At 43.7% G+C, this 1,153,433-nt stretch overlaps 2 protein-coding genes and 1 long non-coding RNA gene across 26 annotated transcripts; 1 reads left to right on the forward strand and 2 right to left on the reverse strand.

The window, feature by feature from the left end:
• Window positions 1-10,746: 10,746 nt before the first annotated feature.
• Window positions 10,747-964,225, forward strand: RALGPS1 (Ral GEF with PH domain and SH3 binding motif 1). Of its 22 annotated transcripts, none has more exons than XM_069747990.1 (23): window positions 10,747-10,912; window positions 151,226-151,360; window positions 187,083-187,152; window positions 222,282-222,408; window positions 245,867-245,974; window positions 247,420-247,470; window positions 315,325-315,408; window positions 330,181-330,270; window positions 338,671-338,763; window positions 390,917-391,043; window positions 642,336-642,473; window positions 647,574-647,667; window positions 714,848-714,915; window positions 834,344-834,470; window positions 835,702-835,853; window positions 849,996-850,047; window positions 852,274-852,354; window positions 872,828-872,884; window positions 883,160-883,265; window positions 912,830-912,922; window positions 915,657-915,762; window positions 918,816-918,928; window positions 963,263-963,436. In XM_069747990.1, the coding sequence occupies exons 4-23, from the start codon at window positions 222,352-222,354 to the stop codon at window positions 963,290-963,292; spliced, it is 1,827 nt and encodes a 608-aa protein (XP_069604091.1). In that variant the 5' UTR covers window positions 10,747-10,912; window positions 151,226-151,360; window positions 187,083-187,152; window positions 222,282-222,351; the 3' UTR covers window positions 963,293-963,436. The 22 variants fall into 22 exon arrangements, with proteins under 22 accessions (XP_069604091.1, XP_069604108.1, XP_069604092.1 ...); XM_069747988.1 differs by having other exon boundaries at window positions 10,784-10,912; window positions 187,083-187,170; window positions 963,263-964,225; XM_069747995.1 differs by having other exon boundaries at window positions 10,784-10,912; window positions 187,083-187,170; window positions 918,816-918,907.
• On the reverse strand, window positions 173,785-184,818 carry LOC138667279 (uncharacterized). Its single transcript, XR_011318686.1, has 2 exons — window positions 184,634-184,818; window positions 173,785-175,086 (listed from the first exon to the last, which is right to left on the reverse strand). It is a non-coding gene; the product is annotated as an uncharacterized lncRNA (long non-coding RNA).
• Window positions 411,034-447,918, reverse strand: ANGPTL2 (angiopoietin like 2). Of its 3 annotated transcripts, none has more exons than XM_069747985.1 (5): window positions 447,382-447,918; window positions 434,825-435,688; window positions 414,262-414,455; window positions 412,523-412,793; window positions 411,034-412,229 (listed from the first exon to the last, which is right to left on the reverse strand). In XM_069747985.1, the coding sequence occupies exons 2-5, from the start codon at window positions 435,627-435,629 to the stop codon at window positions 412,030-412,032; spliced, it is 1,470 nt and encodes a 489-aa protein (XP_069604086.1). In that variant the 5' UTR covers window positions 435,630-435,688; window positions 447,382-447,918; the 3' UTR covers window positions 411,034-412,029. The 3 variants fall into 3 exon arrangements, with proteins under 3 accessions (XP_069604086.1, XP_069604087.1, XP_069604088.1); XM_069747986.1 differs by having other exon boundaries at window positions 447,368-447,867; XM_069747987.1 differs by lacking the exon at window positions 447,382-447,918 and adding an exon at window positions 442,210-442,341.
• Window positions 964,226-1,153,433: the final 189,208 nt, after the last annotated feature.

Raw genomic sequence — 1,153,433 nt, forward strand, 5'->3', positions numbered from 1 at the left:
TACGGACCACTATTTTCGGGACTTTTCAGCGTATTACGGCCGTAATATACGGACCGTATTGTTTTAAGCTGTGTGTGACGCCGGCCTAAAGCTGGCAGCTAAGGGTTCCAGCCTGCAGCTGTCATCTTTGCCTGGCTGGTTAGCATTTAAGTATTTATATCACCGGCTAATGAATACTCCCATCAGCTGCCACCTGCTCTTGCTGTTAAAAGTTGAATACAACTCTCAACATTGTCCTTTGCTCACGTTGATCGCTGCACAATCAGGGGACAATGATGTGAGCGGTCTAAAGCACTCAGGGATCAATGCGAACAGTACTACTGATTCACACTGATGACACACGGATGTGGTCTATGTGTCATCCGTGTGCAAGTGTGTGGGACGTTTTGCAGCCCGTACTGATGGTAAAAAAAGGACAAGTCAGCATGTTTTGCCCACAGACACATGGTCCATGGAAACAAACTACGTGTGTAAGTGTCCCCAGCACGTGTGAAACCGGTCACCACATGTACTGGAAACACTGACGTGTGAAAGAGCCCTAAGAGAAATATAAAAAATTTATAATTTCACATCACAACCTACACATATGGGGACATCAAGGCTTCTCATATAGATCAGTGATTGTTCCTTGGTCACCCCTGAGAGTCTTTTGCTCTGTGCCTCTGACTAAACTGGTTCTGGAACATTTTACAGCTTGTTTAGTTCATATTATAGTACGTTTATTATTGTATTGAGTTTCATTAAAGGTTTATTCTCAAAATAACAAGTTATCCCCAATCCTTAGGACAGGAGGTAACGTTCTGATAGGTGGAAGTCCGACCACTGAGACCTCCAATAAACCCAAGACTGGAGCTCTACAGCGCTGTCTAGAGAGGAGCGAAGGTGTGCATGCTTCATCTCTGCTACATTTACTATTTATGAGACTGCCGCAAACAGACGAGCGATACACCCTGCTTCCTCCAGCCCAGCAATAGGGAATGAATGGATCAGAGGCAGAGCATAGGCACCTATGTTGCATTCAGGATGAGGCTATGCTATTTCTTGAGTGTCCAGATCCCCAATCTCTGCATCATTAGGATTCCTAGCAGTCGGCAAGTTATCCTCTAGTCCTGTGTTCCCCAACTCCAGTCCTCAAGAGCCACCAACAGGTCATGTTTTCAGGATTTCCTTAGTATTTCACAGGTGATGGAATTATTGCCTGTGAAGGTGATGCAATTATCACCTGGGCAATACTAAGGAAATCTTGAAAACATGACCTGTTGGTGGCTTGTTATGATGAGGTATTTCAGTACCACAATGGACATAGAAGTCAGAGCACATACAGTGATCTGACAATAACCCAAAAACATAGAACGAGCTCTGAGACGTGGGAACTCTGCTGACCGCAATCCTTAATCCTCTCCAACCACACTAGAGGCAGCCGTGGATTGCGCCTAACGCTCCCTATGCAACTCGGCACAGCCTGAGAAACTAGCTAGCCTGAAGATAGAAAATAAGCCTACCTTGCCTCAGAGAAATACCCCAAAGGAAAAGGCAGCCCCCACATATAATGACTGTGAGTAAAGATGAAAAGACAAACGTAGAGATGAAATAGATATAGCAAAGTGAGGCCCGACTTACTAAACAGAGCGAGGATAGGAAAGGTAACTTTGCGGTCAACACAAAACCCTACAAACAACCACGCAAAGGGGGCAAAAAGACCCTCCGTACCGAACTAACGGCACGGAGGTACACCCTCTGCGTCCCAGAGCTTCCAGCAAGCAAGAAAAAACAAATAGACAAGCTGGACAGAAAAAAACAGCAAACAAAATAGCAAAGCGGAACTTAGCTATGCAGAGCAGCAGGCCACAGGAACGATCCAGGAGGAAACAGGTCCAATACTAGAACATTGACTGGAGGCCAGGATCAAAGCACTAGGTGGAGTTAAATAGAGCAGCACCTAACGACTTCACCACATCACCTGAGGAAGGAAACTCAGAAGCCGCAGTACCACTCTCCTCCACCAACGGAAGCTCACAGAGAGAATCAGCCGAAGTACCACTTGTGACCACAGGAGGGAGCTCTGCCACAGAATTCACAACAGTGGCTCTTGTGGACTGGAGTTGGGGAACACTGCTCTAGTCTATCCTATGGATAGGGAATAAACCTTTAGGCCAGTCTCACACGTCCAGATAATTCCGGTACCGGAAAAATCGGTACTGGAATTATCCGTGTCCGTGTGTCCATGCGTTTATGTGGCACATCAGTGTGGCACACGTGCGGCACACGTGTGCCGCCCTTGTGCCAACTGGGTACCACACGGAGCATGCAGGAGACAGCACTAGAGATAAGCGCTGTACCCTGCATCTGGTGCTGAAGCCGCCATTCATATCTTCTCTCCAGCAGCGTTTGCTGGAGAGAAGATATGAAAAATCCTTTTTTTGTTGTTTTTTTTCGTGTTTAAAATAAAGATCCCTGTCCCCACCCCCTGTGCGCCCGCCCGCTCGCTGTTAATAAAATACTCACCCGGCTCCCTCACAGCGTCCTGTCCTCGCCGCACCTTCTCCTGTATGAGCGGTCACGTGAGGCCTCCCATTACAGTCAAGAATATGCGGCTCCACCCCTATGGGTGAGTATTTTATTAACAGCGGGCGGGCGCACAGGGGGTGGGGACAGGGATCTTTATTTTAAACACGAAAAAAAACAACAACAGAAAAAGGATTTTTCATATCTTCTATCCAGCAAACGCTGCTGGAGAGAAGATATGAATGGTGGCTTCAGCACCACGTGGGGGGGACAGCGCTTACTGTAGCGCTGTCAACTGCACGGCACACAGACCGCACTTGGACAGCGTCCGTGTGCGGTACGTGTTTTACACGGACCCATTGACTTTAATGGGTCCGTGTAATCCGTGCGCTCCCACGAACACTGACATGTCTCCGTGTTTTGCACACGGACACACGGTACATGAAAACACGCTGACATGTGCAGAGACACATTGATTTCAATGTGTCTACGTGAGTCAGTGTCTCCAGTACGTGAGGAACCTGTCACCTCACGTACCGGAGCCACTGACGTGTGAAACCGGCCTCAAAGGGATTGTCAGATGAAAACAAATTCAGATAGGTGATAATTTACTGATCATATGGCTCCTACAGCAGGGACCCACGCCCATCACCAGAACACCTGTTACTTTTAGGGTATGTTCACACGTTGTGGATTTCCTGCGGATCCGCAGCATTTTTTACCATGCAGAAACGCTGCAGATCCACAAGTGATTTACAGTACAATGTAAATCAATGAGAAAAAAAACCGCTGTGCTAATGGTGCGGAAAATTCTGTGTGGAAACGCTGCAGTAGCATGTCACTTTTTTTTTTTGTGGATCTGTAGCGTTTTTGTACCCATTACATTACATAGAAATCCGCAGGGGTAAAAAAAGCAAGAAATCCGCGTAAGGCCTGTTTCACACGTCAGTGTCTCCGCTACGTGAGGTGACAGTTTCCTCACGTACCGGAGACACTGACACACGTAGACACTTAAAAATCAATGCATCTGTGCAGATGTCATTGATTTTTTGCGGACCGTGTCTCCGTGTGCCAAACACGGAGACATGTCAGTGTTCGTGGGAGCGCACGTATTACACGGACCCATTAAAGTCAATGGGTCCGTGTAAAACACATACCGCACATGGACGTTGTCCGTGTGCAGTCCGTGTGCCGTGCAGGAGACAGCGCTACATTAAGCGCTGTCCCCCCCACTGGTGCTGAAACCGCGATTCATATCTTCCCTGCAGCAGCGTTTACTGCAGAGAAGATATGAATAATAGTGTTTAAAATAAAGATCTATGTGCCCAACCTGTGCGCCTCCCCGCTGTTCTGAAAATACTCACCCAGCTCCCTCGTTGGCTGTCGCTGCTTCCTGTTCTGTCCGCATCTTCTCCTGTATGTGGTCACGTGGGGCCGCTCATTTACAGTAATGAATATGCGGCTCCACTTCCCATAGGGGTGGAGCCGAAGATTCATGACTGTAATCGGCGGCCCCACGTGACCGCATACATGAGAAGATGCGGCCAGAACAGGAAGCAGCGACAGCCAACGAGGGAGGATGGGAGGGCGGGGGGCACATAGATCTTTATTTTAAACACTATTTTATTCATATCTTCTCTGCAGCAAACGCTGCTGCAGTGAAGATATGAATCGCGGCTTCAGCACCAGATGCTGGTACATGTGGTACCCAGCACGGTGCGTGTGGTACCCAGTGGGCACACGGGCGGCACACGTGTGCCGCACGTGTGCCACACTGATGTGCCACAGAAACGTAGGGGCACACGGACACGGATAATTCCGGTACCGATTTTTTCCGGTACTGGAATTATCTGGACGTGTGAAACCGGCCTAAAATCCACAGCAAATCCGCATAAAAAGCGCAACAAATCCGCACCTGTGTTTTCTGTCAAGAGATGCAGAAGCCTCACAAAAAAATCCTGAGGCTAATCCGCAACGTGGGCACATAGCCTTATCTCTGTTGCAAATTAGATTTGTAAGTGCCCACCACTACTCTATTCATTCTCTATGTGGCTGCTGGAAAAAGAAGAGCACAGCACTCTGCAGCCGCATAGAAAGCGGCAGTCTAAGGCCGGCGTCACTCTCGGCGTAAGACAATACGGTCCGTAATTTACAGCCGTAATACGCTGAAAAGTTCCCAAAATAGTGGTCCGTATCTCCTCCGTAGGCAGGGTGTGTCAGCGTATTTTGCGCATGGCATCCTCCGTATGTAATCCGTATGGCATCCGTACTGCGACATACGGATATACAAGGGATCCATGTGCTCAAAAAATAATAAAAACATATATACTGTCTATATATATATATATATATATATATATATATACATACATGTCAGTAGATACATATATGTATATATATTAATATTTCATCCAGCGCGAGATAGCTTAAAAGCCGGTAATTCAATTGCCGGCTTTTGCTATCTCCTTCAAAAACCCGACATGATATGAGACATGGTTTACATACAGTAAACCATGTCATATCCCCCTTTTTTTTGCATATTCCACACTACTGTTAGTAGTGTGTATGTGCAAAATTTGGGGGGCAATAACCGTGGACCCTCTCCAGGCTATTAATATCTGCCCTCAGTCACTGGCTTTACTACTCTGGCGGAGAAAATTGCGTGGGAGCCCACGCCAATTTTTTCCGCCATTTAACCCTTTAATTTAATAGCTAGAACGGCCAAATTTTGCATATACACACTACTAACATTAGTAGTGTGGAATATGCAAAAAAAGAGGGGGATATGACATGGTTTACTGTATGTAAACCATGTCTCAAATCATGTCGGGTTTAGGAAGGAGATAGCCAAAGCCGGCAATTGAATTACCGGCTTTTAAGCTATATAGCGCTGGATGAAATATTAATATATATACATATATGTGTCTCAATGACATATATATATATATATACAGTATATATATATACCTATTCTATGTGTACACATTTATTCCACCTATTCTATTGTAAGCTGTCAGTGTGATTTTACTGTACACCGCACTGAATTGCCGGCTTTTCTCGCTAACACCGCTGCGTATTTCTCACAAGTCACACTGCTGGTCCGTGTGTAGTCCGTATTTTTCGGGCCCCCATAGACTTGCATTGGCGATTTTTTTGCGCAATACGGTGACAAACGCAGCATGCTGCGATTTTCTACGGCCGTAGAAAGCCGTATAATACTGATCAGTAAAATATGGCAGATAGGAGCTGGGGCATAGAGAATAATTGGGCCATGTGTAATGCGTGTTTTACGGACGTATTTAATGCGCTCATACGTCCGTAAAACTCGCTAGTGTGACGCCGGCCTAAGGCCGGGGTCACACTTGTGAGTGCAATGTGAGAAACTCGCGCATTAATATCCGGCTGCCGGCACTCGGGACCGGAATGTGCGGCAGCATGTATTTCTATGCAGCTGAACGCTCTGGTCCCGAGTGAAGGCAGCAGCACCGGGTATTGATGCTAGAGACTCGCAAGTGTGACTCCAGCCTAACATGCACGCTTCCACTCCATTCTGCCAATTGGTGCAGGACCCAGGAGTCAGACGGCCACCAATCAATAAGTTATTACTAGGGATGAGCGAATAGCTTTGGATAACTCCTTATCCGAATAGCTATAGCGCTTGCCGAATAGCTGCATGGGAACCCGGATACCTGGAGCGCTCCCGATAATCAGCTGTTCAGTGCCGCAGCTGCATCTGTCGCGGCTGTTTCACTGTTATAACACATGCATGAAGAACCCAACAAACAGGCTCTCCATGCATGTGCTGTGACTGTCACACATGCAGCTGCGGACCCGAACAGCTGATTATCGGGAGCGCTCCAGGTATCCGGGTTCCTGATGCAGCTATTCGGTAAGCGCAATAACTGTTCGGATAAGGAGTTATCTGAAGCTATTAGCTCATCCCTAGTTATTACCTATTACCTCTCCTGTGGATGGTTGCACTTGTTTTTATTGCACTATTTCTTTAAGGTGACTTTTCATAAACAACCTTTTTCATCTATCCACAGGATGAATGATACATACAGGGATTCCCATCAATCAAAAGAAAACCTCCTATGTGAAAGAGTAGTATGTGTAGATAGCTGTTGCTCCATTCACTTCTATGGGTCAGTGGGAGGGGTAACGAGCATGTGTGACACTGACTGCACGCATAGATGATTAATAAAACAGGGGTTGCACTATGCTCCATCTGCACATGGGACGAGTAATAATCATATTACACTGGCTCTAAGCCTCAATCCATTTTCTCTCACAAGCGTCATGTCATTCACATCTCAGGAATGGGGACCAAGTACCGCCACAACACATATAGGGGATTAATTGCTAGCACTGTGTACAGGTGTGGAAATGACAATCTTCATGCTTTACTGCCTTGCAGGCCCGCTGGATCAGCGCCAGTCCCTGTGTCAGCAGTTCCTGCCTGCACTTATAACATTGAGGCGCATTAGTGGATGTAACTGCTGATTGTATGAACATGAGATTTGTTTAACCCCTTCATGACAGGAGCAGTACATGTACTGCTCATATCGTGTCTCCCCCTTTGATGTGGGCTCCGGCGGTGAGCCCACATCAAAGTCGCGACATGTCAGCTGTTTTGTACAGCTGACATGTGCGCGCAATAGCGGCGGGTGAAATCGCTATTCACCCGCCGCTATTAACCTGTTAAATGCCGCTGTCAAACACAGACAGCGGCATTTAACTACCGCATCCGGCCGGGCGGCCGGATATGACGTCATCGCCGACCCCCGTCACATGATCGGGGGTCGGCGATGCATCAGGATGGTAATCATAGAGGTCCTTGAGACCTCTATGGTTACTGATGCCGGCCTGCTGTGAGCACCCCCCTGTGGTCGGCGCTCACAGCACACCTGCATTTCTGCTACATAGCAGCGATCTGATGATCGCTGCTGTTTAGCAGAGGCGATCAGGCTATGCCAGCTTCTAGCCTCCCATGGAGGCTATTGAAGCATGGCACAAGTAAAAAAAAAATGTTTTTAAAAATATGAAAAAAATATAAAAAATATAAAAGTTTAAATCACCCCCCTTTCGCCCCATCCTAAATAAAACAATTAAAAAAAAAAAACCTACACGTATTTGGTATCGCCATGTTCAGAATTGCCCGATCTATTAATTAAAAAAAAGCATTAACCTGATCGCTAAACGGCGTAGCGAGAAAAAAATCCGAAACGCCAGAATTACGTTTTTTGGTCGCCGCGACATTGCATTAAAATGCAATAACGGGCGAGCAAAAGAACGTATCTGCGCAAAAATGGTATAATTAAAAACATCAGCTCGGCACGCAAAAAATAAGCCCTCACCCGACCCCAGATCACGAAAAATGGAGACGCTACGGGTATCGGAAAATGGCACTTTTTTTTTTTTTTTTTTTTTTTTTTAGCAAAGTTTGGAATTTTTTTTCACCACTTAGATAAAAAATAACCTAGTCATGTTAGGTGTCTATGAACTCGTAATGACCTAGATAATCATAATGGCAGGTTAGTTTTAGCATTTAGTGAACCTAGCAAAAAAGCCAAACAAAAAACAAGTGTGGGATTGCACTTTTTTTGCAATTTCACCGCACTTGGAATTTTTTTCCCGTTTTCTAGTAAAAGACATGGTAAAACCAATGGTGTCTTTCAAAAGTACAACTTGTCCCGCAAAAATAAGCCCTCACATGACCATATTGACGGAAAAATAAAAAAGTTATGGCTCAGGGAAGGAGGGGAGCGAAAAACGAAAACGCAAAAATGAAAAAGGGCCGCGACTTGAAAAGTCTTGTAGGAATGTAAACTCTTAAGCCTCGTGCAGACACCCCTTTTTAATGTATGTGATCTTTCAGTATTTTTCACAAACAGAACACATTCCCATTATTATTATTATAGTCTATCGGTTTGTTCACAAGTGTGTGTTTTTTTGTGAACGTGTGTCTGAAAAAAATATCCTATAGCCATGGCTGTATTTCCTGTGAGCCTTGGATCCAAATCATCCAAGTGTAGGGTTCCATGAGAAGTGACAGACAATGCACAGATACAGTCCTGGTGCTGTAATGGTTAGGACAAGCTTTCCATTTTATGGTTTGTTGTGTCGACGGAGCTGTGTAAGGGCATTTTTTTGTTGTGGGCTGTAGATGTTATAAATGGTATAGTCTCTAACTGGGTCGCTGTGACCAGTGGGGTACCGCAGGGGTCGGTATTGGGACCTGTTCTCTTCAACATATTCATTAATGATCTGGTAGAAGGTTTACACAGTAAAATATCGATATTTGCAGATGATACAAAACTATGTAAAGCAGTTAATACAAGAGAAGATAGTATTCTGCTACAGATGGATCTGGATAGGTTGGAATCTTGGGCTGAAAGGTGGCAGATGATGTTTAACAATGATAAATGTAAGGTTATACACAAGGGAAGAAGGAATCAATATCACCATTACACACTGAATGGGAAACCACTGGGTAAATCTGACAGGGAGAAGGACTTGGGGATCCTAGTTAATGATAAACTTACCTGGAGCAGCCAGTGCCAGGCAGCAGCTGCCAAGGCAAACAGGATCATGGGGTGCATTAAAAGAGGTCTGGATACACATGATGAGAGCATTATACTGCCTCTGTACAAATCTCTAGTTAGACCACACATGGAGTACTGTGTCCAGTTTTGGGCACCGGTGCACAGGAAGGATATAATGGAACTAGAGAGAGTACAAAGGAGGGCAACAAAATTAATAAAGGGGATGGGAGAACTACAATACCTAGATAGATTAGCGAAATTAGGATTATTTAGTCTAGAAAAAAGATGACTGAGGGGCGATCTAATAACCATGTATAAGTATATAAGGGGACAATACAAATATCTCGCTGAGGATTTGTTTATACCAAGGAAGGTGACGGGCACAAGGGGGCATTCTTTGCGTCTGGAGGAGAAAAGGCTTTTCCACCAACATAGAAGAGGATTCTTTACTGTGAGAATCTGGAATTGCTTGCCTGAGGAGGTGGTGATGGCGAACTCAGTCGAGGGGTTCAAGAGAGGCCTGGATGTCTTCCTGGAGCAGAACAATATTGTATCATACAATTATTAGGTTCTGTAGAAGGACATAAATCTGGGGATTTATTATGATGGAATATAGGCTGAACTGGATGGACAAATGTCTTTTTTCGGCCTTACTAACTATGTTACTATGTTACTATGTTATATTGGTATTTTTGGGAACTTAAAAGGGTTATTCCCCCCCCCCCCCCAAATCAAGAAGTTGTCCCCTATATGTAGGATAGGGGATACATTGCTGATCGCTGAGACCCCCAATAATCCAGAGAAAAATGCTCTGCATGGTCCGGAGGGGCCCATGCTCAGCCTCATTCATTGCCTATGGGACAGTGCTCTGTAGTCTTCCTTCTCCATCAGTGCTATAGACAATCAATGGGTAGTGCTTGAGTGTGCTTAGTTGCAGTCCATTCAGGACAGTTCACTGGATCGCAGGGGGTCCCGGCAGTCAGACCCACAGCAATCAGCAAATTATCCCCTAATAGATTGATTTTGGGGGAATAAAGTGGCTCAGTGGTTAGCATTGCTGCTCTGCAGTGCTGGGGTCCTGGGTTCACATCCCACCAAAAGACATCTGCAGAGAGTTTGCATTTTCTCCCCGTTTTTGCGTGCCCCAATGGGAACAGTGATGATAATGTCTGTAAAGTGTTGTGGAATTAATGGCGCGATATTGGTAAAATAAAAAATCCCTGTAACGGGGCCGTCCACTACACTGATATTGACGGGCTGTCCTTAGTAATCAATATCAGGTATCATATATCATCCAGCAGGTGATATCATGAATTTGTAATTAGAAAGAAGAAAAAAACCTGAGCAATGTTCACTCTGAGATTATTTTAGAGAAATAATACAAAAATTAAAACTAATTAAAAAAAAAAACAGCAACAAAAAATCATTTTTTTTGTAAGGCTGGAAATGTCCAGTCAATGAGGGGTTAATATAAGAGGAGAGGCTGAAACTCAGAACCTCCCACTGGGGGAGATATGACTACCCCACTCTTTATGCAGAAGAAACCTCACTGCAGACTAAAAAAAATAATAATAATAAATCCCCATCATCCTCATCATCATCATCATCCTCAGCCTCCTCTAGAGAGGAGAGCACCTGCGCACTGCTCCAGACGCGGTATCTGCATACTCCCGCCTCTCTCCCGCTCTGATTGGACGTTCGTTGGTTGCGCTCTCTGAGCGCGGCTGCTGATTGGTTGCCTTGTCCGCCGCTCATCGCTGCACCTGACGCTTCCTGAAGTCTGGCTCAATGTGTCGGAACTGCCATGTTCCTGGTGGAGAAATAAATGTCGAAAGAGGCGGAGAGGCCGGAGCCGCTGACAGGTGAGTGCGCGGTCATGTGTGGCGTGTGTGTGAGGGGAACACATAGATGTCTCCTCACATATACCTCATGTCATGCAGGCAGCCTTTATGTGGCGCCCGCCTGCTGTAATTACCTCAGAAATCAGCTATACAGCCCTCTCCTCATATACACGTCGTGCCTGTATACGTGTCTGATCGTTTATGTCGGTTTTCTGCCTGAAGCCCCCAACATCTACCTCAGAAAATACATGTCTGCCCCATTTATAATGCATTCACACACGTCCATATCATTGTTCTCACTGAATCCCCCGACATTTACCTCAGAAATTATGTACACCCCCAATTATCATATATAGACATTGTTATATTATTTTTCTCACTGATCCCCCCCCAAAAAAAAACCTTTACCTCAGAAATTATATGTACACCCTCAATTATGATATATATAGACACAGCTCTATCATTTTCTCCCTGAACCTCCCAAACATTTACCTCAGAAATGATAAATTTAGCCCCCCGTCCCCTGTTTATGATGTATATCCAGATGTTTGACGACTTTTATTTTTATAACTGAGCCCCACAATATCTATTCCCGTGTCCCCACAATATCTATTCCTGTACCCCACACTTTTGTTAATCCCTTGTTTATTTTATTTTTTTTACCAGATTCAATAATGTTTACCTCGTAAATTATATGTATAACCCCAATTTTAATATATGGGCATATTGGTATAATTTTTCTCACTGCACCTCCCCAACATTTACCTCAGAAATGATGAATATCAATCCCTGCGCTCTCATTTATGTGTGTATACAATGATGTCTATATCTATTTCAGCACCTCTGAGTTAATAAAAACAACGATCTGTATTACTCATCCATATTAGAGCCATGTTTTTATATCAGAGTGTGAATGAGATGACTAAGCGGGGTAAATATGGAAGATATAGGAAGCGACTAAGGCTACGTTCACACTAGCGTTATGCTAGTTTGCGTCGGGTTTGCATCGGGCGACGCAGCGGCGACGCATACGTCATGCGCCCCTATATTTAACATGGGGGACGCATGCGTTTTTGTTTGTTGCGTTGTGCGACGCATGCGTCTTTTTTGCTGCAAGCGATGGACCAAGAAAACGTAACAAGTTGCATTTTTCTTGCGTCCAAATTTCGGCAAAAAACGACGCATGCGTCGCAAAACGCAGCGTTTTTGCGTGCGTTTTGGTGCGTTTTTGCGTGCGTTGTGCGTTGCGTCGCCGACGCAGCGGCGCACAACGCTAATGTGAACGTAGCCTAACAGGGGTAAATGGATAAGGCTATGTGCACACGTTGCAGATTATTTGCGGTTTTCTAGCGTTTTTGCGCTATAAAAACGCTATAAAACCGCAAATAATCTGCATACATTAAGCATCCTATCATTTTTAATGAAATCCGCAATTTCTGTGCACATGATGTGCGTTTTTCCGCATGAAAAACGCGTTGCGGAAAAATAATGAACCTGCTCATTAACCCCTCTGTGACCTTAGACGTACTATCCCGTCGAGGTGCCCTGGGCTTATCTGACCCTGGACGGGATAGTACGTCATAGCCGATCGGCCGCGCTCACGGGGGGAGCGCGGCCGATCGCGGCCGGGTGTCAGCTGCTTATCATCGGGTGTCAGCTTTCTTCATCTAAATAAAAAAAAAAAAAACCAATAAAAGTACACATATTTAGTATCGCCGCGTCCGTAACGACCCGACCTATAAAACTGTCCCACTAGTTAACCCCTTCAGTAAACACCGTAAGAAAAAAAAAAAAAAAAAACGAGGCAAAAAACAACGCTTTATTATCATACCGCCGAACAAAAAGTGGAATAACACGCGATCAAAAGGACAGATATAAATAACCATGGTACCGCTGAAAGCGTCATATTGTCCCGCAAAAAAAGAGCCGCCATACAGCATCATCAGCAAAAAAATAAAAAAGTTATAGTCCTGAGAATAAAGCGATGCAAAAATAATTATTTTTTCTGTAAAATAGTTTTTATCGTATAAAAGCGCCAAACCATAAAAAAATGATATAAATGAGGTGTCGCTGTAATTGTACTGACCCGAAGAATAAAACTGATTTATCAATTTTACCAAACGCGGAACGGTATAAACGCCTCCCCCAATAGAAATTCATGAATAGCTGGCTTTTGGTCATTCTTCCTCACAAAAATCGGAATAAAAAGCGATCAAAAAATGTCACGTGCCCAAAAATGTTTTCAATAAAAACGTCAACTCGTCCCGCAAAAAACAAGACCTCACATGACTCTGTGGACCAAAATATGGAAAAATTATAGCTCTCAAAATGTGGTATTGCAAAAAATATTTTTTGCAATAAAAAGGGTCTTTCAGTGTGTGACGGCTGCCAATCATAAAAATCCGCTAAAAAACTCGCTATAAAAGTAAATCAAACCCCCCTTCATCACCCCCGTAGTTAGGGAAAAATAAAAAAAAATGTATTTATTTCCATTTTCCCATTAGGGCTAGGGTTAGGGCTAGGGCTAGGGTTAGGGCTAGGGTTAGGGTTAGGGCTAGGGTTAGGGCTAGGGTTAGGGCTAGGGTTAGGGCTAGGGTTAGGGTTGGGGCTACAGTTAGGGTTGGGGCTAAAGTTAGGGTTAGGGTTTAGATTACATTTACAGTTGAGAATAGGGTTGGGATTAGGGTTAGGGGTGTGTCAGGGTTAGAGGTGTGGTTAGGTTTACCGTTGGAATTAGGGTTAGGGGTGTGTTTAGATTAGGGTTTCAGTTATAATTGGGGGGTTTCCACTGTTTCGGCACATCAGGGGCTCTCCAAACACGACATGGCGTCCGATCTCAATTCCAGCCAATTCTGCGTTGAAAAAGTAAAACAGTGCTCCTTCCCTTCCGAGCTCTCCTGTGTGCCCAAACAGGGGTTTACCCCAACATATGGGGTATCAGCGTACTCAGGACAAATTGGACAACAACTTTTGTGGACCAATTTCTCCTGTTACCCTTGGGAAAATACAAAACTGGGGGCTAAAAAATAATTTTTGTGGGAAAACAAAAAGATTTTTTATTTTCACGGCTCTGCGTTATAAACTGTAGTGAAACACTTGGGGGTTCAAAGTTCTCACAACACATCTAGATAAGTTCATTGAGGGGTCTAGTTTCCAATATGGGGTCACTTGTGGGGGGTTTCTACTGTTTAGGTACATTAGGGGCTCTGCAAACGCAATGTGACGCCTGCAGACCAATCCATCTAAGTCTGCATTCCAAATGATGCTCCTTCCCTTCCGAGCCCTCCCATGCGCCCAAACGGTGGTTCCCCCCCACATATCGGGTATCAGCGTACTCAGGACAAATTGGACAACAACATTTAGGGTCCAATTTCTCCTGCTAACCTTGGAAAAATACAAAACTGGGGGCTAAAATATAATTTTTGTGGAAAAAAAAATATTTTTTATTTGCATGGCTCTGCGTTATAAACTGTAGTGAAATACTTGGGGGTTCAAAGCTCTCACAACACATCAAGATGAGTTCCTTAGGGGGTCTACTTTCCAATATGGGGTCACTTGTGGGGGGTTTCTACTGTTTAGGTACATTAGGGCTCTGCAAACGCAATGTGACGCCTGCAGACCATTCCATCTAAGTCTGCATTCCAAATGGCGCTCCTTCCCTTCCGAGCCCTCCCATGCGCCCAAACGGTGGTTCCCCCCCACATATGGGGTATCAGCGTACTCAGGACAAATTGGACAACAACTTTTGGGGTCCAATTTCTCCTGTTACCCTAGGGAAAATACAAAACTGGGGGCTAAAAAATAATTTTTGTGGGAAAAAAATTTTGTTTTATTTTTATGGCTCTGCATTATAAACTTCTGTGAAGCCCTTGGTGGGTCAAAGTGCTCACCACACATCCAGATAAGTTCCTTAGGGGGTCTACTTTCCAAAATGGTGTCACTTGTGGGGGGTTTCAATGTTTAGGCACATCAGTGGCTCTCCAAACGCAACATGGCGTCCCATCTCAATTCCTGTCAATTTTGCATTGAAAAGTCAAACGGCGCTCCTTCCCTTCCGAGCTCTCCCATGCGCCCAAACAGTGGTTTACTGCCACATATGGGGTATCAGCGTACTCAGGACAAATTGGACAACAACTTTTGAGGTCCAATTTCTTCTCTTACCCTTGAAAAAATAAAAAATTGGGGGCAAAAATATAATTTTTGTGAAAAAATATGATTTTTTATTTTTACGGTTCTGCATTATAAACTTCTGTGAAGCACTTGGTGGGTCAAAGTGCTCACCACACCTCTAGATAAGTTCCTTAGGGGGTCTACTTTCCAAAATGGTGTCACTTGTGGGGGGTTTCAATGTTTAGGCACATCAGTGGCTCTCCAAACGCAACATGGCGTCCCATCTCAATTCCTGTCAATTTTGCATTGAAAAGTCAAATAGCGCTCCTTCCCTTCCGAGCTCTCCCATGCGCCCAAACAGTGGTTTACTGCCACATATGGGGTATCAGCGTACTCAGGACAAATTGGACAACAACTTTTTGGGTCCAATTTCTCCTGTTACCCTTGGTAAAATAAAACAAATTGGAGCAAGTAAATTTTTTGTGTAAAAAAGTTAAATGTTCATTTTTATTTAAACATTCCAAAAATTCTTATTAAACACCTGAAGGGTTAATAAACTTCTTGAATGTGGTTTTGAGCACCTTGAGGGGTGCAGTTTTTAGAATGGTGTCACACTTGGGCATTTTCTATCATATAGACCCCTCAAAATGACTTCAAATGAGACGTGGTCCCTAAAAAAAAATGGTGTTGTAAAAATGAGAAATTGCTGGTCAACTTTTAACCCTTATAACTCCCTAACAAAAAAAAAAATTGGTTCCAAAATTATGCTGATGTAAAGGAGACATGTGGGAAATGTTACTTATTAAGTATTTTGTGTGACATATCTCTGTGATTTAATTGCATAAAAATTCAAAGTTTGAAAATTGCGAAATTTTCAATATTTTCGCCAAATTTCCGTTTTTTTCACAAATAAACGCAGGTACTATCAAAGAAATTTTACCACTATCATGAAGTACAATATGTCACGAGAAAACAATGTCAGAATCACCAGGATCCGTTGAAGCGTTTCGGAGTTATAACCTCATAAAGGGACAGTGGTCAGAATTGTAAAAATTGGCCTGGTCATTGACGTGCAAACCACCCTTGGGGGTAAAGGGGTTAATTTTGCGTTTTTTTCACGGTTTTCCCACTGTCTAATGCATTGGGAAATGTCCGGAAAAAAAGCATTAAAACCGCGTCAAAACCGCGCAAAAAACGCATGCGGATTTCAGGCGGAAATCTGCCAGAAATGTCCGGATTTTCACAGGAATTTTCTGCATGAATTCCTGAACGTGTGCACGTAGCCTAAAAGTGGAAGATATAGGAGGTAACCAGGTGTGGTAATTGGATAAAAAGGAAGCCTTAAAGAGGTGATCAGAGGGGTAAAAGATACAAAGGGAAGGTATAGGAAGTGACTAAAGAGTGTAAATATGGAATATAGTGGAGGTGACTAAACGGGTAAATATATAAAAATGTAAGATTTTTTTTTTTTTTAACCTCTGCTTGGTCACCTCCTTTCCTTCCCCACTTTCTTTGTGTGGACACTTAATGAACTCCAGAGATTTTTTTTTTTTTTAAACTGGCACCACTACAGTGACCTTCTAGGATGGAATCGTGAGCATATGGCATCAGATGCGATGACACTCGGCCCCAGCTCTGCTCCGATCGTCATGCCACTGTGATCCAATCCTCTCGCATGAGAGAATTTCTCCATCTCCTTCACGGCCTGACTCGCCATATATCGGACTGCACTGGGATGACATCAGAGTGCAGTCTTATGTTTCACTCGCACCCATTGACTTGTATGGGTGCAGGTGAGCAGAGAGATGCTACCAATCGTAGCATGCTGGCATTGTTCTCTCATGCTGAATTGGCATGAGAAAATTAATCACAGATATGATCTGCCCCATAGAGTAAGGCTATATTCACACTTTGCGGATTTTGCTGCGGATCCGCAGCGGATTTGACCGCTGCGGATCCGCAGCAGTTTCCCATGAGTTTACATTACAATGTAAACCTATGGGAAACAAAAAACGCTGTGCACATGCTGCAGAAAAATCCGCGCGGAAACGCTGCGGATTACATTCCGCAGCATGTCACTTCTTTTCTGCGGATTTTCACCTGCTCCAATAGAAAACTGCAGATGAAAATCCGCAGAAGAAAACGCAGTAAAAATCGCGATAAATCCGCAGTAAAAACCGCGACGGGTTTTCACTGCGGATTTTGGAATTCTGCTGTGGAAAAATCCGCAGTGGAATCTGCAAAGTGTGAACATAGCCTAAGGGTATGTTCACACGTTCCTGATTTCCATCCTTTTTTTTTCAGGACTGTTTTTTAAAAAACCGCAGCTCTTGGCAGAAAACGCAGGTCCTTTTTTTGGTCCTTTTTTTTGTCCTTTTTTGATGCGTTTTTTGATCCTTTTTTTGATCCTTTTTTTATGCAGTTTTCTATGCAGAGTCTGTGTGTTTTCTAGGAAGTTTTTTAGGGTTAAAATGCCTGAAAATACCCTAACCCTACCCCTAACCCTACCCCTAACCCTACCCCTAACCCTACCCCTACCCCTAACCCTACCCCTAACCCTACCCCTAACCCTACCCCTAACCCTACCCCTAACCCTAACCCTACCCCTAACCCTAAACCTATTCTAACCTTAGTGAAAAAAAAAAAAAAATTCTTAATTTTTTTATTGTCCCTACCTATGGGGGTGACAAAGGGTGGGGGGTGTCATTTACTATTTTTTTTTATTTTGATCACTGAGATAGGTTATATCTCAGTGATCAAAATGCACTTTGGAACGAATCTGCCGGCCGGCAGATTCGGCGGGCGCACTGCGCATGCGCCCGCCATTTTGCAAGATGGCGGCGCCCAGGGAGAAGACGGCCGGACGGACACCGGGACGCCGGGTAAGTATAAGGGGGGGAGATTAGGGCACGGGGGGGGGCATCGGAGCACGGGGGGGCAGCCACACTCCGCCCACGCACTTCCGCCCGCTTCCCCGCACTTCCTGCTGCAGCGGTTCTGCACCACAAACCGCAGTAAAACCCGCAGATATTTTTTTCATCTGCGGGTTTTACTGCGGGTTTGACCTCACAATGGAGGTCAATGGGTGCAGAACCGCTGCGGCTCCGAAAAAAGAAGTGACATGGTACTTCTTTTTTCCCGCAGCTATTCAGCGCGGCTTTTTTTTTTATTTTCCGCATTGTGGGCACAGCAGTTCCTGTTTTCCATAGGGTACAATGTAATGTACCCTGCATGGAAAACAGCTGCGGACCCGCAGCGGGAAAATCGCGGCAATTCCGCATGAAAAAAAGGATCGTGTGAACATGGCCTAACACTGTACCGAGTGCCATACGATGTTTAGTGGCATAGCACTCGGCCATGTTATATGGTAGTGTGACTCTGGCCTAAATTGTGTGTGTGTATGTATATATATATATATATATATATATATATATATATATATATATATATGTATATATATATATATGTATATATATATATATATATATATATATATATATAAATTTTTTTTTTCAAAAGTCCTGCAAAGGCGTGAAAAAAACTATATGTTTCATACTTCTGCATCTCTACAGTGAAACTGGTGGAACATATGTTTTTGTAATCCCTCATTGTATGCCATACTCATTTTTGAATGTCCCAAGTGTATAAATTGTTATGGTATGCACATTTTTTATTTTTTTTACAGCATAACCATACCTACACCAGTACAGTGTGTAGAATGGTGAACAGGTTTCTAAGTTCATTAACTTCCAATGCAAGTTCACACAGACTTAAATTTTACTTTTTAAGATTTATTATTTTTTATTTAATTCAGAGTGTTGAGCAGAAGGCAGTATTTTCTTATTAAAGGGAACCTGTCTACCCCAAAATTGATGGTGAGGTAAGCTCACCGTCATCAGGGGCTTATCTATAGCATTCTGTAATGCTGTAGATAAGTCGCCGATGTTACCTGAAAGAGGAGAAAAAGACGTTAGATTATACTCACCCAGGGGCGGTCCCGCTGCGGTCCGCTCTGGCGCCTCCCATCTTTATTCCATGACGTACTCTTCTGGTCTTCACTCTGCGGCTCCGGCGCAGGCGTACTTTGTCTGCCCTGTTGAGTGCAGAGCAAGGTACTGCAGAGCGCAGGTGCCGGAAAGGTCAGAGAGGCCCAGCCCCTGCGCACTGCAGTACCTTGCTCTGCACTCAACAGGGCAGACAAAGTACGCCTGCGCCAGAGCCGCAGCGTGAAGACCAGAAGAGGACGTCATGGAATGAAGATAGGAGGCGCCGGAGCGGACCTGAGACACCCATTTGACCAGACCGCAGCGGGATTGGCCCTGGGTGAGTACAATATAACCTCTTTTTCTCTTTCAGGTTACATTGGGGGCTTATCTACAGCATTACAGAATGCTGTAGATAAGCCCCTGATGACGGTGAGCTTACCTCACCATCGATTTTGGGGGTGACAGGTTCCCTTTAAGGATGTCTATGTATTTTTTTGCATTAACTATACCCTCCACAATATGAAGTCTCCCAACACCATTGGCTGCCATAGAGCCCCAGACCATTACTTTCATCGGATGTTTCACAGAGAAGCTCAAACACTCTGGCTTGTACTCTTCATGTGGGAACCTTCTCACATAAGACTTGCCATCATTTCCTAAAATGCAAAAAGTGCTTTCATCACTAAATAGCACTTTTTCCCACTCCTCCTTCCTCCATTTTAAATATTTCAATGCCCACAGTTTTTGCCTTTGTCTTTGTATGGCTGTCATCAATGGCTTCTTTCGGGCCTTGCACCCTCTCAATCCTGCTTCCAAACATCTCTTCCTAACAGTTGATGTTGCTACCTCAATATTGCACTTTTCTTGCCATTCTCACAGAAGCTGAGGAGAGGTGAGCTTTCGATTGGCAAGGGATGTTCTTATCAGTACTCTATCCTCCCTTTTAGTTGACTTTCTGGGCCGACTAGATCTGGGCCTGTCCTGGGTAATTCCAAGCTGCTGTTTCTGCAAAATTCTTATGACTGTACTCTGATTACAGCTGACCTTCCTTGCGATCTGGGGACCAGTATAAACCTCTTCATGTTGCACCACAACTCGCACACGGTCCTCCGCTGACAAAAATCTGAAGGCTCCCACCATAAAACTCTACAGTATGATTCACTAGATAGACCAACAGATAAAGCAAACAAACCAAGCAGCAGATGTGATGTAATGCAATGTGATTGGCTGCCATATCCAGGTTATGATTGGTCACAAGAACCTCATCTGTGATTGGCTAATTTTTGATCTGGAGCTATACAATATTTAGTTCTGCTTTCAATTCCTATATTGTTGCAATAATTTCAGGCAAAACTGCTTCAAAAGCTAAAAATATTACAGGAAGAGAATGCAAAATTGTATTCTGAACAAAACCATATATAATATGTCATAATAGCATCGAAGATATTCGACAGAAAACGCTTAAAACTTGAAAAATCAATCAATTTATCCTATGCAGGACTTTTGAACACCACTGTGTGTGTGTGTGTGTGTATATATGTATATACACACTAGATTGTGGCCCGATTGTAATGCATCGGGTATTCTAGAATATGCATGTCCACGCAGCCATGTAGTATGTTGCCCAGCGACGTAGTATATTGCCCAGCGACGTAGTATACAGCACAGAGCCACGTAGTATATTGCCTAGCCACGTATGTCACCGGTTAAAAAATAAACATACTCACCTTCTGATCCGAGGGCCCCTTGTAGTTCTGTCGCCCGTGCGAGGTACAGGCGGCAGCTTCCGGTCCCAGCCTGCTCGCACAGGCGCGCAGGGCCTATGATGACGTCGCGGTCACATGACCGTGACATCACGGCAGGTCCTTCTGCCAGACTATCTGTGCTAACGGAACGTGGCGGTTGTATCGCGAGGAGCGGGAAAGGCGGCGTAGGTGAGTATATAATTGTTTTTTATTTTTTTATTATTTTTAACATTAGATGTTTTTACTATTGGCGCTGCATAGGCCGCGTCAATAGTAAAAAACTTGGTCACACAGGGTTAATAGCAGCGGTAACAGAGTGCGTTACCCGCGGCATAACGCGGTCCGTTACCGCGGGCATTAACCCTGTGTGAGCGGTGACCGGAGGGGAGTATGCGGGCGCCGAGCAGTCAGTGCGGGGAGTAAGGAGCGGCCATTTTCTTCCGGACTGTGCGCGTCGCGGATTGGTCGCGGCAGCCATGACTGGCAGCTGCCGAGACCAATCAGCGAACGAATAACCGTGACAGAAAGACAGACAGACAGACGGAAGTGACCCTTAGACAATTATAAATAAATATATTTTACTATGTTTGCCCGTTTGCAAACGTAGCAAAAACGCAACATGTGAACATAGCCTTAGGCCTCATTCAGACGCTGATTTTTTTTTTTTAGGTATGTCTTCTAGCTGTGTTTCAGATAGAACATGCACTCATTATAGTCTAGGGCTTTCACACATCCATATCTTTTTTGCAGACCGTGTGCCCACAATATTAACAAAAATATAAATAAATAGCAGAGTCACAGGCCTTTAAAACAGGACCAAACTCTCCCATCTAAATCAGTGGGTCAGTGAATGTCATCCGTGTCTTCGGAGTGCTGTTTTTGTTGTTGTTGTTCATTTAATAGATAGGGAAAGCTTACATTTATTTTTTAATACTTTTTTTATTTTATTATTGAAGCCGCAGATGGTAAAAATGTACACATGGGCCAAGCACAAATGTAAATCTGATGCATCAGATTGTTTGTGAAAAAATGGACTGCTGAATGAGGCGATACACGTGTGCTATACATTTGGACACTCCTATGTATTATGTTTTGTTAATGTGTACCCCATGATTGCTCTCTCCTTCTTCCCTGTGTTGGCTTCTATGATTGGTGCATGCTCCTATATGCATATTCAGCACATCTGCTGCCTTGTCCTCCATGCGGGCCTGTGACGTCTCTGCAGTCCCCTTACTATGGAACATGGCTACCATGTGTCTGGTGCTCTCCCTGATACCTTCTTGTTTCCTATACTTAACATGTCCCTGCTCTTCTTCCTGTGCTTCTCCATCTCCTCTTATACATCATCATAATCCCTCTGTTCTCTATCTGCTTACTGTATATATGTGTTCTGAGAAAATCCCACCAGACCCTCCCTCCCCTGTGTACTGCTCTACGGATACATGTGCTATAGTCCCCTCCTACATTGCCCTACATTCACAGAGCATCCCCATAATCCCTCTTTATATGTGGCATGTTACAGACCTACCATTATATTAATTGGTCACCTATATCTTCCCCATTTCTTGTATGTATACAGAGACCTCCCCAAAACATTATATATCTGTGTATATCAGGGGTGCAGCTTGTCTGATCTCTGATGTAAATCTTTATAATTGTCCCCCAACTCTTGTGCCATTTATGGTATTATTACTGTGATTCTAGGGCTCAATCATTGTTTATTACTGATCAGTCTTTATTTTTTGTTTAAACATTGCAACTCGTGTAACAACCTTTTAGGCCATGTTCACACAATGCGTTTTTTACTGCGGAACCGCCGCGATTTTGCCGCTGCGGGTCCGCAGCTGTTTTCCATGCAGAGTACAGTACAATGTACCCTATGGAAAACAGGAACCGCTGTGCCCACATTGCGGAAATGCACTAAAAAAGCCGCGCTGAATAGCTGCGGTAAAAAAGAAAAACCATGTCACATCTTTGTGCGGAACTGCAGCGGTTCTGCACCCATTAACCTCCATTGTGAGGGTCAAACCCGCAGTAAAACCCGCAGACGAAAAAAATATCTGCGGGTTTTCTGCGGTTTGTGGTGCAGAACCGCTGCAGCAGGAAGTGCGTGGGCGGAGTGTGGCTGTCCCCCCGTGCCCCAATCCCACCCCCCCATGCTCTGATGCCACCCCCCCGTGCTCCGACGCCCCCCCCCCCCCCGTGCCCTCATCTCCCCCCCTTATACTTACCGGGCCTCCCGGTGTCCGTCCGTCTTCTCCCTGGGCGCCGGCCGGCAGATTCGTTCCAGGCACATTTTGATCACTGTGATAACCTCACAGTGGTAAAAATAAAAAAAAAGGTAAATGACCCCCCCTTTATCACCCCCATAGGTAGTAACAATAATAAAATAAAGAATTCCCCCCCCCCCACTACAGTTAGAACTAGGGTTAGGGGTAGGGGTAGGGTTAGGGTATTTTCAGCAATTAAAAAAACTTCAGAGAAAACACACAGACTCTGCAGAGAAAACTGCATAAAAAAACGCACTAAAAACAGCATCAAAAAACGCACCAAAAAACGCACCTGCATTTTCTGCCAAGAGCTGCGGTTTTTTGTGCAGAAAAAACAGCAGGGAAATCGGGAACGTGTGAACATGGCCTTACATGGTTTTATTTACATTTCTTTTTTTATGTGCATTTTTATTGACTTGTTTTTTGTCAGTATGCCACATGTTTTAATGCATGTGTTTTGGTACCGTTTTTAGCCTAGTTGATCGCTTATTTTTCAGGACTGTACCATTTGATTAGTTCACACGTGCAGATTAGTCCCATATTTTTGTCATCCACATAAAAAACAGCAAAAATAAGTTGATAGCAAAGGGAACAAGTCATGAAATAAAGAGTAAAAAATAGCCAATCTGTATTAGAGCTTGTTTATACTGAACTTTTTTTTTTTTTTTTTTACAAGAGCAGCAAAAATATAAAATGTCATTCACGTGCTATGTTTTTGCCCTACGGTGCATAAAAAAAAAAAAAAACAGCATGACAATTTCTGCAACGATTTTACTAAGTAGAAAAAAAAACAAAACCTCAAAAACACGCACCAAATATGCACATTTTACTGAAGGATCACCGCTTTGGTTTTGTAACGAATTCTATTTTCCTACAGAAAAAAAACAGCAAAATTGTTTCTTGTTAACAGTACCCTAAGGCCCCTTTCACACATCAGTTTTTTGCCATCAGTTGCAATCCGTCGAATTTTGAAAAAAAATGGATCTGGCGACTAATGCCGTTGGATCCATTTTTTCTCATAGACTTATATTAACGACGGGTGGCCTCACGTTTCATCTGTCATTTGCCGAATCCGTAGAAAATTATTTGTTCGGCGGCCGGAGACAACGGACAAAGTAATGTTTTTTTATGTACGTCAAAAAAACGGACAGTGATGGATCTGTCGCCGTCCATCGTTTGCTAGAATGGAAGCCTATGGCGCCTGATCTGTCAAATGACGGAATCCGGCGACTGATTCTGTTTTTTATTAACTGAGCATGCTCCGATCCAATTAGCCAGATTCGCTAGTGGGATCCGTAAAAAAAAAATTGATCCGTCGCATCAGTTTTTCACAATCTGCGATGGATCTGTCGAGCCAACGGATTGTGACTGACGGCAAAAAACTGATGTGTGAAACTGGCCTAACACATCAAGTGTGAAATAGCCTTAAAGGGACACTGTCACCTGGATTTGGAGGGAACAATCTTCAGCCATGGAGGCGGGGGTTTTGGGTTTTTGATTCACCCTTTCCTTACCCGCTGGCTGCATGCTGGCTGCAATATTGGATTGAAGTTCATTCTCTGTCCTCCATAGTACACGCCTGCGCAAGGCAAAATTGCCTTGTGCAGGCATGTACTATGGAATACAGAGAATGAACTTCAATCCAATATTGCAGCCAGCATGCAGCCAGCGGGTAAGGAAAGGGTGAATCAAAAACCCAAAAACCCCGCCTCCATGGCTGAAGATTGTTCCCTCCAAATCCAGGTGACAGTATCCCTTTAAAGAGTTGTCAGCCTCTTCATTGTTTTTCTGGATGGCTAGTACTTGCCTTCTCTGTACTTCTTGTAGCGGCAGTGCAATGTATTGCAGAATTGTCCAATATCTTGCAATTAAAGTTGAGCATATATAACACCAAGAAAAAATAAAGCTAGAATAAAATACAAAGAATGCCTTATTTCAATTATAAAAACATATTTAGATAATAAGCCAGTAAGCACCGCAAGCAAACAACAAGAGGTGGGACACCTGGACTGAGCAAAAATACAAAGTGTATATATATAACCCAACACAGTAACAAAAAGGATATTGATAATAGACACTCTATATAATAGTATAAGGGTATGCGCACACGTTGCGGATTCTCTGCGGATCCGCAGCGTTTTTTGCAGTGAAGAAACACTGCAGATCCGCAATTGATTTACAGTGCAATGTAAATCAATGAGAAAAAAAAATGCTGTACAGACTTTGCGGAAAATCTGCTGTGGAAATGCTGCGGTTTAAAAGAAGTAGCATGTCACTTCTTTTTTTGTGAATTTGCAGCGTTTTTGTACCCATTCCATTATAGAAAACCGCAGGGGTAAAAAACGCAGCAAATCCACAAGAAAACCGCAGCAAAAACGTACAAAAAACGCTGCTGAACCGCACAAAAAACGCGACAAATCTGCAAGTGCGTTTTCTGCCAGGAGAGGCAGAATCCGCACCAGAAAATCCTAAGCCTAATCCGCAACGTGGATATAAATTGGACAAAGGTTGTCCTAGAAGTATGTATAACAAAGATACTATATATCATAACACCCCAAATGTCCAAGACAGTAATTGGCAAAACCCCATGCTTGAGTCATATACAGTTGTGGCCAAAAGTATTGACACCCCTGCAATTCTGTCGGATAATACTCAGTTTCTTCCTGAAAATGATTGCAATCACAAATTCTTTATTATCTTCATTTAATTTGTCTTAAATGAAAAAAACACAAAAGAGAATGAAGCAAAAAGCAAAACATTGATCATTTCACACAAAACTCCAAAAATAGGCCAGACAAAAGTATTGGCACCCTCAGCCTAATACTTGGTTGCACAACCTTTAGCCAAAATAACTGCGACCAACCGCTTCCGGTAACCATCAATGAGTTTCTTACAATGCTCTGCTGGAATTTTAGGCCGGCGTCACACTCGGCGTAAGACAATACGGTCCGTATTTTACGGCCGTAATACGCTGAAAAGTTCCCAAAATAGTGGTCCGTATCTCCTCCGTAGGCAGGGTGTGTCAGCGTATTTTGCGCATGGCATCCTCCGTATGTAATCCGTATGGCATCCGTACTGCGAGATTTTCTCGCAGGCTTGCAAAACCGACATACGGATATACAAGGGATCCATGCGCTCAAAAAATAATAAAAACATATATATATATATATATATATATATATATATATATATATATATATATAATATGTATGTGAGACACATATATGTATATATATTTATATTTCATACAGCGCTAGATAGCTTAAAAGCCGGTAATTCAATTGCTGGCTTTTGCTATCTCCTTCCTAAACCCGACATGATATGAGACATGGTTTACATACAGTAAACCATGTCATATCCCCCTTTTTTTTTTTGCATATTCCACACTAATATATATATATATATATAATCTAGCGCTGGATGAAATATTAATATATATATACATATGTGTCTCACTAACATATATCTATATATCTATTCTATGTGTACACATTTATTCCACCTATTCTATTGTAAGCTGTCAGTGTGATTTTACTGTACACCGCACTGAATTGCCGGCTTTTCTCACTAACACCGCTGCGTATTTCTCGCAAGTCACACTGCTGGTCCGTGTGTAATCCGTATTTTTCGGGCCCCCATAGACTTGCATTGGCGATTTATTTTTGCGCAATACGGTGACAAACGCAGCATGCTGCGATTTTCTACGGCTGTAGAAAGCCGTATAATACAGATCAGTAAAATACAGCAGATAGGAGCTGGGGCATAGAGAATAATTGGGCCGTGTGTAATGCGTGTTTTACGGACGTATTTAATGCGCTAATACGTCCGTAAAACTCGCTAGTGTGACGCCGGCCTTAGACCATTCTTCTTTGGCAAACTGCTCCAGGTCCCTGATATTTGAAGGGTGCCTTCTCCAAACTGCCATTTTTAGATCTCTCCACAGGTGTTCTATGGGATTCAGGTCTGGACTAATTGCTGGCCACCTTAGAAGTCTCCAGTGCTTTCTCTCAAACCATTTTCTAGTGCTTTTTGAAGTGTATCAAAATACAGGTCTCCATCTGTGAGGTAGGACATTGGAGTTCATTTATGATACGACAAGAGCCTTTTTGTAGCGCGGCATCTGTATTTCGATATACTGATTTAGTTCCTGTTCGGCAGGGGTTTGCATACAGTCTGCCTAGGTGCTTGCAGCTTCTTTTTTGGGGGGTGTTCAGCCTAGCGCCAGTGTATTTGTTTTACTTCTTGATTTTTGAAGTGTGTTTTCGGTCATTGTCCTGCTGTAAGACCCATGACCTCTGAGGGAGACCCAGCTTTCTCACACTGGGCCCTACATTATGCTGCAAAATTTGTTGGTAGTCTTCAGACTTCATAATGCCATGCACACGGTCAAGCAGTCCAGAGGCAGCAAAGCAACCCCAAAACATCAGGGAACCTCCGCCATGTTTGACTGTAGGGACCGTGTTCTTTTCTTTGAATGCCTCTTTTTTTCTCCTGTAAACTCTATGTTGATGCCTTTGCCCAAAAAGTTCTACTTTTGTCTCATCTGACCAGAGAACATTCTTCCAAAACGTTTTAGTTTTTTTCAGGTAAGTTTTGGCAAACTCCAGCCTGGCTTTTTTATGTCCCGGGGTAAGAAATGGGGTCTTCCTGGGTCTCCTACCATACAGTCCCTTTTCATTCAGACACCGACGGATAGTACGGGTTGACACTGTTGTACCCTTGGACTGCAGGGCAGCTTGAACTTGTTTGGATGTTAGTCGAGGTTCTTTATCCAACATCCGCACAATCTTGCGTTGAAATCTCTTGTCAATTTTCCTTTTCCATCCACATCTAGGGAGGTTAGCCACAGTGCCATGGGCTTTAAACTTTTTGATGACACTGCGCACGGTAGACACAGGAACATTCAGGTCTTTGGAGATGGACTTGTAGCCTTGAGATTGCTCATGCTTCCTCACAATTTGGTTTCTCAAGTCCTCAGACAGTTCTTTGGTCTTCTTTCTTTTCTCCATGCTCAATGTGGTACACACAAGGACACAGGACAGAGGTTGAGTCAACTTTAATCCATGTCAACTGTCTGCAAGTGTGATTTAGTTATGGCCAACACCTGTTAGGTGCCACAGGTAAGTTACAGGTGCTGTTAATTACACAAATTAGAGAAGCATCACATGATTTTTTCGAACAGTGCCAATACTTTTGTCCACCCCCTTTTTTATGTTTGGTGTAGAATTATATCCAATTTGGCATTAGGACAATTCTTTGTGTTTTTTCATTCAAGACAAATTAAATAAAGATAATAATAACAAAGAATTTGTGTTTTCAATCATTTTCAGGAAGAAACTGAGTATTATCTGACAGAATTGCAGGTGTGTCAATACTTTTGGCCACAACTGTATCTTACCTAAAATGGCGATAACAGTCCAGGCACCCACCACACCCGACGCATGTTTTGCATTGAAAACCTCAACCTCATAAAAGCGCACAAAAAATGCACATTTTACTGAAGGATTGACCCTGTGGTTTTGTAACGATTGTTGCTATTTTCCTACAGAAAAAAACTGCAAAAGTATTGCTTGTGAACATATCCTAACACATGAAGTGTGAAGTAGCCTTAAAGGGTTGTCAGACTCTTCATTGTTTTCCCGGCTGGCTAGTACTTGCCTTCTCTGTACTTCTTGTAGTGGCAGTGCAATGAATTGCAGACTTGTCCAATATCTTGCAGTTAGAGTTGAGCAAAAAGATTTACAGGACCTAGTCCAGCAGTCCAGTATTTACAAAGGAAAATCCCATGGCAGACAAAATGACTAGGGATAAAAATTCCCAATTAAATGTCACCTGCTTAACCCAGCAGGAAGTACGGCGGCATCTAAAAATCACTAAAATTGACAAATCTCCGGGCCCGGATGGGATACACCCCCGAGTACTGCAGGAATTAAGTACAGTCATTGATAGACCATTATTTTTAATCTTTAAAGACTCCATAATAACAGGGTCTGTACCACAGGACTGGCGTATAGCAAATGTGGTGCCAATATTCAAAAAGGGGACAAAAACTGAACTCGGTAACTATAGGCCAGTAAGCTTAACCTCTACTGTAGGTAAAATCCTGGAGGGCATTCTAAGGGATGCTATACTGGAGTATCTGAAGAGGAATAACCTCACGACCCAGTATCAGCACGGGTTTACTAGGGACAGTTCATGTCAGGCTAATTTGATCAGCTTCTATGAAGAGGTAAGTTCCGGACTGGACCAAGGGAACCCAGTGGATGTAGTGTATATGGACTTTTCAAAAGCTTTTGATACGGTGCCACACAAAAGGTTGATACATAAAATGAGAATAATGGGGATAGGGGAAAATATGTGTAAGTGGGTTGAGAGCTGGCTCAGGGATAGGAAACAAAGGGTGGTTATTAATGGAGCACACTCGGACTGGGTCGCGGTCAGCAGTGGGGTACCACAGGGGTCAGTATTGGGCCCTCTTCTTTTTAACATATTTATTAATGACCTTGTAGGGGGCATTCAGAGTAGAATTTCAATATTTGCAGCTGACACTAAACTCTGCAGGGTAATCAATACAGGGGAGGACAATTTTATATTACAGGATGATTTATGTAAACTAGAAGCTTGGGCTGTTAAATGGCAAAAGAGCTTTAATGGGGATAAATGTAAGGTCATGCACTTGGGTAGAAGTAATAAGATGTATAATTATGTGCTTAAGGCCGGGGTCACACTAGCGTATTGCATCCGATGCGAGAGCATCGGATGCAATATGCTAATGACACTCGGCTCCTGCTCGCAGCAGAGCAGGAGCCGAGTGTCATGCGTCTGTGCTCCGATTCTCTCGCACAGGGAGGATCGGAGCACAGCTGCGGAGGAGGCGGAGAAATGAATTTCTCCATCTCCTCCATTGCTGGGGTCCGCTTATAGCGCACATCACTCACTCGGATGATATCCGAGTGGTGTGCGCTGTCTCACTTGCACCCATAGGCTTATATGGGTGCGAGTGAGCCGAGAGTTTTCCTCGGTCCGAGACAATCGCAGCATGCCGCAATTGTCTCGGACTGAGGAAAACGGCCGACAAAAAGTCGGCTGGTGGGAGCGGCCCCATATGGTAACATTGGTCCGAGTGCAATGCGATTTTTTTTTTTTATCGCATTGCACTCGGCCGTATTACGGTCTAGTGTGACCCCGGCCTTATTCTAAAACTCTGGGCAAAACCGTCAATGAAAAAGACCTGGGTGTATGGGTGGATGACAAACTCCTATTCAGTGGCCAGTGTCAGGCAGCTGCTACAAAGGCAAATAAAATAATGGGATGCATTAAAAGAGGCATAGATGCACATGAGGAGAACATAATTTTACCTCTATACAAGTCACTTGTTCGACCACACTTAGAATTCTGTGCACAGTTCTGGTCTCCGGTGTATAAGAAAGATATAGCTGTATTTGAGCGGGTGCAGAGAAGAGCGACCAAGGTTATTAGAGGACTGGGGGGTCTGCAATACCAAGATAGGTTATTACACTTGGGGCTATTTAGTTTGGAAAAACGAAGACTAAGGGGTGATCTTATTTTAATGTATAAATATTTGAGGGGACAGTACAAAGACCTTTCTGATGATCTTTTTAATCATAGACCTGAAACAGGGACAAGGGGGCATCCTCTACGTTTGGAGGAAAAAAGGTTTAAGCATAATAACAGACGCGGATTCTTTACTGTAAGAGCAGTGAGACTATGGAACTCTCTGCCGTATGATGTTGTAATGAGTGATTCATTACTTAAATTTAAGAGGGGACTGGATACCTTTCTGGAAAAGTATAATGTTACAGGGTATATACACTAGATTCCTTGATAGGGCGTTGATCCAGGGAACTAGTCTGATTGCCGTATGTGGAGTCGGGAAGGAATTTTTTCCCCAATGTGGAGCTTACTCTTTGCCACGTTGGTTTTTTTTTTGCCTTGCTCTGGATCAACATGTTAGGGCATGTTAGGTTAGGCTATGGGTTGAACTAGATGGACTTAGTCTTCCTTCAACCTTAATAACTATGTAGCCAAGTCAGTAGTCCATGGCCTCCTATGAACCTCCTCCTACCTGCTGAAATCTCTGACATCCCTTTCGATTAGTAGGCGACGTCATGTGTATGTGATGGCACAATAATGATGTCACGCCAGATTTACTATCAGAAGAGTTGACGACAGTTAGGATTAGGTCTGAAAGGCTCTGGTTTGGCAACCATGGACTACAGACATGGCTTGTGAACTAGGTCCTGTTATCTTTGTCCAACTTTTCTTGCAACACCCAATAAAAAATATGAAGCAGCTTCAAGTCTATGTAAATACCGAAAAATATTTAGAATTGAGAGTCCTCAGTGGTTGATACCTTTTAATGGCTAACTGAAAAAGTTAGTAACAAATTGCAAGCTTTCGAGACTACTCAGGTCTCTTCACCAGGCAGAGACTAATACGAAATCTGAAGAATCACATATTTATGCACAACACAGCACAAATGTTGTTGTGCATAGATATGTGATTCTTCAGATTTCGTATTAGTCTATGCCTGATGAAGAGACCTGAGTAGTCTCGAAAGCTTGCTATTTGTTACCACCTTTTTCAGTTAGCCATTAAAAGGTATCAACTACTGAGAACTCTCAATTCTAAATATTATTCTATCTACTGGCTAACACAGTACGAAGATATATAGCTTTCCTGTAAATATTGAAGAAGTTTCAGAGCTCACTCAAGTGCTTTGGCCCTTTCAAACAAACAACTGATTTGTGGAGTTGCGGTTATTAATTTAGCCCGTTAGTTTCCAGGCCAAATTTTCAAATCTGACATGTCACTTTGTGGCAATAACTCTGGAGTCTTTCATCATATCCCAGTGATTTGAGATTGTTTTTCATGGCACATTATATTTTATGATAATGGTAAATTTCGATCGATAAGTTTTGCATTTATTCATAAAAATATAAATTTGACATTTCTAAAAATTTACAATTTTCAAGCTTTGAATGATGATTATCCCTTAAGGCTAAGTGCACACGTTGCAGAATTGCCGCGAAAATTTCCGTGGCAATTCCGCAACTCCTGCCGCAGGTATATCGCATGCGGAATTGGCATGCGTTTTTTTCGCTAAAACTAGCGTTTTGCAAGCGTTTTTAGCTTGCAGAATGCTTGCGTTTTCCAAGAGATCTGTAGCATCGCTAGGAAAACTGATTGACAGGTTGGTCACACTTGTCAAACATAGTGTAAGTGTGATCAACTTTTCCTCTTGACGCTGCCTATGCAGCATCAATAGTAAAAAGATAGAACGTTAAAAATAATAATAATAATAAAAAAAAATCATGATATTCTCACCTTCCGGCGTCCTCGGCAGTCTTCCCGCTCCTCGCAATGCTCCGTTCCCAATAATGCATTGCAGCAATGACCTCAGATGACGTACGGTCTCGTGAGACCGCTACATCATCACAGGTCATTTTCGCAATGCATTATTGGGAATGGAGCATCGCGAGGAGCGGGAAGACTGCTGGAGATGCCGGAAGGTGAGAATATCATGATTTTTTAAATTCTTCTTTTTTTTTTTAATAATTATATGGTTCCCAAGGGCCACCCTGGGTACCAACCGCACATGATCCGCTTATTTCTCGCATGGTGGGCATAGCCACATGCGGAAAGTAAGCGGATCCATGCATTCCTATGTGTGCGGAATCCCCGTGATTCGGCACAAGGAATGAACATGCTGCGTTTTTTCCAGAATGTGATTCCGTCACGGAAAAAAAATGCAACATGTGCACAAAAATTGCGGATTGCATTCTAATATAATAGGATGCTTAATGTATGCGTTTTTTTCACATTTTATTGCGTTTTTATAGGGAAAAACTGAGAAAAATCCTGAATGTGTGCACACAGCCTTAATACGAAGAGTCATACCACACAAAATAGTTTAAATGACATTTCTCTCATGTCTGTCTTACATCAGCACCATCTGTATAATGTTCTATTATTTCGTTAGGATGCTAGAAGCTTTAAAATTGTAGCACTATTTTTCTTCATTTTTTTTCAAGGAAATGTACAAAACGTATTTTTTTAGGGTCCTGTTCAGTTTTGAAGTGACTTCGGGGACTTAAATATTGGAAAGCCCCCCAAAATGATGTCATTTTAAATACAGCACCTACCAACATATTCAAAACTGCTGTCAGGTAGTTAATTAACCCTGAAGGTGCTTTTTTTCCTCCGAATTAATGCAAAGTGGCATGACAGGAAAGAAAAATCTTATTTTTGCTATATGTTGCTAATTTCTGAACAGGTCAATATAGCTGGCAGACTCTAACGCCGTTATTTAGTCATGAATTGCCATGACAACCAACAGGACCGCACAGGCATGATCTCAGGGCGCCGATGTGGTGAAGAGGGAGCACCCATGCTCTGTTAACCATCTAGATTCCATAGTCACTATTGATAGCATCCTCCAAGGGGTTAAAAGTCCATGTTCAGTGCCACCTCCCATTGTGACTGATGCAGCAGGGTGTCAGAATAGTGTACTGCTGACAGCTGCTGCATATTGACCATTGGGGGAATGCTATTCACTTATTTCTCAGATTAGTTTTAAGTCCTATTGGTGGTCACTAAGGGGTTAAAAGGATGTGTAATCCCTTTAAGGGTAGAGCGGTCATTGTAGCCTGGGTCCATCTGCAATGTTTTCTTGCTTTTAAAAGTAGACCTTATGCAACCCAATTTGGCCAGAACAGGTGTGGTTTGGCTGTATCATGATATTGTTTGGTGCTTTTCGGGGATGGGTCTTTACTGTAATTACTACTTTCGTTTGGTTGATCATCTTGCTTTTTATGTTATGATATAAACATTGATGACTTATGATGATACTTTCATTTCCAGTCTGACATTGGGACTAGGAGAGCTAATGTCAGTTTAAAATACCGTATATACTAGAGTATAAGCTGACCCCCCCCTAATTTTGCCTCAAAAACTGGGAAAACATAATGACTCGAGTATAAGCCTAGGGTGGAAAATGCAGCAGCTACCGGTAAATTTCATAAATAAAAATAGGTACCAATAAAAGTAAAATTAATTGAGATATCCGTAGGTTAAGTGTTTTTGAATATCCATATTGAATCAGGAGCCCCATATAATGCGCCATACAGTTCATGATGGGCCCCATAAGATGCTCCATAATAAAATATTCCCCATATAATGCTGCACAAAGGTTAATAATGGCCCCATAAGACGCTGTTGCTGCGATTAAAAGAAAAAATGACATACTCGCCTCCCGTCACTCAGGCCCCCTGCACTTGCAATACTCACCGGTCCTTGTTCTGGTGCCGCTGTCTTCCGCATCCTCTGCACTGACACTCAGGCAGAGGGCGCAGACTAACCAAGTCATCGCACCTTCTGACCTGAGTGTCGCTGCAGAGGACGCGGAAGACAGCGGCGCCCGGGACGAGGAAAGGTGAATATCGTGCAGTGCTCCCCCTCCCCATTATACTCACCTGCTCCTGGCGTGGTCCCTGCATCCCCGGTCTCCAGGCGTTGACAGCTTCTTCCAGCGTTGAGCGGTCACCGTTACCGCTCATTACAGTAATGAATATGCGGCTCCACCCCTATGGGAGTGAAGTCGGGTCCATATTCATTACTGTAATGAGCGGTACCATGTGACCGCTCAGTGCTGGAAGAAGCTGTCAGAGACCAGAGATGCAGGGACCTCGCCAGGAGCAGGTGAGTATGTCTCAGCCGCCACTCCCCCTCCCCTGCCGACCCCCCTGGGACAATGTCTCGAGTATAAGCCGAGAGGGGCACTTTCAGCCTAAAAAAATGGGCTGAAAATCTCGGCTTATACCAGAGTATATACGTTAACTAAAATTGGCCATTCTCTTTTATAGTTGCATATATATAGGGGGAATCTGTATCAAAGCTGTAGGTAGGGCCCTCCCCTACAGGTACAGATTTTTAGCCATATAGTAGTGTATGTATTGTAGGAGAAGATAGATTATTTCTAGTGCCCTCATATTTTTGTATGTGTATGGGCTGCCCCCTTTTTCTTCCATAGTTACTGGCAGAAAAAGAATGTTGCTGCAAATGAAACCACAGAAACAGGAAGAGAGATTTGACCAGCTTGAACTGTTGTAACTAGTGATGAGCGAATATACTCGTTACTCGAGATTTCCCGAGCACGATTGGGTGACCTCCGAGTATTTTTTTAGTGCTCGGAAATTTAGTTTTCATCGCCGCAGCTGAATGATTTACATCTGTTAGCCAGCATAAGTACATGTGGGGGTTGCCTGGTTACTAGGGAGTCCCCACATGTAATCAAGCTGGCTAACAGATTTAAATCATTCAGCTTAGGTGATGAAAACTAAATCTCCGAGCACTAAAAAATACTCGGAGGACTCCTGAGCGTGCTCGGGAAATCTCGAGCAACGAGTAGATTTACTCATCACTAGTTGTAACCTTCCCCAAGATTACCACAACAATCACAGGAGTCCCCTCTATAATATCCAGCGACCCTCTTGTGGTTAGGCAATATAATGACTCTAGTCTAGAGTTTCTGTTGGGTGAAAGTAATAGTGAAAGTGGTTGTGAAAGATCTCTTGAGTGCACATAAATTACTATTTCAAAGGTCAAGCCAAGATAAAATAAGGGTTTGTGTAGACTGCACCGAACAGCTGATTATTGGAATTTCTCCAGGTATCCTGGTTCCCGCGGCTGCTATTTGGGAGGCACTATAGCTATTCGGATAAGCACCTATCTGAAGCTATTCGCTCATCCCTAGTGGTATAAATTTAAGAAGATTTCGGATTTTATATCTCTGACAAAGATTGAATCATAACACTGTACAAAAGATCCCTTTGTAAATAGAAAAACTGTGTATTGCACAGTATAAGTTTTTTTTTTTTCCTTGTTCTTTTTTTGTTTTTTAATGGCTCCTCTGTTTCCGCCGGAATGAAGTATATGCTGGCAACTTTACCTTACATATACTCCAAACGTAGGGCTGTAATGCAATGGACACAGAACTTGTCAGGTGTTCTCATGAAGTACTTGCTGAACGATAGCTGCGTCATTACACAGATGTATGGAGTCCATAATACAGTAAATTGTTTGATGCAATAATACTCTAAATGAATACAGTCAGTTATAAAACCTTTTTGCAGATTAATAAGTCACACTTGTGTTTTATCGATCAGTTCTCACAGGAGATAATACATTTTGTGGGTTGATTTTGTCAATCCCAGAAGATTGTGAACAAAACATAGGTGATGTGTACATAACTACATAATTTAGTAACTGGAAGCTGGAGTGACCCCCAAATTACTGATGGACACACTTTATAACAAGTCGGATAAGTGAGAGGTTCGTCAGCTGCAAGGCTACACACCTCTTCCGAAAAAAGCAGCGTTGATGCCAGCCATAGTTGGAATTGGAACCAATAAGTGGTTTTCTAGACTTTACCACTGATGACCTTTCCTTGATTGATCACTGTAGCCCTATCTATGTATTGTGATTCAAGCGATTGCTCCTTATTAACCCCTTCCCGACCTTTGACGCCACGTAGGCGTCATGAAAGTCGGTGCCAATCCGACCCATGACGCCTATGTGGCATCATGGAAAGATCGCGTCCCTGCAGATTGGGTGAAAGGGTTAACTCCCATTTCACTCGATCTGCAGGGACAGGGGGAGTGGTAGTTTAGCCCAGGGGGGGTGGCTTCACCCCCCCGTGGCTACGATCGCTCTGATTGGCTGTTGAAAGTGAAACTGCCAATCAGAGCGATTTATAATATTTCACCTATTAAAACTGATGAAATATTACAATCCAGCCATGGCCGATGCTGCAATATTATCGGCCATGGCTGGAAACACTAATGTGCCCCCACCCCACCGATCGCCCCCCCAAGCCACCGATCTCTCCGGTACACTGCTCCGGCTCCCCTCCGTCCTGTGCTCCGCTCCCCCCGTGCTCTGATCCAACCCCCCTGCACTCCGATCCACCCCCCGTGCTCCGTTCCACCCCCCCGTGCTCCGTTCCACCCCCCGCGCTCCGATCCCACCCCATGCTCCGAACCCCCCCTGTGCTCCCCCCCACCCCATCATACTTACCGATCCTGCCGGGGTCCGTCCGTCTGTCTTCTCCCTGGGGGCCGCCATCTTCCAAAATGGCGGGAGCATGCGCAGTGCGCCCGCCGAATCTGCCGCCCGGCAGATTCGTTCCAAAGTGCATTTTGATCACTGAGATATAATCTATCACAGTGATCAAAATAAAAAAAATAATAAATGACCCCCCCCCCCCCCCTTTGTCACCCCCATAGGTAGGGACAATAAAAAAATAAAGAATTTTTTTTTTCCCACTAAGGTTAGAATAGGGTTAGGGTTAGGGTTAGGGTTAGGGCAAGGGTTACGGTTAGGGTTTCGGTATGTGCACACGTATTCTGTTCCTCTGCAGATTTTTCCGCTGCGGATTTGATAAATCCGCAGTGCTAAACTGCTGCGGATTTATGGCGGATTTACCGCGGTTTTTCTGCACATTTCATTGCGGTTTTACAACTGCGATTTTCTATTGGAGCAGTTGTAAAACCGCTGCGGAATCCGCAGAAACAAGTGACATGCTGCAGAAAGTAAACTGCTGCGTTTCCGTGCAGTTTTTCTGCAGCATGTGTACAGCGATTTTTGTTTCCCATAGGTTTACATTGAACTGTAAACTCATGGGAAACTGCTGCGGATCCGCAGCATTTTCCGCAGTGTGTGCACATACCTTTAGAATTAGGCTATGTGCACACGGTGCGGATTTGGCTGCGGATCCGCAGCAGTGTTCCATCAGGTTTACAGTACCATGTAAACCTACGGAAAACTAAATCCGCTGTGCCCATGGTGCGGAAAATACCGCGCGGAAACGCTGCGTTGTATTTTCCGCAGCATGTCAATTCTTTGTGCGGATTCCGCAGCGTTTTACACCTGTTCCTCAATACAGTGGGGCAAAAAAGTATTTAGTCAGTCAGCAATAGTGCAAGTTCCACCACTTAAAAAGATGAGAGGCGTCTGTAATTTACATCATAGGTAGACCTCAACTATGGGAGACAAACTGAGAAAAAAAAATCCAGAAAATCACATTGTCTGTTTTTTTAACATTTTATTTGCATATTATGGTGGAAAATAAGTATTTGGTCAGAAACAAAATTTCATCTCAATACTTTGTAATATATCCTTTGTTGGCAATGACAGAGGTCAAACGTTTTCTGTAAGTCTTCACAAGGTTGCCACACACTGTTGTTGGTATGTTGGCCCATTCCTCCATGCAGATCTCCTCTAGAGCAGTGATGTTTTTGGCTTTTCGCTTGGCAACACGGACTTTCAACTCCCTCCAAAGGTTTTCTATAGGGTTGAGATCTGGAGACTGGCTAGGCCACTCCAGGACCTTGAAATGCTTCTTACGAAGCCACTCCTTCGTTGCCCTGGCGGTGTGCTTTGGATCATTGACATGTTGAAAGACCCAGCCACGTTTCATCTTCAATGCCCTTGCTGATGGAAGGAGGTTTGCACTCAAAATCTCACGATACATGGCCCAATTCATTCTTTCATGTACCCGGATCAGTCGTCCTGGCCCCTTTGCAGAGAAACAGCCCCAAAGCATGATGTTTCCACCACCATGCTTTACAGTAGGTATGGTGTTTGATGGATGCAACTCAGTATACTTTTTCCTCCAAACACGACAAGTTGTGTTTCTACCAAACAGTTCCAGTTTGGTTTCATCAGACCATAGGACATTCTCCCAAAACTCCTCTGGATCATCCAAATGCTCTCTAGCAAACTTCAGACGGGCCCGGACATGTACTGGCTTAAGCAGTGGGACACGTCTGGCACTGCAGGATCTGAGTCCATGGTGGCGTAGTGTGTTACATATGGTAGGCCTTGTTACATTGGTCCCAGCTTTCTGCAGTTCATTCTCTAGGTCCCCCCGCGTGGTTCTGGGATTTTTGCTCACCGTTCTTGTGATCATTCTGACCCCACGGGGTGGGATTTTGCGTGGAGCCCCAGATCGAGGGAGATTATCAGTGGTCTTGTATGTCTTCCATTTTCTAATTATTGCTCCCACTGTTGATTTCTTCACTCCAAGCTGGTTGGCTATTGCAGATTCAGTCTTCCCAGCCTGGTGCAGGGCTACAATTTTGTTTCTGGTGTCCTTTGACCGCTCTTTGGTCTTCACCATAGTGGAGTTTGGAGTCAGACTGTTTGAGGGTGTGCACAGGTGTCTTTTTATACTGATAACAAGTTTAAACAGGTGCCATTACTACAGGTAATGAGTGGAGGAAAGAGGAGACTCTTAAAGAAAAAGTTACAGGTCTGTGAGAGCCAGAAATCTTGATTGTTTGTTTCTGACCAAATACTTATTTTCCACCATAATATGCAAAAAAAATGATAAAAAAACAGACAATGTGATTTTCTGGATTTTTTTTTCTCAGTTTGTCTCCCATAGTTGAGGTCTACCTATGATGTAAATTACAGACGCCTCTCATCTTTTTAAGTGGTGGAACTTGCACTATTGCTGACTGACTAAATACTTTTTTGCCCCACTGTAGGAATCCACAGGTGAAATCCGCACAAAAAACGCTGGAAATCCGCGGTAAATCCGCAGGTAAAACGCAGTGCCTTTCACCCGCGGATTTTTCAAAAATGATGCTGAAAAATCTCACACGAATCCGCAACGTGGGCACATAGCCTTAGGGTTGGAATTAGGGTTGTGATTAGGGTTATGGCTACAGTTGGGATTAGGGTTAGGGGTGTGTTGGGGTTAGGGTTGTGATAAGGGTTATGGCTACAGTTGGGATTAGGGTTAGGGGTGTGTTGGGGTTAGTGTTGGAGGTAGAATTGAGGGGTTTCCACTGTTTAGGCACATCAGGGGTCTCCAAACGCAACATGGCGCCACCATTGATTCCAGCCAATCTTGTATTCAAAAAGTCAAATGGTGCTCCCTCACTTCCGAGCCCCGACGTGCGCCCAAACAGTGGTTTACCCCCACATATGGGGTATCAGCGTACTCAGGACAAACTGCGCAACAATTACTGGGGTCCAATTTCTCCTGTTACCCTTGTGAAAATAAAAAAATGCTTGCTAAAACATCATTTTTGAGGAAAGAAAAAGGTTTTTTTTATTTTCACGGCTCTGCGTTGTAAACGTCTGTGAAGCACTTGGGGGTTCAAAGTGCTCACCACATATCTAGATAAGTTCCTTGGGGGGTCTAGTTTCCAAAATGGGGTCACTTGTGGGGGGTTTCTACTGTTTAGGCACACCAGGGGCTCTGCAAACGCAACGTGACGCCCGCAGACCATTCCATCAAAGTCTGCATTTCAAAAGTCACTACTTCCCTTCTGAGCCCCGACGTGTGCCCAAACAGTGGTTTACCCCCACACATGGGGTATCAGCGTACTCAGGAGAAACTGGACAACAACTTTTGGGGTCCAATTTCTCCTGTAACCCTTGGGAAAATAAAAAATTCTGGGCTAAATATTTATTTTTGCGGAAAGAAAACGTATTTATTATTTTCACGGCTCTGCATTATAAACTTCTGTGAAGCACTTGGGGGTTCAAAGTCCTCACCACACATCTAGATTAGTTCCTTTGGGGGTCTAGTTTCCAAAATGGAGTCATTTGTGGGGGATCTCCAATGTTTATGCACACAGGGGCTCTCCAAACGTGACATGGTGTCCGCTAATGATTGGAGCTAATTTTCCATTTAAAAAGCCAAATGGCTTGCCTTCCCTTCCGAGCCCTGCCGTGCACCCAAACAGTGGTTTACCCCCACATATGGGGTATCAGCGTACTCAGGACAAACTGGACAACAATATTTGGGGTCCAATTTCTCCTATTACCCTTGGCAAAATAGGAAATTCCAGGCTAAAAAATCATTTTTGAGGAAAGAAATTTTTTTTATTTTCATGGCTCTGCGTTATAAATTCTGTGAAGCACCTGGGGGTTTAAAGTGCTCAATATGCATCTAGATAAGTTCCTTGGGAGGTCTAGTTTCCAAAATGGGGTCACTTGTGGGGGAGCTCCAATGTTTAGGCACACAGGGTCTCTCCAAACGTGACATGGTGTCCGCTAACGATGGAGATAATTTTTCATTCAAAAAGTCAAATGGCGCTCCTTCCCTTCCGAGCCTTACCATGTGCCCAAACAGTGGTTTACCCCCACATGTGAGGTATCGGTGTACTCAGGAGAAATTGCCCAACAAATTTTAGGATCCATTTTATCCTGTTGCCCATGTGAAAATGAAAAAATTGAGGCTAAAAGATTTTGTTTGTGAAAAAAAGTCCTTTTTCATTTTTACGGATCAATTTGTGAAGCACCTGGGGGTTCAAAGTGCTCACTATGCATCTAGATAAGTTCCTTGGGGCGTCTAGTTTCCAAAATGGGGTCACTTGTGGGGGAGCTCCAATTATTAGGCACACGGGGGCTCTCCAAACGTGACATGGTGTGGGCTAAAGAGTGGAGCCAATTTTTCATTCAAAAAGTCAAATGGCGCTCCTTCCCTTCCAAGCCCTGCCGTGCGCCCAAACAGTGGTTTACCCCCCACATATGAGGTATCAGCGTACTCAGGACAAATTGGACAACAACTTTCGTGGTTCAGTTTCTCCTTTTACCATTGGGAAAATAAAAAAATTGTTGTTAAAAGATAATTTTTGTGACTAAAAAGTTAAATGTTCATTTTTTCCTTCCATGTTGCTTCTGCTGCTGTGAAGCACCTGAAGGGTTAATAAACTTCTTGAATGTGGTTTTGTGCACCTTGAGGGGTGCAGTTTTTAGAATGGTGTCACTTTTGGGTATTTTCAGCCATATAGACCCCACAAACTGACTTCAAATGTGAGGTGGTCCCTAAAAAAAATGGTTTTGTAAAGTTCGTTGTAAAAATGAGAAATCGCTGGTAAAATTTTAACCCTTATAACTTCCTAGCAAAAAAAAATTTTGTTTCCAAAATTGTGCTGATGTAAAGTACACATGTGGGAAATGTTATTTATTAACCCCTTCCCGACCTTTGACGCCACGTAGGCGTCATGAAAGTCGGTGCCAATCCGACCCATGACGCCTATGTGGCGTCATGGAAAGATCGCGTCCCTGCAGGCCGGGTGAAAGGGTTAACTCCCATTTCACCCGATCTGCAGGGACAGGGGGAGTGGTAGTTTAGCCCAGGGGGGGTGGCTTCACCCCCTCGTGGCTACGATCGCTCTGATTGGCTGTTGAAAGTGAAACTGCCAATCAGAGCGATTTGTAATATTTCACCTATTATAACGGGTGAAATATTACAATCCAGCCATGGCCGATGTTGCAATATCATCGGCCATGGCTGGAAATACTAATGTGTCCCCACCCCACCGATCGCCCCCCCAGCCCCCCGATCTATCCGGTACACTGCTCCGGCTCCCCTCTGTCCTGTGCTCCGCTCCCCCCCGTGCTCTTGTCCGCTCCCCCCGTGCTTCAATCACCCCCTCTGCACTCCGATCCACCCCCCTCCGTGCTCCGTTCCACCCCCCGTACTCCGTTCCACCCGCCCGTGCTCCGTTCTACCCCCCCGTGCTCTGTTCTACCCCCCGTGCTCCGTTCCACCCCTCCCGCGCTCCGATTCACCCCCCCATGCTCCGATCCCCCCCCCCGTGCTTCCCCCCCACCCTATCATACTTACCGATCCTGCCGGTGTCCGTCCGTCTTCTCCCCGGGCGCCGCCATGTTCCAAAATGGCGGGCGCATGCGCAGTGCGCCCGCCGAATCTGCCGGCTGGCAGATTCGTTCCAAAGTGCATTTTGATCACTGAGATAGATTATATCTCAGTGATCAAAATAAAAAAAATAATAAATGACCCCCCCCCTTTGTCACCCCCATAGGTAGGGACAATAAAAAAAATAAAGAATTTTTTTTTTCCACTAATGTTAGAATAGGGGTAGGGGTAGGGTTAGGGTTAGGGCTAGGGGTAGGGGTAGGGCTAGGGGTAGGGTTAGGGTTAGGGTTTCGGTATGTGCACACGTATTCTGGTCCTCCGCGGATTTTTCCGCTGCGGATTTGATAAATCCGCAGTGCTAAACCGCTGTGGATGTATGGCGGATTTACCGCGTTTTTTCTGCGCATTTCACTGCGGTTTTACAACTGCGATTTTCTATTTGAGCAGTTGTAAAACCGCTGCGGAATCCGCAGAAACAAGTGACATGCTGCGGAATGTAAACCGCTGCGTTTCCGTGCAGTTTTTCCGCAGCGTGTGTACAGCGATTTTTGTTTCCCATAGGTTTACATTGAACTGTAAACTCATGGGAAACTGCTGCGAATCCGCAGCGTTTTCTGCAGCGTGTGCACATACCTTTAGAATTAGGCCATGTGCACACGGTGCGGATTTGGCTGCGGATCCGCAGTGGATTGGCCGCTGCGGATTCAAAGCAGTGTTCCATCAGGTGTACAGTACCATGTAAACATATGGAAACCAAATCCGCTGTGCCCATGGTGCGGAAAATACCGCGCGGAAACGCTGCGTTGTATTTTCTGCAGCATGTCAATTCTTTGTGCGGATTCCGCAGCGTTTTACACCTGTTCCTCAATAGGGATCCGCAGGTGAAATCCGCACAAAAAACACTGGAAATCCGCGGAAAAAACGCAGTGCCTTTTACCCGCGGATTTTTCAAAAATGATGCTGAAAAATCTCACACGAATCCGCAACGTGGGCACATAACCTTAGGGTTAGGGTTGGAATTAGGGTTGTGGTTAGGGGTGTGTTGTGGTTAGGGTTGTGATTAGGGTTATGGCTACAGTTGGGATTAGGGTTAGGGGTGTGTTGGGTTAGTGTTGGAGGTAGAATTGAGGGGTTACCACTGTTAGGCACATCAGGGGTCTCCAAACACAACATGGCGCCACCATTGATTCCAGCCAATCTCGTATTCAAAAAGTCAAATGGTGCTCCCTCAATTCCGAGCCCTGACGTGTGCCCAAACAGTGGTTTACCCCCACATATGGGGTACCAGCATACTCAGGATAAACTGAGCAACAATTACTGGGGTCCAATTTCTCCTGTTACCCTTGTGAAAATAAAAAATGTTTGCTAAAACATCATTTTTGAGGAAAGAAAAATGATTTATTATTTTCACGGCTCTACGTTGTAAACGTCTGTGAAGCACTTGGGGGTTCAAAGTGCTCACCACATATCTAGATAAGTTCCTTGGGGGGTCTAGTTTCTAAAATGGGGTCACTTTTGGGGGGTTTCTACTGTTTAGGCACACCAGGAGCTCTGCAAACGCAACGTGACGCCCGCAGACCATTCCATCAAAGTCTGCATTTCCAAAATCACTACTTCCCTTCTGAGCCCCGACGTGTGCCCAAACAGTGGTTTACCCCCACACATGGGGTATCAGCGTACTCAGGAGAAACTGAACAACAACTTTTGGGGTCCAATTTCTCCTGTAACCCTTGGGAAAATAAAAAATTCTGGGCTAAATAATTATTTTTGAGGAAAGAAAACGTATTTATTATTTTCACGGCTCTGCATTATAAACTTCTGTGAAGCACTTGGGGGTTCAAAGTGCTCACCACACATCTAGATTAGTTCCTTTCGGGGTCTAGTTTCCAAAATGGAGTCACTTGTGGGGGTTTTCTACTGTTTAGCCACATCAGGGGCTCTGCAAACGCAACGTGACGCCCGCAGAGCATTCCATCAAAGTCTGCATTTCAAAACGTCACTACTTCAATTCCGAGCCCCGGCATGTGCCCAAACAGTAGTTTACCCCCACATATGGGGTATCACCGTACTCAGGAGAAACTGGACAACAAATATTGGGGTCAAATTTATCCTGTTACCCTTGGGAAAATTTAAAAATTCTGGGCTAAATAATTATTTGTGAGGAAAGAAAACGTATTTATTATTTTCACGGCTCTGCATTATAAACTTCTGTGAAGCACTTGGGGGTTCAAAGTGCTCACCACACATCTAGATAAGTTCCTTTCGGGGTCTAGTTTCCAAAATGGGGTCACTTGTGGGGGGTTTCTACTGTTAAGCCACATCAGGGGCTCTGCAAACGCAACGTGACGCCCACAGAGCATTCCATCAAAGTCTGCATTTCAAAACGTCACTACTTCACTTCCGAGCCCCGGCATGTGCCCAAACAGTGGTTTACCCCCACATATGGGGTATCAGCGTACTCAGGAGAAATTGGACAACAACTTTTGGGGTCAAATTTCTCCTGATACCCTTGGGAAAATAAAAAATTGCAGGCTAAAAGATCATTTTTGAGAAAATAATTTTTTTTTTTTTTTTTTCATGGCTCTGCGTTATAAACTTCTGTGAAGCACTTGGGGGTTCAAAGTCCTCACCACACATCTAGATTAGTTCCTTAGGTGGACTAGTTTCCAAAATGGGGTCATTTCTGGGGGATCTCCAATGTTTAGGCACACAGGGGCTCTCCAAACGTGACATGGTGTCCGCTAATGATTGGAGCTAATTTTCCATTTAAAAAGCCAAATGGCGTGCCTTCCCTTCCGAGCCCTGCCGTGCGCCCAAACAGTGGTTTACCCCACATATGGGGTATCAGCGTACTCAGGACAAACTGGACAACAACATTTGTGGTCCAATTTCTCCTATTACCCTTGGCAAAATAGGAAATTCCAGGCTAAAAAATCATTTTTGAGGAAAGAAAAATTATTTTTTATGGCTCTGCGTTATAAACTTCTGTGAAGCACCTGGGGGTTTAAAGTGCTCAATATGCACCTAGATAAGTTCCTTGGGGGGTCTAGTTTCCAAAATGGGGTCACTTGTGGGGGAGCTCCAATGTTTAGGCACACAGGGGCTCTCCAAACGCGACATGGTGTCTGCTAACAATTGGAGCTAATTTTCCATTCAAAAAGTCAAATGGCGCGCCTTCCCTTCCGAGCCCTGCCGAGTGCCCAAACAGTGGTTTACCCCCACATATGAGGTATCGGCGTACTCGGGAGAAATTGCCCAACAAATTTTATGATCCATTTTATCCTATTGCCCATGTGATAATGAAAAAATTGAGGCGAAAAGAATTTTTTTGTGAAAAAAAAGTACTTTTTCATTTTTACAGATCAATTTGTGAAGCACCTGAGGGTTTAAAGTGCTCACTAGGCATCTAAATAAGTTCCTTGGGGGGTCTAGTTTCCAAAATGGGGTCACTTGTGGGGGAGCGCCAATGTTTAGGCACACAGGAGCTTTCCAAACGCGACATGGTGTCCGCTAACGATGGAGATAATTTTTCATTCAAAAAGTCAAATGGCGCTCCTTCCCTTCCGAGCCTTACCATGTGCCCAAACAGTGGTTTACCCCCACATATGAGGTATCAGTGTACTCAGGAGAAATTGCCCAACAAATTTTAGGATCCATTTTATCCTGTTGCCCATGTGAAAATGAAAAAATTGAGGCTAAAATAATTTTTTTGTGAAAAAAAAGTACTTTTTCATTTTTACGGATCAATTTGTGAAGCACCTGAGGGTTTAACCCTGCTGTTCTGTTCGGTCTGGGGAGACCTATTTTGAACTTTGGTATTTTTTGGGGTGTTCAAGATGCGGTTCTGAAACTTGTGGTTGATTGACTTAAATGAGGATGGGTCGGTCGGCCACGGGTTTCAGAGCCGCATCTTGAATATTTTAAAGAATATTGAAGTTCAAAGTCGGTCATTTTTGACCAACAGAACAGCAGGGTTAAAGTGCTCACTATGCATCTAGATAAGTTCCCTGGGGCGTCTAGTTTCCAAAATGGGGTCACTTGTGGGGGAGCTCCAATTTTTAGGCACACGGGGGCTCTCCAAACGTGACATGGTGTCCGCTAAAGAGTGGAGCCAATTTTTGATTCAAAAAGTCAAATGGCGCTCCTTCCCTTCCAAGCCCTGCCGTGCGCCCAAACAGTGGTTTACCCCCACATATGAGGTATCAGCGTACTCAGGACAAATTGGACAACAACTTACGTGGTTCAGTTTCTCCTTTTACCATTGGGAAAATAAAAAAATTGTTGCTAAAAGATAATTTTTGTGACTAAAAAGTTAAATGTTCATTTTTTCCTTCCATGTTGCTTCTGCTGCTGTGAAGCACCTGAAGGGTTAATAAACTTCTGGAATGTGGTTTTGAGTACCTTGAGAGGTGCAGTTTTTAGAATGGTGTCACTTTTGGGTATTTTCAGCCATATACACCCCTCAAACTGACTTCAAATGTGAGGTGGTCCCTAAAAAAATGGTTTTGTAAATTTCGTTGTAAAAATGAGAAATCGCTGGTCAAATTTTAACCCTTATAACTTCCTAGCAAAAAAAAATTTTGTTTCCAAAACTGCGCTGATGTAAAGTAAACATGTGGGAAATGTTATTTATTAACTATTTTGTGTCACATAACTCTCTGGTTTAACAGAATAAAAATTCAAAATGTGAAAATTGCGAAATTTTCAAAATTTTCGCCAAATTTCCGTTTTTATCACAAATAAACGCATAATTTATTGACCTAAATTTTCCACTAACATGAAGCCCAATATGTCACGAAAAAACATTCTCAGAACCGCTAGGATCCGTTGAAGCGTTCCTGAGTTATTACCTCATAAAGGGACACTGGTCAGAATTGCAAAAAACGGCAAGGTCTTTAACCCCTTTACCCCCAAGGGTGGTTTGCACGTTAATGACCGGGCCAATTTTTACAATTCTGACCACTGTCCCTTTGTGAGGTTATAACTTTGTGAGGTTATAACTCTGGAACGCATTGTTTTCTCGTGACATATTGTACTTCATGACAATGGTAAAATTTCTTTGATATTACCTTCGTTTATTTGTGAAAAAAACGGAAATATGGCGAAAATTTTGAAAATTTCGCAATTTTCCAACTTTGAATTTTTATGCAATTAAATCACAGAGATATGTCACACAAAATACTTAATTTTTATTATTATTATTATACATTTTTATAGCGCCATTTATTCCATGGCGCTTTACATGTGAATACGGGGCAAATATAGACAAATACATTAAACATGAGCAGATAACAAGGCACACGAGTACATAAGGAGGGAGGACCCTGCCCGCGAGGGCTCACAGTCTGCAGGGGGTGGGTGAGGATACACTAGGAGAGGGAAGAGCTGGCTGTGCGGCTTAATAAGTAACATTTCCCACATGTCTACTTTACATCAGCACAATTTTGGAACCAAAATTTTTTTTTGTTAGGGAGTTATAAGGGTTAAAAGTTGACCAGCAATTTCTCATTTCTACAACACCATTTTATTTTAGGGACCACATCTCATTTGAAGTCATTTTGAGGGGTCTATATGATAGAAAATACCCAAGTGTGACACCATTCTAAAAACTACACCCCTCAAGGTGCTCAAAACCATATTCAAGAAGTTTATTAACCCTTCTGGTGCTTCACAGGAATTTTTTGAATGTTTAAATAAAAATGAACATTTAACTTTTTTTCACAAATAATTTAATTCAGCTCCAATTTTTTTAATTTTACCAAGGGTAACAGGAGAAAATAGACCCCAAACATTGTTGTACAATTTGTCCTGAGCACGACAATACCCCACATGTGGGGGTAAACCACTGTTTGGGCACATGGCAGAGCTCGGAAGCGAAGGAGCGCCATTTGACTTTTCAATGCAAACTTGACTGGAATTGAGATGGGACGCCATGTTTCGTTTGGAGAGCCCCTGATGTGCCTAAACATTGAAACCCCCCACAAGTGACACCATTTTGGAAAGTAGACCCCTTAAGGAACTTATCTAGATGTGTGGTGAGCACTTTGACCCACCAAGTGCTTCACAGAAGTTTATAATGTAGAACCGTAAAAATAAAACAAAAATTTTTTCCCACAAAAATTATTTTTTTAGCCCCCAGTTTTGTATTTTCCCAAGGGTAACAGGAGAAAGTGGACCCCAAAATTTGTTGCCCAATTTGTCCTGAGTGCGATGATACCCCATATGTGGGGGGGAACCACTGTTTGGGCGCATGGGAGGGCTCGGAAGGGAAGGAGCTCCATTTGGAATGCAGGCTTAGATGGAATGGTCTGCAGGTGTCACATTGCATTTGCAGAGCCCCTAATGTACCGAAACAGTAGAAACCCCCCACAAGTGACACCATTTTGGAAACTAGACCCCCTAAGGATCTCATCTAGATGTGTTGTGAGAGCTTTGAACCCCCAAGTGTTTCACTACAGTTTGTAACGCAGAGCCGTGAAAATTGAAAAAAAAAATCTTTCACCCCCAAAATTATTTTTTAGCCCCCAGTTTTGTATTTTCCCGAGGGTAAGAGGAGAAATTTGACCCCAAAAGTTGTTGTCCAATTTGTCCTGAGTACGCTGATACCCCATATGTTGGGGGGAACCACCGTTTGGGCGCATGGGAGGGCTCGGAAGGGAAGGAGTGCCATTTGGAATGCAGACTTAGATGGAATGGTCTGCAGGCGTCACATTGCGTTTGCAGAACCCCTAATGTACCTAAACAGTAGAAATCCCCCACAAGTGACCCCATATTGGAAACTAGACCCCCATGGAACTTATCTAGATGTGTTGTGAGAACTTTGAACCCCCAAGTGTTTCACTACAGTTTATAACGCAGAGCCGTGAAAATAAAAAATCTTTTTTTTTCCCACAAAAATTATATTTTAGCCCCCAGTTTTGTATTTTCCCAAGGGTAACAGGAGAAATTGGACCCCAAAAGTTGTTGTCCTATTTGTCCTGAGTACGCTGATACCCCATATGTTGGGGTAAACCCCTGTTTGGGCACACGGGAGAGCTCGGAAGGGAAGGAGCACTGTTTTACTTTTTCAACGCAGAATTGGCTGGAATTGAGATCGGACGCCATGTCGCGTTTGGAGAGCCCCTGATGTGCCTAAACAGTGGAAACCCCACAATTATAACTGAAACCCTAATCCAAACACACCCCTAACCCTAATCCCAACAGTAACCCTAACCACACCTCTAACCCTGACACACACCTAACCCTAATCCCAACCCTATTCCCAACTGTAAATGTAATCTAAACCCTAACCCTAACTTTAGCCCCAACCCTAACTGTAGCCTTAACCCTAGCCCCAACCCTAACTTTAGCCCCAACCCAAACTGTAGCCCTAACCCTAGCCCTAACCCTAGCCCTAACCCTAGCCCTAACCCTAGCCCTAACCCTAGCCCTAGCCCAAACCCTAACCCTAGCCTTAACCATAGCCCTAGCCCTAACCCTAATGGAAAAATGGATATAAATATATTTTTTTTATTTTTCCCTAACTAAGGGGGTGATGAAGGGGGGTTTGATTTACTTTTATAGCGGGTTTTTTAGCGGATTTTCATGATTGACAGCCGTCACACACTGAAAGACGCTTTTTATTGCAAAAAATATTTTTTGCGTTACCACATTTTGAGAGCTATAATTTTTCCATATTTTGGTTCACAGAGTCATGTGAGGTCTTGTTTTTTGCGGGACGAGTTGATGTTTTTATTGGTAACATTTTCGGGCACGTTACATTTTTTGATCGCTTTTTATTCCGATTTTTGCGAGGCAGAATGACCAAAAACCAGCTATTCATGAATTTCTTTTGGGGGAGGCGTTTATACCGTTCCGCGTTTGGTCAAATTGATAAAGCAGTTTTATTCTTCGGGTCAGTACGATTACAGCGACACCTCATTTATATCATTTTTTTATGTTTTGGCGCTTTTATATGATAAAAACTATTTTATAGAAAAAATAATTATTTTTGCATCGCTTTATTCTCAGGACTATAACAAGATGACGCTTTCAGCGGTATCATGGTTATTTATATCTGTCTTTTTGATCGCGTGTTATTCCACTTTTTGTTCGGCGGTATGATAATAAAGCATTTTTTGCCTCGTTTTTTTTTTTTTTTCTTACGGTGTTTACTGAAGGGGTTAACTAGTGGGCCAGTTTTATAGGTCGGGTCGTTACGGACGCGGCGATTCTAAATATGTGTACTTTTATTGTTTTTTTTTTATTTAGATAAAGAAATGTATTTAGGGGAATAATATTTTTTTTTTTTCATTATTTAGGAATATTTTTTTTTATTTTTTTTTTTACACATTTTGAATTTTTTTTTTAAACTTTTTTACATTGTCCCAGGGGGGGACATCACAGATCAGTGATCTGACAGTGTGCACAGCACTCTGTCAGATCACTGATCTGACATGCAGCGCTACAGCCTTCACAGTGCCTGCTCTAAGCAGGCTCTGTGAAGCCACCTCCCACCCTGCAGGACCCGGATCCGCGGCCATCTTGGATCCGGGGCTGGAGGAAGCAGGGAGGGAGGTGAGACCCTCGCAGCAACGCGATCACATCGCGTTGCTGCGGGGGGCTCAGGGAAGCCCGCAGGGAGCCCCCTCCCTGCGGGAAGCTTCCCTATACTGCCGGCACATCGCGAACATCTTTGATCGCAGTGTCCCAGGGGTTAATGTGCTGGGGGCGGTCCATGACCGCACCTGGCACATAGTGCCGGATGTCAGCTGCGATAAACAGCTGACACCCGGCAGCGATCGGCGGCGCTCCCCCCGTGAGCGCCGCCGATCGCGCTGGACGTACTATCCCGTCCGTGGTCATGGGGGCCCACCCCACCTCGACGGGATAGTACGTCCCATGTCAGAAAGGGGTTAAGGTCAAAATAGGCTGGGTCATGAACGGGTTAAGACATACAGTGACATGTAAAAGTTTGGGCACCCCTGGTCAAAATGACTGTTATTGTGAGCAGTTAAGCAAGTTGAAGATGAAATCTCTAAAAGGCCTGAAGTTAAAGATGGCACACTCCTTTTTATTTTAGGCAAAAATATATATATTTTTTTCATCTTTTACATTTAAAAAATTACAAAAATGAAAATGGGACGATGCGAAAGGTTGGGTACCCTTGAAGATGTTTGTGCTCAGATAACCTTTGACCAAGGTTTTAGACCTTAATTAGCCTGTAAGGGTTATGGCTTGTTCACTATCATTGTTAGGAAAGGCCAGGTGATGCAAATTTCCCAGCTTTATCAAAACCCAGCTGCCTCTAACCTGGTGCCAAAAAACAGCAGCCATGGGTTCTTGTAAGCAGCTGTCTAGCACTCTGAAAATGGTGTTGGCACAGAAAGGAGGAGAAAGTTATAAGAAGATATCAAAGCGTTTTCAAGTTGTCCTTTCCTCACAATGTAATTAAGAAATGGCAGTTAACAGGAACAGTGGAGGACAAGCTATGGTCTGGAAGACCAAGCAAAATTTCACTGAGAGCTGCTCGAAGATTGCTTGATAGGTAAATCGGAACCCCCCGCTTGACTGCAAAAGACCTTCAGAAAGAGTTAGCAGAATCTGGAGTGATGGTAGATTGTTATGCTGTTCAGAGACATCTGCACAAATATGGTCTTCGTGGAAGAGTCAAAGAAAACCTCTTCTGTGTCCTCACCATAAAATTCAGTGTCAGAAGTATGCAAAACAGCTTCTAAACAAGCGTGATGCATTTTGGAAATAAGTCCTGTGGACTGGTGAGGTTAAACTAGAACTCTGACCACAGTGATCAAAGGTATGTGTGGAGAAAAAAAGACCATCTGTAAAAAAGCTGAATTTGAAAAGAGGATGGCTTTTACAAATGGATAATTATCCTAAACACAAGCTGAAGTTTTTCAGCAGCCCTTAAAGTCGTTTTATAAGCAAATTATGGATATTAAAACTGAACATTTATTATTTAATTAAAAACTGTACAAAAAGAGAAAATCAAACCAAGAGAGACAACAGAAATTAGCCTGCCTATCAGTACAGGCTTATGATATACCGTATATACTCATAGTAACATAGTAACATAGTAACATAGTTAGTAAGGCCGAAAAAAGACATTTGTCCATCCAGTTCAGCCTATATTCCATTATAATAAATACTCAGATCTACGTCCTTCTACAGAACCTAATAATTGTATGATACAATATTGTTCTGCTCCAGGAAGACATCCAGGCCTCTCTTGAACCCCTCGACTGAGTTCGCCATCACCACCTCCTCAGGCAAGCAATTCCAGATTCTCACTGCCCTAACAGTAAAGAATCCTCTTCTATGTTGGTGGAAAAACCTTCTCTCCTCCAGACGCAAAGAATGCCCCCTTGTGCCCGTCACCTTCCTTGGTATAAACAGATCCTCAGCGAGATATTTGTATTGTCCCCTTATATACTTATACATGGTTATTAGATCGCCCCTCAGTCGTCTTTTTTCTAGACTAAATAATCCTAATTTCGCTAATCTATCTGGGTATTGTAGTTCTCCCATCCCCTTTATTAATTTTGTTGCCCTCCTTTGTACTCTCTCTAGTTCCATTATATCCTTCCTGAGCACCGGTGCCCAAAACTGGACACAGTACTCCATGTGCGGTCTAACTAGGGATTTGTACAGAGGCAGTATAATGCTCTCATCATGTGTATCCAGACCTCTTTTAATGCACCCCATGATCCTGTTTGCCTTGGCAGCTGCTGCCTGGCACTGGCTGCTCCAGGTAAGTTTATCATTAACTAGGATCCCCAAGTCCTTCTCCCTGTCAGATTTACCCAGTGGTTTCCCGTTCAGTGTGTAATGGTGATATTGATTCCCTCTTCCCATGTGTATAACCTTACATTTATCATTGTTAAACCTCATCTGCCACCTTTCAGCCCAAGTTTCCAACTTATCCAGATCCATCTGTAGCAGAATACTATCTTCTCTTGTATTAACTGCTTTACATAGTTTTGTATCATCTGCAAATATCGATATTTTACTGTGTAAACCTTCTACCAGATCATTAATGAATATGTTGAAGAGAACAGGTCCCAATACTGACCCCTGCGGTACCCCACTGGTCACAGCGACCCAGTTAGAGACTATACCATTTATAACCACCCTCTGCTTTCTATCACTAAGCCAGTTACTAACCCATTTACACACATTTTCCCCCAGACCAAGCATTCTCATTTTGTGTACCAACCTCTTGTGCGGCACGGTATCAAACGCTTTGGAAAAATCGAGATATACCACGTCCAATGACTCACCGTGGTCCAGCCTATAGCTTACCTCTTCATAAAAACTGATTAGATTGGTTTGACAGGAGCGATTTCTCATAAACCCATGCTGATATGGAGTTAAACAGTTATTCTCATTGAGATAATCCAGAATAACATCCCTCAGAAACCCTTCAAATATTTTACCAACAATAGAGGTTAGACTTACTGGCCTATAATTTCCAGGTTCACTTTTAGAGCCCTTTTTGAATATTGGCACCACATTTGCTATGCGCCAGTCCTGCGGAACAGACCCTGTCGCTATAGAGTCCCTAAAAATAAGAAATAATGGTTTATCTATTACATTACTTAGTTCTCTTAGTACTCGTGGGTGTATGCCATCCGGACCCGGAGATTTATCTATTTTAATCTTATTTAGCCGGTTTCGCACCTCTTCTTGGGTTAGATTGGTGACCCTTAATATAGGGTTTTCATTGTTTCTTGGGATTTCACCTAGCATTTCATTTTCCACCGTGAATACCGTGGAGAAGAAGGTGTTTAATATGTTAGCTTTTTCCTCGTCATCTACAACCATTCTTTCCTCACTATTTTTTAAGGGGCCTACATTTTCAGTTTTTATTCTTTTACTATTGATATAGTTGAAGAACAGTTTGGGATTAGTTTTACTCTCCTTAGCAATGTGCTTCTCTGTTTCCTTTTTGGCAGCTTTAATTAGTTTTTTAGATAAAGTATTTTTCTCCCTATAGTTTTTTAGAGCTTCAATGGTGCCATCCTGCTTTAGTAGTGCAAATGCTTTCTTTTTACTGTTAATTGCCTGTCTTACTTCTTTGTTTAGCCACATTGGGTTTTTCCTATTTCTAGTCCTTTTATTCCCACAAGGTATAAACCGCTTACACTGCCTATTTAGGATGTTCTTAAACATTTCCCATTTATTATCTGTATTCTCATTTCTGAGGATATTGTCCCAGTCTACCAGATTAAGGGCATCTCTAAGCTGTTCAAACTTTGCCTTCCTAAAGTTCAATGTTTTTGTGACTCCCTGACAAGTCCCCCTAGTGAAAGACAGGTGAAACTGCACAATATTGTGGTCGCTATTTCCTAAATGCCCAACCACCTGCAGATTTGTTATTCTGTCAGGTCTATTAGATAGTATTAGGTCTAAAAGTGCTGCTCCTCTGGTTGGATTCTGCACCAATTGTGAAAGATAATTTTTCTTGGTTATTAGCAGAAACCTGTTGCCTTTATGGGTTTCACAGGTTTCTGTTTCCCAGTTAATATCCGGGTAGTTAAAGTCCCCCATAACCAGGACCTCATTATGGGTTGCAGCTTCATCTATCTGCTTTAGAAGTAGACTTTCCATGGTTTCTGTTATATTTGGGGGTTTGTAACAGACCCCAATGAGAATTTTGTTACCATTTTTCCCTCCATGAATTTCAACCCATATGGACTCGACATCCTCATTCCCTTCGCTAATATCCTCCCTTAAAGTGGACTTTAGACAAGACTTTACATAGAGACAAACCCCTCCTCCTCTCCGATTTTTACGATCCTTTCTAAACAGACTGTAACCCTGTAAGTTAACTGCCCAGTCATAGCTTTCATCTAACCATGTCTCGGTTATTCCCACTATGTCAAAGTTACCTGTAGATATTTCTGCTTCTAGTTCTTCCATCTTGTTTGTCAGGCTTCTGGCGTTTGCGAGCATGCAGTTCAGAGGATTTTGTTTTGTTCCAATCTCCTCACTGTGGATTGTTTTAGAAATGTTCTTACCTCCCTTCTGAGTATGTTTTCCTGGGTCGTCTTTGTTCGAGTCTAATGTTTTTCTTCCCGTCCCCTCTTCTTCTAGTTTAACGCCCTCCTGATGAGTGTAGCGAGTCTTCTGGCGAATGTGTGTTTCCCAGGTTTGTTGAGGTGTAGTCCGTCTCTGGCGAGGAGTCCATCGTACAAGTAATTCACACCGTGGTCCAGGAATCCGAATCCTTGTTGTCTGCACCATCGTCTTAGCCAGTTGTTTGCATCAAGGATCCTGTTCCATCTCCTGGTGCCATGCCCGTCTACTGGAAGGATAGAAGAAAAAACTACCTGTGCATCCAGTTCCTTTACTTTCTTCCCCAACTCTTCAAAGTCCTTGCAGATTGTCGGTAGGTCCTTCCTTGCTGTGTCATTGGTGCCAACATGTATCAGAAGAAATGGGTGGACGTCCTTGGAGCTGAAGAGCTTTGGTATCCTATCGGTCACATCCTTGATCATCGCACCTGGAAGGCAGCATACTTCTCTTGCAGTTATGTCCGGTCTGCAGATGGCTGCTTCTGTGCCTCTCAGTAGTGAGTCTCCCACCACCACCACTCTTCGTTGCTTCTTGGCTGTACTTTTTGCTGTCACTTGTTGCTGTGTGCCCTTTTCTTTTTTGCTTGCTGGTATTGCTTCATTCTTGGGTGTGCCATCTTCATCCTCTACAAAGATTTGATATCGGTTCTTCAGTTGTGTGGTTGGTGATTTCTCCATGGTCTTCTTGCTTCTTTTGGTCACATGCTTCCACTCATCTGCTTTTGGAGGTTCTCTGACACTTTTTGCACCTTCTGTGACCAGTAGAGATGCTTCTGTTCTGTCTAGAAAGTCTTCATTCTCTTTGATGAGTTTCAAAGTTGCTATTCTTTCTTCCAGACCCCGCACCTTTTCTTCTAAAAGGGCCACTAGTCTACACTTCTGACAGGTGAAATTGGATTCTTCTTCTGGTCGATCTGTGAACATGTAGCACATGCTGCAGCTCACCATGTAGGTTGTCACATCTGCCATGTTGCTCTTAGATCCTGCTGACTTGCTGTGTGTTTTCCTTCTTGTGTAATCTACTCAGCCAAGCTCTCTTGCAATAATGTCCTACAGGAAAAAATTCTTTGGTTTCAAAACTCGAATACTCGAATACTCAAAACTCAAATACTCGAGTATAAGCCGAGATTTTCAGCCCAAAATTTTGGGCTGAAAGTGCCCCTCTCGGCTTATACTCGAGTCACGGTGGGCGGCAGGGTCGGCGGGTGAGAGGGTGCTGAGGCATACTCACCTAGTCCTGGCGATCCTGGCGCTCCCCCTGCCCGTCACATGGTCTTCGGTGCTGCAGTTCTTCTCCTCTTCAGGCGGTCACATGGGTCCGCTCATTAGAGAAATGAATACGCGGCTCCACCTCCCATAGGGGTGGAGCTGCATATTCATTTCTCTAATCAGCGGTGCCGGTGACCGCTGATAGAGGAAGAGGCTGCGGCACCGAAGACCGTGTGACAGGCAGAGGGAGCGGGACGCCGGGAGCAGCTAAGTATGTCATATTCACCTGTCCGCGTTCCACACGCCGGGCGCCGCTCTGTCTTCCGGGCGCCGCTCCATCTTCCCGGCGTCTCTCTGTTCTGACTGTGCAGGTCAGAGGGCGCGATGACGCATATAGTGTGCGCGGCGCCCTCTGCCTGATCAATCAGTGCAGAGAGACACCGGGACCGGACGCTGGGAGCTACAAGCAAGAGAGGTGAGTATGGCGTTTTTTTTTTTTTTATTGCAGCAGAGCTTTCTATGGCACAGCTATGGGGCAATACTGAACGGTGCAGAGCACTATATGGCAGCTATGGGGCAATACTGAACGGCGCAGAGCACTATATGGCAGCTATGGGGCAATACTGAACGGCGCAGAGCACTATATGGCAGCTATGGGGCAATACTGAACGGCGCAGAGCACTATATGGCAGCTATGGGGCAATACTGAACGGCGCAGAGCACTATATGGCAGCTATGGGGCAATACTGAATGGCGCAGAGCACTATATGGCACAGCTGTGGGGCAATACTGAACGGTGCAGAGCACTATATGGCACATCTATGGGGCAATAATGAACGGTGCAGAGCACTATATGGCACAGCTTTATATGGCACATCTATGGGGCAATAATGAACGGTGCAGAGCACTATATGGCACAGCTTTATATGGCACATCTATGGGGCAATAATGAACGGTGCAGAGCACTATATGGCACAGCTTTATATGGCACATCTATGGGGCAATAATGAACGGTGCAGAGCACTATATGGCACAGCTTTATATGGAGCATCTTATGGGGCAATAATGAACGGTATGGAGCATCTATTTTTATTTTTGAAATTCACCGGTAGCTGCTGCATTTCCTACCCTAGGCTTATACTCGAGTCAATAAGTTTTCCCAGTTTTTTTGTGGCAAAATTAGGGGGGTCGGCTTATACTCGGGTCGGCTTATACTCGAGTATATACGGTAAATGTTTTTTGTAATCAAAAGTGTGCCCTTTGGATTAGAGTAGACCTAATCCTACTAGCATCTAATAGCATCTAGCATCTAATAGTGTTAGGCTGGGGATATTAGAATCATTACTATCATGTACAAACCAATAACCCAGAAAAAAAGGAGTATATTAGAGTGGTCTCACCCAGAAGCAGACAAACGGAGAATTCAGAGGACATTTGATACTTGTCATTACTAGTTATGAGCGAGTATACTCATTACTCGAGATTTCCCGAGCATGCTCGGGTGATCTCCGAGTATTTGAATGTGCTCGGAGATTTAGTTTCTGTCGCCATAGCTGCATGATTTGCGGCTGCTAGACAGCCTGAATACATATGGTGATTTCCTAACAAGCAGGCAATCTCCACATGTACTTGGGCTGGCTAGCAGCCGCAAATCATGCAGCTATGGCGACAGAAACTAAATCTCTGAGCACATTCAAATACTCGGAGATCACCCGAGCATGCGCGGGAAATCATAAGTAACGAGTATACTCACTCATCACTAGTCATTACACCATCATAAAGGGATGTGAGTCAATCGCTAACTGCAGATACATCCCACAATAGATTAGGTTTGTGATGTCATCAACAGATAACCACCACCCGACGCGTTTCATCCCTCTTGGAACTTACCAGGTAAGGTAGCCAACATGGAAGGCTCAGCCGCATCTGACAGCAAACAATTCCTTCATTGACCAGAAGGCTTTGTTTGCGGTTTAATATGGCTGAACCATCCACGCTAGCTACCTTAGGGTATGTGCACACGATGCAGATTTAGTGCAGAACTGCAGCAGATTTTTCTGCAGCAGAAACGCTGCAGAACTGCACTGTGATTTACAGTACAATGTAAATCAATGTGAAAAAAAAAAAGCTGTGCACACGGTGCAGAAAAATATGTGCAGAAAAATCTGCGCAGAAACGCTGAAGATTTCAAAGAAGTGCATGTCACTTCTTTTGTGCAGTTCTGCAGCGTTTCTGCACCCCTCCATTATAGAAATCCATTGGTAAAATCTGCACAAAACGCATAAAAAAACGCACAAAAACCGCATAAAAAACGCACCTGCGGATTCTGCCAGGAGATGCAGATTTTATGCAGAAAATTCTGCACCAAATCTGCATCGTGTGCACACAGCCTTATTCCCTGATGAGTCCCAAAAGGTATAAAACGTGTCAGACGGTGGTTATCTGTAGACGACATCCAAAGCCTAATCCATTGTGGGATGTACCTGCAGTGAACAATTGACTCACTTCCCTTTATGATGGTGTAAGGACGAGTTTCAGATGACCTCTAAATTCTACGTTGCCTGCTTCTGGGTGAGACCATTTAATATACGGTACTCCCTTTTTTCTGGGTTATTGCCTTGTATATCATATTATTGGTTTTAATATCCCCAGTTTAACCCCTTTACCCCCAAGGGTGGTTTGCACGTTATGGACTGGGCCAATTTTTACAATTCTGACCACTGTCCCTTTATGAGGTTATAACTCTGGAACGCTTCAACGGATCCCGGTGATTCTGACATTGTTTTCTCGTGACATATTGTACTTCATGATAGTGGTAAAATTTCTTTGATATTACCTGCGTTTATTTGTGGAAAAAAAGGAAATTTGGCGAAAATTTTGAAAATTTCGCAATTTTCCAACTTTGAATTTTTATGCAATTAAATCACAGAGATATGTCACACAAAATACTTATTGAGTAACATTTCTCACATATCTACTTTACATCAGCACAATTTTGGAACCAAAATTTTTTTTTGTTAGGGAGTTATAAGGGTTAAAAGTTGACCAGCAACTTCTCATTTTAACAACACCATTTTATTTTAGGGACCACATCTCATTTGAAGTCATTTTGAGGGGTCTATATGATAGAAAATACCCAAGTGTGACACCATTCTAAAAACTACACCCCTCAAGGTTCTCAAAACCACATTCAAGAAGTTGATTAACCCTTCAGGTGCTTCACAGGAATTTTTTGAATGTTTAAATAAAAATTAACATTTAACTTTTTTTCACAAAAAATTTACTTCAGCTCCAATTTGTTTTATTTTACCAAGGGTTACAGGAGAAAATGGACCCCAAACGTTGTTGTACAATTTGTCCTGAGTACGCTGATACCCCATATGTGGGGGTTAACCACAGTTTGGGCGCATGGCAGAGCTCGGAAGCGAAGGAGCGCCATTTGACTTTGAATTGAGATGGAATTGAGATGGGACGCCATGTTGCGTTTGGAGAGCCACTGATGTGCCTAAACATTGAAACCCCCCACAAGTGACACCATTTTGAAAAGTAGACCCCCCAAGGAACTTATCTAGATGTGTTGTGAGAACTTTGAGCCCCCAAGTATTTCACTACAGTTTATAACGCAGAGCCGTGAAAAAAAAAATAAAAATTTTCCCTCAAAATTATTTTTTAGCCCCCAGTTTTGTATTTTCTCGAGGGTAAAAGGAGAAATTGGACCCCAAAAGTTGTTGTCCAATTTGTCCTGAGTGCGTTGATACCCCATATGTGTGTGTGGGGGGGGGGGACCAGTGTTTGGGCGCATGGGAGGGCTCGGAAGGGAAGGAGCGCCATTTGGAATGCAGACTTAGATGGAATGGTCTGCAGGCGTCACATTGCGTTTGCAGAGCCCCTAATATACCTAAACAGTAGAAACCCCCCACAAGTGACCCTATATTGGAAACTAGACCCCCCAAGGAACTTATCTAGATGTGTTGTGAGAACTTTGAGCCCCCAAGTGTTTCACTACAGTTTATAACGCAGAGCCGTGAAAATAAAAAAACTTTTTTTTCCCACAAAAATTATTTTTTAGCCCCCAGTTTTGTATTTTCCCAAGGGTAACAGGAGAAATTGGACCCCAAAAGTTGTTGTCCAATTTGTCCTGAGTACGCTGATACCCCATATGTTGGGGTAAACTCCTGTTTGGGCACACGGGAGAGCTCGGAAGGGAAGGAGCACTGTTTTACTTTTTCAATGCCGAATTGGATGGAATTGAGATCGGTCGCCATGTCGCGTTTGGAGAGCTCTGATGTGTCTAAACAGTGGAAACCCCCCAATTATAACTGAAACCCTAATCCAAACACACCCCTAACCCTAATCCCAACGGTAACCCTAACCACACCTCTAACCCAGACACACCCTTAATCCTAATCCCAACCGCAAATGTAATCCAAACCCTAACCCTAACTTTAGCCCCAACCCTAACTGTAGCCTTAACCCTAACCCTAGCCCCAACCCTAGCCCTAACCCTAGCCCTAACCCTAGTCCCAACCCTAGCCCTGACCCTAGCCCTGACCCTAGCCGTAACCCTAGCCCTAGCCCTAATGGGAAAATGGAAATAAATACATTTTTTTAATTTTTTAATTTTTCCCTAACTAAGGGGGTGATGAAGGGGGGTTTGATTTACTTTTATAGCGGGTTTTTTAGCGGATTTTTATGATTGGCAGCTGTCACACACTGAAAGACGCTTTTTATTGCAAAAAATATTTTTTGCGTTACCACATTTTGAGAGCTATAATTTTTCCATATTTGAGTCCACAGAGTCATGTGAGGTCTTGTTTTTTGCGGGACGAGTTGACGTTTTTATTGGTAACATTTTCAGGCACGTGACATTTTTTGATCGCTTTTTATTCCGATTTTTGTGAGGCAGAATGACCAAAAACCAGCTATTCATGAATTTCTTTTGGGGGAGGCGTTTATACCGTTCCGCGTTTGGTAAAATTGATGAAGCAGTTTTATTCTTCGGGTCAGTACGATTACAGCGACACCTCATTTATATCATTTTTTTATGTTTTGGCGCTTTTATACGATAAAAACTATTTTATAGAAAAAATAATTATTTTTGCATCGCTTTGTTCTGAGGACTATAACTTTTTTAATTTTTTGCTGATGTTGCTGTATGGCGGCTCGTTTTTTGCGGGACAAGATGACGCTTTCAGCGGTACCATGGTTATTTATATCCGTCTTTTTGATCGCGTGTTATTCCACTTTTTGTTCGGCGGTACGATAATAAAGCGTTGTTTTTTGCCTCGTTTTTTTTTTTTTTTTTTCTTACGGTGTTTACTGAAGGGGTTAACTAGTGGGACAGCTTTATAGGTCGGGTTGTTACGGACGCAACGATACTAAATATGTTTACTTTTATTGTTTTTTATTTTTTTATTTAGATAAATGGATTTATGGGAATAATATATATTTTTTTCCATTATTTAGGTTTTCTATTCATACATAAGTAAGGTTTGTCTTGATGTATTGGACGGGGCAAGATGAAAGGTTACAGTGATTTTTAGATGAAGATGGTGAATGCGATGCATTCATTTTTTTTTTTTCTTAAATACTTTTATTTTGTTTTACTGGAACATAAAATTACATCACATATTTTTGCACACATCATTTTTCTAAGGGTGGATTTAGGTGAAAATTCTGTTCCCAAATATAAATAAAATCTACTTCTTATGTATGAGAATAGGTTTTCTGTCACCCTTTTCACATGCATTTGTATTTTTATTCACTTTTTTTATGTGACCATGAAAAATAATCAGCCACGGAGTTTGGTAACTTGCTTAACCCCTTCATGACCCAGCCTATTTTGACCTTAAAGGGAAGGTGCCATCAAAAAAAATTTTTTTTCAGAAATTGTAAAAATGTAAAGAATTAATGATTACATTTTCTTAAAAAATATTATCATTTGTTTATAATTTAGTAAAATATGAAAAATAATTTGAAAAGTTTTGGAATTTCCACTTTTCAACACTAGGGGGAGCAGCTGCTGAAATTTCAGAAAAACCTAGTGTAGAAATAGCTCACATTACAGCACTGCAGTAATTATGGGCGGAGTCTGCTGACCTGTGTGATGTCTCCTCTCCTCCCCTTCTGGGTGTTTGCTAAGGGATTTAGAGAGGATGATATTCAGGAACCCAGTGAGCAGCCATTTTGTTGGTGACTGCAGAGTATGGTCAGTATTTTACATCAGTATTTGTAGCCAAAACCAGGAGTGGAACAATTAGAGGAAAAGTATAATAGAAACATTGTCACCACTTCTGCATTTATCACCCACTCCTGGTTTTGGCTACAAATACTGAGGTAAAATACTGACCAAATACTGATAGTGGACGGCAGCCTTAGGCTACTTTCACACTAGCGTTGTTGGCTGTACGTTGCAATGCGTCATTCAGGAGAAAAAACGCATCCTGCAAAGTTGTCTGCAGGATGCGTTTTTTTCCCCATAGACTAACATTACCGACGCATTGCGACGTATTGCCACACGTCACAACTGTCGTGCGACGGTTGCGTCATGTTTTGGTGGACCGCCGCCACAAAAAAAGTTACATGTAACGTTTGTGCGTCGAGTCCACCATTTTCGACCGCGTATGCACGGCCGAAACTCCGCCCTCTCATGCCCAGACCTAACAATGGGGCAGCGGAAGCGTCGTAAGACTGCTTCTGCTGCCCACATCGGACATTTCTTTCACAGCATACGTCGGTATGACGCACTGCGAAAGGCTCGTACCGACGCTAGTGTGAAAGCAGCCTTATACTGACAAGTAGACAGTCACCGAGGATGGCAGGCAGCAAGGATTCTGGGAGATATGTGGTGGAGGGAGCAGGGTGACAGCAGCACAGAGTATTTCAGGAGAGCAGTGTGCTGGTCTATGGGGGCCCCCTGTTTGGTGCGCGGAGCAGCCAGGGATTGTGCATAGAGCGCTATCTTTTATACACATGGATGGACCGTCTGCTTGTTTGCTCCACAGAAATCCAGGAAACATTTCTGCGGATTGATGGCCTGGTCTGATCCAGACTTTGCATGCAGACCCCATTCCCCTCCTCAGATCCTGTATTCCCCATCCTGTCATGGCGATGTGTGAAAGCGAGGTGACAGGCGCAGTCTGGGGTGACGCTGGGAAGGAAATGTAGCCATATAGTAACAATAAAAATGAGACCCCTCTCTTCAGCTGCCTCACCAGCCTTCCCCTGACTACACCTAACTGGAGGTCATGCTGCCCCCTCTATTACCCCAGACCCGCGTGCAGGTGCTCAGCCAGAACCACCATAGAATGGGTCCGCTTTCTGAAGATAATACTGCCATAGTGTTCTCACATAATACCGCCATATAGATCACACACAATACTATCAAATAGATCACACAATACTGTCATACAGTTCTCACATAATACCACCATATAGATCACACATAATACCGCCAGTGTTCTCACATACCGCCATATAGATCACACATAATACCGCCAGTGTTCTCACATACCGCCATATAGATCACACATAATACCGCCAGTGTTCTCACATACCACCATATAGATCACACATAATACTGCCAGTGTTCTCACATACCACCATATAGATCACACATAATACTGCCATAGTGTTCTCACATAATACCGCCATATAGATCACACATAATGCTGCCAGTGTTCTCACATAATACCGCCATATAGATCACACACAATACCACCATATAATTCTCACAATACTGATCAAGCATAATACCACCATACAGATCACATAATACCGTCATATAGATCTCACATTATGCCATAATACAGCATGACGCTCGCAGCTCCTGTTATCGTACACATTGAGTTGCGTGTGCAATGGGGAAAGATATGCAGGGGGGAGAGGAGTGCATAGAAGTGGATTAGATACACGGTTCACCAGACAGTATCACACAGGAGAGGATTAGATACACGGCTCAGCAGTCAGTATTTCACAGGATTAGGCTATGTGCAAACGTCAGGATTTTTTCCTGACATAATCCTGAGAATTCTGCCAGAAATCCGCGTGCTTTTTTTGCGCAGATTTCTTGCGGAATTTGCACGTTTTTTGCGCGGATTTTTTGCGTTTTTTTTGCTTTTTTTTTATTTTCCAGAATGTCCTTTTTGATAGGAAATCCGCAAAAAGTTAGAGCATGTCCGGATTTTTTGCGGTATGCGTTTTTTTTGCGGAAAAAAACGCTAACATCTGCACAAAAAATGCGGAATGCATTCTAAATGATAGGATGCATAATGTTAGCGTTTTTTTAGTGGATTTATAGCGTTTTTATGGCGAAATTCCGCAAAAAAAAAAAACGCTAAAAATCCGGACGTGTGCACATAGCCTTAGATACACAGGTCAGCACAGGATAGGATTAGATACACGGCTCAGCAGACAGTATCACACAGGAGAGGATTAGATACATGGCTCACCAGACAGTATCACACTGGAGAGGATTAGATACACGGCTCAGCAGTCAGTATTCCACAGGAGAGGATTAGATACACGGCTCACCAGACAGTATCACACAGGAGAGGATTAGATACATGGCTCACCAGACAGTATCACACTGGAGAGGATTAGATACACGGCTCAGCAGTCAGTATTCCACAGGAGAGGATTAGATACACGGCTCACCAGACAGTATCACACTGGAGAGGATTAGATACACGGCTCAGCAGTCAGTATTCCACAGGAGGATTAGATACACGGCTCAGCACAGGATAGGATTAGATACACGGCTCAGCAGACAGTATTACACAGGAGAGGATTAGATACACGGCTCAGCAGACAGTATCACACAGGAGGATTAGATACACAGATCAGCACAGGATAGGATTAGATACATGGCTCACCAGACAGTATCACACAGGAGAGGATTAGTGTTGTGAATTCTGTGGCTGAGTTCACTTCTGTGGTCACAAGTGGTATTGCAGTCTCTGGGCTTCCTCCCTCAGGTGTTTTGGTGAGCTCGTTGGCTGCCTTGCTATTTAGCTCCACCTGAGTCTGTCTTCCTTGCTCCTTGTCAATGTTCCAGTGTTGGATCTGAGCTACTGCATCTTTCCTTGGGCCTGCTGCTCTGCTAGATAAGTGCTTCTAGTTTGTTTTCTGTTTTTTTCTGTCCAGCTTGCTATTGTCTTTTGCTGGAAGCTCTGAGAAGCAGAGGGGTGCACCGCCGTGCTGTTAGTTCGGCACGGTGGGTCTTTTTGCCCCTTTGCGTGGTTTTCGTTTTAGGGTTTTTTGTAGACTGCATAGTTCTCTTTGCTATCCTCGCTCTGTCTAGAATATCGGGCCTCACTTTGCTGAATCTATTTCATTCCTACGTTTGTCTTTTCATCTTGCTAACAGTCATTATATGTGGGGGGCTGCCTATTCCTTTGGGGTATTTCTCTGAGGTAAGTCAGGCTTGTATTTCTATCTTCAGGCTAGTCAGCTCCTCAGGCAGTGCCGAGTTGCATAGGTAGTTGTTAGGCGCAATCCACTGCTGCTTATAGTTGTGTGAGGATAGATCAGGTACTGCAGTCTACAGAGATTCCACGTCTCAGAGCTCGTCCTATTGTTTTTGGTTATTGCCAGATCTCTGTATGTGCGCTGATTACTGCACGCTGTGTTGCCTGATTGCCAGCCATAACAGTACAAGGAGCCCCACCAATGATTCCCAATAGAGGGAAAAAAGAAATCCTGACATCATTTTTTTTTCTTAGCTCTGTCTTCAGTCTTTTTTTTCCCCTAGACATTAGAGTGCTTCAGGACACAGACTGTGGACATGGATATTCAGGCTCTGTGCTCCTCAATGGATAATCTCGTTGTGAATGTACAAAAGATTCAAGATACTATTGATCAGAAATCGATGCTAGAACCAAGAATTCCGATTCCTGATTTGTTTTTTGGTGACAGAACTAAGTTCCTGAGCTTCAGAAATAATTGTAAGCTATTTTTGGCCTTGAAACCTCATTCTTCTGGTAATCCTATTCAACAGGTTTTGATTATTATTTCTTTTTTGCGCGGCGACCCACAGGACTGGGCGTTTTCTCTTGCACCAGGAGATTCTGCATTGAGTAATGTTGATGCATTTTTCCTGGCGCTCGGATTGCTTTACGATGAGCCTAATTCAGTGGATCAGGCTGAGAAAAATCTGCTGGCTTTATGCCAGGGTCAGGATGATGTAGAAGTATATTGTCAGAAATTTAGGAAATGGTCAGTACTCACTCTGTGGAATGAATCTGCACTAGCGGCTTTGTTCAGAAAGGGTCTCTCTGAAGCTCTTAAGGATGTAATGGTGGGATTTCCTATGCCTGCTGGTTTGAATGAGTCTATGTCCTTGGCCATTCAGATCGGTCGTCGCTTGCGCGAGCGTAAATCTGTGCACCATCTGGCGGTACTGCCTGAGAGTAAACCTGAGCCTATGCAGTGCGACAGGACTATGACTAAAGTAGAACGGCAAGAACACAGACGTCTGAACAGACTGTGTTTCTATTGTGGTGATTCTACTCATGCTATTTCTAATTGTCCTAAACGCACTAGGCGGTTCGATAGCTCTGCCGTTATTGGTACTGTACAGTCCAAATTCCTTTTGTCCATTACCTTAATGTGCTCTTTGTCATCGTATTCTGTCATGGCGTTTGTGGATTCAGGCGCTGCCCTGAATCTGATGGATTTGGATTATGCTAAACGTTGTGGATTTTTCTTGGAGCCTTTGCGGTGTCCTATTCCGTTGAGAGGAATTGATGCTACACCTTTGGCCAAGAATAAGCCTCAGTACTGGGCCCAGCTGACCATGTGCATGGCTCCTGCACATCAGGAAGTTATTCGCTTTCTGGTACTGCATAATTTGCATGATGTGGTCGTGTTGGGGTTGCCATGGCTACAAACCCATAATCCAGTATTGGATTGGAACTCTATGTCGGTGACCAGCTGGGGTTGTCAGGGAGTACATGGTGATGTTCCATTTTTGTCTATTTCGTCATCCATTCCTTCTGACATCCCAGAGTTCTTGTCGGACTTTCAGGATGTATTTGAAGAGTCCAAGTCTGATGCCCTACCTCCGCATAGGAATTGTGATTGTGCTATCGATTTGATTCCTGGTAGTAAATTCCCTAAGGGTCGTTTATTTAATTTGTCCGTACCTGAACACACCGCTATGCGCAGTTATGTGAAGGAGTCCCTGGAGAAGGGACATATTCGCCCATCGTCGTCACCATTGGGAGCAGGGTTCTTTTTTGTAGCCAAGAAGGATGGTTCGCTAAGACCGTGTATTGATTACCGCCTTCTTAATAAGATCACTGTTAAGTTTCAGTATCCCTTGCCATTGATTTCTGACTTGTTTGCTCGGATTAAAGGGGCTAGTTGGTTTACTAAGATTGATCTTCGTGGTGCGTATAATCTGGTGAGAATCAGGCAGGGAGATGAATGGAAAACGGCATTTAATACGCCCGAGGGTCATTTTGAGTATCTGGTGATGCCGTTCGGACTTGCCAATGCTCCATCTGTTTTTCAGTCTTTTATGCATGACATTTTCCGTGAGTATCTGGATAAATTCTTGATTGTTTACTTGGATGACATTTTGATCTTCTCAGATGATTGGGAGTCTCATGTGAAGCAAGTCAGAATGGTTTTCCAGGTACTGCGTGCTAATTCCTTGTTCGTGAAGGGATCAAAGTGTCTCTTCGGTGTGCAGAAAGTTTCATTTTTGGGGTTCATCTTTTCCCCTTCTACTATCGAGATGGATCCGGTTAAGGTTCAGGCCATCCAGGATTGGACTCAGCCGACATCTCTAAAAAGTCTGCAGAAATTCCTGGGCTTTGCTAATTTTTATCGTCGCTTCATCTGTAATTTTTCTAGCATTGCCAGACCATTGACCGATTTGACCAAGAAGGGTGCTGATTTGGTTAATTGGTCTTCTGCTGCCGTGGAAGCTTTTCAGGAGTTGAAGCGTCGTTTTTGCTGTGCCCCTGTGTTGTGTCAACCTGATGTTTCTCTTCCGTTCCAGGTCGAGGTTGATGCTTCTGAGATTGGTGCAGGGGCGGTTTTGTCACAGAGAGGTTCTGGTTGCTCAGTGTTCAAACCATGTGCTTTCTTTTCCAGGAAATTTTCTGCTGCTGAGCGTAATTATGATGTGGGCAACCGAGAGTTGCTGGCCATGAAGTGGGCATTCGAGGAGTGGCGTCATTGGCTTGAGGGTGCTAAGCATCGCGTGGTGGTATTGACTGATCATAAGAACTTGACTTATCTCGAGTCTGCCAAGCGCTTGAATCCTAGACAGGCCCGTTGGTCGTTATTTTTTGCTCGTTTTGATTTTGTGATTTCATACCTTCCGGGCTCTAAAAATGTGAAGGCGGATGCTCTGTCTAGGAGTTTTGTGCCCGACTCTCCGGGGTTATCTGAGCCGGCGAGTATCCTCAAGGAAGGAGTCATTGTGTCTGCCACCTCCCCTGATTTGCGGAGAGTGTTGCAGAAATTTCAGGCTAATAAACCTGATCGTTGTCCGGCCGAGAAACTGTTCGTCCCTGATAGGTGGACTAGTAAAGTTATCTCTGAACTTCATTGTTCGGTGCTGGCCGGTCATCCAGGAATCTTTGGTACCAGGGAGTTGGTTGCTAGATCCTTCTGGTGGCCATCTCTGTCACGGGATGTGCGTGCTTTTGTGCAGTCCTGTGGAATTTGTGCTAGGGCTAAGCCCTGCTGTTCACGTGCCAGTGGGTTGCTTTTGCCCTTGCCGGTCACGAAGAGGCCTTGGACACATATTTCGATGGATTTCATTTCTGACCTTCCCGTTTCTCAAAAAATGTCGGTCATTTGGGTGGTCTGTGATCGCTTTTCTAAAATGGTCCATCTGGTGCCCTTGGTTAAATTGCCTTCCTCCTCTGATTTGGTGCCTTTGTTCTTCCAGCATGTGGTTCGTTTACATGGCATTCCTGAGAATATTGTTTCTGACAGAGGTTCCCAGTTTGTCTCGAGGTTCTGGCGAGCCTTTTGTGGTAGGATGGGCATTGACCTATCTTTCTCCTCGGCCTTCCATCCTCAGACTAATGGCCAGACCGAACGAACCAATCAGACCTTGGAAACATATCTGAGATGTTTTGTTTCCGCTGACCAGGATGATTGGGTGTCATTTTTGCCGTTGGCTGAGTTCGCCCTTAATAATCGGGCCAGCTCGGCTACCTTGGTCTCTCCATTTTTCTGCAATTCTGGGTTCCATCCTCGTTTCTCTTCAGGACAGGTTGAGTCTTCGGACTGTCCTGGTGTGGATTCTGTGGTGGACAGGTTGCAGCAGATCTGGACTCAGGTAGTGGACAATTTGACCTTGTCCCAGGAGAAGGCTCAGCTTTTCGCTAATCGCAGACGCCGTGTGGGACCCCGACTTCGTGTTGGGGATTTGGTTTGGTTATCTTCTCGTCATATTCCTATGAAGGTTTCCTCTCCTAAATTTAAACCTTGTTTTATTGGTCCGTATAGGATTTCTGAGATTCTCAATCCGGTGTCTTTTCGTCTGACCCTCCCAGACTCCTTTTCCATACATAATGTATTCCATAGGTCGTTGTTGAGGAGATACGTGGCACCTATGGTTCCATCTGTGGCGCCTCCTGCCCCTGTTTTGGTGGAGGGGGAATTGGAGTATATTGTGGAGAAGATTTTGGATTCTCGTGTCTCTAGACGGAAACTCCAGTATCTGGTCAAATGGAAGGGTTATGCTCAGGAAGATAATTCCTGGGTTTTTGCCTCTGATGTCCATGCCCCAGATCTTGTTCGTGCCTTTCATGTGGCTCATCCTGGTCGGCCTGGGGGTTCTGGTGAGGGTTCGGTGACCCCTCCTCAAGGGGGGGGTACTGTTGTGAATTCTGTGGCTGAGTTCACTTCTGTGGTCACAAGTGGTATTGCAGTCTCTGGGCTTCCTCCCTCAGGTGTTTTGGTGAGCTCGTTGGCTGCCTTGCTATTTAGCTCCACCTGAGTCTGTCTTCCTTGCTCCTTGTCAATGTTCCAGTGTTGGATCTGAGCTACTGCATCTTTCCTTGGGCCTGCTGCTCTGCTAGATAAGTGCTTCTAGTTTGTTTTCTGTTTTTTTCTGTCCAGCTTGCTATTGTCTTTTGCTGGAAGCTCTGAGAAGCAGAGGGGTGCACCGCCGTGCTGTTAGTTCGGCACGGTGGGTCTTTTTGCCCCTTTGCGTGGTTTTCGTTTTAGGGTTTTTTGTAGACTGCATAGTTCTCTTTGCTATCCTCGCTCTGTCTAGAATATCGGGCCTCACTTTGCTGAATCTATTTCATTCCTACGTTTGTCTTTTCATCTTGCTAACAGTCATTATATGTGGGGGGCTGCCTATTCCTTTGGGGTATTTCTCTGAGGTAAGTCAGGCTTGTATTTCTATCTTCAGGCTAGTCAGCTCCTCAGGCAGTGCCGAGTTGCATAGGTAGTTGTTAGGCGCAATCCACTGCTGCTTATAGTTGTGTGAGGATAGATCAGGTACTGCAGTCTACAGAGATTCCACGTCTCAGAGCTCGTCCTATTGTTTTTGGTTATTGCCAGATCTCTGTATGTGCGCTGATTACTGCACGCTGTGTTGCCTGATTGCCAGCCATAACAGATTAGATACACGGTTCACCAGATAGTATCACACAGGAGAGGATTAGATACACGGCTCAGCAGACACTATCACACAGGAGAGGATTAGATACACGGCTCAGCACACAGTATAGGATTAGATACACAGCTCAGCAGACCGTATCACACAGGAGAGGATTAGATACACGGCTCAGCAGTCAGTATTCCACAGGAGGATTAGATACACAGGTCAGCACAGGATAGGATTAGATACACGGCTCAGCAGACAGTATTACACAGGAGAGGATTAGATACACGGCTCAGCAGACAGTATCACACAGGAGAGGATTAGATACACAGGTCAGCACAGGATAGGATTAGATACATGGCTCACCAGACAGTATCACACAGGAGAGGATTAGATACACGGCTCAGCAGTCAGTATTCCACAGGAGGATTAGATACACAGGTCAGCACAGGATAGGATTAGATACACGGCTCAGCAGACAGTATTACACAGGAGAGGATTAGATACACGGCTCAACAGTCAGTATTCCACAGGATTAGATACACAGGTCAGCACAGGATAGGATTAGATACACGGTTCACCAGACAGTATCACACAGGAGAGGATTAGATACACGGTTCACCAGATAGTATCACACAGGAGAGGATTAGATACACGGCTCAGCAGACACTATCACACAGGAGAGGATTAGATACACGGCTCATCAGACAGTATAGGATTAGATACACGGCTCAGCAGACAGTATCACACAGGAGAGGATTAGATACACGGCTCAGCAGACAGTATAGGATTAGATACACGGCTCAGCAGACAGTATCACACAGGAGAGGATTAGATACACGGCTCAGCAGACAGTATCACACAGGAGAGGATTAGATACATGGCTCAGCACACAGTATTACACAGGAGAGGATTAGATACACGGCTCAGCAGACAGTATCACACAAGAGAGGATTAGATACACGGCTCAGCACACAGTATAGGATTAGATACACGGCTCAGCAGTCACTATCACACAGGAGAGGATTAGATACACGGCTCAGCAGACAGTATCACACAGGAGAGGATTAGATACACAGGTCAGCACAGGAGAGGATTAGATACTTGGCTCAGCACAGTATAGTGATAGATGCAGGGTCTGATGTCCTGTGAGGAGCTGCAGTGAGAGGTCCGAGCAGCACAGAGATTCTCCCCCATCCCCCTCTGTTACCTCTCTGCAGCTCCTGATAAGAGGACATCAGACCACAGCACTTCACCCTCTCTAGCGATTCTAGAGATTACAGGCAGCAGAGGACAGGGAATGGCCGCTGAGTGTGAGGGGAGACAGATGTAGCTGCTCCTCCAACAGCACGGCTCTACAGTGGAGCTCACAGGTACACTCCACCGTAGGCTAAAGCAAGATGGCGCCGATCTCCTGCCTCTGCTGTGATGTGGAGACAGCCCAGGGGGCGTGGCCACATCAGAGCAGAGAGAAGCTTACAATGCATTACTAGCTATGGGGTCGGACGCCGACTACTGATCTCTATGCCCAGGGCAGCCGTATGTGAAGACTGTAAGTGTCGTGCAGCTACACTTACAGTCCTGCAAATGAAAATGGCGGCGCCCAGTGGCAGAAAAAAAAATGAATAAAAAAAAAAAACAATAAATACTATGCACTTGAAAATAACTTATGAAAATAAGGAATTAAAGAGGTTTTTTTTTTTTTTTTACAATATTAAAACGCGGCACCTTCCCTTTAAAGACCTGGCCGTTTTTTGCAATTCTGACCAGTGTCCCTTTATGAGGTAATAACTCAGGAACGCTTCAACGGATCCTAGCGGTTCTGAGATTGTTTTTTCGTGACATATTGGGCTTCATGTTAGTGGTAAATTTAGGTCAATAAATTCTGCGTTTATTTGTGATAAAAACGGAAATTTGGCGAAAATTTTTAAAATTTCACAATTTTTACATTTTGAATTTTTATTCTGTTAAACCAGAGAGTTATGTGACACAAAATAGTTAATAAATAAATAAATACCATCAAACCCCAGGTTTATTTTCACCAAGAGTCAGAACTTGGGGAATGCAATTGCCCCTTCTATACCCATTTATAACCATGAAGTAGGTCCCTCCTCTGTGCTAGGGAAGAAGAAATCTGGTTTTACTCCATGTTTTAATTGTAAAGTGTGCAGATCACTTAAAATGACAAAACAAAGTACCATTTCAAATGGAAAAGTAGAATTTAAAATTCGTGATTCTATCACCTGCACTAATACGGGGGTCATTTATTCCCTGAAATGTCCCTGCGGGAAACTATATGTGGGGCGGACTAAACGCCCCCTTAATGTAAGAGTGAACGAACACTTGAGGAATATTAAAAAGAAATTCTGTAGACATCCACTTTCCAAGCACTTTGCTGATCACCATGAAGGACGGGTGAAAGATATTATAATTACTGGCCTAGAAATTATACCTCCAGACTGGCGCAAAGGTGACTATATTAACAAAATGTCCAGGGCTGAAAGCAGATGGATTTTTAATTTAGATACGTTGAGACCGACGGGTTTAAATAGTGAGGTTGAACTGTTTGCATTCACATAATGAAGTCAATCTACTTTAGAGTACATACAGAAAGTCTATATAAGGAAGCTTACTATGGCGCGGTGGACCATCCCTGACGAAGAAGACCGAGATCTTCGAAACGCGTTGGATTTGGTTCACACAGCGCTCCGTACCTAGGACGGTCACGTGACCATCTATGTCACGCAAGGTCCTGTTTTGGCGTCTGCAGCGCCACAGGTTCCAAGCGTGCACCGGCTTCATCTGTGCACCACCAGGAAGGACGCGAGAAGAAAAGAGGGGTGTGAGTCACCGGCCGGGACCACACTCCTGAATAATCATTACCACTACTATTCTTTCTATTCATATTTCCTCCCGGACTACCGCTGGGACCATACCGCTACCGTGGAAACGAACCTCATCATATGAAAAGGTATCGTATAGTGCTCTCGTACATTGAGTTAGATCAGGACTCTTCGTTTTCTTATAGCTATTTATTAAAGGTGGCAGAGTAGCTGCCGATTCTTTGGAGTATATCTAAGTGAAAGTGGAGATCTTTTGCATAGCGCAAAACGAACTGAAAGGTTTTTATATATATATTTTATTGCGGACAACATTGGTGGTTGTTGTCCTGTTTCAGCAGCAGCAATAAGATCTCCAACACTGCCTGGTTCGCGCCAACCATACTATATACTTTAACATTTCCCACGTCTACTTTACATCAGCACAATTTTGGAAACAAAATTTTTTTTTTGCTAGGAAGTTATAAGGGTTAAAATTTGACCAGCGATTTCTCATTTTTACAACGAAATTTACAAAACCATTTTTTTTAGGGACCACCTCACATTTGAAGTCAGTTTGAGGGGTCTATATGGCTGAAAATACCCAAAAGTGACACCATTCTAAAAACTGCACCCCTCAAGGTGCACAAAACCACATTCAAGAAGTTTATTAACCCTTCAGGTGCTTCACAGCAGCAGAAGCAACATGGAAGGAAAAAATGAACATTTAACTTTTTAGTCACAAAAATTATCTTTTAGCAACAATTTTTTTATTTTCCCAATGGTAAAAGGAGAAAATGAACCATGAAAGTTGTTGTCCAATTTGTCCTGAGTACGCTGATACCTCATATGTGGGGGTAAACCACTGTTTGGGCGCACGGCAGGGCTTGGAAGGGAAGGAGCGCCATTTGACTTTTTGAATGAAAAATTGGCTGCACTCTTTAGCGGACACCATGTCGTGTTTGGAGAGCCCCCGTATGCCTAAAAATTTGAGCTCCCCCACAAGTGACCCCATTTTGGAAACTAGATGCCCAAAGGAACTTATCTAGATGCATAGTGAGCACTTTAAACCCTCAGGTGCTTCACAAATTGATCCGTAAAAATGAAAAAGTACTTTTTTTCACAAAAAAAATCTTTTAGCCTCAATTTTTTCATTTTCACATGGGCGACAGGATAAAATGGATCCTAAAATTTGTTGGCCAATTTCTCCTGAGTACACCGATACCTCATATGTGGGGGTAAACCACTGTTTGGGCACATGGTAAGGTTCGGAAGGGAAGGAGCGCCATTTGACTTTTTGAATGAAAAATTATCTCCATCGTTAGTGGTCACCATGTCACGTTTGGAGAGCCCCTGTGTGCCTAAACATTGGAGCTCCCCCACAAGTGACCCCATTTTGGAAACTGGACCCCCCAAGGAACTTAACTAGATGCCTAGTGAGCACTTTAAACCCCCAGGTGCTTCACAGAAGTTTATAACGCAGAGCCATGAAAATAAAAAATAATTTTTCTTTCCTCAAAAATGATTTTTTTAGCCTGGAATTTCCTATTTTGCCAAGGGTAATAGGAGAAATTGGACGCCAAATGTTGTTGTCCAGTTTGTCCGGAGTACGCTGATACCCCATATGTGGGGGTAAACCACTGTTTTGGTGCACGGCAGGGCTCGGAAGGGAAGGCACGCCATTTGGCTTTTTAAATGGAAAATTAGCTCCAATCATTAGCGAACACCATGTCGCGTTTGGAGAGCCCCTGTGTGCCTAAACATTGCAGATCCCCCACAAATGACCCCATTTTGGAAACTAGACCCCCAAAGGAACTAATCTAGATGTGTGGTGAGCACTTTGAACCCTCAAGTGCTTCACAGAAGTTTATAACGTAGAACCATGAAAATAAAAATAAAAATTTCTTTTCTCAAAAATGATTTTTTAGCCCGCAATTTTTTATTTTCCCAAGGGTAACAGGAGAAATTTGACCCCAATAGTTGTTGTCCAGTTTCTTCTGAGTACGCTGATACCCCATATGTGGGGGCAAACCACTGTTTGGGCACATGCCGGGGCTCGGAAGTGAAGTAGTGACGTTTTGAAATGCAGACTTTGATGGAATGCTCTGTGGGCGTCACGTTGCGTTTGCAGAGACCCTGATGTGGCTAAACAGTAGAAACCCCCCACAAGTGACCCCATTTTAGAAACTAGACCCCGAAAGGAACTTATCTAGATATGTGGTGAGCACTTTGAACCCCCAAGTGCTTCACAGACGTTTACAACGCAGAGCCGTGAAAATAAAAAATCATTTTTCTTTCCTCAAAATTGATGTTTTAGCAAGCAATTTTTTATTTTCACAAGGGTAACAGGAGAAATTGGACCCCAATAATTGTTGCGCAGTTTATCCTGATTATGCTGGTACCCCATATGTGGGGGTAAACCACTGTTTGGGCACACGTCGGGGCTCGGAAGTGAGGGAGCACCATTTGACTTTTTGAATACAAGATTGGCTGGAATCAATGGTGGCGCCATGTTGCGTTTGGAGACCCCTGATGTGGCTAAACAGTGGAAACCCCTCAATTCTACCTCCAACACTAACCCCAACACACCCCTAACCTTAATCCCAACTGTAGCCATAGCCCTAATCACAACCCTAACCACAACCCTAATTCCAACCCTAACCCTAAGGCTATGTGCCCACGTTGCGGATTCGTGTGAGATTTTTCCGCACCATTTTTGAAAAATCCGTGGGTAAAAGGCACAGCGTTTTACCTGTGGATTTGCCGCGGATTTCCAGTGTTTTTTGTGCGGATTTCACCTGTGGATTCCTATTGAGGAACAGGTGTAAAACGCTGCGGAATCCGCACAAAGAATTGACATGCTGCAGAAAATACAACACGGCGTTTCCGCGCGGTATTTTCCGCACCATGGGCACAGCGAATTTGGTTTTCCATAGGTTTACTTGGTACTGTAAACCTGATGGAACTCTGCTGCGAATCCGCAGCGGCCAATCCGCTGCGGATCCGCAGCCAAATCCGCACCGTGTGCACATAGCCTAATTCTAAAGGTATGTGCACACACTGCGGAAAATGCTGCGGTTTACAGTTCAATGTAAACCTATGGGAAACAAAAATCGCTGTTTACATGCTGCAGAAAAACTGCACGGAAACACAGGGGTTTACATTCCGCAGCATGTCACTTCTTTCTGCGGATTCCGCAACGGTTTTACAACTGCTCCAATAGTAAACCGCAGTTGTAAAACCGCAGTGAAATGCGCAGAAAAACCGCAGTAAATCCGCAGCGGTTTAGCACTGCGGATTTATGAAATCCGCTGCGGAAAAATCCGCAGAGGACCAGAATACATGTGCACATACCGAAACCCTAGCCCTAACCCTAGCCCTAACCCTAACCCTAATCCCAACCTTAGTGGAAGAAAAAAAAAATTTCTTTATTTTATTATTGTCCCTACCTATGGGGGTGACAAAGGGTGGGGGGGGGGGGGTCATTTAGTATTTTTTTTTATTTTGATCACTGTGAGGTTTTATCACAGTGATCGAAATGTACTTGAAACGAATCTGCTGGCCGGCAGATTCGGCGGGCGCACTGCGCATGCGCCCGCCATTTTGGAAGATGGCGGCGCCCAGGAAAGAAGACGGACGGATCACCGGAGGCTCGGTAAGTATGATGGGGTGGATCGGAGCATGGGGGGTGGATCGGAGTGCGGGGGGGGGGGTTTGGTGGATCGGAGTGCGGGGGGGTGGATCGGACTGCAGGGGGGTGGGATTGGAGCACGGGGGTGGATCGGACTGCAGGGGGGTGGGATTGGAGCACGGGGGGAGCGGACAGGAGGACGGGGGAGCGGAGCACAGGACGGAGGGGAGCGGACCACAGATCGGAGGGCTGGGGGGTGATCGGTGGGTTGGGGGCACATAAGTGTTTCCAGCCATGGCCGAAGCCACCCCCCCTGGGCTAAAGTACAACTCCTCCTGTCCCTGCAGGCCAGGTGAAATTACAGTTAACCCTTTCACCCGGCCTGCAGGAGCCCAATCCGGCCATGACGCATATGCTGCGTCACAGGTCGGAATGGCACAGGTTTTCATGACGCATACGGTGCGTCAAAGGTCGGGAAGGGGTTAATGTGGGTGCTACATGGAGATACGTTGACTGAGAATGTTGCTGATTCTAGCGTGGATGTGACAGACATCTGTCTCAGCTAGGGATTTGAAAATACATGTCACATTTTGTAAATGCAATAAGTCGAGGTGCAGTAGATAATTTGCGCAGCTAATTTTGCCACAAATCTAGAAAGAACCTGTGACCATTATCGAGTGATATGCATACTCTGCCATGGATTGGCTGAAGATTTCACACTAGTTTGCAAACAACGAAATCTACTATACGTGGATGTTGGTGAATACTAACAATGTCATGGCCGTACAGTGGTGTATTTGTGTTTTTTGTATATACAGTTTGTTTGGCTTCCTCAGAATCCTTTCAAGAAACTTTTTTTTTTTCCTTTCTCGTCATGTCAAGAATGCGCCGCTTCCACTTAGAAAAGAAAAATGTTTTTTTCCTGATTGTCACGATTTTGACATTAATTAAAACGTTTGTGTGAAGGAGGTTTGTTTTGTCACTTCTCATGGAATAATTGAATTACCGTACCTTTTAAGCTAAAAGGATCATTTCAAGGAGTTTTAGAAAATTCCAAGGTCACTTGTCCTGTTGGGAGTGATGATCCTCTCAATATGATAAGTTTATTAAGATTCTGGGATAGTTGTCCAGTGACTACTGAGGTAGTATGATTTATCCGATAATTGCCTCTTGATTAAATTAGATCTAATAAAATGGTAATTTAAACACGTAAAATAATTTCTCTCATTGCTTTAGCTCAGTGATGGCACTAATTTTGAACCTTAGATTTATCATTTGAGGGTGGACTTTAGTAGTAATTAGGCCGTTTTCACATCATGTTATTTGAACTCCATAAAGAGGTTGTCCACTGCCTTCTTTAACTAAATGTTAAGCCCTGATTAAAATAATAAAGCCTATACTCGCCTCCCGTGCTGGCATTGTTCTCGCGGTGTTGGCACTCTTATCTCCCCGGGGCTGTCATGCGATGTTGTGACACGTGATTTTGGCGCCCAATCAGCGCTGGTGCCACTGTCTCTTCTGCAGCTCATCCCAGATTTCTCTTACCCCATGACGGCACTAACGAGAGAGGGATCCGCCCTCAGGGACAGGAAACCCACAGGTTAGTGACCGGGCCAAATTTTAGAAATCTGACCAGTGTCGCTTTATGTGGTAATAACTCTGGAATTCTTCAACAAATCTCAGTGATTTTGAGATGTTTTTTTTTTTTTTTGCGTGGCACATTATAATTTTTGATAATGGTAAATTTAGATAAAAGTTTTGTGTTTATTTAACCCCTTCACGACCTTGCCCTTTTCCGTTTGTGTTCTCGTTTTTCGCTCCCCTCCTTCCCAGAGCCATAACTTTTTTTATTTTTCCGTCAATATGGCCATGTGAGGGCTTGTTTTTTGCGGGACAAGTTGCACTTTTCAACGACATCATTGATTTTAGCATGTTTTGTACTACAAAACGGGAAAAAAATTCCAAGTGCGGTGAAATTGCAAAAAAAGTGCAATCCAACTCTTGTTTTTTGTTTGGCTTTTTTCTTAGGTACACTAAATGCTAAAATTGACCAGCCATTGTGATTCTCCAGGTCATTACGAGTTCATAGGCACAAAACATGCCTAATTTACATTCTAAGTGGTAAAAAAAAGCCAAACTTTTCTAAAAAAAAATAAAATAAAAAATTGCGCAAATTTCCGTTACCCGTAGCATCTCCATTTTTCGTGATCTGGGGTCAGGGGAAGGCTTATTTTTTGCATGCCGAGCTGGCATTTTTAATGATACCATTTTGGTGCAGATACGTTCTTTTGATCGCCCGTTATTACATTTTAATGCAATGTCACGGCAACCAAAAAAACGTAATTCTGGCGTTTCAATTTTTTTTTCTCGCTACGTTGTTTAGCGATCAGGTTAATCCTTTTTTTTTGATCGGGCGATTCTGAACTTGGCAATACCAAATATGTGTAGGTTTGATATTTTTTTTTATTTTATTTTGAATGGGGCGAAAGGGGGGTGATTTAAACTTTTATTTTTTCATATTTTTTAAAACATTTTTTTTTTACTTTTGCCATACTTCAATAGCCTCCATGGGAGGCTAGATGCTGGCACCTCTCGATCGGCTCAGCTACATAGCAGCGATCATCAGATCGCTGCTATGTAGCTGAATTGCAGGCTTGCTATGAGCGCTGACCACAGGGTGGCGCTCACAGCAGGCCGGCATCAGTAACCATAGAGGTCTCAAGGACCTCTATGATTACCATCCTGATGCATCACCGACCCCCGATCATGTGACGGGGGTCGGCGATGCGATCCTTTCCGTCCGTGCGGCCAGAAGTTCCAGTTAAATGCCGCTGTCAGCGTTTGACAGCGGCAAATAACTGTTTAATAGCGGCGGTTGAATCGCGATTTCGCCCGCCGCTATTGTGGGCACATGTCAGCTGTTCAAAAGAGCTGACATGTCCCGGCTTTGAGATGGGCTCAGCGCCGCAGCTCACATCAAAGCAGGGGACCCGACCTCCGCAGTAAGGCTACTTTCACACTAGCGTTTTCTGCAATCCGTCTCAATGCGTCGTTTTGCAGAAAAAAAAGCATCCTGCAAAAGTGCTTGCAGGATGCGTTTTTTCCCCATAGACTTGCATTGACGACGCATTTGCGACGGATTGCCACACGTCGCATCCGTCGAGCGACGGATGCGTCGTGCTTTGGCGGACCGTCTGGAGCAAAAAACGCTACATGTAACGTTTTTTGCTCCCGACGGACCACTTTTTCCGACCGCGCATGCGCGGCCGGAACTCTGCCCCCACCTCCCCGCACCTTACAATGGGGCAGCGAATGCGCCGGAGAAATGCATCCACTGCCTCCATTGTGCAATGCGCTAAACGCTAGCGTTGGAATCTCTCGCTAGTGTGAAAGAAGCCTAATAGTACGGCGGAGGTCGGGAAGGGGTTAAAAATATATAAAAAAAAAATGAAAAAAATGTCAAATTTTCAAACTTTGAATGATTATCCCTTTAACCCCTTTACCCCCAAGGGTGGTTTGCACGTTAATGACCGGGCCAATTTTTACAATTCTGACCACTGTCCCTTTATGAGGTTATAACTCTGGAACGCTTCAATGGATCCTGGTGATTCTGACATTGTTTTCTCGTGACATATTGTACTTCATGACAATGGTAAAAATTATTTGATAGTACCTGCGTTTATGTGTGAAAAAAACGGAAATTTGGCGAAAATTATGAAAATTTCGCAATTTTCCAACTTTGAATTTTTATGAAATTAAATCACAGAGATATGTCACACAAAATACTTAATAAGTAACATTTCCCACATGTCTACTTTACATCAGCACAATTTTGGAACCAAAATTTTTTTTGTTAGGGAGTTATAAGGGTTAAAAGTTGACCAGCAATTTCTCATTTCTACAACACCATTTTATTTTAGGGACCACATCTCATTTGAAGTCATTTTGAGGGGTCTATATGATAGAAAATACCCAAGTGTGACACCATTCTAAAAACTACACCCCTCAAGGTGCTCAAAACCATATTCAAGAAGTTTATTAACCCTTCTGGTGCTTCACAGGAATTTTTTGAATGTTTAAATAAAAATGAACATTTAACTTTTTTTCACAAAAAATTTAATTCAGCTCCAATTTGTTTTATTTTACCAAGGGTAACAGGAGAAAATGGACCCCAAACATTGTTGTACAATTTGTCCTGAGTATGCCAATACCCCACATGTGGGGGTAAACCACTGTTTGGGCGCATGGCAGAGCTCGGAAGCGAAGGAGTGCCATTTGACTTTTCAATGCAAAATTGACTGGAATTGAGATGGGACGCCATGTTTCGTTTGGAGAGCCCCTGATGTGGCTAAACATTGAAACCCCCCACAAGTGACACCATTTTGGAAAGTAGACCCCCTAAGGAACTTATCTAGAGGTGTGGTGAGCACTTTGACCCAACAAGTGCTTCACAGAAGTTTATAATGTAGAACCGTAAAAATAAAAAATCATATTTTTTCACAAAAATTATCTTTTCGCCCCCAATTTTTTATTTTCCCAAGGGTAAGAGAAGAAATTGGACCCCAAAAGTTGTTGTACAATTTGTCCTGAGTACGCTGATAGCCCATATGTGGGGGTAAACCACTGTTTGGGCGGATGGGAGAGCTCGGAAGGGAAGGAGCGCCGTTTGACTTTTCAATGCAAAATTGACAGGAATTGAGATGGGACGTCATGTTGCGTTTGAAGAGCCACTGATGTGCCTAAACATTGAAACCCCCCACAAGTGACACCATTTTGGAAAGTAGACCCCCTAAGGAACTTATCTAGAGGTGTGGTGAGCACTTTGACCCACCAAGTGCTTCACAGAAGTTTATAATGCAGAGCCGTAAAAATAAAACAAAATTTTTTTCCCACAAAAATTATTTTTTTAGCCCCCAGTTTTGTATTTTCCTGAGGGTAACAGGAGAAATTGGACCCCAAAATTTGTTGCCCAATTTGTCCTGAGTGCGATGATACACCATATGTGGGGGGAACCACTGTTTGGGCACATGGGAGGGCTCAGAAGGGAAGGAGTGCCATTTGAATGCAGACTTAGATGGAATGGTCTGCAGGTGTCACATTGCGTTTGCAGAGCCCCTAATGTACCTAAACAGTAGAAACCTCCCACAAGTGACACCATTTTGGAAACTTGACCCCCTAAGGAACTCATCTAGATGTGTTGTGATAGCTTTGAACCCCCAAGTGTTTCACTACAGTTTGTAACGCAGAGCCGTGAAAATTAAAAAAAAAAATCTTTCCCCCCAAAATTATTTTTTAGCCCCCAGTTTTGTATTTTCCCGAGGGTAAGAGGAGAAATTCGACCCCAAAAGTTGTTGTCCAATTTGTCCTGAGTATGCTGATACCCCGTATGTTGGGGGAAACCAACGTTTGAGCGCATGGCAGAGCTCGGAAGGGAAGGAGCGCCATTTGGAATGCAGACTTAGATGGAATGGTCTGCAGACGTCACATTGCGTTTGCAGAACCCCTAATGTACCTAAACAGTAGAAACCCCCCACAAGTGACCCCATATTGGAAACTAGACCCCCCAGGGAACTAATCTAGATGTGTTGTGAGAACTTTGAACCCCCAAGTGTTTCACTACAGTTGATAACGCAGAGCCGTGAAAATAAAAAATCTTTTTTTTTCCCACAAAAAATATGTTTTAGCCCCGAGTTTTGTATTTTCCCAAGGGTAGCAGGAGAAATTGGACCCCAAAAGTTGTTGTCCTATTTGTCCTGAGTACGCTGATACCCCATATGTTGGGGTAAACCCCTGTTTGGGCACACGGGAGAGCTCGGAAGGGAAGAAGCACTGTTTTACTTTTTCAACGCAGAATTGGCTGGAATTGAGATCGGACGCCATGTCGCGTTTGGAGAGCCCCTGATGTGCCTAAACAGTGGAAACCCCCCAATTATAACTGAAACCCTAATCCAAACACATCCCTAACCCTAATCCCAACAGTAACCCTAACCACACCTCTAACCCTGACACACCCCTAACCCTAATCCCAACCCTATTCCCAACCTTAAATGTAATCTAAACCCTAACTGTAACTTTAGCCCCAACCCAAACTGTAGCCCTAGCCCTAACCCTAGCCCTAACCCTAATCCTAACCCTAGCCCTAACCCTAGCCCTAGCCCTAACCCTAGCCCTAACCCTAGCCCTAACCCTAGCCCTAACCCTAGCCCTAACCCTAGCCCTAACTCTAACCCTAGCCCTAATGGGAAAATGGAAATAAATACATTTTTTTAATTTTTCCCTAACTAAGGGGGTGATGAAGGGGGGTTTGATTTACTTTTATAGCGGGTTTTTTAGCGGATTTTTATGATTGGCAGCCGTCACACACTGAAAGACGCTTTTTATTGCAAAAAATATTTTTTGCGTTACCAGATTTTGAGAGCTATAATTTTTCTATATTTTGGTCCACAGAGTCATGTGAGGTCTTGTTTTTTGCGGGACGAGTTGACGTTTTTATTGGTAACATTTTCGGGCACGTGACATTTTTTGATCGCTTTTTATTCTGATTTTTGTGAGGCAGAATGACCAAAAACCAGCTATTCATGAATTTCTTTTGGGGGAGGCGTTTATACCGTTCCGCGTTTGGTAAAATTGATGAAGCAGTTTTATTCTTCGGGTCAGTACGATTACAGCGATACCTCATTTATATCATTTTTTTATGTTTTGGCGCTTTTATACGATAAAAACTATTTTATAGAAAAAATAATTATTTTTGCATCGCTTTATTCTCAGGACTATAACTTTTTTATTTTTTTGCTGATGATGCTGTATGGCGGCTCGTTTTTTGCGGGACAAGATGACATTTTCAGCGCTACCATGGTTAGTTATATCTGTCTTTTTGATCGCGTGTTATTCCACTTTTTGTTCGGCGGTATGATAATAAAGCGTTGTTTTTTGCCTCGTTTTTTTTTTTTTCTTACGGTGTTTACTGAAGGGGTTAACTAGTGGGCCAGTTTTATAGGTCGGGCCGTTACGGACGCGGCGATACTAAATATGTGTACTTTTATTGTTTTTTTTTTTTTATTTAGATAAAGAAATGTATTTATGGGAATAATATTTTTATTTTTTTTTTGATTATTTTGGAATATTTTTTTTTATTTTTTTTTTGCACATTTGAAATTTTTTTTTTTTTACTTTTTTACTTTGTCCCGGGGGGGACATCACAGATCAGTGATCTGACAGTTTGCACAGCACTCTGTCAGATCACTGATCTGACATGCAGCGCTGCAGCCTTCACAGTGCCTGCTCTGAGCAGACTCTGTGAAGCCACCTCCCTCCCTGCAGGACCCGGATCTGCGGCCATCTTGGATCCGGGGCTGGAGGGAGCAGGGAGGGAGGTGAGACCCTCGCAGCAACGCGATCACATCGCGTTGCTGCGGGGGGCTCAGGGAAGCCCGCAGGGAGCCCCCTCCCTGCGCGGTGCTTCCCTGTACCGCCGGCACATCGCGATCATCTTTGATCGCGGTGTGCCGGGGGTTAATGTGCCGGGGGCGGTCCGTGACCGCTCCTGGCACATAGTGCCGGATGTCAGCTGCGATAAACAGCTGACACCCGGCCGCGATCGGCGGCGCTCCCCCCGTGAGCGCTGCCGATCGCATATGACGTACTATTGCGTCCTTGGGAAGTAAAGCCCACCCCACATGGACACAATAGTACGTCTAATGGCAGAAAGGGGTTAAAGGGACACTGTCACCTGAATTTGGAGGGAACAATCTTCAGCCATGGAGGCGGGGTTTTTGGGGTTTTTGATTCACCCTTTCCTTACCCGCTGGCTGCATGCTGGCTGCAATATTGGATTGAAGTTCATTCTCTGTCCTCCGTAGTACACGCCTGCACAAGGTAATCTTGCCTTGCGCAGGCGTGTACTATGAAGGACAGAGAATGAACTTCAATCCAATATTGCAGCCAGCATGCAGCCAGCGGGTAAGGAAAGGGTGAATCAAGAACCTAAAAACCCCGCCTCCATGGCTGAAGATTGTTCCCTCCAAATTCAGGTGACAGTGTCCCTTTAATCCAGATAGTCATACCACAGAAAACTATTAATAAATCACATTTCCCTCAGGTCTGCTTTATATCAGCACCATTTGTAAAATGCTATTTTGTTTGCATTTTAGGAGGTTTAAAAAATGTAGCGGTAATTTCTCATTTTTTTTTTAAGGAAATGTACAAAATGTATTTTTTTTTAAGGAATTTATCCAGGTTTGAAGTGTCTTTTGAGGTTCTATATATTGGAAAAACGCCAAAAGTAATACAATTTTAAAAACGGGACCCCTCAACATATTGAAAACTGCTGTCAGGTAGTTTGTTAAAGGCCCCTTCACATTAAGCGACGCTGCAGCGATACCGACAACGATCCGGATCGCTGCAGCGTCGCTGTTTGGTCGCTGGAGAGCTGTCACACAGACCGCTCTCCAGCGACCAACGATGCCGGTAACCAGGGTAAACATCGGGTAACTAAGCGCAGGGCCGCGCTTAGTAACCCGATGTTTACCCTGGTTACCATGCTAAAAGTAAAAAAAAACAAACACTAGATACTTACCTACCGCTGTCTGTCCTCCAGCGCTGCGCTCTGCTTCTCTGCACTCCTCCTGTACTGTCTGTGAGCCGGAAAGCAGAGCGGTGACGTCACCGCTCTGCTTTCCGGCTCACAGCCAGTACAGGAGGAGAGCAGAGCGCAGCGCTGGAGGACAGACAGCGGTAGGTAAGTATCTAGTGTTTGTTTTTTTTTTACTTTTAGCATGGTAACCAGGGTAAACATCGGGTTACTAAGCGCGGCCCTGCGCTTAGCTACCCAATGTTTACCCTGGTTACCAGTGAAGACATCGCTGGATCGGTGTCACACACGCCGATCCAGCGATGTCAGCAGGAGTCCAGCGACGAAATAAAGTTCTGGACTTTATTCAGCGACCAACGATCTCCCAGCAGGGGCCTGATCGTTGGTCGCTGTCACACATAACGATTTCATTAACGATATCGTTGCTACGTCACAAATAGCAACGATATCGTTAACAATATCGTTATGTGTGAAGGTACCTTAAGCCTTCAGGTGATTTTCAGGAATTGATGAAATGTGGCATGACCGAAATGAAAGTATATAGAACAGCCGGCAGACCCTAAGGCAGCAATTTGGCTGTGAATTGCCATGGTAAACATCAGGATCACACAGTCATGATTTCTGGGTGTTGATGGTGTTAAATAAGAAGCCCCCACAGTTATTCAAATGATGTAGTCTCTTTTGACAGCAGCATCTAAGGGATAAAACAGATATGGTTGGTGCCAACACTGATTATGGCTAATGCAGCAAGTTGTCAGCTATAGTGGACACCGGATAGCTGCTCGATTGTTACCTGTATGAGGATGCAATTCTCATATCTCAGGTCTGTAAAAAGACGTGTTGACTGTCATTAAGGGGTTAATGTATAAAAAAAAGTAAAGTAGACTACTCTTTATGTAGTGACATTCGGTAATATAAATATACCTATTATTAACCCCTTCCCGACCTATGACGCCACGTTGGCGTCATGAAAGTCGGTGCCAATCCGACCCATGACGCCTATGTGGCGTCATGGAAAGATCGCGTCCCTGCAGATCGGGTGAAAGGGTTAACTCCCATTTCACCCGATCTGCAGGGACAGGGGGAGTGGTAGTTTAGCCCAGGGGGGGTGGCTTCACCCCCCCGTGGCTACGATCGCTCTGATTGGCAGTTTCACTTTCAACAGCCAATCAGAGCGATTTGTAATATTTCACCTATTATAACTGGTGAAATATTACAATCCAGCCATGGCCGATGCTGCAATATCATCGGCCATGGCTGGAAACACTAATGTGCCCCCACCCCACCGATCGCCCCCCCAGCCCTCCGATCTGTCCGGTACACTGCTTCGGCTCCCCTCCGTCCTGTGCTCCGCTCCCCCCGTGCTCCAATCACCCCCCTGCACTCCGATCCACCCCCCCGTGCTCCGTTCCACACCCCCCCCATGCTCCGTTCCACCCCCCCGTGCTCCGTTCCACCCCTCACGCGCTCCGATCCCCCCCCCCATGCTCTGATCCCCCCCACCCCATCATACTTACCGATCCTGCCGGGGTCCGTCCGTCTTCTCCCTGGGCGCCGCCATCTTCCAAAATGGTCGGCGCATGCGCAATGCGCCCGCCGAATCGGCCGGCAGATTCGTTCCGAAGTGCATTTTGATCACTGAGATAGATTACATCTCAGTGATCAAAATAAAAAAAATAATTAATGACCCCCCCCCCTCCCCCCCTTTGTCACCCCCATAGGTAGGGACAATAAAAAAATAAAGAATTTTTTTTTTTCCAATCAGGTTTACAGTACCATGTAAACCTATGGAAAACCAAATCCGCTGTGCCCATGGTGCGGAAAATACAGCGCGGAAACGCTGCGTTGTATTTTCCGCAGCATGTCAATTCTTTGTGCGGATTCCGCAGCGTTTTACACCTGTTCCTCAATAGGAATCCGCAGGAGAAATCCGCACAAAAAACACTGGAAATCCGCGGAAAATCCGCAGGTAAAACGCAGTGCCTTTTACCCGCGGATTTTTCAAAAATGATGCTGAAAAATCTCACACGAATCCGCAACACGGGCACATAGCCTTAGGGTAAAGGTACCGTCACACTTAGCGACGCTGCAGCGATACCGACAACGATCCGGATCGCTGCAGCGTCGCTGGAGAGCTGTCACACAGACAGCTCTCCAGCGACCAACGATGCCGGTAACCAGGGTAAACATCGGGTAACTAAGCGCAGGGCCGCGCTTAGTAACCCGATGTTTACCCTGGTTACCATCCTAAAAGTAAAAAAAAACAAACACTACATACTTACCTACAGCCGTCTGTCCTACAGCCGTCTGTCCTCCAGCGCTGTGCTCTGCACTCCTCCTGTACTGGCTGTGAGCACAGCGGCCGGAAAGCAGTGCGGTGACGTCACCGCTCTGCTTTCCGGCTGACCGACGCTCACAGCCAGAGCAGGAGGAGTGCAGAGCACAGCGCCGGGGACAGACAGCGGTAGGTAAGTATGTACTGTTTTTTTTTTTTTACTTTTAGGATGGTAACCAGGGTAAACATCGGGTTACTAAGCGCGGCCCTGCGCTTAGTTACCCGATGTTTACCCTGGTTACCAGCGAAGACATCGCTGAATCGGTGTCACACACGCCGATTCAGCGATGTCTGCGGGGAGTCCAGCGACCAAATAAAGTTCTGGACTTTCTTCCCCGACCAGCGACAGCACAGCAGGAGCCTGATCGCTGCTGCCTGTCACACTGGACGATATTGCTAGCGAGGACGCTGCAACGTCACGGATCGCTAGCGATATCGTCTAGTGTGACGGTACCTTTAGGGTTGGAATTAGGGTTGTGGTTAGGGTTGTGATTAGGGTTATGGCTACAGTTGGGATTAGGGTTAGGGGTGTGTTGGGGTTAGTGTTGGAGGTAGAATTGAGGGGTTTCCACTGTTTAGGCACATCAGGGGTCTCCAAACGCAACATGGCGCCACCATTGATTCCAGCCAATCTCGTATTCAAAAAGTCAAATGGTGCTCCCTCAATTCCGAGCCCCGACGTGTGCCCAAACAGTGGTTTGCCCCCACATATGGGGTACCAGCATACTCAGGATAAACTGCGCAACAATTACTGGGGTCCAATTTCTCCTGTTACCCTTGTGAAAATAAAAAAATGCTTACTAAAACATCATTTTTGAGGAAAGAAAAATGATTTTTTATTTTCACGGCTCTGCGTTGTAAACGTCTGTGAAGCACTTGGGGGTTCAAAGTGCTCACCTCACATCTAGATAAGTTCCTTTCGGGGTCTAGTTTCCAAAATGTGGTCACTTGTGGGGGTTTTCTACTGTTTAGCCACATCAGGGGCTCTGCAAACGCAACGTGACGCCCGCAGAGCATTCCATCAAAGTCTGCATTTCAAAACGTCACTACTTCAATTCCGAGCCCCGGCATGTGCCTAAACAGCAGTTGGACACATATGGGGTATCACCGTACTCAGGAGAAACTGGACAACAACTTTTGGGGTCACATTTCTCCTGTTACCCTTGGGAAAATAAAAAATTGCAGGCTAAAAGATCATTTTTGAGAAAATAATTTTTTTTTTTTATTTTCATGGCTCTGCGTTATAAACTTCTGTGAAGCACTTGGGGGTTCAATGTCCTCACCACACGTCTAGATTAGTTCCTTTGGGGGTATAGTTTCCAAAATGGGGTCATTTCTGGGGGATCTCCAATGTTTAGGCACACGGGGGCTCTCCAAACGTGACATGGTGTCCGCTAAAAAGTCAAATGGCGCTCCTTCCCTTCCAAGCCCTGCCGTGCGCCCAAACAGTGGTTTACCCCCACATATGAGGTATCAGCGTACTCAGGACAAATTGGTCAACAACTTTCGTGGTTCAGTTTCTCCTTTTACCATTGGGAAAATAAAAAAATTGTTGCTAAAATATCATTTTTGTGACTAAAAAGTTAAATGTTCATTTTTTCCTTCCATGTTGCTTCTGCTGCTGTGAAGCACCTGAAGGGTTAATAAACTTCTTGAATGTGGTTTTGTGCACCTTGAGGGGTGCAGTTTTTAGAATGGTGTCACTTTTGGGTATTTTCAGCCATATAGACCCTTTAAAACTGACTTCAAATGTGAGGTGGTCCCTAAAAAAAAAAATGGTTTTGTAAATTTCGTTGTAAAAATGAGAAATCGCTGGTCAAATTTTAACCCTTATAACTTCCTAGCAAAAAAAAATTGTTTCCAAAATTGTGCTGATGTAAAGTATACCTGTGGGAAATGTTATTTATTAACTATTTTGTGTCACATAACTCTCTGGTTTAACAGAATAAAAATTCAAAATGTGAAAATTGCGAAATTTTCAAAATTTTCGCCAAATTTCCGTTTTTATCACAAATAAACGCAGAATTTATTGACCTAAATTTACCACTAACATGAAGCCCAATATGTCACGAAAAAACAGTCTCAGGACCACTAGGATCCGTTGAAGCGTTCCTGAGTTATTACCTCATAAAGGGACACTGGTCAGAATTGCAAAAAACGGCCAGGTCATTAAGGTCAAAATAGGCTGGGTCATGAATGGGTTAATTATTGATTGTAGAGGTCATGTATTCTTGTACATAGGTTTATGTCCAAACAATGCATAAGGGGAATATTGTCAGGAAATGCTTCTGATGCAAATTGCAATCTGAGCAAAGTTTTAAAGGGAACCTGTGAACTTATTTATGCAGCCAGACCCACAGACAGTATGGATCAGTCACTGGCTGTGTTAATTCAGCTAATGTATGTTTTACTCAGAAACATTGCTGTGTTTCAGAAAAAAACGTACTTTGAAATGCGGGCTTGGAACTGTGTGTCCTGACAACTTCTCCCCTCCTTTGACTGACAAATCTCTTCCTATGTATACACATTTACTCATGGGCTTCTCCCTGTCATTTTAGGGGAGTCAGTTAGGAAGACGCGGTGGAGGCAGACATTGCATTGGTCATCCAAGACACATAGTCCCTTGTCGGATTTTCATCGTATGTTTTCTTAATTGCCGCAACATTTCAGAATAAATAATACACAGCTACAATAATGCAGACAGACTCTAATTCATGTTAGATGTGGTTTGGGTAGCATGAATCTAATGACAGGTTTCTTTAACCCCTTAGTGACCGAGCCAAATTTTTTAAATCTGACCAGTGTCACTTTATGTGGTAATAACTTTGCAACGCTTCAACAAATCCCAGTGATTTTGAGATTGTTTTTTCGTGACACATTATACTTTATGATAATGGTAAATTTGTTCAACATTTTTTGTTTTTATTTATAAAAAATATAAAAAATTTGAGAAAAATGTTAAAAAATTAGCAATTTTCTAAATTTGAATGATTATCCCTTTAATCCAGATAGTCATACAACAGCAAACCATTAATAAATAACATTTCCCACATGTCTGCTGTACATCAGCACCATTTGTAAAATGTTATTTTATTTTGTTAGCATTTTAGGAGGTTTAAAAATGTAGCAGCAATTTTTCATTTTTTCAAAGAAATTTACAAAATTTATTTTTGTAGGGACTTATCCATGTTTTAAGTGACTTTAGGGGTCCCATATATTGGGAAACCCACAAACGTGATACCATTTTAAAAACAGCACCCCTAAACATATTGAAAACTGCTGTCAGGTAGTTTATTAACCCTTCAGGTGCTTTACAGGAATTAATGCAAAGTGGTATGACAGAAATGAAAATGTGTATTTTTACCACCTAAATGTTGCTAACGTCTAAACAGATTACAACAGCCGTCAGACTCTAAGGCCGCTATTTGGTCATGAATTGCCATGGCAAACATCAGGACAACAAAATCATGATCTGAGGGCACCAATTGTGACAAAGAAGAAGCCCCCACACTCTGTTAACCATTTATAATGATGTAGTCACTATTGACAGCAGCATCTAAGGGATTAAACAGATTTAGATGGTGCAAATACTGATCGTGGCTGGTACAGCAAGTTGTCAACTATAGTGTACAACCAACAGATGCTGGATTGTCATCTGTATGGGGAAGCTATTCTCTTATATCTCAGGTCAGTTAAAAGACGTATTGGTGGTCATTAAGGGGTTAAAGATGCTTTTAAGTTTTATGTAACTAAAGCTTGAAGGGCTTGTCTCATAAAGAATATTGGGTACCTATTCACAGGATAGATGATACATTTATGATGTCAGGCTTGCAAAGACCCCAATCACTCCCAAATTTGGTGGCCAAGGTCCTCTATATGAATGCAGCGGTTGTGAGCATGTGCGACCAGCACTTCTGTAGAGAGTGAATGGAGCAGTGATCGTAAATGTTTACTTCAGCTTTATTCGCACAGACTTGTCACACCAAATTTCCCATGCGTGAACGGTATTATTTAAGGGCCCAATTGTGATTTGTTGCTGTGTTTTACAAAGACGGTCTTTGATAACAAATTTGTCCTCATTAAGGACTTTAGTTCATGACCACTAGAGACATGAGACCCTCAGAACCACGATTATAGCTCTTAAAGGAGGCACAGGGTGACCTCCAGTTTGTTATATTGTCCTTTTGCCTGAGAACATTTTTTTTTGGCTGAGTTTTTGGAATCTAAACCTCATCTGAGTGTTGAAAGGAACAAAGAATGAGGCATTGACCAGTGTCAGGGAAAGCTTTGTTACCTGTCCTTCAAGCATAATATTTTACTTTCTGCTGAAGAGAACTTTACTGATTTGAAGCTACCACAAACCACACACTTCAGATGCGTTTCTTAGACTGACAAAGAGCTGCTTTCTTAGAAGATTACTGGAAGGATTACTGGGGAGCAGGTATGCCGAAGAAAGTATGTACAGGTGGGCAGTGTGGTGTAAAGCCAAACACTGCTTACTTTCTGCTGAAATGTATGTTTACATGAGCTTGTCTAGTCTTATCGGTAGCATGGCACAACAAGTAATAATAATATCAAATGTCAGCTTTGATCAATCCTAGGGACGGTAAACATTCTGTGGGGCTTGTACAATGTGAAACCATTACACTTACCTATGTACATGGAAAAAGGGGAATTCCGAAGCTTGGGTTTTAGGAATTGTTATGGTGGCACATGGAAACAATAGCAAGATTACAGATTATTTCAGCTGATAAAAAGTGTCATGGTGGCTCAGTGGTTTGCATTATTCCCTTATTGCACAAGAGCCCTTGATACAAATCTGATTAAGGGCAAAATCTGTTTGCATGCTTTTTCTGCATAGTTTTAATCCAGATACTCTGGTTTCTTCACCCTCCAAAAAACAACTGTCCATCGTGTTTCTAATAGGAAAATAAGTTATCACCCACAAATATTGTGCAAACAGCCTAATATATATGCCTGTGGCCAGTTTTGGCCTTGTGGTCCATACATGGACTGTATAATATGTTCGCATGAATGTAGCCTAACATAAATCACACTAGATGGTGGCCTGATTCTAACGCATCGGGTATTCTAGAATATGTATGTATGTATATAGCAACCACATAGTATATAACACAGGCCACGTAGTATATAGGAGCCATGTAGTATATAGCAGACAAATACTACGTGGCCTGTGCTATATACTATGTGGCTGCTATATACATACATACATGCATGCATGCAGTGGCCGCGTAGTATATAACACAGGCGGGGGGACCTGGGTGAGTGGCTGACATACGCAGTGCGCATGCCCAGGAATCCCAGCCCCGCAATGTGCATAATGCATAACACAGTGTGGGGCAGGGATTCCCAAGGTGGGTGGCTGCACTGCCCGCACAGGCGCAGTCTGCAAGCCTGGCTCGGACGTCAGACGGCCAGAGCTTACTGCGCCTGCACAACACAGTAGTACATAGCGGAGGCGAAAACAGCACGGAGGGGGCGGCGCCGAAAGCCCCTGAAGATTTGAGTGACGGCTCAAGTAGCGGTTCAAGCTGGGGAGTGAGGACCTGCCTCCCTGGATAAAGACAGGTATTTTGGATAAGTTTCAAAACGCTTTATTTTGGGAATACATGAACCAAAAGCTAAAAGAGCCACCTTGTTAGAATGCAGCATTACTGCTGCACAAGGTGGCTCTTTTAGTTTATAACGGCTGGAGAGGGGTGACAGTGGCCCTTTAACTCCAATAAACTTGTATAAGGGTATGTGCCGAGCAACCAGAACTGGCAGTGATATGGACACAGCGCATGTTCGGTGCGTCCAAAACACTGCCTTCTCTTGAACGCGGGTGAATCCGCACGTGTTTCCTGAACTGTGCGTATTCACCGCATCCAATAGATTGTGTGGGTGAAATTTCTCTTGTAGAAACTCGCGTCTCCGCAAGAGAAATTCACTGTCTCCGCGGATATCTTTGGACACGTAGTGGGCATGGGAATCCTGTTAATCCCATCCACTATGCTGTAACAGCTGGACCATGCGGGTTGGACGCTGCACAAGTATGCAGCGTCCATCTCACAGCGTTTACTGATCGTTGTGTGCACATACTCCAGAGGCTCAGCGTACACACTGTACGAATAGTGATAAATGGACATCAAAATTCCTTTTACTATGCGTTCAGGTAATAAGCAGAATACATCGTAAACTCAACAGGATTTTCTGACTGTTTTCTTTATTATAGGCTATATGTGTTCATCTTCACACTTCATTTGTGTATTAGCTGCATAATCTCACCAGTAATTCGAAATCAGAATAGACAACTACAGCAATAATGAAATATCAGAAATTACCGGTATTTCCTAAGCCATATATTTTATTACATTACATACAGCCTAAGGGTCAAGCAAGGTTGTCATGTATGTGAAATTCTAAATTGTATTTTTATTTAAAAAAAAAACAACAAAAAACAGACAAGCAAATGTATTTGATGTGCCAAAAGTTCATTGCAAACTTGGCATTGGATTCTCCCTCTCTATGGATGGCAAATCGACTCTGGAATTTGCAGACTGAGTCACTCCTCTATATTGCAATTTGGTATGGACATTGAGCTGATGTGTGAGGCCTTGGTTGTTTTGTGGAAGGCTGCCCAGGTGTCCAAAGTCTGCAGATCACACCCAACTTTAATAGTCTGTGGGGATAGTCTCTTATTGATTCCTGAAATTTAAAGTCTATGGATTTTTAGTCTAGAAATTAAATGACATTTATTTTTTTAAAACGTACCTGTCATTTCAGGTTATTTTTCACAATAAGCTGTTATGTTTTTAGACGAAGAGTACTGTAACTATATTTCTTGCCCTTATATTACATTTAGCCCAGTTTTTCCCTCTATAAACTCTTATCTCAAATTTTCAGTTGTCTCTAAACTGGTTGATGGAAACTAACTTATGATGTATTTCATACACCGCACACACAGACATGAGGGATTCCTACTCTCCTTCCTCTGTGTAGCATATGTTCATAAGCAGTAGTAGCAGAATGGAGGACATTATACAGCAGTACTGACCAGTGTAGCTGTGAATCCAGCTCTGATGCAAAGGTAAACATTTTACTAGAAAACCGCAGCATCTGTCTATATCTCCCGCTTTCTGTTTTCTCTATTTGCATCTCTTCTAGTTACTTTAATAGGCAGCTTTTAATCTGGCAGCTGTGAGCTGGCTGCCAGTTCATCTTGTCTTGGATTTTAGCAGTTTTTCAGAGTGAATGAAGAATTCAGGAATAAGTTGCATAAGTAGCGAAAGAAGCTCTCTGATAAGATATATTGCAAAGATTCTTGTATTCGCTTTTATTGTTGGATTATACAAAGTTTGCTGAATCGACATCGGCAATTTTAAAGAAATATGGAGTTGTACTGACTAAAATCGGTCACATTGTTAGAATTATAATGTGTGCTTTAACTCTGTATGTCTCTACTAATGCAGTGTACATTCAACCTTCCCTCTTCATGTGCAGTAAGTATATTTCAAATATTGGTTACTTCTTCCGTACACCCGCTGCTCCTTTGTCATGCTAGCCGTGTCCTGTGGTCCGCATGTGATTTCTGTCAATGACAATCAGTGGCTGCATCACTCAGTTGCTGACTACTGCAGCAAAGAAGACTAATGGGGAACTTGACCAACAGGACAGAGAAATGGCAGGAGACCAGGAGTGTATAATTTTTTTTTTTTTTTTTACTACACCAGGTTTTTTAGGATCAGTTGGAGTCCCTAAGGTCAGACCCCTCGCATTATTAGGTGATAGCTTAATTGTCAAATACTAAGATGGGAATACAGCTTTAAAGCAGCTGTGGAATTTGTTGGCGCGTTATAATCAAGCAAAATAAATAAGGGTAAGGGCATGGAGACACAACTTTGACAATGGGAGCCGGAGTGCGTCTGAAACGTCTTGCAGTAGCAACATGTCTGTTATTATCTAATGCATCTTCCCCAGGATTTCTTCATGGAATATGTAGTTCTGTTTTTTGTTTTTGTTTCAATAAAGCTGTGTGCACACGTAGCAGATTTTTCGCGTTTTTTCGCTATAAAAACGCGAAAAAAATGCATACATTATGCATCCCATCATTTAAAATGCATTCCGCAATTTTTGTGCACATGATGCATTTTTTTCCACGAAAAAAATGCGTTGTGGTAAAAAACGCAGCACGTTCATTAATTTTGCGGATTTTTTGCGGATTTCCCACTATATTATTGCATTGGGAACCTCCGGAAAAATCCGCACCAAAAACGCAGTAAAAAACTCGCAAAAAAACGCATGCGGATTTCTTGAAGAAAATGTCCAGTTTTGTTCAGGAACTTTCTGCAAGAAATCTTGAACGTGTGCACATAGCCTAAGGCTGTGTTCACACATTGCGTTTTTTTCGCGGTTTTTTCACGGTTTTTCCCGATAAAAACGCTATAAAACCGCATACAATAAGCATCCCATCATTTAGAATGAATTCCGGATGTTTTGTGCACATGATGCGTTTTTTTCCGCAAAAAAAACGCATACCGCACAAAATCCGGACATGCTCTATCTTTTTGCGGTTTTTTTGCGGATTTCCCACTCCAAAATGCATTGGGAAGTGTCCGGAAAAAAACGCGGCAAAAACACAGCAAAATCGCATCAAAATCGCGGCAAAAACGCATGCGGTTTTCTTGCGGATTTCATGCAGAAAATTCCTGAGAATTCCGGACATTTTCTGCATGAAATCCGCAAGAAAACCGAATTCCTGAACGTGTGCACATAGCCTAAAGGTTCATTATTTTAACTGGAACCTAACTATCTAGAAAATGACCTATAGTAAAAGAATGCAGTATAACTGAACCTAGCAAAGCGCATAATCTGAATCTGCATTCCTTTCCCCACAAGCCGATACCATGTAGAACATCTAGAACTGCGTTATTGAGTTATAAAGCATAGCTACCAGAAACTGAATATTGTAGCCGTATTTGGTCTTCCTGCACAGATAAAATCCAGCAGAATCCAGTGGCGCCGCCGTCCTATTTAGAGCTTTGGGCGGAAAGTTATGGGCATCCACGGTTCTGGCTGGAAAACCATGCTCTTAGATATGGGAGGAGAGAGAGGCTGCACAGCCCAGTGGGTTGGCACAGCATGCGGGAGGGAGCTGCCTAGGGGATAATGGACTGAGCTTTTTTACTGGCAGGAGACACGTTAGCTCAGGGGTGTCAAACTGCATTCCTCGAGGGCTGCAAACAGGTCATGTTTTCAGGATTTCCTTGCATTTCACAGGTGATAATTTAATCACCTGCGGAGAATGATTCCAGCACCTTGTGCAATGCTAAGGAAATCCTGAAAACATGACCTGTTTGCAGCCCTCGAGGAATGCAGTTTGACACCCCTGCGTTAGCTGACGTGGCCAAAGAATTACGTAACAAAGATTTGGACCTGTGATTCATCAGCGCCTCCCTGTGGTCACATGCTACATAACACAGTAATTGCAATCTATCTGTATCCTTGTACTACCCTCCTTACTTTATACTTTGTAAGGCTGCGGTAGCAAACGTACTCAGTGAAGAGGCAGTGACCCACAAAGTTCAAACATAAATGTCTCTCTAATGCTTTATTTTCACACAGAAAAAGTTCCAAGCGTATACAGTGCCTTGCGAAAGTATTCGGCTCACTGGAACTTTTCAACCTTTTCCCACATATCATGCTTTAAACATAAAGATACCAAATGTAAAGTTTTGGTGAAGAATCAACAACAAGTGGAACACAATTGTGAAGTTTAACAAAATTTTTATTTTTATCTTTGTGGAAATTCAAAAACTGAAAAGTGGGCTGTGCAATATTATTCGTCCCCTTTACTTTCAGTGCAGCAAACTCACTCCAGAAGTTCATTGTGGATCTCTGAATGATCCTTTGTTGTCCTAAATGCCTAATGATGATAAATATAATCCACCTGTGTGTAATCAAGTCTCCGTATACATGCACCTGCTCTGTGATAGTCTCAGGGTTCTGTCTGAAGCACAGGGAGCATCATGAAGACCAAGGAACACAATAGGCAGGTCCGTGATACTGTTGTGGAGATGTTTAAAGCCGGATTTGGATACAAAATGATTTCCAAAACTTTAAACATCCCAAGCAGCACTGTGCAAGCGATCATATTGAAATAGAAGGAGCATACCACTGCAAATCTACCAAGACCCAGCCATCCCTCTAAACTTTCATCTCCAACAAGGATAAAACTTGCAGCGAAGAGGCCCATGATCACTCTGGATAAACTGCAGAGATCTACAGCTGAGGTGGAACAGTCTCCATAGGACAGCAATCAGTACACTGCACAAATCTGGCCTTTATGGAAGAGTGGCAAGAAGAAAGCCATTTCTCAAAGACATCCAGAAAAAGTGTCGTTTAAAGTTTGCAACAAGCCACCTGGGAGACACAGCAAACATGTGGAAGAAGGTGCTCTGGTTAGATGAAACCAAAATCAAACATGTGGAAGAAGGTGCTCTGGTCAGATGAAACCAAAATCGAGCTTTTTGGCAACAATGCCAAACGATATGTTTGGCGTAAAGGCAACAATGCTCATCACCCAGAACACACCATCCCCAGTGTCAAACATGGTGGTGGCAGCATCATGGTTTGGGCCTGCTTTTCTTCAGCAGGGACACGGAAGATGGTTAAAATTAATGGGAAGATGAATGGAGCCAAATATAGGACTATTCTTAAAAAAAACCTGTTTGAGTCAAAGTCCAGACCTCAATCCAATTGAGAATCTGTGGAAACAGCTGAAAACTGCTGTTCACAAATGATCTCCATCAGCCTCACTGAGCTTGAGCTGTTTGCCAAGGAAGAATGGGCAAGAATTTCAGTCTCTCGATGTACAAAACTGATAGACATACCCCAAGCGACTTGCAGCTGTAATCGCAGCAAAAGGTGGCGCAACAAAGTATTAAGTTAAAGGGACCGAATAATATTGCATGCCCCACTTCTCAGTTTTTGAATTTCAACAAAAATTTAAATTAACCAATAAATTTTGTTCAACTTCACAATTGTGTTCCAATTGTTGTTGATTCTTCACCAAAAATGTACATTTCGTATCTTTGTTTGAAGCATGATATGTGGGAAAAGGTTGAAAAGTTCCAGGGAGCTGAATACTTTCGCAAGGCACTGTAATTACAGTGAATAATATCAGTGTTCAGTTCACACCCGTTCATAGCACTTCATAGTATTATTATTATTATTATTATTATTTATTGTTATAGCGCCATTCCATGGCGCTTTACATGTAAGGAGGGGTATACATAATAAAAACAAGTACAATAATCTTAAACAATACAAGTCATAACTGGTACATGAGGAGAGAGGACCCTGCCCGCGAAGGCTCACAATCTACAATGGATGGGTGAAAATACAGTAGGCGAGAGTAGAGCTGGTCATGCAGCGGTTTGGTCAATTGGTGTTTACTGCAGGTTGTAGGCTTGTCGGAAGAGGTGGGTCTTCAGGCTCTTTTTGAAGGTTTCGATAGTAGGTGAGAGTCTGATATGTTGTGGTAGAGAGTTCCAGAGTAGCGGTGAGGCGTGAGAGAAATCTTGTATGCGATTGTGGGAAGAGGAGATAAGAGGGGAATAGAGAAGGAGATCTTGTGAGGATCGGAGGTTGCGTGCAGGAAAGTACCGGGAGACGAGGTCACAGATGTATGGAGGAGACAGGTTATGGATGGCTTTGTATGTCATGGTTAGGGTTTTGTACTGGAGTCTCTGGGCAATGGGAAGCCAGTGAAGGGATTAACAGAGGGGAAAAGCTGGGGAATAGCGGGGGGACAGGTGGATTAGTTGGGCAGCAATGTTTAGAATAGATTGGAGGGGTGCCAGAGTGTTAGAGGGGAGGCCACAGAGCAGGAGGTTGCAGTAGTCAAGGCGAGAGATGATGAGGGCATGGAGTAGGGTTTTTGCAGATTCTTGGTTGCGGAATGAACGGATTCATGAAATATTTTTGAGTTGAAGTCGGCAGGAAGTGGAAAGGGCTTGGATATGTGGTTTGAAGTAGAGATCAGCGTCAAGGATTACCCCGAGGCAGCGAGCTTGTGGGACTCGGGAGAGTGGGCAGCCATTTACTGTAATGAATAGGTTTGTTGGGGGGGTCACGTGAGATGGGGAAAGATGATGAATTCTGTTTTGTCCATGTTAAGCTTTAGAAATGTAGTGGAGAAGAAGGATGAAATAGCAGACAGACATTGAGGGATTCTGGTTAGTAGGGAGGTGATATCTGGTCCAGAGATGTAGATCTGTGTGTCATCAGCATAGAGATGATACTGAAAGCCATGAGATTCTATGAGCTGTCCCAGGCCAAAGGTGTAAATGGAGAAGAGCAGGGGTCCTACGACTGAACCTTGTGGGACTCCGACAGATAGAGGGCGAGGTGAGGAGGTGGTGTGTGAGTGGGAGATGCTGAATGTCCGGTCTGTTAGGTATGATGAGATCCAGGATAGGGCCAAGTCTGTGATGCCAAGGGATGAGAGGGTCTGTAATAATAGGGAATGGTCCACTGTGTCAAAGGCAGAGGACAGGTCCAGGAGGAGGAGGACAGAGTAGTGTCGCTTGCTCTTGGCAGTTAGGAGGTCATTGGTGACCTTTGTAAGGTCAGTTTCAGTGGAGTGGTGTGACCGGAAGCCAGATTGTAAGCGGTCAAAGAGGGAGCAAAAAGAGAGATGGGAGGTGTCATGATCCCAATGGCAGGGGATTACAAAAGGACAAGCACAAAAAACAAAACAAGCTCTAGGGTGATGGAAACTGAGCTGACCGCGATCCTGAACCTAAACACACAACTAGCTGTAGCCGGGGAACGTGCCTACGATGATCCTAGACGTCTCGCTCCAGCCGAAGGACTAACTTCCCCTATTAGAAGAAACACAGACCTCTCTTGCCTCCAGAGAACACCCCACAGAAGTAGCAGCCCCCCACATGTAATGACGGTGAAATGAGAGGAAAGCACATACGTAGTTATGAAAACAGATTCAGCAAAATGAGGCCCGCTAAAGCTAGATAGCAGAGGATACAAAAGTGAACTGCGCGGTCAGCGAAAAACCCTACAAAAAACCATCCTGAAATTGCTTGAACTCATGTGCCAACTCATGGAACATGAGGAGTAATATCAGCCCACTAGAGCAACAAGCAAAAAGGAATCACATATCTGCAAGCTGGACTAAGACAAAAATTAAGCAAAACGTGGAACAGGAAAATCAAAAACGTAGCTTGTCCTGAAGATTACAGAAGCGGGAAGCAGAGGTAAATAGACACACTGATTACATTGATAGCCGGCGAGGAAATGACAAGAAAGCCAGGTTAAATAGGAAACTCCCATATCCTGATAGAACAGGTGGACACCAGAGACCGCAGAAAACACAAGTCACCCAGTACCATCTGTAACCACCAGAGAGAGCCCAAAAACAGAATCCACAACGGTACCCCCCCCTTGAGGAGGGGTCACCGAACCCTCACGAGAACCACCAGGGCGACCAGGATGAGCCCTATGAAATGCACGGACCAAATCAGCAGCATGAACATCAGAGGCAACCACCCAAGAATTATCCTCCTGACCATAACCCTTCCACTTGACCAAATATTGGATTTTCCGTCTGGAAACACGAGAATCCAAGATCTTCTCCACAACATACTCCAATTCTCCCTCCACCAGCACCGGAGCAGGCGGTTCAAGCGAAGGAACAACAGGTACCTCATACTTCCGCAACAACGACCGATGGAACACATTATGAATAGCAAACGATCCCGGGAGATCCAAACGAAACGACACAGGGTTAAGAATTTCCAAGATCCTATAGGGACCGATGGACCGAGGCTTGAACTTAGGAGAAGAGACCTTCATAGGAACAAAACGAGAAGACAACCACACCAAGTCCCCAACAAGAAGTCGAGGACCCACGCGGCGACGGCGATTAGCAAACTGCTGAGCCCTCTCCTGGGACAACTTCAAATTGTCCACCACATGACTCCAAATCTGATGCAACCTATCCACCACCATGTCCACTCCAGGACAATCAGAAGGCTCCACCTGACCAGAGGAAAAACGAGGATGAAACCCCGAATTACAAAAGAAAGGAGAAACCAAGGTAGCAGAACTAGCCCGATTATTAAGGGCAAATTCGGCAAGCGGCAAAAAGGTAACCCAGTCATCTTGATCAGCAGAAACAAAACACCTTAAATAAGTTTCCAAGGTCTGATTAGTTCGTTCCGTCTGGCCATTCGTCTGAGGATGGAATGCAGACGAAAAGGACAAATCAATGCCCATCTTAGCACAGAACGTCCGCCAAAATCTAGACACAAACTGGAATCCCCTGTCAGAAACGATGTTCTCCGGAATCCCATGCAAACGAACCACATTCTGAAAAAACAGAGGGACCAACTCAGAGGAGGAAGGTAACTTAGGCAAGGGGACCAGATGAACCATCTTAGAAAAGCGGTCACACACAACCCAGATGACGGACATTTTTTGAGAGACAGGGAGATCCGAAATAAAGTCCATGGAAATGTGCGTCCAAGGCCTCTTCGGGATAGGCAAAGGTGACAACAATCCACTGGCGCGAGAACAGCAAGGCTAAGCCCGAGCGCAAACTTCACAAGACTGCACAAAAGAACGCACATCCCTCGACAAGGAAGGCCACCAAAAAGACCTGGCCACCAAGTCTCTAGTACCAAATATTTCAGGATGACCTGCCAATGCAGAAGAATGGACCTCGGAGATGACTCTACTGGTCCAATTATCCGGAACAAACAGTCTTTCAGGCGGACAACGATCAGGTTTATCCGCCTGAAACTCCTGCAAAGCACGTCGCAAGTCTGGGGAGACAGCCGACAAAATCACCCCATCCCTAAGGATACCAGTGGGCTCAGAATTTCCAGGGGAGTCAGGCACAAAACTCCTAGAAAGAGCATCCGCCTTCACATTCTTTGAACCTGGCAGGTATGAAACCACAAAATCGAAACGGGAGAAAAACAGTGACCAACGAGCCTGTCTAGGATTCAGACGCCTGGCAGACTCAAGGTAAATCAGATTTTTGTGATCAGTCAAGACCACCACACGATGTCTAGCACCCTCAAGCCAATGACGCCACTCCTCAAATGCCCACTTCATGGCCAAAAGCTCCCGATTACCAACATCATAATTCCGCTCAGTGGGCGAAAACTTTCTAGAAAAGAACGCACATGGCTTCATCACTGAGCAATCGGAGCTTCTCTGCGACAAAACCGACCCCGCTCCAATCTCGGAAGCATCAACCTCAACCTGAAAAGGAAGCGAAACATCTGGCTGACGCAACACAGGAGCAGAAGAAAACCGGCGCTTAAGTTCATGAAAGGCCTCCACAGACGCAGGAGACCAATCAGCAACATCAGCACCCTTCTTAGTCAAATCCGTCAAAGGCTTAACAACACTAGAAAAATTAGTTATGAAACGACGATAAAAATTAGCAAAGCCCAAGAACTTTTGTAGACTCTTAAGAGATGTAGGCTGCGTCCAGTCACAAATAGCCTGAACCTTGACGGGATCCATCTCAATAGTAGAAGGGGAAAAAATATACCCCAAAAATGAAATCTTATGGACTCCAAAGAGACACTTTGAACCTTTTACAAACAAAGAATTGGCCCGCAGGACCTGAAACACCTTCCTGACCTGCTGAACATGGGACTCCCAGTCATCCGAAAAAACCAAAACATCATCCAAATACACAATCATAAATTTATCCAGATATTCACGGAAAATATCGTGCATAAAGGACTGGAAGACAGAAGGAGCATTAGAAAGTCCAAAAGGCATCACCAAATACTCAAAATGGCCCTCAGGCGTATTAAATGCGGTTTTCCACTCATCACCCTGCTTTATCCGCACAAGATTATACGCACCCCGAAGATCAATCTTAGTGAACCATTTAGCCCCCTTAATGCGAGCGAACAAATCAGTCAACAATGGCAAAGGATACTGATATTTGACTGTAATCTTATTCAAAAGACGGTAATCTATACAAGGCCTCAAGGAACCATCTTTTTTGGCCACGAAAAACAAACCTGCTCCCAAAGGGGACGAAGATGGACGGATATGTCCCTTTTCCAAGGACTCCTTAACATAATCCTGCATAGCAGTATGCTCTGGCACTGACAGATTGAACAAACGTCCTTTAGGAAATTTACTGCCAGGAATCAAATCTATAGCACAATCGCAATCCCTGTGAGGAGGAAGCGAATTGAGCTTAGGCTCCTCAAAAACATCCCGATAATCAGACAAAAATACAGGAACCTCAGAAGGAGTAGATGAAGCGATAGAAATCGGAGGTGCATCATCATGAACCCCCTGACATCCCCAGCTTAACACAGACATCGTTTTCCAGTCCAAGACTGGGTTATGAGTTTGTAACCATGGCAGACCAAGCACTAAGACATCATGTAAATTATACAGTACCAGGAAGCGAATCACCTCCTGATGAACGGGAGTCATACGCATGGTCACTTGTGTCCAGTACTGAGGTTTGTTCATAGCCAAAGGTGTAGAGTCAATTCCTTTCAAAGGAATAGGGACTTCCAGAGGCTCCAGACTAAACCCACAGCGGTTGGCAAATGACCAATCCATAAGACTCAGGGCAGCGCCTGAATCCACATAGGCATCGACGGAAATGGCTGATAATGAACAAATCAGAGTCACAGACAGAATGAACTTAGACTGTAAAGTACTAATGGCAACAGACTTATCAACCTTTTTTGTGCGTTTAGAGCATGCTGATATAACATGAGCTGAATCACCACAATAAAAACACAACCCATTTTTCCGCCTATAGTTTTGCCGTTCACTTCTGGACTGAATTCTATCACATTGCATTGTCTCAGGTGCCTGTTCAGAAGACACCGCCAAATGGTGCACAGGTTTGCGCTCACGTAAACGCCGATCAATCTGAATAGCCATAGTCATAGACTCATTCAGACCTGTAGGCGCAGGGAACCCCACCATAACATCTTTAATGGCCTCAGAAAGGCCATCTCTGAATCTTGCAGCCAGGGCGCACTCATTCCACTGAGTAAGCACCGACCATTTCCGAAATTTCTGACAATATATTTCTGCTTCATCTTGCCCCTGAGAGAGAGCCAATAAAGCTTTTTCAGCCTGAATCTCTAGGTTTGGTTCCTCATAGAGCAAACCCAATGCCAGAAAAAACGCATCCACATTGAGCAACGCAGGATCCCCTGGTGCCAATGCAAATGCCCAATTCTGAGGGTCACCCCGCAGGAAAGATATAACAATTTTGACTTGCTGAGCAGGGTCTCCAGAGGAGCGAGATTTCAAAGAAAGAAACAACTTGCAATTGTTCCTAAAATTTTGAAAACTAGATCTATCTCCAGAAAAAAACTCTGGGATAGGAATTCTAGGTTCAGACACAGGAGCATGTACAACAAAATCTTGTATATTTTGAACCTTAGCAGCAAGATTATTCAGGCTGGAAGCCAAACTCTGGACGTCCATGATAAACAGCTAAGGTCAGAGCCATTTCCTCCTACTTCAGCCAATACGATACCACTTTTTGGCCGGCTATACTGTCATGATCCCAATGGCAGGGGATCACAAAAGGACAAGCACAAAAAACAAAACAAGCTCTAGGGTGATGGAAACTGAGCTGACCGCGATCCTGAACCTAAACACACAACTAGCTGTAGCCGGGGAACGTGCCTACGATGATCCTAGACGTCTCGCTCCAGCCGAAGGACTAACTTCCCCTATTAGAAGAAACACAGACCTCTCTTGCCTCCAGAGAACACCCCACAGAAGTAGCAGCCCCCCACATGTAATGACGGTGAAATGAGAGGAAAGCACATACGTAGTTATGAAAACAGATTCAGCAAAATGAGGCCCGCTAAAGCTAGATAGCAGAGGATACAAAAGTGAACTGCGCGATCAGCGAAAAACCCTACAAAAAACCATCCTGAAATTACTTGAACTCATGTGCCAACTCATGGAACATGAGGAGTAATATCAGCCCACTAGAGCAACAAGCAAAAAGGAATCACATATCTGCAAGCTGGACTAAGACAAAAATTAAGCAAAACGTGGAACAGGAAAATCAAAAACTTAGCTTGTCCTGAAGATTACAGAAGCGGGAAGCAGAGGTAAATAGACACACTGATTACATTGATAGCCGGCGAGGAAATGACAAGAAAGCCAGGTTAAATAGGAAACTCCCATATCCTGATAGAACAGGTGGACACCAGAGACCGCAGAAAACACAAGTCACCCAGTACCATCTGTAACCACCAGAGGGAGCCCAAAAACAGAATCCACAACAGGGAGGACAGTTCAAGGTAGACGTGTTGTTCCAGTAGCTTGGAGGCATAGGGGAGAAGTGATATAGGGCGATAGCTAGATACAGAGGATGGGTCAAGAGAGGGCTTTTTGAGGATAGGTGTGATGGAGGCATGTTTAAAGCTTGAGAGGAAAGCACCAGTTGTTAGTGATAGGTTAAAGAGATGGGTTAGGGTTGGGATGAAGACTGTGGTGAGGTTTGGGATGAAGTGGGATGGGATAGGGTCAAGTGCACAGGTGGTGAGATGTGATCTTCAGAGTAGAGTGGAGAGTCGATCTTCTGTAATGGTGGAGAAGTTAGTTTTGGAGGTGGAGGGCTGGGAAGTCGGGAGGAAGGGCTCTGGGGGTTGTTGACCAAAACTGTCTCTGATGTTATCAATCTTCTGCTTGAAAAATGAGGCAAAGTTTTCAGCTGAGATGAGTGGGGAGGGAGGAGGTGCTGTGGGACGGAGAGAATTGAAGGTGTTGAATAACTGTTTAGGGTTGTGAGACAGGGAGGATATGAGAGATGAGAAGTAGGTTTGTTTAGCTGTGGCGAGTGTGGTCTTGAAAGTATTGAGGGACTGTTTGAATGTGATGAAGTGCTCGTTGGAGTGGGATCTTTTCCATCTGCGCTCAGCAGCCCTGGAAGCTCGCCTCCGTTCTTTGGTCAGGCTGGTGTGCCAGGGCTGTCTGTTGATTTTGCGAGCTTTGGTATGTGTAAGTGGGGCAGCAGATTCCAAAGCTGCAGCTATTGTGGTGTGGCAGCGTCATCCGCATTATGTAAGGAACTTATATCTGTGAGAGGGAGGAGGGATTCAGAGAATGAGTGTAGGTCAAGGTGTTTAAGATTTCTGCGAGGGTGTGAAAGTTTGTGGGGTGGGGATTGTAGACATGGAGTGGAGAAGGAAGAGAATGTGAGAAGGTTGTGGTCAGAGAGAGGAAGAGGTGAGTTAGAGAGGTTAGATAGGGAGCAGAGGCGGGTGAAGATGAGGTCCAGTGTGTGGCCATCTTTGTGGGTGGCTGTAGAAGACCATTGAGTGAGGCCGAAGGAGGAAGTGAGATAGAAGTTTAGTGGCAGCTGAGAGGGAAGTGTCAATAGGGATGTTGAAGTCGCCCATGATGATAGTAGGGATGTCCGCGGAAAGGAAATGAAGTAGCCAGGTGGTGAAGTGGCTATTTAACAATTGTAATCACAGCTATACCTGCGACTGTAACGCCCCCTCATGGTCTCACTACACCTCTGTGCGCATCCTGCTGAGAAAAAACGGCGCCCCCTAGCTGTCACAGGGGTTACTGCCTCACAACTTGTATATTGTTCTTGTATATGTATATATGTGTATGTATGTGTGTATGTATGTATGTATATAAATATATATATATATAATATACAGTACAGACCAAAAGTTTGGACACACCTTCTCATTTAAATATTTTCCTGTATTTTAATGACTATGAAAATTGTACATTCACACTGAAGTCATCAAGACTATGAATTAACACATATGGGATTATACACTTAAGTCACCAGGAATGGTCTTCCAACAATCTTGAAGGACTTCTGCACAACACAACTGATGGTCCCAACCCCATTTATAAGGCAAGAAATGCCACTTATTAAACATGACAGGGCACACCTGTGAAGTGAAAACCATTCCCGGTGACTACCTCTTGAAGCTCATCAAGAGAATGCCAAGAGTGTGCAAAGCAGTCATCAAAGCAAAAGGTGGCTACTTTGAAGAACCTAGAATATAAGACATATTTTCAGTTGTTTCACTCCTTTTTGTTAAGCATATAATTCCACATGTGTTAATTCATAGTTTTGATGCTTTCAGTGTGAATTTTCAATTTTCATAGTCATGAAAATACAGAAAAATCTTTAAATGAGAAGGTGCGTCCAAACTTTTTGTCTGTACTGTGTGTGTGTGTGTGTGTGTGTGTGTGTATATATATATATATATATATATATATATATATATATATATATATATATCTGTCCTCCAATTGCCCCGTGGAAGCGCTAGTAGGCACGAAACTGCAGTCGCCAAGCTTCCCGTCCTCACTTCCCTGGCCAACATGCTATAAACAAAGAGCGGTATTTCTACAAAAGGATTTATGACACTATGTTTTCCTGGACTAGCACCCGGGGTCATAAGGCTAAGGCCTCTTTCCAACTTCCGTTTTTTTTTTACAATCGGTCACAATCCGTCAAAATGTTAAAAAGACGGATCCTGTGCAGATTGTCTAAAACGGATGCACTGGGTCATTTTTTTTTTATGGATCCGTCGAGCCTATGTGCACACGTTGTGTATGCGTCTTCGCTGCATTTTTCCGCTGCGAAAACGCATACATAACCAAATCCGTGTTAATAATATTAAAAAAATTAAAAAATTGTGATATTCTTACCTTCCGGCATCCCCCGCAGCCTTCCCTATGTTCACGATGCTCCCAGCAGCTCCCGTTCCCAGTGATGCCTTGCGTGACCACTACGTCATCACAGGTGATTGTCTCGCATGGCATCACTGGGAATGGGAGCTGTTCCGCCACACGGACAGCAATTTTACAACGGATCCAGCGCACGACGGGTGAAACGGAAGGCCATCCGTCACAGTCCGTCGCTAATACAAGTCTATGAGAAAAAAAAACGATCCAGCAGAAACATTTGCTGGATCCGTTTTTTCGCAAAACGATGAATTGTGATGGAAATAAAAAGACGGAAGTGTGAAAGAGGCCTAAGCCTGAAGTATGGTATGACATTGACAGCACAGGAATCAGCAGCACTGGCGGTGCCGTCCGTCTTTTTTCCTTACAGCTCAATGGATATATATATAATACATCTACTATATAATTGTCTAAGGGTCACTTCCATCTCTCTGTCTGTCTGTCCCTCTGTCACGGGTATTCATTGGTCGCGGCCTCTGTCTGTCATGGAAATCCAAGTCGCTGATTGGTTGCGGCAAAATAGCTGCGACCAATCAGCGACGGCCACAGTCCGGCGGCAACATGGCCGCTCCTTCTTTTCCGCAGTCAGTGCCCGCTCCGTACTCCCCTCCAGTAAGCGCTCGCACAGGGTTAATGGCAGCGTTAACCGACCGCGCTATCCCGCGGTGTAAAGCACTCGGTTAACGCTGCTATTAACCCTGTGTGACCAACGTTTTACTATTGATGCTGCCTATGCGGCATCAATAGTAAAAAGATCTAATGTTAAAAATAATAAAAAATAAAAAATCGTTATATTCTCACCGTCCGTCGGCCCCTCGGATCCACAACAGGCCTTTCTCGCTCGCGACCCTTCGGTAACCGATCCATGCTGCGATCTCGCGAGATGATGACGTAGTGGTCTCGCGAGACCGCAATGCACCCTTGAGACCGGAGCGCGACAAGCGTCGGGAACCGCTTCGCTTGGATCCGGGGGCTCCGGAAGGTGAGTATATAACTATTTTTTAATTTAATTCTTTATTTTAACAGGGATATGATGCCCACATTGCTTTATACTACGTGGGCTGGGCAATATACTACATGGGCTGTGCAATATACTACGTGACTGGGCAATATACAACGTGGCTGGGCAATATACTACGTGGCTGGACAATATAATAATAATAATTTTTATATAGCGCCAACATATTCCGCAGCGCTTTACAAATTATAGAGGGGACTTGTACAAACAGTAGACATTACAGCATAACAGAAATCACAGTTCAAAATAGATACCAAGAGGAGTGAGGGCCCTGCTCGCAAGCTTAGAAACTATGAGGAAAAGGGGAGACACGAGAGGTGGATGGTAACAATTGCTTTAGTTAGTCGGACCAGCCATAGTGTAAGGCTCAGGTGTTCATGTAAAGCTGCATGAACCAGTTAACTGCCTAAGTATGTAGCAGTACAGACACAGAGGGCTAATAACTGCATAAAGTGTATGAGAACATGATGCGAGGAACCTGATTATGTTTTTTTTTAATTGGCCACACAAGGATAGTTAGGTTAATGCGTTGATGTGGTAGGCCAATCTGAACAAATGAGTTTTTAGGACACGCTTAAAACTGTGGGGATTGGGGATTAATCGTATTAACCTAGGTAGTGCATTCCAAAGAATCGGCGCAGCACGTGTAAAGTCTTGGAGACGGGAATGGGAGGTTCTGATTATTGAGGATGCTAACCTGAGGTCCTTAGCGGAGCAGAGGGCACGGGTAGGGTGGTAGACTGAGACCAGAGAGGAGATGTAGGGTGGTGCTGAGCCATGGAGTGCTTTGTGGATGAGGGTAATAGTTTTGTACTGGATTCTTGAGTGGATGGGTAACCAGTGTAATGACTGGCACAAGGTAGAGGCATCGGTGTAACGGTTGGTGAGGAATATGATCCTGGCTGCAGCATTCAATATACTACGTGACTGGACAATATACTAAGTAACTGGGCAATATACTAGGTGGCTGGGCAATATACTAGGTGGCTGGGCAATATACTAGGTGGCTGGGCAATATACTAGATGGCTGGGCAATATACTACGTGGCTGGGCAATATACTACGTGGCTGGGCAATATACTACGTGGCTGGGCAGTATACTACGTGGCTGGACAATATATTACGTGGCTGAGCAAAATACTATGTGGCTGGGCAATATACTACGTGGCTGGGCAATATACTACGTGGCTGGGCAATATACTACGTGGCTGGGCAATACACTACGTGGCTGGGCAATATACTACGTGGCTGGGCATTATAGTACGTGGACATGCATATTCTAGAATTCCCGATGCGTTAGAATCGGGCCACCATCTAGTGTGTGTGTGTGTATATATATATATATATATATATATATATATATATATATATATATATATATATATATATATATATACTGTGTATGTATATATATATATATATATATATATATACACACACTGTGTATATATATATACTATATAATTGTCTAAGGGTCACTTGCGTCTGTCTGTCTGTCTTTCTGTCATGGATATTCATTGGTCGCGGCCTCTGTCTGTCATGGAAATCCAATTTGCTGATTGGTCGTGGCAAAACGCCCACGACCATTGCCACGACCAATCAGCGACTGGCGCAGTCCGGCGGCAACATGGCCGCTCCTTCCTCCCCGTAGTCAGTGCTCGCTCCATACTCCCCTCCAGTCAGCGCTCACACAGGGTTAATGGCAGCGCTAATGGACCGCGTTATTCCGCGGTGTAACGCACTCCATTAACGCTGCTATTAACCCTGTGTAACCAACTTTTTTACTATTGATGCTGCCTATGCAGCATCAATAGTAAAAAGATCTAATGTTAATAATAATAAAAAAAAAAAAACATCATATACTCACTTTCCGGCGCCTTTCCCGCTCCTCACGACGCTCCGGTGACCGGTCCATGCATTGCGATCTCACGAGATGATGAAAAAGGCTCAGTGTGAGCCGAAACGTCGCACAGAGATGTGGGCTGAATAAATTTCACTTTTTTCACCCTGAAAAGGATTTGGAGTGCTGCCTTCCTTTGCTTTTTCCGTATATGTTTTGGGTGGAGGAGTGGACCACTCTACCCAGGAGGCCAGGCACCCACCGGTGAGCATTGTGCTGTTTCAATTTTACTATATATATATATATATATATATATATATATATATATATATATATATATATATATATATATATATATATATATATATATATATATAATATAACGCTGGGAGCGTCACTCTGTCCGAAGCCTTTATAGACTGCGCAAGCGCCGGCGCAGTCAGGCCCCCACAGAGTGACGCTCCCAGGAGATCGCGGTATGCGTAAACACTGAACGCACACCGCGATCTCCACCGGAGAGTCAGGGACGCGCCAGGAGGGTAAGTATATTCACCTGTACCCCCATTCCATCGCTGCGTGTGGCTCCGTCTCCCGGGTCCTCTGCTGTGACGTTCACAGTTCAGAGGGCGCGATGACGCGCTTAATGCGCGCCGGCGCCGCCCTCTGACTGAACAGTCACAGCCAGAGGAGCCGGAAGATGGCGGCGCGCAGCGCTGGAACGGGACAGACAGGTGAGTATAGCAAGTGCTGGGGGCCTGAGCTAGCTAGCTAGCTGACTCCGGCACCTGACCCCCACAGCGCCCCGGTGTCCCCGCCTGCTCAGGCCCCCAGCGACGATAGGTGAGTATGGTATTTTTTTTTATTTTTATATATGGCAGCAGCATACGGGGCATATATAATGTATATAATGGAGCATCTTATGGGGGGCATATAATACAATGGTGGCGCAGAATGGGAGCAGCACATGACAGAACGGGCGCAGGATGGCTGCAGCACATGACAGAACGGGGGCGCAGGATGGCTGCAGCACATGACAGAACGGGCGCAGGATGGCAGCAGCACATGACAGAACGGGCGCAGGATGGCAGCAGCACATGACAGAACGGGCGCAGGATGGCAGCAGCACATGACAGAACGGGCGCAGGATGGTAGCAGCACATGACAGAACGGGCGCAGGATGGCAGCAGCACATGACAGAACGGGCGCAGGATGGCTGCAGCACATGACAGAACGGGGGCGCAGGATGGCTGCAGCACATGACAGAACGGGCGCAGGATGGCAGCAGCACATGACAGAACGGGCGCAGGATGGCAGCAGCACATGACAGAACGGGCGCAGGATGGTAGCAGCACATGACAGAACGGGCGCAGGATGGTAGCAGCACATGACAGAACGGGCGCAGGATGGCAGCAGCACATGACAGAACGGGCGCAGGATGGCAGCAGCACATGACAGAATGGGGGCGCAGGATGGCAGCAGCACATGACAGAACGGGCGCAGGATGGTAGCAGCACATGACAGAACGGGCGCAGGATGGTAGCAGCACATGACAGAACGGGCGCAGGATGGCAGCAGCACATGACAACGGGCGCAGGATGGCAGCAGCACATGACAGAAGTGGGGCGCAGGATGGCAGCAGCACATGACAGAACGGGCGCAGAATGGGAGCAGCACATGACAGAACAGTGGCGCAGGATGGGAGCAGCACATGACAATACAGGGGCGCAGGATGGGAGCAGCACACGAAAGAACGGGGGCACAGGATGGGAGCAGCACATGACAGAACGGGCGCACGATGGCAGCAGCACATGACAGAACGGGGGCGCAGGATGGGAGCAGCACATGACAGAACGGGGGCGCAGGATGGCAGCAGCACATGACAGAACGGGCGCAGGATGGGAGCAGCACATGACAGAACGGGGGCACAGGATGGGAGCAGCACATGACAGGATGGGAGCAGCAAATGACAGAATGGAGGCGCAGGATGGGTGCAGCACATGTCACAATGGGGGCGCAGGATGGGAGCAGCACATGTCAAAATGGGGGCGCAGGATGGGAGCAGCACATGTCACAATGGGGGCGCAGGATGGTAGCAGCACATGACAGAATGGGGGCGCAGGATGGGTGCAACACATGACAGAATGGGGGTGCAAGATGGGTGCAACACATGGCAGGATGGGGGCACAGGATGGGTGCAGCACATGACAGGATGGGGACGCAGGATGGAGCAGCACATGTCAGAATGGGGGTGCAGGATGGGAGCAGCACATGTCAGAATGGGGACGCAGGATGGAACAGCTCATGACAGGATGGGGACGCAGGATGGAGCAGCACATACCAGGATGGAGACCATATACCAATATAGCTGCTAGCCACCCGGGCGTAGAACGGGTTCAATAGCTAGTATATATATAATATATATATACACCTATATCTTTCTAATGCACCATTCGGCAATTAAATTCGAATTTAATCTTTCGGCTTTTACACTTGGAATACTCTACATACTGTATATACTGTACATACTGTATAATGAAAATAAATGGGAAGGCTAAAAAAGACGCCTGGACATCTTTTTGAACATTTTGTAAGTGCTTAAAAAGCAAAACCCTCGCAATGTAAAGGCGCCCAATAAACTCTGGAAACCGTTAACCAAATATGCCAGAGGAAAACATTTTTTTTGACTGCTGGAAAAAGACAGTGTGCGCATACGCTAGGACACAGTTGGACGCTTACACGGAACATATGTGGTTTAGACCTTTTTTTCTGCTATTTTCTCTGTTTGCTGCCATAAAGTCCCCATTCTGTCAATCATTAATGTTGGACACATGAAGCTGGTAATTCTGAAATGTCATCATGGATTAAGCCAGTTAGGAAAGAATATTTCTACAGACAAAAGTTAAATCTAGGCCTATGTAAGTATAAGGCTATGTGCACACGTAGAATGGACCACTGCGGATTTTTCCGCAGCAGATTTGATAAATCCGCAGTGGAAAACCGCTGCGGTTTTTACTGCGGATTTATTGCGGATTCTACTGCGGATTCCGCTGCGGTTTTCCATCTGCAGTTTTCTATTGGAGCAAATGAAAAACTGCTGCGCATTCCACACAAAGAATTGACATGCTGCGGAAAATAATCCGTGCGTTTCCGCGTGGCTTTTTCCGCAGCATGGGCACCGCGTTTTTGGTTTCCCATAGGTTTACATTGTACTATAAACTCATGGGAAACTGCTGCTAGCCTAAGGGTATGTGCATACGTTGTGGATTCTCTGCGGATCCGCAGTGTTTTTTGAGGTGCAGAAACGCTGCAGATCCGCAATTGATTTACAGTGCAATGTAAATCAATGAGAAAAAAAAATGCTGTGCTAATGGTGCGGAAAATCAGCTGCAGATTAAAAGAAGTAGCATGTCACTTCTTTTTTGTGAATCTGCAGCGTTTTTGTACCCATTCCATTATAGAAAACCGCAGGGGTAAAAACCGCAGCAAATCCGCAAGAAAACCGCAGTGAAAACGCACAAAAAACACTGCGGAACCGCAGGTGCGTTTTCTGCCAGGAGAGGCAGAATCCGCACCAGAAAATCCTAAGCCTAATCCGCAACGTGTCCACATAGCCTAAGTCAGGGGGTGGAAAGCTGTTTTTTATGTGCTGAAATTGGTAGTTTTCTTATTGCAGGGTATTGGATTGTTTGGTGTGTATAATGAGTTAGATTGCAGATTTTATCATAAATTAGATACAGGTTCTGCAGCTTTGAGCATTATGTAGGAGGCAAATGCTGACACATCACTGCGTTGACACAAAAGGAGGTATTTGGATGAGGACAAATCCTAAGTGATGCTTGTTAGAAGTCAGTGTAAATCATTTTTTACTTTTTAGCAACACGCACATGGCAGAGCCTGGGTGACTGTTCATGTGTCCCTAGTAACTTTACCACTTACTGGTGCTACCTTACAGCACTGTATTGAAAGCTATATGCAAATAAAATCATTGCTTGCTTGCTGAGGAGAATACCCCATAATATATGGAGGAGAATACCCCTGTAAAATTGAATCTGGGTATGGAAGAGAAACCACCATTATATGTGGCTTCAGGGTATGACAATAGGTATGATCAGGTACAATTGACTTAGAGGAGGGTGGGTACTCAAGTATTGTTTGCATAAAATACATATCTAATAGCATGTGGTAGCATTTTTTTGGCTTCAGGTATTAGCAGCCAATTAAACCCCAAGGAAACATTCTTTTTTCACATAAAGCCACACTGTAAGTTGCATTCCAGCAAGCCATTACTTAAGCAAGTTGACAAGAGGGAGTATCGTCACAACGCTGGGTTTCATTATAGCAGCTGAAGTATCAGGTTAGTCTCTCCGCCTTTTAATGAGAGCGCATAAATCAAAACGTTCCAGATTCATAAGGAGCTAAATATTTCTATTGCATTTTGCAAGCAGAGAAACAGCTATTGAGTGGTGTCTTTGATTATGAGCTGAATCTGGGCAGCTGTTTAACAGAAATGTCTGCCTGTCTGCTATTGTGCATCAATAATTCACCACCCAGAAGAACAAGTAGTCCCTCAGGTCTATTCTTACTGCGAGACAATCGCAGCTAGTCAGAGGCACTGTGCCTATTTTGGATTGAGTTCATTTTTAGTGAACCTATCCTGCCCACAGAAAGCTGAGGCAGCCATCTTTGTATTACAATACAAATAGGGATTTTGCAATAGATTATTATTATTATGCATTTTTTAGAGAGAAAAATATTACATACCCAGTGAGAGATGGGTGACCCCCCACCACATACAAGGGTTATCCAGTTATAGGAGGGTCTCGCCCCTTTTCCACCATGATGCACGAGTAATGCAGTAAGGGAAGCAAGACAACCGCCACACACACGGGGAGGTCACCAAGAGGGAATATATATATATATATATATATATATATATATATATATATATATATATATATATATATATATATATATATATATATATATTATGTGTTGGCAATCTCAGAAGGCTCCTTGCAATAGTAGATAAAAAAGGGGGAAATAGCACAGCAGACTTAACGCCATTTGGGCAATAAACATCACTTTTTTTTCTGGAAGTCTGCTGTGCTGTTTCCCCCTTGTTTTCTAAACACACACACACACACACACACACACACACACACACACACACACACACACACTATACCATACATGTCCTGTATTTTTCTTGCAAAGTGAGAGCAACACTTTGAACTTTACATTTCAATTTTTGCAACTAAAGTAGTCTTTTGTTGCAAAGATATTGTGCACAGATTCTTTTAGGGGGTAATGTTAATGGTGTCATGGAGGCACAAGGAGAATTTGACTAATTTGTATGCAGTCAATTAAATCTGGCTTAATTGTACATACAGAATATATTGATAATCTAGCTGAGGCCGGTTTCACACGTCAGCGGCTCCGGTACGTGAGGTGACAGTTTCCTCACGTACCGGAGACACTGACTCACGTAGATACATTGAAATCAATGTGTCTCTGCACGTGTCAGCGTGTTTTCATGGACCGTGTGTCCGTGTGCAAAACACGGAGACATGTCGGTGTTCGTGGGAGCGCACGTATTACACGGACCCATTAAAGTCAATGGGTCCGTGTAAAACATTCAGTTAGCGCTGTCCCCCCCACGTGGTGCTGAAGCCGCCATTCATATCTTCTCTGCAGCAGCGTTTGCTGGAAAGAAGATATGAAAAATCCTTTTTTTTTTTTTTATTTGTGTTTAAAATAAAGATCCACATCCCATAGGGGTGGAGCCGCATATTCATCACTGTAATGGGCGGCCCCACGTGACCGCTCATACTGGAGAAGGTGCGACCAGGAGAGGACGCTGCGAGGGAGCTGGGTGAGTATTTCATTAACAGCGTGGGGGCGCACAGGGGGTTGGAGGAGGTAGGGACAGGGATCTTTATTTTAAACACGAAAAAAAAAAAAAAGGATTTTTCATATCTTCTTTCCAGCAAACGCTGCTGGACAGAAGATATGAATGGCGGCTTCAGCACCAGATGCAGGGGACAGCGCTTATCTCTAGCGCTGTCTCCTGCACGCTCCGTGTGGTACCCAGTCGGTACACGGGCGGCACACGTGTGCCACACTGATGTGCCACATAAATGCACCGACACACGGACACGGATAATTCCGGTACCGGAATTATCTGGACGTGTGAGACTGGCCTGAAGGATAGGTCATTGATAGCAGATTGTTGGGTCCGTCTCCTCCACCTGGTCAGGTGTTACAAGCTGCGCAGCTTCACTCACTTTTTAGCAGCTGCATAATACTGGAGAACTTCTATTCAGAGGACTAAAGCTCTGTACCATGTGTTTTCCTCCTTCTGCTCAAGTTGTTGGTAGCTGATCTGTGGGGTTGTCGGGTGTCGGACCCTACCAATAGTATGGATGCGTCATTAATATAATAGTTACAACATGGAAACATGGTATCAAGTTCTGTCATTTTGCTGTCATTTCATTTTTGTCTTCAGTGGAATAGAAAAAAAATCAATTTGAAATGTGAAATAGGAATCTTAATTGCATTGCTGCTTATTCTTAGGTTGTGTCTGCTAGGAATGAGTCTATGTACAGTGGGACACTATCTCAGGCACGTAAAATCATAACGAGAAAAGCTCTTAATTACACAGCGGAAATCCCTTTTGCTTCACTTGGCAGGAACCTGGATGATTCCTAGAAAAGCTATTTTTTATTTAAGGGAAACTTTTGGTTTATTTACAACAGAGTAATTACTTTTTGCCACTGGTAGGATTAAAAGCAAAGCCATTGCTATAATAATAATAATCATCTTTATATAGCGCCAACATATTCCGCAGCGCTTTACAGTTTAAGGCTGCCGTCACACTAGCAGTATTTGGTCAGTATTTTACATCAGTATTTGTATGACAAAACCAGGAGTGGAACAATCAGAGGAAAAGTATAATAGAAACATATGCACAACTTCTGTATTTATCACCCACTCCTGGTTTTGGCTTACAAATACTGATGTAAAATACTGACCAAATACTGCTAGTGTGACGGCAGCCTAACAGTTTCATCTTTTGCTATCTTTTGGAAGAAAGTTTAACCATTGTATTATATCCAGCATCTCCATAGCTTATGCACAATCCTTTTACTGAAAAGTGTTGCAGCAACTCAGACTGATTTTGGTAGAGCATGAGGCTGGTTTTACACTTGCTGTGTTTTTTCGGCCCGTTTTTTTTGCATTTCTATGGGGCCGTAAAAACTGGCCGCAAGAATTCATAGGAACGCCGTTCTTCACAAGAGTTTTGCGTCCCGTTTTTGCTGCAGACCGGGAAAATTATGGCGATACGGCCCGCAAAAACGGGCCTCTAAAATCACGGTAAGGGCTCATACCCATATGCCAGAAAAAAACGGTCCGTAATCTGCACTGAACAAACGGACGAGTGCTATGCGAGAGTCATGCGAGTATGCAATTTTCTCACATAGCATCCATATGACATCTGTATGACATGGGTATGCAATGCTTTTTTTTTTTTTCTCTGCAACTATTTTTCTACAATCATTTACAGGACCATTTACAGTGTTCTATGCCACAGAATGGCAAGGATCTGTAAAACGGATGGCATATGGATGGTCCGTATGCTGTGCAATTTTTTCTCGCACCCATTGACTTGCATTGGCGAGTCTCGTCCGAGATACGCAGCAAATCACAGCATGCTGCGATTTTTTTTTTTCTCAGTCAGATTTCAGCTGAGAAAAAAATTGCAGATGAGATGTAACCCATTGAATAACATTGGTCAGAGTGCAATCCGATTTTTTTATCGGATGGCACTCGTCTGTTTTTCTCGCAAATGGGTATGAGCCCTTAGTGTAAAAGGAGCCTTATACTTGTGATTTTTTTTTGCTCCCATATTAGGGAAGCAAACCTCTGGACCTCAATGAGCGGTTAACCTCTTAATGGCTGAGCCAATTTTGACCTTAATGAACAAACCAAATTTTACAATTCTATCATCTATAAGGTTAAAACTCTGGAACGCTTCAATGGATCCCACTGATTCTGAGATGGTTTTTTGTGATATATTAGTAACATAGTAACATAGTAACATAGTTAGTAAGGCCGAAAAAAGACATTTGTCCATCCAGTTCAGCCTATATTCCATCATAATAAATCCCCAGATCTACGTCCTTCTACAGAACCTAATAATTGTATGATACAATATTGTTCTGCTCCAGGAAGACATCCAGGCCTCTCTTGAACCCCTCGACTGAGTTCGCCATCACCACCTCCTCAGGCATATTGTACTTCATGATAGTGGTAAATTTCTTCGATATGACTTGCGTTTATTTGTGAAAAAACGGACATTTGGCAAAAATTTAGAATATTTTGCCATTTTCTGATTTGTACTTCTTATGCCCTTAAATCTGAGAGAGATGTTACACAAAGTAGTTCATAAATAACATTTCCCAAATGACTACTTTACATCAGCACAATTTTTAAAACATAATTTATTTTTGTTAGGAAGTTATACGGGTTAAAAGTTGACCAGCGATATTTAATTTTTCCAACAAAATTTGCAAAACCATTTTTTTTTTAGGGACCACATCACATTTGAAGTGACTTTGAGGGGACCCTGTGACAAAGTACCCAAAAGTGACATAATTCTAAAATCTGCACCCCTCAAGATGCTCAACACTACATTCAAGAAGTTTATTAACTCTCAAGTGCTTCACAGCAACTGTAGCTATGTGGAAGGAAAAAAATGAACATTTAATTTTTTTTTTAACGATAAATTTACTTTAGAACCAACCTTTCTTATTTTCACAAGGGTAACGAGAAAATGGACCCCAAAATTTGTTGTGCAATTTCCACTTAATACGGCGATATAGTATATGTCTGGTCACATGGCAGGGCTCGGAAGGGGAGGAGTGCCATTTGACTTTTTGAATGTAAACTTTGCTGGAATAATTAGCGAGCACCATGTTGTGTTTGGAGAGCCCCCCACAATTGACCCCATTTTGAACCCCCCCTCTCGAGGATTTTATCCATGTGTATAGTGATCATTTTCAACCCATAGGTACGATATTGAATATGTCGTCATTAGTGTTCAGCGCAAGTGCTCGCTACTCCGGTTTGCATCATGTGTAATATGCACTAAACATTGCGGGTGCTCGCGTGACATGCTCAAGTCCGTGCCCCGCATGTTTCACGGCTTTTAGACAAAAAAATATACAGGGATCCGTGATACTCTGTGCATACCCGAGCACCCGATGAAAACTCAAGTAGCCAGCACTTACACTCAACACTAGCCTTCATATGGTTTTTTTTTTTAACTCCTTTGAGACCTTACCTGTTTTAACCTTTCTGACCAGGCCAATTTTTATAATTCTGACCACTGTCAGTTTATGAGGTCATAACTCTGGAACGCTTCAACGGATCCTGGTGATTCTGAGACTGTTTTGTTGTGACATATTGTACTTTATGGTAGCGTTAAAATTTCTTCAATATGACTTGCATTTATTTGTGAAAAAAAAAACAGAAATTTGGTAAAAACTTCGAAAATTTTGCATTTTTTTTAAAAATTTTTATGCCCTTAAATCAGAGAATTATGTCGCACAAAATAATTAATAAATAACATACATTTCCCACATGTCGTCTTTACATCAGCAGAATTTTGGAAACATAGTTTTTTTATTAGGAAATTATAAGGGTTAAAAGTTAATCAGCGATTTCTCATTTTTACAACAAACTTTGCAAAGCCATTTTTTTTTTTTGGAACCACATCCCGCTTGAAGTGACTTTCAGGGGCCTATATGACAGAAAATACCCAAAACGTACACCATTCTAAAAACTGCACCCCTCAATGTACTCAAAAACTCATTCAAGAAATTTATTAACCCTTCAGGTGCTTCACAGGAATTTTTGGAATGTGGAAGGAAAAAATAAACATTTACTTTTCTTTCACAAAAATTTTCCTTTAGACCTATATATATACCGTATATACTCGAATATAAGCTGACCTGAGTATAAGCCGACCCCCCTAATTTTGCCACAAAAAACTGGGAAAACTTAATGACTCGAGTATAAGCCTAGGGTGGAAAATGCAGCAGCTACCGGTAAATTTCAAAAGTAAAAATAGATACCAATAAAAGTAAAATTAATTGAGACATCAGTAGTTTAAATGTTTTTGAATATCCATATTGAATCAGGAGCCCCATATAATGCTCCATAAAGTTTGATGGGCCCCATTAGATGCTCCATATTAAAATATGCACCATGTAATGCTGCATAAAGGGTAATAAGGGCCTCATAAGATGCTCCATAGAGATATTTGCCCTATATAGTGCTGCACAAGTGTTATGGCCCCTGTTGTGAATTCTGCTTTTGGGCTCCCTCCGGTGTTTGTAGGTGGTAATGCAGTTGTCTCTGGGCTGCAGTCCTGGACAGGTGTATCTGCTGATTGCAGTTCTGACTGGGGTATTTAGGCTTGCAGGACTCATTAGTCCTTGCCAGATTGTCAATGTTTCTTGGGAAGTGTTGGATCTATGTCTGGCTTCTCCTGCTTAGCTGCCAATTCAGCAAAGATAAGTGTCTGTTTCTTTTTCTATGGCACACAAGCTGTGTGCTTGTTTTTTGATTGTATTTCTGCTCTGAGATTAGTAGTCTCTGGAGTTGCAGATATACGTTCCACGTCTTTAGTTAGATGGAGGAATTTTTTGTATAATCTGCTGTGGATATTTTTGGAAGGGTTTTAATACTGACCGCACAGAACTCTGTCCTAGACTTTCCTATTTTAGCTAGAGTGGCCTCTTGTGCTAAATCCTCCTAACGACTTCACCACATCACCTCAGGAAGGAAACTCAGAAGCCGCAGTACCAGCACTCAGGGTCAGGGAGTCACCAGTTTCGTAGTAGGAAACACTGCATCTAGGGCACCGGCGGCAACAATACCGTCTCCAACCGTCTCTCAGTCTGCCATGTCCACCGGCACCCCCGCTAGTTCCACGATTGTTGTGAATTCTGTGGCAGAGCTCCCTCCTGTGGTCACAAGTGGTACTTCGGCTGATTCTCTCTGTGAGCTTCCGTTGGTGGAGGAGAGTTTTCTGACTGTGTGTGTCTTTCCTCTCCTACTCACAGCCAATATTTGTGGGGGGCTGCCTATCCTTTGGGGTTCTGCTCTGAGGCAAGGTAGTATTCCTATTTCCATCTTTAGGGGTATTTAGTCCTCCGGCTGTGACGAGGTGTCTAGGGCTTGTTAGGTACACCCCACGGCTACTTCTAGTTGCGGTGTTAAGATCAGGATTTGCGGTCAGTATAGTTACCACCTACTCCAGTGAAAGTTTTCATGCTGCTCCAAGGTCACCGGATCATAACAGGCCCCGTACAGTCACTTGCCCCATATAGTGCTGCACAAGTGTTATGGCCCCATACAGATGTTCCGCACATCTACTTGCCCCATATAATGCTGCACAAGTGTTATGGCCCCATTATACTGCTCCGTACAGCCACTTGCCCCTTATAATGCTGCACAAGTATGGCCCCATAAGATGCTCTGCACAGCTACTTGCCCCATATAATGCTGCACAAGTATGGCCCCATAAGATGCTCTGCACAGCCACTTGCCCCATATAATGCTGCACAAGTATGGCCCCATAAGATGCTCTGTACAGCCACTTGCCCCATATAGTGCTGCACAAGTATGGCCCCATAAGATGCTCTGCACAGCTACTTGCCCCATTATAGTGCTGCACAAGTGTTATGGCCCCATAAGATGCTCTGCACAGTCACTTGCCCCATATGCTGTGGCTGCCATGAAAAAAAATCACATACTCACCTCTCTTCGCTCAGGACCCCGGCACTGTCACCTGCTCCTCGTGCGGCTCCGTCTTCGGCACTGACGCTCTAACTACGTCACCACGCCCTCTCACCTGAGCGTCACTGCTGAAGACAGAGCGACACCCGGACCGAGGAGCAGGTGACTATCGCGCAGCACAGCGCAGCGCTCCCCCTCCACGTATACTTACCTGGTCCTGGCGCTGCGTCCCTGCTTCTTCCCCGGCGCCACATCTTCTTCCTGTATTGAGCGGGCAGCGTCACCGCTCATATACAGTAATGAATATGCGGCTCCACCTCTATGGGGGGTGGAGCCGCATATTAATTACTGTATATGAGCGGTGCCATGTGACCGCTCAATACAGGAAGAAGATGCAGCGCTGGAAGAAGCAGGGACTGCAGGGACCGCGCCCCCGCTCCCCCTCCCGTGCCGACCCCCGGGTATGACTCGAGTATAAGCCGAGAAATGGGCTGAAAATCTCGGCTTATACTCGAGTATATACGGTATATATATTTTTTTACTTTCGCAAGGGTAACGGGATAAGATTGACCATACAATTTGTTGTGCAATTTCTCCAGAGTATGCGATACCCGATATGTGGGGGAAATGCAATGTTACGGCACACGGCAGGGCTCGGAAGGGTAGGAGCGCCATTTGATTTGTTGAATGTAAAATTTGCTGGAATAATTAGTGGAGACCATGTCGCGTTTGAAGAGACCCTGATGTGCCTAAACAGTGGAAACCCCCCACAAGTGACACCATTTTGGAAACTAGACCTCTTTGGGAACTTATCTAGATGTGAATTGAGCACCTTCAACCCCCAGGTACTTCACAGGAGTTTATAACGTTAAGCCGTGAAGATAGAAAAAAATCTAATTTTTTCCCACAAAAATCTTTTTTAGCTACAAATTTTGTCTTTTCACAAGGGCTTAAGGAGAAAATGTTTGTTGTGGTTGAAAATACTTTTGAGGCACATTACAAAGCTCAGAAAGGATACGCCATATTGCAGTGCTTTTTGCTGCACTTGTTTGAGGGTGCCATGTTACATTGACAGAGACCAGAACAGTAGAACCCCCCCATAAGTGACCCCATTTTAGCAATTAAACCTCTCACTTAATTCATCTAGGGGTGCACTGATTATATTGACACCATAGGTGTGTCACAAACTTTTATACCATTGGGCAATGAAGAAAAAATAGTTAACATTTTTACCACCATGATTGTGTGTTAGCCCCAAGTTTTACATTTTCACTCTGGGAAATGGGTTAAAATTACACCAGAATTTGTCCCACAATTTCTGCTGAATGTAGAAATACCCCATATGTACAGTACAGTACTGCTTAGCCATATGGAAAGACTCGGGAGGGACGGAGCACTATTTGCCTCCTGGAACGCAGGTGTTCCCAGAATAATGTATGGATTCCATATACAGAGCCCCTAAGTGCTAGAAAAGCAGTAACCTCCGCCCCCTCAAATGACCCCATTTTGGAAATTACAACCCTTTGGGAATTTATCTACAGATGTAGTGATGATTTTTACTCCATGGGTGTTTTCCAGAAACAAGCAGCAGTGCATGTTGCTTAGTGAAAATTGCAAACTGCCGCTGTAGTGACCAGTGCATTATGCCCAGCCCGTGCTTCTGGAGACATGCATCTGTAAATTAGGCAAGCGCTCATCCCTACAGAAATGCCAAACATGTGGGCGCTAAATGTTGTTTAGGGACACTTGGGCTCAGAATGGAGGGGGGCATTTGGATTTGGGAGTGGAGAATTTGCTGAATTTCTCTTGGTGAGTGAGGAGCCATTTCGCTTTTCCAGAACCTTTGTTCTACCCGTAACGTGGAAGCCCCCTAGATTTCCGTTAACAAATGACAGATCTGAGTGGAGACGTTCTTTTTTTTTTTTTTTTGTAGATTAAGTGGAAGATTTTATTTGGAACATTTTACATCACGTTTGGGATCACATTTATCTGATGCTCTACGTTGAGCACTTACTTTGTGATTTCCATCTAAATCTGTGAGTGACGTGATTCAGATGAAATCCCTGATGGATCCATTCACTATAGTGAGGTAGCAGAGATACTCTGGACTCCCTCTGACCTCCATTTCCTTTTTTTCAGAAGTGCACAAAACTGTGGCCGACGGCACTTTTATGCAATCCTAAAAAGATGGACACCTCCGGATCACAGGTCCTGTGGTGCCCACAGTGATTCCATCTACCTCATTATAGGGAATTTTCCACCGGGGATTCTGTGTGAATCACGTATTTCAGAGATTTACAAGGAAACCCCAGTGTAGGCACTCAGCGCAGAGCGCAGGATAAATGCGCCGAGCCTTACTGCGATCTTTGGGAGGCAGAATGAAAAAATCAACAGCATGTGAAGAATTGGTTTTATTTATTTTTTTACGCTGTACCTCGTGCAGTATAAGTGATTAGGTGACTTTATTCTTGGTGTCGGTGCGATTGCAGCAATACCAGATTTATATCGAGTTTTTATTTTGGGCTACTGTCACACACTAAAAGACGCTTTTTATTGCGAAAAATTGTTTTGCATCACCATATTTTAAAAGCTATAATTTTTTCATATTTCGGCAAACAGAGTCATGTGAGGGCTTGTTTTTTGTAAGACGAGCTGACTTTTTTTTGGTACCATTTTCTTATCATGATTAACCCCTTTCTGACCTCGGACGGGATAGTACGTCCGAGGTCAGATCCCCTGCTTTGATGCAGGGCTCCGCAGTGAGCCTGCATCAAAGCCGGGACATGTCAGCTGTTTTGAACAGCTGACATGTGCCCGTAATAGGCGCGGGCAGAATCGCGATCTGCCCGCACCTATTAACTAGTTAAATGCCGCTGTCAAACGCAGACAGCGACATTTAACTACCGCTTCCGGCCGGGCGGCTGGAAATGACGTCATTGACGACCTCCGTCACATGATCGGGGGTCGGCGATGCGTCAGGATGGTAACCATAGAGGTCCTAGAGACCTCTATGGTTACTGATCACCGGTGGCTGTGAGCGCCACCCTGTGGTCGGCGCTCACAGCACACCTCCATTTCTGCTACATAGCAGCGATCAGCAGATCGCTGCTATGTAGCAGAGGCGATCGAGTTGTGCCTGCTTCTAGCCTCCCATGAAGGCTATTGAAGCATGGCAAAAGTAAAAAAAAAAAAAAAGTTAAAAAAAATGTGAAAAAAAAAATAAAAATATATAAAAGTTTAAATCCCCCCCCCTTTCGCCCCAATCAAAATAAATCAATAAAACAAAATCAAATCTACACATATTTGGTATTGCCGCGCTCAGAATCGCCCTATCTATCAATTAAAAAAAAAAGCATTAACCTGATCGCTAAACGGCGTAGCTAGAAAAAAATTTGAAACGCCAGAATTACGTTTTTTACGTCGCCGCGACATTGCATTAAAATGCAATAACGGGCGATCAAAAGAACATATCTGCACCAAAATGCTATCATTAAAAACGTCATCTCGGCACGCAAAAAATAAGCCCTCAACCGACCCCAGATCACGAAAAATGGAGACGCTACGAGTATCGGAAAATGGCGCAATTTTTTTTTTTTTTTTTTTTTTTTTTAGCAAAGTTTGGAATTTTTTTTCACCACTTAGATAAAAAATAACCTAGTCAAGTTAGGTGTCTATGAACTCGTACTGACCTGGAGAATCATAATGGCAAGTCAGTTTTAGCATTTAGTGAACCTAGCAAAAAAGCCAAGCATAAAACAAGTGTGGGATTGCACTTTTTTTGCAATTTCACCGCACTTGGAATTTTTTTCCCGTTTTCTAGTACACGACATGCTAAAACCAATGATGTCGTTCAAAAGTACAACTCGTCCCGCAAAAAATAAGCCCTCACATGGCCAAATTGATGGAAAAATAAAAAAGTTATGCCTCTGGGAAGGAGGGGAGTGAAAAACGAACACGGAAAAACGAAAAATCCCAAGGTCATGAAGGGGTTAAGGATGCTTGGTCACCAGAAATGCATTGATTTAGTATTTTATTCACTGTCTACGCTGATGTTTTATTCTCTATTTGAGAATATTTTCTAGTGAATAAAGAAAAGGTTTTTTTCACTACCTCTTTGAGCTGGATTCTCCATTTCTTCTGATTACTACATGCCCTGACACAGCGGTCCCATGCTCAGAGTTCCTCAGGATGTCGACTATGGTGAGCTGGACTTTGTTCTATACCATTTTTGGGCACGTGACATGACATTTTTTGATCGCTTTCTATTCCGACTTTCCACATGTGGTAAAATTGGGAGGACAGCTTTTTTCTTTGGGTCAGTATGATTACAGCGATACCTCATATCATTTTTTTTATGTTTTGGCGCTTTTACACAATAAAAACTATTTTATAGAATAAATAATTACTTTGCATTGTTTTATTATGAGAGCTATAACTTTTTATTTTTCTGCTGATGGAGTTGTATGGCGGCTTGTTTAGCGGGACAAGATGATGTTTTCAGCAGTACCATTTTTATTTACGTTCTTTTTTATCGCGTTTTATTGCACTTTTTGTTCACCTGTTTGATGGTACAGCATTGTTTTTTGCCTTTTTATTTTTACGGTGTTCACTGAAGGGGTTAACTAGTGGGACAGTTTTATATAGCTCTTGGCGATACCAAATATGTTTTTATTCTTTTTTTTATTTACATAAATAGATTTATTTGTAAAATATTTATTTTATTTTTTTTTTCTTTATTTGGGGATTTTAAAAAAATAGATATTTTTACACATTATAATTTTTTTTAAATTTTAGTACATTGTCACAGTATGGGACATCACTATATAATGTTAGATCGCTGATCTGACACTTAGCGCTGCTGAGGCAGGAAAGGAGGCTTCTCAGGTCCTGCTCTCAGCTGACAAGCCACCTCTCTGCAGGATCCGGAAGGACCCCGCGGCCATCTTGGTGCCTGGGGTCTCCATGGAGACCATCAGAATAACGCGATTGCATCGTGTCATTCTGATGGAAGCGTGCAGGGACGGGGCTCTATGCCGCTGTCACTACGGACAGTGGCATTAGAGGGGCCATATGCCCACGATTGTGCTAACTAGCTAGTTGGAGTACACTACAGCCTTATTCCCGATTGCTGTTTTAAAACGGCGATGAGGGAATAAGTACCCTTAGCGGCTGCCATTTTAATGTGTATTGGTGATCGTTAAGGGATTAAGATCTATGGGCCGGACAAAGATCTTTGAGATCCCTGAGCTGAGTTAAAAATCTGCTTTCAAATGTTATTATGAAAGGGGTTGTTAAAAGTGTGAGACATGTAGATCAGGAGAGGAGTCAGTACATGTCTCACACTGGGAATATCCTCTTTCATTTAAAATAAGCTCTGGAGGCAGATTGTCATATAGATCTAAGTCCGTGATAAAGATCTATACTTAACAGCTTATTTACATATTAAGAAAAATTTTGATTTCTCTGGAATATGATATTGGATCACAGATATCAAGATATTATTTTATTCGCCTTTCTATTAAGTACTTGACCATATAGACGGCTTAGTAAGGTTGATCCTTTTAAGGTTTGTTACATGGTAGCATCTGTTGTTCACTTTCCTCATTTAAAACAGAAGCATTATACTTCAATGAAAGACCCACTTAGAAATATCATCATGTTATGTTTTTGCACATATATGCATAGACGCCTTAGATGTTAACAAACAGTGCTACCTGTATTGCGTATTACAACCAGGTATATATTATATTTTTTGTATATTGTTTGTGGCTTTGTGCTGTAAGAAGCCAGACCCTTTGCATTTGGCTTTCTAGAAATGTTATGCTATTTAACAAAAAGTGAATATTGGATTTAGCCAGACTGCCAAGAAACCAGCTTTCAATTCAACAGGATATCTAAATTCTTCCAGCTGGCTTCCTGACATCAAGGACATCACAGCTCTGATTTATACACTGCTGATCCAGAGCGTGAAGGGTAAACACTGAAGTCACAGCAGAGCTTGTGACAATACAATGTTTGTGTAGACATAATAAGCCGCTGCCTCACTGGCCTTCTTTACTGAACAACCTGGAAATGGTGGTGACATTAACCAAAAAATATACATATATCTGTTGTTACCAGTTTTTCTCATGTTCTTACAGATCTTATTCAGCCACTTCTATGTATCTGGGACTTTTAAATACCTAACAGCTCCCACAGGGATTTGGTATCCAGATTTCCTAGACAACCAAACCCATCTACCCTGTTTCCCCAAAAATAAGACACCGTCTTATATTAATTTTTGCTCCGAAAGTTGCACCATGTCTTATTTTCGGAAGGGGGGGATGGGGGTGGGAATTGACAATTTTTTTTTGAACAAAATTAACAGTTATTAACATACCAGCGTATGCTGAAAAGCAGTCATCACAAAACAGTAGAATCAAATAAAACTGTGAATCGTATCCAGAATTTCTTGTTACTACCTATAATTACGATATTTCCAAGTACAACATGTAAAACAACGAACAGTGGTTCATTTACTGATCTCAATATTTAACACAAAACAAGATTTATTCAATGACAACCATGTCATCATCTTCTGGAATATCATCATAACAATCCAAACTCTGAAGTTCCTGTGGAATTTCTTGTGACTCCATTTCTTTCAGAATCATTGGCCCATATCTCTCATGTCTAGCAATAGCACTGTCCTTAAATGAGCCCTGGGCCAATCACAGCCCAGGAACAATCAGAGGCTATGGATGACTTCAGCTGGCACATGTTTCCTGCGCTGTGATTGGTGCAGGGCTCATGGGCAGAGATCGGAACACAGCTCCGAGGCTGTGATTAACTCCTGCGAGCAGCGTGGCTGCAGTGGCGGGCACCGGACAGCAGGAGCGAGACACAACTACATGCCCCATGCGCAGAACAAGGTATGCCTTATTTTCGGGGGGTGCCTTATATTAGCAGGCACAGTGCTCCCCCTAGCATGCCTTATTTTCGGGGGGCACCCTATTTTCGAAGAAACAGCGTAGTAATGCAAAATTACTCAACACTTCTTATATTGCTAGTTTACTTTTAGGGCATATTCACAGATTTGTTGCAGAAATGTCATTACATTTATGCTTATGCTTTTGCAACCAGAAGAGGTTTTTTTTTGTTGCATACATTTCAGTTGCATGTAAGTATACCTCTGGGTTTTAAAGGGAACCTGTCACCCCCAAAGTCGAAGATGACCTAAGCCCACCAGCATCAGGGGCTTATCTACAGCATTCTGTAATGCTGTAGATAAGCCCCTGATGTATCCTGAAAGATGAGAAAAAGAGGTTAGATTATACTCACCCAGGGGCGGTCCCGGTACGATGGGCGTTGCGGTCCGGGGCCTCCTATCTTCATAGGAAGACGTCCTCTTCTTGTATTCACGCTGCAGCTCCGGCGCAGGCGTACTGATTTGCCCTGTTGAGGGAAGAGCAAAGTACTGCAGTGCGCAGGCGCTGGGCCTCTCTGGCCTTTCCAGGGGCCTGCGCACTGCAGTACTTTGCTCTGCCCTCAACAGGGCAGACAAAGTACGCCTGCGCCGGAGCCGCAGCGTGAAGACAAGAAGAGGACATCATCCTATTAAGATAGGAGGCCCCGGACCGTTGACACCCATCGGACCCGAAACGCAGCGGGACCGCCCCTGGGTGAGTATAATCTAACCTCTTTTCTCATCTTTCAGGATACATCGGGGGCTTATCTACAGCATTACAGAATGCTGTAGATAAGCCCCTGATGCTGATGGGCTTGGCTCATCTTCAATTTTGGGGGTGACAGGTTCCCTTTAAAGGGGATGTCCAGTTTAGGAAATATTGAGTCAGTAACTTGTTCTCTCTTTAGGATACATATCTTTTTATCACAGTGGAGAGAAGCTACAAAGAGCATCACCCACTGAATAACAATTGTGTAATTCTTAATTTGCCCCATTGTGGCTTTGTAAGGAAATTGAAAATTTGCTGCCACAATTTACCACCGATTTAAAGATAATTGGTGGGAGTCACAGGAGGGTGACACATTGGGATCGGCTTATCAAGTGACACTTCTACCAAGTGGTGATTTTCCATAGTAGAAATCCCTTAGGGTGACATACCATGGAGGAGCTGTATTCGGGGGCCATAGATGCACTTACCGTAATTAGTGTTACCAAAAAATTACCAAACATTTGACTCCTCATTAGACTAATTTGTTTTAAACTGCAGCGTTCAGTATATTTCTGTATATCTTTTATTTTACACCGGACAGTGATTTTCTTTTTCCTCTAGTGCCACTTGGCATTATTTTAAGCTTAGCCTTACACTTACCACCTGAACTTCAAAGTGATAAAGTGACTTCTTCTCTGGACTGGGAACTTTATCCCCTATATTATATACTGCTGAAATAACCAGTAAGCTAAATCGGATCTTGTGTCTTTTGGATAGAGTGACGAGAGCTGGAGACCGTCTGGCTTGTGTTAGTCAGTGACCGCTGCTGGTTGCCAAGGAGCCATAAATAAGATTCTGTACTCTGTATTCCTCCAGCCAAAGTGTAACCGCACTTTAAAGGGACATTGACCCTAACAGTAATCTTTATTGCTTGAGCAGTTGGTTGCTCTATTACTCTCTGCTATCATCCATTTCATGTTGGAGAGGGGCTGAATGTAGTGGAACTTAGTGACAAAAGTTCAGACAGATCTTTCTGTCTAAACGTTTATATCAGGTCTCATAACTACACTGATAACATTTTCTCTTTAAAAGGGGTTATCCTATTTCAGAAAACTCTTCTGCATATGCACAATTCTTTGTGACAAAAAAAGAGACAAACTTTGCGTTTTATATTTACACTCACTTGGTCCAGCTCAGTGTCTCCGCTGCTCTCCCTATCTCCGTTGTTTGGCTGCAGCGGTGATGTTGGCATCGGTCTATGTCGTCTGCACAGCTCTGTGATTGTCTGCAGAAATGTTGACATGACATCACCGCTGCAGCTAAATAAGAGACTGGTACAGCAACAGAGACACTGTGCTGGTCTCTGGGAGGGTAAGTAAAGCACAGTTTTATGTTTTGTTTTTTTACAATGAAGTGTGCATTTAGAGAAATGTTTTAAAGGACTACAGACAGAAATGTGTGCCTACCTAAGTCCAAAAGCATTTTGAAACTTGGTTCTTTGCTTTTTTTGTTTCTCCCATTTCTATCATTATTTTTGCTTTTTTTTAATGTACTTTTCCAAGAGCTTTGCTTTCTGTCACAAATGTGTTGACAGTCACAGTCTGATTGAGGGCTATGACCAATCGCCTTCTTCATTGCTCAGGATATAAGGCGACTGTCAGTATGTAGGAGAATATGCTAAAGAGGTACTGTATTATAAAAGGGTTGTTCAAAGGCCCTTTGGCCATGTTTCTACTTGCGGAAGTGCTGATTTATTTTCTTCAGCTGTTTGCCCAAAATACACTATCAGTCTGCATGATCGTAGTATTTTTGCACTGCGGCACTGTTCTCTGCTGTCCCTGCCAATTCCAGTGGCCGTGCACATGCTCGACCATTAGTTCATTTAGTTCTGCGCATTGCAGTTGTACATGTACAAATAATATTGTGATCCCCATTCTAGCCGTCGCTGATGCGCTCTCCTTTTGGACGTTCATTACCTGTCCTTTTAGATAGTTTTCAGGCATTTATGACCCGTGCACATGACACTTAAAAGCCCATTATGCTTAGAACCCCCACAAAAAGTGCCTTAGTGAGGACTTGGCAATTTAGTGAATTTTGCTAATGATTTATTGGTCCTAATTAGAACTTACTTAGACTTCATTTTTCTTACTGTATCACTTAAAGATAAAAAACAGTTGCCAAATGCATCCAACAGAAATAATGGCTGTTCGATCAGAAATGGATAAACGCTGTGTAGGGAAACTGTTCACCAGACCATTTAAAAATATATGTTAAAACCAGGTAATCTGCTTACCTGAGTGAATTGTGTAGGAACAACTCCTGTGAAAGCGCTATAATGGTAGCTGCTACCCCGTGGCTGGGGGATGAACTTCAGCAGAATGATTGAAGGAAAAGACAGTTAAGGTTTGAGCTGCACTAATCGAAATGATGATCAGTTGTTTTTTACCCTTGAGAAAGACACCAGTCCAAAATGGAGACACGTGGAATAAAAACCTGCAACGTTAATCACAGCGATACAAGATTATTGGAAATATCACCAATTGCTTTCTGTGACTGGTTTACCTAGTAACACCTTTTAGACTTATGTCTACTGCCACTTAAAATTTTTTACTTTTTCATAAAGTTTTCCTTTTGGTGTAAAAAATCAGCTCAGTAGAAAAATGAAGGATAGAATTTCATATCATTTAGGTAATGCGTGTCTTCCAACGATCTGCACCTTTATGCAGATGGTGGGCTGATTGCCCAAGCTGTATGACTTGCATAACAAATGCAGAATCCGTGATGCGTCCCTCAACCCAACGCACATTTTGCAAGCACTTCAGGGGGCGTCTGAAGATGTGTGGATGAAAAGCGCGTCAGGGTTAAGGGACGCGGCATGGATCCTGCGTTTGTTATGTAAGTCATACAGCTAGGGCAATCTGCCCACATGTGATTAAGCCTGATACAGATTCTCAATAGTCTTCTAGTTTGATGCTGCACTAGGGCACATATAGTCTGCAATTATTCCTATCTCCTGGTCCTACTATGACATTGATCAATTTAGGAGGGATCTGTGTATTTACTATGAATTTTGAATCATGATATAGCCCTTAGGTCACATACTTTTTGATAACGATCCAATCCATATGTAATTCTATGAGAATATTGATTGCTTATATTATATGAAATGAACTCCCACTATACGCACAGGCACTTTTTTTTAAATACAGTGGGGCAAAAAAGTATTTAGTCAGTCAGCAATAGTGCAAGTTCCACCACTTAAAAAGATGAGAGGCGTCTGTAATTTACATCATAGGTAGACCTCAACTATGGGAGACAAACTGAGAGAAAAAAATCCAGAAAATCACATTGTCTGTTTTTTTAACATTTTGTTTGCATATTATGGTGGAAAATAAGTATTTGGTCAGAAACAAACAATCAAGATTTCTGGCTCTCACAGACCTGTAACTTCTTCTTTAAGAGTCTCCTCTTTCCTCCACTCATTACCTGTAGTAATGGCACCTGTTTAAACTTGTTAAAAGTATAAAAAGACACCTGTGCACACCCTCAAACAGTCTGACTCCAAACTCCACTATGGTGAAGACCAAAGAGCTGTCAAAGGACACCAGAAACAAAATTGTAGCCCTGCACCAGGCTGGGAAGACTGAATCTGCAATAGCCAACCAGCTTGGAGTGAAGAAATCAACAGTGGGAGCAATAATTAGAAAATGGAAGACATACAAGACCACTGATAATCTCCCTCGATCTGGGGCTCCACGCAAAATCCCACCCCGTGGGGTCAGAATGATCACAAGAACGGTGAGCAAAAATCCCAGAACCACGCGGGGGGACCTAGTGAATGAACTGCAGAGAGCTGGGACCAATGTAACAAGGCCTACCATAAGTAACACACTACGCCACCATGGACTCAGATCCTGCAGTGCCAGACGTGTCCCACTGCTTAAGCCAGTACATGTCCGGGCCCGTCTGAAGTTTGCTAGAGAGCATTTGGATGATCCAGAGGAGTTTTGGGAGAATGTCCTATGGTCTGATGAAACCAAACTGGAACTGTTTGGTAGAAACACAACTTGTCGTGTTTGGAGGAAAAAGAATACTGAGTTGCATCCATCAAACACCATACCTACTGTAAAGCATGGTGGTGGAAACATCATGCTTTGAGGCTGTTTCTCTGCAAAGGGGCCAGGACGACTGATCCGGGTACATGAAAGAATGAATGGGGCCATGTATCGTGAGATTTTGAGTGCAAACCTCCTTCCATCAGCAAGGGCATTGAAGATGAAACGTGGCTGGGTCTTTCAACATGACAATGATCCAAAGCACACCGCCAGGGCAACGAAGGAGTGGCTTCGTACGAAGCATTTCAAGGTCCTGGAGTGGCCTAGCCAGTCTCCAGATCTCAACCCTATAGAAAACCTTTGGAGGGAGTTGAAAGTCCGTGTTGCCAAGCGAAAAGCCAAAAACATCACTGCTCTAGAGGAGATCTGCATGGAGGAATGGGCCAACATACCAACAACAGTGTGTGGCAACCTTGTGAAGACTTACAGAAAACGTTTGACCTCTGTCATTGCCAACAAAGGATATATTACAAAGTATTGAGATGAAATTTTGTTTCTGACCAAATACTTATTTTCCACCATAATATGCAAATAAAATGTTAAAAAAACAGACAATGTGATTTTCTGGATTTTTTTTTCTCAGTTTGTCTCCCATAGTTGAGATCTACCTATGATGTAAATTACAGACGCCTCTCATCTTTTTAAGTGGTGGAACTTGCACTATTGCTGACTGACTAAATACTTTTTTGCCCCACTGTAATTCTCATGGATTAATTATTATTTTTCTTTGGTCTAGTTATTGGGGCTATTTATTCTGTAATATCAGTGCAATCCTTACTGTGCATGTTCAGCACTTTATTTTTCCATAATTATTTTTGAGATATGTTGTAACATGTTTGAGTCCCTATCCACATGCGTCCCTCACATTAGAGGCATAGGTTTTAATTGTGTATTTTTTGTGATAATTGATTTTCAATAAAGATTGTATTTCATTATCTTCTATATATGGTCATTGTGTTTTTTTCTGGGCACTCTGTGTCTCCTCATGTAAAGGGATATAGTGACTCAGACTGATTTATTAAATCTATTTAAAAACTTGTGTCTCACCAGTCCCATCCATGCTCCAAGTTATGTCATGTAAGCTACAGGACTTTATTTTTTTTTACTTTATACCACAGTTTTGTTTAGTTTTGCTTTTTTCCAAAATTTGTTCATTGCTGATCTATAATTTATAGCGCTGTACGAAGCGCCTGATTTGTGTTTGCAGTCTCTGTCCTCTCCTCGAGCTATGCAGAGAGAGCCAGTGAAAGACTACGAGAATCGCTGCATCCTAGAAATATATTGTTACCGTTTCCTTGACAACTGGGAATCCGTTCACGGCTAAGATGAAAGCATGTGGGAGTATTTGGAAAAACTTCCATCTTTGCTGTCGAGAATAGAATTTACATCACAATGGGAGGCACATTTATGGCTTTTTTTTTTTTTGGGGGGGGGTGAGGGAGATAAACAACATTTATTTATTTGTAATTGGAACATCAAGTTGAAGAAATGAAAAAGACATCAGTTAGAAAAAGAGGATCCTCTCTAAAGCTGATGGAGAGTTTACAATATAGATTTGAAAATAGCCAGCAATACAGAATGAAATGGAGTACTAGGCCCACAAATGCTTAAAAAGGTATACATTTAATTAAATACCGTATATACTCGAGTATAAGCTGAGATTTTCATCCCATTTTTTGGGCTGAAAGTCCCCCTCTCGGCTTATACGCGTGTCATACCCAGGGGTCGGCAGGGGAGGGGGAGCGGGGGCTGTCTAATAACTCACCTGCTCTTGGTGCGGTCCCTGCAGGTTCTTGGCTCCTCGGCACCCCAGCTTCTTCCTGTACTGAGTGGTCACATGGTACCGCTCATTACAGTAATGAATATGCGGCTCCACCTCCCATAGGGGTGGAGCCGCATATTCATTACTGTAATGAGCGGTACGGGTGACCGCTCAATACAGGAAGAAGCTGCAGCGCCAGGGAAGCAGGTACTTGCAGGGACCGCGGCGGGAGCAGATGAATATAACGGGGAGGGGAGCGCTGCACGATAGTCACCTGCTCCTCGTTTCGGGCGCCGCTCCGTCTTCAGTGTCTTTTGCAGTGACGCTCAGGTTAGAGGGCGCGGTGACATGGTTAGTGCGTGCCCTCTGCCTGAACGTTAGTGCAGAAGACACTGAAGATGGAGCTGTGCCGGAACGAGGAAAGGTGAATATTGAAAGTGCCTGAGTGACGGAGAGGTGAGTATGTGATTTTTTTTTTTTATCACAGCAAATAAAGCAAGTGTCTGTATGGAGCATCTTATGGGGCCATAACGTTTGTGCAGCACTATATGGGGCAAGTGTCTGTATGGAACATCTTATGGGGCCATAACATTTGTGCAGCACTATATGGGGCAAGTGTCTATATGGGGCCATAATCAACGTTTGTGCAGCACTACACTGTGTTCCAAATTATTATGCAAATTGGATTTAAGTGTCATAAAGATTTAATTGTTTTGGTTTTCAAATAAACTCATGGATGGTATTGTGTCTCAGGGCTCAATGGATCACTGAAATCAATCTTATGTAGAAAAGCCGCGGAGACACCATCACGTGTTTCTCAACACAAGCAATAAATAGCCCGGTCTTTCACCGGGAAGGAACAACTACGGGAAGGGCAGCATCCAAAAAGGAAAACCACCTATGCCAAAACATGGTATCCATCCACAGACAGCTGTTTCGGGGTATTTGCCCCTCATCAGTGTGGAGTAGGAAACTCGCTATTATTTATTGCTTGCGTTGAGAAACACGTGATGGTGTCTCCGCAGCTTTTCTACATGCATTTGCATATTTCTCATAAGGGATGTGGGCAGTGTTCTGGATCACTGCTTTAAGAAACACGTGATGGTGTCTCCGCGGTGTTGGATGTTTTGATCTCCCCGAGGTAATTCATCCTTATGTTGAAATCAATCTTAAACACATGTGATAATTAGTTTTCCAGGTGATTGTCATTAAAGAAAAACTACTTAAATTATGTCCCACATTATTAAGCAGGCTGCAAGTTTCTTGCAATATGGGAAATAAAAAGGATCTCTGCTGCTGAAAAGCGTTAAATAGTGCAATGCCTTGGACAAGGTATGAAAACATTAGATATTTCACGAAAACTTAAGAGTGACCATCATGCTGTGAAGAGATTTGTGACTGAAACAGAGCACAGACAGAGTTCATGCAGATAAAGGCATAATGAGGAAGGTTTCTGCCAGACAAATTCATTAGATTAAGAGAGCAGCTGCTAAAATACCATTACAAAGCAGCAAACAGTTATTTGAAGCTGCTGGTGCCTCTGGAGTCCATCGAACCTCAAAGTGTAGGATCCTTCAAAGGCTTGCTGTGGTGCATATAAAAAATGAAAAAACTCCGGCACACTATAAAGTCCGAATGAGATTATGATTTATTTTCCAGCAATTTTCAGCAATGCACGATATAACATAGGATTTCCAAAAAAGAAGGCGTTCTGTACACTTAGTATGGACATACACAATTTCTTTCTCAACGTTTCGGCTTAGAAAGCCTTTCTCAAGAGATTAAATGTCCTTTTGCGGGTACAGGGAACCGGGCAAGGAAACCCACTTAATATGGAGTCACAGAAGAGCATCGCATAAAGTGCGGAGGGCCAGGGAGCTGTGACCGCCGTCCAGGAAGCGTGTGTGACTTTATAGTGTGCTGGAGTTTTTTCCTTTTTTCATTTTTTCATTTTTTATATATATAAGTTTTCTCCTGAGCACCTCATTTACCGTGCTGTGGTGCATAAACCTACTATTAGGCCACCCCTAAACAGTGTTCACAAGCAGAAACAGTTGCAGTGGGCCCAGACATACGTGAAGACTAGTCTTCAAACAGTCTTGTTTACTGATGAGTGTCGAGCAACCCTAGATGGTCCAGATGGATGGAGTAGTGGATCGTTGGTGGATGGCCACCATGTTCCAACAAGGCTGCGACATCAGCAAGGAGGTGGAGGGGTCATGTTTTGGGCCGGAATCATGGGGAAACAGCTGGTAGGGCCCTTTAAGGTTCCTGAAGATGTGAAAATGATCTCTGCAAAGTATATAGAGTTTCTGACTGACAACTTTCTTCCATGGCATAAAAAGCAGAAACGTGCCGTCAGGAGCAAAATCATCTTCATGCACGACAATGCACCATCTCATGCTGCAAAGAATACCTCTGAGTCATTGGCTGCTATGGGCATAAAAGGAGATAAACTCATGGTGTGGCTACCATCTTCCCCTGACCTCAACCCTATAGAGAACCTTCAAGTATCATCAAGCAAAAGTTCTATGAGGGTGGGAGGCAGTTCACATCAAAACAGCAGCTCTGGGTGGCTATTCTGACTCCAGGGAAAGAAATACAAGCAGAAACTCTCCAAAAACTCACAAGTTCAATGGATGCAAGAATTATGCAGGCGATATCAAAGAAGGGTTTCTATGTTAACATGTGACTTGGCCTGTAAGAATGTTTTGGAGATAAATAGCTTTTTTGTTCGGTGAATGTGACCTCCTAATGTTGCAAATTCCACAAATGAGCATTTTGAGTTCTTTAAAACATATAAAATGTTTAAAAATTCTACTGTGCCTAATAATTTGGAACAGTGCATTTTGAGTTTTTATTTATTTAGGAGATTATACTGTAATCATTGGGGGTTTCTTCAATAAAATTTGATGTATACTCTAACTAACGGATGATGACTTTTATTAGACTGTCATTTGCACCGACCATTTAGGAAAATCCGAGAAAAATATCATTTGCATAATAATTTGGAACATGGTGTATATGGAGCAAGTGTCTGTATGGAGCCATAATCAACATTTGTGCAGCATTGTATGGGGCAAGTGTCTGTATGGAGCATCTTATGGGGCCATAACGTTTGTGCAGCACTATATGGGGCAAATATCTTCATGGAGCATCTTATGGGGCCATAATCAAGGTTTGTGCAGCACTATATGGGGCAAATATCTTTATGGATCATCCTTTGGGGCCATTATTAACCTAAGTGCATTATTATATGGGGCATATTTTAATATGGAGCATCTTATAGGGCCATCATGAACTGTATGGAGCATTATATGGGTCTCCTGATTCAATATGGATACTCAAAAACACTTAACCTACTGATGTCTCAATTAATTTTACTTTTATTGGTATCTGTTTTTACTTTTGACATTTACCGGTAGCTGCTGCATTTCCCACCCTAGGCTTATACTCGAGTCATTAAGTTTTCCCAGTTTTTTGTGGCAAAATTAGGGGGTCGGCTTATACTCGGTTCGGCTTATACTCGAGTATATACGGTACACAATAAATACATAGACATTTTATCAAAAAGTCGACATAATGTACAAGAATAAGTCTGAGAGACAGAAGCAAGAAAGGATCAGGTAGGTCATGGCTACTGTGTCCTCGCTAAAATGGGCAAGGACATAATATAAAGTGTTAGTGCCTAAAGATCCAACATGGGAGTAAAGGGGATTGACATGAATGTGTAAAACAACTCATCATGTTAATCCATGTATAAACCATACCTCCAAGTACTATCCCCTCTCCCATAAGTGCTTACCCATGCTACTGTTCAGGCAGGAACACACGCCACTCCGCCACTGACGCGCGTTTCACGTGAGCTTTATCAAGGTTATTTGAAAATAATAGTAAAAAAAACAAACAAAAAATTCTTACTGTCTTGCTTTGGTACAGAATGTAGCATGTTTGCTGTGCACCCGAGGGGAAGTGCCCCTCATGCCGCTTGTACGTCAGGAAACACAGCTCTGAGCACTCATTGCTTATGCAAGGCTCCTAACAGTAGCACAGCAGGCAGCAAGAAGTCGCCAAGAAGGCAGGATTGTACTTCAGCTTCCTCCTGAAAAACAAATCCAGTACTTGACTCATCTACGCTCTTGCTGTTTTTCTTACAACATAGCTTGTTACAAATAATCACCTCTGTCTGTAAGTAAATAGGAGCACTCTTGTTTCGAGGGTTCTCATGATTTCCACTATAATATCTAGTATAAACTATGCTTAAAATTGGCTCCATAGGGGTGGAGCCGCATATTCATTTCTGTAATGGGCGACCCCACGTGACCGCATACAGGAGAAGCTGCGGCCAGGACAGGACACTGCGAGGGAGCCGGGTGAGTATTTTAATAACAGCGGGCGGGCGCACAAGGGGTGGGAGGGGGGTGGGGACAGGGATCTTTATTTTAAACACGAGAAACAAAAACAAAAAAAAGAGTTTTCATATCTTCTCTACAGCAAACGCTGCTGCAGAGAAGATATGAATCGCGGCTTCAGCACCATGTGGGGGGGACAGCACTTACACGGACCCATTGACTTTAATGGGTCCGTGTAATCCGTACGCTCCCATGAACACTGACATGTCTCCGTGTTTTGCACACGGACACACGGTCCGTGAAAACACGCTGACATGTGCAGAGACACATTGATTTCAATGTGTCTACGTGAGTCAGTGTCTCCGGTACGTGAGGAAACTGTCACCTCACGGACTGGAGCCACTGACGTGTGAAACCGGCCTTACTGTGAGCGATACTCCCCCAATAGAAAAATCTAAAACATGCACGCCCACTTAGGAAGCAGGGTGAAACACACATTAGTCCTCCTGGACATGCACATGGTGAGCTTAATCCCTTTACTTTTGTTGCACAGAGTATGTGTTTGTGGGATTTACCCTATGTGACCTGAAGCTACTTATGTTTTGTATAAATATACCCCTGGGACATATGATCTTCTGACGATCTTACTGTTGGAATTTAAAGGCACGGTACGCAATTTAGAACCACTATGGACATTAATATTTGTGAATACTTAAGTGGCTATTCATAATATACTACCCTATTTGTCTATGTTGATAATGACATTATAGCTATACCTTGTCCCCCTGCATATAAATAATCATCTGGTATTACTTGATATACAGCATATTATGATTTGTCTGTCAATAATGGTATTATTGCTCCATAGTTATACTTTGTCCCCCCACATAAATATAGAAAAAATGGTCTAGCAAATTTACGTTATTTTTTAAATAAAAAACAATTCTTCACCATACCCAACACTTGAGATATTATGTATGGTTTTTGAGGTACTTTAAGAGATATATTGTACATATCTTGCAAATGTTTGATTCATAGTTGCCTCACCAGGGCATGTCCCTGAGGATTTGTTTTTTTCATAAATTATTGTATACATGTATTTTTTTATTTAGAAGATTAACCCCTTTCTGACATCGGACGTACTATCCCGTCCATGTGGGGTGGGCCCCTATGACCATGGACGGGATAGTACGTCCAGCGTGATCGGCGGTGCTCACGGGGGGAGCGCCGCCGATCGCGGCCGGGTGTCAGCTGCCTATCGCAGCTGACATCCGGCACTATGTGCCAGGAGCGGTCACGGACCGCCCCCGGCACATTAACCCCCGGCACACCGCGATCAAAGATGATCGCGATGTGCCGGCGGTACAGGGAAGCTTCCCGCAGGGAGGGGGCTCCCTGCGGGCTTCCCTGAGCCCCCCGCAGCAACGCGATGTGATCGCGTTGCTGCGAGGGTCTCACCTCCCTCCCTGCTCCCTCCAGCCCCGGATCCAAGATGGCCGCGGATCCGGGTCCTGCAGGGAGGGAGGTGGCTTCACAGAGCCTGCTCAGAGCAGGCACTGTGAAGGCTGCAGCGCTGCATGTCAGATCAGTGATCTGACAGAGTGCTGTGCAAACTGTCAGATCACTGATCTGTGATGTCCCCCCCTGGGACAAAGTAAAAAAGTCAAAAAAAAAAATTTCAAATGTGTAAAAAAAAATAAAAAAAAATATTCCAAAATAATGAAAAAAAAAAAATATATTATTCCCATAAATACATTTCTTTATCTAAATAAAAAAAACAAAACAATAAAAGTACACATATTTAGTATCGCCGCGTCCGTAACGTCCCGACCTATAAAACTGGCCCACTAGTTAACCCCTTCAGTAAACACCGTAAGAAAAAAAAAAAAAAGAGGCAAAAAACAACGCTTTATTATCATACCGCCGAACAAAAAGTGGAATAACACGCGATCAAAAGGACAGATATAAATAACCATGGTACCGCTGAAAGCGTCATCTTGTCCCGCAAAAAACGAGCCGCCATACAGCATCATCAGCAAAAAAAAAAAAAGTTATAGTCCTGAGAATAAAGCGATGCCAAAATAATTATTTTTTCTATAAAATAGTTTTTATCGTATAAAAGCGCCAAAACATAAAAAAATGATATAAATGAGGTGTCGCTGTAATCGTACTGACCCGAAGAATAAAACTGCTTTATCAATTTTACCAAACGCGGAACGGTATAAACGCCTCCCCCAAAAGAAATTCATGAATAGCTGGTTTTTGGTCATTCTGCCTCACAAAAATCGGAATAAAAAGCGATCAAAAAATGTCACGTGCCCGAAAATGTTACCAATAAAAACGTCAACTCGTCCCGCAAACAACAAGACCTCACATGACTCTGTGGACCAAAATATAGAAAAATTATAGCTCTCAAAATGTGGTAACGCAAAAAATATTTTTTGCAATAAAAAGCGTCTTTCAGTGTGTGACGGCTGCCAATCATAAAAATCCGCTAAAAAACCCGCTATAAAAGTAAATCAAACCCCCCTTCATCACCCCCTTAGTTAGGCAAAAATTAAAAAAATGTATTTATTTCCATTTTCCCATTAGGGCTAGGGTTAGAGTTAGGGTTAGGGCTAGGGTTAGGGCTAGGGTTAGGGCTAGGGTTAGGGCTAGGGTTAGGGTTAGGGCTAGTGCTTGGGTTAGGGCTAGGGTTAGGGTTAGGGCTAGGGTTAGGGCTAGGGTTAGGGCTAGGGTTAGGGCTAGGGTTAGGGCTAGGGTTAGGATTAGGGTTAGGGCTAGGGCTACAGTTTGGGTTGGGGCTAAAGTTACAGTTAGGGTTTAGATTACATTTACGGTTGGGAATAGGGTTGGGATTAGGGTTAGGGGTGTGTCAGGGTTAGAGGTGTGGTTAGGGTTACTGTTGGGATTAGGGTTAGGGATGTGTTTGGATTAGGGTATCAGTTATAATTGGGGGGTTTCCACTGTATAGGCACATCAGGGGCTCTCCAAACGCGACATGGCGTCCAATCTCAATTCCAGCCAATTCTGCGTTGAAAAAGTAAAACAGTGCTTCTTCCCTTCCGAGCTCTCCCGTGTGCCCAAACAGGGGTTTACCCCAACATATGGGGTATCAGCGTACTCAGGACAAATAGGACAACAACTTTTGGGGTCCAATTTCTCCTGTTACCCTTGGGAAAATACAAAACTCGGGGCTAAAACATATTTTTTGTGGGAAAAAATTTTTTTTTTTATTTTCACGGCTCTGCGTTATAATCTGTAGTGAAGCACTTGGAGGTTCAAAGTTCTCACAACACATCTAGATTATTTCCCTGGGGGGTCTAGTTTCCAATATGGGGTCACTTGTGGGGGGTTTCTACTGTTTAGGTACATTAGGGGTTCTGCAAATGCAATGTGACGTCTGCAGACCATTCCATCTAAGTCTGCATTCCAAATGGCGCTCCTTCCCTTCCGAGCTCTGCCATGCGCTCAAACGGTGGTTTCCCCCAACATACGGGGTATCAGCGTACTCAGGACAAATTGGACAACAACTTTTGGGGTTGAATTTCTCCTGTTACCCTCGGGAAAATACAAAACTGGGGGCTAAAAATAATTTTTGTGGGAAAAAATTTTTGTTTTATTTTTACGGCTCTCCATTATAAACTTCTGTGAAGCCCTTGGTGGGTCAAAGCGCTCAGCACACATATAGATAAGTTCCTAAGGGGGTCTACTTTCCAAAATGGTGTCACTTGTGGGGGGGTTTATACTGTTTAGGTACATTGAGGGCTCTGCAAACGCAATGTGACACCTGCAGACCATTCCATCTAAGTCTGCATTCAAATGTCACTCCTTCCCTTCTGAGCCCTCCCATGTGCCCAAACAGTGGTTCCCCCCACATATGGTGTATCATCGCACTCAGGACAAATTGGGCAACAAATTTTGGGGTCCAATTTCTCCTGTTACCCTCAGGAAAATACAAAACTGGGGGCTAAAAAAATAATTTTTGTGGGAAAAAAATTTTGTTTTATTTTTACGGCTCTGCATTATAAACTTCTGTGAAGCACTTGGTGGGTCAAAGTGCTCACCACACCTCTAGATAAGTTCCTTAGGGGGTCTACTTTCCAAAATGGTGTCATTTGTGGGGGGTTTCAATGTTTAGGCACATCAGTGGCTCTTCAAACGCAACATGGCGTCCCATCTCAATTCCTGTCAATTTTGCTTTGAAAAGTCAAACGGCGCTCCTTCCCTTCCGAGCTCTCCCATCCGCCCAAACAGTGGTTTACCCCTACATATGGGGTATCAGCGTACTCAGGACAAATTGTACAACAACTTTTGGGGTCCAATTTCTTCTCTTACCCTTGGGAAAATAAAAAATTGGGGGCAAAAAGATAATTTTTGTGAAAAAATATGATTTTTTATTTTTACGGTTCTACATTATAAACTTCTGTGAAGCACTTGGTGGGTCAAAGTGCTCACCACACCTCTAGATAAGTTCCTTAGGGGGTCTACTTTCCAAAATGGTGTCACTTGTGGGGGGTTTCAATGTTTAGGCACATCAGTGGCTCTTCAAACGCAACATGACGTCCCATCTCAATTCCTGTTAATTTTGCATTGAAAAGTCAAACGGCGCTCCTTCCCTTCCGAGCTCTCCCATCCGCCCAAACAGTGGTTTACCCCCACATATTGGCTATCAGCGTACTCAGGACAAATTGTACAACAACTTTTGGGGTCCAATTTCTTCTCTTACCCTTGGGAAAATAAAAAATTGGGGGCGAAAAGATAATTTTTGTGAAAAAATATGATTTTTTATTTTTACGGTTCTACATTATAAACTTCTGTGAAGCCCTTGGTGGGTCAAAGTGCTCACCACACCTCTAGATAAGTTCCTTAGGGGGTCTACTTTCCAAAATGGTGTCACTTGTGGGGGGTTTCAATGTTTAGCCACATCAGGGGCTCTCCAAACGAAACATGGCGTCCCATCTCAATTCCAGTCAATTTTGCATTGAAAAGTCAAATGGGACTCCTTCGCTTCCGAGCTCTGCCATGCGCCCAAACATTGGTTTACCCCCACATGTGGGGTATTGGCATACTCAGGACAAATTGTAAAACAATGTTTGGGGTCCATTTTCTCCTGTTACCCTTGGTAAAATAAAACAAATTGGAGCTGAATTAAATTTTTTGTGAAAAAAAGTTAAATGTTCATTTTTATTTAAACATTCAAAAAATTCCTGTGAAGCACCAGAAGGGTTAATAAACTTCTTGAATATGGTTTTGAGCACCTTGAGGGGTGTAGTTTTTAGAATGGTGTCACACTTGGGTATTTTCTATCATATAGACCCCTCAAAATGACTTCAAATGAGATGTGGTCCCTAAAATAAAATGGTGTTGTAGAAATGAGAAATTGCTGGTCAACTTTTAACCCTTATAACTCCCTAACAAAAAAAAATTTTGGTTTCAAAATTGTGCTGATGTAAAGTAGACATGTGGGAAATGTTACTTATTAAGTATTTTGTGTGACATATCTCTGTGATTTAATTGCATAAAAATTCAAAGTTGGAAAATTGCGAAATTTTCATAATTTTCGCCAAATTTCCGTTTTTTTCACAAATAAACGCAGGTACTATCAAAGAATTTTTACCATTGTCATGAAGTACAATATGTCACAAGAAAACAATGTCAGAATCACCAGGATCCATTGAAGCGTTCCAGAGTTATAACCTCATAAAGGGACAGTGGTCAGAATTGTAAAAATTGGCCCGGTCATTAATGTGCAAACCACCCTTGGGGGTAAAGGGGTTAATAAAATAGATTTTATCAAAAAAGTGGCATAGTATTTGTACCAATTGTCCCCCCGCTTTGACCTTTCCCGGAGAGTTGGAGATGTTGTCAATACACTATTTGGTAGAATGAATGTTGTCATTCAAAAGTACAACTCGTCCTGCAAAAAAACAAGCCCTCATACTGCTATATTGACCAGAAAATAAAAAAGTTATGGCTCTTGGCAGAAAGAAAGGAAAAAAACGAAAATCACTGAAGGGGTTAAGCAGGGTTTTCTGCCAGAGATGTTCATGCTACTCAGAAATTTCTGTGACAATGGCTGCATTTGTCAAAGTATTATTTATACTAATTGTCTGATTATAATTGGAAAACTAGGCTGGAAATCTTCACATTTGTCTGCACAGGTGTTTTTATGCGTTGGTTCATGAGGTCTTTTTGATGGCTTTTTGCACACTTACCTTTTAGGTTGAACAGAGAGTGCTTGACTATAATGCTGTTTTGTTAAACTGAGGCCTTGGTCACTGTGCTACATTTCAGATCACACTTGATCAATTCTGATGGCAGCTTATTGTTTATGATCAGTATTTCATTCATGTGGCTTCTGTCACCAGTTTTGTCTTTGATCAGTTCCTTTATTAGAAATTCAGTTCCTGAATGGTTTCTCTCACATGAGCTATTCACTTGCTCCTTTTTGGTCCGCTCTGAAATATCAGAGGATGTCTGTATTCTGCTGTGAAACTGCATTTTTAGTTTGCACACCGTTATTCCAGTCTCAGAATGTCCCTGTATCACTTTTCAAGTTAATATTTTACTGGGAATCAGTTTATTGATCTTGCTGCAGAGATTATTGCAATGAACCGAGATGCAAGAAATGTAACTCCCCTGGTTGTTGTTTTTTAGGGGGTGTTCTTAAGTTTAAAAGTCATTACCTACCATCATCTACTGGATAAAAACTTTCCAATCACTGGGTGTCTGACTGCCACAGCCCTCGCCCAGGGTTGGACACAGATAGGAAAGTGCCCCTGTGAAAGAATGTTATATGAGCCCTTTGGAATCCAGTAACTCATCTTCACATTTTGTGTGTCTGTTACAGAAGCTATTTGCAGCTTTGAAGGTGGTATTGGCCCTCTGATCTCTTGGGCCTGTCTGTGGCTGGACATGTTGCACCAATGGTATTTCAGCCCCTGCACTTGCCAATTCGGAGAACCATGCCCAGGTGAATGGAGCAGAGGTCGCTCATGCTCCTCCATTCATTTGAACAAGAGTGCCAAAGATCAGCCGTGGGCTGAAATCTCAGGCGCTTCCATTAAGAATGAATGCAGCAGTAGTGCTCATGACCGACCTCCGCACCGTTCCATTCTGTTGGACTCCAGCGATTGGATAGTTATCTCTTCTCCCACGGGTAGGGATAACTTTTAAACTTGAGAACACCAATTTAATGAGCTTTGGATAATGGTCTATTCATGTTATGCAATCAGATCACGTTTTTGCCACATTTTGCAAAACCTTGGAAACGCCGAGTGGATTCCTTTTCCAAGCGGATAAATACTTAGGCCCCAGATTCATCATTGCCGTTTTCAAGAGTACGGTAATTTGCTTCTTTTTTAGTGGCTTTAGTATGTGCATCTTATTCTCTGTTATGTTTTATGCCATTTTTCAAGTTGTATTTCTTTTATCCTTTTTATTTTTCCTTAACAGCTTTGTTTATCCAAATGTTTCAAACTCATGAAAGACAACTTTTACCAAATGTCAAATTTCAGTCCAGTTAGTCATTGCCTGAAATAAGATTTTTGGATGAGTTCTCCATTTTGCTATTTTTTAAAGGATTTGCGACTTTTGGTTCTGAAAAGTCGCAAAACTGGTTAAAAACAAAAATAAACAGCATTTTGATGCAAAAAGTCAGCGAATACCACAAGGCAAAAAAAAGAAAAGGGACACTGAGTGTTTTGATTTTACTGCAGAAACTGAGCTGAAACTCTCCAAATCCTCCTCAGAAACTCAAAACTCCCCAAAAACTTGTAGGTTCTGTTTAATCGCTATGTGCACATGGAGGCTTTTTGCTGATTGTTTGGAGCACAAATTTCAAGTTTTCGAGAACTTTTGGGGTATGTGCAGACGATCAATGGACGCCGTTTACTTGTGCAGCATCCAAACCGCATCGGACAGATGTTACAGCATAGGGGATGGGATTTCAAGAAATCCCATGCCCGCTATGCTTCCAGAGACTCCCGCTGCTTACCCGCTGAGATGAACATGCGGAGCATCTTTCCAGACTGCAGCATGGCAATTTCTCTTGTGGAGATGCTCGTCTCCACAACAGAAATATCACTTATAGAATTTATTGAACGCTGTGAATCCACATGGATCAGTGAACACATGCGGATTCACCTGCGTTCAATAGACGGCAGTGCTTTGAACGCAGCAAACTTGCGTCCAAAGTGCTGCCAGTTCTGGATCGTTTGCACATATCCTTGAGATTTTGGAGAGTTTCTGCAGTTTCTGCTGCAAAAGCTCTAAGAGAAACTCAGTGTGCACATAGCCAGTTTTTGCTTAATAAACGCTGCAAAAGTCTTTGTGCACATACCCTAAGTGTCACTTGCATTTTGTGTTTGATGTAAGTTGAGCTAAAGTGGGATCATTATCCATCTTCTGCAGCCAGGTTACATACAGTGGCATGTAAAAGTTCGGGCATCCCTGGTCAAAATTACTGTTATTGTGAAAAGTTAAGCAAGTTGAAGATGAAATGATCTCTAAAAGGCCTAAAGTTAAAGATGAAACATTTTCTTTGCATTTTAGACAATTTTTTTGTGTATTTTCATCTCTTACATTTTAAAATTACAAAAAAGAAAATAGGCCTATGCAAAAGTTTGGGCACCCTGCATGGTTAGTACATACTAGCATCCCTTGTATTACAACTTGTAAACCCTTTTTTGTAGCCAGACAAGAGTCTTTCAGTTCTTGTTTGAGTAATTTTCATTTACTCTCCCTTGGAAAATTCTTCCAGTCCTGTGAGATTAGTGGGTCGTCTTGCATGTACTACTCTCTTGAGGTCTGGCCACAGATTTTCAATGGCCAGATCAGGGATTGTGAGGGCCATCAGCTTGTGGCTTTTGTAGTAGTCTATTGTGGATTTTAATGTGTGCTTAGGATCATTTTAGAAGCCATCTTCTATTCAACTTCAGCTTTTTTTATTTTTTTTATTTTACAGATGGTGTTATGTTTGCTTCAAGAATTTGTTGAAAACTAATTGAATCCATACTTCCCCCTACCTGTGAAAATTTGTCTTGTGCCATTGGCTGCAACACAACTCCAAAGCATCATTGATCCAGCCCCATGCTTAATGGTTAGTGAGATATTCTTTTTCTGAAATTCTGTGCCTTTTTTTCTCCACACATACCTTTGATCATTGTGGCCAAAGAGTTCTCTTTTATCCCCATCAGTTCGCAGGACTTGTTTCTAAAATGCATCAGGCTTGTTTATACGTTCTTTTGTGTACTTCTTACACTGAATTTTATGATTTGGAGTCTTGTGTCCATTATGGTGGAGTCGGAATAAAATGGACCGACTCCAACTCCTAAAATATATAATAAATTGTGTTCAGTATTTCAGTGCAGGATGTTCTGTAAATGTTTTCATAACAATTTGGGAAAGTTATAAAATGTCCTATAAATGTCTGTTCTATTCCTGATCTAAGGATCTAGGCTTTTTGTTGAGATTAATCTGTGCTGCACTTTATGTACATGCTCAGTAGTGAGGCAGTGCTCTGGAGTCGGAGTCACGGACTTGGAGTTAGAAGTCAGAGAAATTTAGGGGTCAGTGGTTTGGCTTACCAATTCCACATCCCTGGTGAGGAAGCTGGATAGGTTTTTCTTCTGATGACTCTGCCATGAAGGCCATGTTTGTGCAGGTGCCTCTGAGCAGTAGAATGTACCACAACGCCAGAGACTGGTAAATCTTTCTGAAGGTCTTTTGCAGTCGAGTGGGGGTTTTGATTTGCCTCTAGCAATCTTACGAGCTGCTATCACTGAAATTATGCTTGGTCTTCCAGACCTTATCTTGATCTCCACTGTGTTTTTTTTTTAAACTGCCATTTCTTAATTACATTCCAAACTGAGGAATGTAGCTTTTAACCACTTTCTGCCATTGGACGTACTATCCCGTCCATGTGACCTGGGACTTAATTCACATAGACGTGATAGTACGTCATAGGCGATCCGCCACGCTCACGAGGGGAGCGCAGCCGATCGTCGCCGGGTGTCAGCTGATTATCACAGCTGACATCAAGCACTAAGTGCCAGGAGCGGTCACGGACCGCTCCCGGCACATTAACCCCCAGAACACTGCAGCGCAGCGTTCTGGTGGCATAGGGAAGCATCGCGGATTCCCTGAGACCCTCAGAACAACGTGAGGGTCTCTTCCTGTCTCCTTTTTGCAGGCCCCTGGATCCAAAATGGCCACCGGGTCCTGCAGGGAGGCGGCTGAGAGCAGGTGATCTGACACTATATAGTGATGTCCCACCCTGGGACAATGTTTAACAAAAAAAAAAAAAATTTTGTAAAAATATTTTTTTTTAAAATTCCTAAATAAAGAAAAAAAAAATATATATTTTTCCCCCAAAATAAATTTCTTTATGTAAATAAAAAAACAATAAAAGTACACATATTTAGTATCGCCGCGTCCGAAACAACCCGACCTATAATACTGTCCCACTGTTAACCCCTTCAGTGAACACCGTAAAAAAATAAAAAGTGAGGCAAAAAGCAATACTTTATCATCATACCGCCGAACAAAAAGTGGAATAACATGCGATCAAAAAGACGGATATAAATTAAACATGGTACCGCTGAAAACATAATCTTGTCTCACAAAAAAACAAGCCGCCATACAGTGTTATCAGCAAAAAATAAAAAGTTATAGCCCTCAGAATAAAGCGTTGCAAAAATAATTACCGTATATACTCGAGTATAAGCCGAGATTTTCAGCCCAAATTTTTGGGCTGAAAGTGCCCCTCTCGGCTTATACTCGAGTCACGGTCGGCGGTGGGGTCGGCGGGGGAGAGGGCGCTGAGGCATACTTACCTAGTCCCGGCGCTCCTGGCACCCCCCCTGCCGTCCCACGGTCTTCGGGTGCCGCAGTTCTTCCCCTGTTCAGGGGTCACGTGGGACCGCTCATTAGAGAAATGAATATGGACTCCACTCCCATAGGGGTGGATCCGCATATTCATTTCTCTAATGAGCAGTAACGGTGACTGCTGACAGAGGAAGAAGCTGCGGCACCCGAAGACCAGCTGTCCGGGAGAAGAAGCGGGACGCCGGGAGCAGGTAAGTATCGCATATTCAATATGAAACAAGCCAAGATAGAGACTGTGCGGCACCAGGTAAGTAAATCTTCACAGGCAATTCAGCAAGCTGAGGCATACAGACTTTTAACACTTAGCCAGATGAAAGCATTCAGGGGTGGTGCACACCAAACAGTGGATCAGAGACTTCACTTGCAGTAATATATGTAAAAAGCAATGCGGCACTCACCCCAACGATGCTGTTTCAGAAAAAAACTTTATTCGCTGAAATCAGCGCTCAGGTACACATGGAGAGGCGGCAGGGAATGAACATGAGAGGGTGCAGGGAAACAGGTGAGGTCACCTGTCCCCGTTCCACACGCCGGGCGCCGGTCCATCTTCCCGACGTCTCTCCGCTCTGACTGTGCAGGTCAGAGGGCGCGATGACGCATATAGTGTGCGCGCCGCCCTCTGCCTGAACAGTCAGTGCAGAGAGACGCCGGGACTGGACGCTGAGGAGCTGCAAGCAAGAAAGGTGAGTGTGTGTTTTTTTTTTTTTTATTGCAGCAGCCGCAGCATTATACCGGTAGCACCGCTTTCTATGGCACATCTATGGGGCAATAATGAACGGTGCAGAGCACTATATGGCACAGTTTTATATGGCACAGCTTTCTATGGGGCAATAATGAACGGTGCAGAGCACTATATGGCACAGTTTTATATGGCACAGCTTTCTATGGGGCAATAATGAACGTGCAGAGCACTATATGGCACAGCTTTATATGGCACAGCTTTCTATGGGGCAATAATGAACGGTGCAGAGCACTATATGGCACAGCTTTATATGGCACAGCTTTCTATGGGGCAATAATGAACCGTGCAGAGCACTATATGGCACAGCTTTCTATGGGGCAATAATGAACGGTGCAGAGCACTGTATGGCACAGCTTTCTATTGCACATCTATGGGGCAATAATGAACGGTGCAGAGCACTATATGGCACAGTTTTATATGGCACAGCTTTCTATGGGGCAATAATGAACGGTGCAGAGCACTATATGGCAGAGCTTTCTATGGCACATCTATGGGACCATAATGAACGGTGCAGAGCACTATATGGCAGAGCTTTCTATGGCACATCTATGGGAACAATATGGAGCATTATACTAATACTAATACTGACCTACAAAGCCATCCACAACCTGTCTCCTCCATATATCTCTGAACTCCCGATATCTTCCCTCACGTGCTCTCCGGTCCTCCCAAGACCTCCTTCTCTCCTCCACACTTATTCGCTCCTCATCCAATCGCCTCCAAGACTTCTCCCGAATATCCCCCATCCTCTGGAACTCTCTGCCCCAACACGTCCGACTATCAACCACAGTCGGATCCTTCAGACGGAACCTGGAAACTCATCTCTTCAGGAAAGCCTACAGCCTGCACTGACACCGCTGCTGCCTCATCACTATCGAAGCTACCACCTCACCAACACCGGAGCTCCTGCAACCCTCAACCTACTGTCTCCTTCCCCATAATCCTGTAGAATGTAAGCCCGCAAGGGCAGGGTCCTCGCCCCTCTGTATCAGTCCGTCATTGTTAGTTTGTTTACTGTATGTGATATCTGTAACTTGTATGTAACCCCTTCTCATGTGCAGCACCATGGAATCAATGGTGCTATATAAATAAATAAATAAATAATAATAATAATAATATATGTGGCACAGCTTTATATGGAGCATCTATGGGGCAATAATGAACAATATGGAGCATTATATGTTGCACAGCTTTATACAGAACATCTATGGGGCAATAATGAACGGTATGCAGCATTATATGTGGCACAGCTTTATATGGAGCATCTTATGGGGCAATAATGAACGGTATCGAGCATCTATTTTTATTTTTGAAATTCACCGGTAGCTGCTGCATTTCCTACCCTAGGCTTATACTCGAGTCAGTAAGTTTTCCCAGTTTTTTTGTGGCAAAATTAGGGGGGTCAGCTTATACTCGGGTCAGCTTATACTCAAGTATATACGGTATTTTTTTTTATATAATATAGTTTTTATTGTTTAAAAGTGCCAAAACATAAAAAAAGATATAAATGAGGTATCGCTGTAATCGTACTGACCCGAAGAATAAAACTACTTTATCAATTTTACAACACGTGGAACGGTATAAAGGCCCCCCAAAAATTCATGAATTGCTGGTTTTTGTTCATTCTGCCTCCCAAAAATCGTAATAAAAAGTGATCAAAAAATGTCATGTGCCCGAAAATGGTACCAATAAAAACGTCAACTCGTCCCGCAAAAAAAGCAAGACCTCACATGACTCTGTGGAACGAAATATGGAAAAATTATAGCTCTCAAAATGTGATGCAAAACTATTTTTTGCAATAGAGAGTCTTTTAGTGTGTGACAGCAGCCAATCAGAAAGTCCGCTATAAATAGTAAATCAAACCCCCCTTCATCACCCCCTTAGTTAGGGAAAAATAATAAAATACAGAAATATATTTATTTCTATTTTCCCATTAGGGTTAGAGCTAAAGTTAGGGATGGGGCTAAAGTTAGTGTTAAGGTTGGGGCTAAGCTTAGGTTTAGGTTTGGGGCTAAATTTAGGGTTAGGGGTTTTATTACATTTACGGTTGAGATTAGGGTTAGGGGTGTGTTAGGGTTAGGAGTGTGGTTAGGGTTATGGTTGGGATTAGGGTTAGGGGTGTGTTGGAGTTAGGGGTTGGTTAGGGTTGGGATTAGGGTTAGGGGTGTGTTCGGGTCAGGGTTGGAGTTAGAGTTGGGGGGTTTCCACTGTTCAGGCACATCAGGGGCTCTGCAAAATGTGACATGGTGTCCGGTCTCAATTCCAGCCAATTCTGCGTTGAAAAAGTGGAACAGTTCTCCTTCCCTTCCGAACTCTCCCGTGCGCCCAAACAGAGGTTTTCCCCCACATATGGGATATCAGCGTACTCAGGACAAGTTGGACAACATCTTTTGGGGTGCAATTTCTCCTGTTACTTTTGAGGAAATGCAAAACTGGGGGCTAAAATATAATTTTTGTGGAAAAAAATGATTTTTTATTTTCTTGGCTCTGCGTTTCAAACTGTAGTGAAACACTTGTGGGTTAAAAGTTCTCACAACACATCTAGATAAGTTCCTTGGGGGGTCTAGTTTCCAATATGGGGTCACTTCTGGGGGGCTTCTACTGTTTTGGTACATCAGGGGCTCTGCAAACGCAATGTGACGCCCGCAGACCATTACATCTAAGTCTGCATTCCAAACGGCACTCCTTCCCTTCCAAGCTCTGCCATGCTTCCAAACATTGGTTTACCCCCACATATGGAGTATTGGCATACTCAGGACAAATTGCACAACAACTTTTGGTGCCCAATTTCTTCTGTTACCCTTTGGAAAATAAAAAATTGGGGGCAAAAAGAATATTTTTGTGAAAAAATATGATTTTTTATTTAAACTTCTGTGAATTGCTTGGGGGTTCAGTGCTCACCACACATCTAGATAAGTTCTTTAGGGAGTCTACTTTCCAAAATGTTGTCACTTGTGGGGGGTTTCAATGTCCGATCTCAATTCCTGTCAATTTTGCATTGAAAAGTCAAACGGCGCTCCTTCCCTTCCGAGCTCTGCCATGCGCCCAAACAGTGGTTTATCCCCACATATGGGGTATCAGCGTACTCAGGACAAATTGCACAACAACTTTTGGGGACCAATTTCTTCTTTTACCCTTGGAAAAATAAAAAATTGGGGGCAAAAAGATAAATTATGTGAAAAAATATGATTTTATATTTCTTCGGCTCTACATTATAAACTTCTGTGAAGCCTTTGGTTGGGTCAAAGTGCTCACCACACATCTAGATAAGTTCCTTTGGGGGTCTAATTTCCTAAATGGTGTTACTTGTGGGGGTGTCCACTGTTTAGGCACATTAGGGGCTCTCCAAACGCGACATGGCGTCCTATCTCAATTTCAGCCAATTTTGCATTGGAAAGTCAAACGGCGCTCCTTCCCTTCCGAGCTCTGCCATGCGCCCAAACAGTGGTTTCCCCCCCACATAGGGGGTGTCTACATACTCAGAACAAATTGTACAACAACTTTTGGGGTCCAGTTTCTCCTGTTACCCTTGGTAAAATAAAACAAATTGGAGCTGAAGTAAATTTTTTGTGAAAAAAAGTTAAATGTTCATTCTTTTTCTTTAACCATTCCAAAAATTCCTGTGAAACACCTGAAGGGTTAATAAACTTCTTGAATGTGGTTTTGAGCACCTTGAGGGGTGCAGTTCTTAGAATGGTGTCACACTTGGGTATTTTCTATCATATAGACCCCTCAAAGTGACTTCAAATGTGATGTGGTCCCTAAAAAAAATGGTGTTGTAAAAATGAGAAATTGTTGGTCAACTTTTAACCCTTATAACTCCCTAACAAAAAAAATGTTGGATCCAAAATTGTGCTGATGTAAAGTAGACATGTGGGAAATGTTACTTATTAAGTATTTTGTGTGACACATCTCATCTCTGTGATGTAAGGGCATGAAAATTCAAAGTTGAAAAATTGTGAAATTTTCAAAATTTTCGCCAAATTTCCATTTGGTCAGAATTGTAAAAATTGGCCCGGTCATTAACATGCAAACCACCCTTGGGGGTTAAGGGGTTAATGCTTTGCTATCTTTTTGTAACCTTCTCCTGCTTTGTGACCCTCCACTATTTTCATTTTCAGAGCGCTAGGCAGCTGCTTAGACGAACCCATGGCTTCTGTTTTTGACGCAAGGTTAGAGGACGATGTTTTTTTTTAAAGCTGTCAAATTTTCATCACCTGACCTTTCCTAATGATGATAGTGGACAAGCCATAACCCTAACAGCCAATTAAGGTCTGAAACCTTGGTCAAAGTCATCTGAGCGCACAAATCTCCCAAGAGTGCCCAAACTTTTTAATTGGCCAATTTTATTTTTAGTAACTTACCAATACGAGTTACAGCCATCACCCTTCAGAGCATTCTTTAATGCTGTAGATAAGCCCCCGATCCGACCTGCAAGAGAAGAAATATAACTTTTATTATATTTACCTGGGGGCGGTCCAGTCCGATGTGTGTCGCAGGTCCTGGTCCGGCACCTCCCATCTTCTTGCGATGCCGCCCTCCTTGCGTCACATGCTCCCTGGCATTGTGCTCCCGCACAGGTGTACTTATCTGCCCTGTTGAGGGCAGAGCAAATTTCTGCAGTGCACACGCCTCTCTGACCTTTCCCGATGCCTGCGCACTTCAGTACTTTGCTCTGCCTTCAACAGGGCAGATAAATAACGCCTGCGCAGGAGCGCGATGTCGGGGAGCCAGTTTGTATGACGCGCGGATGCGTCATCCACATGAACCAAACAGGAGAGCGGCAACGCAAAAAGATGGGAGGTTCCCGACTAGGACCTGCGACACCCGTCTGACTGGACCGCCCTGCAGGTAAGTATAATAAGTTATTTTTCTTCTCTTGCAGGTCGGTTCGGGGCTTATCTGCATCATTATAGAATATAATCCTCACCCATCCCTTGTAGATTGTGAGCCCTCGCGGGCAGGGTCCTCTCTCCTCCTGTACCAGTTGTGACTTGTATTGTTCAAGATTATTGTACTTGTTTTATTATGTATAACCCTCCTCACATGTAAAGCGCCATGGAATAAATGGAGCTATAATAATAACTAATAATAATAATAATAATAATATTGTAGATAAGCCCTGGAAGGTGATGGCCGTAACTCGTATCGGCCAAACCTGGTGACAGGCTCCCTTTAAAATGTAAAAGATGAAAAAATATATATGTTGCTTAAAATACAAAGGAAATGTCATCTTTAACTTTAGATTTTATAGAGATCATTTCATCTTCAACTTGCGTAACTGTTCACAATAACAGTAATTTTGTCCAAAGGTGCCCACATTTTTACATGGCACTGTATATCTAGATGTACAGTTAGGTCCATATATATTTGGACAGAGACAACATTTTTCTAATTTTGGTTATAGACATTACCACAATGAATTTTAAACAAAACAATTCCAATGCAGTTGAAGTTCAGACTTTCAGCTTTCATTTGAGGGTATCCACATTAAAATTGGCTGACGGGTGTAGGAGTTTCAGCTCCTTAACATGTGTCACCCTGTTTTTAAAAGGACCAAAAGTAATTGGACAGATTCAATAATTTTTAAATAAAATGTTCATTTTTAGTACTTGGTTGAAAACCCTTTGTTGGCAATGAGTGCCTGAAGTCTTGAACTCATGGACATCACCAGACGCTGTGTTTCCTCCTTTTTGATGATCTGCCAGGCCTTCACTGCAGTGGTTTTCAGTTGCTGTTTGTTTGTGGGCCTTTCTGTCTGAAGTTTAGTCTTTAACAAGTGAAATGCTGCTCAATTGGGTTGAGATCAGGTGACTGACTTGGCCATTCAAGAATATTCCACTTCTTTACTTTAATAAACTCCTGGGTTGCTTTGGCTTTATGTTTTGGGTCATTGTCCATCTGTAGTATGAAACGACGACCAATCAGTTTGGCTGCATTTGGCTGGATCTGAGCACACGGTATGGCTCTGAATACCTCAGAATTCATTTGGCTGCTTCTGTCCTGTGTCACATCATCAAAAAACACTAGTGACCCAGTGCCACTGGCAGCCATGCATGCCCAAGCCATCACACTGCCTCCGCCGTGTTTTATAGATGATGTGGTATGCTTTGGATCATGAGCTGTATCACGCCTTCGCCATACTGTTCTCTTTCCATCATTCTGGTAGAGGTTGATCTTGGCTTCATCTGTCCAAAGAATGTCCTTCCAGAACTGTTCTGGCTTTTTTAGATGCTTTTTAGCAAAGTCCAGTCTAGCGTTTTTATTCTTGATGCTTTAGAGTGGCTTGCACCGTGCAGTGAACCCTCTGTATTTACTTTCATACAGTCTTCTCTTTATGGTAGATTTGGATATTGATACGACTACCTCCTGGAGAGTGTTGTTCACTTGGTTGGCTGTTGTGAAGGGGTTTCTCTTCACCATGGAGATTATTCTGTGATCATCCACCCCTGTTGTCTTCCGTGGGCACCCAGGTCCTTTTGCATTGATGAGTTCACCAGTGCTTTCTTTCTTTCTCAGGATGTACCAAACTGTTGATTTTGCCACTCCTAATATTGTGGCAATTTCTCGGTAGGGTTTTTTCTGTTTTCGCAGCGTAAGGATGGCTTGTTTCACCTGCATGGAGAGCTTCTTTGACCGCATGTTTACTTCACAGCAAAACGTTCCAAATGCAAGAACCACACCTCAAATCAACTCCAGGCCTTTTATCTGCTTAATTGAGAATGACATAGCAAAGGGATTGCCCACACATGTCCATTAAATAGCCTTGGAGTCAATTGTCCAATTACTTTTGGTCCCTTTAAAAACAGGGTGGCACATGTTAAGGAGCTGAAATTCCTAAACCCTTCATCCAATTTTAATGTGGATACTCTCAAATGAAAGCTGAAAGTCTGAACTTCAACTGCATCTGAATTGCTTTGTTTAAAATTCATTGTGGTAATGTCTATAACCAAAATTAGAAAAATGTTCTCTCTGTCCAAATATATATGGACCTAACTGTACATGCTCCTATTGTGCAGATCTAAGGCTCCAGGATTGTCCAAATATACAGAACTTTTGTTACTACTACTGCTAGGCTTTATACAATTTGTGTCAATGTTATCGCAAAGTTCATTATAAATATTTATTTTTCTTCCCATAGATGGTCTTGTTGCTGTCTGTGCTGTAACACCAGAAAATTGCTTTACATGGCAACTGGTAGACTCATGTTAGATTTCAAAATAAAACATTATCTCCTATCCATAGCTTGCTACTTCTTGGGGGTCTGACCACTGGGACCCTTAGTGTTTTCAAGAACAGGGCTGGATCATTCCATGTCAAGTGATTCAAATCGGAATATTGTTTTTTACCTGAAATCTTAGGATATTTATTTTCTTTGGTGTTTTTGAAGTGCTACTTTAGGGAACTAAAAATTATAAGTGTTTCATTTATATCCTCATTAGTTCATTTTTTATAGAATTCTAAAGTCTAGAAAACCTGAATTGTGTATCATATCTCTGCTAGAATTAAGTTAAAGAGATGAGGGAGGCACAACTTTGTTCATAATTGTACCGGCTTTAATTTGATATGTCACAAGTATATGCTTATTGATATTTTGGTCTTGAGGAGTCAAATTCTAAATTTTGATATGTGATTTCGGGAAATCTATATTATAAATTAAAAAAAAAATACATGTGTTACTTGTGCTCTTGGTTACATTTGTTCTGGGATTCAAGTTTGAATCTGCATTAGATCATATATCAAAGCGTGATATTCTAAATGCAGTCTCATCATAATCAAATGTTTAATGCTAAATTAAAAGAAACAATATTTTTCACACCTTTTTAAATTACAAGTAACATTTTTTTTTTAATTATTATGTCACTAGACATCCTTTTTACAAGTTTTTTTAATTTTTTTAAATAGTACAGTAGTTAAAGGGAACTTGTCAGCAGGATTGTGCACAGTAACCTAGACACATTTTCAGGTCGGCGCCGTTATACTGTTTAAAATGTTACCTTGGTTGATGAAATCCGTCTTGTGGTTGTTTTTTAATCTTTATTTGTCTTTATGTGTTGCTCTGATTAGCTATTCATAATGCAGGCTGCATTATGCAAAAAACGCTTCTGGAGTCATTTGCCAGCCGTGGCACCTGCGCTGCAGCATAATCGCATGTTTAGTGTCCAGTTAATAAGTGTTCTTGATGTTATTCAGCAAAATCAGTTTGAAAATGGTGCCTGTTGCGCCTGTGCAGTAGCAACTATCGTGTGTATAGAGATCCGATAGCTACTATTGGGTAGGCGGGGCCATCTTGCTGGAGAAGAAAATCTCCGAGAGCTGCTTCTGCGCAGGCACGAGTGGCACCATCTTGGAGAAGGAATTTCTTTTTCTTCTCCAGCAAAATGGCGCCGCCTGCCCAATAGTAGTTATCGGATCTCTATACACACCGATAGTTGCTACTAAGCAGGTGACATTTTCAAATTACATTTTTTTTACTTACACTTGCTCAATAACATCAAGAATACTTAGTAACTGGACACTAAACATGCGATTATGCTGCAGCGCAGGTGCTACGGCTGGCATCTGCCTCCAGAAGCGTTTCTTTTTTTTTTCTTCAGTATGCACTGGTATTCATTATGCAAACGAGGGGCAGGTTACTGGGGGATCAGTGACCAATTATCATAATCAGCACTACATAAAGACCTTCCCCCTCCAGGCCCACCCCACAGCACGGGCATATCATTAACACAAAACTGATAATAAAAAACAACCACAAGACGGATTTAATCAACCAAAGTATCATTTTAATCAGTATAACGGTGCTGACCTGACACTGTGTGTACGTTCCTGTGCACAATCCTGCTGACAAGTTCTCTTTAAATCATCATGCTATAAAATAAAATATGAACTTAAATAACAGTAAGGCTATGTGCACACTTTGCAGATTTCTTGCAGAACTGCGTTTTTTTTCACGCACCTTGACGGGATAGTACGTCTAATGGCAGAAAGGGGTTAATTACATATGCACAAGGTGTAGATGCAAACACAGCAGCAAGGAAAAAAAAATACATATCAATAAATATAAAATAAATAATTTCTTAAGTTCATGCCCATCAGATATCTCGTGCCCAGCTTTAGAATCCAGAATGCCTCCCTTGAAGTCAATAATTTCTTTTTGTTTCCACTCCGAATAGGATTAAAAATCTTTTCAAATGCATAAAGAGCAAAATGTGTGACGTCTCCTTGGTGAATATTCACAAAAGTGTTTTGCGGCACCGGAGTAAGCCACATTTTTGTTTTGAATATTGGCCAAATGTTCAGCTATGCGTTTCTTAATCTTTCGTGTAGTGCAACCAATATATTGCATTTTGCACGACAAACAGATGCAGTGAAACAATCCCCTTTTAATATCATCCTTGTGATGTTAGTGGTCCATGTGTATGTCAGTAGTACAAGATATACCATAAGCTTTTACTAGGGCAGAGGCAGGTGTGAACATGGAACATACGTCAGTGTTGTATAAGCAGATGCAATACATAGGTTTCGATCTTGTGTACAGGTGAGATTTTCCTCAGGAGGTTATCGTTCTGTCATTGTATCGCTGTGTGGTATGTGAAGAATGGGACTCGTCCAGCAAGTTATACAAAAATATCCACAGTTTGCAGGGCACTGTCGGGTACAAGTTTACATTATGTGTATTTGTGTCATTGCACGTGAGTTATCATGTCATTAGTGCATCCTTACTGACAGACTCTGCTTTTGCACAGAGGCCCTGTTAGGTCTCCGTAAATCTCCAAGTTCTACAAAACTGGTATATAGCACTTATTACCGTCTGTTTACCTTTCGTCTTTATACAGAGACAGAGACGAATTCTTTCAGTAAGAAATAGCTAACCTTGATGCTTTACTGTCTCTTTCCACTGGATCCATCATAAATATATTGTATACACAAAAATAATCCCTTCCAAATCTTCATTGACATCTTGTGGACTTTGCAAACCAGCTTTCACCTTTCTTCTAAACAGTGACTAATTGGCCTAATAACTCATAGTCAAAACCTCGTCTTCTAATTACCTGCTCTGTTTCATGAGTCAATGATGCTTAGCACACCCAGCGCGGTATAAATATAGATGGATGATAATAAACATGTTGGCACCCGACTCATTGAAATTCTGGTGACCCGGCGCTGACGGGGGGGGGGGGATCATCCACAATAAACAGATTGATTTGATTTAGTGGAACCTCAGATCTACAGCTTGTGAGTGGCCAGATTATATGTTAGATTTAATGGATAATTCCTTCCATCCAAAATCAAATATATAATGACTAGATGGTGGCCCGATTCTAACGCATCGGGTATTCTAGAATATGTATTTATGTATGTATATAGGAGCCACATAGTATATAGCACAGGCCACATAGTATATAGGAGCCATGTAGTATATAGCAGACAAATACTACGTGGCCTGTGCTATATACTATGTGGCTGCTATATACATACATATTGTAGAATACCCGATGCGTTAATACAGGCCACGCAATATATAGCAGTGGCCACGCACTATATAACACAGCCACGTACTATATAACACAGCCCACGCAGTATATAGCAGCCACGCAGTATATAACACAGGCGACGTAGTATATAACACAGGCCACGTAGTATATAGCACTGGCCACGTAATATATAGCACAGCCCACGCAGTATATAGCAGCCACGTAGTATATAACACTGCCCACGCAGTATATAGCAGCCACGTAGTATATAACAGTTGCCACGTAGTATATAGCACGCAGTATAGAACATAGCCCACGTAGTATATAGCACAGCCACGTAGTATATAACACTGCCCACGTAGTATATAACACAGGCCACATAGTATATAGCATGCGGTATATAACACAGAGCCCACGTAGTACACAGGAGTGTGGGCACCATATCCCTGTAAAAAAAAATAAAAATAAAATTAAAAATAGTTATATACTCACCCCTGGGATCCAGCGTAGCTCCGGCGATACACGTACAGCTGCCGCCATCTTCCGTTCACAGGATGCATTGCGAAATTACCCAGATGACTTAGCGGTCTCGCGAGACCGCTAAGTCTTCTAGGTAATTTTGCAATACATTGCTGGGAATGGAAGATGGCGGCAGGCGCGTGCTGCTCGGCGGACTACGGAGGGTGAGCATAGCAGGTTTTTTGTTTTTTTATTATTTTTAACATTACATTTTTTTTTTACTATTGATGCCGCATAGGCAGCATCAATAGTAAAAATATGGGGACACACAGGGTTAATAGCAGCGGTTACAGAGTGCGTTACCCGCGGCATAATGCGGTCCGTTACCGCCGGCATTAACCCTGTGTGAGCGATGACCGGAAGGGAGTATGCGGGCGCCGGGCACTGACTGCGGGGAGTAAGGAGCGGCCATTTTCTTCCGGACTGTGCCCGTCGCTGATTGGTCGTGGCTGTTTTGCCGCGACCAATCAGCGGCTTGGGTTTCCATGACAGACAGAGGCCGCGACCAATGAATATCCGTGACAGACAGACAGAAAGACAGACGGAAGTGACCCTTAGACAATTATATAGTAGATGGACACACAATATACAGTGAGCTCATTGCTTTCTCTATCTTGGTTTACTCATCAGATTTTCAGCAATATTGGAGAACGAAAAACACAACATCTAATAACGATGTAGAAAATAAGTTCATGACTCTGTCTTGTTTTTGCAAATATCGCAGCATAGGACTAAATAATAATAGGACCAAATAATCTCCCATGGTGTTTTCTACCAACAATTGTGATCAGTCATAGGAATCCATGTAATCAATAATACCAAGCCTGTACTTTGTTTTATTTTGCTATTGATGCATCGTTACAATAATCAGCTATCAAGTAGCTCAATAGAGTATCCAAAGTACCCGGGTATCACATATATGTACTATATTTGAGCTGTACACAGACATAGTATGGCGCCCATAGAATCATATCGGGTCATGATATACCTCCGTACGCCTCCAATGTTCTTCTTTAGGAACCCATTAGAACAAAAACTTGTATTCCTTTGCATGGCATATTATGGAGGTGTCTGTCTAAGTCCTCGTTGACACGTCCATTTTTATTGTACCTGTACAATCTATATTTTTTTTTTTAGTTTAGCTAATACCATGTGGAAACATTATAGTTTTTGGGTCATTTCATATGTTTGTTTGGTTTTTTGCTATTGGCCACATGAAAAAAGACAGATACCATATATCCTACAATTTGCAAACTAAATTCATAGATCCGCAAAGAATATGGTGAGCATAGAGATATCATCAGTGTTCCAAGAAAAAAATCACTTATGTACAAATAAAGTGAGCATACCTTCGCAATAAGTTGTAAACTTAAGACAATCACGGCACTACAGGTTTTTCTTACAATCGCTGTTCATTTACGTAGTTAGTCATAGTAAAGTGCGTTTGTTTCAGCAGAACAAGCTGTTCTTTATATGCATGGAAAAAGGTGGTGTGTTTTTCTGAAATGTCACACTTTTTAAGGATGTAATTATATGAATTAAAAGCCATTCTGCTCCAAGATGCTCCTATTAGGCCTCTTTCACATATGTGTTCTATCCTTGATTGTCGCTGATAAAATATATGCCATACTCTTTAAAGTCTATGGTGCTATTCACATGTCTGTGTTTTTTACAGACCGTGTGTCCGCAAATAAATCACAGAGACATATCTGTTTTAATAGGAGTTATGGATCCAAATTACACATTCACGGTAACATTCGGTAACATTTTGGCACAAACTGTTGCGTACGGCTGGGCAGCACCTCTGTCTGCCACACATGTCATGCATTCAAAGATGTTTTTATGCTGCTGCTACATCGCGAATTAATGCAGATGAACCGTGACAAGCAAGTCGCCAAAATTCAGAACTGATTGGATTTTCTAGGTCTTGCTATTCGCAATTTCCTTCGGGTCAAAATGGCATGCTATACACCTGCATTGTGTTGCGATGTAGCAACAGCACATAGTCAACTTTGGCCGTGCAACCTGTGTCGCTCCCAAAGTCGCGGGTACCCCCAGCCAAATAGTTTATGGATTAAACAGGACATGTTTCAAACCATTAGAGAATTACAGATATTAAACATACTGTTACTGAAAATGCAGCAGGAGCTCAAAACGTCTATTAGTTAATACTTCCCCATAGTTTTACATGTGCTATCAACCATGATGACACCCAGTATGACCCTGATTTTTCACCTTTGGTGGTGGTCATCTGCACACGGATTTTACAGCCCCCCCTCTTAGGCTACGTTCACATTTGCGTTGTGCGATGTTGCGTCGGCGACGCAACGCACAACGCAAACAAAAACGCACGCTAAAACGCATAGTTTTGCGACGCATGCGTCCTTTTTTGCCGAATTTTGGACAAAAAAAAATTCATCTTGCTGCGTCCTCTGCGCCCTAACGCTTGCGGCAAAAAAAATGCATGCATCGCAAAAAGCATGCAAACGCATGTCCATGCGCCTCCATGTTAAATATAGGGGCGCATGGCGCATGCGTCGCCGCGGTTGCGCCCGACGCAGCTTGGCAGAACGCAAATGTGAACGTAGCCTTATCTAGTTAAATGCTGACACCTGGGAGAGCACAGCTGCTGTCCACCCACCACTTCAGAAATCTGGATTAAAAATGAGGATTATCTCCTTTATTCGGCCTAGACGGTGATAATCTGTTGGCTGCATGATCTCGACTCCAGTGAGCCTTGCATGTTCAGTGGAGTTTAGTTATGTTCACATTAATCCTAGCTGAGACAATCATTAGAGATTACCACAGCCATTGTCACGACTCTCACGGGTAAAAAAATTATTTTATCCAGTGTTCAACAACCAGAGGCAATACCAGAATTTCCTTACTGGGTTTATAGCATTCCCATATACACATTGCAGTGCATTCTGCTGCAGTTTTAATGTTTAGCAGGTTATTGCAGTGCAAACATGCAAGGTTTTGGATTTTCTGGTAGCAGGTGGTCAATACAAGCAAGCTACATTTTCTTGCAGATGCATTCATTTGTCAATCCAGCTATTCTAAGAGGATCATTATGGTCTATTGACTTACATTTACATTGTGCTGCCAAATTTGCATCAATCCATAGCAACCGGTAAGACACTTGTGTTAGCTGTGAAAATGAATTTAGGCTGGTAATGGCTCATTGCTGATTTTGCTGATTGTTTGCTATCTTTATTCATGACTTTTACTTAGTTTCTAAAGCTGATTTAAAAAAATTAGTAATGTTTGATAACATAATCTTCTTAAAGGGAATGTCCGTCTAAACCACAGTGATATATGGGTGTACTCTGCATAATTTGGTGGTGTCAGAACTAAAAAGCAAACCCTGGAAATGCTCTTTTCATAGTTTTAAAATCCTAAAACCATATTGTGTTATTATGTAAGCTGCCACATTAAAGGTAACCTGTCATGTCTTTTTTTTGTGTTTTAAACTTCTTCCAGTGTGTGGTTAGAGATGCAATGTGCATCACTAAACATTGTTTTCTCAAAGATAAGCTTCCAGTATATATTTGTAAAAACACTTTATATCATTAGTATATTGCATTACATACCTTTTTGTTTGTCGTAGGGGTGGCACTTTTTACCTCTTCAGTCAGTCAGTCGTTGTCCTGTTCAAAATTATTCATGCCCACCGCACTGTGAGTGATTGCTGTGACTAGCCTGATGTCATGGCAATGGGCTCAGAAATCCCGCGCTTGCGATCTGAATCTGGGTGTACGTCTCTAGCTTCTTTTCACATGTGCACATGCTCTGTGGCAGCAAGTGGGAAGACAGTGGCTCGCATAGCGTGCGCGTTCACAAATTATCATGTGGCTACTGACTCACAGAGATTTGAGAGCATGCGCCCATGTGAAAAAAATCTGTGGACGTACTCCCAGATTCAGTGCGCATGCACAGGTAGCTGATGGGCAGATTTCAGAGTCTACGGCTGGCCAGTCAAGCCATTGATTGGCAATCAATCACTGTGCAGTGGGCGTGAATAATTTTGAACAGGATCTTGACTGACTGTGACTTAAGCAGTAAAAAGTGCCACCCCTGTGAATGAAACAAAAGCTGTATAGTACACTCTACTAATGAGTGCTGCTCACTAAATTAAAATGTTATATATTATATTAGAATATTATCAAACGTTCATTTAAGTTCTTCAAAAAAGTGAAACTCATATATTATATAGTCATTACAGAGTGAGCTATTTCACATGTTTATTTTTGTTAATGTTGATGACTATGGCTTACAGCCAATGAAAACCCAAAAGTCATTATCTCAGTAAATTAGAATAATTAACAAAAAGCACCTGCTAAGGCTTCCTAAGGGCTGCTTCTCACTTGCAAGAAATACGTGAGAGTCTCGCATGTTAAAAACAAGCTCTGGCGCCGGCACTCCGGAGCGGAGTGTGCGGCTGCATAGCAATACATGGAGCCGCACGCTCCTCTCTGGAGCACCGGCGGAAGAGTTTGGTTTTAACATGCGAGACTCGCATGTATTTCTCGCAAGTGAGAAGGAGCCCTTAGTGTTTAAAAAGGTCCCTTAGTCTGTTTCAGTAGACTCCACAATCATGGGGAAGACTGCTGACTTGACAGATGTCCAGAAAGCAGTCATTGGCACACTCCATAAGGGAGGGTAAGCCACAAAGGTTCATTGCTAAAGAAGCTGGTTGTCCATAGAGTGCTGTATCCAAGCATATTTATAGAAAGTTGAGTGGAAGGAAAAAGTCTGGTGGAAAAAAGAGCACAAGCAACCGGAATAACCACAGACTTTAAAGGATTGTTAAGAAAAGGCCATTCAAAAATGTGGCTGAGATTCACAAGGAGTGGACTGCTGCTAGAATCATTGATTCAAGAGCCACCACACACAGCCGTATCCAGGACATGGGCTACAAGTGTCACATTCCTTGTGTCAAGCCACTCATGACCAATAGACAACGCCAGTAGCGTCTTACCTGGGCCAAGGAGAAAAAGAACTGGACTTTCGTCAGTGGTCCAAGGTGTTTTCAGATGGAAGTAAATTTTGCATTTCAGTTGGAAATCAAGGTCCCAGAGTCTGGAGGAAGAGTGGAGAGGCCACAATCCAAGCTGCCTGAGGTCTAGTGTGAAGTTTCCACAATCTGATGGTTTGGGGAACCATGTCATCTGCTGGTGTAGGTCTACTGTGCTTTACCAAGACCAAAGTCAGCGCAGCCATCTGTCAGGAAATTTTAGAGCACTTCATGCTTGCCTTTGCCGACAAGCTTTTTGGAGATGGAAATTTAATTCTCCAGCAGGACTTGGCACCTGTCCACACTGCCAAAAGTACAAATACCTGGTTTAAAAACAACAGTATCAATGTGCTTGATTGGCCAGCAAACTCGCCTGACCTTAACCCCATAGAGAATCTATGGGGTTTTGTCAAGAGGAAGATGAGACACCAGGCCCCACAATGCAGACGAGCTGAAGACTGCTATCAAAGCAACCTAGGCTTCCATATCACCTCAGCAGTGCCACAGGCTGATCGCCTCCATGCCACGCCCCACTGATGTAGTAATTGATGCAAAAGGAGCCCCAACCAAGTATTGAGTGCATTTACTGAACATACATTTCAGTAGGCCAACATTTCGGATTTTAAAATCATTTTTCAAGCTGGTGTTATAAAGTATTCTAATTTACTGAGATAATGACTTTTGGGCTTTCATTGGCTGTAAGTCATAATCCTCAACATTAACAGAAATAAAGACTTGAAGTAGATCACTCTGTTTGTAATGACTCTATATAATATATGAGTTTCACTTATTGCCATGATGGCCCAATGTCATCATGACGACATCCGGGTCACCAGACCTAGAAAACTGTTAATAAAACTATGAAAACTATTATTATTAAAATCCACAGACACTGGTGAAAGGAAATAAAATATGCAAAACCATAACCCACATGCATGCTGTGCAAAAGGGAGCGCGTAAACCTGAACATCTAGTCCCTTGCCCCTATACGATATATCAAAATAGAGGAATATTAATGTATAAGAAAATAGGCAAGAATACACATACGAAGAATAATAATAATAATAAAAAAAATATTCTACGGCTAGGTCATAAATGGTCGAGACCACCATGATCCCTCATCAAAATTCATCCTCCCTAAAACATGTATGCAGGAGTATAATCACATGGATTGTTCTGCCAATCCATGCGACGCCTTCGATCTCCTGCAAAAAAATAAATAAAATAAACCTACACAAATACTCCCTGGTCCGATGTAGTCCATTTAATAAAGAGAGTCCCATGACGATCTCCCCTATAGAGCTGTCACATCAGGATATGTGACTGCTCTAAAGGGCCTCCAGTGACACAATGACAGGAGACAATGGCTCCTGCAGTGTTATCACTTGGGGTTCAATGAGTTAATTGCTCTCAATTTACGGCACTGCGGCATGAGAATTTTCCCATGCAGCGGTGCCGCAAGTGACAGTATGAACTCTGTTGAACTCATGGCGGCGGAGGGATACAGCGCAGAGAATTATCTCCTGTCATTGTATCACTGGAGCCCTTGGAGAGCAGTCACGTCTGCCGATGTGACAGCTCTCCACGGGAGATAGTCATGGGACACTAGTTATTAAATGGATTACATCGGACTATGGAGTATACTGTTAGTTTATTTATTTATTTTTTTACAGGAGATCGAGGGAGTCCGGGATTAGCTGTATGGTGGGTATGTTGTATGTACTGTATGTGTATACCGTATGTGTGTACGTGTTTTGTTTTGTTTTTTTTACACAGTAGCCAAATGATTAGACTACTGCTGTCCCATCATCGGCTAACTGTCACTGTAGCAGGCATAGCCAGATGGGACTAGTAGTCCCATCGGACGATGCCTGCCTACACACACACAGCCTCACAGACCCCCCGCAGACACACACAGATATACACAAACACCCGCACACAGACACGCCCATCTTCTCCGCACACACAGTCTCTGCCCACAGACAGTCTCCGCCCACACACTCTTCCTCCCTATCTGCAGCGTTTCTCGCCCCCAACTCCGCAGCAAAACCGCAGATCTTTTTAAATCTGCGGTTTTGCTTCGGATTTGACTGAATCCGTGGAAGTCAATGGGTGCAGAAACGCTGCAGATCTGCAAAAAGAATTGACATGCTGCGGAAAATAAAACTTCAAATCCACGCTTTTGTTTCCGCAGCATGTGCACACCAATTCTAGATTTCCCATTGACTAACATTGCTTGTGCACTGCACTGCACTGGATTTGATCCAATTCCGTGAGTCCAAAAACGCTGTGGAAACGCATCAAAATCAGCAACGTGTGCACGTAGCCTTATTACATAAATGTATTGTGGACCTGACCTCATATACATTCGTCATAATGAGGGCTGAAATCCTGGTGACATCGTCTTAGGGGAAGGTTCGCAGATGGTCTTTCCTCAGCTCCTGGATCTAATTTCTTTGGATGTTCCGGTATCTATTCTAAGATGAGCACAGAGCTGCTTTATGTTATGACTAGTTTATATATTAACATTCAAGCCAATATAAAAGGGCCGGCCCTGCAATGTGCTGCATCTTCAAAGTGGTGATTCCTCGTAAATGCATTTACAGGATTACAGTAGTTTTAAGCTTTAGACAATAAAAACAAATCTTAATTTATTTTATTATATTAACTTCTTTCGGTGGTGGCTGGCTATCTGTATAATACTGGGAATAATCAGTTATCCTGTAGTAATATTGGATATTGTCACCAGATATAGTTCCTTTCTAACTGCTTTCATAGTTTGTAAATCTGTACCATATGGAGGAATATTGAAAGACTGTGAATCCAAAGTGAGAATCAACCCCTTACCAACATTGCATTTCTAAATTCGAGATGATTGATGGGTAAGATAGCAGAGGATTTGGTACATGATGACATCGGTCCAAAATTTAATGCCCTTTAGTTCCGAAATCCATATCACAGGTCCTTGTAGAGGACCTCTCACTAAAAGAAGTTTAAAAATTCACTTGAGAGTTTCGGTGAAAACCTTTATGTGGAAATGAGGTTCTCTGGGCACCTAGGCAGGGCCACGAAGTTGGGAGCACCTGTCTCTTGACAGATTTCCTGCATAGCTTCGCCCCACAGCATTAGTTGACAACCAGTGAAGCTGTAAAAGGAATGAATGAAGGAAGGAAGTTTGTGCCAGACACCTGAATATGTTGCATCATTAAGGGTTTGTGCAAACAATCAGTAAACGCTGCTAGTTGGACGTTGTGTACTTGTGCAGCGTCCAACTCGCAGTGTCCAGATGGTACAGCATAGTAGATGAAATTTCAAGAAATCCCATATCCACTATGCATCCAGAGATGCCCACAGTACACCCACGGAAGCGGAAATGTGGCATGTCTCCAGACCGCAGCATGTCAATTTCTCTTGTGATGACCCTTAGGGTATGTGCAGACAATCCAGAACTGGCAGCGCATGTGTCCAAAGTGCTGCCGTCTATTGAAGACGGATGAATCCGAATTTGTTAATTGAACCGTGCAGATTCACCGTGTCCAATACATTGTATGGGTAAAATTTCTCTTGGGGAGACTTGCTGCTGTCTGGAAAGAAGCGCTTCATGTCAATGTCCACGGGCGCCGCTGGATGCATAGTGGACATGGGATTTCTTAAAATCCCATCTCCTATGCGGTAACATCTGGACACTGCACAACCCACAGCGTTTACTGATCGTGTGCACATACCCTAATAGGCTTGAGTGCGCCCCAGTACTATAAAAATAGTTTGATGTGTATTCACACGACTAATTTGTTACAAACATATCTGCAATTGTTCCATTTATCTACCTGGAGAAGGAAGATGGACCTTTTTCGCCGCTGACCATTCATAAGAGGATTCTGCAATATGAGAAACTGTATACAGTATTTTACTTAGTCTGTGTTCAATAAAGCGAAGTGACATTTTGGATGCTCTAATACCAGTTCCAATGAAATTCACTGGGATTAGCGGTTGCTGTCTTACAAAACACAACTATAAACCTCAGAAAGTGTTGTCTCCTTTTACAGTCCTTCCAAAGTGAATGCATTGGCACTAAATGCACAGTTTATTACACATGTGGTATACAAAATCCTGCCTGTGGAGCTCACTCCCTGTTGTTGCATTGAGTTCGTCTGAATAAGGCTCACAGGAAACCATACACAGTGTTATTTGGATGATCGGATTTTCAGTCCCCTAAATTATCCATCATGTGTGAATTCACCCTTCGGCTCTGATAGTCCGAGGACACAAAGCACAAAAACATATCAGCCATGAATCCACCTGCTTCAGAGATGAGAAGGAAGAAGCTTCTAACCAATTACAGGAAAGTTGCTATTCATATGTTGTGGAGAAGACATATGATGTACCTGAAGGGTTACTTTTTGATAGCAATTGGCAATTGTAGAATTCTTTGATTGAGGGTACGATGCATTCATTGGACAGCTATGGCTGTTGAACATGTTGCGCTTGGAGGTCTAGTTCATTTGCAAGCTGTTCAATCCTCTGAAATCCTTTGGTCACATTGTCTATTTCCACTTCCATAGATATCACCGCAGACTTATTTGTGGGGACCCCATCTGCCTTTATGACCACCGTGTAGATGTCCCTTAGCTGGAAAGTCTCCTGTGTGACATTGTGTACAGTGGTATATTTTTGAATCCCAGCTTCTTGCAAAAAGTTGCCTATCTTTGCATTGTCCGACTCAACATGGATTTGTAAGATTCGGGACAGGTATGCAATTATTTCTTCTTCTTGTACAAGTTCATAGCAGGTCATTACATTTCTCGATGTTTCAAGGTCTGTATTTCTAGTCAGATCAGAATCTGGTTTTGTTTTAGAGTTTGGGCAAATTTCTGTCTTGGGGTCATCAGAGATGACTTGTTTTGTCCTGATGGTCGTCTTGTCAGGACTGGGGATTTCAAGCATTGTGGCATTCACCTTGTCAGTAATCAGTTGCCATGCTTTCCCTGTTTTGCTGAGCCAAGACTCATTGACCGCAAGATCATATAGTTCTGTGTCATAATACTCCACTTCTTCCAGCACTTTTCCTGTGCGGATCGCGCCCATCTCTGTTATCTTCTCTTCAGTCGTGTCCTTCGCCCAGTATGTCTGCAGGATCTTTACCTTGTGAATGTTGGACTCTTTCTGACTCTTTGACATGATTTTTCCTGTAAGATCAGATTGAAAGATTGAGTGAAATGACCTGAGTTTAACATCCCGTTTACCAAATAGCATTTAACAACTATTCACGTTCTTCCAGTTTTGACTATTGTATTTCAATGATCATACAAACCAAATTTTATACAGCATGTTTGCTAGTGAGGGTATATTTTGCAAGATGTCTGAAAGTGTGTTGGATAGTGAACAACCATATGTCACCTGTAAACTAATGTTAACCACCTGATTTTTAACTGGATATCACTAGATGGAATACCATAGCCTACTAGTTTATTGCTTCCATTTTTTCACTGCTGGGACATTGACTAATCTCCAGAAATAGGGCTCTAATGACCTAAATTGCAAATCATGGCTAGTGGAAGAGGAAAAGAATCAGTGCTCGATCCTGCTGGTTAATTCAAAGTTTATGCAGCGAAAAAGCAGAGACTTTGAATGGAGCAGCAGGGCACACGCATCAATGGTTACTCACTCACTCCAGTCCCACAAACTCGCTGCCTCTGGGTAATCCGTGACTCTGATCTCTCAATCAAAACACCTTCCAAGCCCTTTGCACTTCCTACATACTCAAACTCAAAAATAATTACCGGATCCACACATTCCTTAACGAGAACCTGCCAGCAGGATTTTGCTAAGTAAAGTACAGGCATTGTCAGGTTGGCAGTGTTCAACTGATTAAAATTATACCTGGCTGAAGAAATCCATCTTGTGGTTCTTGTATAATCAGTGTTAGAAGTTTTCAGTTAATGACATTATCGTGCTTAGGGGTGAGACTGTAGGCAGAGTCTTATCTTCCTACTCTTAAGCCAGAGAAACCAGTGGCAGACCTACCCACATGCTTGCACCGTAGTTGCAGACAGTCTTGGTTCTCATGCCTCGACTACTGCAAGCCTCCTGCTTTGTGGTCTCCCCTCTAATACTCTCGCACCCCTCCAATCTATCCTAATCTCCACCTGTCCCTCCCCCCCCGCTACCCCGCTATTCCCAGTGTTATTTGGTCTGTGAATCCCTTCACCTGCTCCTCATTGCCCAGGGACTCCAGTTTAAAACCCTAACCATGACATGCAAAGCCATCTACAACCTGTGTCCTCCATACATCTGTGACCTCTTCTCCCGGTACTTACAGTGGGCACGGAAAGTATTCAGACCCCTTTAAATTTTTCTTTCTTTGCTTCATTGCAGCCATTTGGTAAATTCAAAAAAGTTAATTTTTTCTCATTAATGTACCCTTTGCACCCCATCTTGACTGAAAAAAACAGAAATGTAGTAATTTTTGCAAATTTATTAAAAATGAAAAAAACTGAAATATCACATGGTCATAAGTATTCAGACCCTTTGCTCAGTATTGAGCAGAAGCACCTTTTGAGCTAGTACAGCCATGAGTCTTATTGGGAATGATGCAACAAGTTTTTCACACCTGGATTTGGGGATCCTCTGCCATTCTTCCTTGCAGATCCTCTCCAGTTCCGTCAGGTTGGATGGTGAACGTTGGTGGACAGCCATTTTCAGGTCTCTCCAGAGATGCTCAATTGCAATTAGGTCAGGGCTCTGGCTGGGCCAGTCAGGAATGGTCACAGAGTTGATGGGAAGCCACTCCTTTGTTGTTTTAGCTGGATGCTTAGGGTCATTGTCTTGTTGGAAGGTGAACCTTCGGCCAAGTCTGAGGTCCAGATCACTCTGGAAGAGGTTTTTATCCAGGATATCTCTGTACTTGGCCACATTCATGTTTTCTTCAATGACAACCAGTCGTCCTGTCCCTGCAGCTGAAAAACACCCCCATAGCATGATGCTGCCACCACCATGTTTCACTGTTGGGATTGCATTGGGCTGGTGATGAGCAGTGCCAGGTTTTCTCCACACATACCACTTAGGCCATGTTCACACGTTCCTGATTTCCCTGCTGTTTTTTCTGCACTAAAAACCGCAGCTCTTGGCAGAAAATGCAGGTGCGTTTTTTGGTGCGTTTTTGGTGCGTTTTTTGATGCGTTTTTTTATGCAGTTTTCTCTGCAGAGTCTGTGTGTTTTCTAGGAAGTTTTTTTAGGGTTAAAATGGCTGAAAATACCCTAACCCTACCCCTAACCCTACCATTAACCCTACCCCTAACCCTACCCCTAACCCTACCCCTAACCCTAACCCTAGTTCTAACTGTAGTGGGGAAAAAAAAAAAAAATCTTTATTTTATTATTGTTACTACCTATGGGGGTGATAAAGGGGGGGGGTCATTTACCTTTTTTTTTATTTTGATCACTGTGAGGTTATCACAGTGACCAAAATGTGCCTGGAACGAATCTGCCGGCCGGCAGATTCGGCGGGCGCACTGCGCATGCGCCCGCCATTTTGGAAGATGGCAGCGCCCAGGGAGAAGACGGCCGGACGGACACCGGGAGGCCCGGTAAGTATAAGGGGGGGAGATGAGGGCACAGTGGGGGGAGGGGCGTCGGAGCACGGGGGGTGGCATCGGAGCATGGGGGGTGGGATTGGGGCACGGGGGGGCAGCCACACTCCGCCCACGCACTTCCTGCTGCAGCGGTTCTGCACCACAAACCGCAGAAAACCCGCAGATATTTTTTTCGTCTGCGGGTTTTACTGCGGGTTTGACCTCACAATGGAGGTCTATGGGTGCAGAACCGCTCCAGTTCCGCACAAAGAAGTGACATGGTACTTCTTTTTTACCGCAGCTATTCAGCGCGGCTTTTTTAGTGCATTTCCGCAATGTGGGCACAGCGGTTCCTGTTTTCCATAGGGTACATTGTACTGTACCCTGCATGGAAAACAGCTGCGGACCCGCCGCGGCAAAATCGCGGCGGTTCCGCAGTTAAAAACGCATAGTGTGAACATGGCCTTAGAATTATCACCAAAAAGGTCTATCTTTGTCTCATCAGACCAGAGAATCTTATTTCTCAGTCTGGGAGTCCTTCATGTGTTTTTTTTTTTTAGCAAACTCTATGCTGGCTTTCATATCTCTTGCACTGAGGAGAGATTTCTGTCGGGCCACTCTGCCATAAAGGCCCGACTGGTAGAGGGCTGCAGTGATAGGTGACTTTGTGGAACTTTCTCCCATCTCTCTACTGCATCTCTGTAGCTCAGCCACCGTGATCTTGGGGTTCTTTACCTCTCTCACCAAGGCTCTTCTTCCACAATGAAAACACAAAAAAGCACAGTAAAACCAAAAATGCTCTGTTGTGTAAAAAAAAAAAAATCACAGTGAACAGCAAGTGCTAGTAAAAAGTTTCCCACAATGGCCTTGCTACAATTCTGTCTCTGAGCTCCTTGGCCAGTTCCTTTGACCTTATGATTCTCATTTGGTCTGACATGCTCTGTGAGCTGTGAGGTCTTATATAGACAGGTGTGCGCCTTTACAAATCAAGTCCTATCAGTTTAACCCCTTCATGACCGGGGGATTTTTCGTTTTTCCGTGTTCGTTTTTCGCTCCCCTCCTTCCCAGAGCCATAACTTTTTTATTTTTCCGTCAATTTGGCCATGTGAGGGCTTATTTTTTGCGGGACGAGTTGTACTTTTGAACGACATCATTGGTTTTAGCATGTCGTGTACTAGAAAACGGGAAAAAAATTCCAAGTGCGGTGAAATTGCAAAAAAAGTGCAATCCCACATTGGTTTTTTGTTTGGCTTTTTTGCTAGGTTCACTAAATGCTAAAAATGACCTGCCATTATGATTCTCCAGGTCAGTACGAGTTCATAGACACCAAACATGACTAGGTTATTTTTTATCTAAGTGGTGAAAAAAAATTCCAAACTTTGCTAAAAAAAAAAAAAAAAAAATTGCGCCATTTTCCGATACTCGTAGCGTCTCCATTTTTCGTGATCTGGGGTCGGTTGAGGGCTTATTTTTTGCGTGCCGAGATGACGTTTTTAATGATAGCATTTCGGTGCAGATACGTTCTTTTGATCGCCCGTTATTGCATTTTAATGCAATGTCGCGGCGACCAAAAAAACGTAATTCTGGCGTTTCGAGTTTTTTTCCCGCTACGCTGTTTAGCGATCAGGTTAATACTTTTTTTTATTTGATAGATCGGGCAATTCTGAGCGCGGCGATACCAAATATGCGTAGATTTGATATTTTTTTTATTGATTTATTTTGATTGGGGCGAAAGGGGGGTGATTTAAACTTTTATGTTTTTTTTATTTTTTTCACATTTTTTTAAACTTTTTTTTTTTAACTTTTGCCATGCTTCAATAGCCTCAAGTTAATTCTCTGTCTTCCGTAGTACATGCCTGCACAAGGCAATATTGCCTTGCGCAGGCGTGTACTATGGAGGACACAGAATGAACTTCAATCCAATATTGCAGCCAGCATGCAGCCAGCGGGTAAGGAAAGGGTGAATCAAAAACCCCAAAACCCCGCCTCCATGGCTGAAGATTGTTCCCTCCAAATTCAGGTGACAGTGTCCCTTTAATTAAACACAGCTGGCCTCCAATGAAGGAGTAGAACCATCTCAAGGAGGATCACAAGGAAATGGACAGCACGTGACTAAAAATATGAGTGTCTTGAGTGTCTGAGCTTTTTGCAACACTCACAAGAAGACTCATGGCTGTACTAGCTCAAAAGGGTGCTTCTACTCAATACAGAGCAAAGGGTATGAATACTTATGACTAGTGTTGAGCATTCCGATACCGCAAGTATCGGGTATCGGCCGATACTTGCGGTATCGGAATTCCGATACCGAGATCCGATATTTTTGTGATATCGGGTATCGGTATCGGAAGTGTAAAATAAAGAATTAAAATAAAAAATATTGTTATATTCACCTCTCCGGCGGCCCCTGGACATCAGCGGGAGGATCCGGCGTCCGGCACGGCTTCTTTCTTCAAAATGCGCGCCTTCAGGACCTGTGGAATGACGTCCCGGCTTCTGATTGGTCGCGTGCCGCCCATGTGACCGCCACGCGACCAATCAGAAGCCGCGACGTCATTCCTCAGCTAAAGTCCTAGAATGAGCGCCTTCTAGGACCTGAGGAATGACGTCGCGGCTTCTGATTGGTCGCGTGGCGGTCACATGGGCGGCACGCGACCAATCAGAAGCCGGGACGTCATTCCACAGGTCCTGAAGGCGCGCATTTTGAAGAAAGAAGCCGTGCCGGACGCCGGATCCTCCCGCTGATGTCCAGGGGCCGCCGGAGAGGTGAATATAACAATATTTTTTATTTTAATTCTTTATTTTACACTTTAATATGGATCCCAGGGCCTGAAGGAGAGTTTCCTCTCCTTCAGACCCTGGGATCCATGAGGATACATTCCGATACTTGATGTCCCATTGACTTGTATTGGTATCGGATATCGGTATCGGCGATATCCGATATTTTTCGGGTATCGGCCGATACTATCCGATACCGATACTTTCAAGTATCGGACGGTATCGCTCAACACTACTTATGACCATGTGATATTTCAGCTTTTATTTTTTAAGTTTGCAAAAATTTCTGCATTTCTGTTTTTTTTCTGTCAAGATGGGGTGCAGAGTGTACATTAATGTGGTAAACATGACCTTTTTTGAATTTACCAAATGGCTACAATGAAACAAAGAGTGAAAAATGTGAAGGGCTTTGAATACTTTCCATACCCACTGTACTCTTCTTCCCACAATCGCATACAAGATTTCTCTCATGCACCCACCCTACTTTGGAACTTTCTACCCCAACTTATGTTGGAAACCTTCAAATAAGACCTAAACATCCACCTATTCCGACAATCCTACAACTTGCAGTAACGATCGTTCCACCAAACCGCTGCACGACCAGCTCTGCCCTCACCTACTGTGAGCCCACGAGTGCAGGGTCCTCCCTCTTCCTGTAACAGTCGGTGACTCATTTTGTTCAAGATTATTGTACCTGTTTTTTATTATGTATACCCCATTTCACATGTTAAGTGCCGTGGAGTAAATGGCGCTATAATAACTCCACTCCATTCAAGCCTCTCCCATCCACGGTTTTACAGCTTAGGTGACTACTCCCAGCAGCCCTATCCCCTGTAAATTAACATTTGTCCTCATTTCCAGGTGATCACTGCATCATAATAAAATGCCTCTTCAAACCTTGCATAATGAAAGTCTGCAACTAGTTTTCAGCATATTTTCTGCTTCAGATAATAGTTTGCTTCCTTTGTATCAAGTCTTTTAACAGTTTGGACTCCAGGAGGATTCATTTTACCAGTATTAATGCAATGTGGCAAGCGATCAGGGCAGGAGAGAAATTTCTACAGATGTGTTTAGCTTGCAGAGTGTTGCCTATTCTGGATACAATTACAGCAAACCATCAACTTTGAGAAGTATTAGGTTAAGCCTGTTTCACTTGTGTGACATTCAAGCTGTGTTCACACGTTCCGGTTTTTTCGCGGTTTTTTCGCGGTTTTTCCCTATAAAAACGCTATAAAACCGCAAAAAAACCGCATACAAGAAGCATCCCATCATTTAGAATGAATTCCGCATGTTTTGTGCACATGATGCGTTTTTTTCCGCATAAAAAGCGCATCAGGCACAAAATCCGGACATGCTCATTCTTTTTGCGGTTTTTATGCGGATTTCCCACTACAAAATGCATTGGGAAGTGTCCGGAAAAAAACGCGTCAAAAACGCGGCAAAACCGCGGCAAAAAACGCATGCGGATTTCTTCCGGATTTCATGCAGAAAATGTCCGGTTTTTCACAGGAATTTTCTGCATGAATTCCTGAACGTGTGCACTTAGCCTCAGGGTCTGAGTGTGGACCACAGTGCCTGGACCCTCTGTGGGTCTCCTCACCCAAACTCTACAGCTTCTTATATGTCTGTGAGGCTATTGGGTTCAGGTTAGGAGACCTGTGACTGATCATGACATTGCAGACCTTACTCGGACCGTGAATGTTGGACGAGGGAAACTGGCCTTAGAAGATTAGGGCAGGATTTTAGCCTCTGGATGTAAGCCAGAAATGTTCCCATTCACTGACCGCGAGCAGAAATCTTACAAATGATTATGTAATATGTTGCATCTATACCGCAGAGCTGATTTTTAATTGAAATCTAATCTTTCTTCAAGTATGTTTCTTGTTAAATATGAATATATTTCAATAAAAATGTACAAATATAAATAAGTGTTGAATTTTAAGTATATAAGGAAATAGCAAGCTTTTCATTATACTTTGATTGCTATTTAAATATATGTTATAAATCCTACAAAGCTTTTAGACATTTTTGTCATGCTCCTACTTTGCATGATATTTGTCCTGTTTCCAGGAAGGTAAATATTCACCTTCATAATCTCTTTTATTAGACAGGATATTACTGTATACTGTAGTGGAAAATGTGTTGTTGTGCCTTTACAGTTTTCATTTAACTACATAGACCTTCTTACTGACTACTACATCGTGAAACATTTTTAAAACTGGTACTTTGCAAAGTGTGCAATAAAATATCTAATCGTCTTTTTTCTTTATCGGTCTAGGTAGTTGTTTAGAAACATAGTGGAGACATTCTCAATGGCATGACCACTTTTAATATACGGTACATACTATGGTATATTTAGCAGTGTGCTGTTTGCCAGGCGAGGCTTGTGCGTCTTATTATCGGTATAGATGACAATGTTTTCATCGTCTCAGATTCCCAAATATTCACAATGAATCTTGACTGTGTAAGACTGTGCAGTCGTTTATTTGTTACATAGGAGTGCCCTCTGGTGTTCACACAAGGTTTTGGCTCATGGACAACGTAAATGAATATGCTGTACTATTATGGCCTGTATATATACATTGTGTCTTCTTCAAGGAGGAATATTGCGATTTATTTCTCCTTGTACTCCATGTAATGTGGTTGAATGGCAATCGTAGGTTGTATAAGTTAAGCCCCATTCACACATCAGATATTCTCATACGTGTGCTATCCCTTTATTTTCATGGATGGAGCACAGAGCCTTTTCACATGCCTGATTTTTGCAGACTATGCAGAGAGCAAAAAGAAAAAACTGAAATGTCCAATTTTGATCCAGTTTGCAGATCATACTCAATATCCACTACAATACATGTGATCAGTGTCGGACTGGGTTGCCAAGGGCCCACCAGTAACACTGACTTGGGGGGGCCCATTTTTCACCTCATACAATTATTACACTTCCCTCGTTCACAAATTTACCTGTATCTCTATATAGTAATAAACTGGGTAGTTTGGTTAATGAATGATAAAATGCTGCTTTTTTTCTGTACAGAGTGAATCAAATGAATTATGCCAAGCACTGCCCATACAGTGGGGTTGGGGGCCCAGATCTTAACAAGGGCCCACCGGGGGATTCCCCTGTTACCCTATTGGCCAGTCCGAGCCTGCATGTGATTATATTTTTGTGCACCCCATCCTCCTATATCGTTGGTGGGGGAAGGGGAGTTGACAAGAAATAGCAGTATGTTCTTTTGCAGACTTTCAGTGCGCAGTGCAAAGATGAAATCTGCAACTCGGTCAATATTACTAGTTAGTTTCACCCTTCATTTGTGGCTGTTTCTGGGAGCATATGATCAACAGGAATGTGCCCAATAGTGACCACTTTCTGCATGTTCATACTGACCAGATGGAAGCCGAGACAAATCACTTTTGGTCTCTGTCGTTTGAATGAGCCTGTGACAATGTCGTCATGGTATTAATCGAGAAAAGCTCACGACATGTACTGTAGACTAAGTGCACAGACGCAGTGTGCATTAGGCCAGTTGGTTTCAGATTTGCAGTGAAATTGGTGATGGAAAAGATCTGCAACGTGTGGACTCAGTAAGTGTACTTTCACATTAGCGGTTTTTTTAATCCGTCACAATGCGTCGTTTTGCAGAAAAAACGCATCCTGCAAAAGTGCTTGCAGGATGCGTTTTTTCCCCATAGACTTCTATTGACGACGCATTTGAGACGGATTGCCACACTTCGCATCCGTCTTGCGACGGATGCGTCGTGCTTTGGCGGACCGTCGGGAGCAAAAAACGATACATGTAACGGTTTTTTCTCCTGACGGAACGCTTTTTCCGACCGCGCATGCGCGGCCGGAACTCCGCCCCTACCTCCCCACACCTTACAATGGGGCAGCGGATGCGCCGGTAAAATGCATCCGCTGCACCCATTGTGCAATGCAGCAAACGCTAGCGTCGGAATCTCTCCCCGACGCATTGCGACGGGGAGATTCCTACGCTAGTGTGAAAGAAGCCTAACAAATTGTCTTGCTTTTATTATTTTATTAGATATTTTACCATCATATATATTTTGTAATATGTTGGTGGTGCTAATGCTGGCATTGAGTTAATATATTCCTATTTCTATCTCTTCCACTCATTATAATTGATATAGCATAAATGAGAAACCCTTTTAGGAAACCAAAGGGAAGGAAAAAGTAACTTTTACTACTTTCACCTGCCATCGACATCCCATGTTGTGGGAGTGAATGAGTTATTTGAATTCCTCTGCATTACGGACTTTATTAGATAAAACATTTTGTTCTCTTGCTTTACACTTCTCATACACTATGTAAATATTCGGCTGACGTTTTGTCATAACGTTAGATAATCTGGAGGGCAGATCTTATTCTTACCTGTCTCCTCTTCTAGTCCACGATATTAATGCATACGCTTCCTGGTACGGATTCACATGTCTTTGCCGCAGTCCGCGTTCTCAAAATAAAAAAACATAGTAGTTTACATACAGATTTCAAATTATGATTTTCTGCATCCTACAGACGGAGCGGACAGGTCGACGTTGTAGTGCAGTTTGCTTAGTAACCTCAGGCAGTTGAGAGTTTGTTGACAGTCCTGGGTTGGCATGGAGTTCTCTAATACTTCCTGATCGTTGAGTTACGCTTGTTAGGAAGCTGCTTACAAAAAGTAAAAAAAAAAAACTCCCAGCCCCTCAGTTATCTTGGTCAAAATGTGTGCCTATTCCTATAATTATATAGTAATTATACCGTAATTGAATATAATAAAATCAGAACAGCTCATGGCCTTCAGCAACTAATATGCAGCTGTTGAACTACAAAGACCCCCATATACATTAAATTGCTGTCAGCCAAACTATTCTCTTCAGGTTTTGAAAAAAGGTCTGATGTAAAAAATAAAATTGCATGTCACTTTGAAGCCGCTCCTGATGGAATCTTCTCCAATGTAGTCAAATCAAAAGACTACAAAAATATTTCTGGAAATGTATTTTTCCAAAACACTTAAAAATATGTTTCAGAAAACAGAAAATTCCTCAAATAGGAATGTTTCCTGAAGCTGTTTCCACTAGAAAACTTGTTATATTTGACTGCCTCAACAATCTCCATGTGCACATAGCCTTATCCCCAAATCATAGTGTTGCAGTGTTTTTAGTAAAGTATACATGGCTATAATAATGCAGCCTCAGCTCGGATTCATGCTGCACAAATCTGCTGTCGGGTTCACTTCAAAGTCTATAAGGACAAAGTCACTTGCGATCAAAAGATTCAGCAGTTTTGGATTCTTCACGGTGTTCGTGCTTTATCATGGATCCTCCTCACATTCACTCCTATAGAAGTGAATGACATGTACTCAAAGAGCTTAGCACAGCCCTAATCCCAGACTCTGCAAATAGATCATATAGACATATGGTGTTGTCATTTCCTTTTTAAGCTGGCCATTTTTTGCATACTAATTATGCATGATATACGGTATGCTGTAATAAATCCCTTCATAGCCAGCGCTCATTACAACACCTTGCAATGTATCAGACCATAGGCTATATAAATAGCACTTATCGATCCCCTGATCTCACCTGAAGTGACTTGGACGTGTCAGTAATCTGTTTAATTATGGGGAGATTAATTTGTCTTGGTTGCTATGCAATTTATTTTGCAACAGTTCCCTGAGTCTCAAAACCAACAAGAGCATTCATTGATCAGGTATTGATGACCCTGATGCAAACAAGCAATAAAACTCGGATCAGCAGAGCGTAAAAACAGGCGTCTGGCACTCTCCTGGTGTTATCGGGTTACTTTCCATTTTAAATTACAAAATCTGCTTGTTTATTTTCTCTGGCAGCATTATAATATTTTATAACAAAATACTTAAAAAGGTTTTCCTCTTTGGACAGTGCTTTTTTGTTGGGGTAAGGCCAGGCTGATCGAATGTGACAGCAGATCAGCTTTTTACCGTTAAACCGCATAGCCAGTTGTAACGGCCATGTTGCTTTTCCAGGTAAGACTTGGTTCACACATGTGTTTGGAGTTCAATTATAGGAACAGAGAAAGGAACTCCTCCTATGACAGATGAAAACAACATCGGACAGGCCCCATTCCCTATAATCAGGTCTGTTTAAGTGGGAGAAATACTGCAGTATTTGATGCAACTTGCAATAGATCCTCCAATACAAGTGTACTCCTACAAAAATCATGCTCCCATTTATCAAAGAATTGAAAAACGACAACAGCTGGATGCCTGCACAGTTTTATCCTCCTTTGTGACTTGAGGCGTGTCATCTTGGTCTTACCTTGAGAAGACTCCCTTAATGGTATGTGCACATGTTTAGGAATTGGCAGCGCTTTGGACTCTGCACATGTCCGCTGTGTCCAAAGCGCTGCTGGCTATTGAACGCAGGTGATTCCTCATATGTTCACTGAACCGTGCAGATTCACTGCGTCCAATACGTTGCACGGGGGAAATTTTATTTTGCGGAGACTCATGTCTCCGCAAGGTAAATTGACATGCTGCGCTCTAGAAAGACGCACCGCATGTCCGTCTCTGCTGGTGAGCTGGGGGTATCTCTGGACACATAGTGGACATGGGATTTCTTGAAATCCCATCCACTATACTGTAACCTCTGGACGCTGTGGGTTGGAAACTGCGCAAGTACGCAGCGTCCAACTCGCAACGTTTACTTATTGTGTGCACATACCCTAATATTACTTTATCACAAATTTCCTGCTGCTGAGACCCCTAGCAATCTGTTATCTGAAGGAGCACCAGTCCCCAATGTCTTAACTTTGCTGGAAGACTGAGATAGATAATGAACCATTGTATTGTGTCTTACAGACGTCGTCCAATAGATTTTCACAGCGGAGCGTAATGTCCTGTGGTTTCTGAAGCAAGTTTGGAATTAAATGTAAGGACAGCAGTATGGGTAAGAACAGATCATTCTCACCAGCGACATACATAATGAGCTTGCTGTACTCTATTCACTACTTGAAATCCTACAAAAAAAATGTACAAAAGAACCACATCTAGCAAAACCATAGAAAGTTTATTAACCCCTTAACGACTGCCAATATGCCTTTTAACGGCGGCAGATAAGGGTACTTAAACCACAGCGTCGCTTTTTAATGGCGCTGAGGAATATGGGTTTAGCGTCCCCCAGAGTCAGAATTTCTCTGGGGCCTCAGCTATCGAGGGTAGCTGAGACCCTAGAGAACATGATTCGGGTCGGTTACCGACCCTGGTGTTTCAATCGCCGTTATTAACGGTATAACAGCGACCGGAAAAAAAAGTCTTCCATATCATTTCTCTCTCTGATGTGATCTCTGATCAAAATTTGAAAAAAAAATAGTAAATCAAACTCCCCTTTATCACCTCCTTAGGTAGATAAAAATAATAGAATGAAAAATAAAAAGTATTTATTTCCATTTTTCCATTAGGGTTTAAGTTGGGCTAAAGTTAGGGTTAGGGTTGTGGTTATGGTTGGGATTATGGTTAGGGTTGGATTAGGGTAAGGGGTGTGTTGGGGATAGGTTTGTGGTTAGGGTTATGGTTAGGGGTGTGTTGGGGTTAGAGTTGTGGTTGGGGTTATAGGTGTGTTGGAGTTAGAGTTGGGGGTTTCCACTGTTTAGGTACTTCAGGGGGTCTCCAAACGCGACATGGCGCCATCATTGAATCCAGCCAATTTTGTATTCAAAAAGTCAAACTGTGCTTCCTCCCTTCCGAGACCTGCCATGCACCTTAACAATGGCTTTTCCCCACATATGGGGTATCAGCGAACTCAGGAGAAATTGCACAACATATTTTGTGGTCCATTTTCTCCTAATACCCTTGTGAAAGTAAAATAAATTGGTTCCAAATAAATTTTTTTATGAAAAAAGTAAAATGTTAATTTTTTCCTTCCACATTGCTTTAGTTCTTATGAAGCACCTGAAGGGTTAATAAACTTCTTGAATGTGATTTTTCGCACCTTGAGGGGTACAGTTTTTAGAATGGTGTCACTTTTTGGTATTTTCTGTTATATTGACCCCCAAAAGTCACTTCAAATGTGAGGTGGTCCCTAAAAAATGGTTAATTGTAAATTTAATTTAAAATGAGAAATTGCTGTTCAACTTTTAACCCTTATAACTTAACAAAAAAAAGTATTGTTTCCAAAATTGTACTGATGTAAAGTAGATATGTGGGAAATATTATTTATTAAGTACTAGATGGTAGCCCAATTCTAACGCATCGGGTATTCTAGAATATGTATGTAGTTTATTTCTGAAGATTTTAGAATACATCGAATACTCCAATCAGCCTACCCCTGCTGCTGCTAATAACAGTTATAATTAAATAAATGAAAAAAATGGCGTGGGTTCCCCTGTATTTTCTATAACCAGCCAGGCAAAACTCACAGCTGGGGGCTGCAACCCTCAGCTGCCAGCTTTTGCAAGGTTGGTTATCAAGAATAAAGGGGTCTACACAGATTTTTTTTTTTAATTATTGAAATAATTTAAAAAATGGTATGTGGTCCCCCCATGTTTGACAACCAGCCTTGTTAAAGTTCACAGCTGGGGGCTGGTATTCTCAGGCTGGTAAGGGGCCATGGATATTGCCCTCCCCCAGCCTAAAAATAGCAGCTGCCCAGAAAAGGCACATCTATTAGATGCACCAATTCTGGTGCTTTTCCCAGCTCTTCCCACTTTCCCTGTAGCGGTATCAAGTGGTGTTCATATTTGTGGGGTTGATGTCACCTTTGTATTGTCAGGTGACATCAGGGCCACGGCTTAGTAATGGAAAAGCGTCTATAAGACACCGATCCTTTACTAATTCTATAGTTACATGGTGAATAAAGACACAGCCAGAATAAAGTCTTTTAATAGAAATAAAACAAAGCACAGTTTTACTTTATTTAAAAATAAACACTGTTATACTCACCGAACGCTTATTCCACCGAACCATCGTTATCCTGTAATAAAACAAAAATTAAAAAGCAACAATATACCATACCTCTCGGTCGTTCTGTCCCGCGCCGTAATCCATGTGTGGGGATAATTAATTTTCAGCCTGTACAGTGCCAAGATGCGACCGTCCAGGCTGAGAACCACTGGTGAATGAGCTGCAGGGAACGCAGGACAGGGGATGACGTCATAGAGGTTACTTTCGGTCACTGAGGCTCCGTTCCCAACCTGAACTGCGGGTTCTTCGGTGAGATTCCCACTAGCACCGTGAGCTCTCATGGTGCTAGCGGGGATCTCATTGCAGCTCAGCCCGGATAGGAACGGAGCCTCGGTGACTGAAAGTAACGTCTACGAACTCACCCCTGGTCAGTGATGATGTGTTCCCTGCAGCTCATTCACCAGTTGTTGTCAGCCTGGATGGTTGATTCTTGGCACCGTCCAGGTTGAAAACTAATTATGTTGCGACTTTGGGCACTTACTAGTTCCCTAGAATTAGGGGCTCCCTGGTCTATCCCTATCACCCGGATTACTCCTGAAGATGGAGACGTCGGGTTCTCCTGCTTTGCTACGATCCTATATCTACCTTGTTCTGTCCCTTCCTCCACCCAGGGTAGTGGGAAGATCAAGTGTATAGGAACACACTAACCAGACAAACAAGGGAATACGGACAGGGATAAAGGAAAATACTAACTATACAAAATACACTCACCAAGCAGAGTGGGACACGTGGGAGTTAAAGGAAGGAGAAACCAAAGGAGAGGATGAGAATGTGCACACAGACAAAACTTCAAGCAACAATCTCCAAATACCATCTCCAACCACAAACAACACCTCCAACTCTAGATCCAGACAGTAAGAACTAGCATTGACAATCCCTAAATGCCAGAGGTGAGCATATATAGCAGAGGGGAGTGGCCAACACTGAACAGCTGAAACAAAGCGGGTAGGAAAACTACGATGGTGAAGTATTTCTAACCATTGCAGGATTGTGTGAAACCAGACACCACGGTCTCGTGGCTCCTCTCTGTCACAGATATCCCTGTGACAATAACTATTCACCCCTTTAAAGTCAAATACTTTGCTGCTGTAATTGCCGCAAAAGAAGGCTCTACCGATAGCTTTAAATAAGTCTATATGAGTTTTCCACATCTTGCCACCAGGAGTTTTGCCCATTCCTCAAGGCAAAACTAATCCAGCTATTTTGAGTTCCTCTTAAAGTCTAACTACAGATTCTCAATTGAATTAAGGTCTGGGTGTTGACTAGGCCACTCAACAACATTTACATGTTTTCCCTTAAGCAGTATGCTTTGGGTCATTGTTTTGGGCTTTGACTAGGCTATTCCAAAGCATTTATACATTTCCACTTAAACCACTCGAGTGTTGGTTTAGCAATTTGCTTTGGGTTATTTTATTATTGGAATGTGAACCTCCCTCCCAGTCTCAAATCACTGACTAAAACAGGTTTTTCTCAAGAATATCCATGTATTTTGTAACATCCATCTTCTTCTAGACTCTGACCATTTTACCTGTCCCTGCTGCTGAAAAACATCTCCACATCATGATACTGCTACCATTATGTTTCACCCAGGGGATGGTGTTCTTGGAGTGATGAGCTGTGCTGGTTTGGTGTCAGACATAGCGTTTACCTTGGTAGCCAAAAAGTTCAATTTTGGTCTCCTCTGACTACAGTACCTTCTTCCATACAGTTGGGGAGTCTCCCACATGTCTTTTAGCAAACTCAAAACGAGCCGTAAACTTTTTATGTGTAAATGCTTTTTTCTGCCCACTCTCCATAAAGGCCACATCTTTGGAGTGTATGGCTTTTTGTGGTCGTATGGACAGATACTCCAGCCTCTGCTTGGGACCTCTGCAACTCCTTCAGGGCTTTAGGAGTACCTTTTGGTCTTTGTGCTGCCTCTCTGATTAATACCCTCCTTGCCTGGGCTGAGAATTTTGGTGGGCGGCCTTCTGCTTGATAGATAAGCTATACAATCCATAGAGGTGGCCTTTATGGAAGAGAGGGCAGAGAAATGCCTTCTTTTACAAACAAATATTTTAAGGCTAGTTTTGAGTTTGTCAAGAGATATGTGGGAGACTCCCCAAATCTATGACTGAAAGTGCTGTGGTCAAATAAGACCAAAATTTTACTTTTTTGGTCACCAAGGTAAACGCTATGTCTAGCTCCAAACCAACACATGGTGGCAGCCTGGACTGTGCAGTTGGTAAGTCAGTTTCCCTGACTCCGACTCCAAAGCACTGGCTCACTACTGAGCATGTACATAAAGTGCAGCACAGATTCATCTCAAATAATAGCCTAGATCCTTAGATCAGGAATAGAACAAGATCAAGATCTTGCTGACAGTCAGCGCATGCGTCGCCCCCGGCGGTGGCCATATTCCCAGAGTCCAGCACACGTGAACCCTGGAAGTGCCGGGGCTCTGGCCTGTCGCAAAATGTCGGCAGAGCCGGACACCCACGCAGTACCACTGGGCAACGGCCAGCAACCGCCGGGCACCCGTAGACACCCGGCAGCAACACAAGAACCCCACAGCAGCACAAAAGCACAGCAGCAGCGCACCACACATCGGAGCCCCCTCTCATCCCTGCCTGCAGCCTGGAGCATCACCCCACTCCTGCCTCCTCCAGCAGCGACCATGGGACCCCGCTTCACTGCAGCCACCACCCCCTGGTAAGCAATAAGATGCAAGGATTATAAGAAGCACCATCAATTTATTAAAAGATATATTTTTTTTCTCCTCACAATTTGGGTTCATCTTATAATTCGAAAAATACAGTAAATGTTTTGGAGTGACCTAGTCAAAGCCCAAAGCTTATTCCAATTCATCTGTGGTCAGACTTGAAGATTGCTATTCATTAGAGGAAACCATCTAACTTGAAGGAACTGAAGCAGTTTTGCCTTTAGGAAAGGGCAAACATCACAGTGGCGAGATGTGGAAAGCTCATAGAGACTTATCCAAAGTTACTTATATCTCTTAGTGCCACAAGAAAAGTGAATAGTTATGTACACTGAAGTTTACAGTTATTTTGTCCTGTTTGCTTTGCAATAAAAAGAAAAACAAACGTTCACAAGCATGTTCTTTACATGAACTGATGCAAACCCTCAAAAAAAACCCCAGTGAAATTACAGGTTGGGAGGTAACAAAACGTAAAAAATGCCAAGGTGGTCATCCACCTTGGCATTTTTTACTTTCGCAAGCCACTATAGCAGGGACATATTTCTAAGATTATCTCAGCACAGGAACATTTTCTTTTTAACACATTCAAATGGGGAACTTTGTTTTATTCCAAGATCTATTAATTAAAATGTATTTTGTTTATGAGAGAACCACATTAACCCCTTCCCGACCTTTGACACACCGTATGCGTAATGAAAACCTGTGCCAATCCGACCTGTGACGCAGCATATGCGTCATGGTCGGATTGCGCTCCTGCAGGCCGGGTGAAAGGGTTAACTGTAATTTCACCCGGCCTGCAGGGACAGGGGGAGTTGTACTTTAGCCTGGGGGGGAGGGGGGGCTTCGCCCCCGTGGCTACGATCGCTCTGATTGGCTGTTGAAAGTGACGTTTCACTTTCAGTCAGAGCGATAGTAATATTTCACCAATGAAAATTGGTGAAATATTACAATCCAGCTATGGCCGATGCTGCAATAGCATCAGCCATGGCTGGAGATCGCGATCTGCCCCCCCCCCCCCCAACGCCACCGATCTCCTCCCCTCCGTTACTCCGTCCTGTCATCTAGTGTCCCCCGCTCCCCTCCGTCCTCCTGTCCGCTCCCCACCCCCGCTGTCCGATCACCCCCCCCCATACTTACTGACCTGTGTCCCTCCCGGTGTCTGTCCGTGTGTTCGATGGGCGCCGCCATCTTCCAAAATGGCGGGCGCATGCGCAGTGCGCCCACCGAATCAGCCGGTGATAGGTTCTATCACAGCGATCAAAATAAAAAAAAATAATAAATAAACCCCCCCTTTATCACCTCAGTAGATAGGGACAATAATAAAATAAGGAAATTTTTTTTTATTTGCCTGATTAGGGTTAGGGTTAGAATTGGTTCACACTCCGTCTAAGCAGTCCGTTAGACAGACTACGTTACACCGCGGCATAAACGCGGTGTAACGTAGTCCGTTACGGCGGCCATTGACAGCAATGTCGGACACATCACTAGCGCACCGCACATTCAGCGTCTCCCACTCCCACACTACCTCCTCATCCCATCCTCTCTCTGTTGGAGTCCCCCCATTGCTCTGTCCTAGGACCCCTACTCTTCTCAATCTATACACTTGTCCTGGGACAACTTGCAAAGTCCCATGGATTTCAGTACCAACTTTATGCTGATGACACTCAGATCTACTGCTCTGGCCCAGACATCACCTCTCTGCTGTCCAGAATCACAGAGTGTCTATCGGCCATATCCTCCTTCTCCTATCGCTTCCTCAAACTCAATGTGGAGAAATCTGAACTCATCATCTTTCCTCCATCTCATAGATCTTCTTTCCTGACCTATCTACCGCAATTAACGACATCATGCTTTCCCCCATACCTGAAGTCCGCTGCCTCGGAGTAACCCTTGACTCTGCCCTGTCCTTCAAACCGCCCATCCAAGCACTTTCCACCTCCTGTCACCTTAAGCTCAAAAATATCTCCAGAATCCGTCCTTTCCTCAATCATCAATAGAGTGAAATGCTTGTGCATGCTCTCATCATCCCCCGCCTTGACTACTGCAACATCCTTTTCTGTGGCCTTCCTGCTAACAGCCTTGCACCTCTTCAGTCAGTTCATCCTTAACTCTGCTGCCCGACTAATTCATCTCTCTCCTCGCTACTTCTCCACTTCCTCCCTCTGCAAATCTCTTCACTGGCTCCCATTTCCTCAGTGTATCCAGTTCAAATTACTAACACTGACCTACAAAGCCATCCATAACCTGTCTCCTCCATATATCTCTGAACTAATCTCCCGATATCTTCCCTCACGTGATCTCCGGTCCTCCCAAGACCTCCTTCTCTTAACCGCCTCCAAGACTTCTTCCAAATATCCCCCCTTCCTCTGCCTCCTCACCACTACCAGAGCTCCTGCAACCATCAACCTCTTGTCTCCTTCCCCACCATCCTGCAGAATGTAAAACCGCAAGGGCAGGGTCCTCGACCCTCTGTATCAGTCTGTCATTGTGTCATTGTTTGTTTGCTTACTGTAAGTGATATCTGTAATCTGTATGTAACCCCGTCTCATGCACAGCACCATGGAATCAGTGGTGTTATATAAATAACTAGCTATTGAACCCGTTCTACGCCCGGGTGGCAAGCATTTATATTGGTATATGGTCTCCATCCTGGTATGTGCTGCTCCATCCTGCGCCCCCATCCTGTCATGTGCTGCTCCATCCTGCGCCCCCATCCTGTCATGTGCTGCTCCCATCCTGCGCCCCCGTTCTGTCATGTGCTGCTCCCATCCTGCGCCTCCATTCTGTCATTTGCTGCTCCCATCCTGTCATTTGCTGCTCCCATCCTGCGCCCGTTCTGTCATTTGCTGCTCCCATCCTGCGTCCCCGTTCTGTCATGTGCTGCTGCCATCCTGCGCCCGTTCTGTCATGTGCTGCTGCCATCCTGCGCCCGTTCTGTCATGTGCTGCTGCCATCCTGCGCCCGTTCTGTCATGTGCTGCTGCCATCCTGCCCCCGTTCTGTCATGTGCTGCTGCCATCCTGCGCCCGTTCTGTCATGTGCTGCTGCCATCCTGCGCCCGTTCTGTCATGTGCTGCTCCCATCCTGCGCCCGTTCTGTCATGTGCTGCTGCCATCCTGCGCCCGTTCTGTCATGTGCTGCTGCCATCCTGCGCCCGTTCTGTCATGTGCTGCTGCCATCCTTCGCCCGTTCTGTCATGTGCTGCTGCCATCCTTCGCCCGTTCTGTCATGTGCTGCTGCCATCCTGCGCCCGTTCTGTCATGTGCTGCGGCCATCCTGCGCCCGTTCTGTCATGTGCTGCTGCCATCCTGCGCCCGTTCTGTCATGTGTTGCGGCCATCCTGCGCCCGTTCTGTCATGTGCTGCTGCCATCCTGCGCCCGTTCTGTCATGTGCTGCGGCCATCCTGCGCCCGTTCTGACATGTGCTGCTGCCATCCTGCGCCCGTTCTGTCATGTGCTGCTGCCATCCTGCGCCCGTTCTGTCATGTGCTGCTGCCATCTTGCGCCCGTTCTGTCATGTGCTGCTGCCATCCTGCGCCTGTTCTGTCATTTGCTGCTGCCATCCTGCGCCCGTTCTGTCATGTGCTGCTGCCATCCTGCGCCCGTTCTGTCATGTGCTGCTGCCATCCTGCGCCCGTTCTGTCATGTGCTGCTGCCATCCTGCGCCCGTTCTGTCATGTGCTGCTGCCATCCTGCGCCCGTTCTGTCATGTGCTGCTGCCATCCTGCGCCCGTTCTGTCATGTGCTGCTGCCATCCTGCGCCCGTTCTGTCATGTGCTGCTGCCATCCTGCGCCCGTTCTGTCATGTGCTGCTGCCATCCTGCGCCCGTTCTGTCATGTGCTGCAGCCATCCTGCGCCCGTTCTGTCATGTGCTGCTGCCATCCTGCGCCCGTTCTGTCATGTGCTGCTGCCATCCTGCGCCCGTTCTGTCATGTGCTGCTGCCATCCTGCGCCCGTTCTGTCATGTGCTGCTGCCATCCTGCGCCCGTTCTGTCATGTGCTGCGGCCATCCTGCGCCCGTTCTGTCATGTGCTGCTGCCATCCTGCGGCACCATTGTATTATATGCCCCCCGCTCCAGTGTGTATGCCCCCGAATGCTGCTGCCATATAAAAAAAAAAAAATACCATACTCACCTATCGTCCGGCTCCACTGCAGGTATGTCTTCAAGAAAATGGCGCCGGGAAGCGGGGACTGCGCAGGCGCCGATTCCGGCAGCAGGAATCGGCGCCTGCGCAGTCCGCGCTTTCCGGCGCCATTTTCTTGAAGACACACCTGCAGTGGAGCCGGAGTGTGTCTTCAAGAAAATGGCGCCGGAAAGCGCGGACTGCGCAGGCGCCGATTCCGGCAGCAGGAATCGGCGCCTGCGCAGTCCGCGCCCTCCGGAGCCGGGAGCAGAGGAGCCGGGAGACGGAGCCGCAAGCAGCGCTGGAACCGGGAAAGGTGAGTATACTTACCCTCCCTCCTGGCGGTCCCTGACTCTCCGGTGGAGATCGCGGTATGCGTTCAGTGCTTACGCATACCGCGATCTCCCGGGAGCGTCGCTCTGTGAGGCCCAGACTGCGCCGGCGCTTGCGCAGTCTATAGAGGCTTCGGACAGAGTGACGCTCCCAGCGTTATATTATAGATAATAATAATTGGAGATTTGATGGAAAATTGACTTTGTATCAGTCTTCATTATTTTTCTCTTTTCAGTCAATTTACTATTAAAAAACAAACAATAAAATATTCAGAAAATGAAGAGGCAGATGTGAGTTTGTATAATTTAATGTTGGATTGTAATCCTGGGGGCTTTCTACCGTTATGAGTAAAAGATGTACCATATATAATTGTACAACCTCTAGTCTTAGTGTATTGATTTTGTTTTTTTTTTGTTTTTTTTATTTGGATGAGCCACATTTTGTAAAGGAATTTTTTTTTTGTATCTCTTTTTAAGTAGACGTTCCGTTCATGATCACTAGATGGCACATTTGTTAAAGCTAAATTTGTTGTTTAGGTCCTCCTGTCCATCACTTGTTGTATACTATCATTTTGTGAGACCCTCTGAACAGGTTTACGCATTTCATTTGCAATTTTCTTTTGGATTGTTGAGAGCAAAGGTTAGTATCAATTTGTAAAATGATATACCTGCTCCAAATTGCTGATGATTAATGTTGGCAGTGTTTCAATTGGCCTACCTCTTGTGCTTTCCTCCCTTTATATTGTAGACATAAAATGTTTTTGTTGCTATTTTATTTTTGTTATCGACATTAGATAGAAAAATCTAATTTAGTTTTTACATTTGGGGCACTTATGAGACAATATCGATATGTGACTACACTACAATGTTCATCTATCCACTTAAAGGGAATCTGTCACTTCACCACATTTTAACTGTCTCATCTATTAATATGGGTATACAGGTTATAGATTGCTGAAAGTCATACATGTATGTCTCATTTTAGATGCCTTGTTGTTGAGAAATTTGCTTTTATCCGATTATGTAAATGAGTTGTTCCAGGCTATGGGGAGGATGCTGCTCAGAAGATAATACTGCCTCCGTATTTCAGTATCCTATGTGTCACCGTGTCACCTCCTACAGCGTTACTCTGTCCTTGTCACGTCGGGTGCTCGTCCAGAAGTCTCGCACCTGCACATTCTATCTCCCACCATTCTTCTTCAGTATTCTGCCCTCTTATGGGCATAGGCGTCATATTGCGAGTCACTGGTACTTCCGCTGCCAGTGTTCTCCAGCATGCAGAAACCTTGCACTATACGAGTGCCAGTTACTCGCTGGCACCTGCACTGTTGAAACATGAAGCCTGTGCCCATAAGGGTATGTTTCCACGGTCAGTAAACACTGCGGAATGGATGCTGTGTACCACCGCAGCGTCTAATCTGCAGCTGCCAGAATTTACAGCATAGCGAAGGGGATTTTATGAAATCCCATCTCCACTATGTGTTCAGAGGCGCAGGTGGCAGACCTGCGTATACGCACATGTGGCGCGTCTTTATAGACCACAGCATGTCCTTTTATCTTGCGGAGACGGTATGATAAATTCAAGATATGCTGATTCTTGATTCCCTACTCTTCTCCATTGTTCCTCATCGTTATTTAAGGGTAATTTTTTACTGAAGCTGATTACGTGTTTTCCCACTCGTCATGATCTTGACACCAGGCGATCATATTGAGTCGTCCATGTAGAAACGTGGATTGGAACGTTGTGTTTTGTGGAGCACAGGGCTGGAATGTTTTTGTGTCCCGTGTGGCAATTATTATCATCTGTTTGGAAGAACTGAGTAATGAGTTGCACAAGATTGTTTGCTTGAGTTTTGTTTTGATACAAGACAGACACCTTGGCGCACTGACCCCCATGTAATCACGGTGTGGATAGATGACAAGATGATTCATTGTTTGACTCTATCCCCCTCCCTCACACTGTGTTTTTTTAAATTATCTCTTATTTGCATGCAGGCGAATTTTTGTATTTGAATGTTGTACTAGTTTCCATTATGTCATCCAAATTTTTATGCTGTAGGTCAGTTGTGTTGCATTGTAAGGGTACGTGCCTACGTTCAGGATTTACGGCAGTTTTGATGCTGCGTATTTATGCAGCATAAAAACAGCACCAGCCAGATGTAACCACATAGTGGATGGGATTTCGAGAAATCCAATGTCTATTGTGCGTCTGTGCACCTGCGTATTAACCCTGGAAACAGACAAGTGGCGCGTCTTTCAGATCTGCAAGATGGTAATTTCTCTTGCAGAGACGCTAGTCTTCGCAATAGTAATTTCCACAATAGAATGTATTGGATGCGGTAAATTCACATGGTTCAGTGAACACATGCGGATTAACCTGCGTTCAATAGAACGCAGTGATAATGCGCTGCATCCAAAACTGTTATGAAAGGTAATTCAGTACCACAATGGACATAGAGGTCAGCGCACATACAGTGACCTGGCAATAACCCAAAAAACAAGAACGAGCTCTGAGACGTGGGAACTCTGTTGACCGCAATCCCTAATCCTCTCCAACCACACTAAAGGCAGCCGTGGATTGCGCCTAACGCTCCCTATGCAACTCGGCACGGCCTGAGAAACTAGCTAGCCTGAAGATAGAAAATAAGCCTACCTTGCCTCAGAGAAATATCCCCAAAGGAAAAGGCAGCCCCCACATATAATGACTGTGAGTTAAGATGAAAAGACAAACGTAGAGATGAAATAGATTTAGCAAAGCGAGGCCCAACTTTCTGAACAGAGCGAGGATAGGAAAGGTAACTATGCGGTCAACACAAAACCCTACAAAAACCACGCAAAGGGGGCAAAAAGACCCTCCGTACCGAACTAACGGCACGGAGGTACACCCTCTGCGTCCCAGAGCTTCCAGCAAGCAGGAAAAAACAAATAGACAAGCTGGACAGAAAAAAACAGCAAACAAATAACTTGGCTATGCAGAGCAGCAGGCCACAGGAACGATCCAGGAGGAGACAGGTCCAATACTAGAACATTGACTGGAGGCCAGGATCAAAGCACTAGGTGGAGTTAAATAGAGCAGCACCTAACGACTTCACCATACCACCTGAGGAAGGAAACTCAGAAGCCGCAGTACCACTTTCCTCCACCAACGGAAGCTCACAGAGAGAATCAGCCGAAGTACCACTTGTGACCACAAGAGGGAGCTCTGCCACAGAATTCACAACAGTACCCCCCCTTGAGGAGGGGTCACCGAACCCTCACCAGAGCTCCCAGGACGACCAGGATGAGCCATATGAAAGGCACGAACAAGATCGGGAGCATGGACATCAGAGGCAAAGACCCAGGAATTATCTTCCTGAACATAACCCTTCCACTTAACCAGATACTGGAGTTTCCGTCTAGAAACACGAGAATCCAAAATCTTCTCCACAATATACTCCAACTCCCCCTCCACCAAAACCGGGGCAGGAGGATCAACAGATGGAACCACGGGTGCCACGTATCTCCGCAACAATGACCTATGGAATACGTTATGTATGGAAAAAGAATCTGGAAGGGTCAGACGAAAAGACACAGGATTAAGAACCTCAGAAATCCTATACGGACCAATAAAACGAGGTTTAAACTTAGGAGAGGAAACCTTCATAGGAATATGACGAGAAGATAACCAAACCAAGTCCCCAACCCGAAGTCGGGGACCCACACAGCGTCTGCGATTAGCGAAACGTTGAGCCTTCTCCTGGGACAAGGTCAAATTGTCCACTACATGAGTCCAAATCTGCTGCAACCTGTCCACCACAGTATCCACACCAGGACAGTCCGAAGACTCAACCTGCCCTGAAGAGAAACGAGGATGGAACCCAGAGTTGCAGAAAAACGGTGAAACCAAGGTAGCCGAGCTGGCCCGTTTATTAAGGGCGAACTCAGCCAAAGGTAAAAAGGACACCCAGTCATCCTGATCAGCAGAAACAAAGCATCTCAGATATGTTTCCAAGGTCTGATTGGTTCGTTCGGTCTGGCCATTAGTCTGAGGATGGAAAGCCAAGGAAAAAGACAAGTCAATGCCCATCCTACCACAAAAGGCTCGCCAAAACCTCGAAACAAACTGGGAACCTCTGTCAGAAACGATATTCTCTGGAATGCCATGTAAACGAACCACATGCTGGAAAAACAATGGCACCAAATCAGAGGAGGAAGGCAATTTAGACAAGGGTACCAAATGGACCATCTTAGAGAAGCGATCACAGACCACCCAAATGACTGACATCTTTTGAGAGACGGGAAGATCTGAAATAAAATCCATAGAGATATGTGTCCAAGGTCTCTTCGGGACCGGCAAGGGCAAAAGCAACCCACTGGCACGAGAACAGCAGGGCTTAGCCCGAGCACAAATCCCACAGGACTGCACAAAAGTACGCACATCCCGCGACAGAGATGGCCACCAAAAGGATCTAGCCACTAACTCTCTGGTACCAAAGATTCCAGGATGACCAGCCAACACCGAACAATAAACCTCAGAGATAACTTTATTCGTCCACCTATCAGGGACAAACAGTTTCTCCGCTGGGCAACGATCAGGTTTATCAGCCTGAAATTTTTGCAGCACCCGCCGCAAATCAGGGTAGATGGCAGACACAATTACTCCCTCTTTGAGGATACCCGCCGGCTCAGATACACCCGGAGAGTCGGGCACAAAACTCCTAGACAGAGCATCCGCCTTCACATTTTTTGAGCCCGGAAGATATGAAATCACAAAGTCAAAACGGGCAAAAAACAACGACCAACGAGCCTGTCTAGGATTCAACCGCTTGGCGGACTCGAGATAAGTCAAGTTGTTATGATCAGTCAAGACCACCACGCGATGCTTAGCTCCTTCAAGCCAATGACGCCACTCCTCGAATGCCCACTTCATGGCCAGCAACTCTCGGTTGCCCACATCATAATTTCGCTCAGCAGGCGAAAATTTCCTGGAAAAAAAGGCGCATGGTTTCATCACCGAGCAATCAGAGCTTCTCTGCGACAAAACAGCCCCTGCTCCAATCTCAGAAGCATCAACCTCGACCTGGAACGGAAGCGAAACATCTGGTTGACACAACACAGGGGCAGAAGAAAAACGACGCTTCAACTCTTGAAAAGCTTCCACAGCAGCAGAAGACCAATTGACCACATCAGCACCTTTCTTGGTCAAATCGGTCAATGGTTTAGCAATTCTAGAAAAATTGCAGATGAAGCGACGATAAAAATTAGCAAAGCCCAGGAACTTTTGCAGACTTTTCAGAGATATCGGCTGAGTCCAATTATGGATGGCTTGGACCTTAACAGGGTCCATCTCAATAGTAGAAGGGGAAAAGATGAACCCCAAAAATGAAACCTTCTGGACACCAAAGAGACACTTTGATCCCTTCACAAACAAAGAATTAGCACGCAGGACCTGAAACACCGTTCTGACCTGCTTCACATGAGACTCCCAATCATCCGAGAAGATCAAAATGTCATCTAAGTACACAATCAGGAATTTATCCAGGTACTCTCGGAAGATGTCATGCATAAAGGACTGAAACACTGATGGAGCATTGGCAAGTCCGAATGGCATTACTAGATACTCAAAATGGCCCTCGGGCATATTAAATGCAGTTTTCCACTCATCGCCTCGCTTAATACGCACAAGATTATACGCACCACGAAGATCTATCTTGGTGAACCAACTAGCCCCCTTAATGCGAGCAAACAAATCAGATAATAATGGCAAAGGGTACTGAAATTTAACCGTGATCTTATTTAGAAGGCGGTAATCTATACAAGGTCTCAGTGAACCATCCTTCTTGGCTACAAAAAAGAACCCTGCTCCTAATGGCGACGATGACGGGCGAATATGCCCCTTCTCCAAAGACTCCTTCACATAACTCCGCATAGCGGCGTGCTCAGGCACAGATAAATTAAACAGTCGACCTTTTGGGAATTTACTACCAGGAATCAAATCGATAGCACAATCACAATCCCTGTGCGGAGGTAGGGTATCGGACTTGGGCTCATCAAATAAATCCCGGTAATCAGACAAGAACTCAGGAACCTCAGAAGGGGTGGATGACGAAATAGTCAGAAATGGGACATCACCATGTACCCCCTGACAACCCCAGCTGGACACAGACATGGATTTCCAATCTAATACTGGATTATGGACTTGTAGCCATGGCAACCCCAACACGACCACATCATGCAGATTATGCAACACCAGAAAGCGAATAACCTCCTGATGTGCAGGAACCATGCACATGGTCAGCTGGGTCCAGTACTGAGGCTTATTCTTGGCCAAAGGCGTAGCATCAATTCCTCTCAATGGAATAGGACACTGCAAGGGCTCCAAGAAAAACCCACAACGCCTAGCATACTCCAAGTCCATCAAATTCAGAGCAGCGCCTGAGTCCACAAATGCCATGACAGAATACGACGACAAAGAGCAGATCAAGGTAATGGACAGAAGAAATTTTGACTGAACCGTACCAATGGTGGCAGACCTAGCGAACCGCTTAGTGCGCTTAGGACAATCAGAGATAGCATGAGTGGAATCACCACAGTAGAAACACAGCCCATTCAGACGTCTGTGTTCTTGCCGTTCAACTCTGGTCAAAGTCCTATCGCACTACATAGGCTCAGGTTTAAGCTCAGGTAATACCGCCAAATGGTGCACAGATTTACGCTCGCGCAAGCGTCGACCGATCTGAATGGCCAAAGACATAGACTCATTCAGACCAGCAGGCATAGGAAATCCCACCATGACATCCTTAAGGGCTTCAGAGAGACCTCTTCTGAAAATAGCCGCGAGCGCACCTTCATTCCACTGAGTGAGTACAGACCACTTTCTAAATTTCTGACAATATACCTCTATCTCATCCTGACCCTGACACAGAGCCAGCAAATTCTTCTCTGCCTGATCTACTGAATTAGGCTCATCGTACAGCAATCCGAGCGCCAGGAAAAACGCATCAATATTACTTAATGCAGAATCCCCTGGCGCAAGGGAAAATGCCCAGTCCTGAGGATCGCCACGCAAAAAAGAAATAACAATTCTCACTTGTTGAACTGGATCACCAGAAGAGCGAGGTTTCAAGGCCAGAAACAGTTTGCAATTGTTTTTGAAATTCACAAACTTGGCTCTATCACCATAAAACAAATCAGGAATAGGAATTCTTGGTTCTAACATAGGCTTCTGAACCACCAAATCTTGAATCTTTTGTACATTTATAACGAGATTGTCCAATGAAGAGCACAGACCCTGAATATCCATGTCCACACCTGTGTCCTGAACTACCCAAATGTCTAGGGAAAAAAAAGGCAAAACACAGTGCAAAGAAAAAAAAATGGTCTCAGAACTTCTTTTTTCCCTCTATTGAGAATCATTAGTACTTTTGGCCTCCAGTACTGTTATGAAAGGTAATTCAGTACCACAATGGACATAGAGGTCAGCGCACATACAGTGACCTGGCAATAACCCAAAAAACAAGAACGAGCTCTGAGACGTGGGAACTCTGTTGACCGCAATCCCTAATCCTCTCCAACCACACTAAAGGCAGCCTTGGATTGCGCCTAACGCTCCCTATGCAACTCGGCACGGCCTGAGAAACTAGCTAGCCTGAAGATAGAAAATAAGCCTACCTTGCCTCAGAGAAATATCCCCAAAGGAAAAGGCTGCCCCCACATATAATGACTGTGAGTTAAGATGAAAAGACAAACGTAGAGATGAAATAGATTTAGCAAAGTGAGGCCCAACTTTCTGAACAGAGCGAGGATAGGAAAGGTAACTATGCGGTCAACACAAAACCCTACAAAAACCACGCAAAGGGGGCAAAAAGACCCTCCGTACCGAACTAACGGCACGGAGGTACACCCTCTGCGTCCCAGAGCTTCCAGCAAGCAGGAAAAAACAAATAGACAAGCTGGACAGAAAAAAACAGCAAACAAATAGCAAAGAATAACTTAGCTATGCAGAGCAGCAGGCCACAGGAACGATCCAGGAGGAGACAGGTCCAATACTAGAACATTGACTGGAGGCCAGGATCAAAGCACTAGGTGGAGTTAAATAGAGCAGCACCTAACGACTTCACCATATCACCTGAGGAAGGAAACTCAGAAGCCGCAGTACCACTTTCCTCCACCAACGGAAGCTCACAGAGAGAATCAGCCGAAGTACCACTTGTGACCACAAGAGGGAGCTCTGCCACAGAATTCACAACACAAAACGCTGCTATTTCTGGATTGTGAGCACATAGCCTTATAGTAGCTACTGGGCATTACAGAGAATATAGCCATTTGATATTGTGGCAAGTCTAGCAGATACACAAATATATAAGGGTTAAGTCCGCCTTTTGCCATCATTTTACAGTGTATCTAATATATGTATATACAATATAGAGAGAGAGAGTTGCAGTGACCCCTGTTACAGGTAGGCGGCGCTGCATGGTCTTCCCAGGATACGCATGGAGGCATATTGAGGCCATTGGAATGCATGGCAGTCATAGGCATAACTGCGGTGATGAGACAAAGTCCAACATTATTGTGAATGGCCGGTATGTGTGTCGCAGATAAAGATACTCTGCGCTGTAAGCCTGAAGTTAGGTTGTTCTGAGACCTGTAGTTCCACAAGTAATTGTGTTGTTTTAGAGCAGGGGTCCCCAACTCCAGTCCTCAAGGCCCACCAACATGTCATGTTTTCAGGATTTCCTTAGTCTTGCCCAGGTAATAATTGCATCACCTGTGCAATGCAAAGGAAATCCTGAAAACATGACCTGTTGGTGGGCCTTGAGGACTGGAGTTGGGGACCTCTGTTTTAGAGGAAGGCTGGCAGGGACAGTTTGAGAGCTGGGTGGGTCGAACTAGCCACACACACACACCACCCATCTATGGGAGTGGCTACAGCTTGATAATGTGACCAGGGTGTGGGTCACATGGTTCCTGTGTATGGACCTGAATGCTTCTTGGCTGGAAGGTCCTATGAGAGGAAAGGCCTGGGTGTTGGGAGGTCCAGAGTGGGGACCGGATCCCTGAAGAGCTCCTGGTGAGGCCGTGATCCTGAGTATTGGGAGGTCCAGAGTGTGGACCGGATCCCTGAAGAGCATCTGGTGAGGCCGTGATCCTGAGTGTTGGGAGGTCCAGAGTGTGGACCGGATCCCTGAAGAGCACCTGGTGAGGCCTTGATCCTGAGTGGCCTCTGTTGGGAGGTCCTGTGTGTGGACCTGATCCCTGAAGAGCACGAGGTGAGGCCATGGATCTGCACAGCTACTATGTGGGGAAAGTTACTGTCCTTCGGCGGGTGTGGAACCAGCTGGTGTATGTCTGTCAGGCAAGTTGGTGATCCCCGTTAGGCAGCTTATCCAGTGGATATAATGAACTGTTCTGCGTGTGGTCTCCTGCGGAAACTGGGCAGAGAAGTCTGGCGTGTTAAAGCCGAGTACTAAGAAGCATTATGAACTCTGCAGTCACCCATGGTAACTGGACGGACTGAGGTCCAGCATGTTTAGTGTCTGCAACTTAATGTGATGTCCTGATACAGTTTGTAATGGATCGTTCGTGATATGGTTTATGATTCTTTAATAAACAGCATAGACTGTTTTGTGTTAAAAAGTATTCCTGTGTACCTTGAATCCCGTTGCTAATCGAGTATTCCCCTACCCGTTAGTGAGCGTTATCTTATATATATATGCAGTAGATAGATAGAGATATATATATATATATATATATATATATATATATATATATATATATATACACATATATATATATATACATCTATATATATATATATATATATATATATATATATATATATATACACACATACATACACACACAGAGTATATACACATATTGTGAGGGGTTGACTCACTAAATTGCTTCCCAAGGTAGACACAAGAACGTTTCTTCTAGTAAATCACCTGCTGGTTTATTATGGACAGCATAAACCACAGCAAGGCTCAGCAAAATAAATAGAGCCTTTCTGGCATAACGGTAAAACTAAAAGATAACATATGACAAAGTCCACTTGTCTGAGTGATTCGCCTGCTCAGAACACCAGGTGTATTTAACTCCCCCTGGAGCCTCCATTTGGAGTCTTACTCTCTCCAAACCACAGCACAGCCACTGTCTCTCAAGTCAAGCTATTTAACCCCTTAAGCCACTTTGTAGGTTAACCCCTTCCCGACCTTTGACGCCACGTAGGCGTCATGAAAGTCGGTGCCATTCCGACCCATGACGCCTATGCGGCGTCATGGAAAGATCGCGTCCCTGCAGATCGGGTGAAAGGGTTAACTCCCATTTCACCCGATCTGCAGGGACAGGGGGAGTGGTAGTTTAGCCCAGGGGGGGTGGCTTCACCCCCTCGTGGCTACGATCGCTCTGATTGGCTGTTGAAAGTGAAACTGCCAATCAGAGCGATTTGTAATATTTCACCCATTATAACGGGTGAAATATTACAATCCAGCCATGGCCGATGCTGAAATATCATCGGCCATGGCTGGAAATACTAGTGTGCCCCCACCCCACCCCTCCGATCGCCCCCCCACCCCCCCGATCTGGCCGGTACACTGCTCCGGCTCCCCTCCGTCCAGTGCTCCGCTCCCCCCCGTGCTCGTGTCCGCTCCCCCCGTGCTCCAATCACCCCCCCGTGCTCCAATCACCCCCCTGCACTCCGATCCACCCCCCCGTGCTCCGTTCAACCCCCCCGTGCTCTGTTCCAGCCCCCCCGTGCTCCGTTCCACGCCCCCCCGCGCTCCGTTCCACCCCTCCCGCGCTCCGATTCCCCCCCCCGTGCTCCGATCCCCCCCCCCCCGTGGTCCCCCCCCACCCTATCATACTTACCGATCCAGCCGTGGTCCCGTCCGTCTTCTCTCGGGCGCCGCCATCTTCCAAAATGGCGGGCGCATGCGCAGTGCGCCCGCCGAATCTGCCGGCCGGCAGATTCGTTCCAAAGTGCATTTTGATCACTGAGATATAATCTATCTCAGTGATCAAAATAAAAAAAATAATAAATGACCCCCCCCCCCCCTTTGTCACCCCCATAGGGACAATAAAAAAATAAAGAATTTTTTTTTTTTTCCACTAATGTTAGAATAGGGTTAGGGTTAGGGTTAGGGGTAGGGTTAGGGTTAAGGTTAGGGCTAGGGGTAGGGTTAGGGGTAGGGTTAGGGTTAGGGCTAGGGTTAGGGTTAGGAATGTGCACACGTATTCTGGTCCTCTGCGGATTTTTCCGCTGTGGATTTGATAAATCCGCAGTGCTAAACCGCTGCGGATTTATGGCGGATTTACCGCGTTTTTTTCTGCGCATTTCACTGCGGTTTTACAATTGCGATTTTCTATTGGAGCAGTTGTAAAACCGCTGCGGAATCCGCACAAAGAAGTGACATGCTGCGGAATGTAAACCGCTGCGTTTCCGTGCAGTTTTTCCGCAGCATGTGTGCAGCGATTTTTGTTTCCCGTAGGTTTACATTGAACTGTACACTCATGGGAAACTGCTGCGGATCCGCAGCGTGTGCACATACCTTTAGAATTAGGCTATGTGCACATGGTGCGGATTTGGCTGAGGATTCGTAGCAGTTTTCCATCACGTTTACAGTACCATGTAAACATATGAAAAACCAAATCCGCTGTGCCCATGGTGCGGAAAATACCGCGCGGGAATGCTGCGTTGTATTTTCCGCAGCATGTCAATTCTTTGTGCGGATTCCGCAGCGTTTTACACCTGTTCCTCAATAGGAATCCGCAGGTGAAATCCGCACAAAAAACACTGGAAATCCGCGGAAAATCCGCAGGTAAAACACAGTGCCTTTTACCCGCAGATTTTTCAAAAATGGTGCGGAAATATCTCACACGAATCCGCAACGTGGGCACATAGCCTTAGGGTTAGGGTTGGAATTAGGGTTGTGGTTAGGGTTAGGGGTGTGTTGGGGTTAGTGTTGTGGTTAGGGGTGTGTTGGGGTTAGGGTTGTGATTAGGATTATGGCTACAGTTGGGATTAGGGTTAGGGGTGTGTTGGGGTTAGTGTTGGAGTTAGAATTGAGGGGTTACCACTGTTTAGGCACATCAGGGGTCTCCAAACGCAACATGGCGCCACCATTGATTCCAGCCAATCTCGTATTCAAAAAGTCAAATGGTGCTCCCTCACTTCCGAGCCCCGACGTGTGCCCAAACAGTGGTTTACCCCCACATATGGGGTACCAGCATACTCAGGACAAACTGCGCAACAATTACTGGGGTCCAATTTCTCCTGTTACCCTTGTGAATCTAAAAAAATGCTTGCTAAAACATAATTTTTGAGGAAAGAAAAATGATTTTTTATTTTCACGGCTCTGCGTTGTAAACGTCTGTGAAGCACTTGGGGGTTCAAAGTGCTCACCACATATCTAGATAAGTTCCTTGGGGGGTCTAGTTTCTAAAATGGGGTCACTTGTGGGGGGTCTCTACTGTTTAGGCACACCAGGGGCTCTGCAAACGCAACGTGACACCCGCAGACCATTCCATCAAAGTCTGCATTTCAAAAGTCACTACTTCCCTTCTGAGCCCCGACGTGTGCCCAAACAGTGGTTTACCCCCACATATGGGGTATCAGCGTACTCAGGAGAAACTGGACAACAACTTTTGGGGTCCAATTTCTCCTGTAACCCTTGGGAAAATAAAAAATTCTGGGCTAAATAATTATTTTTGAGGAAAGAAAACGTATTTATTATTTTCACGGCTCTGCATTATAAACTTCTATGAAGCACTTGGGGGTTCAAAGTGCTCACCACACATCTAGATAAGTTCCTTTCAGGGTCTAGTTTCCAAAATGGGGTCACTTGTGGGGGGTTTCTACTGTTTAGGCACATCAGGGGCTCTGCAAACGCAACCTGACGCCCGCAGAGCATTCCATCAAAGTCTGCATTTCAAAACGTCACTACTTCAATTCCAAGCCCCGGCATGTGCCCAAACAGTAGTTTACCCCCACATATGGGGTATCACCGTACTCAGGAGAAACTGGACAACAACTTTTGGGGTCAAATTTCTCCTGTTACCCTTGGGAAAATTAAAAAATTCTGGGCTAAATAATTATTTTTGAGGAAAGAAAACGTATTTATTATTTTCACGGCTCTGCATTATAAACTTCTATGAAGCACTTGGGGGTTCAAAGTGCTCACCACACATCTAGATAAGTTCCTTTGGGGGTCTAGTTTCCAAAATGGGGTCACTTGTGGGGGGTTTCTACTGTTAAGCCACATCAGGGGCTCTGCAAACGCAACGTGACGCCCACAGAGCATTCCATCAAAGTCTGCATTTCAAAACGTCACTACTTCACTTCCGAGCCCCGGCATGTGCCCAAACAGTGATTTACCCCCACATATGGGGTATCAGCGTACTCAGGAGAAACTGGACAACAACTTTTGGGGTCAAATTTCTCCTGTTACCCTTGGGAAAATAAAAAATTGCAGGCTAAAAGATCATTTTTGAGAAAATAATTTTTTTTTTTTATTTTCATGGCTCTGCGTTATAAACTTCTGTGAAGCACTTGGGGGTTCAAAGTCCTCACCACACATCTAGATTAGTTCCTTTGGGGGTCTAGTTTCCAAAATGGTGTCATTTCTGGGGGATCTCCAATGTTTAAGCACACAGGGGCTCTCCAAACGTGACATGGTGTCCGCTAATGATTGGAGCTAATTTTCCATTTAAAAAGCCAAATGGCGTGCCATCCCTTCCGAGCCCTGCCGTGCGCCCAAACAGTGGTTTACCCCCACATATGGGGTATCAGCGTACTCAGGACAAACTGGACAACAATATTTGGGGTCCAATTTCTCCCATTATCCTTGGCAAAATAGGAAATTCCAGGCTAAAAAATCATTTTTGAGGAAAGAAAAATTATTTTTTATTTTCATGGCTCTGCGTTATAAACTTCTGTGAAGCACCTGGGGGTTTAAAGTGCTCAATATGCATCTAGATAAGTTCCTTGGGGGGTCTAGTTTCCAAAATGGGGTCACTTGTGGGGGAGCTCCAATGTTTAGGCACACAGGGGGCTCTCCAAACGCGACATGGTGTCCGCTAACAATTGGAGCTAATTTTCCATTCAAAAAGTCAAATGGCGCGCCTTCCCTTCCAAGCCCTGCCGTGTGCCCAAACAGTGGTTTACCCCCACATATGAGGTATCGGCGTACTCGGGAGAAATTGCCCAACAAATTTTATGATCCATTTTATCCTACTGCCCATGTGAAAATGAAAAAATTGAGGCGAAAATAATTTTTTTGTGAAAAAAAAGTACTTTTTCATTTTTACAGATCAATTTGTGAAGCACCTGAGGGTTTAAAGTGCTCACTAGGCATCTAAATAAGTTCCTTGGGGGGTCTAGTTTCCAAAATGGGGTCACTTGTGGGGGAGCGCCAATGTTTAGGCACACAGGAGCTATCCAAACGCGACATGGTGTCCGCTAACGATGGAAATAATTTTTCATTCAAAAAGTCAAATGGCGCTCCTTCCCTTCCGAGCCTTACCATGTGCCCAAACAGTGGTTTACCCCCACATGTGAGGTATTGGTGTACTCAGGAGAAATTGCCCAACACATTTTAGGATCCATTTTATCCTGTTGCCCATGTGAAAATGAAAAAATTGAGGCTAAAAGAATTTTTTTGTGAAAAAAAAGTACTTTTTCATTTTTACGGATCAATTTGTGAAGCACCTGGGGGTTCAAAGTGCTCACTATGCATCTAGATAAGTTCCTTGGGGCGTCTAGTTTCCAAAATGGGGTCACTTGTGGGGGAGCTCCAATTTTTAGGCACACGGGGGCTCTCCAAACGTGACATGGTGTCCGCTAAAGAGTGGAGCCAATTTTTGATTCAAAAAGTCAAATGGCGCTCCTTCCCTTCCAAGCCCTGCCGTGCGCCAAAACAGTGGTTTACCCCCACATATGAGGTATCAGAGTACTCAGGACAAATTGGACAACAACTTTCGTGGTTCAGTTTCTCCTTTTACCATTGGGAAAATAAAAAAATTGTTGCTAAAAGATAATTTTTGTGACTAAAAAGTTAAATGTTCATTTTTTCCTTCCATGTTGCTTCTGCTGCTGTGAAGCACCTGAAGGGTTAATAAACTTCTTGAATGTGGTTTTGAGTACCTTGAGGGGTGCAGTTTTTAGAATGGTGTCACTTTTGGGTATTTTCAGCCATATAGACCCCTCAAACTGACTTCAAATGTGAGGTGGTCCCTAAAAAAAATGGTTTTGTAAATTTCGTTGTAAAAATGACAAATCGCTGGTCAAATTTTAACCCTTATAACTTCCTAACAAAAAAAAATTTTGTTTCCAAAATTGTGCTGATGTAAAGTAAACATGTGGGAAATGTTATTTATTAACTATTTTGTGTCACATATCTCTCTGGTTTAACAGAATAAAAATTCAAAATGTGAAAATTGCGAAATTTTCAAAATTTTCGCCAAATTTCCGTGTTTATCACAAATAAATGCAGAATTTATTGACCTAAATTTACCACTAACATGAAGCCCAATATGTCACGAAAAAACAATCTCAGAACCGCTAGGATCCGTTGAAGCGTTCCTGAGTTATTACCTCATAAAGGGACACTGGTCAGAATTGCAAAAAACGGCAAGGTCTTTAAGGTCAAAATAGGCTGGGTCTTGAAGGGGTTAAAGGGAACCTGTCACCCCGTTTTTTCAATATGAGCTAAAAATAGCGTTCAATAGGGCCTGAGCTGTGCTTTACAATAGTGCCTTTATTATCCTCTGATTCCCTACCTTTGCTGCCAAAATACCTTAGTAAACTCGCCGTTTTTGGCTGCCAATCACCCCAGTCCGGTCCGATGGGCGTGGGCTAATCTCCGATTCTCCACACCTCCGGCTTTTCACTAAGAAACTTCTTCCCGGCGTTGGCGATGTATTTCACGCCTGCGCATAAGTGTCATCTCGCACCTGCGCATTATGCTTTGCCCACCTGTGGGCATAGCATACAGCACATCATTGTGCATGCGCGGGTTTTCACTAACCTGTGTGCCCCGGAAAAGTTTACCAGCGTCCAGGACAACACAATTTGCATATCCAGACTTCCGGAGCACAGAGGTTACATTGAAAACCCGCGCATGTGCAATGATGTATTGTATACTTTGCCAACAGTTGGGCAATACATACTGCGCATGTGCTAGAGCCTAATGCACTGCGTAAGAGACAGCGATTTGGCAACGCCCATCGGACCGGGGTGATTGACAGCCGAAAACGGCGACTTTACTAAGGTATTTTGGCAGCAAACGTGGCGTATCAGTGGATAATAAAGGCACTATTGTAAAGCACAGCTCAGGCCCTATTGAATGCTATTTTAAGCTCAGGTTCCCTTTACTTACCAGCCCTTAATTTTGAAATCTGACCACTGTTACTTTATGTGGTTAAAACTGTGGAATGCTTCAACGGATCCCACTTATTCTGAGATTGTTTTTGTGACAGATTGTACTCTATGATAGTGGTAAAATTTCTTCAATATTTCTTGATGTACAATAACAAATTGTATTGTGGTACCGTGTTAGCCAGAAAAATCGATGTGAATATTTTTCTGCCCAATGATGACAGAAATATTCTAGGAGTGATACCTTTATTGGCTAACCAGAAAATAATAAGATAATAATAATAATGCATATTATTTTCTAGGTAGCCAATAAAGGTATCACTCCTAGAATACTTCTGTCATCATTGGGCGGAAAAATATTCACATTCAAAATTTCTTGTGTGGTGTTCGTGAAAAAAATGTGAATTTGCAAAAAATCATGAAAATTTCACAATTTTCAAACTATATCAGCACAATTTTTGAAACATAATTTTGGCCAGCGATTTCCCATTTTTCTAACAAAACCATTTTTTTTTTTTTTTAGAGACCACCTCATTTGAAGTGACTTTGGGGGCCTATATGGCAGAAAATACCCAAAAGTGACACCATTCTAAAAACTGCACCCCTCAAGGTGCTCAAAACCACATTCAATCAGTTTATTAACCCTTCAGGTGCTTCACAAGAATTGAAGCAATGTGGAGGGAAAAACATTTTTCCAAAGTTTTACTTCGGACATAATTTTTTCTATTTTCTCAGGAGTATCAGGAGAAAATGAACCACAATATTTGTTATGCAATTTCTCCTGAGTACACCGATAACCCATGTGTGGAGTAAGACCACTCTTTAGGCGCACGACAGGGCTCGGAAGGGAAGGAGCACAATTTGAGGTTTTGAATGTAAAATTGGCTGGAATTGAGAGCGGATGCCATGTTGCGTTTTCAGAGCCCCTGATGTGCTTAAACAGTTTAATCCCCCCACAAGTGACCCCATTTTGGAAATGACACCTCAAGGGACTTATCTAGAATTTTATTCCATTGGGCAGTGAAGAATAAGTAATTCCATTGTTACCACAAAAATGTTGTTTTAGCCCCAGATTTAACATTTTCACATAAGACGTGGGTAAAATTGGCAGTAGAATTTGTCCCACAATTGCTGCTGAATATAAAAATATCCCATATGTGGCTGTACAGTACTGCTTAGCCATACGGAGAGTCTCGGTAGGTATGGAGCGCTATTTGCCTCCTGGAGCGCAGATTTTCCTAGAATAGTAGAGCTGAGCTGCTGCACTGATCAGGCAGGGCGTGCTGATATTTCGCATCTTCTGCGTGATCATGATTGACTGACCGGTCACAGCGATCTGGGTGCGGGGACCGATAGCATGGGTCCCTGCACCTCTTCCCGTGCCTCTCAACTGTTACAGACCGCTGTCGGCACTGAACTGTCCACGCAGTGATAGTTTAAATAAATGACAGACACAGTCCGTCCTGGTGAGGGAACTGACACCCGGCCACGACGGACTGTATCCATCATTGGATGTTACGGGGTTATGCCAGACCATGTGATGATCACATGTAAGTACACATGCCGATGTTGGCGCTGCAGGTGGAGATAAAGTGGACACCTTCCCACCCACTCTATAGGTGTCCACCTAAAACCATCCCATGTCTGCAACTTTAATTTAACCCTCACAACACATAGTATGCTGAAGGAAAACATCCTGGTTTCACATCTCTGACACCATTATTGACACATATCTCCCCTCATACTTGTGCAATCTAGAATTACAGCTCATAGCAAAGATCACTGCTTCTTTTTTAGTTCAGGTTTTTATTGGAAACGTTAATAGTCCAGTCAAAATACGGTTTGACCCGGAACAAATTCCAAGAAAGCGTTTTATGATTTTTTTTTTATTACTATTATATGTGGGGAGCAACATATTAAAAGTTTTCCAAAAATTGATCACCACAAAGGTCCTAACTATGACGTCATAAGACGATGACAGCCATCGCACTAAAAATAACAAATATTTCCCTATTTCAAAGCTGTAGCTTTAGGTTACAGAAGAGTTTGCATTTTGTATACTATGTTTTCATATAACAATTTTTTTTTTTAACTTAAATAACACTTTATTGAATTCAAAAGAAATCTCAAACCGTTACAAATAATAATTCAAATAAAAGTACAGTGCCTACAAGTAGTATTCAACCCCCTGCAGATTTAGCAGGTTTAATAAGATGCAAATAAGTTAGAGCCTTCAAACTTCAAACAAGAGCAGGATTTATTAACAGAAGCATAAATCTTACAAACCAAAAAGTTTTGTTGCTCAGTTAAATTTTTATAAATTTTAAACATAAAAGTGTGGGTCAATTATTATTCAACCCCTAGGTTTAATATTTTGTGGAATAACCTTTGTTTGCAATTACAGCTAATAATCGTCTTTTATAAGACCTGATCAGGCCGGCACAGGTCTCTGGAGTTATCTTGGCCCACTCCTCCATGCAGATCTTCTCCAAGTTATCTAGGTTCTTTGGGTGTCTCACGTGGACTTTAATCTTGAGCTCCTTCCACAAGTTTTCAATTGGGTTAAGGTCAGGAGACTGACTAGGCCACTGGAACACCTTGATTTTTTGCCTCTTGAACCAGGCCTTGGTTTTCTTGGCTGTGTGCTTTGGGTCGTTGTCTTGTTGGAAGATGAAATGACGACCCATCTTAAGATCCTTGATGGAGGAGCGGAGGTTCTTGGCCAAAATCTCCAGGTAGGCCGTGCTATCCATCTTCCCATGGATGCGGACCAGATGGCCAGGCCCCTTGGCTGACAAACAGCCCCACAGCATGATGCTGCCACCACCATGCTTGACTGTAGGGATGGTATTCTTGGGGTCGTATGCAGTGCCATCCAGTCTCCAAACGTCACGTGTGTGGTTGGCACCAAAGATCTCGATCTTGGTCTCATCAGACCAGAGAACCTTGAACCAGTCAGTCTGAGTCCTCCAAGTGATCATGAGCAAACTGTAGATGAGCCTTGACATGACGCTTTGAAAGTAAAGGTACCTTACGGGCTCGTCTGGAACGGAGACCATTGCGGTGGAGTACGTTACTTATGGTATTGACTGAAACCAATGTCCCCACTGCCATGAGATCTTCCCGGAGCTCCTTCCTTGTTGTCCTTGGGTTAGCCTTGACTCTTCGGACAAGCCTGGCCTCGGCACGGGAGGAAACTTTCAAAGGCTGTCCAGGCCGTGGAAGGCTAACAGTAGTTTCATAAGCCTTCCACTTCCGGATGATGCTCCCAACAGTGGGGACAGGTAGGCCCAACTCCTTGGAAAGGGTTTTGCACCCCTTGCCAGCCTTGTGACCCTCCACGATCTTGTCTCTGATGGCCTTGGAATGCTCCTTTGTCTTTCCCATGTTGACCATGTATGAGTGCTGTTCACAAGTTTGGGGAGGGTCTTAAATAGTCAGAAAAGGCTGGAAAAAGAGATATTTAATCCAAACATGTGAAGCTCATTGTTCTTTGTGCCTAAACTACTTCTTAATACTTTAGGGGAACCAAACAGAATTCTGGTGGGTTGAGGGGTTGAATAATAAATGACCCTCTGAAAAGACTTTTCACAATTTAAAAAAAAAATAAACAAAGAAATAACATTCTTTTTTGCTGCAGTGCATTTCACACTTCCAGGCTGATCTACAGTCCAAATGTCACAATGCCAAGTTAATTCCAAATGTGTAAACCTGCTAAATCTGCAGGGGGTTGAATACTACTTGTAAGCACTATATATTTGCTCAGGCACGTAATCCAGTGACAAGGTATGTGCCTTATATATAACAGCTCAGATTCCTGTCCATAGTCGCTTTCATATAACAATTTTGATACAAAGTTTTATACTAACTACATGGACAAGCGAGGTCCTGACGTCATCAATGACGTCATGACATATATGTACATTTCTAGAAATTATAGAATTAATACACAGTGCATTTTAAGACCTACTTCATCACTGAATAAGCGTGTCAGGTCAATAGTCACTATTTTCATCATCAGACACTGCTTCCTCACTCATATTGTCACAATGCACTTCTTGACATGGTCCGCATACCCGTGAACAGGTAAGTCCGTGTCTTTTGCAAGTGCACCGAAGTGTACTACAACCACGAGAACAATTGCAGTGAATTATTTTCAGAACGGTTTCTGGCGTGGGTGAAGTATCCATCATCACTGGAACTAGACTGTTCTGCAATTCCCATCCCCATTCAGTAGTGTCCATGGCCTCACTATTGTCCATCCAAAGCATCACTTGGAGGTAACTTCGAAGGGCATGATACGTCGTTGCAGAGGATGTCGATGGCAGTCGTTCAGGTGTAACAAAGATTTTGGCCGAACCAACTTTTTTTCAGAGAGTAGAATACCTCATTGCAGACAGATTGTCTCCAGGTTTGCCCCCGAACAATGCCACCATCGCTTTACACCCAGTGTCTGCAATCTCAGCTCTGTTTTTGTTAGGTGTGGAAAAGATTTTAGCACAGCTATTTAAGACCGAGTCTCCCTTCAAAACCTTGTGTAGACTTAGTTTTTTTCCGATTCCAAAAACCGCGGAAGTGGTATCGCAACCCGTGAATGCATGAAAGAACAGAAGACTGCTGCAGACATGGTTTCCCAGGAACTTCTTCATAACCTTAATGTCGTATACTGTTGCAGGACTCCCTTTATCCGAGTAGAAATAAAGCTTGTTGCCATCGCTGGTTGACTCGTGATGAAGTAACAACACCAAAAGATCTGTATCTTCGCCAATGAGACTAGTACTTTTGTTGGATGACATTGACGCTGCTGCCTTAACAATCTCCACATCTGCCTCCACCTCTGATTGTATTACGTGGCAACCTCTGTCATTCATGCGCTGTGAAACGAGATTGATAAGAGACTGTTTGTTCTCCACATTCGAAAGGAAGTCCTCCTTTTTCCCGACAAATTTCGTTCCTTCAGCAATGTTCACTTTGTTACTTGTTCGTTTTTTTGCGCCATTGCTGATTGGTAATGTTTTTAGTGTTTGGTCCTCCAATGTAACTATCAAATACTATTGTAGCCTTACCATAGTGCTTTAGTGGGAAAGATGCATAGTCTTCAGTGATTGAACAATATGTCTTTCCTTCTGACCACTTCTGTCGATCGAGAAGAGAACCTCCGTCAAGAACATAATGTTCCACACTTCTGGTACATCCTTGAGTACTGCGTCATCTGAACTCTGTTCTTTTATAGCAGCCATCAGTTGTGCTTTGTTTGGTTTGCGTAAGAGATGTTTTGCCTGAGAGATGGTATATATGGTGAAAGTTCATAGGCCATCACCTCATCAAGGGAAAGATCAGCAGTTTGAGACACCACCAGAAACCTTTGGAACAAAAGAGCGGGGTCTATTGTTTTGTCCTTAGCAACGTCAATAGCCTCACTGGATGCCAGAGTCTTAGCTTTCATTGACCGCTTGTACTTAATTGAAAACAGTGATTGACCCTCCATTGTTGCCACTATTTCTCTGCCAATGGTGAACAGGTTATGGACATTCACATCCTTATTTGCATTGACACCGGTGATAATGTTGCGAAGAGACACTTCATCAGAGAAAGGTGAAAAGGTCTTGAGTTTATCTGCAATTTTCTCCAGGTCTTCACGATCTCTTATCGTCCTTGACGTTCTTGCCTCCTTGTGTTTTTCACTGGTGACAAAGCTCTGGCGAGTGAAACCCTGCATTGCATCACTGTAGGAAGAGGACACTGGCACAGACAGAGTCTACAAGGCCCTCTGATGTTCGGGCATTCCACTTCCTCTGGTGAGCCCTCCTGCAGTTTTTAGGGAGCGCATCAGAGCTTGCTTGATGACTAGGTCGCAACCTAGGCCTGCCCAGTACTGATCAGTCCGCCTTACAACATGCAAGCCATTCATAAATCTATGAAAGACTGATGGCATATCATCTTCCAGAGTGGTCATAGACTGGAGGTAACGGTAGGCAGCCTTCACATAGTTCCCATGCCCAGCAGCTGCAAGAATGGGCAAACATTTGGCTACATCATGAAGGTGCATCAGCCAGGATCCTGTACGATCGGCATCGATAAGCTCCCTTGCAATTCCAACCATCTGTTGGTGATTCAGCCATAGTTTACTGGTGCGAGAGTGAGCGGATAATCCATTTCTTTTGTTGGACAAGAGGTGGACAATTTCACTAAGGCAGGTAGATGTGATAACCAAATTCAAGTCACTCTCCCCTGTCAGTGTCCGAGCATACAACTGCTCAAGTTCTTGCAAAATGTCTGCAAAACCGGGATGGTCGCAAAGTACTTTGTCTGCAACTTGCTGAGTAAGACACAGATCAAGGAGGAGATGGCCACGAACTGCATGCTGAACTGCCTTTTCAGTCATGATGTGTTGCACAACATTGTCACCATAAATTGTTCCCAAGATCTCTTTGATTCCACTCCCATCCATCAACGTTCCTATTGCACCCATAAGACTCATCAATGTGTGGAAGCTCCCGAGCATCAGGACAACATCTCGAACCGGGATGTCTTCAGGCGCCTCGTGTTTGATTTCTGAAGCTTTCCAGTAGAGTGGCTGATCGAATGTAACAACTGCAGCGGATCGGTGTTTATCAGCAAGGTTGCACAGATGCTGAAGAGTAGAGAAGATGCATGACTTTTCTCCGGAATACATGTCAATGATGGGCAGGAAGATTACCGAAGACGACCCCTGATGATCACAGTCTTTATGTAGCATGTGCATCATTCCATTCCAGCTCGGTGCAGGCTGTTTGAAGCGTAAAGACATCTCCCACAATACATCAACACGATGGTCAATGGCGTCGAGAAATGGCAAGGGCTTGAATTTTATGTTTCGGCAAGTGTGTTTTGCGAAACGGTATTCCCTTACATCAACTCTGCTTTGTTCAACTATCTCCAAGTCTGCAGTCTTCCGTCTGAGAACAGTGCGACTGACCTTCCTTCCTGGAGTCACAGTAGCTACCATCCCCATGCCGTGGAAAGTCCCCTTCCAATCTAACGTGATGATAATTATGATCGACGTTGTCCGCAGCGAACAGCAGTGCCGTATCCAGTTTATGGTACCACCAAGTACATCCTGGCCAACAGAAGCCGCAGCGTTTTCCTCGAATCGCTGAACTTCCGAATATGATGAGCAATATCCCATGGCTGAGAGACTGTCTACAAGAAATCGAGACCTGAAATGATGATGGAGCTGAACTGCTAACCCAAGCTGCAATGGAGCTACTACAGCCCTGGGACGTACAGCCTGAACAACTAATTGTCCAATGCTTTTGACCTTCCTGTGAATGTCCTTTCCAATGAAGAGGGTTTCAAGCAAGCAAAGCAAACTCAGGGGGAGATAATCTAAAGCAGACTGACATTCAGACGAAGAAGTCTTCGGATATTCATTGTTTGAAGATGGGTTCTTAGACTTGATATCGCTCTTGATTAGTTTGGCCGCAGTCTCTATGATTGCTCTTTTCTGGGCTTCTTCATTCGTTTCCTGACTACGGAAATGGTCCCTCAGGATTATTCTGGTCTTTTCATGGAACATTACAATGTTAGGCAACCCTTCACACTCTGCTATGAATAGCGAATCGCCATACCTCTCCTCCAGCCTATACCTCAGCCATTTATTACTATAGGCAGCACTGTCTCCTTCTACAAGATACTCCGTCATTTTCTTTGCAAGATCTGTGACAGTCAGTTGCTCTTCATCGTTGTCCTCGAGAAATGCACACATTCTCAAGAATGCTTGCTCTTGGTCCATGTTCATCGGCTTCCCTACCTTCCGCGGTTTCTTTGTAGTAGATCCACCACCATGACGCATAGGAATTCCGTAATTTGTCCGAAAGTTAATGTCACATGAACGATGATACAGACGGTCTGCAGCATGTAAGTCCTTCCCAAAGTATGCGATTCTCCCTTTAATGGTGATTGCAAACAGCGTAATGACGACTGGGCAATATGACATGATGGACCTTACAAATCCATCCGTTTTAACAAAGCTACGGTCATCGAAATCACTACTAGATCTTGTCTTCACCACTTCATGTCCACAGAACAAACATTGCGTCTTGCTATCCTAGGATCCAGTAGACACCCGTGTACCTCTCTTGGCAGGTGAACGATGAATGGAAGTAGCTTTCTTATGCAAGTCTATTTGCTTCTTGTTTATGTAGTTCATACGATATCTCTTGTGCACCACTGCTCCAGCAGCTGCCACAGTGCTAACGCCCCTCTCAATACTGGCTTTACTGATCCCTTCAGCTCCTTTCGCACCAATCACCACTCTTTCTCCGTCATCTTCTACTTCATGGCTGCATAAGGGGCAAATTTCTTGACTTTCCATCATTCTCAGCTCTGTAAAGAAGATAAATAAATCGTTAAATAATAAATATAATAGTAGTAATTGTAAAAGAAATATTATAGACACTGAAAGGCGAGTCATATTTAACATTTTACAGCTTTGGCGGCCATATTTTTTGACGTCACATTTGGACCCTTTGTGGTAACCCTATCTTGGTAAACTTTTAGTATGTTTTTCCCTACATTTAATACTACCAAAAAAAACAATAAAACGCTTTCTTGGAATTTGTTCAGGGTAAAGTGTTTTTTTCTCTCGTATTTTGACTGGACTATAAGAAGCTTGTGTGATGCTCGGGACAGTAAACATTTCCTACATCATATACCGTAAATCTTTTTAAACAGCAAGTAGTACTATTGGGAGATTTTAACTCGGAAGCAGCACAATTTTGAATTCAGCTCTGGACTATTTTACAGGCTATAACTCGGGATTAGTACTAGACTTATAATGCTTTATTTATGCTGTTGATTTGGACACTTTTTGGCAAGTCTGTTTTACTTAAATGCATGTATTTCTGGCTTAAAATAATTTTTGTAATTTGATTATAAGTTTTGCATCCTTTGCCCTTTATTAGCTCATTGTTGCTCTGCCTCTTGCTGGCTGCAAACTGAGTTAACTGAAAACCTGTCAATGAGCTCCTTCTGATGAGGGAATTTATAACTCTTATCTTTATCTGAGCTCCTCAACTCCTTTCAGGAGTACTGAAGAACAGAGAAAAGAGTAATAAACTCTCTTGTCAAAACAAGCTCACTGATGTTTTTTCAGTGAACTCATTCTGCAGCAAGCAATAGACAGTGCAACAACCCCCCAAATTGCAGTTCTATTGGATGCATATTGGTTCTGCTAGGAAACTGCTGCTTAGAAGTCATCTGTACTTTTGAAAACTTTTTAATTATTTATTTAAAGCAGATAAAATAAAAGATCACATTTTTAAACAGTCTTGGTTAATAAAAAAAACATTCTCTGGTAGATAAACTCTCCCATAGAGGATACAGGTGCACTCCGCCGAGTATTCCTGTGTATGGCGGAATCGAGGGAGAGAGCTATCTAATATGTATAGGGGTCCTTTACAGATTGATGTCCATATGGGAGGGAAAATCATTGGCCAGGGCCTTCAGTTGTGGGTCTAAATTCAGAGCTGGCGTACAGGAGAGTTATCGATTTGTCATAGAGACCAGAGTTTTCATTTACTAATGATTTGTATTTTTTTTCTGTGCAGGTCAGCCCGGATTCTCACAGTCCATCAACAGCTGAGGCTGAGCTGATCTCCCAGCGCCTCGTAGGGGAGTATGTATAAGAGAAATGGCCTTATGGCCAGTGTGACAGTCACCTCCCCAACTCCTGAGGTACGGGCTCATATTTATCTAGACATGTTGTTTCTCCACGTGAAAACATTCATACAAGCTTGCTTTGGCATTTGAATGAGCAAAATACTGCCAGCCAAAGCCCAAAACTAAAATGATTTATGAGCTGTATTTATGTTTTTAAGTGCCGTGGGTAGTATTACTTTATTATTAATGTGCTATATTTATGACTGTTTACACACATCTCATTTAAGCATTTATTTCCCATGAAACATGGAATATTTTCCCTGGTCACCTCTCAATGTTTCACAGCTTTTTGTTATTAAGGGAAATATAAAGTCAGTGGTCGATCTCACTTACTCCATCCAATATTCTTTTACATGTGCTAGTAACATGCTTTTTTTTTTCTCATGATGTCTAAACTGGTTTATCTAATTACTTCTTGATGTTGAAAAAGCATTTGGAGGTTTTAGAACTACAATTCATTTCAGTGTAGACTGGCCATGCATTTGGCAGTCGCCTCCTCTGAAAGGATACTTAACCCCTTCATGACCATAAGTATTTTCTTTTTTTTTTTTTTTTTCCGGTCACTATGGCCATGTGAAAGCTTGTTTTTTACGGGATGAGTTGTACTTTTGAACAACACCATTGGTTTTAACATATCGTGTACTGGAAAATTGGAAAAAAATTCCAAGAGCGGTGAAATTGCAAAAAAAGTGCAGTCCAACAGTTGTTTTTTGTTTTGTTTTTTTTTTTTTTTTACTATGTTCACTAAATGCTAAAACTGACCTGCCGTTATGATTTTCCAGGTCATTACAAGTTCACAGATACCAAAGATGTCTAGGTTCTTTTTTTATCTATATGGTGAAAAAAAATCTAAATTTTGTAAAAAAATAAATAAAAATTTTGCGCCTTTTTCCGATACTTGTAGCGTCTCCAATTTTCGTGATCTCTGGTTGGGTGAGGGCTTATTTTTTGCGCGCCGACGTTTTTAATTATACCATTTTGGTGCAGACACAATCTTTTGTTTGCCCATTATTGCATTTTAATGCAATGTCGCGGTGACAAAAAACCCCCTATTTCTAGCATTTTGACTTTTTTTCTCACTACGCAGTTTAGCGATCAAGTTAATCCTTTTTTTTATTGATAGATCAGGCGATTCTCAACGCGGCGATACCAAGCTTGTATGTTTTGTTTTTATTTTTTTGTATAGTTTTATGTTGAATGGGGCAAAAGGGTGTGATTTAAACTTTATTTTTTGATATATCTTTAAAAACATTTTTTTTTTTTGGCATGCTTCAATATTCTCCAAGGGAGACTAAACTAGAAGCTGCCAAAACCCGATCGGCTTTGCTACATACAGGCGACAATCAGATCACCTGTATGTAGTAGAATTACTCACTTGCTATGTGCGCCGACCACCCGGCTGTTCTCATCGCAATCCGGCAGTGACAACCATAGAGGAACACCTGACGGGGGGGTCACCGATGGGCTGATTTCCGGATGTCGGTAAGGGTTTAAGCTTATAAATAATTATAAGTTGTAGTTCCTGTATAGAACTGTTCATTCTTGGGGGTATAAGTTGTGAGACCTCCACCAATCACTCAAAACCAAGGGGTAGAAGTAATAAGTATAGTCGTGGCTAAAAGTTTTGAGATTGACACAAATTTGTGTTTTCTCTGTTTACTCCGTCATAGATGTTAGATCTTTTAATCGAGTGTTCTTATGGTTACTGAAGTACAATTAAAAGCGTTTCATAAGTTTTTACATTTTTATTAAAAAAATATTTAGAATTGAGAGTCCTCAGTGGTTGATACCTTTTAAGGGCTAACTGAAAAGATGGTAACAAATTGCAAGCTTTCGGGACTACACAGGTTTCTTCATCAGGCAAAGACTAAAAGAAATTCTGAAGAATCACATATTTATGCACAACATAGCACAGAAAAAAAAACAACATGGATAAGACAGGTGACATGAAGCAGAATTACCATGAGTGATAAACAGTTATGTCCATAAATATTGGACCATTTCTTAGATAAGGAATGTTTTATTGTCCTCTGGTCTGGTCCTAATTATTTGTACTAAATGTCCAACTGGGTTCTGTATGTGGGGGAGACAGGGCAAAAGCTTAGAACAAGAATGAATTCTCACCTCCACACAATAAGAGAAAAAAGAATGGATCATAGCATTATGGACATGAAATTACTTGTGTTAAAAGGTAGCTTCAAATCTAAGAGAGAAGAGTATGAGAATATAAACTGATGACGACCTTTGACATTCTTAGTGCAGGAATGAATGTGTCGCATGGATTTATGTCTTTTTACATCAACTAAGGAACTTGCCCCTCAGACTATGAGGGGTCATCACAACAGAACCAGACCCCAATCAGAGGACAATAAAACATTCCTTATCTAAGAACTGGTCCAATATTTATGGACATAACTGTTTATCACTCATGGTAATTCTGCTTCATGTCACCTGTCTTATCCATGTTGTTGTTTTTTTTTCTGTGCTATGTTGTGCATAAATATGTGATTCTACAGAATTTCTTTTAGTCTTTGCCTGATGAAGAGACCTGTGTAGTCTCGAAAGCTTGCAATTTGTTACCATCTTTTCAGTTAGCCTTAAAAAGTATCAACCACTGAGGACTCTCAATTCTAAATATTTTTCTATCTACTGGCTAACACGGTACCAAGATATGTATCTTTCCTACCTTTTTATTTACAAATATATGAAGTTTATGCAAAGACTCAATATCCAGACTTCTGCTCTTTGGCCTGGCAGGTGGATATGAGCTTCTGGGCCAAATCCTGACAATGACCGCCTATTCTTACCTTATTGATGCTTGGCGTTTATCACAATTTCTGTGATTTTGTTTGTCCTCTCCCTTTTTTGAGTATTGACAACAAGGGACTTTCCTGGCCATAGACCCAACAATTCAGTGTATTGTTCACTGAGACACTTGGCGATCACTTTGATTTTATGACATGGTAGAAAAAGCATTGGTCATTACCAAATTGCTCCTAGATATATGAGAGAAGTTGCTCTTGGAGGATGTTTAGATCCCATTCTTTATTCATGGCAGTCCTCCTAGGCAAAATTGTGATTGACACCCTGCATGGATGAGAAGCAAACCCACACATGATAGGTCTCAGGATACTTTACTGTTTTCATGATACAGGACCTAGCACTTACCTTTTCATCTTTAAGCGATCATTCTTACAGATGCCCTAAACAGTCTGAAGGGGGCTTCATCAGAAAATATAACTTTACCCCAGACCTCTGCTGTCCAATCCCTTTTCTTCCCTTAATTTTGTCTCATGAAATTCCATTCAGACTGTTTGAGACATCTGGAAGAATACTCCAATGATGAAAAGTTTATGCTGCTATAAGTTGTGTGCCATGCCAACAGTACAGCATCCGCAGACCAGAGTCTTTGCATAAACAACTGATTCAACGATCTAGAAACAATGAAGCAGCAAACATTGTGAAACTACAAATTTTTGTGAGTCTCAAAAACGTTTTGCCACGACTGTACATGCAGAGCAGTGTATGGGCCCATAGACGTTTTATTGTACTCCACTCTTAGCGCTTCTGCCTCTTCTTTTAAAGAGCTTGGAATGGGCCCTCAGGTGATAGGGCTCAGGTGCAACTGTATATCTTCACCCCACAGCTAAGCCGTTTGATCAGACATCTCCCAGGCATATGTTGACTACATTTGGCAATTTTGTCTTTTGCTTTTGTACCATGGCAAGTAAAGGGGGTATCTGCTGCATGCCTCTCTAATCAGTCTAATCAGAGGGTTAGCAAAGATTTAAAGGGAACCTGTCACCCCCAAAATTGAAGATGAGCTAAGCCCACCCGCATCAGGGGCTTATCTACAGCATTCTGTAATGCTGTAGATAAGCCCCCGATGTATCCTGAAAGATGAGAAAAAGAGGTTAGATTATACTCACCCATGGGCGGTCCCGCTGCGGTGGGCATCGCGGTCCGGTCTGGGGCCTCCCATCTTCTTACGATGATGTCCTCTTCTGGTCTTCACGCTGCGGCTCCGGCGCAGGCGTACTTAATGTGCCCTGTTGAGTGCAGAGCAAAGTACTGCAGTGCTCAGGGGCTGGGCCTCTCTGACCTTTCCCGGGGCCTGTGCACTACAGTACTTTGCTCTGCACTCAACAGGGCACATTAAGTACGCCTGCGCCGGAGACGCAGCGTGAAGACAAGAAGAGGGCGTCATCGTAAGAAGATGGGAAGCCCCGGACCAGACCGCGATGTCCACTGCAGCCGGACCACCCCTGGATGAGTATAATATAATCTCTTTTTCTCATCTTTCAGGATACATCGGGGGCTTATCTGCAGCATTACAGAATGCTGTAGATAAACCCCTGATGCTGGTGGGCTTAGCTCATTTTCGATTTTGGGGGTGACAGGTTCCCTTTAATTTAGCATTTCTATATTATTCTTCAGTATAGTCAACAGTATTTTTTTGTACCCAGACCAAATCATTTTGGTTAAAGTGACCTTCTACTGTAAAAAAAAAAAAAAAAAAAATGCCAGCTAACAGGAAAAACATTTTCATTAACGAAAACTTAAAAAGTTAGTAGAAATCCCAGGGGGGCTCAATGCAAAGCATTTACTCACTGCACTGCCAGACTTGCCCAATAAATAGTGTGTTGACCTCACCATTTTTTAATCTACTGACAACCTTTTATAATAATCGGTATATTAGATGCATCTGTATTACTGGTGTACTAAAGAGTGAATGCTGAAAAATAGCAATGAAGAGACTAATTATGTGACCAGGAGCAGTAGTTGCCCCTGATATTTTTGGCAATACCAGAACTGATGAGCTAGACCTCAGGAATGGCCTTTTCTCCTTTGTATGAGGTAATCTTTCTATAATGAAACTGGGCAGTCTTAATGTCAATGCAAACTGTCTCTGCACAATTTGACAAGTCCCAGAGAGGCCGTGGTGTTTATTAACCCCTTAGTGACGGAGCCAAATTTTTTAAATCTGACCAGTGTCACTTTGGGGTAATAACTCTGGGGCGCTTCAACAAATCCCAGTGATTTTGAGATTGGTTTTTCGGGACACATTATACTTTATGACAATGGTAAATTTAGGTCAATATGTTTTGTGTTTATTTATAAAAAATATCAAAAATTTCAGAGAAATGTAAAAAAATTAGCAATTTTCAAAGTTTGAATGATTATCTCTTTAAAGGGAACCTGTCACCCCGTTTATTCAGTAGGAGATAAAAATACCGTTAAATAGGGCCTGAGCTGTGCTTTACAATAGGGTATTTTTTTGTCCCCTGATTCCCTACCTATGCTGCCGAAATACCTTACAAAAGTGTCCTTTTTTGCCTGTCAATCAGGCTGGTCAGGTCAGATGGACGTGGTCACAGCGCTGTTTTTCCCCCACATCTTGCTTAAGTTCCCGTTGGTGGCGTAGTGCTTCTTGCATGCGCAAGTGCCGAATGCACTGCGCAGCTGTCGAAAAAGAGCGCGCTCGCCGCTATTCAGCGGTTTCTCGGTGGGCGTGGCCATCTTCCTGAGGCCGCGCGTGCGCAGATGGAGTCTCCTGCTTCCCGGGGCTTCAGGAAAATGGCCGCGGGATGCCGCGCGTGCGCAGATGGACATCGCGGCGGCCATTTTCCTGAAGCCGAGATTCGAACTCGGCTTCAGTAATCTGTGCCACGCGAGTCATACAAATTCACAATGCTTGACATGTCTGGAAACACATAATTTCTCACATTTGATTCAAACATCATCTGAAAACTCAAGAATGAGAAGGAAATTTGTTTCTCGGATAAATTGTTTTAGGAGAGAACGCCTTTAAGTTTTTAAGTTAATTTTGCATTTTTTTTTCCAATTTTCAATTCTGTGCAAGTAGTTTTGGGAAAAAACTGAGTAGAACACTGGTTTTTACTCTCATAATAATAATAATAATTAATAATATATGCCACATCCGTAGGATATTGATTACATATTTAGTTATATCCTATCGTTATTAGTCATGCCATGTTGGGTGCTAATTGCTGTTAGATTTGAAAGGTGTCATGTTGAAACCTTTCAAATGCTGCTGTCACGCTATATAGCAAAGTGTAAAAAAAACAGCAAAAACATTTGTTATTGCTGCCCACACTATTAAAATATCTAAATATTTGTCCCATATGGTAAATGCTGAAGGGAAAAAGAAATCGAGATGACAAAATCTCTGTACTTTGGTCATGCCCCATCACCCAAAAAAATATCGGAAATAGAAATCAGTAGGTCATATGGACCTCAAAATGGTGATACTAAAAACTAGAGCCAAAAAAACAAGCCCTGATACAACTCTGTTAACCGAAAATAAAACGTTACGGCTCTCAGAATTTGGCAAACAAAGTGCAGTTTTTAAAAGTTTATCTTTAGATAGTAAGGGAAAAAAAGCAAAAAATATATCGCCATATCTGTACTGACTCATTGAAAAAGTTACTAGTTAATTTTTAGTGTAAACTGAACATCGTAAAATCAACCCCCTCCAAAATAAACAATGGCGGAACTGTTGGTTTGTTTTTTTCAATTCCACCCTATTTGGATTTTTTCTATCAGTTTTCAGTAAATTATATGGTGTGAGGCAGTGACCCCTGTTACAGCTAGGGGGCACTGTTTGTGCTCTCCAGAATGCACACGGAGGCGTAGTGAGGCCATGAGGGCATATTGTTGTCACAGGTGTAGCTATGATTAGAATGGTGAAGCAGTGACTGATTAACAGCCCTGTAGTATAGCGGGAGGTGTGTCAGTGTTGGTCTGGGAAGTGGATAGATCAGTTGTCTGCAGAGCACTCCCTGTGTCAGGCAACACAGGGGCAAGAGGAACAAAAGAAACAGGAACCAAAGAGACTGACACCCTGTGTCTCGGGCAGTCTTTTGTTTACCTGGCTGCGGTCCGGAGGATACGGCGTGCTGTGCACTTTGTGAGTAAAGAGACTTGGTCCTGGTGTGCGGTCGCCCAGGGAAACTGGACAAAGGAAAGCCTGTTTAGGGACTGGAAGCTAAAGCCGTGTATTATGTATTCTAATGGACTGTGTGAAGTAACAAATTAAAGGAACGTTTTGTTTTGAGCTTGCTTGGGTCACTGCCATTTCACTGCGTACGGTGCTACCGCTACATTACAATGGTAAAGTGAATGGTATCATTCAGAACCACAACTTGTCACATTTTTTATTATTCTGATCCTTTACTGCTTCATACATCTTAGGGAATGTTCACATGTTGCCTTTTTGGCCGCAAAAAAAGTAGCATTTTACTATCAAGTGAATTAGATTTCTGAAATGTCATGCACATATAGCTTATTTTTCCTTGCAGATTTGCATTGGTTTTAATTCAACAGCCAGGTCAATTCTTTCAGGGATTTTGCAGCATTTTCACCGGTTCTCATAAATGGGAGAAAATGCAGACCAAAAGGGGGCAAAAATGCGCATTTTTATGCAGCTTTTTTCCTGACAGAATTATTTGTTTTGGAATAGAATTCGTTTTGGTATTTTTCCTCTTTGATGTTAAACTATTGTAATATCTCTCATAGCTGTTGCTGGCTTTTCATAATTTTGATGCACTTTTTTCACTGTTCTTATTGATGTGGTTGGAAACGTACAAAGTTCTTTAGCTGGAAACTTCTGATAATTTTGACATCGTAATGAGGGATTTTGCATGAAGGTTACAGCTCTGAGCCAAAGTTTGTGGGCAGGTCAGGAGAGCCGGCAAAATGATCATTTTTCTATGGATTCTCTATTTGCTACCTCCTTGTCTTTGGCAAGACGAAAGCAACAAAACCAAAAACTGATGAATATTAAAGACTTGAGCATTGAAAAGGGTCTACGAGTCAAGCCAAAGACAACAACCCAGGTCTTCAATTATTACCAAAAGCCATTTATCACAGCTAGTTCCAAGGCTTGTAGGAGCAGAGGTCTTTTATTTACGGGTAAGTAAAATCGATTGATGTCTGCTGGAAGAAATACATTTTTTAACCCCTTCATGACCTTGGGATTTTTCGTTTTTCCGTGTTCGTTTTTCACTCCCCTCCTTCCCAGAGCCATAACTTTTTTATTTTTCCGTCAATTTGGCCATGTGAGGGCTTATTTTTTGCGGGACGAGTTGTACTTTTGAACGACATCATTGGTTTTAGCATGTCGTGTACTAGAAAACGGGAAAAAAATTCCAAATGCGGTGAAATTGCAAAAAAAGTGCAATCCCACACTTGTTTTTTGTTTGGCTTTTTTGCTAGGTTCACTAAATGCTAAAACTGACCTGCCATCATGATTCTCCAGGCCAGTACGAGTTCATAGACACCTAACATGACTAGGTTATTTTTTATCTAAGTGGTGAAAAAAAATTCCAAACTATGCTAAAAAAAAAAAAAAAAAAAAAAAAAATTGCGCCATTTTCTGATACTCGTAGCGTCTCCATTTTTTGTGATCTGGGGTCGGTTGAGGGCTTATTTTTTGCGTGCCGAGCTGGCGTTTTTAATGATAGCATTTTGGTGCAGATACGTTCTTTTGATCGCCCATTATTGCATTTTAATGCAATGTCGCGGCGACCTAAAAAACGTAATTCTGGCGTTTCGATCAGGTTAATGCTTTTTTTTAATTGATCGGGCGATTCTGAGCGCGGCGATACCAAATATGTGTAGATTTGATTTTTTTTTAATTGATTTATTTTGATTGGGGCGAAAGGGGGGTGATTTAAACTTTTATATTTTTTTTATTTTTTTCACATTTTTTTTTAACTTTTTTTTTTTTTTTACTTTTGCCATGCTTCAATAGCCTCCATAGGAGGCTAGAAGCAGGCACAACTCGATTGCCTCTGCTACATAGCAGCGATCTGCTGATCGCTGCTATGTAGCAGAAATGGAGGTGTGCTGTGAGCGCCGACCACAGGGTGGCGCTCACAGCCACCGGTGATCAGTAACCATAGAGGTCTCTAGGACCTCTATGGTTACCATCCTGACACATAGTCGACCCCCGATCATGTGACGGGGGTCGGCGATGACGTCATTTCCGTCCGCCCGTCCGGAAGCGGTAGTTAAATGCCGCTGTCTGCGTTTGACAGCGGCATTTAACTAGTTAATAGGTGCGGGCAGATCGCGATTCTGCCCGCGCCTATTACGGGCACATGTCAGCTGTTCAAAACAGCTGACATGTCCCGGCTTTGATGCGGGCTCACCGCGGAGCCCTGCATCAAAGCAGGGGATCTGACCTCGGACGTACTATCCCGTCCGAGGTCAGATAAAGGTTAAGTTAACCAAAGGCTTGATGGGTGGAAATATTATTTTAGAGCGTTGGTAAATCCCTCAAACTTTCACAAATATCTACTATACAGAAGGAGAAACTCCTGATATTATGAAATCATTAAAACTCAACAACTGAGCCTGCACAACACCCGACAGATGGCGTAAGCCCACACAATACCCGGCAGATGCCGTAGTTGTTATACAGTAAGAAGAGGAACTGGAGTAGCTCCTATCGCTGTTGTTTAACCACATAAAGGGAATCTGTCACCCCATTTTAGGCCTATAAGGTAATGCCACCGCCATCAGGGGCTTATCTACAGCATTCTATAATGCTGTAGATAGACCCCCGATGTAACCTGAAAGATAAGAAAAACAAGTTAGATTCTCATCCACGGGCGGTCCCGGTCCGGTCTGATGGGCTTCGCGGTCCGGGTCCCCCCATCTTCATACGATGACGTCCTCTTCTTTGTTTTCTGTCGCGGCTCATGCACAGGCATATTTTATCTGCCCTGTTGAGGGCAGAGCAAAGTACTGCAGTGCGCAGGTGCCTGGAAAGGTCAGAGAGGCCCGGCACCTGCGCACTGCAGTACTTTGCTCTGCCTTCAACAGGGCAGATAAAATACGCCTGCGTAGGAGCCGCAACAAGAAACAAAGAAGAGGACGTCATCGTATGAAGATGGGAGGCGCCGGACCGGACTGAATCAGGACCGCCCCTGGCTGCATATAATCTAACTTGTTTTTCTTATCTTTCAGGTTACATCGTGGGCTTATCTACAGCAATGGAGTGACAGATTCCCTTTAAATGTAAATCTTTGATAACGACATTTAAATGGTCTGATTGCTAGTGTGCTCAGGGAACTCTGGGTGCCAATGGGTTATGATGGCAGCCAGGGTACCTACTGAGGGCCCGTCTTTGTCATCTTTTCCTCCTATGAGGTTCAGCCTATGAACATAATTTTTGCTATATATTGAAATACCTCAGTATAAAGAGCAAACAAGCTCTAAACCACTGGAATATTTTTAAAAAACACCCAGAGCTAAAACATCTTTGTTGAGTAAAGCAGACTTTGACCAGTTTATCGTTATGCCTGAGAATAGCCCCAATTTCTCAACTGTGTCCATTATAATTGGACGGGAAATATTAGAGTTATCACAGAATAATAACAGGTCATCACAAGTAACGCAATCCTTTCCTCCTTATTTACATATTTAAACCCCCACTATCTCTGGGTGCAGTCTAATAATACAGGTTAATGGCTCTATTGCAAGAGCGAAGAGCATTGGTGACAAAGTGCAGCCCTGCCTGGTACTCCTATATAACTCAGGAAGATCAGATATAGCCCGATTGGCCCTTACTCTAGCCATTGGGGCATTTTACAATAACATCCACTGAAGGGGCCAAGGATCCAGTCCAAATATGCATTAAGCCAAGAATCAAAGTTCTTTCAAACTTCTTCTGACAGAAAACTCCCAAATCTAAATCTCTTCCAGCACATAGTTCTTGCTGAGTCTGACGCTCATGAGTTTCCATCCATGTAAGGGCATCCTTGGGAGATTGAAAAAATGTAGTAGTGCCCAGAGCCACCACTCTTAATTTAGCAGGAAAAACAATGGAATACAGGTCCTTCTCAAAAAATTAGCATATAGTGTTAAATTTCATTATTTACCATAATGTAATGATTACAATTAAACTTTCATATATTATAGATTCATTATCCACCAACTGAAATTTGTCACGTCTTTTATTGTTTTAATACTGATGATTTTGGCATACAACTCCTGATAACCCAAAAAACCTGTCTCAATAAATTAGCATATCAAGAAAAGGTTCTCTAAACGACCTATTACCCTAATCTTCTGAATCAACTAATTAACTCTAAACACATGCAAGATACCTGAGGCTTTTATAAACTCCCTGCCTGGTTCATTACTCAAAACCCCCATCATGGGTAAGACTAGCGACCTGACAGATGTCAAGAAGGCCATCATTGACACCCTCAAGCAAGAGGGTAAGACCCAGAAAGAAATTTCTCAACAAATAGGCTGTTCCCAGAGTGCTGTATCAAGGCACCTCAATGGTAAGTCTGTTGGAAGGAAACAATGTGGCAGAAAACGCTGTACAATGAGAAGAGGAGACCGGACCCTGAGGAAGATTGTGGAGAAGGACCGATTCCAGACCTTGGGGAACCTGAGGAAGCAGTGGACTGAGTCTGGTGTGGAAACATCCAGAGCCACCGTGCACAGGCGTGTGCAGGAAATGGGCTACAGGTGCCGAAATGGGCTACAGAGAAGCAGCACTGGACTGTTGCTAAGTGGTCCCAAGTACTTTTTTCTGATGAAAGCAAACTTTGCATGTCATTCGGAAATCAAGGTGCCAGAGTCTGGAGGAAGACTGGGGAGAAGGAAATGCCAAAATGCCTGAAGTCCAGTGTCAAGTACCCACAGTCAGTGATGGTGTGGGGTGCCATGTCAGCTGCTGGTGTTGGTCCACTGTGTTTCATCAAGGGCAGGGTCAATGCAGCTAGCTATCAGGAGATTTTGGAGCACTTCATGCTTCCATCGGCTGAAATGCTTTATGGAGATGAAGATTTCATTTCTCAGCACGACCTGGCACCTGCTCACAGTGCCAAAACCACTGGTAAATGGTTTACTGACCATGGTATTACTGTGCTCAATTGGCCTGCCAACTCTCCTGACCTGAACCCCATAGAGAATCTGTGGGATATTGTGAAGAGAAAGTTGAGAGACGCAAGACCCAACACTCTGGATGAGCTTAAGGCCGCTATTGAAGCATCCTGGGCCTCCATAACATCTCAGCAGTGTCACAGGCTGATTGCCTCCATGCCACGCCGCATTGAAGCAGTCATTTCTGCCAAAGGATTCCCGACCAAGTATTGAGTGCATAACTGAACATTATTATTTGATGGTTTTTTTGTTTGTTATTAAAAAACACTTTTATTTGATTGGATGGGTGAAATATGCTAATTTATTGAGACAGGTTTTTTGGGTTATCAGGAGTTGTATGCCAAAATCATCAGTATTAAAAGAATAAAAGACCTGACAAATTTCAGTTGGTGGATAATGAATCTATAATATATGAAAGTTTAATTGTAATCATTGCATTATGGTAAATAATGAAATTTAACACTATATGCTAATTTTTTGAGAAGGACCTGTATTGTAATCCCAGCACTCTGTGACATTGGTGAATCATGGACCCACTATGCCAGGGTCTTGGCCAAGTGGCCACCTGCTTTCCACCCTGAAGGTGGAGTTGGGCTTGAGCTGCAAGTAGCCACCGGGTACCACTGTAGGGCATTCCACAATATGGCAGCAGCTGACCCAAATGTCAGGATAGCTGACACTGATTCTTGAGTCATGGCACCAAAGGTCCTGCAATGCCTGCACATGATGAAAAAGACATAGCAAATCAGAAAAACTACTTATTTCTAATTGGAGGTATTTGCTAATATTATTACACCTACTACATACATATTGGGATAGGATCTTGGAATGGGAATAAACCTTTAATGCTTCCCAGCTATTGGCTGGGGGCATTTCCAGGAATGTGTGCTGCACCTTTAAGAAGTGGGGAGCACATGCCCTCTGAGCGCTGCTGGGAGACCTGCACAGGCCCTGGGAGCTGGAACCTGCGACAGGAAAATAGACTACACCAAGCGGCGGTGATTATGTCGACGTTCCTGCCGGGAGGAAGGGGAGGGACCATGCAGGGACACTGGCGCCGGTGTTGCACTCTCTTAATGTCTATGAACATAGTTGTTTTGCGCTGGACATTCACCAAGAAATCTGGAAAAAAGACACTTTTTTCCCCCTTCAAGTCTAATGTCTTGCTTCTCCCTTTATTTCCTTAGTATAATGTCTTGGTCCTTATAATGGAGGATTTTTACACCTGAAGGTGGTTTGCACGTTAATGACCAGGCCAATTTTTACAATTCTTCTGGAACGCTTCAACGGATCTCGGTGATTCTGAGATTGTTTGTTCGTCACATAATGTACTTCATGATAGTGGTAAAACAATTTTGATATGACTTGCATTTATTTGTGAAAAAATGAAAATTTGGTGAAAATTTCACAATTTTCCAACTTTGAATTGTCATGTCCTTAAATCACAAAGATATGTCACACAAAATACTTAATAAGTAACATTTCCCACATGTCTACTTTACATCAGCACAATTTTGGAACCAACATTTTTTTTCAAGGGTAACAGGAAAAAATGGATCCCAAAATTTGTTGTGCAATTTCTCCTGAGCATGCAAATTCTCAATATGAGGAAGAAAACTACTGTTTGGGCGCACAGCAGTGCTCGGAAAGAAACAAGCACTATTTGACTTTTTGAAAGTAAAATTTCCTGGAATAATTAGCGGACGTGCTTAAACAGTGGAAACCCTCCACAAGTGACGCCATTTTGGAAACTAGACCCCTCAATGAATGTATATAGATGCATGGTGAGCACCTTGAACCCCCAGATGCTTCAGAGAAGCTTAACGTTGAGCCGTGAACATAATAAAATCACATTGTCCTCAAACAAATGTTAATTTAGCCCCAAATTTAGCATTTTTATATGAGTAACAGGAGAAATTGCACCAAACAATTTGTTGTGCAATTTTTCCTGAGTATGCCGATACCCCATATGAGGGGGCATACTCCTTTTAAGGCACAGTGCAAAGCTCAGAAGGGAAGAGGCACCATATTGGAACTTAGGTTTTGCTGGAATGGTTTGAGGGTGCCATGTCATATTGGCAGAGACCCTGAGGTGCCAGAACAACAGAAACCCCCTATATGTGAACTCATGTTACAAAGTACACTCCCTAGTGAGTTCATCTAGGGGTGCAGTGATCATATTGACACCACATCTGCTTCAAAAAATTTTATACCACTGAGCGTTGAAGAAAGAATAAATTACTTTTTTACCACTAAAATGTTGTTTTAGCCCCAAGTTTGTAATTTTTCTAAGGGCTAATCTTGATTTTTTTTTTTTTTTTTACAACAATGTGAGGTCCATTTCTTCCTGAGTGTGCCAATACCCTACATGTAATCAGGAAATATTTTTCAGGCACAGTGCAAAGCACAGAAGGCAAGGAGCGCCAGATTTTACTGTTATGGTTTGCTGGTGCCATGACCCACTGGGAAAGCCAATGAGTTGCAAGAACAGCAGAACCCGCTTATGTCACCCCATTTTACAAATTACACCTCTCAATTAATTCATCTAGGGATGCAGTGATCATATTGACTTCACGGGTATGTCACAGAATTTTATACCATTGGGGTAGTAAAGAAAAAATAACTACATTTTTAGCAACAAAATTTAGTTTTAGCCCCAGATTTTACATTTTCACACAAGAAGTGGGTAAAAATGATGCCAAAATTTGGCCCACAATTTCTACTGACTGTGGCAATACCCCATATGTGACTGTACAGTACTACTTAGCCATACGGAGAGACTCCGGAGGAACGGAGTGCTATTTGCCTCCTGGATTGCAGACTTTGCCAGAACAGTTTGCAAACTCCGTATACAGAGCCCCTAATTGCTAGAAGAGCAGAATCCCCCCTTCCTCAAGTGACCCCATTTTGTAAATTATACCCCTTGGGGAATTTATCTATAGGTGTAATGTCGATTTTTTTACTTCATGGGTATTTATTTTCCAGAAACAAGCAGCAATGAATGTTGCCGAGTGTAAATTGCAAACTCCCGTTGTAGTGACGAGTACTCTGTAGTAACCAGTACATTATAGTCACCAGTGCCTTATGCCCAGCCCATGCTTCTGGAGACATGCACCCATAAGTTAGGCGAGCTCTCAGCGCTTCAGAAATGCAGCAAATGGACGCAATATTTGGTTTAGGTGCACTGTGGGGCTCATAAGGGAGGGGGCATTTGGATTTGAGAGCAGAGAATTTTATGAATTTCTTTTTTACTGAGCCTTCATGCATCCAGTAATGTGGAAACCCCCTATATTTACATTAACAGATGACAGAACTGAGTGAGGGCTTGCTTATTTTTGTGAATTGAGTTTAAGCTTTTATTGGGAACATTTTACATAACGTTAGGAATTACAGTTATCCGGCGCTCTACGCTGACCACTTATTTTGGGGGTTTCCATCTAAATCTCTAAGTGATGTGATTCAAGTGAAACCCCCGAGGGATCCATTCACTATAATGAGGCAGCAGAGTAACTCTGGACTCCAGCTGGCCTCTGTTCAACGATGTCCTTCTTTTCAGAAGTGCAAGAAACTGTGGCAGACGGCACTTTTATGTGCCAGATCACAAGTCCTATGGCATCCACAGTGCGTCCATCTGCCACATTATAGGGAATCTTCCACCAGAGGTTCTTACTGCGATCTTTGGGAGGCAGAATGAAAAAAATCAACAGCAGGTGAAGAATTGGTTATATTTATTTTTTACGCCGTTCCTCGTGCGGTATAAGTGCTTAGGCGAATTTATTCTTTGATTCAGTGCGATTACAGCAGTACCAGATATACATCAGGTTTTTATGTTTGGCTGCTGTCACAAACTAAGACGTTTTTTATTGCAAAAAATCGTTTTTGCATCACCACCTTTTGAGAGCTATAATTTTTCCATATTTTGGCCCACAGTCATGTGAGAGCTCGTTTTTTGCGGGATAAGTTGCCGTTTTAATTGGTACCATTTTCGGGCACATGACATTTGATCGCCAGCAAAAACTTTGAGAGAGGAATTTTATTTTCTCCTTCGCCTGTCAAAGGGATGGTGATTGGAGGGCTTCCTGCACCATCCACAGCAGCTAACCTGTAGCTGGGAAGCCGGGCCCTGTGATCTCCGGTGGTTTCTCAGCAACTTCGCCGGTAAGTGGGGGGCCTGAGTTTCTATCGGCAGGAGGGCTCCTGTAGCGTGCACCATCCCCAAGGCGATTTCAGTGTACTCTGGCTGGTGCCTACAAATTTGGGCCCCAGCTTCGGCCTCGTCTAGGCCGCAACCCGGTAGTTCCGCCTACTTTGCGCCGCCCACGCTCTTGGCTCCTCTGGCTCATCGCGAGCTCGCCTCCTAGATTCCCGGCAGCCATTTTTATCTCCCTGGCGCTTCATCACACTTGCAGCTTCCACTGCACAGATTGGGTCGCATCTTAGACTGGCTGCTCCCGGCGGTTTGAAGCCTCGGGCTTGCAGTCTCTTCATCTGTTCAGAGGAGTGCAGCGCCGGGAGGACCAACAGGGTCACAGGACATGGGTAAGAGCTGTGATACCCAGAACCAGGGACATATTGGCTCGTCTCTGCAGTGTTCACCGGGGTTCCTCAGCCTTCCTTCCCTATTGGGGCATATCAGCAGTAGCAGGGACATGCTAGATCTCCCTGCTCTGCCGCCCGGACGCTGTGGGCCCCCTGAGCAGGTGGGGGGGCAGTGCCTGTCATCGCAGGGTCAGCTGTAGTTGCATCTATACGATGCAGATGACCGCATTGATGAGGGAAGGAGCGCTGCACTCCTTCTCCCATCATCCCCCTGTCAGCATCTGATGTCACCAACACCGACACTGACAGGGGGCGCGATGACTTCACTACCCGGCGCTCGCAGTCCGGAGGTGAGCGGAAGCATCTCAGGAACCAGGAAGAAGAGAGGTGAGTATTTATTTATTGTTTTTCTTTATGGGGGCTGCCTTATATTACAGGGTCTGCCTGTGTAGGGGGGGGGGTGCTGCCTTTTACTACAGAGTCGAGTCTGCCTGTTGGGGGTGCTGCCTTATACTACAGAGTGTGCCTGTGGGGGGTGCTGCCTTATACTACAAGGTCTGCCTGTGGGCGGGGTGCTGCCTTATACTACAGGGGCTGCCTGTGTGTTGGGATGCTGCCTTATATTACAGGGTCTGCCTGTGGAGGGTGCTGCCTTATATTACAGGGTCTGCCTGTGGGGGGTGCTGCCTTATACTACTGTCTGCCTGTGGGGGCGGGGTGCTACCTTATACTACAGTCTGTCTGTGGGGGTTGCTGCCTTATACTTCAGTGACTGCCTGTGAGGGGGTGCTGCCTTACAAATTGGATGAGGGTGCAGGATGGGGGCGCAAGATGGTAGCAGCACATGACAAGATTAGGGCGCAGGAAGCAGCACATACCAGGATGGAAACCATATACCAATATAAATGTTTGCCACCCGGGCGTAGAACGGGTTCAATAGCTAGCATATATATATTGGAAAATAATCTACTATATAATTGTCTAAGGATCACTTCCGTCTTTCTGTCTGTCACGGATAGTCATTGGTCGCGGCCTCTGTCTGTCATGGAATTCAAGTCACTGATTGGTCTCGCCAGCTGCCTGTCATGGCTGCCGCGACCAATCAGCGACGGCCACAGTCCGATTAGTCCCTCCCTACTCCCCTGCAGTCGGCGCCCGCTCCATACTCCCCGCAGTCACCGCTCACAGGGTTAATGCCAGTGGTAACGGACCGCGTTATGCCGCGGGTAACTCACTCCGTTACCGCCGCTTTTAACCCTGTGTGACCAAGTTTTTACTATTGATGCTGCCTATGCAGCATCAATAGTAAAAAGATCTAATGTTAAAAATAATTTAAAAAATTAAAAATCATTATATACTCACCTTTCGCGACGCTCCAGTGACCGCTCCATGCAAGCGGCAGGTTCCAGTGGCAAGGATGGTATGGGAGAAGGACCTGCCATGATGTCACGTTCATGTGACCGCGACGTCATCACAGGCCCTGCGCGCCAACGACCTGCCATGACATCACGGTCATGTGACCGCGATGTCATCACAGGTCCTGCACGCCTGCGCGAGAAGGACCTGCCATGACGTCACGGTCATGTGTAGCTGGGCTTTATACTACGTGACTGGCCAATATACTACGTGGTTGGCCAATATACTACGTGACTGGGCAATATACTACGTCGCTGGGCAAAATACGTGACTGGGCAATATACTACGTGACTGGGCAATATACTACGTGGCTGGGCAATATACTGTGTGGCTGGGCAATATACTGTGTGGCTGGGCAATATACTGTGTGGCTGGGCAATATACTACGTGACTGGGCAATATACTACGTGGCTGGGCAATATACTACGTGACTGGGCAATATACTACGTGGCTGGGCAATATACTACGTGCCTGAGCAATATACTACGTGCCTGGGCAATATACTACGTGACTGAGCAATATACTACGTGGCTGGGCAATATACTACGTGCCTGAGCAATATACTACGTGGCAGGGCAATATACTACGTGCCTGAGCAATATACTACGTGGCTGGGCAATATACTACGTGGCTGGGCAATATACTACGTGGCTGGGCAATATACTACGTGGCTGGGCAATATACTACGTGGCTGGGCAATATACTACGTGGCTGGGCAATATACTACGTGGTTGGGTAATATACTACGTGGCTGGGCAATATACTACGTGACTGGGCAATATACTACGTGGCTGGGCAATATACTACGTGCCTGGGCAATATACTACGTGCCTGGGCAATATACTACGTGCCTGGGCAATATACTACGTGCCTGGGCAATATACTACGTGCCTGGGCAATATACTACGTGACTGGGCAATATACTACGTGACTGGGCAATATACTACGTGACTGGGCAATATACTACGTGGCTGGGCAATATACTACGTGGCTGGGCAATATAGTACGTGGCTGGGCAATATACTACGTTGCTGGGCAATATACTACGTGGCTGGGCAATATACTACGTCGCTGGGCAATATACTACGTGACTGGGCAATATACTACGTGACTGGGCAATATACTACGTGGTTGGGCAATATACTACGTGGCTGGGCAATATACTACGTGGCTGGGCAATATACTACGTGGCTGGGCAATATACTACGTGGCTGGGCAATATACTACGTGTCTGGGCAATATACTACGTGACTGGGCAATATACTACGTTGCTGGGCAATATACTACGTTGCTGGGCAATATACTACGTGGCTGGGCAATATACTACGTGTCTGGGCAATATACTACGTGTCTGGGCAATATACTACGTGACTGGGCAATATACTACGTGGCTGGGCAATATACTGTGTGGCTGGGCAATATACTGTGTGGCTGGGCAATATACTGTGTGGCTGGGCAATATACTGTGTGGCTGGGCAATATACTACGTGGCTGGGCAATATACTACGTGCCTGGGCAATATACTACGTGCCTGGGCAATATACTACGTGCCTGGGCAATATACTGCGTGACTGGGCAATATACTGCGTGACTGGGCAATATACTACGTGGCTGGGCAATATACTACGTGGGCTGTGCAATATACTACATGGACATGCATATTCTAGAATACCCGATGCGTTAGAATTGGGCCACCATCTAGTTTAATATAAATGTTTGAAAACTCTCTCTGTATGTGTGTGTGTGTGTGTGTGTGTGTGTGTATATATATATATATATATATACATATATATATATATATATATATATATATATATATATATATATATATATATATATATATATATATATATATATATATATATATATATATACTAGATGGTGGCCTGATTCTAACGCATCGGGTATTCTAGGATATGCATGTCCACGTAGTATCTTGCCCAGCGATGTAGTATATTGCCCAGCCACGTAGTATATTGCCCAGCCACGTATTGCCCAGCCACATAGTATATAGCACAGCCCACGTAGTACGGTATATTGCCCAGCCACATAGTATATAGCAGAGCCACATATTATATTGCCCAGTCACGTAGTATATTGGCCAGCACAGAGCCACGTAGTATAGAGACTTAAAAAAATATATAAAGATATACTCCCCTATAGCCCGTTGAAGTCCTGCTATACTTACCATCCGCCGCCTTTCCCGCTCCTCGCCACGATCCCGGGACCGCTCCATTGCAAGCGGCAGCTTTCGGTGCCAGGGCTGGTGTGAGCAGGACCTATGATGACATTGCGGTCACATGGCCGTGACTTCACGGCAGGTCCTTGTCGCACACCAGCCCTGGGATGGGACCTCACCGGAAGCTGACGCTTGCAATGGAGCGGTCCCGGGAGCGTGGCGAGGAGAGAGAAAAGCGGCGGAGGGGGAGTATAGCAGGTTTTTTTTTTTTTAAATTATTTTGAACATGACATATTTTTACTATTGATGCTGCATAGGCAGCATCAATAGTAAATAGTTGGGGACAAACAGGGTTAATAGCAGCGGTAACGAAGTGCGTTACACTGCGGGCCGTTACCGCTGCCAATTAACCCTGTGTGAGTGGAGGGGATTATGGAGTGGGCGGCGGGCAGTGAGTGCAGGGGAGTAGGGGAGGGACTAATCGGACTGTGGCCGTCGCTGATTGGTCGCGGCAGCCATGACAGGCAGCTGCCGAGACCAATCAGCGAACGAATAACCGACAGAAGGACAGACAGACGGAAGTACCCCTTAGACAATTATGTATATAGATATATAAAAAGAAGTTTGATTCACTCTGTTTTTACAGTTTAAGGGTATGTGCACACGATGCAGATTTAGTGCAGAACTGCAGCAGATTTTTCTGCAGCAGAAACGCTGCAGAACTGCACTGTGATTTACAGTACAATGTAAATCAATGTGAAAAAAAAAGCTGTGCACATGGTGCAGAAAAATCTGCGCAGAAACGCTGCAGATTTCAAAGAAGTGCATGTCACTTCTTTTGTGCAGTTCTGCAGCGTTTCTGCACCCCTCCATTATAGAAATCCATTGGTAAAATCTGCACAAAAAACGCATAAAAAAACGCACAAAAAACGCATAAAAAACGCACCTGCGGATTCTGCCAGGAGATGCAGATTTAGTGCAGATTTTATGCAGAAAATTCTGCACCAAATCTGCATCGTGTGCACACAGCCTAAAACTAAAGAAGAAAAAAAGAATCTGTACAAGTCTGGCTTATCAAAATATACAATTATTCAACCCTTATGGACTTGAAATTGTAAAAATAAAATGGAAGTTCCAGAACTAACATTTTTTGGTCATCACAACTCCCTAAAAAATAGGAAAAAGGGCTTCAAAATATTGTAGCTACCCCAAAGAGGTATAAGTAAAAGCTTCAGCTCACCACGCCATGTAACAATCAGCGATACCCAGGATGCCAGACCTGTGCCATCGAGGACTGGAATGGATGTTGGATAAGCGGAGCTTGAATTGGATTTTTCATCTCTAAATTTTATGATAAAAACTTAGGTGCTGATTTCTGTTAGGTATAATCCGTTACACAATTTTATGACTTGCTTGCAATTTCGGTATCATTATGTCACATTGCTTAAGAAACATAATATTGGATTTAAAACCTGAAATCAATTTGGAACGTTACTTGAAAATGTCTTAAGAATCCCCCCTCCCCCACCTCATCTTGGTCATAAAACTTTCTTGACTCTGAATATGCCTCTCTCTCAATACCGAGCAAAGAGTCTAAAAGATGAATGTGCTTATTGACACACATAAAGTTGTGTAAATCTGTTCTGTATAATTTACCGCTAGTCACAAGCCAGGCCCATTTACAATGCATTACTTTATTGGCTTGTCACCTGAGAGAACCTATGATGCAAGGTTACGGATCTATATATGCTTTTCAATCATCTCTCCCTGGTACATATCATTTGGGTAATTTCTTCAAATTGTATGTTTAATCACCCTTCTGTCTCTGGGTGTCAGTGTACAGAGCCTTCTTTTTTCAGGGCAGTCTGTCTACAAATTAATGTTGCATAACTGTGAAAAGGTTTTGATTTACATTCCTGGCCACAGCCAACCTTACAAGATTTTCACTTTGTTGACAGCGGTGGGATTTACCAAGTGTCCTAATGTAAATTCCAGTAAATTTGATGGTTTAAGATGTAGATGTTCCCAGTCAAAAAAAACTTTTGGGAAAACTTATTTATAAAGAAAGAAATATGGCACTGAGTCAGATGTGATTCTGGGTTGAGTAAGACATCTAATCCACCTCCTTTTACAGCAATATCCCATCTGTTTTGTGCAAGAGCCCCTAAACCCACTGACCTCATTAATAATCCCGCAAATAATTTTAGCTATTTATATATTGGTAATATTCTTTTCATAGATTAATCAATGTCCGGGAAAGCTGAGAGACCACATCCATAGCCGATATTTAAGCTTCAGAGTTGCCATCCAGCTTTGCAAAATCCTTGAATGGTGCTTGCTCATAATTAGGGCTAAAAACCCCACAGACATAGACTGACGTTGGCCGAAGCAATCTATACTGGCAAAAACATCGTTCGTCGCACCATGTGTATGCATGCTTTTACTATAATAAAACTGCAAATGATGTATTAGACTGGTGGATTGGACACCCTTGGCCTCTTTCTATGTAAGCAACTATAAACGCCTATAGCTTCTGCCATGGAATCTGCTATTTGTTACATTAATTATATGGTTTTGTAGAAATCCTGATGGTCTTTAAAGTTTTCTCAGAAAGACTGAACTTTAACCAGAAGTCCTTCCAACTGTAGATAATGAGAAAATAATGTGACAATTTAACAAATGAAATAAAGTATGGAAGAACATATAATTGTGGTTGTGCAATGTGGAAAAAATAGGTACATTTACTAAGCAAAGAGAATGTCTGAAATGCAATGTATTAACCCCTTAAGGCTATGTGCACACATTTGAGTTTTTGCTGCTTTTTTCCCCCCGCAGGAAAAACCTGCTCTCTTGACAGTAAGGAAGCTGCTTACACAAAGCAGGTTTTGATGTGTTTTTGCTGCGTTGTATTGCTGTTTTTGTTGCCTCTTGTGTATGTTGATAAAGTTTAGTGGCCCCAAAAAAGCATGGTTTTGCACAAAAAATGCAGCAGAAACTGATACCTGCGTTATTTGCTGTGTTTTTACTGCTTTTTTGCACTTACCCATTGTTTCCTATGGGTGATAAAATGCTGCAAATATACTGAAAAAACACAGAAAGAAGTGACATGCTGTAGTCTGCAAAACCGCAGCAATTTTCGAAATCAGTCAGAGAAATAAACCAATGTGTGTGCATGAGTTTTCTGAAATCTCATAGACTTTGCTGGTGCTGTGAAACGCAGCTTAAAATTTGCATTAAAAGAAAGTAGCACAAAAAGCCGCAAAGACGCAATGTGTGAACATCGCTATGAAACTATGAGTACCTACAGGAACTTTAACATTTCTGTTTAAAGGGAAGCAATTGATTTGCAGTATAATGATGACTTCTGTTTTATTCTTAGCCTATTTTACTATGTAACTTTTTTTTTCATAGGGGAGTAGCAGCTCGGACTCATTGGATGGACATAGTTCCGACTACGCCAACAAGAGCTATGATGCTGTGGTGTTCGATGTATTGAAAGTGACTCCTGAGGAGTTTGCAGTATGTATTGGATTATTTCTTTCCAGTCTAGGTTATGTTATATATTAATTAATTACTTAATTAATTGATTGAGCATATACCATGTAGTGTGCTTTCTGGGTTACTAGTAGGGGGTCCTTCATTGGGGATCTTCATCAATTAACTATAGCAAAGAGTGGCTTTAGCAAGCATCTTTATCTTTGGGTCAGGCATGTCCATGTATTGTTTGGACTTTTCATTTATTTCAGTAGGTGTCTTGCTATACTTCTATTTTTGTATTGTGATGCTGCAGGCAAGTCGAGCACTTGTTGCCAATATATATTACTGGGGTGCTTCCAGCACATATATATATATATATATATATATATATATATATATATATATATATATATATATATATATATATATATATATATATATATATATATATATATATATACATATACATTTTATTTTTAATACAGTGTTCATTTTGCACAGTTAAAGTGGCATTCTAATCTTACAAACCACTGGCTTATCACTTGCAAATGCTGTCACTTTGTGATCGATTGCCCCAGAAGATGTGGAGCTCCAGGATTAGTGTAGTGCGGCAGTGATGCTCCTTCCCACTCAGGTGTGCGGAACACTGCAGTGCCGAGCTGCATTTCCCTGCACAGCATCCTGTTTGTAATTTTCATGGTTGATCTTGGGAAATAGAGCTATATGGACAGACTGTGTTTCCTTAGAAGGATTTTTCAGAATTAGAAAAAGATGGCTGCTTTCTCCCCCCAAAAAAATCATGACCCCTGTCTACAGGTCGTGTGTAGTATCCCAGCTCTACACTATTCACTTTAAGTGGGCTGAATTTCAAAACCAGACACAATGTGTAGACTGGTGTGGCCCTGTTTTTGTAAGAAAGCAGCCATGTTTTTCTAATTCTGGACAACCCCTTTACCTTGTGCTCTCAGACAGCTGCCTCTAAGGCCTCTTTCACACTTCCGTTTTTTGCAGTCCGTCACAATCCGTCATTTTGGGCAAAAGACGGATCCTGCAAATGTGCTCGCAGGATGCGTTTTTTGCCCATAAACTTGTATTAGCGACTGATTGCCACATGTTGCGTCCGTCGTACGACGGATCCGTCGTGTTTTGGTGGACCGTTGTCACAAAAAAAGGTCATTGTAACTTTTTTTGTACGTCGCGTCCGCCATTTTCGACCACGCATGCGCGGCCGAAACTCTGCCCCCTCATCCCCGGACTTCAGAATGGGCAGCGGATGCGTTGAAAAACTGCATCCGCTGCCCATGTTGTGCAAAACTTTCACAAGAGGCCTAAAGAAACGTTAATTCGTAGGCTGAGCCACATATCTGTTTTATAATCTTAAAAGAACAACAATTAACCCCAATAGGTTATTTCTTGTAATAAAGTTTAGCCATTGTCTATCATTATTGCTTTCCTGTTAGTCACTTGCCTTCTTTGTTTTAATCTAGAGCCAGATCACCTTGATGGATGCTCCAGTATTCAAAGCAATCCTGCCAGAGGTAAGCCCCGCTCTCTAGTGTCTGGCACTGGGATTAGATGATATCATTATTAAGTGTAAAATTAACATATTTTTAGCATGAAGTCCTGGAGAGAATACAAAGCACACAAGGAAGATGCAGCAATGCTGTGTGGAAGAGTAACCCATGCTATAAGTAAAATACTGCAGAACTGCTGGTATTATTCCATCTAAACCAGCAGCACACAGTAGATCAGAGTCAGCCAAACCCAACCACTTTAGTCAGATGGGTAAACGGTCTAATGTGTATGAGGTTGACAGATGTGATTTTTCAGTATTTGTATCCAGAATTATGTAACCATTGTGTCCCAACCATTTTAAAGATAAATGACCTCTTTGAGCTTGTGCTATATATTAGTAGTGCAACCTAGTTTCTTGTATAGTCCACAAGGACTGTTCTTCAAGACTCTGGCATTATAGTGACCCTGATATGCCACTTGGGCAGTCTTGGCTGAAGACACAAGTGTTAGGTCTATATTTGCTGTATGTTCTCACACAGCACTTTTCTTGTAGCTTTAAAGATACTCGTTTATGTCAGTGAGAAATAAGATGAAGTAAAAAAGCTGAGACAATTGACATGCTACTATTTTTTTAACTACACAATGCAGATCAAAAAACGCCAAAAAAATGCAGTGTGTGACTGAGATATTAGGAATCTAAAGTGCTGCGTTTTTTTCCGTGCGCACCCCAACTTACCGTACATGCAAAAAAAAAGACGGAAAAAAACAGAGGAAAATATTCCAGCATCTGTGTTTCACTACATGGACTGTAAAGATGTATAAAGTGATGTTACCCTGAGGTGCATAAAGAAAAAGAAGGGCCCCCGTGACTAAACTGTGCCAAACTATCTTATGTCATGGAGGGACCAGCGCATTACATGACGGACAGCAGGGTATCGGTTTCCTTGATTTTTATTAAACATGGAACTTTAGAGCTAGGAGTAAACCCACCATTAAATCTGCTACATTTACGGTTAAATTGACTGGAACAAAAACTGCTCTGATTAAAACCGCATTAAACATTAAGTGAAATTGAAGACTATGGATTAGTGGACACATATTTTTTTTCCTCTTTTTTTTTTTAATCGAGAATAGGAAAGATCCATGTGAGTTTATCTTTTTAAAAAAAAATGATTCCCTTACACTAAATTGTAATGTGCATTGCAGAGTTGATTAAAGTATACGTAGAGGTTTGTGGCACTGGTCCATAGATTTCGCTGAGTGCCGTGTGGTGATGAAAAAAAGATCAGATAAATAAGTTGTCGTATATGGGATTAATCTTTTGGTGTTAATAAATTGGAATTGTTAACATTTAATATTTATTATAATGCATGTTCGGTGTATTTTTCTCTCCAGCAAGGATCATATTGTTGTCTCAGTAAGTCAGCGTACCTATCATGATGTACAGTGGCTACTTTGGATTGTGGTCTATAGCCCATTGAGTTCATCATATTTTTGTTTGCTCATTTTTTTGTTAGTGATTAATTCAAGACCTGTTCACACCACATTTTACTAGATACGGTTGTATAGAAAATGCTCAAAAACTGATCTTGAACTTACCCAACAGATGCTCTGACAGCAGCTCTTTAACTCTTTAAATGCTGCTGTCAATCTCTGATATCAACATTTAAGTCACGCACGGTCCTGCCTGTGCGCCTGTTGAGACGCCATCACTCACTCCCCACGACATGATTAGGGGCCTCTAACAGGTTGCCATGGCAGACCGGGGTCCCATGTGGCTCCATGTTTGTGTTCCTGAGGACCTAAAAAAAAAACCATCAAAATTAGAATCACCCCTTTCTATCTTTTAACGATAAAAAAGAAAAAAAAAACATATTTTGTATGGCTGTATTTGCAGAAATCTGTTATGTCAAGATATAAAATCATTTATCTGATACAGTAAACACTGTAAAGGAAAAAAAAAAAAAGCGGAATAAAACACTGGAATTGTAGGCAACTCGCCTCACAAAAAATGCAGTAAAAGCTCACAAAAAAAATGTCATGTGTAGCAATAAAAAGGACAGCTTGCCCTATACAACACAAGCTCTCACAAAGGTCAATTGTCATAAAAATAAAAGACCATTTTTTTTTAAATGTAATTTGTTTTAATTTAAACTTATTTTTTTCACCACTTAAATAAAAAAAAAAAATAGTTTATAGAAATTTAGCATCACTATAATTATACTGACCTAGAGATCATTTTTACTGCACAATAATTGCCAGATAAACAAAACCGAAAAAACAATTGCAGGTTTTTCACCATTTCTTCACAGTTGGATTTTTTCCCCATTTTTCAGTACATTAAATGGTAAAGTGAAGTCTGATCTTCAAAACTAAAGGTACCTTCACACTGAGCAACTTTCCAACGAGAATGACAGCGATCCGTGACGTTGCAGCATCCTGGATAGCGATCTCATTGTGTTTGACACGCAGCAGCGATCAGGATCCTGCTGTGACATCGCTGGTCGTAGCCGGAACTTTATTTGGTTGTCAGGTCGGCGTGATTCGTCATGTTTGACAGCAAAAGCAATGATGCCTGCAATGGTTTTCTGTGGAGCGAACAACCAGCGAGAACGATAAGTACGTCACTGGATCGCTCCTGCATCCTTCAGCTGTTGCCGTGTTTGACGTCTCCTAGCGACCTAAACAGCGACGCTGCAGCGATCGGCTCGTTGTCTATATCGCTGCAGCGTCGCTTAATGTGACGGTACCTTAACAGTTGTCCCGCAAAAGCCAAGCCATTGTATGGTTGATATTGATGGAAAATTAAAAATGGCTCCTGCAAGAAGTGGAGAAAGTAATAACAGAAGTGCAAAAAATGAAAATTGACTGCAGATTGAAGAGGTTACAGGCATCTTTTGCCAAAAAAGCTAGTAGTAATAGTAATGTTACTAGTCCGAGCTCCCACTACTTTAGCCCACAGCTGTGGTCCCTGCCAAGTTTGGAAGTGAAAATGTTGTACTTATACAGTAAGCTGACTCTACACCTAATCTGTGGCATGGTGCCTTTATGGAAGGGGTAGGACCGCATAGACCTGCTGAGACATATCCCTTTAAATCAGGATGTTTATCCAGTTGCCATTTACCTCTATTTTACGAAAACTAAGGTCTGTCCGGATCCTATTGTGCAAGAGGTAAAAAAAGGAATTTCTGCTATATAGATGCCGATCTTCCTCTACTCGTATGACACTGTTATGCCACACAAGCCCTGCAGTAAATCAGCGGCCGCTATTGGACTCCTACACTCTTGTTTTCTCTTGGACAAATGTTGGTCAGCCACTGATAGGCTGCTAGTCTCACATGGCATAACAATGCCTTGTAAACTCCCCGATATCGCTGCCAGCTGTCTCTGTGGGAGGTGAGTTTCTGTTACCGTATTTTTATTTTACATATGCGACTGCTTAATTTAAAAAGGTGTTGTCCGGATAGTACATCACCCTTTGAAAGGGAATCTGCCATTTGATTTATGTATCCCGAATTACAGTCGGCATGAATCAGCCTGCCTCACAATTGCAGCTAAGTATATTTTTCCATAAACCGGTCTGGCATTTGAAGATCCTGGTGCCGCTTCAAGTGGTTGACTGACCTGTCAATCACTTGGAGCAGTGGGGGGGTGGGGGGGTGGGGGGGAATCATTGAACTAGTCTTGTTTTTGGCTATGGTCTCCAATCTGCTCTTTAGAATACGTCCCTGGCTACAATTGTATGATATTGGCATGAATCGAGTGACAGATGCCCTTTAATATCTTGATAAAAGAAAGAAGTTCTTCTATTTACTGCTGAAATATTTTCTCTATTCCTGGCCTGTAAAAATGCATTTAATGTAGGTCTGTGAATTATGAATGATGCATTGTTGGGAAGAATTGAAACCAAGTCCTGTGTGATTATAAATTGTTCCTAATTTAATTTAAAGATATTTTTTAGGAGAAACTACATAAATTCCTAATGTAAGAGACAGATATTCTTGGAAACCATTGACGTCTTCGTAATCGTAATATGTGGTATAAGATACTAGTGCTGGCACACACTGGGTGTTTGATCAGTGGTATTTCAAGGCTGTGAGCGGTCAGGAAAAGGGGTAGAAGGAAATCAAGCAGACTGAGCAAAGATTTGGATATTGGCTAACACTGGCCTATGGCTGCCCCAAAATAGTGATGAATATAACAAGTCAGTAATTTTACCTTCAGACCTTTTAACCCTGTCCAGGCTCCCTGCTCCAGGATGATTGTTTGCAGCTCTACACAATCCTGTTACTGATTGAAAACAATTCCACATGAGCACACACAGCTGTTATCACCTCCGTCACCATGGTTCTCCATTAGCTCTTGCCTTGTGGTGTATGTCATTATTACAATACAGGGAAATGTGACATGTAATGAGCGCTGACATGCGGTCATACGTTTTTGGACTGGAAAAGTTTTCTTTCGTCAAAAAGAATGTCAGAAGTTAAGAAGTGCGGGTAAAGGTCTGCTCACGACTAATGAAATCCATAAGAAAACAGAAAAGTAATGTCAACTAAGGAATGTTGAAACTTTTGGAAAGCTAAAGGAAGGGTGCAAACATTAAAAAAGTACATGCCTGGATATTTCTCCAAATTTTTCAGTACAGGCTCGTTAACCTCTCCCTTGTTTGATTGCATATTGTTTGTGGTAAATAAAGTCTTTACATTGGGAAACAAATGGGACAAGTACCTATAATGCAGGGGTACATATTCATTCCATAAACCGTGGTTTGCCTACATTAAACTTCTATTTCCCTTCTACATCTGTCTACCAAAAAATAAGAGTTAATGTTTCGACGCATTGGGTAGATACTCATTGGAAATTGCAACAACCATTTCCTCCATCCAAAAAGTGTTCACATTGAGGTTGTCAGTTCCCTACTATGTTGTGAGGGGAAATGTATTTTTATTAGACTTATGAAAAGAAAGGTTAGCATCGTGTTTTATTCTATTCTTTCGCTGATAAAGCTCTTGAAGTATGTACTAAGCTTTTTCATAGGGCTCCATTATTTCATCTTGGTGAGCAGAATTGAGCAATCCTGTGAATCTATTCCTACCTGCTAACATCTCTGTCACCTTTTCTGAATAGTAGGCCTAGCCTAAAGGTACCGTCACACTCAGCAACTTTGCAACGAGAACGACAACAATCTGTGACGTTGCAGCGTCCTGGATAGCGATCTCGTTGTGTTTGACACGCAGCAGCGATCTGGATCCCGCTGTTATATCGCTGGTCGGAGCTAAAAGTCCGGAACTTTATTTGGTCGCTAGATCGGCGTGTATCGTCATGTTTGACATCAAACGCAACGACGCCAGCAACGTTTTTATATGGAGCGAGAACGATAAGTGAGTCGCCGTTACGTCACTGGATCACTCCTGCATCGTTCTGGAGTTGCTGTGTTTGACGTCTCTACAGCGACCTAAACAGCGACGCTCCAGCGATCTAGTTTAGGTCGGATCGTTGTCTAGATCGCTGCAGCGTCGCTGAGTGTGATGGTACCTTTATTGTTGCAGCGCATGATGTCGCAGTGGCCTAGTAATCAGGAGACACTCTGGTCTGGCAGCCATGGACTACTGATGTGGTGCCTGGACCATGGTACTGCAAATCTTTATGCTCAACTCTACTGTCCAGTAAACCACAAATCAGAAAGGTATGGAATAGTATAGAAGACTACACTACATAGGATTTCCAGTAAAATGCAGTATGTTTTATTATTATTATTTTTTTTAATTGTTTGAGCCTATGGGTGGCACATGCCACTGCATGATATCCATCATGGCCCTCTATTTATCATATTTGACAGGAGTTTTTTTTGCCATATACTACTTCAAACAGGCATCAAAAAAGTGATGGGTGTACTTCGCCCTATACACTGAGCACAGATCCTCATCTCGGTTTTGTGAATTTCTAGATGCACCATATGCTTGTGCCAGTGGAGTATTGCCAATGGCTCCAAACTTTAGGCCACTATTGGGTCCCCGGGAGTCTGGGGGACCCGGAGCCAGCGCTGGTACCAGGCCCCCTCCACCCGGCATTGCCCTTTTCAACTGTATCGGCATCCAGGATACTGATACAGTTGAAAGTAATGTTGGAAGAGGGGTCACCCGCTGTCTCCTCCATCATTCTCCCTTTGCGCCTGCGCTCTGATGTCTCAGCACAGCGGGTGCGATGATGTCAGTACTTTATGCCCTCTATCCCGAGCAGTGACAAGCTTGAGAACGCTCTCTGCCGAGACTGGAGTAGCGGGGGAGTGAGGAGAGGTGAGTATTTGAGTTTTTTCTTTTTTTGTTTAATTATTGAGAACATTTTAGGGCCATTATACTGATGGCAGTGCTATGGGGGTACATTATACTATATGGAAGACAATGTGGAGTCCATTATACTGTATGGAAGACTATGTGGGCCCCATTATACTGTATAAAAGACAATGTTGGGCCAATTATAACGTATGAAAGGCAATGTAGGGCCCATTATACTGTATGGAGGGTTATGTGGGGCTTATACTGTACTAGATGTTGCATCGGGAAGGTGGCGCCACCCCGATGGGGGCAGGCTTTGCAGCACTGAGAATCTCTCGTCCATGTGCCCGCTTTCTGCATTATATGCCCGCTTTCTGCATCATGATCCCGCTTCCTGCATTATTTCCCCGCTTCCTGCATTATTTTTGCCTTCTGCCTTTGTGCATAGAGGGGCCTGCAGCACACCGCACAGCAGATGAGACCCCCTGCATCAGGTGGTCAGCAGTGCCCGGCGCCCTGTCCACCGCCCCGACCGCCAGGCTGCCCGGGCTCCACAGTTGGCACGTTACCTGATGCCCAGCAGCATCGCACAGAGGGGCCTACAGCACACCACACAGCAGTTGAGACCCCCTGCAGCAGGTGGTCGGCAGTGCCTGGCGCCCCGTTCACCGCCCCGACCAGGCTGCCCGGGCTCCACAGTTGGCGCGTTACCTGATGCCCAGCAGTGTCCTCTTTCTTCCTCCTTTCTTCCGGTGCCATATTGGAATACCCATCACTTGGGTATTCCAATATGGTGGTCAGCGTACTTCCGATGCGGCGTGGTGGATTGTGGGATTCGAGGACGTCCAGTCGGAAGTGGATGACAGACAATTCAAGGTAATTATATAAATAGATGGTCGGCTATTTAAGGCCCATTATATTGTGTAAAAGGCAATGTTGGGCTCATTATGCTGTATGGATGATTATATGGGGCTCATTATACTGTATGGAAGGCAATGTGGGGCCTATTATATTATATTGTATAAAGACCTACTCGGGGCCTATTATATGAAGGCTGTGGGGGCCATTATATGAAGATAATCAGTGCCATTATACTATATGGAAGGCAATGTGGGGCCTATTATACTGAATTGAGGACTGTGTGGGCCCATTATACCATTGGAAGGCTATGTGGGGGCCATTAAACTATATAGAGAACTATGTATTTTAAGTAAAATGTGGAGCACATTGTACTGTTAGCAGGGCTATTTGGGGGCCATTACACTGAATGCAAGCAATTATTCAGTGTGTGTGGGGACCATTATGCTGTGTGGAGAGCTTTGTAGGGGCTATTTTTCGGTTTGGAGTGCTAATTGGGGCCATTATACACTGTGGAGGATTGTGTTGGGGCCATTATACTGTTTGGAGGCCTAGTGGAGGCCATTATATAGTGTGGAGGGTTGTGTTTCGGCCATCTTACTGTGTAGAGTGATGTGGGGGCCATTATACTGTATGGAGGGCTGTGTGAGGGTTTATACTTTGTTTCTGGGGGACACTTTTCTTGGCAGCATAGTTTATGGGTGCAGTGAAAGGGAAATCTAGAAGCTTCAATAGGAAGAAAATTGCTTTGTTAGGGCTGCAAAGTTGTGAGATATGTTATTTTGTGACCCTGCCGAATATACCTATATACAAGTTCTCACTAAATTAGAATATCATCAAAAAGTTAATTTATTTCATGTCTTCAATAAAAATGTGAAACTAATATATTATATAGTCATTACAAACAGAGTAATCTTTTTCGGTTGTTTAATTTTGTTAACGTTGGCTTACAGCCAATGAAAACCCAAAAGTCATTATCTCAGTAAAAACGAATACTTTATAACACCAGCATGAAAAAATGATTTTAAACCCAAAATGTTGGCCTACTGAAATGTATGTTCATGAAATGCACTCAATACTTGGTCGTGGCTCCTTTTGCTTCAGTTACTGCATCGGTTCTGCATGACATGGAGGCGATCAGCCTGTTGCTCTGCGAAGGTGTTACGGAAGCCCGGGTTGCTTTGATAGCTGCCTTCAGCTAGTCTGCATTGTTGGGTCTGGTGTCTCTCATCTTCCTCTTGACAATACCCCATAGATTCTCTATTGCTTTATGGACAGAGAGTTTGCTGGCCAATCAAGCACAGTGATACTGTTGTTTGTAAACCAGGTATTAGTACTTTTGGCAGTGTGAACAGGTGCCAAGTCCTGCTGGAGAATTGAATCTCCGTCTCGAAAAAGCTTGTCGGCAGAGGGAAGCATAAAGTGCTCTAAAATTTCTTGGTAGACGGCTGCGCTGACTTTGATCTTGATAAAACACAGTGGACCTACACCAGCAGATAACATGGCTCCCCAAATCATCACTGATTTTGGTAACTTCACACTAGACCTCAAGAAGCTTGGATTGTGGTCTCTCCACTCTTCCTCCAGACTCTCCTTGATTTCCAAATGAAATGCAAAATTTACTTTTCATCTGAAAAACACCTTGGACCACTGAGCAACAGCCAAGTTCTTCTTCTCCTTGACCCAGGTAAGACACTTCTGGCGTTGTCTATTGGTCATGAGTGGCTTGACACTAGGAATGTGACACTTGTAGCCCATGTCCTGTGTGTGGTGGCTCTTGAATCAATGACTCCAGCAGCAGTCCACTCCTTGTGAATCTTGCCCAAATTTTTGAATGGCCTTTTCATAACAATCCTTTCAAAGCTGTGGTTATCCTGGTTGCTTGTGCGCCTTTTTCTACCACACTTCTTCCTTCCACTCAATTTTCCATTAATATGCTTGGATACAGCACTCTGTGACCAGCCAGCTTCTTTAGCAATGACCTTTTGTGGCTTACCCTCCTTGTAGAGTGTGTCAATGACTGCCATCTGGACATCTGTCAAGTCAGCAGTCTTCCCCATGATTGTGGAGCCTACTGAAACAGACTAAGGGACCTTTTTAAACACTTAAGGTAACCTTCACACTGAACAGCTTAACAACGATATCGCTAGCGATCCGTGACGTTGCAGCATCCTGGATAGCGATATCGTTGTGTTTGACACGCAGCAGCGATCTGGATCCTGCTGTGACATCGTTGGCCGGAGCAGAAAGGCCAGAACTTTATTTCGTCGCTGGATCTCCCGCAGACATCGCTGAATCAGCGTATGTGATGCCGATTCAGCGATGTCTTCACTGGTAACCAGGGTAAGCATCGGGTTACAAAGCGCAGGGCCGCGCTTAGTAACCCGATGTTTACCCTGGTTACCAGTGTAAATGTAAAAAAAAACAAACACTACATACTTACATTCCGGTGTCTGTCACCCGGCGTTCGGCTTCCCTGCGTTCTGCTTCCCTGCACTGACTGAGCGCCGGCTGGACGTAAAGCACAGTGCTCTGCTTTACGGCTGGCGCTTACACAGTGCAGGGAAGCAGAACGCAGGGAAGCAGAACGCCGGGGGACAGACACCGGAATGTAAGTATGTAGTGTTTTTTTTTTTTTTACATTTACACTGGTAACCAGGGTAAACATCGGGTTACTAAGCGCAGCCCTGCGCTTAGTAACCCGATGTTTACCCTGGTTACCCGGGGACTTCGGCATCGCTGGTCGCTGGAGAGCTGTCTGTGTGACAGCTCTCCAGCGACCACACAGCGACGCTGCAGCGATCGGCATCGCTGTCTAGATCGCTGCAGCGTCGCTAAATGTGACGAGACCTTTAGGAAGCCTTTGCAGTCTGCTTTTGTTAATTATTCTAATTTACTGAGATAATGACTTTTGGGTTTTCATTCACTGTAAGCCATAATCATCAACATTAACAGAAATAAACACATTAAATATATCACTGTTTGTAATTGACATCAGTAGGTTAAGCCCGCCCTCTTCATGACATCACACAGGTCCTTACGCCTCAGCATCCAGCACAGCCTGTCAAGTATGCGGTGATCTTGTCTCCTCTGGCCCCCTACTGCTGCCCCCTCCTCCACCAGACTCACAGATCTCCCCAGCTGCTGCATGTGTGTCTCTGCTTAAGTGAAGGACTATTCAATGGCTGCTCCCCACTCACTGCTCAGCTGACAGGTGGGCGGGGAAGCGGCTAATGAATATTCACTGCACTTTAATCATTGGGATCACATGGTTTCCCCAGCACTGGCTGCAGTGGGAACATTTTTCTGCCTCCTGTGAGTGGGATCACAGTGGATCCCACTGGCTGCTGCCACCCCCTCCCCACATGTTACATCCGGACCAGAAGACGCACCCACACTTTCCTTCCAAATTTTGAGGGAAAAAAGTGCGTCTTATGGTCCAAAAAATACGGCATGTACTGATGACTTCTCAAGAGAGAGAAAGAAATCCAGCTTCACAAACAAGCAGTCTTCTTTATTGAAAAGTATACATCAAATGACAAAGATTAAAATATAATGCTGATAACATGGTTATAAAATCTACGCTTTTCAAGTGTTCATGGCATCCTTAGTCATGACCATTACTAGAAATGATGTGAGCACATGAAACTTGTAGATATTATAGCCATGTTATCAGCGTGAAATTTTAATCTTTGTCATCCGATGTATACTTGCCTATCAATAAAGAAGACTGCACATTTGTGAACCTGGATTTCTCTCTTGTTTTGGCTTCATCGCATCTTGACAGAGACGCTGTCTGTGTTCCGGACTGCAGTGGAACTATGTGAGGGAGAGCTGGATCCTTTTTCTACTCCTAACTTATCATTAGGATCAGTCATCAATGTTGAGTAAGTGGGGGTCACTCCCACCCATCAGCTGTTTGATGTTCATACACTAAAATATATGGGAACTGAGCTGATCTACCCAAGAACCAGCTCCACATGCAGAGCTGTGTTACAAACAGATGATTTGTTTGGGTGCAAGTTGTCTGACCCCATTGACTTAATATTGATGACCTTTCCCATCAGTATCTTAGTCAAGGGCAATCCCCTTAAGGCCTATTTTAAAAGCCCTATTATCTCAGTAGTAGGCACTGAAAACTAGAATGATTTCGTGTGCTAGTTCAGTATGTTGGAGCTACCCCTAATTTTGAGGCCTCAAATTTACCCACAATTTTAACTTTAATGTTTATTCAAATTACTGCCCAATATATACACATGGGATTTTCCAATTGTAGCTTTGCTTACTGACCGACCTCCCATAATGGTTTTCCTGGTAACTATTGGAAATTCTTGTAGTGTATATGATAGACTAGGATTTACAAGTCTCTTCGGGTGGATTGCTGCTTCTCACTGTTCGCAGAAGTGATAGTAGGAGGAATATACACATGGTCATATATTTCGCTCACTTAATAAATGTGTATTATTAAACCCATTGTATTTTACCTAAGACTGTAACAATTACTTGTAGACAAACCGCACAGGAATTTGCCCAGCAAAGGATTTGTAGGTATATGAGAGAAATCTTCTCTTGACAGGTTTATGAGAAGCACTTTATTAAAGCTCGTAACCAAATGGTTTTAATAAAAAATTGCTGAAGCGTATGTTAGTTCTTGTATAAAATGAAGTCTCGCTTCCCTTCTGCAGTGGGCACAAAGGTGATCTTAAAAGTAGGGCAAGGTTAACGGCAGAAAAACACCTTGTATGGCAGCGCAAAGGTTCTCATAGTAAGCAGAAAAGCTAACATGTACAAAGTGTCTATGTATACAAAGGTCTGTGATGTGTGCTCGATGAAGAAAATCATTACATTGGGGCATTTCATATTTTAGTGGCAAATTATTACTATCGTAGTGAGCCTTTTTTTTTTAATCCACTATACTTTTTTTAGTGATCTGCGTTGAAGATTATATATTTAATAAAAAGTCTCTGATTATGCCTTAATTATGATAAAAAGATTAAAAAGGTATTTAGAAAAGATTTGACAGAAGTGGGGTAGTATATTAATAATATAGTATAATATTAGTGACTGCTTAAATACTTTGGAGGAAGTGGTATGAGTTCCTGTCCCCCAATATAAAATGTTTTTTTTCTAAGAGATCAAACGTGCCAGTCTTGATGACTGTAGAAAAAGAGCAAATTTAGGGCACGGCTGTGGAGTCAGTGTCCATTTTTGGTTGAGCCGGTAAGAAATCAACCGACTGCTAATATCTGCTATATAATTGTCTAAGGGTCACTTCCGTCTGTCCTTCTGTCTGTCTGTCACGGATATTCATTGGTCGCGGCCTGTGTCTGTCATGGAAATCCAAGTCGCTGATTGGTCGCGGCAAAACAGCCACGACCAATCAGGGACGGACACAGTCCGGAAGAAAATGGTCACTCCTTACTCCCCGCAGTCAGTGCCTGGCGCCCGCATACTCCCCTCCAGTCACCGCTCACACAGGGTTCATGCCGGCGGTAACGGACCGCGTTATGCTGCGGGTAACGCGCTCCGTAACCGCTGCTATTAACCCTGTGCGTCCCCATCTTTTTACTATTGATGCTGCCTATGCGGCATCAATAGTAAAAAAATGTAATGTTAAAAATAATAAAAAACAAAAAACCTGCTATTCTCACCCTCCGTAGTCCGCCGAGCCGCGCGCGCCTGTCGCCATTTTCCGTTCCCGGCGATGCATTGCGAAATTACCCAGAAGACTTAGCGGTCTCGCGAGACCGCTAAGTCATCTGGGTAATTTCGCAATGCATCCTGTGAACGGAAGATGGCGGCAGCTGTGCGCGTATCGCCGGAGCTTCGCTGGATCCCAGTGGTGAGTATATAACTATTTTTTATTTTAATTTTTTTTAACAGGGATATGGTGCCCACACTGCTGTATACTACGTGGGCTGTGTTAGATACCGCGTGGCTGCTATATACTACATAGGCAGTGTTTTATACTATGTGGGCAGTGTTATATACTACGTGGGCAGTGTTTTATACTACGTGGCTGTGCTATATACTACGTGGGCAGTGTTATATACTACGTGGCTGTGCTATATACTACGTGGGCAGTGTTTTATACTTCGTGACTGTGCAATATACTACGTGGGCAGTGTTCTATACTGCGTGCTATATACTACGTGGCCACTGCTATATACTACATGGGCAGTGTTATATACTACGTGGCTGCTATATACTGCGTGGGCAGTGTTATATACTACGTGACTGCTATATACTGCGTGGGCTGTGCTATATATTACATGGACAGTGTTATATACTGCATGGCCTGTGTTATATACTACGTCGCCTGTGTTATATACTGCGTGGCTGCTATATACTGCGTGGGCTGTGTTCTATAGTACGTGGCTGTGTTATATACTGTGTGGCCACTGTTATATATTGCGTGGCCTGCATTAACGCATCGGGTATTCTACAATATGTATGTATATAGCAGCCACATAGTATATAGCACAGGCCACGTAGTATTTGTCTGCTATATACTACATGGCTCCTATATACTACGTGGCCTGTGCTATATACTATGTGGCTGCTATATACATACATAAATACATATTCTAGAATACCCGATGTGTTAGAATCGGGCCACCATCTAGTATAGAATAAATTGGGTTCAGTGCAGAATGTGCTGTATATTTTTTCATAAGGATTTGGGAAAGTTATGAAATGTCCTATAAATGTCTGTTCTAGTCCTGATCTAAGCATCTGGGCGTTTAGTTGAGATGAAACTGTGCTGACCTTTATGTGCACGCTCAGTAGTGAGGCAGTACTGTGGAGTCAGAAGTTGGGGAAATTGAGGAATCAGAGTTGAGAGTTTGGCTTACTGACTCCACAGCCCTGATTTAGGGCTGCACCTCACCTCATAAATTGCTATCTATGTTAGCAGTTGCAAGTATGCTAAAAAGAGGATGATCCCAGTCTTCAATAATGTCCAAAGGTGAAATAAGCGACAAAAGCATCCACGGTAGCAAAGTCTATTTTTCTTTATTAATACATCACATAATACAGGGAGACAGCAATGTTTCAACTTTACAAAATGGATAATAAGGCTTGATAAAAGCGATCTGTTTTTATAAGGTTGAAACGTTGCTGTCTCTCTGTATTATGTGATGAATTAATAAATAAGTAGTTTTTGCTACCATGGATGTTGTTGCCGCTCTATTCCCCTTTAGGCCACTTTCACATGTTCAGTATTTACATCAGTATTTGTAAGCCAAAACCAGGAGTGGGTGATAAATGCAGAAGTGGTGACGTGTTTCTATGATACTTTTCCTCTGATTGTTTTTGCTCCTGGTTTTGGCATACTAATGCTGATGTAAAATACTGATCAAATACTGAACATGTAAACGTGGCCATAGTCTTGAGAAGTGTAACAGAGAAGCTATATGCAAATCAGGCTGAAAGTGCACTGGGGGATACGCCTCCAGTGCACCAACAGATTGATCTGCATATGATTTCTACACTTGATTTCTCATGACCAGAACATTGGATTATTACAAAAACAAGGTGTAATTTTTATTGGGGGGGGGGGGAGGGACAGGCGCTTAAATAGGAATACCACTATTTCCATGAGTGCAGGTTTTTAACCCCTCTGTGACCTTGGACGAGGTGCCCTGGGCCTATCTGACCCTTGACGGGATAGTACGTCCTGCCCTTTAATGCGATACCGCGACTTAAGTCGCGGTGATCGCATTAAAATTCCGACGCCATCTCACCTGGGGGGAGATGGCCTCGGCATCCAGGGCATTGTCGCCGCCCACCCACCCTCTCGATCGCTGTGATTGGCTGTTCAATTCTGAACAGCCAATCACAGCCATTCTCATTGTTTCAGCCAATCGGAGCGGCTGAAACAATGAGGTGACAGGCTAGGATCGAGTACCGATGTACTCGATCCTAGGTCCGGTGCCTGGCAACGCCAGGCACCGGCAAGAACACCCCGGATTGGCGCGATCGCCGATCGCATCGATCGCGCCAATCGCAGGGCACCGCGCGGTATTACCGCGCTGTGCCCTGCCGGAACCTGCGTGGATCGGTGCTCTAATAGCACCGATCCTAGGATAGGACACAGTGCAGGCCCAGCAGGGCCTGCAGGAGCCGATTGGCGCGATCGATGTCATCGTCGATCGCGCCAATCACAGGGCGCAGCGGCGATCACGCTGTGACCGCTCTGTGCCCTGCAGGTGACCTGGCTGTGACCTGCCTAGGATGGCGCGAACAGATCCGATCCTAGGCAGGTCACAGCCAGGTCACCAGGAAAGCTCTGATTGGTGGGATCGATGTTATGGTCGATCCCACCAATGACAGGTCACAGCAGCAGCATGACCGCTCTGTGACCTGTCTGTGTCACCTGCCTGACCTGTGTATGACCGCTCTGCAGGGTCCTCATTCTAGCTGAGGATTCCTACAGAGCGGTCATACTGCTGGATCTCCCTGCTGGATTTTGTGCCTGGATCTCCCTGCCGTGCTGGGTATTGTGGTGCCACAGCAGCCTGTAGCACCACAATCCCTGCTAAAGAAAGAAGACAGCTAAACGTAAGTTTTATCCCTGATCCCTGCCCAATCCCCGTTCCTCCACCCCAATCCCCGTTCATCCACCCCAATCCCCGTTCATCCACCCCAATCCCCGTTCATCCACCCCAATCCCCCCTTCCCCCTCTTTTTACCCCCTCCACCCCCATTTGTGCCGCCTCCGTGCGCACATTTAGTAGCCGCCGAGCGTTGATTGGTGACGCAGTTCACCGATCAACGCTCGCGCTCGCTTTTTTTCCCTCGCCCCCGTTGCGCCAACTCCGTACACACATTCCGCAGCCGCCAAAGTTTGATAAGTGACGCAGTTCACTTATCAGAGTTTGTGCCTGCCGTTTTCCTTTTTTTTTTCACCCCCCTTTTGCGCCACCTGACTACAACCGTACGTTTTGATCACTGATCCCTGCCCAATCCCCACTTCCACCCCCATCTCCCTTCCCCCTCTTTTTACCCCCCTTTGCACCTCCTTCCGTGCGCCCATTTAACAGCCGCCGAACGTTGATTGGTGACGTAGTTCACCGATCAACGCTCGCGCTCGCTTTTTTTCCCTCACCCCCGTTGCGCCAACTCCGTACACACATTCCGCAGCCGCCAAAGTTTGATAAGTGACGCAGTTCACTTATCAGAGTTTGTGCCTGCCGTTTTCCTTTTTTTTTTTTCACCCCCCTTTTGCGCCACCTGACTACAACCGTACGTTTTGATCACTGATCCCTGCCCAATCCCCGTTCATCCACCCCAATCCCCGTTCATCCACCCCAATCCCCGTTCATCCACCCCAATCCCCGTTCATCCACCCCAATCCCCCCTTCCCCCTCTTTTTACCCCCTCCACCCCCATTTGTGCCGCCTCCGTGCGCACATTTAGTAGCCGCCGAGCGTTGATTGGTGACGCAGTTCACCGATCAACGCTCGCGCTCGCTTTTTTTCCCTCGCCCCCGTTGCGCCAACTCCGTACACACATTCCGCAGCCGCCAAAGTTTGATAAGTGACGCAGTTCACTTATCAGAGTTTGTGCCTGCCGTTTTCCTTTTTTTTTTTTTCACCCCCCTTTTGCGCCACCTGACTACAACCGTACGTTTTGATCACTGATCCCTGCCCAATCCCCACTTCCACCCCCATCTCCCTTCCCCCTCTTTTTACCCCCCTTTGCACCTCCTTCCGTGCGCCCATTTAACAGCCGCCGAACGTTGATTGGTGACGCAGTTCACCGATCAACGCTCGCGCTCGCTTTTTTTCCCTCACCCCCGTTGCGCCAACTCCGTACACACATTCCGCAGCCGCCAAAGTTTGATAAGTGACGCAGTTCACTTATCAGAGTTTGTGCCTGCCGTTTTCCTTTTTTTTTTTTTCACCCCCCTTTTGCGCCACCTGACTACAACCGTACGTTTTGATCACTGATCCCTGCCCAATCCCCACTTCCACCCCCATCTCCCTTCCCCCTCTTTTTACCCCCCTTTGCACCTCCTTCCGTGCGCCCATTTAACAGCCGCCGAGCGTTGATTGGTGACGCAGTTCACCGATCAACTCTCGCGCTCGCTTTTTTCCCTTCAGCCTTTTTGCGCAACCTCCGTACACACATCCCGCAGCCGCCAAACTTTGATAAGTGACGCAGTTCTCTTATCAGAGTTTGTGCCTGCCTTTTTTTTTTTTTTTTACAGGTTTTTCTTCTCCTTTTAGCATTTTCTTTTCAGATAAGTTTGCACAAATCACTATCCCCCCACACATACACATACAGTTATCAATAAAGTGCACCCAATCACCATATTCACACAAAAATGTCCCGCTCGTCCCGTTCGTCCCAACAGCGCTATTCATTGGAGGAGGCATATGCTTTCCTTGCCTCCGACACTGATAGTGAGGGAGAGGATCCCACTTTTCTTCACTTTTCTGATTCTTCATCCTCTTCCTCCTCCTCCTCCTCTTCCTCCTCGGGTCCTGCGGAACCACCACGCAGACGCCCCGGGACAGAAGATGAGGCAGCCCCCACCACTCCTGAACCAGCGCTCCCCACTGCGGAACCCACATGGAACTCGCCCCCCGAAAATTACGAGCCACTGATTCCTGATTTTGTGGCAGAATCAGGAATCAAGTTTGACACCACGGGCCTCACAGAAACAGACTTTTTCAAAGTCTTTTTCTCTGAGGATTTTATTAACCTCATGGTGGAGCAAACTAATTTGTATGCTCGTCAATTTTTGGAGCAAAACCCCGGTACATCATTTTCCAACTGGTCTCCTGTAGACGCAGTTGAAATGATGCAGTTTTGGGGCCTGGTCCTCCACATGGGGATCGTGAAGAAGCCAGAAATGCGGCAATATTGGAGTGTAGATGTTTTATATAACACTCCAGTATTCCGAATGGCCATGGTTCGGAGACGTTTTGAGGCCATCCATAAATTCCTGCATTATTCCGATAATGCACAGTGTCCCGCACGAGATGACCCCAACTTTGACCGTCTGTTCAAAGTTCGGCCGGTCATCGAACACTTCAACAAAAAGTTTTCTGAAGTGTACGTGCCCAAAAGGGACATCTGCGTGGATGAGTCCTTGGTCCATTTTAAGGGGCGGCTCGGATTCCGTCAATACCTGCCCAACAAAAGGGCCAGGTACGGAATCAAACTCTACAAGCTGTGTGAGAGTGCCTCAGGGTACATCCACAGGTTTAGAGTGTATGAAGGGAAGGACAGCAGGATTGAACCCCCTGAGTGTCCTCCTGTCCTGGGAGTGAGTGGGAAGATCGTGTGGGATTTGGTGCACCCACTGCTGGATAAAGGTTATCACCTCTATACTGATAACTTTTATACCAGCATCCCACTCTACAAATCCCTCTCTGCGCGAGGTACCGCAGCCTGCGGTACTGTGCGCAAAAATCAGAGAGGCCTCCCAAAGACGCTACTTCGGCAGATGCTCAGAAAAGGTGAGAGCAAGGCCCAATGTAGCGACCACCTGCTGGTGGTCAAGTACAAGGACAAGAGGGATGTCCTTCTCTTGACCACCATACATGGTGATGGCAGAGCCCTCAGCACTGTACGGGGTACCTCTACACAGGTCTGCAAACCGGACTGTGTACTGGGCTACAACAAAAGCATGGGGGCGTTGATCTCTCTGATCAACTCCTCCAACCATACAGTGCTTTGAGAAAGGCCAAGGTGTGGTACAAAAAGTTGGCCGTCCACATCGTACAAATGGCAATGCTCAACGCTTTCCTGCTGTTACGATGTGCACGCCACACCGATACGTCGTACCTTCAGTTCCAGGAGGTAGTGGTTAAGGCCCTGATATTTGGTACTCCGGAAGGAGAGGGCCCCAGTACTTCCGGAACTGAAGGTGCTCGTATCGTACCAGGCCAGCATTTTCCGGGGGTGGTCCCGCCAACCGGCAGAAAAGGTAAGCCGCAAAAAAGGTGCCGAGTGTGTTACAAAAGGGGAATACGCAAGGACACCATTTATCAATGCGACACCTGCCCCGAAAAACCTGGCCTGTGTATGAAGGATTGCTTCAGATTGTACCACACCTCCATGCACTACTAATTTACTTTACAAGAAAGCGTACATTAGTTCCAAAAAGGGGGCACATCTAGATAAGTTCCTTGGGGGGGTCTAGGTTCCAAAATGATGTCACTTGTGGTTTTTTTTTACTGTTTAGGCACATCAGGGGCTCTGCAAACGGAACATGACGACCGCAGACAATTTCTGCATTCCAAAACGTCACAACTTCCCTTTCGAGCCCCAACGTGTGCCTAAACAGTTTTTTCCCACATATGGCGTACCAGCGTAATCAGGACAATTTGGACAACAACTTTTGATGTCCAATTTCTCCTGTTACCTTTGGGAAAATTAAAAATTGGGGACTAAAATATCATTTTTGTGGGAAAAAATAGGATTTTTTATTTTCACACCTGGGCATTATAAACTTTAGTGAAGCACGTGGGGGTTCAAAATTCTCACCACACAACTAGATAAGTTCCTTAGGGGGTACAGTTTCCAAAATGGGGTCACTTGTGGGGGGTTTCTACTGTTTAGTCACATCAGGGGCTCTGCAAATGGAACATGATGCCAGCAGAACATTCCATCAAAGTCTGCATTCCAAAACGTCACTACTTCCCTTTCGAGCCCCAACGTGTGCCCAAACAGTAGTTCCTCCCCACATATGGGGTATCAGCGTACTCAGGACAAATTGGACAACAACTTTTGGGGTCCAATTTCTCCTGGTACCCTTGTGAAAATTAAAAATTGGGGACTAAAATATCATTTTTGTAGGAAAAAATAGGATTTTTTATTTTCACGCCTGGGCATTATATACTTTAGTGAAGCAGGTGGGGGTTCAAAATTCTCACCACACAACTAGATAAGTTCCTTAGAGGGTCTAGTTTCCAAAATGGGGTCACTTGTGGGGGGTTTCCACTGTTTAGGCACATCATGGGCTCTCCAAACGCGACATGGCGTCCGATCTCAATTCCAGCCAAAGTTAGCTTGAAAAAGTCAAACGGCGCTCCTTTCCTTCTGAGCCCTGCCATGCGCCCAAACAGTGGTTCCCCCCAAATATGGGGTATCAGCGTACTCAGGACAAATTGGACAACAACTTTTGGGGTCCAATTTCTCCTTTTACCCTTGAGAAAATAAAAAATTGGGGACTAAACGATCATGTTTGTGGAAAAAAATAGGAATTTTTTTTTTCACGCCCGGGCGTTATAAACTTTCGTGAAGCACTTGGGGGATAAAAGTGCTCATGACACATCTAGATAAGTTCCTTAGGGGGTCTAGTTTCCAAAATGGGGTCACTTGTGGGGGGTTTCCCCTGTTTAGGCACATCAGGGGGTCGCCAAACGCGACATGGCGTCCGATCTCAATTCCAGCCAAAGTTAGCTTGAAAAAGTCAAACGGCGCTCCTTTCCTTCTGAGCCCTGCCATGCGCACAAACAGTGGTCCCCCCCCACATATGGGGTATCAGCGTACTCAGGACAAATTGGACAACAACTTTTGGGGTCCAATTTCTCCTTTTACCCTTGAGAAAATAAAAAATTGGGGACTAAACGATCATGTTTGTGGAAAAAATAGGAATTTTTTTTTTCACGCCCGGGCGTTATAAACTTTCGTGAAGCACTTGGGGGATAAAAGTGCTCATGACACATCTAGATAAGTTCCTTAGGGGGTCTAGTTTCCAAAATAGGGTCACTTGTGGGGGGTTTCCACTGTTTAGGCACATCAGGGGGTCGCCAAACGCGACATGGCGTCCGATCTCAATTCCAGCCAAATTTAGCTTGAAAAAGTCAAACGGCGCTCCTTTCCTTCTGAGCCCTGCCATGCGCCCAAAAAGTGGTTCCCCCTCACATGTGGGGTATCAGCGTACTCAGGATAAATTGGACAACAACTTTTGAGGTCCATTTTCTCTTTTTACCCTTGGGAAATTAAAAAGATTATTGCTGAAAGATCATTTTTGTGACTAAAAAGTAAAATGTTAATTTTTTCCTTCCATGTTGCTTCTGTTGCTGTGAATCACCTGAAGGGTTAATAAACTTCTTGAATGTGGTTTTGAGCACCTTGAGGGGTGCAGTTTTTAGAATGGTGTCGCTTTTGGGTATTTTCTGCCATATAGACCCTTCAAAATGACTTCAAATGTGAGGTGGTCCCTAAAAAAAATTGTTTTGTAAATTTGGTTGTAAAAATGAGAAATTGCTGGTCAAATTTTAACCCTTATAACTTCCTTGAAAAAAAAAAGTTTGTTTCAAAAATTGTGCTGATGTAAAGTAGACATGTGGGAAATGTTATTTATTAACTATATTGTGTCACATAACTCTCTGGTTTAACAGAATAAAAATTCAAAGTTGGAAAATTGTGAAATTTTCAAAATTTTCGCCAAATTTCCGTTTTTTTCACAAATAAACGCAAGTTATATCGAAGAAATTTTAGCACTATCATGAAGTACAATATGTTACAAGAAAACAATCTCAGAATCGCTAAGATCCGTTGAAGCGTTTCGGAGTTATAACCTCATAAAGGGACAGTGGTCAGAATTGTAAAAATTGGCCTGGTCATTAACGTGCAAACCACCCTTGGGGGTAAAGGGGTTAATACCCTTATCAAAACCTAAAATGTACTTCACATTTGCTACTTTTTTAGACAACTCTAAGAAAAGATTTCCAAAAATGTATACTTCATGGGGAATACTGGTATTTCCTAACACAAACATGCCAGGAAAGGTCCTCTCTAAACACAGCTTTATGACATTTTGACTCCTTCCTCTTTCTTTTCGGTTTTCATTTAATGTCCCTTTCCCTAATTACCCCTCTTTGGAGAAAATATTGTAACAGTAATTTTGCTAGGTTTCCAAAATAAGCAACGTGTATCGTCTATCATTGGTTACAAATTTGTAATCTGCTCTCTGCCAGGACACAAATCCAACATCCGTCAATCCAGAAAGTCGTAGAAGTAGTAAATCTTCTTGGGTTACGTACAAAAGTCCTGTTCCTTATGACTTTTGCTTTATTACAGAGGAAAGCCAGAAAAGCTGGCAGATTAAATAATTTTTGTGTTTTGGAAGGCGTTGAAGGAATAAATATTTCCATGCTCCCCGAACCCCTCCCCCGTCAAGTTTAAGTTCAAACAGTAATGTGTGATGTAATTATCTTTACTTTCTGAACTTTGAAGAGACAGAAACCAGTCTTCCTTACTAGAAAGTTGTACATTTGTAGTAACCAAAAAAGGCATAAAAACTAAAACTCCAAAGCCTTTATAAAGTCTTCAGTTGGTTGCAACATCTCAGTAGGAAACACAGCTCTGGAGGACAAACTGCTGCAATAGCAAACTATAGACTGTGCAGATTGAAAACAGGGACATTGATGAGGTCACCTAAGCTCTCATATACATAAATGACCAGTTTATAAACAGCTGTGTGACAGGGTCAGTGGTGCCGTACGTGAGGGGAGATATGTCTCGCAAAGTTGCTTTCCTGCTTTATATGAAACCATAAGTGTTTTCTCCAGCATGATATGGGCTGAGAGCAATCCAGTCACTATATGGGCCTGGCTTTTATGATGGTTAGGTCAGAGATGGGCGGGACGCCTACCCACCATACCTCCAACTCCAGGGTGTGGCTGGAGGGAGTTAAATGTCCATCTATTTTTTTTTTTCTGTGTGTGTGTGTGTGTGTGTGTGTGTGTGTGTGTGTGTGTGTGTAGGAAAGGAAGCTTCCATACTGAAGCTCCTGATAGACTTGCCATATTTGGTTTCCCAGAAGTGCTGGGCAGGACTTTGTATGAACTGTTTATCGTATTTTTTGGATTATAAGATGCACAACCCCCCCAAAAAAAAAATTGGGGGGGGAAATGGGCGTGTGTCTTATAATGCGGACAGGGTCGCTGCTGGAGGAGGAAAGAGAGGAGCGTTGCTGCAGGCTGGGATGAGGGGATGTTCCGATGTGCGGCGCACCACTGGGGGTGTCGCTGGTGCTGCGCGGGTGTCTCTGGTGCTGCGCTGGTGTCTCCAGTGCTGCGGGGGCTCTGCCAACATTTTGTGAAAGACCAGAGCCCCTGCAGTTCCATGGTTTCCTATCCGGTGGACTCTGGGGAAAATGGCTGCCGGGGGCGGCGTGTGCGCAGATGGAGAACTCAGCAGATGAGATTTCAGCGCCGAGATCTCATCTCCTGACATCTTGGTGCCGAGATCTCCAACTGTGCATGCGCCGCCCCAGGCATCCATTTTCCCAGAGTCCACTGCATAGCAAACCAAGGACCTGCGGGGGGCTCTGGCCTCTTACAAAATGTCAGCAGAGCCCGCGCAGCACCAGACACCTGCAGTGGCGCGCCGCACTTCGGAACATGCCCTCATCCCAGCCTGCAGCAACGCTCTACTCTTTCCTCCTCCATCAGCGACCCTGGGACCCCTCTTCACTGCAACCACCACCCTCGGTAAGCAATAAGATGCATGGATTATAAAATGCACCACCATTTTATTTAAAAAAAAATTTCTTATTTTTCTCCTCAAAATTTGGGGTGCGATTTATTATCCGGTGTGTCTTATAATCCGCAAAATATGATACTTTCTTTTGAGCCAGAAAGGCTATTGTTCTGTTACTAGTTTGGGTTTTTGGTTTATAATGCAATAAACCACTGTGGCAGATCTGCTCATTTGGCTGCACACGGAGGTGGACACGTGTAAGCTGTGGCTTTAAGGGCTTCCTTTGGTTTATTGTAGGCAGCATAAACCAAGGTATAGTACAGAAAATGACACCTTTTGGTTAAAACATTTAAAGAAAACAAAATGGTGGCAGAACAAACACAGTCCTTCTTTTAATGGGGTTCCTCCCGCTCCCAGCTGGCAAAACACACATTGTTCACCTTCACAGTCCATGTACCACTTTCCTGGAGTGCTCCTTATCCAGGCCCACACTGAACACTCAAAGCTCTGTCAGTCAGCCATTTAAAGGGAATCTGTCACCCCAAAAATAGTATATGAGCTAAGGCCACCGGCATCAGGACCCTCTCCCACCCGCTCTATGGAGGCCCACTGAAACCAGCCGAAAACACAACTCTCATTTCATCTTCTCAACACTTAGTGTCCAGGAGGAAACTTCTCTGGTTTTACATCACTGACGCCATCATGCGCAGTGACACTTATCTCCCCTCTATCACTTCACCAGTGACTCTGTCACACCACCTAGAGACTTTAACCAAACGTGTTCCTGTGTCTACCTCGAGGAGCAGCTAAGTGAGCCGACCTTCCACAAGTGATGTGTCAGATGTGGGCAACCTTCCAAGAACACGGGTAGCAGTGGTGCATAAACCATATGTTCTGGATGAAGGCGGCTACAAGGATGGAAAACGGTCGGACAAAATGGAGGAACTACTCAAGCACTTGATCCTGAGCCAACGGCAGCAGCTCTGGGTACAGCAGGTGACTAATAAACTCCTAATACAACAGATTCAACAACAACAAATGCAGATGGAACTCCTCGTGGGAGATGTCCGCAGCAGAGAAACCGCCCCTCCCCCACATCAACGTGATGACTCATGCAACCGTAAAGCGTTAAGGCGAGCCATGCAAGAAATGACCCCAAGTGATGATGTGGAGGCATTTTTGACTGTGTTCGAGCGGGTGGTGGGTTGTGAGAAGCTACCAACAGAGCAGTGGGCAGAGGTGCTGGCACCCTATTTGACTGGTGATCCCCAGAGGGTCTGTTATGATTTGACATTACAGGATGCTCAGGAATATGCTAAGTTGAAAATGGAGATATTGGTACGCTCAGGGGTCACTATGTCTGTCAGAGCCCAAAGGGTTCATCACTGGGTGATAAACCTCCTATCTCACAAATGTTTGACTTACTGCATTTGGTCCAGAAATAGTTGCAGCTGGAGTTCTCCACTCCAGACCCGATGGTAGAGCGGGTGGTCATGGACAGGTTTATTCACTTCTTCCCCAGGCCGGTGTAGACATGGGTTGCCTAGGGAGACCCCCGGAATGGGGATGACCTGGTGAGCCTCGTCAAAAGGTACCAGGTGGTCGAGAGGTCCCTAAGGAAGCCGGGTGGTGGTACATCTCTTTACTGTGGGACCAAGTGGGAGCCCGAGTCACAAAATATGGTTAACAGTGCCACCACTGGGGGGAGGTTCCAAGGAGCTCCTGAGGGGTTACCAAAGGCTGCTGGTGAAGACCTGATCTGCTGGCGGTGTCACTGTACTGGACACATAGCAGCCCGTTGTCCTGTCTTCCGAGCAGATGGATTGTAGCCTAGGCAGGCGCTGCTTTATATTATGCCACAAAAATGGATAGAGAGAACCACTCCAAAAAAGAGCACACCGCTATATAATTATATATAAAGAGGCAAAACTTTTATTGATACAAAAAATATAAAAACACTTAAAAAATACATGTATACAACAACATCCCCAGTGCTACTGCCAAAATACAAAAGGTCATGATATATATAGTAAATATACAAAGATAATATGCATATTCATAATGAAAAAAACGACCTAGAATATAGAAAATACCATAAGCACACACCCCGGAAGGGTATAGAACCGATGGGCAGTAACCACCGATAGAACCAACCATAAAGCAACACTCCCTAAGGCATATATACCAGAAATACCTGTATGCAGAGGCAAGATTACACTGTCAGTGGTCACAAGACAGCAGCATAGAGGACAGCAAAGAAAGGTAAGTATTGCACCAGAGGCCACAAGGCACAAGAAACAGGGAGTCCTGGATGAAAAACTGCCAAAATCCACTACGGGAGCCTCGAATAAGTAAGAATCAGCGGAACCCACATATAACGCAGCTGAAATAGAGGTGCTGCAGCCGGGGAAGGTAACGTCAGGCAGAGAGCAGCGTGGGGAGGAGCCCAACGCGTGTCACCGTTGCAAGGACGGCTTCATCAGGGGAAGATCGTATTATGCCTACCCAACCTGCAGTGTGGACTATCAGCCCGGAGATTGGCTGAAGTCATGTCCCATGACCATAAACGGAGTACTGGTGTCAGGAGTCTTGGACTCTGGGAGTTTGGTGACCCTGATAAGGGCCATGTTTCCCCACCAATTGATCCCAGGGAAACATGTGGACGTCTGCATTACCCCCGGCGATGCCAAAGACTACCTTATTGCCAGAGTGTTAATTAAAACGAGCCGTGGTACGGAGTTTTCTGAGGTCGGGGTTGTCAGACTTGCTACACCCCTTATAATCGAGCGAGACTTCAGCCTTTTCTGGGACTTGTGCTGAAACTCAGGGGTGCCCAGTGACTCGGGCAGGAGGCAGCGCAACCCTGATGAATCCCAGTCGGAGGTGGAGGAGTTCCCTTTGTTTGTTTGTCCTAGCTGGTGATGAGGACGAAATGGTGACCAGCAATGCCGAGGTTCCTGAGCTTGGGATTTCTGGAGAGAAAATTTTGGGACTGCTCAAATGTGGGATCTTACCCCAAAAGGGGCCTTTAAAAATGTGTCTGTTATTGATGGGATTGCTCAAGAGCCTGGGATGACACCAGGTACCCACACTTTGCAGTCAATAGCTAATTGTTGTATCGAGTGAATACACTGAGGGGAGGTGAAATAGTGGAGCAGCTGTTGGTTCCAGGGCCATACTGATGCAGGGTTCTAGACAAGGCCCATTCACATGTTTTGGGGGGACATCTGGAGGTAGTGAAAACGCAGGAAAGAATATTGCAGAGGTTCTGTTGGCCGGGATGTTATCAGGAGATCTTGAATTATTGTAGGTCCTGCTCCACCTGCCAGATAACCGCTCCCTCTTCTCACTTCCGAAGTCCTCTAGTCCCTTTACCAGTAATAGAGATCCCGTTCGAGCAAATTGCTATGGACCTAGTAGGTCCTTTGGTTAAGTCTGCACGAGTGCACCAATATATTCTAGTGGTCGTGGACTCAACCCGGTACCCTGAGGCAATACCCCTAAGGAACTCTTCAGCTAAGAGTATCGCCCGGGAACTTGTCCATATTTTTGCTAGGACTGGCCTGCCGAAGGAGATTTTGATAGACCAGGGAACCCCCTTCATGAGCAAGGTAATGAAAGAACTGTGTAGGGGCCACCAAATTGCCCTTCTGCGAACCTTGGTGTACCATCCACAGACCAACATCCTAGTAGAAAGCTTCAATAAAACTTTGAAAGCCATGCTCAGAAAGGTCATTGAGAAGGACGGTTGAGACTGGGACTACCTGCTTCCGTTTCTGCTCTTCTCCATCAGGGAAGTTCACTAGGCCTCTGCTGGCTTCTCGCCGTTCGAGCTCCTGTATGTCCAATATTCGCCAGGGGTCCTGGACATCGCCAAGGATACATGGAAAGCCGAGGTCATGCCACACTGGAGCATCACAGAGCATGTCGCCCAGCTGCAGGAGAGAATGGTGAAAGTGATGCCTATTGTGAAGGAGCATCTTCTCCAGTTACATGAGGCACACGCAAGGATGTATAACAAATCAGCAAGTCTGAGGCAGTTCCAGCCTAGGAAACATGTGCTAGTGCTTATCCCCATGGTGGAGAGCAAGTTCTTAGCCAAGTGGCAAGGCCCATAGGAGGTGGTGGAAAAACTGTGCAAAGTAAATTACAAGGTACACCAGCCAGGTCGAAGGAAGCCGCACGAAGTTCATCTGGTGGGACAGAGAATCTCTGGACACCCTTTGCCTGGGAGCAGTCCCAAAGTCATAGTGGACGATGTTACCGAGACTCTGATGCCTGCCCAAAGGCAACAGTGTTGGGAGCTGTTGCACTGGAATCGTGATCTGTTCTCATAGTTGCCAAGACATATGCAGGTGGTGGAGTATGACGTGTTGACAGAACCGCATGTTAGGGTGAACATCAAGCCCTATAGAATTCCAGAGGCACTTAGAGAGGTGATATCAAATGATGTGAAGAGGATGCTAGACGTCAGGGTGATAGGAGTCGAAAAGTGGATGGTCGAGTCCCATCGTCCTCGTGCCAAAGCCCGACGGTGAGTGGCGGTTTTGTAATGACTACCGCAGGCTGAATGAAGTCTCAAGTTTTGTTGCTTACCCGATGCCTCGTGGGGACGAATTCATTGAGAGACCTGGACCTGCGAGTTTCATTACAACCCTCGACCTGACATTGTTTTTAGCCTTGAATGGGCTAGTCATCTGCCAAAGGTACAGTTGGTTCTGGATGCTTTAAAAAAATGTGTGGTTCACCTTAAATCCGAAAGTGTGCCATAGGGAAGAGGCCAAGTACCTAGGCTATGTTGTCGGAAGTAGCAAAATTAAACCGCAAATTGATAAGATCGAGGCGACTCAGAAGTGGCCGCAACCGCTTCCCAAGAAGCAAGTGAGGGCATTTCTTGGAATTGTGGGCTATTACCAGCAGTTCATCATAAGTTTTGCTATAATTGCCGCACTATTGACGGATCTTCTTTAAAGGTACCAAGTCAACCATAGTTAAATAAGTTGCTGACACAGAGATGGCGTTCCAGGAGCTGAAACAGGCTCTGTGTAAACATCCAGTTCTGGTCGCATCAGACTTCAGCAAGGAGTTCATGGTCCAGACAGATGCCTCAGAAGTCTGTTTGGGAGCCATGTTGTCTCAAAAAATAATTGGGGAAGAGCATCCCATCCTGTATCTGGGCCAGAAGCTCTCGTCATGCGAGAAAAATTGTAGAGAAAGAGTGTCTAGCCATAAAATGGGCCGTGGATACATTGCAGAATTATCTACTAGGCCAGAAGTTCAAACTCGTGTCCGATCATGCCCCTCTGAGATGGTTAAGGGAGAAAAAGGGTAAGAATGCCCGGATAACTAGAAGGCTCTTAGGCCTCCAGGATTTCAGGTTCCATGTAGAACATAGGCCCGAGAAGGTACACGGGAACACACATGTCCTCTCCCTAATTCCCTGTTTGGTGTCCGAAGGTGCCAAAGCCCCTGGCTTCTGGCAGAGGGGGAATATGTCACCAGGTCAATGGTACTGCACATGAGGGGAGATGTGTTTCGCAAAGGTTGCTTTCCTGCATAATGTGAAAGCAATAAGTGTTTTCTTCAGCATGATATGTGCTGAGAGCAATCAAGTCACTATATGGGCCTGGCTTTCATGGTGGGTAGGTCTGAGATGGGCGAGACGCCTACCCACCATATCTCTACCTCCAGGGTGTGGCTGGAGGGAGTTAAATGTCCAGGTAGTTTTTTTTTTCTCTCTGTATCTGGGGAGGAAAGGAATCCTCCATACTGAATCTCCTGAGCGAGCTGCCATATGTGGTTTTTCAGAAGTACTGGGCAGGACTTTGTATGAACTGTTTACTTTCTTTTGTGCCAGAAAGGCTGTTTTTCTGTTACCAGTTTCGGTTTTTGGTTTATGATGACGCAATAAACCACCCAGAGACTTTAACCAGACTTGGTCCTGTGTCTACCATGAGGAGCAGCTAAGTGAGCCGACCTTCCATAGGCTGGTTAATAATAATATAATAATAATCTTTATTTTTATATAGCGCTAACATATTCCGCAGCGCTTTACAGGTTGCACACATCATCATCATCGCTGTCCCCAATGGGGCTCACAATCTAAATTCCCTATAAGTATGTCTTTGAAATGTGGGAGGAAACCGGAGTACCCGGAGGAAACCCACGCAAACACTGAGAGAACATACAAACTCTTTGCAGATGTTGTCCTGAGTGGGATTAGAACCCAGGACTCCAGCGCTGCAAGGCTGCAGTGCTAACCACTGCGCCACCGTGCTGCCCTGGTTACATACTCCTCTTGTACAGCGATCTGTTTAAATTTGATCAGATGGACTTTATGTATTTTATGACTGTCCGCATGTGCATCGGTAAAAAAAAAAAAATGAGACGACAGAGAGCAGGCTTAAACCAAAACCTGTTTAGAGGGCAAAGAAAAAAGGTCTCGAAATGGAAAAATGCAGAAATTTGACTTAATTTTACTATGTAAAGTCTGAGACTATTAGTTTTAATTGAATTATCCATTATTTGCTTGAAAGTCTTTGAAGGAACATGGATACATGTTGAAAAAATGCCTTTTGTGGTTTAGTACATAAACACTTTGTTGAGCGGGCACCATCCAAATATAAATGCAAAAAGGGGATCACCATATGCATACCAAACAACAATGGCAATAAGCAAGAACAAGTGTATGCAGAAAGATAGGGATCACCACAAAGTTTTTAAGAATAACACAAATCTTTATTACGAAAACAACATGCACAGAAACATTTAAAAACATCTAAAAACATACAGCAGAGTACTGGGTCCACCAAAATAACGGGAGAATACCCACAACAATAGGCATCCCACACAGCTAGTATCAATTCTATCACCAATAGACATAAACAACCACTGATCATAATAGCCTACATACTATATAGGTGCGCTTTCAGCAAGTAACTGCTCCACAACATCGGGCAGACAGGTTGGTGCAGATGAGCCACCAGTAACTGTGGACGCACACATATACGGATGCAAGTAGAGGTATGTGAAAATCAATAACCATGAAACTGGTAATACCCAGTCCACCCCGCACCTCAGTCCTAAAGTAAATCTTACCCAACCTGGCGCATACACCTATAAAAAGAATCCTAGACTGGCAGGCACATCAGATCAGTGAGGCTGTGTGGGTGCAAAGACCCACGCGTATCGACGCTCACGGCGTCTTTCTCAAGGTCGATATGATGCTAATGATGTTGTCCTCTGATATTTATAATTATCAGTAATCACAAGAAACACCTACCCGGTGTGTAAGGGCATGGCGGCGCCGGTAATCCTGCTCGGCGTGGAGGTATGTTCACTGCGCAGGTGCAGGAAAATATCCCATGGAGCTGTTCGCGGTAATCTGCGCAAGCGCAGATACGCCCAAACAGTGCGTTCAGTATCCATGGGAACCGCCAACGCAAACAGCGTAAACATCGCTCGTGGACATGAGCACAGTGCCTCCCAAGAGCGCAAGAGTCTGGTAGTGTCAGTGTAGCACCCAGACATAGGGATAGTTTGACTATGCAGACATAGGCGGTTTTGTCCATAACCTCCATTGCGGCGGTCACACAAGCGCCCAAACCGGAAGCCTGTTACCCCAGTCCCGGGGTATGTTGAAACTCCTCCCCACAGGTGTAGGCTGTGACCCTGGAGAATTCCAGCTGTCACACCCATAAACCACAAGGGCGATACAATGCAGCACAACACAAACATAAGTCTAACACACAGCCCTGGCCAGGGTGCACGCTCACATACCAACTCAATCGCTCAACTATAATATACTTGTTGTCACGAGGTCTCTAATGCAACTGCTCCAACCCACCATTAAGTGGGCAGGGAGCAATGGCACCAGAGTCCCCACAAAGTGTACTCTCGCGTTATCATCGTGGTACTTGAAGAGAGGAAATGTCCCACAAAGCGAGAAAGAGTAGGGAGGGTGGAGTTTGAGGGGGGGGGGTTCGGACACATGGACAAGGGCCGAATTAAATACCCATAGATGCCTTGGAGAGGGACAGAGGGAAGCCCACCCATCCGACACCAAGGTTTAAGATGTTCAAATAACAAAAAGCACTAATGTGAGCTTTCATTAAGCACAGCTAAAAGGACAATGGGTACTAAATGGATTGGCAGGCAACAGAGAAACTAATACACCTGTATGGACTCCACACTTGGAAATGTCTCTTAAATCAGACGATTACGGTCCTTCATCCAACCATGGTCCTTCTTCGCCCAAAAGAATTCTTCTCCGAGTATCGAAACAGGGCTATAGATCCATACTGTCGATAGTCACCAAACCCCCTGCATCACCTAGGATATAAACCAAGGATCAATAACAGAAATGAAATGAAGCCCACAGACCACCCGCACCACCAGATCAAAGTGCACGGGAAACCCCAAAGCGGTCATAGAGCACAAAACTAAGCCTTTTTGTAGAAACCCGTGTACAATAACTCCTCATTTAGTCCGCCCGGTGCCAAGCTCTTAAGTTCAAAAATAAGTCGAGACTCCTTTCTCAGTAGCTCATCCGTCAATCCACCACCCCTAATACTAGAGGTCACCCCATCCAGGCCCATAACACGAAGGGTCCTATGGCTGCCATTATGGAATTCCAAGAAATGGTTTGCCACCGAGGTAATCTGCTTCCCTTTCTCCCTATCAACTCTGGCCATGGTGATGTTCGAAATATGCTGTTGCACCCTGCGGCGCAACTCCTGGGTGGTCTGGCCAACATAGATTTTTTTGGCACCCGCAAATCAGGGCATACACCAGATTCCTCGTACGGCAATTGAAGTAAGATTTTGATTTAACCCGGAAGGGCAGAGACGGGATGCAAGTACCCACATCAGCCAACATGAGTGGACAAATGGAGCAGCTACCACAAGGGTAGGACCCAATAATGGTCCTACCTGCACATGTTCTAGTCGTCGGTCGCTTGTAGTGGCTCCTAGTCAGGCAGTCCTTCAAGTTGGACGCTCTCCTTGCCACCATCCTTGGTCTACTCGGGATAATTGTCTTCAATCTCGTATCGCTGAGTAAAATCCCCCAATTTGACTCCATTATATGGTAAACATCTTTCCATTGATTATTGAACCTCGTGATTAAACTAAGTTGGTTCTTGTTGTTCCTCTGTTTTGTCATGAGGGCCTCCTCCCTTGATTTTTGCCGAGAAAACTCGAATGCTCTCGAGACAACCCTCCTTGGGTACCCCCGTTCCTGGAAACGTTTTGTAAGCATTTTTGATTCCTCCTGGAAACTTGACATGGTGCTACAGTTCCTCCTGACACGAAGGAACTGTCCCTTTGGGATACTATTGCGTAGATGGTTTGGATGGAAACTGAAGTAGTGCAAAATGTTGTTCGTGGCAGTTTTCTTACGGAAGAGGGTTGTAGTAATCCGACGATTCTCAATCATAATCCTCAAATCCAGAAACTCCACCATGCTATCGGAATGGCACGCCGTCAAGTGGATACCTCATTGATTGGTGTTTAGCTCCATAATGAAGTCTTCAAGGGTTTCCACATTGCCTGTCCACAAGATAACAACGTCATCAATAAAGCGGTACCATTTTAAGACGTGCTCCCGGTAGTTCCGATTCTTATACACCTGGGTCTCCTCCCACCACCCCATAAAGAGGTTTGCGTACGGGGGCGCACACCTCGCCCCCATAGCTGTACCGGACACCTGCTTGTAGTAGACCCTATCAAAAACAAAATAGTTTTTCTCCAAAATGATTCTGAGGAGGTCTAGTACAAACGAGTCGTGGCCCCTATTGCCCGTTGTAAACTTGTCCAAAAAATACCCCACGGCTGCAATACCTAGGTCATGGCTGATGTTAGTGTATAGCGCCTCCACGTCAAGTGTAGCCAGGATGGTATCCTCAGGTAAAAACAGGGGGTCCAACTGCTGGATGAGGAATGAAGAATCTCGTATATAGGAGTCCAATTTGAGCACAATCGGCTGCAGGAAGAAATCCAAATAAATGCATGACTTTTCATAAAGCCCCCCAATCCCCGAGACGATGGGTCTGCCCGGTGGCTCCGACAAAGATTTATGCACTTTTGGTAACATATAGAACGTCGGAACCACCGGGTGTCTCACCGTTAAAAAATCCAGTTCTTTTTTACTGATAATGCCCTGATCATGAGCACACCTTAAAAGTCCATCCAGACTCGATTTGAATATTGGGGTTGGGTCCGAGGGTAGGGCAACATAATGCTGCGGATTATCTAGTTGTCTTCTTGCCTCCCTGCAATACATCTCCTTAGGCCACAGCACTATGTTGCCCCCCTTATCCGCCTCTTTGATCTCAAAGGCCTCATTGGATCTCAGTCCCCTTAGTGCTCGTTTTTCCAAATCTGATAGATTGTTGTGGCCCAGTCTGTCTAGCCTCATATCCTGGATGTCTCTACTGACTTTTTCAAAGAAAATTTGAATAGCGGGAAAGAGGGCAAAAGATGGAGTCGCTTGCGAAGGCAGCCTTCCATCAAACTTCCGCCTACCTTGGTAGTTTTCGCTTTCGTCCAGCAGATCCGTTAGGTCCCGTAATAGCTGTCGGTCCATGTCCGTTAGGTCATCCATCGCTGCAGGGTTCTGATATAGCATCTTAAAGGTAAGTTGTCTGCAGAACAAATAGAAATCCTTAGTTAACTCGAATTTATCTAACGTGCTCATAGGGGAGAAAGACAAACCCCTAGACAAGAGTTTCTTCTCAGCAGTGGTTAGGTTGTATGAGGATAAATTTATGATGTTCAACTCACCCATATCAGCCTCTGGTACGATGTTACCCTCTACCGCTTGCGGTTGTTGAAGCGAGTGACCCTCTTGAAGCTCGGTGACCAATCTCTGTTCCTGCCATTCCGCTTTTTCCGTCTTACGATGTTTCCTTCTCCCGCGTCTGTGCCGCTTTCGCGGTCGCTGGTGTCGGTAGATAAAAAATCACTCGAGACTAATTCCTGTGTTCCACTGCCAGCATTTATATCCTGAACCAGTCGTCTCCTACTGGTCATTCTTTTATTCCCCTGGTGCGACCATCTGAAGGCCCTACCTTCCGCATAGTCAGTTCTATCCCTATGGAACTTATCTTTTTTGCCCCTGATTACTTCCTTCTCAAATTTCTCAATGATCACCTTGAGGTTCTCCTTGAAGGGGATAACTTTTTCCTTCTTATCAAAACCCTCCAACTTCCCCTCTTTATTCCTAATCTCCTCCTTCAGTTTGGCCAACAACTGATAGTCATGTGCAATAAGTAGATCAATAAGGATATATGAGCAACCATGTAAACCTTTTTCCCAGGTATCTTTAAAATCAGCATCCACTTCCCAAGCAGGGAAGATCTGTACCCTAAGACCTCTGGGTGTGATGTTCTGCTTTTTATAACTCTCCAACGTCTTAACATTCCACCATGTTTTGGTTAAGTTCTTATGTAGATGTGTAATTTCCGATGTTAAACTCTCAAACCCCTCATCCCTTACTGCGCCTGCCTCAGCACCCAAAGCTACCTGACCAAAGATATCCACCTCCTGATTACGCCAAGCCGCCTCCCTGGCGCTCCAATCCATAACTTGAAACAAATAGAATATTTATAAATAGTGTATATAATATATATCACTTTTGTGGTTTAGTATTTCCATTTTGTTACAAATGAGCATTCTTAAATGTCATGAGGTCAGCGCAAATCTGGGAATCTTAACTTGTTGCTAGAGATGCTTATTGTAGCAGAGCTGAATCACTTCTCTTAGGTCCTGCATTGTGTATGTGCCATGAAGAGATTGAATGTGGACCCATGATACTATTGGGTTTTCAGTAAAGTGAACAACTCGGTTCTACTACTTCAGTACATTTTTCTTAAATGGGATGATGTCACCACGTTTTGTGGGCAGCACAAATGCATCATCCTATTACTATGCCAACTTACATCTGAGGCTACAAAGCGTCTAATGAGAAGTCATTAGCTAATAATTTAGTGTGGTATTGTGCAGCTTTGTGTGTGTTACTGGCTTGTTGATTTAGGGTATGAGCACACGTCAGGATTTCTTGCAGAAATTTTCCTGACAAAAAATGGACATTTCTGCCAGAAATCCGCATGCGTTTTTGACTCATTTTTTGTGCGTTTTTTCCCAAATGCATAGAATAGCGGGAAAAACACAGAAAATCCGCAAAATTCTTGAACATGCTGCTTTTTTTTTTTACCGCGATGCGTTTTTTTCGTGGGAAAAAAATGCATCATGTGCACAAAACATGCAGAATGCATTCTAAATGAAAGGATGCATAATGTATGCGTTTTTAATGAGTTTTTAGAGCGTTTTTACTGCAAAAAAAGCGGAAAAAAAAAGCGAAGAAACCTGAACGTGTGCACATAGCCTTAGGGTCCTATTGAAGTGAACAATACTAGAATAATGTTTACACAGTCTGTGTAATCAAGACCCAAAGACACCTCTCTTAATAGAAATGGGAACCATAAAGGAGAAATCCAGTCTAAAGGAATTTATAGCCTGTTGTAAGATGCACAATATGGAGAGAAGTACTGGATCTCTGCCTTAATCATTGAATTTCGGCTTTTCCTTCAATCCTATTGTCTACCATGTATAACATCCGCCCTCCCCCACCCCGGAGTATACCATCCATCCCCATAGCCCCCCACCACCCAACCCGCTATGCTGTCTGCCTTTACTAACGGGACAGAATGGGTCGTGGAAAAGAGCTCACTGATACCAGTGCATTCCTGCATTAGGAGTCACCAGTGTAACAAGTTTGTTCATGACTAGAGATGAGCTAATTTGTTGGGCTGTCCATGCATGTGTCGCGACTGTCACACAGCCGCGACACATGCAGCTGCGGAGCCGAACAGCTGATCAGCCGCAGCGATCCAGGTATCTGGGTTCCCTCTGCAGCTTATTCGGTAAGCGCTATAGCTTGCTTGCTGAATAAGCAGGAACCTGATCAAATTTGCTCATCTCTATTCATGATGTCTCTTCCCTCCAGAATCTTCCTCCATCAACTGTGTGTGATATTATTGAGAAGTGGAAGGAACCACAGCAACTCGGCCACGAAGTGGAGACCCCTATAATGTTAGAGCGGGGTCAGCAAAAGTCACCAACACTCTGCTGACTCCATATCTGCAGAGTACAGACCTCCTCTGGAATTAACATCAGCACAAACACTGCGGCAGGTGTATTTAAAATATGTCCTGATACATAAAACCATTCAATTCAGTTAGATTTCTCATGACTGTGTAAGACAGAAACTTAACTCAGTGGCTCTAATTCATCAAAGCTTTTATGGCAGAAAACATTTTTGAGCAATGCTTAGTTGAACAAAAGTTTTGCGCCGTTTAGCATTTTTACACCAGTTTGAAGCGTCTCCATTATAATTAGTAGAGTTAGAAACCAGGGCTGTGGAGTTGGATTCTGTATAAAATGGACCAACTCAGACTCCTAAAATACAGTGTGTCCGTAAAGTCACTTTTAACCAGTCACTGGAAAGCAACAAAAAAAACTATATAAATGTAAAATCTGCTCCAAATAAAATGAAAACTCTCCCAGTTTCATACCTATTCAGTGCAGTTCGGTGTGGGTTCCATTTGTTGCCCTACACACATCCAAATGATAGTGAAGTTCTTGCCATACACGGGTAAGGACGTCTGGTGTAACAGAGTGAATAACATCTGTGATTCTCTGTTTTAAGTGATTAATATCGTTGATACGTTCAATGTACACATGTTGCGTCACATAACCCCAAAAGTAGAAGTCTAAGGGTGTCAGGTCCGGGGATCGTGGTGGCCATGGCTTGACAGAACCCCTGCCTATCCACCGCCAGGGCAATGTTCTATCCAGCATCTTACGAACAATGGTGGCGTAGTGTGGAGGAGTGCCGTCCTGTTGAAAGATGACACCTTCTGGAAATAGTGGCACTGCATACAATTCCAACATGTCGGGGGGCGTGGTTTGCACGGGAGCAGAAGCAGACCTACTTTACAGGAGCTCCTGTAATTTCCCAGATCCAAGCTACTAAAAAGCTACAAAAAGTGGATTATTTGGGTCCTAAAGCTCTATCAACATGCCTGGAACTGACTCCAAGAAGAATGGACCCAGTCCTGTGAAGAGAAAACCTTCTCCAGGACAGAAACATAGCCGTGGCTCTGGAGGAGTGCTGTCCCTGCATGGAGGAAAGCATGGAGGATCTGCACAGCTGAAGCCGACACCCTGTCAGACCCCAGCTAAACCAAGGACTCCTGGAGTAAAGCTGATCTCCGGGGTGCAGACCAGCAAGAAAGCTCCCCTTCCAGCGGTGCTGTCACTGGTGAGTGGCAGCAGAAAGAAGCAGGGAGCTGTGGTGGAACTGGGCGCCGGGATGAAGCAAGCAGCAGCTGAGAACAAAGAGATGACTCATCCTTTACAGGCGCCCGGCAAGCTGCAGCTGCCCAGCCAAGCACGGAGGAGCAGCCTAAACCACAGGGCACAGGAGTTTGTGCCGAAGACACTGACAGCTGCCGGGACCCGGAGTGAGACTGCGACTCTGACTGCTGAACAGGGGTCACAGAAAGGAATGCCGCTCTATGCAGAGAAAGCGGTAACGGGATCGCCCCAGGGGAGTTTCACACTGGAATTACAAGAGGGAGCGCTGCTGCATATGGAAAGGAGCGACAGGTTGCTGAACCAAGGGAACCTGGATAAAGAAGATTGCGCTACTACTACAGGAGTGGATTATAAAACACACGGACTTGAGAATGGAGAGGATCAAGGGACTTCTGTGTGGGTAAGCAATGTGCTGCACTACCCCATTTTAAATGAACAGTCATCTCCTTACAATAGCACTGCAGGGGGCTTAGCTGGGTTTACCAGCATTAAGGGGAAACATGACACTACTGAAGTACAATTACAGCACAGCCCTACTGTTGTAAGCCCCCCCTACCATAACATCTTAGAGCTGCAGAGAGAGAATCCCAATGAAACACCACTAGGGGAAATATCTAGGAGTCAAAAAATTATAATGGATGATCTTGGGTTTAATTCTGAGTTTTATGAGTCCCTAATTACTTACTTTAATAGAAACGGAGCTACAGGAAGAAAGCAGGAGGGGGAAGGGGAAGAAGTAGAAGATGTAATGACTAATATATCTAACAGCTGTAATGGATCCTTAGAGGGATCAGAGCGTTCAATATCAAACGAGTCATCTGTGAATAGTGAAGGCTTTAATTTCTCTGACTATGAAACGGATAATTATTCCGAATATTCTACATCAAGTGAGGCTCCCTGTGAGTCATCTAAATTGCCTAAAAAGCGCAGCTTTAAAAACTCTTCCCCTGCTTTATTAACATTGGAAGGGATCCCAGCATCTGATGACTATCCAACTGAGGGGTTTATGGTGTATCTCCTAAAATCATTTTTGACCACTATGAATATTTGTGGTAAAGATGTCATCCCTGATCCTAAACAATCATTTAATTCAAAGGCTTCCCAAGCTTTTATAAAAAAGCTTTTCCAAGAGATAATAAAATCTGTAAACTCTGTCACTGAGTCAATCCCCCCTAGCATAGCTACTGGAACTTCAATTGCTCAAGAATCATTTGCATATAAAAACAAACTTGAAAAAAACGAACAAAACTTATCTCAAGCAACCCCTAAGGGTACCGTCACACTATACGATTTACCTACGATCACGACCAGCGATATGACCTGGCCGTGATCGTAGGTAAATCGTAGTGTGGTCGCTGGTTACCAGCGTAAAAAAAAAAAAAACAGCACATACTTACATTCTGGTGTCCGTCAGGTCCCTTGCCGTCTGCTTCCCGCACTCACTGACTGCCGGCCGTAAAGTGAAAGTGAAAGCACGTCACCGCTGTGCTCTGCTTTCACTTTACGGCCGGCAGTCACTGAGTGCGGGAAGCAGATGGCAAGGGACCTGACGGACACCAGAATGTAAGTATGTGCTGTTTGTTTTTTTTTAGTTTTACGCTTGTAACCAGGGTAAACATCGGGTTACTAAGCGCGGTCCTGCGCTTAGTAACCCGATGTTTACCCTGGTTACAAGCGAACGCATCGCTAGATCGCATCGCTAGATCGGTGTCACACACACCGATCTAGCGATGCCAGCGGGAGATCCAGCTACAAAAGAAAGTTCTAAACGATCTGCTACGACGTACGATTCTCAGCAGGATCCCTGATCGCTGCTGCGTGTCAGACACAGCGATATCATAACGATATCGCTGGAACGTCACGAATCGTACCGTCGTAGCGATCGAAATGGCAGTGTGTGACAGTACCCTAAGCCTTCAGAATTATTGGAGGTGATTCAGAAAAAAATGGATCTTCTAAAAGCCAATTTAAATAACTTTGAGGATTTTAGAAGGAAGAATAACGTTAAGATCAGGGGTATACCAGATTCAATTCAGGCTTCCCAGTTGGAGAGTTATGTATCATCAATGATCTCTAACTTATTTCCTAACTCTACCGAAGGCCCTCTGATAGAAAAGGTTGTCAGAATACGCAGACCACCCACGCTTCCCAGGGATTTATCATGTGACGTCATTGTTACTTTTTACCCAAATTGGGTCAGGAACGCGCTCTTAGGTATCTCAAAAAATCCGAGATTTCTCTCTTCCCCTTACAAGCAACTAGTTTTTTATAAGGATTTGTCTAAAGTCACTCTCCAAAACAGGAGAGTTTTTTCGCATACCACAAGAGAACTACTGCGTGCAGGCCTCTCTTACTCCTGGACAAGATCATCAACCCTCCGGGTGAGACTTCCGTCAGGTTTATTTCATGTTGCCTCTCCGGACGAGGGTATTGAATTTTTAAAACGCATTGGAATCAACTCCTCTGAAGCCATATCCAGTTCCCTACCAACAACTTGAAGGGTAACTGTTCTGGTTGAACAATCTACAAAGATCTGTTATTTGACTAGCTGTAACAACTTAATTCCACTTTAAAAGTTTTTATTTTTTATTTTTTTCGTTACTTGTTTCTTGGATCAAAACCGAACTTTCCTCCACTAGGTCTTAGGGGTGCCATGTGCACTCTGGGACTTGGGCAGGCATTATATCACACATTATGCGACCTTTAATCTACTTTTATCTCACAGGCTATAAAAAACGTGTATACTAATATTACTGAGCATCATATAATATTGACTTTTCAACGACGTTATCTGATATTCCACTTATTGTGTTTATAAGTAGGCATCATATTCACACAGTATATCTCTATACTTAGGCTACTTTGAATCCGACATGTATATTGTTGTTTTCTTTTTTAGGACCAGCTATTAAGCAACATTTTTCTTTACTGTAAATGCTTATTATTATTCTACTTCATCGCACAGGCTACTTTAATTCTGACTTGTATACTTTTGTCTATTCTCTTGGGCCTAGTTATTAAGCAACATTTTTCTTTACTGCTAATGCTTATTTTTACTATACTGCATCGCAAGACTAATTTATTTTCGTCCCTTTGTTAGTGACATATATATGTAGTATATTTAAGCTACCATTTTATGGTCTGTTTTCTAATGCCTGATATTTCATTCCCCATTTCACTTGGGGATTCCTTTCCTTTTCCCTACCCTATGTTTATGTTTATTTCCTTCCCCTTTATCTCATTTCTACCTGTTTAAAATTGAAAATACCAATAAAAACGTTTGAAAACAATTCCAACATGTCAAGATACGTGTTTGCTGTCACAGACAGCTCTGCGAAAAAAAAATGAGCCTATCGCCTTATCATGCATCAGACCACACCACACGTTCACTTTAGGTGGTACGTTCATACTCCACATAGGCTTGGGGATGTTCAGAATCCCACATTCGGACGTTATGGCGATGAACATGTTCACAGATATGGAAGGTCGCCTCATCGCTAAACACAAGCTTCTACAAAAATCTTGCAACATTGTCAATCTCATGAAGCATATCTGTAGTAAACGCACGTCGTTTGGGTCTATCCGCCAGTTTGGCAACATGCAACAGCCGCAATTTGTACCCCGTAAAACAGACTTTTTTTAACACCTTATGAACTGTAGTCTTGGGTTCAGTGCAGGATGTGCTGTAAATGTTTTCATAAGAATTTGGGAAAGTTATAAAATGTCCTATAAAAATCTGTTCTGTTCTGATCGAAGGATCTCTGCTTTTAGTTGAGATGAATCTGTGCTGCACTTTATGTACATGCCCACTAGTGAGGCAGTGCTGTGCAGTTGGAGTCGGAAGTCAGGGAAATTGAGGAGTTGGACTCAGTGGTTTTCCTTCCCAACTTCACAGCCTTACTGGCTATAGGCCGCATGTCAAATTCCGCAGAAGTGCCATCTTTTCTTATGGGGTGCACACCAATAAGGAGATGTGCCAAATTCATTAAGTGGTGTGCACATCTTACAAAATGCCAGTCTTAGTGAAACAGCGTCAATGTGGCTAGATATTGGTGTAATATACCGATACAAAGGGAGACTTAAAAAACCACGATAATAAGAAAAATGTAGTTTTTATGGCTACGTGTCAGGACAGGGGTAGCCTATGCTGGGGAGATGTTTATCCAGCTCCATAATCTCCTTTCATCTGCTTGCAATTTTGATGAGCTATTTTCACAGAAATCCTAGAAGGTGAGTAATAGTACGAGTAGTTGTCTTCTTCCAAAAGAAGCTGTGTCAAAACCTTCATGGTGTGCTGACCAGCTGTGCAAGAACCGATATGGCAATTAATACGTTGTACATTCACAAGGTATCTTATCAGATTGACCTTTCATAACATGCTGGGGCCTGAGACCAGTCCTCGAAGGTTGGTCATAGGCCAGAGCTGGGAAGACTCACTATGTTATAAGTCAATTCGATTTCTTTTTGCCTGAAAGCAATAAGGGAGAAGACATTTGATTGGTCTAAAAATATCTGCTTTTTGCAGCTGTAATGTTTCCTTTCAGAATCTCCATTGGCGTCTCTTGTGATATTGGAAGGTGCTCCTGCTTAAAACTGAGTTTGAAGGTACAGTTAAGTCTATATATATTTGGACAGAGACAATATTTTTCTAATTTTGGTTATAGACATTACCACAATGAATTTTAAACAAAACAATTCAGATGCAGTTGAAGTTCAGACTTTCAGCCTTAATTTGAGGGTATCCACATTAAAATTGGATGAAGGGTTTAGGAGTTTCAGCTCCTTAACATGTGCCACTCTGTTTTTAAAGGGACCAAAAGTAATTGGGCAATTCACTGCAAAGATATTTCATAGACAGGTGTGGACAATCCCTTCGTTATGCCATTCTCAATTAAGCAGATAAAAGGCCTGGAGTTGATTTGAGGTGTGGTGCTTGCATTTGGAAGGTTTTGCTGTGAAGTAAACATGCGGTCAAAGGAGCTCTCCATGCAGGTGAAACAAGCCATCCTTAAGCTGCGAAAACAGAAAAAACCCATCCGAGAAATTGCTACAATATTAGGAGTGGCAAAATCTACAGTTTGGTACATCCTGAGAAAGAAAGAAAGCACTGGTGAACTCATCAATGCAAAAAGCCCTGGGCGCCGACGGAAGACAACAGTGGTGCATGATTGCAGAATAATCTCCATGGTGAATTGAAACCCCTTCACAACAGCCAGCCAAGAGAACAACACTCTCCAGGTGGTAGGTGTATCAATATCCAAATCTACCATAAAGAGAAGACTGCATGAAAGTAAATACAGAGGGTTCACTCCATGGTGTAAGACACTCATAAGCATCAAGAATAAAAAGGCTAAACTCGACTTTGCTAAAAAAATATCTAAAAAAGCCAGCACAGTTCTGGAAGGACATTCTTTGGACAGATGAAACTAAGATCAACCTCTACCAGAATGATGGAAAGAGAAAAGTATGGCGAAGGCATGGTACAGCTCATGATCCAAAGCATACCATATCATCTGTAAAACACGGCAGAGGCAGTGTGATGGCTTGGGCATGCATGGCTGCCAGTGGCACTGGGTCACTAGTGTTTATCGATGATGTGATACAGGAGTGAAGCAACCGAATTAATTCTGAGGTATTCAGAGACATACTGTGTGCTCAGATCCAGCCAAATGCAGCCAAACTGATTGGTCGTCGTTTCATACTACAGATGGGCAATGACTAGTGTTGAGCGATACCTTCCGATATTTGAAAGTATCGGTATCGGATTGTATCGGCCGATATCCGAAAAATATCGGATATCGCCGATACCCGATACCAATACAAGTCAATGGGACACAAATATCGGAAGGTATCCTGGAATGGTTCCATGGGTCTGAAGGAGAGGAAACTCTCCTTCAGGCCCTGGGATCCATATTCATGTAAAAAATAAAGAATAAAAATAAAAAATATGGGTATACTCACCCCTTTGACGGACCCTGGACCATAGCGGTGTAACTGGCAGCCTCCGTTCCTAAGAATGAGCGGGTGAAGGACCTTCGATGATGTCGCGGCTTGTGATTGGTCGCGTGACTGCTCACACGACCAATCACAAGCCGCGACGTCATCGCAGGTCCTTCACCTGCTCATTCTTAGGAACGGGGGCTGCCGTTACACCGCTAAGGTCCAGGGTCCACCGGAGGGGTGAGTATACCCATATTTTTTATTTTTATTCTTTATTTTACACATGAATATTCATCCCGATTCCCGATATCGCAAAAATATCGGAACTCGGGATCGGAATTCCGATACCGCAAATATCGGCCGATACTCGATACTTGCGGTATCGGAATGCTCAACACTAGCAATGACCCAAAACATAAAGCCAAAGCAATCCAGGAGTTTATTAAAGCAAAGAAGTGGAATATTTTTGAATGGCCAATTCAGTCACCTGATGTCAACCCAATTGAGCATGCATTTCGCTTGTTAAAGACTAAACTTCAGACAGAAAGGCCCACAAACAAACAGCAACTGAAAACCACCGCAGTGAAGCCCTGGCAGAGCATCAAAAAGGAGGAAACACAGCGTCTGGTGATGTCCTTGAGTTCAAGACTTCAGGCAGTCATTGCCAACAAAGGGTTTTCAACCAAGTAGTAGAAATTAACATTTTATTTAAAATTATTTAATCTGTCCAATTACTTTTGGTCCCTTTTAAAAACAGGGTGGCACAGGTTAAGGAGCTGAAACTCCTAAACCCTTCATCCAATTTTAATGTGGATACCCTCAAATGAAAGCTGAAAGTCTGAACTTCAACTGCATCTGAATTGTTTTGTTTAAAATTCATTGTGGTAATGTCTATAACCAAAATTAGAAAAATATTGTCTCTGTCCAAATATATATGGACTTAACTGTATGAATTTTGCTCATGTAGTCAGTGACAAACGCTTTAAAGCTGTTAAGGCTTTCAATAATATAGCCTGACCCCAGGCGATAAAATAAAAAAAATAAATAAAGGAAATAGATTTTCTTAAAAAAATCCTTTGTATATATAAGACCTTGAATCTCTGAATCGTCTCTTCTTCAGTTTTCGAGTTATATTAGTTTGAGTGATAACCAGTTTATATATCATCGGGGTCTTAACTAGTGTTGAGCATTCCGATACCGCAAGTATCGGGTATCGGCCGATATTTGCGGTATCGGAATTCCGATCCCGAGTTCCGATATTTTTGCGATATCGGGAATCGGGATGAACATTCATGTGTAAAATAAAGAATAAAGATAAAAAATATGGGTATACTCACCCCTCCGGCGGACCCTGGACCTTAGCGGTGTAACCGGCAGCCCCCGTTCCTAAGAATGAGCGGATGAAGGACCTGCGATGACGTCGCGGCTTGTGATTGGTCGCTTGAGCGGTCACTTGAGCGGTCACGCGACCAATCACAAGCCGCGACGTCATCGAAGGTCCTTCACCCGCTCATTCTTAGGAACGGAGGCTGCTGGTTACACCGCTAAGGTCCAGGGTCCGTTGGAGGGGTGAGTATACCCATATTTTTTATTTTTATTCTTTATTTTTTACATGAATATGGATCCCAGGGCCTGAAGGAGAGTTTCCTCTCCTTCAGACCCTGGGAACCATTCCAGGATACCTTCCGATATTTGTGTCCCATTGACTTTTATTGGTATCGGGTATCGGCGATATCCGATATTTTTCGGATATCGGCCGATACAATCCGATACCGATACTTTCAAATATCGGAAGGTATCGCTCAACACTAGTGTTAACTCTTGAGTTTGCAGAGGTTTGTCACACCCCAGCACTGAAGGTGGAAGCAGAAGATGCTAGTAGTCGGACCCCCTCTAATTATTTGTTAATGGATTATCCCAAGCATAGACCATTAATATAGAGTTCCTCTTGCATTACCACATTGGGTGCTGCAGATTACTAGCCGCTAGTCCAAAGAGGTAACATAAAGGGATCATTCTTCTCTCATCTGCTATTAGAGGGCTATCAAGTGGCTGCTATACACACAGTCATTGGATTTTGCATTTTTCACATTAGATTGTCAGATGACTTTACACTTGCGCTTTTTTTAAGCCAACAGATGCCTGCAGTAAGTCTTCGCATTCTTTACGTGTAGTTTAACCTGGCATGTCACTCTCCACAAGGAGATCAAATCAGATCTCCTACTTTGCACTGACTAGGTGCAATACCCTGAAACACCGCAAATTGAGATTCTGATTAGGTTTTTATCCTAAATCATATTGCAAAGCTTGTTAAAGGGTTGATATTGACTTGTAGGATTGCTACTTCCAATAGGTGGCACTAGAGTTCAAGTCCTCTTCCTCGTTGAAGTGACAATTTGCATACTTAGGTGTAGGTTATAAGCCTTCAAGTACTGCAGACAATGTGAGAGCTTCAGGCGTTGGTAATAAGATACCATTTGGAAGAAGAGTGTAATGTGTTTTTGGGGTTTATAACTGTGCGTTAACCCAAATAACAGGATGTTAACCTGTTGCTTTAGAAAATACAGAAACTTATGCACATCCTTAATCTAGCTTTATACGCGACGTCCTTAAATGCCCCTTCCTCCAGTTTTATGTTTTCTCCTGAATATATATTCGATCTCCAAAACCACATGGGATCCAATTTCAAGCTGACAGGTTACTTCGATAATGTTCCCTGGCCGAAGCAGTCCTGTAATTCCCGTCTTTCCTGTGTGCCTCAACCACTTAAACAATGGAAAAGTCATAAAGTTTTGTTGCCAGTTCCAAGGTATTTTCAGAGAGAATGGAAATTGCATTTCCTTTGGTGCTCAATTTATTTAATAATTGAAAATATAAACTCTCAAAAGAAAAAGTGAAGATGGACATTATATCCGATAACCTCAAATTAATGTTTATTTTTTTTGCTGATTTTTTTTGTTTTTGTTGGTTTTACTATCTTGTCTGACTTTCCTCCTTTTTCGCTTTTATTATTCAATATTTGTTTTTGTTTTTTTGGGTGCGGTTGGGATTCAACACAGGCTTATTTCGAATGGAAACCAATTTTGAAAGGGACTCTGATCACATGATATTTGATTGAGGAGGTAAGAGTGGCTGGGACCCTAGGAGGTAGCGACTATGTTATTTTAGAATTTTGGATAACTAGAAGAGGAAGACCTGTGAAGACTCAGACTTCCAGGTTAGATTTCAGAAAGGCAGATTTTAAAGGACTCAGAAAGCTAGTCGGAACAATCCAACAGCTGGATATCCTTAAGGACAAAAATGTCCAGGAAGGATGGGAAGTTTTGAAAAATGAAATTCTCAAAGCACAATAGTTAACAATTCCGAAAAGATGGAAGAATAGGAAGCATTTAAGGAAACCAGGATGGCTGAACACAGAACTTGAACACATGCTAAAAAGGATTAAAAAAATGTTTATCAAATGGAAAGAGGGAGGCATATCTAAAAATGATTATAATGGAGTCCGCAGAACCTGCAAAGCACGAATCAGATTAGCTAAATCTGACATTGAATTAAGGCTTATGCCAAAAGCCATAAAAAAGGATTTGGGGATATGTCAAAAGTAAAAGAAAAGTCAAAGATGCTATAGGATTTTTACAGGATGAAATGGTAAGAAAGGATGTTGAGAAGGCCGAACTTTTAAATTCCTGTTTTGCATCTGTTTTCTCTCAGAAAATGTAACTGATCTTCATTGTCCTGTTAAAGGAATAGAAGAATCCAGGCTATCTATAAACAGAAAGATAGTGAGGGAACACTTAGCTAACATTAATGAATTCAAGTCTCCATGTCCAGATTGTAATGCAACTGTGGAGCAGTTGCGCTCAGCCACCACCAGGGGATCATGTTACGGGAAAAAGCGTTGAACTTACTGTGTAGCATTCCGGTGCAGAAATGCAGGCCGCCACCAGGAGGCAGCAGAGCAGTCAGACAGGCCGAAGTCCGCAACAAACAGAAAGCTGAAGTACCAAAAGTCACAGCAAAGCATGAGGTCAGAGACTATCCAAAAGTCAGAGGCAGACGGGAGCATGGTATCCAAAAACGGGAGACGGAAAGAGGAGTCAATGTACAAGCCAGAGGATCAAAAGCCAGTTGGAGAACGCAGTACCAGAGACAGAAAAATAGGAGGCGGAGTTCAGAGTTCAAGCCGAGTCATACACTGTTGGGAAATCACCAAACGTACACTGAGTCAGGGATAGGGAACAGGTCAGATACAAACAGAGGAAGTCAGAGGCAGAAGGATCACTAGGGTATTCGGATCAGCTGCTCAAGCCTGGAAGGATGAACTATCACTGACAAAGGCTACTTAAAATAGCACCAATAAATAACCACCCAAGAACCAAAGAGAGGCAGGAAAAGTTAACCCCTCCATGACCAGGCTGGGGAAAGAGAAGCAAGAAGCAAACCCCGACCTGGATCGTGACACAGATGAATTACACTCCAGAGTACTGAAGGAGATAGCAGAAGAAATTTTTGACCCATTCTCCATAATCGTTTAAAATTCTTGGAGAACAGGAGGAGTCCCAGAAGAGTGGAGAAGAGCAAATGTTGTTCTTATCTTCAAAAAGGGAAAGAAAGTGGACCCAGGGAACAATAGGCCGGTGAGTCTGACTTCTATACAGGAAAGATCTTTGAACAAATTATTAAACAACATGTATGTAAGTTTCTGGATAAGATTGAAGTGATTAACAGGAGTCAGCATGGGTTTGTAACTAATAAGTCATGTCAGACTAACTTAATTTTCTTCTATGGCAGAATCACTGGATCAGGGAAATGCTGTAGATATAGTATATCTTGACTTCAGCAAAGTATTTGACAAAGTATCTCGCATCATCCTTACTGAAAAAATGACTAAATATGGAATGGACAAGGCAACTGTTAGGGTATGTGTCCACAGGCCGGATTAGCTGCGGATTGAACGCTGCGTACATCCGCAGCATTCAATCCGCAGTGGCCAGATGTTACAGCATAGTGGAGGGAACTTTATGAAATCCCATCTTTACTATGCATGCGAACTTGCATCCGGTGGCCCTGCGTTTACGGACATGCGGCATGTCTTTTTAGAACACAGTCCTATGCATAGGGTGCGGCGATTCCGGATGTGTTCAGTGAACACATCCGGAATCACCGTGCGTACAAAAGGTGGTGGCGCTTTGGGCGGAGTGAGTTTTCCGCTCCGTCCAAAGCGCCGATAATTCGGCCCGTGGACACGCACCGTTAAGTGGATTCATAACTGGCTTAGTAATCGGAACCAAAAAGTGGTTGTAAATGGAAGAATGTCTCAAGTTTGGTTCCACAGGGATTTATCCTGGGCCCTGTATTGTTCAACATCTTTATCAATGATTTAGATGAAGGAATTGAGGGTAAACTGATTAAATTTGCTGATGACACAAAGCTAGGAGGGATAGCTAATTCTAGAGAAGAGAGAGAGAGAAGATTCAAAAAGATATAAATAAACTGGAGCAGTGGACAGCAACTAACAGAATGGTTTTTAACAGGGAAAAATGCAAAGTACTACATCTGGGCAATAAAAATGAAAAAAGCATATACAGAATGGGAGGAATAGTGCTAAGCAACAGCACATGTAAAAAAGGGTATACTAATAGATCACATACTGAACATGAGTCAACAGTGTGATGTAGCAGCAAAAAAAGGCAAATGCAGTTATGTGATATATTAACAGAAGCATACAGACTAGATCACGTGAAGTCATTATTGCCCTCTACTCCTCTTTGGTCAGACCTCATCTGGAATACCGTGTCCAGTTTTGGGCACCACATTTAAAAAAAAGACATCAACAAACTGGAGCAAGTTCAGAGAAGAGCGACCAGAATGGTGACCGGTCTGCAAAGCATGGCCTATGAGGAACGGTTACAGGATTTGGGAATGTTTAGCTTGCAAAAAAAGAAGACTGAGACTTAGTAGCTGTCTACAAATATCTCAAGGGCTGTCACATTGCAGAAGGATCATCTTTATTCTCATTTGCACAAGGAAAGACTAGACGCAATGTGATGAAATGAATGGGAGGAGACACAGATTAGATATTAGAAAAAACTTTTTGACAGTAAAGGCCCCGTCACACATAGCGACGCTGCAGCGATACCGACAACGATCCGGATCGCTGCAGCGTCGCTGGAGAGCTGTCACACAGACAGCTCTCCAGCGACCAACGATCCCGAGGTCCCCGGTAACCAGGGTAAACATCGGGTAACTAAGCGCAGGGCCGCGCTTAGTAACCCGATGTTTACCCTGGTTACCATCGTTAAAGTAAAAAAAAACAAACGCTACATACTTACCTATCGCTGTCTGTCCTCGGCGCTCTGCTTCTCTGGTCTGGCTGTGAGCACAGCGGCCGGAAAGCAGAGCGGTGACGTCACCGCTCTGCTTTCCGGCTGACCGGCGCTCACAGCCAGACCAGAGAAGCAGAGCGCCGAGGACAGACAGCGATAGGTAAGTATGTAGCGTTTGTTTTTTTACTTTTAGGATGGTAACCAGGGTAAACATCGGGTTACTAAGCGCGGCCCTGCGCTTAGTTACCCGATGTTTACCCTGGTTACCAGCGAAGACATCGCTGAATCGGCGTCACACACACCGATTCAGCGATGTCAGCGGGACCTCAACGATCAAAAAATGGCCCAGGCCATTCCGACACGACCAGCGATCTCACAGCAGGGGCCTGATCGCTGGTACGTGTCACACATAGCGAGATCGCTACTGAGATCGCTGTTGCGTCACAAAACTTGTGACTCAGCAGCGATCTCGCTATGTGTGACGGGGCCTTTAAGGTACCGTCACATTTAGCGACGCTGCAGCGATCTAGACAACGATGCCGATCGCTGCAGCGTCGCTGTGTGGTCGCTGGAGAGCTGTCACACAGACAGCTCTCCAGCGACCAACTATGCGAAGTCCCCGGGTAACCAGGGTAAACATCGGGTTACTAAGCGCCGGGGGACAGACACCGGAATGTAAGTATGTAGTGTTTGGTTTTTTTTTACATTTACACTGGTAACCAGGGTAAACATCGGGTTACTAAGCGCGGCCCTGCGCTTAGTAACCCAATGTTTACCCTGGTTACCAGTGAAGACATCGCTGAATCGGCGTCACACACGCCGATTCAGCGATGTCTGCGGGAGATCCAGCGACGAAATAAAGTTCTGGACTTTCTGCTCCGACCAACGATGTCACAGCAGGATCCAGATCGCTGCTGCGTGTCAAACACAACGATATCGCTAGCCAGGACGCTGCAACGTCACGGATCGCTAGCGATATCGTTGTTAAGTTGGCCAGTGTGAAGGTACCTTTAGGGTGATCACTGAGTGGAACAGGCTGCCACGAGAGGTGGTGAGTTCTCTTTCAATGAAAGTCTTAAAACATGCTGGACAGACACCTGTCTGGGATGATTTGGTGAATCCTGCTTTGAGCAGGGGTTTGGACCAGATGACTCAGGAGGTCCCTTCCACCTCTACCATTCTATAATATTAATGATTAATCCTTCGGTCGTGAAGCCCTGCATGCATCACCTCCAAAGTTCAGCTGTTATTAGTGATGAACGAATGTGCTCTGATAAGGTATGTATCCAAACATGGTCTGTGTTAACCTAGTGTCTTTCGGTGTGTTCGAAAAAATACGTTCATGTCCCCGCAGCTGCATATGTCACTTGGCTATTCGACAGCCGCAACTCCTGCAAGGATTACCTGTTTGTTAGACAGCCACACGACATGCAGGGATTGCCTAACAGCTGTGAGACATGCAGGCATCGGGACTTGAACATATTCCAGCACGCAGAAGTAATTCGATTAGCACCTGAGCATGCTTATATAACACCTTATCGGCGCACGTTCGCTCATCACTAGTTATTAACTTTGGTAGATAAGATTTAAGGGAATAGTAGGTGATCTGCAAAAGTGTAGCTTTTTCTGTCTCCTAGTGTTTACATCCAGCTACTGCCAAACCAATAACAGCTGATTGGTAGGGGTGTCTGGTGTCTTTCCCTCACCAATCTGGTACTAATTAAATATCCTGAGGATATATAAATTTATAATTTTTAGTGGTGCAGGTTTTCATATTGGTAATGTTGCATGATAGTTCATTGCAAAACTTATTAGCACCTGACTACATACGTTTTAAAGGAACACTCCCATGCAAAACTCCGATAGAGTATGGGGCATGACACAGCGGTTTGGGGTCATTCCCATATGGCATGCACTAGGTATGTCGAAAGTATATGTGTTAACTCGACTTTAGCTCTAATTAACAAATTTAAGGGTATATGTTGTGGATTGCAACAGCAGCAGTTGTGAAGAGAGATCCATAGAAATTGATATTTCCGCATCCACTGAAATAGTAAGATAAAAAACAACTTTTAATGAATTATGATGAAAATAATGCACATGATGAAAAATGGTCCCGTGGTCTTATGCCGTACTGGCTCTTTGCTTCTTCCGTGTACCACATTTCAGATTACTCAATGGACTGGATTCTTTGTATTCACTTCAAATTTGTAATGGTGAGCTGTTTTCTCCATTTTTCTTTTTTCATGTAGCCGCAATTGTGGATAAGTCTTTATTATGCGGAGGATTAAATCCTAATGGAAATAGAAAGGCAGAGTGGCTATTATATTTGCAGTATATCCATTTATAACATATAGGAGAACAATTGTAAATGTTAATATTAAATTTTTTCGAATACTGTTGTGGGCAAATCTAAAATATTTGCAATAAAGGAGTAAAAAGACATTTTTCTTGTCCAAAATTTTATGAAGAGTGTGGTAGACTGTATTTTTTTTTCTTTAGTGAGAATTTTTAACATTCTTTGCTGAATTAATATTAACAATGTGCAGGTTGTTTGGACAGTTTCTTGGTCCGTTTTTATTAAATGGTTGTGTTTTTACTCTAAAGCTGTCTCGCCTAAATTCACACTCGCGGTAACACAACTGATGTGGGTGGACAGGAGGGAAAATAATCATGTTATAGACAGTTATTCCTAACAGCTATTCTGCTCATCTGTATGTAGTGTACTGTACTTTCTTTATGTACATTAGAATTCATTTATATATTTTAGTTACTTTTTCTCAAGGTCAGTTCTAAGACCGTAAGACACTCTGATGTCTTAATGAACTGACACAGCTGTTCTGCAGAGCTCTAATAGAAGTCTATGGGTCCAACGTTTTATTTACAGAAGTTAAATTTATGAAAGTGTTTTGACTTTGTCCTTTTCCCGCTAGATTTGCCATTTTTCTAAGCAGTGAGCCAGGCTAAGTAGAACAGTGGTGCCCATGACCCGAAGCATTTGCTATAGCAGAAATGTGTGCAAGGTGATAACTGGCTTAAATTTCGAATTGAGATGTACAGGCTGTCCAAGATCTATGTATATAATTGTCTAAGGGTCACTTCCGTCTGTCTGTCCTTCTGTCACGGTTATTCGTTCGCTGATTGGTCTTGGCACATGGCTGCCGTGACAATCAGCGACGGGCACAGTCCGATTAGTCCCTCCCCTACTCCCCTGCACTCACTGCCCGGCGCCCGCTCTGTAATCCCCTCCACTCACCGCTCACACAGAGTTAATGGCAGCGGTAACGGCCCGCGGTGTAACGCGCTCCGTTACCGCTGCTATTAACCCTGTGTGTCCCCAAATATTTACTATTGATGCTGCCTATGCAGCATCAATAGTAAAAATAGGTCATGTTAAAAATAATTAAAAAAAACAAAAAACCTGCTATACTCACCCTCCGCCGCCTTTGCCGCTCCTCGCCACGCTCCCAGGGCTGGTGTGCGACAAGGACCTGCTGTGACGTCACGATCATGTGACCACGACGTCATCATAGGTCCTGCTCACACCAGCCCTGGGACCACCGGAAGCTGCTGCTTGCAATGGAGCGTTCCCGGGAGCGTGGCGAGGAGCGGGAAAGGCGGCGGATGGTAAGTATAGCAAGACTTCCAACGGGCCTTCGGAAGGTGAGTATATGTTTATTTTTTTTAAGTCTCTATACTACGTGGCTCTGTGCTGGGCAATATACTACGTGACTGGGCAATATACTACGTGACTGGGCAATATACTACGTGGCTGGGCAATATACTACGTGGACATGCATATTCTAGAATACCCGATGCGTTAGAATCGGACCACCATCTAGTCTACTATATAATTGTCTAAGGGTCACTTCCATCTTTCTGTCTGCCTGTCTGTCACGGATATTCATTGGTCGCAGCCTCTGTCTGTCATGGAAATCCAAGTCGCTGAATGGTCGTGGCAAAACGCCCACGACCATTGCCACGACCAATCAGCGACAGGCACAGTGAGCCGGCAAAATGGCCGCTCCTTCCTCCCCTCAGTCAGTGCCCGCTCCATACTCCCCTCCAGTCAGCCCTCACATAGGGTTAATGGCAGCGTTAATGAACCGCGGTTCAACACACTCCATTAACGCAGCTATTTACCGTGTGTGACTAACTTTTTACTATTGATGCTGCCTATGCAGCATCATTAGTAAAAAGATCTAATGTTACAAATAATAATAATAATAATAAAAAAACCGTTATTCTCACCCTCCGACGTCGCGCCCTGTCCTTGGCAGTGCAAGTGGCAGGTTCCGGTGGCAAGGATGCCATGCGAGAAGGACCTGCCATGACGTCATGGTCATGTGACCGCAATGTCATCACAGGCCCTACGCTCATACCAACCCTGGGACCGGAAGCTACCACGTGCACCGCACACAGGCACCAGGACTGCAAGAGGCCTTTGGAAGGTGAGTATATGTTTATTTTTTATTTTAAGTCTTTTTTAACCTGTTACTTACGTGGCTAGGCAATATACTATGTGGCTGGGCAATATACTACGTGACTGGCCAATATACTACGTGACTGGGCACTATACTACGTGACTGTGCTGTATACTACGTGGCTCTGTGCTGTATACTACGTCGCTGTGCAATATACTACGTGACTGGGCAATATACTACGTGACTGGGCAATATACCTCTGTGGCTGGGCAATATACTATGTGGCTGGGCAATATACTACGTCACTGGGCAATATACTACGTCACTGGGCAATATACTACGTAGCTGGGCAATATACTACGTGACTGGGCACTATACTACGTCGCTGTGCAATATACTACGTGGCTGGGCAATATACTACGTGACTGGGCAATATACTACGTGACTGGGCAATATACCTCTGTGGCTGGGCAATATACTATGTGGCTGGGCAATATACTACGTCACTGGGCAATATACTACGTCACTGTACAATATACTACGTAGCTGGGCAATATAGTACGTGACTGGGCAATATACTACGTGGTTGGGCAATATACTACATGGCTGGGCAATATACTACGTGGGCTGTGCAATATACTACGTGGACATGCATATTCTAGAATGCCCGATGCGTTAGAATCGGGCCACCATCTAGTGTATCATATTCATTAAAAGCCAAACCAGATCTCTGCTTTGCACTGACGAGGGGCAGTACCCCGAAACACAGTATCTGCAAATTGAGATTCTGGTTTGGCTATTATCCTAAGTCATGTGACAAGGCTCGTTAAAGGGTCAACATTGACTTGTAGGATTGCTCCTTTCCAATAGGTGGCACTGGAGTTCTATCTCTCTTTCTCTCTGAAGAGACAATTTGCATAATTAATACATTTGGCACATTTTTAATCCTCTGTTCCCGGATCACGTAACTTCAGTCTGCAAGGTTTGTTCTCAAGATTAATTTTCAGAAGCACATTGCTCACCTGCCTCTTGGCTTCCTGGTTGCTGGGGAAGCATTGTTCTCATGTAACTTGACAGTTTGGACCAACAGCATGGTTGAGCCGCTGCCCTGATGTTAGCAGAAACCAGTTTTATTTCTGCAGCATGAGAGGAGCCTCTGCATTTGTATGGACCTAATTTTTGTAAAGCTTGACGGGAGATGAATGTGTGCTAGCACGAACTGTAAAAAAAAGAAAGTGGGCCCATAGAAAAGCAGAAAGAAAGTGGCAGAGCTGAAAACCCTGCCAACAGTCTAGCCCCAATGCACGAAAAGGATAACGTGAATTAAACAAGAATTTCTCCCCTGCAGGGATCTATTAAAACAGTATATTAGCGCCATTATGGCCATACCTTTATTTCTCTGTCGCCCATGACGGCACCACGGAGAGGGGATCCGCCCACCAAGGACAGGAAACCTACAGATAAAAAGGCGGTACCACTCTCCCGCATCAGTTGGTTTCCTGTCCTTGATGGGAGACCTACGGACTTACCAAGATCGACATGGGATTCCGGGGCCAGCCAGTCTGACTCAGGCAGCTGCGGTCCCTCTGCCTCGGCTGGGGTGGCTACCCGAAGCACCACCGCTGGGGGCTAGTGGGCCTCTAGGGTGTGCGGGGGAGGTGACAAGGGGTTCGCGGTCACCTCCCCAGGTAAGATGCAGCAGCGGCAACATCCAGGGGGGTCCCTCCGTGGTTGCGGGAGGAGCGGCGTGGCCCTCCCAAGAAATGCGTCAGTCTGCACACTGCACCACCACCCGGCGTGCAGAGCCGCGCGTTAGGGTGCTGCATAGGACCGGGAGTCCCGGTGAGCAGCGCCATATCTGCATTCCCGGGCGCCATCTTGGAAGTACGGCGCATGCCCGGGTCTTGCTGGTCTCGCAATGCTGCGGGATGCTTCTGCGCAGGCTCCGGCGGTTGGCAGTCGCGCGGGTGCCGAAGTTCGAGCATCTGCGCAGGCGCCGCCGAGGAGCTCGTCTGCGCAGGGGCCGGCGTACGGCGCTCCTCGCCGTCGCTAGGAAGCTACTGCGCAGGCGTCAGTTCAAAAAAGGCGTCGGGAAATCCTTTAAATGGGAGTGGTTACAAACTCTCAGTGGCTCTGCAGTATTATCGCAGCAGGAGCCTCAGGCCACAGCACTGGACTCCGCAGCGCCAGCGCAGTGCGCATTATCAGGGCAGCAAACGACCGCAGACCAGCCGCAGTATGAGCGACCCGGCATCACCCTTGCCAGAATCACCACCACCTATAGCATCGCCGCAGCAGCAGCAGCAAAAACGGCGACAACAGAAAGGATACCAGGACATCACCGGTAGAGAACGCCAAAGGTCCCAACACAGTAAGGAGTCCAGTACGGCGTCGGGGAAAAAGCCAGAAGCAGAGAATTCCCAACCGGTATTTATGGGTCCTTGAGGTGGTAAGTGATCTTCGTGAAAGTCAGACACAGTAAGATTATTATTTGTCTCTTCTAGGGGAGGAAAAGCTTAGGTAAAACTAAGCATAAAATCTGTGCCATTTGTAGAGAAGATCTTCCACCTGCCTGGGAGAAGAGACTATGTAATACTTGCATACAGCAGACAGTATCTGAAAGTCTTCCCGGGTTTGCAGCTGATCTAAAAAACTTGATTAAGGAGCAAGTGGAAGACACCTTTAGATCCCTAAAAAGTGGGAAAAAATGGAGAAAGACCAGACACAGGTCCCCGTCTCCGGCATCAAAAACTGACAGTGATAGCGCGAGTTCAGTATCCTCTAACTCCTCCTCCTCATCTTCATCATCCTCTTCTTCCTCGGGGGGGGGGGGGGCACAACTGTTTCCTCTTAGAAGACACTGATGGCCTCATAAAAGCTGTGAGAAGTACTATTGGGCTGGTAGACTCCCACCCCAATTAATCGGTGCAGGACATCATGTTTGGGGGTCTAGAATAAAAAAAGAGAAGGGCTTTTCCACTTAATGACGCGATAGCGGCTCTAATTAAAATAGAATTTAAAAAAACCCATGAAAAAGACTCTTTTAACTCCAAAAAGAAAATACCCCTTCGAGGATGAGTCCTGCTCCTTTTGGGAGAAAGCCCCCAAGTTAGATGTAGCGATAGCTAAGGCTTCAAAGAAATTCGCCCTCCCTTTTGAAGATATGGGGGTCCTAAAGGACCCTATGGACAAGAAGGCGGACGCCTTCCTCAAAGGCTCCTGGGAAGCAGCGGGAGGAGGTCTAAAACCGGCAGTGGCAGCCGCGTGTACATCCCGCTCCCTAATGATTTGGTTGAATCAACTAGAGGGTCAATTAAAAGGGAAATCTTCCCGGGACTCAATACTGAACACCTTACCAGTAATGAGGGGGGCAGCGGCTTTTCTGGCTGATGCTTCGGCTGACTCCATCAGATTAGCCGCTAGATCAGCAGTGTTCGCTAATGCGGCCAGGCACGCCCTCTGGCTTAAAAACTGGCCAGGCGACTTGCAAACAAAAACAAAATTGTGTACCATCCCCTGCGAAGGAGAATTTTTGTTCGGTTCTACCTTAGACGACATCCTGGAAAAAGCAGGGGACATCAAAAAGTCCTTTCCCTCTCTGGGTCTCCCCTCTTATCGGAAGCCCTTTCGGAACAAGAGGTTTTTCCGTAAGAACCCGGGGAGAGGCCAGGGGAAATGGGGAGATAAGAGAAACAAAAATAAGGGATTCATCTTCAACAAAAACCCCAACGATAACAAAAAATCTTCGCAATGAAGGTTCGCCCCTGGTGGGGGGATACTGTCTCTCTTTCTCCCGGCCTGGGAAAGGATTACCTCCAGTCAATGGATATTGAACATAATAGAATCAGGACTGAGGCTAACATTCAAAAGATACCCTTGTCCCTCTTTTACGATGACATCTACAAGGTCTTCAGCAGAAGAACAATTGGCACTAGAAAACGAAGTCATCGGGTTAGTAGAGAAGAGAGTACTCCTGGAGGTTCCCCCACAAGAAAGAGGGCAGGGGTACTATTCCCCTCTGTTCCTGAGGAAAAAACTAGACGGTTCCTTCAGGACCATCAATAAACCTGAAAAACCTAAACGATTACCTAGAGGTTCAAGCATTCAAGATGGAAACAATAAAGTCATCTATCAAAATGCTGTTTCCTCAATGCTTCATGGTGGTCCTAGACCTGAAGGACGCGTATTATCACGTTCCAATACACAAGGATCACCAGAGATTCCTCAGGATGGCTGTTCACATCAGGGGAGTTTTAAGTCACTTCCAGTTCTCAGCTCTACCATTTGGTCTAGCCATAGCCCCGAGAGTTTTCACAAAACTGATTGCGGAGGTAATGGCTCACCTCAGGGAAGAAAACACCCTGATTGTACCATATCTGGACGACTTTTTGGTGATAGGCTCCTCCCCGCAACATTGCGAGAATCAGCTGGCAATAGTAATACATTCCTTAAAGGAGTTGGGTTGGCTAATAAACCTAAAAAAATCCAGGCTAGTGCCTTCTCAGGTCAGGAGTACCTAGATCTCACCCTAGACTGCATAAAAATGGAATGTCGGCTCCCGAGGGACAAAATACAAAAACTAAAAAGTCTAGTATCGAGAATTCAATCTCTCCCCTCCATTACTCTCTGCCAAGCCATGTCCCTCTTAGGCTCCATGACTTCATGTATCCCCGCAGTCCAGTGGGCCCAGCTACATTCAAGAGATCTCCAATGGCAGATTTTGTCAGAGCAGATCCATCTAGGGGGGCATTTAGACGGGCGGTTAACACTATCTCCTCGCACCAATCACTCTCTAATATGGTGGACATCGCGGGAAAATCTTTCCCAGGGAGTTCCATGGGTAATCCAAATCTCAAAGGTCCTGACTACGGACGCAAGTCCCACAGGGTGGGGAGCCCATCTGGGCGATCTAGTAGCCCAGGGTACTTGGTCTCCAACGCTAGCACACAAATCTTCCAATATGAAGGAACTTCTTGCGGTCAAGTTTGCCCTTCAGGAGTTCTTGGGGGTCCTTCACTCTCACCATGTAAGGGTGATGTCGGACAACCGGTTGGTGGTATCATACCTAAATCACCAAGGGGGTACTCGTTCAAAAAACCTAATGGAAGTGACAAAGTCAATCCTACAAATAGCCGAGAGCAACCTTCTATCCCTGTCAAGTCTGCACATAAAGGGAGTAGACAATTACAAAGCAGACTTCCTCAGTCGTTCCAGGTTTATAAGAGCAGCGGGGAGATCAAGACCTCTTCCAGTAAAAGTTGTTCCCCAATGAGATTTAAACTTGGTCCTTAAAGCCCTGTCTAAACCTCCCTTTGAACCATTACACGAAACTTCAATAAAAAACCTGTCTCTCAAAACCGCCTTGTTGGTCGCCCTTCTGCCCGTAGGGTTAGTGACATGCAGGCTCTCTCGGCTAACCCCCCTTATACACAGTTCTTAGAGGATAGGGTCATTTTAAAGATAGACCCAGCATATCTCCCGAAAGTGGCTTCCAAGTTTCACAGATCTCAAGAGATATCACTCCCCTCCTTCTGTCCCAACCCTAAAAATAAGGAGGAACAAATATTACATACACTAGATGTCAGACGATGCCTCTTACAATACTTAGAAGTCACTAGGGAGAGTAGGGAGGATCCCTCTCTGTTTGTGTGTTCCCAGTGTCCCCGGAAGGGGAAAAAAGCATCCAAGGCCACTATGGCAAGATGGATTACGGACGCTATCAGCCTGTCATACTCTGCAAGTGGGATATCCGTTCCAGGGGAGGTCAATGCTCACTCGACAAGGGCAGTGGCAACTTCTTGGGCGGAGAAGGCTGGAGCTTCTATTGACCAGATATGTAGAGCTGCTACCTGGTCCTCACCATCCACATTCTATAGGCACTATAGATTGGACCTAATCTCTTCAGACCTTACCTTCGGTAAAAGGGTTCTGGAAGCGGTGGTCCCTCCCTGAATGTACTGTCTATGCAAATCTCTTCGTGGTGCCGTCATGGGCGACAGAGAAAAATATAGTTCTTACCGATAACGGTATTTCTCTGAGCCCATGACGGCACCCGTACATTCCCTCCCTTCACTTGTGGGTGCACACATCAACATAGTGCCATAATCTATTCATAGTATTTTTTTTAAGTCACGCGGTATCTTGTTTATGCTAAATAGTTAAAACTAACAAATGTTTTTAGTAGTCTCCCATCGTTCTCTATGTAAAACAACTGATGCGGGAGAGTGGTACCGCCTTTTTATCTGTAGGTTTCCTGTCCTTGGTGGGCGGATCCCCTCTCCGTGGTGCCGTCATGGGCTCAGAGAAATACCGTTATCGGTAAGTACTATATTTTTTAACATGCTAAGTCGGGATGACAGGTTCCCTTTCAATAAATGTGTTGCTCGATATTTGACTAGGCAGATATAAAAGATCCTTTATACTCATGGTATCAGCGTTGTTGGTACTTCCAATATACTGCCAGGTCCTAGTGGATGCTTTCATTATATACAAAGAATGAAGTAAAGTAAAAGTGATTTATATCTTTCTTTTTTTTTTTAATAGGTCTTGGCAGGTAATTGCTAATAAACTATTGATGAGCTCACAGCTTCATGTCAGTGAAAAGATCTGAATGTGTTCCCTTCTAGGACTGCAGTGTTTCCCAGTATATAATTTCCAGACAGAAAGATCAATAAAGAGTTTGTCAAACAATCTTTACATTTTCTTTAACGTTTCTTAGCTAAAGTATGAGGAATCCCTTTTGCCGTTTACTTAGGAGGCCCTTCAATAATGGAAATTCCAATGTGGGTTTCTTTTTTTTTCTAAGAAAAAGGGAATTCATTGCTACACTTTGCTCTTGTCGTTAACAGCATTCAAAAGTAAACCCAGTGTTATTGGTCGCTGACTAAACATAACACAATTATGTTGAATACGTACTGAATGTCACGGTTCACACCGTGCTGCCAGCAATATGTCACAGATCACACCGTGCTGCCAACAATATGTCAAGGATCCCAACAATAGGTCAGGGATCCCAGGGAGGATGCCTTTATCGTCCCCACTACTCACCCCAATTTGTCACGAACCGGGGTGGTTTGGTTGCCCCTGGTTCCTTCTGAAGGGGATTTATCTATATCCCACTTCCCAGTTCCGGTTTGGAACTTGCTGCTCTCTGGCACCCTCTTACCCTCTGGTCAAATTAGGTACTGCAGTTAGGGTAATTAGTCGCCAGAAAGGCTGCCTGCTATGGACTGGCTATTGGGCACGCTGCAGTGAGGGCAATATAACTACTCCCACACAGGCAGGAACAATAATTATCAACGCCGCTGTCGCTGCAAAGATTCCCAATCGCACAGAACAAATTATGCTACCACCAGCTCTGATTCCACAAGGGTTAACGGGTCCGGAGCCAACCCAAATCAGTAGCGTAATTCACTTCAGAGGAATCGACAGTTCCTTTTATAGAGCTTGAAGAGACAAGCTAGTAAATTATATATTTTACTCCATAAAAAGGTAGGCAGTGTTTACAAGGTATACAAAGATATTATGAAGAAGACAAAATCATGTGTACATTACAGATTACAAACAAAATAGGACTAACATTGAAAAGAGAACACTTACAGGTCGTTATGTCATGTTATCATCCTGGCTGCCCTGTGGCTTAGGAGGATAGATACATCCATATGCATAGCACCCCTCTGTATCAGCAGCAGGACCCCAGACACAAGACGCTGCTGGAATCCTGTCTGACTAATGTATCGCACAGCCCAAAGCCCAGGCACTCCCACTGTGGTGACATCACTTAGAAGCAGAAACCTCCTCTTTACTTATAGCTTTGGTCACTATTTTTATGCATAACTCGCTGTGTGATCATCGCATAAGTAAGACATGATGCTTTTGATGTTCCTCACATCAGGGGCGTTCTTTTAAGTGTAAATATGGAGCAATTACCTGAATCGCTTACTGAGAAATCCGCACTTTGCACTCATTGCGTTTAGCTACTCGCGCTTTCATGGGGGGATAGGTCTACCGATGGACATCCGGAATATATAATTCTAATCTTTCTAGCCCAAATCGGTGTTGCTATATATAAGTTTAATTGGAAAAAGAAGCTCAGGGCTTTCACACCAGTTCCAACAAGTACTAGATGGGAGGAGGGATGAATTGTTTTCACAGTCTAGTATTTGCGGGGTAAAACCATAAAACTTCAGTGATTCTAGTGGGGATTTTTGAGTTACACACATACAAGCAAGCACAGAGAGAAGAGGGGGGGTCGGAATGGCTCACAGAGTGTGTCTCTTTGCCATGTACCTTCTAGAACTAATCTCACATTATGACATTATTACATTATTGTGACACTGAACCAGTAGTCTTGTTACCTTTGTAAGTGCTAATCTCGTCCCTTTTATCAGAATAATCAGAAAGTAACCTATAAAAATAAAGAGTAAGCTGGAATTTTTGTTTATAATGAATATGTAAAAATAAATATCTAAACTTACTACATTTTCCAGAGGCAGAAAAGCCCAAAGAAATGTAAAAGAAAGATAAAATTTTAAATGAGTAAATTATAAAAAATGAATAAAATTAATGTATGTGTATGTACCTATATACAGTGGTATGAAAAAGTGTTTGCCCCCTTCCTGATTTCATATTCGTTGGCATGTTTGGCACACTATGTCATCTTTAAATGTTTCAGTTCACCAAACCAATGTAAATATTAGACACGTTTTTAAAAGAAGATCTTTATTATTAAGGGGAATAGAAATCCAAGCCTACAGGGCCCTGTGTGAGAGTGATTGCCTTCCCCTTCCTTACAATATAAACTAACTGTGGTTTATCACATCTTTGAGAATCGGAGTTCAAATTCCCTAGCCACACCCAGGCCTGATTACTGCCACACCTGTTTTCAATCAAATAATCACTTAAATAGGCCCTGCCTGACAAAGTGAAGTAGACCAAAAGATTCACAAAAGCTGGACACCATTCCGTAATCCAAAGAAGTTCTGGAACAATTGAGAAACCAAGTAATTGAGATCTATCAGTCTGGAAAAGGTTATAAAGCCATTTCCAAAGGTTTGAAACTCCAGCGAAGCACAGTGAGAACGATTATCCACAATTGGCAAAAAAATGGAACAGTGGTGAATCTTCCCAGTAGTGGCTGGCTGACCAAAATTACCCCAAGAGCGCAGCGATGACTCCTCCAATAGTTCACAAAACACCCCACAACAGCATCCAAAGAACTGCACACCTCACTTGCTTCAGTTAAGGTCAGTGTTCATGACTCCATCATACGAAAGAGACTGGGCAAAAATGACTTTCATGGCAAAGTTTCAAGACGAAAACCACAGCTGAGCATTAAGAACATAAAGGTGCTTCTCAGTTTTGCCAGAAAACATCTTGATGATCCCCAAGACTTTTGGGAGAATACTGTGTGGACTGAGGAGACAAAACTTGAACTTTTTGGATGATGTATGTTCCATTACATCTGGAGTAAGAAGTAACACAGCATTTCAGAAAATAAATATCATACCAACAGTAAAATATGGTGTTGGTATTGTGGTGGTCTGGGGCTGTTTTTCTGCTTCAGGACCTGAAAGACTTGCTGTGGTAAATGGAGCCATGAATTCTGCTGTCTAACAAAAAATCCTGAAGGAGAATGTCCAGCAATCTGTTCATGACCTCAAACTGAAGTGCAGTTGGATTATGCCTCAGGACAATGATACACACACCAGCAAAACCACTTCTGAATTGCTTAAGAAAAATACAATTAAGACTTTGGAGTAGTCTAGACAAAGTCCTAAAGGAGAATGTCCAGCAATCTGTTCATGACCTCAAACTGAAGTGCAGTTGGGTTATGCCTCAGGACAATGATACACACACCAGCAAAACCACCTCTGAATTGCTTAAGAAAAATACAATTAAGACTTTGGAGTAGTCTAGAGACAAAGTCTAGACAAAGTCCTGACCTTAATCCAATTGAGATGCTGTGGAATGAAATTAAAAAGTCTGTTCATGATCGCAAACCCTCCAATGTGGCTGAACGACAACAATTCTGTAAAGATGAGTGGCCCAAATTCCTCCATAGCATTGTAAGGTTCAATCACTTTTTCATGCAGGGCTCTGTGGGCTAGGATTTATATATATATATATATATATATATATATATATATATATATATATATATATATATATATATATATATAGAAAACAGAGAATACAGAACAAAAATATATAAAAGTATAAAAAAAAAGGAAAAAATAAAATGGGGAACAAAATCTCGACAGTGGTCATTATACACTCTGTCAAGATTCTCTTCAATTGCCAGAACAGGCGGGCAAGAATCTAGTTGGCCAATCGGAAACTGCCTGGATTTCAAAGCAACTTTCTACTGTCCTAAGACTTCGTAGTTGTACATAGATCGAATACTTGCAAACAACTTCTTAATCCATCTATAAACATTTTAGGTTTCCATATACAACTATTATGAACACTCAAAAAATAACAAAATGAAAACAAAGTTGAATGAAGTAAGTATACCAGGCAACAGGGCCGGACTGGGACTAAAATTCAGCCCTGGCATTTGAAGTTACACAGGCCCACTTGTCACATAGTGACTGTATAATATCTTTGTACACTTGTAGGCAGGACCGGTTTTAGGCAAAGTGGGGCCCTAGCCAAAGTTTAAAATGGGGCCCAAAATGCTAACATATTGCACATCACACAAAAGCATTTCGGTTGTACTTACAAGCGCGGAGTTCAGGCCGCTAAATGAGTTTGATCGACAATACTGAAGTTGTTCAACGCTTGTTTCCCGGCCTCTTTCCACCAGCTGAGGAATAATGATTGGACAGAACTGTCACTAATAGATCACTAACAGATCACCATAAAGTATCATGTTATCAGCAGCACATCTACAGTTTACACCGATGAAGTGCTGCTGAGAACAATGATTTTTGTTCCAGCAAAAACAATCTGAATATGCAGCATTTTACTTGTTTAGTAAAATACACCCCATAGCCCTCCATATATTAAAATACACTGCTCAGTCCTCCATATAGCATAATACACTCCTCATAGTGCCCCATATAGTATAATGCACCGCCATAGTCATCCATGTAGTACAATTCACTTCCCACAGTATAATGCACCCCATAGTTCTTCATATAGTATAACATATTCCCCATAGTCCTTGATAAAGTATAATGCATCCCACATATAGTATAATGCAGCCACCACCCTACAGAATATAATGCCACCCCAGAGTATGATGCAGCCACCCCATAGAATATAATGCAGCCCCCCTCATAGTTTAATGCAGCCCCCTCATAGAGTATGATGCAATCACCCCTCAAAGAATATAAATATAATACAGCCCCCCCATAGAATATAATGTAGCCTTAAATAGAATAGAATACAGCCCACCTCCCCACAGAATATAATGCAGCCCCATCAGAGTATGATGCAATCATCCCTCATAAAATCTAATACAGCCCCCATAGAATATAATACAGCTCACCTCCCCATAATATATAATGTGGCCCCCCATATAATATATTGTAGCCCCCCATAGTATATAACACAGCTTCCCCCATAGAATATAATATTCCCCCCATAGTATATAACACAGCCTCCCCCCATAGAATATAATATACCCCATAGTATATAACACGGCCTCCCCATAGAATATAATATACCCCTCATAGTGTATATAGCAAAGCCGCATAGTTTATAGCACAACCCGCATAGCAGATCACACAGCCCGCGTAGTAGTATACAGCACAGCCCACGTAGTAGTATACAGCACAGCACACACAGTACTATACAGCACAGCCCACGTAGCAGTATACAGCACAGCCCACGTCAGCAGACGCTCTCTCCTCCATCATTGCATTCAACTGTACCGGCGTGGTATAGTTGAATGCGGCGGCGCTGGTGGGGGCGGGTGGTGAGTCGGCGTGCAGCGGCCCACTACTGGCACCGGCCCTTCTGGCATCTGCCAGAAGTGCCCGATGGCCAGTCCGGCCCTGCCAGGGAACATTTCTCAGAGCTGTCTAACTCTTGGGCTATGTGCACACGTTGCGGATTTGTCTGGGGATTTTTCCACTCAGAATCAGTATCTCTTGGCAGAAAACGCAGGCCAAAATGGTTGCTGATTTAATGTGGAATTGATGCGGATTTCTTACGGATTACTTACAGATTTGTTTCGGATTGTCTTGCGTTTTTTGATGTGCGGATTTGCCATACTTGGTGTATAGTAATGGGTGCAGAAACACTGCATTTCCGCACAAAGAATTTTTACAAAAATGGACAGTGAGGAACTATGCTGATAAATGAAGAAAAAACAGCTATACTTGGCCTGGGAATTTGCTCTTTCACAGTGGCAGAGCTGAAGCAAAGTATCCACTGGACTGGAAGAAATTACATCCAGACCACCAGTCTCCAGACATTGCAGCCAATCAGTAGTCACGTAACTGGCAGTCATAACTCCTCACTTGGCAGATACCACTGGAGTGAGGAGCGGATTTGTAGGCTGGATATCACTGTATGTTTTTTTTTTTTTAAAAAAAAACAACGAACCTCTTTAAGACTTTTCAAAATAAGTTTGTAATGCAATGGAATACACTTGAAATGCACTTGATATCTGGTATGGTTATATAGACTAAGTTTAATGGTATAAAAGATGGCAAAAAAAGTGCACAAAGGAACTAGGAGGCTAACACAGATGCAATATCAAAAATCCATATGCTGCATATATTGCAATGTATAGGATCTAGAGATTTCTTTTGGGACACTGCTTTAAAAAGTAAAAATATACACCACCAGATATAGCAGCTGATAGCCAGGACACCTGTCACACGTTTTGAAACCAATTGCATTGTCAGGATCTCACTATTTATACTGAAACAAAAAAAAGCCTACCATAGTAAATGATCTCTGTATAAATAATGCTGGGTGTAGTGTAACACACTTACTGATACATTTTCCATGACACCATGAATGAATATGATTTGTAATATTTTTATTATTGACTCTCAATGTTGTGTTATTAAATGACTTATTTGTAATTTTATTTTGTTGGTAACATGTCTGCAAATGGGGTATAGTCAGGAGTCTGTCATCTTTCACATCAAGAAGAAGCTTGGGAACTGCGAGGGTGAAATTTAGTTGTTTTTTGTTTTTTTTTGTAATTTCTTTTTTTATTCCTGTAAATCTAAAGTTCAATGGCCAAACATATTTTTTGTTTTTCAGGAGCTGGCCAGCTGCGGCTGGAACAGGAAGGAAAAACACAGTTTAGCGCCAAATGTTGTCGCCTTTACAAGACGCTTTAACCAGGTACAGAATGGGGGACATTGGAAGATTAACAATTGTTGTAATGATTGGCACCAAATTACTCGACGTTACATCCCAGTCCCAGCGACCACCCAATTTATTTCACCAGTACAGCAATACAATTGTATGAAGGACAATTCCAAAGGTGACACTGTAATCTACCCATGTGAGTCTCGTTAATGAAAGAAGAATCACGTTACGGGCCAAACACTTATATTAGGATGTATTCGGTTTGGGGGGGAGCTCAACATTAAAGGGGTTGTCCCAGGAGCAAAGTAATCTATAATCAATAGATTTTGGAATAACAATAGAAGACACAAATGGCTGTGTTAAAAAAAAAAAAAAAAAAAAGAAAGCAAATCCCTGTGCTGAGAATCTTATAAATGTGCTGTGGTATATCTCGATTTTTCCAAAGCGTTTGATACAGTGCCACACGAGGTTGGTACACAAAATGTGAATGCTTGGTCTGGGGGAAAATGTGTGTAAATGGGTTAGTTACTGGCTTAGTGATAGAAAGCAGAGGGTGGTTATAAGTGGTATATTCTCTAACTGGGTCGCTGTGACCAGTGGGGTGTCCCACAGGGGTCGGTATTGGGACCTGTTCTCTTCAACATATTCATTAATGATCTGGTAGAAGGTTTACACAGTAAAATATCGATATTTGCAGATGATACAAAACTATGTAAAGCAGTTAATACAAGAGAAGATAGTATTCTGCTACAGATGGATCTGGATAAGTTGGAAACTTGGGCTGAAAGGTGGCAGATGAGGTTTAACAATGATAAATGTAAGGTTATACACATGGGAAGAAGGAATCAATATTACCATTACACACTGAACGGGAATCCACTGGGTAAATCTGACAGGGAGAAGGACTTGGGGATCCTAGTTAATGATAAAGTCAAGCAAATAAGGCAGCACACTGCAGCGCTAGAACATACAAACTTGAAAAACGAAATTTGAACTGCATTACTGCAATAGAAATATGAAAAATGAGAGCTTTTAGCGCATAAAAATGGCCAATTTTATGTTTTCCTGGTAGCCCCGTTACGGCATCTCTCTTATACCAGGTCCTAAACTTGCCTTACCTCGCTGAGAATAAACGTCTCCATCTGAATGGGTACATGTGAAAACCTCTTACTAGACTAAAATTCTCTCTCTGTGGAGGGGTATTGGACCTGCTGTAATTAAAACACCTGAAGCTAGGAGGCGGAGTGCACGATCAGAAGGCTAAAGAATACATTTCAAAAACCTGACCGGCACATCCAAACATAGACTCAGTGTGAACAGGTGCTGAACCTAGAGTCGCCAACTCGTACATAGTCAAGCAAATAAGGCAGCACACTGCAGCGCTAGAACATACAAACTTGAAAAACGAAATTTGAACTGCATTACTGCACTAGAAATATGAAAAATTAGAGCTTTTAGCTGTAACGGGGAGATGCCGTAACGGGGCTACCAGGTACACATAAAATTGGCCATTTTTATGCGCTAAAAGCTCTCATTTTTCATATTTCTAGTGCAGTAATGCAGTTCAAATTTCGTTTTTCAAGTTTGTATGTTCTAGCGCTGCAGTGTGCTGCCTTATTTGCTTGACTATATACGAGTTGGCGACTCTAGGTTCAGCACCTGTTCACACTGAGTCTATGTTTGGATGTGCCGTCAGGTTTTTGAAACCTAGTTAATGATAAACTTACCTGGAGCAGCCAGTGCCAGGCAGCAGCTGCCAAGGCAAACAGGATCATGGGGTGCATTAAAAGAGGTCTGGATACACATGATGAGAGCGTTATACTGCCTCTGTACAAATCCCTAGTTAGACCGCACATGGAGTACTGTGTCCAGTTTTGGGCACCGGTGCTCAGGAAGGATATAATGAAACTAGAGAGAGTACAAAGGAGGGCAACAAAATTAATAAAGGGGATGGGAGAACTACAATACCCAGATAGATTAGCGAAATTAGGATTATTTAGTCTAGAAAAAAGACGACTGAGGGGCGATCTAATAACCATGTATAAGTATATAAGGGGACAATACAAATATCTCGCTGAGGATCTGTTTATACCAAGGAAGGTGACGGGCACAAGGGGGCATTCTTTGCGTCTGGAGGAGAGAAGGTTTTTCCACCAACATAGAAGAGGATTCTTTACTGTTAGGGCAGTGAGAATCTGGAATTGCTTGCCTGAGGAGGTGGTGATGGCGAACTCAGTCGAGGGGTTCAAGAGAGGCCTGGATGTCTTCCTGGAGCAGAACAATATTGTATCATACAATTATTAGGTTCTGTGGAAGGACGTAGATCTGGGGATTTATTATGATGGAATATAGGCTGAACTGGATGGACAAATGTCTTTTTTTGGCCTTACTATGTTACTATGTTACTGTGTAATGGCTGTGTCTGACCGTGCAGGAACATGGTCTGAACATACCATATCTCCTGGTTAGGAGTGGAAGTAAAATAGAGTACGCAGACAGGACAGCACAGGATGACAGCTGTTGGTTTCTAGAAGGGAAAGCATGTAAACCTTGTTTTACCTCACAGAAAGAATCAGCTGTGATCCCGTGCTGTCCTGTCTGTATACTCCCTTTTGCTTCCACCCTTAACCAGGAGCTGTGGAATGATCATACCATGTTCCTGACCAAACAGACACAGTCATTACACAGTGCACAGCAGGGGCACATTTATAAGATTATATCAGCACAAGAACTATTTTTTAACACATTAGATTGTGAAACTTATTTTTATTCTAATATCTATTAATTAAAATGTTTACTGATTTCCTGGGACTACCCCTTTAAGCCTTAAACAGGATATCCAAGTTGGAAAAAAAGTTTTAATATGTTTAACGTGAAACTTACCTAATATGTGTCAAATAAGGAAAGCTATCTAGATGTCAGTATCTGCTCCAGTCTGGCATCCTGACATCTCCACTCCAGGTTTTTCAACACAGGAAAAAGATCCTCCCCCTCCTTATGTCAGTCATTTGTGTGAAGGGGCTTAGCTGTCTAACTACTTTTAATACCTAAGCCAACCCCCTTCTCTATTTATGCAGCACACATGTTGAAGAATGGGGATGGTTTATCTATTGGAAAAAGAGTTAGGTCAGCCTCTTTCATGCATCTCACAGACATACAGAGCGGATGTGACAGAACAGTAGAGGTCCCAAACCCAAAATAAGGGTGTGCCCAAGTCTTTGTTCTTGGCTGTTCTTCATTTCAGTGAATGAACGATAGAGAAAGCAGAGTAAGTGGCCTAAAAAGGTTTTTCACACACTTAAAAGTTATCCTCTATACTTGGGATAGAGAATAAATTACTGATCTCTGGGAGGTCTGACCTATGAAATGCCCAGTAAGGTCTAGCTATGGGGCCAGCTATTTGCAGCAGTCCCATAGACAAATGAATGGATATGTGCATGCTCAACCGTCAATCCATTCGACAAGGCACGGCAGAGCCCTGTTCTCAGGATCACTGGGGGCTCAACCTGTCAGACCCCCCAGTGATCAGTATTTATCTCCTATAATTTTTGATTGTGGGAAAACCTTCTTTAACCCCTTAGTGACAGAGCCAATTTGGTACTTAATGACCAAGCCAATTTTTGCAATTCTGACCACTGTCACTTTGAGGTCATAACTCTGGAACGCTTTAACGGATCCCGCTGATTCTGAGATTGTTTTTTCGTGACATATTGTACTTCATGTTAGTGGCAACATTTCTTCGATATTACTTGCGATTATTTATGAAAAAAACGGAAATATGGCGAAAATTTAGCAATTTTCAAAATTTGAATTTTTATTTCCTTACATCAAAGAGATATGTCACACAAAATGGTCAATAAATAACATTTCCCATATGTCTACTTTACATCAGCACAATTTTGGAAAAATTTTTTTTTTTTATTAGGGAGTTATAAGGGTTAAAATTTGACCAGCAATTTTTTATTTTTACAGCAAAATTTACAAAACCATTTTTTTTAGGGACCACCTCACATTTGAAGTCAGTTTGAGGGGTCTATGTGGCAGAAAATGCCCAAAATTGACACCATTCTAAAACTGCACCCCTCAAGGTGCGCAAAACCACGATCAAGAAGTTTATTAACCTTTCAGTTGCTGCACAGGAACTGAAGCAATGTGGAAGGAAAAAATGAACATTTTACTTTTTTTCACAAACATTTTACTTCAGAACCAATTTTTTTTATTTTCACAAGTGTAAAAAAAGAAAATGAACCACATAATTTGTTGTGCAATTTGTCCGGAGAATGCCGATACCCCATATGTGGGGAAGGACCACTGTTTGGGTTCACAGTAGAGCTCAGAAGGGAAGGAGCGCCATTTGGCTTTTTCAACATAGAATTCCCTGGAATTGAGATCGGACACCATGTCACGTTTGGAGAGCCGCTGATGTGCCTAAACAGTGGAAACCCCCCACAAGTGACACCATTTTGGAAACTAGACCCCCTAAGGAACTTATCTAGGTGTGTGGTCAACACTTTGAACCCCCAAGTGCTTCACACAAGTTTATAACATAGAGCCGAAAAAATTAAAAATCATTTTTTTTTCACAAAAATGATCTTTTCACCCCCAATTTTTTATTTTCCTAAGGGTAGCAAGAGAAATTGGTTCCCAAAAGTTGTTGTGCAATTTGTCCTGAGTATGTCGATACCCCGTATGTGGGGGTAAACCTCTGTTTGGGCGCACTGCGGAGCTTGGAAGGGAAGGAGCGCCGTTTGACTTTTTAATCTCTTAATTGTGAGAGCGGACGCCATTTTGGGTTTGTAGATGTGCCTAACAGCAGAAACCCCCCACAAGTGACCCCGTTTTGGAAACTACACCCCTCAAAGATTTTAATCAGGGGTATATTGAGCAATTTGAACCCACATGTATGACACAGAGTTTGATAACATTAGGTCGTCATATTGAAAAAATTCATTTTTTTCCACGAGAATCTTGTTTTAGACCTGAATGTCTCACTTATTCAGAAATAACATCAAAAAGTGGACCCCACAATTCGTTACCCACTTTATTATGAGCGCAGCGATATCCCATATGTAGTCAAAAAGTTCTGTTTGGACAAATTGCAGGGCATGGACAGAAAGGGGCACAATGTGACAAATTTGGCTTTATTTGAAATTGAAGATCCAGGACCCATTCAAAGCTTCTAGAGACATTGAGCAAAAAAGAAAATCCTTCCAGGAATTATTACTCACAGAGGGAGGCATGCTCCTAAAACACAATGGCTGACTATAAAATTGGTCTTGCTAACAAAACAGTTGTCCCGCATTTGCGTATATTGTAGCAGGAAGAATAAACTGTACTGGAATGAAGGGCAAAATGTGTAGGAAAATGCAGCCAACTATGTGGCAAAGCGGAGTTTGTTCCAAAGATGAAAGAACACCATCAGGGCTAGAATGGCAGACACTTTTAGAGACTGGTCGTACAACGTCCTTTTAGCTCCATCAATCCCTATATGAGAGACGAATGTGCCAATAGACGTGGTACACCATAGCAAGCTCCCACCCGCCAAGGTCAGAACCGCTATATGCACAAAACAACCAGTTCTCTATAGAAAGAATTGTCTGGTACCAGAGGTTCAGTAAGAACCATAAAGTAAAGCCCATAGTGTATAAGTACGGAACTTCCTAATTTTTTTAGAAATCCTACAATAAAATGATCATGCCCGTATCATCAACATAAATATAAGTAATATAAATGGAAGCCAAAGTTTTGTGTAGCAAGACAGTCATAAAACAGTCAAAGTTAGATAAATGGTCAAAAATGTTTGTGAGTAATCAAGTCCTAGAATTCATTTTCAGACGATCTCACTTTTCAAGATAATTTCTGGGGTCCGCATTCTAACGCTTATTGACATAGGTACGTGGACGAGAATTTGTTGGAATAATAGTTTGGTATGGGATTGATCGAGTCGTAGAATTTTCAGATGACCTGACTTTGCAAGAACATTTGTGGGGTCCACACTCTAGAGCGTACAGACGTGGGTACGTGGACGAGAATTTGTTGGAATAGTAGTTTGATATGGGATTGATCGAGTCGTAGAATTTTCAGATGACCTGACTTTGCAAGAACATTTGTGGGGTCCACACTCTAAAGCGTACAGACGTGGGTACGTGGATGAGAATTTGTTGGGATAGTAGTTTGGTATGGGATTGATCAAGTTCTGGAATTAATTGTGAAATGGGGTAAAATGGGATCTACTAATTAAAATATTGTTTATCAATTGTTCCAAATTGTACTACTGGGGCCACTAAGCAGAAAATAAAAATTATTGAAAAAAAACAAACTAATAATTGTAGGTGGTGTGGTAGGTCTCAAAACAGGGGGAGATACAAAGGCCTGGTTGGGATGGGCATGTGGGGCAATAGAATCGGGAATCACTCCGTCTGCCATGCTTTCTGCAAACTCGGCACCTTTTTTGAGGATACCTTTGGGTGGGAGTGACAGGGACAGGGTGAGGAAAATGGCGTTCTGAATGTCTCTGGGAATCCTCAGTCGAAGGCTTCCCCTGGTGCCATGGACTCAAATATGAGGCTCTCTACTACTTTTTCCTGAAAGTGCAGGAACGTAAGTGGTCCTTGAGATTTTTTATATAGCACAAAACTGTTATATGTGGCAGTTTGAATTAGATAGATTCCCACCTTTTTATACCACGCCCTGGTCTTCCTCTTGACCAGGTATGGTTGCAGAACCTGGTCTGACAGGTCTACGCCACCCATATGTCTGTTATAGTCTGTGACGCAGACAGGTTTTTCTTTGTCACTGGTGGCACCCCTCTCTCTGACCGTCACAGTGGTGTCCGTATGCAGTGTGGAAAGCATGTAGACGTCCTTCCTGTCTTTCCACTTCACTGCAAGAAGTTGGTCGCTTGCAAGTGAGAATGACGCCCCCTCTCCAAACGTCTGGACACCAACTGTGACGGAAACTCCACTCTGTTTTTCCTCACTGTCCCACCAGCCCCTGTATTTGCAGCATGGAGGGATTTGTATAGGGGGATGCTCGTGTAATAGTTGTCGGTATACACGTGGTACCCTTGATTGAGAAAGGGCGTCATTAGCTCCCAGACAATTTTGCCTGGGATACCAATTGTTTGGGGGCAGTTTGCGGGGTTTATTTGGCGGTCCCTACCTTCATAAATTTAAGAAGGTCGACTTGTACCCTGATGAGCTCTTGCAAGCTTTATATAATTTTACGCCGTATTTGGCTCTCTTGGAGGGAATAAATTGGCGGAATAACAGACGGCCCTTGTAGCTCATCAAGGACTCGTCGACTGCCACATTTTGCTCTGGGGTATAGGAATTTAGAAAGGAAGTTTTTAGGAGGGAAATTAGGGGTCTTAATTTATTTAGCCGATCGTAGTTGGGGTCAGTTCTTGGGAGAGCTTGGGAATTGTCACTGAAGTGGAGGAATCTCATCAGGGCTTCGTAACGGGCTCGGGACATGATGGCTGCAAATACAGGGGTGCAGTGGACAGCTTTTGTTGCCCAGTAAGAGCGGAGAGTGGTTTTTTTTTACTATACCCATATTCAGGGTGAGGCCTAAGAATTTTTTTATTTCGGGGACATTTGTGGGGATCCAGGAACGGGAATGAAAGGCAGTGGGTTTTTGGGAAATATATTGCCGGGCATATAGGTTTGTTTGGTGGACGATTAATTGCAGGACTTCGGGGCTAATGAAAATTTCAAAAAAATCAATGGGGGTAAAATTGGCGACATCTACTTTTATTCCAGGGACTGCAGAAAAAGGGGGAATTTGAGGGGAAAATGAGGTGTCATTATACCACAGCAGTGGGGGGACTGCGGTACTTGGTCCTGCCTCTGAAGCTTCAGCAGTGACGACCGACTCCGCTACCACCGGGCTGGGGTATCCCGTGGAGGAAGAGTCGTCATCACTGTCTGAAAGCTGCTCAACTTCAGGGGCAGAATCTGTTTCGCTGCCGGAGCAAAGCAGGCTGTAAGCTTGCTCCGCGCTGAAAGTTCTGCGGGCCATTTTATCTAATTCCTCCCCTAACCCTAACCCTAAAAAAAAAATTTTTTTAAATTATAATTTTTTTTATTTTTTTTATAATCCTCTGCTGATGATGCAGGGATTACGGAGAACGGGGGTGGGTAAAATTGGATGCTGGCGGATATAAATAAAGTGTTTTTTTGTAACTGACAGGGCAGCACTTGAACTGTAGTCTCTGTCTCTTCTCTCCTAGAACAACTACAAGGAGAGAAGAGAGAGGTACAGCCCAAGTGCTGCCATATTTATTAAATATTAGGGGTTTTGATCACTGTAATTGGACATATTACAGTAATCAAAACCCAGCAACCAATGAGAAAATTCTCATAGGTTGCTGGGTCTCTGCTGGCAGATCATGGCAGGCACACTAATTAATTAACGGCGCTGTGGTTTAAGTACCCTTAGCGGCCGCCGTTAAAAGGCGTATCGGCGGTCGCTAAGGGGTTAAAGGGGTTGTCCACCCCTTTGAAACTTCGGCAAGCGCTAAAGTTTGCCAAATTCTAGTGGTGTGTAATGTGCACACTGTTTAGAATCCGGCTCTGCTTACTGTTTCCATCGATTGTCATGTGACCCCTAAGTATGCGATTAACGTACTTGTGGTATTGTGCCGAATAGAGTTTCAGCCGCGTATCTTTAGAAAGTTAATATTGCTGTTCAGGGCTGAGACTCTACTCCGCACATGACCGCAATTGTGCAAATAAAACATGTGTAGTCACATGATGATAAGTGGTGTTGAATCCTAGTGGTGCGCGCATTGCTGTTAGGATTTGGCAAGCTACAGTTCTTATTGTAGATTTCACCGGGGGTGGACAACCCCTTTAAATAATAGTTTGTAGCAAGACTTGGGTCCTCCAAACCCTTAGGCCGGCGTCACACACAGCGTAAAACAATACGGTCCGTATATTACGGCCGTAATACGCTGAAAAGTCCCGAAAAAAGTGGTCCGTAGCTCCTCCGTAGGCAGGGTGTGTCAGCGTTTTTTGCGCATGGCATCCTCCGTATGTAATCCGTATGGCATCCGTACTGCGTGGTTTTCTCGCAGGCTAGCAAAATCAACATACCGCTATAGAAGTGATCCATGTGTCCCAAAAAGAAAAGAAAATATATATATACTGTCTCTCTATATATATATATATATATATATATATATATATATATATATGTCAGTAGACACATATATTAGAGAGAAAAGCCGGTAATTCAGTGCGGTGTACAGTAAAATCACACTGACAGCTTACAGTAGAATAGGTAGAATAAATGTGTACACATAGAATAGGTATATATATATATATATGTCAGTGAGACACATATATGTATATATATTAATATTTATTCCAGCGCTATACAGCTTGAAAGCCGGTAATTCAATTACCGGCTTTTTCTTTCTCCTTCCTAAAACCCGACATGATTTGAGACATGGTTTACATACAGTAAACCATGTCTTCTCTCCATTTTTTTTGCAGATTCCACACTACTAATGTCAGTAGTGTGTATCTGCAAAATTTGGCCGTTCTAGCTCTTAAAATAAAGGGTTAAATGGCGGAAAAAATTGGCGTGGGCTCCCGCCCTCTGCTGGCTGTTCATAGATCGTGGGAAATTACCTAGCTTTCCCACGATCTATGAACAGCCAGCAGAGGGCGCCTCACCGCAAATGAAGCTAAATATAGATCATTGATCTATTTTTAGCCTCATTCCCTGGGGTTTTGCAGCGAGGAGCAGCCTGCATTAGCACAGCTCCTTGCTGCAAAATGTTTTAACCCCTTCAGAAGGATTTACATCGTTGGACGTTACAGATCTGCGGAGGGTAAGTATATTGTTGGTTTATTATGTTTTTTTACTCACAGAACGAGGGTCTTCAGTGACTGGATTGGGCGTTGAATAAAATACTGCAACAACCATTGTTTTTATTTCATTAAAATAATTTTAAATAATGTGTTTGTGTTTTATTTAACCCTTCACTACAATTGGATTAATAATGGATAGGTGTCATAATTGACGCCTCTCCATTATTAATTTGGCTTAATGTCACCTTACAATAGCAAGGTGGCATTAACCCTTCATTACCCCATATCCCACCGCTACACGGGAATGGGAAGAGAGTGGCCAAGTGCCAGAATAGGCGCATCTTCCAGATATGCCTTTTCTGGGGTGGCTGGGGGCAGATATTTTTAGCCAGGGGGGGGGGCCAATAACCATGGACCCTCTCCAGGCTATTAATATCTGCCCTCAGTCACTGGCTTTACTACTCTGGCGGAGAAAATTGCGCGGGAGCCCACGCCAATTTTTTCCGCCATTTAACCCTTTATTTTAAGAGCTAGAACGGCCAAATTTTGCAGATACACACTACTGACATTAGTAGTGTGGAATCTGCAAAAAAAATGGAGAGAAGACATGGTTTACTGTATGTAAACCATGTCTCAAATCATGTCGGGTTTTAGGAAGGAGAAAGAAAAAGCCGGTAATTGAATTACCGGCTTTCAAGCTGTATAGCGCTGGAATAAATATTAATATATATACATATATGTGTCTCACTGACATATATATATACCTATTCTATGTGTACACATTTATTCTACCTATTCTACTGTAAGCTGTCAGTGTGATTTTACTGTACACCGAACTGAATTACCGGCTTTTCTCTCTAACAGCGCTGCGTATTTCTCGCAAGTCACACTGCTTGTCCGTGTGTGATCCGTATTTTTCACGCTTCCATAGACTTTCATTGGCGTATTTCTTGCGCAGTACGGTGACAAACGCAGCATGCTGCGATTTTGTACGGCCGTAGAAAGCCGTATAATACTGATCAGTAAAATACGGCAAATAGGAGCAGGGGCATAGAGAATAATTGTGCCGTATTTTTTGCGAGTTTTACGGACGTAGATTCTGCGCTCTTACGTCCGTAAAACTCGCATGTGTGACGGCGGCCTTAGTGGTAAGAACAGTTTTCATTGTGTACACCATCCTATGTGTTATGTCTAGCGCTGACAGCGGGTCATCGGACACCTACAATGTACAAAGTGCAGGCCTTTCCTTACTATAGAGACCATTTTGGTTGCTATGTGATATGACTAAATACAGAAGTAACTTACACATTTTCCATTTTAAGTATGGAAGCAGGAATGCACTTTTCACTTTACATTACTGGAAGGTTGTGCTAGGAATATGTCGCACATCTTAAATGGAGATCTGTTTATCATCTATAAATTCATCCCCACTTCATGCTTTATGGAAATTCCATTACCAAAAATGATATGTCTGCAAATTCTTTAATCGCTCTTCACATGGCATCAGGTCATTTATTTCCATAATAGCTGTGGATGTTATGTTGGGCAGTAGCTACAAGATGCCTCAAACCTTTTTAATACTACATTATATTCTTATAGACTCGATGACTTGAATTACTGGAGGTTGCCAGCTATTTTCCTACAGTCACGTTGTTTCGACTTCATAAGTGTGAAAAGATTCTTAGAATTTTCTGATATTTAGACTTGATAATTGTTTTCTACTCTTTGCGAAGTAATAAACAGCATTTCTACCTTCAGATGGTTGTTGCATCTCGACATCCCCTTACCTTATGTCTCGAGAGGGCTTCCCATTCTGAGCACCATAAGCCTGAATGGTGAGCTACTAAGGCCTTTTATCCACTTATCAGGTCAGCCTACGGTTCTTCCCTCCAGCGTGGTACATAAACACCAGAGGGAAACTGACCTCATAGTTTTTTTTAGGATTATTTGCAATCATCCAGCACCTCTGTGGCACCAAATTGGTGTTACGGTAGTTCCGAATCGGAAAATGAAACGTGCAGCGTTTTCTGAGCCGGACAAAGAATATAACTTTTTCATGAGTTGTGTCCAGCTTTGGCATAAACCAACCAACCAGACACAACTGATGAATCGAAACCCAGCCTAACAGAGCATCTGTGTACTACATGGATGACTATTCATTTGAATGCTGGCATGAAATGCCAACTATTTGGCAACATCCTTTCAACCTTTTGATGAAGCAACCCCTTTACATTTAGACCATCAGTAGTGAAGGCCAAAAAGGAGTGTTCTATGGGAATAGTCTCTTTTTTCCCCTCATGGTAATAAGCTTTGTACTCTAGGATTTCAGTCTCCAAAAACCACTGACTACACATGTTTGCATCAGTAACTTTTACTATCCCTAATTATCTGCTGATGAAAATTAAACAATATTTACCATACCTTTTTTTTAATTTCCTGAATTCATAGTTGCAAATGCGGAGTCCAATTAAGAAATCCGGCAGTGGGATGAATGGATTAACTTAATTAGGTCACTTTCACATGGATATAATCTCTCTCTCTTGCTGCTGTTTTCACCAAATTGAAAAAGCTTCTTGGAAGCATCATACATCCCCCACCCTTTTCATTTTTTTATCTAGTCATGTAAAAAAAGCTACAGGACACTCTTGGGGTTCTTTTTTTATTTTATTTTACGGTATAAATGTTTGGTTTAGGGCCTTGCTGAGCTTTTGAGATAGTAAAGTTGTCTCAGCACCAAGGGTGTGGTAGGCGGTAAAATTTAATTTCTATAAGGGCTGCTTGTTTCCAGCCAATGTGGCTACAACTACAGGTTTTCAAAGCCCTGCCATCTTTCTCTGAAAGCACAAAAAATATTGGATTAACATATCAGATTTTTTGGATGCAAAAAAAATGCCCAGTTTTCATTATGTGCTGAATCAGATTTTCATCCGCATTTGGTCCATATTTACCATTCTCGAGTAGTGGTTTCCCATGCTTCTCTCATTACTTACTCAGTGAACAAATTATATATTCTATGGGCCTAGATAGCGATAATTTTTTTCCCAGATCAATGGTCCATATAAAAAAAACAAGAAATAAAAAGAACAAATGGAGATAACTTTGATCTGATTAGCGGACCAAAGTACAAAAAACAAGAGAGCACTCAAGTGCAACTCGATTGGCATTGGATTACAGTAGGCCATGTCTCTTTTTTTTTTCTTTTTACTATGTGGACTCTGATATGTGGGGCTTTAGATGCCCATCTAGTTGTATACTCAACATGTTTCCTCACTATAGATGTAAAACCTGGCAATGATGGTACTACAGGAGGTGTAGAGGTGTAAGTGAAGCAACTATAGCCCAACAGGATGATAGTAATGATGAACAGCTCTCAGTCTTGAGAAGTAGAACTAACCAGTGTATGGCTACCTGGAAATTGGCAGCAAGCTGCTTTTGCTGGGTTGTTTTATTACTATTTGGTTTGATGGATCCCAATGAAGAGACCTGTGTAGTCTCGAAAGCTTGCAATTTGTTACCATCTTTTCAGTTAGCCATTAAAAGGTATCAACCACTGAGGAATCTCAATTCTCAATATTTTTCTATACTGGTGGCTAAAATTCATCTTGCAAATGGGTTTTAATTCAGTGAACATTCAACTTTGATGTGGTCTGTGGTTCTAAATCAGCCAAGAGTAACTCTGTAAAAGATGGATAAGTGTTACACAATCCTAATCAGAGCAGCATAGCGAGCTTACTGACGGATTCTCAGGTAACTCATTCAGCAGCCAGCAATAGACAGTGTGACACAGAGGCTGTAGAAGGCATTGCAGTATCTTTAATGAGATCCAATGACAGAAGCAAAGAGCCCCAATTACCTGCATTAAAGAAAAAAAACACCCAGAGGTGGATAATTAGGCAACAAAAACATGGAAGCCATTATCAATCATGTTGACTGAAAATCCTCAACAGCTATCTAAAGTGTATGGGCACTTTTAGGCTATGTTTACATCAGCATGGCTGTGAACAGTATCTAAAGTCCATCACCTTAGGATAGCCTGCTTGTTGATGATTTCCAGGTTGCTACTTTTTGTTAGCTGCACAATAAAAACAAAACTGTAAAATGTGAAGGTAATAAAGATGAATAAGATTAGTTGCCTCTGTGGTTGTTGCACATCCGCACCTCCACAGAACATGCTGGGAGTTGTAGTAGACAGCCGTGAAATATGATTTTACAAATGAATTTAATATTCTTCACTGGAACAAAAATCAAACATTATTTATTTTATGACATGTAAATCCTGAAAGTTAGATTTTGGAAAGCAGCCGCCCACACAAAACAAAGGTCAGCGGCCGATCATTGTTATACAATATAGGAGAGACCCAAAGCAGGCCTCCCCGGCCACAGAATAATTGACATAGGCGGCAGAGACTGTACACGTTAATCCGTGGTTGGCTGCTTATCATGTCTTACCTCATTTCTACATAGCCTGGAAGAAATGAAGTCTCACTATTAATGAGAAACGACATCTGCTTTATGTACAGTGGACAGGGGCTGGAAAAAAAACAAGATGAAATGCTAATAAATTTTATAATGTTTTGAAATAAATTTGTTTTCATTATTTTTCTTCATTTCTTTGTATTGTCTCTGTCAGCAATTACTTAGGGTAAACTTACACATTGGTTCAAGTGCAGATTTATGGAAAACAAAACAGGACTGCCATTTTTCAGATTTTTTTTGTTAAGGGGTTGTTCAATAAAGAGCATTTTAAGGATGGTAAATGTTTGATCTCTGGGAATCTGGCAGTGAAAACTAATGCCATGTGAATGCAGCAGTACTGAGCAGGTGCAACTAAAGCAGAGGTGGTCTCACATTGTCACTACCACTTCATTCACACAGGGGAATGTGGGACACTATTGTGACCGGACCAACTGACCCCCCAACAGCAAGTATAGCATAGGATTCACATGTTCTGCTTTGCCCCAATTTTTTTCTTGTGTCATTTCAGGTCAGCTTCTGGGTTGTCCGAGAAATCCTAACAACACAGACTCTAAAAATTAGAGCTGAAATACTGAGCCATTTTATCAAGATAGCCAAGGTAAGGGTTTATATGGTATCCTATGTTTTTATTTGCTTTTCTCACCACATGTTGACCACTTTCGGAGTGCTATTGGCAGCTGTATTGGTCATCACCCAGGTTTCGTGTAATCACATATGACTAAGCAAAGAAGACGATTTGGTGAACTGAGGAGAGACTCAAAAAATCATCAGGCTTCAGTGAGTTAATAAACAAAGGCCTTACATTAGGTTAATTTGTTCTGCATTATGGCTCATACGCTGCAGACACAACATCTGCATTTTGGTATTTCGTTTTATTGGAATTCTTCAAGGTAGTTTCCATTAATCCACTATGGAAACATGTCATATGAAAATGTATGTATAAGTCAAGTAAAACGTAAGCACATGTTATTAGATATGTACGATGCCATCAATCTGAATACAATGATAGGGGAACTCATAATTCATGTACAAGACATTTGCTTTAATGCCACACCTGATGGTCGGGATTTCCCAATCAAGTTCATGACCCGTTTTAATAACAACCGATGCAGTTGACTTTTAAAGTCTAAAAACAAGGAAAGAAAATGTTTCCAGAAGAAATTGTATATGAAAACATTGAATAGTAAAATATTACAGTCATTTCCTAGTCCCTTTTCAATCTTTCCTTCTTACCAATGTGACAATTGACAGGCGTCTGTCTATGGCCGGGGTACCTGATTTAGGAAGCCACCCAAACCATTAGCACAGTCCTTGCTTGAATATTTCATTATGCAATTATTAACGGGGGTAGACCATCATTTTAAGAAAGTACCTTCGTCAAGAAATGTTGTAAAATAATACAAATTGGATTGCTTTCTTTTAAAAGTGCATTTAAAAGAGCAGAGATTGCAGGCCGCCCCCTCATTTTCTTAAGAACCCAGATTCGGTAAACATCTATCATTAATTGCACAAATGTGAGCTATAAACCGCCCAAGACCCCGTGTAAACAGCCGGCGCTGTATTCCAGCCTTAGATTGGCCACATGATTAATTGCAAATCAAAGCTTATTACAGAATTTATGCTTATCGGTAGCAGTTTCACAAGTCCACCGATACGAATATAAACAGAGAAGCTGCAAAAAGTAAATTGTTCTGACAGCGACTTATTTGTTTCTATAAATCACCGGTTTAATGGCTATTCAGTCTTGCTTCGATATACTGACACATACATGTTAATCTTCTTTCCATTTTAAGATATTTTTTTCCCCTAAAGAAGGCCTTTTTTATGTATGGAAACTAGCGAGAGCAAAGAAGTGTTCATTTTTGGCTACCAACAGGATCTCTGTGTTTTCTAACCTTCCCATTAAAGGGGTTGTCTCACCATCATACAGTAAATGTGTAAAGTCGTGAAGTGCTTGTATAAACAAGTGGAGGGATTTTTTATTTTATGGCTTACTGATTGATGCCTAGGTTACTGGCCACTAGTGATGAGCGAGTGTACTCATTCCTCGGGTTTTCCTGAGCACGCTCGGGTGGTCTCCGAGTATTTGTTAGTGTTCGGAGATTTAGTTTTCATCACTGCAGCTGAATGATTTACAGCTACTACCCAGCCTGAGTACATGTGGGGGTTGCCTGGTTGCTAGGGAATCCCCACATGTAATCAAGCTGTCTAGTAGCCGCAAATCATACTGCTGAGGCGATGAAAACTTAATCTCCGAACACTAACAAATACTTGGAGACCACCTGAGCAACGAGTACACACGCTCATCACTGTCTATCAGCGGTGGCCAGTCCCCTAAGCCAGGGGTCCCCAACTCCAGTCCTCAAGGCCCACCAACAGGTCATGTTTTCAGGATTTCCTTTGCATTGCACAGGTGATGCAATTATTACCTGGGCAAGACTAAGGAAATCCTGAAAACATGACATGTTGGTGGGCCTTGAGGACTGGAGTTGGGGACCCCTGCCCTAGGCAATCTCTTTTCTGTTCGTGCTCTAGACCAGCTGATATAACTAGATCTAGCCAGTCTCTGTGCTCCTCTGATGCTGAAGAGGAAATCTGCTTCTGCCCATTGCATCATAAACTGCACAGTTTAGGCAAGCTATGCAACCATGCCCTCAAACTGAGCTGTCAATCTTCAGGAGCACCCCTATCCTCCGCAGGCTCGGAGACAGAGGAGCTCTGTGCACCTGAACAGTAAGCTGATAAAACCCCTATAATGCTAGGGAGAATCTCATGGGCCTTTATTCAGACCTGTGTATTGTTAGAGACTACAAGTAAATCATTCAGTCATACCCCCAATATGTTCCCTGCTTTATGCTCGCATATATGTGATAGGTTAGCAAGAAGCAAAGGACAGATAGAAGGTAGTATAACCATGGTCTTCATTGAGCTGTATACACAAATCAGTGGGATATTAATGCTAATCTTAAAGTTGTTTTTTTTGTGTGTGTTTTTTTAAATGCATTGAACATTATAAAATATCTGTGCAAAGTTGGGCAGGCCCTTTAAGTGTTAAAGGGACTCTGTCACCTGAATTTGGCGGGACTGGTTTTGGGTCATATGGGCGGAGTTTTCAGGTGTTTGATTCACCCTTTCCTTACCCGCTGGCTGCATGCTGGCTGCAATACTGGATTGAAGTTCATTCTCTGTCCTCCATAGTACACGCCTGCGCAAAGCAATCTTGCCTTGTGCAGTCGTGTACTATGGAGGACAGAGAATGAACTTCAATCCAATATTGCAGCCTGCATGCAGCCAGCAGGTAAGGAAAGGGTGAATCAAACACCTGAAAACTCCGCCCATATGACCCAAAACCAGTCCCGCCAAATTCAGGTGACAGGTTCCCTTTAAAGGGGTATTTCAAAATTCAAAAATGACAATATTTGGCTTAAAGTCCTCAACTAATCCTGAGAAAGAAGAGGCCACAACCATAGTTTGATTAGGGCTTTGCTAAAGAGGATACAGCCGGGACCAGCTGCTTCGAAAGCATCACCAAACCAGGGATTCAAGCTTCAGGAGGCTAATTTGCATATTCCAGGTGCCTTCTGGGAGAAGCGAAGTCTCCCTAAGCTAGAAGATCGTTGGGTACAGCCGGGACCAGCTGCTTCGAAAGCATCACCAAACCAGGGATTCAAGCTTCAGGAGGCTAATTTGCATATTCCAGGTGCCTTCTGGGAGAAGCGAAGTCTCCCTAAGCTAGAAGATCGTTGGGTACAGCCGGGACCAGCTGCTTCGAAAGCATCACCAAACCAGGGATTCAAGCTTCAGGAGGCTAATTTGCATATTCCAGGTGCCTTCTGGGAGAAGCGAAGTCTCCCTAAGCTAGAAGATCGTTGGGTACAGCCGGGACCAGCTGCTTCGAAAGCATCACCAAACCAGGGATTCAAGCTTCAGGAGGCTAATTTGCATATTCCAGGTGCCTTCTGGGAGAAGCGAAGTCTCCCTAAGCTAGAAGATCGTTGGGTACAGCCGGGACCAGCTGCTTCGAAAGCATCACCAAACCAGGGATTCAATCTTCAGGAGGCTAATTTGCATATTCCAGGTGCCTTCTGGGAGAAGCGAAGTCTCCCTAAGCTAGAAGATCGTTGGGTACAGCCGGGACCAGCTGCTTCGAAAGCATCACCAAACCAGGGATTCAAGCTTCAGGAGGCTAATTTGCATATTCCAGGTGCCTTCTGGGAGAAGCGAAGTCTCCCTAAGCTAGAAGATCGTTGGGTACAGCCGGGACCAGCTGCTTCGAAAGCATCACCAAACCAGGGATTCAAGCTTCAGGAGGCTAATTTGCATATTCCAGGTGCCTTCTGGGAGAAGCGAAGTCTCCCTAAGCTAGAAGATCGTTGGGTACAGCCGGGACCAGCTGCTTCGAAAGCATCACCAAACCAGGGATTCAAGCTTCAGGAGGCTAATTTGCATATTCCAGGTGCCTTCTGGGAGAAGCGAAGTCTCCCTAAGCTAGAAGATCGTTGGGTACAGCCGGGACCAGCTGCTTCGAAAGCATCACCGAATTTTTGCCTGTAGGACATTATTGCAAGAGAGCTTGGCTGAGTAGATTACACAAGAAGGAAAACACACAGCAAGTCAGCAGGATCTAGGAGCAACATGGCAGATGTGACAACCTACATGGTGAGCTGCAGCATGTGCTACATGTTCACAGATCGACCAGAAGAAGAATCCAATTTCACCTGTCAGAAGTGTAGACTAGTGGCCCTTTTAGAAGAAAAGGTGCGGGGTCTGGAAGAAAGAATAGCAACTTTGAAACTCATCAAAGAGAATGAAGACTTTCTAGACAGAACAGAAGCATCTCTACTGGTCACAGAAGGTGCAAAAAGTGTCAGAGAACCTCCAAAAGCAGATGAGTGGAAGCATGTGACCAAAAGAAGCAAGAAGACCATGGAGAAATCACCAACCACACAACTGAAGAACCGATATCAAATCTTTGTAGAGGATGAAGATGGCACACCTAAGAATGAAGCAATACCAGCAAGCAAAAAAGAAAAGGGCACACAGCAACAAGTGACAGCAAAAAGTACAGCCAAGAAGCAACGAAGAGTGGTGGTGGTGGGAGACTCACTACTGAGAGGCACCGAAGCAGCCATCTGCAGACCGGACATAACTGCAAGAGAAGTATGCTGCCTTCCAGGTGCGATGATCAAGGATGTGACCGATAGGATACCAAAGCTCTTCAGCTCCAAGGACGTCCACCCATTTCTTCTGATACATGTTGGCACCAATGACACGGCAAGGAAGGACCTACCGACAATCTGCAAGGACTTTGAAGAGTTGAGGAAGAAAGTAAAGGAACTGGATGCACAGGTAGTTTTTTCTTCTATCCTTCCAGTAGACGGGCATGGCACAAGGAGATGGAACAGGATCCTTGATGCAAACAACTGGCTAAGACGATGGTGCAGACAACAAGGATTTGGATTCCTGGACCACGGTGTGAATTACTGGTATGATGGACTCCTCGCCAGAGACGGACTACACCTCAACAAACCTGGGAAACACACATTCGCCAGAAGACTCGCTACACTCATCAGGAGGGCGTTAAACTAGAAGAAGAGGGGACGGGAAGAAAAACATTAGACTCGAACAAAGACGACCCAGGAAAACATACTCAGAAGGGAGGTAAGAACATTTCTAAAACAATCCACAGTGAGGAGATTGGAACAAAACAAAATCCTCTAAACTGCATGCTCGCAAACGCCAGAAGCCTGACAAACAAGATGGAAGAACTAGAAGCAGAAATATCTACAGGTAACTTTGACATAGTGGGAATAACCGAGACATGGTTAGATGAAAGCTATGACTGGGCAGTTAACTTACAGGGTTACAGTCTGTTTAGAAAGGATCGTAAAAATCGGAGAGGAGGAGGGGTTTGTCTCTATGTAAAGTCTTGTCTAAAGTCCACTTTAAGGTAGGATAATAGCGAAGGGAATGAGGATGTCGAGTCCATATGGGTTGAAATTCATGGAGGGAAAAATGGTAACAAAATTCTCATTGGAGTCTGTTACAAACCCCCAAATATAACAGAAAGCATGGAAAGTCTACTTCTAAAGCAGATAGATGAAGCTGCAACCCATAATGAGGTCCTGGTTATGGGGGACTTTAACTACCCGGATATTAACTGGGAAACAGAAACCTGTGAAACCCATAAAGGCAACAGGTTTCTGCTAATAACCAAGAAAAATTATCTTTCACAATTGGTGCAGAATCCAACCAGAGGAGCAGCACTTTTAGACCTAATACTATCTAATAGACCTGACAGAATAACAAATCTGCAGGTTGTTGGGCATTTAGGAAATAGCGACCACAATATTGTGCAGTTTCACCTGTCTTTCACTAGGGGGACTTGTCAGGGAGTCACAAAAACATTGAACTTTAGGAAGGCAAAGTTTGAACAGCTTAGAGATGCCCTTAATCTGGTAGACTGGGACAATATCCTCAGAAATGAGAATACAGATAATAAATGGGAAATGTTTAAGAACATCCTAAATAGGAAGTGTAAGCGGTTTATACCTTGTGGGAATAAAAGGACTAGAAATAGGAAAAACCCAATGTGGCTAAACAAAGAAGTAAGACAGGCAATTAACAGTAAAAAGAAAGCATTTGCACTACTAAAGCAGGATGGCACCATTGAAGCTCTAAAAAACTATAGGGAGAAAAATACTTTATCTAAAAAACTAATTAAAGCTGCCAAAAAGGAAACAGAGAAGCACATTGCTAAGGAGAGTAAGACTAATCCCAAACTGTTCTTCAACTATATCAATAGTAAAAGAATAAAAACTGAAAATGTAGGCCCCTTAAAAAATAGTGAGGAAAGAATGGTTGTAGATGACGAGGAAAAAGCTAACATATTAAACACCTTCTTCTCCACGGTATTCACGGTGGAAAATGAAATGCTAGGTGAAATCCCAAGAAACAATGAAAACCCTATATTAAGGGTCACCAATCTAACCCAAGAAGAGGTGCGAAACCGGCTAAATAAGATTAAAATAGATAAATCTCCGGGTCCGGATGGCATACACCCACGAGTACTAAGAGAACTAAGTAATGTAATAGATAAACCATTATTTCTTATTTTTAGTGACTCTATAGCGACAGGGTCTGTTCCGCAGGACTGGCGCATAGCAAATGTGGTGCCAATATTCAAAAAGGGCTCTAAAAGTGAACCTGGAAATTATAGGCCAGTAAGTCTAACCTCTATTGTTGGTAAAATATTTGAAGGGTTTCTGAGGGATGTTATTCTGGATTATCTCAATGAGAATAACTGTTTAACTCCATATCAGCATGGGTTTATGAGAAATCGCTCCTGTCAAACCAATCTAATCAGTTTTTATGAAGAGGTAAGCTATAGACTGGACCACGGTGAGTCATTGGACGTGGTATATCTCGATTTTTCCAAAGCGTTTGATACCGTGCCGCACAAGAGGTTGGTACACAAAATGAGAATGCTTGGTCTGGGGGAACATGTGTGTAAATGGGTTAGTAACTGGCTTAGTGATAGAAAGCAGAGGGTGGTTATAAATGGTATAGTCTCTAACTGGGTCGCTGTGACCAGTGGGGTACCGCAGGGGTCAGTATTGGGACCTGTTCTCTTCAACATATTCATTAATGATCTGGTAAAAGGTTTACACAGTAAAATATCGATATTTGCAGATGATACAAAACTATGTAAAGCAGTTAATACAAGAGAAGATAGTATTCTGCTACAGATGGATCTGGATAAGTTGGAAACTTGGGCTGAAAGGTGGCAGATGAGGTTTAACAATGATAAATGTAAGGTTATACACATGGGAAGAGGGAATCAATATCACCATTACACACTGAACGGGAAACGACTGGGTAAATCTGACAGGGAGAAGGACTTGGGGATCCTAGTTAATGATAAACTTACCTGGAGCAGCCAGTGCCAGGCAGCAGCTGCCAAGGCAAACAGGATCATGGGGTGCATTAAAAGAGGTCTGGATACACATGATGAGAGCATTATACTGCCTCTGTACAAATCCCTAGTTAGACCGCACATGGAGTACTGTGTCCAGTTTTGGGCACCGGTGCTCAGGAAGGATATAATGGAACTAGAGAGAGTACAAAGGAGGGCAACAAAATTAATAAAGGGGATGGGAGAACTACAATACCCAGATAGATTAGCGAAATTAGGATTATTTAGTGTAGAAAAAACACGACTGAGGGGCGATCTAATAACCATGTATAAGTATATAAGGGGACAATACAAATATCTCGCTGAGGATCTGTTTATACCAAGGAAGGTGACGGGCACAAGGGGGCATTCTTTGCGTCTGGAGGAGAGAAGGTTTTTCCACCAACATAGAAGAGGATTCTTTACTGTTAGGGCAGTGAGAATCTGGAATTGCTTGCCTGAGGAGGTGGTGATGGCGAACTCAGTCGAGGGGTTCAAGAGAGGCCTGGATGTCTTCCTGGAGCAGAACAATATTGTATCATACAATTATTAGGTTCTGTAGAAGGACGTAGATCTGGGTATTTATTATGATGGAATATAGGCTGAACTGGATGGACAAATGTCTTTTTTCGGCCTTACTAACTATGTTACTATGTTACTATGATACGGTACTAAATCGGCCCCCAATAACATTAATTCACTGGATCATTGGGATCTCAGAGGTCAGACCACCACAGGTAGTAAAGTCATGGCATATTATAGCAATTTGCCATCAATTTCTAAGCTGTGAAGAGCCTTTTAGTACAGAAAATCCCAATCATCTAACATCATGTAGTCCCCTTCTAGTGTAATAGAAGTAGAAAGTGGTATTATTGTGTCCTATCTGATTGGAATCCCAGATTTCGTACCAGAATTTCTCATGATTTTTCAGAAATACCCTAATTCTTATTATTGGAATTTAGGAAAAATAAAATCTTTTTATATATTGCTAAAATAGAGTGCGCTAATTATTAATTATTCATCATTCTTGTGTTTTCTCCCCAGAAACTTTTGGATCTGAATAACCTCCACTCTCTGATGTCAGTAGTGTCAGCGCTGCAGAGTGCGCCCATCTTCCGGCTGACAAAGACCTGGGCTGTAAGTGACTCCCATACTCGCTGTATCGTTTTTCTTCTGTTACTCTGTCTGGTGTGGTTCCACAGCTGTAAAGAATCTGTCAGATCTCACTTCCTTAGGTCTCACTCTAATGAAGCTCAGACCTTTGAACGTGAAATGAATACATGACAAATATTGCTTTAGTGTAAAAGCTCTACCTCAGAGTTCCCCGAATAGATGCGTGATCGCTGTACACATGGCTCATTCATTTACAGTCTATGGAGCCTTATGCTAGCGAAGTGAAAAAGTCTTAATAATTCACCAGCTATTGGAAACAATAAAAACATACAAAATAGTAACAGAAATTGGTAAGAAAATAATGTACTATATGATCAGATGTAAGAAGCTTAATCAAGAGAGTATAACATCATCAGAAGTCAAATACAACAATTTTTCAGAAAAATGAATCTGTCACTCTTTCTGCTGTCGTTGGTGATGAACTACCACTTTATCAGCAAGCACGTACTGATAATATCAAAGTGGCACAAGTTCTATCCATCTGCTGTTTTCTTTTAATAAGAGAGGAATATTTATTTTAATGGAATACGCCAGGCAAGAAAAGATACACTATTTTATACTAAGTGAAGCTCTAGCACATCGGTTTTGGCTGGAGTGATTTTTTTTATTTTACAGCTTTTATCACATCTGAGCCTTATGTCATACCCAAACATCTGAAGCATTACCAAATATACACAGTACAGACCAAAAGTTTGGACACACCTTCTCATGTAAAGATTTTTCTTTATTTTCATGACTATGAAAATTATACATTCACACATTGGCATCAAAACTATTAATTAACATATGTGGAATTATATACTTAACAAAAAAGTGTGAAACAGTGTGAAACAACTGAAAATGTCTTATGTTCTAGGTTCTACAAAGTAGCCACCTTTTGCTTTGTTGACTGCTTTGCACACTCTTGGCATTCACTTGATGAGCTTCAAGAGGTAGTCATCGGGAATGGTCTTCCAACAATCTTGAAGGAGTTCCCAGAGATGCTTATCACTTGTTGGCCCTTATGCCTTCGCTCTGCGGTCCAGCTCACCCCAAATCATCTCGATTGGGTTCAGGTCTGGTGACTGTGGAGGCCAGGTCATCTGGCGTAGCACCCCATCACTCTCCTTCTTGGTCAAATAGCCCTTACACAGGCTGGAGGTGTGTTTGGGGTCATTGTCCTGTTGAAAAAAAAATGATGGTCCAACTAAACGCAAACCGGATGGAATCGTATGCCGCTGCAAGATGTTGTGGTCGCCATGCTTGTTCAGCATGCCTTCGATTTTGAATAAATCCCCAACAGTGTCACCAGCAAAGCACCCCCACACCATCACACCTCCTCCTCCATGCTTCACGGTGGGAACCAGGCATGTAGAGTCCATCCGTTCACCTTTTCTGTGTCGCACAAAGACACGGTGGTTGGAACCAAAGATCTCAAATTTGGACTCATCAGACCAAAGCACAGATTTCCACTGGTCTAAAGTCCATTCCTTGTGTTCTTTAGCCCAAACAAGTCTCTTCTGCTTGTTGCCTGTCCTTAGCAGTGGTTTCCTAGCAGCTATTTTACCATGAAGGCCTGCTGCACAAAGTCTCCTCTTAACAGTTGTTGTAGAGATGTGTCTGCTGCTAGAACTCTGTGTGGCATTGACCTGGTCTCTAATCTGAGCTGCTGTTAACCTGCGATTTCTGAGGCTGGTGACTCGGATAAACTTATCCTCAGAAGCAGAGGTGACTCTTGGTCTTCCTTTCCTGGGGCGGTCCTCATGTGAGCAAGTTTCTTTGTAGCGCTTCATGGTTTTTGCCACTGCACTTTGGGACACTTTCAGAGTTTTCCCAATTTTTCGGACTGACTGACCTTCATTTCTTAAAGTAATGATGGCCACTCGTTTTTCTTTACTTAGCTGCTTTTTTTGCAGTCTATTCAGTAGGACTATCAGCTGTGTATCCACCAGACTTCTGCACAACACAACTGATGGTCCCAACCCCATTTATAAGGCAAGAAATCCCACTTATTAAACCTGACAGGGCACACCTGTGAAGTGAAAACCATTCCCGGTGACTACCTCTTGAATCTCATCAAGAGAATGCCAAGAGTGTGTTAGCCGTCATCAAAGCAAAAGGTGGCTACTTTGAAGAACCTAGAATATAAGACTTAATTTCAGTTGTTTCACACTTTTTTGTTAAGTATATAATTCCACATGTGTTAATTCATAGTTTTGATGCCTTCAGTGTGAATTTACAATTTTCATAGTCATGAAAAATCTTTAAATGAGATGGTGTGTCCAAACTTTTGGTCTCTACTGTACCTCTGACTAAAGGCGAATCCACTGCATGTTATGGTATAGCCAAAACATTTGTATTTTTTTAATGACCTTCTGTCAACTTTGCTTTCCTATACTGTTGTGAAAAGATATATACCAAAGCATAACGGAAGCCAAAAAGTCACTTCTCTGTTGGGTAAATGAGGGCCAATGTTTGGGATTTGCTCCTATCACATATGATGGACATAACAATCTCCCCCAAATAATGTTTTTATCAGCTTTATGCCACTTTATGCTGTAAATACTTCACTATTTTTGGTGTTCTGCATAAAAATCCGCAACTTTTAGCTCTGAATTCACTTTCAGTTTGATATTTCAATTTTCATGTTAAGAATTTCCCAAGATATAGCAAATTTTTAAGTCTGCCTCATGTAGAGGCCAGCCTTGGGAAATCTCTGTAAGTGAACATGGCATATGACTTCACGTTTTTTTTTTCTTTTTTTTTTTTTACCCTTCGCTGTAGGGGTTGTTGTATTTATAACCTTTATTCTCAAAATTGGTGGGGGCCCTGGCTGTCGCTCCCAAAGTGATTGCATATCCTAGCATTATGCCATCACTTTCTACTATGGGAAGCTCCTTTAATAAAAAGACACGTTTGCATTAACAGCTGAGAATGTTTCCAAGTGTAATAAAAGCTGTGAAGAGATGAATCCATTTCTTTACATGATCTGCATCGTAGGCTGCATTGGGTGTGAATGACATGCAGTCCACTTTCTCCATGCTGATAGGATATTAAACTCATAAAACGAAGATTGAGCAGCAACCATGAGTATAGTACACGTTTTTGTTTAGTCTGAAAGTTTGATTGGGTTTTTATATGGAAATGTATCCCAAAAACATATGTTCTGAAACCGAGCATGGTTAGTGATTTCTAAGAATCCTGACTATTCACTGGCTTCATACTTAAACACTGAGACCCCAAAAATCATGTTTCTTCTCCTTGTATATGCTCTGGGCCATGTTAAACGCTTTGTGGTAAGATTGCTGCGATTGCAAAACCTAAAAAATGAGCTTTTCATGGAAACTCTCCATTATCTTTCTGAAAAAGACGAAGCTGAGAATTTGATAGGCAGACATTACAGTAACATAAAGAAACAGATATTCAATGCTTCAAACATGTTGTGTTACTTAAAGGGGTTGTCCAGGACTTAGGATAGATGTCAGATCAGTAGAGGACCTACAGTGTTTGGTGCTCGGACACCACAGTTCCACCCTCTGTGTCGTGGCCACTGTCTGTTACTGCAGCTCAGCTGGCATTGAGGTGAATGGGATCTGAACAGCACTTCCCAGAACAGCCATAATTAGCAAGATACTGTTAGATATCAGTTAGACATCGTCTGGGGATATTCCTCTGTGATAAGGGGAATTAAAACATCCAGCTGTTAGTTTATTCATTCATTTCCAGGAGGAACAATTGAGGAATGGCACAATGCAAGGTTCTGTTTTTAGAAGCGAACTATTTTTTTTCTTAATCGTAGCTTTAAAGTGCTACTGTTGTATTTCTCCTTCAGTATTAATTAGACAATCTCATGACCGGATTCAAATGGTATTGCTTTGTCTGGTTGTTGAACATTGGGATATATGCATTTTGCAGTGACTCAGTTGACATCTGTTGGTGCTTATATACATAGCCATTGGTTTTGTTGGGTCCTCAAAAAATAAAGATTCTGCTTCGAACATGTGTTCCCGACCCGAATGTGAAGAATTTAAAAAAACAAAATATAAACCGGAATAAAGACCTGGAAATATGGAAGAGTTTTGTGTATACACAGTGAAGGCAGATACTATTCCCAAAAATATGGATATAGTACAATCACTTTCACACATCAGTTTTTTGCCGTCAGTCACAATCCGTTGGCTCAACGGATCCGTCGCAGATTATGAAAAACTGATGCGACGGATCCGTTTTTTTGACAGATCCAACTAGCGGATCTGGCTAATTGGATCGGAACATGCTCAGTTAAAAAAAAAAAACAAAAAACAAAAAAACAAATCCGTTGCCGCATTCCTTCATTTGACAGATCCGGCGCCATAGACTTCCATTCTAGCAAACAAGCGACAGCGACGGATCTGTCACTGTCCGTTTTTTCTACGTACACAAAAAACGTTACTTTGTCCGCTGTCTCCGGCCGCTGGACAATTTTCGACGGATTCGGCGAACGTCGCTAATACAAGTCTATGAGAGAAAAAAACTGATCCGGCGGCATCAGTCACCAGATCCGTTTTTTTTTTTTTCAAAATGTGACGGATTGCGACTGATGGCAATAAACTGATGTGTGAAAGGCGCCTTAGCCAAAAGGCCCAAATGTCACGTACATTCGTAGGTGGCTCAATGCTATGTCGCGTCTTCTACTATTTTGTAAAAGGGGTTAAACTTTATGCTCGTTCATCATCTGTGGAAAGGTTTTCCTTTATCAACCTTTCATAAGTGATATCATTCCTGTCTATATACAGTTACTCTGTTTACAGGCTATATTACTCTTGACTTGGGCCCTGGATAATGTCAGTCTTTGTTGCGTTTTTTTTTTTTTACAGAGACGCCTCTGAAGTCCAGATAATGCATGCTGGATTCAGGAAAATGCTTAATGATTGATCAAGGATTGCTGATTGCTTCCCTGTGTTACTGTGTAACATTTCATAAAAAGCTGATAACGATGAATATTAATTCCTTTTTTTGTCTTCTTTTTTCTTCAAGATGAAAGAAAATGTGAACATTTAAACTCCGTTATATATTACATTACCTATACACAGTGATCTGTCTTGGCACTAGAGGTGGGACCCCCAGTGTCCAAAGATTTATTACTATGGATGAGTGGAATTGGGAATGTTCGGGTTCGTCGGGTTTGGCCGAATTGTAGTCCAAAGTTCGGTTTGCGCATCAGAACTTAATCCGAACTTGATCGCAAACCCAATAGAAGTCAATGGGGACCCGAACTTTGGTGGTGTAAAATGGTCGTAGTAAGGGCTAAGGGGCTGAAGAAGAAAGCAAAATGGGGGTAAGCGCAAGACAATTGCCTTGCGAAAAGATAAAAATAATAATCAGGAACCAGTAGGTGGAGGTCCAAGTGGAAGTGGACGCGTAGGTGAAAGAGGCAGTGGAGGAGGAGGTAACCAACACTGTTTTTGTATTTTGTTTTTTAATCGAATAAACAAATAGAACGAACAAACTGCAGTGGAGTATAACAATAATTTTTATGAATGTGAGCATGCCCGCATTGGCAATAGACAGGCGGATGTGGCTGTCTGTGATCACACCCGCTACCTGGGTAAAAAAACGTGATCTCAGGCCATGTGTTGAATGGGGCAGACCCATCACACGTACTCTTCCACTATGTGGTGGGAACATGCTAACCCTCCCTTCCAAGACAGTGCCGATGCCCCAGCTGTGTTGGTGATTTCCTCTTCTGTCTTGTGCTTCTTCTGTCTGGTGCTTCCACTGAGCTCCCACAGTCAGGTGGGAATGCCGTCAGTAGTGTGTCTTCCAACGTGCACTTGTAATCCCACAAATTTCGATCCTGCTCCAGTGAAGGAAGTAAGGATGGTACATTGTCCTTGTAGATGGGATCCACCAGAGTGGCCACTCAGTAATTCACAATGGTAAAAATCTGGGCAACTCGGCGGTCTTGCGCAGGCACAGCAGCATTTTGAAATGCTGTCATTCAGGGCCATTGGTTATTGGTGGGTAGGGGGGTACTTTCTCTTTTTTACTAGTGTTTTTGGGGGTCAGAAAGCTGAACGCTTCCATGGGACTGTGTGGAGATGCTCGGTGACACTGCTGGTGGTAGTGGTGCTGTCACATCTTCTCTTTGCTGTGAGCCAGGTGCCCTTGTTGACTGGGAGCGGGAGGAAGAGGCTGGGACCACAGAAAAAGAAGTGAGCAGGAGGAGCTTCAGATCTTCACTGGTTTTACAGGTGTGTGCACCAGTGCAAATCGTGCTTTGAATTCCAATGTCTCATTATGCAGCTATTGCTCAGGTTCACAACATTTACAGTATGTCTCGCTTCAGGCTCTGACTGAAAAGCATGCAAACCACCCGCCTCTTGTAGTCAGCATATTGCCTGAAGAAATGCCATGCAAGGGAGCTCCTTAGAGCTGGCTTCGGTGTTCTCATTTCTTCAGCGTAGTGGGCAGTAGCAGACAATGTACTGGCTAGGGGCCTACCGCTGTGCTTTTGAACCCTGCTCTCTCTTTAGTTATGCAGTTGGGGCAGCGTGACCACCTCCCCTTCCTCCAAACTGCGCACGTCACTCGGATGGCCTTCACACTCCATGTTGAGTGAGGACCTCCTCATCCACCCCACATAATATTCCACCCAGTCCTCACCCCTGCCCTCCTTGCCGATCTGCACACTGCAGCAAGATGCATCAGGCGGCATATGTGTTTCGTCATCATCAGGAATGTGCTGCAATGGTCCGCTGACTATGTGCACTAACCCTCCCATGTACTCCTCCTCCAACTGAGCAAGTGGTTGGGCATTAGTGCACTCAGACTCTTCCACTTGTGGGGCAGGGCAAGGTGAATGGGCCATGCAACCCCTGCCAGCAGAGTCCTCATAAAGCAGAAGAGATTGCTGCATGACTTGAGGCTCAGGCTGCTTGGGTGATTTTCAAGGTGGGGAGGTGGAAGATAGATGTCCATGGGTCGCAACTCTGCGCTTTCTGCACTGACCGGGTGAAAGTTAATGCGAAGGAACTGGAGCCACTCTCTGCCATACAATCTAAAACTGCCTCAACATGTTCAGGCTTCGCCATTCGTGCAGCGGTACTCTGCCATACGACATGAAGCAGAATGTCCTGTAATTTGTGTGCACTGTGTATCCTGGCACATAGCAGGCACAGAATGACCACGTCCTCTCCCTGCAGCAGCTACACCACAAGCAGCATCACAATCATGTCCATGTCCCCTATTTGAGGCTCACTTCATTTCCACCAAAAAAAAGTGCGAAGTGGTGAAGAAAAAGAGTTTTTTTTGGCAGAGTATTCCCACAGAAACGTGTGCAGAGTGCACATACAGGCTTTTTGGCAGAGTACACAAATAAGCGTTTTATTTTTTCACTTGAAAAAGAAGCCAGTACTGTGTTGAAACGTGTTGTGAATAAAAAGCCTTTTCCTCATCATTTCTGAAGAATTGATTCACTCAAGCAGCACAGGCCACCTACGTGGTCATGCAGCTGGATCCATTATCTCCTGGAGAATTTATCCACCAGCAACATGGCATCAGCAGCTATTTTTCTTCATGCATACATAGGAGTTGTGCCTGTCACAACTCTTTATCAAGTGAGTGTAACCAGCACTCTCCTACTTTCCCTCTCTGCACACAGGCTTTTTGGCAGAGAACTCTCACAGGGACGGGTGCAGAATACCCCAGGCTTTTTGGCACAGTACTCCCACAGAGATGGTTGCAGAGTACACACCCATAACTTAACTCTGTTCCTACACTAATCAGAGCAGGATGGCGATGACACCTGTGATCCGGCATTTATACAGGCTGGGTCACGTGGTTTGCCAGCCAATCAAAGCCATGCTGATATTTTTTATGGCTGTGATGGCTCCAGAAGTGCCCACAGTCTAAAAGCTTCTTGTTTGGCTGTGCTGCATCCTTTCAACAAACTTCATTAGGCACCAAACCCAATCAGAAAAACCTCCCGAAAATAGTCCATGTTCAGAGTTTGTTTCTGGTCACCAGGTGTCCGATACGAACTAAACAGTTCGCGTTAGCTTATCCCTATTTATCACTTTTCCTATGGACAGGAAATAAATGTTTTATTCAGTCAGCTAAATCCAGTCGATCTTATCATGCATGAGGTAAAAACTAAGGCTATGTGCACACGTCAGAATTTCTTGCAGAAATTTCCTGAACAAAAATGGACATTTTCTGCAACAAATCTGCATGTGTTTTTTTCGCGTTTTTTGTGCGTTTTTTTCCGGAGCTTCCCAATGCATTAAATAGCGGCAAAAACGCAAAAAAATCCGCAAAATTAATGAACATGCTGCGTTTTTTTTTCGCAGAGAAAAAACAAATCATGTGCACAAAAATTGCAGAATGCATTAACCCCTTTACCCCCAAGGGTGGTTTGCACGTTAATGACCGGGCCAATTGTTACAATTCTGACCACTGTCCCTTTATGAGGTTATAACTCTGGAACGCTTCAACGGATCCCAGTGAATCTGACATTGTTTTCTCGTGACATATTGTACTTCATGACAATGGTAAAAATTCTTTGATAGTACCTGCGTTTATTTGTGAAAAAAACGGAAATTTGGCGAAAATTATGAAAATTTCGCAATTTTTCAACTTTGAATTTTTATGCAATTAAAATCACAGAGATATGTCACACAAAATACTTAATAAGTAACATTTCCCACATGTCTACTTTACATCAGCACAATTTTGGAACCAAAATTTTTTTTTTGTTAAGGTGTTATAAAGGTGAAAAGTTGACCAGCAATTTCTCATTTCTACAACACCATTTTTTTTTAGGGACCACATCTCATTTGAAGTCATTTTGAGGGGTCTATATGATAGAAAATACCCAAGTGTGACACCATTCTAAAAACTGCACCCCTCAAGGTGCTCAAAACCACATTCAAGAAGTTTATTAACCCTTCTGGTGCTTCACAGGAATTTTTTGAATGTTTAAATAAAAATGAACATTTAACTTTTTTTCACAAAAAATTTAATTCAGCTCCAATTTGTTTTATTTTACCAAGGGTAACAGGAGAAAATGGACCCCAAACATTGTTGTACAATTTGTCCTGAGTACGCCAATACCCCACATGTGGGGGTAAACCACTGTTTGGGCGCATGGCACAGCTCGGAAGCGAAGGAGCGCCATTTGACTTTTCAATGCAAAATTGACTGGAATTGAGATGGGACGCCATGTTTCGTTTGGAGAGCCACTGATGTGCCTAAACATTGAAACCCCCCACAAGTGACACCATTTTGGAAAGTAGACCCCCTAAGGAACTTATCAAGATGTGTGGTGAGCACTTTGACCCACCAAGTGCTTCACAGAAGTTTATAATGTAGAACCGTAAAAATAAAAAATCACATTTTTTCACAAAAATTATCTTTTCGCCCCCAATTTTTTATTTTTCCAAGGGTAAGAGAAGAAATTGGACCCCAAAAGTTGTTGTACAATTTGTCCTGAGTACGCTGATACCCCATATGTGGGGGTAAACCACTGTTTGGGCGGATGGGAGAGCTCGGAAGGGAAGGAGCGCCGTTTGACTTTTCAATGCAAAATTGACAGGAATTGAGATGGGACGCCATGTTGCGTTTGGAGAGCCACTGATGTGCCTAAACATTGAAACCCCCCACAAGTGACACCATTTTGGAAAGTAGACCCCCTAAGGAACTTATCAAGATGTGTGGTGAGCGCTTTGACCCACCAAGGGCTTCACAGAAGTTTATAATGGAGAGCCGTAAAAATAAAACAACAATTTTTTCCCACAAAAATTATTTTTTAGCCCCCAGTTTTGTATTTTCCCGAGGGTAACAGGAGAAATTGGACCCCAAAATTTGTTGTCCAATTTGTCCTGAGTGCGCTGATACCCCATATGTGGGGGGAAACCACTGTTTGGGTGCATGGGAGGGCTCGGAAGGGAAGGAGTGCCATTTGAATGCAGACTTAAATGGAATGGTCTGCAGGTGTCACATTGCGTTTGCAGAGCCCCTAATGTACCTAAACAGTAGAAACCCCCCACAAGTGACACCATTTTGGAAAGTAGACCCCCTAAGGAACTCATCTAGATGTGTTGTGAGAGCTTTGAACCCCCAAGTGTTTCACTACAGTTTGTAACGCAGAGCCGTGAAAATTAAAAAAAAATCTTTCCCCCAAAAATTATTTTTTAGCCCCCAGTTTTGTATTTTCCCGAGGGTAAGAGGAGAAATTCGACCCCAAAAGTTGTTGTCCAATTTGTCCTGAGTACGCTGATACCCCATATGTTGGGGGAACCACCGTTTGGGCGCATGGGAGGATCGGAAGGGAAGGAGTGCCATCTGGAATGCAGACTTAGATGGAATGGTCTGCAGGCGTCACATTGCGTTTGCAGAACCCCTAATGTACCTAAACAGTAGAAACCCCCCACAAGTGACCCCATATTGGAAACTAGACCCCCAGGGAACTTATCTAGATGTGTTGTGAGAACTTTGAACCCCCAAGTGTTTCACTACAGTTTATAACGCAGAGCCGTAAAAATAAAAAATCTTTTTTTCCCACAAAAATTATTTTTTAGCCCCCAGTTTTGTATTTTCCCAAGGGTAACAGGAGAAATTGGACCCCAACAGTTGTTGTCCTATTTGTCCTGAGTACGCTGATACCCCATATGTTGGGGTAAACCCCTGTTTGGGCACACGGGAGAGCTCGGAAGGCAAGATGCACTGTTTTACTTTTTCAACGCAGAATTGGCTGGAATTGAGATCGGACGCCATGTCGCTTTTGGAGAGCCCCTGATGTGCCTAAACAGTGGAAACCCCCCAATTATAACTGAAACCCTAATCCAAACACTCCCCTAACCCTAATTCCAACGGTAACCCTAACCACACCTCTAACCCTGACACACCCCTAACCCTAATCCCAACCCTATTCCCAACTGTAAATGTAATCTAAACCCTAACTGTGACTTTAGCCCCAACCCAAACTGTAGCCCTAGCCCTAACCCTAAACCTAGCCCTAGCCCTAACCCTAGCCCTAGCCCTAATGGGAAAATGGAAATAAATACATTTTTTTAATTTTTCCCTAACTAAGGGGGTGATGAAGGGGGGGTTGATTTACTTTTATAGTGGGTTTTTTAGCGGATTTTTATGATTGGCAGCCGTCACACACTGAAAGACGCTTTTTATTGCAAAAAATATTTTTTGCGTTACCACATTTTGAGAGCTATAATTTTTCCATATTTTGGTCCACAAAGTCATGTGAGGTCTTGCGGGACGAGTTGACGTTTTTATTGGTAACATTTTCGGGCACGTGACATTTTTTGATCGCTTTTTATTACGATTTTTGTGAGGCAGAATGACCAAAAACCAGCTATTCATGAATTTCTTTTGGGGGAGGCGTTCATACCGTTCCGCGTATGGTAAAATTGATAAAGCAGTTTTATTCTTCGGGTCAGTACGATTACAGCGACACCTCATTTACATCATTTTTTTATGTTTTGGCGCTTTTATACGATAAAAACTATTTTATAGAAAAAATAATTATTTTGGCATCGCTTTATTCTCAGGACTATAACTTTTTTATTTTTTTGCTGATGATAATGTATGGCGGCTCGTTTTTTGTGGGACAAGATGACGTTTTCAGCGGTACCATGGTTATTTATATCTGTCCTTTTGATCGCGTGTTATTCCACTTTTTGTTCGGCGGTATGATAATAAAGCGTTGTTTTTTGCCTCGTTTTTTTTTTCTTTCCCTTACGGTGTTTACTGAAGGGGTTAACTAGTGGGCCAGTTTTATAGGTTGGGCCGTTACGGACGCAGCGATACTAAATATATGTACTTTTATTGTTTTTTTTTTTATTTAGATAAAGAAATGTATTTATGGGAATAATATTTATTTTTTTCATTATTTAGGAATATTTTTTTTTTATTTTTTTTTACACATTTGGAAATTTTTTTTTTTTTACTTTGTCCCGGGGGGGGGGACATCACAGATTGATGATCTGACAGTTTGCACAATACTCTGTCAGATCACCGATCTGATTGCAGTGCAGGCTGCTTCACAGTGCCTGCTCTGAGCAGGCTCTGTGAAGCCACCTCCCTCCCTGCAGGACCCGGATCCGCGGCCATCTTGGATCCGGGTCTGGAGCAGGCAGGGAGGGAGGTAAGACCCTCGCAGCAACGCGATCACATCGCGTTGCTGCGGGGGGCTCAGGGAAGCCCGCAGGGAGCCCCCTCCCTGCGCGATGCTTCCCTGCACCGCTGGCACATCGCGATCATCTTTGTGCCAGGGGTTAATGTGTCGGGAGCGCTCCTGGCACATAGTGCCGGATGTCAGCTGCGATAGGCAGCTGACACCCGGCCGCGATCGGCCGCGCTCCCCCCGTGAGCGCCGCCGATCGTGCTGGACGTACTATCCCGTCCGTGGTCATAGGGGCCCACCCCACCTCGACGGGATAGTATGTCCGATGTCAGAAAGTGGTTAAAAATGATGGGATGCTTATGTATGTGTTTTTTAAGCATTTTTCCCACGGAAAATGGACGAAAAAAATGCAAAAAATCCTGAACGTGTGCACATAGCCTTATAGGTCCGGTGTGACATTCCCTCATTTGCTCCTGAGCCCTCTCCAAACACTGGAACCCCTGCAATCACATTTATGTCCTTGATTTTTTTGTACAGAGTTTATATGAGAATATGAAATCATGGTGAAATAATAATAATAATGGTTATTTTTTTCCTGAAACAGATCAAATGTTTTCTATAGGCATTCTTAGAAAAGTAGTGCTTTTATATCTGGGTTTCAATCATGTGTTCCCTATACAGTTTTTCATATTGTCGGTAGCACATTCCATGTTTAAACGGTGAGACTTCCTATTAACAAAAATGATTTTAAGGCTTCAATTAAAACAATCGGCTGAGCATTTACACAGTACAATAATCTGAAACTAGCTCTTATAAATGCTTATTCATTGGCTTATGTAAAGGAACCTTAAAGAATAAATGTACAGGTGATTTTGATTTCTTTTAGGAGTTATGTTCTTAATAGGTTCTGTATTACTCAATTAGCTTGATATAAACCTGCAGTTTTGTCAGAGTTGCTTTCTGTTGCCAGTTGCTGTTGCCCTTAGGTACAGCACAGATCTGCTCTTCATACAATTGTGTCCACTCTTGTATTACATCACTGGACAGCAGAAATATACCACTCACCCAAAGCCCTTGTCAACGCACAAAGGGAATGAAGAACAGCATGAATCATGTAAGTGACACCTGAAGAAATACCTGCTAAACGTCTGAGCACTTCCAAGTACACTGCCTTCAGAGCTGTGCTCTGCTTAGAACCTCACAGCTTGTTTGAAGATAACATCAGTTTGCTAACTTCTCCTATGGACAGTAACCAAAGCTGCAGAGCTGTGATGTCTGGTGTTCATGTACTGACCATTCATAGAGAGCGGTAAAGAAAGAACCCTCACTGTGCCTCATCTATGTGAAGAATGTCTGGGCACAAACTATGCCCTCTCATGTTACCAGCGTTTGTGCCAAGGCACTTGAATGAATATTAGGCAGGACAATGTAATAAATAAATAATCTGCAGGGAAGCATGATCTCTTTGTGATGCCAGTTTCAGTGCAGGTACATGTTGAAGTCTCAGGCTTGTGAGTGCTAATTAAAGTTATAAATCCTACACCTCAATATACAGGTGATGAGTACCCTGTGGTATAGTATCGTGAATGCCTATGATATCACATACAATTGAGAAAATATGTATGGTATTTGATGCACTGACTATTTTGCAAGTTTTCCTCCCTACAAAGAATGGAGAGGTATGTAATTTTTATCATAGGAAAACTTCAACTGTGAGTGACTGACTCTAACAATAAAAGCCAAAAAACGCATTGTGTGATTTTTAGATAATGCAATTACCGTACATTTTATTGCATGAAACAAGTATTTGATAACCTTCCAACCAGCAAGAATTCTGGCTCCCACAGACCCATTAGTTTTTCTTTAGGAAGCCCTCCTACTCTACACTCATTACCTTTATTAATTGCACCTGTTTGAACTCATCTGTTTAAAAGTCACCTGTCCACACACTCAGTTACACTCCAACCTCTTCACCATGGCCAAGACCGAGAAGCTGTCTAAGGACACCAGGGACAAAATTATAGAATTGCACATGGCTGGGATGGGCTACAGGTAGTGTTGAGCGATACCGTCCGATACTTGAAAGTATCGGTATCGGATAGTATCGGCCGATACCCGAAAAATATCGGATATCGCCGATACCGATATCCGATACCAATACAAGTCAATGGGACATCAAGTATCGGAATGTATCCTGATGGTTCCCAGGGTCTGAAGGAGAGGAAACTCTCTTTCAGGCCCTGGGATCCATAGTGAGGTGTAAAATAAAGAATTAAAATAAAAAATATTGATATGCTCACCTCTCCGGCGGCCCCTGGACATCACGCTGGTAACCGGCCGGCTTCTTTGTTTAAAATAAGCGCGTTTAGGACCTGCGAATGACGTCGCGGCTTCTGATTGGTCGCGTGCCGCTCATGTGACCGCCACGCGACCAATCAGAAGCCGTGACGTCATTCGCAGGTCCTTAATTCCTAGAATTAGGAGTTTAGTGAATGAGAATGACGTCGCGGCTTCTGATTGGTCACGTGGCGGTCACATGAGCGGCACGTGACCAATCAGAAGCCGCGACGTCATTCGCAGGTCCTAAACGCGCTCATTTTAAACAAAGAAGCCGGACGGTTACCAGCGTGATGTCCAGGGGCCGCCGGAGAGGTGAGCATATCAATATTTTTTATTTTAATTCTTTATTTTACACATCCCTACCACAAAAGTATCGGATCTCGGTATCGGAATTCCGATACCGCAAGTATCGGCCGATACCCGATACTTGCGGTATCGGAATGCTCAACACTAGCTACAGGACAATAGAAAAGCAGCTTGGTGAGAAGGCAACAACTGTTAGCACGATTATTAGAAAATGGAAGAAACACAAAATGACTATATCTTCCTTGGTTTGGGGCTCCTTGCAAGATCTTGCCTTGTGGGGTAATGATTCTGTGAAATGTTAGGAATAAACCCAGAACTTCATGGAAGGACCTGGTAAATGACCTGAAGAGAACTTGTACTACAGTATTAAATATTACCGTTAGTTACACTACGCCATCATGGATTAAAATCCTACATTGCACTTAAGTTCCCCCTGCTCATGCCAGCACATGTCCAGGTCCCTTTGAAGTTCGCCACTGACCGTTTGGATGATCCAAAGGAGGCATGGGAGAACATCATATGGTCAGATAAGACTAAAATAGAACTTTTTGGTATCCACTCCATTCACCGTGTTTGGAGGAAGAAGAAGAATGAGTAAACCACAAGAAAACCGTCCTGACTGTGAAGCACCCCCATACTTTGGGGGTGCTTTTCTGCAAAGGGGGCAGGACGACTGCACCATATTGAAGGGAGGATGGATGGGGTCATGTATCACAATATTTTGGCCAACAACCTACTTCCCTCAGTAAGAGCATTGAAGATGGGTCGTGGCTGGGTCTTCCAGCATGACAATGACCCAAAACACATAGCCAGGGCAACTAAGAAGTGCTCCATAAGAAGCATTTCAAGGTCCTGGAGTGGCCTAGCCAGTCTCCAGACCTGAACCCAATAGAAAATCTTTGGAGGGTGCTGAAACTCAATGTTTTTCAGCAACATCCCCGAACCCTGAAAGATCTGGAGAAGATCTGTATGGAGTGGGCCAAAATCAATGCTGCAGTGTGTGCAAACTTGATCACGAACTTCTAGAAACGTCTGACCTCTGTAATTGCAAACAATGTTTTCTGTACCAAATATGAAGTTCTGTTTTTCTGTTATATCAAATACTTAAATCAGGACTCACACCCAGCAGCTCTTGTGCACCAGACAACAGCTCTTCCCTCTGAGCTATTCAGCTCGCTGGATAGTTTGTTGCTAACCCAAATACTAGTATATGTGTGGTTCCTGATGGTCTCCACCCTGATTGAACATCCTACTTAAATACGACATTACACTTCCTTCATTGCGAGATTATTGCTCTCCCAGCCTTTAGCCTAGCTTCCTTTTCACTTGCTGCTTTCATTACAAGATTCTACTGCTGCTCTCTGTACCGATCCCTGGCTATTTCCTGACTACTAATGATGAGCGAATATACTCGTTACTCGAGATTTCCCGAGCACGCTCGGGTGACCTCCGAGTATTTTTTAGCGCACGGAGATGTAGTTTTCATCGCCACAGCTGAATGATTTACATCTGTTAGCCAGCATAAGTACATGTGGGGGTTGCCTGGTTGCTAGGGAATACCCACATGTAATCAAGCTGGCTAAGGCTACTTTCACACTTGCGTTAACTGCAAACCGTCACAAAAACGTCTTTTTTCTGAAAAAACGGATGCGTCAAAAAAGTGGAAAACGTATGCAACGCATACAGCATTTTGACGGATCCGTCGCAAATCCGCTAAACTGTTGCGTTGAAATGCTGGATCCGTTGCATCGGTTGCATCCGTTTTTACCATCCGTTGCATCCGTTTTTACGACCGATCCGTTTTTAAAATGGGAGGCACCCAAAGTTGATTGGCTACTGGAAAATAAGGAAATCTATATACTGACTGTATTTACAGCCCATCTTGGAGGGTTTTAGTTTAGTGGCAAGGATGGATGGTGTACTTGGTAGGATTGCGAGTTTGGTTACTGACATTATATTTGAGACGAATCGCCTGGATATTATAGTGCGGGAGAAGGAGGCAGCAGCAGAAAGACGGAGGATGCTTCTGCAGCAACGGAGAGTGAGACGATTCTGGATACATCCGATCAATGAACTGCGGATGACCAGGGGTGTCCAGTCCAGTCCACTCTCTATCTGGAGTTGCGGTACAACCCACAGAAATTCTTCAGTTATGTACGGATGAGGATGGAACATTTTGATTATTTGTTTGGAAAACTAGGGGATGTCATCCAAAGGCAGGACACAAGGATGAGGCTTGCCATCACACTGGCGGAGCGGCTCCTGGTGACACTGCGGTAAGCCTCTTTTTTTATGTCATTGCTCATATTGAATGTTATTACATGCTGCAGACAATACTGCGCTGACACATTGCGCACCATTTTCTGCAGCATGTAATTTTTTTTTATTGTTTGAGGCCATTCCACTGTTTAACACATGTTTCATGCAGGTTTTATTGTGCGTCCCGTCATACAAAAAACATTTTCACAGTGCCATTTATTATAACTTTACCAGGAAACCAAAAAAAAAAAAGTTGATGGTCTGTGCAATTTTTTCTTACATTTTTTTTTCCTGCAGCTTCCTAGCTACGGGTGAGTCTCTGACTTCGCTCCATTACCAATTCCGGCTGGGGATTTCCACTATTGGCGGAATAGTGAAGGACACATGTCGGGCTATTTGGGACACTTTACAGCCGGAGTATATCCCACAACCATCAATGGACATCTGGTTGAGAAGTGCAGAACAGTTCGAGCAAATTTGCAATTTCCCAAATTTCCCAAAGGATTGCTAAACCGGCAGGAACAGGCTCTGAGTACTACAACTATAAGAAATACTTCTCCATTGTACTCATGGCTATTGCAGAAGCCAACTGCAAGTTTCTTGCTGTGGACATAGGAGCCTATGGCCGGTCCAACGATTCGCAAGTTTTTAAAAACTCTCCAATGGGTCGTTGCCTGTATGGAGATACATACGATTTCCCGCCAACCAGACCCCTCCCAGGAACAAGTGAACCAGCCATGCAATATGTTTGTGTAGGTGATGAAGCGTTTCAACTCTCGCCGCACCTACTTAAACCATATAGTAGCCATGAATTAAACCGTACCAAGCGGGTATTTAATTACCGTCTTACTAGAGCAAGAAGAGTAGTAGAGTGTTCTTTTGGTATATTGACGGCAAAGTGGAGAGTTCTGCTGACGGCAATAAAACTGCAAACCAAAACTGTAGACGATGTTGTTAAAGCCTGTGTGGTGCTCCATAACTTTGTCCTTTCAAAGGAGCCCGTTTCCTTGGATGACGAAGAATTGGAGACAACCTTGTGGGATTACCGCAGTACCTCTGTTCGCTCCACAGGTTCTGTTACTAGGATGAGGGACCAGTTTGCGGATTATTTTGTGTCACCTGTTGGGCGGATTCCATGGCAAGACATCATTGTGTGACGTTTTTCATGGCTTTTGTTGTTTATGTAAAAATTGTGTTTCTGGCAAAAAAAAAATAAAAAAAAAAAATCCCAAAGCGTGGTTTGCTTGGTAATAAAACCATTGTGTTATACCTTTCAAACGTCTGGTGTTTATTTTCATTTAACCTTTTTTAATAGTTACCATATTAGCTTAATGAATCCACACACACAAAGAGTAGATTTTAAATCAGAAAGAATTTTATTGTAACTCTTTAAAAAAAAATTTTCATTTGCAAAAAATATATATATTTTTTTTTTCTTTTAAAAAATTTTTTGTTGTAAATTTAGAAACTTTAAATTTTTTGGTACTTAACAAAATCATAAATCTTGATAGTGTTGGGTGGAGTTACTATGGGAGGAGGGGCTGGAATGTTGGACCACGTCGGTAGATGGGGAAACCCTACTTGTTTGGTCTGCAGTGGAAGGGGGGTGAAAAGCAGGAGGCTGACCAGAGGGGGGTTGTGTTGGGGTAGTCGTAAAACTGAATGGGGAAGGAAAGCTGGGCAAGGAAGAAGAAAACACTGGGGGATACATTTGGGTTGTGGGCTGGGTTGGGTATTGTTACTGGCGTTGATATTGTGGGGCATAGTGTTGAAATGGTGACTGGGATGTGTGGGGAGGTGTGCGGGTAGATTGGGGTTCGTGGAGGACCTTAAAGGGAACCTGTCACCTGAATTTGGCGGGACTGGTTTTGGGTCATATGGGCGGAGTTTTCGGGTGTTTGATTCACCCTTTCCTTACCCGCTGGCTGCATGCTGGCTGCAATATTGGATTGAAGTTCATTCTCTATCCTCCATAGTACACGTCTGCACAAGGCAAGATTGCCTTGCACAGGTGTGTACTATGGAGGACAGAGAATGAACTTCAATCCAATATTGCAGCCAGCATGCAGCCAGTGGGTAAGGAAAGGGTGAATCAAACACCCGAAAACTCCGCCCATATGACCCAAAACCAGTCCCGCCAAATTCAGGTGACAGAGTCCCTTTAAGTAGAGCATTATGGCAGCTATTCATTACCCGTATCTGTTGCTCAAAAGAAAGCTTCTCCATGCTCCTGAGCATGGATTGAAAAAAAAGATTTGCCGGAGATTGACTTACATCTAAATGCAGCCTATCCAAGCGACTGCTGGTTTCATGGTGGGTTTCACTGATGCGTGATTGCACCATGTTGAAACCAGCAGTCACTTGCTCTCCAAAAATTTTAAAAGAACTTTGGAAGGATGCATTTAGATGTAAGAACTCAGGAGCATAGCTCCTTTCCTGACCCCTCTGTCGCTGCCGCCACGAACCTAACGGTGGTCTAGAGGTGGCAGGGTCAGAGGGGTGGGGTAAAGGGAACGCTATCTGTTGAGCATCAGATTCGAGTAACGAAGGCTGCAATAATGCTCCAGTGCCTGAGGTGGATGAAGTGGAGGGGACAGAGCTGTGGGGCCTACCGACGTGGTCCTCGGTGGCGGACTCAGGAGGGATCGCTCCAGAGGGCGCAGAGGAAGATGCAGGCGCACGGTGGCTGGAGAAGGTGCTGTGAAAGCAAAAACAATTAATATATTGATATGAAAAAGCCCGGACTGAAACAAGTTTTGTGATTAGACAGGTTCTTACTGGGATGTTGAATACTTACACTCTACTCAGCATGGTTCGCCTCAGGAAGGAGAGGGCAGGGACGTATCTGTAGGTTTTCTTCTTCCTTCCTACTGAGCCACTCGGGGCCTGGATCTCCTCGTTAAACTCCCTCTTAAAGCGATCCCTCACTGACCGCCACCGCTTCCTAACCTTGCCACCTGTGAAGACAGGAATGAAGAAAAAAAATGGTAAATGCAAGACATTACATTCAGCTCTAAACATCACTGAAAAGTGAATACTTACATAGTTTGCTCTGCTGCTGTGGAAGAAGGTCCTCCCACCTCGGAAAAGATGTTCTGGCATACTTCCTCCCAGAGCCGAAGGGTGACACTGGTATCAGCATGCCTCAGGTCAGCCATGTTCCACAGCGGCTCCCGCTCGCGAACCTCCTCGATTAGAGATTCAATTTCTATGTCAGAATCAACGGCGGGAGCACGCTGTGAAGCCTGTGAGAAAAAATATAAGAAAAACATAAAAATTAGTACACTGAAAAACAAAATTACCAATCGAATCCCTCCCCCAAAAACCAACTCACTGATGGCCGACCGCGGCGACGAGTCCGCTGACTCTGGGAGCGGCTGGGAGAACCTTCACGGTGTGCTGAAAGTTCAGCAGCAGCAGCAGCAGCAGGAGACTGAAATAAAGGAGGAAAAAAAATTAGCTTTAATGTATGTATATGTTTTCTGTGTTACGTTATATATGAAAATCTGTTTTGTGTATGGTGCAGTGTGATGTGTGAAGCAAGTGTTTCGCCACTACTTACACTTGGTTCCTCCTCCACTTGGATGTCTCCACCCATCTCGGTCCCTTCTGACAGCTCCTCATCGGATTCTGATTCCTGTTTAAACATAATAAATGCATGTAGTGAATAAAAATAATGTAAATTTACAAAAAAAAAAAAAAAAATGTTTTGTTTGCTTACCGATACACGCTGTTGCTGTGGAGGAGGGCTGTCAGAAGAGGACATTTTGTTCCTGGTGTGCTAGCCGGTGGCTGTGGTCCTGGTGGTAAGGCCAGTGGCTGTGGTCCTGGTGGGTCTGTAAGTTAAAAGACACTTGCAATCTGCTCTACACATTGAAGTAGCAGATTTGGGGTCTTCAGAACTTACTTTCAAAGATGTGAGGATGTGTTCCTGGTTGGCTAGCCGGTAGCTGTGTTCCTGGTGGGCTAGCCGGTGGCTTTGGTCCTGGTGGGAATGCCGGTGGCTGTGGTCCTGGTGGGTCTGTAAGTTAAAAGACACTTGCAATCTGCTCTACACATTGAAGTAGCAGATTTGGGGTCTTTAAAACTTACTTTCAAAGTACTAATGATACCAACAATATGTTTGATTGTACTTTATTCTATTTATTTTCTTTCCCTCTTTTCCCTCTCCTCCCTCCCTCCCCCCCCTCTACTTTCCATCCCTCCCATTTGATTTGCTTGTTTGTTAAAATTTCAATAAAATATTTTGAAACCAAAACTTACTTTCAAAGATGTGAGGATGTGGTCCTGGTGGTAAGGCCGGTGGCTGTGGTCCCTAGTGTATCTGTAATATAATAAGTATAATGGATTTATAGTTAGACCACCCCAGAACTAGGTAATGTTTAACAATAAACACCCTGTTAAACTGTGAGAAATAGGTGAACACCAAAAGCAGGTGCACGTTATACCATTCATTTCCATGTCCCCAAAAAAATATATTGGCAAAACTGATGTGTATTTGGTCCTGCCAATAAAGCTTCTTTGAATCTTGAATCTATATATTTTAAAATGTGAGCCACCATGTAAAAATATTTTTACCACATTTAAAAAAAAAAAAATAACCTCCCCCAAAAAACCTTCGAAGGATAACCTTTAGTAAAAAATGACCCATCAACTAACTCTGTATTGCATGTGTAACCATTGGTACATACACCTGTTTTAAATTTACCTTTATGAAATTATACTACGGACAATTTTTTAATAAACATTTTATTAATTTTTTCTTTTTTCGTTTTTTTTTTTTTAAATCACAATTAGGAGCAGAAATGCTCTTTATTTTAAATACAAGTGCATCAACTGGGAATGGTTTCAACAGTAATAAAAAAAAATCAACACTTTTAAAAAAAAAAAGCACTCACACATTCTAACCACAAGCTGCAGACCACTAGACTTTGCAATAATACATCCGATTAAAAAAAAAAAAAAAAAAAAATTTAAGAGGAAAAAAAAAAAACATTCACACAGGCTGCACAAACCACTATACTTAGTAAATACATAAAAAAAGTACATTAACCAATATGGCATTGACAAATGCACATGCAACCAACAAGACGCACACAAACATACCTGCAAGCAGAGTCATAACACAAGCATAACACATGAACAGGCATAATATTGGTGAAGGCATAATAAGGTGCAGGCACGTGAACACATACATACAAAAGCACACAGCAGTACAAAAATACACACACACGGCCATCAGTCCTCCGGCTGGAGCTGGATGTCTTCACAGTGGCAGGCCTCAGGGTGGATCTGAACTGTAGCAGGGCACTGGCTGTTGCAGGACGACGGCAGGCCTCAGGTTGTATTCAGGTTTTAAGCTCTTGCTGTAGTCAGTACGTCATACACAAATGCACACACACACACACACACACACAAATGCGCGCACACACACACGCACGCACGCACACACACACACGCACCCAAAAATGGCAATACTCACACTGTTGGAGTGTGGCTGGAAGGTCCTTGCTGCCAGGCTGGGGTCTTGATGTCAGGCTGGCGTCTTGATGTCAGGCTGGGGTCTTGATGTCAGGCTGGGGTCTTGATGGCAGGCTGGGGTCTTGATGGCAGTCTTGCAGGCTTCTCTCTCTGTCTTCTTGTTGGCATATGTGGGGTTGAAGGCCCAGGCCAGGTTTATATAGATTTGGGGATGTCTGGCCAATTGGCTACAAAATCCTGGTTCTGAGCATGCTCAGTAGAAAAAAACGTATTGCAGCGCTGCATTACGTCGTACGTCGCTCATAGACTTTCGTTGTAGCCAACGACGCATGCCGCAGGATGCTCCGCGACACTTTTTTTTGTCGGAGCCAAAAAACGTTATAATCTACGTTTTTTCCAGACGACGTGTCGCCAAATTTCGACGCATCCGTCGTACGACGTATACGACGTATGCCAATCCGTTGCAATGCGTCGCCAATACAAGTCTATGGGGAAAAAACGCATCCTGCAAGCACTTTTGCAGGATGAGTTTTTTCGGCAAAACGACGCATTTTAACGTATTGCAGTTAACGCTAGTGTGAAAGTAGCCTAAGAGATGTAAATCATTCAGCTGAGGTGAGAAAAACTAAATTTGCAAAAATTTCTACATTTCTGTTTTTTTTTTTCAGTCAAGAAAGGGTGCAGAGTGTACATTAATGTGAAAAAAATAACTTTAGAATTTACCAAATGGCTGCAATGAAACAGAGTGAAAAATTGATAGGGGTCTGCATACTTTCCGTACCCACTGTATATCAGCCCAATCATATGTCATGCCGGTGACTCCCATGCCTTCTCAGCACCATCCTACTCTCTGCGCTCAACGCTTTGCTCCTCTGAGGCTATCATGCTGAACTGAACTTCCAGCGTCCCCAGCACTGCTGCATCATCCTCTTTCTTGAGAATCTCCACCTGGCTATAGGGTGGCACAGCTAGACTCTGCAGGGATTTAACCCCTCTGTGTCCTGCAGATTTTAACTTCCCCGTTTTATGTGCCCTGACAACAGGGGATATATTAGGCAGCTCCGCTAGGCTTCTAGTGGCAGTTTGTTCCTAGTGGTCCATCTAAGTGCATAGGTTTTCTGAACCTATGCTGCCTGCCCCGACCTCTGATCTTTTTTACCTTGTCTCTGCCTACGTTCTTGGTACCTCGTTTCCCTACCTTTACCTGTTGGTCAGCTGCTACAGATCTGGACACTGCCCTGGCATGGCACCTGGTGGCTACTCTAATGGACAAGCCAAACCTCACCATCAGGAACTCTAGTGAGACCATGTAGTCAGTTACACCCCACCATGGTAAGCACGGCCAGTGGCGCAGTGGGTCCACACCCACATTCATTACATCGTACAATGTTGTTGCATTCTTGTTTGTGAAACCCTTGTCTTAGAAAATGGTAGAAAGTAGTAGTACATAAAAAGTCATGAAAGATGGCACAGTACCACATAAAATCATAGTTGAGATTGTTTTGCACTCTTAGGGCTGATAAAAAAAATTTTTAGCTGAAAAAAAGTCCTGTTTAATCTGAAATACATTATCAAGCTCACGTTATCATTAATTATAGATATCGATGTCCCTGTAGTATTAGTCCTGAGCTTACAGACCCTGTACTGAACATCCTGTGCTGTGGTATACATTTTGTTTATACTCTCCATATTACACCTTCTTGTCTAGCCAGTCTGCAAAACATATTCACAAATCCCTTCTTCTCTCCACAACGTGTGTAAAGTTTCTTATCAAGGAGAAGAAAACTTGCAGATTAGAGAAATCACATTTTAGGTATGCCTTTTAAGTTTATTTTAGAAACTGGGAAAAACAGTTTGATCATTTTTCTTATGTTGTTTTTTTATTTGTTTCATGGTACTATTTGGAAATGTGGACCAGGTTTATGGAGCTGTTGGAATTGTAAAAAGCATGTGAGCATGTCCTCACACCTTTCAATGATTGTGCTTGTAATGTGGATTTCTGGGTTTCTACCAGTCCTATTGGGATCATTTTCGTGTGTAACCTATTGGCATGGATATGACCCTACATAATCCACTGTGGCCATTGTAGTGATGATTGGCAGATACTGTGTATTAAGGACTGTTTTACTCTTTCCTGGATGTTTTACAATGCCGAGGTCCTATATGCAGGGAACTAATAATGTTCCTCCAGTGAAAAAAGGGAGAAAATCATCTCTACGCACTTACCGTATATTCCTTTGTGCAGTGCTTTTTTTGGACCCTTTCTTTTCAGTGCTCATCTTTTCTCTCTATACTAACAGGAATTTGATTTCATTTTTGTGCCATTGTACAGATACAAGATCACTGTTGCTAGTCACTGTTTCATACAATTGACACTGCCTCTATTTCCCTGTTAGGTTACTCTTGTACTGAAGGATCACATGTTTTTAGGGACACAACCTAAAAAACAGGGACAAGGAATATGGTACCACCCAGTTGTTTATTTACAGTATACAGACAGAATAAGACAAAAGTGCCTGATAGATGCCAGCCCTACCATTGGGAGTGGGACCCATATACAGTGTGTCCGTAAAGTCATTGTGCGCTTTTATACTTTACATTTTGGCGCCCTTTCTCTTTCCCAATCATATCAGACCTGCTCATGAGGAGAGATAACAAGAACCAATCATACAACACACTCATTAAAGCTGTTGCTGAGCCCCCAGTCAGATTAACCCCTGATAAACTGAACTCTGATTAATACACTGCCAGGTCTGTGACATCATGCAACCACAAGCTTATGCTATCGATTGGATGTGTGTAGGGGAACAAATGGATCCTACATTTAACTGCACTGAACAGGTATGAAACTGGGAGAGTTTTACTTTTATTTGGAGCAGATTTCACATTTCTGTCGTTTTTTGTTGCTTTCCAATGACTGGTCAAAAGTGCACCATGACTTTATGGACACACTGTATTTATGGAGATTTTGGGTTCCCCATCACAGCATGTAGATTAAAAATTAATAGTATATGGGACTTAATGACACTGGCGAGCCCACGTGCGACCACCTCTTTATTCATCCTCTGCCTGTAACTTCCTCACAAGCTAGGTAAAGGTTTGCAGGGTTACTGATCTCCACATCCAAGAGGTGGATACACTATAATCTTAAAACTAGTGTTAAAGGGAATCTGTCACCCCAAAAATTGTATATAAGCTAAGGCCACCGGCATCAGGGGCTTATCTACAGCATTCTGTAATGCTGTAGATAAGCCCCCGGTGTAACCTGAAAGGTAAGAAAAACAGGTTATATTATACTCACCCAGGAGCGGTCCCGCTGCGGTTCGGTCTGATGGGTGTCGCGGTCTGGTCCGGGGCCTCCTATCTTCTTACAATGACGTCCTCTTCTGGGCTTCCTGCCGCGGCTTCGGCGCAGGCGTACTTAATGTTGAGGGCAGAGCAAAGTACTGCAGTGGGCAGGCATCGGGAAAGGTCAGAGAGGCCAGGCGCCTGCGCACTGCAGTACTTTGCTCTGCCCTCAACAGGGCAGACAAAGTACGCCGGGGCCGCGGCAGGAAGACAAGAAGAAGATGTCCTCACTTGACGATAGGAGGCCCCGGACCGCATCGGGACCACCCCTGGGTGAGTATAATATAATCTGTCTTTCTTACCTTTCAGGTTACATCGGGGCTTATCTACAGCATTACAGAATTCTGTACATAAGCCCCTGATGCCGGTGGCCTTAGCTCATATACATCATTATATATCATTTTTGGGGTGACAGATTCCTTTTAACCCCTTAGTGACCGAGCCAAATTTTTGAAATCTGACCAGTGTCAGTTTATGTGGTAATAACTCTGCAACGCTTCAACAAATCCCAGTGATTTTGAGATTGTTTTTTCGTGACACATTATACTTTATGATAATGGTAAATTTTGTTCAACATTTTTTGTGTTTATTTATAAAAAATATCAAAAATTTGAGAAAAATGTTAAAAAATTAGCAATTTTCTAAATTTGAATGATTATCCCTTTAATCCAGATAGTCATACAACAGCAAACCATTAATAAATAACATTTCCCACATGTCTGCTTTACATCAGCACCATTTGTAAAATGTTATTTTATTTTGTTAGCATTTTAGGAGGTTTAAAAATGTAGCAGCAATTTTTCATTTTTTCAAAGAAATTTACAAAATTTATTTTTTTAGGGACCTATCCATGTTTTAAGTGACTTTAGGGGTCCCATATATTGGGAAACCCACAAACGTGATATCATTTTAAAAACAGCACCCCTAAACATATTGAAAACTGCTGTCAGGTAGTTTATTAACCCTTCAGGTGCTTTACAGGAATTAATGCAAAGTGGTATGACAGAAATGAAAAAGTGTATTTTTATCACCTAAATGTCGCTAACTTCTGAACAGATTACTACAGCCGTCAGACTCTAAGGCCACTATTTGGTCATGAATTGCCATGGCAAACATCAGGACAACAAAATCATGATCTGAGGGCACCAATTGTGACAAAGAAGAAGCCCCCACACTCTGTTAACCATTTATAATGATGTAGTCACTATTGACAGCAGCATCTAAGGGGTTAAACAGATTTAGATTGTGCAAATACTGATCGTGGCTGGTACAGCAAGTTGTCAGCTATAGTGTACAACCGACAGATGCTGGATTGTTACCTGTATGGGGAGGCTATTCTCTTATATCTCAGGTCAGTTAAAAGACGTATTGGCGGTCATTAAGGGGTTAAATGTCCCAGTTTTAGCAGAAGAAAACATACATGATGCACAGTGGGAATATTAAGAGCATCCTTCCATTTACAAATGCTTCCCATCATTGATTAGATTAAGGTAGAAACTTAACCAAAATGGTATAGAAATTTCTTAAATTGCTTAATTGTTTTTTTTTTTTTACGGCACAATGCATGGAAACAATTCAGAACAGGCACATTGATTGACGAAAAGGCATGAGCCTTGGCACACGGATCACCCCTCCATCTGCACACGATCCATCTCAGAAAGCATGGACAGTTTGCTTCATGCCTGACAAAATAGCTGGATGTGGCTATTACAGAAACACATTTAATCAATTCAATACATGGAATTTAGGATTGGTGCAGGGTCAACTTTCGAAATGTATCTGGAAAAAGATACAAACAAATTTCATTTTGCTGGGTTTTAAGAAGCAGAATAAGCATATTTACTAATTTGTACGCTGGCTTTTAGAATCAGTTGGCCGCAGTCATTGCAGTTTAGAGAAGAAAAAAATTTATCATGTAGACTGACAATGGAAAAGAGTGGCCTGCTTATTTTTCAGCCACCTTTTGGTGAAATGGACCTCTCAGAACTAAACTGACGAATTGTGATACTAGTCACTTCTCACGGCTAAGCCGAGTCAGAGTGGTCAGGGAGTCCAAGGTCAGAAGCCTGGAGGGTATGTCATAAACAGAAAGAAGAGTCAAACGCGTAGTCATGTAACGTTCCAAGGTCAGAATACCGGGAGGATAACGGATCAGAGCTGAAGGGGTTAACTAGGCGGATGATCAGAGCGAAGTCCAAGGTCAGGCAACAGATAAAACATAAAGAACTGAAGGCACAGGAGAGCACAAACCACAAACATCACAAGATGAATGTTTGTCTAGCAGTGGTCTGGGAGAAGCTGCTCAGTTAAGTAGTCATGTCCATTACCTGGGATAGTAAACACCTGAGACAGCCGACGCCTCCCAGTCACAAATTGGCTAGTTGAACTGTCAATAAACACACCGACAGCTCAGCACGCCCCTGAACCAGACTGGACAGTCATGCTGTCAATCAAAGTACTGACAGCTTCAGTACGCCCCTGTACCAGATTTGGACTGCCAAGCTGTCAGTAACTGCCTCCCATACACCCTGAGGGGTGGAACCGTGACACTAATGTTGGTATTCTAGCAATCAGCTATAATCTGTGAGATAACACAGTAGTCTATTGCATTTCTCAGCACCACCCCCGCAGGAAAAATGTGGCATTACATGATGCATATTAAAATAAAATTGGCAAGTCCTTCAGAATGAAAGACACTCTTTATACCTGCTCTCTGCTTCTTGGTGAAATAAATTCCAAAATTAACTGTCAGAGTTTGGCAAGAAAAATATTGTGCTCTGTTCACATGAGCAGTAATTTGCTGTGTGGTTTCATGGTGAAGTCATTGCCTGTGCAATTTTTACAAGAAAAAAATAGCGTAACTATATTAAACTAGTGGTAAACATTGCTGTGTTTTTTTTCCTACTGCATATCATAATACTGGTATGAGAGGGCACCTCTATCATGTCTTATATCTGCATGGTGTGAAATGATGGTCAGCCCCCTATTTGAAGCTAATTATATTAATTGGTGGCTAATCACCTTGTGAATTTTTTTTTTCACATTTTCGTTTTATTCAGCTTTTATGCTCTGGTTTGTTTTTATTTCCACATAAAAATGGTAAAATGTGTTTCCATTTTACTTGTACTGGTTTCATTTTACACATTTTGATACATTGGACACAATGTGCCATTTTCTGTAGTTAGATTAACATGTCGACGTGGAATAATTGGTGTTGTCAGTTTAGGCTTTGCTATATAAAGGAACAATTACTAGTTATTGGAGACAACTTTTTTGTTGTCTATGGAGACTAAAGAGCTTAAGAAGAAGAATGAAAATTTACATTTCTTTCATTATATTCATTACAGGAATTTTTCTCGAGTCATTCCGAGAAGGGTAGTCTGAAACCATAAGAATGGGTATCTGCAGAGCACCATCTTCAATGAAGCAGAGGTCCGCATGCTCAGCCTACGCTCCATTCATTGTCTGTAGTACTGTGTCTAAAATCTTCTATTGTGTCATTTCGTCCCATTGACAATGAACAGACTGGATGTCGAGCATGCACATCTCCACTCCAATCAAGATGAGACTCTCTAGTCTCTAGTGGTCAGATCACCCCAACAATCATCCACTATGAGTTTTGGGAAAGTGCTTTTTAAAATATCTTGCTAAATCTGGAAAACCACGCGCAAGTGCAGTTAGAATTTCTTCTTATAAACCTTGTTGTGAGTTGCTATAAGGAGCACGCACTCATTGATGTCTTTGCCTGTGCCAGTGAAGCTTGTTATATGTTTTCCTTGCAAATTCATAAGAAAGCAATGAACAAGTGTTTGCTAATGTCTTTAATTCAACAAAGGGAAAAAAGAGGGTAAAACGTGGATTTAAACTGTGCTGCTGAATGATTCAAGGTCCAAATATATAGCCATTAGATCGTGGATTTATTCATCGCGTTTCAAAGTACAAGACGACTTCATCAGGACACCACAATATAGATCTTGTGGTGTCCTGATGAAGAAGTCTTGTACTTTGAAACACGTTGAATAAATCAACGATCTAATGGCTACATATTTGGACCTTGAATCATTCAGCCGCGCAGTTTAAATCCACGTTTTACCCCCTTTTTTTTACCTCTGTTGGTCACGCGTCGACCGGTGGATCTGCTGCAGCAGGATATATCTATGAGCCTTTCCTTCTGCTCAAATTGGTGAGTAAAATCTGATCTATATAATCAATTGTATCTCGGATAAGACCCTATTGCGCTCTTTTCTCCAGCAGCATTTTTTTGAATGTCTTTAATTCAGCATTCATGGGACCCAACAGATACAAGACCTAGGGCAACATCTGCTGGCATTTTCATTGGTTTCCACACAGAATCGTAAGACATACAGTTAGCATAAACCTCAATGAGGAGAGGGACTGATAAATGATGGCCATCTCTGAATCAAGTTGCATAGTATGTTGGTGCTGTGTAAATAAATATGAAACATCTTGTATGAAACGGTAATATGTACTTTTGCATGCTTTGCCTATTACAGTATCCAAACTACTGAGACTGTTCATACTCCAGTGTTTGGTTTGTTTTTCCCTTTTTTATTTTTTTGTGTACAGCAGTCATTACATGCAGAGTCCAAAACATAAAGTATTCACCTTTCTGTATTACTTTATGCTTGTCTCAGCTAAGTGAAATCAGGGTCTTAATTTTGCAACAGAGCAGCTTTCCGCCTGCAGGAGTCTTCCTTCTGCTTAGTGCTATATATCATAACTTTATTGCTGAGCTGTATACTTTATGAACTTTATGAGCACAGAACAGAGTATAAACACTGTAAGTACCAGAAGCCAATAAAATCATTTATTTCTTAGTCTGATGCAGATCCTAAGTGCTGTAATGGGTCATATGGAGCCAGATGTTTATTAACGGTATACAGGTCATGCCATAAAATCTGCCTGCCAGTCCTGTATTATAGGACTGTAGTTTTTTATTTCATACCATTAGCAATTTACTTTTTTTAGTGGTGAAATATTTGATCTGATGCAAAATTGCAATGCAGGCAATTATGCTTCCTTTACAAACATGCAACATTTTAGGCCCACCATAGTCAAACACTGAGGTTGTGATTAAAGATGAGCGAACCTTTCAAGGTATTGTTCGGATTCAGAAAATGGCCCGATGTTCGCCTAACGGTTCATCGAACATATCCGAGCCCCATTGAATTCAATGGGAGGTAAAACCAAATGCATAGACAACACTTTCAGAAAGACAAAAAAGTTGCCAAAACGGCTCAAATTAGGGGCATACACCTGGAAAAGTGACATCAATTGACCTAGAGTACAAAATGGTGTAATTGCGCAGCATGGATGCATTGGACAGGGATTGGACCAGCCTTTCTAGCTGAAATATTGATCAATAACAGGTGGATGAGTCACAGGGGTAGGCCTGCTGCTCTGAGGCCTGCCAAATTCAGGCAACACAAATGAAGGCGACCCAATGTGGCATCCAAACATTTCCAAAAATTGGGTGCAGACATCAGAAAAAGTTGAATCAATTGACCTACAGTACAAGTTTTATAATGACGCAGTAGTCAGGCTTAGGACATGCATGAGTTCGGCCCAGCATTTACAGCTTTGAAATTAAAGTTAAATTAAGAGGTGAGTGCGGGACTGGTGTAGGTCTGCTCTGCTGGGAGAGCTGTCAAATTCAGGCAACACACATGAAGTAGATCCAACTTGGAGTCAGAACATTTCCAAAAATTAGGGGCAGACACCATGAAAAGTGGCATCAATTGACCCACAGTAGAAATCTGATAATGGATCAGTAGCAGTCAGCCATGTGCCATGCATGAGGTGTTAGGGTCTGGACCAGCATTTGTAGTTTTTAGTTTGTTTAAATTAAGACGAGGTGGGTGTGAGACCGATCCAAGCCTGCTGTACTGCCAGTCCTAATACCTCATGTAATAGGTCAAACTGCAGTTCTGCTCAGCCACACTCAGGTGGCACAAATATCAGCTTTGTCGACTCCTACTTTAATATCATTGAAGGATAGTAACACAGGAAGTTGACTGAAAGTTATGTGCAGGCCTGCCGGTCTGGGAGCCCTACTTCTACAAGCAACACACATGAAATAATAATAATCTTTATTTATATAGCGCCAACATATTCTGCAGCACTTTACAGTTTGACAGTTTCAAACGCAAGTCATAAGTAACAACGTTAACAATACAATAATTAAAGCGAAATAAGATGACCCTTCTCATGAGAGCTTACAATCTACAATGAGGTGGGGGAGATACAAAGTACAGGAGCTTATTTACAATGATGTATTTACAATGATGGTCCAGCCATCTTGAGGGAGTGGGGGATAGATGGAGATGGTGAATGGGCTACACATGCGCCCTTACACATAAAATTACTGATTAGGGAACGCGATGGGCCGCTCTGAACAAATATGTTTTGAGGGTTCGCCTAAAACTGTGCAAATTGTGGATGATCCTAATTTGTTGGGGTAGAGCATTCCAGATGATTGGTGCAGCGCTGGAGAAGTCTTGGAGACGGGGGTGGGAGGTATGGATTAGTGCAGAGGTTAGTCAAAAGTCATTTATAGAGCACAGCGGTCGGTTAGGCCGGTAGACAGAAATAAGGGAGATGATGTAATGGGGTGCTGCACTGTGACGAGCTTTGTGGGGGAGAACAAGTACTTTGAATTGGATCTTATAATGAATGGGCAGCCAGTGTTATGACTGGCGAAGAACGGCTGCATCTGAATACGGATTAGCCAGGTAGATGACCCTGGCTGCTGCATTAAGGATAGACTGAAGAGGGGAAAGTCGAGTGAGGGGGAGGCCAATTAATAGAGCATTACAATAATCCAGGTGGAAGTGGATCAATGCGACAGTGATGGTTTTTGTTGTTTCCATGGTGAGAAAAGGGGCGGATTCTAGAGATGTTCTTTAGGTGTAAGCTTCACGAGCAGGCAAGAGATTTTATATGGGAAGTGAAGGAGAGATTAGTGTCAAACTTAACACCCTGACAGCGCGGCTGCTGCCAGGGTGTCATGGTGCCACCCACGGAGAGGGAAATGTCAGATTTAGGGGGGCTAGTAGACGGTGGGAGCAGAAGTTCTCTTTTGGAGAGGTTGAGTTTCAGATAGAGGGCGGACATGATGTTGGAGACTTGAAGACACAAAAGAGCACAGTGAGGTCAAAAATACTCTGTTGTAAAAAAATCACAGTAATAAGCAAGTGCTAGTCAAAAGATGGAAAAAACAGGATATTTAGTTGATAGTTTTTTTGCAAAAAAATGTATACTAAGCTGCTCCACCAATCGTCATGGTATACCCATATAGAGCAGTCCTAACTAATGTATATAATCCCTATCTGATGTATTTAAAAACCTGATCATCTGTATAGTACCTGTATAAGCAGGGTTCAGAGAGGGATTATCCATGTGGACATGCTGGATGGAACAGCTTTCATGCAAATGACCCATAAGGAGTGGTGGACTCCCTAGTCTTGTAGAAACAAGAAAACAACTATAGAACCAGAAACACATGGGCTACTTGCACATTGAACAAGTCTGTAGGAACCTGTTCATACACCACCAAGAAACTTGAAGACACAAAAGAGCACAGTGCTCTTTTGTGTCTTCAAGTTTCTTGGTAGTGTGTGAACAGGTTCCTACAGACTTGTTCAATGTGCATGTAGCCCATGTGTTTCTGGTTCTAATGATGTTGGAGACTGCAGACAGACAGTCACTGGCGTTCTGTAGTACAGCGAATGTAAGGTCAGGGGATGATGTATATAGTTGTGTGTCATCGGTAAAAAGATGGTACTGAAAGCCAAATCTGCTGATGGTCTGTCCAATTGGGGCCGTGTTGAGAGAGAAAAGTGGGCCAAGGACTGAGCCCTGAGGTACCCTGACAGTGAGAGGAAGAGGGGACGAAGTGGAGCCAACGAACAGTACACTGAAGGAGCTGTTAAAAAGATAGGACGAGAACCAGGAGAGGGCAGTGTCCTTAATGCCTAGTGACTGGAGCCTAGAGAATAGGAGATGGTGGTCAACAGTGTCAAAAGCTGCAGAGAGGTCGAGAAGAATGAGCAGAGAGTGGTCACCATTACACAATTTTTGCCAGAAGGTCATTGGTCACTTTGATGAGTGCAGTTTCTGTCGAATGTAGGATCGGAAGCCGGACTGTGAAGGGTCTAGGAGGGAGTGAGTGGAGAGGTAACGGTTAAGGCGGGAGTAGGTCAGGCGCTCCAAGAGTTTAGAGATGAAGGGAGGGTTGGAGACTGGTCTGTAGTTATTTGTGCAGGATGGATCGAGAGAGGGTTTCTTTAATAATGGAGTAATGATAGTGTTTGAAGGAGAATGGGAAAGTGCCCGAGGAGAGGGAGAGGTTGAAGATTGTAGTTAGTTGAGTTGTGACGACTGGAGAGAGCGACTGGATTAGATGTGAGGGAATGGGGTCGGTTGTGCATGTAGTCGGATGAGAAGAAGAGAGGAGCCTGGAGACGACTACTTCTGTGATGGGATCAAATGTGAAGAGTGAGCTAGGGGAAATGCAGAGAGGGATGGGAGTCACAGCACTTAGTGGCTGGGAGCGGATTTCCTGTCAGGTATTATCTATTTTCTCTCTAAAGTGGGAGGCCAAGTCATCAGTTCAAATGTCTGTGATAGGGGATTGTGCTTTTGGCCTGAGGAGGGAGTGAAAGGTGTCAAAATGTTTCTTGGGGTTGTTGGATAGTGAGGAGATCAGGGTGATGTAGTAGGTCTGTTTGGCAAGGTGAAAGGCAGAGTTATAGGTTGTTAACATAAATTTGAAGTGGATGAAGTCTTCTGGTGTGAGAGTTTTCCTCCATAAGCGTTCAACACTTCTAGAGCATCGCTGGAGAAGCCGAGTTTGCGATGTGAGCCAGGGCTGTTTTACTCTGTGCTTGGAGGTTCTGAGGGTGAGGGGCGCTACTTGGTCCAGGGTGCGTCTGACATTTTTATTGTAGTGGTGTACAGCCTGATCAGGACTGGAAAAAGAGACAATTGGCGACAGTGATGAGTGTAAGGAGTCTGAAATTGTGTGAGAATTAATGGCGTGTAGATTTCTGAATGTGTGGTAGGTAGGAGTGTGCTGGGGTTGGCGAGGGATTGTTGAGCGTGAAGGAGAGAATGTTGTAGTCAGAGAGGGGACCCAACTTGGAGTACAAACAGTTCCCAAAATTATTGCCACACACAACTAAGGGTACTTTCACACTAGCGTTTTTTTAAATCCGTCACAATGCGTCGTTTTGTAGAAAAAACGCATCCTGCAAAGGTGCTTGCAGGATGCGTTTTTTCCCCATAGACTTCTATTGACGACGCATTTGCGACGGATTGCCACACTTCGCATCCGTCTTGCGACGGATGCATCGTGCTTTGGCGGACCGCCGGGAGCAAAAAACGCTACATGTAACGTTTTTTTCTCCTGACGGACCGCTTTTTCCGACCACGCAATCGCGGCCGGAACTCCGCCCCCACCTCCCCGCACCTTACAATGGGGCAGCGGATGCGCCGGAAAAATGCATCCGCTGCACCCATTGTGCAATGCAGCAAACGCTAGCGTCGGAATCTCTCCACGACGCATTGCGACGGGGAGATTCCGACGCTAGTGTGAAAGCCTAAAGTGTCATCAATGTCCCTAGAGTAGAAATAGTATAATTGCAGTTTTTTTTTTAAACTTCTGTTACTGTATGGTCTACTCAACTCCCTTTCTTTGGCAGCTGCACAGCAGTATTATTAGTTATTGTTAAATCTCCATTTATTCCATGGTGCTTTACATGTGAAAAGGGGTATACATAATAAAAGCAAGTGTAATAATAATAAACAATACAAGTCACCGACTGGTACTGGAGGAGAGAGGTCCCTGCTCGTGAGGGCTCACAGTCTACAAGGAATGAGCGAGGATTCAATAGGGGAGGGTAGAACGGCTTGTGCAACGGTATGGTAGTGCGATGGTTAGTGTAGGTTGTAGGCTTGTCAGAAGAGGTGGTTCTTTATGTTCCTTTTAAAGGTTCCCATTCTATGCAAGAGTATGATATGTTTAGGTACACAGTTCCAGAGTAGAGGGGATCTATGGGAGAAATCTAGTATGTGATTGTGGGAAGAGGAGATAAAAGAGGAGTAGAGAAGGAGATCGTGTGACGATCGAAGGTTGCGTGCAGGTAAGTACTGGGAGACTAGGTCACAGATACATGGAGGAGCCAGGTTTTGGATGTCTTTGTTTGTCAAAGTTAGAGTTTTGAACATGAGTCTCTTGGCAAAGGGGAGACAGTGCAGGGATTGATAGAGGGGGGTGGATTAGTTGGGCAGCAGAGCTTAGGGTAGATTGGAGGGGTGCGAGAGTTTTAAAAGGAAGGCCACAGAGCAAGAGGTTGCAGTAGGCGAGGCGGGAGATGATGAGGGCATGCACAAGTGTTTTTGCAGATTGATGGTTGAGGAATGTGCAGATCCGGAAGATATTTTGTAGTTGTCAGGAAGTGGAAAGGGCTTCGATCTCCTATTTGAAGGATACATGAAAGATATATGTCTTTGTACCGTGTTAGCCAGTTGATAAAAAATGTATTTAGAATTGAGAGTCCTCAGTGATTGATACCTTTTAATGGCTAACTGAAAAGATGGTAACAAATTGCAAGCTTTCTAGACTACTCAGGCCTCTTCATCAGGCAAAGACTAACAGAAATTCTGAAGAGTCACATATTTATACACAACACAGCACAGAGCTGTCATTATGGGAGAGTGATAAACAGTTGTGTCCATAAGGGTATGTGCACACGTCAGGATTTCTTGCAGAAATTTTCCTGACAAAAACCGGACATTTCTGCCAGAAATCCACATGCGATTTTACAGCGATTTTACCGCAATTTTGACGCGTTTTTGACGCGTTTTTTGTGCGTTTTTTCTCAAATGCATAGAATTGCGGGAAAAACGCAGAAAATCCGCAAAAATAATGAACATGCTCATTTTTATACCGCGATGCTTTTTTTTGCGGAAAAAACGCATCCATGTGCACATAACATGCAGAATGCATTCTAAATGATAGAATGCATAATGTATGCGTTTTTAATGAGTTTTTATAGCGTTTTTACCGTGAAAAACTGCGAAAAAAATGCGAAAAAACCTGAACGTGTGCACATAGCCTAAATATTGGAAAGTTCCTAGATAAGGAGTGAATGTTTTGTTGTCCTCTGATTGGGGTCTGGTACTGAAATGATGCCTCATAAGGTCTGAGTGCAAATTCCTTTATTGATGTAAAAAGACATAAATCCATGCAACATATTCATTCCTGCACTAAGTGTGTCAAAGGTTGTCATAAATTTATACTCTGAGATTCTCCTGTCTCAGATTTGAAGTTACCTTTCAATACAAGTAATTTCAGTTCCATGGTGCTATGATCAGACATACAGAAATGTTTGGCCACAGGTAGATTCATTATTTTTTCTTTTATTGTGTGGCAGTGAGAATTTATCCTTGTATTCAGTTTCTGCCCTATCTCCCTGTCTATTTGAAGGAGAAATCACAGTCAAGATTGCAGGACTGGGGACAGTGGACAGCCATTGACTTTGATTGATAGGTCAGTTGAGGGGGTTGAATGAGATTGTGGAAAGGTGATGAGTTTGGTTTTATTCATGTTAAGTTTTAGAAATCTAGCAGAGGAGAAAGATGAAATGGCGGACAGACGTTTGTGGGATTCTGGTTAGTAAGGAGGTGATATCCGGTCCAGAGAGGTAGATCTGTGTGTCATCAGCATAGAGGTGATACTAAAATACATAAGACTCCATGAGCTATCCCAGGCCAAGTTGTAGATGGACAAGAGAAATGTTCCAAGAACTGGACCTTGGGGGACACCAACAGATAGGGGGCGAGATGAGGAGGTGGTATGATAGTGGGATACACTGAATGTCCTTTCTGTTAGGTATGAGAAGGTCCAAGATAGGGCCAAGTCTGTGGCGCAAAGAGATGAGAGTCTGTAGTAAAACGTAATGGTCCACTATGTTGAAGGCATATGACAGATCCAGGAGAAGGACAAAGTAGTGTCACTTGGATTTCGTGGTTAGTAGGTTGTTGCTGACTTTAGTCAGGGAAATTTCAGTGAAATGGTGCGATCGTAAGCCATCAAAGTGTGAGCAGGGGGAGAGATGGGAGGATAGTTCAAAATGGATGTGCTGTTCCAGGATTTTTGAGGTATACACTCCCTGACAGAAGTTATGTCACTTATCCATGTTATGTACATAAAAGCTTATAACCTGACCTTAAATTTATCCATTGGTTGTATAAATTATTCTTTTGAAAGCTGAAACCCTCCGAAATGTGGTTTAGGTTAAGAAAATAAATTGGCATCAATGCAGAAATATCGATCAGTTAATGGACACAGAATGGTCAGAGAGGCCTGGCGCCTGCGCACTGCAATACTTTGCTCTGCCCTCAAACAGGGCAGACAAAGTACACCTGCGCCGGAGCTGTGTCGTGAAGACAAGAAGGACGTCATCGTAAGTAGATAGGAGGCCCCGGACCGGACCACGACGCCCATCGGACCTGGACCGCAGCGGGACCACCCCTGGGTGAGTATAATATAACCTCTTTTTCTCATCTTTCATGATACATGGGGGGCTTATCTACAGCATTACAGAATGCTGTAGATAAGCCCCTGATGCCGGTGGCCGAGGCTCTTCTTCGATTTTTGTGGTGACAAGTTCCCTTTAAGGAAAGACAGGTCTCCCCAAGTCTGAGGGGCAATTCAGAGGCCCAGGTTCCTTATCTCCCGTTTTCCCTTTCTTCCTATGACAGTGAGTTAAGGTTGTGATAAAGACTGTGGCAAGGTTTAGAATGTGGTAATACGTGGTTTGGAAAGTAAAGATGAAAGTTGATCTTCCGTGATGGTGGAGAAGTTGGTTTTGGAGGATGAGAGCTCATTATTTATCAGGACGGGCTGTGGGGACTTTAGGCAAAAGCTTTGCCTAATGTTGGCAATCTTCTGCTTGAAGAATGAGGCAAAGTCTTCAGCTGAGATGAGTGTAGGAGGAGCTGAGGGATGGAGGAAAAAATTGAAAACAATCAATAGCTGTTTAGATTAGAGATGGAGTAGGTTTGTTTTGCGGCAGAGCGTAATTGTGCAGTATTTTCATATGTTACTGGATGGGCTACTCGACTCCCTTTCTTTGGCAGACTGTTGTGAATTCTGCTCTTGGGTTCCCTCCAGTGGTTGTAGGTGGGAATGCAGTTGTCTCTGAGTCACAGTCCTGGCCAGGGGTATCTGCTAATTGCAGTTCTGACTGGGATATTTAGGTGTGCAGGATTCATTAGCCCTTGCCAGTTGTCAATGTCTTTTGGGATATGATTGATCTCTGCCTGGCTACTCCTGCTTGGCTGCCATTTCAGCAAAGGTAAGTGTCTGTTTCTTTTTCTGTGGCACACTGCTGTGTGCTTGCTTTTGATATTATTCCTGCTCTGAATGTAGGATTCGCTGGAGTTGCAGATATACGCTCCTACGTCTTTAGTTAGATGGAGGAAGTTTTTGTATATTCTGCTGTGGATATTTTTGAAGGGTTTTAATACTGACCGCACAGAACTCTGTCCTATCCTGTCCTATTTTAGCTAGAGTGGCCTCGTGTGCTAAATCCTGTTTTTCTGCCTGTGTATGTTTTTCCTCTCCGACTCACCGCCAATATTTGTGGGAGGCTGTCTATCCTTTGGGGTTCTGCTCTGAGGCAAGATAGTATTCCTATTTCCATCTTTAGGGGTATTTAGTCCTCCGACTGTGACGAGGTGTCTAGGATTGTTAGGTACACTCCACGGCTACTTCTAGTTGCGGTATTAAGATCAGGATTGCGGTCAGTATAGTGACCACCTACTCCAGTGAAAGTTTTCATGCTGCTCCGAGGTCACCGAATCATAACAGCAGACGCACAGCGGTACACCTTGTAGATGAGAGCCAGAAAGAGCATGTTCTCCAGTGTATGGCAAGCTCTGCATCAAGTGGCCTCTCCTCCTATTCCTCCATCTTAACATCACACACTGTACAATCCACAGAAGTGGCACTCCATTTACCCTCGTTTCCCCACACGTCACAACTCTCCAACTGACCGTGGAGAACTACATATGGGTGAGTCTGCAGAGCTGTTTGCATATTCTATTTCATGGGCATCAGAGGTCTTCTCCAAAAATTCACTGACTCAAGAGGAGGAAAGCATCTGCATCGACTGCCAACATTTTTTTCAGTTGGATCCGGGGCCAGATGCAGTAGGGTTAGAGCAAAATCCGGACCCTCGTCACCAGAAGTTAACCTCTGAGGGTGGAGGGGATCCTGATGAGACTCAGATACCTGAGGCGCATGCAGACTGTACTGTACTGTCAGAGCAGGAAGAGGAGGAGGGTGATTTTCAGGGCGAGGAGTGGGAGAACAGAGAGGATGACCATGAGGTTGTAGATCCCACTTGGTGTGATCCCAGAGGCATACAGCTGAGTAGCTCATCAGAGGAGGTACATAACCTACTTGGGTTATGTTGCGGCTTCCCACACAGACACTGCTTGGTGCAACCATGACAAGCACAGCATCCACAGGAACAACTCTGCCTGTGGCAAGCAGCAGTTGTGGGTCTGCCGTTCTCAGGGGCGACAAGGGATGGCTAGCCTGGTCCTTTTTTAGAGACGGCAAAGGATGACCCAACTCACTTTATCTGCCAACTTTGTAATAAAAAGCGACTGAGTAGAGTCAAGAAATCTAATAAATTCACTATTACATACATGAACTGGCACATGCACGATCAACATGCGATAGTCTGGGAAACTCACTACCCTAAAATGCGGACTAATGGGCCTCGTCAACTACTGCCGCCCCATCAACCACATCTGCTGCTTCTTTATCCTCCATCACTGTGACACGTGTTTCACACAGGTCTCCATCCGCAGAACCTCCAAGTATTTACCCGCTACATTCGTGATGAATGAGAGCCTGTCAGCTGTTACGGAAGTGGACATTCCGGATATTTTCAACCAATCTCAGACACCAAGCATATCATATCTTTCTCAATCCATCAGAACATCCCCGCCTGGACCTCACTTATAGTACAGCAGTACGTCATGTTCACCCTACTCCACCCTCTGTCAGAACAGCAGCCAGCCCTCGTTTGTGCAGTTGTGGTCACGTAAAAGATTGTTTTCTCATACACATGGCAAAGTTAAGAGCTTGAACTTCACCATCTCCAATCTCCTAATAATAATAATCTTTGAAGAGGGACTGGGTCCCTTTCTTGGTTGAGTTATTGGTTTTTAATGTTGTCACAAAAAAGAATTTTAATAAAAATTATGATTTTAAAAATTATTTTTAAATTCTACAAACACATTCCGCAGTGCTTTTCAAGTCAGTTCATAAAAAATAGTCATAAGTTAAATAGTTAACGATAATTCTATAATTAAAGCAAAAATAATAGACACTGCTTGTAAGAGCTTACAATTTACATTGAGGTTGGAATGTCAAAAAGTACAGGTGAATATTTACAATGATGGTCCAGCCATCTTGAGGAAATGGGGGCTAGATAAAGGCTGCCTGAGGAAGTCACCAGACACTATTTGTAGTGCTTTTGGATGCGATGGAGTTTGGTGGCAAATTATGTTCAGAGAAGTAGAGAATGAGCAGTATATAAATAGGACTTTAATTAGGGAACGTGATAGGCCGCCCTAAACGGATGTGTTTTTAGAGAGCGCCTAAAACTGTGTAAGTTGGGGTTAGTCCTAATTTCTTGGGATACAGCAGGGATGAGGTGAATAATCCAGGTAGCAGATTGAACAGAGACGGACAAAGATTAGATCAAGGGTGTTACCATCTTTGTCTCAGAGGTGGAAAATTGTGAGAGGCAAAAAAGAAGGGTTAGAAATAGATGCTGGGATGCAGTTGGGGAGGTGGGGCTATTTATGGGGATGTTTTAAGTCTCCCAGGATAATGGTTGTCAATTCTGAGGACAAGAAGTGCGGCAGCCAGACAGAAAAGTGGTCAAGGTAGTGGGTGGGTAAGGCTGGGGGACCAATATGACCGCACCTGGTAAACTGTGACATTTTGCATAGTCTGGCCCAACGTAGTACGAACGTGTAGCAAATCATGATTGTAGAGTGGGCACAGGTTAAGGACCTCTGGACCCTTCTGCACAGTTTCAAAATGGCTACTAAGATGGTTAGCTCTGATGTTGCCATCATCAGCAACTCTTTCAGTTATGTACATGCCTGAGCATGCTTTGAATAGTCTGCAGGAGAAGGTGGTGGTCACAGAAGAAGAGGAGGATGTGGAAGTGTTAACAGTATCTCTAAATTTTGTACTGTCGTCGCACAGGCATGGGACATGGGAGGGTGGATTACAGTGATAGAGGGGGGCTCATGGTACTAGACAAACTGTTAGTAAAGGTGGAGGAGCTGAGGAACAAACAATGGTGGACGATGTGATGGGCGGGTAACAGTCAGGAGATTAAGAGAATAATGATCCCTTCTCTGTTGTTTGTGCTTCGCGGTCGGGGGAAGCAAGCTTGACTGTTAGGCTATGTGCACACGTCAGGATTTCTTGCAGAAATTTGCTGAACAAAACCGGACATTTTCTGCATGAAATCCGCATGCATTTTTTGCATGTTTTTTGTGCGTTTTTTTGTTGATTTTTTTGCGTTTTTTCCGGAGGTTCCCAATGCAATAATATAATGGGAAATCCGCAAAAAATCTGCAAAATTTATGAACATTCTGCGTTTTTTTTACAGCGATGTGTTTTTTTCGTGGAGAAAAACGCAACATATGCACAAAAATTGCGAAATGCATTACAAATGATGGGATGCATATGTATGCATGTTTTTTAAGCGTTTTTATTGCGTTTTTGTGAAAGTGAAAAATTCTGAACTTGTGCACACAGCCTTACCCTGTCATCAACTCACCTTGTACTTGGACCTCATGGAAACACCCCACACTTGAGGGCCTTCTTGCTGCACTATCTACAACATGATTGTTGGCCATATTGTTAGGGTTAGAAATATTGCTGTCTGCTGGGTTGCCACTGTGTTAGATCCACGGCACAAGGGTAAATTTTGCCTAATACTTCACCGTGTTGAAAGGGACGTGCGCATGGTGAAGTATCAAAACTTGCTTGTAGACAATCTTAAGAGTCTCAGGAGCGCAGAAAGAAGACTCGAACGCCAGGTTGTATTTGAACCACAACGCGTTTCAACGGATAACACCGTCTTCATCAGGCGGGCAGTTTATTAGTGGTGACAGAGGCAGTATTTAAATAACCAACAACCAATCGCAAAGCTATTACAATTACATATGTTAATTTGTAGGTATAATAGATAATTAAAAACAGCCTGTGCACGGTGACACATACACAGAGCATTTAAGAGACAGCAGAGCAAACGCAGCGAGGAGCTATCACATCATAAAAACATAATAAAACCAACCTAGGATAAAAAATAAACAAAACAGCAAAATTCATCCTAAAAAATAAGCATGGAAAAAAAATATTTGTATATATATATATATATATATATATATATATATATATTTTTTTTTTTTTTTTTTCCCCAGCCACACACGATCCTATGTATCTGAACTATTTGACAACCACCTAGATAACTTTCTGACTATGCAGTAGCAGCAGCAGGAGCGGCCTCTCTGCACTGTTACACTGAGAAAATGTCACCAAAACAACATGTCCACTCTTGGAGAGGGACATGTTAATTTTCCGGCAAATGACCCAAGCCCTTGTATCTGGACGTTGTGGATGGTGTGACATTGTCACTGGCATTGTATGTGAGGGGAGATATGTATCATTGAGATTTCTTTCTTCCGTGCTCTAGAAACACATACGTTTCTCTCCAGCTTGCTATGTGCTGAAGGAGTTAATCAGCCATGATGAGGGTCAGGTTTGTTGGTGAGTAAGTCAGAGATGGGTGGGGCGCCTACTCACCATATCTCCACCTCAAGGGTGTGGCCGGGATGTTAAATGTATAGCCAATTTTTTTTTCTCTGTTGTGGTTTGAAGAGGAGAGACTCTAGACGTGGCTCCAGATGGAGCTGAAGACACGTGGTGGTCTGAGCGGGCGAACCCCTCAGATATAAGGACTTTGCTATACGTTTTATTTTATTTGCCGATATTCCAGAAAGGCCACGTTTACTTTACTGAACCGTGCTATGGTTTATGCTGTTCCATAATAAACCAGCAGGTGATTCACCACAAGAAGTGTTCCTATAACTACCTAGGGAAGTAGCTGAGTGAGTCAACCCTTCACAATGGTTTCTGCGCCCTGATTGACTGCTGGAATCTCCACACATAAAGTTAAGAAAAAAAACTAAAGCAATCTGCTGCTCCTCTATCCTCTCCCCACCCCCTCCCCTCATCAATCACATCTCTCCTCGCTCATCATTCAGGTGTCACAGGTGTGTCAGGTGCAACACACTGTCGCTGTACATCTGCTTGGAGTAGGTCCCTGCGTTTGGCATTACCTTAATCCTTCTAACTCTTGGATCTTGTGGCAACCTCCCTCCAGCTCTAGTTGACACACCTGGACCTGGGTGTTTATGGACTCCCAGACTGCTGCAGCGAGTCGCCGGTGATATTCACATTTTTCCCTTGTGAAGACTTGGAACTATAGCTGTCGGCTAACTTCCCGTTTGGAGCTGTTTGAAGATGTCTGGTATTACCTCTCTGAGTCTCCTCAAGCTAATTTCATTCCCTTTGTCTGTCTACCTTTTTGTCTTTAGTTTACAGTGGGGACTGACCAGTACGAATCTCACCCCCTCCCTATCTATCCTCAGGGAGGTACAGGGCTTAGGTTTCCTGCTCGACGATTTATGAGGAACCAATTTAGGGACGGTAGGGTGTTATTAGATCTGCCTAAGGGTCTCCAATCACCCTTCCCCTAGGGTCTGGGCTTCCTTCCCCTCATTCCTTCGTGTTACACTTAGACTTTACCACACCGTACGTAACATTTGGTAGAAAAGTGATCGTGTAATGAACTTTGGCCTAATTTTGTCAATTTTTTTTTTGTAGTAAAAATGCTCTGGTGTTGGAACACAAATTTGAATGTGCTACGTTTGTGCCAAATTTGAGATTGGCGAATCTTCTCTGAGCAAGTTCGCTCTTCTCTAGTTGTGAAATGATAAAATTTTACCCTTGCAGTTGTATCCACATAACTCCATCCTCAAAATATAAAAGTAAGATATGATCATGATGCTCAACTTAGTTAAGGAGTGCAGGCAATTATATTTATGTTTTTTTCCCCGCTAGTCTGTGTATCATCAACTATTCTTGCTAGGTTTAATGCCAGTCCAAAAGCAGAGATGGTCTCGCCCTCCTGTCTGTGTCATTCTAAAAGTGGAGGGATTTGTGTGTTGGCAGTAGTTAAGTACCACTCTAAGAACAGGAATAGTCAGTTGCTGCACTGTGCTAATGTATTGAGAGTAATGTCCTGGCAGTTTTATGCCATCTGGGCAGCACGGTGGCTCAGTGGTTAGCACTGCAGTCTTTCAGCGCTGGGGCACTGGGTTCAAATCCTACCAAGGACACCATCTGCAAAGAGTTTGTATGTTCTCCCCATCTTTGCCTGGGTTTCCTCCGCGTTCTCTTGTTTCCTCCCACACACCAACGACATACAGATAAGGAATCTAGATTGTGAGCCCCAATCGGGACAGCAATGATTGTCTATAAAGCCCTGTTGAATTAATGGTGCTATGTAAGTAAGTAAAGTGAATAAATTAAAATAAAATCTGATCTTGTGGATGATGCGATCTAATGTTTTGTATGGCCTTCATGAAGGAGAGGGTTTACTGCAGTTAGCTTTTGTGCCCGGTTAACACCAATGGTTTTATCTACCAGTCCTATAAGAGAAGAGGATAGTTGCTTGTTTTGATGCTTTTCTATCTCTGTAGATGTTTCAATATCCTGCATAAAATTAAATGACTAAATCATAGATTTCCCACGATACCAACTCTGTGCTAGCTCTCAACAGCTCACAGTGTCATCATCAAAGATCAGCAAGTTATCACCTATTCTGTGGATAGTCTGCTCATTTGGGAATAAATCTTGAAAAAAACCTGCGCACCCGGTGGCTGCCTTTTTTTTGTATAAACAATTTTCCTTACTCAACCTCCCACAACGCTGCAGTCACTCAGTGAGTTCAACGGCTCTGCTCTAGTTGATAGGCTCAATGATAGGCTGTAGCACTGCAGACAGTTTTATACACCTGGAGCACTGGCGGAGACTGAGCACTGGACCAAGGGAGGGTGAGTAAATTATTATTATTTTTTTAAAGGTACTGAGATTTTTTTTATTCCCAAATGGGCAGATTATCCACAGAATAGATGATGACTTCCTGATCTCTGATGCCTGACCGCTTGGATTCTCACTGATCACGTTGCACTGTTGCTATTGGGTAATTCTTTTTAGGCTACTTTCACACTAGCATTGTGTGACATATGTCGCAATGCGTCGTTTTGGAGAATAAACGCATCCTGCAAATGTGCCCGCAGGATGCGTTTTTTCTCCATAGACTAGCATTAGCGACGCATTGCGACGTATGGCCACACGTCACATCCGTCGTGCGACGGATGCGTCGTGTTTTGGCGTACCCTCGGCACAAAAAAGTTACATGTAACTTTTTTTGTCCGTCAAGTCCGCCATTTTCGACCGCGCATGCGCAGCTGAAGCTCCGCCCCCTCCTCCCCGGACATTACAATGGGGCAGCGGATGTGTTGAAAAACTGCATCCGCTGTCCCCATTGTTCATTTCTTTCACAACGTGCGTTGGTACGTCAGGCCAACGCATGGCGATGGCCCCGTACCGACGCTAGTGTGAAAGTAGCCTAAGTCCCTAATCTGGACCTCTGTCAGGCATAAGAGTATGTGCACAAGATGTGGATTTGCTGTGTATCCGCAGCGGATTTTTCCGCGCAGAAACGCTGCAGATCCGCACTGTGATGTACAGTACAATGTTAGTTAATGGGGAAAAAAAGATGTGCATATGGTGTGGAAAAATCAGTGCGAAATTCCTGCGGATTTCAAAGAAGTGCATGTCACTACTTTTGTGCGGATCTGCAGCGTTTCTGCACCCTTCTATGTTAAAATTCCACAGTGGCAAAAACTGCAGAAAATCTGCACAAAATCCGCAGCAATTCTGCGTAAAAACGGCACAAAATCCACATAAAAACCACGGCAAATCCGCGGCTGCGGATTCTGCCAGGAGCTGCGAATTTTGTGCAGAAAATTCTGCACCTCTTTTCTTACGTGTGCACATAGCCTAATTATTGCCTGATGATGCCTAATGACTATGCAGCTGTGGAAACAAAACTTTTGGATGAAGGAGTATGCCTGGTATTGATCTGGTATGAGCGGTATCCCATTGTAAATGCAATGCCTGACCATTCTAAACAAGTCTAAATAATCCTCTTGCGCTACTTCTATATGGCAATTCGACCATAGTGTAAAACAGTAAAACTTTTTTTTATTATGTCCAGTGTATTCTACTTCCTTAGATAGATAAATAAAACGGTGCTTTAAAAGCAGCTAAACTCCATAAACCGTTCTCCTTCTATTGGCGATATAGGAACCATGTCGTTTATGGATTTTAATCGGTTTTAATGTGCTTTTATTTAACTACGGTATGTAAGTAAAATACATTGGACATAATTTTCAAATCTTTACTGTTTTACTCCATGGTCAGATGTCTATCTGTCTTGTAGAGCGGTTCGATAACGTAGTTATTGTGACTCTCTCCTCGGGGATCTGTTAAGGAAATGAATGATCTCCATGAGTTTCTTACTGTTGTCCTGAGCTCCAAAATAGGGAACATCTCCTAGGACATGGCTCAGAGGTGTGTGCTGTGCCTACTGATTGCACTCCCACTGCAGATTAGTGTGTAGTGTTTCCAATGAAAACAAGACCCCTTTCAGCTAACATTGGAAAGAACTCCTCAGTCAATGGCACTATCACTCTCCAGCGTGTCTCTGAGAAGAGTTTCATGCATTGCCAGTTCCCAAAACTAAAACCAAAAATATCCCATATCTATATTTTGTAATGTAGAATATACAGCTGCTCCTTCTTGTAACTTCTGCTATTGCATATCTTTCATAAATCTGTACAACACACCTAGAAAACCCCTTTTCCTTCCATAGATGTTATGTGTTATGGAGCAGTGATTCTCTTACTTTCCCCTTTAATATCGTGACTGATATCATTTCTTTCTGCCTTTCTGATACAATATTCCCACTTGCCATGTAAGAATGAGCAGCTGTCTGCTTTCCCCAGAGCCTTTCTGGCTGATGTAATTTTACATCTTTATGATTCCTCATTCTGCTTATTTCTAAGAACTGTTTTGTGCATGTGGACAAGTCTTAAAAAGCGAGGCCGAGCCAAACTATTATGGAGTGATACAAACATCAGCAGAAATACTTTCCACTTCGGATTCTCCAGCATGTGTTCCTTAACGTGTAATAAAAGCTCGGGAAAGAACAACTTGTTCTCCTGTGATGCTGCGACATCTGGGAATATCATGAAGGATCTGCCTAGATCTACTGGAATCCTTTTTTTGGGTCCGTAAGAGGAGCGGATACGAACAGCATGTGTTGAATTATGTAAAAGGCCGTGTCCAGGAAATGTTTATGAAACTCATATGGCTGACTATCCATTTGTTCATCTTCCTATATCGTATGTGTCATATATCTGTCTATGCAGCATATTGTGCCCCCTCTGCATCTGTTCTCACCTGTCCTGTTTAGGATTGCCCTAAACGCACCACTACTTTAGCAATCTTCAGTAACTATGGGTTGGCAAAATTTGGTTCCATCTGTATGGGAAGTGGGGAATTTTTGGATGCTGCCCTTAGAATGGAATTTGATTTTTTTTTCTTTTTTTATATAGAAGATGTATAAATGCTGCCAGCTGACCTTGGAAATATTATCCTCACCCCCTCACTCAGTCAATTGAGTCCTAGACAAACCTCATGTCTGACGAGTAAAACCTTTTTATAAGTTAAATAGATGCATGCAACGCAAGGAAGTCTCAAACTTGTTTGGGCAAATACTTCTTACTAAATGAGGTATTAATGAACATGGCAAAATCTGCTTCATCCGCGGTCATCTCTTTGTCATAGCCAGATGATAGGTTTAATTTACCCCACATTTGAATGAGTAAGCAAAGTCTTTGACAACTGCACAATCCCAGTGCCTTTGTCAGCATAGCTAATGGTTGAATAAAATGTGTAGAATCAGTCATTTCTGTCAGAAAAAGCTTTTGTACAGGTAGAAATAGAAAATGCAATCTGACCTCAGGCTGCCACTATAGTAGTGGTGTAAACACCATAAAAAGATCTCACTCTGCTCCCAAATCTGCACCGATAATCCCATAATTCCGTTTAATCCAGAATCCTCTGATTGTCTGCCAAGAGCATCTATAACATTTTACCTAACGCCAGAATCTGATTTATGGATGATTTTTGATAATTTATAATGATGTACATTATGTGCTACTTGCTTTGCCAATTCATGTCATGGCTATTGACACCATAGGCATTGATATATCTAAGGTAGTAGGTGCAGGAGATATTGCAACTGGATGGAGGAAATCTCATGTAATGTGTAGGAATAAAATAAAAGTATGGCAGTAGTACAGGTAAGGCTACTTTCACACTAGCGTCGTTAGGCGGACGTCGCAATGCGTCGTTTTGGAGAAAAAACGCATCCTGCAAAAGTTGCTTGCAGGATGCGTTTTTTCTCCATAGACTAGCATTAGGCGACGTATGGCCACACGTCGCATCTGTCATGCGACGGATGCGTCGTGTTTTGATGCACCGTCGGCACAAATTAAGTTACATGTAACGTTTTTTTGTGCGTCGAGTCCGCCATTTCCGACCGTGCATGCGTGGCCGGAACTCCACCCCCTCCTTCCCGGACCTTACAATGGGGCAGTGGATGTGTTGTAAAACTGCATCCGCTGCCCCCGTTGTTCATTATTTTCGCAGTTTGCGTCGGTACGTTGGGCCGACGCATGGCGACGGCCCCGTACCGACGCTAGTGTGAAAGTAGCCTAAGGGGAACTGTACAGAAAAGCTGTCCATGGTGTAAATGAAGCTTCTATACACTGTATACTCCAGGCATGTACATTTCTAATATATATATATAGTATAAACTAATAATTCCTCACCATTTCAAGGCTAATGCTGGCTGTAAGTGAATGGAAACTTTTATTGTTTACATTTTCAGATTAAAAACTGGTAGAGAGACTGAAGTTGGCCATACACCTTTGAGGCTTGTCCTTTGTCCTACAGCATCTTCCCTTACTATACAGATGCTGGACTCTGCATGTGTTGTAAAATAATCCAATGCAAAACACCACATATGTCCAGTGAGAACAAAGAATTGAACATGTTGAAAGCATGCCCAATATCTGCCACCTGAAACACACAGATCACTCATCAAGGCAAACTGCAAAACCTCCCGTCATGGACTCCAGGCTGAAAGTTCCTACCTGCTCTGATGAATTGTAACATACTTTCAACCACTTAAAGGCGTTTTTGAGGATTACAATATCCCTAGGCAGTAACTAATATTAGATCATGATAGTCCCCATGGATCAGATGTTTATAACTTCTGCAGTGGATGGTTGTGATCAGTGAGCTTTGTTTCCTATTCGATTCAATAGGGAGGTTAACGGTAGTACTTGAGTACAGAGCGCTGCTGTCCGGCTCCATACACTGCTGTCCATAGCTGGAGGTAGTACTTGAGTACATAGCTCTGCTGTCCGGCTCCATACACTGCTGTCCATAGCAGGAGGTAGTACCTGAGTACAGAGGTCTGCTGTCCGGCTCCATACACTGCTGTCCATAGCTGGAGGTAGTACCTGAGTACAGAACTCTGCTGTCTGGCTCCATATTGCTGTCATTAGCTGGAGGTAGTACCTGAGTACAGAGCTCTGCTGTCCGGCTCCATACTGCTGTCTATAGCTGGAGGTAGTACCTGAGTACAGATCTCTGCTGTCCGGCTCCATACACTGCTGTCCATAGCTGGAGGTTGTACCTGAGTACAGAGCTCTGCTGTCTATCTCCATACACTGCTGTCCATAGCTGGAGGTAGTACCTGAGTACCTAGCTCTGCTGTCTGGCTCCATACACTGCTGTCCATAGCTGGAGGTAGTACCTGAATACAGAGCTCTGCTGTCCGGCTCCATACACTGCTGTCCATAGCAGGAGGTAGTACCTGAGTACAGAGGTCTGCTGTCCGGCTCCATACACTGCTGTCCATAGCTGGAGGTAGTACCTGAGTACAGAACTCTGCTGTCTGGCTCCATATTGCTGTCATTAGCTGGAGGTAGTACCTGAGTACGTAGCTCTGCTGTCCGGCTCCATACTGCTGTCTATAGCTGGACGTAGTACCTGAGTACAGATCTCTGCTGTCCGGCTCCATACACTGCGGTCCCTAGCTGGAGGTTGTACCTGAGTACAGAGCTCTGCTGTCTATCTCCATACACTGCTGTCCATAGCTGGAGGTAGTACCTGAGTACAGAGCTCTGCTGTCTGGCTCCATACACTGCTGTCCATAGCTGGAGGTAGTACCTGAATACAGAGCTCTGCTGTCCGGCTCCATACACTGCTGTCCATAGCTGGAGGTAGCACCTGAGTACAGAGCTCTGCTCTCCGGCTCCATACTGCTGTCCATAGCTGGAGTTGCTAGCAACTGATCCACGTAGGGTGGCGCTTGTTCCAAGAACGGGATAACCACTGTAATCAGAGCAAAGTTTTCCAACACTGAATGTCCACAAGAAAGTTTTGGTCCACAGGCAGGAATCAATGCTGTATGTTCATAGTAACTTGTGTTTTATGATCAACACTGTATATGTGAATGTTTATGAGCTCACATCAGTTTTGAGTTTTCTGTTCTTTTAGTAAAAAAGAGGGGAAGAGCCCCACAGACACTATTGACTTATATAAGGCTTCATCATAGAGTCCATTGCATTATTGGGAAAATTAGCATGTTGCAAATGTGATGTAATTTGCTGCAGAGCGTTTAGCACAGATCTGAGCTCAGCTGACCTTGCCAGACTCCAGTAGTTTAGTGTCCCCAGCACCAATTCTGGACATTGGACCTATTTGGATAGACCCAGTAATGTAGAAGATTATTTATTCTGTTATTCCAGCCCACAAGCGTGCAATGTCCTCCTGGGTCTGCTATCAAATACCTAATACAGTATTACTGTTATAGTCAACACTTGCTTTAATAATTATATGCTATTCTGATTTTATCTGACTTGTAGCTGTGTTTTATTTTTCAGCTGTTGAATCGGAAGGACAAGACCACTTTTGATAAATTAGATTACCTGCTCTCAAAGGAGGATAATTACAAGCGTACGAGAGAGTACATCCGAAGCTTAAAGATGGTCCCATCCATCCCGTATTTAGGTAAGTCAGACTCTTACTTGGTAAAATCACACAGCCACCCAAGTTATTTGATAGACATGTCTATAGTAAGCTACCTACCAGTGTGTCGTAGATGAGAGCTTCCTTACTCCACTGTTGATAAGTTATTACAGGCTTATTAAGCATGATAGAAATGAGATCTGCTTAGCTCCTCGTTTATCATGGGAACTCTTACAGGTCATCTCATAGCTCTCCATATTGTTATGTATTCAGCTCCTGTGTCTATACAATGATGTCTTGGTCAGTAAAAATTGAATTTGTACGTTTAGCAGGCTGTTATTAATAAAGAAGACCTAGCTGAGTTTGTTTAATGTGGATTTTCCCTAGCTGAAGATTACTGTGATTTTAGGTACAGTTATTTCGGTACATTACGTTCTGGGGATGGGATGCGTGAGTTTCTCACATCTGAAAAAACAACACAAGAAATAGACCATAAAAGGGGATCACCCAAGGCAATGGATTAAATATGAAAATTACAAATTTTATTAGAATAACACTCATGGACATAGGAAACAACCACATGGAGCACACAATTAAAAGCATTTAAAATTGGTCACACATAGGACCTAGAAACATGAACAAATGGCCCATAATAGAACCCTCCTCCTAGATGCGATCCCTCCCCAAACACACTGTAATGGCTAATAATAATATATAGTACAGTGTAAGATGTCTGCATGAACAGCACTATTGGAATATAGGGTAAAGCAACACAACCTAAGAAGTATAGTTGTGACCATGATATATAATGCACCAGTCTGAATACCTCACACCAGCAGGATTACCTATGTAACACAAATAAGCAGATATGCAAAAAAAAAAACAAAAAAAAACCTTATCGCTTCAGTGTGAATCACACCACTACATACTGGCGGCACAGGAATATTGAACAAAAAAAAAAAAAAAAAGCTCTCCCTGTTAAACGTCATACTGATTATAACGTGTTTTTGCAAGGTGATAATTAAACCGTGCAGCAGTCAGTGGACCCATCAGAGCGCATATGCAGAAGAGGATAACTACCATCTTTTATCATCACACCCTCAATACAAATGCCAAGATTCCTCATAGGCGCACAAAAGGGGCAAATTTAAGTGGATACAACCTCCTTAAGATTTCAGTAATGCGTGTGCCTATGGGGTTTCACCCCATTTGACCCCCATATTAATTGGGGTTAATATGCACGGTTTAATTATCACCTTGCAAAAACACGTTATAATCAGTATGACGTTTAACAGGGAGAGCTTTTTTTTTTTTTTTTGTTCAATATTCCTGTGCCGCCAGTATGTAGTGGTGTGATTCACACTGAAGCGATAAGGTGCGGCAAGACATATTGGTATAGACTCTGCAGGTGCTGCTGTGCTCCTCAGTTTCTGTATACATCTGGTGACTATGGTAACAGGACTGAAAGTGTGACGACACACAGCAGGAGGAATCTCCTGACGTGTGCACACTGGTTAATCCAGGGATTGCAGTATTTACATGGTGCTATGGCAACCACTCCAAGGGCATGGTGACGAAGGTAGGAGGAGGGGGGGAGCCCTCCAGGCTCACATGTTTGCTTAGCTCACTAAGCACCGCCTCTGGAATCACTGGGTGATGGAACACATGCCGGCCTCTGGTAAGCAGCACAGCTGCAACTGCTTAAATTGCAATTACTCGATTAGATAAGGACGCAGGATCTCCATAGGAGCTACCCCTGACGAAGCCACTGGTGTGGCGACACGCGTAGGGTCTCTGCTCCTCCTGTTGATACCCCCCTTGGCTATGTACAGAGCTTGAACAGCTCCTGGGTTTGCATACTGGTTTCTTGTTATTGGTGATCTGAATCCTCACTCCTCAGTAGATCTTTTTATTTCTCTTACTATGGGAGCTTTTGCAACTTAATGGCACAGGTTATATACCACGTTAGACTAGACCAGTGGAAGCGCTACACAACTAACTCTGCATTATATACAACTCTATACCTTAATGGAGTAGACCTACATGCTATATGTGTGGTTTGGGATCAATCTGATTCACTGTGTATGCTTTATTAAGCTTTTGTCTATGTCTTTTGTTATTGCAAAAAGGTTATTTTTTTATTTTTTTTTTTTGCATATCTGCTTATTTGTGTTACATAGGTAATCCTGCTGGTGTGAGGTATTCAGACTGGTGCATTATATATCATGGTCACAACTATACTTCTTAGGTTGTGTTGCTTTACCCTATATTCCAATAGTGCTGTTCATGCAGACATCTTACACTGTACTATATATTATTATTAGCCATTACAGTGTGTTTGGGGAGGGATCGCATCTAGGAGGAGGGTTCTATTATGGGCCATTTGTTCATGTTTCTAGGTCCTATGTGTGACCAATTTTAAATGCTTTTAATTGTGTGCTCCATGTGGTTGTTTCCTATGTCCATGAGTGTTATTCTAATAAAATTTGTAATTTTCATATTTAATCCATTGCCTTGGGTGATCCCCTTTTATGGTCTATTTCTTGTGTTGTTTTTTCAGGGCTTAGTATAGTATAGACCAGGTTGGATCCCCGTTTCCTATGTGGTGCCCCCGCTCTAGTTATTAGTTTCTCACATCTGACACATTTTCTACACAACAATCCTGCCGGGTGCAGTATCGCAAATGTACATGCAAGTGGTGCGACTGAATAGTCAAGTGATGGTTATTTACCACCTCATATAAATGCTCATTTCTTAATCCTTTGGCTTGTCAGACTGATCACCATCTGACTAGCGACATGCAGAAAATTGGCCGCATAAAGTTATTGTTTAGCTCAGTTCTTTTAATAACTTTGATGGCCATCAACTAATATATAAAATTATTGCCATATGGATGCTCCCAAAGGTGCCTGGTCATTGGGGTTATCTCACCCATACATGTCACTCCTGTGCCGATGTTTAACTGGTGCTATGATTCTTTGATCACCTGGGTCCAACGGTGATCTGTCCACACAACATTTCATCACTGCAGGGAACTTCTGGCCACAGTCTTGTTGACACATCTCTGGAGCCAGATGAGCCAAAACACCAGGGAAATGTTATCACAGGAGCAGCACGGGATTAGTAAGAAAAGTTCTACTCTTATTATTATTTTGTTTTTTGTAAGGTGGTGGTGGTGGGGGGGATTAAAAAAAGACATTTTCCAGAAAGTCACTACAGTTTGTTTTTGGTATTAGATTTCTTTCTTAGGTAGCCAAGATCTTAGATTTTCATGGTCAGAATCCAGTGAGATCAGCACATTTGTGGTAGCGCCCGCAAATAACACTGGGTTATAAATTATACAACCAGAGAATGTATGAGGTTTCACGGGCCACACAACCCATGGTAATCGCGGCTTCCTTTTGCTGTTTTTGTTCACTTTTGCTTTCTAAATTTGGTAATAATACACTCCTCAAAATTAACATTGCACACCAAGAGAGGAAAAGTCGTGGAGCGATGGAAATCACAGGACGGATAGACAGGTTTATACAAATGATGAAAAAATGGAAACAAGATTTTCAAACATCAACATCTTGATTTCAGTATGAAATCTCTGCACTAATGCAAAGCCAAGAAAAGGTTTTCAAAAGTGAATATTAGAATTTAAGTGTCCTAGGAGACATTTTTCAACATGACAATGCCGGACCTTATATTGCTTTTACTTCTGTGAGCAGCCTGCCTGGCCTAAACGGGCTCTGCCATGACGGCAGCGTCTCTTGTCTCCCATCCTGAAGCACATCCGGAAGTCATTGGTCGGTGATTACACAGGAGCTGTCAGCAGCAGATCTTGAAGATTCTGCATCAAAACCTTTCTCAGACATTCCTTACAGACTTCGTTGCCTCAGACAAGGTGTATAACCGTGGGGATTTCAGTTTGCAGCTCTTATACTCCAGATTTAATCAAATCAAGAGGTTTGGAATATTTTATTTATATTTTTTCATCATTTGCACATTAGTAACCCATCTATTCATACTCCTTGGGGTTGCAGTTTCGATGTTGGAGTGTAAATAAAGGCATATGTATGTTATTTACAGGTACTTTAGTGGGTTGCTTTGGTCTACATGTGACTGAAAAAAACTAATTTGGTGCTCTAATAAGGATGAAGGCCATAACAAAAGTGTAATTACAAGTAATAAGGCTGTGTTGTGACTACTGCCATAGATCAGAGACCGATGAGCAGGTGGAAAAAGGAAAGAAACAAAGTTTTCCTGCCAACTCTGTAACTACATAACCATAACAGATGTGTTGATCATGCCAGAACAAAGTAAATTATGTTCTGCTGTACAGAGCCTTGTGCTTGGGCAACTTTGTGTCTGAAGTCATCTTGGATTGGGTGACCTTTATCCAAACTAGAACAGGGTAAAAGTGGTCAAGTTAGTTATATAACATAATCAGATGTCAGCTTTTCCAAAATTAATCTGAAAGTGAGACCTTGAATTTGACTTGGTTACAATAATTAGATCATCCCTATTCCCCCTGGACAACTTTTGAATAAGCTCATTCTATTGTATGACACTAGGGACATTTGATGATTCCACGGGATCCCATTGCTATTTTATCTAGCTGTAACCTTGCTTCATGTCTAAATGTGGCCATGCATACAGTATAGACCAAAAGTTTGAGGCAAGGCAAAAGGGCCAACAAGTGCTAAGCATCTCTGGTAACTCCTTCAAGATTGTTGGCAGACCATTCCCGGTGACTACCTCTTGAAGCATTCCAAAGTCGTAAAATATTTATCTAACGATGAAAAAAGGATTAATCTGTTTAACTGACAGTTGTTTTCATCTAAGCTTTGCATTTGTTGAATATCGTGCCATTGGAGTTTTTTGCCTCTGATGTAAACTCGCCATCCTACAGTAGAAAGATTACACAGATCCCTTACCATTCAGTGTGCTTCTATCCTCTGCCATCTGTCTTTCATATTTCACTCAAAACTTTGGAAAATATTGCATTACCTTTCAGTTTGCGGCTGGATGACTAGAGCAGACTTTTGATTTAAGTGACTGCTCTTGTTCAAATCAATTATATGCTGTCTCCTAAAAGAATGAACTCGGCAGTTCGAATGTGCATTAGTAATGTGCGATCTGACACGACTTGTAGCTTTTACGTCCTTGTGATGTCTGGTAATCAGTTTATATGCAGCCTTTGTCTCACTGCACCCTGTATGGAAGAGAAATTACGCTAAACTACAAGTTGCTTACAAATGCGATCTGTCCACCTTTTGCTCTCCAGAATGATTAAACATGGAGTTTGACAGCTACAAAGGTCTGTTTGACAAATTACAACTGGATCTAAAATGCAAAACCAGAGTCTGCTTTTCTTATTTATTGAGTTGAGGTATAACATCCATGAATCCATTGATGTAATAATTGTGTGTTTGAATGGAAAATGTGGACTTTGGTGAGCAATTTTATCAGGCTGTCCAGTGCCACTCACTATAACATCGGAGGTGAGAAGAGCTGATAACGTTACAAGCCCACATACTTAACGAGACACGTTCACAATTATCAGGTATCATTCACGTATCCTGTCATTAGAATAGGACATATGTACAATACATGCGATCATGCACACGTCTCGAAAGGTATATGGGGTTAAAAATGTCATCGACCCCATTCACCTTCAATGCAGGAGTGAGCAGCTCCAGACATCCCCTTTAGACTTTCTATACTGAGTTGACCTTTGGCTGCACCATTAAAGTGCTTGCTAGACCGGATGTGGTCCTTTAGGGTATGTGCACATGTTGCGAATTGCTCTGCGGACGTTTCCGTACAGAATCTGCATCTCTTGGCAGAAAACGCAGGCCAAAATGCTTGCTGATTTAATGCGGAATTGATGAGGATTTCTTGCGGATTACTTGTGGATTTGTTGCGGATTGTCATGCTTTTTTGATGTGTGGATTTGCCTTACTCAATGTATAGTCTATGGGTGCAGAAACGCTGCGTTTCCGCACAAAGAATTGACATGTTGCGAAAAATAAAATGCTGCTATTTCACGTGTTTTTTTCCGCAGCATGTGCACAGCGTTTTTGTATTTCCCATTGATTAACATTGTATGCACAACGCACTGTGGATTTGAGGCAATTCCACTCATCCAATATTTATCCAAATAATGCTTATTTTCAGGGGTTGTGCTATTTCCTTTTTTTTATGTACAATAATCTACTTTTTTACACATGCTGATGAAGACTGATGGGGTTAGAACAATCACTAATATTCTGTCCCTATACATATCATGTTATCGGCAGCACATCTCCACAGGCAATGTGCTAACAAGAACAATGACCGAGGCCTTTGGTGACATCATGGTCACATGACAGATCCTTAAGCAGTCTTAACTTCAGAATAGAAATGCTGGGGGCCCATCAGGGAGTGGGGGCCCTGAGTAATTGACCAGTTTGCTTTTCCCCCAAAATTGGCCCCACATACCAGCCTGACTCCTGTTCAGTACGTCTAGACACCTACAGTTGAGACCTTTAGTAACATCATTGTCACATGACTGTGAAGTCACCAAAGGTCCATAAGCAGTCTTAACCTTGGAATAGAATAGCTGGGAGCTCCAAAGGGAGTGGGACTCTAGGTGATCGCCCAGTTTGTCTTCCCTTAACGCTGGCCCTGACTGTAACTAGGGCTTATCTTTGAGTAGGGCTTATATTTTACGCACCTTCCAAAAATCATGTAAAATCATGCTAAGGCTTATTTTCAGGGTCAATCTAATTTTTAAGGAAGCACGGTAATTTGTGGATAATAAATGCAACTAAATAAAGAAATATAGGAAATAAATGAGGTACTCAGGGCAATTGTGTTTGGAAAAGGGGAGTAGTGGGTGAAGGTAGATGTACGCTCACCTTCCTTGGTTGTGTCAAGGCACAACTCCTGTTCGAGAGTGTAAAGATCCCTTTGCTGTGGCATAACCTGCTAAGGAAGGGTGGAGCTGTTTGGGAAAATAATCCCAAGGAAGAGAACAAGATCGTTTTGATCTTTTTATTCGACAACGTGTATGCAGCCGACCTGACGGAGAGATCAGACAGGACTGCAAAATGCGTTGTTGAATAAAACACCCTTAACCATCTTCCTCTAAGATTCTTTTTACTCAGCAGCGTGCTTGCTATTACTTTCAATTCTCCAGTATCAAATACAAGTAAATGGCATCTCTTACCGGATGTGTCATGAATTGTTCATAGCTTATCATGACGTATGCGTTAAATGTATTCCCTTATAGCCTAGCCGTGACTGATATGTTGAATGCATTGGCCAAGATGGCTTCCATTTGTCTCATCTTGTTAAATTAGTAAAATTGCAACATTCTCGTAAAAACAATCAATTTTACTGTTACTCCTTATAATAAATGTTCTCTGTTATCAAAAACTGAGGAATATTTACACACAGATCCAACCTTCAGCAAGTCTAGCATTGCTGTCTTTATGTGACTTGTCGATATCTAGGTTCAAGAGGGGAATCCTCAGACACTTTCTTACCGCAGTCAGGAATCTAATCCCTTGGTTTTGGAAACAAAAATTTCCTTCCCGTACAGAATTTGTGGCAGAACTTAATAACATTTACAGAATGGAGCAGCTGATAAACCAGTCACCAGGTAATGTAGAAAAAACCTACAAGATATGGGCCCCCTGGATCGCTTTTAGGGAAACTCCTGAACTAGATATCTGGGTTTCCAGAACCCGACACATTATGTAGCTTATTTTTGTGCACTTCCGGGCCGTTTCTCGGCATGCGTTCTGTCGCTGGGGTACGGAGGCAGCCACACTCCTTCCCTGAATTCCCCACACCCTCATCCATTCCTCTCTTCTTCTTTCTACCCCTTTTCTTTCCCCTTTCTTACTTTCTATGTTTGTCTTTCTCATATCCAGTTTGATTGTATATTGTACTTTTAAATGACTACAAAGGAATTTAACAATGGTTACCAACTATCCCGGCTGTTCTTTATTGTTAACACCTCATAATCTCGGGATAACCAACAGCATTATTAATCAGAAAGTTAAATTATAAGACTTAAATGTTGTAACAATGCTTCACTTGTTTAACTTGTAACTACTGCCTATCATTGCACAGATTTACCAGTTTGTATTATTTACCTTTATTCTTTATTGCTGTGACCAATAAAAATGATTCATACAAATAAACTGAGGAATATTTAATGTCATAGTTTACCGTTTATTGCGTAGGTTACTGTCCACCTCTGAAGTTATCCAGCAGTGGCCGGTCTCCTAGGTAAGCAGCACATGCCTGCAAGCGCTTTACTTTACAGCTTGTTAGCCCTGCTGTGAAGTTGGCTGGACAATTGGATCCAGGCAGCTTCAGGGTCTCTGGCCTCCTTTAATGTTACCTGGGTAAAGCTGTGTCTACTTGAAGCATTAGAGATCTCCGGAGCAGTAAAGCCACCACACTGCTGGCCCAAACGGTCAAACTTCAGAACCGAAAATAGGAAGCCAGCCGAAAACATAGAAACCTTTGCAACGATGCTTCATAGATGCAGAAGGTCGCTATCACAGTGTCACCGCGACAGAGAGGAGCCAGAAGAACCCAGTGTCTGTTAGCTCCTGCGCTGAAAAGAAGCACTTCAACTTCTTTTTAAATGGTGTAAATTTCTTTTGGCATAACAGGGGTTAATCGGCCATGTTGGGAGACTGATCTTACAGCTGAGCTCGGTTAGCCACTCCTATCCTCTATATAATCTTGGTCCTGACTGAAGCACATAGAGATAGCTTATGCCGCATGGCTGAGAGGAGAGTTGTTTGGAGGTTATATGAAAATGAGTTTGGTGGATTTATCTGTGACTGTTGCCTGGGTTTTTAAGTGTGATAATTTCTTTTCCTCCTCTTTTTTTTTTTTTTTAATTTCTCCCTGTCCTCCTCTCCCCAGTGCATTCCTCTGTTATATGTGAGTGAATATTGGTATGCCTGGTATTTTCATGTGCCCATGTTTGTGTTGCCTTTTCTGGTTGGTGTACTGCGGTGCATGGTTGCTCCCCTCTTCCATGGGAGGGTCAGATACAGGAGATAAGGCAAGGTTTACTGCCCTGGCATCTTCACCTTCAGAAGTAACCCGGGGAACAGGGCAAGCTCTGACGCCTGGTAGTGTTAGGGACAGGGAAGGAGCCCCTAGTTCCGGGTCACCCAACAACCAAGTTGTGATAGTCGCAGGTTGTAATGTGACACCTTAGGAAATATTTCATAAGTTGCAATATCATTGTTACACAACACGTCACGCTAGCCTTCTAAATAGTGCTATATATTATCTTAACAATTTTGATCAATTTTTTTCCTCCTGCGGCATTGCTGGCTGTAGTGCTATAATCCTTGGCACTTTGGGTATTTTGTATTTCTTGGTGCCAAAAAAATCAATAGATCGTATTGTGTCTGCGTCTATCAGGCTTGGCTGAGAATGTCAGGAAGATTGTCCATAAGACATCAAATTAGCATATATATACTGCAGGTTATATAAACAAGCTAATACAGTATATGCAATGTCCTTGGCTAAAGACCCTGGAGCTAATTAAACTTAGGACATCCATTTTGGCCCTTGCAAATGTTGTGTTGTTACATTTTATATGTGCTTTCTGTTCTTTATATCCCCGTTTCACCCAGGGTTTATTACATCATACCCTTATTTCAAGTGCATAAATCTATGTGCTGAAGTCGGCGAGAATGATGAACGTTTGGGGTTTGGCATGCCGTTGACACCTCAACTTTGCAAATGTTGTTACTAACTTGCAATAGTCAGAAAATCACTTAATACTACATAGACACTCTCACAGTTTTGCATGTATTTACCAGTGAAGTGATCCCAAGCGTTGGCCAGCTCAGAGGAAAGTTTGAGACTGGGGTCTGTCTGCAATCATAATGTCTTTCTGTTAGTATATACAAGCTGCTAAATGGGAACGTATTCCTTGCTTCTGGGCAGGGAGTCAGTCTCTCTTCTCGGGATGTCATTTTTTACCCTTTGTCACTTTTTTGTGCAGAATCGCAGCGATTCTGCACCCATAGAAATGCAGTGATCCGCTTACTTCCCGCATGGGGCTGTGCACACCATGCGGGGAGTAAGCGGATAATGTGCGGGTTATACCCAGGGTGGAGGAGAGGAGACTCTCCTCCAGGCCCCGGGAACCATATTTGTGGTAAACAAAAAAAGAATTAAAATAAAAAATAAGCTATACTCACCTATGAAGTCTCAGCGCTGCACGCGGCCGTCCGGTCTCAGGTTTGCTATGCGACCAGGACCTTCGGTGACGTCACGGTCACATGACCGTGACGTCACGAAGGTCCTTCTCGCACAGCATCTTTGGAACCGGACCGCCGCCTGCAGCGCCAAGGAGATCGGGACGTCAGAGGGTGAGTATATAATTATTTTATTATTTTTAACACTACTATTGATGCTGCATATGCAGCATCAATAGTAGGGGTAAAATCCCGCAGCGGAACCCGCAGGACAAACCGCGATAAATCTGCAGGGATAACCGCAGCGGGTTTGCCCTGCAGATTTATCAAATCCGCTGCGGGAGAACCCGCAGGACAGAACGCAACGTGTGAATGTGGCCTTAAAGAGAATTTGAAAAGTATCGTCTCCATCGTTGCTCCAAAAGCGGCTCAAAGTACTCCGTGTGCGCATAGCCTCTCAATTCAAAGAAGTGGCATGCACTTTTTTTTTCCACCAGACCTTTTTCAAAACCCGAAGCAGGGAAATAATTCTCTAAAACCTCAAGATATGGACAGCAAGGAAAATTAACATTGAAATTAATAGTAATTAATTTCTCCTCCCTCCTCCACTGCATCTAGTTCACTCTCTGACTTTGAACCAGTTACCTAAGAAGAAGTAATCAGGCTCCTTGCATCTTCTCGCCCAACCACTTGCACCAGTGACCCCATTTTGTCACATCCCCTCCAATCCCTTTCCCCGGCTGTCGCTTCTGACCTAACAAAAATATTCCACCTTTCTCTCACTTCCGGTATTTTTCCATCCTCATTTAAGCATGCCATCATACATCCATTACTTAAAAAACCATCCCTCGATCAAAACTGTATCCGCTAATTATAGACCTGTCTCTAATCTTCCCTTCATCTCTAAACTCCTCGAACGCCTGGTCCACTCCCGTCTTACCCGCTATCTCTCAGATAACTCTTCTCGACCCTCTTCAATCCGGTTTCCGCTCTTTACATGCTACTGAAACTGCCCTCACTAAAGTCTCTAATGACCTACTAACAGCTAAATCTAATGGTCACTACTCCATGCTAATTCTCTTGGATCTCTCTGCAGCATTCAACACTGTGGATCTTCAGCTCCTCCTCACTATGCTCTGCTCCATCGGCCTCAAGGACACTGTTCTCTCCTGGTTCTCCTATCTCCCTGACCGATTCTTCACTGTATCTTTTGCTGGTTCCTCCTCCTCTCACCTTCCCCTTACTGTTGGGGTTCCTCAAGGATCATTCCTAGGGCCCCTCCTCTTATCTTTGTATACTGCCCCTATTGGACAATCAGTAGATTTGGTTTCCAGTACCATCTCTATGCTGACGACACCCAATTATACACTTCTTCTCCTGTTATCATGCCAGCCTTTTTAGTAAACACCAGTGATTGTCTTACTGCTGTCTCTAACATCATGTCCTCCCTCTATCTGAAACTGAACCTGTCAAAAACTGAATTCCTCGTGTTTTCTCCCTCTACTAACCTACCTTTGCCTGACATTGCCATCTCCATGTGCGGTTTCACCATTACTCCAAAGCAACATGCCCGCTGCCTTGGGGTCATACTTGATTCCGAGCTTTCATTCACCAACCACGTCCGATCACTGGCTCGCTCTTCTTATCTGCATCTCAAAAACATTTCTAGAATTCGCCCTTTTCTTACTTTCGACTCTGCAAAAACTCTTACTGTTTCACTTAGTCATTCTCGTCTGGACTATTGTAACTCTTTACTAATTGGCCTCCCTCTTACCAAACTCTCCCCGCTCCAATCTGTCCTGAATGCTGCAGCCACGATCATATTCCTCACCTACCGTTACACCGATGCCTCTACCTTGTGCCAGTCATTACACTGGTTACCCATCCACTCAATAATCCAGTACAAAACTACTACCCTCATCCACAAAGCACTCCATGGCTCAGCACCACCCTACATCTCCTCTCTGGTCTCAGTCTACCACCCTACCTGTGCCCTCCGCTCCGCTAATGACCTCAGGTTAGCATCCTCAATAATCAGAACCTCCCATTCCCATCTCCAAGACTTTACACGTGCTGCGCCGATTCTTTGGAATGCACTACCTAGCTTAATACGATTAATTCCCAATCCCCACAGTTTTAAGCGTGCCCTAAAAACTCATTTGTTCAGATTGGCCTACCGCCTCAACGCATTAACCTAACTGTCCATGTGTGGCCCATTAAAAAAAAAAAAAAACATAATCAGGTTCCTCGCATCATGTTCTCATACACTTTATGCAGTTATTAGCCCTCTGTGTCTGTACTGCTACATACTTAGGCAGTTAACTGGTTCATGCAGCTTTACATGAACACCTGAGCCTTACACTATGGCTGGTCCGACTAACTAAAGCAATTGTTACCATCCACCTCTCGTGTCTCCCCTTTTCCTCATAGTCTGTAAGCTTGCGAGCAGCAGGGCCATCATTCCTCTCGGTATCTATTTTGAACTGTGATTTCTGTTATGCTGTAATGTCTATTGTCTGTACAAGTCCCCTCTATAATTTGTAAAGCGCTGCGGAATATGTTAGCGCTATATAAATAAAATTATTATTATTATTAATGGTAAGTCTGTTTTTATAATATTTTGCGGCTTTTTTTTTTTACTGACTAGCTCCAAAAAACACTCATCCTCACAAAGTCATGGTCTATAACTACTTTTTGGGTCAATTTTTTTAAAGTAGTTTTTCTTTTCCTGAAGTGTTTTTGTGCAGTGCCAGATTTAGTGGAGTTGATCACTATTCTTTTTATGGCAGAGACACACTGCCGTATTTCTCATGCGATAATCGCATCGCACTGCACGGACTGGACGTCACCTCTCCTGACCCGAGCATATCATCATGATGGATTCCTATGCAGCTGTCAAGCTCAAGTCAGAAGAGTCATCAGTCAGTACAAGTTTTACCATGCAATTCTCGCATGGGAAATGCGGCAGTGTGTCTCTGTCCTTAAAGTGGCACTCGCTTTTCCAAAGGGCCTTTCAAAACCAGAAGTGAGGATTAACATTGAAGTGAATAGGAAGTGTCTTTCAAGTGTGTTTTAGATGATTTTTATGGCTTTTTTTTATGTATCTACTCAAAAGAAAAACCTCCGCCTCCATATAGCCTTAGAAACTTGGCTGCCAATTGGAGCTGTAATGGCCACTGTATTAGCTATTACCCAGTAGACGGTAACATTGAGAAATTTCTGATTAAGAAGTTTGGAGATGTGACAGAGCGACGCTTTGATTGTGACAACAGTGGAGAGTCTGAAGGCTGAACTCCCACCTAACTTCCATTCCTTCTGATAATGGGTTAGAAATGCCAAAAGAGGCATTCTTGAGATGGTTTCCTTTTGAGAACCAACAAATCAAGGATTATCATAGTCCTTGCTTTTATCTTCCTTGTCGATGAGACTATCCGTGACCTGTCATTTCTGATGCAACTCTTGGTTTAAAGAAGCCAGAAACATTAGCGTGTTATCCCTAGCTGACCTGCAGGGCTTAAACCCACACACACAACATTAAAGAAACCACTGGCCAAGAAAATGAGAAAGTTTCCATAGGAATTAGTCTACTAAGAGCGTGCAAATTTACTTTAACACATATCACAGAGAGGACTTTCTGAGTTTTGTCCAGGAAGTAAGCATAAGTATGTACCAAGTAGTAACCCAGCTGATCTTATCCCTATATTTTCTGACTCTGCACTGAGCTGCAGTCCTCCTCAGTTTAGATACGTTGCTGCTTCAGTGTTCATCATCCTGGCCAGACTCTTATGATCTGATAAAGAAACATCTAAAAGATTTCCTCAGATATGTATGTAATGGGAAAATAGTATTGGAGTTCAAGAAAAGTTATTTGTGTTAGTTGGAAAAATTCCCAAGTTCAAGCAATTTCCATTTGCAGACCTGGTGTTAGTGATGTTTGGCATTAGAATAAAACAAAGAGATTGTCTGATAAATGGTCTGAAAAATAAGTGTTAGTATTATTTTAAGTCTTGGGACTCCTACCAAGAATCATTAGTGATGGTGAAAACCGATCCGTAGGACCTGATCCCGTTGGAGGGCAGACCTCAGAACCGCTTTCAAGTTCCCGACATTTGCAGCTCTTCTTTTGATTAGCTGGCCTGACTCGGCATCACATGTACATCATGCTACACCTATGACATTGCACCAAGCTGAGTAGTCAAAAGAAGAGCCAGGGATACCATCAGGTAAGAGGTTGTTCTCACTTCTCCCATTCAGCGGAAGCAGATTACTGACATGGCCGCTGGACCGAGTCCTACAAATCGATTTGCTCCAACTCTATAGGTTATGTATATTTAATCCGTGTAGTGTAAAAGTACTTTGATATACTGTTTGGTCCATTTATTATGTGTTGCACCTAGTAATCATCACTGATCCATAATTAAAGGAGTGTTCTGCTTGTGAAAGCTTATAGTGGATCATTGGGTGTCCTACTACTGGGACCACCACTAATGTTTAGAATGGGTGATCCCAAATCCACTGTGTACATAAAGTGTTGATCAAGTCTGCTCTCTGCTGCTCCATTCTATGCCTTTAGGATTGTTGAAGATTTCAGAGATCTTTTCCTGCCATTCCCATACACAGATAGTATATAGAGAGCAGTTATGTGCTCTCAACAACTGCTCCAATTGCGCAGTGAATTAAAGACCCTGCTGTTCTGGCATTTGGGTGGGGGTCCCTGTAGTAGTGTATCTCCAGAAGTCCTATAGCAGTAGTGTGCTTGCTCGACCACTTCTTTATTCACACAGAGAATTCAAGACCCCTCCTGTTCAGAAAACTTGTGGGGGTCTTAGTGGTCAGACTCCTATCGATATACCATTTATAGTCTATTCAGTGAAAAGGTGAAACTTAGTAAGACTTTTTTTTAAACCAGAATACCTCATCAAGGAATCTTATGTCCATTCATTATAAGGACAGATTCTTGATTTTAATTAGAATTGTGCAATACTGTGGTGGTGCTGTAGGAAAACGTAAAATTTGTAGCTGGATTTGCAGTTTATAGAAGGTGCAATTTAATACATAAAGCAAGCAATGATAAATTTATACTTTCTTTATTGCTCATTACGCTTCATTACATTGAGCAGATGAAAGCATAAAAATAAGTATTATTTATTTTCAATAAAATGGATATACTGTATGTACTCGAGTATAAGCCACAAAAAAATGGCAAAACTTATTGACTCGAATATAAGCCTAAGGTGGGAAATGCAGCAGCTACTGGTAAATTTAAAAAATAAAAAGATACCAATAAAAGTAAAATTAATTGAGACATCAGTAGGTTGTGTTTTTGAATATGCATATTGAATCAGGAGCCCCATATAATGCTCCATACAGTTCATGATGGGCCCCATAAGATGCTCAATATTAAAATATGCCCCATACAATGCTGCATAAAAGGTTAATGATGGCCCCATATGATGATCCATAGAATATTATGCCCCATATAATGCTGCATAAAGGTTGATGGCCCCATATAATGCTGCACAAAGGTTGATGGCCCCATAAGATGCTCCATAGCATATTATGCCCCATATGCTGCTCCATATAGGTTGATGGCCCCATAAGATGCCCCATATGCTGCTGCGATTAAAAAAAAAATGACATACTCGCTTCTCATCACTGTGCACTGAGCAGGCGGGGATACAGGCATATTATGGGGGTCAGGTGCGGGAGTTGCCGCTTGCTCAGGCCCCCGGCACTTGCAATATTCACCCGTTCCACCGCCGCGCATCGCTGTGTCTTGTGACTGTTCAGGCAGAGGGTGTACACTATCTACGTCATCGCCCCCTCTGACCTAAGCATCACAGGCAGAGGACGTGGAAGACAGAACCTGGCGGTGGAACTGGGACAGGTGAATATCGCATGGCTCAGCCTCCCCCGTCATACTCACCCTCCTGGCGTGGTCCCTGCTCTGATGGTCTCTGGCGCCAGCAGCTTTATTTCTTGTGTTCAGCGGTCACATGGTACCATTATTTAAAGTAATGAATATGCGCTCCGCGTATGGGAGTGGAGTCGCATCCATATTAATTACTTGAATGAGCGGTACCACGTGACCGCTGAACACACGAAGAGCTGTAGGTGCCGGAGACCATCAGAGAAGCAGGGAAGTTCAGATACCATGCTGGTAGCAAGGTGAGTATGATGTGACAGCCGCCACTCCTTCTGCTCCCCCGCCGACGCCCTGGGACAATGACTCGAGTATAAGCCGACAGGGGCACTTTTAACCTAAAAAAAGGGCTGAAAATCTCGGCTTATACTCAAGTATTTACGGTAAGTATTTCTATAAATGATCTGTGATCAGTTTTAGAGGGTAATCACCAGTGTGTGTTCCCTACATAGTATGGGGATGTCACTCATATAGCACTGCATTGTAGGCCTGCATTATGATCCATACAAAAGGCTCTTAACGTTTTTTCAAAAGTCTCTATAACAGTGTGCTAATATCATACTTGGGATTAGCGTCGATTTACATACTTAATGTATCAATACCCGTCTTACATTTGGATTAACCTCTTAACGACCACCGATACGCCTTTTAACAGTATCAGATAAGGTTACTTAAACCACAGCAACGCTTTTTAATGGTGCTGAGGTTTAAGTGTATTGCGTCCCCCAGAGTCTGAATTTCTCCGGGGTTTTAGCTGCTGGGGCTAGCTGAGACCCCAGAGAACATGATCCGGGTCGGTTTTTACTGACCCCGGTGTTGCGTTCGCCTTTATTAACGATATAATGACAACCGCAAAAAAAAAATAAAAAATTTCCATTTAATTTCTCTCTCCTTTGATGTGATCACACATCAGAGGAGAGAGAAATAGGGTCCCCTGATCACCCCCCAGTACCTCTGGTGTCCAGGCATCCCCCCAAGAAGTCCCCCGGGCCGCCGGCATCTTCTTCTGGGAGAAAATGGCTGGCGCATGTGCAGTGTGCCCACCGAAATCTGCCGGCCGGCAACAGTAGGAAAGTTTTCGTATTGGTTCATTTTGATCACTGTGGTAGACCCTATCACAGTGATCAAAATAAAACAAATAGTACATAAAACCCTCCTTTATCACCCTCTTAGTTAGGGAAAAATAGTAGAATAAAAATATATATTTCCATTTTTTCATTAGGGTTAGAGCTGGGCTGAAGTGAGCTGGGCTAAAGTTAGGGTTGGGATTACGATTAGGGTTGGGATTAGGGTTAGCGATGTGTTGGGGTTAGGTTTGTGGTTAGCATTATGGTTAGGGTTACTAAACTACTTGAACTACTACTACTTTTTGAGCACATTGAGGGGTGCAGTTTTTAGAATGGTGTCACTTTTGGATATTTTCTGTCATGTACACCCCTCAAAGTGACTTCAAATGTGAGGTGGTCCCTAAAATTTGGTTTTGTAAATTTTGTTGTAAAAATGAGAAATCGCTGGTCAACTTTTAGCAACAACAAAAAAATGTTGTTTTCATAATTGTGCTGATGTAAAGTAGACATGTGGGAAATGTTATTTATTAAGTATTTTGGGAGACATATTTCTCTGATTTAAGGGCATAAAAATTCAAAGTTTGAAAATTGCAAAATTTTCACAATTTTTGCCTTATTTCCGTTTTTTTTCATAAATAAACACAAGTCATAGAATACACTTTACTTCTAACATGAAGTACAATGTGTCAGGAAAAAACATTCTCATAATCAGTGGAATCCGTTGAAATGCTCTTTTTTTCAGCTCCTTCATCTCTAGATAATACAAAGAGGAAAGGTGCAGCAGCATCATAGATGACTTTTGTCTAGTATTTTGACACATTTGAGTAGGTTTACTAAGATAAAATGCAACAGAATTCTAGCTTAGTTCCCATCAAAATCCCAGCCCACATGATTTGCTCCACATATGCTATGTGTTTTGAAACACACTTGTTCCTCACTCAACAAACCGGCCCTAAAATTCTGGTGAAGGGTGAAAAGTAATCCAACAAATGGGTGTCAAGCCAACCTTGCGTTGGAGGACCCAGCACGTCCATACATTGCAAGGGCAGCCAAATGATTTGGACAAGAACTGTGTAATGTTTTGTTCCCTTTGTGGAGTCATAGCAGGGAAATATAACTTGGTGTTAAGTTGATAGAATTGTAATGTGTAGTTTCATACCTAGAATGATTAAAAAATTGTCTGCTTTTCTCCAGGGGTAGCGACACTTTTGTCCTTTTGGCTGTGTGTAAAATTAAGCTTCTATTCGCTTGACATATGTCGCGACTGTTGTCAGGTTTCCTGTGACCAGGGGATCCTTCCCTGTCCGTAATGATGGAGGAGTCCCAGCTCAGCCTGTTCCCCAGATTACTTATGATGGTGGTGACACCGGGGCCACCTACCTTGCCTTAGCTCCTGAATCTACCTGCAGTCTGTACCTTTCACCCACCTAGGGAAGAGGGGAATAGTTGTGTACCATAATACACCAACCAGACTAACAAGGTAATATGAAAAGGGATAAAGGAAAATAACAATCATACAAATAGACTCTTACAAACAACAGAGATGTACACTGGGGAATGGAGGATGGTGTAAAACCAAAATAGGAGACAGGGAATTCTCAGACACCCAAAACCTAGCAACAATCACAGAAAAATCCAACAAACGCCTTCTCAAATAACAACCACCAACAACCTGAATGAGTGCTTGCGCGGGCCCAGATTATATAGGAGATGAGAGTAGCTAACAGTGTACAGCTGAGCCTTAATGTAGGAAAGCTTCCAGGAGCTCTTAACTGAGCATATTAAACCCTTCACTGCTAAAAGAAACCTGCATTGTTTAAAATAAAGGTGAAATGCTTCTAATCCGTGCAGGAGTAGAAAAAAAACAGATGCTGAGGTCTTCTGGCCACTCTCTGTCGCAGTAAACCCGTATAAAAGGGGACAACCAGGAGACCCATTTTAATATGATTTACTTATTTGAGGAATTTGGAATCTCAAACCTTTTTTTTTTTTTTTAAGATGTGAGATTTTACCCAATGTTGTACTAGCATATTCAGACGCGTTTGCACCCCTTTATTAGACTGGGGCTACATGGCAACTCTCAAGGCAAGGTGCAAAAGGTTGTAACCAGTTGGATTATTTAGCAATTTGCTTCTTGTGAATGAGGTTGCGGGTTGCATTTGCTTGCATTATGCTGCGATGTGGCAGAGACATACCACGCTCTTTGGCAGAATGGCCTGTGTGTATCCTCAGCCTTAAAGGGACTCTGTCACCTGAATTTGGAGGGAACAATTTTCAGCCATAGGGGCGGGGTTTTTGGGTGTTTGATTCACCCTTTCCTTACCCGCTGGCTGCAATATTGGATTGAAGTTCATTCTATGTCCTCCATAGTACACGCCTGCGCAAGGCAAGATTTCCTTGTGCCTAGTTTTGCTATTAGACAGTTTCTGATTATCCCCCCATGGTGTGTGCTTTTAAGAAGTCAACTCATGATGCAGATATTACATGTAAAGGTTTTTTTTTGCTGGCACTGTACAATTGCACATGTAAAATGCCCATCTGGCCATGAATATAATGACATGGACTAACAATCATCATAGATCCCTTTGAAACTCTTAATTTGAGTCCATAAATCCACAACTGGTCTGACAAAATAGTCACAAAAAATGCGCTCATGTGAAATTGGACTGTTTTGCTATAGATTAACTGTCTGCTTAAATCTAGTTATAAATGCAAAATCATCAAAAATAAAAACCATTTTCTATTAGAACTGTTTATTTACTTCAGTATAAATCATCATGTCATTTGTATCTTTCTTGGTAATTTGGAATAAATATGATGCTGTCAGATAGTGAGACAAACATATTTATTGAGTTGATCTTTAATAGAAAAAAAAGTATAATTATCCATAGTTCTTCAAATACTATCAAACATGTCGATGGCACCCGTCGTTTGCCTGCAAAGTTGGATACCGCAATATAAGGGTTGTAGGCTGAAACTTTTTCAGAATGACAACTGGGCAGGTTTTGGGGTGTTATATATGTTTTGTTTTTTTACTACTGCAAAAGTATATATTTACATAGTACTCTACATACTGTACAGGTAGGTTGTTTGGTTATAACAAAACATGTAGATCCCTGATGAAAAGTAAATGTCGTAGAGGTCACAAAATAGCAGTTTACACAGATACAGTACATTGTGGGCCCGTGAATGGACTGATATTACCGTGCGTCTTAAAAGTAATAGGGAGTGTAAGAATAGCTTCCCACTGCTATGACAGATACCCCATAATTGCCCTTATATCAGGTATATTACAGTATATCCTCTTTGCTATAGTGGGTAAAATAAAGCAACATACTGAGAAGAAAATTAGTTTGGCAATCTACATTCACTGCTATATAAATTTCATTGGAGGCTTCTTCCTGTGTCGTAATAATCCAAAAAGATAATACAAGACATATCTCAGTACATAGTACTGTAGAATATCCTACGCGATGGTCTACATATGTGACATATATAGCTAGACTTTTATTGCTGTAGTTTTTTAAGAGTTTGTTTTTGATAGAGAATAAAAGACTAAAAAAAAAAAGAAAATTGATTTGTGAAAACCCGGGTGAAAAAAACCTTGTTTTTGGTGTTGACAAATTGTTTGATAAGACTTACAAATGCTCCTGTTTTTCAGTTCTGTATAAGAAAGAGGTCATCATGACATTGAATAGAAAGACATACAGTACTGGTGAGAGTTCAGTAATTGAGATCGCCAACACTTTCTGACTACAGTACAGTTTCCAGTAACGGAACGAGTCTTTGTGTTTTTGGTGTGCTTTTTTTGAAGGGTACCGATTTCAATGGAAGGTGTTGGGGTTGGGCCTGATCATCATAACAACCTTCTTTAATGAGTATGAACCACCTCGAAACTCGGCCCAGTAAACCCCATCTTGATAGCGGCTCCGATAATGTCCTCCCCTATACCAGACTCCGTTGAGGTTAGAGTGAGCACAGGCATTGTACCACCATCCACCTTTCTGATAGTGAGCACAGTTGCCTAGAAACAAAAAATAGGTAAAATGAATACATCTATTTTAGGGCATTTGCTGTTTTATATGACCTATTTATAACATTTTTATAATTTGTTTTCATTAAAAGTTATTTTTACTACTTTTTCTCTGCATGCATTACAAGATACTCTGTGCTGCTTGATCCTGTTAGTTTCAGTTCCAACAACTAGCTCCCATTCAGATAATTTTTCAGCGCTTTTGTCTCCTTTTTTAAACACTCAAGTAAGCACAAATCTCATTTGATTAAATTTGAGCTTGTAAAGCAACACAAGGTTTTTACCTGTATATACATCGTGGTCTCTATCCAGGGTAGTGAACTGCTTGCCATTGTGCCATGTGAAGGAGTCTCCAGCATTACCATTGTACCGCCCCAATCGAAGCTTGTAAAATTCACTTTCTGGTTCTAGGCGGAAGCTGGCATATTCTGCGAAGACCTTGCGCCCATGCCAGTCCTCCAAGGTGATGAGTAGCTTGTAGTTGGCTTGATTTGTTAGCCAGTAGATATTTTCAAGTCCCAGCCAGTATTCTCCATCAATATTACCAAATCCTTGCTGTGAGGAGAAAGAGTCAGAATTTCCAGGGAATGACTAACCATTTTGACCAAGCCCAAGCTAACTGTACTTGTGAGAAACTAAATAGTACATTTTCACTGATTATTATTTATGACATGTTTATGCTATGTTTTTTTTTTAGAATAAGTGATGTAATTTACTCCATTTACCAATGGAAATCAACATTGTGTTTTAATTGTAGACTTTACTATGCCCAACACTGCTCCAAAAGCATTGCACAGCGGTGCTACGTGCCACCCATGACATTGCAGAGTGGTGCTACCTGCCACCCATGACATTGCACAGCGGTGCTACCTGCCACCCATGACATTGCACAGCGGTGCTACCTGCCACCCATGACATTGCACAGCGTGCTACCTGCCACTCATGACATTGCACAGTGGTGCTACCTGCCACCCATGACATTGCACAGCAGTGCCACCTGCCACTCATGACATTGCACAGTGCTATTCCCTGCCACACATGACATTGCACAGTAGCGTTCCATGACACCCATGACCTTGCACAGCAATTCTACCTGCCACCCATGACTTTGCACAGTAGCGATACCTGCCACCCATGACATTGCACAGTGATGTTCCCTGCCTCCCATGACATTAGACAGAGGTGTTCCCTGACACCAATGACCTTGCACATCGGCACTACCTGCCACCCATGACATTGCCATTCCGTGCCACCCATGACATAGCACAGTGCCGTTTCCTTCCACCTATAACATTGAACAGGGGTGCTATCTGCCACCCATGACATTGCACAGTGCAATTCCCTGCCACACTTGACATTGCACAGTGGCGTTCCCTGACACCCATGACTTTGCACAGTGGCACTACCTGCCACCCATGACATTGCACATTGTCACTACCTGCCACCCATAACATTGCACAGTGCTGTTCTCTGCCTCCCATGACATTACACAGAGGTGTTCCCTGACACCCATGACTTTGCACACCGGCACTACCTGCCTTCCATCACATTGCCATTCCCTGCCACCCATGACATTGCACATTGCCATTCCCTGCCATCCATGACATAGCACAGTGCCGTTTCCTGTCGCCCATAACATTGCACAGGGGCACTACCTGCCACCCATGACATTGCACAGTGGCGTTCCCTGACACCCATGACCTTGCAGAGCAGAGCTACCTGCCACCCAGGACATTGTACAGCGGCGATCCCTGACACCTATTGCACAGTGCTGTTCCCTGCCTCCCATGAGATTACACAGAGGTGTTCCCTGACACCCATGACACTGCATAGCAGCGATCCCTGCCGCCCACGAAAATGTACAGCAGCGATTTCTGCCACCCAGTTAAAGCAGGAATCTGCAGCAGTGGCCCCTAGCCACCCAGCTTGGCAAGTGTAAACTATACCATGTCCTAGTGATGCTATATAATGTCTAGGTGATATTGCAATCGTTATAAATCGGGAAACAAAGGACAGTGCTTACTTTGTATGTCTCCCAATTTCTGAAGAAGTTGACTGACCCATCAACCCTTTTCTGGATGACTGTCCAGCCACCAGGGTCGTGTCTTTGATCACACCATACTTGCATCAATCTGTTGGTGTTTTCCGGCTTTACCAAGTATATGCCACTTGTGTCATGCCCATCTTCTAGTGCTTGCAGACAGTCTTTCCATGGACCTGGAGGAAATGGAGAAAATCTTAATTTATACTACAATTTAACAACTTTAAACTAAATTATACACCACATATTTCAGTAGTATAATAAGTAATGACAGAATTGTGTGTTCATATTGTTGCCAAAAAAATAGATCTTCACTCAGTTGTACTGGACTTCAAGTGTAGAGGGAGGGATAGATTTGGATCCACGAGTTTGGATCTTGTTGGTAGAACAGTGCCTACAGAACATTCAATTAATTAAGCTCATTATAAAAGACCCAGATGTATGTTTTTTTTTATTGGATGATTTAATCTAAAAATTCAAGGTTTGCTTTTATAGATTGCAGAAGATTACTGTGATGACACAGCATTTTATCTTAATTGACCAGACTTCTATTTTCTGTAGGCCAGGAGTTATTGACAGTTATCCTTATGTTGACACTTGAATTTATGTGTCTCTTTCTGGTTGGTCAAGAAAATACAGACTTCTATTTGAATAAGGCTACTTTCACACTAGTGTCGGGCTCAGCCCGTCGCAGTGCGTCGGGCCGAGGTTACCGACGCTAGCGTTGTTTGCGCCGCACAATGGGTGCAGCGGATACAGATTTTCATCGCATCCGCTGCCCCATTGTGAGGTGCGGGGGGGTGGTGGAGGAGTTCCGGCCGCACATGCGCGGTCGGAAAAAGCGGTCCGTCGCCAGCAAAAAACGTTACATGCAGCGTTTTTTGCTCCCAACGGTCCGCAACAACACGGCGCAACCGTCGCACGACGGTTGCGACGTGTGGCAATGCGTCGTAATGCGTCGCTAACGATAATCTATGGGGCAAAAACGCATCCTGCAAACAACTTTGCAGGATGCGGTTTTTTCCCATAAACGACGCATTGCGACGTATTGCAAAAAACGCTAGTGTGAAAGTAGCCTTAGCCTGTAAGATTGTCTTGTAAGTTGACATTTGATGTAACCTATTGTGCTGTTATCCTGGATGACTAGAGATGAAGGATAATTGAATAATGTTTTCTGATATGTTCATTACACATTGTCCAGGCCAGCTAGCTTGTTGACTTGCAAAACAGAGGAGGGAAAACTATGCAAATAGATTAAATAATTAAACAATGCGAGATGATCTTGTCACCATTCTTTCCTTTTACCTCTGGATGCTGGTTTGAAGGACAGGTGCTATAAAAAGAGGATATGTGCGCCCCTGTAAGAGAGACCACTAGACCGAGATAACGCCAGACATCCAAGAGATCCAAAGAACCAGAAACTCTTTACAAGACAGCAGTCAAGACATGACTCCATTACGAGGGACACAGAATTGACAATCTACAGGATGCCAGCTTAGGATACGACGGCCCCAACTGAAAGAATACAGATCTGCTTCATTGACCATTGCTGAACAATGGATGCATTTGTGGAAGTCAGGATTTGGAGCCGCCAGTCACCTGGCTCTATGGAGATGTTTGTAGAAACCATGTTGTGACCCCTCCGGTCAACTGGTCTTTTACATCAATGGACTGTCATCTTCCTAAGCTTGTCGCTACCTCTTCTCTGTGTGTGCCACTGGTGGGGTAGTTGGCCCTGGAAGCTCTGAAGTCACAGCTGCTCTTAGTCCGATGAGTCAGCGGAAGGGTGAGACTCTAATTTGCACCATCTTGGGGTATTTTGCTGGGACTGTTCTACGTGTTATTTGCCTGTTGTGTGGTACAAAAAATATTGCCACACTGTTTTACCCTCACCCTGTGTAATCTGAGTAGTAGTATGCCCACGGTAAAAGGAGAGCAGGCGTTAGGTGGGATGATCCTTGGTCTATGGGGTTTTGGCTAGCGGACCAAGGCATTTGCTGACCCCCGTGTCTCCCCAATTGCCTTTTAGCTTTGGTCTTTGGAAAGTGGTAATTTTCTTTGCTTGAGAGTCACTTTAAGGGCCTGCTGGATGCTGAGGTATGACCTTCATGTGTGGAGAAGGTTATAGAGTGCAACTAATGTTAGCTTTCATTTTATCCAAGCATTTACGTAATGCCACTCTGATGGTTTAGATGCCTAATCCTATACATGTGCTATAGGTGATATAGCTGTTGGCAAAACACCAGACTATTTTTCCCATGAAGTTTATCCTGTTATACGTGTTTCCTAAATAGGAAATGCACTGTAATTCAATGCGGTATGAGTAGAGGAACACGACTGCAGAATTGATATTGTGTTATGTGTAATGCAGGGCTGAGGGTGCGAAGCATGGCATAGACGGCTCTTTTTGGTGTCTTTGACATTCTGTTTCATGCTCCGCTCCTTCAAGCTCTGCACTGAGCATAACGGTATGTTACCACGGTCAGGAAACGCTGCGGATTGGACGCTTCGTACTGACGCAGCGTCCAATCCGCAGCGGCCAGATGTTACAGCATAGTGGAGGGGATTTTTTGATATTCCTTATCCACTATGCGTGCACAGACGCTGGTGGCAGACCTGTGTATACGCACGTGCTACCCGTCTTTATAGACCGCAGCATGTCAATTTATCTTGCGGAGACGCTGAGTCTCCGCAAGATAAATATCACAGTCTATATATAGGATGCGGTGATTCTGCATGGGTTCAATGAACACATGCGGAATCACCGCGCGTACAAAAGCCGGCAGCGCTTTGGGCAGAGCTGCATACAAAGCGTTGCATATACGGAACGTGGAAACATACGCTATTAGTGTATCCATCTTACTCATATTGTTCCATTGTTAGGCATAGTGTTTAGTTAGTTTGTATTATTTTAAAATTTTTAGCTTTTTTTTACATTTTCATCCTACCTGGTAACGGAATTTTCGTGGAAACGTAGATTAAGCACCAGGACAATTAGACAGAGTGAAGTAAAATGCAGATATGGAATAGTGCAGAGAACACTTCAGACCATGGACCTGAATTTCCGCTTCAATTTGTGCTTAAAAACAAATTTGTGTCCAGCCAAAACCTCCAGGATTATGAATAGTCACTTTTGCAGCAGGTAATCTGCAAAAACTTGTTTCCACAGTGGAAACCACTAATTTTATCTGTTTTTTGTTTTGTCCACTGGGTGAGAAGTTTGTTTACTAGCTGTATAGCAACTATATATTCCAAGTCTGTGGCTTGCGGTTTTGTAGGTATGAGAAAACAATACAACACATTTATTCTATGGAAATTATTTCTTCTTTTCTTAGAATTACCTCCACAATGCTAATAGTTGGCACAACTTCAAAGCTTGTAGTACAGAGGGTGTAGTATATTGGCATTTTTGTTTGTCTAGACTAGAAAATTTGTATTCCTAACAAAGGCCCCCTTTCTCCCGAGATGAAAGGGCAACCAAGCAATTTACATCATTAGAATATACGACAGATTGACTAAAATACATAAAAAAATCCATATGATCTAGACTGATTAAATATATATGAGCAAAACTTAATTTCTCGGCCTCGTCATACTGTCCATATGGAAGCTTGAAATGGCTAATTATGTATTTTTCCAATGAAAACCTTGCACTTCAGGAAACATCCAAATTTAATTAGAAACCACAATTCACCATAACAGACAACATTCCTAACTTAAGACCACATCTAGTAATTTTTTTTACTGATTAATTGTTCCCTCTGACGCAGATAAACCCTTGTAGATTAATAGTTATTGGAGCTTTCATTACAGAGCTATTGCAACTTGCACCACATTTTTCATGCAACATGTTTACTGTAACTTTTGAAAATATTGCAATTGCAGCATCAGGGCTCACGCCATGAGCACAGATTTGTTTGGCCACACACGCACTGACTATGGCTTCATACTATGGAATTATAGGCGGTCTGTATGGTGCTTCTGCACAGGACAGCACCACATTATAGATGTTCCACTCTAGAAGGGAATATAGTTGTACAGCAGCTTATAAAGTGCAACGTGTATTTTCTATTTTTTTGTCTTCTCCATACCCCCATATGAAATTTGTGGCATATAGAGTTGAAGTAGGGTCCCATAAATATCTGCAGGTGCTGTATAATCTTTTGGCACAATTGAATCACACATATGAGAGCCACAATCCTTGTGCATTGACATCTTGAAACAGCTATGACTATGACAGCCTTATGTGGCTGAAGTGTGTCAGCAGTTCCTGCATGATGAAGGCATTGAACCTGTGGACTGGCCTGCCCGTTCCCTAGAACTGCATCCATTCGAGCACATTTGGAACATCATGTATCCTTCCATTCTGGCATTCCACGCCTTAACACGTCCAATTATCCACCACACTCGGATCCTTTAGATGGAACCTGAAAACCCATCTCTTCAGGAAAGCCTACAGCCTGCAATAACCATTCTGCTGCTGCCTCACCACCACCACCAGAGCTGCTGCATCCCCGACCTTTTCTCTCTTCCCCAGTATCCTGTAGAATGTAAGTCCGCAAGGACGGGGTCCTCTCCCCTCTGTACCAGTCTGTCATTATAAATTTGTTTACTGTAAATTTATATCTATAACTCTGTATGTAACCCCTTTCTCATGTACAGTACCATGGAATTAATGGTGCTATATAAATAAATAATAATAATTCACCAGTGCCACATTCCACAACAGACTGTCCAGGAGTTGACTGATGCTTTAATCCAGTTCTGGGAGGAGATCCCTCAGGAGAACTATCACCCCCTCATCAGGAGATGCCCAGGCGTTGTAGACACGCGTGGCCACACACACTGCTGAGCATCATTTCCTTGTCTTGAGGCATTTCCACTGAAGTTGAATCAGCCTGTAATTTGATTTTCCTCTTTGATTTTGAGCATCATTTCAACTCCAGACCTCCACGGGATATTAATTTTGATTTGCATTGATCATTTTTATGTTTTATTGTTCTCAATGCATTCCACTATGTGATTAATAAAGAGCTTAAACTGGAATATTTCAGTCAGTGATATCTAGGATGTGGTATTTTAGTGTTCCCTATTTTTTTTTTTAGAGCAGTGTATATATACACGTCCACATGCACACAGTCATGGTTTAGATAAGGTTAATGCCCTGCCCTCTCGGGGTTAATTGTTGTGGCCTCCTTTTGGATCTGGGAGGGATATTTATACCCACACTGGACAAGGATTCTCTGTCAGTTACACTTTGGTTTGGTCTGTGTGCCTAATCCTTTGGAGTGCGTGTGCATACTTTGTTGTTTGTTTGCTCTTCATACTTGATCGGTATGTTTGATCCACTTGGCTTTCTGACCTCTGGCTTCCACTTGACTTTCCTTCTGTCTCACCCACCAGTACCTCGCTTGTTCCCTGGTTATTGACCTTGGCACGTTTGACTACTCTCCGGTGCAGTTTGCCTCCTTTGCACATCGGTGCCTGGCTCCACCCCTTGCCACTCCCCCTCTTTCACATGGTTCAGGTCCTGCTCGCTATCCGTTGATTTCTCCACCGTTCTGCTGTGGGCTCCCTTACTGCGGCGAGTAGCCTCCCCACAGCTGCTACACCCGGGAGCCTTGACACATACAAATTGCAACACCAAGATGGAAAAGTGGTGGAATATGGAAATCATAGGATGGATAGACCTGTTTCTGATCTGGTATATTTATAGTCATTAGCATGACGTTCCTGTGAGTTCCTTCTGATAAGACCAGTGAGCTAATTTTCACATCCTGTTTACTCTGGATAAATGAAGTTGAAGAAATCAAATACACAAGAACTAATATGAGCTGTAAATACAGTAACTTGGCTAGTAATCTATTTTGTCATCTAAAAAAAAAATCCCTTTGTTCTTAATTGGTCTTTGTGACGTTATTCTTGTCAGTAGTTCAGCTGTGTAGCTGCAGAAATCCGTCATACAAACAGTCTGTATGCCGAGGATGTGAGATCAGATTTTGATGGCAGGAGTAAGGAATGTAAATAAACTCTTTGCAGTTTCTTTGTTGTGAAGATTCTTTAGTGAGTTCTGGCGTGTCGGAAAGGTATTTTGCATTGAAGAGACCACATTCTCCTATATTTTGCTGCCGAATCCCTGTTATGTATATTCATATTAATGTTGCATCCTCATCTTTTGGTAAAGTGTTTCCAAGTTTCAGCATGAAGTTACCATTGAGTCTTAGTAATGTTCTACTTTGCTGATTCCTATTGTGGAGTAGGTGTAAACCGCAGCGGAATCCGCACAAAGAATTGACATGCTGCGGAATGTAACCCGTAGCATTTCTGCGTATTTTTTTCCACAGCATGTGCACTGCGGATTGCGGTTTCCATATGTTTACATTGTACTGGACCCGCAGCTGGAGATCCGCTGCGGATCAGCAGCAAAATCCGCAGCATGTGCACATAGCCTAAAACAAAGTTGACACCAGAGAGAAATCTGTTGATTATGTTCGAATTGCTACAGCTATAATACTACATTATGTTTTTGTGGGATTTGCTTTTTTTAATACATGATGTTAAGCAAAAATTGAAGGCTTGCAGCAGATCTGCACAGCAATTTGTCTAAAAAAAAAATCACTAAAAGTTTTTGTAGTTTCTCCTTCTCCTTCAGAAGGAAATGTATTCAAGACATGAGAGGTTGTCCTTTCTTTCCCTCCCTAGTATTTTACCCCTGGGAAAAGTGGCTTAGTGGGTAACATAACATTGGGATCATGGGTTCAGATCCGAACAGGGTCCATAGACATGTTTGTCCTTCCTTTGTTCAGGATGGTTTTGGCTAATTGTTGGAGCAAAATAATGACGGATACCAGAAGTGCCCGATGGATCTCATTGAGTATTATATGTTATGTTGGGCAATTTTCACAGTATGCTGCAATATTTTGTCCTGCATTTTTGTCCAGAACTAAAAGGTGCCTCCAGCACAGATGTTAACAGGGCCGAAGTGCCTTTTCCAAGACTTACATTTATCCATAATATAAAGACCCTAAAGTAGTATTTATTTATGAATAAAACAACCACTTAAAGGGAACCTGTCAACAGGATTGTGCATAGTAACCTACACAGTGTCAGGTTTGCGCCGTTATACTGATTAAAATGATACCTTTGTTGATGAAATCCATCTTGTGGTTGTTTACTAAAGGGAACCTGTCACCTGAATTTGGCGGGACAGGTTTGCGGTCATATGGGCGGGGTTTTCGGGTGTTTGATTCACCCCTTCCTTACCCGCTAGCTGCATGCTGGCTGCAATATTGGGTTGAAGTTCATTCTCTGTCCTCCGTAGTACATGCCTGCACAAGGCAATCTTGCCTTGCGCAGGCGTGTACTACGAAGGACACAGCACGAACTTCAATCCAATATTGCGGCCAGCATGCAGCTAGCGGGTAAGGAAGGGGTGAATCAAACACCCGAAAACCCCGCTCATATGACCGCAAACCTGTCCCGCCAAATTCAGGTGACAGGTTCCCTTTAATCCTTATTTGAAAAAACATGTCACTTCATCAAAATGGCAGCGCCTGCGCACTATCACTTGTCAGTTAGTGCCTTCTATATTGCTGTGTTGAAAAGAAACAAAAATCCCCATCAAAATGGCTCCATCGGCTGTGCCTGTGCATTAGCATCTATCGCGTACCACTGCCATTTTGACGAAGTGACATGTTTTTTTTTCAATACATATATTAGTATATTCATTATGCAAACTATGGGGCAGGTCAGTGAGGGATCAGTGACCTGTCAGCAGTCTGCATTATTGAATATTTAATCAAAGCACCACATAGACCAACCCCGCCTTAGGACATGAGGATATCATTAACTAAAAACTGAAAATATGGATTAAAAAACAACCACAATACGGATTTCATCAACCAAGATATCATTTTATTCAGTATAACGGCGCCGACCTGACACTCTGTAGGTCACTATGCACAATCCTGCTAACAGGTTCCCAGATGTTATCATTCTTTAGCCAGCCCTATGCACCACATCAGGGTTGGCATGTTTCCAGTGTGAGTCTACAAGAAGGATATAATGAAAGTAAGGGTCACCTGCCCCCCAAAAAAGAATATGTATGTTTTCTAAAGACATGTCTTGTACACAATGCGTCTTAAAAGTTTACATTTTTAAAAGGAGTAATATATTCAACATGTCTAAGACGCTATCTGCTTTTATGGTTCGGAGTCCTTTAAATCCAGGTTGAGTGCCATATGTAACACCTGCAGTTAATTTTTACATCTTTTCTTATAAATTATTAATAATGCCTTTTTTCCCTGTATTGCCCCATATTTCATTGTCGGGCTACTAATGCTTGTACTAAAATTTGCCATAAAATATTTCTGGTCTCAGCTTGATGTAACCTGAACGGCAGCTTCCTTCCAGGTCATGTAGGTTTTATACGGCAGCATAGTTGTCGAAGAAAATTGGCTCCTTAATCTTGTCCTTCCCGGGACAACCCATCTGTTCACTAATGTGTGCAGGAAATTCATAGCACAATTCTGGCTCTGGGCCCCTGAGCTGCCGCTTGGCAGATTGAGTTATATAATCTGCCCTTCCTCGCTCATTCTGTCCATGGGTGATGTCCCAAAACAGAGCTCAATAGAACAGCATGGTGCCTGCGTCTGGAATGAATTTCCAGGGGCTGAGTGAAACAGAACTAATGTATTTGGCTCGCTGGTGAGAATATTACAGTAAATCTACGGTATTTAGATTTACCCTATGCTCTGTATATAATGCTGTGTGCACATGACATCAACCTATTGCAAAGAATAATAGTGTTTTCTTTGTGTAGGATGCAAAGCCTTAGTAATAATGTCCCACAAAACACCTGTCTGAGACTTTTCATCTTCAACGTAGTGGAAAGTGAAGTTGAACATTTTTCTGGGTTACACTGTATAAATCCACAGTGCAGGTCCTACAGTAGGAGAAAAGGATAAACCCCACCAAAAATTTACTTTCTCACTTTGTAATGATCCTTTGTAGGATGGAGATAGACTTCATAAGTACCTAATGCCAAAAAGGTAAAAAAAAGCTGGTATGAGACAGTCATCGTGGATCTTTTTTTCTATCAAATGCTTATATCATGGATTGAAATTAATTTATAATTATGAGCTGTGATGCTTCCTTTCGTCATTTTATTTCAGGTGGTGGATCTAATTTTCCTATATGGCTGTCCGTCCCTCTGTTCATCTGCTTCGTAACCCTATCAGTTCTTAACTACCAAGATACCTATACACACTAAATGAACGCCAGCCAAACCCATTTTGGTGGGACCGCCTGACCAACTAATGTGTATGGAGACCTCCTGACTAGTGATGAGCGAGTATACTCGTTGGTCGGGTGGTCTCCGAGTATTTTTGACTGCTCGGAGATTTAGTTTTTGTTGATGCAGCTGCATGATTTGCAGCAACTAGACACGCTACCCCCACATGTACTCAGGCTGGCTAGCAGCCATAAATCATGCAGCTGTGTCAACAAAAACTAAATCTCCGAGCATTCACAGATACTTGGAGACCACCCGAGTGTGCTCGTGAAAACCCAAGCAACGAGTATACTCGCTCATCACTACTCCGGACTCTTACTGGCAGTAGGCTATTCCCCTTTCCTCATTGCTATCACTTAAAACCTGCAGCTGAATTTAGGAGTCCGGAAGAACAGATATCCGCCCATGGTTAGCTACTATAATGAATGGTCACCTTAAAGAGGTGGTGCCAAGTTGGTAAGTTACTAACTATCCATAGGATAAGTGATATCTTACTGATTGCTGGAAATTTGAGAGCTTGGCCTACAAGAACGTAGCTCTGCAGATTCTGAATGGAGAAAAAGTTGAACGTTCGTCCAACCGCTACATTCGAGGGACTGCCAGAGATATCACTTTTAGTCTCATAGAGGATGAATGGAGCGGTAATAGTAGTATGCATGCTCACCCACCTCCATTTAGACAGCTCCTTTCTCAGAATTGGTGGGGATCCTAGTGGTTGGACCACCAGCAATCGGTAAGCTATCACTTATCCTTTGGATACTTGGATAACTTGTTGGTGTCCCTGATAGACTGTGTACTAGGTTCCTTAAGAATAGCACATGTAGTGTAACAGGCTCTTAGACCCGTGCAAGTGTAAAGCTAAAATGAAATACCCATAACACATCTGCGTATTACTGCAGGCATGCACACAGCCACATAAACATTGTCCTATTTTTCTGATGTGATGTATTAGAGGATGACTAGGTAGTGAGAAATCATTGGTATTCCTGCAATTGAAGCTTGGGATTAGCTTTGCTTTCATGTTTCAGCCACGTGTTTACAATATTCCCCCTTGGCCACATCTACGGCTACTTCATTTCTATGTGTTTTGGCTGGGTATATGTTCTTATAACACCTCGCTGTGTGGTCCTGGTCGGAGGTCATTGTTTTGGGTGCGGAATGAAATATTTTGAGTTTCTATAGACATAGCACAACAAATAAATGCCACCGAACCATGGAAAGTGAGTGTAACTCACACTGATTTTTGTTCAGCCAGGTTACATTATTATTACTGGAAATCATGAGCGTTAAGAGCTCAGCTATTATCTGTTAGAAAAATATTCCGTTTTTTAGTGGTTTTGTTTGAAAAATGACCATTTCTAGCTCAGAACTTCACATGCTGACAATGTTTATGTTGGTTTCATGTGTAAGTTGTGGTGCACAGCTATATAATAATGACTTTCATACCCGCAGCATGTGAGGGGTCTATGAAGACAAGGTTCATCTATTGTTTTATTCAATTTATGATCTGTTTTATTAAATGTGACTTGTATAACCAAATGGGCACAAACTGCATCTGACAGACCCATTGACATTTTACAGTGTCAGTTGGGTTCAGACAAGGTGTTCATCAATATCGGGAAAAATAATACTGCAGTCAATGCCGTTTTTTCTGCAAATGAGGGATACACTGTGAACCGAGCGATATGTAATGGACTACATCTGATATTACAGCTTTTACCGAAATGAAACTGATACACAACACCAGAGTTGGCCCATGGAGAAAAGTTGTGCTGTTTCTGGAAGGAGTCTCTTTAGCGCATCACTGTAGGCCAGGATTGAACTGGTGGTTGGCTGATTGCTTTCCTTCACATGCATAGAAAAGTTGGTAGTTTGGTTGGTAGGAGAAGGGTTGTGGGAATAATTCAGTGAGTGTTCTCCTGCCTTTGTCCTGTTCAAGCCCTAAGCATTATGTGAAGTGGTCCGGGAGCTCTTTAATTTCCCTTTTCAGTTTTTAGCTGTTTGGAGGACTCTGTAACGAAGATAGACAAGTATTTTCCCTAGTGATCACGCTGTAAATACTGCTGTTTCCAGAGATTGTCTGGCAACGCTCACTTCCACAGTGGGAGGCTATTAAGCCGCCGCTGTTTTCACATCTATATCTAGGACAATTGCACGATATCTGACAATTATGCCTGCATCTCAGCATGTATATGTTATTAGCGATGTCATCAGCGCTGATCACCTCCTGGTGCGGAGGTAAAGGCAACAGACAATCCCTAGTGAGATCAAGAGAAGAGAAAATATGCGGCACTCACCCCAAGTTAGCAGTGGAATTCGTGAACTTTATTGGAGAAAGTATATGGAGTACATCCGTCAGGACATCAGGTATACAGGAGGGTGCGGTATTGTCCATACTCCAAGACCGCACCCTCCTGTATACCTGATGTCCTGACGGATGTACTCCATATACTTTCTCCAATAAAGTTCACGAATTCCACTGCTAAATTGGGGTGAGTGCCGCATATTTTCTCTTCTCTTGATCTCATATGGACTCCTGTTACACATTTTGTATGCTGAGCACCATAACTCCTAGCATTCGTGACGCCTGACAGTCGTTTGTTCGCCATCAGTCCTGCTTACTGGGAATCGTATTGCTCTAGTGCCGCTCCTTTCTTTATACTCATTGTGGCTAATCCCTTTAAAGTGTATCCATTTTCACTTACCATATACACCAGAAATGCTGATTGCACATACCGTCAGTTAATCATACTCATAAGCTCCCATTCACTTATCTAGTGCCCCTTTGGCCTCATTGAAGGGATTTTCCCATGAACAAAGTACATTTTAACCCCTTCACCCCGGAGTTTTTTTTCGGTTTTACATTTTCGTTTTTCGCTCCCCTTATTTCCAGAGCCATAATTTTATTTCTCCGTCAATATGGCCATGTGAGAGCTTATTTTTTGCAGGACGAATTGTACTTTTGAACGGTACCATTGGTTTTACCATGTCGTGTAACAGAAAACGGGGAAAAAAAATCCAAGTGCGATGAAATTGCAAAAAAAGTGCAATCCCACACTAGTTTTTTGTTTGTCTTTTTTGCTAGGTTCACTAAATGCTAAAACTGACCTGCCATTATGATTCTCCAGGTCATTGCGAGTTCATACACACCAAACATGTCTAGGTTCTTTTTTATCTAAGGCTACATTCACATTTGCGTTCTGCCGGGCTGCGTCAGGCGCAGCCGCGGCGACGCATGGGTCATGCACCCCTATATTTAACATGGGGGCGCATGGACATGCGTTGCATTGCGTTTTGTGACGCATGCGTCTTTTTTGGCGCACGCGTCAGGGCGCAGAGGACGCAGCAAATTGCATTTTTTTTTTGCGTCCAAAATCATGCCAAAAAAGGACGCATGCGTCGCAAAACAATGCGTTTTGGTTTGCGTTGTGCGTTGCGTCGCCGACGCAGCACCGCACAACGCAAATGTGAACGTAGCCTAAGCGGTGAAAAAAAATCCAAACTTTGCTTAAAAAAAAAAAAAAAAAGAAGAAATTGCGGAATTTTCCAATACCCGTAGCGTCTCCATTTTTCGGGATCTTGGGTCGGGTGAGGGCTTATTTTTTGAGTGCCGAGCTGTCGTTTCTAATGACACCACGTTTGTGCAGATACTTTTTTTGATCGCCCGTTATTGCTTTTTAATTCAATGTCGCAGTGACCAAAAAAAACTTATTTTGGTGTTTTGATTTTTTTCCCGCTACGCCGTTTAGCGATCAGGTTAATCCTTTTTTTTATTGATAGATCGGGCGATTCTGAACGCGGCGATACCAAATATGTGTAGGTGTGATTTTTTATTATTGTTTTGTTTTGATTGGGGCGAAGGGGGGTGATTTGAACTTATATAATATATATTTTTAAACACTTTTTTTTGTGGCATGCTTCAATAGCCTCCATGGGAGGCTAGAAGCATGCACAACTTGATCGCCTCTGCTAAATAGAGGTAAAGCACAGATCACCTCTATGTAACAGAAATGCAGGGTTGCTCTGAGCGCCGACTACAGGGTGGCGCTCAAAGCAATCGGCCATCAACAACCATAGATGTCTCAAGGAGACCTCAGGTTGTTATGGCAATGCACCGCTGACCCCCGATCATGTGACAGGGGTCAGTGGTGCGAGCGCTTAAGGCCAGCGGTGCTTGTTAAATGCCGCTGTCAGACTTTGACAGAGGCATTTAACTAGTTAGTTGGCGCGGGCGGATCGCGATTCCGCTCGCACCCATTGCGCGCACATGTCAGCTGTTGAAAACAGCGGACATGTCGCAGCTTTGAGGTGGGCTCACCACCGAAGCCCACCTCAAAGCTGGGGAGTCTGCCAGCTGACGTACTATTCTGTCAACTGACAGAAAGGGGTTAATCAAGAGGTCTTTGAATAATAATAATTTCCACAATCGGATGTGTTTAACCCCTTCACGACATGCGCCGTACTATTACTGCGCATGCCGTGTCACCCCCTTTGATGTGGGCTCCGGCGGTGAGCCCACATCAAAGTCGCGTCATGTCAGCTGTTTTGTACAGCTGACATGTGCGCGCAATAGCGGCGGGTGAAATCGCTATTCACCCGCCGCTATTAACCTGTTAAATGCCGCTGTCAAACGCACACAGCGGCATTTAACCGGCGCTTCCGGCCGGGCGGCCGGAAATGATGTCATCGCCGACCCCCGTCACATGATCGGGGGTCGGCGATGCATCAGGAAGGTAACCATAGAGGTCCTTGAGACCTCTATGGTTACTGATGCCGGCCTGCTGTGAGCGCCACCCTGTGGTCGGCGGTCACAGCACACCTGCATTTCAGCTACATAGCAGCGATCTGATGATCGCTGCTATGTAGCAGAGCCGATCAGGCTATGCCAGCTTCTAGCCTCCCATGGAGGCTATTGAAGCATAGCACAAGTAAAAAAAAAATGTTTTTAAAATATGAAAAAAATATAAAAAATATAAAAGTTTAAATCACCCCCCTTTCGCCCCATCCTAAATAAAACAATAAAAAAAAAAACCTACACGTATTTGGTATCGCCACGTTCAGAATCGCCCGATCTATCAATAAAAAAAAGCATTAACCTGATCGCTAAACAGCATAGCGAGAAAAAAATCCGAAACGCAGAATTACGTTTTTTTGGTCGCCGTGACATTGCATTAAAATGCAATAACGGCTGATCAAAAGAACGTATCTGCACCGAAATGGCATCATTAAAAACGTCAGCTCGGCACGCAAAAAATAAGCCATCACCCGACCCCAGATCACGAAAAATGGAGACGCTTCGGGTATCGGAAAATGGCACTTTTTTTTTTTTAAGCAAAGTTTTGAATTTTGTTTTCACCACTTGGATAAAAAATAACCTAGACATGTTAGAACTCGTAGGAACTCGTAATGACCTAGAGAATCACAATGGCAGGTTAGTTTTAGCATTTAATGAACCTAGCAAAAAACAAGTGTGGGATTGCACTTTATTTGCAATTTCACCACACTTGGAATTTTTTTCCCGTTTTCTAGTAAAAGACATGGTAAAACCAATGGTGACGTTCAAAAGTACAACTCGTCCCGCAAAAATAAGCCCTCACATGACCATATTGACGGAAAAATAAAAAAGTTATGGCTCTGGGAAGGAGGGAAGTGAAAAATGAAAACGCAAAAACGAAAAAGGGCCGCGACTTGAAGGGGTTAAATAAAATGTTCCTGTGCTGAGATAATCTTATAAATGTGCCCCTGCTGTGTACTGTGTAATGGCCGTGTCTGACCGTACAGGGACATTGTCTGATCATACCACAGCTCCTGCGCAGGGGATTGCAAATGAGTGCTCGCTCATACTGCCGCATAACACTACCAAGTGCCATCCGATGTTTTATTGGATAGCACTCGACCCAATGTTATACTACGGGGCAGTGCAGATCAGCGATTATTTTCTGGTGCCGATTTGGCATGAGAAACCAATCGCAGCATGCTGAAAATGCAACCCATAAATCGGTAACTTTCTCATCCAGGAGAGTGGGGCGATTTTTTTTTTTTTAAGCACTTTTCTCACTTCTCTCACTTGTGTGCTGTCCATATACAATTTTTTATTTTTACTCAGCAGCTATTAATTTTTTGCAGGACCATTTACAATTTCCTATGTTACAGAACTGTAAGGCATCTGTAAAAATGAGATGACATACTGATGGTCCATATAGCATCTGATTTGTTTTTCTCACACCCATCACCTTTCAGAATTAAATCACAGCATTGTGCAATTTTTTTTTAAGGCTGAATACAGCCAAGAAAAAAATACTCAGATTTGCACTGCCTCATTGAATAAAGGTACCTTCACACTAAGCGACGCTGCAGCGATACCGACAACAATGTCGATCGCTGCAGCGTCGCTGTTTGGTCGCTGGAGAGCTGTCACACAGACAGCTCTCCAGCGACCAACGATCCCGAGGTCCCCGGTAACCAGGGTAAACATCGGGTTACTAAGCGCAGGGCCGCACTTAGTAACCCGATGTTTACCATGGTTACCAGCGTAAACGTTAAAAAAACAAACACTACATACTTACCTTCAGCTGTCTGTCCTCCGGCGCTGTGCTTTCCTCTGCACTGTCAGCGCCGGTCAGCCGGAAAGCAGAGCGGTGACGTCACCGCTGTGCTTTCCGGCTGGCCGGCGCTGACACAGGATGCAGGAGGAGTGCAGAGAAGCACAGCGCCGGGGACAGACAGTTGAAGGTAAGTATGTAGTGTTTGGTTTTTTTAACGTTTACGCTGGTAACCAGGGTAAACATCGGGTTACTAAGCGCGGCCCTGCGCTTAGTAACCCGATGTTTACCTTGGTTACCAGTGAAGACATCGCTGGATCGGCGTCACACACGCCGATCCAGCGATGTCAGTGGGAAGTCCAGCGACGAAATAAAGTTCTGGACTTTCCTCAGCGACTAATGATCTCCCAGCAGGGGCCTGATCGTTGGTCGCTGTCACACATAACGATTTCCTTAACGATATTGTTGCTACGTCACTAAAAGCAACGTTAACGATATCGTTATGTGTGAAGGTACCTTAACATTGGGCCGAGTGCAATCCAATTGGAATCTGCTGTGATCCCATGCTGTCCTGCCTGTATACTCTTTTGTTGTAAAACAGGAGCCTATAACTTTTAAATGCCAATATATTTCTCCAAAGCTCAGCAGAAAAAGACCCTAACTACCAAAGGCTAGCTATTATTTGGGAATTTTCTAGCCCTTACGCTATGATCTGGATTATTTATCTTCCTTGTACAGAAGATTTGGACATCACCAATATTGTGAATGAAGTATGCCAAGTTTTCTTCTAGTTTTGTACGGTGCTTAAAGCTTTAAATACTTTTTTAGTGTGTTGATTGACAGCTCTGCTTGGCCTTGACTTTCATCTAGAAGCTGTAGGAAATTTTAACATGGGCCCTGGTGACAAACACTGTGGCCCCCCGTGGTGGGTCAACACCGTCAAACCTTTGAAGCCTGGTGGGTCAATTTTCCCTTCCTGCCAAACTCTCCTTCCCCTGGGGTTCCTTGCAGCCCACGATAATTATGATAACTTCTTATACTGCGGATTAAGAAAACAAAGAATTGTAACAGTGATCTGAGGTCCGGAAACTTGGCGAGTTCAGGAGAGAGCCTAGGAGTTTCTGGTAATCTTAGTCCCTGGAGTTCAGGAGAAGTACTGCAGCTGAGGTCAGTCCACGTGGACTGATATCTTCACGCCAAAGGCATCTGGTAATTGCACTGGAAATGGAAAAATCGCTAGAACTGCACACAAACCTCTGCAATTTATACAAGGCTTATTGCCGGGATCTCCATATACGTCAGCTGCATAAAGATCCTTCAGGGGGTATTTTTTTGGATGAGGAAGGGATTAGTCTGCTGTGGAAAGTATGTCCTCATTGTCTGACTTCATTCGGTGCTTTTATTCAGTTTCATTGCCTATATGAAATGCATCCAGAGCCCGAACAGCAAGCAAGAAGGGATAAAGCTAAAAACATTGGAGCCTGTTAATATTGTGACATCTTGCAATGGTTTAATCTTTGCCTTTTTTTCTTTTTTTTTTTTTAATAATGAATTCGACCTATGCATCAGTAAAGCTAGTGGCACACTCTCCCTCCAATTTTTTGGAGAGTGCACCAGTGTGATCTTTAGTGCAGATCCCTAGTAAAGTTTACACATCTTTAAACTAGTTTTAATTTGCCAAAATGTCCTTTTTTCCACATCCGTATATAACACATACGTGAAGAAACGGTACCAGTGCCATCAGTGTTTTCCATCAGTGTGTCATCAGTGTCCGTTTTTACCATCAGTGTCATCAGTGTTTTTCCAGTATGGATAAAGAAAGAAATAAATTACAAAGCTTCTCCTTTACTTTGCAATGTTAAACATTGACAGCACATAGATGGCATACGGACACCATCCCTGTGCTTTACGTGTTTTTCACGGGCCCATAGACTTGTATCGGCACTTATCATTCATGCTACTGGAAAAAATGGGCATGTCTCCATGTGTTTTGCACAGACACATAGTCCGTGTAAAAACACGGACATGTGCATAGCACCATAGATTATAATGGGTATGTGAGGTATCTGTGAAAGAAAACAGATACCACACATACTGGAAACGCAAAAGTGGGAAGAAGGACTAAAGGTACCGTTACACTAAACGATTTACCAACGATCACGACCAGCGATACGACCTGGCCGTGATCGTTGGTAAGTCGTGTGGTCGCTGGGGAGCTATCACACAGACAGCTCTCCAGCGACCAACGATGCCAAAGTCCCCGGGTAACATCGGGTTACTAAGCGCAGGGCCGCGCTTAGTAACCCGTTGTTTACCCTGGTTACCATTGTAAATGTAAAAAAAAAAAAACACTACATACTTATATTCCGGTGTCTGTCGCGTCCCCCGGCGTCAGCTTCCCGCACTGTGAAAGCACCGGCCGTAAAGCAGAGCGGTGACGTCACCGCTGTGCTCTGCTTTACGGCCGGCCGGTGCTGACACAGTGCAGGGAAGCGGACGCCGGGGGACACGACAGACACCGGAATGTAAGTATGTAGTGTTTTGTTTTTTTACATTTACAATGGTAACCAGGGTAAACATCGGGTTACTAAGTGCGGCCCTGCGCTTAGTAACCCAATGTTTACCCTTGTTACCAGTGAACACATCGCTGGATCGGCGTGACACACACGCCGATCCAGCGATGACAGTGGGTGATCAGCGACCAAATAAAGGTCCTGATCATTCGCAGTAACCAACGATCACCCAGCAGGGGCCTGATCGTTGGTCGCTGTCACGCATAACGATTTTGTTAACAATATCGTTGCATCGTCACAAAAAGCAACGATATCGTTAACGAAATCGTTATGTGTGACGGTACCTTAAGAGGGTTTTTTTGTTTACCCAACTACCTTAGATTTTCCATGATCTCCAGAATCCGCAGAATGAGTCTGAAGAGGTATGTTTTATGAGATGTGATGGGGGTGGGAAGACACAGTAGTCTGATCCTTTACAACCATGCCTTCTACTCTGGCTACTATGTAAAAAAACAAACAAACAAGAAAAGCAGAATTAAATTGTTTATCTTCCTGAAAAAAAAATCCTTTTGGGTAAGTAATTTAGAAGAGGTTACCAGTCAAGCATTTGTATCTGTTAACCAGAGAGGCTATGAAGTTATTTTTTTTTCTTTGGTTGACCCAACGTCTACGTGCTTTCAATAGGCAACATGTAATGGTTAATTTCACCTAGAGTGGGCAGTGTGGGGAAAGTGAACACTTGTCAGATTCAGATCCAAGCATCAGGATGTGTGATTAGCTTATTGAGGAACCCTTAGACCAAAAGTGGGTGATCCAAAACATAGATGAGTCCATGTAGTCTTAGCAATTGTATGAACTGACAGTAGGGACGATGCACTATAACGTCATATGAAGCCATCAGTCACATAATATTGATTTTATAACATGGGTCCCTGTCTAAAATCAACGTCCGCTTCAAGGGATTTTTCCCCAATACTTATATGGAGCTCATTTCTTTGCCTTGTGTATTTGGCTCATATATACGTTTCCTACTGATTGTTCCTCTCAGGCAGTCTAAAATATTCCATATTAAAACCTGCTCTTTGTTTAATCTTTTTTCCAAACACCAATATTGTTTTTTTGCCAGTGCGCTTGGACTTAGTTCAGTTTGGCAATTGTCTGAGACTTTAATTATGTGTCCTAATTAATTTCAATTTCCAGTGAGCCTGTTGTAAGCAAAGTCTGTCCTCTCACTAAACTCAGACAGATGCTTTCCTAAATATTCCCTTTTAATGGTAATGGAAAAAAATATACCCAAAATATAAAGTGGAATCTTACAAGAAGTAAAAAAAAAATTAAAATCTGCAATGTTTGTCTGCCAATAAGTATTTACCAACTTTTACTCCAATTATAGGCTGAAATGTGAAATATGTGGAAATGATTTAGTGACGTGTAAAGGGTATCTCCTACTTGCACAGGAGCATTTCTATGGGGCACTTAATGGTATGATCCATGTTGGGCAAATAGATCAATTTACAATGATTTTTAGTCTTATTCCATACATTTTTTTGTGTTATATCTTTCAAGCATTGTTTGCATCAATATAATTGATTTTACAGACTCAAAACGAGTGATTAAAATTATGCTAAAAAGCCAGTGAAAAAAAGCGTCTACCACTCTGGATAGGTTAGTGGATTTTGGGGGTTTTACAGTGGGTGATGGATGCCACTTTATAGATTCCTTTACCACCTTAGGTTAAATGTATAGATTACCCAGCGCATGTGTTTAACTTAAGGAAAGAACGCTGTCAGAAAAGAGCCAAGCATTATTCAAATTTGCTAATCAGGGGTTGCCAAACCAATATGGCTTATATCCAGTGCTCATCTGCAGCCAGGCCGTACACCCCCAAGAAGCCAGAAGAGTTGTAGTGATTTCTAGGACAGAGTTATACATCATTTCCTTACCATGGCATCTATACTTGCATAAATTCTGAAAATTTATATATGAATGTTATTTTACACAGAATTATGTATTTTACAAACTTGGCAAAAATACTTGAATTTTTTTTGTAAAGTAGGTTGAATGCTAAAGAAAGCAGAAATGAGTTAGCATGTAAATGTTACTGCAGCCATTTGAAAATTACTGTATATATCCACAAAAAAAGACAAAAGTTAAAGGAAGCTTAGCACCTGACTTAACCTCCATTGTACTTCACTCACCTGAAGGTTTGTCTGTAGACGTAGGTATACTGGTGACTACTGGCATAGTAGGCAGGGGTGGTGGGAGAACTTTTAGGTTTTGATCTCCCTGTATCTCATTGGTGGATATTTGGTTTATGCGGTTATAGATGGGCGGCTGTAGCACTCGGTTCGGCTGCTGGGGTGGCTGTGGTATTGGCCTTGATTGTGGCACCTTTTGACATTGTTCTTCAAGCTGTGCAATCACTATAGACTGGTTACCTGCTAAAGAGGCTAAATGCTGGTACTTGTGTTCTAGATCCTTGTACTTATTTGTGAGTTGTAACATTTCTGCTGTTTGGTTTAAGACCTTGTTTTCTAGCTGCGAGAGTTCCAGCGCATTGTCCCTTTTCCTAATTATTTCATGCAGCAGCTGCATGTACAGCTGGGTCACTCTAGAGTTCATGTTTCGACTCTCTTTCCGCAAGAGTTTGACCTCATTGACAATGCCCCCGTCCACCTCTACCAGCTGTTGCAAAGTTTCAATCTGTCTCTTCTGCTTGACAAGCTCAGTATTTAGCAGTTCGATCTCGTGTTTGTGCACCCTACTCTCAAACACTGTCTCCTGCTCCTTGGAGTTGACGCAAATGGCCCCAGTGACTTTTTGCTGGGGCACAATGAACGTGTAGCTGCACTTGTCTGACGATTCTGCCGATCGCCTCTCTCTGTTCATGTAAATGAATTCTTGCTCGGAGCCCTCACTGTTCTGAAATTCTTGAGTGCTCGCGCCATACGTCTCCCCCACAATGACGAGGAAAAACAAAGCGACAACCGTCAGAGATGTCATTGTCCTTCAGTTTATAGGTGAAAATCACAAACAACGGAATAATCGTCCTCTTCTCAGTCCTGTAAAGGAAATTGCAAATATTAAAATAAATGCAGCAACTTACGTTTGTTCTGACATACAAGTTACAGATAAAGGGGACCATACCATACACAGAAGCCATGTGGTTCCAAGGAGTCTCTTGGGAAAAGGAGGGAAAACCCAGGAGGGTCCTATTGCCTTTAATACTGGTTGGTATGACTATGATCCAGTACATGCCACCCACTAAAGAAAAAGCTTTGATAACAAACAAGTGGTGGATTGGCCCAAGAGTCATGGAAGGAGAATCCGAATAAAATATAAATTACACATGAGAAAGCCCCCTAAGTCCACAAGCGGCATGTGTTTCCCATTCTTGGTACTCCGTAACAATAACTAATAAATAATAATAAATAATAACTAATAAAGTTTTACTTTACAATTAATTCCTTCAGTTATGAGGCTTTTAAATAGCACAATATGTCATTGCCTGTGTTCTATAATTTCAGTTAATAAGAAGCTGTGTCATGCGGGTGTGAAAAATACACAATTTAGCAACCACAGGTCACTACCATGTACTCATGAGAAGAAACTTCATAAGTGACATGGAGACGTCCACCATTATAAAAGAGCGGACGGGACATTAATAGTACAGTGTAAAGAAACTGACGTGAAACCCCGCAATGTGACATACTAATGATAACAGTCAGGGCATCGAAAAATCTCATATACTTCTCCACTGAATAGGGTCTTTTCTTTACTCTGTCAATGTTAAAGGGATGGTAGCACTTATTTTCTGAAAATAGAAGCGTCATAAAACTCTTCCTGCTGACTTTAATGTGCCATCTGGCATTTCTGGAAAGTTCTTCATTCCAAAGTTATAGCAGTTCAAAGATCAATATTTAGTCTGAATTTGCTCTCACAGTCACATTGCTGTTTATGGGAGACAGCGCATCTAGTGGTCATGGTTGGTAGCGCAAATGTCTGTAATTTTACAATAAAATTGCAAGAAGCATTCATTATATATGGAGAAGCTTAAGAATATTGTATCTAAGTGGAATTGAGCATTTGGCAATCACTACACTTAGCCCATTATAGTGTGAGAAATTTTCATTGAATTCACCAATAAAGCATCCAACTGTGTTTATTTATTGGTGTCAGTGTGGTGCTACTTTACTGAGCTCTGTGTAAAATAACATGGGTACAAAGCAGCCATTCTTCCCATTAGCAGAAAAAGAGCGTCTATTATTTTTGGAAAATGTTTGCCTCCATGAAATCTTTACAATCGAGCCCTGGGATGCAAGGTTGCTAACCTCGTCATAGTAAATCATTTTGCTGCAATTGATTGATTATTTTTTCGTCTTCTTTAAGAAGTCCTGGAGTTAAACACCCCCTCTTATGTACATAGTAAGGTATTGCCGCAGGCACGAATGGTGAACGCATTTGAAGTCTGATGGAAGGTTTTTGGACATGCTGGTGCCGTCTGGGTCTGTTTTGGGTTACGAGCCCTCTGGCACTGGAATGATTTCCATTTTCCATTTACCAGCCTTGACCGGCGACTTACTGTAAATTCCACTAACGGCAAGATGGGAAAAGGGATAGCTCTAAGTTCGTTGTGGGATTGTGGTTGTCTAGGAAATCTCTCTTCATAGAAGGTTCTTTATAACTTAATTTTTTGTAGTTGAGCAAATGCTGAAATTGTAGAAAATCTTATTAAACATGAAATATGTATTATTCCTCGTTATTTTAAAGGGACCCTATAAAAAATGGCTAAAGTAAAGTGCATACTTTTCTGTGCAGTTCAAATTAACGGAAAAGTCGCTGCTGCCAACTACAAATGCATGTATGTGAAGGCTTCCAGAAATAATTTTACTATTTTATAACCACTAATTGGCTTCTTTCTCTGTTCGTTAGTTGTACCATTTACTGAAGTAGTTCCCAGTTTGGGAAGAACTGAGAATGATGTTCATCCTGATACCTCAGGTTTGTGAATTTAAGAAGTACAATTCTGCCTGACAACCCCATTTCACTCAAAGCTGACTGGTTTGCCTTCAAGGAAGCCTTTTCTGACCTGCCATTTAAACTGCAGTGGCCACATTTATGGTGACTGACAATTGAATTGTTGAGCTTGCTCATATTGTGGTCTGGTACAAAGGAATGCATTTGAGAGATTGATATACGGTACTGTAAGACAGAGGTCTTTTTAAGAGAACCTCTTAAACAACATTAGAAAGAGCAATGTAGAGGCCCATGCACATACAAAATGTCAACCAAAACCCATCAATTTCAATCGACATTAGAGACTGGCTTATATTTATGGGGTCTGCTAAGTCTTTCTTGACAGATAGTGTTGGAATGATGAAGAATCCGACATGTTATTTTGTAATTTACTTTAACTTAAAATGACATTTTCAGGTCAAAAATTACTCCAAAGTGCAAGCCCCTTCTGTTTAATACTCAGCACATTGCCTGTTGTCAAGTATTATCCCTCTGTAACAGTAGAGGCTGTTTTCAGGAAGTAGGGGCTGATCTTTGTCTCTCTACAGGCAGTGGGAGGCAAGTCTTTGTCTCTCTACAGGAAGTAATGGCGGATATTTAACTCTACAGGAAGTGATGGTAGGTCTTTGTCTCTCTAAAGGAAGTAAGGGCAGATGTTTTTCTCCTCAGGAAGTAGTGGCGGATCTTTGTCTTTCTACAGGCAGTTGGGGCAGGTCTTTGTCTCTACAGGAAGTAATGATGGATTTTTATCTACAAGAAGTGAGGGCGGGTATTTATCTTTCTACAGTAAGTAGGGGCGGGTCTTTGTCTTTACAGGAAGTAGGGGTGGGTCTTTGTCTTTACAGTAAGTGGGGTCGGTCTTTGTCTCTACAGGAAGAAGGGTCAGGTCTTTGTCTCTCTACAGGGAGTAGGGGCGGGTCTTTATCTCTCTACAAGAAGTAGGGGTGGGTCTTTGTCTCTACAGTAAGTGGAGTCGGTCTTTTTCTCTACAGGAAAAAGGGTCTGGTCTTTGTCTCTACAGGAAGTAGGGTCAGGTCTTTGTCTCTCTACAGGACGTGCGGTGGGTCTTTATCTCTCTATAGGAAGTAGGGTCAGGTCATTGCCTCTCTACAGGAAGTCGAGGCGGGTCTTTCTCTATAGGAAGTATGGGCGTGTCTTTGTCTCTACAGGAAGTAATGATGGATCTTTATCTCTACAGGAAGTGAGGTTGGGCCTTTATCTCTCTACAGGAAGTAGAGGCGGGTCTTTCTCTCCCTGCTCTTGCTTTCAGGCAATCTGCATATGGCCAGAGAAGCAGGCTTTCAGTTTGTTCTAACCTTTTTTCAATGGCAGAAACCGTGTATACAGGGAAGTTAGGAAAAGGAAGTTCCTGCATCTATACTGATTGCAGAAAGCTGATGATATAGAAGAACTGTTGGCTCAAAAAGAGAAGTTGTCAATTTACAGGACTTGAGAATCGGGACATAGTAGACTAGTATGTTCACCAAGAGCACTTTTGAGAGATGACAGCAGACTATACTTTTCCTTTTTTATGTGACACTATGAATAACTCTGTATCTCATGGGCATATTATCTTCAAATCAAGTACATAGTAGTTTTTTTAATTGATGTAGAAGGGAAAAAATATATACTATATTTTGCGTATCAACAAGAAAATAATTTAATGTAACAGAAAACGACATTTCTTGGTTTGGGAAAGCCTCCCTAGATTTAGTCACATCGGCTAACTTTTAAAGCACAACCCTTCACTCCATCCCCCTGAAAAATGGCACATTATAAGGGATCTGAACAAGGAAGGTTCCAAGCCTCTGCCCATTAACGAGGTGATATTAAATGTTGGTGATGTTTTGGAGCAAGGTATGCCAAAAGTGGCGTGATGCTGTCACTCTTGGACCAGAAGTCCCAGGTGACTGACACTTAAAGGTCTTTGATCTTGGGCTGGAGAGAGATTTACAGCAACTAGGCACATGCAGTGCCAGCCATAGCTTAAGTGAGTTTAGCACTATACCATCCCACAAAAAGCAGCCAGCCAGCGGGCGTTACTGTATATGAGGGTCTCTGCTGGGACTTCTTACCCTAAAGCAACAGAGTGCTATTCATTTCTGTTGGTTGGCAGCCACCCAGCTACGTGGCTCGTGTTATTAATGACATTGAGATCTATAACGCTTTTAATACTCTCCTGGCTGGTGACATAACACATTCTTGCTAGCTGTGAGTTATAGGTTTCCATGCCCAAAATCTTTTATATAGGGAGAACACCGAATAAACATGAGAAACCAAGCCAGAAATGATCATATATTTCCATTGTATTAAGCTTACATCTATTATATAGTACCAAATGTAATCTGTTTTTTTTTTTAATAATCTTTTTAAATAACATTCTGCATCCACTAGAGGGAGCTCAGGAGTATTCTGTGTTATTCAGCTCAATGTATGCAGTAAGCTCAGCAGCTCCCTCTAGTGGCAGAAATGGCCATGCAAGAGATCTTGTGCTCTACAAGATAAAAATTCAGCTGCATCTGCTATAAAGATATTATAAAGGTGTAATCATGTATGCACAACATTGCTCCCATGGGTTAATAGAAACGAACAGAGTGGTGGTCATATATGTGCACTACTGCTCCCAAAGACCCATTGAAGTGAATGGATCAGTGGTCACATGCACACATATTAACTAACTTTTTACTGATGTTTGTAAATTTCTTTAGTTTGTTACTGTGCGCTCTTACAAAAAAGTAGTTGCTACTTGTAACCATTAGCAAGTAATTATTAGCGTTTACAGATATTATGGCTTTAATTTTCAATTATTTTATGCTTAGTCTATCAACACAATACTTTTCAGACACCTGGAGTAATATATAAGTGCATAGGGTATTCATGTAGTTATGTGAAAGACATCAGATATTTTAAGGTGGTGTGAACCTCTCTGATCCACCGTTCAATGTAAGCACTTCGCTCATACTCACACATGTGCTACTTTTGCAAGAAGTATATGAATTCAGAATTAGACTACGGTACTTTAGTTTATGTTGTAGTCTGTCGCCATGGAGATGCATCAATCTGTCAAGGAGCTGTATAACAAGTGACAGAAAGGATTGTCCTAACTTAGGAAGTTCTCTCCTGCCCTCAGGGTTCTCAGACTAATTGCAAAGTTGGAATAACCCCTTTAAATCCTATGGAGCCTGCCTGTCAATGTCCATACATTGCTCAGCACCCTCAGCTTTGCTTGACAAGCTGTGTACAAGTTGTATCTTCACTTCTAAGACCCTCAACTTTAAACAGGCTGAAGGGTTCTTTCCAATGAAAACTTCTGTAACGCTGTGTTGTGCTTTTCTGGTTGTTACACTATGATTTAATTAATTATTTGTATGTTTGTATTGAGTTTTCTGGCATCACACACACAAACATTACATGGAAGATTTCTCAAGAACAACACATGCAGGACCCTGTGGTATCTCCTAAAATGTGTTTTTTTCTGTTCTTAGAGAAGGTCAGGCACTTTTCATTACTGGATGGATGTAATTTAACAATTTTACTTGCAAAATATTTACTGTCAGAGAGGTTGTTTATAATATGTCCATAAAACAAAAATTCTTTATAGATTGCATTTTTAAGTTCTTGAATTTTCCTCATCTGTCCAAGCCATTCCTTAGTTATATGGAATACTGTAATAACTGCTTATTTAGGGCAGTCACTCAGCTTTCCCAGATTCTTGAATAGTAAATGTACCCAGTTATTCAACATGTCATCCCTCATTTCTATATTGCTTAATGAGGAGGCAGATTTGCTTTTTGTTGAAACTCCTTGACAATTTCTTGAACAGATGGAATGGCTTTCACTCTTTGACCCTGTCCTTCCCAACTGGCCATACACATTACATAGCCATCGACCCTTTGAGTGTTTGGCCAACACCGATGTCTTCCAGATCCTCCATAGACACTAGAGGCCAGCTCGGCTGAGTAGGTTTGTGTTTTCAGTGGGATGAGGTGAGTCTGACATTGTCAGACACTTACAGCAACTTATCTCCCCGAGAAACAGATGTGTGATCCTTATTTCCCACCAACATCCAGTGTCCGGAAAGTGTGGAGAGGTCACCATAAATGCTAATGGTCTCTCGGGTTTGTCCAATAAACACTTAATGTGTGCAGACAGCTTCAGTCAAGCTTAAAAAATGCAATATAATACAAAGCTAATCCATATACGTCATTGTATTATGGATGCTATACTTTTCTATGTCTCAGATCAGACACATTTGTTTCTTCTACATTCCCATGGAATCTAGGAAATCAGTTGTGGCATGCTCGATCCCCGCTTGTAGTATTAGCATTGCTTCTAGGCAGCAAAGACTCAATGGTGCCATGGAGGAATCCAAACTGAAGAGATATGACACCTGCACTGCCGTAGTTAGTTAGACCCTTGTGACTCAGGGGTATATGCAATGTACCGTATATGCCTTTTGTCAAAATAAAACATCAATCGCCATGGGCATTCCACCTGGGTGCCGCTTCCAAGAAAAAACAGTTCATATAGAAGTGTCCAAAAGAAAGAAAAATGAAAGCGCACTCACCGGTGGTGAACTTCAGCGATTTATTAACACATAGTTACGTGATGCAGGGAGGGTAGTGAACGCATACAGGACGACAGCTGTTTCGTGCTATGCAGCACTTCGACAGTGCCATGGAGGACCATGGTGTGACTCTATACAGGTTATATGCTCACGTGTCATATTGATGCCAACAGCAACAGCCTATGACTGTACGCTGGCAAGTTGGAACCTATATGGATCGATTTTTAGACATTGTGGTGGAGGATGAACCAACTGCTCGCAGTAAAGCGAAAACCCAAGAATGAGCAATATAGTAGGCATGTGTAGCTGGCACCATTTCCACCATTACTCAATGACGCATAGATATGTGGTAAATCTGTGAGTCATATATGTATTATCTTGTAGCAGTCAGTGAGTGATATATCGCACACCAAAAAGATTCCCACCTCACACACCTTCGGGCACAAAGCTCATTGTGGTTATAGTCTGGAATGAATCAAACTGCTATAAATTACCGTACTGAGCGTTGAAGTTGAAGACGATCTTTGTTCTCAACCATTATCTGAAGAGTCTCATAGATACATAGTAAATGTGTGGTGAAGAAGTATTCCATATGGAATCATTCACACATTGAGTACCTGGGGACTATCTTCCCCATTAAAACGCCTCTGATGGGAGAGCTGGTGGTACATAAACACTGATAATGTTACCTTAGGCAGCTCCTTGCTATATGGACAGCAGCTAAGGGATTAAGTGTCCAATAGCTGAGTTGTCCATTGCTGAGGCCGCTACCAATGGTGAGAACAGAGAGCCTGTGTCAACAGTTTGGAGCCTGGCTCCTAATTTAGGCCTCATTCCTACGTCCGTTTTCACAAATCTATTTTGTCCCATGTTTTTCACAGGTAGAACAAGTACACATTTTAGTCTGTGGCTGTCTGTATTTCCTTTTTTATGGACTGTGTATCTGCAAAATCACCCATACAACATTGTAATGGGTAGAAGATTAGCATTTTTTTTCTTGCTTATAAGAAAATTACCAATGGTAAAAACTGACTCCTGGACCAAACACTGATTAATATCTGACCCAAAACAGTGATGAAAAATTTTCCATTCATTTTCTTTCTCATACATGAAAATTAAAGACATCTGAATGAGGCTTCGAGTCTAGCCTTGTCATCTGTTTTGCCCAGAGTGTAGCATAGTCTCTCTGCACTCATTGTCAGAGCAACTAAAACTGATGGCGTTGCACAGGGGTACTGTACTTGCGTTCTTGATGACATTTTATGAGATCTCATGTTCACGGTGCAGAGAAAATTGAGGCGCTGAGGATTTCAAATCCACAGAATACAATCAGCAGTCAAATGTGTACTATTTAGGCTAAGTTCACATTAGTGTTTGAGTCCATAGTGTGGTGCTGTGGGCTTCTTTCCTTGAGCGCCGCCAACTTCTGCATGCGTCCTGCATTGCCCTGTGTACCTATCTTTAACATTGGGTATGCAGGGGCGTGCGTTGTATGCGGATGTGTTCGCATGCGTCATTTTGACTTGCCCGGCGAACGCAACATGTTGCATTTTCTTGCGTTCGGAGGGCACGTCAAAACGGCGCACACGGACGCATCCACATACAACGCATGTCCCTGCGTACCCAATGTTAAAGATAGGTACGCAGGATACATGCGGAAGTAGGCGGAGCTAAGGTAAAAAGCCTGCAGCACCACAATGTGGACTCAAACACTAATGTGAACCCAGCCTTAATACAGATTTTGTGGCTGTGGATTTGCGCAAGAAAAGTCTTGAACAGCCGTATTGTATAACACCTTCACATGATGGCAGTTCTCAGATAAGACTGCAATTTACAGCTGTGATTTTGCTACAAAGCCAGGCATATTCCCATTGCTGTTTTACTGCAAGTGAGTTACATGCGACTTGTGACCATAGACAGAAAAAGCGATGAAATGTGGAACGCCAGTTGGGTGCAGGTCACCATGCAACTCCACAGGAAAGCAGGAGATGCAATGTGACAGCATGACAATATTGTTTGAATGGACCAGGACTATTCAGTTTCCATAGAGCCTTTTCTCTCTGTTTTTCCTGATTCATTACTTGAAGCTGATGGAGATGGTGCCCCAAGTGGTAGAAAGGTGTAATGTAGGGGAAAAGTCATACCTGATTTTAGAAAAAAAAAAAATCACATCGGTATTAGATGTTGTCTTTAATAAAAAACAATGTGGAGACTTCCTGTCTTTGGGATATTGCTAGCCCAGGGCCGCAATGTGCTAATAAATAGTACTTCATGTTACCTTCTGCTATAGCACAAATATACGTGCTGCGCCGATTCTTTGGAATGCACTACCTAGGTTAATACGTTTAATCCCCAATCCCCACAGTTTTAAGCGTACCCTAAAAACTCATTTGTTCAGACTGGCCTACCGCCTCAATGCATTAACCTAACGATCCCTGTGTGGCCTATTTATAATAAAAAAAAAAAAAAAAAAAAGGTTCCTCGCATCATGTTCTCATACACTTTATGCAGTATTAGCCCTCTGTGTCTGTACTGCTACATACTGGTTCATGCAGCTTTACATGAACACCTGAGCCTTACACTATGGCCGGTCCGAATAACTAAAGCAATTGTTACCATCCACCTCTCGTGTCTCCCCTTTTCCCCATAGTTTGTAAGCTTGCGAGCAGGGCCCTCACTCCTCCTGGTATCTGTTTTGAACTGTATTTCTGTTATGCTGTAATGTCTATTGTCTGTACAAGTCCCCTCTATAATTTGTAAAGCGCTGCGGAATATGTTGGCGCTATATAAATAAAAATTATTATTATTATTATTATATACAGAGGTGACCTGCTCCACTGAGCCGTCTTGTGGTACTGTATATTTGTAGTAGATAGCAGTGGCTAGAGTGACATTTCATGTGACCGGCGCTTACACCTAGAACTTTGCACAATGGTGGATCTCTCCAGCTTTGAACTTTTCACTCTGTGCGGGTTTCGGGGGTGGATGTGGGGGGCTTTTCTATCGTTTGTTCAGCTGCCTGGCTCTCCAGGAGCGACCATGCCAGTGGCTGCTATTTAATCCTTTGAGTGCAAGCTCTGCCGCATAGTACAGACGACCCGGCTTGTAGTTTTGTACTGGAAGACCCTGAATTCCTGCGAATGCTATATGGCAGTGTGGGATCATTTGGTTCTTCAGACAAAGAACAATGACTCTTGTGAAAGTTACTTTGTCTTTGGTCATTACATCAGCTCTGTGCTCTCCTAAACCACAAAGCCGCCACTAAATGGTAAATAGTTTATATTGGAAATCTTTGTTTCTTGTTGTTTTTTTTTTTAGACTGTAGAAATGAGAAGTCGTTTGGTAGCCACACTCCTAAAACTTATGAGCGCCTATGCTCAGGTGGTGGCATAGGTGATTGGCTTCTCTGTTTTGCTCCTTACCATGAAAAGCTAAGTAGCTGTGCCATTATGAGCCCACTGCCATAACTTAATACTGGAGAGGATCAGATATCCTGAGGCAGCTGCCTGGAGCACTTATCTCTCCCATCTAAATGACCTACAATGAACAGTCTGTAGCCTTTATCTCAACAAAGTGAAACTTTTCTCTGCTAGTTCACTGATCCCTGGATTGTAGAAAGGAGGATTGAGTGTCAGACAAATGACAGATGACCAGGAACTTGATCCATCTTTTAAATCCCTTTTTCCGGGACCACTACTGTCCTAGACACCAGGGGTCATATCAAGATAAGGCAGTGGCCATTGAGGAAATTGTAGGCACTGCACATTTCAAGAGCTCGGCTAAAAGAATAGTGAGCTTATTGGAAACCCGGTGACATGCAGGTGTACCCACATTAAGAGGCCTAAATCTTGCATTGATAAAGCCCATCATTTGCTTAGAATCTCGTTTCCAGTTATTATCTAGCTGCATGTCAGATCAGCACAGCAGATGATCTGCCTGGAACTGAATCTAGTGTCTGCGGATGCTTCACATGTGTTCAGATGATGCAGCCCTTCCTGTCTCATGGCATCAGATTGCAAGCTCTTAAGACCAGCTCCTTTTAAAAGCATTCCCGCGCTATACCTACATGAATGCCGTTGCTTGTGCAGAGCATGCTGGGAGTTGTAATGTATATTTTGCATTGCTGAAATAAATTTCCCAGCATGCAGTAACAGCACATAGTCCATTCATAGCAGGCGGACTACCAGAGAAGACTACGGACCTATACCAGCCCCAGTCTATAGAGATGTAATTATGTATTTGATGGATTAATACCAGCAATCCCCACTGTTGTCACACGACATCGCTGTATCAGTACAAAATCTATGTAAAATATTCACTCACAAGAATGTAATGAATGTGGCTACTTGCCCTCAGTCCTGCACATTGATGTGTGCAAACTGTAAAGCGCTGCGGAATGTGTTAGCGCTATATAAAAATAAAGATTATTATTATTATTGTACCAACACTGACACCGTGCGATTTTCCCAGTAATAGTCACTTACTGGAGTCTCCACCAGAGTTCATTATACATCCTGTCAGCTAGAAATATTCCTCACCGAGCATTAGTATTAGAGCCCCTGACCAATGGTGGCTTCGGAGGCTCAGTGCTACCCTATAGTCATTATAATGATGTGGGGAGGGCGGAGAGAAAAACAAAAATACTCATAGAAATCTCATTCAGCAAAACAAAGTGTCTCTTCCTGTTGCTATGGTGATGGCAGCATCCTATACATCTATAGTGTCGTCACCTATGGACCATTATGGGAAAATAATAACGCACAATGTAGGAAGCTTGAAGGGGCCTATAGATGTGTCTACATGCCATGCAGATGCTGTAAGCTTGTGCTAAAAACTTTTATTTTTTTTTGGGGGGGGGGTGGAACTTTCTAACCATTGTCCTACATTTTTATGTAACATAGTAACTTTATATTAATCGGGTTTGTCCAATATTAGCAACTTTGGTATTCTTTTCGTTATAGTGAAAGAAAACGATAAAATGGTAAATGTAAAACAGAAATTATGCATGTTTTATCTTGTCATCTAACTCTTTGATGCTGGTACTATTTATACATTATGATTGAGAAAGTTTACCTGCAGTCCTATGTAAAAACAAAGATAACAGTTGTATAGATTGCCCAGTTATTACCAGCACAATCGTCAGGATAGTTTTGCCCACCTTTCCAGCCTCACCTGCTTCCTTCTTGATATCAGACGGATATCCCTTGTGGTCAGCTCGCCAAGTAATCTGTGTCCGCCCCCAAAATTCTCCAGTTCAAAGAATAATAATAATGATTAAAAAAAAATCCTTGTTTATTTGTGGCAGCGCTGCATTTGTGGCTGCAGTTGCAGTCTGTTTTATTGTCCACCCATGTCCGCTACCTTCTGCCTTGGAACAAGCGGTTCTGAATTTCATTCCTGGATGCAGAGCCCATCTTACTCCTCTCTGCGAGTTTCCTCCTGACAGCCTTATTTGAACCTGAGTTTTTCAGCTCTTTTGTGGTGAAATTACATGATCTGGAAAGAGTAAGAGAGAGGGAGAGGAAAAAAAAAGTAAAGTTGTACCCAGCATGTTAAAAGCAGCACGGTCTATGGTTGGACAGTAGTTTTCATCCACTCCCACAAAAGTGAGAGATACGCCAGCAGGAGACACAAGCACACAGCCCCCCTTTTCCTTCTGACCATAAACATGGGAGGGCGGCTGAATCACAACCTTAAAATGGTGATGTCATGGTTCTCTTAGTGAAAACTAATTTGGCATGCAGGAACTCCACCTCCCTCCTCCCTGGCAGCCCTTGCCTGTAACACAATTGTCGACCTGCGGGGTGAAAAATGCACAATGTGCCTTAATAAGAAACTGGGTGAACTTGACCGAGAAGACGGACAGGAGATGTCTAGGAGCAGTGCCCCATAAAGGTTTCTGATGTCGGTGAATACACTGTATCATTTAGTAGAGGAAGTGGAATATCCAGCACCAGAGATTAGATATTGCAAAAATCCACATGACAACCTATGAATACACATGTCAGGGTGTGCTGTGTTATAAAACAGAGTGGGTTCATCTAGCTTTGAGCATCCTACTTTTTCTGTATCTTTACTATGTGGTTTCATGCCCCGAGGCCACATGAAGGATATGACATTTCTTTTATTAGAAGAACCTAAAGCTTTAAATGGGTTGTCTAGTAAAAGCGTTATCACCGATTTACAGGATCAGTGATAACTTACAGATCGGTGGGAGTCCAACTGCTGGTGGGACAAGAGTTCCGGCCCTTCATTCTTTCCACTGGACAACTCTTTCAAAGAAGATCAGTCAAGGTGCACAAATAATGCACCTATAACGGGGGGATGTATAGAATAAAAAAAAAAACAAAGCCACATCTGTCTGTGAGTTATGTCTGGCATAACCGCTCCGCTCTGTTAAAAAGTAAATGGAGCTAAGCTGCATTAGCATACACAACCTGTGCACAGATGTGGCACTGTTTGTGGAAGAAAACAGCCATGTTTTCCTAATTGTGGCTTTTGTTTGCACTGCCAGAATTGGCCTTAGCTGATCTGAACCTCCGGATGCTTTCATACAATCTGTGCCGATGGCTAACTGCAAGCAAGTTTTTGTGCAGGAACACCGCAGCAAGTGACTGACATTTTGTGATTGGCATTTGCACTTGCATCAAGGGATGTCATTATCATTCATAAATATTGCTTTAGCGGACCTGTTACATTTGCATCAGAGGCTCAAATAGGAAATTTGGTGACTGAATTTGTCATATTTGCATGCAGTGCTATATATTAATGACAATGACCCCAGATGTCAGTGGGGTCCATTGGGTGAGGTTTGTATTGATTGTTTTGGGCTTTTCATTCTTGTGAAGGGATGGAAGCTACTTAATGAGATTGACATCTACTACTACTACTGACTGTGACACAGGTTCCCTCCTAGTGGGCCAAAAAGATAGCAAATCTGCTTGTCACAGACTACTACTGTTCTGTGTGTAGAGATAGAAGTTCTAGACTTTGTACTTACCTGCTTTATTTTAGTTGTCATTATATCTGCATCGCTCCTTTTTATGTTACTTTACCCAATTTATCTCTTGATTTCACGTCGATCTTGGCAGCAGTCTGTTGCTTTGTGCTCTTGCCAGAATTTCTGTAGCTGTTCTGCTGATGAGTGAGGGTTTTTTTTGTGGTGTTTGACCAGAAAATACCTCTCTAGCTTTGTTTTTTGTCTCCATCTGCTGCTTCCACAGCCTTTTTTTGTGAAGGTTTTATTTTTCTGTTTATAATATATTTTATAGCTTTGTTTAGAGTGATACAACAATCTCTTCCTTTATTGGCTAACATGAGAATCTCTGCAGTGTCCACAAATGTTGGTGAATGCAGGAACAGCTATGTTTTTAATGATTGCAATGATAAAGAGGGTTTCAATGTTTAATGGTTTCTTATTCCATTGCCTTGCTTTGTTAAAAAATCTAAAAATCAGCCTTACTTACCCCCAGCTGCTGCATCACCGCCTCTCTGCCACTGCCCCTGGACTTTGTTTATATGCATCTGCTAGTCATTCGTACTGGAAACAGTGGGAGGAAAGACAAGCTATCGTTGGTAGAAAAGCATGAACAATTACTGTACAATATAAATGATCCTTAAAAACACACCATATTGATTCACCTATTTATAACCTCGTGGAAAAAAGTCCCTAATACAGACCTCTGGAATCCTTCCCAGGCAGTACCCCCAAAGCGTTGAGATCCAGCATTTCTTTTAGCTTGTTTCATTGTAGTAAAGAAGTAACGGTACTACCAGATAACCAGAAATATTCCCATTTTAGTTTTAGGGTTTTATTCCAAAGTTTCCATTGAGCAAACTTCCATGTGTAAGGCTAGGTTCAGATTGCGTTAGTGCAATCCGTTTAGCGCCTAGCGCTAGCGGATTGCGCTAACGCAATGCGTTGTAAAGGGGTCGCGTTAAACGTCCCCGCTCTCGCAGATCTCTGATCTGCGAGAGCGGGCAACGGACCGCGGGCGCGCCTCGGACGCTGCAAGCAGCGTCCGCGGCGCGCCACAAAACACCGGCACATCGCTAGCGCGTGCCGAAAATGGCACGCACTAGAGATGCGCGTCCCCATTGCTGTTAATGGGCGCGCTAACGGACGCGTTGCACGGCGTTAATTTCGCCGTGCAATGCTGTCCGTTAGCGCGGTCCCATTAACGCAATGGGAACCTAGCCTAACTCATACCCCTCATCCTCCCTACTGTCTCTGGCCTTGTGAGTGGTTGCTGAGTTTTTTATTTTCTCTCACATATAAAGGCCGATCATTGCTAGAGATCTAAGCCACTTCCTATCACAGCAGATACATTACCACCAATTGAACTGGTATAAAATGTTAATTTCTGATCTTTCTTGCAGTAAGTCCCAGGATCACATGACTCATTATTAAAGGAAATTGATGTCTGTGAAGCATATAGTCACATTAAGAGGATACATTGATAATTATCCACTACGAACCAAAAGAGCAATGTGGTCTCCGGATGTGGAAGTTGTTCCTCTGTCCAAAACTGTTTATTTAGAAAGCAGACGTTCCTCTGCCTGAGAGTTGGCTAAATGTCAGCTCAACGAGTTACACGCAACGTCATATTATAGTGTCATACTTAGATAAATTAAATGGTGGCATGAACCTAAAGGGGTTTTTCAGAATGTTATCCTTGATATTTCTGCATTACTTTAATACTTGAAGCATTTCATCAATCGGGGTAGTTGTAGGGATGATCATTCTTTGGTTCATAATGGTCATTGAGCTCCAAATCACAGCTTGATCTTATTATCCTTCAGCCTTGGACATGAAACCAGCACAGTCTGCTTCTACAAAATACATAAATAATGAAAATGATGTGATACAAGTGATACACTGCTCATAATGCATACATAGAGCCAAACGACATGCACAAAGTTTTCTATTAATGATCTTGTTCCAATTATTCTTTACTAGAGACCCCTGGATGTTCACTTGAATGAGGGGCCCAAACATCTAGTGTTTGCCACGCTGTTGTGTGCATGAAAGCGGTAAAATCATTACCATGAGCTTGCAGCTGTGATCGGAGGTAAAGAGTTTACCTCCAGTCACTGGCGTCAGCTGATGGGACTACTGCTCCCATCAGCCGACGCCTGCTGCCGCTAATAATAGTGAGAGCATCCACATGACACCTGGTGTTCAGGGTTGAACCCAAACAGTAAAGGCCCCTTCACAATAAGCGACGCTGCAGCGATACCGTCAACGATCCGGATCGCTGCAGCGTCGCTGTTTGGTCGCTGGAGAGTTGTCACACAGACCTCTCTCCATCGACCAACTATCCCGAGGTCCCCGGTAACCAGGGTAAACATCGGGTAACTAAGCGCAGGGCCGCGCTTAGTAACCCGATGTTTACCCTGGTTACCATGCTAAAAGTAAAAAAAAACAAACACTAGATACTTACCTACCGCTGTCTGTCCTCCAGCGCTGCGCTCTGCTTCTCTGCTCTCCTCCTGTACTGGCTGTGAGCCGGAAAGCAGAGCGGTGACGTCACCGCTCTGCTTTCCGGCTCACAGCCAGTACAGGAGGAGTGCAGAGCACAGCGCTGGAGGACAGACGGCTGTAGGTAAGTATCTAGTGTTTGTTTTTTTTTTACTTTTAGCATGGTAACCAGGGTAAACATCGGGTTACTAAGCGCGGCCCTGCGCTTAGTTACCCGATGTTTACCCTGGTTACCAGTGAAGACATCGCTGGATCGGTGTCACACACGCCGATCCAGCGATGTCAGCAGGAGTCCAGCGACGAAATAAAGTTCTGGACTTTATTCAGCGACCAACGATCTCCCAGCAGGGGCCTGATCGTTGGTTGCTGTCACGCATAACGATTTCATTAACGATATCGTTGCTACGTCACAAATAGCAACGATATCGTTAACAATATCGTTGTGTGAAGGTACCTTAACACAGACTTCCTGAAGTCCGTGTTTGGTGTCCGTTCCGTGATATCGTAATCTAGTCTCATTAGCAAACAGAGCTCACCAATTCAAGTGTGAAAAACTCAGACTCTACACAAGACACAGTTGTCCAGTCAGCAAGGATTCGGATTCCTGAACCAGGGAATGAATTACCTGTACGACGGACTCCTTGCCATAGACGGACTACACCTCAACAAACTTGGGAAACACATTTGCCAGAAGACTCACTACACTCATCAGGAGGGCTTTAAACTAGAAGAAGAGGGGACGGGAAGAAAAATATTAGACTGGAACATGAAGCCATAAAATATAATGATGAAGGATATGAGGTGCAGCAAAGAAGACCCAAGACAACATACTCGGAATGGGAGGTAAGAAAAGTTCTAAAACAATCCACAGGGAGGGGATTGAAACAAAACAAAATAGTCTAAACTGCATGCTCGCAAATGCCAGAAGCATCAACAGAAGAGGCTGGCGGCGAAACGCGCGTCGGGGTGAGGGGACGCCAGGATTATCCACGCTGTAGTTAATTATCAACCTTTTATATTATATTATATTGGCAACGCCATATCACTTCAAATAGCACTATATACTGGGGAAAGACTTTGGCATGTATCCCTAGGGCCATTATGCAGTGATTGCAGATAGGAAATTTTTCATGTCCCTGTATGTTAATTTAACACAGGGTATATCTGTAAGTATAGACTGCTTTGAGATATTGGGCTTGGTTATATCCACGTATAGATAATTTTTTGGATATTTGATGGACTAGACTTGTCTGTAAATGAACTTTTTTTTATATAAATTGGTTGGTAATATAATAAAATAGTTTGTGATCAGTAATTACATATGGGGAATTTTCCTATTTACCGGTAAGTAAATCTGGGGTCCCCTAGACGGCATTTTGCTTTTTTATTATTGTTTTACAGTTTATTGTCATTTGTGGCCTTAATAAAAATAAAAAATATTGTTTTTAATGTAGTATGTGGGAACTCTTCTTTGTCCCGAACATGCAATAATATGGGATTTGGTGTTTTAGAATAACAAATCTGCAGGTCGTCTGGCATCTAGGAAATAGCGACCACAATATTGTACATTTTCACTTGTCTTTCACTAAGGGGATTTGTCAGGGAGTCACAAAAACACTGAACTTTAAGGTACCGTCACACATAGCGACGCTGCAGCGATACCGACAACGATCCGGATCGCTGCAGCGTCGCTGTTTGGTCGCTGGAGAGCTGTCACACAGACCGCTCTCCAGCGACCAACGATCCCGAGGTCCCCGGTAACCAGGGTAAACATCGGGTAACTAAGCGCAGGGCCGCGCTTAGTAACCCGATGTTTACCCTGGTTACCATCCTAAAAAGTAAAAAAACAAACGCTACATACTTACCTTCTGCTGTCTGTCCTCGGCGCTCTGCTTCTCTGGTCTGGCTGTGAGCGCCGGGCAGCCAGAAAGCAGAGCGGTGACGTCACCGCTCTGCTTTCCGGCTAACCGACGCTCACAGCCAGAGCAGGAGGAGAGCAGAGCACAGCGCTGGAGGACAGACGGCTGTAGGTAAGTATGTAGTGTTTGTTTTTTTACTTTTAGGATGGTAACCAGGGTAAACATCGGGTTACTAAGCGCGGCCCTGCGCTTAGTTACCCGATGTTTACCCTGGTTACCAGCAAAGACATCGCTGAATCGGTGTCACACACGCCGATTCAGTGATGTCTGCGGGGAGTCCAGCGACGAAATAAAGTTCTGGACTTTCTTCCCCGACCAGCGATCTCCCAGCAGGGGCCTGATCGCTGCTGCCTGTCACACTGGACGATATCGCTAGCGAGGACGCTGCAACGTCACGGATCGCTAGCGATATCGTCTAGTGTGACAGTACCTTTAGGAAGGCAAAGTTTGACAAGCTTAGAGATGCCCTTGATATGGTTGACTGGGACAATGTCCTGAGAAATAAAAATACAGATAATAAATGTGAAATGTTTAAGAACATCCTAAATAGGCACTGTAAGTGGTTTATACTTTGTGGGAATAAAAGACAAGAAATAGGAAAAACCCAATGTGGCTAAACAAAGAAGTAAGTGGGGCACTTAACAGTAAAAAGAAAGGATTTAAACTACTAAAGCAGGATGGCACCGTTGAAGCTCTAAAAAAAACTATAGGGAGAAAAATACTTTAGCTAAAAGAACAATTAAAGCTGCCATAAAGGAAACAGAGAAGCACATTGCTAAGGAGAGTAAAACTAATCCCAAACTGTTCTTCAACTATATCAATAGTAAAAGAATCATAAGTTTAAGTGTAGACCCCTTAAAAAATTGTGAGGAAAGAATGGTTGTAGATGATGAGGAAAAGCTAATATATTAAACACCTTCTTCTCCACTGTATTCACGGTGAAAAATGAAATGCTAGGTAAAATGTCGAGAGACAACGAAAACCCTATATTAAGGGTCACCAATCTAACCCAAGAAGTGGACTCAGTAGCGACGGGGTCTGTTCCACAGGACTGGCGCATAGCAAATGTGGTACCTGTATTCAAAAAAGGCTCTAAAAGTGAACCTGGAAATTATAGGCCAGTAAGTCTTAACCACTATTGTTGGTAAAATATTTGAAAGGTTTCTGAGGGATGTTATTCTGGATTATTTCAATGAGAATAACTTTATAACTCCATATCAGCATGGGTTTATCAGGAATCGCTCCTGTAAAACCAATCTAATCAGTTTTTGTGAAGAGGTAAGCTATAGACTGGACCAAGGTGAGTCATTGGACGTGGTATATCTTGATTTTTCCAAAGCATTTGATACCGTGCCACAAAAGAGGTTGGTACACAAAATGAGAATGCTGGGTCTGGGGGAAAATGTGTGTAAAAGGGTAATTACCGTAACTGGCTTAGTGATAGAAAGCAGAGGGTGGTTATAAGTGGTATATTCTCTACCTGGGTCACTGTGACCAGTGGGGTGTACCACAGGGGTCGGTGTTGGGACCTAATCTCTTCAACATATTTATTAACAATCTGGTAGAAGGTTTACACAGTAAAATATCGATATTTGCAAATGATACAAAACTATGTAAAGCAGTCAATACTAGAGAAGATAGTATGCTGCTACAGATGGATCTGGGTAAGTTGGAAACTTGGGCCGAGAGCTGGCAGACGAGGTTTAACAATGACAAATGTAAGGTTATACAATGGGAAGAAAGAATCAATATTACCATTACACACTGAACGGGAAACCACTGGGTAAATCTGACATGGAGAAGGACTTGGGGATCCTAGTTAATGATAAACTTACCTGGAGCAGCCAGTGCCAGGCAGCAGTTGCCAAGGCAAACAGGATCATGGCGTGCATTAAAAGAGGTCTAGATACACATGATGAGAGCATTATACTGCCTCTGTACAAATCCCTGTTTAGACATGGAGTACAATTATCTCTCCAAGGATCTGTTTATACCAAGGAAGGTGGTGATGGTCACAAGGGGGCATTCTCTGCATCTGGAGGAGAGAAGGTTTTTCCACCAACATAGAAGAGGATTCATTACTGTTAGGGCAGGGAGAATCTGGAATTCCTTGCCTGAGGAGATGCTGATGGTGAACTAAGTCGAGGGGTTCAAGAGAGGCCTTGATGTCTTCCTGGAGCGTAACAATATTGTATCTTACAATTGTTAGGTTCTTTAGAAGGATGTAGATCTGGGGATTTATTCTGACGGAATATAGGCTCAACTTTATGATTTTAACCCCTTTCTGCTATCGGACAGAATAGTATGTCTGATGGCAGAACCCCTGCTTTGATGTGGGCTCCGGCGGTGAGCCCGCATCGAAGCCGGGACATGTCAGCTGTCAAACTCTGACAGCGGCATTTAACAAGTGCTTCTAGCCATCCGGCCAGAAATTCGCGTATCGGTGACCCCCATCATGTGATCAGGGGTCATCGGTGCGTTTGCATAACAACCAGAAGTCTCCTTGAGACCTCTATGGTTGTTGATGCCGGATTGCTGTGAGCGCCACCCTGTGGTCGGCGCTCATAGCAATGCAGTAATTATGCTACATAGGGGCGACCTGAGCATCACCTCTATGTAGCAGAGCCGTTCAGGCTATGCCAGCTTATAGCCTCCCACAGAGGCTATTGAAGCATGGCAAAAGTTTTTTTTTTACATTTTTTTTTTAAATATGAAAAATAAAAATAAAAGTGCAAATCACCCCCCTTTCGCCCCATTCAAAAAAAAATCAAACCTACATATATTTGGTATCGCCGAGTCCAGAATCGCCTGATCTATCATTAAAAAAAAGGATTATCCTGATCACTAAACGGCGTAGCGGTAAAAAAAATTAAAAACACCAGAATTACGTTTTTTGGTCACCATGACATTGCATTAAAATGCAATAACAGGCAATCAAAAGAAACCCTCACCCGAAGAAAAAATAAACCCTCACCCGACCCCAGATCACGAAAGATGGAGACGCTGCGGGTATCGGAAAATTGCGTGCGTTTGTTTTTTTAAACAAAGTTTGGAATTTTTTTCACCACTTAGCTAAAAAAGAACCTAGACATGTTTGGTGTCTATGAACTTTTAATGACCTGGAGAATCATAATATCAGGTCAGTTTTAGCATTTAGTGAACCTAGAAAAGAAGCTAAACAAAAAATAAGTGTGGGATTGCACTTTTTTTTTTCAATTTCACCACACTTGGAATTTTTTTTCCCATTTTCTAGTACACGACATGCTAAAACCAATGGTGTCGTTCAAAAGTACAACTCATCCCACAAAAACATAAGCCCTCACATGGCCATTTTGACTGAAAAATAAAAAAAAGTTATGGCTCTGGGAATGAGGGGAGTGAAAAACGAAAACGCAAAACCGAAAAAAGCTCCCTTCATTAAAGGGTTAACAGGATCTTGAGAGTTTCCCTTTAGTAAGCATATTAGGAAAGTTACAACTGGATATGTCTGGTACAATATAGTCTTCTGTACGGTATAATCTATTGACTTATTTACTGCGTTCTTGTTATTTATTTAAGCAGATTAGCCAATCAGTAATTTTCTAATCACTGACAGCTATAACTGTGGAGTATCCGTTCCAGTGTGTCGTCTCTAAAGCCGCAGTGTATTCCAAGGTTTGCTGATCACATTACTAATCCTCTATTCACAGACACTCTCACCTCCCTACGCCATGTTTTCAACACTTGCGTTAAACTTGATGAAAAACGTAATTAGTGCCAATAATCGCTAAGCAAACCTAGCAATTAAATATTTAGCTTCAGCCTGTATGTGGCGCAGGTGATGAATTGCTCCTGTGTAGCCATCCTTATGAAGAATGATGCTTTATAATCCAGGAGCTCATGAAATGGGCAGTGTAAAGGATTCATTGGCAACACAGGCCCTCACTGCCTGACATCAGATGTTTGGCCTCTATCAGCACCTGTTTGATAGCATTGTGAGATATGTGCTCTTATTTGTGTTGTGTAATTTAGCAGAAAATCAACAATTTGCCGAGGCAGTATTAATAACTTCTAACAGCACGTGTCAAGAGTTTGGCAGAAACCTGTGACCGTTAATACTTTTCTGTGCAGAATATTAGGTAACAGGAAGGCTCCTGACAGAGCCAAGACTAACATATTGATTCAGCTTTACTCTGTATTTGTAACTAACTGCTTAACCTTATGCTCTGATTATATTTCCCTGTGAGGATTTAGTGCTGACACACTGCATCATGATGGCTGTGCTAACTCCTTTATCATTATATCAGTACTTTTTTTTTCCATCGTGTAATGCATATCCCCATTTTCATCGCGTGTGTTCAACAAGCATGTGGTATTTAACTCTGGATGGGGGAAGGTGGAACTATTCTGTCAGTCAAGCTAGTCCAGGGTTATTCCCTCAAAGTATAGTAAATTGTTATTTCTTGTTATTATACATACTGATCCCAACAAACAGTTTCTTTATTTGTTTTTTTTTTTTTTTTTTATTTCTATCTGCCCTTTGTGCATCCAGCGTCACATTGCTGGTTGGGGTGCTCCTACCCATACCTGCTAAAACTGTTACCCAGAAGCACTTGCTTCTCCTCAGTGCTCCAGATCCTTCCCCCGTCTCTTGTGTTCCCCTGCAAGCCCCAGCTCTTTGGGCTATCATCAAGCTAATCTATGTGTAGAATTCACCTTGAGCATCTGCACCTTCTGCTCCTGTACAATATCCTGGCCAATCTACCTGATTGTATTTCCTGCCATCTAAATCAGTATAGCTGCCCTTGTGGTTTTACATCATTAGCTGGTTAGAGCAAAGCTCAACTTTCTTACCCTCCTCCACAACTGCAGTGCAGAGTTGTGTTTGTTGCCTGCTGCTGACAGATCAGTTTTGTGAAACTGCAAATGTCCCTCTATTAATGCATATAGCAGATGATAATTTTCTGTCATATGCATCAATAGAGCGACATTGGCAGTTTCATTGGTCTCTCAAACCTAGGTAGCAAGTACAGCTCAACTAATCTCAGGCCCTCTACACATCCTGCAGTATATCTCTCCTTTCTATCAACTGTATGTACAGCCCATCTTACGTACATTTCTCTTTTAAGGGTGTTTTAACATTGTGTTTAGGGACACGTTTGCTGGTCCCTTTGGGGCTTACATCCGAACCACTACCAAAACAAGATCCGGAAGTATGCACTTGCTGGGCCATAGACTACAATGGTGGCTGCAGAGCAAACATGTGTTTTGACGTGCATCATTTTCAAAAAAACTCTGGGAGAGAAGAACAGACAAATTTCGGCGCCATAAGTACGTAAACACAATATTATACTCTTTAAAGGGTGCACAATTTTATGCACTCACTTGATAGAATACTAATATGGCTTTAGATAGTGTATCCTCAAAAATCCCTCTGCAATACTTTTCAATAGACAGGGTTGCAGCTTGCCTCGGGTGGATTCAAGTGAAATAGCCAGAGTCAGGCTCACACAGATGAGTAAATCAAGAAAAGCACATCCAGCCCATGAATGGCAGCGCTTCCCAGAACTTACATCCAAAGATGATATTTCATATTTTTTTATTTGATAAGTTAAAATAGAGGAGATACAATGCGTTTCGGATACAGTATATATCCTTCTTTAGATAAAATAAAAACACAGTATAAATCATCATTTTCAGGTGTGTATACCTACTGGGGGCGAACGTCCAGACTTAGATTACAGTGTATGGCCCCATTGGCGCATACTTCCGGGTTCCGTTTTGCTGGGAGTCAGGACATATACCCGACGGGACCAGCGAAAGTGACCTCAGACGCAATGTGAAAGCACCTTTAGTTACTAGCACACACAAACACACTACTGCTTCCTAGTATGAGCTCTCTGCACTGTAATGTGCTAGGCTTTGCTTTTCTCTATGACATCGTCCCTCACAGTAGAAGCTCCGATGTAGACACGTCCCAGAGCAGTGAGGGACAAAAATACGAGATTTGTTTGCAATGACTGCAAGAAGTTCATTTGTGAAGAACATGGCACGTGCAGTGAATGCAAGGGCAAAATTTATTTCCAGATTATTCGTTGTCAATTTAATTTTACTGAAATCCACACAGTTGCAGTTATTGTGCTTTTTTTATTTGAATACTTTTAGTTATTGGTAAAGCATTTTGGTATAAATAACTTCAAAGTTACGTTTGATTTCATAACTGTGTTCTGAAATGATGGCAGAATAAAACTTGATTAATCTGAACAGCCTACATGTTCATTTTAATTAAATATGATGAGCCTGGGGTCATGGTTCCAAAGCAGGGTTAACTACTAGGGGTCGTTTCCAATGGCAAGTTAAGAGCCTGGGGGGTCATCCTTAGGGGGGTGATAAGTGCAAAACAAGGCAGTTTTACAAATAGATTGTATTGGCACAAATGAATAAACTTGTGTACATTATTATATGACCATGTTGTGATTTTATTTGGGGAATAACCCTTTAAAATTTCCTCATAGTAAATTTCTTACTATGTAATTTACCATTGGGTTACCAAGAAAAGGAAAAGATTAGAGAGCACATAGGGTTTTGTTTGTTTGTTTGTAGTCTGATACCATGGAAACACATAGGTCTGCAAATGAGCTGTATGCACCAATTGGATATACAGCATTTATTCAAGTTTACATGAAAAAGTTGCTGCAGTTTTTATTTTATTGCACTTCAAATGAGTGCTGTAGGTATTCAATTTAATGGGCCTTGAGCGCTCACAAGGATTAGACCCTTTCAGTACTGCTTACAAGTCAGCAGAATTTGTTAAAATAAGTGGCATGCTAATTATTTTTCCCAATTTATTTTCTGCAACTGACAAAAATCTGCCCAGGTTTGTATCGTTTAAACAAAAAACTCATACTTTGGCATATAATGCAGATTGTCATCGACTGTGACACAGATTCTCTCACTGAATTTGCACCAAAATTATACACAATTCCTTAATCTGTGAATGGGGTGGTCTTAATGAGGTTTTACCACAAACAAAAAATATTTTTAATCAGTAGATCTTGGAATAGTAAATTCCACAATTGGATCTGTTAAATAAACATTTTCCTTTGCTGAGATAATCTTATAGATGTGCCCCTGCTTTATACTGTTCCTGTGTCTGACTATGCAGAGCTGCTCCAATTCATGGTCTGCATGTAACGCAACTCTTGGTCAGAAAATAATTATCTTCATTTAATTAAAGAAAACTAAGTGCCAAAAGTTTTGTATGTACTATTTATTGATCACAACACAGAGAGTAATTCATTGTTTACAATGCCTTAACTTAGTATTTTGTAGCATAACCTCTTGCTTTTATTACTGCACCACACCGACGAGGCATTGGAGCCACTCGGATATTCAAGAAATCCTGAGGGATCTTGCTTCATTCCATTTGCAAATCTGCAAACAATTAATCGTTATTTCTGTGGGTATGGACCCCAACTCGTCTCCTTAACTCATCCCAAAAGTACTCTATAGGGTTTAACCCCTTAGCGACCGCCGATACGCCTTTTAACGGCGGCCGCTAAGGGTACTTAAACCACAGCGCCGTTAATTAACGGCGCTGTGGAAAAAGTCCATAGCGCCCCCCAGAGGCCGATTTTCTCCGGGGTCTCGGCTGCCGAGGGTAGCCGAGACCCCAGAGAACATGATTCGGTTTTTTTTTAACCCACCCCGCATTTGCGATCGCCGGTAATTAACCGTTTACCGGCGATCGCAAAAAAAACAAAAAAAAACAAAAGCGATCTCTTTTTAATTTCTCTGTCCTCCGATGTGATCGCACATCGGAGGACAGAGAAAAGGGGTCCCAGGTGGCCCCCCAATACTCACCTAGCTCCCCCGATGCTCCTCGTGTCTCCCGGTGGGCGCCGCCATCTTTAAAATGGTGGGCGCATGCGCAGTGCGCCCGCCGGCCGGCACCGGGAGAATCTTTGGGGTCTCGGCTGCCGGGGGTAGCCGAGACCCCAAAGAGCATGATCGGGGTCGGTATTACCGACCCCTGTTTTGCGATCGCCGGTAATTAACTGTTTACCGGCGACCGCGAAAAAAAAAAAAAAAAAAAAAAAAGTAAAGTGTAATTCTCTGTCCTCTGATGTGATCGCACATCAGAGGACAGAGAAATAGGGGGATTCGGGGACCCTACAATACTCACCTAGGTCCCTGGATCCTCTTGCTGCTCCTCCTGGCCGCCGGCAGAAGAACATGGCGGACGCATGCCCAGTGCGCCTGCCATCTGTCTCCATCTGCCGGCCGGCAGGAGAACAGCAGTTGGGGCTAAAATTAGGGGTAGGGTTAGGGGTAGGGTTAGGGGTAGGGTTAGGGCTAGGGTTAGGGCTAGGGGTAGGGTTAGGTTAGGGGTAGGGCTAGGGTTGGGGCTAAATTTAGGGTTAGGGTTGGGGCTAAATTTAGGGTTAGGGTTGGGGCTAAACTTAGGGTTAGGCTTCTTTCACACTTACGTCGGTACGGGGCCGTCGCAATGCATCGGCCCGACATACCGACGCACGTTGTGAAAATTGTGCACAACGTGGGCAGCAGCTGTAGTTTTTCAACGCATCCGCTGCCCAATCTATGTCCTGGGGAGGAGGGGGCGGAGTTACGGCCACGCATGCGCGGTCAGAAATGGCGGATGCGACGTACAAAAAAACGTTTCATTGAACGTTTTTTTGTGCCGACGCTCCGCCAAAACACAACTGATCCAGTGCACGACGGACGCGACGTGTGGCCATCCGTCACGATCCGTCGGCAATACAAGTCTATGGGCAAAAAACGCATCCTGCGGGCACATTTGCAGGATCCGTTTCTTGTCCAAAACGACGGATTGCGACGGAATGCCAAACGACGCAAGTGTGAAAGTAGCCTTAGGGCTAGGGTTAGGGTTGGGGCTAAAGTTAGGGCTAGGGTTGGGGCTAAAGTTAGGGTTAGAGCTGGGATTAGGGTTAGGGTTTGGATTAGGGTTGGTATTAGGGTTAGGGTTGGCATTAGGGTTACGCTTGGGATTAGGGTTAGGTTTGGGATTAGAGTTAAGGTTAGGGTTGTGATTAGGGGTGTATTGGGATTAGGGTTAGGTTTGAGGTTAGGGTTGAGATTAGGATTAGGGGTTTGTTGGCTTTAGGGTTTTGATTAGGGTTATGGTTAGGGTTGACATTAGGGTTGTTTTGGGGTAAGGGTTGTGATTATGGTTAGGGTTAGTGATTAGGATTATGGATCAGGTTGGGATTAGGGTTAGGGGTGTGTTGGGGTTAGGGTTGGAGCTAGAATTGGGGGGTTTCCACTGTTTAGGTACATCAGGGGGTCTCCAAACACGACAGCCAATTTTGCGCTCAAAAAGTCAAATGGTGCTCCCTCCCTTCTGAGCTCTGCCGTGCGCCCAAACAGTGGGTTACCCCCACATATGGGGCATCAGCGTACTCTGGATGAATTGGACAACAACTTCTGGGGTCCAATTTCTCTTGTTACCCTTGTGAAAATAAAAACTTGGGGGCTTTATTTTCACGACTTGGGCATTCAAAGTTCTCACCACACATCTAGATAAGTTCCTTGGGGGGTCTAGTTTCCAAAATGGGGTCACTTGTGGGGGGTTACTACAGTTCAGGTACATCAGGGGCTCTGCAATCGCAACATAATGCCCACAGACCATTCTATCAAAGTCTGCATTCCAAAAAGGCGCTCCTTCCCTTCCGAGCTCTGCCGTGCGCTCAAACAGTGGTTTACCCCCACATATGGCGCATCAGCGTACTCGGGATAAATTGGACAACAACTATTGCAGTCCAATTTCTCCTGTTACCCTTGTGAAAATAAAAACTTGGGGGCTACAATATCTTTTTTGTGGAAAAAAAAAATATTTTTTATTTTCACGACTCTGCATTATAAACTTCTGTGAAGCACTTGGGCATTCAAGGTTCTCACCACACATCTAGATAAGTTCCATGGGGGGTCTAGTTTCCAAAATGGGGTCACTTGTGGGGGATTTCTACTGTTTAGGCACATCAGGGGCTCTCCAAACGCGACATGGCGTCCGATCTCAATTCCAGCCAATTCTACATTGAAAAAGTAAAACGGCACTCTTTCTCTTCCAAGCTCTGCGGTGCGCCCAAACAGTGGTTTACCCCCACATATTGGGTATCGACGTACTCAGGAGAAATTGCTCAACAACTTTAGTGGTCTAATTTCTCCTGTTACCCTTGTGAAAATAAAAATTTGTGGGCAAAAAGATCATTTTTGTAGAAAAAATGCAATTTTTTTTTTCACGGCTCTACGTTATAAACTTCTGTGAAGCACTTGGGGGTTCAAAGTGCTCACCACACATCTAGATAAGTTCCTTAAGGGGTCTAGTTTCCAAAATGGTGTCATTTGTGGGGGGTTTCCACTGTTTAGGCACATCAGGGGCTCTCCAAACGCGACATGGCGTCCAATCTCAATTCCAGCCAATTCAACATTGAAAAAGTAAAACGGCACTCCTTCCCTTCCAAGCTCTGCGGTGCGCCCAAACAGTGGTTTACCCTCACATATGGGGTATCGACGTATTCAGGAGAAATCGCACAACAACTTTTGTGGTCTAATTTCTCCTGTTACCCTTGTGAAAATAAGAATTTGTGGGCGAAAAGATCATTTTTGTGTAAACAAAAGCGATTTTTTATTTTCACGGCTCTACGTTATAAACTTCTGTGAAGCACTTGGGTTCAAAGTGCTCACCACACATCTAGATAAGTTCCTTAAGGGGTCTAGTTTCCAAAATGGTGTCACTTGTGGGGAGTTTCCACTGTTTAGGCACATCAGGGGCTCTCTAAACGTGACATGGCGTCCGATCTCAATTCCAGCCAATTCTGCATTGAAAAAGTCAAACGGCGCTCCTTCACTTCTAAGTTCTGCGGTGCGCCCTAACAGTGGTTTAACCCCACATATGGGGTATTGGCGTATTCAGGAGAAATTGCATAACAAAATTTATGGTTACATTTCTGTTTTTACACTTGTGAAAATAAAAAAAATGGTTCTGAATTAAGATGTTTGCAAAAAAAAGTTAAATGTTCATTTTTTCCTTCCACATTGTTTCAGTTCCTGTGAAGCACGTAAAGGGTTAATAAACTTCTTGAATGTGGTTTTGAGAACCTTGAGGGGTGTAGTTTTTAGAATGGTGTCACACTTCATTATTTTCTATCATATAGACCCCTCAAAATGACTTCAAATGTGATGTGGTCCCTAAAAAAAAATGGTGTTGTAAAAATGAGAAATTGCTGGTCAACTTTTAACCCTTATAACTCCCTAACAAAAAAAAATGTTGTTTCCAAAATTGTGCTGATGTAAAGTAGACATGTGGGAAATGTTATTTATTAACTATTTTTCGTGACATATCTCTCTGATTTAAGGGCATAAAAATACAAAGTTTGAAAATTGCAAAATTTTTAAAATTTTCGCCATATTTCCGTTTTTTTCTTAAATAATCGCAAGTAATATCGAAGAAATGTTACCACTAACATGAAGTACAATATGTCACGAAAGAACAATCTCAGAATCAGCGGGATCCGTTGAAGCGTTCCAGAGTTATAACCTCATAAAGTGACAGTGGTCAGAATTGCAAAAATTGGCCTGGTCATTAAGTACCAAATTGGCTCTGTCACTAAGGGGTTAAATCAAGTGATTGGCTTGGCCCATTGCACCAGGTGAACATTTTTCCTTGCTAACCAACTTTTTGCTAAATTGTATGTGTGCTTAAAGTCATTGTCTTCCTGGAATTTCCAGCCCCTGCTTACGATGGTTTTACCATGCGGCAGCATTACTTTCTCCAGTATATTTTTGTACATGATAACATTCATATTTCCATCAATTCTATGCAGAGGGCCAATGTCAGATGCAGAAAAGCAGCCCCAAACCATGACATTGCCACCATCATGTTTCACTGTAGGTGTTTTTGCATAGAAAACTGGGGAGCAAACACATGCGCAATAGGGTCTTAAATGGTAAAAATGTTCAGAACCCATTGGAGTGCTAACTCACCTGATGGGGTTGCAAAAGAGCAACATGGACAACAACTTAAATCAGCTGCAGCAGGACACTGGTCCGTGGACCGAGGAAGAGATTCATCAGGTGGAGGAAAATACTTGTCAAACCTGCACTGCTGAACGACCCAGGATGTCGGCTTCAGTCTTTAAAATTGTATTCTGAACAAGTCTAGACATCAATACGTTTCAAGGTCACACACGACCCTTTCTTCAGGCAAAAAACCTTGTGACCCACCTGAAGAAGAGGTCCTGTGTGACCTTTAAATGTAATAAATCACATATTCAATTGTGGGATACCACAAAAGAAACAGAAGTGAGGAAGGAGAAGGGATGTTTAAAAGGTAATAAATTTATTGAAACAATATGTTAAAAATAGTACAAAACATTTAACATGGGGAGGGAAAAAGAAAAGGGGAGGGGGATTTAAACCACCAGACTGGAGAAAACGAATCTGGACTATACCATGAAGGGTTAAAAAAGATAAACCCAATGAAAATGTGATGGTAGTACTGGTACAAGAAAGAGCGATCTAGGTACACTGAGCAAAATTAATATCCACATAGGGCAAAGTATGATCCCCAAAGGCATAAAGGGTATCCTATTAATGGGTTAATAAACAGGCACAGGGTGAGTACATGTCTATCCAGGAGTACAAGGCAAGAGAAAAACCTGCTAATGTACTGGTGAGTACACCCCCAGTAAAGTGCCAAAGTGGAAAAGCTGCCAAAAGAAGGATTTATTGCCAGGGAATGAATTACCTGTGGTGTCAAGCAAGTGCGATGGTATCTAGCGCTGATGGTAAGGTGCAGATGCGGTTCCCATGCTCCCGACAAGCGCTGTTTCGCCGTAGCTTTTTCAATGGGGGCGAGGACTTTATGCCTTTGGGGATCATACTTTGCCCTATGTGGATATTAATTTTGCTCAGTGTACCTAGATCGCTCTTTCTTGTACCAGTACTACCATCACATTTTCATTGGGTTTATCTTTTTTAACCCTTCATGGTATAGTGCAGATTCGTTTTCTCCAGTCTGGTGGTTTAAATCCCCCTCCCCTTTTCTTTTTCCCTCCCCATGTTAAATGTTTTGTACTATTTTTAACATACTGTTTCAATAAATTTATTACCTTTTAAACATCCCTTCTCCTTCCTCACTTCTGTTTCTTTTGTGGTATCCCACAATTGAATATGTGATTTATTTGATTTTTGAAGTGACTTATAGCCTTGTGTCTCAATAAGGACTATGGGAATATATATGACCTTTAAATGTGTTTACTGCTAAACCTGTTCAGAATAAATGATTTTAAACTATTTAGCTAACATCCTGGATCTTTCAGCAGCGCAGGTTTGATACGTATTTTCATCCACATGGTGAAACTGCAGGTGTTTGGTACCTTACATCAGGGCCAGACTGGCCATCTGGCAATTCTGGCAAATGCCAGATGGGCCTATCTGGTCGTGGGCCCCCTTGTCTGCTACGTTAACAGAATCTGTGTTCTCAAGACACCCATACTGTTAAGAGTTGTGAAGGAGCACAAAGTCTCTGACTCCATCACTTACCCCACCAGGCCACGGGTATCATTAGAAATATTATTCTTGTAGTAAATCTTCCTTTTCTCCATCCAGGGTAATATTAGTAATATATCCCATCTAGTGCTTGGTGACAGAGACAGCATGGGCCTGTGTGATTTCAAATGCCAGGACTGAATTTCAGCCCCAGTCTGTACCTGCCTTACATCATTACTTTTTCCAATTGGGTGGTATATATTGCCTTTGCCATCACTACAAAACAGCTTGAACTTGGATTCATCTGACCACAACACCTTAGACCAATCTGTCTCTTTCCATTGGCTATGTTCTTTGGCAAACTCAAGTTAGACCTTCCGGTTCATTGCAGAGTTGAAAGACTTCTTGACTGGAGCTTGTGCATTCAACCCTACTGCTCTTAGCCTTCGCACCACAGTTTGGGACTCACTTTAACCCCATATTCTGTGTTCGTTTCATGCGGAATCCGTACAGCACTTTTATGGACATCAGATACTAACTTTTTCTTAATAGTGTGATCAACTTGGAGGAAGTTTTCCATGGTCGTCCACCTCTAGGTTTGTCAGCTCTTCCATAACTATATTTTTCTTTCTTTATTATACGTGACACTTTAGTCTGAGAGCAAGTGAATTCAATACCAACCTCTTTTTGGCTTTTGCCTGACTTTACTCTAAGAACAATAAGCTTCCTGATAAATTTTGCTTTGTCTTTGCCATGTTTTAACCAAAAAACACACACACAAAAAATTAAAGTTTTAGGTAAAATTCGACTACGCGTGACAAAATCTGGAAAACATTTGGCCCAGCAACTGTTGAAAATTAACACGTAAAGGGATAAAACAATGTCAAACACAATTTTCATCCTTATAGCTGACTACCATTTGCTTCCAGTTTACTAATTTCACCAGGAAAATGGCATGACAAAAACCAGACAAAGGTACTCACACTTTTAAAAAAAAAAAAAAAAAAAAAAAAAAAAAAAAAGCAAAACTTTTGGTTTCCACTGTAAGTCACTTGATAATAAGTGAGTATATGGACAGAACAGCATGGACTCGCTGCTGCTGCTTTCTGAAGTAACATATTTCCCTGTCTGTTTTATCACAGGAGTGAGTGTTTCTTTCAAATCTTCAGCCTTCTGAACTCATCGTAATTGAGCTCAACTGGCCCACAGGATTCATGGTGTGGTGGAAATACTGATTTCTGTGATAAAACAGGCTGGGAAATGTTACCTCAGAGAGCAGCAGCTGTGAGCCGTCATCTTGTCTGTATACTCACGTACAATAAGTGACTTAAGGCCCCTTCACATTAAGCGACGCTGCAGCGATACAGACAACGATCCGGATCGCTGCAGCGTCGCTGGAGAGCTGTCACACAGACAGCTCTCCAGCGACCAACGATGCCGGTAACCAGGGTAAACATCGGGTAACTAAGCGCAGGGCCGCACTTAGTAACCCGATGTTTACCCTGGTTACCATCCTAAAAGTAAAAAAAAACAAACACTACATACCTACCGCCGTCTGTCCTCCAGCACTGTGCTCTGCACTCCTCCTGTACTGGCTGTGAGCACAGCGGCCGGAAAGCAGAGCGGTGACGTCACCGCTCTGCTTTCCGGCTGACTGACGCTCACAGCCAGTACAGGAGGAGAGCAGAGCACAGCGCTGGAGGACAGACGGCGGTGGGTAAGTATGTAGTGTTTGTTTGTTTTTTACTTTTAGGATGGTAACCAGGGTAAACATCGGGTTACTAAGCGCGGCCCTGCGCTTAGTTACCCGATGTTTACCCTGGTTACCAGTGAAGACATCGCTGGATCGGCGATGTCAGCAGGAGTCCAGCGACGAAATAAAGTTCTGGACTTTATTCAGCGACCAACGATCTCCCAGCAGGGGCCTGATCGTTGGTCGCTGTCACACATAACGATTTCATTAACGATATCGTTGCTACGTCACAAAAAGCAATGATATTGTTAACAATATCGTTATGTGTGAAGGTACCTTTATGCTTCGGCCCCTGACCTGTATCTGCCAACCATCAACTGGAGCAGATCTGTGTCATCGAGCACATCTATACCAGAGGCACATTAATAAGATTATCTCAGCACCAGTACATTTTACTAACACATCCAATTGTGGAACTTACTATTATTCCAAAATCTGTTCATTAAAATGTATTTTGTTCATGGGCAAACCTTTTAAATATATGGTATCATTTCACCTTTCTTTAAATCTTCATTCAATCGTCCATTTTTTGTGTTCTATGATTTTACGCATTGATTACGTACCCATTGTAGTCTATGTGGCTGTTAATGTGTCTGTGCTTTTGTGTACGGAGTGTCCACAAAAAACCCCCCAAAACAATCAGGGACATGTTTTGTTTTAAATCTGAGAGTCACAAATAAAACTTTACATGGAAAGTCTACACATCTGAGGACTGAGGAAAACGTGGAAAACGCATAGACTGCTTCCTGGTTGCATCCTAGTGCTATCTGTGTTTCATTCAGTGATTGTGGGGAGAAACCTAACCCCTTAGTGACAGACAGTTTTGTCCTTAATTACCAAGCCAATTTTTAAAAGTCTGACCACTGTCACTTTGAGGTTATAGCTCTGGAATGCTTCAATGGATCCAACTAACTCTTAGATAGTTTTTTTTCGTGACATATTGTACTTCAGCACAATTTTGGAAACATAATTTTTTTGTTAGGTAGTTATACGAGTTAAAAGTTGACCAGTGATTACTCATTTTTCCAACAAAATTTGCAAAACCTTTTTTTAGGGACCACATTTGAAGGGGGGGGGGGGTCAATTTAACAGAAAATACCCAAAAGTGACACCATTCTAAAAACTGCACCACTCAAGTTGAGCAAAACCACATTCAAGAAGACTATTAACCCTTCAGGTGCTTCACGAGAACTGAAGCAATGTGGAAGGAAAAAAGAATGAACATTTTACTTTTTTCACGAAAAGTTTACTTTGGAACCAAACTTTTTTTATTTTCACAAGGGTATCAGGAGAAAATGGACCACAAAATTTGTTGTGCAATTTCTCCTGAGTACTCCGATACCCCGTATGTGGGGGAAAGCCACTGTTTGGGCGCATGTCAGGGCTCAGAAGGGAGGGAGCACCATTTGACTTTTGAATGCAAAATTGGCTGGAGACACCCTGATGTACCTAAACAGGTACATTCTAACTCTAGCAATAACACAGCCCCAACCCTAACCCCAACACACCCCTATCTCTATCCATAACCACAACCTCATTCCCAACACAACCCTAGCCCCAACCCTAACCCTAGTTTTAAACCTAACCCTAGCTATAGCCCCAACCATAACGTTATCCTCAACCCTAACCCTAGCCTCAACCCTAACCCTAGCCTCAACCATAACTCTTGCCCCAACCCTAATCCTAGCTCTAACCCTAACCCTACAAATTATAATTTTATTATTTTTACCTAAGGCTGGTTTCACACTTGCGTTTTTGTCTGCTGCGTTTTTTTTTTCAAAAAAACGCATGCGTTTTTTTATCCTATATTTAACATTGAAAACGCATGCGTTTTTTTGTGTATGCGTTTGGTCGCGTTTTGCAACGCATGCGTTTTTTTACTGCATGCGTTTTTTTTCTAAAATGCTACTTGTAGTATTTTTATCAGCATTTTTTGGACCAAAAAAAACCGCATGTGTTTTCATGCGTTTTTTTTGTGTCAAAAAATGCATTGGAGTCAATGGGGACGCATGCGTTTTTTGGTGCATGCGTTTTTTGCGTTAAAAAACGCATGCGTTTTTTTTATTAAAAACACTGAAAACACACTAATATGCCACCACCCAACGTAAAGGTGATAAAGGGATCCTAACCCTACCCCTAACCCTACCCCTAACCCTAACCCTAAGGGATCCTAACCCTACCCCTAACCCTACCCCTAACCCTAACCCTACCCCTAACCCTAACCCTAAGGGATCCTACCCCTAACCCTAACCCCTTTATGGTTAGGGGTAGGGTTAGGGGTAGGGTTAGGATCCCTTAGGGTTAGGGGTAGGGTTAGGGGTAGGGTTAGGGGTAGGGTTAGGATCCCTTAGGGTTAGGGGTAGGGTTAGGGCAGGGGTCAGGAACCTTTTTGGCTAAGAGAGCCGTAAACGCCACATATTTTGAAATATAATTCCGCGAGAGCCGTACAATATGTTTAAAGGGCCATTGACAGATCAATCGCTCCAATGTTCACTTAGTACAGCAAGGAATGCTCCTCCCTGCTGTATAAAGCCACAACTGGACTGAAACAATGGTAATTAGCAGTAAAAAATTAAATAAATAACTTACATTGTGAGCTTGCGATGCATGACATCAGTCCAGCAGTCTGGCTTCTTCTTTTTCCTGCGCATGACTGGAAGCTGGCATTCTTCCCACCTGATGTTGAGAGAATGCCAGCTTTGAGGCATTCGCAGAAGAAAGAAGCTGGAATGTTGGACATGTCACACAACGCATTGTCAGTTATGTCAATTGTCTATTTTATTATTGTATCCATCCTGCCCCATGTCTCCAATCATGCCCCGTGTCTACATTCTGCCCATGCCTCCAGTCCTGCCCCCAGTGTGTCCAGCATATTACCCCCAGTGTGTCCAGCATATTACCCCCAGTGTGTCCAGCAATCTGCCCCAGTATGTCCAGCATATTACCCCCAGACAGTGTGTCCAGCAATCTGCCCCAGTGTGTCCAGCATATTACCACCAGTGTGTCCAGCAATCTGGCCCAGTGTCTCCAGCATTGCCCCAGTGTATCCAGCATTGCCCCAGTGTGTCCAGCAATCATCTGCCCCAGTGTCTCCAGCAATCTGCCCCAGTGTCTCCAGCAATCTGCCCCAGTGTCTCCAGCAATCTGCCCCCAGTGTCTCCAGCAATCTGCCCCCAGTGTCTCCAGCAATCTGCCCCCAGTGTGTCCTCCAATCTGCCCCACTGTCTCCAGCATTGCCCCCCGTGTGTCCTCCAATCTGCCTCACTGTCTCCAGCATTGCCCCCAGTGTGTCCTCCAATCTGCCCCAGTGTCTCCAGCATTGCCCTTAGTGTGTCCTCCAATCTGCCCCAGTGTCTCCAGCATTGCCCCCCCCAGTGTGTCCTCCAATCTGCCTCACTGTCTCCAGCATTCTGCCCCACTGTCTCCAGCAATCTGCCCCACTGTCTCCAGCAATCTGCCCCACTGTCTCCAGCAATCTGCCCCACTGTCTCCAGCAATCTGCCCCACTGTCTCCAGCATTGCCCCCAGTGTGTCCCCCAGCATTGCCCCCCAGTGTGTCCTCCAGCAATCTGCCCCACTGTCTCCAGCATTGCCCCCAGTGTGTCCTCCAATCTGCCCCAGTGTTTCCAGCTTTGCCCCCCAGTGTGTCCTCCAGTCTGCCCCACTGTCTCCAGCACTGCCCCCAGTGTGTCCTCCAATCTGCCCCAGTGTCTCCAGCATTGCCCCCCCCAGTGTGTCCTCCAATCTGCCTCACTGTCTCCAGCAATCTGCCCCACTGTCTCCAGCAATCTGCCCCACTGTCTCCAGCAATCTGCCCCACTGTGTCCTCCAGCATTGCCCCCCCAGTGTGTCCTCCAATCTGCCTCACTGTCTCCATCATTGCCCCCAGTGTGTCCTCCAATCTGCCCCAGTGTCTCCAGCATTGCCCCCCAGTGTGTCCTCCAGCATTGCCCCCCACTCCCCCAGTGTGTCCACCGATAACTGATCCAAAAAAAAAAAACAAGCAGTCTCCTCACCTGTCCGCGCTCCAGGCGGCGAGCTCCCTGCAGCAGCGCACACTCGCCGGCGACTGACAATGACGTCAGACGCCGGCGACGTGTGCGCTGCGGCCGACATCAGCCGCCAGCCTCCAATTGGCTGGCGGCTGTTGTTGTTAACTATTGATGTGCGGGCGCGCGCCCGCACATCAATAGGAAACCGCCGCAGCGCTGCAAGGGGCCCGGTGAGCAGATGAGAAGGGGCCCGATGCGGCCCCCTCTCTCCGCCCACCGGGTCCGGGGGGCACATAAACGCCGGCGGCGGCGGCCGGCACGGGCCGGCATTCACAAATGATTATCAGAGGGTTAATCTGCGGTAGCCCAGGGCCCCCCCAGACCACTGGGCCCTGGGCTACCGCCCATATTGACCCTCTGATAATCCGCCCCTGGAAGTAAGTGACGGAAGTGTGCGGGAGCAGGAGGCGGACATAGTGCGGTGACCAGGGGCGTCTGACTTGCCGGCCCCGGGCCCCCTGTCTGCGAGCCAGATACGGCCATCAAAAGAGCCATATCTGGCTCGCGAGCCATAGGTTCCCGACCCCTGGGTTAGGGTTAGGGTTAGGATTCCTTTAGGGTTAGGGTTATGATCCCTACCCCTAACCCTACCCCTATCCCTAACTATTTCTGTTTATAGTGGGTTTTTTACTTTTTTTTAATGATTGGCAGCTGTCACTCATTTCTCAGCATGCGTTTAAAAAACGCAAACGCATGAAAAAACGCATGTAAACGCAGTAAAACGCCGCGTTTTTTACACCACATGCAAAAACGCATGCGTCAAAAAAACGCAGCGTTTGCATGCGTTTACATGCGTTTTTTCACCATGCGTTTTTTTTGCGTTTTTTACCGCAAAAACGCACCCAAAAAAACGCAAATGTGAAACCAGCCTAAGAGGGTGATAAAGGGGGTTTGATTTACTTTTTTTTTTATTTTGATCACTGTGGTAGGGTCTATCACATTGATCAAAATGAACCAAATGGAAAAATCTTCTATTGTTGCCACATGCAGCCGGCAGATCTTGGCGAGCGCACTGTGCATGTGCCCGCCATTTTCTTCCCAGAAGAAGATGCCGGGGTATAGGATCGGGGGATGCTGGAGGTACCGGGAGGGCTCGGGGACCCCATTTCTCTTTCCTCTAATGTGCTAGATTTATATCAGAGGAGAGAGAAATAAATGGGAAATCAGACTTTTTTTTGTGCAGTTGCCGTTTTTCCGTGAATAACGGCGATTGCATATCTGGGGACAGTAAAAACCGGCCCAAATCATGTTCTCCGGCGCCTCAGCTACCATTAACTGCCTTTGTTAAAAGGCGTATCGGTGGTCGTTAAGGGGTTGAGAAACAACCATTTGTTTTTTTTTATATATAAAAAACTTGATTGTAAAAATGGACACACGGATCAAACACTGATGAAAATTGGTCCTATTTTTACAACATATAATAAAAAAAATATGTCTGTGTGACAACGGTGGTCGTAGACCCCCCTTCGCCACAAACTGGGCTCACCCTGGAGGGGCGTAACTAAGTGACTAACTTTTCCTCACTATAGCCTCTAATGGTGAGGATAGGTTTGTGCCATTAGGGTAGACTTCAGCGCCACTCCAGGACTGTCCCTGGACCTGCACAGTATGCTCATAACACACTTTCACTCTTCCATCGACAGACTGCAAGTTCCCTTGGTCTATGTGTTCACTATAATAGTGTACATAGAATAAATAAGGTATTACCTTGTGTCCCTTTCCCTAGTGGACATCTAATGTCAGAGATAGATATATTTTGGACCATATAATTACATGTGAAGACCCTTTTTATTTTCTTGCACTTGGTCTAATAAAAATCTCACTGACATAAAACATTCACTCACAGTAATTGTTTCCAATCTGCTTCAATGTACTAATAGCATTTAATGCAGTCTGCCTGCCCCTCTTATAGTCAACGCTCACGGCCAGATGCGTGGAAGAAGGGGTTTGGCCCCTACAGTCGAGGTTTGGCCAATGATCAATGTCAGGATCTCTCGTGAAAACCACTACTATGGACTGGAGCCACAGTATGTTCTGGACAACCCTGTAAAATTTTCTGTATGAATCACAACTAATCAAGTCCAGAGGTTCCAAAACAACTATTTGCACATCAAGGAAAAGAACATTTTCTGTAATTAGCAAATTTTCAAAAGGATGAAGAAGTCCATACTTAAATCTGCTCATTCAACGACAGGGAAAATGAGTGAAAATAGATTAAAGGTCTTGTCCAGAACTTTGATATGAATTGACTTTGCTTAGGATAGATCACTAATTTTGTGGTCAACTTAAGTACTCCGTGTACAGAGCCAGAACACCACAGCTATTCTTCTCATGAACCAGGAGCCTCGGGGTGAACAGTTAATAATAATAATATTTTTTATTTTTATATAGCGCTAACATATTCCGCAGTTAGCGAAGTTATTACCAGATTGGAACACTGAACAGTGATAAGTGATGGATGAATATGTGTATCATTATCACTGTGCAAAAAGAAAACGTGAAATTGATGAGCAACACCTACTAGTGTTACCTATGAGCTGTAGATCTGTAGAGCTGCATTAGTAGTGGTACTACTCCTAAATCGAACATCAAGTTGGACTTCCCGTTGTAGTGTTGAGATATGTTCTCAAATATAGAAAAGAATAATGTTTAATTTGATTTCGCCCTTTCATGACCCTTGGGCTTATTTCACACCCCTCTCTATGCAAACATTGCAATTGCTCTATGACTAGTAGAGGTTCTAGCAAAGGCAATGGGACCAATTGGCACTGGGCTCCCTCTTCCCCAGGCCAAGCATGTGCCAACTCTATGGTATATGCATTCCTGTGCTTTAGGTAAACAAGCTACAGATGAAAACACATTTCGTTACTCCTCTTTCCCAGTCACTGGAAATTGTGAGTCTTTCAGGACAGGCACAATTCAGGGGATGAGTGTTCAACTCCTGCTCCTTCTCTTTAGACATTTATTGGAGGTTTGGTGCATTGTGAATCCCTTCCTTGGTTGCGGCTGCCTTTGGCAGTCATTAAAGTGATATCTTCATTTGTAGCCGAGGCATTTGTCTAGATCAAAGCCCTCCCCCCCAGCATTGTTAATTACTCTATCAATCAGCCTGTAGAAGATCACTTCCATTCACGGGTATAAGATATAAAAGGCTGTTGACGTACTGCAATACAAGTGCAACTGGGACAACCTTATATCACAGAGATCAAAGTGGTCTTGATTCATTGGATAAATGAGTAGGAGTTAAATGCCAGGAATCAAAAAATGATAGTGTCCAAAAATTAGAGACCTTTTCTTATTTTTATCACTCTCCAGTTATGTAGTCTTTCTCCGAGAATTGGAGTTTTATGGAGCTTACATCAAATTTCTTCCATCATTATGATAATTTACATTATATGGATGGCTTATATGGATGGTTTAATGTATTTGTCTATATTTGCCCCGTATTCACATGTAAAGCGCCATGGAATAAATGGCGCTATAAAAATGTATAATAATAATAATAATGGCTAATAATATGACTGCTTTTACCATTTCCATTGTGTTTGCTAATTAGCTTTTCTGCACTCGTAAATGTCAGAGAAAGTACAATTGTCAAACAGCAAATCTCTAATAAAGTGGCCATTCTGGATATACTTTGCCATGTGTTTTTGAAGGAATTGTCCCTTTTCAGAAAACGTTTAGCTATAAGCTGCATAAAAAAACTAAAACAAACGGAATACATCTCATACTCCCCGGGTCCAGCATGCTGTCTCTACTGCTGCCCCACCCTCCGGTATCTGTCTCCTGACATCATTTAAATAATTCTGTAGCCAATCGTTGAGCTCAGCAGCTTCACCCTTGTAGATGGCATAAGCCACTGATTGGCTGCAGTGCTGTTGACAGAACATCAGCACTGCAGACAAACAACAGGAATCGAGGCAGCCACAGAGACTTGGCACTTGACCCAGGGAGGGTGAGTAATACTCAGTTTGTTTGTTTTTATAACTACTGTATCTTATAGCCTTGTGTTTTCTAAAAGGGGGCAACCTCTTTAAATGCGATGTATGAGTGGATGGATCTATTGGGACTCGATATACCTTTACAGTATCTCAGTCTTGTGAGCTATTATTTTGCACAATCTGTCCTGATCTCTTTGCCTTAAATTGAGAACTGGACTTACAGCCCCACGTGGTCACTTGTGAGTCATTACATCCTTCCCACCGCGATTCCAGCTCAGAAGTTTGCAGGACTGTAAATACATCTCTGTGCACTTATCTGAAACCATATTTTCAGCATGATTTGGGGTATATGATCTCTGCCAAAACTGGTAGTATAGGTTCGCTGATAAATTGCTGGGTACACAGTAGGGATTTGACATAAATGGGTAAAATAGCATTTCTGCTTAGCTTTTCTCTTAAAATGTAGACAAGTTTTATTCAAAAAGGTGACACCGTAATTTTATTTTTCCATGTTAATTTAAGGTAAAAGTACTTAAGAAGATTTTCAGGTTTTAGTGCGTAAAACTCGTTTTTTTTCTACCAAAATAGATTTTTTTTTATAAACAAGCGTAAATGTATGAAATTGCAGACATAAAAACTTTTTTTTATCTCTTGCTTACGGAGCCTATATAAACGTGTTTTATATCTGCATTTAGGAAGTCATCCACTCATGTTCATAGAGTATGTTCCTCCTACAGTGATACTACCTCACCTCGGCGCTAGGCCAGAATTTTTATTTAGAATGCATGAACTGGTCAAACTCTTCATATGGACGTCTGCAATCAAACTGTTTATCTGCTAAACTAGTCCTATATTTAGGGACAATAGGGATGCTGAAAATGAGTGGCATCCAATCAAATATAATTAATGAAGTGATAGATTATTTCATTGATTATTTTAATACACCGCTCCTCTAAGTGTTGCTAAAGTACTGCCTAAAGCTGTGACATGCTGGGAGTCATAGTTTTGCTATGGCTGGAGAGTCTTCTTTAAGATAATGGACAAAAAATTAAAACTAACCCAACAGTCTCACCCTGATTCTTTTTTTTTTTTAAACTAATTTTGTCTTTAATTCCAATTAAAACGGAGAACTACCGTATTTTTCGGACTATAAGACGCATCAGACCATAGGACGCACCCCAAATTATGGGGCGGAATATGGCAAAAATAGATTTTTATGAGATGGGGGGGGGGGGGGGTGTGTCTGTCTTATTGTTCGAATTTAAGGTATCTTTCCTAAGGGCTGGCGGTGGTAGAGCTGGGTCACAGGAGGCATGGTCCCTTCCTCGGAAAGCCGGCGGTGGCAGAAGTGGTGCAATGCTGCAGTCTCTAGGGTACAATGCTGCGGGTCCGGTGTCTGCAGTGAGGCATAGCATGGAGCAGGGTCCCTTCCTCATGATGCCGGCAGCAGAAATGTGGCGACGCCGCGGCTCAATGTCCACGGCTATCAGAGCTGAGTGCATCACTGGTTTCTCGGAGGCCATCTTCCTCTGCTTCAGGAAAATGGCTGCCGAGATCCTAACCTGCGCATGCAAGGCCTCCGGTGGTCATTTTCCTGTAGCCGAGGGCCGCTGAGATCTCAATCTGTGCACACGCCGACTCCAAGTCTCAGCATCGCTACACCTCTGCTGCGCCTGGTTCCCTGAGGAAGAGATACTGACGCCCCTCCCCCGGTAAACCTGCATTCGAAATATAAGATGCACCCCCCTTTTTCCTCCCAAATTTTTTGGTTAAAAAGTGCGTCTTGTAGTCCGAAAAATACTGTATATCTCAGGTGCTCGGCCTTCTCCTCACAGTGTGTGACTGTAAGACGACTGGCTGCAGCAGGAGCCTCCCCCCTCTGCCCTGTCTACAGAAGGACAACATATAGTTGACCCTCCATCCCTTAGTTATTATGCTTATCACACTGTACCTATTTAGTCTGTTGGCTAAAATGTGCTCTCAAATTACCTTCTCCAAAAATGACTTTTACAAATACCCATTTTTCTTCCTCTTTCCCCAGCTGCAGTTGTTTATTTGATTCTAGCATCCATTTAATCGACATCACTTGTCCAAGACTGGAAAGTGTGAAATATAAACTATTTATTTTACGCAGGAGAGGAAAATTATAACAGAATTGCTAATTTTTAATTTCTTTTTTTCTCCTGATTGATCTCCTTTGAACAAGACCTGTCAAAACAAGCAGAGCAATTACATTGAGGGGCTCCCTAATAACATGTGGAAGTATTCACGAAGCTGGAGATATGAGTCTTCAGAAATCTCAAAAGCCATGTAGTTGAGCAAAACCTCACCTTAGTCATGTACTGCGTGATCAGTGGCCATTACATGCCAACAGATGTGGTTTGGGACATGAGTAATAGCTAAATGCCTCACCGTTTACAATGAGAACTGCAGAATGTGATGTCTTCAGTTAAGAACATAATCAAGGCTCCATTGTTTCATCGGGATTAGGTCATAGCGAATCCAGGTGTTCTGACACTAAAAAACAACTGTTTAAAAAATGGCTGTTCATTTGGTTGGACATTAACATAAATGGTAGCTACCAATAGGTTGCACTAAAGATGCAGTTTTCTTTCTTCTAAAGGAGAGCTTATTTATAGTATTTTCACAGGGAGCATTGCTTGCAAGACTTTATACATCAACTGGAAGAACCTTACTGGGCAAAAGTGGAAAATTTAGTTATAGACTTAATCTGTGGCTTACTCCTAGGGTCTCCAAGGGCCCCACAGGCCTACAGGGTAATCACAAAGAATTGATATCAAGTACAAAGAGGATTCTGCATCTAGAACTCCTGTGGATAGGTGAATTAGGTTGTTTATAGGACAGCCCTTTTCAGGGTAGTGGTGTTGGAAAAGAAATTCAGCTATAGATGTTAAAAAAAACTGAATCCATCCACTGTGAGTGCAACAGGAAAAAAACAATTCATAAATGATGGCTTTCATATTCTCTGAGGCTATGTGCACACGTTCAGGATTTATTGCAGAAATTTACTGAGAAAAACCTGAAATTTTCTGCAAGAAATCTGCATGCGTTTTTTGCCCATTTTTGGTGCGTTTTTACAGCGTTTTTGGTGCGTTTTTTCCCCCGGACATTTCCCAATGCATTTTATAGTGGGAAATCCGCTAAAAAACGCAAAATTAATGAACATGCTGCTTTTTTTACCACGATGTGTTTTTTTTTTTTTCGCGGAAAAAAGCGCATCATGTGCACAAAAATTGCAGAATTCATTCTAGATGATGGGATGCATAATATATGCTTTTTTTGCGGTTTTTACAGCGTTTTTATAGCGAAAAACGTGAAAAATCTGCGACGTGTGCTCACAGCCTTAATGTTGATGGGGTATGAATCTACTTTTCTTAAACTAATATTCAAGTGAGGGAGCTTTACAGTCACCAAAGAGTATGCTGCACCACCATTTATGAAGCCAAGGTCCTAACTCCACCCATAGACTTGTTATGACCTGAAAAGCATACCTCAAGGTGCCAATATGTCACGTATGCATGTCCTTGACGAATTGCCCACTATTGTGATTAAGCTGACTGGCTGAAATAAGACAAATTCACATTTTGTCTGTTTGTAAAATGCAGAAGATTCTGGCATTACATGTAGGATCCAAAGAATAAGCTAACAGTGAGGAATTATGCACAAAACATCAACTTTTAGTATTCTAGAAATGATAAAAAATAGAAACTACAGTTGTCTGCCTAGTAATGAGCAATGGAAAGTTCTCTGCTCAATGACCTCACAGCCTAGATATTTTCTCTAGGGATATATGTTCATTTTTCGCACAAGTTTATAGTGGAAGCTTCTTTATATCGATAGTATAACACCCCCCAAAACGGCAGAACCCCAGCCAGGACAGTTGGTGTCAGGGGAGCCTTCATCCTGTCTGGACTCCTTTAGTTTGGGGCTCTTCAGAGTACATTACACATCTGTTAATCCTACATTATAGTGCATTTCAACTTTCTGATATGTGCTGACAATATGGAGACTTCTAATGCCATTCATATTAATGAATTCAGACTTAACAGGGACTTCTCATAACTTAGACGTAAAACAGGACATTTGAAACAAGTTTGCAGATGGAAAATGACAAGCTTGGTTTTATTGTTTAATAGTTTAATCTTTGGTTAGTTTTGGAGCTGTTTGAAGGGAACCTGTCACATTGAACACAGTCTCATCTGCCAGCAGCTTGGTGCCGAGCAGATTGATGTAATGATTTACAGGAAATTATTCAGTACAAGGCTATGTTCAAAGACAGAATTTTTTTAGGCATTCAAGAAAAGCTAGTTTTTCAAGTGGAAGCTCCTTCAGGAAGTTTTATTTTTTGAAGGGTTTTTTTGTTTCCTAAGGTGGTTTTGAATAGTTTGGGAATTTTTTCTTTGCGTTTTCTGAAACATTCTTTACAGCTTTTTGAGTGTACAGTTTGGAGTGGTTTCCGTCAAGATCCATATGAATTTTATTTTCAACACCTTCAGAAAAACAAAACACAACCCCCTCCCCCCCCAAAAAAAGAAAACCCTTATTTAAGCAGCAAAGTGAATTCCCCAGAAAAACATAAATAGGAAAAGTTTTCCAGGTGTTTTGAAGCAGTTTTTGAGGAAGATTTTGCAAAGCATCCTATAAAAAAAAATCCTACAAAACTCCCTGTGAACGTATGGCATAACATGTCATTTCTTTATTGAATTGGGTATTTATATTCTGGGGATCTGAATCAGGGGCCTCTCCTAATCCATGATTAACTGGCTTCCCTGCAGTAACCACCGATCGACCCGCTCTATCCTCACCTACTGTATCCTCACCCATCCCTTGTAGATTGTGAGCCCTCGTGGGCAGGGTCCTCTCTCCTCCTGTACCAGTCGTGACTTGTATTGTTTAAGATTACTGTACTTGTTTTTATTATAAGAGAAGGAGACACTGGAGCAACTAGGTATAAAAATAATTATTTTTGTTAATATAGAACTAAATATATAAACCAAAGAGTGATACCAGAATATTAGGTAAAATACTAATACAAGATAGGAGCAGAAATGCCCAGAAAATCCACCATTACACATGTCCACATGTGGGGCAGACCCCAACGCGTATCGCGTGTTTTGCGTGGCAGAAGCACCGCTTTATCAAGGGGAATTCATCAATTCATTTATCAAGGCATTCCCCTTCATAAAGCGGTGCTTCTGCCATGCGAAACACGCGTCGGGGTCTGCCTACACCTGCGCCCAGGGTCCCCCAGCTCTGCCCTTGGTAAGCCTTGCCTTTGTTTGACTTTTCGTATATGGTATTACTGATATAAAGACTTGTTTGTAATGGCGATCTTACCATGGTAATGAGACTATGCGCTGACACTTTAGTTATTGATCTTTGTATTTATCTATGTGGGCATGTGCAATTGTGGATTTTCTGAGCATTTCTGCTCCTATCCTGTATTTGTATTTTACCTAATATTCTGGTGTCACTCTTTCGTTTATATATTTAGTTCTATATTAATTTAAAAAATTACTTTTATACCTAGTTGCTCCGGTGTCTCCTTCTCTTATGATTTTTGGAGTGGGTATTTGCTCTTCCATGTGGGGAACTATCCTCTATCCCCATTTTTTTGACATTCAATAATGTCTCTGAGGTTTTGTAATTTGTTTTTATTATGTATACCCCTCCCATGAAATAAATGGCGCCATAATGATAAATAATACTAATAATGTGCATACAGAGACAAAGGAGAACCGCCCCATTGACTACTCAGCCCAGAATGAGAAGGGACTTGAATACAAGTTACACTGAATCTTTTCCCAGAAATGTATATAACCAGTTCAGCTCCTCCTCCTCTATAACATACTGCCCATACATTGCACTGCATTTCCAAGTTTAAAGGTTCCCTTTAAGAAATCCTGTGAGAATAAGTTGACCGCCAGCCATCAACTATAATAAATAGTGAAACTTTTCCGTAACCGTTTCCCTGCAGCGCCACCACAGGGGAAATGAATCATTACACAGTACAGTGCGTTTCTTGCGGCGGGGCACAACAGCTAAAATATGTGCCAAATTCTAGATTGCCCTAGTGGTGGCATCAGGCATCCAGCATTTTATGAGTTCACTCTGTCTTGGTAGTGAATTTGGAGCTTTATGTTAGGAACAAACAGCTCAGCATCTAAATATTAAGAAATTAGCACATAGCGCTGGATACAAAAATGACACAATGCTACAATGTGTACATTCGCTTTAATATATGTTTACAGTGTGAGGCTTGGATACCGGCCCATCCGACTTACTTGCCAGCAGCCGCTAGACAAGTAAAGTCAGATAATGTATCCAGGAGACATAGTACAGGTTAATGCCACTGACTCTTGAAAGATCGCCATATTGTATCACTTTCTCCCTATAAATTGTCTGTGCAGTCTAGATTTTTTTCACGTGTACGTCTGGTATAACGCACTGTAAAGGTCAGACACTGTTCATGCTGCTTAAGTTACAGGATTAGGAGACATTTACTAGGGAAAATAATGAATCCATAATGGATTGTGGAAAAATGAAGAAAGGGTGAAATCTAACTCAGTGACTCGTGGGCTATTCTCCGTCTTCCTCCACTTTGCGCCCTCTTGTGTGCTGCATTCCTGGATTCATTTGCCTGGTTTGTGGTATACACATTTTGTTTCAAGGTGCACCTTCCCGTCATCCTATTTACAGTCTCCACTGGAATATCAGTTTATCATGAAACCATGTTTGATGTCAGCTTTATCTGGCAGAGCCTGTTGGCAGAGATTACTTCGTTTTATAGGCGGATTTTCTGGTCTCGATTAAGAGGTGTGAAGTCTTGATGGGCAGCCAGGATATGTATACCAAGTCTACATCTCAGTATATGGAGCTGTTTTAGAGATTAACACCTGATTCTTGCATGTCACATTGTTAAAATAATCACATTTTTTTCCATGTCACAAAAAACAAACTTTTCTGAGCGTGTAAGGTCCTGCTGGTGGCTTTCAGAATGTAAAAGGGCTAAAGATTTTTTTTATCTATTCTGTATCTGACTTATCATGCCTATTTTTAAGGGTATGTTCACACGTTCAGGATATCCATCCTTTTTTTTTCAGGACAGTTTTTTTTAAAAAACTGCAGCTCTTGGCAGAAAACGCAGGTCCTTTTTTTGGTCCTTTTTTTGTCCTTTTTTGATGCGTTTTTTGATGCGTTTTTTTTTATCCTTTTTTTATGCAGTTTTCTATGCAGAGACTGTGTGTTTCCTAGGAAGCTTTTTAGGGCTAAAATGGCTGAAAATACCCTAACCCTACCCCTACCCCTAACCCTACCCCTAACCCTACCCCTAACCCTAACCCTACCCCTAACCCTAACCCTACCCCTAACCCTACCCCTAACCCTACCCCTACCCCTATTCTAACCTTAGTGAAAAAAAAAAAAATTCTTAATTTTTTTATTGTCCCTACCAATGGGGGTGACAAAGTGGGGGGGGGTGTCATTTACTATTTTTTTATTTTGATCACTGAGATAGGTTATATCTCAGTGATCAAAATGCACTTTGGAGCGAATCTGCCGGCCGGCAGATTCGGCGGGCGCACTGCGCATGCGCCCGCCATTTTGCAAGATGGCGGCGCCCAGGGAGAAGACGGCCGGACGGACACCGGGACGCCAGGTAAGTATAAGGGGGGGAGATTAGGGCACGGGGGGGCATCGGAGCACGGGGGGGGCATCGGAGCACGGGGGGCGGGATCGGAGCACGGGGGGGCAGCCACACTCCGCCCACGCACTTCCGCCCGCTCCCCCGCACTTCCTGCTGCAGCGGTTCTGCACATCAAATCGCAGTAAAACCCGCAGATATATTTTTGATCTGCGGGTTTTACTGCGATTTTGACCTCACAATGGAGGTCTATGGGTGCAGAACCGCTGCGGTTCAGGAAAAAGAAGTGACATGCTCCTTCTTTTTTGCCGCAGCTATTCTGCGCGGCTTTTTAAACGAAATTACGGATCATGTGCACAGCAGTGACTGTTTTCCATAGGGTTACATTGTTATGTACCCTGCATGGAAAACAGCTGCGGAACCGCAGCGGCAAAACCGCTGCGGTTCCGCAGTAAAAAACGCACTGTGTGAACATGGCCTAACAGTGTGTAATATAAGTGAAGGTTCTTAGCACATAAACTGGCCAATTCATGTGAGCCCATCAATCGTGACAAGGTGACACTTCTCTAATGGGCCCTATCATCTAATAAACGCCTCTCTTTTGATATAAAAGTCTACAGTGTGAATGGGCAAACATGCCGCTCCTGGGTTACAAACTTGCACATTAAAGTAAGCTGCTAGGAACCAGAGTTGATTATAAACACCCTGATAGGTGGGATGCAGAGTCAGAAAGGAGGAATAGGTAACAACCTCCGATTGATAACTAAATATATATATATATATATATATATATATATATATATATATATATATATAAAATCTGTGCTGTATCTGACTTATCATGGCTATTTCGAGCAGTGTGTAATATATACAATGTTAGAATTCAGCATGATTCACTTAGATGAAGCCCCTGCCAAAGTTTGTTCCTGGATCGAAAATCCTTTTATACTCAAGAAATTTAGTTACATTCATTGTAAACGGAGTCTGTCAGCACAAAATAACTGTTCAAACCAAGCATAGGCTCTCAGTTCACCTTCCCACCTATCCTACTTCTTTTTACTTCTACTTTTCTCTGCCCTCTCCCCCTTTCCTTGATTTGCAGCTTTGGCTTTATAAGAGGAGGAGGGTAGAGGTAGATGCAAAACAAGAAGGTGCACTGAACTGCTTGGTCATGTCAAGAGTTCACAGAATGCCTCTGCTTGGTTTGAGCATTCATTTTATGCTGAGAAAAAAAAAAACCCAAAAAACAAACAAAATTGAGCTTAAATTGAGTTGGTACACATGCAAAGGTTTTAAAAGCATGTTCACATTGGCCACAAAACATTGAAACCTACAAGAGAAAAAAGTAAACGATAACCCTGATGTAACTAAGTAAAAAAGCAAAAGTGCATTTAAATAACACAGATTTTTTAGTAATACTGTTTTTTGATTTAAAAAATAGCACAAAAGCCATCCCACCTCGTCACGGTAACTCTGATCGGGACAGTCCTACACTGTCTAATATTAAAACCTTACATTGTGTCAATGCTGACCTCAGTGTGCATAAGGGCAGACTTTTTTCTCTTGTAGGTTTCAATTCATTTTATGCTGACACTTAAGCCTCCCTTCCTTGTTTTACAGTTGATCAAACATACTCTCTAGTGTTCACTGAAGCGATTGTTGCTTTTGTTCAAGACCAGACCCACTTCTCTGTAATTTACATAAGTAATTTTAAATGTGTGTGTCTTGTAAAATAGGAAAGGACATAGGTGCTGATCATTGTGTGCTTAATAAACTCTTGAATTTTGTATCCACTGTATTACTAGTTTTATAGTTTAGTCTCTAGGGCTGTCTTCACCATTCTGCCATTTGTCAGTCAACAAACTAACAACAGAGATGAACTAGAATATAAATCACCTGACACATGGTTGGACAGGTATTAAATGCTGCGAGATCTCTGCTCTGAAGCCTATCAAATTGTGAATTCTGCTGTAGATAATAGCACATTCTGTAACTCACCTTTTTAGAATGAAAAGAAAAACCCCTGTCCTTTCCTGAACATAATTTAATAAAAGAACAATGTCACTCTGTGGTCTATTAAGCTTTCAAGAAAGTAGAGGAATCCAAAGAAAGGTTTTGGAAAGTCTCCAGTTGGACAACTCTTCAAGGACATGTCTTCATAGTTGTTACCACACAGCATTATTATTATTATTATTCATTTTTATAGCGCCAGAATCTGCAGTGACTTAACTGGAACCAACATAATCAAAGTAAGCAACACCCTACCTAAAGCAATTAAAAGGAACTAAAGAGTCACAGGCACCTAGGTGTGCAGACATCTGTGCTGGTTTGCTAATATTTGACCCTCTCTACAGAGACCTTGGCCAAACCAACTAATGGGAAATCAACAGCACTCTTTGCTATGTCTATCTGATCTATTTAGAGCAAACATTCATATTTTAGTTTTGCTACCATCTTTTTCTCGCAGTCCCTTCTATATCAGCATTCACTCCTGTCTGTAGGAAAGTCTTTGCAATAATCTCTAGTTTATACTACAGAAATTATTTTGTCTGTCTTCGAGACCTTTCCCTTCAGAGCTCTGAGATATTTGTCAAGTACCAGCTGTTACCCCTTGAACTTGACAGTGTGAAAGTTCTGCTACTCCATTTAGTCCTTACTTTATATTGTCTTTTACGTTTATTTCACCTTTTTTCATATTTAATAAATGTGCAGCTCTGAATATTTTTTGTACACAGCCCAATAAATTATCTGTAAATTTTTCTAATCTCATTTATACATAGCTATTATTATAATTATCAACAGCCTGAACTGTGATAAAAAAATGCAACAAAATACAGTTAAATGCATGTACTTTTTTTTGTACGGTTTTGTTCGTCACCATATGAAAGCAGCCTTTAACCCCTTTACCCCCCAATGGTGGTTTGCACGTTAATGACCGGGCCAATTTTTACAATTCAGACCACTGTCCCTTTATGAGGTTATAACTCTGGAACCGATCCCAGTGATTCTGACATTGTTTTCTCCAGACATATTGTACTTCATGATAGTGGTAAAATTGCTTTGATATTACCTGCGTTTATTTGTGAAAAAAACAGAAATTTGGCGAAAATTTTCAAAATTTCGCAATTTTCCAACTTTGAATTTTTATGCAATTAAATCACAGAGATCTGTCACACAAAATACGTAATGAGTAACATTTCCCACATGTCTACTTTACATCAGCACAATTTTGGAACCAACATTGTTTTTTGTTAGGGAGTTATAAGGGTTAAAAGTTGACCAGCAATTTCTCATTTTTACAACACCATTTTTTTTAGGGACCACATCTCATTTGAAGTCATTTTGAGGGGTCTATATGATAGAAAATACCCAAGTGTGACACCATTCTAAAAACTGCACCCTTCAAGGTGCTCAAAACCACATTCAATAAATTTATTAACCCTTCAGGTGTTTCACAGGAATTTTTGGAATGTTTAAATAAAAAGTAACATTTAACTTTTTTTTTACAAAAAAATTACTTAAGCTCCAATTTGTTTTATTTTACCAAGGGTAACAGGAGAAAATAGACCCAAAAAGTTGTTGTACAATTTGTCCTGAGTACGTCGATACCCCATATGTGGGGGTAAACCACTGTTTGGGTGCATGACAAAGCTCGGAAGCGAAGGAGCGCCATTTGACTTTTCAATGCAAAATTGACTGGAATTGAGATGGGACGCCATGTTGCGTTTGGAGAGCCACTGATGTGCCTAAACATTGAAACCCCCCACAAGTGACACCATTTTGGAAAGTAGACCTCCTAAGGAACTTATCTAGATATGTGGTGAGCACTTTTACCCACCAAGGGCTTCACAGAAGTTTATAATGCAGAGCCGTAAAAATAAAACAAAAAATTTTTCCCACAAAAATTATTTTTAGCCCCCAGTTTTGTATTTTCCCTAGGGTAACAGGAGAAATTGGACCCCAAAAGTTGTTGTCCAATTTGTCCTGAGTACGCTGATACCCCATATGTGAGGGGGTACGAGTTGACGTTTTTATTGGTAACATTTTCAGGCACGTGACATTTTTTGGTCGCTTTTTAAAACGATTTTTGTGAGTCAAAATGACCAAAAACCAGCTATTCATGAATTTCTTTTGTGGGAGGCGTTTATACCGTTCCGCGTTTGGTAAAATTGATAACGCAGTTTTATTCTTTGGGTCAGTACGATTACAGCGATACCTCATATCATTTTTTTTAATTTTATCTTTTATACCTAAAAACTATTTAAAAAAAAAATAATTATTTTTGCATCGCTTTATTCTGAGGACTATAACTTTTTTATTTTTTCACTGATGATGCTGTATGGCACCTCGTTTTTTGCGGGACAAGATGACGTTTTCAGCGGTACCATGTTTATTTATATCCGTCTTTTTGATTGCGTGTTATTCCACTTTTTTTTCGGCCTCTTTTTTGTTTTACGGTATTCACTGAAGGGGTTAACTAGTGATATAGTTTTATAGGTGGGGTCGTTACAGACGCGGTGATACTAAATATGTGTACTTTTATTGTTTGTTTTTTTTTATTTAGATAAAGAAATGTATTTATAGGAACAATATTTTTATTTTTTTTTACACATTGGAATATTTTATTTTTTACACTATAACATTGCACTGGGAAGGGGGGGGGGGGGAGAGAGCAGCATCATGTTATAGTGTAAGATCGCTGATCTGACACTTTGCTGTGCACTGTGTCAGATCAGCGATCTCATGTGCACTTTTCCTATGCTTCCCGGCGCCTGCTCTGATCAGGCGCAGTGAAGCCACCTCCTTGCAGGACCCGGATTCCGTGGCCATCTTGGATCCGGGCCTGCAAGGAGGAGGAGGAGGTAAGAAACCCTCGCAGCAACGCGATCACATCGCGTTGCTGTGGGGGTCTCAGGGAAGCCCGCAGGGAGCCCCCTCCCTGCGCGATGCTTCCCTATATCGCCGGCACACTGCGATCATGTTTGATCGCAGTGTACCGGGGGTTAATGGGCCGGGGGCGGTCCGTGACCGCTCCTGGCACCTAGTGCCGGATGTCAGTTTTGATAGGCAGCTGACTCCCGGGCGCGATCGGCCGCGTTCCCCCCGTGAGCGCGGCCGATCGCTATGACGTCCTATCCCGTCGAGGGTCAGATAGGCCTAGGTCACCTCGACGTCATAGGTTAGAAAGGGGTTAAAGAATTGTCCTATGAACACAGTATATTTTACTTAATAGCTCTTGGAATATAAATAAGTTCCACAATTGGCTGAAAATGTTTCTGTTCCCGGATGAGATAATGTTATATGTGCCCCTGCTGTGTACTGTGTAATGGCTGTGTCTGACCGTGCAGGAACATGGTCTGATCACACCACAGCTCCTGGGCAGGGGAGGAAGCAAAACACATTACAGCAGGGGATCACAGCTGATTTATTTTTTGTGAGGCAAAACATTTCACTTCCTGTTTTAAGCAATGTTTTACCTCAATGAAAGAATCTGCTGTGATCCCCTGCTGTAATGCAGGGCCACACTGGGACTAAAATTCAGCCCTGGCATTTGAAGTTACACAGGCCCACTTGTTGCATGGTGACTGTATAATATCTTTGTACACTTGTAGGTTACAAGAAGTGAGGGGAGTGTAACACGACTATATAACATATAATCACAGCTGTATCCAGCATTACAGCTCAGTCCGACTCCTCATAGAATGTAATACAGCACAGCCCCCATAGAATGTAATACAGCACAGCCCCCATAGAATGTAATACAGCACAGCCCCCACAGAATGTAATGCAGCACAGCCCCATAGAATGTAATGCAGCACAGCCCCCATAGCCCCACAATCCAGTTATCACTCATTGATGTATATATAAGAAAAAAAAAGCACTACTCACCTTTCCTCTTGCCCCGCGCTGCTCCAAGCTCCGGTCTCAGCAGCTGCAGTCTGCCCGCCCGACACACAGCAGGTGCGCGATGATATGACGTCATCGCGCACCCGCAGTGTCAGAGGCAGAGTGGGGAATGATGGGAGAGAAAGCGTCGCAGACGCTCTCTCCTCCATCATTGCATTCAACTGTACCGGCGTAATAGTTGAATGCGGGGCGCTGGGGAGTGTGCCGACAGCGGCACACTCGAGCGGCCCACTACTGTCACCGGCCCTTCTGGCATTTGCCAGAACTGCCCGATGGCCAGTCCAACCCTGCTGTAATGTCTGTATACTCTTTGCTTATTGTACTGTAACAGTACTGTATATGGTATTTCTACATTCAGCAGAAATTGTGGGACAACTTTTGGTGCCAATTTTACTCATTTCTCCATGTGAAAATTTTAAATCTGGGGCTAAAACAAAATTTTGGTGGTAAAATTTATTTTGTTTTTGTTTTCATTGTCCAATGGTATAAAATTCTGTGACGCACCCGTGGTGTCAATATGATCACTGCACCCCTAGATGAATTCATTGAGAGGTGTAGTTTGTAAAATGGCATCTCTTTTGGGGGATTCTGCTGTTCTGGCACCTCAGGGGCTCTGCCAGTGTGATATGGCACCCTCAAACCATTCCAGCAAAATGTGCACTCCAGTATGGCACTTCCCTTCTGAGCTTTGCACTATGCCTCAAAAGTAGATTTCCTCGACATATGCAGCATTGGCGTACTCACGAGAAATTGCACAACAAATTTTGGGGTCCGTTTTCTCCTATCCTTGTGAAAATAAAAAATGGGGCTTAAATAGCATTTTTGTGGGAAAAATTTGATTTTCTTAAATTTTTTATTTTCATTGCTCTATGTTATAAAGTTCTGTGAAGCAGTTGGGCAGTTCAAGATGCTCACCACACATATAGATTCATTTCTTGAGGAATCTAGCTTCCAAAATGGTGTCACTTTGGGGGGTTTTCTACTGTTTAGGCACATCAGGGGCCCTCAAAACGAGACATGAAACCCACAGACCATTCAATCAAACTGTGCTTTCCAAAACGTTTCGCCTTCAGTGATCCTAAACAGTACTTTACCCCCATATTTGGGATATCTGCATACTCGGGAGAATTTGCACAACAAATTGTATGGTGCAATTTTTCCTGTTACCCTTGTGAAAATGCAAAATTTGGGACTAAAAAACATTTTTGTGAGGAAAATGTGATTTATTTATTTATTTTTTTCATTTTCACGCCTTAACTTTTTAAATTTGTGTGTAGCATCTGGGGTTCAAGGTGCTCATCACACATCTAGATAGGTTCCCTGAAGGGTTTTCGTTTCCAAAATAGTGTCACTTGTGGGGGGTTTCCACTGTTTAGGCACATCAGGGTTTCTCTATACGCAACATTAATTAATCCAGCAAATTTTTATTAAAAAAGTCAAATGTTAATTTTTTCCTAACACATTCCAAAAATTCCTGTGAAGCACCTGAATGGTTAATACACTTCTTGACTATGGTTTTGAGCATCTTGAGGGGAGCAGTTTTTAAAATGTTGTCACTTTTGTGTATTTTCTGTCATATACGGGATAACCTCTGCAAGGAGTTTGTATGTTCTCCCTGTGTTTGCCTGGGTTTCCTCCCACACTCCAAAGACATACTGATAAGGATTCTAGATTGTGCGCCCCAATGGGGTCAGTGCAAATAATGTTTGTAAAGCACGGTGGAATTAATGGCACTATAAAAATGAGTAAAACAACTAAAAAAAAAAAAATAGAGGCACCTCAAAGTCACTTTAACCCCTTTAATGCTCGTAAGCACAGTGCGATGTCAGGATGAAGACAATTACTGCACTTAGTATTGCGCATGTCCGGAAATGCTCCTAAGCACAGCACAATGTCAGGATGATGACAATTACTGTGCATAGCATTGTGCATGTCCATAACTGCTGGTAAGCACAGTGTGATGTCAGGATGAAGACAATTACTGCGCATGTCAGCCCGCGTTGCTAAGCAAACCATCGCCAACGCTCCATATAATAGGAAAGGCGGACGGCTGCTATATCAAGATGGACCCAAGCAAGGATATATAGGGTCAGCCGACGTTGAGCGGGGGCGCCAATCTCGCATATATATATATAGGGTGCCAACCTCCGCTGATAAGTAGGATTTATTAGGTTGATGTGGTAGGGATTATCTAGATTGCACGGCTGTGTGTTTTTGTTTGTGTTTTGTTGTTTGTGACTGTTACATGGTTTTAAAATGATAATTAAAGGTGGATTTTTATCCAGGCTACCAAAGGTTTACAAGGTTATTTGTTTTTTTTTTCTAAGTGAAAAGTAAAATAAAAAAGTTATATATACAGTACAGACCAAAAGTTTGGACACACCTTCTCATTTAAAGATTTTTCTGTATTTTCTTGACTATGAAAATTGTACTTTTGCACTGATTCAAAGTAGTCACTTTTTGCTTTGATGACTGCTTTGCACACTCTTGGCATTCTCTTGATGAGCTTCAAGAGGTAGTCACCGGGAATGGTTTTCACTTCACAGGTGTTAGGTCTCGAGTTCCCGCTTCTGCACAGGGGGAATCTCGAGCCATCTCCGCTGCGGTCTCCCATTCTTATCCAGCCGCAGTGGAGTCTGCTCAGCAGGGACGTCGGTCCCAGCGTCTTGCTCAGTCTCACTCTGTACAGAGAGTTACTGCTGCTTCTTCAGCTTCTGCCATTAAAGCCAGTGCTGGTCAGCAGCGAGCGGACTTCTCTGGGACTAAGTCCTTGTCTGCACACACTGAGCATGCCCAGGGCAAGATCTCCCGTTGGAGATCGAGGGTCATGTGCTCAGGCCCTGCAGCACATTCCATTGGTCCTCTTGGCAGGTCTTGGAAGGGCAAAGTTTCTGTGGCCACTTCCTGTGCTGCAACTATATAAACTGCGCATGACCGCACGGCCATCTTCTAGTGTACATTTGCATATGTGTGTTTGTTGTGAGTGCAAGTCGTCCTTGGATACCCCTTCCCTATTGAATGTCTGTTCGCGGAAGGTGTATGGTTGCTATCTAGTGCCCGACTTAGCCTACAGCACGAATCACACATTTCAGCATCCAGTTGCTGTGACCGCCAGTACGGCGCCGTGCACTTCCTCTGTGCTTTCCTTACCCAAGCCTGGGTGGTTAGTGGCGTTCGTCAGTGCGGCACCGCATGCACTCTTGTGCCCTAATATTGTTATTCAGCTTCCTTAACCCCTTTCTGACATCGGACGTACTATCCCGTCCATGTGGGGTGGGCCCCTATGACCATGGACGGGATAGTACGTCCAGCGCGATCGGCGGCGCTCACGGGGGGAGCGCCGCCGATCGCGGCCGGGTGTCAGCTGCCTATCGCAGCTGACATCCGGCACTATGTGCCAGGAGCGGTCACGGACCGCCCCCGGCACATTAACCCCCGGCACACCGCGATCAAAGATGATCGCGATGTGCCGGCGGTACAGGGAAGCTTCCCGCAGGGAGGGGGCTCCCTGCGGGCTTCCCTGAGCCCCCCGCAGCAACGCGATGTGATCGCGTTGCTGCGAGGGTCTCACCTCCCTCCCTGCTCCCTCCAGCCCCGGATCCAAGATGGCCGCGGATCCGGGTCCTGCAGGGAGGGAGGTGGCTTCACAGAGCCTGCTTAGAGCAGGCACTGTGAAGGCTGCAGCGCTGCATGTCAGATCAGTGATCTGACAGAGTGCTGTGCAAACTGTCAGATCACTGATCTGTGATGTCCCCCCCTGGGACAAAGTGTAAAAATTTAAAAAAAAAATTCAAATGTGTAAAAAAAAAAAAAAAAAAAAAAAAAAATTCCAAAATAATGAAAAAAAAATAAAAATATTATTCTCATAAATACATTTCTTTATCTAAATAAATAAAAAAAAAAACAATAAAAGTACACATATTTAGTATCGCCGCGTCCGTAACGGCCCGACCTATAAAACTGGCCCACTACTTAACCCCTTCAGTAAACACCGTAAGAAAAAAAAAAAAAAAAAAAACGAGGCAAAAAACAACGCTTTATTATCATACCGCCGAACAAAAAGTGGAATAACACGCGATCAAAAAGACAGATATAAATAACCATGGTACCGCTGAAAACGTCATCTTGTCCCGCAAAAAATGAGCCGCCATACAGCATCATCAGCAAAAAAATAAAAAAGTTATAGTCCTGAGAATAAAGCGATGCCAAAATAATTATTTTTTCTATAAAATAGTTTTTATCGTATAAAAGCGCCAAAACATAAAAAAATGATATAAATGAGGTGTCGCTGTAATCGTACTGACCCGAAGAATAAAACTGCTTTATCAATTTTACCAAACGCGGAACGGTATAAACGCCTCCCCCAAAAGAAATTCATGAATAGCTGGTTTTTGGTCATTCTGCCTCACAAAAATCGGAATAAAAAGCGATCAAAAAATGTCACATGCCCGAAAATGATACCAATAAAAACGTCAACTCGTCCTGCAAAAAACAAGACCTCACATGACTCTGTGGACCAAAATATAGAAAAATTATAGCTCTCAAAATGTGGTAACGCAAAAAATATTTTTTGCAATAAAAAGCGTCTTTCAGTGTGTGACGGCTGCCAATCATAAAAATCCGCTAAAAAACCCGCTATAAAAGTAAATCAAACCCCCCTTCATCACCCCCTTAGTTAGGGAAAAATTAAAAAAATGTATTTATTTCCATTTTCCCATTAGGGCTAGGGTTAGAGTTAGGGCTAAGGTTAGGGCTAAGGTTAGGGCTAGGGTTAGGGCTAGGGCTAGGGTTAGGGTTAGGGTTAGGGCTAGGGTTAGGGCTAGGGCTAGGGTTAGGGCTAGGGTTAGGGCTAGGGTTAGTGTTAGGGCTAGGGTTAGGGCTAGGGCTACAGTTTGGGTTGGGGCTAAAGTTACAGTTAGGGTTTAGATTACATTTACGGTTGGTAATAGGGTTGGGATTAGGGTTAGGTGTGTGTCAGGGTTAGAGGTGTGGTTAGGGTTACTGTTGGGATTAGGGTTAGGGGTGTGTTTGGATTAGGGTTTCAGTTATAATTGGGGGGTTTCCACTGTTTAGGCACATCAGGGGCTCTCCAAACGCGACATGGCGTCCGATCTCAATTCCAGCCAATTCTGCGTTGAAAAAGTAAAACAGTGCTTCTTCCCTTCCGAGCTCTCCAGTGTGCCCAAACAGGGGTTTACCCCAACATATGGGGTATCAGCGTACTCAGGACAAATAGGACAACAACATTTGGGGTCCAATTTCTCCTGTTACCCTTGGGAAAATACAAAACTCGGGGCTAAAACATATTTTTTGTGGGAAAAAAAAATATTTTTTATTTTCACGGCTCTGCGTTATAAACTGTAGTTAAACACTTGGAGGTTCAAAGTTCTCACAACACATCTAGATTAGTTCCCTGGGGGGTCTAGTTTCCAATATGGGGTCACTTGTGGGGGGTTTCTACTGTTTAGGTACATTAGGGGTTCTGCAAACGCAATGTGACGTCTGCAGACCATTCCATCTAAGTCTGCATTCCAAATGGCGCTCCTTCCCTTCTGAGCTCTGCCATGCGCTCAAACGGTGGTTTCCCCCAACATACGGGGTATCAGCGTACTCAGGACAAATTGGACAACAACTTTTGGGGTCGAATTTCTCCTCTTACCCTCGGGAAAATACAAAACTGGGGGCTAAAAAATAATTTTGGGGGGAAAGATTTTTTTTTTTAATTTTCACGGCTCTGCGTTACAAACTGTAGTGAAACACTTGGGGGTTCAAAGCTATCACAACACATCTAGATGAGTTCCTTAGGGGGTCTAGTTTCCAAAATGGTGTCACTTGTGGGAGGTTTCTACTGTTTAGGTACATTAGGGGCTCTGCAAATGCAATGTGACACCTTCAGACCATTCCATCTAAGTCCTCATTCCAAATGGAGCTCCTTCCCTTCTGAGCCCTCCCATGTGCCCAAACAGTGGTTCCCCCCACATATGGTGTATCATCGCACTCAGGACAAATTGGGCAACAAATTTTGGGGTCCAATTTCTCCTGTTACCCTCAGGAAAATACAAAACTGGGGGCTAAAAAAATAATTTTTGTGGGAAAAAAATTTTGTTTTATTTTTACGGCTCTGCATTATAAACTTCTGTGAAGCACTTGGTGGGTCAAAGTGCTCACCACACCTCTAGATAAGTTCCTTAGGGGGTCTACTTTCCAAAATGGTGTCATTTGTGGGGGGTTTCAATGTTTAGGCACATCAGTGGCTCTTCAAACGCAACATGGCGTCCCATCTCAATTCCTGTCAATTTTGCTTTGAAAAGTCAAATGGCACTCCTTCGCTTCCGAGCTCTGCCATGCGCCCAAACAGTGGTTTACCCCCACATGTGGGATATTGGCATACTCAGGACAAAATGTACAACAATGTTTGGGGTCCATTTTCTCCTGTTACCCTTGGTAAAATAAAACAAATTGGAGCTGAATTAAATTTTTTGTGAAAAAAAGTTAAATGTTCATTTTTATTTAAACATTCAAAAAATTCCTGTGAAGCACCAGAAAGGTTAATAAACTTCTTGAATATGGTTTTGAGCACCTTGAGGGGTGTAGTTTTTAGAATGGTGTCACACTTGGGTATTTTCTATCATATAGACCCCTCAAAATGACTTCAAATGAGATGTGGTCCCTAAAATAAAATGGTGTTGTAGAAATGAGAAATTGCTGGTCAACTTTTAACCCTTATAACTCCCTAACAAAAAAAAATTTTGGTTCCAAAATTGTGCTGATGTAAAGTAGACATGTGGGAAATGTTACTTATTAAGTATTTTGTGTGACATATCTCTGTGATTTAATTGCATAAAAATTCAAAGTTGGAAAATTTCGAAATTTTCATAATTTTCGCCAAATTTCCGTTTTTTTCACAAATAAACGCAGGTACTATCAAAGAATTTTTGCCATTGTCATGAAGTACAATATGTCACGAGAAAACATTGTCAGAATCACCAGGATCCATTGAAGCGTTCCAGAGTTATAACCTCATAAAGGGACAGTGGTCAGAATTGTAAAAATTGGCCCGGTCATTAACGTGCAAACCACCCTTGGGGGTAAGGGGGTTAAACACCCAGTTGCGGTGTTGTGCCAGCAAGGGTCTAATCGGACTTCAATCCTAGTTGGGGTTGAGTTCGCTGACTACTTGCTCGCGCTCTATGTGCGGTACCGCGATCCTGTGACGCAACAGGATCGCTTCCTTCACGCTGGGTGAAGTTTAACCCACGTGTGTATACTTATGAGTACCGCCATATAGTCCGTCATTACTTGGCAGCAGGTTCCATCTCTGCACGGTGGACCCCGGGCTGCGAACGCACCATACTCTATCTGTCTTTGTATTTGGTGCGTTCCGCTAGCCCTAACATTACACTAGCGCCAGGGTCTGGCTAGTAATGACGGACAAACAGCAATCCTTGCGGTATATCCAGCAGCTGGAGGGTAGGTTGGCGGCTCTTGAGAGCGCAACCTCAGCTGTGGATGTTACCGCAGTTGCTGTACAGGCTGCTAGCGTGTCTGCAGCAACCCTGTCCATTGCCACCCCTGCTCCGACATTTTCTCGCCTCCCGCTGCCAGAAAAATTTTCTGGTGATAGCAAATTTTGTAGGGGATTTGTGAGTCAGTGCTCTATTCACCTCGAGCTCCTGGCTGCACGTTTTCCCACAGAGCGGGCTAAGGTGGGATTTATAGTGTCTCTCTTGTCGGACAGGGCGTTGGAATGGGCTACGCTGCTGTGGGAGCGTGGCGATCATGTGGTGCAGAGTGCTCCGCTGTTTCTGAGCACTCTGAAACAGGTCTTTTTAGGACCTCAAGTCACCCATGATACTGCGCTCCAACTGCTGGCATTAACTCAAGGTGAGTCCTTGGTCAGTCAGTTTGCCGTCCAATTCCGCACTTTAGCTTCTGAGCTGGATTGGTCGGATAAAGCTCTTATCCCCATATTTTGGAGGGGCCTGGCTGATCACGTTAAGGACGCTCTGGCCACTAGGGAGATTCCTGCCACACTGGAGGAGTTAATAACTGTATCCACTCGAATAGACCTCCGTTTTAACGAGCGGAGGTTAGAACGAGCCCAGTGTAGGCAGAGGTTTCGGCTGGCTCCTGCCTTCGCCAAACCTCTGGAATCTCCGGTCCTGGTTCCTGAGTCACATGAGGCCAGGGAAGTGTCACAAGCGGGATCTAAGTCCCGGACCGCTTGTGCACTCAAGGTCTGTCATGTTTGCCAGCAGTCAGGACATCTAGCCACCAGATGTCCTCAGCGGTCGAAAAAACGTCAGCGTCTAGTGGTAGTAGGTGGAGGTACACTAGACACGGCGACGTTTGCCTCTAAATTGTCCTTTAAGGGGACAATTACTATAGGCTCATTCTCCCACTCGGTAGAGCTCTGCGTGGATTCTGGGGCGGAGGGCAACTTTATGTCTTCTGCCTTCGCCCAACGTCACGCAATACCCCTGGTTATGCTAGCTCAACCAGTAACAGTACGAGTGGTGAATGGGTCAACACTGCCCTCACAGATTACACACCAGACCATCCCTTTTACTCTGTCCATGTCGCCATCTCATCAGGAGATTATATCTCTGCTCGTCATTCCTGAGGGAATTGATGAGGTCCTGTTGGGAATACCTTGGCTACGGTACCACTCTCCTCATATTGAGTGGTCCTCTGGCAGAATCCTGGGATGGGGCGAATCTTGTGGTGGTAGATGTCAGAGGGAGTGCGTTCAGGTTGCTACTACAGAGGTACCCGCAGATCTTTCCTCTCTCCCCAAGCAGTATTGGTCTTATGCAGACGTGTTCTCCAAAAAGGCGGCGGAGATCCTTCCGCCCCATCGCCCCTATGACTGTCCTATTGATCTCTTGCCTGGTGCTGAGCCTCCCCGGGGTCGAGTCTATCCGTTATCTCTCCCGGAGACGGAGGCAATGTCACAGTACATCCAGGAAAATCTGGCAAGAGGATTCATTAGGAAGTCAGTGTCACCTGCTGGGGCAGGGTTCTTCTTCGTGCAGAAGAAGAATGGGGAATTGCGTCCATGCATAGACTACAGGGGTCTTAATGCCATCACCGTTAAAAATAAGTATCCTTTGCCCTTGATATCTGAGCTCTTCGATAGGCTTCGGGGAGCAAGGGTATTTACTAAACTAGATCTGCGGGGTGCTTACAACCTGATTCGCATCCGTGAGGGGGACGAATGGAAGACGGCTTTTAACACCAGGGATGGGCACTATGAATATCTGGTGATGCCCTTCGGGCTCTGTAATGCCCCAGCCGTTTTCCAAGACTTTGTGAACGATTTCTTCCGGGATATGCTTTCCACCTCGGTCGTAGTCTATCTGGATGATATTCTCATCTACTCTCCAGATATTGACTCCCACCGGAGAGATGTTTGCAAAGTCTTCGACCTCCTACGGGCAAACTCCCTCTATGCCAAGTTGGAGAAGTGTATGTTTGAGCAGGAGTCCTTACCTTTCCTAGGCTACATCATCTCTGCCCAGGGATTGGCTATGGATCCTGCTAAACTACAGGCTGTGATGGACTGGCAGGAACCCCATTCTCTTAAAGCGGTGCAGCGCTTTATGGGGTTCATTAATTATTATCGCCAGTTCATTCCGCACTTCTCAACTTTGGTAGCTCCCTTGGTTGCCCTCACCAAGAAGGGGGCAAATCCCAAATTGTGGTCTGAGGAGGTCTCCAAGGCCTTTAACTCTATAAAGTCACACTTCACTAGCGCTCCCTTCCTACATCGCCCCAATGTTGATAAGCCATTTATCATGGAGGTGGATGCCTCTTCTGTTGGTGCTGGAGCAGTCCTCTTCCAAAAGGATGCTCAAGGTCGGAAGCTTCCTTGCTTCTTTTTCTCCAAGACCTTCTCACCAGCAGAGAGGAATTATTCCATCGGGGACAGGGAGTTGCTAGCCATGAAGTTGGCTTTCTCGGAGTGGAGACATCTCTTGGAGGGAGCACGTTTTCCCTTCCAAGTCTTCACAGACCATAAAAATTTGGTGTACCTGCAGACAGCCCAGCGGTTGAATTCTCGCCAGGCCAGATGGTCCTTATTCTTCTCCCGGTTTCAGTTCACCCTCCATTTTCTTTCTGGGGAGAAGAACATTCGGGCCGACGCTCTCTCTCGCTCTGTTGTGTCATCTGCGGAGGAGGAGGAGGAGCCTCGGCTTATTGTCCCCACCGAGAGCTTGAGAACTGTGGCCCCGGTTTCGCTAGAGTCTGTGCCTCCGGGCAAGACTTTTGTACCATCCAGTTTGCGACTGGAGGTTCTCTCTTGGGCACACTCATCCAGGGTGGGTGGACATTTTGGTACCAAGAGGACATCTGAGTTACTGGCGAGGACATACTGGTGACAGCATATGGCTCGTGATGTCGCAGAGTATGTTCGGGCGTGTGTCTCTTGCGCCAAGAACAAGACTCCTCGGCAACGGCCAGCTGGTTTGCTTTATCCTCTGCCGGTGGCGGACAGGCCCTGGGAGATGGTCGGGATGGACTTTGTGGTGGGCTTACCCAAGTCTCGTAACTGCACCATTATCTGGGTGATCACCGACCATTTTTCCAAAATGGTGCACTTGGTGCCTCTTGCACGGCTACCTTCTGCACGGGCGTTGGCTGTCTTGTTCGTCAAGCATATCTTTCGCCTACACAGTATGCCAGACAAAATTGTTAGTGACCGGGGTCCCCAGTTTGCGTCTCGATTCTGGAGAGAGCTTTGTCGTCTACTCAGTATTGAGTTGAATCTCTCTTCGGCATATCATCCCGAGACGAATGGGTTGGTAGAGAGGGCCAACCAGACCTTGGTCACATATTTACGACATTTTGTTTCTGCCAGGCAGGATGACTGGGCATCCTTGCTACCGTGGGCAGAGTTTGCACTTAACAATGCCGTAGCCGACTCCACCGGTCAGACTCCATTCCTCCTAAATTACGGTCAGCATCCGCGTGTTCCTGTGCCCATGCCTGTGTCTTCTGCTGACTCCAGGGTGGCAGACTGGGCTGTGGAGGCACGGGACATTTGGGACCGCACGCAGGATGCCATTCGGGCCTCCAAGGAGAGAATGAGGTCCTCCGCCGATGTTCATCGGCGCCCCGCTCCGACCTTTGCTCCTGGCGACTTGGTGTGGCTCTCCGCCCGTAACATCAGGCTGCGAGTTGAGTCCACTAAGTTTGCTCCTCGCTACTTGGGTCCCTTCAAGGTTCTCGAACAGGTTAATCCTGTGGTCTACCGTTTGGCTCTTCCTCCACGCTTGGGTATCACCGACACCTTTCATGTGTCCCTCTTGAAACCCGTATACATGTCCCGGTTTTCCGAGTCATCTGCCGGGACATCGGGTTCGTCTACGGACGACTACGAGGTGAACGCTATTTTGGGGTGCAAGGTAGTACGCGGCAAAAAGTTCTATCTGGTGGATTGGAAGGGTTATGGCCCAGAGGACAGGTCATGGGAGCCTGCTGAAAACATTCGGGACCCACAGCTCATTGCTGCCTTCGAGCGTAGCGAGGCCCTAGGAGGGGGGGGCCCTAGGAGGGGGGGGCCCTAGGAGGGGGGGTAATGTTAGGTCTCGAGTTCCCACTTCTGCACAGGGGGAATCTCGAGCCATCTCCGCTGCGGTCTCCCATTCTTATCCAGCCGCAGTGGAGTCTGCTCAGCAGGGACGTCGGTCCCAGCGTCTTGCTCAGTCTCACTCTGTACAGAGAGTTACTGCTGCTTCTTCAGCTTCTGCCATTAAAGCCAGTGCTGGTCAGCAGCGAGCGGACTTCTCTGGGACTAAGTCCTTGTCTGCACACACTGAGCATGCCCAGGGCAAGATCTCCCGTTGGAGATCGAGGGTCATGTGCTCAGGCCCTGCAGCACATTCCATTGGTCCTCTTGGCAGGTCTTGGAAGGGCAAAGTTTCTGTGGCCACTTCCTGTGCTTCAACTATATAAACTGCGCATGACCGCACGGCCATGCGCTAATGTACATTTGCATATGTGTGTTTGTTGTGAGTGCAAGTCGTCCTTGGATACCCCTTCCCTATTGAATGTCTGTTCGCGGAAGGTGTATGGTTGCTATCTAGTGCCCGACTTAGCCTACAGCACGAATCACACATTTCAGCGTCCAGTTGCTGTGACCGCCAGTACGGCGCCGTGCACTTCCTCTGTGCTTTCCTTACCCAAGCCTGGGTGGTTAGTGGCGTTCGTCAGTGCGGCACTGCATGCACTCTTGTGCCCTAATATTGTTATTCAGCTTCCTTACACACCCAGTTGCGGTGTTGAGCCAGCAAGGGTCTAATCGGACTTCAATCCTAGTTGGGGTTGAGTTCGCTGACTACTTGCTCGCGCTCTATGTGCGGTACCGCGATCCTGTGACGCAACAGGATCGCTTCCTTCACGCTGGGGGAAGTTTAACCCACGTGTGTATACTTATGAGTACCGCCATATAGTCCGTCATTACTTGGCAGCAGGTTCCATCTCTGCACGGTGGACCCTGGGCTGCGAACGCACGATACTCTATCTGTCTTTGTATTTGGTGCGTTCCGCTAGCCCTAACATTAGGTGTGCGCTATCAGGTTTAATAAGTGGGATTTCTTGCCTTATAAATGGGGTTGGGACCATCAGTTGTGTTGTGCAGAAGTCTCGTGAGTACACAGCTGATAATCCTACTGAATAGACTGTTAGAATTTGTATTATGGCAAGAAAAAAGTAGCTAAGTAATGAAAAACGAATGGCCATCATTACTTTAAAAAATGAAGGTCAGTCAGTCCGAAAAATTGGGAAGACTTTGAAAGTGTCCCTAAGTGCAGTGGCAAAAACCGTCAAGCGCTACAAAGAAACTGGCTCACATGAGGACCGCCCCAGGAAGGGAAGACCAAGAGTCACCTCTGCTTCTGAGGATAAGTTTTTCCGAGTCACCAGCCTCAGAAATCGCATGTTAACAGCAGCTCAGATTAGAGACCAGGTCAATGCCACACAGAGTTCTAGCAGCAGACACGTTTCTACAACAACTGTTAAGAAGAGACTTTATGCAGCAGGCCTTCATGGTAAAATTGCTGCTAGTTAACCACTGCTAAGGACAAGCAACAAGCAGAAGAGACTTGTCTGGGCTAAAGAACACAAGGAATGGACATTAGAACAATGGAAATTTATGCTTTGATCTGATGAGTCCAAATTTGAGATCTTTGGTTCCAACCAACGTGTCTTTGTCTTACGCCGAAAAGGTGAACGGATGGACTCTACATGCCTGGTTCCCACTGTGAAGCATGGAGGAGGAGGGGTGATGGTGTGGGGGTGCTTTGCTGGTGATTCTGTTGGGGATTCTTTCAAAATTGAAGGCATACTGACCCAGCATGGCTACCACAGCATCTTGCAGCGGCATGCTATTCCATCCGGTTTGCTTTTAGTTGGACCATAATTTATTTTTACACAGGACAATGACCCCAAACACACCTCCAGGCTGTGTAAGGGCTATTTGACCAAGAAGGAGAGTGATTGGGTGCTATGCCAGATCACCTGGCCTTCACAGTCTCCAGTCCTGAACCCAATCGTGATGATTTGGGGTGAGGTCGACCGCTGAGTGAAGGCAAAAGGGTCAACTAGTGCTAAGCATCTCTGGGAACTCCTGCAAAATTGTTGGAAGGCCATTCCCGGTAACTACCTCTTGAAGCTCATCTAGAGAATGCCAAGAGTGTGTAAAACAGTCATCAAAGCAAAAGGTGGCTACTTTGGAGAACCTAGAATATAAGACATATTTTCAGTTGTTTCACACTTTTTTGTTAAGTATATAATTCCACATGTGTTAATTCATAGTTTTCATGCCTTCAGTGTGAATGTGCAATTTTCATAGTCATGAAAATACAGAAAAATCATTAAATGAGAAGGTGTGTCCAAACTTTTGGTTTGTACTGTATATATATATATACCCACTGTAGGGATTTCACTCAATCAGGTGCGACGGCTGACACTTAGGAGGCACGTTCCTTTAAAAGTTCACAAAAGTTTATTGCATCATAAACCATTTGGTAAAAATAACAGAAAACAAATAGCCTCTGGCTCAGGGAAGGAAACAAGTGTCCAGTCCTTCAGGCTCAGTCCTAGAGCCTGAAGGACTGAGGGTTCCACCTCCACACATATCTTCTGTGTTAAACATTAGCCCTTCTTTTATAGGACTAACCACACCCAGGAACCCATCACATGATTAGACATGTGGTTATGACATCACCACAGGTCCTGCAACACACATAGATAGGCAGGGTTATGTTACAGCGACAAGCCACCTATGTGACACTTATCTCCCGTCGACTACACAACCTTTAGCCATGCTACACCACGTATAAGCCGACCCGAGTATAAGCCGACCCCCTAATTTTGGCACAAAAAACTAAGAAAACTTAATGACTCGAGTATAAGCCTAGGGTGGGAAATGCAGCAGCTACCGGTAAATGTCAAAAGTAAAAATAGATGCCAATAAAAGTAAAATTAATTGAGACATCAGTAGGTTAAGTGTTTTTGAATATCCATGTTGAATCAGGAGCCCTATCTAATGCTCCCTAAAGTTTATGATGGCCCCATAAGATGCTCCACATTAAAATATGCCCATATAATCCTTCTTAAAGGTTAATAATGGCCCCATAAGATGCTCCATAGACACATTTGCGAATATAATGCTGCACAAATGTTGATTATGGCCCCATAAGATGTTCCATAAAGATATTTACCCCATATAGTGCTGCACAAACCTTGATTTTGGCCCCATAAGATGCTCCATACAGATACTTGCTCCATATAATGCTGCACAAACATAAATTACGGCCCCATAAGATGCTCCATAAAGATATTTGCCCCATATAATCCTGCACAAATGTTGATTATGGCCCCATAAGATGCTCCATACAGACACTTGCCCCATTTGCTGTTGCTGCAATAAAAAAAAAAATCACATACTCACCTCTCCATCGCTCAGGACCCCGGCACTTTCAGTATTCACCTGCTCTTTATTCCGGGCGCCGCTCCGTCTTCAGCGTCTTCTGCACTGACGTTCAGGCAGAGGGCGCGCACTAACCACGTCACCGCGCCCTCTGACCTGAGAGTCACTGCTGTTATGATCTGGTGGTTTAGGAACAACATGAGACAAGCTCTGAAGGAGGTGGTATCTGTACTGACCGCAGACCCTGAACCTAGCAGCGCAACTAGAAATAGCTGTGGGGGGTACCTGACGCTCCTTAGACCCCTCGGCACAGCCTAAGATCTAACTTCCCCTAAAGATGGAAACAGGAAACCTATCTTGCCTCAGAGAAAATCCCCAAAGGAAAGATAGCCCCCCCCACAAATATTGACGGTGAGAGGAGGGGAAAATAACATACGCAGAGATTAAATCAGATTTTAGCATAGGAGGCCAGTCTAGCTTGATAGATAGGACAGGAAAGGATACTGTGCGGTCAGTATAAAAACTACAAAACAATCCACACAGAGTTTACAAAATCTCCACACCTGACTAAAGGTGTGGAGGGTAAATCTGCTTCCCAGAGCTTCCAGCTAACAGAAAAAATCCATAATGACAAGCTGGACAAAAATAGAATGCACAGAACAATAAGTCCACAACATGTGGACTGAAATGAACAAAGCCAGAACTTATCTTAGCAGAACTGGTCAGGAAACCAGGAGAATCCAAGCAGAGATGTGTATCCAGCCAGAAAACATTGACAAGTGGCATAGGCAGAAGACTAGAGCCAGGTTAAATAGCAGAGCCAGGAGAGACGATTAGTGAAAGCAGCTGCTAAAGCTAAACCCAAGGAGCAGCAGTTCCACTCAAAACCACCAGAGGGAGCCCAAGGGCAGAATTCACAAAAGTGCCATTTACAACCACCGGAGGGAGCCCAAGAACGGAATTCACAACACACTGCAGAAGACACTGAAGATGGAGCGGCGACTGAAACGAGGAGAGGTGAATATCGCGCAGCGCTGCGCTCCCCTCCCCGTTATGCTCACCTGCTCCTGGCGCTGTGCAGTCCCTGCTTCCCTGGCGCCGCAGCTTCTTTCTGTATTGAGCGGTCACCGTTACCTTACCGCTCATTATAGTAATGAATATGCGGCAACACCCCCATGGGAGATGGAGCAGCATATTCATTACTGTAATGAGCGGTACCATGTGACCACTCAGTACAGGAAGAAGCTGCGGCGCTGGGGAAGCAGGGACCCGCACCAGGAGTAGGTTAGTATCATTAGACAGCCCTCGCTCTCCCTCCTCTGCCGACCCCTAGGTATGACTCGAGTATAAGCCGAGAGGGGGACTTTCAACCCCCAAAAATGGGCTGAAAATCTCGGTTTATACTCGAGTATATACAGTTAATAAATAAAATATAGATTAAAGTTAAAATCGCCCCCATTCACCGCATTCAAAATAAAACAATAAAGAAAAAACAAATGCACATATTTGGTATCGCTACTTTCAGAATCGCCCGATCTATCAATATATAAAAAGAATTAATCCAATCGTTAAATGGCATAATGAGAAAAACCGTCAAAACGCCAGAATTATGCTTTTTTTGGTCCACTCAACATTGCATTAAAATACAATATTGTACGATCAAACGATTGTATCTGCACCAAAATGTTATCAGTAAAAATGTTAGCTCGGCGCACAAAAAAATAAGCCCTCACCCAACCCGAGATCACATAACATGTAAATGCTACGGGTCTCAGAAAATGGCGATTGTTTTTTTTTTCACCACTTAAAGGGAACCTGTCATCCCCCCCAGGGCCTGTTGAAGTAAAAGAGCCACCTTCAACAGCACTAAGGCTGCATTCTGTGAAAATGTCTCTTATGTTTATTATCCCTAGGAACGCTGAAATAATGAGTTTTATAAATTTCCCGCCATACTTCTAATGAATCAAGGAGGTATGTTTTCTCCACCTGACTCAACCGCCTCGCAGCCGTCCATCATCCCGCTCTGGCCTCCGGGCGCCGCCTCCTCTCTTTGTCGCGATGCCACCGCCGCTTGCGCTCTGCAATCAGTTCACAGGCATGCGCCGTGCACGCTGCCCTGGAACTTACATCAGGTGATGTAAGGATTTCGTGCCTGCAAGTAGCGGAGGCCCCAGATCCTGCCCCGCAGTTTGTTATGATGTATTCACACTGCGGGGCTGGGAATCTGGCGCCTTCACAGTGGAGCGGGTCACCGTGCTCCTCGATAGAAGTGCCAAAGTCTTGCGAGACATCGGCACTATCTTCAATAGAGCACGGTGACCCCCTCCACTGAATGGGTGCTAGATTCACAGCCCCGCAGTGTGAATACCTCATAACACACTAGGGGGCGGGATCTGGGGACTCCGCTACACGCAGGCGCAATATCCTTCCATCACCTGATGTGAGTTCACGGGCAACGTGCATGACGCATGCCCGAGAATTGATTGCAGAGCGCCGGTGACGTCACGAGGCGGCGCCCGGAGACCAGAGTGGGACGATGTACGGCTGCAAGGCGGTTGAGTCAGGTGGAGAAAACATACCTCCCTGACTCATTAGAAGTATGTCGGGAAATTTATAAAACTTATTATTTCAGCGTCCTAGGGATAATAAACATAAGAGCCACCTTCACAGAATGTGCTGCTGAAGGTGGCTCTTTTCCTTTAATAGGCCCCGGGGGGGCTTGTGACAGGTTCCCTTTAAATATAAAAGAACCTAGACATGTTTGGTGTCTATGAACTCGTAATGACCTGGAGAATCATAATGGCAGGTCAGTTTTAGCATTTAGTGAACATGTTAAAATAGCAAAACAAAAAGCTATTGTGGAATTGCACTTTTTCTTGCAATTTCACCGCATTTTGAATATTTTTTTTTCTGTTTTCCAGTACACTATATGGCAAACCTAATGGTGTCGTCAAAAGTACAAACTCGTCACACAAAAAGCAAGCCCTCACATGGCCATATTGACCGAAAAATAAAAGTTATGGCTCTGGGAAGAAGGGGATCAAAAAACAGAAATTCAGAAACGTAAAAAACCCAAGGTGGTGTGTTTCTTATATAGTGCCATCATTTTCCGCATAACTTTACAGACATTATCATCACTGTCCCAATTCGAGCTCACAATCTATATTCCTTATCAGTATGTCTTTGGCGCATGTTAGGAAACTGTAGAACTCTGGGGAGACCATAAAAACTTCTTGCAGATGTTCTGCTTGGTGGGATTTGAACAAAATCGATAAATTGCCTGGGAGTCCTATATATATATATATATATATATATATATATATATATATATATATATATATATATATATATATATATATATATTTATATATTCGATAAATTGTCTGGGAGTTATATATATATATATATATATATATATATATATACCGTGTTTCCCCGAAAGTAAGACCCTGTCTTACATTAATTTTACCCCAAAAAGTCCCACCCTGTCTTACTTTCGGGGGAGGTCTTACATTAGCCGAAAAAAAAATGACAATTTCTTTTTAACCAATAAATCAACATTTATTAACATGCTGAAGAGTCGGTCATCACCAAACAGTAGAATAAAACAAATGTAGCGTATCAAGAATATCTTGTTACTACCGTACACACTACGGTACGGTACTGTACGGTAATTGCCGTATACCCTCTGCCTGCATACCATAACAGTGCCGTATCCCACTGCACACAGCCCCATACCCCATAACAGTGCCGTATCCCACTGCACACAGCCCCATACCCTATACAGTACATGTTTCCCTACTTGGTTATTAAATGCTGGACGTTTTCCTCTGCGGTGCGGCTGTGGGTGCGGAAGGCCTGTGCTGCAGGGAACGCTGTGCCAATCAGCAGGGAAACAGCGGTGACGTGGGGCTGGGGCGGCCAATTACAGCTCGAGCTGCTGGGCCAATCAGCACTCGAGCTGATTGGCCAATCAGCGCTCGAGCCGGGGGACGGCGGTGACGTGGGGAGCAGGGGCGGCCAATGAGCTGTTGAGCTGGGCGGATTGCGGGGTTCACACGGCGAGTTAACCCCATGAGCACTGGACCCGCCCAGCTGCACCTGAGGACACCTCTGGAGCCTGGGGACCCAATGGGGGACAGCGGCGGCCCAAAGGTAAGGGCCTTACATTTCACAGCGGCCCCCCCAACCCTGCCTTACATTCGGGGGAGGCCTTACATTGGAGGACCCCCCCGAAACCCCCACCCTGTCTTACTTTCGGGGGTGTCCTACTTTCGGGGAAACAGGGTATATATATAACTCCCAGACAATTTATCGATTTTTGTTTATCGATATATATATATATTGGCCGCACCTGACAATATTGGAGGTTTTGGCCAACATTAGTCTAACGCTTGAGGCTATGTGCACACGATGCGGATTTAGTGCAGATCCGCAGCTGATTTTTCCACGCAGAAACGCTGCAGATACGCACTGTGATTTACAGCACAATGTAAATCAATGTGAAAAAAAAAAGCTGTGCAGATGGTGTGGAAAAATCCGTGTGAAAACGCTGCGGATTTAAAAGAAGTGCATGTCACTTCTTTTGTGCGGATCTGCAGCGTTTCTGCACCCTTCCATTATAGAAATCCGCAGTGGTAAAAACAGCAGAAAATCTGCAAAAAATCCGCATCAATACCGCATAAAATCCGCGGCAAATCTGCACCTGCAGTTTCTGCCAGGAGATGCGGATTTTGTGCAGAAAATTCTGCACGCCAATCCGCAATGTGTGCACATATCCTAAAAGTCCCACACAACTTATATAGGTAAACTTTCAGCAGACCGTTGTCTTTCATGTGCTTTCACTTCTGAAGAAAGACCGTTTTCTTCCTTGAGAAAACAAAACAATGCTCCAGATTTCCCCCAACAGATGTTGAGGGAAGAGTTCAGGGGTCCCCTAAACATATGTGATGTTTCACCGATCCCAGTAATATTGGTAGGCATAGATGACTTTAATATGTATGGGAGCCTTTAGTTTTCTAAAGGTTTACTCTATTTACTCAATTTTATTATTATTATTATTATTTATTGTTATAGCGCCATTTATTCCATGGCGCTTTACATGTGAGGAGGGGTATACATAATCAAAACAAGTACAATAATCTTAAACAATACAAGTCATAACTGTTACAGGAGGAGTGAGGACCCTGCCCGCGAAGGCTCACAATCTACAGGGGCTGGGTGAGGATACAGTAGGCGTATACCCACACTTCAAATTTTGAACCAGTCTACTGATTTACATGTTGTGTGCAGCCTTGTAGGATTATTCAGGTGTACAATCTATTAGTAATATTTAGGTTTACAGTCTGGCGGCATTATTTATGTGTACTGTCAAGCTACCTTATTTAGGTGTACAGTCTGGTGTATTTAGGCATACAGTAATGACATTATTTAGGTGTACGGTCTGGTGTATTTAGGCATACAGTAATGACATTATTTAGGAGTGAGGCCTAGCGACATTGTTTAGGTATACTGTCTGGCATGGATAGATTGAGCTTGCTTTTAAGGCTAAGTTCACATTGCGTTAGGGCAATCCGTTAAGCGCATAGCGCTAGCGGATTGCGCTAACGCAATGTTTATTTTGGGGCCGCATTCGCCGTCCCCGCTAGCGCAGATCCCCGTTAGCGTTAACCCATTAACGCAATGTGAACCTAGCCTAATTATGATTTGTTGAAGACTTTGGTGTCGAGCACTGGAACTTTTCGATGTGCTAAGACTGCTGGATTTTGGATTCTATTAAAGTGCTTAACAAGTTGTAATACTATAGCAGTGATTTTAATTAATTAAAAATATATTGGTTCAGTAAATAAAATTCATTTATTTTTGTTTTACCTAATTTTTGTATAAGTGTACAGGTGCGATCACATCGGAGGACAGAGAAATTAAATGGCAATTAAATGGCAAATCGCGTTTTGTTTTTTTTTTGCGGCCGCAGGTAAATGGTTAATTACTGGCGATCGCAACCCAGGGGTCGGTAAAAACCGACCCGAATTATGTTCTCTGGGGTCTCTGCTACCCCCGACAACCGAGACCCCAGAGAAAATCCGACTCTGGGGGGGCGCTATACACGTTTTCAACAGCGTTAATTAACGGCGCTGTGGTTTAAGTACCCTTAATTGCTGCCGTTAAAAGGCGTATCGGCGGTCGTTAAGGGGTTAATTGTATTTTCTTTCCCTAAAGAAAATGGAAAGGGTAAAAGTCACATTTCCACACAGATCTTCAAACAACACGGAAGTACAGTTTTTAGGCTCTTGGCACTTTATCAATAGTCTTGAATATTTGAAATGGACATTAGCGAGCTCGGTGCCATTCTTTTCTCTAACCTCTATATTTCCAAAACAAAGAAATATTTTTGTCAAGTACCGTAATAATTTCACATCTAAGCCGAGCTTTAAACTGCATTCCTTGTCTCGCTTTACATGCATAAATACTTGCTCAATAATTCAACACTTGCCAAGTATTCCTCTTCGGATTCTTGATGCCTGGTTTGGGCACGCACTTTAACAAAGAACAACACGCCGTCACCCTCCTCCTGCTCTTACTCTTATCTCACAGTGGCTTTATGTAACTTCTCTGTTGAGAAATGTCTTTGCAAATTTTTGTTCTTTGATTTGTTTTATACTTAACTAGCAATATAATTTGTGTGGTAGCGACTGCTGATGCCTGTTGGATACGGCTGTGTATACTAGTAGAATGCTAGGGTATATTTATCAGGGAATGTCCTACTTCTATTCCCAGTTAGCTTAACAAAGAATTTTCTTGCCACTACGTCCCTCATAGAATTTGCATGTTCTTATATAGCGCCTGTAAATAAGAACCGGATGGATATTTTCACCTCCAAATAAGGGATCTGTGTAAGATGAAACAAGATTTGTGACTTCTAAAAATTGTGCCAGATTTCGTATCTAGATTTTAAAGGAAATCGCAAGTTGGACACAGTCAGTATTGTGAAGAAAAAGAAAAGTATCACAGCTACTACTGCACCTTAAAAATGGTGTCATATAATACAACTAAAATGGCTGTTATATTGCACAGCTATATGATGTTTCTGGAAAGCCCATCCTAGTAAAGTCACCATACTGTGAATAATGCTGCCATACTATCCATCCAGCTAAGACTGTACATCTGATTGATACTGCCATACTGTCCACCCAAATAAGACTGTGCATCTGAATGATACTGCCATAGTGTCCACCCAAATAAGACTGTACATCTGAATGATACTGCCATACTGTCCACCCAAATAAGACTGTACATCTGAATGATACTGCCATAGTGTCCACCCAAGTAAGACTGTACATCTGAATGATATTGCCATACTGTCCACCCAGATACGACTGTACATCTGAATGATATTGACATACTGTCCACCCAGATAAGACTGTACATCTGAATAATACTACCAGACTGTCCACCCAGATACGACTGTACATCTTCATGATACTGCCATACTGTCCACCCAGATAAGACTGTGCACCTGAATTCTACTGCCAGACTGTCCATGAGTGTATACCAGAATAATGCTGCCAGACTGTAAACCCAGAAAAAAATGCTGCTGGACTATACACCTGAATAATGTGGTTAAACTGTGTGCCTAAATATTGCCACTGGGCCGCCCACCAAAATATTGCCACTGGACTGTACAAATATATATTGCCTCTGGACTACCCATCCAAACATTGCCAGACTTTACACCTTAATATTGGGACTATATTGTTCACCAAAGATAAGTGAATCTTTTGAAATTTGATTTTGCCCTCATTGTCAATTTTGTAGCTAATCGGTTTGCTGTGAATTGTAAATATGGCAACGTCTTCAATTGTTCTGAAAAGACTGTGTGTAACCCTCTGAGGTCTCCCACGACTGTATTGAGCACTTTTCCAGCTCTTAAAGGGAATCTGTCACCCTAATTTTCGCCTATAAGATGCGGCCACCGCCATCAGGGGCTTATCTACAGCATTCTGTAATGCTGTAGATAAGCCCCCGATATAACCTGTGAGATAAGAAAAACAGGTTATATTAGGCTACTTTCACACATCAGGTTTTTGTCGTCAGGCACAATCCGGCGAGTTTAAAAAAAAAAAAACGATCCTTTTTTTCCCCGCCGGATCGTTTTTTTTTTCATAGACTTGTATTAGCGCCGGATTGCGCCTGATGGCCAGACATTTCATCCGTTTTTTGCCAGATCTGTCCAAAATTTCTTTTCCGGCGGATGGACAAAACATCCATATGAACCTTTTTTCTGCGAAAAAACGCCCAGCGTTGGTTCCAGCAATAAACAGATGAAACTGACATGTGAAATGATTAATCCGGCCTCCGAATCCGGTTTCACATGCATTCTCCATACAATCTCTCTCTCTCCCCGGAATAGGAAGTTATCCCCGGGTTAAAAAACAAAAACCAGATCCAGCTGAAAAACGGATCCAGGGCATCAGTTTTTCACTATTTGCGCCGGATCCGTTTTTTTTTACAAATTTGCCGGATTCTGCCTGAAACAAAAAACTGATGTGTGAAATTAGCCTTATACTCACCCAGGAGCGGTCCCGGTCCAGTCCGATGGGCGTTGCAATCCGAGTCCAGCGCCTCCTATCTTCATACGATGACGTCCTCTTCTTTGCTTCCTACTGCGGCTCCGGCGCAGGCGTACTTTATCTGCCCTGTTGAGGGCAAAGTACTGCAGTGCGCAGGCCCCGGCCCTCTCTGACCTTTCCCGACACCTGCGCACTGCAGTACTTTGCTCTGCCCTCAAATAAAGTACGCCTGCGCTGAAGCCGCAGCAGGAAGCAAAGAAGAGTACTTAATCATATGCAGATGGGAGGCGCCGGACCCAGATCGCAACGCCCTTCGGACTGGATGTTTTTCTTATCTTACAGGTTACATCGGGGGCTTATTAACAGCATTACAGAATGCTGTAGATAAGCCCTTGATGGCGGTGGCCGCATCTTATTGGGATGACAGATTTCCTTTAAGCACAAACTCAGCCTCGATATATATGGCTGTGATTAAAGGTATGCAAGCTCTTTTTCACTGCTGTGTTGTTATACACTATCTGTATTGTATATTCAGTTTTAAAGCTTTCTCTCAATATCTCTGTTCCTGAGCTGTGAGCTGCGACATCCTCTCACTATCCAGAATCGCTGAAAAATATCTGCTGCGTTCTCTGCCTCTGCTTTTATTCAGACTATGGTAGTCCCTCCTTGTGCTACACCATGTGATGTGAAAACTGAAAAGCTTTATGAGGAATACCTCTCTTGAGGTCATGAGAGTCTCCTCTGTCCAATGTAGTCTTCTGCTTTGCGTAAAATGCTGGTGGGCGTTTTTTCTTTTTAACTATTCTTGTGAATCAAACTGCAACTTCTATGTCGAGCACAGTGATTTCCAATCTATGTACACAAATTTGATTCATATTACGGTACATTGATTTGCTCATCTTTACTTGTCACTAAACTGTAACCTGAATAATGCTGTCAGACTGAAATAATTATACCATATTGCTCTATTTAACAAAAGGCTTATTGTTAGACACTGCTGCATATTGTATTTACAGTGCCTTGCATACAAGTAACCATCCTCTGTACAGATGTTATCCCTTCATTTTATCAATGAGAGTAAACTAAAATGAAAAATCACTAGACCATGGTTGTTAACAGGAATGTCTGTGTTTGTAAGCCCCATGGCCTAGTAAAACATGACTTTCACAGTTACAGCTGCTGCCTTAATGTGGTTTTACTTAAAGGGAACCTGTCACCTGAATTTGGCGGGACTGGTTTTGGGTCATATGGGCGGAGTTTTGGGGTGTTTGATTCACCCTTTCCTTACCCGCTGGCTGCATGCTGGCTGCAATATTGGATTGAAGTTCATTCTCTGTCCTCTGTAGTACATGCCTGCACAAGGCAAGATTGCTTTGCGCAGGCGTGTACTATGGAGGACAAAGAATGAACTTCAATCCAATATTGCAGCCAGCATGCAGCCAGCGGGTAAGGAAAGGGTGAATCAAACACCCCAAAACTCCGCCCATATGACCCAAAACCAGTCCCGCCAAATTCAGGTGACAGAGTCCCTTTAATGTAACCATGTTATTGCTTGAGTTCTTGTATTGATGTTTATCATTGACGGATGGAAGAACTTGGTGACTACAGAGGATGAACATGAACCTTAAGGCTACGTTCACACGGTGCGGTTTTTGCTGCGGATCCGCAGCGGATTTGCCGCTGCGGATCCGCAGCTGTTTTCCATGTGGGGTAAAGTACAATGTAACCCTATGGAAAACGAAACCCGCTGTGCCGACGATCCTGAATTTCGCTGCGGAAAAAAAGAAGTACCATGTCAATTCTTTCTGCGGATTCCTCTGCGGGTTTCCGACTGCACCAATAGGAAAGTGCAGTTGGAAACCCGCAGAGGAATCCGCAGAAGAAAACGCAGGAAAATCCGCAGTGCAAAATGCAATGATTTTGCACTGCGGATTTTCCAAAAAAGGACCTGAAAAATCCGCAGGAAATTCAGGATCGTGTGAACGTAGCCTTATCCTTATCTGGTCCGAATATTAGTCACTGTTGTCAATGAAATTGCCGTACTTTCCACATTTACGCGGTCCTGCTGGAGGGACACACACCTCTGTTTCATCCATGTAACTCAGTAGGACAGAGGAGACTAACAAGAGTCATAATGTTTGTCATTTCCTGTGAGGGGTCCATTGACAGAATACAGACTGACACAGTAGGTGACCATATACTGCTGAAATCCACATCAGCAAAGTGGTGGAAATTGTGATGGCTTTCTTGCAGCCCTATTACAGGAGATCATTGTTAGGAAAGAGCAATGCTGCTCATTATTATTTATTTTTAGAGCACCATTTAATCCATGGTTCTGTACATGTGAAAAGGGGTCACATACAAAATATATACAGTTAAGTCCATATATATTTGGACAGAGACAACATTTTTCTAATTTTGGTTATAGACCTTACTGCAATGAATTTTAAACAAAACAATTCAGATGCAGTTGAAGTTCAGACTTTCAGCTTTCATTTGAGGGTATCCACATTAAAATTGGATGAAGGGTTTAGGAGTTTCAGCTCCTTAACATGTGCCACCCTGTTTTTAAAGGGACCAAAAGTAATTGGACAGATTAAATAATTTTAAATAAAATGTTCATTTCTAGTACTTGGTTGAAAACCCTTTGTTGGCAATGACTGCCTGAAGTCTTGAACTCATGGACATCACCAGACGCTGTGTTTCCTCCTTTCTGATGCTCTGCCAGGCCTTCACTGCGGTGGTTTTCAGTTGCTGTTTGTTTGTGGGCCTTTCTGTCTGAAGTTTAGTCTTTAACAAGTGAAATGCTGCTCAATTGGGTTGAGATCAGGTGACTGACTTGGCCATTTAAGAATATTCCTCTTCTTTGCTTCAATAAACTCCTGGGTTGCTTTGGCTTTATGTTTTGGGTCATTGTCCATTTGTAGTATGAAACGACAACCAAACACTTTGGCTGCATTTGGCTGGATCTGAGCACACAGTATGGCTCTGAATACCTCAGAATTCATTCGGCTGCTTCTGTCCTGTGTCACATCATCAATAAACACTAGTGACCCAGTGCCACTGGCAGCCATGCATGCCCAAGCTATCACACTGCCTCCGCCGTGTTTTACAGATGATGTGGGATGCTTTGGATCATGAGCTGTACCACGCCTTAGCCATACTTTTCTCTTTCCATCATTCTGGTAGAGGTTGATCTTGGTTTCATCTGTCCAAAGAATGTCCTTCCAGAACTGTGCTGGCTTTTTTAGATGTTTTTTTTTAGCAAAGTCCAGTGTAGCCTTTTTATTCTTGATGCTTATGAGTGGCTTGCACCGTGCAGTGAACCCTCTGTATTTACTTTCATGCAGTCTTCTCTTTATGGTAGATTTGGATATTGATACGCCGACCTCCTGGAGAGTGTTGTTCACTTGGTTGGCAGTTGTGAAGTGGTTTCTCTTCACCATGGAGATTATTCTATGACTAGATCGTGGCCCGATTCTAACGTATCGGGTATTCTAGAATATGCATGTCCCCGTAGTATATGGACAATGATGATTCCAGAATTCGCGGCAGACTGTGTCCGTCGCTGATTGATCGAGGCAACCTTTATGACATCATCGTCGCCATGGCAACCATTATGACATCTACGTCGATACTGTGCCCGTCGCTGAATCAGAAACGTGAGATGTCTACGTCCTTTATGACATCATCGTCGCTGTGCCCGTTGCTGATTGGTTGAGGCCTGGCGGCCTCGACCAATCAGAGACGCGGGATTTCCAGGACAGACAGACAGACAGACAGACAGACAGACAGACAGACAGACAGACAGGAAGACAGAGAGACAGACAGAAAGACAGACAGACGGAAAAACCCTTAGGCAATTCTATATATAGATTATCCACCACCGTTGTCTTCCGTGGGCGCCTAGGTCTTTTTGCATTGATGAGTTCACCAGTGCTTTCTTTCTTTCTCAGGATGTACCAAACTGTAGATTTTGCCACTCCTAATATTGTAGCAATTTCTCGGATGGGTTTTTTCTGTTTTCGCAGCTTAAGGATGGTTTGTTTCACCTGCATGGAGAGCTCCTTTGACCGCATGTTTACTTCACAGCAAAACCTTCCAAATGCAAGCACCACACCTCAAATCACCTCCAGGCCTTTTATCTGCTTATTTGAGAATGACATAACGAAGGGATTGCCCCCACCTGTCCATGAAATAGCCTTGGAGTCAATTGTCCAATTACTTTTGGTCCCTTTAAAAACAGGGTGGCACATGTTAAGGAGCAGAAACTTCTAAACCCTTCATCCAATTTTAATGTGGATACCCTCAAATGAAAGCTGAAAGTCTGAACTTCAACTGCATCTGAATTGTTTTGTTTAAAATTCATTGTGGTAATGTCTATAACCAAAATTAGAAAAATGTTGTCTCTGTCCAAATATATATGGACGTAACTGTATAAATGCCTTACAGTCTATAGGGTAATGGGGAAGGAGAGAGTAGGTTGGGGAGCTGCGGCATCTCCGATGGTGGTGAGGTGGCAGAGAAGTTATTGCAGGCAGTAAGTTTACTTGAAGACATGGATTTTCAATTTACATCTGAAGGTTCAGAATTTGGCTGATAACGTGTTGGGCCAAGGAATTCCAGAGGATGGGGGATATTCGGAAGAAGTCTTGGAGGCGATTGGTTGAGAAATGTACGAGTATGGAGGAGAGAAGGAAGTCTTGGGATGACAGGAGATTACATGTGGCAAGATATCAGGAGGAGAAAGAGACAGATTATGGATGGCTTTGTAGGTCAATGTTAGTAGTTTGAACTAGATATGTTGGGGAATTGGGAGCCAATTGAAGGATTTGCACAGGGGAGAAGTAGCGTAGTAGTGAGGAGAGAGGTAAATGAGTTCAGGATAGACTGGAGAGGTGCGAGAGTGTTAGGGAGGCCACAGAGGAAAATATTGCAGTAGTCGAGGCAAGAGATGATGATGGAATGCACTTGTACTTCAGGAGGTTCAGGATTGAGGAAAGGATGGATCCTGCAAATATTTTTTGAGTTTGAGGCACCAGGAGGTGGCAAGAGCTTGGATGTGCGATTTATATATGTATATATAATATATATACATTTATACAGTGGATATGGAAAATATTCAGACCCCTTTAAATTTTTCACTCTTGTGTTTCATTGCCATTTGGTAAATTCAAAAAAAGGTCATTTTTTTCTCAATATACACTCTGCACCCCATATTGACTCAAAAAAACAGAAATGTAGAAATTTTTGCATATTAAAAAAGAAAAACTGAAATATCACAAGGTCATAAGTATTCATACCCTTTGCTCACTATTGGGTAGAAGCACCTTTTGCGCTAGTACAGTCATGAGTCTTCTTGGGAATGATGCAACAAGTTTTTCACCCCTGGATTTGGGGATCCTCTGCCATTCTTCCTTGCAGATCCTCTCCAGTTACGTCAGGTTGGATTGTGAACGTTGGTTGGCTGCTATTTTCAGGTCTCTCCAGAGATGCTCAATTGGGTTTAGGTCGGGCTCTGGCTGGGCCAGTCAAGAATGGTCACAGAGTTGTCCTGAAGCCACTTCTTTGTTATTTTAGCTGTGTGCTTAGGGTCATTGTCTTGTTGGAAGGTGAACCTTCAGCCAAGTCTGAGGTCCAGAGCACTCTGGAAGAGGTTTTCATCCAGGATATCTTTGTACTTGGCCGCATTCATGTTTCCTTCAATGGCAATCCGTCATCCTGTCCCTGCAGCTGAAAAACACCCCCATAGCATGATGCTGCCACCACCATGTTTCACTGTTGGGATTGTATTGGGCAGGTGATGAGCAGTGCCTGATTTTCTCCACACATACCACTTAGGTTTATCACTAGAAAGGTTTATCTTCGTCTTATCAGTCCAGAGAATCTTATTTCTCATAGTCTGGGAGTCCTTCATGTGTTTTTTTTAGCAAACTCTATGCAGGCTTTCATATGTCTTGCATTGAGGAGAGACTTCCATCTGGCCACTCTGCTATAAAGGCCCGACTGGTGGAAGGCTGCAGCGATAGTTGACTTTGTGGAACTTTCTCCCATCTTCCTACTGCATCTGTGGAGCTCAGCCACAGTGATCTTGGGGTTCTTCTTTACCTCTCTCACCAAGGCTCTTCTCCCACAATTGCTCAGTTTTGCTGGATGGCCAGGTCTAGATAGACTTCTGGTGGTCCTAAACTTCTTCCATTTAAGGATTATGGATGCGACTGTGCTCTTAGGAACCTTTAGTTGTGCAGAAATTCTGTTGTAACCTTGGCCACACCTGTGCCTTGCCACAATTCTGTCTCTGAGCTCCTTGGCCAGTTCCGTTGACCTCATGATTCTCCTTTGGTCTGACATGCACTGTGAGCTGTGAGGTCTTACATAGACAGGTGTGTGCCTTTCCAAATCAAGTCCTATCAGTTTAATTAAACACAGCTGGCCTCCAATGAAGGAGTAGAACCATCTCAAGGAGGATCACAAGGAAATGGACAGCATGTGACTTAAATATGAATGTCTAAGCAAAGGGTGTGAATACTTATGACCATGTGATATTTGTTTTTCTTTTTTAATAAATATGCAAAAATTTCTACATTTCTGTTTTTTTTTTCAGTCAAGATGGGGTGCAGAGTGTAATTAATATGAAAAAAAAACCGAACTTTTTTGAATTTACTAAATGAGTGGCTGCAATGAAACAAAGAGTGAAAAATTTAAAGAGGTCTGAATACTTTCCGTACCCACTGTATATAATATATATATAGAGAGAGATACACCAGATAAAGCAAGTCCAAACTGGAATATTCACAAGATTATTTGTTACTCATTGCAACAAGCAGAATTTAGTTTTTGTTTGCGTAGTTATAGAAATACACAAATTCCTTCTCTTATCAGTGAGCTTCCAGTCTGTGCTCACGCTGATGGCGACTCAGCATCCTCCATCTGGATAGAGTATTTCATATTCTGCTGGCAGACAATAGACTGACACCACTCTTCATAGCTTTAGACCTATATATATATATATATTTATATATATATATATATATATATCCCCTCTGTGACCTTAGACGTACTATCCCGTCGAGGTGCCCTGGGCTTATCTGACCCTGGACGGGATAGTACGTCATAGCCGATCGGCCGCGCTCACGGGGGGAGCGCGGCCGATCGCGGCCGGGTGTCAGCTGCTTATCGCAGCTGACATCCGGCACTATGTGCCAGGAGCGGTCACGGACCGCCCCCGGCACATTAACCCCTGGCACACCGCGATCAAACATGATCGCGATGTGCCGGCGGTGCAGGGAAGCACCGCGCAGGGAGGGGGCTCCCTGCGGGCTTCCCTGAGCCCCCCGCAGGAACGCGATGTGATCGCGTTGCTGCGAGGGTCTCACCTCCCTCCCTGCTCCCTCCAGCCCCGGATCCAAGATGGCCGCGGATCCGGGTCCTGCAGGGAGGGGAGGTGGCTTCACAGAGCCTGCTCAGAGCAGGCACTGTGAAGGCTGCAGCGCTGCATGTCAGATCAGTGATCTGACAGAGTGCTGTGCAAACTGTCAGATCACCGATCTGTGATGTCCCCCCCTGGGACAAAGTAAAAAAGTTAAAAAAAAAATTTCTAAATGTGTAAAAAAAAAATAAAAAAAAATATTCCAAAATAATGAAAAAAAAAAAAATATTATTCCCATAAATACATTTCTTCATCTAAATAAAAAAAAAAACCCAATAAAAGTACACATATTTAGTATCGCCGCGTCCGTAACGACCCGACCTATAAAACTGTCCCACTAGTTAACCCCTTCAGTAAACACCGTAAGAAAAAAAAAAAAACGAGGCAAAAAACAACGCTTTATTATCATACCGCCGAACAAAAAGTGGAATAACACGCGATCAAAAGGACAGATATAAACAACCATGGTACCGCTGAAAGCGTCATATTGTCCCGCAAAAAACGAGCCGCCATACAGCATCATCAGCAAAAAAATAAAAAAGTTATAGTCCTGAGAATAAAGCGATGCAAAAATAATTATTTTTTCTGTAAAATAGTTTTTATCGTATAAAAGCGCCAAACCATAAAAAAATTATATAAATGAGGTATCGCTGTAATCGTACTGACCCGAAGAATAAAACTGCTTTATCAATTTTACCAAACGCGGAACGGTATAAACGCCTCCCCCAATAGAAATTCATGAATAGCTGGTTTTTGGTCATTCTTCCTCACAAAAATCGGAATAAAAAGCGATAAAAAAATGTCACGTGCCCGAAAATGTTTTCAGTAAAAACGTCAACTCGTCCCGCAAAAAACAAGACCTCACATGACTCTGTGGACCAAAATATGGAAAAATTATAGCTCTCAAAATGTGGTATTGCAAAAAATATTTTTTGCAATAAAAAGCGTCTTTCAGTGTGTGACGGCTGCCAATCATAAAAATCCGCTAAAAAACTCGCTATAAAAGTAAATCAAACCCCCCTTCATCACCCCCTTAGTTAGGGAAAAATAAAAAAAAAATGTATTTATTTCCATTTTCCCATTAGGGCTAGGGCTAGGGTTAGGGCTAGGGTTAGGGCTAGGGCTAGGGTTAGGGTTAGGGCTAGGGTTAGGGCTAGGGTTAGGGTTAGGGCTAGGGTTAGGGTTGGGGCTACAGTTAGGGTTGGGGCTAAAGTTAGGGTTAGGGTTTAGATTACATTTACAGTTGGGAATAGGGTTGGGATTAGGGTTAGGGGTGTGTCAGGGTTAGAGGTGTGGTTAGGGTTACCGTTAGAATTAGGGTTAGGGGTGTGTTTAGATTAGGGTTTCAGTTATAATTGGGGGGTTTCCACTGTTTCGGCACATCAGGGGCTCTCCAAACACGACATGGCGTCCGATCTCAATTCCAGCCAATTCTGCGTTGAAAAAGTAAAACAGTGCTCCTTCCCTTCCGAGCTCTCCCGTGTGCCCAAACAGGGGTTTACCCTCACATATGGGGTATCAGCGTACTCAGGACAAATTGGACAACAACTTTTGTGGACCAATTTCTCCTGTTACCCTTGGGAAAATACAAAACTGGGGGCTAAAAATAATTTTTGTGGGAAAACAAAAAGATTTTTTATTTTCACGGCTCTGCGTTATAAACTGTAGTGAAACACTTGGGGGTTCAAAGTTCTCACAACACATCTAGATAAGTTCATTGAGGGGTCTAGTTTCCAATATGGGGTCACTTGTGGGGGGTTTCTACTGTTTAGGTACATTAGGGGCTCTGCAAACGCAATGTGACGCCTGCAGACCAATCCATCTAAGTCTGCATTCCAAATGATGCTCCTTCCCTTCCGAGCCCTCCCATGCGCCCAAACGGTGGTTCCCCCCCACATATCAGGTATCAGCGTACTCAGGACAAATTGGACAACAACATTTAGGGTCCAATTTCTCCTGCTAACCTTGGAAAAATACAAAACTGGGGGCTAAAATATAATTTTTGTGGAAAAAAAAATATTTTTTATTTGCACGGCTCTGCGTTATAAACTGTAGTGAAATACTTGGGGGTTCAAAGCTCTCACAACACATCAAGATGAGATCCTTAGGGGGTCTACATTCCAAAATGGTGTCACTTGTGGGGGGTTTCTACTGTTTAGGTACATTAGGGGCTCTGCAAATGCAATGTGACGCCTGCAGACCATTCCATCTAAGTCTGCATTCCAAATGGCGCTCCTTCCCTTCCGAGCCCTCCCATGCGCCCAAACGGTGGTTCCCCCTCACATATGGGGTATCAGAGTACTCAGGACAAATTGGACAACAACTTTTGGGGTCCAATTTCTCCTGTTACCCTAGGGAAAATACAAAACTGGGGGCTAAAAAATAATTTTTGTGGGAAAAAAATTTTGTTTTATTTTTATGGCTCTGCATTATAAACTTCTGTGAAGCCCTTGGTGGGTCAAAGTGCTCACCACACATCCAGATAAGTTCCTTAGGGGGTCTACTTTCCAAAATGGTGTCACTTGTGGGGGGTTTCAATGTTTAGGCACATCAGTGGCTCTCCAAACGCAACATGGCGTCCCATCTCAATTCCTGTCAATTTTGCATTGAAAAGTCAAACGGCGCTCCTTCCCTTCCGAGCTCTCCCATGCGCCCAAACAGTGGTTTACTGCCACATATGGGGTATCAGCGTACTCAGGACAAATTGGACAACAACTTTTGAGGTCTAATTTCTTCTCTTACCCTTGGAAAAATAAAAAATTGGGGGCAAAAATATAATTTTTGTGAAAAAATATGATTTTTTATTTTTACGTTTCTGCATTATAAACTTCTGTGAAGCACTTGGTGGGTCAAAGTGCTCACCACACATCCAGATAAGTTCCTTAGGGGGTCTACTTTCCAAAATGGTGTCACTTGTGGGGGGTTTCAATGTTTAGGCACATCAGTGGCTCTCCAAACGCAACATGGCGTCCCATCTCAATTCCTGTCAATTTTGCATTGAAAAGTCAAACGGCGCTCCTTCCCTTCCGAGCTCTCCCATGCGCCCAAACAGTGGTTTACTGCCACATATGGGGTATCAGCGTACTCAGGACAAATTGGACAACAACTTTTGGGGTCCATTTTCTCCTGTTACCCTTGGTAAAATAAAACAAATTGGAGCTGAAGTAAATTTTTTGTGTAAAAAAGTTAAATGTTCATTTTTATTTAAACATTCAAAAAATTCCTATTAAACACCTGAAGGGTTAATAAACTTCTTGAATGTGGTTTTGAGCACCTTGAGGGGTGCAGTTTTTAGAATGGTGTCACACTTGGGCATTTTCTATCATATAGACCCCTCAAAATGACTTCAAATGAGACGTGGTCCCTAAAATAAAATGGTGTTGTAAAAATGAGAAATTGCTGGTCAACTTTTAACCCTTATAACTCCCTAACAAAAAAAAAAATTTGGTTCCAAAATTATGCTGATGTAAAGGAGACATGTGGGAAATGTTACTTATTAAGTATTTTGTGTGACATATCTCTGTGATTTAATTGCATAAAAATTTAAAGTTTGAAAATTGCGAAATTTTCAAAATTTTCGCCAAATTTCCGTTTTTTTCACAAATAAACGCAGGTACTATCAAAGAAATTTTACCACTATCATGAAGTACAATATGTCACGAGAAAACAATGTCAGAATCACCAGGATCCGTTGAAGCGTTTCGGAGTTATAACCTCATAAAGGGACAGTGGTCAGAATTGTATAAATTGGCCTGGTCATTGACGTGCAAACCACCCTTGGGGGTAAAGGGGATATATATATATATATATATCTATAATATAACGCTGGGAGCGTCACTCTGTCCGAAGCCTTTATAGGCTGCGCAAGCGCCGACGCAGTCTGGGCCTCACAGAGTGACGCTCCCAGGAGATCGCGGTATGCGTAAGCACTGAACGCACACCGCGATCTCCACCAGAGAGTCAGGGACCGCCAGGAGGGTAAGTATGAGCTATATTCACCTGTCCCGTTCCACCGCTGCGCGCCGCCATCTTCCCGGTCCTCGGCCTGTGACCTTCAGTTCAGAGGGCGCGATGACGCGCTTAATGCGCGCCTGCGCCGCCCTCTGACTGACCAGTCACAGCCAGAGGACCGGGAAGATGGCGGCGCGCAGCGGTGGAACGAGGCCAGGTGAATATAGTAAGTGCTGGGGGGCCTGAACTAGCGGCGATACCGGCACCTGACCCCCACAGCGTGCCGGTGTCCCCGCCTGCTCAGGCCCCCCAGCACTCGGCACCCAGCGACCATAGGTGAGTATGGTATTTTTTTTATATATATTGCAGCTTACGGGGCATATACAATGGAGCATCTTATGGGGCCATAAACCATAATGGAGCATCTTATGGGGCCATAAACCATACTGGAGCAGTGTACGGGGGCATATACTATGGAGCATTTTATGGGGGCCATAAACCTTTATGGAGCAGCGTATGGGGCATATGGATGGGAGCAGCAAATTAAAGAACGGTGGCGCAGGATGGGAGCAGCACATGACAGAACGGGGGCGCAGAATGGGAGCAGCACATGACAGAACAGGGGCGCAGGATGGGATCAGCACATGACAGAACGGGGGCGCAGGATGGGAGCAGCACATGACAGAATGGGGGCGCAGGATGGGAGCAGCACATGACAGAATAGGGCAGCACATGACAGAATGGGGGCGCAGAATGGGAGCAGACATGTCAGGATGGGGACGCAGGATGGAGCAGCACATGACAGGATGGAGACCATATACCAATATAAATGCTCGCCACCCGGGCGTAGAACGGGTTCAATAGCTAGTATGTATATATATATATATATATATATATATATATATATATATATATATATATATATATATACATATGCTCTTTTTTTAAATGTGCATTTCATATTTCTAGCTTTTTGGCATCATGCAGTTCAATTTAATCTTTTCCACTTACTAGTTTGTTTCAAGCCAAGAACCACATTGTCTGTGCACCTGCGGTTATAGTGTGGAGAAATAACCCTGCTCCCGGCCCTTTGCTTATCACCAGTAGTGCACTGTTACACGGCGGACAATTCCATCACAGAAAGCAATACAATATGTATCATTCATGGACATTAAAGTCACCATTAACCAATAATATAGGAAAGCTTTCAGCATTTTACCTTAAATACTTATAATTAAAGTTGTCTCCAGCCAAGTAGAACAGCTACAAAGTAACAGAACTTTTACCTTTCATGTTCTTATAAGTTTTATTTTCAAAGAACGATTTTCTTCATTGCGTGTTTGGCTACAAAATAGGATTGATCAAGCTGAATGGAGTCTAAAAGGGAAGGAACAGGAATTGTGTGACTACTGTTCTCTTGGCTTTAAAAAATACCCCCCTTTTAAATGAATATCCTCAATGGCATAAATATATTGTAGCTATGAGATGGGTGTCGCTGTTTTAGGCACCTTCAAGAGGTTATCCACTTTGAAAATTAAAAATGAAGAGTCTTAATAGTATGACATGATACTAACCTCACTGATTCTCCCACCGCTCCCAATCCCACTGGTCTTTATCATCTGTGCCTTTCAAACAGGAACATACCACTGAGCCAATCACTGGCTACGATGACCTGTCTCAGTTAGTGATTGGCTGTCGTTGATTCCTTGTGTCATGACATCATCGCTACAGCGGAAAGTAAAGGCCGAAGGGGAACCAGGCAGCATTGAAACTGAAGAGAAGCAGCGAGGGATTGGGAAGGTTTAGACACACTCTAGTGGAAAAATGAAGGCCAACCCTTACAGAGGCAGGTCTTTGCAGGGTTTCTTTAGTATAGTATACTCCCAGCCAGTGAAAAAAAAGATATAGTGGTTAAATCTGGCAGACAGCTTAATTACAGCCAGTAGGATGGTGTAACGTTTACTTAGATGAGGCAAATGTTACTTTTCTTCCTGTAAAGTTTGCCATGGAAAGCCTCGTCTGGCCAGATATTATTACCAGTAAGTAGTGGTACATGGCAGTCCTCTTAACACATAGATGGCTGAAGTCCATCAGTGCGGAAGGCTATCTTACATAGCTGCCTATACCCAGTACATTAATATGTATTGAGACATACTGACTGACTCCAAGCATTTGAGAATGAAAAGCACAGCCAGATGTATCTGGCAGTAGCTCATCCGCTTCCCTATGGCAGTGCACTTGCTTGCTGCCAATCCAAGCATGCATGCTCATGAGGTAGTCGGGATGAGATAGCTGTCAGCCAACAGTCTGGCCGGCTGTTTCTCCACCTCAGATGTTGCCTTGTGCAGAAGTCTGTTTTTAGAGTGAACCTTTGACTGTTTAAAAGTAACATGAGCAGCTTCTTTCTTTGTCGCTGTAATGAACCATTAAGATGGAACCATTTAAAAACCAGTTGTTTTTAGTTTGAGGAGCAACCTCTGTCTTTAGCTGCTGCTTTTGTTTTGTTTGTTGTTTTTTTTTTTTTTTGGGGGGGGGGGGGGGGGAGGGAGACTCAGACATCAATTAATTCAAAATGGTCTGTTTCCATGGTCTGAAATCATCATTTCCAAAAAAAAAAAAGAAAAATTATGCTCCAAAATACGAGCTGAAAACAAACATACAGTGGTGCAGATTTCTAAATGTGCTGCTGATTTTCTGTGACATTGGAGGACGCTTTTACAGACATTATAAAAAAATGTGGCCTACCGGGGAATCTGTTTAGCATAATGCCACTAGGTGTTATCTGCGTTGGATTTGTCATTTTCCCTGGACATAAAAATCTTTGTTTCAACTGGAAAATTTTAATTCTTAATTAAAGGTGAGGTGTTCTCATTCTCCAATTTTAGCTGATCAACCTTCCACCAATAATTTATTTAAAAGGGTTCCTCTACTTTGAACAAAAATGAATTTATTGTCACTTTCTGTAACTGATATGGCTCCATTTCAGGCTTCCCCAGTTTGCTCCCTGACTCCTACAGTCTTGGCATGCCCCATCGATTAATTGACCAAAGAATGGGATGTCATCATTTCTTGTCCCACTAGAGACCGCTGGAGCAAACTGGGGGTTAAACCGGAGGTTTAAAGCTTGCGATTATACAAATCTTTCATTAATTTTTAACTGCCCTTCCTTTTACATTTTTTTAAGCTGGACAACCACTTTAAATCAATTAGAAGCCTGCCCTAGATAAACATTAAAGTAATATTCTAAATGTATATATTTTGAATCCTCTATATCATACTTGCAGTGCCACAATTGGGATTACCAATCTAATGAATGCATTGATAACATCCTGATTTGTCTTTTCAGCTAATCAGATATATTTCTCATTTTATGAATACCTGTGTTCTGGTAAATCCATTTTTGTGTAAACCCTTTACCTGCCGCACAAACCCATTTCTCAAATGTCAGTGTTTCATAGCGTTCCTTCAAGTTTGTCTTGTCTTTCTCTTTTGAAGCAGTCGATTCATAGACGTCCTGGGCTATTTAGTACCCTGTTGGGATATTAAAGGAATACCACTGACATAATCCTATCAGGCGGCTTTCCTGGAATTTGTTTTACAGTCTGTAAATCAGTTACTTGAGCAATAAAATAAGATTTCAGCATCCTCAGGTATTTTGTTGAGGAGGTTAAGTATTTACACTTGTGAAAAAGTCAGCCATCGTCAATGAAAGAAATGAAAGGTGCAGACTTGTCCAGACTGTGCATTAGACACCTAGCTTTTTATAATTGTGGGCTATAACAGGGACCAGGACCAACTCCTGGACACTGCCAATTCCTTCATTATGGAAATTCATATTAATTATCAAATAAATTATGATTTGACCTCTGTGACCCCCACCAATTCCAAGAACAGGACTCTGAAATCCTCCGTGGGAACGGTAGCGGGCATGTGCCCACCATGTATTGTCTATGAGATTTCTCCTGGATAGCTGATGATGAAAATAACCTTTCAAGTTACTAGTCACTATAGTATTAGGGCTCAAAAGCTCTTGTCACGTGCCAGGTTTGCATATGGCACCAAAAGAACTTGTCCTAACAGTGTTGCATTATTAATAATAATGAGTGAATGTGCTTGGATAATGTGTTATCCAAGCATGCTCGGTTGTTATCTGAGTATCTTGGGTGTATTTGAATCATATGTTCGAGTCCCCTTGTCTCTATGTTTTGCGGCTTTCGGACAGCTGCAACACATGCAGGAATTGATTGTTTGTTAGGCAATCTCCACATGTTTTGTGGCTGTTTAACAGCCGCAAAACATGCAGCTACAAGGACTCGAACATATTATTCAAGCACTTTCAAAATACCCGGATAACACCCGAGAATGCTCAGATAACACGTTATCCGAGCACGTTCGCTCAAACATGCAGCCACAGGGACTCAAACATATTATTCGAGCATGTCCAAGGTACTCGGATAACACCTTATTAGAGATGTTTTCTCATCTCTAATTATTGACAGATTCCAAAGACTGAAGATTAGACTGTCATAGAAAACATTAGGATCCATAACACATCTCCAAAAAGGGGACATTCGTTCCCCCCTGGTCTCTCACACAGAATCTCTCAAAGAGACAGCTTGAAATCTAAAGGTACCTTCACACATAACGATATTGTTAACGATATCGTTGCTATTTGTGACGTAGCAACGATATCGTTAATGAAATCGTTCTGTGTGACAGCGACCAACGATCAGGCCCCTGCTGGGAGATCGTTGGTCGCTGAATAAAGTCCAGAACTTTATTTCGTCGCTGGACTCCCTGGAGACATCGCTGGATCGGCGTGTGTGACACCGATCCAGCGATGTCTTCACTGGTAACCAGGGTAAACATCGGGTTACTAAGCGCAGGGCCGCGCTTAGTAACCCGATGTTTACCCTGGTTACCATGCTAAAAGTAAAAAAAAACAAACACTACATACTTACCTACCGCTGTCTGTCCTCCAGCGCTGTGCTCTGCACTCCTCCTGTACTGGCTGTGAGCCGGAAAGCAGAGCGGTGACGTCACCGCTCTGCTTTCCGGCTCCCAGCCAGTACAGGAGGAGAGCAGAGAAGCAGAGCGCAGCGCTGGAAGACAGACAGCGGTAGGTAAGTATGTAGTGTTTGTTTTTTTTACTTTTAGGATGGTAACCAGGGTAAACATCGGGTTACTAAGCGCTGCCCTGCGCTTAGTTACCCGATGTTTACCCTGGTTACCGGCATCGTTGGTCGCTGGAGAGCGGTCTGTGTGACAGCTCTCCAGCGACCAAACAGCGACGCTGCAGCGATCCGGATCGTTGTCGGTATCGCTGCAGCGTCGCTTAATGTGAAGGGGCCTTAATAAGCCTCCTTGATGTAGAATTGCACAATTGACATAAGGAAGTGAGAAAATTTACGTATAGCTGGGAAGTGACAAAACCAATTAAAATTCCTTTTGAAGCCCAGACTCCCTACTGAGTACAGGTAATTAGGCAGGAAAGATCTTTACCTAGGTCCAAATAACAAAATAGACATCTGTTTGTGGATAGATACATACACCCTAAGTTAAAAAAAAATGTTGCTCCCTTCAGGGGAAGTGTTACACCTGCAACTAAACACTGGGGCACCTATGGAAAGTTATGAATATTGGGGTTTGTATTGATCCGATATTGATGGGACATACATTTTCAACTTCGGGACTAATTGGGGAAGAATGTGCATATTTTTTCATAACTGTAACACCTGCCTATAATTAACCCCTTTCTGCCATTAGACGTACTATTGCGTCCATGTGGGGTGGGCTTTACTTCCCAAGGACGCAATAGTACGTCATATGCGATCGGCAGCGCTCACGGGGGGAGCGCCGCCGATCGCGGCCGGGTGTCAGCTGTTTATCGCAGCTGACATCCGGCACTATGTGCCAGGAGCGGTCACGGACCGCCCCCGGCACATTAACCCCCGGCACACCGCGATCAAAGATGATCGCGATGTGCCGGCGGTACAGGGAAGCACCGCGCAGGGAGGGGGCTCCCTGCGGGCTTCCCTGAGCCCCCCGCAGCAACGCGATGTGATCGCGTTGCTGCGAGGGTCTCACCTCCCTCCCTGCTCCCTCCAGCCCCGGATCCAAGATGGCCGCGGATCCGGGTCCTGCAGGGAGGGAGGTGGCTTCACAGAGCCTGCTCAGAGCAGGCACTGTGAAGCAGCCTGCACTCCTATCAGATCAGTGATCTGACAGAGTGCTGTGCAAACTGTCAGATCACTGATCTGTGATGTCCCCCCCTGGGACAAAGTAAAAAAGTAAAAAAAAAAAATTTCAAATGTGTAAAAAAAAATAAAAAAAAATATTCCAAAATAATGAAAAAAAAAAAAAAAATTATTCCCATAAATACATTTCTTTATCTAAATAAAAAAAAAAAAACAATAAAAGTACACATATTTAGTATCGCCGCGTCCGTAACGGCCCGACCTATAAAACTGGCCCACTAGTTAACCCCTTCAGTAAACACCGTAAGAAAAAAAAAAAAAAAACGAGGCAAAAAACAACGCTTTATTATCATACCGCCGAACAAAAAGTGGAATAACACGCGATCAAAAAGACAGATATAACTAACCATGGTACCGCTGAAAACGTCATCTTCTCCCGCAAAAAACGAGCCGCCATACAGCATCATCAGCAAAAAAATAAAAAAGTTATAGTCCTGAGAATAAAGCGATGCAAAAATAATTATTTTTTCTATAAAATAGTTTTTATCGTATAAAAGCGCCAAAACATAAAAAAATGATATAAATGAGGTGTCGCTGTAATCGTACTGACCCGAAGAATAAAACTGCTTCATCAATTTTACCAAACGCGGAACGGTATAAACGCCTCCCCCAAAAGAAATTCATGAATAGCTGGTTTTTGGTCATTCTGCCTCACAAAAATCGGAATAAAAAGCGATCAAAAAATGTCACGTGCCCGAAAATGTTACCAATAAAAACATCAACTCGTCCCGCAAAAACCAAGACCTCACATGACTCTGTGGACCAGAATATAGAAAAATTATAGCTCTCAAAATGTGGTAACGCAAAAAATATTTTTTGCAATAAAAAGCGTCTTTCAGTGTGTGACGGCTGCCAATCATAAAAATCCGCTAAAAAACCCGCTATAAAAGTAAATCAAACCCCCCTTCATCACCCCCTTAGTTAGGGAAAAATTAAAAAAATGTATTTATTTCCATTTTCCCATTAGGGCTAGGGTTAGAGTTAGGGCTAGGGTTAGGGCTAGGGCTAGGGTTAGGGTTAGGGCTAGGGTTAGGGCTAGGGTTAGGGTTAGGGCTAGGGTTAGGGCTAGGGTTAGGGCTAGGGTTAGGGCTAGGGCTACAGTTTGGGTTGGGGCTAAAGTTACAGTTAGGGTTTAGATTACATTTACGGTTGGGAATAGGGTTGGGATTAGGGTTAGGGGTGTGTCAGGGTTAGAGGTGTGGTTAGGGTTACTGTTGGGATTAGGGTTAGGGATGTGTTTGGATTAGGGTTTCAGTTATAATTGGGGGGTTTCCACTGTTTAGGCACATCAGGGGCTCTCCAAACGCGACATGGCGTCCGATCTCAATTCCAGCCAATTCTGCGTTGAAAAAGTAAAACAGTGCTTCTTCCCTTCCGAGCTCTCCCGTGTGCCCAAACAGGGGTTTACCCCAACATATGGGGTATCAGCGTACTCAGGACAAATAGGACAACAACTTTTGGGGTCCAATTTCTCCTGCTACCCTTGGGAAAATACAAAACTCGGGGCTAAAACATATTTTTTGTGGGAAAAAAAAAGATTTTTTATTTTCACGGCTCTGCGTTATAAACTGTAGTGAAACACTTGGGGGTTCAAAGTTCTCACAACACATCTAGATTAGTTCCCTGGGGGGTCTAGTTTCCAATATGGGGTCACTTGTGGGGGGTTTCTACTGTTTAGGTACATTAGGGGTTCTGCAAACGCAATGTGACGTCTGCAGACCATTCCATCTAAGTCTGCATTCCAAATGGCGCTCCTTCCCTTCCGAGCTCTGCCATGCGCTCAAACGTTGGTTTCCCCCAACATACGGGGTATCAGCGTACTCAGGACAAATTGGACAACAACTTTTGGGGTCGAATTTCTCCTCTTACCCTCGGGAAAATACAAAACTTGGGGCTAAAAAATAATTTTGGGGGGAAAGATTTTTTTTTTTAATTTGTAGTGAAACACTTGGGGGTTCAAAGCTATCACAACACATCTAGATGAGTTCCTTAGGGGGTCTAGTTTCCAAAATGGTGTCACTTGTGGGAGGTTTCTACTGTTTAGGTACATTAGGGGCTCTGCAAATGCAATGTGACACCTGCAGACCATTCCATCTAAGTCCTCATTCCAAATGGAGCTCCTTCCCTTCCGAGCCCTCCCATGCGCCCAAACAGTGGTTCCCCCCCACATATGGGGTATCAGCGCACTCAGGACAAATTGGACAACAACTTTTGGGGTCGAATTTCTCCTCTTACCCTCGGGAAAATACAAAACTGGGGGCTAAAAAATAATTTTGGGGGGAAAGATTTTTTTTTTTAATTTTCACGGCTCTGCGTTACAAACTGTAGTGAAACACTTGGGGGTTCAAAGCTATCACAACACATCTAGATGAGTTCCTTAGGGGGTCTAGTTTCCAAAATGGTGTCACTTGTGGGAGGTTTCTACTGTTTAGGTACATTAGGGGCTCTGCAAATGCAATGTGACACCTGCAGACCATTCCATCTAAGTCCTCATTCCAAATGGAGCTCCTTCCCTTCCGAGCCCTCCCATGCGCCCAAACAGTGGTTCCCCCCCACATATGGGGTATCAGCGCACTCAGGACAAATTGGACAACAAATTGTGGGGTCGAATTTCTCCTTTTACCCTCGGGAAAATACAAAACTGGGGGCTAAAAAATAATTTTTGTGGGAAAAAATTTTTGTTTTATTTTTACGGCTCTCCATTATAAACTTCTGTGAAGCCCTTGGTGGGTCAAAGCGCTCAGCACACATCTAGATAAGTTCCTAAGGGGGTCTACTTTCCAAAATGGTGTCACTTGTGGGGGGTTTCTACTGTTTAGGTACATTAGGGGCTCTGCAAACGCAATGTGACACCTGCAGACCATTCCATCTAAGTCTGCATTCAAATGGCACTCCTTCCCTTCTGAGCCCTCCCATGTGCCCAAACAGTGGTTCCCCCCACATATGGTGTATCATCGCACTCAGGACAAATTGGGCAACAAATTTTGGGGTCCAATTTCTCCTGTTACCCTCAGGAAAATACAAAACTGGGGGCTAAAAAAATAATTTTTGTGGGAAAAAAATTTTGTTTTATTTTTACGGCTCTGCATTATAAACTTCTGTGAAGCACTTGGTGGGTCAAAGTGCTCACCACACCTCTAGATAAGTTCCTTAGGGGGTCTACTTTCCAAAATGGTGTCATTTGTGGGGGGTTTCAATGTTTAGGCACATCAGTGGCTCTTCAAACGCAACATGGCGTCCCATCTCAATTCCTGTCAATTTTGCTTTGAAAAGTCAAACGGCGCTCCTTCCCTTCCGAGCTCTCCCATCCACCCAAACAGTGGTTTACCCCCACATATGGGGTATCCGCGTACTCAGGACAAATTGTACAACAACTTTTGGGGTCCAATTTCTTCTCTTACCCTTGGGAAAATAAAAAATTGGGGGCGAAAAGATAATTTTTGTGAAAAAATATGATTTTTTATTTTTACGGTTCTACATTATAAACTTCTGTGAAGCACTTGTTGGGTCAAAGTGCTCACCACACCTCTAGATAAGTTCCTTAGGGGGTCTACTTTCCAAAATGGTGTCACTTGTGGGGGGTTTCAATGTTTAGCCACATCAGGGGCTCTCCAAACGAAACATGGCGTCCCATCTCAATTCCAGTCAATTTTGCATTGAAAAGTCAAATGGCACTCCTTCGCTTCCGAGCTCTGCCATGCGCCCAAACAGTGGTTTACCCCCACATGTGGGGTATTGGCATACTCAGGACAAATTGTACAACAATGTTTGGGGTCCATTTTCTCCTGTTACCCTTGGTAAAATAAAACAAATTGGAGCTGAATTACATTTTTTGTGAAAAAAAGTTAAATGTTCATTTTTATTTAAACATTCAAAAAATTCCTGTGAAGCACCAGAAGGGTTAATAAACTTCTTGAATATGGTTTTGAGCACCTTGAGGGGTGTAGTTTTTAGAATGGTGTCACACTTGGGTATTTTCTATCATATAGACCCCTCAAAATGACTTCAAATGAGATGTGGTCCCTAAAATAAAATGGTGTTGTAGAAATGAGAAATTGCTGGTCAACTTTTAACCCTTATAACTCCCTAACAAAAAAAAATTTTGGTTCCAAAATTGTGCTGATGTAAAGTAGACATGTGGGAAATGTTACTTATTAAGTATTTTGTGTGACATATCTCTGTGATTTAATTGCATAAAAATTCAAAGTTGGAAAATTGCGAAATTTTCATAATTTTCGCCAAATTTCCGTTTTTTTCACAAATAAACGCAGGTTATATCAAATAATTTTTACCATTGTCATGAAGTACAATATGTCACGAGAAAACAATGTCAGAATCACCAGGATCCATTGAAGCGTTCCAGAGTTATAACCTCATAAAGGGACAGTGGTCAGAATTGTAAAAATTGGCCCGGTCATTAACGTGCAAACCACCCTTGGGGGTAAAGGGGTTAATAGTGGCCAGATCGCTGAAAACAGGCATGTTATGTTTGGGATCTGGTTACCAGTAAAAGCCCTTTAAAAAAATATGACGGCGATATTGAACTCCTGTGAGCGTCAGGAGTGAAGGTATTGAGAATGTTGGGAATGTGATCATTTTCTGAAACCGAAGCCACATCCCATGACCAGCCTTGCTTTGAGTCATCAAAGGGAGGTGTGTGGGTGTAGCTTAGGTGCTTCTAAAAGGTCAAGGCCAGTTATGGTCTGGGTTCTTGCAGTGAGGTACATATCTGTGTATGCACGATCCCGTTCACTGGACGTTGCCAATCGAAAATGCTCTCCTCTGCTAAGCTGAATCATCTGGGTGATCAACGTAGCAATTTATTTTGTTAATCCTGTTTAATTTATTCAGTTGTATATTTTGTCCTCTTTCTAAATCATTTGTATATCTTTTATAAACACTGCCTTTAATACTTTAGCAAATATAAAATTGAATAGTTATGTTCCTTTTGTTCTGTAAACCGCACCCCTGAAGTCATATGTTACCTAAAACAACATCCATTCGGCCGGAATATGATTGGTGGTGGCAACAAGTAGTTCTTGGGTTATCTTGGAGTTTCCAGTGACCGTACCTGGGTATATATACCATACGCTCAATGTTTGTTTCCCAATAAGCGGCCTATTAGTTGAAACAGCCTGCGGCCTCTTTCGTTAGTCATCAGTCAATCATGTAATTGTGCGGACAATATGGGGCATCAGAGAGCTGTTCGTGACAAAAAGATAACAGTGGGTGGATCTGCGCGACCTCCCAGGCTGTGATCTTTTGACAGAGACATTGCTCAGATATGTAGCAATAATGAGTTATGTCCTTCCAGGGGATTAGGCCTCAGTGCTTTGATGTTGAGGGGATTGTTACTTTTGTGGCAATTGTTAGTGGAAACACCCTACATCACGCACCAACAGTTTTTCAGCGTGCATATCTGTAGCAGCTAAGATCACACGCTTTTTGTGTTGTCCTTGTCGTTGTTAAGGTCTGATGACCTTCATTGACGAGTTTAGATCCTAGAAAATTTCTGTTACTGTTGCTAATAGGAAGGTCAGAGAACTTTTTATGATAATAAAAAAGCATCACAAGTAAATATAAATGTGTTATTTTATGTTCCCGTGACTGTTGATGTCTACATTTTTTATATAGTTTTTTTTTTTATAAAGAGTTTGCACATTATAGGGGAGGAGATTTTGGTTTCATGGCCGTGTCCCTCTTTAGAGAGTCTGATGTCCTCGCTGCTCGGAGAGAACCATCACCTGCTGTTCTTGATACTACCTGCAACTAAGCAGTTGATTTGTGTCCGTTTGTGAAATTTGATTTGTCACTTTTTTAGTTTATGAAATTTGATGAATGCTATTCTACCAGAGTGGTGGGACATAATGAAGTTTATAGGCCGACATAATTCTTAAACTATAGGTCACAACAACATCAACATAGTGGATGCTTTCCTGAAACGGAAAGTACTTGCAAGCAGCATAATACAAAGAATAGCAGGTTTACCCAGAATCCTTTTCAGTAGGCGGAGCTATGCAAATCATCTCTTTCCACCCCAGTCTAATCCACAGCGCTTGGAACCGCCAAGCGTGCAATGCTGCGGATTAGTTTCTAAATTTACACAGCCAACCAATTCCTACCTCTGGACACGTGTTTCGGGCTTTAGGCCCTCATCAGCACAGGGCTGGAATTGGTTGGCTGTATGGAGTGGGGCTCGGTGAACAAGCGATACATATATGCTATCCGTATATACAAATAATAATTATTCTTGATTTTAGTATTGTGTCTTATGTTGTAATTATTGATACTTAATAAATTGATACTTATGTAACTACAGTCCCTGTCGTGATTACTTTCTTGACTTTGCTATGTGATGAGCACGATTTCTCTAGCTAATTGTAGTGTTACACTACACTATTAACACATTGGGTGTTTTCGGGGTGTCTCAATTCATTTTTTTATAGTCTATTGTAATACTAATAACTATTTATTGATACCCTGTCAGCATTAGTGTGTTTTATTAATGACCTAAAACAAATGTAAACAAAACAAACAACAATATTCCATACCTGCCGACAATCAGTCTCGTCCCACGCTGTAAATCCATCTGAAAGGGTTAACTAATTTTACAAGCAGAAGCCTGCTAATACAGCCGCCCCTGCCTGTAAATACCTGGCGAATGAATGGAATGTAGGTGAATGACCTGTAGTTACCTCGAGTTGCGGTGATGCGCCCTCTGCTGGATGTCCTCATATGAACTCGAGCCGGGGAAAACATTCTCACTGACATACATATATATATATATATATATATATATATATATATATATATATATATATATATGCCAATATATATGTCTTTACGATTATTTGAGCCCATGCATCTATTGTTGTCCGTATTGCAAGCCTGCAAGAAAATCTTGCAGTACGGATGCCATACGGATTACATATGGAGGATGACATGCGCAAAATACGCTGCCACACCTTGCCTACGGATGACATACGGATCACTATTTTGGGGACTTTTCTGCATATTACGGCCGTAAATAACGGACCGTATTTTCATACGCTGAGTGTGACGCCGGCCTAAGGCAGCAAGTGTTTAGTGGATCTTTCATCACCTTTCATTATATATAGAAGCTGCTGCATGTTGGTCGGGACAGTTGACAGTTATGGAGCTGCTGACCAACACCTAGTAGGCGCACGTCATATTCATTATTGGATACCATACCTGATGAGCCTCTGATGGATGCCTTGGGGGTAGCAGCGTTTCTTAAGGCTATATGTGCACTTCTTAACCCATCTAATTCCACTGCAGTTCCAGGAGAAATATAGCATTATAGAGTGCTCATTAACTTCGCACCGCAGCCCATTTTCCTTTTTGCATTACTGTTTTTCTCTCCCCTTCTTCCCAGAGCCATAATTTTTTTATTTTTTTTTATCAATATGGCCTTGTGAAGGCTTGTTTTTTGCGAGACAAGTTGTTCTTTTGAACGACACCATTGGTTTTACCATATTGTGTACTCAAAAATGGGAAAAAAATTCCAAGTGAAATAGCAAAAAAAGGGCAATTCCATAACGTTTTTTGGATTTTTTTATTTACAGTGTTCACCAAATGCTAAAACTGACTTGCCATTATGATTCTCCAGGTCATTACGAGTTCATAGACACCAAACATATCTAGGTTCTTTTTTATTTCAGTGGTGAAAAAAAAATCCAAAATGTGTTTAAAATAAAAATAAAAAAATTGCGTCTCCATTTTTCATGACCTCGGGTTGGGTGAGGGCTTTTTTTGTGTGTGCAGAGCTGACATTTTTGATTATAAAATTTTGGTTACAGATATGCTCTTTTGATTGCCTGTTATTGCATTTTAATGCAATGTTGCGGCGACCAGAGAAAGGTAATTCTGGCGTTTTTACTTTTTTTTTTCATTACTCCGTTTAGCGATCGGTTTAATTCTCTTTTTATTTTGATAGATTGGGTGATTCTGAACACGGTGACACCAAATATATGTATGTTTGAGGTTTTATTATTGTTTTATTTGAATAGGGCGAAAGGGGGGTGATTTGAGCTTTATTTTTTTTAACCTTTTTTTTTTTTTTTTTTTTTTTTTTTTACTTTTGTCATGCTTCGATAGCCTCCATGGGAGACTAGAAGCTGCCACAACTCGATCGCCTCTGCTGTATACAAGCGATGATTAGATCACCTGTTTGTAGCAGAATTGCTGACTTGCTATGAGCACCAACCATCGGCAGCGCTCATAGCAATCTGGCATTGACAACCATAGAGCTCTGCAGGAGACCTCTGGTTGTCATGCCGACCCATCAGTGACCCATGATCATATGACTGGGGTCCCCGATGGACGGATTTTCATCGCGATTGCTGGTAGCGCATGTTAAATGCCGCTGTCAGAGTTTGACAGCAGCATTTATCGGGTTAATAGCCACAGATGGATCGCGATTCCACCCGCGGCTGTTCCAGATACATGTCAGCTGTCCAAAACAGCTGACATGTGCCGGGAAAGATGTCGGCTCAGCGCCAGAGCCCACATCAAAGGGGAGGCGCATGTCATGAAGGGGTTAAAATCAGTGGGGTCTATGTATTGCAAGAATAAGCTGTCTCCTTCAGTTCAAAAAAATACTCTTTGTATATGTCTAATAGATAAATTAGTTGAACAGGAGACTTCCCTCCATGTAAGGAGTGTAATCTCTAATGAGAAAAGGTGCCGTACCGGGCAAAGATAATCTGATGGTTGCTACGTCCTAGAGGCTGGACCGACGATGGTTAAACGTGAATTGCCCATCCAGATTGAGAATTCACTATTAGGGTATATGCACACGTCAGGATTTCTGGCAGAAATTTTCCTGATAAAAATCTGACATTTCTGCCAGAAATCCGCATGCGTTTTTTTTTTCGCGGTTTTAATGCATTTTTTGCGCATTTTTTAATGCGTTTTTGATGCGTTTTTTCTTGCGTTTTTTCCACATGCATAGAATAGCGGGAGAAACGCAGAAAATCCGCAATATTATTGAACATGCTGCTTTTTTTTTACCGCAATGCGTTTTTTTGCGGAAAAAAACGCATCATGTGCACAAAAATTGCAGAATGTATTCTAAATGATAAGGATGCATATGCAGGCGTTTTCTAATGCATTTTTATCACACAAAAAAACCACGAAAAAACCTGAATGTGTGCACATACCCTTAGAGTTCTTGTACATTGGTACACTATTATTATTATTATTATTATTATTTATTGTTATAGCGCCATTTATTCCATGGCGCTTTACATGGGAGGAGGGGTATACATAATAAAAACAAGTTCAATAATCTTAAACAATACAAGTCATAACTGGTACAGGAGGAATGAGGACCCTGCCCACGAAGGCTCACATTATATTATTGTAGACCCAAGCCTACCCATTTTAAGTACTTGTGGTGTCCTTGAATATCATGGCTGCAGATAACAGTTCAGAGCAGGACATCGGTTTGCAGTCTTCCCTTTCCCAGGCTATAAATGGTTCAGCATGCTTTCTGTAATATGTTATTACAATAATAAAAAATGATCATTTTTCTACATGCGGTTCAGTTGAATCTACAGTCTGGTCTTATAACTGCCAAGAAATCTGCTGACTTCAGCAAATTAATTGTGCCTTTGTTTTTACTGTACTGGCGTAATCGAGTTAAAACCCCTCACTTCAGCCGTATTACTGTCACTGACACTTTCTCAAAAAGCCTGAATGTTTTTACCATTATCGCTTTTTTTTTTTTTTTTTATAACCATCCCACCAACTACTACTTAGGAAACTGACTGACATGAGGAATGCTATACTCATATTATTCCTTGGGTCGGTTTCCTTTGTTTGTCATCACTCAGTAAGATGAATAGCTTCCCCCTAAGGCCGGCTTCACACTTGCGAGTTTTACGGACGTAAGAGCGCAGAAACTACGTCCGTAAAACTCGCAAAAAATACGGCACAATTATTCTCTATGCCCCTGCTCCTATCTGCGGTATTTTACTGATCAGTATTATACGGCTTTCCACGGCCGTACAAAATCGCAGCATGCTGCATTTGTCACCGTACTGCGCAAGAAATACGCCAATGAAAGTCTATGGAAGCGTGAAAAATACGGATTACACACGGACAAGCAGTGTGACTTGCGAGAAATACGCAGCGCTGTTAGAGAGAAAAGCCGGTAATTCAGTGCGGTGTACAGTAAAATCACACTGACAGCTTACAGTAGAATAGGTAGAATAAATGTGTACACATAGAATAGGTATATATATATATATATATATATGTCAGTGAGACACATATATGTATATATATTAATATTTATTCCAGCGCTATACAGCTTGAAAGCCGGTAATTCAATTACCGGCTTTTTCTTTCTCCTTCCTAAAACCCGACATGATTTGAGACATGGTTTACATACAGTAAACCATGTCTTCTCTCCATTTTTTTTGCAGATTCCACACTACTAACGTCAGTAGTGTGTATCTGCAAAATTTGGCCGTTCTAGCTCTTAAAATAAAGGGTTAAATGGCGGAAAAAATTGGCGTGGGCTCCCGCGCAATTTTCTCCGCCAGAGTAGTAAAGCCAGTGACTGAGGGCAGATATTAGTAGCCTGGAGAGGGTCCATGGTTATTGGCCCCCCCTGGCTAAAAATATCTGCCCCCAGCCACCCCAGAAAAGGCACATCTGGAAGATGCGCCTATTCTGGCACTTGGCCACTCTCTTCCCATTCCCGTGTAGCGGTGGGATATGGGGTAATGAAGGGTTAATGCCACCTTGCTATTGTAAGGTGACATTAAGCCTAATTAATAATGGAGAGGCGTCAATTATGACACCTATCCATTATTAATCCAATTGTAGTAAAGGGTTAAATAAAACACAAACACATTATTTAAAATTATTTTAATGAAATAAAAACAATGGTTGTTGGAATATTTTATTCTACGCCCAATCCAGTCACTGAAGACCCTCGTTCTGTGAAAGAAAAAATATAATAAACCAACAATATACTTACCCTCCGCAGATCTGTAACGTCCAACGATGTAAATCCTTCTGAAGGGGTTAAAACATTTTGCAGCAAGGAGCTTTGCTAATGCAGGCTGCTCCTCGCTGCAAAACCCCGGGGAATGAGGCTAAATATAGATCAATGAGCTATATTTAGCTTCATTTGCGGTGAGGCGCCCTCTGCTGGATGTTCATAGATCGTGGGAACTTTCCTAGAAGCTCCCAGGCTTTCTAGGAAAGTTCCCACGATCTATGAACATCCAGCAGAGGGCGCCTCACCGCAAATGAAGCTAAATATAGCTCATTGATCTATATTTAGCCTCATTCCCCGGGGTTTTGCAGCGAGGAGCAGCCTGCATTAGCAAAGCTCCTTGCTGCAAAATGTTTTAACCCCTTTAGAAGGATTTACATCGTTGGACGTTACAGATCTGCGGAGGGTAAGTATATTGTTGGTTTATTATGTTTTTTCTTTCACAGAACGAGGGTCTTCAGTGACTGGATTGGGCGTAGAATAAAATACTCCAACAACCATTGTTTTTATTTCATTAAAATAATTTTAAATAATGTGTTTGTGTTTTATTTAACCCTTTACTACAATTGGATTAATAATGGATAGGTGTCATAATTGACGCCTCTCCATTATTAATTAGGCTTAATGTCACCTTACAATAGCAAGGTGGCATTAACCCTTCATTACCCCATATCCCACCGCTACACGGGAATGGGAAGAGAGTGGCCAAGTGCCAGAATAGGCGCATCTTCCAGATGTGCCTTTTCTGGGGTGGCTGGGGGCAGATATTTTTAGCCAGGGGGGGGCCAATAACCATGGACCCTCTCCAGGCTATTAATATCTGCCCTCAGTCACTGGCTTTACTACTCTGGCGGAGAAAATTGCGCGGGAGCCCACGCCAATTTTTTCCGCCATTTAACCCTTTATTTTAAGAGCTAGAACGGCCAAATTTTGCAGATACACACTACTGACGTTAGTAGTGTGGAATCTGCAAAAAAAATGGAGAGAAGACATGGTTTACTGTATGTAAACCATGTCTCAAATCATGTCGGGTTTTAGGAAGGAGAAAGAAAAAGCCGGTAATTGAATTACCGGCTTTCAAGCTGTATAGCGCTGGAAAAAATATTAATATATATACATATATGTGTCTAATGACATATATATATATATATATATATATATATATATATATATATATATAGACAGTATATATATATATTTTTTTCTTTTTGGGACACATGGATCATTTCTATAGCGGTATGTTGGTTTTGCAAGCCTGCGAGAAAACCACGCAGTACGGATGCCATACGGATTACATACGGAGGATGCCATGCGCAAAAAACGCTGACACACCCTGCCTACGGAGGAGCTACGGACCACTATTTTCGGGACTTTTCAGCGTATTACGGCCGTAATATACGGACCGTATTTTCATACGCTGAGTGTGAAGCCGGCCTAAGTGTTGAGGTTCTGAGGGACCGATGTTTTTATTGGAATAATGAACAAGAGCCCTGAAAACCATTTTCTAAATCTGTTTTTTTTGTTTCAACTTTTGCCATTTATTTTCTACAATTTAGTTGGTAGTCTCTCTTTGTCTATACAACAAGCCTGCTAATGGAGTCTCTGCTGATCAGAGGTGAAGCATGGCATCAAGTGTCCTATTTTTCTGCAGCGCCACCATAAGAGAATATGGGCACTACTATACTACAATGATAGTTATTCATATTAATGGCTTGTCCTATGTAGGTTTGGTACGCTTTCCAGAGAGAACCACTCTTTGTTGTTGCTTTATGCTTTAGCTAATAGATAAAGGTCCCGAATGAGGGCAAACTGCCCCACCCCTAATTAATTTTTCAGAAGTAACTACATGGGTATATACATGAAACAAAACCGAGATAACCACATGATAGCACTATCATGCACAAAATTTGTGCAAAGCAACGCCTCAGAAGGAGGACAAGAGAGAAAACCAACTCCATGCAATAATAGAAAAATTAGGAGGAAAACGGAGTACATAGGTTTAAGAAGATATTTTATTTTTATATATCTATAGTAAAATTCAATACAAAAAACATGATAATAGAGTTACAAAAAGATGAAAGGAAAATGATCACCAGTGCCACATACCCCATATTTGGCAGAAGTACATAAGGCTGGAGAGCATACTATCACTAAGGTGCTAATACCATGACCATGTGGCCTACAATTAAATACATATAAAATAATGCTCACCAGCGGCTGACAAGAGGTAGAGGAAATGGCACTAGGCTGATTCAGCAGAGCCCCCAACGTACATTTCGCTTGTTTGTTGATCGCTTTCTCAAGGCTTCAAACTGCTGCAATGAAACAAAGAGTGAAAAATATACAAGGGGGCCCGAATACTTTCCGTACCCATTGTGTATGTATGTATATACTGTACAGAGCAAAAGTTTGGACACACCCTCTCATTTAAAGATTTTTCTGTATTTTCATGACTATGAAAATTGAAAATTCACACTGAAGGCATCAGAACTATTAATTAACACGTGGGATTATATACTTAACAAAAAAGTGTGAAACAACTTGTTAAAGCTAGCGGAACGCACCGAGTAAATATAGATGTTTATTATTATTGGTGCGTTCCTAGTGAACGGTGGCACTATTTGGCGGTATAGGCTAGCTCTGTTACCTCACAAAGTAACCATGAAAGGAAAGCACTGCGCCCTGTTAGACTCACAGGAGCACAAGCTAACTGCCGAACTGATAGCAGTCAGTGGTCATGCAAGCACACAATCTCCTCACCGGAGGTGCTGGTATTCTAGGAGCTTATTTCAGCCGGGTCCCTGAAAACAATCACACATAACCACACTGGCGCAAAGCACATAACTTGGATTGATACTAGCGCATGGCCGTGCGGTCATGCGAACCTTTTATAGCTGCAGCAAGTACAGGACCTTCCCAGAAGGACCAATGGCAGGCTGCCACAGAAGTTGAGCACCTTCATGACCTTCCTAGAGGACCAATTGGATTAGCTGCAGTATCTAAGCATGTGACCCTTGATCTCCAACGAGAGATCTTACCCTGGGCATGCTCAGAAGGGGAAAAGCAGGACTTAGTCCCAAAAAAGTCTGCTCGCCGCTGCCCAGTACTGGCTACAATGGCAGAAGCTGGAAAGGCAGCAGTAACCCTTTGCACAGAGTCAGACTGAGCGAGACGATGGGACCGACATCTCCGCTGAGCAGACTCCACTGCGGCAGGTGAAGAATGGGAGACCGCAGCGGAGATGGCTCAAGATTCCCCCTGTGCAGAGGCGGGAACTCGACCCCTAACACAACTGAAATTATGTCTTATATTCTAGGTTCTTCAAAGTACCTTTTGCTTTGATGACTGCTTTGCACACTCTTGGCATTCTCTTGATGAGCTTCAAGAGGTAGTCACCGGGAATGGTTTTCACTTCACAGGTGTGCCCTATCTGTTTAATAAGTGGGATTTCTTGCCTTATAAATGGGGTTGAGACCATCAGTTGTGTTGTGCAGAAGTCTGGTGGATACACAGCTGATAGTCCTACTGAATAGATTGTTAGAATTTGTACTATGGCAAGAACAAAGCAGCTAAGTAAAGAAAAACGAGTGGCCATCAAGAAATTAAGGTCGGTCAGTCCGAAAAATTGGGAAAACTTTGAAAGTGTCCTCAAGTGTACTGCAGTGCGCAGGCGCCGGGCCTCTCTGACCTTTCCCAGCGCCTGCGCGCTGCAGTACTTTGCTGTGCCCTCAACAGTGTAGACAAAGTACACCTGCACAGGAGCCACAGCAGGAAGACAAGAAGAGGACGTCATCGTATGAAGATAGGAAGCGCTGGACCGCGACACCCATTGAACCGGACCGCACCAGACCGCCCCTGGGTGAGTATAATATAACTTCTTTTTCTAACCGTTCAGGTACCTTTCATGTTACATCCGGGACTTATCTACAGCATTTCAAAATGCTGTAGATGAGTCCCTGATGCTGGTGGCCTTAGCTCGTATACGATTTTTGTGGTGACAGATTCCCTTTAAATAATAACTTTATTAAGAAAGGTAATACGTTGACTAGGACAGGCTGGTACCTGGTTACGTGTCTCATCACTCCTCAGGCATCTACTGTCAGCACATGTAACACTGTAATCCCTCAACAACACCCAGGAGGACACTTTACATCTGTTACAGAATTTCTTGAAGATCCAGATTGGGATATTACTGAGCTGAGAACATGTAGCACACCCTGGCATTTTGTTTTCCAAGTGATTTGTTAATAACATTATATTTTTCCCATTTCTGCTCTGATTTAGATATTTTCTGGTGAGATTACATGACCTTATCATTGAGCAGTAAACAAGATGATCTCTGTCTGCTCCCCGGATAGATAGATCCTGGGGCACCTCTCGTTAAGTTTCTATGGATTTTGCTACGCAAAAACAGCTGGTCTCTATTTGACGAAGGCAAAGAAAAACAAACCAACCCAATAATGCCTTAAACTGTTTACATAAGGGGGAAATTCTTTCTCCATACATATCCACATTAATTTGCTGCATTGGCTTTTTGAAGGCACCTTTTGAGGGGATTAGGAGATGAAAATGCAACATATGGTGCCATTTTAACTGTGTGCTATTTAGTGTAATTTAGTGCTGACACAAAATTAAAATATCGGATGCAAACTGTGGTATTGCATGAGGACAATGGAGCGGTGAGAACTAAAAACTCCAAGCTTTTTTTCTTTTCCCTCAGAAACCGCACCACTCTTGGGTCAGGAACAAATCACATTTAGGGTATGTTCACACGTTCCTGATTTCCATCCTTTTTTTTTCAGGACTGTTTTTTAAAAAACTGCAGCTCTTGGCAGAAAACGCAGGTCCTTTTTTTGGTCCTTTTTTTGTCCTTTTTTGATCCGTTTTTTGATCCTTTTTTTGATCCTTTTTTTTATGCAGTTTTCTATGCAGTTAAAATGGCTGAAAATACCCTAACCCTACCCCTAACCGTACCCCTAACCGTACCCCTACCCCTAACCGTACCCCTAACCGTACCCCTAACCCTAACCCTAACCCTACCCCTAACCCTATTCTAACCTTAGTGGAAAAAAAAAAAATTCTTAATTTTTTTTTATTGTCCCTACCTATGGGGGTGACAAAGGGGGGGGGGGAGGGGGTGTCATTTACTATTTTTTTTTATTTTGATCACTGAGATAGGTTATTTCTCAGTGATCAAAATGCACTTTGGAACGAATCTGCCGTCCGGCAGATTCGGCGGGCGCACTGCGCATGCGCCCGCCATTTTGCAAGATGGCGGCGCCCAGGGAGAAGACGGCCGGACGGACACCGGGACGCCGGGTAAGTATAAGGGGGGGGAGATTAGGGTGCGGGGGGGGGGCATCGGAGCACTGGGGGAGGCATCGGAGCACGGGGCGGTGGGATTGGAGCACGGGGGGGCGGGATCGGAGCACGGGGGGCAGCCACACTCCGCCCACGCACTTCCGCCCGCTTCCCCGCACTTCCTGCTGCAGCGGTTCTGCACCACAAACCGCAGTAAAACCCGCAGATATTTGTTTCATCTGCGGGTTTGACCTCACAATGGAGGTCAATGGGTGCAGAACCGCTGCGGCTCCGAAAAAAGAAGTGACATGGTACTTCTTTTTTCCCGCAGCTATTCAGCGCGTTTTTTTTTTTTTTTTTCCGCATTGTGGGCACAGCAGTTCCTGTTTTCCATAGGGTACAATGTAATGTACCCTGCATGGAAAACAGCTGCGGACCCGCAGCGGGAAAATCGCTGCAATTCCGCATAAAAAAATGGATCGTGTGAACATGGCCTTAGGCCATGAGTTTGTGGCTCTTTCTGGACCTCTATCCAAATCCCATTTTTAGGTCGTCAGCTGGAACTCCCAATGGACCTATTCACTATGGTAAATTAGGTTATGTGCCTGTAATATGTGATAGACCATGCACTCCTTAGTTACAGGTAAGATAATAGCATGTATTGATCTTTCAGCATCCTACAACTGAGCACCACCATCCACCTGGAGTGCCAACAGTAACCTTTCTATTACTTTGTGCTCTGTCTTGTCTCTGTCCTGGTTTGCTCTCTCCATAAGATTACATTCCCCCATAGCAATCAACTGATCACCCTGATTTTGCTCCTAGCACCCCTGATTTTGGAAGATGCGACTATCCAGGCTTTTATTCTTCAGTAATGCTGCAGGGGAAATATAGTAATTCAGATAATACAAGGATGGCTCGAGTCTGCCACAACAGCATACACTCATACAGGGCAGTTATATTTTCTGTATTATAGTAAAGGATCCAAAGTGGACGACCACCTGCTACGATGTCGAGATTACCTAATGGGGCACCTGGCCAGGGGGTACAAGTATTAAAATTATATTTTTCTATTAAGTCATATTTGTCTATTATGTGAGATACAGTCATGGCCAAAAGTGTTGGCACCCTTGAAATTGTTCCAGAAAATGAAGTATTCCCAGAAAATTATTGCAACTACACACGTTTTGATATACACGTTTATTTCCTTTTTGTGCATTGAAGCAACACACAAAAAGAGAAAAAAGGCAAATTGAACATCATTTTAGATACTACCCCAAAAATGGGCCAGACAAAATTGTTGGCATCCTCAACTTAATATTTGATTGCATACCTTTGAATAAATAACTGTAATCAATTGCTATCTGTAACAATCGACAATCTTCTTACACCTCTCAACTGGAATTTTGGACCACTTCTCTTTTGCAAACTGCTCCAATACTCTAATATTTGAAGGGTGCCTTCTCCCAACAGCAATTTTAAGATCTGTCAGCAGGTATTCAATGGGATTTAGATCTGAACTCTTTGCTGGCCACTTCAGAACTCTCCAGCACTTTGTTTCCATCCAATTCTGGGAGCTTCTTGAAGTGTGTTTGGGGCCATTGTCCTGCTCAAAGACATATGACGAAGGACACAAACCTAGATTTCTGACACTGGGCACTACATTGCAGCCCAAAATACTTTTTTTAGGCCTCATTCTGTTTCCTGTAAACAGAAAGATGTGCTTTACAAAAAAGCGCTATCTTGGTCTCACCTGTCCACAAAATGCTTTCCCAGCAGGATTTTGGCTTACTCTTGTATATTTTGGCATACTGCAGTCTAATTTTTTATGTCTCTGTGTCAGCAGTGGGGCCCTCCTGGGTTTCCTAGCATATCGTTTCATTTCAGTCAAATGTTGACTAATAGTTTGCGCTGACACTGATGCACCCTGAGCCTTCAGGACAGCGTGCATTTCTTTGTAACATGATTGGGGTGCTTATCCACCTTCAGGACTATCCTGTGTTGCAACCTGTCATCAGTTTTTCCAAGCCAGCGAGGGAGATTAGCTACAGTGCCATGGGTTATAATAATAATAATAATAATTTTTATTTATATAGCGCCAACATATTCCGCAGCGCTTTACAAATTATAGAGGGGACTTGTACAGACAATAGACATTACAGCATAACAGAAATACAGTTCAAAACAGATACCAGGAGGAATGAGGGCCCTGCTCGCAAGCTTACAAATGGGTTGTAAATTTCTTGATTTATGTTGCGCACCGTGGACAAAGGAACATCAAGATCTCTGGATATGGACTTGTAACCTTGAGATTTTTGCTATTTTTCAACAATTGTGGTTCTGAAGTCCTCAGACAGTTTTCTTCTCCTCTTTCGGTTGACCATGCTTAGTGTGACACACAATGCAAAGATTGAGTCAGCCTCTCCTCTTTTCAAGTGTGATTTTCATATTGTCCACACCTGTTACTTGCCACAGGTGAGTTTGAATGAGCATCACGTGTAACAAATCTACTCACTTCTGTGTGGGATGAGGTATCACAGAAACCGTTTCTATGTATTTCACTCCACATAAACCGCAACACAGGAAAATGTAAATGCAGCCTGTTCCCGGCACAAAGTGAAGCATAAAGTAAAAAGTCCAATGAATTGTAGTGCGGATTTGCCAGCTTGAGTTAGAGTCCAGTTTCTTAGACCTTTAGTAAAGACACACACTCCTGGAGATCTGCATGCCTCCACACAAAGCATGTTAAAGACAAACAGACCTCATTTTACAATGTGACCCACACCAAGGGGAAGATATATGGTGAATAGACGTATTACCCAACTGTTTAGCTGTTCACACTAACCCTTACTGTGTCATGGCCGATTAACCCCTCTTAGTACTATGTGTACTATTGCATTACTCCAGGCTTATAACACAGAGGACAACCACCTCCATGATACATATCTCCCATCCACAATGTGTCCGGCAGCCACCTTACACATGCTTGAAACAAAGTCGTTTGCCCACATTTATGGAAATATGCCATCAATTTTGACCTATCCATTTTTGGGGTTTTGTTTTAAATTATGTCCAATTTGCCTTTTTTCCCCTTTTTTCGTGTTGTTCCAATACATGAAATGTAGATAAACATGTATATAACAAAACATGTGTACTTGCAATAATTATCAGGGAGAAATACTTGATTTTCTGGAACAATATCAGTGGTGTTAACATTTTAGGCCACAGCTGTGTTTCAGATATGGATATTGTACAAATGTCTTCCAACAACCTCATAACCTCCAGGTGACAAGCTGTAATTGTGATTTATGCCCATGTAGGTGATTACAGTATAGTGATATATAATCCTATTCTTAAATTGCACAGAAACCTATCACTTTTTTATTATTCACTGTTAAATACTTTGTGTTCATAGCGGAAAAATGTAACCTCTGACTGATGAGATCAAGCTGAATTCAAAACTTGGCCTCCTGGAAAGGGTTGTGAGGTCTCAGCCTTCATGTCCGTGCAGGATCACATCCAAGATTTCACAGTTGTGGCCAAACCACAAGACTGTTGGGGTATATTCTGACTCTTAGCTAACCTCCAAAGAATGGCGGGTCTGGCTTTTTGTAGCTTTTTTTCCACAGGATAATAGCTAATTGATAACTTACTTTTTTGTGTTTTTTTTTTTGTGTTTGTAAAACTTACCAAAATTATAGGAAAATCCATGTAGTTACATGTGGGTTGTTTGTGTTTTAAACAGGTCAGCAAAATTGGCTTTGGAAGGATATCGAATTCTTAAACTACATTCATGGGAGAAAATAGCAGATGGGAAAAAAAATCACTTGTAGAAATAATTTTTTAGTCACATGAATTGCTTTGAATTTATCGTGTCTGGTGGTATAAACCTGGTGGGTGGTTAACAAGTCATATTTTTTCCAGGATTTGGACGTCCTCCAAATTGCTGATTACAGAGCGCCATGGCATTATTTGGTATATTTCCAAAGGATGTAAACATCTATTTTCTGATTCGCCTATACTCATGCACTCTCGGTTTGGCTGAGTGTGCAAGTATTCTCCATGTTGATAGGAGAATAAGCCACTGCCAGGCAGCTATGATGTCCCTTGGGAAAAAGTGATAGACCAGGTTTAAATCCAATATAAATTAAATAATGTACAGAGCAATCCATCATCCCCAAGATTTTGATAATTACAATGTCATATTCATTGGAAAATACTTCTAAAGAGAGTAGAATTAAAAACATCATATTGGCAGGAGACACCAGGCCTATTTCCCTACATGCAGAGTCTACAAAATCTTTGACCCAAATAAAGGCATTTCGCAGTTAGCAGGTCACAGGTAGGAATGACTGATTAGAAAATCCACGTTTGTCCAACAGGAGAGGAAGCCACCACCAATGTATAGAGTTCCCTGGGTGTCTCCTTCCATCAGCCAACAAGCATACTCATGTTTGAGGCTGAGGTTATCATGTCTCCTGGGAACTGGATAGGAAATGGTTATAACAAATTTGATATTTCTTCTAATTTCTTAAGGACAACCGATTAAACTTACTTTTGGTCATTCCGCTCAAAGCCGGGTTGTATGATGTACTGTCTTAATGTACGGTATGGTCCTGGCCCAGTATTCATGTACGGTGGGCAAAACCCCCAGTATCTGAGCATCTAATGTGTGTGTAATTTGTCCTAGGCTTTCCCAATAGCATGTGTCTTGGGAAGAAAATGTAGCGCCTGTCTACCTCAGATTCCAAAGAAATCCTGATACCTGTAAACTGCTGTACAGGGATCTGAAAAAAAGGGGACTCTGTGGAATGCTACTACCAAAGGGCTGCAGTTCCAGAGGCAGGAATGGTCGCCAAGCAGGGTCAGAGCCTGAAAGGTCATGTCAAGTACAGGATCAGGATCCATAAGAATAGACAGAAAGATAATCCAAGGTCAAAACCGGAAAACACTAAACCCAAACAGGAGCAGAAGGCACATACCTAACCAGGGAAGCACTAAGCTATATCTGGCAGCTTCTAGCAGCAAGCTGGAAGGTTTTGTAGGGTTGGTGTTCTCCAATTTGCTGGAACAGGGAGCTGATAACTTCAGCTGGACATCACACGCCCCCTCTGTCAGACTGGACAGTACAGCACGTCCCAGCCACTCTAACCATAGTGGTTAGACAAAGCCTGCCATCACCTTTAGGCTTATGCTTTTAGTCTTTGGTGACACATTGTCGGTGGTGTATCTGGTACAGGATAAAATTTACAGGCCTCAACTATAAGGCTCTAATCTCTCATGTAGCTCCCAAGCGTAGTTATTGGACTCTGGTTTTTGCTCTTGTGTTTTATAACATTAGTTTCCTCGGTATTGTAATGGTACATAATAAACCCATATGGATTGCAAATAAGCAAGCTAGTAGGTACAGACCCAGGCATTCATACGACCTAGTTTGCACATCAATGGACTCTTGTTTAAATGTCATCTCCACAATGATGAGTCTGGTCTTAAATGAGTTGTTCTGTAAGTCTGGTTCATGATAGCATATAGAAGCTTGGCATGGCACAGCCCATAAACTTCTGTGTTTCTTTAAGGAAGACATGTTGTGTAATCAGAGCGAGAGTTGTTACTTAAGAAATCAGGTTCAATTTACACCACCTATTGTACAGGAATCAATAAATGTCAAGAAAGAGACTAATTACTATTTAGTCCTGAACAGATAAACCTGTTTTGACAAGCGTTGGGATGTCAGTTTAGTGATGTTAATTTTCCATAAGAAATGGATGGCGCTGGACGACTGTAGACTGGATTCCAAGGTATTTGGATAAGGGAGACAGTATGTATATTATTCCCCGGGAAAGTGAAGAAAACTATGCATGGAGTCGCTAGTTTTAGCATTACCTACAGGTAAAAACGTCATTTTTTTATATTTAGCTGCCACATTTTGTACAGACTGACAATCTGGTTTGGAATATTCTTCAGTCCACAGACTGGCCACATGTGGGGCGAATGTTGACCAGCCGGATCATGTAGTTTATAAGAGTGTCTCCTCTCTCCCCTGAGTGAAGATGTCAGTGGGTGTAAATATTGGGCATATTGGATATCAGTATATTTGGTAATTTGCGCTCTCATTAAATAAGTCTGTCAGGAATCCCACCGCGCTGCCACCAGTATGTCAGGAATCCCACCGTGCTGCCACAAATATGTCACGGTTCACATGGAGGATACCTTTATCATCCCCACCACTCACACCACTTTGTCATGAACCGGGGCTGTTTGGTTGCCCCTAGTTCTTTCTGAAGGGGATTTATCTATATCTCACTTCCCAGTTCCGGTTTGGAACTTGCAGCTCTCTGGCGTCCCTCTTACCCTCAGGTCAGTCAGGGTACTGTACCTAGGGTAATTAGTCACCAGAAAGGCTGCCTGCTATGTACTGGCTATTGGGCTCACTGCAGCGAGGTTGATATAACTACTCCCACTCAGGCGGGAGCAATAATTATCAACGCCGCCGGTTGCTGCAAAGACTCCCAATTGCACAGGACAAATTATGCTGCCACCAGCTCCGATTTTTAAATTATTAATAGGTCTGGAGCCAACCCAAATTAGTAGCGTAATTCACTTCAGAGGACGCGACAGTTCGTTATAGAGCAGGGAGAGACAAGCTAGTAATTTTATACTTTACTCCAAAAAAGGTAGGCAATGTTTTCAGAGGTATAAAAAGATATTATAAAGAAGACAAATATCATATGTACAATACAATTACAAATAAAATTGGATTAACATTGAAAAGAACACTTACATTTCATCTTATTTCATGGCTGGCAGTGTGCTGTGGAGGAGGGGAAAGCATATATCTAGGTGCATCACAAGTCTGTATAGTAGCTAGACCCCGGACAAAAGACACGTGAAAACTGCTTGCTTCAGTACTTATTTCCTAGCCTAAAACCAAGGCACTCCCCCTGTGGTGACCTCACTTAGAGGCTGGAACCTCCCCTTTACTTAGCATTTTGAAAACCATTTTTCTACCTAGCTTGCTGTAGGAATCTCGTATATGAAAGTCACCATGATCAGGGGGTGCACCACGTCGGTGCGATTCTTTTAAGTGTAAATACGGCGTAGTTACATGACCTGTTTATGGAGAAACCCACACTTTGCACTTGTTGGGTTTAGCTTCTAACGATTTCAGGGACTTAGAGATCCCTTGTTGGACATCCGTAATCTATAATTCTTATATTTCTAGCCCTGATCAGTGCCAATATATATAACCTTGAAAGAACAATAGAAGCCCATGCTTCTGTACCAGTTTTAACCAGTACCAGGTGGGAGGGGAGAATGAGTAGGGTAGGGAGACTGGTCTGCCCACAGCATATAGCCATAAAAATTCTTGAGGGAGGGGTGAAATGAGGGGTTTAGGATTTATACACACACAGGCAGAGTGGGAAGAGGGAGGTTTGAAAGGCCCACAGCGTGTGTCTGGAAGCCATGGAACTTTAAGGCTAGGTTCCCATTGCGTTAATGGGTTAGCGCTAACGGACAGCGTTGCACGGCGAAAATGTCGCAATTAACGCTGTGCAACGGGTCCGTTAGCGCACCCATTGACAGCAATGTGATTTTTCTCTTTAGCGCATCGCTAGCGTGTTCCATTTTCGGCAAGCGCTAGCGATGTACCGTTCATTTGTGACGGACCTCGGACGCTGCTTGCAGCGTCCGAGGCGCGTCCCTCGCTACCGCAGATCGGGGATCTGCGCTAGCGGGGACGGCGAATGCGGCCACAAAATAAACATTGCGTTAGCGCAATCCGCTAGCGCTATGCGCTTAACGGATTGCCCTAACTCAATGGGAACCTAGCCTAAGGGTGATACTCGAGCATGGCATGTTCACATTATCGTGACAAAGTCGTTGTCCAGGGGAGTCTTTCAGCTGCTTACTCCCTTCTACCTATTAAGTATACATGCACACTTGCAATGAGCCAAACATGGAGATGCATCGAAGTTAATAGCTCTCATCCGAATGAGTGGCCATTAGCGTACTAGGGTGTATGGCCACCTCTAGCCTTTCAGCTTTGTGAATGGGTCTTCCATTATATAAACACAAAACTAGATTCAGCATATCTAAGGTAAAAAGTGTTAGTGAATTTTATTTAATATATAATCTAAAAATTCCCCAAAATAGATTATACAATTTAAAGAGACAGAAATGACCAAACAAAAATGTATTTTAAAAAAATGTACCGGTAACTTCAAATTGGAAAAAAATATGTTAGTTTTATAAAATGTGTTTGGCCCTCTTGATGCACTGCTGATTGGTAGGGTTCCAGGTACTGACTCTGATCATTTAACCATTGGGCAGCAGCACTTAGCTCATATATGAGTATGCATACAGTGGTTTCATAGACTTTTCATTGCGCTCATTCATGGCTGTGTGTACAGTCATGCATGAAATAGACATCGTTGGTGTGACTGATAGGACCCTGAACCCCACCCAACACTTTTTTTTGCCTATAGTGAGCTTTTCTTCGCATTTAAAGCCAAATAAAAGTCTAATTTTCATCTCTGCATTTCCCACCATCTATGTTAATAGACGTCCTTATGGTTTCAAAAACCATTTGTGTTAACATTGTGATTTCGAAGCTTCAGAAGCAAGATGTATTCTATAAGGAATTAGATCAGAGACACTGGGAGACGTGGGCTAGGAATGATCGTATGGACGGAAAAAGATTTGACTGTGAAAGCAGCTGCCCGTGAGATCATCGTTTGGACGAAGTCCTGGTGGCTTCGGATGTTGGATGAGGGTTTTCTGCACAGTAGCACATTTTACTGGACAGAATTGGAAAGGTTTAAGTCTTCCAGTATTTTCTTTGGCTTCTTGGGACACCTCTTCCTGCCCCTGTCAAGGTACTTCTGAAAAATGCCATCTCTGGAGATTCTCTGCTGTTTCCCCCTCTGTTGGTAGAACCGGGTTACTTTGGCAAATCTTGTTTTAATTTTTTTTTTTGTCTTTTTTTGAGAGTGGGAGTAAATGTCTGTAAAACTGTAATGATTAGGGTATCGCATCAACCCTCTGTCTACTTTTTTTTGTGCAAGGTCAGTTACTGCAGACTGAGACTGTAAATCATAAACGGCCCGGGGTTTTATTCCGATGTCTGTCAGCAGTTTCCTGTCATGAACACTAAAAATGAGTTTAATTCAAACTGTTTCACAAAAAGCGTACTTGAAAGTGAGCTCCTTTGTCTTTTAACATGCTGAGATCACACTTTTAGGCTCATTACACAGAGTCAAACAGGGAGCAACTTTGGATTTCAATGCCGTGATTCAGATAGTCACACATATTATAGCCATCAGCTACAGTGGTTTGCAAAAGTTTTCACCCCCTTGTAATTTTACCTGTTTTGCTAGCTCACAACCTGGAATTTCACTGTTTATTTGAGGATTTGCATCAGTTCATGTAAAGTACATAACTATAACTGTGAATATCTTTTTTTTTATTGTGAAGCAAACAACAAATAGGACAAAATAACTGAAAACTTCAGTGTGCACAACTATTCACCCTTGTAAAGTCAGTACTTTGTAGACCCTCATTTTGTGGCAATTCTAGCTTCAAGGCTCTGTGGATAAGTCTCTATGAGCTTTCCACATCTCATCACTGGGATTTTTGCCCATTCCTCAAGGCAAAACTGCTCCAGCTACCTCAAGTTGGATGGTTTCCTCTGGTGAACAACAATCCTCAAGTCTGACTACAGATTCTCAATTGGATTAAACTCTGGACTTTGACTAGGCCACTCCTAAATATTTATACGTTTCCCCCAAAACCATTCAAGTTTTGCTTTAGCAATGTGCTTTGGGTCATTGTCTTGTTGGAAGGTGAACTTCCATCCCAGTCTTAACCCCTTCCCGACCCATGACGCCACGTAGGCGTCATGAAAGTCGGTGCCAATCCGACCCATGACGCCTATGTGGCGTCATGGAAAGATCGCGTCCCTGCAGATCGGGTGAAAGGGTTAACTCCCATTTCACCCGATCTGCAGGGACAGGGGGAGTGGTAGTTTAGCCCGGGGGGGGGGGGGGGGGTGGCTTCACCCCCCCGTGGCTACGATCGCTCTGATTGGCTGTTGAAAGTGAAACTGCCAATCAGAGCGATTTGTAATGTTTCACCTATTATAACTGGTGAAATATTACAATCCAGCCATGGCCGATGCTGCAATATCATCGGCCATGGCTGGAAACACTGATGTGCCCCCACCCCACCGATCGCCCCCCCAGCCCCCCGATCTGTCCGGTACACTGCTTCGGCTCCCCTCCGTCCTGTGCTCCGCTCCCCCCCGTGCTCTTGTCCGCTCCCCCCGTGCTCCAATCACCCCCCCGTGCTCCAATCACCCCCCTGCACTCCGATCCACCCCCCCGTGCTCCGTTCCACCCCCCCCGTGCTCCGTTCCAGCCCCCCGTGCTCCGTTCCACGCCCCCGTGCTCCGTTCCACCCCTGCCGCGCTCCGATCCACCCCCCCATGCTCCGATCCCACCCCGTGCTCCCCCCCACACCATCATACTTACCGATCCTGCCGGGGTCCGTCCGTCTTCTCCCTGGGCGCCGCCATCTTCCAAAATGGCGGGCGCATGCGCAGTGCGCCCGCCGAATCTGCCGGCCGGCAGATTTGTTCCAAAGTGCATTTTGATCACTGAGATAGATTATATCTCAGTGATCAAAATAAAAAAAATAATAAATGACCCCCCCCCCTTTGTCACCCCCATAGGTAGGGACAATAAAAAAAAATAAAGAATTTTTTTTTTTTCACTAATGTTAGAATAGGGTTAGGGTTAGGGGTAGGGGTAGGGGTAGGGCTAGGGTTAGGGTTAGGGTTTCGGTATGTGCACACGTATTCTGGTCCTCTACGGATTTTTCCGCTGCGGATTTAATAAATCCGCAGTGCTAAACCACTGCGGATTTATGGCGGATTTACCGCGTTTTTTCTGCGCATTTCACTGCGGTTTTACAACTGCGATTTTCTATTAGAGCAGTTGTAAAACCGCTGCGGAATCCACACAAAGAAGTGACATGCTGCGGAATGTAAACCGCTGCGTTTCCGTGCAGTTTTTCCGCAGCATGTGTACAGCGATTTTTGTTTTCCGTAGGTTTACATTGAACTGTAAACTCATGGGAAACTGCTGCGGATCCGCAGCGTTTTCCGCAGCGTGTGCACATACCTTTAGAATTAGGCTATGTGCACACGGTGCGGATTGGCCGCTGCGGATTCGCAGCAGTGTTCCATCAGGTTTACAGTACCATGTAAACCTATGGAAAACCAAATCCGCTGTGCCCATGGTGCGGAAAATACAGCGCGGAAACGCTGCGTTGTATTTTCCGTAGCATGTCAATGTCTTTGTGCGGATTCCACAGCGTTTTACACCTGTTCCTCAATAGGAATCCGCAGGTGAAATCCGCACAAAAAACACTGGAAATCCGCGGAAAATCCGCAGGTAAAACGCAGTGCCTTTTACCCACGGATTTTTCAAAAATGATGCTGAAAAATCTCACACGAATCCGCAACGTGGGCACATAGCCTTAGGGTTAGGGTTGGAATTAGGGTTGTGGTTAGGGGTGTGATTAGGGTTATGGCCACAGTTGGGATTAGAGTTAGGGGTGTGGGGGGGTTAGTGTTGGAGGTAGAATTGAGGGGTTACCACTGTTTAGGCACATCAGGGGTCTCCAAACGCAACATGGCACCACCATTGATTCCAGCCAATCTCGTATTCAAAAAGTCAAATGGTGCTCCCTCAATTCCGAGCCCCGACGTGTGCCCAAACAGTGGTTTACCCCCACATATGGGGTACCAGCATACTCAGGACAAACTGCGCAACAATTAATGGGGTCCAATTTCTCCTGTTACCCTTGTGAAAATAAAAAAATGCTTGCTAAAACATCATTTTTGAGGAAAGAAAAATGATTTTTTATTTTCACAGCTCTGCGTTGTAAATGTCTGTGAAGCACTTGGGGGTTCAAAGTGCTCACCACATATCTAGATAAGTTCCTTGGGGGGTCTAATTTCTAAAATGGGGTCACTTGTGGGGGGTTTCTACTGTTTAGGCACACCAGGGGCCACTGGCGGACACAGATAGAAAAGGGCCACTGTGCAAGAACAATATATAGGCCCTTTGCAGCCCAAGAGTGCCTAAAAGTGCAAAATTGCACCTACTTTGGAGGTTGAAATGGGCCCCCTTACCCCTTGGGCCCCTGTGCGGCTGCACAGTTTGCACCAATGATATGTCCGCCCCTGCCATGGGCTCTGCAAACGCAACGTGACGCCCGTAGACCATTCCATCAAAGTCTGCATTTCAAAAGTCACTACTTCCCTTCTGAGCCCCGACGTGTGCCCAAACAGTGGTTTACCTCCACACATGGGGTATCAGCGTACTCAGGAGAAACTGGACAACAACTTTTTGGGTCCAATTTCTCCTGTAACCCTTGGGAAAATAAAAAATTCTGGGCTAAATAATTATTTTTGAGGAAAGAAAACATATTTATTATTTTCACGGCTCTGCATTATAAACTTCTATGAAGCACTTGGGGGTTCAAAGTGCTCACCGCACATCTAGATAAGTTACTTTCGGGGTCTAGTTTCCAAAATAGGGTCACTTGTGGGGGGTTTCTACTGTTTAGCCACATCAGGGGCTCTGCAAACGCAACGTGACGCCCGCAGAGCATTCCATCAAAGTCTGCATTTCAAAACGTCACTACTTCAATTCCGAGCCCCGGCATGTGCCCAAACAGTAGTTTACCCCCACACATGGGGTATCACCGTACTCAGGAGAAACTGGACAACAAATATTGGGGTCAAATTTCTCCTGTTACCCTTGAGAAAATTAAAAAATTCTGGGCTAAATAATTATTTTTGAGGAAAAAAACGTATTTATTATTTTCACGGCTCTGCATTATAAACTTCTGTGAAGCACTTGGGGGTTCAAAGTCCTCACCACACATCTAGATTAGTTCCTTTGGGGGTCTAGTTTCCAAAATGGGGTCATTTCTAGGGGATCTCCAATGTTTAGGCACACAGGGGCTCTCCAAACGTGACATGGTGTCCGCTAATGATTGGAGCTAATTTTCCATTTAAAAAGCCAAATGGCGTGCCTTCCCTTCCGAGCCCTGCCGTGCACCCAAACAGTGGTTTACCCCCACATATGTGGTATCAGCGTACTCAGGACAAACTGGACAACAACATTTGTGGTCCAATTTCTCCTATTACCCTTGGCAAAATAGGAAATTCCAGGCTAAAAAATCATTTTTGAGGAAAGAAAAATTATTTTTTATTTTCATGGCTCTGCGTTATAAACTTCTGTGAAGCACCTGGGGGTTTAAAGTGCTCAATATGCATCTAGATAAGTTCCTTGGGGGGTCTAGTTTCCAAATTGGGGTCACTTGTGGGGGAGCTCCAATGTTTAGGCACACAGGGGCTCTCCAAACGCGACATGGTGTCCGCTAACAATTGGAGCTAATTTTCCATTCAAAAAGTCAAATGGCGCTCCTTCCCTTCCAAGCCCTGCCGTGCGCCCAAACAGTGGTTTACCCCCACATATGAGGTATCAGCGTACTCAGGACAAATTGGACAACAACTTTCGTGGTTCAGTTTCTCCTTTTACCATTGGGAAAATAAAAAAATTGTTGCTAAAAGATAATTTTTGTGACTAAAAAGTTAAATGTTCATTTTTTCCTTCCATGTTGCTTCTGCTTCTGTGAAGCACCTGAAGGGTTAATAAACTTCTTGAATGTGGTTGTGAGTACCTTGAGGGGTGCAGTTTTTAGAATGGTGTCACTTTTGGGTATTTTCAGCCATATAGACCCCTCAAACTGACTTAAAATGTGAGGTGGTCCCTAAAAAAAATGGTTTTGTAAATTTCGTTGTAAAAATGAGAAATCGCTGGTCAAATTTTAACCCTTATAACTTCCTAGCAAAAAAAAATTTTGTTTCCAAAATTGTGCTGATGTAAAGTATACATGTGGGAAATGTTATTTATTAACTATTTTGTGTCACATAACTCTCTGGTTTAACAGAATAAAAATTCAAAATGTGAAAATTGCAAAATTTTCAAAATTTTCGCCAAATTTCCGTTTTTTATCACAAATAAACGCAGAATTTATTGACCTAAATTTACCACTATCATGAAGCCCAATATGTCACGAAATAACAATCTCAGAACCGCTAGGATCCGTTGAAGCGTTCCTGAGTTATTACCTCATAAAGGGACACTGGTCAGAATTGCAAAAAACGGCAAGGTCTTTAAGGTCAAAATAGGCTGGGTCATGAAGGGGTTAAATCACTGGGACTTAAACAGGTTTTGCTCAATAATATCCCTTTATTTTGCACCATCAGTTTTCCCTGTCCCGGCTGCCAAAAAACATCCCCACAGCATGATGCTGCCACGACTTTGTTTCACTGTGGGACTGGTGTTCAGGTGTGTTAGTTTGGCTTCAGACATAGCATTTAACTAGGTGGACAAAAAGTTAAATTTTTTTGTCATCTGACCACAACACCTTCCTCCATATGTCTGCCACATATCTTTTGGAAAGCCTTACAATTTTGTGTGATAGTAAAGGCTTTTTTTCTGTCCACTCTTCCATAAAGGCCACCTGTATGGAGTGTACGGCTTATTGTCCTCGTATGGACAGATACTGTAATCTCTGCTTGGGAGCTATACAGCTCTTTCAGGGTTACTGTTGTTCTCTGTGCTGCCTCTCTGATTAACCCCTTAATCGATGGGCCATTTTGCGTTTGCGTTTTTTGCTCCCCTTTTTCCCAGAGCCATAACTTTTTTAGCTTTCGGTCAACCTGGCCATGTGAGGGCTTGTTTTTTTTGTGGGACAAGTTTTACTTTTGAATGACACTATTTGTTTCAACATACCATGTAATGGAAAACTGGGGGGGAATCAAAGTGCGGTGAAATTGCAAAAAAAAAGTGCAATTCCCAATTTTATTTTTCCTACCATGTCCACTAAATGCTAAAACTGACTTGCCATTAGGATTCTCTGGGCCATTGCAAGTTCATAGACACCAAACATGTATTGTATGTTATTTTTTTTATTTAAAGGGACTCTGTCACCTGAATTTGGAGGGCTCTCTGTCCGGTCCGATGGGCAGTGTTTTCTCTCCTTTCATTCACGTGAACTACGGAGGAAACAGACTCATATTCAAGATAATACTGCGGCCAGAGGGAAAGGAAGGGGTGAATGAAAGGAGAGAAAACACCGCCCATTGGACCGGACAGAGAGCCTGCGAAATTCAGGTGACAGAGTCCCTTTAACCCCTTCATGACCCAGCCTATTTTGACCTTAAAGACCTTGCCGTTTTTTGCAATTCTGACCAGTGTCCCTTTATGAGGTAATAACTCAACTTCAACGGATCCTAGCGGTTCTGAGATTGTTTTTTCGTGACATATTGGGCTTCATGATAGTGGTAAATTTAGGTCAATAAATTCTGCGTTTATTTGTGATAAAAATGGAAATTTGGCGAAAATTTTGAAAATTTCGCAATTTTCACATTTTGAATTTTTATTCTGTTAAACCAGAGAGATATGTGACACAAAATAGTTAATAAATAACATTTCCCACATGTTTACTTTACATCAGCACAATTTTGGAAACAAAATTTTTTTTTGTTAGGAAGTTATAAGGGTTAAAATTTGACCAGCGATTTCTCATTTTTACAACGAAATTTACAAAACCATTTTTTTAGGGACCACCTCACATTTGAAGTCAGTTTGAGGGGTCTATATGGCTGAAAATACCCAAAAGTGACACCATTCTAAAAACTGCACCCCTCAAGGTACTCAAAACCACATTCAAGAAGTTTATTAACCCTTCAGGTGCTTCACAGCAGCAGAAGCAACAAGGAAGGAAAAAATGAACATTTAACTTTTTAGTCACAAAAATTATCTTTTAGCAACAATTTTTTTATTTTCCCAATGGTAAAAGGAGAAACTGAACCACGAAAGTTGTTGTCCAATTTGTCCTGAGTACGCTGATACCTCATATGTGGGGGTAAACCACTGTTTGGGCGCACGGCAGGGCTTGGAAGGGAAGGAGCGCCATTTGACTTTTTGAATCAAAAATTGGCTCCACTCTTTAGCGGACACCATGTCACGTTTGGAGAGCACCCGTGTGCCTAAAAATTGGAGCTCCCCCACAAGTGACCCCATTTTGGAAACTAGACGCCCCAAGGAACTTATCTAGATGCATAGTGAGCACTTTGAACCCCCAGGTGCTTCACAAATTGATCCGTAAAAATGAAAAAGTACTTTTTTTTCACAAACAAATTCTTTTAGCCTCAATTTTTTCATTTTCACATGGGCAACAGGATAAAATGGATCCTAAAATGTGTTGGGCAATTTCTCCTGAGTACACCAATACCTCACATGTGGGGGTAAACCACTGTTTGGGCACATGGTAAGGCTCGGAAGGGAAGGAGCGCCATTTGACTTTTTGAATGAAAAATTATTTCCATCGTTAGCGGACACCATGTCGCGTTTGGATAGCTCCTGTGTGCCTAAACATTGGTGCTCCCCCACAAGTGACCCCATTTTGGAAACTAGACCCCCCAAGGAACTTATTTAGATGCCTAGTGAGCACTTTAAACCCTCAGATGCTTCACAAATTGATCTGTAAAAATGAAAAAGTACTTTTTTTTTCACAAAAAAATTCTTTTCGCCTCAATTTTTTCATTTTCACATGGGCAGTAGGATAAAATGGATCATAAAATTTGTTGGGCAATTTCTCCCGAGTACGCCGATACCTCATATGTGGGGGTAAACCACTGTTTGGGCACTCGGCAGGGCTCGGAAGGGAAGGCGCGCCATTTGACTTTTTGAATGGAAAATTAGCTCCAATTGTTAGCGGACACCATGTCGCGTTTGGAGAGCCCCTGTGTGCCTAAACATTGGAGCTCCCCCACAAGTGACCCCATTTTGGAAACTAGACCCCCCAAGGAACTTATCTAGATGCACATTGAGCACTTATAAACTTCTGTGAAGCACCTGGGGGTTTAACCCCTTTCTGCCATTAGACGTACTATTGCGTCCATGTGGGGTGGGCTTTACTTCCCAAGGACGCAATAGTACGTCATATGCGATCGGCAGCGCTCACGGGGGGAGCGCCGCCGATCGCGGCCGGGTGTCAGCTGTTTATCGCAGCTGACATCCGGCACTATGTGCCAGGAGCGGTCACGGACCGCCCCCGGCACATTAACCCCCGGCACACCGCGATCAAAGATGATCGCGATGTGCCGGCGGTACAGGGAAGCACCGCGCAGGGAGGGGGCTCCCTGCGGGCTTCCCTGAGCCCCCCGCAGCAACGCGATGTGATCGCGTTGCTGCGAGGGTCTCACCTCCCTCCCTGCTCCCTCCAGCCCCGGATCCAAGATGGCCGCGGATCCGGGTCCTGCAGGGAGGGAGGTGGCTTCACAGAGCCTGCTCAGAGCAGGCACTGTGAAGCAGCCTGCACTCCTATCAGATCAGTGATCTGACAGAGTGCTGTGCAAACTGTCAGATCACTGATCTGTGATGTCCCCCCCTGGGACAAAGTAAAAAAGTAAAAAAAAAAAATTTCAAATGTGTAAAAAAAATAAAAAAAAATATTCCAAACTAATGAAAAAAAAAAAAAATATTATTCCCATAAATACATTTCTTTATCTAAATAATAAAAAAAAAAACAATAAAAGTACACATATTTAGTATCGCCGCGTCCGTAACGGCCCGACCTATAAAACTGGCCCACTAGTTAACCCCTTCAGTAAACACCGTAAGGAAAAAAAAAAAAAAACGAGGCAAAAAACAACGCTTTATTATCATACCGCCGAACAAAAAGTGGAATAACACGCGATCAAAAAGACAGATATAACTAACCATGGTACCGCTGAAAGCGTCATCTTGTCCCGCAAAAAACGAGCCGCGATACAGCATCATCAGCAAAAAAATAAAAAAGTTATAGTCCTGAGAATAAAGTGATGCAAAAATAATTATTTTTTCTATAAAATAGTTTTTATCGTATAAAAGCGCCAAAACATAAAAAAATGATATAAATGAGGTATCGCTGTAATCGTACTGACCCGAAGAATAAAACTGCTTCATCAATTTTACCAAACGCGGAACGGTATAAACGCCTCCCCCAAAAGAAATTCATGAATAGCTGGTTTTTGGTCATTCTGCCTCACAAAAATCGGAATAAAAAGCGATTAAAAAATGTCACGTGCCCGAAAATGTTACCAATAAAAACATCAACTCGTCCCACAAAAAACAAGACCTCACATGACTCTGTGGACCAAAATATAGAAAAATTATAGCTCTCAAAATGTGGTAACGCAAAAAATATTTTTTGCAATAAAAAGCGTCTTTCAGTGTGTGACGGCTGCCAATCATAAAAATCCGCTAAAAAACCCGCTATAAAAGTAAATCAAACCCCCCTTCATCACCCCCTTAGTTAGGGAAAAATTTAAAAAATGTATTTATTTCCATTTTCCCATTAGGGCTAGGGTTAGAGTTAGGGCTAGGGTTAGGGCTAGGGCTAGGGTTAGGGCTAGGGTTAGGGTTAGGGCTAGGGTTAGGGTTAGGGCTAGGGTTAGGGTTAGGGCTAGGGTTAGGGCTAGGGTTAGGGCTAGGGTTAGGGCTAGGGTTAGGGTTAGGGCTAGGGTTAGGGCTAGGGTTAGGGTTAGGGTTAGGGCTAGGGTTAGGGCTAGGGTTAGGGCTAGGGTTAGGGCTAGGGTTAGGGCTAGGGTTAGGGTTAGGGCTAGGGTTAGGATTAGGGTTAGGGCTAGGGTTAGGGCTAGGGCTACAGTTTGGGTTGGGGCTAAAGTTACAGTTAGGGTTTAGATTACATTTACGGTTGGGAATAGGGTTGGGATTAGGGTTAGGGGTGTGTCAGGGTTAGAGGTGTGGTTAGGGTTACTGTTGGGATTAGGGTTAGGGGTGTGTTTGGATTAGGGTTTCAGTTATAATTGGGGGGTTTCCACTGTTTAGGCACATCAGGGGCTCTCCAAACGCGACATGGCGTCCGATCTCAATTCCAGCCAATTCTGCGTTGAAAAAGTAAAACAGTGCTTCTTCCCTTCCGAGCTCTCCCGTGTGCCCAAACAGGGGTTTACCCCAACATATGGGGTATCAGCGTACTCAGGACAAATAGGACAACAACTTTTGGGGTCCAATTTCTCCTGTTACCCTTGGGAAAATACAAAACTCGGGGCTAAAACATATTTTTTGTGGGAAAAAAAAAGATTTTTTATTTTCACGGCTCTGCGTTATAAACTGTAGTGAAACACTTGGGGGTTCAAAGTTCTCACAACACATCTAGATTAGTTCCCTGGGGGGTCTAGTTTCCAATATGGGGTCACTTGTGGGGGGTTTCTACTGTTTAGGTACATTAGGGGTTCTGCAAACGCAATGTGACGTCTGCAGACCATTCCATCTAAGTCTGCATTCCAAATGGCGCTCCTTCCCTTCCAAGCTCTGCCATGCGCTCAAACGGTGGTTTCCCCCAACATACGGGGTATCAGCGTACTCAGGACAAATTGGACAACAACTTTTGGGGTCGAATTTCTCCTCTTACCCTCGGGAAAATACAAAACTGGGGGCTAAAAAATAATTTTGGGGGGAAAGATTTTTTTTTTTAATTTTCACGGCTCTGCGTTACAAACTGTAGTGAAACACTTGGGGGTTCAAAGCTATCACAACACATCTAGATGAGTTCCTTAGGGGGTCTAGTTTCCAAAATGGTGTCACTTGTGGGAGGTTTCTACTGTTTAGGTACATTAGGGGCTCTGCAAATGCAATGTGACACCTGCAGACCATTCCATCTAAGTCCTCATTCCAAATGGAGCTCCTTCCCTTCCGAGCCCTCCCATGCGCCCAAACAGTGGTTCCCCCCCACATATGGGGTATCAGCGCACTCAGGACAAATTGGACAACAAATTGTGGGGTCGAATTTCTCCTGTTACCCTCGGGAAAATACAAAACTGGGGGCTAAAAAATAATTTTTGTGGGAAAAAATTTTTGTTTTATTTTTACGGCTCTCCATTATAAACTTCTGTGAAGCCCTTGGTGGGTCAAAGCGCTCAGCACACATCTAGATAAGTTCCTAAGGGGGTCTACTTTCCAAAATGGTGTCACTTGTGGGGGGTTTCTACTGTTTAGGTACATTAGGGGCTCTGCAAACGCAATGTGACACCTGCAGACCATTCCATCTAAGTCTGCATTCAAATGGCACTCCTTCCCTTCTGAGCCCTCCCATGTGCCCAAACAGTGGTTCCCCCCACATATGGTGTATCATCGCACTCAGGACAAATTGGGCAACAAATTTTGGGGTCCAATTTCTCCTGTTACCCTCGGGAAAATACAAAACTGGGGGCTAAAAAAATAATTTTTGTGGGAAAAAAATTTTGTTTTATTTTTACGGCTCTGCATTATAAACTTCTGTGAAGCACTTGGTGGGTCAAAGTGCTCACCACACCTCTAGATAAGTTCCTTAGGGGGTCTACTTTCCAAAATGGTGTCATTTGTGGGGGGTTTCAATGTTTAGGCACATCAGTGGCTCTTCAAACGCAACATGGCGTCCCATCTCAATTCCTGTCAATTTTGCTTTGAAAAGTCAAACGGCGCTCCTTCCCTTCCGAGCTCTCCCATCCACCCAAACAGTGGTTTACCCCCACATATGGGGTATCAGCGTACTCAGGACAAATTGTACAACAACTTTTGGGGTCCAATTTCTTCTCTTACCCTTGGGAAAATAAAAAATTGGGGGCAAAAAGATAATTTTTGTGAAAAAATATGATTTTTTATTTTTACGGTTCTACATTATAAACTTCTGTGAAGCACTTGGTGGGTCAAAGTGCTCACCACACCTCTAGATAAGTTCCTTAGGGGGTCTACTTTCCAAAATGGTGTCACTTGTGGGGGGTTTCAATGTTTAGCCACATCAGGGGTTCTCCAAACGAAACATGGCGTCCCATCTCAATTCCAGTCAATTTTGCATTGAAAGTCAAATGGCACTCCTTCGCTTCCGAGCTCTGCCATGCGCCCAAACAGTGGTTTACCCCCACATGTGGAGTATTGGCATACTCAGGACAAATTGTACAACAATGTTTGGGGTCCATTTTCTCCTGTTACCCTTGGTAAAATAAAACAAATTGGAGCTGAATTAAATTTTTTGTGAAAAAAAGTTAAATGTTCGTTTTTATTTAAACATTCAAAAAATTCCTGTGAAGCACCAGAAGGGTTAATAAACTTCTTGAATATGGTTTTGAGCACCTTGAGGGGTGTAGTTTTTAGAATGGTGTCACACTTGGGTATTTTCTATCATATAGACCCCTCAAAATGACTTCAAATGAGATGTGGTCCCTAAAATAAAATGGTGTTGTAGAAATGAGAAATTGCTGGTCAACTTTTAACCCTTATAACTCCCTAACAAAAAAAAATTTTGTTTCCAAAATTGTGCTGATGTAAAGTAGACATGTGGGAAATGTTATTTATTAAGTATTTTGTGTGACATATCTCTGTGATTTAATTGCATAAAAATTCAAAGTTGGAAAATTGCGAAATTTTCATAATTTTCGCCAAATTTCCGTTTTTTTCACAAATAAACGCAGGTACTATCAAATAATTTTTACCATTGTCATGAAGTACAATATGTCACGAGAAAACAATGTCAGAATCACCAGGATCCATTGAAGCGTTCCAGAGTTATAACCTCATAAAGGGACAGTGGTCAGAATTGTAAAAATTGGCCCGGTCATTAACGTGCAAACCACCCTTGGGGGTAAAGGGATTAAACGCAGAGCCATGAAAATAAAAAATAATTTTTCTTTCCTCAAAAATGATTTTTTAGCCTGGAATTTTCTATTTTGCCAAGGATAATAGGAGAAATTGGACCCCAAATATTGTTGTCCAGTTTGTCCTGAGTACGCTGATACCCCATATGTGGGGGTAAACCACTGTTTGGGCGCACGGCAGGGCTCGGAAGGGATGGCATGCCATTTGGCTTTTTAAATGGAAAATTAGCTCCAATCATTAGCGGACACCATGTCACGTTTGGAGAGCCCCTGTGTGCCTAAACATTGGAGATCCCCCAGAAATGACCCAATTTTGGAAACTAGACCCCCAAAGGAACTAATCTAGATGTGTGGTGAGGACTTTGAACCCCCAAGTGCTTCACAGAAGTTTATAACGCAGAGCCATGAAAATAAAAAAAAAAATTATTTTCTCAAATATGATCTTTTAGCCTGCAATTTTTTATTTTCCCAAGGGTAACAGGAGAAATTTGACCCCAAAGGTTGTTGTCCAGTTTCTCCTGAGTACGCTGATACCCCATATGTGGGGGTAAATCACTGTTTGGGCACATGCCGGGGCTCGGAATTGAAGTAGTGACGTTTTGAAATGCAGACTTTGATGGAATGCTCTGTGGGCGTCACGTTGCGTTTGCAGAGCCCCTGATGTGGCTTAACAGTAGAAACCCCCCACAAGTGACCCCATTTTGGAAACTAGACCCCCAAGGGAACTTATCTAGATGTGTGGTGAGCACTTTGAACCCCCAAGTGCTTCATAGAAGTTTATAATGCAGAGCCGTGAAAATAATAAATACGTTTTCTTTCCTCAAAAATAATTATTTAGCCCAGAATTTTTTATTTTCCCAAGGGTAACAGGAGAAATTGGACCCCAATAGTTGTTGTCCAGTTTCTCCTGAGTACGCTGATACCCCATGTGTGGGGGTAAACCACTGTTTGGGCACACGTCGGGGCTCAGAAGGGAAGTAGTGACTTTTGAAATGCAGACTTTGATGGAATGGTCTGCGGGCGTCACATTGCGTTTGCAGAGCCCCTGGTGTGCCTAAACAGTAGAAACCCCCCACAAGTGACCCCATTTTAGAAACTAGACCCCCCAAGGAACTTATCTAGATATGTGGTGAGCACTTTGAACCCCCAAGTGCTTCACAGACGTTTACAACGCAGAGCCGTGAAAATAAAAAATCATTTTTCTTTCCTCAAAAATGATGTTTTAGCAAACATTTTTTTAGATTCACAAGGGTAACAGGAGAAATTGGACCCCAGTAATTGTTGCGCAGTTTATCCTGAGTACACTGATACCCCATATGTGGGGGTAAACCACTGTTTGGGCACACTTCAGGGCTCGGAAGTGAGGGAGCACCATTTGACTTTTTGAATACGAGATTGGCTGGAATCAATGGTGGCGCCATGTTGCGTTTGGAGACCCCTGATGTGCCTAAACAGTGGTAACCCCTCAATTCTACCTCCAACACTAACCCCCCCACACCCCTAACCCTAATCCCAACTGTAGCCATAACCCTAACCACAACCCTAATTCCAACCCTAACCCTAAGGCTATGTGCCCACGTTGCGGATTCGTGTGAGATATTTCCGCACCATTTTTGAAAAATCCGCGGGTAAAAGGCACTGCGTTTTACCTGCGGATTTTCCGCGGATTTCCAGTGTTTTTTGTGCGGATTTCACCTGCGGATTCCTATTGAGGAACAGGTGTAAAAAGACGCGGAATCCGCACAAAGAATTGACATGCTGTGGAAAATACAACGCAGCGTTTCCGCGCGGTATTTTCTGCACCATGGGCACAGCGGATTTGGTTTTTCATATGTTTACATGGTACTGTAAACCTGATGGAATACTGCTGCGAATGCGCAGCGGCCAATCCGCCGCCAAATCCGCACCGTGTGAACATAGCCTAATTCTAAAGGTATGTGCACACGCTGCGGAAAACGCTGCAGATCCGCAGCAGTTTCCCATGAGTTTACAGTTCAATGTAAACCTACGGGAAACAAAAATCGCTGTACACATGCTGCGGAAAAACTGCACGGAAACGCAGCGGTTTACATTCCGCAGCATGTCACTTCTTTGTGCGGATTCCGCAGCGGTTTTACAACTGCTCAAATAGAAAATCGCAATTGTAAAACCGCAGTGAAATGCGCAGAAAAAACCGCAGTAAATCCGCCATAAATCCGCAGCGGTTTAGCACTGCGGATTTATCAAATCCGCAGCGGAAAAATCCGCAGAGGACCAGAATACGTGTGCACATACCGAAACCCTAACCCTAACCCTACCCCTAACCCTAACCCTAGCCCTACCCCTAACCCTACCCCTAACCCTACCCCTAACCCTAATCCTACCCCTAACCCTAACCCTACCCCTAACCCTAACCCTATTCTAACATTAGTGGAAAAAAAAAATTTCTTTATTTTTTTATTGTCCCTACCTATGGGGGTGACAAAGGGGGGGGGTCATGCATTATTTTTTTTATTTTAATCACTGAAATATAATCTATCTCAGTGATCAAAATCCACTTTGGAACGAATCTGCCGGCCGGCAGATTCGGCGGGCGCACTGCGCATGCGCCCGCCATTTTGGAAGATGTCGGCGCCCAGGGAGAAGACGGACGGGACCCCGGCTGGATCGGTATGTATGATGGGGTGGGGGGGACCACGGGGGGGGGGGGATCGGAGCGGGGGGGGGGATCGGAGCACGGGGGGGGAATCGGAGCGCGGCAGGCGTGGAACGGAGCACGGGGGGGCTGGAACGGAGCATGGGGGGGTGGAACGGAGCACGGGGGGGTGGATCTGAATGCAGGGGGGGTGATTGGAGCACGGGGGGGTGATTGGAGCACGGGGGGAGCGGACAAGAGCACGGGGGGGAGCGGAGCACTGGATGGAGGGGAGCCGGAGCAGTGTACCGGCCAGATCGGAGGGCTGGGGGGGCGATGGGTGGGGTGGGGGCACACTAGTATTTCCAGCCATGGCCGATGATATTGCAGCATCGGCCATGGCTGGATTGTAATATTTCACCCGTTATAATGGGTGAAATATTACAAATCGCTCTGATTGGCAGTTTCACTTTCAACAGCCAATCAGAGCGATCGTAGCCACGAGGGGGTGAAGCCACCCCCCCTGGGCTAAACTACCACTCCCCCTGTCCCTGCAGATCGGGTGAAATGGGAGTTAACCCTTTCACCCGATCTGCAGGGACGCGATCTTTCTGTGACACAGCATATGCGTCACAGGTCGGATTGGCACCGACTTTCATGACGCATACGCTGTGTCACAGGTCGGGAAGGGGTTAAGTGGTGAAAAAAATCCAAAATTTGTTAAAAAAAATCGCCATTTTCCGAGACATGTAGTGTCTCCATTTTTCGTGATCTGGGGTTGGGTGAGGGCTTAATTTTTGCACACAGAGCTGACACTTTTATTGATACAATTTTGGTGTAGATACAATGTTTTGATCGCCCGTTACTGCATTTTATTGCAGTGTAGTAGGAACCAAAAAAACATAATTCTGGTGTTTTGAATTTAATTCTGTTTACGCCGTTTAGTGATCGGGTAAATACATTTTTTTTTTATATTGATCGGGCGATTCTGAAAGTGGCAATACCAAATATGTGTATATTTGATATTTTTTTATTGTTTTAATTTGAATGGGGAGAAAGGGTGATTTGAATTTTTATATATTTTTTTTATTTTAATATTTAAAAAAAAACACTTTTTTTTTACTTTTTGCATGCTTCAATAGTCTATATGGGAGACTAGAAGTCACAGTACTTTGATCGCCTCTGCTACATACAGGTGATGATCATATCGCCTGTGTGTATCAGAAATGCTCACTTGCTATGAGCGCCAACCACGGGGCGGTTCTCATGGCAACATAGCAATCTGGCAATGACTACAACAGAGGTCTGCTGTAGACCTCTGGTTGTCAAGCCAACCCATAGGTGAGCCGCGATCATGTGACGGGGTCACCGATGGGCGGAATTAATAAGGCGCTTCCTGTAAGCGCAAGTTAAATGCCACTGTCAGAGAATAACAGCGGCATTTAACTACTTAACTGCTGCGGGTTGATCGTGATTTCACCCACTGCTGTTGCGAGCACATGTCAGCTGTATAGAACAGTTGTCATTTGCCCGGAAAGGTGCAGGCTGAGCGCCAGAACCTGCACCAAATGGGGAATCCAACATGTGCGTACTATTACAGCACATGTTGGAAAGGGGTTAAAGCCCTCTTTGCCCAGGCTGAGAGTTTTGGTTGGCAGCCCTCTCTTTGCAGGTTTGTTGTCAGGGGTGGACACAGACCGCTTGGGGCTCTTGTGCAAGAAATATGACTGGGCCCCCCTCCCTGCCCGGCATGCAACTTATGATGAGGACAATCAGACCGTTTGACCCCCGGAGCCTTAGGCTTGGAGCAACAGGCCAGATTGCCCTCATTATCACCGCCCTGCAAACACGGGTGTAATTAGTGTTTACAGGACACCATTAGCAAGAGTTCTATCTAGACCCCCCATGCCTCTATCTATCTATCTATATATTTTTTTCTGAGATGGAGATATTTCACGAGTGTGTCAGAGGCTGCAGACAGTCACACAGCATCTGACTCTGGAAGATCTCTGCGGTTGCCTTTGCAGATGCCTTCCTAATCCTTCTGGCTTTTGTACCCAATGGCAACCTCCCCCTAGCGCTAACTAACACACCTGGTCTGGATGTTTATAGAATTCCTATCTACTTCTGGGATTTGCCAGTGATATTTCCATTTTCCCCTGTTGAGGCTTGGAGCTATAGCAGTTGGCTGTCTTCCTCTTTGGTGTTGCTGGAGGACATCTGTGTTACCTCTCTGAATCTACTCAAGATAAGTGTTTCCCTTGTTTGTCTATCCCTGCTGTCTTTAGTTGAAGTGAGGATTGACTAGTGCATACCTGTCCTTCCCTAAGCAGGACTTATTGCCAGGGTCAGGCAGGGATTAGATTTCTGCTTGACGATAAGTGCAGAACCTATATAGGGACGTATAAGGCAGACAGGTCACTTTAGATCTGCCTAGGGGTCTCCACTTTCCCAGTGTTGGGCTCCCTTCTCCTCATCCCTTCGTGTTGCACTTAGTCTTCCCACACTGTGCATGACAATGTATCTCTGTTAGGATTCAGTTCTGCTGAGCCCAATCATCTATGTATTCTATTAACCCCTTTCTGACCTCGGATGGGATAGTACGTCCCGAGGTCAGAACCCCTGCTTTGATGCGGGCTTCGGCGGTGAGCCTGCATCAAAGTCGGGACATGTCAGCTGTTTTGAATACATGATCGGGGGTCAGCAATGCTTCTGCATAGTAACCATAGAGGTCCTTGAGATCTCTCTGGTTAGTGATGCCTGTTTGCTGTGAGCGCCACCCTGTTGTCGGTGCTCATAGCAAGCCTGCAATTCAGCTACATAGCAGCGATCTGATGATCGCTGCTATGTAGCAGAGCTGATCGAGTTGTGCCAGCTTCTAGCCTCCCTTGGAGGCTATTGAAGCATGGCAAAAGTTTTTAAAAAAAGTGAAAAAAAATAAAAATAAAAAATAACAGTTTAAATCACCCCCTTTCACCCCATTCAAAATAAAACAATTAATAAAAATCAAACCTACACATATTTGGTATTGCCGATTTCAGAATCGCCCAATCTATCAATAAAAGAAAAGCATTAACCTGATTGCTAAACAGCATAGTGAAAAAAAAATTGAAACGCCAGAATTACGTTTTTTTGGTCGCAGCGACATTGCATTAAAATGCAATAACGTACGATCAAAAGAATGTATCTGCACACAAATGGTATTAATAAAAACGTCGGCTTGGAATGCAAAACTAAGCCCTCAACCGACCCCAGATCACGAAAAATGGAGACGCTTACGGGTATTGGAAAATGGCACAATTATTTTTTTTTTAAGCAAAGTTTGGAATTTTTCTTCACCACTTAGATAAAAGAAAACCTAGACATGTTTGGTGTCTATGAACTTGTAATGACCTGGAGAATCATAATATCAGGTCAGTTTTAGCATTTAGTGAACCTAGCAAAAAATCCAAACAAAAAACAAGTGTGGGATTGCACTTTTTTTTGCAATTTCACCGCACTTGGAATTTTTTTCCCGTTTTCTAGTACATGACATGGTAAAAGCAATGATGTCGTTCAAAAGTACAACTCGTCCCGCAAAAAATAAGCCCTCGCATGGCCACAGGGCTGCCACTAGAAATTTCGGGGCTCCATACTGGCAAAATTTTCTGGGCCCCCTTGAGACTCCGCCCAGGCTCCACCCCAGCCCAGCCTCCAGGCTCCACCCCTCGAACTGTCCACAGTCCCACCGCTATCTCTTGGAAAATCTCCACTTCTCACCTATCACACATTAACAGTTCCCATCACCAGATCACACATATAGCCAGCAGCTTTTGTTTTGTCCAAAAGATTTTTTAAGCCGCCACCAGAACACGGTAGACACTTTTGGCTGGGCCCTACTCTACTGTAACCTACTAAATATTTGTTAAAATATGCAATACAATTTAGGTATATTTTTATTTATTTTTCAATTTTTAAAATGACCTATAATACTACATACAAGGAACAAATACCACAGCACTATGACCAGATGACATATTACCACCACAGTGACCGAATAATATCAAACACAAGGAACAAATACCACAACACCATGACCAGACCGCATATTACCACCACAAAGTGACTGAATACTACAATACTGATCAGTAATAAAAAAAAAAAACCACAATACTATCACCATCAGTGCCATTATACACAGGAGATCTGTAATTAGTAAGCAGTGTCTACAGGTAATACATTGATCACCGGTGACATTATACACAGGAGCTCTGTATATAGTATACAGTGTATAGTGTCAGTGTATAGGTAACACTGACTCACCAGTGACGTCTCTAGGTGAAGTCCTTCATCTTTCATCCAGCACAGACCGCCATCATTTCTTCCAGCCAGGACTCGTCTCTGCAGAAATAACAGTTATCTTGAGTTCCACTTGCAGAATACATTACTTAATTTTCACAGCCTCTACATTACACCACATAAAGAAGGTGACATAGTATCACTCTGCACAGTAACAGGACCTCCCCCCATTTAAAACAGTATACTCAAAAAATAAAATAAATACATCACTGCAATAATAATATCCCTTAATTAGCCCCTATGGTAATATTCGCCATCCTAGCCCCCGTGTGTCTCATTGCAGGCTCCAGCCATATGTTCTCCCATCCTGCCCTCATGAGTATCCATTCTGCCCCATATGATCTCCCCATCCTGCCCCATCTGTCTCCATCGTATCCATCCTGCCCCCTCTGCGTCCAGCACACTCTGCCCCCTCTGCGTCCAGCACACTCTGCCCCCTCTGCGTCCAGCACACTCTGCCCCCTCTGCGTCCAGCACACTCTGCCCCCTCTGCGTCCAGCACACTCTGCCCCCTCTGCGTCCAGCACACTCTGCCCCCTCTGCGTCCAGCACACTCTGCCCCCTCTGCGTCCAGCACACTCTGCCCCCTCTGCGTCCAGCACACTCTGCCCCCTCTGCGTCCAGCACACTCTGCCCCCTCTGCGTCCAGCACACTCTGCCCCCTCTGCGTCCAGCACACTCTGCCCCCTCTGCGTCCAGCACACTCTGCCCCCTCTGCGTCCAGCACACTCTGCCCCCTCTGCGTCCAGCACACTCTGCCCCCTCTGCGTCCAGCACACTCTGCCCCCTCTGCGTCCAGCACACTCTGCCCCCTCTGCGTCCAGCACACTCTGCCCCCTCTGCGTCCAGCACACTCTGCCCCCTCTGCGTCCAGCACACTCTGCCCCCTCTGCGTCCAGCACACTCTGCCCCCTCTGCGTCCAGCACACTCTGCCCCCTCTGCGTCCAGCACACTCTGCCCCAGCGTTCTTCCCTGGGCCCCCGGATCGCCGCTCTCAAGAAAAAAAAAAAAAGTTCTTCTTACCTGCCGCGGTCCTGCGGCGGGCGAAGTCTCCACGCAGCTGCAGCGTGCATGCACTCGCCGGCGACTGACAATGATGTCAGATGCCGGCGACATGCACGCACGCTGCGGCTGACGTCAGCGCCTGCCAGCCTCAGATTGGCTGGCGGCGCCGCTGCTGTTAACTATTGACGTGCGGGCCCGCACCCGCACGTCAATAGCTTTAAACAGCTGCAGCGTCGGCGCTAAGGGCCCGGTTCAGCCTGCGGCTGCCGGTAGGGGCCCGGTGAGCAGATAAGACGGGGCCCGATGCGGGCCCCCTCTGCTCACCGGGCCCCATACGCCAGTCACGGCCGTCATGCCCTGATGGCGGCCCTGCATGGCCATATTGATTGAAAAATAAAAAAGTTATGCCTCTGGGAAGAGGGGAGTGAAAAACGAACATGGAAAATCCCATGGTCTTGAAGGGGTTAAAATACGTGTCTGTTATCTATGCAATCTGGTATCTGATAAAGGGTTATTCCCCAAATAAATCAAGCTATCCTCAATCCTGATGATGAGGGCTAACTTCCTGACTTTTGGGGAACTGACTACTGGGACCCACAGCAATCCTGAGAACAGGACTCTGCAGCTCAGCCATGAATGGATTAGAGGGGTGCATGCTTGACTTCTGCTCTATTTCTTGTCTATGGAACTGATGGAAATAGCAGAGTGCAACACTCAGCAGAGAGCAGAGGCCAAGTCTGCACAACTCTGCTCAAGTTCAGGACAAGATGGCAGTCCCCTGTTTTTGGAATCTCTGTGGAGGCAGTGGTTGGATCCTATAGATCAGAGATATCTTGATTATTTTGGGAATAACCCTTTAAAGAGCCTGGTCGATTTTCCTAGTCTTTAAATTTACAGTATTATGCATGAACCAAAAACAAGTATGTACACACACACACACACATACACACACACACACATACACACACACACACACACACACACACACACATCTATCTATCTATATGCACACACATGCATACACTCATAGGCTGCTGTCACACTATCAGTATTTGGTCAGTATTTTACATCAGTATTTGTAAGCCAAAACCAGGAGTGGGTGATAAATGCAGAAGTGGTGCATATGTTTCTTTTATACTTTTTCTCTAATTGTTCCTCTCCTGGTTTTGGCTTACAAATACTGATGTTAAATACTGACCACATACTGCTAGTGTGAGGGCAGCCATAAAAGCATAGATGCATACACACGTACATGCATACACACGTTCATAAACCCACACCAACACATGTATAAAAACATACATCTCTAGGAAAAATTAAGAGACCACTGCAAAATGTTCAGTTTGTCTGATTTTTTCTCTTTATAGGTATATTTATAAGTAAAATGTAAATTGTTCTTTTATTCTATAAACTACTGACAACATGTCTCCGAATTTCCAAGCAATATATTTTGGTTTTTTTTCTGACAAAGAAAAATGGTCAAAATAAATAAAAAAGAAAAACAGTGCTTTCAGACCTCAAATAATGCAAAGAAAACAAGTTTGTAATAATTTAGGAACAACAATACTAATGTTTTAACTCAGGAGGAGTTCAGAAATCAATATTTTGTGGAATAACCATGATTTTTAATCACAGCTTTCCTGCGTCTTGGCATGCTTTCCACCAGTCTTTCACACTGCTTCTGGCACAAAAATGTAAGCAGTTCTTCTTTGTGTGATGGCTTGTGACTATCCATCATCCTCTTGATTACATTCCAGAGGTTTTCAATGGGGTTCAGGTCTGGAGATTGGGCTGCCCATGACAGGGTTTTGATTTGACGGTCTCTTAATTTTTGCCAGAGCTGTACAAGCATGTATGTGTGCGCGCGCGCACACACACACACACACACACACACACACACACACGATAACACCAAAACGTTTTCTCCACGCAATTGTTAGTGGTTGGGTGAAGCCATTTATTGTCAAACTACTGTGTTTTCTCTTTTTAAATCAAATTGACAGCCCATAACATCCAAATGACCATGATCAAAAGTTCCCATACCCCATTTCTTAATACCGTGTATTGCCCCCTCTAACACCAATGACAGCTTGAAGTCTTTTGTGGTAGTTGTGGATGAGGTTCTTTATTTTCTCAGATGGTAAAGCTGCCCACTCTTTTGGCAAAAAGCCTCCAGTTCCTGTAAATTCCTGGGCTGTCTAGCATGAACTGTGCACTTGAGATCTCCCCAGAGTGGCTCAATGATATTGAGTTTTGGAGACTGAGATGGCCACTCCAGAACCTTCAGTTTGTTCTACTGTAGCCAATAACAGATCGATTTGGCCTTGTGTTTTGGATCGTTGTCATGTTGGAACGTCCAAGTACGTCCCATGCGCAGCTTCCGGGCTGCTGAGTGCAAAAGGGGTGAATACATATGCACATGTCAATTTTTAGTTTTTTGATCCCATAAATTTAATTTATGCCTATATATTTCTAGTTTACTTCACCAACTTAAGGTACCTTCACACTGAGCGACGCTGCAGCGATCCAGACAACGATCCGGATCGCTGAAGCGTCGCTGTTTGGTCGCTGGAGAGCTGTCACACAGACACCTCTCCAGCGACCAACGATGCCAGTAACCAGGGTAAACATCGGGTTACTAAGCGCAGGGCCGCGCTTAGTAACCCAATGTTTACCCTGGTTACCAGCGTAAAAGTAAAAAAAAAAACAAACACTTCATACTTACCTTCCGCTGTCTGTCCCTCGGCGCTCTGCTTCTCTGCCCTGTGTAAGCACAGCGGCCGGAAAGCAGAGCGGTGACGTCACAGACAGCGAAAGGTAAGTATGAAGTGTTTTTTTACTTTTACGCTGGTAACCAGGGTAAACATCGGGTTACTAAGCGCGGCCCTGCGCTTAGTATCCCGATGTTTACCCTGGTTACCAGTGAAGACATCGCTGAATCTGCGTCACACACGCCAATTCAGCGATGTCTACAGGAGGTCCAGCGACGAAAGAAAGTGCTGGCCTTCTAGCTCCGACCAACGACATCACAGCAGGATCCTGATCGCTGCTGCGAGTCAAACTGAACGATATCGCTAGCCAGGACGCTGCAACGTCACGGATCGCTAGCGATATCGTTCAGTGTGAAGGTACCTTTAGACTAGTGCTGATGCATGACACACAAATCGGATTACAAAGATATTTAAACACAGGTTGTAATGTAACAAAATAGGGAAAAGGTTGCACATTTTTACTAAATGTTCCTGTAAATGTCTAATTTATCAAAATGAGGTTTAGTGTCTAGAAATAGATCATGGTAGCGGTTTAACATCATATAAGGTAATTATTCAATATAGGGTTTTGTAAAAGGACTTTATGCAATAAACTATCCACGATATTCAGTGAATGTCTGCTGCATGTTGTTGTAATGTTGCATGTTATATTGTCATCAATTTAATTTCTACTGGAGCTAAAACATTTTTTGGGGAGTTCCTTCCACTATAAGGGAAATGGGTAGTTATGAATCAGACTGTTCCATAACACCAGAAGAAAACCTTGTCCGCCCATAAACAAGCTGGTTGCTAAACAGAAGGATAAGCAAAACTTTACATGCAACGGGCATCTATTTAATGTGGGTTTAATTAACCATACATATGCCATAAATCACAGTTATTGAAGTGATTAAGGAAGTGAGCATCAAATTAGATTTTCAGGCAGGCCTTTTAGGAAGTAACGAGAGATTATTTCAAGATGAGTTATGAAGCCGCATTGGGCCGTTGGACTTGCCTGTTGCCAGGGTAAAGTTAGTTTAGTCCTTGGTTCATTTGCTTGGTTACATTACTCGTTGGCCGATTGTTGACAGAAGAAAAACACACTTCAGAGTCATTGATTTGTGCAAATTCCTACAGGCCAAGTTATGAAAATGTAGTTTGTTTTAGTAAAAGGTTTGAGCCAGGGACTGTAATAGAATCAGGGTAAAATATCCACTTTTCTGGACCGTTTCAAAAGTTCCCCAGTCTCCTCATTCCACAGAAAAGTTATGTTTTGCTGTGTAATCCAACTGGAGTTTTGCTTTTTTCTAAAAAAACCAAAAAAAAAAAAAAAACCTTGATGTACTAGATGTTCGTGTTAAAGTGCTTTTTGTCCTAGCTGTGCTCATGCCTCCTACTTTTTGCAAAACCTTGGCAGTCTGCAATGTATTTTGGGTCATCAATGGTTGGTTTAGCACAGTGTGAACTCTGGCAGCTTAGCACAGACAAAAAACAATTTTTTTTCTTATTAAATTATGTATGAGCAAATCAGTCTTCCAGCAAAGACATTGTCAGATGTAATAGGGTGCACGCATGTAAGGTAGTCCTTGTCAAGTTTTCAAGGTTTTAAGCTACGGTAAACTTTTTTCTCACATTAAATCTGATCTATTGGTTATGACGACTCTAATGGGCCTCCCATTTAGGCTATGTTCACACGTAGGAAGGGGGCTGCGGGTTCTCCCACGGGTTTTCCCGCAGCGGATTTGATAAATCTGCAGGGCAAACCCGCTGCGGTTATCCCTGCAGATTTATCGCGGTTTGTGTTGCGGGTTCCGCTGCGGGTTTATCCTGCACTGGTTTTACTATTGATGCTGCATATGCAGCATCAATAGTAATGTTAATAATAATAAAAATAATGATATACTTACCCTCTGACGTCCCGATCTCCTCGGCGCTGCAGGCGGCGGTCCGGTTCCAGAGATGCTATGCGAGAAGGACCTTCGTGATGTCACGGTCATGTGACCGCGACGTCACGGTCATGTGACCGCGACGTCACCACAGGTCCTGCTCGCATAGCAACCTGAGACCGGACGGCCGCGTGCAGCGCTGGGAGGTGAGTATATCATTATTTTTTATTTTAATTCTTTTTTTTTTTTTTTACACAAATATGGTTCCCAGGGCCTGGAGGAGAGTCTCCTCTCCTCCACCCCGGGTACCAACCTCACATTATCCGCTTACTGCCCGCATGGTGGGCACAGCCCCATGCGGGAAGTAAGTTGATCAATGCATTCCTATGGGTGCAGAACCGCCGCGATTCTGCACAAAGAAGTGACATGCTGCGGGTTGTAAACCGCTGCGTTCCCGCGCGTTTTTTCCCGCAGCATGTGCACAGCGGTTTGCGGTTTCCATAGGGTTTACATGTTACTGTAAACGCAATGGAAACTGCAGCGGACCCGCAGCTGCAAAATCACCGCGGTTCCGCGGTACAAACCGCAACGTGTGCACATAGCCTTAGACTTTCTTCCTGTGGTACTGAATGACTGCAATCCCTGGGCCACAATTACTGAACCACATAAGATATTGTACTGTGTGCGGACATGTTAGATATGATCATTAAATGGAGGTAATCTGACATCCAAAAACCTTAGATATTTTTATGCAAATAGTCCATGCTAGGAGGATTTGGCTAGTTTCATTTACGATATGCTCCTTTCAGGGGGAAAAGATTAGGTTAAATTTTCTATGTACTTTTAGAAAACTTGATTTCATTTGATAACGTGATAAGTAGACAATATGCAGATCCTTTATATTTATAAAAAGTTATTGTTTTTCCAGATATCACTCTAAAGGACCATCCTCAGATTGTTTTCTTTCCTTTCTAAGGCTGTGTTCAGATGTCCAGTAACGATCAATAAAAACTGATGTAGCATCAATTCCTTGGCAAAAAAAATTGTGCAGGTACAACTTTTTAGTCTGTTTTTAATTAACTACCTCTGCTGGATTCACTATTTTAGCATTGAAGTCTATGGAACACGGATCCGTAATCGGCCATCCTTTTTTCTTTCATTTGTAACGGATCCATTTTTTGCTTACTGGATCCAGTAATATTACATGCCAATGATCAGAGAATAGCAAATTCCCCCTATAATCAGCTGTGTGTTACGATTCTTGCTGGCCGAACAGGTACTACAGCTGCCATTTTAAAGGGGTTGTCCTGGATGAGTGACATTGTTTAAATCTATGTCTATGATACCTTCATTTTTACAAAGCATTGGTGTGGAAATATGTTGGGGAGACCTGAACAGTTAGACAGTACCGCAGTCCTCTGGTGGTCGTGTTGGAGGGATACAGAGACATTTATGCAGCGTTCTCAAGAATATCATATTGCACAATGTGATGATTATTTCTATGTTGTAGGCTGTATTTATACATGGGAAAGCAAAGACTTTTTTCTGAGAGCAGCACAGAGATTTTTCCTGTTATTTTAGAAGTTTCAGATTATATGTCAGAGGGATATGACCGCAGAAGGCCAGAACAATCACAATTAGAACTGCATAGTTTCCGAATCAGGGTGGTTACAAAATCAGATCTTGATGTCCAGGACTGGATGTGAATCTGTGCCCTGATCGTAGGCTGCACATGCCCCGTCCTGCTGTTTTGTTTAGGTTCAAAGAATTGTGATGAATAAATAAATGCTCACACAACAATTGAATAAACTAAAATGAATTTACTTAATAAAAGATAATAACTATAAACAGTAACTCAAAATAGCACATAATCAATAGTCATACATTACACTCTCAAGTTAGAAGTCCATCACTCATCGTCCAGGAAGCAAGAGAGAGCGCCCCAACACGTGCTCTTTTGTTATATCTCTCCAGCTACCAGTGGTGTGTCCAGCCCCCACGTGTGGGGAATGATGTCCCCAGTGCAAAGGTACATCCCCTCAATCCCCAATGAAACCTGATTTACCAGTTTTTGCAACTGGAGGAGGCCTCTGAACATATTGGAGTGTTGAAATCATATATCTGATTGAAACCATATTAATAACTCTATAATTAGTATTAATTAATTGGAGTGTTGAAATCATTTAAAATATATAACATCCAACACACCTGCCCATGTCCGCTTACTACACACATTGTTAGGACTAGCTGGGTTTTTTCCTTCACCAATATAACACTAAGGCCGGCGTCACACTGGCGTTTTAAACGGCCGAGTGCAATGCGATAAAAAATCGCATTGCACTCGGACCAATGTTACACTATGGGGCAGCTCCCACCAGCCGACTTTTTGTCGTCCGTTTTCCTCGGTCCGAGACAATCGCAGCATGCTGCGATTGTCTCGGACAGAGGAAAACTCTCGGCTCACTCGCACCCATATAAGCCTATGGGTGCGAGTGAGACAGCGCACACCACTCGGATATCATCCGAGTGATGTGCGCTATAAGCGGACCCCAGCAATGGAGGAGATGAAGAAATTCATTTCTCCGCCTCCTCCGCAGCTGTGCTCCAATCCTCCCTGTGCGAGAATCGGAGCACAGACGCATGACACTCGGCTCCTGCTCTGCTGCGAGCAGGAGCCGAGTGTCATTAGCATATCGCATCCGATGCTCTCGCATCGGATGCAATACGCCAGTGTGACATCGGCCTTAGTGACAGAAAATAGTTTCAAAAGTAAATACAGCGTCCATGTCCAGAGTAAGGAAATACAGTGGAAGGACTATAATTCGAGCAGCCCATCGTACTGCTCAATTGCTCCAGTGTTCTCACATACTCCAGTAGTCATCAGGGGCTTGCATATCCACTTACAACTAAGCAGATCCAACATTCAATATGGGACCCCACTGTCTTGTGCCCTTCATGCAAATGCATTGATAGTGCGCCGTCATGACCACCGCTCTATTCACTATTAGTCACATATTCCTGCTATCACAGGCCTGTAAAGAGGGAATTAAGTAGTGTTAATCCGAGTGCATTAATGTTCTATTCCCAAACCGAACACACGACCCCTGTTCTCAGAATTAGTGGGGCTCCCAATGGTTCATTGCATAGGTGATGCATATTTTTTGTGGGTAACCCCTTAAAATTAGCGATCTGTCTTTAGAATAGAATCAGTCTCAAATCAAAGGGATCAGAATCCCCATCTGTCTCTCCCGGCACTCCCACTTTGCATGTGATTGAAGTGGCTGAAGTTCCCCAGCAAACGTTTTAACGCCAAACATTATGTTTTGACTGTGCCCTGTATTCTGTGTCAGTCCCACTTTGTGAATACTAATAAGATGTAGAGAGATGCAGTACCCTGCGAAACAACAACAGAATGTATGGGACTGTGCTTGGTAAATAATAGAGGCATGCGTCGCTCCTGTAGCATATCTGCTCCATCAGTCCGCTGATGTGTACATATCCCTGTTATCATCATGGTAATCCATGATGGTGAAAGGGTTAATCCTACCAAGAAAATACTGCTTTTCTGCTCCTTCCCTCCCCTTCACCACTCCTATATTTGTGATTATGATAAAACACATCTACATGTTTTAATAATGGGAGAACCGTTCATGTCTGTTCTGTTCTCCCATGTGATGGTGTCAAGTCTATTTGTGTCCATCAAGCGAACTTGTTGTGCTCCAAAACTTTCACTGCACACTCATGAATATTCATCCCATCCAGTACAAAAACCTCCATTTGTGAGAGCAAAGGACACTTTTCATGTTGGCAAGAGTGACTAATGGGCACAAATTTCTGATGTTGTGTGGTGCAGGGGAGGAGTATTTTCTCATTAACCCTTCTACTTCTAGAACATAGTTGTGAACTTTTGGGTAAAACATTATGCAGATATCACTAAAGTTGAAGACCATAAAAGTGAACATTGTATAATATGTTGTGACTTTGGATACTAATCAGTTAAACTCTTGTGTGGAAATAGCTAGGGTTTCTTCCCTAGACTTTTGCAGTTTCCTTTTCAGCAATGCCCAACATGCTTTTGAAAACACGTATCATGTTTTTTGTATGTTTTTTAATGGGATTGTATCTCCAGAACAACCCTTTTTCAATTGCCCTCCAGATGAGACCAACTCTTTAAGGCGTGGTAAGAATTAGTAATTCTCAAAGGAACGCAGCTTGTTCATAGAGAGAATTTATATACATACCTATACTCCATGCAATTGTTGCCTCGGTCAGATAATTTAAAGGTTATGTGTCTTTGCTCAGATTTTTTTTATTGTCCATTTGCTTCCTAAATGCAAAATTAACTTTCTGAATAGTCTTCATCAAAATTTTCTTGCTATTTTGCTTCTGCAGTTTCCTTTTCCTAGCTGTTTTTTTTGCAAAAATGTTACCAATCTTTCAAAGCCTCCTACCCCTAATTTGATGGCTCTGTCTGCTCCCCCTTTCCTTGTTTCGGTGTTAAAGGTTGGAGCATGGACTGGGTTTTACACAGATCTCCACTGTGTTGCAAGGGGAAAGAATTGTACAGACTTATGGACGGCAGAACAAACAGCTGTAGAAAAGGAGGAAAGTACTGGAACAGGAAATAAGTGTGGGTGTATAAACAGTAGCACCCTGGATACACGCAAACCTCACATCCAGACCGAAATTTAGTGTAATTTTGTTAACTATAGGTAACGTATATAAAAAAAATACTTTTTCCTCCTTAATTAAAGGTCTGATTATTATGGCAGGCTGAGATAATATATGATATGATGACTTGCCAGGCAGAGAAAAGGCAAAGCTTTGCAGGACCTGCACTAATGCCACCTTCTATCTTTAAATTTAGATAGAAGTAGGTTGATAGTTGAACAACTGTTGAATCTTTTAGTGAATGATCATTACTCCAATGTATCAATACTCCTCTTGGTCCATATGGCCGATTATAGTCCTTCATAATGGAAATAAGACCAGGATCGTTGCTGCTGACTGGATGTGATGGAAGGAGACAATGATAGAGAGAAAATTAATGAATGTGTTTTGGCTGAGAACTAGATGAATGAAGGCCAGCATTCTTTTATCTATAAGATTGCCACCTGCCATCATATTCACTCAGCAGCGCCGATGCTGGACTCATTCTGCCGTCCATTCGTCTCCATTTTTCGGAGGTTTAGCCTAGACAGGAGAATTCTGTTTCCAGGCCAGAAGGCCTGCAGCTGAGGGATATTAACAGGTGTTCTTATCTATGCCTTCTGTGGAGTTGTGTTCATTCATTTGCATAACACTATGAAGTGAACACATATCTATAAAGCCTCCGTATCTCTATAATTAGTCTTTCTACCTCTCTTTGAGGATCCTGCTGTTGTGAGTCCTTCGTAATTGTCATTCACGGGCGGCAAGGTGGCGCAGTGGTTAGCACAGCAGCCTTGCAGCGCTGGAGTGCTGGGTTCAAACCCCACCAAGGACAACATCTGCAAAGAGTTTGTATGTTCTCTCCGTGTTGCGTGGGTTTCCTCTGGGTTCTCCGGTTTCCTCCCACATTCCAAAGACATACTGATAGGGAATTTAGATTGTGAGCCCCATCGGGGACAGTGATGATAATGTGTGGAAAATGTAAAGCGTTGCGGAATATGTTAGCGCTATATAAAAATAAAGATTATTATTATTATTATTCCTTGATAATGGCTGAATGATGACCATCTTTCTAAGAAATTTCTGTCACTGAAGGAGAGCCCGTGAAATACTATCTCCAAACGGACTGCCAGTTTTCCAGACAATCGTGATCTGTTTTCCCTTACTGTATTATTGACAAAAGATCATTTTGGTTGAAATTGTCCAGTTTGATCAACTTCAAACTAATGTACATGGTCACTTTTAGCCGTGGAGCCTGTTAACGTCACACTTCGCATTTGACTGTTCTCATAGATAATGATCTCTTTCGTGAGGGCAGCCCATTACTATCTCTGTGATGATTGAAATAATTTCTGATGGCTATCTAAACCACATTGAAAGTCTGAGAGAATGTGTTTCCTTTTATCCCCGTAAACTGAATTCAGATTTAATCCAAGTGACTGGAACCATTCGCTGTTCGCTTTGCAACACAGATTAACCCACAATGTTTTCGATCTGTCACAGACCCAAAAAGTCTTGTATTAAAAAGGTTAATGGGTGTGCGTGAACATTCTCAAGAAGCTCCCGCATCGCCCCTTCCAGATAAATCCATTTTATTGACAATAGCGTCCCGCAGAGTTTAAGGGCAGGAGGAATTGGTGGGAAAAGAAATATTTTGCCAGTTTTAGAAAAGATTAGAAAGGAAATGCAGGGCTGTGAGAACAGGGCACAAGTGAAAGTAATGTTAGGAAATGGAGAAATAACACTGGCACCAGCACGGATAGGAATTTCTTTGTACATTGTTTTTTGGTTAATTGCCGTAAAGCACTGGATCTACAGGTGTCCCGTCTTGGAGTTATGCAGCAGTGCCGTCATCTGGGGGAAGGCAGCCAGCAATACCGTGTATATCCAAATTGCAAGAATTGGCAAGAATTGAATATTTATGTTATGAAAAATAACATCCAAAAACTGAGTTCTGTTTTTTATTATGTAATAGGAATAAAACAGCAGATTTAGGGCATATCCATATACAGAGACACAATTCATTGCAATTTTAATAAACTAATTTCCAAATTATTGCTAAATGTGGATTTGAAAAAAAGATAGATATATATATATATATTTATGTATATTAGTTGTGTCTGTTCAGTTGTTTTATGCCTGAACTATACACAACTGTCGTGCATTAGGCGTGCGCCCATAGCTGGACCAAAAAACCCTGAAGTCAAATGGATCTGTTTTGAAATCTGTTTTCATACCACGTTGGAGGTAGAAAGTATTGTATGTCTTCACATTTGTGAGAAAAAAAAGCAACATCTTCTCCAATAAAGCAAAATATACACATTTGAAAGATAAAAGAAAGCAGCACATGATGATGATTTCTAGGCCTGCCCCTCCCCTGCTATCAATTTAGCAACAATTTCTCCATGAAATAGTAGAATGGTTACTACGGGCATCCCATTAAAAGGTAATTGCTAATCAGGACACCCCTAGCAACTGTACCGTCAGAACTGACCATTTTTACAACTTAAAGGGAATTTGTCAGCACATTTGTAGATATGGGAGCGCAGGAGTGGCTGTATAGACTCTAGTTCACCTGTAAAAATGACATCTTTTTATAGTAAAGCTGATTTGCCAGTCATGAGAAATAGTGTAGAAACAATGCAAAAATCATGCTGGAAGTGCACGGTTGTTCTGTGAGTGCACCAGCTGCATTGACGACCCCAGTTCACTTCCAGCCTGATTTTAATATGGATTCTACTCAGGATATTTTTATGACTGGAGTATTGGATCTATGAAAAAAAGGTATCATTTTCATTGGCGGACAAACGCCTAAACAGCCATACCACTACTTCCATATCTGAAAACATATATGTGGAATTCACATTCTGCAGAGTTTGATGCAGAAATTTATATGACTGGAAATCGCTTCCGTTCTTTTGAATAGAGTTGGTTTAGAGGTTTCAGATACTTGAAAAACTATCAGCAGCAAAATTTACAGTATGTGAGCTTACCCTTATTCATTTCCTTTTAATTTGATCAGATAATTCAGCATTAAAGATGTGATCAAAGATTGGTATTTCAACATTTAGCGGGGTGTGTGGGTGTCTTATTCCTTTTATTAGGACTCTTAAGGTCCTCCTACATGTTAGATAAGTCATCTGAACCCGCTGATTTCTTCAAACCACTGGACATCCAAACTAATGTGTATGGGGTTGTCCCAATTTTCCAAGTTGGGGAGATAAGGATCGGGCAGATTTAGTTTATTTGCCCCATTTTGTTCTGCAGGCATATGAGTCTGGCAGCGGTTTTCTCTTTTTTCCTCAGAGAACACATGAGCATTGAGGCGCACGTGCAAATCAGGAGAAATAGCCGTCAGGTGAACAAGTGTTCGACCGACAATAATCTAAGTTGTATGGACATCTTTATGCCTTTGCTAAGCAACTTGCATGATGAATCGCGATGAACAAATGTGTCCTTCTTTATCAGACTTCTTGGCTTGAGATCCCAAGATGAGTGCTACAAAATATTTTGCACTGCTCACAATTTCAGCAGAGTAATGCAAAAGTTTATTTTTTCAATTCTGGGTATCTCATGCCTCTCATCTCAGGAAGTCTGGATCTAAAAGGTGAGGAAAGGTCGGACACATCTGCATCATGCTACGTTTACTTTGAGATCAGTACAGGGGGCCGCTGCTTCTTCTTTTACATTTTGCAAGTCCGTGTACAAGGGATAATAAATTAAAGAAGCATGAAGCTGCAGGTCCAGAGATTAAAGGCCATTTATGAAGAACTAGATGGTGGCCCGATTCTAACGCATCGAGTATTCTAGAATATGCATGTCCACATAGTATATTGCCCAGCGACGTAGTATATTGCCCAGTCACGTAGTATATTGCCCAGTCACGTAGTATATTGCCCAGCCACGTAGTATATTGCCCAGCCCACGTTGTATATTGCCCAGCCCACGTAGTATATTGCCCAGTCACGTAGTATATTGCCCAGTCACGTAGTATATTGCCCAGCCACGTAGTATATTGCCCAGCCCACGTAGTATATTTCCCAGTCACGTACTATATTGCCTAGCCACGTAGTATATTGCCCAGCGACGTAGTATACAACACAGAGCATATTGCCCAGCCACGTAGTATATTGCCCAGTTACGTAGTATATTGCCCAGTGACATACAGCACAGAGCCACGTAGTATATTGCCCAGCCTCGTAGTATATTGCCCAGTGACGTAGTATACAGCACAGAGCCACGTAGTATATTGCCCAGCCACGTAGTATATTTCCCAGTGATGTAGTATATTGCCCAGCGACGTAGTATACAGCACAGAGCATATTGCCCAGTCACGTAGTATATTGCCCAGTTACGTAGTATATTGCCCAGTGATGTAGTATATTGCCCAGTGACGTAGTATACAGCACAGAGCTACGTAGTATATTGCACAGCGACGTAGTATACAGCACAGAGCATATTGCCCAGTTACGTAGTATATTGCCCAGCCACGTAGTATATTGCCCAGTGACGTAGTATATTGCCCAGTGACGTAGTATACAGCACAGAGCATATTGCCCAGTTACGTAGTATATTGCCCAGTCACGTAGTATATTGCCCAGTTACGTAGTATATTGCCCAGTGATGTAGTATATTGCCCAGTCACGTAGTATATTGCCCAGTGACGTAGTATACAGCAGAGCCACGTAGTATATTGCACAGCGACGTAGTATACAGCACAGAGCCACGTAGTATATTGCCCAGCTACGTAGTATATTGCCCAGCCACGTATGTTGCAGGTTAAAAAATAAAAAATAAACCTACTCACCTTCAGATGCGAGGGCCCCTTGTAGTTCTGTCGCCTGTTCGCCAGCTTCCGGTCCCAGGGTGTGATGATGTCGCGGTCACATGACCGTGACGTCATGGCAGGTCCTTCTCGCGCAGGCGCGAATGACCTGTGATGACGTTGCAGTCACATGACCGTGACGTCATGGAAGGTCCTTGTCGCGCAGACGCGCAGGACCTGTGATGACGTCGCGGTCACATGACCGTGACGTCATGGAAGGTCCTTGTCGCATACCATCTTTAGCAGCGGAGGAGCGAGGAGCGGGAAAAGCGCCGGAAGGTGAGGCAGCATCAATAGTAAAAACTTGGTCACACAGGGTTAATAGCGGCGGTAACGGAGTGAGTTACCCGCGGCATAACACGGTATGTTACCGCTGGCATTAACCCTATGTGAGCGATGACTGCGGGGAGTATGGAGCGGGCATTGACTGCAGGGGAGTAGGGAGGGACTATTCGGACTGTGGCCGTTGCTAATTGGTCGCGGCAGCCATGACAGGCAGCTGCCGACACCAATCAGCGACTTGGATTCCATGACAGACAGAGGCCAAGACCAATGAATATCCGTGACAGACAGACAGAAAGACGGAAGTGACCCTTAGACAATTATATAATAGATTCCCTGTGCCCAGATTTGGCTCTTGCTTAAGAAGCTTTTTATAGTATGGTGCCGTTTTACTCATTAAGCCACACATTAAATATTACACCAGTTATTATCACCTCATTAGCTCAGGATTAAATTCCCGTCACTTGACTGGATTTTCAGACTGTGTGTAAGTGACAGATCCGCTCTCGGCAGATGACGAGCTCTGGAAGAGTTAAAGGCTTTTTTCAGATTTTCTAATCAGAATTTTATGTTTATTAAAGCAATTATTTAATAAAGGAAGGATCTAAATATTTCAGTACATTTTGCTATAAAGTTTGAAGGGAGATATGTAAAATTATGTGATTAGAACCAGTAGAGAGGGACAAAATGTGGTGGCATCCAGTGGGTCTCTTTGTCATTTAGTAGAGTTTTGGCCAGCTAATAGGGATTACTATTCTTGCAGCATCCTACTACCCTATGCTTTCCACTTTTTGGTAACCTTTTCAGTATAGACTATATTTGTAAGGGATGACATTTTGCTGCTGTGTGTACACTATGCTGAAGTCACCGAGAGACCAGAAAGGTAACATAAATGCCCTGACTTGTTAGATCTACTACCATCTGATATTCAGAAGCTATGGAGTGCATACATCGATTATTATTTTGGTGGGCTAGTATTGTCAGCAAGCAACAGAACTACACATAGCCGAAAAAATCTGCTCATAAATCCGACCATTCTGCTAAATGATTTTGTGGAATAGCTGCTGATTTTTAGTGCCATTTTCACCTTTTGCAATCCATAATCCACTGTAACGCATGCAAGTTTTGCTGAAACATTTGTCCTAGATTTGCACAGGATAGATTATAACTTGCTGATCACCTGGATCCCCAGCATTATGAGAGTGGGCTCTGAAGTGCCCCTTAGGATCAATGCCTGCATATGTGCACTACCCCTCCATTCAGTGTGTATGGGAGAATTGTAGTTGACATGACCTCCAGGGGTCTCAGGACTGTCCAACAAGTACTGTGTGCATCTGCACAGATGGTATTAAGCCTGGAGATTTGCTATCTGCCGCTTCATATGTAGCAAGATGTATTTCATCAATGTAATGGTGGTAATTTCCAGTTCACATGTGCTCAGGATTCGCCTTGTCCATGTATCGGCAGAATTGTTTGCAGCTGGAGAAGTGAATGACTATGATAGTGGGTTAAAAATGAACTTTTTTTTTTTTTTGAAGATAAATTCTTTCCTCATCATAAAGTAGTTATTATAGATTACCTCCTGCTTGATGTTACATCCCTTTACATTTTATATCATTCAGGAAAATGTAGACATAATAGCTCTCAGTCACGAAGGAAGGAAGCTGCTTTTCTTTTTTTTTTTTGAGAGGAGTGCCAATTGTTTTGGCTTTGTTTTTTATATTGCTTCCAAGTAATAGGTCGTTATTTCACAGAACAGATCATGTGACATTTCTGCTGGGACCTGTTATCTAGTGAAAACCACTGGTCAACCTTGTTTAATCAAGAAATACAGCATAAATCTTATGAATCAGTAGCTCCATGTAACATTGCCTTTACCTCTTGAAATTTAATATCAGTCAGAAAAAATTGTCAAGAAATTGTGCCGCACCTACCTACCTTACATTTAACATTGGTAAACGAGAAGGAAAACACCAGCTGAAAGGGTTTTTTTTTTATTTAGGTCTGAGAGAAAGTGAATAAAATAATAAAAGAAACTCACACGATAATCCTTTGCCATTCCAGTGCTCAGCACTTCAGGGCTTGTCTCTGGTTTGTGCTATCTACCATTATGACCACTGCAGCCATTAACTGGTTTCATTGGTTTATTGCTGAATAGCTCTGAGGCTGGAGATTAGCTGCAGCGCTCACTAGGCAAGTGGGAACATTGTAACTACAACATTGTAAAAAAAAAAAAAAATATTCAGGAGCTAATAATAATATAATTTATCAGGTGTGTATATATTTTCTTCAGATGTTAGATGTGGTTATTTCCTTTTCACAATTTATACCTTATGCAAAACAAAAAAAGTTTATATTATATATTATTTTTTTGAGACCTAGATAAAGAAAAGTAAAATAAATTGCAAGCGGGCTTTCTGATTTTTAATGCTGGCTTTGCTCATATATCTGTGAACTGTTAGTAGAGGATGGGGAGATGTCAGTGCATGGGGTGAGCAATTGTTCTCAGTTTTTGGCAGATGCCACCGTCACTATTATCAGATCAACTGCAAATCGCTCTTCTGTAATCATAGCTGCTGTGAAATGCGTGAACCTCAGCTCTTTTATTAATCCACCAATGGTCTATCGTGCTTCATCCTATCCCAGCTGTATAAACGTGCACAGATCAAACCAATGTGACCCGACTTGGTGTTTTCATGTTACACAGTCTTAAAGGTGAATTTCTCATTATCCTAAAAGGGTTATTCCCATCTTCATAGATGGATATTTTTGGACCGTTCTTATGTACTCTTGCAATTTAGTGCTTATTAAAATATACAGCTGTTCTTGAAATATTAACACATTTGCTTACAGCTCATTGCCTAAGAGACCGACCACCACTGCTGACTAGGAGTTAAGGCCTCTTCACATTAAGCGACGCTGCAGCGATACCGACAACGATCCGGATCGCTGCAGCGTCGCTGTTTGGTCGCTGGAGAGCTGTCACACAGACAGCTCTCCAGCGACCAACGATCCCGAAGTCCCCGGGTAACCAGGGTAAACATCGGGTTACTAAAGGTACCGTCACACATAGCGACGCTGCAGCGATACCGACAACGATCCGGATCGCTGCAGCGTCGCTGTTTGGTCGCTGGAGAGCTGTCACACAGACAGCTCTCCAGCGACCAACGATCCCGAGGTCCCCGGTAACCAGGGTAAACATCGGGTAACTAAGCGCAGGGCCGCGCTTAGTAACCCGATGTTTACCCTGGTTACCATCCTAAAAAGTAAAAAAACAAACGCTACATACTTACCTTCCGCTGTCTGTCCTCGGCGCTCTGCTTCTCTGGTCTGGCTGTGAGCGCCGGGCAGCCAGAAAGCAGAGCGGTGACGTCACCGCTCTGCTTTCCGGCTGACCGACGCTCACAGCCAGAGCAGGAGGAGAGCAGAGCACAGGGCTGGAGGACAGACAGCGGTAGGTAAGTATGTAGTGTTTGTTTTTTTACTTTTAGGATGGTAACCAGGGTAAACATCGGGTTACTAAGCGTGGCCCTGCGCTTAGTTACCCGATGTTTACCCTGGTTACCAGCAAAGACATCGCTGAATCGGTGTCACACACGCCGATTCAGCGATGTCTACGGGGAGTCCAGCGACGAAATAAAGTTCTGGACTTTCTTCCCCGACCAGCGATCTCCCAGCAGGGGCCTGATCGCTGCTGCCTGTCACACTGGACGATATCGCTAGCGAGGACGCTGCAACGTCACGGATCGCTAGCGATATCGTCTAGTGTGACGGTACCTTAAGCGCAGGGCCGCGCTTAGTAACCCGATGTTTACCCTGGTTACCGGCGTAAAAGTAAAAAAAAAAAACACTACATACTTACCTACCGCTGCCTGTCCCCGGCGCTGTGCTTCTCTGCACTCCTCCTGTACTGGCTGTGAGCACAGCGGCCGGAAAGCAGAGCGGTGACGTCACCGCTCTGCTTTCCGGCTGACCGACGCTCACAGCCAGCCAGGAGAGCAGAGAAGCACAGCGCCGGGGACAGGCAGCGGAAGGTAAGTATGTAGTGTTTGTTTTTTTTTACTTTTACGCTGGTAACCAGGGTAAACATCGGGTTACTAAGCGCGGCCCTGCGCTTAGTTACCCGATGTTTACCCTGGTTACCAGTGAAGACATCGCTGGATCGGTGTCACACACGCCGATCCAGCGATGTCCACGGGAGATCCAGCGACGAAATAAAGTTCTGGACTTTGTTCAGCGACAAACGATCTCCCAGCAGGGGCCTGATCGTTGGTCGCTGTCACACATAACGATTTCCTTAACGATATCGTTGCTACGTCACAAAAAGCAACAATATCGTTAACGATATCGTTATGTGTGAAGGTACCTTTAAGCACACACGCTGAAGCTCACTGTGATTATGCATCGCTCTCCAGCGATTCTGGCCAATTGCAAAGCAAGCAAGCTCAGTTTATTAGCTTGTAAGACATGCACATGTCTAGCAGCGGTGGTCGCTCTCCAAGACAACAAGCTGTAAACAAAATGAGTTAATGTCTGAAGATAGGCTGAAAATGTAAATAAGCAGTACATTGTATTTACAAGCACTATCTGACAATATCCAAGTATCAAGATAGGAATAACTCTTTAAGATTTTCCCTCAAGAACAAAACATGTCAATATAAGTTCTATCACTTTTATTATTATTTACAATTTGCAAGTCTTTTTCCTCATTTGATGCCCTCTTAGTAAAGGTATCCAATGCTGTCTTCATAGCAGGTTTTTTTTTGTGACCCAACTGTGCAGGGAAAATTAGAGACGGGGACTCAGCATTGAAGGCTGTGCAGACTGCGAGCACCTCTGAGATCTGACAGGGGGAAGAGGAGGTGAAAGGCTCGCTGCCTCACTTTTAATACTAGGAAGGGGCTGTACTAGCCCCATCCACTTTACATTGGCCCACCAATGCAATAACCACCCCTTTATGTAGGGGTGCGCAGGAAGGCTCCGCACCACAGTTAGAGGCACCTTCCTTACTTAGTACAATGCCTGCCATTTGATAAGGCTGGGCTCATATTTCATTTTGGCAGTCCGTTAGACAGACTACGTTACACGGCGGTGTAACATAGTCCGTTAACGCCGCCATTAAGTTCTATGTCGGACGCATCACTAGCGCACGCCCACAATGGGCGTGCGCTAGCCATGTGCCGTCATTGAGTGACGGACCCTGGAACGTGGGCTGCAGCATTTCCAGATCCGTCACTGCTAGCGCAGATAGAGCTAGCAGATGCTCTATCTGCGCTAGCGATGTGACAAGTCAGCACTTGCGTTAACAGCAGCCCGTTAACGTGTGTGTTGAACTGGCTGCTGTTAACGCAGTGTGAACCTAGCCTAAGCTGTGAAGGGGAGGCACTTATGCCTCTTCAGTTTAAAAAACGGTAGGTCATAACTCCTGCAATCATTAACTTTTAGCAAATCCTAGTGAGACAGGCTCTGCACATCCTTTTCCTAACGTGCAAATAGGTGACCTCCACTTTGGACAGTCCTTCAGCCGCTAATTAGCCACAGCCCTGTCATCGAGAAGTAGAAACCCTGAAACCAGTGAGGGACTAGTGACAGGATTCAATATGGTGAGTGTTTTTTTTGTGCATTCTGGGTCTTAGAAAAAAAAATGTTGGGGTAGACAACTTTTTAATCTTTAAAGGGACACTGTCACCTGGATTTGGAGGGAACAATCTTCAGCCATGGAGGCGGGGTTTTTGGGTGTTTGATCCACCTTTTCCTTACCCGCTGGCTGCATACTGGCTGCAATATTGGATTGAAGTTAATTCTCTGTCCTCCATAGTACACGCCTGCGCAAGGCAAGATTGCTTTGTGCAGGCATGTACTACGGAGGACATAGAATGAACTTCAATCCAATATTGCAGCCAGCATGCAGCCAGCGGGTAAGGAAAGGGTGAATCAAAAACCCCTAAACCCCGCCTCCATGGCTGAAGATTGTTCCCTCCAAATCCAGGTGACAGTGTCCCTTTAAAATGCTAGGGAATCCATATGCCAGCAAAGTCAATGAGAATCCTGAAATGCTGTGCACTTGATCAGTATTTTTCCTTTCAGGATTTGCTTTGATTTTAAATCTGCAGCATGTCAATTCTTTGCGCGTTTTTATCTTGACCCATTGAATGCACAAGAAAAAACACACATACAAAATGCATGCAAAAGCGCACCAAAAACTCAGTGGATTTTTCCGCTGTTTTCCGTGTTTTTGCTGCCAAGAGATGCAGAAACGTTGCAGAAATTTCTGCAAGAAAATACTCAACGTGCGCACATAGCCTAAGCCTCAGGTCCAGGTGTTGATGCGGCAAGCAGGAAAGCACGATGACTTGGCATATCTTGGGAGCAGCAGAATGATGAAGTGTAAATCGGCAGGGATTGAAGCAAGTTGAAGCACAGTGCGCATAAATGATGGAGTAAACCACACCAAACAAAAAGGTACCGTCACACATAGCGACGCTGCAGCGATACCGACAACGATCCGGATCGCTGCAGCGTCGCTGTTTGGTCGCTGGAGAGCTGTCACACAGACAGCTCTCCAGCGACCAACGATCCCGAGGTCCCCGGTAACCAGGGTAAACATCGGGTAACTAAGCGCAGGGCCGCGCTTAGTAACCCGATGTTTACCCTGGTTACCATCCTAAAAAGTAAAAAAACAAACGCTACATACTTACCTTCCGCTGTCTGTCCTCGGCGCTCTGCTTCTCTGGTCTGGCTGTGAGCGCCGGGCAGCCAGAAAGCAGAGCGGTGACGTCACCGCTCTGCTTTCCGGCTGACCGACGCTCACAGCCAGAGCAGGAGGAGAGCAGAGCACAGCGCTGGAGGACAGAGAGCGGTAGGTAAGTATGTAGTGTTTGTTTTTTTACTTTTAGGATGGTAACCAGGGTAAACATCGGGTTACTAAGCGCGGCCCTGCGCTTAGTTACCCGATGTTTACCCTGGTTACCAGCAAAGACATCGCTGAATCGGTGTCACACACGCCGATTCAGCGATGTCTACGGGGAGTCCAGCGACGAAATAAAGTTCTGGACTTTCTTCCCCGACCAGCGATCTCCCAGCAGGGGCCTGATCGCTGCTGCCTGTCACACTGGACGATATCGCTAGCGAGGACGCTGCAACGTCACGGATCGCTAGCGATATCGTCTAGTGTGACAGTACCCAAAGTCTTGTGTCTCAATCTTAAAACAGCAGGTGTGACAACACAGCATTTAATCTTAATTATCCAGACGTCTATTTTCAGTAGGGCAGAAGACATACACTATTAACTTTATGTTGACTTTTGAATTTGCGTGTTTCTTTGGTTGGTCAAGAAACACAGACTATTGTTTGTACGAGCTTTTAACGTTGACTCTTAAGTTGGTGTTTGTTGTAACTTATTGTCTGTTATCTTGGATGACAGTGACGCTGGGTAATTGATCAACAGAAGTTTGTTATTGTTATGTACTAAACAATAGATGTTTATCCCATGAAAAGGGACACAGATTTGACATTCTACAGGATGTCAGCATAGGGGACTACGATGGCCTCAGCTGAAAGGATACACATCTGCTCTATTGACTATCACTGAACCCGTGGATACATTTGGGGAAGCCAGGATTTGGACCCACCGGTCACCTGAGCCCCATGGATACATTTGGAGAAGCCAACATTGGGACCCACCAGTCAGCTCCATGGAGGCCTTCTGGGAAGCCAGGTTGTGACCCTCCGGTCACCTGGCCACGTACCTCAATGGACAAGCATCCTAAGCTTGTCGTTACCTCCTCTCTGTGGGTGCCCTTGGTGGGAGTAGTTGGCCCTGTAAGTCCTGAAGTCACAGCTGATCTAAACCCGGTGAGTCAGCGGAAGGGTGAGACTGTCGTTTGCACCATCTTGGGTATTTTGCTGGAACTGTTCTATATGTTATTGTCTGTCTTGGGGTTCAATAACGTATTGCCACACTGATTTTACCCTCACTCTGTGTTGTCTGAGTAGTATGATGCCCACTGTAAAAGGAAAGCGGGCTTTCAGTGGTATGAGCCCTGGTCCAAGTGGTCTCGAGCCAACGGACTAGAGCACCGGCTGACCCCCCATGTCTCCACAACAGGTATGTGTCCTAATAGGCCTAAAGTAGTATTAGGGAGACTTAGCCACGGCAGGCAACCTGCAAAACCCAACGTGTAGCTTAACAGAGGGCCTCAGACCAAGTTGAAGGAAGCCGAGCCCAGAATACCCTGGACAGGTATGTAACAGCAGCAGACCCAGTGCCACTTATCACTACTCATTCTCTAATGCAGAGGTCCCCAACCTGTGGCTCGGGAGCAACATGTGGCTTATGTGCCCATGATGTGTGGCTACCTGCCAGCTTGGTACATTAGCACCATTAGCAACTATGAAGAACAGGTGTCCAGATGGTGAATTTTGTGAGAAGCCCTGCACAAAAGAGCAAATCTGTGCATATTCTGGCTTTTAGGGTTTGAAGATAATTTAAAGGGAACGTGTCACCAAAAACAACGCTGATAACCTGCAGATATGCAGTTAATCTTCAGGTTAACAGGGTTATTATGCTGTCCGGTGCCTGCATGTAGCTGAATGCAATGGACAGAAAATTATCTTTATTCTTCCAGCCAGAATTTGGTATTCAGTCATGGAGCGAGCAGAGCAGCTGCTGTAACTGTGCCCCCGGCTCTGACTGATAGTCTGCTGCAATGTAGAGCCAATGTCAGTCAGAGCCAAGGGCACGGTTACAGCTGCCGCTCTGTATGCATAGAGTGGTAACTGAATCAGTGGTGCCCCCGCCTCCTTGACTGAATAACGAATGCTTGCTGGTAGAATAAGGATCTTTTTGTCCCCACTGCATTTAGCTACATGCAAGCTCCAAACAGCATAATAACATTGTTAACCTGCAGATCAACCGCATATCTGCAGGTTAACAGCTATATTTCTGGTGACCGGTTCCCTTTAAGTATAGTAAACTGGAGACCGTATGGTGCGACCTGTCAGAGGAGGTGCTTGAAGCTGGATGGGACAGTGTGCTGGGAGTGATTGATGCAAGAATACTGTATTGTGGGAACCTTTTGATCTTGATATACTGCCTCTGTGTGATATCTGTGGAAAAGTTTTAGCTGTCATTATACCAGTAATGGAGGTTCTGAGTGTTGCTACTGTGAGAGGGGGAAGGAGCTGGATGCGGTTCACTATTCTCTTAGGACTCCTTCACTCGTCCTGGTGATTACTTTACAGGAAATAACAGTACTGGTGAGCTCTGTGATCCATGTCAGTGTGCTATCCATATTTACGTATGTGACATCCGTGTATCTGTTTAGTGTCTGTATGTCACATCTTTGTGGCATCTGTGTGTCTGTGTGACATGTACTGGCATCTGGGAAGAAGCAGTACAGTTTGCGCTGATCCCAGGCGCCGGCTTCTGAAGGCAGCTGTGTCATCATTGTCGCCTGGTCTCCCTGTGATCAGTGTGACCAGGCGACATTGATGGGAGTTGTATTAAGTAGCTGCTGTGTACTTCCTGTGTAAAATTAACAATTAAATTAAAAAAAATTACTAATTTTCATAGCCAGTAGAAGGAAAGCCCATGCCTGGGTGCTGATAATCTGGGAAAGGAACAATATCCCAAAATGTTACCAGGCTATTAATAACAGCTCACAGCTGTTTGTTTAGCCTTTACTGGTGAGTTTACGTGGGACCCCAGAAAAAAAGACGCATGGTCCCACTATAAAATCAAACCAGCAAAGGCTAAACAGACAGCTGTGAGTTGATATTTATAGCCTGGGAAGGGACCAGAGATATTGGCCCCCCTTCCCAGGGTCCCAACATCCACTCTCAGCCTCCCCAGAAATGACGCATCTATAAATGCGCCAAATCTGGTGCATATCCTTCCTCTTCCCACTTGCCCTGGTGAGGTGGCAAGTGGGGTAATAGGGTTGGGGTTGATGTAAACTTTTTGTCAGCTGAAATCAAGCCCAGGGGGTTAGTAATGGAGAGGTGTCTACAAGACGCCCCCATTACTAACCCCATAGTATGTTTTTAAATAAACACACAGCAAGAATAAAATCCTTTGAAATAAAACTCAACACCCTCTTTTATACATTTATTAAAAAAAAACTTATACTCACCTTTGTGCCTATAAAATTCTCATGGTGCTAGCTGTGATCTCATTGAGGTCACTGCAGTTTATTAGATCCCTCATAATGAGCTACCCGTGTGATCCGCAGCTTAAGTGACCGGCGGTATCGAGTCTATGACATCACCGCTGGTCACTGAAGCTGCACTGTCAGCAGCCCAGTGTCTCTGGGATTTCAGCCTGAACGGTTATATCATGCCACCGTTCAGCTTGAATTCCAGATGTAGCAGAGATGGATTACGGCGTGGGACAGGTAAGGAATATGGCTGTGTATTTTTTTTGTCTTTTACATGGAACATGGGCATCGATGGATTATAGGTGTAAAGATGAGTATTTTTTTAACAAATGTGTAAAAGGAGGTGTTTTATTTCAAATAAAAGACTTTATTCTTGCTGTGTATTTATTTCAAGACATACTATGGGGTTAGTAATGGGGGTGATATATACGAGCACCTCTCCAATACTAACCCCTGGGCTTGATGTCAGCTGACAATGTAAAGCTGACATCAACCCTAACCCTATTACCCTACTTGCCACCGCACAAGGTCAAGTGGGAAGAACGAGGCTAATTTCCATATTTAGCGCATCTTATAGATGAGCCATTTCTGGGGCGGCTGAGGGCAGATGCTGGTAACTGGGAGGCGGGACAATATCTCTGGCCCTTTCCCAGGCTATTAATATCAACCCACAGCTGTCTGTTAAACCTTTGCTGTTTTGATTATATAGGGGGACCCTACGTTTTTTTGGGGGGGTCCCGTAAACTCACCAGTAAATGATAAGAAAACAGCTTTGAGATATTATTAATAGCCTGGGAATCTTTTGGGATATTGTCCTTTTTCCCAGATTATTAACATCATCCCCCAGCCATGAACTTTCCATCTGCTGTTTATGAAAATTATGCTAGAGCCCACGCCATTTTTTTTAATTTACGGTAATTGTTAATTTTACACAGGAGGTACACAGCCAGTGCTGAATAATATTCCCATCATTGTCGCCTGGTCGTGCTGATCATAGGGAGACCAGTCGATAGTGATGAGAGCTGCCTTAAGCAGCCGGTACCAGGGAACTGTGCAAACTTTACTGCTTCTTCCCAGGTCAGAAAGGTTTGGGACCACTGCTATAATTGATGGACTCTACTGAATCTCTATTGTATCCTGACACCTTCCTGACTTTTTGACAGTACCAAAGAAAAAATATTTCCAAAGTCTTAACGAATGAATAAATGTAATAGCAAACTCCTTTTACTCTAATATGAAATTCTAGACTTTAACTTATTTTTAACTGCAATTACAATTTTTTCCAGTTGTTTTTGTGCTCAGATTTACAGTCTGTCCATAATTGCAATCACTTTATCTACCAGACCATCAGAAAGCTAATCAGTGTTTTCTAAATCTGCTTACAACTGGGCTCATGGCTGCATACATTAACTGTGTCTCCTATGGCGTGCATCTCCCCTACATTTATTTTCCATAAAGAGCAGAACAGACTACTATTTTTCTGTCTTTTTTTTTTTTTTGCACATACCGGAATTTATGGTGTCAATGCATCCATGCAATAGATTTTTTTCGATGCCTATGCTTTTAGAGTTTTTATTTTGGACTTTTTTTTAATTCTGGAATTACGCATTTTACATCTGTTGATAACTGGGCAGCACGATGGTGCAGTGGTTAGCACAGCAGCCTTGCAGCGCTGGAGTCCAGGGTTCAAGCTCCACCAAGAACAACATCTGCAAAGAGTTTGTATGTTCTCTCCGTGTTTGCGTGGGTTTCCTCTGGGTTCTCCGGTTTCCTCCCACATTCCAAAGACATACTGATAGGGAATTTAGATTGTGAGCCCCATCGGGGACAGTGATGATAATGTGTGCAACCTGTAAAGCGCTGTGGCATATGTTAGCGCTATATAAAAATAAAGATTATTATTATTATAACATTTAGCTGACAGATTCTGTATTTTGCTCAGCTTGTTCCTAGAGTCACAATTCACCAGTAAACCACTCTATCAGTTCCAGCTGTTTACTCACTCTGTGCATTAAAACAGATGTTTCTCCAATGTACCCACAAGGGTTCACGACAACTCCTCCAAGTGTTTCACTGCTCATTCCACAGCCCACGTAAGGCATAAGGAGTCCACAAGTCTAGATGACATAGAGATGATGCAAACAAGGATTAGAAGAAAGCTGACATGGTCTATTCCCAAAATAATGTCATTGCCAGAGGCAGCTGCATTGATTAAAAGGAGCATCATTTAGTCATGTTTCATTTTAGATAAAAGTGTTATCTATATAATCATTTAATGACTTTTTCTAAATATGGGTATTTGGTTTTTGGCAAATATTTGTTGTTGCAGTTAATGCACAAGCAAAAGGCTATGGGCATGTTTGAAATGGGAAAATTAATTTTGCATATGTTAGTAGTGACCGTTAGCTAATGAAATTATAGTAAGTTTCAGTCTGCAGTCTTTTTCAGAGCAGCCTGATCCAAGTTTCAGATTTTTTTTCTCTGGTGGAAGTTTCTCTCCTAGTAATATAGGCTGGATAACATGCCTGGGTGTTTCTAGCATGCGTCTGTCTTCAATGCTCATATTTCACAACAGCTTCTATCAGCTGCTTATTTGCCCTTCATCTGCTTTCCCCTTTTTCTATAACCTGTTTTCTCTGCACTCCTTGAGACAGTAGAAACTTTCTCCCCTATCCATTGCAGATGTTTATAGCTCATCCCTGCTTTTAGCTGTAACACTGAGAGAAATGAGGGGTGAGCAGTCAGGAGCAGTACATTTGTAAAATGTATCCTTATGTATTAGATAAAGGACTTAGACACTCTGCAGCAGCAAAATTGTAGGAATTTTTTTTATTGAACACTTTAGAAAGTTGCTAAATTTTGCATGTAGAAAGCAAATGAACATTAAAAAAACTCTGCTAAAGTGTAAATATGTCATATTTTCATACTGATTGTATAAGTGGACTATCCAGGGCGTCTATGGTGTGACCACTGCTTTTGAACTTGTTTATAAATGTTGTGATGTTAAAACCACTTTTCTGATGACACAAAACAATGTGTATTGTAGACATTGTACTTGGTGGACCGAATAAACTAGTGAAATGGTATGTAATATTGCGATACGAGGATCAATATTGATAAGTATTAGGTCAGATGTTTTAGGGCAGAAATTAATTTTGTTCCCTGAATTGTTCATGATTAAGTCAGTCTGTAATGGAGCTTGATTTTGGTTTCTGGGTAATAAATTATAGCGCTTGATGCCAGTCTGCTGCATCAAAAGCTTTCATGATATTCGCTTGTATTAGGAAGGGCATGAATGGTAGAGAAATAAGCATTATTTTACACCTGCCCTTGTTTTCAATATGCAGTGCAATTTTAGGAATGAGTCCAAAAAAAATAAAATAAAATACCGGTAGGTTTTCAAAGCTCTGCAGTCTCCCTATTTTGCTATTGGCTGTAAGAGCATGCCGAGGGTTGCAGTTTCCCAACAGCTAAAGGGGAGAAGTATTAGTGACACCAATCATAAAAAATTCTGGAAAAATCAACCAGTAATAAATGGAGGGAAGTAAATCCTGCACCGCTATCAAGAAACCTGATGAGGGATGAATATACTGCTAAAATATATGCCCCACGGTGGCATAAATGGACACCTTCACCAGTGAGATTTTAGACCTGTGATTGACTACACGACCTTTACGTCACCTATCGTGTCCTTTTTCTTCCATGGTTGCAATTTTTTGTTTAACCCCTTTCTGCCATTAGACGTACTATTGCGTCCATGTGGGGTGGGCTTTTCTTCCCAAGGACGCAATAGTACGTCATATGCGATCGGCAGCGCTCACGGGGGGAGCGCCGCCGATCGCGGCCGGGTGTCAGCTGTTTATCGCAGCTGACATCCGGCACTATGTGCCAGGAGCGGTCACGGACCGCCCCCGGCACATTAACCCCCGGCACACCGCGATCAAAGATGATCGCGATGTGCCGGCGGTACAGGGAAGCACCGCGCAGGGAGGGGGCTCCCTGCGGGCTTCCCTGAGCCCCCCGCAGCAACGCGATGTGATCGCGTTGCTGCGAGGGTCTCACCTCCCTCCCTGCTCCCTCCAGCCCCGGATCCAAGATGGCCGCGGATCCGGGTCCTGCAGGGAGGGAGGTGGCTTCACAGAGCCTGCTCAGAGCAGGCACTGTGAAGCAGCCTGCACTCCTATCAGATCAGTGATCTGACAGAGTGCTGTGCAAACTGTCAGATCACTGATCTGTGATGTCCCCCCCTGGGACAAAGTAAAAAAGTAAAAAAAAAAAATTTCAAATGTGTAAAAAAAAATTAAAAAAAATATTCCAAAATAATGAAAAAAAAATAAAAATATTATTCCCATAAATACATTTCTTTATCTAAATAAAAAAAAAAAAACAATAAAAGTACACATATTTAGTATCGCCGCGTCCGTAACGGCCCGACCTATAAAACTGGCCCACTAGTTAACCCCTTCAGTAAACACCGTAAGAAAAAAAAAAAAAAAACGAGGCAAAAAACAACGCTTTATTATCATACCGCCGAACAAAAAGTGGAATAACACGCGATCAAAAAGACAGATATAACTAACCATGGTACCGCTGAAAACGTCATCTTGTCCCGCAAAAAACGAGCCGCCATACAGCATCATCAGCAAAAAAATAAAAAAGTTATAGTCCTGAGAATAAAGCGATGCAAAAATAATTATTTTTTCTATAAAATAGTTTTTATCGTATAAAAGCGCCAAAACATAAAAAAATGATATAAATGAGGTGTCGCTGTAATCGTACTGACCCGAAGAATAAAACTGCTTCATCAATTTTACCAAACGCGGAACGGTATAAACACCTCCCCCAAAAGAAATTCATGAATAGCTGGTTTTTGGTCATTCTGCCTCACAAAAATCGGAATAAAAAGCGATCAAAAAATGTCACGTGCCCGAAAATGTTACCAATAAAAACATCAACTCGTCCCGCAAAAACCAAGACCTCACATGACTCTGTGGACCAGAATATAGAAAAATTATAGCTCTCAAAATGTGGTAACGCAAAAAATATTTTTTGCAATAAAAAGCGTCTTTCAGTGTGTGACGGCTGCCAATCATAAAAATCCGCTAAAAAACCCGCTATAAAAGTAAATCAAACCCCCCTTCATCACCCCCTTAGTTAGGGAAAAATTAAAAAAATGTATTTATTTCCATTTTCCCATTAGGGCTAGGGTTAGAGTTAGGGCTAGGGTTAGGGCTAGGGTTAGGGCTAGGGTTAGGGCTAGGGCTAGGGTTAGGGCTAGGGTTAGGGCTAGGGTTAGGGTTAGGGCTAGGGTTAGGGCTAGGGCTAGGGTTAGGGCTAGGGTTAGGGTTAGGGCTAGGGTTAGGGCTAGGGTTAGGGCTAGGGTTAGGATTAGGGTTAGGGCTAGGGTTAGGGCTAGGGCTACAGTTTGGGTTGGGGCTAAAGTTACAGTTAGGGTTTAGATTACATTTACGGTTGGGAATAGGGTTGGGATTAGGGTTAGGGGTGTGTCAGGGTTAGAGGTGTTGTTAGGGTTACTGTTGGGATTAGGGTTAGGGATGTGTTTGGATTAGGGTTTCAGTTATAATTGGGGGGTTTCCACTGTTTAGGCACATCAGGGGCTCTCCAAACGCGACATGGCGTCCGATCTCAATTCCAGCCAATTCTGCGTTGAAAAAGTAAAACAGTGCTTCTTCCCTTCCGAGCTCTCCCGTGTGCCCAAACAGGGGTTTACCCCAACATATGGGGTATCAGCGTACTCAGGACAAATAGGACAACAACTTTTGGGGTCCAATTTCTCCTGCTACCCTTGGGAAAATACAAAACTCGGGGCTAAAACATATTTTTTGTGGGAAAAAAAAAGATTTTTTATTTTCACGGCTCTGCGTTATAAACTGTAGTGAAACACTTGGGGGTTCAAAGTTCTCACAACACATCTAGATTAGTTCCCTGGGGGGTCTAGTTTCCAATATGGGGTCACTTGTGGGGGGTTTCTACTGTTTAGGTACATTAGGGGTTCTGCAAACGCAATGTGACGTCTGCAGACCATTCCATCTAAGTCTGCATTCCAAATGGCGCTCCTTCTCTTCCGAGCTCTGCCATGCGCTCAAACGTTGGTTTCCCCCAACATACGGGGTATCAGCGTACTCAGGACAAATTGGACAACAACTTTTGGGGTCGAATTTCTCCTCTTACCCTCGGGAAAATACAAAACTGGGGGCTAAAAAATAATTTTGGGGGGAAAGATTTTTTTTTTTAATTTTCACGGCTCTGCGTTACAAACTGTAGTGAAACACTTGGGGGTTCAAAGCTATCACAACACATCTAGATGAGTTCCTTAGGGGGTCTAGTTTCCAAAATGGTGTCACTTGTGGGAGGTTTCTACTGTTTAGGTACATTAGGGGCTCTGCAAATGCAATGTGACACCTGCAGACCATTCCATCTAAGTCCTCATTCCAAATGGAGCTCCTTCCCTTCCGAGCCCTCCCATGCGCCCAAACAGTGGTTCCCCCCCACATATGGGGTATCAGCGCACTCAGGACAAATTGGACAACAAATTGTGGGGTCGAATTTCTCCTTTTACCCTCGGGAAAATACAAAACTGGGGGCTAAAAAATAATTTTTGTGGGAAAAAATTTTTGTTTTATTTTTACGGCTCTCCATTATAAACTTCTGTGAAGCCCTTGGTGGGTCAAAGCGCTCAGCACACATCTAGATAAGTTCCTAAGGGGGTCTACTTTCCAAAATGGTGTCACTTGTGGGGGGTTTCTACTGTTTAGGTACATTAGGGGCTCTGCAAACGCAATGTGACACCTGCAGACCATTCCATCTAAGTCTGCATTCAAATGGCACTCCTTCCCTTCTGAGCCCTCCCATGTGCCCAAACAGTGGTTCCCCCCACATATGGTGTATCATCGCACTCAGGACAAATTGGGCAACAAATTTTGGGGTCCAATTTCTCCTGTTACCCTCAGGAAAATACAAAACTGGGGGCTAAAAAAATAATTTTTGTGGGAAAAAAATTTTGTTTTATTTTTACGGCTCTGCATTATAAACTTCTGTGAAGCACTTGGTGGGTCAAAGTGCTCACCACACCTCTAGATAAGTTCCTTAGGGGGTCTACTTTCCAAAATGGTGTCATTTGTGGGGGGTTTCAATGTTTAGGCACATCAGTGGCTCTTCAAACGCAACATGGCGTCCCATCTCAATTCCTGTCAATTTTGCTTTGAAAAGTCAAACGGCGCTCCTTCCCTTCCGAGCTCTCCCATCCACCCAAACAGTGGTTTACCCCCACATATGGGGTATCCGTGTACTCAGGACAAATTGTACAACAACTTTTGGGGTCCAATTTCTTCTCTTACCCTTGGGAAAATAAAAAATTGGGGGCAAAAAGATAATTTTTGTGAAAAAATATGATTTTTTATTTTTACGGTTCTACATTATAAACTTCTGTGAAGCACTTGGTGGGTCAAAGTGCTCACCACACCTCTAGATAAGTTCCTTAGGGGGTCTACTTTCCAAAATGGTGTCACTTGTGGGGGGTTTCAATGTTTAGGCACATCAGTGGCTCTTCAAACGCAACATGACGTCCCATCTCAATTCCTGTCAATTTTGCATTGAAAAGTCAAACGGCGCTCCTTCCCTTCCGAGCTCTCCCATCCGCCCAAACAGTGGTTTACCCCCACATATGGGCTATCAGCGTACTCAGGACAAATTGTACAACAACTTTTGGGGTCCAATTTCTTCTCTTACCCTTGGGAAAATAAAAAATTGGGGGCGAAAAGATAATTTTTGTGAAAAAATATGATTTTTTATTTTTACGGTTCTACATTATAAACTTCTGTGAAGCACTTGTTGGGTCAAAGTGCTCACCACACCTCTAGATAAGTTCCTTAGGGGGTCTACTTTCCAAAATGGTGTCACTTGTGGGGGGTTTCAATGTTTAGCCACATCAGGGGCTCTCCAAACGAAACATGGCGTCCCATTTCAATTCCAGTCAATTTTGCATTGAAAAGTCAAATGGCGCTCCTTCGCTTCCGAGCTCTGCCATGCGCCCAAACAGTGGTTTACCCCCACATGTGGGGTATTGGCATACTCAGGACAAATTGTACAACAATGTTTGGGGTCCATTTTCTCCTGTTACCCTTGGTAAAATAAAACAAATTGGAGCTGAATTACATTTTTTGTGAAAAAAAGTTAAATGTTCATTTTTATTTAAACATTCAAAAAATTCCTGTGAAGCACCAGAAGGGTTAATAAACTTCTTGAATATGGTTTTGAGCACCTTGAGGGGTGTAGTTTTTAGAATGGTGTCACACTTGGGTATTTTCTATCATATAGACCCCTCAAAATGACTTCAAATGAGATGTGGTCCCTAAAATAAAATGGTGTTGTAGAAATGAGAAATTGCTGGTCAACTTTTAACCCTTATAACTCCCTAACAAAAAAAAATTTTGGTTCCAAAATTGTGCTGATGTAAAGTAGACATGTGGGAAATGTTACTTATTAAGTATTTTGTGTGACATATCTCTGTGATTTAATTGCATAAAAATTCAAAGTTGGAAAATTGCGAAATTTTCATAATTTTCGCCAAATTTCCGTTTTTTTCACAAATAAACGCAGGTACTATCAAATAATTTTTACCATTGTCATGAAGTACAATATGTCACGAGAAAACAATGTCAGAATCACCAGGATCCATTGAAGCGTTCCAGAGTTATAACCTCATAAAGGGACACTGGTCAGAATTGTAAAAATTGGCCCGGTCATTAACGTGCAAACCACCCTTGGGGGTAAAGGGGTTAAAAAGAAAATCCTAGTTTTGATAGATTTTTCAAAAACATTTTTAATTATAATTTTAATTTAATTATAAAGGTATTTTCTTATAAACTCCAGTCAGTCCTGATGGTCAGCTCATTCTGGCAATGCGACACTTGAGTCCTTTTTTGTATTGCGGTTCATTAGAAGTGTGAAGTATCTTTTCTTTTTGCCAATAAAACTGCAAAACCGGCCCTGTCTAGGAACAATCATGGGTAGCTGAGGAGGTCATTTGGCACCTTGTTTCCAGAGCAGGAACAAATTCTAGGTAATTGGTGAAGTGACACAAGAGTGAGCAGTCATACATCAATGTCTGGCCTACACTGGTGGAGGAGGACTCACTCCAGGGATTGTTTAAATCTTTACTCCCAGTAAATCGCCAGCAATTAGCTATTATTAAACTGGCCTGCACATTTACGAGGAGATTTGTATACATCAGCCCATTAGACCTTGCACGTGGAAAACATGTCCTGTGTCTTTTGGCAGTTTTCCAGGTTGGACTATATAGTAAATGAGATAGATTGATGCTGAAAGAGAAGTTTATTGCTTAAAAAACGTAACTATTTTCCTGCTTTGGGGCCTGTTATAAAAGGAGAAGAGTTTTCATGGTCTGAGCAAAATTGGAAGCTCAGTTGTCTCTTCATAAGATTCTTCTAGTGGATATATTTTACAAGTCATTTTGTAATAATTGCAAATTATTGAAGCCAAAGTAATTAGGGGTTTGGCCATTGAGACCACCAGCACAGTAGTGGAATGAATCTACTATATAATTGTCTATGGATCACTTCCGTCTTTCTGTCTGTCCTTCTGTCTGTCCTTCTGTCTGTCATGGATATTCATTGGCCACGGCCTCTGTCTGTCATGGAATCCAAGTCGCTGATTGGTTGTGGCAACACGCCCACGACCATTGCCACGCACAATCAGCGACGGGCGCAGTCCGGCAGCAACATGGCCGCTCCTTCCTCCCCGCAGTCAGTGCCCGCTCCGTACTCCCCTCCAGTCAGCCCTCACACAGGGTTAATGGCAGCGCTAATGGACCGCGTTATGCCGCGGTGTAACGCACTCCATTAACGCTGTTATTAACCCTGTGTGACCAACTTTTTTACTATTGATGCTGCCTATGCAGCCTCAATAGTAAAAAGATCTAATGTTAAAAATAATTTAAAAAAAATAAAAAAATCATCATATACTCACATTCCGGTGCCTTTCCCGCTCCTCGCGACGCTCCGGTGACCGCTCCATGCAAGCGTCAGGTTCCGGTGGCAAGGATGGTATGTGACAATGACCTGCCATGACATCACGGTCATGTGACCGCGACGTCATCACAGGTTCTACGCCAATACCAACCCTGGGACCGGAAGCTGCCGCATGCACCGCACACAGGGCCAGGACTTCAACGGAGGGTGAGTATATGTTTGTTTTTTATTTTAAGTTTACATGGCTCTGTGCTGTATACTCCATCGCTGTGCAAAATACTACGTGACTGGGCAATATACTACGTGGCTGGGCAATATACTACGTGGCTGGGCAATATACTACATGGCTGGGCAATAGACTACGTGGCTGGGCAATATACTACGTGGCTGGGAAATATACTACACGGGCTGTGCAATATACTACGTGGCTGGGCAATACACTACGTGGCTGGGCAATATACTACGTGGTTGGTCAATACACTACGTGGCTGTGCAATATACTACGCGGGCTGTGCAATATACTACGCGGGCTGTGCAATATACTACGTGGCTGCGCAATATACTACGTGACTGCAATATACTACGTGGCTGCGCAATATACTACGTGACTGGGCAATATACTACGTGGCTTGGCAATATACTACGTGGCTGGGCAATACACTACGCGAGCTGTGCAATATACTACGCGGGCCGTGCAATATACTACGTGACTGGGCAATATACTACATGGCTGGGCAATATACTACGTGACTGGGCAATATACTATGTGACTGGGCAATATACTACGTTGCTGGGCAATATACTACGTGGCTGGGCAATATACTATGTGGCTGGGCAACATACTACATGGACATGCATATTCTAGAATACCCAATGCCTTAGAATCGGGCCACCATCTCATGAGTTATAATACCAAGTGAGAGCACTAAGAGGTCTTCAACCATGGGCAGGGATTGGTGGCGTTCATCCATTCTGTATGTTTTACACTTTTGTTTCCATTCTTATATCAATTGTAAACACATTAAATATAATGAAAGATTATGAAAATTTCCATTGGACTTCAAGGGGCAGCTATTATTTTGCCAAGTTTTTTTGAACAGAGACTGCTACATTGACACATTAGTCTCCTGTGCATATCTAGGGATGTGTACTACAGTTTTCAAATAACTTTATTGAAATGTTCATGTTAACAAATAGGAAACAATAACAAGGATTGGTACAGTAGCAATGAGTTGCAATACAAGCTTAAGGAAACAGAACAATGGAATATAAGGGAAAGGAATGAAAATAAAGGGATAACCACTTAACAGTAGTGTTTATAAACCTAATAGAACGGTTAGTAGTTACAGTAGTTTCTCAGAGACAATAAAAGCGTTTAACAAATAATTGCCGATCAGGAGAGGTATCTTTAACTCATGTTTGGGGAGGCAAAGTCGTTCCAGAGTTCTCATCTCTTAACCCCTTTACCCCCAAGTGTGGTTTGCACGTTAATGACCGGGCCAATTTTTACAATTCTGACCACTGTCCCTTTGTGAGGTTATAACTCTGGAACGCTTCAACGGATCCCAGTGATTCTGACATTATTTTCTCGTGACATATTGTACTTCATGACAATGGTAAAATTTCTTTGATATTACCTGCGTTTATTTGTGAAAAAAACGGAAATATGGCGAAAATTTTGAAAATTTCGCAATTTTCCAAATTTGAATTTTTATGCAATTAAATCACAGAGATATGTCACACAAAATACTTAATAAGTAACATTTCCCACATGTCTACTTTACATCAGCACAATTTTGGAACCAAAATTTTTTTTTGTTAGGGAGTTATAAGGGTTAAAAGTTGACCAGCAATTTCTCATTTCTACAACACCATTTTATTTTAGGGACCACATCTCATTTGAAGTCATTTTGAGGGGTCTATATGATAGAAAATACCCAAGTGTGACACCATTCTAAAAACTACACCCTTCAAGGTGCTCAAAACCATATTCAAGAAGTTTATTAACCCTTCTGGTGCTTCACAGGAATTTTTTGAATGTTTAAATAAAAATGAACATTTAACTTTTTTTCACAAAAAATTTAATTCAGCTCCAATTTGTTTAATTTTACCAAGGGTAACAGGAGAAAATAGACCCCAAACATTGTTGTACAATTTGTCCTGAGCACGACAATACCCCACATGTGGGGGTAAACCACTGTTTGGGCGCATGGCAGAGCTCGGAAGCGAAGGAGCGCCATTTGACTTTTCAATGCAAACTTGACTGGAATTGAGATGGGATGCCATGTTTCGTTTGGAGAGCCCCTGATGTGCCTAAACATTGAAACCCCCCACAAGTGACACCATTTTGGAAAGTAGACCCCTTAAGGAACTTATCTAGATGTGTGGTGAGCACTTTGACCCACCAAGTGCTTCACAGAAGTTTATAATGTAGAACCGTAAAAATAAAAAATCATATTTTTTCACAAATATTAACTTTCCGCCCCCAATTTTTTTTTCCCAAGGGTAAGAGAAGAAATTGGACCCCAAAAGTTGTTATACAATTTGTCCTGAGTACGCTGATACCCCATATGTGGGGGTAAACCACTGTTTGGGCGGATGGGAGAGCTCGGAAGGGAAGGAGCGCCGTTTGACTTTTCAATGCAAAATTGACAGGAATTGAGATGGGACGCCATGTTGCGTTTGGAGAGCCACTGATGTGCCTAAACATTGAAACCCCCCACAAGTGACACCATTTTGGAAAGTAGACCCCCTAAGGAACTTATCTACATGTGTGGTGAGCACTTTGACCCACCAAGGGCTTCACAGAAGTTTATAATGGAGAGCCGTAAAAATAAAACAAAAATTTTTTCCCACAAAAATTATTTTTTAGCCCCCAGTTTTGTATTTTCCCAAGGGTAACAGGAGAAATTGGACCCCAAAATTAGTTGTCCAATTTGTTCTTAGTGCGCTGATACCCCATATTTGGGGGGAACCACTGTTTGGGCGCATGGGAGGGTTTGGAAGGAAGGAGTGCCATTTGAATGCAGACTTAGATGGAATGGTCTGCAGGTGTCACATTGCGTTTGCAGAGCCCCTAATGTACCTAAACAGTAGAAACCCCCCACAAGTGACACCATTTTGGAAAGTAGACCCCCTAAGGAACTTATCTACATGTGTGGTGAGCACTTTGACCCACCAAGGGCTTCACAGAAGTTTATAATGGAGAGCCGTAAAAATAAAACAAAATTTTTTTCCCACAAAAATTATTTTTTAGCCCCCAGTTTTGTATTTTCCCAAGGGTAACAGGAGAAATTGGACCCCAAAATTTGTTGTCCAATTTGTTCTGAGTGCGCTGATACCCCATATGTGGGGGGAACCACTGTTTGGGCGCATGGGAGGGTTTGGAAGGAAGGAGTTCCATTTGAATGCAGACTTAGATGGAATGGTCTGCAGGTGTCACATTGCGTTTGCAGAGCCCCTAATGTACCGAAACAGTAGAAACCCCCCACAAGTGACACCATTTTGGAAACTAGACCCCCTAAGGAACTCATCTAGATGTGTTGTGAGAGCTTTGAACCCCCAAGTGTTTCACTACAGTTTGTAACGCAGAGCCGTGAAAATTGAAAAAAAAAATCTTTCCCCCAAAAATTATTTTTTAGCCCCCAGTTTTGTATTTTCCCAAGGGTAACCGGAGAAATTGGACCCCAAAAGTTGTTGTCCTATTTGTCCTGAGTACGCTGATACCCCATATGTTGGGGTAAACCCCTGTTTGGGAACACGGGAGAGCTCCGAAGGGAAGAAGCAGAATTAGCTGGAATTGAGATCGGACGCCATGTCGCGTTTGGAGAGCCCCTGATGTGCCTAAACAGTGGAAACACCCCAATTATAACTGAAACCCTAATCCAAACACACCCCTAACCCTAATCCCAACAGTAACCCTAACCACACCTCTAACCCTGACACACACCTAACCCTAATCCCAACCCTATTCCCAACTGTAAATGTAATCTAAACCCTAACCGTAACTTTAGCCCCAACCCTAAGTGTAGCCTTAACCATAGCCCTAACCCTAGCCCTAACCCTAGCCCTAACCCTAGCCCTAACCCTAGCCCTAGTCCAAACCCTAGCCCTAGCCCTAGCCCTAGCCCTAACCCTAATGGAAAAATGGAAATAAATACATTTTTTTAATTTTTCCCTAACTAAGGGGGTGATGAAGGGGGGTTTGATTTACTTTTATAGCGGTTTTTTTAGCGGATTTTTATGATTGGCAGCCGTCACACACTGAAAGACGCTTTTTATTGCAAAAAATATTTTTTGCGTTACCACATTTTGAGAGCTATAATTTTTCCATATTTTAGTTCACAGAGTCATGTGAGGTCTTGTTTTTTGCGGGACGAGTTGACGTTTTTATTGGTAACATTTTCGGGCACGTTACATTTTTTGATCGCTTTTTATTCCGATTTTTGCGAGGCAGAATGACCAAAAACCAGCTATTCATGAATTTCTTTTTGGGGAGGCGTTTATACCGTTCCGCATTTGGTAAAATTGATAAAGCAGTTTTATTCTTCGGGTCAGTACGATTACAGCGACACCTAACATAAACATAGTAACATAGTAACATAGTTAGTAAGGCCGAAAAAAGACATTTGTCCATCCAGTTCAGCCTATATTCCATCATAATAAATACCCAGATCTACGTCCTTCTACAGAACCTAATAATTGTATGATACAATATTGTTCTGCTCCAGGAAGACATCCAGGCCTCTCTTGAACCCCTCGACTGAGTTCGCCATCACCACCTCCTCAGGCAAGCAATTCCAGATTCTCACTGCCCTAACAGTAAAGAATCCTCTTCTATGTTGGTGGAAAAACCTTCTCTCCTCCAGACACAAAGAATGCCCCCTTGTGCCCGTCACCTTCCTTGGTATAAACAGATCCTCAGCGAGATATTTGTATTGTCCCCTTATATACTTATACATGGTTATTAGATCGCCCCTCAGTCGTCTTTTTTCTAGACTAAATAATCCTAATTTCGCTAATCTATCTGGGTATTGTAGTTCTCCCATCCCCTTTATTAATTTTGTTGCCCTCCTTTGTACTCTCTCTAGTTCCATTATATCCTTCCTGAGCACCGGTGCCCAAAACTGGACACAGTACTCCATGTGCGGTCTAACTAGGGATTTGTACAGAGGCAGTATAATGCTCTCATCATGTGTATCCAGACCTCTTTTAATGCACCCCATGATCCTGTTTGCCTTGGCAGCTGCTGCCTGGCACTGGCTGCTCCAGGTAAGTTTATCATTAACTAGGATCCCCAAGTCCTTCTCCCTGTCAGATTTACCCAGTGGTTTCCCGTTCAGTGTGTAATGGTGATATTGATTCCCTCTTCCCATGTGTATAACCTTACATTTATCATTGTTAAACCTCATCTGCCACCTTTCAGCCCAAGTTTCCAACTTATCCAGATCCATCTGTAGCAGAATACTATCTTCTCTTGTATTAACTGCTTTACATAGTTTTGTATCATCTGCAAATATCGATATTTTACTGTGTAAACCTTCTACCAGATCATTAATGAATATGTTGAAGAGAACAGGTCCCAATACTGACCCCTGCGGTACCCCACTGGTCACAGCGACCCAGTTAGAGACTATACCATTTATAACCACCCTCTGCTTTCTATCACTAAGCCAGTTACTAACCCATTTACACACATTTTCCCCCAGACCAAGCATTCTCATTTTGTGTACCAACCTCTTGTGCGGCACGGTATCAAACGCTTTGGAAAAATCGAGATATACCACGTCCAATGACTCACCGTGGTCCAGTCTATAGCTTACCTCTTCATAAAAACTGATTAGATTGGTTTGACAGGAGCGATTTCTCATAAACCCATGCTGATATGGAGTTAAACAGTTATTCTCATTGAGATAATCCAGAATAACATCCCTCAGAAACCCTTCAAATATTTTACCAACAATAGAGGTTAGACTTACTGGCCTATAATTTCCAGGTTCACTTTTAGAGCCCTTTTTGAATATTGGCACCACATTTGCTATGCGCCAATCCTGCGGAACAGACCCTGTCGCTATAGAGTCACTAAAAATAAGAAATAATGGTTTATCTATTACATTACTTAGTTCTCTTAGTACTCGTGGGTGTATGCCATCCGGACCCGGAGATTTATCTATTTTAATCTTATTTAGCCGGTTTCGCACCTCTTCTTGGGTTAGATTGGTGACCCTTAATATAGGGTTTTCATTGTTTCTTGGGATTTCAAGACCTCATTTATATCATTTTTTTATGTTTTGGCGCTTTTATACGATAAAAACTATTTTATAGAAAAAATAATTATTTTTGCATCGCTTTATTCTCAGGACTATAACTTTTTTTTTTTTTTTGCTGATGATGCTGTATGGCGGCTCGTTTTTTGCGGGACAAGATGACGCTTTCAGCGGTATCATGGTTATTTATATCTGTCTTTTTGATCGCGTGTTATTCCACTTTTTGTTCGGCGGTATGATAAAGCGTTGTTTTTTGCCTCGTTTTATTTTTTTTATTCTTACGGTGTTTACTGAAGGGGTTAACTAGTGGGCCAGTTTTATAGGTCGGGTCGTTACGGACGCGGCGATACTAAATATGTGTACTTTTATTGTTTTGTTTTTTTTATTTAAAGAAATGTATTTAGGGGAATAATATTTTTTTTTTTTTCATTATTTAGGAATATTTTTTTTATTTTTATTTTTTACACATTTTGAAATTTTTTTTTTAACTTTTTTACATTGTCCCAGGGGGGGACATCACAGATCAGTGATCTGACAGTGTGCACAGCACTCTGTCAGATCACTGATCTGACTTGCAGCGCTGCAGCCTTCACAGTGCCTGCTCTAAGCAGGCTCTGTGAAGCCACCTCCCTCCCTGCAGGACTCGGATCCGCGGCCATCTTGGATCCGGGGCTGGAGGAAGCAGGGAGGGAGGTGAGACCCTCGCAGCAACGCGATCACATCGCGTTGCTGCGGGGGGCTCAGGGAAGCCCGCAGGGAGCCCCCTCCCTGCGGGAAGCTTCCCTATACCGCCGGCACATCGCGATCATCTTTGATCGCGGTGTGCCAGGGGTTAATGTGCCGGGGGCGGTCCGTGACCGCTCCTGGCACATAGTGCCGGATGTCAGCTGCGATAAACAGCTGACACCCGGCCGCGATCGGCGGCGCTCCCCCCGTGAGCGCCGCCGATCGCGCTGGACGTACTATCCCGTCCGTGGTCATGGGGGCCCACCCCACCTCGACGGGATAGTACGTCCCATGTCAGAAAGGGGTTAAGATAGATTGCAAATATGCAAATTGCCTCTTCTGAGAAAAAGAGGACTTAAACTCTATAGCGCCACCTGTTGGAAGTAGCGATCCTACAATTCACAATCAACCCTTTAACGAGTCGTGCAATATGACTTAGGATAAAAGCCAAATCAGTATCTTGATTCGCAGACACGGCGTTTCGGGCTTTTGGCCCTCGTCAGTGCGAAGTTTGAGCTACTTCCAACAGGTGGCGCTATAGAGTTTAAGTCCTCTTTTTCTCAGAAGATGCAATTTGCATATTTAATTTCCCAGAGAAGCATTTCACGGCGAATAAGCCTCCTTACCTTGACAAGCCAGCTGGTATGTAAGGAGAAACGTTACCCGATAGATTGTAAAGTAATTGTTGGCGTTTGCATGGGCTTTTTCATAGGAGCTGCGGAGTGACATTTTGTCCATAATGTCTTGAATGCCTGGGACTTTCTCTTCTTTCCATAAGGCCGCAATTGCATTTTTAGTGATAGGGAAGTGTACTACAACGCTTATAGAATCAACCTTATTTATCCTCGTGGTGTGACATTTATAAGGTTGATATTTTAAGCCTTGTAGTACACTTCCTGCAGTTATATATGCGCAGGAGACTAATGTGTTAATGTAGCAATCTCTGTTCAAGAAAAAAAAAGACGCAATAATATCTGCCCATCAAAGTCCAATGGAAATTTTCAGTAAAATATGTGGCAGCACTGTGGCCCTGTATACAGTTACAGGATATTTATTATACATGTTCTTTATATAATGCAGGAAAACTACATTATCTATCAGGCTCGGACTGGCCCATAGGGGAACAGGGGAATCCCCCGGTGGGCCCTTGTGCAGACTCGGGCCCCCAACCCCATTGTATGGGCAGCACTTGGCATAATTCGCTAGATTTACTCTGTATTGAAAAAAGCAGCATCTCATCATTCATTAACCAAACTACTCAGTTTATTATTATATAGAGATGTAGGTACATTTGTGAACGAGGGCAGTGTAATATTTATATGCAGATGAAAAGCGGGCTCCTTAATACAGTGTTACTGGTGGGCCCTCGGCACCCCAGTCCGACAGTTATCTACCAACACTTAGCACATTTTGTTTTGCATGCTATCCTCATAATGTATCAGATATATTTCCCAAGCTGCTTGTGTCTTGCATTCTTGTATCAGTATATGGAAATAATAAAAAAAAAACCTAATAATGCGCACATAACTGGGGTGTGTCTGACATGACATACTATTCCAGCTTACAATGAATCAGACCTTTCTATTTAATCATTAACATAAAATGATTTCCTAAACATCAAAGATCAATGAAAACAGTCTGTACTCGCGCCCTTTCCTATTACGCCCTGATTCTAGGCTGGTGCAAACTAAAGCCTACTCTCCATATGTGTCATTTAGTCGTCCAGGAAGCTGAGCTATGGGGGGCTGTTGGGTGGGTTCTTCACATTGTAGACTTTAGTATTAAGCAACTCATTGAGTTTTCACTATTGTGTTGCGCTGACCCAATGGGGGTGAGAGACCCCTTCCTTGTAACCACTTAGATGCTATGATCGCTGCATTGTTTATCTGCATCACTCAGAGCTAGCTGTATTTGCAGAAATTACTGACCTGTCTATTTAATAAAACAGCTGGCACCTGCCAGGCATGGAGCGCATGAGCTTGCACCACACATATCCTCTCCTCTTGACTTCTGCCGTACATATACAGCGGATATCTAAAGATGTGGGTAAACACCAGGCAGAGGGAGGGCTAGTTTATGGGCCCCATAGGAGTAACCTTGTCTGACATCTGCAGCAGGCGGCCACCTTATTTCAAGATGACATTGGAGCCCGTCTCTCGCTACTAGGGAGCATTTCAGGTTAATATGTTTTGTATACATGAAAGGTGGATCCTTTACCATTATTTTTGGAAGCGCAAAGAACCCCAACATGACTATACACTCAGGTTTATCCCACTTCGCCAATAGCAGTGCATCAACTAGTGCACGACTATCCTCCAGCAGTCAAATATGGGGGCAAAGACCTTCTTGAAAGGTCTAAGAGAACAATCTAGCACCAGGACACCCTCCCACCCTAGGATCTGATAGTGTGAGCAATCCATAAGTGGTGGAGGCATTTTTATTTTTGTAAACCCTGGAACCTGTCGATCATATTTTAGTTACATATACTTGTTCATTCTGTATGGTATACCCCAGAGACTATTTCTTCTACAGGGTGGGCCATGTATATGGATACACCTAAATAAAATGGGAATGGTTGGTGATATCAACTTCTTGTTTGTGGCACATTAGTATATGGGAGGGTGGAAACTTTTCAAGATGGGTGGTGACCATGGTGGCCATTTTGAATTCGGCCATTTTTTAATGCTACTTTATAAATGTCCCACCCAGGTGTATCCATATAAATGGCCCACCCTGTATATTGCCATGTAATGCAAGTATTAACCTCAGTATTGCTTGTATAAAATAGGTTTAATATATTAAAAATTTAAGAAAATGCGACACTCACCCCTTTGCAGTGAAGTCGTAGTCGTTATTAAATCATAAAAGGTTTTAACAAGCAAAATCCATGGGAACAGCAGGTGTACAGAGGGATGCGGGGAAAGAAAGGTGGACGACTGCCGTTTCGCGCAGTGTGCGCTTCAAAGGGTCCAGGTGCAATCTTTATATATCGCTTACTGCCTTTTCTATGCTGAGCACCAGTTACCCGTGATTTCGTAAAGCTGCATGCTGGTTTTCATACGGATCTGCCATCCAAGAGTGCATGCTGCCCTGGTGCCGTTCATTCATTTTTCTTCTCTGGACAAGGCTTAATGTATTACTTAACATACTTTTTGGAAAATTACGGTATACATTTTAAGACGTCTTCCCAAAAAATACAAAACTAATGCATTGATCTTATTAGAAAATTGAAGGAATAATAATGGCAGTAGTTTATAAGTATCACACGAAGAGAAATTATCTACACTACTTTTAGTAATATTACATTACACAAATATTTTTCCCCAAGACAATAGTCCTGTAAAATCCTCATCTGTAAAATAATTTGCATGACCGTCAAAAAATATGTTTCAAATTACCTTACCTATAACCAGTTATTGGAGTCTCATAAACCTCATTATTAGATTTAGGGAAAACTGTAGAGTAAAACTTTAACACCACGACACACTTAACCCCTTCCCGACCCATGACGCCACGTAGGCGTCATGAAAGTCGGTGCCAATCCGACCCATGACGCCTATGCGGCGTCATGGAAAGATCGCGTCCCTGCAGATCGGGTGAAAGGGTTAACTCCCATTTCACCCGATCTGCAGGGACAGGGGGAGTGGTAGTTTAGCCCAGGGGGGGTGGCTTCACCCCCTCGTGGCTACGATCGCTCTGATTGGCTGTTGAAAGTGAAACTGCCAATCAGAGCGATTTGTAATATTTCACCTATTATAACTGGTGAAATATTACAATCCAGCCATGGCCGATGCTGCAATATCATCGGCCATGGCTGGAAATACTAATGTGCCCCCACCCCACCCCACCGATCGCCCCCCCCAGCCCCCCGATCTGGCCGGTACACTGCTCCGGCTCCCCTCCGTCCTGTGCTCCGCTCCCCCCCGTGCTCTTGTCCGCTCCCCCCGTGCTCCAATCACCCCCCCGTGCTCCAATCACCCCCCCGTGCTCCAATCACCCCCCCTGCACTCCGATCCACCCCCCTGGTGCTCCGTTCCACCCCCCCGTGCTCCATTCCAGCCCCCCCGTGCTCCGTTCCACGCCCCCCGTGCTCCGTTCCACCCCTCCCGCGCTCCGATTCCCCCCCGTGCTCCGATCCCCCCCCCCGTGGTCCCCCCCCACCCCATCATACTTACCGATCCAGCCGGGGTCCCGTCCGTCTTCTCCCTGGGCGCCGCCATCTTCCAAAATGGCGGGCGCATGCGCAGTGCGCCCGCCGAATCTGCCGGCCGGCAGATTCGTTCCAAAGTGCATTTTGATCACTGAGATAGATTATATCTCAGTGATCAAAATAAAAAAAAAAATAATAAATGACCCCCCCCCCCCCCTTTGTCAACCCCATAGGTAGGGACAATAAAAAAATAAAGAAATTTTTTTTTTCCCACTAATGTTAGAATAGGGGTAGGGTTAGGGCTAGGGTTAGGGTTTCGGTATGTGCACACGTATTCTGGTCCTCTGCGGATTTTTCCGCTGCGGATTTCATAAATCCGCAGTGCTAAACCGCTGCGGATTTATGGCGGATTTACCGCGTTTTTTTCTGCGAATTTCACTGCGGTTTTACAACTGCGATTTTCTATTGGAGCAGTTGTAAAACCGCTGCGGAATCCGCACAAAGAACTGACATGCTGCGGAATGTAAACCGCTGCGTTTCCGTGCAGTTTTTCCGCAGCATGTGTACAGCGATTTTTGTTTCCCGTAGGTTTACATTGAACTGTAAACTCATGGGAAACTGCTGCGGATCCGCAGCGTTTTCCGCAGCGTGTGCACATACCTTTAGAATTAGGCTATGTGCACACTGTGCGGATCTGCAGCGGATTGGCCAGTGCGGATTCGCAGCAGTATTCCATCAGGTTTACAGTACCATGTAAACATATGAAAAACCAAATCCGCTGTGCCCATGGTGCGGAAAATACCGCGCGGAAACGCTGTGTTGTATTTTCCGCAGCATGTCAATTCTTTGTGCGGATTCCGCAGCATTTTACACCTGTTCCTCAATAGGAATCCGCAGGTGAAATCCGCACAAAAAACACTGGAAATCCGCGGAAAATCTGCAGGTAAAACGCAGTGCCTTTTACCCGCGGATTTTTCAAAAATGGTGCGGAAATATCTCACACGAATCCGCAACGTGGGCACATAGCCTTAGGGTTAGGGTTGGAATTAGGGTTGTGGTTAGGGTTGTGATTAGGGTTATGGCTACAGTTGGGATTAGAGTTAGGGGTGTGTTGGGGTTAGTGTTGGAGGTAGAATTGAGGGGTTACCACTGTTTAGGCACATCAGGGGTCTCCAAACGCAACATGGCGCCACCATTGATTCCAGCCAATCTCGTATTCAAAAAGTCAAATGGTGCTCCCTCACTTCCGAGCCCTGACGTGTGCCCAAACAGTGGTTTACCCCCACATATGGGGTACCAGCATACTCAGGACAAACTGCGCAACAATTACTGGGGTCCAATTTCTCCTGTTACCCTTGTGAATCTAAAAAAATGCTTGCTAAAACATAATTTTTGAGGAAAGAAAAATGATTTTTTATTTTCACGGCTCTGCGTTGTAAACGTCTGTGAAGCACTTGGGGGTTCAAAGTGCTCACCACATATCTAGATAAGTTCCTTGGGGGGTCTAGTTTCTAAAATGGGGTCACTTGTGGGGGTTTCTACTGTTTAGGCACACCAGGGGCTCTGCAAACGCAACGTGACACCCGCAGACCATTCCATCAAAGTCTGCATTTCAAAAGTCACTACTTCCCTTCTGAGCCCCGACGTGTGCCCAAACAGTGGTTTACCCCCACTCATGGGGTATCCGCGTACTCAGGAGAAACTGGACAACAACTTTTGGGGTCCAATTTCTCCTGTAACCCTTGGGAAAATAAAAAATTCTGGGCTAAATAATTATTTTTGAGGAAAGAAAACGTATTTATTATTTTCACGGCTCTGCATTATAAACTTCTATGAAGCACTTGGGGGTTCAAAGTGCTCAACACACATCTAGATAAGTTCCTTTCGGGGTCTAGTTTCCAAAATGGGGTCACTTGTGGGGGGTTTCTACTGTTAAGCCACATCAGGGGCTCTGCAAACGCAACGTGACGCCCACAGAGCATTCCATCAAAGTCTGCATTTCAAAACGTCACTACTTCACTTCCGAGCCCCGGCATGTGCCCAAACAGTGATTTACCCCCACATATGGGGTATCGGCGTACTCAGGAGAAACTGGACAACAACTTTTGGGGTCAAATTTCTCCTGTTACCCTTGGGAAAATAAAAAATTGCAGGCTAAAAGATCATTTTTGAGAAAATAATTTTTTTTTTTTATTTTCATGGCTTTGCGTTATAAACTTCTGTGAAGCACTTGGGGGTTCAAAGTCCTCACCACACATCTAGATTAGTTCCTTTGGGGGTCTAGTTTCCAAAATGGTGTCATTTCTGGGGGATCTCCAATGTTTAGGCACACAGGGGCTCTCCAAACGTGACATGGTGTCCGCTAATGATTGGAGCTAATTTTCCATTTAAAAAGCCAAATGGTGTGCCTTCCCTTCCGAGCCCTGCCGTGCACCCAAACAGTGGTTTACCCCCACATATGTGGTATCAGCGTACTCAGGACAAACTGGACAACAACATTTGTGGTCCAATTTCTCCTATTACCCTTGGCAAAATAGGAAATTCCAGGCTAAAAATCATTTTTGAGGAAAGAAAAATTATTTTTTATCTTCATGGCTCTGCGTTATAAACTTCTGTGAAGCACCTGGGGGTTTAAAGTGCTCAATATGCATCTAGATAAGTTCCTTGGGGGGTCTAGTTTCCAAAATGGGGTCACTTGTGGGGGAGCTCCAATGTTTAGGCACACAGGGGCTCTCCAAACGCGACATGGTGTCCGCTAACAATTGGAGCTAATTTTCCATTCAAAATGTCAAATGGCGCGCCTTCCCTTCCGAGCCTGCCGAGTGCCCAAACAGTGGTTTACCCCCACATATGAGGTATCGACGTACTCGGGAGAAATTGCCCAACAAATTTTATGATCCATTTTATCCTACTGCCCATGTGAAAATGAAAAAATTGAGGCGAAAAGATTTTTTGTGTGAAAAAAAAAGTACTTTTTCATTTTTACAGATCAATTTGTGAAGCACCTGAGGGTTTAAAGTGCTCACTAGGCATCTAAATAAGTTCCTTGGGGGGTCTAGTTTCCAAAATGGGGTCACTTGTGGGGGAGCGCCAATGTTTAGGCACACAGGAGCTATCCAAACGCGACATGGTGTCCGCTAACGATGGAAATAATTTTTCATTCAAAAAGTCAAATGGCGCTCCTTCCCTTCCGAGCCTTACCATGTGCCCAAACAGTGGTTTACCCCCACATGTGAGGTATTGGTGTACTCAGGAGAAATTGCCCAACACATTTTAGGATCCATTTTATCCTGTTGCCCATGTGAAAATGAAAAAATTGAGGCTAAAAGAATTTTTTTGTGAAAAAAAAGTACTTTTTCATTTTTACGGATCAATTTGTGAAGCACCTGGGGGTTCAAAGTGCTCACTATGCATCTAGATAAGTTCCTTGGGGCGTCTAGTTTCCAAAATGGGGTCACTTGTGGGGGAGCTCCAATTTTTAGGCACACAGGGGCTCTCCAAACGTGACATGGTGTCCGCTAAAGAGTGGAGCCAATTTTTGATTCAAAAAGTCAAATGGCGCTCCTTCCCTTCCAAGCCCTGCCGTGCGCCCAAACAGTGGTTTACCCCCACATATGAGGTATCAGCGTACTCAGGACAAATTGAACAACAACTTTCGTGGTTCAGTTTCTCCTTTTACCATTGGGAAAATAAAAAAATTGTTGCTAAAAGATAATTTTTGTGACTAAAAAGTTAAATGTTCATTTTTTCCTTCCATGTTGCTTCTGCTGCTGTGAAGCACCTGAAGGGTTAATAAACTTCTTGAATGTGGTTTTGAGTACCTTGAGGGGTGCAGTTTTTAGAATGGTGTCACTTTTGGGTATTTTCAGCCATATAGACCCCTCAAACTGACTTCAAATGTGAGGTGGTCCCTAAAAAAAATGGTTTTGTAAATTTCGTTGTAAAAATGACAAATCGCTGGTCAAATTTTAACCCTTATAACTTCCTAACAAAAAAAAAATTTGTTTCCAAAATTGTGCTGATGTAAAGTAAACATGTGGGAAATGTTATTTATTAACTATTTTGTGTCACATATCTCTCTGGTTTAACAGAATAAAAATTCAAAATGTGAAAATTGCGAAATTTTCAAAATTTTTGCCAAATTTCCGTTTTTATCACAAATAAACGCAGAATTTATTGACCTAAATTTACCACTAACATGAAGCCCAATATGTCACGAAAAAACAGTCTCAGAACCGCTAGGATCCGTTGAAGCGTTCCTGAGTTATTACCTCACAAAGGGACACTGGTCAGAATTGCAAAAAACGGCAAGGTCTTTAAGGTCAAAATAGGCTGGGTCATGAAGGGGTTAAAGGATAAAGCGTCAAATAAATTCTCACAAGGAACCAGCCTCGTGCTAGGCAGCTTTCACAACGGATATGAGGACAGCGTAGGGTTTCCCCAGACCCCATTAACAGGTTCTAGGAGTTACACATATTTTTGTAGATTAACCCTTCTATAGTGACCTGTGAGGGTCCGAACGACTGTTCCTTTCTCTACTTCCAACTTGATATGTTTTATTGTGTGGAAATATCATATATCAAGTCTAATTTTACAAACCAAAGTGAAATCAAATAACTTGACAGGAAACCCTGAAGTTGTGAGCGGATTTCTGCTTCTGGAACAGATTACTGTACTCACAGAGTGGTTCTAATTTTCTTCAAAAGAACGTTCTGTGCCTTTAAGGGCTGACATCGCAGAAGTGTTAATCTGTGAGCAGTTTCTAAATTTGAGGAATGATCGACATAAAGTCAACATTCCTTTTTGTCAGTGAAGAGTCACAGATTATTACTTAAAGGGAATCTCTCACCCCAAAATTGGCCTATTAACTAAGGCCACCGGCATCAGGGGCTTATCTACAGCATTCTATAATGCTGTAGATAAGCCCCGGATGTATCCTGAAAGATGAGAAAAACAGGTTATATTATAGTCACCCAGGGGCGGTTCCGGTTCTGTTCGGGTCCGATTGGCGTCGCAGTCCGGGTCCGGGGCCTCCCATCTTCTTATGATGATGTCCTCTTCTTCTCTTCACGCTGCGGCTCCGGTGCAGGTGCACTTTGTCTGCCCTGTTGAGGACAGAGCAAAGTACTGCAGTGCGCAGGCGCCGGGAAAGGTCAGAGAGGCCCAGCGGAGGACCGCGACGCCCATCGAACCGCCCCAGGGTGAGTATAATATAACCTGTTTTTCTTCTCTCTCAGGTTACATCGGGGGCTTATCTACAGCATTACAGAATGCTGTAGATAAGGCCCTGATGCCGGTGGCCTTAGTTTATAGGCCAATTTTGGGGTGACCGATTCCCTTTAAAGAGGGGCCAGAGTCAAGACTTATCAGCAGACTGGTTTTCTACTTCTCATGTGGAAGATAATGTATTATAAAGATGCCTATGAGCATTAATATGATCCAATGAATATGCCATCAAGTTTGTGTATTCTCTTTACAAACTGAAGAGCTTTATTTTATTTTTTTTTGTACTATACAGTATATATCAAAAATCTGTTGCTAATGTAGACATAGAGGTAGGTCACTCAACGCAAGCAAAGCAAATGGCATGTTTCCTTCCCCATCCCATATAATCTGTAAAGGTACCATAAATACTCCCCAGATGTTCCTTGTCCTGATAAATTGGAAACAGAAGATAGAAACATCAGGACTGAGGCCTGACCTGTCACTCAGATGAGGTTGTCTTCAAATCTTGCTTTTAATAAAATGTGCTCCATGCTCACTATTGTTACTGACAGAGACCCTCCGAGGTGTTCATTGTGGTGTCAATAAAAATGTTTGACGCCCTCTTTAGATACTATCACTCTCTGATCTCATCCATCAGAAGCCGCCATCTCAGGCACAGACATTTACAGCAAAAATTATTTGTGACAAACCACATTTGTAGTCGCCTCCAGCAATGGGAACACTGATTTGCTGAAGTCACATTTCCATAGCTCTCGGGTTTGTTTTTTTTAGCTTGTGAAAAAAACATGAATTTTATCAAACATTTGTTACAATGTTTTTAAAGTTGTTTTTCAATGCCATTGAGAAGCCTTATGATACATTCCCACAATGAGCTTTAGGTGATTTTTTTATGTTGCAGATTTCTGAACAATTTCTGCATCTATTAGGTTACTTAAGTTTTTTTTTCATTGTGGTTTATTTTACATGCGTTTTTATTGCGGTTTTGACGCTGCGTTTTGTCTCTTTTTTTTGTGCCGGATTTTAGATTCAAAATTGTGTATGACATTTTCACAACATGGAATATAAACCTCAGTGCTTAACGATTTCCCCACACAGGGGAGTAACAGGCATTATGGTTTATAGGCTGACAATTAACACACGAAAACAAAAGAAAAGATAACAAGAAACAAACAAAAGGCAGAATGGGAAGGGGAAATATTTATTGGGAATAATATGCGGGTAATGTCTTTATGCACCATTAATTATCAAAATTTAATGCTTCTTATATCGGTCAATAATCAGAGTATAGGCCGTAAATAGTATTACAGTATATCATATCATTAAGCAAACTAGAATAAAAGCTCAGATCAGAAATAAAAAATAGCCTCTTATCTTTCCATATAAATCATTCAAGGGGAGACACTTAGAGAGTGTCTGAGAATGGGGTCACGATGGGAGTCTATCCAGCGAGGGTGTCACATTTTAAATAAAACTGCTTTGTTTCTGATACTTCCTGCTATTTGGCTTTGACAGAACTTTACTGATGCAGTCATGTGCGAATTTACATGCCTTTTTTCATGTATTTCCACCATGGAAACACACTAAAAACGTATGTGCCTCTTTTAGGGCTTGCTCACACTTTTGTATAAAATCGAATTGTACTCAGGCCAGTGTAATTCAATGAGGCAGTGCAGATCTGTGTATTTGTTCTCAGCTGTATTCAGCATGAGAAAAAAATCACAGCATGCTATGATTTCACTCCGAAATCGGTAGAGCGCGAGAAAAAGAATTGCCGTTACTGGCCATCAGTATGCTATCCAATTTTTATGGTTATATTACAGTTCTGCAGCATAGCAATCTGTAAGTGGTCCTGTAAAATATTAATATTGCTAAGTAAAAAAACGAATTGCCTACGGATAGCACACAGATGACAAGTGAGAAAAAAAAACAAGCTTCTGGATGAGAATGAGACTGATTATTTATGCGCGTACCCTTACCTGCAGACTTTCTGCATTTAATGCAAGTCTTTGAGAAAAATCTGCACAGAAAATTCAGCGTACTCATAAGAGAAATTTGACATGCGCAGATTTGTCAAATACGCAGTTCATACGGGGTAAATAAAAGCACAGCGGGCATGAGACTTCAAAAAATCCCATCCACTTTGCTAGAATTGTAAGATGCTGCGTTTTCAGTGCAAAAAAAAAAAAAATTAAAGCTCATTCTTAGCTTACCGCCTAAGGAAAAAAACACACAGACTGATTTCTACCCTTTACGAGCGCCAATTAAAGATATAAACACATCTACCAGTTGTCGATTAATTCTATACATTGGCACTCATGTAAAGCATCAATCCAGCTGTTTGTTTGTTTTATTTCAGCTCTGGAGTGTAAGATCACTGCATCTAGTATTCTATATCCCACCTGCCGTCTTCAGCTCTTCCCGGCACCCCTCTGCTCCCACGCCACCATCCTGTGACCGTAAGTTCTGACTGGCCATAAGTCAGAAGTTAAGGTTTCAAGCTCTCAATGTAAGTCTGTTAACGCCAGAACGATCCACTCTTAGACTTGTATTGAAAAGTGACCTCCAATCCAGCAGGTTGCAAACTGCTTGAGACTGATGGGAGCGGGACGATAGAAGGTGAAGACTGCATGTGAGAGTAGCGGCAGGGAATGTACCTTAGTAGCACAACTCCAGTGCTGAAATAAAAAAAACTCCTATGGAGTGGTGCTTTAACCCCTTAATGACAGCCAATACGTCTTTTAACTGACCTGAGATTTAAGAGCATAGCCTCCCCATACAGGTGACAAGCCAGCAGCTGTCGGCTGTACACTATAGCTGACAACTTGCTGTATTAGCCACGATCAGTGTTGGCACCGTCCATATCTGTTTAACCCCTTAGATGCTGCTGTCAGTAGTGACTACATCATTAAAAATGGTTAAGAGAGCGTGGGGGCTCCCTCTTTATCCAAATTGGTGCCCTCAGATCATGATTTTGTGGTCCTGATGTTTGCGATGGCAATTCACGACCAAATAGCGGCCTTCGAGTCTGTCGGCTGTTGTAACCTGTTCAGAAGTTACCGACATTTAGGTGGTAAAAATACACATTTTCATTTCTGTCATGCCACTTTGCATTAATTCCTGTAAAGCACCTGAAGGGTTAATAAACTACCTGACAGCAGTTTTCAATATGTCTAGGGGTGCTGTTTTTAAAATGGTATCACGTTTGGGGGTTTCCCAATATATGAGACCCCTAAAGTCAATTCAAACATGGATAAGTCCCTAAAAAAATAAATGTTGTAAATTTCCTTGAAAAAATGAAAAATTGCTGCTACATTTTTAAACCTCCTAAAATGCTAACAAAATTAAAGAGCATTTTACAAATGGTGCTGATGTAAAGCCGACATGAGGAAAATGTTATTCATTAATGGTTTGCTGTGGTATGACTATCTGGATTAAAGGAATAATCATTCAAACTTTGAAAATTGCAAATTTTTTAACATTTTTCTCAAATTTTTGATATTTTTTATAAATAAACACAAAACATATTGACCTAAATTTACCATTATCATAAAGTATAATATGTCACGAAAAAACAGTCTCAAAATCACTGGGATTTGTTGAAGCGTTGCAGAGTTATCACCACATAAAGTGACACTGGTCAGATTTCAAAAATTTGGCTCCGTCACTTAGGGGTTAAGCCTTCATCAGTTACTTGATTTTTCTATGACAAATAAAGTTGCGCTCCGAAGTGGCATGTAAATATAAAAATATGAATAGCATTACAGATCTAGATAGATAATAAAAAACGGAGATACTTGGCTCATAATTTATGAAAGCCCAGCGATCCCCGATTTGCTGGGAAACTACGTATCTAGTGTGAATACCTCTCTTAGGCTAAAACCAGAATTTATCGGTAGGTAGGATCCTATTTCGATGAAAACAGCCTCAGGCAGGAGGGCAGAGTGCTCGGTCAGAGAGCTAATCTGCAAATAACGAAAAACTGACTGGCACTTCCAAATCAAAAAACTAGTGTGAACTAGGAGTACCCATCTCTCTCTCTCTCTCTCTCTCTCTCTCTCTATATATATATATAAGCCAATAAAATTGCACTCTTCTAAGCATGTAAATATGAAATATATGAAAATATGAATTGCATTACTGCTCTAGATAATAAGAAAAAAATTGAGATATTTGGCAAATAATTTGGCAAAATTCAGGCTTTAGCCTAAGAGCCTTCACACTAGATACGTAGGTTCCCAGCAAACCAGAGATCGCCTTGTCGTTGGCTGCTGGGCTTGCATGAATTGGCCAAATTATGTGCTAAGTAACTCCAATTTTTTTACGCCAATAGCTGTCACTGCAGATGCCGCCATCTTGGAGGAGGCATTTGTTTTTTATTTATTAATTAATATATAGCACCAATTAACTGAATTATGTGCGGTCATGCTGCAGTTCGGGCACCTCCTGCCTGCTGAAGGTGTTTTTTTATATATATATATATATATATACACGAGGGGCGATCCAAAAGTAATGATAATCAATACTAAACACAATGAATATAGTCAAAATTTTTTTATTTTTTTTACATAGTCTCCTATCAAGTCTATACATTTAGTCCATCTCTTTTCTAAACTTAGAATTCCCTTAGAAAAAAATTCTTGATCTTGACCCTCAAAAAAATCCTCAACAGCGGTTATCACGTCGCTATTGTCATCAAATTTCTTGCCCCGGAGGTGTTCCTTGAGTCGAGGAAAGAGAAAGAAGTCACTGGGGGCTAGATCTGGCCAATAGGGGGGGTGTTCCACCAGTTCAAAGCCCGCTTCTTGAATGGTAGCCATGGCAACTGCAGCTTTGTGAGCCGGCGCGTTATCTTGGTGAAACAGCACTCCAGCCCGCAGTTTGCCACGCCTTTTCTCCTTGATAGCCTCCCACAATCTTCTTATTTGTTCTGCGTAGTAGGAGCCCGTAATAGTGGCTCCCTTCTCCAAATAGTCCACCATAATAATTCCTTCATCGTCCCAAAAAACGGACGCCATAACCTTCCCTGCTGAGCTTGACACTTTGAATTTCTTCGGCGTTGGTTCGTCGGCTCGTTTCCACGTCATCGATTGTTGTTTAGTTTCGGGATCAAAGTGGTGGATCCAAGGGGGGCGTGGCTATGTAGTGAAGGAGAGAGGACGCACTGTGAGAGAGCTCCCAAATCCTTTTTAATATCCTGCATCAAGACCCCTGCACACGGTGATATACTCACCACCGCCGGACCCCCTTGACTTCAGGCGACTTTCCGGGACCCTGCCGGGGGATTGCTGTGACCGGGGAGCTACGGAGATTGAAGATCTCAGGAAGGACCTGCGGCTGGGAAGCGGCCATCTTGGGCAGAGCACGCTTTGCTGGGAGAGACGCGGTGCTGCTCTGAATCAGGACGGGACCCCACTCTGATCCCCAGGCGGTTGCCGACGCCTGCGGTAGGTGCTGTGGGTTTGTGGTGCACCGGGTGAGTGAGAGACTGGGGCGGAAGCGGTGCCTGTGTGGAGCGGCTGTCACCCTCAGAGCGCGCGCTTCGGCAGTTGAAGATGCGGCGCCATCTTAACATCTCTGCAGCGCTGTAGAAGTGGGGGAGCGAGCACATATCCTGGACACACCGAGAGGACGCGCGGTGTGTGCCCTGGAAAATTGGGCCCTGTGCTCCTCATATCTAAGACACTCCACTTGTCGGTGCCAGTACTCCTGAGGGCTTTGGATCCCTCTTTTGGCTGCTGCCACTGCAGGCATAGTGAACCTTCCCTGGTGCACAGCACCCTAGTGGAGCTTTGAGATTGTCCCATTTATAACTTTTCAGTTCGCTGCGGACGTCAACCTGTGATAGCTCTGCTGAGCTTATATATATATATTGTGACCCTGACCTTGCTAATCATGCAGCGCACTAAGGGCTCAGGGGCAGCTGACAGACTGAAGGAATTTGCCAGAATTGATCCCTCTGATAACACACGTAATCTTAGAAATAACTCCTCTCAAGTGCAACGCAAAAATCGCCCCTCTGATGGTACTGAGGGAGGCGAACAGGATGAACTGACGCTTAAACAAGCATCGGACCAGTTAATGCAAGCTATTTCCCTAACCAGAACATCTCTCACCGAAAAGATAGAGGATGTACACACTGAGGTGGGGCGCCTCCGTCAAGACATGCAGACTATGAAGGGACGCATTACAGAAGTGGAGACGAGGGTATCACATGTAGAAGATACCATCACACCCATGGAGGCCAAGTTGACAAAAGTAGCTGGCTCTATAAATGCCTGGAAACAAAAGGCAGATGACCTAGAAAACAGATTACGCCGGAATAATATCCGTATTATTGGACTGCCGGAGCGCTCAGAGGGTCAACAACCTGAGGTATTCCTAGAGGGGTGGCTCAAATCTTCTCTGGGAGATGAATTTTCATCGACGTTTGCTGTGGAAAGAGCCTATCGAGTACCCACAAAACCTCTTCCTCCCGGGGTCCCACCTAGACCTTTTCTGGCACGGATCCTCAATTGCAAGGATAGAGATACTATTTTACGGCTGGCACGACAGAAAAGCCCCATTAAATTCGACAATGCTGTAATCTCGATCTTCCCGGATTTTTCTGTGGAACTTCAAAAGCAAAGGGCCAGATTTATGGAGATCAAGAAGCAACTCAGGGACAGAAATATCATCTATTCAATGATCTTCCCGGCCCGGCTCCGTGTTGTCTATAAGGGTTCTTCTGTGTTCTTCACGGATCCAGCGGAGGTGACCGAATGGTTATGATCTCATGGGGAGTCTTGAGTAAAGGAATCCTGAATATGTCTAGTCAAGTAGAATTCTTTGGATTACTAAATAAGGAGCTCTCTCTGGAGAAGTCCAGATTACCAACTATACCGGACGCTAAATCCAGCGGGGGTATCCCCTTACTTCTTTAACAATGGGAGCACAGGACGTTGCTCCTATACTGTTTGGTTCTTGTTCAACTTTTCTTCTTTTATTGGTTTTCTTTGTTATTTAAGTAGAAACTGCCGCCGACAATGCTCTTGCTTCCTATGTACCACCCTTGACCTTTGCCTGAGTAATAGCATGTATCATATTTGGATAAGTAAACATGGGGTCTGAAATAGTATGCATGACATGGAATGTACGAGGTATTAAATCCCCCCGAAAGAAAATTAAGGTTTTTTCGCAAATCAGGCACCACCCCCCCCATATAATAGCCCTAGTAGAGACTCATTTGACCAGAGATACAGCCCGATGTGTACAGAAGCCGTGGGTACAATGGTACATACATGCTTTCCATACCAGTTACTCGAGAGGACTTTCATTGTTAATACATAGAGATGTTAGATGGGAAGCTAAGGAGGCTCGAAGGGACCCTGATGGCCGATTTGTTTTTGTGCATGCACTAATTAATTCTAGCGAATATGTGATTTTATGTGTTTATAACCCTCCCCCAGCTAGCATGTCAATTCTCCGGATGGCAATGAGCTTTGCTCTAAATTATCCGGACGCACAAGTCATTTGTATGGGAGACTTTAACTTAGTCATGGATAATAGCCTTGATAAATTGAGATTGGACGACGGGAGATCCGGGGAGCCCCCCTCTTCGGCCCCGACCCAGTTGGCATCATTTATAGAGGGTAGTGGATGGCTTGATCTATGGCGGATACATCACCCTGGAGTGCGGGGGTATACCTGTCACTCATCTACTAAACAGTCTCTATCCCGCATAGATTACATATTCGGTTCTAGCGGGCTGGCAACGTGGGTGGATAGTGTGGAACACGGTAATAGGGGGATATCGGACCATAGCCCGATTATACTTAAACTCAAATTTGGACAACCAAGGAGTGGCATGGTCTGGAAGCTGAACCCCTTTTGGCTAAAATTAATGGATAATAACGACAGAACAGAGGATCACTTAAATTGTTTCATATCGTCTCACCCAGAGCCCCAGAACACTAATTTATTCTGGGATACCCTCAAAGCATACTTGAGGGGATGTTTGTCCTCCACGATTACATACATAAAAAGGGTGACCTTGAGGGAGGATGATGGGGTGGAGCAGAGACTGAAAGATGCGGAGGCCGCATACATAGCTAGCCAAACTAATGGCAATAGAATTGAATGGTTGACCTCACAGAGATTGTACACTCAGCACATGGACACCAAATCTAAGCGTAAGCTGTTCTTCGCACGTCAGTCATACTTTGAATTGGGAAATCAAACCGGTAAATTTCTAGCCTATCTGGTACGTCAGCATAATACATCTAATACAGTATTGCAGATTCGTGCGCCAGACGGCTCATTAATGTCTACGACAGAAGAAATACTTCAATGTTTTTATGACTACTATGAATCATTATATAGTTCCAAAAGTGACTTCGGCATTTCACAATGTCTGGATTATTTATCAGATGTAATATTCCCCACATTGAAACCCACTCAGCGAGAACTTATGGATGCTGCATTCACATTGGAAGAGGTAGAATATGCCATAATGGACATGTCCTCTGGGAAAGCTCCTGGGCCGGACGGGTTTCCTGTTGAGCTATACAAGAGATATCGGGGTATACTAGCGCCACTCCTACTGAAAGTGTTCCAGGGCATATGGGAGGGAGGATGTATGCCTGAAACTTTCTATGAGGCAAATATTGTTATACTTAAAAAAGAGGGAAAGGACCTTCTGGAATGTGGCTCCTATCGGCCCATATCGTTAGTTAATGTAGATTATAAAATCTTCACTAAAATTCTGGCCATTAGACTGAATTCCATCATTTTGGACCTTATTCATCCAGATCAGACTGGCTTTATGCCTGGTAAAAATACTTCTATTAACATTAGGCGAGTTCAATCCATAATTCAATGTAGTTCTTTGGTGTCAGATAACAATTGGGCAGTAGCATCCCTGGATGCGGCCAAGGCCTTCGATTCTCTTGAATGGCCCTTCCTGTCAGCATGCCTACAGAGATATGGCTTTGGAGATAAATTTCTAAGGTGGATCAGTGTATTATATATGAAACCTAAGGCGCGCATAATTATAAATAATTCCATCTCTAAGTCCCTCTCATTGTCTAGGGGAACCCGTCAGGGATGCCCCCTCTCGCCGGCTCTCTTTGCTCTCGCAATAGAGGCATTGGCAATACGTATGAGATCCTCCCCGGATATCAGGGGCATAGATATAGCGGGTCGGGTGGATACCATCGGCTTATATGCCGACAATATGGTAATATTCATGGACAAGGCAAAGGAAACGCTGCCCAAAGCGATTGCTATTATAGATGTCTTTAGTAAATACTCTGGCCTGTATATAAACTGGGACAAATCTGCTCTATTGCCTCTCTCTTGTGCCCCCATGCTAAATCTTGAAACTCTGTCCTCACTACCGGTCGTATCCAATTTTAAGTATTTAGGTATCTATATGTCCCAAAGTAGCAATTCTGATCTACAACTTAATATTTATCCATTGTTAGAACTAGTCAAATCCAAATTTGCATCATGGAGCAAACTCCCACTATCTGTTGCGGGCCGTATCAACCTAATTAAAATGATTCTGCTTCCTAAACTTAGTTATTGTTTTCAACATAGCGCAGTACCAGTACCTAAGTCCCTCTTTACTAATTTAAACTCCCAAATAACTTCTTTTATATGGGGAAAATCTAGGCCCAAACTTAAACTTTCTGTTTTGCAGAGACCTAAGCAGGGGGGTGGAGCGGCGTTACCGGATTTTTTTCTATATTATCTGGCCGGGCAGGCTAAGACATTGGTCACGTGGATGCCTGGTGGTTATCTTCCTAACTCTGAACATCATCTGCTTCATTCTGCTCGGGTGGAATGTCCATTGAGTTTTCTAGAATCAGAGAGAATGACCACCCCTCATCCGCTGCCCATGCTTCGACTGGCAAGATTAATCTGGAGACAAATAAAAAAAGTTGTTGGATATACAGATATTATAGCTGAAATGCCCCTTTGGGAAAATAACTACTTTCCAATGCTGCTAAATCACCCGTCCACCGCTTTTTGGGTGATGCATGGTGTTACCTCGGTAGGGGATTTGCATGACCAGGGGACCTTTGTGTCCTTTGAACAGTTGCAGACTAAACCTGATATTCCGAGATCCCAATTTTTTTGTTTTTTACAATTAAGGTCAGCTTTCCAGTCATATATGAGGGGGGTGGCTTCAGGCCGCACAATCTCGTCTCTGCCTCTAATAGGAATCCTCAAATCCCAGGGACCCCAGGGCCTCATTTCTTCTTTATATACCTACATGCTATCAGTGGGTGCGGAATCGGTTATAAGACTCATCAGGGGGAAATGGGAGAGACTCATCTCTGACGCACAGGAAGAAGAATGGGAGGAAATTTTAGAGTCCCTGATGAAGGTATCCCCGTCGGTTAATAACAGAATGACACAATTGTATATAATATACCAATCATATCTAACTCCCGTGCGGCTTTTTAAGATGGGTCGACTTCACTCTGCGGAATGTCTACGCTGTCACCTGCCAGATGCGGACTTTATTCACATGATGTGGAGCTGTCCAATCATTCTTCAATATTGGAAAGAGGTAACCTCATTACTTTCCTCCATAGTATTGGCCCCTGTTCCTCTTGAGCCATTAATTTGTCTATTTGGGGTATGGGATGAGGAGACTTGGGGTCATCACGTTGCAATTTTCTTACGGGAGTCACTTTTTATGGCACGGAAGGTGGTGGCAATGCGATGGATGGGGGGTTCATGTCCCTCCCTCAGAGCCTGGATTGAGTTAGTAAATTCGATTATCCCGTACGAACGTACACTGTATCAAAATAGAGGATGCCCAGGTAAATTTGAGAAGATTTGGAGCGGCTGGAACTTCTCTCACCTAACTTTATAAACTCGCGGTTATTTACGCTAGTGCAAAGTGTCAAATCTCTCTAGATATCATGCAGAGGAGGGTGTAGGTTTATTGTTGGGCAGCAGAAAGGTAGTTAGTAGGATACAGTTGTAGTTATGATTTAATAACTGTAAATTTTCATGACTCCACGTTAGATATGTACGATTTGAATGGAGTAAAGGATATGTTAAACACACATTGTGATATTCAGTTATGTATACAATGTACGTACTCCATATTGAATGTAATACTAAGGAGTATAAATTTGTATATTGTGTTGTTGTTTTCTCAACATTATGGTTAATAAACGAATTTAAAAAAAAAAAAAGTGGTGGATCCAGGTCTTGTCCATGGTCAAAAAACGTGACAAAAATTTTTCCTTGTCTGCTTGGAACTTTTCGAGATTTGCTATTGAAATGTCAACTCGTTTCTTCTTTTGCTCGTCGGTTAACATTTTTGGCACCCAACGCGCGGAGACCTTTCTCATATTCAATTCTTTTGCAAGGATTCTTTGAATACTGCCATATGAGATCCCTGTGACCTCAGCTACATGCCTGATAGTCACTCTTCGATCTGCCAATACAACTTCTTCAACTTTTTTCACGTTTTCTTCATTGAGGGACGTGGATGGGCGTCCTTGACGATGTTCATCTTCCGTCGATGTTCTTCCCAGCTTAAATTCCTTGGCCCAGCATGCAACTGTGAAATATGGAGGAGAATAGTCCCCCAATGTTTCCACCAAGTCGCTGTGTATGTCTTTGGTAGTCATTTTTTTCAAGCAGAGGTATTTGATGACCGCTCTGAGCTCGTTTTTTTCCATTTTGATGTTCACTCCTCGGCAGTTCATATTCAAATGAATGTAGCTCCCGGGAATCGTGGTCTATTTAAGTGATTTTTTTTTCCTGGACTAGTGGGTACCTAAGAGAGAAGAAAACACTTTATTTTAATTTCTGTGTGCAATAGAAATAACCGATTATCATTACTTTTGGATCGCCCCTCGTATATAGAGTATTGATTACGTAAACTAGGGGGCAGGTCACTGAGGGATTAATGACCTGTCAGAAGACATACATTGTGTGTAGGTTACAATCCTGCTGACAGGTTCTCTTTAAATCTTTTATTACAGCTTAAAGAGCAAAAAGTGCACATAACACTCAAAAATGTACTGGAATTGGCTCCTACTGCGATATGTAGCTCCCGGCAATTTATGTTGCTACACGCCTGCCACTGTGGCTATTTTTCTATCATTTAGGGCATAGGTTTCTACCACTAAGATTATATTTGTATAATATATAAAGAAAACCATAGGGACAAAGATGTAAGCTTGGCATTACAACCTTCTACATATTCTGAAATAAGATGAGGGCTCCTCAGCGGGTCTTCCTAGATAATTGGATTATGAGTGTGAAGCTTGTTTTAGTCCTAGCATCCATATATAAACAGCGCTCAGTGCTGAATGAACACGCCAACAACTCGAGGAAGTCTATTTTTAATTGGGTAACCTAGAAGCAAGGACAGCACTTTCCTCATGAGATGTCAACAGCTTTTAATGTATATGGATCTAACAACAAAAAAAAATAAAAAGCATGTTAGATCAAAAGTACAAATGTATCTGGTTAGTAGCAGAAATAACCCCAAACACCACCTAATAGTCCCTGAGCTAACACACCACGACCACAAAGTTCACTTTGAGGTTGTTACATGGAAACTCAAGACTAGTTGATAATCAGGTGCCCTGTGAGATGTGAAAGGTTGGATTGAGGAGAAGGTCTTCCATGGAACACACTGACTTATTAACACTTTTTTTATTTGGCTGCAGAAGTTTAGCATAGCAGAAAGGAGACCGAGTTATGAGATGCTGGGAATCCCATAGTCCTGTTGGCAAATAGCGGGATCAGTCGACCCTTTGAAACGATCAAATTCCTAGGCCTTGATGTCGGCAGGCAGTAATTATAGGGATGCTTGTGCTGGTCTGAATCGCAAGTGTCACTTGCAGCAATTAAAATCAAAGATCAAACTTCTAAAAATGTAATTTGGGGATCAGTAATATTTTACAAGTGTTTTCTGTCTGTATTGCTGGGTACAAGAATTTGTCCTGGAAAAGTTAGTGTCTGAGGAATTTGTTTTTCACTTTTATGTGAAAATTTTAATGCATTTTATTTATTAATTTTGTTTACTTGCATATTTTTACGTTATATTTTCTTCAATTTTACATCATCATACATTTTTTAAATTTTTTTATGTTTAATTTTAAAGTGTTTCAATTGATTAATTTTCACGTGTCTTGTCAGATTACACCATTCTAGTGTTAAATCTACAGATTGGCTTTGTAGTTGATTATTTCCACAGCATATCTTCTGGGAAATCACCGCCAAATCATATGGACTATGAAAATAAACAAATTACCGTACTAGTTTTTAAATGATTTTGCTTTATATCTGCTTGTTGTCTATTCCAAAATTGGCTGCAATTCCAGAAATTCACATTTGGCTGAGTTTAAATTCCACGCAGCCAGTCAATTTGAACAGCATGTGGAAAGGATATATTAAAATCTGACCATTTGCCTACTACTCTATTTCCAGTGCAAATCGGCAAAAAAATAAATTGTAATTTCTCTGTCCTTTATGAATTAGCAAATTTTTAATTTCTCTGTCTTTTATTTTCTCTGCGGTGGTGGTACCTGGTTGCTCTACAGAGTCCCACCAGCGAAACAACCTGTCAGCTACAGTACTTACCGTATATTCCGGGAATCCTTCTAACCTGGTATAATGTAGGAAGAACATTACAAATCCCTGTAGGGTTCTATGTGGAAAGCCAAAGTTGTTTGTATGGTATAAACCGAAAAAAGCATCTTTAATACATTGTCTCTCTTTTTTTGGGGGGGGGGTATTGCAGGAATTTACCTCCTGGATATCATCTACGTAGACTCTGCATACCCAGCATCCGGCAGCATCATGGAGAACGAGCAACGCTCTAATCAGATGAACAACATTCTGAGAATCATAGCTGATTTGCAAGTCTCCTGTAATTATGGTTGGCATTGTTCCTTTATTTTTTTTTTACATTGTTCTTTGTCTGTTTTCTTTTTATGTCACATATATGACTGCGATAAATAAATTTCACAAGGACCTGTATTTAGAGATGGACGAACCCGAACTGTAAAGTTTGTGGTCTGTACCAAACACCTAATGTACAGCACCGACCTCGAACATGGACTTTACCAAGAAGTCCGTGTTACTGTTCGGGTTTGTCACCCCGAACATCGGGTGTTTCTTGCGGTGTCATTTGCATGACAGCACGAGAAACACCATTGGCTCTTATCGGCAGTAAGATGTTTACATATGATCACAGGCATCGGCGGATGGAACTGCTTCTCCTATCAGACTATGCCTGTTGCCGCTAATAACAGCGAGCAGGCGGCGGCTGATAAAAGTATTCATCAGCTGGCGCAATAAGTAAATGAAAAGAACTGTGTGGGTTCCCCTATATTTTTGATAACCAGCCAGCCAAAACTGACAGCCGCGTGCTGCAACCCTCAGCTGTCTGCGTTAGCAAGGCTGGTTATCAAGAATAGATATCAATTCTGGCGCTTTGCCCAGCTCTTCCCACTTGCCCTGTAGCGGTGGCAAGTGGGGTTCATATTTGTGGGGTTAATGTCACCTTTGTATTGTCTGGTGACATCCTGCCCACTGCTTTTTAATGGAGAGGCGTCTATAGAAGTGGAAGTCCACCTGTGTGCAATCTAAGGATCACATGGTCTCTCAGTATATACACTTTACCTTTTCTGAAAGGCCACAGAGGCTTCAACACCATTAAGCAAGAGGCATCAGTAACCAGTCAACACCATAGAGACCAAGGAGATCTCCAAACAAATTAGGAACAAAGTTGTTGAGCAGTACAAGTCAGGGTTCGGTTATAAAAGAAAATCACAATCTCTGATGATGCACCGAAGCACCTTCAAATCTATTATCATCAAATAGAAAGAACATGATACCACAACAAACCTGTCAAGAGAGGGCCACTCACCAAAGCTCAGTCCAGGCCATTAATCTGAGAGGCAGCACAGAAACCAAAGGTAACCCTGAAGGAGCTGCAAAGTTGCCAGAGACTGAAGTATCTGTCTACAAACACCATAAGCTGTACACTCCATGGAGGTGACCTTCATGGAAGAATGGGCAGAAAAAAAGCCTTTACTTACACACACAAAAATTGTAAGGCTCATTTTGAGTTTACCAAATGATATGTGAGAGACTCCCCAAAAGTATGGAGGAAGGTGCTGTGGTCAGATGAGACCGAAATTGAACTTTTTGGCCACCAAAGTAAATGCTATGTCTGGCGCTAAATCAACATAGCTCATCACTCCAAGAATACCATCCCCACAGTGAAACATGGGGGTGGCAGCATCGTGCTATGGGGATGTTTTTCAGCAGCAGGGACTGGGAAAGGGGTCCAAGTCGAGGGGAAGATAAATGGTGCGAAATAAAAGGACATTCTTGAACAAAACCTGTCTGTCAGTGATTTGAGACTGGGACGGAGGTTCACCTTCCAACAAGACAATGACCCAAAGAATACTGCTAAAACAACACTTGAGTGGTTTAAGGGGAAACGTGTAAATATTTTGGAGTGGCATAGTAAAAGCCCAAACATATTGGCTTGTAAGCAATTGGGGCTAGCTGCTTCATTTTATTAGCAAAGCTTCCATGGTTTTAAATCAACTGTGATGGAGAAGGGGGCTAGCTTAGCTAGGGAAATGAGCTAGTCAGCCAGTCCCCTTGAAACATATCATTGGTTGTGTTGTGTCATCTAAGAAAAATTTCTCTGAGTTAAAACAAAGCCAGTAGGGAAGGCGCTTGAATAGGTGCTGTTATCACTAGATCGGAGCAGCTAGAGTGCAGAGGATATAGTATTGTAGAGATCTTACTTGCTGTAGTCTGCTTTTCCTTGGATGCTACATGAAGTAAAATACTAGATGCTATGATTCATTTTGCGAGTTAATGAAAAAAGGACACATTCTAGTATCAGTCCTGGAGGAACTTCCTCCTCCCAGGAAAATCCTACATTTGGAGGGGGAATATCATTATGGATGCCAATTTCTAGTAGGCATAACTGAGTCCAAGAATAATAAGAAGCCATTCCAAAACAAGTGTAAAATTTATGTTTTCTCCTTCCAATTTCTGTCTATGAGAAAAAATCAGCACAAGTGGAATGTGACAAGTGTATATGCCAGGGCACCCAGCCGGGTATAGAGTTTAAAGAATGTCTCTGAATATGATGATCAAACACAGCGTTTACAGAGGAACGTTCCCTAATTCTGGAAATACCTCCTGTAAAACACCACATGAGAAGCATCAAGTTATACCTGGGAAATGGCCCTCTCGCCGCAGGCCCTAATTGATTCCTCCTGCTAGTATCCTTATAAGCTGCTACCTATCCTACACTGACATTTTCCTGCTAGTGATTAGTGCACGTAACATACATCCTGACAGTCCGACCCTTGATGCCAGGCATGATTGTGTGTGTGCGTACGTATATATGCATATTGGCAAAAAAAATATATATATACAGTGGAGAAAAAAAGTATTTAGTCAGTCAGCAATAGTGCAAGTTCCACCACTTAAAAAGATGAGAAGCGTCTGTAATTTACATCATAGGTAGACCTCAACTATGGGAGACAAACTGAGAAAAAAAAATCCAGAAAATCACATGGTCTGTTTTTTTAACATTTTATTTGCATATTATGGTGGAAAATAAGTATTTGGTCAGAAACAAACAATCAAGATTTCTGGCTCTCACAGACCTGTAACTTCTTCTTTAAGAGTCTCCTCTTTCCTCCACTCATTACCTGTAGTAATGGCACCTGTTTAAACTTGTTATCAGTATAAAAAGACACCTGTGCACACCCTCACACAGTCTGACTCCAAACTCCACTATGGTGAAGACCAAAGAGCTGTCAAAGGACACCAGAAACACAATTGTAGCCCTGCACCAGGCTTGGAAGACTGAATCTGCAATAGCCAACCAGCTTGGAGTGAAGAAATCAACAGTGGGAGCAATAATTAGAAAATGGAAGACATACAAGACCACTGATAATCTCCCTCGATCTGGGGCTCCAAGCAAAATCCCACCCCTTGGGGTCAGAATGATCACAAGAACGGTGAGCAAAAATCCCAGAACCACGCGGGGGGACCTAGTGAATGAACTGCAGAGAGCTGGGACCAATGTAACAAGGCCTACCATAAGTAACACACTACGCCACCATGGACTCAGATCCTGCAGTGCCAGACGTGTCCCACTGCTTAAGCCAGTACATGTCCGGGCCCGTCTGAAGTTTGCTAGAGAGCATTTGGATGATCCAGAGGAGTTTTGGGAGAATGTCCTATGGTCTGATGAAACCAAACTGGAACTGTTTGGTCGAAACACAACTTGTCGTGTTTGGAGGAAAAAGAATACTGAGTTGCATCTATCAAACACCATACCTACTGTAAAGCATGGTGGTGGAAACATCATGCTTTGGGGCTGTTTCTCTGCAGAGGGGCCAGGACGACTGATCCGGGTACATGAAAGAATGAATTGGGCCATGTATCGTGAGATTTTGAGTGCAAACCTCCTTCCATCAGCAAGGGCATTGAAGATGAAACGTGGCTGGGTCTTTCAACATGTCAATGATCCAAAGCACACCGCCAGGGCAACGAAGGAGTGGCTTCGTAAGAAGCATTTCAAGGTCCTGGAGTGGCCTAGCCAGTCTCCAGATCTCAACCCTATAGAAAACCTTTGGAGGGAGTTGAAAGTCCGTGTTGCCAAGCGAAAAGCCAAAAACATCACTGCTCTAGAGGAGATCTGCATGGAGGAATGGGCCAACATACCAACAACAGTGTGTGGCAACCTTGTGAAGACTTACAGAAAACGTTTGACCTCTGTCATTGCCAACAAAGGATATATTACAAAGTATTGAGATGAAATTTTGTTTCTAACCAAATACTTATTTTCCACCATAATATGCAAATAAAATGTTAAAAAAACAGACAATGTTATTTTCTGGATTTTTTTTTCTCAGTTTGTCTCCCATAGTTGATGTCTACCTATGATGTAAATTACAGACGCCTCTCATCTTTTTAAGTGGTGGAACTTGCACTATTGCTGACTGACTGAATACTTTTTTGCCCCACTGTATGTATATATATATATATATATATATGTACACCCACGAGGCACTGTTACATGATGACCGTGTATACATACTTTCATTGGGTCTGTGCATAAAATTGTTTTGCGCTTTTGCTTATTTATATAACTATGTAGGTCCCTCAAGCACCCATGCACCCAAATACAAGAATGTAGAAAGATATAACCACTTACTAAATTAAATGCAGCCATGAACCATTGAATCCAAGTTCAAAAACCTCAGGTGATCTGCTGTACTCACTGAGGACATATATGGCCAGCTATACAGCGGCAATGTGGTTATGGTGGCCATTTAGGTGAAACATCCGACCATGTAATATATGGCCATAAAGTGCTATGTATTTACTTCAGCTCATTAATCAGAGTCCTATTCGTCCTACCCCCACATGATGACCATATGCTCTAGTCTTTAGGAGGTACAGTATATACAGTACTTACAATGCGCTTTTTAGTTAAAAAAATAAATGTGAATGTGAAGATTGAAGATGAGTTTTCAATATTTCCCAGTCCTCCAAGCTGTAATACCTGTGAATAAAATCAATAGAGGTCTGTTATTAGTCTTCTTTTGGCTAACGTTTACAGCTGTTCTTATTTTTTACTCTGGTGTCTCCAACCTAGGGCTTTCCTTCTGCTGCAGTGATTTTAACAAGCTGATCTACTTAAAAAATCTCAACCTCTCAAGGGTTCATTAGTCTAGTGCACATACCCAGAGACAAGAATACAATACTGTAGCGGAGGTCCGGTTACAATGTTGGAGAGTCTGTCTGTCAGGATTGACACTTCATGATATTGAGCAGCTTGCAATGTAGTGAAATACTTGGAAGCTGCAGGAGCAAAGCAGTTAACTATTTGTATTGCACATAATACTGTACATGCACTAAAAAAAAGATGTAAACGTTAACAAAGCCTTAAAAAAATAAACCCCTGAGTAATGATGTCTTTCTTTTGCAGATCACCTTGCAACATTACCCCATGTACAGAAGTATTTGAAGTCTGTCCGGTACATAGAAGAGCTGCAGAAGTTTGTAGAAGATGACAATTATAAGTGAGTTTTCCAAAGCTCCTGACTTTGGTCATTAGAAAAATGTGATTTTCTGTACAGAGTAATGCGTGTGTTGCATCGGTTGAAAAAAAATACATAGAGAAAGGTTGAACTTGATGAATCTATCATTTACACATTATCTATCGCTAGATTATCCACAACTCACAATGCCGTTTGTTGTAAGAAAAGCAATTTAAATGATGGCATTGCCTTTCCTCCACCTGTAATAAATGTCCTATGGTTCCTTGTAAGGAATGAAAGTCTTTGAAAGGAGTAAATTGTGTGACAGTCCTTTGTATCGACCTCATATATATTTCTGCATAAAAATGAGAACTCCTCTGAGGTGTCTTTTGTCTAAGCTGAGCCAGATTAATATGTTTATTAATATACTGTATATACTCGAGTATAAGCTGACCCGAGTATCAGCCGACCCCCTAATTTTGCCACAAAAAACTGGGAAAACTTAATGACTCGAGTATAAGCCTAGGGAGGAAAATGCAGCAGCTACCGGTAAATGTCAAAAGTAAAAATAGATACCAATAAAAGAAAAATTGAGACATCAGTAGGTTGTGTTTTTGAATATCCATATTGAATCAGGAGCCCCATATAATGCTCCATAAAGTTTGATGGCCCCATAAGATGCTCCATATTAAAATATGCCCCATATAATCCTATAAAAAGGTTAGTAATGGCCCCATAAGATGCTCCATAGACACATTTGCCGAATATAATGCTGCACAAATGCTGATTATGGCCCCATAAGATGCTCCATACAGACACTTGCCCCATATACCGTAATGCTCCACAAAAGTTAATTATGGCCCCATACAGACACTTGCCCCATATAGTGCTGCACAAACGTTATGGCCCAATACAGACACTTGCCCCATATAGTGCTGCACAAACCTTATGGCCCCATACAGACACTTGCCCCATATAGTGCTGCACAAACGTTATGGCCCCATAGATGCTCCATACAAACACTTGCCCCAATTGCTGTTGCTGCGATAAAAAAAATCATATACTCACCTCTCCGTCGCTCAGGCCCCCGTCACTTTCAATATTCACCTTTCCTCGTTCCGGCGCGGCTCCGTCTTCAGCGTCTTCTGCACTGACGTTCAGGCAGAGGGAGCGCACTAACCACGTCACCGTGCCATCTGACCTGAGCATCACTGCAGAAGACGCTGAAGACGGAGCGGCGCCTGGAACGGGGAACAGGTGAATATCGCGCAGCGCTCCCCTCCCCGTTATACTCACCTGCTCCTGGCGCTGTGCAGTCCCTGCTTCCCTGACGCCGCAGCTTCATCCTGTACTGAGCGGTCACTGTTACAGCTCATTACAGTAATGAATATGCGGCTCCACTTCCCATAGAGGTGGAGCCGCATATTCATTACTCTAATGAGCGGTACCATGTGACCGCTCAGTACAGGAAGAAGCTAGGGAGCCAGGGACCTGCAGGGACCGCGCCAGGAGCAGGTGAGTATTATTACACAGCCTCCGCTCCCCCTCCCCTGCTGACCCTGGGTATGACTCGAGTATAAGCCGAGAGGGGGACTTTCAGCCCCCAAAAATGGGCTGAAAATCTCGGCTTATTCTCGAATATATACGATATATGTGTTTGCAGCTGCTGCTTGGCATTGAGTACTACTGCTTAGCTTACTTGTAGTTAGAATACCCAAGTCCATTACCTGTTCTGTATTCCCGACTATATTTCCATTTTATGTATATGCAGGAATAACATTACTGCAGTTGCGATGCATTACGACTATTATTATTTATTATTATAGCTCTGTTTATGCAATGAAGCTTTACATGTGAAAAGGAGAATAAATAACAAACAAACAAATACAATAATCTTGAACAAAATGAGTCATTGACTGGTACGGGAGGAGAGAGAACCCTGCCTGTGAAGGCTCACAATCTACAAGAGATGGGTGTGGATACAGTAGGTGAGGGTAGAGCTGGTCGTGCAGCGGTTTAATGGAACAAGGGTTACTGCAGGTTGTAGACTTGTCCCAAGAGGTAGGTCTTCAGGTTCCTTTTGAAGGTTTCTACAGTAGGCGAGAGTTTGATATGTTGGGGTAGAGCGTTCCAGAGTGTAGGATATCCACGGAAAAAATCTTGTGAGCAATTGGGGGAAGAGGAGATAAGAGGGGAGTATAGAAAGAGATCTTGTCAGGATCAGAGGTTGTGTGCAGGTAAGTACTGAGAGAATAGGTCATAGATGTATGGAGGAGACAGGTTGTGGATGGTTTTGTATGCCATGGCTGGGGTTTAGAACTGGAGTCTCTGGGCTATGGGGAGCAGGTGAAGGGATTGACAGAGAAGAGAGGCCAGGGAATAGCGTGGGGACAGGTGGATTAGTCAGGCCATTGAGTTTAGGATAGATTGGAGGGGTACAAGAGTGTTATAGGGGATTCCACAAAGCAGGAGGTAGCAGTAGTCTAGAAGGGAGATGATGAGGGCATGCACTAGTTTTTGCAGATTCTTGGTTGAGGAATGTCCGGATCGAGGACATATTTTTGAGTTGAAGTCGGCAAGAAGTAGAGAGGGCCTTGGATATGTGGTTTGAAGGAGAGATCAGAGTCAAGGGTTACACCAAGGCAGAAAACTTGCGGAACTGGGGAGAGTGGGCAGCCATTGACTTTGATGGATAGGTCTCTTGATGGGGTTGAGTGAGATGGTGGAAGGATGATGAATTCTGTTTTATCCATGTTAAGTTTTAGAAATCTAGCAGAAAGATAAAATAGCGAACAGACCTTGTTGGGTTCTGGTTAGTAGGGAGGTCCATAGAGGTAGATATGTGTGTCATAGGCATAGAGTTGTCCCAGACCGAAAGTGTAGATGGGGAAGAGCCGAGGTCCTAGAACTGAACCTTGGGGGGCACCGACAGATAGGAGTGAGATGAGGAGGTGGTGTGTGAGGGGAACACCAACAGATAGGGGTGAGATGAGGAGGTGGTGTGTGAGGGGAACACCAACAGATAGGGGTGAGATGAGGAGGTGGTGTGTGAGGGGGACACCAACAAATAGCGGTGAGATGAGGAGGTGGTGTGTGAGGGGATCACCAACAGATAGGTGTGAGATGAGGAGGTGGTGTGTGAGGGGGACACCAACAAATAGCGGTGAGATGAGGAGGTGGTGTGTGAGGGGATCACCAACAGATAGGTGTGAGATGAGGAGGTGGTGTGTGAGTGGGAGACACTGAATGTCCGGTCAACATTAATTGATATGTCATGTGTCTGTCTGATAATCTAATACATGACCTCTAATAATTCTGAACTTGAAGACTGTTTAAAGTAATCAACTACAATTTTCTATACATTGCCTTTCATCTAGCAGATTACAGCATCGCTGTTGTTCATGGATTGTGTCCGATATTGTGATGCATGCTTTCTAAATGAAAAGTGGCTGAGCTGCAGTACTTGACACAGCATATAGGCAAGACTGGCACTGGAAAAAAAAACATATCATCTTTCTTAATCTCACTGTGAATACTTTTCTGCTCAATGATGACAGAAGTATTCTAGGAGTGATACCTTGATTGGCTAACCAGAAATAATAATGTTTGCAAGCTTTCAGAGCACAGTGGCTCCTTCTTCAGGCGGGATTACTGGTTATCCAATCAAGGTATCACTCCTAGAATACTTTTGTCATCATTGGGAAGAAAAGTATTCACACTGATTTTTCTGGCTAACACGGTACCACAATATAATTTGTTTTTGTACTTCTTCATCTCACACAATCTATTTAATAAGAGAAACGCTCCTTCGGCAGGAGTACTTACGGTACTTTTATATAACGGTGTTATGTTGGCATTTTTGTGTTGAGGTTTAATGGTTTATTGTCTCTGCTCATTGGAGACAATTATTTAAGCACACTTTACCAACATCATACTCCTCTCCCCATAAACACATATATGGGATCCACAAGACTATCAGTGTCCCATATGAAGATCTGATTTTCAAGTCTTGGTGCAAATGAATCATCTTTTCAAAGTGAGCCAAAAAGCAGCTGTTTCCTTTTAGCGTCGGGCAGGGGATTTGTTAATTTTTCCAGATTCTTGCCTTCTACAATAGATGCTGCGTCCTGACATTTCACCCTCTGTTGGGAATACAGACGTTTAATGTCAAGATCGACATTATTGAAATAAGACTTTGAATTCAAATGCTACAGAATATAAAGGCGCTGCGAAAATCCCCTCAGAATACACTGGCAGTTCATAGAAGGAATGAACACACTGTTCCTTACCTTAGAGAGGTAAGGGTGAATGTGTTTGATCCTTGAGAAGAAACAGCAGATTGAAGCCTGACATCCCCCTAAATTTATTGCATGAGGTAAGATAATAAAAAAAACACCAGATGCAAAATCAAGCTGACACAATCAGTGGCCTACATACACTAAGACTATAGTATCTTACGTCAGTCTATGGTAAAGGGAATGTGTCATCAGCAAGTGACATTGAATCAGGTTTTTATGTTGTTATGCATTTTGTTTGGAATTTTTTATTTTTTTTTCCAAATCACTATGTACAGTGGGGAAAATAAGCATTTGATACACTGCCGATTTTGCATGTTCCTGCCTACAATGAAAGGAGAGGTCTTTAATTTTTATCATAAGTACACTTCAACTATGAGAGACAGAATCTAAAAATAAAAAAAACAGAAAATGACATTGTACAATTTTTAAAAAATTACATTGCATGAAATTAATATTTGATCACTTACCAACCATCAAGAATTCTGGATCTCCCAGACCTGTTAGGTTTTCTTTAAGAAGCCTGCACTCAATACCTGTATTATTTGCACCTTTTTGAACTTGTTACCTGTATAAAAGTTACCTGTCCACACACTCATTCAATCAATCACACTCCAACCTCTCCACCATTGCCAACACCAAAGACCTGTCTAAGGACACCAGGGACAAAATTGTAGACCTTCACAAGGCTGGGATGGGCTATATGATAGTAGGCAAGCAGCTTGGCGAGAAGGCAACAACTGTTGGCACAATTATTAGAAGTTGGAAGAAACACAAGATGGCTGTCAATCTTCCTCTGTCTGGGGCTCCATGCAAGATCTTGCCTCGTGTGGTAAAAATGGTTCTGAGAAAGGTCAGCCCAGGGATACATGGGAGGACTTGGTCAATGACCTGAAGAGAGATGGGAATATAGTCTCAAACCTTATCGTTGGTAACACATTACGCCGTCATGGAATACAGTCATGCAGGGCGTGCAAGGTCCCCCTGCTCACGTCAATACATGACCAGGCCTGTTTAAAGGTTTTCAATGACAACTGCACCGTATTGAAGGGAGTATGGATGGGGTCATGTATCGCAAGATTTTGGCCAGCAACCTCCTTCCCTCAGTAAGAGCATTGAAGATGGGTCGTTTCTGGGTCTTCCAGCATGACAATGACCTGAAACACACAGGACAACTAAGCAGTGGCTCCGTAAGAAGCATTTCAAGGTCCTGGAGTGGCCTAGCCAGTCTACAGACCTGAACCCAATAGAAAAACTTTGGAGGAAGCTGAAACTTAATGTTGCCCAGCGACAGCCCCAAAACCTGAAAGATCTGGCGAAGATCTGTATGGAGGAGTGGGCCAAAATCCCTGCTGCAGTGTGTGCAAACCTGGTCAAAAACTACAGGAAACGTCTGACCTCTGTAATTCCCAAAAAAGGTTTCTGTACCAAATATTAAGTCCAGTTTTTCTATTGTATCAAATACTTATTTAATCCAATAAAATGCAAATTACGTAAAAAACATACTGTACAATGTGATTTTCTAGATTTTTTTTTTTTAAGATTCTGTATCATAGTTAAAGTGCATATACGATAAAATGATAAAAAAAATTACAGACCTCTCTATTCGTTGTAGGTTGGAATACTTGCGAAATTGGCTATCACATATCACAGCTCACCTCCTCCTCCTGTACAATAACTGATAGCACCTCTATATACAGTAGATAACACAAGATCCACCATTCACAATAGGTGATGTCACAGCTCACCTCCTCCTCCTGTACAATAACTGATAACACCTCTATATACAGCAGATAACACAGGATCTACCATTCACATTAGGTGATGTCACAGCTCACCTCCTCCTCCCGTACAATGACTGATAACTCAACATACAGCAGATAACACAGGATACACCATTCACAATAGGTGATATGACAGATCCTCTTTTGCACCTTTCCCCAGATTAGAGCGTACCCAAAAAATACTTCTGTACCAACAAAGGGGGGTCAAAGTCTGTCTGTGGAGGCCTATGTCCAAGTGGCATGCATAAAAGAACTGGAGGTTTGTGTCTAGTATGAGGCTGCAATGAAAATTGCTAGACTTCTAATTATTATTATTTTTTAATAAAGCTCATGATATAATAAGGAAAAACTATATCATATGTTTAAAAATACATTTAACCTGCTACAGAAAAACCTGATGATACATTCCATTTTAGTGGGTAATTTGAGTGCTTGGCACCATCTTTATTAAAAGGTGCACATCTCCTAATACATTTGGCACCTTTAACAGTGAAGAAATTACAGTGAAGAAATCAAATCTACTCCTTGTAAGAGACAAATTTCACACCATTTTTCTTAATAGTTATCCCACAAATAACATCATCTATTCTGTATACTAGGCTATGAATCAGTGTTGGTCCCCCATAGTTAAAGGGAATCTGTCACCCCAAAATTCGCCTATCAGCTGCCGCCACCGCCATCAGGGACTTATCTACAGCATACATTCTGTAATGCTGTAGATGAGCCCCCGATGTAACCTGAAAGATAAGAAAAACATTATATTATACTTACCCAGGGTCCGGTCCAGGGCCCCCCATCTTCATACGATGACGTCCTCTTCTTTTCTTCCTGCTCCGGCGCAGGCGTACTTTATCTGCCTTGTTGAGGGCAGAGCAAAGTACTGCAGTGCGCAGGCGCTGGGCCTCTCTGACCTTTCACGGGGCCTGCGCACTGCAGTACTTTGCTCTGCCCTCAACAGGGCAGATAAAGTACGCCTGTGCAGGAGCCGCTGCAAGAAGCAAAGAAGAGGACGTGATCGTATGAAGATAGGAGGCCCCGGACCGGAGCGTGACGCCCATCGGACCGGACCGCATTGGGACAGCCCCTGGGTGAGTATAATCTAACTTGTTTCTTCTCTTTCAGGTTACATTGGGGGCTTATCTACAGCATTACAAAATCCTGTAGATAAGCCCCTGATGGCGGTGGCCTTAGCTTATAGGCAAAATTAGGGGTGACATATTCCCTTTAAGGGAGTTCTTTGTAATACATGTGAGTGGAGTGGTAGAGCGCAAGGGTGATCATCACTCCATTTACTGTCTATGGGAGGGGTAGTCACACATGTGCATAGACCCATAAAGTTGAATGAAGCGGAGGTAACATAGTAACATAGTTAGTAAGGCCGAAAAAAGACATTTGTCCATCCAGTTCAGCCTATATTCCATCATAATAAATACCCAGATCTACGTCCTTCTACAGAACCTAATATTTGTATGATACAATATTGTTCTGCTCCAGGAAGACATCCAGGCCTCTCTTGAACCCCTCGACTGAGTTCGCCCTCACCACCTCCACCACCTCCAGGTCACACACATACACACTAGAGCTTTGTTCATATGGGGGACACAGAACCCCATGTGAGTGGAGCGGCAGTGCACATACTTGACTTTTTTAGCGCAGTTTAATCTATGCAGAACAGAGCAGCACAAAACCCTTCAGCCTCTTCCCAACATAGGACATAATAGGGTCTACTATATCAAGTCCCCATGAATGCAGTGAGGGTAGGACCTGAGCCTGCACCATTCTCAGAGTGTGCTCTTATTGCTGCTGTCAGTTATCGAGGGGTGCTGTTTGGTTGTCTTCTTCGAAACAGAGGACTTGTTGAAGGCCTCCTTTTCTCTGCCATCTTATTCCTTCTGTAAAGCTCAGTCATTTCTTCTATCTACTTCAAAACTGTTATTGCCGTTTAAGGATCAAGAAAATCCTTATATGCCTATGTCGATGGAAATATAAAAAAGTGGATGGCTCTTGTAAGAAGGGGAGGAAAAAACAAATTCTACTTGGCAAGAAAGCGTTCAAGTGAATTACCCACATTTAGATTATTATTTTTCTGTAAATATTCAAAATTTCATGCCATTTATACATTGAACTGAAGTATAAAACTGTATACAGTAAGTTCCTTCTAATGGAGACCACAGGAAGCAAAAATGTTGTTTATGATCTAAGAAATACATGGTAACAGCTAGACTTTAAATATTCTTAAATATTTATATCAGTAAAATAATTGTCATTTTCATTATTATCGTTTCATTTTGTGCACATGAAGAAGTCATAGTCTTAGTCTACTGTTGCTATGATATTTTATTCTAAGAAATTATTTCTTAAATGTAAAGAAACCTTAAAGAAGAAATCCATCCTCTGGGTTGAAGCTTTACATGTTTATTTTCTGGATTGATGCTAAGTATATCGGAAGTCTTCCTTCCTGGACGGACTTATTTCAGCTAAACTAGATTTGGATTAGGAGTAATGAATCAGGTTTGGGAGATTTAAAATTATGCTTCCTTGATTTGAAGGGAAATAAAATCCATTACACATCACTTTTACATCAAAAGTCCCCCACAGTGAAGACTATACCCCCGCCTCGCCATTCATGGCTCGAGGTTTAACTCTGAAGAGTTTTAGTTTACATTCGTATAAAGTGCTCCATGTGGGGATGCTGGTATACAAGGGCAGGGATACAAATCTGTTATATTAATGTATTCTACTTAGTGCCATAGTTTGTAGACTGTGGGAAATAATCAGTTGTTTTCTAAGCTATAGCTATTAAAAACAAACAAAAAAAACCTCAAACTAAAAGCGTACATCAGATGACTTTTCAGAACAAATTGTCCTGTGCGTAAATAATAAAATATCCCTAGCCATTATATGACTTGCATCGTTCATTTTTCACTAGTGTTCCCCTCTATTGGCTCTTATTTTCTGTTGTCTCTGAGCTGGTGGGTGGAGACTTGCCAATATGATGTTTCCCATATACAGCACGCACAGACATGAGCGATTCCTGTTCTCCTGTCTCAGCATTTTCTCAGGACAAGCATCATCATACATGACATTATACATTATCATAGAGCAGTACTGAGCAGTGTATCTGTGAATCCAACACTGGGTTGGAATAAAGCACTTCTCTAGAACAGCCGCATCCTTTGTTTGTTCCTCTTTCTTCTCCCCTTCTCCTTTCCATAGACTTCAATAGGTAACTGTAATCTGATCCCACATTCCTTTATTTTTATAGAAAGGTGGATATTGCAACTGTTAAAAGTCTGTTTTTCCAGACATCTGCCTTACTGTACATTAATACAATCATTACTCCTATCATGTTTCCGGGATTTAAAACCTATGGCTATTTACTTAAAGAAGTAGTGCCACCATTACATCTCAAAAGAAGACCTCTAAAGAAGAATTTGCCCCATGTCTTCATTCACATTACGCTCACTTTTTCTTCATAATAAACTAGATAAAATGTGTTCATCTGTCTCTGTTCTGTTCCTCGCTCATTGCGCTGTTTCTTTAGGACGCTTTTTTTTATACATAAAGCACAGCACACTTTGATGGTGGTGTAAAGAGTCACTGTTGAATTTTTGGGGTATAATTTACATTATCTGAGGATAAATTCATGAGGGGAATTAAACCGGAAACAAGGCTGCCATCCTCCTCCCAGATGTATAGACTAGATACTATATTTATCCGCAGCCGGCCGGCCATATATGATATAGAGAAGAATGGCCCTTTTATGCACGGGTGCATCCCCTGGAATTCTAGGTAACGTGGAGCCTGGATCATTTTACACCTAAATTAGCAAGTGAAATCTGCCGAGAGAGAGCAAATTCCAGACCTGCCCTGCTACATCTAGGAAGAGAGAAGCAACAATGGAGAGTATATTTTTATCCAGTCCTAACACGTGTTCTGTCTCTTGAGAGATGGCAAAGCCAAATCCTTGAGAGATAATACACACTCGTATAGTGGTTTATATACATATACTGGAATTGCCTTAAAGGGAACATATAAGCTTTTTTACAGCCCCCTAAACATTCACCATACAAGATGCTATGCTTATGTTTCCAAAAACACCCTGTGTCTGCAGAGAAAGAACAATCTATAAAATCAATTTTGGAAAGTACACATGCAGAATGCACTGAAGTCAATGGGAGTTAGGTGTTAAAGTAAACAGACATCCAAAAGAACTAAATGCATTTATAGCACATAATCAAAAGGAAGTTTGGGGATCTGTTGCTTTTTTTTTTTTTTTTGCAACTTTGATATTGGTGCGCAATTAATAGAATAGACAACCAGTAAGAGATCAGTGACGATCAGGCTTCCTGCATTTTAGTGATCAGCTGATTAAAGGGAATCTGTCGCCCCACAAATTCTATATGAGCTAAGCCCACCGGCATCAGGGGCTTATCTACAGGATTCTGTAATGCTGTAGACAAGCCTCCCCGATGTAACCTGAAAGATGAGAAAAAGAGGTTAGATAATACCCAGGGGATATCCCGCTGCAGTCCGGTCCGATGGGCTTCGCGGTCCGGGTCCAACTCCTCCCATCCTTATAGGATCATGTCCTCTTCTTGTCTTCATGCCGCGGCTCCGCTTCAGGCGTACTTTGTCTGCCCTGTTGAGGGCAGAGCAAAGTACTGCAGTGCGCTGGCCCCGTGAAAGGTCAGAGAGGTCCTGCGCACTGCAGTACTTTGCTCTGCCCTCAACAGGGCAATCAAAGTACACCTGCGCCAGAGCCGCGGCAGGAAGACAAGAAGAGGATGTCATCGTATGAAGATAGAAGGCGCTGGACCCAGACCGCGACGCCGACCGGACCGAATCGGGACCACCCCTAGGTGAGTATAAGGCTAGGTTCACATTGCGTTAAAGCAGCCCGTTCAACACATGCGTTAAACGGACTGCGTTAACGCAAGTGCCGAAATGTGATCGCGCTAGCGCAGATAGAGCTAGCAGATGCTCTGTCTGCGTTAGCGGTGACGGACCCGGAAACGCTGCAGCCCGCGTCCCAGGGTCCGTCACTCAATGACAGCACATCGCTAGCGCATGCCCATTATCGTGCATGAGCGTCGCTTGCAAAAATCCTTGCACTTTGCATATCGCTCCTGTGATTTCCATAAATACATGACTTTTCCCTTTTAATATCACAATTTCACTGTTGTAGAGTACAAAAATAGCCAGATAAATGTGATATTACTGTCAGTACCAAAATTTGGCATCTGTGATGATATCTACCAGGTATCTGCGACCAAACTTAAACCTTTCATGACTTTTTAATTTAGTTTTTTTCTTGTTTACTTCAGAAAAATAGAACAGCGGCTTCCTGAGATAAACCATGCCACGCTCTGCTTTATAAAGTTTGCTTTCCCCCTTGTTCTCTCCCCTTTATCCCTCTTTCATTTTGTCATTGTAGCCTTGGTGATTCAGTCGATTATTTACTGAAAGGTAAAATGAGGAAACTCGAGACATCCTGAGAATGTCAAACTTTATAGGATTAAATGTTAAAAAGCAGTCGTCCCTGCGTGTCCCCTAACATAACAAGGAGCTTTGATGGCAGATCCCCGCCCCTCGGCCATTCATCACCAGGAGTTATTTAGAGAACCTCAGACGACCCCGGGTTAAGTGCACTTGAAATTAAAGACTTTCTAAGCTATGAAAAAAACCCATTAAATTTAATTTTGCCCCCCCCATTCATATGAAGCCCTCATGTTAATCCAGAGCAATATCCTTCCTAAAACCTTCCCTTCAATTACGGTAGTTGGCGGCTGTGTTAGACCAAAGCAATGATGGACAGGATCGCGGTTTCCAAGGACCTCCAGGGGTAACCCTAAGCCATTAAAGGAACCACTCAGCAGAATGACAGAGACGTATCAATTAATACAAGTTACGGTATATCTGCGGTACTCTGTTCCACACCTCCCCCATGCATAACTTTGTTTTATAGTTAATAACAGATCTGCCTTAATGGAAACTTCTGTATTAAAAAAAAGAAAAAGGTATTTTTTGGGACACGGGTCAGATGAAACCAATGACATTGACGTGAAATAAGTAACTTGTACTTTTCTTGATGGAGATGTGCGGAGTTGCCTTTCATATCTATGAGGTTTTAAAAATGGCATTTTCTGTGTTTTGTTGTTTTCTAGGAATGCTGGGTAACAACCATTACAACTCATATCAAAGTTATCAACTACCCAGAATTCCTAGGGCCCTGCAAAAGAAATCTGGCTCTGGTGTGGTCAAAAAGGATAGGACATAGCCCTGTGTAATTGGACGGGTTTACCATTGAGAAGTTTAGGAAAGCTGGATGGTGGGAGTTGTACTGTCCATCAGGCTGCTTTCTCAGAAACTTGTAACTTAGGCCTCGTTCACACTTCCGTCTTTCAGCTTCCGTCACAATCCGTCGATTTTTAAGAATGCAGGAACCTGCAAAAAAATTTGCAGGATCCTGCATTTTCTCATAGACTTGTATAACGACGGATTGTGACGGATGGCCATCCGTTTCATCCGTCTTTCACTGGATCCTGCATAAAAAAACAGTCCGTCGGGCAGAGAAAACGTTCAGAGGAACGTTTTTTCTGCACGTCGGAAAATCGGTCAGCGACGCATTCTGCCCTGCCCATAACTGGCTATAATGGAAGCCTATGGGCGCAGGATGCGTCACTGCCTGTGAAAAGCAGGAATCCAGCGAGGGGTTCCGTCTTTTCAAAGAGAGCATGCGTGGAAGAATTTCCCTTTAGGGAAATTCTCGCACGCTCTCTTTCTCTTTTTACTATTGATGCTGCCTATGCAGCATCAATAGTAACAAGATATAATGTTAAATAAAAATAAATAAAAAATCGCAGTATTCTCACCTACCGGCGTTCCCGTGCAGCGATGCTCCCGGCAGCTAGCGTTCATAGTAATACATTGCGAGATCTCGACTTCTCGCGAGATTTCGCAATGTAGTACTAGGAACGCTAGCTGCCGGGAGCATCGCTGCGCGGGAACGCCGATAGGTGAGAATACTGCGATTTTTTTTTTTTTTTTTTTTTAACCTGGTTTGTGTGGAGTATGCGTTTTCGCAGCGGAAAACCGATACGAAAACACATACACAACAGGTGCACATAGCCTTGACGGGTCCGACAGAAAGACGGGCCCAGTGCACACGTTTTCCACAATCTGCACAGGATCCGTCATTTCAACGTCTTGACGGATCCTGTGCAGATTTGGAAGATGGAAGTGTGAAAGAAGCTTTAGGCCGTGGCTACATTGCTGCACGTGTTGTGTGGCCAAATGCATTTGTCCAACTTGTCTGTCATTTGCTGTTTCGTGACTATTTTAAACCTGTTTTTTTTTTTGGAATGCAAGTGAATATCCAACACATTCATAAACATAGGAGACTGTGTCACAGGTCGCAATGCGATGCCATAGGAAATCATTAGATGCATTGTGACACTGCAATTTCAGATATACTGTACATGTCACTCTGTATCCCTAGCTTAAAGGCCAATTTATATGGATAATCAACAGCATACTGTCCTTTAAACCACTAAAGGGATGAGCTCATGTTCGTTCTTCAGGTGCACACTGCTCCTCTGCCTCCTACTTAGAGGTCCGCCTGGTGCGCTCCTGAAGACTGACACCTCAGATCATATTGCTCCTTTTCCCTAAATCATCATTTTTTAAACATTATTTTACTCTTTAAGGCTATGTGCACACGTTCAAGATTTTCTGCAGAATTTTCCTGAACAAAACCGGACTTTTTCTGCAGGAAATCTGCATGTGTTTTTGACGCGTTTTTTAAATAGCGGGAAAAACACGAAAAATCCGCAAAATTAATGAACATGCTGCGTTTTTTTTTACCGCAATGCTTTTTTTGCGAGAAAAAAAAAACGCATAATGTGCACAAAAATTACGGAATGCATTCTAAATGATGGGATGCATAATGTATGCGTTTTTTATGCGTTTTTATAGTGGAAAAATGCGAAAAATCTGCAACGTGTGCACACAGCCTAAGAGGCATAAAAAGTGTCTGACTCAGAGTCAGCTGCATTTGCATTTGCGACATATTAACCTGCAGACCTGTTTTTCATAAGACTGACCTGCAATTGAAACAATAAAATGGGTATTTATAAATTTTCGCATTGGATTGAAGACCTTTTTTTTGCAGATTTGTGGGGAAGGCATAGGTTATAAATGCTTATACATAGAGTTGTGCGGTAGTGTTCTCAGTGCTGCTCACTGCTCGGGATATCAGGCGCTCTGTGTATTTTTACAGTTCAGCAGAGATATTTTTACTTGCAAATATTTAGAGAATCGCATTTTATTTTGAGCTTTTCACATGAATTGATATTTTTGTCTGGTTTCTCTGTTATATTTCCGATTCCAAATAAACCTCAACATCTTTCTCATGGAAGACTGCCCAGCAATTTAACCATTTACTTGAAGTAATGCAGCAGGTTTTTTTTTTTTTTTTTTAAAGAAATGCTCCAATATTGTCTAAATTGCTTTTCTTTGGCCTCTATGGCAAAAATAAAATAACTACTGCTGTGATTGACAGCTCCAGGATTACACGGCTTATTGGGTGAAAGTCCCAGTGGGCCCCTGGTTGCTTTCAAATGTTCCTCCTCGCCTTCCAAGAGCTTTTTTTTTGTTTATATAGATTAATCAGAACTTGTTTTTTTTCCCTTGTAGTACAAGCTGTAGTTTTTATGATTACCATGCTGGGGTCATTTACTGAATTTTCTTGAGAGGTGAAGTATTGTCCTTTCATGTTTTGATTTTGTTTCACTGTTTTCCGTATGGGATAAATATTCTGATATTTTATTAGCTTGGACGGTTACGCACAGGTTAATACCAAATGTGTCTTTTTTTTTTATTTATGGTACGTTTCCTGGAAGGGGATAATTTGAACTATTAATTATTTATTTGTTTACGTTTTTTAAAATTGCATTAGGGGACGTGAACCTGCGATTGCATGTACAATATAGTACTGTAGTATTGCGGACTGTTGTGTAATGGCTGATCTACAAGGAAGCCCAGGCACATGACAAGGTTTATATGTGTACACACATATGGTGCTTGATCATTACATACTGTAAAGGTGACGAGCATTCACAGCAGAGTTGACCCGTACAGATTCTCTCAGTCATGGTGAGAAAGACAGTTTTTGCTCAGGTTTTTTGCATTTAGGTGATGAAAATGTAATCCAGACATTCATTTTCCATGGGCAGTACAAAAGCTAGGTAAAGGGTCATTTAAAAGGAGGCAAATAATTCATCTTACACTTTGCAGCCTGGGTGAAGGAGATGTATAGGTGCCATTAATGCCTTTCTGTTTCAGGTATACCTAGCATTATCACAGTGGTCAGATGAAATGTTCAGTGTCTACTGAGGTACCGGGGTTATCTACAGTCACTTTTGAACATACTCAGACAAGTTCTGTTCAGTATTTCTTTAACAGGTCATTAACTAAACACAACATAAAAGTATCAGACCTCTAAGCCCTAATAATAAATGACAACGTACAATCCTCTACTGTTAGAAAAAATGGATTTAACAGATAGAGGGGGTTTATAGTATCCATGCTGGTATGTATCTGTTTATACACTGACTTTCCAGATGGTAGAACATACTGACTACTCCATTATTATATATCTACAGAAATCCTCTTTATTCACATTGATGATCTTCTGCAAACATTTTTTTTTCTCCAACATCCCCTCCAGGCTTTGTTTCACATTAGCAAAATGCTGGCACTGCACTAAACTTTGGAAACGTGGTCAATCGGTCGCTTCTTGTCCTCACATGGTCTTAGTCATATTATAGTGTGGCTTGTTGATCTTGTATTATATTTATTTACTAACAGGATTGGAGCACTGCCAATATCTAATCCCTCTCTAGATGAAATATGAACTTGTACCCAAAAGAAGTATTAAAAAAAATGAAAAAATGTATAAAAAATAAATTGTATTTTATTGACAATCCATTAATGATTATACACAAAACCATAACATGAAATACTTGTAAAAACCGCACAATACACAGAAATGTTATAAAAAGATTTTTTAAAACAATGAATGTCCATTGACCCAATTTTTAATATTTAAAAATTTAAATAAATCTATACATACACAAAAAAATATAATATATGTATAAATATGGGAACAAGATGTGTCAACCAGGGGACAGGGAGCAACAGTCCATGTAGCAAAAAATATATGGTTTACTATAATTATTATTTTTATCTAAGACCCATCGGTATAATGCGTGAATATATATATGTAAAATATATATATATATATATATATATATATATATATATATGTATATATATATATATATATACATATATATATATATATATATATATATATATATATATATATATATATAAAGTGAGTAAGGAGTTTTATAATAATGAATGAGTGAGTCAATCTATAAATATGTTAACATATTACCCCACTTACCACCGCTACAGGGCAAGTTTGAAGAGCAAGGCTAAGTGCCAGAATTGGCGTATCTATAAGATGCGCCATTTTTGGGGCGGTGGAGAGCTGATGTTTTTAGCCTAGGGGGGTGCCAATATACATGCCCCCTTCCCAGGCTATTAATATAAGCTTGCAGCTGTCTGCCTAGCCTTTGCTGGTTCGATTTTATAGGGGGACCCATGTCAATTTTTTTCTGGGGTTCCCCTGTAAACTAGCCAGTAAAGGCTAAGCAAACATCTGTGAGCTGGTACTAATAATAGCCTGTGAACCTTCATGGCTATTGGCTCCTTCCCAGAATATTAATATCAGCCATCAGCTTTCCCTCTGCTGGTTATGAAAATTATGTGGGAGCCCACACAATTTTTTTTAAATAAACAGATATTGCATTTCACACAGATTTCTGAGGGTATGTTCCCATAGTCAGTAAACGCTGTGGGTTGGACGCTGCGTACATCCGTAGCATCCAACCCGAAGCTGCCAGATGTTATAGCATAGTGGATGGGATTTCAAGAAATCCCACGTCCACTATGTGTGCACCGTCACCCGTGGCTTTCCTGCGGAGACGGATATGAGTCGCGTCTTTCCACACCGCTGCATGTCTATTTACCTTATGGAGATGCTCAGTCTCCGCAAGATAAATATCATCCATCTGATGTATAGGGCGCGGTGATTCAGCACGGTTCAATGAACACATGCGTTCAAAAGCCAGCAGCGCTTTGGATACAGCGGACATGTGCTGCGTCCAAAGCGCTGCCGATTACTGACCGTGGGGACGTAGCCTAATAACAACTGCTGTTTTGCTACAGTATATGTAAGTTAATTACAGTATGTTAATGCTCCTACATAGGCTGGTGGCTTATTTTGCTTACAAATCTGCATGAAAATCCACATAAAAAACTCAAGGAATTTCAACTGCGTTTTCTGCCAAGAGAGGCAGAATCTGTGTAGAATTTTACAAAAGCAAATCCGCAACGTGCGTACATACCCTTATTGTGAACAGTTAATCAAGTTCAAAATGCTGCTGTGGGGCAGCACGGTGGCTCATTGGTTAGCACTGCAGCCTTTCAGCGCAGGGTTCAAATACCACCAAGGACAACGTCTGCAAGGAGTTTGTATGTTCTCCCTATGTTTGCGTGGGTTTCCTCTGGATTTTCCGGTCTCCTACCACACTGCACAGACATACTGATAGGGAATTTAGATACAAAAATGTGGACACCCTGCATGGTTAATACCTAGTAGCACCACCTTTTGAAAGTATCATATCTTGTAAACGCTTTTTGTAGTCAGACAAAAGTCTTTCAATTCTTGTTTGAGGGGTTTTCATCTATTCTTCCCTGTAAAATTCTTGCAGTTCTGTGAGATTCCTTGGTTATCTTACATCCTCTGCTATTTTGAGGTCTAGCCACAGATTTTCAGTGATGTTCAGATCAGGGGATTGTGAGGTCCATTGTAAAACCTTTTACAGTGGGGCAAAAAAGTATTTAGTCAGTCAGCAATAGTGCAAGTTCCACCACTTAAAAAGATGAGAGGCGTCTGTAATTTACATCATAGGTAGACCTCAACTATGGGGGACAAACTGAGAAAAAAAAATCCAGAAAATCACATTGTCTGTTTTTTTAACAATTTATTTGCATATTATGGTGGAAAATAAGTATTTCGTCAGAAACAAACAATCAAGATTTCTGGCTCTCACAGACCTGTAGCTTCTTCTTTAAGAGTCTCCTCTTTCCTCCACTCATTACCTGTAGTAATGGCACCTGTTTAAACTTGTTATCAGTATAAAAAGACACCTGTGCACACCCTCAAACAGTCTGACTCCAAACTCCACTATGGTGAAGACCAAAGAGCTGTCAAAGGACACCAGAAACAAAATTGTAGCCCTGCACCAGGCTGGGAAGACTGAATCTGCAATAGCCAACCAGCTTGGAGTGAAGAAATCAACAGTGGGAGCAATAATTAGAAAATGGAAGACATACAAGACCACTGATAATCTCCCTCGATCTGGGGCTCCACGCAAAATCCCACCCCGTGGGGTCAGAATGATCACAAGAACGGTGAGCAAAAATCCCAGAACCACGCGGGGGGACCTAGTGAATGAACTGCAGAGAGCTGGGACCAATATAACAAGGCCTACCATAAGTAACACACTACGCCACCATGGACTCAGATCCTGCAGTGCCAGACGTGTTCCACTGCTTAAGCCAGTACATATCCGGGCCCGTCTGAAGTTTGCTAGAGAGCATTTGGATGATCCAGAGGAGTTTTGGGAGAATGTCCTATGGTCTGATGAAACCAAACTGGAACTGTTTGGTAGAAACACAACTTGTCGTGTTTGGAGGAAAAATACTGAGTTGCATCCATCAAACACCATACCTACTGTAAAGCATGGTGGTGGAAACATCATGCTTTGGGGCTGTTTCTCTGCAAAGGGGCCAGGACGACTGATCCGGGTACATGAAAGAATGAATGGGGCCATGTATCGTGAGATTTTGAGTGCAAACCTCCTTCCATCAGCAAGGGCATTGAAGATGAAACATGGCTGGGTCTTTCAACATGACAATGATCCAAAGCACACCGCCAGGGCAACGAAGGAGTGGCTTCGTAAGAAGCATTTCAAGGTCCTGGAGTGGCCTAGCCAGTCTCCAGATCTCAACCCTATAGAAAACCTTTGGAGGGAGTTGAAAGTCCGTGTTGCCAAGCGAAAAGCCAAAAACATCACTGCTCTAGAGGAGATCTGCATGGAGGAATGGGCCAACATACCAACAACAGTGTGTGGCAACCTTGTGAAGACTTACAGAAAACGTTTGACCTCTGTCATTGCCAACAAAGGATAAATTACAAAGTATTGAGATGAAATTTTGTTTCTGACCAAATACTTATTTTCCACCATAATATGCAAATAAAATGTTAAAAAAACAGACAATGTGATTTTCTGGATTTTTTTTCTCAGTTTGTCTCCCATAGTTGAGGTCTACCTATGATGTAAATTACAGACGCCTCTCATCTTTTTAAGTGGTGGAACTTGCACTATTGCTGACTGACTAAATACTTTTTTGCCCCACTGTACCTTGCTGCTTTTAAGGTAGTCTACTGTGGATTTTGATGTGTATTCAGGGACATTATCCACTTGTAAAAGCCATCATCTTTTCAACTTCAGCGTTTTTACAGATGGTGTTATATTTGCATCAAGTACCATGAATTAATGGTGCTATATAAATAAATCATAATCAAGAATTTGTTGAAAATTCATTGAATCCATTTGTCTCTCTACCTGTGAAATGTTCCCCATGCCATTGGCTGCAGAACAACCCCAAAGCATGAATGATCCACCCCCATGCTTAATGGTTGGAGAGATGTTCTTCTCCTGAAATTCTGTGACTTTTTTTCTCCCTTCATAACTTTGATCATTGTGGCCATTAGAGTTCTATTTTAATCCCATCGGTCCACAGGACTTGTTTCCAAAATGTATCTGGCATGTTTAGATGTTCTTTTGCATACTTCTGGACGCTGAATTTTATAGTGGGCGCAGGAGAGATTTTCTTCTGATAACTCTTCAAAAAAATAAAAAAGCCATATTTGCGCAGTTGTCTCTGAAAAAAAGAACAATGTACCTGAACTCCAGAGTCTGCTAAATCTTTCTGAATGTCTTTTGCAGTCAAGCTGGGGTTCTGATTTGCCTCTCTAGCAATCCTACAAGCAGCTCTCACTGACATTTTGCTTGGTCATCCAAACCTTATCTTGCCACCCACTGTTCCTGTTAATTGCCATTTCTTTATTACATTTCAAACTGGGGAAAGGGCAACTTGAAAACGCTTTGCTATGTTCTTATAGCTTTCTCCTGCTTTGTGGACCTACACCATTTTAATTTTCAGAGTGCTAAGCAGCTGATTAGAACAACACATGGCTGTTTTTTTTTGTCAGAAGATTAGAGGAGGCTGGGTTTTCATAAAGCTGGGAAGTCTGCATCACCTGGCCTTTCCTAATGATGATAGTGAACAAACCATTACCCTAACAGGCTAATTAAGGTCTGTAACCTTGGTGAAAGTTATCTGAGCACACAAATCTTCAAGGGTGCCCAAACTTTTGCATTGGCCTATTTTCCTTCTAGTAATTTTTAGAATGTAAAAAATAACAATATATATTTTTTGCCTAAAATGCAAAGGAAATGTGCCATCTTTATCTTTAGGCTGTTTAGAGATTATTTAATCTTTATCCCCTTTCCAACATCAGGCGTAATAGTATGCCGATGTCGGACTCTCTCCCTTTGATGTGGGCTTCGGTGCTGAGCCCACATCTTTTCCGGCACATGTCAGCTGTTTTGAGACCTCTAGGGTTGTTGATGCCGGATTGCTATGAGCGCCACCCAGTCGTTGGTGCTCATAGCAAGGCTGTAATTCTGCTACATAGAGGTGATCTGAGCATCGCCTCTATGTAGCAAAGCCGATCAAGTTGTGGCAGCTTCTAGCCTCCCATGGAAGCTATAAAGAAAAGTTCAAATCACTCCTCTTTTCGCCCCAGAAAAATCAAACCTACACATATTTGGTATTGCCGCGTTCAGAATTGCCCGATGTATCAATAAAAAAAAAAGCACTGACTTGATTGCTAAATGGCGTAGCGATAAAATATAGTCAAAACGCCAGAATTACGTTTTTTTGGTCGCTGCTAAATTGCATTAAAATGCAATTACGAGCGATCAAAAGAACATATCTGTACCAAAATGGTATAAACCCTCACCCGAACCCCAGATCACTAAAAATGGAGACGCAACAGTACTCCAAAATTTGCTAAAATTTTTTTTAGCAAAGTTTGGAATTGTTTTACCAGTTAGATCAACAAGAACCTAGACATGTTTGGTGTCTATGAACTCGTTTTAGCATTTAGTGAACCTAGCAAAAAAGCCAAGCGAAAAACAAGTGTGGGATTGCACTTTTTTTTCAATTTCACCGCACTTGGAATTTTTTTCACATTTTCTAGTACACTGCATGGTAAAAACCAATGGTGTCGTTCAAAAGTACAGCTTATACCGCAAAAAAATAAGCCCGCATACTGGGCCCTCTGGGGGAGGGGGTAGATTTAAGATCCCAAGTGACTACCTCCATTCTGAAAATACGGTTTCAGGGAAGGAAATTGTTAATGTTGCACTGGTTCGACTGTAATCCCCCAACATTGGATGAATTGAAATCTAAAATTAATAATACCATATGCCTGGAGAGAGGTACTTACATTAAAAGGAGCTCAATAAAAAAGTTTATAAATATATTGGAACGGTGGCTGGAAATGGAATATAGGAGCGACATTAACTCCTAAAACCCTTATTAAGGCTTCTTGGTCTATTTACCCTATTCCTTTTTTGATTTTGTGCATGTGGTTCATCTACTTATAAATTTATTTATATTGTTCACATAGATCTTCTATAAACGACTTCCTTAGGGTTAATGTTAGGCAATAATAGGCAAGCTATGAATACACTTTTTTTTAACCCTTGATGATTTCAGTGTACACTCTATGGATGCAGTCAATTTTTGCATTTGTATCCACCCCAATTTTTAATATTATCTGTGTGTATGTATACTTTCCAATAAAGTTTTCCATTTTTTTTTTTAATTTACTTGGCATAAGGCTTCTTTTTGTTTGTAGGTTTAAAATATTTAATTACCAGACTTTATGCCGTATCTTCCTTATTGATGGATTACACAGAGCCAACAAGATGCGGTCTCGCTGAGTTACAATGGCTTAACCAGACCTATATATCAAGTGCACACAATGGTTACTATTAGGTTTAGTTGTCCAGCATTGTATCTCTACGAATGAAACCTCACTATGGACTTCTTTCCATAATTCCCACAAATATCTGGCTTAGGTTATCATGTCTGCGTTCCCAGGCCATGTCTCTGCAGCCACTCTGTCTTGTTCCAGACTGACATCTGGGCAGCCTCCATGAAGGAGACATATTGGTTTTCTGTGAACATAGACCAATCGTAGTATTTGCAAACCATACAAAAACATGAGCTGATGCATGTAACAGATGTGATGAAAATTAGATGGTCCAATTACCTCAGGAGAAATGGTGGTCTGCCATGGTCCTTTATGGCTGAAGCAGCTGTGGACCTTATTTGCTAGGTCCTGAACATCCATACAGGTCTGTGATAAAGACTAGGATCCTGCAGTCTAATGAGCTACAGTGGGGGAAATGAGTATTTGATCGCTTGCTGATTTTGTAAGTTTCCTCACTGAAAAATATATGAACAGTCTATAATTTTAAAGGGAATCTGTCACCCCATTTTTCGACTATAATCTAAAGGTACCTTCACACATAACGATATTGTTAACGATATCGTTGCTTTTTGTGACGTAGCAACGATATCGTTAATGAAATCGTTATGTGTGACAGCGACCAACGATCAGGCCCCTGCTGGGAGATCGTTGGTCGCTGAATAAAGTCCAGAACTTTATTTCATCGCTGGACTCCTGCTGACATCGCTGGATCGGCGTGTGTGACACCGATCCAGCGATGTCTTCACTGGTAACCAGGGTAAATATCGGGTAACTAAGCGCAGGGCCGCGCTTAGTAACCCGATGTTTACCCTGGTTACCATCCTAAAAGTTAAAAAAAACAAACGCTACATACTTACCTACAGCCGTCTGTCCTCCAGCGCTGTGCTCTGCTCTCCTCCTGTTCTGGCTGTGAGCGTCGGTCAGCCGGAAAGCAGAACGGTGACGTCACCGCTCTGCTTTCCGGCCGCTGTGCTCACAGACAGTACAGGAGGAGTGCAGAGCACAGCGCTGGAGGACAGACGGCTGTAGGTAAGTATGTAGCGTTTGTTTTTTTTTACTTTTAGGATGGTAACCAGGGTAAACATCGGGTTACTAAGCGCGGCCCTGCGCTTAGTTACCCGATGTTTACCCTGGTTACCGGCATCGTTGGTCGCTGGAGAGCGGTCTGTGTGACAGCTCTCCAGCGACCAAACAGCGACGCTGCAGCGATCCGGATCGTTGTCGGTATCGCTGCAGCGTTGCTTAATGTGAAGGTACCTTAAGGCCACTGCTATCAAGGGCTTATCTGCAGCATTCTGTAATGCTGTAGATAAGCGCCCGATGTAACCTGAAAGATAAGAAAAACAATTTAGATTATACTCACCCAGTGGCGGTCCGATGGGCGGTCGCGGTCCGGGTCCGGCGCCCCTCATCTTCATACAATGTCGTCCTATTCTTTGCTTCCTGTCACGGCTCCTGTGCAGGTGTACTTTGTCTGCCCTGTTGAGGGCAGGGCAAAGTACTACAGTGTGCAGGTGCCGGGCCACTCTGACCTTTCCTGGCCTAGCCTTAAGGTTTAAAATCCTGCAGTGCCCACAAAGGTCCCCCTGCTCAAGAAGGCACATGTGCAGGCCCGTCTGAAGTTTGCCAATGAACCTCTGGATGATTCTGTGAGTGACTGGGAGAAGGTGCTGTGGTCAGATGTCTTTGACATTAACTCAACTCGCCGTGTTTGGAGGAAGAGAAATGCTCCCTATGACAGAAAGAACACCATCCCCACAGTCAAGCATGGAGGTGAAACAGTATGTTTTGGTGGTGTTTCTCTGCTAAGGTCACAGGACTACTTCACCGCATCAATGGGAGAATGGATGGAGCCATGTACTGTAAAATCCTGAGTGACAACCTCCTTCCCTCCGCCAGGACATTAAAAATGGGTCATGGCTGAGTCTTCCAGCAAGACAATGATCCAAAACATACAGCCAAGGCAACAAAGGAGTGGCTCAAAACGAAGCACATTAAGGTAATGTAGTGGCCTAGCCAGTCTCCAGACCTTAATTCCATAAAAAACTTATGGAGGGAGTTGAAGCTCCAAGTTGCCATGCGACAGCCTCAAAATCTTAATGACTTAGAGATGATCTGCAAAGAGGAGTGGTCCAAAATTCCTCCTGACGTGTGCGCAAACCTCATCATCAACTACAAAAAAAATCTGACGGCTGTGCTTGCCAACAAGGGTTTTGCATCCAAGTATTAAGTCTTACTTGCCAGAGGGATCAAATACTTATTTCTCATTGCAAAATGCAAATAAATGTATATAAGTTATACAACGTCATTTTCTGGAATTTATTTTTAATATTCTATCTCTCATTGTTAAAATTAACCTTCCCTTAAAATTATAGACTCTTCATGTCTTTGTCAGTGGGCAAAGTTACAAAATCAGCAAGGGATCAAATATTTATTTCCCCCACTGTATGTGTTTTGTTTTGAATCTGCAGCAATATCCAGATTCGCACCATGAAGATTTTGATACGGATTTTACCCCAGAAATTTTAAAATGGTGAAATTTGCAGTACAAATCTGCAAAGGACAATGACAAGACAATGGTTTTAAGATTTGCACAAGAGGAAATTTTCTGTGGGGAAAAATTGAGCATTGTGTGGATGAGATTTATAAAACGTTTTCTGATTTTACCTGGTCATATCAGCAGGTAAAGTCTGTAATATTTCTGATCATTGTAAATTTAAGAATTTCAGTTCACATTTGTTGTGGAAAGTTTCTGCAGAGGCAAATCTGCACCAAATTGTATGGAATTTGGGGATGATTTCATGAAATACTGAAAGTTACAAAATAAATCTCCTTCCCAAACTACAAACATTTTACCTGCTACTGTATTCTGATGTGGATTCTTCATGTGCAAATTTTCCCCTCACAATTATCCTCAGTTGTTTCTCGGTTACATCTGTGTCTTAGAAGTTTGGTGAAGTTTTTCTGTAGCCAACCTTATCCCCTTTATCCCCAAGGGTGGTTTGCACGTTAATGACCGGGCCAATTTTTACAATTCTGACCACTGTCCCTTTATGAGGTTATAACTCTGGAACGCTTCAACAGATCCCAGTGATTCTGACATTGTTTTCTCGTGACATATTGTACTTCATGATAGTGGTAAAAATTATTTGATAGTACCTGCGTTTATTTGTGAAAAAAAACGGAAATTTGGCGAAAATTATGAAAATTTCACAATTTTCCAACTTTGAATTTTTATGCAATTAAATCACAGAGCTATGTCACACAAAATACTTAATAAGTAACATTTCCCACATGTCTACTTTACATCAGCACAATTTTGGAACCAACTTTTTTTTGTTAGGGAGTTATAAGGGTTAAAAGTTGACCAGCAATTTCTCGTTTTTACAACACCATTTTTTTTTTAGGGACCACATCTCATTTGAAGTCATTTTGAGGGGTCTATATGATAGAAAATACCCAAGTGTGACACCATTCTAAAAACTGCACCCCTCAAGGTGCTCAAAACCATATTCAAGAAGTTTATTAACCCTTCTGGTGCTTAACAGGAATTTTTGGAATGTTTAAATAAGAAAAATTTACTTCAGCTCCAATTTGTTTTATTTTACCAAGGGTAACAGGAGAAAATGGACCCCAAAAGTTGTTGTACAATTTGTCCTAAGTACACCGATACCCCATATGTGGGGGGTAAACCACTGTTTGGGCACATGACAGAGCTCGGAAGCGAAGGAGCACCATTCGACTTTTCAATGCAAAATTGACTGGAATCGAGATGGGCCACCATGTTGCGTTTGGAGAGCCCCTGATGTGCCTAAACATTGAAACCCCCCACAAGTGACACCATTTTGGAAAGTAGACTCCCTAAGGAACTTATCTAGAGGTGTGGTGAGCACTTTGACCCACCAAGTGCTTCACAGAAGTTTATAATGCAGAACCGTAAAAATAAAAAATCATTTTTTCACGAAAATTATCTTTTCGCCCCCAATTTTTTGTTTTCCCAAGGGTAAGAGTAGAAATTGGACCCCAAAAGTTGTTGTACAATTTGTCCTGAGTACGCTGATACCCCATATGTGGGGGTAAACCACTGTTTGGGCGCATGGGAGAGCTCGGAAGGGAAGGAGCGCCGTTTGACTTTTCAATGCAAAATTGACTGGAATTGAGATGGGACGCCATGTTGCGTTTCGAGAGCCACTGATGTGCCTAAACATTGAAACCCCCCACAAGTGACACCATTTTGGAAAGTAACATAGTAACATAGTAACATAGTTAGTAAGGCCGAAAAAAGACATTTGTCCATCCAGTTCAGCCTATATTCCATCATAATAAATACCCAGATCTACGTCCTTCTACAGAACCTAATAATTGTATGATACAATATTGTTCTGCTCCAGGAAGACATCCAGGCCTCTCTTGAACCCCTCGACTGAGTTCGCCATCACCACCTCCTCAGGCAAGCAATTCCAGATTCTCACTGCCCTAACAGTAAAGAATCCTCTTCTATGTTGGTGGAAAAACCTTCTCTCCTCCAGACGCAAAGAATGCCCCCTTGTGCCCGTCACCTTCCTTGGTATAAACAGATCCTCAGCGAGATATTTGTATTGTCCCCTTATATACTTATACATGGTTATTAGATCGCCCCTCAGTCGTCTTTTTTCTAGACTAAATAATCCTAATTTCGCTAATCTATCTGGGTATTGTAGTTCTCCCATCCCCTTTATTAATTTTGTTGCCCTCCTTTGTACTCTCTCTAGTTCCATTATATCCTTCCTGAGCACCGGTGCCCAAAACTGGACACAGTACTCCATGTGCGGTCTAACTAGGGATTTGTACAGAGGCAGTATAATGCTCTCATCATGTGTATCCAGACCTCTTTTAATGCACCCCATGATCCTGTTTGCCTTGGCAGCTGCTGCCTGGCACTGGCTGCTCCAGGTAAGTTTATCATTAACTAGGATCCCCAAGTCCTTCTCCCTGTCAGATTTACCCAGTGGTTTCCCGTTCAGTGTGTAATGGTGATATTGATTCCCTCTTCCCATGTGTATAACCTTACATTTATCATTGTTAAACCTCATCTGCCACCTTTCAGCCCAAGTTTCCAACTTATCCAGATCCATCTGTAGCAGAATACTATCTTCTCTTGTATTAACTGCTTTACATAGTTTTGTATCATCTGCAAATATCGATATTTTACTGTGTAAACCTTCTACCAGATCATTAATGAATATGTTGAAGAGAACAGGTCCCAATACTGACCCCTGCGGTACCCCACTGGTCACAGCGACCCAGTTAGAGACTATACCATTTATAACCACCCTCTGCTTTCTATCACTAAGCCAGTTACTAACCCATTTACACACATTTTCCCCCAGACCAAGCATTCTCATTTTGTGTACCAACCTCTTGTGCGGCACGGTATCAAACGCTTTGGAAAAATCGAGATATACCACGTCCAATGACTCACCGTGGTCCAGTCTATAGCTTACCTCTTCATAAAAACTGATTAGATTGGTTTGACAGGAGCGATTTCTCATAAACCCATGCTGATATGGAGTTACATAGTGGATGCTTTCCTGAAACGGAAAGTACTTGCAAGCAGCATAATACAAAGAATAGCTGGTTTACCCAGAATCCTTTGCAGTAGGCGGAGCTATGCAAATCATCTCTTTCCACCCCAGTCTAATCCACAGCGCTTGGAACCGCCAAGCGTGCAATGCTGCGGATTAGTTTCTAAATTTACACAGCCAACCAATTCCTACCTGTGGACACGTGTTTCGGGCTTTAGGCCCTCATCAGCACAGGGCTGGAATTGGTTGGCTGTATGGAGTGGGGCTCGGTGAGCAAGCGATACACACATGCTAGCCACCTTAGGGAGAGACCCAAGTTGGGCTAAATGTAGCGGGACGAAAGAGACCGAAAAGCCCTCTACTTAAAGGAAATACATAGTGGATGCTTTCCTGAAACGGAAAGTACTTGCAAGCAGCATAATACAAAGAATAGCTGGTTTACCCAGAATCCTTTGCAGTAGGCGGAGCTATGCAAATCATCTCTTTCCACCCCAGTCTAATCCACAGCGCTTGGAACCGCCAAGCGTGCAATGCTGCGGATTAGTTTCTAAATTTACACAGCCAACCAATTCCTACCTGTGGACAAGTGTTTCGGGCTTTAGGCCCTCATCAGCACAGGGCTGGAATTGGTTGGCTGTATGGAGTGGGGCTCGGTGAGCAAGCGATACACACATGCTAGCCACCTTAGGGAGAGACCCAAGTTGGGCTAAATGTAGCGGGACGAAAGAGACCGAAAAGCCCTCTACTTAAAGGAAATACATAGTGGATGCTTTCCTGAAACGGAAAGTACTTGCAAGCAGCATAATACAAAGAATAGCTGGTTTACCCAGAATCCTTTGCAGTAGGCGGAGCTATGCAAATCATCTCTTTCCACCCCAGTCTAATCCACAGCGCTTGGAACCGCCAAGCGTGCAATGCTGCGGATTAGTTTCTAAATTTACACAGCCAACCAATTCCTACCTGTGGACACGTGTTTCGGGCTTTAGGCCCTCATCAGCACAGGGCTGGAATTGGTTGGCTGTATGGAGTGGGGCTCGGTGAGCAAGCGATACACACATGCTAGCCACCTTAGGGAGAGACCCAAGTTGGGCTAAATGTAGCGGGACGAAAGAGACCGAAAAGCCCTCTACTTAAAGGAAATACATAGTGGATGCTTTCCTGAAACGGAAAGTACTTGCAAGCAGCATAATACAAAGAATAGCTGGTTTACCCAGAATCCTTTGCAGTAGGCGGAGCTATGCAAATCATCTCTTTCCACCCCAGTCTAATCCACAGCGCTTGGAACCGCCAAGCGTGCAATGCTGCGGATTAGTTTCTAAATTTACACAGCCAACCAATTCCACAGGTGTCCACAGGTAGGAATTGGTTGGCTGTGTAAATTTAGAAACTAATCCGCAGCATTGCACGCTTGGCGGTTCCAAGCGCTGTGGATTAGACTGGGGTGGAAAGAGATGATTTGCATAGCTCCGCCTACTGCAAAGGATTCTGGGTAAACCAGCTATTCTTTGTATTATGCTGCTTGCAAGTACTTTCCGTTTCAGGAAAGCATCCACTATGTATTTCCTTTAAGTAGAGGGCTTTTCGGTCTCTTTCGTCCCGCTACATTTAGCCCAACTTGGGTCTCTCCCTAAGGTGGCTAGCATGTGTGTATCGCTTGCTCACCGAGCCCCACTCCATACAGCCAACCAATTCCAGCCCTGTGCTGATGAGGGCCTAAAGCCCGAAACACGTGTCCACAGGTAGGAATTGGTTGGCTGTGTAAATTTAGAAACTAATCCGCAGCATTGCACGCTTGGCGGTTCCAAGCGCTGTGGATTAGACTGGGGTGGAAAGAGATGATTTGCATAGCTCCGCCTACTGCAAAGGATTCTGGGTAAACCAGCTATTCTTTGTATTATGCTGCTTGCAAGTACTTTCCGTTTCAGGAAAGCATCCACTATGTATTTCCTTTAAGTAGAGGGCTTTTCGGTCTCTTTCGTCCCGCTACATTTAGCCCAACTTGGGTCTCTCCCTAAGGTGGCTAGCATGTGTGTATCGCTTGCTCACCGAGCCCCACTCCATACAGCCAACCAATTCCAGCCCTGTGCTGATGAGGGCCTAAAGCCCGAAACACGTGTCCACAGGTAGGAATTGGTTGGCTGTGTAAATTTAGAAACTAATCCGCAGCATTGCACGCTTGGCGGTTCCAAGCGCTGTGGATTAGACTGGGGTGGAAAGAGATGATTTGCATAGCTCCGCCTACTGCAAAGGATTCTGGGTAAACCAGCTATTCTTTGTATTATGCTGCTTGCAAGTACTTTCCGTTTCAGGAAAGCATCCACTATGTATTTCCTTTAAGTAGAGGGCTTTTCGGTCTCTTTCGTCCCGCTACATTTAGCCCAACTTGGGTCTCTCCCTAAGGTGGCTAGCATGTGTGTATCGATATGGAGTTAAACAGTTATTCTCATTGAGATAATCCAGAATAAAATCCCTCAGAAACCCTTCAAATATTTTACCAACAATAGAGGTTAGACTTACTGGCCTATAATTTCCAGGTTCACTTTTAGAGCCCTTTTTGAATATTGGCACCACATTTGCTATGCGCCAGTCCTGCGGAACAGACCCTGTCGCTATAGAGTCACTAAAAATAAGAAATAATGGTTTATCTATTACATTACTTAGTTCTCTTAGTACTCGTGGGTGTATGCCATCCGGACCCGGAGATTTATCTATTTTAATCTTATTTAGCCGGTTTCGCACCTCTTCTTGGGTTAGATTGGTGACCCTTAATATAGGGTTTTCATTGTTTCTTGGGATTTCACCTAGCATTTCATTTTCCACCGTGAATACCGTGGAGAAGAAGGTGTTTAATATGTTAGCTTTTTCCTCGTAATCTACAACCATTCTTTCCTCACTATTTTTTAAGGGGCCTACATTTTCAGTTTTTATTCTTTTACTATTGATATAGTTGAAGAACAGTTTGGGATTAGTTTTACTCTCCTTAGCAATGTGCTTCTCTGTTTCCTTTTTGGCAGCTTTAATTAGTTTTTTAGATAAAGTATTTTTCTCCCTATAGTTTTTTAGAGCTTCAATGGTGCCATCCTGCTTTAGTAGTGCAAATGCTTTCTTTTTACTGTTAATTGCCTGTCTTACTTCTTTGTTTAGCCACATTGGGTTTTTCCTATTTCTAGTCCTTTTATTCCCACAAGGTATAAACCGCTTACACTGCCTATTTAGGATGTTCTTAAACATTTCCCATTTATTATCTGTATTCTCATTTCTGAGGATATTGTCCCAGTCTACCAGATTAAGGGCATCTCTAAGCTGTTCAAACTTTGCCTTCCTAAAGTTCAATGTTTTTGTGACTCCCTGACAAGTCCCCCTAGTGAAAGACAGGTGAAACTGCACAATATTGTGGTCGCTATTTCCTAAATGCCCAACCACCTGCAGATTTGTTATTCTGTCAGGTCTATTAGATAGTATTAGGTCTAAAAGTGCTGCTCCTCTGGTTGGATTCTGCACCAATTGTGAAAGATAATTTTTCTTGGTTATTAGCAGAAACCTGTTGCCTTTATGGGTTTCACAGGTTTCTGTTTCCCAGTTAATATCCGGGTAGTTAAAGTCCCCCATAACCAGGACCTCATTATGGGTTGCAGCTTCATCTATCTGCTTTAGAAGTAGACTTTCCATGCTTTCTGTTATATTTGGGGGTTTGTAACAGACCCCAATGAGAATTTTGTTACCATTTTTCCCTCCATGAATTTCAACCCATATGGACTCGACATCCTCATTCCCTTCGCTAATATCCTCCCTTAAAGTGGACTTTAGACAAGACTTTACATAGAGACAAACCCCTCCTCCTCTCCGATTTTTACGATCCTTTCTAAACAGACTGTAACCCTGTAAGTTAACTGCCCAGTCATAGCTTTCATCTAACCATGTCTCGGTTATTCCCACTATGTCAAAGTTACCTGTAGATATTTCTGCTTCTAGTTCTTCCATCTTGTTTGTCAGGCTTCTGGCGTTTGCGAGCATGCAGTTTAGAGGATTTTGTTTTGTTCCAATCTCCTCACTGTGGATTGTTTTAGAAATGTTCTTACCTCCCTTCTGAGTATGTTTTCCTGGGTCGTCTTTGTTCGAGTCTAATGTTTTTCTTCCCGTCCCCTCTTCTTCTAGTTTAACGCCCTCCTGATGAGTGTAGCGAGTCTTCTGGCGAATGTGTGTTTCCCAGGTTTGTTGAGGTGTAGTGCGTCTCTGGCGAGGAGTCCATCATACCAGTAATTCACACCGTGGTCCAGGAATCCAAATCCTTGTTGTCTGCACCATCGTCTTAGCCAGTTGTTTGCATCAAGGATCCTGTTCCATCTCCTGGTGCCATGCCCGTCTACTGGAAGGATAGAAGAAAAAACTACCTGTGCATCCAGTTCCTTTACTTTCTTCCCCAACTCTTCAAAGTCCTTGCAGATTGTCGGTAGGTCCTTCCTTGCCGTGTCATTGGTGCCAACATGTATCAGAAGAAATGGGTGGACGTCCTTGGAGCTGAAGAGCTTTGGTATCCTATCGGTCACATCCTTGATCATCGCACCTGAAAGGCAGCATACTTCTCTTGCAGTTATGTCCGGTCTGCAGATGGCTGCTTCGGTGCCTCTCAGTAGTGAGTCTCCCACCACCACCACTCTTCGTTGCTTCTTGGCTGTACTTTTTGCTGTCACTTGTTGCTGTGTGCCCTTTTCTTTTTTGCTTGCTGGTATTGCTTCATTCTTAGGTGTGCCATCTTCATCCTCTACAAAGATTTGATATCGGTTCTTCAGTTGTGTGGTTGGTGATTTCTCCATGGTCTTCTTGCTTCTTTTGGTCACATGCTTCCACTCATCTGCTTTTGGAGGTTCTCTGACACTTTTTGCACCTTCTGTGACCAGTAGAGATGCTTCTGTTCTGTCTAGAAAGTCTTCATTCTCTTTGATGAGTTTCAAAGTTGCTATTCTTTCTTCCAGACCCCGCACCTTTTCTTCTAAAAGGGCCACTAGTCTACACTTCTGACAGGTGAAATTGGATTCTTCTTCTGGTCGATCTGTGAACATGTAGCACATGCTGCAGCTCACCATGTAGGTTGTCACATCTGCCATGTTGCTCCTAGATCCTGCTGACTTGCTGTGTGTTTTCCTTCTTGTGTAATCTACTCAGCCAAGCTCTCTTGCAATAATGTCCTACAGGCAAAAATTCGCTTCTCCCAGAAGGCACCTGGAATATGCAAATTAGCCTCCTGAAGCTTGAATCCCTGGTTTGTAGACCCCCTAAGGAACTTATCTAGATGTGTTTTGAGCGCTTTGACCCACAAAGGGCTTCACAGAAGTTTATAATGCAGAGCCGTAAAAATAAAACAAAAATTTTTTCCCACAAAAATTATTTTTTTTGCCCCCAGTTTTGCATTTTCCCGAGGGTAACAGGAGAAATTGGACCCCAAAATTTGTTGTCCAATTTGTCCTGAGTGCGCTGATACCCCATATGTGGGGGGAACCACTGTTTGGGCGCATGGGAGGGCTCGGAAGGGAAGGAGCTCCATTTGGAATGCAGACTTAGATGGAATGGTCTGCAGGTGTCACATTGCGTTTGCAGAGCCCCTAATGTACCTAAACAGTAGAAACCCCCACAAGTGACACCATTTTGGAAACTAGACCCCCTAAGGAACTTATCTAGATGTGTTGTGAGCGCTTTGAACCCTCAAGTGTTTCACTACAGTTTGTAACGCAGAGCCGTGAAAAAAAAAAAAAACTTTCCCCCCAAAATTATTTTTTAGCCTCCAGTTTTGTATTTTCCCGGGGGTAAGAGGAGAGATTCGACCCCAAAAGTTGTTGTCCTATTTGTCCTGAGTACGCTGATACTGCATATGTTGGGGTAAACCCCTGTTTGGGCGCACGGGAGAGCTCGGAAGGGAAGAAGCCCTGTTTTACTTTTTCAACGCAGAATTGGCTGGAATTGAGATCGGACGCCATGTCGCGTTTGGAGAGCCCCTGATGTGCCTAAACAGTGGAAACCCCCAATTATAACTGAAACCCTAATCCAAACACACCCCTAACCCTAATCCCAACAGTAACCCTAACCACACCCCTAACCCTATTCCCAACTGTAAATGTAATCTAAACCCTAACCGTAACTTTAGCCCCAACCCTAACCCTAACCTTAACCCTAGCCCTAACCCTAGCCCTAATGGGAAAATGGAAATAAATACATTTTTTTAATTTTTCCCTAACTAAGGGGGTGATGAAGGGGGGTTTGATTTACTTTTATAGCGGGTTTTTTAGCGGATTTTTATGATTGGCAGCCGTCACACACTGAAAGACGCTTTTTATTGCAAAAAATATTTTTTGCGCTACCACATTTTGAGAGCTATAATTTTTCCACATTTTGGTCCACAGAGTCATGTGAGGTCTTGTTTTTTGCGGGACGAGTTGACGTTTTTTTTGGTAACATTTTCGGGCACGTGACGTTTTTTGATCGCTTTTTATTCCGATTTTTGTGAGGCAGAATGACCAAAAACCAGCTATTCATGAATTTCTTTGGGGGGAGGCGTTTATACCGTTCCGCGTTTGGTAAAATTGATAAAGCAGTTTTATTCTTCGGGTCAGTACGATTACAGCGATACCTCATTTATATCATTTTTTTATGTTTTGGCGCTTTTATACGATAAAAACTATTTTATAGAAAAAATAATTATTTTTGCATCTCTTTATTCTCAGGACTATAACTTTTTTATTTTTTTGCTGATGATGCTGTATGGCGGCTTGTTTTTTTTGCGGGACAAGATGACGCTTTCAGCGGTACCATGGTTATTTATATCTGTCTTTTTGATCGCGTGTTATTCCACTTTTTGTTCGGCGGTATGATAATAAAGCGTTGTTTTTTGCCTCGTTTTTTTTTTCTTACGGTGTTTACTGAAGGGGTTAACTAGTGGGCCAGTTTTATAGGTCGGGGCGTTACGGACGCGGCGATACTAAATATGTGTACTTTTATTGTTTTGTTTTTTTTATTTAGATAAAGAAATGTATTTATGGGAATAATATTTTTTTTTTTCATTATTTAGGAATATTTTTTTTTATTTTTATTTTTTACACATTTGGAATTTGTTTTTTTACTTTGTCCCAGGGGGGACATCACAGATCGGTGATCTGACAGTTTGTACAGCACTCTGTCAGATCACCGATCTGACTTACAGCACTGCAGGCTTCGCAGTGCCTGCTCTGAGCAGGCTCTGTGAAGCCACCTCCCTCCCTGCAGGACCCGGATGCCGCGGCCATCTTGGATCCGGGTCTGGAGCAGGGAGGGAGGTAGAGAGACCCTCGCAGCAACGCGATCAGGGAAGCCCGCAGGGAGCCCCCTCCCTGCGCGATGCTTCCTTGTACCGCCGGCACATCGCGATCATGTTTGATCGCGGTGTGCCGGGGGTTAATGTGCCGGGAGCGGTCCGTGACTGCTCCTGGCACATAGTGCCGGATGTCAGCTGCGATGGGCAGCTGACACCCGGACGCGATCGGCCGCGCTCCCCCCGTGAGCGCGGCCGATGGCGTATGATGTACTATCCCGTTGGTGGTCATAGGGGCCCACCCCACCTCGACGGGATAGTACGTCTGATGTCAGAAAGGGGTTAAATCTTCTGCAGGAGTTGTCATGCAGATGCCTTGTTGTCCAGAAAGACAAATCAGTCTTCTTTTTCCTTATTTGGAGCGATCACAGATATGATCTAATATGCTTGACTTATACCCAAGGGGGGAGATAAAAAAAACTACAGTATACCCACATCCCAGACAGCAGCTGTAGCAGTACGAATTTAACAGGTGCATGATTGATGACATATTAATCCAGAGTAGTGTGTGCCCCTTCCTCTCCAGGGTACAATCTACAAGCCCAAAGTAAATTTCTCCACATGCTGTCGATGGTAAACGTATTAAAATGTGATTATTAAAATGTGATTACACTGGTTTGGGGCATGTTAAACATGAATGATCCTGCAATCTGCATCCCATAGACGTGTCTCCATGTTGAGGAGAACCAGCAAATTTTGATTTTCACTGAAAATTGCAAGTCACCTGCTTCATGCTTCTCTGCATTTCATAGTCCATGTACGAACTGTGATTTCTGGAACAGCCTCAAGTCTTCTGCCCCAAACTAACAGGGGTTTGCCTAAGAGGTTATTAGTTCGGGTCAGGAGACCCACGGCTGATCCGGAAATTGTGATCTGAACACAGTCTGTAAATTGCAGATGTGTGAAGTCGGTCTAAAGAGCAAATAGTAGCAATTGTATTCCACAGGACTGCAGCATCCTACTACACGGGCTACACATGAAGCGGTAGATTTTTTTTGTTTTGTTTTCAAGACTATTTACCGAGTTTTCTTTTTTTTTTTTCATTTTGTGTTGAAAAAGCATTGGAGGAGACTTGCGCACACGTAGCGTTTTTGCTGCATTTTACTGTCCATTTGGTAAGGTGGGAAAAAAGCACAGCATTTTACAGTAGTGGCAAAATTAAACAAAGATTCTAAAATCTCATTCCCACATTGCTGTTTTCCTTGCATTTCACCGTTTTTAGTGAGCAGCAAAATACATAAAAATGCAGATGATATTGTGGAGTTACAGCTGTGTTTCTGCCGGTTGGGTCGTCTAAGTGCTGATTTTCTTTTTCAGAATGCATGTCTAAGGTAGGCAGTCAAATACAGGTGCTTCTCACAAAATTAGAATATCACCAAAAAGTTAATTTATTTCAGTTCTTTCATGCAAAAAGTGAAACTCATATTATATAAAGTCATTACACACAGAGTGATCTATTTCACTTGTTTATTTCTGTTAATGTTGATAATTATGGCTTACAGCCAATAAAAACCCAAAAGTCATTAACTCAGTAAATTAGAATACTTTATAACATCAGCTTGAAAAAATGACTTTAAATTCCAAAATGTTGGCCTACTGAAATATGTTCAGTAAATGCACTCAATACTTGGTCAGGACTCCTTTGACATCAATTACTGCTTCAATGTGGCGTGGCATGGAGGCGATCAGCCTGTGGCACTGCTGAGGTGTTATGGAAACCCAAGTTGCTTTGATAGCAGCCTTCAGCTCATCTGCATTGTTGGGTCTGGTGTCTCTCATCTTCCTCTTGACAATACCCCATAGATTCTCTATGGGGATAAAGTCAGGTGAGTTTGCTGCCAATCAAACACAATGATACTGTTGTTTGTAAACCAGGTATTGGTACTTTTGGCAGTGTGGATAGGTGACAAGTGCTGCTGGAGAATGAAATTTCCATCTCCGAAAAGCTTGTCGGCAGAGGGAAGCATGAAGTGTTCTAAAATTTCCAGGTAGACGGCTGCACTGACTTTGGTCTTGATAAAACACAGTGGACCTACACCAGCAAATGACATGGCTCCCAAACCATCACTGATGGTGGAAACTTCACACTAGACCTCAGGCAGCTTGGATTGTGGCCTCTCCACTCTTCCTCCAGACTCTGGGACCTTTATTTCCAAGGTCTAGTGTGAAGTTTCTAATTTCCGTACCGTACATAATAACTTTTGGGTTTTCATTGGCTGTAAGCCATAATCATCAACATTAACCGAAATAAACACTTAAAATAGATCACTCTGTCGTCAATGACTCTATCTAATATATGAGCTTCACTTTTTGTATTTAAGAATTGAAGTACTGTAAATTAACTTTTTGATGATATTCTAAATTTGTGAGAAGCACCTGTATAAGATCTAATATCATCTTTGTCTTTTGTGTCTACTTATTTGCGCAACTATGGACATGTTTTCTCATATAGGTCTGCCAGGAGACACGGAGAAGATTTCATATTTGCCAATTTTCTTTCATATAAATACCTTTTTTGATCCTGGTCACCTCTGCCAATATTTGGAATGAATATTATGTTATGAATATGAATGTTCTTCATTAGTATAAACAACCCCTGTGAAGAATAGTGAATGCTTATAGGAAATATGTGTCATAACCCATGTGTTTATGTACGACGCTCCTAGTAACCTGTTAATAGGAGGTTTTGTTGAAGTATTAGGCAAGTTTCTATCATGTAATTACAGGTTTCCCGCTCACGGCTGGATCCTGATTCCCTTTGACTTGTTTTCTTGGTGATTCAGAGAGAACAGTTACATGTGGTTTGGGTTATAAGGACCCGGCTGCTCCGCAGACATGTACGGTACGTCCGCAGCCCCACACTGTGTATGTTATGTCTAACTGCACCTAATCCTGGCAAATTATGGGGTGGCCTTTACAAGCAATGCCATTCAGGCTCGTTCCAAGAATACAACCAATAGGGGAAGGTGAATTCAGCCAAACATCTATAGAAAATCTATAAAGTCTGAATTTCTTCATTGCTCTGTATTTGGAAAGCAGGTGGTGGGAAATAACTGGAGGGTAAATTACATGTTATAGCATAAACTTTTGGTACCATGAAGTAGGAGGATGAGAACATTGTACGTCATGACTGTTTTCATCAGTGATAGCTATGTGCTACTAGTGTTTTAGTTTTTCAGTCCCTTAGATATACCATTTTAGTCTTAACCCCTTAGTGACTGAGCCAATTTTGACCCTAATGACCAAGCCAAATTTTTCAATTCTGACCAGTGTCATTTTATGTGGTAATTAGTTGGCCCGTGCAAAATTTTCGCACATGGGTTGTCGGGGGCGAAGGCAATTTCAGGAAAATTAAGCTGGTCAAATATATATGTATTTAATGAGATGATGAACACAGAGATGTATATGTGTCACTGACACATATATATAGACTGTATATATGTTTTCACGAATATTTGAGCCCATGGATCCATTATTCCATTATGTCCATTTTGCAAGCCGGTGAGAAAATCTCGCCATACGGATGCCACACGGATGCTTACATGCGAGAAAATCGCATCCTCGCATTGCACACGGATGACATATGGATCACTGATCAGGGAACATTTCTGCGATTGTCGTCCGTGTAAAATGGACTGATTTTTTTTTATACGTTGTGTGTGACTCCAGCCTAAAGGAAATCCCCCAACATTAAACATAATGGTATTTTACTTACTGATCAGAAGGGGTCTGATTGTCAGGTCTTTGCAAAAGAACAGGGGCAGCAGCATTTTTTCCCCTCCATAGCAGCACTGCCATCCATCTGCAGTGTAGGGAAGTGCAACACAGTCCTATGTATGTGAACGGAGCAGCTCTGTACAGCAGTGCCACATTGACAGTAAAAATGATGAAGGAGAATTGACCCCATAACTGAGCTTATTTAGACCATTGTATAATAATTGGGAATATACCTTTTGAAAAAAAGTAATATCTGCAAAATTTTTTACCTTTTTCCCCCACTACTATTGGAATTTTTTTTTCAATTTTTGCAAGGTTGTTTTCACCACTCTCCCATCGGGAAACAATGTACAGTCTGATTTATGTCAACGCTGCAGTTTACTTGGAACCAGAGGTGACTCCAGGTCACCAATAAGCAGCAAACTTAAAAGGAAGATAGACTTTTCAATGACCGTCCAATAATACGGAAAATCTGATCGTTCAAAACCTGTCCGGTCCCTTTTAGGCTGAATTCATTTATATCTTCAGTTTTAAAGCTTGAAGTCTCAAACATGTAAAGTTTTACTTTTATTCTACTTCCACATATGTAGCAAATATTTTATATGTACCTGCCTGAAATCGGCTGGGCAAGGAGTTTAGCAAGCTGGAAAGCCCCCAAGGCAAATGTTAGGATTTGTTTCAGCTTTGTATTAGTATGCTTTGGGGTAGTGTGGTGCCACCTGCAGGTCATTTTTCCTTTCTACAGGTTTTTGAAAATTAATAGTTAAAGTGTATTTTGTGATCACATCGTGGATGTGTGATTTGTTTGACTATTTTCTTGCTGAAGGGGGCAAGTTTACCTTTTAAATGGTGTATTGTGTGTGTGGGTGCAGTATGAACGGAGATACAAAGGAATCACCAAAAAAGAGTTTTTTGAAATAATATAGAAGGATAACTCTGGAACGCAACAAACGGCTCCCACTGATTCTGAGACTGTTTTTTTGTGACATATTGTACTTTATGATAGTGGTAAAACTTCTTTGATATGACTTGTGTTTATTGAGAAACAAAAACAGAAATATGGTAAAAAATTTTACTTTAGCATTTTTCAAACTTTTAATTTTTGTGTTATTAAATCAGAGCTTTTATGTCACACAAAATAGTTAACAAATAACTTTTCCCACATATCTACTTTACATCAGCACAATTTTAGAAAGATTTTTTTTGTTAGAAGGTTTAAAAGTTAACCACCGATTTTTCATTTTTCCAACAAAATTTACAAAACCATTTTTTTAGGGACCACATCACATTTGAAGTGACTTTGAGAGATACAAAATACCCAAAAGCGATACCATTCTAAAAACTGCGCCCCTCAAGGTGTTTAAAAACACATTAAAAAACTTTAACCTTAAGAGAAAACTGCTCCAGTTGTCTCGTGTTTGAAGGTTACCTTTTCCAGACGGCATGTTTCAGCATTTTCCAAAGATGCTCAATAGGATTTAGGTCAGATAATCAAATGTTTTCATCTTAGCCATTCTTGGGTGTTTTTAGCAGTGTGTTTTGAGTCATTATCCTGTTGCAAGACCCATGACCTGTGAGTGAGACCAAGCTTTCTGACATTGGGCAGCACATTTCTCTCTAGAATCCCTTGATAGTCTTGAGATTTCATTGTACCCTGCACAGAATCTAGACACCCTGTGCCAGATGCAGCAAAGCAGCCCCAGAAATAACAGAGCCTCTTCCATGTTTCACAGTTGGGACAGTGTTCTTTTCTTGATATGCTTAATTTTTCTGTCTGTGAACATACAGCTGATGTGCCTTGCCAAAATGTTCCATTTTTGTCTATGTCCATAGGACATTCTCCCAGAAGCTTTGTGGCTTGTCAACATGTAGTTTGGCAAATTTCAGCCTTTATTTAAAGGCTATGTGCACACGTTGGGGATTTTGCTGTGGATCCGGAGCAGCTTTCCATGCGTTTACAGTACAAACCTATGGAAAACGCAATCCGCCGTCCCCATGCTGCGGTAAAAAATGCACGGAAACGCTGCGGGTTACATTCTGCAGCACGTCAATTCTTTGTGCGGATTCCACAGTGGTTTACACCTGCTCCATAATATGAATCCGCAGGTGTAAAACCGCAGGTGGAATCCGCACAAAATCCGCATAAAAACCGCGGTAAATCCGCAGGTAAAACGCAGAGCCTTTTACCTACGGATATATGAAATCTGCTGCAGAAAAATCTGCAGCCCTCAAAAATACATGTGCACATACCCTCATGATGTTTTTCAACAATGGTGTTCTCCTTGGTCGTCTCTCATGAAGTCCACTTTGGCTCATACAACGATGGATGGTGTAATCTGACACTAATGTTCCTTGAGCTTGATGTTCAGCTTTAATCTGTTTAGAAGTTTTTCTGCGCTCTTTTGTTACCATTCGTATTATCCTACTCTTTGATTTGTCATCAATTTTCCTCCTGTGGCCGCGTCCAGGGAGGTTGGCTACAGTCCCATGGATCTTAAATTTTTGAATAATATGTGCAACTGTAGTCACAGGAACATCAAGCTGCTTGGAGATGGTCTTATAACTTTTACCTTTAACATGCTTGTCTATAATTTTCTTTCTACTCTCCTGAGACAATGCTTTCCTTCGCTTCCTCTGGTCCATGTTGAGTGTGATACACACCATGTCACCAAACAGCACAGTGAGTATCTGTAGCCCTATATACAGGCCCACTCACTGATTCCAAGATTGGAGACACTTGTGATGCTAGTTAGTGGACGCCGCGATTTATAGCGAATCTGTCACCTAATTTTGGCCCTATAAGCTGCGGCCACCGCCATCAGAGGCTTATCTACAGCATTCTTTAATGCTGTAGATAATCCCCCTATGTAACCTAAAAGATAAGAAAAACAAGTAAGTTTATACTCACCTGGTGGGCGGTCCCATGTGGTCAGATGGGCGTCACGGTGCGGGGCCTTCCATCTTCATACGATGACATCCTCTTCTTTGCTTCCTGTCGCGGCTCCTGCGCAGGTGTACTTTATCTGCCCTGTTGAGGGCAGAGCAAAGTACTGCAGTGCGCAGGCTGCGGGAAAGGTCAGAGAGGCCCGCCGCCTGCGCACTGTAGTACTTTGCTCTGCCCTCAACAGGGCAGACAAATTACGCCTGCATAGGAACCGCGCCAGGAAGCAAAGAAGAGGACGACATCACATGAAGATGGTTGGTGCGCATCAGGACCTGCGACACCTATAGGAATGGACTGCACCGGCGGGACCGTCCCTGGGTGAGTATAATCTAACTTGTTTTTCTTCTCTTTCAGGTTACATCGGGGGCTTATCTACAGCATTACAGAATGCTGTAGCTAAGCCCCTGATGCCGGTGGCCTTAGTTTATCCCCTTAACGACCGCCGATACGCCTTTTAACGGCGCTAGTTAAGGGTAGTTAAGTGTATAGCGCCCCCCAGAGTTGGATTTTCTCTGAGGTCTCGGTTGCCGGGGGTAGCCGAGACTCCAGAGGACATGATTTGGGTCGTTTTTTACCGACCCCGGGTTGCGATAGTTGGTAATTAACCATTTGCTGCAAAACAAAGCGATTTGCCATTTAATTTCTCTGTCTTCTGATGTGATCACACATCAGAGGATAGAGAAATGGGGTCCCCGATCGCCCCCCGATACTTACCCGGGTCCCCCGGTGCTCCTCGTTCCCCATGGGCGTCACCATCTTCTTCAGGCAAAAAAATGCCGGGCGCATGCACAGTGCCCCCGCCGGCCGGCACCCGGCAGATCTTTGGGGTCTCGGCTGCCGGGGGTAGCCGAGACCCCAAAGAACATGATCGAGGTCGGTTTATACCGCCCCTGTTTTGCAATCACCGGTAATTAACCGTTTACCGGTGACCACAAAAAAAATGCGATCTGTCATCCTCTGTCCTATGATGTGATCGCACATCAGAGGATGGAGAAATAGGGGGATCAGGGACCCTGTCATACTTACCGGTGTCCCTGGGTCCTCCTGTGTCCCCTCCTGGCCACCAGCTTCTTCCTCCAGTGAGAAAATGGCCGTGATCTGCCGGCCGGCAGAGGAAGATTCTTCCTCTTGTTTCATTTTGGTTACTGTGATAGATCCTATCACAGTGATCAAAATAAAAAAAATTGTAAATAACCCCCCCCCCCCCCTTTATCACCCCCTTAGTTAGGAAAAAATAATAAAATTTAAAAAGTATGTATTTCCATTTTCCAATTAGGGTTACAGTTGGGCTAAACTGAGTTGGGCTAAAGTTAGGGTTAGGGCTATGGTTGGGGGTAAAGTTAAGGTTGGGGCTAAAGTTAGGTTTAGAGTTGATATTAGGGTTAGGGTTTGGATTAGGGTTAGGGTTGGCATTAAGGTTAGGGTTGGCATTAGGATTAGGTTTGGGATTTGGGTTAAGGTTGGGATTCGGGTTAGGGGTGTATTGGGATTAGGGTTAAGAGTAGAGTTAGGTTTGAGGTTAGGGTTGAGATTAGCATTAGGGGTGTGTTGGGCTTAGGGTTTTCTTTAGGGTTAGGGTTGGGATTAGGGTTAGGAGTGTTTTGGGGTGAGGGTTGTGATTATGGTTAGGGTTGTAATTAGGATTATGGATCGGGTTGGGATTAGGGTTAGGGGTGTATTGGGGTTAGGGTTGGAGTTAGAATTGGGGGGTTTCCACTGTTGAGGTACATCAGGGGGTCTCAAAACACGACAGCCAGTTTTGCGCTCAAAAAGTCAAATGGTGCTAACTCCCTTCTGAGCTCTGCCGTGCACCCAAACAGTAGTTTACCCCCACATATTGGGCATCAGCGTACTCGGGACTAATTGGACAACAACTTTTGGGGTCCTGTTTTTCCTGTTAGCCTTGTGAAAATAAAAAAAATTGGGGGCTAAAAAATCATTTTTGTGGAAAAACAATTTTTCACGGCTCTGCGTTAAAACTCATGTGAAGCACTTGGCGCTCAAAATGCTCACCACATATCTAGAGAAGTTCCTTGGGGGGTCTAGTTTCCAAAATGGGGTCACTTGTGGGAGGTTTCTACTGTTTTTAGGTATATCAGGGTCTCTGAAAATACAGCATGACACCCGCAGACCATTCCATCAAAGTCTTCATTTTAAAACGTCACTACTTCCCTTCCAAGCCCCGATGTGTGCCCAAACAGTGGTCCCTCCAACACATGGGGTATCAGTGTACTCAGGACAAATTGGACCACAAATTTTGTGGTCCAATTTCTCCTGTTACCCTTGAGAAAATAAAAAATTGCGGGCTAAAAAAATCATTTTTAAGGAAAAAGGATTTTTTATTTTCACAGCTCTACGTTATAAATTTCTGTGAAGCACTTCGGGGTTCAAAGTGCTTACCACACATCTAGATAAGTTCCTTATTGGGTCTAGTTTCCGAAATGGGGTCACTTGTCAGGGGTTTCCACTGTTTAGGCACACCAGGGGCTCTCCAAACGCGACATGGCGTCCGATCTTAATTCCAGCCAATTCTGCATTGAAAAAGTCAAACGGAACTCCTTCTCTTCCCAGCTCTGCCATGCACCCAAACAGTGGTTTACCCCCACATATGGGGTATCGGCGTACTCAGGACAAATTGCATAACAACTTTCGTGGTCTAATTTCTCCTGTTACCCTTGTGAAAATAAAAATTTGTGGGCGAAAAGATCATTTTTGTAGAAAAAATGTGATTTGTTTTATTTTCACGGCTCTACGTTATAAACTTCTGTGAAGCACTTGGGGTTTAAAGTGCTCACCACACATCTTCGTAAGTTCCTTAAGGGGTCTAGTTTCCAAAATAGTGTCACTTGTGTAGGGTTTCTACTGTATAGGCACATCAGGGGCTCTCCAAACGCAACATGGCGTCCAATCTCAATTCCAGCCAATTCTGCATTGAAAATGTCAAACTGTGCTCCTCTTCCAAGCCCTGCCATGCGCCCAAACAGTGGTTTCCCCCCACATATGGGGTATCAACAAATTTTGAGGTTCATTTTCTCTCTTTACACTTGTGAAAATAAAGAAGAATATCATGAAAAAACAATCTTAGAATCAGTGGGATCCGTTAAAGCGTTCGAGTTATTACCTCATAAAGTGACAGTGGTCAGAATTGTAAAAATTGGCTTGTTTATTAAGTACCAAATTAGCTCTGTCACTAAGGGGTTATAGGCGAATTTTGGGGTGATAGATTCCCTTTAACATGTCCCTTTTGTGACATTATTTTCAGGGGTACCATCATTTCTGTCCAGGCCTATTTCATGAGTTTTATTTTTTTTTTATTCTTAGGAAGCATGGTTGAAAAGCAATGTCTGACTTTCATTTGTTCATTTTCATAGATCTTTTGTTTATTATTACTTTTGCCAGATTCAAGTTATTTCTGTGGCCATTGTGGGTTTTTCGGTCATTAAACGAAGGGTACTAACAATGTTGACCATGTGTGTATCTACTATATAATTGTCTAAGAGTCACTTCCGTCTTTCTGTCTGTCTGTCTCGGAAATCCCAACTTGCTGATTGGTCGTGGCCGTTTTGCCGCGACTAATCAGCGACGGGCACAGTCCGGCGGCAAAATGGCCGCTCCTTACTCCCCGCAGTCAGTACCCGCTCCATAATCCCCTCCAGTCAGCACTCACAAAGGGTTAGTGGCAGCGTTAACGGACCGCGTTATGCCGCGGTGTAACGCACTCCGTTAACACTGGAATTTAACCCTGTGTGACCAACTTTTTACTATTGATGCTGCTTATGCAGCATCAATAATAAAAAGATCTAATGTTAAAAATAATAAAAAAAATAAAAAATCATTATATACTCACCCTCCGTTGGCCCCCCGGATCCAGCCAAGGCCTTTCCCGCTCCTCGCGACGCTCCGGTGACCGGTTCATGCATTACGATCTTGCGAGATGATGAAGCAGCGGTCTCGCGAGACTGCTACTTCATCATCTCGCGAGACCGCAATGCACTTTTGGGACTGAAGCATCGCGGCTGGATCCGGGGTAGGGGCCAACGGAGGGTGAGTATATAACTATTTTTTATATTAATTCTTTTTTTAACAAGGATATGGTGCCCACATTGCTATATACTACATGGAATGTGTTAGATACTGCGTGGGCTGTGTTATATACTACATCTCTGTGCTATATACTATGTGGGCTGTGCTATATACTACGTGGCTGGGGAATATACTACATCACTGTGCTATATACTACGTGGCCTGTGTTATATACTGCATGGGCTGTGTCATATACTACGTCTCTGTGCTATATACTACGTGGCTGTGCTATATACTTCGTGGTTGTGCAGTAAATTACGTGGCTGTGCAATATACTACATGTCTATGCTATATACTACGTGGCTGGACAATATACTACGTGGCTGGGCAATATACTACGTGGCTGGGCAATATACTACGTGGCTGGGCAATATACTACATGGCTGGGCAATATACTACGTGGCTGGGCAATATACTCCGTGGCTGGGCAATATACTACGTGGCTGGGCAATATACTACGTGGCTGGGCAATATACTACGTGGCTGGGCAATATACTACGTGGCTGGGCAATATACTATGTGTCTGCTATTTACTACGTGGGCTGTGCTATATACTATGTGGCTGGGGAATATACTACGTGGCTGTGTTATATACTACGTGGCTGCTATATACTACGTGACTGTGCTATATACTGCATGGGCTGTGTTATATACTACGTGGGCTGTGTTATATACTACGTGGGCTGTGTTATACGCTACTTGGCTGTGCTATATTTCTCTGCTGTATTTGTGCATCATGAATCGTGGTATGTGTTAAAGAGGGGGGACCACTGAGACTCTTTCGCCCGGGGCCCTCAAAAACCTGGAGCTGGCCCTGGCTTCACTGATTGGTCACACCTGGCCGCGAACAATCAGCGACAGGCGCAAACCGCCCGCGAATTGGCGCGGAATTTGAACCACGCTTCACTAATTGGTCGCAGCCGGTCGGACGAATCCTGTGTGTAAATTGCTTTATTCTGCAAACTTCATAAATAAACTACATACATGTTCTAGAATACCCGATGCGTTAGAATCGGGCCACCATCTAGTATGACATAAATCCCATAAATAAGTGAGCACACTCTATTTGCTGTGCTATAGGATTGTGGGCTGCAGGACAATTGGATTAAAATACATAGTTCTGCATCTCTGAAATTCCCTAGTAAATAGTTGTGACTTCACTTTGCCACACTGGGCACGCTCTGAAATGAACGGCCGTTTATAGATGGAATCCACTCCTTAACATTTTTGCAAGACGAGTCCTGTCCTCTCAAATACCACAAACTGTCATGTGCCCACAGCTGAGAATGGCCTGGGTGCCAGGTAGTTCCCATAGGTCATAGATGCTTTACAGCTTTTGCTGCTCTTCTCTGACACCAGAGTGCTTGCGGCAATTAATTATTTTTTACAGTTTAGTGTCCTAATGGATTCCCAGGTTAATACATATTCTGTTTATCACTTCCAATCAATCGTCTTCGCAGCTGTTGCAAAACTACCATTCACAACATGACGGCACCAGGCATATTGTATACACCTTATACACACATTAGTTCATCTCATCCTTGGTTTATTTTCAGTGTATTGTATTGTTCTATAATTTTATTAACATAAATCCAAAACTAATATTTAGGAGGGAGATATTCAAATCCTCTGCTTTTTTCACTGTCATCATAGTGGGAATGTATCAGGTGTTTGTGTTCCATGTATTTAAAAAAAATGGTTCATTTTTATTTTCCATTTCATATCACAAGTAGTATTAAAAATCAAAATGAGAAATCTTGCAAATTTCACACTGGCCACGGGGGCTATTTTCAACTCCTAATTTATGTCTCTTTATGAAGAGTTTTCAAAAGTGTCACTGTAATCAGAGGGTACAATGACTGATGAACACCTTTATACACAGCAGGGGATAACAGAGGATCCAATCATTTACAATAGGTGATGTCACAGCTCACCTTCTCTTCCTGTAAGTGACTGATACCTTCTCTATATACAGTAGATAACACAAGATCCACCATTCACAATAGGCGAGGTCACAGCTCTCTTTTTCCCCTGCTTGTAAAATGAGTGATAACACAGTAATCAACATTCACAATTTGTGATATCACAGCTTACCTTCAACAATGACTGATAACACAGGATCCACAATTCACAATAGTTGCTATCACAGCTCACCTCCTTTTGTACAATGAGTGATAATACTATAAATGCAGTACTCTATATACAGTAGACAACAGGACCCACAATTCACAATAGGTGATATCACAGCTCACCTCCTCCCCTTCCCTTCACAATGACCTTTTGCACATGCTCATTAGATTATTCATTGCAATCGATAGGGCCACAGTCTGTTCATTGCTGCTAATGTACATGTAGATTTCATGAAATAACATGAAGTTAGAGGTTAGAAACGCTCCAAGGCCGAAGTAAAAATTGCAAGATTTTTATTTTTAATACACATTGTGATATAAAAACAACATGGGCAAAAATGTTTAAACATACATTTAACACAATGTTAAACAGTAGATCTCATTCTAATGACACATTTTTGTAATTCTGGAGTATTTGTTTTCAGAACTCTACATTCCTATTGTTGCTCTGGTATTCCTACTGGAAATAAAACAATTAATAACTTGGTGTTCTAGTTGGGGGGTGTCCATAAATTGTCCCACTGTCCAATCAGTGCTGCTGCTGTCAAACTGTGTTGAAATATGCCCGAAGGATAGTGCCCACTATTTTTTAATTAATAAATATATTTCCAGGATAAATAACAGAAGGAGGAATGGTAGGAGTGTTATGAGAAAAAAATGCTCCACGCCTGTTATTTTAGGGGAGAATTATCATTATTATATTTATTATTATAGTGCCATTTATTCCATGGAATTGCATGTAAAAAGGGGTGTACATAACAAAAAGCAAATACAATTATCATGAACAAAATGAGTCACCGACTGTTACAGGAGGAGAGAGGACCCTGCCCATGTGGGCTCACAATCTACAAGGGATGGGTGATGATACATAAGGTGAGGATATAGTCTGATATTTTGTGGTAGAGAGTTCCAGAGTAGGGGTAATGTGCTGGAGAAATCTTGTATGCGATTGTGGGGAGATCTTGTGAGGATCTTTGGTTGCGTGCAGGTAAGTACCCGGAGACTAGGTCACAGATGTGGATGGCTTTGTATGTCATTGTTAGGGTTTTGAACTGGAGTCTCTGGGTAATGGGGAGCGATTGAAGGGATTGATAGAGAGGTGAGGCTGGGGAATAGCGGGTGGATTAGTTGGACAGCAGAGTTTAGGATAGATTGTAGGGTGCAAGAATATTAGAGGGGAGGGCACAAAACAGGAGGTTGCAGTAGTCGAGGCTGGAGGCTATGAGGGCATGCAGTAGTACTTTTTCAGATTCACGGTTGAGGAACGTGCATTCCTGGAAATATTTTTGAGTTAGAGTAGGCAGGAAGTGGAAAGGGCTTGGATATGTGGTTTGAAGCAGTGATCAGAGTCAAGTTTTACTCCGAGACATTGAGCTTGTGGGAGTGGGGAGAGTGGGCAGCCATTGACTCAGATGGATAGGTCTGTTAGTGGGGTTGAGTGAGACAGTGGAAAGATGATGAATTCTGTTTTATCCATGTTATCCATGTAAGTTTTAGAAATCTAGCAGAGAAGAAAGATTACATAGCAGATAGACATTATGGGATTCTGGTTAGTAAGTAGGTGATATCAGATCCAGAGGGGTAGATCTGTGTGTCATCAGCATAGAGGTGATACTGAAAGCCGTGGACTCTATGACCTGTCCCAGGCCGAATGTGTAGATGGGGAAGAGCAGGGGTCCTAGAACTGAACCTTGGGGGACACCGACAGGGCGAGGTGAGGAAGTGGTGTGTGAGTGGGAGACGCTGAATGTCCAGTCTGTTAAGTATGAGGAGATCCAAGATAGGGCCAGGTCTGTGATGCCAAGAGATGAGAGAATCTGTAGTAAGAGGGAATTGTCCACTGTGTCAAAGGCAGATGACAGGTCCAGGAGCAGCAGGACAGAATAGTTTGCTTGGATTTGGCAGTTAGCAGGTCATTGTTGACTTTGATCAGTTCAGTTTGTGGAGTGGTTCAGTCGGAAGCCAGATTGTAAGTGGTCGAAGAGAAAGCAGGAGGAGAAGGTAGGAGGACAGTTCAAATGGATGTGTTATTTCAGTAGTTTTGAGGCATAGGGTAGAAGCGATATGGGGCGATAACTAGACTGTAAGCATTGGTCAAGGGAGGGCTATTTGAGGATGGGTGTAATTGAGGCATGTTTGAAGCATGAGGGAAAACCACCAGTTGTTTTTGATAGATTGAAGAGATGGGTAAGGGTTGGGATGAAAACTGGTGAGGTTTGGAATGAGGTGGGACGGGATCAGGTCAAGTTCACAGGTGGTGAGATGTGATTTGGAGTGTAAAGATGATCTTATGTAATGGTGGAGATGCTGGTTTTGGCAGAGGAGGTATGAGTAATTATGAGGAGAGGCTGTAGGCCAAAGCTTTCTCTGATGTTATTGGTCTTCTGCTTGAAGAATGAGGCAAAGTCTTCACAGGAGAGGGAGGAAGTGCTGGGGGGACAGAGCAGAGAATTGAAAATGATGAAAAACTGTTTAGAGTTGTGAGACAGGGAAGATATGAGAGAAGAGGAGTATGTTTGTTTTGCTGCAGTGAGCGTGGCTAAGTAATGAAGGACTGTTTGAATGCGATGAAGTAGAGTGGGATCTTTTCCATCTCCACTCAGCAACCCTGGAAGCCTTCCTCAATTCTTTAGTCAGGCTGGTGTGCCAGGGTTGCCTGTTGAGTGTGCAAGCTTTGGTATGTGCGAGGGCTACCAATGTGAGAGCTGCAACTGTTGTGGTATTATATAAATTGACAGCGGCATCTACATTGTGTATGGAACTTGAGTGTATATAAGTATTTAGGAAATGCAAGTATTTAGTAAATTGGGCTCGCCATGATCGGTGCTTTAACAGCAGCGATTATGAGCTGGTGCTAAGTAACAGCACAGCCCACACAGTAGTATACAGCACAGCCCACACATTAGTATACAGCACAGCCCACACAGTAGTATACAGCACAGCCCACACAGTAGTACACAGCACAGCCTACACAGTAGTACACAGCACAGCCCACACAGTAGTACACAGCACAGCCCACACAGTAGTACACAGCACAGCTTACACAGTAGTATACAGCACAGCTTACACAGTAGTATACAGCACAGCCCACACAGTAGTATACAGCACAGTCCACACAGTAGTATACAGCACAGCCCACATCTCTCCCCCCTCCCTCCCCCACCGAGAGTGGCCCCACAGTTCAGTAAAAAAAACAACACATTCCTCACCTCTCCTCGTGCCCGTGCTGCTCCCTGCTCCTAATTCGGCGGCTGCCACTGCACTGCCTGGGACACAGTGAGTGCGCGATGATGTCATCACGCACCCGCAGTGTCAGAGGCAGAGTGAGGAATGATGGGAGAGGGACGCTCTCTCCTCCATCATTGATTTGAACCGTACCGGCAGACGTCGGTATAGTTCAATGCGGTGGGGGAGTTGGGTCTCCGGAGCCCTGGCTCCCATGCCCCGGCTCTCTGCACACGCAGGACTCTGGGTGCCCGCACACAATAGGTTGTCACAGGCCGGCGTCCTCACAGCCCCCTTTGACCTCCACTTTTTGCCCTCTCCCAGTCCCCGGCTTCCCCCCCTCTCCTGGCCGCGACCAATCAGCGACGCGGGATTTCCGTTACAGACAAACAAACAAACAGACGGAAGTGGACCTTAGACAATTATATATAGATTTTCACATGGACACTATTCACAGCTGGTGTTTAACCCATTCCCGACCCATGACGCCACGTAGGCGTCATGAAAGTCGGTGCCAATCCGACCCATGACGCCTATGTGGCGTCATGGAAAGATCGCGTCCCTGCAGATCAGGTGAAAGGGTTAACTCCAATTTCACCCTATCTGCAGGGACAGGGGGAGTGGTAGTACAGCCCAGGGGGGGTGTCTTCACCCCCCCCCCCCCATGGCTACGATCGCTCTGATTGGCTGTTGAAAGTGAAACTGCCAATCAGAGCGATTTGTAATATTTCACCTATTAAAACTGGTGAAATATTACAATCCAGCCATGGCCGATGCTGCAATATCATCGGCCATGGCTGGAAACACTGGTCTGCACCCCCCCACCCCACCGATCGCCCCCCCCAAGCCACCGATCTGTCCTTTACACTGCTCCGCTCCCCCCGTGCTCTTGTCCGCTCCCCCCGTGCTCCAATCCACCCCCCCTGCACTCCGATCCACCCCCCCCCCGGTGCTCTGATCCACCCCCCGTGCTCCGATCCACCCCCGTGCTCCAATCCACCCCCCGTGCTCCGATCCACCCCCCGCGCTCCGATCCACCCCCCCGCGCTCTCCCCCCCCATCATACTTACCGAGCCTCCCAGGGTCCGTCCGTCTTCTCCATGGGCGCCGCTATCTTCCAAAATCGTTTCAAGTGCATTTTGATCACTGTGATAAAACCTCACAGTGATCAAAATAAAAAAAAATACTAAATGACCCCCCATCCCCTTTGTCACCCCCATAGGTAGGGACAATAATAAAATAAAGAATTTTTTTTTCTTCCACTAAGGGTTAGGGTTAGGGTTTCGGTATGTGCACACGTATTCTCGTCCTCTGTGGAATTTTCGCCAAATTTCCGTTTTTATCACAAATAAACGCAGAATTTATTGACCTAAATTTACCACTAACATGAAGCCCAATATGTCACGAAAAAACAATCTCAGAACCGCTAGGATCCGTTGAAGCGTTCCTGAGTTATTACCTCATAAAGGGACACTGGTCAGAATTGCAAAAAACGGCCAGGTCATTAAGGTCAAAATAGGCTGGGTCATGAAGGGGTTAACTATACAAGGCTTTCATACAACTTTTTCCTTGTGGGCTCTGGTGCAGTATCTTTATACTTCTCAGAACTAGCCACTTAGTTCAAATACCAGTTCCTAACTTCACAAACACAGGAATTCATCCTATTGCTTTTTTTTTTCTTTTTACCTGTAAATGTTAACTCTACATTCAATTTTCTTTTTGTTTTATTACTAACATCACCAACGATGATCATATGTTCTGTTGCGGTCTCTTGATATTCGATTCCGCTTCTCTTAGCTTAGGAATTCAAACAGTCTTAATTTTCCTTCTTTTTTTTGCAATGGCATTCATGAATTAAGGGTCCCTTTTAGGAGTTTTGTGCTGTAGCAATTTTAGATATGTTGTGCTTTTTGTCTCTGTTATTATTGGCTTTTATGAGTCTTTGAATATTGACCTTCCTTCTTTGTCTATTTAAACCCTGCTCTGTTACATTGATCTCTGCATGTAGTCTATTTTTTTAAATCGTTTGTAACAAACTTGAAACGTGTAATAAAGTTACTATTGGATACTACCACAGTGTGCAAGAGCGCTGTCAACCAGAAACATCCATCTCCTTTTACTCCTCAGCATAACACTTTTGGCATCCGTGCTCAATCTGTGTTTAGGATTTTTTTTTTTCTTGTACAGTTTCTTTTTTTCCTCTCTGGCACCAACTTCACACAACAAAAGAATAATATTAAAAAAGTAATTTAAATTAATTGATAGTGCTAGATACATGAACAATGTAATCTATAGTAACAAAAATTACTGTTGTAATTAGCTTATACTGCAATTTTTTTTTACTAAAATATAATTACAATTAGCGTCAGATAGTTGTGAACATTTAGTAATTTTTTTACTGACATCCATTTATTACAGTAATTGTTGAGTAGTTTCAGAATTTTAGTAAAAAAATTATTGTAGTACCGTATATACTAGTGTATAAGCCGAGCTTTTCAGCACATTTTTGTGCTGAAAATGGCCCCCTCGGCTTATACACAAGTCATTGTCTCAGTTTATGGTGAGGGAGGGGACGCAGCGGAACAGCAAGTCACAGGAGGCAGGAGCCAGCGGCTAAAGCCTCTGCCCGCTGCTAAAGAGAAATGAATATTCACTTCACTGGCAATGAATATTCATTTCTCTTATAGCGCGTGCACAGTTACAGTCGCCGGCTTCCAGCAGCTGCTGTGCTCTAACAGGTGACCGCTCATTAAGGTAATGAATATTCACCTCTCTCCACTCTCATAGGCTGGGAATAAGGAGCCATGCAGACAAGGATGGGGATAAGGAGCCATGCATACCAGAATAGGGATTAGGAGAAAATGCATACCTGGCTTATACTCGAGTCAATAAGTTTCCAGGTTTTTTCGAAGCAAAATTAGGTGCCTCAGCTAATACTCGGGTCGACTTATAAACGAGTATATACTGTAAATTATACTAGTTTTTTTTTTTTCACGTCACCTGTCTTAACTATGGCATTTTTCTGTGCGGTGTTGTGCATAAATATATGATTCTTCAGAATTTGTATTAGTCTATGCCTGATGAAGGGACCTGATTAGTCTCGAAAGCTTTCAATTTGTTACCACCTTTTTCAGTTAGCCATTAAAAGGTATCAACCACTGAGGACTCTCAATTCTAAATATTTTTCTATGTGATGACCAGTAATTAATAAACCATGTATGGAAACCAGCAAATTGCCGATAGCAGAGATAATTATATATATGCATTATTAGCATAATTAATAATATAGATTATAATATCACTTATCAGAATATTTATAGAGAGACACTCCTATCGCCATGATATTACTTATCTCATAGTTTAGTAGGGTGTATACTCTTGCCTCTATGCGTTTCTCCTCATTCCAGGGGGGAATGAGGGGAAAAGCATAGAGGCAGTAGTATACACCCTACTAAAGTTTTAGATAAGTAATATCATGAGTTGAGATATACAGTGGGGCAAAAAAGTATTTAGTCAGTCAGCAATAGTGCAAGTTCCACCACTTAAAAAGATGAGAGGCGTCTGTAATTTACATCATAGGTAGACCTCAACTATGGGAGACAAACTGAGAAAAAAAATCCAGAAAATCACATTGTCTGTTTTTTTAACATTTTATTTGCATATTATAGTGGAAAATAAGTATTTGGTCAGAAACAAAATTTCATCTCAATACTTTGTAATATATCCTTTGTTGGCAATGACAGAGGTCAAACGTTTTCTGTAAGTCTTCACAAGGTTGCCACACACTGTTGTTGGTATGTTGGCCCATTCCTCCATGCAGATCTCCTCTAGAGCAGTGATGTTTTTGGCTTTTCGCTTGGCAACACGGACTTTCAACTCCCTCCAAAGGTTTTCTATAGGGTTGAGATCTGGAGACTGGCTAGGCCACTCCAGGACCTTGAAATGCTTCTTATGAAGCCACTCCTTCGTTGCCCCGGCGGTGTGCTTTGGATCATTGTCATGTTGAAAGACCCAGCCACGTTTCATCTTCAATGCCCTTGCTGATGGAAGGAGGTTTGCACTCAAAATCTCACGATACATGGCCCCATTCATTCTTTCATGTACCCGGATTAGTCGTCCTGGCCCCTTTGCAGAGAAACAGCCCCAAAGCATGATGTTTCCACCATCATGCTTTACAGTAGGTATGGTGTTTGATGGATGCAACTCAGTATTCTTTTTCCTCCAAACACGACAAGTTGTGTTTCTACCAAACAGTTCCAGTTTGGTTTCATCAGACCATAGGACATTCTCCCAAAACTCCTCTGGATCATCCAAATGCTCTCTAGCAAACTTCAGACGGGCCCGGACATGTACTGGCTTAAGCAGTGGGACACGTCTGGCACTGCAGGATCTGAGTCCATGGTGGCGTAGTGTGTTACTTATGGTAGGCCTTGTTACATTGGTCCCAGCTCTCTGCAGTTCATTCACTAGGTCCCCCTGCGTGGTTCTGGGATTTTTGCTCACCGTTCTTGTGATCATTCTGACCCCACGGGGTGGGATTTTGCGTGGAGCCCCAGATCGAGGGAGATTATCAGTGGTCTTGTATGTCTTCCATTTTCTAATTATTGCTTCCACTGTTGATTTCTTCACTCCAAGCTGGTTGGCTATTGCAGATTCAGCCTTCCCAGCCTGGTGCAGGGCTACAATTTTGTTTCTGGTGTCCTTTGACAGCTCTTTGGTCTTCACCATAGTGGAGTTTGGAGTCAGACTGTTTGAGGGTGTGCACAGGTGTCTTTTTATACTGATAACAAGTTTAAACAGGTGCCATTACTACAGGTAATGAGTGGAGGAAAGAGGAGACTCTTAAAGAAGAAGCTACAGGTCTGTGAGAGCCAGAAATCTTGATTGTTTGTTTCTGACCAAATACTTATTTTCCACCATAATATGCAAATAAAATGTCAAAAAAACAGACCATGTGATTTTCTGGATTTTTTTTTCTCAGTTTGTCTCCCATAGTTGAGGTCTACCTATGATGTAAATTACAGACGCCTCTCATCTTTTTAAGTGGTGGAACTTGCACTATTGCTGACTGACTAAATACTTTTTTGCCCCACTGTATATCTTTCCCATCAGCAACATACCCCTCCCCCACTTACCTTTCCCCCTTCTATAAGGGTGTATTAGGGAAAGTGAAGGGAGAGCCGCCATGGAGCAGGGTTGCCATATTGTGTCCCCCTAGGGTGCCAACCTCCACTGGAAGGTAGGGAAAGTATCTTTTAGATGCTTTTAGGGATTATATTCCCTTATATTTACCTATTTAGGATGACCAGGAGGAATAATATTAAATAATCAATATAACTGCTGCTGACATGACGGTCCCAACTAGTTTTATATATTCCTCTGGGCAAAGATGGGTCAGATAAGAGTGGACAACCTTGTGACCTAAAAATTGGCAACTATCTAACACTACTCTAATTTAGGACAAATAGCCACTTCATCAGGGCAAAAGATAGCCCCTCTTATAGGGCAAATCTAGGGCAGTGAGGGTGAGGCACCGGAGAGGGGAGGGGGGGGGGGGCGCCAATTAGCAAATCCCTAGGGTGCCAACCTCTGCTTCCAGTGTGTGTAGTATATGTACATTTCTTTAATTCACGTGTGTCCACAAATTGTTTGGGGAATTAAATTTTAATCTAGATCTATAAAAATGTACAGTTTTTAAAGGGTATTTTTTTGCAAGTCTAGTGTAATACACCCATATTCCACTTAATTTTGTAAGTAACTAAAAAATACCCCAAATGCACACCTGAATAAAAATTTTGTTATGCAGGACACGTGAAACACACACACACACACACACACACACACACACACACACACACACACACACACACACACACACACACACCACTCATGTGAAAATGAAAATGTCCCGCTCTTCCCAAAGATTGTATTTATCCGAGGATGCATACACCTTCCTTTCCTCCAACACTGATAGTGAGGAAGAGGACATCATCTTCCTCTATTTTTCCTCATCCTCCTCTTCTTCCTCCAGTGATAATGAACCTCCAGATTGACTTCCTAGGACTGCAAATAAGACAGTGCCCACCATTAGTGCCCTCCTAAGGATCTAATCCCTCCTCCCCTGAAGGTTGGGGTAATAAAACACCCTTACATAATAGCACCATACACCGATAATATAGGGGTACATATACATCTATCTGTATATGTACCCCTATATTATCGGTGTATGTTGCTATTACAGTATGTAAGGGTGTTGTATTATATACTCCCTCTCTTCTGTGATGCTAATGCTTAATATTATTTGGATAATACCTGGATTTTGGTCCTCTGGGTCTTTCTAGCCCCCAAGTGTTTTTTCCATGTGTGTTTCACAGCTGTTGTAATATCCCCTGCATCTTTTGGATTATTTGTTAATGAAGTATAAACTTTTTATACATAATTTTCTGGACTTCTGTGATCGTTATAAGTTCTCTGTGTTTGTTTGGTTTAATTGATGATTTGTCCATATTGGATCCATAATTTATATTGGTTGGCCATTATTTTGTACGATCTACTTGTATATTTATAGAAGGAAAAATATACAGTATATGCTAGCTAATGTTATTCTTAAGCTATTGCTATATGTCGTAATGGCAGCATCCCCACCACTGTTCAAGGCACATCTACACAGGTCAACAAACCAGACGCAAAACAGGTGCAAAGTGTGTTACGGAAGTGGGAGAAGAAATGGCACAATTTTTCAGTGTAACACCTGCCCGACAAACCTTGTGTGGAGACACAGGTGATCAGCGGGTGCTCTGGTCCGCTAGCTGAAACCGCATGGACCAGGGATCATCCTGCCAAATGCACCGCTCTCCTTTACATGTGGGTGTAACATTACTCAGACAACACAAGGTAAGGGTAAAACCTTGTGGCAATACTTTACCACAAAATAGGCAGATAACACATAGAACAGTCCCAGCAAAGTACCCAAGATGGTGCAAAATTACAAAGTCTCACTCTTCCGCTGACTCGCCAGGATAATAACAGCTGTGACTTCAGAGCTTCCAGGGACAACTAACCACCAGTGGTATGCACAGAAAGGAGGTAACGACAAGCTTAGTAAGATGAAAGTCCATTGAGGTACAAGGCCAGATGACCGGAGGGTCACAACCTAGCTTCTCAAAACATCTCTATTGAGCCAGTCAACCAATGGGTCCCATTCCTAGCCCCCACAAATGTATCCATGGGGCTCAGGCAACTGGTGGGTCCAAATCCTGACTACCCCAAACATATCCATAGATTCGCGATGTTCCATGGAGCAAATTTGTATTCTTCCAGCCGGGACCATGGTCCCCTAAGCTGGAATCCTGTAGATTCACAAATCTGTGTTCCTTGTGATTAAGCCAAAATGTCTTTCCTGCTGTCCTGCAGAGAGCCTCTAGTTGTTTATGGATAAATGATAATTCACAGCACCTCATGGCATCACAGGGTTAACTTTTACCCATAGTAGGAGCGCACGTCAAAATCCAGGGAGTCCTTCCTGGAAAACGTCCAAACATCAAATAGAAAATAGAGACAGCACTGTCTCTATTTTCCATTTGATGTTTGGTTCTTTTTGGATGTCTGAATGTCTTGGCTGAATCTCTGTCTCATGTTACAGAGGCATATAACCTCTTTTTATAGTTAGCAACTGTTCTTCATCCAATATACACAGGTAAAGGGGAAGAATGATGATAAGACCAATTCGCATTGTTTGATTATGTAATCTATTTGCATAGATTTTCCGCCTCTATTTTGCAAGTTAACAAACTGGGTGGCCTGGACAATGTGTAGCCAACATATCAGCAGACCTCACTAATCATCCAGGATAACAGCACAATGTTACATCAATTGTCAACATATACGAGTCAATATTACAGACTTATACAAACAAAAGTCTGTGTTTTCTTGATCAACCAGAAAGAAACAAATTCAAAAGTCATCATATAGATAGGTCTATTCCTCCTGGCTTGCTGAAAATAGAGTTCTGGTTAATTAAGATAAAATGCTGTGCGCCTTGCCTGTGCATAAAAAAATATTCAAAGTCTACCACAAATCCATTAGTTATTGATGTTTATTATTAGTGATGAGCGAATATACTCGTTACTTGAGATTTACCGATCATGCTCAGGGGTCCTCTGAGAATTTTTTAGTGCTCGGAGATTTAGTTTTCATCACCACAGCTGAATGATTTACTTCTCTTAGCCAGCTTGATTACATGTGGGGATTCCCTAGCAACCAGGCAACCCCCACATGTACTTATGCTGGCTAACAGATGTAAATCATTCAGCTGAGGTGATGAAAACTAAATCTCCGAGCACTAAAAAATACTCGGAGGACACCCGAGCGTGCTCGAGAAATCTCGAGTAACGAGTATATGGAATATATATATATATGGAAACTTGGGCTGAAAGGTGGCAGATGAGGTTTAACAATGATAAATGTAAGGTTATACACATGGGAAGAGGGAATCAATATCACCATTACACACTGAACGGGAAACCACTGGGTAAATCTGACAGGGAGAAGGACTTGGGGATCCTAGTTAATGATAAACTTACCTGGAGCAGCCAGTGCCAGGCAGCAGCTGCCAAGGCAAACAGGATCATGGGGTGCATTAAAAGAGGTCTGGATACACATGATGAGAGCATTATACTGCCTCTGTACAAATCCCTAGTTAGACCGCACATGGAGTACTGTGTCCAGTTTTGGGCACCGGTGCTCAGGAAGGATATAATGGAACTAGAGAGAGTACAAAGGAGGGCAACAAAATTAATAAAGGGGATGGGAGAACTACAATACCCAGATAGATTAGCGAAATTAGGATTATTTAGTCTAGAAAAAAGACGACTGAGGGGCGATCTAATAACCATGTATAAGTATATAAGGGGACAATACAAATATCTCGCTGGGGATCTGTTTATACCAAGGAAGGTGACGGGCACAAGGGGGCATTCTTTGCGTCTGGAGGAGAGAAGGTTTTTCCACCAACATAGAAGAGGATTCTTTACTGTTAGGGCAGTGAGAATCTGGAATTGCTTGCCTGAGGAGGTGGTGATGGCGAACTCAGTCGAGGGGTTCAAGAGAGGCCTGGATGTCTTCCTGGAGCAGAACAATATTGTATCATACAATTATTAGGTTCTGTAGAAGGACGTAGATCTGGGTATTTATTATGATGGAATATAGGCTGAACTGGATGGACTAATGTCTTTTTTCGGCCTTACTAACTATGTTACTATGTTACTATGTTATATTCGCTCATCACCATTCTATTGCACCAATATGTACTGTTCACAGCCTACATATGGCACCACATTATGAATTCAAATACCAGTAAAACCCTATCTAAATATACCTGTCACGGTTCTCCCCCTCAGGGTGTCTGGGATGCAGTTGTTGACAGCTCCAGCTGTCCAATCTGGTACAGGGGCGTGCTGAAGCTGTCAGTACTTTGATTGACAGCATGACCATCCGGTCTGGTTCAGGGGCGTGCTGAGCTGTTGGTGTGTTGATTGACAGCTCAACTAGCCAATCTGTGACTGGGAGGCATCCGCTGTCTCAGGTGTTTACTATCCCGGGTAATGGCCCTGCCTGCTTAACTGAGCAGCTTCTCCCAGACCACTGCTAGACGAACATTCATCTTGTGAGGTTTATGCTTTGTGCTCCCTGTGCCTTGAGTTCTATATGCTTGACCTGTTGCCTGACCTTGGACTTCTTTCTGACCAGCCGCCTGTTTAACTCCTTCAGCTCTGATTCTCCTGGTACTCTGATCTCTGAACGTTACCTGACTACGCTTTTGTCTCTTCCTTCTGTTTGACGTACCCTTCTGGCTACTGATCTTGGACTCCCTGACCGCTCTGACTCACGGCTTACCGTGAGAAGCGACTAGCGTCACAATATCTCTATATTCATTCCAAAATGGGGTCAGTTGTGGTGGATTTTGACTGTTTTGTCACTTCTTCAAGAGCTCTCTGGAGAACTTGCACAACCAATTATGTGGTCTATTTTATCATCTTATCCTTGTGAAAATGGAACATTTGGGACTAAAGCAACATTATTGTGGGAAAAGTGCAATTTTTCATTTTCATGTCTCAGTATTATAAACTTCTGTGACACAACTGCAGATTCGTGGTACTCACCACAAGTCTAGATAAATGGGGTCAGTTGTGGGGTTTTCCACTGTTTAGGCACATCAGTTTCTCTGCAAATGTGACATGGTGTCCTCTTGTTTATTCCAGCCAATTTTGTGCTCTAAAAGTCAAACAGTGCTCCTTCCTTTCCGAACCCAAATAGTAGTTTTCCACCACATAAGGGGTATCTGTTTACGCAGGAGAAATTGCACAACAGTTTTTGGCGTCCATTTTCTCCTGTTATTATTTTGAAAATGAAAAATTTCGAGCTAAAGCAACATTTTTGTGGGAAAATTAAAATTTTAATGTTTTCCCTCCACATTGATTTAAATCCCACGATCACTTAAAAGGTTAATAACATTTTTAATGTGGTGTTGAGCAGTGTGAGGGGTGCAATTTTAAGAGCGATGTCAGTTTGGGGTATTTTCAGGCATGTAGGCCCCTCAAAGTCACTTCAAATGTCACGTGGTCCCTAAAAAAAAAATTGGTTTGCTAAACTTTGTTGAAAAAATTAGAGATTGCTGATAAAGTTTTAATCCTTCTAACTTCCTAATAAAAATAGTTCCGTTTAAAAAAATGATGCTGATGTAAAGTAGACATGTGGGAAATGTTATTTATTAACTATTTTGTGTGTCATACCTATGTGGTTTAACCCCTTCCCGACCTGTGACACAGCGTATGCATCATGAAAGTCGGTGCCAATCCGACCTGTGACGCATATGCTGTGTCACAGAAAGATCGCGTCCCTGCAGGCCGGGTGAAAGGGTTAACTCCCATTTCACCCGATCTGCAGGGACAGGGGGAGTGGTAGTTTAGCCCAGGTGGGGTGGCTTCACCCCCCCGTGGCTACGATCGCTCTGATTGGCTGTTGAAAGTGAAACTGCCAATCAGAGCGATTTGTAATATTTCACCTAAAAAACTGGTGAAATATTACAATCCAGCCATGGCCGATGCTGCAATATCATCGGCCATGGCTGGAAACACTTATGTGCACCCACCCCACCCCACCGATCGCCCCCCCAGCCCCCCGATCTGTGGTCCGCTCCCCTCCGTCCTGTGCTCCGCTCCCCCGTCCTCCTGTCCGCTCCCCCCGTGCTCCAATCACACCCCCCGTGCTCCAATCAAACCCCCCCGCACTCCGATCACCCCCCTCACAGCGATCCCCCCCGTGCTCCGATCCCCCCCCGTGCTCCGATCCACCCCCCTGCACAGCGATCCACCCCCCCGTGTTACGATCCACCCCCCCATGCTCCGATCCACCCCCCCCCCCCGTGCTCCGACCCCTAGAATAGGGGTAGGGTTAGTGTTAGGGGTAGGGTTAGGGCTAGGGTTAGGGTTTCGGTATGTGCACACGTATTCTGTTCCTCTGCGGATTTTTCCGCTGCGGATTTGATAAATCCGCAGTGCTAAACCGCTGTGGATTTATCGCGGATTTACCGTGGTTTTTCTGCGCATTTCACTGCGGTTTTACAACTGCGATTTTCTATTGGAGCAGTTGTAAAACCGCTGCGGAATCCGTAGAAAGAAGTGACATGCTGTGGAATGTAAACCGCTGCGTTTCCGTGCAGTTTTTCCGCAGCATGTGCACAGCGATTTTTGTTTCCCATAGGTTTACATTGAACTGTAAACTCATGGGAAACTGCTGCGGATCTGCAGCGTTTTCCGCAGCGTGTGCACATACCTTTAGAATTAGGCTATGTGCACACGGTGCGGATTTTGCTGCGGATCTGCAGCGGATTGGCCGCTGCGGATTCGCAGCAGTGTTCCATCAGGTTTGCAGTTCCATGTAAACATATGGAAAACAAAATCCGCTGTGCCCATGGTGCGGAAAATACCACGCGGAAATGCTGCGTTGTATTTTCCGCAGCATGTCAATTCTTTGTGCGGATTCCGCAGCGTTTAACACCTGTTCCTCAATAGGAATCCACAGGTGAAATCCGCACAAAAAACACTGGAAATCCACGGTAAATCCGCAGGTAAAACGCAGTGCCCTTTACCCGCGGATTTTTCAAAAATGATGCTGAAAAATCTCACACGAATCCGCAACGTGGGCACATAGCCTTAGGGTTGGAATTAGGGTTGTGGTTAGGGGTGTGATTAGGGTTATGGCTACAGTTGGGATTAGGGTTAGGGGTGTGTTGGGGTTAGTGTTGGAGGTAGAATTGAGGGGTTTCCACTGTTTAGGCACATCAGGGGTCTCCAAACGCAACATGGCGCCACCATTGATTCCAGCCAATCTTGTATTCATAAAGTCAAATGGTGCTCCCTCACTTCCGAGCCCCGATGTGCGCCCAAACAGTGGTTTACCCCCACATATGGGGTACCAGCATACTCAGGACAAACTGCGCAACAATTACTGGGGTCCAATTTCTCCTGTTACCCTTCTGAAAATAAAAAAATGCTTGCTAAAACATCATTTTTGAGGAAAGAAAAATTATTTTTTATTTTCACGGCTCTGCGTTGTAAACGTCGGTGAAACACTTGGGAGTTCAAAGTGCTCACCACATATCTAGATAAGTTCCTTGGGGGTCTAGTTTCCAAAATGGGGTCATTTGTGGGGGGTTTCTACTGTTTAGGCACACCAGGGGCTCTGCAAACGCAACGTGACGCCCGCAGACCATTCCATCAAAGTCTGCATTTCAAAAGTCACTACTTCCCTTCTGAGCCCCGACGTGTGCCCAAACAGTGGTTTACCCCCACACATGGGGTATCAGCGTACTCAGGACAAACTGGACAACAACTTTTGTGGTCCAATTTCTCCTGTAACCCTTGGGGAAATAAAAAATTCTGGGCTAAATAATTATTTTTGAGGAAAGAAAACGTATTTATTATTTTCACTGCTCTGTGTTATGAACTTCTGTGAAGCACTTGGGGGTTCAAAGTGCTCACCTCACATCTAGATAAGTTCCTTTCGGGGTCTAGTTTCCAAAATGGGGTCACTTGTGGGGGGTTTCTACTGTTTAGCCACATCAGGGGCTCTGCAAACGCAACGTGACGCCCACAGAGCATTCCATCAAAGTCTGCATTTCAAAACGTCACTACTTCACTTCCGAGCCCCAGCATGTGCCTAAACAGTGGTTTACCCCCACATATGGGGTATCAGCGTACTCAGGAGAAACTGGACAACAACTTTTGGGGTCAAATTTCTCCTGTTACCCTTGGGAAAATAAAAAATAGCGGGCTAAAAAATCATTTTTGAGAAAATATTTTTTTTTTAATTTTCATGGCTCTGCGTTATAAACTTCTGTGAAGCACTTGAGTGTTCAAAGTGCTCACCACACATCTAGATTAGTTCCTTTGGGGGTCTAGTTTCCAAAATGGGGTCATTTGTGGGGGATTTCCAATGTTTAGGCACACAGGGGCTCTCCAAACGCGACATGGTGTCCGCTAATGATTGGAGCTAATTTTCCATTTAAAAAGCCAAATGGCGTGCCTTCCCTTCTGACCCCTGCCATGCGCCCAAACAGTGGTTTACCCCCACATATGGGGTATCTGCGTACTCAGGACAAACTGGACAACAACATTTGTGGTCCAATTTCTCCTATTACCATTGGCAAAATAGGAAATTCCAGGCTAAATAATCATTTTTGAGAAAAGAAAAATTATTTTTTATTTTCATGGCTCTGCATTATAAACTTCTGTGAAGCACCTGGGGGTTTAAAGTGCTCAGTATGCATCTAGATAAGTTCCTTGGGGGGTCTAGTTTCCAAAATGGGGTCACTTGTGGGGGAGCTCCAATGCATAGGCACACAGGGGCTCTCCAAACGCGACATGGTGTCCGCTAACAATTGGAGCTAATTTTCCATTCAAAAAGTCAAAAGGCGCGCCTTCCCTTCCGAGCCCTGCCGTGTGCCCAAACAGTGGTTTACCCCCACATATGAGGTATCGGCGTACTCGGGAGAAATTGCTCAACAAATTTTAGGATCCATTTTATCCTATTGCCCATGTGAAAATGAAAAAATTAAGGCGAAAATAAATTTTTTGTGAAAAAAAAAGGACTTTTTCATTTTTACGGATCAATTTGTGAAGCACCTGAGGGTTTAAAGTGCTCACTAGGCATCTAGATAAATTCCTTGGGGGGTCCAGTTTCCAAAATGGGGTCACTTGTGGGGGAGCTCCAATGTTTAGGCACACAGGGTCTCTCCAAATGCGACATGGTGTCCGCTAACGATGGAGATAATTTTTCATTCAAAAAGTCAAATGGCGCTTCTTCCCTTCCGAGCCTTACCATGTGCCCAAACAGTGGTTTACCTCCACATGTGAGGTATCAATGTACTCAGGAGAAATTGCCCAACAAATTTTAGGATCCATTTTATCCTGTTGTCCATGTGAAAATGAAAAAATTGAGGCTAAAAGAATTTTTTTGTGAAAAAAAAGTACTTTTTCAATTTTACGGATCAATTTGTGAAGCACCTGGGGGTTTAAAGGGCACACTATGCATCTAGATAAGTTCCTTGGGGCGTCTAGTTTCCAAAATGGGGTCACTTGTGGGGGAGCTCCAATTTTTAGGCACACGGGGGCTCTCCAAACGTGACATGGTGTCCGCTAAAGAGTGCAGCCAATTTTTCATTCAAAAAGTCAAATGGCGCTCCTTCCCTTCCAAGCCCTGCCGTGCGCCCAAACAGTGGTTTACCCCCACATATGAGTTATCAGCGTACTCAGGACAAATTGGACAACAACTTTCGTGGTTCAGTTTCTCCTTTTACCATTGGGAAAATAAAAAAATTGTTGCTGAAAAATCATTTTTGTGACTAAAAAGTTAAATGTTCATTTTTTCCTTCCATGTTGCTTCTGCTGCTGTGAAGCACCTGAAGGGTTAATAAACTTCTTGAATGTGGTTTTGTGCACCTTGAGGGGTGCAGTTTTTAGAATGGTGTCACTTTTGGGTATTTTCAGCCATATAGACCCCTCAAACTGACTTCAAATGTGAGGTGGTCCCTAAAAAAAAATGGTTTTGTAAATTTCGTTGTAAAAATTAGAAATCGCTGGTCAAATTTTAACCCTTATAACTTCCTAGCAAAAAAAAATTTTGTTTCCAAAATTGTGCTGATGTAAAGTAGACATGTGGGAAATGTTATTTATTAACTATTTTGTGTCACATAACTCTCTGGTTTAACAGAATAAAAATTCAAAATGTGAAAATTGCGAAATTTTCAAAATTTTCGCCAAATTTCCGTTTTTATCACAAATAAACACAGAATTTATTGACCTAAATTTGCCACTAACATGAAGCCCAATATGTCACAAAAAAACAATCTCAGAACCGCTAGGATCCATTGAAGCGTTCCTAAGTTATTACCTCATAAAGGGACACTGGTCAGAATTGCAAAAAACGGCAAGGTCTTTAAGGTCAAAATAGGCTGGGTCATGAAGGGGTTAAAGGCATACAAATAAAAGTTTGAAAATTGCAAAATTTTGTTTTTTTTTTTTTTTGTCAAATCTTCGATACGATTTAAGTTTTCTTTGTGAACATATGAACCAAAATTTACCAAGAACATGAAGTAAAACATGTCACAAAAAATTACTGGGATATGTTCCTGTTTTATTACCGCATAAAGTGACACAACAGGAAGGTGAAAACAGGCTTGGGGTGAAGAGGTTAATAACATGACATGATAATTTCTGACATTTCTTGTTGATACTTTATAAATAATGATCGTTTTTAATATTTGCTTACAAATATTTCTCTCTAAACCTATAAATATATATATTTTTATCTTTTAGACTTTCATTAAGGATCGAGCCAGGAAACAGTTCTCCCCGTCTGGTCTCCTCCAAGGAAGATCTCGCAGGTATACATTTTCTATACTACTTTTTTCCCCAAAAAAAACATTCTGTCCCTAACAAAGTGTTAGGTGGAAGCTAAGAGATCTGTAATTAATATTCCCATTTCAAGTTAGAGGACCTCAACATTGTATTGATGTCCTATAGCTTCCTTATCATAGCGCGTCAGTGATATAAGATATGAAAAATCTTCATTATCATGCTAGTGAGTTGAAAAACAAAAGTCTACTTACTTTCAGTAAGAAAAGCAGAAAAATAGTCTTGCCGTCATCAGACCTTTTAATGGCTAAAAGAAAATACCAGAAGAATTTAGACTTTGTTCACAAATGTTCCTATTTTCCAAATGGAAAGGATTTTTTTTTCTATTTGTAAACTACAGGAACCAAATAAAAGTATTTTTATGTATGGTCAAACAAGAGAGAGATGGTTTTTACAGATTCTCGGCACATGTGCAGTCACTTTCTTCAGCAAAACAAAAGAACTTTAGACATTTCTGGAAAAAAATCCTCATGTTTCACGGAAACATCCTGTGCGGTGTTTATCCTAAATAAAACGTCTTCCCTCTTTAGTATGTGGGAGACATTATGAGTGAGCTTTGTATGGACTCGAGGGAGGAAAAGATGAGCAGGGGAATATATTAGACTTTTCAATGCTATTTTTTTCTTTATTTAAATACACAAAAAATGCAGAAAAATTCCTACTAATTCAGCACTAATGAGCAGCTGACAAAATACTCTGGATTATGAGAGCGAATAACCACATGATATATTATACTTTCAGCTCGTCCTGCTCCGTCTGCGCCTTAAAATCTTGTGAGGTGCCTACTTTTTTAGATTTTTTGTAGTGGACTACTTGATAATGGATTTTACTATAATATGAGCAATCGATTTTTATTTTTTTAATATATCAATTTTTTTTTTTAATATATTGATGTATATCCGTACTCCGGATACGTTTCCAAACACTCTGATTTATGCCCCCCACACACAAAAAATAAATAAATAGAAATTGAATCTATAACAATTCAGCTTATTTTATATATGGATTTTGTTGAGTTTTTGCCACATGGAACTCCATAGAAACAGTTGACATGCTGCGAAGTTACAATGTGCACCAAAGGTCAATTTCTATTCTGATTTTTATCTGCAGCAAGAAGGCGAGATTTGTTAAATCCTCATCCACTGTGCTGCTTTTGTGAAATCCAGGTGATAAAACTGCTAGCGTATTCGTGATGTCTGAACGTATCCTAATAATAAACTCTCAGGGCTACAGGAAATTAAATTTCCCATCATTTAGTTGTTCACTGTAACCCCTTTCTGACATCGGACGTACTATCCCGTCGAGGTGGGGTGGGCCACCATGACCATGGACGGGATAGTACGTCCAGCGCGATCGGCGGCGCTCACGGGGGAGCCTATCGCAGCTGACATCCGGCACTATGTGCCAGGAGCTGTCACGGACCGCCTCCGGCACATTAACCCCTGGCACACCATGATCAAAGATGATCGCGATGTACCGGCGGTGCAGGGAAGCATCGCGCAGGGAGGGGGCTCCCTGCGGGCTTCCCTGAGCCCCCCGCAGCAACGCGATGTGATCGCGTTGCTGCGAGGGTCTTACCTCCCTCCCTGCCTGCTCGAGCCCCGGATCCAAGATGGCCGCGGATCCGAGTCCTGCAGGGAGGGAGGTGGCTTCACAGAGCCTGCTCAGAGCAGGCACTGTGAAGCAGCCTGCACTGCTCTCAGATCGGTGATTTGACAGAGTGCTGTGCAAACTGTCAGATCACCGATCTGTGATGTTCCCCCTGGGACAAAGTAAAAAAATATAAAAAAATTTTTTCAAATGTGTAAAAAATAAAAATAAAAAAAAATATTCCAAAAAAAAAAAATATATATATTATTCCCATAAATACATTTCTTTATCTAAATAATAATAAAAAAACAATAAAAGTACATATATTTAGTATCGCCGCGTCCATAACGGCCCGACCTATAAAACTGGCCCACTAGTTAACCCCTTCAGTAAACACCGTAAGAAAAAAAAAAAAACGAGGCAAAAAACAACGCTTTATTATCAAAAAGTGGAATAACACGCGATCAAAAAGACAGTTATAAATAACCATGGTACCGCTGAAAACGTCATCTTGTCCCGCAAAAAACGAGCCGCCATACGGCATCATCAGCAAAAAAATAAAAAAGTTATAGTCCTGAGAATAAAGCGATGCAAAAATAATTATTTTTTCTATAAAATAGTTTTTATCGTATAAAAGCGCCAAAACACAAAAAAATGATATAAATGAGGTATCGCTGTAATCGTACTGACCCGAAGAATAAAACTGCTTTATCAATTTTAACAAACGCGGAACGGTATAAACGCCTCCCCCAAAAGAAATTCATGAATAGCTGGTTTTTGGTCATTCTGCCTCACAAAAATCGGAATAAAAAGTGATCAAAAAATGTCACGTGCCCGAAAATGTTACCAATAAAAACGTCAACTCGTCCCGCAAAAAACAAGACCTCACATGACTCTGTGGACCAAAATATGGAAAAATTATAGCTCTCAAAATGTGGTAACGCAAAAAATATTTTTTGCAATAAAAAGCGTCTTTCAGTGTGTGACGGCTGCCAATCATAAAAATCCGCTAAATAACCCGCTATAAAAGTAAATCAAACCCCCCTTCATCACCCCCTTAGTTAGGGAAAAATTAAAAAAATGTATTTATTTCCATTTTCCCATTAGGGTTAGGGCTAGGGTTAGGGTTAGGGCTAGGGTTAGGGCTACAGTTTGGGTTGGGGCTAAAGTTAGGGTTCGGGTTGGGGCTAAAGTTACAGTTAGGGTTTAGATTACATTTACAGTTGGGAATAGGGTTGGGATTAGGGTTAGGGGTGTGTCAGGGTTAGAGGTGTGGTTAGGGTTACCGTTGAAATTAGGGTTAGGGGTGTGTTTGGATTAGGGTTTCAGTTATAATTGTGGGGTTTCCACTGTTTAGGCACATCAGGGGCTCTCCAAACGCGACATGGCGTCCGATCTCAATTCCAGCCAATTCTGCGTTGAAAAAGTAAAACAGTGCTTCTTCCCTTCCGAGCTCTCCCGTGTGCCCAAACAGGGGTTTACCCCAACATATGGGGTATCCGCGTACTCAGGACAAATAGGACAACAACTTTTGGGGTCCAATTTCTCCTGTTACCCTCGGGAAAATACAAAACTGGGGGCTAAAAAATAATTTTGGGGGGAAAGATTTTTTTTTTAATTTTCACGGCTCTGCGTTACAAACTGTAGTGAAACACTTGGGGGTTCAAAGCTATCACAACACATCTAGATGAGTTCCTTAGGGGGTCTATTTTCCAAAATGGTGTCACTTGTGGGAGGTTTCTACTGTTTAGGTACATTAGGGGCTCTGCAAATGCAATGTGACACCTGCAGACCATTCCATCTAAGTCCTCATTCCAAATGGAGCTCCTTCCCTTCCGAGCCCTCCCATGCGCCCAAACAGTGGTTCCCCCCACATATGGGGTATCAGCGCACTCAGGACAAATTTGACAACAAATTTTGGGGTCCAATTTCTCATGTTACCCTCGGGAAAATACAAAACTGGGGACTATAAAATAATTTTTGTGGGAAAAAATGTTTGTTTTATTTTTACGGCTCTCCATTATAAACTTCTGTGAAGCCCTTGGTGGGTCAAAGCGCTCAGCACACATCTAGATAAGTTCCTAAGGGGGTCTACTTTCCAAAACGGTGTCACTTGTGGGGGTTTTCTACTGTTAGGTACATTAGGGGCTCTGCAAACGCAATGTGACACCTGCAGACCATTCCATCTAAGTCTGCATCATTCAAATGGCACTCCTTCCCTTCTGAGCCCTCCCATGTGCCCAAACAGTGGTTCCCCCCACATATGGTGTATCATCGCACTCAGGACAAATTGGGCAACACATTTTGGGGTCCAATTTCTCCTGTTACCCTCGGGAAAATACAAAACTGGGGGCTAAAAAAATAATTTTTGTGGGAAAAAAATTTTGTTTTATTTTTACGGCTCTGCATTATAAACTTCTGTGAAGCACTTGGTGGGTCAAAGTGCTCACCACCCCTCTAGATAAGTTCCTTAGGGGGTCTACTTTCCAAAATGGTGTCACTTGTGGGGGGTTTCAATGTTTAGGCACATCAGTGGCTCTTCAAACGCAACATGGCGTCCCATCTCAATTCCTGTCAATTTTGCATTGAAAAGTCAAACGGCGCTCCTTCCCTTCCGAGCTCTCCCATCCGCCCAAACAGTGGTTTACCCCCACATATGGGCTATCAGCGTACTCAGGACAAATTGTACAACAACTTTTGGGGTCCAATTTCTTCTCTTACCCTTGGGAAAACAAAAAATTGGAGCTGAATTAAATTTTTTGTGAAAAAAAGTTAAATGTTCATATTTATTTAAACATTCAAAAAATTCATGTGAAGCACCAGAAGGGTTAATAAACTTCTTGAATATGGTTTTGAGCACCTTGAGGGGTGTAGTTTTTAGAATGGTGTCACACTTGGGTATTTTCTATCACATAGACCCCTCAAAATGACTTCAAATGAGATGTGGTCCCTAAAAAAAATGGTGTTGTAGAAATGAGAAATTGCTGGTCAACTTTTAACCCTTATAACTCCCTAACAAAAAAAAAATTTGGTTCCAAAATTGTGCTGATGTAAAGTAGACATGTGGGAAATGTTACTTATTTAGTATTTTGTGTGACATATCTCTGTGATTTAATTGCATAAAAATTCAAAGTTGGAAAATTGCGAAATTTTCATAATTTTCGCCAAATTTCCGTTTTTTTCACAAATAAACGCAGGTACTATCAAAGAATTTTTACCATTGTCATGAAGTACAATATGTCACGAGAAAACAATGTCAGAATCACCAGTATCCGTTGAAGCGTTCCAGAGTTATAACCTCATAAAGGGACAGTGGTCAGAATTGTAAAAATTGGCCCGGTCATTAACGTGCAAACCACCCTTGGGGGTAAAGGGGTTAAACAATACCTTTTTTTTTTAGGGTGAGCTGATTACAGGGTGTTCTTCATAGATGTACAGTTTCACTAGAGTGTCCCCACAGGAAATATGAAGCATTGCACATTTCTAAATTTAAACCAATGTATTGTCTATGTAATACATTGATTTGCTGGATCCTCCACAGTAAGAAAAACGCTTTTCTCCAACTAATAGATGAATTTCCTTTCCAAGTATAAGGCTTCACATATCCAACATAGATCACGATGCAAGCATAGGCGCCAGGTCCCCATACCCAAACTTGACAGCCTTCTAGACTGTCAGGCAACCCATGGCCAGTCCGTAAATTGCAGTGCATACTTACACCCTGTTAGATGTGTAAAGCTAACCTAACAGCGTGGGTTTTCTTCTGTTTGTGCAATGTCATCAATAGAAAATCTACAAATTTAAGAAGGTAAGACCAAGGCCAAGAACACAAATTAGAAAAAGAAGGGAACACCAGACAGGAATCAGTATAGTATTAGTTAATTTTTATTTATATCTATGGTAGTGAGGCAAATCACAATAAATATTTAAAAAAAAAAACAGTGTGCACTCTCCAGGATACATACGATATAATTAATAATTTAGTTATAAAAATGAATAATTGCCCTCTCAGTAGAGTTAAAAAATCCTAGTACTCTGATAAAAACAATTGGAAGTGAATAGAGTGTAACATCAAATAAATATATATAAATACATATGTGCTCAATGTGCAATCCTATCAATAAGGTGTCAAGGTAGCAGGTACTTCAGTACCTAATGTTTAAGTAGTGCAGCATAGATTCAAAACCATAAAACATTAATATATAATAAACCACTCCAAGGCACTCCCCCTGACGAAGGAAGTAAAACCGAAACGTGCGTCGGGGCTCGTGTGCACACACAGATCTTAAACACCTCAAGGTATTTTGTATAATGTGATTATCGCTCTGATACACACTTTTTGGCACTTATGCTAAGCACTTGCTCCAGTTTATTATATATTAATGGTTTTTGGTTTTGAATCTATGCTGCACTACTTGCACATTAGGTACTGATGTACCTGCTACCTTGACACCTTATTTCTAGGATTGCACATTGAGCACATATGTATTTTTATATATTTATTTGATCTTACACTCTATTCACTTCTGTAACGGGGTCTTCCAAGCTGGGGTACCTCTTTCAGTACCACCCCGTGTTTCAGGAGGTCCACTCTGCTTTGGCTGGAGTCTGAATGAAGGACGCTGGATGGAATTGCTTGGTTACATGGGTGCATATAAAAGATCACTGCTTCTCCATGTATTTCCAGTCTGACAACACTTTACTCACAGGACACAGAATATATCACACAGATACAGAGGGCAGGTCAATAGAAAAGCAGCAAGCCAGACATACATTACAATAGCCGCAGGTGGCCTGAGCCTGCTGATATTTACTGTGGGAATGACAAAGGTGGGGGGGCAGACAAAAGGGGAATATCGTGTCCCCTCTGCCCAGGGGCGCAGCCTGTGGGCTGATGCATTAGGGACATGCATCTCATAAGGAACCTATTATACATACATATAACTGCACAACATATTATGGGTGCTGAGTGGTTCCATAACACGTAACAACTTCCAATTGTTTTTATCAGAGAATTAGGATTTTCTAACTATCTACTGAGAGTGCAATTATTCATTTTTATAACTAAATGATTAATTATATTTTATCTATCCTGGAGTGCACACTGTGGTTTTTTTAAAATTCTTTATTGTGATTTGCCTTACTACCATAGCTATAAATAACAATTAAAGGGAACCTGTCACCCCGAAAATCGCGGGTGAGGTAAGCCCACCGGCATCAGGGGCTTATCTGCAGCATTCTGTAATGCTGTAGATAAGCCCCCGATGTTACCTGAAAAAGGAGAAAAAGACGTTATATTATACTCACCCAGGGGGGTCCGGCTGCTGGTCAGTTCAGATGGGCGTCTCTGGTCCGCTGCGGCGCCTCCCATCTTCATTACAAGACGTCCTCTTCTGATCTTCAGCCACGGCTCCGGCGCAGGCGTACTTTGCTCTGCCCTGTTGAGGGCAGACAAAGTACTGCAGTGCGCAGGGCCTCTGACCTTTCCGGCGCCTGCGCACTGCAGTACTATCCTCTGCCCTCAAGAGGGCAGAGCAAAGTACGCCTGCGCCGGAGCCGTGGCTGAAGATCAGAAAAGGACGTCTTGTAATGAAGATGGGAGGCGCCGCAGTGGATTAGAGACGCCCATCTGACCTGACCAGCAGCGGGACCCCCCTGGGTGAGTATAATATAACGTCTTTTTCTCCTTTTTCAGGTAACATCGGGGGCTTATCTACAGCATTACAGAATGCTGCAGATAAGCCCCTGATGCCGGTGGGCTTACCTCACCTGCGATTTTCGGGGTGACAGGTTCCCTTTAACTAATACTATACTGATTCCTGTCTGGTGTTTCCTTCTTTTTCTAATTTGTGTTCTTGGCCTTGGTCTTACTTTCTATTGAGTGGTTACCACTTGTTTTTACCACACACTTGATATATCTTATATATATTAATTATATTGATATTTTTACTATATCTTTAGATTTATTGATTTTATATAATTTCTTATCTTGAGTGTTGTGGTTTTAGTTACATTTAAGAAGGTGAGCGGTGCCAGTGATATCCCATCTCCATAAATCTACTGAGGGCACGCACAATACTGCATGAAATTATGTGGAGACAGTATGTCACCGGCACCACTCACCTCCTGAAGCAGAAGTGAGAAGCGACGAACAATCCCTTTAAATTCCCTAATAATATGCAGTTATTAACCTGGCTGACTCCTTTATAATGATGATATTGCTGATGTCAGGTTTTTACTTGTAACATAAATTCATGTGCTGATTACTGCAGTTGTAAAAACAAAAATCCATCTCATGAGGATATCCCCCCTACCCCGCATAGTTTAACACTATTTATTATGACTCCTAAATGTTAACCTTCTTATGGATACTGTTATATAGGTAGACATGGTCCTCCAGAGGAGGTTTATGATGTCCATAACCTTGTTTCCATTCTGAGTGCGATTCTCTTTTCTATGAATAAGGAAAGGGTTAAATCAATAAAGCAAAAGTTAGTGTAGTTGGAGGACTATTACTTCATGATTGTGGTATGCATGAGCCTAAACTTGTCCTTGGAATGGAAAAAACAGTAATCGGAGCAACACATTTTGGGATCCAAGTTCCAAATAACAGTTGCAGCAAGGCAATGTGATTTGTTGTGGACATGATATAATGCAGAACGCTCCACTGGTCGCCGGTGCATTGAGCAATCTTCAGAATTGTCTGTCACTTTGGAATTTTTGTTTATTTTATTTTTGTGAAAATAAAAGTTTTCGTCCTGTAGTTCAGAGCTTTTCTCTAGGTCAAAAGTGCAATTCTCTTCTTAGCGGGATCAGACTTGGGATGTAAAACGTAGTAATGTAAAAAGGCGAGACAGAACCATAATAATGGGTTTCCTTTGTGCTTTTATTTCACTTGATAATTGGTTGAACTGTTGGAAGATGTTTAATTGTAATCCAAAAGTTAAAATTATTTCAGATGTAGATGTGTATTAGATCAGCGCAGACAAAAATGTTGCCTATTAGGAGTTATTTTCTTTTTTTCTATTGCTGGAAAAGCACATTTTTTTCTACCATATTTGCTCTCTGGGTTGTGGGATAAGAATTATGTTCTGGGCCAATTCGGTATCTCCCAGACTGCTCCCCACTTTCCTAATGTAATTTCATTGAAACACTATGTGAGAAGCTGCATTTGCATCCCCCGTCCTCCCTCTCTAGTGTTTACAGGTTTACACTAGATCGATTCAAGTGACTGAGGGTACCGTTACACTATACGATTTACCAACGATCACGACCAGCGATACCACCTGGCCGTGATCGTTGGTAAGTCGTAGTGTGGTCGCTGGAGAGCTGTCACACAGACAGCTCTCCAGCGACCAACAATGCCGAGGTCCGCGGGTAACCAGGGTAAACATCGGGTTACTAAGTGCAGGGCCGCAATTAGTAACCCGATGTTTACCCTGGTTACCAGCGTAAAAAAAACCAAACACTACATACTTACATTCCGGTGTCTGTCCCTTGCCGTCTGCTTCCCGCACTGACTGACTGCTGGCCGTAAAGTGAAACCACAGCACAGCGCGCTGTGCTCTGCTTTCACTTTACGGCCGGCAGTCAGTCAGTGCGGGAAGCAGACGGCAAGGGACCTGATGGACACCGGAATGTAAGTATGTACTTTCTTTTTTTTTTTTTTACATTTACGATGGTAACCAGGATAAACATCGGGTTACTAAGCGCGGCCCTGCACTTAGTAACCCGATGTTTACCCTGGTTACAAGCGAACGCATCGCTGGATCGGTGTCACACACACCGATCCAGCGATGACAGCGGTAGATCCAGCGACGAAAGAATGTTCCAAACGATCTGCTACGACGTACGATTCTCAGCAGGGTCCCTGATCGCTGCCGCGTGTCAGACACAGCGATATCGTATGGATATCGCTGGAACGTCACGAATCGTACCGTCGTAGCGACAAAAGTGCCACTGTGAGACGGTACCCCGAGATCTGAACATTTTACTGAGAGTTCAGACACAAAACAGAGAAGTGCCAGGAGCTGATGGGTGCATTATTTATTAATTGATGGTTTGTCCTTCATGTAGGTCATCAGCAGGATCTAAATCTCTGAACCACTGCCAATAAGTTGTTTGAAGGGACGGCAGCACTCTAGTGGGCGCCATATCCTTTTCATTGTTTACAATGAAGCGCCTTCATTTTATTTAGTATGCTAGGTATTACACCTTAGTCACCTTCCCCGGAAAGGGACAGAGCTAGTCAGCTTGGGTTTCAAGAGTCGATCCCCCAAGATCTTACAAACTGGATACTCACTTTTAGTTTTAAGTTGAAGTAAGTTTTTAAAAATGGTGACAACCAATTATCTGAACTAATCTCTGTCTCTCTACCCTACACAGAGCAGTTCTTTCTCACCAAGGTAAAGGAATCTCAAATTTATCTTTCACCCTGAACCATGATTGCAGTGACAAAAATATTCACTACTTTTTTACTGCATTTTAATTTCTATATTGATTTATCAGTGGTGCTACAGTCATTCTTATTAGGATGAACTGTGACACAGGCTGCTCTGTAACCACGAACTTTGTACCATTTACAGAGGGACTTGTTACAATTAATGGTTTTACCTAGAGGTGACCACAAAGATTGCCATGTGTTACTCCAAAACCATAAATATGCAGGAGCCATCATTGCCACTAACCTCCTCTCGGCAGTCAGCCCACCACAAAGAAGGTTAATGAGGTGTTAGATGGCTGGCCATATCTTCAGATTCATGTATGAATGGCGTCAATGGGCAGTAGTCCTACCTGAATCCATCCCCAGACGTCTTCTGTGAAGGTCTAAACCCCAGACTGGTTATCTTCAAATATTTAATAGTACGAAATGATTATCATGGTGGGTAGTATGATTATTTTTCATGCATCTGTGTAAAATCTTTAGCACTAGTGGTCTTCAATTTTTATTTTTGCATGTCACAATATTCGCCTGATTAACTGGTTCTGCTGATTGGCTGTCTTCTCTGCAGCCTTGCAGCGCTGGGATCCTGGGTTCAAATCCCACCAAGGACAAAATCTGCAAGCAGTTTGTATGTTCTCCCTGTGTTTGCGTGGGTTTCCTCTTGGCTCTCTGGTTTCCTCCCATACTCGAAAATCATACCGACAGGGAGTCTAGAGTTTGAGCCTCACTGGGGACAGTGATGGTTATGTCTGTAAAGCGCTTTTGAGTGAATGGCACTATATAAGTGAGTAAAATAAAAATAAATACCTGTGAGGTCATGATTAGATATATGAAAGTTATTCTCTTAAGTACCGATGGACACTTACAACAGTACGCCTAGGAATTTCAGATAGCAAAGAACTAGTAATATACCTTGTAGGAAAGAAAAAGCGCAGATAGTGTCTTATCTCACAATTTAAAAGATGATTCGCCAGTAATGTAACTGCTCACCTGATGTAGAAGATTCATAGGCATATAATGCCCGCTGTCGCAGATCCACCAGTCGACATGCGACCGTAGCTAAATCGCTGAATGGGAGGATTTATGGGTTATGATCCGCGCTGCCAGCTCATCCAGAACAGACAAAATGTACAATTGAACAGTGGTTTATTCTACACGTTTCAGAGAGCATATGACTCCTTCTTCAGGAAAATACCACAAGTACAGACAACACTTGTTACAGACTTTAAGTAGGTTCAAATTTCAAATAAACGCGCCAGAGGCTCACCTGACAGATGACGTCACAGGTGCTGACGTATTAGCACATGATAAATATATTACATGACAAGTGAATAATAGTGTATAAAATAATTCAATTTTTCATAAATACCTACTTATCTTTTACAGACATATAGAAAAATCAATCATACAGAAGAAAAAAAAAAGAAAATGAGAGGGGAGGGCAAGAACCTGCAGAAATGCATCTCATGTCCTCTCTTTACTTACCTACTTATGGCTTATATGGATGAGAGAAGACATGAGATGCATTTCTGCGGGTTCTTATTCTCCCCTCTCTTTTTCTTTTTTCTTTCTTCTGTATGATTGATTATTCTATATTTCTGTAAACGATAAGTAGGTATTTATGAAAAATTAAATTATTTTATCCTCTATTTATTATTCACTTGTCATTTAATATATTTATCATGTGCTAATACGTCAGCACCTGTGACGTCATCTGTCAGGTGAACCTCTGGCGCTTTTATTTAAAATTTGAACCTATTTAACCCCTTTACCCCCAAGGGTGGTTTGCACGTTATGGACCAGGCCAATTTTTACAATTCTGACCACTGTCCCTTTATGAGGTTATAACTCTGGAACGCTTCAACGGATCCCGGTGATTCTGACATTGTTTTCTCGTGACATATTGTACTTCATGATAGTGGTAACATTTCTTTGATATTACTTACGTTTATTTGTGAAAAAAACGGAAATTTGGCGAAAATTTTGAAAATTTCACAATTTTCCAACTTTGAATTTTTATGCAATTAAATCACAGAGATAAGTCACACAAAATACTTAATAAGTAACATTTCCCACATGTCTACTTTACATCAGCACAATTTTGGAACCAAAATTTTTTTTTGTTAGGGAGTTATAAGGGTGAAAAGTTAACCAGCAATTTCTCATTTTTACAACACCATTTTATTTTAGGGACCACATCTCATTTGAAGTCATTTTGAGGGGTCTATATGATAGAAAATACCCAAGTGTGACACCATTCTAAAAACTACACCCCTCAAGGTTCTCAAAACCAAACGTTGTTGTACAATTTGTCCTGAGTACGCCGATACCCCATATGTGGGGGTTAACCACAGTTTGGGCGCATGGCAGAGCTCGGAAGGGAAGGAGCGCCATTTGGAATACAGACTTAGATGGAATGGTCTGCAGGCGACACATTGTGTTTGCAGAGCCCCTAATGTACCTAAACAGTAGAAACCCCCCACAAGTGACCCCATATTGGAAACTAGACCCCCCCAAGGAACTTATCTAGATGTGTTTTGAGAACTTTGAGCCCCCAAGTGTTTCACTACAGTTTATAACGCAGAGCCGTGAAAATTTTAAAAAAAATTTCCCCTCAAAATTATTTTTTAGCCCCCAGTTTTGTATTTTCTCGAGGGTAAAAGGAGAAATTGGACCCCAAAAGTTGTTGTCCAATTTGTCCTGAGTGCGTTGATACCCCATATGTGGGGGGAACCACCGTTTGGGCGCATGGGAGGGCTCGGAAGGGAAGGAGCGCCATTTGGAATGCAGACTTAGATGGAATGGTCTGCAGGCGTCACATTGCGTGTGCAGAGCCCCTAATATACCTAAACAGTAGAAACCCCCCACAAGTGACCCCATATTGGAAACTAGACCCCCCCACGAACTTATCTAGATGTGCTGTGAGAACTTTGAGCCCCCAAGTGTTTCACTACAGTTTATAACGCAGAGCCGTGAAAGTAAAAAATCTTTTTTTTCCCACACAAATTATTTGTTAGCCCCCAGTTTTGTATTTTCCTGAGGGCAACAGGAGAAATTGGACCCTGAAAGTTGTTGTGCAATTTGTCCTGAGTGCGCTGATACCCCATATGTTGGGATAAACTCCTGTTTGGGCACACGGGAGAGCTCGGAAGGGAAGGAGCACTGTTTTACTTTTTCAACGCAGAATTGGCTGGAATTGAGATCGGACGCCATGTCGCGTTTGGAGAGCCCCTGATGTGTCTAAACAGTGGAAACCCCCCAATTATAACTGAAACCCTAATCCAAACACACCTCTAACCCTAATTCCAACGGTAACCCTAACCACACCTCTAACCCAGACACACCCCTAACCCTAATCCCAACCCTATTCCCAACCGCAAATGTAATCCAAACCCTAACCCTAACTTTAGCTCCAACCCTAACTGTAGCCTTAACCCTAACTGTAGCCTTAACCCTAACTGTAGCCTTAACCCTAACCGTAGCCTTAACCCTAACCGTAGCCCTAACCCTAGCCCTAACCCTAGCCCTAACCCTAACCCTAGCCCTAACCCTAACCCTAATGGGAAAATGGAAATAAATACATTTTTTTAATTTTTTTATTTTTTCCTAACTAAGGGGGGGATGAAGGGGGGTTTGATTTACTTTTATAGTGGGTTTTTTAGCGGATTTTTATGATTGGCAGCCGTCACACACTAAAAGACGCTTTTTATTGCAAAAAATATTTTTTGCATTACCACATTTTGAGAGCTATAATTTTTCCATATTTGAGTCCACAGAGTCATGTGAGGTCTTGTTTTTTGCGGGACGAGTTGACGTTTTTATTGGTAACATTTTCGGGCACGTGACATTTTTTGATCGCTTTTTAATCTGATTTTTGTGAGGCAAAATGACCAAAAACCAGCTATTCATGAATTTCTTTTGGGGGAGGCGTTTATACCGTTCCGCGTTTGGTAAAATTGATAAAGCAGTTTTATTCTTCGGGTTAGTACGATTACAGCGACACCTCATTTATATCATTTTTTTATGTTTTGGCGCTTTTATACGATAAAAACTATTTTATAGAAAAAATAATTATTTTTGCATCGCTTTATTCTGAGGACTATAACTTTTTTATTTTTTTGCTGATGTTGCTGTGTTGCGGCTCGTTTTTTGTGGGACAAGATGACGCTTTCCGTCATCCGTCTTTTTGATCGCGTGTTATTCCACTTTTTGTTCGGCGGTATGATAATAAAGCGTTGTTTTTTGCCTCGTTTTTTTTTTTTCTTACGGTGTTTACTGAAGGGGTTAACTAGTGGGACAGCTTTATAGGTCGGGTCGTTATGGACGCGGCAATACTAAATATGTGTACTTTTATTGTTTTTGTTTTTTTTTTATTTAGATAAAGAAATGTATTTATGGGAATAATTTTTTTTTTTTTTCATTATTTAGGATTTTTTTTTTTATTTTTTTTACACACTTGGAAATTTTTTTTTAACTTTTTTACTTTGTCCCAGGGGGGACAATACAGATCGGTGATCTGACAGTTTGCACAGCACTCTGTCAGATCACCGATCTGTCAGAGCGCTGCAGCGTTACCAAGTGCCTGCTCTGATGCCGCGGCCATATTGGATCCGGGCCTTGCTGCAGGGAGGAAGGTAGGAGACCCTCGCAGCAACGCGATCACATCGCGTTGCTGCTGGGGTCTCAGGGAAGCCCGCAGGAAGCCCCCTACCTGCGCGATGCTTCCCTGCACCGCCGGCACATCGCGATCATGTTTGATCGCGGTGTGCCGGGGGTTAATGTGCCGGGGGCGGTCCATGACCGCTCCTGGCAGATAGTGCCGGATGTCAGCTGCGATAAGCAGCTGACACCCGGCCGCGCTCCCCCCGTGAGCGCGGCCGATCGCGTATGACGTACTATTCCATCCTTGGGAAGTAGGGCCCACCCCACATGGACAGAATAGTACGTCTAATGGCAGAAAGGGGTTAAAGTCTGTAACAAGTGTTGTCTGTACTTGTGGTATTTTCCTGAAGAAGGAGTCATATGCTCTCCGAAATGTGTAGAATAAACCACTGTTCAATTGTACATTTTGTCTGTTCTGGATGAGCTGGCAGCGCGGATCATAACCCACAAATCCTTCTATTCAGCGAGATAGCAAAGAAGTGATACTTGACACTTCAGGAGAAAAATAGCCACCAGTGTTCACGTGTCTGTAAAAATCAGCATTATCATGTGCCATAAAGATGTATCCATGAAATAAACCTCATGAAACAATCTGGATATTACATATAAGTGTTCTCTTGGGGAAGATGTATTGGTATTTGCCTGATAATCTCATCCAGAGAGGAAATGTAAGATTTGGGCTCACAAAGGGAAAATTGGAAGAATAATTATATATTTTTTAGAAGTGCATTGTTTTCTCAACCGACAGGCCACACTGGCAGATTGCACAACCTCCAAGACTCTCAAATAAAGTATAGCGAGACATATAGAGAGTATCCATCATAGATGTCTGATTTCCTCTGCCAAAGCCCCCCATGCACTCTAGATAATTGCTGGCCAAAGTATCATTTGTCCAACAGCTTTCTCATCCGACTCTCCCATACGCAGGAACGCCCACGCTGCAGACCGCTCATGTATCCTATATGAAAAAGACGCTTCCACAAATGTCTTATCTCTTAAAGAACAAAAAAGATCTGCAGCCCAAAATAGGACATGCTGGATCCTAATCTCACTTGACATAATCTGTCAGGGGCCCCCATACCTGTTAGACAGTCGGCCAAATCAGTTTTAAATATTGTCAGTGGCCTTAAGAGTCCCACTTCTCATAAGGGCACCTTATTCCGAAGTTTGACGCACAAGACAAAATGTTTTGCATGTTGTAAAAACTTTTGACATGTCATAGGGATAATCAAAAGGTTTTACTAGTGAAGATCCAGTTCTAGAGTCCACCACTAAAACAAAGGTGTAGGCTTAAATTTTCTTTCATCCATCGACACCTTATGCACCTCTTTAAGTTTGATTCAATGCATAGCTGTGTAATTGTTACCATTTTTTAGCAGCAGTAGAGTGAAGATTTAGTCACACAGTCTCCCAGGCTTTGTAGACATGCATAGTACCTACAGTACTTTCTTCTCTCCTTTTGGGATGCTCAGTTCCTAGTTCCCAATGTATACTCTGTCACGCCAAGGCAGGCAGAGCAAGGTTAGTGAACCCACTAGACCATAGCAGCCAGACAAGGATGTCCGATGAATCGGAAAAGCTCTATTCAGGTTATAAAGCAGGAGGACCCACAAGGGAGAACCCCCTGGACTGAAACACAGAATACCCCCGAGGGAGCTCCGACGAGCAAACCCCTATGCAGGGATAGACTTCGCTGCCAAGGAAGCTCACGTGCAATAGCGCCAGAGATCAGAGGGACAGTGGTACTGGGTGAGGAGGAGCAAGAGGTCCAGGGAACTGGAGCAAGAGAACCAGCAGGGCCAAAGGAAACCATCAGAGTCCAATGGTAAATGGCTGGTATTTGGGACAACGGCACTAGGGAAAAAACACTGGATATTAGTTCAGGCAAGACAGAGTAAGCGAGTGCTGACCTGAGGACGGCAACTAAGCAGAAAACACAAAGTTGCCGAGGCACCTCCCAAGTGAGAACCTTGAATACACCCAGATCTCCCAGCAATTGGCTGAGAGGACATTCAGGAAAAAGGGTGTGCTGGCCCTTTAAATTATTTGACAGCGGCGCGTGCCCTTTGCTCTCTCTCCTGTAACCCTGAAGTGAGGGAGTGGAGGAGACCCATCAGACAGACGCTGCAGCCAGAGGAGTAGCGTTGCGGGAGCGTGTACTGGGTGAGAAGTATTGCGGAGACCAGGGGAATGCTTGCGGGCAGGTGGGACCCGATCTCCCAGTACTTTGGAGATGGGACCTGCCTGCCGGAGCGCTACATACTCTGACCAGTCTCTTGGGGTTTTCTAGTGCACATAAGAGGAAACTTTGACGTCTGTGCTGCAGTCCATAGGGACACCATGGATCGGCTGGTATACCTGGTGCTAGATGAGCGTACCACATGTTCTCAGTGACAGAGTGCATGACTCTTTTCCATATAGATATGCTTATTCTCCCCATGACCCAGACATCGCCGTCCACACAACAGCAGAGCAATAATCACATTTAGGGCTCATTTCTACTTGCGAGGAAAACGGACGAGTGCAATCCGATAAAAAATCGGATTGCACTCGGACCAATGTTATTTAATAGGTGTCTTTTCATTTGCGTTTTTTTTCTCAGCCGAAATCGGACTGAGAAAAATCTGGGTCGGCTGAGAAAAAAATCGCAGCATGCTGCGATTTGCTGCGGGTCTCGGACGAGACTCGCCAATGCAAGTCAATGGATGCGAGAAAAAAAATGCATGGAATATGGACCATCCGTATTCCATCCGTTTTTTACGGATACCTTACCATTCTGTGGCATAGAACACTGTAAAGAGTCCTGTAAATGACTGTATAAAAATAGTTGCAGAGAAAAAAAATGGATTGCATACGGATGTCATACGGATGTAAAAACGGATGATGCGATTAAAAATCGCATTACACTCGCATGACAATCGCACACGTTACATCCGTTTTTTCGGTCCGTTTTTTTCTCACACAAGTGGAAAAGGGGCCCTTATAATGAGAGTAAAATCCTCCGCCTGCACTTATGAACCGTGTTAGTAGCAATGCCATCAATCAGAAAGCTCGGATTGACATCCGACAATCAAACTCCCCACCCTATGAATGAATGTAAATTAGCTGTCATTCCCAATAATCCTTGCTGGGATGACAGGAGCAGGAATGGGCTAGCCTGCTCCTGGGAAATGACATGTATGCCAAGCACGGAGAAGCGAGACCCTTTACCTCCGCTTCTTGTAAGCATCCACATTTTCGTCTGCCTGTTACTAATTAACCCTGATCCAACATGACAGAAGACATTGTTACTTGTCATACTAGGGTCCTGAGTAAATCAATGCCTGTTCTGTTGGAGCAGAGATCTACAGCTGCTCTTAATTAGCCCTGTATTTTTATGTATACGTCTCATTATGAATATTAATCTGAGGTCGGCATACACCACAAAAGTGGCAGAAACACAACATGGAGCACATGGTATAAACAGATCATCAAGGGCTAGTACTTATAACCTGTGTCTATAGCCTTCTATAAGCTGTGAGGGTATCGCCTTGTAGCTGGGATATTCTCCCAGGTTTGCATCTTTGTCGTCTGGATGCCATGATTATTTTTTCTTACACTACCCACATTTATATAATGTGTTTGCCCTTAATGCCAGAAAAATTAGATCTAAAATGAATTAGAAAATTAAATAGATGAAAAAAACTTGTCCAAAGATTTTTTTTTCTCACTCTTTGGCTCAGTGTTCCTCATCTCATACTGCACAGAATAGGGCAGGTGACGAGACAAGTCTGATGTGAGGTTTGGGAGAAGGGGGAAAGTGGGTGACCTCCTGACATTCCCAAAGAGTAATTAAATAAAAAAACAAATATGTTTATGCAATTTTTTTTTTAGGATTTTTATAGGTGACATTTACATTTAGCATGTCTTTATATGGGAGTCTTTGATGGGGTATTCGCATCAGACACCTTTTTTGCATATCCAGTGGATATATCATAAGTATGAATGATTCACTTTCCACCTCTGTGAAGAAAGGGGGTCTGTCCCCCAATCTCAGTCCTGCTTACAGAATAAATGGAATGATGCCTTCAAGTTTAGCTCTTCACATAACTCCCATCATTGTGAGTACGAACCAACTTTGCATTCATTCTCTACCTGATTGCATTAACCAGAATGCTGTCTTAGATCCTTGGTGGAATAGAATACCCCTTTAAATTAGTATTTAGGCTTTTATATAGCTTTTTTTATTTTACTTTTTTTTTAATAATTTTCCGTGCCCGTTATGCAGTTTTTCTCCACTGATCTAATGAGGAATGTGAAGAATGGTGACCAGTAATGCCTCGTATCCGGGATAGCACCGTGGGGTATTCCGTGCCTCTCCCACCATTGGTATGAGGACCTGGGAGAATAAGTTACACACACAGAGCCTATAAACTAGGGCCTAATATCCAATAATAAAGACTGTTCTGCTTTCTAATATATTTCTCCATTAGATAATTCTTGGCCGGATTTTCACGTTTCTCTTCTCCTGCTAGTAATATTGGTGTGGGAATAAGATTTCCACCCTGCTACATAATGGTGGTTCAGCTTTTCCTGTGGCTCTTCTAAAAAGTGATTATCTGGCTCCGAGTCTGTAATTCAGTGGTCATCGAAACACACTAAGTATGGGATACCCTGCACTCAGTGGGGCACGCTCGCTGGCTTTGTGGTGTAAGGGCTTGTGTGTCGCATGGATCGTATTATTCACTGTAGTCAAAAGAGAGAAGCTTCACAATTTATTTATTTTTTCATCATCAGTGATTTTCAGAGATGTAACACTTCAGAGAGTCGTACACGGCCAGAAGTTCTCAACTTTAATCCTTTTGACTAACGAAATGGGTTTCTATGGGACCTGTAAGCAAATGTGGTAATGCTGGTGTATGGTTCACCCTCTTAAGATTTGGTGCACCCTGACGTCATCCCTAATGTTTATCAAGGATCAATCTCATATATGGCGGTCAAGCCAAAATGAGCTGCTTTGTTTTGTTAAATTTAATGACTGTTAATGGATGAATCAAGCACCAAATCATGTGGATTTTGCAACAGATTTGCAGCTGCAGTTCACCTAAAAAGAGAAAGAATGACACTAGCAGACAGGAAGCGATAGTCTCTGTGAGGTGGTACAAACTCACCTATCTCCTATGTATCTAGCTCATACCAGCTTTTCTGTGTACCAGGGGACATAGCATCTGTGCAGCCGTTACGCTCATGTGTCGTGTGTAGCATTCTGCACAACTTAAATGTGCAGTCTGTGTCCTACTCGTGAGAGATGCATGTGCGGCAGGGGCTCTACATATGGACACATGTGCCGTGAAGGTAGCCCATGGGTCCAGGGTCTTTGTGGTAGAACCCCCTCCCCGATTTTTAATTTTGAGGCCTTTATAAGTATCTCTGATGGTAGAGACGCTGGTAACAATAACAAGCCCTGATGAATTACTGCAAACAATGGCTGAGCATCATTTAGTCTGGCAGTCAGTAATAGAGGAGGTGGGGGCAGACGTTTTTCATGATGTCATCCTCATAGCACGTTCACTATTTAAAACAAACACTTTTTTTCTTCATCTTTTCCGCGTAAACACTTATCTGACCGCGGAGGTTGCACAATCTGTTGAGCTAGTTACCTTGGTAACGAATAAACACTATGACTGGGTTTTTCACTCACTTATTGAAATTTTTCCTTCGGTTCTGTTCTCTCTCCATTTTTTATCTGCCTCGCGGCTGCATAACAGCTTCCGTATGGTGAGCGAACAGTAATGAGACTTCAAGGACTCCCATTCTGCATATTTACTCATTCATTACTCACTTGTAGATTCATAAACAGTGTAAGTGGATAGGAATTGTTTAATACAAATGTGAAACACATGTGATGTGGGATTAGAGGGTATTATCAGTGTTAGACGGGGGCAGGCACCTCTGCACTCTAGCTGCTTCTGATCAGCAGCCTATATATCTCAGTAGGGCTTATTCACACATGAGTTTCGTAGTCTTCTTCCAGCTCAACACTGACTGCACATTGACGATATAATGGTTCAATTCACAAACTTGATTTTCAACCCTGATACACAAAAGTCAGATGCAAAAAATGCAATGTACATCATCGGATGACAATTTGCCCTTGAAAATTGTCTTAATCTATTACGAAGGATATATACTGTGAGGCATTGAGGAGGTGATCATATACGAGAGTCGATATGTATCCCCAGGATGCGAACGGAGTCCTATTAAACCCGCTGGAGTGCCTTGTGTTCACGGCAGAATGCCTGTGAGTCACAAGACAAAATAGAAGAAAGAGTGGATTGGGTCCAAGTAGTGACTCAGTCAGATTTTTAGGAAAACCTGTTAAGGGCTTTTTTTTGTGGAGTGAACTACAGGATGGTAGTGGGGCAGTTCACTCCCTCCAGGTCAGGTCTTACAAGTAGCCCGTGGCCACAGATTCCATTTTAAAAGCCCTTCAGCAAAGGTTTAGATGTCTCAGTGTTGGTTTGCAAGCTGCAGAGCGGGTGGCTCTGCAACATCTGGCTCATTTGTGCAGTCAACACAGAGCCAAGGGAAGCGAGCAAATGGCACCCCCACAGCGTGACACGGTGGTGCAGTCGCCCTCGGCAACTAGTCTTGGATACGGACTGTTTTTGACACCCCTGCTGCAATCTCTTCAACCTATCACTAACAACTGTTTTCCCCTCAAGCTTTAAACATGCCTCAATCACACCTATCCTCAAAAAGCCCTCTCTTGACCCATCCTCTCTATCTAGCTATCGCCCTATATCACTTCTCCCCTTTGCCTCAAAACTACTGGAACAACATGTCCATCTTGAACTGTCCTCCCATCTATCTTCCTGATCCCTCTTCGACCGCTTACAATCAGGCTTCCGGTCACACCACTCCACTGAAACTGCCCTAACAAAGGTCACCAATGACCTATTAACCACCAAGAGCAAGCGACACTACTCTATTCTCCTCCTCCTGGACCTGTCCTCTGCCTTTGACACAGTGGACCATTCCCTATTAAAACAGACCCTCTCATCCCTTGGCATCACAGACTTGGCCCTATCATGGATCTCGGCATACCTAACTGACCGAACATTCAGTGTATCCCATTCACACACCACCTCCTCAACTCGCCCCCCTATCTGTCAGAATCCCGCAAGGTTCAGTTCTAGGGCCCCTGCTCTTCTCCATTTACACTTTTGGCCTGGGACAGATCATAGAAACTCATGGTTTTCAGTATCATCTCTATGCTGATGACACACAGATCTACATCTCTGGACCAGATATCACCACCCTACTAACCAGAATCTCTCAATGTCTATCTGCTATTTCATCCTTCTTCTCCGCTAGATTTCTAAAACTTAACATGGACAAAACAGAATTCATAGTCTTTCCCCCATCTCACGCGACCCCCCCAACGAACCTATCCATTACAGTAAACGGCTGCCCACTCTCCCCAGTCCCACACGCTCGCTGCCTCGGGGTAATCCTTAACACTGATCTCTCCTTCAAACCCCATATCCAAGCCCTTTCCATTTCCTGCCTTCAACTCAAAAATATTTCACGGATCCGTACATTCCTCAACAAAGAATCAGCAAAACCCTAGTCTATGCCCTCATCATCTTCTGCCTTGACTACTGTAACCTGCTCTATAGCCTCCCCTCTAACACTCTTGCACCTCTTCAATCTATTCTAAACTCAGCTGCCCGACTAATCCACCTGTCCCCCCGCTATTCCCCGGCCTCTCCCCTCTGTCAATCCCTTCACTGGCTCCCCATTTCCCAGAGACTCCACTACAAAACCCTAACCATGACCATGACGTACAAAGCCATCCACAACCTGTCTCCTCCATACATCTGTGACCTCGTCTCCCAGTACTTTCCTGCACGCAACCTCCGATCCTCACAAGATCTCCTTCTCTACTCCCCTCTTATCTCCTCTTCCCACAATCGCATACAAGATTTCTCTCGCGCATCACCCCTACTCTGGAACTCTCTACCACAACATATCAGACTCTCAACTACCATCAAAACCTTCAAAAAGAACCTAAAGACCCACCTCTTCCAGCAAGCCTACAACCTACAGTAACTACCGATCGACCAAACCACTGCACGACCAGGTCTACCCTCGCCTACTGTATCCTCACCCATCCCTTTTAGATTGTGAGCCCTCGTGGGCAGGGTCCTCTCTCCTCCTGTACCAGCTGTGACTTGTATTGTTCAAGATTATTACACTTGTTTTTATTATGTATACCCCTCCTTACCTGTAAGCGCCATGGAATAAATGGCGCTATAATAATAATAATCTGGAGGATACCTGTTGTTTTCATTTGTAAGTTTTGGACATTAAAGACATTTTGCTTTGTGGCAATGAGGCAGTGACCCAGTATCTTTCACAGTGTGAAAAGAACGCCGCACTACAGTACTTACTGCTCTGAAGCGTCATCACTTTCCCACTCTCCGGTCATATGTGGCCCCTTCTTGTGATGTCCCGTCACTAAGAAGGTCACCCTGATTCCTGCTGGATGTGCCTCGGGTGGCATTACTATACTGAGAATTCACGTAGGAGGAGTGGGACTGGCTGGAAAACTATTCAGGTGCTTCGATCGGACACAGTGCTGGCTGATGCATTAGGCATGAGGGAACTTGTAGGCAGGTAAAAAGGGAAACTGACACATTTGAAGTGCCACATGTAAACAAACAGGACAGTAGCATTGGTGAAACACTCTTGTAAATGTCCATTTTGAAAGTGAAAAACCCTTTTAACTTCTATGTTATCGTAGAGCTCCAGTGCAACCTTACTAGTTCCTGCCTCATGGTCTGCCAAGATGACCATGTAGTTCAGCAGTGTCCGTGGCCAGAACACCCTGCATGCCCTGCAGCAGATCAAATCCCTACTGCCAGGTACTGATATCTGCAGAAAGTCTTGAGAGACCTAAATAAGCTAATAGCAGAAAAGACAAAGGCATTACCATTAAAAGGTTTGTCATAACCTTTATTTTATCCCTCTACATTTTGGACACATCTTTTTGGAATTTCTGCACTTTGAGGTGTACCATCACTGCAAGTATAGGCTTTACGTGAATATGTTTTGTAAGGTGATCATTACGTATGGTGTCTCTCGATATTCTGTCCTTCTGAATTAATGTAAAGATGACACTGGAGTCAAGGTGACTTCGCGCTGCACAGATGACATCAAACTCCGCATTAATGATTTAGCTTCTGTCTTATGTACAGAATCCTAAACAGATGCGTAATTGCTGTGATATCATGGACCCTAATGGGAAACACAGGAACAATTAGTCTCCAGTCTGTATTCACTTTGTTTTGTTTAAATGTGGGATCCATGCAGGATGACATCAGATTGTGAAAATAGCTTAATATGTCCTGGCGAGCGAAGGTTATGGATATACAATACCGTTTTACATAGAACAGTACTGGATCCACACCATCCTTAAGGGATCGACTATGGGGACGGCCCACGTCTCTCACCATGCAGGGCTGTTATCATTTATCACTCACCTTGTAATTGGTTAGCTATGATTGCCCCCAATGATGACCCCCTCTGTAAATAATAACTATTGAAATGTTTTATACACATGGTCAGCTGACTATACTATATATTATTGGTTATTTTATGAGACTTGCACACTTTGTGCTTTAAAGGGCATCTTTTCCAACACCTACCTAATCTATTCTGTACATGTGCACAAATTGCATTATGCACACTAACTAATAAGCATTGCCCGTAGCATCACTTTCTTCAACCAGAAGACGTCCAGGTCTAATATCCATATTATACAGAGAATAGGACATCACGCTAGACCGTAGATTTGTGCTGTTACTTATAGTATAGGAGGCTAAAGACATCCCCTATCGGATGATACGGAGAGGGTTTCCTGCTCCGGACTCGGGCCCTCCATGTGTTTACAGCTGCTGAAATATCTGACTAGTCATATTTTTAATTACGGTACGTCACTTTTTCCATAACCATCCTTTCTAACTACCCAGTTTTTTGCATGGTGATCCTTCAAAAAGTGACAGAATGTATGCAAATCTAACCTGAAGAGGGTATTCTTGGACCAATTTTCAGTCATTGAGATGTGTATATACTGGCAGGGTAAAGGATCTTTCTATCTCCTGGTTGATATGCAAATAGTCTCTTCAGAAAGGAAGAGAACTAGGACTGTAGTGCCACCTATTGGAAGTAGCAATCCTAAAAGTCAATGTGGAACCTTTAGCAGCCTTGTCACATGACTTAGGATAAAAGCCAAACCAGAATAATAATAATAATTTTATTTATATAGCGCCAACATATTCTGCAGCGCTTTACAAACAGAATCTCAATTTGGAGACACTGTGTTTCAGGGTACTGCCCCTCATCAGTACAAATATCTCCTGGTTGAAATATAGTGCCACTTTGAGGGACCTACAACCCTCTTACACCACATAGAAATGAGCCGGGATCTCTTCTGGCCCTAATGGAGATGTTCACATGACTGGATCATGAAGACTAAGATTTTCCTTAATGGCAGGTTTTCATCTATTATGCTGCTTTTTTCCATGAAGGCTGATCATCTGTGTATATTCCTACTCATGTGCTCCTTATTTTTGGCCTTTTTCTTTGCACATATAAGGAGTTTTCGCCTAGATGGAGCCAGAGTGGATTGTTTATAAGCCGCTGGTTGAGGTCTGGAGACTTCTCATGTAAAACCATGTTTACAAGTGTAAACCTCTGCTGCTGTGCAAGATGTCAACAAATTACAAATCACATCTGTCACGATGATCTCAGAAAAGGACCAGTCATGTGTCAGAGATGTACTGTGATAGCAAAACTTGTTAGCGTTTCCTTTAAAATATTTTATTAGATCCAAAAATCCCAGGGGCTGACATAATTGAAAATGTCCCCACATAAGGTGCTGCCAATGGACAAAATGTTAGGACTCTGCGCTGATAATAGTTACTTTGTACATAAGAGTTTGTTTACGATCCCAATGCATTTGACCCCACAGCCTAAGATATCATATTTATAGATGGATCCATAGCCATAGAAGGAAATATGATATCATGCGTGGGGTCTTTTATAAATTGTGCTTTTATTCCGACTGTTATGCAAACCCGATGATTAACAAACTGGATTAATTGTTCAGAGGAATGCTCCACTGTTGTGTGAAAGCAACTCGGCCACAGAAACAACATCCATCATGTCAGGAGAGTATTGACCCCACAAACCCCAGCAGACAATAAGCTTCTTGGGAAAATATTTTCTGACACTTGTATAATACAATAAGTGCTGATAGCCGCTGCAGACGTGTAATAAATCATCAAACCCTTATTACTATTTCAGTTTTGACAATGTCTTAAGCCTTGTTTTCAGACCCACACGTCTTTATACTGTTATTAAACACGTTGGGAAATATATTCCAGGTGCTGTAACTTCATGGTGGCCTGAACTGTAGGACAAAATCGTCATCCACTAGGGAACACGCTACATCGTATGGATACATGTGTGCCCACGTCACATCTGCTGTAGGTGGCACCCAATGATGGACTTAACTTTTTCAATAAGCATCATTAATATATATATCACATTATCCAAACTATGGCGACAGGATTTGGTTAGGTATAATTTATGGGAAAGGCTTGTAGGATTTTCGCCAGGCTACACATTTCCTCCTGCCATATAAATGTAGCAATAGGTAGGGGACAAGGTAAGATTTGGCTGAGCCAACAGCATCCAGATCCACTCTTAATGAAGCTGGCTAATTTGGTCAGGACTTATCTTTGTGTATTAACAGAGGGCATCTTGATGATACAATCTTTTTTATGAGCTTACAATGAATTTCCTGATCAATACTTTTACAAGATGCAGTGCAGCGGTAGCATCCTATGCAGTGATGAGTCAGTGGCCCAGCAAAGTTCCAACACAAAAGTCTTTAATGTTCAACTCACAAAAACACAGCACACGATATCCCCGGATCACAGCCGGGAACCATATCCTCCAGTTTGCAGCCGAAAAACACGCCAGTCCACCTCCGAGACCAGTTACCGTGGGCGACTGCACCACTGTGTATGCTGTGGGTGCCAGGCCTCTCAGCTGTCCTGGCTGTTTGGCTCCACTTGCCTGTGTTGCCTCACACAGGTGAAGCTCTGCAGAGCCGCTTGCTCAGTACTCCTGCAAACACCAGACTGACACTGAACCTGACACACCCAAATCCTATACTGCAGGGTTTTTAAATGGAATCTCTGGCCTTCAGCCACATGGAAAACCCAGCCAGGAAGGAAATGAACTGCAACACTACCGTCCTGTAGTCGTTTCAAAACACAAAAGCCCAGATCTTTTAAAACTGCCTTGGACAAATAGTTTGCCTATGACTAACACTTTTATTACGCATTGCAATCACAGCAATGCCTGTGACTGCAATGCACTCCCATGGCCTCAATACGCCTCAGTGCGCATTCTGGGGGGAACATACAGCGACCCTCACGTGTAATACCAGTCACTGCTTCCCATACCCCCTCTCTCTGTTCAAACCTGTGGCGTTGAACACTTGTCACCCCACACGGGCGCATGACAGGGCATCCGCATGACCCTGTGACATTCCCGCCCGACACTGTACTGAGAAGCCAAAGTAGGGACCAGAACCATCGGTAGACGCAAGCATCCCTCCCCTTTGCGTTTCTGCTCCATACTTCGTTACGTGACTACCCACCTCCCCGTTCTCTGTTGCAGAAGACACCCCCACTTTCTTGACTAACAGTAGATTTGGTCCCACTTTGAGAGGTCTCGACCTTGTTTATTTGAAGTTCACTAACCTCGCAGCTCAACCCTTGACCTAAGCACCTGCCTTCTGGCACTTGGCACCATTTCCTCTGTACCCTTACCGTACCTTGATGACTATGTCTCATGTTGAAATGCCGCAGTCTGCCCCGGCAACTCCTGGCATATATCCTTACCACGTAGCACCCGAACTTGAGCCTCCCGATGTCGCTGTCCAGCGAGAGCTCTATTCGTTTTACCCTGATCCCCGGCCACATACTTGACCAGTGCTAGAGGGTTCCTTGTGCGTACATCCCTAGTCGCCTCCGTGAACACACACTCCCAGTACCTCCAGGCTTTCTTGTTATACATGCTTTTTTTATACCTGCATCTCTGCGTGGGACCCTGGAACTGAGCTGTCCTGAACTTACCAGGGGACATTTCCAGCTCGGGGTTCAGTGGGGTCTCTACGACCTCTCCTACCACAGCCTCTAGGGGGAACATATCGGGGTTACACTTTGTCCCTAGTCTGGCGACACCTATGGCAGGTATCCCTGACTCGGGATCTTCAGGTTCTGCACCCAAGACAACATCCTCAGCCTCCCCTGCCAATTCCTCTAGGGGGAACCTATCGGGGTTACACTCTGTCCCTAGGTTGGCGTCCCCTATGGCAGGTATCCCTGACTTGAGATCTACGGGTTCTACGCCCGGAACAACATTTTCCTTGGGAGGGTTGACCCTGGTCTCCCACAGGGACCAGAAAAGGAGCAAGTCTCTTTCCAACACATTTCCATATGGAAAGGTCTTCACCACATGTTTAATGTCCCCTTATGGTGTGGAAAAATTAACCTCCACGGTCAGGTATTCCCAGATTTCCCCATGGATACCCATCACCTCCACCTTCTTTCCTTTGCGGTTGTCCTTTGCAACAAGAGACCCATGGACCAAAGTCACTCTACTCCACGTGTTCAGGAGAGCCTCTGTTTGGTACCTCTTCACAAGTACCTGGCACAGCTGGGGCTCACTGTCGGCGGAACAGATTGGCAGGGCAAACATAGACACACGGTGGGTATACCCGCAGTCCATGGGTTTAGATATCAGGGGGCAGTTGACAGCCATATGTCAGGGCCCTCGGCACCGCCAACACTTGATCGCTGCAGCCCGACTATACCTTAGAGCCGCTTTAGAGGAAACAGAACTTTTGTCACCCTCACTTTGGGTTACCCCCTCATCACAGGCTCAATCCTGGTTAGCCCCAACTGTGGTTTGTGAACTTTTCCCATGCTCCTGTACAAAGTCATGATTGGCTGTATACTGCTCAGTCCAACTAATCAACTGGTCCAGAGTGCCCAGGTCCCCTTGCCCCACCCTATAAACATAAGGATGAATGACCTCGGGGAGATCAGAACATCCCACACCGCGGAGACACCATCACGTGTTTCTCAATGCTGTGATCCAGAGCACTGCCCCAATCCGTTATATATGGGCAGTTATATGGAAATATGCAAATGCATGTAGAAAAGCCTCGGAGACACCATCACGTGTTTCTCAACGCAAGCAATAAATAGCCAGGTCTTTCACCAGGAAGGAACAACCACGGGAAGGGTAGCATCCAAAAGGAAAACCACCTATGCCAAAACATGGTATCCATCCACAGACAGCTGTTTCGGGGTATTTGCCCCTCATCAGTGTGGAGTAGGAAACTGGCTATTAGGAGCAGTGCCTGGTAAAAGGACTATAAAAATAAGGATGAATGACCTCGGGGAGATCAGAACATCCCACACCGCGAAGACACCATCACGTGTTTCTTAACGCAGTGATCCAGAACACTGCCCCAATCCCTTATGGGAAATATGCAAATGCATGTAGAAAAGCCGCGGAGACACCATCAAGTGTTTCTCAACGCAAGCAATAAATAGCCAGGTCTTTCACCGGGAAGGAACAACCACGGGAAGGGCAGCATCCAAAAGGAAAACCACCTATGCCAAAACATGGTATCCATCCACAGACAGCTGTTTCGGGGTATTTGCCCCTCATCAGTGTGTGCCCCACCCAACCCTGCAGGCGGCCGGCAGAGCCCTCACCATCCAGTCGACCACCACCCTGTCTACCATCTGGGCCGTGTTCAAAGTCTCAGGCTGGAGCCATTCCTCCATCAACTGCAATAAGACATAAGCCTGAGACCTGGTGGGACGAGTTTCTACAAAGGACCACTGGCACACACTCTGACCGCCCTTTACCTTAAGGGCCTCCTCATTACACCACTGATCGCCCCTCACCTTAGGGGTCCCCTCTTTACACCACTGATGTTCCGGTAGCTGCCACTGCAACTGCAGCACCTCTTGCTGCCTCCCCTGTAACTGTAGCGCCTCTTGCTACTGCTCCTGGAAATGCAGTGGCTCTTGCTGCTGGTGGTCCAGTACCTCCTGCTGAATGAGGACCACCTGTTTCAAAAGCTCCTCCATTTTTCAAATAGGCTTGCTCACCGACATGCAGCATGCTTTGGGGTATGCCTCAGATCACACTGCCCGCATTCTTGCCACCATATATAGTGCAGCGATAGCACCCTATGCAGTGATGAGGCAGTGACCCAGCAAAGTTCCAACACAAAAGTCTCTTTAATGTTCAACTCACAAAAACACCACAATATATCCTCTGGATTGCAGCCGGGAACCATGTCCTCTGGATTGCAGCCAATATACACGCCAGTCCATCTTTGTGACCGGTTGCTGTGGGTGACTGCACTGCCGTGTAATGTTCAATTCACAGCACTACACAGTACACGATATCCTCCGGATCGCAGCCGGGAACCATATCTTCCAGTTTGCAGCCAATAAACACCCAGTCCACCTCAGAGACCTGTTGACGTTGGCGACTGCACTGCTGTGTACGCTGTGGGTGCCAGGCCTCTCAGCTGCCTTGGCTATTTGGCTCCGCTTGCCTGTGTTGCCTCACACAGGTAGAGCTCTGCAGAGCCACTTGTTCTGTACTCCTGCAAACACCAGACTGACACTGAACCAGAGACACCCAAACCCTATACTGCAGGGTTTTTTTTTAACTGGAATCTGTGGCATTCAGCTACTTGGAAAATCCGGCCAGGAAGGAAACGGACTGCTCCACTACCGTCCTGTAGTCCGTTTCAAAACACAAAAGCCCTGAGCAAGTTCTCCTAAATCTGCCTTGGACAAATAGTTTGCCCAAGACTAACACTTACTTTTATTCTGCATTGCAATCACAGCAACACCTGTGACTGCAATGCACTCCCATGGCCTCAATACCCCTTTGTGCGTATCCTGGGGAGAACATGCAGCTACCCTCACATGTAACACCAGTCACTGTCTCACACAAGGGTTACGTGATCTTGTTTGTTGCTTTTCCCAAAGCAATTTTCTGAAACAAATAAATGTTTTCAGTTGATGCTACAGTTATAATGTGGCTCATACGTGGTATAGGAACATTGAGAGCACAGTGGGCCTCCTCATCTAAAACAAAGGGTTTGTGTAGTGGCAGATTATTGGCCTGCCTAACATTATAGGTCATATCTCGATTATCTGATGCTGCTGGCATGTCTCTCTCATTTCACTGTCAATTTAGTTGTTAAAATACTTAGTCTGCGTCACTTACAACAAACTCCTACCAGAAACTCGATCATTTGCATGTTTATTTTACTTCCAATATTTCCTTTTTTTAAATTTCTTGGACTCTTTCTGTTTCTGTAGAATAATAAGCATCTTGTGTATGAAAAGGGCATTAAACCCCACAAACACTAAACTCCACGACTTGTAATGTTCCATGTGCGTAGTCCGAGCCTCGGCAGCAAAAGGAAAGTAACCACAACCTCCGGGAAATAGAGGACTAATTGTACAGTTGCTGCTTTGTGTTACTGAAGCTTTCATTAGTTTAATGCTAATTATCTTTTTTTTTTGTGGAACATTCTGTCATGTTCTTCACTGTTACGTAATACAACTCCGCCTGAAGCTGGGGGGTCCCACTGCTCCTGAGGACAGAGCAACGATTGCCCATGTGTACCATTTAGTCTATCGGACTCCAGAACATAGCCAAGCAGCCACTCAGAAATTAACTGGTGGCTATCGCTTCTTTCAAAGAGGGCACTTCAGACCCCTTTTGTAGGGATGACTGGGATCCTCAGTGATCAGCAAATTATTGCTTATTCTTCGTATAGGCGATAACTTTGAAAGTTCAGACAATTCTTTATCTTTCCTACAGAATCTAGAACATACTTACTGAGCTGCAGGATGCTGAGATATAGGATGCTGTTTGTATCCTCTCACTGGAGGTCACTGGTTAGTTTCTTTACAAAATTAATTTAAAACAGCAATATAGAAAGATGAATAAAGAGCAGAAAAAAAAAACACATGGCCATCTCTCCATACCCCTGTTGTGGAAAGAGGACGGAATCAGACATTTATGGCCATAAATCACACATCTGTGAGTGTTAACATAGGAGAGAAATGTACCTGTTTTTTTTTCTCAGCACTTTTTTTCCACTGAAGCAGGTGGACTGTTTGAACGTTTTTTATCCATTGACTCTTAGCAGTGGATCAGTTAAAAGCTAATGAAACTTGGTTGGAAAACGGTGTTTCATCAGTTTTAGGCCAGAGTCACACTAGCATATAACACGGCCGAGTGCTATGTGATAAAGCATCGTATAGCACTCTGCCCATTTTCTCATGCTGATCCGACATGAGAGAACAATGGCAGCATGCTGCGATTGGCAGCGAGACTCGGCTCACTCGCACCAATACAAGTCTATGGGTGCGAGTGAAACATTGCACTGCACTCGGATATCACCCCAGTGCAGTCCGATATACGCCGAGTCAGGCCTTGGAGGAGATGGAGAAATTACTTTCTCTACCTCTTCCGCACCTATGCTGCGATCTTCTCATGCGAGAGAATTGTAGCACAGTAGCATGACACTCGGCTCCCGCTCGCTGCAGAACAGGGGCTAAGGGTCATTAGCATATCGCATCCGATGCTCTCACATCGGATGTAATAAGCTCGTGTGATTCCAGCCTTAATCAGATCCTCCTAGGCTTTAATGGCCGAATTTAATCTAGAAAAACACATAAAAAGGTTCATGCTCAGAGGCTACGCATACATTTTTATATTGGTGTGTGTATGGATGCCTGAAACTCAATGGGTCAGTGTGCTTACAGAGAAAACAGATAGCACACGAACGTGTCACTTCGATGTGTGAATGCAGTCTTGTCTGGATTAATCATGAGCGCTCAGCAGAATTTTACTAAAAAGGAAAAAAGTTTGATGCAAGTGACGCCAATCCGTGAAGTGACTAGTCTCATTATCATTCTTTTAGAGTATTGTTCAGTAATAAAGAAGGCACTATGGCACATTTTATTCTGCTCTTAAATATTACTACCACTTACAGATTTCCTCTTCATAATCACCCCTTTAACGAGTCGTGCAATATGACTTAGGATAAAAGCCAAATCAGTATCTCAATTCGCAGACACGGTGTTTCGGGCTGTTGGCCCTCGTCAGTGCGAAGTGCACGACTCGTTAAAGGGTTGATTGTGACTTGTAGGATCGCTACTTCCTACAGGTGGCGCTATAGAGTTTAAGTCCTCTTTTTCTCAGAAGAGGAAATTTGCATATTATATTTCCCAGAGGAACATTGCACGGCGAATAAGCCTCCTTACCTTGACAAGCCAGAGATGGTATGTCACTCTCCATAAGGAAAAGCGATACCCCTTATACCACTTACAGAGGAACTTGTAAACAGAACTTCTTTCTTCTCCTGTGCTGATGTAGCTTAGTATGTATGTGGTCAATAGCGTCTTCTAGTATGTGCCATGCAAAGCAGCTTCCTGCAGGTAAATAGGAACAGGCCCTGAATGCTGATTGTCCCAGCGTGACTTCCTTTGCAGCGGCCGCATGATTGATGACTTAAATTTTAGCTGCCAGGAATTATACTGCAGTATCACTTCTTACAAGTAGCAGGACCAGTAAGATGTGGGAGCTGATATACCTCTGTGTGACATCTGTACAATGCAGGATAATCCCAGCACCAGCACATTGTGTCCATCTGCATTTTACTCCACTTCTTAAAGCTGTAATTATTATTATTTATTATGATAGCGCCATTTATTCCATGGCGCTTTACATGTGAGGAGGGGTATACATAATAAAACAAGTACAATAATCTTGAACAATACAAGTCACAACTGGTACAGGAGGAGAGAGGACCCTGCCCGCGAGGGCTCACAATCTACAAGGGATGGGTGAGGATACAGTAGGTGAGGGTAGAGCTGGTCGTGCAGCGGTTTGGTCAATCGGTAGTTACTGCAGGTTGTAGGCTTGTCGCAAGAGGTAGGTCTTCAGGTTCTTTTTGAAGGTTTCAATGGTAGGCGAGAGTCTGATATGTTGTGGTAGAGAGTTCCAGAGTAGGGGTGATGCACGAGAGAAATCTTGTATGCGATTGTGGGAAGAGGAGATAAGAGGGGAGTAGAGAAGGAGATCTTGTGAGGATCGGAGGTTGCGTGCAGGAAAGTACCGGGAGACGAGGTCACATATGTATGGAGGAGACAGGTTGTGGATGGCTTTGTATGTCATGGTTAGGCTTTTGTACTGGAGTCTCTGGGTGATGGGGAGCCAGTGCAGGGATTGACAGAGGGGAGAGGCCAGGGAATAGCGGGGGGACAGGTGGATTAGTCGGGCAGCAGAGTTTAGAATAGATTGGAGGGGTGCAAGAGTGTTAGAGGGGAGGCCACAGAGCAGGAGGTTACAGTAGTCAAGGCGGGAGATGATGAAGGTATGGACTAGGGTTTTTGCAGATTCTTGGTTTAGAAATGTACGGATCCGTGAAATATTTTTGAGTTGGAGGCGGCAGGAAGTGGAAAGGGTTTGGATATGTGGTTTGAAGGAGAGATCAGTGTCAAGGATTACCCCAAGACAGCGGGCTTGTGGGACTGGGGAGAGTGGGCAGCCGTTTACTGTAATAGATAGGTTCGTTGGGGAGGTCGTGTGAGATGGGGGAAAGATGATGAATTCTGTTTTGTCCATGTTAAGTTTTAGAAATGTAGTGGAGAAGAAGGATGAAATAGCAGACAGACATTGAGGGATTCTGGTTAGTAGGGAGGTGATATCTGGTCCAGAGATGTAGATCTGTGTGTTGTCAGCATAGAGATGATACTGAAAGCCGTGAGATTCTATAAGCTGTCCCAGGCCAAAGGTGTAAATGGAGAAGAGCAGGGGTCCTAGAACTGAACCTTGCGGGACTCCGACAGATAGGGGGCGAGGTGAGAAGGTGGTGTGTTAGTGGGAGACGCTGAATGTCCGGTCAGTTAGGTATGACGAGATCCAGGATAGGGCCAAGTCTGTGATGCTAAGGGATGAGAGGGTCTGCAGCAGCAGGGAATGGTCCACTGTGTGAAAGGCAGAGGACAGGTTCAGGAGGAGGAGGATAGAGTAGTGTCGCTTGCTCTTGGCGGTTAATAGGTCATTGGTGACCTTCGTTAGGGCAGTTTCAGTGGAGTGGTGTGACCGGAAGCCTCATTGAAAGCGGTCGAAGAAGGAGCAGGAAGATAGATGGGAGGACAGTTCAAGATGGACATGTTGTTCCAGTAGTTTTGAGGCAAAGGGGAGAAGAGATATAGGGCGATAGCTATATACAGAGGATGGGTCAAGAGAGGGCTTTTTGAAGATGGGTGTGATTGAGGCATGTTTAAAGCTTGAGGGGAAAACGCTAGTTGTTAGTGATAGGTTGAAGAGATGGGTTAGGGTTGGGATGAAGACTGGTGAGGTTTGGGATGAAGTGGGATGGGAGTGGGTCAAGTGCACAGGTGGTGAGATGCGATCTTGAGAGTAGAGTGGAGAGTCCGTCTTCTGTAATGGTGGAGAAGTTGGTTTTGGAGGTGGAGGGCTGGGTAGTTGGGAGGAAGGGTTCTGGGGGTTGTTTACTAAAACTGTCTCTGATGTTCTCAATCTTCTGCTTGAAAAATGAGGCAAAGTCTTCAGCTGAGATGAGTGGGGAGGGATGAGGTGCTGGGGGGCGGAGGAGAGAATTGAAGGTGTTGAATAACTGTTTGGGGTTGTGAGACAGGGAGGATATGAGAGATGAGAAGTAGGTTTGTTTTGCTGTGGCGAGCGTGGTTTTGAAAGTAGTGAGGGACTGTTTGAATGTGATGAAGTGCTTGTTGGAGTGGGATCTTTTCCATCTGTACTCAGCAGCCCTGGAAGCTCGCCTCAGTTCTTTGGTCAGGCTGGTGTGCCAGGGCTGTCTGTTGATTTTGCGAGCTTTGGTATGTGTGAGAGGGGCAAGAGATTTAAAAGCTGCAGCTATTGTGGTGTTATATAGAGCGGCAGCATCATCCGCATTGTGTAGGGAGCTTATGTCTGTGAGAGGGAGGAGGGATTTAGAGAGTGAGTGAAGATCAAGGTGTTTAAGATTTCTGCGAGGGTGTGAGAGTTTGTTCGGTGGGGGTTGTAGACAAGGAGTGGAGAGGGAAGAGAATGTGAGTAGGTTGTGGTCAGAAAGAGGAAGAGGTGAGTTCGAGAGGTTAGATAGGGAGCAGAGGTGTTGTGAATTCAGCTTTTGGGCTCCCTCCGGTGGTTGTCGAGGGTAATGCAGTTGTGCCTGGACTGCAGGAGTGGACAGGTGTATCTACTAATTGCAAAACTGACTGGGGTATATAGCTTTGCAGGATCCTTTAGTCAGTGCCAGTTGTCCATTGTTCTTGAAGGATTCACTTCCCTGCTGGTCTCTCCAGTTTGCTGTGTTTTTCTACAAAGATAAGACCTGGCTTTGTTTTTGCTGTCCACCTGCTGTGAACCTTATCGTTCTGTGCATTTTCATGTTTTTGTCTTGTCCAGCTTAGTCTGTGAAGGATTTTTTGCAGCCTAGCTATTTCTCTGGAGATGCAGATATACCCCCCATGTCTTTAGTCCGATGTGGTGATTCGTATTTTCTGCGGTGGATATTATCTAGTGTTTTTGTGCTGACCGCATAGTACTCTGTTCTTTTCTTTCTTTTTAGCTAGTATGGCCTCCTATGCTAAAATCTGATTTCATATCTGCGTATGTTATTTCCCTCTCCTCTCACAGTCTGTCTTTAGGGGTAGTTAGATCTTAGGCTGTGCCGAGGGGTCTAGGGAGTGTTAGGTACCCCCCACGGCTACTTCTAGTTGCGCTGCTAAGTTCAGGGTTTAAGACAAGGCAATACCACACGGACCAAAAAAGGAAAATATATACAAGGCACGGGAATATTAAAATATGGCTATATTAAAAGGAATGCCAAATGTTACATAATCAAAAAATATTTTTAAAAACATAAACACTTCCACGTGACAACAGGATTATACGGCTATATATATTCACCAGCACTCTAACCTCCAATTTTACCAGGATTCAAATATTTAGGCTGTACAAGAAGCACTATATATTGCATAAGAAAAAGGAGGGGGGTTAGGGGGGGGAGGGAAATAAAATAAAATGAATAATGTGCAAAATCTGCTCATATAAAGTGAATAAGTGCTTTGTAAGACCAATACGATTCAGCACATATACAGGGCGCATAGAAGGTGTATCAAATCTTTATAAAGATATATATTATTGCACATGAAAAAACCTAAAACCACAATCAATATGTGTAAAAATGTGGGGAAGGGGGTATAATACCCCTGTTATATAAATAAAAGTTGGTTTACATAAAGTGCAAAATACACGGTGCAGTAGAAAAAGTGATAGTGTGCCAGAATCTTACTCCAAGTAAATAAAAACCACCCTTGCAGATAGCTACCCGATAACTACCCTGGGGATAACTCCGAAACGCGCGTCGGGTACGCGCTGACACAGGAACAGAGCCCCCCCCTCCCCAAGTATATGTGACTATTATATTTTTGGTCGTACAGCTGCACAGTGCTATATGCTAATTTAGGCGGACGCCATTGTTTTTCCCTATGGTAGCTATCTGCAAGGGTGGTTTTTATTTACTTGGAGTAAGATTCTGGCACACTATCACTTTTTCTACTGCACCGTGTATTTTGCACTTTATGTAAACCAACTTTTATTTATATAACAGGGGTATTATACCCCCTTCCCCACATTTTTACACATATTGATTGTGGTTTTAGGTTTTTTCATGTGCAATAATATATATCTTTATAAAGATTTTATACACCTTCTATGCGCCCTGTATATGTGCTGAATCGTATTGGTCTTACAAAGCACTTATTCACTTTATATGAGCAGATTTTGCACATTATTCATTTTATTTTATTTCCCTCCCCCCCCCCTAACCCCCCTCCTTTTTCTTATGCAATATATAGTGCTTCTTGTACAGCCTAAATATTTGAATCCTGGTAAAATTGGAGGTTAGAGTGCTGGTGAATATATATAGCCGTCTAATCCTGTTGTCACGTGGAAGTGTTTGTTTTTAAAAATATTTTTTGATTATGTAACATTTGGCATTCCTTTTAATAAAGCCATATTTTAATATTCCCGTGCCTTGTATATATTTTCCTTTTTTGGTCCGTGTGGTATTGCCTTGTCTTTAGCCTCACTTATGTAGTGGTTTCCACTACAATCGGGCACAGCGCACCCTGGTGGTTTACTATATTCTTTTATTTTTAATCTACGGTATATATCTTCTATATAAAGGGATAGGAAAATCATTTTAAACCTACTGTGGGTGTACTGTGTTATTTTATTAATAGGTTCAGGGTTTGCGGTCAGTACAGGGACCACCTTCTCCAGAGTCCATCTCATGCTGCTCTTGGGCCACCAGATCATAACACAGAGGCGGGTGAAGATGAGGTCCAGTGTGTGACCATCTTTGTGGGTGGCTGTAGAAGACCATTGAGCAAGGCCAAAGGAGGAAGTGAGGGATAGAAGTTTAGTGGCAGCTGAGAGGGAAGTGTCAATGGGGATGTTGAAGTCGCCCATGATGATAGTGGGGATGTCAGCGGCGAGGAAATGGAGTAGCCAGGTGGTGAAGTGGTCAAAGAAGGTGGTGGCTGGCCCTGGGGGACGGTAGATGACAGCCAGTTGGAGGTTGGAGGGGGAGTAGATGCGCACAGAGTGCACTTCAATGGAAGGGAGGGTAACAGAGGGTGGCAGTGGGATTGGGGTGAAGGAGCAGTTATCTGACAGGAGAAAACCGACTCCTCCGCCATGCTTGCTGCTGGGGCGAGGGGTGTGAGAGAGGTGGAATCCACCATTGGAAAGCGCGTCTGGAGAGGCTGAGTCAGAGAGGGTGAGCCAGGTTTCAGTGATGCCGGGGAAGGAGAGTTTGTTATTGATAAAGAGGTCATGGATAAATGACAGTTTATTGCAGACAGAGCGTGTGTTCCATAGTGCTCCAGATAGGGAAATTGGGGGAGTGGGGGCTGGATGAATGGGTATGAGGTTACTGTGGTTGCGAGGACGTGTAGAGGATCGTGGCAGGGGATTAGAAATGAGTGTGGGGATGTGATGAGAAGGGCCAGGATTTGGGGATATGTCGCCAGCAATGAGGAGCAGCAGACTGAGCGTTAGAAGGTGTGAGCTGGATAGGTCATGATGTGGCCGTGTGTGCCTGGAGAGAAAGGATTGTATGTGAAGGAATAGTTCTGTGGAGGAGGTGAGGTGGCTGGGCAGGATTGAGAAAGAAATGACTAGTTCCTTACTGGGTGGAGGGCCTACAGGAGATAGGAAGAAATAAAGTAGTATGGGGGTGAATGTTAAAAGAAACCGAAACATTATAGTGGTTTTCTATTCCTTTACCTTCTAGTCGATTCCAGTCCAATTCTAGTCTAATTCATAGCAATTAAAAATCTGCAATTTAAAAGATGGTCAGACACATCTGGTCAGACTCATGGCTATGAATTTATGTGCACCTAAGGGCTCACAGCTGAGAGAGGATGTGGGCGTGTGTGTCCAGAGCACATGTTCACAGAAAAGCCAGGTCATAAAGAGGGGGTGGGGTAGAATGGCCACTCAGGTATGCAAGGAAGACGCAGGAGGAGTGAAGTACATATGGATAGAAAATAATGGGTAAGCAAAGCATGCCAGGTGGGAGTTATATGCACTTCATATAGACAGACAAAGCAGGAAAGCTGAGTGGAGCATACCAGGTGGGAATTATATGCACTTCATATAGACAAAGCAGGAAAGCTGAGTGGAGCATACCAGGTGGGAATTATATGCACTTCACATAGACAGACAAAGCAGGAAAACTGAGTGGAGCATACCAGGTGGGAATTATATGCACTTCATATAGACAGACAAAGCAGGAAAGCTGAGTGGCGCATACCTGTGGGTAGACAAAACAAATGGATTAGATGATACAGGTGGTGATGAGGATGATGAAAGTACAGCAGTGATGAATGGGCAAATGCCCCATGAAATTCTAGTCTAATTCATAGCAATTAAAAATCTGCAATTTAAAAGATGGTCAGACATGTCTGGTCAGACTCATGGCTATGAATTTATGTGCATCTAAGGGCTCACAGCTGAGAGAGGATGTGGGCGTGTATGTCCAGAGCACATGTTCACAGAAAAGCCAGGTCATAAAGAGGGGGTGGGGTAGAATGGCCACTCAGGTATGCAAGGAAGACACAGGAGGAGTGAAGTACATATGGATAGAAAATAATGGGTAAGGAAAGCATGCCAGGTGGGAGTTATATGCACTTCATATAGACAGACAAAGCAGGAAAGCTGAGTGGAGCATACCAGGTGGGAATTATATGCACTTCATATAGACAGACAAAGCAGGAAAGCTGAGTGGAGCATACCAGGTGGGAATTATATGCACTTCATATAGACAGATGTTATGATCAGGTGGCCTTGGAGCAGCATGAAATGACCTTCACTGGAGCAGTGGTAACTTTACTGACCACAAACCCTGATCCTATCATCGCAACTAGAAGTAGCCGTGGGGTGTGCCTAACCAGACCTAGACACCTCGACACAGCCTAAAGACTAAATATTCCTAAAGATGGAAATAGGAAAACTCTCTTGCCTCAGAGTAAATCCCCAAAGGATAGGTAGCTGTTGTGAATTCTGTGGCTGAGTTCACTTCTGTGGTCACAAGTGGTATTGCAGTCTCTGGGCTTCCTCCCTCAGGTGTTTTGGTGAGCTCGTTGGCTGCCTTGCTATTTAGCTCCACCTGAGTCTGTCTTCCTTGCTCCTTGTCAATGTTCCAGTGTTGGATCTGAGCTACTGCATCTTTCCTTGGGCCTGCTGCTCTGCTAGATAAGTGCTTCTAGTTTGTTTTCTGTTTTTTCTGTCCAGCTTGCTATTAACTTTTGCTGGAAGCTCTGAGAAGCAAAGGGGTGCACCGCCGTGCTGTTAGTTCGGCACGGTGGGTCTTTTTGCCCCTTTGCGTGGTTTTCGTTTTAGGGTTTTTTGTAGACTGCATAGTTCTCTTTGCTATCCTCGCTCTGTCTAGAATATCGGGCCTCACTTTGCTGAATCTATTTCATTCCTACGTTTGTCTTTTCATCTTGCTAACAGTCATTATATATGGGGGGCTGCCTATTCCTTTGGGGTATTTCTCTGAGGTAAGTCAGGCTTGTATTTCTATCTTCAGGCTAGTCAGCTCCTCAGGCAGTGTCGAGTTGCATAGGTAGTTATAGGCGCAATCCACTGCTGCTTATAGTTGTGTGAGGATAGATCAGGTACTGCAGTCTACAGAGATTCCACGTCTCAGAGCTCGTCCTATTGTTTTTGGTTATTGCCAGATCTCTGTATGTGCGCTGATTACTGCACGCTGTGTTGCCTGATTGCCAGCCATAACAGTACAAGGAGCCACTCCAATGATTTCCAATAGAGGGAAAAAAAAAATCCTGACATCATTTTTTTTTCTTAGCTCTGTCTTCAGTCTTTTTTTTCCCCTAGACATTAGAGTGCTTCAGGACACAGCTGTGGACATGGATATTCAGGCTCTGTGCTCCTCAATGGATAATCTCGTTGTAAATGTACAAAAGATTCAAGATACTATTGATCAGAAATCGATGCTAGAACCAAGAATTCTGATTCCTGATTTGTTTTTTGGTGACAGAACTAAGTTCCTGAGCTTCAGAAATAATTGTAAGCTATTTTTGGCCTTGAAACCTCATTCTTCTGGTAATCCTATTCAACAGGTTTTGATTATTATTTCTTTTTTGCGCGGCGACCCACAGGACTGGGCGTTTTCTCTTGCACCAGGAGATTCTGCATTGAGTAATGTTGATGCATTTTTCCAGGCGCTGGGATTGCTTTACGATGAGCCTAATTCAGTGGATCAAGCTGAGAAAAATCTGCTGGCTTTATGCCAGGGTCAGGATGATGTAGAAGTATATTGTCAGAAATTTAGGAAATGGTCAGTACTCACTCTGTGGAATGAATCTGCATTAGCGGCTTTGTTCAGAAAGGGTCTCTCTGAAGCTCTTAAGGATGTAATGGTGGGATTTCCTATGCCTGCTGGTTTGAATGAGTCTATGTCCTTGGCCATTCAGATCGGTCGTCGCTTGCGCGAGCGTAAATCTGTGCACCATCTGGCGGTATTGTCTGAGAGTAAGCCTGAGCCTATGCAGTGCGACAGGACTATGACTAAAGTAGAACGGCACGAACACAGACGTCTGAACAGACGGTGTTTCTATTGTGGTGATTCTACTCATGCTATTTCTAATTGTCCTAAACGTACTAGGCGGTTCGATAGCTCTGCCGTTATTGGTACTGTACAGTCCAAATTCCTTTTGTCCATTACCTTAATGTGCTCTTTGTCATCATATTCTGTCATGGCGTTTGTGGATTCAGGCGCTGCCCTGAATCTGATGGATTTGGATTATGCTAAACGTTGTGGATTTTTCTTGGAGCCTTTGCGGTGTCCTATTCCGTTGAGAGGAATTGATGCTACACCTTTGGCCAAGAATAAGCCTCAGTACTGGGGCCAGCTGACCATGTGCATGGCTCCTGCACATCAGGAAGTTATTCGCTTTCTGGTACTGCATAATTTGCATGATGTGGTCGTGTTGGGGTTGCCATGGCTACAAACCCATAATCCAGTATTGGATTGGAACTCTATGTCGGTAACCAGCTGGGGTTGTCAGGGAGTACATGGTGATGTTCCATTTTTGTCTATTTCGTCATCCATTCCTTCTGACATCCCAGAGTTCTTGTCGGACTTTCAGGATGTATTTGAAGAGTCCAAGTCTGATGCCCTACCTCCGCATAGGAATTGTGATTGTGCTATCGATTTGATTCCTGGTAGTAAATTCCCTAAGGGTCGTTTATTTAATTTGTCCGTACCTGAACACACCGCTATGCGCAGTTATGTGAAGGAGTCCCTGGAGAAGGGACATATTCGCCCATCGTCGTCACCATTGGGAGCAGGGTTCTTTTTTGTAGCCAAGAAGGATGGTTCGCTAAGACCGTGTATTGATTACCGCCTTCTTAATAAGATCACTGTTAAGTTTCAGTATCCCTTGCCATTGATATCTGACTTGTTTGCTCGGATTAAGGGGGCTAGTTGGTTTACTAAGATTGATCTTCGTGGTGCGTATAATCTGGTGAGAATCAGGCAGGGAGATGAATGGAAAACGGCATTTAATACGCCCGAGGGTCATTTTGAGTATCTGGTGATGCCGTTCGGACTTGCCAATGCTCCATCTGTTTTTCAGTCTTTTATGCATGACATTTTCCGTGAGTATCTGGATAAATTCTTGATTGTTTACTTGGATGACATTTTGATCTTCTCAGATGATTGGGAGTCTCATGTGAAGCAAGTCAGAATGGTTTTCCAGGTACTGCGTGCTAATTCCTTGTTCGTGAAGGGATCAAAGTGTCTCTTCGGTGTGCAGAAAGTTTCATTTTTGGGGTTCATCTTTTCCCCTTCTACTATCGAGATGGATCCGGTTAAGGTTCAGGCCATCCAGGATTGGACTCAGCCGACATCTCTGAAAAGTCTGCAGAAATTCCTGGGCTTTGCTAATTTTTATCGTCGCTTCATCTGTAATTTTTCTAGCATTGCCAGACCATTGACCGATTTGACCAAGAAGGGTGCTGATTTGGTTAATTGGTCTTCTGCTGCCGTGGAAGCTTTTCAGGAGTTGAAGCGTCGTTTTTGCTGTGCCCCTGTGTTGTGTCAACCTGATGTTTCTCTTCCGTTCCAGGTCGAGGTTGATGCTTCTGAGATTGGTGCAGGGGCGGTTTTGTCACAGAGAGGTTCTGGTTGCTCAGTGTTCAAACCATGTGCTTTCTTTTCCAGGAAATTTTCTGCTGCTGAGCGTAATTATGATGTGGGCAACCGAGAGTTGCTGGCCATGAAGTGGGCATTCGAGGAGTGGCGTCATTGGCTTGAGGGTGCTAAGCATCGCGTGGTGGTTTTGACTGATCATAAGAACCTTACTTATCTTGAGTCTGCCAAGCGCTTGAATCCTAGACAGGCCCGTTGGTCGTTATTTTTTGCTCGTTTTGATTTTGTGATTTCATACCTTCCGGGCTCTAAAAATGTGAAGGCGGATGCTCTGTCTAGGAGTTTTGTGCCCGATTCTCCGGGGTTATCTGAGCCGGCGAGTATCCTCAAGGAAGGAGTCATTGTGTCTGCCATCTCCCCTGATTTGCGGAGAGTGTTGCAGAAATTTCAGGCTAATAAACCTGATCGTTGTCCGGCCGAGAAACTGTTCATCCCTGATAGGTGGACTAGTAAAGTTATCTCTGAACTTCATTGTTCGGTGCTGGCCGGTCATCCAGGAATCTTTGGTACCAGGGAGTTGGTTGCTAGATCCTTCTGGTGGCCATCTCTGTCACGGGATGTGCGTGCTTTTGTGCAGTCCTGTGGAATTTGTGCTAGGGCTAAGCCCTGCTGTTCACGTGCCAGTGGGTTGCTTTTGCCCTTGCCGGTCCCGAAGAGGCCTTGGACACATATTTCGATGGATTTCATTTCTGACCTTCCCGTTTCTCAAAAAATGTCGGTCATTTGGGTGGTCTGTGATCGCTTTTCTAAAATGGTCCATCTGGTGCCCTTGGTTAAATTGCCTTCCTCCTCTGATTTGGTGCCTTTGTTCTTTCAGCATGTGGTTCGTTTACATGGCATTCCTGAGAATATTGTTTCTGACAGAGGTTCCCAGTTTGTCTCGAGGTTCTGGCGAGCCTTTTGTGGTAGGATGGGCATTGACCTATCTTTTTCCTCGGCCTTCCATCCTCAGACTAATGGCCAGACCGAACGAACCAATCAGACCTTGGAAACATATCTGAGATGTTTTGTTTCCGCTGACCAGGATGATTGGGTGTCATTTTTGCCGTTGGCTGAGTTCGCCCTTAATAATCGGGCCAGCTCGGCTACCTTGGTCTCTCCATTTTTCTGCAATTCTGGGTTCCATCCTCGTTTCTCTTCAGGACAGGTTGAGTCTTCGGACTGTCCTGGTGTGGATTCTGTGGTGGACAGGTTGCAGCAGATCTGGACTCAGGTAGTGGACAATTTGACCTTGTCCCAGGAGAAGGCTCAGCTTTTCGCTAATCGCAGACGCCGTGTGGGACCCCGACTTCGTGTTGGGGATCTGGTTTGGTTATCTTCTCGTCATATTCCTATGAAGGTTTCCTCTCCTAAATTTAAACCTCGTTTTATTGGTCCGTATAGGATTTCTGAGATTCTCAATCCAGTGTCTTTTCGTCTGACCCTCCCAGACTCCTTTTCCATACATAATGTATTCCATAGGTCGTTGTTGAGGAGATATGTGGCACCTATGGTTCCATCTGTGGAGCCTCCTGCCCCTGTTTTGGTGGAGGGGGAATTGGAGTATATTGTGGAGAAGATTTTGGATTCTCGTGTCTCTAGACGGAAACTCCAGTATCTGGTCAAATGGAAGGGTTATGCTCAGGAAGATAATTCCTGGGTTTTTGCCTCTGATGTCCATGCCCCAGATCTTGTTCGTGCCTTTCATGTGGCTCATCCTGGTCGGCCTGGGGGTTCTGGTGAGGGTTCGGTGACCCCTCCTCAAGGGGGGGTACTGTTGTGAATTCTGTGGCTGAGTTCACTTCTGTGGTCACAAGTGGTATTGCAGTCTCTGGGCTTCCTCCCTCAGGTGTTTTGGTGAGCTCGTTGGCTGCCTTGCTATTTAGCTCCACCTGAGTCTGTCTTCCTTGCTCCTTGTCAATGTTCCAGTGTTGGATCTGAGCTACTGCATCTTTCCTTGGGCCTGCTGCTCTGCTAGATAAGTGCTTCTAGTTTGTTTTCTGTTTTTTCTGTCCAGCTTGCTATTAACTTTTGCTGGAAGCTCTGAGAAGCAAAGGGGTGCACCGCCGTGCTGTTAGTTCGGCACGGTGGGTCTTTTTGCCCCTTTGCGTGGTTTTCGTTTTAGGGTTTTTTGTAGACTGCATAGTTCTCTTTGCTATCCTCGCTCTGTCTAGAATATCGGGCCTCACTTTGCTGAATCTATTTCATTCCTACGTTTGTCTTTTCATCTTGCTAACAGTCATTATATGTGGGGGGCTGCCTATTCCTTTGGGGTATTTCTCTGAGGTAAGTCAGGCTTGTATTTCTATCTTCAGGCTAGTCAGCTCCTCAGGCAGTGTCGAGTTGCATAGGTAGTTATAGGCGCAATCCACTGCTGCTTATAGTTGTGTGAGGATAGATCAGGTACTGCAGTCTACAGAGATTCCACGTCTCAGAGCTCGTCCTATTGTTTTTGGTTATTGCCAGATCTCTGTATGTGCGCTGATTACTGCACGCTGTGTTGCCTGATTGCCAGCCATAACAGGTAGCCCCCCACAAATAATGACTGTGAGTAGGAGAGGAAAAGACACGCAGACAGAAAACAGGGATAAGCAAAGGAGGCCACTTCTACCTAGATAGGAAAGGAAAGTACAGGATACTATGCGGTCAGCATAAAACACTACAAAATATCCACAGCAGAAAAATACAAAAACTCCACCACCTAACTAAAGATGTGGAGAGTATATCTGCAACTCCAGCGAGTCCAACTAGACTGAGAAAAACATCAGGCACAGTCTAGCAGGAACAAAAATAGAAACAAGATAAGCACAGAAAATAAACACACAGCAGTGTGTCTAAAAAATGAAGCAAACACTTATCTTAACTGAATTGGCAGCAAGCAGGAGAGGCCAGGCAGAGGACCAACACTTCCAAAGGAACATTGACTACTGGCAAGGACTGAGTCCTGCACAGCTAAATACCCAAGTCAGAATTGCAATTAGCAGAAACACCTGTCCAAGACTGCTGCTCAGGAATAACTGCATTATCATCAACAACCACCGGAGGGAGCCCTCACCAGAGCCCCCAGGCCTGTCAGGACGAGCAAGATGAAAGGCACGAACCAAATCAGCGGCATGGACATCAGAGGCCGAAAACCAAGAATTATCCTCCTGGCCATAACCCTTCCATTTGACAAGGTACTGAAGCTTCCGCCTCGAAAAACGAGAATCCAAAATCTTCTCAACCACATATTCCAACTCCCAATCAACCAACACAGGGGCCGGAGGATCAACAGAGGGAACAACGGGCTCCACATATTTCCGCAACAAAGATCTATGGAGGCCGGAAGCGCCAGACGAAAAGACACCGGATTAATAATCTCAGAAATCCTATAAGGACCAATAAACCGAGGCTTAAACTTAGGAGAAGAAACCTTCATAGGAACATGACGGGAAGATAACCAAACCAGATCCCCAACCCGAAGCCGGGAACCAACACACCGACGACGGTTAGCAAAACGTTGAGCCTCCTCCTGAAACAACACCAAATTGTCCACCACCTGAGCCCAAATCTGCTGCAACCTGTCAACCACAGAATCCACACCAGGAAAGTCAGAAGACTCAACCTGCCCAGAAGAAAAACGAGGATGAAAACCAAAATTACAAAAAAAATGCGAAACCAAAGTAGCCGAACTAGCCCGATTATTAAGGGCAAACTCGGCCAATGGCAAAAAAGCCACCCAATCATCCTGATCAGCAGACACAAAGCATCTCAAATAAGTCTCCAAAGTCTGATTAGTACGCTCGGTCTGGCCATTTGTCTGAGGATGAAACGCAGAAGAAAAAGACAAATCAATACCCAGCCTAGCACAAAAGGCCCGCCAAAACCTAGAAACAAACTGGAAACCTCTGTCGGACACAATATTCTCAGGAATACCATGCAAACGGACCACATGCTGAAAAAACAACGGAACCAAATCAGAAGAAGAAGGCAATTTAGGCAAAGGCACCAAATGAACCATCTTAGAGAACCAGTCACAAACAACCCAGATAACAGACATCCTCTGGGAAACCGGAAGATCAGAAATAAAATCCATAGAAATATGCGTCCAGGGCCTCTCAGGGACTGGCAATGGCAAAAGCAACCCACTAGCACGGGAGCAACAAGGCTTGGCCCACGCACAAGTCCCACAGGACTGCACAAAAAAAACGCACATCACGCGATAAAGAAGGCCACCAAAATGACCTACTAACCAAGTCTCTGGTACCAAAAATGCCAGGATGACCAGCCAACACAGAACAGTGAACCTCAGAAATCACTCTACTAGTCCATCTGTCAGGAACAAATGGCTTCCCCACAGGACAACAATCAGGTTTGTCAGCCTGAAATTTCTGAAGAACCCGTCGTAAATCAGGAGAAACGGCAGAAAGGACCACCCCTTCCTTCAAAATACCGACTGGTTCCAAGACCTCAGGAGAATCAGGCAAAAAACTCCTAGAGAGGGCATCAGCCTTAATATTCTTAGAACCCGGAAGGTACGAGACCACGAAATCAAAACGAGAAAAAAACAAGGACCATCGAGCCTGTCTAGGATTCAATCGTTTGGCAGACTCGAGGTAAATCAGATTCTAATGATCGGTCAAGACCACAATACGGTGCTTAGCTCCCTCAAGCCAATGTCGCCACTCCTCAAATGCCCACTTCATAGCCAACAACTCCCGATTGCCGACATCATAATTGCGTTCAGCAGGCGAAAACTTACGGGAAAAGAAGGCACACGGTTTCATTAAGGAAACAACAGGATCCCTCTGAGACAAAACAGCCCCTGCCCCAATCTCAGAAGCGTCAACCTGAACCTGAAACGGAAGAGAAACATCCGGTTGACGCAACACAGGAGCAGAAGTAAAACGATGCTTAAGTTCCTGAAAGGCAGAGACAGCCGCAGGGGACCAATTTGCCACATCAGCGCCCATCTTCGTCAAATCAGTCAAGGGTTTAACCACGCTGGAAAAATTAGCAATGAAACGGCGATAAAAATGAGCAAAACCCAAAAATTTCTGAAGGCTCTTCACGGATGTGGGCTGAATCCAATCATGAATGGCCTGAACTTTAACCAGATCCATATCTATAGATGAAGGAGAAAAAATGAAGCCCAAAAAAGAGACTTTCTGCACCCCAAAGAGACACTTAGACCCTTTCACAAACAGGGCATTGTCACGAAGGATCTGAAATACCATCCTGACCTGTTGCACATGAGACTCCCAATCATCGGAAAAAATCAAAATATCGTCCAAATATACAGGTCCTTCTCAAAAAATTAGCATATAGTGTTAAATTTCATTATTTACCATAATGTAATGATTACAATTAAACTTTCATATATTATAGATTCATTATCCACCAACTGAAATTTGTCAGGTCTTTTATTGTTTAAATACTGATGATTTTGGCATACAACTCCTGATAACCCAAAAAACCTGTCTCAATAAATTAGCATATCAAGAAAAGGTTCTCTAAACGACCTATTACCCTAATCTTCTGAATCAACTAATTAACTCTAAACACATGCAAAAGATACCTGAGGCTTTTATAAACTCCCTGCCTGGTTCATTACTCAAAACCCCCATCATGGGTAAGACTAGCGACCTGACAGATGTCAAGAAGGCCATCATTGACACCCTCAAGCAAGAGGGTAAGACCCAGAAAGAAATTTCTCAACAAATAGGCTGTTCCCAGAGTGCTGTATCAAGGCACCTCAATGGTAAGTCTGTTGGAAGGAAACAATGTGGCAGAAAACGCTGTACAACGAGAAGAGGAGACCGGACCCTGAGGAAGATTGTGGAGAAGGACCGATTCCAGACCTGGTGTGGAAACATCCAGAGCCACCGTGCACAGGCGTGTGCAGGAAATGGGCTACAGGTGCCGCATTCCCCAGGTAAAGCCACTTTTGAACCATTAACAGCGGCAGAGGCGCCTGACCTGGGCTACAGAGAAGCAGCACTGGACTGTTGCTAAGTGGTCCCAAGTACTTTTTTCTGATGAAAGCAAATTTTGCATGTCATTCGGAAATCAAGGTGCCAGAGTCTGGAGGAAGACTGGGGAGAAGGAAATGCCAAAATGCCTGAAGTCCAGTGTCAAGTACCCACAGTCAGTGATGGTGTGGGGTGCCATGTCAGCTGCTGGTGTTGGTCCACTGTGTTTCATCAAGGGCAGGGTCAATGCAGCTAGCTATCAGGAGATTTTGGAGCACTTCATGCTTCCATCGGCTGAAATGCTTTATGGAGATGAAGATTTCATTTTTCAGCACGACCTGGCACCTGCTCACAGTGCCAAAACCACTGGTAAATGGTTTACTGACCATGGTATTACTGTGCTCAATTGGCCTGCCAACTCTCCTGACCTGAACCCCATAGAGAATCTGTGGGATATTGTGAAGAGAAAGTTGAGAGACGCAAGACCCAACACTCTGGATGAGCTTAAGGCCGCTATTGAAGCATCCTGGGCCTCCATAACATCTCAGCAGTGTCACAGGCTGATTGCCTCCATGCCACGCCGCATTGAAGCAGTCATTTCTGCAAAAGGATTCCCGACCAAGTATTGAGTGCATAACTGAACATTATTATTTGATGGTTTTTTTGTTTGTTATTAAAAAACACTTTTATTTGATTGGATGGGTGAAATATGCTAATTTATTGAGACAGGTTTTTTGGGTTATCAGGAGTTGTATGCCAAAATCATCAGTATTTAAACAATAAAAGACCTGACAAATTTCAGTTGGTGGATAATGAATCTATAATATATGAAAGTTTAATTGTAATCATTACATTATGGTAAATAATGAAATTTAACACTATATGCTAATTTTTTGAGAAGGACCTGTACAATCAAGAATTTATCAAGATAAGTCCGGAAGATATCATGCATGAAGGACTGAAAAACAGATGGAGCATTAGAGAGTCCGAATGGCATCACAAGGTATTCAAAATGGCCCTCGGGCGTGTTAAACGCAGTTTTCCATTCATCACCCTGCTTAATACGAACAAGATTATAAGCCCCCCGAAGGTCAATCTTAGTAAACCAACTAGCTCCCTTAATCTTAGCAAACAAATCAGAAAGCAAAGGTAAAGGATATTGAAACTTGACCGTGATCTTATTCAAGAGGCGATAATCAATACAGGGTCTTAAGGAACCATCTTTTTTAGCAACAAAAGAGAACCCCGCTCCCAACGGTGAAGAAGATGGCCGAATATGCCCTTTCTCCAAAGACTCCTTAATATAGCTCCGCATGGCAGTATGTTCAGGTACAGACAGGTTGAAAAGTCGACCCTTAGGAAACTTACAGCCTGGAATCAAGTCAATAGCACAATCGTAGTCCCTGTGTGGTGGAAGGAAACTGGACTTGGGCTCATCAAATACATCCTGAAAATCAGACAAAAACTCCGGAATTTCAGAAGAGGGAGAAGAGGCAATAGACATCAGAGGAACATCATTATGAACCCCCTGACAACCCCAACTAGTCACAGACATGGACTTCCAATCCAAAACAGGATTATGTACTTGCAAGCATGGAAAACCCAGCACGATGGCATCATGCAAATTATGCAACACCAGAAATCGACAATCTTCCTGATGGGCTGGCGCCATGCGCATGGTCACCTGTGTCCAAAACTGGGGCTTATTTTTAGCCAAGGGTGTAGCATCAATGCCCCTTAAAGGAATAGGGTTCTGCAAAGGCTGCAAGGGAAAACCACAACGCCTGGCAAACTCAAAGTCCATTAAGTTCAAGGTGGCGCCTGAATCCACAAACGCCATGACAGAAAATGATAATCTTTATTTTTTTATAATAATCTTTATTTTTATATAGCGCTAACATATTCCGCAGCGCTTTACAGTTTGGCACACATTATCATCACTGTCCCTGATGGGGCTCACAATCTAGAATCCCTATCAGTATGTCTTTGGAATGTGGGAGGAAACCGGAGTGCCCGGAGGAAACCCACGTAAACACGGAGAGAACATACAAACTCTTTGCAGATGTTGTCCTGGGTGGGATTAGAACCCAGGACCCCAGCGCTGCAAGGCTGCTGTGCTAACCACTGCGCCACCGTGCTGCCAAAAAATGATGACAATGAACAGATCAAGGACACAGATAACAGAAATTTAGGTTGTACAGTACTGATGGTAAATGAACTGGCGATCCTCTTGGTCCGCTTAGGGCAGACAGAAATGACATGGGAAGCGTCTGCACAATAATAACACAGCCTATTCTGACGTCTGAAACCTTGTTGTTCCGTTCTAGACAGAATCCTATCACATTGCATAGGCTCAAAAGTTTGCTCTGAGGATAACGCCATAGCACGCACAGTTCTGCGCTCCCGCAAGCGCCGATCAATCTGAATGGCCAGAGACATAGAATCACTCAGATTGGAGGGTGTGGGAAACCCCACCATAACATCTTTAACGGATTCAGAAAGACCATTTCTGAAAATTGCCGCCAGAGCATCATTATTCCATTTAGTCAATACAGACCATTTTCTGAATTTCTGACAATACAATTCTGCCGCCTCTTGACCCTGAGACAGGGCCAACAAGGTCTTCTCAGCTTGACTCACCGAATTAGGTTCATCATACAGTAGTCCTAACGCCTGAAAAAAGGATTCTACATTAAGCAAAGCAGGATCCCCAGATTCCAGGGAAAATGCCCAATCCTGTGGATCACCACGCAGCAGGGAAATGATGATTTTAACTTGTTGAATGGAATCACCGGAGGATCGAGGTTTCAATGCAAAAAACAGTTTACAGTTGTTTTTAAAACTCAAAAATTTGGACCTGTCACCAAAAAATAAATCAGAAGTAGGTATCTTCGGTTCTAAAGCAGGAGTCTGAACAATGTAATCAGAAATACCCTGTACTCTAGCAGCAAGTTGGTCTACACGAGAAACTAATTCCTGAACATTCATGCTAGCACAAGGCTCTTCAGCCACCCAGAGATAAAGAGGGAGGAGAAGACAAAACAGACTGGAGAAAAAAAAATGGCTCAAGATCTTTCCTCCCTTCTTCTGAGATGCAATTAACTCATTGTTGGCCAGTAGTACTGTTATGATCAGGTGGCCTTGGAGCAGCATGAAATGACCTTCGCTGGATCAGTGGTAACTTTACTGACCGCAAACCCTGATCCTATCACCGCAACTAGAAGTAGCCGTGGGGTGTGCCTAACCAGACCTAGACACCTCAACACAGCCTAAGGACTAAATATTCCTAAAGATGGAAATAGGAAAACTCTCTTGCCTCAGAGTAGATCCCCAAAGGATAGGTAGCCCCCCACAAATAATGACTGTGAGTAGGAGAGGAAAAGACACGCAGGCAGAAAACAGGGATAAGCAAAGGAGGCCACTTCTACCTAGATAGGAAAGGAAAGTACAGGATACTATGTGGTCAGCATAAAACACTACAAAATATCCACAGCAGAAAAATACAAAAACTCCACCACCTAACTAAAGATGTGGAGAGTATATCTGCGACTCCGGCGAGTCCAACTAGACTGAGAAAAACATCAGGCACAGTCTAGCAGGAACAAAAATAGAAACAAGATAAGCACAGAAAATAAACACACAGCAGTGTGTCTAAAAAATGAAGCAAACACTTATCTTAACTGAATTGGCAGCAAGCAGGAGAGGCCAGGCAGAGGACCAACACTTCCAAAGGAACATTGACTACTGGCAAGGACTAATGAGACCTGCACAGCTAAATACCCCAGTCAGAATTGCAATTAGCAGAAACACCTGTCCAAGACTGCTGCTCAGGAATAACTGCATTACCATCAACAACCACCGGAGTGAGCCCAAGAGCAGAATTCACAACAGACAGACAAAGCAGGAAAGCTGAGAGGAGCATACCAGGTGGGAATTATATGCACTTCATATAGACAGACAAAGCAGGAAAGCTGAGTGGAGCATACCAGGTGGGAATTATATGCACTTCATATAGACAGACAAAGCAGGAAAGCTGAGTGGAGCATACCAGGTGGGAATTATATGCACTTCATATAAACAGACAAAGCAGGAAAGCTGAGTGGAGCATACCTGTGGGTAGACAAAACAAATGGATTAGATGATACAGGTGGTGATGAGGATGATGAAAGTACAGCAGTGATGAATGGGCAAATGCCCCATGGCATTCTAGTCTAATTCATAGCAATTAAAAATCTGCAATTTAAAAGATGGTCAGACACGTCTGGTCAGACTCATGGCTATGAATTTATGTGCACCTAAGGGCTCACAGCTGAGAGAGGATGTGGGCGTGTGTGTCCAGAGCACATGTTCACAGAAAAGCCAGGTCATAAAGAGGGGGTGGGGTAGAATGGCCACTCAGGTATGCAAGGAAGACGCAGGAGGAGTGAAGTACATATGGATAGAAAATAATGGGTAAGCAAAGCATGCCAGGTGGGAGTTATATGAACTTCATATAGACAGACAAAGCAGGAAAGCTGAGTGGAGCATACCAGGTGGGAATTATATGCACTTCATATAGACAGACAAATCAGGAAAGCTGAGTGGAGCATACCAGGTGGGAATTATATGCACTTCATATAGACAGACAAAGCAGGAAAGCTGAGTGGAGCATACCAGGTGGGAATTATATGCACTTCATATAGACAGACAAAGCAGGAAAGCTGAGTGGAGCATACCTGTGGGTAGACAAAACAAATGGATTAGATGATACAGGTGGTGATGAGGATGATGAAAGTACAGCAGTGATGAATGGGCAAATGCCCCATGGAATTCTAGTCTAATTCATAGCAATTAAAAATCTGCAATTTAAAAGATGCAATTTCTAAGATGGTCAGACACGTCTGGTCAGACTCATGGCTATGAATTGTGTGTCTACACCTTTATGTAAGAACTAAGAAGATATTGCGTGCACCCTGCATGACTGGGAGAATTATACCACCAATTCTGTGTGAACTGCCGAATACATTGGCGAAATCATGCTGTAGCTTTATAATTAAACGTCTTTATTACATGAGCCATGAGTATCTCCGCTCCACAGCTGATTCTACTTTTCCCAAGTCCTAAGAGCATATTATTTACATCACGCCGACACTGAGAAATTTTAGTAGAGCTACATGAAAACAAATATCTCCCCTCATAACTCATGCTTGTTAGCATTAGCATCTTACTATCATCAATCATCCCGCTGGACGGTTCTCTAGAGCTGTCAATCATTTCTCCACAAGTGGCAGCGACTTGTTTTCACTGGTTGTCAAGCATTCAGTCAGCCGCCATACCAGCCCTGGATAATGTAAGTGTGTGGGGTTTCGGGTAGACTCTTAAGCAATCACAGGGAGGAACCCATGGAGCTCAGGTTTGCCCCATTCTCTTTTTCATGGCTGGTGTAAATGGGTAAAGGGCTTCTTTGCTAAATAGGCTCCACAACATTAACCACCTTTTAGATTAGGTGCTCTGCTATAAGGTATGGATGTAATTAAGTGCAACAACTACTGCCAATTCGCTAACTCATTTATCTCTCATTTAATGGGAAGTTGGCAGCATTTGCAAAATGTCACTGTGTCTTTGCCCTGCATTGATATGTGGTGCATCTCTTTGTGGAGATAAGAGACTGTTGGTTGGTTTGGATCCATAGGGGCAGCTTATATTCTCCTCATTCCTGATTTTATATATATATATATATATAGATATATATATATCTATATATATATATATATATACTAGATGGTGGCCCGATTCTAACGCATCGGGTATTCTAGAATATGCATGTCCATGTAGTATATTGCCCAGCCACGTAGTATATTGCCCAGCCACGTAGTATATTGCCCAGCCACGTAGTATATTGCCCAGCCACGTAGTATATAGCCCAGCCACGTAGTATATTGCCCAGTCACGTAGTATATTGCCCAGTCACGTAGTATATTGCCCAGCCACGTAGTATATTGCCCAGCCACGTTGTATATACCACAGCGATGGAGTATACAGCACAGAGCCATGTAGTATATTGCCCAGCCACATAGTATATTGCCCAGTCACATAGTATATTGCCCAGTCACGTAGTATATTGCCCAGTCACGTAGTATATTGCCCAGCCACGTAGTATATTGCCCAGCCACATTGTGTATACCACAGCGACGGAGTATACAGCACAGAGCCATGTTGTATATTGCCCAGCCACGTAGTATATTGCACAGCGACGGAGTATACAGCACAGAGCCATGTAGTATACAGACTTAAAATAAACATATACTCACCCTCCGTTGAAGTCCTGGCCCTGTGTGCGGTGCATGCGGCAGCTTCCGGTTCCAGGGTTGGTATGGGCGCAGGACCTGTGATGACGTCGCAGTCACATGACCGTGACGTCATGGCAGGTCCTTGTCGCATACCATTCTTGCCACCGGAACCTGCCGCTTTCGTGGAGCGGTCACCGGAGCGTCGCAAGGAGCGGGAAAGGTGCTGGAATGTGAGTATATGATGATTTTTTTTAATTTTTATTATTTTTAACATTAGATCTTTTTACTATTGAGGCTGCATAGGCAGCATCAATAGTAAAAAAGTTGGTCACACAGGGTTAATAACAGCGTTAATGGAGTGCGTTACACCGCGGCATAATGCGGTCCATTAGCGCTGCCATTAACCCTGTGTGAGAGCTGACTGGAGGGGAGTACGGAGCGGGCACTGACTGCGGGGAGGAAGGAGGGCCATGTTGCTGCCGGACTGCGCCCGTCTCTGATTGGTCGTGGCAATGGTCGTGGGCATTTTGCCACGACCAATCAGCGACTTGGATTCCATAACAGACAGAGGCCGCGACCAATGAATATCCGTGACAGACAGAAGGACAGACAGAAAGACTGAAGTGACCCGTAGACAATTATATAGTAGATACAGTATATTCCAAAGACATACTGATAGGGAATTTAGATTGTGAGCCTCATCGGGGACAGCGATGATAATGTGTGCAAACTGTAAAGCGCTGCGGAATATGTTAGCGCTATATAAAAATAAAAGATTGCACACTGACATTATATACAGAGCTCCTATGTATAATGTCACTGGCGATCACTGTATTACCTGTACACTATATACGAAGCTCCTGTGTATAATGTCACTTGTGATCACTGTATTACCTGTACACTATACATTATATACAGAGCTCTTATGTATAATGTCACTGGTGATCACTGTATTACCTGTACACTGTAAACAGAATTCCTGTGTATAATGTCACTGGTGATCAGTGTATTACCTGTACACTGACACTATATACAGAGCTCCTGTTTATAATGCCACTGGTGGTTCATGTATTACCTGTACACTATACACTATATATAGATCCCCATATATAATATCACTGGTGATCGCTGTATTACCTGTACACTGACACGGTGGCAGTATTTGTCATCCTTTTCTGTGGCCTCCCTGCTAACACCCTTGCACCTCTCCAGTCCATCCTTAACTCTGCTGCCCGACTAATCCATCTCTCTCCTTGCTACTCCTCCGCTTCCCCGCTCTGCAAATCTCTTCACTGGCTCCCATTCCCTCAGCGTATCCAGTTCAAATTACTAATACTGACCTACAAAGCCATCCACAACCTGTCTCCTCCATATATCTCTGAACTAATCTCCCGATATCTTCCCTCACGTGATCTCCGGACCTCCTAAGACCTCCTTCTCTCCTCCACACTTATTCGCTCCTCATCCAATCGCCTCCAAGACTTCTCCCGAATATCCCCCATCCTCTGGAACTCTCTGCCCCAACACGTCCGACTATCAACCACAGTCGGATCCTTCAGACGGAACCTGAAAACTCATCTCTTCAGGAAAGCCTACAGCCTGCACTGACACTGCTATCTCCTCATCACTATCGAAGCTACCGCCTCACCAACACCGGAGCTCCTGCAACCCTCAACCTACTGTCTTCTTCCCCATACTCCTGTAGAATGTAAGCCCGCAAGGACAGGGTCCTCGCACCTCTGTATCAGTCCGTCATTGTTAGTTTGTTTACTGTATGTGATATCTGTAACTTGTATGTAACCCCTTCTCATGTACAGCACCATGGAATCAATGGTGCTATATAAATAAATAATAATAATATATACATATACATATACCAAATAGAAAAAAGAAGGCAGCACTCCAAGTTACTTTTCAAGGTGAAAAAAGAGTGTAGTTTATTTAAACCCACATCTCTGTGCGACGTTTCGGCTCACACTGAGCCTTTCTCACGATATATATATATATATATATATATATACATACACACACACACACACACACACACACACACACTTGGTACGGAAAGTATTGGGACCCCTTGTAAATTTTTCACTCTGTTTCATTGCAGCCATTATGTACTTTGTACCCCATCTTGACTGAAAAAAAAAAAACAGAAATGTAGTAATTTTTGCATATTTATTAAAAAAGATAAACTGAAATATCACATGATCATAACTATTCAGACCCTTTGCTCAGTATTGAGTAGAAGCACCCTTTTGAGCTAGTACAGCCATGAGTCTTCTTGGGAATGATGCAACAAGTTTTTCACCCCTGGATTTGGGGATCCTCTGCCATTCTTCCTTGCAGATCCTCTCCAGTTCCGTCAGGTTGGATGGTGAACGTTCGTGGACAGCCATTTTCAGGTATCTCCTGAGATGCTCAATTGTGTTTAGGTCAGGGCTCTGGTTGGGCCAGTCAAGAATGGTCACAGTTGTTCTCAAGACACTTCTTTGTTATTTTAGCTGTGTGCTTAGGGTCATTGTCTTTTGGAAGGTGAACTCTTAGGCCAAGTCTTAGGTCTAGAGCAATATGGAAGAGGTTTTCATTCTGGATATCTTTGTACTTGGCCGCATTCATGTTTCTTTCAATGACAATCAGTTGTCCTGTCACTGCAGCTGAAAAACACCCCCATAGCATGATGCTACCACCACCACGTTTCACTGTTGGGATTGTATTGGGCAGGGAATGAGCAGTGCCTGGTTTTCTCCACACCTACTGCTTAGAATTATCACCAAAAACGTCTATCTTCGTCTCATCAGACTAGAGAATCTTATTTCTCATAGTCTGGGAGCCCTTCATGTGTTTTTAGCAAACTCTATGCAGGCTTTCATATGTCTTGTACTGAGGAGAGGCTTTTGTCCGGCCACTCTGTCATAAAGGCCCGACTGGTGGAGGGCTGCAGTGATAGTTGACTTTGTGGAACTTTCTCCTATCTCCCTACTGGATCTCTGGAGATTAGCCACAGTGATCTTGGGGTTCTTCTTTACCTCAATCACCAAGGCTCTTCTCTCACGATTGCTCAGTTTGGCTGGACGGCCAGGTCGAGGAAGACGTCTGGTGGTCCCAAACCTCTTCCATTTAAGGATTATGGAGGCCACTGTGCTCTTAGGAACCTTGAGTACTGCAGAAATTCTGTTGTAACCATAGCCTGATCTGTGCCTTGCCACAATTCTGTCTCTGAGCTCCTTGTTCAGTTCCTTTGACCTCATGATTCTCATTTGGTCTGACATGCACTCTGAGCTGTGAGGTCTTATATAGACAGGTGTGCGCCTTTCCAAATCAAGTCCTATCAGTTTACTTAAACACCGCTGGTCTTCAATAAAGGAGTATAACCATCTCAAGGAGGATCACAAGGAAATGGACAGCATGTGACTTAAATATGCGTGTCTGAGCAAAGGGTCTGAATACTTATGACCATGTGATATTTCAGTTTTTCTTTTTAATTAAATTTGCAAAAATGTCTACATTTCTGTTTTTTTTTCAGTCAAGGTGGTGTGCAGAGTGTACATTAATGTGAAAAAAATGAACTTTTTTTAATTTACCAAATGGCTGCAATAAAACAGACTGAAAAATGTAAAGGGGTCTGAATACTTTCCGTACCCTCTATGTATGTGTATATATATATATATATATATATATATATATATATATATATATATATATATATATATACTGCTCAAAAAAATAAAGGGAACACTAAAATTCCACATCCTAGATATCACTCAATTAAATATTCCAGTTGTAAATCTTTATTCATTATATAGTGGAATGTGTTGAGAACAATAAAACCTAAAAATTAACAACATAAATCACAACTAATATCCCACGGAGGTCTGAAGTTGGAATGATGCTCAAAATCAAAGTGGAAAATGTTGTTACAGGCTGATCCAACTTCAGCGGAAATGCCTCAAGACAAGGAAATGATGTTCAGTAGTGTATGTGGCCTTCACGTGCCTGTATGACCTCGCTACAATGCCTGGGCATGCTCCTGATGAGGCGGCGGATGGTCTCCTGAGGGATCTCCTCCCAGACCTGGACTAAAGCATCTGCCAACTCCTGGAGAGTCTGTGGTGCAATGGTGGATGGTGTGTGACATGATGTCCCAGATGTTTTCAATCGGATTCAGGTCTGGGGAAGGGGCGGGCCAGTCCATACTTTCAATGCCTTCATCTTGCAGGAACTGCTGACACACTCCAGCCACATGAGGTCTGGCATTGTCCCGCATTAGGAGGAACCAAGGGCTAACCGCACCAGCATATGGTCTCACGAGGGGTCTGAGGATCTCATCTCGGTACCTAATGTCAGTCAGGCTACCTTTGTCGAGCACATGGAGGGATGTGCGGCCTTCCAAAGAAATGCCACCCCACACCATTACTGACCCACTGCCAAACCGGTCATGTTGAAGGATGTTGCAGACAGCAGATCACTCTCCACGGCGTCTCCAGATACATGTGCTCAGAGTGAACCTGCTTCCATCTGTGAATGGCACAGCGCGCCAGTGGCGAATTTGACAATCCTTGTGTTCTGTGGCAAATGCCAAGCATCCTGCACAGTGTTGGGCTGTGAGCACGACCCTCATCTGTGGACGTCGGGCACTCAAACCATCCTCATGGAGTCTGTTTCTAACCCTTTGTTCATACACATGCACATTTGTGGCCTGCTGGAGTTCATTTTGCAGGGCTCTAGCAATGCTCCTCCTGTTCCTCCTTGCACAAAGGCTGAGGTAGCGGTTCTGCTGTTGGGTTGTTGCCCTCCTACGGCCCCCTCCACGTCTCCTGGTGTACTGGCCTGTCTCCTGGTAGCGCCTCCAGCCTCTGGACATTACGCTGACAGATGCAGCAAACCTTCTTGCCACAGCTCGCATTGATGTGCCATCCTGGATGGGCTGCACTACCTGAGCCACTTGGGTGGGTTGTAGAGTCTGTCTCATGCTACCACGAGTGTGAAAGCACAACCAACATTCAAAAGTGACCAAAACATCATTCTGAAAGCATTGGTACAGAGATGTGGTCTGTGGTCCCCACCTGCAGAACCACTCCTTTATTGAGTGTGTCTTGATAATTACCAATAATTTCCATTTGCACAACAGCATGTGAAATTGATTGTTAAACAGTGTTGCTTCCTAAGTGAACAGTTTGATTTCACAGAAGTTTGATTTACTTGGAGTTATATTCTGCTGTTTAAGTGTTCCCTTTATTATTTTGAGCAGTGTATAAATATATATATACAGAGAGAGAGAGGCGTATACACACACACACACTCACTCACTCACACACACACACACACACACACACACACACACACACACACACACACACACACACATAGTGATGGCCAAAAGTGCACTCTTGAAATTGTTCCTGAAAATGATGTATTTCTCCCAGGAAATTATTGATTTTACACATGTTTTGTTATACTCATTTTTAGTGTTGAGCGATACCTTCCGATATCGGAAGGTATCGGTATCGGCTAGGATCGGCCGATATTCAAAAAATATCGGATATCGCCGATACCGATACCCGATCCCAATGCAAGTCAATGGGACCAAAATATCGGAATTAAAATAAACCCTTTCTTGCCTTGTAGGTTCATTCTACATGAAGGAAAACAACTAAGAATAATGCCGGATGTATTTGGGGAGGTGGCGGAGACATTAAAGTCATAGAGGTTTATCCCAATCAAATAGAATAGCATGTTTTTTTTTTTTTTTTTTAAGACGTTCGGAGTGACAAAGATATTGACTATGTACATTTTTTTTTTTTTTTTTGTCAGATATTGATGTTTCACTATTCCACGCCCTTCCCCTTCTTTTTTTTCTTTTTTTTTTTCTTTTCCCACACTTTCATCTTCATCATCATCAGCATCTTTGACATCAACTTCTTCTTCACCTTATTCATCTTCTTCTTCATCCTTTACCTTTTTTTTTTTTTTTTTTTATTACATTCTTCATATTCATTTTATTCAACTATTATTATTCTTCCTATTCTACATATTCTTTTTATTCCACTGTTATTATTCTTCCTATTCTACTTCTTCATCATATTCTCATTTGTGACAGGCATTCCCGTAGTTGTTATCTATAAAAGTTGGAAGATTACACCTTCCGTTCTGCCAGTCACAAAAGTTACATTTGTCCGCGTTCAGTTTGGCCTGCAGCATCAGGCTTTATCCAGGGGCACCACGAGGAGGAACGGACTCACCCCCATACACTGCTTAGTCTTCTTCTGCATATAATTTAGATAATATCTTTTGCTCTGATATTAAGTCTTATGCTTAATGTTCTTCTGCTCTTTGTTATGCAGCCTCTTGTTCTTCTGCTTCTCGGTCTTCCATGTCGTCGTCTCCAGGGTCGTCGTCTCCAGTGTCGTCATCTCCGCCGTCGTCTCCTCCGCCGTCGTCGTCATCGGGGTGGTCTTCCGGGTCGTCGTCGTCATCGGGGTGGTCTTCCGGGTCGTCGACTTTAGGGTCTTCAACTTGAAATGTAGCAGAAGGTACAAGAAGGCTGAGAAAATGCCAAGAACCAGCTGATGGAACTGAAACTCGGATGGCTACCCGAAGGTTCAAGAGCCTATGGAACTACCGAGGACCAGCTGACGTTACTGGAACCCGGTTACTAAGCAGGAGGTACCCGTGCTAAAAAGCACTACCAAGGACCGCCTAACGTTGGCGGAACTCGGATACCCAGAAGGAGGCACCTAAGCCAAAGGCTCTGCCCGGAACCAGCTGACGGTACTGGAACCAGGATGGGGAGCAGAAGGTACAAGAGCAAAAGACACTGCCGAGAACCAGCTGACGGTACTGGAACCCGGATGGGTAGCCGAAGGTCCAAGAGCCAATGGAACTACCGAGGACCAGCTGACGTTACTGGAACCCGGTTACTAAGCAGGAGGTACCCGTGCCCGAAAGCACTACCAAGGACCACCTGACGTTGGTGGAACTTGGATACCCAGAAGGAGGCACCTAAGCCAAAGGCTCTGCCCGGAACCAGCTGACGTTACTGGAACCAGGATGGGGAGCAGAAGGTACAAGAGCAAAAGACACTGCCGAGAACCAGCTGACGGTGCTGGAACCAGGTGGTGGACCTGAAGGCCCACAGGAGAGGAGAGAACAGCTAGGCCGCGAGGCAGCCGCAGTTACCGAACCCCAACAGTCCTACAGGGGGAGCTGGGCCTACTGGCACTACAGAACCAGCCTTGACTACCAGTTCACGCAGCCCACATAGGAAGCTCCTAAACTGGAGGCACCCTGGAGTTGGCTAACCCGACAGCACCACGACGGGGCAAGCATAGGCGTCTCAGTGAGCTTGACACAACCCGGAAACAGCTGACGGTGCTGAAACCAGGCTTGGCACGAGGGAGTACCTGTGTCAAAAACACTGCCGAGAACCAGCTGGCGTTGCTGGAACCCAGATGCGTTGCCCCAGTGTGCAAGAGCCAATGGCACGACCGAGGACCAGCTGGCGGTGCTGGAACCCGGTTACTAAGCTGTAGGTGCCCGCGCTTAAAAGCACTACCAAGGACCGCCTGACGTTGGCGGAACTCGGATACCCAGGAGGAGGCACCTAAGCCAAAGGCTCGGCCTGGAACCAGCTGACGGTGCTGGAACCAGGTGGTGGACCCGAAGGTCCACAGGAGAGGAGAGAACAGCTAGGCCGCGAGGCAGCCGCAGTTACCGAACCCCAACAGTCCTACAGGGGGAGCTGGGCCTACTGGCACTACAGAACCAGCCTTGACTACCAGTTCACGCAGCCCACATAGGAAGCTCCAAAACTGGAGGCACCCTGGAGTTGGCTAACCCGACCGCAACACGACGGGGCAAGCATAGGTGTCTCAGTGAGCTTGACACAACCCGGAAACAGCTGACGGTGCTGAAACCAGGCTTGGCACGAGGGAGTACCTGTGATAAGAACACTGCCGAGAACCAGCTGGCGGTGCTGGAACCCAGATGCGTTGCCCCAGTGTGCAAGAGCCAATGGCACCGAGGACCAGCTGGCGGTGCTGGAACCCGGTTACTAAGCTGTAGGTGCCCGCGCTTAAAAGCACTACCAAGGACCGCCTGGCGTTGGCGGAACTCTGATACCCAGGAGGAGGCACCTAAGCCAAAGGCTCGGCCTGGAACCAGCTGACGGTGCTGGAACCAGGTGGTGGACCCGAAGGTCCACAGGAGAGGAGAGAACAGCTAGGCCGCGAGGCAGCCGCAGTTACCGAACCCCAACAGTCCTACAGGGGGAGCTGGGCCTACTGGCACTACAGAACCAGCCTTGACTACCAGTTCACGCAGCCCACATAGGAAGCTCCTAAACTGGAGGCACCCTGGAGTTGGCTAACCCGACCGCAACACGACGGGGCAAGCATAGGCGTCTCAGTGAGCTTGACACAACCCGGAAACAGCTGACGGTGCTGAAACCAGGCTTGGCACGAGGGAGTACCTGTGTCAAAAACACTGCCGAGAACCAGCTGGCGTTGCTGGAACCCAGATGCGTTGCCCCAGTGTGCAAGAGCCAATGGCACGACCGAGGACCAGCTGGCGGTGCTGGAACCCGGTTACTAAGCTGTAGGTGCCCGCGCTTAAAAGCACTACCAAGGACCGCCTGACGTTGGCGGAACTCGGATACCCAGGAGGAGGCACCTAAGCCAAAGGCTCGGCCTGGAACCAGCTGACGGTGCTGGAACCAGGTGGTGGACCCGAAGGTCCACAGGAGAGGAGAGAACAGCTAGGCCGCGAGGCAGCCGCAGTTACCGAACCCCAACAGTCCTACAGGGGGAGCTGGGCCTACTGGCACTACAGAACCAGCCTTGACTACCAGTTCACGCAGCCCACATAGGAAGCTCCTAAACTGGAGGCACCCTGGAGTTGGCTAACCCGACAGCACCACGACGGGGCAAGCATAGGCGTCTCAGTGAGCTTGACACAACCCGGAAACAGCTGACGGTGCTGAAACCAGGCTTGGCACGAGGGAGTACCTGTGTCAAAAACACTGCCGAGAACCAGCTGGCGTTGCTGGAACCCAGATGCGTTGCCCCAGTGTGCAAGAGCCAATGGCACGACCGAGGACCAGCTGGCGGTGCTGGAACCCGGTTACTAAGCTGTAGGTGCCCGCGCTTAAAAGCACTACCAAGGACCGCCTGACGTTGGCGGAACTCGGATACCCAGGAGGAGGCACCTAAGCCAAAGGCTCGGCCTGGAACCAGCTGACGGTGCTGGAACCAGGTGGTGGACCCGAAGGTCCACAGGAGAGGAGAGAACAGCTAGGCCGCGAGGCAGCCGCAGTTACCGAACCCCAACAGTCCTACAGGGGGAGCTGGGCCTACTGGCACTACAGAACCAGCCTTGACTACCAGTTCACGCAGCCCACATAGGAAGCTCCTAAACTGGAGGCACCCTGGAGTTGGCTAACCCGACCGCAACACGACGGGGCAAGCATAGGCGTCTCAGTGAGCTTGACACAACCCGGAAACAGCTGACGGTGCTGAAACCAGGCTTGGCACGAGGGAGTACCTGTGACAAGAACACTGCCGAGAACCAGCTGGCGGTGCTGGAACCCAAATGCGTTGCCCCAGTGTGCAAGAGCCAATGGCACGACCGAGGACCAGCTGGCGGTGCTGGAACCCGGTTACTAAGCTGTAGGTGCCCGCGCTTAAAAGCACTACCAAGGACCGCCTGACGTTGGCGGAACTCGGATACCCAGGAGGAGGCACCTAAGCCAAAGGCTCGGCCTGGAACCAGCTGACGGTGCTGGAACCAGGTGGTGGACCCCAAGGCCCACAGGAGAGGAGAGAACAGCTAGGCCGCGAGGCAGCCGCAGTTACCGAACCCCAACAGTCCTACAGGGGGAGCTGGGCCTACTGGCACTACAGAACCAGCCTTGACTACCAGTTCACGCAGCCCACATAGGAAGCTCCTAAACTGGAGGCACCCTGGAGTTGGCTAACCCGACCGCACCACGACGGGGCAAGCATAGTCGTCTCAGCGAGTTTGACGCAACCCGGAAACAGCTGACGGTGCTGAAACCAGGTTTGGCACGAGGGAGTACCTGTGACAAAAACACTGCCGAGAACCAGCTGGCGGTGCTGGAACCCAGATGCGTTGCCCCAGTGTGCAAGAGCCAATGGCACGACCGAGGACCAGCTGGCGGTGCTGGAACCCGGTTACTAAGCTGTAGGTGCCCGCGCTTAAAAGCACTACCAAGGACCGCCTGACGTTGGCGGAACTCGGATACCCAGGAGGAGGTACCTAAGCCAAAGGCTCGGCCTGGAACCAGCTGACGGTGCTGGAACCAGGTGGTGGACCCCAAGGCCCACAGGAGAGGAGAGAACAGCTAGGCCGCGAGGCAGCCGCAGTTACCGAACCCCAACAGTCCTACAGGGGGAGCTGGGCCTACTGGCACTACAGAACCAGCCTTGACTACCAGTTCCCGCAGCCCACATAGGAAGCTCCTAAACTGGAGGCACCCTGGAGTTGGCTAACCCGACAGCACCACGACGGGGCAAGCATAGGCGTCTCAGTGAGCTTGACACTACCCGGAAACAGCTGACGGTGCTGGAACCAGGTTTGGCACGAGGGAGTACCAGTGACAAAAACACTGCCGAGAACCAGCTGGCGGTGCTGGAACCCAGATGCGTTGCCTATTAAAGATTGTCTTCCTAGAGCCCCAACTAGCGGTGCTGGAGCATAGGGTAAGCAGGGGGAGCAGAGTGTAGGCCGAAGCCTGCACTGGAGGCAGCTTTGTGTCAGCGTTGCGTTTGCAGGACACTTTGCCGGCTACACAGTGTGGGAACAGCTGGCGTTGCTGAACCCCACTAACACAATGGCGGGTGTTTTTCTCTGTGCAGCTAGCACTTGCGGGCAAAAACTTGCGATGTTAGAGGCCGTGGTGAAGCAGGAGGAGGAGGAGAGGAGCAGAGTGTAGGCCGAAGCCTAGTTGAACCAATTTCAAAGGAAACCTTTAACCCCCCCTCAGGTGTTACAAACTACAAGAGACACACCTTGTGCAGTATTAATGCTGCACAAGTGAAAGGTTGCTCTATTAATTTGTCTACTTGCACACGCTGAATGAAAGACGTACACAATTTAGCCCATTCTACAGTCAAACTGTAGTGGATGCGTGACTTGGCTTTTTAAGGAGACGCAGCACAGGTGTCCCAAATAACGCCTTGTTGCTTGGCGCAGCTTCCTGAGCGTTGTTATTTGCTGTACAGGAGTCTGCGCTCTTGTGTTATCCCTTGGCAATGCCCTGTTAGAGCTGCCCGTCTTATGACCTCATTTCATGTTGGCCGGTGCGGTTAACGATGGCCATAAATCCCAGACCCACAGTGCCTTTTCATAAAGTCACACTGCGGTGCTGGGATTCGTGGCCTTGAGCAGTAAATATTTTGGCCGCTCACACACGTCCTTACACCTGCTTCAGACTGGGCGGCCTCTGCTGATCCCTTCTCGCATGCCGCGGCCATAAGGCTGCACAGTCTGAAGAAGGCGGAAGGAGATGAGTTAAGACAGGCGAACATATGCACTGCTCGTGCCCATAAACCACACCCTCGCTGACAAAATAAATATGACAACGAGGGGCGTTGTGTCGGGCAGGGCGGACGCACAGGCACAGCCAGCCAGCTTTTGGTCGGTTGTGCCAGCGTGGCTTGAGCTGGACACGATGTCAGCTACACAGCAAGGGAACAGCTGGCGTTGCTGAACCCCACTGACACATTGACTGGTGTTTTTCTCTGTGCAGCTAGCACTTCCAGGCTACAACTGGCGGTGTTATAGCCCAGGGTCAGCAGGAGGAGGAGAGGAGCAGAGTGTAGGCCGAAGCCTAGTTGAACCAATTTCAAAGGTAACCTTTAACCCCCCCTCAGGTGTTGCAAGGTACAAGAGCCACACCTTGAACTGCATTAATGATGCACAAGTCAAAGGTTGCTCTCTTAATTTTGCTCCTTGCACACGCTGAATAAAACACGTACACTATTTAGCCCATTATACTGTCAAACAGTAGTGGAGGCGTGACTTGTCTTTTTAAGGAGACGCAGCACAGGTGTACAAATTTACACCTAGGTGCTGGGCGCAGATTCCTTACCGTTGTTATTTGCAGTACAGGAAACTGCGCTCTTGTGTTATCCCTTGGCAATACCCTGTTAGTGCAGGCCGTCTCATGACCTCATTTCATGTTGGCCGGTGCGGTTAACGATGGCCATAAATCCCAGACCCACAGTGCCTTTTCCTAAAGTCACACTGCGGTGCTGGGATTCGTGGCCTTGTGCAGTAAATATGTCCGCCGCTCACACATGTCCTTACACCTGCTTCAGACTGGGCGGCCTCAGCTGATCCCTTATCGCATGCCGCGGCCATGAGGCCGCACAGTCAGAAGAAGGCGGAAGGAGGGGAGTGAAGACAGGGGAACATATGCACTGCTCGTGCCCATCAATCACACCCTCGCAGTCAAAATATATGAGACAACGAGGGGCGTTGTGTCGGGGCAGGGCGGACGCACAGGCACAGCCAGCCAACCAATGATGTCAGAAGACGGGCAGCGCTAACAATGGGGGTGCTGCGTGTCATTAGAAAGGAAAGTCACACCTCAGGGACAGTGGAATGGTCTCTAATGAGACACATTTTGTACGTGTTGAGTTCCACGTGGGCAAGGAGAAAAAGTCAGCCACCTTGTACAAATGCAGCAGTACTGCTGTACAAGGTGGCTGTTATACATAGAAACACCTGGGGGGGTGGGGCCAGGTTCCCTTTAATTTCAGTTCATGTGCCTGCGTGGCGTTTGCAGGTCACGTTGCCGGCTACACAGCAGGGGAACAGCTGGCGGTGCTGAACCCCACTGACACATTGGCTGGTGTTTTTCTCTGTGCAGCTAGCACTTCCGGGCAGAAACTGGAGGTGTTTGAGCCCAGGGTCAGCAGGAGGAGGAGAGGAGCAGAGTGTAGGCCGAAGCCTGCACTGGTGGCAGCTTTTGGTCGGTTGTGCCAGCGTGGCTTGTGCTGGACACGATGTCGGCTACACAGCAGGGGAACAGCTGGCGGTGCTGAACCCCACTAACACATTGGCTGGTGTTTTTCTCTGTGCAGCTAGCATATCCGGGCAGAAACTGGCGGTGTTTGAGCCCAGGGTCAGCAGGAGGAGGAGAGGAGCAGAGTGTAGGCCGAAGCCTGCACTGGTGGCAGCTTTTGGTCGGTTGTGCCAGCGTGGCTTGTGCTGGACACGATGTCGGCTACACAGCAGGGGAACAGCTGGCGGTGCTGAACCCCACTAACACATTGGCTGGTGTTTTTCTCTGTGCAGCTAGCATATCCGGGCAGAAACTGGCGGTGTTTGAGCCCAGGGTCAGCAGGAGGAGGAGAGGAGCAGAGTGTAGGCCGAAGCCTGCACTGGTGGCAGCTTTTGGTCGGTTGTGCCAGCGTGGCTTGTGCTGGACACGATGTCGGCTACACAGCAGGGGAGCAGCTGGCGGTGCTGAACCCCACTAACACATTGGCTGGTGTTTTTCTCTGTGCAGCTAGCAGTTCCGGGCAAAAACTAGCGGTGTTTGAGCCCAGGGTCAGCAGGAGAGGAGCAGAGTGTAGGCCGAAGCCTGCACTGGCGGCAGCTTTTGGTCGGTTGTGCCAGCGTGGCTTGTGCTGGACACGATGTCAGCTACACAGCAAGGGAACAGCTGGCGTTGCTGAACCCCACTGACACATTGACTGGTGTTTTTCTCTGTGCAGATCGCATGTCCGGGCAAAAACTGGCGGTGTTAGAGCCCAGGGTCAGCAGGAGGAGGAGAGGAGCAGAGTGTAGGCCGAAGCCTAGTTGAACCAATTTCAAAGGTTACCTTTAACCCCCCCTCAGGTGTTGCAAGGTACAAGAGCCACACCTTGTGCAGCATTAATGCTGCACAAGTAAAAGGTTGCTCTATTTAGTTTGCTCCTTGCACACGCTGAATAAAACACGTACACTATTTCGCCCATTATACTGTCAAACAGTTGTGGAGGCGTGACTTGTCTTTTTAAGGAGACGCAGCACAGGTGTCAAAATTTGCACCTAGGTACTGGGCGCAGATTCCTGAGCGTTGTTATTTGCTGTACAGGAGTCTGCGCTATTGTGATCCCTTGGCCATGCGCTGTGAGCGCTTCCTGTCTTCTGACCTCATTTCATGTCGGCCGTTGCGGTTAGCGATGGACATGAATCCCAGACCCACAGTGTGTTTTCAAAAAATCACACTGCGTGGCTGGGATTCGTGGCCTTGTGCAGTAAATATGTTTGACACTCACACATGTCCTTACACCAGCTTCAGACTGGGCGACCTCATCTGATCCCTTATCGCCTGCCGCGGCCATGAGGACACCCAGTCTGAAGAAGGCGGAAGGAGATGAGTGAACACAGGCAAACATATGCACTGCACATGCCCATCAATCACACCCTCGCTGTCCAAAAAAATAAGACACCGAGGGGCCTTGTTTCGAGCAGGGCAGACGCACAGGCGCAGCCAGCTAACCAATGATGTCAAAAGACGGGCAGCGCTAACAAGGGTGGTGCTGCGTATCATTAGAAAGGAAAGTCACACCTCAGGGACAGTGGAATGGTCTCAATGAGACACATTTTGTACGTGTTGAGTTCCACGTGGGCAAGGAGAAAAAGTCAGCCACCTTGTACAAATGCAGCAGTACTGCTGTACAAGGTGGCTGTTATACATAGAAACACCTGGGGGTGGGGGGCAGGCTCCCTTCAATTTCAGTTCATGTGCCTGCGTGGCGTTTGCAGGTCACGTTGCAAGCTACACAGCAGGGGAACAGCTGGCGTTGCTGAACCCCACTGACACATTGACTGGTGTTTTTCTCTGTGCAGCTCGCATGTCCGGGCAAAAACTGGCGGTGTTAGAGCCCAGGGTCAGCAGGAGGAGGAGAGGAGCAATGTGTAGGCCGAAGCCTGCACTGTTGGCAGCTTTTGGTCGGTTGTGCCAGCGTGGCTTGTGCTGGACACGATGCAAGCTACACAGCAGGGGAACAGCTGGCGTTGCTGAACCCCACTGACACATTGACTGGTGTTTTTCTCTGTGCAGATCGCATGTCCGGGCAAAAACTGGCGGTGTTAGAGCCCAGGGTCAGCAGGAGGAGGAGAGGAGCAGAGTGTAGGCCGAAGCCTAGTTGAACCAATTTCAAAGGTTACCTTTAACCCCCCCTCAGGTGTTGCAATGTACAAGAGCCACACCTTGTGCAGCATTAATGCTGCACAAGTAAAAGGTTGCTCTATTTAGTTTGCTCCTTGCACACGCTGAATAAAACACGTACACTATTTAGCCCATTATACTGTCAAACAGTTGTGGAGGCGTGACTTGTCTTTTTAAGGAGACGCAGCACAGGTGTCAAAATTTGCACCTAGGTACTGGGCGCAGATTCCTGAGCGTTGTTATTTGCTGTACAGGAGTCTGCGCTATTGTGATCCCTTGGCCATGCGCTGTGAGCGCTTCCTGTCTTCTGACCTCATTTCATGTCGGCCGTTGCGGTTAGCGATGGACATGAATCCCAGACCCACAGTGTGTTTTAAAAAAATCACACTGCGTGGCTGGGATTCGTGGCCTTGTGCAGTAAATAGGTTTGCCGCTCACACATGTCCTTACACCTGCTTCAGACTGGGCGGCCTCAGCTGATCCCTTATCGCCTACCACGGCCAGGAGGCCGCACAGTCTGAAGAAGGCGGAAGGAGATGAGTTAAGACAGGCGAACATATGCACTGCTCGTGCCCATAAACCACACCCTCGCTGACAAAATAAATATGACAACGAGGGGCGTTGTTTCTAGCAGGGCGGATGCACAGGCGCAGCCAGCTAACCATGATGACAAAAGACGGGAAACGCTACCAAGGGGGGTGCTGCGTATCATTAGAAAGGAAAGTCACACCTCAGGGACAGTGGAATGGTCTCAATGAGACACATTTTGTACGTGTTGAGTTCCACGTGGGCAAGGAGAAAAAGTCAGCCACCTTGTACAAATGCAGCAGTACTGCTGTACTAGGTGGCTGTTATACATAGAAACACCTGGGGGGGTGGGGCCAGGTTCCCTTTAATTTCAGTTCTTGTGCCTGCGTGGCGTTTGCAGGTCACGTTGCCGGCTACACAGCAGGGGAACAGCTGGCGGTGCTGAACCCCACTAACACATTGGCTGGTGTTTTTCTCTGTGCAGCTAGCACTTCCGGGCAAAAACTAGCGGTGTTTGAGCCCAGGGTCAGCAGGAGGAGGAGAGGAGCAGAGTGTAGGCCGAAGCCTGCACTGGTGGCAGCTTTTGTTCTGTTGTGCCAGCGTGGCTTGTGCTGGACACGTTGCCGACTACACAGCAGGGGAACAGCTGGCGGTGCTGAACCCCACTGACACATCACCTAGTGTTTTTTCTGTGTAGACAACACTTCCAGGTGGCAACTGACAGTGTTGAAACCCAGGGAATCAAAGAGGAGCAGAGTGTAGGCCGAAGCCTGCAGTGGAGCAAGTTGAAAGGGAACCTTTAACCCCCCCCCCAGGCATTTGTTGCTGAAAGAGCCATCTTGTACAGCAGTAATACTGCACATGGAAAATGGTGGCTCCGAAAATTATGCTCCTTGCAAACGCTGAAGTACACACTCATATAATGTGTCCCCTCACACCGTCAAACCATCCCGGAAGTGGGACTTTCCTTTGTAATGTGACACAGCACAGCCGTCATTCCAACCCCCTTGGTGCCGGGCGCCACCTCCTCAACGTTGTTTGGTTCTGTCACGGAGCCCGCGCTGTAATGTTATCCCTTGGCCATGCACAGTTAGCGGTGCCCGTCTTCTGACATCATGTAGGTGTCAGGCTGGCAGTGCCTGTGCGTCCAAGCTGCCCTAGATCCAACCTTGCAGTGTCATCTAATGTAGTCCCACTGCGGGCCAGGGATCCATGGGCATGCGCAGTGCATATCATCGCCTCTCACTCACCTCCTTCCTGCTTCTTCAGACTGTGCGGCGTCACGGCCGTGGCATGCTATTAGGGATCAGCTGACGCCGCCTAGTCTGAAGAAGCGTGAAGAAGGGGAGTGAGAGGCTAGTATATGCACTGCGCATGGCCATGGATACCAGGCCCACTGTGGGATCACATTAGACGACACTGCGAGGTGTGATTTCGGGCAGCGTGGACGCACAGGCGCAGCCAGGACGACAACAAATGATGTCAGAGGACGGGCAGCGCAAACTGTGCATGGCCAAGGGATAACATAACAGCGCAGGGGCCATGACGGAATCAAACAACGCTAAGGAGGCAGCGCACGGTGCCAAGGGGGTAGCAATGACGGCTGTGCTGCGTCACATTACAAAGGAAAGTCCCACCTCCGGGACGGTTGGACGGTGTGAGGGGACACATTACATGAGTGTGTAGTTCAGCGTTTGCAAGGAGCATAATTTCAAGAGCAACCTTTCCCTTGTGCAGTATTAGTGCTGCACATGGTGGCTCTTTCAGTAACAAATGCCTAGGGGGGGGGGGGACAGGTCCCCTTACATTTTAGTTGTGCCAGCGTGGCGGTCGCATGACACGTTGCCGGATACACAGCTGGGGATCAGCTGACGTTACTGAACCCCAATAACAGAGGAGCGACTGTTGACTGTGCACACAGCACTTCCAGGCACCAACTGGCGGTGTTAGAGCCCAGGGACAGCAGGAGGAGCAGATTGGAGGTATTGCCGCACACACAGCTGGGGATCAGCTGACTTTACTGAACCCCAATAACAGAGGAGCGACTGTTGACTGTGCACACAGCACTTCCAGGCACCAACTGGCGGTGTTAGAGCCCAGGGACAGCAGGAGGAGCAGATTGGAGGTATTGCCGCACACACAGCTGGGGATCAGCTGACGTTACTGAACCCCAATAACAGAGGAGCGACTGTTGACTGTGCACACAGCACTTCCAGGCACCAACTGGCGGTGTTAGAGCCCAGGGACAGCAGGAGGAGCAGAGGAACAGAGTGTAGGCCGAAGCCTGATTGGAGCAAGTTGAAAGGGAACCTTTAACCCCCCCCCAAGACGTTTGTAGCTGAAAGAGCCATCTTGTGCAGCACTAACGATGCAAAAGGAAAAGGTGGTTCTTTTAACCCCTTAGCGACCGCGATACGCCTTTTAACGGCGGCCGCTAAGGGTACTTAAACCACAGCGCCGTTAATTAACGGCGCTGTGGAAAAAGTCCATAGCGCCCCCCAGAGGCCGATTTTCTCCGGGGTCTCGGCTGCCGAGGGTAGCCGAGACCCCAGAGAACATGATTCGGGGGGGTTTTAACCCACCCCGCATTTGCGATCGCCGGTAATTAACCGTTTACCGGCGATCGCAAAAAAAAAAAAAGCGATCTCTTTTTAATTTCTCTGTCCTCCGATGTGATCGCACATCGGAGGACAGAGAAAAGGGGTCCCAGGTGGCCCCCCAATACTCACCTAGCTCCCCCGATGCTCCTCGTGTCTCCCGGTGGGCGCCGCCATCTTCAAAATGGCGGGCGCATGCGCAGTGCGCCCGCCGGCCGGCACCGGGAGAATCTTTGGGGTCTCGGCTGCCGGGGGTAGCCGAGACCCCAAAGAGCATGATCGGGGTCGGTATTACCGACCCCTGTTTTGCGATCGCCGGTAATTAACTGTTTACCGGCGACCGCAAAAAAAAAAAAAAAAGTAAAGTGTAATTCTCTGTCCTCTGATGTGATCGCACATCAGAGGACAGAGAAATAGGGGGATTCGGGGACCCTAGCATACTCACCTAGGTCCCTGGATCCTCTTGCTGCTCCTCCTGGCCGCCGGCAGCAGAACATGGCGGACGCATGCCCAGTGCGCCCGCCATCTGTCTCCATCTGCCGGCCGGCAGGAGAACAGCAGTTGGGGCTAAAATTAGGGGTAGGGTTAGGGTTAGGGCTAGGGGTAGGGTTAGGGTTAGGACTAGGGTTAGGGCTAGGGTTGGGGCTAAATTTAGGGTTAGGGTTGGGGCTAAATTTAGGGTTAGGGTTGGGGCTAAACTTAGGGTTAGGCTTCTTTCACACTTACGTCGGTACGGGGCCGTCGCAATGCGTCGGCCCGACATACCGACGCACGTTGTGAAAATTGTGCACAACGTGGGCAGCAGCTGTAGTTTTTCAACACATCCGCTGCCCAATCTATGTCCTGGGGAGGAGGGGGCGGAGTTACGGCCACGCATGCGCGGTCAGAAATGGCGGATGCGACGTACAAAAAAACGTTTCATTGAACGTATTTTTGTGCCGACGCTCCGCCAAAACACAACTGATCCAGTGCACGACGGACGCGACGTGTGGCCATCCGTCACGATCCGTCGGCAATACAAGTCTATGGGCAAAAAACGCATCCTGCGGGCACATTTGCAGGATCCGTTTCTTGTCCAAAACGACGGATTGCGACGGAATGCCAAACGACGCAAGTGTGAAAGTAGCCCTAGGGCTAGGGTTAGGGTTGGGGCTAAAGTTAGGGCTAGGGTAGGGGCTAAAGTTAGGGTTAGAGCTGGGATTAGGGTTAGGGTTTGGATTAGGGTTGGTATTAGGGTTAGGGTTGGCATTAGGGTTACGCTTGGGATTAGGGTTAGGTTTGGGATTAGGGTTAAGGTTAGGGTTGTGATTAGGGGTGTATTGGGATTAGGGTTAGGTTTGAGGTTAGGGTTGAGATTAGGATTAGGGGTGTGTTGGATTTAGGGTTTTGATTAGGGTTATGGTTAGGGTTGACATTAGGGTTGTTTTGGGGTAAGGGTTGTGATTATGGTTAGGGTTAGTGATTAGGATTATGGATGAGGTTGGGATTAGGGTTAGGGGTGTGTTGGGGTTAGGGTTGGAGCTAGAATTGGGGGGTTTCCACTGTTTAGGTACATCACGGGGTCTCCAAACATGACAGCCAATTTTGCGCTCAAAAAGTCAAATGGTGCTCCCTCCCTTCTGAGCTCTGCCGTGCGCCCAAACAGTGGGTTACCCCCACATATGGGGCATCAGCGTACTCGGGATAAATTGGACTACAACTTCTGGGGTCCAATTTCTCTTGTTACCCTTGTGAAAATAAAAACTTGGGGGCTACAAAATCTTTTTTGTGAAAAAAAAAAATATTTTTTATTTTCACGACTCTGCATTCTAAACTTCTGTGAAGCACTTGGGCATTCAAAGTTCTCACCACACATCTAGATAAGTTCCTTGGGGGGTCTAGTTTCCAAAATGGGGTCACTTGTGGGGGGTTACTACAGTTTAGGTACATCAGGGGCTCTGCAATCGCAACATAATGCCCACAGACCATTCTATCAAAGTCTGCATTCCAAAAAGGCGCTCCTTCCCTTCCGAGCTCTGCCGTGCGCCCAAACAGTGGTTTACCCCCACATATGGCGCATCAGCGTACTCGGGATAAATTGGACAACAACTATTGCAGTCCAATTTCTCCTGTTACCCTTGTGAAAATAAAAACTTGGGGGCTACAATATCTTTTTTGTGGAAAAAAAAATATTTTTTATTTTCACGACTCTGCATTCTAAACTTCTGTGAAGCACTTGGGCATTCAAAGTTCTCACCACACATCTAGATAAGTTCCTTGGGGGGTCTAGTTTCCAAAATGGGGTCACTTGTGGGGGGTTACTACAGTTTAGGTACATCAGGGGCTCTGCAATCGCAACATAATGCCCACAGACCATTCTATCAAAGTCTGCATTCCAAAACGGCGCTCCTTCCTTCCGAGCTCTGCCGTGCGCCCAAACAGTGGTTTACCCCCACATATGGGGTACCAGCATACTCAGGACAAATTGGACAACAACTTTTGGGGTCCAATTTCTCTTGTTACCCTTGTGAAAATTAAAATTTGGTGGCTATAAAATCTTTTTTGTGGAAAAAAAAATATTTTTTATTTTCACGGCTCTGCATTATAAACTTCTGTGAAGCACTTGGGCATTCAAGGTTCTCACCACACATCTAGATAAGTTCCATGGGGGGTCTAGTTTCCAAAATGGGGTCACTTGTGGGGGATTTCTACTGTTTAGGCACATCAGGGGCTCTCCAAACGCGACATGGCGTCCGATCTCAATTCCAGCCAATTCTACATTGAAAAAGTAAAACGGCACTCCTTCTCTTCCAAGCTCTGCGGTGCGCCCTAACAGTTGTTTACCCCCACATATTGGGTATCAGCGTACTCAGGAGAAATTGCACAACAACTTTTGTGGTCTAATTTCTCCTGTTACCCTTGTGAAAATAAAAATTTGTGGGCAAAAAGATCATTTTTGTAGAAAAAATGCGATTTTTTTTTTCACGGCTCTACGTTATAAACTTCTGTGAAGCACATGGGGGTTCAAAGTGTGCGCCACACACCTAGATAAGTTCCTTAAGGGGTCTAGTTTCCAAAATGGTGTCACTTGTGGGGGGTTTCCACTGTTTAGGCACATCAGGGGCTCTCCAAACGCGACATGGCGTCCAATCTCAATTCCAGCCAATTCAACATTGAAAAAGTAAAACGGCGCTCCTTCACTTCCAAGCTCTGCGGTGCGCCCAAACAGTGGTTTACCCTCACATATGGGGTATCGACGTATTCAGGAGAAATCGCACAACAACTTTTGTGGTCTAATTTCTCCTGTTACCCTTGTGAAAATAAGAATTTGTGGGCGAAAAGATCATTTTTGTGTAAACAAAAGCGATTTTTTATTTTCACGGCTCTACGTTATAAACTTCTGTGAAGCACTTGGGGGTTCAAAGTGCTCACCACACATCTAGATAAGTTCCTTAAGGGGTCTAGTTTCCAAAATGGTGTCACTTGTGGGGAGTTTCCACTGTTTAGGCACATCAGGGGCTCTCTAAATGTGACATGGTGTCCGATCTCAATTCCAGCCAATTCTGCATTGAAAAAGTCAAACGGCGCTCCTTCACTTCTAAGTTCTGCGGTGCGCCCTAACAGTGGTTTACCCCCACATATGGGGTATTGGCGTATTCAGGAGAAATTGCATAACAAAATTTATGGTTACATTTCTGTTTTTACACTTGTGAAAATAAAAAAAATGGTTCTGAATTAAGATGTTTGCAAAAAAAAGTTAAATGTTCATTTTTTCCTTCCACATTGTTTCAGTTCCTGTGAAGCACGTAAAGGGTTAATAAGCTTCTTGAATGTGGTTTTGAGAACCTTGAGGGGTGTAGTTTTTAGAATGGTGTCACACTTCATTATTTTCTATCATATAGACCCCTCAAAATGACTTCAAATGTGATGTGGTCCCTAAAAAAAAATGTTGTAAAAATGAGAAATTGCTGGTCAACTTTTAACCCTTATAACTCCCTAACAAAAAAAAATTTTGTTTCCAAAATTGTGCTGATGTAAAGTAGACATGTGGGAAATGTTATTTATTAACTATTTTTCGTGACATATCTCTCTGATTTAAGGGCATAAAAATACAAAGTTTGAAAATTGCAAAATTTTAAAAATTTTCGCCATATTTCCGTTTTTTTTCATAAATAATCGCAAGTAATATCGAAGAAATGTTACCACTAACATGAAGTACAATATGTCACGAAAAAACAATCTCAGAATCAGCGGGATCCGTTGAAGCGTTCCAGAGTTATAACCTCATAAAGTGACAGTGGTCAGAATTGCAAAAATTGGCCTGGTCATTAAGTACCAAATTGGCTCTGTCACTAAGGGGTTAATTATGCTCCTTGCAAACACCGAAGTAAACACTAAAAATGTGTCCCCTTATACCGTTAAACCGTCCCGGAGGTGCGAATTTCCTTCGTAATGGGACACAGCACAGCTGACATTCTTATCCCCTTGGTGCCGTGCGCTGCCTCCTCAGCGTTGTTTTAAGCTGTCACGGAGCCTGCGCTGTTCTGTTAGCCCTTGGCCATGCCCAATTAGCGCTGCCTGTCTTCTGACATAATTTGGTGTCAGGCTGTTACTGCCTGTGCGTCCACGCTGCTCCAGATCCCACCTCGCAGTCTCGTCCAACGTAATCCCACTGCGGGCCTTGGAACCATGGACATGCACAGTGCATATCCTCGACTCTCACTCCCCTCCTTCCCTCTTCTTCAGACTGTGCGGTGTCACGGTCGTGGCATGCTATTAGGGATCAGCTGACGGCGCACAGTCTAAAGAAGGCGGAGGGAAATGAGCGAGAGCCCGAGGGGAAGATATGCACTGCGCATGGCCATGGATCCCAGGCCCGCAGTGTGACTCAATCAGAAGACACAGCGAGGCGGGATCTCGGGCAGCGCGGCCGCACAGGCGCAGCCAGCCTGACACCAAATTATGTCAGAAGACAGGCAGCGCAAATAGGGCATGCCCAAGGGATAACAGAACAGCGCAGGCTCCGTGACAGCTTAAAACAACGCTGAGGAGGCAGCGCATGGCACCAAGGGGGTAGGAATGACGGCTGTGCTGCGTCACATTGCGAAGGAAAGTCCCAGCTCCGGGACAGTATAACGGTATCAGTGAACACATTTTATAAATGTTAAGTTCTGCGTGTGCAAGGAGCTAAAAAAAAAGAGCTACCTTTTCCTTGTGCAGCATTACTGCTGCACAAGATGGCTCTTTCAGTAACAAACGACGGGGGTGGTCGATGCGGCGGTCGTTTCTCAGGCACTGCAGCATGAAATCCACCATGTGCTGCAGAGTGCCAACTGGCCCAGAAACGCTGTCCCCTGCTTGAGACATGATCTCTGCCCGCTCGTCATCACCCCACCCTCGCTATACACACTGACCACTGGACAATTGTGTCGCTCCCTCCTCTGGACGGAGCTCTTCCTCCTCCATTGACTCCTCCTCATCCTCCTCACAAAGTGGCCCCTGCGTACCCCTTTGTGAGGAACCACGTGGCGCTGACTCTCCAGAAGCTGATGAAAAAGGTGACTCCCCATCCTCCACCTCTTCCACAACATCATCCCTTAACCCTTGCAAAGTTTGCTGAAGCAGGCAGATAAGGGGGACAGTCATGCTGACTAGTGCATCATCTGCACTTGCCATCCGCGTGGAATAATCAAAAGGACGCAAAACCTGGCAGACGTCCTTCATAGTGGCCCACTCTGTGGTTGTGAAGTCTGATCGGCGCTGACTGCGACTTCTTTGCGCCTGATGCAGCTGGTACTCCATAACTGCTTGCTGCTGCTCACACAACCGCTCCAACATATGTAACGTGGAATTCCACCGGGTAGGTAGGTCACATATGATACGGTGTTCCGGAAGGCGGAATCGGCGCTGCAGAGCAGCAATGCGGGATCTGGCCAAGCTGGAACGCCGCAAGTGAGCACACTCTAGGCGGACCTTGTGCAGCATGGCATCAAGATCCGGATAGTCCCTCAGAAAACTCTGCACAACCAAATTGAGCACATGTGCCAGACATGGGATGTGAGTGAGGTTGCCAAGGGCCAAAGCTGCCACCAGATTTCGGCCATTGTCACACACTACCATGCCTGGCTGGAGATTCGCTGGCAGTAAGCACACATCGCTCTCCTGCTTGATGGCATTCCAGAGCTCCTGCGCTGTGTGGCTTCGATGCCCCAATGAAACTAGTTTCAAGACGGCCTGCTGACGTTTGGCCACGGCTGTGCTCATGTCGGTCATAGGTAAACGTTCACGGGTCCATGTGGAGGTGGACTGTGACGGATCCTGCAGAGAGGAATCTGAGGAACTGGTGTAAGAGGAGGAGTCGATGCGTACAGACTGGATTCCTGCAATCCTTGGAGTGGGCAGGACACGTCCTGCGCCACTCGCACGATCTGTACCTGGCTCAACAACATTAACCCAATGGGCAGTGAGGGAAACATATCGCCCCTGTCCATGCTGACTGGTCCACGCATCGGTGGTGAGGTGGACCTTGCTACTGACGGCGTTCAGTAGCGCATGTTTTATGTTTGCCTCAACATGCCTGTGCAGGGCAGGGACAGCCTGCCTGCTGAAGTAAAAGCGGCTGGGCACCTTGTACTGTGGGACTGCCAATGCCATCAAGTCACGGAAGCTGTCAGTCTCCACCAGCCTGAACGAGAGCATTTCCAGGGACAACAGTTTGGCAATGCCTGCATTCAGAGCCTGTGCTCGGGGGTGGTTGGCCGAGAATGCCCGCCTTTTCTCCCATGCCTGTACTACCGATGGCTGTAGAGTAGACTGGGAGTGTGAGGATGACTGGGAAGGTGGTGCTGTGGGTGGAATTACACTAGGTCTCTGGACAACAGTGGAGGAAGAGGCAACACGAGATGAAGAGGTGGTAGCTGCCGCTGTTGGTTGGCCTACGTCTTCACTGTGTTTCTGTAACTCCACCGCGTGCCTGGTCCGCACATGTTTCCACATATTTGTGGTATTGAGGTTGCTGACACTTTTACCTCTTTTTACTTTCTGATGACACAGCTTGCATTTGACAAAACAAATGTCATCTGCAACTGTGTCAAAAAAGGACCAGGCACTGCAAGTCTTGGGAGCGCCCTTTTTGGCTTTGGATAGAGACAGGCTCCTAACGGGTGCCAAAGTGGAGGCTACAGGCTCCGCAGTCTTCCCCCTCCCTCTCTGGCCCGTAAGGGGAAGCTCTTCCTCAGAGCTGCTCCCACCACCTTCCTGTTCCTCACGCCACGATGGGTCAAGGACCTCATCATCTCCACTACCCTCTGCCACCAACTGCTCCTCCTGGGTAGTCTCGGCAGCACAGTACGCATCAGAAAGCGGCACCTGAGTTTCATCATCAGATGCGTACTGCGCTGTGGTCACCGGAGGCACTGGCCCACCTGCCTCTTCAGAGTCAGAGAGAAAAAGCTGTTGGGCATCACTGCACACTGCCTCTTCTTCCATTTCTCCAATGCTGCTTGGCTGGCCCCCAAGCAGAACAGAGACGGCTCCTGTCCTGGGCTCTCTGACTGCCTGGCCAATTTGGCAGGTGGTGAAGAGACAGATGGCTGCTCTCCAGTGCTCTGTGTCTGAGAGGATGTGGCACTAACTGAAGTCGATGCCGAGGCGTTAGCTGCCATCCACCCGACAACGGCTTCAATTTGGTCTTCACGCAGCAGCGGTGCACGGCGCTCTCCGACAAAGCTGCGCATGAAGGACTGTTCCCTGCTGAAACTGAGTGACGACGAGTCACCGGCGCCCGCAGCAGGCACAGAATCACCACGTCCTCTCCCTGCTCCTCTCCCTGCTCCGCGCCCACGCCCACGTGCCTTACTCCCTGCCCTCTTCATCTTGGTTGACAGATAAAGATAAGCAGAAAAGTACTAAGGCCTTAGCGTGCTTATTCCTGAAATGCTCCTTCTAACAGGTGTAAGAAACACTAATGTTGTAAAGTGTGGACTAAACTTTATTATTTTTCAAATGTGGCCTACACAAGTGTTAAGTTGTGTTTGGTGAACTTTACTTTTTTTTTTGTGCAGATCGGGCTACAGAGCTAATTTAAAACACACGGAGACCGTGCAGACAGCCGTAAACGGCGCTGCAAGGCCAAAAAACCCTCCTCTAGGTTATCCTATGTAGTGTTTTTCCACTATTTAGCTGGAGACGGGTGGAAAGACACTAATAGGAATTTTTTTTTTTAAATTTTAAACAGGCTGCACTATTTGAAAAAAAGGAAATTGTTTTTCAAGGTATGAGGCAGTAACGCACCCTGAGCTGAATCCAACCGGCTATGGCTGCACACAGACTACAGGGCGAGCTGGGCTCACACGGAGACCGTGCAGACAGCCGTAAACGGCGCTGCAAGGCCCAAAAACCCCCCTCTAGGTTATCCTATGTAGTGTTTTTCCACAATTTAGCTGGAGACGGGTGGAAAAACACTAATAGGAAATTTGAGAAAAAATGTGCAGCAGGCTGCACTATGAGCAAAAAAGGACAACTGTGTGAGGCAGTGTGAACCCCCCCTGAGCTGAATACAACCGGGTATATGGCTGCACACAGACTACAGAGTGAGCTGCACACACACACACACACACAGAGACCTTGCAGAACGCTGTTAAAACAGCGCTGCAAGGCAAGAGCAAGGTGAACAGTGAAGAACACACAGCGTTTTGCTAAATTAGCCTTTGGAAAGGAAAATAAAGCAATTAGCTAGCTCAACTGGCCCTCAGTTAGAACACAGCGTCCTGTCCCTAACTGAAATCACAGCAGAGTGAGCGCAAAATGGCGGCAGCGTTTTTTATAGTGCAGAGTGACATCATTTCAGCAGCCAATCACAGCCTTGCCAGTACTTACATGCCCACCATGCTAAACAGGATGTGCCCACACTTCCAATCATTCCTCATTGGCTGCTGCGTTCTGTTTGAATTCTGGGAACTTCCGATTCCGGTATCCGATACGCGGGAAGTATCGGAATTTGGTATCGGAATTCTGATACCGCAAATATCGGCCGATACCCGATACTTGCGGTATCGGAATGCTCAACTCTACTCATTTTAATTTATTTGTGTGTATTGGAACAAAACAAAAAAACTGAGAAAATAGGCAAATTGGACATAATTTCACACAAAACCCCCAAAATGGGCCACACAAAATTGTAGGCACCCTCAACTTAATATTTGGTTGCACACGCTTTTGAATAAATTACTTCAATCAATCGCAGTTATTTAACCATCAACAAGCTGAAATCTCTCAAGTAGAGTTTAGGATCAATCTTTATTTGAAAACTTCTTCAGCTATCTTATATTTGAAGTGCGCCTTCTGAAAACAGCAATTTTAAGATCTCTCCAGAGTGGTTCAATGGGGTTTAGATCCAGTCTTATTACTGGCCACTTCAAAACGCTCTCTTTGATTCTATTTATTTCTGGGTTCTTATTGAAGTATGTTTGGGGGTCATTGTCCAGCTGGAAGACATGACCTAGGACGTTAACCCCGCTTTCTGACACTGGGTACTACATTACGACCCCAAATTCTTTGATAATCTTCAGATTTCATGATTCTTTGCACACAGTGAAGGCACTTAGAGGTAGCAAAACAACCCCAAAACCTCTTTGAACCGCCTCCATATTTGACAGTAGGTACTATGTTTTTTTCTTTGTAGGCCTCATTCTGGTTTTGGTAAACAGTAGAATGATGTGCTTTACCAAAAAGCTCTTTCTTGGCCTCATCTGTTCACAAGATGCTTTCCCAGAAGGATTTTGGCTTGCTGACGTATATTTGGGAAAACTGAAGTCTAGCTTATTTATGTCTCTGTGCCAGTAGTGGGGCCCTCCTGGGTCTCCTGCCATAGCTTTTCATTTCATTCAAATGTTGACGGATAGTTTGTGCTGACATGGGTGCACCCTGAGCCTGCAGGACAGCTTGAATTTCTTTGGAACTTGATTGGGGCTGCTTAGGCTTGGGTCACATTGTGTTAGGGCAGTCCGTTTAGCGCATAGCGCTACGGACTGCACTAACGCAATGTCCCAAAAGGGATCGCGTTAGCCGATCCCGCTAGCGCAGATCCCCAATCTGCGCCAGCAAGGAACGGACCGCGAACGCTGCAAGCAGCGTTCGCGGTCCGTCACTCAAATGACGGCACATCGCTAGCGCACGCCCAATGTGGGCGTGCACTAGCGATGCGTTCGCCATTACAGGCAATGGCGGCGTTAACGGACTACGTTACACCGCGTTATGCCGCGGTGTAACGTAGTCCGTTAAACGCGGTCACATAACGCAATGTGACCCTAGCCTTATCGACCATCTGGACTATCCTGCGTTGCAAACTTTTATCAGTTTTTCTCTGCCATTCACATAGTAACATAGTTAGTAAGGCCGAAAAAAGACATTTGTCCATCCAGTTCAGCCTATATTCCATCATAATAAATACCCAGATCTACGTCCTTCTACAGAACCTAATAATTGTATGATGCAATATTGTTCTGCTCCAGGAAGACATCCAGGCATCTCTTGAACCCCTCGACTGAGTTCGCCATCACCACCTCCTCAGGCAAGCAATTCCAGATTCTCACTGCCCTAACAGTAAAGAATCCTCTTCTATGTTGGTGGAAAAACCTTCTCTCCTCCAGACGCAAAGAATGCCCCCTTGTGCCCGTCACCTTCCTTGGTATAAACAGATCCTCAGCGAGATATTTGTATTGTCCCCTTATATACTTATACATGGTTATTAGATTGCCCCTCAGTCGTCTTTTTTCTAGACTAAATAATCCTAATTTCGCTAATCTATCTGGGTATTGTAGTTCTCCCATCCCCTTTATTAATTTTGTTGCCCTCCTTTGTACTCTCTCTAGTTCCATTATATCCTTCCTGAGCACCGGTGCCCAAAACTGGACACAGTACTCCATGTGCGGTCTAACTAGGGATTTGTACAGAGGCAGTATAATGCTCTCATCATGTGTATCCAGACCTCTTTTAATGCACCCCATGATCCTGTTTGCCTTGGCAGCTGCTGCCTGGCACTGGCTGCTCCAGGTAAGTTTATCATTAACTAGGATCCCCAAGTCCTTCTCCCTGTCAGATTTACCCAGTGGTTTCCCGTTCAGTGTGTAATGGTGATATTGATTCCCTCTTCCCATGTGTATAACCTTACATTTATCATTGTTAAACCTCATCTGCCACCTTTCAGCCCAAGTTTCCAACTTATCCAGATCCATCTGTAGCAGAATACTATCTTCTCTTGTATTAACTGCTTTACATAGTTTTGTATCATCTGCAAATATCGATATTTTACTGTGTAAACCTTTTACCAGATCATTAATGAATATGTTGAAGAGAACAGGTCCCAATACTGACCCCTGCGGTACCCCACTGGTCACAGCGACCCAGTTAGAGACTATACCATTTATAACCACCCTCTGCTTTCTATCACTAAGCCAGTTACTAACCCATTTACACACATTTTCCCCCAGACCAAGCATTCTCATTTTGTGTACCAACCTCTTGTGCGGCACGGTATCAAACGCTTTGGAAAAATCGAGATATACCACGTCCAATGACTCACCGTGGTCCAGCCTATAGCTTACCTCTTCATAAAAACTGATTAGATTGGTTTGACAGGAGCGATTTCTCATAAACCCATGCTGATATGGAGTTAAACAGTTATTCTCATTGAGATAATCCAGAATAACATCCCTCAGAAACCCTTCAAATATTTTACCAACAATAGAGGTTAGACTTACTGGCCTATAATTTCCAGGTTCACTTTTAGAGCCCTTTTTGAATATTGGCACCACATTTGCTATGCGCCAGTCCTGCGGAACAGACCCTGTCGCTATAGAGTCACTAAAAATAAGAAATAATGGTTTATCTATTACATTACTTAGTTCTCTTAGTACTCGTGGGTGTATGCCATCCGGACCCGGAGATTTATCTATTTTAATCTTATTTAGCCGGTTTCGCACCTCTTCTTGGGTTAGATTGGTGACCCTTAATATAGGGTTTTCATTGTTTCTTGGGATTTCACCTAGCATTTCATTTTCCACCGTGAATACCGTGGAGAAGAAGGTGTTTAATATGTTAGCTTTTTCCTCGTCATCTACAACCATTCTTTCCTCACTATTTTTTAAGGGGCCTACATTTTCAGTTTTTATTCTTTTACTATTGATATAGTTGAAGAACAGTTTGGGATTAGTTTTACTCTCCTTAGCAATGTGCTTCTCTGTTTCCTTTTTGGCAGCTTTAATTAGTTTTTTAGATAAAGTATTTTTCTCCCTATAGTTTTTTAGAGCTTCAATGGTGCCATCCTGCTTTAGTAGTGCAAATGCTTTCTTTTTACTGTTAATTGCCTGTCTTACTTCTTTGTTTAGCCACATTGGGTTTTTCCTATTTCTAGTCCTTTTATTCCCACAAGGTATAAACCGCTTACACTGCCTATTTAGGATGTTCTTAAACATTTCCCATTTATTATCTGTATTCTTATTTCTGAGGATATTGTCCCAGTCTACCAGATTAAGGGCATCTCTAAGCTGTTCAAACTTTGCCTTCCTAAAGTTCAATGTTTTTGTGACTCCCTGACAAGTCCCCCTAGTGAAAGACAGGTGAAACTGCACAATATTGTGGTCGCTATTTCCTAAATGCCCGACCACCTGCAGATTTGTTATTCTGTCAGGTCTATTAGATAGTATTAGGTCTAAAAGTGCTGCTCCTCTGGTTGGATTCTGCACCAATTGTGAAAGATAATTTTTCTTGGTTATTAGCAGAAACCTGTTGCCTTTATGGGTTTCACAGGTTTCTGTTTCCCAGTTAATATCCGGGTAGTTAAAGTCCCCCATAACCAGGACCTCATTATGGGTTGCAGCTTCATCTATCTGCTTTAGAAGTAGACTTTCCATGCTTTCTGTTATATTTGGGGGTTTGTAACAGACCCCAATGAGAATTTTGTTACCATTTTTCCCTCCATGAATTTCAACCCATATGGACTCGACATCCTCATTCCCTTCGCTAATATCCTCCCTTAAAGTGGACTTTAGACAAGACTTTACATAGAGACAAACCCCTCCTCCTCTCCGATTTTTACGATCCTTTCTAAACAGACTGTAACCCTGTAAGTTGACTGCCCAGTCATAGCTTTCATCTAACCATGTCTCGGTTATTCCCACTATGTCAAAGTTACCTGTAGATATTTCTGCTTCTAGTTCTTCCATCTTGTTTGTCAGGCTTCTGGCGTTTGCGAGCATGCAGTTTAGAGGATTTTGTTTTGTTCCAATCTCCTCACTGTGGATTGTTTTAGAAATGTTCTTACCTCCCTTCAGAGTATGTTTTCCTGGGTCGTCTTTGTTCGAGTCTAATGTTTTTCTTCCCGTCCCCTCTTCTTCTAGTTTAACGCCCTCCTGATGAGTGTAGCGAGTCTTCTGGCGAATGTGTGTTTCCCAGGTTTGTTGAGGTGTAGTCCGTCTCTGGCGAGGAGTCCATCATACCAGTAATTCACACCGTGGTCCAGGAATCCGAATCCTTGTTGTCTGCACCATCGTCTTAGCCAGTTGTTTGCATCAAAGATCCTGTTCCATCTCCTGGTGCCATGCCCGTCTACTGGAAGGATAGAAGAAAAAACTACCTGTGCATCCAGTTCCTTTACTTTCTTCCCCAACTCTTCAAAGTCCTTGCAGATTGTCGGTAGGTCCTTCATTGCCGTGTCATTGGTGCCAACATGTATCAGAAGAAATGGGTGGACGTCCTTGGAGCTGAAGAGCTTTGGTATCCTATCGGTCACATCCTTGATCATCGCACCTGGAAGGCAGCATACTTCTCTTGCAGTTATGTCCGGTCTGCAGATGGCTGCTTCTGTGCCTCTCAGTAGTGAGTCTCCCACCACCACCACTCTTCGTTGCTTCTTGGCTGTACTTTTTGCTGTCACTTGTTGCTGTGTGCCCTTTTCTTTTTTGCTTGCTGGTATTGCTTCATTCTTAGGTGTGCCATCTTCATCCTCTACAAAGATTTGATATCGGTTCTTCAGTTGTGTGGTTGGTGATTTCTCCATGGTCTTCTTGCTTCTTTTGGTCACATGCTTCCACTCATCTGCTTTTGGAGGTTCTCTGACACTTTTTTCACCTTCTGTGACCAGTAGAGATGCTTCTGTTCTGTCTAGAAAGTCTTCATTCTCTTTGATGAGTTTCAAAGTTGCTATTCTTTCTTCCAGACCCCGCACCTTTTCTTCTAAAAGGGCCACTAGTCTACACTTCTGACAGGTGAAATTGGATTCTTCTTCTGGTCGATCTGTGAACATGTAGCACATGCTGCAGCTCACCATGTAGGTTGTCACATCTGCCATGTTGCTCCTAGATCCTGCTGACTTGCTGTGTGTTTTCCTTCTTGTGTAATCTACTCAGCCAAGCTCTCTTGCAATAATGTCCTACAGGCAAAAATTCGGTGATGCTTTCGAAGCAGCTGGTCCTGGCTGTACCCAACGATCTTCTAGCTTAGGGAGACTTCGCTTCTCCCAGAAGGCACCTGGAATATGCAAATTAGCCTCCTGAAGCTTGAATCCCTGGTTTGGTGATGCTTTCGAAGCAGCTGGTCCTGGCTGTACCCAACGATCTTCTAGCTTAGGGAGACTTCGCTTCTCCCAGAAGGCACCTGGAATATGCAAATTAGCCTCCTGAAGCTTGAATCCCTGGTTTGGTGATGCTTTCGAAGCAGCTGGTCCCGGCTGTACCCAACGATCTTCTCATCCAGGGATCTCACATCCAGGGAGATTATTAGCTACAGTGCTATGGGTTGTATATTTCTTGATTATGTTGCGCACCGTGGACAAAGGATAATCAAGATCTTTGGATATGGACTTGTAACCTTGAGATTGTTTATATTTTTCAACAATTTTGGTTCTCAAGCAATCAAACAGTTTTCGTCTCCTTTCTGTTCTCCATTTATAGTGTGGCACGCACAGTGCAAAGATTGAGTCAACTTCTTCCCTTCTTATCTGATTTCAGATGTTATTTTTATATTGCCCACACCTGTTATTTGCCACAGGTTAGGTTGGACAAGCATCACATGCTTTAACCCCTTCATGACCCAGCCTATTTTGACCTTAAAGACCTTGCCGTTTTTTGCAATTCTGACCAGTGTCCCTTTATGAGGTAATAACTCAGGAACGCTTCAACGGATCCTAGCGGTTCTGAGATTGTTTTTTCGTGACATATTGGGCTTCATGTTAGTGGTAAATTTAGGTCAATAAATTCTGCGTTTATTTGTGATAAAAACGGAAATTTGGCGAAAATTTTGAAAATTTCGCAATTTTCACATTTTGAATTTTTATTCTGTTTAACCAGAGAGATATGTGACACAAAATAGTTAATAAATAACATTTCCCACATGTTTACTTTACATCAGCACAATTTTGGAAACAAAATTTTTTTTTGTTAGGAAGTTATAAGGGTTAAAATTTGACCAGCGATTTGTCATTTTTACAACGAAATTTACAAAACCATTTTTTTTAGGGACCACCTCACATTTGAAGTCAGTTTGAGGGGTCTATATGGCTGAAAATACCCAAAAGTGACACCATTCTAAAAACTGCACCCCTCAAGGTACTCAAAACCACATTCAAGAAGTTTATTAACCCTTCAGGTGCTTCACAGCAGCAGAAGCAACATGGAAGGAAAAAATGAACATTTAACTTTTTAGTCACAAAAATTATCTTTTAGCAACAATTTTTTTATTTTCCCAATGGTAAAAGGAGAAACTGAACCACAAAAGTTGTTGTCCAATTTGTCCTGAGTACGCTGATACCTCATATGTGGGGGTAAACCACTGTTTGGGCACATGGTAAGGCTCGGAAGGGAAGGAGCGCCATTTGACTTTTTGAATGAAAAATTATTTCCATCGTTAGCGGACACCATGTCGCGTTTGGATAGCTCCTGTGTGCCTAAACATTGGCGCTCCCCCACAAGTGACCCCATTTTGGAAACTAGACCCCCCAAGGAACTTATTTAGATGCCTAGTGAGCACTTTAAACCCTCAGGTGCTTCACAAATTGATCTGTAAAAATGAAAAAGTACTTTTTTTCACAAAAAAATTCTTTTCGCCTCAATTTTTTCATTTTCACATGGGCAGTAGGATAAAATGGATCATAAAATTTGTTGGGCAATTTCTCCCGAGTACGCCGATACCTCATATGTGGGGGTAAACCACTGGTTGGGCACTCGGCAGGGCTCGGAAGGGAAGGCGCGCCATTTGACTTTTTGAATGGAAAATTAGCTCCAATTGTTAGCGGACACCATGTCGCGTTTGGAGAGCCCCTGTGTGCCTAAACATTGGAGCTCCCCCACAAGTGACCCCATTTTGGAAACTAGACCCCCCATGGAACTTATCTAGATGCATATTGAGCACTTTAAACCCCCAGGTGCTTCACAGAAGTTTATAACGCAGAGCCATGAAAATAAAAAATAATTTTTCTTTCCTCAAAAATGATTTTTTAGCCTGGAATTTCCCATTTTGCCAAGGATAATAGGAGAAATTGGACCCCAAATATTGTTGTCCAGTTTGTCCTGAGTACGCTGATACCCCATATGTGGGGGTAAACCACTGTTTGGGCGCATGGCAGGGCTCGGAAGGGATGGCACGCCATTTGGTTTTTAAATGGAAAATTAGCTCCAATCATTAGCGGACGCCATGTCACGTTTGGAGAGCCCCTGTGTGCCTAAACATTGGAGATCCCCCAGATATGACCCCATTTTGGAAACTAGACCCCCAAAGGAACTAATCTAGATGTGTGGTGAGGACTTTGAACCCCCAAGTGCTTCAGAGAAGTTTATAACGCAGAGCCATGAAAATAAAATAAAAAAATTATTTTCTCAAAAATGATCTTTTAGCCTGCAATTTTTTATTTTCCCAACGGTAACAGGAGAAATTTGACCCCAAAAGTTGTTATCCAGTTTCTCCTGAGTACGCTGATACCCCATATGTGGGGGTAAATCACTGTTTGGGCACATGCCGGGGCTCGGAAGTGAAGTAGTGACGTTTTGAAATGCAGACTTTGATGGAATGCTCTGTGGGCGTCACGTTGCGTTTGCAGAGCCCCTGATGTGGCTTAACAGTAGAAACCCCCCACAAGTGACCCCATTTTGGAAACTAGACCCCTAAAGGAACTTATCTAGATGTGTGGTGAGCACTTTGAAACCCCAAGTGCTTCATAGAAGTTTATAATGCAGAGCCGTGAAAATAATAAATACGTTTTCTTTCCTCAAAAATAATTATTTAGCCCAGAATTTTTTATTTTCCCAAGGGTTACAGGAGAAATTGGACCCCAATATTTGTTGTCCAGTTTCTCCTGAGTACGCTGATACCCCATATGTGGGGGTAAACCACTGTTTGGGCACATGCCGAGGCTCGGAAGTGAAGTAGTGACGTTTTGAAATGCAGACTTTGATGGAATGCTCTGTGGGCGTCACGTTGCGTTTGCAGAGCCCCTGATGTGGCTTAATAGTAAAAACCCCCCACATGTGACCCTATTTTGGAAACTAGACCCCGAAAGGAACTTATCTAGATGTGTGGTGAGCACTTTGAACCCCCAAGTGCTTCATAGAAGTTTATAATGCAGAGCCGTGAAAATAATAAATACGTTTTCTTTCCTCAAAAATAATTATTTAGCCCAGAATTTTTTATTTTCCCAAGGGTAACAGGAGAAATTGGACCCCAATAGTTGTTGTCCAGTTTCTCCTGAGTACGCTGATACCCCATGTGTGGGGGTAAACCACTGTTTGGGCACACGTCGGGGCTCAGAAGGAAAGTAGTGACTTTTGAAATGCAGACTTTGATGGAATGGTCTGCGGGCGTCACATTGCGTTTGCAGAGCCCCTGGTGTGCCTAAACAGTAGAAACCCCCCACAAGTGACCACATTTTAGAAACTAGACCCCCCCAAGGAACTTATCTAGATATGTGGTGAGCACTTTGAACCCCCAAGTGCTTCACAGACGTTTACAACGCAGAGCTGTGAAAATAAAAAATCATTTTTCTTTCCTCAAAAATGATGTTTTAGCAAGCATTTTTTTAGATTCACAAGGGTAACAGGAGAAATTGGACCCCAGTAATTGTTGCGCAGTTTATCCTGAGTACACTGATACCCCATATGTGGGGGTAAACCACTGTTTGGGCACACGTCAGGGCTCGGAAGTGAGGGAGCACCATTTGACTTTATGAATACGAGATTGGCTGGAATCAATGGTGGCGCCATGTTGCGTTTGGAGACCCCTGATGTGCCTAAACAGTGGTAACCCCTCAATTCTACCTCCAACACTAACCCCAACACACCCCTAACTCTAATCCCAACTGTAGCCATAACCCTAATCACAACCCTAACCACAACCCTAATTCCAACCCTAACCCTAAGGCTATGTGCCCACGTTGCGGATTCGTGTGAGATATTTCCGCACCATTTTTGAAAAATCCGCGGGTAAAAGGCACTGCGTTTTACCTGTGGATTTTCCGCGGATTTCCAGTGTTTTTTGTGCGGATTTCACCTGCGGATTCCTATTGAGGAACAGGTGTAAAACGCCGCGGAATCCGCACAAAGAATTGACATGCTGCGGAAAATACAACGCAGCGTTTCCGTGCGGTATTTTCTGCACCATGGGCACAGCGGATTTGGTTTTTCATATGTTTAAATGGTACTGTAAACCTGATGGAACACTGCTGCGGATCCGCAGCCAAATCCGCACCGTGTGCACATAGCCTAATTCTAAAGGTATGTGCACACGCTGCGGAAAACGCTGCAGATCCGCAGCAGTTTCCCATGAGTTTACAGTTCAATGTAAACCTATGGGAAACAAAAATCGCTGTACACATGCTGCGGAAAAACTGCACGGAAACGCAGCGGTTTACATTCCACAGCATGTCACTTTTTTGTGCGGATTCCGCAGCGGTTTTACAACTGCTCAAATAGAAAATCGCAATTGTAAAACCGCAGTGAAATGCGCAGAAAAAAACGCGGTAAATCCGCCATAAATCTGCAGCGGTTTAGCACTGCGGATTTATCAAATCCGCAGCGGAAAAATCCGCAGAGGACCAGATTACGTGTGCACATACCGAAACCCTAGCCCTAACCCTACCCCTAACCCTGGCCCTAACCCTACCCCTAACCCTAGCCCTACCCCTAACCCTACCCCTATTCTAACCTTAGTGGAAAAAAAAAAAAGTCTTTATTTTTTTATTGTCCCTACCTATGGGCGTGACAAAGGGGGGGGGGGGGGTCATTTATTATTTTTTTTATTTTGATCACTGAGATATAATCTATCTCAGTGATCAAAATGCACTTTGGAACGAATCTGCCGGCCGGCAGATTCGGCGGGCGCACTGCGCATGCGCCCGCCATTTTGGAAGATGGCGGCGCCCAGGGAGAAGACGGACGGGACCCCGGCAGGATCGGTAAGTATGATGGGGTGGGGGGGGATCGGAGCACGGGGGGGGGGAATCGGAGCGCGGCGGGCGTGGAACGGAGCACGGGGGGCGTGGAACGGAGCACGGGGGGCTGGAACGGAGCACGGGGGGTGGAACGGAGCACAGGGGGTGGATCGGAATGCAGGGGGGGTGATTGGAGCACGGGGGGAGCGGACAAGAGCACGGGGGGAGCGGAGCACTGGATGGAGGGGAGCCGGAGCAGTGTACCGGCCAGATCGGGGGGCGATCGGTGGGGTGGGGTGGGGGCACATTAGTATTTCCAATGCGATATCATGCTGCAATATCATCGGCCATGGCTGGATTGTAATATTTCACCAGTTATAATAGGTGAAATATTACAAATCGCTCTGATTGGCAGTTTCACTTTCAACAGCCAATCAGAGCGATCGTAGCCACGAGGGGGTGAAGCCACCCCCCCTGGGCTAAACTACCACTCCCCCTGTCCCTGCAGATCGGGTGAAATGGGAGTTAACCCTTTCACCCGATCTGCAGGGACGCGATCTTTCCATGACGCCACATAGGCGTCATGGGTCGGATTGGCACCGACTTTCATGACGCCTACGTGGCGTCATGGGTCGGGAAGGGGTTAAACAAAGTTGTTTACCCACAATTTTGGAAAGGTGGAAACAATTTTTGTTCTGCCCGTTTGGGGGGTTTTGTGTGAAATTATGTTCAATTTGCCTTTTTCAGTTGGTTTTTTTTGGTGTGTGTTCAGGTACACACAAAGGAAATAAACATGTGTATAACAAAACGTGTGATTACAATAATTTTCTGGGAAAAATACAGTAGATTATTTTCTGGAACAATTTCAAGTGTGCCAACACTTTCAGGCATGACTGTGTATGTATACACATACTGTGTATTTATTTATTCATATTCTTGTATGCGTCAGCCTATTACATAGCTCATCTGTCACTTGTAAGGTATGTTGAGCGTCCTTGAAGTTGGGGTATAGCTATTTGCAGAGAGATGTCCTGTGTCGCCACATACGATACCTCTGCTTTGCCCCTCAGATGCAGTTGTAAAACAGAATAGATAGAGGGCGCTACAGCACCCATGGGCACATGAACATATAAGAAAAACAGTGCATCAGGAACTATTCAATTATAAATGATTTTATTCACAATTAGATTACAAAACTCACAATAAACACATAAGAACAGTTTAAAAGGCTAACAATACTAATCAAGTGCTATAGTGCTCTCTATGTAAGCATGGGATCAAAGCATGCTGTCAGAGTAACATAGTGCATAAGATTATACTAAAAGATCTACCTCATGGTTTACCACAATGGTGCCACTTGCCCTTTGCTTGTTTCAGCTGTGTGCTTCCGTCAGGGGGAGTGGCATCATGGTGTCCACATGCTCATTAAAAGTTCACCCTGACCAATCCCTGTAATGTCCCGATATGTGTCATAGGGATACGACTGGATACCAAGCGCCGCCACCAGCAGGGAGGTGTATCATGCTGATGTTGTATGATTGGCGCATGCAGGGCCGACGTCATCCTGCTCCCAGCACAGCCGAGGGCGTCAACAAGGGCGGACCCACCGTGGCGCTGCCCACACCACGTCAGCGGAGCAGGGGACGACCGGACAGACTGACGATGCTTGGAGACATCATCAGCCGTACCGCAGCAAGAGCAATGACAAAGGGTAAAAGATGTTTGAGATTACGTATATGGAGCACATAATCAGCATCTATGCATGCCACGCAATATGAAGCAAGAGAAGAGGAATTAGTGACATGATAATAAAATAAGCACAGAAATAAGTAAAAAAATTAATCACTAATATGATGTCATAGGGATCCAGTACATATTATATAGTAACACAGATACATAATTATCACAGACATAAATATAATTGCATGAACAAATGTAATAATTAAATCACCAAAGAAAACAACAAATGTGTCAATTACAAATATTACATATATAGTGAGGTTGAGTGATATGATGGGTCAGAGATTGAGCACAATACTATAACACGGTAATTTAATTACAATTAAAAAAGGAAAAATAAATATCATTACCGTAATCTATATTAGTATGGATTCAAGTTAAAAGCATATAAAATACTAGATGGTGGCCCGATTCTGACGCATCGGGTATTCTAGAATATGCATGTCCACGTAGTATATTGCACAGCCCACGTAGTATATTGCCCAGCCACGTAGTATATTGCCCAGCCACGTAGTATATTGCCCAGCCACGTAGTATATTGCCCAGTCACGTAGTATATTGCCCAGCGACGTAGTATATTGCCCAGCCACGTAGTATATTGCCCAGCCACGTAGTATATTGCCCAGCCACGTAGTATATTGCCCAGCCACGTAGTATATTGCCCAGTCACGTAGTATATTGCCCAGTGACGTAGTATATTGCCCAGCCACGTAGTATATTGCCCAGCCACGTAGTATATTGCCCAGCCACGTAGTATATTGCCCAGTCACGTAGTATATTGCCCAGTCACGTAGTATATTGCCCAGTCACGTAGTATATTGCCCAGCCACGTAGTATATTGCCCAGTCACGTAGTATATTGCCCAGTCACGTAGTATATTGCCCAGCCACGTAGTATATTGTCCAGCCACGTAGTATATTGCCCAGCCACGTAGTATATTGCCCAGCGACGTAGTATATTGCCCAGCGACGTAGTATATTGCCCAGCCACGTAGTATATTGCACAGTCACGTATTATATTGCCCAGCCACGTAGTATATTGCCCAGCCACGTAGTATATTGCCCAGCCACGTAGTATATTGCCCAGTCACGTAATATATTGCCCAGCCACGTAGTATATTGCCCAGCCACGTAGTATATTGCCCAGCCACGTAGTATATTGCCCAGTCACGTAGTATATTGCCCAGTCACGTAGTATATTGCCAAGCCACGTAGTATATTGTCCAGCCACGTAGTATATTGCCCAGTGACGTAGTATATTGCCCAGTGACGTAGTATATTGCCCAGCCACGTAGTATATTGCAGTCACGTAGTATATTGCCCAGTCACGTAGTATATTGCCCAGTCACGTAGTATATTGCCCAGTCACATAGTATATTGCCCAGTCACGTAGTATATTGCCCAGCCACGTAGTATATTGTCCAGCCACGTAGTATATTGCACAGCGACGTAGTATAAAGCACAGACACGTATACTGCCCAGTCACGTAGTACATTGGCCAGTCACGTAGTATATTGCCCAGCTACGTATGTAACAGATTAAAATATAAAAAAGAAACATATACTCACCCTCCGAGGGGCCCCTTGTATGTTATGATACGGTGGTCTAGGAGCAACATGGAATGAGCTCTGAAGGAAGTGGTAACTGTACTGACCGCAGTCCCTAAGCTTAACACAACACTAGAAGTAGCCGTGGAATGCTCCTAACTCTCCCTAGGCATCTCGTCACAGCCTAAGAGCTAACTACCCCTAAAGATAGAAGCAGGAAAGCTATCTTGCCTCAGAGAAAATCCCCAAAGGATAGATTAGCCCCCCCACAAATAATGACTGTGAGTGGAGAGGGAAAAGACATACACAGAATGAAACCAGGATGAGCACAGGAGGCCAGTCTAACTAAATAGATAGGACAGGATGGAATACTGTGCGGTCAGTATAAAACACTACAAAAATCCACGCAGAGTTTACAAAAAATCTCCACACCTGACTAAAGGTGTGGAGGGCAAATGTGCCTCCCAGAGCTTCCAGCAAGACAGAATAATTCACACTGATAAGCTGGACAAACATAGAAAGCACAGAATGGAAAAGTCCACAATCTGTGAACAGAAAAGGGCAAGCAAAAACTTAGCTTAGCTGAACTGGTCAGGATAACAGGGAACTCCAACAAGATGTGAATCCAACCAGGAACCATATACAAGTGGCACTGGCTGAAGATAGAGCCAGACTTAAATAGCCGAGCAGAAGAGACGATAAGTGGAGGCAGCTGATGACAGCTAACTCCAAGGAGCAGCCATACCACTAGAAACCACAAGAGGGAGCCCTAGAGCAGAACTCACAAAAGTGCCACTTACAACCACCGGAGGGAGCCCAAGAGCGGAATTCACAACAGTACCCCCCCCCATCTTGAGGAGGGGTCACCGAACTCTCACCAGAGCCCCCAGGCCGATCAGGACGAGCCAAGTGAAAAGCACAAACCAAATCGGTGGCATGGACATCGGAGGCAACAACCCAAGAATTATCCTCCTGGCCATAACCCTTCCACTTGACAAGATACCGAAGCCTCCGCCTCGAAAAACGAGAATCCAAAATCTTCTCAACCTCATATTCCAACTCTCCCTCAACCAACACCGGGGCAGGAGGGTCAACCGAGGGAACAACGGGCACCACATATCTCCGCAACAAAGATCTATGGAAAACATTATGAATGGCAAAAGAGGCAGGAAGAGCCAAACGAAAAGACACCGGATTAATAATTTCAGAAATTTTATAAGGACCAATAAACCGAGGCTTAAACTTAAAAGAAGACACCTTCATAGGAACATGACGAGAAGACAACCAAACCAAGTCCCCCACACGAAGCCGGGGACCAACACACCGACGGCGGTTGGCAAAACGTTGAGCCCTTTCCTGAGACAACGTCAAATTGTCCACCACATGAGTCCAAATCTGCTGCAGCCTGTCCACCACAGAATCAACACCAGGACAATCAGAAGGCTCAACCTGCCCAGAAGAAAAACGAGGATGAAAACCAAAATTACAAAAGAAAGGTGAAACCAAAGTAGCCGAACTAGCCCGATTATTAAGGGCAAACTCGGCCAACGGCAAGAAAGACACCCAATCATCCTGATCAGCAGACACAAAGCATCTCAAATAGGTCTCCAAGGTCTGATTAGTTCGCTCAGTTTGGCCATTAGTCTGAGGATGAAACGCCGAAGAAATAGACAAATCAATGCCCATCCTAGCACAAAAGGCCCGCCAAAATCTAGAGACAAACTGAGAACCTCTGTCAGACACAATATTCTCCGGAATGCCATGCAAACGAACCACATGCTGAAAAAATAATGGAACCAGATCTGAGGAGGAAAGCAACTTGGGCAAAGGTACCAGATGGACCATTTTAGAGAACCCGTCACAAACAACCCAGATAACAGACATCTTCTGGGAAACAGGAAGATCTGAAATAAAATCCATGGAGATATGCGTCCAGGGCCTCTCAGGGACCAGCAAAGGCAAAAGCAACCCACTAGCGCAGGAACAGGCTTGGCCCAGGTGCAAGTCCCACAGGACTGCACAAAAGCTCGCACATCGCGGGACAAGGAAGGCCACCAAAAGGACCTAGCAACCAAATCTCTGGTACCAAAAATCCCAGGATGCCCAGCCAACACTGAACAATGAACCTCAGAAATTACCTTACTTGTCCATCTATCAGGAACAAACAGCTTCCCGCCTATCAGCCTGAAATTCCTGAAGCACCCGCCGCAAATCAGGGGAGATAGCAGAAAGAATTACCCCCTCCTTAAGAATGCCAACCGGCTCAAGGACTCCAGGAGAATCAGGCGAAAAACTCCTAGAGAGGGCATCAGCCTTAACATTCTTAGATCCCGGAAGATACGAAACCACAAAATCAAAACGGGAGAAAAACAGGGACCATCGAGCCTGTCTAGGATTCAGCCGCTTGGCCGACTCGAGGTAAATCAGATTCTTATGATCGGTAAGGACCACAACACGGTGTTTAGCTCCCTCAAGCCAATGTCGTCACTCCTCAAACGCCCACTTCATAGCCAACAACTCCCGATTGCCGACATCATAATAGCTTTCCGCAGGTGAAAACTTTCTGGAAAAAAAAGCACACGGTTTCATCAAAGAACCATCAGACTCCCTCTGAGACAAAACGGCCCCTGCCCCGATCTCAGAAGCGTCGACCTCAACCTGAAAAGGAAGAGAAACATCCGGCTGACGCAACACAGGGTCAGAAGTAAATCGGTGTTTAAGCTCCTGAAAGACCTCAACAGCCGCAGAGGACCAATTCGTCACATCAGCGCCTTTCTTCGTCAAATCAGTAAGGGGCTTAACCACACTGGAAAAGTTGGCAATGAAACGGCGATAGAAATTAGCAAAACCCCTAAATTTTTGAAAACCCTTCACAGATGTGGGTTGGATCCAGTCATTAATAGCTTGGACCTTAACAGGATCCATTTCTATAGACGAGGGAGAAAAAATAAAACCCAAAAAAGAGACCTTCTGAACTCCGAATAGGCACTTAGACCCCTTCACAAATAAAGCATTATCACGAAGGATCTGGAACACCATCCTGACCTGCTTCACATGAGACTCCCAATCATCGGAAAAAATCTAAATATCATCCAAATATACGACCATGAATTTATCAAGATAATTGCGGAAAATATCATGCATGAAAGACTGGAACACAGATGGAGAATTAGAGAGCCCAAATGGCATCACAAGGTATTCAAAATGGCCTTCGGGCGTATTAAATGCAGTTTTCCATTCGTCACCCTGTTTAATACGAACAAGATTATATGCCCCTCAGAGGTCAATCTTAGTAAACCAACTAGCCCCCTTAATCTGAGCAAACAAATCAGTAAGCAAAGGCAAGGGGTAATGGAATTTGACCGTGATCTTATTAAGAAGACGATAATCAATACAGGGTCTCAAGGAGCCATCCTTCTTAGCAACAAAAAAGAAACCCGCTCCCAATGGTGACGAAGAGGGCCGAATATGCCCTTTCTCCAAAGATTCCTTAACAAAGCCCCGCATGGCGGCATGCTCTGGCACAGACAGATTGAAAAGTCGGCCCTTAGGGAACTTACAACCAGGAATCAAGTTAATAGCACAATCACAGTCCCTGTGCGGAGGAAGGGAACTGGACTTGGGCTCATCAAATACATCCTGGAAATCCGACAAAAACTCAGGGACCTCAGAAGAGGGGGAAGAGGAAATTCCATATGATTCCCTATGAAATAGATACCCACTTTTCTATATTTTTTTGGAAGAGGAAATTGACATCAAAGGAACGTCACTATGTACTCATCGACAACCCCAACTAGTCACCGACATAGTTTTCCAATACAGGACACGATTATGTTCCTGTAACCATGGAAATCCCAGTACAACAACATCATGCAGGTAATGCAACACCAGAAAACTGCAATCTTCCTGATGTGCAGGAGCCATGTACATAGTCATCTGTGTCCAGTACTGAGGTTTATCCTTGGCCAAGGGTGTAGCATCAATGCCCCTCAAAGGAATAGGGCTCTGCAAAGGCTGCAAGGAAAAACCACACCGCCTGGCGAATTCTAAGTCCATTAAGTTCAGGGCAGCGCCTGAATCCACAAATGCCATGACAGAAAAGGAGACAATGAGCAAATCAGGGTCACAGATAAGAGAAATTTAGGCTGTATAGTACTAATGGTAACAGACCTAGCGACTCTCTTAGTACGCTTAGGGCAATCAGAGATAACATGAGCCGAATCACCACAGTAAAAACACAGCCTATTCTGACGTCTGAATTCCTGCCGTTCTATTCTAGTCAAAATCCTATCACATTGCATAGGTTCAGGACTTTGCTCAGAGGATACTGCCATATGGTGCACAGCTTTGCGCTCGCGCAGACGCCGATCAATCTAAATGGCTAGAGACAGATTCGCTCAAACCGGCAGGCGTAGGAAAGCCCACCATAACATCTTTAACCCCTCTGTGACCTTAGACGTACTATCCCGTCGAGGTGCCCTGGGCTTATCTGACCCTGGACGGGATAGTACGTCATAGCCGATCGGCCGCGCTCACGGGGGGAGCGCGGCCGATCGCGGCCGGGTGTCAGCTGCTTATCGCAGCTGACATCCGGCACTATGTGCCAGGAGCGGTCACGGACCGCCCCCGGCACATTAACCCCTGGCACACCGCGATCAAAGATGATCGCGATGTGCCGGCGGTGCAGGGAAGCACCGCGCAGGGAGGGGGCTCCCTGCGGGCTTCCCTGAGCCCCCCGCAGCAACGCGATGTGATCGCGTTGCTGCGAGGGTCTCCTCACCTCCCTCCCTGCTCGAGCCCCGGATCCAAGATGGCCGCGGATCCGGGTCCTGCAGGGAGGGAGGTGGCTTCACAGAGCCTGCTTAGAGCAGGCACTGTGAAGGCTGCAGCGCTGCATGTCAGATCAGTGATCTGACAGAGTGCTGTGCAAACTGTCAGATCACTGATCTGTGATGTCCCCCCCGGGACAAAGTAAAAAAGTAAAAAAAAAAATTTCCAAATGTGTAAAAAAAATAAAAAAAAATATTACAAAATAATGAAAAAAAAAAAAAAATATTATTCCCATAAATACATTTCTTCATCTAAATAAAAAAAAAAACCAATAAAAGTACACATATTTAGTATCGCCGCGTCCGTAACGACCCGACCTATAAAACTGTCCCACTAGTTAACCCCTTCAGTAAACACCGTAAGAAAAAAAAAAAAAAAAACGAGGCAAAAAACAACGCTTTATTATCATACCGCCGAACAAAAAGTGGAATAACACGCGATCAAAAGGACAGATATAAATAACCATGGTACCGCTGAAAGCGTCATATTGTCCCGCAAAAAAAGAGCCGCCATACAGCATCATCAGCAAAAAAATAAAAAAGTTATAGTCCTGAGAATAAAGCGATGCAAAAATAATTATTTTTTCTGTAAAATAGTTTTTATCGTATAAAAGCACCAAACCATAAAAAAATGATATAAATGAGGTATCGCTGTAATCGTACTGACCCGAAGAATAAAACTGATTTATCAATTTTACCAAACGCGGAACGGTATAAACGCCTCCCCCAATAGAAATTCATGAATAGCTGGCTTTTGGTCATTCTTCCTCACAAAAATCGGAATAAAAAGCGATAAAAAAATGTCACGTGCCCAAAAATGTTTTCAATAAAAACGTCAACTCGTCCCGCAAAAAACAAGACCTCACATGACTCTGTGGACCAAAATATGGAAAAATTATAGCTCTCAAAATGTGGTATTGAAAAAATATTTTTTGCAATAAAAAGGGTCTTTCAGTGTGTCACGGCTGCCAATCATAAAAATCCGCTAAAAAACTCGCTATAAAAGTAAATCAAACCCCCCTTCATCACCCCCTTAGTTAGGGAAAAATAAAAAAAAATGTATTTATTTCCATTTTCCCATTAGGGCTAGGGTTAGGGTTAGGGCTAGGGTTAGGGCTAGGGTTAGGGCTAGGGTTAGGGCTAGGGTTAGGGTTAGGGCTAGGGTTAGGGCTAGGGCTAGGGTTAGGGCTAGGGTTAGGGCTAGGGTTAGGGCTAGGGTTAGGGTTAGGGTTGGGGCTACAGTTAGGGTTGGGGCTAAAGTTAGGGTTAGGGTTTAGATTACATTTACAGTTGGGAATAGGGTTGGGATTAGGGTTAGGGGTGTGTCAGGGTTAGAGGTGTGGTTAGGGTTACCGTTGGAATTAGGGTTAGGGGTGTGTTTAGATTAGGGTTTCAGTTATAATTGGGGGGTTTCCACTGTTTCGGCACATCAGGGGCTCTCCAAACACGACATGGCGTCCGATCTCAATTCCAGCCAATTCTGCGTTGAAAAAGTAAAACAGTGCTCCTTCCCTTCCGAGCTCTCCTGTGTGCCCAAACAGGGGTTTACCCCAACATATGGGGTATCAGCGTACTCAGGACAAATTGGACAACAACTTTTGTGGATCAATTTCTCCTGTTACCCTTGGGAAAATACAAAACTGGGGGCTAAAAAATAATTTTTGTGGGAAAACAAAAAGATTTTTTATTTTCACGGCTCTGCGTTATAAACCGTAGTGAAACACTTGGGGGTTCAAAGTTCTCACAACACATCTAGATAAGTTCATTGAGGGGTCTAGTTTCCAATATGGGGTCACTTGTGGGGGGTTTCTACTGTTTAGGTACATTAGGGGCTCTGCAAACGCAATGTGATGCCTGCAGACCAATCCATCTAAGTCTGCATTCCAAATGATGCTCCTTCCCTTCCGAGCCCTCCCATGCGCCCAAACGGTGGTTTCCCCCCACATATCGGGTATCAGCGTACTCAGGACAAATTGGACAACAACATTTAGGGTCCAATTTCTCCTGCTAACCTTGGAAAAATACAAAACTGGGGGCTAAAATATAATTTTTGTGGAAAAAAAAATATTTTTTATTTGCATGGCTCTGCGTTATAAACTGTAGTGAAATACTTGGGGGTTCAAAGCTCTCACAACACATCAAGATGAGTTCCTTAGGGGGTCTACTTTCCAAAATGGTGTCACTTGTGGGGGGTTTCTACTGTTTAGGTACATTAGGGGCTCTGCAAACGCAATGTGACGCCTGCAGACCATTCCATCTAAGTCTGCATTCCAAATGGCGCTCCTTCCCTTCCGAACCCTCCCATGCGCCCAAACGGTGGTTCCCCCCCACATATGGGGTATCAGCGTACTCAGGACAAATTGGACAACAACTTTTGGGGTCCAATTTCTCCTGTTACCCTAGGGAAAATACAAAACTGGGGGCTAAAAAATAATTTTTGTGGGAAAACAAAAAGATTTTTTATTTTCACGGCTCTGCGTTATAAACCGTAGTGAAACACTTGGGGGTTCAAAGTTCTCACAACACATCTAGATAAGTTCATTGAGGGGTCTAGTTTCCAATATGGGGTCACTTGTGGGGGGTTTCTACTGTTTAGGTACATTAGGGGCTCTGCAAACGCAATGTGATGCCTGCAGACCAATCCATCTAAGTCTGCATTCCAAATGATGCTCCTTCCCTTCCGAGCCCTCCCATGCGCCCAAACGGTGGTTTCCCCCCACATATCGGGTATCAGCGTACTCAGGACAAATTGGACAACAACATTTAGGGTCCAATTTCTCCTGCTAACCTTGGAAAAATACAAAACTGGGGGCTAAAATATAATTTTTGTGGAAAAAAAAATATTTTTTATTTGCATGGCTCTGCGTTATAAACTGTAGTGAAATACTTGGGGGTTCAAAGCTCTCACAACACATCAAGATGAGTTCCTTAGGGGGTCTACTTTCCAAAATGGTGTCACTTGTGGGGGGTTTCTACTGTTTAGGTACATTAGGGGCTCTGCAAACGCAATGTGACGCCTGCAGACCATTCCATCTAAGTCTGCATTCCAAATGGCGCTCCTTCCCTTCCGAACCCTCCCATGCGCCCAAACGGTGGTTCCCCCCCACATATGGGGTATCAGCGTACTCAGGACAAATTGGACAACAACTTTTGGGGTCCAATTTCTCCTGTTACCCTAGGGAAAATACAAAACTGGGGGCTAAAAAATAATTTTTGTGGGAAAAAAATTTTGTTTTATTTTTATGGCTCTGCATTATAAACTTCTGTGAAGCCCTTGGTGGGTCAAAGTGCTCACCACACATCCAGATAAGTTCCTTAGGGGGTCTACTTTCCAAAATGGTGTCACTTGTGGGGGGTTTCAATGTTTAGGCACATCAGTGGCTCTCCAAACGCAACATGGCGTCCCATCTCAATCCCTGTCAATTTTGCATTGAAAAGTCAAACGGCGCTCCTTCCCTTCCGAGCTCTCCCATGCGCCCAAACAGTGGTTTACTGCCACATATGGGGTATCAGCGTACTCGGGACAAATTGGACAACAACTTTTGAGGTCCAATTTCTTCTCTTACCCTTGGAAAAATAAAAAATTGGGGGCAAAAATATAATTTTTGTGAAAAAATATGATTTTTTATTTTTACGGTTCTGCATTATAAACTTCTGTGAAGCACTTGGTGGGTCAAAGTGCTCACCACACATCCAGATAAGTTCCTTAGGGGGTCTACTTTCCAAAATGGTGTCACTTGTGGGGGGTTTCAATGTTTAGGCACATCAGTGGCTCTCCAAACGCAACATGGCGTCCCATCTCAATTCCTGTCAATTTTGCATTGAAAAGTCAAATAGCGCTCCTTCCCTTCCGAGCTCTCCCATGCGCCCAAACAGTGGTTTACCCCCACATATGGGGTATCAGCGTACTCAGGACAAATTGGACAACAACTTTTTGGGTCCAATTTCTCCTGTTACCCTTGGTAAAATAAAACAAATTGGAGCTGAAGTAAATTTTTTGTGTAAAAAAGTTAAATGTTCATTTTTATTTAAACATTCCAAAAATTCCTATTAAACACCTGAAGGGTTAATAAACTTCTTGAATGTGGTTTTGAGCACCTTGAGGGGTGCAGTTTTTAGAATGGTGTCACACTTGGGCATTTTCTATCATATAGACCCCTCAAAATGACTTCAAATGAGACGTGGTCCCTAAAAAAAAATGGTGTTGTAAAAATGAGAAATTGCTGGTCAACTTTTAACCCTTATAACTCCCTAACAAAAAAAAAAATTGGTTCCAAAATTATGCTGATGTAAAGGAGACATGTGGGAAATGTTACTTATTAAGTATTTTGTGTGACATATCTCTGTGATTTAATTGCATAAAAATTCAAAGTTTGAAAATTGCGAATTTTTTAAAATTTTCGCCAAATTTCCGTTTTTTTCACAAGTAAACGCAGGTACTATCAAAGAAATTTTACCACTATCATGAAGTACAATATGTCACGAGAAAACAATGTCAGAATCACCAGGATCCGTTGAAGCGTTTCGGAGTTATAACCTCATAAAGGGACAGTGGTCAGAATTGTAAAAATTGGCCTGGTCATTAACGTGCAAACCACCCTTGGGGGTAAAGGGGTTAAGGGTTTCAGAAAGACCTTTTCTGAAAATAGCAGCCAGAGCCTCTTCATTCCATTTAGTGAGCACAGACCATTTTCTAAATTTCTGGCAGTATAACTCTGCCGCTTCCTGACCTTGACACAAGGCCAACAGGGTTTTTTCCGCATGATCCACAGAATTAGGTTCGTCCTACAATAATCCGAGCGCTTGAAAAAATGCATCTACATTCAATAATGCCAGATCCCCTGTTTCAAGAGAAAAAGCCCAGTCTTGAGGGTCACAACGCAGCAAGGATATGATGATTTTTACTTGCTGAATGGGATCACCAGAAGAACGGGGTTTCAAAGCAAAAAACTATTTGCAGTTATTTTTAAAGTTCAAAAACTTGGATCTGTCCCCAAAAAACAAATCAGGAGTAGGAATTCTGGGCTCTAAAGCCGGAGTCTGGACAACATAGTCCTGGATACTCTGTACTCTTGCAGCAAGTTGATCCACACGAGAAAACAAACCCTGAACATCCATGCCAAAGCATATATCTTGAACCACCCAGATATCAAGAGGAAAAAAAAAAAAAGACAAACTAGAGCACAGAAAAAAAAATGGTTCAGAACTTTCTTTTCCTTCTTTTGAGATGCATTTAATTCATTTTTGGCCACTTGTACTGTTATGATACGATGGTCTAGGAGCAACATGGAACAAGCTCTGAAGGAAGTGGTAACTGTACTGACCGCAGTCCCTAAGCTTAACACAACACTAGAAGTAGCCGTGGAATGCTCCTAACTCTCCCTAGGCATCTCGTCACAGCCTAAGAGCTAACTTCCCCTAAAGATAGAAGCAGGAAAGCTATCTTGCCTCAGAGAAAATCTCCAAAGGATAGATTAGCCCCCCCACAAATAATGACTGTGAGTGGAGAGGGAAAAGACATACACAGAATGAAACCAGGATGAGCACAGGAGGCCAGTCTAACTAAATAGATAGGACAGGATGGAATACTGTGCGGTCAGTATAAAACACTACAAAAATCCACGCAGACTTTACAAAAAATCTCCACACCTGACTAAAGGTGTGGAGGGCAAATGTGCCTCCCAGAGCTTCCAGCAAGACAGAATAATTCACACTGATAAGCTGGACAAACATAGAAAGCACAGAATGGAAAAGTCCACAATCTGTGAACAGAAAAGGGCAAGCAAAAACTTAGCTTAGCTGAACTGGTCAGGATAACAGGGAACTCCAAAGAGATGTGAATCCAACCAGGAACCATATACAAGTGGCACTGGCTGAAGATAGAGCCAGACTTAAATAGCCGAGCAGAAGAGACGATAAGTGGAGGCAGCTGATGACAGCTATCTCCAAGGAGCAGCCATACCACTAGAAACCACAAGAGGGAGCCCAAGAGCAGAACTCACAAAAGTGCCACTTACAACCACCGGAGGGAGCCCAAGAGCGGAATTCACAACACTTGTAGTCCTGTCGCCTGTGTGGGGTGCACGCGGCAGCTTCCGGTCCAAGGATTGGTATGAGCGCAGGACCTTTGATGACTTCGCGGTCACATGACCGTGACGTCATGGAAGGTCTTTCTCGCATAGCATCTTTAGAACCGAAACCTGCAGCTTGCACTGCCGAGGACAGGACGCATGTCGGAGGGTGAGAACAACCTTTTTTTTATTATTATTATTTTTTTTAACATTAGATCGTTTTACTATTGATGCTGCATACGCAGCATGAATAGTTAAAAGTTACCATAGTTAAAAGTTACCATGCACTGTCCTCCCTCCCCCACTGCATCTAGTTCACTCTCTGACTTTGAAGCAGTTACAGAAGAAGAAGTAAGCAGGCTCCTTGCATCTTCTCGCCCGACCACTTGCACCAGTGACCCCATTCCGTCACATCTCCTCCAGTCCCTTTCCCCGGCTGTCACCTCTCACCTAACAAAAATATTCAACCTTTCCCTCACTTCCGGTATTTTTCCCTCCTCATTTAAGCATGCCATCATACATCCATTACTTAAAAAACCATCCCTCGATCAAAACTGTGCCGCTAATTATAGACCTGTCTCTAATCTTCCCTTCATCTCTAAACTCCTCGAACGCCTGGTCCACTCCCGTCTTACCCGCTATCTCTCAGATAACTCTCTTCTCGACCCTCTTCAATCTGGCTTCCGCTCTTTACACTCTACTGAAACTGCCCTCACTAAAGTCTCTAATGACCTACTAACAGCTAAATCTAATGGTCACTACTCCATGCTAATTCTCTTGGATCTCTCTGCAGCATTCGATACTGTGGATCATCAGCTCCTCCTCACTATGCTCCGCTCCATCGGCCTCAAGGACACCGTTCTCTCTTGGTTCTCCTCCTATCTCTCTGACCGATCCTTCACTGTATCTTTTGCTGGTTCCTCCTCCTCTCACCTTCCCCTTACTGTTGGGGTTCCTCAAGGATCAGTCCTAGGCCCCCTCCTCTTCTCGTTGTATACTGCCCCTATTGGACAAACAATCAGTAGATTTGGTTTCCAGTACCATCTCTATGCTGACGACACCCAATTATACACTTCTTCTCCTGATATCACACCGACCTTTTTAGAAAACACCAGTGATTGTCTTACCGCTGTCTCTAACATCATGTCCTCCCTCTATCTGAAACTAAACCTGTCAAAAACTGAACTCCTCGTGTTCTCTCCCTCTACTAACCTACCTTTGCCTGACATTGCCATCTCCGTGTGCGGTTCCACCATTACTCCAAAGCAACATGCCCGCTGCCTTGGGGTCATCCTTGATTCTGACCTTTCATTCACCCCCCACATCCGATCACTGGCTCGCTCTTCTTACCTGCATCTCAAAAACATTTCTAGAATTCGCCCTTTTCTTACTTTCGACTCTGCAAAAACTCTTACTGTTTCACTTATTCATTCTCGTCTGGACTATTGTAACTCTCTACTAATCGGCCTCCCTCTTACCAAACTTTCCCTGCTCCAATTTGTCCTGAATGCTGCTGCCAGGATCATATTCCTCACCAACCGTTACACCGATGCCTCTACCTTGTGTCAGTCATTACACTGGCTACCCATCCACTCCAGAATCCAGTACAAAACTACTACTCTCATCCACAAAGCACTCCATGGCTCAGCACCACCCTACATCTCCTCCCTGGTATCAGTCTACCACCCTACCCGTGCCCTCCGCTCCGCTAATGACCTCAGGTTAGCATCCTCAATAATCAGAACCTCCCACTCCCGTCTCCAAGACTTTACACGTGCTGCGCCGATTCTTTGGAATGCACTACCTAGGTTACACGTGCTGCGCCGATTCTTTGGAATGCACTACCTAGGTTAATACGATTAATCCCCAACCCCCACAGTTTTAAGCGTACCCTAAAAACTCATTTTTTCAGACTGGCCTACCGCCTCAATGCATTAACCTAACGATCCCTGTGTGGCCTATTTATAAAAAAAAAAAAAAATCAGGTTCCTCGCATCATGTTCTCATTCACTTTATGCAGTTAATAACCCTCTGTGTCTGTACTGCTACATACTTAGGCAGTTAACTGGTTCATGCAGCTTTACATGAACACCCGAGCCTTTGGCCGGTCCGAATAACTAAAGCAATTGTTATCATCCACCTCTCGTGTCTCCCCTTTTCCTCATAGTTTGTAAGCTTGCGAGCAGGGCCCTCATTCCTCATGGTATCTGTTTTGAACTGTATTTCTGTTATGCTGTAATGTCTATTGTCTGTACAAGTCCACTCTATAATTTGTAAAGCGCTGCGGAATATGTTGGCGCTATATAAATAAAAATTATTATTATTATTAAAGTTGCTCACACAGGGTTAATAGCTGCGTAATCGGAGTGCGTTACACCGCGGTCCGGTAACGCTGGCATTAACACTGTGTGAGGGCTGACTGGATGACTGGAGGGGAGTATGGAGCGGGCACTGACTGCGAGGAGGAAAGAGTGGCCATATTGCCGCCAGACTGGCCGTCACTGATTGGTCCTGGCAATGGTCGTGGGCGTTTTGCCACAACCAATCAGCGACTTGGATTCCATGACAGACAGAGGCCGCAACCAATGAATATCCGTGACAGAAAGAAAGACAGAAGGAAGGACAGACAGACGGAAGTGACCCTTAGACAATTATAGAGTAAATGACTACGTTGGGGAAATGTGTATATCCACTAAAACAGTGGGATAGGGAGAAAGGGGATGGAAACGGGGGAGAAAAGAAAAAATATTTACTGTGAATTGTATCGGTAAAGTGTATAATACCAAAGAGGGCTCTGTGAAAATCAAAAACTCAAAAATAATATATAATAAAAATATATTTTAAAAAAAAAGTGTAATTAAAAAATGAAATATATACATAATATACTCCTAGAATGACACAGAAAAAGTATAATAAATATATGCATGCAAGTGTATCTACCATAACCATACATATAAAACCTAAATTACAAATAAAAATAGCAATAAGCATAATATATATATATATATATATATATATATGCAGTAGAGACCATAAGTTTGGACACACCTTCTCATTTAAAGATTTTTCTGTATTTTCATGACTATGAAAATTGTACATTCACACTGAAGGCATCAAAACTATGAATTAACACACGTGGAATTATATACATAACAAAAAAGTGTGAAATAACTGAAAATATGTCTTATATTGTAGGTTCTTCAAAGTAGCCACCTTTTGCTTTGATGACTGCTTTGCACACTCTTGGCATTCTCTTGATGAGCTTCAAGAGGTAGTCACCGGAAATGGTCTTCCAACAATCTTGATTGAGTTCCCAGAGATGCTTAGCACTTGTTGGCCCTTTTGCCATCACTCTGCGGTCCAGCTCACCCCAAACCATCTCGATTGGGTTCAGGTCTGGTGACTGTGGAGGCCAGGTCATCTGGCGTAGCACCCCATCACTCTCCTTCTTGGTCAAATAGCCCTTACACAGCCTGGAGGTGTGTTTGGGGTCATTGTCTTGTTGAAAAATAAATGATGGTCTAACTAAACGCAAACCGGATGAAATAGCATGCCGTTGCAAAATGCTGTGGTAGCCATGCTGGTTCAGTATGCCTTCAATTTTGAATAAATCCCCAACAGTGTCACCAGCAAAGCACCCCCACACCATCTCCTCCATGCTTCACGGTGGGAACCAGGCATGTAGAGTCCACCCGTTCACCTATTCTGCATCGCACAAAGACACAGTGGTTGGAACCAAAGATCTCAAATTTGGACTCATCAGACCAAAGCACAGATTTCCACTGGTCTAATGTCCATTCCTTGTGTTCTTTAGCCCAAACAAGTCTCTTCTGCTTGTTGCCTGTCCTTAGCAGTGGTTTCCTAGCAGCTATTTTACCATGAAGGCCTGCTGCACAAAGTCTCCTCTTAACAGTTGTTGTAGAGATGTGTCTGCTGCTAGAACTCTGTGTGGCATTGACCTGGTCTCTAATCTGAGCTGCTGTTAACCTGCGATTTCTGAGGCTGGTGACTTGGATAAGCTTATCCTCAGAAGCAGAGGTGACTCTTGGTCTTCCTTTCCTGGGGCAGTCCTCATGTGAGCCAGTTTCTTTGTAGCGCTTGATGGTTTTTGTCACTGCACTTGGGGACACTTTCAAAGTTTTCCCAATTTTTCAGATTGACTGACCTTCATTTCTTAAAGTAATCATGGCCATTCATTTTTCTTTACTTAGCTGCTTTTTTTGCCATAATACAAATTATAACAGTCTATTCAGTAGAAATATCAGCTGTGTATCCACCAAACTTCTGCACAATCCCATTTATAAGGCAAGAAATCCCACTTATTAAACCAGACAGGGCACACCTGTGAAGTGAAAACCATTCCCGGTGACTACCTCTTGAAACTCATCAAGAGAATGCCAAGAGTGTGCAAAGCAGTCATCAAAGCAAAAGATGGCTACTTTGAAGAACCTAGAATATAAGACCTAATTTGTTGTTTCACACTTTTTTGTTAAGTATATAATTCCACATGTGTTAATTCATAGTTTTGATGCCTTCAGTGTGAATGTACAATTTTCATAGTCATGAAAATACAGAAAAATCTTTAAATGAGGTGTGTCCAAACTTTTGGTCTGTACTGTGTATATATATAGAGAGAGAGAGAGAGAGAGAGAGGGAAATCCACAATGACATCCATCATAAATTCTCAATGTGGTTATATGTCTGATATTAGCGCCATATACCCTCTCCATATACAGATGGTGATCCAATAGATGGAAGGGGTGAAGTAAGCACTATAAGCAAGTGGTATAACAAAAAGTTACAATTGAAAACAATTAAGAACATATACATAATAACAATCATATAGACCTAAAAATAAAAAAGAAATTAGAAATAAATATTAGAAGATGCCGAAAAAATCCTACCAATGTGCGGAGTCAGCGTTCAGAGGAAGCGAGCAAACCCCAGAAATTCAATAAGGCCGTGTGGTTGTAGACTACGTAGAGTCCATATCCATCTGGACTCTTTCTGAGCTAGTAGGTGAATAAGGTTCCCACCACGAAGATCAGAGTAGATGTGGTCTATCCCTTTTACCCGAAAGCTTGATGGGTCACATGAATGAAATAATTTAAAATGTTTAGGGATAGTTTTCAACAAGTCAACATGGTCTTCCGAAGCAGCAGCAATAATGTCACATACGTGTTCACACGTTCTAGCTTTAAGTGCACATGTCATCATGCCTATGTAGATTAATGAACACGGCCATGTGGCATGATATATTACTGTGCGCGTAGAACATGTAATTGCATATGTAATCACAAAAGTAATTCCATCAGTTGATATAAATTCCTTTGTGCTTTCAATGTTGGTACAGGCACCACATGGTCTACATCCCCAATTGTTATGATGTATTTAGCTTTCAGTAAATGGAATCACCGATTGATTAGTAGGCGTGTAGTAGGTCTTAACCAGTTGATCGCACAGGATGCTACAACAGTTCTAAACTTTTCCAATCATTTCTCATAATGGTTTTTAATGATTTCATGAGCATGTTCTCTAGGCACGTGACTTCAGCTGTGGATACTCGTCTTTCTCAGGGGAAAAGATGGATAGTTTTTTTGGAGCCAGTTTAACTGTAAAGTTTATTTCCTCATCTGCCGAGTGCCAGAGTGATTCATACCCCAAGTGTGAGAATCCAGAAATTCCACTCAACACACACAAAAGCCAGAGAAATAAAAGCTCCTCATGTAGTGGACCTCCGCTCAGAACATTGTTTTCTGGAGACTAGCATGTAGCATCGCTGCTTCTCCGCAGGATGTAGCAACACTCTCCTGGTGGCCTGGATAAAGGAGGCAGCAACAAAGCCTGGAAAAAATGAAGAGTAACTGGTGCAACACGTGTCACCTGAGCATGGCTGCAGTATGTAGTGTGTGAGCCCTCACGGGCTGGGTTCTCTCTCGCTCTCTGTACCAGATGGTTATTTAGTTGTGTTTATTGCATATGTAATCCCTGTTTTCATGTGTACAGTACCCTTTAATGGGCTTTACTTGTCTTTTCACTAGAGCAACCAAAATTGGTAACCTAAAGAATGATTCTCCCAATAGTTGAGCAGTCGCATGTAAATGGAAGTCTGGTATTTTACTAACTTGGATAAATCTTCCCATATTGTGCTTCATCCGCCATGTTGTTATGGTATAGAAAACATTGCAAAATTAGTCGTCTGTAGTCCTGCTACATCCAGTTTACCCCGATTTGGGACTATGTGACATGAGCATTTAGGATTTGTAAAAACATAGTTGCCCATGGGATTAGTAGCCTTGTAACAGCCGCTGTTTTGCTCCTAAAGACAGGTTCACTTTAGGGAATTTGTAGACGGTCTAGCTCTACACCCCCTTAGAAGTCTGGCTTATTCTTAAAGGGTCCAACAGTGTAAGTTATGGCATTTTGCCAGTATTGGATGTACTTTCCGATTGGGCCACTATTGACTGTTCTCTGTATAGAAAAGATCACTTCAGTCCCATTCAAATGTATGTTGTGCAGGAAAAAGTCTCAAAGGGATCAATTTGTTTTTCTAGTGTTTTAACCATGAATGAGGATCCTACGGGCAGTATGAGATTGATCTACCATAACTAACTTTGATGGAAAGACTCTTCTTAAGCATCCTAGAGTTATTAATATTGTCCTTCCATGGCAGACATACAAATAGTGCAACCTGGGCAGCTGCCCAGGGGCCCAAGAGGTAAGGGGGCCACTACCACCTTCAAAGCAGGTGGAATTATGCATCATCATGAGTGACCTGGACTGCAAAGGGCTCATATACTATTCTGGCACATGTCCGCCCCTGTTGCCCTTGGATCTGGGAGCAGACTGGCATTGCTGCCTTTACATTACTCTACAGTATAACCCAATAAGTCTTTTACATGAAGCTCTTACAGTTATCACCATTGACGTATCTGCAGATCTCTCACATTGGCATAGATGTGTCAGCCACCTGTATGCTCTACATTGTGGAGAGTGACCAGGTGTCGGCTATAGGTGATTGAACGGCGGTCACCCCTCCTCCGGATGATCGTGTATATTTGGTTGAGTTCTCTTTACTTCATTAATTTATTTCATTGTTTTCTTCAGATTTTTAGAGATTTTTGTTCCACTAATCTTAGTATCTATTCATTGATAGGCTTAGATTTTATCGAATCGATATTGTATAGAAGAATATAATGGAGAAGAGCTTCATCACATAGATATTATCATATAGAGATATAAGAGTGGAGCAGGGGAGCAATCATGGATTAGGAATCTCTCATGGATTTCAGTGCTGTCGCTTCCTTTATTTCCTCCGCCAATAGGATGTCATGGCTCCACTATCAAAGATATTTCCTCACAAACGTTAAAATTCTACGAGTTAGAACAGGGAGACCTTTGACATTTTGTAGTTTGAGCAACTGAATTTTTAAATGGCAAATCCCAAGGAAAGAAGCGACCTTTATATAGAAGAGAATCACATTTTTACCAACAACATAATAAATTACCATTATTACAATAACTGGTAATACAGTCTCTGCAGAATATGGGCCTGTCACAAGAATGCTACAGAGCAGCCGCTGTCTACAGAAAGAAGGATATTTGAAGGGTTTCTGAAGGATGTTATTCTGGATTATCTCAATGAGAATAACTGTTTAACTCCATATCAGCATGGGTTATGAGAAATCGCTCCTGTCAAACCAATCTAATCAGTTTTTATGAAGAGGTAAGCTATAGGCTGGACCACGGTGAGTCATTGGATGTGGTATATCTCGATTTTTCCAAAGCGTTTGATACCGTGCCGCACAAAAGGTTGGTACACAAAATGAGAATGCTTGGTCTGGGGGAAGATGTGTGTAAATGGGTTAGTAACTGGCTTAGTGATAGAAAGCAGAGGGTGGTTATAAATGCTATAGTCTCTAACTGGGTCGCTGTCACCAGTGGGGTACCGCAGGGGTCGGTATTGGGACCTGTTCTCTTCAACATATTCATTAATGATCTGGTAGAAGTTTTACACAGTAAAATATCGATATTTGCAGATGATACAAAACTATGTAAAGCAGTTAATACAAGAGAAGGTAGTATTCTGCTACAGATGGATCTGGATAAGTTGGAAATTTGGGCTGAAAGGTGGCAGATGAGGTTTAACAATGATAAATGTAAGGTTATACACATGGGAAGAAGGAATCAATATCACCATTACACACTGAACGGGAAACCACTGGGTAAATCTGACAGGGAGAAGGACTTGGGGATCCTAGTTAATGATAAACTTACCTGGAGCAGCCAGTGCCATGCAGCAGCTGCCAAGGCAAACAGGATCATGGGGTGCATTAAAAGAGGTCTGGATACACATGATGAGAGCATTATGCTGCCTCTGTACAAATCCCTAGTTAGACCGCACATGGAGTACTGTGTCCAGTTTTGGGCACCGGTGCTCAGGAAGGATATAATGGAACTAGAGAGAGTACAAAGGAGGGCAACAAAATTAATAAAGGGGATGGGAGAACTACAATACCCAGATAGATTAGCGAAATTAGGATTATTTAGTCTAGAAAAAAGATGACTGAGGGGCGATCTAATAACCATGTGTATAAGTATATAAGGGGACAATGCAAATATCTCGCTGAGGATCTGTTTATACCAAGGAAGGTGACGGGCACAATGGGGCATTCTTTGCGTCTGGAGGAGAGAAGGTTTTTCCACCAACATAGAAGAGGATTCTTTACTGTTAGGGCGGTGAGAATCTGGAATTGCTTGCCTGAGGAGGTGGTGATGGCGAACTCAGTCGAGGGGTTCAAGAGAGGCCTGGATGTCTTCCTGGAGCAGAACAATATTGTATCATACAATTATTAGGTTCTGTAGAAGGACGTAGATCTGGGGATTTATTATGATGGAATATAGGCTGAACTGGATGGACAAATGTCTTTTTTCGGCCTTACTAACTATGTTACTATGTAAGGGTCCTACTGATCCTGGGCCGATCACAGAAGAACTAACATTCAGAAGAACACTTTTTCCTGTGTAACAGTGCTGCCGATCAGCTGATGAATGTGTGTACAACAGCTCCAGTTTAATGGTCTGTATGGGAACAGGACAATCGTTGGTGTGACCATCCTCTCCTCATACAGCTTGTTGGAAGCACACCGGTGTACATGGGGTGATGTGCTGCTGGCAGGGATTTACTTGGCAGCATAAATGCAATTAACAGTAAAAAGAAAGCATTTGCACTACTAAAGCAGGATGGCACCATTGAAGCTCTAAAAAACTATAGGGAGAAAAATACTTTATCTAAAAAACTAATTAAAGCTGCCAAAAAGGAAACAGAGAAGCACATTGCTAAGGAGAGTAAAACTAATCCCAAACTGTTCTTCAACTATATCAATAGTAAAAGAATAAAAACTGAAAATGTAGGCCCCTTAAAAAATAGTGAGGAAAGAATGGTTGTAGATGACGAGGAAAAAGCTAACATATTAAACACCTTCTTCTCCACGGTATTCACGGTGGAAAATGAAATGCTAGGTGAAATCCCAAGAAACAATGAAAACCCTATATTAAGGGTCACCAATCTAACCCAAGAAGAGGTGCGAAACCGGCTAAATAAGATTAAAATAGATAAATCTCCGGGTCCGGATGGCATACACCCACGAGTACTAAGAGAACTAAGTAATGTAATAGATAAACCATTATTTCTTATTTTTAGTGACTCTATAGCGACAGGGTCTGTTCCGCAGGACTGGCGCATAGCAAATGTGGTGCCAGTATTCAAAAAGGGCTCTAAAAGTGAACCTGGAAATTATAGGCCAGTAAGTCTAACCTCTATTGTTGGTAAAATATTTGAAGGGTTTCTGAGGGATGTTATTCTGGATTATCTCAATGAGAATAACTGTTTAACTCCATATCAGCATGGGTTTATGAGAAATCGCTCCTGTCAAACCAATCTAATCAGTTTTTATGAAGAGGTAAGCTATAGACTGGACCACGGTGAGTCATTGGACGTGGTATATCTCGATTTTTCCAAAGCGTTTGATACCGTGCCGCACAAGAGGTTGCTACACAAAATGAGAATGCTTGGTCTGGGGGAAAATGTGTGTAAATGGGTTAGTAACTGGCTTAGTGATAGAAAGCAGAGGGTGGTTATAAATGGTATAGTCTCTAACTGGGTCGCTGTGACCAGTGGGGTACCGCAGGGGTCAGTATTGGGACCTGTTCTCTTCAACATATTCATTAATGATCTGGTAGAAGGTTTACACAGTAAAATATCGATATTTGCAGATGATACAAAACTATGTAAAGCAGTTAATACAAGAGAAGATAGTATTCTGCTACAGATGGATCTGGATAAGTTGGAAACTTGGGCTGAAAGGTGGCAGATGAGGTTTAACAATGATAAATGTAAGGTTATACACATGGGAAGAGGGAATCAATATCACCATTACACACTGAACGGGAAACCACTGGGTAAATCTGACAGGGAGAAGGACTTGGGGATCCTAGTTAATGATAAACTTACCTGGAGCAGCCAGTGCCAGGCAGCAGCTGCCAAGGCAAACAGGATCATGGGGTGCATTAAAAGAGGTCTGGATACACATGATGAGAGCATTATACTGCCTCTGTACAAATCCCTAGTTAGACCGCACATGGAGTACTGTGTCCAGTTTTGGGCACCGGTGCTCAGGAAGGATATAATGGAACTAGAGAGAGTACAAAGGAGGGCAACAAAATTAATAAAGGGGATGGGAGAACTACAATACCCAGATAGATTAGCGAAATTAGGATTATTTAGTCTAGAAAAAAGACGGCTGAGGGGCTATCTAATAACCATGTATAAGTATATAAGGGGACAATACAAATATCTCGCTGAGGATCTGTTTATACCAAGGAAGGTGACGGGCACAAGGGGGCATTCTTTGCGTCTGGAGGAGAGAAGGTTTTTCCACCAACATAGAAGAGGATTCTTTACTGTTAGGGCAGTGAGAATCTGGAATTGCTTGCCTGAGGAGGTGGTGATGGCGAACTCAGTCGAGGGGTTCAAGAGAGGCCTGGATGTCTTCCTGGAGCAGAACAATATTGTATCATACAATTATTAGGTTCTGTAGAAGTACGTAGATCTGGGTATTTATTATGATGGAATATAGGCTGAACTGGATGGACAAATGTCTTTTTTCGGCCTTACTAACTATGTTACTATGTTACTAAATGATCCAATCACCTGACACATCACCATGCTTATATGTGTTAATGATCAAGTGTCCTATGATCACTGACTAATACACCGTGTAAATGGACCATGAGGCAGAGTTCTCCCACATGTTGGGTGTATTCTTAGGATTGTCTGTTGTCTGCCTCCTGCATCTAGTGGGAAACATCACTAATGGGCTGCAGCTAGCCTGAAAATATCTGACACAGGGATTCTCATTGGGAAGACACTAGGGATCAGTACAATGTACGATCTAAGCAAGCAGAAATATTCATGATTGCTGACAGCCGCCATACAATGACCCATTGTCCAGGTGATTGATCGCAGCAGCAGTGACCCCTGCAGGTGATGTGAAGTATTGCCATATAGTTATATTATAATAGGACACTTCATTGTAGCAGCACTGTGTAGTGTTGGAACATCTCAGTGTTTCAGTATCAGTTCATCTTTATCGTCAGGTCCGTCCGAGGTGACCGCTACAATGAGGTACAGCAGACGACCGACCTGCCCGGATGCGTCAGTGGCCACTCATCTCCCAACTCCACCTGTCTCCAGACATAGGAAGAGCCGCAGCTTAGGAAACAAGTGGGTTATAAGCACTGTCAGAGACTGTCACACTATATTCTTATTAGTATTTTTCTTTGTTTGCATTTTCCAGAACTTATCTTAGGGCTTTTATGGACACACTCTTCGGCAACCTCTTATAGAACATATTTAGAATTTCTGGATTGCCTTGTGTCATCCTGCTCCCTGCCTGTTATATATAATATATACACTTGTACATGACATGTGCAGTGAATGAGCATGGCTCACTGTCTACCACTGCTTTCACTACTCTGCCTGATGTGAAATATTCCTGTTAACATTTGCCAAAGGCCGTTAGAAGCCTTTCCCATGAAATAATGTGTCCATCCTAAGCCGCTGCACATGTTCAGAGATTCCTCGCAGACGTCAGCTCCATTTTACATTATTCAATTAACAGGACAATCAATTCCAGGTGGGACATTTTTTTTAAAGATTGGATGTACAGTGCCATATGTCTCTACAGAGACGGCCTACTTCTACCTAAATAGACAGCAATCCCTGGCTGCCTCCAGTAGGTGGCACTAGAAAGTGGATACAAGCTCATTTGCATACTCTTCCCCCAGGGAGCATTGCTCTCTTGCAGTCTCTACAAGTAGTAATCATGCCTTCTCTACATACAATGTTTGACCCTATAGGTATCAACTACAGAATTAAAGGACCCTTAAGTGCAGCCCTCAACTCCTCCAGATAGCAGTACAGTAGCCTAGATTCTTTGCTAGCCATTCAGAAGGGTATGTAATATGCAAGATCCATATGCAGCCGGTATAGGCCCCAAACCAGGCGCCTGTATACACTGCAGGCTAAATATATGCTACGGAGATATAGAACTTAGCATGTTATAGTTGGTAACAAATCCTTAATTTCTGTTTATGAGGTGGGTGAGAGGCGAGACTGCCCAATGCCTCCAGGAGCATATACTCTCCAATTCCCATTACCCAGAGCAGTGTCCCCCGACCTATAACTCTCCAGCTGCTGCAAAACCACAACTTCTAGTAAGTTGGGAGTTGTAGTTTTGCAACAACAGTTGAGGTACAGGTGAGAAATTGCTGACCCAGATCATGTGCACACAGCTTTCTACCATACAGCGAGCAAATATTGAGACTCTTTGTCAATTGTGCCTTTATTTGATGACCACAGCTTTTCGTTCTACATTGACTTTTTGTTCATTTGCCGCCTCATTCATGAACATGTGTGAAATGAATGGAATTTCTCTCTCTCTTCATGTATCCAGCGTGATGTGTCAGTTCAGTGTGGTAGAAAGTAAGAGTGCCACATTTCCATCAGAGAAGCAGCGCCACCTGCTGGACGACAGTGTCCTAGAGTCCCAGAGCCCTGCGAAGAACAATACTCAGACATCCGCGTTTACCAATGGCATTTCCATAGGTAAGTGCTTGCTACAAAGGTTTATTGTGCATTTCTCTGCCCAGCTTCTCATCACTACTACATCCTGCAGCTTACTCATCGCTTTTGTTAATAATGCATTGATTTGTCCATACCTTGACTAATCATCATGGCTAGAATGTATTTTTACCAATAAGGAGTATAGGAATATATGTGATGTGCACGTAATTGTCATTGACAGTAAATAAATGATGGGTTTTCTGTGCCACCACTAAATAACTAGTAGAAGCAGCATTTATCGATGTTGTCCTGGCAGCAAGTGAAAGTGCATGTACTCTGATCTCCTACTATAAGTATTTTGCCTACTCGTATGGATACTGCCACAGCGACTCCCATTAGTTCTGTCAGTGCACAGAAGGCAGCAGTTTGACAGCTGTCTACTCCCACAAACATGCATACTGAGATTAGCCGAGCTAAGGGGAAAACACAGATCAGGCATGGTGTATTTTAGGCATGTCAATCTCTAATACTGGATGTTAGTAGCAGCATTGAAATGTATACTGACTAGTGAAAATTTCTCTCAATACCTGACGGGAGTCCTCTCCATACTGTTTATTAGACAATATAGCACTTCCTATGTATGTGCCACGAATGTCATAAATGAGTTGTCCACTACTTATTAATTTCAGGACTCTAAATAAAAACAGTGTACGCTGACTTCCTGCAGTTGTTCAATTCCAATGATGTCTGCACCACTCTTACCGGTGAGTGATATGACTTGTTGTGTCACGTGCTGGCTGCAGGCAATGAGCTGCCTCTGTTTGTCTGCAGCCTTCACTACTACAACAGAGCTGACGTCCGCTCTCTCAGAATATTGCTGAGCTACACCCGAAGAGCGACTGCACTCATCACTTGACACAAGTCATGCTGGTCTCCGGGAATAGTGGCGCCGACATCCTCTGCATGGCGCCTCTGCAAGAGATGAGTATATATGGTTTGTATTTGAATTGGAGTTCTTAAATTAATAACTCCTTTTAACCCGCAAGGCTGTTTGTACATTAATGACCAGGACAATTTTTACAATTCTGACCACTGTCACTTTATAAGGCAATAACTTATAAGGCAATAAGTCTGAAGCACTTCAACGGATCCAAGTGATTTGAGAATTTTTTCCGTGACATATTGTTCTTCATGATATTGGTAAAAGTTCTTAAATATGACTTGCGTTTATTTGTGAAAAATTTGGCAAAAATGTACCAATTTGCAAACTTTGAATTCTTATACCCTTAAATAAGAGTGATGTCACAGAAAATAGTTAATTTTACATCAGCACAATTTTTAAAACAATTTTTTTTGTTAGGAAGTTATAAGGGTTAAAAGTTGACCAGCAATTTCTCATTACGGTATTCCAAAACAATTTACAAAACCATTTTTTTAGATATCACATTTGAAGTGACTTTGATGGGTCAATCTATATGACAGAAAATACCCAAAAGTGATGCCATTCTAAAAACTACACCCCTCAAGGTTCTGAAAACCACATTCAAGAAGTTTATTAACCCATCAGGTGCTTCATGGGAATTAATGGAATCTGAAAATAAAAAAAGAATAATCAACTTTTTTCACTAAAGTTTTACTTTAGCGCAACATTTTTATTTTCACAGGGGTAACAGGAGAAATTGGACCCCAAAACTTGGTGAGCAATTCATCCTGAGCACGCCGCAGATACCCCATATGTGAGGGAAAACCACTGTTTGGATGCAGGGCTCCGAAGGGAAGGAACACCATTTGACTTTTTGAATGCAAAAGTTGCTGGAATAATTAGTGGACGCCATGTCACAGTTGGGGAGCCCCTGATGTGCCTAAACAGTGGAAACCCCCACAACTTACCCCATTTAGCAATTTAGACCCCTCAAGGAACTTATCTAAATGTGTGGTGAGCACTCTGAACCCCCAGGTGCTTCACAGAAGTTTATATCGTAGAGTTGTGAAAATAAAAAATAATTAAAAAAATAAATCACATTTTTTTTCACAAAAGTGATCTTTTAGCTCCAATTTTTTTTTTTTCACATGGGTTACAGGACAAATTGGACCCACGATTTCTCCTGAGTGCGCTGATACCCCATATCTGGAGGAAAACCACTGTTTGGGCTCACGGCAAGGTTCAGAAGTGAAGGAACAGCGTTTGACTTTATCACAAACTTGGCTGGAATTGAGAGTGGATGCCATGTCCCGTTTGGAGAGCCACTGATGTACCTAAGCATTGGAAATGCCCCACAAGTGAACCCTATTTAGTAAACTAGACCCCCAAAAGAATTTATCTGGATGTGTGGTGAGCACCTTAAACCTCCAGGTGCTTCACAGAAAATTAGAACTTTGAGCCGTGAAAAGAATATAATCAAAATTTTCCCACAAAAAATGTTTAGACCCAAATTTTGCATTTTCACAAGGTAACAGGAGAAAATAGGCCCCAAAATTTGTTGTGTAATTTCTCCTGAGTACACCGATATGTGTGAGAAAACTACTGTTTGGGCGCACGTCGGGACTCAGAAGGGAAGTAGTGACGTTTTGAAATGCAGACTTGGATGGCATGGTCTGCGAGCACTGTGTCGTGTTTGCAAAGCCTTTGCTGCGCTTAAACATTATTATTAACAGTGGAAATGTCCCACAAGTGGCCCCATTTTGGAACTAATGTACTGTTTCCTGGTACCGTATTTTTCGACTATAAGACGCACCAGACCATAAGATGCACTCCAAATTTTCAGAAGAAAAATAGGGAAAAATATTAATGCATCAAATTAGGGTCTTTCTTACAGTCCGAATTATTCAGCTTACCGAGGGAATTGGGTATGATCAGGAGTGCTGGTGGACCGGGTCACAGGAGTTGTTCAATGGTCTGGCACTGATCTGACTCCTCCCAGTCTGGTGCGGCAGGTTCGGTGGTACCGCGGGATCTGCCATTTTGTGAAAGCCTCCACATATCCATCCCAGAATGGTGTGCAGCAGTTTTGCAGATGCTCGGTGGTGCAGGGTCTCTGACGACACTTTATGACATCCCACAACCCCCACACATCCAACCCAGGCGGTGTGCGCAACAGTTTTGGAGATGCTTGGTGGTGTGGGGGCTCCGCCGACATTTTGTGAAAGCCCGGAGCCCCCGCACTTCCATTGCTGTAATGCTGTGGTCTCTAGGAAAATCGCCGGCGCATACGCAGAATGAGATCTTGGCACCGAGATCTCCTCTCCTGAGATCTCAATCTACACATGCGCCACCTCCGGCAGCCATTTTCCTGGAGACCACAGCATTACAGCAATGGAAGTGCGGGGGCTCTGGGCTTTGATAAAATGTCGGCGGACCCCCCCGCACCACTGAACATCTCCAAAACTGCCGCACATCAGCCTGGGGTGGATGTGTGGTAGCTCTGGGATTTCACTAAATGTTGGCGGAGCCCCTGCACCACCGATAATCTGCAAAACTGCCATGCATCAACCTGGGATGAGACTCCTGGTAAGTACATCTGGACTATAAGACTCACCCACATTTTCCTCAAAAAATTTTTGGGGAAAAAAGTGTGTCTTATAGTCCGAAAAATATGGTATGTGAATTTTATAATGTGGTGGCATATTCGGAAGTTGTGTAGAGTGCATCAGGTTGGCATAGTTTGTCAGAAATTAATTTAGTGATCTATAGATGTGTGGCACAGTCTGAAGCATTTTTTATACACAGATAAGGTTTGTCGGGCAGGTGTTGCATTGATAAGTGGTGTCCTTGCTTATCCCCCTTCTGTAAAAACACTCGGCACCTCTTTTTTGACCTTCCTTTTTTTGTGGTTTGAGGGACCATCCCCAGGAAACGTTGGCCTGATACAAAATGAACACCTTCAGTTCTGGAAGTACTGGGGCCCGCTCCTTCCTGATCTCCAAAGATTAGGGCCTTGATCATTACCTCCTGGAACTGCAGGTAGGGCATACTGGTCTGGCCGGCACATTGTCATAGCACAAAAGCACTGTGCACAGCCAGTTTCTTGTACAACACCTTGGCCTTTCTCATGGCACTGTAAGGCTGGAGGACTTGATCAGAGAGATCAGCTGCCCCCATGTACCCCTGTACACAGTATGGTTTGTGAACCTATGTAGAGGTATCTCGTACAGTGCTGGGGATATGGCCGTCACCATGTATGGTGGTCAAGAAAAGGACATCCCTCTTGTCCTTGTACATGACCACCAGCATGTTGTCACTACATTGGGCTCTGTTCCCACCCTTCCTGAGCAGCTGCCCAATTAACATCTTAGAGAGGCCTCTCTGATTTTTGCTGACCGTACCGCAAGCTGCGGTAGCTCATGTAGACAGAGACTTGAAGAGTGCTCGTATACAAGTTATCTACATACAGGTGATAACCTTGATCCAGCAGTGTGTGCACCAAATCTCACACAATTTTCCTACTCAGTCCCAGAACAGGAGGGCATTCAGCGGCTTCAACCCAGGAGTCCTTCCCTTCATAAAACCTAAACTTGTGGATGTACCCTGAGGTAGTCTCACACAGTTTATACAGCTTAATTATGTACTTGGCTCTCTTACTGGGCAGGTGCTGTCGGAATTTGAGCCTCCCATTGAAATGGATTAGGGGCTCATCTATGCAGATGTCCCTTTGGGGACATCACATCAAACTTGTTGCTGAAGTGCTCAATGACCAGCTGAACTTTGAAGAGACGGTAAAAGTTGGGGTCATCTCGGGGAGATTATTATTATATTATAATGCAAGGATTTTTGGATGGCAATTTGGAACAGTGGAGTGTTATACAAAACGTCAACGCACCAATATTGCCAAAGTTCTGGCTTCTTCAGTATAACCATGTGAAAGACCAGGTCCCAAAACGTCATCATTTCTACTGCGTCAACTATACAGGAGCCCAGTAGAAAATTATGAACCGCGTTTTTGTGCCAAAAATTGCTGGGCGTGCAAATGTGTTTGGAGCACCATGAAGTTAGAAAATCCTCAGAGAAAAAGACTTTGTAAAAGTCCATTTCTGTGAGTTTGGTGGTGTCAAATTTAATTCCTGATTGCGCCAAAATAATCAGGAATTAGTGGCTCATAATCTTTGGGGGTGAGGTTCATACGCGGTCAGTAACGGTAAGCGCTGGTTCAGTTTCTGTCAAGGCCATCTGTGTAGCGGTTCAGCATTACTTGAGGAAAAGGAGGAGGAAAAATAAAAGAAGGTGGGATCATCTCCCTCACTATCAATGCGACAGACAAGGGAAGGCTTATGCCTCCTCCACTGAATACAGTTATTGGGACAAGCAGGACATTTTTTTTTTTTTTTACTTATGTGGTGTTTGTGTGAGTACCCAATTTTATTCACGTGTGTGTGTGCTTGGTGTAAACTTTTTTCTTTAAAAAGGATAAAAGCAACAAACAGAAGTTGATCACTGCTGTGCGTCAGTGATCAGCGCTCGACTGATGTAGGACGGACACACGAATGATTCTTTTTTCCACGCTGACAGGAACTCAATTCAGTAAAAAATACCATAGTATTAATATTATTTATTATTATAGCGCCATTTATTCCATGGCGCTTTACATGTGAGGAGGGGTTTACATAAAAAACAAGTACAATAATCTTAAACAATACAAGTCATGACTGGTACAGGAGGAGAGAGGACCCTGCCCGCGAGGGATCACAGTCTACAAGGGATGGGTGAGGATACAGTAGGTGAGGATAGAGCTGGTCGTACAGTGGTAGTAGATGACAATTACTACGGTATATTTTTACTGTTTACTAACTTGAACTCAATTCAGTAAAACAATACCGTAGTTGACTACGAATACTACAGAATATTTTACTACTTACTAACTCAATTCAGTAAAAAATACTGTAGTACATGAGAATTATAACAGTATATTTTTACCGTCCCTATTCTAGTTTTATCAACTAATCTAATCTTTTATTCTTTTTTTGCAAAAAAAAACCCAAAACAACCAGAGGCCATCAGTGATGTTTGTCACCGACCAGTGCTCAATGTCTGTAGAACACAAGCGCTATGATTGGTGCGATCTATGTCATCGTCGATCGCACTAATCAGAGCTGGCTCAGGTGACCCTGGCGTTGCCAGGCACCAGCCTATAATCTGTGCTCTTACAGCATGGATCCTAGGATTGACATCAGTGTTTCAGGCAATCTGATTGCCTAAAACGCTGCTGTTGGCTGTTCAGAATTGAACAGCCAATCTTAGCGATCATAGTTGGGGGGGGGGAGGGGGGCGCGTTGCCATGTACCCTGAGGTAAGATGGCACCAGAATGTTAATGCTAACACCGTGACTGCGGTCGCAGTGCCGCATTAAAGATATGACGTGTCCATACGTCCAATGTCATTAACTGCTCCGTGACCTGGACATATGGATAAGTCTAAGGTCGTAGATGGGTTAAGCAGGGGTTGTCCAGTAGCGGATAACTCATTTAAGATGTGAATTTTCCACCTTAGAATATGTATCTATAGTTTGGTTTAAAATCTATTGAGCTTTATAATATATTACAGCTGTAATCAAACTTCTTAAACCTCATTGGGTTTATTAGCAAAATTTACAAACGTTCTGCTTTTTTAATTATCCCTATGAAAGCACAATGCAAATTTCTGAACACAACGAATACAGCAAGTGATTTTTCCAAATTCAGCACAACATGCCACTTTTAATGACTTCTCGGAGTCTCAGATTCATCACTGCCGGCGTTATTCAAGAAGGGATGTGCTGGTGTCAGAGGCACACACCTTTAAATGAATCGGGTACATGTGAAAAGTGGCCTGCGTGTCCGTGCACCTCATCACAAATCTAACTCCAGTCATGGAGTAAGATTTCTGATGTAAGGTACGCCACAGCTTGTCATGAATTAGACAAGCTGTGGAGTCATGCCCCCGTTCTGCCCATTTTAGCAAAACTGGTATAAAAAGCAATTTACATCATGTACCTGGCGTCACTGCTTAGATGAATCGGGACCTGTGTGTTCATGTAAAGAGACTGATGCCAGGTTTTTGCTACAACACTTGTCAGTCGAGAATTATCACTACAGGGCTATTAAAGCTAAACTGGTAGACCTGCAGAAAGCATACATCACTGATCTTGGTCATGCTGCTTACTGGTGGGACCAGCTGAAGGATTCCCTACAAATTAGACATCAATGTGAATTAATGTCACTGTCTGTTTAGGAAGCGTTTCTTACAGCTCTATAAAAAGCATCAGTTTCCCACAGTGGCCTCAGAATTATAAATGTTGTGTGACCCGTCTCTCCCAGACGCCAAGTGATGTAATGACGAATTGAAAATGTTTTCCCACCTGTCCACTGCCTCCTTCAAATTTATGACACCCGCCACCACTGAATCCAACTTCTCTAAAAACACTTAGACATGAGTGTCTGAACGGGGAGCCCTGGGGTTTATATACAGGCGGTGGGTAAAATGTCACACAGTAATTCTCCAGCTGATGACAGGTGAAAGAAGAAAACATAAGGTATCAGTGAGCTCAGGATGATGATATATATAAAGCTATCAGTGTTATTAGTGCTCACACATTAGAGGCCTGTAGCCGGCAGCTTTGCTGCTATTCTGACCACATGACAGCTCTCATAGTCTGATCCATCACAGTGAAGAGGGTTCAGTAGGTTAAAAGGGTTGTCCCACTAACAGAGTATACTTTAACCCTTTAAGGACCAGAGGTATTTTCGTTTTTGCATTTCCATTATTTGCTCTCCTTCTTCCCAGAGCCATTACTTTACTTTTCTGTCAATATGGCCATGTGAGGGCTTGTTTTTTGCAGGACGAGTTTTCCATTTGGACTACACCATTGCTTTTACTGTACTGTGACCCGGAAAACAGGGAAAAAAAATTCTAAGTGCGGTGAAATTGTTAACTAAATACTAAAACTGACCATTATGATTCTCCAGATCATTACAAGTTTGTAGATACCAAAAATGTATAGGTTCTTTTTTATTTAAGTGGTGAAAAAAATTCCAAAGTTTGTAAAAAATATATAAATAAATAAATACCGTATATACTTGAGTATAAGCCGACCCGAGTATAAGCCGACCCCCCTAATTTTGCCACAAAAAACTGGGAAAACTTAATGACTCGAGTATAAGCCTAGGGTGGGAAATGCAGCAGCTACCGGTAAATGTCAAAAGTAAAAATAGATACCAATAAAAGTAAAATTAATTAAGACATCAGTAGGTTAAGTGTTTTTGAATATCCATAAGATGCTCCATATTAAAATATGCCCCATATAATATAATAATAATAATAATTTTATTTATATAGCGCCAACATATTCCGCAGCGCTTTACAAATTATAGAGGGGACTTGTACAGACAATAGACATTACAGCATAACAGAAATACAGTTCAAAACAGATACCAGGAGGAGTGAGGGCCCTGCTCGCAAGCTTACAAACTATGGATAATCCTGCATAAAGGTTAATAATGGCCCCATAAGATGCTCCATAGACACATTTGCCCAATATAATGCTGCACAAATGCTGATTATGGCCCCATAATATGCTCCATAAAGATATTTGTCCCATATAGTGCTGCACAAATGTTATGGCCCCATATATTGCTGCACAAACGTTATGGCCCCATATAGTGCTGCACAAACGTTATGGTCCCTTATAGTGCTGCACAAACGTTATGGCCCCATAGATGTGATTAAAATAAAAATCACATACTCACCTCTCCGTCGCTCAGGCCCCCGGCACTTTCAATATTCACGTGCTCCTCGTTCCGGCGCCGCTCCATCTTCAGCACTGGCGTTCAGGCTGAGGGCGCGCACTAACCATGTCACCGCGCCCTCTGACCTGAGCGCCACTGCTGAAGATGGAGCGGCGCCGAAACGAGGAGAAGGTGAGTATCGCGCATCGCATCGCTCCCCCTCCCCATTATACTTACCTGCTCCTTCTGTAGCTCAATATGACTAAGCTTTACAGTTTTACATCAGCGGAGTTAGTCATAGCACCCTTGAAATTGTTCCAGAAAATGAAATATTTCTTCCTGAAAATTATTGCAATTAGACATTTTGTAATACACATTCTTTTTTTCCTTTTTGTGTATTAGAACAATACAAAAAAAACAGAGTAAATGGCAAATTGTACATAATTTAACGATAAACCCCAAAAATGGTCTGGACAAAATTGTTTGCACCTTTCCAATAATGTAGGTCAACAACTTTGTTTCAAGCATGTGATGCTCATTCAAACTCACCCGTGGCAGGTAACAGGTGTAGACAATACAAAAATCACGTGAAACCAGATAAAAAGGGTAGAAGTTGACTCAATCCATGCATTGTATGTCTGTGTGTGCGCCACACTAAGCCTGTTGGTGGGGAGGGGGATTGCATAGATCCACAGGATGTTTTATTTTTGTCAAGGGAACACATCTCTGCTGTGTCCAGTTTCCAGGACAATTACGCCATTGTCTGATGAGTGATGGATGAGGCTGCAGCTGTTTCCTCTACTAGGCCAGCTATTGGAAAACTTGGTATATACAGTTAGGTCCATATATATTTGGACAGAGACAACATTTTTCTAATTTTGGTTATAGACATTACCACAATGAGTTTTAAACAAAACAATTCTGGTGCAGTTGAAGTTCAGACTTTCAGCTTTCATTTGAGGGTATCCACATTAAAATTGGATGAAGGGTTTAGGAATTTCAGCTCCTTAACATGTGCCACCCTGTTTTAAAAGGGACCAAAAGTAATTGGACAGATTCAATAATTTTAAATAAAATATTCATTTTTAGTACTTGGTTGAATACCCTTTGTTGGCAATGACTGCCTGAAGTCTTGAACTCATGGACATCACCAGACGCGGTGTTTCCTCCTTTTTGATGCTCTGCCAGGCCTTCACTGCGGTGGTTTTCAGTTGCTGTTTGTTTGTGGGCCTTTCTGTCTGAAGTATAGTCTTTAACAAATGAAATGCATGCTCAATTGGGTTGAGATCAGATGACTGACTTGGCCATTCAAAAATATTCCACTTCTTTGCTTTAATAAACTCCTGGATTGCTTTGGCTTTATGTTTTGGGTCATTGTCCATCTGTAGTATGAAACGGTGACCAATCAGTTTGGCTGCATTTGGCTGGATCTGAGCACACAGTATGGCTCTGAATACCTCAGAATTGATTCGGCTGCTTCTGTCCTGTGTCACATCATCAATAAACACTAGTGACCCAGTGCCACTGGCAGCCATGCATGCCCAAGCCATCACACTGATTCCGTCGTGTTTTACAGATGATGTGGTATGCTTTGGATTATGAGCTGTACCACGCCTTCGCCATACTTTTCTCTTTCCATCATTCTGGTAGAGGTTGATCTTGGCTTCATCTGTCCAAAGAATGTTCTTCCAGAACTGTGCTGGCTTTTTTAGATGCTTTTTAGCTAAGTCCAGTCTAGTCTTTTTATTCTTGATGCTTATGAGTGGCTTGCACCGTGCAGTGAACCCTCTGTATTTACTTTCATGCAGTCTTCTCTTTATGGTAGATTTGGATATTGATACGCCTACCTCCTGGAGAGTGTTGTTCACTTGGTTGGCTGTTGTGAAGTGGTTTCCCTTCACCATGGAGATTATTCTGCAATCATCCACCACTGTTGTCTTCCGTGGGCGCCCAGGTCTTTTTGCATTGATGAGTTCACCAGTGCTTTCTTTCTTTCCCAGGATGTACCAAACTGAAGATTTTTCCACTCCTAATATTGTAGCAATTTCTCGGATGGGGTTTTTCTGTTTTCGCAGCTTAAGGATGGCTTGTTTCACCTGCATGGAGAGCTCCTTTGACAGCATGTTTACTTCACAGCAAAACCTTCCAAATGCAAGCACCACACCTCAAATCAACTCCAGGCCTTTTATCTGCTTAATTGAGAATGACATAGCGAAGGGATTGCCCACACCTGTCCATGAAATAGCCTTGGAGTCAATTGTCCAATTACTTTTGGTCCCTTTAAAAACAGGGTGGCACATGTTAAGGAGCTGAAACTCCTAAACCCTTCATCCAATTTTAATGTAGATACCCTCAAATGAAAGCTGAAAGTCTGATCTTCAACTGCATCTGAATTGTTTTGTTTAAAATTCATTGTGGTAATGTCTATAACCAAAATTAGAAAAATGTTGTCTCTGTCCAAATATATATGGACCTAACTGTACACCTCTGATTCCAACTCATGGAATATATGGTTATACCCTTAGTACAGTCACTGTCTGCTCTGCAATAATAAAGTAACTATTCAATGCCACCGCCAATTGTTTATACAGGCCGATTGGACACCCGTTAAAGGTAAGGTAAGGCTTTTGGGGTGCTGTTTACAGGCCAAGAGAAACAGAGCTATTATCTTTTATATTTAATCCAGAAAGATTGGCAGTGTTTATAAAAAAAAAAAATACAAAAGATTTTAGAAAGGGGACAAAACAATAGAATATATGCAATTGCTTAAAATAAACTGAATAACGAAAGAATGTCGCTAAAGTTGGTCACGGAAATGGCACAAATTTATTGAGTGAAGAACTCCTAGTGAAAACGTCTGGTGGAACATGGATCAATCCTACACAGCAATGTATCTTCCTTGTATTGAACAATTATCATTATTGGCATTGGCTTTTTATTAGAACAAATTACAGACATATACCTCCCCAGTGGTGACTCATAACAGGGCTGGACAGCAGAGAACTATACTGTAGAATGTGTATTAGTTTTAAGAAATTCTGAGATTCTCAACTTTTACAATATCTCCACTCCTGGAGGTCTCCCGCAGGAGACATCATCATCATATTTTTTATCTTGATTTGCTCTGTTCATAGACAGGAGAGATGGCATAGATATTATCATCTATCTGACCGTTATCTCTTTGGCGGTATGCCGGTTATTGTCCAGTGACGTGAAACCATGTTTTGCGTTCACCATTTCATCACGTTTATGAAAATATGACTTTCCTTTCTATTATATTGACGGAATTCATTAAAAACCTGACTTCAAAATTTCTATATACGTTTTCTCTGTAGCTTATCTCTATCAGTCTTAAATCTGCCTTTCTCCACATCTACTAGACATTAGGATTTTCAATAATTACCTGTTTCCAAGGGAGGGGGGCAGCTGCTAAAAGGGGTCAAGTGAAGGTGACTTGTAGAATGTAAGCACTTTCTCTGGAGATGTCTGTATAGATTTTTATTTTTCTCTATGGTATACTCGGACATGGTTCTCGTGATTGACACCTGCCTTATCCCTAATATCTGGTGGTTTATCTGTGGCAAGATCAGAGGATGGATATTCCTTTATGGTTATCTTATGAAGATGGGGGTGTAATCTATCCATAATTTTTTATGCTGATGCTCATATTCTAGAGATTTACAGGACCCTGGGTCAGATTCTCTCTGTATTTCTATATGAAGCTGATCTTGACATTCGTGACCGGGTAGACTTTTCCTTTCCAAGTGGAATGAGCTCCGATGAGATCAATGTTGTGTAACATACAGAATTGTCTACATGTTACTGGGAGCATGAGAGTTTCCTTCCAGGAATACGTTTTATTTAGAATAGTGGCCTTCAACTGTTACAAAACTACAACTCCCAGCATGCCATGCTATTGGTGCATGCTGGGAGTTGTAGAATAAAGTTGTAATGCAACTGCAAGGCAGTTGCATGCACCCTCCACAAGGGGGCGCAGGTAAGGGGAAAAAGGTATCACTCACCGTGAAGCACCACAGTGCAGGACGCGGAGCGCCACTAGGAGGCGGCAGAGTAGTCAGACAGGCCGGTCAGCAATAAACAGGAAGAAGTACCAGAGGTCACAGCAATGTATGTGGTCAAAGACAAGCCAGAAATCAGAACGAGACGGGAGCATGGGACCGAAAACGTGAGACAGAAGACGTAGTCAGGGTACGAGACAAAGAGACAAAGCCAGACGGGAAACGTAGTAACAAAGATGGAAAGCAGGAGGCAGGGTCCAGAATTCAAACCGAGTCATACACTGTAGGGAACCACCAAACACACACTAAGTAAGGGACAGGGAACAAGACAGGCCCAAATACGGGTAGTCAGAGGCAGAAGAATTGCTAGGGAATACGGGTCAGCTGCCCAAGCCAGAGACTGGAACTATCACTGACAAATGCTACCAGAAATGGCACCAATAGCCACCCACGAAGCAAAGAGAGGCAGGAAAGGTTAACCCCATCATAATCAGGCCGGGGAAAGAAAAGCAAGAAGCAAACCCTGACCTGGATTATGACAAAAGTCCTATATGTATGTTATACAGTGCTATTATAATGCACAGATAGGAGTGTTACATTGGACTGTTATGTGGGGCTGCCTGTCATAAATATCTTGCAGATGGGACTAATAACAGATATATGTGCCTATGCAGCATCAATAGTAAAAAGATCTAATGTTAAAAATAATAAAAAAACAAAAAACATGCTATTCTCACCATCCGTTGTCCGCCGAGGTGCACGTGGCTGCCGCCAGCTTCCGTTACCAGAGATGCATTGCAAAATTACCCAGAATACTTAGCGGTCTCACGAGACCGCTAAGTCATCTGGGTAATTTCGCAATGCATCCTGGGAACGGAAGCTGGCGGCAGCCGCGCGAGCATCGCCAGAGCTTCACTGGATCCCGGCGGGTGAGTATATAACTATTTTTTATTTTAAATATATATATTTTTTAACAGGGATATGGTGCCCACACTGCTATATACTACGTGGGCTGTGTTATATACTGCATGGGCTATGTTATATATTACGTGCCCACTGTTATATACTGCGTGGGCAGTGTTATATACTACGTCGCCTGTGTTATATACTGCGTGGGCAGTGTTATATACTACGTCGCCTGTGTTATATACTGCGTGACTGCTATATACTGCGTGGGCTGTGTTATATAGTACGTGGGCTGTGTTATATACTGTTTGGCCTGTGTTATATACTGCATGGTCACTGTTATATATTGCGAGGCCTGAATTAATTCATCGGGTAATCTACAATATGTATGTATATAGCAGCCACGTAGTACTCCTATATACTACGTGGCGTGTGCTATATACTATGTGGCTGCTATATACATACATACATACATATTCTAGAATAACCGATGCGTTAGAATCAGGCCACCATCTAGTTAATCAGATAATTGTAGTAAATTTTCTATCCTCATTTTGTCTTGTAGGAAGCAGTGAAAGTTCAGAGTTTAGTGAAGAGGTGTCTTCTGTCCTGGACAGGTGAGTCGCTGCGTCTTTATCTGCTGCTGCTACACGTTAATGCAGATACTGTCCAAGGGACGCCCTGTCTGTACTCGTTTGCGTTGAGTTAGTATACTAGTTAGAGAACTCATGGTAGCTATATTGGGACTTTTTACCTTCGTTCTCCTTTCAAACACTACACATACCGGTGGGAGCCAGTATGGCGCTGTTACGGTGTGACTGTTACCATCAAGGTTGTTCCATGTGTTTTGTGGTGTTCAGTGTTTTCTGTCCACCTGCCATCACATGATACCTAGTTCCACTAATGAGGATTAGTAGGGCACTGAACCTCCAGGTGACTTTAATATATTTGTTTGTATGAGTTAACTAAAAGCCTTAAACTGATGTTATATATTCAGAGTTTATTCTTTTTGTTCTAATTTACAACCCAGTATTACGCATCTTTAAGACATTACATGGCTTTTGTGCCTTATGTACTCTTAAATGTTAGATAGCTGTTCTGTGAACAGCTTGGGGGGAGCACACTGTGCGCTATATGAGAGAGTCACTGCCGCACTCCATTGGTGGTGGCTTATTCCCAGGAAAACAAAAAGATAAGACACATAAATTCAGCTGGCCGGATCCTTCTATCCCCTGATATCATCAGAAGCTGTATTTTCTGTATTTTAGCGTTGATATCACTGCCCCTGCCCATTCCTCAGAAACTCATGAGCGTTCATCAAGGTGTTCTATGAAATACATTATAGATAGTTGTGAAATTGCCTGCCAGCTATAAATGCCGTTCAGAATGAGAGATTAATGAATTTCATTTAATTGCAACCATAAACTCAATTGGTGAACATTCACACATCCCCTGGTCTGGATGGGTTCTCACTGCGTTTATACCTTGGGGGTAACTAGAAGATGTGATCAGCTGGATGATGGCTGTTGGAATAGTCAGCGAATTATATGCATTACTGGACATGACAGACACAGGGAAGCGCTGCCAATAATATCTGAATCATTTCCCATCCCTCCAAGATATATGCTGCTTAATACGGGAAGCAGATCCTGAGCACTTTCTGCCATCACATGCTATTACTGTATATTATACAGAAATTCCTATCAGTTCAAATCCTGTGTAATCAAATCTGAATATCAGGTCACCCCTCTGGCTGCATTTTATACTATGTGAATTTGTCAATAATAACGCTATATACCGTAGCTTTGATTTATTATGATCCCCTGAACCAAGACAATGTCAGCCAAGTCCCTAAAGTTGGGATGTGCAAATACTCAGCTCCTTAGGAACCATAACAAAAAAATAAGTAAATGGTTAAAAATAATTAAAAATAAGAAGAGACTGCACCACACTAGTGAGATAGGCGCTAGTGATGAGCAAGAGTGTGCTTGTTACTCGAGATTTCCGAGCATGCTCAGGTTATCTCCGAGTCTCTTGGGCGTGCTCATAAATTGCATGATTTGCGGCTGATAGACAACCTGAACACATGCAGGAATTTCCTATTTGTTAGGGAATCCCCATATGTATTCAGGCTGTCTAGCAGTCGCTAATCATGCAGCTGCAGGGACACAAACAATCTACGAGCACGCCGAAGATTCTCGGAGACCACCCAAGCATGCCCGGAAGTCTCGAGTAACAAGCACACTCGCTCATAACTAATAGGTGCACATGTAGGACTCTTATATAGGTGTATGGTCGATGTAAATGTCTGTGCGCTTTGATAAATCCAGCTAGGAATCTCCTGCTATTATATAAATTCTGAGTGGTGTTATTAAATGGGGTTGTACCAAGTTGGGAAGTTATCCTCTATCCATAGGATTGGGTATAACTTCCAGATTGCTTGGATGCCTGACCTCTGGGACTCCCACCGATATCAAGAACCGGTGGATGGAGAGGTTATCCATCATGTGCACCTTCACTACATTCATTCTTAATGGGAGCAATGAAGACCATTCAAACACTGCTCTTGGCTATCTCCGGTGGTCACGTTAAAAACGAATGGAGCAGAGGTGCACATGATTGGTGGGAGTTCCAGCAATCAGGAAGTTACCCCCTATCCTATGACTAAGGAGATGGCTTCAAACCTTGGTACAACCCCTTTAAAGGAAAGCAAAATCCTTACATGAGGGTACCTAGGGGGCCGGCCGTGTAGTATTGTTATGTGCTTAGAGCTGCATGTTACTTGGGTATGCTTTTTTTGCACCATGCACGGTTTTCGAACTCATGTTTAAATTTGCAAACAGGGGTCGTATGTATGCCACGCTGGGTCCCAACTGGAGGGTCCCGGTACGGAACTCTCCCAGGAGTCGAAGCTGTGTGTACAGGTACATATAGGTGGTGGGTCTATCCTCTTCAATGAATAAAGACTTAAAGTGCAACTTTATACAGCGGAAGCAGCCATGTTTGTTGCCTGAACCATTGCTGCACCATATACTATGACAGCTAGCTGTACAGCAGAGGCACCTCTCACGCCTCAGTATTTCACCAGTTTGGATGATGACACAATATCTGGTTATGCTGCTGTAATGATGAATCCTGAAGAGCTGAATGGTTTTTATTTCCACACAGAATGTTTCAGTTCTCAACCGGCATCTTTTTCAAGTGAAAAAAACAATTGCAATGAAATTGTTTTTTTCACTTGAAAAAGATGCTAGTCCAGTGTTGAAATGCGTTGTAAAATCACTGTTCAACTCATCTTTGTCTTAAGGATTTTTCATTACAGCAGCACAACCAGATATTGTGTCATCGTCCAAATTGCTCAACTATCCTGGAGGAGATCATCCCCAGCCTGGAGGCAGCAGCAGCTGATTTGTTCATAGGAGTTGTTCCTGCACACAACCTGCTCACCTTCCTTTTACTTTCCTTTGTACCCAAAAAGGTATGACCCGACGGTCTTGTTTCCTTTTGTTCCCCTATAGTTTTTCTACCACGCCTCAGCAGTGGCATATACCCATTCTCATAAATTCTGCTTCAGCTGACAATATGGCTGCCTCCAGTATATGTAATCAGCTGGACCTCTCTTGCATGCTTGATTAAGAAACTATCACAATCTGAACTTTCTGTAGTAACTTATTACTACTTTGTATTTCTGATTTGCCTTCTCTACAGTGATCGCATTCATGCAAGTTTTAGATTGAAACATCATAAAACATTTTTTTTAAGTTGATATAAAAGGTTTTTATAAAACGGGATAAGCCCATGTGAGGCTAAAAATGAAAACCCTCCTACTTATTACAATATTTTACACAAAAAAAAAAAAAAAAAATGAAAAAATATATATATCCTTTGTTGCGATAAACGTTGGGTCCAGACGTGATTGATCATTTCCAGTGACATTTGGTTGTGACTCTGCAATGAATTTAGATGTGTTGCAGAAGCAAAGTCTCCTTACTACATTACAAAGGGTGAGATCTGTGCTGCACACTGGCTATGTCTGGACCTACCGTAACCCAAATATTGTAACTTCAAAATTAGGGGACGTTTGAGCTGAGGTGAGACAATAGCAGTTATCACTCATTATTTCACTGCTATTATTCCAAGTAATTAGCTTGTCATTGTATCTGTATAGTTTCTTTATGAAGGAAACATTTTGAATCATTGACAAAGAACAGAATGAAAAATAAAAGCAGTGATATGATTGGCTGCAATGTATAAAACTGTGGTTAAAGGGGTATTCAGCATCTCAGACAGATATTGCATTATCAATAAGATATGCCAGAAATGCTTTAAAAAAACATGCGCTGCTTCGTCCTTTTATGTGTATCATAATCTGAAAATAGCCAGGCAAACGAAGGTTCTGCAATTTTTGGAATTCCCATTTAAGTACAGCAAGCAGTGCAAGCATAGCAAACCCTACATCCCTATTGGGGTTGGAACCTCAGCTTTACAAAAGAAAATGATATCAGACTGTAAGTCATGCTGCGGCGTTAATTTATTTTGGTCAATCAAAGGAGTCAAAAACAGATCTCATCCAAAGTTTCGACCGGGGACAGTTTTTGTCAAGGACATCTGAAGTGCGTGAAATTGCAAGATAAAATATACAGTGTTTCAGATGATATATACAAAGAAATATGTACAAAATTATAAATAGTAAATACATTAATCAAATAGGGAGGGAGTTTGGGGAAGGGAACAATGAGCAAGAGCTCTAGTGGAGACTAAATAACTTTCACCTCTTGGAGGTGCAGGTAGGCAGAAATAATCCTCTCCTTCTATGATGTGTATTTTCTGGAGTAGGAATAGTAAATCTCAAAACCTGGATAGAGGGAGCTAAAGGGAAGTGGCAAGGGAGGAAAGGGGTGAAGCAGAGACATATCTAGAGGACTGGTAGACAAGTATTGCTAATAGAGACACTGATTACTGTATATAGGGGTAATGCACATATAATAGAGACAGACTGGACGGCTGATTACTGTATATAGGGGTAATGTACATATATTAGAGACAGACTGGACAGCTGATTACTGTATATAGGGGTAATGTACATATAATAGAGACAGACTGGACGGCTGATTACTGTATATAGGGGTAATGTACATATATAAGAGACACAGACTGGACAGCTGATTACTGTATATAGGGGTAATGCACATATAATAGAGACACATACTGGACAGCTGATTGCTGTATATAGGGGTAATGCACATACAATAGAGACACAGACTGGACAGCTGATTACCGTATATAGGGGTAATGTACATATAATAGAGACAGACTGGACGGCTGATTACTGTATATAGGGATAATGTACATATAATAGAGACAGACTGGACAGCTGATTACTGTATATAGGGATAATGTACATATAATAGAGACAGACTGGACGGCTGATTACTGTATATAGGGATAATGTACATATAATAGAGACAGACTGGACAGCTGATTACTGTATATAGGGATAATGTACATATAATAGAGACAGACTGGACAGCTGATTACTGTATATAGGGATAATGTACATATAATAGAGACAGACTGGACGGCTGATTACTGTATATAGGGGTAATGTACATATAATAGAGACAGACTGGACAGCTGATTACTGTATATAGGGGTAATGTACATATAATAGAGACAGACTGGACAGCTGATTGCTGTATATAGGGGTAATGTACATATAATAGAGACAGACTGGACAGCTGATTACCGTATATAGGGGTAATGTACATATAATAGAGACAGACTGGACAGCTGATTACCGTATATAGGGATAATGTACATATAATAGAGACAGACTGGACGGCTGATTACTGTATATAGGGATAATGTACATATAATAGAGACAGACTGGACGGCTGATTACTGTATATAGGGATAATGTACATATAATAGAGACAGACTGGACGGCTGATTACTGTATATAGGGGTAATGTACATATAATAGAGACACAGACTGGACGGCTGATTACTGTATATAGGGATAATGTACATATAATAGAGACACAGACTGGACGGCTGATTGCTGTATATAGGGGTAATGTACATATATAAGAGACACAGACTGGACAGCTGATTACTGTATATAGGGGTAATGTATATATAATAGAGACACAGACTGGACAGCTGATTGCTGTATATAGGGGTATTGTACATATAATAGAGACACAGACTGGATGGCTGATTATTCTATATAGGGGTAATGTACATATAATAGAGACACAGACTGGACCCTCTCTCTCTGGCTGTACTCCATTCTTCAGATAGATGTTAGTTATATGCCATATATGAGTGCAGAGTCCGTATCACAGCTACAACACCCAGGCTCTTCATCCATCTGCTGAACAGAACATAGACCACCATAGATCACTGTGGACACCTAAGTTTAGTGCAGACTGGGTGTTTTGGCTGTATCTTCTGAAACTTCCAATGGAGCTTCAGTATTGGGAACAGCTTACCTCTTCTTAGCTTACTGCTATACCAAACCATTGCGGACACCCTTTCCCATAGAAGGATTGGGGGCTCTAAGTGTGCATACATTTAAACAATGTGGAGGTCAAAGAAAGGATGTGAAAACTAATCAATTTGCAGAATTTGATCTTGAGTACCACACAATTCTGACGTGTGATTCTGCCTGTTCTGCTTTAGTCAGTTTGTATCTTATTTGCATATTGGGAGATATTTAGTATCAGCAGGGGCTGACTGGCAAATTTTGGCCTGGGGGGCAAGCACACAGCAGTGGCCCATGAGTAGCGGCTCATCCTTAAAGGGGTTGTCGGATCTTATGCTACATGTCTACAGACACTATGTGGGAATCCTCATATCGTGCGCTGTGAAGATTCTCTGGTGCCGGCAACAGGTGGTCTTGTGACTGCAAGCATGCGATATATATATTCCCAGCCACATTTCAACTAGACTGTTTTGGGCCTTGTTCAATACAGTTGCATTAAGCCATGCAAGTCTAGTCGGCATGTGACCGCATGTATGCAAATCACAAACTTACAGCCACACACCTGCCAAATGACCACAGCACTGCCAGCAATGTGAGAAGCACAAGTCTGCAGTCAAAAGAATGACAGAGTGAATGCACCAATGACACACACACACGCACAGCCCCACTGTATAATGACACACACACAGCCCCACTGTATAATGACAGACACACGCACAGCCCCACTGTATAATGACAGACATGCACAGCCCCACTGTATAATAACACACACAGCACCACTGTATAATGACACACACAGCCCCACTGTATAATGACACGCGCACGCACAGCCCCACTGTATAATGACAGGCACACGCACAAGCCCACTGTATAATGACACACATGCAGCTCACACACACACACGCACGCAGCTCTCACACACACACACGCAGCTCACACACGCACGCATCTCACACACACACGCAGCTCACACACACATGCATGCAGCTCACACACACATGCATGCAGCTCACACACACACGCACGCAGCTCTCACACACACACAGCCCCACTGTATAATGACATACCCACACAGCCCCACTGTATAATGACACACACATGCAGCTCACACACATGCATGCAGCTCACACACACACGCACCTCACACACACACACGCACGCAGCTCACACACACACACGCACGCAGCTCTCACACACACACGCACGCAGCTCACGCACGCAGCTCACACACACACGCACGCAGCTCACACACGCAGCTCACACACACGCACGCAGCTCACACGCACGCAGCTCACACACACACATGCACAGCCCCACTGTATAATGACATACCCACACAGCCCCACTGTATAATGACAGGCACACGCCCAAGCTCACTGTATAATGACACACGCACGCAGCTCTCACACACACACGCACGCAGCTCTCACACACATGCACGCAGCTCTCACACACACAAGCACGCAGCTCTCACACACACATGCACGCAGCTCTCACACAGACGCACGCACGCAGCTCTCACACACACACGCATGCAGCTCACACACACACGCACGCAGCTCTCACACACACACGCAGCTCTCAGACACAAACGCACGCAGCTCACACACACACACACACAGCCCCACTGTATAATGACAGGCACATGCACAACCCCACTGTATAATGACACACACATGCAGCTCACACACACGCACGCAGCTCACACACACACGCACGCAGCTCACACACACATGCACGCAGCTCACACACGCACCTCACACACACGCAGCTCGCACACACGCACGCAGCTCACACACACATGCACACAGCTCACACACACACGCACGCAGCTCACACACACACACACACATGCACAGCCCACACACACACACATGCACAGCCCCACTGTATAATGACATACCCACACAGCCCCACTGTATAATGACAGGCACACTCACAAGCCCACTGTATAATGACACACACATGCAGCTCACACACACACGCACGCAGCTCACACACGCGCACGCAGCTCACACACACACGCAGCTCACACACACGCAGCTCACACACACACATGCACAGCCCCACTGTATAATGACATACCCACACAGCCCCACTGTATAATGACAGGCACACGCCCAAGCTCACTGTATAATGACACACGCACGCAGCTCTCACACACACACGCACGCAGCTCTCACACGCACGCAGCACACACACACACACGCAGAGCCCCACTGTATAATGACAGGCACACGCACAACCCCACTGTATAATGACATACCCACACAGCCCCACTGTATAATGACAGGCACACGCACAAGCCCACTGTATAATGACACACACATGCAGCTCACACACACACGCACGCAGCTCTCACACACATACACGCACGCAGCTCTCACACACACACACGCAGCTCTCACACACACACGCACGCAGCTCTCACACACACACGCACGCAGCTCTCACACACACGCACGCAGCTCTCATACGCACGCACACAGCTCACACACACATGCATGCAGCTCACAGACACACCAGTTACCTCATACACACACCAGTTACCTCAAACACACACGCACGCAGCTCACACACACATCACACACACCAGTTACCTCATACACACATCACACACACCAGTTACCTCATACACACATCATACACTCTCCTCTGTGGTGCAGGGGTGGCTCAGCTGATGTCCATGTGCAGCTCTTCAGTTTCTCCTGCTCACAGCTCTGCACTGTCCCGGGCCCCGGCACCTCCCCCGTCTCTCCTTCTCTGCTGGGATGGCAGATAAGAGCAGGAGAAGCCAGAGCTCTGTGCACACACAGGCCAGTATGAGGACCTTTCATCTTGGCTGCTGGCTCTCTCCCTCAGAGTGGCAGTGGCGCATAGGAGCTTGCTCATCACATACCCCTGCAGCCTGCATGTCAGGGCTGCTGGCGGGATGGCACCACCGCGCACTACAAGTGCGCTATGTATTAGTCACTGCCAGTCCTCCAGCGGCCCTGTGCAGCTGCTTAGACACCGGCCCGGGGGGCATATGCATTTCTGCCACCCAGCCCAGCCCGCCCCTGAGTATCAGATTTATCATAAATCAAATTGTATCACCGGCCACCCTGTAATCTGTGCCCCGTGACAATGTAACTGTTTTCTATTAAGTTTTTTAAATCTTGACAAAATCTAACACCGTCCTATTTCCTAACACTCCGTCCTTGTCCTGCTAATGTTCGTTTTGTCGCAGACTACATGGTCACACAAGTCTAATATGTTCCATTGTTAGTCTTCCTACGTTAATGATATGTGGACATGTTTCACGTAGGATCTAAGCATCTTTAAAGGGAACCTGTCACCTGAATTTGGCGGGACCGGTTTTCGGTCATATGGGCGGAGTTTTCAGGTGTTTGATTCACCCTTTCCTTACCCGCTGGCTGCATGCTGGCCGCAATATTGGATTGAAGTTCATTCTCCATCTTGGATTGAAGTTCATTCTCTGTCCTCCGTAGTACACGCCTGCGCAAGGCAATCTTGCCTTGTGCAGGCGTGTACTACGGAGGACAGAGAATGAACTTCAATCCAATATTGTGGCCAGCATGCAGCCAGCGGGTAAGGAAAAGGTGAATCAAACACCTGAAAACTCCGCCCATATGACCGAAAACTGGTCCCGCCAAATTCAGGTGACCGCTTCCCTTTAAGGCAACATAATAATGTTTGTGGTCACCTCATCACTTGGGTGCTGTTACCCCTTTTTGCATTCTTACTAACATTTAGGGTATGTTCGCACATGGCTGATACACCATGCTTACCATGTATCTCATCACTTCCACACCACCTAACAGTGCAGCTTTTCACCTCATTGTGGCTTTTGAAGGCGATGAACAGATTTACCAATCCAGTCAAAAAGTCAAGGTCCCCATTCGCATTAAATAGAAGTCAACCAAACAATCGGCTCAGTTTGGAAATCCAACATGATGGATACGGTATTTCTCTTCCCCAACATCATTTGTCAGGAAGAGTCAAGCATCCTACGTACGCATTAAACTGGCGGAAAATCTCAACGATATTGGTGGGTTTGGCCAACTTTAGTCTAATGTGTATGTGGGGGACTTAAAAGCCCCCATTCACAATAGATTAAAGTTGGCTAAACCTGTCGATATTCAAACTGCTTGAATTTTAATGTTCGATCCTTTTGTAAGCAGCTGCAGAGGTATGTGAAGGGGACAAAGATGGTAGGCATAGAGTTCTCCTCGCTACTGAAGATTGACATTTCAGACCAGTGGCTCGGTTTCTCTGCTGCTCTGAACTGTGTTGCTAGCATCACTGCTGCTAGCATCGGAGGAGAAGTAGAGGGAATGAAGCTGGCCAGATTCAGCAATCCAGACAGATTTAGAGTGGCGCTTGTTAGCAAGAACTTGTGGCCTAAAGGACCTAAAGCTGCACAATAGAGAATTGAAAATCTCTCTGGTTTTGTAGATTTTTAATAAAAGGTTAATTGCAAAGTTATAAGCACTTTGTTATTTTAACCATGAGGCCATGTGCACACGTTCAGTATTTTTCGCGTTTTTTCGCTATAAAAACGTGATAAAAATGCGAAAAAAAACGCTTACATATGCTATTATTTAAAGTGTATTCCGCATTTCTTGTGCAAATGTTGCTTTTTTTTCAGCGAAAAAAATCGCATTGCGGAAAAAAAAGCAACATGTTCATTAAATTTGTGGAATTGCGAGGATTCCGCACACCTAGGAATGCATTGATCTGCATACTTTCCGCATGGGGCTGTGCACACCATGCGGGAAATAAGCAGATTATGTGCGGTTGGTACCCAGGGTGGAGGAGAGGAGACTGGGCACCATATAATTGGTAAAAAAAACAGAATTAAAATAAAAATAGTGATATACTCACCCTCTGATGGCCCCGGAGTCCTCCCGCCTCTCATCGGTGCATGCTGCCGCTTCCATTCCTATAGATGGTCTGTGTGAAGGACCTGCGATGACGTCGCCGTCTTGTGATTGGTCGCGTGACCGCTCATGTGACAGCTCACGTGACCGCGACGTCATCGAAGGTCCTGCACACACACACCATCTATAGGAACGGACGCCGCTGAGGAGATCGGCTGTCTGCAGGTAAGTATAACCATTTTTTTTAATTTTTTTTATTATTTTTAAACATTCTATCTTTTACTATTGATGCTGCATAGGCAGCATCTATAGTAAAAAGTTGGTCACACTTGTCAAACAGTATATTTGACAAGTGTGACCAACCTGTCAGTCAGTTTTCCAAGCGATGCTACAGATCGCTTGGAAAACTTTAGCATTCTGCAAGCTAATTTCGCTTGCAAAATGCTAAAAAAAAAACGGGAAAAAAACGCAAAAAAAAAGGCGTATTTCTTGCAGAAAATTTCTGAATTTCTGCAAGAAATCCTGACGTGTGCACGTACCCTTAAGGTACCGTCACACTAGACGATATCGCTAGCGATCCGTGACGTTGCAGCGTCCTGGCTAGCGATATCGTCCAGTGTGACACGCAGCAGCGATCAGGCCCCTGTTGTGATATCGCTGGTCGGGGAAGAAAGTCCAGAACTTTGTTTCGTCGCTGGATCTCCCGCTGACATCGCTGAATCGGCGTGTGTGACGCCGATTCAGCGATGTCTTCGCTGGTAACCAGGGTAAACATCGGGTTACTAAGCGCAGGGCCGCGCTTAGTAACCCGATGTTTACCCTGGTTACCATCGTTAACGTAAAAAAAACAACCACTGCATACTTACCTACCGCTGTCTGTCCCCGGCGCTGTGCTTCTCTGCTCTGGCTGTGAGCACAGCGGCCGGAAAGCAGAGCGGTGACGTCACCACTCTGCTTTCCGGCTGCCCGGCGCTCACAGCCAGAGCAGAGAAGCACAGCGCCGGGGACAGACAGTGGTAGGTAAGTATGTAGTGGTTGTTTTTTTTACGTTAACGATGGTAACCAGGGTAAACATCGGGTTACTAAGCGCGGCCCTGCGCTTAGTAACCCGATGTTTACCCTGGTTACCGGCATCGTTGGTCGCTGGAGAGCTGTCTGTGTGACAGCTCTCCAGCGACCAAACAGCGACGCTGCAGCGATCCGGATCGTTGTCGGTATCGCTGCAGCGTCGCTTAGTGTGACGGTACCTTTAAAGAAAACCTGTCAGCAAGATTGTCCACAGTAACCTACAGACAGTGTCAGGTCGGCACCATTCTACTGATTAAAGTGATACCTTGGTTGATGAAATCAGTCTTGTTTAATCTTTATTTTCAGTGTTCAGTTAAATATCTGCCCGTGCTCTGGGACGGTCTGTCTGGGGTCTTCATGTCGTGCTCTGATATGTATGACTTCTGACAAGTCACTGATCCCTCAGTGACCGCCACCTACATATATATATATATATATATATATATATATATATATATATATATATATATACACAGTCATGGCCAAAAGTATTGACACCCCTGCAATTCTGTCAGACAATACTCAGTTTCTTCCTGAAAATGATTGCAATCACAAATCCTTTGGTATTATTATCTTCATTTAATTTGTCTTAAATGAAAAAACACAAAAGAGAATGAAGAAAAAAGCAAAACATTGATCATTTCACACAAAACTCCAAAAATGGGCCAGACAAAAGTACTGGCACCCTCAGCCTAATACTTGGTTGCACAACCTTTAGCCAAAATAACTGCCACCAACCACTTCCGGTAACCATCAATGAGTTTCTTACAATGCTCTGCTGGAATTTTAGACCATTCTTCTTTGGCAAACTGCTCCAGGTCCCTGATATTTGAAGGATGCCTTCTCCAAACTGCCATTTTTAGATCTCTCCACGGGTGTTCTATGGGATTCAGGTCTGGACTCATTGCTGGCCACCTTAGAAGTCTCCAGTGCTTTCTCTCAAACCATTTTCTAGTGCTTTTTGAAGTGTGTTTTGGGTCATTGTCCTGCTGGAAGACCCATGACCTCTGAGGGAGACCCAGCTTTCTCACACTGGGCCCTACATTAAGCTGCAAAATTTGTTGGTAGTCTTCAGACTTAATAATGCCATGCACACGGTCAAGGAGTCCAGTGCCAGAGGCAGCAAAGCAACCCCACAACATCAGGGAACCTCCGCCATGTTTGACTATAGGAACCGTGTTCTTTTCTTTGAATGCCTCTTTTTTTCTCCTGTAAACTCTATGTTGATGCCTTTGCCCAAAAAGCTCTACTTTTGTCTCATCTGACCAGAGAACATTCTTCCAAAACGTTTTAGGCTTTTTCAGGTAAATTTTGGCAAACTTCAGCCTGGCTTTTTTATGTCTCGGGGTAAAAAGTGGGGTCTTCCTGGGTCTCCTACCATACAGTCCCTTTTCATTCAGACGCCGATGGATAGTACGGGATGACACTGTTGTACCCTTGGACTGCAGGGCAGCTTGAACGTGTTTGGATGTTAGTCGAGGTTCTTTATCCAACAACCGCACAATCTTGCGTTGAAATCTCTTGTCAATTTTTCTTTTCCGTCCACATCTAGGGAAGTTAGCCACAGTGCCATGGGCTTTAAACTTCTTGATGACACTGCGCACGGTAGACACAGGAACATTCAGGTCTTTGGAGATGGACTTGTAGCCTTGAGATTGCTCATGCTTCCTCACAATTTGGTTTCTCAAGTCCTCAGACAGTTCTTTGGTCTTCTCTCTTTTCTCCATGCTCAATGTGGTACACACAAGGACACAGGACAGAGGTTGAGTCAACTTTAATCCATGTCAACTGGCTGCAAGTGTGATTTAGTTATTGCCAACACCTGTTAGGTGCCACAGGTAAGTTACAGGTGCTGTTAATTAAACAAATTAGAGAAGTATCACATGATTTTTCCAACAGTGCCAATACTTTTGTCCACCCCCTTTTTTATGTTTGGTGTGGAATTATATCCAATTTGGCTTTAGGACAATTCTTTTTGTGTTTTTTCATTTAAGACAAATTAAATGAAGATAATAATAACAAAGAATTTTTGTTTGCAATCATTTTCAGGAAGAAACTGAGTATTATCTAACAGAATTGCAGGGGTGTCAATAATTTTGGCCATGACTATATATATATACTAGATGGTGGCCCGATTCTAACGTATCGGGTATTCTAGAATATGTACGTAGTATATAGCACAGGCTACGTACTATATTGCACAGTGACGTAGTATATAACAGAGCTACGTAGTATGTAACACAGCGTACGTAGTATATAGCAGAGCTACGTAGTATATAACACAGCCACGTAGTATATAACATAGCCACGTAGTACATAACATAGCCACGCAGTGTATTGCACAGGTATGTAGTATATTGGTCAGCCACGTAGTATATAACATAGCCACTGAAACCAAAACAAAAAAAGTCCTAAATAGCCAAACAGCACATGAAGGACTAATAACACAATGTCTAGAGAGTATAATATTAAAATAAGTAATTTTTATTAATAATTCACACAATCAATTTTAATATAATGCTAAAGTGAAAAAACCTTCCAGATGTAATGGAACGGATAAATACACATGACATCACATACACCTAGGTATATAAACAGTATCCCAATCTAGTCCACACCTACACTGCAGCATCTAGAAAATTACCATATAAAACTACCGACAAAAAGGCAGCTTACAATAAGAAGTCCAGCAAAAAAAACGGTACTAACGAGAGGAGGCAGAATAAATATCACCAACAGGTGTATATGCTAAATACCGCCATTCCTCATGAAAATACACCGATAAATAAGCGCTGTAAAATAATGGATATTATATTGAAAGACACAGGAAGAATGAAGAATTTTAATATGCATTGGTTTATTATTTTTTTGATGTTTTGGACTAGTAGGTCCATATATATGGTCTGTGTTATTGTTCATGTTGTTTGTATCACTTTATAGTCACTTATGCACTTTTGTAAATATCTGCTTATTCAATATTTATAATATTGTCATTTGGGGGGAAAAAAGTATCTTGGCATAGTATTTTATGATCACTGACAAGTATAGGTACTATTAATAGGCACTTTATTATATCCACCAATAATAAGGTTTTAAAAAATTTTTACAGAAAAGTTTTTTAATAATTATTCTTCAGTTTAATTGTGTTTTCTGAACCGAGAATGGCAATATTTTACATCTTGATGTGGCGTAAGTGTAAGGATTTTTTCTTTGGTCTTCTTTTCTTGTGACCACTTACCATTAGCCGCCTTGTCTGGGAATGTGCGCTGCTTTTCGATCCATCCGCCCACAGACTTCGCTGACTCCGGCGGGCAGGACTTAGCTGGCACGCATAGCGCTCATCAGTGAGCGCCTGGGTGCTTGCGGTCCATGGTCCGGAAGCGGTGATGTCACTTCCGGTGCGCGGAGGACGAAGTCAGCGCACACTTTAGTTCCCTTGGCGACTTGCGGCATTCATACGGAAGTCTTTTTGATTGGAGGAGGCAGGGTTTAAATGTCCGGTGTCCCTCTACCCAGACAAGCCCCCTGAGGAAGTGTTACGAAACGCGCGTCGGGGTGTGGGAACGGACACACGGACATCACTCCTAAGTGTAAGTTACCACCAGTTTGCCCACCTGTTCTTGGCTGCCATTATTTTACAGCGCTTATTTATCGGTGTATTTTCATGAGGAATGGCGGTATTTAGCATATACACCTGTTGGTGATATTTATTCTGCCTCCTCTCGTTAGTACCGTTTTTTTTGCTCGACTTCTTATTGTAAGCTGCCTTTTTGTCGGTAGTTTTATATGGTAATTTTCTAGATGCTGCAGTGTAGGTGTGGACTAGATTGGGATACTGTTTATATACCTAGGTGTATGTGATGTCATGTGTATTTATCCGTTCCTTTACATCTGGAAGGTTTTTTCACTTTAGCATTATATTAAAATTGATTGTGTGAATTATTAATAAAAATTACTTATTTTAATATTATACTCTCTAGACATTGTGTTATTAGTCCTTCATGTGCTGTTTGGCTATTTAGGACTTTTTTTGTTTTGGTTTCAGTCGGTATTGTAACACAATGATATCATAAGGATCAAGTTTTTGATTATAACATAGCCACGTAGTATATTGTAAGGCCACGTAGTATATTTTACCAGGCACGTAGTATATTGGACAGTCACGTTGTATATTGCCCAGCTACATAGTGTATAGCACAGAGATGTATGTAACAGAGCCCATGCAGTATGTAACACAGCCCACGTAGTATATAGCAATGTGGGCACTATATGCGTGGTTAAAAAAGACTTAAAATAAAAAATAAACATATACTCACCTTCCGTAGGCCTGTTGAAGTCCTGGTGCCTGTGTACGGTCACGCGGCAGCTTCCGGTCACAGGGTTGGTATGAGCGCAGGACCTGTGATGACGTCGCGGTCACGACCGTGACGTCATGGCAGGTCCTTCTCGCATAGCATCCTTGGCATCGGAACCTGCCGCTTGCACTGCGGAGGACAGCACGCACGTCGGAGGGTGAGAATAACCTTTTTTTTAATTATTATTTTTAACATTAGATCGTTTTACTATTGATGCTGCAAACGCAGCATCAATAGTAAAAAGTTGGTCACACATGGCTAACAGCTGCGTAACCGGAGTGCGTTACACCGCGCTCTGGTAACGCTGGCATTAACCCTGTGTGAGGGCTGACTGGAGGGGAGTATGGAACGGGCACTGACTACGGGGAGGAAAGAGCGGCCATTTTGCCGCCGGACCGTGCCCATCGCTGATTGGTCGTGGCAATGGTCGTGGGCATTTTGCCACGACCAATCAGCGACTTGGATTTCAATGACAGACAGAGGCCGCCACCAATGAATATCCGTGACAGACAGAAAGACGGAAGTGACCCTTAGACAATTATATCGTAGATATATATACTGTGTATATATATATATATATATATATATATATATATATATATATATATATATATATATATATATATATATATATATATATATATAATCCTCTGCTGCAGGCAGGCACTGGTGGCGGTGCCTGCACTGCAGAATGATCGCATATATAATGTGTATTTAATTCTTTTATTTGATGGGTTCCATAAATTCATTAAAAAAATCATTTTGAAAATAGCATCGGCAGCACCTGCGAAGTAGCAGCTATCGACGATCCAGTAGCTGCTACTGCGCAGGTGGCACTATTGTGCTACAGGAAAAAAAATTGCCTTCTCCAAGATGGCGCATGCGCAGTAGCAACTATGGGATTCCTAGAGCCAAAAAAAAAATTGTCTCAACTTGGATAGTGCCGGCCACGCCTGTGCGGTAGAATCTATCGGCGATCCGATAGATGCGGCGGCGCCATCTTGGAGGAGGCAATTTTTTTTTCTCTAGCAAGATGGCACCATCTGCCCAGTACCAGCTATCGAATCGCCAATAGCTGCCGCTGCACAGGCATGGCCGCCGCCACCTTCAAACTGCTTTTTTTTATTATTTAATAAATTTATGTATACCAAAGAAAATAATTAAATATACATTATAGATACAATCGCTGCAGGAGCCAGCGCCTGCTTGCAGAAGGGGATTTTTTATTTTTGAATATGTATATAATATTCATTACATAAACTAGGGGGCAGGTCAGTGAGGGATCAGTGACTTGTCAGAAGCCATACAGATGAATACGTAATCAGGGCACCACATGAAGACCCCCCCCCACAGGCTGCCTCGGAGCACTTGCAGATGATTAACACAACACTGAAAGTATAGATCAAACAACAAGCACAAGTTGGATGTAATTAACCAAGGTATCGTTGTAATCAGTATAACGGCGCCAACCTGACACTGTAGGTTACTCAGCACAATCCTGCTGGCAGGTTCCCTTTAAAGGGGTTGTAAGTTCTCAGAAGCAAAGTCACAGTATGTGACTACAGACTGCTGAATTGAGACAGTCTGCATTGCTTACACTGTCACGATTCCCCTATATGCCCCCTTGTGAGTGGGCAATCACATGACCGCATTTTGTGGTTATGTGCCAACTAGTCTGATCCCGGTTCTTAAATAGAAGAAAATTGATAGCAGCGCAGATCACATACATGCCGTCACATGACCGCACATTTGCACAAAGCATACAGAGGAATCATGACAGTGTGCGCTTTGTAAACTGTCACGATGCAACAGTTTGTAGTCTGAGTGACTGCACACTTTGGTTTTTAGACCAACCAACCGTTCTAAATGTGCCTGTCCTAACTGAGCTGAACCATTGTTGGCCAAGCAATTTTCCTTTCCAGTGGCACAAAGTGATGATTTTGTTATGGTCTTCGGGGGTTTTCAGGACAGAATGTGAGACAGCGTTATCTGTCTGTAGCAGCGCTTTGTGTATGGACCTTGTGAACTAGATATTTTTTTAAACTGCAGAAACATTTCACTAAAAGGGTTTTCCACAAATTACTGTAATTTAATTATACACTAATTAGCCATAATATTAAAACTAAAACCACTGACAGGGTGATTGAATAACGATTATTATCTCGGTGGCGGGATATACACGACAGACAGTGAACAGAAAGGCAGACTTAAGAGGTCCAGGAAACACAGTCTGTGCATGTTTGAGTTGAGTCCAGGAGAGTCCGTACTTTGATGCATTTCATGGAAGTCTAAATCTGTCTTTAGTATCTAAGGTAAATTATGATGACTAGATAGCAGTGATGCCTGTGGGGAGAGACTAGCCCGTCTGGTCCCAAAGAAGAGATACTGTAAAAAATTGTCGTGATAGAAATGGGTCAGGACACTGAAAGCTGCACAGCTTACAACCCCTGACCAACAAAATTACCTAAAATACGCACATAATCATCGGAACTGGACCATGGAGGAAGGCAACCTGGTCTATTGAATCATGTTTTACATCATGAGAAAGAGATGGCGATAGGAAGAAAACATTCCAGTGGAGCCAGGTGACGGGGCAATGTTCTGCTGGGAAACATCGGGTCCTGGCATCATGTGATATGTACCACCTACCTAAACATTCTACACACCAAGGACCCCCCTTGGTAGGAGCAGGATCTCAAAATGGCAATACCTCTTTCAGCAGGATAATGCCCCTGCCACACTGCAAAAACTGATCAGGAATGGAGAAACATGACAGAGTTGACAGAGATTGATCATCTGGTGAATGTGCCCAGAAAACAAGTCAGATTCATGGAGGCCACACCAAGCAATTTACAGGATTAATATGATCCAGTAAACTCTTGCTAAATCCCGCAGGACGTCTTCAGTGGTCAGCGGAGTCCATGCCTGGACGGCTCACAGTTACAATGCCTACAAGTAGTATTCAACCCCCTGCAGATTTAGCAGGTTTAATAAGATGCAAATAAGTTAGAGCCTTCAAACTTCAAACAAGAGCAGGATTTATTAACAGATGTATAAATCTTACAAACCAAAAAGTTTTGTTGCTCAGTTAAATTTTTATAAATTTTAAACATAAAAGTGTGGGTCAATTATTATTCAACCCCTAGGTTTAATATTTTGTGGAATAACCTTTGTTTGCAATTACAGCTAATAATCGTCTTTTATAAGACCTGATCAGGCCGGCACAGGTCTCTGGAGTTATCTTGGCCCACTCCTCCATGCAGATCTTCTCCAAGTTATCTAGGTTCTTTGGGTGTCTCATGTGGACTTTAATCTTGAGCTCCTTCCACAAGTTTTCAATTGGGTTAAGGTCAGGAGACTGACTAGGCCACTGCAACACCTTGATTTTTTGCCTCTTGAACCAGGCCTTGGTTTTCTTGGCTGTGTGCTTTGGGTCGTTGTCTTGTTGGAAGATGAAATGACGACCCATCTTAAGATCCTTGATGGAGGAGTGGAGGTTCTTGGCCAAAATCTCCAGGTAGGCCGTGCTATCCATCTTCCCATGGATGCGGACCAGATGGCCAGGCCCCTTGGCTGAGAAACAGCCCCACAGCATGATGCTGCCACCACCATGCTTGACTGTAGGGATGGTATTCTTGGGGTCGTATGCAGTGCCATCCAGTCTCCAAACGTCACGTGTGTGGTTGGCACCAAAGATCTCGATCTTGGTCTCATCAGACCAGAGAACCTTGAACCAGTCAGTCTGAGTCCTCCAAGTGATCATGAGCAAACTGTAGATGAGCCTTGACATGACGCTTTGAAAGTAAAGGTACCTTACGGGCTCGTCTGGAACGGAGACCATTGCGGTGGAGTACGTTACTTATGGTATTGACTGAAACCAATGTCCCCACTGCCATGAGATCTTCCCGGAGCTCCTTCCTTGTTGTCCTTGGGTTAGCCTTGACTCTTCGGACAAGCCTGGCCTCGGCACGGGAGGAAACTTTCAAAGGCTGTCCAGGACGTGGAAGGCTAACCGTAGTTCCATAAGCCTTCCACTTCCGGATGATGCTCCCAGTGGGGACAGGTAGGCCCAACTCCTTGGAAAGGGTTTTGCACCCCTTGCCAGCCTTGTGACCCTCCACGATCTTGTCTCTGATGGCCTTGGAATGCTCCTTTGTCTTTCCCATGTTGACCATGTATGAGTGCTGTTCACAAGTTTGGGGAGGGTCTTAAATAGTCAGAAAAGGCTGGAAAAAGAGATATTTAATCCAAACATGTGAAGCTCATTGTTCTTTGTGCCTAAACTACTTCTTAATACTTTAGGGGAACCAAACAGAATTCTGGTGGGTTGAGGGGTTGAATAATAAATGACCCTCTGAAAAGACTTTTCACAATTTAAAAAAAAAATAAACAAAGAAATAACATTCTTTTTTGCTGCAGTGCATTTCACACTTCCAGGCTGATCTACAGTCCAAATGTCACAATGCCAAGTTAATTCCAAATGTGTAAACCTGCTAAATCTGCAGGGGGTTGAATACTACTTGTAGGCACTGTATTTGGGTAGCACAAGGGAAATATCGCACATTATTAAGTGGTTTCAATTTTATGGGTTATAGTGGTATGTAAATACAGATATACAGGGTCCCACCTATCCCCAGAATGGCCCAGTCTTGAAGCCAGCTGTTCATGGTCATTAAAATCTGCAGAGGAAGAGCATTCAGCTATTTCTGTACCTCCTGCTCATAACTATAAACTTTGTTACTACACTTACCCCAAAGACAACTGAGACTAAACCGCCCCACTAATGGGACGCAAAAAAATAGATGGGAATAGTAGCACTAAAATGGCTTATTATTTCCAATGGTGCAAGAATGTAGCACTTGGAATGTAGGCGGTGAGGTGCAGCACCAGAGAAAATTCGTGGTACACCTAGGGAACCGGGAAAGATAAAAACATGAAGGTTATGTTGGTGCGCTGCCAATGATCTCAGTGATGATGATGTAATTTAAATACCTGTTATTTAGGATTCAAAATCATAAACCGGTTTTCGGCACCTGATGAAGGATCCAGTCCAGAGCCGATAACCAGTTTGTGATTTTGAATCTTACAGTGGCATGTAAAAATTTGAGCACCCCTGGTCAACATTACGGTTATTGTGAACAGTTAAGCAAGTTGAAGATGAAATGATCTCTAAAAGGCCTAAAGCTAAAGATTACACCTCTCCTTTGTATTTTAGTCAAAAAAAGTATTTTCATTTTTTACATTTAAAAAATTACAAAAAGGAAAATGGGTTTAGGATCCTTATCCATTTGTAGAAGCCATCCTCTTTTCAATTAATGCTTATTTACAGATGGCGTTATGTTTGCATCAATAATTTGTTTAAATGTCATTGGATCCATTCTGCTACACAATCCCAAAGCATGATTCATCCACCACCATGCTTAATGGTTGGTGAGAAGTTTTTATCTCGAAATTCTGTGCCCTTTTTTCTCTCACATACTTGTGATCACTGTGGTCAAAGAGTTCTATTTTAACCTCATCGGTCCACAGGACTTGTTTCCAAAATGAATCAGGATTGTTTAGATGTTCTTCTGCATACTTTTGGAGCTGAATTTTATGGTGAGGACACAGAAGAGGTTTTCTTCTGATGACTTTTCCATGAAGGCCATATTTGAGCAGGTATCTCTGAACAGTTGAACAATGTACAACAACTCCAGAGTCTGCTAAACCTTTCCGAAGATCTTTTGCAGTTAAGTGGGGGTTCTGATTTGCCTCTAGCAATCCTGCGAGCAGCTATCATTGAAATTTTGCTTGGTCTTCCAGACTTCATCTTGACCTTCACTGTTCCTGCTAACTGCCATTTTTTAATTAATAAATCTTTTTACTCAAAGTGAGTAAATGGCAACTTGAAAACACTTTGCTATCTTCTTATTGAATTCTCCTACTTGGTTTGCCTCCATCATTTCCAGAGTGATAGGCAGCTGCTTAGAAGAACGCATGGTTGCTGTTTTTGGCACAAGGTTAGAGGAAGCTAGGTTTTTACAATGCTGGGGAATTTGCATCACCTGACCTTTCCTAACAACGACAGGAACAAGCCATAACAGGGCTCTTAAGGTCTGAAACCTTGGTCAAAGTTATCTGAGCACACGGATCTCCATGGGTGCCCAAACTTTTACTTTTTGTAATTTTTAAAATATAAAAAAATAAAATAGGTTTCCTTTGTATTTTAGGCAAAAAAATACATGTCATCTTTAACTTTAGGCCTTTTAGAGGTCATTTCATCAACTTGACTGACTTCAAAATATCAATAATTTTGACCGGGGGTGCCCAAACTTTAACATGCCACTGTAAATAAAAGGTATTTCTTTATTGTCATTGGCAATGCACCAACACAACGTTCATGTTTTTATCCATTAATGAGAGGGGAAGAGGGAATCCTATCAGCCACCAGTCTGTTTGTAATCTGTTTTATTGACTAATTGTACAACCCTCCTTTCCTTGTGACACTGGCAGAATCCTGCAATTTCGGTGATACATTTATTGTATTATATTTTGTCTCTTCTCTATACTTAAGTTGTCCAGTGCAGCCTTCGTAGCGCACATGTATTGTGTATTTATCTTTCAGCTCCACACGCTCTGAACGTACCAGTGCCTGGATACAGACAGGAGTGGCCCGGGGGCGGTGAGTACGATCATTACTAATATTGAAAGAAGACCAACCCACCATTACAGATTTAGGGCAGATTCACACATCAAGGAAACACAGACCCTTATTCGGATTGCGATACCCGGCCAGACCATTAGGTCTCCTAACTTGACCTATATACCTACATTGGGGAAAATAACTATTTGATACACTGCCGATTTTGCAGTTTTCCCAACAAAGAATGGAGATTCTGTAACTTTTATCATAGGTACAATTCAACTGTGAGAGACAGAACCAGAAAATCACATTATATGATTTTTAAATAATTAATTTGCATTTTATTGCATGAAATAAGTATTTGATACAATAGAAAAACAGAACTTAATAATTGGTTCAGAAACCTTTGTTTGCAATTACAGAGGTCAGAAGCTTCCTGTAGTTCTTGACCAAGTTGGCACACACTGCAGCGGGGATTTTAACCCACTTTTCCATACAGATCTTCGGCAGATCTTTCAGGTTTTGGGGCTGTCGCTGGGCAACATTAAGTTACAGCACCCTCCGAAGATTTTCTAGTGGGTTCGGGTCTGCAAACTGGCTAAGCCACTCCAGGACCTTGAAATGCAGAGCCACTCCTTAATTACCCTGGCTCTGTGTTTTGGGTAATTGTCATGCTGGAAGACCCAACTTCAATGATATTACTGAGGAAAGAATGTTGTTGGCCAAAATTTCACTATACATGAATAGCAAGTGGAGTTGACACCAAAAAGTTCTCTTTTGGTCTCATCTGATCACATGACCTTCTCCCATGCCTCCTCTGGATCATCCAGATGGTCATTGGCGAACTTCAAACAGGCCTGGACATGTGCAGGCATGAGCAGGGGGACCTTGCGTGCCCTGCAGAATGTTTATCCGTGACGGCGTACTGTGTTACTTACAAAAATGTTTGCGACTGTGGTCCCAGCTGTCTTCAAGTCATTAACCAAGTTCTCCCATGTAGTTCTGGACTGATTCCTGACCTTTCTAAGAATCATCCTTACCCCCACGAGCCGAGATCTTACATGAGGCCCCAGAGTGAGGAAAATTGACAGTCGTCTTGAGTTTCTTCCATTTTCTAATAATTGTGTCCACAGTTCTTTCCTTTTCACCAAGCTGCTTACCTATTATCCTGTTTTGTCCCTGGTGTCCTTGGACAGCTCTTTGGTCTTGGTCATGGTGGAGAGGTTGGAGTGCGATTGAGTGTGGACAGGTGCAATTAATACAGTGTAGTGCAGAGTAGGAGGGCTTTTTAACCTCTTCCCGACATGCGCTGTACTAGTACTGCTCTGCAGGAGGTGCGTGCCCACAAATAGCAGTACTAGTATGGCAGCATGATTGCGCGGCCTCACGCTGAGGCGATCGCGTACGTGTGTCAGCTGTATGTGACAGCTGACTCTCCGCAGCAACGCCCATGATCAGTGTTGGCACCGATCACGGGCATTTAACCCCTCTGATGCCGCTGTCAGTAGTGACAGCGATATACAGGAGCATCGCACAGGGAGGGGGCTCCCTGCTCGCTTCCATCAGGACAATGCAATGCGATCGCATTGTCCTGATGGTCTCGATGGAGACCCCCAGCTTCCTGCAGGGAAGGTGGCTTGTGAGCACCTGCTGAGAGCAGACACTGAGATGCCTCCTTCCCTGCCTGTCAGATCGCTAATCTGATATTCTGCAGTGCAGAGTGTCAGTTCAGCGATCTGATGTAATACAGTGATGTCCCATCCTAATGTAAAATAGTAAAAAAAAAAACAGTTTACAAAGTGTAAAAATATGTTTTAAAAAATCCCTAAATAAAGAAAAATAAATATTTTTCCAATAAATACATTTATGTATAAAAAAGTACACATTTGGTATTGCCGCATCCGTAACAACCTGCTCTATAAAACTGTCCCACTAGTTAAGGCTAGGTTCACATTGCGTTAGTGGGTATTTGCTAACGGAATCCATTACATAGCGCCACTAACGCAATGTAATGGATCCGTTAGCGCACCCATTGACCGCAATGTATGTAACGCATCCATAACGCATGCCATTTTTGGCATGCTTTAGCGATGTTCCGTTATTTTGTGACGGACCTCGAACGCTGTCTGCAGCGTTTTTGGGTCCGTTCTTGCTAGCACAGATCGGGCATCTGCACTATCGCTAAACGCGATCGCTTTTTGGACATTGCGTTAACGCAGTCTGTTAGCGTATGCGCTAAACGGACTGCACTAACGCAATGTGAACCTAGCCTAACCCCTTCAGTGAATACCGTAAATAAACAAGGCAAAAAACAATGTTTTGTCATCATACCGCCGAACAAAAAGTGAGATAAAAAAGACAGATGTAAATAAAAATGGTACCGCTGAAAACGTTATCTTGTCCCACAAAAAATGAGCCGCCTTACAGCTCCATCAGCAGAAAAATAAAAAAAGTTATAGTGCTCAGAATAAAGCGATGCAAAAATAATTACTTTTTCTCTAAAATACAGTTTTTATTGTGTAAAAGTGCCAAGACATAAAAATATATAAATGAAGTATCGCTGTAATCGTACTGACCCGAAGAATAAAGCGGTCGTACCAATTTTACCACATGTGGAACGGTATTAAAAAAAAAAAAACAAATTGCTGAATTGCTGGTTTTTGTTCATTCTGTCTTTCAAAATTCAGAATAGAAATCGATCAAAAAATGTCATGTGCCCGAAAATCATACCAATAAAAACATCAGCTCGTCCCGCAAAAAACAAGACCTCACATGACTATCAACCAAAATCTGAAAAAAATTATAGCTCTCAAAATATTGTCATGCAAAAACTAGTTTTCGCAATAAAAAGCGACTTTTAGTGTGTGACAGCAGCCAATAATAAAAACCCAAAATAAATCTGGTATCGTTGTAATTGCCCCGACGTAAAAAAATAAATAAAACCAATTCTTCACATTTTTTTCATTCTGCATCCCAAAGATTGCAGGGCACATTTATTATTATTATTTATTGTTATAGCGCCATTTATTCCATGGTGCTTTACATGTGAGGAGGGGTATACATAATAAAAACAAGTACAATAATCTTAAACAATACAAGTCATAACTGGTACAGGAGGAATGAGGACCCTGCCCGCGAAGGCTCACAATCTACAAGGGATGGGTGAGAATACAGTAGGTGAGGGTAGAGCTGGTCATGCAGCGGTTTGGTCGATCGGTGGTTACTGCAGGTTGTAAGCTTGTCTGAAGAGGTGGGTCTTCAGGTTCTTTTTGAAGGTTTCGATGGTAGGCGAGAGTCTGATGTGTTGTGGTAGAGGGTTCCAGAGTAGGGGTGATACGCGAGAGAAATCTTGTATACGATTGTGAGAAGAGGAGATAAGAGGGGAGTAGAGAAGGAGATCTTGTGAGGATCGGAGGTTGCGGGTAGGTAAGTACTGGGAGACGAGGTCACAGATGTATGGAGGACACAGGTTGTGGATGGCTTTGTACGTCATGGTAAGGGTTTTGTAGTGGAGTCTCTGGGCAATGGGGAGCCAGTGAAGGGATTGACAGAGGGGAGAGGCCGGGGAATAGCGGGGGGACAGGTGGATTAGTCGGGCAGCAGAGTTTAGAATAGATTGGAGGGGTGCCAGAGTGTTAGAGGGGAGGCCACAGAGCAGGAGGTTGCAGTAGTCAAGGCGAGAGATGATGAGGGCATGGACTAGGGTTTTTGCAGATTCATGGTTGAGGAATGAACGGATTCGTGAAATATATTTGAGTTGAAAGCGGCAGGAAGTGGAAAGGGCTTGGATATGTGGTTTGAAGGAGAGATCAGCATCAAGGATTACCCCGAGGCAGCGAGCTTGTGGGACTGGGGAGAGTGGGCAGCCATTTACTGTAATGGATAGGTTTGTTGGGGGGGGGGTCACGTGAGATGGGGGAAAGATGATGAATTCTGTTTTGTCCATGTTAAGTTTTAGAAATCTAGTGGAGAAGAAGGATGAAATAGCAGACAGACATTGAGGGATTCTGGTTAGAAGGGAGGTGATATCTGGTCCAGAGATGTAGATCTGTGTGTCGTCAGCGTAGAGGTGATACTGAAAGCCATGAGATTCTATGAGCTGTCCCAGGCCAAAGGTGTAAATGGAGAAGAGCAAGGGCCCAAGAACTGAACCTTGTGGGACTCCGACAGATAAGGGGCGAGGTGAGGAGGTGGTGTGTGAGTGGGAGACGCTGAATGTCCTGTCTGTTAGGTATGATGAGATCCAGGATAGGGCCAAGTCTGCGATGCCAAGGGATGAGAGGGTTTGTAATAATAGGGAATGGTTCACTGTGTCAAAGGCAGCCGACAGGTCGAGGAGGAGGAGGATAGAGTAGTGTCGCTTGCTCTTGGCGGTTAAGAGGTCATTTATCCTCTGCTGAGCACTTACATTGGGGTTTCCGTGTAAATCTCTGAAATACGTGATTCAGGCAGAACCCCTTGTGGAAAATTCCCGATAATGAGGCAGATGGAGGCGCTGTGGGCGCCGTCTGACATGTGATCCGGTGGTGTCCGTCTTTTTAGGGTTGCATAAAAGTTCTGTTGGCCACAGTTTTGTGCATTTCTGAAAAGAAGGACACTGCTGAACAGAGGCCAGAAAAACTCTGCTGCCTCTTTAAAGTGAATGGTTCCCTCAGGGGGTTTCATCTGTCACATCACTCGGAGATTTAGATGGAAATCCCAAAGTAATTACTCATTGTAGAGCGCCAGATAAATGTGAAACATTATGTAAAATGTTCCTAATAAAAAGCTTCAACTCAATCCACAAAAAAAGCAAGTCCCCACTCAGGTCTGTCATCTGTTAATGGAAATATAGGAGGATACCAAGTTACTGGTAGCACATGGGCTCTGGAAAAGCAAAATTACTCCTCATCCTCCAAACGAAGTTCAGCAAATTCTCCACTCCCAAATGGAAATCTCCCCCCACTTCCCCCCTTCTGAGCCCCCGAATGCCTAAGCAACATTTAGCGCCCACATGTTTGGCGTTTCGGTAGTGATGAGAGCCCACCTAATTTACAGGTGTGTGTCTCCAGAAGCACGAGCTGGACATAATGTACTGGTGATTGCAACGTATTGGTCACTACAACGGCAGTTTGCAATTTTCATTCAGCAACTTCCACTGCTACCTGTTTCTGGAAAACACCCATGGAGTCAAAATCGTCACTACATCTGTAGATAAATTCCCAAAGGGTTATAACTTCCAAAATGGGGTCACTTCTGGTGGGTTGTGCTGTTCTGGCAACTCAGGGAATCTGCCAATGTAAGATGGCACCATCAAACAAGTGCAGCAAAATCTGCACTGTAATATGGCGCTACTTCCCTTTTGAGCTTTGCACTATGCCTCAAACGTAGTTTTCAACCACATATGGGGCATCTGTGAACTCAGGAGGAATGGCACAACAAACTTTGCAGTCCATTTTCTCCTTTTTGCCCTTGTGAAAATACAAAACTTGTAGATGATAAAAAGATTTTTGTGGGAAAAATGTGATTTTTTATTTTTTATTTTCACGGCTTAACATTATAAACTTATGTGAGGCACCTGGGGGTTCAAGGTGCTCAATACACATCTAGATAAGGTCCCAAAGGGGTCTAGTTTCCAAAATGGTGTGATTTGTGGGGGATTTCCTCTGTTCAGGCTCATCAGGGGTTCTTTAAACGCAACATGGCGTCCGCTAATTATTAGTGACTAGATGGTGGCCCGATTCTAACGCATCAGGTATTCTAGAATATGTATGTAAGTATATAGCACAGGCCACGTAGTATATAGGAGTACTACGTGGCCTGTGGTATATACCATGTGGCTGCTATATACATACAGAAATATTCTAGAATACCTGATGCGTTAATATAGGCCACGCAGTAAATAACACAGCCCACGTATTATATACACAGCCCACACAGTATATAGTAGCCAGGCAGTATATAGCAGCCACACAGTATATAACACAGCCCACGTAGTATGTAACACTGGCCACGTAATATACAACACAGCCCACGTAATATATAGCGCAGCCCACATAGTATCTAACAGTGGCCACGTAGTATATAGCACACAGTATAGAACACAGCCACGTAGTATATAACACTGCCCACGTAGTATATAGCAGCCATGTAGTATATAACGCAGCCCACGCAGTATAGAACACAGCCCACATAGTATCTAACACTGGCGGCCAGGTAGTATATAGCAGCCACGCTGTATCTAACCCAGTCCACGTAGTATTTAGCAGTGTGGGCACCATATCCCTGTTAAAAAAAATAATTAAAATAAAAATTAGTTTTATACTCACCCGCCGGGATCCAGCGTAGATCCAGCGAACCTCTGGCGATGCGCGTGCGGCTGCCGCTATCTTCCGTTCCCAGGATGCATTGCGAAATTACCCAAATCACTTAGCGGTCTCGCGAGCGCATAGTCGTACTACGGAAGGTGAGAATAGCAGGTTTTTTTTTTATTATTATTATTTTTAACTTTAGCTCTTTTTACTACTGATGCTGCATAGGCAGCATCAATAGTAAAAACTTGGTCACAAAGGGTTAATAGTGGCGGTAAGGGAGTGAGTTACCCGCGGCATAACGTGGTCCGTTACCGCTGGCATTAACCCTGTGTGAGCGGTGACTGGAGGGGAGTGTGGAGCGGGCACTGACTGCGGGGAGTATGGAGCGAGACCAATCAGCGACTTGGATTTCCATGACAGACAGAGGCCGCGACCAATGAATATCCGTGACAGACAGAAGGACAGACAGAAAGACGGAAGTGACAATTATATAGTAGACTAGATGGTGGCCCGATTATAACGCATCGGGTATTCTAGAATATGCATGTCCACGTAGTATATTGCCCAGTAACGTAGTATATTGCCCAGTAACGTAGTATTTTGCCCAGCCACGTAGTATATTGCCCAGTCACGGAGTATATTGCACAGTGCCAGAGTATACAGCACAGAGCCACGTAGTATATTGCCCAGCCACGTAGTATATTGCCCAGCCACGTAGTATATTGCCCAGCCACGTAGTATATTGCAGTCACGTAGTATATTGCACAGTCACGTAGTATATTGCAATTGCACAACGACGGAGTATAAAGCACAGAGCCACGTAGTGTATTGCCCAGCCACGTAGTATATTGCACAGGCACGTAGTATGTAGTATATTGGTCAGCCACGTAGTATATTGCCCAGTAATGTAGTATATTGGCCAGTGACATAAAATAAAAAATAAACATATACTCACCTTAGTCCTGGCTCCTGTGTACGGTGCACACGGCAGCTTCCGGTCCCAGGGTTGGTATGACTATGAGCGCAGGCCCTGTGATGACGTCGCGGTCACATGACTGTGACGTCATGGCCAGGTCCTTCTCCCATAGCATCCTTAGCACCGGAACCTGCCGGCGGACATGATGCGACGTCGGAGGGTGAGAATAACGTTTTTTTTTTATTATTATTATTTGAAACATTAGATCGTTTTACTATTGATGCTGCATACGCAGCATCAATAGTAAACACTTGGTCACACAGGGTTAATAGCTATGTAACCGGGGTGCGTTACACCGCGCTCCAGTAACGCTGGCATTAACCCTGTGTGAGGGATGACTGGATGACTGTAGGGGAGTATGGAGCGGGCACTGACGGCGGGGGGGGAAAGAGCGGCCATATTGCCGCCGGACTGTGGCCGTCGCTGACTGGTCGTGGCAATGGTCGTGGGCATAGTGTTTGTTTTTTTTTACTTTTACGCTGGTAACCAGGGTAAACACCGGGTTACTAAGCGCGGCCCTGCGCTTAGTAACCCGATGTTTACCCTGGTTACCAGTGAAGACATCGCTGGATCGGTGTCACACACGCCGATCCAGCGATGTCTGCAGGGAGTCCAGCGACGAAATAAAGTTCTGGACTTTCCTCAGCGACCAACGATCTCCCAGCAGGGGCCTGATCGTTGGTCGCTGTCACACAGAACGATTTCCTTAACTATATCGTTGCTACGTCACAAAATGCAACGATATCATTAACGATATCGTTATGTGTGAAGGTACCTTTAGTTTGTAACGGCTGGAGGGGGTGACAGAGTCCCTTTAATCTCCGAACACTAACAAATACTCAGAGATCACCTGAGCAACGAGTATATTCGCTCATCACTATTAATTATGCCAGCAAATTTTACATTCAAAAAGTGAAAGCTCCTTCCCTTCCAAGCCCTGCTATGTTCCCAAACAGTATATTTCTCCCATATATGGGGTATTGGCATGCTCAGGAGAAATTGCACAACAAAATGTATGTATGTCCATTTTTTCCTGTTACCCTTGCAAAAATAAAAAAAAATAGGTCTAAAGGAAAATTTTTGTGAAAAGTAAATGTTTATTTTTTTTTTCCACATTCCAAAAATTCAAGTTAATAAACTTCTTGAATGTGGTTTTGAGCACCTTGAGGGGTGCAGTTTTTAGAATGGTGTCATTTTGGGGTATTATCTGTCATATAGGCCCTTCAAATGTGAGGTGGCCCTTAAAAAAAAATGGTTTTGCAAATTTTGTTGTAAAAACGAGAAATCGCTGGTCAATTTTTAACCCTTATAACTTCCTAACAAAAAAAAATATGGTTCCAAAATTGTGCTGATGTAAAGTAGAGATGTGGGAAATGTTATTTATTAACTTTATTTATGTGCGATATGACTGATTTAAGGGCATAAAAATTAAAAGTTTGAAAACTTCAAAATTTTTGCCATATTTCCATTTTTTTTAAAAAAATAAACGCAAGTCATATATCAAAGAAATTATAAAGTACAATATTTCACAAGTTCAAGAGAAAACAATCTCAAAATCACCAGTATCCATTGAAGTGTTCCAGAATTATGACCTCAAAGTGACATTGGTCAGAATTGTAAAAATTGACCTGCTCAGGAAGGTGAAAACAGGCTTCGGGGTGAAGGGGTTAAAGAAAAACCAACAGGTCTGTGATAGCCAGAATTCTTGCTGGTTGGTGATCAAATACTTATTTCATGCAGTAAAATGCAATTTAATTATTTAAAAGTCATACAATGTTATTTTTTTATTTGTAGATTCTGTCTCTCACAGTTAAAGTGTACCTATGATAAAAATTACAGATCTCTCCATTCTTTGTAAGTGGGAAAAGTTGCAAAATTGGCAGTGTATCAAATATTTATTTTCTCCAATGTATAAGACAGTTCGCTCAGATTAAAAAAAAAAACATAAAAGGTCCGGCCAGATATTGTGAACCAAACAGTATCCATGCTGCAATGTGGCCTAATGCACACCTGACAAATAGAAAACATTGGCCACAAGTTGTTGGTGGCCTCCTGACTAATGTTGGAGTAGATAAGGATCCAGAGTAGGATTTTGTTTACCTGATACTTTATCTGAAAGAGATAAGCCACCACCAAAGGATTCTATCAATGGCTTACCTTTCTTCCTGATGATAGCTATAGCTCAAGTGTGCCATTTAATGCGTGGGGCCGGCCTTAAGGCTCAGTTGCAAGGACTCCTAAAAGTTCACAAGGACTCTTGTTTCCCATCATTAGCCAGTGTGGATATGCCACCAATCAGATGACAAGCGATCCATTGTGCTGCTAACAATATGCACACTATGGGCAGAGATTGATCACATTACCCATTGATTTTTCCCAATACAGTTTGTCTAGGTCCTGTGTGAATGGTCCATTAAACAAGCACCGATCAACCTGTATGTAGTTGATGAAAAATCTTTATGGGGAGAAATCGTCCAGTGCAAATGGACGTTAGGGCTAGACTGCCATATTAAAGTTATGTGGCGTCCATATGCTTTTGACTCTGTATGAAAATGCACAGAGGTTTTTGTAAGCTAAATAATAAAAATTTTTCCACAAGCTCGCTGTCCTGTCCTGCAGATATGGACCCTAATAACACACAATAAAGGGGCACATGAAAAACAAAGACTGACACTCTCAATACTAGAAATGAGCAGTCTTTTTCGTCATTCACAGAAGGGCGGCACTAACAAAGTGAGGCCATAAGTAATGGGGTGACAACCCTACATGCGTATTCAGTAAGGGAACATTATACATTTGTGATTTAGAATTGGTGCAAAACTTTCAGGGTCACCTCTAGATCCTGGCTGGACTTGTATATCCATCAATAAGCAGCAGTACATGTCGCCCATTGACTCCTAGTGTGAAAAATAGGACATAGTTTTTCCATAAGCCAGCGACACGAAGTTCTGTAGAGATTCATGGGGCACATACACTGAATGTAATAGGAGGGTCCGCCTCTACCTATATCATTAGAAACATGATCTGTTTTTCCTCTTATCACAGGCCATCGGGTGCATGCAGCTGCATTCTGGGAACCTCATCTGGAGTCATTTCCATGGAAGGGCCACTCAGAAGAAAAACTTTACTCAAAGAAGGGAAAAAACCGACGGTAAAGTCATGTGAACATGTAGCGCAATGCCTTAATTATCCAGTGCTCTAGAGCCTTTCAGATAGCGATATTAGACACACAGTTGCCTCTCACAAAATTAGAATATCATCAAAAAGTTAATTTATTTAAGTTCTTCAATACAAAAAGTGAAGCTTGTATTATATAGAGTCATTACAAACAGAGTGATCTATTTCATGTGTTTATTTCTGTTCATGTTGATGATTTTGGCTTAGAGTGAATGAAAACCCAGAAGTCATTATCTCAGTAAAGTAGAATAATTAACAAAAACACCTGCAAAGGCTTCCTAAGTGTTTAAAAATGTCCCTTAGTCTGTTTTAGTAGCTCCACAATCATGGGGAAGACTGCTGACTTGACAAATGTCCAGAAGGCAGTCATTGACACAATCCACAAGGAGGGTAAGCCACGAAAGGTCATTGCTAAAGAAGCTGGCTGTTCAGAGTGCTGTATCCAAGCATAGTAACCCTTAACGACTGCCGATACGCCTTTTAACGGCGGCAATTAAGGGTACTTATGGCGCTGATAAGTGTATAGCCCTCCAGTTGGAATTTCTCCGGGGTCTCGGCTACTGAGGGTAGCAGAGACCCCAGAGAACATGATTTGGGTCTGTATTTACCAACCCCATTGTTTCGATTGCCATTATTAACGAAATAACGGCGACTGCAAAAAATAAAAAAGTCTGATTTCCGATTTATTTTAATTTGCACATCAGAGGAGAGCAAAATGTGGTCCCCGATCCTCTCCCCGGTACCTCCAATGTCCCTGCAACCCCCCTGTGAAGTCCCCCGGGCCACCGGCATCTTCTTCCGGGAAGAAAATGGCAGGCAGTGCACCCGCCAAGATCTGCCAGCTGGCACCTGGCAACAATAGGAAATTTTCCCTATTGGTTCATTTTGATCACTGTGATAGACCCTATCAAAGTGATCAAAATAAAAAAAAATAGTAACTAAAACCCCCTTTTATCACCCCCTTAGTCAGGTAAAAATAATGAAATAAAAAATGTATACTTATTTCCATTTTTTAATTAGGGTTAGAGTTGGGCTAAAGTTAGGGTTAGAGTTGGGCTAAAGCTAGGGTTGTGGTTATGGTTGGGATTACGGTTAGGGTTGGGATCAGGGTTAGGTTTGTGGTTATGGTTGGGATCAGGGTTAGGGTTTGGATTAGGGTTAGGGGTGTGTTGGGGTTAGGGTTGGAGTTAGAACTGGGGGGAGGGGTTCCACTGTTTAGGTACATCAGGGGGTCTCCAAACGAAACATGGCACCACCATTGATTCCAGACAATTTTGCATTCAAAAAGTCAAACCATGCTCCCTCCCTTCTGAGCCCTGCCATGCACCAAAACAGTGGCTTTTCCCCACATACAGGGTATTGGCGTACTCAGGAGAAATTGCACAACAAATTTTGTGGTCCATCTTCTCCTGATATCCTTGTGAAAAAAAACAAAAATCGGTTCCAAAGTAAATTTTTTGAAAAATAAAAGTAAAATGTTCATTTTTTTCCTTCCACATTGCTTTAGTTCTCGTGAAGCTCCTGAAGAGTTAATAAACTTCTTGAATGTGGTTTTGCGCACCTTGAGGGGTGCAGTTTTTAGAATTGTGTCACTTTTGGGTATTTTATGTTATATTGACCCCGCAAATTCAATTGAAATGTGAGGTGGCCCTTAAAAAATTGGTTTTGTAAATTTTGTTAGAAAAATTAGAAATCGCTAGTTAAATTTTAACCCTTATAATTGTCCTAACAAAAAAATGTTTCCAAAATTGTGCTGATGTAAAGCAGACATGTAGGAAATGTTATTTATTAACTGTTTTGTGCGATATGACTCTTTCATTTAACCCCTTCCCGACCCATGACGCCACGTAGGCGTCATGAAAGTCGGTGCCAATCCGAAAGATCGCGTCCCTGCAGATCGGGTGAAAGGGTTAACTCCAATTTCACCCGATCTGCAGGGACGGGGGAGTGGTACTTTAGCCCGTGGCTACGATTGCTCTGATTGGCAGTTTCACTTTCAACAGCCAATCAGAGCGATTTGTAATATTTCACCTAAAAAACTGGTAAATATTACAATCCAGCCATGGCCGATGCTGCAATATCATCGGCCATGGCTGGAAACACTGATGTGGTCCCCCGCCCAACCGCACCGATCGCCCCCCCCCCCAGTCCACCGATCTGTGGTCCGCTCCCCCGTCCTCCTGCCCACTCCCCCCGTGCTCCTGCCCGCTCCCTCCGTGCTCCTATGCCACCACCCGTCCCGTGCTCCGGTGCCCACCCCCCGTGCCCCGTTCTCCCCCCCCCCCCCCTAATACTTACCGAGGCTCCCGGTGTCCGTCCGTCTTCTCCATGGGCGCCGCCATCTTCCAAAATGGCGGGCGCATGCGCAGTGCGCCCGCCGATTCTGCCGGCCGGCAGATTCGTTCCATGTACATTTTGATCACTGTGATAAAACCTATCACAGTGATCAAAATAAAAAAAAAAAAGTAAATGAACCCCCCCCTTATCACCCCCATAGCTAGGAACAATAATAAAATAAAGAAAAATTATTTTTTTTTTCCCACTACAGTTAGAACTAGGGTTAGGGTTAGGGAATGTGCACATGTATTCTGGTCCTCTGCGGATTTTTCCGCAGCGGTTTTTATAAATCCGCAGTGCAAAACCGCTGCGGATTTACCGCGGTTTTTCTGGTGATTTCACTGCGGTTTTCTATTGGAGCAGTTGCAAAACCGCTGCGGAATCCGCAGAAAGTGAAATGTGCGGAATGTAAACCGCTGTGTTTCCGCGCAGTTTTTTCCGCAGCATGTGCGCAGCGTTTTTTGTAAACTCATGGGAAACTGCTGCGGACACGCAGCGGCGGAAACGCTGTGGATCCGCAGCGTTTTCCGCATCGTGTGCACATACCCTTAGAATTAGGCTACGTGCACACGGTGCGGATTGGCCGCTGCGGATTCGTAGCAGTTTTCCATCAGCTTTACAGTTCCATGTAAACCTATGGAATAATAATAATAATAATTTTTATTTATATAGCGCCAACATATTCCGCAGCGCTTTACAAATTATAGAGGGGACTTGTACAGACAATAGACATTACAGCATAACAGAAATACAGTTCAAAACAGATACCAGGAGGAGTGAGGGCCCTGCTCGCAAGCTTACAAACTATGGGGAAAAGGGGAGACACGAGAGGTGGATGGTAACAATTGCTTTAGTTATTTGGACCAGCTATAGTGTAAGGCTCAGGTGTTCATGTAAAGCTGCATGAACCAGTTAACTGCCTAAGTATGTAGCAGTACAGACACAGAGGGCTAATACTGCATAAAGTGTATGAGAACATGATGCGAGGAACCTTTTTTTTTTTTTTTTTATTATAAATAGGCCACACAGGGATCGTTAGGTTAATGCATTGAGGCGGTAGGCCAGTCTGAACAAATGAGTTTTTAGGGTACGCTTAAAACTGTGGGGATTGGGGATTAATCGTATTAACCTAGGTAGTGCATTCCAAAGAATCGGCGCAGCACGTGTAAAGTCTTGGAGACGGGAGTGGGAGGTTCTGATTATTGAGGATGCTAGCCTGAGGTCATTAGCGGAGCGGAGGGCTCGGGTAGGGTGGTAGACTGATACCAGGGAGGAGATGTAGGGTGGTGCTGAGCCATGGAGTGCTTTGTGGATGAGGGTAGTAGTTTTGTACTGGATTCTGGAGTGGATGGGTAGCCAGTGTAATGACTGGCACAGGGTAGAGGCATCGGTGTAACGGTTGGTGAGGAATATGATCCTGGCTGCAGCATTCAGGACAGATTGGAGCGGGGAGAGTTTTGCAAGAGGGAGGCCAATTAGTAGAGAGTTACAATAGTCCAGACGAGAATGAATAAGTGAAACAGTCAGAGTTTTTGCAGAGTCGAAAGTAAGAAAAGGGCGAATTCTAGAAATGTTTTTGAGATGCAGGTAAGAAGAGCGAGCCAGTGATCGGATGTAGGGGGTGAATGAAAGGTCAGAATCAAGGATGACCCCAAGGCAGCGGGCATGTTGCTTTGGAGTAATGGTGGAACCGCACACAGAGATGGCAATGTCAGGCAAAGGTAGGTTAGTAGAGGGAGAGAACACGAGGAGTTCAGTTTTTGACAGGTTTAGTTTTAGATAGAGGGAGGACATGATGTTAGAGACAGCGGTAAGACAATCACTGGTGTTTTCTAAAAAGGTCGGTGTGATATCGGGAGCAGAAGTGTATAATTGGGTGTCGTCAGCATAGAGATGGTACTGGAAACCAAATCTACTGATTGTTTGTCCAATAGGGGCAGTATACAACGAGAAGAGTAGGGGGCCTAGGACTGATCCTTGAGGAACCCCAACAGTAATGGGAAGGTGAGAGGAGGAGGAACCAGCAAAACATACAGTGAAGGATCGGTCAGAGAGATAGGAGGAGAACCAGGAGAGAACGGTGTCCTTGAGGCCGATGGAGCGGAGCATAGTGAGGAGGAGCTGATGATCCACAGTGTCGAATGCTGCAGAGAGATCCAAGAGAATTAGCATGGAGTAGTGACCATTAGATTTAGCTGTTAGTAGGTCATTAGAGACTTTAGTGAGGGCAGTTTCAGTAGAGTGTAAAGAGCGGAAGCCAGATTGAAGAGGGTCGAGAAGAGAGTTATCTGAGAGATAGCGGGTAAGACGGGAGTGGACCAGGCGTTCGAGGAGTTTAGAGATGAAGGGAAGATTAGAGACAGGTCTATAATTAGCGGCACAGTTTTGATCGAGGGATGGTTTTTTAAGTAATGGATGTATGATGGCATGCTTAAATGAGGAAGGAAAAATACCGGAAGTGAGGGAAAGGTTGAATATTTTTGTTAGGTGAGAGGTGACAGCCGGGGAAAGGGACTGGAGGAGATGTGACGGAATGGGGTCACTGCTGCAAGTGGTCGGGCGAGAAGATGCAAGGAGCCTGCTTACTTCTTCTTCTGTAACTGCTTCAAAGTCAGAGAGTGAACTAGATGCAGTGGGGGAGGGAGGACAGTGCATGGTATGAAGAGATTGGGAGATGATTTCCTGTCGAATGTGGTCAATTTTTTCTTTGAAGTAATTGGCCAGATCGTCAGCACGGAGATCCGTGGTTGGGGCCTGCTCTCTTGGGTTGAGTAGGGACTGGAACGTGTCAAAGAGACGTTTAGGGTTATTGGACAGGGAGGTGATGAGGGTGTTGAAGTAGGTTTGTTTGGAGAGGTGAAGGGCAGAATTGTATGTCTTTAGCATGAACTTATAATGGATGAAATCTTCGGGTAGATTAGATTTTCTCCACAGACGTTCTGCGCACCTGGAGCACCGCTGCAGGAAACGTGTTTGCAGCGTGTGCCACGGTTGTTGCCGTCTGTGCCGAGTTGTTTTATGTATAGGAGGAGCAGCTTCATCCAGAGCACTTTGCAGGGTTTCATTGTAATGCTTCAATGCAGAATCAGGACATGAGATGGAGGAGATAGGGGCCAATGAGGACTGCAAGTTCTTCATAAGTTTCTGGGTGTTAATGGCCTGTATGTTTCTATAAGTGTGGAAAGTGGGGGTGACCTGAGCGGGATGGCAGTTCTTGATAGAGAATGAAAGAAGGTTGTGGTCAGAGAGCGGGAGAGGGGAGTTTGTGAAATCATCCACTGAGCAAAGTCGGGAGAAGACCAAGTCAAGGGAGTTTCCATCTTCATGTGTTGGAGAGTTAGTATGCTGCGAGAGGCCAAAAGAGGAGGATAGAGATAAAAGGTGAGAAGCAGATGGGGAGAGGGGAGAGGCAATGGGGATGTTGAAGTCACCCATGATAAGGGTGGGGGTGTCACAGGAGAGAAAGTGTGGAAGCCAGGTGGCAAAGTGATCCAGGAACTGATGAGAGGGGCCGGGAGGACGATACACCACCGCCACTCGCATGGAGAAGGGGACGTAGAGTCTGACCACATGGACCTCAAAGGAAGGGAAGACAAGTGAGGGTACTTGGGGAATAACTTGGAAGGTACATTTGGGTGAAAGGAGCAGACCAACGCCTCCACCTGCTCTGTTGTCTGATCTTGGGGTATGAGAAAAGTGTAGTCCACCATATGAAAGAGCAGCAGCAGCAGTGGTGTCTGACTGCTGGATCCAGGTTTCAGTAAGAGCCAGGAGATTAAGAGAATTAGAAAGGAAGAAGTCATGAATGAAGGAGAGTTTATTACACACAGAGCGAGAATTCCAAAGGGCACAATTGAAAGAGACAGCAGGCATGCAGGGAATATTAATAAGGTTAGAGGGGTTTCTGGGTGTAGCAATTGGGAGGGAAACCAATGGAAAACCAAATCCGCTGTGCCCATGGTGTGGAAAATACCGCGCGGGAACGCTGTGTTGTATTTTTCGCAGTATGACAATTCTTTGTGTGGATTCCGCAGCGTTTTACACCTGTTCCTCAATAGGAATCCGCAGGTGAAATCTGCACAAAAAACACTGGAAATCCACGGTAAATCCGCAGGTAAAACGCAGTGCCTTTTACCCGCGGATTTTTCAAAAATGTTGCGGAAAAATCTCACACGAATCCGCAACGTGGGCACATAGCCTTAGAGTTAGGGTTGGAATTAGGGCTAGGGTTGGAAATAGGGTTAAGATTAGGCTTGTGGTTAGGGTTCTGGTTAGGGTTGGGATTAGGGTTAGGGGTGTGTTGGGGTTAGGGTTGTGATTAGGGTTATGGCTAGAGTTGAGACTAGGGTTAGGGGTGTGTGGGGGTTAGTGTTGGAGTTAGAATTGAGGGGTTTCCACTGTTTAGACACATCAGGGGTCTCCAAACGCAACATGGCGCCACCATTGATTCCAGCCAATCTTACGTTCAAAACATAATTTTGAGGAAAGAAAAATTATTTTTTTATTTTCACGGCTGTGCGTTGTAAACTTCTGTGAAGCACTTGGGGGTTCAAAGTGCTCACCACATATCTAGATAAGTTCCTTTGGGGGTCTAGTTTCCAAAATAGGGTTACTTGTGGGGGGGTTTTACTGTTTAAGCACATCAGGGGCTCTGCAAATGCATCGTGACGTTCGCAGACCATTCCATCAAAGTCTGCATTTCAAAACGCCACTACTTCCCTTCCGAGCCCCGACGTGTGCCCAATCAGTAGTTTACCCCCACATCTAACCAATCTCAAACCAATGTCAAACCAATCTAATCAGTTTTTATGAAGAGGTAAGCTATAGGCTGGACCACGGTGAGTCATTGGACGTGGTATATCTCGATTTTTCCAAAGCGTTTGATACCGTGCCACACAAGAGGTTGGTACACAAAATGAGAGTGCTTGGTCTGGGGGAAAATGTGTGTAAATGGGTTAGTAACTGGCTTAGTGATAGAAAGCAGAGGGTGGTTATAAATGGTATAGTCTCTAACTGGGTCGCTGTGATCAGTGGGGTACCGCAGGGGTCGGTATTGGGACCTGTTCTCTTCAACATATTCATTAATGATCTGGTAGAAGGTTTACACAGTAAAATATCGATATTTGCAGATGATACAAAACTATGTAAAGCAGTTAATACAAGAGAAGATAGTATTCTGCTACAGATGGATCTGGATAAGTTGGAAACTTGGGCTGAAAGGTGGCAGATGAGGTTTAACAATGATAAATGTAAGGTTATACACATGGGAAGAAGGAATCAATATCACCATTACACACTGAATGGGAAACCACTGGGTAAATCTGACAGGGAGAAGGACTTGGGGATCCTAGTTAATGATAAACTTACCTGGAGCAGCCAGTGCCAGGCAGCAGCTGCCAAGGCAAACAGGATCCTGGGGTGCATTAAAAGAGGTCTGGATACACATAATGCGAGCATTATACTGCCTCTGTACAAATCCCTAGTTAGACCGCACATGGAGTACTGTGTCCAGTTTTGGGCACCGGTGCTCAGGAAGGATATAATGGAACTAGAGAGAGTACAAAGGAGGGCAACAAAATTAATAAAGGGGATGGGAGAACTACAATACCCAGATAGATTAGCGAAATTAGGATTATTTAGTCTAGAAAAAAGACGACTGAGGGGCGATCTAATAACCATGTATAAGTATATAAGGGGACAATACAAATATCTCGCTGAGGATCTGTTTATACCAAGGAAGGTGACGGGCACAAGGGGGCATTCTTTGCGTCTAGAGGAGAGAAGGTTTTTCCACCAACATAGAAGAGGATTCTTTACTGTTAGGGCAGTGAGAATCTGGAATTGCTTGCCCGAGGAGGTGGTGATGGCGAACTCAGTCGAGGGGTTCAAGAGAGGCCTGGATGTCTTCCTGGAGCAGAACAATATTGTATCATACAATTAGGTTCTGTAGAAGGACGTAGATCTGGGGATTTATTATGATGGAATATAGGCTGAACTGGATGGACAAATGTATTTTTTCGGCCTTACTAATTATGTTACTATGTTACTATGTATGGGGTAACAGCATACTCAGTGCAAACTGGGCAGCAACTAATGGGGTCAAATTTCTCCTGTTACCGTTGTGAAAATAAAAAATTGCTTGCTAAAACATAATTTTGAGGAAAGAAAAATTATTTTTTTATTTTCACGGCTGTGCGTTGTAAACTTCTGTGAAGCACTTGGGGGTTCAAAGTGCTCACCACATATCTAGATAAGTTCCTTGGGGGGGGTCTAGTTTTCAAAATGGGGTCACTTGTGGGGGATTTCTACTGTTTAGGTACATCAGGGGCTCTGCAAACATAACATGATGCTTGCAGACCATTCCATCAAAGTCTGCATTCCAAATTGTCACTACTTCCCTTCTGAGCCCCGACGTGTGCCCAAACAGTGGTTCCCCCCCACATATGGGGTATCAGCGTACTCAGGACAAACTGGACAACAACTTATGGGGTCCAATTTCTCCTGTTACTCTTGTGAAAATAAAAAATTGCGGGTTAAAAACAAATTTTTGAGAAAAGAAAAATGATTTTTTATTTTCATGGTTCTGCGTTATAAACTTCTGTGAAGCACTTGGGGGTTTAAAGTGGTCACCGCACATCTAGGTTAGTTCCATGGGAGGTCTAGTTTCCAAAATGGGTCACATGTGGGGTAGCTCAAATGTTTAGGCACACAGAGGCTCTCCAAACGCGACATGGTGTCCGCTAACGATTGGAGCTAATTTTTCATTCAAAAAGTCAAATGGCGCTCCTTCCCTTCCAAGCCCGGCCGTGTGCCCAAACAGTGGTTTACCCCGACATGTGAGGTATCACTGTACTCAGGAGAAATTGTCCAATAAATTTTAGGATCCATTTTATCCTGTTGCCCATGTGGAAATGAACAAATTGAGGCCAAAATATATTTTTTGTGAAAAAGTACTTTTTCATTGTTGCGAATCAATTTGTGAAGCACCTAGGGGTTCAATGTGCTCACTATGCATCTAGATAAGTTCCTTGGGGGGGTCTAGTTTCCAAAATGGGGTCACATGTGAGGGAGCTCCAATGTTTAGGCATACAGGGGCTCTTCAAACGCGACTTGGTGTCCGCTAACGATTGGAGATAATTTTTCATTCAAAAGTCAAATGGCGCTCCTTCCCTTCCGAGCCTTGCCGTGTGCACAAACAGTGCTTTGTGACCACATATGAGGTATCGGTGTACTCAGGAGAAATTGCCCAACACATTTTAGGATCCATTTTATCCTGTTGCTCATGTGGAAATGAACAAATTGAGGCTAAAAGAAATTTTTTGTGAAAAAAAAGTACTTTTTCATTTTTACGGATCAATTTGTGAAGCACCTGGGGGTTCAAAGTGCTCACTATGCATCTAGATAAGTTCCTTGGGGGGGTCTAGTTTGCAAAATGGGGTCACTTGTGGGGGAGTTCCAATGTTTAGGCACACAGGGGCTCTCCAAACGCGACATGGTGTCCGCTAAAGATTGGAGCCAATTTTTCATTGAAAAAGTCAAATGGCGCTGCTTCCCTTCCGAGCCCAAACAGTAGTTCCCCCCCACATATGGGGTATTGGCGTACTCAGGACAAATTGTACAATAAATTTTGGTGTCCAGTTTCTCTTTTTACCCTTGGTAAAATAAAAAAATTGTTGCTAAAAGATCGTTTTTGTTACTAAAAAGTTAAATGTTCATTTTTTCCTTCCATGTTGCTTCTGCTGCCGTGAAGCACCTGAAGGCTTAATAAACTTCTTGAATGTGGTTTTGAGCACCTTGAAGGGTGCAGTGTTTAGAATAGTGTCACTTTTGGGTATTTTCAGCCATATAGACCCCTCAAACTGACTTCAAATGTGAGGTGGTCCCTAAAAAAAATGGTTTTGTAAATTTTGCTGTAAAAATGAGAAATCGCTGGTCAACTTTTAACCCTTATAACTTCCTAGCAAAAAAAAATTTTGTTTCCAAAATTGCGCTGATGTAAAGTAGACATGTGGATAATGTTATTTATTAACTATTTTGTGTCACATAACTCTCTCGTTTAACAGAATAAAAATTACAAATTTGAAAATTGCTAAATTTTCAAAATTTTAGCCAAATTTCCATTTTTTTCACAAATAAACACAAAAATGATCGACCTAAATTTACCACTAACATGAAGCCTAATATGTCACGAAAAAACAATCTCAGAACCGCTAGGATTCGTTGAAGCGTTCCTGAGTTATTACCTCATAAAGGGACACTGGTCAGAATTGCAAAAAACGGCCAGGTCATTAAACGGACACTGTCACCTGAATTTGGAGGGAACGATCTTCAGCCATGGAGGCGGGGTTTTGGGGTTTTTGATTCACCCTTTCCTTACCCGCTGGCTGCATGCTGGCTGCAATATTGGATTGAAGTTCATTCTCTGTCCTCCGTAGTACATGCCTGCACAAGGCAATCTTCCCTTGCGCAGGCGTGTACTATGGAGGACAGAGAATGAACTTCAATCCAATATTGCAGCCAGCATGCAGCCAGCGGGTAAGGAAAGGGTGAATCAAACACCCCAAAACCCCGCCTCCATGGCTGAAGATTGTTCCCTCCAAATTCAGGTGACAGTGTCCCTTTAAGGTCAAAATAGGCTGGGTCATGAAGGGGTTAAGGGTACAAAAATTAAAAGTTTGAAAATTGCAAAATTTTCCACGTTTTTGCCAAGTTTTCATTTTGGTCATAAATAAATGCAAGTTATATCAAAGAAATGTTACCATCAACATGAAGTACAATATGTCACGATAAAAAAGTCTCAGAATCAGTGGGATACCTTGAAGCGTTCCAGAGCTATAACTTCATAAAGTGAAAGTGGTTAGAATTGTAAAAATTGGCTGTGTCATTAAGTACCAAATTGGCTCTGTTACTAAAGGATTAATGAAAGGTTGAGTGGAAGGAAAATGTGTGGTAGAAAAGGTGCACAAGCAACCGGGATAACCGCAGCCTTGAAGAAATGGCCATTCAAAAATGTGGAGGGGATTCACAATGAGTGGACTGCTGCTGTAGTCATTGCTTCAAGATCCACCACACACAGACGTATCCAAGACATGGGCTACAAGTGTCCCATTCCTTGTGTCAGGCCACTCATGACCAATAGACAACGCCAGAAGTGTCTTACCTGGGCCATGGAGAAAAAGAACTGGACTGTTGTCAGTGGTCCATGGTGTTGTCTTTAGATGAAAGTAAGTTTTGCTTTTCATTTGGAAATCAAGGTCCCAGAGTCTGGAGGAAGAGTGGAGAGACCACAATCCAAGCTGCTGGAGGTCTAGTGTGAAGTGTCCACAATCAGTGATGGTTTGGGGAGCCATGTCATCTGCTGGTTTAGGTCCACTGTGTTTTATCAAGACCAAAGTCAGCGCAGCCATCTACCAGGAAATTTTAGAGCACTTCATGCTTTTCTCTGCCGACAAGCTTTTTGGAGATGGAGATTTAATTCTCCAGCAGGACTTGGCCCCTGTCCACACTGCCAAAAGTACCAATACCTGGTTTACAAACAACAGTATCACTGTGCTTGATTGGCAGCAAACTCGCCTGACCTTAACACCATAGAGAATCTATGGGGTATTGTCAAGAGGAAGATGAGACACCAGACCCAACAATGCAGATGAGCTGAAGGCTGCTATCAAAGCAACCTAGGCTTCCATATCACCTCAGCAGTGCCACAGGCTGATCGCCTCCATGCCACGCCGCATTGATGCAGTAATTGATGCAATAGGAGCCCCGACCAAGTATTGAGTGCATTTACTGAACATACATTTCAGTAGGCCAACATTTCAGATTTTAAAATAATTTTTCAAGCTGGTGTTATAAAGTATTCTAATTTGCTGAGATAATGATTTTTGGGTTTTCGTTGGCTGTAAGCCACAATCATCAACATTAACAGAAATAAACACTTGAAATAGATCACTCTGTATATAATCACTCTATCAATGTATCACTCTATATAATGTATGAGTTTCACTTTTTGTATTGAAGACCAGAATAAATTAACTTTTTGATGGTATTCTAATTTTGTGAGAAGCACCTGTATACAATACATATGTCCTTAATAGCCCCTCTTTGTAAAACTAAAATGGCTCCTGCATAGAATATTAGTCATAGTAGTAAAGTCAATGCATATATGCCAGTGTGCACCAAAAGGACTGAGGACCCATGGATACGTTCTCAGTACTTGAGCTAAAACATAGTTTGCAAATAGCATGTGATCACAGCCTAATTTGTCGGTAAAACTTTTTTTCTCATCTGCTAAATGAATATGCCCATATTTAGTTACATCTGGGTGTGCCATCCATTTACTTCTGTGTCTGGTACAAAATACATGTCAAATGTGTTATGTAGTGCACTATTTGAAAATATTCACAAGAGGGTTCTCCAAATACAAAACAATATATGTGCATTACTAAAGACAGACACAAGAGGGCACCTGCTGCACACAACTATTCTGTGTAGTGAGGTGTGACTTTCTCCAATAAAAGCTCTTTGTTTCTTCTGTTGTAGCGTTTTGTGGGGTACATGGTCATTTCAGTATAAGACAGATCCACTACTAGGCCTTTTTCAGGCATCAGTGACTTAACCATTTTTCATCAGTGTGTTTGATATGATTTTCTTCAGTTTTTACCATCATTTTCTTATATGGAAAAAAGATCATTACTTACCGGTAATTTGAGTTTCCTGAAACTCATGACAGTACTTGAGAGAGTTGAATCTGCCTCTATCAATGGACAGGAAGCCATGAACACCAAATAAAAAGGCTACTGCCACTTCCTGCTTCAATGTTGTTTCTAAGAAGTTAAGTAGGAGTCACCAAATTATAACTATTATTTTTGTTATTAGTTATATATTCACTAAAACCTATTCTTCATTGAGAAGAGAAGATTGAGAACCACCACTAATCATAAGCCACAGGGAGGGGTGCTGGCATGGGTTTCAGGAAAATCAAATTACCGCTAAGTAATTCTCATGTTTTCCCCTCACCCATGACAGCACCTGAGAGTTGATGACCAAGGAATCCTCTGATAGGGAGGAAGCACCCCTCTTAGATTTTAACCCTGAAGAAAGATCCCAAGAATATCCTAGCTCAACGAATAGTGCTTAAGGAAGGAAGATTATGAAAGTTTTAGATATCAGTCATTCAAGATAATGACTTTATCGATTTGGAGCTCCAACAAAAAAGCGCCAACAAAAAGTTTAAAAAAAGAAATTCTTTTACTGGTTACAACAATTTTTTTTTATTTTTATTTTTTATCAGAGAGGGTCTATATTTATCACAGAAGTCAAGTGATTCGATGAACCTGGAAACCTTAGTAAGGCCTTGAGTAGGGTTCCTAGTGGACAATGGCTCCAGAAACCGCACTTGCTTAAAGGGAACCTGTAAGTTCTCATCATGTGATGGGAGTCGAAGGGCAGCGCAAACTGCGCATGCCAGAAAAAAAACAAAAAAAAACTTACAGCGCTGGGGATGTTCAGGAAGGAAATGGAGGCGGCGCACGGAGGCCCTGAGTGATGGCTGGGAGGCGTTTGTGTCAGGGGGGAAAAGACATGCCCCCCTGACAAACTGCAGGTATGAGGGACAAATTATAAAAACGATTATTTCAGCGTTGGCAGGGACCCGAACTAAAAGAGCCACCTTGACAGAATGCAGCATTAGTGCTGCACAAGATGGCTTTTTTAGTTAAAAAAAAACCTGGGGGGGATGGGGGGTGACAGATTCCCTTTAAAATATTATGTAACATCAAACCCAATATTGTTGACAATTTCCACTGAAGTAAGGCTTCCCCCAAGGCCAAGATCTGGACCATATAAGTAGCCCTTCTGCTGTCAATGATTATCAAATTATTCAAAATATCTACCCAACTCTACGCTATCAAGTTCAGATTGAGCATCCCAGAATGCCAAAAACCAGAAGAAATATTTAGATATTTAGTACTTTATTTAGCGTTGATCTCACTGAGGCCCAGTGATCGGCCCATGGAATTGCAGCTTCAGTGACCTGCGGTAACCTCTCTGACGTCACTGCTCGTCACTGAATCTAGCTGTAAGCAGCTCATTGGCTCCTGGATATCAGCCTGAATGGTTGCATCATGCCACCCAGCATTCAGTTAGAAATCCAGATGCAGCAGAGATGGTTTACGGCGTGGGACAGTACGGATTATCTTCTCGTCAGACAGCTGAGGAATATGGTTGTTTACTATTTTTGGTCTTTTACAGGGGACATGGGCGTAAAGGTGAGTATAACTTTGTTTATCTATTTATATAATTGCCTTAAATTGTCTGTCATCCACTTCCATCTGGTCGTCCTCGAATCTCACAATCCACAGCGCTGCACCGGAAGTACGCTGACCAGCATATTGGAATACCCAAGTGATTGGGCCTCCATCTAGTTCTTAAATATGTAAAACAGGGAGTTGCGTTCAGTTTCAAATAAAGGAATTTATTCTTGCTCTGTGTTTATTTCAAAGCTTACTATTTGGTTACTAATGGGCACATTTTATAGACGCCTCTCCCTTTCATAACCCCTGGGCTTGCTGTCACCTGACAATAGAAAGGTCTCATTAACCCAAACCCTATTACCCCACTTGCCACCGCCACAAGGTAAGTAGGAAGTGCAAGGCTAAGTGCCAGATTTGGTGCATCCTATGGATGCGCCATTTCTGCAGCTGCTAAGGACGGACGGTGGGAGGGGGGGGGGCAATATCCATTGTCCCTTCCCAGGCTATTAATATAAACCCACTGCTTTCTGTTTAAGCTTTGCCGGTTTGAGTGTTTTATTTAGTGTTTTAAGTAAATAGCTGTAAGCTGTTATTATTAGCCTGGGAATCTTTTGGGATATTGTCCCTTTTCCCAGATTATTAACATCAGCCCCCGGCTGTGGGCTTTAAATCTGCTGGTTATAAATATTATACGGGAGCCCACGCCATTTTTTTAAATGTAGGGCCGGTTTCACATTTGCGGTTGTGTTTGCACCGTTTCTGACTCGTACATCCGCATGCGTCTTGATTTCATATCTTTCACGTTGTGGACGCAGGTACATGCGTTTGCATGCGTTCGCCTGCGGTTGCTTACGCATACGTCTTTTCGTGGTAGGCGGGGCGTGGCTAACGCACCATGTAGAAATATTTGAGGCGGCCTTTTTTTCCGTCAAATATGCGCAGGCATGCGGATGAGTGCATAAAAAAAACGCATTACTGTCTATGGGAATGCATGCGTACGCATGTCTTTGCGTACGCATGCATTCGATGCGCTTGCGTTCTTTGAACTGCGCATGTCCAGGAACTGATTTAGACACGCCCATTGAGATACGCCCTCCTGAAAAATATCGAACGCATGCGCATAAAAAGCGAAAAAGCATGCAAATGCAGCTTTTTTTTGCCGTCATGCGTAAGCTGATGCGGATAAAAAACGCTGAGTTAACATGTGTTTTTGCATGTGGTTGCGGACAAGACGCTGCTGCGGACTCAACCGCAAATGTGAAACTGGCCTAATTCTTAATTTTACACAGATTGTACACAGTGGGGCTGAATACAACTTCCATCATTGTCGCGCTGATCACAGGGAGACCAGGCAACAATGATGAGAGCTGCCTTCAGTAGTGAACTTCTTTCCAGGTGCTGGTACGTGTCATGCTGATGACACATGGATGTCATCCATGTGCACAAGTGAGCAAATGGGCTCAGATAACGTCTAATCTGAGCATGCTCGGGTTTTATCCAAGCATCTGGGAGTACTCTTATATTATGTTCAAGTCCCTGTGGCTGCATGATTTGCAGCTTCTAGGGAATCCCCACGTGTTGAAGCGGTCTAACAACCGCAAATCTTGTAGCCGTAGAGAATAGGAGTACACTAGGAGCATATAGGTAGTTAGAAAAATGTAATATTTTATTAAATTGAAAGTGCAAGTAATATACAAAACATATAATTGAATACAATGCTAAAGGATGGTAAAAACGTGAGTGGGTATCCCCCGATGTACACCGTCATAGGAGCCAACATGCATACCAAAGGGTGGAAGAGACCTGCGGATCAAAATTGTATGTCAGTTTAATATTGAAAGAGTTCTCATGAAATCCCCGAGCTGCTGCGCCGTTCCCTCCCACAAAAAGAGAACGTCATCTATATATCTAAGCCAGCACAGCACATGGTCCGCGGCCCGAACCCCCCCATCGCCAAAAATATATCTCTCCCATGAGCCCAGGAAGAGATTGGCGTATGAGGGGGCACAGGCCGCGCCCATGGCTGTGCCGCGTTTCTGTAGATAAAATGCGTCCTTAAAGGTAAAGAAATTGTGGGTCAGGGCAAAGCGCAGCAACTCGAGGATTAGACCACACATGGGGCCGCCCAAGTCGGAGGCCCCCAAGAAGAGGCGGACTGCAGCTAGACCTTGCTCATGATCAATACACGTGTATAGAGTTTGCACATCGGCGGTGACCAGGAGGACGCCAGGGTCCACAAGAACACCGTCAACCCGTGTAAGGACGTCCGTCGTGTCCTTAACATAAGATGGTAATATCTCGACTAAAGGTTTAAGGTAAAAGTCGATAAATTTGCAAACAGGGTCACATAGGCCCTCAATGCCCGACACGATCGGACGCCCGGATGGGTTGACGGGGTCCTTGTGGACCCTGGGAAGCAAGTAGAAAGTTGGTATCTTTGGGGACCTCACTGTTAGGCCTTCCAAAATTTTCCTATCTATAATCCCTTCGTCAAAGGCCCTGCCCAGGATAGCCTGTAGCTGAGACGTGAAGGAGGACAGAGGACTATGGGTTAATTTTGTGTACGTGGAGGTGTCTCTCAACTGGCGAAACGCCTCTTTTTCATATTTATCGCATGGCCAGATCACTATGTTCCCCCACTTGTCTGCCGGTTTAATTACAATATCTTTAAAGGACTGCAACTCTTTAATAGCTTTTCTCTGTTTAGATGTAAGGTTATCAAATTTGCGTCTTGAGGATAGGCGTCTGAAATCCTCAGTGACCAAACAAGTAAATATGTCTACCGCAGGGCATAGCGACAAGGGGGGGAATTTAGTTGATCTGGGCATGCAAGCAGGTGGAAACCTACCTTGAGGGTCATTTGATTGTTCTTCTAATAAATCCTCCAGAGCCTGTAAGGCCTCCCTCTCCGTCTCAGATAGAGGTTCCTGGGCAGGGTTACTCCTATGATGTAATTTTTTCAAAACGAGTTTTCTAGAAAAGAGATGGAGGTCCTTCATAGCTAGAAAATAATTGAAAGAGTTAGTAGGTGAAAAACTTAACCCCTTACTCAGGACCTCTATCTGAGTGTCCGAAAGGGACCGTGTTGACAGATTAAGTACCTGGAGGCCCCCATTACTGCTTGTCCCCTGTTGTCTACCCGCCGCATTCACAGCCTTAGATGTTTGTCGTGTAACAATCTTTTTGGTACGTGGGTTGGGTCCAGATTGTTCAGCCTTTGCTTCCATGCGTGGGGGATTTGTATCATCGGAGAGAGCATTAGATCTGGTTGATCTGGAACGCGACCTGGAACTTGAGAAATTTCTAAAGCGGGGGCGTGACCGGTCACCCACACCACGCCATCTATAAACATTAGAAGTCTGCTTATCTTGTACATCACGCTTAAATTTCTTAGCTTTCTGGCCTTGAATCTCATTAACCCATTTCTGCAATTCAGTGTCCATATCGTCATTCAATTTTTTTAGGGCATCCCCCGACATATCTTTTTTAAGTTTCGTTTGAACAGCCTCAATCTCAGTCTCTATTTCGTCAAGTTTAGACAAGTCCAGGCCTTTAAGCAGTGTCATGAACCCAACGGAACAGGTGTTTGAAAGCTCTTCCCACCTGTTTTTGAAGTCCTCATCCAAAATGGGAAATGACGGAAAGACCTGGACTCTAAGTCCGCGGGGGATCAACCCCCCCTCCAGGTACTTTTCGAGAAAGGCATGGTTCCACCACACCCTTGTCCTTTTTTTAAAAGATCTTTAAAACGTCCGATGGTCTCCTGTAGGTCACCACCTGACCCCTCCAAACCCCCATTAAAACCATCCTTGAAAGTATCGTTGATTTGAGCATGCCATGTGGAGTCTCGTGCTCTGAAGTCCATATTGGGCCTGAAAAAAGCTGTGATAAACACAGAAATAATAATAATACCAAAGCCAGGCAGCATACTAGATACTAAGGGGAGGATAGAGCACTAGATAGTGCCACACTGCCCCTCACCCGAAAGGAAACCCAACTCCAAACGAACCATAGAGATAATATAATAATAGGAAAACAGCTGATATATAACATTGACACAAATCTCTGCCACAATAATACTATCATAAAGGAATAATGATAACATAAGTTGTAGTGAATAAAAGCCTTGAAGGTCACATTCATGTTGTTTGTAGAAGATAGCAGTTATAACGTGGTAGAAATTCTGCTGATGCTGGCAGCGATATGGAAATGGGAAAGTGCCAGTCATACGGACATCAAAGGATTACTGCTAAAAAACATACAAAGAGATACACATGAGAAAAATGCATAAAATTAAAATAACAGTTAAAACCAAAGATCCCAAATGGGGACCCACTCGGAGGGGAAGCTGGTACGGAGGGCAGGGGATGAACACAGACAGAAGGACCATTCCGTGATATAAGAAATTAGAAAATAATACATAGGATCAAAAGGCTCAAAAGGAACAATAACCGGGTAGCAACAGGGAATCATGAGAGGGAACCAGGATCCACAACTGAGGTGGATCAAAGGAACTTCATTCGTGGGCGAAACGCACGTCGGGGGTTTGGCTTGTGGATCCTATCCGGTGTGCCCAGTCTCGGTGCCTCACATTGGCCCTACTTTGGTAAGAGCCGCTTTTATTAACCTGTCACCTTACGCCGTTCTTGGCATCTCACATGGATAGTGTGACAGGGATTTTCAGCAGTAGGTCTCTTCCACCCTTTGGTATGCATGTTGGCTCCTATGACGGTGTACACAACGGATACCCACTCACGTTTTTACCATCCTTTAGCATTGTATTCAATTATATGTTTTGTATATTACTTGCACTTTCAAACTAATATGTAAATTATATGTGATTTAATAAAATATTACATTTTTCTAACTACCTATATGCTCCTAGTGTACTCCTATTCTCTATGGTTCGTATGGAGTTGGGTTTCCTTTCGGGTGAGGGGCAGTGTGGCACTATCTAGTGCTCTATCCTCCCCTTAGTATCTAGTATGCTGCCTGGCTTTGGTATTATAAATCTTGTAGCCGGCAGAGTCTCGAACATAATATACAAGCAAGCCCAAATACTTGGATCGCACCCACGCGTGCTCAGATAAGACGTTGGTCGAACACATTCACTCATCACTAGTGTGCACGTGTGCGGCAGGTATTTTGTCCATGCTGCGCTTAAACTGTCATGTCTGCAAATTTTTAACACAGACATACGGTCTGTGTGAAAAACCTGACGTGCGCACCACCACTGCATAAAATGGGTGTGCGTGTCTGTATTTGCGGTCCTTAAAAATGGACTGCATACGGACACAAAATGGCCGTGTGAAGGGGGCCTTAGGATGTAACGTTAATTAAATAGTCCTAAGAAATGTATTTAAGCTGAAATGGCAAACAATTTTAGTTCAAGATTTCCATCTTAGAAAATTTCTGGTTACCACAGCCAAGTACTAAGAGCAGATACAACTAGAACAGGCAAAAAAGAGAGAGATCTTAGCTATTCAATATAAAAGAATAGCACAATCAAATATTCATTTAGAAATGATGGCATTTATCCTATTCTCTATAATGGCATCGGTTCCACATCTTAAATGGATGCCAATAATACAATCCAACCATGAAGATTGTTAGTTGAAAACCATTAAATGCTAAATAGATTTGTTTTTAAGAAATCCAAGTGATAACCATCCCCTCTGATGCTCCATTTCCCCTCCCTCATGAGAAAGCAACTAGGTCAGAAAGAAATATAGATCTCATATATTATTGGTCAAAGCTCAGATGGTCTTAAATCAAGCTGTTTAAACCCGTCCTGTCAACCATGTACCTTATGGATGTATCTGTTATAGAGTAAAAAATAGAATGGTCTTCTCTCTGTGCGAAGGCATTCATCTTCACTATGGAAGATGTTCCTCCTTCGCCACAGGAGTCTGATATGTGAGGGGACATTTTCACTTGTCCATCAATTCCTCCCCGTATAAGTTTATTGCAGAGTTGTTGTGTTTTCTCTCCAAAAGCGCATGGATATTTAACCATTTAACCACTTAGTGCAATCTACCAGTTTTATGACTTCAATCCAGAAATACTTATTGGGTATAATGTTTCAACCAACTTAATTTCCAATAAGACCATTTTCCAACTTCAACAAGGAATATAAACTGCTCTTGGAATATTTTCACCAGACCCAATATAATCATGTTTTTCATGCAACTCCAGTTTGGCAGACTAGGATGTTGATGGTTTATCAGCCCTCATACCTGCGAGTCCAACTCACATCGCCATTAGGAGGGCAGACAGACTCGGCACAATCAAGTTCTTCTTAACACTCCATACCAATAGGGTAGATTAAGTTATTGATAGTTTAACCACTTAGTGTCCACAAGGCCATTTTGTGACTTTAACTAGGATCCTTAATTGGACTTACGGTGGTTTTATGCAGTTTAGCGCAGCCATATCCATCTTGCACCTCCAACTAGGAGGTAAACTGAAATGTAGATGTTTACCAACTTAAATGCTTAGAAGTCCATCTTATGACACCAGACAGGGAGCATCACTGCACTTACACTAGTTTTGTTCATCTTAGCCTTGCCTACGCTACAAATCCCATTAGAAGGATAACTTGGACCCTAAAATGATTAACAAACTTAAATGCCAACCAGTCCAAATTATGACTCCAAACCCTTAAGACTAACTGGACTTATAATGATTTCATTTGGCTTATCACAACCTTGACCAACTCCAACTAGAAGGATAACTGGGACATATATATTTTGCTAAGCTAAAAGTTGACCTGTCCATTTTGAGACTCCCCACACTGGACTTAACAATGGTTTAATTCTGATTATCTCCACCATTTACACCTCCTACCTAGAGGACATATATGTTAAATGTTGACCTGTTCAATATACTATTCAAGTATGAGGCATTGACTGGAAATCTGTTGGACTTCCAAGCTACCCTCAGGACTGCATTTTATTAAGGCCCCTCCTTGTTGTTCAATAAAATCACCACAGTCATGCCGTGAGACAGAAGAAAACATGAGGCAAACATGAGACATGAAGCCATAACAGATGCGGCAGGCCCAACCCACAAGAAATGAGGCCCCAGGTGGAAGGTCCAACTCTGAAGAAATGAGGCCATACCCAAGGCGGCAGATCCAACAGACAAGAAATGAGGCCCTAGGCAGCAGGCCCAATCCACAAGTCTGAATACGGTAGGCCCGACCCAGAAGACCCGAGGTGGCAGGCCCAACACACAAGACCCGAGGCGGCAGGCCCAACACACAAGAAATAAGGCCCTAGGTGGCAGGCCCAACCCACAAGAAATAAGGCCATACCTAAGGCAGCAGACCCAACAGAAAAAAAATGAGGCCTTAGGCAGCAGGCCCAACCCACAAGACCAATTCGGCAGGCCCAACGCACAAGACACAAGGAGGCAAGCCCAATCCATAAGACATGAGGCCATACCAGAGGTGGCAGGCCCAACCCACAAGACCCGAGGCGGCAGGCCCAATCGATAAGACAGGAGGCCATACCCGACGCGGCATGCCCAACCCACAACAAATGAGGCCATACTCGAGGCGGCAGGCCCAACATGCAAGACTCGAGGCGTTAGGACCAACATGCAAGACTCAAGGCGGCTGGCCCAACATGCAAGACACGAGGCGGCAGGCCCAACATGCAAGACACGAGGCGGCAGGCCCAACATGCAAGACACGAGGCGGCAGGCCCAACATGCAAGACACGAGGCGGCAGGCCCAATCCACAAGACATAAGGCCATACACAAGGCAGCAGGCCTAACCCACGGTGACAAGCCCAACAGGCAAGACACAAGGCGGCAGGCTAAAACAAGACATGAGGCTGCAAGACTAACATACAAGATACGAGGCCAGACACAACCTGGCAGGCCCAACACACAAGACATGAGGTGGCAGGCCCAACACACAAGAGCTGAGGCAACAGGCCCAGCCCACAAGATGAGGCGGCAGGCCCAACACACAAGACACGAGAGGCCAGGCATAAGGTGGTAGGCCCAAGACACGAGGTGGCATGCACGACAACCAAGACACGAGGCCAAACACAAGGTGGCAGGCCAAACACACAAAACACGAAGCGGCAGGCTCAGCACACAAGGTGCAAGGCAGCAGGCCAAACCCATAAGAGACCAAGTGGCAGGTCCAACACACAAGACACGAGGCAGCAGACAGAATCCACGAGACAAGGTGGCAGGACCAACACACAAGACACAAGGCCAGACATGAGGTGGCAGGCCCAAGACACAAGGTGACAGGCCCACCATACAAGACACGAGGCCAGACACGAGGCTGTAGGCCCAACACACAAGGCCAGACACAAGGCGGCAGGCTCAACCCATATGATACAAGGAGACCTCTGGTTACTATGCCGATGCATCGCTGACCCCTGATCATGTGACGGGGGTCGGCGATGCGTGCATTTCCGGCCCGATGGGTGGAAGCACCGGTTATTTGCCGCTGTCAGCATTTGACAGCAGCATTTAACTAGTTAATAGCAGCGGGTGAATCGCGATTTCATCAGCCACTATTGCGGGCACATGTCAGCTGTTCAAAACACCCAGGCTTTCACGCTGACAGCGGTGGACACCGCGTCAGGACCCGGCCACTCTCAGCTCACAGCTGCACTATATCTATTTAAGCGGACCACCATTAAGTAACTGACGAAGGCCACACTAGGCCGAAACGTTTTTTCGTACTACGGAATAAAAAACCTCAAGTTTAATTCAAGTTGAGTGCCGGGTTCTTTATATCTATGTCCCAGCTTTGATGCGGGCTCACCGCTGGAGCCCACATCAAAGCAGGGGATCCGACCTCCGCTGTAATAGTACGGCGGAGGTCGGTAAGGCTACTTTCACATTTCCGTCTTTCCTCTGCCGTCGCAATACGTCGTTTTTTGAAAATGCAGGATCCTGCAAAAAATTTGCAGGATCCTGCATTTTCCCTTAGACTTGTATTAGCGACGTATCGCGACGCATGGACACACGTTTCATCCGTCGTGCACTGGATTCTGTGGAATGTGACGGCCCGTCTTTTGCAAAAAAAACGTTCAAGGGAACGCTTTTCTGTACGTTGTATCCAGTGTTTCCGACTGCGCATGCCCAGCAGGATATCTCGCACTCACTCTCTTTCCTCCCCGGGACTACAGACGGAAATGTGAAAGGACAAACTTACGTCGGTACGTCGCGCTGACACTTTGTGACGGGCGACTACCGACGGAAATGTGAAAGAAGCCTAAGGGGTTAACCAACCAAGCCACAGCACCTAAACGAGAAATGCATGGCCACACGTCAGGCTGCAGACCTAAGAAACACAACGCTGCAAGACATACGAGAATCACAAGGCTGCAGGACTACTAAAACACACCGGGCCCTTGGACTGACATCAAACAGAAGTAGGTACTGAAGCATTAAATGTAGATTCTCCTAAACTGATGTTAGCATTTGAGCCCCAAACTGGGGCCCTGTACTCATTGCTATTCTTACTAGAGGTCACTATAGAACACGATATGGTGTTCTGTGATTCATGGTTGCTCCAGCCATGTACTCAAGGCTCCTACATCCAAAGGACAGGAAACCATATTGAAAGAGGAAGTGGGAGTTGCAGTTTAAAAAGTATTATCTGTACAGATATTTCAAAACAAAATTCACATTGTAAAAAAAAAAACGGTACTTAAAAATTACCTTTAATTACGTCTTAACACAGCCATCAGTGATAATAAAGACCACAAAAAAAGAAAAAAATGAATGGCAACAAGGTCATGCAAATTTAACACCTGTTGCTCCGGACGACCGGCACTTTAAGAACAGCGGTATATAAGCTCTAGGCATAGGTGCACAGTATGAAAGAAAAAACATTCATCTATGTTCACATTGCGTTCATGTCGTCCGTTAAACGGACTACGTTACACCGCGGCATAACGCGGTGTAACGTAGTCCGTTAACGCCGCCATTAAAAGCAATGTCGGACACATCGCTAGCGCACGACCACAATGGGCGTGCGCTAGGGATGTGCCATCATTGAGTGACGGACCCCGAGACGCGGGCTGCAGCGTTTCCGGGTCCGTCACTGCTAGCGCAGATAGAGCTAGCATATGCTCTATCTGCGCTAGCGCAATGCAAACGGCGGCACTTGCATTACAGCAGCCCATTAGTGTATGTGCTGAACGGGCTGCTGCTAACGCAGTGTGAACTTACGTTAAAATGTGCAAGAGCAGAAAAGTTGCAGCACTGACCCATGACATGAGCTGTTTCAACAAAGTCCTTTATTAAACCATTGTGGATCTGTGGACAAAGTTCATGGGACAGGCAGGTGCAGGAGGAATGCGGGGAAGGACGACAGCCGTTTTGCATGAAAGACCCTTCTATGGGTCCATGGAAAGTAATGAAGGGAAAAGAAGGAATCCAAACAAAGGAAAAGGGGAAAGGTGTTTAGTGAGGAAGAGGAGAGAAGGAAAATGAAGGGAAATAAAGATCAACTTAACATAGTTGCACCACACCAATTAACATACCAAATGCAAAAATAATATAAAATAAAGTATAGATTAAAAGTATTCTGGCAAAGTAATAAGACATCAAATAAAGAGGCTTTTCTTGCTTGGAGAAAAAATTATGTTCCAAGACGACCATTTGAAATTATATTTAGGTAGAGAAATATTCCTTAAAGCTAAGGATATTTCAAAGGAGTTATGAGAGAACATAATATCAATTATGTCAGAAATAGAGGGAGTATCCATCGATTTCTACTTTGATGCAATACAAGTTTTTATGCCAGAAAAAATATGTAAAGAAACTTGTCAGATTTTTTCAGGGAGGTCATCAGCTTCCAAAAAAAGGAGAGCCAATTGAGTAGAATTTTTTACTGGAGACTCATTTATTTTATTCAATAGTAAAGACACCTCTTTCCTAATTATCGAAAGATGGAACATTCCCAGAATAGGTGAAGATTACCTTTTTGAGCACCCTTCCTCCAGCATAAATCGTATTGATCGGGAAATGTGCTTTTAAGTCTACCGGGAGTATAGAACCACCTAGATAAAATTTTTAAATAATTTTCATGTAAGCTTGCGCTAATAGATTTGTATGCTAGTTCCACCGCTTTTTCTCATTTATCTAGGACGAAATTATTATTGAGATCTTTTTCCCATCTCCACATATAATTCAGTTTTTCAAAAGAGACATTAGAGTTAAAAATCAAATAGATATTCCTCATGTTCCAAATTGAGTTATTCGTAGGCTTCTTTAAAAGAGTAACAATTTTTCTTGAAAGGGTCAAAGGTAAAGTGAATTTATTTCTAATATACTTCCTTAACTCTAGAAAATCATAGAATTCTTCATCAAGAATCTTGGGTTTTCAATGACAAAGTTTATAATCGAATCATAGTAACATAGTTAGTAAGGCCGAAAAAAGACATTTGTCCATCCAGTTCAGCCTATATTCCATCATAATAAATACCCAGATCTACGTCCTTCTACAGAACCTAATAATTGTATGATACAATATTGTTCTGCTCCAGGAAGACATCCAGGCCTCTCTTGAACCCCTCGACTGAGTTCGCCATCACCACCTCCTCAGGCAAGCAATTCCAGATTCTCACTGCCCTAACAGTAAAGAATCCTCTTCTATGTTGGTGGAAAAACCTTCTCTCCTCCAGACGCAAAGAATGCCCCCTTGTGCCCGTCACCTTCCTTGGTATAAACAGATCCTCAGCGAGATATTTGTATTGTCCCCTTATATACTTATACATGGTTATTAGATCGCCCCTCAGTCGTCTTTTTTCTAGACTAAATAATCCTAATTTCGCTAATCTATCTGGGTATTGTAGTTCTCCCATCCCCTTTATTAATTTTGTTGCCCTCCTTTGTACTCTCTCTAGTTCCATTATATCCTTCCTGAGCACCGGTGCCCAAAACTGGACACAGTACTCCATGTGCGGTCTAACTAGGGATTTGTACAGAGGCAGTATAATGCTCTCATCATGTGTATCCAGACCTCTTTTAATGCACCCCATGATCCTGTTTGCCTTGGCAGCTGCTGCCTGGCACTGGCTGCTCCAGGTAAGTTTATCATTAACTAGGATCCCCAAGTCCTTCTCCCTGTCAGATTTACCCAGTGGTTTCCCGTTCAGTTCAGAATCTAACTTAGGCCCTGTTATAAGTGAAGAACCGACTATAATTCCAAACTTTTCCCATTTTTTACATGGAAAATTTGGTAGAGCTGTATGAAAAATTGAGAAGTTTTTTGGGATTAATGTTACATTTATTAGTTTTTGAGATACTATATAGCTTTTTCCAAAGTGAGATTGAAGATTTTATCTTTGAGTGACTAGGTAAAGGAAGAGATGGATCCAATATATGGGATATTATCAATGATGATAAAGAGGAGTTATTATTAGAGGCTTTTTCAAGTTCTGTCCAGCTAGGTGTTAGGGTTGGCGATACACAGCAAGTATATATATATATATATTTTATTAGTTGCTTTCGCAACCCGGGGTCCACCGTGCAGGAGAGGAACCTGCTGCTGGCAAATGGCGGCGCTATATAGCGGTATAAGCGAACTCTGTTAACTCCACAGAGTCGCTAGGAACAAGATGATGTGCTCTGTTAACCTCACAGAGGTACACAGCTACCAAGCAGAGCAAACTGTGGTTATGCAGACAGAGAAAACAGACAAACAACTCCTCACCGGAAGTGCTGTTATTCTAGAGGCTTATTTCAGCCAAGGCCCTGAATACACTCATACAAACTCCTCACCGGAGGTGCCGGTATTCTAGGGGCTTATTTCAGCCAAACCCTAACCGCATCCAGATATGACCACACTGGTGCTGAGCTCATAGACATTGGATTCATACTAGCGCCGTGTGGCCATGCGAACCTTTTATAACTGCAGCAACTTCAGGACCTTCCTAGAGGACCAATGGGAGCTGCTGCAGTATCTGAGCATGTGACCCCCGACCTCCAATGAGAGGTCTTACCCTGGGCATGCTCAGAAGGGGAAAAGCAGGACTTAGTCCCAGAGACGTCTGCTTGCCGCTGACCAGTACTGGCTAACAAAGGCAGAGCCTGGAAGAACAGTAGTAACCAGTCACCCAGTATCAGCCTGAGCCTGATGCTGGGACTGACATCTCCGCTGAGCAGGCTCCACTGCGGCTGGAGAAGAATGGGAGACCGCAGCGGAGGTGATTCAAGATTCCCCCTGTGCAGAGGCGGGAACTCGACACCTAACACTAGGTTTGCTGGATTCAAGGAACCAGTATCTACTTTGAATAATGATATTAGAAGCATGGTACGCATAGATATTAGGTAGGCCGATTCCACCATTTTTCTTATGTTTAAACAGCGAAAGTTTTGAGATCCATGCGGGTTTAAATTGCCATATAAAAATGGATAATTGTTTCTGCAGTTTATTAAACCAATGGTCAGGGATTTGGATGGGGATAGTACGAAATATGTATTGGAGCTTAGGAAGGATCATCATCTTAAAAAGAATAATCCAACCTAACCAAGATGTATTGGATTTATCACAGTTGACAAAGTCATCTTGTATGGAGCTCTGAATATTACAGAGATTTTCATCTAAGATTACAAAATTTATCCCTTGAGTAAGGAAATTCCCTTTTCAGCAATTTTCTTAGGCTGGAATCTATGAAAAAGCCCAGTATTTTTTATTTCTTTATATTTATTTTATAATGAGAATCCAAGGAAAATGACTTAATCACTGAGGAAACTGCTCATAATGAATTTATAGTTTCTGAAACGGTAATTAGAGTATCATCCGCTAAGAGTCCTATTTTATGCTGTCTAGAATTTGCAATGATACCTCTTATTTAATGATTAGACCTAATAGATTCAGCAAATGGCTCAATTATCAAGGTAAAGAGTAATGGGGATAGTGGGCACCCTTGCCGAATACCGTTAGATATGGAGAAGTAATTAGGAAAATTACTGTTAAACTTTTGCTGAAAGGAAGGCGTATAAAGCAAAGATGGCTCTTAGAATTTGCCCTTTAATCCCAAATTTTTCATGGGTTGCAAATGTGTAGTTCCAGTTTATACGGTCAAATGCCTTTTTGGCATCCAGTGATAATAGAATTGAGGGGGCACTTCTATCCTCTGTGGATGATGGCAAATTCAAAATTCTTCTTGTTCCATCCAAAGCCTACCTTCCCTTAACAAAGCCGACCTGGTCTGAATGTATAAGCCCCGGGAGAACTTTTTGCAATCTTTAGGCAATCACTTTAGCATAGGTCTTTATATCTGAATTTAACAATGGAATAGGCCTATAGCTAGATACCGATGAGGGATCGCTGCCTTGTTTTGTAATCACGACTATAATGGCTTGGAGAGAGTCTTTGAGAAAAGCAGTCTCTTTGACTGCATGGTTGAATATGGAAGTTAATGGAGATGAAAGATGACTAAATATCTTATAATATTAATTAGGTAACCCATCTGGGCCCGGTGACTTATTTTCCTTTAATTTGTGAATTGTTGAATTTTTCATCTGTAGTAAAAGGAGTTTAGCTGATTAATTTGTTCCAAAATGAGTTGGGGAAGGCTAATATTAGTGAGGAATTGGTTAGTTTCATTATAGTTGGGCTGTGAAGTAGAAGAGTCATCCTTTAGATTGTATAAAGAGGAGTAGTATAATGCAAATTATTCTGCTATATCTTGATGAAGATAGGAATTACCTGCGTTTTTGATAGATAAAACTCTAGATTTTATGCGTTGCTGTTTAACTTTATTGGCCATGAGCTTACTCATTTTATTATACAAGTAGTAGTGGTTTAGTTTGATTGCATTCATTACTTTGTTATAATTCTTCAACAGCAAAGATTTCAATTCTGCTCTTAAGCTTACAATTTTAGAATGTGTTTCTTCAGAGGGATTTATTTGTTGTCTTTTCTCTTCTTCTGTTATTTTAATTCTTTGTTTTGTGTGTTAGCTCTCATCATGGACGCGTTATTGGGTGACACTTACAGAATCAACACTTCTCTACTTTGGGGCCAAGTCATTGAGAGGCAATGAAAGAAAGCATGTGAGTATTTCTAGTGGAAGAGTAAGAAATAATGGCCGCCACTACAGTAAGCATCCGGCTTTCCACAGGTCCCATATGGTAGAAAACTAGAGGCACACTTACAATGGACTGATTTCTGCCTATAAACAAGTGCCAGTGTTCTATATAAAAGTCAATTGTGTTTACGGCCTGGGCCTCACAGGCTGATGGTAGAACTGTTAGTACGGTCGTTCCTTCCCTGTATAATGTTGTCAGCAGCACATCTCTTGTTTACAGGGATTGATGTGCTACCAAATAGCCCACAGATCCAGTCAGCCAAAGATCAAGCATGTTTATATCAACAGATGATCAGGAATAAATACTTGTTTTCCGAATATTAGCCTGTGAAAATAGCTAAGTGTTCACATGTTCATACAGTTTTATTTCTGTCCTGCTCTGCCAACATGTTACAATGCTATGCATGAACCAAAAGGCCAAGGATGAGCAGTGCTATGGGCAAATAGGAAGGTATGGGTCTGTTACAAGACAGTTGTGAGACCATTCACTTACAGAACGTAATCTAGGTCAGACTTTGGGGCGAGAAGCAAAGCTGGGAGTGGAAGCTGTCTGCCTAATGGCTTTATTTTTGGTGTTGTGGGGGGACGATATACATATTCTTGTAAGAAATATAACCCTGCCCTTACCTGCTCCTGGAGAAAAAAATCCCTATAATTCACGTTTTCTGTTACCGATCAGATTATAGCCAGTAATTGCAATCGCTAACAGTAGGATGCCCGCTTGTTGATCGGATTGCTGCGCTCCAGGTTTGGATACTGATGTGCAGTCTTAAAGCAGTTGGTAAACTAAACTCTCATAGGAATGTCATAATTACAGGTCAGAGCGAAATGTAAGGGTATGTGCACACGTTGTGGATTTGGCAGCGGATCTGCAGCGGATTTGGCCCTGCGCATCCGCAGCAGTTTTCCATGCGGTGTACAGTACCATGTAAACCTATGCAAAACCAAATCCGCTGTGCACATGCTACTGAAAATTCCACGCAGAAACGCAGCGGTTTATTTTCCGCAGCATGTCAATTCTTTGTGCGTATTCCACAGCGTTTTACACCTATTCCTTCATAGGAATCCGCAGGTGTAAAAACGCAGGCGAAATCCGCAGGTAATTTTACCTGCAGATTATGTAGAATCCGCGCAGAAAAATCCGCAATGGAATCCGCAACGTGAGCACATACCCTGAATGTGAGCACATACCCTGAATGTGAGCACATACCCTGAATGTGAGCACATACCCTGAATGTGAGCACATACCCTGAATGTGAGCACATACCCTGAATGTGAGCACATACCCTGAATGTGAGCACATACCCTGAATGTGAGCACATACCCTGAATGTGAGCACATACCCTGAATGTGAGCACATACCCTGAATGTGAGCACATACCCTGAATGTGAGCACATACCCTGAATGTGAGCACATACCCTGAATGTGAGCACATACCCTGAATGTGAGCACATACCCTGAATGTGAGCACATACCCTGAATGTGAGCACATACCCTGAATGTGAGCACATACCCTGAATGTGAGCACATACCCTGAATGTGAGCACATACCCTGAATGTGAGCACATACCCTGAATGTGAGCACATACCCTGAATGTGAGCACATACCCTGAATGTGAGCACATACCCTGAATGTGAGCACATACCCTGAATGTGAGCACATACCCTGAATGTGAGCACATACCCTGAATGTGAGCACATACCCTGAATGTGAGCACATACCCTGAATGTGAGCACATACCCTGAATGTGAGCACATACCCTGAATGTGAGCACATACCCGGAATGTGAGCACATACCCGGAATGTGAGCACATACCCCGAATGTGAGCACATACCCCGAATGTGAGCACATACCCCGAATGTGAGCACATACCCCGAATGTGAGCACATACCCCGAATGTGAGCACATACCCCGAATGTGAGCACATACCCCGAATGTGAGCACATACCCCGAATGTGAGCACATACCCCGAATGTGAGCACATACCCCGAATGTGAGCACATACCCCGAATGTGAGCACATTCCAGCCAAACTTAGCTTTAATCATTCCCACCACAATCACCTTCTCTCTATAGCTCTATGGTAATGTCATTGAAGAGGCACTCCCATCCAAATTTTTAGCCTCTTAATATGCTGCAATCATCATATTAAATAGCACTGAGAACTTACATTTGCTCATTTTTCCATCCTAGCCAGTTAATTCTATTTTTTTCAGCTTTATGTAGAGACATGAAGTCTCTTGTCCCTGTATTTATCATTCCTCTCTTCAACTCCTGACCCAGCTGCTCCGCTATAAGCCCCCCAATTAGGATACTTGCAGTGACTGAGGAGTCATGCAGGGAAAATTGACCTGTATCTACATTGATCTTAAAAGATTCAGCTAGTTCGTTTTTAATCACATGATGTAATACACCTAATGGAAAAGAAAAGAGTTGGCTGGGTAGAAAGGCAAAATGAGCAATTGTAAATAAACAGTGCTTTATAATATGATGACTGCAATATGTTAAGAGGATAGACATTTTGATGGAAGTGCATCTTTAACAAAAAGCACCAAAATTACAGACAAGGCACGAAGGGCAGAAACTCTGCAGAACTACGCCTTTGTGGATCCCTGGAAAGTTGGGCAACCAGAGCTTTGTAATTGCTGCTGTTAGCGCTCCCTTGATTGTTAATTACCCGTTTTTTGTTATTTCCAGTACAAGTCTACACCTAGTAAGAAAGTGTCTGTATTAGGATGGATGGTGGTGTTACCAGATGATCCTGAACATCCAAATATTTTCCAGCTCAACAACCCTGATAAAGGTGAGAGTGGTCTGTGCTCCTACTGAAAAAAAAGTATGGACAGCACCTCCAAAAATCATACATTGATCTAATGCCGCTAGTCAAAAATATATACACTGCTCAAAAAAATAAAGGGAACACTAAAATCCCACATCCTAGATATTACTGAATGAAATATTCCAATTGTAAATCTTTATTCATTACATAGTGGAATGTGTTGAGAACAATAAAACCTATAAATTATCAACGTAAATTACAACTAATATCCCTCGGAGTCTGGAGTTGGAATGATCCTCAAAATCAAAGTGGAAAATGAAGTTACAGGCTGATCCAACTTCAGTGGAAATGCCTCAACACTAAGAAATGATGCTCAGTAGTGTGTGTGGCCTCCACGTGCCTGTATGATCTCCCTACAACGCCTGGGCATACTCCCGATGAGGCGGCGGATGGTCTCCTGAGGGATCTCCTCCCAGACCTGGACTAAAGCATCCGCCAACTCCTGGACAGTTTGTGGTGCAACGTGATGTTGGTGGATGGTGCGAGACATGATGTCCCAGATGTGTTCAATCGGATATAGGTCTGGGGAACGGGTGGGCCAGACCATAGCTTCAATGCCTTCATCTTGCAGGAACTGCTGACACACTCATCTTGCAGGAACTGCTGACACACTCCAGCCACATGAGGTCTGGCATTGTCCTGCATTAGGAGGAACCCAGGGCCCACCGCACCAGCATATGGTCTCACAAGGGGTCTGAGGATCTCATCTCGGAACCTAATGGCAGTCAGGCTACCTCTGGTGAGCACATGGAGGGCTGTGCGGCCCTCCAAAGAAATGCAACCCCACACCATTACTGACCCACTGCCAAACCGGTCATGCTGAAGGATGTTGCTGGCAGCAGATCACTCTCCACAGAGTCTGCAGACTTTGTCATGTCTGTCACATGTGGTCAGTGTGAACCTGCTTTCATCTGTGAAGAGCACAGTACACCAGTGGCGAATTTGCCAATCCTGGTGTTCTGTGGCAAATGCCAAGCGTCCTGCATGGTGTTGGGCTGTGAGCACAACCCCCATCTGTGGATGTCGGGCACTCAGACCATCTTCATGGAGTCTGTTTCTAACCATTTGTGCAGACACATGCACATTTGTGGCCTGCTGGAGGTTATTTTGCAGGGCTCTGGCAGTGCTCCTCCTGTTCCTCCTTGCACAAAGGCAGAGGTAGCAGTCCTGCTGCTGGGTTGTTGCCCTCCTACGGCCCCCTCCATGTCTCCTGGTGTACTGGCCTGTCTCCTGGTAGCGCCTCCAGCCTCTGGACACTACGCTGACAGACACAGCAAACCTTCTTGCCACAGCTCGCCTTGATGTGCCATCCTGGATGAGCTGCACTACCTGAGCCACTTGTGTGGGTTGTAGAGTCCGTCTCATGCTACCACGAGTGTGAAAGCACAACCAACATTCAAAAGTGACCAAAACATCAGCCAGAAAGCATTGGTACTGAGATGTGGACTGTGGTCCCCACTTGCAGAACCACTCCTTTATTGGGTGTGTCTTGATAATTACCAATAATTTCCATCTGTTGTCTATTCCATTTGCACAACAGCATGTGAAATTGATTGTCAAACAGTGTTGCTTCCTAAGTGGACAGTTTGATTTCACAGACGTTTGATTTACTTGGCGTTATATTTTGTTGTTTAAGTTTTCCCTTTATTTTTTGAGCAGTGTATATAACTAAACATATTTAGTGAAACTTAGTTAAATGTTAAAGTTTAACATTAGTTAAACTTAGTTTAACATTCTGATCAGACTGTATAAAGCCCGCTGCCGCGTCATGGTGAACTTCTTAGTGGGTCCTAACTTCTATTGCCTTAACCCCTTTCTGCCATAGGACGTAATAGTACGTCCAACGGCAGAACCCCTACTTTGATGCGGGCTCCAGTGGTGAGCCCGCATCAAAGCCAGGACATGTTTTGAACAGCTGACATGTGACCGCAATAGGCGCGGGTGGAATCGCGATTTGCCCTCGCCTACTAACTAGTTAAATGCCGCTGTCAAACTCGGCATTTAACAAGCGCTTCCAGCTGGAAAAAAAATAACCTAGACATGTTTGGTGTCTATGATCTCGTAATGACCTGGAGAATCGTAATGGACAGTCAGTTGTAGCATTTATTGAACCTAGCAAAAAAGTCAAACAAAAAACAAGTGTGGGATTGCACTTTTTTTTGCAATTTCACCGCCCTTGAAATTTTTTCCCGCTTTATTGTACAAGGCATGGTAAAACCAATGGTGTAGTTCAAAAGTACAACTCGTAAGCAAAAATAAGCCCTCACATGGCCATATTGATAAAAAAATAAAACGGTTATGGCTCTGGGAATGAGGGGAGCGAAAAACTAATACGCAAAACTGAAAAAAGCTCCGGGGGTTAAGGGGTTAAAGAAGTGGTGTTGTGCGCCATCCACCGCCGCAGAGACAATGCACTTCACAGCACCCATGCTGCTAGACTGTTTTGTCATTTCTTTGCTTTTCATTTCTGTCCTCAGTGGATGGCATAATAAAGTGTTTACTGTGAAAATTAATGTTTCCAAATCTCAGAAGTATACAAACAGCATATAAATAAGGACCTGTAGGAGCAGTCCAGACCAGTGATTCTCAATGTCTCTTAGTCAAGTTTCCTTTCATCTTCAAAGCTCCTGCACCTGGTAAAAGGAGTGAGCACCATGTCACCAACCCCAAAAGAAAAGGGCAGCATGCCAGTCGTTGTAGAACTACAACTCCCTACATGTTCTGATAGCCTGGAGCAACGCTCCCAAGACCCGCGTGATTTGTTCTTCTTCGAGTGTCCTCTTTAGGAGAGTATCTAATGAGATTTTTTTTGTGAGGCCTGATGAGGCAGACATCAGTTTTTCCAGCTGGTCTCATAAAATGGCCAATTTATTACCAACCTGAAATCCTAGAATATAAGAGATAAGAGATATATTTTAGCTTTTTGTATACTAATTCAACCATAAAGGTGAATTGTTTCATTAAAGGAGAAAACCATTTCTGTCAGCAAGAGATGATCCGTTCTTATTCTTTTCCAGGAAATGTTTACAAGTTTCAGACTGGCTCCCGGTTCCATGCGATTTTATGGCACAAGCACTTGGATGACGCATGTAAAAGCAACAGGCCGTCGGTGAGTGACACGGAGCAGCTGGTAAGAAGGATTTTTCTATATGAATACCACATCTATTAGTCATTGCAGTGCACATTAATTAGATGTTACCTTTCATTTATTCTGAAATTTCATCAAGCTCATCTTCCTGCGCCCCTACATCAACACTTCCTGTGAGGGGCATATATCGCCCCCTTCTAGTGCTGTGTAATATCACTACTCCTGTACCTCATGCATCGCTTACAGGTTATATCCTGTATAGTGGGGATCTCACCTGTAAAATAAGGGATTAACTCTCTCTCAAGGCCAACAATTAGCAGCATGGGTTGCCTCCATTTTATGAAATGCGTTCTGGCTGCTGAATCCTAAAAGGATTAAAGTGTAGTGTAAAGGTACCGTCACATTAAGCGACGCTGCAGCGATATAGACAACGATGCCGATCGCTGCAGCGTCGCTGTTTAGGTCGCTAGGAGACATCAAACACGGCAACAGCAGAACGATGCAGGAGCGATCCAGTGACGTACTTATCGTTCTCGCTGGTTGTTCGCTCCATGAAAAAACATTGCAGGCATCTTTGCTTTTGCTGTCAAACATGACGAATCACGCCGACCTGACGACCAAATAAAGTCCTGGACTTTCAGCGACGACCAGCGATGTCACAGCAGGATCCTGATCGCTGCTGCGTGTCAAACACAACGAGATCGCTATCCAGGACGCTGCAACGTCACGGATCGTTGTCGTTCTCGTTGGAAAGTTGCTCAGTGTGAAGGTACCTTAAGGGTTTGTGCACACGCTGCGGATTTTGCTGCGGATCCGCAGCATTTCCGCAGCTGCGGATCCGCAGCGGTTTCCCATGAGTTTACAGTGCCATGTTAACCTATGGGAAACGAAATCCGCAGTGCACATGCTGCGGAAAAAACTGTGCGGAAACGCAGCGGTTTATTTTCCGCAGCATGTTAATTTTTTGTGCGGATTCCGCTGCGGTTTTACACCTGCTCCAATAGAAAACTGCAGGTGTAAAGCCGCAACGGAATCCGCAGTAAAAACCGAGATAAATCCGCAGTGGTTTTGCACTGCGGTTTTTCCAAATCCGCTGCGGAAAAATCCGCAGTCGTCCAGAAGATGTGTGCACATACCCCAAGACTTTTTTTTGGGTTGCGTTACCATAGTACAGAAGAGTAAGGACATATGAGCCAGGTATGAGGTCAGTGATCACACATTTAGGGTATGTGCACACGCCTTCTGGAGGACTGCGGATTTTTCTGCAGCGGATTTGGAAAAACCGCAGTGCAAAATCGCTGCGGTTTTTTCTGCGGATTTATCACGGTTTCTACTGCGGATTCCGCTGCGGCTTTACACCTGCCGTTTTCTATTGGAGCAGGTGTAAAACCGCAGCGGAATCCGCACAAAGAATTGACATGCTGCGGAAAATAAACCACTGCGTTTCCGCACGGTTTTTTCCACAGCATGTGCACTGCGGATTTAGTTTCCCATAGGTTAACATGGTACTGTAAACTCATGGGAAACCGCTGCGGATCCACAGCTGCGGAAACCCTGCGGATCCGCAGCAAAATCCGCAGCGTGTGCACATACCCTTAATACAACAACAATGAATTATTTCAAAGATGAAGGAAGAAATTAGCTCAGAGGTCCCAGTTGTAGACGGGTCTTGCAGGCTGTTGACAAGAAATGCCATCAGAAGGTGTGAGCAATTCTTCAGTAAACCAAAGATAAAAAAAAAAACATAGAGCCCTGCAATGTGTGTGTATGCATATTATATATATATATATATATATATATATATATATATATATATATATATATTTGTCTAAAGGTCACTTCCGTCTGTCTGTCGTGTCTTTCTGTAACGGAAATCCCGTGTCGCTGACTGGTCACAGCCGGCAGGCCATGACCAATCAGCGACGGGCACAGTCCGGCCACGAATTCGCCCCTTTCTACTCTCCGTCAATGCCCCCTCCATACTCCCCTCCAGTTAGCGCTCACACAGGGTTAATGGCTGCGTTACACCGCGTTATGCCGCGGTGTAACGCAGTCCGCTAACGCTGCTATTAAAAAATACATACCATGAGATACGGCCTTCCCAAAACCCTGTCTGATGACAAATGCACACTTAGCAGGATGCAGCAGGCCTCCACTGATAAAGGCTAGGAGCGGCACAGGTGCAAACTACTTGATAAAAACAACCACCCCAGCCAAACATTGCAGGGGTTGGCTGCCTAGCAGAAAAAATGCACATTGATATGACTCACATAGGACGCCAGTCACACTGATAGGTGCGGTGCACAGTGTCTGTATGCAACCTATTGATGACGCCCCTTGTATTAACAGGCGGGCTGCCCAGCACTATAAAATGCAGCACACAGTGAAAAACGCCCCAGAAAAACCTAGCCAACACAAAGAGGCCTGGCCACATCCTGCAAAAAAAGATATGATATAGTGCAAAAAAATGCATGCATATGATAAATACATACACTATATGAGGTATTAGTTTAATATTTTGGCCAAAATAAAGTAAGCCCGCAACCCAACGTCAAGGGTCCCCATAATATTGCGGGTCCCAACACCAATATCAAAAACAGCTAACATAGAAAAAACTCAGAAAAAATACATACCATGAGATACGGGCTTCCCAAAACCCTGTCTGATGACAAATGCACACTTAGCAGGATGCAGCAGGCCTCCACTGATAAAGGCTAGGAGCGGCACAGGTGCAAACTACTTGATAAAAACAACCACCCCAGCCAAACATTGCAGGGGTTGGCTGCCTAGCAGAAAAAATGCACATTGATATGACTCACATAGGATGCCAGTCACACTGATAGGTGCGGTGCACAGTGTCTGTATGCAACCTATTGATGACGCCCCTTGTATTAACAGGCGGGCTGCCCAGCACTATAAAATGCAGCACACAGTGAAAAACGCCCCAGAAAAACCTAGCCAACACAAAGAGGCCTGGCCACATCCTGCAAAAAAAGATATGATATAGTGCAAAAAAATGCATGCATATGATAAATACATACACTATATGAGGTATTGGTTTAATATTTTGGCCAAAATAAAGTAAGCCCGCAACCCAACGTCAAGGGTCCCCATAATATTGCGGGTCCCAACACCAATATCAAAAACAGCTAACATAGAAAAAACTCAGAAAAAATACATACCATGAGATACGGCCTTCCCAAAACCCTGTCTGATGACAAATGCACACTTAGCAGGATGCAGCAGGCCTCCACTGATAAAGGCTAGGAGCGGCACAGGTGCAAACTACTTGATAAAAACAACCACCCCAGCCAAACATTGCAGGGGTTGGCTGCCTAGCAGAAAAAATGCACATTGATATGACTCACATAGGACGCCAGTCACACTGATAGGTGCGGTGCACAGTGTCTGTATGCAACCTATTGATGACGCCCCTTGTATTAACAGGCGGGCTGCCCAGCACTATAAAATGCAGCACACAGTGAAAAACGCCCCAGAAAAACGCTGCTATTAACCATGTGTCACCAACTTTTTACTATTGATGCTGCCTATGCAGCATCAATAGTAAAAAGATCTAATGTTAAAAATAATAAAAAATTATTATATACTCACCTTCCGGCGCCTTTCCCGCTCCTCGCGACGCTCCGAGCCATGCAATGCGTTCTCACGAGAAGATGACGTAGCGATCTCGTGAGACCGCAATGCATTCTTGGGACCGGAGCGTCGCGAGGAGCATCTCTAAACGCATGGGCTGGATCCGGGGGCCGCAGGAAGGTGACTATATAACTATTTTGTACTTTAATTATTTTTTTTTTTTAACAGGGATATGGTGCCCACATTGCTATATACTACGTGGGCTGTGCTATATATTACGTGGGCTGTGTTATATACTGCATGGGCTGTGTTATAAACTGCGTGGGCTGTGTTATATACTACGTCTCTCTCTCTCTTTATATATATATATATGCAAAGGCAGCATCAATAGTAAAAAGTTGGTCACACAGGGTTAATAGCAGCGTTAACAGACTGCGTTACACGGCGGCATAACGCGGTGTAACGCAGCCATTAACACTTTATGAGCGCTGACTGAGGAGGGGGGTATGGAGGGGGCATTGACGAAGAGTAGGAAGGAACCAATTCGCGGCCGGACTGTGCCTGTCGCTGATTGGTCGCGGCCTGCCGGCCGTGACCAATCAGCGACACGGGATTTCCGTTACAGACGGAAGTGACCCTTAGACCGTTATATAGATATATATATTAGGGATCTGTACTCACTCAGCCGCTCTTGAGGTAGGCACAGGAGACTGTTTTACGTCAATAGTTCAGGCAAGTTTATTTCACTTCATAAACCGCTCTGGGAGGCAAAACAAAACAGGGCCTTGTTAGTATTATTATTTATTTATATAGCACCATTGATTCCATGGTGCTGTACATGAGAAGGGATTGCATACAATTTACAGATATCACTTACAGTAAGCAAACTAACAATTACAGACTGATACAGAGGGGCGAGCACCCTGCCTTTGCGGGCTTACATTGTACAGGATTATGGGGAAGGAGACAATAGGTTGAGGGTTGCAGGAGCTCCGGTGTTGGTGAGGCCGTAGCTTCAGTAGTGGTGAGGAGGCAGCGGGGTCAGTGCAGGCTGTAGGCTTTCCTGAAGAGGTGGGTTTTCAGGTTCTGTCTGAAGGATCCGAATGTGGTTGATAGTCGGATGTGTTAAGGCAAAGTATTCCAGAGGATGGGGGATATTCGGGAGAAGTCTTGGATGGAGGTGGTTGGGTGAGGAGTGAATAAGTGTGGAGGAGAGAAGGAGGTCTTGGGAGGACCGGATATTACGTGAGGGAAGATATTGGGAGATTAATTCAGAGATATATGGAGGAGACAGGTTATGGATGGCTTTGTAGGTCAGTATTAGTAATTTGAACTGGATACGCTGAGGGAATGGGATCCAGTGAAGAGATTTGCAGAGGGGGGAAGTGGAGGAGTAGCGAAGAGAGAGATGAATTAGTCGGGCAGCAGAGTTAAGGATGGACTGGAGAGGTGCAAGGGTGTTAGCAGAGAGGCCACAGAAAAGGATGTTGCAGTAGTCAAGGCAGGAGATGATGAGGGCATGCACAAGCATTTTAGTAGATTGACAGTTGAGGAAAGGACGGATTCTGGAGATATTTTTGAGCTGGAGGCGACAGGAGGTGGAAAGAACTTGGCACAAGAGCTTTTCTGGCACAAAGTGAAAACAAAACTTAAAACAAATTGTCCTTATAATATTGCGGGCCCGCCCGCTCAGGTCAGTGCCTTTTGCAACACACACTGAAGGTACACAAGAACTGCAGGTAAGGCCGGGGTCACACTAGCGTGTTTTACGGACGTATGAGAGGTGCAGGAAATACGCATTGCACACGGTACAATGATTCTCTATGGCCCAGCTCCTATCTGGCATATTTTACGCATTTGTATTTTACGGTCTTGTACGGCCGTAGACAGTCGCAGCATGCTGCGTTTGTCAGCGTATTGCGCAAAAAATCCGCCAATGAAAGTCAATGGGGGTGAGAAAAATACGGATAAGGCTAGGTTCGCATTGCGTTAGGGCAATCCGTTAAGCGCATAGCGCTAGCGGATTGCGCTAACGCAATGTTTCTTCTGGTGCCGCGTTCGCCGTCCCCGCTAGCGCAGATCACCGATCTGCGCTAGCGAGGGACGGACCTCGGATGCTGCCAGCAGCTACAGGCAGAAATCACATTGCTGTCAATGGGTGCGCTAACGGACCCGTTGCACGGCGTTAATTTCGACATTTTCGCCGTGCAACGCAGTCCGTTAGCGTTAACCCATCAAGGCAAAGTGAACCTAGTCTTACACATGGACCAACAGTGTGACTTGCAAGAAATGTGCAGCGGTGTTCTATAGAAAAGCTGGCAATTCAGTGCGGTGTACAGTAAAATCACACTGGCAGGTTAGAATAGAATAGATAGAATAAATGTCTACACATAGTATAGGGATATATATATGTCAGTGAGACATATATATATATATTTCATACAGCGCTAGATAGCAGAAAAGCCGGTAATTCAATTGCCGGCTTGTGCTATCTCCTTTTCAAACCCGACAGGATATGAGACATGGTTTACATACAGTAAACCATTTCATATCCCTTATTTTTGTACATATTCCTCACTAATAATGTCCCAAGTGTCTGTGTGCAAAATTTTAGTGCTGTTGAAATAAAGGGTTAAATCACGGAAAAAATTGGCGTGGGCTCCCTCGCAATTTTCTCCGCCAGAGTGGGAAAGCAAGTGACTGAGGGCAGATATTAATAGCCTAGAGAGGGACCATGGTTATAGGACACCCCCTGGCTAAAAACATCTGCCCCCAGCCACCCCAGAAAAGGCACATCTGGAAGATGCGCCTATTCTGGCACTTAGCCTCTCTCTTCCCACTCCACTGTAGTGGTGGAATATGGGGTAATAAAGGGTTAATGTCACCTTGATATTGTAAGGTGACATTAAGCCAGGTTAATAATGGAGAGGCGTCAATAAGACACCTATCCATTATTAATCCAATAGTAGTAAATGGTTAATAAAACACACACACATTATGAAAAAAGTATTTTAACTCCTTAGTGACAGAGCCAATTTGGTACTTAATCAGCGGGATCCGTTGAAGCGTTCCAGAGTTATAACCTCATAAAGTGACAGTGGTCAGAATTGTAAAAATTGGCTCGGTCATTAAGTATTAAATAATAATAATAATACTTAATGACCGAGCCAATTTTTACAATTCTGACCACTGTCACTTTATGAGGTTATAACTCTGGAACGCTTCAACGGATCCCGCTGATTCTGAGATTGTTTTTTTGTGACATATTGTACTTCATGTTAGTGGTAACATTTCTTCGATATTACTTGCGATTATTTATGAAAAAAACGGAAATATGGCGAAAATTTTTAAAATTTTGCAATTTTCAAACTTTGTATTTTTATGCCCTTAAATCAGAGAGATATGTCACGAAAAATAGTTAATAAATAACATTTCCCACATGTCTACTTTACATCAGCACAATTTTGGAACCAACATTTTTTTTTGTTAGGGAGTTATAAGGGTTAAAAGATGACCAGCAATTTCTCATTTTTACAACACCATTTTTTTTAGGGACCACATCACATTTGAAGTCATTTTGAGGGGTCTATATGATAGAAAATAACGAAGTGTGACACCATTCTAAAAACTACACCCCTCAAGGTTCTCAAAACCACATTCAAGAAGTTTATTAACCCTTTACGTGCTTCACAGGAACTGAAACAATGTGGAAGGAAAAAATGAACATTTAACTTTTTTTTTGCAAACATCTTAATTCAGAACCATTTTTTTTATTTTCACATGTGTAAAAACAGAAATGTAACCATACATTTTGTTATTCAATTTCTCCTGAATACGCCAATACCCCATATGTGGGGGTAAACCACTTTTTGGGCGCACCGCAGAACTTGGAAGTGAAGGAGCGCCGTTTGACTTTTTCAATGCAGAATTGGCTGGAATTGAGATTGGACGCCATGTCGCGTTTGGAGAGCCCCTGATGTGCCTAAACAGTGGAAACTCCCCACAAGTGACACCATTTTGGAAACTAGACCCCTTAAGAAACTTATCTAGATGTGAGGTGAGCACTTTGAACCCCCATGTGCTTCACAGAAGTTTATAACGTAGAGCCGTGAAAATAAAAAATCGCATTTTTTCTACAAAAATGATCTTTTTGCCCCCAAATTTTTATTTTCACAAGGGTAACAGGAGAAATAGACCACAAAAGTTGTTGTGCAATTTCTCCTGAGTACGTCGATACCCAATATGTGGGGGTAAACCACTTCTTGGGCGCACCGCAGAGCTTGGAAGAGGAGTGCCGTTTTACTTTTTCAATGTAAAATTGGCTGGAATTGAGATTGGACGCCATGTCGCGTTTGGAGAGCCCCTGATGTGACTAAACAGTGGAAACCCCCCACAAGTGACACCATTTTGGAAACTAGACCCCTTAAGGAACTTATCTAGATGTGTGGTGAGAACTTTGAATGCCCAAGTGCTTCACAGAAGTTTAGAATGCAGAGTCGTGAAAATAAAAAATAAAAATTTCCACAAAAAAGATTTTTTAGCCCCCAAGTTTTTATTTTCACAAGGGTAACAAGAGAAATTGGACCCCAAAAGTTGTTGTCCAATTTGTCCTGAGTATGCTGGTACCCCATATGTGGGGGTAAACCACTGTTTGGGCGCACGGCAGAGCTCGGAAGGAAGGAGCGCCGTTTTGGAATGCAGACTTTGATAGAATGGTCTGTGGGCGTTATGTTGCGATTGCAGAGCCCCTGATGTACCTAAACAGTAATAACCCCCCACAAGTGACCCCATTTTTGAAACTAGACCCCCCAAGGAACTTATCTAGATGTGTGGTGAGAACTTTGAATGCCCAAGTGCTTCACAGAAGTTTATAATGCAGAGTCATAAAAATAAAAAATATTTTTTTTTTCCACAAAAAAGATTTTGTAGCCCCCAAGTTTTTATTTTCACAAGGGTAACAGGAGAAATTGGACCCCAGAAGTTGTTGTCCAATTTATCCCGAGTACGCTGATGCCCCATATGTGGGGGTAACCCACTGTTTGGGCGCACGGCAGAGCTCAGAAGGGAGGGAGCACCATTTGACTTTTTGAGCGCAAAATTGGCTGTCGTGTTTGGAGACCCCCTGATGTACCTAAACAATGGAAACCCCCCAATTCTAGCTCCAACCCTAACCCCAACACACCCCTAACCCTAATCCCAACCTGATCCATAATCCTAATCACTAACCCTAACGATAATCACAACCCTTACCCCAAAACAACCCTAATGTCAACCCTAACCCTAATCAAAACCCTAAATCCAACACACCCCTAATCCTAATCTCAACCCTAACCTCAAACCTAACCCTAATCCCAATACACCCCCAATCACAACCCTAACCTTAAACCTAATCCCAAACCTAACCCTAATCCCAAGCGTAACCCTAATGCCAACCCTAACCCTAATACCAACCCTAATCCAAACCCTAATCCCAACTCTAACCCTAACCTTAGCCCCAACCCTAGCCATAACTTTAGCCCCAACCCTAAGGCTACTTTCACACTTGCGTCGTTTGACATCCGTCGCAATCCGTCGTTTTGGACAAGAATTGGATCCTGCAAATGTGCCCGCAGGATGCGTTTTTTGCCCATAGACTTGTATTGCCGACGGATCGTGACGGCCACACGTCGCGTCCGTCGTGCACTGGATCAGTGTTTTGGCGGACCGTCAGCACAAAAAAACGTTCAATGTAACGTTTTTTTGTACTTCGCATCCGCCATTTCTGACCGCATGCGTGGCCGTAACTCCGCCCCCTCCTCCCCAGGACATAGATTGGGCAGCGGATGCGTTGAAAAACTACATCCGCTGCCCACGTTGTGCACAATTTTCACAACGTGCGTCGGTATGTCGGGCCGATGCATTGCGATGGCCCCGTACCGACGTAAGTGAAAGAAGCCTAACCCTAAATTTAGCCCCAACCTTAACCCTAAATTTAGCCCCAACCCTAACCCTAAATTTAGCCCCAACCCTAACCCTAAATTTAGCCCTAACACTAGCCCTAACCCTAATTTTAGCCCCAACTGCTCTTCTCCTGCCGGCCGGCAGATGGAGACAGATGGCGGGCGCACTGCGCATGCGCCCGCCATTTTCTTTTGCCCAGAAGATGCCGGCGGCCAGGAGGAGCAGCAGGAGGATCCAGGGACACCGGTGAGTATGATAGGGTCCCCGAATCCCCCTATTTTTCTGTCCTCTGATGTGCGATCACATCAGAGGACAGAGAATTACTTTGCTTTTTTTTTTTTTCTTTTTTGCGGTCGCCGGTAAACAGTTAATTACCAGCGATCGCAAAACAGGGGTCGGTAAAATCGACCCCGATCATGCTCTTTGGGGTCTCGGCTACCCCCGGCAGCCGAGACCCCAAAGATTCTCCCAGGGCCGGCGGGCGCATTGCGCCCGCCATTTTTAAGATGGCGGCGCCCACCGGGAGCCACGAGGAGCACCGGGGGAGATAGGTGAGTATCGGGGGGCTATCTGGGACCCCCTTTCTCTGTCTTCTGATGTGCGATCACATCGGAGGACAGAGAAATTAAAAAGAGATCGCTTTTTTTTTGCGATCGCCGGTAAACGGTTAATTACCGGCGATCGCAAATGCGGGGTCGGTAAAAAAAAACCCCGTATCATGTTCTCTGGGGTCTCTGTTATGAACAGGTGATTCAGAATCACAATGGACCTAGTGGTTAAGAGCACACAAAGTGACCTGATAGTTACTAACATAGGACGAGCTCTGAGACGTGGGAACTCTGCTGACCGCAATCCCTAATCCTATCATACCACACTAGAGGTAGCCGTGGATTGCGCCTAACGCTCCCTATGCAACTCGGCACAGCCTGAGAAACTAACTAGCCCTGAAGATAGAAAAATAAGCCTACCTTGCCTCAGAGAAATTCCCCAAAGGAAAAGGCAGCCCCCACATATAATGACTGTGAGTTAAGATGAAAATACAAACACAGAGATGAAATAGATTTTAGCAAAGTGAGGCCCGACTTACTGAATAGACCGAGGATAGGAAAGATAGCTTTGCGGTCAGCAAAAAAACCTACAAACAACCACGCAGAGGGGCAAAAAGACCCTCCGCACCGACTAACGGTACGGAGGTGCTCCCTCTGCGTCTCAGAGCTTCCAGCAAGCAAGAAAAACCAATATAGCAAGCTGGACAGAAAATATAGCAAACAAAAGTAACACAAGCAGAACTTAGCTTATGCAGGGCAGACAGGCCACAAGAACGATCCAGGAGAGAGCCAGACCAATACTGGAACATTGACTGGAGGCCAGGAACAAAGAACTAGGTGGAGTTAAATAGAGCAGCACCTAACGACTTAACCTTGTCACCTGAAGAAGGAAACTCAGAAGCCGCAGCCCCACTCACATCCACCAGCGGAAGCTCATAGACAGAACCAGCCGAAGTACCATTCATGACCACAGGAGGGAGCTTGACCACAGAATTCACAACAGTACCCCCCCCCCCTTGAGGAGGGGTCACCGAACCCTCACCAGAGCCCCCAGGCCGACCAGGATGAGCCAAATGAAAGGCACGAACCAGATCGGCAGCATGAACATCAGAGGCAAAGACCCAGGAATTATCTTCCTGACAATAACCCTTCCACTTAACCAGGTACTGAAGTTTCCGTCTCGAAATACGAGAATCCAAAATCTTCTCCACTATATACTCCAACTCCCCCTCAACCAAAACCGGGGCAGGAGGATCAACGGATGGAACCACAGGTGCCACGTATCTCCGCAACAATGACCTATGGAATACGTTATGGATGGAAAAAGAAGCTGGAAGGGTCAAACGAAAAGACACAGGATTAAGAACCTCAGAAATCCTGTATGGACCAATGAAACGAGGCTTAAACTTAGGAGAGGAAACTTTCATAGGAATATAACGAGATGACAACCAAACCAAATCCCCAACACGAAGTCGGGGACCCACACAGCGCCTGCGGTTAGCGAAACGTTGAGCCTTCTCCTGAGACAATGTCAAATTGTCCACCACATGAGTCCAAATCTGCTGCAACCTATCCACCACAGTATCCACACCAGGACAGTCAGAAGACTCAACCTGCCCTGAAGAGAAACGAGGATGGAAACCAGAATTGCAGAAAAACGGCGAAACCAAAGTAGCCGAGCTGGCCCGATTATTAAGGGCGAACTCAGCCAAAGGCAAAAAGGACACCCAATCATCCTGATCGGCAGAAACAAAACATCTCAGATATGTTTCCAAGGTCTGATTGGTTCGTTCAGTCTGGCCATTTGTCTGAGGATGGAAAGCCGAGGAAAAAGACAAATCAATGCCCATCCTAGCACAAAAGGCTCGCCAAAACCTCGAAACAAACTGGGAACCTCTGTCAGAAACGATGTTCTCCGGAATGCCATGTAAACGAACCACATGCTGGAAGAACAATGGCACCAAATCAGAGGAGGAAGGCAATTTAGACAAGGGTACCAAATGGACCATCTTCGAGAAGCGATCACAAACAACCCAAATGACCGACATTTTTTGAGAGACGGGGAGATCCGAAATAAAATCCATAGAGATATGTGTCCAGGGCCTCTTCGGGACTGGCAAGGGCAAAAGCAACCCACTGGCACGAGAACAGCAGGGCTTAGCCTGAGCACAAATCCCACAGGACTGCACAAACGAACGCACATCCCGGGACAGAGACGGCCACCAAAAGGATCTAGCCACCAAATCTCTGGTACCAAAGATTCCAGGATGACCAGCCAACACCGAACAATGAACCTCAGAGATAACTTTACTCGTCCATTTATCAGGGACAAACAGTTTCTCCGCTGGGCAACGGTCAGGTCTATTAGCCTGAAATTTTTGCAGCACCTGCCGCAAATCAGGGGAGATGGCAGACAAAATTACCCCCTCTTTGAGAATACCCGCCGGCTCAGACAAACCCGGAGAGTCGGGCACAAAACTCCTAGACAGGACATCCGCCTTCACATTTTTAGAGCCCGGAAGGTACGAAACCACAAAGTCAAAACGGGAGAAAAACAGCGACCAACGAGCCTGTCTAGGATTCAACCGTTTGGCAGACTCGAGATAAGTGAAGTTCTTGTGATCAGTCAAGACCACCACGCGATGCTTAGCTCCTTCAAGCCAATGACGCCACTCCTCGAATGCCCACTTCATGGCCAGCAACTCTCGATTGCCAACATCATAATTACGCTCAGCAGGCGAAAACTTCCTGGAAAAGAAGGCGCATGGTTTCATCACCGAGCCATCAGAACTTCTTTGCGACAAAACAGCCCCTGCTCCAATCTCAGAAGCATCAACCTCGACCTGGAACGGGAGCGAAACATCTGGTTGACAACACAGGAGCAGAAGAAAAACGACGCTTCAACTCTTGAAAAGCTTCCACAGCAGCAGAAGACCAATTGACCACATCAGCACCCTTCTTGGTTAAATCAGTCAACGGTTTAGCAATACTAGAAAAATTATTGATGAAGCGACGATAAAAATTTGCAAAGCCCAGGAACTTTTGCAGACTCTTCAGAGAAGTTGGCTGAGTCCAATCATAAATGGCCTGAACTTTAACAGGGTCCATCTCGATAGTAGAAGGGGAAAAAATGAAACCCAAAAATGAAACCTTCTGAACACCAAAGAGACACTTTGACCCCTTCACAAACAAAGAATTCGCACGCAGGACCTGGAACACCATTCTGACCTGCTTCCCGTGAGACTCCCAATCATCCGAGAAGACCAAAATATCATCCAAGTATACAATCAGGAATTTATCCAGGTACTCTCGGAAGATGTCATGCATGAAGGACTGAAACACTGATGGAGCATTAGAAAGCCCGAATGGCATAACCAGGTACTCAAAATGGCCCTCGGGCGTATTAAATGCTGTTTTCCATTCATCGCCCTGTTTAATGCGCACAAGATTATACGCACCACGAAGATCTATCTTGGTGAACCAACTAGCCCCCTTAATCCGAGCAAACAAATCAGACAGCAGCGGCAAGGGGTACTGAAATTTGACCGTGATTTTATTTAGAAGGCGGAATTCAATACAAGGTCTCAGCGAACCATCTTTCTTGGCCACAAAAAAGAACCCTGCTCCCAATGGCGACGACGACGGGCGAATATGACCCTTCTCCAAGGATTCTTTTACGTAACTCCGCATAGCGGCGTGCTCATGCACAGACAAATTAAACAGTCGCCCTTTAGGAAACTTACTACCAGGAATCAAATCGATAGCACAATCACAATCCCTATGCGGAGGTAGAGCACTGGACTTGGGCTCATCAAATACATCCCAGTAATCAGACAAGAACTCTGGGACCTCAGAAGGGGTGGATGATGAAATAGACAGAAATGGAACATCACCATGTACCCCCTGACAACCCCAGCTGGACACAGACATTGATTTCCAATCCAATACTGGGTTATGGACTTGTAGCCATGGCAACCCCAACACGACCACATCATGCAGATTATGCAACACCAAAAAGCGAATATCCTCCTGATGCGCAGGAGCCATGCACATGGTCAGCTGGGTCCAGTACTGAGGCTTATTCTTGGCCAAAGGCGTAGCATCAATTCCTCTCAATGGAATAGGATACTGCAAGGGCTCCAAGAAAAACCCACAGCGCCTAGCATACTCCAAGTCCATCAAATTCAGGGCAGCTCCTGAATCCACAAATGCCATGACAGAATAGGATGACAAAGAGCAGATCAAAGTAACGGACAAAAGAAATTTCGATTGTACCGTACCAATGGTGGCAGACCCAGCGAACCGCTTAGTGCGCTTAGGACAATCGGAGATAGCATGAGTGGAATCACCACAGTAAAAACACAGCCCATTCCGTCGTCTGTGTTCTTGCCGTTCAGCTCTGGTCAAAGTCCTATTGCATTGCATAGGCTCAGGTTTATGCTCAGATAATACCGCCAAATGGTGCACAGTTTTACGCTCACATAAGCATCGATCGATCTGAATGGCCAAAGACATAGACTCATTCAGACCAGCAGGCATAGGAAATCCCACCATGACATCCTTAAGGGCTTCAGATAGACCCTTTCTGAAAATTGCTGCCAGAGCACATTCATTCCATTGAGTGAGCACAGACCACTTCCTAAATTTCTGACAATATATCTCTACCTCATCCTGACCCGGACACAGAGCCAGCAAGATTTTCTCTGCCTGATCCACTGAATTAGGTTCATCATAAAGCAACCCGAGCGCCAGAAAAAAAGCATCAATATCACATAATGCAGGATCTCCTGGCGCAAGGGAAAATGCCCAGTCTTGAGGGTCGCCACGTAATAAAGAAATTATGATTTTTACTTGTTGAACTGGGTCACCAGAGGAGCGGGGTTTCAAAGCCAGAAATAGTTTACAATTATTTTTGAAATTCAGAAACTTAGCTCTATCTCCAGAAAATAACTCAGGAATAGGAATTTTAGGTTCTAACATAGGATTCTGAACCACTAAATCTTGAATGTTCTGAACACCTACAGCGAGACTATCCATCAAAGAGGACAGACCTTGAATGTCCATGTCTACAACTGTGTTCTGAACCACCCTGATGTAAAGGGGAAAAGAAAGACAAAACACAGTTCAAAGAAAAAAAAATGGTCTCAGAACTTCTCTTTTCCCACTATTGAGAAGCATTAGTACTTTGGGCCTCCAGTACTCTTATGAACAGGTGATTCAGAACCACAATGGACCTAGTGGTTAAGAGCACACAAAGTGACCTGATAGTTACTAACATAGGACGAGCTCTGAGACGTGGGAACTCTGCTGACCGCAATCCCTAATCCTATCATACCACACTAGAGGTAGCCGTGGATTGCGCCTAACGCTCCCTATGCAACTCGGCACAGCCTGAGAAACTAACTAGCCCTGAAGATAGAAAAATAAGCCTACCTTGCCTCAGAGAAATTCCCCAAAGGAAAAGGCAGCCCCCCACATATAATGACTGTGAGTTAAGATGAAAATACAAACACAGAGATGAAATAGATTTTAGCAAAGTGAGGCCCGACTTACTGAATAGACCGAGGATAGGAAAGATAGCTTTGCGGTCGGCACAAAAACCTACAAACAACCATGCAGAGGGGCAAAAAGACCCTCCGCACCGACTAACGGTATGGAGGTGCTCCCTCTGCGTCTCAGAGCTTCCAGCAAGCAAGAAAAACCAATATAGCAAGCTGGACAGAAAATATAGCAAACAAAAGTAACACAAGCAGAACTTAGCTTATGCAGGGCAGACAGGCCACAAGAACGATCCAGGAGAGAGCCAGACCAATACTGGAACATTGACTGGAGGCCAGGAACAAAGAACTAGGTGGAGTTAAATAGAGCAGCACCTAACGACTTAACCTTGTCACCTGAAGAAGGAAACTCAGAAGCCGCAGCCCCACTCACATCCACCAGCGGAAGCTCATAGACAGAACCAGCCGAAGTACCATTCATGACCACAGGCTTGACCACAGAATTCACAACAGGTCTCAGCTACCTCCGGCAGCCGAGACCCCGGAGAAAATCCGACTCTGGGGGGAGCTATTCACTTTTTCCACAGCGCCGTTAATTAACGGCGCTGTGCTTTAAGTACCCTTAGCGGCCGCCGTTAAAAGGCGTATCGGCGGTCGCTAAGGGGTTAATGAAATAAAGACACAGGGTGTTGTAATAGTTTATTATACTCTCAATCCAATTGAAGACCCTTGTCACCTAAAACAAAGTTAAAATAAAAAACAATATCCCATATCTTCCGTCATTCAGTCTTGTCCCACGCTGTAAATCCATCTGAAGGGGTTAAATAATTTTACAAGCAGGAGCTCTGCTAATGCAGCCGCCCCTGCCTGTAAAAACTGGGGAATGAATGGGAAGAAGGGGAACGTAGCTACCTAGACTTGCGGTACTGCACCCCCTGCTGGTATAACCTCAGGTGAACTCGAGCGTGGGAATTTTCCTGAATATTTTCTCACGCAATTTTTTCCGTGATTTAACCCTTTATTTTAACAGCTAGAGCTTCAAAATTTTGCACACAGATACTTGGAACATTATTAGTGAGGAATATGTACAAAAATAAGTGATATGAAATGGTTTACTGTATGTAAACCATGTCTCATATCCTGTTGGGTTTGAGAAGGAGATAGCAAAAGCCAGCAATTGAACTACCGGCTTTTAAGCTATCTGGCGCTGTATTAAAAATTATATATATATATATATATATATATATATATATATATATATATATATATATATAGGTCCTTCTCGAAAAATTAGCATATAGTGTTAAATTTCATTATTTACCATAATGTAATGATTACAATTAAACTTTCATATATTATAGATTCATTATCCACCAACTGAAATTTGTCATGTCTTTTATTGTTTTAATACTGATGATTTTGGCATACAACTCCTGATAACCCAAAAAACCTGTCTCAATAAATTAGCATATTTCACCCATCCAATCAAATAAAAGTGTTTTTTAATAACAAATAAAAAAACCAACAAATAATAATGTTCAGTTATGCACTCAATACTTGGTCGGGAATCCTTTGGCAGAAATGACTGCTTCAATGCGGCGTGGCATGGAGGCAATCAGCCTGTGACACTGCTGAGATGTTATGGAGGCCCAGGATGCTTCAATAGCGGCCTTAAGCTCATCCAGAGTGTTGGGTCTTGCGTCTCTCAACTTTCTCTTCACAATATCCCACAGATTCTCTATGGGGTTCAGGTCAGGAGAGTTGGCAGGCCAATTGAGCACAGTAATACCATGGTCAGTAAACCATTTACCAGTGGTTTTGGCACTGTGAGCAGGTGCCAGGTCGTGCTGAAAAATGAAATCTTCATCTCCATAAAGCATTTCAGCCGATGGAAGCATGAAGTGCTCCAAAATCTCCTGATAGCTAGCTGCATTGACCCTGCCCTTGATGAAACACAGTGGACCAACACCAGCAGCTGACATGGCACCCCACACCATCACTGACTGTGGGTACTTGACACTGGACTTCAGGCATTTTGGCATTTCCTTCTCCCCAGTCTTCCTCCAGACTCTGGCACCTTGATTTCCGAATGACATGCAAAATTTGCTTTCATCAGAAAAAAGTACTTGGGACCACTTAGCAACAGTCCAGTGCTGCTTCTCGGTAGCCCATTTCGGCACCTGTAGCCCATTTCCTGCACACGCCTGTGCACGGTGGCTCTGGATGTTTCCACACCAGACTCAGTCCACTGCTTCCTCAGGTTCCCCAAGGTCTGGAATCGGTCCTTCTCCACAATCTTCCTCAGGGTCCGGTCTCCTCTTCTCGTTGTACAGCGTTTTCTGCCACATTGTTTCCTTCCAACAGACTTACCATTGAGGTGCCTTGATACAGCACTCTGGGAACAGCCTATTTGTTGAGAAATTTCTTTCTGGGTCTTACCCTCTTGCTTGAGGGTGTCAATGATGGCCTTCTTGACATCTGTCAGGTCGCTAGTCTTACCCATGATGGGGGTTTTGAGTAATGAACCAGGCAGGGAGTTTATAAAAGCCTCAGGTATCTTTTGCATGTGTTTAGAGTTAATTAGTTGATTCAGAAGATTAGGGTAATAGGTCGTTTAGAGAACCTTTTCTTGATATGCTAATTTATTGAGACAGGTTTTTTGGGTTATCAGGAGTTGTATGCCAAAATCATCAGTATTAAAACAATAAAAGACGTGACAAATTTCAGTTGGTGGATAATGAATCTATAATATATGAAAGTTTAATTGTAATCATTACATTATGGTAAATAATGAAATTTAACACTATATGCTAATTTTTTGAGAAGGACCTGTATATATAGACTGTATATATGTTTTCATGAATATTTGAGCCCATGGATCCAATGTATTGCAAGCCGGCGAGAAAATCTCGCTGTACGGATGCCATACGGGTTACATACAGAGGTTTACATGCGCAAAATACGCTGCCACACCCTGCCTACGGATGACATACGGATCACTATTTTGGGAACATTTCTGCGTATTACGCATGTAAAATACAGACCGTATTTCCCTACCCTGAGTGTGACCCCGGACTAAGTAGTCCATATAGCCCTGTGGGTCCGCCCGCTAAGGTCAGTGACCTAAACAACACAAACTGGAGGTCTCCTCACCTCCAGCCACAGACACTGAATGAGAGACCTGGCCTCCATTTTACCTGGCAAACCATGCCCCGGGGTTGGGATATGTGAGCGGTCATTCCCACCCATCTCTTATGACTGCTCGTAAAACCTGGCCCTGGATTGGCCAAATAACTCTCTCAGCACTATATGTGCTGGAGCATGCTTCCGAGCTCACATCACTGCAGCTTGCAGCTGTGTTGACATATGCAGTGGGTACGGAAAGTATTCGTACCCCTTTAAATGTTTCACTCTTTGCTTAATTGCAGCCATTTGGTGAACCTTCTAAGCAGTATGTGTGGAGAAAACCAGGCACTACTCATCACCTGCCCAATACAATCCCAACAGTTAAACTGTAATGACGCTGCCTGGTGTCGTAGAGAGGCAGCCTAAGGGGGTGCTAGCGGGACGCAGGGAGAGGGAGGAATGAGACACAGTGCACACAGGACCTGAACTAGGCAGGTCATGTGATCACTGCAGGGATGATGGGGGAGGAGCTACCACTCGAGAACGGAGAGTCTACAAAAAACGCAGGACACAGAGTACTAAGACAGAGACAAGCCAAGGGGTCAGAAAGCCAGGACAGACAGAAAAGTACCAAGCAGAAAACAGGGGCAGTAGTCAGGGAGCAGACCGGGTCATACACAGCAAGGCACACAGTCACAACGATTACAGACGAATAACCTGGGTCAGCTATCTCAAACCGAGTAGACGGAAGTACAGCCGTGTCTGAACCCAGGAACCACCAGCATTAAATAGCCCCCCAGAACCAAAGAGAGGCGGACTAATTTAACCCAGACCAGATCTGGCTGTACTAGCTCAAAAGTGTGCTTCTACTCAATACTGAGCAAAGGGTCTGAATACTTATTACCATGTGATATTTCAGTTTTTCTTTTTAAGAAATTTGCAAAACATTTCCATCTGTTGTCTATTCCATTTCCACAGCAACATGTGAAATTGATTATTATTATTATTATTTATATAGCACCATTAATTCCATGGTGCTGTACATGAGAAAGGGGTTACATACAGAGTTATAGATATCGTTTACAGTAAACAAGTTTACAGTGACAGACTGGTACAGAGGGGAGAGGACCCTGTCCTTGCGGACTTACATTCTATGGGATAGTGGGGAAGAGGCAGAAGGTAGGGGCGAGGCGATGGTGAGGCGGCGGCTCTGGCGATGGCAAGGCATTGGCTATGGCGAGGCGGCGGCTATGGCGATGGCGAGGCAGCAGAATGGTTATTGCAGGCTGTAGGCTTTCTTGAAGAGATGGGGTTTCAGGTACCGTCTGAAGGATCCGAGGGTGGTGGATAGTAAGACGTGTTGAGGCATGGAATTCCAGAGGACGGGGGATATTCGGGAGAAATCTTGGAGGCGGTTGTGTGAGGAACGAATAAGTGTGGAGGAGAGTAGGAGGTCTTGGGAGGATCGGAGATTACCTGAGGGAAGATATTGGGAGATTAGTTCAGAGATATAGGGAGGGGACAGGTTGTGGATGGCTTTGTAGATCAGTGTTAGTAGATTGAACTTTTGAACTGGATTCGTTGGGGAATTGGGAGCCAGTGGAGGGATTTGCAGAGGGGAGAATCAGGGGAGTAGTGAGGAGAGAGGTGGATTAGCCGGGCAGCAGAGTTGAGGACAGACTGGAGTGGTGCAAGAGAGTTAGCGGGGAGGCCACAGAGGAGGGTGTTGCAGTAGTCGAGGCGGGAGATGATGAGGACATGCACAAGAGTTTTGGTAGATTGTGGGCTGAGGAAGGAACGGATTCTGGCAATATTTTTGAGTTGGAGGCGACAGGAGGTGGCAAGAGTTTGGATGTGCGGTTTGAAGGACAGAGCAGTGTCGAGAGTTACCCCGAGGCAGCGGATTTCAGGTGCGGGAGAGAGCGTGATGCCGTTTACCATAATAGATAGGTCAGGTAGGGGGATACGTGAGATGGGGGAAAGATGATGAGTTCGGTTTTGTCTACATTGAGTTTTAGGAAGCGAGAGGTGAAGGAGGATATTGCTGACACACACTTGGGGATTCTGGACAGTAGAGAGGTGACATCTGGGCCAGAGAGGTAGATCTGAGTGTCGTCCGCATACAGGTGGTACTGGAAGCCATGGGACTTTGAGTTATCCTAGGCCAAGGGCATAGACGAAAAAAAGTAGGGGCCCTAGGACAGAGCCTTGAGGGACTCCAACAGAGAGGGGGCGGGATGAGGAGGTGGTGTGGGAGTGGGAAATGCTAAATGTGCGGTCGTAAAGGTATGAGGCAATCCAGGACAGGGCAAGGTCTTTGATGCCAAGGGATGAAAATCTGTAGCAGTAGGCAATGATCGACTGTGTCGAAAGCAGAGGACAGGTCAAGAAGGAGGAGGATGAAGAACTGTCTGTTAGCTTTGGCTGTAAGTCATTAGTAATTTTTGCCATGGCAGTTTCGGTGGAGTGGTGGGGGCGGAAGCCAGATTGGAGGTTGTCAAGGAGAGAGTTAGATGAGAGGTGGGAGGAAATTTCAGGATGGACATGCTGCTTAAGGAGTTTTGAAGCAAACGGAGCAGTGATATGGGGCGGTAGCTGGGCATAGCAGTTGGGTCAAAGTTAGTTTTTTTGAGGATGGGTGTGATGGTGGCATGTTTGAAGGCAGAGGGGAAGGTACCAGAAGATAGCGATAGGTTGAAGAGATGGGTTAGGGCTGGAATGAGCATGTTAGTAAGGTTGGGGAGCAGGTGGGAGGGGATGGGGTCAAGTACACAGGTGGTGAGGTGCGATTTGGAAAAGAGGCGAGTAAGCTCTCCTTCAGTGATGTTGGAGAGGGAGGTTATTAGGGAAGGGCAGAGGTCTGGTATATGGAGTGGTTGGAGTTGTGGAACAGTTAGGATTTGCCTTGTTTGGTCGATCTTGTTTTTGAAGTAGGTGGCAAAGTCCTCGAAAGAGATGAGGGGAGTTGGAGGTGGCAGTGGTGGGCGGAGGAGGGAGTTAAATGTGCTGAATAGTTGTTTTGGTTTGTAGGATAGTGAAGATACAAGGTTAGTGAAATAGGTCTGTTTAGCTGAGGTGAGGGCTAATTTGAAGTCAAATGTAGCTTGTTTGAAAGCAGTGAAGTCGTCTGGCAGGCGTGTTTTCTTCCAACGCCGCTCCGCAACCCTGGATGCTTATCAAAGTTTTTTTGTGAGATTGTTATGCCAAGGTTGCCTATTGGTTCGTCGCACTGTGCCATGCATGAGAGGGGCGACTGAGTCTATGGCTGATGTGAGGGTGGAGTTATAGAAAGCGGTGGCCCTGTCCGTGTCGTGGAGTGAAGATATGGAGGACAGGGGTAGGAGAGAGTCTGAGAGTCTGTGAATGTCTAGATGTGCGAAGTTTCTGCGAGGATGTGGTGTAATCATTAAAAATACCAAATCCCAGTGAATAACTGAAAAAATCTGTAACGTACCAATAGCCTAACCGTGTCCCTACACTTAGCTGCTGTCCCTTCCTAACAGTGGAGGTTGGCACCCCGATAGAAACGATTTTTTGGCACCCCCACTCCGCGGCGGCTGTCCCAAACTACCCCTGTTAGCACCTATAACACTGAAGGTGGGAAAACAATAAGCAATACAAAGAAATGAAAGGACAGTAATTAATAAGCTAAAGTAATGTTTGGTACGAAAAAACACATTCCCCAGGCCAATATTGCTAATGACATGTAATCTAATTACTAACAATGCAGTGGCATTAAGCCATACAGAAACTAGAGGACATTTATACAATAATCAAATCACAGATACTGAAAGCCCATAAAAAAGGACTTAACATGTCATAGACAAAGAGGAAGTGACTAGCAAAACTGATAACCAAAATGCACGACCTGGCTCAATTTAGAAATACACAACCCATCATGGTTCACATAAAAGAGTATAACCTGTAGCAGCCCTGTGAACATTCATGGGTGATATAAACAGAAGCACACACGGGTGTTAGCCCGAAAACACTTAGCTTCAGCCAATAGCCCCAGCCTCGACGCGTTTCCCCGTCATACGGTTCATCAGGAGGCAGCGGATAGAACCAGATAGTAATCAGATGCAGGCATCCTGATATGTGGACAGACCTGTACAGATCTAAAAGCGGCTTGTTCAAATAGTGCGGGCAAGAATCAATAAACCAATCATGCCCCACAATCCCAAGCATGCCCCTAGTCCCAGAATACACCGGGTATAGGTGTAAAAAACACCATGAAGCCATGTTGGTCCCCTCGCAAACATGGCCGATGTTGTGAATTCCGCTCTTGGGCTCCCTCCTGTGGTTGTAAGTGGCACTTTTGTGAGTTCTGCTCTTGGGCTCCCTCTTGTGGTTTCAAGTGGTATGGCTGCTCCTTGGAGTTAGCTGTCATCAGCTGCCTCCACTTATCTTCTCTTCTGCTCGGCTATTTAGGCCTGGCTGTTCCTTCAGCCAGTGCCACTTATAAATGGTTTCTGGTTGGATTCACATCTCTATGGATTTCCATGTTTTCCTGACCAGTTCAGCAAAGCTAAGTTCTTACTTGCTCTGTTCTGTTCACAGATTGTGGACTTATCCATTCAGTGCTTTCTATGTTTGTCCAGCTTATCAGTATGAATTAATTCTGTCTTGCTGGAAGTTCTGGGAAGCAGATTTACCCTCCACACCTTTAGTCAGGTGTGGAGATTTTTTGTAAACTCTGCGTGGATTTTTGTAGTGTTTTATACTGACCGCACAGTATTCCATCCTGTCCTATCTATCAAGCTAGACTGGCCTCCTGTGCTCATCCTGGTTTCATTCTGTGTATGTCTTTTCCCTCTCCACTCACAGTCATTATTTGTTGGGGGCTAATCTATCCTTTGGGGATTTTCTCTGAGGCAAGATAGTTTTCCTGCTTGTCTTTAGGGGTAGTTAGCTCTTAGGCTGTGACGAGATGCATAAGGAGAGTTAGGAGCATTCCACGGCTACTTCTAGTGTTTTGTTGAGCTTAGGGACTGCGGTCAGTACAGTTACCACTTCCTTCAGAGCTCGTTCCATGTTGCTCCTAAACCACCGCGTCATAATAGCCGATTAGGATCAAACTGTGGTTATAGAAATTTTTACCTAGAATGGATACCTGCCACGATGTTATGCGCTCCAGCCTGGAACGCACGCTGAAGGTGGCTAAACAAAGAATTAAGACAGGCAATTAACAGTAAAAAGAAAGCATTTGCACTACTAAAGCAGGATAGCACCATTGAAGCTCTAAAAAACTATAGGGAGAAAAATACTTTATCTAAAAAACTAATTAAAGCTGCCAAAAAGGAAACAGAGAAGCACATTGCTAAGGAGAGTAAAACTAATCCCAAACTGTTCTTCAACTATATCAATAGTAAAAGAATAAAAACTGAAAATGTAGGCCCCTTAAAAAATAGTGAGGAAAGAATGGTTGTAGATGACGAGGAAAAAGCTAACATATTAAACACCTTCTTCTCCACGGTATTCACGGTGGAAAATGAAATGCTAGGTGAAATCCCAAGAAACAATGAAAACCCTATGTTAAGGGTCACCAATCTAACCCAAGAAGAGGTGCGAAACCGGCTAAATAAGATTAAAATAGATAAATCTCCGGGTCCGGATGGCATACACCCACGAGTACTAAGAGAACTAAGTAATGTAATAGATAAACCATTATTTCTTATTTTTAGGGACTCTATAGCGACGGGGTCTGTTCCGCAGGACTGGCGCATAGCAAATGTGGTGCCAATATTCAAAAAGGGCTCTAAAAGTGAACCTGGAAATTATAGGCCAGTAAGTCTAACCTCTATTGCTGGTAAAATATTTGAAGGGTTTCTGAGGGATGTTATTCTGGATTATCTCAATGAGAATAACTGTTTAACTCCATATCAGCATGGGTTTATGAGAAATCGCTCCTGTCAAACCAATCTAATCAGTTTTTATGAAGAGGTAAGCTATAGGCTGGACCACGGTGAGTCATTGGACGTGGTATATCTCGATTTTTCCAATGCGTTTGATACCGTGCCGCACAAGAGGTTGGTACACAAAATGAGAATGCTTGGTCTGGGGGAAAATGTGTGTAAATGGGTTAGTAACTGGCTTAGTGATAGAAAACAGAGGGTGGTTATAAATGGTATAGTCTCTAACTGGGTCACTGTGACCAGTGGGGTACCGCAGGGGTCGGTATTGGGACCTGTTCTCTTCAACATATTCATTAATGATCTGGTAGAAGGTTTACACAGTAAAATATCGATATTTGCAAATGATACAAAACTATGTAAAGCAGTTAATACAAGAGAAGATAGTATTCTGCTACAGATGGATCTGGATAAGTTGGAAACTTGGGCTGAAAGGTGGCAGATGAGGTTTAACAATGATAAATGTAAGGTTATACACATGGGAAGAAGGAATCAATATCACCATTACACACTGAACAGGAAACCACTGGGTAAATCTGACAGGGAGAAGGACTTGGGGATCCTAGTTAATGATAAACTTACCTGGAGCAGCCAGTGCCAGGCAGCAGCTGCCAAGGCAAATAGGATCATGGGGTGCATTAAAAGAGGTCTGGATACACATGATGAGAGCATTATACTGCCTCTGTACAAATCCCTAGTTAGACCGCACATGGAGTACTGTGTCCAGTTTTGGGCACCGGTGCTCAGGAAGGATATAATGGAACTAGAGAGAGTACAAAGGAGGGCAACAAAATTAATAAAGGGGATGGGAGAACTACAATACCCAGATAGATTAGCGAAATTAGGATTATTTAGTCTAGAAAAAAGACGACTGAGGGGCGATCTAATAACCATGTATAAGTATATAAGGGGACAATACAAATATCTCGCTGAGGATCTGTTTATACCAAAGAAGGTGACGGGCACAAGGGGGCATTCTTTGCGTCTGGAGGAGAGAAGGTTTTTCCACCAACACAGAAGAGGATTCTTTACTGTTAGGGCAGTGAGAATCTGGAATTGCTTGCCTGAGGAGGTGGTGATGGCAAACTCAGTCGAGGGGTTCAAGAGAGGCCTGGATGTCTTCCTGGAGCAGAACAATATTGTATCATACAATTATTAGGTTCTGTAGAAGGACGTAGATCTGGGGATTTATTATGATGGAATATAGGCTGAACTGGATGGACAAATGTCTTTTTTCGGCCTTACTATGTTACTATGTATGCTGAAGAAAGATGGCGTCAGACCTATTTCCTGTTTCCAGAGGAGTAAGACTTATCCAAGCGCTAGTACCAAAAACAAACTGCACACGCGCATTAACCTGGAAATCGCGCTAGGAATCGCGCATGCGCATTACCAACAAGAGTACCTGCTATTATCAGAAATGAGCACTATTAGCAAGTATATGTCGTATCCAAGTGCTTGTACCAAAAACAAACTGCACACTCGCACTAGCCTGGACATCGCGCTAGGAAGCGCGCATGCGCATTAATAACAGGAATACCTGCTATTGTCAGAGATGAACGCTATTAGCAAGTATGTCGCTTACCATACAAAGATCCACGCATACTCCAAAACAAAATAAATAAACAAGTAAATAACATTAGTCTTCAAATGGCAACGCCAAAGATGAATATCACTGCCGTACATACTTTGATGCCAAATTTTAGCCCGCTGTCAATGGAGATAAATACCAAGCAATGGAAAAAATAGTCAAATACTGAATTGGGGAACAGTATAATAACATTAGAAAAGCAGAGAGGAGGGCATTCAGTATCCGATGTAAGATAATAAGGGACACTATGATATCCATTCACAAAGTAAGATATGGGGAAGTCACTCGATATTCAAAATACACAGGCCATAGTTGGCGCTTATTGAAATGTAAAAGCTACAGTATGGCTTTAAAGCTAGGGTCCCTAATACTCAAAACAAAAGGACGGACGCCAAAGAAGATCTCTCAAAATAATCAATAAACATTCTTACAGAAAACATGTATGAGTAAGGGATTTATTCAGCCCCCGCTGTGGCAGGGACTGCATCCTGAAGATCCACTCAGCCTGACGTCTGAGAATGGCCTTCTCGAAATCATCTCCCCTAGATTTTGGTTTTAGCATTTCAATCATACAGAAGGAAATTCCCTCCAATTTGCCCCCATGTGTCTGATTGACATGACGGGCAATAGGGGTGTCCCTCTTATTCCTAATGTCCCCCAGGTGTTCTCCAATCCTGACCCTCAGCTCCCTGCTGGTTTTGCCAATATAGTCAAGGGGACAGGGACAGGTAACTTTATAAACTACCCCCACAGACCTGCAATTCCCAAAATCTCTAATATAGAAACGTCTGCCATTGGCCGCGCTCGTGAACCATTTACATTGTGAGGCAAACTGGCATCTAGAGCAATTACCACACCGGAAGAAACCAAGAGGTTTTCTATCAAGCCATGTGCCTACTCCCTGGGGTATTTGATATAGACTGTGCACCAACCTATCCCCAATTGATCTCCCTCTTCTATATGTGATACTGGGTGTTGGTGAGATGACATCTTTAAGACCCGGATCGGCCATCAATACTCCCCAGTGTCTCTTCATAATTTGATAGTCAATGTGACAGGGTGTATCATAGGTCCCTATGAGTCTCACCACACCTGGGGCATCCCTAGGGCTATCTCTTTTGCTAATGAGAGCCGATCTATCCTTATCAAGTGCCTCATTATAGGATTTAACCAAGACATCATTGGGATATCCCCTTTCTCTAAACGTATGGTGTAAATCTCTAGCCTGTTGTTTGAACATATGTAGATCAGAACAGTTTCTTCTGATACGTAGAAACTGCCCCTTAGGGATGCCACGCTTGAGGGGTATGGGGTGATGACTTTGCCACTGCAGCAAACTATTAGTTGCTGTGGGCTTCCGGTAGGTTTAAGTACTGATACCTCCCCCATGTTTTTTTATGATTGTGAGGTCCAAAAATGCGATGCTATGTTCCTGGCATTCAGACGTGAACCTCATGCCAATGTCATTAAAATTAATCTCCCTCAAGAACCTGTTGATATCTGCCTCTGGGCCAGACCACAACACTAGTATATCATCAATATATGTGGCCCAGAGGCAGATATATGATTGCCACCATTTTTCCTCCTCAGGGAAGATGTAGGTTTCCTCCCACCAGCCCAGGAACAAATTGGCATAAGTGGGGGCACAGGGGCTCCCCATTGCCGTGCCCCTGAGCTGGTGGAAGTATTTACCATTAAAGATTAAATAGTTCCGAGTAAGTATAAACCAGAGGAGCTGTCTGACAAAATCATTATGTTCAGCACATTCCACAGCTCTGGTTCTGAGGAAGTGGTCCACTTCCCGTAGGCCCGCATTATGTGGGATGCTGCTGTATAGCGCCTCCACGTCAATAGATGCCAGTGTGACATGTGGCTCAACAACAACATCCTCCAATAGACCAAGGAGGTGAGATGTATCCCTTACGTACGAGGGTAATGACAGCACAAATTATCTCAAAATTTGGTCTAGATATATACCGATGTTTTGGGACAGAGAGTCAATACCTGCCACAATAGGGCGACCCTTAAGGGGGGTGAAGCCCTTATGCACCTTTGGGAGGGCATAAAAAGTTAGGCACAACTGGAGTAATTGGGGCAAGAAAGGTATATTCATTCTGTGATATAAGCTTTTTGTCCAAGGCTAGACCTAAGGCAGCCAATAAATCCTCCATAAAACTCTTAGTAGGATCTCTAACTAATATTTCATATGTCTGTCGATTATCCAGGAGTAGGCCACACATATCCAGATATTGTTTGTGGTCCATGATCACCAGGTTACCACCCTTGTCAGATGACTTAAATATAAGATTATCGTTTTTTTCTAATCTTTTGAGGGCCATAGACTCACTGGCTGTTAAGTTATTTTCTTTTCCAAGATTGCTATTGGAGATTCTACAGAGGTCAGCCTCAACCAGTTTGACAAAAATGTCCACACTGGTAGTATCATTAATCGGTGGCATTTTTTTACTCCTATTTTTTAAGGATGTAAATAGCCCTTGGCCCCTAGTTCTCTCATTCTCCTGTAAGACCGACCAAAGCATGATATCCTTCCAAATCACCTTCAGTGAGCTCCAGTTCCCTACATTGTTCCCAGTCGTGTTTCTGAAAGAATAATTTCCATTTTAAATTACGTCCAAAAAGGTTAACATCTTTGACCCAATTAAAACAGTTGAAGGCATTAGTTGGAACAAAGTTCAATCCCTTCTGTAGGACAGCATATTCTTCTATTGAAAGTACAAAGGAGGTCAGCTTAATTATCTGGCCTTGTGTTATTGGGGCCTTCTCCTCAAATCGTAAAAAGTCTTTTGTCTAAAAAAGATGACGATGAGGAGGGCTGGGAGGAAAATGCTTGTGGCGTAGATACCGACTCGGTGCCAGGAGGTCCCCTTGTTTCCCTTCCCCTCCCCCTCCCTTTTTGCCTGTGTTGGTTCCTTGGTGCACGCCATCTATTATTTTATACTCTATCTCTATACAAAGCAGGGGCCCGTTCCAACCGCTCAGTATCTGATGTATCAATGTCGGATGAGGATATATCTACAATGTTCTGGGGTTGATAATCATAAGCCTTGTTTTCCTTAAACTCACCCAGATCCCTTGTAAATTGCGAATGCTTCCTCTCCTTTAACCTGCTTTGAAATTTTTCTATAGAGGTTTGAAGGAAATTCTCCCTCCTAGTATAGTCTGGGTCTGATTTTTGTTTTTGCACCTGCTCAATCAATAGATTTAGTTTTTTGCTGGACTCCTCAAAGAGTTTCTTCTCCTCCGTCAGCAAAATCTGCATAAAACGGACAGAAGAATCAATGGATTCCTTGGTCCAAGCTGCCAACACAGCAGGGTTTGCAGTCCGGGGGAGGGTGTAATTGTAATTCGTAACCCCCTAGGTACTATTCTGTTCTTGATATAATTTTCCAACCCCTTAATTTCCCACCAAGACCTGACGTTATCCTTATAGCAGAGGTATACGTCCTTAAAAAGTGCTTGTAGAGAGGGATTATCAGTACTTTCAAGGGAAGTTGAGAAAACTAAATTAGCGTCCTGCGCCCATATATCAGTGTTTATAGGGCCCGACAGAAAACCCGCCATACCAAAATAAAGTACACGACCAACAATTAATTAACAAGAGCAGGGAAAATTATAAACTTGTGTAGCATGTAATCCCTTTTAAAAATACTTTATTAAATATAAACATTAAAAATACCAAATCCCAGTGAATAACTGAAAAAAATCTGTAACGTACCAATTGCCTAACCGTGTCCCTACACTTAGCTGCTGTCCCTTCCTAACAGTGGAGGTTGGCACCCTGATAGAAACGATTTTTTGGCGCCCCCACTCCGCGGCGGCTGTCCCAAACTACCCGTTAGCACCTATAACACTGAAGGTGGGAAAATAAGCAATACAAAGAAATTAAAGGACAGTAATTAATAAGCTAAAGTAATGTTTGGTACGAAAAAACACATTCCCCAGGCCAATATTGCTAATGACATGTAATCTAATTACTAACAATGCAGTGGCATTAAGCCATACAGAAACTAGATGACATTTATACAATAATCAAATCACAGCTACTGAAAGCCCATAAAAAAGGACTTAACATGTCATAGACAAAGAGGAAGTGACTAGCAAAACTGATAACCAAAATGCAAGACCTGGCTCAATTTAGAAATACACAACCCATCATGGTTCACATAAAAGAGTATAACCTGTAGCAGCCCTGTGAACATTCATGGGTGATATAAACAGAAGCACACACGGGTGTTAGCCCGAAAACACTTAGCTTCAGCCAATAGCCCCAGCCTCGGCGCGTTTCCCCGTCATACGCGGGGCTCAGCCACTGCCTTCATCAACCAATTATCCACCTGGCTCCTTCACTTTCTGCTGACATCCCCACCATCATCATGGGTGACTTTAATATCCCTACTGACACCCGCCAGCCAGCAGCCTCCAAGCTACTGGCCCTCACTTCATCCTTCGGACTCACTCAGTGGTCCTCCACAGCCACCCACACAGATGGACATACACTAGACCTCATCTTCACCCTCCTCTGTTCCTTATCTAATCTCACAACCTCTCCCTTCCCCCTATCTGACCACCATCTACTCACCTTCTTATCCGGTGGTCGGTATATGACAGCCATTTGGAGATTAGAGGGAGCGTAGATACGGACAGAGTGAACCTCGAAAGAAGGGAGGATAAGGGAGATTGGGGGTTGGATAGGGTTGAAGGAACAGTTTTTAGAAAGAAGGATACCCACTTCTCCACCATGTCTGTTGCCAGAGCGAGGAGTGTGGGTAAATTGGAGGCCGCCGTAGCTCAGTGCTGCAGGTGAGGCCGTGTCAGGGGGCGTCAGCCAGGTCTCAGTGAGGGCCAGGAAGGAAAGGTTGCGGGAAGTAAAGAGATCGTGGATCACGTGGAGCTTGTTGCATATAGAGCGGGCATTCCAAAGTGCCCCAGAGAGAGGAAGCAGGGGGGTGGGGGTCAGTGGCACAGATTTTAACCCCTTCCCGACCTTTGACACAGCGTATGCGTCATGAAAACCCGTGCCTATCCGACCTGTGACACAGCATATGCGTCATGGTCGGATTGGGCTCCTGCAGGCCGGGTGAAAGGGTTAACTCCAATTTCACCCGGCCTTCAGGGACAGGGGGAGTGGTAGTTTAGCCCAGGGGGGGTGGCTTCACCCCCCCCCCCCGTGGCTACGATCGCTCTGATTGGCTGTTGAAAGTGAAACTGCCAATCAGAGCGATTTGTAATATTTCACCTAAAAAACTGGTGAAATATTACAATCCAGCCATGGCCGATGCTGCAATATCATCAGCCATGGCTGGAAACACTTTTGTGAGCCCAGCCCCCCGATCTGTGGTCCGCTCCCCTCCGTCCTGTGCTCCGCTCCCCCGTCCTCCTGTCCGCTCCCCCCGTGCTCCAATCCCACCCCCCGTGCTCCAATCCACCCCCCCTGCACACCGATCCACCCCCCCGCACACCGATCCACCCGCCCGCACACCGATCTACCCGCCCGCACACCGATCCACCCCCCCATGCTCCGACGCCCCCCCCCCCCCCCCCCCCGTGCCCTGATCTTTCCCCCTTATACTTACCGAGCCTCCCGGGGTCCGTCCGTCTTCTTTCCTGGGCGCCGCCATGTTCCAAAATGGCGGGCGCATGCGCAGTGCCGGCCGGCAGATTCGTTCCAATGTGAATTTTGATCACTGTGATAAAACCTATCGCAGTGATCAAAATAAAAAAAACAGTAAATGACCCCCCCCCTTTTGTCCCCCATAGGTAGGGACAATAATAAAATAAAGAATTTTTTTTTTCCACTAAGGTTGGAGTTAGAATTAGGGTTAGGGGTAGGGTTTCGGTATGTGCACACGTATTCTGGTCCTCTGCGGATTTTTCCGCAGCGGATTTGATAAATCCACAGTGCTAAACCGCTGCGGATTTATGGCGGATTTACCGCGGTTTTTCTGCACATTTCACTGCGGTTTTACAACTGCGATTTTCTATTGGAACAGTTGTAAAACCGCTGTGGAATCCGCAGAAAGAAGTGACATGCTGCGGAATGTAAACCCCTGCGTTTCCGTGCAGTTTTTCCGCAGCATGTGCACACCGATTTTTGTTTCCCATAGGTTTACATTGAACTGTAAACTCATGGGAAACTGCTGCGGATCCGCAGCATTTTCCGCAGCGTGTGCACATACCTTTAGAATTAGGCTATGTGCACACGGTGCGGATTTGGCTGCGGATCCGCAGCCGATTGGCCGCTGCGGATTCGCAGCAGTGTTCCATCAGGTTTACAGTACCATGTAAACATATGGAAAACCAAATCCGCTGTGCCCATGGTGCGGAAAATACAGCGCGGAAAAGCTGCGTTGTATTTTCCGCAGCATGTCAATTATTTGTGCGGATTCCGCAGCGTTTTACACCTGATCCTCAATAGGAATCCGCAGGTGAAATCCGCACAAAAAACACTGGAAATCCGCGGTAAATCTGCAGGTAAAACGTAGTGCCTTTTACCCGCGGATTTTTAAAAAATAGTGCGGAAAAATCTCACACGAATCCGCAACGTGGGCACATAGCCTTAGGGTTGGGTTGGAATTAGGGTTGTGGTTAGGGGTGTGTTGGGGTTAGGGTTGTGGTTAGGGTTACGGCTACAGTTGGGATAAGGGTTAGGGGTGTGTTGGCGTTAGAATTGAGGAGTTTCCACTGTTTAGGCACATCAGGGGGTCTCCAAACGCAACATGGCGCCACCATTGATTCCAGCCAATCTTTTATTCAAAAAGTCAAATGGTGCTCCCTCCCTTCCGAGCCCCGACGTGTGCCCAAACAGTGGTTTACCCCCACATATGGGGTACCAGCATACTCAGGACAAACTGCGTAACAATTACTGGGGTCCAATTTCTCCTGTTACCCTTGAGAACATAAAAAATTGTTTGCTAAAACATAATTTTTGAGGAAAGAAAAATGATTTTTTATTTTCACGGCTCTGCGTTGTAAACATCTGTGAAGCACTTGGGGGTTCAAAGTGCTCACCTCACATCTAGATAAGTTCCTTTCGGGGTCTAGTTTCCAAAATGGGGTCACTTGTGGGGGTTTCTACTGTTTAGGCACCCCAGGGGCTCTGCAAACACAACGTGACGCCCGCAGACCATTCCATCAAAGTCTGCATTTCAAAAGTCACTACTTCCCTTCTGAGCCCCGACGTGTGCCCAAACAGTGGTTTACCCCCACACATGGGGTATCACCGTACTCAGGAGAAACTGGACAACAAATATTGGGGTGAAATTTCTCCTGTTACCCTTGGGAGAATTAAAAAATTCTGGGCTAAATAATTATTTTTGAGGAAAGAAAACGTATTTATTATTTTCACGGCTCTGCATTATAAACTTCTGTGAAGCACTTGGGGGTTGAAAGTGCTCACCACATATCTAGATTAGTTCCTTTCGGGGTCTAGTTTCCAAAATGGGGTCACTTGTAGGGGGTTTCTACTGTTTAGCCACATCAGGGGCTCTGCAAACGCAACGTGACGCCCGTAGAGCATTCCATCAAAGTCTGCATTTCAAAACTTCACTACTTCACTTCCGAGCCCCGGCATGTGCCCAAACAGTAGTTTACCCCCACATATGGGGTATCACCGTACTCAGGAGAAACTGGACAACAAATATTGGGGTCAAATTTCTCCTGTTACCCTTGGGAAAATAAAAAATTGCGGGCTAAAAAATCATTTTTGAGAAAATAAATTTTTTTTTTTATTTTCATGGCTCTGCGTTATAAACTTCTGTGAAGCACTTGAGGGTTCAAAGTGCTCACCACACATCTAGATTAGTTCCTTTGGGGGTCTAGTTTCCAAAATGGGGTCATTTGTGGGGGATCTCCAATGTTTAGGCACACAGGGGCTCTCCAAACGCGACATGGTGTCCGCTAATGATTGGAGCTAATTTTCCATTTAAAAAGCCAAATGGCGTGCCATCCCTTCCGAGCCCTGCCGTGCGCCCAAACAGTGGTTTACCCCCACATATGGGGTATCTGCGTACTCAAGACAAACTGGACAACAACATTTATGGTCCAATTTCTCCTATTACCGTTGGCAAAATAGGAAATTCCAGGCTAAAAAATCATTTTTGAGGAAAGAAAAATTATTTTTTATTTTCATGGCTCTGCGTTATAAACTTCTGTGAAGCACCTGGGGGTTTAAAGTGCTCAGTATGCATCTAGATAAGTTCCTTGGGGGGTCTAGTTTCCAAAATGGGGTCACTTGTGGGGGAGCTCCAATGCATAGGCACACAGGGGCTCTCCAAACGCGACATGGTGTCCGCTAACAATTGGAGCTAATTTTCCATTCAAAAAGTCAAAAGGCACGCCTTCCCTTCCGAGCCCTGCCGTGTGCCCAAACAGTGGTTTACCCCCACATATGAGGTATTGGCGTACTCGGGAGAAATTGCCCAACAAATTTTAGGATCCATTTTATCCTATTGCCCATGTGAAAATGAAAAAATTGAGGCGAAAATAATTTTTTTGTGAAAAAAAAGTACTTTTTCATTTTTACGGATCAATTTGTGAAGCACCTGGAGCTTTAAAGTGCTCACTATGCATCTAGATAAGTTCCTTGGGGCGTCTAGTTTCCAAAATGGGGTCACTTGTGGGGGAGCTCCAATTTTTAGGCACACGGGGGCTCTCCAAATGTGACATGGTGTCCGCTAAAGAGTGCAGCCAATTTTTCATTCAAAAAGTCAAATGGCGCTCCTTCCCTTCCAAGCCCTGCCGTGCGCCCAAACAGTGGTTTACCCCCACATATGAAGTATCAGCGTACTCAGGACAAATTGGACAACAACTTTCGTGGTTCAGTTTCTCCTTTTACCATTGGGAAAAGAAAAAAAATTGTTGCTGAAAGATCATTTTTGTGACTAAAAAGTTAAATGTTCATTTTTTCCTTCCATGTTGCTTCTGCTGCTGTAAAGCACCTGAAGGGTTAATAAACTTCGTGAATGAGGTTTTGTGCACCTTAAGGGGTGCAGTTTTTATAATGGTGTCACTTTTGGGTATTTTCAGCCATATAGACCCCTCAATCTGACTTCAAATGTGAGGTGGTCCCTAAAAAAAATGGTTTTGTAAATTTCGTTGTAAAAATGAGAAATCGCTGGTCAAATTTTAACCCTTATAACTTCCTAGCAAAAAGAAATTTTGTTTCAAAAATTGCGCTGATGTAAAGTATACAAGTGGGAAATGTTATTTATTAACTATTTTGTGTCACATAACTCTGGTTTAACAGAATAAAAATTCAAAATGTGAAAATTGCGAAATTTTCGAAATTTTCGCCAAATTTCCGTTTTTATCACAAATAAACACAGAATTTATTGACCTAAATTTACCACTAACATGAAGCCCAATATGTCACGAAAAAACAATCTCAGAACCGCTAGGGTCCATTGAAGCGTTCCTGAGTTATTACCTCATAAAGGGACACTGGTCAGAATTGCAAAAAACGGCAAGGTCTTTAAGGTCAAAATAGGCTGGGTCATGAAGGGGTTAAGTGTGAGGGATTGCGATAGTTTCTCATAGTGTGAGAAGGATAGCGGTGAGGATTAGTGATGAATGAGGCGGGGGGGGGGGGCAGGAGTGAGAATAAACAGAGCAAGAAGCAGGTGGGTGAAGGAGAGTGAGGGTATAGGGTTAGTGGAGGAGAGTGAGGATTAGTGGAGCAAAAACGGTGGGGGAAATGTGTGCACGGTTAAAGAGCAGGGGAGAAAAAGAAAGGCAAGTAAATTTAGAAGACAGTGATTAGTCTTACCGTCTGGCCGATTTCTGGACTATTTGTGGTATATTTCAGATGATACACTTAAAATATGTCACTTGAAATTATGTCACATCTGACTGAAGTCAGATCTGACCCGCTGCATGCAACTTATACCATTCAAATGTCCAAGAAATGAAGCCAGGTGAGAGAGGGAGGGGAGGAAGGAGGTGGAGGACAGTCCACAGCAGGGGACAATTAGCAGATTGCAGTTAATACAACATTTGACTTCCAAAAATGAAGACAGAGGCAGGATAAGATCAAAAGATGGGGCTAGGTGTGAGGAGCACAGACATGTCAGTATGCATGGCTCATCTACCCGGGCCTATCCTTGTAATCCTTGTATGTTCGGCTCCCCCGGTCCCAACCTTGTATGGTCGGCTCCCTCAGTCCCATCATTGTATGCTCTGCTCCCTCGGTCCCATCTTTGCATGCTCGGCTCCCTTGGTCCCATCCTTGTATGCTCGGCTCCCACGGTCCTAACCTTGAACCTTGTATGCTCGGCTCACTTGGTCCCATCCTTGCATGCTCGGCTCCTCCGGTCCTATTCTTGCATTCTCGGCTCCATTGATCCCATCCTTGTATTCTCTGCTCCCTCAGTCCCATCCTTGTATGCATGGCTTCCCTGTCATCCCCCGTCATACTCACCCTCCTCGATCTGTCGCTAAATGTCCCGAGCCCCGGGATGGGAGGAGGGGGTGTCCCAGCAGTGTGAGGTTGTGGACCCTGGGCTTCAAGAAAATGTCGGCAAGCAGGAACAGAGTCCCCGATCTGCCCATTGATTTCCCAGTGGTGGGCTTCAGGAAAATGGCTGGTGGATATGGCGCAGAAGCCCAGTGCTCGCAGTCTTGCACCACTACGACACCCACTCCTTCCAACCCAGTAAGCTACCGTAAATTCAGACTATAAAGCGGACAACCGTTTTATAAAAAAAAATATTTTTCCTATTTTCGTCCCCAAAATTTGGGGTGATTCTTATAATCCATAAAATACGGTAATCAGCTAATCTTCCAGGGAGAATAATTCTGTGTGAAAACAACATGTATTCACATAGGAACCCTGGTAGACCTTGTTTGGACAGGGTGTGGTGCAGGTAGTGTAGGAACACACCATGCTGGTATCTTGCTCAGCCGCTCAGAAAGTAAAAAATAAAGATTCCATAAGGACTAGGCTCCAGTGCCATTGAGAAAGTGTTAAAATATAACTTTTACTGGGCAATTAAAAACATTCAGAGCTATGAATAAGGAATACTAACCCGAAATGTGTAAGCTTATGGATCCTTAATCTTTATAATGTTTGCTTTATCTCACCATGTTTTTAATTGCACAGTAAGTTATGTTTCAACATTTTCTCATTGGTGCTGGTATGCAGTCCTCATGGACCCTTTTTCCAGTATCAGGGTGTGCCTACAGCCACCGCTGTCACGTGTCTGGACACGTTTGCATGACTGAAAGCCAGCGGCTCCCAGGAGGAAGACAGTTAATTTTCTCCCGGGTGCCACACTATCAGTACTGCGACCGGACACTTTCATAGCGCAATTGACCTGCAGATTAATAATGTTACAGGTTACATTTGGATCATTATTAACTTTTATAGGATTTTTATCCACAATACGTGACAGAGTTCTAGTCCTCTTCCTCTCAGAAGAGACTATTGCATATTTAACTTCTCACAGGAGCACTGCATGGCCATTAAATCTCCTTATGCCGGCTAGACGTGCTCCACAATGAGAAATGTTCTCCCATACCTTCCATAGAAGTGTTCAGTGGCCCCAGATTCCTGAATGAGCTTGGTACATAAGACAAGATGGGGGTATGCATTACCACAGGGGCCAGCATCTGTTGTGGAAGCATGTAGAGTTGTTATTTCTATTTTTTATCCGTTTTGTAAATACAAGAACGGCAATAAAATGATACAGTACTGCATCAATCATTTGAATGTGCACAGCAATGTACCAAAATGTTTTCCATTTCACTAAAATCCAGCAGCATTACTGTACAACTTTTGGGTCCGGCTTAAAAAATATGAATCAAAACAGACAGCATCTGGATCACTTTTAACACTTAAAGCTAAGGGAGGTGAATCAAAACGGATGGCCATCTTTTATGTCCGCCATTAACAGATCCGTTTTTAGAACTGTACATGGCCAGATGCCTAGAGTTGTTCATTAGACACGTGTAGTAAAAAACTGGACCCCTCAATAGATGACGAAACAAATGACCATCTGTATGTCCAGCACAAAAAAGATCAGTTTCAAACTGATCTGTTCACATTTACTTTCATGATTTAAAAAAAAAAGATAGTGTAAAAAAAAAAAAATGTCTAGACATTTTTTTATTCCAGTTGAAAAAAATCATTTCTGCTGGATCAGTTTTTCAGGGTTTTTTTTTTAAGTAATTAAAGTCAATGTAAACCAATAAGTTGTACAACAGTTTCAAAATGATGCAATTTTTTGTTTGCTTTATCCATTTCAAATGGCTGAATACATGGACCAAGGCTTCACAACAGCTGCAGGGCCAATGCCAGGAAAGCTGTGCAAGACCATTTGCAGGAAATGCACTTTTGGACAAGAAGTGGCTTATGTGGTTTCCAAATCCAAAAGAGAAGAGGTGCTCTGTTAGGCTAGGTTCACACTAGCGTTGCGCCGCCCTGCGTCGGCGACGCAACGCGCGACGCACGTAAAAACGCGCGCAAACGCGCGCGTTTTGCGACGCGTGCGTCGTTTTTGACGAAAATCGGACGCACAGAAAATGCTACAATGTAGCGTTTTCTTGCGTCCGACGCTAGCGTCGGAAACGACGCACGTGGCGAAAAACGCCACCAAAACAACGCACGCATCCCCTATGTTAAACATAGGGGCGCGTCGCCGCTGCGTCGCCGCTGCGTCGCCGGCGCAACAGCGACGCACATTGTCGGAACGCCAATGTGAACGTAGCCTTAGCAAATACGGTACATGGTTTACCATAAGACTAGTCACAGGAAGCTGGTTGATTGCACGTGTAGTAATGTGACTTCCACAAACAGAAAGTTGGAGCTTCTGTAGCAGGACATTTTTTTTTCATTGTATTAATTACAAAAGGTAAAGATACAGAGGACAAACAAGACATTATGGTGCCGTGTATCTGTAGTCAGTCTCCTTACATAAAAAACCTATACGCAAAATTATATAACATAACAATCCTTATTATAGGATCAAGAAGTGCCTTCAAACACAATTTACAAAATAGCAATTTCTTTATTTCAAATATAAAATAGAACAACATAACATTAAAATAGGTGCCTCAAACCAAACAAAACCAGAGGCTAGGAAGGCAAAGTGGAGTACAGTTTACTTATATATATACAAACAATACAATATATGGGGACATACGCATTATAAATCTGCCACCTGACATAATGCAATCTTGTAGAAAGGAAAAAACACACAAGCAAAATTTATAGCAGGTGCTGAGGTTATAATTAACCTAAAACAAGCAGACACCCATCATCAGTCTGATACTGCCTGTTTCCTTCTACCACTAACAGGATGTAAAGTGCATGTAACTGCTTCTTCCTGGGGGTGTGGGAAGAAGCGACAGCGAAACGTGAGTAGGGGTCCGGAGGCTCGGCTAGTCATTTGGCTGTGGAACTGTGTGTGGGACTCTAAGGTAATGTGAGGAGGATCTGATTACATGCACTTTACATCCTGTTAGTGGTAGAAGGAAACAGGCAGTATCAGACTGATGATGGGTGTCTGCTTGTTTTAGGTTACCGTATATACTCGAGTATAAGCCGAGATTTTCAGCCCAAATTTTTGGGCTGAAAGTGCCCCTCTGGGCTTATACTCGAGTCAAGGTGGGCGGCAGGGGCGGCGGGTGAGGGCGCTGAGGCATACTTACCTAGTCCCAGCGATCCTGACGCTCCCCCTGGCATCCCACGGTCTTCGGTGCTGTTCTTCCCACGTGGGACCGCTCATTAGAAAAATGAATAGGCGGCTCCACCTCCCATAGGGGTGGAGCCGCCTATTCATTTCTCTAATCAGCGGTAACGGTGACTGCTGATAGAGGAAGAAGCTGCGGCACCGAAGACCAGCTGTGCGGGGAGCGTCAGGACCGCCAGGACTAGGTAAGTATGTAATATTCACCTGTCCGCGTTCCAGCCGCCGGGTGCTGCTCCATCTTCCCAGCGTCTGCGCTCTGACTGTTCAGGTCAGAGGGCGCGATGACGCATGATCAGTCAGAGCAGAGAGACGCCGGGACCGGACGCTGGGAGCTGCAAGCAAGAGAGGTGAGTATGTGTTTGTTTTTTTTTAATTGCAGCAGCAGCGGCGGCACAGATTTATGTGGAGCATCTATGGGACAAAATGAACGGTGCAGAGCACTATATGGGGCAGAGCTATGGGACAAAATGAACGGTGCAGAGCACTGTATGGGGCAGAGCTATGGGACAAAATGAACGGTGCAGAGCATTGTATATGGGGCACAGATATGGGGCAATAATGAACGGTGCCGAGCGCAGTATGGGGCACAGCTATGGGACAAAATGAACGGTGCAGAGCATTGTATATGGGGCACAGATATGGGGGAATAATGAACGGTGCCGAGCACTGTATGGGGCACAGCTATGGGACAAAATGAACGGTGCCGAGCACAGTATGGGGCACAGCTATGGGACAAAATGAACGGTGCAGAGCACTATATGGGGCACAGCTATGGGACAAAATGAACGGTGCAGAGCACTGTATGGGGCACAGCTATGGGGAAATATGAACGGTGCAGAGCACTATATGGGGCAGAACTATGGGGAAATAATGATCTATTTTTATTTTTGAAATTCACCGGAAAATGCTGCATTTCCACCCTAGGCTTATACTCGAGTCAATAAGTTTTCCAGTTTTTTGTGGCAAAATTAGGGGGGTCGGCTTATACTCGAGTATATACAGTAATTATAACCTCAGCACCTGCTATAAATTTTGCTAGTGTGTTTTTTCCTTTCTACAAGATTGCATTATGTCAGGTGGCAGATTAATAATGCGTATGTCCCCATATATTGTATTATTTGTATATATATAATTAAACTGTACTCCACTTTGCCTTCCTAGCCTCTGGTTTTGTTTGGTTTGAGGCACCTATTTTAATGTTATGTTGTTCTATTTTATATTTGAAATAAAGAAATTGCTATTTTGTAAATTGTGTTTGAAGGCACTTCTTGATCCTATAATAAGGATTGTTATGTTATACTAGTATGACGAAGTGTGGCCCATTCCCTTTTGAGGTTTATGGTCGGGGTAGTATGATTGCAAAATTATATAGTCAGAAATATAATAAAATATATATCTTTATTGTTGAAATTACATAAAGTGAAGTGAACAAGAAAACATAATGAGTGAGCTAGGGCAACAAAGCCATCAGGGGGAGAGGAACAGCTGAGTTTACACAGGGTTACATAACAGGTAAGTATACAAATATTGGGGGTGGGGAATCTTTTTTCTGAAAAGGGCTATTTGGGTATTTATACCACCCTTCAGGGGCCGTACAAACTCTGCCCACAAAGGGCATCCTGACTCTGGCACTGGTTTCAGGAGGTAATCTTTCATTGCATGCCCTTCAGTGTTCAGTAGTGAACACTGTGTGTATGTGCTAACAGAGCAAGAAGAAATTAATGAGCTGGTGGCAATCAAAATACACCTCCCTACCTGTTATGATTAGGTAATTCAGTACCACAATGGACATAGAAGTCAGAGCACATACAGTGACCTGACAATAACCCAAAAACATAGAACGAGCTCTGAGACGTGGGAACTCTGCTGACCGCAATCCCTAATCCTCTCCAACCACACTAAAGGCAGCCGTGGATTGCGCCTAACGCTCCCTATGCAACTCGGCACAGCCTGAGAAACTAGCTAGCCTGAAGATAGAAAATAAGCCCCCCACATATAATGACTGTGAGTAAGATGAAAAGACAAACGTAGAGATGAAATAGATTTAGCAAAGTGAGGCCCGACTTTCTGAACAGAGCGAGGATAGGAAAGGTAACTTTGCGGTCAACACAAAACCCTACAAACAACCACGCAAAGGGGGCAAAAAGACCCTCCGTACCGACTAACGGCACGGAGGTACACCCTCTGCGTCCCAGAGCTTCCAGCAAGCAAGAAAAAACCAAATAAGCAAGCTGGACAGAAAAAACAGCAAACAAAAATAACAAAAGCGGAACTTAGCTATGCAGAGCAGCAGGCCACAGGAACGATCCAGGAGGAAGCAAGTCTAATACTAGAACATTGACTGGAAGCCAGGATCAAAGCACTAGGTGTAGTTAAATAGAGCAGCACCTAACGACTTCACCACATCACCTGAGGAAGGAAACTCAGAAGCCGCAGTACCACTTTCCTCCACCAACGGAAGCTCATAGAGAGAATCAGCCGAAGTACCACTTGTGACCACAGGAGGGAGCTCTGCCACAGAATTCACAACACCTACCCATGCGGTCCCTGAGAATCTGCTCGGGGGTCTGATAAAAGGTCATTGAGGGCCGTAAATGGCCCTGGGGCCTGGGGTTCCCCACCCCTTGGTTAGAGTATCTCATGTGGCACCTAAAGCCTGATATTCAAGTGTCCGCAAAAAGATCTAAGTGCAAAGACTAACACACAAATGATACACTTGAAAGGTAAACTTGCACCCTTCAGCAAGAAAATAGCCAAACCAACCACACATCCATGATGTGATCACAAAATGCAGTTTAAACATTAATTTTCATAAATCTGCAGTAAGGAAAAATGACCTGCAGGTTGCACCACACTACCCCAAAGCACACTGCCACAAAACTGCTTACAGACATCACAAACAAATCCTAACATTTGCCTTGGGGGCCTTCCAGCTTGACCATCCGATATCAAGCACATCGGAGGATTGCACACTCTCACCCCTAGAGGTACTGTACAGTAGCATGAGGCAGTGTCTAAAACCCACAGAAGTTCCCCAGGTAGTGCAGCTCATCTGGGATGGCACATCAATGTGAACTGTGGCAAGAAGAGTAGCTGTGTCTGCACAGTGTCCAGAGCATGAAGCAGATACCAGGAGACAGGGCCAGTACACCAGCAGATATGTAGGGGTCCATAGAAAGGCAACAACCCAGCATCCGGACAACTACCTCCTCCTTTGTGCAAGGAGCAGTGCCAGAACCCTGCAAAATGATCATCAGCAGGCCTCTAACATCCATGTGTCTGCTCAAACTTTCAGTAACTGATTCTATGAGGGTGGTATGAGGGCCCGACGTCCACAAGTGGGTGTTGTGCTTACAGCCCAACACTGTGCAGGGCAAGTGGCATTTGCCAGAGAACACCAAGATTAGCAGATTCGACATTGCCACCCTGTGCTCTTCACAGATGAGAGCAGGTTCACACTGAGCACACGTGACAGAGTCTGGAGACACCATGGAGAATGTTCTGGTGCCTGCAACATCCTCCAACATGGCCGGTTTGGCAGTGGGTCAGTAATGGTGTGGGGAGGCTGCTCAGCCCTCCATGAGCTAGCCAGAGGTACCCTGAGTTGGGACATCTTGTCTCGTTACATCTGCCACATTGCACTACAGAATGGCCAGGAGTTGACTGATGCTTTAATACAGGTCTGGGAGGAGATCCATCAAGAGAACATCCGCCGCCTCATCAGGTGTTGTACGGAGGTCATAGAGGCAGGTGGAGGCCACACACTACTGAGCATCATTTCCTTGTCGAGGCATTTCCACTGAAGTTGGATCAGCCTGTAATTTGATTTTACTCTTTGATTTTGAGTATCGTTCCAAATCTAGACCTCCATGGGATATTAATTTTTATTTACATTGATAACTTTTATGTTTTATTGTTCTCAATTAGTGATGAGCGAGTATACTGGTTGCTAGGGTTTTTCCGAGCACGCTCGAGTGGTCTCCAGAGTATTTGTGAATGCTCGGAGATTTAGTTTTTGTCCACGCAGCTGCATGATTTACGGCTGCTAGCCAGCCTGAGTACATGTGGGGGTTGCCTGTATTCAAGCTGGCTAGCAGCTGTAAATCATGCAGCTGCAGTCGACAAAAACTAAATCTCCGAGCACTCACAAATGCTCGCAGACGACCCAAGTGTGCTCTGCAAAACCCCAGCAACAAGTATATTCGCTCATCGATATTCTCAATGCATTCCACTATGTGATGAATAAAGATTTGCAACTGGAATATTCCATTCAGTGATATCTGGGATGTGGTGTTTTAGTGTTCTCTTTATTTTTTTTGAGCAGTGTATCATGTTTTTTTTTTGAGCAGTATATCATGTATCTTCATCTAGCCTTTTTTGAATTCTTATGGTACTGCTGATATTATAATTCATCTATTTGTCTATTGGAGAAATGACTTCTCTGCTTGTTTCTTCCCGCAGGCTCCAACTAATCTCATGTCTTTTGAGTGAACTCGCCAGTCAGTTTCATGACAAAAAGTGCCAAATGAAGGCAGAACTACTTGGCTACCGAAGAGACTACAAGCCAAAAGTCTCTAGGGGGGACAAGAACATTTGCACTTTCTTCTATTTATAAGTGAAAGTAAAAAGCAGATTCTCCATGGAGGCAGGAGAGAGTCTTGCACATAGAAGACTATATTTGTTTTTGATTTTTTTCTAACCGGGCTTTACTTAACACATTAGTCACTGACTAAATCTTGTGTTCGTCGGGAACCATGTACAGACCTTGGACTACAGGCCACCCTCCTTTTTTGGCTACTGTTTTTTTTACCACTAATTTTTAAATGGAAGCTGTGCTGTGTTTTATATTAACCCATGTTGGGTTTTAAGCTCTTTCTCAAATCTTCAGTGTTACTATTATACAACTTGTCCAACCGTTTTATAACTCCAGTGCAGCAAACACTTACCTCTACGGCCGCCTCATACTTTTGTAAAAAAAAACAAAACAAAAAGATACCGTAACTACAAAAAAGTAAATTAACTTCCCATACATGTGTCATCTGATCAATTCCCTGAACATGTATTTTGGCACAAAAAATAATAATGATTTTAAAGAAAAAAATTATTTAGTTTGTTTTTGGTTTTAGAATGGGAGAGACTTTGCTGATGAATATTCAGTTTTTATTTATTTACTATATTAGTATAAAATAAGTAGGGACTGATTGTACCCAATGGAAGGTGTACAGTGCTTAATAAAGGTTCAGGTTTTATTTAGCAATATTTGGGAAATACCAACTTATGTCACACAGGCATAACTTTTTGGGTCTTGCCTCTATACGCCTGCTGATTTTTTTTTTAATGTTTTTTTGTAACTTAAATTGTACCTTTAAAATTAATTATGATATTAGGAGGATTAGACTGTGTTCACGTTGTCGCCATGACAGCAAAAAAGAAAAAAAATACAAAACGCATTGTCACTACCGTATGTGAATGTAGAGTGACTGCAGGGAATCATAAATACATGTACAAGTATTACATTTATGAAGTCGGGATTTAAAGGGCCTTAAAACAAATACAGTTTTGGGTAACATACCCTGAAAGGAAAATCCTGTGTGAATCTAGCAAAGTATTTACACAACCCATTATCCGGTAAGGTCTGACAAACATGAGAATGAAGTGACAGAATAAACATGACGTGTTAGGACCTGGAAAATCAATATAGTCCGTAACAAAGACCATTCCCTGGACGTACTGTATATGTATTCATGTATTTTCACTGCATCATAAATTTAAAATTATGCTATTTTGCTAATAGTATTTATTTTTAAAAGCTAAAATCTGATTTACAAAGCTCGCAGGTGGACCTATGTGTTTCTGTGGTTTCTGATCCTGTAATCATACGTTCATTGCCTCATTCTTTTTATGAAGCTACGAGTTCCATGTTAGCATATATCTGAGGACATACAGAATGTAGCAGCAGAGTACAGACATATTGCCACCAGAGAGAGACACAGTTCTGCCTCTGACCTGTACACATAAAACAGCAGGAGATTTTCAATCAAGACTATTTGCAAAATTGCTTAATCTTTCCATTTAAGATATATTGGGACAACAAAAGAATGTTTGTGAATGTACATAGGGGTATTTTGGTTCATATAAATGATCTTATTTCCATAGACTTTATAGAGTGGCAGGACACATTCTCAACTAGCTGCTGCATTTAAGGAGGGTCCCAGCAGTGGCCTCCACATTGTTTTTACAATTGTCACTTATCTGCCTGATATGAAATAATTACAACAAGTATCCACTCATGGATAAAGATACTAGTAGGGAAATTGTACTGTAATTGACAGTAAGACCCCGATTCATCATGGTTTTTATACCAGAATCATGTCTGAAAACAGCTTGGAGCTGAAGTTTTGCTCAACACAAAGCTGTGCAAAAAATTAGCTATTTTTGTCATTTTCATACTAGGCTTGGGCAGCTTTGCCAGAACTGTTGGGTCTGCTGAGAGAGGATGGTGCACAGTCAAAAAATTTATTAAAAGTGGCATTCATCATGCCAGAAACTTCAGTTCCAGACTGGAGTAACTTTTCTGGTAAGACGTTATCTTATTCCTACCACCCTTCATTAAGACTAGTGTATCAAATGCATTTCTTAAATGAGTCAAGGGCTTAAATGTCCTTTTAAATAGCCTAATATTTGTGCGGTTTGCCTGAAAATCATTATGATCCCTTATACCTAGAGCTGAATTCAGGCAGCTGTGTTTCACAGTCTATATAACAACCACGATGCCAGCACTGACCTGAAATAACAATGTAATATATGTCTACATGGTTGTTAGTTTGTGTGTGGAGTACAAGCATTGAGTTCCATATACAACCCGAGAAACACAGAGCCTAAGGTTGGGGGCAAGGAAATCCCTAAATCCCACAAGCCGCTACATTCACTTGTATTGGTTGGATAGAATGTCTGCATGAAGTCTGGGTTCATCATGTAGCAACACACGGTACACTCGTACAGCGCCGGTCACAAAGATTGCACAGACAACATAATTCAAGAAGATCAAAATTACATTTCTTGGAAGTGCAATGAGATTCAGCTGAGGAACAATGTCAGAGTCTGGATTTCCCTGGGCAAGATAAGTGAAAGCAGTAAGAGGGGAGCGCAGAGGAATCGACCCAGGGAAGGGGAGATAAAAGGGAGTTGTCGAGCACCACCGCAGCTCCAGCTGAATACCTCCAAAGGAGGATAAGAGCGTGTGGGGACGGATTTCTATTTGACACATGGATTTCCCTGGGAGCACTCAAAGGGATTTTTTTCTATAATGTAAGATGTTTTGTATTTTTGTGAAAAACTGTAAATGTGTACTTATTTACACATGGTTTTCCTGCGTTCATGGGTGAAGCGATTAGTCCTCTTATCATAGCTTTGGATTTTTAATCAAGGTTTTATTTTGGTTTCCTACAGGCAAGTCTGTGAGAAAACATCTTCTGCTTTTACACATAAGCCACCATGAGACACCCTTGGTCACACTTCTCATTATCTCCTTCTAACCCTCCCTAAAATGTATTACACATCCTTAAAGAGAACATCAGTAGGGAGAGTAGGCTGAGATACCAACCTACATCAGGGTTGCCAGTTGGTGACATTATGAGAACATGAGGTCCTGGTGTACATCACATTCATCGAGCGCTGATACTATAGCTAGGCCTAGAGGACAGGCTTAGTGAGAACATGAGGTCCTGGTGTACATCACATTCATCGAGCGCTGATACTATAGCTAGGCTTAGAGGACAGGCTTAGTGAGAACATAAGGTCCTGGTGTACATCATATTCATCGAGCGCTGATACTATAGCTAGGCTTAGAGGACAGGCTTATGGTGGAGTTGAAGGTCCCCCTTCATCTGCTGTGGGCTGCACATCTGACCGATTTTGTTTCAAGTCATAGAAGTTGGCTCTTGAAAATGTCACACAGAAAATAATTATTTGCTGTTTTTAAAGAATAATAACAAAGAATAATAGTTAGCTTTCCTGGTGTCTGTTTTAGCAATAATTTACAGAGACCTTAGAATCAATATATTTTTCACTGAGAATTCTGAATGTTGCCGTTTCTCTATTGCTCCTGGTATGAAATTGGTGTGGGGGCGTTAGCATTCCACTTGTCAATCAGCAAAGATAGGAAATGTGGAGATAACTTTGCAAATAATCTAGGTGACTCCTATGTATTATGGAGTGGTATTTCTGGAATTAAAGACAATTAGTCATGTAGCTTATAGTAAGAATTGAGGTTTAGTTACTAGTTCTTTTTATCTCTGAAAGATAAGCAGCCCAAAGCCCAGCCTCCCAGTATAGGGGAGATAACTCAGGTGTTAACATTCCAGGTTTAGAGGGACTTACAAAAGGTGCAGACTAAAGGTACCGTCACACTAAGCGACGCTGCAGCGATACCGACAACGATCCGGATCGCTGCAGCGTCGCTGTTTGGTCGCTGGAGAGCTGTCACACAGACCGCTCTCCAGCGACCAACGATGCTGGTAACCAGGGTAAACATCGTGTTACTAAGCGCAGGGCCGCGCTTAGTAACCCGATGTTTACCCTGGTTACCATCGTTAAAGTAAAAAAAACAACCACTACATACTTACCTACCGCTGTCTGTCCCCGGCGCTGTGCTTCTCTGCTCTGGCTGTGAGCGCCGGGCAGCCGGAAAGCAGAGTGGTGACGTCACCGCTCTGCTTTCCGGCCGCTGTGCTCACAGCCAGAGCAGAGAAGCTGAGCGCCAGGGACAGACAGCGGTAGGTAAGTGTTTAAGTGTAAGTGTAGTGTTTTTTTTACTTTAACGATGGTAACCAGGGTAAACATCGGGTTACTAAGCGCGGCCCTGCGCTTAGTAACCCGATGTTTACCCTGGTTACCAGCTAAGACATCGCTGAATCGGCGTCACACACGCCGATTCAGCGATGTCAGCGGGAGATCCAGCGACGAAACAAAGTTCTGTACTTTCTTCCCCGACCAGCGATATCACAGCAGGGGCCTGATCGCTGCTGCCTGTCACACTGGACGATATCGCTAGCCAGGACGCTGCAACGTCACGGATCGCTAGCGATATCGTCTAGTGTGACGGTACCTTTAGGAGATTACAAACCCATCCACAGGCAGCAATGTCATTATTATTATATAGGGAATGGTCATTTACCAGCTTACTTTATGGAAATCACCAATGGGCTAGAGGTAGTCCAAAAGCCTCAAAACATCACAAAAGTTTCTGACTTAGTGTAAAGAGCTTTGTGAATTAATATTTTGAGTATCTCATTTATACAGGAGTATTCCTTTATCTGTGGGAGAAATCTGAAAATAACGTCCATACTGGGACTGCAGAAGGAGGAAACTTTGGGGTCAAGTAATTGCTGAGATAACTCCTTTGAGATTCCTTCCCAACCAAACACATCCACAGTCATTATGCTCTCTTTAGGACAACCCCTTACCATATGCCCCCATTAATCAGAGCTGAGTGCCATTGCAAAGCCCCTTAAGATTACCTATCCCTAAGTGTGGCGCAGCTGCAGCTTTCTTGGATGCAGTAGCCAGACCATCAGTTATCAACTGACCTACAGGAACTGGCCTGATCAGACCATCATTTTATATACGGTTATTGATGATGGGTTTACAGTTAAAAAAAATATATATATATATAGTTTGTGCCAAAATTCATGAGTAGAAGATTACCTAAATCTCAATGACGCCAGCAATGGCTGCTACCCTTGAAGGAGAACAATACGCGGTGGCAGCCTTCTATATCAATAGTTATCTTTCAACATTATTTTAGACTTTTTGTCATTACAGTATTTTCCCCTTGTAATGTTGCCATCACTGGTGCTCTATGAGGGGCCCTGTGTACAGCCCGCTCATTGCATGCCACTTGTAGGAATCGTGTAATAGGATAGCAGTTTACCATGAGAACATACAAGAGTCGCAGGTTATTGTTCCATGTTGTGCTGTAATGTTTAGTCTTACAGTACGAGATTTACCTCCATCTCATGTGAAGATTCACTCACTTTGTAAAGTTGTTCATAAGCTGTAAACAATAAAGATTACTGGACAGTAATACGACTAACTTGTGTCATCATATCTGCGTGAACTACTAAAATTAACCTGTCAGAACCTCATTTCCTCAAGGAGCAGTTGTTGAGGTAGTGAAATGACAAGAGGAAATAAATAAGGTCAAAGTGACGGCAAAATATTTGTGACTGGGTCAGCTATTGCATGGATTATGGTTATGTTTTCTCGGAGATGAGCTTGTTTAATGACCTCTAATGAATTCTATAAAATGGGTGCAGCACGAGTGAAGTCTTTGCGACAGGAATGTGAAAAGGGTAGTGGTAGGCAGAATTTCATATCGACTTAATTTAAGTAGCTACACTTTGCAAGTCTAGATCTACATAATTATTAGCATAAAGCTTTGGTTTATTTTTATTTGAGGCAACTTTTCAAAAAATGTTCTTAACACTTTCAGGGCGAGATGTTGAGATCCTCAGCTCTTTTAAGAAGTATCTTGTATACTGGGCATCCAAAGTTAAAGCAAACGAGCTTAAAATGAAAGATCTCTACAAATTTATAAAGCAACTCACAAATCTAAACCTTCATTTTTGTGCTGTGTCTTCATTGGTGCTCACACCACAATAATCGATGGTTTGAAAACTCAAGGCTGAGAATTGGCTAAATATTTCCATCTTCTGAAATTTGCAGTCTTAGACTATGTTCACACGTGGGAAGGGGGCTGCGGGTTTTCCCGCAGCGGATTTGATAAATCTGCAGGGCAAACCCGCTGCGGTTATCCCTGCAGATTTATCGCGGTTTGTGTTGCGGGTTCCGCTGCGGGATTTACTCCTACTATTGATGCTGCATATGCACCCTCTGACGTCCCGATCTCCTCGGCGCTGCAGGCGGCGGTCCGGTTCCAAAGATGCTGTGCGAGAAGGACCTTCGTGACGTCACGGTCATGTGACCGCGACGTCACCGCAGGTCCTGGTCGCATAGCAAACCTGAGACCAGACGGCCATGTGCAGCGCTGAGAGGCGAGTACAGCATTATTTATTTTAATTCTTTTTTTTTTACACAAATATGGTTCCCGGGGCCTGGAGGAGAGTCTCCTCTCCTCCACCCCGGGTACCACCCGCACATTATCCGCTTACTTCCCGCATGGTGGGCAGAGCCCCATGCGGTAAGAAAGCGGATCAATGCATTCCTATGGGTGCAGAACCGCCGTGATTCTGCACAAAGAAGTGACATGCTGCGGGTTGTAAACCGCTGCGTTCCCGCGCGGTTTTTCCCGCAGCATGTCAACAGCGGTTTGCGGTTTCCATAGGGTTTACATGTTACTGTAAACGCAATGGAAACTGCAGCGGACTCGCAGCTGCAAAATTGCTGCGGTTCCGCGGTAAAAACCGCAAAGTGTGAACATGGCCTTAAGGACCAGGGATATTTCAGTTTCCATTTTTTGCTCCCCTTCTTCCCAGAGCCATAACTTTGCTATTTTTCCATCAATATGGCCGTGTGAGGTCTTGTTTTTTTGTGGGACGAGTTGTACTTTTCAACGACAGCATTGATTTTACCATATCGTGTACTGGAAAATGTGAAGAAAAAAAATCAAGTGCAGTGAAATGACAAAAAAGTGCAATTTCACAATTTTTGGGGGGATTTTTTTACCATGTTCACTAAATGCTAAAACGGACCTGCTATTGTGATTCTCCAGGTCATTACAAGTACTTAAATAAAAAAGAACCTCTACATGTTTGGTATCTAAGTGGTGAAAAAAAATCCAAAGTTTGTCAAAACAAAAAAAAAAGTCACCATTTTCTGAGCCCTGTAACGTCTTCATTTTTCTTGATCTGATGCTGGGTGAGGGCTTATTTTTTGTGCGCTGATCTGACGTTTTTATTGATACCATTTTGGTGTGGATACGATCTTTTGCATGTTATTGCAATGTTGCAGGGCCCAAAAAATGTAATTCTGGTGTTTTGATTTTTTTCCTCATTTTCCTCTCTCCCAGCTCCACTCATTGTCCTCTCCCCTACATCCCCTCATTGTCCTTTCCCCTGCAGCCCTCACTATCCTCTCCCCTACATCCCCTTATTGTCCTCACCTCCAACTCATTATTCTCTCCTTTACCTCATTGTCCTCACCCCCTCTCCCACTCCCCTTCATTGTCCTTTCCCTACATCCCTCATTGTACTCTCCTCCACCCCATTTGTTCTCTCCCTTACCTCCCCTCATTGTCCTCTTCCCCACATCCCTTCATTGTACTCCTCCCCTTCCTCATTATCCCCGCTCTTACCTTACATCATTGTCCTCCTACCCCATCTCATTGTCCTCTTTCTTACCTCCCCTCATTGTCCTCTCCCTCACCTCCTCTCCACTTATTGTCCTCTCTCCCAGTCCCCCTCATTGTCTTCTCCCCCCTCATTGCCCTCATTTTTCTCCCCCCACCTCTTACCCATCTCATTGTCCTGCCCCCTACATCCCTCATTGTACTCTCCCTACATCTCTCATTGTCCTCTCCTCCACATCATTGTCCTATCCCCTACACCCACTCATTGTCCTCTCTCCCACTCTCCTTTGTCCTCTCCCCAAGCCCCCCTTTGTCCTGTCCCCCACCTCATCATCAGACCCTAACATCCCGCATTGTCCTCCCCCTACATCCCTCATTGTCCCCATCCCCCTCGTTCTCTCCCACACCCCCTCTTTGTCCTCTTTCCTACCACATTGTCCTTCCCCTACATCCCTCATTCCCCTCTTTGTCCTCTCTCCCAGCTCCCCTTTGTCCCACCCTCCCACTGTCCTCTCTCCCTTACCTCCCCTCTTTGTCCTCGCTCCCAGACTCCCAGTCGCCCATAACTAAAGGCCCCTTCACATTAAGCGACGCTGCAGCGATACCGACAACGATTCGGATCGCTGCAGCGTCGCTGTTTGGTCGCTGGAGAGCTGTCACACAGACCGCTCTCCAGCGACCAACGATGCCGGTAACCAGGGTAAACATCGGGTAACTAAGCGCAGGGCCGCGCTTAGTAACCCGATGTTTACCCTGGATACCATGCTAAAAGTAAAAAAAAACAAACACTAGATACTTACCTACAGCCGTCTGTCCTCCAGCGCTGCGCTCTGCTTCTCTGCTCTCCTCCTGTACTGGCTGTGAGCCGGAAAGCAGAGCGGTGATGTCACCGCTCTGCTTTCCGGCTCACAGCCAGTGCAGGAGGAGAGCAGAGCACAGCGCTGGAGGACAGACGGCTGTAGGTAAGTATCTAGTGTTTGTTTTTTTTTACTTTTAGCATGGTAACCAGGGTAAACATCGGGTTACTAAGCGCGGCCCCCTAGTTACCAGTGAAAACATCGCTGGATCGGTGTCACACACGCCGATCCAGCGATGTCAGCAGGAGTCCAGCGACGAAATAAAGTTCTGGACTTTGTTCAGCGACCAACGATCTCCCAGCAGGGGCCTGATCGTTGGTCGCTGTCACACATAACGATTTCATTAACGATATCGTTGCTACGTCACAAATAGCAACGATATCGTTAACAATATCGTTATGTGTGAAGGTACCTTAATAAAGGTAAGTCTGCCACATTTACCCAGAATTCTCTTGAGAGGGCATACATAGGAGGCATATAAATTACTACTATACTACATTCTAAGTGAGATATCGTACAGCACACTCCCACAAACCTCCCCCTTTAAAGGAATAAATGTATTTAAAGGGAATAGTCTTACGTACAGTTTCTTGTGAAATTATTTACCCCCTTGGCATTTTTCGTGTTTTGCTAACTCGCAACCTTGAATGTCACTGGTGATTTTGAGGGTTTTCATTCATTTGCCACTGGCAATTCGCAAGTGGTGAGCATGTATACAAGAGGTGAGTGGCTAACACAGAACAGCCGAGATGACCATTCAGGACAGAGAACTCCAGGAGATAGACAGAGCTGCTTAACCCTTGAAATAACAGCAAGGAAAATCTGCACTGCTAATAGGAAGATGAAGCAGATCTAATCAATGCAAGGGTTCGTGTAAACAGACACTGCAATCTTCTGGCTTCTCTCTGTAGCGGTATCCCCATGACACCAACTCTGACATGTACTTCTTGTCCCTGTCTTGTTTGGCGATCTACGTGGTCTTCATGGTGTTATTTGCTTACTGGTGCCTCTCAATTAAGTGTTGCAGCCTCTGTGGCCTTTCAGAAAACGTGTGCCTATTAAATAATACCACATCCAAGAGAGAAATAGCTTCACACCATGATCAGACCACATACCACTATAAAGATACTAGAAAGATGGCACCATCACAGTATTCTAGTTAAAGTGCTCAACCCGCTGCATGTTAAACACAAATTGCATCAAACCAAAAGAAAAGAAACATGCATATACGCAGGGATCACAAAAATATAACAAAATTTATTGATAACAAATCCTTAAACCACATACACAAGTTTAAAAACACTTAAAAAATCCATACTAACAGAAATACATGTTTACCCAAGAAAAAACCACACAGGGGTCCCAACCCGGGTCCCAACCCACCCCTCCTCCCCCCCTAAACAAAACCCTCTCCTCTAGTTATAAAGCGACATATAAAACTAAGCGGTGTCTTGCCCTGATACAGCTGTGACCAATGGTTATGTAAAAACCAACAAATGTTAAAGACTAAATAAAAGTACCCAATACAGAGAGAGAGATACTATTAAAGCAATAGGGCAAGTAAAGACAAAGCTATTGCAGACAAATCAGTATGAATACCGCTATACAAGAGACTTGATGTCAATAATTTACAATAAACTCCTAATGGACAAGCTCATGTTCAATGTTCAATCATACCGCTCAGGAGGGGATGTGAGGAAGAGGGAGCCGATTCCCATGTGGTCAACCCGACGCGTGTCGTCACAAATGTGACTTCATCAGGGGTAACAAGGATAAAGTGGTTAGCGTATCCTGGATTATATAGTACTTACTCATTTAATGATCTAATACAGCTGTAGGGAGAATGCTGCAAGAAGCCCAACACCCCCACAAGATCCCAGACACTCAGCGTCCCGGAAATACCAACTGCGCATGTCTGGTGGTCACCTAGGTAACATGACAACACCATCCATAACGCGCAAATAGCGCCGACACCATGGGAGCATATATCACGGATATACAGCAATGTTGGTCCGGTTCCTATATCCAATCGGCCCGCACCACCACAAGTGTAGCGTCTCCAAGTACTACCGACAATCAATACCCGAGCGCCCAGTACCATTGCGCATGACCGGAAATAGCCCGACACACCACAGTGAAGAGGAATGGTCCCCCAGGTAACAGACAAACACACCGTCCATGCGCAAACTCCGACCCGCCGACCCAGACCCAGCTCCAAGACTCACAGCATGCAGGTATTCAGAGAACAGGGCAAACACCGGGACGATGAGCCGCTGCGACGGGCCCCATCGCGCATGCGCACCGCCCACATGCAGCCCAGCCTCAGAAACTGCAACTGTACAAGCATCATCCAATTCAATAGGATCCACCACCATTGGGTGGTATATATTCCTCTTATCTGACTCATCACGCCCCCAAACAAGGGCAGATATAGATCCTGGTGGCATAATCAAAGCAGACCTAAAGCAAACATACAATGAGTACCACCTCATGCAATACCTCTTTAATGTTATACCAATAAGCAATAAAAAATGAACATAAATAAGTGACTAAATGTCCATCATAATGAGTCCAATAGCCTCACCAAACCTTAATACTCAACCAGACCTGACTGCCACATAATGTAAATACAGATCATTGGAGAAGGAAGCCTTACAGGATTCCATTTGAGCAACAAAACCCACACGTATAGAAATTGCATACTGAACAAGAGGGCCAGAAATATAATATACTATCACCCATTACTGGCTGATCCGCCTAAACGTTAAATAATATCCAAGCGGCAAAGGGTAAGGCTAACTTTAATTCATTCCCCAGCTATGGAGTTTAATTAAATTGGGTGCAACAATACACCTATGACTACTCTCTCTCATATAGAATTTTTTTCCCTCGGTGCTATTGTTCAAAAAAACACATTATACGCCAAGTATTATATACATGAGATAACAGAAGAAGGGGAACAAAGACATCCTAAAGTTGTTTATAAAATCCAGTAAATAAAAGTTCCTCATTAAGTCCTCTCGGTGCAAGACTCTTCAATCTGTAGATCCACTTAGATTCACATCGCAGCAGTTGGTTGGTCAAATTGCCTCCTCTGATAGTGGCATTAACGTTCTCCAGTCCCATCACTTTGAGGCCTCTGAGGTTACCGCCGTGTACTTCCAAAAAATGTTTTGCCACTGATGTCAATTTCTTCCCCCTTGAGAGGTCCCGTCTGGCCATATTGATGTTAGAGATGTGCTGTTGACACCCTCCTCAATTGTTGAGATGTCTGGCCCACATAGAGTTTAGGGCAATCACATAATAGCACATACACATGATTAGTTGACCTGCAGTTGAAATAAAAGTTACACTTAAGCGGGGATGATAGTACATCAATCGAGATTTCTTCTTGTGCAATCATGAACTGGCACACATTACACCCCCCACAAGGAAAGGTGCCCCTGATCCTATGACCCGTCCTTAATTTACTCTTGGGGCGTTGGTAGTGACTATGGCACAATTGGTCTTTCAAGTTGGTGGCTCTTCTTGCCACTATTTTAGGGGACGGTGTAATGTGTGATACCAATTTAGGCTCACTAAGAAGGATATTCCAGTTTTTATTCAAAATTCTATACACATCAGACCACTGGTTATTATAAGTGGTGATTAAAGAGAGCGGTTGGACTGATTAGTGAGAGCAAACTTGGGACATTCGATAAGGAGACCCTGGTCAACCCATTCCTTGTAAAATTGAAGAAGACACTAGATGAGTTTGAGAAAGATATCATTAATGGGAAGAGAAACAAATTTTATAGGGACAAAATGGACTTTGGTAAAGATCAAGCCTTTAAGTGGGTACATCATGGTAACAGACGTCATACCACCAAGACCCAAACAGGCCCTAGTGGCAATGCATTTGTGCAACCGTCCAGATGTGAATTATCTTCCAGTGATTTTTTGTCCTTGGACCTAAGCGACCCGGAGGGGGCCGCAGGCGGCGTAGGAGAAGGAGGGGGAGACACAAGTCACGGATCTATCCGGAAAAAAGGCAAGAGTCATCGCAATTGGTCGCCAGTACACAAGAGAGAGACGAGATTCAATCGGAGGCGATAGCCTTGGCAGGTATGTCAACATATCCCAAGATTGAAGAATTACAAATTATCAATCTCTCCTCCTATGTTTTGTCGGATTTGGAAAAATCTGTATTGATGAAAGGCCTATCATTTTCACCTACGAATCCCTTGGACAAATTTACGTTAGTAAAAGATGTGTATTTGTTTTGTCGGAAGATGACATTTAAACCATTGTACCATAAACCTTCCCTAGTAGACTCATTCCCTGAAGATGAGAGACAAACCTTTAGAGATCTCCTGGAACTTCTACAGGAGAATGAGAGCACACCGGACCGGACCAGGTTTACTAGAAGATCTCCATCACAGGTGACACCATCACTCTCACTTTTTCCAGCTGTACAAATTTTTTTTGAAAGTGTATGTAGAGACATCGAAGACCTAAGACTAAACAGCTCAAAATATAACAACCTTAGTGCCGGAGAAAGGAGAGCCTTGAAGGAGTTATGTAACAACACAGAGTTCCTTGTCCGTGAAGCGGACAAGGGAGGGAATGTTGTCCTTTGGCCTCACGAGATGTACTCTATTGAAGTATTGCGTCAACTGAACAACACTAACAATTATCATGTTCTTCCCTCAGACCCTACGTGGGTATTTAAGGGCAAATTGGATCATCTCATAAAAGAGGCGACTGGAGAAGGCATTTTGAACAAGAGGGAAGCGGATTTTCTCGTTACTCACCATCCGGTGGTTCCCACTTTCTATATATTGCCGAAAGTGCACAAGTCACTCAACAGGCCCCCGGGAAGACCGATAGTATCTGGCATTGGTGGCATCATGGAAAGACCCTGTATATATCTAGATCACTTCCTGCAACCTATGGCTCTCTCTCTCGACTCTTATATAAGGGACTCAGCACATTTGATGATACATCTGGAAGATCTGACGGTTCTAGAGGGTACCCTGTTGGTCAGTCTTGATGTCGAATCCTTGTATACGAGCATAGCTCACGATCTTGGCATTCAAGCAGTCTCCTTCTACCTGGATAAACATCATGGGAACGGTGAGCATAACCTTTTTCTATTGGAATTGTTACACTTTGTCTTGGACAAGAACTATTTTATCTTCGACAGAAAATATTATAGACAAATCTCCGGGACTGCTATGGGGGCGCGGTGTGCGCCCTCATATGCGAACCTCTTTTTGGGGTGGTGGGAGGAGACTGTGGTGTACAAACATGCAATGTTTTTGAGTAATGTCGTCACTTGGCGACGGTATATAGATGACGTGGTGTTTCTGTGGACAGGGCCACAGTCTGTATGTGAGGAATTCATTCAAGATCTTAACTCCAATTTGTTCAATATCAAACTGACCTCTTATTTCCTCACGCACTATAGACTTTTTGGACATCAAACTCACCTTAGAAGGAAACCGTGTCTCCTCTTGTCTCTATCGGAAATCGACAGCTACAAATAACCTCCTTCACTACTCCAGCTTCCATCCGGTACATTTGAAGAACGGCATCCCAAAAGGTCAGTTTTTGAGACTTCACAGAAATTGCAGCTCATCAGATGATTTTCTAAGACTGGCAGGAGACCTAACCACGCGTTTTATCAGTAGGCAATACCCGCGGAAAATAGTATCTCGGGGTTTTCAGGCGGCAAAACAAAGAGATAGACTCAGCCTCTTTGGTCGGCAGGAGCGTGAATCAGTCCAACCGCTCTCTTTAATCATTACTTATAATAACCAGTGGTCTGATGTGTATAGAATTTTGAATAAAAACTGGAATATCCTTCTTAGTGAGCCTAAATTGGTATCACACATTACACCGTCCCCTAAAATAGTGGCAAGAAGAGCCACCAACTTGAAAGACCAATTGTGCCATAGTCACTACCAACGCCCCAAGAGTAAATTAAGGACGGGTCAGAGGATCAGGGGCACCTTTCCTTGTGGGGGGTGTAATGTGTGCCAGTTCATGATTGCACAAGAAGAAATCTCGATTGATGTACTATCATCCCCGCTTAAGTGTAACTTTTATTTCAACTGCAGGTCAACTAATCATGTGTATGTGCTGTTATGTGATTGCCCTAAACTCTATGTGGGCCAGACATCTCAACAATTGAGGAGGAGGTGTCAACAGCACATCTCTAACATCAATATGGCCAGACGGGACCTCTCAAGGGGGAAGAAATTGACATCAGTGGCGAAACATTTTTTGGAAGTACACGGCGGTAACCTCAGAGGCCTCAAAGTGATGGGACTGGAGAACGTTAATGCCACTATCAGAGGAGGCAATTTGACCAACCAACTGCTGCGATGTGAATCTAAGTGGATCTACAGATTGAAGAGTCTTGCACCGAGAGGACTTAATGAGGAACTTTTATTTACTGGATTTTATAAACAACTTTAGGATGTCCTTGTTCCCCTTCTTCTGTTATCTCATGTATATAATACTTGGCGTATAATGTGTTTTTTTGAACAACAGCACCGAGGGAAAAAAATTCTATATGAGAGAGAGTAGTCATAGGTGTATTGTTGCACCCAATTTAATTAAACTGCATAGCTGGGGAATGAATTAAAGTTAGCCTTACCCTTTGCCGCTTGGATATTATTTAACGTTTAGGCGGATCAGCCAGTAATGGGTGATAGTATATTATATTTCTGGCCGTCTTGTTCAGTATGCAATTTCTATACGTGTGGGTTTTGTTGCTCAAATGGAATCCTGTAAGGCTTCCTTCTCCAATGATCTGTATTTACATTATGTGGCAGTCAGGTCTGGTTGAGTATTAAGGTTTGGTGAGGCTATTGGACTCATTATGATGGACATTTAGTCACTTATTTATGTTCATTTTTTATTGCTTATTGGTATAACATTAAAGAGGTATTGCATGAGGTGGTACTCATTGTATGTTTGCTTTAGGTCTGCTTTGATTATGCCACCAGGATCTATATCTGCCCTTGTTTGAGGGCTTGATGAGTCAGATATGAGGAATATATACCACCCAATGGTGGTGATCCTATTGAATTGGATGATGCCTGTACAGTTGCAGTTTCTGAGGCTGGGCTGCATGTGGGCGGTGCGCATGCGCGATGGGGCCCGTCGCAGCGGCTCATCGTCCCGGTGTTTGCCCTGTTCTCTGAATACCTGCATGCTTTGAGTCTTGGAGCTGGGTCTGGGTCGGCGGGTCGGAGTTTGCGCATGGACGGTTTGTTTGTCTGTTACCTGGGGGACCATTCCTCTTCACTGTGGTGTGTCAGGCTATTTCCGGTCATGCGCAATGGTACTGGGCGCTCGGGTATTGATTGTCGGTAGTACTTGGAGACGCTACACTTGTGGTGGTGCGGGCCGATTGGATATAGGAACCGGACCAACATTGCTGTATATCCGTGATATATGCTCCCATGGTGTCGGCGCTATTTGCGCGTTATGGATGGTGTTGTCATGTTACCTAGGTGACCACCAGACATGCGCAGTTGGTATTTCCGGGACGCTGATTGTCTGGGATCTTGTATTAGATCATTAAATGAGTAAGTACTATATAATCCAGGATACGCTAACCACTTTATCCTTGTTACCCCTGATGAAGTCACATTTGTGACGACACGCGTCGGGTTGACCACATGGGAACCGGCTCCCTCTTCCTCACATCCCCTCCTGAGCAGTATGATTGAACATTGAACATGAGCTTGTCCATTAGGAGTTTATTGTAAATTATTGACATCAAGTCTCTTGTATAGTGGTATTCATATTGATTTGTCTGCAATAGCTTTGTCGTTACTTGCCCTATTGCTTTAATAGTATCTCTCTCTCTGTATTGGGTACTTTTATTTAGTCTTTAACATTTGTTGGTTTTTACATAACCATTGGTCACAGCTGTATCAGGGCAAGACACCGCTTAGTTTTATATGTCGCTTTATAACTAGAGGAGAGGGTTTTGTTTAGGGGGGGAGGAAGGGGGGTTGGGACCCCTGTGTACTTTTTTTCTTGGGTAAACATGTATTTCTGTTAGTATGGATTTTTTAAGCGTTTTTAAACTTGTGTATGTGGTTTAAGGATTTGTTATCAATAAATTTTGTTATATTTTTGTGATCCCTGCGTATATGCATGTTTCTTTTCTTTTGGTTTGATGCAGACCACATATCACCACACAGTGACCGAATAAAACTATACAAGGGACAAATATTGCCACATAAAGACCAGACAACATATTAACACCACATGGTGACCAAAAAATGCTACATAGAAGAGACAAATGCCGCCACACCGTGACTGGATTACATATTACACCACATAGTGACCGAATACTACTACAATACTGATCATAATTAAAACCCACAATACTAAGCGATATAGTATCGCTTTTTAGAAAACAGCGAGGCCATCAATATCTGATTAGTGGGGGTTACTGGAACCACCAGTGGCCAAAAATTCTTAGAAACTGCCAGAATACATCAGCTCCATCATTTCTGGCTGCATATGCACCACCTGTTCAAATGAATACCGGGTGGATCTGTAGTACCCTGCCATTATTTCTATAGTTTTGAGTACTATGTTCCGATAGAGAACCTTCAGCTACAGCTGGTGACCGCTGATCATCAGGGGTGCTGGGTGACGTTTCCTGTTATGATCCGGTGACCTTGGAGCAGCATGAAAACTTTCACTGGAGTAAGTGGTAACTATACTGACCGCAAATCCTGATCTTAACACCGCAACTAGAAGTAGCCGTGGGATGTACCTAACAACCTAGACACCTCGTCACAGCCGGAGGACCAAATACCCCTATAGATGGAAATAGGAATACTATCTTGCCTCAGAGCAGAACCCCAAAGGATAGGCAGCCCCCCACAAATATTGGCTGTGAGTAGGAGAGGAAAGACACACACAGGCAGAAAAACAGGATTTAGCACAAGAGGCCACTCTAGCTAAAATAGGAAAGGATAGGACAGAGTTCTGTGCGGTCAGTATTAAAACCCTTCCAAAAATATCCACAGCAGATTATACAAAAAATTCCTCCATCTAACTAAAGACGTGGAATGTACATCTGCAACTCCAGAGACTAATACACTCAGAGCAGGAATACAATAAAAAAACAAGCACACAGCTTGTGTGCCATGGAAAAAGAAACAGACACTTATGCTGAATTGGCAGCTAAGCAGGAGAAGCCAGACAGAGATCCAACACTTCCCAAGAACATTGACAACTGGCAAGGACTAATGAGTCCTGCAAACCTAAATACCCCAGTCAGAACTGCAATCAGCAGATACACCTGTCCAGGACTTCCGCCCAGGGACAACTGCATTACCACCTACAACCACCGGAGGGAGCCCAAAAGCAGAATTCACAACAGTTTCCCCACCGAACAGGTATTCAAGGCCTATACTAAGAATTGACCATCAGTAAATAGTAGTGGCCAACCTCTTTAATTAAATTAAATAAAGTTTTCTATCTTTTTCTTTTGACAGGATGATGGGTATCATATTTCTATTGCACTAGAATACTACATGCATACTGTACATATTCCTGTTTGTAGCCAGCAAAACCAGAAAGGAAGCATCCGCTGTTTATACCGCTCATGCCATTTTTTATAAAGCACTAGCATATTTTTCAGCAATTATCCTATTAGGATAGGGGAGGAAACCAGCACAAGCACTGAGTGGATTTTCTAGCTTCATACAAATGATGCCCTTGATTAGAATCACACGGAGTATCCCAGCGTTGCAAATGCTAAGAACAGAGCCACTGCGCAGCCTAAATAATTAGATGATTCAAAACACTAAAGTAGAATGGGTCAGAGCAGAACATGTTAAGCATAGGCCCGAAAGACAGGGATAGAGCCATTAGTAAAATGATTGATGGTTGGTATTTGATTGAGACCATAGGGGCGGTGGGGACAGAAAAAAATTGGGGAGTATATAAATGAACAGTGCGGAAAAGGGGCCATTTGAGCCTGCTGCTGGTTACTATAGCCAACATGGAAGCTCTCCTGGCTGCCGGCTTGAGAGGTGAGGTGTGGCTGGAGGATCAGAAATCCGGCGTGCTGGGAGATGGCCACAGTCCCTTCCTGGGAGTAAGGAAGGAAAAAGCAGATGCAGAAAGCTAGACGATAGAGCAAATGGCGAGGCGTATGTCTATTTTGTGGGGTCGTTAGGGGCTCACTCAAAGAGGGAAGTAAAGGAAAAACTGTGGAGGGATGACTATGTGGAGTTATTCTCCCTCCTACCACTTAAGAAATATAATCTTGATAAATGTAAAAAAAGATAGCAAAAAAGAGAAGGAGGAAAAGCGGAGGTGTGCCTGATAACACAAACATTTATAAACTGGCTTCAGGCATTTGCTCTTCTTGCAAGCGTAGTGGATGAAAAGGCATCATAGAACTGTTCTCCACTTTTTTGCTACATGGATTCTAAAGGAGAAACACATGGGCCATTTGGGGGGCAGGCTAGGCTTCCTTTTGATGAACAATTTTGACAAAGAAGGGCTTTGCACCCCAGCATCAGGTGGGATCAGAAGGATATTGGACTTTGGTTGAAGGTGATGATGCAATATAGATATGATCAGTCCTTTCTTTGGGACGCAGGTGGCGGGAACAAGTTGAGAACTGGGGAAGGTAACAACCAGGGGTCACAGGGAGATGAAGAAAATCTGGCTCACGTTGGCAATTTAAAGGGAACCTGTCATCCCCAAAATGGAAGGTGAGCTAAGCCCAGCAGCATCAGCGGCTTATCTACAGCATTCTGGAATGCTGCAGATAAGCCCCTGATGTATCCTAAAAAATGAGAAAAAGAGGTTTCGATTATATTCACCTGGGTGGGCGGATGGGCGTCACGGTCCGGTCCAGGGCCTCCCATCTTCTTACGATGATGTCCGCTTCTTGTTTTCACTCTGCGGCTTCGGCGCAGGTGTACTTTGTCTGCCCTGTTGAGGGCAGAGCAAAGTACTGCAGTGCGCAGGTGCCGGGAAAGGTCAGAGAGGCCCGGCGCCTGTGCACTGCAGTACTTTGCTCTGCCCTCAACAGGGCAGACAAAGTACGCCTGCGCCAGAGGAGCAGCGTGAAGACAAGAAGAGGACGTCATCTGATGAAGATAGGAGGCGCCAGACTGCGACACAGATCGGACCGGACCGGGACCGCCCCTGGGTGAGTATAATCTAACCTCTTTTTCTCATCAGGATACATCGGGGGGCTTATCTACAGCATTATAGAATGCTGTAGATAAGCCCCTGATGCAGAATTGCACTCAGCTTAAAAAAGCAGCAGCAGGCAGCTCTGCTCCTGATTCCCACAAAAAATAATTAGCCGCACAGAGTGAAAACAACCCCCGTGACAGATAAGAAGCTCTGTCTGGCTGTGGAGGGTGTGTGCAGTGCAGGGACTGCACCTCATGTTGGGATCTCTTCAAGTCTGCAACCCATAAACACACTTCATCTCCTGCTGCCCCATACCCAATTGTTTAACTCTTGCTGGACTGGAACAGTTTAATGTGGATGCTGAGGGCAACAATACCTGATTACACATAAACAGAAAGCTACTTCTTGTGCTGAGTTAACTCTTTATATACAGACCACAACTACACCTTATCTCCTGCTGCCCCATACCCACCTGATTAACATTCATTAGGTTGGCACGATAACTGTGGATGTGTTACTAGCTCCCTATAAAAGCCAATTTTAAGCTTCACCTAATCTCTCTTCCTTGGTTCCTCACCAACCCCCATAAGATGTAAACCCACACCTGGGGGAAACTGAGGGTGATCTGGGAGTTTTCATTATTTGCTGCACACCTCAAGCATGATGGTGAAACCCTCACAAAAGCTGACGAGATCGGGGTTAAAGTCCACCAGCTCCAAACCTCTTGCAGACATGGATAAATTCCTGAAAAAGCAAGGCAACACATCCAACTCTGCTAAATCCTCTCACTCAATAGGGAAAGATCCAGAAACTTACTCAGAATCCGAATGAGAGAGCGACGGAGACAATGACGACCAGGACAAGGGTGATCTGGTAACGAGATCATTTATTAAAAGGATTCTAGGCAAAACATTAGAACCCATAAGCAGAGAGCTCTCTACCATCAAGCAAGACCTCAGCCAACTGGGACACACAATTGAAGCGATAGAGGCCTCCCATGCGGAAATAGTCCAAAGCTCTAACTCCAATCTAACTTGCCATAAACGGCATGAGGACCACATCAATAAGATATATACCATACTGGAAGACCATGAAAATAGAGAAAGAAGGAACAATCTGAGACTCAAAGGTGTCCCCGAGTCCATACTTCCAGATGCCCTGATTCCCACCGTCACTGAAATCTTTCACTCAATCCCTACTTCCTCAGACTCATCAGAACTTGATATGGTGAGAGTCCACAGAGCACTGAGGCCCAAACCAAAGCCTGACGAAGCTCCTCGAGATGTCTTATGTCGTTTCCTCGACTTCAGAACAAAAGACCTACTTCTGAAAAGAGCCAGAGAAGCAGACTCGATCACTTTTGGAGGGACCCCAATCCAAATTTTCCAAGACCTCTCTGCCTCCACGCTCTATAAAAGACGCCTTTTAAGACCTCTCACCTCAATCCTTCAACAAAGGCATTATCCATATCGCTGGCTCTTCCCCTTTGGTATCTCCATATCCGCAAAAGATCGGAAATTTCTTATTAAATCTACCGCCGATATTAAATCTGTCTGCGAAGCCTTGGAGATTCAACTCGACCAACCGCTTGTCCTAGAAACTACTTGGGAGGCCCACCATCTGAAACCTCTCCCCATTCCCCCTCCGTGGCAAGACGCATCTACCCTGAAATCCTCAAGATCAAAACGTCGCTCTTCAAAAGGCACGCCACCTAGGGACGAGGAAGATGATCCCGGCAGATGAACAATGGAGAATCACTAACGTTTTTCTTTTTTGTTTACCTACTTCTCTACGTTCTTTATGGCTTCAAGGGCTTTGTGACATTTATCACTAGCCCATAAAGTTAAATACTTGTGCAGCGTTATCACCGCCAATTTAGGAGTCTTAGCCTCCTATACCATGAAGCTAATTATAACTCCCTTTACTTGATCCCCTTTTTTCTCCCTCCCTAGATGTTAAAATTGCAATGTTTTCCCCCTCACTTAAGGTTATCTACCCTCATGCTCTACGTCAATGGTTATTTTACTATTGTGTATCTACCATTCTAACCCCTTCTTTCTCATCCATCTCTCCCACCCCTCTCCTTTTCCCTCCTTTGGATCCGATGGTCGAGTCTCATCCTCATCCAACTTGCCTTCAATCACTTCCACCATGACGGTAAACCGTAAGTCTTTTCAGATTATTTCACACAACTCACACGGTCTAAACTCCCCAATCCCAAGGTCACAAACACTTGCCTTCTTCAAAAAATCAGGCTACGATATACTACTCTTGCAAGAGACCCATTTCATCCCCGACAAGACCCCTTCCTTTGAGAAATGCTTCTTTGACAGATGGTTCCACGCTAGCTCCCCCCAAAAAGGATCTAGAGGCGTCTCAATAGCCCTTGCTAGGGATGTCCCCTTCCTCCTCCTAGACAGCAAAATTGATCCTGAAGGCCGTTACGTTTTCATCAAGGGGCTTATAGCCGGTAACATGGTGACCCTAGGCAGTCTATATGCCCCCAACAAACGCCACCTGAAATGGCTTCGCAAAGCCTTATCCCTCCTACGTACATTCCAGGAAGGTGTAGTCATCCTAGGGGGTGATCTGAATGTTGCTCTAGATCCATCTCTGGACACATCTACAAAAAAAGCTCTATTTCTCTGAAAGATTTGGCGCGCCTTAAATCAACCATTCATTCATTATAGCTGATCGATGCCTGGAGATATCTGCACCCTTCTGATATTGATTTCACATATTACTTGCATCCCCATAATTCCTATCGCCGCCTTGACTACATACTGGTATCCAGATCCATTCTACCTTCCACATTAAAAGCTGAAATAATCCCTGCCATACACACTGACCACTCTGTGGTACTGACTAAATTAGAATTTCACAAACCATACTCTAGTTTCAACTCATGGAGGCTCAATGAGTCTATACTACATAGCGATGAATAGGGTTGAGCGAAACGGGTCGTTCATTTTCAAAAGTCGCCACTTTTGGCAAAGTCGGGTTTCATGAAACCCGATCCGACCCCTGTGCGTGGTCGGCCATGCGGTACGCGACTTTCGCGCCAAAGTCGCGTTTCAATGACGCGAAAAGCGCCATTTCTCAGCCAATGAAGGTGAACGCAGAGTGTGGGCAGCGTGATGACATAGGTCCTGGTCCCCACCATCTTAGAGAAGGGCATTGCAGTGATTGGCTTGCTGTCTGCGGCGTCACAGGGGCTATAAAGGGGCGTTCCCGCCGACCGCCATCTTACTGCTGCTGATCTGAGCTTAGGGAGAGGTTGCTGCCGCTTCGTCAGAAGCAGGGATAGTGTTAGGCAGGGTCCATTAACCACCAAACCGCTTGTGTTGTAGCGATTTCCACTGTCCAACACCACCTTCGGTGTGCAGGGACAGTGGAAGCTACATTTTTTTTTTTCTCAGCGCTGTAGCTCATTGGGCTGCCCTAGAAGGCTCCCTGATAGCTGCATTGCTGTGTGTATGCCGCTGTGCAAACCAACTGCTTTTTTCAAAGCACAAATCCTGTTGTTCTGCACAGCTATCTTGTTTGTTTGTCCACACTTTTTATTTAATTTGTGCATCAGTCCACTCCTTATTGCTGCCTGCCATACCTGGGTGAGATTACTGCAGGGAGATAGTAATTGTAGGACAGTCCCTGTTTTTTTTTGTTTTTTTTTTGTGGGAGATTAAGATTGGGATTTCTGCTAGAGTGCCATCCCTGTGTGTGCCATCTCTCACTCAGTGGGCCATAGAAAGCCTATTTATTTTTTTGCTTGATTTGGGTTCTAAAATCTACCTGAAAAAATCACTACATCAATCAGTGGGAGAAAACTATTGGCCTCAGGGCTTGTGTGCCACTCCTGACTCCTGTGTGTGCCACCTCTCACTCAGTGGGCCATAGAAAGCCTATTGATTTTTTTGCTTGATTTGGGTTCTAAAATCTACCTGAAAAAATCACTACATCAATCAGTGGGAGATAAATATTGGCCTCAGGGCTTGTGTGCCACTCCTGACTCCTGTGTGTGCCATCTCTCACTCAGTGGGGCATAGAAAGCCTTTTTTTTTATTTATTTGGTTTCTAAATTGTCCTTGAAAAAATCATTTTATTTTATTTTGTTTCTAAAGTCTCCCTGAAAAAAAATTAAATAAATAAAACAGTGGGAGATTAATATTGCCCTTTCTGCTTGTGTGCCAGTCTTGACTCCTGGGTGTGGCATTTCTCTCTCTCTCTCTCAAATTGTGGGCCATAGAAAGCCTATTTATTTTTTAGCTTGATTTGGGTTCCAAAATCTACCTGAAAAAATCACTACATCAATCAGTGGGAGATAAATATTGGCCTCAGGGCTTGTGTGCCACTCCTGACTCCTGTGTGTGCCATCTCTCACTCAGTGGGGCATAGAAAGCCTTTTTTTTTATTTATTTGGTTTCTAAATTGTCCTTGAAAAAATCATTTTACTTTATTTTGTTTCTAAAGTCTCCCTGAAAAAAAATTAAATAAATAAAACAGTGGGAGATTAATATTGCCCTTTCTGCTTGTGTGCCAGTCTTGACTCCTGGGTGTGGCATTTCTCTCTCTCTCTCTCAAATTGTGGGCCATAGAAAGCCTATTTATTTTTTAGCTTGATTTGGGTTCCAAAATCTACCTGAAAAAATCACTACATCAATCAGTGGGAGAAAAATATTGGCCTCTGGGCTTGTGTGCCACTCCTGACTCCTGTGTGTGCCATCTCTCACTCAGTGGGCCATAGAAAGCCTATTTATTTTTTTGCTTGATTTGGGTTCTAAAATCTACCTGAAAAAATCACTACATCAATCAGTGGGAGAAAAATATTGGCCTCTGGGCTTGTGTGCCACTCCCGACTCCTGTGTGTGCCATCTCTAACTCAGTGGGGCATAGAAAGCCTTTTTTTTTTTTTTTTTTGGTTTCTAAATTCTTCCTGAAAAAATCATTTTATTTTATTTGGTTTCTAAAGTCTCCCTGAAAAAAAAAAATAAAAAAATAAAACAGTGGGAGATTAATATTGACATTTGTGCTTGAGTGACAGTCCTGCGTGTGTGGCATCTCTGTGATTTGGTGCCACAGAAAACAGAGTGTGTAACATTGTGCCTGATTTTCCTTGTGGTCTCACCAACCTGTAAAGGGATATTGAAATCATACTGAAGTTATAGGTCACCGTGTAAGTTGTTTGACAGCAACAAATAAAGTTACTTTGGTTAAGTTTTTAAAACAATGAGGAAGTCTGGTGCAAGAGGTCGTGGCCGTGGGCGTTTATTGTCAGCTGGTAATGATGGTAGTGGTAAGTGGAGCATCAGGTGGTCGTGGGAAAAAAATATTCCACCTAAGTCTGGAGCTGTGGAGCCAGGTTCGTCGTCTGGCTACACAAGGCCTCGAACGCTCTCTTTTCTGGGAGTAGGAAAACCGCTTTTAAAGCCGGAGCAGCAACAGCAAGTTTTGGCTTACCTTGCAGACTCAGCCTCTAGCTCTTTTGCCTCCTCTTCTGAAACTGGTAAATGTAAAAGCAGCGCGTCGCTTGTGGATGTTCACGGTCAGGGACAAGTCGCTTCCTTGTCCTCTTCAGCAAAAACAACAACAAGAGAGAAGGATGCAGCAGGCGACACAACGGGTTACTCCATGGAGCTCTTTACACATACCGTCCCTGGCTTAGAAAGTGAAACACTTAACAGGCCATGCCCATTACAAGTAGATTCTGACATGGAGTGCACTGATGCACAGCCACAGCCTGACTACTATGCTGGTCCTTTGACTCAGACCACAACATTGCCCTCTCAGGGTACTGATCCACAATCAGACCCTGATGAGACTATGTTGCCCCGTCACGAACGCTATACCACCGACCGACACGGTGACACAGACGAAGTTGCACACGAGCTAGAAGAGGAGGTAATCGATGACCCAGTTGTTGACCCCGATTGGCAGCCATTGGGGGAACAGGGTGCAGGCGGCAGTAGTTCAGAAGCGGAGGTGGCGGAGGGGCCGCAGCAGGCATCAACATCGCAACAGGTTCCATCTGCCGGGCCCGTATCTGGCCCAAAACGCGTGTCAAAGCCAAAACCTGTTGGAGGACAGCGTGGCCATCCGGTTAAAGCTCAGTCTGCAATCCCTGAAAAGGGATCCGATGATAGGAAGAGTGCAGTCTGGCATTTTTTTAAACCACATCCAATTGATCAGCGCAAAGTCATCTGTCAAAAATGTTCAACTACCTTAAGCAGAGGTCAGAATCTGAAAAGTCTCAATACAAGTTGCATGCATAGACATTTAACCACCATGCATTTTCAAGCCTGGACTAACTACCAAACGTCCCTTAAGGTTGTAGCACCCTCGGCCAATGAAGCTAGTCAGCAACGCAACATCCCTTCCGTCACTGTAAGGCCACCATTTTCCGCACCACCGGCAGTATCTGTGCAGGTTTCTTTGCCAGCCAAAAGCAGTCAGGGTCAGGGAATCACCAGTTTTGTAGGAGGAAATATTGCATCTAGGGCACCGGCGGAAACAATACCGTCTCCAACCGTCTCTCAGTCTGCCATGTCCACCGGCACACCCGCAAGTTCCACGATCTCCAGTCCAGCTCACCCTACATGAGACTCTGGTTAGAAAATGGAAGTACTTATCCTCGCATCCGCGTACACAGGGTTTTAACGCCCACATAGCTAGACTAATCTTGTTAGAGATGATGCCCTACCGGTTAGTTGAAAGTGAAGCTTTCAAAGCCCTGATGGAGTACGCTGAACCACGCTACGAGCTACCCAGTCGACACTTTTTTTCCAGAAAAGCCATCCCAGCCCTGCACCAGCATGTTAAACAGCGCATCGTCCATGCACTCAGGCAATCTGTGAGTACAAAGGTGCACCTGACTACAGATGCATGGACCAGTAGGCATGGCCAGGGACGTTACGTGTCCATCACGGCACACTGGGTGAATGTGGTGGATGCAGGGTCCACAGGGGACATCAATTTCGGGACAGTTGTGCCTAGCCCACGGTCTAGGAAACAGTTGGCTGTAGGTGTTCGCACCCCCTCCTCCTCGTCCTCCTGCAGAAGCGACAGCTCTTCCACAGACCGCAGTAGGCCAACCACTCCATCGGCAGCTGACACTGTTGCACACCAGTTGTCCCATTATGGGCCAGCTACTGGCAAGCGTCAGCAGGCTGTATTGGCTATGAAGTGTTTGGGCGACAACAGACACACCGCGGAAGTTCTGTCCGAGTTCTTGCAACAAGAAATGCAGTCGTGGCTGGGCACAGTAGATCTTGAGGCAGGCAAGGTAGTGAGTGATAACGGAAGGAATTTCATGGCTGCCATCTCCCTTTCCCAACTGAAACACATTCCTTGCCTGGCTCACACCTTAAACCTGGTGGTGCAGTGCTTATTGAAAACTTATCCTGGGTTCTCCGACCTGCTCCTCAAAGTGCGTGGACTTTGCTCACATATCCGACGTTCGCCTGTACACTCCAGCCGTATGCAGACCTATCAGCGGTCTTTGAACCTTCCCCAGCATCGCCTAATCATAGACGTTGCAACAAGGTGGAACTCAACACTGCACATGCTTCAGAGACTGTGCCAACAGAGGCGGGCTGTTATGTTTTTGTGGGAGGATACACATACACGGACAGGCAGTAGGATGGCAGACATGGAGTTGTCAGGTGTGCAGTGGTCGAAGATACAAGACATGTGTCAAGTCCTTCAGTGTTTTGAGGAATACACACGGCTGGTTAGTGCAGACAACGCCATAATAAGCATGAGCATCCCCCTAATGTGTCTGCTGATGCAAAGTTTGACGCACATAAAGGATCAGACGTCTGCACCAGAGGAAGAGGAAAGCCTTGATGACAGTCAGCCATTGTCTGGTCAGGGCAGTGTACAGGACGAGGTAGCGGGCGAAGAGGAGGTGGAGGACGAGGAGGATGATGGGGATGAGTATATTTTTAATGAGGAAGCTTTCCCGGGGGCACTGTAAATTGGTTGCGTGGCAAGGCCGGGTTCTGGTTTTTTGAGGGACACAAGTGATGTAGATTTGCCTGAAACTGCCCCTCAACCAATCACAACCGCAGATTTGACAACTGGAACTTTGGCCCACATGGCGGATTATGCCTTACGTATCCTCAAAAGGGACACACGCATTACTAAAATGATGAACGATGATGATTACTGGTTGGCCTGCCTCCTTGATCCTCGCTATAAAGGCAAATTGCAAAATATTATGCCACATGAGAACTTGGAACTAATATTAGCAACCAAACAATCAACTCTTGTTGACCGTTTGCTTCAGGCATTCCCAGCACACAGCGCCCGTGATCGTTCTCACACGAGCTCCAGGGGGCAGCAGACCAGGAGTGTTAGGGGTGCACACATCAGAAGTGGCATTGGACAGAGGGGTTTTCTGACCAGGTTGTGGAGTGATTTTGCTATGACCGCAGACAGGACAGGTACTGCTGCATCAATTGAAAGTGACAGGAGACAACATTTGTCCAGTATGGTTACTAACTATTTTTCATCCCTTATCGATGTTCTCCCTCAACCGTCATTCCCATTTGATTACTGGGCATCAAAATTAGACACCTGGCCAGAATTGGCAGAATATGCATTGCAGGAGCTTGCTTGCCCGGCAGCTAGTGTCCTATCAGAAAGAGTATTCAGTGCTGCAGGTTCAATATTAACCGAAAAAAGGACTCGTCTGGCTACCCAAAATGTTGATGATCTAACATTCATTAAAATGAACCACAACTGGATTTCGAATTCTTTTGCCCCACCTTGCCCGGCAGACACCTAGCTTTCCTACGAAAAGCTCTTGCCTGTGGACTACTGTGAATTACTTTTCGAATGTCTAATTTGCTGCAGCTGATTGTCCAGCATACGACATGTTTACACCTCCCTAAATGGCCAAACTCCCCACACGGGGCCGTGGTACCGCGACTTGGCGCAAGCACCCGTGAGAGTGCTGTTTGTCTGAAGAGGTGGGTGTGCCCGCTTTTGGTCGACGGCACTGCCACTGGGTCCCTCATAGTACAATAAAGTGTCTCTGGCGGTGGTGGTGCGCACCCAACGTCAGACACACTGTTGTAACATGAGGGGCCCTGGGCCTGTACCGCCGGCCACAAGAGAGTTCACCCAACCCCAGGTCAAACATTGCTCTACCACTTCCACAGTTATCTCTCACACTTCCACCAATGTTTAGTCTATGCGCTGACATCCTTCCATTCCTGCCACTGACAATACCATTGTGTTGACATGTATGATGGTACTTAACATAGTCAGGGGCAGTGTCCTCTATTTACCACAGTAAATACTTCGCGCTAAATTAGTAGGTCTGAAACTACGCAGAGGATCCCACCCCTGAACCTAATGATTGCACCCTTTAGTGTTTTCGTTTTGTTTTAATGCGAGACATTCACATTTATTTATTGTTTTGGACTACTAACTGGCAGACACTCATTACAATCGGCCTCCGCTGACCAGACCACTGCTGCCCGTCTACCCCTGGAACCAATTTTAAATTGCCTACAGCCAGCCCATTTTATTATGTTAGGCCTTCGAAGCCTGTCTGCGGCCCGTTCTTTCAACTACTACTACACTGACCTGTCTACTGCTGCCCGTGTACCCCTGGAACCAATTTTATATTGCCTACAGCCAGCCCAATTTTTTTTGTTAGGCCTTCGAAGCCTGTCTGCGGTCCCTCCTTCCACTAGGCCTCCAATGACCATTCTACTGCTGCCCGTGTACCCCTGGAACCAATTTTAAATTGCCAACAGCCCTATTTTGTTATGTTAGGCCTTCGAAGCCTGTGTGCGGTCCCTCCTTCCACTAGGCCTCCACTGACCATTCTACTGCTGCCCGTGTACCCCTGGAACCAATTTTAAATTGCCAACAGCCCTATTTTGTTATGTTAGGCCTTCGAAGCCTCTCTGCGGTCCCTTCTTTCTACTACTACTACACTGACCAGACCATTGCTGCCCATGTACCCCTGGAACCAATTTTAAATTACCAACAGCCCTATTTTGTTATGTTAGGCCTTCGAAGCCTGTCTGCGGTCCCTTCTTTCTACTACTACTACACTGACCAGACCATTGCTGCCCGTGTACCCCTGGAACCAATTTTAAATTGCCAACAGCCCTATTTTGTTATGTTAGGCCTTCGAAGCCTGTCTGTGGTCCCTTCTTTCTACTACTACTACACTGACCAGACCATTGCTGCCCGTGTACCCCTGGAACCAAATTTAAATTGCCTACAGCCAGCCCAATTTTTTTTATGTTAGGCCTTCGAAGCCTGTCTGCGGGCCCTCCTTCCACTAGGCCTCCACTGACCGTTCTACTGCTGCCCGTGTACCCCTGGAACCAATTTTAAATTGCCAACAGCCCTATTTTGTTATGTTAGGCCTTCGAAGCCTGTCTGCGGTCCCTCCTTCCACAAGGCCTCCACTGACCATTCTACTGCTGCCCGTGTACCCCTGGAACCAATTTTAAATTGCCAACAGCCCTATTTTGTTATGTTAGGCCTTTGAAGCCTCTCTGCGGTCCCTTCTTTCTACTACTACTACTACACTGACCAGACCATTGCTGCCCGTGTACCCCTGGAACCTATTTTTTATTGCATAGAGCATCCTTTTTTTAATAGTAGGCGTACAAAGTCTGTCTGCGGTCCACTATTGAAATTGTCCTCCACTGCCCAGAGCAATGCTGCCTGTGTACCCCTGTAACCTTTTTTAAGCTGCAGTGAGCCACAACTTTTGGTTTAAGGCCTACTACCTGTGTCTGTCTGCGCCACTCAATTCAGCTGTGTTCCTTTGAAAAAAGCTGAGCGTCAATAGTCTTGTTTTCAGCCTCTAGGAATTTTAAAACTGCATTGGGGGTACAACTTTGGTAGGGCCTACTAACGGTGTCTGTCGCCCCAAGGTGTGCCCCAGGTTTCGTCCACATTGCTTCGTTCTTCTGACTCTCGTTTAGTAGTTGTAGAAAACTACACTGCATTAGGCTTACAAATTGGGTATGGGGTGTAGAGACGGTGTGTTCCACTCCAAGGTGTTCTCCAGGTTGCCTTTCCTGAGCTTCTATCTTCAGGCTCTCGTTTAGTAGTTGTTGGAAACTACGCTGCATTAGGTCTACAAATTGGGTATGGGGTGTAGAGAGATGGTGTGTTCCACTCCAAGGTGTTCCCCAGGTTTCCTCTCCATTGCTTCGATCTTCTGGCTCTCGTTTAGTAGTTGTTGGAAACTACACTGCATTAGGCCTACAAATTGGGTATGGGGTGTAGAGAGATGGTGTGTTCCACTCCAAGGTGTTCCCCAGGTTTCATCCACATTGCTTCGGTCTTCCGACTCTCGTTTAGTAGTTGTAGAAAACTACACTGCATTAGGCCTACAAATTGGGTATGGGGTGTAGAGAGATGGTGTGTTCCACTCCAAGGTGTTCTCCAGGTTGCCTTTCCTGAGCTTCTATCTTCAGGCTCTCGTTTAGTAGTTGTTGGAAACTACACTGCACTAGGCCTACAAAATGGGTATGGGGTGTAGAGAGATGGTGTGTTCCACTCCAAGGTGTTCCCCAGGTTTCCTCGCCATTGCTTCCATCTTAATGCTCTCGTTTAGTAGTTGTTGGAAACTACGCTGCATTAGGCCTACAAATTGGGTATGGGGTGTAGAGAGATGGTGTGTTCCACTCCAAGGTGTTCTCCAGGTTGCCTTTCCTGAGCTTCTATCTTCAGGCTCTCGTTTAGTAGTTGTTGGAAACTACACTGCATTAGGCCTACAAAATGGGTATGGGGTGTAGAGAGATGGTGTGTTCCACTCCAAGGTGTTCCCCAGGTTTCCTCGCCATTGCTTCCATCTTAATGCTCTCGTTTAGTAGTTGTTGGAAACTACGCTGCATTAGGCCTACAAATTGGGTATGGGGTGTAGAGAGATTGTGTGTTCCACTCCAAGGTGTTCCCCAGGTTTCCTCGCCATTGCTTCGATCTTAATGCTCTCGTTTAGTAGTTGTTGGAAACTACACTGCATTAGGCCTACAAATTGGGTATGGGGTGTAGAGACGGTGTGTTCCACTCCAAGGTGTTCTCCAGGTTGCCTTTCCTGAGCTTCTATCTTCAAGCTCTCGTTTAGTAGTTGTTGGAAACTACACTGCATTAGGCCTACAAAATGGGTATGGGGTGTAGAGAGATGGTGTGTTCCACTCCAAGGTGTTCCCCAGGTTTCCTCGCCATTGCTTCGATCTTAATGCTCTCGTTTAGTAGTTGTTGGAAACTACACTGCATTAGGCCTACAAATTGGGTATGGGGTGTAGAGACGGTGTGTTCCACTCCAAGGTGTTCTCCAGGTTGAATTTCCTGAGCTTCTATCTTCAGGCTCTTGTTAAATAGTGGTTAAATGGAACAACTGCATTTGGCGTACTAGTTGGTTTGGGGCCTACTAACAGTGTCTGCCGCTCCTTGCTGTTCTCCTGGTTTCCTGTCCTGAAATTCCATTTTCAGGCTCTCGTTAAGTAGTTGTTAATGTTAGACTGTATTTGGCCTACGGCCTACTATCGGTGTCTGCCACTCCTTGCTGTTCTCCTCCACTGAACAAAGCTGTGCCGCCTGTTTACTACGGTTGCCAATTTTGAACTGCATTTCGACTACTTACTGATTTGGGCCTACTCTCTGTGTCAGCCTCTCATTCTAGTTGTCCTCCACTGCAATGCCCCCTGGTTAGTCCTGTGTTACCAATTTTGAACTGCATTTAGCCCACTTTATTCTTTGGGCCTATATCTGTGTTTCCTCCTCATCCTGCCCATTGCCCAGCCAGTGATAGATGAGTCTGCTGGTACATTGACCCATAATGCAAAATTCCCCGTGCACGCTACACAGCAAGATTGTGACCCTGCTGAAAGTCAGGTTCCTCTTCCCGCATACCATACCACCTTACACGGGGACAAAGAGGAAGGTGCAGATGAAAGTGCAGGTTCCTTCATCAGGTGAGGGGAGGAATACTAGTTGGCGACGTCACTGGCACAGGGCCTCTCATAGTACGAAAAAAGTGTTGCTGCCGGTGGGAGGCGCCCCCGCCGTGCAAACACACCGCTGTACTTTGAGGGGCCCTGTGCCAGTGCCAACGAGTGGGCCCCCCCCTGCTTGCTCAGGATCTCAGCACTTGCAAAGTTGAAATACTTACCTCTCCCTGCTCTACTGCCGTGACGTGTTCCAGATTTCCTGGGCCCACTAATTACTTGAACCAGCCCTACCCCCCACAACTTTAGCCAAATGACCCCCAATTTCAAATGCCTTCCAATTATTATAAGGTAAATTACGATTGACAAGCTTCTGTAACAAGAATGGATGTTTTTGCCATTAAAATGGGCAGTGTAGGTGTTTTCCTGGCCTCCACTCACTGCCGACTATGCTCCCCCATTGACTTGCATTGGGTTTCGTGTTTCGGGCGATACCCGACTTTTCGCGATAATCGGCCGATTCCACTCGACTCGACTTCTAAGATAGTCGGGTTTCGCGAAACACGGCTCGACTCTAAAAAGGTCAAGGTCGCTCAACCCTAGCGATGAATTCAAAAACCGTATCCGTGAGTCGCTTCAAGAGTTTTTCAATATTAACGCTTCTCCAGACATAGCTCCTCCCGTGTTATGGGAAGCACATAAGGCCACAATCCGAGGGGTTTTTATTTCAATTGCCTCTTTCCTAAACAAACAAAGGAAATCAAAAATCCTTGCCTTATACAATGATATCGTAGCTCTGGATACCCAACACAAAAAGGAACTCTCTCAAACCACACTCACCCAACTCACTGAGAAACGCCAATCTCTCAGGGACCTCCTCAACACACAGTCTTCCAAACATTATCTATCCTGGAAAAACAAAATCTTTGCTCACGGAGACAAAGCCTCTAAACTCATGATCTCGCTGATCAAAAAACGCCAAACCCGTACATTTATCCACAGAATCAAATCTAAAGATGGCAAAGTCCTCCAACATTATAATCAAATCACCGACTCCTTTCTGTCCTTCTATAAAGACCTATACCAACTCCGATATAATGACACAACAGAAGATAAAAATCAGAGGAGTTCCCATATCCAAGCTTTCTTATCCTCCTTACACCTCCCTAAACTAACCAACCTCCAGTAAGATTGCTTACTCAGACCCTTCGACCTCTCTGACCTCCAGTCCACCCTGTCTGGGGGGGGGTAGGGGGAAGGCCCCTGGCCCAGATGGGCTCCCTAAAATCTATTACAAAACCTTTGCTGATATCTTAGGCCTGGCACCTCCTGAACGTCTGTAACGCAGTCCTGGGTGGGAATCCTTTCCCTTCTCAGTCACTAGAAGCCCACATTTCTCTTCTTCATAAAGGAGGTAAAGACCCAGAATGCTGTGGAAGCTATAGGCCTATCTCCCTAGTCAATGTTGATCTAAAAATTTATGCCAGTCTTATTGCGGGGAGATTGGCGGAGCTCATGCCACAACTCATTTCTCTCAATCAATCGGGCTTCGTGATAGGACGTGAGGGAAGGGACAATACAGCTAGAATTCTTCACCTTATTCAGTACGCAAAAATACGGAAAACCCCACTCTTCCTACTGGGAACAGACGCTGAAAAGGCCTTTGACAGGGTGGACTGGATATTCCTTCGTGAAACACTTCTTGCTTTTCACATCCCCCCTCAACTTGTAGATGCCATTTTCCAAATGTACACTACCCCCTCTGCCCGTTTAAGAATAAACAATCTACTATCGGACCCTTTCTCCATTCAAAATGGCACGAGGCAGGGATGCCCTCTCTCTCCGATTCTATATGTATTGGCCATGGAGCCTCTCATTCAGAGCATCCAACAAGATCCAGGCATTAAGGGAATCCAGATAGGTAGTTTTCACCATAAATCTGCAGCGTTCGCTGATGATCTCTTGGTATTCCTATCGGATCCCGAGGAGGGCATCCCTGCCTTCGTCCGCATATTAGACCTATACGGGAAGCTTTCTAATTACAAAATCAACATTACTAAATCGGAAGCTCCCAGCATTAATATCCCCAACCCCGCTATAGACAAATTAAAAAAACTATACCCCTTCAAATGGCCCTCGAGTTTCATCACCAACCTAGGGATTAAGATCGGGAGATCGACGGGGGAGCTTCTGGAACTTAATATCATCCCCCTGTTGAAACAAGCTACCTCCACGGTACAGTCCAGGAGAGCCCCCTTCCTATCTTGGATGGGCAGAAAAAACCTCTTGAAAAGTATTATCTTACCCAAATTTTTATATTTATTCCAGATGCTCCCCATCTACATCCCAAAGCACTATCTATCGAAGATAAACTCTTTTTTCATTAACTACATCTGGATTGGCAATTGCCCACGAATCAATGCCAATTCTCTTGCCATGCCGAAGTCAAAAGGAGGAATCGGAGCCCCGGATATCTTCAAATACTACCGAGCAGCGATGCTCACTAGAGTAGTAGATTGGATTAGAAATCCTTCAGAAAAAGTGTGGATACCAATTGAAGAACATCTAGCCCCTATTCCCCTTAGGACATTAGCCCTTCTGTATAACCACACAAACCTAGACCAACTGCTACTCAACGAAATTACAATCGCTATTCTCAAAATTTGGAGAACAGAATTTCCCAAATTAACCCCGCCTACCTCCCCAATTCTGACGATACAAGACATCGCGGGTCCCATCCCCTTTAAATTACCTAAAGATCCCCCCAGCTCCACCAGTGACGTTCTTAACTCTCCTATACCACTTGACACTCTTTTTATCGACGGGTCCCTAATGAGCCTCGCTGAATTCCAGGCCTCGAACCCACAATTAAATATTTCTTTTCTTCACTACAAAAGATTAAAAGATTACTGCCATAAGCACAAAAGACAGTTAGATTTGCTCCGCCCTCTGACTCCCTTCGAACAATTGTGCGCCCACAAAAACCCACCCAAAAAAGTCCTATCAAAAATTTACAACCTTCTGTTGATGGACGGCGCCGATGTCAAAAGAGCCTTCATAGGTCTCTGGGAGAGAGATCTCACCATCTCTTTCACGGACGACCAGATAGCCTCTATCTACAACAAATCTCACAGACCCTCACAATGCGTAAAAATACAAGAAAACTCATATAAGGTAATATCTAGGTGGTACCGCACTCCAACCCAACTCCATCATTGACACCCCTCCACTCCCGATCTGTGCTGGAGATGCCGTTCAGACTCAGGCTCCTATCTGCACATCTGGTGGTCTTGCCCAAAAATTGTCCCCTTTTGGCAAATGGTCTCGAACGTAATCTCTAAGGTGCTAGATCAAAACACTCTCTTACTTCCTCAATCTACTCTCCTTAACCAACCTCTATGGCCCGAGAATTCCCCGGCCTCGAAACTAGCAAGCAACATAATAGCAGCCGGGAAATATCTAATCCCCACTTTCTGGAAATCTCTCACACCCACCAAAAAACAAGTACTAGATAAAATTGACCTTCTATACCACACTGCTGAGTTAGTTGCCAATACACAAGAATCCCTCACCTCGTTTAGACTTAGGCTACTTTCACACTAGCGTTTTCTGCAATCCGTCACAATGCGTCGTTTTGCAGAAAAAACGCATCCTGCAAAAGTGCTTGCAGGATGCGTTTTTTCCCCATAGACTGCTATTGACGACGCATTTGCGACGGATTGCCACATGTCGCATCCGTCGAGCGACGGATGCGTCGTGCTTCTGCGGACCGTCGGGAGCAAAAAACGCTACATGTAACGTTTTTTGCTCCTGACGGACCGCCCCCACCTCCCCGCACCTTACAATGGGGCAGCGGATGCGCTGGAGAAATGCATCCGCTGCCTCCATTGTGCAATACGTTAAACGCTAGCGTCGGAATCTCTCCCCGACGCATTGCGACGGGGAGATTCCGACGCTAGTGTGAAAGTAGCCTTACCTGGAAACCGTGGATTACCTTCCGCTCCAGTCCTGACTTCTTATCAACATTACCGGAGGATACCTGAATCCACCTCAACCCATCAGATCCTATATGCCGAGCCCCCCCCCCCCCCCTCATTATCATTCTCGACTTCATCTTTTAATTTCATCTCCACCATCGGTCCTTTTTTCCCCCTCCCCCCTCCAAGCCCCCCCTTCAGCTCCCTCTCCCTCCCCTTTCTTACCTCACCCCCCCCCCTCTTTCCTATAACCCTCTCAATCTTTCTATTCCTATCTTAAAACTTTATTCATGTTTCTAATGTTTCCACTGTTTCTCTAATCACCTTTGCTAGTTTCCCTTTCTTCTGAATCTATGTCAAAGTTTGATCCAGAATCCTTTTCCAGTTCTTCAAATTTATCGTATCCCTACATCTTGTTGGACTTTTGTTATTGTCCCATTGGATACCTAATGTTGTTTGAAAACTTCCTCTATTTTTCAATTCCTGTTCAATTGTGATTCCTTTTTCTTCAATAAAAAGAAAATTGAAAGAAAGAAAGATAAGCCCCTGATGCTGGTGGGCTTAGTTCACCTTCAATTTTGGGGGTGACAGGTTCCCTTTAATGAGGGGAACTGCAAATACGGTTCCAGTTACAAATTTAGGCATGTGCTCACATTGCAATGGATCATTCCATGGGGCGGCGAGCTGTTTCAAAAAAGGGAACAGAAAAGATGGTAATAATAGCAAAGGATGAGGCGACAGTGTGTCTTTCTGCAAGGGACTCCTTTGTAAATAGATTTTCGGGTAGAGATTGGGGGCTTATTTTTCAGGGTTTTAAGGAAGGTTTAAAAATTCATCCTCCCAGGCATCAAGTCCCATTTTCATAAAAATTTAAGGATGGCTTTATGTTGGCTTACACATAATTTGATGAGGCTGATTAGTGTGTGTGGTGCTACAGGTCAGGGACGATATTTAAGATGGATATTGAATTAGCTTTTAGGCTGCTACTAGTTCATGGAGTATACGTTTACTAGGGTGCCATTGGGAAGGAGGATTTTACCCTGACAGGTGATAGCTGATGGGTTGTGTAATTTCTTGTTCGCTTTTTGAAGCTTTCACTTCTTTTTTGGAATGGGGGTGAGGAATGTTTCCACCATTTAGTCCATCATTCATTATTTGGATGACTTTTTTGTTTCTCCACACCATTACGTGCACTTAAAAAAGGAGCAGAAGGATGACTTGGTGGTTTGGAGAACATTTTTGGGAAACTATAACAGACGGAATGAGGTGCAGCATAATTTAAATTGTAAGATTTACATGGATGCTGAGGATGGCACAGGTTTGAGGCTTATTATAAGGAACAATTATGTGCTGGTGCATTGCCTAATGAGTGGGAAAAGCAAGGTTTCTTAAAGAATTTGGCATTACTGAAGCCATTTCCAATTTTGGTAACAGTGTCCATTTGGGGAGAAGAGTTCAAAAACCACAAGATAAGGTTTCATTGCAATAGGATGGGAGTGGTTGCTATTATTATTAATCTCACGGCTTCCTCTCCTCCTGTGATAAGATTTAGTGACGAGCAAGTATACTCGTTGCTCGGGTTTTCAGCGATCTCTGAGTATTTGTTAGTATTCGGAGATTAAGTTTTCATCGCAGCAGCTGAATGATTTACAGCTATTAGCCAGTTTGATTACATGTGGGAATTCCCTAGCAACCAGTCAACCCCACATGTACTCAGGCTGGCTAGTAGCTGTAAATCATTCAGCTGCAGTGATGTAAACTTAAGCCCCAAACACTAACAATTACTCGGAGATCACCCGAGCAATGACTATACTCCCTCATCACTAATAAGATTCTGTAGAGAACTAACCTTGCGTTGCTTGGAGCTGATTGCTTGTATTGTGACAGTTCATGTCCCTGGAGTAGAGAATTCCATTGCCGATTCTTTGTCTAGATTTTCAGTTGGATCGCTTCCGCCATTTGGCTCCAGATGTTTAGTTTCAATGAATTTTATTTTCATTAACATAGCAATTTACAACAGGCTCCCGCACATGGGAGTGCAATAAACTTAGATTAAAAAAAAAGAGTATACATATATAAACACAACTTCACAAATCCGAATATGACAAGACAAGTACAAAGGGACACATACATGAGAAATGGGGCAGGAAAAGAGATTCTATACGATGCTCTACAGCAGTCAGCGATGTAGTCGCAGGACGAGGCGATGATTTATTCTGTTTATGGGTCCCCTCCCCCCCCCCCTCCACGCCCCAACAGCTACAAAAGCTCCAGATATTTAGCAGTGGGGACTAGAGGATAGTTATTGAGAAGCAAAAACCTTGATTTGTGGTTTGGTTCCTGACCTTAAGTGAGTTTAAGCTTGGTGAGTATGGAGGAGATGGTTGGTGTATTGGGGTGCTGTTTTTTCTAATAAGGATAGAATTTTTTCTGTTTTGTTTTTTATTAGACGGGCGGCAGACATGCATCGGTCGGTAGCAAAAATGAATAGTTTTGCTGCGGCACTGGCTTTCTGTTTTAAACTTTGTGGGCAGAAGGATATGACTAAGGAATTCATGGTCAGTCAGGTTTTAAAGGGCGATCAGTAGTGTTAGTTAAAGATGGATAAACGACGTCTGGTTTCATTTGATGTTTTGAAAAGGCTTTTTGGATACTTGTTTTTTTACTGTATTTCAGAGTTTGAGAGGATTCTTGTTGTAATAATGCTTATTATATATTGCATCAACTTACTACTGTTTAAAAATGCACGAGTTTCTGTCTCGAGCAAGTGTTAAATTGCCAATAATATATTAAAGAAAAAAAGGAACTAGGAAGTTCCTGCCCACAGTGTGTGTGTGTGTGTGTGTGTATGGAGAACATTTTACTTTCAGTTTGCAAGCTGGCAGACAAAATACTAAGACACTAAGGTATAAGGGTACGTTCACATTTGCGGTTTGCGCCGCAGCGTCGCCGCCGCAACAAAACGCATGCGTCGTGCGGCCCTATCTTTAACATTGGCGCCGCATGGGGCCGCATGTGCATGCGTTGTGTTGCGTTTTACGCCGCATTCGGCGTTATGGCGCACCTGTCTGGGCGCGCCAAACGCAACATGTTGGATTTTTTGTGCGGCGCCGACCTTTTAAAAAACGCATGCGTCGTGCGGCCCTATCTTTAACATTGGCGCCGCATGGGGCCGCATGTGCATGCGTTTTGCTGCGTTTTTGTTTGCGTTGTGCGTTGCGGCGACGACGCTGCGGCGCACAACGCAAATGTGAACTTAGACTAAGAAATACCAGTTTTAAGCTGTGTCATCTTTGTTCCTGAATAACTATATATTCACTGTTCAACGGCTGGACAGTACAGAGATTAATCTGCTGCCGACAGGTTATGGTCTCAAAGACCCAGGGATCCAGAAACTGAAATACCTAAAGAACAGCCCAGAAGAGAGAGAGCAAGTGTACCAAGAAGAAACAAAGATGACCATGTGATGGGGTGTACGGCAGAGCAAGAAGGGACAACAGGCCGAGGGATGATTCAACAGATTTATTATCAAGAACGCTGGAACAACACATGCAGGTAGATCTACAGAGTCCACAATTAGTCCAACAGAACAGATTCGGGGGCACCTCCCGATAATCCTTGTGCCAGGTAACAAAGCAATAGTCCACAATTAGTCCAATGGATCCCAAAACAATCTCACGAACGACGAGATATGTCCTCAGCTCAAGTCTCGCCCCGTTCGCTTCCACAGTCACAGATGGACATGGGGTCTTGCCTCAGCTAAGAATCCCCACTCCTTCTCCTTCAAGGATCAACTCACATCTGATCTCAAAATAAGAATGGATTGTCTGAGCTCCTGGGATCCGCCCATGAAGGGGTAGGGGTTACACCTTCTATTCAATGGTTGGGTCCACCAGAAGATTCTAGACTGGTGGGCTCCAGGCAGTCTATGTAATATGTACATTTGACTAGCCACCTGCTGTGAGGAAGAATGGCTATTCCTCCACTAGTGATGTTGACAAATCTTAATTACATTAGAGCTTTGGGCTGCAAGTATTGGGGGAAGGAGACATTGTTACAGGTGAACTCCCAGCCAAGAAAATACATAAATTACAGCTAATAGAAACCAGAGAACAGTTACATACATCAAATGGCATATTATTCAAATACAGGACAGGGCAAAAGTACATATCATGACAGACCACCAACAGGAACTCCATGCCACATCCGACTAACCAGAACTACAAATCCTGGAAATTCAAGATAAAGATGATGCTGATAAGAGAAGGTGTGTGGAAATACACACAATAATTTAGGCCTGACTCACTACCAAAAGACTGGGTAGAGAAGGATCAAAAAGCACTAGCTCCTTCAGTATAGATGATGATCAGATTATGCATGTATGTAAATGTGACACTGCAAAAAAATGTGTGAACAGTTGCAGAAAGTGCATGAAAGGATAAATCTCTACAACAAGAAAGCTGGATCGGTCTAAGTTAAATAAGGGCCAATATATGAAGGATCACATAATAAATCTAGAAATTGTGGAATTCCTGCAGGGGATTGGGAAAGACGTGAAGGATTTCCATGTTGCTGCATTACTACTAAGCGGTCTGCTAGAAAGTGATGACAGGCTTCTTATTGCACTAGATTATGAGCTTACATTGGAGTATATCAGAGTAGATGTAGGTGTAGATGCTTGTAGATGAGTATAAGTGAAAGACAAAGTGTAAGCAGCAGATCTATCCAAAAATAAAAATCATTTGAAGGTAACTTGAGTGTTTTGTCTGCAGAAATCAGGGCACCTAAAGGCTGACTTCAGAGTCAGGAAATTAGCTGAAAAAAGCAAAATAATCAACAAAGGTTTAAAAGTGCCAATACTGAAGAATGACACTTCAAGTACTTAAGCTCTGTTTACTATTAATGCAAGTACATCAAAGCATGCATGGTGTATAGACTCTGGGGCAACTAGTCATATCACTAATGACAGCAGCTTCTTCTCTAACCTTGACCAATGTCAGACAAAGTGATCTTGGATAATGGTCAGTATTTGAATTCCTAGTGAACAGGAGATGGTTACATTAATTGTCAATTCTCATTTTCTTCTAAACCAAATTGCAAAAACTCAACTCAATTCTGAATCAGTGTGGAATGTCAGAAGCCAAATGTTTATCAACCCCTCTGGAGCCATCCTACTTAAATTTGAAAGGAGTAGTGTTATGAACTGGTGGTTCAGAAACACAATGGACCTGGTGGTTAAGAGCACACAAAGTGACCTGATAGTTACTAATAACATAGGACGAGCTCTGAGACGTGGGAACTCTGCTGACCGCAATCCCTAATCCTATCACACCACACTAGAGGTAGCCGTGGAGCGCTCCTGACCAGACCTAGGCACCTCGGGCACAGCCTGAGAAACTAGCTAGCCCTGAAGATGGAAAAATAAGCCTACCTTGCCTCAGAGAAATTCCCCAAAGGAAAAGGCAGCCCCCCACATATAATGACTGTGAGCAAAGATGAAAATACAAACACAGAGATGAAATAGATTTTAGCAAAGTGAGGCCCGACTTACTGAATAGACCGAGGATAGGAAAGATAGCTTTGCAGTCAGCACAAAAACCTACAAACAACCACGCAGAGGGCGCAAAAAGACCCTCCGCACCGACTAACGGTACGGAGGTGCTTCCTCTGCGTCCCAGAGCTTCCAGCAAGCAAGACAAACCAAAATAGCAAGCTGGACAGAAAAAATAGCAAACCAAGAAACACAAGCAGAACTTATCTTATGCAGGCCACAAGGACGATCCAGGAGAGAGCAAGACCAATACTGGAACATTGACTGGAGGCAAGGAACAAAGAACTAGGTGGAGTTAAATACAGCAGCACCTAACGACTTAACCTCGTCACCTGAGGAAGGAAACTCAGAAGCCGCAGCCCCACTCACATCCACCAGAGGAAGCTCATAGACAGAACCAGCCGAAGTACCACTCATGACCACAGGAGGGAGCTCGACCACAGAATTCACAACAGTACCCCCCCCCCCCTTGAGGAGGGGTCACCGAACCCTCACCAGAGCCCCCAGGCCGACCAGGATGAGCCAAATGAAAGGCACGAACCAGATCGGCAGCATGAACATCAGAGGCAAAGACCCAGGAATTATCTTCCTGACCATAACCCTTCCGTCTCGAAATACGAGAATCCAAAATCTTCTCCACTATATACTCCAACTCCCCCTCAACCAAAACGGGGGCAGGAGGATCAACGGATGGAACCACAGGTGCCACGTATCTCCGCAACAATGACCTATGGAATACATTATGGATGGAAAAAGAAGCTGGAAGGGTCAAACGAAAAGACACAGGATTAAGAACCTCAGAAATCCTATACGGACTAATGAAACAAGGCTTAAACTTAGGAGAGGAAACTTTCATAGGAATATAACGAGACGACAACCAAACCAACCCCCAACACGAAGTCGGGGACCCACACAGCGCCTGCTTTTAGCGAAACGTTGAGCCTTCTCCTGGGACACTGTCAAATTGTCCACTACATGAGTCCAAATCTGCTGCAACCTATCCACCACAGTATCCACACCAGGACAGTCCGAAGACTCAACCTGCCCTGAAGAGAAACGAGGATGGAAACCAGAATTGCAGAAAAACGGCGAAACCAAAGTAGCCGAGCTGGCCCGATTATTAAGGGCGAACTCAGCCAAAGGCAAAAAGGACACCCAATCATCCTGATCAGCAGAAACAAAACATCTCAGATATGTTTCCAAGGTCTGATTGGTTCGTTCGGTCTGGCCATTTGTCTGAGGATGGAAAGCCGAGGAAAAAGACAAATCAATGCCCATCCTAGCACAAAAGGCTCGCCAAAACCTCGAAACAAACTGGGAACCTCTGTCAGAAACGATGTTCTCCGGAATGCCATGTAAACGAACCACATGCTGGAAAAACAATGGCACCAAATCAGAGGAGGAAGGCAATTTAGACAAGGGTACCAAATGGACCATCTTAGAGAAGCGATTACAAACCACCCAAATGACCGACATCTTTTGAGAGACGGGGAAATCCGAAATAAAATCCATAGAGATATGTGTCCAGGGCCTCTTCGGGACTGGCAAGGGCAAAAGCAACCCACTGGCACGAGAACAGCAGGGCTTAGCCCGAGCACAAATCCCACAGGACTGCACAAACGAACGCACATCCCGCGACAGAGACGGCCACCAAAAGGATCTAGCCACCAAATCTCTGGTACCAAAGATTCCATGATGACCACCCAACACCGAACAATGAACCTCAGAGATAACTCTACTCATCCATTTATCAGGGACAAACAGTTTCTCCGCTGGGCAACGGTCAGGTCTATTAGCCTGAAATTTTTGCAGCACCCGCCGCAAATCAGGGGAGATGGCAGACAAAATTACCCCCTCTTTTAGAATACCCGCCGGCTCAGGCAAACCCGGAGAGTCGGGCACAAAACTCCTAGACAGGGCATCTGCCTTCACATTCTTAGAGCCCGGAAGGTACGAAACCACAAAGTCAAAACGGGAGAAAAACAGCGACCAACGAGCCTGTCTAGGATTCAACCGTTTGGCAGACTCGAGATAAGTCAAGTTCTTGTGATCAGTCAAGACCACCACGTGATGCTTAGCTCCTTCAAGCCAATGACGCCACTCCTCGAATGCCCACTTCATGGCCAACAACTCTCGATTGCCAACATCATAATTACGCTCAGCAGGCGAAAACTTCCTGGAAAAGAAGGCACATGGTTTCATCACCGAGCCATCAGAACTTCTTTGCGACAAAACAGCCCCTGCTCCAATCTCAGAAGCATCAACCTCGACCTGGAACGGGAGCGAAACATCTGGCTGGCACAACACAGGGGCAGAAGAAAAACGACGCCTCAACTCCTGAAAAGCTTCTACAGCAGCAGAAGACCAATTAACCACATCAGCACCCTTCTTGGTTAAATCATTCAACGGTTTAGCAACACTAGAAAAAACACTGATGAAGCGACGATAAAAATTAGCAAAGCCCAGGAACTTTTGCAGACTCTTCAGAGAAGTCGGCTGAGTCCAATCATAAATGGCCTGAACTTTAACAGGGTCCATCTCGATAGTAGAAGGGGAAAAAACGAAACCCAAAACTGAAACCTTCTGAACACCAAAGAGACACTTTGACCCCTTCACAAACAAAGAATTCGCACGCAGGACCTGGAACACCATTCTAACCTGCTTCACGTGAGACTCCCAATCATCCGAGAAGACCAAAATATCATCCAAGTATACAATCAGGAATTTATCCAGGTACTCTCGGAAGATGTCATGCATAAAGGACTGAAATACTGATGGAGCATTGGAAAGCCCGAATGGCATAACCAGGTACTCAAAATGGCCTTCGGGCATATTAAATGCTGTTTTCCATTCATCGCCCTGTTTAATACGCACAAGATTATACGCACCACGAAGATCTATCTTGGTGACCCAACTAGCCCCCTTAATCTGAGCAAACAAATCAGACAGCAGCGGCAAGGGGTACTGAAATTTGACCGTGATTTTATTTAGAAGGCGGTAATCAATACAAGTTCTCAACAAACCATCCTTCTTGGCCACAAAAAAGAACCCTGCTCCCAATGGCGACGACGACGGGCGAATATGACCCTTCTCCAAGGATTCCTTTACGTAACTCCGCATAGCGGCGTGCTCAAGCACAGACAAATTAAACAGTCGACCCTTAGGAAACTTACTACCCGGAATCAAATCGATAGCACAATCGCAATCCCTATGCGGAGGTAGGGCACTGGACTTGGGCTCATCAAATACATCCCGGTAATCCGACAAGAACTCTGGGACCTCAGAAGGGGTGGATGATGAAATAAACAGAACTGGAACATTACCATGTACCCCCTGACAACCCCAGCTGGACACAGACATAGATTTCCAATCCAATACTGGGTTATGGACTTGTAGCCATGGCAACCCCAACACGACCACATCATGCAGATTATGCAACACCAAAAAGCGAATATCCTCCTGATGCGCAGGAGCCATGCACATGGTCAGTTGGGTCCAGTACTGAGGCTTATTCTTGGCCAAAGGCGTAGCATCAATTCCTCTCAATGGAATAGGATACTGCAAGGGCTCCAAGAAAAACCCACAGCGCCTAGCAAAGTCCAAGTCCATCAAATTCAGGGCAGCGCCTGAATCCACAAATGCCATGACAGAATAGGATGACAAAGAACAGATCAAAGTAACGGACAAAAGAAATTTCGACTGTACCGTACCAATGGTGGCAGACCGCTTAGTGCGCTTAGGACAATCGGAGATAGCATGAGTGGAATCACCACAATAAAAACAGCCCATTCCGACGTCTGTGTTCTTGCCGCTCAGCTCTGGTCAAAGTCCTATCACATTGCATAGGCTCAGGTTTATGCTCAGATAATACCGCCAAATGGTGCACATTTTTACGCTCACGTAAGCGTCGATCGATCTGAATGGCCAAAGACATAGACTCATTCAGACCAGCAGGCATAGGAAATCCAACCATGACATCCTTAAGGGCTTCAGAGAGACCCTTTCTGAAAATTGCTGCCAGCGCACATTCACTCCATTGAGTGAGCACAGACCACTTCCTAAACTTCTGACAATATATCTCTACCTCATCCTGACCCTGACACAGAGCCAAATTTTTCTCTGCCTGATCCACTGAATTAGGTTCATCATACAGCAATCCGAGCGCCAGAAAAAACGCATCAATATCGCATAATGCAGGATCTCCTGGCGCAAGGGAAAATGCCCAGTCTTGAGGGTCGCCACGTAATAAAGAAATAATGATCTTAACTTGTTGAACTGGGTCACCAAAGGAGCGGGGTTTCAAAGCCAGAAACAGTTTACAATTATTTTTGAAATTCAAAAACTTAGCTCTATCTCCAGAAAATAAGTCAGGAATAGGAATTCTAGGTTCTAACATAGATTTCTGAACCACGTCTTGAATATTTTGTACTCTTGCAGTGAGATGATCCACACAAGAAAACAGACCTTTAATGTCCATCACTACACCTGTGTCCTGAACCACTCAAATGTCTAGGGGAAAAGAAAGACAAAACACAGTGCAGAGAAAAAAAAAATGGTCTCAGAACTTCTCTTTTCCCTCTATTGAGAAGCATTAGTACTTTGGGCCTCCAGTACTGTTATGAACTGGTGGTTCAGAAACACAATGGACCTGGTGGTTAAGGGCACACAAAGTGACCTGATAGTTACTAATAACATAGGACGAGCTCTGAGACGTGGGAACTCTGCTGACCGCAATCCCTAATCCTATCACACCACACTAGAGGTAGCCGTGGAGCGCTCCTGACCAGACCTAGGCGCCTCGGGCACAGCCTGAGAAACTAGCTAGCCCTGAAGATGGAAAAATAAGCCTACCTTGCCTCAGAGAAATTCCCCAAAGGAAAAGGCAGCCCCCCACATATAATGACTGTGAGCAAAGATGAAAATACAAACACAGAGATGAAATAGATTTTAGCAAAGTGAGGCCCGACTTACTGAATAGACCGAGGATAGGAAAGATAGCTTTGCAGTCAGCACAAAAACCTACAAACAACCACGCAGAGGGCGCAAAAAGACCCTCCGCACCGACTAACGGTACGGAGGTGCTTCCTCTGTGTCCCAGAGCTTCCAGCAAGCAGGACAAACCAAAATAGCAAGCTGGACAGAAAAAATAGCAAACCAAGAAACACAAGCAGAACTTAGCTTATGCAGGCCACAAGGACGATCCAGGAGAGAGCAAGACCAATACTGGAACATTGACTGGAGGCAAGGAACAAAGAACTAGGTGGAGTTAAATAGAGCAGCACCTAACGACTTAACCTCGTCACCTGAGGAAGGAAACTCAGAAGCCGCAGCCCCACTCACATCCACCAGAGGAAGCTCATAGACAGAACCAGCCGAAGTACCACTCATGACCACAGGAGGGAGCTCGACCACAGAATTCACAACAGAGTAGATCTGTTACTTAACAATGAGAAATACAGACAGGCAGTGGGTGCACTTCTGTACATAGCAACTATGAATCGACAGGATATCGCAGCAACAACTGGAATTCTCTGCAGATATGTGGAAAAAAGGAACCAAAAAGACTGCAATGCTGCTCAAAAAAGTTGTTCGATATTTGAAAGAGACTCAAGTCATAAATTTAAGGATATCTGCAACAGATCTAAAACTCACAGGCTATTTGGATGCAGACTGGGCTGATGACTTAAGTGGTCATAAATTGACAAGCGGATAGTTGTTCAAGCTTGGAGAAAGTGCAATTTCTTGGTCTAGCAGAAAACAGGTGTCTGTAACCTTGTCATCTACAGAAGAAGAGTATGTTTCTGCAACCCACGAAAGTCAAGAGGTCATTTGGTTAAACTAATTGTTAGGCAATCTTGGTAAGCCATCAACTGACAGTGATTTATGAAAATCAAGGATGCACTAAACTTGCATGCAGTGAGAAGATCAATGCAAGAACCAAACACATTAAAGTTAAACATCATCATCTTCGTGGTTTGATAGAATGTGGTATAATTGAGTTTGTTTATTGCGAGACTGATCAGATGATAGCTAATGTTATGACAAAGTCACTTCCAAGAGACAAATCTGAAAAAGTCAGAACCACTATGGGATTAACAGGATAAGTAGTTGTTCATTGAGGGTGTTGGAATAATGCTTATTATTGTATACATTGCATTAACTACTTACTACTGATTAATGGTGCACGAGTTTCTGTCTCCACTAATAGTGTTAAATTGCCAATAATATATTTAAAAAAAGAACCAGGAAGTTCCTGCTCACCGTGTGAGTAGCTGGAGCAAATTTTACTTTCACTTTGCAAGCTGATAGATAAAATGCTAAGATCCTAAGCCATAAGATAGTTGTAAGCTGTTACCTTTGTTCCAGAATAAATATATATTAACTGTTGAATGGCTGGACAGTACAGAGATTAATCTGCTGCCAACAATTCTATTCCTATTAGCCTTCTTACTGGCTTTCTTTGGGGCTCTGAGAGTTGGGGAACTAGTGCCACCAAAAATTTTAGAGAAGGAGGTTTGTTATTGGGAGACATTTTTGGTTCCAATAGGGTACTAGAGTTTTGGATTAGAAGGTCCAAAACTAATCAGGCAGGTAGGGATAGAAGGGTTGTGTTGGGGCCAGTTGTTGGTTTGTTGATGTGCCCGCTACATTGTTTTACAAAATACTAAAAGCTAGGTAGGGATAGAGAATAAATGTCCTTTACTTTCACGTTATAAGTAGGGATGATCGAATAGCTTTGGATAAATGCTTATCCGAATAGATAAATATAGTGCTTCCCGAATAGCTGCCTCGGTGACCTGGATACCTGGAGCGCTCCCGATAATCAGCTGTTTGGCGGGTAACCTGGATAGCTGGAGCGCTCCCGATAATCAGCCGTTTGGCGGGTAACCTGGATACCTGGAGCGCTCCTGATAATCAGCTGTTTGGCGCTGCAGCTGCATGTGTTGCAGCTGTTTCACATAGATTATCCAGAGATCTCCCTTCCCACTCCTGAAGTGGACCCCCCCACCTTTGGATAAGTAGACAAATCCCCAAAAGAATAGAACTTCACCATTTAGACAGGGAATTAGAGGCCACATGTTAATGAAGCCAAGGAGGAGCAGAGCTAGGACCCCCTGCCGTGTTTTGTGCAAGGCAGCCAACATCAAAGGAAGCTCTAGACCGAGCGTCACCGACACCTAGAGATGAATTATGAGAGTACCATGAAAGTGTGGACACTTGGGCGCTGACACCCAGAGATGAATTACGAGAGTACAATGCATCTCAGGGGTAACTCCAATATACCACCAGAACCCTGGGAGCCCTCCGCACACACCCCAGTGTTTCATATTTCTCCGACTGTCCGGGATACCGAGCTATCGAGACTGGCTCTCCAGAACCACATAGCCGACCCAAGTTTGGACTCTCCATATCGGTCCAGCCCCAACGAACCCGTTGAGACGTCAGTCGTCCCATTTGGACCTCCTGCTAGGAAGTTATGACCCATCCTAGATATTGGGAATTATCTCATGGACCAGAAACTAAGAACTAAGCCTGTGGATACGAGAGCTTCCCTTCATTCACCAGTGATAAGAAACGGTAAAGTGACACATAGAAAGGAGGGGAGGGATATAATCGGCACCTCAACTTGAAAATAAAATCCAAAACTTTATTAGGATGTCAAGCCATGTTAAAAATATTTTTTTAAAAAACACCTTTTTTTTAATATTTTTGACATGGCTTAAAGTTTGGGATTTTATTTATAGGTTGAGTTGCCGTCTATATCCCTCCCCTCCTTTCTACATGGATGTGCTTCTCAGCGGGACCAGCACTCACCTGTTACACATTGGACATAGCCTCATTTGGATTGGATTGCTACGGCGTTCAGCTCCCTGACTCCCTCTTGCCTCCTTAAAGTGACACATACAGCTAACGGCAATCCCTACTTTTATCTGTACTTCTAGCTGTAATATCTGTATATATTTGTAGTATCTAGTGCGCCTTTTGGCAATTAAAATATCAATTAATTTTGGGCTGCTCTTTTATCTTGAAACCCGATTTCCCATATCTGTGAGTCCAGCTAGTACTTATACGCTACCTGGGGTTGGTTTCTGACTTGATATAAACGTGTTAAAGGACCTGGCAACTGGTGGCAGCATACCGTTCTGGTGTTATTGGGGGATCCTGGCAGTGCTGGACCAAAGGTTTATATACAGGGTGGTCCAAAAGTAGGTGGACAGTATGTGTAATAGGGTTATGAAGAGGGAGATTTATCAAACATGGTGTAAAGTGAAACTGGCTCAGTTGCCCTTAGCAACCAATCAGATTCCACCTTTCATTTTCCAAAGAGTCTGATACTTTTGAACCACCCTGTATATGTTCTCGGCCTGGGACTGGTGATATATATACCGCCCTCACTACAGAGTGCCCCGATAACCAGTAGGTGACAGGACAGCCTCTCAGGCGACTATTTATCCTAGGTGCAGTTCCCTGGCTGACCTGAGGGTAAGGGGGACGCCAGAGAGCTGTGACTGTGTAAGCTCCGTCACAGATTGTTGACGGAGGGGGGATATTAGTAGAAGGGCGAGAGTCTGTATTTTGCACCATCTTGGGCATTTGCTGGGACTGTTCTATATGCTATTGTGTGTTGGAGGTTCAATAAATTATTGCCACTCTGTTTTACCCTCACCCTGTGTTGTCTGAGTAGTGTTCTGCCCACAAGGGAGGGAGAGCGAGTGTTCAGTGGTATGAGCCATAGTCCATACAGTCTTTCTAAGGACAGCCGGGCCTGTGGATGAGAGCACCCACTAACCCTGTATCACTACAGATGCAGTGGCCAGTTGTATCCAAAGTAGTCTCCTCTGTTTTATTATTATAATTTAAGGTGTATAGTACTGCAAAGAGAGATAATGGAGTGGGGGTACATTTTGAATGGAACGAATTGGCCATACATTATCATGCACAAATTGTATGTATTATAATCTTCACTTGCTATCAGGTTTCACTTCTCTAAGTGTCTCAAGGCTAAAAGGATTCATCTAAGGCCAGAAAAAAAGTGGTTAAGGTCATAACTGCTGACTGCATCGCTCCCAGCACATCATAGAATGCTGCTACTACAGTAACCTCTTCGCTAGGACTGCAACTAACCGTACAGATGGATGGAAAAAGCTCACCCAGTACTAGAGATAGCAGGAAGAGTCTTCACCCAAGTATGAATTAGGAAAGGCCAAACATAACTTGTTGGACATCCCATGTATGATACCGCTCCTTAATCCACAGTTAATTATTCATGCATGATAAAAAAAAAAAAAAACACAGATCAGCAAATGAAAGCATTCAAGAATTGTTTCCACATCCGCTTGATCTTGCTACAGACAGAGACATAAGGTAAGGAGCTGTCAGCTGCATTTATCGTGGCTTCTTTCACTGTGTTGTAGATAGGCACATGCTGCATGTTTGCATGAAGGCTTTAAATTTATGGTTTAAGAGATTATTGCAAAAAGTTCACATGCAACTTTTTTTTTATCTTTTTAAGAAGCATGGCCAAATATATTTTTTTTCTGTGGTTTCAGAAAATTATAATTTATTCCATGGAGTGAAAACTCTTGAGGCTGACAGCTCGTTTCTTATTCACCAGTGCTTTGCTTGTTCATCAGCTAATAATATTGGTTATGCAGGCCGTAAAACCATTTTTGCCTGAAGAAAGTAGTACCTTGCAATTAGAGGAAGTGCTGCCGACAATAAGCAAACTTAACAATTGTATGTACATTTTTTAATTGGTTCATGTGAAAGGGCCTTAAATGAGGGAAGACCAATATGGTCAGAATATTTCTGGTGTTAAAGTCTCATGCTAATTTTATACTGGCCGGTAATAGGGGAACACTTGTTGGTGACTATCATGCCGTCTACTGTGCACCGGCTGGCAATCACTCAATGAAGAAGCAAAATGCTTGGCTGCGATGATGGTCTTTAAACAGGCTTAAAAATCAGCCCATGTCCTGTGTAAGCAGCTGATGTGCTGCCAGAATAATGATATTCTACGCACAAAGAAGGATTGTATTAGCCCTTGTCCTGTGTACCCAGATGTACGGTCGGCCTGTCTTAACAGGTCATTCAACAGCCAATGGGTTAGGCTGGTTTCACACTTGCATATGGAAGGCTGCGGATGGCAGCGTACTTCCTCCCTTCTTCCTCCCTGAAACTCTGCCTACTTCTCCATGCGTCCTGCGTTGCCCTGTGTACCTATCTTTAGCATTGGGTACGCATTTCCGTGCAGTCGCCACACACCTCAAATCGGCGCATGTGGATGCATCTGTATACAACCCAATGTTAAAGATAGGTACGTAGGGCAATGCAGGACACATGGAGAAGTAGGCGGGGTTGAAGGGAGGAAGTAGGCTGCCATCCGCGGCCCTCCCGTTTGCAAGTGAGAAACCAAACCAGCTTTACCTTGCATGAAGTAAATCAGCAGCTGTTTAAGCCCCAGTCAATGCGTGTCTTTGGTCACACAGTTTTCTTTTATTTATTCATTTTTTATTTTTTTTGTGGAGTGGATCTATTCCACAATGCTCCTTAAAAGCGGTTTAAAAACCACATGACATACTTCTCATTTCTATGGACAATCCACTTTGCACACGAGGTTTTTTTTTTGCATTTTTATTTTCATGACAGAAGTCTGATGTCTATATGGGGTTAGGGTATGTTTACATAAGGCCTATTTGCAGCAGATTCCTCCGCATATCTGGAGCTTACCTATAGCAAAATCCATTGCAGACCCTAAATGTGTTACATGAAGAATTTAGCTTCAGATTTCCTTGTGTGAATGAAAACTAATGGAATCTCATCAACCTCACTGGAACAGGACTATGACTGAATATTCAGTGCGAACAGTCGCTAAAAGGAATAATGGAGTTTATAGCATTATTGTTACAGGTCAATGGGACATGTTAAAAATACATTAGGTTATAGCCATAGTTCCGATCTGAACTTTCCTGTTTCAGTCTAACAACAAATTATGTATATACAAGAAGAAGAAAAGAAGGACAAAGTGAGAAAAATAATACATGTGGCAAAAATAGTTTTCCAGGTGCTTTGTGTTGCGTGACTGAAATCCATACCTGCACGGAGCTTCCTCCTCCTTACACCAGACTAGAGTGTATGCACAGAGTAGGATTTCAGATTTGCATTCTGGTGACTTGAAGATTTGTTTTTGTGCATTTATTTCCCATAACGGCATGATTCAATATTATATTGTGGACTGAAACTGGTAACATTGTCTTAGTTTGTGCATATCCCTGACTATTATTGAGTATAAACAATGAAGAGAAAACATGTGAGTAATGTAAGAAGCCGCAAGACTCTGTAGAAATATATGTAGATGCCACCATAGAACATAAGGAAAATCAAGGTGCAGTAAGGGGGTAATATGCACTGCTCAAAAAAATAAAGGGAACACGAACATCTCACATCCTAGATATCACTGAAAGAAATATTCCAGCTGTAAATCTTTATTCATTGCATAGTGGAATGTGTTGAGAACAATACAACCTCAAAATTATCAACGTAAATCACAAATAATATCCCACGGAGGTCTGAAGATCTCCCTACAATGCCTGGGCATGCTCCTGATGAGGCAGCGGATGGTCTCCTGAGGGATCTCCTCCCAGACCTGTACTAAAGCATCTGCCAACTCCTGGACAGTCTCTGGTGCAACGTGACGTTGGTGCATGGTGCGAGACATGATGTCCCAGATGTGTTCAATCGGATTCAGGTCTGGGGAACGGGCGGGCCAGTCCATAGCTTCAATGCCTTCATCTTGCAGGAACTGCTGACACACTTCAGCCACATGAGGCCTGGCATTGTCCTGTATTAGGAGGAACCCAGGGCCCACCGCACCAGCATATGGTCTCACAAGGGGTCTGAGGATCTCATCTCAGTACCTAATGGCAGTCAGGCTACCTCTGGAGAGCACATGTGGAGGGCTGTGCGGCCCTCCAAAGAAATGCCACCCCACACCATCACTGATCCACTGCCAAACCAGTCATGCTGAAGGATGTTCCAGGCAGCAGCTCACTCTCCTCGGCGTCTCCAGACACTGTCACGTCTGTCACATGTGCTCAGTGTGAACCTGCTTTCATCTCTGAAGAGCACAGGGCACCAGTGGTTTATTTGTCAATCCTGGTCTTTTGTGGCAAATACCAAGCGTCCTGCACGGTGTTGAGCTGTGAGCACAACCCCCATCTGTGGACGTCTGGCACTCAGACCATCCTCATAGAGTCGGTTTCTTACCGTTTGTGCAGATACATGCACATATGTGGCCTGCTTGATGTCATTTTGCAGGGTTCTGGCAGTGCTCCTCCTGTTCCTCCTTGCACAAATGCTGAGGTAGCGGTCCTGCTGCTGGGTTGTTGCCCTCCTACCGCCCTCTCCACGTCTCCTGGTGTACTGGCCTGTCTCCTGGTAGCGCCTACAGTCTCTGTACGCTACGCTGACAGACACAGCAAGCCTTCTCGCCACAGCTCGCATTGATGTGCCATGCTGGATGAGCTGCACTACCTGAGCCACTTGTGTGGGTTGCAGAGTCCTTCTCATGCTACCACGAGTGTGAAAGCACAACCAACATTCAAAAGTGACCAAAACATCAGCCAGAAAGCATTGGTACTGAGATGTGGTCTGTGGTACCCACCTGCAGAACCACTCCTTTATTGAGGGTGTCTTGATAATTGCCAATAATATCCATCTGTTGTCTATCCCATTTGCATAAAAGCATGTGAAATTGATTGTCAAAAAGTGTTTTATTTCACAGAAGTTTCATTTACTTGGAAATATATTCTGTTGTTTAAGTGTTCCCTTTATTTTTTTGAGCAGTGTATTTTACAACTTTAATCAGATGGAGCTTGTATAGCAGCAGTTGTGTATTACTATGCAGACTTCATGATGTGAAGGATTCTATCTTCAGGAGAGCACCGCCTCCTGGCTTCCTACTTGCTGGGGGGTAGTGCGCTCATGATGATTGACAGTTGTGGCTGTTGGCCTGAACTGTACGCTCTCCGAAACACACGGGTACTGAAGCTGGCTATCCAAGAGGCTTCAGAGCAGCACTAGTGGACTGTATACCTCCTTTGTCTAGGAAACCTCATGAATGGAAATTACCGTATATACTCGAGTATAGGCCGAGATTTTGAGCCCATTTTTTTAGGCTGAAAGTGCCCCCCTCGGCTTATACTCGAGACATTGTCCCACGGGGGGCAGCAGGGGAGGGGGAGCGGCGGCTGCCACATACTCACCTGCTCCTGGCGCGGTCCCTGCATGTCCGATGGCCTCTGGCCGATGATAGCTTCTTCCTGTGTTGAGCGGTCACGTGGTACCGCTCATTACAGTAATGAATATGGAGGCAACTCCACTCCCATAGGGGTGGAGCCGCACATTCATTACTGTAATGAGGTATCGGTGGCCGCTAAATGCTGGAAGAAGCTGTCAGCGCCCGGAGAAGACCATCAGGGAAGCTGCCAGGGACCGCACCGGGAGCAGGAGAGTATAATGGGGAGGGTGAGCAGCATTGCGCGATATTCACCTGTCCACTGCCGGGCTCCATCTTCGGCGTCCTCTGCTGTGACACTCAGGTCAGAGGGCGCGATGACGTAGTTAGTGCGCGCCCTCTACCTGAACGTCAGTGCAGAGGATGCTGAAGACGGAGCCCGGCGTTGAAACGAGGACAGGTGAATATTGCAAAGTGCTGAGGGCCTGAGCGACGAGAGGTGAGTATGTCTTTTTTTTTTTTTTTTTTTTTAATCGCAGCAATAGCATATGGGGCAAATATCTCTATGGAGCATCTTATGGGGCCATAATCAGCATTTGTGCAGCATTATATGGGGCAAATATCTATATGGAGCATCTTATGTGGCTATAATCGGCCTTTGTGCAACATTATATGGGGCAAATATCTCTATGGAGCATTTAATGGGGCCATAATCAACATTTGTGCAGCACTGTATGGGGCAAATGTGACTATGGAGCATCGTATGGGACCATTATTAACCTTTGTGCAGCATTATATGGGGCATATTTTAATATGGAGCATCTTATGGAGCCCATCATGAACTGTATGGAGCATTATATGGGGCGTATTTTGTATGGAGCATCTTATGGGGCCCATCATGAACTGTATGGAGCATTATATGGGGCTACTGATTCAATATGGATATTCAAAAACACTTAACCTACTGATGTCTCAATTAATTTTACTTTTATTGGTACCCATTTTTATTTTTGAAATGTACCGGTAGCTGCTGCATTTTCCACCCTAGGCTTATACTCGAGTCATTAAGTTTTCCCAGTTTTTTGTGGCAAAGTTAGGGGTCTCGGCTTATACTCGGGTCGGCTTATACTCGAGTATATACGGGTATTTTTAATGTGAAGTAAATTTCAAAGTTGTGTTTGCAATCTTTTTCCCACTTAAGAAGGTGAGATGACCCCTCTAACACAGGCACCCAATCATATATAGGAAACACATGCTGATATGGTTTATTCATTGGGGCAATATTTGACATAAAATACCTACATGAGCGGTAGAGATAAACAGACATACTGTGAAACACTGTAAAGACCACCATCAGTAAGTAGATTGGAATGGGTACCATAAGGGCACCAATCTACAAGACAGAAGCCATAACTTACTTTAGAATCAGATCCTCTTTGGGGACAAAGGAGCCCCAAAGATATAGTGTGTCTAAAAAATTATAATTCTATATAAACCATGTTAAACATGTTATAATTGGAGACAGTTCCATTTCCACATTTTGTAAAACTATATTGAAAAATTTGCAATTATAATAAGTAACCTACCTTTTAGTCAGGGTTTATTTTTCCAAATTTTCCAATTGCAAAATGTCTCCTAAACGAAAAAGGGGGAAAAAAAATTAAATCTGTGTAATTAGATTTGAAGTAAATTTCCCCCTTTCACATATGATTGACTTTTTGGCAACACTTCATTGGACAGTTTTATATTACTAGATGGTGGCTGTCATTCCGGGCTCACCTGCATAGGAGCAATCCAAGCTCCCATCACCATAAAGCCCTGATACATGTAGGTGAAACAGAAAAACCAGAACCCTCGGTACAGCCCAGCCAAACCCAACCGGACCAGAACACCAATCACAACAACCTGACAAAAGCCGGAATTAGGAAGATGGCAGACGAAGGCCAGGAAAGGTATGTCAGTGACTGGAAGAATGATATCATCAGCTCACAGAAACTGACCATGTACCGGAGCCTACAGAGAGACTACAGACTGGCCCCATATCTGGAGAAACTCCCGGACCCCAGAGACCACCAGATCCTGAGCTGATATAGACTCAGTGCCCACAGTCTGGCCATCGAATGTGGCCGACACAGGCAGAGCTACAAGCCCAGGGAGGAAAGACTGTGCCAACACTGTGACCAGGAGGCCATAGAGGACGAAACCCACTTCCTGCTACACTGCTCCAAATACTCAGCAGTGAGGGACACTCACTTCAGGAGACTCTCACATCTCTTCCCAGACTTCATCACCATGAAGGAGGAAGAGAAAACATATATCCTGCTGGGAGAAGAAGAGAGAGCGGTGGAGATAGCAGCGCGGTATGTGAGCGAATGTCATAGACTGCGAGAAAGAACTATGATGCCATGGACTATAGCCCCCACCCTGGATCTGCCCCATCCACCTCCTCTATGCCATGGACTATAGCCCCCACAATGGATCTGCCCCATCCACCTCCCCTATGCCATGGACTATAGCCCCCACTCTGGATCTGCCCCCATCCACCTCCCCTATGCCATGGACTATAGCCCCCACTCTGGATCTGCCCCCATCCACCTCCCCTATGCCATGGACTATAGCTCCCACAATGGATCTGCCCCATCCACCTCCCCTATGCCATGGACTATAGCCCCCACTCTGGATCTGCCCCCATCCACCTCCCCTATGCCATGGACTATAGCTCCCACAATGGATCTGCCCCATCCACCTCCCCTATGCCATGGACTATAGCCCCCACAATGGAACTGCCCCATCCACCTCCCCTATGCCATGGACTATAGCCCCCACAATGGATCTGCCCCCATCCACCTTCCCTACAGCTCCTACCCAACATCCCCACAGTCCCTATCCCTATTGCCTTTATACACTTGCTTTGGCAAAACTGATGTGTATTTGGTCCTGCCAATAAAGCTTCTTTGAATCTTGAATCTTGGTGGCCCGATTCTAACACATCGGGTATTCTAGAATATGTATGTATGTATATAGCAGCCACATAGTATATAGCACAGGCCACGACATAATGTAGAGTACCTGAAGCGTTAATACAGGCCACACACTATATGACAGTGGCCACGCTGTATATAACACAGCCCAAACAGTATATAACATTTCCCACGTAGTATATAACACTGTCCACGTAGTATATACAGTTAGAGCCAGAAATATTTGGACAGTGACACAATTTTCGCGAGTTGGGCTCTGCATGCCACCACATTGGATTTGAAATGAAACCTCTACAACAGAATTCAAGTGCAGATTGTAACGTTTAATTTGAAGGGTTGAACAAAAATATCTGATAGAAAATGTAGGAATTGTACACATTTCTTTACAAACACTCCACATTTTAGGAGGTCAAAAGTAATTGGACAAATAAACATAACCCAAACAAAATATTTTTATTTTCAATATTTTGTTGCAAATCCTTTGGAGGCAATCACTGCCTTAAGTCTGGAACCCATGGACATCACCAAACGCTGGGTTTCCTCCTTCTTAATGCTTTGCCAGGCCTTTACAGCCGCAGCCTTCAGGTCTTGCTTGTTTGTGGGTCTTTCCGTCTTAAGTCTGGATTTGAGCAAGTGAAATGCATGCTCAATTGGGTTTAGATCTGGAGATTGACTTGGCCATTGCAGAATGTTCCACTTTTTGGCACTCATGAACTCCTGGGTAGCTTTGGCTGTATGCTTGGGGTCATTGTCCATCTGTACTATGAAGCGCCGTCCAATCAACTTTGCAGAATTTGGCTGAATCTGGGCTGAAAGTATATCCCGGTACACTTCAGAATTCATCCGGCTACTCTTGTCTGCTCTTATGTCATCAATAAACACAAGTGACCCAGTGCCATTGAAAGCCATGCATGCCCATGCCATCACGTTTGCCTCCACCATGTTTTACAGAGGATGTGGTGTGCCTTGGATCATGTGCCGTTCCCTTTCTTCTCCAAACTTTTTTCTTCCCATCATTCTGGTACAGGTTGATCTTTGTCTCATCTGTCCATAGAATACTTTTCCAGAACTGAGCTGGCTTCTTGAGGTGTTTTTCTGCAAATTTAACTCTGGCCTGTCTATTTTTGGTATTGATGAATGGTTTGCATCTAGATGTGAACCCTTTGTATTTACTGTCATGGAGTCTTCTCTTTACTGTTGACTTAGAGACAGATACACCTACTTCACTGAGAGTGTTCTGGACTTCAGTTGATGTTGTGAACGGGTTCTTCTTCACCAAATTAAGTATGCGGCGATCATCCACCACTGTTGTCATCCGTGGACGCCCAGGCCTTTTTGAGTTCCCAAGCTCACCAGTCAATTCCTTTTTTCTCAGAATGTACCCAACTGTTGATTTTGCTACTCCAAGCATGTCTGCTATCTCTCTGATGGATTTTTTCTTTTTTTCAGCCTCAGGATGTTCTGCTTCACCTCAATTGAGAGTTCCTTTGACCGCATGTTGTCTGCTCACAGCAACAGCTTCCAAATGCAAAACCACACACCTGGAATCCACCCCTGACCTTTTAACTACTTCATTGATTACAGGTTAACGAGGGAGATGCCTTCAGAGTTAATTGCAGCCCTTAGAGTCCATTGTCCAATTACTTTTGGTCCCTTGAAAAAGAGGACGCTATGCATTACAGAGCTATGATTCCTAAACCCTTTCTCCGATTTGGATGTGGAAACTATCATATTGCAGCTGGGAGTGTGCACTTTCAGCCCATATTATATATATAATTGTATTTCTGAACATGTTTTTGTAAACAGCTAAAATAACAAAACTTGTGTCACTGTCCAAATATTTCTGGCCCTAACTGTAACATTGCCCACTTAGTATATAGCAGCCATGCAGTATATAACACAGCCCAAGCAGTATATAACATTTCCCACGTAGTATATAACACCCTCCATGTAGTATATAACATTGCCCACGTAGTATATAGCAGCCATGCAGCATACAACACAGCCCGTGCAGTATATAACATTGCCCGCATAGTATATGATATAGAAGGGTTAATAGTTTGCCTTTAACTACCTTGCCTTTAAGTGCCTTTTTCCTTAAAGTGTTAGAATTACTAGAATCTGTTGACTCAGTAGTCTGACGGTCTCCTCTTCAAGGAGACTGTACTTATCATCATGTATGTTCTCAAGAGTCAGTACAACATATTCTGGGTTATGGTAAATAAAGTATGACCCTGGGTGATGGTGGGGGCTACATGAGTTACATTGAAATGCATTATGTGTAAATGGTATAAAATATTGCTTCTTGCTCTATTACTTCAGATAAAAGTGACTTGCTCACAGGATATGTGTGAGGCGTCTTTTTGTCTCCAAGCGCGCTTGTAAAATGACGGGCGTAACTCCACAATTTGGCCCTCACTGGTGATCTGTCAGCTGACATTTGGGTGAGAATGAAAAACAGCTACGACAGTTGTGGCGCCCGACCGGGGCCGTGTATCCAGCCTATTCGGAATCCGTATGGGGGAGTTTTCTGCTGAGAAATTGGGCATGCAAAACACCAGCTGCAGCAAGGTGAGAAATGTTATTCTTACAAACCTGTTTTGCACTTGCAATCTCTCATCTAGATCTCTCCGCACCTCTGGGTAAAAGGCTGCGAACATGGTTCAAAGAATCCACATCACCAGTGAGTTTTGTGTTTTGTCTCTTTATGTCCGTATGAGAGTTGAATAATAGAGTTATAAGATGATAATTGTTATCTATATCATTTGTCATTACCCTAATTGGTTGTGTATTTGTGTAGTGTGTAATACAGAGCTGGGATAGACTCTGTGCAGTGTTGTTATTTTGGTCATTTTGGATTGGCAGTACATTATATGAAGCTGTATTTTGTATAAGGCTGTGGTTTTTGTTGTTTGGCCTTAAAGTGCTTTCAGAGTGTCAGTGGACACTGCTGCAGTTTTTGTTATATAGAGTTGTGTTAATTCCAAAGTGCAAAATAGGCAGGCTGTGTGAACCTTGTATGTATGTATGTCTATGAGAACTCTGAATGAGATAAGAGGTGAGTAAATAAGTATAAGGAATAAACATAAATCCCTGATTGATTAGGGGTTCCGTTAGGTGTGGTCCTCTGTATGTGACAGAAGACATTATTCAGCGCAGTTTGAGCTGAGTTAGGTGGAGTGATTGAGATAAGGGATTTTCTTCTTGTAAAAATCAACTGAAAGTGAAAGGAAAAGAAACAACAATCCCTGAATGAGCATGTATGTATGAGTGATCACATAAGTATCATTACCTATCTAACTGTTGCTAATTGTCCAGGACGAATGAGTTGTGGATATTTTTAATGTACATTTAATTTACATCTGAGATTCAGTGAAACCCGTGTTATGTATGGTTTGACATTGGATAGGTTTCTATATGTGTTTTGGCCGGACGCGGTCAGAATCAGCTTATTCAAGTTATGCAGTGATCTGCCTGTATAGAGAAACTGTTTTTAATTCCGAGAGAATGAATGTTTTGTAGAGGTTAAAGGCCCCTTCACATTTAGCGACGCTGCAGCGATACCGACAACAATCCGGATCGCTGCAGCGTCGCTGTTTGGTCGCTGGAGAGCTGTCACACAGACCGCTCTCCAGCGACCAACGATGCCGGTAACCAGGGTAAACATCGGGTAACTAAGCGCAGGGCCGCGCTTAGTAACCCGATGTTTACCCTGGTTACCATGCTAAAAGTAAAAAAAAACAAACAGTACATACTTACCTACAGCCGTCTGTCCTCCAGCGCTGCGCTCTGCTTCTCTGCTCTCCTCCTGTACTGTCTGGGAGCCGGAAAGCAGAGCGGTGACGTCACCGCTCTGCTTTCCGGCTCACAGACAGTACAGGAGGAGTGCAGAGCGCAGCGCTGGAGGACAGACAGCTGTAGGTAAGTATGTACTGTTTGTTTTTTTTTACTTTTAGCATGGTAACCAGGGTAAACATCGGGTTACTAAGCGCGGCCCTGCGCTTAGTTACCCGATGTTTACCCTGGTTACCAGTGAAGACATCGCTGGATCGGTGTCACACACGCCGATCCAGCGATGTCTCCAGGGAGTCCAGCGACGAAATAAAGTTCTGGACTTTATTCAGCGACCAACGATCTCCCAGCAGGGGCCTGATCGTTGGTCGCTGTCACACATAACGATTTCATTAACGATATCGTTGCTACGTCACAAATAGCAACGATATCGTTAACAATATCGTTATGTGTGAAGGTACCTTAAGTCTGAAAACTGCTGCATTCTGTTTCTGTGTGTGTAAGACTCACCAAGCTCTTATCAGCGCTGATGGGAGGGGTAAGCTGAGCCCCTGCGCGACTTGCTTGACATTTCTCCCTTTTGTGCTGTGGGCCAGAGGAAGGGGGGCCACATAGCTGCATTCTAAAGTTTCTCTATCTTTGGTTTAGTACACGCTGAGAGATTTGTGTTTAAAGCAATAAGTACTGTAGGTATTGAAGAAAAAGGGAATGTTGTACAATTGAAGTTGGAATTTGAAAGTGAAAGAATTGTGCCTAGTTTTAGAGGAAGCTTGTAAGTGATTGAAAAGATTGGTAAAAGATTCACCTGCTTCAAGTTGAGTGATTGATATAGCAAATTGAGGATCAGCAGAGGAGGTAGCCAACTGCACGGCTGATGTAGTAGGTGGTGTAACCTGCTATAGTCAGCCTACGGCAAATTGGTGGTGTAACCTTGCCGTTCCATGGAGCTGTGCTAGCCAGCTGATCTACCGAGTGGTAGGTGGTGTAACCTGCTCGCTAGAATCCTTTAGGTCTACCGAGTGGTAGGTGGTGTAACCTGCTCGCTAAACCTTGACACTCACTCTGACTTGTCACGTGTTGCAACCCTGGTTTAAGGCAAGGCACACTAATAAAGGGCATTTTTAGAGGTGAGTGTCTGAGCGGATAAGTTGAAGCCATGGGCAACTTATTCTGTGTGCAGTCAGGGCCCCCAATGGGATCCAGAACCGCTATAGAGATTGTAAAAGACAGAAAAGGAAAGAAAGCCGTGAAAGATGTGAGACCAATATTGAAACAGGCAAAAATGCCAGTGAGTGGATGGATGTTTGGATGTTCAAAAAGGCACAAACAAATGAGGAAAATAGCATGTGAATAAATGGCGTCTGAGAGAATGCAGCAGGACGGTAGTAAGGTGTATTATGAATGTTTTGATGCTCAAAAGTCCGACTATGACCGACACACTACTGCTACGGTCATACCTTTGTATAACCAGAGACCAAGACAAGACAGATGGACTTGTAAACATTGCGGTCAGACAAACCCAGACTGGAGAAATACTTGTATGATCTGTGATGTAATCAGGTAGTGTAAGACAGATACAGGAGTATTATCCCTGGAAGCCCTCTGACTAGCTAGCTACGCTAAAATAATTGGCTGACCCTGAGAACAAACCTTTCCCATTTTACAGACAAAGACAATATGATGGACGTATAAGTGCACCTGAGCAGACCTAGAGAGTTGGTGAGCACCAAAGCAGGTGACGTACTAGGATGCATATTAAGACTTTTACAGATGTGACTAAAGGAGAGAGTAGAGATGTACTCTGGACGGTTACAGCTGAAATGGGCAGACATGGGGTACAGTCCAGTAAACCCACTTGATGTTAAAATATTGGTAAATACATTCATTGACGGTATGACAAAAGGCTTATGAGACGCAGTACAGACAGCCAGACCTAAATGGAGAAATGTAGATCCAAAGACCTCCTGAAGGTTGCTCAGGAGTTGAAGAAACTAGGACAATAAGACGACGTGTCATGTATGCTGGAAAACGAGGAAAACAGTAGAGACGTAGTAAGGGACCTAAGGACTTAGAAACAGTGAAGTGCTGGAATTGTGGAGAAAATGGACACTCAGACCAAATCAGACTAGGAAACTGACAACCCAGTGACAAATTTGTGCCCTGTTATTGTCCCCTCTGGACCTGGTCCTGCCTTGAGGACCACCATACCAATGCTGGGAGGGAAATAGACAGAATTCTTGACCGACACTGGGGCAGCTGGGACTAGTACACAAAGACTTGATACTGCCAGACATGATTACTGACGAGACTGTGGAATATGTGAGGGTAGGGGGACAAGCGACTGAAGCCCCTATGACTAAACAAGAAAAGACTAGAGTCACGAGACAGCCAAGAGGTGCTTACAAACTTATTGTTAGTGACAATACCCCTATGAATTTGCTGGGAGCAGAGTTGAGTGCTGTCTAGACCACTATACAGTGCTCTCCTGAGGGTAATACAGTCACAAGTCCACTTTCATATAAACACTTGGGGCAGATGGACGCCAGGGTCTTCCACGTGCACATTATACCACAGGTAAATCATGCCCTATTGTAGTTACACTTAATTCCATTCATTTGCCAGTTTTAGTAGTTTCCTTACACAAGATGGTATAGTTACTGTGTATTTCTAGGTTGTCTTCATATGATATATAGTTTTTTAGCCATTCATTATATTGGCTCAAACCATAGTCACTGTTTATTTGTCTTTTCCAGTTCTTATACCTTATCGCAAGCAACTGGCATTGATATTTGGCATTTTTCAAATCCCTTCTTTTTGTATTCGGAACTGTTAGTTATGGATTTATATAGGGCTGTTACTTTCTTAGAATAAGCTTGTGCTTTGCTGTGGCCTATGGCATTGTGCTCCCCCGTTTTATGACTCAGTATCTTTCGTAATTATATATATATATATATATATATATAATTTTCCTTTGGTAACATTTTGTGAATCAAATTTAGTTTTTTTAAGGGGTACTCTACCCAATCAAATACGGGTATAAATATTCGGACATTAATGTGTGACTTATATAAACACTTGTGTAATATTGCAGAAATGGTGTATATGGCAAGAGTAGTGAAAGTAACACCTGACACCAGAATGTCTGAGGACAGGGAAAAGAGTCAGGTACCAGACACCGTTTGGGCAAGGGGAAAATCTGATATGGGTCGGCTGCCCATTCCCCCGTCATGATAAATCAAGAGAAGTAATCACTCCTCTTTGGTTAAGGCAATACCCCTTAAGTCTAGTCAAATCAATGGCCCTGAGCAGGAATATTAAAGAGTATGTTAAGGCAGGGGTTCTAGTGCAGAGATATTCCCCCTGCAACACCCCTTTGTATCCCATTAAGAAAAAAAAGGACCCAAGGGTTCCCCTGACACTTACAGAATGGTTCATGACTAACGAGCTATTAATGATGTTACAGTGAGTGTGACCTCAACTGTCCCTAATACACACACCGTACGGTCACAAATCCCAGCGACATCAAAATGTTTCACAGTTATTGATTTGGCAAATGCATTCTTCTCTGTACCACTGCACTTTGACTGTCAGTATCTTTTGTCTTTCACTCACGAAGGTAAACAATACTGTTGGACGGTCCTCCCACAAAGGGGAAAAGAACTCCCCAACCATCTATTCAACAGCGATGGCAGGGATTCTTGAGCAGTGGCAACCACCTCATCCACAGATTGTACTATTACAGTACGTGGATGACCTCTTGCTCTGCTGCCCGGACCAGATGTCTACAGTTTCCTTGCTGTGGTTTTTTTTTTGGCAAAAAAGGGTTGCAGAGTCTCACGTGATTGCAAACAAAAGGTGACATTTTTAGGATATTGTATTGCTGAAGGTACAAGACACCTGACTGAAGACAGAAAACAGGCAATACAAATCTCCCTTTACCCAGGTCACACCAGCATCTACGCACTTTTCTAGGTTTGGTGACCTACTGTAGGCCTTGGATAAGGTCTGCTTCACAAATGATGCACCCACTCTATGACTGTTTGCCATCAGACCCCTACAATCTCACTCAGGAAGCAATTGACTCCTTCCACTCTCTCAAGCTGCTCATTGTGTCAGACATTCCAAACTATGATCAGCCATTTTTCTTATTTTGCACAGAGCAGGGTGGACATGCTACCGCAGTACTGACACTACAACATGGAAAGAAACAGAGACCGATAGCTTACTACTTAGCACAATTAGACCCCGTGATTAGAGGGTCTTCTACATGTGTACGTGCTGTAAGAGCTGCTGTATTACTGAAAGGCATGTGAGATCACACTGACTTTTTCTTTTTGACAATTTGTTCCCCACGTGACATTAAAGCCATACTTGTACAAGTTCAACCAAAACACCTGTCTATGGATAGACAGATCAGACTTGAATGTGCTCTAATACTAATTCCTGAATATGTCACCCTCAAAAGACATAATGTTCTGAATCCAGCCACTCATCTGCCTGTGGATTCAGAAAAGGGGGAATTGGTGACAGCATTGGCAGGTGGGAAAGAGAACATGACATGACGTTGACATGACGCACGAACATGACTGCATAGGAACTGATGAGTCAGGAGACAGTGGGTTTTACATATGTTCGTGGGAAGAAAAAAAAAACCTGTTCCTAATGCATATTTTGAGGTTTTTTTATTTTTGTAGATGGCTTCAGATACCACCAGAATGGGCGTCTCTACATTGGATATGCAGTAGTATCCTCACATGAGGTAATCTGAGCTGAACCACTCGCTCCTCACATGTCGGTGCAGGAGGCAGAGTTGAAGGCACTCACTGAGGCGTGTAGAGCTGCTGCAGGTAAAGTTGCTAACAGTTACACAGATTCAAATTGTGCATGGGGAATATCCCATGATTATTGCCCTATCTGGAGAAGCAGAACGTTTCTTACATCAGCCGGTAAGCCCATTAAAAATGCAGAGCTGGTGAAACAATTAGTGGAGGCATTGACGTTATCAGTCCAGGTTGGCATCGTCAAGGTAAAAAGCACACACGGACGGTGACTCTGTGGAGGAAAAGGGCAACAGAAGGACGGACGAGGCTGCTAAAGTAGCAGCAAGGCGGCCTAGGGAGCAGTGGACGGTGGGGGGAGTCAGCGTATTCCAGCCACACTGAGCCTAGATGTCCTGAAATCCCTCCAGCTGCCCAAACAGAGAAGGAACACTGGGAGAATGGGAGCTGAGCTGAACTCAGAAAGAGTATGGGAGAATCAGGATAAATCGTATATACCAAGATCCCTGCTCCCAATCATGGCGCAAGCAACACAAGATGCCTTCTGGATCGCTCCTGGTTTCAGTTACGCAGCCACAAAGCTCATACAGTCATGCCTTATCTGTGCACAGCACAACCCAGGTAAAACAGTAAAAATCCCTAAGAAAGCGACACCCAGGCCTCTCTACCCGTTTCAGAGACTGCAGACTGGCTACATACAGCTACCCAAGGTAGGAGTGTGTGAAAAATATCCTAGTATGTGTAGATCTATTCTCTGGTTGGCTGGAAGCCTATCTGGTAAAATGTGCAAATACTAAAGCAACTGCAGACAAACTGATGAAGAAAACTGATCTGCAGGTATGGTGTCCTAGAAACCATAGAAAGTGATAGGGACACACACTTCACAGGAGAAATAATGAGGGAAGTCATGCAGGTCCTGGGAGTACAGCAAGCATATCATGCACCATAAAGACCACAAAGTAGTGGGAAAGTGATGAGACTAAACGGGACACTTAAACTGGAAAATCAAAGGCCATGGCAGACAAAGGAAAGAGCGGGGTAGAGTGCTTGTCTCTTGCACTCTTTTCAGTCACACACACTCCAAATAGAAAGGCAGGCTTGTGTCCTTTTGAAGTCCTGTTTAGTAGTTTGCCAGAGGCTGGTCTGTACTTCCCACAGGTGCTACAAAAGCAACACGGTGCTATGACAGCCCATGTCCACGCCTTGCAGAAAAGACTTAATGTGGTGCATAAACATGTGTTTTCATCCATTCCAGATACTAATGCCAGTACAGACGTATATCAGCTGAATCCAGGTGATTGGGTGGTCATACACAGACGTACATCAGCTGAATCCAGGTGATTGGTGGTCATACACAGACACGTGAGAAGGAGCCTAGATCCACGGTTTGACGGCCCGTTTTAAAGTCCAGCTGACCACATTCACCTCAGGGAAACTTGAGGGAAAGCCCACCTGGATCCTTGCCAGTCACTGCAAAAAGATCTTTTCACCAGCAGAATGACTGTTGTCCTAATCACCTTGCTGGCAGTGGTAGGATGTTTGCACCTTACAGAGACCCTGGATAAACAAACTTATTCAACATCTTGCTTTTCTTATGAAAGACGCGGAAGGACAAAAACTGCTGGACTGTTGGATCTGTGCACACAGCCCAGTATCTGCAAGGACTATGCTGTACTTAGCCTTACCCCAGGACCCAAGGAAGGTATTAACACCACACTGCATGCACAGTGAGACTTGGACTCAGATTTTCGTGGTTCCTTAAGGCTCTTAATGAGACTAATACAATATAGAGACTCCTTTTTTTCCAGCCAATTGGCTTAGCGGCCTAGCGGGATGGATTATTTTCGGTGTTTTACAGACTTCTATGCAAATTTTGTTGCTTTACTTATTCTTTTATGTAGCCGTAAAAGCGCTAATATATATATTACCTAAGCTATGGAATAATGTAGGTGTAGAAAAAAATCTAAGGCTGAACCTTCTGTAGTATATCATAGGCCCCGTGTAGCCACTGCTGACGGGGGAGGTGAGTGTCCACACTGAGGGTGGATGGGCGAAGCAGGTAGGAAGTCCCCTTGTGGGTACTAGACCCATGAGACAGTAGCTCCTTTGTGGACATCAGCTGACCCCGTAGCAGAGGTTATACCATTTACAAAAGGGGGAAATTGATATAGAAGGGTTAATAGTTTGCCTTTAACTACCTTGCCTTTAAGTGCCTTTTTCCTTAAAGTGTTAGAATTACTAGAATCTGTTGACTCAGTAGTCTGACGGTCTCCTCTTCAAGGAGACTGTACTTCTTATCATGTATGTTCTCAAGAGTCAGTACAACATATTCTGGGTTATGGTAAATAAAGTATGACCCTGGGTGATGGTGGGGGCTACATGAGTTACATTGAAATGCATTATGTGTAAATGGTATAAAATATTGCTTCTTGCTCTATTACTTCAGATAAAAGTGACTTGCTCACAGGATATGTGTGAGGCGTCTTTTTGTCTCCAAGCGCGCTTGTAAAATGGCGGGCGTAACTCCACAATTTGGCCCTCACTGGTGATCTGTCAGCTGACATTTGGGTCAGAATGAAAAACAGCTACGACATATATAACACCGGCCATGTAGTATATAGCAGCCATGTAGTATATTACACAGCCCACGCAGTATATAACACAGCCCACATAGTATACAACACTGCTTACGTAGTATATAGCAGCCATGTAGTATATAATGTAGCCCACGCAGTATATAACACAGCCCACGGAGTATATAACACAGCCCACGCAGTATATAACACAGCCCACATAGTATATAACACTGCCCATGTAATATATAGCAGCCATGCAGTATATAACACAGCCCACATAGTATACAACATTGCCCACGTAGTATACAGCAGCCATGTAGTATATAACGCAGCCCACGCAGTATATAACACAGCCCATGTAGTATTTAGCAGTGTGGGCACCATATCCCTGTTAAAAAAAAAATTAAAATAAAAAATAGTTCTATACTCACCCTCCGTCGTCCAGTGAAGCTCTGTCGATGCGCGCGCGGCTGCCGCCAGCTTCTGTTCCCAGGATGCATTGCGAAATTACCCAGATGACTTAGCGGTCTCGCGAGACCGCTAAGTCTTCTGGGTAATTTCGCAATGCATCTCTGGGAACGGAAGCTGGCGGCAGCCGCACGCGCCTCGGCGGACAACGGATGGTGAGAATAGCAGGTTTTTTTTTATTATTATTTTTAACATTAGATCTTTTTACTATTGATGCTGCATAGGCAACATCAATAGTAAAAAGTTGGTCACACAGGGTTAATAGCAGCGTTAACGGACTGCGTTACCCGTGGCATAACGCGGTCCGTTAACGCTGTCATTAACCCTGTGTGAGCGCTGACTGGAGGGAAGTATGGAGCGGGCGCCGGACACTCACTGGACGGGAGTAGGAAGGGACTAATTCTCGGCCGGACTGTGCCCGTCGCTGATTGGTCGCGGCAGCCAGGACAGGCAGCTGGCGAGACCAATCAGCGATGCGGGATTTCCATGACGGAAGTTGCAGACAGAAAGATGGAAGTACCCCTTAGAAAATTATATAGTAGATACACCGGTTTATTTTCGACAATCAGTACCAGGCAATTTTTTCCATTGTTACGTTCAAAAGACAACTTTTTTTCACTTTGCCAATTTTTTTCTGGTACCATTATAGTAGAAATGTTACATAGGCAAATGATGGAGGAAGGATACAAACTTATACAGCTTAAGTGAGTAATGAAACAAAGGAGTGTCACTCATCATAGAGATAATGTCAAATGAAATATGAGACGGAATTTCATTGTCCAAAAGCTACAAGCAGACTCCTTGGAGCCAGGTTCCAGTTATGAATAGTTTTTTATTTTGTGCTCGTCGTAGGTTCTATAGTTACGGGAGACATATTTTCTGCATCGTGACGAAGTGGCAAACATAACGTATTTACTTACATCACTGTGCTGCTTGACGATTAGCCCAGAATTAATATCAGCCAGATGGACAAAGTTGGATATGCCATGTCTCCTATCTATAGAAAGCTAAAATCATCATGGGTAATATGTAGTGACGAGCGAATATACTCTTTAATCGAGATTTCTCGAGCATGCTTGGGGGTACTCCGAGTATTTTTTAGTGCTCGGAGATTTAGTTTTTCTTTCCGCAACTGAATGATTTACATCTGTTAGCCAGCATAAGTACATGTGGGGATTCCCAAGCAACCAGGCAACCCCCACGTGTACTTATGCTGGCTTACAGATGTAAATCATTCAGCTGCGACGCTAAAAACTAAATCTCCGAGCACTAAAAAATACTCGGAAGACCCCCGAGCATGCTCGAGAAATCTCGAGTAACGAGTATATTCACTCATCACTAGTAATATGGCATATCTTCCACCTGGGACCTCCAGGTGAGCAGATATCCTGAAGATCGGGTATCCCATAATTTTATGGGATCTAACCGCATCTCATTGATCAGCCTCTACCTGAGCTCACCATGGGGAGGTATGTCGGTGTGACTTTGATCTAATAAAAGCAGATTGTGAATTCTAATCATTGTTCAGTAGATACAGCTTGCTGTAGGATTGTTCTATATTTAATCTGGAGTGTTCCCCTCCACTATGATCTGTGATAGTTGCATGACTTCAGGTCTAATACTGGAATATAAGCCGACCCGAGTATAAGCCGACCCCCCTAATTTTGCCACAAAAAACTGGGAAAACTTATTGACTCGAGTATAAGCCTAGGGTAGGAAATGCAGCAGCTACCGGTGAATTTCAAAAATAAAAATAGATGCTCCATACCGTTCATTATTGCCCCATAAGATGCTCCATATAAAGCTGTGCCACATATAATGCTCCATACTGTTCATTATTGCCCCATAGATGTGCCATATAAAGCTGTGCCATATAGTGCTCTGCACCGTTCATCATTGCCCCATAGATGTGCCATATAAAGCTGTGCCATACAGTGCTCTGCACCGTTCATTATTGCCCCACAGATGTGCCATATAAAGCTGTGCCATATAGTGCTCTGCACCATTCATTATTGCCCCATAGATGTGCCATATAAAGCTGTGCCATATAGTGCTCTGCACCATTCATTATTGCCCCATAGATGTGCCATATAAAGCTGTGCCATATAGTGCTCTGCACCGTTCATTACTGCCCCATAGCTGTGCCATATAGTGCTCTGCGCTGTTCATTACTGCCCCATAGCTGTGCCATATAGTGCTCTGCGCCGTTCATTATTGCCCCATAGTTGTGCCATATAGTGCTCTGCGCCGTTCATTATTGCCCCATAGCTGTGCCATATAGTGCTCTGCACCATTCATTATTGCCCCATAGCTGTGCCATATAGTGCTCTGCGCCGTTCATTATTGCCCCATAGCTGTGCCATATAGTGCTCTGCGCCATTCATTATTGCCCCATAGCTGCCATATAGTGCTCTGCGCCGTTCAGTATTGCCCAATAGCTTTGCCATATAGTGCTCTGCGCCGTTCATTATTGCCCCATAGCTGCCATATAGTGCTCTGCGCCGTTCAGTATTGCCCCGTAGCTGCCATATAGTGCTCTGCGGTGTTCATTATTGCCCCATAGCTGCCATATAGTGCTCTGCGCCGTTCAGTATTGCCCCATAGCTGCCATATAGTGCTCTGCGCCGTTCAGTATTGCCCCATAGCTGCCATATAGTGCTCTGCGCTGTTCAGTATTGCCCCATAGCTGCCATATAGTGCTCTGCGCCGTTCAGTATTGCCCCATAGCTGCCATATAGTGCTCTGCGCCGTTTAGTATTGCCCCATAGCTGTGCCATATAGTGCTCTGCGCCATTCATTATTGCCCCATAGCTGCCATATAGTGCTCTGCGCCGTTCAGTATTGCCCCATAGCTGCCATATAGTGCTCTGCGCCGTTCAGTATTGCCCCATAGCTGCCATATAGTGCTCTGCGCCGTTCAGTATTGCCCCATAGCTGTGCCATATAGTGCTCTGCACCGTTCATTATTGCCCCATAGCTGCCATATAGTGCTCTGCGCCGTTCAGTATTGCCCCATAGCTGTGCCATACAGTGCTCTGCACCGTTCATTATTGCCCCATAGCTGCCATATAGTGCTCTGCACCGTTCATTATTGCCCCATAGCTGCCATATAGTGCTCTGTGCCGTTCACTATTGCCCCATAGCTGCCATATAGTGCTCTGCGCCGTTCAGTATTGCCCCACAGCTGCCATATAGTGCTCTGCGCCGTTCAGTATTGCCCCATAGCTGTGCCATTGCTGCTGCAATAAAAAAAAAAACGCCATACTCACCTCTCTTGCTTGCAGCTCCCAGCGTCCGGTCCCGGCGTCTCTCCGCACTGACTGATCAGGCAGAGGGCGCCGCGCACACTATATGCGTCATTGCGCCCTCTGACCTGCACAGTCAGAGCGGAGAGATGCCGGGAAGATGGAGCGGCGCCCGGCGTGTGGAACGGGGACAGGTGAATATGACATACCTACCTGCTCCCGGCGTCCCGCTCCCTCTGCCTGTCACACGGTCTTCGGTGCCGCAGCCTCTTCCTCTATCAGCGGTCACCGGGACCGCTGATTAGAGAAATGAATATGCGGCTCCACCCCTATGGGAGATGGAGCCACGTATTCATTTCTCTAATGAGCGGTCCCACGTGACCGCTGAACAGGGGAAGAGCTGCAGCACCGAAGACCGTGTGATGGGCAGGGGGAGCGCCAGGATCGCCGGGACTAGGTGAGTATGCCTCAGCGCCCTCTCCCCCTCACCCGCCGACCCTGCCGCCCACCGTGACTCGAGTATAAGCCGAGAGGGGCACTTTCAGCCCAAAATTTTGGGCTGAAAATCTCGGCTTATACTCGAGTATATACGGTACTTTCCTTTAGTTATACTCTTATTTTATGTTATGGTATATACACTGCATTGTTGTGACCCCTTTTGTAATATATTTAGTATATTTTTATAAACACTGCCTACTTTTCAGGTTAAATATCAGGGCTGCCACTAGGAATTTCAGGGCCCCATACTGGCAAAATTTTCAGGGCCCCCTTAAGACTCCGCCCAGGCTCCACCCCAGCCCCGCCTCCACCCCTCGAACTGTCCACAGCCCCACCGCTGTCTCTTAGCAAAACTCCACTTCTCACAAATCACACATTAACAGTTCCCATCACCAGATTAAACACATAGCCAGCAGCTTTTGTTTTGGCCAAAAGGTTTTTTTTAATCTGAGACGACGACAACAAGGTAGACTCTTTTGGCCGGGCCCTACTCTACTCTAACCTATTAAACATTTGTTAAAATATGCAATACAATTTAGGTGTATTTTTATTTATTTTTCAAATGACCAATAATACCACATACAAGGGACAAATACCACCACACCATGACCAGACACCATATTATCACCACAGTGACCTATAATACTATCTACAAGGAACAAATACCACCACACCATGTGCAGACCACATATTACCACCACAGTGACAGAACAATATCACATACAAGGGACAAATACCACCGCAGCATGTACAAACCACATATTACCATCACATGGTGACCAACTACATACAAGGAACAAATACCAACACAACATGAACAGACCAGATATTACCACCACACAGTGACCGAATAATAGCACATGCAAGGAACAAATACCGCTACACCATGGCCGGACAACATATTACCACCACATTGTGACTGAATAGTACAATACTGATCATTAATTAAAAAAAAAAAACTATCACCATAAGTGCCATTATACACAGGAGATCTGTAATTAGTATGCAGTGTGTGTACTGGTAATACAGTGGTCACCGATGCCATTATACACAGGAGGTCTTTATATAGTGTCAGTGTACAGGTAATACAGGGATCACCAGTGACATTATACACAGGAGCTCTGTATATAGGGTACAGTGTACATGTAATACAGCGATCACTAGTGATATTATACACAGGAGCTCTGTATATAGTGTATAGTGTACAGATAATATAGTGATCACCAGTGACATTATACACAGGAGCTCTGTATACAGTATATGGTGTCAGTGTACAGGTAACATACTCACCAGTGACGTCTCTAGCTAAAGTCCTTCATCTTTGCGTTTCTTTTTAATCCAGCGCAGACCGCTATCACTTCTTTCTGCCAGGACTCGTCCCTGCATAAAATAACAGTTATCTACAGCACCGCTTCCAGAGCACATTCCCCATTTTTTCCCTTTCTTCTACACTACACATCTGACTACAGACATTCACCCACCATTAATATATAATTGGTTATTATGCAACCCACCAGTCCAAATATCTAATATATAATTGCCTAGAATACTACTTCCTGCAATTTGTGCCAACTTCCTGTCCGGAGATAATGTCCGGAGCTAATGTCCGGAGATAAGTGACGTCAACAGTGTCCAGTGTCTGATTGGTTGCCGCCTGCTGCGAGCGACCAATCAGAAACATGCCGTACTGTGACACACTCCGCCCGCCATTTTGGTGTGATTTTTGAATTTTTACCTCACAGCAAGTTTCTACTGCGTGGAGGCGGGCCCAGTGACGTTGCTCTTCAAGCTCCTGCCGAATTTCGTCAAAAAAATGATAATACCATTTTTTATCAAAACTATATATATTTAGTTGTGAAGTGGTTCAGTGACATTTTCACACCAATTTTGAACTTTTGTTTGGTGTTTTCTCCATATACTGCCTATTATTCACTGACTGTTATACTGAGAGACTGCCGTTTATTAACCTCTTCTTTGCCACATTGGGTATATTGCTCTATTATTTGCCACATAAGGACATTGTCCATTATTGCCCAGCAATTTCTCTGCAATATAAACTGCCTATTTATTAATATCTGCATTCCTGCAAAGAACTATTGCCTATTATTAACTGGGTATTTTCCTACTACCTGACATTGTTCTTAAGCAAAGAACCGTTGTTGTGGCATTTGCCACAACACGCAAAGTTGTCGTCTGATGTCTTTCATCCCTCCCCTCATAAGCATGTTCATGGATCCTGTGTAACTGTACCTTAAATAACAAGAATTGTCAAGAGCTGGTGAGTGCAGCCATTTTTTGTTCTTTCTTACTATTATTTATTAATTGTATTATTTTTACATTTGAATAAATAAAGTATATATGGATTCTAGACTCCCGATTCTTTAGAATCGGGCTGCCATCTAGTCTAATATATAATTGCCTAGAATACTACTTCCTGCAATTTGTGCCAACTTCCTGTCCGGAGCTAATGTCCGGAGCTAATGTCCGGAGATAAGTGACGTCAACAGTGTCCAGTGTCTGATTGGTTGCCGCCTGCTGCGAGCGACCAATCAGAAACGTGCCGTACTGTGACACACTCCGCCCACCATTTTGGTGTGATTTTTGAATTTTTACCTCACAGCAAGTTTCTACTGCGTGGAGGCGGGCCCAGTGACGTTGCTCTTCAAGCTCCTGCCGAATTTCGTCAAAAAAATGATAATACCATTTACCAAAACTATATATATTTAGTTGTGAAGTGGTTCAGTGACATTTTCACACCAATTTTGAACTTTTGTTTGGTGTTTTCTCCATATACTGCCTATTATTCACTGACTGTTATACTGAGAGACTGCCGTTTATTAACCTCTTCTTTGCCACATTGGGTATATTGCTCTATTATTTGCCACATAAGGACATTGTCCATTATTGCCCAGCAATTTCTTAAATAACAAGAATTGTCAAGAGCTGGTAAGTGCAGCCATTTTTTGTTCTTTCTTACTATTATTTATTAATTGTATTATTCTTACATTTGAATAAATAAAGTATATATGGATTCTAGACTCCCGATTCTTTAGAATCGGGCTGCCATCTAGTAAATTATAATCCGCCACTGTGCCCCCACTATCTGTATATAGCCACTTCCCCATTTATTATATAAATTAATTAGCACCTGTATTCAATCTCCCAATTTATTACCAGTCACTTTATGACTTTACGCTCTAACCCTTACCCCAATTCATTATAGTTACATGCCCCTTCTGCCTCAATTCATTGCCATGTCTTCTCTCTCTCCCACCCTCTATTCATTATCAATTGCTCTTCCCCACCCTCAAAATTCATTATTTGCTCTTCCCACCCCCTCCTTCAATTCAATTGCTGTCCACGTCCCTCACACTCACTTCATGTGCAGTCCCCATCACCCCCACTTCATCATTTAGTCCCCTATCATCATTTAGTCCCCTATCCCCCGTCACTTCATCTGCAGTCCCCCTTACTTCATCATTTCATCATGTGCAGAACCCCCTCAAACACACTTCATCATCTGCAGTCCTTATCACCCCCACATAATTTCCTGTCCCCATCACCCCCACATCATCATTTGCAGTCCCTATCGCCCCCACATCATCATTTGCAGTCCCCATCACCCCCACATCATCATTTGCAGTCCCACCACATCATTTGCAGTCCCCATCACCCCCACATCATCATTTGCAGTCCCCATCACCCCCACATCATTTGCAGTCCCCATCACCCCCACATCATTTGCAGTCCCCATCACCCCCATATCATCATTTGCAGTCCCCATCAACCCCACATCGTCATTTGCAGTCCACATAACCCCCACATCATCATTTGCAGTCCACATAACCCCCACATCATCATTTGCAGTCCCCATCACCCCCACATCATTTGCAGTCCCCATCAACCCCACATCGTCATTTGCAGTCCACATAACCCCCACATCATCATTTGCAGTCCACATAACCCCCACATCATTTGCAGTCCCCATCACCCCCACATCATCATTTGCAGTCCCCATCACCCCCACATCATTTGCAGTACCCATCACCCCCACATCATCATTTGCAGTCCACAACACCCCCACATCATTTGCAGTTCCCATCACCCCCACATCATCATTTGCAGTCCCCTATCCCCCTTCACTTCATCTGAAGTCCCCCTTACTTCATCATTTGCAGCCCCCTATCATTTCATGTGCAGAACCCCCTCAAATACACTTCCTCATTTGCAGCCTCCTATTATTTCATCATGTGCAGTACTCCCTAAAACACACTTCATCATCTGCAGCCCCCTATTATTTCATCATGTGCAGTCTCACTCCCCCCCACCTCACCTATTTAAAAAAAACAAAAATGTTTTTTATACTTACTCAGTCGTTCCTGGGGCGTCTAGTGTTGTCAGCAGTGAAGCAGCAGCTAGAATGTATGGGCTGCTGAGAGGACCTGACAGGAGCCCCTACATTCTAGCACATTCACTACTGAGACGGCTAGAATGTATGGGCTGTAGTCAGGACCTGCAGGGAGCCCATACATTCTAGCTACAGCCGAGCAGGAGCTGCGTAGCCGACTAGGTAAGATGGCCGTGCACAGCTCCAAAAAGCGGCAGACACAGGTTCTCAGACTCCCCTGATGAGTCCTAACGGACGAAACGCGTCGGGAGACGCCGATTTACACAGAGATTTTCTCACCCTTTGAGAGACAGGATGACTCTCTCCACCATCGGGTGAGATCTACCCATGTAATAGTGCCTTATGCAAAAGTGGCACATTTAGGTGCCGTTCTATGACAACCAGGATTGTGTCATAAGGATTGAGACCGCACCAGTTCATACAAGGGGGATGCTCATGAAAGGTGTTCATGGGGCAGCATGGTCCCGGTCTTGTTATTTGATATGGTGATTTTTGGTCTATTACATGCCTCTTATATGCTGCTAGTTTACTGACAGCTGCCTATAGCGCCCAATATACACGGCACCGTCAGATCTACACAATCTGATTACCCTTGAACTCTATAGGCCTTGGGCTATATCACATTTTGCCCATGGCACATGATCAATAGCATGAGTTATAAGTAGAGATTCTTTCGGTGTAACAGTATAGGGTGTCTATATTGGTATTGTTGTGCCTGACTTCCTTTTTTTGTGATAATACACCTATGATATATCTAGACATGCATATCTATGTGCCATGTATGGTTTACAGGGTACTTTATATATGTGCTCTTTCTGATGTGTAGTAGTGTATCTGGTGTTGAAGTATACCAATAGTTGGCCATATAGATAAACGGCACTTTGGATTATTATCTCAATAGTATTTGGGGGCTATAGTACTGTCAGTATTTTATGTGTTTTTTGTTTTTTTGTTTTTTCTTCCCCTTTTTGTGTTGGTTAGGGTCACATATACACACGGGTGTCCCTCCCTGGTTCACATGTTGTATGTTTGTTATTTTTTAACTTATACCTATTAAAGGTTACGTTTTATCCAATAGCTATTCTACTTTATCATTTTTTGGATTTATGCTCAGCTTCTATATATTCCAAAAAGGCTCCCTGGCCCCAGCGCCGACATGTGCGCTGCAGTGCAGAGTATTTTAGTGCACGATGGGGCCCGATCAGTAGAAGCACAACAGTGGGGCCCCGGATCTGCGGGCCCCTTTGTGTACTGCTGCTGACCGGGCCCCATACAGCAGTAACGGCTGTAAGGCCCTGATGGCGGCCCTGTTAAATATATAAAATATAATAGCTTTGTTCCTTTTGTTCTATAAACCGCATCCCTGAAGCCTCATGAGTAGTGATGAGCGAGTATACTCCTTGCTCGGGTGATCTCCAAATATTTGGATATGCTCGGAAAATTAGTTTTCATTGCCTCAGCTGCATGATTTACAGCTACTAGACAGGCTGAATACATGTGAGGAATGCCTGTTTGTTAGGGAATTCCCACATGTATTCAGGCTGTCCAGAAGCCGTAAATCATGCAGCTGAGGCGACAAAAACTAAATCTCCGAGCACATCCAAATACTCGGAGATCACCCGAGCAACAATGCTATTTGCTTATCACTACTCATGAGGCAGTATGTTACCGGAAATGAGTGTCCAATCTGCCTGTATAAACAATTAATGGTGGCAGAATTGTCCTGAATTGTCCTGAAAATTGATTTGTGACAAATTGTTGGCAGCGGTGGAATCTCTGCATGATTCCCTGGCTGTCCTATAACCAATTGGTGGCAACAGTGGTTATTTTTTACCTAAGTGGTGAAAAAAAATTCCAAACTTTGCTAAAAAAAAAAAAAAAAATTGCGCCATTTTTTCGATACTCGTAGCGTCTCCATTTTTCATGATCTGGGGTCGGTTGAGGGCTTATTTTTTGCATGCCGAGATGACGTTTTTAATGATAGCATTTTGGTGCAGATACGTTCTTTTGATCGCCCGTTATTGCATTTTAATGCAATGTCGCGGCGACCAAAAAAACGTAATTCTGGCGTTTCGAATATTTTTCTCGCTACGCTGTTTAGCGATCAGGTTAATGCTTTTTTTAATTGATCGGGCGATTCTGAGCGCGGCGATACCAAATATGTGTAGATTTGATATTTTTTATTGATTTATTTTGATTGGGGCGAAAGGGGGGCGATTTAAACTTTTATATTTTTTTCACATTTTTTTTAACTTTTTTTTTTTTTTTACTTTTGCCATGCTTCAATAGCCTCCATGGGAGGCTAGAAGCAGGCACAACACAATCACCTCTGCTACATAGCAGCCATCTGCTGTTCGCTGCTATGTAGCAGAATTGCAGGTGTGATGTGAGCGCCGACCACAGGGTGGCGCTCACAGCTACTGGCGATCAGTAACCATAGAGGTCTCAAGGACCTCTATGGTTACTATGGAGAAGCATCGCCGACCTCCGATCATGTGACGGGGGTCGGCGATGCCGTCCTTTCCAGCCGCCCGGCCGGATGCGGTAGTTAAATGTCGCTGTCTGCGTTTGACAGCGGCATTTAACTAGTTAATAGGTGCGGGCAGATCGCGATTCTGCTCGCGCCTATTATGGGCACATGTCAGCTGTTGAAAACAGCTGACATGTCCCAGCTTTGATGCGGGCTCACCGCCGGAGCCCTGCATCACTGCAGGGGATCTGACCTCGGACGTACTATCCCGTCCGAGGTCAGAAAGGGGTTAAAATAGAACTCTTTCCTCACAATGATCAAAGGAAAGTGTTGAGAAAAAAGGGTATAGTGTTTCAGGAGAAGAAAATTTCACGGGTAGAGGAAGAATGGATTCAATGAAATTTCAACAAATTCTTGATGCAAACAAAACACCATCTGTAAAAAAGGATGGATGGATAATGATCCTAAACATGCGTCAAAACCCACAATAGAAAACCTCAAAAAGGCACAAGCTGAAGGTTTTACAATGGACCTCACAGTCCCACAGTCCCCTGATCTGAACATCATTGAAAACAGCAGCACATGCAAGATGACCCAGGAATACCACAGAACTGAAAGAATTTTCCAAGGAAGAATGGATGAAATCCTTAATACAAGAATTAAAAGACTCTTGGCTTGCTACAAAAAAGCGTTTACAAGCGGTAAACATACTTCGAAAAGGGGTGCTGATAGGTACTAAACTTGCAGGGTGCCTAAACATTTGCAATGGCCCTTTTTCCTTATTATACATTTTGAAATGTAAAAAAGGATTTCTATTGTCTCTAAGCTATAAAGGAAATGCGTCATATTTAACTTTAGGCCTTTCAGAGATCATTTCATCTTCAACTCGCTCAACTGTTCACAATCACAGTAACTTTGACCTAACGAGGTGTGCCTCTCGTTATGGATATTGCCATCCCTATTTACACAATGCTCTCTCTTGATATATACAGCACCGTTCTTTAGATATCGGATTCTCATTATTTTTGTTATTTATAGCGCCTGTTCTGTATTACATACCATCCTCTCTTGTTAGATATAAACTATAATGACGGCTGATGGAACATAGTAAGGCTTTTTTTTCTGCTGGAGAAGGCTGATTGACTGGTCTTCTGGTCAGATGCTGCCCCATCAGCAGGCATTTTATACCTAACTCAAGGAAGGACAACATAATAAAGAGAGGGTGCTATGATTAACAAAAATAACGAGAATAGGCCATGTAAGGGACAGTCCTTTATAGAACAAGAAATAACACTAAACCAGGGATTCAAGCTTGAGGAGGCTAATTTGCATATTCCAGGTGCTTTCTGGGAAAAGCGAAGAGTCTCCCTAAGCTAGAAGATCGTTGGGTACAGCCGGGACCAGCTGCTTGGAAAGAATCACCAAACCAGGGATTCAAGCTTGAGGAGGCTAATTTGCATATTCCAGGTGCTTTCTGGGAAAAGCGAAGAGTCTCCCTAAGCTAGAAGATCGTTGGGTACAGCCGGGACCAGCTGCTTGGAAAGAATCACCAAACCAGGGATTCAATTTTTGCCTGTAGGATATTATTGCAAGAGAGCTTGGCTGAGTAGATTACACAAGAAGGAAAGCACACAGCAAGTCAGCAGGATCTAGGAGCAACATGGCAGATGTGACAACCTACATGGTGAGCTGCAGCATGTGCTACATGTTCACAGATCGACCAGAAGAAGAATCAAATTTCACCTGTCAGAAGTGTAGACTAGTGGCCCTTTTAGAAGAAAAGGTGCGGGGTCTGGAAGAAAGAATAGCAACTTTGAAACTCATCAAAGAGAATGAAGACTTTCTAGACAGAACAGAAGCATCTCTACTGGTCACAGAAGGTGAAAAAAGTGTCAGAGAACCTCCAAAAGCAGATGAGTGGAAGCATGTGACCAAAAGAAGCAAGAAGACCATGGAGAAATCACCAACCACACAACTGAAGAACCGATATCAAATCTTTGTAGAGGATGAAGATGGCACACCTAAGGATGAAACAATACCAGCAAGCAAAAAAGAAAAGGGCACACAGCAACAAGTGACAGCAAAAAGTACAGCCAAGAAGCAACAAAGAGTGGTGGTGGTGGGAGACTCACTACTGAGAGGCACAGAAGCAGCCATCTGCAGACCGGACATAACCGCAAGAGAAGTATGCTGCCTTCCAGGTGCGATGATCAAAGATGTGACCGATAGGATACCAAAGCTCTTCAGCTCCAAGGACGTCCACCCATTTCTTCTGATACATGTTGGCACCAATGACACGGCAAGGAAGGACCTACCGACAATCTGCAAAGACTTTGAAGAGTTGGGGAAGAAAGTAAAGGAACTGGATGCACAGGTAGTTTTTTCTTCTATCCTTCCAGTAGACGGTCATGGCACCAGGAGATGGAACAGGATCCTTGATGCAAACAACTGGCTAAGACGATGGTGCAGACAACAAGGATTCGGATTCCTGGACCACGGTGTGAATTACTTGTACGATGGACTCCTCGCCAGAGACGGACTACACCTCAACAAACCTGGGAAACACACATTCGCCAGAAGACTCGCTACACTCATCAGGAGGGCGTTAAACTAGAAGAAGAGGGGACGGGAAGAAAAACATTAGACTTGAACAAAGAAGATCCAGGAAAACATACTCAGAAGGGAGGTAAGGACATTTCTAAAACAATCCACAGCGAGGAGATTGGAACAAAACAAAATCCTCTAAACTGCATGCTCGCAAACGCCAGAAGCCTGACAAACAAGATGGAAGAACTAGAAGCAGAAATATCTACAGGTAACTTTGACATAGTGGGAATAACCGAAACATGGTTAGATGAAAGCTATGACTGGGCAGTTAACTTACAGGGTTACAGTCTGTTTAGAAAGGATCGTAAAAATCGGAGAGGAGGAGGGGTTTGTCTCTATGTAAAGTCTTGTCTAAAGTCCACTTTAAGGGAGGATATTAGCGAAGGAAATGAGGATGTCGAGTCCATATGGGTCGAAATTCATGGAGGGAAAAATGGTAACAAAATTCTCATTGGGGTCTGTTACAAACCCCCAAATATAACAGAAACCATGGAAAGTCTACTTCTAAAGCAGATAGATGAAGCTGCAACCCATAATGAGGTCCTGGTTATGGGGGACTTTAACTACCCGGATATTAACTGGGAAACAGAAACCTGTGAAACCCATAAAGGCAACAGGTTTCTGCTAATAACCAAGAAAAATTATCTTTCACAATTGGTGCAGAATCCAACCAGAGGAGCAGCACTTTTAGACCTAATACTATCTAATAGACCTGACAGAATAACAAATCTGCAGGTGGTCGGGCATCTAGGAAATAGCGACCACAATATTGTACAGTTTCACCTGTCTTTCACTAGGGGGACTTGTCAGGGAGTCACAAAAACACTGAACTTTAGGAAGGCAAAGTTTGACCAGCTTAGAGATGCCCTTAATCTGGTAGACTGGGACAATATCCTCAGAAATAAGAATACAGATAATAAATGGGAAATGTTTAAGAACATCCTAAATAGGCAGTGTAAGCGGTTTATACCTTGTGGGAATAAAAGGACTAGAAATAGGAAAAACCCAATGTGGCTAAACAAAGAAGTAAGACAGGCAATTAACAGTAAAAAGAAAGCATTTGCACTACTAAAGCAGGATGGCACCATTGAAGCTCTAAAAAACTATAGGGAGAAAAATACTTTATCTAAAAAACTAATTAAAGCTGCCAAAAAGGAAACAGAGAAGCACATTGCTAAGGAGAGTAAAACTAATCCCAAACTGTTCTTCAACTATATCAATAGTAAAAGAATAAAAACTGAAAATGTAGGCCCCTTAAAAAATAGTGAGGAAAGAATGGTTGTAGATGACGAGGAAAAAGCTAACATATTAAACACCTTCTTCTCCACGGTATTCACGGTGGAAAATGAAATGCTAGGTGAAATCCCAAGAAACAATGAAAACCCTATATTAAGGGTCACCAATCTAACCCAAGAAGAGGTGCGAAACCGGCTAAATAAGATTAAAATAGATAAATCTCCGGGTCCGGATGGCATACACCCACGAGTACTAAGAGAACTAAGCAATGTAATAGATAAACCATTATTTCTTATTTTTAGGGACTCTATAGCGACAGGGTCTGTTCCGCAGGATTGGCGCATAGCAAATGTGGTGCCAATATTCAAAAAGGGCTCTAAAAGTGAACCTGGAAATTATAGGCCAGTAAGTCTAACCTCTATTGTTGGTAAAATATTTGAAGGGTTTCTGAGGGATGTTATTCTGGATTATCTCAATGAGAATAACTGTTTAACTCCATATCAGCATGGGTTTATGAGAAATCGCTCCTGTCAAACCAATCTAATCAGTTTTTATGAAGAGGTAAGCTATAGGCTGGACCACGGTGAGTCATTGGACGTGGTATATCTCGATTTTTCCAAAGCGTTTGATACCGTGCCGCACAAGAGGTTGGTACACAAAATGAGAATGCTTGGTCTGGGGGAAAATGTGTGTAAATGGGTTAGTAACTGGCTTAGTGATAGAAAGCAGAGGGTGGTTATAAATGGTATAGTCTCTAACTGGGTCGCTGTGACCAGTGGGGTACCGCAGGGGTCGGTATTGGGACCTGTTCTCTTCAACATATTCATTAATGATCTGTTAGAAGGTTTACACAGTAAAATATCGATATTTGCAGATGATACAAAACTATGTAAAGCAGTTAATACAAGAGAAGATAGTATTCTGCTACAGATGGATCTGGATAAGTTGGAAACTTGGGCTGAAAGGTGGCAGATGAGGTTTAACAATGATAAATGTAAGTTTATACACATGGGAAGAAGGAATCAATGTCACCATTACACACTGAATGGGAAACCACTGGGTAAATCTGACAGGGAGAAGGACTTGGGGATCCTAGTTAATGATAAACTTACCTGGAGCAGCCAGTGCCAGGCAGCAGCTGCCAAGGCAAACAGGATCATGGGGTGCATTAAAAGAGGTCTGGATACACATGATGAGAGCATTATACTGCCTCTGTACAAATCCCTAGTTAGACCGCACATAGAGTACTGTGTCCAGTTTTGGGCACCGGTGCTCAGGAAGGATATAATGGAACTAGAGAGAGTACAAAGGAGGGCAACAAAATTAATAAAGGGGATGGGAGAACTACAATACCCAGATAGATTAGCGAAATTAGGATTATTTAGTCTAGAAAAAAGACGACTGAGGGGCGATCTAATAACCATGTATAAGTATATAAGGGGACAATACAAATATCTCGCTGAGGATCTGTTTATACCAAGGAAGGTGACGGGCACAAGGGGGCATTCTTTGCGTCTGGAGGAGAGAAGGTTTTTCCACCAACATAGAAGAGGATTCTTTACTGTTAGGGCAGTGAGAATCTGGAATTGCTTGCCTGAGGAGGTGGTGATGGCGAACTCAGTCGAGGGGTTCAAGAGAGGCCTGGATGTCTTCCTGGAGCAGAACAATATTGTATCATACAATTATTAGGTTCTGTAGAAGGACGTAGATCTGGGGATTTATTATGATGGAATATAGGCTGAACTGGATGGACAAATGTCTTTTTTTGGCCTTACTAACTATGTTACTATGTTACTATGTAGTAATGGAATTGAACAGTACATAACAACAGAGGACGCTACATATAAGGGACCACCCCATATATAACTGGAGTGAATGGTACATTATAAGGTAAATCCTTATTGCACATATAATAACACGTGAAGATACAAAAAGGGGAGAGCGCTCCATGTAGAGATCACTCCCCTCCATTGGTTGCGTATAGCAGGCACAACACTGTCAAAAATTGTTTGGAGCCAGCGGTCCAGGAGTGATGCAGGACCTTCCACCTTCCCCTGGGGTCAAGCACAGGAGCAGTAGCAGGTGAAAGATGATGGGAGTATTGGCCAGATATATTAAGGGTACCACTCTAAGTGAGGAAGCCAGCCAGACCAGATCAAGGTAATGATTTTTTAAATACTACGCGTTTCAGGGACAATCCGTCTCCTTCGTCCAGTGAGTATAAAACACTAGGCATCATTCAGCACTTTATATATACACACTGGTGTGAACAGCTACTCGCTGTTATCTGCCGCCCCTAATCCTGCACCCTTCCTTTTAATGGTACGAACATCTCTGCTACTCGCTGTTATCTGCCGCCCCTAATCCTGCACCCTTCCCTTTAATGTGCCTGTTGACTGTATGCTAAATGCATTTGTTGCATTGTATTACTTACTGCTGTCCATCCATGCTGGGGTCACAGGAGACATTATTGTGTTCATGGTGTTAGAGCAAATGTTTGCAGCCAGGTCTAGTGCCTTTGATCTTGTAACCTCCCCCGGGGTGTTGGCCAATTGCTAATTTATCCCAAATAAGGACCCACAATCCCTCTCACCTGATCCTTTAGTCAGTCCTATAAATTTAGTAGCATCTTAAGGGGTGCACGCGTGTGGGGTCAGGCACGCGCATCTCTGCAGCAAAGCATCACGGCAGCTAAGCATACAGACGCCGCAGTTATTTCAACGGCACTTAGTCACGGCAGGAGTCAGGACCCCACTCTATGTTCTGTTTCTTCTGGGTGTGTCTTCCGAGTAAGCACTTCTTATTACTTGAATCTAGCTTTCTATTAACCCATCTTACTTCTTTGCCATGTTTACCTATGCCCCTACATTGTTTGCTCCACTAGTCCTCTCTCTCCTTCGCTATCACAAATCCCAGCACTCCCTAACCTAATAATCATCTCCCCTTCCCTCTTACCTCCCCACCTGTCCTCCTCTGCTGACCTGCTCCTCAACCTCAAATCTGTCCAACAAACACATAAAACAAGTCGGCCACTCTCTTTCTCCCACCTGCTCTCTCTCTCTCCTTCTCCTCACTGCTGGAGACATATCTCCCATCCCTGGACCCCCACATCTCAAACCTCCCATTACTACTCCCTCCTATCACTCACTATCCAACATGAACTTCCGCACTCTTTCCAACATAAAACCCGTGCCCCTGACGCCCACCCCCCTGCTCCCTCTCTCTGGAGCACTCTGGAATGCCCGCTCAATCTGCAATAAGCTTCATGTGATTCACGACCTTTTTCTCTCCCGCAATCTTGCCTTCCTTGGCCTCACAGAAACATGGCTAACACCCTCTGACACCGCCTCCCCTGCTGCGCTGTGTTACGGAGGCCTCCACTTCACCCACACCCCTCGACCCGGCAACAAACATGGTGGAGGAGTGGGTCTTCTCCTTTCTTCAAACTGCACCTCTAACCCAATCCCACCTCTTCCCTCCCTTATCCTCCCCTCTTTTGAAGTCCATTCTGTCCGCATCTACTCTCCCTCCAACCTCCAAGTGGCCGTCATATACCGACCTCCGGGCCCGGCCACTGCCTTTATTGACCAATTCTCCACCTGGCTTCTTCACTTTCTCTCTGCTGACACTCCCACCATCATCATGGGTGACTTCAACATCCCCATTGATACCCTTCAGTCAACAGCCTTCAAACTTCTGTCCCTTACCTCATCCTTTGGACTTACTCAGTGGTCCTCCGCAGCCACCCACACGGATGGGCATACACTAGACCTGGTATTCACCCGTCTCTGCTCTCTATCTAACTTCACCACCTCCCCTCTCCCTCTATCCGACCACCATCTGCTCACCTTCTCATCCCTGTCCTCCTCACCAATCATCCATATCCAGCAACATGCGCACCCACGCAGAAACCTTGCACACCTAGACACCCACACACTCTCTGACTCCATCCTACCACTGGCATCCATATCCTCACTCCACGACACAGACAGTGCTGCTGCTTTCTACAATGCCACTCTCGCATCAGCTATTGACACGGTTGCCCCTCTCGTCCATGGCAGAGCGCGACGTATCAATAGACAACCTTGGCATAATAACACCACCAAAAAGCTAAGGCAAGTGTCCAGGGTTGCGGAGCGGCGTTGGAAGAGAACACACTCGCAAGACGACTTCACTGTATTCAAACAAGCAACACTCGCTTTTAAATCTGCACTCACCTCTGCTAAACAGGCCTACTTCACAACCCTCGTATCTTCCCTATCCCACAACCCCAAACAGTTATTCAAAACATTTAACTCCCTCCTCCGCCCCCCACTGCCCCCTCCAACCTCCCTCATCTCTGCTGAGGACTTTGCCACACACTTTAAAAATAAGATCGACCAGACAAGGCAAGACTTTATTGTTCAACCACCACAACCCCTTTGTATACCAGACCAATGCCCAAACCCCATAACCTCCCTATCCAACATCACTGAAGGGGGACTTAATTGTCTCCTCTCCAAATCCCACCTCACCACCTGTGCGCTCGACCCCATCCCATCCCACCTCCTCCCCAACCTCACCACCACACTTATCCCATCCCTAACCCACCTCTTCAACCTATCACTAACTTCTGGCACCTTCCCCTCTGCGTTCAAACATGCCACAATCACGCCTATCCTTAAAAAGCCAACCCTCAATCCAACTGCTATGTCCAGCTATCGCCCAATATCGCTGCTCCCATTTGCTTCCAAACTCCTGGAGCAGCACGTCCATGCTGAACTCTCCTCCCACCTCTCATCTAACTTGTTGTACGACAATCTACAATCTGGTTTCCGCCCCCATCACTCAACTGAGACTGCCCTGACCAAAATCACTAACGACCTACTTACCGCCAAAGCTACTGGACAATACTCTGTACTCCTCCTTCTAGACCTGTCCTCTGCTTTCGACACAGTTGACCACTGCCTCCTACTACAGATCCTCTCCTCCTTTGGCATCAAAGACCTCGCCCTATCCTGGATCGCCTCGTACCTTTCCAACCGCACATTCAGCGTCTCCCACTCCCATACTACCGCCTCATCCCACCCTCTCTCTGTTGGAGTCCCCCAAGGCTCTGTTCTAGGACCCCTACTCTTCTCAATCTATACACTTGGCTTGGGACAACTCATAAAGTCCCATGGATTCCAGTACCACCTCTATGCTGACGACACTCAGATCTACCTCTCTGGCCCAGACGTCACCACTCTGCTGTCCAGAATCCCAGAGTGCCTATCAGCCATATCCTCCTTCTTCTCCTCTCGCTTCCTCAAACTCAATGTGGACAAATCTGAACTCATCATCTTTCCTCCATCCCACAAATCTTCCTTACTTGACCTATCTATCGCAGTCAATGACATCATGCTTTCCCCTGTACCCGAAGTCCGCTGCCTCGGAGTAACCTTCGACTCTGCCCTGTCCTTCAAACCACACATCCAAGCTCTTTCCACCTCCTGTCGCCTCCAGCTCAAAAATATCTCCAGGATCCGTCCTTTCCTCAACCCCCAATCTACTAAAATGCTTGTGCACGCCCTCATCATTTCCCGCCTTGACTACTGCAACATCCTTTTCTGTGGCCTCCCTGCTAACACCCTTGCACCTCTCCAGTCCATCCTTAACTCTGCTGCCCGACTAATCCATCTCTCTCCTCGCTACTCCTCCGCTTCCCCCCTCTGCAAATCTCTTCACTGGCTCCCATTCCCTCAGCGTATCCAGTTCAAATTGCTAAGACTGACCTACAAAGCCATCCACAACCTGTCTCCTCCATATATCTCTGAACTAATCTCTCGATATCTTCCCTCACGTGACCTCCGGTCCTCCCAAGACCTTCTTCTCTCCTCCACACTTATTCGCTCCTCATCCAATCGCCTCCAAGACTTCTCCCGAATATCCCCCATCCTCTGGAACTCTCTGCCCCAACACGTCCGACTATCAACCATAGTCGGATCCTTCAGACGGAACCTGAAAACTCATCTCTTCAGGAAAGCCTACAGCCTGCACTGACACCGCTGCTGCCTCATCACCAACGAAGCTACCGCCTCACCAACACCGGAGCTACCGCCTCACCAACACCGGAGCTCCTGCAACCCTCAACCTACTGTCTCCTTCCCCATAATCCTGTAGAATGTAAGCCCGCAAGGGCAGGGTCCTCGCCCCTCTGTATCAGTCCGTCATTGTTAGTTTGTTTACTGTATGTGATATTTGTAACTTGTATGTAACCCCTTCTCATGTACAGCACCATGGAATCAATGGTGCTATATAAATAAATAATAATAATAATTGATTAATTAATCAATTATATGCAAAACACAAAGTATGATTAAAAAATAGGCATAAAATTATATAAATGGGAACAAATCAATTAATAAAGAAAAAAGGAAAATAATGATCACATTCCCCTGGGGGTTCCCTGAGCAGAGAGCAAATAATGTTTTGTTATCATATACCACTGATCAAAGCCTTATAATACTACTATTTGGTAGTGAAATTTAATCCTTGATTTACAAGTGCCGTATTTTCCAGACCATAAGATGCACCTAGGTTTTAGAGGAGGAAATTAGGGGAAAAAATTGAAGCAAAAAATGGTAAATTCTAGTATATATGGTCCCCTCATCCCCATTCTGATACACATGGCCCCCCTCATCCCTATTCTGGTGTGCATGGCCCCATCCTGTTCCTGGTATGATTGGTCCCATCCTTTTTCTTTTATAATTGGCCCCATCCCGTTCCTGGTATGATTGGTCCCATCCTTTTTCTTTTATAATTGGCCCCATCCCGTTCCTGGTATGATTGGTCCCATCCTTTTTCTTTTATAATTGGCCCCATCCCGTTCCTGGTATGATTGGTCCCATCCTTTTTCTTTTATAATTGGCCCCATCCCGTTCCTGGTATGATTGGTCCCATCCTTTTTCTTTTATAATTGGCCCCATCCCGTTCCTGGTATGATTGGTCCCATCCTTTTTCTTTTATAATTGGCCCCATCCCGTTCCTGGTATGATTGGTCCCATCCTTTTTCTTTTATAATTGGCCCCATCCCGTTCCTGGTATGATTGGTCCCATCCTTTTTCTTTTATAATTGGCCCCATCCCGTTCCTGGTATGATTGGTCCCATCCTTTTTCTTTTATAATTGGCCCCATCCCATGCCTGGTATCCATGGCCCCATCAGGAAATTAAAAAAAAAAAAACAACAAACATTACACTCACCTACACGGCTGTTATGATCTGGTAGCCTAGGAGCAGCATGAGACGGACTCTGGAGAAGGTGGTCCCTGTACTGACCGCAAACCCTGAACCTAGCAGCGCAACTAGAAGTAGCCGTGGGGGGTACCTAACACTACCTAGACCCCTCGGCACAGCCTAAGATCTAACTACCCCTAAAGACAGAAACAGGAAACCTATCTTGCCTCAGAGAAAATCCCCAAAGGATAGATAGCCCCCCACAAATATTGACTGTGAGAGGAGAGGGAAATAACATACGCAGATATGAAATCAGATTTTAGCATAGGAGGCCATACTAGCTAAGAAGAAAGAATAGAACAGAGTACTGTGCGGTCAGTATAAAAACACTAGAAAATATCCACCGCAGAAAATACGGATCACCACATCTGACTAAAGACATGGGGGGTATATCTGCATCTCCAGAGAAATAGCTAGGCTGCAAAAAATCCTTCACAGACTAAGCTGGACAAGACAAAAACATGAACATGCACAGAACTTTAAGGTCCACAGCAGGTGGACAGCAAAAACAAAGCCAGGACTTATCTTTGTAGAAAAGCACAGCAAACTGGAGAGACCAGCAGGGAAGTGAATCCTTCCAGAACAATGGAAAACTGGCACTGACTAAAGGATCCTGCAAAGCTATATACCCCAGTCAGTTTTGCAATTAGTAGATACACCTGTCCACTCCTGCAGTCCAGGCACAACTGCATTACCCTCTACAACCACCGGAGGGAGCCCAAAAGCTGAATTCACAACACACGGCGCTCCCTCGCAGCGTCCTGATCCGGTGCCAGCAGCTGCTTAATGCTTGTAAGCAGCAGATGGCAGGGACATCATGCGCTGCTCACAAGCAGTGCACAGCTGCTGGAATACCCACCGGGACAGTTCATCGCAGAGCGTGGCGAGTATCCATTCCTCTTCAGTAGCGCGCACTGTCAGCCGGAGACTTCCTGCTGCGGCCGGCGCTCACGTGTGTGTTGTGAATTCTGCTCTTTGGCTCCCTCTGGTGGTTATGAGTGGTAGTGCTGCTGTCTGTGGATCGCAGCATTTATCAGGTGTGTTCAATTTGGACTCAGCTATTTAGTCCTGCTTGATCCTTTAGTCTGTGCCAGTTGTCCATTGTTTTTGGAGGATTCACATCCCTTCTGGTCTCTCCTGTTCGCTGTGCTTTTCTTCAAAGATAAGTCCTGGCTTTGTTTTTGCTGTCCACCTGCTGTGGACCTTATAGTTCTGTGCATTTTCATGTTTCGTCTTGTCCAGCTTTGTCTGTGAAGGATTTTTTTGCAGCCTAGCTGTGTCTCTGGAGATGCAGATATACCCTCCATGTCTTTAGTCAGATGTGGTGATTTGTATTTTCTGTGGTGGATATTTTCTAGTGTTTTAATACTGACCGCATAGTACTCTGTTCTATTCTTTCTGTTTAGCTAGTATGGCCTCCTATGCTAAATCCTGCGTATGTTATTTCCCTCTCCTCTCACAGTCAATATTTGTGGGGGGCTGCCTATCCTTTGGGGATTTTTTCTGAGGCAAGATAGGTTTCCTGTTTCTGTCTTTAGGGGTAGTTAGATCTTAGGCTGTGTTGAGGGGTCTAGGGAGCGTTAGGTACCCCCCACGGCTACTTCTAGTTGCGCTGCTAAGTTCAGGGTTTGCGGTCAGTACAGGTGCCTTCTCCAGAGTACGTCTCTTGCTGCTCCAAGGCTACCAGATCATAACACGTGTGCCGATATTTAAGAATATTCAAAATATTAATTTCTCTTAAGTATCGGCACATGTGACCGCCAGCCCCAGCAAAAAACTGCTGGCTGACAGTGCGCGCTACTGAAGAGGAATGGATACTTACAGCTCTCTGCGATGAACGGTCCCAGTGAGTATTCCGGCAGCTGTGCTCTGCTTGTGAGCAGCGCAGGACGTCCCTGCCATGCGCTGATTACAAGCATTAAGCAGCTGCTGGCACCGAAGAGGACGCTGCGAGGGAGCAACGTGTAGGTGAGTGTAATGTTTGTTTTTTTAATCTTTCCTGATGGAGCCATGGATACCAGGAACAGGGTGGGGCCAATTATAAAAGAAAAAGGATGGGACCAATAATACCAGGAACAGGATGGGGCCATTTATACCAGGATGCCAGAAAAATTAATATGCATTGCATTCCATGCCCATGGGCGTGGAATGCAGTGCATATTCATTTCTCTTTAGCAGCAGGCACTGGAGTTAGCCGGAGCCGCCGGCTCCAGCCTCCTGTGACCCAATGCTCTGTCGAAATGGCGCCCTCACCTCCCCACGACAGCCAGACCCCATACACTGGACTACAAGACGCACCCCCATTTTCCTCCACATTTTGAGAGGAAAAAAGTGTGTCTTATAGTCCCAAAAATACAGTATTTATAATCAGTTATAATGGAATAGCGTGTATGTCCAATGCGAATATTAAGACCTTATGGGTGCAAAGTAGCTAATTTACCATATATGTCCAGAAGAATTCTCTATTATTTAATGTCTGTAAACCATCAGAAATATTCTATGGTAGATGCTCTAAAATAGTAACATCTATATTTTAAAGATTCTTGATATATTAAAAAATATCTGGCTAAGCTATGATTTGTTATTTTGTTTTTTTTATGTTGCATCTATGGCTATTTATTCTGTTATGAATCGGTTGGATAGTACGTCCCATGTATTGGAGACCACAACCACATTCCAACACATAAATAACAAAAGATGTATTACAATTAAGGAATTGATTAATGCCAAAAACTTCCCCTGTCACTCTTGATTGAAAATTCCTGTAGCTATGCTTCAGCCTAGTAGAACAAAGGCATTGAGTTACCACACCTGTACATCCCATTACATTCAGAAATCAGTAAGGAGGTATTGCTAAATTCTGTCCTACCACATATCTGACCAGGAGCAATGGCCTTTTAGACTTCTGTTCCTTCTGAACACAATACTCAGGGTCTTGGGTATATCCACCGAAAAAACAGGATCATTACCCAAGATGAACCAATCATTTTTTAATATATTGTCAAATAATCCTGAAAATCTAAATCTTACTACTTTAGAGCATATACCATAGCATTTCTGATGGTTTACAGACATTAAATAATAGGGAATCCTTCTGGATATATAAATTAGCTACTGTGAGGGGTTGACACACTTAGCTGATTCCTCAGGTAGACACATGTACCGTTCTGGTAGAGAATCACCTGCTGGTTTATTGGGGATGGCATAAACCTTGGCAGGGTTCAGCAAAATAAACATATCCTTGCTGACATAACTGTTAAACAAAAACATAGTCCTTATGAGTCCATTCCCTGCAGGTTTCATCTGCAGTTTTCCGGCACAGTCCTTTAGCCCCTACAGGAGCTATGTGGGAGTTCCTGCTCTCCCAATACACAACACACACTGACTCTCATGGGCAGATATTTAACAACCATGTGATATCACATGACCTTGACCTCACACAGGTTCAGGCAGAACTCTGCATGTGGAGATACGGTGGACCTCCTCCCACCCGCTCTATGAAGGTCCACTAAAACTAGCCCATGACATAGGTTTCTATTAACCCTCTCAGCACTTAGAGTGCTGGAGGCAAAAACACTGGTTTTACATCACTGACTGCTGTAGGCGCAGTGACACGTATCTCCCTTCACATCCTATGCCAGTGACTCTGTCACGCTGCTTTGCACCCAGAAGGTCTGAATATTAGCATTGGACACACGCTAATCCAGTATCACTGATATTAAATACCTGTAAAGCAAGGATTCAATTTCACTACCGAATAGAAGTATTATAAGGCTTTTATCAGTGACAAATGAAGACAAAACATCATACCCTCCATTCTTTGCTCTTTGGTCGGAGGGACCTCCAGGGGGATGTTATCATACCGAGTCTGGTATTTGTTTTTTCCTGTTTTCTTTAATATTTGATTTGTACCCATTTATATATTTTTATGCATATTTTATAATCATGTTTTGGGTTTTATATCTAACTAATTAATCACACCAGTGCTGGTCTATTTAATCAAAGTGCTGAGTGATGCCTTATGGTTTATACTAACCAGATGAAGGGGACGGATTGTCCTTGAAACGCGTAGTGTTTAATAAATAGTTACGTGATCCGGTCTGGCTGTCTTCCACACTTACAGGTGTGGAATCCTCCCACTACTCCAATCATCCTACATATAACAACACAAATTACTGGTTTATTGACCATTTAAAAGAAAAAAAAAAAAGAAAAACAATTCCTAAAACTGAAAAAAAGAAAGAAAGTATAAAATATTTCCTCTACCTATTTCTTCCAAACAAATCAGGCGAGATGAGAACAAACCAGGAGCACGCTCCCCTTAACTGCTCCGTTCTTTTAAACCATTTTATCTGTCATTTTAAAATGGAAGCAAGGAGAAAGAAATAAACATTTGTTTTCTTTACAAGGCTGTTTTAGATAAATGAGTGGAGTAGCAGCCTCCAGGCACAACAGCCGCCCACCTTTTCTCTTGACTGATCAGAGTCCTAACAATAGGACCTCCAAGCAGTCATGCACTTATCTTGTAGGTGGGTCAAAAGATGTCATTCCTCTAATCCCTTAATGACTGCATGCATGGTCATTAAAGCTACTGTGCAGGTATTAAGGGGGAGCAAATATACAACTTAAAACCTGCAGATTTGCAAAAGGGTAGGGTATGCTTACCAACCTGTCAGCCATATCATTGCCCCATAGATGACTGCGCACTACTTGTTTCTCTCTATAGACATATTCCTTGTATAATTGCGGTTTATAATGTGCATCATCTGTAATGTGTAGTTGTACAGATTGTAAGTTGTTAAACCACCCGTGATGTTGCCAGCACAGATACCATACAATCCCTGGTTTATAGTAAGCTTCTATAAACAAAAATGTGTAGGTCACAACTTTGTGGCTCATTTTCTTTTTGATGGAGTGTAGACTGGAGGGTTTCATAGCTTTGTACAACAACGCTACTGCCACCACCAAATTTACAGAACAGGAATAGTGCAAAACCTGCTTTTGGACCGCATTTACACTGGCAAGCTGCCGACAGGCTTGAAACACATTAAACAGATATGGAAATATCTGATGACAAAACTAAATGTCGCCTATTTGACTGTACATACAAAAACCAAGATAACATTTTCAAGAGAAAAATATATCTAAATGGGTGTGTACAGCAAACAAAAGGCAAACTGTGTTTGTAATGTTCTTTCTTATACTCCAAAGTTCGTCTTGTGGTGAAGCATTTATGCAAATGTAGAACTATAAGGCTATTTGCACAAGTTCCGTATTCTTTCGGCGGTTTTCCGCTGCAAAAATGTTTAAAAAATGCTTACATTAAGCATCCCATCAATGTAATGCATTCTGCAATGTTTCTGCCCATGCTGCATTTTTTTTGCGAAAAAAAAGCATCGCGAAAAAAGACGAAGCATGTTCATTATTTTTGTGGAAAATCTGCGGATTTGCCGCTAAATTATTGTATTGGGAACCTCCGGAAAAAAAAAAACGCAAAAAATCTGCAAAAAAAAAAACGCAAAAACACGCGTGCGGAATTCTTGCGAAAGTAGTCTGGATTTGCCCAGGAAAATTCTACAAACTTCCCTGAACGTGGGCACATAGCCTAAGAAAGAAACCTGAGTGTCCGTGACACATTCAAGCCGTTTTAGAGCACATTAGGACAACAGCTGTAACTTTTTACCTACTGAACTATGAATGTGCTTTGTGACCTTCTTTAGTTTCCAATAAAGTTTTCCTTTTCAGTTATTTTTACAGTTTTTATTTTTTTTATTTTTTTTACAATTATTAGACTTAAAGTTTGTAAGATGGTAAAATAAATAATTCTAGCCACAAACTAACATTTATTTTTATCTTTCTATTTCCTGTTAACATTCGTTTTGATACAATGTATGTACAGGTACAGTGGGGCAAAAAAGTATTTAGTCAGTCAGCAATAGTGCAAGTTCCACCACTTAAAAAGATGAGAGGCATCTGTAATTTACATCATAGGTAGACCTCAACTATGGGAGACAAACTGAGAAAAAAAAATCCAGAAAATCACATTGTCTGTTTTTTTAACATTTTATTTGCATATTATGGTGGAAAATAAGTATTTGGTCAGAAACAAAATTTCATCTCAATACTTTGTAATATATCCTTTGTTGGCAATGACAGAGGTCAAACGTTTTCTGTAAGTCTTCACAAGGTTGCCACACACTGTTGTTGGTATGTTGGCCCATTCCTCCATGCAGATCTCCTCTAGAGCAGTGATGTTTTTGGCTTTTCGCTTGGCAACACGGACTTTCAACTCCCTCCAAAGGTTTTCTATAGGGTTGAGATCTGGAGACTGGCTAGGCCACTCCAGGACCTTGAAATGCTTCTTACGAAGCCACTCCTTCGTTGCCCTGGCGCTGTGCTTTGGATCATTGTCATGTTGAAAGACCCAGCCACGTTTCATCTTCAATGCCCTTGCTGATGGAAGGAGGTTTGCACTCAAAATCTCACGATACATGGTCCCATTCATTCTTTCATGTACCCGGATCAGTCATCCTGGCCACTTTGCAGAGAATCAGCCCCAAAGCATGATGTTTCCACCACCATGCTTTACAGTAGGTATGGTGTTTGATGGATGCAACTCAGTATTCTTTTTCCTCCAAACACGACAAGTTGTGTTTCTACCAAACAGTTCCAGTTTGGTTTCATCAGACCATAGGACATTCTCCCAAAACTCCTCTGGATCATCCAAATGCTCTCTATCAAACTTCAGATGGGCCCGGACATGTACTGGCTTAAGCAGTGGGACACGTCTGGCACTGCAGGATCTGAGTCCATGGTGACGTAGTGTGTTACTTATGGTAGGCCCTGTTACATTGGTCCCAGCTCTCTGCAGTTCATTCACTAGGTTCCCCCGCGTGGTTCTGGGATTTTTGCTCACCGTTCTTGTGATCATTCTGACCCCACGGGGTGGGATTTTGCGTGGAGCCCCAGATCGAGGGAGATTGTCAGTGGTCTTGTATGTCTTCCATTTTCTAATTATTGCTCCCATTGTTGATTTCTTCACTCCAAGCTGGTTGGCCATTGCAGATTCAGTCTTCCCAGCCTGGTGCAGGGCTACAATTTTGTTTCTGGTGTCCTTTGACAGCTCTTTGGTCTTCACCATAGTGGAGTTTGGAGTCAGACTGTTTGAGGGTGTGCACAGGTGTCTTTTTATACTGATAACAAGTTTAAACAGGTGCCATTACTACAGGTAATGAGTGGAGGAAAGAGGAGACTCTTAAAGAAGAAGTTACAGGTCTGTGAGAGCCAGAAATCTTGATTGTTTGTTTCTGACCAAATACTTATTTTCCACAATAATATGCAAAAAAAATGATAAAAAAACAGACAATGTGATTTTCTGGATTTTTTTTTCTCAGTTTGTCTCCCATAGTTGAGGTCTACCTATGATGTAAATTACAGACGCCTCTCATCTTTTTAAGTGGTGGAACTTGCACTATTGCTGACTGACTAAATACTTTTTTGCCCCACTGTATATTAATTGAGTGATTTGAGATCCGTCTTATCCCCTTAAGGCAGATAATTATCAATTGTATGCATGTAATTGGGTTTTTACAGCAGGTGGTCTTTAAATTAAAAGGAGCGGTTTCATGAAATCCTATTAGGGCCTTAGGATGTTATTGTAGGATGTCCCCCGCTCGATATGTCTTTTATTAGCTCGCGTGGAGAACCACTCAAATACTGTTTGACCTATGTATTACATGCGACAACAAATCATTCTTAATTTGAAGGGCCGTAAAGCATAATCCATGACAGGGAAACACCATGACATGATCCGAAATCCCCATGACAATGGCGTAAAAATCCTACAGTATTCCATGTAATGGCAGCAGTAAAACAGCAATCAGGCACATGTGACGCCTCTTACTTCATTGGTTGTTGACACCTTAAATATTCTATCTGGCCAGTACCCAACCACCACTGGATGAAGCACTTCGGTGCGAAACGCGCGTCGGGTCCTGGGTGTACTTAAGTTGGTATGCATGCAAAATAAGAGCATGTTCACACTGGCCATTAAACAGACAAAATCCAAGGCAGAAACAAAATGAAAAGCAATAGTGCATATAAATAAAGTATGGTACTTGGTAAACAGCGTTGTTTCAGATTTAAAAAAAAAAAATGCAAAAGCCATCCCACAAACGTAAAGGTCTACCACAATTGGGATGGTCCTAACCTCTAGTATTATGCATTACATGGTCAAATGAACAACAATATCACCGTCCTCTAATGTATGATCCGGATTTTTCTGAATCATGCAGTTGCGAGTTGGGTTTTTTTTTTTTTTTTTGTTTGTTTGGTTGTTTTTTTTTTTTTTTTTTGGGGGGGGGGGGGCAGGATGGGGATTTGCATTCAGTGTGTAGGTTTACATTTTACTTGCATGAGCCTCAAAGAGGAAGAACAAAGTGTCCATGTAATAATTGTTGATGGTTTGAAACAACATTGGGATTGTCGATAAACTAATCCTGTGAGGTTAAATAAGGCTGAATTCAGACATCCGTGAAAAGAACTGTGATGTGTATGGACGGTCAACTGTGGGTCTCCTGACCCAAAGTCAACAGCCTTATGTATTCCCTATAAAGCTGTTGAGCTCATGTCAGGAGACTCAAGATTGCACCAGATACTGTTGGCACATGGACAGTGTTTCTCGAATGTCTGAATTCAGCCAAAGGACTCTTTGCCTGTCCATGTTTCTGATACATGAGGTGTCCATTTTCACATGTACCTGTGACAAGTACACACTCACACCCATTATAATCTACAGTTGGTACGGAAATTATTCAGACCCCTTTAAATTTTTCACTCTTTGTTTCATTGCAGCCATTTGGTAAATTCAAAAAAGTTCATTTTTTAATGTACACTCTGCACCCCATCCTGACTGAAAAAAAACAGAAATGTAGAAATTTTTGCAAATTTAATTTAAAAAAAACTGAAATATCACGTGGTCATAAGTATTCAGACCCTTTGCTCAGACACTCATATTTAAGTCACATGCTGTCCATTCCCTTGTGATCCTCCTTGAATTGGCTCTACTCCTTCATTGGAGGCCAGCTCTGTTTAATTAAATTGATAGGACTTGATTTGGAAAGGCGCACACCAGTCTATACAAGACCTGACAGCTCGCAGTGCATGTCAGACCAAATGAGAATCAGGAGGTCCAATGAACTGGCCAAGGAGCTCATTAGACAGAATTGTGGCAAGGCACAGATCTGACCAAGGTTACAACAGAATTTCTGCAGTACCAAAGGTTCCTAAGAGCACAGTGGCCTCCATAATCCTTAAATGGAAGAAGTTTGGGACCACCAGAAGCCGTCCAGCCAAACTGAGCAATTGTGGGAGAAGAGCCTTGGTGATAGAGGTAAAGAAGAACCCCAAGATCACTGTGGCTGAGCTCCAGAGATGCAATAGGGAGATGGGAGAAAGCTCGATTTTGGTTTAATCTGACCAGAGCACCTTCTTCCACATGTTTGGTGTGTCTCCCAGGTGGCTTGTTGCAAACGTTAAACACTTTTTATGGATATCTTTTGAGAAATGGTGTTTTTCTTGCCGCTCTTCCATAAAGGCCAGATTTGTGCAGTGTACGACTGATTGTTGTCCTATGGACAGACTGTCCCACCTCAGCTGTAGATCTCTGCAGTTCATCCAGAGTGATAATGGGCCTCTTGGCTGCATCTCTGATCAGTCTTATCCTTGTTTGAGATGAAAGTTTAGAGGGACGGCCGGGTCTTGGTAGATTTGCAGTGGTATAGATTTGCAGTGGTATACTCCTTCCATTTCAATATGATCGCTTGCACAGTGCTCCTTGGGATGTTTTAAGTGTTTTGGAAATCATTTTGTATCCAAATCCGGCTTTCTCCACAACAGTATCACGGTCCTGCCTGTTGTATTCCTTGGTTTTCATGATGCTCTCTGTGCTTCAACCAGAACCCTGAGACTATCATAGAGCAGGTGCATTTATACGGAGAGTTGATTACACACAGGTGGATCATATTTGTCATCATTAGGCATTTAGGACAACAATCGATCATTCAGAGATCCACAATGAACTTCTGGAGTGAGTTTGCTGCAGTAAAGGGGCCGAATAATATTGCACGCCCCACTTTTCAGTTTTTGAATTTCCACAAAAATGTAAAATAACCAATAAATTTCATTCAACTTCACAATTGTGTTCCACTTATTGTTGATTCTTCACCAAAAATTTACATTTGGTATCTTTATGTTTGAAGCATGATATGTGGGAAAAGATTGAAAAGTTCCAGGGAGCCGAATGCTTTCGCAAGGACCTGTAATAATTCTACTCACCTCCGCTCCCATGCTACACAGTGTCCTCTTCTAATACCAGTGCAGGAGTCACCAGCTGACTTCGGTGTCCCCACCATCTTGCATGATATCACTGCCATATGCCGCCTAGTCATGGGCACACCGAGGTCACCTGCTGGACGCAAATTGGCCAGCGGCGTGTACTGCAGCGGAACTGGTGGATTCCCTGCACTGCAATATACTTCAGCTGAATGTGCATCTGAGGATGCAGATGGAGCTGAAATATTCACTTATATCAGCCGGCCTCATTCCAACTCTGGGCCTGATGCAGCCGCATCGGCAAATTGTCTGCTCCCAAGAAAACCCCATTAAGCATCCTGTTATGTTGAGCGCTGTCCTTTATTATACAGTGTCCTGTTATGTGGAGTGTTGTCCATTATTATATCAAAGTCAGTATAAGGCGGTCATGTAGGAGCGCTGAAGAGGCAGCCCCAGGGATAGGGGAAGGTGCCGAGTACCGCCGCAGCTCAAGCCGAAAACCTCCAGAGGAGGATGGACACAAAATTAAATAGTAGAAATCGGTCACAGAAGCGGCGAAAGGAGACTGACGCAGGATAGAGTTTAGCCACAACTGAAATACCATCTTCATCAGGTGGGAGTTTTATTATTCCATTATTATTGCCTTCCTTTATTACATATTATCATCTCTTGTCATCTGCAGCACCATCCCTTACATTGAGTATCCTCATTATTTTTGTTATTCACAGCGCCCTCTCTTTATTACATAGTCTTCTCTTGTGGAATGTAAAATGACTGCTGATGGAGCAGCATCTGACCAGAAGACCAGTCCGTCAGCCTCATCCATCACAAAAGAAGCTTTCCCATGCTCCATCAGCTGTCTTTTCAGTTTATATCTAACAAGAGAGGACGATATGTAAGAAATAACAGGAAGCTATAAATAACAAAAATAACGACAATCCAATATGTAAGGGACGGTGCTGTATACAACAAGAGGGAACTATGTAATAAGGGGCGGCAATATACACTGCTCAAAAAAATAAAAGGAACACTAAAATTCAACATCCTTGATATCAATGTATGAAATATTCCAGTTGTAAATCTTTATTCATTACATAGTGTAATGTGCTGCGAACAATAAAACCTAAAAATGATCAACGTAAATCACAACTAATATCCCACGGAGGTCTGGAGTTGCAATGATGCTCAAAAACAAAGTGGAAAATTAAGTTACAGGCTTATCCAACTTCAGTGGAAATGCCTCAAGACAAGGAAATGATGCTCAGTAGTGTGTGTGACCTCCACGTGCCTGTATGACCTCCCTACAATACCTGGGCATGCTCCTGATGAGGCGGCAGATGGTCCCCTGAGAGATCTCCTCCCAGACCTGGGCTAAAGCATCCACCAACTCCTGGAGAGTCTGTGGTGCAACGTGACGGTGGATGGTGCGAGACATGATGTCCCAGATGTGTTCAATCGGATTCAGGTCTGGGGAACTGGCGGGCCAGTCCATAGCTTCAATGCCTTCATCTTGCAGGAGCTGCTGACACACTCCAGCCACATGAGGTCTGGCATTGTCCTGCATTAGGAGGTACCCAGGGCCAACCGCATTAGCATATGGTCTCACAAGGGGTCTGAGTATCTCATCTCGGTACCTAATGGCAGTCAGGCTACCTTTGGCAAGCACAGGGAGGGCTGTGCGGCCCTCCAAAGAAATGCCACCCCACACCATTACTGACCCACTGCCAAACCGATCATGCTGAAGGATGTTCCAGGCAGCAGATCGCTCTCCACAGTATCTCCAGACTCTGTCACGTCTGTGACATGTGCTCAGTGTGAATCTACTTTCATCTGTGAAGAGCACAGGGCGCCAGTGGTGAATTTGCCAATCCTGGTGTCCTATGGCAAATGGCAAGTGTCCTGCACGGTGTTAGGCTGTGAGCACAACCCCCATCTGTGGACGTTGGGCACTCAGACCATCCTCATGGAGTTGGTTTCTAACAGTTTGTGCAGACACATGCACATATGTGGCCTGCTGGGTTCTGGCAGTGTTCCTCCTGTTACTCCTTGCACAAAGGCTGAGTTAGCGGTCCTGCTGCTGGATTGTTGCCATCCTACGGCCCTCTCCACGTCTCCTGGTGTACTGGCCTGTCTCCTGGTAGCGCCTCCAGCCTCTGGACACTACGCTGACAGACACAGCAAACCTTCTTGCCACAGCTCGCATTGATGTGCTATTCCTGGATAAGCTGCACTACCTGAGCCACTTGTGTGGGTTGTAGAGTCCGTCTCATGCTACCACATGAGAAAGCACAACCAACATTCAAAAGTGACCAAAACATCAGCCAGAAAGCATTAATACTGAGATGTGGTCTGTGGTCCCCACCTGCAGAACCACTCCTTTATTGAGTGTCTCTTGATAATTGCCAATAATTTCCATCTGTTGTCGATTCCATTTGCACAACAGCATGTGAAATTGATTGTCAAACAGTGTTGCTTCTTAAGTGGACAGTTTGATTTCACAGAAGTTTGATTTACTTAGAGTTACCGTATATACTCATGTATAAGCCGACCAGAGTATAAGCCGACCCCCCTAATTTTGCCACAAGAAACTGGGAAAACTTATTGACTCAAGTATAAGCCTAGGGTAGGAAATGTAGCAGCTACCGGTGAATTTCAAAAATAAAAATAGATGCTCCATACCGTTCATTATTGCCCCATAAGATGCTCCATATAAAGCTGTGCCACATATAATGCTCCATACTGTTCATTATGGCCCCATAGATGCTCCATATAAAGCTGTGCCACATTTAATGCTCTGCACCATTCATTATGGCCCCATAGATGCTCCATAGAAAGCTGTGCCCCATATAGAATGCTCTGCACCGTTCATTATTGCCCCATGGATGCTCCATAGAAAGCTGTGCCATATATAATGCTGCTGCTGCTGCAATAAAAAAAAAAATCACATACTCACCTCTCTTACTCAGGACGCCGGCCCTTTCAATATTTACCTGCTCCTCGTGCGGCTCCGTCTCCAGCACTGACGCTCAGCAGAGGGCACGCACTGACGCTCAGCAGGAGGCACGCACTGACTACGTCACTGCGCCCTCTAACCTGAGCGTCACTGCTAGAGGACGCTGCAAATGGAGCCACACCGGAGCGAGGAGCAGGTAAATATCACGAAGCGCTGCGCTCCCCGTATACTTACCTACTCCCGGCGTGGTCCCTGCAGTCCCTGGCGCTGCATCTTCTTCCTGTATTGAGCGGTCACAGTTACCGCTCATTTACAGCAATGAATATGCGGCTCCACCCCTATGGGAGGTGGAGCCGCATATTCATTTCTGTATATGACTCGAGTATAAGCCGAGAGGGGGACTTTCAGCCCAAAAAAATGGGCTGAAAATCTCGGCTTATACTCGAGTATATACGGTATATTCTGTTATTTAATTGTTCCCTTTATTTTTTTGAGCAGTGTATATATTGAGAGGAGACTGTAACAAAAATATACCGTATATACTCGAAAAACAAGGTTTCATCCCATTCAGGGAACAAAACAATCAAAGTGACTACTATAAAGATTTAACAAAACATTTATTAAATGATTAAATAAAAATTCATAAATATAACAGGAAAGGGGAGGAGGCACTAGAAGAAAGAGGTGTTTTAAATATAAATATAGCAGCAGGTATACATATTGAAAATAAAAAAAAGGTAGGGCTAGCTACAGTATTAATTCATAGGTGTAAATGACAGTCGAACATGTGAAATTACCTATAATCAATGAACCAAATCAACATGAATTAATTATAAACAATCAATGACACCCATGAAATAAATCAGAACTATGTTCCATTTACTATTAGATACAGTGCCTACAAGTAGTAATTCAACCCCCTGCAGATTTAGCAGGTTTACACATTTGGAAATAACTTGGCATTGTGACATTTGGACTGTAGATCAGCCTGGAAGTGTGAAATGCACTGCAGCAAAAAAGAATGTTATTTCTTTGTTTATTTTTTTTTAAATTGTGAAAAGTCTTTTCAGAGGGTCATTTATTATTCAACCCCTCAACCCACCAGAATTCTGTTTGGTTCCCCTAAAGTATTAAAAAGTAGTTCAGGCACAAAGAACAATGAGCTTCACATGTTTGGATTAATTATCTCTTTTTCCAGCCTTTTCTGACTATTTAAGACCCTCCCCAAACTTGTGAACAGCACTCATACATGGTCAACATGGGAAAGACAAAGGAGCATTCCAAGGCCATCAGAGACAAGATCGTGGAGGGTCACAAGGCTGGCAAGGATACAAAACCCTTTCCAAGGAGTTGGGCCTACCTGTCTCCACTGTTGGGAGCATCATCCGGAAGTGGAAGGCTTATGGAACTACTGTTAGCCTTCCACGGCCTGGACAGCCTTTGAAAGTTTCCTCCCGTGCCGAGGCCAGGCTTGTCCGAAGAGTCAAGGCTAACCCAAGGACAACAAGGAAGGAGCTCCGGGAAGATCTCATGGCAGTGGGGACATTGGTTTCAGTCAATACCATAAGTAACGTACTCCACCGCAATGGTCTCCGTTCCAGACGAGCCCATAAGGTACCTTTACGTTCAAAGCGTCATTTCAAGGCTCGTCTACAGTTTGCTCATGATCACTTGGAGGATTCTGAGACTGACTGGTTCAAGGTTCTCTGGTCTGATGAGACCAAGATCGAGATCTTTGGTGCCAACCACACACGTGACGTTTGGAGACTGGATGGCACTGCATACGACCCCAAGAATACCATCCCTACAGTCAAGCATGGTGGTGGCAGCATCATGCTGTGGGGCTGTTTCTCAGCCAAGGGGCCTGGCCATCTGGTCCCCATCCATGGGAAGATGGATAGCACGGCCTACCTGGAGATTTTGGCCAAGAACCTCCGCTCCTCCATCAAGGATCTTAAGATGAGTCGTCATTTCATCTTCCAACAAGACAACGACCCAAAGCACACAGCCAAGAAAACCAAGGCCTGGTTCAAGAGGCAAAAAATCAAGGTGTTGCAGTGGCCTAGTCAGTCTCCTGACCTTAACCCAATTGAAAACTTGAGGAAGGAGCTCAAGATTAAAGTCCACATGAGACACCCAAAGAACCTAGATAACTTGGAGAAGATCTGCATGGAGGAGTGGGCCAAGATAACTCCAGAGACGTGTGCCGGCCTGATCAGGTCTTATAAAAGACGATTATTAGCTGTAATTGCAAACAAAGGTTATTCCACAAAATATTAAACCTAGGGGTTGAATAATAATTGACCCACACTTTTATGTTTAAAATTTATAAAAATTTAACTGAGCAACAAAACTTTTTGGTTTGTAAGATTTATGCATCTGTTAATAAATCCTGCTCTTGTTTGAAGGCTCTAACTTATTTGCATCTTATTAAACCTGCTAAATCTGCAGGGGGTTGAATACTACTTGTAGGCATTGTATATAGCCATAGGTTAAAAGTTTTCATATTTGAACAAAATACCAGTGCCACGTGAAAAAAAACATATATACTATTGATCAAACAGAAAAAAACAATTTATAGATGTAGATAATCCTCCTAATCTGATAATTATGTATAATGCATGAAAAAATTCATTGCTACACTATAAAAATGAAATCAACAATAAAATCTATGAAACATGCACATACTTGTTTTTATTATGTATACCCCTCCTCACATGTAAAGTGCCATGGAATAAATGGCGCTACAACAATAAATAATAAGAATAATACTACATCTAACATCCATTACAGTAAACGGCTGCCCACTCTCCCCAGTCCCACAAGCCCGCTGTCTTGGGGTAATCCTTGACACTGATCTCTCCTTTAAACCACATATCCAAACCCTTTCCACTTCCTGCCGCCTCCAACTCAAAAATATTTCACGGATCCGCACATTCCTAAACCAAGAATCTGCAAAAACCCTAGTCCATGCCCTCATCATCTCCCGCCTTGACTACTGTAACCTCCTGCTCTGTGGCCTCCCCTCTAACACTCTTGCACCCCTCCAATCTATTCTAAACTCTGCTGCCCGACTAATCCACCTGTCCCCCCGCTATTCCCCGGCCTCTCCCCTCTGTCAATCCCTGCACTGGCTCCCCATCACCCAGAGACTCCAGTACAAAAGCCTAACCATGACATATAAAGCCATCCACAACCTGTCTCCTCCATACATCTGTGACCTCGTCTCCCGGTACTTTCCTGCACGCAACCTCCGATCCTCACAAGATCTCCTTCTCTACTCCCCTATTATCTCCTCTTCCCACAATCGCATACAAGATTTCTCTCGTGCATCCCCCCTACTCTGGAATGCTCTACCACAACATATCAGACTCTCGCCTACCATCGAAACCTTCAAAAAGAACCTGAAGACCCACCTCTTCCGACAAGCCTACAACCTGCAGTAACCACCGATTGACCAAACCGCTGCACGGCCAGCTCTACCCTCACCTACTGTATCCTCACCCATCCCTTGTAGATTGTGAGCCCTCGCGGGCAGGGTCCTCTCTCCTCCTGTACCAGTTGTGACTTGTATTTTTCAAGATTATTGTACTTGTTTTATTATGTATACCCCTCCTCACATGTAAAGCGCCATGGAATAAATGGCGCTATAATAATAAATAATAATAATAATAATCTAACTAACAATTGAAAACACAAAAAAGCACAGTAAAACCAAAAACACACTGTTGCAAAAAAATCACAGTGGACAGCAAGTGCTAGTAAAAAGATGGAAAAAACAGGGTATTTGGTTGATACGTTTTTTGCAAAAAATGTATATTAAGCCGCTCTACCAAACGTCAAGGTATACCCATACTGTGCTTTTTTGTGTTTTCAAGTCTCTTGGTGGTGTGAACATGTCTCTACGGGCTTGTTCACTGTGCGCGCAGCTCATGTGTTCTGGTTTCATCTAACTAACAATTATATATTTGGCCACAAGGTGATACAATTATCCTCCTGTTAAGACAAGGTGCCAGTGCCAGGCCTTAAAAATAGGTAGCAATGGACCACTGAACAAACACAAGTCCCATAAAGTAAGACAAAAAGGCCATAATTTATCCCAATGTCCGCAGTGTAAACAATTGACTGTAATATTAAGATGAGCATACAATACCTCAATCTCGCTGATGTAAACATAAGGTGTTCAATGAACTTTAGACTATGTGCACGCGTTCAGGATTTCTCGCAGAAAATTTCTGAGAAAAACCGGACATTTTCTGCAAGAAATCCGCAAGAAAACCGCATGCGTTTTTGCCGCGTTTTTTTCCGGACACTTCCCAATGCATTTTGTAGTGGGAAATCCGCAAAAAAAAACAAACGCAAAATTAATGAACATGCTGCGGTTTTTACCGCGATGCGTTTTTTTTGGCGGAAAAAACGCATCATGTGCACAAAACATGCGGAATTCATTCTAAATGATGGGATGCTTATTGTATGCGGGGTTTTTTTTGCGGTTTTATAGCGTTTTTATCGGGAAAAACCGCGCAAAAAACGCAACGTGTGCACGCAGCCTTAAACCTCTAGCCTCGAGTATAAGTCGACCCAAGTATAAGCCGAGGCACCTAATTTTACCTAAAAAACTGAGAAACCTTATTGACTCGAGTATAAGCCTGGTATGCATTATCCCTTCATCCCCATCTTGGTATGCACGGGCTCCTCATCCCTATTCTTATATGCATGGCTCCTCATCCCTATCCTTATATGCAAGGCTCCTCATCCCTATCCTTGTATGCAAGGCTCCTCATCCCTATCCTTGCATGCATGGCTCCATCCCTACCCTTGAATGTATGGCTCCATCTCTATCCTTGCATGCATGGCTCCATCCCTATCCTTTTTTGCATGGCCCCATCCCTATCCTTGCATGCATGGCTCCATCCCTATCCTTGCATGCATGGCTCCATCTCTATGCTTGCCTATCCTTGCATGCATGGCCCCCATCCCTATCCTTTTTTGTATGGCCCCATCCCTATCCTTGCATGCATTTCTCCATCTTTATTGTTGCCTATCGTTGCATGCATGGATCCATCCCTATCCTTTTATGCATGGCCCCATCCCTATCCTTGCATGCATGGCTCCATCCCTACCCTTGAATGTATGGCTCCATCTCTATCCTTGCATGCATGGCTCCATCCCTATCCTTTTTTGCATGGCCCCATCCCTATCCTTGCATGCATGGCTCCATCCCTATCCTTGCATGCATGGCTCCATCTCTATGCTTGCCTAACCTTGCATGCATGGCCCCATCCCTATCCTTTTTTGTATGGCCCCATCCCTATCCTTGCATGCATGGCTCCATCTCTATTGTTGCCTATCCTTGCATGCATCAGGGTGGATAAAAATCAATGTGTTTTAAAAAAAAAAAAAAAAAAAAAAAATCGCATTTTTTTTTATTTAAATTGGATTTTTTTCAATAAACTGCTTTTTGAGGAAAATATTTTACCATCCAAAGGTTCTTACATCATGAGATAAAGCGGAGTTGTTTAACTCAGTAGAATAAAGGCTGTATATGTGTAACATTCACAATGCCATGCTCTTCCAGAGGTTTCTGTAGGATTAGTGGGCAGTTTCTCTCCTATATTATCACAGATGCTCGCTTTACTTACGCAGTTCTCAAAACTGAATTTGACTCCGCAGAGGTCCCAGCCTCTTCTTCACGGCAAAAATGTTACAACATGAACAGAGTTGAGAAAAAGACCTTAATCCTATTGTTCTACAAACCTATGAATACAGAATCAACCCCTTCAGTGCCAAGTCCAAGAAGTTAGACAATATGTTTCTGATTGTTTGGAGTGGAATAGATCTACACAACACAAGAAGAATGTGAATCTAAGTGTGAGGAGGAGGAAGGGCAAGCAGACAAGAAAATGAAAGTGAAACTTTGAGCACAATACTGCAGCATTACCACAGACAGACAAGTCTGGATCTGTTTGTGTGTACGATCTGAGGTTTATTACATTCTTTCCTTATAATGGCAGCAGGCCGTAAAAGAGACCCAGTTTGGGAATATTTTAATGAAGCTCCTTCGCCTATCGGTAAGGCAGGCATGCGTGCAAAATGCAAACGATGCAACAGAGATGCAAGGCCTGGTGGCGCGAATGAGGCAACATCATGAGAAGTGCGGTGATGAAGATGACCAAAGAAACACTTCTGAACAGGCAGGATCTTCAGGTTGGTAAACATTTTTATTGAATCCTATTTCTAAAGACTGAACTGTCATGTGTGAGAAAAATTATATTTCTTATTATTACTGCATGTTACTGTCATTTGGTACAGTTATGAAGAAAAACAAATATTCCTTTTGGGGCAGGGGCAGTGATGTGTTGTGTACAATAAGCAGAAATTGTATAAACAATAAAATAACAGCATTGACTTTTTTTGTTTAGGGGAATTCATGGATTCTGGAAACTATCCACCTCCAAGATCACCATCATCCTGTTCTACAGTTTCAGAGTTATCCATCCAGGATAGTGCTTCATTAGCAGCAGCATCATCATCAGACACCCACAGCCACATATCACCATCACCCAAAAGGAAGAAAAAACCTTTACCTCCTGGAACCACCATAGATAGGTTTGTGATAAGTGTCACGCACGCGCCCAGACTGGTTGGCGCGGGCATACGGGGGTGTGGCCCCACTGGACCACAGACCAAACTTCCCTGGAAGGGGCGTAACTAAGTAGCTTCCTAGGTGTTCGCTGGAGCCTCTGATGGTGAGGTCAGACTTGTGCAATAGGAAGCTACCAGGTGCCACTCCAGGGTGATGTCTGGCTGTGGCTGCTGATCCCACTAAGGAACGGAGCGGGCACGGCTGGCACTCTGGCTGACAGGCGGGCACGGCTGGGACACAGGCAGGCAGACGGGTACAACAGAGACACTGGCGGGCAGGCGGACACGGCTGGCTCTCTGGTAGGCAGGCGGGTACGGCTGGAACATAGGAAGAACCGGTAGGGACCGGTCTGCAGGCAGGTATGTGAAACAGGTTGGAACCTGTTCAGACAGGAGGACTAAGTAACAAGTAGAGAAAGACCGCAAGAGCGGATGCAGAGCGAAAGCACAAGAGCTAGAACCAAGAACAGAAACGCAGGAGGCTGAGTACGAGTAGAAGGTGGAACTAAGAGAAGAGAAGGAGAAGGCAGAGCCAAGGGCGGATTCGCAAGAGGTGCAGCCAAGGGCGGAGACGCTGGTGGCGGTGCCAAGAGCGGAGAAGCTGGAGGCGGAGCCAAGAGCGGAGATGCTGGAGGCGGAGCCAAGAGCAGAGATGCTGGAGGCGGAGCCAAGAGCAGAGACGCTGGAGGCGGAGCCAGGTAGAACCGCAAAGAGCGGAGCCAGGTAGAACCGCAAAGAGCGGAGCCAGGTAGAACCGCAAAGAGCGGAGCCACAGAGCAAAGCCACAGAGTGCGGAGCAAGGTCTGAGTGCAGAGCTGAGAGCAAAGCCACGGAGTGTAAAGCAAGGTCAGAGTGCAGAGCAAAGAGAAGCAGAGCCACAGACAGTGACGAACAGAGCAGAAAAGGCAAACCAAGACAGATATAAACAGATAGAGGAATAGGACTAGACTAAGACAGAGTCAGGAACGAGACAAGACACAGAGACATAGACACAAGCCAGGGTATGACGCCCCCCTGGGTGGCAGACAAGAAAGAGTAACCGAGACAGGACCTGGCACCTCAGCAGCTAAGAACTGACTGAGGGAGTAAGTTGCACAGGCCCAGACCACAGGGTGGAGCTGCACTATATACAGGAGGCCTCTTGGTAATTGGTCAGGAACTGATTAGACAGATGCACCTGATTCCAATAAGAACCAGAGAGTTCAGGCGCCGGCCCCCTATACACATAGCCATGAAGCATGCACAGAGCAGAGACACAGAACATGGAGCTGGCATGAAACAGAAACCACATCATGGCCTGGAGCAGTGGGTAAGATTGTGTGAGAGATGTGAGGCCATGCCGAGATGCCAGCAGAGTCGTTACAGTACCCCCCCCCTTTACGGCCCCTCTTCTTCAAGCCCGCCAGAATAACTTGTAGAAGAAGGATAGGAGCTCACATAGTCCAGGCCAACATGACATCTTCAGGGTAGAATAAGGCAGGCGGGTCACCAGGATTCTCATAAAACAAAGTCTCTAGGTGCTCAACAGGGTTAGCTTCCACAATGAGCTGGACCACCTCCTTCAGGTAGACAGGTAACAGGGAATTGAATGCTGCTGTCTTGACATCTTCACCAGCCGGACACATGGAAACTGGAAGCCTTCTCATAGGATTCAACTTTTGCCCGACAGGTAGCAGAGATGTTCTTAGGTACGGAACACAAGAAAAGTAATTAGAGATGGGAGTGGAGAAGAACAGCTCCACCGGGTCAGAGAAAAATTGAGGTGAACAAACTTCTGTTTTGAAATCTTCACCAGCCGGCCACAAGGACGCTGAAGGTATCCACATAGGAACCATCTTCTGCCCGTTATCCAGAAGAAATCGTCCAAATAGCGGGGATCTTCCTAGGAACAGATTACAGGAATAGTCGTGGTAGATGTGTGGAGAGATAGTCACCGCTTCCCCATCTTCAGTGACGTTAGCACACCTTGACTCGACGACTAACTGTTTACTGGTATAGTCGCTGGAGATGTGTGGAGACATCGTCACCGTTTCCCCATCTTCAGTGACGTCAGCACACCTTGACTCGACGACTAGCAGACCAGCTGAAGAAGATGACACTGCTGAGAGTCTTTGACGCATGGGAACCAGACACTTCTCAAGACTGGGTAAGTTCAAACGAAGCACTTTACTGGAACTCTTGACCAGAGTTGGTGGTAGAGTCCTTGGCTCAGAATGACCCATGGGCATAACAGACAGCATACAGAAAACAAACTTCTTCATGTATAAGGCTCCAACTTGGAGCTGTAGTTGTCCTTGCAGGACTAGACTGCTCTTTAGCAGGGCTCGGCCATTATCAGGCAACGCCCACACCGGGTTCTGGAGCTGTAGAACGGAGACCATACACTGACTCCGAATGATAGGCGGCTTAAACACACCAAAGCTCCCAGAAGGGAGAGAAACAGTCATTAACTTTGATGGAGAGGAAGTACTCTCGCCAGGGGCAGCCTCTCCTACTGGCCCAGGGTTTTTGGAGTACAGGCTTCACAGGGCAAAGACCATCTGAATGTTCTTTACAACCACAGGGATACCGTATTTCAATCTCAGCACCAGATTCAGGCTGCAGATTTGCCAGACCCCTCTTATTAGACCTCTTGGATCTTGCTCGGGTGGCCGTTTTGGCGGGTTGTGGAACAGATGAGTCTTGGACGGTCATGGATGGAAGTGACGGTTTACCTACAGGTTTCTTTCGTCTGGACCGTCTCTGTGAGCTTGAAGGGGAAGACTTTTCAGGAGATGCAGTACTTGGCTCATCGAAGGCTTTACAGAAGGCCACCAGGAAGGCCGGCAGATTCGAGATGATGGGGTCCCCTGCTTCCCAAAGGGGGTCGCACCACATCAAAGCATCTCCTCTAAGGTAGGCCATTAAGAAACCTACTTTCAACCAGTCAGTGGGGAATTGGGTAGCATGCCACTTGAAATAACGCAAGCACCGCTCCAGGAACACACGACATTGCTTTGGGTCCCCATACTAGCATGGAGGATCTGCTGGCTTGGATTCGTCATTAGGAGCGCAGGCTTGAAGTTGATCAAACAGCTCATTAGAGATGACAATAGGGGATGGAGCAGTGAAGGACTGGCTTTCAGACTGGGTAAACATTTTCCTCGGAGGCCAATACTGGCAAGAAGAGAGTTCAGCTTGCTCCGAGAGCGAAGGCACATGGGACTCAGCGGGGACCATGGCTTGTGCAAACTGTCAAGCACGCGCCCAGACTGGTTGGCGCGGGCATACGGGGGTGTGGCCCCACTGGACCACAGACCAAACTTCCCTGGAAGGGGCGTAACTAAGTAGCTTCCTAGGTGTTCGCTGGAGCCTCTGATGGTGAGGTCAGACTTGTGCAATAGGAAGCTACCAGGTGCCACTCCAGGGTGATGTCTGGCTGTGGCTGCTGATCCCACTAAGGAACGGAGCGGGCACGGCTGGCACTCTGGCTGACAGGCGGGTACGGCTGGAACATAGGAAGAACCGGTAGGGACCGGTCTGCAGGCAGGTATGTGAAACAGGTTGGAACCTGTTCAGACAGGAGGACTAAGTAACAAGTAGAGAAAGACCGCAAGAGCGGATGCAGAGCGAAAGCACAAGAGCTAGAACCAAGAACAGAAACGCAGGAGGCTGAGTACGAGTAGAAGGTGGAACTAAGAGAAGAGAAGGAGAAGGCAGAGCCAAGGGCGGAGCCGCAAGAGGCGGAGCCAAGGGCGGAGACGCTGGAGGCGGAGCCAAGAGCGGAGACGCTGGAGGCGGAGCCAAGAGCGGAGACGCTGGAGGCGGAGCCAAGAGCGGAGACGCTGGAGGCGGAGCCAAGAGCAGAGACGCTGGGGGCGGAGCCAAGAGCAGAGACGCTGGAGGCGGAGCCAAGAGCAGAGACGCTGGAGGCGGAGCCAAGAGCAGAGATGCTGGAGGCGGAGCCAGGTAGAACCGCAAAGAGTGGAGCCAGGTAGAACCGCAAAGAGCGGAGCCACAGAGCAAAGCCACAGAGTGCGGAGCAAGGTCTGAGTGCAGAGCTGAGAGCAAAGCCACAGAGTGTAAAGCAAGGTCAGAGTGCAGAGCAAAGAGAAGCAGAGCCACAGACAGTGACGCACAGAGCAGAAAAGGCAAACCAAGACAGATATAAACAGACAGAGGAATAGGACTAGACTAAGACAGAGTCAGGAACGAGACAAGACACAGAGACATAGACACAAGCCAGGGTATGATGCCCCTCTGGGTGGCTACACAAGACAGAGACCAGGGTACAAAGCCCCACTGGGTGGCTACAAAGGACAAGACCAGGGTACAACGCCCCCCTGGGTGGCAGACAAGAAAGAGTAACCGAGACAGGACCTGGCACCTCAGCAGCTAAGAACTGACTGAGGGAGTAAGTTGCACAGGCCCAGACCACAGGGTGGAGCTGCACTATATACAGGAGGCCTCTTGGTAATTGGTCAGGAACTGATTAGACAGATGCACCTGATTCCAATAAGAACCAGAGAGTTCAGGCGCCGGCCCCCTATACACATAGCCATGAAGCATGCACAGAGCAGAGACACAGAACATGGAGCTGGCATGAAACAGAAACCACATCATGGCCTGGAGCAGTGGGTAAGATTGTGTGAGAGATGTGAGGCCATGCCGTGATGCCAGCAGAGTTGTTACAGTAAGAACTAGCAGATTAGAAAAAGAGTTGATTGATGAAAAAATTGCCCAGTGTATTTATGCAACGAACTCTTCTTTCCGTCTGACTGAGAACCCACATTTCATTAATATGGTTCAGTCACTGAGACCAGGATACAGTCCACCCAGCAGAGCTGATGTTGCAGGGAAACTGCTGGATCAAGTGTATGACAGAGAAATGGAGCAATGTGCAACAGCTCTGGAGGGTAAAATTGTTAACCTAAGTATTGATGGGTGGAGTAATGTCCACAATGATCCTATTGTATGTGCTTGTATAACAACAGAAGAAGGTAAAGTCTTCTTTGCACAAACAACTGATACGTCAGGAAATGCACACACAGCAGAATACTTACAAGAAGTGGCAGTAAAAGCTATAACGACATGTGAACAAAAATTCAAATGTCTAGTACGCAGTTTGGTCACTGACAATGCTGCAAACGTATCCAAGATGAGAAGAGATTTAGAAGAGCAGGGAGGGAATAAAAAGCTGTTAATAACATATGGTTGCAGTGCTCATTTGCTGCACCTCTTAGCCAAAGACTTAAGTGTTCCAGAAATAAAGGCTAATGTTGTTGAAATTGCTAAATACTTCCGTAATAATCATTTTGCTGCAGCAGCTCTGAAAAGGATGGGTGGAACCAAGCTAACGCTCCCACAAGATGTTAGATGGAACTCTGTGGTGGACTGTTTTGGGCAGTATATCAAAAACTGGCCTATTCTGATGACACTTTGTGAAGAAAATCGAGATAAAATAGATGGCACTGTCACGGCCAAAATCCTCAACATTGGGCTTAAGAGAAATGTTGAACATATGCTGAGCTTCCTGAAACCCATCTCTCAAGCTTTAAACAACATACAGAAAAATAGCTGTTTTATTGCGGATGCTGTTGAAATTTGCAAGGAACTGAGTGAACACTTAAAAACAGAACTACACATGGACAGAATTAAATTACAAGCAGTAAACAAACGAATGGGACAAGCACTGACTCCAGCTCATTTTTTGGCAAATATTGTCAATATCCAATATCAGGGTCAAAACCTAAGTGCTGAGGAAGAGGAGCTAGCTATGACATGGGTATCCAGCAATCATCCATCTTTAATGCCAACTATAATAAACTTCAGAGCTAAGGGGGAACCATTCAAGAAATATATGTTTGCCGAAGATATTTTAAGGAAGGTCACACAAGTAAACTGGTGGAAGTCACTTAAGCGCTTGGATTTAGAGACTGTTCAAGTAATGATTTCACTTTTAACAGCAGTAGCTTCTTCTGCAGGCATTGAAAGAATATTCTCATCCTTTGGACTCATTCATTCTAAATTGAGAAATCGGTTGGGACCCAATAAAGCAGGAAAGCTTGTTTTTCTTTTCCAGATTATGAATAGGAACAAAGAAGAAGATGATGATGAAGATGACGACAAGTGAGCTACAGAGGACAGCAGGGACAGTAGTATTTAAGTTTTTCATGTGTCGGCTGGGCTGACAGTCTAAGTTTCTTATAATATATATATATTTTGTTTAGCCAAATTAGTTAACAAACATGGATGTTTGATTAAGCAAACAACTTATGCTGTAATGTTGTTATTGTTTCAGTTGAATAAATCTATTTAACCCCTTACCGGCATCGGACGTACTATACCGTCCGATGCCGGCTCCCCTGCTTTGATGCAGGGCTCCGCGGTGAGCCCGCACCAAAGCCGGGACATGTCAGCTGTTTTGAACAGCTGACATGTGCCCCTAATAGGCGCGGGCAGAATTGCGATCTGCCCGCACCTATTAACTAGTTAAATGCCGCTGTCAAACGCAGACAGCGGCATTTAACTACCGCTTCCGGCCGGGCGGCCGGAAATGACGTCATCGCCGACCCCCGTCACATGATTGGGGGTCGGCGATGCTTGTGAATGGTAACCATAGAGGTCCTTGAGACCTCTATGGTTACTGATTGCCCGTCGCTGTGAGCGCCACCCTGTGGTCGGCGCTCACAGCACACGTGCAATTCTGCTACATAGCAGCGATCAGCAGATCGCTGCTATGTAGCAGAGCCGATCGTGCTATGCCTGCTTCTAGCCTCTCATGGAGGCTATTGAAGCATGGCAAAAGTTAAAAAAAAAAGTTTAAAAAAAATGTGAAAAAAATAAAAAAAACATAAAAGTTTAAATCAACCCCCTTTCGCCCCAATCAAAATAAATCAATAAAAAAAATATCAAATCTACGCATATTTGGTATCGCCGCGCTCAGAATCGCCCGATCTATCAATTAAAAAAAAGTATTAACCTGATCGCTAAACAGCGTAGCGGGAAAAAAATTCGAAACGCCAGAATTACGTTTTTTTGGTCGCCGCGACATTGCATTAAAATGCAATAACGGGCGATCAAAAGAACGTATCTGCACCGAAATGCTATCATTAAAAACGTCATCTCGGCACGCAAAAAATAAGCCCTCAACCGACCCCAGATGATGAAAAATGGAGACGCTACGAGTATCGGAAAATGGCGCAATTTTTTTTTTTTTTAGCAAAGTTTGGAATTTTTTTTCACCACTTGGATAAAAAATAACCTAGTCATGTTTGGTGTCTATGAACTCGTAATGACCTGGAGAATCATAATGGCAGGTCAGTTTTAGCATTTAGTGAACCTAGCAAAAAAGCCAAACAAAAAACCAATGTGGGATTGCACTTTTTTTGCAATTTCACCGCACTTGGAATATTTTTCCCGTTTTCTAGTAGACGACATGCTAAAACCAATGATGTCGTTCAAAAGTACAACTCGTCCCGCAAAAAATAAGCCCTCACATGGCCAAATTGACAGAAAAATAAAAAAGTTATGGCTCTGGGAAGGAGGGGAGCGAAAAACGAACACGGAAAAACGAAAAATCCCCCGGTCATGAAGGGGTTAAATTGTTATTAAGGTCAGGATTATTTTTCTCCTTCCTAAGTACAACAGAACAGTGGTGTCCAAATATGAATGATTAACCCATTAAACCGGGGAGAAAAAAGTAATATAAAAAGTGATTCTAAAAATCTTCATCTACTTGCATGTTAAAGTAGCAAGAACTAGTTTAGGTAGAAACTTTGATTTAAATCACTGATTTAAATCAAGCCTTACTGACTAGTGATTTAAATCGTGATTTAAATCGTGATTTAAATCAGTTAGATTTAAATCAAATCCACCCTGACATGCATGGATCCATCCCTATCCTTTTATGCATGGCCCCATCCCTATCCTTGCATGCATGGCTCCATCTCTATTGTTGCCTATCCTTGCATGCATGGATCCATCCCTATCCTTTTATGCATGGCCTCATCCCTATCCTTGTATGCATGGCCACATCCCTATCAGTGTATGCATGACCCCATTCTTATGCAGGTATGATTGGCCCCCATCAAAACACACAAAAAAATAAACCATTACACTTACATTCTTGCGCTCCCTCGCAGAGTCTTGTTCCGGTGCCAGAAGCTGCTTTATGATTGTAAGCAGCGCATGGCAGGGACGTCATGCACTGCTCACAAGTAGAGCACAGCTGCCAGAATACTCACCGCTCCCCATGCCGGAACTATGTGCATGGAGGACAGTGAGTATTAAGTAGTGGGCTCAGTGTCAGCAGCCGGGCGGTCACATGTGCTGCTACTTAAGAGAAATTAATATTCACCTCTCTTAAGTAGCAGCACATGTGACTGCCTGGCAGCTGCAGGAGCCAGCTGCTGCGGCTGACACTGCGCATTATTAGAGAGAAATTAATATTCATTTCCAGTGCAATGAATATTAATTTCTTTTTAGCACCAGGCACAGGAGTTAGCCGCAGCAGCCGGATCCTACCTCTGTGACCCGCTGCTGCCTCTCCCCCTCCATGTTCTGAACACCTCACTCGAGTATAAACCGAGGAGGGCGTTTTCAGCACACAAAAAAATGTGCTGAAAAACTTGGCTTATTCTCGAGTATATACGTTATATACAGTATATCAGTAGCTTGGTTACCATAAAAGGAGGGGGGCCCAGACACATTTCTTGCAAGTACAAGAAAAATGAACGGCACAGCTATGCCGCTCCGGGACACGAGGTTAAAGCAAACACCAGGGACAAGGGTGCCGATCAGCAGAAATGAAGCAAATATCCAAATTTCACCATGTAGAAAAAAAAAGTACATGGCACTCACCGTCCCAAGCAAATGTCCTTTATTGTGGATACATATACAACAGAGGCAGGGAGGCTTTCAAGTGGGTAACGTACCGGACGACGGCCATTTCGCGCTACATTTGCGCTTCTACGGGACCCATAGAAGCGCAAATGTAGCATGAAATGGCCGTCGTCCGGTACGTTACCCACTTGAAAGCCTCCCTGCCTCTGTTGTATATATATCCACAATAAAGGACATTTGCTTGGGACGGTGAGTGCCATGCTCTTTTTTTCTACAAGACGAAATCTAGACACATTCGTTGCACAGGGGCCCCAAGCTGTCAGTGTCCGCCGCTGATCCTCTTTTTCTATGCACTATGCTTTAGCATAGGAAACTAGCTATCACCCTGCATCCCCCAACTAGAGGTTAGTAAGAATAAAATAATAAGAGCGGGGATAAGATCCATTAACAAATTCATTGTGACATACTATTAGATCATAAGAACTATACGATTCCCGTCCATTGACAAATAATTCGTCATGATGATTTGTACTAGTTGTATTAGTAGGGATAGTTGCAGGGATCTGAGATAACTGTAATCCTGGCCGGTTACCCACTCAGTGACCACCAATACATCCTTTAACTGACCTGATATATAAGAGCATAGCATCCAATGACGGGTGAATATGTAGCAGCTGTCAGTCATACACTATGGCTGACATTCTGCTGCGTCAGACATGATTGGTATTTACACTGATCGTGGCCGTTTAACCCCTTAGATACTGCTGTCAATAGTCTACGGCATCTAGATGGATAAGGCTACTTTCACACTGGCGTTTTTTGCCAGACGTCGCAATGCGTAGTTTATGGCAAAAAAACGCATCCTGCAAAGTTGTTTGCAGGATGCGTTTTTGCCCCATAGATTAACATTAGCGATGCATTGCAACGCTTTGCCACACGTCGCAACTGTCGTGCGACGGTTGCGCCGTGTTGTGGCGGACCGCTGGGAGCAAAAAACGTTAAATGTAACGTTGTTTGCTCCTGACGGACCGTTTTTTCCGACCGCGCATGCGCGGCTGGAACTCTGCCCCCACCTCCCCGCACCTCACAATGGGGCAGCGGATGCGCCGGAGAAATGCATCCGCTGCACCCGTTGTGCAGTGCGTCAAACGCTAGCGTCAGAATCTCTGCCCGACGCATTGCGACGGGGAGATTCCGACGCTAGTGTGAAAGTAGCCTAACAGAGTGTGTCGGCTTCCTCTTTATCTCCATCGGCACCATGAGATCATGATTGCATGGTTCCGATATATGCCATGGCAATACATGGCCAAGTAAAGGCCTTAGAGTCTGCCAGCTATAATGGCCTGATCAGAATTTAGCAACATTTAGGTGGTAAGAATAATATTTTTCATTCGTGTAATGTCATTTTGCATAAAATCCTGAAAACACCCAAAGGATTAACCCCTTTACAACGTCATGCGTAGTAGTACGCTGACGTCAGACTCACCACCGGAGCCCACATCTTTCCCGGGAGATACCAGCTGTTTTTAACAGCTGACATGTGCCTACAAAAGCTGCAGGTGGAATCATGATCCACCCGTGACCATTAACCCATTAAATGCCGCTATCATGACCCCTATCATGTGATCGTGGGTCACCGTTTCGTTGGCATGACAGTCAGAGGTCTCCTGCAGATTTCTATGGTTGTCACTTCCGGCGCTCATAGCAAGTGAGTAATTCTACTACATCGAGGCAATCTGAAGAGCCGCTCCTCTGAGAAAAAGGGGAGCAAAAATAGGAAATGCAAAACCGAAAATAACTACTGGGGTTAAGGGGTTAATAAACTTGAATATTTTTTGGGGTGCTGTTTTTAAATGGTGTCACTATCTTTTTTTTTATTTCCTTAAAAACATGAAAAATTGTTGCTACACTTTTAAACCTTTTAAAACCCCAACAAAAAAGAAATAATTTTACAGATGGTGCTGATGTAAAACAGACACGAGGCAAATGCAATTTATTAAAGGGAACTTGTCACCCCGTTTTTTCAGATTGAGATATAAATACTGTTAAATAGGGCCTGCGCTGTGCGTTACTATAGTGTATGTAGTGCACCCTGATTCCCCACCTATGCTGAGAAATACATTACCAAAGTCGCCGTTTTCGCCTGTCAATCAGGCTGGTCAGGTCGGGTGGGCGTGGTGACATCGCTCTTTTCTTCCCCAGCTTTCCGTTGGTGGCGTAGTGGTGTGCGCATGTCGCAGTGACGAATCCACTGTGCGCACGTGAAGAAGCAGTGCGCGATCTGCGCTATTACCCCCTGTCATCGGTGGGGGCGGCCATCTTCCTGGGGCCACGCGTGCGCAGATGGAGTGCTCTGCTGCACGGGGCTTCAGGAAAATGGCCGCGGGATGCCGCGCGTGCGCAGAAGAGATCGCGGCGGCCATTTTCCCAAAGCCGAGTTTGCATCAGAATAGGCCAGTTTTTGATATACTGCCCAAAACAGTCCACCACAGAGTTCCATCTAACATCTTGTGGGAGCGTTAGCTTGGTTCCACCCATCCACCCGAGTTTGCATCTCGGCTTTGGGAAAATGGCCGCCGCGATCTCTCCTGCGCACGTGCGGCATCCCGCGACCATTTTCCTGAAGCCCCGTGCAGCAGAGCACTCCATCTGCGCACGCGCGGCCCCAGGAAGATGGCCGCCCCCACGATGACAGGGGGTAATAGCGCAGATCGCGCGCTGCTTCTTCACGTGCACGCAGTGGATTCGTCACTGCGACATGCGCACACCACTACGCCACCAACGGAAAGCTGGGGAAGAAAAGAGCGATGTCACCACGCCCACCCGACCTGACCAGCCTGATTGACAGGCGAAAACGGCGACTTTGGTAATGTATTTCTCAGCATAGGTGGGGAATCAGGGTACACTACATAAACTATAGTAACGCACAGCGCAGGCCCTATTTAACAGTATTTATATCTCAATCTGAAAAAACGGGGTGACAGGTTCCCTTTAACTATTTTGTGTGCTCTGAGTCTCCGGATTAAAAGGATAATCATTGAAAGTTTGAAAATTGCTAATGCTTTTTACATTTTTGTAAAATTTCTAACATTTTCATAAACGCAAAACATATTGACCTAAATTTACCATTAACGTAAAGTCTAATGTGTCATGGAAAAAAAAAATCTCTAAATCACTGGGATATGTTGAAACATTCCAAAAAGTTATTGCCACAGAAAGTGGCAGGTTTGAAAAATTTGGCCCGGTCACTGGTGGGGTTAATTCCCGTAGCCATGTAATTAGTTTGAGATAAGGGGCTGGCTCCCTTTATCATCAATAGCTCCACTGGCAGACAGAGACCGAAAACAATATGTGGACCCTTTAGGGTATGTGCACACGTCCGGATTTCTTGCAGAAATTTCCTGAAGAAAACCGGAAATTTTCTGCAAGAAATCCGCTTTTTTTTTTTTGCGTTTTTTTTTTCCGTTTTTTTCGCGTTTTTTTTTAGCATTCTGCAAGCGTAATTAGCTTGCAGAATGCTAAAGTTTTCCAAGCGATATGTAGCATCGCTTGGAAAACTGACTGACAGGTTGGTCACACTTGTCAAACATAGTGTTTGACAAGTGTGACCTACTTTTTACTATTGATGCTGCCTATGCAGCATCAATAGTAAAAGATAGAATGTTTAAAAATAATAAAAAAAAGTAAAAAAAATGGTTATACTTACCTGCAGACAGCCGATCTCCTCGGCGGCGTCCGTTCCTATAGATGGTTTGTGTGTGAAGGACCTTCGATGACGTCGCGGCTTGTGATTGGTTGCGTGAGCGGTCACATGAGCGGTCACGCGACCAATCACAAGACTGCGACGTCATCGCAGGTCCTTCACACAGACCATCTAAAGGAACGGAACCGGCAGTGTGCACCGGAGAGGCGGGAACACTCCTGGGGCCATCAGAGGGTGAGTATATCATTATTTCTTATTTTAATTCTTTTTTTTTTTACCAATTATATGGTGCCCAGTCCGTGGAGGAGAGTCTCCTTTCCTCCACCCTGGGTACCAACCGCACATAATCTGCTTACTTCCCGCATGGTGTGCACAGCCCCATGCGGAAAGTATGCAGATCAATGCACTCCTAGGTGTGCGGAATCCCCGCAATTCCGCATATTTAATGAACATGTTGCTTTTTTTTCTGCGATATGATTTTTTCGCGGAAAAAAATGCAACATTTGCACAAAAAATGCGGAATACCCTGCAAATAATAGGAGGCATATGTTAGCGTTTTTTTCACGTTTTTATAGCGAAAAAACGCAAAAAATCCTGAACGTGTGCACATGGCCTTACAGTCCAAAAGATCATCAAAACGTATTTTTATTTATTTTACTCACTTATATAGTGCCATTAATTCCCCAGCGCTTTACATACATTATCATCGCTGTCCCCATTGGGGTTAACAATCTATTTTCTCTATCGGTATGTCTTTGGAGTGTGGGAGGAAACCGGAGAATCCGGGGGAAACCCACACAGACATGGGGAGGACAGATAAACTCCTTGCAGATGTTGTCCTTGGCGGGATTTGAACCCAGAACCCCAGCGCTGCAAGGCTGCAGTACTACCAAAATGCTAATTTGTGCCTTCTTTAGGCTACGTTCACATTTGCGTTGTTGGGCGCAGCGTCGGCGACGCGACGCAACGCAACCAACAACGCAAATACACAATGCAGCATTTTGTGACGCATGCGATGTCATAAGACCCCACAGATCAAGACTTTCGACGCAGGGAAAACGCTACAAGTAGCGTCCTCTGCGCCCTGTCTTGTGCGTCTATATGACGCATACGTCGTAAAATGTAGTACAACGCATACCGGCGCATGTCCATGCGCCCCCCCATGTTAAAGATAGGGGCGCATGACGCATGCGTCGGTATGCGTCAACGACGCTGCACCTAGCAACGCAAATGTGAACGTAGCCTTAGTGGGGTGCTGATTGGTCTAAAAATTACCAAGTCTGCCATCATGCTACAACTACTGACAATGTGACATGTCAGGGTTACATAGACGGGTGACAGGTATAACTAACACAGACTATTTCAAGTCCTCTTGTTGAAATACAATAAAAAGAAAAAAAAAGCACACAATTGGGATTGTGACATCTATAAGAACAGTAATTAAACTTTTTTGATGCCGACATTATAAGAAAGGCACACTGACAGGTACAGCGCTATGCCTAGCACTGTATGGCAATCAATGAAAGCAGAAGGGGCGATATGTACGTGGGTCTAGGCGAGTATGCAAAACTATGTTGCCCAAAATTTCATGTAACCTAGGAGTGGGCAGAGGTTACAATGCTAGTATCATACACTCACATTTGGGATGATGCGATTCCTTATTTTAATACCCACAATGTCAGAAATTTGTTCGACTAGCTGTGTCATTTTTGGTTCGTAGCCTTGCTGTCAGAAGTAGACTCCATCCTCATCTCTTTGGGGGTTTTTTGCCTGCCACTGATACGGAGGAGGGCAGTGGACTGTATTAGGTATCCAATGCTTGGTGCATAACCCGTACTGCCATTAACCCCACCCATGTAAAGGAATAAAAGAGCTTACCTTCAGCTAGCTGTCTCCTACGACAGATTAAGGTAGGGCGGAGATAGATTGTGATGTCATTACTTTGTCACATTTATATATACATACAAGAACACGAATAACGTCTATATGAAAACTCAGAAGAAGACAGGAAGCTCGAATCCTATGAAAAAGAGGTGGATACAGCCGTCTGCTGGAGGTGAGCTCAGCATTAGTTCTTACGTTTGCAGCTTGTACAGAAGCTGCTTGCTTTTTTGCTGTCCACTTTTCTACTGCTCAATCACTACAGTAATATATCCCTTCACTCTGACATCCAGGAGTATGGAATTACAGCAACAATAGTCGTGTACTGGAGTCAGTAATGGATGGAACCTTCAGGATAGGTAGGGGTGAACACAGACAGTAGAGGGCCTCTGTGCAAAAACTGAATTGGGGGTCCCTCTTATCCCATAGTGCATTATGAAGCACCTAATCATTTCTTTCTAACAATCCCCCAGTAATTGTGAGTTATAACGTTTCTAATTGATAGCAGGAAACTGTTTTATGATGATCTTGGGCCCCCTAGCCTATTGACCCCTCAGGCAGCTGCACAGGTTGCACCAATGTTATGTCCACTCCTAAGGACATGTATATTGCAACCTACCGCGCAGGGCGAACACGAATAGAAGAGAGCACCTGAGCAACAACAGTATTTGGACCTTTCGTAGCCCAATAATATGTCTGTGACAAAACCTGTTTGCAGCACTGGAGGTGGATGTGGCCCCCGTAGACAGGTTGCTCCAATGATATGTCCGTCCCTGCTACCGCAGTTGAGACACAGAGTCACAAGTGTTTCCAAATGTGATGGATTTTCTGGTACTGGTTGCCATAGACTGAAATACAAGTCACATGAGTCTGTGTCTTGTCTGCGATTTAATTTTTTTTCTTATTTTAACAGCGAATTTGCCTTTGACAACAGCGATTTTTTTTCTTTTTATATTGTCATATTCCAGCAGCCATAGTACTTTTATTCTCCAGTTTACATAATTGTATGATGGTCTGTTTTTTTCAGGATGAGGGATTGAATGGTAGTCAGTAGTAACTATTATTAACTCTTTACAGCAAAAGCAGTTTTTTTATGTAATGTTTACATTTTCTGCTAATCACATGCTGCAAAAGTAAGGAGCCCATGTTGAAATTTATATATATTTTTTAGATTTTACTATTTGTATAATATATATATACTTTTTGAAAAATCTCATTTGTTTTTGTGTCACCACATACCGAGATCCATGACATTTACAATTTGCTGACAGTAGAGGGCTATGAGGGCTTCCTTTTTCAGTGGGACAATATGTAGTTTTCAGTGGTACTGTTTTCTGATATGTATGGCTTTTTGTTACAGTTTTTTTGAAGTGGAATGTTCAAACCAAACAATAATGTGAAACTTTTCTTTAGTTATTCTTTTAACACTAGATTATTCAGTGTGTGGTAAACTACATATTAAACTTTATTCCACAGGTTGATACGCTAACAACAATGTTATAGGGTTTTTTTTATGTTTTACTGCTCCAAAAAAATATTTTTTTAAATAATTTTTGGGGGATTCACTATATTCTGAAACCCATACAAAGAGGTTGTTTGCTATTGGACAATATTATTTTCGTTAGAAGAGTCCCCCAAATTCAATCAGATACCTCCAGAGGTGAGCTTAACATATTAGTATTTCAGCTGATTCTCCAGAGAGTCCTCCATCATTCACCATCCAACTTGACGGACCTGGAGAGGATCTGCAAGGAAGAATGGCAGAGGATCCCCAAATCCAGGTGTGAAAAACTTGTTGCATCATTCCCAAGAAGACTCATGGCTGTACTAGCTCAAAAGGGTCTGAATACTTATGACCATGTGATTTCAGTTTTTCTTTAATAATTTTGCAAAAATTACTACATCTCTGTTTTTTTCAGTCAAGATGGGGTGCAGAGTGCACATTAATGAGAAGAAAATCAACTTTTTTGAATTTACCAAATGGCTGCAATGAAACAAAGTGAACAATTTAAAGGGTTATGAATACTTTCCGCCGTACCCACTGTATAAACATGGATGTTGCACACACACAATATGTGACAACGCTATATGTTACACACACACATGTATATACATAGCACATATAGGTTTTTACAGAGAGCACATACAAACCCATATTTGTATACGTGGCGCACATACAAACACATAGATGCATCTATAAAGCACCTACACATTTTGTTTTATTTATTACACACACACACTGTAGAATACTTACCAGTCTTCTCCTCTTCAGTTCTTTTAAATTTGAGGGTATGTGTACACGTTCAGGTTTTTTTGCGTTTTTTCGCGATAAAAATGCTATAAAAATGCATTAAAAACGCATACATTATACATCCTATCATTTAGAATGCATTCTGCAATTTTTGTGCACATGATGCGTTTTTTTTCCGCCAAAAACGAATCACGGTAAAAAAAAGCAGCATGTTCATTAATTTTGCCGATTTTTCGCGTTTTCCCCGCTATTCTATGCATTGGGAAAAAACGCACAAAAAATGCATAAAAAAGGCGAAAAAAACGCATGCGGATTTCTGGCAGAAATGTCCGGTTTTTGTCAGGAAATTTCTGTAAGAAATCCTGACGTGTGCACATACCCTGAAATTGCATAGCTATTATCAATGTCATTTCAGCTGTAGATCTTAGGGGCAGGGGCGTACATAGAAATCATGGGGCCCCATAGCACAAGTCATAATAAAAAAAAAAAGTCTATTCTCTTTTGTGCCATACAAGAATATCATTTAGCAGCCCTTACACAACCCTCCACAGAGTATAATGGACCCAGCACAATCCTTCACACAGTATAATGGTCCACATAATACTCCACGTAGCATGACGGACCCCACATAGCCCTCAACATAGTATAATTGCCTCCACATAGCACTCAAAATAGTATGATGTATCCACAAATAGCTATCCAGATTGTATAATGCCCCACAAATAGCCCTCCATGTAGTGTGTGGTATGGTCTGTACTGCTCGGCACAGTGGTCACGATGTAATGACGTCATCGCACCCGCTGGGCTGAGACGTCAGAAGCACAGGGAGAATGATGGAGAAGGAAGCGTCAATTGACAGTTCCATTCCCCATCTTTACTTTCAGCTGTATCTGCATCCAAGATGTGGATACAACTGAACCGGCTGCCAGCACTGACACTGGGCTCCCCGGACTCACATGCCTCGTAGCGGCCGCGTGGTCTGCCACTACTAGCGTTACACTACTGGCTGGGGGACCCCTGAGCAATTGCCCAGTTTGTGAACCCCCTGACGCCAGCCCTGCATTTAGTCTTTTCCTTACCAAATGCCGTCAAGTCGGTAATGCTTCGTAAAAATGTGGACACATTTCCATGTGGCTGCTGTGCAAATCTGATCTAATGAAACAGAGGCCCCTTTCGCCCATTAGACAGAAACTGATCTAGTAGAATGGGCCTGAAAAGGGGTTTGTCTCCCCAAAAGACAATTTAAACAGACCACATTTACAGTAGATGTATGACTATATAACTAAATCTGTCCCTCCATTGTGGAAAAAAAGAGCTTTTTACTCCCATACGCTAACTAGGGAGCTTGGTGCTCGTTTGGCGTGGCCGAGCAGCTTCAGTGCACCATTCTGGACCCTCAATTTGAATACCCCTGCCGCTATCTTTGGTGAAAGACAGCACTGGCTTGTCCACAACCGGCGCTGTCTCAAGAGTAAACTGATGCCTGCATGCGTGCACACAGCTATCCTCTCTGCTGCGACTGCTCCACTACTAGCAAGCAGGCACCGGAGAAGGGACACGCACTCCAAAGGTGAGTGACTGCAGGTATGAGCTTTCTCCAGTCTCATCGCAAGAGAAAAGGGTGCTATTCAAATTTAGGGGGGAAAATCGTGCACTGAAGCTGCTTGCCCATACCAAGGGTACATCAGGTGTTTTCTGCACAACAGACTAACAGATTTATACAGGAAAGATATGAATTGTGTAGGCGCCAAGTCCCCTATCTCACTAGGTGCTTAGTTTAAATTGTGTTTTGGAGTTGACAGACTAATATTTTCTGTGACTGGATTACTAAGGGACTTAAAAGCCTCCAAAATGGAAAGGCAAATCCAGTGAGCTTTGGCTCAGTATAGTGGAGAACAGATCTACAAATGTCAAGATTACAAAAACCGTTGTAGAATCTGAAATCATAAAATACACATTTGGGCAGAACTTTTGGATCAAGTTGGAAAATAAACTCATCACTCAAAATTCTTGGAAAAGATTCCTGCACTGACAGGGCCTGAATCTTGCTGACTAACGGCAGACACCTTCTTAGTGAGGACATCTGCCAAAACAATTATCCTCCTATCCAAAGAAACATGACTTCTGTTCCAATGGGACAGGATCAGTTTAGCCTCATGTTCCTGCCTGTGTGTCATCTGTTCCAGGTAACTATTGTGAAAAATAAAGTTTAAAAAAAATGTTAATTGAAAAAAAAAAAAAAATCAGATGTGTGATCGCCCTGTTCTCTAGTTAAAAATGAAAAAAAAAAATGTAAAAAATATACATATTTCATAACACCACATCTGTAAAAGTCTGAGCAGTAGTGTAGCTTCCAGGGGAGGGGCAGATGGTGCAGTCACCCCAGGCCCCTTGCTTTAACCCCTTCATGACCCAGCCTATTTTGACCTTAAAGACCTTGCCGTTTTTTGCAATTCTGACCAGTGTCCCTTTATGAGGTAATAACTCAGGAACGCTTCAACGGATCCTAGCGGTTCTGAGATTGTTTTTTCGTGACATATTGGGCTTCATGTTAGTGGTAAATTTAGGTCAATAAATTCTGCGTTTATTTGTGATAAAAACGGAAATTTGGCGAAAATTTTGAAAATTTCGCAATTTTCACATTTTTAATTTTTATTCTGTTAAACCAGAGAGTTATGTGACACAAAATAGTTAATAAATAACATTTCACACACGTCTACTTTACATCAGCACAATTTTGGAAACAAAATTTTTTTTTGCTAGGAAGTTATAAGGGTTAAAATTTGACCAGCGATTTCTCATTTTTACAGCGAAATTTACAAAACCATTTTTTTAGGGACCACCTCACATTTGAAGTCAGTTTGAGGGGTCTTTATAACTGAAAATACCCAAAAGTGACACCATTCTAAAAAAAATGCACACCTCAAGGTACTCAAAACCACATTCAAGAAGTTTATTAACCCTTCAGGTACTTCACAGCAGCAGAAGCAACATGGAAGGAAAAAATGAACATTTAACTTTTTAGTCACGAAAATTATCTTTTAGCAACAATTTTTTTATTTTCCCAATGGTAAAAGGAGAAACTGAACCACGAAAGTTGTTGTCCAATTTGTCCTGAATACGCTGATACCTCATATGTGGGGGTAAACCACTGTTTGGGCGCACGGCAGGGCTTGGAAGGGAAGGAGCGCCATTTGACTTTTTGAATGAAAAATTGGCTCCACTCTTTAGCGGACACCATGTCGCGTTTGGAGAGCCCCCGTGTGCCTAAAAATTGGAGCTCCCCCACAAGTGACCCCATTTTGGAAACTAGACGCCCCAAGGAACTTATCTAGATGCATAGTGAGCACTTTGAACCCCCAGGTGCTTCACAAATTGATCCGTAAAAATGAAAAAGTACTTTTTTTCACAAAAAAATTCTATTCGCCTCAATTTTTTCATTTTCACATGGGCAATAGGATAAAATGGATCCTAAAATTTGTTGGGCAATTTCTCCCGAGTACGCCGATACCTCATCTGTGGGGGTAAACCACTGTTTGGGCACACGGCAGGGCTCGGAAGGGAAGGCGCGCCATTTGACTTTTTGAATGGAAAATTAGCGGACACCATGTCGCGTTTGGAGAGCCCCTGTGTGCCTAAACATTGGAGCTTCTCCACAAGTGACCCCATTTTGGAAACTAGACCCCCCAAGTAACTTATCTAGATGCATATTGAGCACTTTAAACCCCCAGGTGCTTCACAGAAGTTTATAACGCAGAGCCATGAAAATAAAAAATAATTTTTCTTTCCTCAAAAATGATTTTTTAGCCTGGAATTTCCTATTTTGCCAAGGGTAATAGGAGAAATTGGACCCCAAATGTTGTTGTCCAGTTTGTCCTGAGTACGCCGATACCGCATATGTGGGGGTAAACCACTGTTTGGGCGCAAGGCAAGGCTCGGAAGGGAAGGCACGCCGTTTGGCTTTTTAAATGGAAAATTAGCGCCAATCATTAGCGGACACCATATCACGTTTGGAGAGCCCCTGTGTGCCTAAACATTGGAGATCCCCCACAAATGACCCAATTTTGGAAACTAGACCCCCAAAGGAACTAATCTAGATGTGTGGTGAGGACTTTGAACCCCCAAGTGCTTCACAGAAGTTTATAACGCAGAGCCATGAAAATAAAAAAAAAATTATTTTCTCAAAAATGATTTTTTAGCCTGCAATTTTTTATTTTCCCAAGGGTAACAGGAGAAATTTGACCCCAAAAGTTGTTGTCCAGTTTCTCCTGAGTACGCTGATACCCCATATGTGGGGGTAAACCACTGTTTGGGCACACGTCGGGGCTCAGAAGGGAAGTAGTGACTTTTGAAATGCAGACTTTGATGGAATGGTCTGCGGGTGTCACGTTGCGTTTGCAGAGCCCCTGGTGTGCCTAAACAGTAGAAACCCCCCACAAGTGACCCCATTTTAGAAACTAGACCCCCCAAGGAACTTATCTAGATATGTGGTGAGCACTTTGAACCCCCAAGTGCTTCACAGACGTTTACAACGCAGAGCCGTGAAAATAAAAAATCACTTTTCTTTCCTCAAAAATGATGTTTTAGCAAGCAGTTTTTTATTTTCACAAGGGTAACAGGAGAAATTGGACCCCAGTAATTGTTGCGCAGTTTGTCCTGAGTATGCTGGTACCCCACATGAGGGGGTAAACCACTGTTTGGGCGCACGTCGGGGCTCAGAAGTGAGGGAGCACCATTTGACTTTTTGAATACAAGATTGGCTGGAATCAATGGTGGCGCCATGTTGCGTTTGGAGACCCCTGATGTGCCTAAACAGTGGAAACCCCTCAATTCTAACTCCAACACTAACCCCAACACACCCCTAACCCTTATCCCAACTGTAGCCGTAACCCTAATCACAACCCTAACCCCAACACACCCCTAATCACAACACTAACCACAACCCTAATTCCAACCCTAACCCTAAGGCTATGTGCCCACGTTGCGGATTCGTGTGAGATTTTTCAGCACAATTTTTGAAAAATCCGCGGGTAAAAGGCACTGCGTTTTACCTGCGGATTTACCGCGGATTTCCAGTGTTTTTTGTGCGGATTTCACCTGTGGATTCCTATTGAGGATCACGTGTAAAACGCTGCGGAATCCGCACAAAGAATTGACATGCTGCGGAAAATACAAAGCAGCGTTTCCGCGCAGTATTTTCCGCACCATGGGCACAGCGGATTTACTTTTCCATAGGTTTACATGGTACTGTAAACCTGATGGAACACTGCTGCAGATCCGCAGTGGCCAATCCGCTGCGAATCCGCAGCCAAATCCACACCGTGTGCACATAGCCTAATTCTAAAGGTATGTGCACACGCTGCAGAAAACGCTGCGGATCCGCAGCAGTTTCCCATGAGTTTACAGTTCAATGTAAACCTATGGGAAACAAAAATCGCTGTACACATGCTGCGGAAAAACTGCACGGCAACGCAGGGGTTTACATTCCGCAGCATGTCACTTGTTTCTGCGGATTCCGCAGCGGTTTTACAACTGCTCCAATAGAAAATCGCAGTTGTAAAACCGCAGTGAAATGCGCAGAAAAACCGCGGTAAATCCACAGCGGTTTAGCACTGCAGATTTATCAAATCCGCAGCGGAAAAATCCGCAGAGGAACAGAATACGTGTGCACATACCGAAAAACTAACCCTAACCCTAGCCCTAACCCTAACCCTATTCTATCCTTAGTGGGGAAAAAAATTCTTTATTTTTTTATTGTCCCTACCTATGGGGGTGACAAAGGGGGGGGGGGGTCATTTATTATTTTTTTTATTTTGATCACTGTGATAGATTATATCTCAGTGATCAAAATGCACTTTGGAACAAATCTGCCGGCCGGCAGATTCGGCGGGCGCACTGCGTATGCGCCCGCCATTTTGGAAGATGGCGGCGCCCAGGGAGAAGATGGACAGACCCCGGCAGGATCGGTAAGTATGATGGGGTTGGGGGGGAGCACGGGGGGGGGGGATCGGAGCATGGGGGCTGAATCGGAGCGCGGGGGGTGGAACGGAGCACGGGGGGTGGAACGGAGCACGGCGGGGGGTGGATCGGAGCACGGGGGGTGGATGATGCACGGGGGGTGGATCGGAGTGCAGGGGGGTTGGATCGGAGCACGGGGGGGTGATTGGAGCACGGGGAGAGCGGACAAGAGCACGGGGGGAGCGGAGCACAGGACGGAGGGGAGCCGGAGCAGTGTACCGGACAGATCGGTGGCTTGGGGGGGCGATCGGTGGGGTGGGGGCACATTAGTGTTTCCAGCCATGGCCGATGATATTGCAGCATCGGCCATGGCTGGATTGTAATATTTCACCAGTTTTAATAGGTGAATAATTACAAATCGCTCTGATTGGCAGTTTCACTTTCAACAGCCAATCAGAGCGATCGTAGCCACGGGGGGGTGAAGCCACCCCCCCTGGGCTAAACTACCACTCCCCCTGTCCCTGCAGATCGGGTGAAATGGGAGTTAACCCTTTCACCCGATCTGCAGGGACGCGATCTTTCCATGACGCCACATAGGCGTCATGGGTCGGATTGGCACCGACTTTCATGACGCCTACGTGGCGTCATGGGTCGGGAAGGGGTAAAGGTGCCTACCCGGAGCTACGCCACTTAACTGTATCGCCGTGTGCAGAGCACTGATACAGTTAAACTCTACGGCGGAACAGGGAGACATGATCTCTCTGCAATGTCGCTCTCCATTCTGTAGTTCACTTTAGTCCTGCGGCCCATAGAATGGGAGGTCAAGAGTAGAGGTGAGCGGTGTTCGAGTCGAACTGTTCGCCAATTTCAAATTTGAGTCGTTGTATAGATCTGTGCTGAAATGACTCTGATCTCCATTTATTTTTCTTTCCCGCATTTACAGTGGGGCAGTGCAGTCTCTCAGCCTATCAGCAGTGCGCACACACACAGCAATGTGCATGTGATGCACACAAGCAAAAGCATGTGTCATTGGCTGTGTATGTCACATTTCCTCCTTGCCCTATAAGAACCAGTCATTTACCCCGTCGCCACCATTCCTCACTGCTGCAGCTTTGTGTTAGATGACACCACTGCTGCAGTGGGCGCTATACAGACTAAGAGTGTTTTTTTGGAACGAATTGTCAGAGAGATAGGTTTAGGGAGTCGGGAGGAGTCGGGACTAGTTGTAATATCAGCCCTTTTCAGGGTATGTTACAGCAGTTCACAGCACTGTTTGCCAGGCAGGTCTGTGCCAGTGTTGTGCAAGTGTTTGTCACAGCATTTGGTGTAATCTAGCTCAGCCAATCCTTTTGGGCTAGAAGCATTGTCTGATAGTCATCTGAGTAGCCCGCCTGTGAAATTAACTACACCACCTGTGTATCTCTATTTTTACTGCATCTAATCCAGTTAATAGTTTAGGGCCTATGAGCAGTGTCTGCACGTCAGCAGAGTAGCCCGCCTGTGAAGCTAGCTACACCGCATGTGTATCTCAATTTTTACTGCATCTAACCCAGTTAATAGTTTTGGGCCTAGGAGCAGTGTCTGCACGTCAGCAGAGTAGCCCGCCTGTGAAACAAACTATACCGCCTGTGTATCTTAATTTTCACTGCATCTAATCCAGTTATTAGTTTTGGGCCTAGTACCACAGTTTGGCCACTCAGTTCTGCTCGGTTTTCATCCATCGGTTGTTGTGCCAACAACTACAGATACAGAGTTGCCAATTAGTTAAGCACTAAAAAGTGGAAAAACGCCTGCTGCTGGTGGAAAGGGGAATAGGCGTGTTGGAAAGGGAAAAAAAGGTTGTGTCCGTGGGGTAGGTGGTAAAGCAACAGTAACATCTGCAGAAGAAAGACCATCTTCCAACCAAAGTAAGATGTCTACTTCTTTTCGTGGACAATCTGATATGATCCCTTTCTTACGACTATCGCTACAAACATCGCCAAAAATTCCAGATGAGGCACAAAAACAGCAGGTGCTTGAATGGATATCAAGTGCTCGTTCAAGTGGGCTCTCCTCCATGTCAACTTCAACATCACATCTACTCCAGTCCTCAGAGTTGTCACCCCAATCGCACTTGCTTCCTCACAGCTCCCAAGTCTCCAGCTGCCCGTCTGAGCATGGGGTAACACACATGGTTGAGTCTGTAGAGCTGTTTACGCATACTATAGCCTGGGAATCAGAGGTCTGCTCCAGAGCTTCTGTGAATCCAGACGAGGAAATGATCTGCACTGATGCCCAGAATCTTAGTGAGTCGGATCCAGGCCCAGATGAAGAAGGTTCTGAGCATAATGTAGACCCTCGTTCCCAAACTGTAACTCCTGTTGGTGGAGACAATGAGGAAGATGATGATGAGACAGATACCTGATTGGAACGAAAACTTGACTTTTCGGTCGGGGCAGGAAGAGGTTGGCTCTGAGGACGACGGGTGTGAGAACACACAGGATGATGATGACGAGGTTGTAGACCCCACTTAGTGTCAACCCCCAGTCCGCCAATCCATGAGGTCAGCAGAGGAGGTGGAGGAGGATGCTAGAGACGAGTCTGACGACGAGGTAACGGTGCGCCTTCCTGGACAGAGACGGCGTACTGGAAGCACGTCAACAACTGCATCCTCAACCCCAACTGTGCCTCAGACCAGAAGTCGTGGTGGCTCTTCAGGTCGCACGGGCTCTAAGCCTTGCATTGCCTGGGCATTTTTTGGATGACAACTCATGTTGTCTGTAAAATTTGTCAACAAAATCTAAGTAGAGGCCAAAAAATCACTAGCTTGAGTACTTCATGCATGAACCGTCACATGGATATGAGGCATAAATTGCAGTGGGAAGCTCACTGTGCTACAATGCGGCATAGTGGGCCGGGTCAACCACCGTCTGCCCCATCAAGTGCATCCGCATCCTCTTCATCCTCTGACTGTGGGGACAGCAGTCGCACATGGTTTTGGATGCAGACCTTCTACCTCTTTACAGCCAGTGTGATTGGCATGTCGTCAGGACATTTGCAAGTGGAAACACCTGCTGGTGTTGAGCACTCTCCAACATCGACACCACATTTTGATCAAGGCAACATAACATTTCCGCCTGCACCTTCCTCATGGACCAGCAGTTTGCCGGGGACACCCTACTCAACTCCGTCTAAGCACGGCAGCCAGCCTTCAGTCCCTCAGATGTGGACAAGTAAAAGACCATTTCCTCCTAGCCATGACAAAGCTAAGAGGTTGAATCTCTCCATCTGCAAGCTGTTGGCTACAGAAATGCTGCCTTTCCGCCTGGTGGACACAGAGGATTTTCGAGACCTTATGTCCATCGCAGTGCCCCAGTACCAGATGCCCAATTGCCACTACTTCTCAAAGAAAGCTGTGCCTGCTCTACACCAGCATGTCGCACACAACATCACCGCTTCCTTGACAAACTGTGTGTGACAGGGTGCATTTTACCACAGACAATTGGACGAGTAGACATGGACAGGGGCGTTACATGTCGGTGACTGGGCACTGGGTAACTACGATGACATCAGGAGAAGGGGCTGCTGTCCAAGTCTTGCCGTCGCCACGAGTTGCTCGTCGATCCTCTGTATCTAGAAGTTCCTCCACTGCTTCTGCCTCCTCAACGTCCTCTCGGTCCTCCACCTGCACCCAAAGCCTGTCTGGTAATGCCACCTACGGTGTAACTGTGCCGAAGGAATCCTGCACACCTCCTCACTATGCTGTCACCAGGGCTCAATGGCATCAGGCAGTGTTTACATTGAAATGTCTGGGAAATGTGAGTCACAGAGCTGAGGAGTTGTGGTCAGCTCTGGAGACAGAGTTCCATCAATGGTTGTCTCCACTCAACCTGCAGCCAGGGGAGGCTGTGTGCGACAATGCTGTAAACCTGGGTGTGGCCCTTCGCCGGGGAATTGTCACACACGTGCCTTATACGGCTCAAGTTTTGAACCTGGTTGTCCAGCAATTTTTATCCCACTATCCCGGACTAGATGGGCTTCTGCAGAGGGCACGGTCGCTGTGTGCTCACTTCCGCCATTCGCATCCCGCAGCTCGACGACTTGCATCTCTACAGAAGTCGTTGGGCCTGCCAGTTCACCGGCTGAAATGCGATGTGCCCACGCGGTGGAATTCAACTCTGCTCATGTTGCAGAGACTGTGGCAGCACCGACGAGCCCTGGTGCAATACGTTATGACGTATAGCCTGGGCCAACGAGATCAAGAGGTGGGGCAAATCATGCTGCAGGAGTGGTCTCAGATCAGGGACCTATGCACCCTTTTGCACAATTTTGAAATAGCGACGAAGATGTTTAGTGCTGACGAAGCCATTATCAGCATGACCATTCTGGTGATTTACATGCTGGAGCACACCTTACACAGTGTTCGGAGTCAGATGGTGGAACAAGAGGAGCAGGAGGAGGAGAAACAGGAGGAGTCGTATGCGGAAGGGATCATATCTCCAAGGTCAAGAAAGTTGGCTTCTCTCCATTCGAGCTCCTGTATGGCCGACATCCGAAAAGACTCCTGGACATTGCCAAGGAAACCTGGGAAGCCGAGGTCAAGCCATACCGGAGCGTCACAGAGCATGTCGCCCAGTTACAGGAGAGGATGACGAAAGTGATGCCAATCGTGAGGGAGCATCTTCTGCAGGTGCAGGAAGCTCAGGCAAGGGTGTACAACCGGTCAGCGAGAGTGAGGCAGTTCCAGCTTGGGGACCACGTGCTAGTGCTTATCCCCATGGTAGAGAGCAAGTTCCTAGCCAAGTGGAAAGGCCCATACACGGTGGTGGAGATGCTGAGTGAAGTAAACTACAAGGTACACCAGCCAGGCCAAAGGAAGCAGCACCAAATATACTATGTGAACCTGCTCAAGCCATGGCAGGAACGGGAACAGCGGGAAACCCATTGCCTAGGAGCCAGTCGCCAGGCAACAGTGGACGACATCACTGTGGCACAGACTCTCACACTGGCCCAGAGACAAGTGTCAGGAACTGTTGCAGCGGAACCGTGACCTGTTCTCCAAGTTGGCAGGGTGTACGCAAGTGACTGAGCATGATGTGTTGACAAAACCACATGTAAGGGTGAACCTCAGGCCCTATCAAATTCTGTCGGGGGGTAATAGCCAATGAAGTGAAGTGGATGTTAGACCTTGGCATGATCGAGGAGTCAAAAAGCGGATGGTCGAGTCCCAACGTCCTCGTGCTGAAGTGCAATGGCGAGTGGCGGTTCTGCAACAATTACCGTGGATACCCTGAGGTACTACCTGCTAGGCCGTAGGTTTAAGCTGGTATCTGACCATGCCCCTCTGAGGTGGTTGAGGGAAACGAAGGGTAGGAATGCTCATGTGACGAGATGGTTCTTGGACCTCCAAGAATTCGATATTCACGTAGAACATAGGCCATCAAAATTACACAGGAATGCAGATGCCTTGTCCAAACTCCCCTGCCTAGTGAGTCAAGATGCCAAAAGCCCCAGCTTTGGGCAGAGGGGGGAATATGTGACAGAGTCACTGGTATATGGAGGAAGGGAGGTACATGTCACTGCGCATGCAGCTGTCAGTGATGTCAAGATAGAATGTTTTTGTGCTTCCAGCACACTAGGTGCCGAGAGGCTATGTACAGAGTTCAATGGTCCTGTTTTATGTGAGCATCCGCAGTGCGGGTGCTCACTGTACCACTTTCCCTGCAGGACCTGCAAGTGCTTGAGAACCTGCAGTGAGGTCATGATCATGTGATCAATCACATGATGGGGAAGCTACAGGCTTAGGATGAAATAACCAAACTCTACGGGCAGTCTGGGTTCAGCTAGCCTGGAGAGAGGTGTCTCCAGAGGCTTTGTCGCTTGTCAGGCACAGGCTGAACCTGTGCTGCTCCAGAGCGGGGTGCTACCTGCAACATACGGATGGTGTTGCAGCATTTTGCTTTTCTTTTGTTGTTTTGTTCCTGTTTTAGCCGGAAAGGCTGTTTGTTTTCCCCACTAGTTGGTTTATGCTGCCTGACATTAAACCAAAGAGGGCTTTTAAAGAGACGGTGTTCCCATTTTTTTCTACCTCTGTGTGCCACCACGTGAGTGAACTACAACAGGGGTCATGAAACAGTATAAGGTCTGCTGAGGGGGTCAACATACACTGGGGGGGTCATCATACCGTGTGGAAGCTAATGTAGGGCCTTTTTACAGTGTGGGGGCATCATACAGTGTCGGGGCTATCAAACAGTTTGGGAACTACTAAGGGCTTAGTATTCTGTATGGGGGCTACTTTACAGTGTGGGGGCATTATACTGTATAGGATAACATCATACTGTGTAGAGTATCTGTATGGGGGAGACTCAAGACATTATTAAATGTTAAGTCAGCACTTATTGTTATAGGGGCACTCAGATTATTGTGATTGTCAAAGGAGCACACAAGGGGCATTATTACCTTCTAGGGGCAAAATGTAGGAACGGTTTTCCAGAACACTTGCACAAGACAATAATATATTCTAGCAGCTTGTTTGACCATCTAGATGGCACACAGTACCACACAATAGGTACAGTAATAGTGGCAAATACGCAGTGGTTCAGCACTGGGGTATCCGCAGGATAAGGTGTTTGTGCAGGTTGAGGATAGCAGGAGAGGGTGCCTGGCATGAGAGAAGTCAAATGTTTCTTTGATTTAATCTCTGCAGATGAGTCCTGGCTGGAGAAGTTGTCGTGTGGGTTTGGGTAATTGTTGTGAATTCTGCTCTTGGGTTCCCTCCAGTGGTTTTTGGTGGGAATGCAGTTGTCTCTGACTCGCAGTCCTGGCCAGGTGTATCGGATAATTACAATTCTGACTGGGATATTTAGGTGTGCAGGATCCTTTAGCCCTTGCAGTTGTCAATGTTTCTTTGGAAGTATTGGATCTCTGCCTGGCCTCTCCTGCTTATCTGCCAGTTCAGCAAAGATAAGTGTCTGTTTCTTTTCCTGTGGCACACATGCAGTGTGCTTATTTTCAGTACTGTTCGTTTGTTTGTCTTTTGTCCAGATTAGACTGTGTCTGTGTTTTCTCAGTCTGGTTGGTTTCACTGGAGTTGCAGATATACGCTCCTACATCTTTAGTTAGATGTAGGAAGTTTTTTGTATATTCTGCTGTGGATTATTGAAGGGTTTTATACTGACCGCACAGAACTCTGTCCTATCCTGTTCTATCCAGCTAGAGTGGCCTCCTGTGCTAAATCCTGTTTTTCTGCCTGTGTATGTTTTTTTCCTCTCCAACTCACCGCCAATATTTGTGGGGGACTGTCTATCCTTTGGGGATTTTCTCTGAGGCAAGACAGTATTCCGATTTCCATCTTTAGGGGTATTTAGTCCTCCGGCTGTGACGAGGTGTCTAGGTGTGTTAGGTACACTCCACGGCTACTTCTAGTTGCGGTGTTAAGTTCAGGTTTGCGGTCAGTATAGTGGCCACTTTCTCCAGTGAAAGTTCTCATGCAGCTCCAAGGTCACCGGATCATAACAGGTAATATGGAAAAGTGAACGACTGTCAGAAAGAACATCACCTGTATGTCTATTGGTAACTTGTCATGATCCCAATGGCAGGGGATCACTAAAGAACAAGCACAGATACAAACAAGCTCTAGGGCGATGGAACCTGAGCTGACCGCGACCCTGAACCTAACACACAAATAAAAGTAGCCGGGGAACGTGCCTACGATGATCCTAGACGTCTCGCTCCAGCCGAAGATCTAACTTCCCCTATTAGAAGAAACACAGACCTCTCTTGCCTCCAGAGAAATCCCCCACAGAAATAGCAGCCCCCCACATATAATGACGGTGAAATGAGAGGAAAGCACATACGCAGTATGAAAACAGTTTCAGCAAAATGAGGCCCGCTAAAGCTAGATAGCAGAGGATACAAAAGTGAACTGCGCGGTCAGCGAAAAACCCTTCAAAAAACCATCCTGAAATTACTTGAACTCATGTGCCAACTCATGGTACATGAGGAGCAATTTCAGCCCACTAGAGCAACCAGCAGCAAGAATCACATATCTGCAGGCTGGACTAAAAACCAAATTAAGCAAAACACCAAAACAGGAAAATCCAAACTTAGCTTGACCAGAAGGTTCTAGGAGCAGGGAGCAGAGGTAACAAGACACACTGGATACATTGATAACCGGCGAGGAAATGCCAGCAAAGCCAGGTTAAATAGGAAACTCCCATATGCTGATGGAACAGGTGGAACCCAGAAACCCAGGAAAGACAAGTCACCCAGTACCATCAGTAACCACCAGAGGGAGCCCAAAAACAGAACTCACAACAGTACCCCCCCCCTTGAGGAGGGGTCACCGAACCCTCACGAGAACCACCAGGGCGACCAGGATGAGCCCTATGAAAAGCGCGAACCAAATCATCAGCATGAACATCCGAGGCAACCACCCAAGAATTATCCTCCTGACCATAACCCTTCCACTTGACCAAATACTGGAGTTTCCGTCTGGAAACACGAGAATCCAAGATCTTCTCCACAACATACTCCAATTCTCCCTCCACCAGCACTGGAGCAGGAGGCTCAAGAGAAGGAACAACAGGTACCTCATACTTCCGCAACAACGACCGATGAAACACATTATGAATAGCAAACGATGCCGGGAGATCCAAACGAAACGACACAGGGTTAAGAATTTCCAAGATCCTATAGGGACCGATGAACCGAGGCTTGAACTTAGGAGAAGAGACCTTCATAGGAACAAAACGAGAAGACAACCACACCAAGTCACCAACAAGAAGTCGAGGACCCACGCGGCGACGGCGATTAGCAAACTGCTGAGCCTTCTCCTGGGACAACTTCAAATTGTCCACCACATGACTCCAAATCCGATGCAACCTATCCACCACCATGTCCACTCCAGGACAATCAGAAGGTTCCACCTGACCAGAGGAAAAACGAGGATGAAACCCCGAATTACAAAAGAAAGGAGAAACCAAGGTAGCAGAACTAGCCCGATTATTAAGGGCAAACTCGGCCAGCGGCAAAAAGGTAACCCAGTCATCCTGATCAGCAGAAACAAAACACCTTAAATAAGTTTCCAAGGTCTGATTAGTTCGTTCAGTCTGGCCATTCGTCTGAGGATGGAATGCAGACGAAAAGGACAAATCAATGCCCATCTTAGCACAGAACGTCCGCCAAAATCTAGACACAAACTGGGATCCCCTGTCAGAAACGATGTTCTCAGGAATCCCATGCAAACGAACCACATTCTGAAAAAACAGAGGGACCAACTCAGAGTAGGAAGGCAACTTAGGGAAGGGTACCAGATGAACCATTTTAGAAAAGCGATCACACACAACCCAGATGACGGACATTTTTTGAGAGACAGGGAGATCCGAAATAAAGTCCATGGAAATGTGCGTCCAAGGCCTCTTCGGGATAGGCAAAGGTGACAACAATCCACTGGCCCGAGAACAGCAAGGCTTAGCCCGAGCACAAACCTCACAATACTGCACAAAAGAACGCACATCCCTCGACAAGGAAGGCCACCAAAAAGACCTGGCCACCAAGTCTCTAGTACCAAATATTCCAGGATGACCTGCCAACGCAGAAGAATGGACCTCGGAGATGACTCTACTGGTCCAATTATCCGGAACAAACAGTCTCTCAGGCGGACAACGATCAGGTTTAGCCGCCTGAAACTCCTGCAAAGCACGTCGCAAGTCTGGGGAGACAGCAGACAAAATCACCCCATCCCTAAGGATACCAGAGGGCTCAGAATTTCCAAGGGAGTCAGGCACAAAACTCCTAGAAAGAGCATCCGCCTTCACATTCTTTGAACCTGGCAGGTATGAAACCACAAAATTGAAACGAGAGAAAAACAGTGACCAACGAGCCTGTCTAGGATTCAGACGCCTGGCAGACTCAAGGTAAATCAAATTTTTGTGATCAGTCAAGACCACCACACGATGTCTAGCACCCTCTAGCCAATGACGCCACTCCTCAAATGCCCACTTCATGGCCAAAAGTTCCCGATTACCAACATCATAATTCCGCTCAGCCGGCGAAAACTTTCTAGAAAAAAACGCGCATGGCTTCATCACTGAGCCATCGGAGCTTCTCTGTGACAAAACCGCCCCCGCTCCAATCTCGGAAGCATCAACCTCAACCTGAAAAGGGAGCGAAACATCTGGCTGACGCAACACAGGAGCAGAAGAAAACCGGCGCTTAAGTTCCTGAAAGGCCTCCACAGCCGCAGGAGACCAATTAGCAACATCAGCACCCTTCTTAGTCAAATCCGTCAAAGGCTTAACAACACTAGAAAAATTAGTTATAAAACGACGATAGAAATTAGCAAAGCCCAAGAACTTCTGTAGACTCTTAAGAGATGTAGGCTGCGTCCAGTCACAAATAGCCTGAACCTTGACGGGATCCATCTCAATAGTAGAAGGGGAAAAAATATACCCCAAGAAAGAAATCTTCTGGACTCCAAAGAGACACTTTGAGCCTTTTACAAACAAGGAATTGGCCCGCAGGACCTGAAACACCTTCCTGACCTGCTGAACATGAGACTCCCAGTCATCAGAAAAAACCAAAATATCATCCAAATACACAATCATAAATTTATCCAGATATTCAAGGAAAATATCGTGCATAAAGGACTGGAAGACTGAAGGAGCATTAGAAAGTCCAAAAGGCATTACCAAATACTCAAAATGGCCCTCAGGCGTATTAAATGCGGTTTTCCACTCATCACCTTGCTTTATTTGTATAAGATTATACGCACCCCGAAGATCAATCTTAGTGAACCATTTAGCCCCCTTAATGCGAGCAAACAAATCAGTCAACAATGGCAAAGGATACTGATATTTTACGGTAATCTTATTCAAAAGACGATAATCTATACAAGGCCTCAAGGAACCATCTTTTTTGGCCACGAAAAAAAAAACCTGCTCCCAAAGGGGACAAAGATGGACGGATATGTCCCTTTTCCAAGGACTCCTTAACATAATCCCGCATAGCAGTATGCTCTGGCACTGACAGATTGAACAAACGACCTTTAGGAAATTTACTGCCTGGAATTAAATTTATAGCACAATCGCAATCCCTGTGAGGAGGAAGCGAACTGAGCTTAGGCTCCTCAAAAACATCCCGATAGTCAGACAAAAACACAGGAATCTCAGAAGGAGTAGATGAAGCGATAGAAATCGGAGGTGCATCATCATGAACCCCCTGACAACCCCAGCTTAACACAGACATTGATTTCCAGTCAAGGACTGGATTATGAGTTTGTAACCATGGCAGACCAAGTACAAGTAGAACATCATGCAAATTATACAGTACCAGGAAGCGAATCACCTCCTGATGAACGGGAGTCATACGCATGGTCACTTGTGTCCAGTACTGAGGCTTATTCATAGCCAAAGGTGTAGAGTCAATTCCCTTCAAAGGAATAGGGACTTCCAGAGGCTCCAGACTAAACCCACAGCGATTGGCAAATGACCAATCCATAAGACTCAGGGCAGCGCCTGAATCCACATAGGCATCGACGGAAATGGATGACAATGAACAAATCAGAGTCACAGACAGAATGAACCTAGACTGTAAAGTACTAATGGCAACAGACTTATCAACCTTTTTTGTGCGTTTAGAGCATGCTAATATAACATGAGCTGAATCACCACAATAAAAGCACAACCCTTTTTTCCGCCTATACTTTTGCCGTTCACTTCTGGACTGAATTCTATCACATTGCATTATCTCAGGTGACGGTTCAGACGACACCGCCAAATGATGCACAGGTTTGCGCTCCCGTAAACGCCGATCAATCTGAACAGCCATAGTCATAGACTCATTCAGACCAGCAGGCGCAGGGAACCCCACCATAACATCTTTAATGGCCTCAGAAAGGCCATCTCTAAACTTTGCAGCCAGAGCGCACTCATTCCACTGAGTAAGTACCGACCACTTCCGAAATTTTTGACAATAAATTTCTGCTTCATCTTGCCCCTGAGAGAGGGCCAACAAAGCTTTTTCAGCCTGAATCTCTTGGTTAGGTTCCTCATAGAACAAACCCAATGCCAGGAAAAACGCATCCGCATTAAGCAACGCAGGGTCCCCTGGTGCCAATGCAAATGCCCAATCCTGAGGGTCACCCCGCAGGAAAGATATAATTATCTTGACTTGCTGAGCAGGGTCTCCAGAGGAGCGAGATTTCAAAGAAAGAAACAACTTACAATTGTTCCTAAAATTCAGAAAACGAGATCTATCTCCAGAAAAAAACTGTGGGACAGGAATTCTAGGTTCAGACATAGGAGCATGTACAACAAAATCCTGTATATTTTGAACCTTAGTGGCAAGATTATTCAGGCTGGAAGCCAAACTCTGGACGCCCATGATAAACAGCTGGGATCAGAGCCATTCAAAGATTAAGAGGAGGAGGAAGTAGCCACGCTGCAATAAGGCTAGGCAGCAAACTCTGAGGGAAAGAGAAAAAAAAAAAAACTTCCTCAGACTACTTATCCTCCTACTTCAGCCAATACAATTAACACTTTGTGGGCCGGTTATACTGTCATGATCCCAATGGCAGGGGATCACTAAAGAACAAGCACAGATACAAACAAGCTCTAGGGCGATGGAACCTGAGCTGACCGCGACCCTGAACCTAACACACAAATAAAAGTAGCCGGGGAACGTGCCTACGATGATCCTAGACGTCTCGCTCCAGCCGAAGATCTAACTTCCCCTATTAGAAGAAACACAGACCTCTCTTGCCTCCAGAGAAATCCCCCACAGAAATAGCAGCCCCCCACATATAATGACGGTGAAATGAGAGGAAAGCACATACGCAGTATGAAAACAGTTTCAGCAAAATGAGGCCCGCTAAAGCTAGATAGCAGAGGATACAAAAGTGAACTGCGCGGTCAGCGAAAAACCCTTCAAAAAACCATCCTGAAATTACTTGAACTCATGTGCCAACTCATGGTACATGAGGAGCAATTTCAGCCCACTAGGGCAACCAGCAGCAAGAATCACATATCTGCAGGCTGGACTAAAAACCAAATTAAGCAAAACACCAAAACAGGAAAATCCAAACTTAGCTTGACCAGAAGGTTCTAGGAGCAGGGAGCAGAGGTAACAAGACACACTGGATACATTGATAACCGGCGAGGAAATGCCAGCAAAGCCAGGTTAAATAGGAAACTCCCATATGCTGATGGAACAGGTGGAACCCAGAAACCCAGGAAAGACAAGTCACCCAGTACCATCAGTAACCACCAGAGGGAGCCCAAAAACAGAACTCACAACAGTAACTATACTGTAGTCTCTTATGCAGCACTGGTATCTAGCACTATATGGCCACCATATGGCAGTAATATCAATGTTGGTCTTTGTATAGAGATTTTTATTTTTGTTTATTAACAGTGCAGTTGTGGCAGCGCCTGAAAGACAACGCCGGGAAGGACTCAAATACGATACAGTAGACGTGGAGGCAGAAGCAAAATACCTGCTTTATTGAAAGACAGGATTTTATGCCTGAAAATGAGACTAACAGTTATTGTAATGATAACAGCAATATAAAATACAAAGGGAGATACAGTAGTCACTTTTTTTTTTTTTAAAGTGTGATTACCGTATATACTTGTGTATAAGCCGAGTTTTTCAGCACATTCTTTTGTGCTGAGAACACCCCTCTTGGCTTATACATGAGTCCAGGTACAGAAAGCTGTCAGGGGAGGGGGGCGGAGGAGCAGCGGGTGCCAGCAGCCGGCATACACAACATACTCACCTTCCTGCGCGCCCTTGGTGCTGGCACTGCATCTCATTCCGTCCGCCAGCGCCTGTCTACAGCTCTTCCTGTGCTCAGCGGTCACGTGGTACCGCTCATTAAGGTGATGAATATGGACACGTCTCCTCTCCCATAGGCGTGGAGCGCAGAATCATCACCTTAATGAGTGGGGCCATGTGAGCACAGGAAGAACTGCAGGCAGGCGCCGGCAGCCGAAACGGGATGCAGTGCCAGCACCCAGGGCACGCAGGTAGGCAAGTATGATGTTTTGGGTTTTTTTTCAATAGGAAACAAGCACACAGGGATAGGGGATAATGAGGTATGCATACAGGGACGGAACAGGGGAGACATTCATACCGGGACAGGGAAGGGGGAGGTATGCTTACCAGGACAGGGAAGGGGGAGGCATGCTTTCCAGGACAGGGAAGGGGGAGGCATGCATACAAAGACGGGACGGAACAGGGGAGGCATTCATACAGGGACAGGGAATGGGGAGTCATGCATACAGGGACGGGACAGGACGGAACAGGGGAGGCTTTCATACCAGGACAGGGGAGGCATGCATATAGAGACGGGACAGAACAGGGGAGGCATTCATACCGGGACAGGGAAGGGGGGGTCATGCATACAGGGACAGAACAAGGGAGGCATTCATACCGGGCTCAGGGAAGGGGGAGGCATGCATCCAATGACAGGGACAGAGGAGACATGCAGACAGGGAGGGAGAGGCATTCATACCAGGACAGGGAAGGGGAAAGCATACATACAATGAAAGGGACAGAGGAGACATGCAGACAGGGAGGGAGAGGCATTCATACCAGGACAGGGAAGGGGAAAGCATACATACAATGAAAGGGACAGAGGAGACATGCAGACAGGGAGGGAGAGGCATTCATACCAGGACAGGGATGGGGGAAGCATGCATACAATGACAGGGACAGGGGAGGCATGCAGACAGGGACAGGGAAGCATTCATACCAGAACAGGGAAGGGGGAAGCATGCATACAATGACAGGGACGGGGAGGCATGCAGGCAGGGATGGGGAGGCATTCATACCAGGACAGGGAAGGGGTAAGCATGCATACAATGACAGGGACAGGGGAGGCATGCAGACAGGGACGGGGAAGCATTCATACCAGAACAGGGGAGGGGGAAGCATGCATACAATGACAGGGACAGGGGAGGCATGCAGGCAGGGACGGGGAGACATTCATACCAGAACAGGAAAGGGGGAAGCATGCATACAATGAGAGGGGTGGGGGAAGCATGCAGACAGGCGCAGGGATGGGAAGGCATTCATACCAGAACAGGGAAGGGGGAGGCATGCATACAATGACAGGGGAGGCATGCAAACAGGGGCAGAGATGGGGAGGCATTCATACCAGGACAGGGAAGGGGGAGACCGGTTACAGACATTTTTCTGCGGCGGCACCCCTCTCCTCACCAGCCAATGGACAACACTTATACTGCACAGAAGGGTGAGTGCAACTTTTTCTTCTCTCATTTACTTCATGGACTTTCAATTTCATAAGTTGTGCACCGCCCATGTCAGTAGCTAGCCTCGGAACGTCCTGATCTTCAAAGGATCTAGTATACCTATATATCTCTACGTAAAGTACAGCATTCGGTGCCGTTTATATCCATCTTTCTCTTTAAGCGCTTGGAGACATGCATACAATGACAGGGACAAGGGAGGCATGCAGACAGGGATGGGGAGCATTCATACCAGGACAGCGACGGTGGGAGCCACGTATAGCAGGACAGGGATTAGGGGACAATGCATACCCGGCTTATACTCGAGTCAATTAGCTTACCCAGTTTTCCGTGGCAAAAGTAGGTGCCTCGGCTTATATTCGGGTCGGATTATACTCGAGTATATACGGTACTTCTGTCTGGTTGTTGTGATGCCATTCATTTTCCTGGCAAGACCTTAATTTTAAAGGAAACCTGTCAGCAGGATAGTGCTGAGTAACCTACAGACAGTGTCAGGTTGGCACCGTTATACTGATTAAAATTATACCTTATTTGATTAAATCCATCTTGTGGTTGTTGTTTGGAATTGGGCAGGTTAGTCTTTGCAAAGGACGTATGAATCAAGCCGCATACAAGTTTATCCTCGAAAAATAGTTAATTCTTCCTGCTCAGGCAATGTTCCCCAACTCTGAGAACTGGTTTTTCCAGCAGGACAATGCACCATGGCACACAACTAGGTCAATCAAGGTGTGGATGAAGGACCACATCAAATTCCTGTCATGGCCAGCCCAATCTCCAGACCTGAACTCCATTGAAAACCTCTGGAATGTATTCCAGAGGAAGATGGATAGTCACAAGCCATCAAACAAAGAATAACTGCTTACATTTTTGCACCAGGAGTGGCATAAGGTCACCCAAAAGCAGTATGAAAGACTGGTGGGAAAGCATGCCAAGACGCATGAAAGTCTGTGATTAAAAAGCATGGTTATTCCACAAAATATTGATTTCTGAACTCTTCCTGAGTTAAAACATTAGTATTGTTGTTTCTAAATTATTATGAACTTGTTTTTTTTTTTTTTTGCAATATTTGAGGTCTGCAAGCAATGCATTTTCTGTTATTTTGACCTTTTCTCATTTTCAGAAAATAAATACAAAATTTATTGCTTGGAAATTCGTAGATATGTTGTCAGTAGTTTATAAAATAAAAGAACAATTTACATTTTACTAAAAAATATCCCTATAAAGAGAAAAATTAGACAAACTGAAAATTTTGCAGTAGTCTCTTAATTTTTGCCAGAGCTGTATATAATATTCATTATGTAAAATAAGGAGCAGGCATGCCAGTTTCCCAGGATGGGTCGGTGACTATTATCCACCATCTCATCTTCCACCATCTCGCCCTGGTCCTCCTAACTGTTACTTAACAACAAGACTAAGGCCATGTTCACACCATCCTTTTTTTAATGCGGAATCGCCGCGATTTTCCCGCTGCGGGTCCGCAGCTGTTTTCCATGCAGGGTACATTACAATGTACCCTATGGAAAACAGGAACTGCTGTGCCCACATTGCGGAAAATCGCGAAAAAAGCCGCGCTGAATAGCCGCGGCAAAAAAGAAGTACCATGTCACTTCTTTTTGCGGAACTGCAGCGGTTCTGCACCCATAGACCTCCATTGTGAGGTCAAACCCGCAGTAAAACCTGCAGATGAAAAAAATATCTGCGGGTTTTCTGCGGTTTGTGGTGCAGAACCGCTGCAGTGTGGCTGCCCCCCCGTGCCCCAATCCCACCCCCCCATGCTCCGATGCCACCTCCCCCCCGTGCTCCGACGCCCCCCCCCCCCGTGCCCTCATCTCCCCCCCTTATACTTACCCGGCCTCCCGGTGTCCGTCCGGCCGTCTTCTCCCTGGGCGCCGCCATCTTGCAAAATGGCGCATGCGCCTGCCGAATCTGCCGGCCGGCAGATTCGTTCCAAAGTGCATTTTGATAACTGAGATATAACCTATCTCAGTGATCAAAATAAAAAAAATAGTAAATGCCCCCCCCCCCTTTGTCACCCCCATAGGTAGGGACAATGAAAAAAATTAAGAATTTTTTTTTTTCCACTAAGGTTAGAATAGGGTTAGGGTTAGGGGTAGGGTTAGGGTTAAAGGTAGGGTTAGGGTTAGGGGTATGGTTAGGGTATTTTCAGCCATTTTAACCCTAAAAAACTTCCTAAAAAACACACAGACTCTGCATAGAAAACTGCATAAAAAAACGCATCAAAAAACGCATAAAAAAACACATCAAAAAACGCACCAAAAAAAGGACCTGCGTTCTCTGCCAAGAGCTGCGGTTTTTAGTCCTGAAAAAAAAGGAGGGAAATCAGGAATGTGTGAACATAGCCTAAGGGTATGTGCACACATTGCAGATTCTCTGCGGATCCGCAGCGTTCGTTGAGGTGCAGAAACGCTGCAGATCCGCAATTGATTTACAGTACAATGTAAATCAATGAGAAAAAAAATGGTGTGCACACTTTACGGAAAATCCGCTGCGGTTTAAAAGAAGTAGCATGGCACTTTTTTGTGAATCTGCAGCGTTTTTGTACCCATTCCATTATAGAAAACCGTAGGGGTAAAAAACGCAGCAAATCCGCAAGAAAACCGCAGCAAAAACGCACAAAAAACGCTGCGGAACCGCACAAAAACCGTGACAAATCCGCAGGTGCGTTTTCTGCCAGGAGAGGCAGAATCCGTACCAGAAATTCCTAAGCCTAATCCGCAAAGTGTGCACATAGCCTTAGCGGCAACTGTGTCATCATCATCTACCTCCTTAGACAAAATTTGCATTTTCCACCATCATCTTCTTGTAACCGTGGCTGCTCCAAGTTCTGTGCATCACTAAACAGCATGTTCTCCTGTCCCTCTTCGGAGCATGCAGGTTGAGAGGCCACAATGTAGAAATTATGTTGTAAAGAGCTCCTCAGAGTGTCCTAATATGGGATCACTAGTCTCCTGTGACTCAACATGGTGGGAGGAAGGAGGATTAGGGTGAGGATTAAGTGATCCAAACCGTAGGCTGGTGAGACTGGACCATGTGGAAGACTGGGTGGTGCTGCCAAGCCTGCTAGAAGCATTATCACTATCGGAATGAACACCTGTCCATGCTGCTTTGGCTTCAGAAGTGGTGAACTGTGCCTCCCTGCAACATGGGACAGGAATCTATTTGTCGTGGATGGGCACGTCGGCCCCAAATCCTCAGCTTCTGCGTGCACCATCAACAGCACTTCCACTTCCCCATCCTTTTTATTTGTGATTTATATTAAAACTTTCTACAATTTTAACAATCAAAAATAAGAATTTGAACAATCACACTGAATAAGCAACTTTGAAAATCAGCAAGGATGAAGTACAATAAAGATGAACTATTAGGGAAAACTTCCCAATGGAAGCAGAATGAATTCAATAAGGAAACAATAAAGACTAGAGCTCCAGTAGGTCTCAATAAAAGTTATAGTTGATGCCATATTGAACTAACTCCATCCACATATTCGTATCAGAATACTTATGAAATAAGCATCACAAAGAGACAAGACAAACACAAACAAGGGAAAGCACAAGAGTCTGGAGAAACAATGTGATGTGAGTCCAAAAATTGTCCCAGGGAGCCCAGACAACCTCAAAACTGTCCACTCTCAGATTCATCAAGGCCATCATATATTCCTTCCTATGGATGTCAATTATTCTATTTAAGACATTTTGGTAAGAGGGAGGAGTGGTCTGCTTCCATGAAAGAGCGATCAAACACCAAGCTGCTGTTAACATATGCAATAATAATCTGACTGAGTTCCTCCCCATCCTTCTAGGAGAAACATTAAGTAGGTAAAAGCAGGATTCAGCTCACTTCCACATAGAGAACCTTCAGTATTAAAACTTTCACCTCCTCCAAGAATCCTGCCAATCCCAGACAGGACGAGAAGATATGGTATTGGGAACCTACTGTTGAACAAAAACCCCAGTATAAATTCGGAAACTGATGGATTGGCTCTGGAGTATGATACCAAAACATAATTAGGTTATACGGATTCTCTTTACAGAGGGTGCAAATAGAAGATTTAGCCACTTTTTCCCAAATGGCCTGACATCATTGGGTGGACAGCTCCTTCCCAAAGAGAGACTCCCATCTGATCATATAGGAATGTTTCAACATGGGATCCACCTGGGGGTAGTTTATAATCCTATAAATATCCGATATCAATCCTTTAGTTGATGGGCTGCCCTTTTTGTAGATCCTTTCAAAGTTGATCGGTTAAAATACACTAATTGAGCAATATAATTTAGATGCAAGAGGTTTAATCTGCATAAACTTAAATAACTCTATTGGTTATAGCAAATTTAGACTTCACAGCATCAAACGAAAGAATCTCCAACGTGTCCCCATCAACTAAATCTGCATATCTGAATAAACCTGCCAAAATCCAAGGGTGAGCCATTGTTAAATACAGACTATTTGGGACCAGGGTTTGATAAAAGATATCGTTGAGGAGTTAGGGGAGGCCAGACTAAATCGCTTTATACATGAGAGCCAAACCTTTCTTGTAAACTGCATAGAGTAAAGTAAATGGTATCTTATTGGACTTTGTTGACCACAAAAGGAAATTTGGATGAATCGAGACTAACCATAATTTTTCTATTTCGGTCCATTCATTATAAGCCCATAATGAAGCCCACAAAGAAATCCTCCTTAAGTGAGCTGCCCAATAATAGTTAATCATATCTGGGACAGACATTCTCCTATTTACTCCATTAGTGTTACATCTGCAGACAATTAAATTAATGAATTCGCTCCTATATATTGCTGAGTACACATGGCGTCACGGCCCCCCGAGGAAGCCCACGCAAAATGCCCGTTGGGGCTGTCGTCCACTGTTCGACGTGACCACACACAGGCTACTATGGGTGAGATTATCTCTTGTGCATCGATACATATATTGATTTGATTCTGCTGCGCAAAAGATTTGTGAGACTATTTCCAAATAGCTTTGTGCTTATTTATAGAACCATCTGACTGTGTATATGTATGGTCTTGCTGTTTTCACATTTTATTAACCTATATATCAACTATCTTAGGCTCTTGGTTTCTGCCACGAGACCAATCTTTACAATCTGTTGTTTATATTTTACACTACGGCAAAACTATGTGCTTATGTCTACCCCATGCTTGATACTTTTTATGTGTGGAACAGCGCAATGGTTGTGTTGTTGACACTGTGTGCTACTTGTCCAACTCCTTTTCTGTAATTATTGTATACTATTATTGTAAACAATTTTGTGGAATAAAATTTGATATTTTTATATATTAGGACTTTTGTACTTTATGGCTCTTATAGGTTGAAAGTTATAGATACAGGAATGTAGCCTTATTATGCATAGCACAGTCCCTTAGTATATAGTGTACTCACTTATTATGTATAGCACGGTGCTGTAGTATATAGTGTACTCACTTATGTATAGCACAGTCCCTTAGTATATAGTGTACTCACTTATTATTTATAGCACCGTCCCTTAGTATATAATGAGCTCGTTTATTATGTATAGCAGTGTCCCTTAGGCTACGTTCACACTAGCGTTGTGTGCCGCTGCATCGGCGACGCAACGCACAACGCACCCAAAAACGCGTCAAAACGCATGCAAAAACGCTGCGTTTTGCGACGCATGCGTCGTTTTTTGCCGAAAATCGGACGCAAGAAAAATGCAACTTGTTGCGTTTTCTTGGTCCGACGCTTGTGGCAAAAAAGACGCATGCGTCGCAAAACGCAACAAACAAAAACGCATGCGTCCCCCATGTTAAACATAGGGGCGCATGACGCGTGCGTCGCCCGACGCTAACCCGACGCACACTAGCACAACGCTAGTCTGAACGTAGCCTAAGTATATAGTGTACTCACTTATGTATAACACTGTCTTTAGTTACATAGTTTCCTCTTTTATTATGTATCACACTGTCCCTTATTACGTACCATCCTCTCTAGATATATATGGTGCCATCCCTTATTAAATAGCTTCCATCTGGCCCATCAAGAGTCACTCTCATTTCATCAGTCCATAAAACCTTTGAAAAGTCAGTCTTAAGATATTTCTTGGCCCAGTCTTGACATTTTATTTTATGTTTCTTGTTCAAAGGTGGTCATTTTTCAGCCTTCCTTACCTTGGCCATGTCCCTGAGTATCGCACACCTTGTGCTTTTTGATACTCCAGTAACATTGCAGCTGTGAAATATGGCAAAACTGGTGGCAAATGGCATCCTGCAGCTTCACGCTTGATTTTCCTCAATTCATGGGCAGTTATTTTGTGCCTTTTTTGCCCAACACGCTTCTTGCGACCCTGTTGGCTATTTGCCATGAAACACTTGATTATTCGGTGATCATGCTTCAAAAGTTTGGCCATTTCAAGACTGCTGCATCCCTCTGCAAGACATCCCACAATCTTGGACTTTTCAGAGCCCGTCAAATCTCTCTTCTGACCCATTTTACCAAAGGAAAGGAAGTTGCCTAATAATTAAGCACACCTTATATAGGGTTTTGAAGTCATTAGACAACACCCCTCCTCAGTACAGAGCTATACATCACCCGATTTACTTAATTGGTAGTTGTCTCTCAAGCCTGAACAGCTTGGAGTTGGACAACATGTATAAAAAGTATCACGTGATCAAAATACAACTTTCCTAATAATTCTGCACACAGTGTAGAAAAGAGCTTTCTCATGCGCCATCAGCCGTCATTGCATTATGCATCCAACAAGATAGGACGGTATGTAATAAAGAACATAGCTCTACCGGGGGGTGGGGGGGGGGAAGGTCTAAAACTGAGGCAAACCAGATCTGCCACAAATCCAAAATTGGATCGTGACAATGGTCCTATAAGATGCTCCATACAGATATGTGTCCCATATAATGCTGTACATGGCCCCATAAGATGCTCCATACAGACATTTGCCCCATATACTGTTGCTGCGATAAAAAAAAAAATCACATACTCACCACTCAGGTGCCAGGCACTTGCTATATTCACCTGGTCCCCGTTCCACCGATGGATACCGCTATGTCTTCCCCGTCCTCTGCACTGACTGTTCAGGCAGAGGGCGGCACGCACTAATCGCTTCATCGCGCCCTCTAACCTGAGCGTCACTGCAGAGGATGGGGAAGACGCAGCGGCACCCATCAGTGGAACGGGGAACAGGTGAATATCGCGCACTGCGTTATACTCACCTGCTCCTGGCGCGGTCCCTGCACGTCTGTTCCCCGGCGCCGGCAGCTTCTTCCTGTAGTGAGCGGTCACATGGAACTGCTCATTACAGTAAAGAATATGCGGCTCCACCCCTATGGCGTCAATATTCAATACTGTAATGAGCGGTACCATGTGACCACTCACTGCAGGAAGCTGCCAGCGTCCGGGAACCAGGGACGTGCAGGGACCGCGCCAAGAGCAAGTGAGTATTATTACACAGCTCCCGCTCCCCCTCCCCTACCGACCTCTGGGAATTACTCAAGTATAAGCCAAGAGGGGCAATTTGAGCCTTAAAAAAATGGGCTGAAATTCTTGGCTTATACTCAAGTATATACGGCATAATATATACTGTATTTTCTGGCGTATAAGACTACTTTTTAACCCCTGAAAATCTTCTCAAAAGTTAGGTGTCGTCTTATACGCCAGGTGTCGTCTTATAGGGCAGATGCGGAATAATCTGCGGTCGCCGCATATTGTGGGGGGAGGGGTCCCAATGACGAGGTGAGGGGGCGCCTCACCGGAAAGGTGTAAGTGAAGCAGAGGCAGAGAAGGAAATAATAGGATTCAAGGGTGAGCCAGATGAGTGAAAGAGGAGTGTTTTTCTAGGCACAGAATCGCTCTCTCTCATTTTTGCATACCCCTGGCATCCCAGACGCTGACAGTTTGCTTCACTTACACCTTCCTGGTGAGGCGCTCCCTCACCTCGTCATCGGGACCACTCCCCCCCACTATATACGTCGACCACAGATTGCTTCGCACCCAACCTATAAGACGACACCCGGCATATAAGACAACCCCCGACTTTTGAGAAGATTTTATATTTTAACTGGAAAAGTTGGGGGTCGTCTTATACGCCGTAAAATACGGTGTGTATATATATATATATATGAATATGTGTATATAAATATGTGTGTGTGTATATATATATATATATATATATATATATATATACACACACATTTATATACACATATTCATACATATACACACTAGCTGAAGAGCCCGGCGTTGCCTGTGTATAGTAAATATCTGTGATTAGTTATAGCACCTCACTTCTCTTATTTTCCCCTCACTCCTCTCATTTTCCCCCTCACTCCTCTCATTCCCCCCTAACACTTGTCATTTCGACCTCACATCTGTCATTTTCCGATCACTCCACTATTTTCCCTCACTCCTCTCATTTTGCACTCACACCTTTTCATTTTCACCTCACACAGCTCATTTTCTCCTCAGTATATACAGGTTTGTCATCTCCCTTATATATAGCATACACCTGTATGTCATCTCCTGTATATAGCATATACCTGTATGTCATCTCCCCTGTAAATAGTATATACCTGCTGTATGTCATCTCCTCCTGTATATAGTATATACCTGTAAGTCATCTTCTCCTGTATATAGTATATACCTGTAAGTCATCTGCTCCTGTATATAGTATATACCTGTGCATCATCTCCTCCTCTATATAGTATATACCTATGTGTCATCTCCCCTGTATATAGTATGTACCTGTATGTCATCTCCCCTGTATATAGTATATACCAGTGTTTCATCTCCTCCTGTATATAATATATACCGGTGTCATCTCCCCTGTATATAGTATATACCTGTGTCATCTCCCCTGTATATAGTATATATGTGTGTGTGTCATCTCCTCCTGTAATTAGTATATACCTGTATGTCATCTCCTCCTGTATATAGTATATACCTGTGTCATCTCCCCTGTATATAGTCTATACCTGTGTGTCATCTCCTCCTGTATTAGACCTCCTTCACACGTTATTTGCTGAGTATTTTTACCTCAGTATTTGTAAGCTAAATTGGCAGCCTGATAAATCCCCAGCCAACAGGAAGCCCTCCCCCCTGGCAGTATATATTAGCTCACACATACACATAATAGACAGGTAATGTGACTGACAGCTGCCGTATTTCCTATATGGTACAGTTGTTGCTCTTGTAGTTTGTCTGCTTATTAATCAGATTTTTATTTTTGAAGGATAATACCAGACTTGTGTGTGTTTTAGGGGTGAGTTTCATGTGTCAAGTTGTGTGTGTTGAGTTGCGTGTGGCGACATGCATGTAACGACTTTTGTGAGATGAGTTTTGTGTGGCGACATGTGTGTAGCAACTTTTTGTGTCGAGTTGCATGTGACAGGTTAGTGTAGCAAGCCGCCCCCTCCGCGCTGTTTTCCCATGAAATCCGGCGCCTGCGTTGTTTAGTACTGGCTGGTGCAGGCGCAGTGAGCTCTGGCCATCTGACATTACATACAGACTTGCAGACTGCGTCTGTGCGGCCAGTACTAAACAGCGCAGGCGCTGGATTTCATGGGAAAACAGCGCGGAGGGGGAGCCGCCCGGCGCCCCAGAAGATATGAGTGACGGCAGTGTGGCGTTTCCAGCAGGGGGGTTAAGACCTGCCTCCCTGTCTAAAGAAAGGTATTTTGGTGAAATTATAAAACGCTTTATTTTGGCAATAACTGCACCAAAAACTAAAAGAGCCACCTTGCTAGAATGCAGCATTACTGCTGCACAAGGTGGCTCTTTTAGTTTATAACGGCTGGAGGGGGTGACAGAGTCCCTTTAACAAAAAAGTGTGAAACAACTGAAAATATGTCTTATATTCTATGTTCTTCAAAGTAGCCACCTTTTGCATTGATGACTGCTTTGCACACTCTTGGCATTCTCTTGTGAGCCAGTTTCTTTGTAACGCTTGATGGTTTTTGCCACTGCACTTGGGGACACTTTCAAAGTTTTCCCAATTTTTCGGACTCACTGACCTTCATTTCTTAAAGTAATGATGGCCACTCGTTTTTCTTTACTTAGCTGCTTTGTTCTTGCCATAATTTAAATTCTAACAGTCTATTCAATAGGACTATCAGCTGTGTATCCACCAGACGTCTGCTCAACACATCTGATGGTCCCAACCCCATTTATAAGGCAAGAAATCCCACTTATTAAACCTGACAGGGCACACCTGTGAAGTGAAAACCAATCCCGGTGACTACCTCTTGAAGCTCATCAAGAGAATGCCAAGAGTGTGCAAAGCAGTCATCAAAGCAAAAGGTGGCTACTTTGAAGAACCTAGAATATAAGACATAATTTCAGTTATTTCACACTTTTTTGTTAAGTATATAATTCCACATGTGTTAATTCATAGTTTTGATGCCTTCAGTGTGAATGTACAATTTTCATAGTCCTAAAAATACAGAAAAATCTTTAAATGAGAAGGTGTGTCCAAACTTTTGGTCTGTACTGTATGTATATGCTTAATAAAATTAAAAAAAATTGGTTTCCTGCAGAAATCAAAGCGGTTTATGGGAGTTTACTCCACTGTAATGTAACAGAAAAAAATGCAATAGTGCTTGGATGAAAATCCAGAAAAATGTTTGAACACTTTTTTTTCTGTTGTAGAGATCACAGAAATGTTCACAGACCACGCAACACTGTGTGGCTGAGAAATGGAATCCTAAACATTTTTTTTTACAAGCTTTTGAGATCACACAAATCTTTACAGACCGCTGAACACGGTATGGCTGAGAAATAGAACCCAGTAAAATGTTTCAACGATTTGGGAGTGTTATATAACACAAAAAGGACCTCAAAGCACGCAATACTTGATGGATCAAAATATATTCAATTTTTACAGTCACAACAAAAAAGCTGCAGCTATATATTTGTCAACGGACAGCACAGACCTAATCACGGTCTACTGACTGTATTCTGTCACTCTCCCTGCTCCTATCCCTCCCTCCCTACACTAAATGCACAATGTATGTGATATAAATAATAAAGCAAAAGATTAGCCCTGACAAGGGCTGTTAGTTTTCTGGTTCAGCTTCAGCACCAGTATCAACATTACAGGACTGTGAATTGTTTATTGTGCACATATGCCCGTACAAGCACTCTCTCTCTCCGATATGAATTGTCACAGAACTGTGCAATGACATCAGTGTGCCTAGCCGGGTGCCCCCCCGCTCTTTTATAATCTCTAATGATGTCATACGGCCAGCTAATCACAGTAATGCAACTACCAAGATGGCTACTGAATTACAGTGACTCACAGGCAATCCCCTAATGTTTATTGGTTGCTCATCCCTAATGGAAAGCCATGACCAGGCAGTACTTTGTCCAGGTGTTCACCAAGGTCCCTTGATGGACTTTCAAAGATTACCTTTGACAGGCCATTAGCCCTCGTTTTCTCCGTGGCAGAGCAGTAGCAGATGGATAAGTCAAATTTTGTAAGGCGAGCTACCCAACGCTGTTCCAGAGAACCTAGCTTGGCTGTGTCCAGATGAGACAGAGGATTGTTGTCAGTTTGTACAAGGATCTTGGCCCCTGTCAGGTATTCTGCAAACTTCTCCGTCATGGCCCACATCAGGGCAAGGAGTTACAGCTGGAGCTGCGAGTGTTTTGCTCAGTATCCTGTAGGGACCTACTGACATAGGTGATAACCCTTTCATGCCTGTCCTGTATCTGCAAAAACACTGCCCCAAGTCCATAGAGACTGCCATTGGTATATAAGAGGAATGGCCTATCAAAATCTGCATAAGCCAGGATGGGGGACGATGTCAGGGCCTCTTTCTGGGTCTGGAAGGCCTCCTCATGCTTCTGTCCCCAGAGAATGCTTTGGTTCTCGGGTACCCCAGCTGTCCCTTCATTCAGAAGGTCCGCTATTTTCACATACTCTTTGATGAATCACCGATAGTACCCGGCCAATCCAAGGAAGGGTTCTGGGTGCTGGTCATTGATGCATCTCACCTACTTTGTCTTGCGAAGGCAGTAATCCATCCTGGGATACCTTATGGCTCAGGTACTCGATCTCCTTCTTGAAAACATGACACTTCTTTGGCTTGACCATAGCTTGAAAGTAATGAATGAAGTACAACTCAGGTCGACTCATGGTCATTATCTGTGACCCAGTATGCACTAAGCAGTCTACTGGGATGCCTTTAAACTCATCTCTAAGGATGGGACAACCTACAACCAAATGTTCGGAGTTGTACTGGGTGGTATGCTCTTCTACATCCTCCGCAGTACGCCTCACTACTCCAGGGGCTTTAAGTTTAACGGAGGCTCTGGATGTGTGGGGCCTCCAGCCTTTCACGAAATGCCGGCATAGTCCCTCCCCCCCCACCCCCCAACTCCCCACCCAAGCGGCACCTGCCCACACCAGCCGCACCTGCCCACAGCAGCCTGGGGTGGGAGTCATATTGCCGTACCACCGAACACACCCCGTGACCACACTCCACCAGCGCTGCTGATCCCCCCCGGTAAGTTGAATTTGGATTTGACACATTAATTTTTTCCCTATTTTCTTTCTGAAAATTTGGGATGCGTCTTATGGTTCAGTGCGTCTTCTAGTCCAAAAAATATGGTACTTGTTACCTCCCCGTCCATGGGACCGGCTGCAGTTACAGATATGGCAGGAGACCATAGGTCTGGATCAACAGGTTCGCTTTACTGTGCAATTCGGATACATGCAATTGCGGCATACATATTGAGACAGAGTCCTTCTTTGATGATGTTCCCTTTGTTCTGAGTATTATCAGTTTTTTCCCCACCTCAACATCTTCTGTTGGTCCCAGGAGCTTCCTATCCAGCATAATAGTTTTCCTAAAGCCCATCATCCTTCCCTTTCAGTACTACCTGGTTGACATCTTCCTCACAAGGGAGACAGATATATGGCACTCAATACCTCTTCCAGGCCTTAAGTCTAAGACTTACCCGGCTTCCACATGAAACTTTGGATGTGTCCTCATACTGTTAGAAGACTTGTACTGACAGAACCCTTTTGCCTCTTCTGCATCTGCTTTCTTAGAATGCATTGACCAAGTCATTGTCTAGAACTTCTCAGAACTCCCTCACACACTTGACTCTCTGTCTGACTGACTAAAAGTGGGAAATGCTTCCCTATTAACTGAACTAACCCCTCCCAATTGATGGACTAAACCCATATGTTAATTGTGTGTTCCCCTGTGTGTTGCAAACTATATCCCTATGCTGGTAATGGTCCCCCTAGTGCAGTGATGGCAAACCTTTTAGAGACCGAGTGCCTAAACTGCAATCCAAAACCCACCTATTTTTCGGAAAGTGCTCTGAATACTCATGGGTTTATGAGAAATCATGGGTTTATGAGAAATCATGGGTTTATGAGAAATCATGGGTTTATGAGAAATCGCTCCTGTCAAACCAATCTACCGTATATACTCGAGTATAAGCCGAGATTTTCAGCCCAAATTTTAGGGCTGAAAGTGCCCCCCTCGGCTTATACTCGAGTCACGGTAGCGGTGGGGTCGGAATGCTTGGTCTGGGGGAAAATGTGTGTAAATGGGTTAGTAACTGGCTTAGTGATAGAAAGCAGAGGGTGGTTATAAATGGTATAGTCTCTAACTGGGTCGCTGTGACCAGTGGGGTACCGCAGGGGTCGGTATTGGGACCTGTTCTCTTCAACATATTCATTAATGATCTGGTAGAAGGTTTACACAGTAAAATATCGATATTTGCAGATGATACAAAACTATGTAAAGCAGTTAATACAAGTGAAGATAGTATTCTGCTACAGATGGATCTGGATAAGTTGGAAACTTGGGCTGAAAGGTGGCAGATGAGGTTTAACAATGATAAATGTAAGGTTATAGACATGGGAAGAAGGAATCAATATCACCATTACACACTGAACGGGAAACCACTGGGTAAATCTGACAGGGAGAAGGACTTGGGGATCCTAGTTAATGATAAACTTACCTGGAGCAGCCAGTGCCAGGCAGCAGCTGCCAAGGCAAACAGGATCATGGGGTGCATTAAAAGAGGTCTGGATACACATGATGAGAGCATTATACTGCCTCTGTACAAATCCCTAGTTAGACCGCACATGGAGTACTGTGTCCAGTTTTGGGCACCGGTGCTCAGGAAGGATATAATGGAACTAGAGAGAGTACAAAGGAGGGCAACAAAATTAATAAAGGGGATGGGAGAACTACAATACCCAGATAGATTAGCGAAATTAGGATTATTTAGTCTAGAAAAAAGACGACTGAGGGGCGAACTAATAACCATGTATAAGTATATAAGGGGACAATACAAATATCTCGCTGAGGATCTGTTTATACCAAGGAAGGTGACGGGCACAAGGGGGCATTCTTTGCGTCTGGAGGAGAGAAGGTTTTTCCACCAACACAGAAGAGGATTCTTTACTGTTAGGGCAGTGAGAATCTGGAATTGCTTGCCTGAGGAGGTGGTGATGGCGAACTCAGTCGAGGGGTTCAAGAGAGGCCTGGATGTCTTCCTACATACAATTATTAGGTTCTGTAGAAGGACGTAGATCTGGGGATTTATTATGATGGAATATAGGCTGAACTGGATGGACAAATGTCTTTTTTCGGCCTTACTAACTATGTTACTATGTTACTGAGGTTTTAGGTTAGAAAGACAGCTCGTATTTAGCGCACTTTAGAGTCAATATCAAAGGGCTTGTAAGCGCTGCACTCCAAGCCTAAGATACTAGCCACCAATTGTAGTAAAGGTCTGTTCTTCAGAATGGAGAGGAATTTAATCAAAAATAAAATTGCAAAGTTGTTTGTTTTTACAACCTCTTTGCAATTGTAACCCTTTATCATGATGAGAACAAACTCTTTAAGGCAGGGATATCAAACTCAAATACACATTGGGCCAAGGTTAAAAGCTTGCAGAAAGTTGCAGGCCAGCCTTGATATTTGTTAATAAAATGTCTACAATTGAGGAAGGTTTTCTTTATCAAATAAAATTATTAACTTTTGGAATTATAGTGGAATAATATAATAAGTTATGTAACAGCAGTAAAAAGCATATGGACCAATGTACTAATTTAAATATGTAATAACAAAGGATTACAAAAATCTTGTCTAAAACAGATAAAAAATTATGCAAAGAAAAGTGCTCCAAAACACTGTATGACACCGCCACAGTGAACTCCTCCACACGCACAGTATGATAACTCTACTGTACCCCCTCCCTCTGTTCCCCCATCACAGGATGATTCTCCAACTGTAATCCCCACACAGCCCTCCATACAGTACAATGGGCACATAAAGTCCTCCATACAGTACAATGGCTCTACATAGATCTCCATAAAGTACAATGGCATGGCCCCACATAGTCCTGCATAAAGTATAATGGACCCCACAGTGATCCATGCAGTATATTGGCCCCACACGATGCTCCATACTGTATAATGGCCTCACATAATGCTCCATACTGTGTAATGGCCCCACACGATGCTCCATACCGTATAATGGCCCCACGTGATGCTGAATACTGTATGATGGCCCCACATGATGCTCCACACTGTATAATGGCCCCACGTGATGCTCCATACTATATAATGGCCCTACATAGTGTTTTATACTGTTCAATGTGCCGACATAGTGCTCCATACAGTATAATGGCCTCACATTAAAAAAAAAAAATAGTATATACTTGTGTACAAGCTAACCAAAGTATGAGCCGAGACACCTAATTTTGCCACGAAAAACTGGGAAAACTTATTGACTTGAGAATAAGCCGGGTATGCATTGTCCCCTAATCCCTATTCTGATATTCATAGCTCCTCATCCCTATCCTTGTATGCATGGCTCCTTATCCCCATCCATGTATGCATGGCTCCTTATCCCCATCCTGTATGCATGGTCCATCATCCCTATCCTTGTATGTATGGCCCCATGAGAAAAGCATAAAAAAAATCCTACTTACCTTCCCTGCGCGCCCTCGCAGCATCTTTTTTCAGTGCCAGCAGCATCTGCAACCGAGCTATCACGTCTCCGCTCATTAAGGTACTGAATATTCACCTTTCTCCATGCCTGTGGGAGTGGAGAGAGGTGAATATTCATTACCTTAATGAGGGGGTACCTGTGATCGCTCGGCAGCTGCTGGAAGCCGGCGGCTGCGGCTCACACTGTGTGTGCTATAAGAGAAATGAATATTCACAGCCAGTGCAGTGAAAATGTATTTCTCTTTAGCAGTGGGCACAGGCTTTAGCCCCAGCATCCTGCCTCCTATGACCCACTGCTCCCCCTCCCCCACCATCTTCTGGGACAATTACTCGTATAAGCCAAGAGGGGCATTTTCAGCACAAAAAAAATGTGCTGAAAAACTCTGCTTATACATGAGTATATACTGTAACTACTCACTTCTGCTCGTTACAAAGCTGATCTGTTTTCTTCATAAATCACAATACTACCTGTGGGTACTAGCGCCACCACTCTCTTCAGCCCACACGCAGACTGAAGGGAGGATACGTGACCCGATGAGACAGCCCCCGTGTAGAGGAGTGTGGCCACAGTCCTAGTGATTAGGGAGATGGCAAGGGGGTTGAGAAGAGTTGAGGCGGCACTAGTCCTGAGGAGATGGCAAGCGTGCCCCCTCTGGCACATGTGCCATTAGTTCAGGCCACTGCCCTAGTGGATATATCTTTCCCATTCCCACAAACGGCCCTGAGGCAGAGCCTCCACGAGAACCGAGACACAAAACCGGCCATAAGGATAAAATGCAACAACTTTTATCACACCCAAATAAACAGCAAAAATTAGCACATAACCCTCTTGTTGCAATGTCTTCCAGTCACCCCCCCCATGGTCATCTGGTGAGGTTCTCCATCTATTATTAGGGTGCCCACCATAGTTGTAATCAGGGTTACATGGTTAGGTGCCCACTCAGAAGTTTCGCTCCACCTAAAACATACCCTTAGGTTCGCATGAGTCGGAGCTATTAAAATATAAAATGGTCTGATCTGCATGCGTAATGTGATAGAAAAAAAGACCAAAAAAAACACATGAAACACCAAAATTTCACTTTTTCTTTTGTCAACCCACCACCAACAAAAAATGCAATAAAAAGCAATCAAAGCATCAAAATGTAGTACGGTATGTACCTTAACAAAATCTGCCACTTGTCTGGCAAAAAAGAAGATCTTTCACAGCCCCATCGACAGAAAAAAAAAGAAAAAAAAAAGTTAGAATCAGAAAATCGTATATATCGCTATACCTATAAATTTCTACAAGTTTGACACTGCAGTAATCGTACAGACCTGAAGTATCATGACGTGAGGGGTACACTTGACTCATAACCGACTTTTGACGATTAAACATTCCCCCACTCCCTTCTTTAGAACAACCCACCCGGCCTAAAAGAGATTGAATTAAAAAATCCCAAAGAATGACATTAGATAAAATTTTGGATTAAATGGCCACAGCAGCCTCTTATTAACATACAATTACAACAAATCAACAATATCCCAACCTAGGAAGGGGGTTGTCCTCGAAGCCACAAATTAAGCGCTGCCGATATGCAAATTTCTTTTCTCTAGTCACCTTCCACGACGGCATATGGAGGTTGTCTCTTTGCCCTAATGGGGAACAGGAAACACAGAGAGGTTTAAAAGGACCTCCCACCTGCCAGTGTCTTTCCTGTTCCCCATGGGACAGGGAGAGGTCTCCAGGTGCTGTAGTGGCCGGCGACTGCGGTACCTTTATGCAGGCTTTGCCTGTCAGAGCCGGGCAGCTGTGGTCGCGTTCCGCCTCCTCCTTTTGCTGCTCCCGTCGTCCTGCTTGCAGGTGCCTCGGGACCCCCCTCCCGGCCTTCCCGCGCCCCCACGAGGGCAAAGCAGGCCTGGGATCCCTCGCCGGGCTCCTCCATGAGCTGCCCGGCATTCTCCCCCTCCATCGACGGCTCGGCGTTCCGGATGTGACGTCGGCGGTCTCGCGCGTCACTTCCGATCCTTCATACCTCTGGAAGCCGGTTCTTCCGGGATCGCCGGCCGGCGTGTCGGACTAATGGCGTCCCCTCACATGGATCCTGGAGGGGGAGGGGGAACTCTTGATTGCTGGAGGCAGGTGCAGGACAGCGTTCTTAAACCCTGCTGAACCACCACTGAGGTAAGGCTATTTCCCCAGTATGGATGGTTCCTTGTGCCCTGCGTCTGCGGAGCCCAGCGCTACCCCTGCTACAGTGAGTGTTTTGCAGGGATAGGATCCGGGAGGTAGTACCTATAGGGGGTTTAGTGTCCTCACTCCGTTTCAGGGAGAAAAGTCTGCCCCTAAAGCCGCTATTAAAAAGAAGTGCCCAGTCTGTTCTACTAAATTCCCTCCTAACTGGGACAAAAAGCTCTGCCAGCCATGTACTGACAGGATTGTAAAAGCTGAGCAACCATCTCTGCTGGATGAAATTCGCTCCTTAGTAAAACAGGAAGTGCAATCTTCGTTAGCAGCTTTTACTCCTCCAACTCCACCTCCGCCTCCGCCACCACATTCCCCAGCTAAAAAGAGAAAAATTCAGGTGGTTGAATCGGACTCTGATTCAGACCTCTCCCATACTTCATCTGTGGGCTGGGAAGATCCTGTATCACCTAAAGCTGAGGTCAGGAAATACCTCTTTTCCTCAGATTACATTGAGGATCTAGTTTCTGCTGTCCGTAATACTATGGGCCTAGAAGAGGAATATGAACCGCAGTCCGTACAGGATCAGATGTTTGGTGGGCTCAGATCGGAGAAGAGAGTGGGGTTCCCGGTGCACGCTACCATTGTTAGTATGATTGATCAGGAATGGGAACAGCCTGAGAAACGCCTCACTACCCCTTCAGAGATGAAGCATAGATTTCCTCTAGAGGGTGAAACAATCAAATTGGACATTCCTAAGGTTGATGTGCAGGTGGCTAGAGTCGCCAAAAGAACAGCACTCCCTTTTGAGGATTCCTCACAATTAAAGGATCCTATGGACAGAAAGATTGAAAGTCTCCTAAAAAAGTCTTGGGAAACTTCTACGTCTATCCTTAAGGCCAATGTCGCTTCCACTTGTGTTGCCAGGGCCCTCTCCTGCTGGTTGGAGAAATTAGAGTCTCATATATCTCAGGGTACCCCAAGAGGTGAATTATTAGATTCACTTCCCATCCTGCATAGAGCCTCTGGGTTTCTGGCTGACGCTTCTCTAGAATCCGTTAGAGTGGCCGCCAGATCTCTCGTACTCTCCAACTCTGCTAGAAGAGCCCTCTGGCTTAAAATGTGGAGCGGTGATATCACCTCAAAGGCCAAGTTGTGTGCTATGCCCTTTAAAGGAGATTATGTTTTCGGTCCGGCCTTAGACGATATTCTTGACAAGGCTACTGACAAGAAAAAGGCACTCCCGAAGCAAAAACAACCGAGGAAACGTTTTTTTCGTGACCCACAGTCTCATCCCCCTCAAGCAAGAGGGAAAGGCAAAACCGGCAGGTGGAGTTACGCAAAGGGTAGAGGGAAAAATATTTTTGTCCCCCAGCAGCAGCAGCAACAGTCCCAACAGGACAAACAATGACTCCGACCTGGTAGGGGGGAGACTCTCAAAATATGTGGATCAGTGGGAAAATATCACCAGTTCCCACTGGGTCCTCAATGTCATCAAGGAGGGCCTATTGATCGAGTTAATCTCTTCCCCCCCTCAGGGTCTAAAAGTTACTACCCTTCCGACCTCAAGAGATCACAATTTGTTGACATTGGGTCTCAGGGATCTTATGGAATCAAATGTGATCTCCCCAGTTCCACATCTGGAACAGGGAAAAGGACATTATTCCCGGCTATTCTTAGTACCCAAACCCTCAGGGGATGTACGAATTATTATAAACCTAAAAGGTCTAAACCAACATGTGAAATATCGCAAGTTCAAGATGGAGTCTGTAAGATCTGCAATTCCTCTGATAGGACATCACTCCTTTATGGCAACCATCGACCTAAAGGATGCATATTTTCACATTCCTATCCACCCGAGACACAGAAAATACCTTAGGTTTGCGATACAGGGGAGTCATCGAGTGGAGCACTATCAGTTTGGAGTCCTTCCCTTCGGCATTTCCTCAGCACCAAGAGTATTCTCCAAGATCATGGCAGAGGCAGTGTCATTTATCCGGAGCCAAGGTGTCTGTATAGTGCCCTACCTGGACGATCTCCTGATAGTAGCCCCCACCGAGATGACCCTGATGTCCCATGTGTCAACCACTTTGGAGATATTGAAGTCTCTGGGTTGGATTCCAAACATGAAGAAGTCTCAGCTTCAACCCTCAAAAACCAGAAAGTTCTTGGGTGTGGTTCTGGACTCAGCAAGACAGATGTCCTTTCTCCCAGACGATCACAGGCTACCATTAGTAGCAAAAGTCAGAGAATTCAAGGAGACGAGATTTCCTACTCTTAGAGAAGGAATATCTCTCTTAGGCTCCATGACAGCCTGCATACAATCGGTAATTTGGGCTCAAGCTCACTCCAGAATTCTCCAAACCCACATTCTAGACAGGTGGGATGGTCGACCTGGCACTCTAACAAAAAGGATTCACACATCCGGTCGAGTGAAAGCATCCTTAACATGGTGGATGAATTCCAAAAACCTCCTGAAGGGTGTGAGCTGGATTCAGCTTCCGCTAACCACGAACAAGACAGATGCCAGCAGGAGGGGCTGGGGAGCCATAATAAATCATGTTCCTTACCAAGGTCTTTGGAACCAGTCAATCAGCGAGAAATCGTCAAATTTCAGAGAGCTCAAAGCTGTGGAAGAGGCCCTGCTAGCAGCAAGCCATCAGATTTCTGGTCAACATGTCCAGATCTATTCAGACAATATGACCACGGTGGCTCATATCAAGCACCAGGGCAGTACAAAATTCCTCAGTTTGAGAAAGATCTCCGCTCGAATTTTTTATTGGGCCGAAAAACACTTACTGTCCCTGACGGCAATTCACCTAAAAGGGACTGCAAATATTCAAGCAGACTACCTGAGTCGCCAGGACATTCATCCTGGCGAATGGAGCCTGGATCTTCAAACGTTCAACATGCTAGTAAAAAAGTGGGGTCTTCCAGAGGTCGACCTCTTTGCCTCTCACCAGAACGCAAAAGTCAAAACCTTTTTTTCCTTGAACCCAAGAGGCAATCCCAGAGGAGTGGATGCCCTAGTCCAAGATTGGCACTTCCAGCTTGCCTATGCGTTTCCGCCAATCCCAATCCTTGCAAAGGTTCTAAGGAAGATACGAATAGAAGGGACTCCGACTATCCTGATAGCTCCTTTTTGGCCCAAAAGAAGTTGGTTCAACTTGATCATCCAACTACAAGTGGATGGACCGGTAATGTTACCTCTAAAAAACAATCTCCTCTCTCAGGGTCCTATTCTCCACGCAGACCCTCAGAAATGGAACTTAGCGGCGTGGTTACTGAAGCCCAAGTCTTGAAAGCAAAAGGACTATCGGACCTTGTCGCCATCTACAACAAAAGCTGGAAAAAGTTTTCGTCGTTTTGTTTGCCTAACCTTCCAGACCCTCTCAAGCCCAATATACCTAACATTTTAGATTTTTTACAAAAAGGCTTAGAAATGGGTCTTAGACCCAGTACTCTCAAGGTCCAGGTCTCAGCACTTAGTTCCTTTTTTGATCAAGATCTAGCAGGTCATCGCAGGATCAAAAGGTTCTTAACATCAGCAACTAGGATGAATCCTAGAAAACAGATCATAGTTCCCCCATGGGATCTTAATGTGGTGCTCCAAGGTCTTACAGGCCCGCCTTTTGAACCTTTGTCCTCCTGCTCTCTTCAAAATCTTGCCTATAAAACTGTGTTTTTGGTAGCCATAACTTCGGCTAGAAGAGTGGGTGAACTACAAGCCTTATCTATAAGAGAGCCGTATCTTCTAGTGAGAGATGACTCAATAGTACTTCGTCTAGATCCTTCTTTTCTTCCGAAGGTAGTCTCTGACTTTCATTGTTCCCAAGAGATTGTTCTACCAACCTTTTGCCATAATCCTGCAAACTCGGAAGAAAGAAGATTTAACACTCTGGATGTCCGACGTATTCTGCTGCAATACTTAGATCAGACCCGTGCTTTCAGAATCGATCATAACCTCTTTGTCCATCTCTCTGGGCAAAATAAGGGTAAAAAAGTAGCTAAAAGTACCATTGCTACATGGATCAAAAAGGCTATAACGGAAGCCTACCTTGCTCAAAACAAAATACCTCCAGTAGGGATCAAGGCCCATTCAACAAGATCTACGTCAGTCTCCTGGGCAGAAAGAGCAGGTGCATCCCCAGAGCAGATCTGCAGGGCAGCAATGTGGTCTTCACTTCATACCTTCTCCAAACATTACAGATTAGATGCATTGTCCAATAAGGACTTAGTCTTCGGCCGTAAAGTTCTCCAGGCCGTTGTCCCTCCCTAGTGCCAAATTAGTTGGTATTCCTCCATATGCCGTCGTGGAAGGTGACTAGAGAAAATAGAATTATTCTTACCGTTAATTCGGTTTCTAGGAACCTTCCACGACGGCACTAATTTCCCACCCGATACATATTCCTGGACTAGTTCTGGGATTCAGAAGGTAAACCGGTGCTATGGTTTCAGTTGTAAGTCACTGGCAGGTGGGAGGTGGGAGGTCCTTTTAAACCTCTCTGTGTTTCCTGTTCCCCATTAGGGCAAAGAGACAACCTCCATATGCCGTCGTGGAAGGTTCCTAGAAACCGAATTAACGGTAAGAATAATTCTATTTTTCTTGGCCTCCAGGCTTAGTCTTACCCCCAGCCACTAAGCACCAGTTCGGAGGCAGATAGTGACCAACCCGGTCAAACCAATCGAATCCAAGTCCCTTAATCATCCGTTCCACGGAATGATCTACAACATCCACACGAGATCCACTCAGGGGGAGTCCAGGACCAATAGAGATCCCCCCGTACAATCCGCAGTCCCCCTTTCCACCAACTTCGAGGACCTCCATCCTCCGCCTCCAACAGTAACAAACCTTCACCCAATCCATTAAAACATGTATCCACGTAAAAAAAAAAAAACATGAAAAGAAAAATTCTAACAGGAGCGTGGGTGGGAGCTTCGCTCGCTCACAGTCAGGTGAGTGAGTGCTCCAGCAAGTGTACCGCAGAATGGTGGTTTCCTGTTAACCGTCCCTACACCCACTTCCCCCTCCTCCTCCTAACTTCCCCCCTTTGATCCCGCCCACCATTTCAAAAATAGCTGCAGAGATTTAACCCCATAATACCCCATTCCTCCCTAAGGCTCCTATACTCGCACGTGACCCCGTCATGGCAACCTCCCTTGATGGCCAGGGGCCCAGTACAGCCGTTCTTGATTTTTACTGCACAATTATTGCCATAAAAAGATGATTAAAGGTTGCACATTTCTTGGTACATTATATGGCAAAATTAATTATTCGTGATGAGCGAATATACTCGTTACTCGAGATTTTTTTGAGCATGCTCGGGGTTCCTCCGAGTATTTTTTAGTGCTCGGAGATTTAGTTTTTCTCGCCGCAGCTGAATAATTTTTTTTTTTTATTTACTCCTTTGCTTTTGCAGTAATTTACATCTGTTAGCCAGCGTAAGTACATGTGGGGATTCCCCAGCAACCAGGCAACCTCCACGTGTACTTATGCTGGCAAACAGGTGTAAATAAATCATTCATATGCCGCAAGAAAATCTAAATCTGCGAGCACTAAAAAATACTCGGAGGACCCCCAAGCGTGCTCGGGAAATCTCGAGTAATGAGTATGTGACGCCCAGGAGACCGGGATACCCAGCACCGGACCAATGGAGTCTGTCTCTTGAGGGGGATGTCACGGGTGGCTTGACCCGGTGCTGTGGCCTCAGGCAATGCACAGTGTAAGGGGTATCATGAGGGGACAGGCACTTACTTGATCAGCAGCAGGTTCTCCCAGCGGTGACGATCTCGATCCTGGATAGATGGCTATTGTCCAAATGAAAGACTGAGGCACTGAAACGTTTAACCAGTTTACTTTAACATAAAGGGATTTACAACCAGTCCTGTCACCGGAGTCTGTATGGGAACTCTGAGTTACTTTGACCCTGCCGGGGTCTTCGCCTCTTATTGTGCGCAATTTCTGTGTGGCCCTGCTGCTGTATGTGAACTGGCTGCCGGCCCAATCTGTCCCCTCCGGGTCCTGGTTCGACGGGCAACCCGAGTCCTTTTATCGGTTTACCCCCTCTGGGAGTACCGCTGAACTCTGTGTCTGTTGCTGCATCCGACCCTAGTGAAGCTGATATCACCTCACGTTTTTCCGGTTGCTGTATTATATATAATGAATACAGCCACGGATCCGGTATCCGTCTTTGCGCCTGTTCTGGGTAGTGATTAATGCTACCCGGTTCTCACAATGTCCTTTTTCTCTATCCCTCTTCTCCTCAGGCCGGTGATTTAGGCCTGGTAACAGTCACAGGGCTGTTAGAGATTCAACTGTATGACCTCTCACTATCAGCTCCTTGGCCCAACTGCCAGTTCTTCTCTCAGACCAGAATGGATCAAGGGGAGTCTCTGGAGCTCCCCCTTCTGGCCGGAGGTGGTAGTGCAGTCTTGCTATTTTAGTATTTGCATTTACTGTCAGTAACTATTTTTGTGGCAAATACCCCTAGGGGTGCCACATTCCCCCTTAGTTAAGAACAGTACTCCGGGACTGTGGGACAATAACATTTTGAAATAACAATTAATATGTACAGAGTCTTAAAAATGAAAAGTTACAAAAACCACTCGAGGAAACAAAAATATAGTTCTGTACAAAGTCACTTCAAATAGCGTCCATTAATACAGTTCTATCCTTGAAGGTATTGGGAAAGGCACTGTACTTAGTGTCCAGGAATTTAGTTCCATTTTTCCAACGGAGTTATCAATATAAAGTCTAAAGAAAGTTCAAAAAGAGCGAGGAGCAAAGTTCAAAAAGCAGTCTTTCCAGAGCTTTGATTTAGTGCCTCCGGGCTGATAAAAAGTTCAAGAATATGCAAGAAGTTCATACAGACAAGTCTCTGTAGGCACTGGGCTTAAACGTTGCAGACTGATAATAATGACTATACTACATTTTCTGTTTAACTATATACGGCATAACATATATACAATTCACATTATGAGCTTTATAGTTGGTAATCTGCATACCTGGCCGGTAATTGACCCTGGGTACTACGCTGTGATCTACGTAATAGCGGTGTCTCTTCATGTGGTGTACTACTGTCTACTGCGGATGTAGTATCTGCCCGCTCTGCTAAAGATAATTCCACGACTATGGAGTTGGCAAGTCCACCGTGAATGGGATTACTCTGACCAGGAATCTGTTCTTCCTGGCCTGGAACCTCCTGTAGTACGGGGTCAGCCTCTTCCTGTCTTGGGACTTCTGGTATTGGGTTTGGTGTTGGGTAAAAGGCCACCATGGGAACCACTACTGCACCATGGTATGTTAGTAGGGTTTTGGGAAAGTCTCCTATACAGGTGTGATACACTTCCTCTTCTTTTTCCTTTACTGGTTGAACCTGTATGGGTTGAATAACTTCTGGTTCTGGCTGGACAACGTCTGGCTCTTTCAATGCTTCCGGACATAATTTAAGATTGTCTCTTGACACTAGTACAGATGTTAAGCCTCCGTTTTTGCTAATGAGACACATTTTAGGATTATCCACTCTTGTTGGTAAAACTGTGTAGGGTACGGCTTCCCACTGATTGTCCAGTTTATTGGTTCGACGATTTCTCTTGAGCACTTGGTCACCTGGTCTTAATGGGGTCGCTAGAGCATTCTGGTTGAAAGTTCGCTCTTGTCTTTCTCTAGTTTGCTGAAGGCTTCTTTCCACACTCTCTTGCACTTGGCGATACTGCTTTTGCCGTATGATATCCCAATTGGAGTCTTGGACTTCTGCGTCTGGTTTCAGAATTCCCATTTCTAGATCGATTGGTAATTGGCCGGGTCTCGCACGCATAAGGTAAGCTGGGGTGCAATTGGTGAAACTCACCGGGACATGATTATACAGATCCACCAAGTCAGGCAATTTCTCTGGCCATTGATTCCTTTCTGCCTCAGGTAAAGTCTTTAGTAGTTCTATTACAATATGGTTCATCTTCTCGCATAAGCCGTTTGTTTGTGGATGATAGGCCGTCGTCCGGATCTTTTTGCAACCATACATATTACAGAATTCTCTGAAGATCTCTGATTCAAAGGCTGTACCTTGGTCGGTGAGAACCTGTTCCGGATATCCATGGGGTCTACAAAAGTACGTTTGGAACGCTTTGGCTGCTGTTTTTGCTGTCAGATCTTTTACGGGTACTACTACCAAGAAACGTGAATAATGGTCCACGATGGTCAAGGCATAGACATAGCCTGACCGGCTTGGTGTCAACTTCACGTGGTCCATGGCTACAAGTTCAAGTGGTTGTTTGGTGATTATGGGCTGCAGTGGTGCTCTTTGGTTCTTTTGATCGTTTCTTCTGAGGTTACACGGGCCACAATTTCTGCACCACTGTTCGATTGATTTTCTCATCCCGACCCAATAAAATCTTTCTCTTAGAAGTACTTCTAACTTTTTCCAACCGAAGTGACCAGCACCATTATGGTAAGCTTCGAGGACCATCTTCACATCTTGTTTAGGCACAATAATCTGCCAAACCAATTCATGTGTTTTCGGATTGGTGTATCTTCTACAGAGCTTCCCTTGATACAGGAACATTTTGCCTCTCTCTTTCCAGAGTTGATGCGTCTCTTCTGGGGCATCCTCATAGGGATATGCACTTTGCTCAGTCAACAGTTCCTTCACCAACTTCACAGCCGGATTGCTGTCTTGGGTGTCAGCCCATCTATGGTGTGCTAACGGATTAAAATTCACCTCTTGTTGTTTCTGATAGGTACTTGACTGATGATGTTTTGCCTTGGGACGATGGAAGGCTGGTAGTTCAATTTCTTCAAGCTCCCCCGTTTCCTCTTCTACATCTCTCAAGTGTGGCATCCGGGATAGGGCATCGGCATTTCCATTCTTGCGACCTGCTCGATACTTGATTATGAAGTTGTAATTAGATAACCGGGCTATCCATCGCTGTTCTAACGCACCTAATTTGGCTGTGTCCAGGTGGGTCAACGGATTGTTGTCAGTATAGACAATAAATTCTGCAGCGGCTAGATAGTGTTTGAAACGCTCCGTCACAGCCCAAACTACTGCCAGTAGTTCCAATTTGAAGGAGCTGTAATTTTCTGAATTTCTTTCAGTAGGCCGGAGCTTTCTACTTGCAAAGGCGATGACTTTCTCCCGACCTTCTTGCTTTTGTGACAGCACCGCTCCTAGTCCCACATTACTGGCATCGGTGTAGAGGATGAAAGGTTTATGGTAATCTGGGTATGCCAGAACCTCTTCTCCGGTTAGTGCCTTCTTTAGTTGTTCAAAGGAGTCTTCCCTTTCGTCGTTCCACTGAAAAGGAGGGTTTCGGTTTGAAGGTTTCTTCGTCTGCCCTACCAAGGTGTCTTGCAAGGGTGCTGCCAACTTGGTAAATCCTTTTATAAATCTGCGATAGTAACCCACCAATCCCAGGAATTGTCTCACTTCTTTTGCGCTGGTAGGTCTTGGCCAATCCCTTATGGCGCTTATTTTCTCGGGATCTGGTGCTACTCCCTCCGAACTCACGATGTGTCCCAGGTACTGTACCTTTGGCTTGAGAAGGTGACATTTGGATGGCTTGACTTTCATGCCATACCTGGATAAGGCTTCAAACACTTCTGCCAGGTCTATTAAGTGTTGTTCGTAAGTCTTTGAGTAGACGATCACATCATCTAGGTACAGGAGGACGGTCTCGAAGTTCTTGTGTCCGAGGCAGCATTCCATCAGCCGCTGGAAGGTACCGGATGCGTTGCAGAGTCCGAACGGCATGCGATTAAATTCACATAGACCCATTGGTGTGGTGAATGCCGTCTTTTCCTTATCTCTCTCAGCCACAGGGACTTGCCAATACCCGCTTGTTAAGTCTAAGGTGGAAAAATAATTAGCAGATTTCAAAGCAGTTAAGGACTCTTCTATCCTAGGCAAGGGGTAGGCGTCTTTATGGGTGATGTTATTAATCTTCCGGTAGTCTACGCACATTCTCATGGTTCCGTCCTTTTTTTTGACAATCACTAGAGGGGCCGCCCAGGGGCTACAGCTGTCTCTTATTACCCCGGCCTGTTTCATTTCCCTCAGCATATCTTTTGCACATTGATAGTGAGCGGGCGGTATGGGTCTATATCTTTCTTTTATTGGGGGATGGTCACCTGTGGGGATTGTGTGTTCTACCCCTTCTATCCGTCCGAAGTCCAATGGGTGTTTACTGAAGACTTGTTCATATTCCGTCACTAGCCTATACACCCCTTGTTTTTGATGGGTAGGTGTTGAATTTATGCCCACGTGTAGCTGTTGGCACCAATCCTCCATTTCTCCATCTGAGCCATTGCCTTCCACCTGACAGGTTGGTTCTAAGGGCTCAATGGTTGTGATGGCATTGTTGTCAACAGTATATAGCTTTGCCATTGTAGCATACCTTGGCAAAGTGACCTCTTCCTCTCCACAGTTCAAAAGTCGTACCGGCACTCGTCGCTGGTGTACCTCGACTATCCCTCGTGCTGTGAGTATAGTGGGCCTGCTGTCGGTGTACACTGGTTCTATTAAGGCTTGATAATCTCGTCCCTTAGTACCAATGGCTGCTCTACACCATACCAGCATTTCTGTTTTTGGTGGGATTACAATAGACGTTGGATCACTTACCCTCACACTGCCGATTTCTCCACCTGCAACTTCTACCTGTTGCCTTAACATCAATACTTTTATTTCCCTCCGGAGAACTCTCTGCTGGCAGGATTGGGCAGTTTCAGCAATTTGCTGTAAGACAGAAATGACTTCGGAAAAGCAGTTCTCTAACACATTCATTCCTATCAATACAGTTGGTTCACAGTTCCGCCGGTCAACATCAACAACAATTATACCCTGTTTCTTCAGTTCTACTTTACCAATCTTTATGGTCATCTCCCTGAATCCTAGTTTCGGTACCAACTTACCATTACTGGCCCATATATCTAGTTCAACATCAGAGGGCCCTTTATCAATATCTGCATCAGCCCAGTACCTCTTATAAAGGATATACGGTATAGATGAAATCTGGGAACCTGTGTCCAGCAAAGCGTTGAGGGGAATTCCGTCCAGCACGATAGGGATAATGGGTCGTCCTCTGATGTACCTGTCGTGCCAGGGTGTTGGGCCTTGAAAGTTCATTTCTGCGAAGCGGCCCGCATTCCCAGGGGATTCCCGTTTAAATCACAATCTCGTGCAAAGTGGCCCGGCTGCTGGCAACGGCGGCAAATGGGCTGTCCATCCGGTTGGTAGCGGTCGCGGGGTCGTCCTCTCCATGTCGGGTATCTCCGGGGTCTCATCCATGGAACATCCTCTCTACAGTTTGCCAACTCCATCTTGTGTCCTCTCATCTCCTGCATGGTTTTAGCCATTGAAGCAACAACATCAGCTAAAGAGTCAAGCTTTTGTTGAAGAGCCTCATTAGTACTGGGCCCCAGGGGCTTAACAATGGCCCCGGACATAGCTGATGTCACTGGCACTCCCTGTTGTTGAGGTGCCTCTGCCATGGGTTGCGCAGGATCCTGATCCCGAGGTGCCTCTGCCAGCTGGAGACGTATAGCGCTCTCCTTTAATTGGGCAAATGTCAATTCAGGGTTCTTAAAAACAAGCATGCTCACATGCCCCCGGTGAGAAGGGGTGTAGAGTCCCTCAATAAATTGATCTCTTAGCAGTTTATCCGCTCCGGTGTTAAAAATGGGTTCAGCCAGTGTAAGTGATTTAAGGGCTTCCTGCAGGTTTAAGGCAAAGTCTCTCACGCCCTCATTAGCTTTTTGTTTGCAACTAAAGAATTGTATTTTAGCTTTGCTGCTGGCCGTGGTTTCAAATGTAGCTTTTAATCCAGCAAATATGCGTTCAACAGTGCCTTTTAGATCAGCTGCCCATGCTGTGACTTCTCGCTTAGCATGGCCACTTAACTGCATCATCAGGAGACTAACACGCTAAACTTCACCCACAGGGAACATGTCAAAATGGGCCAGCATCTTTTCTCTGAAATCGTCAAGGGTATTAGGCTCACCTTCATACATTGGAAGCCATGGGCCACCCGGGGTATATGGCATCAGCACCGGCATGATGGGCGCCACTCCTTGCACCGCTGCGCTGCCGGACTCTCTATTGACACTCTGTCTTTCAGCTGCATTAGCGTTGCCGAGTGCTGCGGCGTCTCCGTGCTGCGACATACTGTGCCCCCTTAGTTAATCCGGACTCTTCCGGTCCTCCGCTTCCGTCGGGATAGTGTAGATTCGTTCCGCTGTGCAGCAGGATCGATTTTCCCCTTGCTCTGATGTCAGAGCGCTCAGCTTGGTGCCGCCCACAATGACACGCCCCCTGCTGCTCCCACCCACCGCGCTCTGTAATGGCGGATTCTGAAGTTTTTCAGTTAGACTGGGGCTCAGGTGATGGCGTAGCTCAATTAACAGTCTCGTGCCTAACGGTTATGAAGTGATTACCTCAGGGGATGGCGGCCATCTTTACTCCATTATAACCAATGGGGAAAAGTCACTGTCAATAGTTTTCCATGGGGAATGGATTTTTCTTTAATAAAGTCAATTTTCAAGATTTTTCATCCCAGTTTTCACAGTTTTGGGCTCCAATAACGGCACACAATACCCGGTATACGGGCTGGCTAGATCCTGTTCGTGACGCCAATTGTGACGCCCAGGAGACCGGGATACCCAGCACCAGACCAATGGAGTCTGTCTCTTGAGGGGGATGTCACGGGTGGCTTGACCCGGTGCTGTGGCCTCAGGCAATGCACAGTGTAAGGGGTATCATGAGGGGACAGGCACTTACTTGATCAGCAGCAGGTTCTCCCAGCGGTGACGATCTCGATCCTGGATAGATGGCTATTGTCCAAATGAAAGACTGAGGCACTGAAACGTTTAACCAGTTTACTTTAACATAAAGGGATTTACAACCAGTCCTGTCACCGGAGTCTGTATGGGAACTCTGAGTTACTTTGACCCTGCCGGGGTCTTCGCCTCTTATTGTGCGCAATTTCTGTGTGGCCCTGCTGCTGTATGTGAACTGGCTGCCGGCCCAATCTGTCCCCTCCGGGTCCTGGTTCGACGGGCAACCCGAGTCCTTTTATCGGTTTACCCCCTCTGGGAGTACCGCTGAACTCTGTGTCTGTTGCTGCATCCGACCCTAGTGAAGCTGATATCACCTCACGTTTTTCCGGTTGCTGTATTATATATAATGAATACAGCCACGGATCCGGTATCTGTCTTTGCGCCTGTTCTGGGTAGTGATTAATGCTACCCGGTTCTCACAATGTCCTTTTTCACTATCCCTCTTCTCCTCAGGCCGGTGATTTAGGCCTGGTAACAGTCACAGGGCTGTTAGAGATTCAACTGTATGACCTCTCACTATCAGCTCCTTAGCCCAACTGCCAGTTCTTCTCTCAGACCAGAATGGATCAAGGGGAGTCTCTGGAGCTCCCCCTTCTGGCCGGAGGTGGTAGTGCAGTCTTGCTATTTTAGTATTTGCATTTACTGTCAGTAACTATTTTTGTGGCAAATACCCCTAGGGGTGCCACAAGTATATTCGTTCATCACTTAATTATGTCAATGAAAACTACAACTTGACCCACAAAAAAACAAGCCCTCAGATGGGTATGTCTACAGAGAAGTAGAAAAAAAAATTATGATTTTTTTGGAAACAAACAAGAGGGGAAAAAAGCAATTAACGAAAACGAAGGGGTCAATGAACACAGATGTTCAGGGGTTCTCACTCAGCCTAGTATCAAATGATGCACTAGAAGCTGAAACCTACACTTTATGGCCATGTTCTCATGTAGCGTAAATACTGCATTTTGATTCCGCTGCTTTTTTTTTCCAAGCAGAAAATCTGCTGTGTTTTAGAGTTTGAGCAAAGTGGATGTGACTTCATGAACACCCGCGCCCATTGTGGGTTTAAAGGCCCTGTTAAAATGTTTTTTTTAGGTGCATTTTTTTCCCTATAAGCTCCAATAGAGAGCCTTAAAAATGCAATTGCATTTTAACCCCTTAGCGACCGCCGATACGCCTTTTAACGGCGGCCGCTAAGGGTAATTAAACCACAGCGCCGTGGAAAAAGTAAATAGCGCGCCCCAGAGTCGGATTTTCTCCGGGGTCTCGGCTGCCGGGGGTAGCAGAGACCCCAGAGAACATGATTTGAGGGGTTTTTAACCCACCCCGCATTTGTGATCGCCGGTAATTAACAGTTTACCGGCGATCGCAAAAAAAAAAAACGCGATCTCTTTTTAATTTCTCTGTCCTCCGATGTGATCGCACATCGGAGGACAGAGAAAAGGGGTCCCAGGTAGCCCCCCAATACTTACCTGTCTCCCCCGGTGCTCCTTGTGGCTCTCGGTGGGCGCCGCCATCTTCGCCGGCCCCGCGAGAATCTTTGGGGTCTCGGCTGCCGGAGGTAGCTGAGACCCCAAAGAGCATGATCGGGGTCGGTTTTACCGACCCCTGTTTTGCGATCGCCGGTAATTAACTGTTTACCGGCGACCGCAAAAAAAAAAAAAACAAGTCAAAGTGTAATTCTCTGTCCTCTGATGTGATCGCACATCAGAGGACAGAAAAATAGGGGGATTCGGGGACCCTGCCATACTCACCTGTGTCCCTGGGTCCTCCTGCTGCTCCTCCTGGCCGCCGGCAAAAGAAAATGGCGGGTGCATGCGCAGTGCCCCCACCATCTGTCTCCATCTGCCGGCCGGCCGGCAGAAGAGCAGTTGGGGCTAAAATTAGGGTTAGGGTTAGGGCTAGGGTTAGGGGTAGGGTTAGGGGTAGGGTTAGGGCTAGGGTTAGGGCTAGGGTTAGGGCTAGGGCTAGGGGTAGGGTTAGGGCTAGGGGTAGGGTTAGGGGTAGGGTTAGGATTAGGGGTAGGGATAAATTTAGGGTTAGGGTTGGGGCTAAATTTAGGGTTAGGGATGGCGCTAAATTTAGGGTTAGGCTTCTTTCACACTTACGTCGGTACGGGGCCGTCGCAATGCATCGGCCCGACATACCGACGCACGTTGTGAAAATTGTGCACAACGTGGGCAGCGGATGTAGTTTTTCAACGCATCCGCTGCCCAATCTATGTCCTGGGGAGGAGGGGGCGGAGTTACGGCCACGCATGCGCGGTCAGAAATGGCGGATGCGACGTACAAAAAAACGTTACATTGAACTTTTTTTGTGCTGACGGTCCGCCAAAACACTGATCCAGTGCACGACGGACGTGACGTGTGGCCATCCGTCACGATCCGTCGGCAATACAAGTCTATGGGCAAAAAACGCATCCTGCGGGCACATTTGCAGGATCCGTTTCTTGTCCAAAACGACGGATTGCGACGGATGCCAAACAACGCAAGTGTGAAAGTAGCCTTAGGGCTAGGGTTAGGGTTGGGGCTAAAGTTAGGGCTAGGGTTGGAGCTAAAGTTAGGGTTAGAGTTTGGATTAGGGTTAGGGTTTGGATTAGGGTTGGTATTAGGGTTAGGGTTGGCATTAGGGTTACGCTTGGGATTAGGGTTATGTTTGGGATTAGGGTTAAGGTTAGGGTTGTGATTAGGGGAGTATTGGGATTAGGGTTAGGTTTGAGGTTAGGGTTGAGATTAGGATTAGGGGTGTGTTGGATTTAGGGTTTTGATTAGGGTTATGGTTAGGGTTGACATTAGGGTTGTTTTGGGGTAAGGGTTGTGATTATGGTTAGGGTTAGTGATTAGGATTATGGATCAGGTTGGGATTAGGGTTAGGGGTGTGTTGGGGTTAGGGTTGGAGCTAGAATTGGGGGGTTTCCACTGTTTAGGTACATCAGGGGGTCTCCAAACATGATAGCCAATTTTGCGCTCAAAAAGTCAAATGGTGCTCCCTCCCTTCTGAGCTCTGCTGTGCGCCCAAACAGTGGGTTACCCCCACATACGGGGAATCAGCATACTCGGGATAAATTGGACAACAACTTCTGGGGTCCAATTTCTCTTGTTACCTTTGTGAAAATAAAAACTTAGGGGCTACAAAATCCTTTTTGTGGAAAAAAATATATATTTTTTTTATGATTCTGCATTCTAAACTTCTGGGAAGCACTTGGGCATTCAAAGTTCTCACCACACATCTAGATAAGTTCCTTGGGGGGTCTAGTTTCCAAAATGGGGTCACTTGTGGGGGGTTACTACAGTTTAGGTACATCAGGGGCTCTGCAATCGCAACATAATGCCCACAGACCATTCTATCAAAGTCTGCATTCCAAAAAGGCGCTCCTTCCCTTCCGAGCTCTGCCGTGCGCCCAAACAGTGGTTTACCCCCACATATGGGGTACCAGCATACTCAGGACAAATTGGACAACAACATTTGGGGTCCAATTTCTCTTGTTACCCTTGTGAAAATAAAAACTTGGGGGCTAAAAAATCTTTTTTGTGGAAAAAAAAAATATTTTTTATTTTCACGACTCTGCATTATAAACTTCTGTGAAGCACTTGGGCATTCAAAGTTCTCACCACACATCTAGATAAGTTCCATGGGGGGTCTAGTTTCCAAAATGGGGTCACTTGTGGGGGATTTCTACTGTTTAGGCACATCAGGGGATCTCCAAACGCGACATGGCGTCCGATCTCAATTCCAGCCAATTCTACATTGAAAAAGTAAAACGGCACTCTTTCTCTTCCAAGCTCTGCGGTGCGCCCAAACAGTGGTTTACCCCCACATATTGGGTATCGACGTACTCAGGAGAAATTGCACAACAACTTTAGTGGTCTAATTTCTCCTGTTACCCTTGTGAAAATAAAAATTTGTGGGCAAAAAGATCATTTTTGTAGAAAAAATGCGATTTTTTTTTTCATGGCTCTATGTTATAAACTTCTGTGAAGCACATGGGGGTTCAAAGTGCTCACCACACATCTAGATAAGTTCCTTAAGGGGTCTAGTTTCCAAAATGGGGTCACTTGTGGGGGGTTTCCGATCTCAATTCCAGCCAATTCTGCATTGAAAAAGTCAAACGGCGCTCCTTCACTTCTAAGTTCTGCGGTGCGCCCAAAAAGTGGTTTACCCCCACATATGGGGTATTGGCTTATTCAGGAGAAATTGCATAACAAAATTTATGGTTACATTTCTGTTTTTACACTTGTGAAAATAAAAAAAATGGTTCTGAATTAAGATGTTTGCAAAAAAAGTTAAATGTTCATTTTTTCCTTCCACATTGTTTCAGTTCCTGTGAAGCACGTAATGGGTTAATAAACTTCTTGAATGTGGTTTTGAGAACCTTGAGGGGTGTAGTTTTTAGAATGGTGTCACACTTCATTATTTTCTATCATATAGACCCCTCAAAATGACTTCAAATGTGATGTGGTCCCTAAAAAAAAAATGGTGTTGTAAAAATGAGAAATTGCTGGTCAACTTTTAACCCTTATAACTCCCTAACAAAAAAAAAATTTGTTTCCAAAATTGTGCTGATGTAAAGTAGACATGTGGGAAATGTTATTTATTAACTATTTTTCATGACATATCTCTCTGATTTAAGGGCATAAAAATACAAAGTTTGAAAATTGCAAAATTTTAAAAATTTTCGCCATATTTCCGTTTTTTCATAAATAATCGCAAGTAATATTGAAGAAATGTTACCACTACCATGAAGTACAATATGTCACGAAAAAACAATCTCAGAATCAGCGGGATCCGTTGAAGCGTTCCAGAGTTATAACCTCATAAAGTGACAGTGGTCAGAATTGCAAAAATTGGCTCGGTCATTAAGTACCAAATTGGCTCTGTCACTAAGGGGTTAAGTGCATACTTCCTAATTTTTATAAAGAAAAATACCTTAAAAAGAAACCTGCTTAGTCAAATCTGTGCAAAAAATGCGCAACAAATGCAGAAAAAAACACAATAATCAGAGCAGATGTTATTACATATTGACGGAGATCAACCTCTTGAGTTACCACTGACACAAGTCACTCAAGAGTTAAAAAAATAATGACAAACCTAACCTAAAAATGGTAGAAAGAAAAAGGAGACCCGTCCCAGCACTTTTCTGAGGTTACCTGCCTACAGATGGACAGGAATAACACTAAACATGGAGAAGAATGGAAAGGTGGGACGGATGGGGCTTTAAACCTCTCCATGTTAAGGCAATCCTAGATGTGCTGTCATGAGACTTTGGAAAAGAAACCTGCTGGGCAACGCTGGATAACCCAATGGATTGTGTTGCAGAAGATTCACTGTGGAGACGTGTTTTGTAATAAATGAACTTTCTTTATTTAAACTTCCAGTGACACGTTTCATGGAAGAGTTCTCCTTCAACAGACTCTATGTACAAAAGGAACTACTCCCTGACATACGTCACTGGAAATTTACGGTAAATAAAGGAGAGCTTTTTATTACAAAAGGCATCTCCACACTGACTCTTCTGTAATTCTGACAATCCACTTGGTTATCCAGCAGCGCCAAAAATATGTATTTTCTCCAAAACCATAATCTTCTTTAAGCTCTGGCCCTACTAATCTCGGACTAGGGATCCTGCACTTGGACACTGGGCAGCGCCACTCCTTCCCGATATGTGATTTATGCAAGATATATCTACCGGAAAAAGGTGAGTAACCATGTGTTGGCCCTGGTAGGGTAGACAGTCCTCACTTTAATTATAATATACTAAGCCTTGTCTTTTTTTTGCTTTGTTCCTGACAATATGCATTAAATAACCACATTACACCACTGTATAATATCACATTAAAGAGGTTGTTTGCTGAAGAGAAATTATCACCTATCCACGTGATCCAAGTTATCACCTATGCTATACCGGTGGAGATCCATTCATGAATGAATAAGACAAAGTCGAAACGAATTGATCGTGCTTTTTCCACTAGTGTGTCATAGGGCTGGTTGCAATATGTTGGTCTTTTTTATTTTTACGGAATAAAAGTTATTTTTTAGCAACATATGCCATTCGCTGGATTTTTTCTCTATTGGATCCTGCTGTGGCTGCTTCACCCTTGTCCGTGCGAGGCGTTGGTTTGCAAACAGGAGGTCAAAAGGCTTGAACTAGTAAGCCGACTTTTTCCTATATACTTTATATTTTTGTCTACTTATGCTCATTCTGAGGTTATATATTTACCGTATGTAATGTATGTTTTAATATGTTATTTGAAAAAGAGGCTGCTGTGGCCGTCACATGTAAAATAGAGGAATGTTGAGTGGTTATTTTAGGAGGTGGTTTGGTATATGCACAGATGTAAGGGGGCCTATAAGAGCCAGGCATTTCTAAGTAAAGTCAATTCAGGACTTTTTAGAATAATCTTTAATAATAATAATCTTTATTTTTATATAGCGCTAGCATATTCCGCAGAGATTTACAGTTTGCATACATCATCATCATGGTCCCCAAAGGGGCTCACAATCTAAATTCCCTATCAGTATGTCTTTGCAATGTGGGAGGAAACCGGAGTATCTGGTGGAAACCCACGCAAACACGGAGAGAACATACAAACTCCTTGCAGAGGTTGTCCTTGGTGGGATTTAAACCCAGAACTCCAGTGCTGCATTTTCATGTCACATATTTGTTTATTTCTTGAGAAATGTAATTACACCTGTACTCAAGAACTATTGAAATGTCACAAAGGAGCAATATGACTAATGACAGATAAGTTGTAGCAAGTCAAGCAATGACCAAACATATACAAAATTATGAAGAGATATTATAAGATATACTGTGTTAACAGGCTTGAGAATGCAAAAGAGGAAAGTAAAAAAAAAAAAAGCACCAAATCTGGAGATTTATGTTTGTGGATGTCTGAACACTGCAGAAATGACACGTTCAACACCTTCTTACACAGGAGTTCAGGATGTATGCTATATCTACACAAAATCATCAGAACTAAATAGACCAAACATATATTCATATGGTGGTTAACAATCACAAATAATCAGTTTAGTAGTAGGATGTCCGCAACTATGCAACGTCTATTCATATCTCTTTAGTCTTTAGTTGAAAAAAAGACCCTTCTATGTGAAACAATTACAATGTAAGATGCCCAAGCGGGGTAGTCATGGGCGAGCTTTGGTCCCCACTCGCTCTGGCATTATACAGACAAGGTCTCAGTCCTGGTGTGCTACTGCGTTTGTGGTGCTCCCAGGAATCCTTCTTCTGGAACCAGTGCAGCAAATAATCCACAAGAGACACATGGTTAACCCCTTCATCCCCGGGAGCTTTTTCCGTTTTTTCATTTTAGTTTTTCGCTCCCCTCCTTCCCAGAGCCATAACTTTTTTATTTTTCCGTCAATATGGCCATGTGAGGGCTTATTTTTTGCGGGACGAGATGTACTTTTGAATGATACCATTGGTTTTACCATGCCATGTAAAGGAAAATGGGGAAAAAATTCCAAGTGTGATGAAATTGCAAAAAAAGTGCAATCTCACACTTGTTTTTTGTTTGGCTTTTTTGCAAGGTTCACCAAATGCTAAAACTAACCTGCCATTGTGATTCTCCAGGTCATTACGAGTCCATAGACACCTAAAATGTCTAGATTATTTTTTATCTAAGTGGTGAAAAAAAATTCCAAAGTTTGCTAAAAAAAAAAAAATAAAAATAAATAATTGCGCGATTTTCCGATACCCGTAGCGTCTCCAATTTTCGTGATCTGGGGTCAGGTGAGGGCTTATTTTTTGCGTGCCGAGCTGGCATTTTTAATGATACCATTTTGGTGTAGATACGTTCTTTTGATCGCCCGTTATTGCATTTTAATTCAATGTCGCGGCAACCAAAAAAACGTAATTTTGGCGTTTTGATTTTTTTTCTCGCTACGCCATTTAGCAGTCAGGTTAATCCTTTGTTTTTATTGATAGATCGGGCGATTCTGAACGCGGCAATACCAAATATGTGTATGTTTGATTTTTTTTTTTATTGTTTTATTTTGATTGGGGCGAAAGGGGGGTGATTTGAACTTTTATATATTTTTTATTTTTTTTATATTTTTAAACACTTTTTTTTTTTTAATTTTGGCATGCTTCAATAGCCTCCATAGGAGGCTAGAAGCATGCACTACACGATCGCCTCTGCTACATAGAGGTGAAGTACAGATCACCTCTATGTAGCAGAAATGCAGGTGTACGTTGAACGCCGACCACAGGGTGGCGCTCAAAGCAATCGGCCATCAACAACCATAGAGGTCTCAAGGAGACCTCTGGTTGTTATGGCAATGCACCGCTGACCCCCGATCATGTGACAAGGGTCAGCGGTGCGAGCACCTCCGGCAGCGCGGCCGGGAGCGCTAGTTAAATGCCGCTGTCAGTGCTTGACGGCGGCATATAACTAGTTAATGGGCGCGTGCGGATCGCAATTCCGCTCGCGCTCATTGCGCGCACATGTCAGCTGTACAAAACAGCTGACATGTCGCGGCTTTGAGGTGGGCTCACCGCCGGAGCCCACCTCAAAGCAGGGGATCTGCCAGCTGACGTACTATTCCGTCAGCTGGCAGAAAGGGGTTAATAAAAAACAAACTTTTACAACTTCAGCCCTGGTTCTCGGGATAGATGGCATATCCTCCTATCAGTCCTAAATACTCAGAGGTCACCCGAGCAACAAGTACATTCGCTCATCACTATTCCTCACCTCTAGCAGTATATTTGGATTGCAATACCTCCCGGCCCATGCGGTGTGAGTCACTGTCTTCCTGTAGCTTCACAAGCTGAGTGTGCCCCTGGCCCTCGATGTCCATTTCGAGGTAGCTCTTGGCCATTAGACGGAATCACACGGAAGGGTATTTGTGGCAATCTACTGCCCCGAATATTAGGCTCACGTTGTCCCTAGCAGCCAACGATCCTGCTGCGTACTCACTGCTGACCCCGCATTGACTGTCATTTCCTACCTCTGTCACTAACACTCAGTTCTCCCTCCCAACTGGACTGGCAACCTCAATCAACCCTGTCCTAGCTAACTGCCGCCCCAGGAGTACATACCTTTATCACATACAAATGCATCAAATTACATTTAACCCTTAAGTATCAGGGAGTAATTCATTAGCTCCCACCACTGTTACAATAGAGCACATATCTCCTCAGATTGTTAAAAGGGGTGATACCACAAAGAAAAGTTCTTATACTCAAGAAAAGTAAGTGGTGACCAAACAGGGGAACAGATGACCGTAACAGGCGGATGATCTTTAATTCTGATGTAACTTGCAGTTCTCCCACTTTCTTCCAGAAACACACAACCAACCAATATACCACTCCTTGACTTGCTCTTGTAACATGCCAGAGGACACTTTACAGGAATATTGTGTCCCAGACACAGTGTGCTGTCATGTGTGTGGTGCGTCACATTCACTTGCAAGCTGTAGGTCTCAGTCATCTCCACACATGAATCAGGGGACATCCAGTTCGTTTCATGACAAAGACGTTTACCGTACTCAAAAGT

Source organism: Ranitomeya imitator, chromosome 2, assembly GCF_032444005.1.
Source record: "Ranitomeya imitator isolate aRanImi1 chromosome 2, aRanImi1.pri, whole genome shotgun sequence".
NCBI classification, from domain to species: Eukaryota; Metazoa; Chordata; class Amphibia; order Anura; family Dendrobatidae; genus Ranitomeya; species Ranitomeya imitator.

Coding starts and splice junctions, on each gene's coding strand:
- RALGPS1 (XM_069747990.1), top strand. CDS start 222,352: ATGTATAAGAGAAATGGCCTTATGGCCAGTGTGACAGTCACCTCCCCA. Junction 834,471..835,701: donor AGCCGCAGCTTAGGAAACAA/GTGGGTTATAAG, acceptor TCATGTATCCAG/CGTGATGTGTCAGTTCAGTG. Junction 883,266..912,829: donor AAGAAGGGAAAAAACCGACG/GTAAAGTCATGT, acceptor TTTGTGTGTTAG/CTCTCATCATGGACGCGTTA.
- ANGPTL2 (XM_069747985.1), bottom strand. CDS start 435,629: ATGACATCTCTGACGGTTGTCGCTTTGTTTTTCCTCGTCATTGTGGGG. Junction 414,456..434,824: donor GTCTACAGACAAACCTTCAG/GTGAGTGAAGTA, acceptor CATTTCCTCCAG/GTCCATGGAAAGACTGTCTG. Junction 412,230..412,522: donor AGACCACGATGTATATACAG/GTAAAAACCTTG, acceptor TTTTGTTTCTAG/GCAACTGTGCTCACTATCAG.